Below are 1,153,433 nucleotides of genomic sequence, written 5' to 3' on the forward strand. Positions count from 1 at the left end.
TTGGTGGTGCCATCCAACCATCTCATCCTCTGTCGTCCCCTTCTCCTCCCGCCCCCAATCCTACCCAGCATTAGGGTCTTTTCCAATGAGTCAACCCTTCGCATGAGGTGGCCAAAGTATTGGAGTTTCAGCTTCAACATCAGTCCTTCCAATGAACACCCAGGATTGATCTCTTTTAGGATGGATTGATTGGATCTCCTTGCAGTCCAAGGGACTCTCAAGAGTCTTCTCCAACACCACAGTTCAAAAGCATCAATTCTGCGATGCTCAGCTTTCTTCACCATCCAACTCTCACATCCATACATGACCACTGGAAAAACCATAGCCTTGACTAGATGGACTTTTGTTGGCAAAGTAATGTCTCTGCTTTTAAATATGCTATCTAGGTTGGCCATAACCTTCCTTCCAAGGAGTAAGCGTCTTTTAATTTTATGGCTGCAATCACCATCAGCAGTGATTCTGGAGCCCCCCAAAATAAAGTCTGACACTGTTTCCACTGTTTCCCCATCTATTTGCCATGGAGTGATGGGACCAGATGCCATGATCTTAGTTTTCTGAACGTTGAGCTTTAAGCCAACTTTTTCACTCTCCTCCTTCACTTTCATCAAGAGGCTCTTTAGTTCTTCTTCACTTTCTGCCATAAGGGTGGTGTCATCCACATATCTGAGGTTATTGATATTTCTCCCGGAAATCTTGATTCCAGCTTGTGTTTCTTCCAGCCCAGCGTTTCTCATGATGTACTCTGCATATAAGTTAAATAAGCAGGGTGACAATATACAGCCTTGACGCACTTCTTTACCTATTTGGAACCAGTCTGTTGTTCCATGTCCAGTTCTAACTGTTGTTTCCTGACCTGCATACAGGTTTCTCAAGAGACAGGTCAGATGGTCTGGTATTCCCATCTCTTTCAGAATTTTCCACAATTTATTGTGATCCACACAGTCAAAGGCTTTGGCATAGTCAATAAAGCAGAAATAGATGTTTTTCTGGAACTCTCTTGCTTTTTCGCTGATCCAGCGGATATTGGCAATTTGATCTCTGGTTCCTCTGCCTTTTCTAAAACCAGCTTGAACATCTGGAAGTTCACGGTTCACGTATTGCTGAAGCCTGGCTTGGAGAATTTTGAGCATTACTTTACTAGCGTGTGAGATGAGTGCAATTGTGCGGTAGTTTGAGCATTCTTTGGCATTGCCTTTCTTTGGGATTGGAATGAAAACTGACCTTTTTCAGTCCTGTGGCCACTGCTGAGTTTTCCAAATTTGCTGGCATATCGAGTGCAGCACTTTCACAGCATCACCTTTGAGGATTTGAAATAGCTCAACTGGAATTCCATCACCTCCACTAGCTTTGTTCATAGTGATGCTTTCTAAGGCCCACTTGACTTCACATTCCAGGATGTCTGGCTCTAGGTGAGTGATCGCACCATCGTGATTATCTGTGTCGTGAAGATCTTTTTTGTACATTTCTTCTGTGTATTCTTGCTACCTCTTCTTAATATCTTCTGCTTCTGTTAGGTCCATCTGCAGGCAATAACTCAACACCTCTCAGACTGAGTCTGAGAAGCATTTTCATCTTTAAAAGTCTTATAATAAAAGAAGCTATGGTTTTTCCCAAAATTGTTCTGGATTGGCGGCTGCACGGTGCTGGAGTGACTATGAGGAGATACCCCACATCCAAGGGCAAATGAGAAGCCCCAGAAAGACAGTAGAAGGGGCAAAATTGTGTTTAGAATCAAACCCCGTAGCCTCCAGAGATGCTCAGAGGGCTCAAATAAACCTTGTGCAAACCAGGACTCAGAGACCACATAGACTGAGACAGAACTGTGTTTGAGTGTCTCCTGTGGAGGTATGGGTCAGCAGTGGACTACTGCAGGGGCAGGGTCTCTGGGTGCAGCAGACCTGGGTATGGCATAAGCCCTCTTGCAGGAGGTCGCCATTAACCCCACCATAGAGCCACCAGAACTTACACCCGATTGGGGAAACAGACTCTTGGAGGGGAAAAACTGAACCTTGTGCACACCAAGACCGAGGAGAAAGGAGCAGTTACCCCACAAGAGACTGACCCAGACTTGCCTGTGAGTGTCCAGGAGACTCCGGTGGAGGCTTGGATTGGTGGTGGCCTGCTGCTGGGTCATGGGCACTGAGCGTAACAGTGCATGCATGGGACCTTTTGAAGGAGGTCATTACCTCCACCATAGTTTGGCCTCAGGTCTAATAACAGGGAGGGGACACAGCCCCGCCCATCAACAGAAAATTGGATTAAAGATTTATTGAGCATGGCCCCACCCATCAGAACAAGACCCAGTTTCCCCCTCAGTCAGTCTCTCCCAACAGGAAGCTTCCATAAGCCTCCTATCCTTCTCCATCAGAGGGCAGACAGACTGAAAACCACAATCACAGAAAACTAACCAGTCTGATCACATGGACCACAGCTTTGTCTAATTCAGTGAAACTATGAGCCGTGCCATGTAGGGCCACCCAAGACAGACGGGTCATGGAGGAGAGTTCTGACAAAACATGGTCCACTGGAGAAGGAAATGGCAAACCACTTCAGTATTCTAGCCTTGAGAACCCCATGAACAGTATGAAAAGGCAAAAAGATAGGACACTGAAAGATGAACTTCCCAGGTCAATAGGTGCCCAATATGCTACTGGAGATCAGTGGAGAAATAACTCCAGAAAGGGTGAAGAGATGGAGCCAAAGCAAAAACAACACCCAGCTGTGGATGTGGCTGGTGATAGAAGCAAGGTCCGATGCTGTAAAGAGCAATATTATATAGGAACCTGGAATGTTAGGTCCATGAATTAAGGCAAACTGGAAGTGGTTAAACAGGAAATGGCAAGAGTGAACATCGACATTCTAGGAATCAGCGAACTAAGATGGACTGGAATGGGTAAATTTAACTCAGATGACCGTTATATCTACTACTGTTGGCAAGAATCCCTCAGAAGAAATGGAGTAGCCATCATAGTCAACAAAAGAGTCCAAAATGCAGTACTTGTATGCAACCTCAAAAACGACAGAAAGATCTCTGTTTATTTCCAAGGCAAACAATTCAATATCACGGTAATCCAAGTCTATGCCCCGAATAGTAATGCTGAAGAAGCTGAAGTTGAATGGTTCTGTGAAGACCTACAAGACCTTTTAGAACTAACACCCAAAAAAGATGTCCTTTTCATTATAGGGGACCGGAATGCAAAAGCAGGAAGTCAAGAAATACCTGGAGTAACAGGCATATTTGGGCTTGGAGTACAGAATGAAGCAGGGCAAAGGCTAATAGAGTTTTGCCAAGAGAACTCACTGGTCATACAAACACCCTATTCCAACAAAACAAGAGAAGACTCTACACATGGACATCACCAAATGGTCAATACCAAAATCAGATTGATTATATTCTTTGCAGCCAAAGATGGAAAAGCTCAACACAGCAAAACAAGACCAGGAGCTGACTGTGGCTCAGATCATGAACTCCTTATTGCCAAATTCAGACTTAAATTGAAGAAAGTAGGGAAAACCAGTAGATCATTCATGTATGACCTAAATCAAATGCCTTACGATTATACAGTGGAAGTGAGAAATAGATTCAAGGGATTAGATCTCATAGAGTGCTTGAAGAACTATGGATGGAGGTTCGTGACATTGTACAGGAGGCAGACATCAAGACCATCCCCAAGAAAAAAAAATGCAAAAATGCAAAATTGTTGTCTGAGGAGGCATTACAAATAGTTGTGAAAAGAAGAGAAGTGAAAGGCAAAGGAGAAAAGGAAAGATACACCCATCTGAATGCTGAGTTCCAAAGAATAGCAAGGCCTGATAAGAAAGCCTTCCTCAGTGATCAATGCAAAGAAACAGAGGAAACCAATAGAATGGGAAAGACTAGAGATTTCTTCAAGAAAATTAGAGATACCAAGGGAACATGTCATACAAAGATAGGCACAATAAAGGACAGCAATGGTATGGACCTAACAGAAGCAGAAGATATTAAGAAGAGGTAGCAAGAATACACAGAAGAACTGTACAAAAAAGATCTTCACAACTCAGATAATCACGATGGTGTGATCACTCACCTAGAGCCAGACATCCTGGAATGTGAAGTCAAGTGGGCCTTAGGAAGCATCACTACGAACAAAGCTAGTGGAGGTGATGGAATTCCAGTTGAACTATTTCAAATCCTAAAAGATGATGTTGTGAAAGTGCTGCACTCAATATGCCAGCAAATATGGAAAACTCAACAGTGGCCATAGGACTGGAAAAGGTCACTTTCCATTCCAATCCCAAAGAAAGGCAATGCCGAAGAATGTTCAAACTACTGCACAATTGCACTCATCTCACACACTAGTAAAGTAATGCTCAAAATTCTCCAAGCCAGGCTTCAACAGTGTGTGAACCATGAACTTTCAGATGTGCAAGCTGGATTTAGAAAAGGCAGAGGAACCAGAGATCAAATTGCCAACATCCATTGGATCACCAAAAAAGCAAGAGAGTTCCAGAAAAACACCTATTTCTGCTTTACTGACTATGCCAAAGCCTTTGACTGTGTGTATCACAATAAACTGTGGAAAATTCTTCAAGAGATGGAATACCAGACCACCTGATTTTGCCTCTTGAGAAACCTGTATGCAGGTCAAGAAGCAACAGTTCGAACTGGACATGGAACAACAGACTGGTTCCAAATTAGGAAAGGAGTATGTCAAGGCTGTATATTATCACCCTGCTTATTTAACTTATATGCAGAATACATCATGAGAAATGCTGGAGTGGATGAAGCACAAGCTGGAATCAAGATTGCCGGGAGAAATATCAATAACCTCAGATATGCAGATGACACCACACTTAGGGCAGAAAGCAAAGAAGAACTAAAGAGGCTCTTGCTGAAAGTGAAAGAGGAGAGTGAAAAAGTTGGCTTAAAGCTCAACGTTCAGAAAACTAAGATCATGGCATCTGGTCCCATCACTTTTAGCAAATAGATGGGGAAACAATGCAAACAATGAGAGACCTTATTTTGGGGGGCTCCAAAATCACTGCAGATGGTGACTGCAGCCATGAAATTAAAAGTTGCTTGCTTCTTGGAAGAAAAGTTATGACCAACCTAGACCACATATAATAAAAGCAGAGACATTACTTTGCCAACAAAAGTCCGTCAATCAAAGCTTTAGTTTTTCCTGTAGTCATCTATGGATGTGAAAGTTGGACTATAAAGAAAGCTGAGCACCGAAGAACTGATGCTTTTGGACTGTGGTGTTGAAGAAGACTCTTGAGAGTCCCTTGGACTGCAAGGAGATTCAACCAGTCCATCCTAAAGGAGATCAGTCCTGAGTATTCATTGGAAGGACTGATGCTGAAGCTGAAACTCCAATACTTTGGCCACCTGATGCGAAGAACTGCCTCACTGAAAAAGTACCCTTATGCTGGGAAAGATTGAAGGCAGTAGGAGAAGAGGACAACAGAAGAGAAGATGGTTGGATGACATCACTGACTTGATGGACATGCATTTGAGCAAGCTCCGGGAGTTGGTGATGCACAAGGAAGCCTGGCGTGCTGCAGTCCATGTGGTCACAAAGAGTCAGACCAGACTGAGCAACTGAACTCAACTGAATAAGAGAAACGAAATGAAAGTCAAAATAGGGTTATAAAAATGTGTAGTATATTTTAACTGTTAAAATTTAATACTGAAAATATTTAAATTATGATGGACTATAAATGTGCTGTTTACAAGCTAATGATAGGAAGATAAAAGATACGGCTCCATGATGACCTGGAAAGAAGGTACAAATGTTGAAATAAGATTCAAAGTTGACAGATAAGATTTTTTGTTGCTCCTTTCAACACTGAGGGTAGATACAATTAGAAATGATGTCATGAGTGGGATAAGGTCGTGGGGGTGCTAAAGAGACCCCCTGCCCTGATCCTCCATCCTCATCTCCCCTCTAAGATGGGCCCTGCTTATTAGATACAAGAACTATTAAGAGGCCTGAAAGTGGGAATTGTAATGTTAAAAATAGTATACATTATGTGTAAACATGGGTATATTTGTCTCCAGGACAACATGTTCTTTCCCTGTGTTTCTGTCTCCAACTTAAAACTGGCTCTTCTCTCTGTACCAGCTGGTTGGGCTACAGTAGCAGGCACACGCCAAAGCCCTGTGACCTGGCTGTGTTGACAACATCAGGGGATTGGAGCTGGAATCATAGAACCAAAAGCTGTAAGAACTAGAAGGAATTATGGAATATTTAGTAAAACCTTCTCTGGGTCAGGGAGATAAGAAATGTCCCTTAAACCACAGATAGAGTTGAGCCCAGAAGGCAGGTCTCCCAAATGAGTCCAAGTGACCTTGTTTTTTACACATAAACTTTCAAAATCTCAGTGTGAAGCAGATGCTCAAGGTTGTCCAAATCAGTTCTCCTTTATTCATCTCCCCTTCTTGTTGAAATAAATTGTGGCTAGCTTTGCCATTTGTCTTTGGGCATCTGACACCAGGATGAATTATGCATTGCTGAAGAGAAGTGAAATGACTTAGTCATGTGAAACCTTATTTCATTCTGTACCCTTAAATCCTCAAAAGCCTCGAGCAGGTGCATGTCAGCTCTACTCATGTAAGAATGAATCTTGACACTGTTACGTGGAGTGAAAAAGAAGAACACATCTGATCTGATCCACATATATAATGGTCAAAAATAGGGAAAACTAATCCAGGCTATCAGAAGTCAAGGTGCTGTGCTGTGCTCTTTGTGACCCCATGGACTGTAGCCCACCAGGCTCCTCTGTCCATGGGATTCTCCAGGCAAGAATACTGGAATGGGTTGCTATTTCCTCCTCCAGGGGATCTTCCCCACCCAGGGATTGAACCCATGTCTCCTGCATTGGCAGGTGGATTCTTTACCACAGAGACATCTGAGACACCCTAGAAGTCAGGGTGAAGTGAAGTGAAATGAAGTGAAAGTCTCTCAGTTGTGACCGACTATTTGCGACCTCATGGACTAGCCCATGGAATTCTCCAGGCCAGAATACTGAAGTGGGTAGCCTTTCCGTTCTCCAGGGGATCTTCCCAAGCTAGGGATTGAAACCAGGTCTCCCGGATTGCAGGCAGATTCTTTACCAACTGAGCTATCAGGGAAGCTCAGAAGTCAGCGCAGTGGTTACCAAATCTTTGTGGCCAGGGGAAGAAGTGGGTGCTTTTGGGGTCTTGGTAATGTTCTTGGTCTTCATCTGAGGCTGGCACAAGACTATGTTCAACTTATAAAGCATCACTGAGTTGTGTCCTTAGAGCAGGTGCTCTTTCCTGCATAGCTACTATTGGGTTGGCCAAAAGGTTCATTCGAGTTTTTCCATAAGATGGTATGGAAAAACTCAAACAAATTTTTTGGCCAACTCAATATTTTTCAATAAAAATTATCACAAAGAAAAGAGGCATAGTGGTAGTACTGGATCCATCTTGAGTGTGCCTGGAATGAGCAAAAATTAGAAACATAGCTTTTTATAACTGTTCTTCTGTATACCCCATCTCAGCTGGACACACGAAGTGTGTCCTTGAACCTTACTGTTCAAGACTAAAATGATTCAGTGTTTACTTCTTTGGTGACCTGTCAGAAAAAGTCCACTCCACAGTGCAGTTGGAGAGAGGCAATTTTCATTGCTCTTGTCTGCCTCCAAACGCTTTGGTGTGTCACTTGTGGGCATTCATCTCACCAGCTGTTCCCTGATGGTCTGCAACAGGAGAAGAGGGAGAAAGCCAGGAACAGTGGGTCATAAGTAGAATCTCTACAGTGAAACTCTCGTATATCCGCTCCACTGGGGTAGAGGGTACCCGGTTGGTGCTTGATGATAACTATTAGAACATCTTCTCTGACTCTGTCTCTGATTTAAGCTCTTTTTCTTCTTTTAACAATTGATCATGATTCAGTCATCTTCCTGAAAAGCATCACTCACCTTGGATTGTAACAGAAAATAATTATAATTTCTCTGACTTGATCGTTGGGTGTCTTTGCTCATACACCCACTTTTTTGTTTTTATAGAGCTCCTTCTATACATTTTTATGCATGTTGGAAGAATTCATCCCCCACTATATTCATAGCCCCCTCCATCAGAGAAATGACCGTGGCCTTCAAACCTAGCTTTACCAACACTCACTCCTCCTCTGGGGTAAAGAAATCTGTCTGGTAAACTGGGAGTCCTTTCTGCCTTGCTTCTCCCCTTGGTGGGGAGTAGGGGTGGGGGTGGGGGGAACTTGTGGTTGCAGACTAGTGCTGTGGCTGGGTGGGAAAGTTGGCTTCATTGAGAGGGAAGCAGTAGCAAGGCTGCCTGGCCAGAAATCCATGCCATCCTTTAGTATCTGCTTTCTCCTTGCCTGATTTCTGTGTTTATCTCTCAATGGTTCTGAGTTTAGTCAGGGAGGAAAAAGTAGATTTTATTTATTAACACCACCATCACCACCCCCTACCCCGCCAAATTTCAACTCTTTACAGTCAGTGTAGAGAAGGGCTTCAGAGAAGGATCTCTGGGTTCAAATCCTGCTCTGGCCACTTACAGCTGTGTGACCTAAGTTGCTTAACCTCTCTATGCCTCACTCGTCCACCAGTAATAGGAGGATCTTAAGAGTATCTACCTCATGAAGCTGTTAAGAGAATTAAATGGATCATTCATGTGTACAACTTGGACAATTACCTGGTATAACAAGACTACTCATTACATGTTAGCTGTTAATTATATTTTAACCAAAATAATGCTCCAGTATTCTTGCCTGGGGAAATTCCATGGACAGAGGAACCTGGCAGGCTACAGTCCATGGAGCTGCAAAGAGTCAGATGCAACTGAGCACACACTGACCCACTACTGAGGGGAGTACTTCTTCCCTTCTGGGAACTCTACTCGTAGGCTATCCTGGTACTCATTACATGTTAGCTGTTAATTATATTTTAATCAAAATAATATCATCCTAGTCTGTAAATCTACCCCCCCTGCCCACATAAAAGAATCTGAGCAATAAAATAAATGAGGTTGACCTCAGTGTTCTCAAAAATTTTAGACCACCCCAATTTTGATAAACTAAACCATCTCACATTATATTAAATATAAAAATTTGTATGATCAAAAACAAGATTTTCACAACTCTCCCTGAGATAAAATTGCAATTTAATACAGAATTTGCTGCATCTCAACAACAGATTTCCCCTCTCCCTATATGCTGGTACTTCCTCCCTCCCCTTCACCATCACCCTTGAGAATCTCTGATCTGATTAACAGTTAGAGAGGGAACCCTGGGAGCAGACTACACCTCCTTCACCAGCTCATGGAATAGTTCTTTCGTCTCAGAATCTTGGATTCCTTTTCTTTTTTTTCTCTCACTCAGATCACTCAGTTATCAGTTACTGCCATCTCCTCTACCTGATCAGAATCTGGTTTTAAATGTTGACTGTATGCAGGCCAGAGAGAACATTTCAAAAAAAGATTTCAGAAATGAAGTGAGACTTCTGAAGTGGGCTTGGTTCTTAAGTGTAACCTGGATTTCTAGGGGGCACAGTGGTAAAGAATCTGCCTCCAGTGCGGTAGATATGGGTTTGATCCTGGGATCTCGAAGATCCCCTAGATTAGGAAACGGCAACCCACTCCAGTATTCTTGCCTGGAAAATTCCATGGACAGAGGAGCCTGATGGGCTACAGTCCATGGGGTCGCAAAGAGTCAGACATGACTGAGCGACGGAGCATGCACAGGTTTCCTCGGCCACACGGATCTGGGCGCAGGGCTAATAACAGAGTTTAACAAGAGTAAACAGTATTAATACACTGGTTCTCTACCACAGAGTCGAGGAAGTTTCCGTTTCCCACAGACGCCTCCCTAGAAGCTCACAAAGTTCCAGGGGGTCCCCTGTGCTCTTTTGTCTTGTTTTTTCCTCCCGCTTCTGTATTTGGCCTCATGCTCCCATCACTGCCAGCATTCTCACTTTCACTCTCCCAGTTGGGCGGCTTGAGACTCAGTTTACTCTCAGCTTCCCAGGACTGAACACCATTCCCCTTCCATAGGCCAGTATCATCCTGCAGTCACCTCTCTCAGCTGTGAGCGGGTTCAAGCCTCTTTATAGCTTACAACGCATTGCTGTTGGAGGCTCTTGGTGACTCACAGCATCTGCTGCTTTTAATTTTGGTTGTTGGTTGGTGTTTTAAACAGCATTTTCACTTGCAGTCTTTGCTATAAATCCCTGAGTGTGAGGGCAATCTGAACATTCCTGTGATCATATGTGTGTACTCACAAATGACCTGTCTCCTCTTTTTGGATGGTTCTGCAGAATCACTGAGCAAAACTTGGGTATTTTCACTTGGCCCAGGGTGTAATTCTTTCTCTGAGTCTCCTTCACCCCTGGAGCAATTAGGTGCCAGAATCCTAGGAGAATGTGTGCAGGAAATCCTAGATATGAGGGAATTTGCCACAGGTACACAATTTAGATTTTTCTCTGTGATTTCTGTTTTGTAAAGTATACGCTTTTTAGATAAGTAAATAAGATTTGAGGAGAATATTCGAAGTGGTTAATTTAATTCTTTTTGCATTTCTTTCTAAATATGATTAGTTAAAATGATACAAGTAATTCTCAAATGTTGTTGCTGTTTAGTTGGTAAGTCGTGTCTGACTCTTTTTTCGACGCCAAAGTCGTGTCTGACTCTTTTTTCGACGCCATGGACTATAGACTGCCAGGCTCCTCTGTCCATGGGATTCTCCAGGCAAGAATACTGGAGCGGTTTGCCATTTCCCCCTTAGGGGATCTTCCTGACCCAAGGATCAAAGCCACATCTCCTGCACTGGCAGGTGGATTCTTTACCACTGAGCCACCAGTTCTCAAATGCATGCATGCTAAGTTGCTTCAATAGTGTCTGACTCTGTACGACCCCATGGACTGCAGCCTGCCAGGCTCCTCTGTCCGTGGGATTCTCCAGGCAAGAATACTGGAGTGAGTTGCTGTGCCCTCCTCCAGTGGATCTTACCAACCCTGGGATCAAACCCAGGTCTCCAGCATTGTAGGTGGATTATTTACCAGCTGAGCCACAGGGGAAGCCCAGGAAGCCCATACACCTTGTCAAAAACTCAAATGGTTTAGAGGTATACGAGTCAAGTGTGGTAATCTCCCTCCCTCCATTTCCCCTAGTAAACTTTTTTGTCTAGTTGTAAGCAGTATTGCATAACTCAAGACACAAAGCGTTTGCATAACATAGGTAAATACAGAAACACTTGTGGCATTTATTTTTCTTAATGTAATCAGATTATTGTGATATTTTGTGCAGTTGTCTCACCCCTCTAAAAGTATGTCTTAGAAAGCTCTCTTTGTTGGAATATAAAAACATATCTCATTCTTTTTAACTGCTGTGTATATTCCATAGTAAGACTACGCCGTCATACATTCAACTGTTCCTCTATTGAGAAACATGACGGATGTTTCTGTTTGCTATAATAAGCAATTCCAAAGTGACATTTTTTCTAAAAATATATATATTTAACTTTGGAATGAGCATGCACTTAAGATAGATATTTCATAGTGGAATTGTTGAATTTAAATATTGATAGAAGCTGTTAGACTGACTTCTCCATCTACTTTCCCCTAACAGTGAGTGGAGTTCGAGTCTGACTATCAACTGAGTCTCCCAGTATGATTAGGGGATCACCAGGATTTTGCATAAACAAAGAGAGATTTTGGCAGATCTTCCAGAGTACAGTGAACTCCTTGGGTATTGAAAGCAATCCTTAATTTCCAGGGTTTCAGAGTCTGTTCCAGAAGATGACGGAGGCCAGGCTTTGCACACTTGTGGTTTCTGAAGTAGACATCTCCTTTCACGTCTGTGAGGCTTCCTTCATAATGCTACGTTTTATTAATAAAACTTTCAAAGCACATTTCATCGCCTCAGCAGCAGTTTGTGTTCTCGCTGTGGTTACAGCTGTCAGTTGGTCAGTTGTAATGATCTGGCCTAGATGGTACAGAAACAACACTTTCCATTCTCCTTAATAACTCAGGGGGGAGACACTGAAACCAGTTTTTAACCCTAAAAATCATTCTCTTGGACTCTTCCAGATCTTCCAGAGAAAGAGAGAACTACTAACTTCTTAGCTTTTCTCCAGTGAATAGCTTCATTATTGTTCAGGGTTGAAGGAATAACATTGCAGCTGGTGTTCAGGGCTGCTAGCCCCTGCTAACCATTCTGTGCTCTCGTGTCCCTGCAACAGCCCGAGCTCTCAGCTTTGCAGGACACTCCATCTCTCTCTTGAGTTGGGGAACTAAGGTGCCATGTGCTCAGTTGTGTCTGACTCTCTGCAACCCCATGGACTGTAGCCCGCCAGGGTCTTCTGTCCATGGGATTTCCCAGGCAAGAATACTGGAGCGGGCTGCCATTTTCTCCTCCAGGGGATTTTCCTGACCCAGGGATTGAACCTGTGTTTCTTGTGTCTCCTGCATTGGCAGGCAGATTCTTTACCCCGAGCCACCAGGAAGCCCAATTTTTGCTAAGCAGCAAAGTGATTACATAACACATATATATACATTCTGTTTCATATCCTTTTCCATTATGGTTTATCACAGGATATTGAATATTGTTCCCTGTGCTATATAGTAGGACCTTGTTGTTTATCCATTCTATCTAGTATAATAGCTTGCATCTGCAAACCCCAAACTCTCAATTCATCTCTCCCCAACCCTTCATCCTCTTAGCAACCACAAGTCTGTTCTGTATGTGAGTCTGTTTTGTAGATAAGTTCACTTTTGTCATATTTTAGATTCCATGTATTAGTGATATTATATGGTATTTGTCTTTCTCTGACTTCACTTAGTAGGATAATCTCTAGGTCCATCCATTTTGCTACAAATGAAAATTCTTTAGTCTTATGGCTCCTTATTACTAAATTATCTGTAGTGGGTGAAAAAAGCTGTGGAAAATTAACACATGTTCCCCATACTACATGAAATAGAGTGGTAATGGGGAGGGAGAAGATGGCTGCAAAAATATTTGGAGTTTAGACGTATTTTAGATTCAGAAGTAGAAAATATGAAGCAGAAAATATAACAATACAATTAACAAGAGGACATCATTTTGTTGAGCTCTTGCTAGTTGCAGTAATTGCTTATTTTTAATCCCCATGACAAATCTGTGAAGAAATGTCATTTCTTCATCCTAAGATGTGGAGACTGAGGCTCAAAGAAGCAAAATGACATGCCCAGAATCTCATGACTAATAAGCAGTTGTGCAGGATTCAAATCTATATGTTTTGTTTCAAAATCTTTGCAGTTCTCACCATAGTGCAGTTTGCTCCAAATTTTAATTTCAAATAAACAGTAAATAACTTTTTTTATTATAAGTATGTCCCAAATATTTCCCAGGGGAATGCTTATACTGAAATTTAACTAGACAGTGTATTTTTATTTGCTAAATCTGGCAATATAAGACTCCCCAAGCAATTAGGACCAAGAGCAGGCGTGGAGGACAGAAAAGGATAAAATCTCTCTTCCTCCTATCCATTGTTCCTTTTATTATTTCTGTGCCCTCTTTAAATCTCCTGCCCTGCTTCTCTCAAGATAGCATTACCCACATCTGGTGATATTCTCACCTACACCCTAGATTTTGGTAATAATTTCTAGAGAGAATGTTTTCAATGACCTATGTCCTAAATCAATGAGCCAACTTTGGACACCAAAGTTAAAGATTGCCAATCTTGTTTCAGATAATGCAAAGTCAATGTTCCTTAGTTTTTAGTTGTCAGATTTTAGCTTGGTAGTTACAAAAATTATTCTAAAGAGAGGATATGCAAGGTCGTGGGGAGGCAACTATGTCTGATCCTGATTAGATTTAGAATTTGTTCTATGGGAGCTGTAAATCAACCAAAACTTGCTACCTCATAACAAGCACTGATTCTTGGCAGGATTTCAAAGATACCATCCTATTCTTGAGGATAAGTTAAAGGCACTAACAGACAGAGAAATATATTTGGAAATTATGCTTTTCAAAACTTGAGGACATCTATGGACACAGCTGTACACCACCAGCACAACGTCAAGACTGGGACATTTTAAAATGGCAGCTCTGGGTGTATAGAAATGTTGATGCCATAGACTCATGCAGTCAGGCCAGGAATGTGATATGTGTGTCAAACACAGTTGTTATTGAAGCTGTTCCTATTTGGTGTTCACTTCGGCATGAAAGAAACCTTTGTGATTGCCTGGCTTATGGCTGCTTTATCCTGGTAGCAGCTGAGGTGCAGGAGGGCCCAGGGACTCTGTGTCTACTCACGGTACCTTGGTGGTGACTGGAAGCATTGCTGTAGCCTCGTCTTGCCCCGTGGAGTGGAAGGCTGGGTGGCCAACACCCCTGCCAGTACTGAGCATGTTCCTGAGCATGGGATTTGGTAAAGTAAATGAACTAAATAATTTTCTGGACACAGACTCTAGTTTTTGAGTGATGATAGTTGCTTTAATCCATCTTTCTATTTAAGAAGTACTATCCCAGTCTGGTCCCATCACTTCATGGGAAATAGATGGGGAAACAGTGGAAACAGTGTCAGACTTTATTTTTTGGGGCTCCAGAATCACTGCTGATGGTGACTGCAGCCATGAAATTAAAAGACGCTTACTCCTTGGAAGGAAGGTTATGGCCAACCTAGATAGCATATTTAAAAGCAGAGACATTACTTTGCCAACAAATATCCGTCTAGTCAAGGCTATGGTTTTTCCAGTGGTCATGTATGGATGTGAGAGTTGGACGGTGAAGAAAGCTGAGCGCCGAAGAATTGATGCTTTTGAACTGTGATATTGGAGAAGACTCTTGAGAGTCCCTTGGGCTGCAAGGAGATCCAATCAATCCATCCTAAAAGAGATCAATCCTGGGTGTTCATTGGAAGGTCTGATGTTGAAGCTGAAACTCCAATACTTTGGCCACCTCATGCGAAAGGTTGACTCATTGGAAAAGACCCTGATGCTGGGTAGGATTGGGGGCGGGAGGAGAAGGGGATGACAGAGGATGAGATGGTTGGACGGCATCACTGACTCGATGGACATGGGTTTGGGTGGACTCCGGGAGTTGGTGATGGACAGGGAGGCCTGGCGTGCTGCAATTCATGGGGTCGCAAAGAGTCAGACACGACTGAGCGACTGAACTGAACTGAACCCCAGTCTACTCATGCTTCCTCAAGTTGTATCAGAATTCAGGATACATTCGAAAGGCATGTTCTCTGCTGAGAAATGCTGTGAAAGTGGGGTTCTATAATGAACATCATTCATAAAGATGACAAAGATGACAAATACTATACTGTAAACTCTTTATCTAGAATCTGGAATAAATGAACCCACTATTGTAATCAGTATAACGGAGTATTTAATAGTATACAAATGTTAATCTGGGGAGAAATTTTTTAAAAAAATTAGTGAAAGGATTTTTTTTCTCTAACTTTACTTTTCACTTCCAATCCCTTACTTTCTCTGATTTTTTGATTAAATCCAACTTTTTTGCTACCATATTTGAACAGAGCTTAGACTCATTCCTGCCAAAGTTCTAACTTAAACTGAAAAGATGGCAGCTTCTGTGGATTGTTCTTTTTTTTTTTAATTGTAGGTATTGCCTCACTGACTTTTGGCTTTTAATTTTGTTTCTTTTCAGCTGTGCTCTGTCTTTGTTGCTGCACAACGGCTTTCTGTAGATTGTTTTTAAGAGTACTTTTAAATTTTAATTTTTTTAGCATACAGTTGATTTGCAATGTTGTGTTAGTTTCAGGTCTACAGCAAAGTGATTCAATTACACAAATACATATATTCATTCTTTCCAGATTTTTTTCCTATATGGGTTATTACAGATTATTGACTAGAGTTCCCAGTGCTATACAGTAGGTCTTTGTTGATTATCTATTTTATATATAGTATGTATATATGTTAATCCCAAACTCCTAATATATCTTTCCCTCTCCTTCCCTTTTGGTAACCATAACTTTTTGTTTTTTGAATTCTGTGAGTCTGTTTCTGTTTTGTAAATATGTTCATTTGTATCATTTTTTTAGATTCCATATGTAAGTGATATATGATATCCTAATTTTGCCAGCCTTTCCTAATTGTCTCCAAATTTTTTTAATTAATATAATGAATGCTATATATTTAAACTATGCTTATAGGACTATTCTTCAATTAAATTTGTTATATTTCATCCCGATTGTTGTGTCAAGAATGCACATGTTGTCACTCTAAAAATAGATCTAGAGTAGATCCCACCTTTGTCACTTACCATCTGTGGCAGGTTATATTTTCCCAGATGGCCACAGCAGTTCTGTCCCTCATGCTCTTATAAGGGACTATTGACTCCACTCAAGGTCGGGGGGTGGGGGCATATTTCGCCCCTTGAACCTGGATAGGTCTCTAATTATCATAGAAGTAAAATTATATGACTTCCAAGAGTAGGTCTTAAAAGGTATATGTGAACTATTACACAGCAGTAAAAGAAACTAACTATTAATGCCTGCACAATAAGATGGATCTAAAGGGCATTATGTGTAGTGAAAAAAGTCAGTCTTAAAAGAGTACATACTATACAATTCCATTTATGTAACATTCTTGAAATGATAAAACTATCCAGTTGAAGAGCAGGTGAACTGTTGTCAAAGGACAAGTAAGTGGGTGTGACTATAAAAAAATAGCACAAGTTGTTCTTGATGGATCAGTTTGGTATGTTGATTGTGCTGGCAATTATATAAATCTTAACATGGAATCAGATTACACAGAATGTATGTCCGTGTGCACACACACACATGCACAAATGAGTGCATGTAACAAGCGGTGAAATGGATTAAGTTCACAGTCTAGGTAATTGGATTTTTAATTTCCTGGTGATGATATTGGTCTATAGTTATAAAAGATCACTATGGGGAAGTTGAGTGATTGGTTTATGAAACTTTATTACTATATTTGCAACTTCCTGTTAGTCTATAACTCAATATAAAAAGTTTTTTTTTTTTAAAGGTAGCACAGCTTTTATCTGTCTTCTCAGGATGTTTGTTTTTGGAGCCCAGCTGCAATGACATGGGAATGTCTAGGCCACGTGAAGAGGTCATCTGTGGGGTTCTGCATGACAGCCCCATCTGGGATCCTGTCCACAGACACGTGAGTGGAGAAACAGCCACACCTGCCATCTGACTGTAACCACATGGGAGACCCCAGGTGAGAATTGCTAAGAACTGCCCAGCTGAGCCCAGTCAACTTCTAGCGAGGTAACAGTAAAGTAATATTATTGTTTTAAGCCACTAAGTTTTGAAATAATTCATTAGGCAACCAAAGATGACCAGAACACTATCAATGTGATCCGTGCACCTCTGTGCCCCAGGTTTTTAATTTATTTGTGAAAAAATAATAGTGCCTGCTCCAGTACTCTTGCCTGGAAAATCCCATGGACAGAAGAGGCTAGTAGGCTGCAGTCCATGGGGTCGCGAAGAGTCGAACATGACTGAGCGACTTCACTTTCACTTTTCACTTTCATGCATTGGAGAAGGAAATGGCAACCCGGTGTTCTTGCTTGGAGAATCCCAGGGACGGGACAGCCTGGTGGGCTGCCGTGTATGGGGTCGCACAGAGTCGGACACGACTGAAGCGACTTAGCAGCAGCAGCAGCAGCAGTTTATTGCAAGCATGAAACAAGTAATCAAATAAAGCAGCTAGGGCAGTGTTCATATGAGGTAGATGTTAGCTCCCATTATTATTACTGTGTTATGGCACCCCACTCCAGTACTCTTGCCTGGAAAATCCCATGGACGGAGGAGCCTGGTAGGCTGCAGTCCATGGGGTTGCTAAGAGTTGGACACAACTGAGTGACTTCACTTTCACTTTTCATTTTCATGTATTGGAGAAGGAACTGGCAACCCACTCCAGTATTCTTGCCTGGAGAATCCCAGGGACGGGGGAGCCTGGTGGGCTGCTGTCTATGGGGTCACACAGTCAGACACGACTGAAGCAACTTAGCAGCAGCAGCAGTAGCATCCAAACTATAACAAAAGAACAATTAAGATGAAATAGCCCATTTAGCTCTAGGTCCTTTCCAAAGTAACACTAAATGACTCATCCCCTCTTGTCCCCAGAGACTGAGAGAGAGCCGCAAGAACTTGGCGATGGAGTGGCTTCTATCTTGAGCACATCCTTAGATGACCTCTACCCTCTGGTTTCCCTGTGGAGTAAATGAACATTCTAAAAATAAATGATGGTTCTGTTAAGTTACCCCTTCTCCCTTAACCCCAGAGGGAGTAACTTTTTTCTTCTATATGTGTTAAAAGTATTGGTGGATGCTAATTCGCTCCTTGGAACATTCTTTTATGGAAAATGTCTGTTGCTTGAACAGCATTTGAGCTAGTTGGAAGCCCATTTTGTAATACCCAGAATTATAAAAGGCCTTCTCCCTTTCCCCAATTTGACTACAGAGTGTGCTGTCAAAGTATCTTTAAAGCCCCCTTTTTACTTAACAATTTTAAAAAATTACAATTTTTTATATTATAAAAATTATATATATATATTGTATGTATATATAAAATAGGAAAAAGCCCTATTACTACCTCCTGACCACATAGTTATTGTCTCCTTGGGTCGGAGCAGCAGACAACTTTAGAAGGAAGAACAGCCATAAGGGGAAGCAGAATTGATTAGGAGGAACGTGGGGCCCTGAGGCCACCCCCGGGGAGTCTGAATTTCCTTCAAGGGTTAGTGCCAGGTTGGAAACCAAGGAGGGATCGTTTCACCCCAAAGTGCTGACTGCAGCTGCCTGGCAGGGCAGGTTGTGCTGAGGCAGTAGAGGCCCTCAGGCAGCATCTGGAAAAATACTTAGGACTTCAGACTTTGGAAAATGCCAGATCAGTAACCCTTAGGTTTTTAGTCCTTGCTAGTGATCTGTGTGGATTTTTTTGCGTGTTGCCCTGGCATCAGGATCCACTATGATGATCTCAGTCCAGTCAACCTTGTCAATAATATTTAAACCCTAGAAATAAAGAAGAAAATGAGAGAAAAAAACCCAAAAATGATGTATAGGACTGGAAGAGAGAGGGGGTTGCTGGGGAAAGCAGACGGCTACACACACACACACAGATGACGGAACAGTTTCTGCATCATCAATATGTTTATCTGAGTTATCACAAAACACATTAAAATATAGCTTGAGCTACATTTCCCTACTGCAGCTGTAACAGTGTCGTGGTAGCCTATTTCCCGACATATCTGTGATTAATGGCCTAATTAATCTAATATTCCTTGATCCCTTTCTTTAACATGAAACTGAATGCCTATCCCTTTCTACGTGAATTAGCTTTTCCTCTGACTTCCTTTGACACTGACCTCCCCTCTCTGTCCCTTCTTTTTCCTTCTTCCTGCTTCCTAAATGTGGTGATCACTGACCACCTATTGTTCTTATTTTGCTTTTGCTATTCTTTCTTAGAGTGTGTCTATTTTTAAGACTTCAATTACTGTGCACATCTCTAGCCCTGTCTTCAATCCTTCATCTTTAGATGCTGCTAAGAATTCTCCAGCCAGGTGTTGTGCCTATCTCCAATTCATTGTGTCTATAACTGAACTCATCTTTAGCTTGGAACCAACAATCTTCTTGGGACGTCCCTATTTTTGACAGTGGTCTCTTAGTGATTCACTCACCTAGACTCCAGAAGAAGGCTCTTTAAAATGCATTTTCTTCTGTTTATTTTGAAAGTGAAATCTCTGCTGAGTGGATAATGAGGAAACTAAGATTCTGTCATTCCAAAGATGTGTGAAACAGCTTTTACCAATATAGATGTTTTACTGAATATTCTATCAGTTAACCCTAAAAACCAAGTTGATAAAGGTATTAAATGAAATAGATGGTACAGAGCTCTATACAATGCTTACTTGTATTTTTTCCTAACATGTTTATCACAGACATGAAACAATTGTGATAGATATAAATACATGTAGAGTTAATAGCTCGGGCTTCCCTTGTGGCTCAGGTGGTAAAAAATCGGCCTACAATTCAGGAGACCTGGGTTTGATCCCTGGGTTGGGAAGATCCGCTGGAGAAGGGGAAGGCTACCTACTCTAGTATTCTGGCCTGGAGAATTCCATGAACTGTATAGACCTTGGGGTCACAAACAGTCAGACACGACTGAGTGACTTTCATTTGAAGCCAGTGAAAGAAAACACGTGGTATTAGCTACATAAGAGATAACCTATGGGCTTGATTCCTATTATGCTATTTATAGGCAAAATAGTTAGTGACCTGCTATTTATCAAGGGTGACTGACACTTTATGGAATTAAAATAACCACCTGCAAACTATTTCAAGTGGAAAAGCTTATGTCTCCTTGACTCCAAGAAGATGTAACATGATGCCTTGTTTCTTATGGGAGGCATTGAAAGCATTCCACACATGGTTGAGAATCCAAAAATGGGTTAATGCCCATGTACAATGCAGATGATAAGTTCTGAATACTCTTCTACATACAAAATCACTAATGAGTCCATTGCTGGAGACTTTGAGAAAAGTATGAGTTTAAGCCACTTCCTAAAAGAGAACTAGATGAGAAATAAATGTATGAGTAGGAAAATTCCATCCTCTGATGATTAAGATACATCAGCTGGGAGTCTGAGAAGCAGTCACATCAGGCCTGATGCTTTTCCAGGAATTGTCTGAGGAAATAGGACTTGCATCACTGAACCAGGTGAGTTAGTCACAACTATGCAAAAGGGCAAGGATTAAAGCCCTTATTATACAGATAAAGATGTTGCTTATCTTACCATAATGTTAGGACATTTGAAGAAAGTACTCAGGGAAACAGACACAGTTCAGTTCAGTTCAGTCGCTCAGTCGTGTCCGACTCTTTGTGACCCCATGAATCGCAGCACGCCAGGCCTCCCTGTCCATCACCAACTCCCAGAGTTTACCCAAACCCATGTCCACTGAGTCAGTGATGCCATCCAACCATCTCATCCTCTGTCGTCCCCTTCTCCTCCTGCCCCCAATACTTCCCAGCATTAGGGTCTTTTCCAATGAGTCAACTCTTCGCATGAGGTGGCCAAAGTATTGGAGTTTCAGCTTCAACATCAGTCCTTCCAATGAACACCCAGGACTGATCTCCTTTAGGATGGACTGGTTCGATCTACTTGCAGCCCAAGGGACTCTCAAGAGTCTTCTCCAACACCACAATTCAAAAGCATCAATTCGTCAGCACTCAGCTTTCTTCACCGTCCAACTCTCACAACCATACATGACCACTGGAAAAACCATAGCCTTGACTAGATGGACCTTTGTGGGCAAAGTGATGTCTCTGCTTTTAAATATGCTATCTAGGTTGGTCATAACCTTCCTTCCAAGGAGTAAGCGTCTTTTAATTTCATGGCTGCAACCACCGTCTGCTGTGATTTTGGAGCCCCCAAAAATAAAGTCTGACACTGTTTCCACTGTTTCCCCATCTACTTCCCATGAAGTAATGGGACCAGATGCTATGATCTTAGTTTTCTGAATGTTGAGCTTTAAGCCAACTTTTTCACTCTCCTCTTTCACTTTCATCAAGAGGCTCTTTAGTTCTCCACTTTCTCCGATAAGAGTGGTGTCATTTGCATATCTGAGGTTATTGATATTTCTCCCAGCAATCTTGATTCCAGCTTGTGTTTCTTCCAGCCCAGCATTTCTCATGATGTACTCTGCATATAAGTTAAATAAGCAGGGTGACAATAAACAGCCTTGACGTACTCCTTTTCCTATTTGGAACCAGTCTGTTGTTCATGTCCAGTTCTAACCGTTGCTTCCTGACCTGCATACAGGTTTCTCAAGAGACAGGTCAGATGGTCTGGTATTCCCACCTCTTTCATAATTTTCCACAGTTTATTGTGATCCACACAGTCAAAGGCTTTGGCATAGTCAATAAAGCAGAAATAGATGTTTTTCTGGAACTCGCTTGCTTTTTCAATGATCCAGCAGATGTTGACAATTTGATCTTTGGTTCCTCTGCCTTTTCTAAAACCAGCTTGAACATCTGGAAGTTCATGGTTCACGTATTGCTGAAGCCTGGCTTGGAGAATTTTCAGCATTAGTTTACTAGCGTGTGAGATGAGTGCAATTGTGTGGTAGTTTGAGCATTCTTTGGCATTGCCTTTCTTTGGGATTGGAATGAAAACTGACCTTTTCCAGTCCTGTGGCCACTGCTGAGTTTTCCATATTTGCTGGCATATCTAGTGCAGCACTTTCACAGCATCATCTTTTAGGATTTGAAATAGCTCAACTGGAATTCCATCACCTCCACTAGCTTTGTTTGTCATGATGCTTTCTAAGGCCCACTTGACTTCACATTCCAGGATGTCTGGCTCTAGGTGAGTGATCACACCATCATGATTATCTGGGTCGTGAAGATCTTTTTTGTACAGTTCTTCTGTGTATTCTTGCCACTTTTTCTTCTGCTTGTTAGGTCCATACCATTTCTGTCCTTTATTGAGCCCATCTTTGCATGAAATGTTCCCTTGGTATCTCTAATTTTCTTGAAGAGATCTCTAGTCTTTTCCAATCTGTTGTTTTCCTCTATTTGTTTGCACTGATCGCTGAGGAAGGCTTTCTTATCTCTCCTTGCTATTCTTTGGAACTCTGCATTCAGATGGGAATATCTTTCCTTTTCTCCTTTGCTTTTTGCTTCTCTTCTTTTCACAGCTATTTGTAAGGCCTCCTCAGACAGCCATTTTGCTTTTTTGCATTTCTTTTCCATGGAATAGTCTTGATCCCTGTCTCCTGTACAATGTCACGCACCTCTGTCCATAGTTCATCAGGCACTCTGACTATCAGATCTAGTCCCTTAAATCTATCTGTCACTTCCACTGTATAATCATAAGGGATTTGATTTAGGTCATACCTGAATGGTCTAGTGGTTTTCCCTACTTTCTTCAATTTAAGTCTGAATTTGGCAATAAGGAGTTCATGATCTGAGCCACAGTCTGCTCCTGGTCTTGTTTTTGCTGACTGTATAGAGCTTCTCCATCTTTGGCTGCAAAGAATATAATCAATCTGTTAACTCCAAATAAATTCTGAAAGTCACTCCCGTTATAGCCATAAAGAAACTCACTAAAACACTGTAACAAACCCAATGACTCAAAACCCAATCTAAGACTTCCCTGGTGGTCCAGTGGATAAGAATCCACCTGCCAATGCAGGGGATATGGGTTCTATCCCCACTCTAGGAAGATCCCACACGCCGCCAGGCAGCTAAGCCCTGTGCACTGCAACTACTGAAACTTGCTCCCTCTAGAGCTCGCAAGTCACAAGAGAAGCCACAGCAAGAGAAGCCCACACACTGCAACTAGAGAAAGCTCGCTTGCAGCAATGAAGACCCAGTGCAGCCAAAATCAAACAAACAAACCCCAAACCAAAAACCCAACCTGCCAGATACATTCAAATATCTGGTGTAACCTGAACTGTAAGAGAAGTATCCTAATCTAGAGGTTGTGGGTCTTATGAGACACTGATATCAAAGAGAGTGTCAGTATTAGAGGATATACTTCATCTATTTGTTGGATGAATTGTGTTCAAAGAAATCAGAAAAAAAAAACCCAAAAAAACCCTGCATATAAATAAGTTGATACAGATGAAAAAAAAAAGAATTAAAACTTTGGCTGAGGTCCAAGTTGTAGGTTTCATGGACTAGTACAGTTCAGTTCAGTTCAGTTGTTCAGTCGTGTCCGACTCTTTACGACCCCATGAATCGCAGCTGCGGTAATTAATTTGCAGCAAGCAAGTCACCAACAGGTAGCCTCTCTCAAACAATAAAAATAGAAACATGAAAAGTAAACTCATTGAGTAATTCTAGTAAATGGAGTATCTGTAACCAGAAAATCTGGAAACTTTTAAATAGGTGAGACTGGCTCCAGAATATTAGAATCAAAGTTTTCAGTTTCTATCACATAAATACTTTGGAATTTACATAGGAAATTCACAATATCTAAATCTTACAAGAAGTGCCTTGCTTCCTACTTCCTATTCCGAGGAAAAGAGAAGACAAGCAATTACCACCTTAACCAAATGAGCAAAGCTAACTTCACCAATTTTGGGATAAAACAACATCATATGCTCCTTTCCCCTTTTTCCATTACTATACCCTGAGGAACTGTATCCCTTTAATGGTATTTCTGCCTAAAATGCAAAACTTGAATCTAATTGCAAGGAGACATCACTGTTGGGTGTTTAGTTGCTAAGTCCTGTCTGACTCTTTTGTGACCCCATGGACTGTAGCCCACCAGGCTCCTCTGTCCATGGGATTTCCCAGGCAAGAACACTAGAGTGGGTTGCTGTTTTGTTCTCCAGGTGATCTTTCCAACCCAAGTATCAAACCTGTATTTCTTACATTTCCTTCATTGACAGGTGGGTTCTTTACTACTGAAAAACCTGGGAAGCCCAAGGAAATATTAGACAAACTCAAATGGAGGGACTATCTACAAAATACAATACTCTTAAAAAACTGCCAAGTTATAGGAAAAAAAGAAAGGTATAGGAATTGTTTCAGACGAAAGGAGACTTATGAGACAGCAAACTACAATGTGTGATCCTGGATTGAATCCTGGAGGAAAAACTGTAAAGATAACTGGAGCAGTTGTTGAAATTTAAATAAGGACTATGCTGTATTAATACTAAATTTCCTGATTTTGATCATCACATTATAATTATATAAGTGAATGTCCTTGTTCGTCTTAGGAAATACACACTGGATTACTTAAGGATAGAGGGGCACAAATCTTCATATTACTTTGAAATGGTTCAAAAAGAAATGTGTGTGTTGTGTGTGGAGAAAGAATGAAATAAAAAATAGTACAAAAGTAAGAATCTGGTAAAGGATTATGGGATTTCTTCATACCAGTCTATAATTTTTCTGCAAATTTGCAGTATCAAATTAAAAGTTACAAACGATGCTACAAGGTCTGCAAAATTCAATTTTTTCAGAATTTGAGAAATGATCTAAATTCAGAACTGTTCAGATATATTGTTTCAGAGGAATTGGAAATTTGAATTTTATATTCACCCTACTATTAAAAACAGGGACTATGAAACAAAAGTATAAAAGTGATAAAAGTATACTTTTATCAGTGTTTATTTAAAGTCTTCCTTAATATTTTTTATACTGGTTTCTAATCTTGTCTCCTCACCGGTTGAGAGATAAGACCCCTCATTTGGGGGAAATTTTTATTGCATATTCAATGGAGGTGGGAAATCAGATGTCAGAAGTGTCTTAGAAAGACTGTATCAGACAAGAATACAGGGAGCTGTGATTCTTCTTTTAAAGTCTTTCATTGAATCTGCTACAATATTGTTTTTTTTCATGGATTTTTAGTCAGTGGTATGTAGGATCTTAGCTCCCTGACCAGGGATTGACCCCTCCATCCCCTACCACGGTGCACTGGGCATTGGAAGGCGAAGTCTTAACCACTGGACAACCAGGGAAGTCCCTGGGAGCTGATTCTAATTTAGATCTTAAATATTTTCAGGTAAAAATCCTAAGAAACAGTATTTGTGATACAGAGAATTTCGAACTCACATCGTCTTGATCTCACGGATCTTGCTGTTGTTACACTAAGCACCAGTCATTTTCCAGGCCAATTCTGATCCTCTAAGTTACAAAATAAACCATTAGCCTCCGGATGTATTGGTCAGCATCTGATCATTTTATGATTTTAGAACACTAACTGGTTCTTGGCCCAATGCTGACCCTGACACTGTTGTTCAGAATGGGGTTTGGTACCACCAACACTCATCTGATTGGCTCCTGGGATGTGCGAGCGCTGGAAGGACTATTTACGATCAACCAATCCAATGCCACCCTTTTGTCTCATGGAATGCTTTCTCTTTCCATCCAAACCTGAACATGCGCTGGGACAGGCCAGAGTCCCAGCTTAGCTATAAGGATTCCTTGATTTCAGGTCAAAAACGCTGCTAATGTACTGTGGCAGCTTGATCAAAACTCCCCTCAATTTCCTTCTCCAAAATCCAGATAATGATGGGATGTGGAGCAGGCTTTGTCCAGGTGTAGAGCTGAAAGCCTAGGAAATGTTTTTGACTTCTTTCCTCCCACCCCCACATCTCTTAGGAGCCCCCAATCCCCTCCCATTCTACTTTTTTTCTCAGGATCCACCCTACTCTACTTTCAGTGCCATTATCCCAGTTGAGATCTTTCTTTTCCACCTTATAACTGGTCTTCTTTCCTCAGTTGTGCTCACCACACCCTGCCTCATTCCACTACTACGCATTCTTCAGAAAAAGTGTCCAAAGTGTTATTTTTTAAAATGAAAATATGATCATGTCCCTCCCTTAAGTTTTCACTGGCTCCCTATTACCTTATGTGCTAATAATACTAAACTCCTCAGCATACACAGACTCAGTTCCCTAATATTCCCTTTTGTTCAATCTCTGGTGTTCTTTCCCTTTCTCTGTAGAATCCACATCTTACTATCTGTTTACCTAACCGTTTTCCCCCACAGTAAACTCCTAGAGGGCAGAGACTTTTTAAAACCAAATTCCTATGGCTAGGATCTAGCAGGGTGCCTGGCAACTGCAATACAGTTGATAAATAAAAACTCAGGAGACTAGCTCATTAGCACTGAATTTTAATTAAAATCGATAGTTTAGATGAAGAACAGGACTAGAATAGTGTTTATAATCAACTTCTGAAAAATCACATTTACATAAAGGAAAAAGAGGCTAGCAGAGGTCCAAAAAAAAAGATGCAGCTTGTATTATTGCACTTGGATGAAACATGCTATTCAAGGTCACATAATACTTAGGCCACACAAGGCAAGGAGGAGGAGACAAACACAGAGGACAACCCCCCCCTCAGGTAGTATTTCTTCTGGATTCTCCAGGGAGCTCAAAAATATTTAATATTTTTAAAAGATTCAACTAGAGCTCTTTACAAAGATGAGTCTTTAACACGTTTTAGTTACGGCCATGCTCTTCATTTCAAATCATGTGCAAATCTAACATATAGCTTTTACTGCAAATAATGAGATATCTGTTACATTAGAATGACCCAGGGCCCCAGGCCATGGAAAGCGGGAAAGGGAATGAATCTCTATACAATTTCAGGGAATAATACCATGGCTACAGTTAATCCTTTTGAGCACTGTTCATTTTGGTCATTGATTTCAGTACATGAGAAAAAGTGACAGTGAGTACAAGTGGACATTAAAAATAATTCCTAGGCTATTAGTAGAAAATAAAATTTAAAAAAAAGTCCCCAGCCACATTCTCAAAGGTGGCATAACTGTACGCATAACAAAAAGGCTGTAAACTTATAGAAAAGATAAACTCTGGCTTCTAAACAAATTACAAAATTGATTTTGCCTTTACCCTTGAGTGTTATAGAGAAAAATGTAAACCAGTAGACCCTAGTTACCAGAAAGAAAAACATCCTCTGAAGACAAGAAATGACCTTAAAGTTTGGCCTGGGCTAGTTTTAACTTCAGGTTCTCTCCGAGTTTATCCATGAACTCAAATGTATTCAAGTAGTCAGAACGTTGCACGCTAATAGAGGAAGGAAAAAAAGAAGGAAATTCAGTTTGTCTCTGATCTGGTAGCAGGTAGAGGAAAAGTCTGAGACGTGCTACTTGAAGAAAAATGATTGATGTTAACAAGCTACAAGTTTATGGCCGATGACTGCATTTACGATTCAAGGGGCTGACCCAGGCTACAGGCAGTCTGGGTGGAGGCCAGGCCACACACACACACTCACAGGGGTTCCTGGTCTTGTAGCTTTAAGAGTAAAACCCCCAGAGCTTCATTCAGACTAATGCCTGGGAGACTGAAATCATCCTACTTCTTATTTCTCATTCTTCATTAATATAACAGAACATATCCAAGTACAGTCATCTTTTTAGTTATATCCCTACAAATTGTCACATGTCCTCAAAAAAAAAAAAAGCCACTCTGGTGCTCTTATATCTACCTTTGTCTTTCTTAAAAAACAAAAGACAATGGACTGGCTCTCATAATCCTGATGACAGGTGCCTATTCAAGTAGACTTAAAAGTAACACACTGATAGGAACATTTCAGACATTGTATTCTTGCTGAAAATTTAATATAAGAAAGATGTAGTAATGGAGTATATCCCCATGACTGAGGTATACTGACCCTAACAGAGGTCTCTGAGGACCCACAAATGAAACATGGGATTGGGGTTAGATTTTAGTATCGTTTCTTTAAAAAATTTATTTATTTTTTAATTGAAGGATAATTGCTTTACAGAATTTTGTTGTTTTTTAGTATCGTTTCTTGACATGAGCCATAGTAGCCAGCTTTGATTGAGGGAGGAAATCCCTGATCAGCAGCTAATTCAGCTGGGATACAGGCTTCCATGTTCTCAAATAAGTCCTGGGCAAAATGATTATCTGACTGCTGGCTACAGATACTTAAGGAAGGGACTATAAGCAATTGGACATCTTGTACCTGTGCTGCTTACTTTTCTTATTAAATTGAATAAGATAAAGAGGTGGAATAAAATAGCCTTGGAGGTCCCTTTGTTTCAAAATGTCTGTAATTTTGTTACATTAAGCAGAACCTTGCCACCCAGTTGACTGCCAACTAGATCAGGGGTGGCTCATGAACTCAGTCCAGGCTGCAGCCTGGTTCTGTACATGGGGTTTGATTGGAACACTGCCACTCCCATTAGCTCTTGTATCACCACTGACTGCTTTCCCACCGTGGAGGCAAAGTTCAATACTTGCCATGTATTCCGTAAAGCCTGAAATGTTTATTATCTAAACAGTTTACAGATAATGTCTCCTGACTCTTGAACCAAATGACAAATAATAATTCATGCAACTCCAGAAAGCACTTGATGTTTTGAGCCCAGTGAGGATAAATGGTAATTTGACTACAGAGCTTACAGCATCTTATACTTACTTGGGTAAACCTTTAATACATGCAGCTAAGTCCTTGGTCATGAAGCCAGCCTCAATGGTCTCAATACAGACTTCTTCCAAAGCCTTTGCAAAAAAGCCGAGCTCTTTATTATTATCAAGCTTAGCTCTGTGGGCTAAGCCTCTGGTCCAGGCAAAAATGGAAGCTGAAAGACAGGGGAAATAAAAAAAAGCACAATTCAATCATGCTGATTAGAAAAATTCCCAAGTCTTTGTTTGACAAAATAGAATATTTCTTTTGTTTAGGTGACTGACTTCATTGGATGCTATCCACATGAGTTGTAAGTTTCAGGAAATACTTTATCAAATAGAAACTTGAAAAAAAAAACAACCCTGCATTTTTGCAGAGGAAATGTTTTGGATTTTGTTAGAGCTTTAAGAAAGCATATAGTCATGGTAGGGCACTTACTAATTTGGAAAAGGTCACAACCTCTTTTATCTCATCTGTACTGGTCTCTTCTCTTTTCAGGCTGTAATCTATTTTTAAAGTACTGTCCTTGAGGACTTCCCTGGTGGTCCAGTGGTTAAGAATCCACCTGCCAATGCAGGGGATGTGGGTTCAATCCCTCGTCTGGGAGAATTCCACATGACATGGATACCTAAGCCTGTGTGCCACAGCTACTGAGCCCATGTTCCAGAGCTTGTGCTCTGAAACAAGAGGAGCTGCTACAATGAGAAGCCCATTCACTGCAACTAGAGAGTAGCCCCCACCCTCTGCCACTAGAGAAAGACTGTGCACAGCAACAAAGACCCAGCACAGCCAAAAATAAAAAAAATTAATTAAAAAAAAAGTATTGTCCTTGAAACTTAGTTAAAAGGGTCTGTCAATGTGGCTTTAGATTCTCAGCCACATGTGATGTTTCACTGCAGCACAAGGAAAAGGAAAAGGCTTGTTGATAACATCCTTCTCTGTAATATATATTCTCCCACAAAATGGAAAAGCATATATTGTGTATATTTCAAGAAACATATTAAAACAGTTCTTACTGGCAGGACAAATCAACTGTTAGTGATGATTTTATACACAAGGCATTGGGCAGCCAAAAGAAGACATGTTGGAGTCCCTTTGGAGATTTCTATTCTGGTTGGAAATCAATGTTAACAGCCGACACTATCTTACCAATGGGATTGGTGGATGTCTCCTGTCCTTTCTGGTACATTCGGTAGTGACGGGTTACAGTCCCGTGGGCAGCCTCTGCTTCTACTGTCTTGCCATCTGGACAAACCAGCACACTGGTCATCATGCCGAGAGAGCCATAACCTGTGAGTGGCAGAACATGAAGGATGGGATTCAAGTGTAGGAACAGCACTGGGTCTCCCCGAGAGGAAAGAAAATGACTTCATCTTGATAGGACTCAGTGAACAAAATAAACATGAGTGCATGGAGTCATCAGTACTTCTTCTGCCTTTCAGAAAAGGCTATGTTTTTCCTCACTTCTTTACTTCAGAGGCACGTGCTCATGGTCTGACTGCCTGTATTCCACCCTAGTCCCATGACTTCCTAGCTACTGTGGCTCAGTTTCCTTACCTGTAAAATGGGTATAGTAGGGCTTCCCTGGTGGTACAGTGGATAAGAATCCACCTGCCAGTGTAGGAGAAGCAGGTTCAATCCCTGGCCCGGGAAGATCCCACGTGCTGAGGAGTAACTAAGTCCAAGTGTGACAACTACTGAAGCCCGCACGCCCTAGAGCCTGTGCTCTGCAACAACAGAAGCCACCACGATGATAAGCCTCCACTCTCCACAACTAGAGAAAGCCTGCGTGCAGCAATGAAGACCCAGCATGGCCAAAAATAAAAATCAATAAATAAATCTTTAAAAAAGGAAGGGGGGAGAATAGTAAAAACACCTACTTCATAGGGTTGTGTGACAATTAGATGTATATGCATATATTCATGACTATATATGAAAAGAAAACACATTCCTATTCCTTAGAATACTATCCTCCAGAGAGTAAGAGCTCAGTACATTACTGTTATGCTTATGTGCAGATGCTCTGCTATTCTGGGAAAATAAAGATTCAGGAGCTGTCTCCAGTCACCAAGCTGCTCACAGGCTCACGCGGGACTGGGACGAGGAAGCTGGTTAAAAACAGAATAGGATGGATCCGAGCACCTCCCACTCGCCCCTGCTCTCTTTTACAGCCTCACCAGAAGGATTCTGTTCTGTGGTTTCCTAGTCAGAGAACAAAAGTACAACTTTTAAGTCCATGTGACTGACTTTCCTTCTTTTATTTTTTTTTACACTGGAATTCAAAGAACACTTTTTGCCAGTTTCGCTACCTCCCAACAGTACCTGTGGAGTTAACAATGCAAATTTATAACAGGTTGCTACCTTTTTTTTTGGTTTGAAAGTAAGGAAAAAAACTTTATAAACTCTTTGAGTACAATTAGCAATTTCTGTGCCAAATTAGCAGCAACTTTCCTATCACTATGTTGGTATGAGGCTTCACTAGAGGCTCAAATATTCACTGACTGGAGATGTTTGGGGCCATATCCATGGTGATGGTCTATCTACTTATCCATGAGACACTAGTTAGTACCACTGTCAAAACTGAGGACAGAAATAAAACATTTGGTGTGAGTCCAAAGTAGTTCATGCCTCTAGAAAAGAATGAACGTGAGGACAGCTCTGCTGCCTTTTAATCTGCTTTGCTGAGGTCACCTTTATCTACAGGCACTGCCCAGACACAGAGTCTTGGTTCCAGGTATCTTATCAGCGCACGGCTGGACACTGCACTGCAGCATTCTTGCTCTGAAGTCCTTTGAACCTCCACAGCTTGACAGTTAACATCTGCGATATCCCTCCAGATACCCTCTTATTGCCATGAGGACATTTAGAAACCACGAAATGATCTGGGCCCATTCTAAGAACTCTGCTCTCCTTGCTTTGTGATGGAATTATCACAAAGCAACACTCCTTCCTCTGCTGCATTCAGACAACTGTGAGGACTTCCCAGGTGGCACTAGGGATAAAGAACTCGCCTGCCAATGCAGGAGACATAAGAGATGTGGGTTGGATCCCTGGGTTGGGACGATCCCCTGGAGGGCATGGCAACCCACTCCAGTACTCTTGCCTGGAGAATCCTATGGACAGAGGAGCTTGGCACGTTATGGTCTGTAGGGTCTCAGAGTCGGACATGACCAAAGCGACAGCACACAGCACACAAGAGAAACAGAAGGAGGGTAAAGAAAGACCTGGGTAACTCATTTATCTGACATCAAAGTTATCTTTAACCAGGCAGATCTACTGATTTTCAAACTGATAGCAATGATTAACTTTTCACAGGAGAAAGAAAAAGTAGTACTTCCTGGGGAAAAGCAAATGTAACTGAAGTGAAACACAAACATTCATCAGGGAAATTCAGTGCACACTGCTTCTCGAGTAACTGAAACTGAAGGACAGCTTACCACTGAGAAAGGCAAGGAAGAGAGAGCTTTTGCTCGTCTGGTCCTTATCTCTGGCATGAAGCTCCTGGTTTCTGGAATTTCTGCTTCTTTGCTCAATTCCATGGGTTTAGAGCTAAGCAGTAAAAGCATGTGTTTTATGGGGTATGGAACAGCGGTCAAGGCTGGCAAAAGGGGCGTGATTTGTACAAGTTGCAGGATGAATGGGCTCTTGGGAGGAAGGCCCCTTGGTTATGAGATAACACTGGCCCCTCCTCACCCGAGTCCCCTAGTTTTTTACATTTTTATTGGAAGGCAGGGAAAAAGAGTGATTTTCAGATTAGGTGACTGGGCTATCCATTGGAGGCAGTGAAACTTAAGGAGGGAAAAGGGTTGAGACATAAACTGTGTTAACATCTAAGGCTGGAGATTCAACCCCACTGAGTTACTTCCTGGGCACCCCTGAGAGAAGTCGCCTACCCAGTCTGAGCTTACTTTCCTCATCAATCAGCTGAGAAGATGGACCTGAATATCTTGCAGTGCTACCATTGCATAAGCTTTACCAAGGGTTACAGAATCCCTCTTCCCACACTTGGGCACCACCTGTTGGCCGCAGGCCAAGTCCCACCTCCACCTGTCCTCCAGCTCCTTACCTTGGGCCACAGAGTCCGACTGCACGTCCCCATCATAGTTCTTACAGGCCCAAATGAAGCCCCCCTCCGATTTCATAGCTTGGGCCACCATGTCATCAATGAGCCTGTGCTCATACCAGATATTCTGAGCTTCAAACTGAGATTTGTACTGCCTGAGAAACGAGAAAGAGAAGAGAACAATAGACATAGAAAATTGGTTTTGTTGGGATACCATCTGCATCTCTGAAAGGCTGGAGGTGGGGCTGGAAGCAGCATGTTTTAGTAGAAGCAACACAAATTTGGGAATCTGACAGACATGGGCTGAAATCCCCGCCCACTCATTTTCTAGCTATGAAACTCCCATTTTCCCATCTGTAAGGGCGATTTCATCCACTTGGCAGAGATGTGTGAATTAAGCAAGATGACAAGTGTTCCAAGTATTAATACTACTCTTACAGTTTTCAATATACCACTCACCAGTTTCTTGGGATTCAGCTTGCCTTAAGGATATATATTTAAAAAAAGAATATAAGGGGGTAGAGAAAGACTATTTTACTGCCCAGTATCATTCAGGAAACTAAGACAGCTTCTAGGTTTGATATATATAGGGAATGAAAGGAGGTATTAAAATGTCTTGGGAAGGATACCTAAAATCCCAGCCCTGGTGTGAATGCTTGTATCTAAAGGGACGAATGCCATCTTAAAAGTTAACAAGTATTCAAGTACTGTTGAACCTAAAATGATTATAAATGTAGACTTAAGTTCAAATGACTTTCCATTAAAGCAAAGTTTTATTTATTTTCTTTATTTATATTTAAATTATTGGCTGTGCCCCACAGCTTGCAAGATCTTAGTTTCCTGACCAGGGATTGAACCCACCCCTTTGGCAGTGAAAGTGTGGAGTCCTAACCACTGGACTGCCAGGGAATTTCCAAAAGGAGAGTTGTAAATCTTAACAGTGGGCTTCAGAAAGAATGGAAATGGGGTCTTCCCTGGTGGTCCAGTGGCTAAGACTCTGAGCTCCCAGTGCAGGGGGCCCAGGTTTGATCCTTGGTCGGGGAATTAGACCCCATGTGCTGCAACTAAAGATCCTGCACGAGCAACTAAGACCTGGTGAAATGAATAAATATTAAAAAGAAAGAAAATGGAATAGGCCCAATTCAGAAATTTACACATGTGAAAAATCAGAACTTTCTATCACCAACAGGGTACATTTACTCACACACTAAATAATCCTGGCTCTGAAGAAAAGTGGGACCTTTATCTGAGAACACATTTCCCCTCTAAAAGCAACTCAAAGAGTTTTGTTTCAACCCTTGTTAAATCTCAGTTCTGTCCTTATCTTAATGGGACAGTGCTAGTTTTCACTCAATTTGTCCCAGAATCAAAGGGATAAGCATACAAATTCTATACTATAAATGCCACCATTGGTGACCAAAAAAAAAAAAAGGAAAAAAAGAACTGTACTTACTTGTCATATATCTCCTGAAAGATGTCTTTAAAACGTCCGTCGTATTTCTTCAGAATAGTGTTTTTGGTGCTCATATACAAAGGCCAATTCTTAGACAAAGCCATCTGGAAAGAACTGTGTGCAAAATCTTCGATTGACTTATCTTGATTGTACATCCCCAAGGCAACACCACCACCCTCTGTGAGGGGAAAAGGATGAGAAAAAAAAAAGAAAGGTAAATAGGATACAGCTGTAGCAAGTCTAAATCCACCCCCCTCACCAAAACAGCCCACTTCCGGCTCTCATGTCTGAGCTCAGGCTTCCAATTTCAGTATTCCATGAGTTTCTGAGATACCTAATTGAAAGAAAGTCAATTCTAGGTAAGGACATTCTAATTGTTTTCAAAGGCCAATACCCATGAGAAAAACACGGTCTTTCAGATCCTGAAATACCAAGAACTGATATGAACCAGAAACACACTGAACAAGGGGTAAGTAATTTTTAAACTCTTTTCACACTTTACAAAATTTCAAGCATGTCTTTTAAGCTTTAAGCTTTAAGTGTGCATTCAATCTTCAGCCACTAAGAATACATTTCAAACACGGAATGAAAATTCTTGTCATTTCCTGGAGGATATTGAAAGTTGGTTCTGCTTTGGCAGAAATAATTAAGCCTCATGTACTCGCTGGTGTTTCACAACTCGTACTGTTTGAACTCTTGTTATTACTGAAAGCTAAACTTGAATCCATGCTACTGCCCAGGGCCAGCTTGGGGCTCAAGATGAGAGGTGTGGAAACTGGCAGGACTAGATTCCTTTAAAATGATATGACTTAGAGGAGGCAAGGAGAACAACAGCTAGGTCAATTTTGAGGTTTTGTTTGTGTGAGTGCTTTTAACAAGCTTAACAATGGGGAAAGTCCTCTGTTCTTTCAACAACTTTTGGGTGGGATTTGCCACACTGAACCTTAGAAACAGCAAAATCGAGGGAAGAGAAGAAGCAAAAAGAAAAACAAAACAAAACCCAAACAGTCCACTTTCACAAAATAAACGCTTAGAACCAGAAAAAAAATTCAGCAAATAAATAAAGCAGCCATTTTCAAATACAAACCCTACCAGAGCCAAAGCGTAGGATTACATAACAGGCAATTTGGGGCTATTAATGTTTAATTTATGTATTTGTGCACAGCAGATTCCTGTCAACCTTCCCTCCCTGTTTTGAGATGCATAATTATCTACTTGTATTTCCAATTAAGTGAATTAAGTGGCTAATTCCTTTTATGCCACAGGAAGCCAATGACTTTTTTATGTTAGGTTTTGAGTCCTGTGGAAATACTGTAGATTCATGTTGCATTTTTAGGCAGCCACACAACTAACTTTAAGAAACTGGTGATAACGTTGTCTAAATGGCCTGTTAAAAAAAAAGTGAAAAATACAAACATACCTGTGAAGTTATGTACTAGGTATACTGTTTTGGGGGATCCATCACTTGGTGTGTAGGATATCTCTACTTTTCCAGGCCCCGGCACAACAAAATCGGTTGCTCTATACTGTATGGGGGAAAAAAAAAGAAATCGCAAATCTGTCCTAACAAGAATTACATGAAGGGGAAAAAAAACCATAGAATAGAGAGCTAGAAGACACCTAGACAACAGTACAGTGTAGCCCAACTTTCTAATTTAGAGGTGGAGATAAAAATTCAGAGAATTCCCAAAGCTAGTTAGTGGGAGTACACATTAGAAATCAGTATTTATCAGGTGCCTACAATGTAAGAGGCAGTTTTCTAAGTACAGATATGAGTACGAAAGAGAGTAACAAAGTATTCCCTCTTATAAAACCTATGACCTAACAAAGTCATACAAAAGTGAAGCAACATTACGAGCTTTCAAATGTCAACAGCGGGCATAGATAAAAAATGCTACTGGAAGATGGAGGAAGAGAAATGACCATAACCTGGAGGTCAAGGAAGTCTTCTCTTGGGGGATGACAATATACTAACTGTAGCACTGAAGATGGGCTTCCCTGGTGCCTCAGATGATAAGGAATCCGCCAGCAATGTGGGAGCCCTGGGTTTGGTCCCTGGGTTGGGAAGATCCCTTGGAGGAGGGCAAGGCAACCCACTCCAGTATTCTAGCCTGGAGAATCCCCACGGACAGAGGAGTTTGGTGGCCTCCAGTCCGTGGGGTCACAAAGAGTCGGACATGACGGAGTGATTAAGTGCACATGGCACTGAAGATGATGCTGAGGGTGCTGATGCCTGCTCCTCACTATGAGACATACTTTAAGTGATTAACCTGTATCCCACATTATCTCATTTGATTCTTCCATCAATCTTACAAGAGAGGAACTATGATGTAGTGCAAATAACCCATTTAAGGTCTGGTCTTTGGACCTTCAGGGCTTGTTCTCTTCACGGACATCATTCTACTAAGGCCCAGCCCAGGGCTTGCCCATAGAAAGCAATCATTCTGGAAGCAGCTGCAGTAAGCTGATGAGCCTTAAGAAAGGGCATTCTGAGGACAGCTACCTCTGTCACAGGTAAGGAAAAATATGCTCAGCCCACACTAGGCATATGTCAATCTTTGCTGCCTTGTACCTTCTTCAATGGCTTAGATTAGAATACTTTCACAGTCAGGTACCAGCAGATGCCAGTCAAACTTATTTATCTTTGTTTATAGTAATATTAAAGACAGCTGAAAGAAGAGCTGTCAGTTAATGACAGACTAATATCTGTTCTATGCAGAACATTTCTGATATATACCAGACCACGTGACCTGCCTCTTGAAAAACCTGTATGCAGGTCAGGAAGCAACAGTTAGAACTGGACACGGAACAACAGACTGGTTCCAAATAGGAAAAGGAGTATGTCAAGGGTGTATATTGTCACTCTGCTTATTTAACTTATATGCAGAGTACATCATGAGAAACACTGGGCTGGAGGAAGCACAAGCTGGAATCAAGATTGCCGGGAGAAATATCAATAACCTCAGACATGCAGATGACACCACCCTTAATGGCAGAAAGTGAAGAAGAACTAAAGAGCCTCTTGATGAAAGTGAAAGAGAGTGAAAAAGTTGGCTTGAAGCTCAACATTCAGAAAACTAAGATCATGGCATCTGGTCCCATCACTTCATGGGAAATAGACGGGGAAACAATGGAAACAGTGACTGACTTTATTTTGGGGGGCTCCAAAATCACTGCAGATGGTGATTGCAGCCATGAAATTAAAAGGCACTTGCTCCTTGAAAGAAAAGTCATGACCAACCTAGACAGCATATTAAAATGCAGAGACATTACTTTGCCAACAAAGGTCCGTCTAGTCAAGGCTATGGTTTTTCCAGTAGTCATGTATGAATGTGAGAGTTGGACCATAAAGAAAGCTGAGTGCCGAAGAAGTGATGCTTTTGAACTGTGGTGTTGGAGAAGACTCTTGCGAGTCCCTTGGACTGCAAGGAGATCCAACCAGTCCATCCTAAAGGACATCAGTCCTGGGTGTTCATTGGAAGGACTGCTGCTGAAGCTGAAACTCCAACACTTTGGCCACCTGATGCAAAGAGCTGACTCATTTGAAAAGACCCTGATGCTAGGAAAGATTGAGGGCAGCAGGAAAAGGGGACGACAGAGGATGAGATGGTTTGGATGCCATCATCGACTCGATGGACATGGGTCTGGGTGGACTCTGGGAGTTGGTGATGGACAGGGAGGCCTGGCGTGCTGCAGTTCATGGGGTCGCAAAGAGTCGGACATGACTGAGCACCTGAACTGAACTGATTGATTCTCATTTCTCAAAAGGTGTCAAAGCACCATAAATGCTTTAAAGACGCTTGGAATTTTCGATCTAGCAGACTTAAATAAACAGAATGACCCTTCTTCCAGTGAGTGATGCTACAGTAATTTTAAAAAAGGGAAAAGGAAAAAAAGGATACAACTTAGAGCCATGTTCCCAGGACTAGTGAGTTTGTAGCAATCTCATCTACATTCCCTCTTCTGAGCCTCTGAGAATTATCTGTGAAGGGAACTGCCAGGATGAAGGGATAGCCTGAGACCCACAGTAGAACAAAGTGAACTGCCGCTCAAGGACTGACTTGGTAACCCAGCCCCCAGGAACAGACAATGGTCTGCTCTGCCCATATGATTTTTAACGATGGCAACATCAAAGCCTCTGGGTGTCAGGGACAGACACTCTTGCTTTTAAGGCTCTTGTAAGACATGAGCTGCTTTCTATGAAAGTCTAAAACTTCAGTTTCAACACAGAATTTTTATTTTGTTTAGTTGGTAATGTTTCTGTTTAATTTGGCAACAAGCCTACTTGTACAGAAGTATAGATTCTAGACTTTTTTCCAACCCCAAGCAGGAATGTTCTGAAGAGACTGCTTTCAACTACTGAGTTAGTTTGTCCTTTTATGCATGAAATGATCATGTTTAATATAATAATCTTTGGCAGTTCTCAATTCTGCCTGCACATTAGAATCACCCGGAGAGCTTTAGAATACAATGGAATTGAGATTTAGCTAGTGTAGGGTGGGACACAGGCACCGGAGTTAAAAGAAAAGAAAATTTTTTTTAACGGCAATGCAAAACAAAACAAACACCAAAAAACCTGTAAAAAGATCCTATTGTGCAGCCCGGGTTTGGCTGAACCACTGATTTAGTTAAACCACAGGAAATTATCTATACGGAAATGTCTGTATCATATGGTTTAACCTAATAAAAAGATAAAAGAAAAAAAACGCCTATAAAAAAGTCATTTATAGTGAGATAGGTACCTGTAAGTTTATCTGAATTTACTTTTATCTAAATGTTTATATGTGTGTGTATATATACACATATATATTCATTTCTCAATTCTATACCTCACTTGTGGGATTCCCTGGTGGCTCAGTGGTAAAGATTCTGCCTGCAGTGCAGGAAACGCAGGTTTGATCCCGGGGTCGGGAAGATGCACTGAAGAAGGGAAAGGCTACCCACTCCAGTATTCTGGCCTGGAGAATTCCATGGACGAGGAGCCTAGAGGGCTATAGTCCATGGGGTCACAAAGAGTCGGATATGACTGAAGTGACTGAGCACATACCTCACTTAATGGAAGTAGACACCAAAAGAAGAGAATAAAGCACATATAAATCAGAACTGCTGGGCAATCAAAGGCCATGAGAAAAGAAGATGGAAAGCCAAGTCATGCCAACACGACTTACTTGATCCCCAGAAGCGTGACGACCTATGATAATGGGTTTTACCCATCCGCTCACAAGCCGGGGTATATTTTTGCAGATAATAGCTTCTCTGAAGACAGTGCCACCCAGGATATTTCGGATGGTGCCATTTGGAGATTTCCACATTTGTTTCAACTTGAACTCTTCCACTCTCTTCTCGTCGGGGGTGATGGTGGCACACTTGACACCAACGTTGTACTTCTTTATAGCTTCTGCAGCGTCCTTGGTGACCTGGTCATTGGTGGCATCGCGATTCTCTATGCCTAAATCGTAGCTGGGAGGGATTGAAAGCATAACTTTTCCAGACACACCTACAGGTGACTGCAGATACTCCCCTTTCATCCCCATGAACCACTCTACGCATGCTGATGGCATGCAGAGCCTTCCCTGCAGAAAGTGAAGACTCCATATATACCTGAATCTGCTGAGTTTTAGCATTAGTGTACCCTCCACACAAAGATGGCTGCCAACTAAAAAAACTCTAAGAAGGGCTAGACCGCTGGGCCACGCTATGTTGTGGGAAGCTGTTGAGAAGGAAATGAAATAAAAACCACTGTACTCTTTCCCCTCGGCCTACTCTTTACGACCACTTTCTGCAGACTTTCTTCATCTGATTAGCATAAAAATGCAAACCTAAGTATTCTCTTCCCCTTATAAAATAAAGGGGCTCTAAAAATAAAGGGGCTGAGGACTTAAAGGATTTCTTGCAGTTTGGCACTGAAGTCATGGGAGTTTACAGCTGAGACAGTCAGTGCCAAAAAATGCTAATAACTATTAAGGCCAATTAGCTGTATGTTGAACCTTTCCCTAAATCTCAGGCAAGTCTTTCTCCTGGAAACAAGCCTGAAGTTTACAGAATAAATAATGGAAGCCAGCAATGACTTTATATAGCCCACTGATTTATAGCTTAAAATACACCAACACCCAGACTGCAGGTTATTCAGAGTGTGAAAGAAAGCTGGTTGTCCAGAGCCGAGAAGAAGACTGTAAAACTTTAAAGTAGGTAATAGTTTGTCAAAAGCAGGAAAAACAAAACAGTAATGTAACAGTTTATTTTGTTCTCCAAGGCTTAAAAAGTTTTCCAGTTTTTCCCGCTTTCAAAATTTGCTCAACCATCAAGCCCCTCAATCTCTCGTTTCAGTTCTGGTTATTTTCCTTCCTTTAGATATCCCACTCCTTGTGATGGAAATGCAAAAGGGCATCCAATCTGGTGATATATTTCCAAATAAAAATAATTCCAAACTGCTTTAACCATTTGTACCTCCTCCCTCTCCTTGAGGGTGTATTGTCAATCTGCATTAATTGTCAACCTCCAGACCTCCTTAGGGAATCCTTCCTTCTTAATCTTGTAACGGGTCACTTTGTACACACAGCTGTGGATTGTGTATAAATTTTCAACATGACCTATAACCCTTTGTCTCAAAAACTTATGTAACTGCTCTTTGACCCCAAGTGGGCAGAATGGTCCTTAGAGCTTTCTGAATGACTGTCTCTTGGGCTATAATACTCAAGCTGACATGAATACAATTCTCCATTTCTTTCTTACATTGATTATTAATTTTTTTTTCATCGGCACTAACAAAGACACTCTTATCTTCTGACTTAGGAAGTGCTGAATATCTATAAAAAGTATACTCCTAACTCAAACAGCAGTATAGTCAGCAATATTCATGTTCACAGGAAACATTTTTCATCAGAAGAAGCTTACAGCAAATAAGTGGACTTTTTTGCTTCTAAGCGAAAAGAAGGAATAAATGATCCCAATCACTGTCTAGACAACAGAAAATAAAACAAATGAATCATTCCACTCCCCTCAAAAAGAACCAATCATGTAATAATAATGGCAACCTTGGAACTACTTACACTTAAGTCTCCAAAAATTTTTTAGTTTTTAGCCAGTGACTCTGCCTTCCAGATATAATGACTGTCCTTTAAAGCTCCTTATGCCTCTAGGCTAAAGAGAAACTTTGTAGCTATTAACCATGGGAATTGCTCTGCAAATTTACCTATTGCCATGTACGTGAAAGTCGCTCAGTTGTGTCCCCATGACTCTTTGTGACCCCATGGACTATACAGTCCATGGAATTTTCCAGGCCGGAGTGGATAGCCTTTCCCTTCTCCGGGGATCTTCCCAACCCAGAGATCGAACCCAGGTCTCCCACATTGCGGGTGGATTCTTTGCCATCTGAGCCACAAGGGAGGCCCAAGAATACTGGAGTGGGTAGCCTATCCCTTCTCCAGGGGATCTTTCCGACTCAGGAATCGAACCGGGGTCTCCTGCATTGCAGGCGGATCCTTTATCAACTGAGCTATCAGGGGAGCCCTATTGCCATGTAAGGTGTCTGTAAAATGTTTCTTTAATCATTTGGATAATGTTTTAAAAGCTTCATTTCCTATGTGTTTGTGGACCTCTGCAGGTATTCGCTCCTTCTCAAGGCTGCAATATAGACACTATCAACAGCTTGTGAGTGAAAGTCGCTCAGTCATGTCCAACTCTTTGCAACCCTATGGACTGTAGTCCGCCAGGCTCCTCTGTCCATAGGATTCTCCAGGCAAGAATACTGGAGTGGTTTACCATGCTCTCCTCCAGGCTATCTTCCCAACCCGCATTGCAGGCGGATTCTTTACCATCTGAGTCACCAGGGAAGCCCTTATTCAACAGCTTAGCCACCAGAAGGCTTCCCTGGCCTTCACTATCTCCCGGAGCTTGCTCAAACTTGTGTCCATTGAGTCGGTGACGCCATCCAACCATCTCATCCTCTGTTGCCCCCTTCTTTTCCTGTCCTCAATCTTTCCCAGCATCAGGGTCTTGGACACAAATGGTTTAGGGAACTTCTCCTGAAAGGTGGGGATTGTATTAGATAACTTTGAGAATTCTGTGCTGTAATTGTATAAACGGAGAAAAGACAAGGAATGAACAGGTAAAAAGGTCCACTGACTAGTTAAGCAGAGTGACAGAAACTACTCTATCCTTTCAAAAGAACAAAACTGTGTTAACTACATCCTTTACCGATTTATTAGAGTATTCCCAGGTGGCGCTAGTGGTAAAGAACCCACCTGCCAATGAAGGAGACGTAAGAGACGTGGGTTCAATCCCTGGTCGGGAAGATCCCCTAGAGGAGGGCATAGGAACCCACTCCAGTATTCTGCCTGGAGAATCCCATGGACAAAAGAGCCTGGTAGGCTACAGTCGATAAGGTCGCAAAAAGTCAGACACGACTAAGCAACTTGGCATGCAGCTCTATTCTTTTCCCCTCTGCAAATAGTACCTCATGTTACTCTTGGCCACTGATTTATTACAAACAAAACCCTCGAAGGAAATAGAGGCTTGGAAAGACCTGAGAAATCGCTTTGTTGCCACCGTAATTCTTCTCTTCTGAACAATGACAAGTTCAGTATTTCCAGTATTAGTTAAATACTAATATTTCTAGTATCTAGTTACAATTAAACATTCATTTCATATATATTTGAAACCCAGTCCCCCTAAAATTGAGTTCCCTTTGGAATTTATAATTAATCTCTGTATCTAAAACTATTTCCTCTGGTCTCCTCTGACCTCCATTCTGTATTAATTTAACACTAGTCAACCAGACTCAGATGACTAAAATTGCTATTGTAGACAACATTCTGAATGACTGTAATTGTGATTTAGATTATCATCAGTAACAACAGAATCAGGTTGTTTCTCCAGGGAAAAGATGAGCTATCAGCCCATGAGCCATGAGAATCTAAACTGAGACTTCCCTGAAACTAACATTTAAGAAAAGTCACAGAAATTTCACAATTTTAAAATACCCTCAGGCCTTCCCTGGTGGTCCAGTGGTTAGGAACCCCCCCTGCCAATGCAGGGAACACAGGTTTGATCCCTGGTCCAGAGGATTCCATGTGCAGTGGGGCAACTAAGCCCATGCACCACAACTACTGAGCCCCTGTGCCCAGACCCTGTGCTCTGCAACAAAAGAAGCCATTGCAATGAGAAGCTGGTACACCCTAACTAGAAAGTAGCCCCTGCTCACCACAACTAGAGAAAGCCAGTGTGCTACAACAAAGACCCAGCGTACCACAAAACATAATAAATAAAAACAAAAAAACAACTCAAAGATCAAGTTGGAGTGGATCTGAGATTGTTTCCACTCCCTTCTTGGTGCCCTGAAAATAAACCCTTACTTTGCTGCAAACAAATACTGTCAGAGTTGCTCTCTGCAGAGGGGCAACCACTTATATGTTTTGTTTGCATATAAGCTCACCCAAAGCTTTATTCACAAGATACAGTGGAATCTATGCAAAAAAGTGAATTATACCCTGCAATCACATGGATTATGCTCTCTGAGTTTGCTGCTTGGCAGTGATTCATTTACCTGTGCAGGTCCAGTTCCACATAGGGAAAAATGAGTTTCTCTTTAATCAACTCCCAAATGATTCGTGTCATTTCATCTCCTTGCATCTCCACCACAGATCCACCCTGGATTTTTTGAGACATTTTGACTTCAATAAACCTCTAAGAGGAAAAAAGATAAGACACGTATCTCATCATTTGTTTCATTACCGTGTAAAAGCAAAATACAATTTGGTGATTACTAAAAAAAACAATTCATAATAGCATGATTGCACAAAAAGCTAATAACAATTACATTAACCATTAGAATTGAATATATTCTCTGTATAAAGCATTGTGTTACATGCCTCTTGTGTGATTTCTGAGTCAACATTCACAACAACCCTATAAGATGGAAATTGTTTTTCCATTCTACTTTGCTAAAAGAAAGCAAGCTTTCCAAGGCCATCCAGCTACAGCGTGGGGAAGCCTGAGCCTGTCACATGCCCTTAATAATGTAAATCACGATTCTTTATTCTTGACTGTCGGTTTGTCTTATCAAATGGGATTACTTCCACAATGTCATGTTTATTTGAACACTTCTATCCAACACCTCATTGTGCTAGGCCTTCAAGATGCACAGAATGATGGGCACTACTATTCCCCTCTTTTAAGAGGCTGTTTTGGTTAAAACAATTATCCTTAACAAGATTCAACAAGTTCTAGTGACCCATTTTAAAGAAAATTTAATTAAGTCTTTTTACAAGTGAAAGATGAAGAATTCCTGATGGAACTCTATTTTCCTAGAGACAATCAAGGATAGTGGTGATGATAACACTGAATACAAAGTGATTTCTCAGTTAGAGAAATCTGTATGTATAGAGAAGGACTACTGCTCAGAACATGTCCCTGGCCTGTCCTTGGTATCCCAGCTCCTGGACTATTCTTCCAGCCATTAGTGGGCAAAGGCAAACTGCCAATGGGTGGGATAGGGCATTGGAGTTGTTCCAGGAAGGTGTCTTCCTGGGATGTGGGGGTAGCAGATACTGATCAGTCTGATTCCCAGAGACAGCAGGGCTACAACCTATGGACGCAATCACCTCCCATTCTTTGCGACCCTTTGGACTGTAGCTCCCTGGGCTCCTCTTTCCATGGGCTTCTCCAGGCAAGAATACTGGAATGGGTAGCCATGGCCTCCTCCAGGGCATCTTCCTGGCCCAGGGACTGTACCCGTGTTTCTTATGTCTCCTGTATTGGTGGGTTTTTTACTCTAAGTCCCACCTGGGAAGTCCTTTGTGAAAAGTGAAAGTGTTAGTTGCTCAGTCATGTCTGATGCTCTGCTAAGGCATGGACTGTAGCCCGCCAGGCTCCTTTGTCCACCAAATTCTCTAGGCAAGAATTCTGAAGTGGGTTGCCATAGGGCTTAGGCTTAAAGAAAGGCATGTTTCCTGAGAGTAAGAGGAGGCACTGAGCCTGCTAAAGGTATCTGTTCCCTTTCACCGTGCTTTAATGGAAACTATTATTCCCCCTAGAATGTAACAACAGATTGCTTTTATTCTGTTAAATTACAGCTGAGGACTCAAAGTCAGGAGAATTGACTTTAAAAAATTATTAAGGAAGAGGTCTAAAACATTATCTCAAAAAGTTGAGTTAAAGTTGTCTGGCCTTTATATTTTTAAATGTAATGATTAGTAGACTGTGAGCTTTGGTTCCTAATGATAAGCCAAGACATATTCCTAACCTCTAGGCCCATTTTCACTTCCCAATTTGCAATTCTGGGATTTTGCTTATTATATTAGTATTTAGGAGGTTCTCCAGACCATTACTGGGGGAACCATCTGGAACTCAACTAGAACAAAAAAGTGAACACAGTGGTGTGAATGAGTCAGCTACTTCCCATTTGTAATTTCAAGTATAATTTAAAGTACAGCTTACAGTATATGATTTAATCATACTGATCCCACAGTCACATCTGTCCTTGTATTTAAAACAAAACAAAAAGCAGCAGCAAACTTATCTCAGTTTTGATACATTTCCAACGCCATATTCCTATGAAGTATTATGCAAGAGTTATGACTTGGCTGTTTTTCTTTAATGGCAAATACAGTTAATAAAAAGTCATACAGCAAACTTCAAATTTCAGTAATAAGTGATAATATTTTTTGGTTAAGCAAACACTTTCTGATTAATCTTTCTATATTTCATAATGCATAACTGAAACATTAAAGGTTTTCTTCACGATACTTACCCATTACATTTTTACCATCTTTTAATTTAAAAAGTGAAGCTTTTATTAGTAATAAAACCCTGGATCACTACACTGTAGGACACTATTTTATTTCTTCTAGATTTGAATCCTGTGAGGGTGGGCTTCAGACACCACTTAATTCACTTTTTACTCTAGTCCCTCAGATTTTTTGTCTCCACCCAAACCCTGATTTCAGAAGGAAGGCCTTTTCCAACAAGCCAGTTCATTTATCGAGCAGCTGAATTCCAATCTCCTGACACACATGTGCAATGCTAGAAAATAAACCTGAACTCACACAAAGTAGTTTAAGAAGACCTGCTTCCGGGGGTGCGGGTGTGGGGGGAGGGTGCTGAGTTCATGAACTAACTAATTTCTGTGCAAAAAAAAAAAAGTGTCTTGCAGAGAAGACTCTAGATTGAAATAAACAAAGAAACCGTTGCAATTTATTGGTGGAACAATTCCTGAGTCATTTCCTCACAGGGCCTCCGACCACCTCCAAACCTCCAAGACCTCCACGACCACCTCCAAACCTCCAAGACCTCCACGACCAGATAAACGCAGTATTGCCATATGAAAGAAGGGGAGGAATTACTAATTCTCACCTTTACAATTTCTAATCACTCCAACTCCTCTCAATCTTGCAGACTCAGCTTATCTCCTAAAACAAAATAAAAAAACAGAATACAAAGATAAGGTACAAGGCACTCCAGGACTCTTCTCCGGAGAATTTAGCTGGTTTTTTTTTTTTTCAGCCAAGCAGCCCGGTTTATCTGTTTTAAAGTACAGTGCTGGGTGCACTCTGAGGGGCAAAGGGCAGTTTTAGGTCCGCATGCACCTTCCAAATAAAGTATAATAAATACCCCTGCTTGCACACGGAGGAGGGCGCGTCCGTGGGCGCGGCCCGGGTTCGTCGTCCGTTAGCTAGTCTTGAGGTTTGCACGTCCTTCGGGGACGCTGTGACCAGCCGGCTCTTGGCCTGCATGCGTCTTTGTAGCCCTTGTGCAACCGAAGCCAGCTGGGTTCCTCCTTCCACGCCCGACCCTTCCCTCCCGAGCGCCGGGACCTTTAACCTCTCTCCACCTTAACTCGAAATGCCGACGGCGACATTTCTTCCACCCCCGACAGCCACCAGGTGGCCTAGCGGCCGCCCCTCGCCGCCCCCTTCAGGCTCCCCAGGAGGACGCCTCCAGCCCGCCGCACCACCAGTCCCGGCGGCCCCAGGTCCATGCACACGCCCAAGTCCTCCCAACAGCCGAGGCCGCACGTCTTCTTCCCCCTAAACCCAAGACTTCGTCTTCCACGAGTCCCTGCGCCCTCCTACCGCCCGCTTTTTTCTTCTGCTGCAGACCCGGCCTTCCATCCGTCAGCGCATGCAACCTCCCCCGGCCCAATTTCACCCTCCAGTGCCTAACAGCCGGCCGCCTACAAAACCAGGCATCTAGCACCGTCTTCCTCCCATTTCCTTCTCCCACGCCCACTACCTGGATTTTTTTCCCCGCTCCCTTGCGACCAGGACGCGCCGCTAAATTTCCCCTACCATACTCAAGATCTGAGCGTCCTCTTTCCCACACTAGCCACTAACAGCCTTCCCGCAGGAGCCAGAGACCGGGGCCGCCCCTCGAAGCCTGCGGCTACCTGCGGGGAAGGTACGTTGGCGATGACCCGGGAGCACACAGCCACTCAGTGTCCACTTTGGCAATCCCGGCTGGACCCCAACTGTTCCGGCTTCTCACAGGGCCTCGGCCGAAACCCAGAACCTGGCCAGCCAGGCAGGGCTTTTCCTCTTCCCGGCTTTTGTCCAGACCCGGGCCCGGCCCCCTCAGCCCACCTCCCGGAGCTCCGCCCCCGAGCCCCCGCCAATCGCTGCGGGCCGACCACCCGAGATGGGCGGGTCCATGAATCAGGGGCGGGTGCTTCCATTTGGGGCGAATCCGCGGCCCCGCCTTCTTTGCGCTCGGCCTGGGAAGCGGGGCAGCTGCGCCGCTGGATTCCGCCGCCGGTCTTCTGCTGAAGGACGAGATTGCCACCTGCAGGCTGGGGTGTTGGGCGCGCCGGCGCTGGTATTCTGAATCCCACGCTACGAAGGGGCGCCCCGGGCTTTGTAACAACCTAGGGTCAGGCGGAGTGAGTTTCTAGGTCTCCAATAAAGACATACCTGAGACGGCGCGGCTCGGACCTATCCTGTTCCTTGCACGCTCCGGATGTGCCATAGACTGGAACGCGCTTGGGCAGAAAGAAGAGTGTTCTGGGCAAGCGTGAAGTCACTTTGGGGGCTTCTCCTGGCAGCTGGAATGCAAAAGATCGAACAGTTGCACAAGCAGGCACGCTACAGTAAATTTCACCCATCGCCGATGACTAGGTTTTCCGAGCTAATGTATCTATAATTTCAATTTCTATTCCGTGCTATAAATAATGGAGAAGGAAATGGCAGCACACTTTAGTATTCCTGTCTGACCGAGAGCGAAGCCTGACCGGCTAGAGTCCATGAGGTCGCAAGAGTCGGTGGCAACTTGGCGACTAAACAAGACAACTATAAATAAATGCAGTAGTTATTTGCATTAGACAATAAGGTTAATGAAATCATCTGAGTTCCAGTGACATTCAAATAGAGATCGGAAGCCTTAAAAAACAGTGGATTAAAATAAATTCTGTCCTCTGCAGGAAATTATTTTTAGTATATTCCTTACTTTTGAAAACATGGAGGGCCAGGGAGAAGTATTTTAGATTATGATTAGTAGGATAAGCCCATGCTTAGTCCAGGATTCAGTGCCCCCAAATTTATTTATTTTTTATTTTTTAAATTTTTTTGAAATATGGACATCCTGGAATGAGAAGTCAAGGGGGCCTTAGGAAGCATCCCTAAGAACAAAGCTGGTGGAGATGATGGAATTCCAGCTGAGCTGTTGTAAATCCTTAAAAATGATGCTGTTAAACTGCTGCACTCAGTTCAGTTCAGTCGCTCAGTCGGGTCTGACTCTTTGTGACCCAATGAACCGCAGCACTCCAGGCCTCCCTGTCCATCATCAACTCCCGGAATCCACCCAAGCCCATGTCCATTGAGTCGGTGATGCCATGCAACCATCTCATCCTCTGTCGTCCCCTTCTCCTCCTGCCCTCAATCTTTGCCAGCATCAGGATCTTTTCAAATGAGTCAGCTCTTGGAATCAGGTGGCCAAAGGATTGGAATTTCGGCTTCAACATCAGTCCTTCCAATGAATATTCAGGACTGATTTCCTTTAGGATGGACTGGTTGGATCTCCTTGCAGTCCAAGGGACTCTCAAGAGACTTCTCCAACACCACAGTTCAAAAGCATAAATTCTTCAGTGCTCAGCCTTCTTTATAGTCCAACTCTCACATCCATACATGACTACTGGAAAAACCATAGCCTTGACTAGACCTTTGTTGACAAAGTAATGTCTCTGCTTTTCAATCTGCTGTCTAGGTTGGTCATAACTTTGCTTCACTCAATATACTGGCAAATTTGGAAAACTCAACAGTGGCCACAGGACTGGAAATGTCAGTTTTCATTCCAATCCCAAAGAAAGACAATGGCAAAGAATGTTCAAACTACTGCACAATTGCACTCATCTCACACACTAGCGGAGAAGGCGATGGCACCCCACTCCAGTGTTCTTGTCTGGAGAATCCCAGGGACAGGGGAGCCTGGTGGGCTGCCGTCTATGGGGTCGCGCAGAGTCGGACACGACTGAAGCGAATTAGCGGCAGCAGCAGCACACACTAGCAAAGTAATGCTCAAAATCCTTCAAGCTAAGCTTCAACAACACAGGAACTGAGACCTTTGAGATGTGCAGACTGGATTCAGAAAAGGCAGAAGAACCAGAGATCAAATTGCCAACATCCCTTGGGTCATAGAAAAAGCAAGAGAGTTCCAAAAAAAAACATCTGCTTTATTGACTATGCCAAAGCCTTTGACAGTGTGGATCACAACAAACTGTGGAAAATTCTTCAAGAGATGGGAATACCAGACCACCTTACCTGCCTCCTGAGAAATCTGTATACAGGTCAAGAAGCAATAGTTAGAACCAGACATGGAACAACAGAATGGTTCCAAATTGGGAAAGGAGTACCTTAAGGCTGTGTATTGTCACTCAGATGTTGTCACTCCGGGAGTTGGTGATGGACAGGGAAGCCTGGTGTGCTGCAGTCCATGGGATCACAAACAGTCAGACACAACCGAGTGACTGAATTGAACTAGAACTGTCATGGCGCCTCTGGGTATGTCATTTCACTTGCTGATTGAGGATCAAGGTCTAGTCTTGTCTGCCATCTTGGTCCCATTTTTTTCTACTAAGTTTATGTTGTGTCCTTGGGCTGTGTCATTCTTTCAAAACTTGTGCCCTGCCCCTTCACTCCTGTTATAACGGACATGAGTTTGAGGAAACTCAGGGAGATAGTGAAGGACAGGGAAGCCCTGCATGCTGTAGTCCATCGGGTCACAAAGAGTTGGACACGACTTAGCGACTGAACAACGACAGTTGATTTATAATGCTGAGCCGATTTCTGCTGTACAGCTAAATGATTTAGATATGCATTACATAAATATATCATTCTTTTTTAATGTTCCTTCCCATTATGGTTTATCACAGAACACTGAACATAGTTCCCTGTGTTATGCAGTTGTTGTTATTTAGTTGCAAAGTCACATCCGACTCTTTGTGACCCCATGGAATATAGCCCACTTGGCTCTTAGGTCCATGGGGTTCTCCTGGCAGGAATACGGAGTGGGTTGCCATTTCCTTCTCCACCAAAATTTATCTTTAAAGTTATCTCTCATATTGGATTTTTGTTACTCTTGAAGATTATGAAGGGCACTATGCAAACTGCATTTTGGACACTCAAGGGCACTGGTGTTTTTCCCAAGAGAAAAGGAAGAAGAAACACGTACACAGCCTTGGATGTGTTGATTTTTTAGGTTGAAAGAACCTCTTGATGAAGGTGAAAGAGAAGAGTGAAAAAGCCAGCTTAAAACTCAGCATTGAAAAAACTAAGATCATGGTATCCTGTCCCATCATTTCATGGCAGATAGAAGGGAAAAAGTGGAAACAATGACAGATTTTCTTTTTTATTGGGCTCCAAAATCAGCGCAGATGGTGACAGCTTGCATGAAATTAAAAGACGCTTGCTCCTTGGAAGGAAAGTTATGACTGACCTACCCAGTGTATTAAAAGGCAGAGACATCACGTTGCTGACAAAGGTCCGTAGAGTCAAAGCTATGGTTTTTCCAGTAGTCATGTATGAATGTGAGAGTTGGACCATAAAAAGAGCTGAGCACCAAAGAATTGATGCTTTGGAATTGTGGTGCTGGAGAAGACTCTTGAGAGTCCTTTGGACAGCAAGGAGATCAAACCAGTCAATCCTAAAGAAAATGTTTGTGCAGAATTGATTACATATGGTTTTGTATTTTCATCTTGAATCTGAGACCCCAAATAACCTGAGATTATAAATTTACTTCATAGTATATCAGGTTCTTGTGGTTTATTACCCCTTTCCCACTACTAAAATTATTTATAAATGTATACTTTCTTGTTCCAAAAAGGATTTAGGGCAGTCTTCAAGATGTATACAATATAGCATGACAGAAGACATTGAGTATAGGTGAAGAAAATGAGGTAAAGACTGAATAAATACAGGAAAGTATACAGAACCAAGGTGAGTTTAATCACAAAATGTATTCCATCAAATCCTAAACAGTGCCAAAAGAGGGCTACACATTTGGCTCTAAGCCAATGTGGGAGGCAAGGTGACAATTAAGAGTGTCTTAGCATCTAAAACGGTGTTTCCTAAGCTAGTAATGTAGGAAGTACTTTTCAGTCGAAAAGCTTTTTTTTTTTTGTAGAGTGAGAGAAGTGGCTTATATTAATATATATAGATATATGCACCTTATGCTGATAGCTCTCATACAACTATAAAATAACAAATTTATAAGCAAAATGATTAGGACCAAAACTAGAAAAAACATTACCATTGTGTGTTAGTTCCCTCAGTCGTATCTGACTCTTTGCAACCCCATGAACTGTAGCTCACCAGGTCTCACTGTCCATGGAATTCTCCAGGCAAGAATACCGGAGTAGGTTTCTATCCCCTTCTCCACGGGATCTTCCTGACCCAGGGGTTGAACCTGGGTCTCCTGCATTGCAGGCAATTCTTTACTGTCTGAGTCACCAGGGAAGCCCATATTACCATTAGCAGCGTTAATTAAATGTTCAGTTCAGTTCAGTCGCTCAGTCGTGTCCGACTCTCTGCGACCCCTTGAATTGCAGCACGCCAGGCCTCTCTGTCCATCACCAACTCCCGGAGTCTACCCAAACCCATGTTCATCGAGTCGGTGATGCCATCCAACCATCTCATCCTCTGTCGTCCCCTTCTCCTCCCGCCCCCAATCCTACTCAGCATTAGGGTCTTTTCCAATGAGTCAACCCTTCGCATGAGGTGGCCAAAGTATTGGAGCCTCAGCTTCAACATCAGACCTTCCAATGAACACCCAGGATTGATCTCTTTTAGGATGGATTGATTGGATCTCCTTGCAGTCCAAGAAACTCTCAAGAGTCTTCTCCAACACCACAGTTCACAAGCATCAATTCTGCGGCGCTCAGCTTTCTTCACCGTCCAACTCTCACATCCATACATGACCACTGGAAAAACCATAGCCTTGACTAGACGGACTTTTGTTGGCAAAGTAATGTCTCTGCTTTTAAACATGCTATCTAGGTTGGCCATAACCTTCCTTCCAAGGAGTAAGCGTCTTTTAATTTCATGGCTGCAATCACCATCAGCAGTGATTCTGGAGCCCCCCAAAATAAAGTCTGACACTGTTTCCACTGTTTCCCCATCTATTTGCCATGGAGTGATGGGACCAGATGCCATGATCTTAGTTTTCTGAACGTTGAGCTTTAAGCCAACTTTTTCACTCTCCTCCTTCACCTTCATCAAGAGGCTCTTTAGTTCTTCTTCACTTTCTGCCATAAGGGTGGTGTCATCCGCATATCTGAGGTTATTGATATTTCTCCCGGCAATCTTGATTCCAGCTTGTGTTTCTTCCAGCCCAGCGTTTCTCATGATGTACTCTGCATATAAGTTAAATAAGCAGGGTGACAATATACAGCCTTGACGTACTCCTTTTCCTATTTGGAACCAGTCTGTTGTTCCATGTCCAGTTCTAACTGTTGCTTCCTGACCTGCATACAGGTTTCTCAAGAGACAGGTCAGATGGTCTGGTATTCCCATCTCTTTCAGAATTTTCCACAGTTTATTGTGATCGACACAGTCAAAGGCTTTGGCATAGTCAATAAAGCAGAAATAGATGTTTTTCTGGAACTCTCTTGCTTTTTCGATGATCCAGCGGATATTGGCAATTTGATCTCTGGTTCCTCTGCCTTTTCTAAAACCAGCTTGAACATCTGGAAGTTCACGGTTCATGTATTGCTGAAGCCTGGCTTGGAGGATTTTGAGCATTACTTTACTAGCATGTGAGATGAGTGCAATTGTGCAGTAGTTTGAGCATTCTTTGGCATTGCCTTTCTTTGGGATTGGAACGAAGACTGACCTCTTCCAGTCCTGTGGCCACTGCTGAGTTTTCCAAATTTGCTGGCATATCGAGTGCAGCACTTTCACAGCATCACCTTTGAGGATTTGAAATAGCTCAACTGGAATTCCATCACCTCCACTAGCTTTGTTCGTAGTGATGCTTTCTAAGGCCCACTTGACTTCACATTCCAGGATGTCTGGCTCTAGGTGAGTGATCACACCATCATGATTATCTGTGTCGTGAAGATCTTTTTTGTACAGTTCTTCTGTGTATTCTTGCCACCTCTTCTTAATATCTTCTGCTTCTGTTAGGTCCATACCTTCTGTTAGGTCCATACCTTCTGTTAGGTCCATACCTATTAAATGTAGTGGATGATAAATGCGGAGAAGGCAATGGCACCCTACTCCGGTACTCTTGCCTGGAAAATCCCATGGACAGAGGAGCCTGGTAGGCTGCAGTCCTGGGTGGCGAAGAGTCGGACACGACTGAGCGACTTCACTTTCACTTTTCACTTTCATGCATTGGAGAAGGAAATGGCAACCCATTCCAGTGTTCTTTCCTGGAGAATCCCAGGGACAAGGGAGCCTGGTGGGCTGCTGTCTATGGGGTCGCACAGAGTTGGACACAACTGAAGCGACTTAGCAGCCGCAGAAGCAGCAGATGATAAATGCTGAGATTATATTACTCTTGCAATTTGAATATGAGACTTTCTGCTCACATTCTGATTCTTTTGAATTTAGCTTGGCTTTTCTATTGGATGCCATGTAAGGATTCATTTAGAAAATCTTCCAGACTCACAGACATGGAAAATAGACTTGCGGTTGCAAGGGAGAGAAGGGGTAGGGGAGGAATGCAGAGTCTGGGAGGAATAGATGGGGAGTTTCTGGTTAGCACATGTAACTATCATGTATTGTTGTTGTTCAGCCACTAAGTTGTTTCCAACTCTTTTCAACCCTATGGACTGCAGCGAGCCAGGATCCTCTGTTCTCCACTGTCTCCCGGAGTTTGCTCAAATTCCAATGAGTCAGTGATACTATCTTACCACCTCATCCTCTGCCACCCACTTCTCCTTTTGCTTTCAATCTATCCCAACATCAGAGTCTTTTCCAATGAGTCAGCTCTTTGTGTCAGGTGGCCAAAGTAGTGAAGCTTCGGCTTCAGGATCAGTCCTTCCAATGAATATTCAGGACTGATTTTCTTTAGGATTGACTTGTTTGATCTCTTTGCAGTCCAGGGGACTCTCTCAGGAGTCTTCTCCAGCACCACAATTCCAAAGCATCAATGCTTTGGCTCTCAGCTGTCTTTATGGTCCAACTTTCACATCCGTACACGACTACTGGAAAAACCAGAACTTTGACTATATGGACCTTTGTCAGTAAAGTGTTGTCTCTGCTTTTTAATATGCTGTCTAGGTTGGTCATAGCTTTTCTTCCAAGGAGCAAGCATCTTCTAATTTCATGGCTGCAGTCACCTTCTGCAGTGATTTTGGAGCCCAAGAAAATAAAGTCTGTCAATGTTTCCAATTTTTCCCTGTCTAATTGCCATGAAGTGATGGGACCCGATGCCAAGATCTTAGTTTTTTGAATGCTGAGGGGTTTTTGTTTGTTTTTCTATAATTTTATTTATTCATTTATTTTTGCCTGCACTGGGTTTCCACTGCTGTGTAAGGGCTTTCCCTAGTTTCCGAGCGTGGGTGCTACTCTGTTGCAGTGTGTGGGCTTCTCTTTGCAGTGGCTTCTCCTGTTGCAGAGCACAGGCTCTAGGTGCACTTGCTTCAGTAGTTGCAGCTTGCAGGCTCTAGAGCATGGGCGCAGTAATTGTGGTGCATGGCCTAGTTGCTGTGCGTCATGTGCAATCTTCCCATACCATGGATCGAACCCGTGTTCCCTGTGTTGGTAGGAGGATACTTATCCACTGTGCCAGTAGGGAAGTCCAAATGCTGAGTTTTAAGCCAACTTTTTCACTCTCCTCTTTCACCTTCGTCAAGAGGCTCCTTAGTTCCTCTTCACTTTCTGCCATTAGGGTGGTATCATCTGCATATCTGAGATTGTTGATATTTTTCCTGGCAATCCTGATTTTAGCTTGTGAGTCATACAGCCTGGCATTTCGCATAATGTATTCAGGATAGAAGTTAAATAAACAGGCTGACAATATATAGCCTTGACATACTCCTTTCCCAATTTTGAATGCCAACCCACTTCAGTATTCTTGCCTGGAGAATTTCATGGACAGAGGAGCCTGACGGGCTACATTCCGTGGGATTGAAAAGAGTTGGACACAACTGAGGGACTAACACTTAAACTTATTGTTCCATGTTCGGTTCTAACTGTTGCTTCTTGTCCTGCATACAGGTTTCTCCTGCGTTCCAGGCAGATTCTTTACCAACTGAGTTACGAGGGAAACCCCATTTAAAGAGGTAGTTAATGGTAAGTGAGTTCATATAGGTGAACCTTAATCAAATGTGACCAGTATCCTTGTAAGAAGAGGACATTTGTACCCACTGGGTGTGTGTGCACAGAGGGATGAACCTGTGAAGGAGCAGCAAGAGGGTAGCTGTCTGCAAACCAAGGGGAACAATCCCAGAAGAAACTAACCCTACTTACTGGCACCTCAATCTTGAACTTTCAGCCTCCAAAACTGTGAGGAAATAAATTTCTGTTATCTAAGCCACCCAGTCTGTGGCCTTTTACAGCAAACTAATTCAAGCCTGTGGGCTTTCCTGGTGGCTTAGACAGTAAAGGATATTCCTGCAATGAGGAGACCCAGGTTGGATCCCTGGGTTAGGAAGACCTCCTGGAGAAGGGAATGGCAATGCACTCCAGTATTCTTGCCTGGAGAATTCCACGGACAGAGGAGCCTGGTTGGTTATAGCGCATGGGCTCGCAAAGAGTTGGACAGGACTGAGAGACAACAACAACAATGCAAACATGTATTGAGAGTGGTTGAAGCCATACGGTGTCTGAGATCATCTAGAAATAGAGTGAGAAGAAAAGTCTGCCTCCACAAGAACTCTGGAGAACACTTACTATCTCCAGGAGCCAGGCGAAGAAGTCCCGCAAAGAGAATGAGAAGGCCTCTTGGTGGTGTAGTAGAAGAATCAGCAGAGCCCAGTGGAGAGCCAAAGGAAGAGAAAGTTTCCATAATGAAGCTCTACAGAGAGGTCAGCGAAGACAAAGCCTGAAAATACTTTTGGTAAGTAGAAGGACCTCATGAATGCACTTTAAGAAGAGTAATTCCAGCAGAATGATTCTGATAGAAGCCATACTGCAGGACAGTGGTCCCCAACCTTTTTTGCACCAGGGACCGGTTTCGTGGAATACAATTCTTCCATGGATGAGGTGGGAGGGTAGGGGTGGGGGAGTTGAGGGGGTGGTTTTGAGATGATTCAAGTACATTACTTTTATTGTGCACTTTATTATTATTGCATCAGCTCCACCTCAAGATCATCAGGCATTAGATCCCAGAGGTTGCAGACCCCTGTTAGAGGAGACTGGAATGTGAATGGGAGGTTGGGGAAGGGAGACATGAAAACTTTCTTAAGAAGATTGATTTCAAGTGAAGAAGCGTGCTTTATAAAACTTGCATGCGTGTTGTGTCCAACTCTTTGCGACCCCATGGACTTTAGCCCGCCAAGCTCCTCTGTCTATGGTATTCTCCAGACAAGAATACTGGAGTGGGTTGCCATGCCCTTCTCCAGGGGATCTTCCTGACACAGGGATCGAACCCATGACTCCCTGTGGCTCCTGCATTGTAGGCAGATTCTTTACCACTGAGCCACCGGGGAAGCCCTTATAAAGTCTTAATAAGCATAATTTCTGATGACTGCATAATTGCCCACCACTTGATTATATTACTTTTATGTTTGTGTTGATTGGAAATGTTTCCTTATTTATTTATCTATTTACTTATTACTATTTTAAATAACTGTGACAAGGATATTTTATTTATTTATCTGGCTCAGTCAGGTCTCAGTTGAAGCATGCAGGAACTTCACTGTATCATGTGAGAACTTTCATTGCAGTACTGGACTCTCTAGTTATAGTAAACAGGCTGAGTAGTTGGAGTACATGGGCTGTTGGCACAGGGTCAGTAGTTGGGGTGCATGGGCTTAGTTGCTCCAAAGCATGTGAGGTCTTAGTTCCCTGACCAGGGATCGAACCCACATCTCCTGCATTGCAAAGTGAATTCTTAACCACTGGACCACAAGGCAAGTCCTGACAAAGATATTTAGATATCCTTTATTTTACACTGAAATCAATTTCTTAAGTTAGATTGCTAGAATTAAAATAGTTGAATCAAGGAGTACAAACATTTTTAAGGTGTTTATTAGATCCATCAAATTATTATTTAGGAGAGATATACCAATTTATGTTTTCATGTGCAGTGTGAGAGAGTTCCGATCTTATTACATCCTACCCAGAAATGAATTTAGTGATTTTTCAAAACATCCTTATATTACCTATGAAAGGGAACTAGACAGCTGGCTGGTTCTAGGCCTGGGGAGAGGAAAGTTCAAGAGGAGCCTGGTACATTTGTGTCAGCACGTGCGGAAATGCTCAAAAAGTGATGGAGGCATGTTAAGTGGACTCAGAAGCCAGCTGGAAGGGGCTCTCACTGAGCAAACTGGGAACAACTTGAGCATCAAAAAGAATGATGTCAGTAATAAATTATAACAAACTAAAAGAAATCCTCACAAATTCATACTGATAATGTTAAAAGATAAACTGAGGCATGTTACAGTTTTTAAGAGTTTATTTGAGCAAGAATTGGTCATCACCAAATGGAAAGTGGTTAAGAGCACTCCATAGAAAAGGGCTAGAAGAAAAGACTTTTATAGAGAAGCTACTGCTGCTGCTACTGCTAAGTCGCTTCAGTTGTGTCCGACTCTGTGCGACCCCATAGACGGCAGCCCACCAGGCTCCGCTGTCCCTGGGATTCTCCAGGCAAGAACACTGGAGTGGGTTGCCATTTCCTTCTCCAATGCATGAGAGTGAAAAGTGAGAGTGAAGTCGCTCATCCGTGTCCGACTCTTAGCGACCCCATGGACTGCAGCCTACCAGGCTCCTCTGTCCATGGGATTTTCCAGGCAAGAGTACTGGAGTAGGGTGCCATTGCCTAGAGAAGAGGCAGAGGTAAAGCAAGGAACTTCATTTAATTGGCTATAGCTTGAACTAATGGCTTATTCGAGAAAGCCTAGGTGGCTGTTGGTGATTTTGTCCCTAGGTATTGAATTCGTAACCTTGAGGCATTAGAGGCTTAGGTTTTGGTTTGCTTACACAGGCTACTAAGGCACTGGAACTGCCGCAGTCTAACGGCTTCCTTATTTAATTCATTTAATATTACTAATCAATATATAAAAAAAGAAAGACTAAGACTTTGTTTTCAGTACAAGCACAACTAATACATATAGAGGAATATAAGCATAGTACTGTCATAAGAACAATAGACTCAGCAAGAATTATAAATATGTGCTCTGATTGTTACTGAAAGGAGTGTGTGGGTCTGGCTGCTTGCCGCTCAAATGCTGATAAACAAGTCAGGTTAGTGGAAAGGAAAGTTTGTTCAGATGCTGGCAACTGGAGGGGGGAGGGTGGCAGACATATGTCCAAAGGCTGACACTCCCCCTCAGCTGCCGACAAGCAGCGGGTGAGGAGAGCTTTTATAAACAGAGTGGTGGTGGGAGGGGGTGCTACATGCAGAAACAGCACATAGTCATCTCTAACAGTCATCTTCAAATTTGTCAGCAGTGGTCTGACCAGCATCATCTTGATTGTTTTAGATACAATTAATCTTCAGTTCCAGGGTCCGTTTGTTCCCATTTTGAATTGTGGCAGCTCATGTCCTGGTTACAGTCTGGTCATCATGTCATCAACTTCTCCACCTGGTGTTTGGTATCTATAAGACAGTTCATAGGCTATGATAACCCAGAATATTATCTATAGCCCTTGAGAAAGAACTAAAGGTCCTTGACTATGCTTAATGACTACATTATTATTATTTAGTCTCCTTTGACTGTTTTCCTTTGTTTTCACATGTTCTCATTTCTCTGATTAAACTTATTCTTTGACTAAAGTTTTCCACAGGCAAGAGGCAGGTAGATGACACGGTGCAGGGAGGGGTCAAGGACCATAGGGTCCTGCTCTGTTTCATGATGAGTTTTTTTTCTTTTTACAATACATATATATAATATATTTGAAGAATAATTGATTTACAACCGATGAGAGTTTTAGAGGAGAATGTTTACTCAAATATCTCTCTACAGGTATAATTCAGCTGGAGTTAATTTTGATGTCTGGAACGAGTTGAGAATCTAAACTGATTTTTTCCCCTGTTTTTTGTCTCCTTTTCACAGAAATTAAACTGTAAGCCAATACATATATTAGACTGTAAGCTTCTTGAGGACATGGACTATGTCCTGTTCACAGTTTTATCCCTAGTGCTGAACTAACACATTTTCCATCAAATTAGTCATTCAAAAAATATTCATCAAATAGCTGTTTTGTTTACCATTATTAAGTTAAACCAGGAGGACCTTGGACAGACTTGGCTCTAATGTCCTAGTAGCCTAAGTAAGCAAACCAAAAACCTAAGCCTGTAATACCTCGAGGTTAGAAATTTGAAACCAAAGGATAACCAATTATCAATAGCCACCTAGGCTTTCCTAAATAAGGCAACTGCCTAAGCTAGAGTCAATCCATTTTCTTGAGTTACCTCTTTGTAAGTCTATCCCCAAATTCCTATTGCCGGAGTGCTTCTAACCACTTTGCATTTGGTGATGCCCCATTCTTCCTCAAATAAACTCTTGAAGGTTTTAATATGCCTCAGTTTATCTTTTACCATGTATGGAGTTTCTTTATTTACTAGGGTCAGCGGCAACTGGACTATCTTGTTCATATGATGTCTTGGTCTAATTTATACTTTGTTGTAGGTTTATGAAGTATTAACATCACCAGATTAGTTACAAGGGGGGGGAGTTCTTTTTGCTTCTTTTAAAATGTTTGTTTCTGGAAGGCATAGACATTTACGAGCTGAGGAGGAGTCACTGGAAAAAGAAGTTGAAGATATGGTGCCAACTCCTGTAATAGGGAAGAAACTTTGTACTCTACTACAAGTTAACCACTAAAGGGATATTACCTCTAAGCTTCTGTGCATGTGTATTCAGTTGTGTCTGACTCTATTGTAGCCTGCCAGGCTCCTCTGTCCATGGGGATTCTCCAGGCAAGAATACAGGAGTGGGTTGCCATGTCCTCCTCCAGGGGATCTTCCCTGATCCAGGGATTGAACCTGCGTCTCTTCTGTCACCTGCATTGGCAAGCAGGTTCTTTACCACTAGCACCACCTGGGGAGCCCCGCCTATAAGCTTAAATTATACATAATAACCCATCTCCAGGAACTTTGCCTCCTAGGTAATGAGCATTAAACTAAATTCCCTTTGTTTAGCTCAGAGGAAACAACCCTGATCAGGCACAATGCAGGGAGGAAAAAATTAACACATTCCCTTAGGGAGCTGACTGGAATCTGGAAATGTCTGACATTACTCCTTTTCCTTTTAGCATACAAGAATCCTAAATTTTAACTCAGGCAAGATGGTTCTTTGGAGCACGAGTCTACCATCTTCTTGATTTACTGGCTTTCTGAATAAAGTCACTATTTCTTGACCCAACAACTTGTTTCTCCATTTACTGGCCTGTCATGCTGCAGCAGTATGAGCTTAGACGTGGTGACTTCCAAGGGGAGAGACGAGAAAGTGGATTGCGAGCTGGGAGGATTGAACCGAGGAAGAAGAGGCTCTTTTTACTCACAGGGCAGGAGTCAGGCCAGAGTGGATGTATGCATGTGCATGCTCAGTTGTGTCAGACTCTTTGTGACTCCATGGACTGTAGCCTGCCAGGCTCCTCTGTCCAAGGCATTTCCCAAGCAAGAATACTGGAGTGGGTTGTCATTTCCTTCTCCAGGGGATCTTCCTGACCCAGGGATTAAACCCATGCCTCCTGCATTGGCAGGTGGATTCCTTACTGCTGCACCACCTGGGAAGCGGTAAGGGTGGATGTGGATGTAGGTAAATGTCGTAGGGGTGGTTAGGTAGTTAGAGATTGCACTGAATAGCTCAGGCTATTCCACTAAGGTAGAATAAGATTCTCTTGCTGAGAATAACGTAACAGGGGTAGGGGTGGTGGTGGTGGTGGTGGCTATTGCAGTAGTGAGGCATGGAAGAGGAAGTTGACTACCAATTCCTAGGGTGATTGCCGAGGCGCTCAGCTGAGGATGGTAACTGAGATTTATACCGCTACCAGACTTCAGGCTTCCATGCTACTCTCCAGTGGCTGCAAAGATCCAACTCAAGGAAAATTGGGTGAGAATTTGCCAAAACTCTTGGGGGAAATAGGCCTGCAGAATTTAATTAAAATAGCACCTCACTTTGGGGTTCATTTCCCTTCTTCCCTGACAAGTTCCACATCCTGTCAGCAGGACAAAATGATGGGTAATGCGAGCCAGGCTGAGCAAGTCGGGGCTGGTAACCTTACATGCACCAGTCTTTGCACCACAAAACTTGAATGAAAGAATTAGCTATAGCGCTAACATCACTGGATTAGACACATTGTGCGAATGCTTTACGTACAATGTTTTACCTAACCTTCACAAAACTATCTGTGAAGCCTACTATCATTAGCCCCACTTTACCGATAAGAGGTCTAGAGCCTGAAGAAATTGGTAATTTGTTTAAGATCACGTGACCATTTAGCAGCATCTCCCAAGTCTGATAACAGTGTTCGCTTTAGGAACAAGTGTCAGTCAGTAAGAAAGCTGAGCGCGATAACATTCAGTTCAGTTCACTTCAGTAGCTCAGTTGCGTCTCATTCTTTGCGACCCCATGGACTGCAGCACGGCAGGCTTCCCTGCCTATCACCAACTCCCGGAGCTTACTCAAACTCATGTCCATTGAGTCGGTGATGCCAACCAACCATCTCATCCTCTGTCGTATGAGTGCCCATATTATCGAACACATACGGTAACCGCAGTCCTGCCTGCACCCGTCTGGTGACCCGGCACGCGTGATGCTCACGCGCGCAGTCGCCGTGGCTTCCTCTAGGAAGACAAGCGGCTTAATCTCGGTCAAGGTGTCGAGCACGACTCTATCTGGGCTGGATTCCTTCTGCCTGAGCGTCTGATCCGAACGTCGTGAGGGCGGGGCACGGAGGGCGGAGCCGCCGCCTGGAGAGTTGCGGATTGGAGGGGAGGAGGAACAGGGGGCGGAGCCTTGGGGGGAAGCGAGAAGCCGCAGCAACCATGTAAGAAGCTTTGCTTCCTGCCGCAACCGCCGGCGGCCTGAGTACCGCAGCGCTGGGCTTCCAAACCGCTTTTCTGCGCCTGGACCCGGTGAATCCGAGGCTGGGGTGGAGGGTGGCCTGCGGGGCTGCGGCGGGAGGCGCAGGTAAAGGAGGGACTTGGCGCGCGGCCGGTTGGGCCTGAGTGTGGGGAAGAAGGCGGGTTTAGGAAGCTCTCGGGCCGGAGCGGAGGGGAACTCTGAAGTGAAGGCGACAGCTGGGCTTCACAGCTAGGGCTGAGGCCGGGCTGCGGCGGAGGCCGGGTAAGGAAGGGCAGAGAACTTGTGCTCCAATTCAGGCGGCTCCCCTGATTCCCCGGCTGCCTCGTGTATAGCGAGTGGGGAAGGGATCCGGGTGGAACTTGAAGAGGTTTCCTTGGAAGCATTTGAAGTTCCCTTGCTCATGTCTTGTCCCGTGTACTTGAACTTATTTGAGAGGTCCCTAGTCCAGTTCCTCCTCTCTCTGATGGATAAACTCTGAGCTTGGGTTGCAGAGGTGCATGCGTAGACTAGGCAAGAAAGTTACTAATCTACAGAAACGGTACCAATAGTGAGGTTTCAGGTATGTATTTATCTCCTATAGTGCTTGTCTCTGCTCTTTGAGACCGTTCCGTTTGTACCCGTGTTAGTCTTTTGAGAAGAAGACCTGATTTCCCAGTTAGTATTTTCCCCTTGTTTAGAACGTTCCCAACAAGCGAATGAGAATGGAATATTTTTAGGAAATTAGGGGTCTTTTGGTTTATATAGAAGTTATCATTAAGACATTCAAGAAATATGAGAAATACTGGAATTCTATATGTCATTTCTGTTTATCTGGTGAGTGCATTTATTAAATTATCCCGTACTGATTCAGTGCACATTTTTGTAAAATTACTCCGATATTCACAGGAGAGGTGGTCTGTTGTTATATTGTAGTGTTTTGTTTCTGATTTATTTGAATTTTGTTTTCTAGCACTCCCAAACTCCCACTGTCAGAATTCTTACAAAAAATATTCTTAATTTCTTTCTGTTGGATTCGAGTTTGTGACAGAGGTGAGCAGGTTAAGTTTCTGTTGAAGAGCAAGACTACCCTCCCATGTCCTCTTTTTCTTCTTTCTGGGAAGAAGAATATGGATCATGTGGTTTTCCTTTAGAAAGCCTCCATCTGTTGGTACATCAGTCAAAAATTGAACAAAAAAAACTTTGTAGATGGAAACTAACATTTCTAATGTTCAGCTGTCCTGCATTGTTAGATATATTTTGAGTATCTTTATTTTGTTTTTTAAAAAACACTGTGCTTAGAAATGACTGAACTGATACTTGGGTTTTTCTGTCTGCTAAAATTTTGATTTGACTGGTGGAGTAGGCTTATTTTCTAAATGTCAGCTCCTGACAAGCCTTTTGATAGTGCTTAGTGGACCTATATATACAAGTCTGCAAAGGAGAAGAGGCAATGTGTTGGTGATACATGAGCGAGGTCTTTGAATGAGTAAGTGAATACTTGTAGTTACCTCTCAGATAGGAAAGAATCCTAGTTTATGTCACAGACAGTTATTAAGCTGCCATAGAAAAGAGTTGTAGTTTTTTCATGGTCGTGATATCATTATATAATTATTATGATTAACTCTGTGTGATTGTATTCTTTTAGAGACTACATCAGTCAGTGTTTTCATGGTAATTTTTATCCTCACCTCTCCAAAGTCTAATAAAAGTTTGTATGTGGGTGACTCTTAGGTGTGATGCTAGGACTCTCCAGGAAGGTTGCTTTACTCTTCTCATGTCACTTGTGTCAAAACAGAGTGTAGGATGTTCTCTGAGGCCTTCAGGTTGTTACTGCTGTCACAGTATTTCTCTCCAGACCTCTCTTTTTACTTTTTTGAGTTTACACTTGGTCAGTCAATCATCAGCTAATTTCCCAACCCTTTCTGCAGGAGTGTGGGTTGTCAGGACACTTTAGAAGGATGTGTCCTTTCTCTCCTTCCTTCCTCCTCTTCTCCCCCTGCCCCTTCCTCTTCTTCCTCTTTTTCTTCCCCCCACCCCATTCCAATAAATGTTTGTTGTCAAAATTCTCTTTGTCAGTGGTTTATTTTTGGTTTGTTTAATTAACAATTAATTAAATTATTAATCAGGCAACATCCTGAACAGTTAAAATTCAAATAGACCAGAATTGAAAGTCTGTGAAGAGCTACAAAATAATTTTGCTCTAAAGACTAATTCTGTGCCTTTTATGGGCAAGCACTCTGCTAAAAGTGCTTCACATAGCCATCCCACTTAGTCACACTATGCCTCAGTTTCCACTATGTAAAATGAGGATGGTAATATATATCTCACAGGGCTCTTACGTGGGTTTACTCAGCTAAGAAATTTCGTAGTCAAAATTTGAAACCAAGAGTGTATGCCTCCAAAACCATTGCAACCTTGAAATACCTCTTTAATTAAAAGAGGAAATAATTAGATAAAAAATGCTACCCTCGGGGGTGGGGGGGGGAGTAATTCTGGAGTGAAATTTGGCATCTAGTTACAGTTGGACCACTGAATAGCTATGTGACCCTCGAGAAGGTTGTTTTAGGGTCAGTGTACGTTGGTTGCCTCGGAGGTAAAATGTAGTAATAAGGCCAGTTCTGTGTTCCAGCTGTTCATAGAAATGAAATGAGGTGGTAGATAGGATTTTGAAAGTGAAGAGCATTTTATAAGAGTGTAGTGTCCTCCTTGTAAATATAAGATTACAAGCTATAGCATTTTGATGAGTTATGCATAGTTCATGGGCTTCTCTTTTATTTGAAGTATTAATCAATATGGCAGAAAATAGACATCTGTGCTTTTCTGTTACCTGCATCTGAGGATGTAGGTAACAGTCCTTTGGTTGAATTATGATTTTTGGTTATTTAGAAAAAAAAGCACTTTAAGATCTTCGTTGTAATGCCTATATGAGTTTAGACTTAAGGAGAAAAACCGGGCTCCTGTACCTAGGAGGACATGTAGTGGGGATCAGCTTGTTGGTTTAGATCATTCTCATAGCTGATGAGACATAGTTTGAGGTAACTTTTGAGGTTATATAGAAATGTCACTAAGGGATGACTTTTATTTCCCGTTCTTGGAAGTATTTATTTTTTCATATTTTTTAAAAAAGCAAACATTGAAATAAGTGAAGTAAAACTTGGAAGAATTTGTATGCTTTTGTAAAACCAGTTTACCCTCCCCGCCAACTTTAAAGAGCTATTTCTTTTTCAAGAAAAAAAATCGTGAAATGAAAAATGTATAAATAAAGTGAAAAATCTTTTTTTCCTTTTTGCCTGTTCACATTTTTTCCTTGCCTTCTTACTTTTGTGCTTTTTTTGTGTTTGAAACTACAAATACATATACATAAAATACAAATACATAAAAATATATTAATTTTGAAAATGAGATTGACTGTAAATGTTCCTAGTTTTAGATAATTGAAACTCTTCCTTATGATCTAGACTGCAGTGTTTTCAAGTATTGATTTGGAATGTATGCTGAAGTAGACTTAAGTACTCTGGTTTTCTTAGGTGTGAGTTTTTGAAGTCAGATTTATAGACGTTTGGGTGCTGTTTGGAATCAGCCTTTGGGCTTCCTGAGGAACTTACTTTTGCTTATTTCTTTTGTTATTAGACTCATGAAATGGCCACAGATGATAAGACTTCCCCAACATTGGACTCTGCTAATGACTTGCCTCGGTCTCCTACCAGTCCTTCTCATCTCACACACTTTAAACCTCTGACTCCTGATCAGGACGAGCCTCCTTTTAAATCAGCATATAGTTCTTTTGTCAATCTCTTTCGATTTAACAAAGGTAAGACCTATTAAAGATTAGACACCCTGCCATCTTGATTCTCTGAAATTCTCTTATTCAACTTTTATGCTGTGTCTTTACAAGAAAGTGAATATTAACTAGGAAGTAGCCTTCATCATAGGTCCTTGGGTTTAATTGCATAAGAAAAGAAAGCTAGAATTTTCACTTTAATCTTAGTAATTATTGGAATGGAAAGTTGGAATTGAAAACTAAATGTTAAAAGGAGGTTAAAGTTAGCATCATCATTTTTTTTTTTCCTTTGTTAATATATCTGTATTCTTAAGTCCATAGGATGGACTTTGCTCTTTTAGAGGTTAATAGCCAAAAGATTTTAATGAAAACAATGAAACTAAAGAATCAGCACATGGGAGGAAGGGTTCATATTTTTCAAAAATTAAAAGCTGTCAGCAGGCTTGTTGTTAATCTGTTTAATATATTTAATGATATCAAATGAAAATATGTTTTTAAAATGAGCTCTTTTTAAGTAATATGTTTTTTTCTCATTAGAAGAGTTAGAAAACATGGTCTACATCTTTTGCTTTATATTTGGCAGTATTGTTCGAAATGTGTTAGAAAGTAATCCCTCTCGTTGAAAGGGATTTATGGGTTAATAGTTTAACTCAGTGGAAATTTTAATAGTATTAACTGACTTTTATTAGCAGGCATGTTTAAAGCTCTGTAAAACCTCCCATTAGTCCATCATTTTGAAAACAGTAATCTTTTTTTTTTTTAAAGAAACCTCAGCAGTCTTATGTTGAATAATTCTGGATTTATGGAAAAATTAGAAAAATAATACAGGAAGTTCTCATATATCCCTACACCCAGTTTTCCTTGTTATTAACATCTTACATTGGTAGAGTACATGTTATTAACATCTTACATTGGTAGAGTACGTTTATTACAATCAGTGAGCCATTATTGACACAATGTTGCTAACCGAAGTATGTATTTTATTCGTATTTCTCTAGTTTCTACCTAATGTCCTTTTTGTGTTCCAGGATCCTGTCTAGGTTACATTACATTTACAGTAGTCTTGTTATTTAGCAAATGTTTATTGAGCACCTGCTATCCACTGGGCACTATGTTAATAGTCAGGAAATCTATCCCATAAATAAAATAGAATAACAAAAGACCCCAGCCTTCATGTGAAGCTTGCATTCTGTTTCCATTAATGTGCTCAAGAAATTTCTAGTGAAAAGTAAAACAAACCGAAGGTCACATATACCAAGGATGTAATTATTGGCCTGTAATTTTGCCACCTGTTTTGAATTTTTTTTTTCAACCTTAAGTTTTACTTAGGTATGTGATACAAGTATACATTCTTTCCTGAAAAATCTCATCTATTTCCTTTTCTTTGCTGAGCTCTTGAGTCTTAGTTTTCCCAATAATTCCAAGCTTTCCTTTGCTACAGAGAGAGGAGAAGGGGGCCAGGGAGAACAACAGTCACTGAGTGGAAGTTGGACCAGCCCTCAGCTCCCTTCAAGGACACAATCTGTGAGATCACCTACACCTTATAAAAAGCAGCTTAATGAGGAGTTCCAGCGTCGATCTTCAGTGTTAGGTATGATACTGTTTGCATTTCATTCCTCTCTGAGTATTAGACTTTCCCAGTCATTGTGTTTTCCAGGTTGTTTATTGACTTAACTTTTTTGCTATTTGGAATAGTCAGGTACTCTTGAGGATTAATGAAACTTACCTGGATAGTGAAATAATTTGTTGATACCTAAACAGAAGTTCTTAAACATTTCATTAAACTTTAATTTGGGCTTTCCAAGTGGTGCTAGTGGTAAAGAACCTGCCTACCAATGTAGGAGACCTAAGAAACATGGGATAGATCCCAGGGTTGGCAAGATCCCCTGGAGGAGGACATGGCAACCCACTCCAGTATTCTTTCCTGGAGAATCCCAGTGACAGAGGGATTTCCAGGGAATCCTGTTGGGCTACAGTCCATAGGGTTGCAGTGTTGGACATGACTGAAGTGACCTAGCAAACGAGTTCTTAAACATTTCAGTAAACTTTAATTTGGGAAAGGCAGAGATCTCTTGACTTTTTTTTTTTTTTGATTAATTACTTGCTTGGGTTTCAGCAGAGGACAGTTTGCAACACCCCCAGGAGAACTCAGGTTAGTTTGAACTTTGTGACTGCTACATCTGTTCTTGGGGTGGCGAGTGTAATGTGACATGCATGCCGCTGGTTGCAGAAGTCTCTCAGTTCCATCAGTGGGCTGCCACTTGCTCTTGGCTTTCTGTCCTTGTCGGGATGCAAACTGTCAGTGTGGCTGGATAAACTGAGCTCCCCTCACCTGTTTGTTCTCCATCCTGGTCTGCTATACCGCCATCTCCTTCATTTTCATGCTCTTCTGTTGAGTACAGGCTGGGATGGGATCAGTGCCTGCATTGAGAGACTAGATAAAGTGAGTTGTTGTATGTTGTATTTCTGTTAGATTATTCAACTCAATACAGTGGTTTGCCTGACTCAAGGTGGTAGGGGAAGGGCAATGAGAGGTGGCATAAGAGAGGGAAAGGGGTGCAGCATTGAAAATCAGGTGTCTGTGAACGTCAAATCTTATCTGGCCAGTCTTCCCCCCAAGGTCTTCAAGTGACAAGTAGGCAGGCACAGGTAATGGTGGTCGGCAGAAGCATATTTTATTAATAGCTAGTTGGGACTTGTCTCAGGACCTGCTTCCAGTAGGTCAGAGGAGGAGGCGAAGCCAAGCAGAAGGAGAGTTTCTCCCAGAGGACTGGAGCAGAGCTGGCTGCATCCCCTCTGCAGGTTTCCCAGGGCAGAGGGCCCTGGCCTGGGTTATGTCAGCTGTTTGGTAGGAAGAATCGGAAGGAAGGAAGGGGGAGAGGGAGAAGTAAGTTCCTTACTCCAAATGGATGGAAGGAAGAGACCATCCCCAATCTGACTTTGAACCTTAAAACTCCTTAGCTCTTGAACCCGGTCTGGAGTGTCACTCCTATTTTTGTTAAGGGAACTCTTTTGACTATATCCTATACTGAATTAAACATAGGATTTCTTCGTTTATAAAATTGAGGAGTTAGACTAGAATCTAGTCTTTCAGGGGTTACAAACTGACAGCGTACCAGACCTTGTCTTGTTATTTTGATAAGCTTGAATTTAAATATTGCTAGGTGGAACCTGTAATGTCTAGTTTGCTGCATTCCTTACAGTCTTCTCAGTCCACTTGAGTCTTTGATTCTTCTTTAGCTGCTTGAGGCATTTGAGTTTGACGAGCCTGGGACTGTTTGACCAGTCTAGTTCCGTTTCCTATTAAGACTGTAATTCCACAATTTACCAGCTCTTTGACCCTGGGAAGTCATTTGATTTTCTATTAAGAATATTCATTTTACAAGAGAAGCAGCTGAGATGATTGCTTGAGGGCAGGGTGCTGAACCAGATTTTCTGTCCTTTTTCTTTCATCCTCATCCATGTTGAAACCATCATCTATTGTTTCTAGGAATAGTCTTCCTCCTGCTTTTTCAATGGATGATGCTGTTTGTATTCTCTTATACTAAGTGGCTATACGCAAGGGGCTTTGCAGTTAATTATTTCCCGTGCATGGGACCACAGCTTTCCTGTTCTAACAGCTTCATCTGTCTCTCCTTTTGCAGTTCATAAATCATGAAGAGTTGGTTTATCACAAAGACTCAAGAGCAGTTTTGTAATTCTAATACATATACATTTTTATTCTAGTAATAACATATCTGCTGAGATTAAGGTATTGTTTATAGAAAGATAAAGTTTTCAGTTTTGTAACGTAAGTGCCATTTAAATAGTTATTTCCATAATTAATATCGTTGGAAGTTCTTCATCAGTTTAGATTTAAATATTAACTTGTGATTTCTTTGTAGTCTTTTCCTTGCCACTCAAGCAAAACAAAGAACATCTAAAGCAAATGTAGCAAATAGTGAGTTTGGGAAGGATTTAGAGAGGGCCTTGCCATGGGTTAATGAGATTAAGCTAATAGTGATGTTCGTCCATTTTTTCAGGCCACCTCTACTTCATCTTTAGGTTTAAAAACTGCTGGAGCCAGGGATAGGTAGAAACCTCAGTTATAATCTTGCTCTAAAATAAGGAAATAACATATGATAGCTTTGGTGGGCATAGCCCATTCTGGCCACAAAACTGGAATGTAGGCCTGTTTTTTTATTGACGGGACTGTCTTCAGTTTTGCTGTTTCAAGAGCAAGTGATTCCTTCTTGCTTGGAGCTGTAGGGGAGGGGAGGTGGCAGGGAAGGGTAGGGTTGGAGCTCTAGCAATTCTTTGGTAAAGAGAAGTCTTCTTGGACATTGGTGAAGGGAAGTCTGTGCATAAATTACCATCTTGGGTGTTCTGACGTCTGTCAGACTCTGAGGTTGGCTGTTAAATTCTTTCCTAATGATCTGCAGCACAAGCCTTTGGTTTTGTGATCTGTAGGCCTAGCCAAACTGTTCAGCCCTGTTGCTGACCTGATAACTGTGGAGACTAGGCTAGGATAACTCACTGGCATTGCTTTTCCTTCTGCTAAATTTCTAGCAGAAATTTATTCTGACTTGGGACAGAAGGGCCCAAGAAATCACTAATGAGTTTTGTGCCATGTTAAGTGATGCTCCCATCCAGGCCTCAGAATCATTAGTGGTCTCAGACAGTGCTGTCTCAGTCCTCATTTGCTTGTGAAACAGTGTTTTACACTTTCAACAGCCTCTTACCCTTATAAAGACTAGTTTTAACTCTCAGTCTGTGCCACTCACTGGCTGGGCGAACGTAAGTATATGCTAAAAGTAAGAAGCAGTTTGCATTGATACTATTAAAGTAGCTTTTTGTTTTGTAATCCTGACTCAGACACCAGAAGGAAGGCAGAACCTACTTTTGGAGGTCATGACCCTCGCACAGCTGTTCAACTCCGAAGCCTCAGCACAGTATTAAAACGCCTCAAGGAAATCATGGAGGGAAAGAGCCAGGTATTGTCTAGATTCTTTAGAGGATTCCTCCTTAAGCACTTATATGGGGATCATGCAGTGCTCACTTTGGGGAAGGCACTGGCAACCCACTCCAGTATTCTTGCCTGGAAAATCCCATGGACAGAGGAGCCTGGTAGGCTGCAGTCCATGGGGTCGCTAAGAGTTGGACACTACTGAGCAAATTCACTTTCACTTTTCACTTTCATGCATTGGAGAAGGAAATGGCAACCCACTCCAGTGTTCTTGCCTGGAGAATCCCAGGGACGGCGGAGCCTGGTGTGCTGCCGTCTATGGGGTCGCACAGAGTCGGACACGACTGACGCGACTTAGCAGCAGCAGCAGCAGTGCTCACTGAAAATGGTACAATGCCACTTAAAAGAAAGTTCAGTTAATGCTTACTCCAGCTGTGGAGAGCAGATTTTTAATCATAAGTTCCTTCTTTTAATTTATGAAAATGTTTTCTTTTTATGGATTGTGCTTTTTGTGGTTTATTTAAAAAGTGTTTTTCTAACCCCGTTCAGTTCAGTTCAGTTGCTCAGTTGTGTCCGACTCTTTGCGACCCCATGAACCGCAGCATGCCAGGCCTCCCTGTCCATCACCAATTCCCCGAGTCCACCCAAACCCATGTCCATCGAGTTGGTGATGCCATCTAGCCATCTCATCCTCTGTCGTCCCCTTCTCCTCCTGCCCCCAGATCCTTCCCAGCATCAGGGTTTTTTTCCAGTGAGTCAGGTCTTTGCATCAAGTGGCCAAAGTATTGGAGTTCCAGCTTCAACATCAGTCCATCCAATGAACACCCAGGACTGATCTCCTTTAGGATGGACTGGTTGGATCTCCTTGCAGTCCAAGGGACTCTCAAGAGTCTTCTCCAACACCACAGTTCAAAAGCATCAATTCGTCGGCGCTCAGCTTTTTTATAGTCCAACTCTCACATTCATACATGACCACTGGAAAAACCATATCCTTGACTAGACGGACCTTTGTTGGCAAAGTAATGTCTCTACTTTGTAATACACTGTCTAGGTCAGTCGTAACTTTCCTTCCAAGGAGTAAGCGTCTTTTAATTTCATGGCTGCAATCACCATCTGCAGTGATTTTGGAGCCCAGAAAAATAAAGTCTGACACTGTTTCCACATCTATCTGCCATGAAGTGATGGGACCGGATGCCATGATCTTAGTTTTCTGAATGTTGAGCTTTAAGCCAACTTTTTCACTCTCCTCTTTCACTTTCATCAAGAGGCTCTTTATTTCTTCACTTTCTGCCACAAGGATGGTGTCATCTGCATATCTGAGGTTATTGATATTTCTCCCGGCAATCTTGATTCCGGCTTGTACTTCCTCCAGCCCAGCGTTTCTCATGATGTACTCTGCATAAAAGTTAAATAAGCAGGGTGACAATATTCAGCCTTAACACACTCCTTTTCCTATTTGGAACCAGTCAGTTGTTCCATGTCCAGTTCTAACTGTTGCTTCCTGACCTGCATACAGGTTTTTTAGAGGCAGGTCAGGTGGTCTGGTATTCCCATCTCTTGAAGAACTTTCCAGTTTATTGTGATCCACACAGTCAAAGGCTTTGGCATAGTCAATAAAGCAGAAATAGATGTTTTTCTGGTACTCTCTTGCTTTTTCAATGATCATCGGATGTTGGCAGTTTGATCTCTGGTTCCTTTGCCTTTTCTAAAACCAGCTTGAACATGTGGAAGTTCTTGGTTCACATATTGCTGAAGCCTGGCTTGGAGAATTTTGAGCATTACTTTACTAGCGTGTGAGATGAGTGCATTTGTGTGGTAGTTTGAGCATTCTTTGGCATTGCCTTTCTTTGGGATTGGAATGAAAACTGACCTTTTCTAGTCCTGTGGCCACTGCTGAGTTTTCCAAATTTGCTGGCATATTGAGTGCAGCACTTTCACAGCATCATCTTTGAGGATTTGAAATAGCTCAACTGGAATTCCATCACCTCCTTAGCTTTGTTCGTAGTGATGCTTCCTAAGGCCCACTTGACTTCACATTCCAGGATGTCTGGCTCTAGGTGAGTGATCACACCATTGTGATTGTCTGGGTTGTGAAGAACTTTTTTGTACAGTTCTTCTGTGTATTCTTGCCACCTCTTCTTAATATCTTCTGCTTCTGTTAGGTCACTACCATTTCTATCCTTTTTTGAACCCATCTCTGCATGAAATGTTCCCTTGGTATCTCTAATTTTCTTGAAAAGATCTCTAGTCTTTCCCATTCTATTGTTTTCCTCTATTTCTTTACATTGATTGCTGAGGAAGGGTTTCTTATCTGTCTGTGCTATTCTTTGGAAGTCTGCATTCAAATGGGTGTATCCTTCCTTTTCTCCTTTGCTTTTCGCTTCCCATCTTTTCACAGCTATTTGTAAGGCCTCCTCAGACAGCCATTTTGCTTTTTTGCATTTCTTTTTCTTGGGGATGGTCTTGATTCCTGTCGCCTGTACAACGTCATGAACCTCTGTCCATTGTTCATCAGGCACTCTGTCTATCAGATCTAGTCCTTTAAATCAGTTTCTCACTTCTACTGTATAGTCATAAGGGATTTGATTTAGGTCATACCTGAATGGTCTAGTAGTTTTCTCTACTTTCTTCAATTTCAGTCTGAATTTGGCAATAAGGAGTTCATCATCTGATCCACAGTCAGCTCCTGGTCTTGTTTTTGCTGACCGTATAGAGCTTCTCCATCTTTGGCTGCAAAGAGTATAATTAATCTGATTTCGGTGTCGACCATCTGGTGATGTCCATGTGTAGAGTCTTCTCTTGTGTTGTTGGAAGAGGGTGTTTGCTATGACCAGTGCGTTCTCTTGGCAAAACTCTTATTAGCCTTTGCCCAACTTCATTCTGTACTCCAAGTCCAAATTTGCCTGTTATTCCAGGTGTTTCTTGACTTCCTATTTTTGCATTCCAGTCCCCTATAATGAAAAGGACATCTTTTTTGGGTGTTGGTTCTAGAAGGTCTTGTAGGTCTTCATAGAACTGTTCAACTTCAACTTCTTCGGCGTTACTGGTCGGGCATAGACTTTAATTACCATGATATTGAATGGTTTGCCTTGGAGACGAACAGAGATCATTCTTTCGTTTTTGAGATTGCATCCAAGTACTGCATTTCAGACTCTTTTTTTGACTATGATGGCTACTCCATTTCTTCTAAGGGATTTCTGCCGACAGTAGTAGATATGATGGTCATCTGAGTTAAATTCACCCATTCCAGTCTATCTTAGTTCACTGATTCCTAGATTGTCGACGTTCACTCTTGTCATCTGTTTGAGCACTTCCAATTTGCCTTGATTCATGGACCTAACATTCCAGGTTCCTATGCAATATTGCTCTTTACAGCATCGAATCTTTCTTCTGTCACCAGTCCCATTCACAACTGGGTGTTGTTTTTGCTTTGGCTCCATCCCATCATTCTTTCTGTAGTTATTTCTCCACTGATCTCAGGTAGCATATTGGGCACCTACTGACCTGGGGAGTTCATCTTTCAGTGTCCTATCTTTTGGCTTTTCATACTGTTCATGGGGTTCTCAAGGCAAGAATACTGAAGTGGTTTGCCATTCCCTTCTCCAGTGGACCACATTGTGTCAGACCTCTCTACCATGACCTGGGGCAGTAAAAAATGAACCATGGGAGACTATCTTCCATGGTTTCTTCGAGAAGCTTTATTATTGATGTGAAGGTATATGGATCAAGATACATTTTTTTCCCCATGGATGTCTAGTTGGACCCAGTACCATTTTCTTTTTTTAAAAACCATCCTTCACTGATTGCATTGCAGGCCTTGTCGTAAGTCTGCATATTGTGTGAGGGTGTGCCAGGGCTTTTCTCTTTCTTTCACAGCTCCAGTTTTCCTTACACCAATACTTTGTCTAAAATTACTGTAGGTTTAGAATAAATCTTAATGACAGACATTGTAAGTCCTTCAGCTTATTTTTCTTGAAGATTGCCTTGGTTGCCTTGGTTGGTCCTCTTGAACTTTTGCATTCTCATGTGAATTTTAGAAATAGCTTGTTAATTTCTGCAAAAGAAATTTTCTAGGATTTTGACTAGCATTGCATTTGCCTTTGCAGTTTGATAAATCAGTATTTTCAAGAAGCCTTCACACATTTTTATTGTTGCAGGATAGTGACCTGAAGCAATACTGGATGCCAGATAGCCAGTGTAAAGAGTGCTATGACTGTAATGAGAAATTTACCACTTTTAGGCGCAGACACCACTGCCGACTGTGTGGGCAGATTTTCTGCAGTCGTTGCTGCAATCAAGAAATCCCTGGAAAATTTATGGGTTATACAGGTAAATGAGCTTTATTGACAATTTTACAATTTTTAAAGGCAATAAAATAGTTGCAATAGGGGACCCATGTTAAGTCATTTTTTATTTTGGATTTTATGTGTGAGACATGGGGAGAACAAACATGAGGGAGACACGACTTTGCTTTAAAGGACTTTGTAGTCAAATAATGAAATAGATGGAGATGTTCATAAATAACAAGAGTAAAAGACAGTGTATCATAGGTGGTAGTGAAAACCACGGCACCATTCATGTTTATTAGGTAGGATGGTTACAGTGATGGTTAGAGTAGTTTATGTTACTGTGACTTTTTATTTTACAAAATACAAATTTTGAATTTTATATATACAAAATATATACAGATATATATTCCTTAGCACTGTGCTCTAGCAAATTGCATTTACTCATATTCTTTCCTGAACTTTAGTAATATAGAAATTTAAAGTTATTTATTGAAGCACAAGAAAACTAAACAGTGGTGTGTGTAGTGATAGGGAGTGGAAGGTGTGCAGAAGTTACCAAAAAGAGAACATTCTTAGTATCTCTCTCATGTTATTTTTGTTTTCATGTAAATCTTCCTTGTGGCCTTATTCACTGAAAATTTCTTTTTAAACCCAAACTGCTTCAGAGTTCAGACCCCAGTTATCTTTCATCCAAATTATGGCTACAGCCTTTTAAAGTTTTTTTAACTTTAATTTTTCCCTACCTCAGATTCTTTTTGCATACTCTAGTGTCCTGTTAAATGCTAGTTTGATCATGAATATTTCCCCTGCCAAATACCCTTTCAGAGCTCCCATTACTCTTTGGGTAAAATCTTGTCTTTTTAATGTGGCTGATGTCTCAGTTGCCTAGGGCTCTTTTAACAAAATACCACAAACTGAGTGGCTTAGAATAAACAGAAATTTGTTGTCTCACCATTCTGGAGGCCAGAACTACCATAATTGCCTTTACTTCACAGGTCAGGGAACAAATGTAGGGGTTTTGCCATTTGCTGAGAATGTCTATTCCAGTTACATATTTTAGAACTGAGAGATAACCACTACTGGCTTCGGGGACCTGTTGAACCCACTGTAACATGGACCTGAGCTGAAACTCTGTTGATCATGACCTCTGTAAGCCCCTGCTGACTTGAAACCATAGTAACGTTTTGGGTTCTTGGAATTAGTGTTAGTTCAGAGCCAAAGTCCAGTAATCCCCTAAAAGTTTGACTATTACCTTTTTCTCAGTGCACGGTCACTCTGGTAAAAGGCTGTAGGTCCTCAGGGGAGACCTCGTAGGAAGATTAACAGTATATATTTTTTGGCAGTGTAGTGGATTCCTACCTCAAGGTGACCCAGCGTCTTACCTGGTAAATCTGCTCTTAGCAGACTCTCTAAGCCTTTGGATCCCTTCCTTTAGAGCATTCCACAGTGATTTTGGTATTCAACTTCATTTAGTTGTAGGCCACTTTTGGTCCATATTTTAGCCAACCACTCAGTTAACCAGACTGTTAGAGCCCCTTTGAACACCTGGAACTATAACATTAAATCCAGAATCTGCTTAGTGGGCACTTACCAATAGATGAAGTTTGATCCAACTTTATGTTCTTTCTACTATTATCCTATACCCTTGGTAGCCATTCCCACACATATTCCCTGGGTTTCTGTTTGTCTAGATTGGAAAAATCACGTAGTTCTTTTGGATTGTAGTGTCCTTCCTCATGGGTCACACTTTATAACTCACCTTTCAGGGCCTGCTGGGACTTGAGTCTACTTGTAGGCCTGGAAGCACAGAGGGTAGTGGGAGTGGGTTCTGAGGAGAATAAGCAGGGTCTTGCAAGGCAGCTCACTCGTGGGAGGCCATTGCAAATTTCTCAGGCAAAGCAGAGTTAGTCTCAGACAGGGCGGAAAGGCTACTCCTACTTGCAGAGAAGCCTGACCTGAAATTGGGAGTTCAGTGTTCCCAGCTTCATCGCCCAAGTACCCCATTCCAGTTTTCAGGATCTCATTCCTTTCTAATCAATGCCATTACTTTAATAAGCAACTTAGCACACACACTATAAGGTCAGGGCTTCCCTAGTAGCTCAGCTGGTGAAGAATCCGCCTGCCACGTGGCAGATGGCAGACCTAGGTTCGATTCCTGGGTTGGGAAGATCTGCTGGAGAAGGGATAGGCCACCCACTCCAGTATTCTTGGGCTTCCCTGGTGGCTCAGCTGGTAAAAAATCTGCTTGCAATATGAGAGACCTAGGTTCGATCTCTGGGTTGGGAGGATCCACTGGAGAAGGGAACAGCTACCCACTCCAGTACTACTGAGTGACTTTCACTTCTTTCTTTCATTCACACTGTAAGGTCAAGTAATTCATTGCGTGTTGTGATTCAGTCACTTGCAGGATGAGACTCTTGGTTTGTTTTTTAGCAGTCTCAGCTTTGCAGCTGTAAATGATTTCTTTAAGGGAAGAAATAGAAACTTTCAGGTACATTGTACAGTTCTTGAGCTAGGAATCTGAATTGCTGAGGTGATTTGTTTCCTTCTTTGTCCAGTGCAATTATAGGAGCAGCTAATCTCATTCCCAGTAGTTTGACAAAAATGTTCTAAGATATGCAGTGCATGGTCACCCAGATCTTTGCCTCTTATAAGTATTTGATTAGGAGTATCCATAGGTGATATTTTACATGACTCTGTTGCCCGTCACACCTTGGGCTGTTAGCGTTTTCTTTACTACTATGAATAGAGTCTTTATTGCCTTTGGACCTAATTAGAGGACCAATTCCAGAAACTGTAAAACTAATTCAGAAAACTCAAATCTTAAGATTCTGTTGCTATAGAACTACTCTTGGTACTGAAATTTGTATTAGAGTTCTTCAGAGAAACAGAACTAGTAGGGTATTAATACCCCTCTGCCCCCCCCCACCAACGTGCGCACACGCATGCACATATATACACACACACATTTATATAGACAGAAAGGTTTACCTTAAGGAATTGGCTCAAGTGTTTAAGGGAGCTGGCAAGTCTGAAATTCTTGAGATAGGCCAGCAGGCTGGAAACTCAGGCAGGATTTCTATTGAAAAGAGTTGAGAAAGATTTTTTTTTTCTAGAATCCTCAGTCTTTGATCTTAAGGCCTTCAAATTATTGGATGAGATGCGTCCACATGGAGGGTAATCTACTTAAAGTCACAGATTGTAAATGTGAATCACATCTTAAAAAAAAACTCTTCACAGCAACAACTGGACTGTTGTTGGACCGACTCATCAGTCTTGCCAAGTTGACACATAAAATTGACCATTGCAGTTGGGATAATAGATTCTAAACGCAAATGTATATTGTGACCCTAAATCCCTAGAATACTTAGGCACATAGAAACAGATCAGTGAATGTTATTGTTGTTAATGGTAGTAGCAGTGTTGTCTTTGTGTCTGCCTTGCAACTTTTGAATTGTATATGTCTGTTGTCTCCAATGAACTGAGGGGCTGTGTCTTGTCAGCCTTTTCACCACCTCATGTAATTTTTTTTTTTTTTTTACTGCTCCATAGGCCCTTGCTGGTGAGGATTCTTCATGAAATGAAAACTTTTCTGGTCAAGCTTGGCTCCCTTAATTGACCTGATCATTTTCATTCTAATAGCTGACTGATTAAGGGAGATTTTCTTTACAGTGTAAGAACCAAGCCTTTGTTGTGGCAACTTAAATACTTTTCTGCAGGAAGTAATTTTATCTCTTTTCTGAAACTCAACCTTGGTCAGCTAGTGGTGGTATGTCCTCCACTCTCATTTATCCTGGGCTGGAGTTCAGTTTTTTTTGATCGGGGAAAGAGGTTTGGGGTTGATGGTGGTTCATGACTGCAGACTTTTTTTTTTAGATTCACCTGTTGAATTGTGTTAGAAATGAGTAACCCAACAAATGATATTTAATTTTGCTTAAAATACATGCATAATTTAATAAAATGGAGTACTATAAAATAGTTGTCTTAAAATAAAAAATAAGACCATATATTGTCCTTCGTAGTAATTATGGTAAAAACCCAGTACAGTTGACTTCTAGAAGTCTTTTGTTCCATGTCACTTCAGTTTTCTAATGTTAATGGTAAAAAGAAGGTAGAATTGTTATGTAACATGTTATTAGTAAAGTTTAATTATCTTACCTCCTTTTTTAGTATGCTAAAATGTTATAGAATACACAAAAAATTGTTACAGAAGAACAGGGTAGAAATGAAACTTACATTTGGGTAGGACTGCTTCCAGGAAAAAAAAAAGAAACATTTAAAATTATTAAATAACCTTATTGTCTTCCCAAGAATATTTCATTTTCATCCTAACTTTTACCATGAGCATTTCCTTTATAGATCCCCCAACCCATATTTCTTATTGTTTGTAAAACCAGTTTTGTTTGTTTTTAAACAGTTTTTGAAACTGTGCCCCCTTGTGGAGGTCAATCTTTATGACTTCACATAAAGAACTAAACATTTTCCTCCTTCCTTGTTACCGAGGTAAAAAGTGTTCCTTCTATTTGTGTTGGTTTATGTATTCAATTAAAATTGTTTTCCTTGAACCTCCTGTCTTTGATAGATTCCCTTACTTCACTTCTAGAACCTTGAGAAATACTCTTTTAGTGGAGTTTTCTAGTACATTGATTCATATTTTCTTAAGTTGTTATAAATATTTGCAGTAATTTGGGTAGCTGGATGGATTTATCATAATTTTGGTTTTTATTTAAAAATTTTTTTTATTATTTTATACAGTAAATGCTTATTTACCCACATATTTGCTCTTCCTGTTTCTTTTCTTTTAGTTCCTACTGTACAATGAAGTGAATCAGTTATATGTAGACTATATCCCCCCCCTTAAACCTTCCTCCCACCCCCTTTGGTTTTAAAATATATAACAGAGCTAACAAAGTTACTTCGGTTTTAAAAAAAGGTCTTGTTTGGTAGTCTTTACTGGAAGATGGTCCCCTGTTATTAACTATTAAGCCAAGGGTTTAATAGTTCTGGTAAATAGATATGTTAGTTATCATCTAATAAGTTTTCTTCTTCTTTTTTTTTTCCTCCTAGGGGACCTCCGAGCCTGTACATACTGTAGAAAAATAGCCTTAAGTTATGCTCATTCCACAGACAGTAATTCCATTGGTGAAGACTTGAATGCTCTTTCAGACTCTGCTTCCTCTGTGTCTGTACTTGATCCGAGTGAACCCCGTACACCTGTGGGGAGTAGAAAAGCCAGCCGCAACATATTTTTAGAGGATGATTTTGCTTGGCAAAGGTACAGTCACTTATATATCTGCAGTACTATTCCACCTAGTTATGGGGACTAAGAATAAAATATTTGAACTCAGGATTGCTACCCCAGAGCACTTCTGTTTTGTATATGTGATGTAAAGAGTTCTATAAGTCACTCATTCAGCCAATTTTATTGTTTTATTGCCACCTGTTATACTTAATAACTAGGGCTTCCCTGTGGCTCAGCAGCAAAGAATTCATCCTGCAGGAGATGCAGGAGATGTGGGTTTGACCCTTGGGTTGGGAAAATCCCCTTTAAGAGGAAATGGCAACCCATTTCTTGCCTGGGAAATTCCATGGACAGAGGAGCTTGGTGGGCTACAGCCCAAGGTGTCATAAAGAATTGGATTCTGGGCTTCCAACGTGGTGTGGTGATAAAAGAATCCACCTGTAATGCAGGAGATGGAAGAGACGTGAGTTTGACCCCTGGATCAGGAAGATTCTCTGGAGTAGGAAGTGGCAACCCAGTCCAGTGTTCTTGCCTGGAAACTTCCGTGGGCAGAGGAGCCTGGTGGGCTGTAGTCCATGGGGTCTCAGAGAGTCAGACATGACTGAGCATGCATGCGTGCACACACACACACACATTCTCACACATACACACTCAATAAACTTCCGTTATTGATCTTTTGGTGGTGTTATCCTGAAGACAAAAATCATCCTATTTCCACCTCAACTGAAAGAAGAAAATAAGAATGACCCATAAGCTCATTATTGCAGAAAAACAACCTGCTTTTAAATATTTTAGCACTCTATTGAAATTGAATTTGCCTGTAACTCTCTTAAATCATATCAGTATATTCCTATTTTCTTTCTAGTTTAATTCATCCAGACTCCTCAAACACCGCTCTTTCAACAAGACTTGTATCTGTTCAAGAGGATGCTGGGAAATCTCCTGCTCGAAATAGGTGAACTGCCAAATGAAAACACTGTGTTCTGTGCCTGTTATGTCTGGTTTTTCTTTTTTACAGTATTGAGAAGAACAAACATAAAATGGATAGGATTGATTTTTGTACATTTTCTTAGCTCTAAAAGCTGAATTAAACTTTTGTTTCCTTTTAGCTAGTCAGCTGTCACTTGCATTCTCACAGTGGCCCTTTTCTACTCTTTTCTGCTGTCTTCAACCCTACGTTCTTCTGATTTATTAGCAGATAACTTCACTTTCAGCTACAGAGCAGAAAGGGGAGATGACGGAAGGGGATGACCTCAACTCTTAGCATCAGTTACCAACCAACTTGATTACATTTGGAGCTCATCCTTTTCCTCTTCACCTTGCTTCTCCATTTGTATTCTGCTTGTCATCCCTTATTCTTTCTTATTAGTCACCCTATTAATGTTCCTTATCTTCCACTTCTCTCTGCTGACTCCTTACTGTCTGCATTTAAACAAACTCAGGTCTTACCTATTAAAAAGAAACAAACCCCCTTCCTTTGTGTTTTGCCTCTAGTTTTCTATATTCTCAGTATATTTTCTTAGCCAAATTCCTTGAAATAGTTGCTTATAATTGTTCTGTAACTGCTCATTTCCTTTTCAACCTGCTAGAATTTTACTAACATCCACACCTCCCCCTGAAAACACTTTCAGTTATTATGAAGTTAATTGGTGAGTAAGTTGTTATAAACCCGAAGGAATAGGCATCTGACTCACCATGGTTTAACATACATTCAGTTTATTCTTTCAGCAAGTAATAAGTGCCTACAAACTAGGTACTTGTAGTACAGCAGTGAATCAGACAAATGTTTAAAGTACACAAAAGCATAAGGAGAACGGGAGAAGGTTGGAATTTTGAATAGTGTGCTCAGTGAAGACCTCACAGACAGGGTGATGTCTGAGCAAAGACTTGAGGATGTGGGGGAGTAAACCATGCGGACATTTTATAGAGCAGTTTACCAAGCAGACAGGGAACAGCTAGTTCTCGAGAGGAAACATGCCTGGCAGGGAGTAACTGGGAGTCCTGTGTACCAGAAGTAAAACCTTCTTACAGTTCATTGTAAGGATTTTGGCATTTAATCAGTGAGTGGGAAGCTGTTGTATAGCTTCATTTTTTGTTTATTTTGAGAAAATTTTACACTTGCAAAAGAGTTGCAAGAAATAGAGTGGAATAAGTTTTCATACATTCTTCATTAAGATTCACTAATTTACATTTTGCCCATTTACTTTTTTTTATTTTTCCTGGACTGTTTGAGAGTAAGTTGCAGACATCATCATCTTTTACTTTAAAAAAAGCTTATAAACTTCATTTTGTAGAGCAGCGTAGGTTCACAGCAGAATTGATCGGAAAGTGCAGCGAGTTCCCATATAGCCCCTCCCCACAGCGTTCTGCATTATAAATAAACATCCCACACTAGAGTGATATGTTGTTACAGTTGATGAACCTACAATATCACATCATTTTTACTCAAGTCTATAGTTTGTTCTTGCTGTTGTATATTCTATGGGTTTGAACAAATATGTAATGACATATATTCAACCACTGAAGTAGAGATCAGAATAGTTTCAGTGTTTTAAAAAATCCTCTGTGCTGTGCTTATTGATCCCTTACTCCCCTCACCCATGGCAACCACACATCTTTTTACTGTCTTCATAGTTTTGCCTTTTCCAGAATGTCACATAGTTGGAATCATACAGTATATAGCCTTTTCAGATTGATTTCTTTCACTTGGCAATATGCATTTTAGTTTCTTCCATGGGTTTTTTTGGCTTGATAGCTCATTTCCTTTTAGCATTGGAGAATAGTCCATTGTTTGGGACCACAACAGTTTATTTATCCACTCACCTACTGAAGGACATCTTGGTTGCTTCCATGTTTTGGCAACAATGAATAAGGTTTCTATAAAAAGTATATGCAAGTTTTCATGTGGATATACTTTTCATTCATTTGGGTAAATACTAAGGAGTGTGGTTACTGGATCCTACAGTTAAGAGTATGTTTAGTTTTGTAAGAAACTACTTTCCACAGTAGCTCTACCAACAATGAATGGGAGTTGTGTTGTTCCGTATCCTTGGCCAGTATTTGGTGTCATCTGTATTTTGGATTTTGACCATTCTGATAGGTATATAATGCTGACTCATTGTTTTAATGTGCAATTCCCTTATGACATGTGATGCTGAACATGTTTTCATATGCTCCCATCCTTGCTGTCTGTATACCTTCTTTGGTGAGGTGTCTGTCTAGATCTTTGCTTTTAAACTGAGTTGTTTTCTTACTGTTGAGTTTTTAGAGTTCTTTGTATGTTTTGGATAACTGCCCTTTGTCAAAGAAAGTTTTTGCAGATGCTTTTTCCCAGTCTGTGGCTTGTCTTCTAATTCTTAATGTTGTCTTTTGCAGAGCATAAAAGACGTCTTTATGCTCATCATTTTTACTTTTAAAGAAGTCAGCCTATCAGTTTTTTCATGGATGATGCTTTGGTGTTGTATCTAAAAAGTCATCTCAGTACCCAAGGCCATCTAGATTTTCTCCTATGTTATTTTCCAGGAGTTAGCTTTGCATTTTACATTTAGATCTGTGATTCATTTTGAGTTAATATTTTAGAACAGTCTAGATCTAAAAAGGTCTGTGTCTAGGTTAATATTTTTTTGCATGTAGATGTCCATTGTTCTAGCACCATTTCTTGAAAAGACTCTTTGTTCTGTTAAACTGCCTTTGCTCCTTCATCCGAGATTAGTGACTGTGTTATGTGGATCTGTTTCTGGGCTCTGTCTTTTGTTCCACTGATGGTATTTGTCTATTCTTCACTAATACCACATTGTCTTTGTTATTGTAGCTTCATGGTAAGTCTTTAAGTTGGATGTGTCACTCCTCTGTTCATTCCTTCCATAGTACACTGGCTATTTTGGGCATTTTGCCTCAACACATAAACCTTAGAATCAGTTTTTCATTATCCACAGAACAGCTTGCTAGCATTTTGACTGAGATTATATTGAATCCATAGATCAGGTTGAGAAGTTCTAATATCATGACAATATTGAGTTTTGTTATCCATGAACAATGACTTTTTCTCCATATACGTAGTTCCTTGATGATATCTTTCATCAAAGTTTTGTAGTTTTCTTCATTCAGATCTTGTACATATTTAGATTTTTACTTGAGTATTTCGTTTTGGGGAATGCTGATGTAAATGGTTGTGTGTTTTAATTTTTAATTTCATTTGTTCATTGCTGGTATAGGAAAGTGACTGACTTTTGTATATTAATCTTGCATCTTGCAACCTTGTTATAATTTTGGGAGTCTTTTGGTTGATCTTTTCAGATTTTTACATAGATGGTCATGTCATCTGTGAAGAAAGACAGTTTTAATTCTTTTTTCCCATTATGTATTCCTTTATTACCTTTTCTTATTGTATTAGCTTATGCTCCCAGTATGATTTTGAAAATAAATGTTAAGAGAGGACATTCTTGCTTGTTCCTGCCTGAGCAGTTGAAAAGACAGAGTTGCCATTTATTGATACGGGGAAGAAAAGGAGGAACGGTTTAGATTTAGACATGTTGAATTTGAGATACCTCTAGACATCCAACTGAGATATCAAATAGCTGGATATATAAATCTAGAGTTCAGGATAGGGATGCAAGTCAGAGATATAAACTTGGATGTTGTTTTATCTTGTGAATCATATTGAAAACTGTGAACCTGTGGGAGAACATCAAGAGAGTAAGTGTGGAAAGTGAGGCAGTAAGGACCAAGGACCAAGATTGGGGAAATGAAGAGGAACCAGAAAAGGAGACTGGGAAGGAGAGAGGAGTGAAAAGGTCGGAGGGAGCCAGGAGAGTGGGTTATCTTAGTAGCCAAGAGAAGAAAGTGTTTCAAAGAAGAGGGAGTTATCCTGCTGCTCTGTCAAATGAGGAGTGAAAACTGACTGTGAACAGTGATATTGGTTTAGGCAGTTTCAGTGGGTTGTTCAGGATTCTAGAGAGAGTGGAAGAAGAATTGGAGATGAGTTTTGTTGTACTGAAGCAGAGGAGTGCAGCAGAGGAATACAAAGTCAAGATAGTGTTTTAAAAGATGGGACAAATTACAGTATTCCTTTTGGTATGTGTAGGAATGCAGAGATAGCTGCATTTGGACTGATGCTTTATATTCATCAGTTCAAAAAGAAAACACCCTAATTTACATCATTTTAAGAAGAGTTTGTACCTATTTTGTTTGGGATATTACTGCTGTATGCACTACAAATATAATTTTTTCCTATAATCCTCTCATAATGACGTCCTTTTAAACTTAATTTGAAATAATTACAGAGTAACATAGTAGTTGGAAATAATAGTGCAGAGAATTCCTGGATACTCTTCTTCCAGCTTTCCCAATGATAGTGTCATACACAACCATCATAACTACTTTTATTATTTTTTTTTAATAAATTTATTTATTTTATTTGGGGGCTGATTACTTTACAATATTGTAGTGGTTTTTGCCATACAGTGACATGAATCAGCCATGGGTTTACATGTGTTCCCCATCCTGAACCCCCCTCCCACCTCCCTCCCCATCCCATCCCTCTGGGTTATCCCATTGCCCCCATAACTACTTTTAAAAGTGCCTCTAACGTTGGCAATTAAGCATTTATTTAAAAATGAACTTTCACTGTAATTCTCTCTGTTGATGAGGAATTTACAACTGTTTTCACTTTCTGTTTTCAATTTCCAGATCAGCCAGCATTACTAATCTGTCATTGGATCGATCTGGGTCTCCGATGGTACCATCATATGAGACGTCTGTCAGTCCCCAGGCTAACCGAACATATGTTCGGACAGAGACCACTGAGGATGAACGCAAAATTCTTCTGGTACCGGTCCAGTATCTTTGACCCATTGCAAGTTTTGAGCATGAAGAATGTTTCATCTCATTAATTTTTTTTTTAAAGACAAATGAAATTGAAATAACCAGTGTTCTTGCCTGGAGAATCCCAGGGACAGCGGAGCCTGGTGGGCTTCCGTCTATGGGGTCGCAGTCGGACACGACTGAAGCGACTTAGCAGCAGCATATTAATTAAAGAGGAACTAATTTGCCTAAGTTTTTATTAGGCTCACCTGAAATTGGTCAAGCAGCCCATGCTCATATGATGCATTAATATTTTCTTGACGACTATAAAGATCAGAATTCAGGTGCCTCCATAATTCTAGAGTTTAATTTTGAGTTATATCCCAGATTGCTGCTTAAACTTTGGGGTATGTTTCTCATGCACGTGGAATACTTTATAGACATTTAATATTGTATGTTTAAGTAGGTAGTAATCAGTTGTTCATTGAATTTATCTCTGTAAACTACTTGGTTCAATCATAAGAGTGACTTAAAGAAATGGAAGATATGGTTTCACTCCTCAGGTTTATAATTCAGAAAGTAAAAATGAGGTCAGTGAGCAGGTCCTTAATAGTAAAAGAAGTAATACTTTAGTAGTAAAAAAATAGGAAGGGCACTAGTAGTGGAGAAGTCAGGAAAGGCTTTAAACTGAAAGGCTTGCACTGGACCTTGAAGGATCAAATGGATTTGGGTGGGCAGTGAAGGAAGAAAATCTTATTTAAAGTGTGGGGAAAGGTATAGAGGTGAAAATAAGCCTGGCGTTTTCCATGGACCGAATTAGAGTTTATTATTTGGGAGAGGTTTGGAGGGATGTTAAGTTTGATTATGTGGGCAATGAGAATGGAAAGTTATTTGGGGCTACTTGGTGGAAGGTGGTGAATTCAGTCTTTGTAAGCTTTAGATTAGAACCTGTAGATGCTGAGCAGTGGTGAAGTATTCTTGAGCAGGGAGTAATTCCCTGATGAAAGTTGGGTATAGGTGAGAATCTGGTGAAGTGAAAGCTACAGAAACGGTTACTTTAGAGTAATGTGATTGTTCCCTTCTTATTTGTTCTGTCTCCAAAGAGGGATGTGAAATTTTGTGCTCAGATAATCAGGAGACTGATAATATGTGCCATTCACTGAAAAAAAAAAAAAATTACTTGGGATAGTTTTTCCCCAAGAGAAAAAGTTGTTTGGAATTAGATGAGCTGAGTACAAGTTGTTCTTCATGAGTCATTTCTATTAAGTCATGTAAGTTAGCTCTGACAAAGAAATCTGAATTGAGTTTGCTTTCATGAGTCTAAAAATCACAGGAAGAAATCTGAAAAGTGTATAGTATCTTTCTCAGGAGTTATTGCTTGCTTATAATGTGATTTCAGGACAGTGTTCAGTTAAAAGACCTATGGAAGAAAATCTGCCATCACAGCAGTGGAATGGAGTTTCAGGATCACCGCTACTGGCTGAGAACACACCCCAACTGCATTGTAGGAAAGGAGTTAGTCAACTGGTTAATCCGAAATGGACACATTGCTACAAGGTAATGGGTCTTAAGAAAAATTCATGAATTTATTTTTAATGACATGTCATAAGGGGAACAGTTTCCTTTGTGAGTAGGATGCTGTTTGATTTCTGCGTTTGGTGTTTGGGTTGTTAAGTTCTTCAACCCTCCTCCCTTCTGTGTTGTAATCAGTAGATACAAGGAGCCAAATGGGGGTCACAGTTTACCTTATTTATTAAAAGCAGAAGTGTGCAGTAATTCCCAAAACTCAGAGCTCTGCAATTAAGCAGGGTTGGGGAATATAGCTAGAACCTAAGGCCACAGTGGATTCTGCTGTTTCTTCTCCCTAATGTGGACTTTCAACCTGTCTTCAGACTAGGTCCATTAGCCACACCTAGAGTGTGCTAGCCGGCCTCACAAATTATTTGTGTGAAAGCACCAGACAGGTCCTGTTGCCTTTCAGGGTGGTGTGTCACTTGGCTTTTCGGCTTGTTTAGAGTAGCTGCTCCTCCTCGCATAGGAAGAAACAAGTATGTGGAAGAGAAGAAACAGCTGTAAACAGTGAAGCCCTGGCTTCCAGTTTGGATTGTATCTTTTTTTTAACTTTATGCCCTCTGTGAAGTTATTCAGCCTCTTTGAGACTTGACCTCTCAGCTCCAATGAGAAAAATACTAAAATATGATCCTGTGATGAAGCTGTGAAAGTGAAATGAAATAATATGGACTAAATTGTTTGATAAACTGAGAAATGCCATATAAATCCAATGTGTTAGTGTCTATTTCATGTGTATATATGTGTGTGAGTGTACATGTATACTTAAACCTACATCTATAATATTTGGTATTGTCTTCTCCTCAAAGACTGTAAGCTCCTCGAGGACAGGAGCCATACTGTTCTCAACAGTCTTTTTTATCCTCCTCTACTAAGTTCAGGGGTATGCTTGCACAACTGCACTCATCTCACATGCTAGCAAAGTAATGCTCAAAATTCTCCAAGCCAGGCTTCAACAGTATGTAAACCGTGAGCTTTCAGATGTTCAAGCTGGATTTAGAAAAGGCAGAGGAACCAGAGATCAAATTGCCAACATCTGTTGGATCATCGAAAAAGCAGGAGAGTTCCAGAAAAACATCTACTTCTGCTTTATTGACTATGCCAAAGCTTTTGATTGTGTAGGTCACAACAAACTGCGGAAAGTTCTTAGAGATGGGAATACCAGACCACCTGACCTGCTTCCTGAGAAATCTGTATGCAGGTCAAGAAGCCACAGTTAGAACTAGACATGGAACAACAGACTGGTTCCAAATCAGGAAAGAGGTATGTCAAGGCTGTATATTGTCACCGTATTTAACTTATATGCAGAGTACATCGTGAGAAATGCTGGGCTGGGTGAAGCACAAGCTGGAATCAAGATTGCTGGGAGAAATGTCAGTAACCTCAGATATGCAGATGGTACCACCTTTATGGCAGAAAGCAGAGAGGAACTAAAGAGCCTTTTGATGAAGGTGTAAGAGAGTGAAAAAGCTGGCTTAAAACTCAACATTCAAAAAGCTAAGATCAATGGATGTGAGAGTTGGATTATAAAGAAAGCTGAGCGCTGAAGAATTGATGGTTTTGAACTGTGGTGTTGGAGAAGACTCTTGAGAGTCCCTTGGACAGCAAGGAGATCCAACCAGTCCATCCTAAAGGAAATCAGTCCTGAATTTTCATTGGAAGGACTGATGCTGAAGCTGAAACTCCAGTACATTGGCCACATGATGTGAAGGACTGACTCATTGGAAAAGACCTTGATGCTGGGAAAGATTGAAGGCAGGAGGAGAAGGGGACAACAGAGGGTGAGATGGTTGGATGGCATTACGAACTCTATGGACATGAGTTTGAGTAGGCTCTGGCTGCAGTCCATGGGGCCGCAAAGAGTCAGACATGACTGAGTGACTGAACTGAACTGGTGATTCGTGCCTTGAGTACTTGTCGATGTTTGTGTAATTGAAATTAGGTCTTGTTGGGACAGAGAGGCCTGGCGTGCTGCAATTCATGGGGTCGCAGAGAGTCGGACACGACTGAGCGACTGAACTGAACTGAACTTGTTGGGACTGCCTTCTCTGTAGGTTCTTCTTTACTATGGTACTTGAGGAAATCTTTTAATTAAGCTTCAAATATCTCTTGTTTTATCCCTCACCTATCCAAGGACTGTTTGAAGTTCCAACTCTGATTAGACTAGAAAATGAATTCAGTTTGTGTCTCATCTTGTAAAATTATTCTCTTAAAAGTTTTCATTTCCTCTGGTCTTGATTCAGGGCACAGGCTATAGCAATTGGACAGGCAATGGTGGATGGACGTTGGCTGGATTGCGTCAGTCATCACGACCAGCTCTTCAGGGATGAGTATGCGCTGTACAGGCCGCTGCAGGTAGTGTTCAGTGGTACGGCTAATGAGAATACAGAGAGCTTCGTTACCAAGTCTTCCTTATCACTGGGAATAAAAAGTAGTTGAGTTACCCAGTGATACACTTTTCTAGTATGTTTTTCTTGCCATTTGAGGAAAGCTGTAACATTTTTACTTGATTGGTAGTTGTGATGAAAAACCCTTTGAAATCCCAAACTTTTCAGTTTGTGCAGCTTTTCTTAAGCTTGACTTTGTAGTGTCATTTACCCTCAGTGGTTTTTAATTTTATTATGTCTGTGTTTTTTAGGATTAAGAGGAAGTATATGTAATAAAATCATTAAGAAATTTAATGTTACTGTTGCAATAGATTTTGACTCCATAGCAGTACTAAATTGTATAACTGGTAAAATGGTGAATATTCTTTTTCTTTTCTGTTTTTTTAGTTTGATTGACAACATGGAAATCACATACTTAAAGATAGAAGTTTTAAAAACCTTTAACATAAACTTTTTGTTTATGTTAATTTGATAAAATAATATCCAGTAACACCTTTGTGAACTAAAGTTGGAAAATCATTGGGTAGAAAAAATGGATGATCCCAAACGCTGATGGTGTTATGTCTGAAAATCTAACAGTTTTCCAAGTTGTGTCCTAGCATTGGCACAGGGTTATGATAAATTCTAAGCCATCTTCACTCTCAGGAATAAAATAAATGAAACACTATAAAATCTGTATATTATGTTTGGTCGTAATATGCTGACTTTTAGCCTGCTGATTTGTGAATATTATAGTTGTAAGAGTGGAATTGCCAGTTACGATGCTGGCTTACACCTTAAGTTTCTACTGATTTGCTTATTTAATGTATTCAGTGGTTAGCCTTATACAAATATTAGGCTAGAATTTATTTGTAATGTGACAGCCTCAACATTGTTGCCATTGTGGGTCAATTGCTTGGATCCGGTCTTGACCCTTTCAGAGTACAGAATTTTCTGAGACCCCTTCTCCGGACAGTGACTCAGTGAACTCCGTGGAAGGACACTCTGAGCCGTCCTGGTTTAAAGACATCAAGTTTGATGACAGTGACACTGAGCAGATAGCTGAAGAAGGTGACGATAATTTGACTAGTGAGTTTCACTTTCTGACGTTTTAGTTTTTATGAATCATTAATGTGTATGTATGATAGAGTGTTTTGTTTATTTAGTTGGAACAATCCTACTATTAAGTTTTATGGCTTCAGCTAAACGTAAAGAACATCTGATAGCAATCATTGTCCTAGATACAGTATTTTCTTAAGAAACCAATTTGTTAAATCACTGATGTTTTCAGATTTTGCTGTAGTCTTTAGTTTGCAGCAGCTTAAAAATAACTCCGAGCTAATAATATTGCAGTAGACAACTTTCTCACCTCTTCGCTATGATATCAGGCCTTCTCTCTGCAGAACCTCCAATATATTTCTTTATTTAAAAAATTCATTTTATATTTAACTGGTTCAAATTTTATTAAGTCTACACAAAAGTATCAATACATGAAAATACTGTATCCATTTTGGTATTGCACATTGGGCTTGTTTATTAAAAAAAAACCATTTTTCTCCTTTCCTCCAATACCCTGATGAAACCCGTTTTTACTCCCCTCCTCTCCCTATATTTCTTTCCCCTCCCCAACACTAAAAGATTCTGCCAGTCCTAGCAAGCGCACATCAGTCAGCAGTTTCCAGTCCACAGTGGACAGTGACTCAGCCGCTTCCATCAGCCTGAACGTGGAGATGGACAACGTGAACTTCCATATCAAGAAGCCCTCCAAGTACCCACATGTGCCCCCTCACCCTGCTGACCAAAAAGGTAGGAGGGAGTCACCACCTGGAATCTGAACACAGGCTGGAGAGTTGGGCCGTGGATCTCATCCGGCCTGTCCTTCTTGCTTCCTCTGTCCCCGTGGCTGAGGGGATTTGCTGTGGGTTTTGGTCCACCCTTTCTCATTTTTCCCACACCTCTTATCCACATATTTTTTTTCTTTTTGGTTAGTTCCAGTTCCTTTCATTTCTTGTTTCCTCCCTTAGTACCACCACACCCAGCTTAAAGCTTGTAGTCATTAAAGGGAACAGCATCTGACTGCTTTTCCCTTAGCATAATGTGCAACTTCCAAGGTGGCATTTCTTTGCATTATAACATGGATGTTCTGCTCTATTCATTTCTCTTTTTTCATTTAATATTTTAAAGCCTCTTTGCTTATGCTGTTACCCAGTAGCATAGTGTTTCACTAAACCTTTCCAGGTGCTTGAACTAGATATGGCGAAAAACATTCACACATTGCAAAGCATCTTTATTATTTAAAGTGCTTGTTGTGTACATGCTGTATTTGTAAAAAAGTTTTCTTCTCTAATACAAAAAAAAAAATCATTCTTTTAGCTGTTCCGTTTGAGGTTTTAGTCTGACTCAAAAATCATAATTCAAAGGACATTTGGTATAAAAGGAAAAATAAGGTTAAGCCATTACTAAAATTGAACATAGCAGTATGCAGAAAAGAAATGCTTTTTTAAAAAAAATGGGTGATGAGGCTTACTTTGTTGGATATAATTAAAAAAGCCAGTTTAGGTTTAAGAAAAGGAGAGACCTGACTAGCATTGAACATTAGTATGATACGCATCTTTATCAGAATCCTCAAGGCAGAAATTGGAAAAATGGTGGTGAACGTTGGGTGAGTATGAAAGGACAGTGAAGCAGCCTGGGCACTTCGGTGAGAATTAACTGTAGACGGTGGTCATGTGGAGGATTTGGATTTTTGTCATATGAATGACAGATGTAGTTCAGAGGTGGCATAATCTGTCGTGATAGAGGTATCTGTTCTCTGGATGTAGTTGGTGGCAGTTTCATTGTGCTGAAAGTAGTTATGAAATACATTTTTGCCTTGTTGATGATTTCATCTCTTGGAAAGTTAAGGAGCTTTTGAAACCATGAAGAAAGTGACCTGACATCATGAAATTCATAATAGCAAAAAGTGAGCTGCTGAGTCCAGTCAAGCATTTGCTTTAGGAAACCCAACTTCATAATGTTAAGAAGAATGAAATAGAAGGCCCCGTTGACGTTTTGACAGTGCACCCTCAAATTGCATCTCTAAGGAAAATGAAAGGGGAAGCACCGACAGTTGGAAAAACTGTCACAACTCCTCTGGCAATTTTCTGACCTCAACCTTTGAAAAAAATTTTTTTTATACAAAAATTGTGAGAGTTAACCTTCATATGAGGATCAGTCTGAAAGAGGGGTCGGTGCTTTCAAAAAAGTGGCAGGTTAGCAGAAGTCCAGATTGTACTGAAGATTGCAGGAAATGTCAAGGATATCTTGGAAAAGATTTTTAAAATTGTGATGCAAAGAAAGAAAAGTTAGGTCAGTTATTTGGGGAAGTTGATATAATATTAAACTGACGCTTTTTTTTTTTTAACTTCTGTCAAAATAAGAAAGAACACTCACTGCTAATAAGAAGTGAAATCCAAGATAATGAAGAAATAGAGAGTGCCTGGTTGTTGTTGTTATTTTTCCCCCCTTCTAGTTTTATTAAGATATAATTGACAAAAAGCAGTATTTAATTTTAAGGGGTACAGTATGGCTCAGACGGTAAAGCGTCTGCCTGCAATGCAGGCAACCCGGCTTTGATCCCTGGCTTGGAAAGATCCCCTGGAGAAGGAAATGGCAACACGCTCCAGTACTCTTGCCTGGAAAATTCCATAAACAGAGGAGCCTTGTAGGTTACAGTCCATGGGGTTGCAAAAAGTCGGACATGATGGAGCGACTTCACTTCTTATTCACAGTATAAGTTTAGTGAACATCCATCATCTCACATAGATACAAAATTAAAGAAATAGAAAAATTGTTTTCTTTATGATGAGAACTCTTAGAATTTACTCTTAAAAAATTTCACACATGATATACAGCTGTGTTGATTATATTTATTGTGTTATACATTACGTCCCTGGTATTAAAAGTTTGTACCTCTTCACTGCCTTCATCCAGTTCCCCTTCCCTCATTCCCTTCCTCTAGTAACCACCAATCTTATCTCTTTTTCTGAGTTTGTTTTTGAAGTATAATTGATCAACAGTGATTCCATCTTTCTATACATTTTGAAATGATTGCCAGTTCAGTACAATATGTCACCATATAGAGGTATTACACAGTTACTGAATATATTCCCCACATGATACATTTCATACCCATGACTTAGTGACTTTGCAACTGAAAGTTTGTACCCTTTCATCTCCCTCACCTGTTTCTTTCCTTCTTCCACTCTCCTCCTCTCCGGCAACCACTTGTTTGGTCTCTGTATCTATAACTCCATTTCTGTTCTGTTTATTCATTTGTTTTGTTTTCAGACTCCACATATAAGGGAAATCATACAGTATTTGTATTTCTCTGACTTACTACACCTAGCATAATACTCTCTAGGTCAACCTATGTTTTCACAAATAGCAAGATTTCACTCTTTTTTCGTGGCTGAATAATATTCCAGATTGAACCCAGGTCTCCTGCATTGCAGGTGGATTCTTTACTGTCTGAGCCACCAGGGAAGCCCATATATGTGTATTCACACACACATACCAGAATAATTACCTTCTTTCTTAGTAGATTGACTTCAGAGAGCCTGTAATTTGAGGACTTTTACCCCTTAGTAAGTGTTTCTGGCTTTCACACTTCTCTCTCGTTAGCTTTTAGCATAATAACAAGAATTTTTTTTCTTTCTATTTTGTGAAGTTGAGACATAATAAATTATTTTTTTCCTGCATTGTAATTAAGAGGAACACTGGTTACCAGAAAATAAAGTCATCAGAATGATCTAGTTCAGAAAATGAAAGAATAGAAGATTTCCCCTGCTTCTCGTTTTCACTTCTCTTAAATACAAATGAGAATGGGTGATTCTTATCTTTCCATTAAAATTAATGGTTACTAAAATTGTTAAATCTTTTCTTAGGGATCATTCTCTAGCTTTTAACACTGAGGAAATCTGAATTTTTAAAATTTGTTGAAGTATCTATGCTTAAAAAGATACTCATGTTTTTTGTGTTACATAAGCTAACTCATTTTCAGAAGCTTGTAAAACTGAGTCGGTGTGATCTTCTGGTTTGATTAATTTCTCACTATTTGTTATGGAGACTTATGCAGTTAAAATATATTTTATTATGTGTTGGAAGCAGGATTCTGAACTATTCTTGGAAAGTTAGCAAGTAGTACCTAGAAAAGAAAATGAAAAGCATGATTTCCTCAAACCCCTAGACCTAACTCCACATTTATAGGGAAACATGGGGGTATAAGAGCAAGTTAAACAGCACCGTGAGGAAACATCCATCAAATCCAGAATGTGACATTTGGCCTGAGTTCTTTCAAAATTCAATATCAGGAGAAAGAAAAAGGTAGAAAGTTTACTTTAGATTAAGAGAAAATGAAGAGAATGTAATGTATGAACCTTAATGGATCCAGGTTTGAGGGGAAAAAAAATTTATTAAAGCATTTTGGAAACATATAAACTTGAATATGGACTAATATGATGATATTAAGAAATTGTCAGTTTTCTTAAGTTTGTAAATATTATGGCTCTAGAGAAGAATGCTCTTATTTTTTAAGAGATGCATGCTGAAGTATTAGTGGTAAAATGTCATGATACGTGTAACTTCAAATGGTCTGGGCTAAAAGCACACAGAGAAACCAGATATGGCAAGTCATTAACAATTGTTCAGTCTTGGTGGAGGATATATAGGGTTTTCTGTATGTTTAAAGTTTTTTCATAATAAAACGGGGAAAATCCATTGCTTCTGAAATTATGTATATATATATATATATATATGTACATATATATTCTTTAGACTGAAGAGTAAAGCTTCTAAAGCCTCTGTATATTAGTTGGATAAACAGGCATTGGCATTATTAATTTCTGTTAAGAAGGTATGGAAATAAAGTATAATATCTGTTTTCACTGGTCCACATACTTGATTATATTGTATTTGGCATGGCACACTTGAACTTGCTAAATTTTCTTTTCTCTGCTTTTTTGTCTTGAAGGATGAATGTATTGGCTTATAAACACATTGACTTTTGAAGCCCTTTTGTTTATAAATGAGATCTACTTGCAAAGAATTTTGTGGATCACCTTTACCTTAAAGGACTTAAAATGCATTGTGGTTAAATTTGCACGGTAGAAAGAACCTCATTTGAGCTGTGCTTGGTCACAGACCTAGAGGAAAGGTCATGTGAAAGTGAGGAAGAAGTTTCATTTGTAATATTTAATATTCTAAAAGTTTTGAAAGAACACATTCAAAGTGTGTTCAGAAGTTATCTTTTGGCAACTATTTGGAAATGTTTGGTTAGAGTTTTTGAAACATTAAAACTCAAATTAAAAACTAATATAATCCTGATGAGTTATATCTTAATTCCCTGCCATTATCATTTTTGTATTAATTTGTTTTATAGCTTATATTTTGAAATTCAAAACACCTCACCTTATATTTTTTTTATGCAGTGTGTTCTCTATGTGAACTCATTATTTGTTACATAATATGGCTATCGATGAGAAAAAGTGTAACTTTTTAGGCTTGTCATGCAAATCTGTGACAGACCTCAGTTTTCATAAAGCAGTTCAGATTTGATAAGGGAAAAATGATCTGTTAAAAGGTTTATCTGTCATTGCTGTCTCATGGCTCTGTTGAGTTATTACGTCTATCAAGTTTAGTATGAAGTGTGCAGAACAAGTTATGAACCGATATTTTAGCTTAAGGTTTCCGTGACTTGGCTGTGATGGGTTTAGTGTGAGTAATACTTCGTGTGTGGGTGTGTTTTCTGTATAATTATGCTGGCCTGTTATAGTCATAGGCCTCTCCTTTCCTTCCTCCTCTCTCTGTTCTCTCCCTGGCATGCAGAGTATTTGATTTCTGACAATGGAGGACAACAGCTATCAATAAGTGACGCCTTCATCAAAGGTAATTTTATCAAAAGCTATACATGGGATGATGTCTCTTGTTCATGGGGATATACTGGGCCCAGGATACTGATTGGCACTGAGTGAGGACTGACAATGCATTATATTATTTTGGTACCATAGGAACACAGTTTTTCAATATGTGTAGAACCTTGAGACTGCTGAGAACCAAAAATATAAACTTGGACTTAGTTTGAGAGGTCTCTGATCTGAAAAATAATTGTTTAAAAGTCTTGACCTAGATTTTGAATTTTATTCATTTAAAGGCTTTTCTATATCATGAAAATGCTTTTCTGTATCACGAATATAGTATTAAGGATTGATAGACGTATCATCAAGTGATTGTCAAGCTTATCAAAAAGCCACAGGCAGATCTCATCTAATCGAGGATGCTGTTTGCTCTCTGGATTTGGACAACAAGTGGACCGAAGGAAATAAAGAACTAATTCTGCTTATCATTTCCTTGGGGACGAAAGGAAGCACGGAAGAATACAAACCTTTCCTAACCCCATCCTTACTTAGCTTGCTGTGGAGTGAGGACACACTTATTTGGTCCACAACACGCTACCGCTTAGGCCTCAGATAATGGGAGGGTTTCACATAAAAGAGAGAAGGTAGGGCGAGCTGGTACAAGGGCAGCTGCTGACAGATGGTGTCACAACTTAGTGTTTCTAAATTCACCTTCAAGCATCTGGTTCAACCAGATGTTTATAGACCAAGGGTTTACATAATTGAAATGTGCTGTTCTTGTACCTCACTTGTCATGGACGCTGGCTTTACTCTGGAGGCTGCTGGACTGTTTAGTTGAAGGTTTTTTGTCATTTTTGTTCAGTTTGCTTTAAGAGGGAAAAGACTAGAGAATTTTTTACAAGCATTTCCTACCTCTTTTTTTCCCATTTATTCAGTCACATTTTCAAAAGTTATTTAGTGAGCATCTTTTTTGCAAAGCATTTAGTATTACCTATTTTTTTTTTCGTTTTGATCATTTACAAAATTTTATTTAAATTACTATTTACCATGTTTTGATTTCTTCACAGTTAATTTTTTGGTCTGACTTGTAAAAGTTTTGCCAATTAAGAAGAAAGCCTTTTTTGTTCTAGTATTGAAAAAAAAACACTGAAAGGATTGTATGAGTAGACTTTCTAGACTGTCATATCCTGGTTCAGACGAATCAAAGCTGAGCTTTTCTCAGCACCCACACTATCACAAGGTCTGCTTGCATTCTGATTTCTGTTGAATGCAGTGTTCAGTTTGTGATTTTATAGGGAAAATTAACCACCTCTCTTTTTTAATACCCCCAAATAAATAAAAAGGTTGTAAACAAATCTCATTTCATTTGCTTTTCAAAAGCTGTATTTATAGTTACTTTCTTGAGAGCCCTGGTTGCTTATGTAAATTTACTCTTTACACTTCTGTCTCTGATTTTGGCTGTTGAGAATGTTGACGATCTAACTCAGACTTAATTTTCTTTAATCTATGAATTTAAACATGTCCTTCCTTTTTTTTACATCAATGATTTGAATTGGCTAACTTAAAAAAACTAAAAAGATGAGTTGGTGATTTCTAAATCTCTTGAGTAGATGGTATAAAACTTGACAATGAATATATTTCTTATTTTACGCTTAGAATCCTTATTTAACCGTCGAGTTGAGGAAAAATCCAAAGAACTGCCTTTCACACCTTTGGGCTGGCATCATAACAACCTGGAGCTGCTGAGGGAGGAGAATGGAGAGAAACAAGCTATGGAGAGGTTGCTGTAAGGCAGTGAGCTTATTGATTTTAATTCTCCATTTTTCTAATCTTAAGTGACTTGATAGGCATTTGTATAGTTCTTCCTTATAAAGTCAAAAATGCTAACACTACTTAGGAAATAAAGCCTGTTCTGGTGAAACTTCTAGTAAAGCAGAGAGTCCTAGTTGTGCTTGTCTATCCCCATTGTTATTTATGTGTTAAAATTTAATTGAATTAAATGGGGCATTCTTTTTTATCAAACCCCTAGACTTTTTGTTTGTTTTATTTATTTTTCAATTTTTTAATTCGAGGATAATTGCTTTACCGTGTCGTGTTAGTTTCTGCTGTACAACATCATGAATCAGCTACAAGTATGCATATATCTTTTCCCTCTTGAACCTCCCTTAAACGGATTATCTTAATTGAAGATATTCACAGATTTTCTTTATATGCAAAAGCATTAAGGTGCAGATATGCTGAAAGAATAAAATGACCAAGAAGATCTTACCTGTAAGCCATTAAGTCGTGTGCTGATTTCTTTGTAGACTGTGTTGCATCTTCAGAGCTGTTGTCTCTGGCAGTATTAACTGTGCAAACGTCTTTCCTGTAACATTTTTGTAGTTCAGCTAATCATAACCACATGATGGCGCTGCTCCAACAGTTGCTCCATAGTGAGTCATTGTCACCGTCTTGGAGGGACATCATCGTATCCCTGGTCTGCCAGGTTGTTCAGACAGTCCGACCTGATGTCAAGAACCGGGATGATGACATGGATATCCGCCAGTTTGTCCACATCAAAAAAGTGAGCTCTGCCAATGCTTTCCTCATGTTCGGTGTTCATGAGATGGGCCCAATAGTAATTTGTCTCTTAATGGTAATCTGAAAGGGTCGTTACCAGGAAGGATGCTCGGTGAGGAGAGGGAAGTTTCTCGTCTGTTCTATTTGGTGGCAGTGCACTTAAAGGTCATAAAAGCTACCCTTAGGAAGTGAGAGGTGAGTGGGGGTGGGGGTAAGTTGGGCTTGCAATGAGTTGGGAACCCAAACTTGCCTGCTTCCTCTTCTTGATGTGTCATCTGTGAGAAGGCCGCTTTTCACACCCAGCTGTTACTGTTCTGAGGAAAAGCAGTGGTTAATTGTTTTATTTAGAGAGTAGTGGAGTTTTGCCTATATTTTTTGCCTATGATGTTTAACTTAATAGTGGTTTTAATTGACATCTGGCATTAATTTGTTTGATCAAATGGGTATTTTAGAGTACCAGATAGTGTGTTAGAGAGTTGATGATTGTAGGAAGGTGTCATTAATTATTGGTTGAAAGGAAGAAATGCATCCTAGAACTTTTTTTTTCTTATTTGGTTACATAATAGTGAAAATAAAAAGTGGAAATAAATACTTAAAGAATTCATTTGACTGCATTCTAAGGATGTATATCGAATTATATTGTTTTCTTAATTGTTTCATTAGATCCCAGGTGGAAAGAAGTTTGATTCTGTGGTTGTCAATGGATTTGTTTGCACCAAGAATATTGCACATAAAAAGGTAATGTGATTCAGTTCAACATTGAAGTTCAGCAAACTATGACTGTGTGCCAAGCCAACAAGCCGAGGGTGCCCTCACCATGGAGGAAAAGGAGATTGGGCAGGGAGGAGTGACTAGCAGTGAAATTTGGGGATTCAGGGAGAGTCTCCCAGAGCTGATGATGACAGGAACTTGGACAGTGAGAACTCATCAGATGGAAGAAGGCTTCCCAGTCAACAGGCTTAGAGGACGCTGGACCCTTGACCCTGCCACATCTCAGGGATAGAAGATTTTCTAACAGACCAGAATTCTTCCAGAGGCCTACCATTTTAAAACTATGTTCTTCCTCATAGGGCTGAACACAGAATTATGACTGGAATTCTGTATCTTTCTCTGTACCTTCAGCCGTGAGGCCTCTTTCTAGCACCAGCACAGAGAGAAGGATAAATAACCCCTTGTACTAAGGAAAGTCCGAGATCCTGAAGTGCCTGATAGGAACTGGCAGGAAATGAGGCTGGAGGAAGCAGATGAGGGCTTTGTCTCTCACTTTATTCTGAAGGCTGCTGGTTAGCAAAGTGTAACGTGTATCAGGACCTTATGAAAAATGCAGATTCCTAAGCCCAAACCTTAGAAATTCTCATTTAGTAGTTTTAGGGGAGTGAGAATGGGGGGTGGGTAGAGGAAGGATGGGACTACTTTTTAATTAAAAGGAATTTTATTTTAATGAAATTAAATAACTAGTTAATTAATAGTGTTGTGTTTCTGGTATACAGCAAAGTTATTCAGTTATAGGTATATGCATATATATATATTCTTTTTCATATTTTCCATTAACTTTATTACAGGATATTGAATATAGTTTCCTGTGCAATACTGTAGGATCTTGTTGTTTATCTGTTTCATACACAGTGGCTGCCATTTCCAAACTCCTAATTTATCCCTGCCCCCCACACTGCACTTTCCCCTTTGGTAACCATAAGTTTGTTTTCTATGTCTGTGAATCTGTTTCTCTTTTAAATAAGTTCATTTTTATCATATTCTAGATCCCACATATAAGTGATATCATATGATACTTAGTATGATAATTTCTAGGTCCATCCTTATTGCTGTAAATGTCATGATTTCATTCTTTTTTATGGCTGAGTAGTATTCGTGTGTGTGTGCGTGTGTGTGTGTGTGTGTGTCTGTGTGTGTGTGTGTGTGTCTGTGTGTATTTACTACATCTTTATCCATTCATCTGTGGATGGACATTTAGATGGCTTCTGTGTCTTGGCTATTGTAAATAGTGCTTCTGTGAGCACTGGGGTGCATGTATTTTTTCAAATTGGAGTTTCTGTCTGAATGTCTGCCCAGGAGTGCGATTACAGGATGATATGGTAGCTCTGTTTTTATTTTTTTAAGGAAACTCCGTACTGCTTTCCATAGTGGCTGCACCAATTTGTATTTGGGTGGGACTACTTTTTAGTGGAGTCACTCTGGGTGTTTCCAGTGTTGTTTATTTGTTTATTGGTTCTCACTTTTAGAGAAACTGATGATCTTAACAGTGTTCTCAAACCTTGCTGTGCTTCAGAGTCACCAAGAGAACATGTTAAAAATAGAGACACTCTGGCCTCATCTCTGGTACTATTGGTTTGGTTACAGTGAGAGCTTAGGCAAATTTCAAGCTTGAGCAACTGGATGGATAAACTACAGTCTGTTTTCATTCTTTTCTAAGCTGAGAATAATAATATATTTTTTATAAGGTATTAAACTTCCTGAAAAGTATTAGTGACCATAGATAAATAAAATTGTGTTTGAATTTGATATTATTTCATAGCAATGATCCAAAGTCCATATTTCTACATAGAGTCTTATTAAAACAGCACTTTACCCATCAAAGTAGTACTTTAAATCAGATTAAATGATGTTTGTTGAATTCTGAGGTAGGTATGTTGTGCTCCTCTCCAGAATTAAAAACTGTTATGTGGGTGTGGTAGTCACATATGCATGAATGACTGTCTTGCCCCAATGACCATGTTTAGAGATAGTCTTTAATCTGGAGTTACTAAAAAAGCCTTGAATGTAGTTTCCCAGGTGATGAATCACTGTTTTCAGGAACATTTACTAGTTTGATCCTGGTAAGTTTGGTCAGATGGAAACTTCTGTTGCAGGATCCAGACTCCTCTTCTTGTGGCTTTAGTTGTGTGGTGAGGGTATATTGTTTGAGTTTCTACTTCTGGATGTGCTTTAAGATTTTCTGCTATAACTTCTTGTTTCCCAGTTTGGCTTGCGAATTTACGACTGTTGGAAATTTATTCTATCAAAAATATGTTCAGTAGGTGTTTTAATTCCTTTCTCCCTACTCTACTTTTCTTGAGTCTTAGAAAAGTTAAATTCTGCTTTCAGAATTGCTGATCTCTGGGAGTTTTTCAAGTAGCCTATCTTTTAAGTCCCTCTTCCTCCTACCGAGGGTGTGATATCTTTTCTTAAAAACATTAGAGATTTAAAAAAAGATAGTTTAAAAGAGTATAGAAAATTGGATAAAATAGCATTAGTGAAAAAGAAGCCAGTTTTTGAAGAATTTTGCATGGCTTTTATTATTTGCTTTGAAAAAAAATAAGAATAGCACAAAATAGATGAGAGTATTTTAATCTGAATATAATGAGAGAATCTATTTATGAGGAATCATGACCAGTATGAACTTAGAGTTGTGATTAAAGGAGGTCTATAAATTTCAAACTTTCAAAGTTTTAGCAAACTGTTCATTTATATTTTAGATGAATTCTTCTGTTAAAAACCCCAAAATTCTTCTGTTGAAGTGTTCCATTGAATATCTCTACAGAGAAGAAACCAAATTTACTTGCATTGATCCTATTGTGCTTCAGGTAAGAACTCCTTACTAAAACTGTAATCTGGAGGAATGTTTGTATACTAAGATATTTGCCAACTCTTACACTTTCTTCCAGCTGGTTAAATTTGATAGACAGACTTCATTGTTCTTGTTTAATTAAAAAATGTATTATAGAAGATGTTCTTATGTATCATACTTTAGAAGCTTACCAAAGCCTTTGTTACTATTTTTAGTTGCAAAGTGTTAATGGCAACATGTGACTTTTTGGGAATAGTTGAAGAAAAGGTGGAAATCCAAATCCTGTTTTTTCTTCCCACTGGGGTCATGAACTTACTTTAAGGATTTGTCTAACTTAATCAGGTTCCCAGTGGTAACACCTGTTTTTCAATACCGTCCGTTCTACTAAAACATGTTTCTAGAACACCAAGTGTCTTACATACAGTTAGTAAAAGGGAGGGATGTCAGATGGAAGTTGTGTCCATTTCTGTGTGGTTTTTCTTAAGTGAGGAGGCCCAGAATAGCTTTAGTAGGATCATAGTCCTCAGCTGGAAGGAAGAATAGCCTCGGCTCAGTTCCTACACAGCCCTTTAGCTCCACTTTAAGAGATTAGAAGTGAGCTCCTGCTGGAAGAGCTCTCTCCCCAGGGAGATGCAGCCCCTGGTCCTAGGTGGCTTTTGGGCACTCATTGCTCAGAGCTCCGTTTCCAGTTGTACTGTTGCACTTGATTTTGTACGTTTAAAATTTCCTTTGAGGCTGCCTCCAGCTAGGCTGAGCTGCTTGACTGGGCTGTCCAAGTTCTCTGTCAAGTTACCACTTATTATTATTAGTGCTCTTGATATGAAGTTTCATAGGTTGTCTGCTCCAACTTCTTTTCTCTCATAAATGCTATTAATTAATTTGCAGTTGTTCAAAATGGGAGGTTTTCAGAAATGTGTTTTTCCTGTTATAGCAGAAACACTTAATATTCGGTTCCAGAAACATTTAGGAAAAACATTACTTGGAAATTCATGAGCACATTTTTGCAAGTGATAGGAGCAGTCACTTTTTTTAAAAAAAAATTACTTATTTGGCTGTGCTGGGTGTTGGTTGCTGCATGGACTTTTCTGTAGTTGTGAGTGGGGGCTGCTCTCTAGGTATGGTGCACAGGCTTCTCATTGTGGCAGCTTCTCTCGTTGTGGAGCATGGACTCTAGGTTGTGTAGCTTTAGTAATTGCAGCTCTTGGGCTCTATAGCACAGCCTCAGTAGTTGTGGCGCAGAGGCTTACTTGCTCCAAGGCACGTGGGATCTTCCTAGACTCAGGATCGAACTCATGTCTCTTGCATTGTCAGTTGGCTTCTTTACCACTGAGCCACCACGGAAACTTTTGTTCTCAGTTCATAGACATAGAAAAAACTTAATTGTGGTAAAAGGCACCATGCTCTGTTGCTTAATGAACTCTATTAACTGGGACTGTTTCCTTTTTGGAATTCAGCTACATATCAGTAAAAATGAGGGGTTTCAACCAGATTTATGCCATTCATTCTAGCTCTGATTTACTATGACTTTTCAGTGATAACTGAAATAAGGAATCAGAAGAAACACAGTTATGGTTTGTGGAAAACTGAGCTACTTTGATCCTGGGGGTTTTCGTGATCTCACTGGTGTCAGTGGAAGACTTACAGACTTAGATCACAACTACATGGTTTGCAAGATGCATCCTGATTGCAGAGATGTTAAAATGTGTAAAATTGTATTTAGTTACCAAAAAGTTGCCCTTATATTTATCTACTTTAACTCCCCTTTTATGACCAGGTTAACAGACTGAAGTCTTCATGTTGGACACATATGCTCTGGGCAAATATATATTAATAAACATGATTTAATTAATATAACTTGTTAATTATAACTTGTATAATTATATTAAGATGATGCTGTTAAAGTGCTACACTCAGTATGCCAACAAATTTGGATAACTCAGCAGTGGCCACAGGACTGGAGAACGTCAGTTTTCATTCCAATCCCAAAGAAGGGCAATGCCAAAGAATGTTCAAGCTACTGCACAGTTGGATGTCTGAGTAAATCTATAATCTGAAAAGAAGCTTTAAGATAGGAGAAGATGTTTAATGCCAGGCTGGATGAAGCACAAGCTGGAATCAAGATTGCGGGGAGAAATATCAATAACCTCAGATATGCAGATGGCACCACTCTTAGGGCAGAAAGCATAGAGGAACTAAAGAGCCTCTTGATGAAAGTGAAAGAGGAGAGTGAAAAAGCTGGCTTAAAACTCAACATTCAAAAAGCTAAGATCATGGCATCCAGTCCCATCACTTTATGGCAAATAGATGGGGAAACAATGGAAACAGTGACAAACAGTGACTTTATTTTCACTCCAAAATCACTGGAGATGGTGACTACAGCCATGAAATTAAGATGCTTGCCCCTTGAAAGTGAAGCTATGACAAACCTAGACAGCATATTAAAAAGCAGAGACATCACTATGCCGACAAAGGTCCATATACTCGAAGCTGTGGTTTTTCCACTAGTCATGTACCGATGTGAAAGTTGGACCATAAAGAAGGCTGAGCACTGAAGAACTGATGCTTTTCAATTGTGTTGGAGAAGACTCTTGAGAGTCCCTTGGGCAGCAAGGAAATCAAACCAGTCCATCCTCAAGGAAATCAATGCTGAATATTCATTGGAAGGACTGATGCTGAAGCTGAAACTCCAATACTTTGGCCACCTGATGAGAAGAACTGACTCATTTGAAAAGACCCTGATGCTGGGAAAGATTGAGGGCAGGAGGAGAAGGGGACGACAGAGGATGAGATGGTTGGATGGCATCACCGACTCAATGGACATGGGTTTGAGCAAACTTTGGGGGATAGTGAAGGACAGGGAAGCCTGGTGTGCTGCAGTTCATGGGGTCACAAAAAGTTGGACACGATTGAGCAACTGCACAACAACAACAAAGCATCTTGTTCATCAGTGCTCTAGAACATGGTTTATTATATCTTAAGTCCTGACCTATTCAGGGTTTTAGTTTGAATTGACAGAAAATGTCAATTTGATTTGACTCCCCCCACTTTTCTTGGGATGGAGGAACTCATCGTGGCATGACCAGTCAAAGAGGAAGCTGAAAGGTAGCTAGTTAGGAGAATGAGAAAAAAAGGGCAAGGATAAAATTAGGCTGGGCATCATACTGTCTTCACAAGGTCTGCCTCAGAGGTCTGTTGGTCTACCCCTGTTCCATTCTGTCTTCCTGGCCTGCCTTCTGATACTCATTCCTTGCTGAGCCTGGTCCAAGCCCCAATTTTAGCAAGGTGCTTCATGTACAATCATAATAGTTGACTGGATCTGGAGCTGTGAGGAAATGTATTTGCTATCCCTGTATTGGAGGCCAGAAACTTAAAAAAAATGAATTTATTTTAGTTCTTCTTTATTGAAGCTGCACAAATAAAATAATCTAAAATGTCATTAAATTGCAATTTAATAAGCAGAGTAGGAAATTAACACATTTCAGGGAAAAAAATTTCATTTTGTTGGGACTTTCCTGGTGGTCCAGTGGTTGAGAATCCGCCTGCCAATGCAGGTGTGGAAGATTGCATATGCTGCAGAGCAGCTCAGGTCGTCTGCCGCAACTACTGTGCCTGCCCTCTAGAGCCCGTGTGCCGCAACTGCTGAAGCCCACACGCCCTAGAGCCTGTTGCTGTGCAACAAGACAAACCACCACAATGAGAAACCCCATGCACTGCAAGTAGAGAGTAGCCCCCGCAACTACAGAAAGCTCTTGTGCAGCAACCAAAAATAAATAAATAAAAATTAAGAAAAAATTTTTTAAAATGTAAAAAAAAAATTTCTTTTTGTTAATAATGGGAGAATTTGAGAATGTGCAGTTTCTATCAGTAAGAAGAGACAGGTGAAAAGAAATATAACAGGGCAAGTTCCTGACAGGGAATAGGCTCATCCATTGCTGGTGGCTCTGACCATGAATACAAGATTGACTGAGAAAACACTGGGCATTTGGAGCAGAAGTGACAGGTGTATCCCCACCTTCCATTGTCTCCTGAGTCCAGAGATTTTATAAAGCAATTAATTAATTATATTTTTTTAACTCTAGTTGTTATTTACAACATTCATTTGCTTTGAGAGTAAGCCTTTGTCATGAAACTGTATTAAACATTGTTTTAATTTGTAATTTGTTTTAATTTGATTATTTATTTCTTAGCTGTACTATATATAGTGAAAGCACAGGCATGGCAGCGCTTTCCTTATTTAACACTGGAGAATCTCAGGCTCGAAGAAAGTATAATTAATGTAGCACTCATACATAATGAGTTCTAAGCAGAATATTATCTGTTGGAAGATAGAAATTAGGAAGTAGCTGAAATAGTGTCTGTTAGTTATTTATTCAGATACCTGAAAGAAGAGGTATTCTGGTTAGTTTCAGAATGTAAAAGGGGAAATCCGTAATTATATTAAAAGTACTTAGTGACTTTTGTTTGGGAAGCTGAGAATTTTTTGATATTTTAAGCTTCAAGAGCTAGCTAATTGGATTCTTGGCTTTTATTACAGGTTATTAAGAACTCAAAGTCCTTCAAAGAAAAATTAGTGAGTTGGAGAATAAAGTTTCTCCTGCAGCTCTTTCCAGCATAGTCAACTGTTTAGAATGATAAATAGTATTCTTGGTTGTGTTTGAATTAATTTGGTTGCACAGTGGTAAGTGATATTTAGCATAGTTTTACCTGAGATTGAGGACCTGAAAAATGAGTTAACACATCAGTACAATGTTTACTTAGTAGGAAACATCTATTAGTAGTGGTTTGTGGATGAAGAAAACTTAGACTGAGTTTGATGTTACTAGTCACACTGCTCTAGTATTTTTACATATCTAGATCTTGATTTGTGCCACATGCAATGTTTTTTATTTATCTTACTTAGGAAAGGGAATTCCTAAAGAATTATGTTCAGCGAATAGTTGATGTTCGACCCACACTGGTTCTGGTTGAGAAAACGGTATCCCGAATTGCACAGGATATGTTGCTGGAACATGGCATTACTTTGGTCATTAATGTAAAATCAGTGAGTGTTCTTATTTTTCTATTACTTCTAAAAATGACAGCTTGTAAATTTATATGCATGTGTGGTAGATATACAGGGTTCTTTGATTATTTATTTCTTAGCTGTACTAGATATAGTGAAAGCACAGGCATGGCAGCGCTTTCCTTATTTAACACCGGAGAATCTCAGGCTCGAAGAAAGTATAATTAATGTAGCACTCATACACAATGAGTTGTGTAACACTCATTATAAGTGTCTACCAAACCATAGGTGTAGTTGACATTAGTTATTAAGTAGTCTTTGTAGAGACGTCATTTTGTTTGGGGAATCACACAAAGCAGAAAATTTTCTCTCCCTTGAAAAATTACCTTCTTCAGTATAGAGGTCAGTTGTGGAAATTCCCCACCCACCACCCCTGAATCAGTATCTTGTGCCAATGAATAATACTTAAATGTCTTGATGTTATTAATGTGAGTATGGTTTATTTTAGTAAGCACATATTGATTGCTAAGTGTAGACTTATCTAGAATCAGTAAAAGTCATATAATTATTAAAATCAAGGAAATTCATCTTGAAAGAAAATAGGGCATTTTCTTTTTTTTTCGGTGAGGGCATTTTCAGATGTTTCTATTATTTTTCCATATAAAATGTACTAAAATTTTATTCTTCTCTAATTTTGTAATATGGTGTTGTTCTGTGTTCTAGCAAGTTTTAGAACGAGTTAGCCGGATGACCCAAGGTGATTTGGTGATGTCTATGGACCAGCTGCTTACCAAACCCCACCTGGGCACCTGTCACAAATTTTACATGCAGATGTTTCAGTTGCCTAATGGTGAGTGATCTTTAGTGTAGATTTACCTGAAATGGGGAGGGAGTGGGCTGAGGAAACGAGTAAACTCATCAGAACGACAATGTTGATATATTAATAGTAGGAGATGGCTATTAGCATACAACTATGATCTTACTTACGAGTTTTTGTCTGGTAGATGTTAAAAGATAATGAACTAATTCTGTCTGGACTTCTGGATTGCCACCTAAACCTTCTTAACCTTGTGTTTGTTTATTTGTAGAACAAACCAAAACACTGATGTTTTTTGAAGGCTGTCCACAGCACCTGGGCTGTACAATCAAGCTTAGAGGAGGCTCTGATTATGAGCTGGCTCGAGTTAAGGAGATCTTAATATTTATGATCTGTGTAGCTTATCATTCTCAACTAGAAATCTCCTTCCTCATGGATGAATTTGCTATGCCTCCTACATTAACGCAAAACCCTTCCTTCCATTCTCTGATTGAGGGACAGGAGGATGAAGGGGCTGCACAGGAGCCGTTCAGCGGAAGTCCCCTCCCCCGGGAGCCTGACTTCCCCCCGGACTTCCTGCCTTCTGATGATGGCAGTTTGCTAGAATCAAAGATTCTGTTTGAGAAGGGTGACCAGGAAAATAAGAGCGTGCCACAGGATGTTGCCTTTTTGAAGCCTCAAGAGCATGCCCCAGCAGCTTGCCCGGTGGGTGCCCCCTGTGCTCTCTATCCATCAGTACCAGAGTCATTGCTGCCGCTCCATGTGGATGACCAACAGGACGCCATAGGCAATGAGCAGCCAGAGGCTCTGCAGCAAACAGAGGAGCTTCCAGATCCCGCAAGCCAGATGAGAGCCTTTAGAGACCCTCTGCAGGATGACACCGGCCTGTATGTTACCGAGGAAGTTACCTCTTCTGAAGATAAACGGAAGACGGATTCTTTGACCTTTAAACAAGAGTTGAAAGATGTGATCCTCTGCATCTCTCCAGTCATCACATTCCGGGAGCCCTTCCTTTTAACTGACAAGGGCATGAGATGCTCTACCCGAGATTATTTTGCGGAGCAGGTTTACTGGTCTCCTCTCCTCAATAAGGAGTTCAAGGAAATGGAGAGCAGGCGGAAGAAACAGATGCTCAGGGATCTCTCTGGCCTTCAGGGCATGAATGGAAGTGTTCAGGCCAAGTCCATTCAAGTCCTGCCCTCACATGAGCTTGTGAGCACCAGAATTGCTGAGCACCTGGGGGACAGCCAGAGCTTAGGGAGAATGCTAGCTGATTATCGGGCCAGAGGAGGAAGAATCCAGCAAAAAAACTCAGACCCTTTTGCTTACTCAAAGGAGGCGTCGAGTACCTCAAGTGGCAAATCAGGAAGCAGAACTGAAGGTGATGAAGAAAAAGGGTTGATTACAAGTGATGCAGTGTGGTCGACAAAGGTGAGCAAGACCCCTTTTGTGCTCATGTACATTTAAGATGGGTAGAAAATTGCTGCTGTGGCAAGGTAAAAAAGTCAAATATGACAGCTTGCATGCAGATTTATTAAATATTTCCTTTGTGCTTTTTTTTTTTTCTCTTTTGGTCTCAGGTCTTTTGTCTTATGTGTCACTTTAAAATGTATGAAATAGGAGTGTAATATGATGAAACTGAATTTGAGGGTTTCAGGCTAAGCTCACAGCAAACTCAGAAGAACTGTGAGGTAGGGGGCACTGTGGAGCTGCTTAAAATTTCTGGCATGATGACTGGCGTGTGATGTGATGTGTTCTTTGATCCTTTTAATGGTAGCCAGTGGGAGAGTAGAGTTAGTTGGAAGCTTATTATAGGAAATGGATGTGTTTTTTTTCATTATTATAGGTGATAAAACTCATGAACAAATCCATCTTTTGATGAGTAAATACAGTTGTTTAATAAAACAAATAGATGTTCACTTTCACAAGTCTAGGAAGGATTAAATAATGATAGTGTATTGTTTGTAATACCTGAAATTGGAAAAAAGGAATGTGGTAAGAGCCATGGTTAATGAAGTTTGGAAAAATGCTTAACAATAAACTTTATATAAATACATGTTTTATACATTTATGTAAACTTATTAAAAGTGATTTGGGGGTCTTTTAAATTTACATGAGCACGTATGTATTTTTGATTCATGATTTCTATCTTTTATAACTCATTCCTTGTACGTTATCTACAAAACACAGGTAAGCAATTTGTGTAAGGATGCTTACATTTTATTGTAATGTATGTACAAAGATGTTTACTGAAGCAGTTATTTCTGACTGACTGCTGTTAAAAGGATGAGTTGGATCTCATTGAATGACCCAGAGAGAGCCCATGACGTATTGTCTTGTGTTAAAAAGCAGATTGTGTATTTGTAGCATCATCCCATTTTTATAAAAAACAGAATCACCTGTGTATACTTCTGTGGGTGTTTTCATGTGTATATGTGTATCAGTTCAGTTCAGTCGCTCACTCGTGTCCGACTCTTTGTGACCCCATGAACCACAGCGCACCAGGCCTCCCTGTCCATCACTAACTCCCGGAGTCCACCCAAACCCACGTCCATTGAGTTGGTGATTCCATCCAGCCATCTCATCCTCTGTCGTCCCCTTCTCCTCTTGCCCTCAATCTTTCCCAGCATCAGGGTCTTTTTAAATCAGTCAGCTCTTCACATCAGGTGGCCAAAGTATTGGAGTTTCAGCTTCAACATCAGTCCTTACAGTGAACACCCAGAACTGATCTCCTTTAGCTAGCGTAAATACATGATTTTTAACCACACAGTCAAATTTATCAGTTTGGGAGGTGGGGCAGCTTCAGAGGAGGAAAGGCTTTGTGTACTTCAGGAACTTTTCCATCTTCCTCTGAGCTGTTTAAATTTTGCCAGAGACAGATGTTACCTAAAATGATCAAAAGCAGGTATAAAATACAAATAAATAAATACCTTAGAATTTAGATTTCTGGGTATCTCAGGTTGAGATTATATCCAGCTATCAATTCAGACTATTTCATATTTAAATAACTACTCCCAAAATAATTTAATGTAGTTTTGTAAAAATAAAGAGTAAGAAAACAAGTTATGTAGACATGTTTGCATTTTTAAACCTTTTGGATGGTTTTAACTTAAAAATTAACTGCTCTTCTTTCTTATATTTAGTTCCCTGTAGTTTTCAGTCTTCACTGGAACCCCTGTAGTGCTGATAGAGGCTTTACAAACCGAGTGGAGTGTGTTGGATGTTGGAGGCAGGCGTGGGAGTTGGAGTGCTCACCCCGATGTTGCTTCTCTTCCAGGTGGACTGTCTGAACCCTGTCAACCACCAGAGGCTGTGTGTGCTCTTCAGCAGCTCTTCTTCGCAGTCCAGCAATGCTCCCAGTGCCTGTGTCAGTCCTTGGTAGGACTCCTTCCCTCCCTTGCATGTTGCACTTAAGAACAGAATTCCAGTAACTGTGAAAAAGATTCAGCCATGAGGCTGTGTAGGTGCATGGCAAGCTGCTGGTCACATGTGAATTGATGCAACTTTTGAACTTGTAAATTAAATTATGAAATTTGGATTTTTTCATGGGCAGAAGTAAATAAAAGTATGTTAAGAGTGAAGAGGAATGGAAGAACAGTTTGTAATTATAAAAAAGTGAAAGTTGATACATAAAAGCTAGTTTTAAGCACTTTGATAACATGCACAAATCAGGCAGGTTTTCTTTGGGCATTGTTTTCATAAAAGCAGTCGGTTTTTTGCCTTAAGTTTTATTCTAAAACTTAATTCCAAGTAGATTGATAGAAACACGTTTTATAATGTTATAATTTGTTTCCAATGATAGTCACAAAGCCTAGTTATTATACAGTTTACCTCTGGTCTTAAGTACTATAGAACATAACTGCTTGTTTTTGGAGTACTTGCCACACAAAATGTCTTCCATATTGTAATTTTGGACACCAGAGACACTCATTTCCACCAGTGAGATCAGGGAGTCCTCTACATTGGTGTTGGCTCTAGCAGGCAGACTTGGGTCTGGTTGAGCCCATGGGAATTTTCTCTGGGAATTTAGGTTGAGGCTTGAATAAGATGTCAGTTTCAAAAGGGTATGTGTAGCTGAACTCTCTTATTTAGGTATAAAGTTGGATATAAATTTAGGAACTGGCTCTCCTGGAAGAATATGAGCTGCTGCTCTTCGTGCTCAGTAATGGTGTAGACTGGAGAGCAGAGACAGGAGTCCCATTTTATATGGATGGAGTTTAAAGCTTTGTAAAGGAAACTTGTACTTCTTCCTAACGCAAATCAGACTTACCCATTTAATGTTATTGTTTATGTATCCTGATTAAATAGTTTCATAAGATACTAATGCACTGGGAATGGATACGATACTGTAATATGGTAGTCCAAACCTATTATATCAGATAATGTAAAACCTGTTCTGTAACAGCAAAAGAATATTACCTGTTTTGTTGGTAATAATACTGTATTATAAGTACATCTAACATATCAGTTTGGGGTCTGATGAAAATGTCTTTGCTGGGTTGTAATTCTAATGATATGTTTCTAAGAAATGATCTTTTCTTTTAGGATTGTAACAATGGAATTTTATGGAAAAAATGATCTTACATTAGGAATATTTTTAGAGAGATACTGTTTCCGGTAAGAACCAGTTTTCTCCTTATGTTCTATTTATGTTTTTTTTTTGATGTGCAGAATTTCAACCTAAACATGAACATGAGTTGGAGCACTGTTGTTTGACCTTCCTGTTCATGCCTCATGTCAGGGCTCACTGTACAGAGAAGTAATCTGTTTTATATTCAGCCCAGGAAGTCTTTTCCAGTTCATTTTTCAGATCTATGTCCATCTAATTGCCCTGCAGGCCTGCAGACTTTTTTTTTTTAGGATGTCTGTTTTTAGAGTGATTCAGATGAGAGACAAGAGAAACTAAGGACCTCAGTTTAAATCGTAGTGCCTTTGCTTGCCACTTACATGACAGAGAGCAAGTAACTTAATCTTTGTGTGTGCATGCTCAGTCGTGTCCAACTCTTTGCGACCCCATGGACTGTAGCCCCCCAGACTCCTCTGTCCATGGAATTTTTCAGGCAAGAATACTGGAGGGGGTTGCTGTTTCCTTCTCTAGAGGATCTTCCCAACCGGGGAGTCTAATCTGCATCTCTTGCATCTCTTGCATCGGTAGGCAGGTTCTTTAGCACTAGCATCACCTGGATTAAACTTTACCAGCCCCCTTTATAGGTATTAACAAACTCCACAAACGTCAAGAGTTTTAATAAGTAAAATGAGATGATGTTTTAGAAATGCTTGGCAAATGGAAGGTGCTTAACAAGTGGAACGTATCACTGTGATGTGGTTGAAGGCGGGGTGTTCAGCTCTGCAGGCTCGTAGCAGGACGAGTGGAACCCTGAGCAGATCATCCACCATCATCCTTACTCTGGAGAGGATGCTGCACTTTCTCGTCTGCAGTCCTGATTAGCCAGCATTCACTCTTCATGGCTCCTCGGTTTCATGGTTAATGTGACAACTTTCTTTTTGTCAAAGGCCTTCCTATCAGTGCCCTAGCATGTTCTGTGATACCCCCATGGTGCACCACATTCGACGCTTCGTCCATGGCCAAGGCTGTGTGCAGATAATCCTAAAGGAGCTGGATTCTCCAGTACCTGGATATCAGCATACAATTCTCACCTACTCCTGGTGCAGAATCTGCAAACAGGTAAGTATACCTTGTTGCTGTACTATTTCATGTAGTATCATTTCTTTCTCTAGTTCTTTCTTTGTGGCGGAGGGTGGCCTCTGTTATTTTGAATTTGGTATTTTTCTTTGGGCTCTTATTTATTTTACTTGCTGTATGTTCCCTTTAATGTTTATTTCGTGAAGGTTCTATTTTAGGATTTATCAGTTATTATATGAAATATAGGTACCATGTGCAGTAAAATATAAGGAGACTTTATCTTGACAGTTCTTGATTATGTTTTGTTTATTCATCAGTAAACGCTTATTTAGCATCATGTAGGTACCAGGTACGGTGCTAGGCCTTAGGAATGAGGAAACAACAAGGTGTTGGCTCCTGTCCTCTTGGGGAGGAAACAGTCTTATAACACAATAGTTACAGTATGCTAGAATGCTTGTGTAAGTTAGTCTAGGTCAACATTGCTGTCTTAAGACGTGAAGATGAGACCATGTTTAATTGATCTCTGCCGTTTCTCATATTTATTCTTGGGGACAAAACCGTATGTTTTATTTCCTCTCTGTGCTTTTCTATCTCTAGAGGAAATATTTGGTGCTAGTATTTTGTTCTTAATATATACTGTTTATTCAAATTGTTTGCAATGTGTATGTGCCAAATTTAACTTCATCGTTATATTAATTGGCTTATTTTGGAGTGTGTTGGGAATCACATACAGGAATTATAGAGAAAATAATAGTGCAACCTATTTCCATATTAGTGGTTGAGGAGGGCGAAGTCAAAGATAGTCTTCAGTAGAAACATACATCCGTGACATCATGTCTTGCAATAATTGGTCTTTTTTTTTTTTTTAATAAATTTATTTATTTTAGTTGGGGGCTAATTACTTTACGATATTGTAGTAGTTTTTGTCATACATTGACATGAATCAGCCATGGGTTAATAATTGGTCTTTATATGCTTGTTCGTCTAGGCCTTTAGTCACTGTTAGGCAGCTGGCAATATTTTGTTGTAGAATGTGTGAACTTTTGCAGATTGTCTAGTGAAATAAGTAACTTAAATTTGATCTTTATATCTTGTAAGTTTGGTATATACACATGATTGCAAAACAGAACTTCAGCCCTTGGGGTTATGCTAGAAAGGAAAAGGTAAACAGTTTTTGTTACACAGAAGTGAAAAATTTTATGTGTCAAAAATTTTTATAACATATATGACCCAACATTAATATACTTACTATTAAACTTCTGTAAGCCATAATAGAAATAATGGGCAAAGGGCATGAGAAAGCAATTTAATACAAATGGCCAGGAGACATGTGCAAATACATGTTACTCATTAGTAATAATAAAAGATGTATAAATAAAATAAGTGAAGTATGTTTTTATTTATTTTTTAAAGAAGTCACATTTCAAAGATGTATAATTCCTGAGATCAGTAAGAAAGTAGGGAAATGGATACTCTTAGATACTGGTGGCAATTGTCTCTCCAAATAGGTGTACTGGTTTATACAGTATGGCAGAAAGTATCAAAGACCAGATAAATGTTCATGCCCTTCTTTGACCTACCAGCTTCCACTTTTATTAATTTATTGCAAGGAAATCATTATGGATACTTATAAGTGTGTTTATATATACCCACATTGAAAAGTTCATCAAAATAATGAAAAGCTTGAAATGTTTTAAATGCCCACCAATAGGGATTGGTTAAACATGTCCATATAATAGGATATTCTGCAGCCATTAAAAATCAAGCTGCACAAGAATATTCAATGTGGGAAAATATGATATTTTAACTAATAATAAGATTATGAAGCTATAAGAAAGAGTTTTTATTTATAAACATTCTGGCTAAGGATATATGTTTTCACGTATGGAAAGAAAGCAAACATAGTAGCATATTGGTGGTGGTGGTAGGATTACTGGAGACAGTTTCCATAGCCATCCCTCACCCCACCCTCCTCTAAATATTTTTTTGTTTTTCTTGTTTTCTGCAGTCAGAATATACTAGACTTGTACTGAAGAAGAAAATACATATATATATATATTTTTAAAAAGAGATTCTCAGTATGTGATTAGATAACAAACAATTTATGCTGAATTTCAGGTAACACCAGTTGTCGCTCTTTCCAATGAGTCTTGGTCCATGTCATTTGCAAAATACCTTGAACTTAGGTTTTATGGGCACCAGTATACCCGCAGAGCCAATGCTGAGCCGTGTGGTCACTCCATCCACCATGATTATCACCAGTATTTCTCCTATAACCAGATGGTGGCATCTTTCAGGTAAGAAGTCTGAGCAACCTTGTCACAGACACATACTCCCTGGAAGGCTTTGTAGCATTTCCACTGTTACTAGATTGAACTCACTTTTGGTGTGTGTGGTTCCCCACCCATCAGCCTTGCAAATACAGGGCCATACTCTGTGAAGAGCTTTCAGTGCTGTTATTGTATTTAATCCTCTAAGAAATATGTTACTGTTACCCTCACTTAGAGACCTTGTAGCTACGTAATAGAGCTAGCAAGTGATGGAGCTGGTAGATTTGCTATTGCAGGTGTGACTCTTAACCATTGGTTTTGCATCTGAGAGCCTGTCAGTATTTTTGCTAAGACATTACTTAGCATAAGGAGAATTGGATAGAATTGGATAGAGCTGAAATCACTAGTTCAAAGAATGGTTTTAAATGATTGAGAATGCCTTCAGGATATATCCAGAATCTAGGGACTTCCCTGGTGGTCCAGGGGTTAAGAATCTGCCTGCCAACGCAGGAGACGTGAGTTTGATCTCTGGTCCAGGAAGATCTCGTGCTGTGGAGCAACTAAGCCCGTGGGCCACAACTGCTGGGCCTGCCCCCTAGAGCCTGTGCTCTGCAACAAGGAAGCTACCGCAGTGAGAAGCCCACACACAGCAGCAAAGACCCAGCATAGCCATATAAATATATAAATATAAATATATATATATCCAGAATCTGAACATAGCTCACCACCTCCAGCACTCCCATTCTGAACTGAATCTCTGATGTCCTTACCTAGATTATTGCAATAACCTCAACCAGCTTCCCTTTAGCCTCGCCCTGCAGTAAAGCAGTCAGAGTGGTCCTATTATATGAAAATCAGCTTAGGCCACTCCTGTGCTCTGGAGCCACCAGCGGTGTCTGTTTCACCCTGAGTGAAAGCCAGAGTCCATTTATGGGCCTCTAAGCCCCTCATGTCCCACTCCAGTACTCTTGCCTGGAAAATCCCATGGACGGAGGAGCCTGGTAGGCTACAGTCCATGGGGTCGCTAAGAGTCGGACACGACTGAGCGACTTCACTTTCAGTTTTCACTTGGCATGCACTGGAGAAGGAAATGGCAACCCACTCCAGTATTCTTGCCTAGAGAATCCCAGGGACAGCGGAGCCTGGTGGGCTGCCGTCTATGGGGTCGCACAGAGTCGGACACGACTGAAGCGACTTAGCAGCAGCAGTAGCAGCAAGCCCCTCATACTCAGGCTTCTCACCCCTACTCCTCTCCCCTTGCTCCCTGTGTTTCAGCCTCGCTGGCCTCCAGGCTGGGCCTCAGTTATGCCAGGTAACCTCCTTCCTGGGAGCCTCTCATTGCTCTTCCATCTCTGTGCTGCCTGCTTCTAGACATTTGCTTATTTTTCCTTACTTTTTTCAGATCTTTGTTCAGATTTCACCTGCCCTGGCTCCCTCTCACCCCTAGCACTCCTTGCTTCTTTTTCGCCCTTTATTTTGCCCTGTAGCACCTACTCTCTGGCATAAGGTGTTTTAAGTATTTATTTATTGCACAAGTCTTGTTGTTCCTGAATCATGAGAACAGGAATTTTGGCCCTTGCTCAGCACCTAAAACAGCATCTGACACATAATAGGTCCTCAGAAAATATTTGTAATTGAACCTATTTCCTTTTTTAAGCAAGAGCTGTTAACCATGAACCTAGGGCCTAGATCGAATATAGCGTTTACTAGACGACATGAACTTCAGGTGGAAGGGAAACTCATGAAGAATCCTTGGGAGCTGAGAAGGTAGTGAATACCTGTGTCCGAGCTAATTGTGGGAAGGAGTTCCTCTCTCTTCATGGAGGTTTATATCCCAGTCATTTGTTTTTAAAGCACACGAGGGTGGCCTCAGGGGATAAATGATGATAGCACAATGCAGGGGAAAAACAACACAGAACAAAATCTTTTTAAAACTAGGAAGGATATTGGTAATGATTGAAAGTGGTCTTCAGTATTTTTGGTTGTTTGAAAATGCCATTTTATAGAAACTTTATGATCTCTTATACCTGTAAGACTTAGTTGGCTGTCACGATACACTTCTACTCAAAATATTAAAATATTTTTCACTTTTCTACTATTACTTGTATTTTCTCCTCTCAGTTATTCTCCCATTCGGCTTCTTGAGGTGTGTGTTCCACTTCCCAAAATATTCATTAAACGTCAGGTCCCATTAAAAGTGTCCCTTCTTCAGGATCTGAAGGACTTCTTTCAAAAGTAAGTTTCATTTTCTTTGATCATCTGTTTTTGTTTAGTACTGCCTGAAATCTAAACTACTTTAAATATCTTGTTTGTTCATTCAGCTTTCTTTGAAAACAGAAATAACCTATTTTTCTAATGGTATGTTTTATATGTCTGATGTAAAAATGGGAAAATGTAGACAATACCCAAAAGTATTAAAAAAGGTCAGACCCTCCCAAGCATAACGACTGTTAAATTTTGATATACATCCTTTCAGGTCTTTTTTGTTCTGCAAAATTGTATGTGATTCTTAATTAGATAAGATCTTAGTAAAGTTCTGTGTACATCTTTTTTCCACTTTTTTAAAAATTTATTTATTTTAATTGGAGGCTAATTACTTTACAATATTGTAGTGGTTTTGCCCATCTTTTTTCTACTTGTGTGAGATTAGACAGTTTGATTCTGACTTTTCTGAAGTGTTTAATGTTTGTTTAAGAGTTTCACAGGTATATCTTGCTGTGGATGAAAGACTCGCATCTTTGAAAACTGATACATTTAGCAAATCAAGAGAGGAAAAAATGGAAGATATCTTTGCACAAAAAGAGGTAATTCATTTTTCTGACAGAAACCCAGCAGTTGGTTGTGAACTTGTTAGAAGTTGCTTTTGGGGTGTGTCTCAGATTGCTGGAGTGATTTTTGTTTCCCTAGATGGAAGAAAGCGAGTTCAAGAGCTGGACTGAGAAGATGCAGGCGCGGCTCCTGTCTTCCTCCATGGAGACCCCCCAGCAACTGCAGTCAGTCTTCGAGTCACTCATCGCCAAGAAACAAAGCCTCTGTGAGGTGCTGCAAGCTTGGAATAACAGGTGTGACTCTGCAGTCAGGTGTTTCTTTCAGTTCAGTTCAGTCGCTCAGTCGTGTCCGACTTTGCGACCCCATGAACTGCAGCACGCCAGGCCTCTCTGTCCATCACCAACTCCCGGAGTCTACTCAAACCCATGTCCACCGAGTCGGTGATGCCATCCAACCATCTCATCCTCTGTCGTCCCCTTCTCCTCCCGCCCCCAATGCTACCCAGCATCAGGGTCTTTTCCAATGAGTCAGCCCTTCGCACGAGGTGGCCAAAGTATTGGAGTTTCAGCTTCAACATCAGACCTTCCAATGAACACCCAGGATTGATCTCTTTTAGGATGGATTGATTGGATCTCCTTGCAGTCCAAGGGACTCTGAAGAGTCTTCTCCAGCACTACAGTTCAAAAGCATAAATTCTTCGGCGCTCAGCTTTCTTCACCATCCAACTCTCACATCCATACATGACCACTGGAAAAACCATAGCCTTGACTAGATGGACTTTTGTTGGCAAAGTAATGTCTCTGCTTTTAAATATGCTATCTAGGTTGGCCATAACCTTCCTTCCAAGGAGTAAGTGTCTTTTAATTTCATGGCTGCAATCACCATCAGCAGTGATTCTGGAGCCAAAAAAATAAAGTCTGACACTGTTTCCACTGTTTCCCCATCTATTTGCCATGAAGTGATGGGACCAGATGCCATGAGCTTAGTTTTCTGAATGTTGAGCTTTAAGCCAACTTTTTCACTCTCCTCTTTCACTTTCATCAAGAGGCTCTTTAGTTCTTCTTCACTTTCTGCCATAAGGGTGGTGTCATCCGCATATCTGAGGTTACTGATATTTCTCCCGGCAATCTTGATTCCAGCTTGTGTTTCTTCCAGCCCATCATTTCTCATGATGTACTCTGCATAGAAGTTAAATAAGCAGGGTGACAATATACAGCCTTGATGTACTCCTTTTCCTATTTGGAACCAGTCTGTTGTTCCATGTCCAGTTCTAACTGTTGCTTCCTGACCTGCATACAGGTTTCTCAAGAGACAGGTCAGATGGTCTGGTATTCCCACCTCTTTCAGAATTTTCCACAGTTTATTGTGATCCACACGGTCAAAGGCTTTGGCATAGTCAATAAAGCAGAAATAAATGTTTTTCCAGAACTCTCTTGCTTTTTCGATGATCCAGCGGATGTTGGCAATTTGAACTATGGTTCCTCTGCCTTTTCTAAAACCAGCTTGAACATCTGGAAGTTCACGGTTCACGTATTGCTGAAGCCTGGCTTGGAGAATTTTGAGCATTACTTTACTAGCATGTGAGATGAGTGCAATTGTGCAGTAGTTTGAGCATTCTTTGGCGTTGCCTTTCTTTGGGATTGGAACAAAAACTGACCTTTTCCAGTCCTGTGGCCACTGCTGAGTTTTCCAAATTTGCTGGCATATCGAGTGCAGCGCTTTCACAGCATCACCTTTGAGGATTTGAAATAGCTCCACTGGAATTCCATCACCTCCACTAGCTTTGTTCGTAGTGATGCTTTCTAAGGCCCACTTGACTTCACATTCCAGGATGTCTGGCTCTAGGTGAGTGATCACACCATCGTGATTATCTGGGTCATGAAGATCTTTTTTGTACAGTTCTTCTGTGTATTCTTGTCACCTCTTCTTAATATCTTCTGCTTCTGTTAGGTCCATACCATTTCTGTCCTTTATCGAGCCTATCTTTGCATGAAATGTTCCTTTGGTATCTCTAATTTTCTGGAAACGATCTCTAGTCTTTCCCAATCTGTTGTTTTCCTCTATTTCTTTGCACTGATCGCTGAGGAAGGCTTTCTTATCTCTCCTTGCTATTCTTTGAAACTCTGCATTCAGATGGGAATTTCTTTCCTTTTCTCCTTTGCTTTTCGCTTCTCTTCTCTTCCCAGCTATCTGTAAGGCCTCCTCAGACAGCCATTTTGCTTTTTTGCATTTCTTTTCCATGGGGATTTTCTTGATCCCTGTCTCCCGTACAATGTCATGAACCTCTGTCCATAGTTCATCAGGCACTCTGTCTATCAGGTCTAGTCCCTTAAATCTATTTGTCACTTCCACTGTATACTCATAAGGGATTTGATCTAGGTCATACCTGAATGGACTAGTGGTTTTCCCTACTTTCTTCAATTTAAGTCTGAATTTGGCAATAAGCAGTTCATGATCTGAGCCACAGTCTGCTCCTGGTGTTGTTTTTGCTGACCGTATAGAGCTTTTCCATCTTTGGCTGCAAAGAATATAATCAGTCTGATTTCGGTGTTGACCCTCTGGTGATGTCCATGTGTAGAGTCTTCTCTTGTGTTGTTGGAATATGGTGTTTGCTATTACCAGTGCGTTCTCATGGCAAAACTCTATTAGCCTTTGCCCTGCTTCATTCTGTACTCCAAGGATAAATTCGCCTGTTACTCCAGGTGTTTCTTGACTTCCTACTTTTGCATTCCAGTCCCCTATAATGAAAAGGACATCTTTTTTGGGTGTTAGTTCTAGAAGGTCTTGTAGGTCTTCATAGAACCGTTCAGCTTCAGCTTCTTCGGCATTACTGGTCGGGGCATAGACTTGGATTACCGTGATATATTGAATGGTTTGCCTTGGAAACGAACAGAGATCATTCTATCGTTTTTGAGATTGCATCCCAAGTACCGCATTTTGGACTCTTTTGTTGACCATGATGGCTACTCCATTTCTTCTAAGGGATTCTTGCCCACAGTAGTAGATATAATGGTCATCTGAGTTAAATTCACCCATTCCAGTCCATCTTAGTTCGCTGATTCCTAGAATGTCGATGTTCACTCTTGCCATCTCCTGTTTGACCACTTCCAATTTGCCTTGATTCATAGACCTAACATTCCAGGTTCCTATGCCATATTGCTCTTTACAGCATCGGAGTTTGCGTCTATCACCAGTCATTTCTTTCATATTATTGCAAAATGTGCTCTGCCATGATGTTTTCGATTTAAATATCCTTGTTAGTTGTGGATGTTGCCTTTTACTCTCAAGTTGTAGGAGGTTTTATTTTTATCGCTCCTACACCCTCCACTTCTTTCATCGTTTAAAGTGCAGTTTGCAAAGATACAAAAAAAAAGATGAGACTAACCTTTGTTGCTGTTTCAAATACAGTATGTGTGGTAACTGAATCTAATTTATCTGTAATAGTAAACCATGGAGTAGTTATTGGCTGTTAGGCCATGAATTTCGACTGATTGTTTTGTGTATTTTATACCTGTATTTAAATATTTATTTGGGGAAATATTTCGTCTTAATGCATATTGAAAAGTTCAGTTGGATTAGTATAGCATTTATTTATTGAGCACTTGGATAATGCTAGGCACTAAGTAAGGCACCAGATGGAGATGCACTCTTTTATTTGATTTTGAGTCCCACATATGTATATACTGCTTTCATTTTACAGAGGAAACTGTGGCTCTACGAGACTAAGAGATTTGCCCAAGTTATATAGCTGTTGATTTTCAGAGCTGGGCTTTGAGCCTTGGTCTGTTGGTGTGTCATTATAACTTGCTGTTCTTTTCTAACCATAAGCATATCAATAACAACTGATTAGTTGATTAGAAATAAAACAAAACTTACTCTTAGTTATGTTCAGCTGTAAAATCTATTGCATTTGAAATAGGAAAATTAATTTTTGTGGTTTCAAAGCTATAAGGAGAATATGTGTATGCATTATTCAAGATATTAGAAAGAAAACCATGTCTTTCTTTTCACTTTTCCTTTTTTTCTTTAATTGTAGGCTGCAAGACCTTTTCCAACAAGAAAAGGGTAGGAAGCGGCCTTCAGTTCCTCCAAGTCCTGGAAGACTGAGACAAGGTGAAGAAAGCAAGGTAATGTTTTGTCTTGGGGCCTTCATTGTGGTAAATACAATTAATTTCTCTTATAACACTTAGAAGTGGTAGTTTAATACATACTTTATTGATAATGTTAGTGTTTTTAATTTTGAAGCTGTCAGGTTTCTTGGTGTGACCTGGATTAATTTTTTTTATCTTTGCCTGAAATAAAATACATTATAATTCATTTATTTGAAATACTTATCAAAAGCTGCTGTCTACTGGCATCACTGAAGATAGCATCACAGAGGCAATAGGTGCTGTAAAGGAGAAGGTGTGGATGCACTGGGTGTGTAACAGAGTCCTATTTTATTATGAGTTTTGAGTGTTCTTTGTGCTTAAGTGAGTTTTTCTTAAGAGGCTGCACCAGGTTAGTTCTATATGTTGATTTAATTAACCTTTCCTAACTGTATTAGTTTTCTCTTGCTGTATAACACCTTACCTCAAACTTAAATCTTATCTCACAGTGTGTCAGGACTCTGGCAGAGTATATAGCTGGGTTCTTTGCTCAGTCTCACGGCTGAGATGAAGGTTTGGCTGGGTTGGTTATCTGAGGCTCAGGATCTTTTTCCAGGCTCATCTAGGTTGTTGGCAGAGTTCAAGTCTAGTGGTTATAGGACTGAGGTCCCCCTTTCATTGCTGGCATTTGACTAGAGGCATGTCTCAACTCCTCGAGGCTGCCTGATTCCTTGCATGTGGCCTATTTCATCTTCAAAGCCTACAGCAGTGGATTGAATCCTTCTCATGCTTCAGATCTCTTGAGTTCTTCTGTGTCTAACCTCTGGACACAGATTTAAAGGACATGTTATTAGGTCAGACCCACCTGCTTAATTTCCCTAGGTCAGGCCCACCTGCTTAATTTCCCTAACTGATTTGTGATCTTACATACATGGTAGAATCCCTTCACAACAGTATCTGGATTCATGTTTGATTGAAGGTATGTGTGATGTGTGTGTGTGTGTATGTGTCTCAGGGTGTGTAGTTCTTTGGTATCATCACCAAATTCTGCTACTGTGCTAACCATGAACAGGTGAATTAATGTCAGTATATTTTAAGGACTTAATATTCTGATACCATGAGGGCTTTTGAGAGAATGTTGCTTTTTGTACAAGTGTATAGTACTTGTAGGAGAGTATTTTCATGGAATGATGGGTCCAAGTGCCTTAGATCTTTGTATTATTTAGGAACACTGTGTCACTGAATTCTCCTTTTTGTTTCATAAATAACTGTGTAGGAATCACTTTTCCTTAAAGTTTGGATGAGAGTGAGAATTATGAAGATGATTTATTAGTATTTCCAAGTAGTCTGGGACCGTTAATAGCTCTCATACACTGTTAGAGGCCTTTCTGTTTGCCTACTAATGAAACTGCAAAGCTAGTGCTGTAAGACATGGAATTGAAAATATAAAATCAGTCAATAGATGATTTTCTTTTTGAAAGATTGAAAGTTGATATGAAAATCTGTAGCACTGCCTTTGTGTTTATATTCATTCATTTGATAAATACTTATTGAGTGCTTTTAGACATTGTTCTGAGTGCAGGGCTCTCAGGGTTCACAGACGTGAACACAAAAGTTCACATTTGTGAATGAAAGCCATAGTTAACTGTTCCCATGGAACTTTTGTTTATGAGACTGACAATAAACAGATGAACCAATAAACATTTAAAAAACAAGTGAAAACAAAAATGTGAGGAAAAAATTAACGAGAAATGGAGAGTAATGCCAAAGGAGTTGGTGATGATGAGTTATTTTATATAGGATGACCAGGGAGGTCTCTGCTAAAGTGAGCAAATCAAAGGACATTGTAAGTAGTGTAAGAAATGACTTTTTAATGACATTGTACACAGGGCTGACAGTCATTTAAATATATATTTTATCAATGAACTGTGGGACTTGAGAAAGTCCAATGGATAATAAAAGGTTGCTGGGCTTAATGGATAATCATAACTAGTTCCTGGATATTTTAATGGATCTGTGAGCTACTGTTTAGAACAGTATTCTCAAAATGTAGTTCAAGAACCCTGGAGGTCCTAGACCCGTTCAAGGGCTCGGAGAGATTTCCCTTTATGAACTGCATAATTCTGTGAGGCTAGATTATCTTTATAAGTTCAGTCATAATACAGCTCAACAGATTAAATGCAGAAGTCAGAGAGGAATTTAACTGTCTTCTATTAAAAGAAGACTTTAATGTCTTCTAGACATTGAAGTATTTGTAAAAGCATAAAACAATGCCACTCTTCTACCAATTAAAAAAAATCTGTTTTTAATTAAAATGTTGTTTATAGTAATATGTAATGGGTTTATTATTATTTTTAAATGAATCAGTATTAATAATTCTTAAGAGGTTGAAAGCATAAGATTAACTTTGTTAAAATTTTTATTAGTGTTATTTTAACATTTCCTTAAGAACAGAATATTTCCTTCTCTACAGATAAGTGCAGTGGATGCATCTCCACGGAATGCTTCTCCAGGACTTCCAAATGGAGAAAAAGGTTAGTCCTTGAGTCTGGTGATCACCTGTCATTGAATTTAAAGACGTTTCTTAGTCTAGAAGTTGTTTTAAACACTAAATTTTGAGAATTTTTTCTGATGCAGTTGGTCAGAGACATTTTTTTCCTTGCTATAAAGCATTTGTAAGCAGTGTCAGTTTAAGATTATTATAAAGTACATGGCCTAAATTAAGATAGAGAAATAGATGATCAATAGTGAAGTGAGTGAAAGTTGCTCAGTAGTGTCTGACTCTTTGCAAGCCCATGCACTATACAGTCCATGGAGTTCTCCCGGCCAGAATATTGGAGTGGGTAGCCTTTCCCTTCTCCAGGGCTTGCCCATCCCAGGAATCAAACCCAGGTATCCCTCATTGCAGGCGGATTCTTTACTAGCTAAGCCACCAGGGAAGCCCAAGAATACTGAAGTGGGTAGCCTATCCCTTCTCCAGTGGATCTTCCCAACCCAGGAATCGAACTGGGGTGTCCTGCATTGCAGGCAGATTCTTTACCAGCTGAGCTACCAGGGAAGTCAGATGATCAATAGAGAAGGCTGCTTTTTAGGGGAAGAACAGAAAGATAAAAGGAAACTGAATTTCTGTCTTACTTGTGCTACAGTTAAGTCCCTGGTTTCGTAGAAAAAAAAATCGGACAAAGCTTAGTTGACATTTTTATATCGCTAAAATCTTTTCTAGACTTAAGCCTGTTTTTCCTCAATATTTCATTGAATAACTTGGTGCCGCTCTAGGAAATTGGAAGGGAAATTTACTTAGACTATCATGGTAGAACAAAAACTCAACTTGGAATTCTTGGCATTTTTCTATTATAATTAAGTGAATTTCTCCCTTGAGAATAAACATGTGATTTTTTTTCCCCTCAGTAGTGTCATAGTCATAATTTCATTCCTTGTTAAATTGAATGAACAAAATAGGTAGGCATTATGAAAGTGAAAGTTGCTCAGTCGTGTTTGACTCTTTCTGACCCCATGGGCTGAAATTAAAAGTTCATGGAATTCTCCAGGCCAGAGTACTGGAGTAGGTAGCCGTTCCCTTCTCCAGGGGATCTTCCCAACCCAGGGATTGAACCCAGGTCTCCTGCATTGCAGGCGGATTCTTTACCAGCTGAGCCATCAAGGAAGACCAAGAATACTGGAGTGCGTAGCCTATCCGTTCTCCAGCGAATCTTCCCGACCCAAGAATCAAACTGGGGTCTCCTGCATTGTAGCAGATTCTTTACCAGCTGAGCTACTAGGGAAGCCCAGGCATTATGGTCTAGTGCAAAGAATATTGGAGTGGTACTAGACTTGGTTGCCAGTCATCCTTCTGTCACTAAGATCTGATTGTGGTCAAGTCATATAACCTGTCTGGATTTTTGTATCCATTTCTAAAATTTCTGAAATTCATTTGTGAAATGACCTACGTAACTTAATATTTAAGAAGCTAAAATTCTTTGGTTTATGAAGTAGAAAAAGGTTTTGGCATTTTAAAAGCATTATTATTAGGTAGAAATGATGTAATGTTTTAAAGTGACTCATTTGCATGGTGTTTTTCTTTAGAGGACCGCTTCTTGGCCACCCTGTCCAGTCAGAGCTCTACCAGTTCCCCCCATCTCCAGCTGCCTACTTCTCCTGAAGGCGTGCCTGAGCAGGCCGTGGGAGGGCCCCCTGAACTCGATACTGCCAGCAGTTCTGAAGGTACAGGTCAAGTCACTATTTCTGTACTTCGTCCAGTAGAGACGAACACTCTTGAGTGCTGGGATACAATGCTTTCGTACCCCTTGGAATTAAAAATTTTTCCTGTTGAAAGTGCTCTTTTAGATGTAGCTTTTTACCATATCCTTTCTTCATTTGCACTGCTTGACGTGTGACTGTCTTAGTAACAAAATGCTATTCAGCCTTATCTACTTTCTGGGAATATTATTAATATTTTCTAAAGTCTCATAAAGCACACGATTATTCCCTTATAAGAAAGAAAGAGAAAATTGCAACCATTTCTCCAACGACAGACATTTGTTTTGCCAATAATAGATGTATGCCTTTTCCCTCTCTTTCCTTGCCTTCTGTTTAAGCACCAACTACTTAATTGCAGTGTAAACTTTAATCGTAACTTTTAAATTGTGATTAAGCTCAGATATAATAGCCACAGTGCTCATAACTGAGTTGAAGTGGAAACAGGAACAGCTGGGACTGAGTTCATGCATGCTTAGCCAATAATTTCACCACGGCTGCTGCCTGGCCCCTTGAGGGTAAGAGGCCATTGATTGCAGGATGACCTCAACTTCAAACATGTTGAAATGTAAAAAAAATAAGCCCCTTGGGGTCAGAGCTGTGTATGCTTCACAGTTGCTTCCTGTTAGTCATTATTCCTAGATCAAAAATTTTACACCATAGTTGGTAATTATGGTGTGCCCAAGTCTGTGTTCCAAAAAGGAAAATAAATATAGTTGACACTTTATAGTTTTACTCTTCCTGAGTATTAATATGTAAGTAGAATATTTTTCATTCTAGATGTATTTGATGGACATTTGCTGGGATCTACAGACAGCCAGGTGAAGGAAAAATCAACCATGAAAGCCATCTTTGCAAATTTGCTTCCAGGAAATAGCTATAACCCTATTCCATTTCCTTTGTAAGTATTATGTAAGCCAGTGGCTGTTGGATGGTTTTGTTTTCACTTCATTTTAAAGATTTCTCTATGTATATACTCTCCGTATTTAAATATGTTTATTTAACTTTATATATGTATTTCTCAATCCAAAATTATCCTCCATTACCGTAAAAGAGATGTCTTTTTGTATAATGTACTTTGTGGAACATGTAGTCTTTTATATTAACAGTAGATAAGTAGATTAATAAAGAATTGCTTATATATATATATATACACACACATATATATACATTTTAAAAGATACACTGCTACATTGAGGGCAGGAGGGGAAGGGGGTGACAGAGGATGAGATGGTTGGATAGCATCACTGACTCAATGGACTTGAGTTTGAGCAAACTCTGGGAGATAGTAAAGGACAGGGGAGCCTGGAATGCTGTAGTTCCTGGGGTCACAAAGAGTCAAACATGACTTAGTGATTGAATAACAACAGTTGATCTCATGATCATAAAAACATATTGCTGATTGTATATGAGGGTATTACTGACCCAGTACTTTACTGAGACATGGTGCTTTTCTAACAGTGGTGATGAATTGCAATGGCCAATGCAAATTTTTGTGTGATCTTGTTTGTACCAGGTTCTCTCACAGTGGGGGAAAAACATAGACTGGCTGTGAGAGTTTTTCTTCCACTGGTTGACATGTCTGGCTATCAGCTGATGATGCTTGCTCCAGTGAAATAGATGTATATCCAAAAGATGGACCTTTGTTCTCAACTGACTTCTGTATTTGTTTATTTAGTTAATGTTTAAACTTATGGAATGGCAGCTTTAGTGCCTCAGGATGTAGAGAAGGATCAATAAGGGAAACTCTTGCTCTCAGGAGTTCATGTCTTGAGCTGTATGTTCTGTGATATAAATGTGTAAAAGGCCTCTGTTTTCTCTGCTTCAGGCTTGAATAGTTTATGTCATTTACTGCTGGACTAGTGGGTACATTTCCACAATTTCCAGAAGACTTTTCTTTCAAACTTATAGTAGAACAAAATCTCTTAAACTTCTGCTATTCATTGTAAATACTTTTTGAGATAAATATGGCACAACGTCTTGCCAACATGGAAAACTTTGTTTGATGATTCCAAGACCCTCTGATTTGAAAAACAGTTCTGATAATTTTCAGTTGCCTTTAAAAACTTCCTGTTGATCTATTTTCCTTGACTGTTTGTTCAAGTTCTGGCTTAATTATGTTCATGTAATTGTGCATTATTTAGTTAACTTAAAATTGTCCTGAGATTTACTTGTAATTGTGCTAATGGGTCGTATATGTGATTTTCTGCTAATTTTGTTCTGATTTATATGTTTTTGAGCAGTGATCCTGATAAACACTATTTAATGTATGAACATGAACGAGTGCCCATTGCAGTCTGTGAGAAGGAGCCCAGCTCCATCATTGCTTTTGCTCTCAGGTATTACTCATGGGGCTTTTTCACCTGTATTTGTATTTTTATATTTTATGTGTATTTATTTATTAATTGCTGTATTGTTGAGCTCTGTTACATAGAGTAGAGCAAAATATAAGTAATTGTAAAGTAGTAAATATAAGTATAGAATATATATCCTTTGGGTGCGACAGTTTATTCTTTTTGTATCTGGTAATGTACTGTTTACCCAAATGTTAACAGGATGATTCTTAAGCAAGCCCCTAATAATTAAGTTAACTAGGCAAGTTATTTGCTAATTCTTATATCCTCTGTCCATTCTCTATATTATAATACATGTCCATTGTATCCTTTCCTTTGGTTTATTTGTTGATAAAATAATTTGAAACATATCTGCATTATATCCTCTGAATATCTTTTTTTGTATTCTTCATTCATTTCCTTCCTTCTTTCCGCACATAGAAGGTAAAGTTTCCTTAGAGTAATGCTGTTCCTATGCCTTAACTCATTTACATGTCCACAGTTATGTGTCTTAAAAGAAAGACCCCTGTTTAAAAATCTTTATATATTGAGTCTCAAATAACAAAGCTTTTTAATCTTAATTTTGTCTTGGCAGTGATAGTACCTAGTTTAAGTAGAATCTAAGATGTTTAATGAAAAAAGTTTTTTTTCCCTATTGAAAGACATTGAAATTAAAATTTTATTTTTAATATTGGTTACAAGTTGCCCACTTATTCAACAAATATTTGAATGTTGCAATGTGTGGTATACTAGGTACTGGGTATAAGGGGTAAACAAGATTTATAGACTTCAGCATTTATGGAGTTTAGAGTTACTATTTGGATAATAATGAGTTTTTTCCTTTAGAAGATTCCATATGATACATTTTTTTATCATTGCCTTTTGATGTTCTTGAAGTATTTGCTTCTCATTTTATTGGTAGTCATACTACATGAGTAGATAAGAAAGGTGGGAAAGTCAACCCCCAAAAATAAGTGTTTTGTACCATTAGGAAGCAGGTTTTCTAGCTGATGTTACCTTTTTCTAATATCTTGGAAAAATAATAAATGCTCACATCTGATTTATCTAAATCAGGGTTCCCAGGCTGCTAGTTGGATTTTGTTGGACAGTGAGTGCAACCTTAAAAAAAAAATTTTTTTTTCTAGAAGTTTAGTACTTTTAAGTTGAAAAGCACTCTCAAGTACCTTTCCTTTCTATTACACTAAATGGTGAAGTTCCATGCTTTTCAATTAGCTGTTCAACCCCTGAAGGCATTTGATCTAAATGTTAGTATGGAGGCCTTCACAATCATTGTTTAGGATATTGAGTATGGTTGGTGTGAGAAGAACTGTACAAAAAAGATCTTCACGACTCAGATAATCATGATGGTGTGATCACTCACACTCAGCTAGAGCCAGACATCCTGGAATGTGAAGTCAAGTGGGCCTTAGGAAGCATCACTATGAACAAAGCTAGTGGAGGTGATGAAATTCCAGTTGAGCTATTTCAAAACCTGAAAGATGATGCTGTGAAAGTGCTGCACTCAATATGCCAGCAAATTTGGAAAACTCAGCAGTGGTCACAGGACTGGAAAAGGTCAGTTTTCATCCCAATCCCAAAGAAAGGCAATGCCAAAGAATGCTCAAACTACCGCACAGTTGCACTCATCTCACATGCTAGTAAAGTAATGCTCAAAATTCTCCAAGCCAGGCTTCAGCAATACGTGAACCGTGAACTTCCAGATGTTCAAGCTGGTTTTAGAAAAGGCAGAGGAACCAGAGATCAAATTGCCAACATCCGCTGGATCATCGAAAAAGCAAGAGAGTTCCAGAAAAACATCTATTTCTGCTTTATTGACTATGTCAAAGCCATTGACTGTGTGGATCACAAACTGTGGAAAATTCTGAAAGAGATGGGAATACCAGACCATCTGACCTGCCTCTTGAGAAACCTGTATGCAGGTCAGGAAGCAACAGTTAGAACTGGACATGGAACAACAGACTGGTTCCAAATAGGAAAAGGAGTACGTCAAGGCTGTATATTGTCACCCTGCTTATTTAACTTATGTGCAGAGTACATCATGAGAAACGCTGGGCTGGAGGAAACACAAGCTGGAATCAAGATTGCTGGGAGAAATATCAGTAACCTCAGATATGCGGATGACACCACCCTTATGGCAGAAAGTGAAGAAGAACTAAAGAATCTCGTGATGAAAGTGAAAGAGGAGAGTGAAAAGTTGGCTTAAAGCTCAACATTCAGAAAACTAAGCTCATGGCATCCAGTCCCATCACTTCATGGCAAATAGATAGAGAAACAGTGGAAACAGCGGCTGACTTAATTTTTCTGGGCTCCAAAATCACTGCAGATGGTGATTGCAGCCATGAAATTAAAAGATGCTTACTCCTTGGAAGGAAAGTTATGACCCACCTAGATAGCATATTAAAAAGCCGAGACATTACTTTGCCAACAAAGATCCGTTTAGTCAAGGCTACGTTTTTTCCAGTGGTCATGTATGGATGTGAGAGTTGGACGGTGAAGAAAGCTGAGTGCTGAAGAATTGATGCTTTTGAACTGTGGTGTTGGAGAAGACTCTCGAGAGTCCCTTGGACTGCAAGGAGATCCAACCAGTCCATCCTAAAGGTGATCAGTCCTGGGTGTTCATTGGAAGGTCTGATGTTGAAACTGAAACTCCAGTACTTTGGCCACCTGATACGAAGAGCTGACTCACTGGAAAAGACCCTGATGCTGGGAAAGATTGAGGGCAGGAGGAGAAGGGGATGACAGAGGATGAGATGGCTGGATGGCATCACTGACTCAATGGACATGGGTTTGGGTAGACTCCGGGAGTTGGTGATGGACAGGGAGGCCGGGCGTGCTGTGGTTCATGGGGTCGCCAAGAGTCGGATGCGACTGAGTGACTGAACTGATTGACTGGTGTGTTGGATTATATTTTGTACTATTTTTTGGTGAACGTATTGACTTTCTTCATGAAGCTTATACTTAATAACTTTTGTTAGTTAACTCTAATGTATTTGTCTAAGTACATTAGATGTGGATGCTTATAATGTTTGTGTTTCTATAATGCAAAGCTTATTCTAAAGCATATGATTTACTTTAAAAGAAGACCTTAATGTTTAACATATTTCAACCTGTTTCTATCCTAAGTTGTAAAGAATACCGGAATGCCTTAGAGGAATTGTCCAAAGCCACTCAGCGGAACAGTGCTGAAGAAGGGCTTCCAACAAACAGGTGATCTGTGATTGAGGAAAATTTATTTTAATTGAACTATATCATTTTCTAGGTCTTCCTACTTTTAGTTTTGTTACAGCTTATTGTTGATGTAAAAGTTTCTAGAATATAATCAGTGGCACTCATTTTTTAGCCAGTAATTGACAGAACAAAATTCAGGTATACAAAAGACCTTAAAAAGGCCGCTAGGTTACAGTTTTCTTATAATTGTCATAGAAGTTCAAAGTGTATTGCATATTTAAATTTTTAAGTTCTCTTTGCTGTTTTCGTTTAAAAATATTAACTTTTGAAACTGGTAAACTGCCTAGCTTTGTACTTTAAATAATTTATGAATTTTCCATAACAATTAAAGATCTTAACAGCTAAAAAACAAAGCATACCTCTGCCAAACCAGCTCTTTAAGTATTTTCCGTATTTTAGATATTTGAGACAGAAATTGTCATAATTGTCACCATTGACTTATGGGTGCTATAATATAGCTCTGATAGACTTGAGAAAAATATCTTAAGACCCTATACTCTTATAGCTTTAACATTTTTATTTTTCTTAAAAGTCTAGTATACATTTCAAGATTTTTTCTTCCATGCTAACCTGTGTTTATATAAATTATGAGCCAGATTTCTGATATTGTGGGTGGGGTTAGGTGGAAAGTAGATTAATATAGGAATTAGAGTACTTGTTATTTTGTGTTTGAATCATATAAAACCAACTTTTCTTCTGTTTCTTATTTTAGTACTTTAGACAGCAGACCAAAGAGTAGCAGCCCAATTAGATTACCTGAGATCAGTGGAGGACAGACAAACCGTGCAGTAGAAGCAGAACCACAACCAAGTAAGATTACAAATGGAGAAGTACTTTTGTTTGTAATTGTGGTTTGAAGAAGAAAACACATTAAATAAGAAATGCCATCTGGCAAGAATTTATTATTTCTGATCTTTGAAATATAATATGGATGTAAAATTTTTATATATCTTCTTTTGTGTATATTTCACTTTTCTTTGATTTTTAAGTTTTTGAGTTTGAAATGCCTAGAAGCGTTTCGTGCAAAAAGAAGCAGGATCGGCCTTCTTGGCTAGAGCTTTCAGTTTAAAGCATGCAACATAAGAAATATAACATTAGGTTTTTTGTTTGTTTTTGCAGCATTGTTGGCATTGTGAAAAGAACTTTTCATGTCTTATCTCCTTTAATTCACACAATAACCCCATATTTGACGTATGTCCATTTTTTAGAAAGTAAGTTAAGACTTAGATTAAGCACTTTGCTCAAGGTTACACAGGTAGTGGGGAGCAGGGATTTGAAGTTGTTTCTCTTTGACTTTGTCAGCTAGGAATATTCCCTACAAGTAACAAAAAACCCAGTTGGTGATGGGCAGGGAGCCTGGCATGCTCCAGTCCATGGGGTCGCAAAGAGTTGGACACAATTGAGTGACTGAACTGAACAGAAAACTCAAATGACTACTGAGGCTTAAACCAAGGACAGTTTATTTTTCTAAAATAGCAATGTCTGCAGATGGGCAGTTGCTGGCACTGGTTCAGCTACTTGGCTTTGTCATGACAACATAGGGGTTAGTTCCTCTTTGATTTCTCTTAAATTTTACTCATGGTCAGAGTTGTCTCACTCTAATGTCTGCATTTGAGGCAGAAGGTAGGGAGGTACAAGCTTCTGCTCTTCCCTTTTATTAGGAAATTCCCTTTCCCTTTCAGTCTCATTGGTTAGAACTGAGTCTCATGGCCACCCTTTCCTGCAGAGGAGACCGAGAAAGTGGTGAGCAGCATTGTCCTGGCTAGTTTATACAAATCATGATTCATTTCCTGGGACTCTGCATGCTGCTGCCCCAAAGAAAATTGGAGCTCTGTTAGCAAGGAACAAGGTGGGATTGGATATTGAGGAGACTGTGATAGTATTTGCCACCCTAAGTAAGCACTTAATGATGGAGATTTGGTGTGGATTTTGTTAATGGTAAATGTGCAAAGGGCTTCCCTGATAGCTCAGTAGGTAAAGAATCTGCCTGTAATGCAGGAGATCTAGGTTCGATTCTTGGGTCAGGAAGATCTGCTGGAGAAGGGATAGGCTACCCACTCCAGTATTCTTGGGCTTTCCTCGTGGCTCAGCTGGTAAAGAATTCGCCTGCAATGTGGGAGACCTCAGTTAGATCCCTGGCTTGGGAAGATCTCTTGGAGAAGGGAAAGGCTACCCCAAAATTAGGATCATACATATTAATGATATGATGAAGCTCAAAAGGAAGAATAAAAGTATAGAGCAAGCTTTAGTGATATCTTTGGTCATCCTGTACTACTTATTTTTGAAAAATGCTAAAACTCAAATTATATATTTTGCTGTGTTAAAATATAGGAACACAGATGATATAAATATGTTACTTTTAACTTTGAATTCTCGTAACTTGGAATACTGTTTTGTATTAGTTTAATGAGCTGTTTAGTTTAGGTTTAAGAACCTAGCCCTATCTTAAACTTGTTGCTTAAGATACTATGACAGCCTTTGAAAGAAATTTTTTAAAGTCTTTCTCTATATTTAATAATTTCTCACATTTTGATATGTAGCTATCTGAACATTGTTTTTGATAATAAGAGTGCTTTATTGCCCCCTAAAGCCCCCATAAACCATGTGGAATAATTGTGCAAATTAATCTATCAGTGTTACTCTTATTTATTACTTTCATATAATGGTTACTGCTTACACAGGAATGAGTTGAAAATTTTTATTTTTCTACCTGCAGTGACCTGTACTTAATATGTTACCTCTTATTTTTAGCCAAAAAGGCTTCTGGAATGTTGTCCTTCTTCCGAGGGACAGCAGGGAAAAGCCCTGACCTCTCTTCCCAGAAGAGAGAGACCTTACGTGGAGCAGATAGTGCTTACTACCAAGTGGGGCAGACGGGCAAGGAGGGGACGGAGAATCAAGGCATTGAGCCTCAAGGTGTGTTGAAGGAGACCAAATGGCTTGTTCTAGGCTTAGATTTACTTCAGTTGGTTATGTTCCTTGCAGCCTTAAGTAGATGCTTCTACTGCAGAAACCAGGGCCTTCCCGCTCTTCTCACACCGTGGTGGGGTAGAGTGGGAAAAGCCTGGTGCTGGGAGAATCCAGCTGGTTTCAGGTATCACTGTTCTCACTTACTGAGTGGGGGAATCAGAAATCCTTACTTGACATACCAATAAAGTGGAAAAGCAGTATCTTCCAAGGTTTACTGAGGACTAAGGGACATTACGCATCTGTCTCACTGTGTAGCTCACAGTGTATGTTCAAATGAGGTCATCCCATTGCCGTCACAGACATCCCCTTTCTTCTCCAGTCTCTGTAAGGTGGAAGCTACTGATACCCATCTTCATTTAGGTATTTAAAAAAATAATCTACCTGATGCTGTTTGAATACAGGGTTAGACCAGGAGTCAGATAACTAAGCTGGCCTGTCTTTGTAAATAAAGTTGTGGTGGAACACAGATACACCCTTTCATTTACTTACTATCTGGCTGCTTTCCCATTATATTGGCAAGTTGAGTAGTGGCAACTGAGTAAAATACTTACCATCTGGCCCTTTAAAGTAGTTTGGCAACCCCTGGGTTACAGCATGAATTCGTGGTTTAAAAAATAGAAACTGCATGATACGTTTTCATTAATAATTAAGATCTGTGTTTAGTATTCTGTAGGCTGTGATCCTTAGAAGGCATTGGTGCTTTGAAAAAAAAATTGTTTTGAAATGGGAAACTTAGAGGACGACTTGTTCTTCTAGATGTTAAAATATGTTACAACTCTACAGTACTTAGAGTTAAAATGTATTACAACTCCACAATAATTGTCTGGCAATAAGTTTGCCCGTCACGTTAATCAAATAAAAAAAAACAGCTCTGAAGTAGATATTAGTATATTTTCTATAGTGTACATATATCTTAGTATATGATAAAGAAAGCATCTCAGAATATTGGGAAAGCATTACCCTATACACAGGGAAAACTGGTCATAAACTCTGGTAAAATAGCCACAGAAAGTCTTGATGTTAGAGTTGAGTAAGTTTATTGCTATCATAGGGATTATTTAACTATAAGAAAAATTATTCTTCAATCTGAATTCTCTGATTTTTAATCTAAAAATTGATCTTTCAAGAGGTACATACATTTTTATTGTAATAATTTACAGTTAATTGTATACATGATGCTTGCTTGAGCGTGGCTTGACTAGGATAATACTAATTGACTTAGTATTTAGTTTATATCAGGGAAAAAGAATATACAAAATGAACTGATAACTGCCTAAAACTTTGGCTTTACTAATGCTGTTAAATCTTTTAGATGAAGTAGATGGAGGAGATACACAGAAGAAACAACTTACAAATCCTCATGTGGAGCTTCGTAAGTTGAGATAAATCTCTGGTTTGGGGACCCAGGACTATAATTGAACAAACTCCACTATTTGAAGCTCCTAGCTTCACACTAGATAAATATCCTATTTCTTGAAATGAATACTAAGTCTTTGTGCTGATGAGCATTTGTTTCATCTAGATTTAGTTTATAAAGTATATATTTAATTTAAAAGGAAATCTATTTTGTAAATTTAACTGAAATATAATGTAATTTATAAATTTTAATTTAATTAGATATCTAAGGTTTGAATAATTTGTTCTTGTATAATTTAAAGCCACAGAGCCTTACCAAGGCATCTAGAATTGTGTGTACATGTTATGTTACCCAGAATAGTAACACATACAGTGAAATTTAAGATGTAACCATACAACAATGAAAATGCAGTAACCAGCATAAAATTAGAACTGAGTCTTGTTTTATGTTTGATTTTTTTTCTAGAAATATGTAAGGGTGGTCCTAAGGTGCTCTCTTAATCCTTCCTGAAGATAACAGAATAGTGATAAACAGGGATGTAGTAGACTTAACATGAAAAATACTATCATGGAGAAAATTAAATGCTTGCATTTGGTGTGGGGTTGGGGAGTGGGCAAGAAGGAAAAGATATTTCTGATTCAGAAGAGCTTTTTTCTAAAAACATTTCTGTTTATAGAATTTTCGGATGCCAATGCCAAGTTTTACTGTCGGCTCTACTATGCGGGAGAGTTTCATAAGATGCGAGAAGTGATTCTGGGCAGCAGTGAAGAAGATTTCATTCGTTCCCTTTCTCACTCTTCTCCGTGGCAGGCCCGAGGAGGCAAATCAGGAGCTGCCTTTTATGCTACTGAAGGTAGGCCTTTTTGCTGTTGTTGTTTAGCAACAGTTTAGCAACTGTTGCTCAGTTGTGTCCGACTGTTTGTGACCCCATGGACAGTAGCCTGCAAGGCTCCTCTGTCCATGCAAGACAGTAGCCTGCAAGGCTCCTCTGTCCATGCAAGAATACTGGAGGCAAGGATTTCTCCAGGCAAGAATACTGGAGTGGGTTGTCATTTCCTTCTCCAAGGCCTTTTTGATCATTAGCTAACTAAGCCGCATCCATCTTTTTTCCCTTGGATAATTTATGAATCCCTTGAACTGAGGTAATGTGATGTGTGATTTGGCAAACATGTTTTTCTTTTTATGCTTGAGAGGATGAAAGAAGAGCATTGAAAAGATACATGGTGTACAGTGTATAATGAAAAACAAGTATTGATCAAATCCCTACTAAATTCTTTCTAGTCCCGAGTTTTCCACATGTAAATAGTAACAGAGAACTTCTAGAAAACTCACAAGGTACCTCAGAGCTGATTGGAGAAAGATAAAAATAGAAACATTTGACTTGAAAACTGGAAGGCCAAGTTGTTAACCTGCAGAAGTTTACAGCAGGTTTGACCATTTGTACTACATGTTGAGTTCTCCATACTCACTGAAAGTGCAGTTACTTGAGAAAATGCATCAAGAAAGATGTGCTTGATAGGCACTTTCATAACTGTTAGTTCCTGGATTTCTAACAAAGGAGTTTGTAACATTTTACTTGGTAGTTTTAAAAAGTAGATCATCTAGCTATGACTTCAAGTGTGCAACTGTCAAATGTAGAGTTTTCTTGACTATGTAAATTCTTAGAAGCCCTTCCAAACCTTCAACTTGAGAACTGTGTTCTGATCAAAATTTTCTCAGTGTTACCATATAGAAAATATCCCTTCAAAACATGAAGTGAGCAAGTCATTTAGGATTCTTAGAATGATTTATTTTAGATTACCTCAGTAAATATTGCAACTGAATAAATGTGAAATTTTTGCCTTTTAGATGACAGATTCATTTTGAAGCAAATGCCTCGTCTGGAAGTCCAGTCTTTCCTTGACTTCGCACCACACTACTTCAATTACATTACAAATGCCGTTCAGCAGAAGGTAGAAACCCAAACCCTGATCTGTGACTAGAGTTTACTGGTCTATTTCACATCCTGAAAGTCCTAAGGGCCGTCTTCTCTATGGTAATAAGTGAACAGAATTGTACTTGAGAGGTGTGGCAGAAAGCCGGGATTTCAAACTTTTCCCTACTTGTATGTGTGTGTGTGTGTGTAGTTTGCCCACTTGTCATTAAACACTGACCCTTCCAGTGAGAATATGAAGGAGTCATGTAGATTTTTTTTTCCATTTATGGGTTTGTTGCCCTTTTTTGGAAAAATTATGTCATAATAAAATATGTGAATTTTAGAAATTGTGAAGGATTATCCCTTGGGAGAATATTAAAGATCTAATAATTTTATTGGCATTCCTGCTTTACTTGCTTCATAGATTCAGAATTTCTTTTAAGGTCTCCTGACCATATTAATAGAAAATCATGCCTGGATAATAAATGAATAATCCATATATTGATAATAAATTATAAATAATCCTTTTTAAAAATTGAAATATAGTTGACTTACACTATTGTATTTGTTTCAGGTATACAGAATAATGATTTGGTATTTGCGGATTATACTTCATTATGGTTTATTATATGATAATGGCTATAATTCCCTATGTATTACTATATGACATATCCTTGTTGCTTTTCTGTTTGATACAGAATAGTTTGTTATTCTCATAGAAGAAATTTATCCCTCCCCCATTCCTTCTCTGCGTTGGCAACCACAAGCTTGTTTTATATTTCTTAAGTCTGTTTCTGTTTTGCATGTACATTCATATGTGTCTAAATTTTTTAGATTTCACATATAAGTGATATCATACAGTATTTATCTTTCACTGACTTACTTCACTAAGCATAATATTCATAAATAATCCTTTTTGATAAGAGGTTATTTTTGTCTTTGCTGAATTAGAGGCCTACTGCATTGGCCAAGATTCTTGGAGTTTACAGAATTGGTTATAAGAATTCTCAGAACAACACTGAGAAGAAGCTAGATCTCCTTGTCATGGAAAATCTTTTCTATGGGAGGAAGATGGCACAGGTAAGGATAATGGGCCATGCAAAGTATTTAGCTGCTGGATCCCTTTGTACTTCTGGTTCCTAAACATAATGACTTAGAGAATACCATGGTATTTGATAGTAAATATTAAACTTTGGTTACTAGGTCAGCTTTAACTTTTGAGTTACTGAACCCTGTAGGAAAGAATAAAGAGGAATAGTGTGGACTGGTCCTAAAATTTAACATAACCAATATCCTAGAAACACAGAATTATCGAGCAAGAAGGCAGATCCAATGGGTCTGGCCATTTTAAAGATGAAGAAACTGAGGCTCAGAGGAAATGAGTACTTTATCAAGGTCTCACAGCTCTTCCTAGAATTCGGGTTGGTCTAGATTCTAGAACAGTGCTCTTCAATGTGTTGGTCTTTGAACTGTTTCCAGTCTGTGGAGCTAGGAGCTTGTACTAGAATGTAATTTAATGCACTGCTTTCGAGACAGTCTTGCTATGGCAAAAGCAGCTGCTGAACTAAACTGTAGGTTTAATGATGTAATCAGTTTACATTCTGGCACCAGCTTCTCTTTCATCTTGAGTCAGGAACAACTGACTAGCAGTGGTCTGTAGAATACACCTCAGGTTCCACCAGTCTAGTTCCCAAGGCCCCTGACTAGCTAGCATTGCTTTTCCTACTGTCTAGAAATTCCTAGAAATAGGCTGTTGCTTCTGCATTGTCCTTTATAATTGCACAGTTTTGATATCAAAACTTGAAATTCCCTAAGACTGTTTGCATCTGTTTTTCAAACTGCTTTATGATTCAGCAATATATTTTTGGAATTACTTGTTAATGTTTCTTATTGTTGATTAAATGGGTCAGTATATTTCTGACATATTTGAATATTTGGGTACCTAGTTATTAGTTTCATATGATACAGTTATATCACCATGTGCTTTTTGTATTATACCAATGTATACATTCAATGACTTACATAAGTTATAAATTTTAAAGTTAAATATTAAAGTGTTTATAAGGGTAGTGGCTGCAAGGAAGCTTTCTGCCTTTTAAATTTAATTATATTAATTAACCATTTGTAGCAACTCACATAAATGACAGAGAATTTTCTTTCTGCTAGGTTTTTGATTTGAAGGGTTCACTTAGGAATCGAAATGTAAAAACCGATACTGGGAAAGAGAGCTGTGATGTCGTTCTTCTGGATGAAAATCTCTTAAAGATGGTTCGAGACAATCCTCTGTATATCCGTTCTCATTCCAAAGCTGTGCTGAGAGCCTCGATCCGGAGCGACTCCCACTTCCTTTCTAGCCACCTCATTATAGACTATTCTTTGCTAGTTGGGCGAGATGATACCAGCAATGAGCTAGTAGTTGGAATTATAGGTATGTCTGTGAGCATGTCTTATGTGCAGTTCATGATTGAAGCCAGAGTAATCTTTGAAGACTATACTGAACCTGGTGTAGTAATAGCTTATTGAATGTTTTCACAAACTCATTTGAAATTTTAAAAATAATAGTTTTTCTGTTCTAGTACTTTTATTCAGATTCCCTCATTTCCAATTTCATTATCTTTATCAAAAATATCTGTATTCAGGAATTTACTTAGGATGAAGCCCTGTGAGGTTGTTATGAGATTTGGAAGAATTAATATGGTAAAAACTCTTGGGACAGCCCTTCACATATTGTCTGCACCTACAGTATTGCCAGCACTCAATGTTAACTAATGTAGAAGTAATAGCAGTGGTAATTGTGATTATTATCTGCTTATATTTATTAAGAGAGTTTTTACTGCTAATCTCACCCCCTGCAACAGATTATATCCGAACATTTACCTGGGACAAAAAGCTTGAGATGGTTGTGAAATCAACAGGAATTTTAGGAGGACAAGGTGAGCGAATTTTTGTTCTGTTTACTCTTTAAACTGTTCTCATTATGTTCCTCATCAGTTAACATATAACAAATGGATACGTCAGAAAAAATTATAAAACAACTGGTTATCTTTGACTTTATCATCATTTCCAAGATGATCACATAATAAAAGGAATTGTTTTAATGGGGAAATACGGGATCTTAAATATGTGTTAAGATGTGGTGCCTGCTGCATGCTCAGTCGTGTCTGACTCTTTGTGACCCCCTGGACTGTAGCCCGCCAGGCTCCTCTGTCCATGGAATTCTCCGGGCAAAAATACTGGAGTGGGTTGCCATTTCCTACTCCAGGGGATCTTCCCGACCCCAGGATCAAACCCACCTCTCCTGTGCCTCCTGCATTGGCGGGTGGACTCTATCACTGCATCATCTGGGAAACTCTATTAAGATACCAGAGGTTCTCAAAATGAAAAGTTAAAGAAAGGCCAGAGTTCCTGAACAGGAGGTTGTCCTGATTTAACACTTGAAGTCCTTTAAGTTCTCTGAGCACTGAGAGCACCAGGTGTGCTTTCAGACATCTCTCATTTCTAGGCAAGAGCATCTTTTAAAATAAAAAAGTCCTATCAGGAAGGACCTGTCCCTTGTCATGTCGCACAATGAGCACCCTCTGTTTTTTCTGAGCCCATCATAGTGTGTGTGTTTACAGGACATGGCATTTTATGTTCGTTTACATGAAAGAACATAGCTGTTGAAGTCAGTGGTCTGGTCAGTTATGTAACAGCTTCCTTTTTCCCTTTACCCTTTCATAATCCTAGGTAAAATGCCGACCGTGGTCTCTCCAGAGTTGTATAGGACTAGATTCTGTGAAGCCATGGACAAGTATTTCCTGATGGTGCCAGACCACTGGACAGGCTTGGGTCTGAACTGCTGAAATGAAGCACATACTCTGAAACGGACCAGGAGGAAAAGGGGGCCTGGAACCAAGGACCACAAGTCAGCTACATGTTTTATTTCTTTGTCACATTCACCACAGTGTGCAAAGGCCTTTCAGTTCTGAGGTTGGGTAGGCCATCTGTAGCTGAAGAGTTGAAACTCCATGGATTTGCACAAGTTAGCTATCCGTGGGCTGGGAAATTGCACAAGTATTTTGTTCACATAAGCTGAAACCTAGATTCATTTCAAAGGGCTGAGGACAAATGTATGGTTGGAGATGACATCGGTTGAACATGACATGACATGACATCGGTTGTCATGTTTGCTGACAATCCTGTTAAGCAAACAGTGTCTCATAGATTGTGACTCTCCTGGCCTCACGATGGATACATTCTTTATCTGGAAAGGATTGGTAGAGCTGGTGAATTTTTCTTGTGTTTCTTAACGTAACAATTTAATGTTTGTCTATTATCAGAATTTCTGAAACTTTAAAACAATTCTGAATTATTCTATCAATGGCCAGTTAAACAGATGGATGCAAGCTGTTCTTGTTGTGCTGAGGAATTTGACTTAAATTGGGAATCCTCTCGTGTTCTGTATCTTGCCCTGTTTTCAAGTATGTTTGATATTTTTCAAGTTCTGTCACTTCTTGTCTGTGGGTGACAGGAGGCCACAGCCATTAACTTCAGGCCTTTTTCTGGAGCTGTTTTTTAAGCCTGTTTACAACTTTTGTGCAAGTAACATGCAGAACTGCACTTGTCTGCACATGCTCATAGTTAGGTTTTTCTCCCACTTTCAGGGAGATATTACTAAATGAGTCTAAAATGACTAAATCCCCAAAGGGATAATTATTAATGGAAGATTATTTTTAATCTAAAAAGAAAAATTAGGCCTGATCCAAGAAATTGGGTGAGGGAAGCACTCGCCTGTTCTTTGTAGAGATAAAGGACCTGTAGTGTATTACAGTATACTATAGGTATAACTAGTAATTTATGTTGCATCTATAAAATTAAGATGTTTCCCATATGGACATCCTTTTTCTCTAACTTTCTGTACGAATTTCTAGGCCAGTTCTGACTGTTGAGAAATGTTAAGAAATAAGGTATTCTTAGTAAGAAACTCCTTGTTTAATAGTTTTTGTTTGTCTAAAAAGTGATCAGAAGTACTAAACTACGGCTAACAACACAACCCCAGATACTTTCTCTTGGCTTCTTTCCATAATAAGGCTAATTTGGGGATTTATAACATTTTAAGGTTTCCACTTTTTCAGGCTTCCCATAGTAGCATGTTTCTATTGCAACTTTCACATAATAAGAAAAAATCTGGATACATTGCAGTTACAGAGACTTAAGTTTATGAAATAGAAACATTTTGGAAAGTTTACTTGAGAAAATGAAAGCATTAGTTTGGTGTTTGGTGCTTATTAGAAACATGGTTTGCACTAGAAACAAGCTGACCAAGGACTTCCAACTGATCTGATGACAAACATTTTTTTTTTTTTAAACATACGGTGTGCCTTTTGAAGACTACAAAGCCCTGATGTTGGTTTTGATGTCAAAGACCAGTCCAGGACTGGAAGATGTGGAGATATTTACTTCTCTCCTGTCTAGGAACAATGGATACTGCATCTCATTTCAAATGTAAACGTGTCTGGCGTCTCTGTTTATTTTTTGTGTCAGGAGACTTAGGGTTGTTTACCCTACCCATTGTTCACACCTCTAGGCAGGAATGCTTCCAGGAGAAGGTGTCTTCCCCCAGATGCAATCAGATTGTTTCTGTTTTGGTCTCAATACCATCTGTACAGCTTGAATGCTCCATTGGAATAGGTCTTGACAATAATGTGTCTTCTTGATTTTGGTTTCCTTGTCCATGACTTGAAGAACCAATTATTATTATTATTTTTTTAAGTACTGCTGTTGCTTAGGTGTTTTTGTGGCTAAAAAATTCCAGTGTAATGTAATCTGAAGCAATACCTGTTCCCTTGCAAGGGTGATCTGTCCATTTAAAACTGTCTTAATGAAGGGAAAATATAGAACTTAATTTGTCATGAGTGGTAGAACTGTGTACCTGGCCTCTTGCTGCTCTTATTTAGGCCACTACCAGATACATAAGGCTTTTCAAATACCGTATACTCTGCGTTAGGCACCGAGTGACTGTTTACCTCTGTTGAATTCCCCACTGAGGCCTGGAGAACCTTGATGCTGAAAAATTAAGAATGAGGAAGGAATCTTAATACTTTCTTCTGTAGCATAGAAAACAAATTCTGAGAATAGTTGATAGCAGCACAAGAAAGCTATATAAACATGTTGCATTGTATAAAAATCTTCCCTACAGATATGAACTGTTTTAATGCCATCAGAACTAAAAATATACAGGATTTCCTTTTCCTTGTTTTCTTTTTTACCCAAGTCTGAGAAAAATAAGGGGAATAAACTGTTGCAAGCCCTTTTGTAGTCTGTTGAATGTTTTAAATTTATAGATACTCAAATTTTCATACAGAATGTCCTACTTATGATTGTTCCCTTGATTCAGCAAGTGAGTGGTTTTCTAGCTTTGGCTTTTATTTGGTATTGTAAATAGTAGGGTTGTATTGGTTTTTGTGGCATTAGCTTCTCCTTGGCTCTTTACCCATTAATGGTGGACTTATATAAAACTGCTGAGGAAAGTTATCTACCTACAGAAAGTTTGCTTTAGCTAGCAGAGTGCAGACCCTTGTGAATGAGCCTGGTGGTAAAACATACTAGGCCATTCATTATTCCTCAAGTGTTAGCATACCGACTTAAGCAGTATTCAGACCATCTAGTGCAATGCCTTTTTTGTTTGTTTTTGTAACACGGGTGCAGTTGTATTATAGAAAAATAAAAATTACAATCCTGAGCAGTTTTATTAATGCTGCTGCTGTGCTGGTTTTGTAAAAAAAAAAAAAAGTACATTATGTCTTTGACAGGTTTAACGAGAGAAATGACATTGTAAATCAGAATAGCGTCTTTTAATTTAATATGAAAAATCCAGTTAACAATATTGAAAATACTTAGTGTATTATATTGTATATATTTCTCTACTTTGGTTCCAGCTGTTTTATATGATTGACATGTTATTTAAGAGATAAAACTGCCTTGACCTTTTGGAGACTTAACACTGTAAAAAGAGGACTTACAATAAACTGAGAATCAACTTCACTTTGTTTTGAATCTGCTTGAGGAAATTAACAAGAGGAGATGGGGGTTGGTGCCTAAGCCTAGCCCGGGCCCAGCTGTGTTGCCCTCTGTTCATTCTGTCCTCCTATTGGGAGAATCGATGCCTTTCTCTAATAAATAACCCTTCTCTATAGATCTAAGAAAGGGGGGTGCTAAATCCTTGTGTTCACTTCACCCAGTAGGGCCTGGCCTTTTCTGTTCATCTCCTTTTCCTCAGTTCTTCTGTGTTCCCTTAGGGCGCTCAAGAAAGCTCAGCCCTTGCCCAGCGGGGAACGGCTGAGTCCACCTCCAGGGCAGGCTCTATTATTAGTTGTTCCCACTCTTCACAGGGTCCCTGAAGAGGATCCAACAAACTGCATCCTGCAGCTGTAAGCACGGCAACTCCCACCCACCATGGCTGGGACTCACCTGACAACAGCGAGAGCCCCTGAACAGAGTGGGTGGCTCCTGCCCCCAGGGATGCCCGGGTGGCCTGTGCCTACTTCCCGAAACCCCCAACTGTGGCAGAAAACTGTTCATTGGATTTCTTTTTCCTGTGGTTTTTCTAGTCTCTATTTTATCTCTGCCCTGATCTTTATTATTTCATTCTATCTGCTCAGTTTATGTTTTGTTTATTCTCTTTTTTCGGATTCCTTGAGGTGTAAAGTTAGGTTATTGATTTGAGATCTCTTTTTAATGTGCATATTTATATCTGTGAACTTCCCTCTTAATTCTTCTTTCACTGCCTCCCGTAAATTTGATATGTTGTGTTTACATTTTCACTTATCTCAAGGTTTTTTTTAGTCTCTTGTGATTTCTTTGATCTTTCAGTTATTCAATATTTTGTTGTTTAATTTTTACATTTTTGTGACATTTCCAGTTTTCCTACTGTTACTGATTTGTCATTTCATTCCATTGTGGTTGGTAAAGATACTTGGTATGGTTTCATTCTTGTTAACAATTTATGCCTCCTCTCCCCAGATTTTTGTTCTGGAGCATGCATTCTGATGTCTTAGGCCAAAGCAAAAGAGAAGAAAGGTGAGCAGACATCTAAGTAAAGTGTTTTGAAACTGACAGACATGAGTAAGATACATGAGGAAATCACAAGTTGCTGATCTAGGAATTTTTTCTGATGTCTTCACCTGTTGAAAGTTTAATTTTTTTAATTAAGAAATTTTTTTAAGTTTGTATCTTTTCCTGACTTGTTAAATTGAAAATAAAATCTATGAAAAGATCATTTTACTGTAGTCAATGTCCTTTAATGCATCTTTGGAGTTAGTTGTCTTGAATTTGGCCCCAATTGGTTGTTTACTGATGATTACTTTAACATTTTTCAAATTTGCCACATTATGTGTAGCAGAGTGGAAAACTTTTTTTAACTATATAAATTCTCACCTTTAGAACATCGTTTGCACTTATGTGGCATTTAGCAAGGTGCCATGAAAGCTGTCCTCGCTCATATCCTTGGTGGAGGAAGATATTTTCAGGGAGATTGCTCTTGTCAAGAATGAACCAAAATGAGGTTGCAGTGGTGAGAAGCGACCAGTAGAGGGCCCTGAAGTACTTGATCCTAAGATTTCCAAATCTGCTGGGAGAGCAGTTAGAAGCCCTTAGAGGGACCAGTGGGACTAGGGGAACCCAAGTCCCCAAAATCTTTGCCAGAGTCCTAAGTGTCTTCTGAGTTATTCTTTTACAAGAGTGTGTTACATCTCAGAATATGTAGTTTTCATTTGGAGGTTTAATTTGGAAATAGCAGTATTTTTTAGAGTGTAATTCTTTTTTACAAATAAGGGTAACACTAAAAGCTTTTCATTTGAAAGAGCACATGCTTGATACATTTTCTGTTCATAACATCACTGAAATAGTAGTGTCAAGGCTGTACAAATAAGTGACTGTCAGAAAAAGGACATTAGGAAAAACTGGAGGAATCTCAATAAAGTGTGGACTTGAATTAATGTTTCTACGTTGTTTTATTGTGACAGTTGTACCTTAATAAATGTAAGATATAAGTAGGAGAAACAGGGTGCAGGATATCCGGAGACTGTCTATACTGTTTTTGTTATTCTGACAGAAACAAAACAACAAAAACAAAAAATAAATGAGTTGTTACACAGTGGATAGGAATAGGTCTACTTTAGAAATGTTGGCTTTAGTGAGATTTAGAGGGTCTTTTTTGTCCATACTAGCCTGTTGAAATATTTTTTCTTTCCCTGTTTCAAAAACCAGCTGCTCTGTGTGAAGTAGCTAAGCCAGTGAAATGAAGATACCAGTTGGGTTCTACATCCATGGATATGGATGGTCAGTTACAAAGGATTGGAGCAACTGTGGCTTTTGGTATCTGTGGGTGGCCTGGAACCATTTCCTCAAAGATAATGAGGGACAACTGGACGGCTGTGTCCCCGTCCTTGATAGTCTTCACGTATGTCAGATCAGTGTCCTGCGGGATCCCCATCCCCGCAGATCTCTAGGTCTCTCTCTCTCTGTGCAGCTCTCTCCTCTCCAATACTCTGCCCTCAGAACTGAGGGTCTTGGTCTCCCGGGATTCTCAGCTATCTCCTTACCCCAAGGAACAGATCAGGGTCCTTCCAGACATAACTGAGGACTCTCAGGACTTGTTTCCTCTCCGGGATTCCTGTCCTTGATTGGCTGATATCTACCCCTGTCTTGAAAATTGCTGTTTTATATATTTTGCCTGGTTTTCTTGACTGTTTCAAACAGGAGGGTAATTCTGGTCCCTATTATTTCACCTTGGGCCAGAAGCAGAAGGCCAAGTCAGATGATATTTCATAGAGTATATCTGAACGCTGTGTCGGATTATTGATACAGGGTTTTCTCCGTCTAAGGGGCTGCTGCTGTGCGTGCTCATCTGTGTCCCACTCTTTGGACTGTAGCCTGCCAGTTCGTCTGTCCATGGGGGTTTTGGGGCCGGAATACTGGAGTGGGTTGCCATTTCCTCCTCCAGGGGATCTTCCTATTTGTAACTTTTAAAAATGATTTTTAAAAAGATCTAGTCTCCTAATTGAAATCCTATTATCTGAAACAATGAGAATAGATGATAGTATACCAGGAAGAGAATTTTTTAATTAGTTCAGTATGCAAAAATATGCTTTGAACTACCTCCAGCTGGGTGTGACCCTGTCCACAGATACACGTTATGTCCTGGACAGGACGTGCTGTGGGGAGGTATAAACCCTAAACCAGACTCCTGATGGTGCCACCATCTTTGCCTTTTAGCTTCTCATCCTGAAAGTACTGTTGAATACCTAGATTGTTGAAGAATGTTAGGATATAGTTAATTGCTTTTTCGTGTATTGGCAGCAGAACTTGGTAGATGCTTCTAGAGTTTTCCACATAGAATTTGATGGCTATTTATGCTGCTGACTTGCCGCTTTATCAGGAAAAACCCATCTATCTGGCAGCTCCATTCCCCCACACTGTTTGATGGTCACCATTCTCTCCAGTAACAACACTTGAAGGGCCAAATGGCAGCACGGTGTCACTAAAGAACTTACTGTTTAGAGTGGCGCAGCTCAAGTTACTGCCAGAAGTGCACACCTCAAGAATCTTTCTAGAAATTATTCCTTTAGTCACATCTGTTTTGACTGCTTTCATCTCAATTGCACAGGGTGCCTGGTGTTTCTTATCTGTGTTCATCTCTAAATGCCCAGAGGTGGAAATTACAAGGATTATCGTTACTTCCCGAGGATTGCTTTCTCTTTCTGTCCGCTGAGGGGTGTGTGCGTGCTCAGTCATGTCCGACTTTGTGACCCCATGGACTGAAGCCCGCTAGGTTCCTCTGTTCAGGGAATTATCCAGGCAAAAACCCTGGAGTGGGTTGCCATTTCCTTCCCCAGGGGATCTTCCCAACCCAGGGATCGAACCTGCATCTCCTGCATTGGCAGGTGAATTCTTTACCACCAGCACCTGGGAAGCCCTCTGTCCATTGGACATGAATATAATTACCGGTGACCCTGAAGAAACTGGATGAGAAGACTGAGAAATCCAAGTTCTTTGGTTATGATGGAAGGTGGACACTTCACGGCCTTCATCCAAGCTGGGAAGCTGCTGTTGGGAATGCTTAGGCTGGCTGCTACAGGAATGGGACTTCTGTCTGCTACTTCTCATCAGTGTGGCATGTGCTATTCTCCACACTACATCAGCAACACTTTATCATGTATCCTGGTGGTAATAAGCCACCAAATGAATAGAGGGTTTCCCTGGCATAAATCAACTGATGGCTATTTGCTTCATGTTATTTTGGTTTCCAAGTTTTGTTTGATTTTGCAACATTTTCCCAAATTTCTGTGTGTGCGTGTGTGTGTGTATGCAGGTTCACTGGGAAAATTATCAACAGCTGGGTGATTCTAAAACACTTTCTCTTTTGTTCTTGCTTTGCTTTCAACCAAGTTTAATTAACCAGAGAAAACCTAAGTTGTGTATATTGTTGTTTAGTCTCTTAAGTTGTGCCTGACTCTTTGCAACCCCATGGACTGTAGCCTGCCAGGCTCCTCTGTCCCATGAGATATTTCAGACAAGAATACTGGAGTGGGTTGCCATTTCCTTTTCCAGGGGATCTTCCTGACCCAGGGATGAAACCCACATCTCCTGCATTGGCAGGCAGATTCTCTACCACTGAGCCACCAGGGAAGCCACAATAGAAACTATTTTTTAGTATATTAACTCAAGCAATATGTGAATAAACTGATGATTTAAAAATTTTTATGCTTAAATAATCATAAATGAGTTTTGCAAGTTTTAATTTTGGCACCGATATTTGCTATAACACGTGCTAATTTGAAAAACTGCAAACTAAAAGTTGTTCCAGAACAACATATAGATGTGTATGAATGAAGAGTTTTATTGTTTTCAGGGCAGCAGGAAAATACCATTTTTAGAATAAGGTGAACCCGGAATCCATGAAAATGTTAGATTTACAGTTCATGTGACATTTCATAGCTCCTCAGAGTACTCAGTATTACTGTATCATCTATATAATAATTTAGGTCTGTGAGTGAACTAGATGAATTCTTTTCTCAATTCATCTGTATTCCTGTCAGCCTCATGCTGAAAGGAAGAGTGTCTTCTCCTCTCTAAGATAGTTGCCTCTCTCCTCTTTTATTCTTTTCAAATTAATTTTTACTGCAGTATAGTTGAGTTAGTTTCTACTGTACAGCAGAATGAATCAGTCATACATATACACATGTCCCCTCCCTTTTGAACTTCCTTCCCATTCAGGTCACCACAGAGCATTAAGTAGAGTTCCCTGTGCTATAGAGTATGTTCTCATTAGTCATCTGTTTTTATATGTCAGTAGTGTGTATGTTTCTGGACGTTGAGCTTTAAACCAACTTTTTCACTCTCCTCTTTCACTTTCATCAAGAGGGTCTTTAGTTTTTCACTTTCTGCCATAAAGGTGGTGTCATCTGCATATCTGAGGTTATTGATATTTCTCCCGGCAATCTTGATTCCAGCTTGTGTTTCCTCCAGCCCAGCGTTTCTCATGATGTACTCTGCATATAAGTTAAATAAGCAGGGTGACAATATACAGTCTTGACGTACTCCTTTTCCTATTTGGAACTAGTCTGTTGTTCCATGTCCAGTTCTAACTGTTGCTTCCTGACCTGCATACAGGTTTCTCAAGACACAGATCAGATGGTCTGGTATTCCCATCTCTTTCAGAATTTTCCACAGTTTATTGTGATCCACACAGTCAAAGGCTTTGGCATAATCAATAAAGCAGAAATAGATGTTTTTCTGGAACTCTCTTGCTTTTTCGATGATCCAGCGGATGTTGGCAATTTGATCTCTGGTTCCTCTGTCTTTTCTAAAACCAGCTTGAACATCTGGAAGTTCATGGTTCACGTATTACTGAAGCCTGGCTTGGAGAATTTTGAGCATTACTTTACTAGCGTGTGAGATGAGTGCAATTGTGTGGTAGTTTGAGCATTCTTCGGCATTGCCTGTCTTTGGGATTGGAACGAAAACTGACCTTTTCCAGTCCTGTGGCCACTGCTGAGTTTTCCAGATTTGCTGGCATATCGAGTGCAGCACTTTCACAGCATCACCTTTGAGGATTTGAAATAGCTCCACTGGAATTCCATCACCTCCACTAGCTTTGTTCATAGTGATGCTTTCTAAGGCCCGCTTGACTTCACATTCCAGGATGTCTGGCTCTAGGTGAGTGATCACACTATCGTGATTATCTGGGTCGTGAAGATCTTTTTTGTACAGTTCTTCTGTGTATTCTTGCCTCCTCTTCTTAATATCTTCTGCTTCTGTTAGGTCCATACCATTTCTGTCCTTTATTGAGCCCATCTTTGCATGAAATGTTCCCTTGGTATCTCTAATTTTCTTGAAGAGATCTCTAGTCTTTCCCATTCTGTTGTTTACCTCTATTTCTTTGCATTGATCACTGAGGAAGGCTTTCTTATCTCTCCTTGCTATTCTTTGGAACTCTGCATTCAGATGGGAATATCTTTCCTTTTCTCCTTTGCTTTTCGCTTCTCTTCTTTTCCCAGCTATTTGTAAGGCCTCCTCAAACAGCCATTTTGCTTTTTTGCATTTCTTTTCAATGGGGATGGTCTTGATCCCTGTCTCCTGTACAATGTCACTAACCTCTGTCCATAGTTCATCAGGCACTCTGTCTATCAGATTTAGTCCCTTAAATCTATTTGTCACTTCCACTTTATAATCATAAGGGATTTGATTTAGGTCATACCTGAATGGTCTAGTGGTTTTCCCTACTTTCTTCATGGGAAGTAGATGGGGAAACAGCGGAAACAGTGGCAGACTTTATTTTTTTGGGCTCCAAAATCACTGCTGATGGTGATTGCAGCCATGAAATTAAAAGACGCTTACTCCTTGGAAGGAAGGTTATGGCCAACCTAGATAGCATATTTAAAAGCAGAGACATTACTTTGTCAACAAAGGTCCGTCTAGTCAAGGCTATGGTTTTTCCAGTGGTCATGTATGGATGTGACAGTTGGACGGTGAAGAAAGCTGAGCACCGAGGAATTGATGCTTTTGAACTGTGGTGTTGAAGACTCTTGAGAGTCCCTTGGACTGCAAGAAGATCCAACCAGTCCGTCCTAAAGGAGATCAGTCCTAGGTGTTCATTGGAAGGACTGATGTTGAAGCTGAAACTCCAATACTTTGGCCACCTCATGCGAAGGGTTGACTCATTGGAAAAGACCCTGATGCTGGGAAGGATTGGGGGCAGGAGGAGAAGGGGACGACAGAGGATGAGATGGCTGAATGGTATCACCGACTTGATGGACATGGCTTTGGGTAGACTCCGGGAGTTGGTGATGGACAGGGAGGCCTGGCGTGCTGCGATTCATGGGGTCACAAAGAGTCAGACACAACTTAGTGACTGAACTGAACTGAACTGAGTGTATATGTGTCAATCCCAGTCTTCCAGTTCCTCTCACCCTCTCCTCTTTTAGATCCTTCACTCTCCTGTCTCCTGCTGAATCTTTCTCCAAAAGCAGCCTTTTTTTTTCCTGTACCTTTAACTTCTGTTGTATTTACTCTTTCCTTTCAATATGCTGGTTTGTTGAAGTTCCAATCACACAGTCTTCTCTCTCAATCTTTCCTAATGCCATGATCCTCTCCTTTTTCTTCCTTCTGTTACAGAATTTGAGAAGGCACATGCTGCATTCATTTTTCCCTCATCCTAACCTCACCTCATCTTCTACAGTCTACTTTCTGTACCCTCTTATTGCTCCTTTGAATGTTACTTTTGATTTAGCATGCTTTTGAAATCAAATGGCCCAACTACATGTTGATTACTATTTAGAATTGAAAAGACATGTATTTTTTAGTGTAATCCAACAATACCTTCACTCATTCAATCAACAAACATATCTGGGACTAGGTCTTGACTAGGTCCTGCTGCTGCAGAAATGAAAGACATTACTCCCAGCCTCAAGGATCTTACAGCACAGTGATGGCAATGGATTAGAAAACAACCATAAGATGTGAATGTGTTGTCCCTTGTGTTACTCAATTGTGTCTGACTCTTTGCAATGCTATGGACTGTAGCCAGCAGGCTTCCCTGTCCATAGGATTCTCCAGGCAAGAATGCTGGAGTGGGTTGCCATGCCCTTCTCCAGGGGATCTTCCCAACCCAGGGATCAAACCCACCTCTCTTAGGTCTCCTGCACTGGCAGGCGGGTTCTTTACCACCAGTGCCACCTGGAAAGCCCAAGATATGAAAAAAGTGTTAAACATCCGTTTTGTTGATAGAGGTAAACATTCTCTGATTAAAAATGTTTATTCAGTTAGCATCATGACCAATTTGCTGATTGGAAGAATGTGGTGTAAGTGAATTTAGAAAGATTTGTTTCTCACTTTTTTAATTTTAAAGAATTAGTTACAAAAATCTTTTATTCATTTTTAAGATGTAACCTTGATGCAGTCTTCTCTGTAAAGTGATGTATCCCTGCTGTGATAATAATCAAGAAGGTTTAAATAAAGCACCTGATTTTAAAGCATTTCTCATTTAACATGCTGAATAGCTGAGGGAGGGAGTTTCTCTAAGTTAAGGCAGAAGGAGAACTCAACACTCCTGTGAGACAATTACATCAAATCCCACCTAAAAACAAATTATTAATAGTTTGAAACTTCCCTAGGAAGTTTCTTGCTAGTTAGGTGGGCTTCTCTGATGGCTCAGCTGGTAAAGAATCTGCCTGCAATGTGGAGACCTGGGTTTGATCCCTGGGTTGGGAAGATTCCCCCGGAGAAGGGAAAGGTTACCCACTCCAGTATCCTGGCCTGGAAAATTCGATGAACTGTGTAGTCCATGGGGTCGCACAGAGTCGGACATGACGGAGCGACTTTCACTTTCTTTCCCTAGGAAGGTAGAGACTTCTTACTTTTGTGTCCTCCATAACAATTCTTTGCATAACTGAACTATGAGACAAGGGCATGGCACTCTAGGGACAAACTGCTACTACTTTTAGCCATAGTTGAAGAAACTGAAGAAGTTTCTTGTCGTGTGACTTGATTTTCATGGCCCTTACTGATTGATCCAATCTTTCTCTATGCCCAAAGCAACTCTCCGCATAGGTGAGAATGGGCTCCGCAGAGCCCACCAGCCAATGAGGTGATCTGGTTCGAGGACTCGGTCCAATAGGACTCAGCTCCATGTTGGATGGTGCCAAATGTGTGTGTGTGTGTGTGTGTGTGTGTGTGTGTGTGCGCGGTGAGACAACAGAGGGAGAAACCGAGAGGGAAGCTGAGTCCTGAGCGTGGTTTAGAAGCTAGGACTCGTGTGTGTGTGTGTGTGTGTGTGTGTGTGTGTGTGTGTGTGTGTGTGTGTTTTCCAGCTCTCTGTGAGTCCTGAGTGTGGTTTAGAAGCTGCGACTCTGTGTGTGTGTGTGTGTGTGTGTGTGTGTGTTTTCCACCTCTCCGTGAAGCCCAATAGTGTTTAGGGCTTCTTTTCTCCGCATATATAACATGCCCATCTAGTGACCTGGAGGTAGCCCACTCCATACAGAGCCTGGGAGAGTCTAACAGGATATTTAGGTGTTAATAATTCTAAAAAAAGAATTATTAATGTCTCCATTGCCATATCACACATTGTAACAGCATGCCAAATTCACCATGTTGTTTTATGTTTTTCAATCAGTAATGCTTGCATTTTTGCCAAAATAATACACCATTACCTGGTATATCTTGAAATACTATGCTATTTAATGTAAATGAGCACTCTAAAAAAGTATTACAAAGAAAACCAACCAGGCAAGCTTGGGAAGAAATTTTATTATCCTTATTATTTTAGACGAGTTCTTACTTAAATCCAAACACCTGCTGTTGCACTTTAACATAGTTTGTACATACAAATAAAATTAGAACTGGCAAATATGTGATTTTCATCAGATAGGCTTTGTTCAGTTGGAGACTAAATATTTTTGTAAAACTTGTCTTGTTTGAAGTTGAGATTTCATGTCACCATAAGAATTGACCAGCAGAAGCTCATTTACAATGACCCACAGGGTTTTAGCTATTATTTTTGGACTTGCTCCCCAGCCCACACAGGCAATTAAGTAAGAATAAGAAAAAAGAAAACACCCATCTGAATCATCTATTAAAATCTAGGTTCCACTCAGTAACATAGGTTTTATTTCTTGATTCACATTTAGCAGATGCCTTGGTAATATTCATATATGAGCTCTCTTCTCTGCGGTAACCAGTCCCACTTCCATCTTTCCCTATTAGGTGCTCCCATTTCCACCCCTTTAATGGAAAATGCCTCTTTTAAGTATCTAAGGAACATTTGATAGATGATTGCCTTCAGCACCTCATACCTCCCACTTTCCTCAGGAACTTGAGAACTCATGTCTTTTTTTTAAATAGGCTTTGTGTACACATGAAACCAGGAATTGAGATTAAAATGAGGGAGAAGCTCAGTTATTCAGGCATGTTTTATCTCATAGGCAGAGCTGGTATCCTTCCTCAGTGCCTGAGGCTGACTTGGGCTCTTAACAGAATTCAGATCTATTTTTGTTTATTAAGTTATCAAGCCAACTCAGTGGCCATCCCATTCAAGGGTTCCCAGGAGGCACTGAATTCACAGTGCGTCTGACAATGTGGGTGTTTTTCTAGTTCGCACTACTCTGTGGATTTAAAAGCATTTAGCAAATATTTTAATTGATTAACCCAGAACTTTCATACAAATAAATATTATGAGTAAAAAAATTGTAAGTATACATGCTGAAAATATAATGACCTCTTCATAAAAGTGCAAGAATTTCATGAGGACATGGAAAAATACAGGAAGAAAGTAGTCTACTTATTTAAGGACTATCACTGAATTTGTATCAGGCTTCTATGAGTTCAAGCCTGAATTCACAGGCAAGCATTTATTGCTAAATTAAGATTGTGGAAGTTCTACACAGAGCCTGATCTATGATTCTATAAATTTTGGTAGTTTTTCTTCACTTGTTTTTTTGACTCTTTTTGTTGGCAGATCTTCACTTACTAAAAATAATGATTCACGTAAAAATAAGACATTTTATTCCAGTGAAGTTATTTGTTTCAATAAAATTCAGTAATAGCTGCTGCTGCTGCTGCTAAGTCGCTTCAGTTGTGTCCAACTCTGTGTGACCCCATAGACGGCAGCCCACCAGGCTCTGCCATCCCTGGGATTCTCCAGGCAAGAACACTGGAGTGGGTTGCCATTTCCTTCTCCAATGCATGAAAGGGAAAAGTGAAAGTGAAGTCGCTCAGTCATGTCTGACTCTTAGCAACCCCATGGACTGCAGCCTACCAGGCTCCTCCGTCCATGGGATTTTCCAGGCAAGAGTACTGGAGTGGGGTGCCATTGCCTTCTCCCAGTAATAGCTACTTCCTCTCAAACCAGAGTAATGCCAGCAGTACATTACAGAGATACCTGTTCTCAGCTATGCTCTTTGGATTCTAATCAGTTGTTGTCACAGAGGAGGTAAAAAGTTTCTTTGGTGCAGTCATGATTTTTATTCTTTTTTTTGAAACTTCAACAGTCTTTTATTATAAAACTCAGGTAGCTTTAAACCCAGCTGGGTTAGCCCTTTAAACCCAGCTTACAGCAACATGATTTTTATTCTGATTTACTGTCAGCCCTCTCAAACACTATGTGGGTCTATTTTAATTTAGAGGTAAAATTCTGGCCTATTTATGTTAATCAAAGTGTATAATTGCTTTGTTTTTCCCCCTGGAAAACAATTTTATATTCATTTCCAATTTATTTGCAAGCATAATATTATAGATTTGTAGAACCTAGCTTTAGTAATGTTTTTATTCTCTAATCAGAGAGACATTTTTTTTCTTTCCAATGAGATGGGCAATGATTTATTTGAAATGGCCAAAAATAACATTTTACAGAAAAGGAACCTTATTACACAATCAAGTGTAGCTACAAAATCTTAAGACATTCAGGCAATGCTTTATTTAGATCATCAAAAACAAGGTTTTATAGAAAAAGAACTGTAACAAGCACATGTATAGCTACAATTTTTCTTTTGCCAGCAATATCAATTCCCTCTAAAATATTCGGGGACTACTTTGCAGTTTCCAAGCAAAACTAAAAATTTGTGGGACAGAGCTGTTCAGCCTCATGACAAGAATGAAAACAGTTTGCAAAACGATTTTGTTTAATGCTAACAAATAACTAAAATACATGGTCACTGCTAACAAGTACCTTTATCTACTGAAACAGCCCAACCTAAGCACATGTTTATGAACGATTCATTGTGATCATAGCTGCTATTTTCCTGCCATCACAGGTCACGTGTATGGTGGCAACGGTTAGATGTTGGAGGCCATTGAGGCACCAAGGAGGTAATCCTTAACAGAAATAACTACAGTAGATAAGCAACTCAAACAAATGGACCTGCCTCTGCCAGAGCCCCCCAGGGTGTCACATTCGCTTTCTGTGTAAAGGTCCACTGACTCCCTAGTTCTTTACTGGGAACCAAGAAATAGATAAAGAAGCTGTTCTTCTAGGACCATCAAAACCTTAATAAATCGTCCTGGGGTTCTTCGTACTGTAGTGCACTTCACAGGCAGCAACATAGGCATTCTCTGGGAAGAAGTCATCATGGTACTCTACTAAAAACCTCAGAAAGAAATCAAAGTGCTTCAGTAAAGCCTTCAGATTCTTCTCAGAAAAGGACATCTTTCCAAGGATTTCAGGAAGTTTCACAAACAAACGCAGCAAGTGTTGCGCCCTATAAATGTAAGAGGGTGGAGGTGGTTGGTCACCTGAAGGATAACTGTCAGGTGTAAGTTTCCAGGAGAGGACCTCATGTATTTCTTTAGTTCTTCTGCCTTCAAAGCCAGCAAACACGGCACTCTCTTCCTTGCTAGGGATCAGAGGAATAGGCGAGGATGATCTGCTATGAACAGATGTCTTCTTTTCCAGGTACAGAAACAGCTTGGGCATGCTGGCGGATGTGTCCTGCTGCCGGCGCTTGGGATGAGGCGACAGCCTGTCGCAGTTGACAGAGTGGTGCGTGGACCGCCTCAGAGACAGTAAGGCTTCCGGCTTGGCTTTGCGCCTTTTGGGGGGTGGTTGGCTCGCCTGAGGTTGGCTGACTCTCTGTGGACTGTGGTATGGATGGATTCAACAAAGGCGGACTTGGAGAGAGCTCCTCCTGGTTCCTATTAATGTTTGTGGTACTTTCCGTAAGCGGAAGAAAAAATTTGGACGAAGTCACCTTTTTATACTGAACTTGTTCATATGGATAGAGCAAAACCAATGGGAGAGTGTAATCAAAGGCCATTCTTAATCCATCCACCATCTCCTTACAAAGGTCAACGTTCTTTTCTGCTGGGATATAATGCACATTCATGTTGGCGTGTGGCACAGCATGATGGTGACGAGGCCTCTTCATTGGCTGAAAAGGCTGCATTGATAGCAAAATGCTTCACGTACGATTCCAAAATAGTTATGATGTTGGTCTGGCATGGAACTCGCACTAACCGTTTCCTCCTGTTGATATCGTAACAATCATCTTCAAGCTTCTTCAGAACTTCAGGGATTTCTATAGTTATTGTTCTTTCTTCCATTTCCTTTTTTTTTTTTGCGTGCAGCCGTGGTCCTTCCTTCACTTCAGACTTTTCTTCATTATCTTTTTCTTCACTTATTTTTCCGTCCTTTTCTTCACTGTCAGAGGAACTGCTTATTGAGTTTTCATAGTTTTCATCTTTCTCGTCAGCAGGGAGGCTTTTTAAGACAGAGTCCACCCCAGGCAACCTGCCGTGCTTCCTCTTCATGTGTTTCTCAGGCGAGCTACAGCTTTTCTGGCCAATTTCCGCTGTAATCTCCAATTTTCATCGGCGTCACGAAGGACGTGATCCTCTGCTGCTCATCTATCCCAACTTCTGTTCCAACCATTAAAATGGATCAGATAATCTGGGATCTTTCTGCCTTTTTCGTCTTTCCCAACAAAAACATCGACAATCTTGGCATCGTAGAGCACTCGCGCCTTGGTGGGGTTAAGCTCGAAGCACAGCGCTGTCAGCCGTCGCTCACGCTCACTTGCTCTTTGTGGCCGAGGGCGCGGCTCCGCGGCGGGCGGAGCATGCGCGGTGGGGGAGGTGAGGTCCAGGGAGACATTTTCTAATGTTCCTATCTAGAGAATAGAGCCTGGTGAGCTGCAGTCCATGGGGTCGCTAAGAGTCGGACACGACTGAGCGACTTCACTTTCACTTTTCATTTTCACACATTGGAGAAGGAAATGGCAACCCACTCCAGTGTTCTTGCCTGGAGAATCCCGGGGATGGGGGAGCCTGGTGGGCTGCCGTCTATGGGGTTGCACAGAGTCGGACACGACTGAAGCGACTTAGCAGCAGCAGAGAATAGAGAAGTTTCTAAATGTAAGTTTGACAGACTTATAATTCTGTACTAGTAAACAAATTGGAAATGAATGTAAAATTGTTTTCCAGGAAAAAAAAAAAAACCTCTTGTTTAATAACAACAAAAATTCTTGTTTAACTCGTGACATCTAACCAGATGGGCATGTTTCATTCTTTCGGAAACTGGTCTTGAGATAAGAATTTGGTTTTCATAAAGACTCTAGTAAAGTGTTTTAGTAGTAATCATACAGCCTCCATTTATATGGAGTCAACACCATAGGCAATTGATTTGGCATATTAAATATTAAAATATTTTAATAAAACAAGAAACACATGAATGATATTGTTAAAATCACTGATAAAAATATTTACAAAAATACAGTTTTCACAATAATGAATTATTATTCTTAAAAAGATGTTTTATTTTTTACCTTCCTAAGCTAAACTTGGGGTAAAATATTTCTTTTTTTTTCCTTTTTTTGTTTTTTCAAGAGATGCCATGATATAATGAAATGCCAGATTTGGTGGGGAAGAGGGGACATAACACTGAGTCAGTTTCAGCTCCCACAACTCATGAGTTCTGTGACTCTGGGCAAGTCACTTACCCTACATGCAGCCTGGTAGCATTACTCATTTATAAAACTGGGGTGATAACAGTTACCTTATTAACTAAATACATAGATGTGGAATTGCTAGGTCCTATGATAAGCATATGTTTAAGATGATAAGAAATTGCCAAATTGTTTTCCAAAATGGTTTTTACCGTACCTAATTTTTAAAAAATTTTTAAATTAAAAAAAAAAAACCCAGAACAACAGACAGGTTCCAAATAGGAAAAGGAGTACGTCAAGGCTGTATATTGTCACCCTGCTTTTTTAACTTATATGCAGAGTACATCATGAGAAACACTGGGCTGGAAGAAACACAAGCTGGAATCAAGATTGCCGGGAGAAATATCAATAACCTCAGATATGCAGATGACACCACCCTTATGGCAGAAAATGAAGAAGCACTAAAGAGCCTCTTGATGAAAGTGAAAGAGGAGAGCGAAAAAGTTGGCTTAAAGCTCAACATTCAGAAAACTAAGATCATGGCATCTGGTCCCATCACTTTATGGCAAATAGATGGGGAAACAGTGGAAACAGTGGCAGACTTTATTTTGGGGGGCTCCAAAATCATTGCAGATGGTGATTGCAGCCATGAAATTAAAAGACGCTTACTCCTTGGAAGGAAAGTTATGACCAACCTAGACAGCATATTGAAAAGCAGAGACATTACTTTGCCAACAAAGGTCCCTCTGGTCAAGGCTATGGTTTTTCCAGTGGTCATGTATGGATGTGAGAGTTGGACTATGAAGAAAGCTGAGCACCGAAGAATTGATACTTTTGAACTGTGGTGTTGGAGAAGACTCTTGAGAGTCCCTTGGACTGCAAGAAGATCCAACCAGTCCATCCTAAAGGAGATCAGTCCTGGGTGTTCATTGGAAGGACTGATGTTGAAGCTGAAACTCCAATACTTTGGCCACCTGATGTGAAGAACTGACTCATTGGAAAAGACCCTGATGCTAGGAAAGATTGGGGGCAGGAGGACAAGGGGACGACAGAGGATTTAATGGTTGGATGGCATCACCGACTCAATGGACATGAGTTTGGGTAAACTCCGGGAGTTGGTGATGGACAGGGAGGCCTGGCGTGCTACGATTCATGGGGTCACAAAGAGTCGGACACAACTGAGCGACTGAACTGAATTTTTAAAGGCAGAAAAGACTGCCTCTTTGAATTCTATATATCCTCTAGCTTAGAGAATCAAATAACTTTCCCATCAATGCAGGAACTGTCCAGGTAGTGCAGGGAGAGTATGAATGGAGCAGGTACACAGGAAACCTGGCTTGGAAGATTGCCCATTCCATCTCACTGCTGAATCTGATCTCCTGTGCCCCTCACAAACACAGGCTTCTTTAAGCTTTAGGCCCTTTTCTGCTCTAGTTATGGAATCATAGATAGAAGCAGGAAGAGCTTAAGCTATTTCAAAGAAATTTTGATATTACTCTGTACTTATGGATCTCTGGTTGGTCATACAGGTCACCCAGCTGCCAACTCAACCTGGGCTTTATCAGTTCAGCATTGACCAGTGCATGCCATTATTCTCTGGGGTTCATTTTATGCTGTTAGTGGCCCCTGAATCATAAAGCTGAGCCTTCAGCATTGATTCCATTCCAAGTTCCTTGCTCTGCCTTCCCATTAATATCCCCTTGGGAGATCTGAGGTTCCTCTTATCGTTATTATTAGTCTTGTCTGCCTAAAAACTGCACCTGAGCACTAACGTTCACTCTTCCTGTTTCACCCTAATGGGCAGAACTTGGGCTGACTCAAACCCTCAATTTCTATGCCAAGACTTTCTACAGTCAAACTGTTTTATTCTCTAGAAATTCATCAGTGAGAAACTACCCCAAGGGAAGTAGCTAGAGGTTGTAAGCTGTTAACTATTTTTCTTTCTTTTTAAGTGTAATTCAAATATAAAGCAAGGGCGATTTTCCTTTTATTATTTGTACTGCATATACCAATTGATTCTTAAACTTTGGGCAGAAATATTTTGAAGATCATGGATATGAAATAAGGGTGTATCTCTGTTGGTTCAAAACCTTAGGAGCTCCCTAGGTGAAATCTGAAACTGGCCGCTGGACATGGAGGGTGAGAGACCAAAGAGAGTCAGACCACTCCAAATTGGTAGGTGGCCAGTTTAATTAGCAAAGGACCTTCCAAATGAAGCTTGACTTGGGTGGCCATAGGAAGTAATCTCTGCACTTGCCTGCTAGTATCTTAAAAGTTGATATAGAGGGACTTCCCTGGTGGTCCAGTGGTTAAGACTCCATGTTTCCAGTGCAAGGAGCATGGGTTCCATCCCTGGTCAAAGAACTAAGATCCCACATGCTGTAGGGCGTGACCAAAAAAATTTAAAAATTAAAAAAAATAGAGAGGCCTTAGTTGGGTTCAATGGCCAGATGGTCTCAACAGTCCATTGATCTCTCAAAGTTGTGTCCTTGAAAATGGCTCTAGCTATGGAAACTGTGGGGAGAATATACATTCCAAGGCTGGGGAGGGGGTGGGGAGCTTCTGATTGTCCAGACACAGCTTATGTGTCAAGTGGTAGTCATGTCCTCTTGATGAATTCTTCCAACAGTCTGGTACCTCTGCTCAACTGCCTGCATGTAGCTACGAAGCAGAGATTTACAAGGGGAGTGGTATATACACCAAGGAGAAATAATAACATTGTCATGGACCCCAAAGCACTTTAGAAGATGAAAGGAATTCCTGAAATTTCCTGGTAGAATTGTATAAATGTTGAAATAAGATTCTTGTGAAACTCATACAACATTCAGTGACAACTCTAAGGATGCGCTAAAGCTGGATTTTTTGTAGCCATATTGTGCAGCATAGAAAAATGTGGTTGTTTTTAGCCTCTTTATCTTAATTTCTTCTGGCCTATAAACGATCCCAGGAAAACAATCTAGAAATGTAGCATTCGGTTGAACTAATGAATGAGGAACATGGGTTGCTAAGAGCTGAACATAAAATTTGGATGTGAGGGATGGTGGTAATAACCCACAAGGAAAAGGGTTTACTATCAATTTCCTGCTGAGACTTGGGGAATTATCCCTGACAGTACTCCTAGAACATAAATAAAAACCTTTGCTTTAAAATATTAGATAAATTGTATTTGTACTTGTCATTCTCTAAGTTACAACTGTTACCTGATAGTGACAATAATACTTTTGTTTAGTGCCTTTCTTTAAAAAACACAGAGAAATGATCTGTTCCATGAAATTATGTCCTTTAATTGTACATATTATTTTTTGAACGGCCTGTTAAGTAAAGGACATGAGCAGGTGATTTAAAAAACAAGCAGTAAAAGTGGGTAATAAACATGTTAAAAACATTCCCTCATTAATATTCAAAGAAATGCAAGTTAAAATAATAGAATACAATTTTGCCTCTCAAATGAATACTTTTAAAATTATTGCTTAAATTTTATGGATAGGGTTGCAAATCACATTTCTGGAGGGCAATTGATGCATATAACAGAAACTATAAAACTATTTAAAAATATTCTTATGTTCTACCACAGCATTTCCACTTGGAGGCTTTGCTACATTAAAGCTCTGTGATCACTGGAAGAAACCCTGATGAAGTCTACAGGCGTCACAGAGTGTAAAGACTGGGAAACACTGCAGTTCTCTCCTGGGCTGTAGTCTTTTTGGCAGTGGTTCATTTTCTGTCAACCACATATTACCAATCAATCTCCTAGATCAGATTTATTTGTAGGATTCTGGATTTGAAAGGGAATCTGGCTTTCTGCCTTAATGTGACTTCTCCCAACTTCATAGTAAAAGATCGATGAAGACCTAGACCAGAAGATAAAGAAACAAATGTGACAGATAACTTGAAAGCGAAAGTCACTCAGTTGTGTCCGACTCTATGCAACCCCATGGATGTACAGTCCATGGAAATCTCCAGGCCAGAATACTGAAGTGGGTAGCCTTTCCCTTCTCCAGGGGATCTTCTCAACCCAGGGATCAAACCCAGGTCTCCTGGCAGGCTACAGTCCATGGGATCACAGAGTCATACACAACTGAGTGACTCACAATTTCACTTTTCACTTTCATACCCAGATGATACAGATGGTTGTAAATGCAATATTTACATAGGTACAGACAGATGTATAATTACATCTACATTTCATATACATCTGGACTGTATCTAAATAAATACATTATTAAGTTGTGAAGCCTAAATAAATTGATGCTTGTGAAATGCTTAGCACTTGGCACACTGCCATCAGTTAATTCTAATTAGTGCGAGAGAGTCAAAGAGGACAAGTAGAGAGTCACACAAAAAGAGAAACTGCTAATAAGTATAATGATGTATTTGTACAATGTTTTAGTTCAGGCTGCTTTAACAAAATACCATAGGCCGGGACATTTATTTCTTGCAGTTCTGATGGCTGGAAAGTTGAAGATGGTGGTTGTTCAGTTGCTCAGCCGTGTGTGACTCTTCACAACCCCATGGACTGCAGCACACCAGGCCTCCCTGTCCTCCATTATCTCCCGGAGTTCACCCAAGGTCATGTCCATTGAGTCTGTGATGCCATCCAACCATTTTGTCCTCTGTCACCCTCTTCTCCTTTTGCCTTCAATCTTTCCCAGCATCAGGGTCTTTCCAATGAGTCAGTTCTTTGCATCAGGTGGAGCTTCAGCTTCAGCATCAGTCCTTCTAGTGAGTATCCAGGGTTGATTTCCTTTAGGATTGACTGGTTTGATCTCCTTGCTGTCCAAGGGACTCTCTAACACCACAGTTCAAACGCATCAATTCTTTGGCACTTAGCCTTTTTTATGGTCCAGCTCTCGCATCCAGACATGACTACTGGAAAAACCATAATTCTGACTATTTGATCTTTGTTGGTAAAGTAATATCTTTGCTTTTTAATATGCTGTTTAGGTTTGTCATAGCTTTCCTTCCAAGAAACAAGCGTCTTCTAATTTCATGGCTGCAGTCACCATCCACAGTGATTTTGGAGCCCCCCAAAAGAAAATCTGTCACTGCTTCTACTTTTTCCCCTTCTATTTGCCATGAAGTGATGGGACTGGATGCCATGATCTTAGTCTTTTTAATGTTGAATTTTAAGCCAGCTTTTCACTCTCCTCTTTCACCCTCATCAAGAGGCTCTTTGCTTTCTGCCATAAGGGTGGTGTCGTCTGCACATCTAGGGTGCTGGAAAATTTTGTTGCTAGTGAAGGCCCCCTTTCTGGTTGACAGACAGCCACCTTCTAGCAGTATACTAACATGGCACAAAGAGGGCTCAGCTCTCCTGTGACTCTTCTTCTGAGCACTAACTCTCACCTAATGATCAAAAGGGCTCTACTCTCCTCTAGTCTCCTCACCTAATGATCTCCCCAAAACGCCACCTCCAAATACCATCACACTGGGGATTAGGGTTTCAGCACTTGAATTTTGGGGGATACACAAAATTCAGCCCAGAACAGCTAAGGGAAAATTTTCAAAAATTGATATTCTATTTAATAGGTAATTAATAGTTGATAAAACTTTTAAGTTAAAATGTTAATCCAACAGGCAGTTCCTGAATTACAACACTACCCACCCTCCTAAAATCTGCCCCCAGTACATTCTCTGTCTCTACCTTCTCAATCAGTGGAGTTCCTGATTCTGCTGCTCTGATTCCTGTAGGAAAAATTCCTGGGGCTTCAGAAATGAAAAGCCCCTTATTCATATTAGAATTTTATCTCCCATTAAAAGTGTGGCTCTGTTCTTTGCAGTTAGATCATTTTCCATAATGAAAATGACTGAGTCAAAATGACATTCAGGAGATTTTGCTTCCCTGGTAGTTCACCCGGTAAAGAATCTGCCTGCAATGCAGGAGATCCCAGTTCGATTCCTGGGTCAGGAAGATCTGCTAGAGAAAGGATAGGGTACCCACTCCAGTGTTCTTGGGCTTTCTTGGTGGCTCAGAATCCACTTTCAGTGTGGGAGATCTGCTAAAGAATCCACCTTCAGTGTAGGAGATCTGGATTTGATCCACTGGAGAAGGGATAGGCTACCCACTCCAGTATTCTTGGGCTTCCCTTGTGGCTCAGTTGGTAAAGAATCCGCCTGCAATGTGGGAGATCTGGGTTTCATCCCTGGGTTGGGAAGATCCCCTGGAGGAGGGAACTGCTACCCACTCCATTATTCTGGCCTGGTGAATTGCATGGACAGAGGAGCCTGGCAGACTACAGTCCATGGATATTATAATCTTTTTACTTGACTATTCTCTGAAAGGGAGTGACCACATCTATCTCAGTCACTCATTCCATCATTGCAACAAATCTCTTATATAGATATCTTTCGCCTCTGCTTTGCTTTACAAAAAGCAGGAAACTGATGCTTAAGGGTTAAGTAACTTATTCTAGGATCACAGATGATCCTGGGAGTAACAGAACCTGGATTTGGGTGCAAGGCTCTCTCAAATCCCATTCATTAACTCCTTGAGAAAATAGACTACATAGTAGTAGATGACATCATGAACTCACAAAAGCTTAAGACCAATAGTGCTGGTTCCAACACTACTAGAGCTGGTTCCAACACTCATACTTTCAGGAAGACCTCATCTCAGGTGACATTTCATGCCATCACTCAACATTGCCGTGAAATATCTTTCTTCTGCTGTGTCCACTGATAAATTCCATTCCATCAAGATTTGGGGTAAACTGTTAGGTCATATTTATCTCCCTATATACTCTGTGTTGGCATCTATGTTTTGTAACTCCTGAAATCCTCTGTTTTTGCATGAAATATATGTTTATGGATTGTGTGGTTTGAAATACCATGTAAGAGTAACTGCTGTGGAATAGACAGAGTAGAATTAGTGAAATAAACATGATAGATGAAGTAAACTTTAGAAAGAAAACCATCAACAATGATGACCAAACATATTAGGATATGAAAGTGAAAGTGAAAGTTGCTCTGTCATGTCCAACTCTTTGCGACCTCATGGACTGGGGATTCTCCAGGCCAGAATATTAGAGTGGGTAGCCTTTCCCTTCTCCAGGGGATCTTCCCAACCCAGGGATTGAACCCAGGTCTCCCGCATTGCAGGCAGATTTTTTACTAGCAGAAAGCCCAAGAATACTGGATTGGGTAGCCTATCACTTCTCCAGCAGATGTTCCTGACCCAGGAATTGAACCTGGGCCTCCTGCATTGCAGGCTGATTCTTTACCAACTGAGCTATCAGGGAGGCCCTATTAGGATATGAGACCTACCAATTCAATGCCCAAATCCCTGAGGCTCTGCTTCTTCTAGTCTTTGGTTATTGTTCTCCTTATATGGGGTCTGATACCTGGTAGGTACTCATGGATGTAAGTGGGGAATATCCTGTAGCTCAGATTCCTTGGCGCATAGCACACATAATAAAGCAACAAAAAAAATATTTGAACTTTTAATGAATATGTTGAATTGAATAAAGCAACCCTAGCATCAGCATCTTTGCAACCTTCATCTTAGAATCAAAAGATGATTAATAATAAAAGGGCATTCATAATGTGAAGATACTTTAATTATATGATAATTTAAGCATCAGAAAGTATCACAGGGACTTCCCTAGAGGTCCAGTGGTTAAGACTCCACGCTCCCATTGCAGGAGGCCAGGGTTCGATCCCCGACTAGGGAACTAAGATCCCGCATGTCGCAACCACACGTGTGTGCTGCAACTAGCGAAGCCTGCACACTGTAAAGAAGACCCAGCACAGCCAACATAAATAAATAAGTACATAAATAAGTATTTTTAAAAAGGATTACGTAGTCAAACTGTTGGGAAAGACTGAATTTCTGAAAATTTATTTTCTATTACTCTGAATGTTAGGAATATGCTATACTTTGTAGAATAATACATTAAGAGCAAGCATTTACTAGGGAAGCACACCATTTACTAGGGAAAATCTGCAAATTGACTGTCTTCACTCTTTGGTGCTGCTCCATCCATACACATTCATTAAAATTCTCCCTTCACTTTATTTTTAGCTCTTGACAATTTTTCTGCTTAATTAACTCAATCAATTGTGGATTACTGCCAGTTGTATTTGCAGAAACCATGGCAGTTTATTAACTCTCATAAATACCAAAAAGTAACAGAAGCACCAGAGAACCAATAATTAAACACATCTTTTAATTTCTAGCTTATAAATAGGATTTAGCTCCTGTTAGCTTGCAGGTTGCTGTCTGTACATAGCTCTGGAATAGCACCTTCCTGCCGGGTCTAGACTGTATGTGACCCCCAAGAGGAAGCTGTGAATCATGGTTAAATTGACTCTGCTATTCCCTCTACCACAGTGGGGTCAAACATTGATGCTTTATTGAAAACTATCAATGAGTAAAATTTTAAGATCCTTGGATAAAGTTTTTTTCCTAGTTTTTTAAAAATTGCAGTATTGCCACAACCTAAAAGAGCATCTGGCACATAGTAGGTATTCAATAAATATTATTTGGATAATAAACAAAGATAAACAAGTTGCTTTTAGTCCTGTTTTTGAGAGGGTACTCATATTTTTCTTGGTCTCCAAATGCCACACATCAGAACCTATTCATTGGAAGTATTTATCATCCAGTGAATAATAATAGTAATAATACGTGTGACTTATTACTAGAAAGAAATTTATCATTTAACATAAAAATAAAATCAAACAATAGAAAATTAATTTGGGTTTTTAAAAAAACATTCCTTAAGCCACAGCTATCATTGGAAAAAAAGAATTTACTACCCTAGGCATTTTGTTTAGAAATATTAGTTTCTTTTTCCTCTCAGAATGAATTACTTTAAATACCATAACAGATACGTCTTCATTATCAGTAATGAAATGGTGATGTTTCTTTATTTTTTTCCAATTTGGCTTTTCATTTATTGATAATAAGGGCCCTATCTGCACCCACAGTGTGCTATTTGCAGAGTGCTTGCAAATAGCAGCCTGAAATCTATCCCCTCTTGTCATGTATAAACACAACATAGAAATTATAAAAATAACCCAGTAGTGTTTTTAGCTTAAAATTCCATAGTTTCAGACATAAGTTCTTGGAAAACAGCTTTTGCTTGTACTGGTGCTATGTCAGGGAGTTAAATCCCAAAGTATTTTTAGTATACATACAATCTCCAAACCAGATTTGACATATTTTTTAGATTTATTTAGAATTTTATATTTATTTAGTATAATTTACAAAATTAGGCTTTGTCTTATATAATTTTTTCTGTATTTATTTTTAATTGAGGGATAATTGCTTTACACTGTTGTATTGGTTTCTGCCATATATCAACATGAATCAGCCATGCATATACATATGTCCCATCTCTCTTGAACCTCCCTCTCACCTCCCACCCTTTACCACCTAATATATATAATTTATTTTATTTTTTCTCATTAGTTATATATTTTATAAACACTGCTATTACTACTTTGTATGAAACAATGATGTTTCTTACTTTTCAATATACAGGGTGCATGTCAGACAGTACTCCTTGGAATTCTCTTTTAAGAATCTGTTGCCAGAATAGTCATGAAAGTCAAACACATATTTTATGCAAGAAACCAAACTACAAATTCACTGTGGGTTTATAGCAATGATTGGTTGAAAGTGTTTATTTTTTGTAGCAGCCTCCGTCAGTGCTTCACCCATTTCCAGTTACCATGGTGATTTAATGGATGAGTTAAATGTGTGTCCTTAGACACAGAGTGTTAGATACAGAAAGAAGAAGACAGTCACACTCTTAGGTTCAAAATAAAAGCTTCTTTGTGTGTGTTCAGTCACGTCTGACTCTTTGCAACCCTATAAACCGTAGTTCGCCAGGCTCCTCTGTCCATGGAATTTTCCAGGCAAGAATACTGGAATGGGTTGCCATTTCCTACTCTAGGGGACCTTCCTGACCCTAGGATCGAAACTGCTCTTCTCCCACATCTCCTGCTTTGGCAGAATAATTCTTTACCACTGAGCCACCTGGGAAGTCCTTCATTAGGGACATTACATCTTTATTTAGGGAGTCTCTATATTGGGTACATGGATGTGGTTTCGGAATGTGATTAGAACATTCCACTAACAATGTTTAAAGGACTTCTCTCTTTCCCAAAGTTATTATATTACCCATTTACTTGCTATCTTGATCTTGTACCATTTGAGTCATACCTAGAACAATGTATCTTAAATCAGAGAGGAGTTATTTCATTGACCTATGTCCTTGTGAACACAGCAAAGGCTTGAATCCTCAAATTAGACTCTTGAATTCCAGCTCTTAACCAGCACCAAACTTGACTAATGATTCAAAAACTCAGGGAAACATCAGGCACAAATAAAATAGTCTTGGAAAAGTCTGATACCACTCAGCAGAGCTTCCAAAAATGTCCCTATTCTCCTGCAGTAGGATAAATTTTGGTTTTAGATGAAATAGACGAGTTTCCTTATAAGCAGTGTCTGCAGTCATTCCCTGATATCTCAATTGGTAAAGAATCTGCCTACACTGCAGGAGACTGCGGTTCAATTCCTGGGTCAGGAAGATCCGCTGAAGAAGCGATAGGCTACCTGATCCAGTATTCTTGGACTTCCCTTGTGGCTCAGCTGGTAAAGAATCTGCTTGCAATGAGGGAGACCTGGGTTTGATCCTTGGGTTGGGAAGATCCCCTGGAGAAGGGATAGTCTACCCACTCCAGTATTCTTGGGCTTCCCTGATGGCTCAGCTGATAAAGAATCTGCCTGCAATGTGGGAGACCTGGGTTCAATCCCTGGGTTGGGAAGATCCCCTGGAGCAGGGAAAGACTACCTACTCTAGTATTCTGGCCTGGAGAATTCCATGGACTGTATAGTCTATGGGGCCGCAAAGAGTCGGACACAACTGAGTGACTTTCACTTCACAAGCCTTCATTAATTATCTCATAGAAAATAAAACTCTTTCAACAGGTCTTCAGTTAAATCATCTGGAAAATTAATCTCTTTCTAAATCTCACACTACTTCCTTGAGTTATTTGACTTATTTTGTTTTGAAGCTAATACTTGCTGCTTTTTGAGTGAGTGAGTGAGAGTGGCTCAGTCGTGTCCAGCTCTTTGCGACCCCATGGACTATACAGTCCATGGAATTCTCTAGGCCAGAATACTAGAGTGGGTAGCCTTTTCCTTCTTCAGGGGATCTTCCCAACCCAGGAATTGAACCCAGGTCTCCCACATTGCAGGCAGATTCTTTACCAGTTGAGCCACAAGGGAAGCCCTGCTGCTTTTTATAGCTTACTAAAATAAATATTATAGTGATTATATATCCAGAGGTTAATACAGTACTTATTTATTGCAAACAAAACAAAATATGAATTCTAACTAGTAAGGTCCAAATTCCTCAAAAGGTGAGTGGTAGAATTGACTTTGGGTTTCCCAGATAGCACAGTATTAAAGAATATGCCTGCCAATGCAGAAGACTCAGGAGATATGGGTTCAATCCCTGGGTTGGGAAGCTAACTTGGAGGAGGAAATCACAACCCACTCCTGAAAAATTCCATGGACAGAGGAGCCTACAGTCCGCGGCGTTGCAAAGAATCAGACACGCACGACTGAGCAACTGAGCACACAAACTTATACACAGAATTGACTTCAGTAGATGTTTCTCTTTTGTAATATTATAATATCCTGAGAAGTACCTGTCAAAAATATCTGCCCGATATTAGTCATCAGTACCTATCCTTGGGACCACCTAAAATGAAAGGCTATGTCTATTTACTCTGTGAAGGGATAATCTTTTATTTTCAAGAATGGCAGGAGCTATTTGAATTTCTTATTAGAGCCTATTTTTTCAGATGTCTAGTTTAACCTGGTAACCTAGTAAAAATAGCAAAATTACTCAGGTCACTAATAGATGATTCAGAGTAAATTATGTTAGTGGTTACCTTGATATTAGGTTTATTACATTATGTATAACTTTTCATACAGATCCCATTGATTTAACTTAAGGAAAATTATTAGACCTGAAAAATTAGATAATAACTTTATCTAAAAGTTTTTCAAATCAGGTGAACTAGGGTTCAATATATAATTGCTATATTAAGTTTCTTTAATTTCTAAAGCCTATTTATGTTTTATTGGAAATATGGTATATGTGTGTTGAAATTCAACTAATCTTCAAGATATCCTTTTATCAAAAGATATTTGATGTCTAGACAGATATCTCACTAAATATATTTGTATCTCTTGAACTTTTCTGTAGAAGTAAAAAAGTTTTGTGGAGAGAATAAATGCAAATTTCATAGTAGATCTTAATAAATAGTTGACAAGTGTCGATCTCATAGTTCCTGATTAGAAACCAACTAGATATATTTTTAAAAAATATTTATTTATTTGGCTGAATAAGGTCTTAGTTGTGGCATTCAGGCTCTCTAGTTGGTGCCTAGGATTACTTGGCCTCCAGGCATGTGGGATCTTAGTTCCTGGACCAGGAATTGAACCCCTGTCCTCTGCATTGGCAGGGGATTCTTAACCACTGGACCACCAGGGAAGTCCACCAACTGGATATTGACACGTAAGAGTCAGTAGATCTAGTTTACCAACACTATGCTCCTTTGTTAATTGTACTCCAGATGTCTGAAGGACAATAGGGTTATGCCATACTCTGATCTATTTGATGTGTGTGTGAGTTCTATTAGAAAATAATTTATATTCTCAAATACGTTGAATTCCTTCAAGTAATTCATGTACACATGGTCTTAGCTTCCACCTGTGTCTAGACTATCCCTAAATCTGTCTCCAGCTCTCATCTTAGCCCCATCCTCCAATTTCACATGCTCTTCAATCCCCAGATTCTTCCCCACCTGACATCTGTATGTTCTAATGTTACCTGAAATTTAACAAGAGGAAAGTCAAGATTAGCTTCTCTTCCTTCCTCAAACAGTACCTTCCTGCCTTTCCTTTATAGCCAACGCTACTCTCATTCTTTTGGTTCCCAAGACTCACAACATTTGGGATTTTTTAAAACCCCATCATCCCTTTTATCCTCCAGTGCCAGTCAGTAACCAAGTCCTGCTAATATTTTCTCATTCATCTTCTCATTCTTATCAACAAGGCAGTTTACTTCCTGGTTCACATTTTCTCTCAGTTCTCCCCTTTCCCCTGCATTTCTCTGCTGGTTGTTTTCATCCTTGGGACTTTTAGCCACATTTCCACTTCCTTCTCTCAGTGATGCTCCAACCAGCTCTCCCCCATCTCCTTCTCTCTGCATGGACATTGCTCTCTGTTGTGAATGCCCTCTTCAGCATCCCTCCCTGTTGTTGACTCACACGTAGCCACTCTTCACATCAGTTCCCATATTTCCTCCAAAAATCTTCTCTCACCCACACAGGGTACGGTGGGCTTCCACCTTATCCCACGCTGCCTTTTGGGAACACATTGGAAACAGGATGAGACTGTTCTGCTGGAAGCTCTGGTGCCTAGCACACTGCCTGTGGGTTGTTGTTATTACACATGGTCCTCTTAGACAACATCCTGGCTCCTCCTCATGGCTTCTACACAGAGCAGACAGAACACTTGCTCTGTTCTGTTTGAACAGAACAGAAGCATTTTTTTTTCTTAACTATGAAAACATAGGAAAACATTTTCCTATGAAAACATTTTCATATCTTAACTTTCCGGTAGGGTATGACTGGCTATCATGCCATTCCAAATTCCGTATCTTAGTCAGAAAAGAGAGACTCCCAGCTGCTGTTGCTTCTCATCTTCTCATTCTTACCAACAAGGCAGTTTTCTTCCTGGTTTCTTATGTACATTAGAAAATTGCATTATATAATATGTCATATATCCAGCTTCTTGGGAAGCTCATGCCACACAAAAAACACATAAAATGCTCCTCCCTCTGTCATATCACTAAAGGAGCTTTGCAAATCTTCCCACCTCCTGAAAACTTTCAAGTAACCTCAGCGCCAGCTGATCATTCCCTCACTCTGAAGCCTGTGGCTACTTTTATAATATAGGATTTTGTCTATGTTGATATGTTGCTTTGTCATATAAATTCTTCATGACACAAGCAATATGTTCTCTTTCTTTGTTTTTAACCAACATTTACTTACAGTGAGGTTCTATGTCTAGGAAAGTACTGTGTATAAATTGCTAACAAACTGTTATGTTCCCTAAGTTTTAAAAATCTTCACTAAATGATCTTTTACAAAGTTCTTTACACTTTTTCTTAAGAAATAGAGGAATAACTAACTCGAAAATTTCCATGTTTTTTTTCTAACCCATCTCCAAGTTAAAGGATCATTCCTCTTCTTATCTAGGTTAAATTTCTCTTTTTAGTGTTGTTTGGTACATTCTTGGGAGCATATGGCTCCCTATGTTGAAAGACTCAAAATAAATCACTCATGGATTTGTCATACTGCCTGAAACGTGACTAATGCTTTAGTTTAAGAAGAATATCTTTAAAAATGTGATTCTATTAGAAAGTTGTCTTTGTGGGAGAAATGAGAAAATGTAGGAGAAGGCACTTAGGAGATCTGTGAAGTTCTATAAGAACACTAAAGTGCATCATATGAGGGTATGATAGGATAATAGGAAACGTGATAGATATGGAAACAGAAGACCTGAGTTCAAGTTTCTGTTTGCTGCTGTGTATTCTCCTGCAAGTTATTTAGCTTTTCTCTAAGTTGCAACTTCCTCATCTAAATGAGTACCATCGTTAAAGTGGGCACCTTAGTTTGCCCATCTCTTAAGATTGTTTGAAGGAACAGAGTATCTAAAAAAATGTTTTTGGCCACACCCAGGGACCTTAGTTCCCCAGCTGGGGATCGAGCCTGCACCCCCTGCATTGGAAGGTGGAGTTCTAACCGTCGTACTGCTGGGGAAGTATATTTTGAAGGATATTTTGCTGACACAAATATTTTGCAAGATATGAATTTATGAAGGGAATTTGTAAAGTCTATAAAAGGAAATATTCCCTTTTTAATTATCATTTTTACTTTATTTGTTTTTTTGTGCTGGGTCTTCATTGCTGCACTTGGGCTTTTCTCTAGGTGTGGCGAGCAAGGGTTACTCTCTAGTTGTGGTGCACAGGCTTCTCATTTCTGTGGCTTCTCTTGCTGCAGTTGTCAGGCTCTAGGGTGCATAGGCTCAGTAGCTATAGCTGGCAGGTTTACTTTTCCTCCAGCATGAGGGATCTTCCTGGACCAGGAGTTGAACTCATGTCTCCTGCATTGGCAGGTGGATTCCCAATCACTGAACAACCTAGGGATGTCCCTAGGATTATTCTTATGGAAGAAATATAGCTTTAGATTTGTAGGAACAATTTAAGTATTGGAAAAAGTTGAAAGGTTTTTCAAATACCAATATTTTATGTCATTCCTAGAGAAAAATCGTAGTTCTCAGAAATTCTGGACAGAAGAGTGAGTCAACTCTGAGAAAGCCAGAAGACTTTAGAAAGACAAAAATAGAGTTATAAGGGCAGAGGAGGCCACCTGTCCAGTCAGCATTTGGTCAGGATTGAATCCTGGTCACAAGTGAACTAACAATGAAAGCAAATTGTTCTTATTACCTATGTCATCAACTAGATTAGATTTTTTTTCAAGACCTAATATTTTTTTAAAGAATAGTTTTAGTTATACAACAAACTTGAGGAAAAGGTACAGATATTTCTCCTACACCCTTCAGTTCAGTTCAGTTGCTCAGTCGTGTCCGACTCTTTGTGACCCCATGAATTGTAGCACGCCAGGCTTCCCTGTCCATCACCAGCTCCCGGAGTTTACCCAAACTCATGTCCATCAAGTTGGTGATGCCATCCAGCCATCTCATCCTCTGTCGTCCCCTTCTCCTCCTGCCCCCAATCCTTCCCAGCATCAGGGTTTTTTCCAATGAGTCAACTCTTTGCATGAAGTGACCAAAGTATTGGAGTTTCAGCTTCACCATCAGTCCTTCCAATGAACACCCAGGGCTGATCTCCTTTAGGATGGACTGGTTGGATCTTCTTGCCATCCAAGGGACTCCCAAGAGTCTTCTCCAACACCACAGTTCAAAAGCATCAATTCTTCGGTGCTCAGCTTTCTTCACAGTCTGACTCTCACATCCATACATGACTACTGGAAAAACCATAGCCTTGACCAGAGGGACCTTTGTTGGCAAAGTAATGTCTCTGCTTTTTAATATGCTACCTAGGTTGGTCATAACTTTCCTTCCAAGGAGTAAGCGTCTTTTAATTTCATGGCTGCAATCACCATCAGCAGTGATTTTGGAGCCCCCAAAAATAAAGTCTGCCACTGTTTCCCCATCTATCTGCCATGAAGTGATGGGACCTGATGCCATGATCTTAGTTTTCTGAATGTTGAGCTTTAAGCCAACTTTTTCACTCTCCTCTTTCACCTTCATCAAGAGGCTCTTTAGTTCTTCTTCACTTTCTGCCATAAGGGTGGTATCATCTGCATATTTGAGGTTATTGATATTTCTCCCGGCAATCTTGATTCCAGCTTGTGCTTCTTCCAGCCCAGTGTTTCTCATGACGTACTCTGCATATAAGTTAAATAAGCAGGGTGACAATATACAGCCTTGGCGTACTCCTTTTCCTATTTGGAACCAGTCTGTTTTTCCATGTCCAGTTCTAACTGTTGCTTCCTGACCTGCATACAAGTTTCTCAAGAGGCAGGTCAAGTGGTCTGGTATGCCCATTTCTTTCAGAATTTTCCAAAGTTTATTGTGATCCACACAGTCAAAGGCTTTGGCATAGTCAATAAAGCAGAAATAGATGTTTTTCTGGAACTCTCTTGCTTTTTCGATGATCCAGCGGATGTTGGCAATTTGATCTCTGGTTCTTCTGCCTTTTCTAAAACCAGCCTTGCCTCCACACATTCATGGCTTCAGTTTTGTGTTCTAGATTTTGGCCATTTTAGAGGTATGTGGTGGCATCACATTGTTCCTTTAATTTGCATTTCCTTAATGACATGCTGTAGAGCATCATCTCATATGCTTATTTGCCTTATGAGATGATTGTCCAGGTTTTCAGTCCATTTTTTAATTGAGTTATTTGTTTTTTATTGTTGAGTTTTTAGAGTTCTTTATATATTTTGCATAACACTCCTTCATCAAATATGTCTTTTGAAATATTTTTTTCCCTCTTCTAATATTCTTTTTTTTTAAAGTCTTTATTTGTTACAATATTGTTTATGTTTTATATTTTGGTTTTTTGGTCATGAGGCATGTGAGATCTCAGCTCTCCAACCAGGAATCAAACTCTTTTTGATGGCTGAGTAACATTCCACTGTATATATGTACCACATCTTCTTTATCCATTCATCTGTCCATGGACAATTAGGTTATTTCCATGTCTTGGCTATTGTAAATAGTTATGCTATGAACATAGGCATGCAGGTATCTTTTTGAAGGATAGTTTTGTCTGGATATATGCCCAGGAGTGGGATTGCTGGATTATATGGCCATATAATCTAGTTTTTTTAGGATATGCATACTGTTTTACACACTGGCTGTACCAGTTTATGTTCCCATGAGCAGTGTAAGAGGATTCTCTTTTCTCCACATGCTCTCCATCATTTGTTATTTATAGACTTCTTAATGATGACCATTCTGATATTGCTTATATGTGGAAACTAAAATATGACACAAATCAACACATCTCTGAAGCAAAAACAGACTCACAGATAAAGAAGACAAACTTGTTGTTGCCAAGGGGGAGGGATGTGGCAGGGGGAAGGACTGGGAATTTGGGATTAGCAGATGCAAGCTATTATATATAGAATAGATAAACAGCAAGGTCCTATACAGTACAGGGAACTATAGTCAATATCCTGGGATAAACCATAATGGAAAAGAATGTGAAAAAGAATATATATGTGTATAAAGAGGAAGTGGGATGGTGACAAACAAACAATTGCTCAAATTCTTAATTTTCTTTGGGCTTTATCATGACTGAGGTAGGCTCTGCATGAATTAATTCTTTTCTTTAATCCTCAGGAAAATTTTAAGATTTGCTGTTGCTTCCTTTTTATTACTTTCCCTTAAGCTACCAATTAATTACAGAGTATTTTATAATAGGCTTTGCATGTTAACAATTATAATTTGAGTATGATAGTGTACATGAAAGGATTCTGTAAATACCAAAGTTACTATCATCTGTGTAATTCTGTACAGCTGGTAAAAGTTTCTTTGATGTTGTCATTATTTCATCTAATTCACAAACATTGTAAGGCGAGTGGTTATTACTAATAATAAATTTTCCAGATGAAAAAGACTAGCATATGAACCACTGAAAGTCAGTCTGAGGTCAGCCCTTTCTTTGTGGAACATGTTTTCTCTTTTGGGGTAACTTACCAATGAAGTGAAAGTGAAAGTGTTAGTTGCTCAGTTGTGTCTGACTCTTTGCAACCGTATGGATTGCAGCCTTCCAGGCTCCTCTGTCCATGGAGTTCTCTTGGCAAGAGTACTAGAGTGGGTAGCCTTTTCCTTCTCCAGGGGATCTTCTCAACCCAGGGATCGGACTTGGGTCTCGCTCATTGCAGGCAGATTCTTTACCATCTGAGCCACCAGTTCAGTTCAGTCACTCAGTCGTGTCTGAGAGAGCAAGATCATCCCCAAGAAAAAGAAATGCAAAAAGGCAAAATGGCTGTCTGAGGAGGCCTTACAAATAGCTGTGAAAAGAATAGAAGCGAAAAGCAAAGGAGAAAAGGAAAGATATACCCATTTGAATGCAGAGTTCCAAAGAATAGCAAGGAGAGATAAGAAAGCCTTCCTCAGTGATCAGTGCAAAGAGATAGAGGAAAACAATAGAGTGGGAAAGACTAGAGATCTCTTCAAGAAAATTGAGATACCAAGGGAACATTTCATGCAAAGATGGGCTCAATAAAGGACAGAAATGGTAGGGACCTAACAGAAGCAGAGGATATTAAGAAGAGGTGGCAAGAATACACAGAAGAACTGTACAAAAAAGATCTTCACGACCCAGATAATCACGATGATGTGAACACTCACCTAGAGCCACCAGAGAAGCCCATAAAGTATTAGTTGCTTAGTTGTGTCTGACTCTTTGCAACCCCATGGTCTGTAGCCTGTCAGGTTCCTCTATTCATGGGATTCTCCAGGCAAATACTAGAGTGAGCAGCCATTCCCTTCTCCAGGGATTTTCCCCACACAGGGATCAAACCTGGGTCTCCCACATTGCAGGCATATTCTTTACCCTATGGGAAGCCCATAACCGTGTTTAAATGGCCAGGGTTTTTCCTGCTGCTGTCTGCCTACTTCTGGAGTTCCAGCCAGAAAGCCTTCAGGACTGACTTCAGAGGCCTAATTTCTTATAGCTTTCCAAATCCAACAGTCAGATATTTAGAAGAAACATTGCCAACTGTTTGACAGGGACCTTTGACATCTGGGGTTTTTTTCACTTGAAAACTCTGATTTTTATTATGGACAACAAATACCGTCAGTTGCTTTTCTATTTTTTTTTTTAATTTTATTATTGGAGTATACTTGCTTTACAATGTTGTGTTAGTTTTTGCTTCACAACAGTGTGAATCAGCTATCAGTTCAGTTCAGTCACTCAGTCGTGTACAACTCTTTGTGACCCCACGGACTGCAGCATGCCAGGCCTCCCTGTCCATCACCAACTCCTGGAGTTTACTCAAACTCATGTCCATTGAGTCGGTGATGCCATCCAACCATTTCATCCTTTGTCGTCCCCTTCTCCTCCTGCCTTCAATCTTTCCCAGCATTAGTGTCTTTTCCAATAAGTCAGCTCTTCACATCAGGTGATTGGAGTTTCAGCTTCAATATCAGTCCTTCCAATGAATATTCAGGACTGATTTCCTTTAGGATGGACTGGTGGGATCTCCTTGCAGTCCAAGGGACTCTCAAGAGTCTTTTCCAACACCACAGTTCAAAAGCACCAATTCTTCGGTTCTCAGCTTTCTTTATCGTCCAACTCTCACATCCATACATGACTACTGGAAAAACCATAGCCTTGACCAGAGGGACCTTTGTTGGCAAAGTAATGTCTCTGCTTTTTAATATGCTGCCTAGGTCAGTCATAACATTTCTTCCAAGGAGTTGAGTTCAGTTCAGTTCAGTCGCTCAGTCGTGTCCGACTCTTTGAGACCCCATGAATCGCAGCATGCCAGGCCTCCCTGTCCATCACCAACTCCCGGAGTCTACCCAACGCCATGTCCATCGAGTTGGTGATGCCATCCAGCCATCTCATCCTCTGTCGTCCCCTTCTCCTCCTGCCCCCAATCCTTCCCAGCATTAGGGTCTTTTCCAATGAGTCAACTCTTTGCATGAGGTGGCCAAAGTATTGAAGTTTCAGCTTCAACATCAGTCCTTCCAATGAACACCCAGGACTGATCCCCTTTAGGATGGACTGGTTTGATCTTCTTGCAGTCCAAGGGACCCTCAAGAGTCTTCTCCAACACCACAGTTCAAAAGCATCAATTCTTCGGTGCTCAGCTTTCTTCACCGTCCAACTCTCACATCCATACATGACCACTGGAAAAACCATAGCCTTGACTAGACGGACCTTTGTTGGCAAAGTAATGTCTCTGCTTTTAAATATGCTATCTAGGTTGGTCATAACTTTCCTTCCAAGGAGTAAGCATCTTTTAATTTCATGGCTGCAATCACCATCAGCAGTGATTTTGGAGCCCCCAAAAATAAAGTCTGACATTGTTTCCACTGTGTCTTTTACTTTCATGGCTGCAGTCACCATCTGCAGTGATTTTGGAGCCCCCCAAAATAAAGTCTGCTACTGTTTCCACTGTTTCCCCATCTATTTGCCATGAAGTGATGGGACCAGATGCCATGATGTTAGTTTTCTGAATGTTGAGCTTTAAGCCAGCTTTTTCACTCTCCTCTTTCCCTTTCATCAAGAGGCTCTTTAGTTCTTCTTCACTTTCTGCCGTAAGGGTGGTGTCATCTGCATATCTGAGGTTATTGATATTTCTCCCAGGAATCTTGATTCCAGCTTGTGCTTCTTCCAGCCCAGCGTTTCTCATGATGTACTCTGCATATAAATTAAACAAGCAGGTGACAGTATACAGCCTTGACATACTCCTTTTCCTATTTGGAACCAGTCTGTTGTTTCATGTCCAGTTCTAACTGTTGCCTCCTGACCTGCATACAGATTTCTCAAGAGGCAGGTCAGGGTGTCTGGTATGCCCATTTCTTTCATTGAAAGGGTAGCATTGATGTATATACACTACTATGTGTAGAACAGCTAGTGGGAAGTTGCTGTATAGCACAGATAGCTCAGCTCATTGCTCTGTGATGATCTGGAGGGGTGTGAATGGGGAGGTGTGTCAGCTATATGTGTACATATATCCCCTCCCACTTGAGCCTCCCTCTCACCCACCTCCTCATTCACACCCCTCCAGATCATCACAGAGCAATGAGCTGAGCTCTCTGTGCTATACAGCAACTTCCCACTAGCTATCTGTTTTACACATGGTAGTGTATATATGTCAATGCTACTCTTCCAATTTGTCCTACTCTTCTCACCCCCACACCATGTCCATAAGTCTGCTCTCTATGTCTGTGTCTCTATTCCTGTCCTATAAATATGTTCGTCACTACCATTTTTCTAGATTCCATATATATTAATATACAATATCTGTTTGTTACTTTCTGACTTACTTCACTCTGTGTGACAGACTGTGGGTTCATTCACATCATTGCAAATGACCCAATTTCATTCCTCTTTATGGCTCAGTAATATTCTATTGTACATATGTACCACATCTTCTTTATCCATTCATCTGTCAATGGACATTTTGGTTGTTTCCAAGACATCTGGGTTTGATGAATGGGATTCTACTCTGGATGAAATGGACAAATGCTCTATTCAAAGTGAAGTGAAGTCACTCAGTCATGTCCGGACTCTTTGCGACCCCATGGACTGTAGCCTACCAGGCTTCTCCATCCATGGGATTTTCCAAATAAGAGTACTGGAGTGGGTTGCTTTTTCCTTCTCCAGGGAATCTTCCCAACCCAGGGATCAAACCCAGATCTCCCACATTGTAAGTAGATGCTTTACCCTCTGAGGCACCAGGGAAGCCCTATACACTGCTATAATTTTTAAACCTCTTCTAGTATAGCAGCCACATGTGGAGCCCAAGTTGTGATTTTGGAGTCATCAGCAAAGTCCATCCTCCACCTCTCTTCAAAATATCTTTCTCATTAAACAAGTGGATTCTTTGATAAATGATGCAGCATTAACTGGTTAGGTATTTGGGAAAATTGTTAAATCATCATTTTAAAAAAGTCAATACTTCTAAAGTGTTAAATGTGAAATTATGAAATAGTGAAAAAATAGAAAAAGAGCTGATGAAAAGATATTCTAATTTTTAGAATGCTGTTTCTTTCTTGACTTAAAAGCTAAGGAAGAAACTATGAAAGATTGATAGATTCAGATCCATAAAAGTATTTTTTTTAGATTTTTGCACTGATTCAGACATTTCAAATTAAGCCAAAAATAAAGTCGAAAAGACATTTTGGTATTTCTAGTAAAAAAAATTTAATATTCTAAATAGAGATAGTGCTTTTCTCCATAAATAAGAATCACTCAAACTCACCACAATCCTTTGCTCATTCATACACTGGTCACAAGGCTAAAATCATTAATAATAGTAATAGGAAATAAAGCAGTACTAGTTACCGTAACTAACATCTGTTGAGCATTTCCCCTGAACCAGGTAGTTTCTCACTGCTTATGTTTGTTAACTCACTTAACTTTTCCAACAAACTTTTGAGGGAGGTACTCTTATTTTCTCCATTTTATGATTGAGGAGATTGAGACAAAGGAAGGCCCTTATGTAACCTCCCCAGGGTTACTCAGCTAGGAAGTGGCAGAGCTGGAATTCAAACCCAGGCTTTCTTGCTTCAGATTGTGAAGCCCCTTCATCTCTTCCCTCAAGAAGCAAGAACAGATTTTAAAAAGAAGTGATACTATTGGACAATACATGTATGCATTAGTCAACCTTATTAATACACTAAAAATAAAAGCAGTAAGGACATGTCATCTTTGCTAAATGGACAAGATTCTAAAATGTAATACCAACAAAAGCAAGAGTGTAAGGAAATGCTTCAGCAAAATTATAAACAAGTTTAAGTTCAGTTTATAAGTATCTGCAATAAGTCTTAAATTTGAGCATATTTTTAAAAGAAAATTTTTGATTTAAAAATTTATTTTAAGGCAATATTCAATGATTTACATAAAAATACATGTTCAAGGATAGTCAGCCCAGTGATAACTCTTTGTTTCCAGAATGTTGTATCATATAATATATAGAAAGTATAGAAAATTAAATAATAAAACCCACCCAACCCAACATTTTTATTCAATGTGTTTGCTTTTCATCCTTTAAAAAATGTTATAATCAGTAAAAGGCCAATCTTATTTCAAAATAATTATGAGCAGACAAAATGGTGGGTAGAGGAATTTTGTTTGATTTTTATTCTCCTCTGTGATTTTATGCATTTGCTAAATTTTCTCTTGGTATATGTAGTATAATAAAAATGTAACTAAATTTTTTTTCCCCCCACCATGCAGCTTGTGGGATCCTAGTTCCCCTGCCATCAAAGCCAGGAAACAGATCACCAAGGAATTCCCAAGAATTTTTAAATACGTTTTTTCCCTTTGGGTTTCCAGAAAACATGAATAGAGAACATACATTTATTTGTACTTCCTGTTTAAAACTCTACTGAAATGAAAGAAAATGCATATACACATTTTAAAAGAATCAAATTGCTTCATACTGGACAACAAAATTACCCAAGATCAGTACACTAAAATTTTTGAGAAATTCCTGGAATGTTAAAAATAGATACAATTGTAAACACACACAGACAGACACACAGATATAGACAGGCAAACATAGACACACTCACAGACACACACAGCAGCTGCACAACCACACATCCTAGCTTAGTGATTAAAAAGCTTTAAAGAACTTAGAGAAAAGATCAAAGCAATTACTTTACATAGATGATTAACTAACCTCAAATTAATTAATCGATTTTAATGTTTTAGCTGCCTTTCCTCCAAATGCAGAGCAGCTAACAGCAGCAATCTTTGTTCCCAGCATGAAGCCCTCCAAATTCATTTCTAGAGACAATAGGTGGTCTGCTCAAGAGAAGTTCAACCCAAGAGTACTGGAGCCCCAGGGAGAAGCAGAGCAGCCTCTGATCCTTCAATTCTCCCCAATAAAAACCAAGAAAGAAGCCCAACATTAAAACAAGGAAAGATGGCTGTACTTAGAGATGGATAAACAGAACAACAACAACAAAAATAGTCTTCCTCAAAATAAGGCTATCCAATCTGCAATTTGGGGATTGTCAGGATAATAGCCTGTTTGTCCCCATATTGCCCTCTTACCAAGTAGGCTGACTGTTGACCCCTGGCCCTTCATTGCATAGGATAATACACTTTGCAAAGGAGAAAAGGATTGCACTAACAGACTTTTCAACTGCCCATGAAGCCCACACCAGCTGTGTGTATCAATCAGTCAAGACAGTGGTGTCCAAACTTAATCTTGTATGAGACTCACCCAGGAGCCTGTTAAAAATGGAGATTCCTGAACCCGATCATCGATATTAGGATTCAGCAGGTCTGAGGTAAAGCCCCAGAAGGTGCCTTTTAACAAGCATGCCAGCTAATTTTGCAGATGGTCAGCTTATGATTTAGACAAAAACAAGCTAACAAGCAAATAAACAACAAGACATAAAATGAAATTTTGCCATAAATAAACAGATAATTTCCTCGGGACCAAGATTGACTTGAAATTGCGTTCCTTCATCATCTGGATCCTGTTTTTTATTTGTGAATGTGGATGATCAGAGCCTTTGCCTAGTTTTCATTGAGTTCAAGGATTGACAAGATGTTATTTGCAAAGACACTTGGTGGTTAAGCCATTTCATCAACTTTGCACAAAGCTTTGTTTTTTCCCCCAATTATCAGTTTGTAAATAATCCTAACTAATTATTCCATGTTGACCCACAGTATAAACAATTATAGCATTTTATGAGAAGAGTGACAAATATCCTGATGCTATCACAGTGATTTGTGTAATTATTTTTTTATTTTACCTAACATGCCAAAACATGTACTGTGACACATCAACGATGTCCAGACATTTTGCCAGATGTACTCTGGGACAAAACTTCCTCTGTCTCAGAAGTACTGCTATAACACACAGTAAATTATTCTCAAGTTTTGGGAGGGGGCACAAACAAAGAAATGAAAATAAAAACTAGCTGGGAAAGTGTTTCTGGTTTTGTGATGCCTAAGGAATATGAAACAAAAATTGCAATAATACTATTGCCAAACATGAGAACAGATGATCAAAAGTGCCACATGATAGAATATCTAGACCTTGGGCAAGTGACTTGGTGTCTATTTCCTCATCTCTAAGTATGGATAACAGTAATACCATCTCACAGGGTTAATTGTAGAGATTATTTTAAGTACATAGAAGAGTCACTGGAATGTAGCAAAACACTTATTAAATGCTGTCAGTATTATTACTGTTATTATTTTCTTGCTTGAATAGGGTGTATAACAGTTAAAAATTCTCAATAATTTAATCAAACCAGGGGCTTCCCTGGTGGCTCAGTGGTAAAGAATCCGCCTGCTAATACAGAAGATACAGGTTCAATCCCTGGTACAGGAAGATCCCTCATGCTGCGGAGCAACTAAGCCCAAACACCACAACTATTGACTTAGTGCTCTAGAGCCGGAGAACTGCAGCTACTGAGCCCACATGCTGCAACTATTGAAGTCTGTGTGCCCTGGAGCCCGTGATCCGCAACAAGAGAAGCCACTGCAATGAGAAGCCCTTGAACTGCAATTAGAGAGTAGCCTTCGCGTGCCACAATTAAAGACTGTGCGGTAATGAATACCCAGCACAGCCAGAAATAAATTATTTAAAAAATTGAATCAAACCAAAGATTTTAGATAATAGTGACTATAGAGAGTCCTGTTTTGAAAAAGTGCTCCCCCCCACTTAAATTTTGATAGAATAAGTGAAAAGTGAACTTTATTGGTAATTTTTCAGGTGAGTGTATGTTATATAATTTAGATTTTGCTAATTTCAAAAAAGGACTTCCCTTGTGGCTCAGGCGGTAGTCCGCCTGCAATGCGGGAGACCCGGGTTAGATCCCTAGGTCAGGAAGATCCCTTGGAGAAGGAAATGGCAACCCACTCCAGTACTCTTGCCTGGAAAATCCCATGGATGGAGAAAAGCACATGAAATTGTTTATAATACCTATCTGCACCATAAACAATAAAAAGATAGTTGTGAACTTTTTTAGACATGTAGAATTAGAAATAAAAGTTATCTATTTCTAGTATTTTAGAGCTGTCCAGTCATTAGTAAGGCTCAGTGGTAAAGAATCCATCTGCCAGTGCTGGAAACCCAGGAGACCTGGGTTCTATCCCTGGGTGGGGAAGATCCCCTGGAGGAGGAAATGGCAACCCACTCCAGTATTCTTGCTTGGGAAATCCCATGGCCAGAGGAGCCTAACAGGCTGAAGTCCACGGGGTCCTAAAGACCTGGACATGACTGAGCGACTGAGCACGCAGTCATTAGCAATCTACGTTTTAAAAGCAAACTCCGTTTTCACTTTGGCATTCAAATGAAAGCCAGTGGTGACACGTCAGACGCTCATTGTCAAGAGGACATGAGTGAATTTGTGTTTCATCTATGGGAATCATTCTTTCCAAATTGTATCAGATGCTGGGAGACTGAATATTCTTCAATTCAATGTCTGTGAAGCAAAGTCTCTGGCATCTTGAAGATTATGCCCCTAAGAAAAATAAAGGAAAAGACTTTGTCTCAAACGAAGGTGTTTACACACAGAAAAATATTAAAAAATATTAGTTTTTTTTTTATGCCTGGATCCAAAAATATAAAGATCCAAAAAAATTTTGACCTCGAGATTTCTTTTGGAGTAGAACCTCTCTCCGCCCCCGCGCCCCAGAGGCGCAGTATTATTACAGTGGTTAAAGAGAAAGGCAATCAGAACTTGAGAGGTGGAGGTACTGTTCAGCTTAGAGTCGTGGACGGGGAATGCACCTGGCCTCGGAAACCTGTAACCACTCTGTTCCGGTCTCAGCGGCTGGTGGTCAGCCCGCGTCTACACAGGAGGGAAATTTCGGACACTCCTCAACGACCCAGGGTGCCCCTAGAGACAGGGCATCGGAACGTGGGACAGAGAAGGGGGGAGGCAGAGACTGTGCGAGTTGAGGGTGGCAGCAGCGGCGCTCCAGAGCCGTCGCTCTCGGGTTCCCTTGGGCTGCGGGACAGAGTGACTCGCAACAGGAGCGCAAGCGCCCTCCTGCCGCTGCAGCAGCCGCGCGGGAGGCGCGCGCGCATCCACCCGGCACGGGGCCAGCAAGTCAAGGCCGGGACTCAAGCAGCTCAACCTGGAAGTACCGACCAAGGCGCGAGCCTCTGAGAGGCAAGACCCAATCCCAAACGCACGCGGCGCGGACAGCCTCGTCCAGGGCATCCCGGCCGGTAGCCTCGAACCCGACTCCCAGTTGCGCCGCGTTCCCAGTCACAAGTTTGCCTCGCGCCGGCCAAGTTGCGAGTGTGGAGCTTATCCCAGGCTCCGGGAAGAATGCTCCTGTTCCTCGCTCGGGCTGGTCTGGGTATGGCCAGGCCAGGGGCCTCGCTGCATTTCTGGGGGTGGCTGTTGCTCGGCTGCTGCATTCTCGCCGGAGCCCAGGTAAGAGCCAGTGCCCCGAGGCACCTGCTTCCCGGAGCCACCCGCCGGAACCCGGGACTTGGCTGAGACCAAGGTGCGCGCATCCTTACACATCCACGCACTAACGCACACAGAGGCAGACAGACAGACAGACACGCACACACAGAGGTGCACCCGGCAAGGTTTGACAGGCATTTAGTGGAGCTGCAGAGATATGCTTTAGGCGAATGATGTCCTGTGGTAGTATTCCGACCAGCATCTTGGCATCTGCTAAGTAAGAGGATATTTAGGAACCACGGCTTTCTGGATCAGTAGAGCAAGGCTGAGAGGTGAGGAACTTTTCTTACTGTTAGACTTCTTGGTTCCCTGTTTAATTAAATTGTTTTTTCTCTGCTGGCAATTTACCGTCCGTTTTGAGAACTTAAATTTCTAGGATTGTTTGTGACCACTGGCTGAAAGGATAACTAGATCTCGCTAATACGGAATCATGCATCATTAAAGCGAGGAAACTAGATAGAAAAATATACGTAACTTGTTAAAGCTGAGTTGTTCGTTTTTAGAATAAGTGGCAATTGTCATTTTCGGACTGCTAGTATCCTTCAGAGATTTTCTGGGTGATCTTTCACAAAGGAGCCTCTCTAATGTACAAGTCATAATTCATCCTCACATTGTTTTGAATCAAATAAAATGTAGGATTTACACTCAGCTTTTCGGATGAACTAGAAAGAGATGCTTGTAGTGTTGAGTGGAATGCAGTTTAAGAGCCCTGTGACTGAATTACTGAAACCAACGTTATTTCTCTCTTCTGTTCGGAAGGGGGCGCATTTTGACCGTCAAATGAAGCCCCCAATTAGTTTTTTTTTAAATTCTTTCCTCGTGAGAAAATTAGGCATTAATTTATGCGCTGATACTGTCTAAACTTAATACTATGTTCTTGGCTTTCAAACGGCAGTTTAAATTTCAGTTATTCTAAAAGTGCAGGTTTTGGGGGTTTTTTTGCCCTGCGGATATGACCAGGATAGTTCATGTGAAGTAAATCTTTAAAAAAAAAATCAAACGAGGTACGCTGTCACTGAGTAATAAGGTTGTCAATGAATGCTCAAAAGTAGAGTATGCTCAAACCTGAAAAATTTCACCCAGGTACCAGAAAGAATGTGAAAGAGTGAAAAAAACCAAGAATTTGGTGACAGTGATAGAACTCGGGTGATCTCTAATGTTTCTGTGCCATATGGTGTTTGGATAATGTGCTTGAAAACGCAGCTTCCTTATATAAGGGGCAAATGACCTCTAACCATTTATTTCATTCAACATTCCAGATTACTTTTTATAAGGAAATGGAGAGACATTGTTTAACACAACAAAGAAAAAAAAAATCACTATGCTACCATGGCAAGGATATTTACTTTTAGTTTTAGAAAAATCAGGACGTTGAACACTTTTTCTATAATTTTAAGTCAAAGTTTCTCAACATTTTGGGCCATGTAAGTCTTTGTTATGGGAGCTGACTTGTCCATTGTAGGATATGTAGTAGAATCTCTGTCCTCTTTACACTAGATTCAGTAGCAACCCCCCACCCCTGCCTGGCTGTGACAACCAAAAATGTCTCCAGATACTGCCCATGGTCCTTTGGGAGGCAGAATTGCCTCTGGTTGAGACCTGTTGCTTAACAATGATTTCCATTTATGTTTATAGATTGAGTTGTGTAAAATGACAGTTTGTGATAATATGTGCATTTTTGGCACTTTAAACAAAATCTGAAGGTTACGTTAAAGAGAGTTGCATAGACACACTGACACCTTGTTTGGTGTTCAGTTTCTTCATTCCCAGCCAAGACATATATTTAAAAGTTTTAATATATTGATAGAACAACAGGGGAAACTCATCTAAGCAGAATTAGCTGTGGCTTGCGTATAATAAATGCTTAGTATCTGGCAAACACTGGATCGCATTACAAAATAGATAACATAGGCCAGTTCTTTCAGTTGTTTTGAATAACTCTGTGGTCTTTAGTTTGTGAAGATACTCCCCACCCCCTCCTTTCCCTCAGATCAGCTCAGAGGCCTTGAATTCATGCATGCAGCGTCATTGCAGAGCCCAGCAATACATTTTCCAGGCAGATTTTCACATGGTAATGAGGACAACTGTATCAATGTCTACAGTTTTTCTTTACTGTTAGTGAATTCTCCGGAAACAGACTGAAAATAGGGGTACAGAGGTTTATTGGAGGGTAATGCCTGAGAAAGCTAACAGAGTGAGGAAGCAGGATTGCACAAGGAGAGCCTCAGACTGGGATGCAAGCCTGACAAAGTCTTGGGCAACCCCATGGAGAAGTAGTAAGCAGTTTGGAATCCCCTGTGACAATTAGCATGGTGCCTTTGGGTGGTAGCTTCTCCATTAGGTACCACCTTTGTAGTGGCATCACTCCATTGACTAAGGTAATTTGTATTTCTTTCATTCCAAGAAATTTGTCTTTTTTGAGCCCACAGGGAACTCAAGTCTCTAATTATTTACTCCAGTTTTAATTTAAAAATGTCATTCTACTCTAAGGGGCAAGGTGGCTGCTCTGGGTACAAATTATGCAGTGGAACGCACATCTGGTCACAAAGCTGGAGAGAAGAGAGCTGCTGGCAAAGCATATATCTGAAAGAGTTGGGTGTTTCTAGAACTCTTCTGTCTTAGTAACTGACAAACAGAATTCAATAAACATATTCTTTTAATCCTTTAACTGCAACTTTTTATCACTATGTGAATGGAAGAGTGTTATATCTTTAAAGGTCAGAGTCTTGAGAAAGGGCTATCCTATATATTAATATTTTAGGCTATAGGCAGCATTCTTTCACAAAAGGTGCAGAGCCAGCTTGATTAAGCACAGGCAACAGAGCACAAAGGTTAAAGAAAAAGAAACAGATCCACTATGGAGTCAGATGTGTTCTTCCCTATTACAAATGACCATCTGCACAGGAAACATTGCTAAAATGTATTTTTCTAAATGTACTGCTCTGTTTTGGCTGTAGTTGTTGCTTTTGGAGTAACAGACACTGAATATGAAAACTGCTCTTTTGGTTTAAATACACTGTGATTTTTAATATCCCTTTATGGTAAAGAACACATGTTTCTGTAACATAGGTGGAAGAGAAAACAATATAAAAGAGGAACATTTTCTTCCTTTCACTTGATGAAATAACTAAAGATCAATTTAACAGATCATCAGTTAGCACATGCTAATCAAACTTAACTCCTGGTTAAACTGGCCACATTTTTTTTTAGAACAAAATTATCTTTAGAAGCTGTAGTTTACATGATGATTATGTTCCTGAAAAGGTTATCCCAGTAAAAAGGCTACATCTGTACAAAAGGAAACAAAAGTAAATGTGTTCAGGTAAAAATGGTACACAGTGTGATTTGAAATGTTCATGTTTAATAATTGAGGTCAGATTTCTCTTAATCAAATTTATAGTTCTGAAACTTGGTCATAGGTTACCCAGTGTTTTCTGGAATTAAAGTAAAGAAAGTAACTATTGAATTGGAAAAACAGCCAGGAAAAACAAAACAAAAAACCAAGACAATTTGAATGGTGCCTAACTGTTTCTAGAGAATATTGCAAGAAGTCAGATTTTCCTCCCTGCCCACTCATGTGACTCATCTCTTTCCATTTTGTTCTCTCTTTTTGATAAGTGAGGTTTTATGGCAAACTTTTAGTGTAGCTGCCTTTAACTCACAATCTGCATTGTGTTAGTCTGATAGCTAAATTATGGTGTGTATTCTAATCCAAAATACTAGTTTTGATTAGTTTCTCCTTTCACATTAAAATAAATGTGGGTTGTTTACTTGCTAAGTTGTATCCGACTCTTTGCAACCGTATGGACTTTGCTTATAAGACTCCTCTGTCCGTGGGATTTCCCAGGCAAGAATACTGGAGTGGGTTGCCATTTCCTTCTCCAGGGGATCTTCCAGACCCAGGGATCAAACTTGTGTCTCTTGTATTGGCAAGCAGCTTCTTTACCACTAAGCCACGGGGAAGCCCATGAATACAATGCAGAAATATTTAAGGCTATATACCTATTTACTGATCCACTCTTATTACCTGATTTCAAGCTTCATTACAAAACTACAGTAATCAAAACTGCAGAATTCTGGCATAAAGACAGACACATAGACCAATGGAGCAGAATCAAGAGCCCAGAATTAACTCATGCATATATGATCAACTAATCGTTGACAAGAGAGCCATGAATACCTACTGGGGAAAGGACAGTCTCTTCAATAAATGGTGTTAGGAAAACTGGGGATTCATATACAAATGAATAAAATTAGACTCCCATTTTATACTATTCACAAAAATTAACTCCAAATGGATTAATGACTTAAATTTAAGACTCTAAACTTGCTAGAAGAAAACAGGGATAAAGTTTCTTGACATTGATCTTGGCAGTTATTTTTTGGATATAACATCAAAATGCAAGCAACAAAACAAAATAAACAACCGGGATGACCTCAATCTAAAAAGCTTCTGCACAGCAAAAGAAATGATAGGTACATGAAAAGATTCTCAACATCACTAATAATGAGGGCAGTGTACCTCAAAACCACAATGAGGTATCCACCTCACACTTGTTAGAATGGCTATCATCAAAAAGACAAGAGACAACAAGTTTTGAAGAGGATGAGGAGAAAAAGGAACACTTGTGCACTCTTGGTGGGAATGTAAATTCATACAACCACTCTGGAAAAAGTATAAGTTCCTCAAAAAATAAAAAATAGAACTCCTGTATGATCTGGCAGTCTCACTTCTGGATAATACCCAAAGGGAATGAAATCACTATCTCAAAGGTTAGGTATCTGTACCCTCTTGTTTATTGCAGCATTGTTTACAATTGCCAAGACATGGGAACAACCTAAGTGTCCGTGAAAGAATGAATGAATAAAGAAAATGTGATACACACACACACAGAGGAATATGATCCATCCATAAAGAAGAGGGAAATCTTGCCTTTTGTGCAACATGGATTGACTTTGAGGCCATTATTCTTAGTGAAATAAGTAAGAGAAGGACAAATACTGTATATTCTCATTTGTATAGAACCTAAAAATGCTGAACCCAGAGAGAGTAGAATAGTGGCAACCAGGGCTTGGGGAGCGGGGGAAATGAGAGGACGTTGGTCAAAGGGTTCAAACTTCTAACTATAAGGTGACTGAATTCTGGGGATGTAGTGTATAATATGGTGACTATAATTAACAGTACTTTATTATATACTCAAAAGTTGTTGAGAGAGTAGATCTTAAATGTTATCATCATACACACGTTAAAGGTAATTATGCGGTGGGGGGAAGGAGGTATTAGCTAATCTTATTGTGGTAGTCATTTCACAATATGTAAATGTATCAAACCACTACATAGTATACTGTAAACTTAATTTATATTGTCTGTAAGTAGTATCTCAATAAAACTGGAGGAAAAAAGGCAAAAATTAACTAGAAACCATTTGGAGTAACTCTCTAATTTCATAGATGAGTAAACCAAAATCCCAAAACATGGAATGGTTTGCTCAGTTTTCCTGGTAATTTTTCAGTAGAGCTAAACAGAGTTTTCTAGTCCATTTCCCCTTTTTATGTGCCATAATTGACATATTGTAAGAGGACTAATAAAATTCTGGGTCTTTGTAACATCCCAGGAAATTTTCAATATGTTTATTATTTTTTCTGATTATGTTACATCTAATAGGTTTACCTAATTAAAATTTTCTATAGCTTTTTAATTTTTAAAAAATGGGTTTCTTTTCTTTAGGCTAACAGGTAAAATATGATTATTCTAAAATCTTAAACATTGATGGATTTTGAATTTTGATTCAGATAAAGAACTACTTTAGAACTAGCTTTATAAAGAACTATATCAAGGTAGCTTGATATCAAAGTAATTTAATTATATTAGAAGGTGAAATAATGAAAGATTATATCATGGCTTAAAAAAAATAGTGGCATGTTTTTCTCTGTTTGTATTTTGTTCATATCTACAGCTGGATTCTGATGGCACCATCACTATAGAGGAGCAGATTGTCCTTGTGCTGAAAGCTAAAGTACAGTGTGAACTCAACATCACAGCCCAGCTCCAGGAAGGAGGTAAAGATGCCGAAGAAGCTATGTCCCACATGTGTCCCACCCAAATCCTCACAAAGATTGCAAATCTCCTCCTTATTGAGTATTAGGGAAGTTCTCATCAGTCATTCCATGTTTGTATGCGGAGAGGTGTGTGTGGCAGAATAATGCTATTTTCATCTCTTTCACCATCATCTCTTTCCTCCCTGTGGATGAGTGACTTGCCTGGTTTGTGAGTTTGGGAATAGACCAGGTATGTATATGCCAGCCTCTTCCTCAGACATGTCTTTGGAACCAGTCTGTTTGCAGAGAGCATACATATTGTTTTGCCCTTGATCGTGCAGCAAACTTCAAGAAGCAGGCTAAGTACTTGTGGTTATCATCTGCAGTTTTAGATAGTATGTAAAATTCAAAGGAGTCAATAGGCAAGCCAACTGATGCATACCTAGATTATGTTCTCCAAAAACTTTCTTCTCAATAAAGTGATTATTTTATCTTCATCTGCCAACTCCTTATGTAATTTTTCAATTAGTTCCAAGTAGTAAACTAGAAAAACAAAGCTACAAAACTACTGATGAGTTTGTGGTGATGTTGGTGGTCTCAGGAGTCTCTACTGTTGCAGCTGGGCACCCGTGGCTTGTGTTCCTTGGGGTCTCGTGGTCACTCACAGTTCTCATTAGGGCCATTGGATAAAGTCACTTATTGAATTGAGTAGTATGAAAATTACAATGTTGTAAATAGGGAAGTGCCTTGTCTTGATAGTTGAATGTATTCAGAGACATTTTTTAACAACTGAGAGGTGTTGTTTACCGAGTTCCCTAAATCTGTATGCAGTAGATAATACCCTTAAAGCTGTGCTTTAAAAAAATTTGTGGCTGATTTCTCAGTTGGTTATGATCAGAGAATGTGCTCTGCATGATATTAACTTTCAAAAATGTGCTGAGACTTGCTTCTGTTGGTGTCATTTTTGATAAATGTTTCATGTGGTCTTTGAAAGAATGTGTACTGTTCAGTTTCTGAGCACAGTGTTTTATAGTATCCACTAGATTAAGCTTATGGGTTGTGTGGCTCATGTATTCTGTATCTGTGATTTCTCATCTGTTTGACTTATTCTTTTCTGATATACATATCTTAAAATAGACTACAATGATGATGAATTTTTTGCTTCATATATTTGGAAAATATGTTACTGGGTATATACAAATTGAGAAATGTTATATTTCCTGGTAAATCAAACCTTCCATTGATATGAAGCATCTTTCTTTGTTTCTGGCTTACTTTTGCTTTAAATACTGACTGAATGCTAAAATTATTACATTAAAATAACAATATTTAATAAATAACTTAGTTCTTTCTCTCTTGTTTGATATTTGCCTTGCACATCTTTTCTTATCCTTAAAAATCTTTAATTTTGGTACAGTGCACATAATATTACATTAATCATCTTAAATATTTTAAGCATACAGCTCAGTAATGTTAAGTGTATTCACATTGTTATGTTAAACCAATCAATTGCCAGAAATTTTTCATTTTGCCAAATTGACACTCTAAATCCCTTAAGCAATTCCTTATCTTTTCCTATTTATTTATAAAACTTCTCTGTGTACTTATATTTTGGGAGTTTCATTTATAAACAAGACACAGGTGGGATTTTTCTTGTTATCCATTTTGATAGACTTTGTCTATAATTAAGGAATTTAGCCAATTGCATTAATTATGATTATGAATACACTGTTTTTGAATTTAATTTTACCATCTGTCTGGGCTTTTAATTTTACCAGCTCTTCCTATAGTTCCTTCTACTCTCTACTTCCACCTTCTGTTGGCTTCTTTTGAATTGATTGAGACTTTTTTCCTTATTTCATCCTCCCTCCCCCTACTGGTTTGGAAGCTATATGTTGTATTTAATTCTTTAGTGATTAGCCTAGAATTTTTCATGTTATATTAAAGAAAGTTTAAAGTTATCAATAATAGTGTAAGCATTTTGAAGTACCTTAACTGCTTCCAAATTATATGCTGTTATCATACAGTTTTATATTAAGCGTAAGTTTGTATAATTTTTCTTCTTCCTAAAATACATCTTTTTAAGAGATTTCCTTACACTGGAATCTACTTATATACTATAAGTAGTATCACTACTTCTGGGCTTCCCCAGTGGTTCAGCAGTAAAGAATCCACAGGCAGTGCGGGAGATGCAAGAGATGCAGGTTCGATCCCTGGGTCAGGAAGATCCCCTGGAAGAGGGCATGGCAACCCACTCCAGTATTCTTTCTGGGAAAATCCTATGGACAGAGGAGCCTGGCAGACTACAGTCCCTAGGGTTGCAAAGAGTTGGACGCAACTGAAGTGACTGGGCACACACACACACACACACACACAGTGAACCCTGTATGTTTGTTTGTTTGACAAGGTATTAATTTCAATCTCAATCTTCAGAGATATTTTTTCTGGGTTAATGATCTTTGGATGAGAATTATTTACTTTTAGCTCCTAAAGATTTTATTTTTCCACTGTGGCTTCCATTGTTATTGTTGGCAAATTTTGTTGGTCATTAGTTTTGTCTTATTAGCTCCTTTTAAGAGTTTCTCTTTGATTTTGATGTTCTGCAATCTCATTCTGTGTCTAGGTATGGGTTCACTTGATTTCTGGAGTCTAAGAATCTGTGTCTTTATTCAGTGGTGGAAATGTTTTGCTATTTTGTCTTTGAAAATTTTCTCTTCCTCATTTTCCTATTTTCTCCTTCTGGAACTTTAAGTAGATAAATGAGGGAGCTTCTCCCATTACCTTTTGTATCTTCATGTCTTACATGTTTTCCTTTTCTTTGTTTTTCTACTGCTGTTTTGGTAATTTCTTCAAATATATTTTCCAATTCATCAACTCTTTCTTGAGCTTTGTCTAAAGGCTCTTTAATCCATCTATTAAGCTAATTTTGATTATTCTATTTTTCAGTTTTGAAGTCTATTTAATTTTGATAGTTTTTATCTTAAATATAATTTTAATCTGTTTCTTTTTCTCTCACTAGAGATATTTTATATTCTGCATTTGATATTAAGATAACCACAGACTTGCTTGTTAGTACTGACACCACACATGGGGGCTTATTTCCCTGTGTGTCTAATGACTTATGATAAAGGATTTATGAGATCCTCATTTAATATCCATTCTTCTAGAGAAAATTTCTGTTTTCTGCAAGATGCCTAGTAGAACTATTGATCTAACTCCACTTTAAGCTAAGACCATATATTAGACCACACCTAAGTGTGAGCTTGTGGTTAGAAATTTTCAGAGAAGAATCTTTTTCTTCCTGTTACCTATTCCAACTCTAAATGCAGCCAGCAGTGAAACAGCCAGTCTCTTTCTAAAGGATGCTTTTGTTTTTTGTTCACTCACTAAGTGATTCATCTTTTGGGAATCCTGACCTTATACAGGAGTTTCCAGTATAGCTTCCTACTTCATCAGGTCTCAGACTAATTTTTTTTTTTTATCAGAATACCATCAAAATCCAAGTTTTTAGCCAAGAAGTCAGTAGAGGCCTCTATTGTAAGCCCTAATGTGGTGATTGCTGATCCTGTGGAATATTTTCTGGCCTCATATTTTTAAATTTGTAGCCATAAACCATATTAAAAAAAAATTTAAGTGGAGGAAAATTGCTTTACAGTGTTGTGTTGGTTTTTGCCATACAACAACACAAATCAGTCAATTACATATATATGTATCCCCCGTCCCTCTTGAGCCTCCCTCCCTAAGCCATGTTTTAAGCAAGAAAGTTTTTATGTTAATTCAGCCTTTGTAGATGTCTTGCACTAGGAAAGAGTTTTCTGAATGGCTAGGCTAATAATGTCAGAAAAGGGAATCACTAGTGTTATCTTTAAAGAACACTGACCCTGATGTCCCAACATTTAGGTCTACTAATGAGGGGCAACTTTGCCATGAAGGTATTTATAAACATTGTTATCTATGAGAGTTAAATGAATTTTTTTTATGAATTCTCATGAAATTTTGAGCTGGAAGATGTCTTAGAAATTATCTAGTCTAACATTATTATCTTTAGTGTCCCTTTAACAGTTCAACAAATATATTATGTGCCTACATTGTGTTGCTTCTGTAGTGAGCACTGGAAGAAATGAATCAGATTCTATCCTTACCCCATGGAAATGATTATCTAATAGTATAAGAGGTAGACACCTCTCAGATGGTGTCTAAGTTTAACAACAGAAGTATCACAACCATGGAGCCACTGAAAAAAGGCATCTTAATTCATCATAGAGGAATCACAGAAAGCTTTATGGACAAGTAACCTTAAAATTAAAAGAGTAGGAATTAGATATGTAGAGGAGGAAGTAAAAAGACATTCCATGTAGACACAATAAGGTTGGCAAAGACAAGCAACTGGGAATCAGTAACACACATCATTCAAGTTAAACATAAGAAGAGTAAATGATCTAGATGTAAACTTATATTACATCTAAAATTTGTGAAGGTGCAACTCATGTGAAACATGTAGAGGAATAAATATTAAGAGAAAAGACATGTTCTTTGAGGTCTTTCTCTATAAAATGTGCTAGAATTAAATCTGGACAAACTTTGGTCTACTTTCAATGAAAAATGTCTAATTATATGTAAATTGATTCAACATTTCTTCACATACAACTGTAAAAAGATAAATGACATTTTGAATTCACTAACTTATTTAAGAAGTTTTCATTTGGAAATTCTCTTAAATTGAGAGATGTATATCAAAATATTTAGGAGTGAGCTGTTATGCTGTCTGCAACTTACTTTAAAATACCACAGTGAAAAATAACTTAGATGAAATAAATTTGATAAAATATTACCAACTGTAAATTTTAAATACTGGGTATATGATATCCTCTTTTATTTCTGTACAAATTTTTATAATAAAAAAAGAAGTAAAAAATTTCCTCTTTTCTATGAAAGAAAGAAAAGAAAATGTAAAAATATCTAGTTATAAAACTATTTAAGTATTTAAAAGCAAAACCCAAAATATTATGATCCCAGGTTTATTTCACAATTGTATGGTCATATTATGCTATGGAAACTGTAGAACTGAAAAGAGTTAAAGTCAGATTCTCCAAATTTTATAATGCTTTGTGTAAATATGGTTTGACAAGTTTCACTAATGATCAGTTTCTCCTGACACACATAAAAGATTGCATGGAATGTAATTAATGGTGTTAATTTATAAAGGGAGTTTGGTGACTCATTAGACAATTAATTAGTTTCTTGCTAAATAATGAAAGTATTTACTCATACAGATTGTGAAATGTTGATCAAAGAGAAGATGCTAATTAAGATCTCTGTGTATTATCTGTATGAGAGCATGGCTTTCCCAGTCTTCTCAACATTTTGTGAATATTGATTATTCTCTTTGTCAAATAGCCAGCAGAGAAATTATTACAATCTACAGAAACATTATTTTGGGGGAGTGTTGGTTTTCTCAGTTTTGGAGTATATCTGTGTGTGTATGTGTGTGGGATGGTATTTTTTTTTTAAAGAGAAATACTATTTTATTTTTAAAAACTTAAAAAAAAATGAAGTATAGTTAATCTACAATGTTGTGTTAGTTTCAGGCTTATAGCAGAGTGATTTAGTTATATCTATCTATCTATATATATTTACATTATAAGTTTCCATTACAGGAATATCATCAATAAGATATTGAGTACAAGTTCCCTGTACTATTCCAAAGGACCTAGTTGTTTACCTATTTTATATATAATAGTGTGTATATGTTAATTTCAAACTCCTAATTTCTCTCTCCCTCTCATCTCCTTTGGTAACCATAAGTTTGTTTTCTGTGTTTGGGAGTATATTTCTGTTTTGTAAATAAGTTCATTTGTATCATTTGTTTAGATTCCACACAGAAGTGATATCATATAATATTTGTCTTTCTCTGTTTGACTTATTTCACTTAGTATGATCATCTCTGGGTCCATCCATGTTACTGCAAATGGCATTGTTTTATACTTTTTATAGCTGAGTACTATACCAGTGTGTATATATATATATATATATATATATATATATATAGGTATCACATCTTTATCCATTCATTTGTTAGTGAACATTTAGGTTGCCTCCATGTCTTGGCTTTTATAAATACTGCTGCTGTGAATATTGGGGTGCATATATCTTTTCCAATTAGAGTTTTTTTCATATTCTTTTCCATTGTAGTTTATCACAGGATATTGAATATAGTTCCTTGTTCTATACAGTTGGACCTTGTTGTTTATCTATTCTGCATATACCAGTTTGCCTCTGCTAATCCCAAATGTCCAATCCACCCCTCCCTTATCCCCCTTTTCCTTTGGCAGCCACAAGTCTATTCTCCATGTCTGTGTCTATTTCTGTTTTATAGGTAATTTCTTTTGTGTCATATTTTAAATTGTGTCATATAAGTGGTATCATATGGTATTTGTCTTTCTCTTTATGACTTACTTCACTTAGTACGATAATCTCTAGGTTGTTGCAAATGGCATTATTTCATTCAATTTTATGATTAAGTAGTATTCCATTACACACATGCGCGCGCGCACACACACACACACACAGATATATATGGGCTTCCCTCGTAGCTCAGTCAGTAAAGAATCTGCCTGCAATGCAGGAGACTCAGGTTCGAGACCCTGGATCAGGAAGATCCCCTAGAGAAAGAAATGGCAACCCACTCCAGTATTTTCGCCTGGAGAATCCCATGACAGAAGAGTCTGGCAGGCTACAGTCCATGGAGTCACAAGAGTTGGACAGGACTTAGTGACTAAACCACCACCATACATAAATATATGCCACACTGTCTTTATCTATTCATCTATTGATGGATGTGTACATTGCTTTGATGTCCTGGCTATTGTAAATAGTGCTGCTATGAACATAAGGGTGCATGTAATTTTCTGAAATATAATTTTTTCTGGATATATGCCCAGGAGTGGGATTGCTAGATCAAAAGGCAACTCTAGTTTTAGTATTTTTCGGAAAATCCATATTGTTTTACATAGTGGTTGCACCAACTTATATTTCTACCAATAGTATAGGAGGGTTCCCTTTATTCTACATCTTCTCTAGCATTTATTATTTGTAGATTTTTAAAATCATTGCCATTCTGACTGGTCTGAGGTGGTACTTTGTTGTAGTTTTGATTTGCATTTCTCTAATAATTAGTGATATCGAGCATCTTTTCATGTGCCTGTTGGCCATCTGTGTGTCTTCTGTGGAAAAATGTCTATTTAGAGCTTATACTCATTTAAAAATATTTATTTATTTACTTATTGGGTCTTGGTTGTGGCATGCAGGATAGTTCCCTGAACAGGGATTGAACCTGGGCATCCTGCTTTGGGAGCATGAAATCTTAGCCTCTGGACCACCAGGTATGTCCCTTTGCTCATGTTTTGATTGGGTTTCTGTCTTCTGACATTAAGCTGTATGAGCTATTTGTATATTTGGGATGGCATGAAGCTCCAATACTTTGGTCACCTTTTATGAAGAACCAACTCATTGGAAAAGACCCTGATGCTGGGATAGATTGAAGGCAAAAGGAGAAGGGGACTACAGAGGATGAGATGGTTACATAGCATCACATTTTCAATGGACATGAATTTAAACAAACTCCAGGAGATATTGGAGGACAGAGGAGCCTGGCATCCTGCAGTCTATGGAGTGGCAAAGAGTCAGACACGACTTAGTGACTGAACACCAACAACAACCTTTTAGGGAACCAAAAACTATCCCTTTTAAAGCATTAGCAAAATAGAAACAGTTTTCTCTATTGCAGCTTAAAAACTGCATAATTATAGAATAAATTGATCATTGATTCATACTTCTATGAAGACCTTAGTTCATCACATGACCAACTCTTAAAAAATCTCATGTGACATTGAAGCACACATTTTGAAGGACAGCTAGTTACAAGAACAAAAGAATATGTGTCTGGGTCCATTTTATGTAGACTACACGATAGATATCTGGGAAAGTATTGGTTTCAGAAAAATAAGGATACATGAGTTATTAAATATAAAGTAAATGGATGGGAAACCATATTGAATGCTATCAAGACAGAAAAATATTTAGGACAAAATTGATGCTTTTGAACTACGGTATTGGAGAAGACTCTTAAGAGTCCCTTGGATAGCAAGGAGATCCAACCAGTCCATCCTAAAGCATCAGTCCTGAATATTCTTTGGAAGGACTGGTGCTGAAGCTGAAACTCCAATACTTTGGCCACCTGATGCGAAGAACTGACTCATTTGAAAAGACCCTGATGCTGGGAAAGAGTGAAGGCAGGAGGAGAAGGGGACAACAGAGGATAAGATGGTTGGATGGCATCACCAACTCAATGGACATGAGTTTGAGTAAACTCTGGGAGTTGGTGATGGACAGGGAAGCCTGGTGTGCTGCAGTTCATGGGGTCGCAAAGAGCTGGACATGACTGAGCGACTGAACTGAACTGAACTGGAAGAGATTGATTCATTATACTCTATTTAAACAAGAAGAGAGATAAACAAAAAGTAGGTCATGGTGGAAAGAAGCAGGTAAAGCCATGTACCAAATATGGGAGCCAGTGTGATGAGTTTCATGGTTACTAGCAGTATGTAAATCCAAGCTTTTGTTATGAGAGCAAAGTGAGGCTGTTTCCAAGAAAACATTCTCTTCTGCGAGAACAGTGTAGGTGAGGGAAGATATTCTCATTTTCTTATTGCTTCAGCCATCCACAGAACAAATCAAGTATTTGTTTCCATGTGATATTATGGGCATTAGCAAGTCAATTTCAGGTTCACACTGAATTCTTTGCTGTAGATACTGGTGTTTCCATGAGGTTCTGTTATGCTGAGTATTCAAAACCAAACAAACAACTTGACATAATGAATGCCGTGTGTGTGTGTGTCTGTGCACTCGGTGTATCTGACTGTTTGTGACCCCATGGACTGTAGCACAATTACACTCATCTCACATGCTAGCAAAATAATACTCAAAATTCCCCAAGCTAGGCTTCAATAGTATATGAACTGAGAACTTCCAGATATTTAAGCTGTATTTAGAAAAGGCCGAGGAACCAGAGATCAAATTGCCAACATCCGTTGGATCATAGAAAAGCAAGAGAATTCAGAAAAACATCTACTTCTCTTCATTGACTACACTAAAGCCTTTGACTGTGTGGATTACAACAAACTGTGGAAAATTCTTCAAGAGGTAGGAATACCAGACCACCTTACCTGCCGTCTGCGAAATTTGTATGCAGGTCAAGACACAACAGTTAGAACTGCATAGGGAACAATGGACTGGTTCCAAATCAAGAAAGGCGTACGTCAAGGCTGTATACTGTCACCCTGCTTATTTAACTTATATGCAGAGTACATCATGCAAAATGCCAGGCTGGATAAAGCACAGGCTGGATTCAAGATTTCTGGGAGAAATATTAATAACCTCAGATATGCAGATGACACCACCCTTATGGCAGAAAGTGAAGAGGAACTAAAGAGCCTCTTGATGAAAGTGAAACAGGAGAGTGAAAAAACTGGCTTAAAACTCAAGATTCAAAAAACAAAGATCATGGCATCTAGTCCCCTCACTTCATGGCAAATAAATGGGGAAACAATGGAAACAGTGAGAGACTTTATTTTTTTGGGCTCCAAAACAACTGCAGATGGTGACTGAAGCCACAAAAGTAAAAGATACATGCTCCTTGGAACAAAAGCTGTGACAAACCTAGACAGCATATTAAAAAGCAGAGACATTACTTTGCTGACAAAGGTCTGTCTAGTCAAAGCTATGGTTTTTCTAGTAGTCATGCATGGATGTGAGAGTTGGACCATAAAGAAAGCTGAGCACTGAAGACTTGATGGTTTTGAACTGTGGTGTTGGAGAAGACTGTTGAGAGTCTTTTGGACTGCAAGGAGATCAAACCAGTTAATCCTAAAGGAATTCTACCCTGAATATTCATTGGAGGGACTGATGTTGAAGCTGAAGCTCCAATACTTGGGCCACCTGATGCGAACAACCGACTCACTGGAAAAGACCCTGATGCTGGGAAAGATTGAAGGCAGGAGGAGAAGGGGAAGACAGAGGAAGAGATAGCGGGATGGCATCACAGACTCAATGGACATGAGTTTGAGCAAGATTTGGGAGTTGGTGATGGACAGGGAAGCCTGGTGTGCTGCAGACCTTGGGGTTGCAAAGAGTCGGACACAACTGAGCGACTGAACTGAACTGAACTGGATTTCAGCCCACCAGGCTCTTCTGTCCATGGGATTTCCCAGCAAAATTACTGAAGCAAGTTGTCATTTTTTCCTCCAGGGGATCTTCCCAGCCCAGGGACCAAACCTGCATCTTGCATCTCCTGCATTGACAGGCAGCTTCTTTACCACTCTGCCACCTTCAGTTCAGTTCAGTTGCTCAGTCATGTCCGACTCTTTGCGACCCCATGAATCGCAGCACCCCAGGCCTCCCTGTCCATCACCAACTCCTGGAGTTTACCCAAACTCATGTCCATCTAGTTGGTGATGCCATCCAGCCATCTCATCCTCTGTCGGCCCCTTCTCCTCTTGCCCTCAATCCTTCCCAGCATCAGGGTCTTTTCCAATGAGTCAAATCTTTGCATGAAGTGACCAAAGTATTGGAGTTTCAGCTTCACCATCAGTCCTTCCAATGAACACCCAGGGCTGATCTCCTTTAGGATGGACTGGTTGGATCTCCTTGCAGTCCAAGGGACTCTCAAGAATCTTCTCCAACACCACAGTTCAAAAGCATCAGTTCTTTGGTGCTTAGCTTTCTTCACAGTCCAATTCTGACATCCATACATGACTACTGGAAAAACCATAGCCTCGAATAGAGGGACCTTTGTTGGCAAAGTAATGTCTCTGCTTTTTAATATGCTATCTAGGTTGGTCATAACTTTCCTTCCAAGGAGTAAGCGTCTTTTAATTTCATGGCTGCAATCTGCAGTGATTTTGGAGCCCAAAAAGATAAAATCTGCCACTGTTTCCCCATCTATCTGCCATGAAGTGATGGGACCAGATGCCATTATCTTAGTTTTCTGAATGTTGAGCTTTAAGCCAACTTTTTCAGTCTCTTCTTTCACTTTCATCAAGAGGCCCTTTAGTTCTTCTTCACTTTCTGCCATAAGGGTGGTGACATCTGCATATCTGAGGTTATTGATATTTCTCCCGGCAATCTTGATTCCAGCTTGTGATTCTTCCAGCCCAGCGTTTCTCATGATGTACTCTGCATATAAGTTAAATAAGCAGGGTGACAATATCCAGCCTTGACGTACTCCTTTTCCTATTTGGAACCAGTGTGTTGTTCCATGTCCAGTTCCAACTGTTGCTTCCTGACCTGCATACAGGTTTTTCAGGAGGCAGGTCAGGTGGTCTGGTATTCCCATCTCTTTCAGAATTTTCCACAGTTTAATGTGATCCACACAGTCAAAGGCATTGGCATAGTCAATAAAGCAGAAATAGATGTTTTTCTGGAACTCTCTTGCTTTTTCGATGATCCAGTGGATGTTGGCAATTGATCTCTGGTTCCTCTGCCTTTTCTAAAACCAGCTTGAACATCTGGGAGCTCACGGTTCACGTATTGCTGAAGCCTGGCTTGGAAAATTTTGAGAATTACTTTATAGCGTGTGAGGTGAGTGCAATTGTGTGGTAGTTTGAGCATTCTTTGGCATTGCCTTTCTTTGGGATTGGAATGAAAACTGACCTTTTCCAGTCCCGTGGGCACTGCTGAATTTTCCAAATTTGCTGACATATTTAGTGCAGCACTTTCACAGCATCATCTTTCAGGATTTGAAATAGCTCAACTGGAATTCCATCACCTCCACTAGCTTTGTTTGTAGTGATGCTTCCTAAGGCCCCCTTGACTTCACATTCCAGGATGTCTGGCTCTAGGTGAGTGTGAGTGATCACACCATTGTGATTATCTGGGTCGAGAAGATCTTTTTTGTACAGTTCTTCTGTGTATTCTTGCCACCTCTTCTTAATATCTTCTGCTTCTGTTAGGTCCATACCATTTCTGTCCTTTATTGAGCCCATCTTTGCATGAAATGTTCCCTTGGTATCTCTAATTTTCTTGAAGAGATCTCCAGTCTTTCCCATTCTGTTGTTTTCCTCTATTTCTTTGCATTGATCGCTGAGGAAGGCTTGCTTATCTCTCCTTGCTATTCTTTGGAACTCTGCATTCAGATGGGAATATCTTTCCTTTTCTCCTTTGCTTTTCGCTTCTCTTCTTTTCACAGCAGTTTGTAAGGCCTCCTCAGACAGCCATTTTGGTTTTTTGCATTTCTTTTCCATGGGGATGGTCTTGATCCTTGTCTCCTGTACAATGTCGCAAACCTCCGTCCATAGTTCATCAGGCACTCTGTCTATCAGATCTAGTCCCTTAAATCTATTTCTCACTTCCACTGTACAATCATAAGGGATCTGCCACCTTAGCTAGAACAAAATCCTCAGCCACAGTTAGTGTAATTGGTAACTAAAAGATTGAGAGCTGTAATGGTACTTCTGGTAGCAGAATAATGTCCCCTCAAAGATGTGCAAACCCTAGATATGCTGTTCTGTCTGTGTATGTTATGTAACAAGCCAAAGGGGCATTGCAAATGGAATTAAGGTTTTCAACCTTAAAATAGGAAAATTAGCCTGGATTATTCGGATGGGACTAATGTAAATATATGGATTCTTAAAAGTGGAAGACTCAGGCAAAATAGTTGGCAAGAGAAAAGAAGAGTGGAGGAGAGTTTGGAAACATGAGAAAGACTTGACCTCTATTGTTGACTTTGAAGACAGAGGAAGGGGGCCATGAGCCAAGGAATGAAAGTTGCTTCTAGCAGTTGGGAACAACCCTCAGCTAACAGCCAGGAAGGAAATGAGGATCTTAGTCATCACTGCAAGGAACTCCCACTCTAGTACTCTTGCTTGGAAAATCCCATGGACAGAGGAGCCTGGTAGGCTGCAGTCCATCGGGTCACGAAAAGTCAGACATGACTGAGCGACTTCACTTTCACTTTTCACTTTCATGCATTAGAGAAGGAAATGGCAACCCCCTCCTGTGTTCTTGCCTGGAGAATTCCAGGGACAGGGGAGCCTGGTGGGCTGCCATCTATGGGGTTGCACAGAGTCGGACACGACTGAAGCGACTTAGCAGCAGCAGCAGCAGTAGCAAGGAACTAAATTCTACTAGCAACTGGAATGAGTAAGGAAATGTGTTTTTAACCTGGTCTAGTCCTTGATTCAGGTTTGTGAGTCTCTAAGCAGAGGTCCAAGCTCACCAAACTTCTGATGCACAGAAATAGCGAGATAATAAGCTTGGGTTATTTCAAGCTGTAAGTTTGTGGTAATTTGTTATAGTAACAAGGGAAAATGAATACAGAAATCATTAAAAGTCTCTTTTGGGGAAGTTTAAATATGACCTAGCAGATTGGCTCTCTTCTTGGAAGTTTTATGCACAACTAATGGAGAAGAGTCCTGAACAACACAGAATAGCAAATGCGTGTAACAAAATTCCCCACTCTCAAGGTCCTTAAGTCCTATGGTTTAAGAAAATTATAGTAAAACAAAATTTGATAGTGGAAGAAAAAAGAGAGCTCAAGTGAAAAACATAGCATGAAAGAGGGATAAGGAGTGTAGGCTGGGGTGGGAGGATGAGGGATAAGCCAGAGAAGAGAGCAGATCCTGCGGGGCTTTTAGGCATTGAAGAGACTTGGCTTTTCCTCAGAGTGAGATGGGAAGACTTCGGGCTATTGCATGAGGAGAACAAGAATGGAATCAGGAACACCAGTTGAGGGCCATTGCAATAATAAGGCTGGAGTTGTGGTGGCGTAGACCAGGGTGGGGGGTGGGTGGAGGGTGACATTGGAGGTTGTAAGAAGTGATAGGGTTCTGGATTCATCTGGAGGAGAGTAGAGTTCATGAGAATTTTGTCTGAGATAACTGTTAGACTCAAATAAATTACTAATTATTTGTAAAAAGGCAAACCCAGATCTTGGAGCTTATCTGTGAAGTTCAATCTTTTTCATGTGTCTTATTTTTCAACAGTAATTTGAAAAACCTAGGGTAAAAAGTTGTAGCTACAGCTATGACAGAATTTTACTAAAGGAAATTGTTCTCAATGAATTTTGATGTTTCTTACATATTCATTGCTGTGATTCATATATATTAGAATCACTAAATAGTTTTAATTTATGCAAATCAAATATTCCTAGTAATGGGCCTTTGATGAGGCTAGGTGGATGAATTTTGAGATGTTTGCATCATATGCTCATCCCATTCTAGTTTACAAAACTACCAGTTTGCTTTACATTTTGTTATAGGCAGTGACTTGAAATTTTGTATTTTGAATGCATTAACTCTCTGGTTCTAACTGCATTTTTGTTTATTTGTGTTTAATTCTTTCCTTATCAGAAGGAAACTGTTTCCCAGAATGGGATGGACTCATCTGTTGGCCTAGAGGAACGGTGGGGAAAATGTTGGCTGTCCCATGTCCTCCTTATATTTACGACTTCAATCATAAAGGTATTTAATTTTTTTGTGAAATGATTCACTTGGAATAGAAACTTCCTTTTTTAAAAATAATAGACCCTACAAGAACTGAGGAATCTCAGAGTTTTTCTTCACATCTTTATAGGAGTTGCTTTCCGACACTGTAACCCCAATGGAACATGGGATTTTATGCACAGTTTAAATAAAACATGGTCTAATTATTCAGACTGCCTTCGCTTTCTGCAACCAGATATCAACATAGGAAAGGTAATGGTATTTTTGTATTTGTGAGCCCCTAAAGGAAAACAAAATGTTTTTATGAAATTCTTGATTACCAACCATTGTACAAAAAACTCTTATATTATCTGACAGAAATATCAAGAAAGATAAAAGCAAGGTTGAAAGCTTTTCAGATACCTGGTTAAGGAAAGATCTAGGACCTGAAACATTTTGGTATTTTCTTTTGGTTAGAATTACCTGGCTATGATATAAGTATGTATACTTATGAATATGTGTCACTTATATTACATTATATTATGTGTAAAAATCCAAATAAGTATTCAGCAACATAATTCATGATTTTTTTCTTGGTTACTTATGAATAGCAACATTTTTGTCTCACTATATGTTCCTGGAGTAACTTTATATTGTAGACATGTGTTTTTCATCTCATAAGATTTGCCAGTAGGTGATTTCATTAGTATAGGAAAAATTAGAATATGTAGAGTTAAAGAGGAGCAAGGGAGTGTTTTATAGATCTTCTCACATAATACCTTAATTGTACATGTGTGTCAACTCAGAACCAGAGTTGATCAAAGTGACACAGCTTATGTGACAGTTATGACAGGGTCTAGAGCAGGGCCCTGGTCTCCATATTCTTTATCGGTGCTATTTCTGATATGGTAATCACATGTAAACTTCAGAAACTTCTAGATAGTTACTTTTAGGTTATATATGGTAGATAGATTAAAAGTCATGTTTAAATTCCTATCACTCAAACCTCATCTATAAAATGCATGATGCTATAGGGATGAGCATAAGTTCACCATAGTCATATGATGGTAGGGGTGAACATAAGTTGAAGTATAAATGATTTTATGAGGCCCCTGAGAACAGTCATAATACATAACTCTCCTAACATCAGACATTTTTCGTTATGCTTGGTGATCTTTATTGGTTGTGGGGAAGGAGGAGCAGTGGCAGGAGAATTGGTGAGTTGGAGAGCTCCTTGTTTGATTAGGCATTAATAGTCAGGACTTCTTTCCTTAATTTTTTTCTAACACAAAACCCTACCACCTTAAGAACTCTTTAGTAAGTTGCTAAAAGACTTCAGTTTTGTATTTCATTGTTGACATGCTTCTTAGATAAAATTAGTTAATGTGAGGAGATTATTGTGTATGCTACAGTGGAGCCAAAGCCAAGTTAATGTAAAACACTTTAAAATAATTTCAATTTTATTGAAATAGATAAACATTCACAATGTTTAGTGTTCTGTGTTATAAATGTGTGGATTAAATGACAAATACAAGTCTTTCATAGCTTTTAAGTGGCATTAAATTATATCATGATTTTATTTACATTGAACTCTAATGTTACAACTATTCTTTTTGACTACTCTGTATTCCAAGAATCAAAATATCTAAGGATGGTAAAATATCCAGAATATTACTATTTTATATGAACATGAATTAAAATTTAACTGAAAAATTTGACTAATTTTGTTAGCCACAAGTAATTTTATCTCCTTAATTAAAAATACAAAGTGTTTCCTGTTGTTTACAACCCTTAAGTAGTAATTTGAGAAAACTTAAGAAATGTAAAAAATCTTTTAATAAGAAAACTGGGTATCTCCTAAAGTTTTGATATGCTGTAGGGCAAAATGATATTACTTATTTATGAGATATTAATTATTGATGGTTGTAATCAGAATTTTTGTATAAGAAACAAAAGGTAAAAGTAAAAACAGTGAATTTAGAATACATGCCACATTTTTATAGGGAAAATAAGACAAAGATTTAAAAAATATCTATTGTTTTGTTCTTTAAATAACTTTCATATCATTGACTTGACAGATGAGAGAATTACTTTTAATAAAAAAAGGGAGAATGGCTTCCTCAGTGGATCAGTGGTAAAGAATCTGCCTGTAATGTGGGAGATGTGGAGAGGTAGGCTTGATCCCTAGGTCGGGAAGATCCCCTGGAGGAGAAAATGGCAACCCCACTCCAATAATCTTGTCCAGAAAACGATTTCAAAAATTAAAAGACAAAAAAGGCAGGGATTGCTTATGAGGGGCAATGAGGTTGTTAAATTCTTTAGAGTATTATATTTAAAACAGCAGCATACTGTAGAAATTACCATATATCCTTCTGTCTAGAGGCTATGTGAATTTTTGGACAACAATTTAACAATATATATTAAGACACTTCAAGAGAGTCTTGTCCTTTGATCTTATAATTTTATTTCTGAGATTCAAGCATAAAGATTTGGAATTGGGGGGAACTGAATGGAATAGTGTTCATTGAACCATTAATTATTATAGTGAATATTTTGAAGAATTTAAATTTCCAATGAAGAACTGGCTAAATCAGCTGAAATATATATTTTGTGTAAAGAATTTGTGGTCTTGGGAAATCCTTTTGTTATTCAGTTACTTAGAAGAAAATCAGATAATAAAATTGTGTATAAATTGGGGATGCAAATATTCAAAACAATGGGAAATGATGCACAGAAATAGAATGAAAAGAAATATATGAAATGCAGTGTTTCTTTTTGCTTGTATGGGAATTATGGAGTTTTTTCCCTTCTCGCTCTCTCTCTTTTTTTATTTTACACATTATCCAAATATTTTCTATAGAAGTTTAACATTTTATTAAGAGAAAATATGTCATAAATGTTTTAGAAAGGCAGTAAGAGACAGTCTTCTGCTTCCAGTCAGGATGTGAGAAGTTGCAGCATTAAGAATAAGCTGAGCAAGATGCAACATTAATAATTTGTAAAAGCCTGTCAGTGAGCTAAAGATGCCAAGAAATCTAAATGAACCTAATTGCAGAAAGAGGAAAGCCTCTTCTTATGACAGAAGAGACCTATGGCTGTATTTATCCCCATTTCTGCACTAGAAGAGGAGCAACCAGGCTATAAAAGGGGATAAAAAGAAAAGAACCATTTTTAAAAGAACTTTCATCAGATGAGGACTAGAATAAAGGCTTAGAATTCCAAGAAATGAAGCCCAGTCAGGGTGAGCTATTACCCATCAGTCAGTTCTTACCCATGAGCCTTCACTGAGTTTCTGGAGGCAGTGAGTTAAAGGCTGGGGGCAGTGTAGGTGGACGCAGGGAAACTTCCCAATATGTACGTAGGACCCTCACTGGGTGAGAGGTAGCTGTTAGCTGAAGACATTGGACAGAACAGAGGAGCTGAGAGACATCTCTTGGGGTATCTGGGACCCTCACTTAGAGCATGACTGCTGGGGGAGGGCAGGAAAGCTGAGAGAAACCCCCGAGATGACAAATCTCAGTGAGTGAAAAGCCTGACAAAACCAAGCTGAGAAAGATCTTTTCTAGGCACAAGAGGTCTTCATCTAAAATGAGGCAGTGGCTAGCTGAGAACTGGAGCAGAGCAGCATATTGGACAGACACGTTCTGAGATGCAGAAAGCCCAGGGCAGGCTAGAGAGCAAAGCGAAATTAAAAGACAAAAAAGGTAGGGCATTCTTATGAGAGGCCATGAGGTTGTTTGTTAAATTCTTTAGAGTATTATATTTAAAACAGCAGCATACTGTAGAAATTATCATATATTCTTGTATCTAAAGGATATATGAATTTTATATAGCTGATGGATGGTTCAGAAAGCAGGAGTTTCTCTGCAGCTTAGAAAACCTTCAGATGGACAAAACCCCATATAATGGCCGCTAGAGGCTGCTGGTGCTAAGATCCTATCATCTACTGAAGGAAAACTTGGGATTCTGCTCTCAAAACCTAAAACCAGGATAAACAGAATCATGGAAAGAGCAACAAACTGAGAAAAACTACAACAAACCCAATCCCAGATTAAAAACAAAGTAATCCATCCTCATTACCCAAGAAGCCTGATAGAGGAAGATGACTGCCCTTTTCAGCCTGTTAATATTGATCTCGGGGGGGCCTCTGTCTGCAATGGCTTGGGGCGGGACTTGGATTTCCAGCCAGACATGGGCTGGATTGCAGCGGCGAAGGCACCAGATCCTAGTCACTTAGACCAGTGGTCAGTGACAAGGGCCCTGGCCCTTTGGCTTTGCAGAAAAGAGTTTCCACAAAGATGGAAAGTAGTAAAGCAAGTGAAGTATTTACTAGGAGGAAAAAGAGTACAGTACATGTGGAATAGACACACAGGCAGACTCAGAGGGAGAGTCACTGAGTTGCACCTTCATGGCAGTTTAAATCACTTATATGGGGCATTTCTTCCAGGTTTCCTTTGGCCAATCATTGTGATTTGCCTGATTCACAGTCCGTATTTGGTATATCTCAGAATCCTCCCATGTGTGCACATGCATCTCTTGGCCAAGATGGATCCTACTGAAGAGGCATCTGGGTAGAACATCCCTTGACATGACTCCCCTTTGGCCTCCAAGGGGCCTTTTCTGCACATATGTGGTCCAGGAGGTCTCCCAACTTCTGGAAACGAGAACTACGTGGTCTGTGCAGGGTCCAGCCTCCTTCCTTAATTGCCCCGCTATTCTTGTCTTAGAGTTTTGGTCAATAGAAAAGGAATCTCCAATTTGCTTTACCCTGGTTGGGGAGTGCCCATCTCTCTCCTGCCTCAATATTACATGCTTCAGTCCCAACTCTTCTTTTACTTACAGTGCCCTTAATGTAATAAAAAATTATAAAGTAGGGACCCCAAATCTAGAGTAAAAACAAAGCAGAAAAAATAGATGATCCAGATGTTGTAATTTCCAGATAATGACTCATAAATATGCTAGCTGATTTAGTGAAAAAAGTGCATAAACAGATGGTAAAACTGACAGAGAAATGAAAACTTAAAAAAAAAGGAAATTCTAGAATTGAAATATTCAATTCAAAATGAAAAATTTATTTGATATGCTCAACAGAATACTGGACACAGCATGATAAAGATCAGTGAACTTGAAAAGAAGGCTACAGAAATTTTCCAAGTGAAACATTAGGATAAAAAATAAATTTAATAAACAGAACCATCTGAGACTGTGAGATAATATGTAATTGCCTAAGATATGTGAAATTAGAGGTAAGAAGAAAGGGAAAGAATAGGACAAAATAAATATTTCAGAAGGCAATGGCCAGTAATTTTATAAAGTGGGTCAAATAAATCAATCACAGGTCTCAGGTATTCAGGAAGCCCTAGGCAGATTAAATAAAAAGAAAACCATACTTTGACACATCATAGTTAAAATGCTATAAATCAAGGTAAGAAGAAAATCTTAAAAGCATTGAGAGGAAAAGGGCACATGATATTCAGGAGAACAAAAACTAAAAAGATGCTTGTCTTTTAGTTAAACAATAGAGGCCTGAATACAATGGTATGGCATTCTAAAAGTGATAATATGCATTAAGATAAAGGGAAAATAATGATATTTTTCAGACAGAAAAAAATCTGAGAGAATTCATCTTTATCAGACTTCTGCATGAGAAATGCTCAAAATAATTCTCTAGATGGGAGAGAAATATATCAGATGGAAGCAAAGATTGACAGGAAAGAATGAGGAGTACCAGAATAGGTACATATGTGGATAAAAATGACAGACCAAATAATAAGCAGAACTATATACCTATCCTTATTTATTGCTATGTTTATATCCATCTTTATATCTATAATTTAATTCATTTAAAAGTCTGCTGACTGCTTAAAGCAAACATAATAACCTCTCATTAGGGTTTATAAATTATGTAGAACAAAATCTAGATGTGTCAAAGGCTAGGGGAGCAAAATTAGGTACATAATTGTAAATATCTGTTTATATGGTGAAATAATTCAATATTATTAAATGTAGGTCTGATAAGTTCAAGATACATAACCAAGTCTCTATAGTAACTGCTAAAAGATAACACAAGTGAAATACTAATAAATACCTGATTGAGTTTCCCATCCCCCAACTCCCAATAAAAGGTAAGGAAGTAGGTACAGAGGCTCAGAGAAAAGATAGACATATAGAATGTAAATACCTATATGTTAGATCTAAACCCAGTCACAGCAATGATTGTATTTGAGGTCAGTGAACTAAACATTTCTCTTAAAAGGCAGAGATTGTTAGAATGGATAATGAAAGTATGGCTCAACTGTATGCTGTCTTTGAGAAATGTAGCCATCAAGGCAAAGAGCATTACTAAGACAGAGCAATATTTAAAATTATGAAGAATCAATTTACCAAGAGGCTGCTGCTGCTGCTAAGTCGCTTCAGTTGTGTCTGACTCTGTGTGACCCCATAGACGGCAGCCCACCAGGCTCCCCCGTCCCTGGGATTCTCCAGGCAAGAACACTGGAGTGGGTTGCCATTTCCTTCTCTGTTACCAAGAGGAAATAATCCTAAGTATACATATGTTTAGGAGCTTCAAAGGCTTCCCTGATGGCTTAGCCGGTGATAAATAATCTGCTTGCAATGCAGGAGACCCCGAGCTTGATCCCTGGGTCCAGAAGATCCTCTTGAGAAGGGAATGTCTACCCACTCCAGTATTCTTGCCTGAAGAATCCCATGGACAGAGGAGCCTGGCGGGCTACAGTCCATGGGGTTGCAAAGAGTCAGACACGACTGAGCAACTTTCACTTCGCTTTACTTCATTCACAATAACTGAAAAATTCATATTCTTTTAAAGTACTCACCAAAGTTTATCAAGATAGAACATATGCTGGGGTATAAAACAAGTTTCAATAAATCTCAAGATTAAAATCACACAGCCTATATATGTTCTCTGACCACAAAAGAACCAATAGAAAATCAACTAAAATATGTAGAGAATTCATAAATAGTTGAAAATTATGTGACCAATGGCAAACGTTTGGATAAATATGAAAGCTCAATATATATCAAAGACCGTGGGAAACAGCAAAAGCAGATGTTGAGGTAGATTTATAGCTCTCAATACTTTATTAGAAAAGAAGAAAGTTGAAAATTCAGTGATCAAATCTTCCACATTAAGTTATACAATGTAATACCTAGAGCCACCACCAAAAGCCACCACCAAAAATATACATCAAAATGGAATTCTACAAATTGTTCAAGTAATTCAGGGATGGCCAGAAAACTAAAATGCAGAAATGAAAAACATAATAGAAAATAAAAATATAAAATGGACTTAGCCTTAATATTATATCAATGTTATATTAAAAACAAGTATCTTAAGATGCCAATTAACAGAAATTAGAAAAATCTATAAGAAACATGACCCAACTTTGTATGTTATCTACAAAGTCTGAAATTCATTTCAAATATAATGATGGTTATGTACATACCATGCAGTGTGCTAAGTTACTCAGTCATGTCCGACTCTGTGACCCCATGGACTGTAGCCCTCTAGGCTCCTCTGTCCATGGGATTCTCCAGGGAAGAATACTGGAGTGGGTTGCCATGCCCTCCTCCAGGGAATCTTGCTGACCCAAGGATCGAACCTTATGTCTCCTGCATTGGCAGGCAGGTTCTCTACAGCTAGCGCCACCTGGAAAGCCCTACTTTAGCTGTATCTCTTAATTATTCTAATCATTTGCTACAAACTGTGCAGCAATAAAAAAGTACAAACTTGGTATGAGTAACAACCTGAGTGGATCTTGAGGTTATTACTCTTGAGTGAAAAAAGCCAGACTCAAAGTTCATGTTCTGTAGGATTTCATTTCTCCATTTATGAAATGACAGAATTGTAGAGATAGAAAACAGATTAAAATTTGGTGGGTGATAAGGATGGTGGAGAGAAAGAGGGTAGGTATGACTCTGAAAGGAACAGCAGGAGGAATATCTTTGTTGTGATGGAATATTTCTGTAGCTCGACTGCAGAGACATTTAAAAAATTTTTCATATGTAATAAAATGACACAGAACTGTAAACACATGAATTACACCAATGCCAAATTCCTAGTTTGGTATTTTAGTGTAATTAGATGCAAGCATTGGAGGATACTGGTGAAGGGTACATAAGACCTTTCTTACTGTCTTTTCCTACTTCTTTTGAATCTATAGTCATTTTGAAATACAAAAGAAGAAAAAGGAATGAACTGTTGATTCATGTAATAATATCGGTGAATATCATAACAGTGTCTTGACAAAAAAGAGTGTACACTACATAATTCTAAGAAGTCTAATAACAGTCAAGAAATATATGAAGTACATGAACAGATAAAGCCAATTTGTGATGACAGAAATTGGAACAGTAGTTAACCTTGGGGGTGGATGGTGGGTGGATTTTTGACTAGCTAGTGGCACAAAGAACTCAGTTTGTCAAAACCCATCAAACTGCTCTTTTAAAATCTGCACATTTTGCTTTCATAGAAACTACAGCTTGGTAGAAAAGCGAAAGAAAACTAGAAATAATATTCCAAAAGTGATATATCCTTTTGACTAGTTTTAAAGTCATCCTGCAATGTGTTTTATTTACTCCAAATATCACATTAGATAAACAATTCCAATTAGTTAAAATGAACACTGCAAAAAATCCATGAAGTGAATCTTGAAACATTGAGTTTGGTCTCACTTAAAGCAAGAAGAAATATCAATTATTTTATTATATGTTAACCCTGACTTGAATTTGGGGAGTAAAAGGAAGGCAATAAAAATAATCTATATATTATATGAATGTGGCAACACATTGCCTATCTTTTAAATGCACGCTCTTAATTTATCTCCATCAAATATGCTTTTCTTATTAAATCTTGCCCTGCAGCAAGAGTTCTTTGAACGCCTCTATGTCATGTACACTATCGGATACTCTGTCTCCTTTGCATCCCTGGCCGTGGCTATTCTCATCATTGGTTACTTCAGGTGAGTAATTCTCACTCACTTTCTCCATGAAGGGGCAGGTCTATTTCTTATTCGTCAAAGACACAGACTTCTCACAATCTGTGCCTCCAGATACTTTCCCTAAACACAAGTTTCTGAATTCAACCTCGTGTTATATTATTTGACTTTGATAAATTATTTTTGATGAAAAATTCAGGGTTATTCTTTGTTGTTTGTTTGTTTTAAGACTTAAAGCCTCAAAGCAATATGAAACCATTAAAACAGTGGGTCTGCATTGCAGTCTATTTTTGCTAAGTGATGCAAAGTATTGTCAAACGAGTTAGAAAAATTTTCACTCGTGATGTGAAGGCTTCTTTCACTTTTCCCAAATGATTTTGGTGGCGTGGGACAGAAATTCATCTTAAATAATCTCTAGATGATTCGATACCATACAGGAAGAAATAGGGGCTTGTCAGGTGGCTCAGTGGTAAAGAATCTGCCTGCCAATGCAGGAGATGTAGGTTTGATCTCTGGGTTGGGAAGGTCCCCTGGAGAAGGAAATGGCAACCCACTCTAGTATTCTAGCCTGGGAAATCCTATGGACAGAAGAGCCTGGTGGGCTACAGTCCATGGGGTCACATAAAAGCTGAACATGACTGAAGCAACTTAGCATGTATGCACACATAATATAATATTATACTGTAGTATAATATTTAACACTGCATAATCTCAATAAACATGGTATCTGACCAGGATATATTTGAAATTAATTCTCAAAAGATTATATTTTAGTTTTTGACTCCAATTGTTGCTCTTTTTGTTCAGATTTATTATATTTCTTCTTTCTGGGGGTAGTTTGAGCTCATTTATGTATTTTCTTGCTCCATTTCTAATTTTATTCAAATCTAAATACTAAATATTTTCTCTCCATAGACGACTGCATTGTACTAGGAACTATATCCACATGCATTTGTTTGTGTCTTTCATGCTGAGAGCTGCGAGCATCTTTGTCAAGGACAGAGTAGTCCATGCTCACATAGGAGTAAAGGAGCTGCGGTCCCTGATATTGCAGGATGACCTACAAAGCTCCATAGAAGTGCCTGCTGTGGACAAATCACAATATGTAAGTGTTTTCCTCATGACCCCTTACATGGCTCACCACTTGTAAAAGTAAAAGGAAAACCTACCTGCAAAACTAGAAGCTTGGGATTTAAAAACCCAGGGGATTTAGTTCCTTTATTAGAGACCCAAAGACTTGTTCCCATGTAAGATTCCACGGTACTTGATTTTGTTCTTGGATACCCTAGTGTTATTAAGTATGTAGAATTACCCAGTCATTCAGTTAATGGAAAGCATTATCACCTTGAAGCAGCATATCTGGAAATTAGGTAGAGCAGATTGATTTTCTTGATGGTGTGAATTAATGCCATAGTTATCTTTGTCCTTTTCCCTGTAATTCACTATCATCTCTGCTGATTCTAATTCTGCATTGGCTTTGTGACTTGTTTAAAATGAAGGACGAAGTGGATGTGATGGCATGCTGGTTGAAGGTAGACTTCTATGAGTGAACCTAGTCAGGATTACCTGAGCTTCTCCCAGATCGGTAGAATCACCTAGCCAATCCTTAGATTCATAAGACACATTAAATGTTTAGTGTTTTAAGCCATTTAACTTTTGGAGTATAACAAAGTCCAGAATAAAATAAATTCATGGTAGAATGATAGATGAATTTCTTCTTTATGCTTTTCTGTGCTTTCCTAAATTTCTCTGATGATCAAGTATTCTTTTTTTAATAAATTGAGGAAAAGTGATTTCTTGTTACTTCTAAAGGAAAAAAAAAATCTTATTTTAAAAATAAAATCAAGCCAGCAGTCTTAGAAATGCTGTATTTAAAGAACATTGTTCTGGCCTCTTTCAAAAGTCTTGGCTTCCCCATGTATAAAAGACATTAGATTCTAAAAAAGAAATGGAGGAACTGCTTTTTAGTGGTCTAATGTTGGAAACAGTATGATTAAGAGTTCTAATATGGTGCCATGTTGGTTTATTTGTAACAGATTGGGTGCAAGATGGCTGTTGTGATGTTTATTTACTTCTTGGCTACAAACTACTATTGGATTTTGGTGGAAGGTCTCTATCTGCATAGTCTAATCTTTGTGGCATTCTTTTCGGACGCCAAGTACCTGTGGGGCTTCACCTTGATAGGCTGGGGTAAGGCATTTCTGCCTCCTTTCCTTTTCAAGTGGATTATGGATTTCAGAGCTTTGTGTCATGCCTGTCATCAGCGTTCTTTCAGCTCTTTTCCTGAAATAATCTCTCCTGACCCTATCTTTATCTTTCCTTTCTGTTTAATTATTTATTGAGGAAAATCATTAAAATCAAGTCTATGATTCTCCCAGTGGTAACAAACTTTTCACATTTAACTTAGGGTTACTGTTCTTAGACCAGATTCTTGAGAGGATTCTTTGGGGGGAATACCTCGTTTGCCTTAGAACTGCTGTGCTCATCATATCTTATGCCAGTGTCTTGATTTAACAGTAATTCCATTCTACAAATTTTGATTTTTGAATTTCTAATCCATAATGATGCATCTTGGATTTATAATTCTAGGACATATGATGAGAATGCCAGAAAAGAATTTATAGAACTATCTTGGCTGTATTTAACAATACAAATTACCAGCTAATTATATAGACTTACCATGTCTTTTGGAAGAAAATATTTAGAATTACTTTTGGCATAACTAATTAAAAAAAAAAAGATTCAACTCACATTCCAAAATGCCTTTTCAGTCCTAGAGGTATTACTGAACCAGGCACTAACTCAATGTGATATGGAGAAAGAATGTTGTTTGTTTGTTATAGTTTAAGAGAAATTAAAACTCATATGTGGTTAAAATTAAGAAGTCTCAAGATTAACAATTGCTATTTTAATTTGTAAATGATCAGGTGGTCAGCAGAGGCAAACAATTAACTAAGTGGTTCAAGATTAAATTTGAAGGTTTCTTTTCCCTTCCAAAATAAGAAAGTTTTTTGCCTGTTTTGCTTTAACATTGTCTTAACATTTGAAAATGTAAAGTAAGGGATATTGAATTTCCTGTTAGTTAATGACCTTTAAGAAGACAAAGGGTCAATATACTGTCACCCTTTATTTATTATGAAATACTAATTGTTGTGAATAAAATTTTAGTTCTGAAAGCAGTTTGGTTTTAAGCTGTCCCTTATCTTTGACTGCTACTGCTGCTGCTAAGTCGCTTTAGTCGTGTCCGACTCTGTGCGACCCCATAGACGGCAGCCCACCAGGCTCCGCCGTCCCTGGGATTCTCCAGGCAAGAACACTGGAGTGGGTTGCCGTTTCCTTCTCCAGTGCATGAAAGGGAAAAGTGAAAGTGAAGTTGCTCAATCATGTCTGACTCTTAGCGACCCCATGGACTGTAGCCTACCAGGCTCCTCCGTCCATGGGATTTTCCAGGCAAGAGTACTGGAGTGGGGTGCCATTGCCTTCTCCGTATCTTTGACTACCAGTTACTAAAATAAAAAAAGATACATTTAATATTTGGGGGGGGGGTACTTTGGCAGTTTTCTCAACAGTTTTTGGTAGTTTGCTTTCAGATTAAAATTATGTCTGTGTACTCACATCATTAGTAGAAGTTGATAAAGTTGTTGATAGAAAATTCAACAGTGACTTTGTCTGAGTTTGATTTTATTTTTTGGCTTGCTATGACACTGGTCACACTAATAATACACTTGTTCTGTCTTTCTTTATGCATTAGTCTGACAGGCAGCCGCTCAGTCCCCTATCAACTCTTATTTGGGCTGTATAACTCAGTCTGTTACTTCATAAAGTCAGGGATTTGTCTCACTGAAACCCAGGGAGTGTTAGTGGCTCTAGCTGTGTCCAGCCCTTTGCAACCCCATGAACTGTAGCCCACCAGGCTCCTCTCGTCACGGGATTTTCAAGGCAAGAATACTGGAGTGGGTTGCCATTCCCTTCTCCAGGGGATCTTTCCCACCCAGGGATTAAACCTGAGTCTCTAGCTTGTCCTGCATTGCAGACAGATTCTTTACCATCTGAGCCACCAGGGAAGCTCTGAAACCCAGGAAACTAGTTTTCAAATCTTTCTATGAAAAAGAAAATTTAAAAAAAAAGTAGTTAGGATTCCAGTGAGCTTCTATACAAGTCTTAGTTTCTTACCTTCCTTTGCAACTTGTATTAATTTCCCCAGAAACATTTTGGCATAGGAGTGACAACTATAGTAGATAACCATCACAACTTGAAATCTTCATTTCATTGAATGGTTTCATAACATGCATGAAAGCAAGTAGGATTTACATGGAAGCTCATTTTATAAATCATACTACATGCAATATTATGCTCACTTGATTAACCACAATTTAAAACAGTAACAAGTAATCTTTTTCTGTGCTGTATATTATGTCTCTAGTACTTATTTATCTTATTACAGGAAGTTTGTACCTTTTGTTGTACTTATTACTGGAAGTTTGTACTTTTTGACTGATCCCTCTTAAATATAGAATTAAATGTAATTTTAAAATGTGCAGTTGGAGCCAAGAATAAAGTGCCTTATTTATGAGAAAATTGAGGCAGGGATAGGAAAAATTAAGGCTATGATTGGTTGAAAGAATAGAAACATAGTTATCATTAGAATTTGCTTTTGCTTCTCTGTACATCTTGTTTTGTGATAAAGATGTACAAAAACAGTCATTTTAAATATCAGTCTTCAATTTACAAAGGCAGATACGGCATATGTTCCTCTTTAGATGGTAATTTCCTGCTTTGCCAATTTATTATTAAGAACCAGCAAAATCAATGTAAATAAATGCAGCTCCACACATCATTACAGTGTGAGTAATAAAGTACTGAGTGTTTACCAACCTAGAGAATGCCTAAAGTTATAATTGGGTCTAAACAAGATTTAGACCCAAAATAATGTACAAGATAGAAAAAAAGGTTTCAATCTTGCTTCTTTATCCTTATTGAATGTGGTAATTACCCTCTGTATTAGCAGTCATTCTTAATTTTCACCTGTCAGATGAGATGCCAGAATGTATGGATTATCATATAAAAGCACTTAACTTTTGGGCTTCCCTGGTAGCTCAGCTTGTAAATAATCTGCCTGCAATGTAGGAGACCCTGGTTCAATTCCTGGGTTGGGAAGATCACCTGGAGGAGGAGGGCATGGCAACCCACTCTAGTATTCTTGCCTGGAGAATCCCCATGGGCAGAGGAGCCTGGTGGGCTACAGTCCATGGGGTCTCAAAGAGTCAGACACAGCTAAGCACAGCACAGCACATTGAGCTTCCCTGGTGGCTCAGACGGTAAAGAATCTGCCTGCAATGCAAGAGACTGGGGGTTCAATCCCTGGGGCACGAACATTCCTTGGAGAAGGGAATGGCAGTTTACTCCAGTATTCCTGCCTTGAAGAGTTCCATGGAGAGAGGAGCCTGGAGGGCTACAGTCCATGGGGTCCCAAAGAGTAGGATGTGACTGAGGGACTAACACTTTCACTTTCATTTTGACAAAAATTTCCTAAAACATAGAATTTGAGCAGATTTTTTAAAAGAGGGAGTTATATAAAAACAATAAATAAAACTACAATATAGAGTTATAAAATTAAATAGCCACATGGGCAGACTGAGGTTAAATTCAACTAGATCACTAAGAAAACCAAAGAAATTCCGTACTGTGGGATATCTCCTTATTTTAATTTTTCTGAAATTTTTCATCTACATCTATTTTTATATTCCTTTGCTTAGAAAAGATATCTGAAAAATTACAAATGTGTTTTTTAAAAGGTAAAGAATATTGTGTTAAAAGTGTTCTGAGTTAGATTAAATTTTTTTCTCTCTGTGTAAGGTGCTTCCTGTGGCCTCTCTTTCTTTCTTTTTTTTTTTTCACATGGTAATCTTTTTTTTTTTTTTTTTTAAATAAATTTATCTATTTTAGTTGGGGGCTAATTACTTTACAATATTGTAGTAGTTTTTGCCATACATTGACATGAATCAGCCATGGGTTTACATGTGTTCCCCTTCCTGGACCCCCCTCCCACCTCCCTCCCCATCCCATCCCTCTGGGTCATCCCATTGCCCCGGCCCTGAGCCCTTGTCTCATGCATCGAACATAGAATGGTGTTCTGTTTCACATATGATAATATACATGTTTCAGTGCTATTCTCCCAGAACGTCCCACCCTCACCTTCTCCCTCAGAGTCCATAAGACTGTTCTGTGCATCTGTGTCTTTTATTCTGTCTCACATATAGGGTTATCGTTACCGTTTTCCAAATTCCATATATATGCATTAGTATACTGTATTGGTGTTTTTCTTTCTTTTTTTAACAACTTCTTTCTAAAAGGCCACATATCCATTAAATCCTTTGATCTTCTATTGCAGAGTTCCATAAAAGTATGGTTTGTGTTTTTTTTTGTGATGTCAGAGTCTAACTGAGTATAGTATGAACTGAACAGTCCATCTTTACTGGAAGCAAAGACTTATGGAAAGTCAGTATAATTAATAGATTTGATATTGCAAGCTCATAGGTGATTATTATTTATGAAAGACAAATATGTCATGCTCAAATCATCAAACTAACATAGAACTATTCTTTGGTAAGTTTTCAGTACCTGCAAATGCTTCTGTCTGGAGCCAATATGAACAAAAAAGAAGAGACTAAACTGATCAAAACGTCCTAATTTTGTAACTTTCAGTATAGCCTCTCTATGCCTTCCACCTTTAGAATGAGAAAATTCAAATTTTTAAAAACAATAGCCTTCCTGTCACTTCTCATGAGCCCCTCTTGTTGCTTCATGCTTCTTGGAAAGCATGTGGCTGTTGAAGTGGCAAGAGGTGAAGTTATATGCACCGACCACTGCCTGCCTTTGACTCTAGGAACTTCAGTCCCCTCCTTACATAGCTTAACCTTATACTCCTCAAATGAAAATAGGGCCAATCTTCTTCTTCACACTTTTGGGAACAAATAACATCAATGTACCAGCTCTCTTCTCAAATGGACAAGATGAAAATTAAGTGGAATTTCCTTGTTCACATAGTAACATTTTTCATGTCCAATTTTTCTCTCTCACCTTTTAATAGTATATTTTTATGTGATGAATATAAGAAAAAGATACCTTAATCCTGAAACAAATATTGTCTCTGAATCCTTTTCTGATTGCAGGGTTCCCAGCGGCATTTGTGACGGTCTGGGCTGTAGCACGAGCAACTCTGGCTGATGCAAGGTGGGTGAAAAGGAAGAGCCTCAGATTTTCTCAAGGCTGGCTTCCTGCTTGGAGTTCGCACTTGCGACTGCTCTCGATGACATTGCCCTTTAGGGATTACCCTGTCGCCTCTCATACATTACCAGCCAGCTATCCATTCCAGAGTCATGGGACAGAAGGACTCACAGACCTAGCTGGGATGCTTGAACCCCATGGTTTGTGAAATCAATTTGAAACATACCATGAGAAGCCGGGGGAAAGAGATGGGTTAGTTAACATACTTAGGATGTCGTACACGCAGGTGAAAGGACCGCACTACCTGAGTCCTGGTCTAGGCAATATTCATATCTCCTTTCTCTTACTCTCTGCCACATCAGCATTCCCCACTGATGGTGTGATTATGAGGACCAGAAATAAGGTTGCAGCAAGGAAACCCACAGACAGAAGGTGCCCTGGGCCAGGAACACACACTTGCTGTCTCAGAGAGATGTAAGAGCAAGTTTGTGCAGCCATGGCTCTAACTTGCCGTGTAGCCTACTCAGCAGCCCTAGGTTTTATCTGCATTCTTTGGGCAAAGGATATGTGGCCATGAGTTCCACCTATTGGTGCTTAATTAAGACATCAAGAATATCAAGGACTTCCTGTGTATCAAGGGATACTTTGTATCTCATATATTTGGTGACTGTGGATATTTAGTGCTCAGTTGCCCTAAATATCTAGTACCTGTGCTTAACACACACGTGTCCTACTTACTACTTGCATATATGTGATTTCAAGTATAGGTTTAATCCACCTCTTTGTTTTCTTGTTTTGCATAGCATAGATAAATATATTAAAATGATAAAACAAGTGCACATTAGAAGTGGAATCCATCCTAGGGAATCACTAGCCTCCTAGTTGCCTGTTTCTCTTTTGATACTACATGACGCATGGATGCTGAAACATTCATTGCTTCATATTATTTCTATTTTTAATGATGATGAGTCAAAGAAAGGAAAGGAGAACATAGAGAAGTATTCAGTGCCTGCTCTTTGCTTTCACTGTCAAACTTATTGCTTGGACTGAATGTATCTCCCCCAAATTTATATGTGGGAAACCCCAACCCCCAATGTGGCTGTATTTGGAGATAGTGCCCTTAAGGAGGTAATTAAGGTTAAATGAAGTCCTGAGGGTAGGATTCTGATATAACAGCATTAGTGTCTTCATGAGAAGAGAAACCCGAGGGTGCCTTCTCTCTCTGCGTATACATAAAGTAAACATTTTATGAGCACACAGCAAGATGATGTCATGGATACTGGTTAGTGGTTAGGTAACAGGGTGATCTTTTGGGAATCTTAATTACCTGTCTTCTGGTTTTAACCAGCCTGGGGTCTACATGCTTGTAGTCAGCATGTAGTCAACATCCTCCACTGGGCTGGTGCTTAATTTCTGCAGAACAGTGCAAAGTTATGCATTAGATCATTATCTATATTTCTTCAGGAGAAACTAGGAGTCCTGCAACTCTGTCATTCATGTTGTTACTACTTTTCTTGCTTGACTGTTTTTCCTTTGTTTCTGCATTTGCTCACTTCCCTAATTAATAACTGTCTGAGTCTGCTCTTTGGAACGTGGGGAAGCCCTTGAAGACTGTCAACTAAAAAATATAGTCACAACCTGAAAGTAGAATTATTTTGTTTGGTGTGCATGTTTAGGACTCAAAGACCGGGAGACAGTATCTGAGTAGCTCTGAGAAAACTGCTCCAAGGAGGCAGAAGGGGGGAGTTAGGCTGTTTACAAGTTTGCAACAAAAGGAGTAGGCAGTCTGAACATCAAAGATTAGATATCAAGTTAAGGAATTTAGCATTCTATGTATAGGAAGATGCAAGCCTCTGGGCTCACTGAATTCATTCTTTTCATATGCAGCTCAGCTCTCTGGTGCCAAATCCTATTTCCTTGTTCAACTTTAGGAGTGGCAGATGGCTATTTCTTGCGTTCCCCAGTTCCTCAGCAATTACCTCAGCGAGGGGGAGGGGGGAGGGTGGGGGAGGGGGGAGGTGGCAGCATCTGTTGGATCACAGTTTTGGGAGCCCTCATTCACATTTGGAGAAGGCAATGGCATCCCACTCCAGTACTCTTGCCTGGAAAATCCAATGGATGGAGGAGCCTGGTAGGCTGCAGTCCATGGGGTCGCTAGGAGTCAGACACGACTGAGTGACTTCACTTTCACTTTTCACATTCATGCACTGGAGAAGGAAATGGCAACCCACTCCAGCATTCTTGCCTGGAGAATCCCAGGGACGGGGGAGCCTGGTGGGCTGCCGTCTATGGGGTCGCACAGAGTTGCACACGACTGAAGCGACTTAGCAGCAGCAGCAGCAGCATTCACATTTGGAGGCCAGAAGTTCCTGAAGGCTGTGACATTTCTTGTTTATCAGTATGGCAGGAGATATTTTCATTTCACAAGGCTAAAGCTTTTTCCCAAATAAGAAGTGGGAATGTGGAGGGGCTTGTACCCGGAAGGATCCTGCAGGGTTTCATTTTTACTTACCTTTATCTCTTTTTGCTATTTGGTTTGCTAACACTTGGGGGTTAATGAGGTCTTCCCAGCTGGCACTAGTGGAAAAGAACCAGCCTGCCAATGCAGGAGACCTGGGGTTTGATCCCTGGGTTGAAAAGATCCCCTGGAGAAGGAAATGGCAGCCTACTCCAATATTCTTGCCTGGCGAGTCCCATGGACAGAAGAGCCTGGCAGGGTACAGTCCTTGGGGCCACAAAGAGTTGGACACCACTGAAATGACTTAACACGCACATGGGGGTTAATGTTATCTACATTGTTATCATTATTGTTATATTTACACAGCAATATTGGAAATCTCAAAGAAAACCTGCAGTCTTGCTGTTTGATTTCCTTTTTTTTTTTGTTTGTTTGTTTGTTTGTTTGATTTCTTGAAGGAGAGAGGAAGGTTGAGTCAGTAAAGAGGTACTAAATAATGCTAAATAATTTTACCCTGAGATATGTAACCAAATCACTCAGATTTGGAATTTTAGGGAAGGTAGAACCAAAGGCATTGTTTGTTCCAGTCCTCACTTGTGAGAGATGAATAGAATGAGACCTGATTGCCTATACATATCCTGGAGCACTTCGACTCATTCATCCATTCCATAGCTCTTCCAGGCCTTGAGCATGGAAAGAAAGCAAATATATTCATGGTGCATTATATATTGAAGTAAATAGGTAGTTTCCTTAGTTATCTTGCATTTTTTCTTAAAAATTGTAAACTAGGTATTAAGTTATTAATAATCATAAATCTTTTGCTGAAAAAATAGGAAATATGAGTATTATTTTGAGAAAAAATCCATCAAGTGCATAATACTTGCAAACCTACAAGTGATACTAAATATTGCTCTAAAACAGATGAATTAATGTAAAAATATTAACTATAAGTTAGATCATATGACTCCTCTGCATAACATATTTATTCCTACCTTGCTGCTGCTGCTAAGTTGCTTCAGTCGTGTCTGACTCTGTGCGACCCCATGGACAGCAGCCCACCAGGCTCCCCCGTCCTGGGATTCTCCAGGCAAGAACACTGGAGTGGGTTGCCATTTCCTTCTCCAATGCAGGAAAGAGAAAAGTGAAAGGGAAGTCGCTCAGTCGTTTCCGACTCCTAGCGACCCCATGGACTGCAGCCTACCAGGCTCATCCGTCCATGGGATTCTCCAGGCATGAGTACTGGAGTAGGCTGCCATTGCCTTCTCCGACCTTACCTTAGAATAAAATCTTGAATTCTGTAGTGCTCTGATCTGAGTGTGATAATTGGGTTAAGAGGTCATTTACATTTATTTTGCATAGAAAATAAAACCGTGTTACCACATTCATGGCATAATTTCATAATTGCCTGATTTGATTTCTCGTGAAATCTCAGCTTGTCTAAGATAAAAAGATTTTTGGGTTTTCTTGAGTGTCATCTGACCTATGTATAGTGTCATGTCACAAAGTTCAGGTGGAGAGAGCAGACTGGGAGCATCTCCAAAGGCCAGATGGGGTCCTGGTTCATGTCTCTTACACTTGAGATTTCTTTTTCTCATCTGGCCTTTCAAAGCTAGAACTCTTATTTTCTCTGTATCGTGGACATTTAGAAATAAGCAGATAAGACCCAGTTTTAGAAGGTACTTTAAACTATTGAATATAAAGAAAGTTTCTTCCAGTTCTAGAGTTCTGGCGAAGTGTTGACTAAGGTAGGGTAAGATAACTGAGTCCTGTACTTTGTTGTTGTTGTTCGTTTGCTCAGTCATGTCTGACTCCTTGCGACTGCAGCATGCCAGGCTTCTCTGTCTTTCACCATCTTCCAGAGCTAGCTCAAACTCATGTCCATTGAGTTAGTGATGCCATCCAACCATCTCGTTCTTTGTTGTCCCCTTCTCCTCCTGCCTTCAATCTTTCCCAGCCTCAGGGTCTTTCTCAATGAGTCAGCTCTTCGCATCAGGTAGGTGGCCAAAGTATTGGAGCTTCAGTTTCAGCATCAATCCTTCCAATGAATATTCAGGGTTGATTTCTTTTAGGAAATTTCCTGCAGTTTAGATTGGACAAATGACTTAAAGAGTGAATAATTTTGTTTCTCTTTCTTTTTACCTTACAAAAGCAAAAGCACCTTATGAGATACCTTATTACTGTCTCTCTGATCACTCAAAGGAGATAAGAGAGGCCAGTAGGAACATTAAGGCTTGCAGTGGAAAGGACCAAGAAATGTTACACTCTATCATTCCTGGGAAATCTGCATGGCTTTGAGGTTACTTCCTCTTCTCTTATCAGAGTGTGAGTGTTGGAGACAAGACAGTATTCCAATACTGGATCCCTCTGGCAGAACAATGCATTTCCTGCTTCCAGTTTAGCTACTGAAGGACCTACTTTCTTGTCTATGCTCTGCTATTCAAGACTGCTGTGTTTCCTGCTCTACAATTCAGAATTACATATTTACTGACATTTATTCCTGCATTTCCTAGGGTGTTAAAATTTATTTTAAAAAATCTGAACAGAGGGTAGTTTCTTGGCCATGTTCACAAACACAGTGTGAGCTGGGTCATTGAATAATTAATAAAAAACAAGAATCAACAGCATTTCCTTTAAAAAAAAAAATCTGAAACCTCAGTTGCCTCTTATCAAAGGGCAAATTTAAAACTTTGACATTGAAAATGATCAAAGTCAAGTTTTTCTTGTTTTTAGAAGTAGCTGATTTGACCTACTTCCAGATACAAGTATTTTGTAGAGCTGAAATTGGGTAATTGAATTCCAGTGTTTTAGGAGACACCACGAAATGTCATTGTGGCAAAAAGAGGATTATGAAGATATTAACAAATGTCAAAGCTGAAAAGAGAATTTATGAAATCCAAGAGTCTCATAGCTAGTGAATCAATGTTCAATTTATATTCTCACAATATGTGCCACTTTCCTTACAGTAGGAAGCCTTTTTATGGTAGTGTGATAGACGTTTTGCATGACTCCATAACACTATCGTTTTCTTGTCTGGCTGAATAATGTGGAAAATAGGTGCGTGCAGATAATATTGGGCAGTGTTCAATACTGTGTAAACAAGTAACGTATGCAAGTTACTTGTGTAAACAAGTAACATATGTTTGATGTCCATTCTGATTCAGTCTTCAAGCCCATTGATTTTGCTGATTTCAGTGTGGCTGGATCAGAATTACACTTTGGTGTAGGAGATTGGTCGATTTAGCTGTGATACCTCCTTCCAATGGAATGCTGGGCTACTGAACTCTCTCAGCACTGATATGGAAAGAAATTAAAGATATGCTATAAAAAGGAAAAGGCAAGTTACAGAACAGAGTGTACATTGCATTTTTGTAAGATGGGGAAAATAAGATGGATAATATCTGTATGTGTTTGTATATGCACAACAAAATACTGAAAGCATGCACAATAAAGTAACAAAAGATGTTAACCTGTAAGCAGAAGGGCAAGGTCAGAGATAGACAGGAAGATGGGGAGGACTGAAATGTCTCAATGTCTGTCTTTTTATATAGGTTGATTTTTGAAATGAGAATATATTGCTTACATAAAAAATTAAAATTTTTGTTATTATATGTGTGCTGAAAATGTCTTTCAAGAAATAGTTGAAATAGCTTTTTATTATCCATAATTTGTTCATTAATTTAAAAGTAACTTCTTAATATAAGTTTATCATCTAGAATAAAAAGTTATCATTATATCACTAAAATTTCTTCATAAGATTTTATTTACTGCTGCTATAATCAATGCTGGGTCTAAGGAGCAAGAAACTGAAGGCTTTTATTTCTGTATCTTTAATTTTGAAAAACTGTTTAAAGTGCTGTGTTAAAGTTTCAAGTGGAACTAGTTTTTCTCAACTCTGTTCCATTTATTCTAGTGTAACACCTTTACCACAAATCGGATTGGGTGAAGTTCAACTTACTTTGAATTTACTTAATTCAAAAAATGTTTATTGACTACCTAAATCCTGTGTATGTTCTAGGCACTTATAACAGAAAACAAAAACAACAGCAATCCCTGCCTATCTAAACTTAAATTCTAGTTGGAGCGAGCAAGAAGCAGAAAATAAGTATAGCAAATAGGTAAATTATATACTGGTAGCTCGGACAGTAAAGAATTTGCTTGCAATGCAGGAGACCCGGGTTCAATTCCTGGGTCAGGAAGATCCAAGATCCTTGGAAAAGGGAATGCCAACCCACTCCAGTATTCTTGCAGGAGAATTTCATAGACAGAGGAGCCTAGTGATCTACACAGTCCACAGGGTTGCAAAGAGTCAGACATGACTGAGCAACTAATGCATTTTTATTAATACTGTAAAAAAATAACTCTTAAAAAAAGAAGATAAAAGTCATGATGTTATACAAATATGAAATGACTACCTGTAGAGATTTTTTGACTCACTGATTAGTAAGCTAACCAGTAAGCTTAGCTTAATAACCAGTAAGCTATCATAACTGGTTCAAAGGAGAAATGAAAGAATCACATGTTTATATTTAGTACTGTGATCACTGAAATGATTTTACAAATAAATGTAAAAACTGGTCAATATTCACAGATCACTAGTCACTTACATTTCACCAAACAGCTAATTTTACTTTCTAGGGATAAAAATCATTTGTATTCAGTTTTCTTCTACATTCCTATTAACAAAGATCATTTTCATTATTGTTAGTTTTATGTTGCATGTCTATGGATAAGAATGTATTAATGTCAGTGTCTTACAGCCAATGGGAGGACTTTCTCTATCAACTGTTAAACTCTGTTTAACTGTTATGGCTCATTCCAGTGATAACAAAAGTAAAGAATCAATGGTACCACATTTAGAAGACTAATTTTTTGTGGCTCTGGAAACATAGTTTTGACTCTTGTTATAAAAATAATACACCACTATTTATAATACTTATCCCCAAAGCGTACCTAATAGTATAGAAAGCAGGACTCACTACATATTTTTTTCCCCACTGGGAGTTTTCGGAGCTTTTTTTTTTGGTCTACTTTTTTCGTAATCAAAATCCTGGGTATGGAGTTTTTGGTAAAACTTAAAATGCTACTTAATTCTTATTGCTTATTTGCTTTGCCAGTCTCTTCATGGAAGTTCTTTTTCATGTCTCAGATGCTGGGAACTTAGTGCTGGAGACATCAAGTGGATATACCAAGCCCCAATATTAGCCGCTATCGGGGTAAGTTTAAAAGCCTGTATAGTTTAAAAAAAAAGAAAAACAAGATGCATAATTAAACTGCTGCTGGGAGGGGGGTTCAGGATGGGGAACACATGTAAACCCATGGCTGATTCATGTCAATGTATGGCAAAAACCACTACAATATTGTAAAGTAATTAGCCCCCAACTAAAATAAATAAATTTATCAAAAAAAAATTAAACTGCTGGTAAAATCCAGAGAAAATTTGTTGGTCACTTTGTTTATAAAAGTTTAGGAAATCTCACATTATATAATGGTGCTGCTAAGTCGCTTCAGTCGTGTCTGACTCTGTGCGACCCCATGGACTGCAGCCTACTAGGCTCCTCCGTCCATGGGATTTTCCAGGCAAGAGTACATTATATAATAGCTGTTGAGAAAGTCTGAGTTGAGAATTAGATCCTTATTCCTGGCTGACCCTGAGATCCATGAAGAAAGCACATACTCTCCCTTTAATCTGCTAGCACATGGGAAAAATTCTGGGACTTCAAAATATCTATGAACATTTACAGGTTCAAGCAGTTGGGAGGTCCTTAAACTCTTCCCTCTTTTCAGTCATTATTTTATAATGTTCTGATCACCTGGTCAGGAGGAGTCATTATTTTATAATGTTCTGATCACCTGGTCAGGAGGAGAGGTCAAGATGGAATAGCAAGAGAACAGGAATTATCGAGAGGGAAATATGGGAGTATGATTTATTATAAAGCATTGCCTAAAGCTTTTATTTGACATACTTTCCCAAAGGAGTTAAGAGAATTCCACACTGACATGTATCCTCTAATAGGTAAAAATAAAAAGACTAGGGTTGGCAATCATATTGCATGGGACCTTATCTGCCTGTAATATTTCAAGTGTATATTACAGTTGATTTTTATCTGAAGGTTTGTCGTTTGTTTACAGATTTTGTGTGTGTCAGTTGCTCAGTTGTGTCTGACTCTTTGCGACCCTATGAACTGCAATGGCACCCCACTTCAGTACTCTTGCCTGGAAAATCCCATGGATGGGGGAGCCTGGTAGGCTACAGTCCATGGGGTCACTAAGAGTCGGACACAACTGAGGGACTTCACTTTCACTTTTCCCTTTCATGCACTAGAGAAGGCAATGGCAGCCCACTCCAGTACTCTTGCCTGGAGAATCCCGGGGACGACGGAGCCTGGTGGGCTGCCGTCTATGGGGTCGCACAGAGTCGGACACGACTGAAGCGACTTAGCAGCAGCAGCAGCAGAACTGTAGCCCACCAGGCTCCTCTGTCCATGGGGATTCTCCAGGCAAGAATACTAGAGTGGGTTGCCAAGCCCTCCTTCAGGGGATCTTCCCAACCCAGGGATTAAACCTGCATCTCTTACATCTGCATTGGCAGGTAGATTTTTTACCCACTAAGCCACATTACTCACATCAGCAATATGGGTGAGAAGTTTATATGCTGAGTTTTCTAGATTGCAGTGTGAAACAATTAGGTTAGAGGATTATGACTGAGGGAGCTAAAAGTCGTTCAGGCGTATCTGACTCTGCGACCCCAGGGACGGTAGCCCACCAGGCTCCTCTGTCCATGGGATTTTACAGGTGAGAATGTTGCAGAAACCAATAATCAAGAAACCAAGCACCACACTTGGAGACTTGGAGAACTCATGTCTATTATGCCAGTGGGCCCAAAGGAGTTAACACTCTAAGCTCTGAGCCCCAAGCAAAGGGGTTACCTTACAGAGTTTTTATGGACAGACTATAGTGGGCAACACTAGATGTTAATAGGCTGATTTAAACTAAAGGGTTTTGGGCACACGGGAACAGCAGTCAACATGAGGAGGGGAATACCTGACCTTTACATGGACAGGCATGATTAAGCAGGTTTGCAGGGGCTGGACAGTTGCAAACAGTAGGACAAGGGTGAATCAGATCAGCTCCAGTTCCTAGTATTGTAAGTTCTCACTTTCTGAGACTATGTGACCTATGTGATCCAGACTTTGCAAGGAGCAAGCTGAGTTACAGAGGCAGAAGGAGCAGGAGGTTATGTAAAATTTTAACTTTTCCTCTTCAAGAATACTGGAGTGGGTTGCCATTCCCTTCTCTAGGGGATCTTCCTGACCAGGGATCGAACCTGCATCTCCTGCCTGTGTCTCCTGCATTGGCAGGTGGATTCTTTACCACTAGTGCCACCTGGGAAGCCTGTAGGTGATTACAGAGATTCTGAAAGATTCACCATTGATGAAAGGGAACCAGAGATGATGGTACAGTCAATAAATTTTGAAGGAAACTTGAGTGGGATGTCATTTTCATCTTCTAGAACTAAAATTATACAAATCAAAAATTCTTAAAACTTTTTCCATATTAGAACATCCATTTAATTTCAAGAATCAGAGAAGAGATTCATGAGCACTTTTCTGTTCACTTGAAGCTACCTTTTGGTTTCTTTATTACAGTTCAGGGTTATCTCAATTCCTTTTAAGGTTTCCTCATTTTATGGTGGAAACAGCCTGTACGGGAAGAGATGCTCCTAGAGCCCAAGTCTGGAGAAGGCAATGACAACCCACTCCAGTACTCTCGCCTGGAAAATCCCATAGACGGAGGAGCCTGGTAGGCTGCAGTCCATGTGGTCACGAAGAGTCGGACACGACTGAGCGACTTCACTTTCACTTTTCACTTTCATGCATTGGAGAAGGAAATGGCAACCCACTCCACTACTCTTGCCTGGAGAATCCCAGGGACGGGGAAGCCTAGTGGGTTGCCATCTATGGGGTCGCACAGAGTCGGACACGACTGAAGCGACTTAGCAGCAGCAGCAGCAGCAGAGCCAAGTCTCAGCTCCTGGAGTGCAGTGCTCCTTCCTCTGAGCTCTTCTGAAGCCTGAAAGATGATGCTAATAATAACAACATACATAGCCAAGAGCTTACCAGCACTGGGAACTGTTTTATACTTTATTTACGTTGATTGATCTAATCCTGCCAATAACTCTAAGTGGGGAAACTGCCCAAGGTCACTCAGCTAGTAAGTGGTGGAGCTCGGATTTGAACCTCAGGGCCAGAGTCCCTACCTAGTGAGCTCCCTACACTTATGATAAAAGCCAGCATTCTTGATAGTCCAGAGACGACCCCGTCACTCATGCCCATACTCCTTTATGTGCTCTGCCTTTGCCTCGCTGTTTCCCTTTCAGTTCCTTGAACTTTTCCATGTCTGCGCCTCTCAGGATCATTCTTCATTTTGCCCTATACTCCTGGAAGTCTGGGATATGCTGCCTTCGACTTCTCACTTTAAATGTCACCTCTCCATTGAGGCCTCCCTGACGTCCTCCATCTCAATTAGTTCACCTGTTATAACCTGAGGGCTTGCCTGGTGGCTCAGTGGTAAAGAATGTGCCTACAATGCAGGAGACCTGGGTTCAATCCTGGGTCGGGAAGATCCTCTGGAGGAGGGCATGGCAACCCACTCCAGTACTCTTGCCTGGAGAAGCCCATGGACAGAGGAGCCTGGCAGGCTGCAGTCCATAGGGTTGCACAGAGTTGGACATGACTGAAGTGATTTAGCAGCAGCAGTATTATACCCTGCAGAGCCTGGTGAGGTTTTTCCTTTTCAATATCATCATCGAGTATAATGCTTTGGATTATTTGTTGAATGTCTTTCTTGCCCACTAAACTGCAAGGTTTATGTGAATAAAAACCATATTTTTCTCCATGTCTATATTCAAATGCCCAGCAATTTGCCTGAAATGGAGTGGCCACTCCATAAACACTTGCTGAAAAAATAAAACTTGTGTACAAAGTAAATAATCTGCAGAAACAGTAAGAGGTAAGAAGTGAAATAAGAGCACAAAGCCAGTATAATTGCAGAACTTTTGAGTTCATGTCACACAATCTTTTTATTTTCTAAAAAAGGAAACTAAGGTCCACACACATAAAGGTCACACAGCCAGTGTGACAAAACAAAGACTAACCTGCATTTTTGGACCATGTTTTTTTCACTTACATTTCCAAAGCATGTCAAAATTTTTTCTCAAAATTATGGGGAAATAATCTTTTTATTTTTATGGCTGCATTTATAGTTTTTTATATGTTAAATTTAGGATAAAAATTTTGTTTTTTAGTCTTGCATTGCACATAGTATGAGTGAGAATTCATAGGTTCTAACTTGAAGAAGTCATATCAAGAGAATTGAATTTTAGAGATAATTACAGACTTGAGTACAAGTTTGGAAGAAACCACTTGATTTTGGCATGTAATCTAAAACTGTTGTTGTTCAGTCACTCAGTTGTGTCCAACTTTTTGTGACCCCATGAACTGCAGCATGCCAGGCTTCCTTGCCTTCACCATCTCCCAGAGTTTGCTCAAACTCTCGTCTATTGAGTCGGTGATGTAATCCAACCATCTCATCCTTCGTTGTCCCCTTCTCCTCCTGCCTTCAATCGTTCCCAGAATCAGGGTCTTTTCTAATAAGTCGGCTCTCCACATCAGGTGGCCAAGGTGGAGCTTCAGCTTCAGCATCAGTCCTTCCAAAGAATATTCAGGACTGATTTCCTTTAGGATTGACTAGTTTGATCTCCTTGTAGTCCGAGGGACTCTCAAGAGTCTTCTCCAACACCACAGTTCAAAAGCATCAGTTCTTTGGCACTTAGCCTTCTTTATAGTCCAACTCTCACATCTGTACATGCCTACTGGAAAAACCATAGCTTTGACTAGATGGACCTTTGTTGGCAAAGTAATGCCTCTGCTTTTTAATATGCTGTCTAGGTTTGTCATAGCTTTTATTCAAAGGATGAAAGTTCTAAAACTGGAGCACTGTGGTTTTCTGTGTTTTGTTCATTTGTGGTACAATTTTGTTTGAAAGTAGTAATTTTTGTTCTGAAAATAAATGTCTCTCACCATAACTAATTATTCACCTGCAGCATCTTGACCGCGAAGACGATTTAAAAAATTTTCTATATAGCATGAAAATATGAGCAGAATATTTCCTAATCAACAACAAGACTTGGAGCATTGTCTTGGCGCCTGGCCTCCCAGAGCAGTCTTAGAAGTAACAGGATGCTTGGCCTGCAGGGCAGGAGAAGCCACAGGGAGGGCAGCACCGTCTAGCAGTGATCAAGGTGAAGCTGGCAGATTTGATAAATCCTGATCCAGCAGGGCACTGCCCCCCAAGACATGAGGACCTGCATTGTCACTGGTGTCAACCAGGAGAGAGTCTGTAATAGCTGAAAGGAAATAAAACCACAGACATAAATACAGATTGCAAACTGAGCAGAATTGCTCTTGAGCATTTACAAGTTGGTGTTGAAGATGCCAATAATATGGGGTGGAGAGAGGTTTGGTCCTCACAGCAATCATATCTTGAATTTATAGGTTAGGGAAAAGGAAAACAGAAACTCTTTGGTATTTGTCTCTACTTGTTTCCTGCATCCCGTGTTAGTCGACTCTATCCCTTCCTCCTCATATTCATCATCCTCTAATATGTGATCAAATGGTCTTTTGAGTCTTTGCTCGATTTCACTTTAACAAAAAGTCTTTTCTTTTGTCCCTTGACAGAGTTAAATGTCTTACTTTCTATTTATTTGATGAATGAATATTTTAGGGTATTTTTTGCTTCAGGTTTTATCTCAAAACCTTCTCTTCCTTAACCCTCAAACAGCTTTGAGACTGGGATTTTCATTATTCTTAGTTTGACTCCAAGAGCAGTTACGTAACTATTAATAGCTTAGGTTTATACATCTATAAAATGCTGAGGCCAGAGTCAAATTCAGGCAATATATTATAGTTACAGAGCCCACAGATTTCTCTGTTTGTGGTAATTGAATTTAAGCTCAGCCAGTGTTTGCCAGATTGAGAGCACATACCCTGGTGCATAGAGGACTGATTAAGTAGTACATCCAATATTATTAAGTAATGTCGAGTCATATGCTGAGAATATTGGTCCTTCTCCAACTCTTCTGAACATATTTCAGAGACGGTCTCATTTTGGTACTGGTCTTTAATACTCTTCTATTATGTGTGATATCTTCCTTTGGCGGATGGAGGTGGGGGACAGACAACCCAGTCTACATAAAATTTCACATGACTTGTTTCCATGGTATTTATTTTTACAGTCGCCACTTGCTTATAGCAGCTTCTACTGGATTTCCATTTATGGTAATGATATGAAATTTAAATTTTTAAACTTTAATAAGAGTAGATTGAAGAAGGGTATCAAGTAAATAATAGTGGATGAATAATATCTAAGCCACTTGGAAAATGCTGAACTATACAAATTCCCTTGACAATTAAATTTGAAGTGGCTGCAAAAGACATGACAAGTGTAAACAGTAGTTGTGGAAGACTAGTTATGTTTCATGTGGCCAGGAATTTTAAAAATATAAAAGGACGGGTCATGTTTTCTGTGGCTGGCTGGATGGGTGCATTTGTGGAGAATGCAGGAGAGTAGACTGGAAGTAGAGAGGGGCTGAATCGTGATTGGCCTTGTATTCTGTGCTAAAAGGACACTGGAATTTTCCTTAAAATTGTGATGAGACTTTGGAAGATTTTAAGCAGGTTAGTGATCAGATTAGATTTGGGCTTTGACTTAATGGGGATGGTGTCTAGGCACAGGATGCTCCTAACCCTGGAGATAACTGCAGAGGAAGTCTGCTCACTGCAGGCTCCCTACATAAAGAAAGGTGGGCTGAGTCAAGCAACCTTGGTATTCTTCCCACGTTCACTCAAAATATGCTTTAGTCCATCACCTCTAGGGCTGGAGAGAGTAAGGGGGGTGGGGAGAGCAGAAGTGTACATCAGTTGAGCTGCTTTCCCTGAAAGGAAAGATCAAGAACAGGGGTTAAATGAACTAGTCTGGAGGTATAGACATCTGTTTAAGAGAGCTATTAGCTATTCACTTTTAAGTACATAATTCTATCTGATTAACTCTCACATCAATTACGATATTTTGAAGGTCCTCAGATTTCTCTATGAGAGGTCATTTTCTTCATGTAGGTTTCCAAAGAAAGATACAAGCATTAAAGAATTATGTTAAAATTGGAACAACCATGAACAGTGTTAAACTAAGGTGGGCAGCAAAAGGACATCAGTGCTTCAGTAGCTGGTGACCATGAGCAGGGTGACAGCAATCCAAGGCTTTTTCTTCTGATAGGAGTCAGTCCCATCTCTTCCATTCACATAAATCCATTCCTTTGGAGACATCACAAACTCCCAAAATATTTTTCTGTACAGTGTGTTGCTTCATCTTAGCAGAACCAAAATATAAATGCAATAAGAACTATTTATTGTTAACGAACCAAGAAAAGGTAAGTGTCATTGATAAAAATTATTACTGATTTAGTTACTAATTTTAATGTATCACTATTTAATAATACATCTTTTATACTTGGGAGCTTCCCAGGTGGCTCAGTGGTAAAGAATCTGCCTGCCAATGCTGGAAACACAGGAAATGCAGGTTCAATCTCTGGGTCTGAAAGATCCCCTAGAGTAGGAAATGGCAAACCACACCAGTATACTTGCCTGGAAAAATCCCATGGACAGAGGAACCTGTGGACTATAGTCCATGGAATTGCAAAGAGTCAGATATGACTGAACATACATGCAGTACAACTTTTATACTTGGAGGGTGTAAATTTCTTCGAGTTACTTTTCTTATGGTAGGTACATCTAAGCAATGTGGGGGGGGTGAAATAGAAAATCCAAAATTCAGTCTTAAAGCAACCCAGCACTTTTATTAAAGAGACTGAAATGTGAAATCAGGGCCAGTCACTTGCTGAGATATTAGAATTTATGTACTTGTTTTTCTACAAGCAGTAGTTTATTTCCTGGTAACACCCCAAAAATAAGCCGTAAAAGAAAAAAATGTACATGTTAGAAAGAATTTTTGGGATCTCTTGCCTGATAATAATCTGTCAACACTATTTCAGAGATTTTGATCTTTAAATAATCCTACAGAAAATTGATAACTGTGAGAGCATATAGTTTGGTTTATACATGTTGATGGATTTTAGGAAATTACAGGGCAACAGTCCCTTCCTTCCTTCCTTCCGTCCCTCTCTCTCTCTCCCCTCCCCTCTTTCTTTCTGTTATTGGTATATTTGCTTGTTTTTAGATTTCCGTCATGGATTACAGCACCATTGTGTACCCAAGCTAAGGACTAATCTCTGGTCAACAAGTAGTTTGTGATGTTTGTCATGGGCTTGCTCATCCTATGAGTAATGATCTAATTTGAATGACTAAGTAGTGGGCCTTGAAGAGACTGCATGCTATTTAGAGTGCATTAAATGGAGAGGCTCCAGACTTTCATGTTTTTCTTATACATGTTTTGTTCATGTACTTGTCAAAGGATATTTCAGGGAATTCCAGCAAATGGAATAAGATGATACTTTTACTAATTCCTTTAAGAAAAATTTTACAGTGATGAGTTAAAAAGAAAATAACATCTAGTGCACTTTATGAAATATAAAAAGAAAAGGACAGAGTACAAGCACGTCAGCTGCTGTTGAGTCAGTGATTCATTTCCGCCCAGTGGTTATTAAAGAAAGCTCAGTGATGAAGCACAAGAGGGGAGGGTGAGAGGAATGACTGATAAAGAAGGAATCTAAAGTAAAATGAATGAAAGTTAATTTCTAATCTTTGATGGAATTGCAAATACAAAATTTTTTTTTTTTCCCCTAGAGGAAAATCTCTGTTCCATAATCCCTTTCCTCTTCTGAATAAGTCAAATATAGAACTTCGAGTGAAATTAAAACTCAAGCATTTACCCTTAAGTTAAAACTGAATTCCAACTGATAAGAATTGAGTTAAATATTTTATCATCATGCCTGTTATAAAGATAATCAAATGATAATATTTGATAAAGATTAAGGAGTTTATTATCTATCATTAAATGTTCAATATTTAGAACTGATGTACGTATAAACAAAGCAGACACATTTCCTATGTTCATAATACTGAAAAAGAAACCAGTATATGGGGTGAGATGTGATGTATTCAGAGGATCTCTGAGGACAGCTAATACACAGCATCCCTCTTTGCTGCTCAGATTCTAAACAAGTGGAGATATAAAACAAAGGAGAGAGAGAACCAAAGCAAAATCCTTAGAGCTGCTGGAGTCTGGGGTGATCTTCCATCCATCTGTCGGTGCAGTGGGCCTGTTGAAGAAGCCCTTAATTAGGCAGCATCTGCCCACTCAGGCACAGGATATTGAGATGCTGAGATGCTGCAGAGCAAGTCTCCTTACTGCAAGCTGCCAAAGTAAGGAAGGATGAGTTGAATTAAACAGATTTAGTATTCTTCCCACATTCACTCATCAAATACTTTAGTCCATCTCCTCCAGGGATGGAGACAGTAAGGTGGAGTGGGGAGAACAGATGTGCACATCATTTGAGCTATCTTCCCTGGAAGGAAAGGTCAGGAATGGGGAGAAAGAGAGCCCTCCCCATTACGTATCCAAAGGCACTGACGAAAATTTTAAGTGTAAATAGATAGCTTTATAGATTCTTTAGCTCAGACGGTGAAGAATCTGCCTGCAAGCAGGAGACCTGTGTTTGATCCCTGGGTCAGGAAGATCCTCTGGAGAAGGAAATGACAGCGCACTCCAGTAATCTTGCCTGAAGAATCCCATGGACAGAGGAGTGTGGCCGGCTACAGTCCATGGGGTTGCAGAGTTGGACAGGACTGAGCGACTAACAGTTTCAGTTTCAGATATCTTTAAAGGTATTTTAAAACAGTGGAGTTTCTTGTACACAAATTTTGACTTCTTTCTCTACTAAAGTCTTTTGTGATAGACATTTAGAAGTGAAAATTCTACACTGAAGTGAGTGTGCTGGTTTACCTCAATATAAGTAGGGTTTAGAGATTTCATTTACTCATTTAACAAATCTTGGTTAAGACCAAGAATACTGCAGATGCTGTGTGAGCAATGGAGATGAGATGGTGGGAAAACAGACACCAGTTTCTCCTCAACTTAATCATAGTGGGTTAGTGCATGCAAGTGAGTCATGTCTGACTCTGCGACCCCATGGACTGTAGCCCGCCAGGTTCCTCTGTCCATGGAGTTTTCTAGGCAAGAATACTGGAGTGGGTTGCTATTTCCTTCTCCAGGGGATCTTCCCAAGCCAGGGACTAAACCTGTCTCGCCTGTGTCTCCTGCACTGGCAGGCAGATTCTTTACCACTGCACTACCTGAGAAGCCCATGGGGGTAAGATAAGATTTAAATGTGACAAATGCTAGGGTGGGACTGGGGTGTCAGGAATAGCTTTTGTGAAAAAGTGACATTCAGACTAAAGCCTGAGAATGAGCTGTCCTAGTAAGGATGGGAGAGCAGAGGGAGTGGGGAGAATGATTCTGGCAAAGGTGATTCTAGGAGCAGTCTTTGAGATGACCTAAGGAACCACAGGTTTCATGGCTGAAATTTTGAATTTGAAATTCATCTGTGGTTCACTTTGAATAAATCTTTAAAAACATAATTGAGAGAGAATCTAATGTTTATATTTGCATTATTTTAAAGCCACATTTGCATAAAATGTATTCTGTGTGCTACTGGCTTATTCTGTGTGCTATAGGACTTCCCTGGCGGCTCAGTTGATAACGAGTCTGTCTGCAATGGAGGAGACCCAGGTTTGATCCCAGGGTCGGGAAAATACCCTGGAGAAGGACATGGCAACCCACTTCAGTATTCTTGCCTGGGAAATCACTCCAAGGAATACTCTTGTTGAATTCCTTGGAGTTCTCTTTTGGGCTTCCCTGAGAGCTCAGCTGGTAAAGGATCCACCTGCAATGCAGAAGACCCCGGTTTGATTCCTGGGTGGGGAAGATCCTCTGGAGAAGGGATAGGCTACCCACTCCAGTGTTCTGGCCTGGAGAATTCCATGGACTATAGTCCACAGGGTGGCAAAGATTCAAACACTTTCACTTTCACTGGCTTATTAATGACTTTAAGCAAAATTTTCCCTTCAAGAAGGTTACTTGAGATATGCAAGGATCCTCTAAGTGATTTTTCTCTCTCTAAATGATATTTATTTATTTAAAAGAAATTTAAAAATCTCCCCAGAATGTGAGTTGTTATTTTTCATTCCATTTCCCAATATATAGTGTCATTTTTCCTTCTGTAGGCTCAAATCTTTCTCTAGAGCAGGATTTTTTTCCTTTTATGTCTTTACTGATTTGTTCTATTTATCAATTTTTTCAGAAAGAGAAATAATCTTCATAATGACTTTCAATTCTGTGCCCTCCATGTAGACATCTATCCCTCATCACAAAAGTCTTTATTCTTCATTCCTCCATTTGGGAAGATTGTTCAAGTGTCTTCTAAATTGCTAAATCCATTTTCCTTCTTTGTTAGACCTAATGTTTGTGTTTCTAATATTGATTTTAAAACCTGGTTATAGCAAAGGAGAAAAAGAAAGATATACCCATTTTAATGCAGAGTTCCAAAGAATAGCAAGGAGAGATAAGAAAGCCTTCCTCAGTGATCAGTGCAAAGAAATAGAGGAAAACAATAGAATGGGAAAGATTAGAGATCTCTTCAAGAAATTTAGAGATACCAAGGGAACATTTCATGCAAAGATGGGCTCAATAAAGGACAGAAATGGTATGGACCTAACAGAAGCAGAAGATATTAAGAAGAGGTGGCGAGGATACACAGAAGAACTATACAAAAAAGATCTTCACGACCCAGATAATCACGATGGTGTGATCACTCACCTAGAGCCAGACAACCTGGAATGTGAAGTCAAGTGGACCTTAGAAGCATCACTGTGAACAAAGCTAGTGGAGGTGATGGAATTCCAGTTGAGCTATTTCAAATCCTAAAAGATGATGCTATGAAAGTCCTGCACTCAATATATCAGCAAATTTGGAACACTCAGTAGTGGCCACATGACTGGAAAAGGTCAGTTTTCATTCTAATCCCAAAGAAAGGCAATGCCAAAGAATGCTCAAACTACCGCACAACTGCACTCATCTCACACGCTAGTAAAGTAGTGCTTAAAATTCTTCAAGCCAAGCTTCAGCAGTATGTGAACTGTGAACTTGCAGATGTTCAAGCTGGTTTTAAAAAAGGTAGAGGAACCAGAGATCAAATTGCCAACAACCGCTGGATCATTGAAAAAGCAAGAGAGTTCCAGAAAAACATCTATTTCTGCTTTATTGACTATGCCAAAGCCTTTGACTGTGCGGATCACAATAAACTGTGGAAAATTCTGAAAGAGATGGGAATACCAGACCATCTGACCTGTCTCTTGAGAAACCTGTATGCAGGTCAGGAAGCAACAGTTAGAACTGGACATGGAACAACAGACTGGTTCCAAATAGGAAAAGGAGTACGTCAAGGCTGTATATTGTCACCCTGCTTATTTAACTTATATGCAGAGTACATCATGAGAAACACTGGGCTGGAAGAAACACAAACTGGAATCAAGACTGCCGGGAGACATATCAATAACCTCAGATATGCAGATGACACCACCCTTATGGCAGAAAGTGAAGAAGAACTAAAGAGCCTCTTGATGAAAGTGAAAGAGGAGAGTGAAAAAGTTGGCTTAAAGCTCAACATTCAGAAAACTAAGATCATGGCATCTGGTCCCATCACTTCATGGCAAATAGATGGGGAAACAGTGGAAACAGTGTCCGACTTTATTTTGGGGGGCTCCAAAATCACTGCAGATGGTGATTGCAGCCATGAAATTAAAAGACGCTTACTCCTTGGAAGGAAGGTTATGACCAACCAAGATAGCATATTTAAAAGCGGAGATGTTACTTTGCCAACAAAGGTCTGTCTAGTCAAGGCTATAGTTTTTCTAATAGTCATGTATGGATGTGAGAGTTGGATGGTGAAGAAAGCTGAGCACCGCAGAATTGATACTTTTGAACTGTGGTGTTGGAGAAGACACTTGAGAGTCCCTTGGACTACAAGGAGATCCAACCAGTCCATCCTAAAGGAGATCAGTCCTGGGTGTTCATTGGAAGGACTGATGTTGAAGCTGAAACTCCAATACTTTGGCCACCTCGTGCGAAGAGTTGACTCATTGGAAAAGACCCTAATGGTGGGAAGGATTGGGGGTAGGAGGAGAAGGGGACGACAGTGGATGAGATGGCTGGATGATATCACCGACTCGATGGACATGGATTTGGGTAGACTCTGGGAGTTGGTGATGGACAGGGAGGCCTGGCATGCTGCCATTCATGGGGTTGCAAAGAGTAGGACAAGACTGAGGGACTGAACTGAACTGAACTGAATGAAACCCATGCAGCCCAGATGTATAGAATAGACTCTTAACCACTGCACCAAACTGCCCATAAAGGAGAGTTAATAGTGGATTGAGATACAGAAATTTTTTAAAGAGCAGAATGAATTAAGAAAAGATTGGAAAGAATCTAACTTATGAGTTCAATGCAGTCACTCAGTCCAACTCTGACATCCATACATGACTACTGGAAAAACCATAGTCTTGACTAAATGGACCTTTGTTGGCAAATTAATGTCTCTGCTTTTTAATATACTGTCTAGTTTGGTCATAACTTTCCTTCCAAGGAGTAAGCATCTTTTAATTTCATGGCTGCAATCACCATCTGCAGTCATTTTGGAGCCCCCAAAAATGAAGTCAGCCACTGTTTCCACTGTTTTCCCATCTATTTGCCATGAAGTTATGGCATGATGTTAGTTTCCTGAATGTTGAGCTTTAAGCCAACTTTTTGACTCTCCTCTTTCACTTTCATCAATAAGCTCTTTAGTTCTTCTCCACTTTCTGCCATAAGGGTGGTGTCATCTGCATATCTGAGGTTGTTGATATTTCTCCCAGCAATCTTGATTCCAGCTTGTGATTCATCCAGCCCAGCATTTCTCATGATGTATTCTGCATATATAACTTATATACTATACTTTCCTAGATTATTTATAATAATTTTTTTTTAATTTCATTCAACTGTTATGTGAGTGTTGTGCATGTGTGTATTTTGTTTACCTGTCTTTTAAGGCAGCAAGTTCTCTTAATCTTAGTTTTTCTTAATTCTTTCCTTAATCCACTTGATTGTCATTTTAGCTAGCAAACTGATAGATGGATTGGTGGGTGTCTTCTTTAATCAAGTTTTTGGGAGTTTGCTGCATTTTTTTTTTTTTTACACTGTTACAAGGTTTAATGAAATAATGTTTGTGGATAAAGAGCCTGGTGTATCCACTAAATAAATATTAGTTCCCTTTCAGTTCAGCTCCGTTGCTCAGTTGTGTCCGACTCTTTGCGACCTCACGGAGTGCAGCATGCCAGGCCTCCCTGTCCATCACCAACTCCCAGAGTTTATCCAAACTCATGTCCACTGAGTCGGTGATGCCATCCAGCCATCTCATCCTCTGTCGTCCCCTTTTCCTCCTGCCCTCAATCTTTCCCAGCATCAGGGTCTTTTCAAATGAGTCAGCTCTTTGCATCAGGTGGCCAAAGTTCACTTTCACTTTCAATGAATACGAGATCACCTACACTTTAAATCAGTTTTGTCTAGATTATTGTTTTATTGGAGTGAAAGACAGACAAAGACTGAGTTGTTAAGCGTATTACTTCATCTATCTTTAGGTCTATCATAGTGCTAGCCACTCAGAAGAGACTTAAAAATGTGCATTCCACTGTGCTTAAGCACATCATATGCTTTATTTATGGAATGTTGCTCTAACATTTATTATTTAAGTTTTTAAAAAAAATTAATTTATTTTAATTGGAGGCTAATTAATTACTTTACTCTATTGAGGTGGTGTTTGCCATACATTGATATGAATCAGCCATGTGTCCCCCATCCTGAACCCCCTCCCACCTTCCTCCCCATCCCGTCCCTCTGGGTTGTCCCAGTGCACCAGCTTTGAGTGCCCTATTTCATGCATCAAACTTGGACTGGTGATCTATTTCACCTACAGTAATATACATGTTTCAATGCTATTCTCTCAAATCATCCCACCCTCGCCTTCTCCCTCAGAGTCCAAAAGGCTTTTCTTTATATCTGTGTCTCTTTTGCTGTCTTGAATATAGGGTCATTGTTACCAACTTCCTAAATTCCATATATACATGATAATATACTACATTGGTGTTTTTCTTTCTGCCTTACTTCACTTTGTATAATAAGCTCTAGTTTCACCCACCTCATTAGAACTGATTCAAATGTGTTCTTTTTTAATAGCTGAGTAATATTCCATTGTGTATATGTACCACAACTTTCTTATCCATGCATCTGCTGATGGACATCTAGGTTGCTTCCATGTCCTAGCTATTGTGAATAGTGCTGTGATGAACACTGGGATGCACATGTCTCTTTCAATTTTGGTTTCCCCAGTATGTATGCCCAGCAGTGGGGTTCCTGGGTCATATGGCAGTTCTATTTCAGATTTTAAGGAATCTCTACACTGTTCTCCATAGTGTCTGTACTAGTTTGCATTCCCACCAACAGCGTAAGAGGGTTCCCTTTTCTCCACACCCTCTCCACAATTTATTGTTTGTAGACTTTTTGATAGCAGCCATTCTGACTGGCATAAGATGGTACCACATTGTGGTTTTCATTTGCATTTCTCTGATAGTGAGTGACGTTGAACATTTTTTCATGTGTTTGTTAGCCATCTGTATGTCTTCTTTGGAGAAATGTCTGTTCAGCTCTTTGGCCTATTTTTTGATTGAGTTATTTTTCTGATATTGAGCTGCATGAGCTGTTTGTGTATTTTTGCGATTAATTCTTTGTTAGTTGCTTCATTTGCTATTATTTTCTCTCACTCTGAAGGCTGTCTTTTCACCTTGCTTATAGTTTCCTTCGTTGTGCAAAAGCTTTTAAGTTTAATTAGGTCCATTTGTTTATTTTTGCTTTCATTTCCATTACTATGGTAGGTGGGTCATAGAGGATCTTGCTGTGATTTATATCAGAGTGTTTTGTCTATGTTTTCCTCTAGGAGTTTTATAGTTTCTGGTCTTACATTTAGATCTTTAATCCATTTTGAGTTTATTTTTGTATATGGTTTTAGAAAGTGTTCTAGTTTGATTCTTTTACAAGTGGTTGACCAGTTTTCCCTAAAGAGATTGTCTTTTCTCCACTGTATATTTTTGCCTCCTTTGTCAAAGATAAAGTGTCCATAGGTGCATGGATTTATCTCTGGGCTTTCTATTTTGTTCCATTGATCTATATTTCTGTCTTTGTGCCAGTACCATACTATCTTGGTGACTGTAGCTTTGTAGTATAGTCTGAAGTCAGGCAGGTTGATTCCTCCAGTTCCATTCTTCTTTCTCAAGATTGCTTTGGCTATTTGAGGTTGTTTGTATTTCCATAAAAATTGTAAAGTTATTGGTTCTAGTTCTGTGAAAAATACCATTGATAGCTTGATAGGGATTGCATTGAATCTATAGATTGCTTTGGGTAGTATACTCATTTTCACTATATTGGTTCTTCCAACCCATGAACATAGTATATATCTCCATCTATTTGTGTAATTTTTGATTTATTTCATCAGTGTTTTATAGTTTTCTATATTTAGGTCTTCTGTTTTTTTTGGTAGATTTATTCCCAAGTATTTAATTTTGTTTGTCACAATGGTGAATGGGATTGTTTCTTTAATTTCTTTCTATCTTCTCATTGTTAGTGCATAGGAATGCAAGGGATTTCTGTGTGTTAACTTTATATCCTGCAACTTTACTATATTCATTGATTAGCTCTAGTAATTTTCTGGTGGTGTCTTTAGGGTTTTCTATGTAAAGGATAATGTCATCTGCAAACAGTGAGAGTTTTACTTCTTTTCCAATCCGGATTCCTTTTATTTCTTTTTCTTCTCTGATTCCTGTAGCTAAACCTTCCAAAACTGTGTTGAATAGTAGTGGTGAGAGTGGGCACCCTTGTCTTGTTCCTGACTTTAGGGGACATGCTTTCAGTTTTTCACCATTGAGGATAATGTTTGCTGTGGGTTTATTAGATATGGCTTTTATTATGTTGAGGTCACTTTTCACTTTCATGCACTGGAGGAGGAAATGGCAACCCACTCCGGTATTCTTGCCTGGAGAATCCCAGGGATGAAGGAGCCTGGTGGGCTGCCGTCTATGGGGTCGCACAGAGTCGAACACGATTGAAGCGACTTAACAGCAGCAGTAGCAGCAGCAGCATGTTCCTTCTATGCCTGCTTTCTGGAGAGTTTTTTTTTTTTTAATCATAAATGGGTGTTGAATTTTGTCAAAGGCTTTCTCTCTGTCTATTGAGATAATCATATGGTTATTATCTTTCAATTTGTTAATGTGGTGTATCACATTGATTGATTTGCGAATATTGAAGAATCCTTGCATCCCTGGGATAAAGCCCACTTGGTCATGATGTATGATCTTTTGAATATGTTGTTGGGTTCCATTTGCTAGAATTTTGTTGAGGATTTTTGCATCTATGTTCATCAGTGATATTGGCCTGTAGTTTTCTGTTTTTGTGGCATCTTTGTCTGGTTTTGGTATTTGGGTGATGGTAGCCTCAGAGAACGAGTTTGGGAGTTTACCTTCCTCTGCAATTTTCTGGAAGAATTTGAGTAGGATAGGTGTTAGCTCTTCTTTAAATTTTTGGTAGAATTCAGCTGTGAAGCCATCTGGTCCTGGGATTTTGTTTGTTGGAAGATTTTTGATGACAGTTTCTATTTCTATGCTTGTGATGGGTCTGTTAAGATTTTCTATTTCTTCCTAGTTCAGTTTTGGAAGGTTATACTTTTCTAAGAATTCATCCATCTCTTCCGAGTTGTCCATTTTATTGGCATATAGTTGCTGACAGTAGTCTCTTATGATCCTTTGTATTTCTGTGTTGTCTGTTGTGATTTCTCCATTTTCATTTCTAATTTTGTTGATTTGATCCCCCCCCTTTTTTTGATGAGTCTGGCTAATGGTTTGTCTATTTTATCTTCTCAAAGAATCAGCTTTTAGTTTTGTTGATTTTTGGTATAGTCTCCTTTGTTTCTTTTTCATTTATTCCTGTCCTAATTTTTATGATTTCTTTCCTTCCACTAACCCTGGGGTTCTTCATTTATTCTTTTTCTAGTTGCTTTAGGTGTAAAGTTAAGTTATTTATTTGATTTTTCTCTTGTTTCTTGAGGTAAGCTTGTATTGCTATGAACATTCCCCTTAGCACTTCTTTTACTGAATCCCATAGATTTTGGGTTGTCATGTTTTCATTTTCATTTCTTTCTATGCATATTTTGATTTCCTTTTTGATTTTTTCCATGATTTGTTTGTTATTCAGAAGCGTGTTGTTTAGCCTTCATATGTTTGTATATTTAATAGTTTTTTTCCTGTAGTTGACATCTAATCTTACTGCTTTGTGATCAGAAAAGATGCTTGGAATGATTTCAATTTTTTTGAATTTAACAAGGCTAGTTTTATAGCCCAGGATGTGATCTATCCTGGAGAATGTTCTGTGTGCACTTGAGAAAAAGGTGAAATTCATTGTTTTGGGGTGAAATGTCCTATAGATATCAATTAGGTCTAACTGGTCCATTGTAACACTTAAAGTTTGTGTAGCCTTGCTAATTTCCTGTTTGGTTGATCTATCCATAGGTGTGAGTGGGGTATTAAAGTCTCCCACTATTATTGTGTTACTGTTAATTTCCCCTTTCATACTTGTTAGGATTTGCCTTACATATTGTGGTGCTCCTATGTTGGGTGCATATATATTTATAATTGTTATATCTTCTTCTTGGATTGATCCTTTGATCATTATGTAGTGTCCTTCTTTGTCTCTTTTTACGGCCTTTATTTCAAAATCTATTTTATCTGATATGAGTATTGCTACTCCTGCTTTCTTTTGGTCTCCATTTGCATGAAATATCTTTTCCCAGCTCTTCACTTTTAGTCTGTATATGTCCCTTGTTTTGAGGTGGGTCTCTTGTAGACAGCATATATAGGGGTCTTGTTTTTAATCCATTCAGGCAGTCTCTGTCTTTTGGTTGGGGCATTCAACCCATTTACAGTTAACATAATTATTGATAAATATGATCTCATTGCCCTTTACTTTGTTGTTTTGGGTTCCATTTTATAAACCTTTTCTGTGTTTCCTGTCTGGAGAAGATCCTTTAGTATTTGCTGAAGAGCTGGTTTGGTGGTGCTGAATTCTCTGAGCTTTTGCTTGTCTGTAAAGCTCTTGATTTCTCCTTCATATTTGAAAGAGATTCTTGCTGGATATAGTAATCTGGGCTGTAGGTTTTTTTCTTTCATCACTTTAAGTATGTCCTGCCATTCCCTTCTGGCCTGAGAAGTTTCTATTGAAAGATCAGCTGGTATCCTTATGGGGATCCCTTTGTGTGTTATTTGTTGCTTTTCATTTGCTGCTTTTAATATTTGCTCTTTGAGTTTGATCTTCATTAGCTTGATTAATATATGTCTTGGGGTGTTTCACCTTGGGTTTATCCTGTTTGGCACCCTCTGGGTTTCTTGGACTTGGTTGGCTATTTTCTTCCCCATTTTAGGGAAGTTTTCAACTATTATCTCCTCAAGTATTTTCTCATGCCCTTTCTTTTTGTCTTCTTCTTCTGGGACTCCTATGACTCGAATGTTGGGGTGTTTAACATTGTCCCAGAGGTCTCTGAGGTTGTCCTCATTTCTTTTCATTCTTTTTTCTTTTTTCCTCTCTGCTTCATTTATTTCCACCATTCTATCTTCCACCTCACTTATCCTATCTTCTGCCTTAGTTATTCTACTGTTGGTTCCCTCCAGAGTGCTTTTGATCTCAGTTATGCATTATTCACTATTGATTGACTCATCTTTACTTCTATCCGTGTTAAACATTTCTTGCATCTTCTCAATCCTTGTCTCCAGACTATTTATCTGTAACTCCATTTTGTTTTCAAGATTTTGGATCATCTTTACTATCATTATTCTTTATTCTTTTTCAGGTAGACTTCCTATCTCCTCCTCTTTTGTTATGTTTGGTGGGCATTTATCATGTTCCTTTACCTGCTGAATATTTCTCTGCCTTTTCCTTTTGTTTAGATTGCTGTGTTTGGGGTGCCCTTTCTGTAAGCTGGAAGTTTGTGGTTCCTCTTTGTTGTGGAGCCTGCTCCCTGTGGGTGGGGTTGAACTAGTGGCTCGTCAAGGTTTCCTGGTTAGGGGAGCTTGTGTCTGTGTTCTGCTGGGTGGAGCTGGATCTCTTCTCTCTGGAGTGCAATGAAGTGTCCAGTAGTGAGTTTTGGGGTGTCTATGGATTTGGTGTGGCTTTGGGCAGCCTGTCTTTTAATGCTCAGTGTTGTGTTCCTTCTTTGCTGGAGAATTAGCATGGTATGTCTTGCTCTGGGACTTGTTAGCTCTTGGGTAGAGATTGGTTTCAGTGTAGGTATGGAGGCTTTTGGATAAGCTCTTGTGTATTAATGTTACCTGGAATCAGGAGTTCTTTGATGTTTTCAAGTTTTGGAGTTAAGTCTCCTGCCTCTGGCTTTCAGTCTTATTCTTACAGTAGCCTCAAGACTTCTCCATCCATAAAGCACAGATGATAAAAAATCTAGGCTAATAGTGAAATAATTCTCCAGAGTGAGGGACACCCAGAGAGGGTCACAGAGTTACATGGAGAAGAAAAGGGGGAGGAGAGAGATAAAGGTGAGCAGGAGGAGAAGAGGGGGAGTCAAAAAGGGAGAGAGCAATCTAACCAGTAATCAATTCATTATGTGTGGTGGTCCCAAGATGGTAGAGGAATAGGACAGGGAGACCACTTTCTCTCCCACAAATTCACTATAAGATCATTTGAATGTGGAGTAACTTTGACAAAACAACTTCTGAATGCTGGCAGAGGACACCAGACACCCAGAAATGCAGGCCGTCCTCTTCAAAAGGAGGTAGGACAAAATATAAAAGACAAAAAGAGAGACAAAAGAGTTAGGGATGGAGACTGTCCTAGGGAGGAAATCTTGAAGGAGGAGAAGTTTCCAAACAGCAGGAAATCCTCTCACAGGTGGGTCTGTGGGGAGTTTTGGAATCTCAGAGGGCAACAAAACCAGGAGGAAAAAAAAAAACACAGAATATGTGCCTAAAAACGACTCCCAGCAGAGAAGTAGCCCAGACTCTCGTGTCTGCCACCAGCAAGTGGGGGCTGGATGGGGAGGTGCAGGCTGCATGCTTAGGGTAAGGACCAGGCCTGAGTGACCTGAGGACAATCTGAGGGAGCTAATGTGAGATAGCAACCCAAACTGTGGGATAACCAGAGAGAAAAAAAGAACTTTCCCGCAAAAGGCTCTAACCTAACACGCAGCCTGGCCTGCTCACAGAAGAAAGGAGTGAGCGAATACAAAAGGAGAGCTAGCTGGCTCCATGAAATTTGCCTTAAAAATAGGGTCTTTTTTTTCAAGGTAATAGTAGGTTATAAAAATGAAAATTAAAGGAGTAATAAAGAACTTAACAATAAAAAAATTTTTTAAATAATAGTAGTAAAAATATATCTAGGAATTTCTATGGAACTGTTGTGGGCAATGTGGAGTCAGTTTCAGATAGTTCCTTGTTCCAGCTTGTACTTGTTCTCAAGGTCTATAGGCCCCTTCCAATGCTTAGTCAATGTTAACTACAGGGTTTTAATCTATTGCACCTGTCACTTCCAGAGCAGTTCCCTCTTCTTTGTTTATCTTGGCTTCCTCTGTTTACAAGTCTCAGTTCAGTTCAGTCACTCAGTCGTGTCTGACTCTTTGCGACCCCATGAACCACAGCACAACAGGCCCCCCTGTCCATCACCAACTCCTGGAGACCACCCAAACCAAGGTCCATTGAGTCGGTGATGCCATCCAACCAACTCATCCTCTGTCATCCCCTTCTCCTCCTGCCCTCAATCTTTCCCAGCATCAGGGTCTTTTCAACTGAGTTCAGCTCTTCACATGAGGTGGCCAAAGGATTGGAGTTTCAGCTTCAACATCAGTCCATCCAATGAACACCCAGAACTGATCTCCTTTAGGATGGACTGGTTGGATCTTCTTGCAGTCCAAGGGCTCTCAAGAGTCTTCTCCAACACCACAGTTCAAAAGCATCAATTTTGCGGTGCTCAGCTTTCTTTATAGTCCAACTCTCCCATCCATACATGACCACTGGAAAAACCATAGCCTTGACTAGACAGACCTTTGTTGACAAAGTAATGTCTCTGCTTTTTAATATGCTGTCTAGGTTGGTCATAACCTTCCTTCCAAGGAGTAAGCGTCTTTTAATTTCATGGCTGCAATCACCATCTGCAATGATTTTGGAGCCCCCCAAAATAAAGTCGGACACTGTTTCCACTGTTTCCCCATCTATTTCCCATGAAGGGATGGGACCAGATGCCATGATCTTAGTTTTCTGAATGTTGAGCTTTAAGCCAACTTTTTCACTCTCCTCTTTCACTTTCATCAAGAGGCTCTTTAGTTCTTCTTCACTTTCTGCCATAAGGGTGGTGTCATCTGCATATCTGAGGTTATTGATATTTCTCCCAGCAATCTTGATTCCAGTGTGCTTCCTCCAGCCCAGCGTTTCTCATGATGTACTCTGCATATAAGTTAAATAAGCAGGGTGACAATATGTAGCCCTGATATACTCCTTTTCCTATTGGAACCAGTTTGTTGTTCCATGTCCAGTTCTAACTGTTGCTTCCTGACCTGCATATAGGTGTCTCAAGAGGCAGGTCAGGTGGTCTGGTATTCGCATCTCTTGAAGAATTTTCCACAGTTTATTGTGATCCACACAGTCAAAGGCTTTGGCATAGTCAATAAAGCAGAAATAGACGTTTTTCTGGAACTCTCTTGCTTTTTTGTTGATCCAGCGGATGTTGGCAATTTGATCTCTGGTTCCTCTGCCTTTTCTAAAACCAGCTTGAACATCTGGAAGCTCACAGTTCACGTATTGCTGAAGCCTGGCTTGGAGAATTTTGAGCATTACTTTACTAGCGTGTGAGATGAGTGCAGTTGTGCGGTAGTTTGAGCATTCTTTGGCATTGCCTTTCTTTGGGATTGGAACGAAAACTGACCTTTTCCAGTCCTGTTGTAAGTCTCTTTGGTGCCTAATTTCTGCCCTGACACAAGGGGGCGAAGGTCGTCACTTATTTAGGTTCACTTGTTCACTTGTGTTGTGGGGAGAGAGAAACACTGCAAACAAATATTGTGGGCGTGTGTGGGGAGTGCTCACAGTGTATGGACAACACTGGGTTTACCCCAGCTCACAGTGTGTGTGCTTTCCAGGTCTACACTGCTCAGGTTCCAGGGTGCTCTGCAGAGCTACTGTACAAAGCAGGCCCTGCGTTTCATGCACTTCCCAGGTCTACGCTGCTCAGGTTCAGGTTCTCAGGTACGCTGCAAAGGCACAGACTCGGTTGGGCATGCATTTTGTGCCCTTCCTAGGTTTGAGCAGCTCAGACGACCAGGTGCTCGGCGAGCGCACTGTCCCAGGTAGGCCGTGTGTCCTAATCCCCTCCTCCATCCTGGCTACTCCGTTTCCTGGTGCACCACGAGAGCACCATCTCAGGTGTGCCATGTGTCTCCTCTGGGGAGCTGATCTCAGGCTGCAGCCCTCCTGGCAGATGTCAACCATACAGGATCCCCGGAAGATATGGCTAGCAACGGGAGCCTGCTCACAGTTTGGTGGAGGATGCCGGTTTCTGGGGCCAAAATTGGAGCAGCCCCTTGCTTTCCAGCTCTTGCTGTTGCACGCTTGCCTCTCTGCCTCCAGTGGTGGGGAAGGACCTGTACACAGCTGGCTAGCTCTCCTTTGGTATTTGTTCAATCCTTTGTTCTCTGAGCGGGCCAGGCTGCATGTTAGGTTAAAGCCTTTTGAGGGAAAGTTTTCTTTTTTTCCCTCTCTGGCAATCCCACAGTTTGGGTTGCTATCTCACGTTAGCTCCCTCAGATTGTCCTCAGGGCATTCAGGCCTGGTCCTTACCCTAAGGACCGATGATGAGCCCACACCTCCCTGTCCAGCTGAGCGTCTGGGCTACCTCTCTGCTGGCAGTTGCAGTTAGGGGCCTATTCTGTGTGTTGTTTTTTTTTTTTCCTCCCAGTTATGTTGCCCTCTGAGATTCCAAAACTCCCCACAGACCCACCTGTGAGAGGGGTTCCTGCTGTTTGGAAACTTCGCCTTCACGACTCCTTCCCCTCTCCATCCCTAACTCTTTTGTCTCTCTTTTTGTCTTTTATATTTTGTCCTACCTACTTTCGAAGAGAACAGCCTGCCTTTCTGGGTGCCTGGCGTCCTCTGCCAGCATTCAGAAGTTGTTTTGTGGAAGCTGCTCAGCATTCAAATGATCTTTTGATGAATTTGTAGGGGAGAAAATGGTCTCCCCATCCCATTCCTCCACCATCTTGGGACTGCCCCTAAGTCTGCTGCATTTACTTAGTATGGTCTACTGACTTGAGTACATAGTCCCTGGTCATGGGCATCTTAATATAGATTGAGCTAAAGATTGGCCCATCTGTAGCCATTTGTAATTATTTATTTTCTAGGAATAGGGAATGGCAAATGACAGTACCCAGCTAGTATTGTTTCCATGGCCCTGCCAGCTTCAGCTCCTACCACTTGGACCTTCACACCTACGCAGTATCACTCCCACCTGCATTGTATTGCCAGGGAGTATAGTCTTAGGGAAAGAGGAATTAATGAAGCATGAAGTAAGTTTAGCCATTCAGAAAGTAGCACTCATATGATACACATACAATACCTTCTCACCTTCTTATTGAAAACATTTCTATAGATGTGAACCAAATGTTGTAGTGGGAGAGGATAAATGAAAATCCTCAGCTCTTATGTTTTGCATCTTTTTACCCTCCTGAAAAGAAGGTATAAGATTGTGATTAAGCATGACATCAGCATCATTATGGTGTGTGGCACTCTCTTTGCCTTTTCTCTTCAGTCTACAACCAATAAAAACTCAAAAATGGTACCTCTGCTCAACACAGGAGGACACCAGAGTTCCTAGGTGGCACTAGTGGTAACAGAACCCACCTGCCAATTCAGGAGACATAAGAGATGTGGGTTTGATCACTGGGTCAGGAAGGTCCCCAGGAGGAGGGCATGGCAACCTACTCCAGTATTCTTGACTGGGAAATCCCATGGACAGAGGAGCCTGGTGGGCTATAGTCCATGAGGTCACAAAGAGTTGGACATGACTGAAGTGATTTAGCACCTTTGCAAAGGTAGGTGGACTGGAACACATGGAGGAGGCAGAACCAGGGGAATAGCAGAGGAGGTGCCTGTGGTCCTGGAACCCCAGCCATGGTAGCTGAGCCTGCAGCTCCAGAGAACCTGGTAGCATCAGGGGAAGCAGAACATATGACTCCAGCCTCCCAGTCAAAGTGGTGCCCCTGGCCACAGGGATCCAGGGAGTAGTGCCAGTGGGCCTATGACCCTGTCCCTCCAGTTATGGAGACACTGATTACTCTGGCTCCTCCATCTGCCCCTATCCACAGTGGTAGTGCCTGTGAACCTGACAACCCTGGCCATGGCAAAGGGGCTGTAACCCTGGCTCCCTGTCACTCCTGTCCCCAGGGGTAAGAGACTGAGACCCTGGGCCTAGCAGAAGTGACCACCACCCTAATGTCCTAGGTAACAATGCCAGCAGCAACAAGGCACTGATAACCCCAAAGGTACAAGGAGTGACATGCATGACACCTCTGACAGAGATGATGGAAGGTAGAAAAGGCTGATTCTCAAATATAACCAGAAGCAGCTCAGGTAAGAGACCAGAAACTTGTGAGGCCTCTACTAATTACCAGTCTGTTGAACCCTTAGAATCAAGTTAAAAAAAAGCGACAACAAAAAATTTTACCTAATAAGAGTGTTCACTACTTCAAATGTGCTGGCAGAAGAACAATTCATCAAGAGCCACGAAGAACCATGGTAACAATGTATCACAAAAAACAAATGACAGGTACCCCCAAACCAAACTTAAAGTCACATAATATTGTGATTTTACTGATAGAGAATTCAAAATAGTTGTCATGAAGAAACTCAACAAGCTATAAGAAAATACAGAAAGACAGTTAAATAAGCTCAAAAATAAAATTGATGAACAGAAGGAATATTTTACCAAGGAGAATGGAACTCTAAAAAAGAACAAAAGTGAAATTCTGGACCTGAAGGACTCAATAAATGAGATGAAGAAAGTACTGGAAACACAGCAGCTGATATGGAAGAGAGAACTAGTGAGTATGAAGATAAATACCTAGAAATGATAGAGACAGAAGGGAAAAGCGAATTAAGATCTTAAAAAAAAGAAGACATTCTATAAGAACTATGCGACTCTGTTAGGAAGGAAAGAATTATGTTACTGGTATCCTAGCAGGAGAAGAATGGAAGAAGGGAGAAGAAAGTTTATTTAAAAAAAAATAATAGCTGAGAATTTCCCAAATCTGAGGAAGGAATGGGGTATATTAGTCAATGAAGCTAAGAGAACACTTATGGTGACTAGAGAGCATAAATTTGAAGCACAGACATGAAACATAAACAGTTTGCCAATCTCTTTGGCATGAAAAATGGAAGTGTTAGTTGCTCAGTCATGCCAACTTTTTGTGACCCCCATGGACTATAGCCAACCACGTTCCTCTGCTCATGGCATTTTCTAAGCAGGAATAATGGAGTGGGTTGCCATTCTTTTATCCAGGGGCTCTTCCCTACCCAGGGATCGAGCCCAGGTCTTCTGCACTGCAGGCAGATTCTTTACCCTCTTGAGCCACAAGGGAAACTCCTTTGGTATGAAACTAGAGATCAACTACAAGAAGAAAGCTGAAAAAAATAATAAACATTTTGAGACTAAAAAACATGCTACTGAATAACTGTTGGGTCAAAGAAGAAGATATTAAGAAGAGGTGGCAAGAATACAAAGAAGATCTCCACAAAAAAGATCTTAATGACTCAGATAACCACGACGGTGTGATCACTCATGTAGAACCAGACATCTTGGAGTGTGAAGTCAAGTAAGGCCTTAGGAAGCAATCTATGAACAAACCTAGTGGAAGTGATGGAATTCCACCCGAATGATTTCAAATCCTAAAAATGATGCTGTGCTGCACTCAATATGCCAGCAAATTTGGAAAACTCAGCAGTGGCCACAGGACTAGAAAAGGTCAGTTTTCATTCCAATCCCAAAGAAGAGCAATGTCAAAGAATGTTCAAACTACCGCACAATTGCATTCATTTCACATGCTAGCAAAGTAACACTCAAAATTCGCCAAGCTAGGCCTCAGTGGTATGTGTACTGAGAACTTCTAGATGTTCAAGCTGGATTTAGAAAAGGCAGAGAAGCCAGAGATCAAATTGCCAACATCTGTTGGATCAGCGAAAAAACAGAATTCCAGAAAAACATCTACTTCTGCTTCATTGACTACACTAAATCCTTTGACTGTGTGGGTCACAACAAACTGTGGAAGATTCTTCAAGAGATGGGAATACAAGATCACCTTACTTGCCTCCTGAGAAACCCGTATGCAGGTCAGGAAGCAACAGTTAGAACCAGACATGGAAAAAGACTGGTTCAAATTGGGAAAGGAGTACATCAAGGCTGTATGTTGTCACACTGCTTATTTAACTTCTATGCAGAGTACATCATGCAAGATGCCAGGCTGGATAAAGCACAAGCTGAATCAAGACTGCTGGGAGAAATATCAATAACCTCAGATATGCAGATGACACCACCCTTATGGCAGAAAGTGAAGAAGAACTAAAGAGCCTCTTGATGAAAGTGAAAGAGGAGAGTGAAAAGGCTAGCTTAAAACTCAACATTCAAAAAATGAAGATCATGGCATCTCGTTCCATTACTTCATGGCAAGTAGTTAGGGAAACAATGGAAACAGTGATTTTATTTTCTTGGGCTCAAAATCACTGCAGATGATGACTGCAGCCATGAAATTAAATACGCTTGCTCCTTGGAATAAAAACTATGGCAAACTTGGCATATTGAAAAGCAGACACACTACTTTGCTTACAAAGGTCCATATAGTCAAAGCTATGGTTTTTCCAGTAGCCATGTATGGGTGTGAGAGTTGGACTATAAAGAAGGCTGAGAGCCAAAGAATTTCTGCTTTTGTACTATAGTGTTGGAGAAGACCCTTGAGAGTCCCTTGGACTGCACGGAGATCCAACCTGTCAATCCTAAAGGAAATCAATCTTGAATATTCACTGGAAGGACTGATGCTGAAGCTAAAGCTCCAATACTTTGGCCACCTGATGCAAAGAGCCAATTCATTAGAAAAGACCCTGATGCTGGGGAACATGAAGGCAGGAGAAGAAGGGGATGACAGAGGACAAGATGGTTGGATAGCATCACTGACTCGATGGACATGAGTTTGAGCAAGCTCCAGGAGTTAGTGATGGACAGGGAAGCCTGCTGTGCTGCTGTCCATGGGGTTGCAAAGAGTTGGACATGACCAATCAACTGAACAACAACAACAAAGAAGAAATCAAAGTAGAAATGCAAAAAAAATTAAGATAAATGAAAATGAAAATCCACATACCAAAATCCATGTGATGCAGCAAAGGTAGTACTAAAGAGGGAAATCTGTAGCAATACAGCATATCTCAAACAAGAAAAATCTCAAATAAACAGTCTAACAATCTAACTTTTCACCTAAATGAGCTAGAAAAGAAGAGCAAATGAAGCCCAATAAAATATTTCAAAAACCCTCAACAAAATATTAGCAAACTTGATACAATAATATATTGAAAGGAGCATACATTATATAAAGTGATATTCATTCCAGGGATTCAAGGATGGTTCAATGCCTGCAAGTCAATCATGATATACCACATTAAAAAAATGAAAGATAAAAATCACATGATCATCTCAATTCAGTTCAGTTCAGTTCAGTCGCTCGATTGTGTCCAAGTCTTTGCGATTCCATGCACTGCAGCACGCCAGGCTTCCCTGTCCATCTCAATAGATGCATAAAAAGTAATTGACAAGATTCAAAGTCCACTGATGATAAAAAACTCAATAAAATGGATATCAAAGGAATGTACTTCAACATAATAAAGACCATACATGATAATCACAGCTAACATCATACTCAACAATGAAAAACTGAAACCTATCCCTCTAAGATCAGGAGCAAGACAAGGATGCCCACACTTACCACTGTTATTCCACATAGTATTGGAAGCCCTAGCTAGAGAAGTTAGGCCAGAAATGGAAATAAAGAGCATCCAAGTTAAAACGGAAGAAGTCAAACTAATGCTATTTGCGGATGACATGATTTTATACATAAAAACCCCTGATGACTCCATAAAAGAACTGTTAGAACTAGTAAGTTCAATAAAGTTTCAGGGTGCAAAATCAATATACTAAATCTGTTATATTTCTATACACTAACAATGAACTAGTAAGAAGAAAAACTAAGAAAACAATCCCATTTACAATTGTAGCAAAAAGGATAAAATACCTAGGAACAAATTTAACCAAGGAGGTGAATAATATCTACACTGAAAACTATAAGACAGGGTGACAGAAATTGAAGACTACACAAAGAAATGGAAAAACAGTCTGTGCTGATGGATTGGAAGAAATAATATTGTGAAAATGTCTACATTACCCAAAGCAATATACATATTCAATGCAGTCCCCATCAAAATCCCAAGGACATTATACACAAAACTAGAACATAAAAATTAAAAAAATATTATATAGAGCCACAAAAGTTTCCTGAATAGCCAAAGACATCCTGAGAGAAAAGAACAAAGCTGGCAATATCACTCTCCCTGATTTAAAAATTAGTACATGGCTATAGTAGTCAAAACAGAATAGTATTGGCTGAAAGTCAGACACAGTGGAGTGGAACAGAATTGAGAGACCAGCAATAAACCTATGCATATATTGACAATCAGTTTACAACAAAGGAACAAAGAACATGCAATGGAGAAAGTGTAATCTCTTCAAAAACGGTGTTGAGAAAACTGAATTGCCATTTGCAAAAGAATGAAAATGGACCACAATCTCACACAATACCCAAAAAATCAACTCAGAGTGGATTAGACTTGGATGTAAGACCTGAAACCACAAACTCCTAGGAGAAAACATAAGCAGTATGCTCTTTGGCATGGATCTTAGCAATTTCTTTCTGGGTATGTCTCCTCAGGCAAGGGAAACAAAAGCAAAAATAAACAAATGAGACTATTTCAAATTAGAAAGCCTCTGCATAGCGAAGAAAGCTATCAGCAGCAAAAAGGACAGCCTACCAAATGGGGGAAATATTTACAAATCATATATCATTATTCTAATAATGGGACTAATATCCAACACATATAAAGAACTTGTACAACTAAACAACAACAAAAAAACAAATGGGTAGAGGAGCTGAATAGACATATAGATGGCCAACAAGTACCAAAAAGATGTTCAATATCACTAATTATTAGGGAAATGCAAATCAAAACCACAGTGAAGTATCATTCCATGTCCATTAGAATGGCTGTTATCAAAAAATGAGAAATAAGAAATGTTGGAGAGAATGTGGAGAATGTGAATTGTTGTAGCTACTATGGAAACAGTATTGAGATTCTTCAGAAATTTAAGAATAGCACTATCATATACAATCCAGTTTTTCCACTTCTGGCTATTTACTCAAAGAATGCAAAGACATTAATTCAAAAAGATATATGCACCGCTATAGTCCTAGCAGCATTTTTTTTTTTACAATAGTTAAGATATAGAAACAACCCAAGTGCCCATTGATAGATGAATAGACATAGAAGATGTGATACCTATATATCATATATCTATCTACACACACACTCAAGCACACACAGTGGAATATAATTCAGCTATAAAAGGTGAAATCTTGCCATTTGTGACACAGATGGACCTTGAGGATATTATGCCAACTAAAATAAGTCAGACAGAGAAATACAAATATTGTATGATTTCACTGATATGTAGGATATAGAACACCCCTCAAACAAAGTAAATGAGCAAATCAAACTAAATAAAAACAAACACTTAGATACAGAGTGTTTACCAGAGAGGAAGGGGGTGAGGAGGACGAAATGGGTAAAGGCAAAGGATAGAAACTGACTTTTGGTGTTAAACATGCTATAATATATACCGAAATTGAAATATAACGTTGTATACATGAAACTTATGTATTGTTATAAACTAATGTTACCTCAATAAATTAAAAAATTCAATTTAATTAAAAAATAAAGATAATGGTTAAGAATTCCACATTATAGACTCACATAGACCTGGTTCAAATTCCAGCTGGTAGCTGGGTAGTCTAGGTTAAATCAGCTAACCTCTTTGAGCTAGAGTTTCTTTATACATAATAAATATGCCTGTCTCATATTTAGGTGAACATTTAAACTAGAGAGAGTGTTCAATACTTAGTAGCTCTTATTAACCTGAAGACATCCTTATTCCACAAGTTCACAGCACAGCTCTGTCCTTTCTCTAGGATATGGGGCTCAAGACGCCCGATTCTTGTGGGAAGCTGTGAAATCGGTGAGTTGCCTATGGAGTAGTCAGTGGTAGGATGGCAAAAATGGTGATAGGGATTAAGGGCTGATGCAGATGATAAACTCGATTGGGTAATGGGGCACATGAATCACCCAATAACCAAAATTCTCTAAATTCCAGAAAAGACTGAAGACTCTGCAGGATAAGTTATCCCAGGATGCAGAGTTGATAGGTCCTCCCTTTGAACTGTTACTCTGGCATTAACACAAACCCACTCTTGGTAACCCACATTTCCATTATTCCTAAGCACTGGCGCTTCCTGGACTATAGACATCTCCTTGAATGAAGGGACCCAAGGGGTTTGGGCTTCCACCTCTTTATGAACCCTGACCTGGAGATCTTTTCTTCTTTATTTTGGACCTCTTAACTAATCCTTGAGGCCCTCGGACATAAAATGTCCAATATCTTTTCCTCATTCCCTCCTTTTTAAAGCCAGAACTTGATTGTTTCTGGTGGTGCTCATATCTCAATTTAATTGTCAACACTGGGACCTTCTCTTATCTTATACAGCATCTTACCTGGCTTTTTTTTTCCCCTTAACCTTGTATATATTTCAGGAAGTGCTTTTCATACATCGTAAAAAAGACAGCATCCCCAAAACAACTCTATTATTCTCCCTAAAATAGATACAGAAATGGGTAATTCATTTCAAAAAGGCAGTCAGTTACACTGATATAGTAACTATTAGGTTATAGAAAAGGCAGAGGAACCAGAGATCAAATTGCGAACATCGGCTGGATCATCGAAAAAGCAAGAGAGTTCCAGAAAAACATCTACCTCTGCTTTATTGACTATGCCAAAGCCTTTGACTGTGTGGATCACAATAAACTGTGGAAAATTCTGAAAGAGATGAGCATACCAGACCACCTGACCTGCCTCTTGAGAAACCTGTATACAGGTCAGGAAGCAACAGTTAGAACTGGACATGGAACAACAGACTGGTTCCAAATAGGAAAAGGAGTACGTCAAGGCTGTATATTGTCACTTTGCTTATTTAACTTATATGCAGAGTATGTCATGAGAAACACTGGGCTGGATGAAGCACAAGCTGGAATCAAGATTGCCGGGAGAAATATCAATAACCTCAGATATGCAGATGACACCACCCTTATGGCAGAAAGTGAAGAAGAACTAAAGAGCCTCTTGATGAAAGTGAAAGAGGAGAGTGCAAAAGTTGGCTTAAAGCTCAACATTCAGAAAACTAAGTTCATGGCATCCGGTCCCATCACTTCATGGCAGATAGATGGGGAAACAGTGGAAACAGTGGCTGACTATATTTCTGGGCTCCAAAATCACTGCAGATGGTGATTGCAGCCATGAAATTAAAAGACACTTACTCCTTGGAAGGAAAGTTATAACCAACCTAGATAGCATATTAAAAAGCAGAGACATTACTTTTCCAACAAAGGTCCGTCTAGTCAAGGCTATGGTTTTTCCAGTGGTCATGTATGGATGTGAGAGTTGGACTATAAAGAAAGCTGAGCACTGAAGAATTGATGCTTTTGAACTGTGGTGTTGGAGAAGACTCTTGAGAGTCCCTTGGACTGCAAGGAGATCCAACCAGTCCATCTTAAAGGAGATCAGTCCTGGGTGTTCATTGGAAGGACTGATGTTGAAGCTGTAACTTCAATACTTTGGCCACCTGATGCGAAGAGCTGACTCATTTGAAAAGACCCTGATACTGGGAAAGATTGAGGGCAGGAGGACAAGGGGACGACAGAGGATGAGATGGTTAGATGGCATCACCGACTCAGTGGACATGAGTTTGAGCAAGCTCTGGGAGTTGCTGATGGACAGGGAGGCCTGTTGTGCTGTGGTTGATGGGGTCACAAAGAGTCAGACAAGACTGAGCGACTGAACTGAACTGAACTGAATTATCCTTTAACCAGTCTGCCACAGAACTTCATCTGAACTTTGGCCTGGAAATCCCCCATGGACTCTGGCAGGTTGTCCTCTGGTATTTCTGATTTCTGGCATTGTTGAAATTTTCTCTGTGTTTTCATGAGGGCAAATCAAGAATCACTATCTTTCTAATATTTGAGGTTTCCTCATTCACATTTACAGAATCAGTAATTTTCAGTCTTTGAATACAAAGAAGTTCAATTTATGTAAATTTTTTCAAACAACTTGAAGACTAAGCTATAATTCTTTGTAATATTATCTTCTTTTTCAGCTGAATTTTATCCTGTTTCTGAATACTGTTAGAGTTCTGGCTACTAAAATCTGGGAGACCAGTGTGGTTGGGCATGACACGAGAAAACAATACAGGTAATTCCAGGAGAGACATCCATAAGAGAAAATATTTTGGTTGCTATTTAGACTAAAGGACAGGTATCAGTTGATCTGAAATGTCTCTAAGAGACTATATTGTGAACATGTATTTTTGTTTGGTTTAATTGTGCTATTTATCAGAAAAGTATATATATTTTAGGAAAAATAAATAACAACAAACCTTCCCAATATGCTTAAATTCTAAGTATATTTTTAAACATATGTTCTTAGCAATTGGGATTTTACGATAAACTTTGTAACCAGGGCTTACCTGGTGGTTCAGTGGTAAAGAATCCACCTGCCAAGCAGGAGATGCAGGTTCTATCCTTGGGTCAAGAAGATCACCTGAAGGAGGGAATGCCAACCCACTCCAGTATTCTTGCCTGGGAAATCCCATGGACAGAGGAGCCTGGTGGGCTACAGTCCAGGAGGTCACAAAAAGTCAGACAGGGCTTAGCGACTGAGCACACACACAACAAAAATCAAGAAAGTATATTTTCTGTGTTGGTTCTAATCTGCCCATCAAATTGTGTGTGTTGTGTGCTCAGTCATGTCTGACTCTTTGTGACCCCATGGCCTGTAGCCCATCAGGCTCCTCCGTCCATGGGATTTTCCCAAGCAAGAATACTGGAGTGGGTTGCCGTACCCTTCTCTAGAGGATCCTCCTGACCCAGGGATTGAACTTGCGTTTCCTGCCTCTCCTGCAATGGGAGGCAGATTCTTTACCGCTGTGCCACCTGAGAAGCCTTCCCATCAAATTGGCACCTCCCAAATAATTGATTTTTAATAACTTTCAAATGTACTGATTGAAGGAGGTCTATTTTTCAGTCTTTGTTGGAAAAAAGGACAAATTAAGTATTTATGAATATGAAAGTGTTAGTCACTCAGTTGTGTCTGACTCTTTGTGACCCCTTGGACTGTAGCCCACCAGGTTACTCTGTCCATGGGATTCTTCAAGCAAGAGTACTGGAGTGGGTTGCCATTTCGTTCTCCAGGGTATCTTCCTGACCTGGGGATCAAACTTGGGTTTCCCGCATTGCAGGCAGATTTTTTACTGTCTGAGCCACCAGGAATATCCTAAGTATTTATAATCATTATCAAACTATTTTAAGACTATGTCTGTTTCTCCCAATGATCATTTCAGAGGTTCTAAGTCATTTTGGAAGTGGCTTTTAGGCAACTGAACATATACACCCACTAGTCAGGAGCATGTGGATTAGTTTTTGCAATTCCCAAACAAGAATCTATTTCCTTCTGCCTCACATTGTCATGAAATGCTATCTCAGACACAGAAAGGAATAAATCATAGCCAGCATTTCCATCTTCTCTCACAAACATTCTCTAAGTCCTCTGTGGAATCATTCCCCTATACCATATAGGAAGCATTTACTGTTAGGCAGAAAAGACTACAGGTACAGATGGACCGAGGTCTACAATAGGATGCACAGTATGAATGAATGATCAGCTGCTAGCTCCAGTTATTTTCAGTATGGTGCAAGCAGTAGTACTATAAATTGTGCCTAAGCATTTACAGTAAAGGGTCCATGCTATACTAGTATAGCTTGTCTCATGTCACATCCCATTGGTGAAGACAAAGGTCAAAGGATGATAGAAATGGAAAAATGTAAGTAGCCTTTCAATCTTCATAAAATGAAAAAGTGCACTGGTGTTTGTAAGCTGCTTATTTCTCTAGATCAGAATAAAAGCTACTATTTCCTTTATTTCTGAATGATGTGAAATTATATTTTCAGTAGAAAGTTGCCCAAGAGACTTGAAAAACTCTGGTGAGAACAAAGAGTGGATTATCTCTGAAACTAGATAGAGTAGTCAGCTTACTTCCAAAAAGAAAAAGTAAGTAAGTAGGGAAAGAAAGAAAGGAAAGACGGAAGGAAGGATGAGAGAAAGGAAGGAAGAACGCTGAAGGAAAGACTAGTGAGGGAAGGAAGAAGGTTACAATCCTTTGAGATTTTTTTAGTTAGTTCAGTTGCTCAGTTGAGTCTGACTCTTTGTGACCCCATGGACTGCAGCATGCCAGGCTTCCCTGTCCATCTCTAACTCCCGGAGCTTACTCAAACTTATGTCCATCGAGTCGGTGATGTCATCCAACCATCTCATCCTCTGTCATCCCCTTCGCCTCCTGCCTTCAATCTTTCCCAGCATCAGGGTCTTTTCAAATGATTCTGTTCTTCCCATCAGGTGGCCAAAGTATTGGAGTTTCATCTTCAGCATCAGTCCTTCCAATGAATATTCAGGACTGATTTCCTTTAGGACTGACTTTACTTTGAGATTACTGGGGTATTAAATGATTCTTAGAGAAAGAGGTATATTTCTTAGAGAAAGAGCCACTTCTTACATCTCAAATGTTGAAGCTGAAGATTTAGGACAGAAAAAAAAAAGGCATTTTACAATTTTATGAAAATAGTATCCTTTAAGCAAACAGAGTAGAAATGAGATTAGAAAGACTTAGGGGATAATTGTGGTTTTCCCTGGTGGATCAGATGGTAAAGAAATCTGCCTACAAAGCAGGAGAACCAGGTTCAGTCCCTGGGTCAGGAAGATCCTATGAAGAAGGAAATGGCAACCCACTCCAGTATTCTTGCCTGGAGAATTCCATGGACAGAGGAACATGGAAGACTACAGTCCACGGGGTTGCAAAGAGTCAGACCTTTCTGATCAACCTTCACTTCTTTCAGGGGATAGTAATCACCGGAAGTGAGAATAAACTGCCTGATTTAGAATAAAAGTGACAGGAAGAAGACGGAGGCAGGGAAAAATTAGCAGAAGTAGTGGGTCAGGGATGGGGAAATCAGTCCCTGTTAGCTCTGCTAAGCTTTATTTTTTTCCAGAAAGCTGTGTCTACAGAGGGCTTCCCCAGTGCTCAGTGGTAAAGAATCCTCCTGCAATGCAGGAAATGTGGGTTCCATCCCTGGGTCAGGAATATCCCCTGGAGGAGGAAATGGCAACCCACTCCAGTACTCTTTCCTGGAGAATCCCGTGGATAGAGGAGCCTGGCTGGCTACAGCTCATAGAGTCTCAAAGAGTTGGACATGACTGAAGCAACTTAGCATGCACATGTCTACCGAAAAGGGAAGAAGTGAAGTCGCTCAGTCGTATCCAGCTCTTTGCGACCCCATGGACTATCGAGCCCGTGGAAGTCTCCAGGCCAGAATACTGGAGTGGGTTGCCATTTCCTACTCCAATGTCTACAGAAGGGGACTCTATATTGACTAATTAAAAGACTTGTTGTTCTCTTCCAGGAAACTCGCCAAATCCACACTGGTGCTGGTGCTGGTCTTTGGTGTGCATTACATCGTATTCGTGTGTCTGCCCCATTCCTTTGCGGGGCTGGGGTGGGAGATTCGGATGCACTGTGAGCTCTTTTTCAACTCCTTTCAGGTAGAGAGTGCCATCTAGTAACGTGATCCCTATATTTTGCCCTCCTCTCCACCCCCGCTCCTCCAACCCCCCTCCGATGCTGCCAAATTGCAAGCTCATGTCTCTGCCTCTTCGCTGACTTTCATGCACCACCCACCCGTCTCCCAAGGGCCAGGAAAGGGGCTATTTTCTGGCACCTGTACTTTTCTATCCTGTGGAGGTCAGGTTAACCTCTTACCACAGCAGGAGCCTGGGCTGTGAGACAAGAAAGCATATTGCTGTAACATAAGTGACATCTTTGCAGCAGGAATTGGTGTGTGTGTATGGAAAGTCAATGAAACCAAAAAACAGGATAGGCAGGCACGAGGAAAAAAGGGAAGGGGAGACAAGAAAGAGGAAGAGGTTACTTCCATACATTTGATCTCAGTAGAAAACACGACACCATCATCCCTCACCTGGACGGCTACACTCGCCTCCTAACTCTTCTTCCTGCTACTCATTTGCTGCTACCTCCTGCCTTCAACCTAGTCTTCATAGAATAGTCTGAAGACTCTTAAAGATAAATCTGATCACGTCACTTATCAGCTGAACATATCCAGAGGCTTCTCATTGCAGTCAGAATGAAATCCAAACACTGTTTCCTTGTGTGCACAGCCCTATGATGCAGGGATCCTGCTCAGCTGTGACCTCACCTCACACCATGTTCCCCGCTGCCCACTAAGTCTGAGCCACACTAGCTCATCCACAGTTTCTGTTCCTCAGTTTCACTTCTGCCTCAGGGGCTTGTACTTGCTGTTTTCTCTGCCTGGAATGCTCTTCCCTCTAATATTCATATGGCCTGGCTTCTTCTCACTCAAATCAGCTTAAATGTCATCCTCTCAGAGAGGCCTTCATTGAGTTCCCCCTCTGATAGATCTTCTCCACTCTTCTCTTCCAACACCACTTGTTTTGCCTGAATAGTCTTTATCTCATCATTTTACGATTTTCTCCTGTAGCTATTTGCTTGTATTTTATTCACCTGTATTCTCTTCCATATAAGCTATAACAGGGACCTTATCTGTCTTGATTAAATTGTTTATCTCTGTAACACTGAGAATTTCACAGTGTGTAAAGTCAACAAATATTTTTGAATGAGTGGGAAAAAAAACTGTGTTTTCACTATAATATACCCTACGCCTATAGTTGCCAACATTCACAGTGTATAAATTTCACTTACCAGCTAGGGGATGTTCTGTGATTCTGAGTGGCAAACATGAAATTAACATGATAAAAATCAGTTATTCATGTATCCTGGAGTATTTTATTTATTTATTTATTTGGTTAATTTGACACCAAGGAAAGATCTCAGACAAATTTCATGTGAAATATTAGGAGAGAACAACTTGTATAATTTTCTGGAGGAATCATTTAAAAAAACCCTATTTTTCAACATATGCATTTTGACACGAGATGTTTTAGTGCTATGATCTTCATAATTAAAATTAATTAATTAAGACATTCTATTTTTTCCTCCAGGGTTTCTTTGTGTCTATCATCTACTGCTATTGCAATGGAGAGGTAAGTTTGAAGGAACCCCAGACTTCTATAGGTCTAGCTCTGAATATAAATGGCTATCACAATATGACTTGAATCTCTTTAGAATCCCCAGGGGTTGCAGGAAAGAATGGGCAGGGAGAAAGGAGATATTTTCATCATAAATTATTTTGAGAAAGTAAGAATTGATGTAAATAAGCCAAGGTCTTCCTCTTCCAGCACTTTTCAATGTCAATTCAGTTGCAAACCTTGACGTCAGAAACCCAATTTGTTGGAATGCAAATTGATACTTGGAAGGACAGTGAACATCATATTCCAGTCAGTGCTTCAACTTACATTTAATTTCAAGTTATATAAGAAAATCAAATATAACTCTTTGGGAATAATCCATTAGAACATTGTGACATTTTTTAAACTACCAGATGGTGATGGGACAATTTCAGTCAATTTAGGAGTTACCTAGAGAGAAAGAATGGTACCAATCTTCTAGGTGACATCAGCTTATCAGGTTTCCACTGCTTCCCATGGAACTTTCAAAAAGCTCCCTTCTGGAAAGTTGCAGTAGCAGAACTGATTCTTCAGCAGCAAGAACGGAAACGAGAGTGCTACCCTGCTAAGAATGCCCTTGCAGTGCCCACTTTTCATAGTTCAGTCCTCTTCCCGGTTTCTCTCCTTCAGTATGCCTGTGCAGAGCGATAGGGTTACAGTTCCATTTACAGACGAGCAGCTTCCATGCCCTTCCACAGCCTCAGCTGGCACTATGTATCCGTATTTCTCCTCTAACCCAGACCCATCTTTTTCCTCTCCCGTGAGTCACACATTTATACTGGCTGCATTTCAACTTCTATATTAAAGCACTAACCCTGGACAAATCCTTTTGCCTCTCACTAAGCCTCAGTTTGCTCATCTCCAGTAATAACACCTCTCAGGAAGAGATTGAGAGAGAATACACAGTTGACCCTTGAACAACACAGGTTTGAACTGCATAGGTCTACCTATACATTTTCACTATATGTGCACTACAGTATCGCACCATCTGGGGTTGGTTGAGTCCACCCATGTGAGACTCCAGATATAGGCTAACTGAGAATTCATAGGGAATTTTTCAGCTGCAGGTGGTGGACACCCCTAATCCCTGCATTGCTGAAGTATCAACTGTGTATATAAAGTCCCTGGTAAACAGTGGAAATTTAGTGATTGTTACTATCAATGAAGTCAGGGCACACATCCACCCAATAAGGTTGCAGGGCCTCTGAAGGTTTTTGATGCATGGGATGGTCCTTGTGGTGTTTAGGTTCAGTCTGAGGTGAAGAAGTTGTGGAGTCGGTGGAATCTCTCCGTGGACTGGAAAAAGACGCCCCCGTGCGGCGGCCACAGATACGGCTCTGTGCTGACCACGTTGACGCACAGCACCAGCAGCCAGTCGCAGATACCGGCCAGCACGCGCATGGTGCTCATCTCAGGCAAAGCGTCCAAGAAGGCCAGCCGACAGCCTGAAAGCCACGTGACTTTACCTGGCTATGTCTGGAGTAACTCGGAGCAGGACTGCCTACCACAATTGATCCATGAAGAGACCAAGGAAAGTGGCGGGAGGCAGGGAGATGAGATTCTAATGGAAGAGTCTTCTAGGCCATTAGAATTTAGCACAGGCCTGGAAGGAAGCAAAGGAGAAACCGAGGATGCTCTGTGAATCCATAGCTGTGTCTTTGAAGAGCTGGTTCATCTGGTTGTGTCAGAGGAGCTTGGCCTGCATCCCGCTGCTTAACCCCAGAGCTGAGCAATCAGGGCTCCAGTGTTCACAGCGCATTTTCAGGCTCATGAATTGGTTCCTGTAAATACTAAAGCCACAAAAGGAGAAAGTCAGTGGAGCAGTTTATTATGTTATTTTGGCATCAAATTCGTTTCTGAATTAATGTACAGTACTTGCTCTGTGATGTTCATTTTTCTGCTCATTTTGGGTAGAGAAACATTTCAGTTGCTTGGTTCTAGTTTTCTCTTGTAAATATCACTCTAAATATGATAGAGATCATTTGGTATGTGACATTTTCCTTTAAACAAATCAGTACTCTCTTTTCTACTTTAACGGACTTCTATCATTCCATTAATTTTGTTTGTGCATAGGAATAATTAGGGTCTAAAAATGTACATTGAAAGATTAAAGATCGCAGAACAAGTACACACTGGAAGATAAGTTGTCTGGATTTTGTTAAAATAATAAATGTGTGAGAAACTTGTTTCATTCTAGGAAACAGGGAAATTATTAAAACAAGAATATTGCACATATTCCTCCTTTTGAATGTCCCCTCTGTGACCAGCCAAATCTCAAGTCTTCACTCTCTTGTAAACCTTAACACAAGGTTTTCTTTGTCAGTGAGCTTATGTCTGCAAACAGATTTTGTTTGTAATCATTTATAGTGATGGTCACACTGAATTTATTATTTTTTCTTTGTTCTATTGCTGTATTCCAAATGGCATGTGGGATAAATTAAAGTTTGTTTTAAAATTACGTTTTGAGTCACTTTTTAAAATGTTCTCTTAGCATCTAACTTTGTTTCTAGGAATCAGTCAAATGTCCCTTCTTCAAATCTACAGAGATCAGCATGTAGCCCCAGAACTTCACTGAACTTGACAAGTCAGTGAAATATTTATTGTGTGCATGTTGGGTACACATATCCTGCTAGGTTTTTACACACATTAATTTATTTAATCCTCACCACAAAGTTTATGGAGTAAGTCTTATCGCTGTCCCCCTTTTTACAAATGACTGTGACTCATGGAGGTAGATTGACTTGTCCAAAGTCACACAACTAGTGATTGAGAGAACATGGTTTCAGACCCAGATCTACTGACTTTAAGCATCTTTTTCTGTCCTTGATGACCATCTGCATATCTTCTTTGGAAAAATGTTTAGGTCCTCTGCCCATTTTTTTTGATTGATTATTTATTTTCTGATGCTGAGCTGTCTGAGCTGTTTGCATATCTTGGCAATTAATCCCTTGTCGGTCAAATCCTTCACAAATATTTTTCCCCATTCTATAGGTTGTCTTTTTGCTATGATTGTCTGTGCTGTGCAAAAGCTTTTATGTTTGATTAAGTCCAATTTGTTTACTTTTATTTTTGTTTCTATTGCTCTAGCAGAAAGATCAAAAGAAAAAAAAATGCTGTGGTTTTTGTCAAAGAGTGTCCTGCCTATGCCTTCCTCTAAGAGTTTAATATTATCTGGTTTCACATTTAAGTCTTTAATCCATTTTTAGTTTATTTTGTATGATAGTGTTGGAGAATGTTCTGATTTCATTCTTTTATGTGTAGGTGTCCAGTCTTCCCAGCACCACTTATTAAAGAGACTATCTTTTCTCCATTCTTTTCTTCTTTCTTGAACATTCTTGTCTTGTCATGGATTAATTAACCATAAGTATGTGGGTTTATTTCTTGGATTACTATCATATTCCATTGATCTATGTGTCTGTTTTTGTTATCAGTTCTATACTGTTTTGGTTATTGTAGCTTTATAGTATAGTCTGAAGTCAGGGATTATGATTCCTCCAGTTCTGTTCTTTCTCAAGATTGCTTTGTCTATTTGGGATCTTTTATGTCTCTATACAAGTTTAAAGTTTTTTTGTTCCAGTTCTGTGAAAAATACCATTGGTAATTTGATAGGGATTGCATTGAATCTGTAGATTTTCTTGGGTGATATGGTCATTAGAACTCACTTTCTTACCAGCAATTATTTTTATAAATATAAATATTTATATGGTTGAGTTTATTAAAAATCTGTGGAAGACATTCTCATCTTTTCTAGTTATTAAGTATTTTGGTCCATGAGTTGGATTTCAGTCTTTTTCTCTTTAGGCCTGCTCTGTCTGTGTCCTCCACTCTTGAACCCTCTCCCTGAGACAAACAGAGGATCAATTTCTCCCAGGAAGTTCAATTCTGAATGGATGGGCAGTTTAGAAATAACATATACAAAGAATTATATATATACACTGGCTTTGTTTTAGGTACTAAGCTCAGTATTTTCAGTATATTGTATCATATAGTCTTCATTACACACTGTGATGCAGTTATCACCATCTCAAAAATATCACGATAATCAGAAGTAAAATGATTTGCTCGAAATCACAGTGGCTGAGCCAAGATTTGAACCCAGTTCAGTTTAACTCGAAAATTCCTGATTGTTCTCTCACCCATATGACCCTTTTAAATTTTCTTTATCAAGAGCCTAGTGGTATGCCAAGTCAATGAGGAAATAAAAAATGATTATTAATAGTTCCAACTATTTTGATGGTAGAATTACCAATAATCAAGGACACGTAAAAATGAAATAATAACATGACAATAGTTTTTGATAAAAGCATTTTTCAAAAATTTTATTTATTTACTTATTTAATTTTATTTTTGGCTGTGCTGGGTCTTTGTTGCTGCATGGGCTTTTCTCTAGTTGTAAAGAGCAGGGGCTACTCTCTAGTTGTGGTATATGGGCTTCTCATTGTGATGGCTTCTCTTGTTGCAGCATGGACTTCAGGGTGCTTGGGCTTCAGTAATTTCAGCACATGGGCTCAGTAGTTGCAGCTCTCTAGAGTACAGGCTCAATAGTTGTGGCACACGGGCTTAGTTGCTCCAAGGCATGTGGGATATTCTTGGACCAGGGATCAAACCTTCCACATTGGCAGGTGGATTCTCCACTACTGAGCCACCAGGGAAGCCCCAAGCATTTTTATTAACCAGTATATTGTGACTATCAAAATGAAAAATAACTTTTCAGTTTATGCTCTTTTTAAAATTTCACCCAAAATATCTAACTCAAGTTGATAAAGATCTAAATCCCATTCTTTTTTTTTAAGAATGTACACATACTCTACTGACAGTTGGTATGTAAAGGAATATTTTGTTAACATTTTTATTTGATGTACAGTAAATGTGGTCATGTTTTCATTATGAATAGTAAGGAGGGATAAAAAAAAGAAAAGATCATATAATTAGAGGCACAAACGTGGATGGGTTTCTTTAAAAGCACTGACTCCTAAGGAATCTGGTCATTCTTTACCAGTTAGCATGCAGTGCACCAATCTTTTCATACAATCTGGTTCTTAGTCGCTTATTTTACAAATGAAATCACAGTTTTCTAACAGAAGAAGTCGGCAAATCGTGTTTTCTTTCGAGTTCTTGAATCCTGGAGAAATAATAGGTGCTCTTATTATAAAGCAGTATTATTATAAAGTATTAAGTGCAACATCAATGACTTACATCTATTAGAGGTAACATAGTTTCAGTAAATATGTAGAGGAGAATCTGCTTCCCATGATGTATTTCATTTCTGAACAAAGTATTTTTAAACATAGGGAACATTATTTTTATATTTGACACATAGATTTCCAAGCCATTATGTAAGTGTTGTTATTCTGTGTATACAGGTAAAAAGTCTTGATAACCTCTAAATCCTGTTCTTAGGCTGCCTTAGGAGACTGTGGAAAATTTGCTTATGTCTTGTTGCAGAAATGGCTTTGAACAACTTTGCCTTTAGATTTCTCATCTTTATGGCACTTAAAGATAACTTTATGTGAGGTTTCCATTTTTTCACTGATAAAATGGTTGTCCAAGGAGGTCTTAGAAAAGCTGAGAGAAGAAAAGACATGAAAGGCAAAGGAGAAAAGGAAAGATATATCCATCCGAGGGCAGAGTTCCAAAGAATAGCAAGGAGAGATAAAAAAGCCTTCCTCAGTGAAGTGCAGAGAAATAGAGGAAAACAATAGAATGGGAAAGACTAGAGAACTCGTCAAGAAAATTAGAGATACCAAGGGAACATTTCATGCAAAGATGAGCTCAATAAAGGACAGAAGTGCTATGGACCTAACAGAAGCTGAAGATATTAAGAAGAGGTGGCAAGAATACACAGAAGAACTGTACAAAAAAGATCTTCATGACCCAGATAATCACGATGGTGTGATCACTGACCTAGAGCCAGACATCCTGGAATGTGAAGTCAAGGGGGCCTTAGAAAGCATCACTACGAACAAAGCTAGTGGAGGTGATGGAATTCCAGTTGAGCTATTTCAAATCCTCAAAGGTGATGCTGTGAAAGTGCTGCACTCAAAATGCCAGCAAATTTGGAAAACTCAGCAGTGGCCACAGGACTGGAAAAGCTCAGTTTTCATTCCAGTCCCAAAGAAAGGCAATACCAAAGAATGCTCAAACTACCGCACAATTGCACTTATCTCACATGCTAGTAAAGTAATGCTCGAAATTCTTCAAGCCAGGCTTCAGCAATACGTGAACCGTGAACTTCCAGATGTTCGAGCTGGTTTTAGAAAAGGCAGAGGAACCAGAGATCAAATTGCCAATATCCGCTGGATCATCGAAAAAGCAAGAGAGTTCCAGAAAAACATCTATTTCTGCTTTATTGACTATGCCAAAGCCTTTGACTGTGTGGATCACAATAAACTGTGGAAAATTCTGAAAGAGATGGGAATACCAGACCATCTGACCTGTCTCTTGAGAAACCTGTATACAGGTCAGGAAGCAACAGTTAGAACTGGACATGGAACAACAGACTGGTTCCAAATAGAAAAAGGAATACGTCAAGGCTGTATATTGTCACCCTGCTTATTTAACTTATATGCAGAGTACATCATGAGAAACGCTGGGCTGGAAGAAGCACAAGCTGGAATCAAGATTCCCAGGAGAAATATCAATAACCTCAGATATGCAGATGATACCATCCTTAGGGCAGAAAGTGAAGAAGAACTGAAGAGCCTCTTGATGAAAGTGAAAGAGGAGAGTGAAAAAGTTGGCTTAAAGCTCAACGTTCAGAAAACTAAGATCATGGCATCTGGTCCCATCACTTCATGGCAAGTAGATGGGGAAACAGTGGAAACAGTGTTAGACTTTATTTTTGGGGGCTCCAAAAACACTGCTGATGGTGATTGCAGCCACGAAATTAAAAGACGCTTACTCCTTGGAAGGAAGGTTATGGCCAACCTAGATAGCATATTTAAAAGCAGAGACATTACTTTGCCAACAAAAGTCTGTCTAGTCAAGGCTATGGTTTTTCCAGTGGTCATGTATGGATGTGAGAGTTGGATGGTGAAGAAAGCTGAGCGCCGCAGAATTGATGCTTTTGAACTGTGGTGTTGGAGAAGACTCTTGAGAGTCCCTTGGACTGCAAGGAGATCCAATCAATCCATCCTAAAAGAGATCAGTCCTGGGTGTTCATTGGATGGACTGATGTTGAAGCTGAAACTCCAATACTTTGGCCACCTCATGCGAAGAGTTGACTCATTGGAAAAGACCCTAATGCTGGGAAGGATTGGGGGCGGGAGGAGAAGGGGACGACAGAGGATGAGATGGTTGGATGGCATCACTGACTCGATGGACATGGGTTTGGGTAGACTCTGGGAGCTGGTGATGGGCAGGGAGGCCTAGCATGCTGCAATTCATGGGGTCACAAAGAGTCGGACATGACTGAGTGACTGAACTGAACTGAACTGATTTAAATTCAACCTCAACTTAGACCCTTAATCTCTTCTTACACCACATTTCACTTGGGGAGCTTATGTGGCTTATTTGGTTAATGATTAAAATGGCTAAATAGGAAAACATTTAGTAAATGAAGCTCTGAATTTGTGTAACATTTTCTTTTTACCATTTTAGCACATACAGCAGATTCCTAATGTCCAAAGGCTTTCCAAAGTCTGACTTTGACCTACTCAGAGCCTGGCAACAGAGATCAGTGCCTCAGAAAAATGCCAACCTGAGCAGGCAAGAGTCAGGCACCCCCAATTCAGCTTAATTGAGCAGCAGTGGAGGCACTCCCAATTCCATCCCAACTGGCAACCAGAACATGTAACGTTTTCAAAACCACTGTAACGTGAAAAGAATGCTTCAAAAATTCTTTAAAATAAAAAATGGCAACATATGATTTAATCTTGCTGGATCTTGTTTTGGGGTCTGACTATGGGCAGCATAAACCAAGAAAATTTTCACAGGCTCTTTTCACATACTAAGAAAGGGCCTCCTTAAAATAGGACTCCTTAAGCAAGTGCTATTTCCCTGAAAAATTTCATTTTGCCCCAGTTTAGTCATGAGAAAACAGATTAACCTCGGTTGGGGATATTTTACAGCATATTTGTCTAGTACTTCTCAAGACTGTCAAGGTCAGGAAAAGAGAACAGACCAAGGAAACTGTCATGATCAGAGGGGACCGAGAGACAGGACAACTAAATGCAAGGTGTCAACCCTGAATGGGATCATGGAACAGAAAGAAGAGATCAATGTCAAAACTGGTAAAATCCAAACAAAGTTTGGAGTTTTGTTAATCGTAAATGTGCCAGTTTTAGTGCCTGAGGTTTGACAAGTGTACAATGGTAATATAAAGTGTTAACAAAGAGGGAAACCCAGTGTAAGGTGAGGGGTGTACTGGAACTCTGTGTACTTATCTTTGCAACCTTTCTATAAATACAAAACCATTTGAAAAGAAAATTCTTTTAAAAAATCTCATTTTAGCAAGTTAGGAATAAATGTAAGAAATCAGTATAAACACCATAGACTAATTTCCATTAAATTTTTAAATACAAGTTGACATATAACAAAAATCACACACCAGGATCCTTTGGCTCATATATATATAACTGTGCTGTGTGCTGTCCTTAGTCACTCAGTCCTGTCTGACTCTTTCTGTCAGGCTCTTCTGTTTATGGGGATTTTCCAGACAAGAATACTGGAGTGGGTAGCTGTTCCCTTCTCCAGGGGATCTTCCCAACCCAGGGATCAAACCCAGGTCTCCTGCACTGCAGGCAGATTCTTTACCATCTGAGCCACCAGGGAAGCCCAAGAATACCAGAATGGGTAGCCTATCCCTTTTCTAGGGGATCTTCCCGACCCAGGAATCGAACCAGGTTCTCCTGCATCACAGGTGCATTCTTTACCAGCTGAGCCACCAGGGAAGCCCATAAATATATATCTAGTATTAATTAAAGAAATTTGAAGAGAATTTTCACTTTTATGAAAAAAGGCGAAAAGGAAAAATAGCATTCAGGCTTTTTTTTTGTAGCCAGAGGCAGCATAAACCCTGAGCAGTGAAAGTGCAAGCTACTTCCCTGGGAATTACACTCAGCATCTCAGCATCAAGTTGCCAGCTTTGAACTGGATGTGAGCATCTGTGTTTAACTGCAATTTATTCCATGTGTCCCTTAGTAAGATATGTCCTAGGGAACATGCTTCCTTGTTTTACACCACTTCGGCTTATAAAAACATTCTACTTTTGGATAGTGAGGGGGAAACCTGTACCATATCTAGAGTGTATATGGCAGGCAGAAGTACTACTCAGCGAAGCTGGTTTGTTTAGTGCTGGGCATGCTGAATTTGAGAGCCCTTTAAGTAAGGTAGTCTGAGGATGGGAGAAGAAACAAAGAGGAAATTTCCTCTGAGGCAGAGAAATCACTGCCTGCCATGGCACTGGCAACCATTTCTCCAGAGCCTTCCAGGCTGTACCACTGAGACTTTGGTAAGTATTATCTGGTCTCATGGAGAAGGCAATGGCAACCCACTCCAGTACTCTTGCCTGGAAAATCCCATGGATGGAGGAGCCTGGTAGGCTACAGTCCATGGGGTCGCGAAGAGTTGGACACGACTGAGTGACTTCGCTTTCACTTTTCACTTTCATGCATTGGAGAAGGAAATGGCAACCCATTCCAGTGTTCTTGCCTGGAGAATCCCAGGGACAGGGGAGCCTGGTGGGCTGCTGTCTATGGGGTTGCACAGAGTCTGACATGACTGAAGCAACTTAGCAGCAGCTGCAGCATCTGGTCTCAGCTCAAAGGAAAGAATCGTGGTCCAGTAATTTAAGACTAATAAAGGATGGAATGAGCTTCATTGGGGATGGCGATCTTGATCTCCCTCCATGTGGAGGTCTTAGGGCAGAGTGGTAGCCAGCACAGTGGCTCAGTGGGTTAAGAATCTGCCTGCAAGGCAGGAAACACAAGAGACATGGGTTTGATCCCTAGGTTGGGAAGATCCCCTGGGGGAGGAAATGGCAGCCCATTCCTGGGTTCTTGCCTGAAAAATCCCAATAGACAGAGGAGCCTGGCTGGCTACAGTCCAAAGGGTCACAAAGAATCAGACACAACTGAGTGACTAAGCATGCAGGAGTTATAGAAATATTCATGAACAATGAAAAGAATATTAAGTAACATAGACTCCACATTCCTTTTTGTTTTCCTGATTCTGATCAGAAATAGCAGCATGGCATAAATCTAAATAACATTCAAATAAAATGATAGGTTTGAATCTAGCTATGATGGATGGCAATTAAGGGATTCAAAGAAAGATATTGTGAAGAGTATTTTGTGTCCGCTGCCCAGTATCTGTTCTCTTTCATTCTGATAATAATATAATCAGAATTTATATTATAAAATTGAAATAATATTTCAAATTTCCTCTGGGAAACCAACCCTACCCCATTCTCAGGCAGGTGACTTGGGTAGGATTGATGCCGCTTGTGACTCCCAGGAGTCACCTGTAAGGTTTCGATTAAGTAGCTTCTTTCTTCTGGCAGGTAATCAGGTTGGTGACAAGGGCATAACCAAGAAGAAATAGGTTGGGCTCTTGGGAAAAAGCAACTCACTTGCTTACTAAAGGTGCCATTACACAGAACTTGGCAATGGAGCTGTCCCCAAAGAGACAAAGCTGATGCATGCATCCTGATGACATTGTTTTGTGATACGAATCTCTTCAACTCATATATAAGCTCTTTAATGATGAAACCAATAAATTCTTTCTTTTTTTTTTTTGCCGCTTGAGGTTTTTCTACCTTTTCAGTCCAAAGAATATTAATATAAAAAGTCATACTTTATTCAAAAGTTTATTTGTCCAACAAATATTTCACGTTGTGTTTAAGGAAATAAGATTAAAGCAATGAACAGGATAGACAGAGTTTTTGTTCTCAAAATGATTATATTCTTTGGGAAAAGAACATAGTAAACAAATGAAGTCTTTCATAGATGGGATAATTTCAGATTAAATTAGCTGCTATGAAGAAAATTAAGAGTGAAAAGACAGAGAGTCATATTGGGGGAGATGCTTAAGATTCAGTAGGTCAGGGAAGCCCTTTTTCTGAGGATGTGGCTTCTGAGTTGATACTGAAAAGACTGCCGTGGAAATGTTTTTGAGGAAGATGGCCCAGCAAGAGCAAATTCTTCAGCAGGGAAGAGTTTTGAATATTCTAAAAATGTAATAAATATCAGTATTATTTGAAGATAATGAGCAAGAAAGGCAAGCTTGGTGTACCTCCCCCAAGAAAAAATCCTACTCCTTATTTTAACTCAAATGGATTTCCACTTCATTCACATATTAGTCATTCAACTAACGCTTAGGTCGTTTATGTGCCAGGCTCTATGATAGGTACTGTAAACAAAGGGGTGAAAAACTCAGACTTCCTATTCCAGAGGCTTTCACAGTTTTTGAGAGTTCTTTTCACCCACAAATTCTAGACTCTCATGCACTCTCCCAGTTCTGCTTTGACATCTCAGTGTCTTGAGTTTGAAGTCTACCTCCAGTCCCTACATTCGTCACCGGTTGAACCATGCACTGTCTTCCTACCCTGTGTCCCATCCCATCTCACCTTTCCTGTGACTGTGTCAGGCTTAAACATCTTTGCCTCTGAGCTCCCCACTTTCTGGGCTGTAAGCAGTTTTCTAAAGTAAAGCTTTGTGTGCTAGTAAGTGCATTAATGTCCTCAAATTTGGTATATAATTTATTGTTATCTTACCACATGCATGCTTGTTAATGCAACTTTTTGTAGTATATCTTAAGACTGCCTTGTTTGTAACAATAAATTCAGGAATTCTCTATAGAATCTAAGACTATTTTAATGATGTTGATGAAGATTATATGCATATAAGGATTTCTATAAATTTTCTTAAAGCCAGACTGGCAGATAGGTGATGAGAAATAACTAGAGAAGGTTGCACACACAAAAATCTGCCATCTAAATTAGGAGACTCAGGAGTAGAAGCAATTTTTATCATTGAGAAGATGCTTCATATATTAATAATAAACAGAATACTAGAAAAGAAATGATAAAGGCAAATAAGATCATTTTCATTGGTAAACATTTATCAATAGTTATTTTACAGAAAACACTGAAGCAACAATGACATTGGACTATTCAGTGGGCATAATTTTGTAACTACGAAAAAAATAATATTTGAAGGCAAAATGATGAGGAATCATGACAGTTTCAAATATTGAAAAGTTCAAAAGCTTAGACACACCAGATTTTATTTCAGGCAGTCATTCAGAATGCTAAGATAGATATTTCACACTATGGTCCTAGTGGGAAAAGGAATATAAATTTAATTAACATCACCTTACTTTCCCCCTTTATTATTTAATTTTCCTTAAGTTTCTAAGAAAATGTCATCAAATAGCAATATGTATATGCATACATGACTATGAATTTTACGTGTGTAGGTAGAGATAGTTAATTAATAACTTTTTAATTTAAATGCCACCTTCTTTATTCTTTTTCTCTTGTAGAAAGCATAAGAAAATGAAAGGCATATCACAAACAGGCACATCACAATGAAAAATAGTGATGTTCAAAAGAAAGAAATAATATGTAACTCTCCAAAAGGCGATTAAGCATGAAATACAGCATATAATGAATCATGTAAATCATGAAACATGAACTAAAGTTGAATAGCTACCGAATTTGTGTATACATTAAAAATGTGTGTAAAGTTAGAAAAATACAGAATGATAGACAAAAATATGCTGTCTCATAGCATGACCCATGTATACTATACCACTTCAGCTGTGTGGTCTATGCCTCTAAGATCATATGCTTCTTCTTGTGGTTTGCTTGGATGGGGACATATTCTAATAGGACGAGGGAAGAATTCGGTGATTTGAACCTGCCCATTGCTTTTTGTAAATTAATTTTTATTGGAGCACAGTTGCTTTGAGGTTCCCAAGTGGCTCAGTTGTAAAGAATCTGCCTGACAAGCAGGAGATGCAGGAGATGAGGTTTGATCCCTGGGTCAGGAAGATCTCCTGGAGAAGGAAATGACAACCCACCCCAGTATTCTTGCCTGGAAAATCCCATGGACGGAGGAGCCTTTTAGGGTACAGTCCATGGGGTTGCAAAGCGTCGGACGTGACTTAACAACTAAACAGCATAGTTGCTTTACAATGTTCTGCTGTACAACAAAGTGAATCAGCTATACATATACATTCATCCCGGTTTTTTGATTTCCTTCCCATTTAGGTCACCACAGAGTATTGAGTAGAGTTCCCGGTGTTGTACAGTAGGTTCTCATTAGTTATCTATTTTGGGCTTCCCTGGTGGCTCAGACAGTAAAGAATCTGCCTGCAATATGGGAGACCTGGGTTCAATCCCTGGGTTAGGAAGATACCCTGGAGGAGGGCATGGCAACCCACTCTAATATTCTTGCCTGGAGAATCCCCATGGACAGAGGAGCCTGGTGGGCTACAATCCATGGGATTGAAAAGAGTTGGACATGACTGAGCAACTAAGCACACACACACAGTTATCTATTTTATACGTAGCAGTGTATATATTGGAGAAGGAAATGGCAACCCACTCCAGTTTATTCTTTCCTGGAAAATCCCATGGACAGAGGAGGCTGACAGCCTACAGTCCATGGGGTCGCAAAGAGTTGGATGTGACTTAACAACTAAACAACAAGTGTATATATGTCAACCCCTATCTCCCAATTCATCCTACTTCCCTTTGCCTCTGGGTATCCATAAGTTTGTTCTCTACATCTGTGTCTCTATTGTTGCTTTGCAGATAAGTTTAAATCTCCCCCACTATTAATGAGCTACTATAGTCTATTTTCTTTATGTTCAAATTTTTATTTTCTCTAAAGTATACCATTATGTTTGTAACATCATTTTATTTAAAAGCATTTGTCCTCATATTAAAATAAACAAAAGCAGACATTATTAGAAAAGTAGCAGTGAAAATTCACATTTTTCATGCTAAATTTCCCAGTGACCCCACTTTAAAAAAGATTTTACTTTTAAAAAATAAAATGTACCTATTTTAAAGGTGCATTAAATTCTTTAAAATTTTTATACAATTGTAAAGGTTACTTTCCATTTACAGTTATTACAAAATATTGACTATATTCCCCATGTTGCATTTATAATGCATCCTTGAGACTGTCTTACACCCAATAGTTTTTTTTTTTTAATAAATTTATTTATTTTAGTTGGGGGCTAATTACTTTACAATATTGTAGTGGTTTTTGCCATACATTGACATGAATCAGCCTTGGGTTTACATGTCTTCCCTATCCTGAACCCCCCTCCCACCTCCCTCCCCATCCCATCCCTCTGGGTCATCCCATTGCCCCAGCCCTGAGCATTTGTCTCATGCATCGAACCTGGAATGGTGTTCTGTTTCACATATGATAATATACATGTTTCAATGCTATTCTCTCAGAACGTCCCACCCTCACCTTCTCCCTCAGAGTCCATAAGACTGTTCTATGCATCTGTGTCTCTTATTCTGTCTCGCATATAGGGTTATCGTTACCATCTTTCAAATTCCATATATATGCATTAGTATATTGTATTGGTGTTTTTCTTTCTGGCTTACTTCACTCTGTATAATGGGCTCCAGTTTCATCCATCTCAATAGAACTGATTCAAATGTATTCTTTTTAATGGCTGAGTAATATTCCATTGTGTATATGTACCACAGCTTCCTTATCCATTCGTCGCTGATGGACATCTAGGTTGCTTCCATGTCCTGGCTATTGTAAACAGTGCTGTGATGAACATTCACCCAATAGTTTTTACCTCCTAATTCCCCATCCCTATATTGCCCCTCCTCCTTCACTTGTCACCATAGTTAATTCTCTGTGAGTCTGCTTCTTTTTTTTGTCATATGCACTAGTTTGTTGAATTTTTTGTAGATTCCACTTATAAGCAATACATACAGTATTTGTCTTTCTCTGTTGGACTTACTTCACTTAGCATAATGCCAAGTTCATCCATGTTGCTGCAAATGGCAAAATTTCATTCCTTTTTATGGCTGAGTAGTATTCCATTATGTATATATGTATACATATATATATGTGTGTATATATACATATACACACACACACACACATATATATATATATATATATATACACACACACATACGCCATATCTTCTTTATCCATTTATCTGTTGTTGGACTCTTAGGTTACTTCCATATCTTGGCAATTATAAATAATGCTGCTGTAAACATTGTGGTGCTTGTATCTTTTTGGATTAGTGTTTTGGTTTGTTTTGCTGTATACTTAACCCATATTCCACTACAGAGTGGGATTGCTGGGTCATATAATATTTCTCTTCTTAGTTTTTAAAGAAACTTCCATAACGTTTTCCATAGTTCAGTTCAGTTCAGTTCAGTCGCTCAGTCATGTCTGACTCTTTGTGACCCCATGAGCTGCAGCATGCCAGGCCTCCCTGTCCAACACCAACTCCTGGAGCCCACCCAAACTCATGTCCATTGATTCAGTGATGCCATCCAACCATCTCATTCTCTGTCGTCCCCTTCTCCTCCTGCCCTCAATCTTTCCCAGCATCATGGTCACCTTAGCTGCACCAATTTACATTCCTACCAACAGTGCACAAGGGTTCCCTTTTCTCCACATCCCCACCAACATTTGTTGTTTGTGTTCTTTTCAGTGATAGCCATTCTGCCACGTGTGAGGTAATATCTCATTGTAGTTTTGACATGCATTTCCCTGATTATTAGCTATGTTGAGCATCATTTCATATGCTTATTGGACATCTGTGTTTCCTCTTTGGAAAAATATCTATTCAGTTCTGCTCATTTTTTAAAATTGGGTTGTTTGTTTTTTTGATGTTGAGTTGTATGAGTTGTTTTTATATGTTGGATATTAATCTCTTATCAATCATGTCATTGACTTATTTTATGCACATATTAATGTACCTATTTTAAGTAGACTGTACAGAGAGTTTTGATAAAATCATAAACCTATGTACTACCACCACACTCATGAATATTTTTATCACCTCAGAAAGTTCATTTGTGATCCTTCCCAGTCAATATTATGTCACTCATGGAACCAGACAACCACTGATTTCCTTTCAGTTACTAGAGATTAGGTGTACCTTTCTAGTATTTCATATAAATGTAATCATATACCATGCAGATTTCTTTTGTTTAGTGTAATACTTTTTGAGATTCATCTATGTTGCTGAGGTATAAGTAGTTGTTCCTTTTATTGCTGGGTAGTATCTTATTGGATGAGTCTACAATAACCAAAAAAATTTTTTTAAATCGTTAAACCCCAGGTCATATAGTTTTTCTCTTCCTATGTTGTCTTCCAGGAGTTTTATACTTTTGCATTTTACATATAGGTCAATGATCCATCTTGAGTTAATTTTTGTGAAGGGTATAAGGTCTGTGTCTAGATTCATTTTTTTCTTCACATGTGGATGTCCATTTGTTCCAGCACTTTTTGTTGAAAAGACTATTTTCACTTCATTGTATTGCCTATGGTCCTTTGCCAAAGATCATTTGTCTGGGTCTGTTTCTGGGCTTTTTATTCTGTTCCATTAACCTATTTGTGTATTCTTTCAGCAATACTGTTCTGTTTTGATTATTATAGCTTTATGGTAAGTCTTAAATCAGGTTGCATCAATCCTCTGACTTTCTTCTTGTTTTTCAATATTGTTTTGGCTATTCTCTCTTTTGCCTTCCTTATGAGCTTTAGAATTGGTTTGGCAACATCTACAACATAGCTTTCTGTGATTTTTATTGGGATTGCACTGACTCTATTGATCAAGTTGGGAAGAACTAACATCTTAACAATATTGAGTGTTTCTATCTATGAGCATGGAACATCTCTCCATTTATTTGGTTCTTTGATTTCTTTCCTCAGAGTTTTGTAGTTTTCCTTACATAAACCTTATACAATCTCGGGTAGCATTTGCATCAATAGAAATCACATAAAATATTTTAAAAACCCAGAATCAGAGTGAAAGTGAAAGTGAAGTCGCACAGTCGTGTCCGACTCTTTGCGACCCCATGGACTATAGCATACCAGCCTCCGCCATCCATGGGATTTTCCAGGCAAGAGTACTGGAGTGGGTTGCCATTGCCTTCTCCAGATCTCATCCCACAGTCCTGATTAAAAGTGTCAGTGTGTGTGTGTGTATTCCAGTGCTCACTCTGGTAGGCCAGAAGAAAACTGCCAGAGTAGTACTCTGGAAAAGGGGAAATTGACAGGATGTGGATATGAAGGATTTTTGGGATGTTGTGGAAATGTTTTTATTCATGAATAGGGCATAGGTTACACAGGTCTTTACACTTGTTAAAACTGTACACATAAGATTTCTTTAAAATCTATTTGTTGGCTAAAGCACAAAATGATATATTGTAAGATTTATGACATTTGTGGAATTTTACTTCAAAAAATCCATAAGAATGTGTTTTTTAAGAAAAATTTTCTGAATATTTGTTAAATATTTTATTTAGATTACCATATTCCACAACAGAGTTTCCAACTAATTAAACCTCAGGTGAAAATTAGAAGTTGGCATAATTAGCAACCGTATCAGGTACTTCTTAGGTGAAAGTGGCACACTTTGAGAAATAATGGACAGAAAAAATTCCAAAGAGGGCTCCAGGGAAAGACGTATTATGTTTCTAATAGTTGGAAAGACCTTTCTGAGAGAAGTTGGATTTAAGACAGGCACTGTAGAATAGGAATAGTAAAGTAAACAGCAAGCAGTTAGATACATTTTGTAGAGAAACAGCCCTTGCCAGAAAATTCTAAGTTGTGAGGATCCATCCACTTTATAAATTTCTGTCCTATTTGGTTTATAGCAAATTCAAAAAGAACCAGGCTAGCTACTGACCCACATGTAACCATGGTAACTTTTTAAAAAGCGTACTTTTCCTGAAAAGGAAGTAGCAAAAATGGCAATGTATTGTGTCTAATATCTGTTTTAAACATCTGAATGAAAACTAGTTGAAGAGAGGAATTGAATGTAGTGAGGCATGGAATTGCAAACCAAGAAAATACATGATAACACGGTTTGTCTGTACTAATCTCTCACACAACCTTCACTCAGAGGTAATAGACAAGATAAGGTGTGTTTTACTTTTTTCTTCAAATATACTATCACAGTGATTGATTAGTGGTAAGTTAGGTATCCTGAGCTGCAGTAAAGTGAAGAATTAAACTTTGTACTAGTTCCTTTAGAATTTGAAAGTAAACATGAATATGTAATTCATATGCAAACAAGGCATAATTCATATTAGAGTAAGTACATCATGTATTAAAACTGAATGGTGATTTCAATATCAATTAGGAACCTGGATGATGAAGAGGTTTTAGGGAATGTCAAGGAGCACCACTTTATTCTACATATCTAGTAATGTCACATTGTTTACATGAGTACTATTGGATCAATATTCATACACTTATTTATGAGAAATATAAAAAGAACACATAATCACTCTAGTAGTGGAAAGAAGTTATAACTCTAAATTAATAAGGACTAAACTCAGATACTAAGGAAATAGGTATAAATCATTTCCTTCTTCCTCATTTTAACTGTGTATATGTGTGTATAAGTATTAGAGTGTGTGTATTTGTATGGTATGCTTTTGAATAATGTCTGTGGGAGAGCTATTGGTACATATAATAAAGTTGACATAATTTATTAAATTCAGTGTCAGCTGATAAACATGGTAAATATATAATGATTTTATCAAAAGTTGAAAATTGAAAACTAACCAAAGAAAGCTCAATTAACACAGAAATATGTTGTAATGAATTAATTAAAGAGCTGTCACACTCAATGAGAATATTTCCATAGTGTGATTAGTTTTAAAATTGCTGCTTAGATTTAAGCATCTGAATCACCTGGAGCATGTTACATTGACACTGTATTGGAAAATGACTTGTCCTCATCAAATGTGCATGATGGTAAATTATTGGCTTATTGAAAGATGCCATTAAAATATAGAAAGGAAACTAAAGCAGAATACTACAACATAGTGCAGGCTCATGCACAGTGCCATTAATTGTCTATAAAAATGGAGTCATTATCTCCAAATAATAGTAATGAGATTTAATCAAGACAATTCAGAATGATGAGGATATAGTAAGAGCTGGTCAGTTACTTCTTTTCATGTTGCCCTTTCGTTCATGTAAATGAAATCTGGATGAAATGAAATACCTGAATATGAATAGGGAATAAAATGTAAAATACATTTAAACATAGGAGATATGGCCAATGAGTGCCTCATACAGAAAGTCCCTAAATCAGAGAGCTTGTCTATATGGAAAGGGAAAATATTGTTTGTATCATCTTTCTTTAATCTATCTTTATTGGATCCTCTCAGTGGGTTCAGAGTTTGTGGTAAGAATCTCTTCAGTGGGTTCAGAGTTCTACATTAGACATAAAAACTCAATGGGTTCAGAGTTCTACACTAGACATAAAAACTCAAGGCTTAATGGAGCAGCTGCTGAGACATGAAATATTGCCTTCTTTAACATCATTGTTTACATGTGTATCATTGGATCTTATCTATAGCTTGAATAAAATATTTCTTTTGTAAACAATAAATAATACCACTTATTTAGAAATTACCTTGTACCAGGTGCTTTGTGTTTTACTTGTGTTAATCCTCACCACAGCTCCACTTTACCATAATGAAATTGGTGCCCACAAAATGACCAGGTAGGATTTAAAATTCATTACACACAGGTTTGGCGTAGGAGATGGCAACCCACTCCAGTATTCTTGCCTGGAAAATTCCATGGACAGAGGAGCCTGGTGGGCTACAGTCCATGGGGTTGCAAAGAGTTAGAGATGACTGAACAACTGAGCATGAATGCACGCATCCACAGGATATTAATAATTTCACATAGATCACTGATACGCTATAATTGCTAATTCTTTATTTCAATGGGAATTCAACCAGAAAAGAAAGTACTAAGTGGAAGATATTTAAGTGGAAGATATTCAGGGCTGGGATTTATAAGTCTTGTTCTAATTCAGCCCTGGAGCAAGCTGGTCATGCCACTCCCATAAGCTGCAAGGTATTCTATTTTAAAACAGGTGAGCCAATATTCCAGCTTTCCATCTGAAATCTTTCATGCCTAAAAATATTTTATCTGGATAATATCAATCTTTCCATTTCCATTTAGAAAACAATTTGAGAAAATCCCAAACTTAGCAGGGTGTTTCTTTGTTCAGCTTTGTTAACATACTATGTCATGACTCCTGGGAAGACTAGTCCCACTCCTCGCCCTGGTTTTTCACTACTGGTTACCACACTGGGGAACTGCTGGGTGGAATAAGGGTTCTCCCGGAGCCCAGAGCAGGCATCCCTGTGTAGCACAATCTGCTGCACACCTGGGCAGCAACCAAGGGCACTTTGAATTTGTCAGGCAGTGGCGATCACCCAATAGCTTTGGCTGCTGCTGCTGCTGCTAAGTCGCTTCAGTCGTGTCCGACTCTGTGCGACCCCATAGACGGCAGCCCACCAGGCTCCCCCGTCCCTGGGATTCTCCAGGCAAGAACACTGGAGTGGGTTGCCATTTCCTTCTCCAATGCATGAAAGTGAAAAGTGAAAGTGAAGTCGCTCAGTCGTGTCCGACTCTTAGTGACCCCATAGACTGCAGCCTACCGGGCTCCTCCTTCCATGGGATTTTCCAGGCAAGAGTACTGGAGTGGGGTGCCATTGCCTTCTCCACAATAGCATTGGAGGCTGTAAGTATTTGATTTGCTCACCTGTAGTCATTAGTCTAGATTTTAGATTAACCAAGTGCTGCATATATAAATAATAATCAGACCCTTTGTCAGAAATAGTTTGTTTCCTTAAGGTAAAAATTAATAAAATGCAAATTTAATTAGAACATTTCTTGATACAATGATCAATGACAATGCTTAAGGTATGAATGTGATACTATTAGTGCATAGAATTGATATATTTTCTATTGAAGCAGTTAATCTGTTTTTTTTGATATTAACATGTAGAAAAAGTGATTTCCTTTTGAAAACTCAAATACGGGGCCATCAAGATTCCATTTTGAAGCAAAGTGATCATGTTTAACATTAGATTCAAGGGGGTGAAGATAAGCTTAGTTTCCACCTTTGTTGAAAATTTGAGTAATACTTTCAATTAACTCTTTATTTGGTCCTTGGTTAACAAAAAAGCTTAGTATTTTGTAAATGGATTAATAAGACCAAGCTATGTGTAATTACATGTGTTCTCTATTAAAAATAAAACTGTTTGTCTTCTGGCATGGCTCTCCTCAGTAATATTTTGTTGGAAAAATGAAGGAATGCTCAATGTATTCTCTAGTTTTTAAAAGCTTCATATTTTAAATGTTTGTTAAATCAAGAAAGAAAGTGATTTTAAAGTGTGAAGGAAAATGGAGAACCTCTCATGAAATTAGGACACATGAATGTAGGCTTTTAATGCTCCTTTTTCTAAACATCTGTCAATATTTTTATTTTTCTTCTTACTATCAATCAGTTAAAGGACTCTTAGAGATGATGCTATTCATCATGTCACTCTCAGCAGAAATTGCCTCACAAAGAGGAAGCTGTGATAGAATAAGAACTGGAAATATCCATGTTCAGCATACATCTACTCCAATATTCTATCATGTTCCTAAATGCACTTTCTCTAATGAGTAAAATTATCCAATAATTCAATTTTTAGATTGTATTTACCTTTCTGTGGGTTGTTTTGTTTTTGTGCACTTTCTGTTTATCAATTTCTCTTCATGCATGTGCAACAATATTACTTCCCACTACTGTGAAAGTTGATGAAACTAGAAAACATATGTTTTAGTCAGCTGCTCCTCTCTTTCAGTAGGCATTTTGCCAAAAGGACAGGAATTATGCAAACATTGCCCCCAGCAGTGGGCAAATACAGGCCTAATTTTGCTGTCAGTAGCACAATTTGCTGCTCAAGCAAGAATTGAAATGATCACAACCCCTGGTACAGAAAACATTCTTTTATTTTGTATCGGGGGGTAACTCCTCCACTTCAGCTGGCTGGTCTGCTTTAGGGTGGCTATTCTCAAGGTGTGTTCTTAGGACCACCAGAGCATCCCCAAGACTTTACTCAGAGTCTGTGAGGTTCAGTTTCTTTGTACACATCAACAAAAAAAACAACACATTCAACAAATTTGATGCAAAACCAAATATGAAAATCCAGCTGTCTTCTGCTAAAGCAGACATTGAATAGATTTTACAAATCTGTAAGATAATGCTACTCGCTTTTTTGAAAATATATATTTTTCATTAAAATGTTTACTATTTTGCATATTATAGAGAATACATATACTACTGTCATTTTCAATGACATAAATAAATATTTTAAAGTATGACAGTATTAATTTCTAGTATGATAAATATTGATGGATATAACTGAGAAAAAAAAAATTCTTTTGGTTTCTCAATTTTTAACAGTGTAAAGAGATCCCAAAACCAAAAGGTTTGAGAACTGAATCTCTAGAGAATGTCTCCTACCAATTAAAAAGGAAGGAAAAACTATTTTTCTCTTTAAAATAAACATCTGAGTAAATATACTTCTGGGTTTATTGGCTCATGAATATATTTTAAAATAGTCTCCATGGCCCTAAATAGTATAAAGTTTTGAGAATATCATTGTTAAAAATCAACAAATGAAAATATTTTGAACGTAAGGTATATATTTTTATTCTAGTCTAACATAAACTGCTATGTAAGTTAAATTAACAGTAACATTTCCAAGTTATTCCCTTGGTGTTATGTGAATTGCATAGTAAAATGTCATGAGTATTCACAATTATGACCCAAACATATTTTATCATGCTCTCACTTCCACACTACCCTTATTCCTCATTTGCCACTGCTGTTGGTTATTTCTTTACTGTGTTAGGCATCCAATTTCTTTTTTGAATCAAGTTACCTTTTAAAAAGTTTGTTGCATGTTAGTCAGATTTGTTCCTTCCAAAGACTAGAAATATCCTGTAGAAAGATTTATGCTCAAATTTGTTGACCTTAAAATACAAAATATGGTAATGCACAGTAGGTACAAAACTAATGCTTGTTAAATGAATTGTATGCTGTGTGCTTAGTGTCTCAGCTGTGTCTGACTCTTTGCGACCCCATGGACTGTAGCCTGCCAGGCTCCTTTGTCCATGGGGATTCTCCAGGCAAGAATGCTGTATTGGGTTGCCATGCCCTCCTCCAGGGGCTCTTCCCAACCCAGGGATTGAACCCAGGTCTCCTGCATTGCAGGTGGATTCTTTACAACTGAGCCACCAGGGAAGTCCTTACCAAGTATCATAAAACTTACTTGTTGTAATTAGCATTACCCTGAATAAACTACTAATTATTTTCTTTTGGGGAAGTTGCATGAACATTGATTAAATTTGTGTGACTAGATTGTTTTTGCAGTCCTGTTGCTTTCTAAACTTAATGGAAATTTGGCTTTTCAGAAATTTGAGCTTTTTATTACTTCCCTCAAATTTAAGGTTGTGATTTCAAATTGTAAGTTTGTATATATGCATCTGAGTCTGTGTGTGTTATTTTGTTTTCTGTGTTCCCTTTCTCAAGATACAGACTTGAAAACATATCTGTGAAGTATTTATTTCATGAATTTTAAATAAGTTTATGGTGATACCATAGAGATTGGATGACTCAGTGAAATCAAGTAGTTGGCAAAACTGTTATTTGCTTAACATCTTGGTAAAATTGGCCAGGTCTAGACCAGTATAGAAAGACTCTCATTTTAAAGTCATCTCAAGGGGGGAAATTATTTTGGTTTAGGCAAGCTGATTATTTTTTTCTTTCAGAAGTATCTTCTAAAAAATAATTGTTTATTTTTCAAAACCATTTTGATACTGGATGTAGCCTACACAGATTAAGAATAAAATGATTGGGAGTTAAACCTCAAACAGCAGAAGTGGGAACGTCTGGTCGAAGATGTGGCAGAGAAAGTTCATGAGCATCCATAGTTCTGCCTAATTGGAAGCATTTTGAAAGTGAATTCAAGCTTGAAACCACATGTTGGTAGTTCAAGAAAGCAAAGCTAATAGTTAAAGGAAGGGGAAGGGGGAAGAAACAGAGAAAGAGAAATAAGCTATAGGGATACACAGAGAGAAAAGTCATTCCTATCTCTTTAAAGTTATGTAAATCAGAATTTAAAGTAGTTTCATAAGCAGAAACTGAGATTTTACCTGTCACTAATAAATTCTCTGATTAAAAAATGGCAGTGATTTTAGCACTGACCATGGGAGATTAAAAGGAAGATCAGCAAAATTATCTGAAAGAAGAATATCAAGACAAATTCTTCACCCAGGTAATTCTTAGTGATATGGGATGTAAAGCCAATATGATTTGTGAGTATTCATATATAGTTGACTGATACTGTATACAATTATATTGTATTTTATAAACTATTACCCATATTTCTCAATCTCTTTTTCATTGTCAGCCCCATAGGAAGAAAAATTAAATTAAAATTTAATTTGTCCCTAATGAGAGAAATTGAATACTAAGGAGTAAGATTTTGTTGATTAAAATTGAACTTTGGAGGGTTACAAACAATTGTAATATGTAAGATAAACTGGCCTCACCCCTACCAACTTTCACTCCTTTGGGGCAGTTATTCTCACTTATTTTCTGGTATTAATCATTTCCAAATCCCTCCAATTACAGATAAAAGAAGTAAGATGACTTACCCTCTATAAACCTATTTTGTCACTCTTGTATGCGTGCATGCTAAGTTGCTTCAATCATGTCTGACTCTTTGTGACCCTATAGACTGTAGCCTGCCAGGCTCCTCTGTCCATGGGATTCCCCAGGCAAGAACACTGGAGTGGGTTGTCATCTCATCCTCCAGGGAATCTTCCGATCCATGAATCCAACCTGCATCTCTTAGGTCTCCTGCGTTGAAAGGCAGGTTCCCTACCATTAGCACCACCTGGAAGCCCTTTATCACTCTTAAATGGAGTTATCTGCCTACACTTGCTCCTCTCTAGATAGGAGCTGAGCTATGTCTGGAAGGAAATCCAAGAAAGGAGAAGTGGGCCTCTTCCCATAGATATTGTCTGGGAGAAAGCCAACCAGTAGATCCCAAGAGAAAAGTACTGATATGGGCAGTGTCTAAATTGGGAAATAGTATAAACACTAGGTGATCAAATCTAAGTGGTCATCTGAGATGTGGAGCCAAGCAGCAAACCCTCACTCATTCTAGAGACACTAACTATGTGGAGGGTTGGAAGTCCTTCACACTTCAACACATCATATATTTTAAGAAAAATAATGATCAACTTTTCTTTCAGGTCTTGTTCTTTTTTGGTGGTTTGATAGCTCATTTATTTATTTATAAATTTACATATTTTGTGCATATTTTACTTTGTCTTTCATTGAGGTAACACTGGTTTATGACATTATATACGTTGCATGTGTACAACATTATATTTCTATTTCTGTATACCCTATAGTGTACTGACCACACTTTGGGTAATCTGTCACCATAGCTTTGATTCCCTTCACCTGTTTAGTGTTCCTGCCTCTGTCCCTTTTCCTCTGGTAACTACTTCTCTGTTCTCTAGATCTACATGTTTGCTTTTGCTTGTTTTGTTTTGTTCGTTTATTTTGTTTTGTTTATCTGCCATGTATGGGTGAAACCATACAATATTTGTCTCTTTCAGTCTGACTTATTTCACTTAGCACAATACACTCAAGGTCCATCCATATTGCTGCAAATGGTAAGATTTCATCTTTTCTCAAATAGCTGAATATAAGTATTTCATTGTATATAGATGCCACATCTTCTCTCTCCATTTTTAACCCAAGTCTATGCCCTGACCAGTAATGCTGAAGAAGCTGAAGTTGAATGGTTCTATGAAGACCTACAAGGCCTTTTAGAACTAACACCCAAAAAAGATGTCCTTTTCATTATAGGGGACTGGAATGCAAAAGTAGGAGGTCAAGAAACACCTGGAGTAACAGGCGAATTTATCCTTGGAGTACAGAACGAAGCAGGGCAATGGCTAATAGAGTTTTGCCAAGAGAACACATTGGTCATAGCAAACACTCTCTTCCAACAACACAAGAGAAGACTCTACACATGGACATCACCAGATGGCCAGCACTGAAATCAGATTGATTATATTCTTTGCAGCCAAAGATGGAGAAGCTCTATACAGTCAGCAAAAACAAGACCAGGAGCTGACTGTAGCTCAGATCATGAACTGCTTATTGCCAAATTCAGACTTAAATTGAAGAAAGAGGGGAAAACCACTAGACCATTCAGGTATGACCTAAATAAAATCCCTTATGATTATACAATGGAAGTGACAAATAGATTTAAGGGACTAGATCTGATAGAGTGTTTGATGAACTATGCATGGAGGTCCGTGACATTGTACAGGAGACAGGAATCAAGACCATCCCCAAGAAAAAGTAATGCAAAAAGCAAAATGGCTGTCTGAGGAGGCCTTACAAATAGCTGTGAAAAGAAGAGAAGCCAAAAGCAAAGGCGAAAAGGAAATATATACCCATCTGAATGGAGAGTCCCAAAGAATAGCAAGGAGAGATAAGAAAGCCTTCCTCAGTGATCAGTGCAAAGAAATAGAGGAAAACAACAGAATGGGAAAGACTAGCGATCTCTTCAAGAAAATTAGAGATACCAAGGGAACATTTCACGCAAAGATGGGCACAATAAAGGACAGAAATGGTATGGACTTAACAGAAGCAGAAGATATTAAGAAGAGGAGGCAAGAATACACAGAAGAACTGTAGAAAAAAGATCTTCATGACCCAGATAATCACGATAGTGGTATCACTCACCTAGAGCCAGACATCCTGGAATGGGAAGTCAAGTGGGCCTTAGGAAGCATCACTACAAACAAAGCTAGTGGAGGTGATGGAATTCCTGTTGAGCTCTTTCAAATCCTAAAAGATGATGCTGTGAGAGTGCTGCACTCAATATGCCAGCAAATTTGGAAAACACACCAGTGGCCACAGGACTGGAAAAGGTCAGTTTTATTTCCAATCTCAAAGAAAGTGAAGTTGCTCAGTCGTGTCCGACTCTTTGTGACCCCATGGACTGTAGTCTACCAGGCTCCTCCTCAGTCCATGGGATTCTCCAGGCAAGAATACTGGAGTGGGTTGCCATTTCCTTCTCCAGAGGATCTTCCACACCCAGGGATTGAACTTGGGTCTCCCGCATTGTAGGCAGATGCTTTACCTCCTGAGCCACCAGGGAAGTCTTAATCCTAAAGAAAGGCAATGCCAAAGAATGTTCAAACTACCACACGATTGCACTCATTTCACACGCTAGTAAAGTAATGCTCAAAATTCTCCAAGCCAGACTTCAGCAATATGTGAACCGTGAACTTCCAGATGTTCAAACTGGTTTTAGAAAAGGCAGAGGAACCAGAGATTAAATTGCCAACAACTGCTGGATCATCTTAAAAGCAACAGAATTCCAGAAAAACATCTATTTCTGCTTTATCAACTACACCAAAGCCTTTGACTGTGTGGATCACAATAAACTGTGGAAAATTCTGAAAGAGATGAGAATACCAGACCACCTGTCCTGCCTCTTGAGAAATCTGTACACAGGTCAGGAAGCAACAGTTAGAACTGGACATGGAACAACAGACTAGTTTCAAATAGGAAAAGGAGTACATCAAGGCTGTATATTGTCACCCTGCTTATTTAACTTGTATGCAGAGTACATCATGAGAAACACTGGGCGGGATGAAGCACAAGCTGGAACCAAGATTGCTGGGAGAAATAGCAATAACCTAAGATATGCAGATGACACCACACTTATGGCAGAAAGTCAGGAAGAACTAAAGAGCATCTTAATGAAGGGGAAGAGGAGAGTGAAAAAGTTGGCTTAAGGCTCAACATTCAGAAAAATAAGATCATGGCATCTGGTCCCATCACCTCATGGAAAATAGATGGAGGAATAATGGAAACAGTGAGAGACTATTTTCTTGGGCTCCAAAATCACTGCAGATGGTGATCGCAGCCATGAAATTAAAAGACGCTTACTCCTTGGAAGGAAAGTTATGACCAACCTAGACAGCATTTTAAAAAGCAGAGAAATTACTTTGCCAACAAAGATCCATCTAATCAAGGCTATGATTTTTCCAGTAGTCATGTATGGATGTGAGAGTTGGACTATGAAAGAAATCTGCGTGTTGAAGAATTGATGCTTTTGAACTGTGGTGTTGGAGAAGACTCTTGAGAGTCCCTTGGACTGCAAGGAGATCCAACCATTCCGTCCTAAAGGAGAACAGTCCTGGGTGTTCATTGGAAGGACTGATGTTGAAGCTGAAACTCCAATACTTTGGCCACTTGATGCGAAGAGCTGACTCATTTGAAAAGACCCTAATGCTGGGAAAGATTGAGGGCAGGAGGGGAAGGGGAGGACAGAGGATGTGATAGATGGTTAGATGGTATCACCGACTCAATGGACATGGGTTTGAGTAAACTCCGGGAGTTGGTGATGGACAGGGAGGCCTGGTGTGCTGCAGTGCATGGGGTCACAAAGAGTGGGACACGACTGAGTGACTGAACTGAACTGATTGTAAGTAATACTGTAACAAACATAGAGTGCATAAATCTTTTCAAATTAGTGTTTTTGAATTCTTCAGATAAATACCAGAAGTGGAATTTCTGGGTCATATAGTAGTTCTATTTTTGATTCTTTGAGGAATCTCCACACTATCTTCCATAGAGGCTGCATCAATTTACATTCCCACCAACAGTGTATAAGGATTTCCTTTTCACCACATCCATGCCAACACTCGTTATTTCTTGCCTTTTTGATAACAGCCATTCTAATGGGATAAACTGATATCTCAGTGCAGTTCTCTTGTGGTCTTGTAGTTTCTTGAAGACTGAAATAGTCATATTTTGAGTCCCATTTTCTTTTGGGAACAGATGCTATGACTCTTCTCTTCATTTGCCTCCTATCTTATTTTCCTTGAATTTCCTTATTTTCCTAAAAATTGCCAGTTTATGTTTGTGAAAGGCTTCTCTGGTGGCTCAGATGGTAAATAATCTGCCCACAATGCAGGAAGACCCGGGTTCAATCCCTGGGTTGGGAAGATCCCCTGGAGAAGGAAATGGCAACCCACTCCACTCTTCTTGCTTGGACAAGAATTCCATGGACAGAGGAGCCTGGCAAGCTATAGTACATGGGGTTGCAAAGAGCTGGACATGACTGAGTGACTAACACAACCACAACAATACTTGTGAAATGTTTAGTGTGTTTCTAAGTCTTCTCTGTCATCTGAGATTCAATTGCTATCTCCTTAGCAACAGAAAAATTTCATTCTTCCTCATGAGAATCATTTCTTGTCAAACTCATCAAATGAGTTTTTCAAAGAAAAGTATAAGCAGTTGAATCAATGCTGTTGTCACCAAAAAACAAACTTCTAACTCTACACTAATTTTAAATAGATTTTATCCCCTTATGTAAGAAGCAGAGGGACATTTTCGAGTATGTTAACTGATTTACTGCTACTGATGAAAAACGCTTTGGACTGCTTATTTCTCCAGAGCAAATGTTTAAACTACAGTAATAATTTCTGGATTACTAAAGATCTGATTAAAAAATATGTTCTTAGAAATTTGTTTGAACTTCTATGACTTTTATGAATAATTTCTCATGCTTGGATGTCAGTACATTCCCATGAGTAGTTTCTTTTAACATGGGCACATAGTGTAGTCCAATTCTTTATGTTTACTTATTTTTATGTTTAGTTTTTCTGCTAGCACAGAGAAACGCTTTTGAAGAAAAGGATGTAATTTAATTCAAACCCACTGATTAAATTCCATGGGATGTGGTTGTCCAGAAAAAATTTTGGAAGAAGATGAATTTTGAATTTTGTATAGAAAGTGGAACCAACAAAAGGATCTCAGTAGAAAACCCCTGACTCCACCTCTACTGGAAGACGAAATTGAGAACCGCTCTCATTCCCTCCCTCACTCTCACTCTTTCTCTCTTTGAGCTGGCAAGATTATTTAAGGATTTGATCTGTGTTATTGCATGAGCCAAAGTGGTTCAATTTCCTCATAAAGTTGTCTTCTATAGGGTGAGAGGATAAATGGCAAAATTGATCTCAAAGTGGAATTAAAAATATGTGGACCATCTCAGAATTTCAAACTCTAAACTTAACATGGAGATGAAACATTCCAGAAACAATGCTCAGGGGAACTGATTGAGTTCTAGATATAAGAACTAGGGGGCAGTAACACTGAAGGAAGTAGTACTGAAGCATTCTCCTTGGTGGGAGACAAGTGGTAACTCAGGACATCAATAGTTTGGTGGGTGTAAGAGGTGCCTTCACTCAACCATCAGATGTGCCATCTTTTTTTATTATTATTATTAATTTATTTATTTTAGTTGGAGGCTAATTACTTTACAATATTGTAGTGGTTTTTGCCATACATTGACATGAATCAGCCATGGGTTTACATGTGTTCCCCATCCTGAACCCCTTCCCACCTCCCTCCCCATCCCATCCCTCTGGGTCAGACATGCCATCTTTAGAGAAATGCATGAAACTCAGTTCTGTCAGTATAGAGGAATCAGTTAAACCTGGCAGAGTTCCAGGAGATAATGAGTTTTGTTGCATTACACCTACAGTCAATTTTAAATATTTTCAGATGTACTTTAAAGCTATTAATATTATGAAAAATATAAATCATATATATATTATCTCATGTACATATAATTTTGCTCTTGATGATTTTTGTATGACCCTAATTAACATTATTCAATAATGCCCCTAAATTACCTTTCTTTTTTTGCCCAAGTGACATTTCATCTTTCATGAACAAGCATTTCAAATTATAATACTGGTAGCACGTCTTCCAGGGAACAATTCAGTTGTGGCAGCATTGCCATATTGATAGAATACTGTCCAAGCAATATTTTTGAATATTTTATCTCATTTTCCTCTTAGTGGTTAGTGGAAATGAATGATTGGAAAATGGAAAAAAATGATTACTATTTCTAATAATTTGTTGCATAGATCTCATAATCAATATTGTTGAGGCAAAGATGGAGGCGGCATTAAAGATTTGAAATTTTAGGATGAGTAATTGTATATTTAACTATGAAAAAAAGAATAAAAATTTAAACCTCTGAGTCTGGATAATACTAAGAACATAGTATTCCTACATTATGTGGGTTACTATCCCATATGTTATTATTTCATCATAGGGCTCCCCTGGTGGCTCAGCTGGTAAAGAATCTGCCTGTAATGCAGGAGACCTGGGTTCGATTCCTGAGTTGGGAAGATCCCCTGGAGAAGGGAACGGCTACCCACTCCAGTATTCTGGCTTGGAGAATTTCATGGACTGTTATAGTCCACAGGGTTGCAGAGAGTCAGACACAACTGAACAACTTTCAGTTTCACCTTATATGTTACACTGGGATAAATTCAAAATTGATAAAATATTTTTAAAAATTAAAACATAAGAGAAGTAGAAGAAATTATGAGAAAAATTCGATTATTACACCAGAGTGAGAAAGGTCTTTCTGATACAAAAGCCAGACACTTCAAAGAAAAAATTGGTTATTTTAGAAACTGTAATGCAAAATCAACCATAAACAAATTAAACAAATATTTTAATTCATATCAAAGCAAAAGAACTATCATATCTAATTAGTTTTATGCCCCTAATATGTGTAAAAAATCCAACAATTGACAAGAAAAAGATAAAAGTAGTCATAGAAAAATAGGCAAAGAATAAGAGGAATGCTCTCTACTACATTTTTTTTAAAGATATTTTTGATGTGGATTATTCTTATAGTCTTTATTGAATTTGTTACAATATTGCTTCTGTTTTAAGTTTTGAGATTTTGGCTACGAGGTATGTGGGGTCTTAGCTCCCCGACCAGGGATGGAACGCAAAGCCCCTACATTGGAAGATGAAGTCTTAACGATTGGACCACCAGGGAAGTCCCTCCACTACTTCTTAAGAGTGAGGAAATATTTTTCAGAAGCCTTCTTCAGACTTTCCTTCACCTTAGCCTTGATTGGATTATGTACCTATATTATCAATAAAAAGGGAAAAGTGTGTGTCATTTTGGGTTTAATTAGATCATCTAATGGATTTTGGACAGTTAGCCATAGTGAGCACTGCATTGGCTCACACTTAGAGATGTAAAACAAACAATGATGTATATTCTGCCTCCCCATTTGTTTGAAGAAAAAGAACCTATTTTGATAGAAAAGAATTTAAAATGGCTATTATTAAAAGCTCATTCTCAGTGTGGCTGGCCTTGAAGCTCAGGATCCTAAAACTCCTTCATCAAGAAGGGAAACTAAAATCCCTACATCTCTTGATTAACAATCTAGGGATTCTTTAGTATTATCCTCAATCTTTTTCTGAAGCAACTAAGAAAACAACTTTTTTTGAAGAACTAAGATGCTAATGCTTTTCACAAAAGAAAGTAAGTTATCAGTAATCAAAATACCAAAAAGCTGAATCTTCTTAGCGTTTCATTATTAGATGTCCTATGTTTTCAGTTTTCTCCAAGATTTTGAAATCAAAATATTTCTACCATTGCTATCATTGACCTCTCTTGCTAATAAAGCATTTCACTATTTCAGATGTTGTGGGCATTAGATAGCATTGCAATTATACATTGACATTAATTACTTGCTCTCCAGCTGCAATAATTTAAAAACCTGTTATTTTAATTTTGTGTTGATCAAACACAATTTATGTCAGCCCACTCACAAATGTGACATTGTAGAATGTTTTCCCTTTTTATTACTAATTACTTTCATAATGTACAAAGTCAAAATTATATGAAATTGGAAAGATAAATTATTCATTGGATACATCCCCCAAAGAGATAGTATAGCCATTTCCTGGTGAATTTTAAGAGAATCTACATAATTATATGTTTACATGGTACCTTGAATAGTACTGAAACTTATATTTAACTATTTTGTATTTCTTAAATTTTTTTTTGTATTAGCATAATATATTGAATAGTCAAAACAGATTCATATGAAACTTGAAACTAGCCAACATCAAACCTTACGAATGGTTAACTAGAGGCAGGCAAGAAGAGGGCACAGATGAAATTTATTTTCCCCAGAGGCATTTGGAACCATCAGATTCAGTTCCCCAAAACATCCCTTTTCTCTACCTTAATGTGTATTTGTTTCAAAAATTTTGAGCAATGTATATAGAACCATTGTTTGTCAGAGGAGTCATTATAAAAGTCTCCATTTTATACTTCATTAATCACACAGCTTATGTGACTACTACGCTCTCGAATCAGACATACCCCCTGAATCCATAAATTCAAGGTTTATATATGTGAAGAAATTTAGGAATATCTTGTTTAAAAGAAATTTTATAGGTAGAACCTTTCCACTAGGAATATCATTAATGGTTTATAAAGGGCGTTGGTCCAGGTCATTCATTCACAATGGAGTATAGATAGGGAAGTTCAGTAATGGTTAGTTAATGAGCCAGTTTTGAAACAAAAGTAAGGCTATCATTCCCATCAGTTTTGAGAAATGACTTTTCTGGTACATTTGCTTTCCTTTTTTAAAAAAATATTTACTAACAAAGCATAGATGCTGCTATTACTTATCATTCTTTAAGAAGGGAAGCCAAGCTATACATCTCAAGACATTAATACCTACTTTAACTCTTGAGAATTTTATACCCACAAGATCAGTGAGTTTTTATGCCAAAGAGATGCTGCTGCTGCTGCTGCTGCTGCTGCTAAGTCGCTTCAGTCGTGTCCGACTCTGTGCGACCCCATAGACGGCAGCCCACCAGGCTCCCCCATCCCTGGGATTCTCCAGGCAAGAACACTGGAGTGGGTTGCCATTTCCTTCTCCAACGCATGGAAGTGAAAAGTGAAAGTGAAGTCACTCAGTCGTGTCCGACTCTTCGCAACCCCATGGCCTATAGACTACCAGGCTCCTCCATCCATGGGATTTTCCAGGCAAGAGTACCTGAGTGGGTTGCCATTGCCTTCTCCGCCAAAGAGATGATTTTTCACTAACTGATTCCACTTTAATTTGAAATTTGATTCAAAGTTCTCTGTACTCTTTTTCCTTCAGAGAAAAAAGAAAAGTGGGTCATTCAGAGTCTGGAGAAAAGAAATATTGTATTTCACTATGTATAACACAATAGATTATTGAAGTCAAGAGTTTTAGAATCTTTGTGCTTTTGATTAACAGTCCAGCAATAACTTAATTTATTGACTCAATATTTAGTTATGAATATAGTCAAATAGGAGTAGACAAAATCACTTTCTTAAATTATGTCATCAACATCTTTTCCATTACCTAGAGAATAAAGTCCCTCTGCTCTTTTGGTCTTAGAAAGTCACAAGGGCAGACCAAACGCTCATAGGAGAGAATACAGCCTAAAAGGAACTGCAAAATCATATGGCAAAGGGAGTGGATATAAATCGGGGCCATCATTGTGATATGTAAGAGTCCCTATGAATGTTTGTCCATATTTGGTAGTTATCCTTTATAATGCTTTATAATTATAATTCTTTATCATTTTAATACATAATTTATAATGAAAAATTCTTTCTCATCAGATTTAACTTACTTTTTCCTGTTCACCTCCTGTTATTCTGTCCCCTATTTATGAGCTAATTTTGATCCTTCATTTAGGTGATAGAGTGCTTTCATATAAACTATCTCAAGACAGGTATCCTTGCCATTTTGCAAATGAGAAAAGAGTCCAATAAAGTTCTGTGAGCTGTCCATGGTGACACAGTGAGTAAGTGGTAGACCTGAGAATGGGCTCTGGGCTCATGTCATCTCACCACGCTGCCCCTCCAAAGGACCAGTAACATTTTAATTCAAGTATTTGGTGTCTAGGTTCCAGGAAGGAAGAGCTGCAGCATTTTAGGTCTCATGGTAGACAAACTTGACTTCTTGTTTCTGAAAGATGATGATTTTAGACCCCAGTTAAATTTTCTATGCTATTAGTTGGTTTTGCTTAGATCAAGTATTTTCTCTATTTGTGTCTGAATAGAGAATTAGAGTCTAGGCTAGTAGAGAGTTATATATCAGCATCTTTTCTTTCCTCTTTTCTTGTCATTATCATCCAGTATGCTCTAATCATAGAGCCTAATGCTCTATTAGGCTGTTTCGAAACAGCCTAATGCTGTTTCAGATATCTCAAAACAAGATTAATCAAAGTGAATTGAAAGTGATGGCTTATTTTGTTTATAAGCATTTCTGAACCAAATGTTATGACAGTGTGGTGAGGTTAACGTGTTGGAGGGAAAGTCTGAAAAATTCAAAAGGACCTTTTCTCTATTGCACATAATTATAATACCAAGCTAGTTTTCCTGGAGAGATATAACAACTACCTGTTTTTCTCCCTACTCTAATAAGTTATCTTCACAATGGGGAAAGTGGTTCAGATTATGATTATTCCCCTTTCTTTTTCCAATGAAAAATAATAGAATTCTTATTAATCGTAATTGCATAGTCTCATGTACTTGAACTATATATATACTACTTTAGCATCTTGGAAGTTAGTATGTTTTGTGGCGTCTTTTCCTCTTCTCATGGTAGATGGTTAAATCACTATGCCCCTTCCTAAGATTACTGTGTCCAGTGCAGCTCACCTTCTGCTTATCAAGGCACTTCAAACCATGCAAGAAGAGACTGTAGTGGTAGGAGCTTAGACTCATTCGACTCATCCTGAGCAAACTCTGCAAAAATTCTTCCTCTCTTGGCCATGTCTTTTGCTTTGTTAAACTGTTATCTCTAATTTTCTATCCATAGACAATATGAGATGTAACTAAATCCCCAGATGTGTAGTAATAAAATAACTCCAGCTTTCTGACAGCTGGATTGAGAAGTAGTCAACATTTGTCCAGTAGACATGCCCCAGGTAAATAACTGATGGGTGAATTGAGCTGAAATCTGTATAAATCAAGCTGCCCTTCAGACACAGATTTGAGAAGGGAATATATTTAAGCCTATAATTTGATGATGGAGGGAACTGAGAGCAAGGTACTCAGCTTTTCTAGTCTCAAATACTGACCCTGGATAGGGCTCTCCTCACTCAAGAATGTATAAATAGAATCATTTAGAAAATCTCTATCTTTGAGAGGACTTTCATATGAAAAACAAAAGAGAATTTTAGAAAATGTTTTTAGGTCCTTACAAAAGCACAGAATAGATGGCTTAAATGGGATAGGAGTGGGAACCTCAAGATATAAGATACGGTAAGTGACATTCCACATATAGGAAAAGAATACAGTGACTTCTTTTTATGGCAATGATGTCAATTAAATAAGCTATCAGACATCCAGAAATGCTAGAAACTACAGTTAAGATCAGGGGCTTCCCAAGTGGCACAGTGGTAAGGAAACCACCTGTCAATGCAAGAGGCACAAGAGACACAGATTTGATCCTGGGGTTGGAAAGATTCCCTGGAGTAGGAAATGGCAACCTGTTCCAGTATTCTTGCCTGGAAAATTTCATAGGCAGAAGAGCCTGACAGGCTACAGTCCATGGGGTTGCAAAGAGTCAGACATGACTGACGGAGCACACACACACAGCTAGGATCCTTAAATACTAAGCTGATTCATGAGAGAGTACAGAAGATACCAGGTGACAAATAGGATTAATGAATTCATACTGTGTCATCTGCTTTATTCTCCCCACTTAGCATTTGGCACTATGACTTATTTTTAAGTTATAATTAATTTAGGAAATAATTTAGGTAATGGAAGACTGACAAAAGGAGAGCAAAAGAAATTGGAAACAATTTGTGGTTAATCACACTAATGTTTTAATTTTTAGTTGGTTTGTTGACTCTGCATTCAGTAAAATTATATCTTTAAGATTTTTCAAATTACTATATGCTATCATAAATTAATAGTCTAATTGTCAGGATGACTGGATTTTCTTTATAAAGTGTTTCTTGCTAGAAAATATGTAATCTTTTGTGCTTTTTAAAATCCGCTTTAGATTTGTTTCTTCAAAGTTCTTCAAGGAAATGTTTACTTTCAAGCCAATATAACAGTTAGCTCTGTTGTAGGATATTTCACTAGTGTGGTAGACTTTGTCAACTTTGGCCTTTGAACAACTAATTTCAATAAAAAAGGAGAGGGTTGAATAAATAAAATATGGAATTTTTTAGGATGGTGAATTTATTCTGTATAGTATTCTTATAGGGTACATGACATTATGAGTTTACTAAAACATATAGAATTTTATGGGCTTTTATGATAGCTCAGGGGTAAAGAATCCATCTGCAATGCAGGAGACGCAGGAGACGGTTTCAATCCCTAGATCAGGAAGATCCCCTAAAGGAGGAAATGACAACCCACTCCAATAGCCTTGCTTGGAAAATCCCATGGACAGAGGAGCCTGGTGGCTACAGTCCATGGGCTCACAAAGAGTCGGACATCACTGAGTAACTGAGCACATATGCATGCGTGGAATATTATAACAGAAAGAATGACCTTAATGCATGCATTTTAAAGAGGTCTCTAGCTTTCAAATGACAAGAATCAGAATCAGAAATTACAGAGCTGAAATTACAGACCATTTCTTATGGAAAAGAACATGTAACTCAGAGTTCAGAGCCAAAAGCCCAGCAGGCCAAGCAAAAAGCCATGGCAACGTTCTCTTAGGAAACAAAACTGGTTCCATTCTAGAGACTGGTGATATGCCCATCTAGATTTCAGAACTGCTATGAAACAGTGATTGTTATATGCCTTCTGTTCTATATTTTGAAAAACAACTCTCTATTGACTCCTGTTAATTAAGCCCTGTATAACTCCTTCCACTCAAATCTAAGTTAGCTCTATGATTCCCTTTTGACCAATAGAATACAAGAGCAGTTACAACTTGTGAATTCTTGCAGCTTCAACCTCTCCCACAGCACAAGCTGCCCATCAGTTGACAGTGAATAGAGCTCTGATTAGCTCCATTCAATTGCTGTAAGGACTTTTGATGAAAGACTATGTGTCACTCCTTTAGAGAATAATACTTTTCAGGTGAACCACTGATATGTAAATTGTTCCATTTATTTTTGTTTTTAACAGCATCATAAAAGTATTTTTAAAAAGTATATTTTACTGAGTCAAATGAAACATTATCTATATCAAAGTACAGTTCAAGGTAATTTTTGATTGGGCAACATTTGGCAATAAGAAAATTATTTCCTTAAATTGTCAGACTCTGGTTCTGAATTGAAAAAAAGACAACTTGAGAATTGAGGGAAGTGAGTGGCAATGAGTTTGTTTTAGAGATGTAATTCATTACTTGAATTTAATCTAACCTAGGGGTGATGTTTATTTTTTGCTTCTTGTTTTTCTCACCCTTTTGTTAAAATAGAAGGACTAGTTTCTTCAGTAAATGAAGACATGACCTAGAATGTTAGGCCTGTGACTCTAGGATTTCAGCCTGACAGTTTTACAATAGAAATTCCATTGCAAATGGCATCAGTGTTTGATTCTTACTTATGGTTCTTTTCAATCAAGCAGAGAAGAAAAAGCAGCCTCATGAAATGCAGCAAAACATGTTAGAGGTCTAGATGATAAAGAGGATTTCTATCCCCTCTCCATCCAAGAAAACACATCAGAACAACAAAAATACCATAAACTTTCTAATGCCTAAGAAATGACCAAGGGATAAGAATTAAGAACAGCCTGATACCTCTACTATGAAGTAAAGTCCCAGAGATTGTGTTGGCACCATTAATTATTATGGAACAAATACTATTTCCCAAGGCTGTCTGCATTGACAGGAGAAATATCAATAACCTCAGATATGCAGATGACACCACCCTTATGGCAGAAAGTCAAGAAGAACTAAAAAGCCTCTTGATGAAAGTGAGAGTGGAGAGTGAAAAAGTTGGCTTAAAGCTCAACATTCAGAAAACTAAGATCATGGCATCTGGTCCCATCACTTCATGGGAAATAGATGGGGAAACAGGGGAAACAGTGGCAGACTTTATTTTTTTGGGCTCCAAAATCACTGCAGATGGTGATTGCAGCCATGAAATTAAAAGCCACTTACTCCTTGGAAGGAAAGTTATGACCAACCTAGACAGCACATTAAAAAGCAGAGACATTACTTTGCCAACAAAGGTCTGTCTAGTCAAGGCTATGGTTTTTCCAGTAGTCATGTGTGGATGTGAGAGTTGGACTATAAAGAAAGATGAGCACCAAAGAATTGATGCTTTTGTACTGTGGTGTTGAAGAAGACTCTTGAGAGTCCCTTGGACTGCAAGGAGATCCAACCAGTCCATCCTAAAGGAGATCAGTCCTGGATGTTCATTGGAAGGACTGATGTTGAAGCTGAAACTCCAATACTTTGGCCACCTCATGCGAAGAGTTGACTCATTTGAAAAGACCCTGATGCTGGGAAGTATTGGGGGCAGGAGGAGAAGGGGATGACAAAGGATGAGATGGCTGGATGGCATCACCAACTTGATGGACATGGGTTTGGGTAGACTCTGGGAGTTGGTGATGGACAGCGAGGCCTGGTGTGCTGCGATTCATGGGGTCACAAAGAGTCGGACACAACTGAGTGACTGAACTGAAGGCTATCTGCAATATTTAAATAGCTGGCTAAACTATACCTTTTCCTTCTGAGTGTTTACTAGAGGTAGGGCTTCCCTGGTGGCTCAGTGGTAAAGAAACTGCCTGCCAATGCAGGGCACATGGTTTCAATCTCCATGATGGGAAGATCCCCTGAAGAAGGAAATGGCAACCCACTCCAATATTCTTGCCTGGGAAATCCCATGGACAGAGGAGCCTGGCGGGCTGCTGTCCATGGGGTCACAAAATAGTCAGAAACAACTTAACAGCTGAGTGCCCAGAAACATGCATCCTATTCATAATATAATTATTTTTAAATGTCATCCTGGGGTTCCACAAAATAGAACCTTTTAGTATAATTGCCCCAGCACAGGCTTACTGCTGTGGAACTCTTAAATATGACTCCTGAGCAATCTCTTCTTCTTTCTGTGACAGTAGCCAGATTTTCCTTTGCAGACTCAGCTCTCTCATACTTAGTCCATGTGACCGCTTTGAATAATACCACCCAGCTTAAGGAATAGTCATACTAGCCTAGAAAATAATAATTATAGTAATTGGTTCAGGAATTGGCAGGTGCTCCAATTAGAACCAATGAAAATGATAACATCCAGACTTCTTGACACTATTTTGTAAGAGATGTTTCTTTCCCCTAGCAAGGTGCAGCTGGTAGAATGCAAGCCTGGAGCTGCTGGTGACCATATTTACTGTCACTTGTAGGGACTCTCCCTGGGAAAGAAGACAACACAGAGGGTACAGAGAGACAAGCTGCTGTCAGTACCATTTAAATACTTGAATTCTGTCATTTCTGAAGTTATCTTGGTATCTGTCCTATTCATTTTGTAAATCAAAAAATTCTTTTATTTTTAAGTGTTTGGGTTATTTTTTAATTAGCTGTAAACATAAAGATTTTGACTACAGTAGTCATCAAATCAAAAGTTGTTTGTGTAGATTATGTCAGTTATCCACTGCTACATTACAAACAAACACAAAATCACAAAGAGTATTTTCTCCCATACCTGTAGCTTGACAAGGGATGTTGACTGATCGAGGGTGAGAATGGCTGGCAGTTCTGCGAATCATGGCTGGGCTTTCTCACTTTTGGGGAAGTCAGTTGACCTAGGCTGGGCTTGGTTGGATTAACTTGGCTCTGCTCATCCTCCTCCTGAGACCAGCCCATAGTTTTCTTTTCCCATGACAATGATAGAAGTGCCAGTGTGCAGGCCTGATCATACAGGTACTTTTCAAGGCTCTGCTTATGTCATATCTGGTGACATTCTATTGGCCAAAGCAAGTCATGGTTTAGCAGAAATCAAGGAGTGGGGAAGTATGTCTTGTCCACAATAGGAAGGCACTGTGTACTTGGGTGGCAAAGGTATAGAAGAAGAGGAATTGGGACAATTGTCTGACATATCACATTGAGACTGAGAGATGTAACTTTTTGACACCCCCCTTCCCCCAGTTGATTCTATGCACCCTAAAATTTAGGAACTACAGACTCTGTGCTGTGATTCTCAGTACTAAATGAAATATCTGGGGGCTTAAAAATGCTGATGTTTAAATGAAAAATCCCAGGGATTTTAATTTCATGGGACCTGGGTATTGGTTTTTAGAGAAAAATGATTTCTGCTTGAGAACCGCTTTCCTAGAAGAATTTGAGTTTCAGAGAAAATCAGTTATGTTTATCTCAATAACTGAAATTTTCTATAGAGATGAAATCAAGGGAAAGTATGAATAGAAAACTAAATCATAGAAAGGCAGTTCTTAAAGACTAGCCCTTGGGCTTCCCTAGTGGTTCATATGGTAAAGAATCTGCCTGCAATGCAGGAGACCTGGGTTCGATCCCTGGGTTGGGAAGATCCCCTAGAGGAAGGCATAGCAACCCACTCCAGTATTCTGGTCTGGAGGATCCCCATGGACAGAGAAGACTGGTGAGCTACAGCCCATGGGGTTGCAGAGTCAGATGCGGCTGAGCAACGAACCACAGCAACACATATTCCATAAACAAGTCTTTCCTAAATATTCCTCTATGTTGGGTGTTATCTGGGCCCTGGGTAAATTGTGGTAAATACAGAGGAGCGGATTTACCTACATGAAGCTGAAAGAGTCCTTCGGAAGATGGATGAAGGGTAAATATTTACAAAATATTAGTTAAATAATGGGCTTACCTGGTGGCTGAGATGGTAAAGAATCTGCCTGCAATGTGGGAGACCCAGGTTCCATCCCTAGGTTGGGAAGATCCCCTGGAGAAGGGAGTTAAACAATAGCAAGTATACAAAGTGCTGCAAAAGACAAGCACAGGCTGCTAGGAGGACAAATAACAGACCTGTTTTACTGTACAAATCCATCTATCACCAGTAGGAAGATAAGAAAGTGGCAAAGGTAAAAAGAGAAATTTTATATTAAAAAGTCAGTCATAGCTTTATTTTACAACTAACCTCTCCCATTTTTTTTTGGTATATATGCCATTGCCATTTAGTCAGCCTGCCTTAAATTGAATGGATTCAGCAAGAGTCATTTCTTAGAAATATTCTAAGAAATGCAAGAGCTGAACCATTAATAATGCCTTCAATTAAGTCATGAGCTAGAATCTGGAGGCCTGTCAAATTAAACTTCCCCATTGATAGTAATTAATTCCAAACTTCTAGAGAGTAAAGGCTTTAATAGAGTGTAAAATTGGTCACATGACCTGCATTGTGCATTATTTATGTAATTCTAAACCTGCCTCTGTTTAATGAGTGAGACTTGTTAAAAGTTATAATCTTTAAATTAGAGGTAGAATTATAATTCATTCAATCTGGCAAGCCTGCCATTTTGGGTTGAGTTTCCACTCAACCCAAATGATTATGACAATCCTCACATAAATTCTGCCAAAAGAGAATTACTACCAGCAAATACAGCTGTTTTTTTTTTTTTGAGTCCTGAAATAATGTGTCTCCCCTGCTGTCTGGTTTCACAGAGCTATAAGACTTTGTGAAAAACTTTTATATTATAAGACTTTTATTTAGTTACTAAATATTCAATCAAATCCATAGTATTTTTTAATTCTTTAGAAATCAGTTTATTGCTATATTAATTTATTAAAGGCAGTAAGTGTGATTTTCTAATTGTTTTTGACGTTTCTTCCTGTCATCATGTTGTGAGCATTTAAAAAATTATTTAAACATTTTAAATCAAAAGATGCCAATGTTTTCAATTTTGCCTAATCAATGTTCAGAAAATATATAGACTTCCATAGAACAGTTGATCTAAACTTTAAATTGGTTTTGCCACAAATATTCATTTTTTATTCATGGAACCATAATCTTTTAAAGATTTCAACTCTATTTTTAGGCTGCTACACTTAACAAATTTAACATTTGAATTTGACATAGATATTAGATTTCTATTGCTGTGTAACAAATTACCGCAAATTTAGGGCCTAAAACAATATACATCAGTTATATCAGAGTTTCAGTTCTAGCTTCGTTGGGCCCTCTGCTTAAGCCCCTCTCAGAAGACTACAATCAGTATGTTGCCTGGGGGTTGGGTTCTTACCTGGAGGCTAGGTCTTCATATTCAAGTGGAAAAATGTGTTTCTTGCAGTAGAAATCAGAGAGGGTTACTTCTTTTCCTGGCCAGCAGGGGAATGTCTTTATGACACTGATCAGACACTCTAATTTATATTCTAAAATCATCACCTTGGCTGCTGTGTTGAGATTAGACTGCTGTGGGGCTGCTGCTGCTAAGTTGATTCAGTCATGTCCAACTCTTTGTGACCCTATGGACCTGCCAGGCTCCTCTGTCCATGGGGATTCTCCAGGCAAGAATACTGGAGTGGGTTGCCATTCTCTCCTCCAGGGAATCTTCCTAATCCAGGCATCGAATCCGTATCTCTTATGTCTCCTGCATTAGCAGACGGGTTCTTTACCACTAGCGCCACTGGGGAAGTCTTTCCTATGGGGCTGCCTCTCCCCCAAATCCCTTCCTCTTCATTCTTCACTCAGCAGCCCAGGTGTGACATTTTACACTTTTCTCCACTCTCTCTCTGTTCTCTGGAGTCCCCAGTCCTGACACTTTTTTTTTTAAATCTTTTCCATATTCTGTGTTACAAAACCCTATGACAGGGGACAACATAGGACTTTCCTGACAAAGTAAGGCATGTAAGAAACAGTGACAAAATTCCTGTAGTGTTGGACCCTTTGCAAAAATAATTGCCAGCATCTCTGTCAAGCTTAATGCAGAGCCTTACTATCCTGGAGTAAGGATGTCAGTATCAAAGATGAAACAACAAATTCAGAAGGTGGCTCTATGAAAACAAAATCTGAGATGTCCTTTTCCCTGACATCTCACAAAGAGACTCTAGACCTTGAAGTATTGTTAGTCTGGTAGGAAGAGCTCTTGACACCTCCTAAATAAATAGGAATAAACAGCACTGCCCAAATAGGTCTTCAGGAAAAGAACAAGGAAGTGCATGTGGGTCTTGCTTACTAGGTTCTGAGCCTTTCTTCTTTCCTCTCTTGATGGTGCCCTGGTGCCTGTAAAATCCGTGGTATGTAGCAGAGAGCTCCAGACGTGCAGACAACTTGTCCCCAGGTACATTATGATTCACACTTTAATTGAATCCCACTTGCTAGTAAATGCTACAATCAAAAGTTAAATGGAATAAAAAGCCTATTTTTTAAAAACAATTTTTAAAATTTTTAATTGGAGGATAATTACAATATTGTGTTGGTTTCTGCCATACATCAACATGGATCAGCCATATGTATACATATATTCCCTCCCTCTTGAGCCTCCCTCCCGCCTACCAGCCCATCCCACCCTCCACCCCAGGTTGTCACAGAGCCCCGGTTTGAATTCCCTGAGTCATACAGCAAATTCCCACTGGCTATCTATTTTATATAAGTTAGTGCATATGTTTCCATGCTACTCTCTCCATTCGTTCCAATCCCACCCTTTCCTTCTTGCCCCCTCGCTGTGACCATAAGTCTGTTCTCTATGTCTGCATCTCCATTGCTGCCCTGAAAATAGATTCATCAGTATCATCTTTCTAGATTCAATATGTATGAGTTAATACACAATATTTGAAAAAACCTATTAACTCTTGATGTTTTCTAACTCTTGTGTTGACTCCCATAATCTTGAGCCCAGGGAATTTTGTGTTTATCCCAAAGTACTAATTTTCACACTTATGATTTCAGATTGTAAATATCTGATCGAGTCACGACTTCTCCCATTTCCCATCAATTCTTTTCTTTTTAGCAGCACAACTCTTTTCAGGAGTGATTGTTAGCAACCCTGAAATATAAAACAGGTAAAAGCAAGTGAATGTGACCTCACAGTTTAGTTAATCCTAATTTGGATAAAAGTGTGTCATTGCTTAAAGGAACTTAGAAGAGAAGAAGCACACCCAGAAACCTCTATTCTCCTCATATGCGTGTATGTTGATTAGTATTTCCCTGATTTGAATTCCATTTTCTACATCTTTTTGGACAGTTCTTAAATTTATGTAGCAAGTTATAAGAAAGGAATAAAAGGATTTTCATTTTTGGTTAAAGTAGATATACAGTCAAAAACCCTGACATCCAAGTTCCAGGTCTGCCAATTACTGCTTGTGTTGGTTGTGTTGCGTTGTGGTCAGTGGGTCTGACTCTTTGAGACCCCATAGACCCTTGATCCATGGCATTTTTCCAGGCAAGAATACTGGAGTGGGTTGCCATTTCCTACTCCAGGGGATATTCCTGACCCAGTGATCAAACCTGGGTCTCCTGCATTTCAGGCAGATTCTTTACCACTGTGCCACCTTGTGTGACTTTGGCCAATCACTGAATGACTTTGAATCAGCTTTCTAGCTGGAGAAGACTTGGCTACAGTCTGTTGCTGTTCTTAATTTCTGGAGTCAGCTTCGGTTGCCCTAGTTGCTGCTGCCTATTAGAGAAGTTAGTTTACCACCCCAGAGACAAAGGTAAGATTCCCAAGTTGGAGATAAAACGTGAGGAGAGAAACCTTTGAAAAAGGGATGAAGGATAGCAGAATATATGCTGCCCCCAATATTCCACTTTGATGTAAGGATTATTTTGAGAAACACAGACACTGGAGTAGCTCTGGAAAAAAAAGAAAAAGTTGTCCTCTTGAAAGGGAAATTTACATTTATAAAGGAAATCTCCATTTGTTAAGGGTGTTTATCTATCTGTGCCAGGAAGAACAGGATGATCCTAAATCACAAAAGCATATCAGTGCAGAAGTTATCCACTTTAATCTGCACGAGAGAACTTACCCTTGTTAACTAGAGCTTTTGCTGATTACTTCCCATAACTGGCCTCCCCTACACCCTTCTTTCTTCTGTCTTGAGTTGAAGATGATATTCAAACTTGATTTCTAAGCCATCTCTGAGAGTTACTCACTCTCCCCTGTGTACCTCCACGTGTACATGAGGTGTACATGCTAATAAATTTGTTTGCTTTTCTATTTTTTAATCTGTATTTTATTATAGGTTGCCCAGCTAGGAATTTAGAAGGATAGAGGGAAAATATTTTTCCCTTCCCTACAGAGGTTTACAGGTGATCTGGTGACAGAGTGTGAATAATAAGAGGTTGAGTGGATGAGATACTCTGGAGCATCCATGGTACTTTAAGGCAATAAGAAAGTAGAGGGAAGGATTTTTCAATACTTAATAATATGTGTTTTAGATCTCTATTAGTCTGCTTTAAGAGATGTAATTTGGAATTAGATTTTAATTACTTGTAGTTTTGGAAAGGTATTTCTTTGTATGTGATAGTATCCAGGACTGAACTGTAAGGAACCTGAGAATCTATTTGATTTATAGATGAATGAATGGGACTACTTTGTAAATTCTCATTTGATTCCATGTGTTGGCTATAAAAGACTTCCCTGTAGCTCAAACATAAATAACATTCTAGCCACACTGCTCCATTTAACCAAAGTTCTCTGACTTCCTTTTTGACTTTTGCTCGTCCCGCTTCTTGACTTTTTTTTTCCTTTTGGAGAAAAAGGAAAAGAGACAAAGGGAGAAAGGAAAATAGCAAATGTCAATCAAAAGAGAAGGAGCAAGTTACACTGTTTGAAAGGAAATGTGCAGAGGAAGTCCCCCTCTCATTTCCTTTAACTTCAGGCAGCAGGCCCTTTCTCAGAACCATTCCCTTATCACAGAATAAACTTCTTCAAAATACGCTTGCTTTTTTAAGGTAAACACAACTTTAAAAAGGAAAAAAATTGGAATTTTCCCTGAAACACAAAGAGAAAGAGACTTTTCCCCTTCCCTTTTCTTAGAGTATTTTCTTTAGAAAACCTATGTATGCATCCTTTTGTCAGGGGAGCATGTAATTTCCTCGGTTCTATCTTGCTGCAGCAAAAATTTGGAGACAGATGGACCAGTGTTATAGCTCAGTTTTATTGGCAAGCAAAGGAAAATACATCCTTGAGGTGTGAGGGCAGGCCGACCCAAAAGACGTGAAGAGAAGAGAAGCCCTTGGCTCAACTTTGGCTCCTCTTTTTATGTTCTTTCTCCTCCCTCTGAGCCTGCCCTAAGTAAATTGGGCTAGTTTGTTTTACCTGAGGTTCTCACTCAACCTTCCTTTGTACTATTTTCGCAGGCTTTTCCCTTCTTTGTCTTTTAGCCACTGTCATTCTGGAGTCCTTTTTCCGATTCTAACTACCTAACATTTTCTTTGTTCCTTTGAGATATATATATATATATATATATATATTTTTTTTTTTTTTTTTTAAGGCTAAAAAGACTTTTGCCAGTTTTACAAACAAGAAATGTCTTTCAAGGACTGGGGACCATCGCTTTGAAATGTAAATATCAAGAAAGATAGAACCCCTACCTGCCCATCTACAGGGATGTTTAACTGAGAAAGCTGGTTCCAAATTGTAACTACCTGCCTCTCAGAGGGGACTTTTCTTTTTCCTTTCGATAAAGGCAAGTAGTGAACACAAATGGCCACTACAGTTAGCAGGTGAATTTAAGATGAGCTATGTGTACACGAGTGGTGGTGCCAAGTCCTCCTACCAGAAGACTAGTTATTATTTATGCCATGGAAGGAAGACTCATATACACAGCATTTTGACTCCCAGTAGGCCACATTAGAGTGGGTGTTGGGACTGAAATACTTCCTTACCAAGAAACGAAGTGTCCTCACAGCCTGTGCTGGGCTTATCACCTTGTGTGGGAATCTCTTTCCCTGTTTTAGGCTCATTGTGTGTTTCTCTGTTCTACTTAAGCATGTGTGGTATAGGGCACTCGGGCACCCTCACTACTATATCCACCCCCTCTGGGAAGGGGGTGGGGTCCCTCATTGTGCAACATAAGAGGGGATGTGTGCAGGTCAGTTCTCCTGCAGCAGCAGCCAGGAGGGACCCACTGGTTATAAGAAGTTGATTACTGTTGCTGAAGCTGATCTTGCCCTGTCTCTTCTCTGTAAGCAAAATGTTATTCCAAAAAGAGCTCCTCTGTGTTAAAGGACAAAATACAATTGAGTAAATTTCTAAATCTTACTGGCTTTATTCAGTGATTCCTGAATTGAACATCTAATCTAGCAGATAGAAGTTCCAAAGATCAGTACAAGGTGAGAAATTTTAATAGGCTAGAATAAGCAAGAACTGCTGGTAGCTCAGATGGTAAAGAACCTGCCTGCAATGCAGGAGACTTGGGTTGGATCCTTTGATTGGGAAGAGCCCCTGGAGAAGAGAATGGCTATTCACACCAGTATTCTTGCCTAGAGAATTCCATGGACAGAGGGTCCTGGTAGGCTACAATCCATGGGATCTTGAAGAGTCAGACACGACTGACTGACTAACACTACTATTACTAAGCGAGAACAAAGAGGTAATACTGGGCATTTGCTGACTGATTAAAACAGGTTTACTTTTCTTCTGTGGACCAAGAGAAGACTTGGAGTTGGGTCAGGTAACTAGTGCTATGTGAGTAAGTGCTGACTGGTTGACCTAGGACTTCCTTTTCTGGGAGAGCCAGCACAGAAACCCTAGTTCATGCTGGTGTTGTCATGAATGACTCCATCATGGTCTTAATCTGGTTATGTTAATTGTTGTGTTGTATTAATATTTTCCTTGGTGATTATGGTATCAGGACATAGAGGGCAGAAGTGTTTAGACTTCTGTTGGTGATAAGCACCAAATGTGTACTTGCTCCAGGCCGCAACTGGTGATAGTTTTTATGTAAGGAGGCGGTGAGAGGTGTGCCCCTCTGCCAGTTTCCTTGGTAACTAATAAGCCCAATTGATGCAAATCCCCCTATAACTGGTAACCTCCTCTGACCCCCAGTATTGCCACCTTGTCCTGCCTGCCTACACTGCACACAGCAGGGTGGACTCCAGAACCTGGATTCAGACGTGTAAGCTCCCCCATCCATTAAACTACTGATGTGTGTGTCTCTGACTCTGGGCTCTTTCTTTGGTCTTGAAGCTGGCAAGCATGAGGCCTGCAGGCCTGTGGGGTGCAGCTCAAGAAATATTGAGTCTTTTAGTGCTCAGAGAATGTTCCTGTGCTCCTCCACATTTCAGGGTGTGAATCATTTTCACCAATGGGATTGAAGTAATTTTAGAAATAAAAGAGCGTATAGGTCATCTTGTGTCAAGATTGGCTCAACAAGCCGGGTTTCTGAAAGCGTGATACAGGTGAAAGAATGAGAAACAAGACACAAGAATTCAGTGGAGAGCAAGGATCAGGGGACCAACACCGCTCCACGGCGAAGGTGCAGAAACTGAATCCAAGCCAGCTTTATTATACTTTCAGCCATGAAGGAAAGAATATGTGGGGAGTTAAACTATATCTCATGTGGCCGTCAAGTCCAAAGAACAAAATGATCATTAACCATTAAGTAACTAAGAAACAGTAATCAATAACAAATCAGTAACTAAGACTAATATTCTTATCTATAGATTTTCCACCAGATACGTAAAACATGTGACTCTGAGACACCAGTTGAGAAACAGTCTGGGGTCGATTTTCTGACCCCAGGATCATATTTTGTTTTCAAGACTATGAACTGTTCCCTCTGGACCTGTTCCAAGAGTCTCATGCCTTATAGCATCAATTGTAATTTCTTTTGTGGCCCTTGCCGGAGCCTGCTTTTCTTTTATTCTTCCTGTCTCCTACAGTCTTGCTCTTTCTCTCTTGTCCAGATGGCTGGATTAGAAGTATTTCAAGACATAAAGTTGTAAGAAGGAAGCTACCTGGTGAATAAACACTGGGAATAAAATGACTCAAGAAGACTAACTAACCAACATCAGGTTATGATGCGGACGAGCAATATAACTTTTCATTGTATACCGATAATTTGTGGTTTAGTTGTTATTGCAGCATACATAGTCTATTCTGACTAATAGAGGCAGGAATTTATGACATTTCACAAAAGCAGAATTAGAATGATTGGCTCAAGTGGTAAAGAGCCTGCCTGCCAATACAGGAGATGCAGGGGATACGAGTTCAATCCCTGGGTTGAGAAGATCCCCTGGAGAAGGAAATGTCAATACACTCGAGTATATTACCTGGAAAATGCCATGGACAGAGGAGACTGGCAACTACAGTCCTGGGGTTGCAAAGAATAGGACAGGACTGAGCACACATGCATTTATTACCTAAGATTAGATAAAACAGAGTTATTAATATGCTACTGAACCAGAAACTCACATAAACTATCTAAGCTATGCAGACCCAACGTTAAAATAATCCAAATATCTTCTTGTAGCTCAAATAGTTTGAATTAACTTAGAATGTCTAAAAAGTGTTTAAGACTTTGCCCTGCACACATGTAAGTTACTTCCATAAATGATTAAGTCTAAAGGAAAAGCTCTTGTATTTTTATAATTTTCCTTCTTATAGTAGACACTTTCTTTATTTCCTTTTTTCTAGAAACTTTGACATTTTCTTTGCCCAGAGCAGGCACCTTTAGATCTTTTTCACACATCTCACGTTGACACAAAAGAACTGAGATTACAACCCATTCTCATTATCTTACATTTAGAGCAGTATTTCTAACCATGATTTGGTCTCTGTTTCACTTGTAAATATGAGAAGCCACACAAAGAAATAGAAATGCAAAGAAACTTGACAAATACTTAATGGACATAGAACAGTTCAATGTACGTATTTTTAGATAGCACAATGAATCAATCCTCCTTATTCTCTTTGCTAAGAAAAGATATGATTTTATTACCAACTTTGAAAGGAAAAAACCTCTAATTTTCTGTGATAGTTGATTAATGTATGGGTCTCTGAGATCAAGTAGATAATAAACAAACAGTGATGTTTCAACTCTAGTTTCCTTAATTGGCATGGAATGCATATGTGCTCAGTTGCGTCTGATTCTTTGTGACCCCATGGATGGTAGACCATAAGGCTCCTCTGTCCATGGGATTTTCCAGATAAGAATAATAGAGTGGGTTGCCATTTCCTTCTCCAGGGGATCTTCCTGATTCAGGGATTGAACCTGAGTATCCTGTATCTCTTGCATTGGCAGGTGGAATCTTTACCACTGAGCCACCTGGGAAGTCAATTGGCATGGCAGCCTTCCCCATGAACTACTCAATGCAGGAAGCCACCCTTCAACTGTTTGTGTTCAAAAGTGTTGTAATTGGCAGCAGCAGACCCTGCTTAACCTGGTCCATAGAAGAGACATTAGCATGGCACCAGCTCCTCCCAAGTTTCTCATCCCACTACCAATACTTGGAATTCCATTTTAAGAGTAATGGTGCCCAGACTAGAAGCATCAGCATCAACTAGAAACTCTTTAGAAATATGAAACTTTGGTCCCCACTTATGATCTGCTGGATCAGAAACTCTGTGCATGGGGTCCAGCAAGCTGTGTTTTAACAAGTCTTCCAGATGATTCTGATGCTAAAGCTCAACATTTTCTTAAAGCACTGGTACTTATAGGACATGTATTCACTAACAGAATATGGAAGTTCAGACTAGGTTTAATGGGGGATGGAGGGAAGTAATGGAGGGATCTAGTCTTGAAGTGGGAGGAATCCTGATGAGGTGGCAAAGAGTAGTCTTTACAGGGAAGCAAATGCCCCAGTTTGGCTTACGCACTTTCAGAGAGAGCAGCCAAGCCAAGAAATACTTGACTATTATAGTGAGTTTACAACGGAAAATGAGATGGGGAGGGAATATAGGTTTCCTCCCTCTATTTTCCTTAGTTGGCGTGGCATGTATGTGTGCTCAGTTGTGTCTGACTCTTTGAGACCCCATGGACTGTAGACCATCAGGCTCCTCTGTCCATGGGATTTTCCAGCTAAGAATAATGGGGTGGGTTGCCATTTCCTCCCCCAGGGGATCTTCCCGACTCAGGGATTGAACCCAAGTCTCCTGTATTTCTTGAATTAGCAGGCGGATTCTTTACCACTAAGCCAACTGGGAAGGAAAAATATTAGTGGACATGTATGCCTCCAGGCATCCGGCTCTGTGACATCCATCCTTTCTAAGGGAGGGAGATCTGTGAATCACCCCATCCTTTCCAGATCCTCCAGACCCTGCATAGTCAAATTGGCTCAAGGCTGCTCTTCCTCCCCAAGTAGTCTCTGCAAATGCCTGTGAAACCTTGGTGGTGTAGGAATCTATTCCCCAAATGCTGTAGGGCCAATACCAAGGCAAGATATTATATGGAGAGAGATAGTTGTACTAGGATTTATGGAAAATCCCTTTCTTTACCTGCTTTGGGTGATGCTGCTTCTTTTTCCTAATCCTGGGAAGCAAGAACAAAGCTGAATAGACCTTGAATAGCTTCAGATTTTAGCCTTTGAAGAAGCTAGTCTCTTGGGTGTACTCTTCTCATCTTTAGGGATCTTGATTCTATTGGGGAAAAAATGCCATGTTATTAACAAGTATAATAGTAGTAATTATAAGCACTGCTTCTCGTCATTAATGTGCATGAGGATCACCTGGGGATTTAGTTACACATGCAGAATCTGATTCAGCACATCTGAATGGGGACCCAAATTGATGCCAATAATGCTGAGTCCCTAGACCACACCATCAGTATTAAAGATATGAAGAAGGCAAACGGTGCCAAGTTTCTTTCCCAGCAGAAGAAAATACAGGGCCAGTCTCATTAGTGCTTACAACTAGCTAGAGGAAGCTATTATCTCTGCTACTCACTGCTTCTCTGGCAAAAGAACTTTGCAGTAAGTATTACGGCTCCATTGAGACCATAAGAGCAGGATTTACAGTCTAATTTGTACAACAGTTCTGCATGGCAACCAAATAATAAATGGACATGCTTTAGATTCAAAATCAGAAATCACTTGTGATTAAATGGAAGAATAATTAGGCTTCTATCATAATTGTGGAAGATTAAGTTCTAGCTAGCTTTTATCCTGTAACTCTGCATAGCTCTTGCAGAAGCCATCTGCTCATTAGAGTGGTGGGACAGCAATTAAAGAGGCCATTACAGCTAGTGTATGTGAGACAGCAGCAGGATATGATCTTTTCCAAACGTCTGGGAAATTGGAACAGTACTTTCAAATTGAACAGGGCTGCCGGACCAAAGGTTGTGATTGCCAGCTAAGATCTAAAGTTGATGTTTACTAGCAATGGATAATTAGCTGTAATGTGGTTGAAGGTGAATATAGTGTAACGAGTAGATGAAGAGCCTCAAAAAATTGAATGGCTAACCCCATTAGCGCATGCTGATGGGATGGTATCCATTTGTCTTTTAGTGGCTATGAGAGTCAAATCAAATTTTCTCCTTTGAATTGTACCAAAGACTTCATTTATGGCACAAAACAGATGATTCTAGAGTTACACAAACAGGGTGAAGATCAATTAAAATAATTTCATTTTTACTGTTTCATATTTGATTCACAATCACAATATGCATATTTCAGTTCAGTTTAGTCGCTCAGTCGTGACCGACTCTTTGTGACCCCACGGATGACAGCATGCCAGGCCTCCCTGTCCATCACCAACTCCCAGAGTTTACTCAGACTCATGTCCGTCGAGTCGATGATGCCATCCAACCATCTCATCCTTTGTCATCTCCTTCCCCTCCTGCCTTCAATCTTTCCCAGCATCAGGGTCTTTTCAAATGAGACAGTTCTTTGCATCAGGTGACCAAAGGACTGGAGTTTCAGCTTCAGCATCAATCCTTCCAGTGAATATTCAGGACTGATTTTCTTTAGGATGGACTGGTTGGATCTCCTTTCAGTCCAAGGGACTCTCAAGAGTCTCCTCCAACATCACAGTTCAAAAGCATCAATTCTTTGGTGCTCAGCTGTCTTTATAGTCCAACTCTCACATCCATACATGACTACTGGAAAAACCATAGCTTTGACTAGACAGACCTTTGTTGGCAAAGTAATGTCTCTGCTTTTTAATATGCTGTCTAGGTTGGTCATAACTTTTCTTCCAAGGAGCAAACATCATTTAATTTCATGGCTGCAGTCACCATCTGCAGTGATTTTGGAGCCCCCAAAAAGAAAGTCTCTCACTGTTTCCATAATTTCCCCACCTATTTGCCATGAAGTGATGGGACCAGATGCCATGATCTTAGTTTTTTGAATGTTGAGTTTTAAGCCAACTTTTTCACTCTTCTCTTTCACTTTCATCAAGAGACTCTTTAGTTCTTCTTCCCTTTCTGCCATAAGGGTGGTGTCATCTGCATATCTGAGGTTATTGATATTTCTCCTGGCAATCTTGATTCCAACTTGTGCTTCTTCCAGCCTGGCATTTCACATGGTATACTCTGCATATAAGTTAAATAAGCAGGGTGACAATATTCAGCCTTTCCCGATTTGGAACTAATCTGTTGTTCCATGTTCATTTCTAACTGTTGCTCCTGACCTGCATACAGATTTCTCAGTAGGCAGGTCGGGTGGTCTGGTATTCCCATATCTTTCAGAATTTTCCACAGTTGTGGTGATCCACACAGTCAAAGGCTTTGGCGTAGTCAATAAAGCAGAAGTAGATGTTTTTCTGGAACTCTCTTGCTTTTTCGATGATCCAACGGACATTGACAATTTGATCTCTTGTTCCTCTGCCTTTTCTAAAACCAGCTTGAACATCTGGAAGTTCACGGTTCACATATTGTTGAAGCCTGGCTTGGAGAATTTTGAGCATTACTTAACTAGCATGTGAGATGAGTGCAATTGTGTGGTAGTTTGAGCATTCTTTGGCATTGCCTGTCTTTGGGATTGTAATGAAAACTGACCTTTTCCAGTCCTGTGGCCATTGCTGCATTTTCCAAATTTGCTGACATATTGAGTGCAGGACTTTCACAGCATCATCTTTTAGGATTTGAAGTAGCTTAACTTGAATTCCATCACCTCCACTAGCTTTGTTTGTAGTGATGATTCCTAAGGCCCACTTAACTTCCCATGCCAGGATGTCTGGCTCTAGGTGAGTGATCACACCATTGTGATTATCTGGGTCGTGAAGATCTTTTTTATATAGTTCTCTTCTGTATTCTTGCCATCTCATCTTAATATCTTTTGCTTCTCTTAGGTCCATACCATTTCTGTCCTTTATTGAGCCTACCTTAGCATGAAATGTTCCCTTGGTATCCCTAATTTTCTTAAAGACATCTCTAGTCTTTCCCATTCTATTGTTTTCCTCTATTTCTTTGCACTGATCAGTTAGGAGGGCTTTCTTATCTCTCCTTGCTATTCTTTGGAACTCAGCATTCAAATGGGTATATCTTTCCTTTTCTCCTTTGCTTTTCACTTCTCTTCTTTTCACAGCTATTGGTAAGGCCTCCCCAGACAGCCATTTTGCCTTTTTGCATTTCTTTTTCTTGGGGATGGTCTTGATCCCTGTCTCCTGTACAATGTCATGAACCTCCATCCATAGTTCATCAGGCACTCTATCAGATCTAGTTCCTTAAATCTATTTGTCACTTCCACTGTATAATAGAAAGGGATTTGATTTAGGTCATACCTGAATGGTCTAGTGGTTTTCCCTACTTTCTTCAATTTTAGTCTGAATTTGGCAATAAAGAGTTCATGATCTGAGCCACAGTCTGCTCCCTTGTTTTTGCTGACTGTATAGAGCTTCTCCATCTTTGGCTGCAAAGAATATAATCAATCTGATTTTGGTGTTGACCATCTGGTGATGTCCATGTGTAGAGTCTTCTCTTGTGTTGTTGGAAGAGGGGTTTGCTATGACCAGTGCGTTCTTTTGGCAAAACTCAATTAGCTTTTGCCCTGCTTCATTCTGTACTCCAAGGCCAAATTTGCCTGTTATGCCAGGTGTTTCTTGACTTCCTACTTTTGCATTCCAGTCCCCTATAATGAAAAGGACATCGTTTTTGGGTGTTAGTTCTAGAAGGTCTTGTAGGTCTTCATAGAACCATTCAGCTTCAGCTTCTTCAGCATTACTGGTCGGGGCATAGACTTGGAATACTGTAATATTGAATGGTTTGCCTTGGAAATGAACAGAGATCATTCTGTCGTTTTTGAGATTGCATCCAAGTACTGCATTTCAGACTCTTTTGTTGACTATGATGGCTATGATTTCTTCTAAGGGATTCTTGCCCACACTAGTAGATATAACAGTCATCTGAGTTGTTTACCCATTCCAGTCCATTTTAGTTCGGTGATTCTTAAAATGTCGACATTTACTCTTGCCATCTCTTGTTTGACCACTTCCAATTTGCCTTGATTCATGGACCTAACATTCCAGGTTCCTATGCAATATTGCTCTTTACAGCATCGGACCTTGTTTCCAATCACCAGTCACATCCACAACTGGGTGTTGTTTTTGCTTTGGCTCTGTCTCTTCATTCTTTCTGGACTAGTATCCTTCATATATGAATATGAAAAACATATCATGAAAGATAAAGAAAGACTGAGGAATTGTTCTGAATCAAAATAGAGAAATGAGATGTGACACATAAAAGTGGACTGTGATTAGATCTTAGATCAGAAATAGTGCACTAGTGGGACTATCGGAAAACTTTGAATGAAGTCTCTAGATCAGCTAACATTATTTTGATAATTATGATATCATTTTGATAATTATGCTATGATTTTATAAGATGTTGTTATTAGGGTAATCTCGATGGAGGGGATACAGAAATTCTTCATATTATTTGTTTAACTTTTTGCATCTGAAGTTTTTCAAAGTGAAAGTTAAAAACATTAAACAAAACCAAAAGCAAAAATAAAGTCATGCTATAGCTACACACTATAGAGAAACTTTTTTCCTTATCAATTTGCAGATTAAAGCCCTTCAATTCTGGAAGGCAGTGGATTAGAGGCAATTTTGAAAAGATGTGAGTAACCCTGATGGCCTTATGCAGTATTGTAACCAAGCTATCAGAGTAGTAAGGTAGTAAGAGTCAAATATTAATTTTCCCTTTTTATGTCATTTAAAAATTCTTTCTCTTAGTATTTTTTTTCCTGATTTTTGATTATTTTAAATTCCTCTTGATAAGAATGAAGTCTTCTGATTATTCACAATTATGTTTAAATCTAGTGGCACTGAAGGTGCATTTCAGAATCCTGGAAAGGATTTCATTACATCACATTCATAGGTCACAGAAACAATTATTGACCTTTTAGATACTGAGGCTACACTGGTGGTAGATAGAACAGAGAGCCTTCTGATGAAACCAAATGATTTCCCAACACAGGGTGGTCTCCTCAACCACAGCTTGATGAAGAGAAGCTAAATCTCTTTTCAGTGATAAATCACACATTTGAATAGAAAGGTTGATTATGTACAGTGTGCACACAAGGTAAGAATTTTCATCCTTTTAAAGTCACAACTTTCAAACCTCTACATAGGCTGGTCTTCTCAAACGTTAGGGTTTTTTTGGTAGGGGTGTCTAATAGGGTTTGGACATATTCAAACTATAACTGAAGTCTGTCTAGCATAGACAGAAATGGTTTCTCACAGTACAGCTGGTATTTGGTATTGTCACAGCAATACAACAGCAGCTGGTAGGGAGCACATGCCATCTGGCACAATTAAGCTTCTGAGTCATTGTATGCAACTAGAGCAAGAGAGAAGCTGTACACAGAGACATTCAGATGGGTAAAGTATTATAAGAAACAAGACTTGGGTTCTGTTATCTAAAAGGAAAAAGAGTTTCCATACCTATGTGTCCATTCACTTTCCATGGGCGCATGAAGCACATTTTTTGGTTCTATCAGTTCTGTCTCCTCTACTTGAGTGTGGGTGGGCCCTGTGACCTGCTTTCTAACAAATAGAATATAGCAAAGGTGATGGGATGCCATTCCCTGGATTGGCTTATATTACATAAGACTCCTTCTTCAGTTCAGTCGCTCAGTCGTGTCCTACTCTTTGTGACCGCATGAACCGCAGCACGCCAGGCCTCCCTGTCCATCACCAACTCCCGGAGTCCACCCAAACCCATGTCCATTAAGTCGGTGATGCCATCCAGCCATCTCATCCTCTGTCGTCCCCTTCTCCTCCTGCCGTCAATCTTTCCCAGCATCAGGGTCTTTAGCAGACTGGATAAAGAGACTTCACTTGCTGGCTTGAATAAAGTAAGCTGCTGTATGCTCAGGTCCTGTGAAGAGAATGGAGAGTGGCTTCTGGAAAACAGACAGCAGAAAACCTAGGGGCCTCAGTCTTGTAGCTACAAAGTGATGAACTGTGCTAACCATCAGTGGAAGCCTGGAGGTGGATCTTTTCCAGCAGTACCCAGATGAGAATGCAGGCCTGATAACGCCTTAACTTCGGGCAGTGAGACACTGCAGCAGAGAACCAGCTAAGGGGACTCAGACTCTGGACCCAAGGAAACTTATGAAATAATAAATATGTGGTGCTTTAAGCCATTAAACTTGCAAGGATTTGTTGCACATTAATAGAAAACTAACCCTCCCTTCAAACAAATCCTTGTATTACAATGAAATAGGTGACCTTACTTCAGTAGACAGCCTCATGTTCTTCACTAGAGGCGTGGAGTGCTTCCTGGTGTTATTTTGTTTATGTTTCCACATTAGATACAAAGGGTAAGTGTTACATTATAAATTTAAACTTAAATCTACACCAACAATGTCATACCTTGAGCACTAAAGATCATGTGTTCATTCATTGACATTAGAAAATGCCTGTGACAAAAATTAGTCTTGTTCACCAAATATCAGATGTGTTTTTCCAGATTTTTCACCTCCTCCCAGGGGCCATGTGACTGTTCTGTGACATTTACATATTAGCAGGAATGATGTGCTCACTTCCAGACTGGGGTAATGGGAAGCTTTTGAATGATGTCAATTCCTTTACTCCTTGTGATGACAACTGCTGTGACCACATGTTCCAGATGGCACAGCTAAGATGATGAAAGCTTGCTTCAGCCCATGTCCTGGAGATAGCTTTGAAGAAGAGCCTTTGCTGACCAGTGTGGTGGATCTAGCATGATAGAGAAATAAAGATTTATTGTTGTCAGTCACTGGGATTTGGAAATTGTTTCCACAGCACAATCTAGCCTGTCTTTATTAGTTTAAATGCTATAATATTGAGTTTAATGCACAGGATAAAATATTGTTTTATGCAGAGAAAAGAACCAGAATAAAGAGACAGGATGGGGTATATGCCAAAAGGTCAATGTTGGGTATTTCTGATGGGTGACCCGAATGATGTGAGTACAAGCAATTGTTGATTTCTTTGTCATGTGACAGAATTTTCCAAAATATCTGTGGTGATGAGGCTCAGGGCTGGTTGTGACAAAATGTGCCAAGGTGGCATATTGATCATTTTGAACTAACATTTCTTAAGGAATGGCCAGTGAAATAAGGGCAATCTGGTCCTCCTTTGTCCCCCTGAAAGCAGAAAATAAATCTCCCATGTGGAGATTTCTACAGGAAAATAAATCTTCCCTGTGGCAGTAGGTAGAGAGACGTCTTAATTGCTAGAGATGGGGACTTCCAGTTCGAGAAGCTGTTGTAAACAAATTCCGCTTTTATCTTTCAGGTGAATATTTTCTCCTCTTGTCAGTTCTTCACAAATTTATTGTTTCTCTACCTAAAAGATACAAAGGCTGCCTGATTTGGTTACTTTTCTGAGTTTCATGCTGGGATTCCCTGGTGGCTCAGACAGTAAACAGTCTGCCTGAAATGTGGGAGACCTGAGTTCGATCCCTGTGTCAGGAAGATCCCCTGGAGAAGGAAATGCCACTGACTCCAGTATTCTTACCTGCAAAATCCCATGGATGGAGGAAACTGGCAGGTTATAGCCCATAGGGTCGCAAAGAGTCAGACACAACTGAGCGACTTCACCTGAGTTTCATATCTTTGGGGTCCCCATATGTACAAAATTAAATTGGATTTTCTCCCCTTAGTTTCATTTCAAGTTCTAGATCAGCCAGAAGAACTGGAAAGTGTCAAGGAAAATTTTTCTACTCCAACAGTGATGAACACACACACGTACATTATTATCTTTTTTTTTAATTAGTTTATTTTCTATTTTTTAACTTTACAATATGTATTTGTTTTGCCATACATTGACATGAATCCACCATGGGTGTACAAGTTTTCCCCTTCCAGAACCCCCCTTCCACTTCCCTCCCCATCCCATCCCTCCGGGTCATCCTGGTGCACCAGCCCCGAGCACCCCGTATCATGCATTGAACCTGGACTGGCGATTCGTTTCACATATGATAATTTACATGGTTCCATGCCATTCTCCCATATCGTCCCGCCATTGCCCTCTCCCATAGAGTCCATAATACTGTTCTATTTATCTGTGTCTCTTTTGATGTCTTGCGTACAGGGTTATCGTTACCGATTGACTAAATACCATATATATGTGTTAGTATACTGTATTGGTGTTTTTCTTTCTGGCTTACTTCACTCCGTATAATAGACTCCAGTTTCATCCACCTCATTAGAACTGATTCAAATGTATTCTTTTTAATGGCTGAGTAATATTTCATTGTGTATATGTACCACAGCTTCCTTATCCATTCATCTGCTGATGGGCATCTAGGCTGCTTCCATGTCCTGGCTATTATAAACAGTGCTGCGATGAACATTGGGGTGCATGTGTCTCTTTCAATTCTGGTTTCCTCAGTGTGTATGCCCAGCAGTGGGATTGCTGGGTTATATGGCAGTTCTATATCCAGTTTTTTGAGGAATCTCCACACTGTTCTCCATAGTGGCTGTACTAGTTTGCATTCCCACCAACAGTGTAAGAGGGTTCCCTTTTCTCCACACCCTCTCCAGCATTTATTGCTTGTAGTCTTTTGGATAGCAGCCATTCTGACGGGCATGAAATGGTACCTCATTGCGGTTTTGATTTGCATTTCTCTGATAATTATTATCTTAAAAATAAATGTTATTGACGAATTGGAATTGGAATTGCCAATGAGATACTTTAGTGTTTATCTACTTGAAGTTTTCTTTACATACTTAAGTCTCTCTAAGTACTAAGTGCTACCAACCTCCAAGATGACATGCCACCCCACACCAAAATAAAGTGAAACACTTTAACATTAATATTAATGTAAAATACTTGTCTATTTTTGAAACTTTCTAAATAAAATGAAGGAAAGAAAAATAATAAGCGAATAATACTACTAATAAGGAAGGATATAATACAGCAGAACATCAGTATGATAAAATTGTCTTACTTCTAGAAACAAAGCTGTAAGCTCTTCTTTCTTTTTCCTGTGCAAACTCAAACACCACAAGCAAATAAAATGTAAAAAAGATTGTAGCTACTAATTAGAGGTAAAGTTTCTGACAATTTAAAAAATTCTGAAATCTTCAGGTTTCAGAACAGATGGATAAAATCTAAAAAGTACCTTTCAAAGTATTTGAAAGAGCTAAATTTGGTTCATTGTAGATAAAGTTAATATTTCCTCTCCAAATTCTCTGCAATTGAAATTTCCTGATCACAGAGAAAGGAGCCAAAGGAGAGGGAGTAATGAGTGTTGACGCTGGGCAGCATCTCATCTACCAAGCTTTCAGTTTTAATTAGTAGATATTTTTTTGCCATTTCATGAAAACAATTCCTGTCCTTAGCTTATTACTGGAGAAATCCTAGATAATACAATACAAAACTTTATTTAAAAAGTAAATTGTCTAGTAGAACACAATTTCCACACCAAGACAATGGGGAAGATAAGTATGAATGCTTTCTGCTGCTGCTAAGTCACTTCAGTCGTGTCCGACTCTGTGCGACCCCACAGACGGCAGCCCACCAGGCTCCCCTGTCCCTGGGATTCTCCAGGCAAGAACACTGGAGTGGGTTGCCATTTCCTTCTCCAATGCAGGAAAGTGACAAGTGAAAGTGAAGTTGAGCAGTCGTGTCCAACCCTTAGCGAACCCATGGACTGCAGCCTACCAGGCTCCCCTGTCCACGGGATTTCCCAGGCAAGAGTACTGGAGTGGGTTGCCACTTCCTTCTCCGAATGCTTTCTGAGGCCTTCTCAAATGAATAAACCAAATGAGTTTTGTCTTGAACCTGTGCTTTGAGACCTCTCTTCCTTTTTGAAAACAATCTCTCTCTCTCTCTCTCTCTCACACACACACACACACACACACACACACACACACACAGTCAGTCACTCGCTTACTCACTTTTATATTACTGGATGAGAATATCCAGAACTTGAGAGAAGCAAAAAGATATCTTTGATTTTCACTTCTCTACCAGGAGTTAACAAGAAACTGGACTTACTTTTACAGCCAGTTCTGCTGGATTGAACCATGGATGACTAGTTGATCTGAATGGATGATTCAGATTGTTTGGGGATTTGGCTGGTGTTTTAGGATATTCTGTGTTTCAGTGCTAGTTAACAGTCCAGTCCTAGCAAGAGGTTTCTACTTTTGACAGAACTAAATTCTGACTTATGAAACAATCCATCACAACACCTTCTTTGATTCCATTGGGAAAAGTAATGTTCCAAGTTAGCAAGGAATCAGCTGCTGAGCTGGCATTACCTCATAACCCTCTCAGCCTAGTAGATTTGATTTAAGAAGAAAAAGTTATTTCCATGAGATTTCTTATGGAGTAAAGAAATCAAGCATTCATTATTTTTCCATTGCTATTGCCCTTCAGGCCACATTAATGCACAGGAAAAATCCTGACTATTCTGAAGCGGATGATGACTAACACAGCTCCTGGATTGTCTCCTGGGAGGGAGTCTAGTGTGTTTATTGTTTGTTTGCTATCTGGGCCAGTACTCACCCTACCATAGTCTTACCCAAATAAATGGCACACGTTACCCATCCTCCTTTTCTCTCCAACCTAAAATTCTGACTTCCTGATCTATCCTTTTTGTGTTACTGATGAAAGAACCAAATCACTTTCCTAATTGTTCAATGTTTACTAGAAAATATCCAATCTTGAACAGAGGGTCATAGTATAAATAAAAATGGAAGTGTTCAGCAGAACTCAAAATAATTTTTTACTTATATTCTATATCAACATTGTGGTTAACAAGACCTACTGGAAGCTGGAAAGACAACAATTGGTGGGAACTCTTACACAATGGACTGCTGTCTTCGGTTCAATATTTCAATAGTTAAAATGGAGGGAAGAATGCACTAAAATGCACTAAAATGGAGGGAAGCAGCACTGCTGCTGCTGCTGCTAAGTCGCTTCAGTCGTGTCCGACTCTGTGCGACCCCGTAGACGGCAGTCCACCAGGCTCCCCCATCCCTGGGATTCTCCAGGCAAGAACACTGGAGTGGGTTGCCATTTCCTTCTCCAGTGCATGAAGGAGAAAAGTGAAAGTGAAGTTGCTCAGTCGTTTCCGACTCTTAGCGATCCCATGGACTGTAGCCTACCAGGCTCCTCTGTCCATGGAATTTTCCAGGCAAGAGTACTGGAGTGGGGTGCCATTGCCTTCTCCAGCACTATAAGCTACTCTTTCTTAATTGGTTACTGATTATTAATAATTTTGTTGTTAAAAGAGGAACAATATAAAGACAATTCTGTTCCATTAACATTAAAATAAAGTGTATGAAACTTGATTCCAGCAGAGGTAGACAAACAGAATATCTAAAGAGATCACTAAATAGTCTTCCTTTCAGGGTCAGAGCAAATAATTTAAGTGTGTTTTGGTTCTTCTGTGAGAAATGAGCCTCTGTGGAATAATTGCTTTTCCTCAAAGACCCCATTCATTTTCTTTTTTATTTTATTTGCATTGAGTGTATTTACATTGTTTGGGCTTCCCAGGTGTCTCAGTGGTAAAGAATCTGCCTGCCAAGCAAGAGACAGGAGATGCAGGTTTGCTCTCTGGGTCAGGAAGAAGGAAATGGAGAAGGAAATGGCACCCCACTCCATTATTCTTGCTTAGAAAATCTCATGAACAGAGGAGCCTGGCTGGTTACAGTCCATGGGGTCGCAAAGAGTCACACACGACTGAGCACACTCACATTTACATTGCTTATTCACTAACAGAGCCATGGACTCAGAAGATTCTGTCAACATCAAAGTTCTATAACCTGATGAGAGAGAGATCTGCCAGTTACACACCTTAGAAATATAAAGGGATAGTTGGTATTTCCTTAGAAATATCTGTGGATAGTTGAGTCTACTGCGTTCACGGTGTATTGATCCCACAAAATGTAGAATCACTAATGTTAGGCTGCTGAGCATGAATTTGTTCCCAGATTGATGTATCCTGTCTAACAAATAGGCAGCAAGATAGTGCCTTGTAAATGAGATACTTTATACAGTGGGTGCCCTCCACTCAGGGACAGGTTCAAGGTTTATGAGATCTGAGGTCGATACATCCCTTTTATCAAAATCCTGTTGTACACAGGCCTTCTAACTCAGAGATTCTTCAAACCCAGACTCCCCTGGAACCTGAGCATGTTAATCTAGAGCCTCAGGGCATATGCCAAACATTGATATTTTTCTATGTGCTCCGGGTAATTCTAATGTCAGAAAAAGTTGAGAACACTTGCCCTGAATGATGCCCATGGAAGGAGAACAACTCGGAAAGAGCACTCTGAGCTTGGGGTCACATGGCCTGACTCCAGTGCTCAGCTGTGTCTGGGCAGAGGAGCCCTCCAGACAGTGAGGGCAACAGAAGCACCCAGCTTTCCAGGTTCCGCAGCAAAGACAGGCAGTAACAGAAAGAGTCGGCACCAGCCTAGCTTTAGAGATGTTGGAGGACAGCACCCTTGGCATGTCCATCTAGGTTCTGGACATAAATGAGTCCCAGGAGCAGTGACCATGGTGAGATGGCTCACAAAGCAAACCAGATAGCAGAATTCTCCATTGCAGGCATGGCTGGGGAGCTCCCCATCAGGGGAAGAAGAAAAGGCAAATGTCCTACCTGTGAATACATGCGAAACCTGCCCTGGAGAAACCAAAAAATGACTTAAGGAAGAGCTAGAGGGCTCGAAATAACGAGCAGGAAGAAGAAACATAACGTTTGCTTATTATGACTAATTATGGTTCTGTTTTCCCCCGGGCTGAAGGGCTTTATAAATATGTGGGTAATCTATCCAAATACAAGTTTTAAAATAATAAACAAACCTTGCCCAGTGCCTGATTAGGCAGATAATGAAAGTCTAATACCATATGGTTTTACTTGGGCAATACATTTGTGCTAACCCAGTTTTCCCTTGTGGGGAAAAAAAAAAGTTACGTAGATGTAGGAAGCAGCATATCATGTGGTTAAAAGTACATGGTCTGAAATTAAACTGCTGCTGCTCAGTCGCTTCAGTCGTGTCCGACTCTGTGCAACCCCATAGACGGCAGCCCACCAGGCTCCGCCGTCCCTGGGATTCTCCAGGCAAGAACACTGGAGTGGGTTGCCATTGCCTTCTCCAGTGCATGAAAGGGAAAAGTGAAAGTGAAGTCGCTCAGTTGTGTCCGACTCTTTGCCACCCCATGGACTGCAGCCTACCAGGCTCCTCCGTCCATGGGATTTTCCTATCTAGATCTAAACTCTGACTCTCCAAGTAATTAGCTGTGTAACCTCAGTACTCAGGTTTTTTCATTGTGGAGTTGTGGAAATTAACTGAGATAGTACATTTAAGGTATTAAATTAGTACCTGATATATAGCAAATTTTCAATGAATGATTAGATTTTTTCCCATCCTTTGATATAATTCAGTGAACAAAGACTGATTTAGAATCTTAATTGATATTTTAATTTGCTGAGTTTTGTCATATTTCTAAAGCATACATTATGAAATATAGATTCTAAACTTTGAGTTTTTTTATTGGTTATGATAATAAACTGTGCATCTTTAATTTATCAAGACATATTTTCAACTAATATTAAAGTGCTTTACAATGTCAGAACTTTGTTTATTTTTATTTTTTTTGGCTATGCTGCAGAGCATGTAGGATCATAGTTTCCAGATCATGGATGGAACTCATGCCTCCTGCAGTGGAAGCACCACCTCAACTACTGGACCACCAGGGAAGACCAGCAATGTCAGAACTTTATACCAGTATGACTTCACTTCCCTTTCTTCCTGTCTTTTGTGTTCTTGTTGTCTTATATTTTACTTTCACATGAAATAAACTTCACAATATATTATAATTACATATATTTTAACTTAAGAAATAGTCTTTTAAATGTATTTGTACATGGAACAACAGACTGGTTCCAAATAGGAAAAGAAGTACGTCAAAGCTGTATATTATCTCCCTACTTATTTAACTTATATGCAGAGCACATCATGAGAAATGCTGGGCTGGAAGAAGCACAGGCTGGAATCAAGATTTCTGGGAGAAATATCAATAACCTCAGATATGCAGATGACACCACCCTTATGGCAGAAAGTGAAGAGGAACTAAAAAGCCTCTTGATGAAAGTGAGAGAGGAGAGTGAAAAAGTTGGCTTAAAGCTCAACATTTAGAAAACTAAGATCATGGCATCCAGTCCCATCACTTCATGGGAAATAGATGGGGAAACAGTGGAAACAGTGTCAGACTTTATTTTTGGGGGGCTCCAAAATCACTGCAGATGGTGATTGCAGCCATGAAATTAAAAGACGCTTACTCCTTGGAAGGAAAGTTATGACCAACCTAGACAGCATGTTAAAAAGCAGAGACATTACTTTGCCAACAAAGGTCTGTCTAGTCAAGGCTACGGCTTTCCCAGTAGTCATGTATGGATGTGAGAGTTGGACTATGAAGAAAGCTGACTGCCGAAGAATTGATGCTTTTGAACTGTGGTGTTGGAGAAGACTCTTGAGAGTCCCTTGGACTGCAAGGAGATCCAACCAGTCCATCCTAAAGGAGATCAGTCCTGGGTGTTCATTGGAAGGACTGATGTTGAAGCTGAAACTCCAATACTTTGCCACCTCATGCGAAGAGTTGACTCATTTGAAAAGACCCTGATGCTGGGAAGGATTGGGGGCAGGAGGAGAAGGGGACGACAGAGGATGAGATGGCTGGATGGCATCACCGACTCGATGGACATGAGTTTGGGTAAACTCCGGGAGTTGGTGATGGACAGGGAGGCCTGGCGTGCTGGGATTCATGGGGTCACAAAGAGTTGGACACAACTGAGCGACTGAACTGAACTGAATTGATATATATTCTGAATGCATATATACTGAATATACATTAAAAATATAGATCTATAGATATTTTCTGCTTTGGTTTTACTGATTTTCTAGTATCCATCGGCTGACATCTTTCATAAATCTTGGACAATTCTTGGCTATTGTATCTTTAAACCTTTATTTTGTCCTTTCGTCGGTTTCTTTTCCTCTGTGTCTCCAATTGCCCATCTTTTATACTGCTTGATGTTGTCTCAAGGATCTTGACACTCCATGTTTTCCATTCATTTTTTTCTTTGAAATTAGTTTGTGCAATTACTATTGACTTCTTTTCAAGTTCATTGAATCTTTTTTCCAGTCTTCTGATATCCCTTTAAATGAGTTCAATTTTTGATCGGAAGATTGTACTTTTCAGTCTAGCAAATGATTTTTTATAGTTTTCTTTCTCTGCTGAGATTCTTCCTCTATTCTTTACTGTAACATACAATGTGTAGAACATTTCTATCTCCCTAAACTCTCTTTTCGCCCCTTTGTAGTTGATCCTGTCACTCAGTACTGGGCTGCAGGTAACTATTGCTCTGCCTTCTTTTGCCACAGTTTGTCTCTGCTTTAGTTTCACATAGATTTAGATTCATTCTGTAGTGTTTTATGTTTGATTTTTTTCATTTATCATACTGTTTTTGAGATTCATTCATAGTGTTGTCTGTGTTAGTATTTCATCTATATTGCTGTGAGACATCCCATTGTGTGGATACATCATAATTTTTTATTCATTCACCAGTGGTTGGACATTTGGATTCCTTCCAGTTTACTGCTATGAACACCTGTGTATACATTTTTGTGTGGATACATTGTATACATTTAGGTTTTCGTGTCTCGTAAGTAAGTATGTAAAAACAGGGATCCTGGGTCTGTTTTTCTAAAGTAGCATTCCAACCAGCAAAGTATATGATTACCAGTTGTTGCTCACTAACATTTAATCTAGTAGGTCTTCATTATTATAGTGGACGGGTAGATATATCAAATTGGTATCTTAACATGCATTTTCCTAATGATTATTAATATTTAACGTTTTTTCTTATGTTTATTAATCATTCATATATCTATTTCCAAGACATATCTATTCAATTTTTCTGACCATTTTTAATTGAATTGTTTTTCTTCCTAAAAATGAACTGAATTATAATATTTCTTTATATACTCTGGACACAAGCCATTTGTCAGATGTATATTTTGCAAATATTTTCTTTCAGTGGCTTGGACTTTCATTTTCTTCACTGTGCTATTCACAGAGTTAAATTTTAAAATTTTGATGAAATTTTAAAACTTTCACATTATTGAGGTGAAATTACCTAGAGTAAAATATGCTGTTTAGGCATAAATTCAACGAATTTTTACAAACATACATTTGTGTAGTTGTCACTACAGTGAAGATGTAGCATATTCCTCAGACTGTCATTATCCAAGTCTTTGATAAAAACCAGTCCTTATGACATTAGCGAAGTGTGATGCCTGTCTGCCAAATTCAAGTATGTTCAGTTCCATTTCAAACGGTATTAATATTTAGACAATATCTGGTCACGGAATATATGATTCCTGAAATGAACAAAAAACCTTACATAAATCTAGAATTAATTTCAAGAATAATGTTGTTGTTGTTCAGTCGCTCAGTTGTGTCTGACTCTTTGTGATCCCCATGGACTGCAGCACACCAGGCTTCCCTGTCCTTCAACATTTCCTGGAGCTTGCTCAAACTCATGTCCATTGAGTTGGTGATGCCAGCCAACCATCTTATCCTCTGTCATCCCTTTCTCCTCCTGCCTTCAATCTTTCCCAGCATCAGCGTCTTTTCTAACGAGTTGGCTGTTTGCATCTGGTGGCCAAAATATTGTAGCTTCAGCTTAAGCATCGTCCTTCCAGTGAATATTCAGGACTGATTTCCTTTAGGGTGAATTGGTTTGATCTCCTTGCAGTCCAAGGGACTCTCAAGAGTCTTTCCCAACATTATAGTTCAAAAGCATCAATTCTTTGGCACACAGCTTTCTTTATAGTCCAACTCTCATATCTATACATGACTATTTGAAAAATCATAGCTTTGACTAGATGGACCTTTGTCAGCAAAGTAATGTCTCTGCCTTTCAATATGCTGTCTAGGTTGGGCATAGCTTTTCTTCTATGGAGCAAGCATCTTTTAATTTCATGGCTTCAGTCACCATCTGCAGTGATTTTGGAGCCCAGGAAAATAAAGTCTGTCACTGTTTTCCATTGTTTCCCCATCAATTTGCCACAAAGTGATGGGACTGGATGCCATGATCTTCATTTTTTGAATGTTGAGTTTTAAGCCAGCTTTTTCACTCTCCTCTTTCACCTTCACGAGGAGGCTCTTTAGTTCCTCTTCACTTTCTGCCATAAGAGTGGTGTCATCTGCATATCTGAGGTTATTGATATTTCTCCCAGAAATCTTGATTCCAGCTTGTGCTTCTTCCAGCCCAGCATTTCTCATGATGTACTCTGCATAGAAGTTAAATGATCAAAGTGATAATATACAGCCTTGACATACTCCTTTCCCCATTTTGAACCAGTCAGTTCCATGTCCAGTTCTAACTGTTGCTTCTTGACCTGCATACAGGTTTTGCAGGAGGCAGGTAAGGTCGTCTGGTATTCCCATCTCTTTCAGAATTTTCCACAGTTTGTTGTGACCCAAACAGTCAAAGGCGTTACTGTAGTCAACGAAGCAGAAGTAGATGTTTTTCTGAAATTCTCTTGCTTTTTCTATGATCCAACAGATGCTGGCAATTTGATCTCTGGTTCCTCTGCCTTTTCTAAATCCAGCTTGAACATCTGGAAGTTCATGTACTGTTGAAGCCTAGCTTGGAGAATTTTGAAATGCTCATTCCAACTGAGTTATTTCAAATCTTAACAGATGATACTGTCAAAGTGCTGTAGTCAATATGCTGGCACATTTGGAAAACTCAGCAGTGGCCACAGGACTGGAATAGGTCAGTTTTCATTCCAATTCCAAAGAAGAGCAATGCCAAAGAATGTCCAAGCTACCACACAATTGCACTCTTTCCACATGCTAGCAAAGTAATGCTCAAAATTCAAGAAGAAAATCAGCACTATTTTCAAAATATGATTGATATTTCCATGGTAATTGGGAAAATGTTCTTCAACAAGGAATGTCAGTTAAAAGTTTATATAGTAATCCACTTAAAAGAGTGCATTTTCAAGACATGCTGTTGATTAAAACTTAGGTTGATGTTTTATTATGAAGTTAACATTGAACTTATTGTAATTGTAATTATAAACATTTCATTAACAAATGAAACAATAGGCATATTGCTCCATTCATCATTGTAGTTCAGACCTCGAAATATATGTTAGTCCTTTAACCATATCTGAATAAAATGCCTCTTTCCAGAACATGGATTCTTTATTCCATAGAAAGAGATATGGTGTTTTTATCCTTTCTGATACTATATTTGATAAATTCATCTTCAGTTGTCAACACCTATGTCAGTGTGATAAAGCATTTTGAGGGGAAATCATATATTTAATCACTTATCAAGTCAGAGATATTCCAAAGGACATTATCTTATTTTCAAAAGTCAATGTCACCAAAAGAAAAATATTTATGTGTTTTAAACTGCAGCTTTATTTTGTTTGTCTCTCAGCTAAAATGCAAGCAAGAATAAAGAAATGATTATTTCAATGATGCAAAAGGGAAATGTAAGGAACTAAGCTATAAAAATCATAAACATGGTTTGGAAAATAATGTCAAATTTTGACATCACACAAAGATACATATAATTCCTGAGGTAGTCTGATTTATAGTTTTGCTGAATATATATGGTTATTGATAATAATCATTGAGGAAATATTTTCACTTTCTATACCTGAGATGTTCTTTAATAAGTCTGTAGACTTTCAGTTATTGAAAGTTTTAGAGTTCATGTAGTTAAGCTATGTCACTTACCAGATAAAATGAAATTAAAGATTAAGCAACTTCCACATGATTACATAATTGTTTAGAAATAGCTGGTCACAGACTTCTGACTCCAATTTCATTAAACTTGATTGTTTTACTTCTTTTTCTCAAGTGTATTTAATTTTGTTCTTTCTAAGTATTCTCGTATTTATATTTGATGCTTTTGGATTTCCCTCATTTAAGAAACAAATTACACTTTTCCAAGGGTCAAACCCTCTATTTCCCTAGGGATGTAATGTCCAGTGTTTGTTAAAATATAAACTTTGCTGTGAAACTAGCCTGAGTTAGCATCAAAGCCCCATCAGTGACTATCATTGTGATTTAGGGAAATTATTTAACCTTCATAAACTTTAGCTTATCCAAAGATAATCTGTCAAACTATTGGTTTTATTTTTATGGTAAACTATAAAATTGTGAGAGCTATAATTTTATCACTAAATCAGTATGCATAATGTAAACTCTTGATATTAATATTTATGAAGATGATTTTTAGATATTTTGCTGGAAAAGCCAAAAAAATCAAATAATTTGCTTTTAGATAATGTGTTCAATACTGTTTTTTGGAAACATGTATGGTTGTTATGATAAAATTTAAAGCCAAAGCAATAAATCTGCACCTTCCTTGAGGAGTTAGTATTTATTGAGGAAGATGGCTAAATGAAGATCGAAGGTAGCAGTATGGTGTTGAGATTCAGGAGTAGAAAATATGATTATTTGAGAAGTACTGATTTACAAAAGGTTCATGGAGGAGGGAAGTGAAAGAGCAAAAGTACAATTTGCCAACATAAAGGAAGAAGGACATTCTACATAGGAAGAATAGCAAGTGAACTAGCTCAGAGCTTTGATTAGGAAAACCAGATGTAGTTTCTGACTGTAGGGTATCTCACACAAAATCAGTTCTAAAATTCATTTTTTCCTTATTTCCAAAAATTATTTAAAACAGTAGATGCTGAAAAAATGAAGATATAATAAAGCAACATAAAAATAAGAATAAAGTGACATAAAAGAGAGTTAAGAGGAGGGTTCCTTGACTGTATTTACTACTAAGAGAAACATTTTTGAACAAATGTTACTGTGATGAGAAGTTTTATTGTGGCCCCTGGAGAAACTTTAGAACTTTCTCCAGCCGGAGTTTTACATCCTTATTTTTCACTTCTTTCTCCCTTATTCTACTGCTAAGTAAATGTGAAGTCAGTAATAATTTGTCATTCATATATTAACATGGTGCTGGAACTCAGAATACTGAGCAAATAGAAAACATGGTTATCATCTTCATGGTGATCAATGTCAAATTGCAGTTCAAGACTATTATATTATGTGGTAATTTATCTCAAAATACTTCATTTGAATTCTGTGATAAGTGGGTAAGTTGTTGTTGTTTAGTTGCTAAGTTGTGCCTGACTCTTTGCTACCCTATGGACAATGGCCCACCAGGCAGATCTGTCCATGGGATTTCCCAGGCAAGAATACCAGAGTGGGTTGCCGTTTCCTTCTCTAGGGGATCCTCCTGACCCAGGCATCTAACCCACATCTCCTGCATTGGCAGGTTGAGTCTTTACTTCTGAGCCACCAAGGAAGCCCAAGTGAGTAAGTAGTTTAACTTTAATGTGTAACCTTTTATCAGTTGTAGTATATACTACCATAGCATTTGGAAGACCTTGATTAGAAATTCATACTCTGATTGTCTTTGCATATGTTCTTTAAATAGTATAGTAACCTACTCCAAAAGATTCACTAATTAGCATCATAATGTTAGAAATACTTTTCCATTGGTGAAATGAGTGAAGTTCAAGACACATTGGGCTTCCCTGGTGGCTCAGACGGTAAAGCATCTGCCTGTGATGTGGGAGACCCGGGTTTGATCCCTGGGTCCAGAAGACCCTGGAGAAGGAAATGGCAACCCACTCCAGTACTCTTGCCTGGAAAATCCCATGGATGGAGGAGGCTGGTAGGCTACAGTCCATGGGGTTGCAAAGAGTCGGACATGACTGAGCAACTTTACTTTCTTTCTTTCACTTTCAAGATATGTGATCGCCTAAAACAGTGATAGAGGTGCTGTAACTTTTCATGATCCATGTATGAATCCATTAAGCCTAGATGCTTACCACTTATGGTGTGTAGTGTTGCAGATATTAGAGATTTATTCAGTAGTGTGTATACTGTATTTTGTTTGTTGTCCCCAAAGTATTTCTTGGGCCCCAAAGTGCACTCAATACCCAACTATAATCTTAATACCAATGAGTGGAAGCCAGAGAGAAACTGGCTTTCACCCAGCTGCTTTATCTATTTCCAAGAAGTCATCCTTTGAGGAAAGAGCAAACAAGACATTTTTAAATTAAAATCTGGGGTGAAAAGTTGTTCTTTTCACTCTTGGTTGAATGAGCTGTGACCTTTATAGTGTGTTATCTAAAGATATGGGGTCATAATTCACATATTGTATTCTTAATAGCACATTCCCTTGACTATATTTCCTAGCTTTTTAATGAAGACTGAAAATGCCTTTTCATCTTCCCCTTGTTTTATTTACAAAGACACAATATTCTAGTTGTTGGAAACCTGAAATCTTATAATATCTATCTTTCCCAGTGTAAGCCTTATGTAATGCAATTAGAAGCTTAAAAAAAATAATATATCAACTGAGATACAAGTATGGCAATAAGCTGAAAGAGAGAGGATCTGTGATGTTACTTCTTGATTAGTCCACGATCATGGGACAAATTTAAAATACCTTTTGATATCTCTGGTACTTTTCATGCATAAATCATCAATAAATAAATAATAGCTGAATTTTAATTATGTGCCCATTTCTCTTCTATATAATTTAATAATGGGAAACAAAGAATAAGAAATAGTCTTGCATCCTCTTTAGGCATTTCTGACCTATAGGAATTTACTCCTTTTTATTACTGGTTCTCTTTTTAGAGCACTTGTTTATATACTCCAACAGTTCCCAAGTCTTCCAGGATTCTGATGTCTCCCTATCTCTCCATGTCCAAATGACATAACTCACACTTCATGCCGTATACAAATGCAAAGCACAAGGCCTTTGTCTATTTTTTCCCCCCAAGATTCTAAAGATGGCACCTACCTTTTTGGGTTGGTTTTCCATCACTTCTTGTCTTGAATTTCTCTTCCTAACTCAGTTATTAATTCCTGTCATGATAGCTGTCCTACATTGCCCTACATTGCTGTCCCACTTTACTTTTGAGAGAGCCAATTCCTAGGTTGATAAGAAGTCTGGGGTCCCCAAGGAGGAGAAAGGGGTCTGAGGCTCTCGAGGAGGAGATAGGTATCTGGAGTTCTCAAGGAGGAGAAAAGGACAAATGTTATTTTCTTTAAACACAGAGCTGATGATTACACAACAAAACAACTCAGCTTAAACTCTGTACTAAGGATTATATAACAACAATGTATCCTACTTGAGGACAGGTTCTCCTTGAAAAACCTTCTGACTAATCCTGTTTTCTTAAAATGCATATTGTGGGACATGACTGAAGCGACTTAGCAGCAGCAGCAGCATATTGTGAGAGAGGGTCCGGTAAGACCTTTACAACCTTGAGGCTTTCTTTTGATTTATTGTTAATAACCAGTTGAAAAGTATATAGCTGTCTTGCTAAGACTAGCAATGGGAGCACTGTCCTTCCCCTTTCTGATGTCTATGTCAGAAGCTTTCTCTGTCCCTTTTTCACTTTAATAAAACTCTGCTACACAAAAGCTCTTGAGTGATTAAGCCTGATCCCTGGTCCCAAAGCTAAATATTCTTCTTCGGAGATCACAAATCCGACATCGTTCACAGTAAGCTATCACCTTGTTCTTCAAGTGGCCTCTTTACCTTTATGACTTAGAATACCACTGGCACAGAATTATTGTGTTAGAATCTTTGGCTGAAAGTTTGTAGATAATTCAAAGACTTAAGCAAAAATTTTTAAAAAAAGTGAAAACAGTATTAAATATCCTGAATTTTGCTATTCAGTTCCTCTCCAGAAAATCAGTTTTCTTTTTTAAGGCCTGGCTGCTACCCTATTACTGGAACTTCTTTTTTCATCCCAGTCTCTTTTCTCACACTCAACTTTACTCACACATTTTATTCTTAAAATCCCAAAGCAACAAAAACTTCCGTCCTGAGCTCCCATAATTCAAATTACAAGTCTATTTTATTTTCACCAAATAAATAATTTAACTCATTTTTCCCCCAATTCATTCTCTTATGAATGACTTTGTTCCAGGATTTCACTCTCAAGCAGAATGTCCTTAAGAAGGTCTTTCCAAACTAAAAGCATTATTTATTGAAATAAGAAAATCTAGTAGTTTATATATTTTTAATGATGCCATTTAAAAAATCTCCTACCATAGTCACATAATTATAAATTGAAAACTGTTTATATATATATCATTTACTAAGTTCTCACAAGAGCACCATAGACAAGATAATTATAACACTTCTGCTGGAAAGTGTATAGAGGCTGTCCACATTTATCCCTAGTCTCTTCTAGTGTCTATGGTGTAAAGAGTGAAGTCCAATAACTATGTTTTCTTAACAGAAAGATTGTGCCAGTTGGAAAGTAGATGATTTGGAAAGTAGAAGGGAGGTAGCAGTCATTTTTCTTCCAACAGTGGTGGGTTTTGGCAGATGTGGATTTTATGTAGCAATGAAACTCCCCTTTCCCCTGGTTTTGAGCACTGTGGAGAAGTGGTTTCCTAAAGTTCTCTGATATCTGGATATTTGTACCAGTTTCCTAGTCTTTGAATTGCATCTTCTCTGAGCAGTTCTTAAAAGTTTAGCAACTTCCTAGTTCTCAACAAAAATTTATATGCATGTAATTTCTACATTCAGACCTATACCAGTTAACTATTTCTTCACAAATGATGCTTAATATAGTCATCTCAAAATCCAGGACTTAAAACAACAATCACCTATTCTCATGCATCTGCCATTTTTTCAGGGTTGGCCGACCTAATCTGTGTGTGACTAAGTGGCATGGTTCTGCTTCAAGCTGTCTGTCCAGCTGGACTAGGCTTGGACAGCTCCATACCACATAAGTTAAATCCTGGCTCTAGGTGGAATAGCCAGCAGCTGCCCAACTAGACAGCAGGTCTTCTTATGGCAGTAACAGAAGTAAAGGGGGCAAACAGAAACATGAAAGGGCTCTTAAATCCTTGGCTCAGAACTGGTACCTTGTTACTTTTGCCTGTAAACCACTGGCCAATGGAACTTACATGGCCAAGCTCAAAGCCCAAAGTGGTAGAGCACACTTGTAGAGAGCTGGACCATAAAGGAGGCTGAGAGCCAAAGAATTGATGCTTTCAAATTGTGGTGCTGGAGAAGACTCTTGAGAGTCCCTTGGACTGCAAGGAGATCAAACCAGTCCTAAAGGAAATCAACCCTGAATATTCATTGGAAGGACTGATGCTGAAGCTGAATCTCCAACACTTTGGCCACCTGATGTGAACAGCTGACTCATTGGAAAAGATCCTGATGCTGGCAAGATTGATGGCAGAAGAAGAGGGTAATAGGGGATGAAGGGGATGAAATGGTTGGATGGCATCACTGATTCAATGAACATGAGTTTGAGCAAACTCTGGGAGATGGTGAGGAATAGGGAAGCCTGGTGTACTATAGCCCATGGGGTCACAACAAGCCAAATACAACATGAAGACTGAAAAACAACTTGTGGAGAAATTATACCAATGGTGTTAATCAAAAGTGTTAAAATATTAAAAAAAAAAAAACTTATGAGTCTCTGTAGAATACATTCATGCAGGGCTTTTATAAGGTGAAGGATACGGTGAAGCAGGAGAAAGAATACACAGGGGAGACAGCCAAATTGGCAAGGATAAGCTTGGTTTTTGGCTTATAAACCACCAAGAGTTGTGTGAGATACCTTTATTTCAAAGAAACCAGTCTCATCTGAGCAAGAAAGGTCTTTTACATGTTATTGGTCATATATTAATAGCCAAAACCAGGCTGTATGATCAAGCTCAATACGAGAAACTCAGTTAACATAACCAAAATCAGGTGTAAACCACCAATAGGTGTATTATCTATAAAAAATACTGACAAGTTCATTCAGGCTTCCCTCTGGTATATTTTGAACTCTGGCTCAGGACAGCACTAATCACTTGTTTGTATATTCTATTCAGGTTTCATTAAGAGTCAGTACCATGACTCCTGGAATCCCTGAAGAAAAGCACAGGTTTGCAATACACACACTCTGCTAATGATGAGATCATGACAAAGGTGTGAAGAATTGAAGCTTGTCATTCCATCTTCTACAAGCCTAGTTATACTTGGAAACGTAGAGGTGAGCTCTGAGGAACACAGACCCAATATTTAAATGAAGACTTTGAAGAGACAGCTAACCTAGTTAGTAAGCTATACAGTTGGAATTTGGCATAGGGTCTTCTGACTGTAAAAAGAGTGCCCCTTTCACTCTACCAAATATTTGAATCAGTGTGTGACTAAGATGTGTTTATGATCAAGAGTCAATGCAAATTGTTAAGTAAAACTATGAAATGGGTGATTTGGCATTGGTGTCAACATCTCATGGAGTTTCCTTCCAGTAGCTTTGTAACCACATGTCCATCTCTCTCTCTCTCTCTCTGTCTCTCACACACACACACACACACATGAGTCTTGGAGCCCTTTGGTATGTTGTGGATACTAGCATATCTAGTAAGCTATCCTATAAAATCTGTGCTTTTCAAACTTTGCTGTAAGTATGAATCACTCGGTTATCAGATTAAAATGCAGGTTTTGATTCAAGGGGTCTGGGGTGGGCCTGAGATTCTGTATTTCTAATATACTTCCAAGTACTGAGATGTTTCTACGCTGATGGACTAATCTTTAAGCATCAATATACTAGAATAACATTTCCCTACACCCCTTATCTCTTTCCCCTACTTTAAAACTTTGTGTCTCACTTTCCTTCCTGATTCTTTTTGAGTAGTGACAATAGAAAATGTTTCAAAGGTCTTTCTTATGATAAATGAAAAAAAAACATTTTATTGTAGATATTGCTTTATTTCTAGCCCTTAAATCTCCTCCAAACAGGCCAAGGAAGACTATATTTAGGGCTAGAGAGGACTCTAAGTGTCCTTCAGTTGTCACATCTCTGTTAACTCAAGTTGTGGATAAGACTTACTTGGACTAGACTGTCTGACTCTCTGCTCTTTATCTATAGACAACTAAAAAAATCTCTTCCTCTGAACATCTAGTCTAGTAACAGGAGTAATTTCTTCTTTTGAGCCTGAGTTCTTGCCCCATTCTGACAAATTGGAATCTTTCTGTACATGTTCCCAGGTAGGAGTCTTGATTTTGAGGCTTAGTCCAAGAGTTAGGTAGAGCCAAATAATCAGTCTTATGTGCAAGGTGGCATGGGCACCTGACTGTTTCCTGGGCTCTGACTCCTGGTAATCATCGTCTGTCTGCCAGTGTAGCCCCTCTTCTCTCTTGCCAGAATTTACAAACATCAGTGGCTTGATTAGCCTATCATTGTGCATTCAGACTATGTTCTGCTGTAAGCACCCAGTTCAGAATTCCTCATTGGCTCCCTATGGGCTTCCCAGGTGCCTCAGTGGTAAAGAACCCGCCTGCCAATACAGGAGACACAGGAAAGGCAGGTTTGATTTCTGGGTTGGGAAGCTGCCCTCGAGGAGGAGATGGCAACCCGCTCCAGTATTCTTGCCTGGAAAAGCCCATAGACAGAGGAGCTATGGTCCATGGGGTTGCAAAGAGTTGGACACAACTGAGTACAGCACCACATTCCAAGAGCAAAGTCTAAGCTCCTTGCCAATGTTTACTAAAACCTCCATGGCTTGCCTTCTACATATCTAACCATCTTCCCCCCTCACGGTGACCTCCTCATTCGACTGTCCTGATATAGTATACCCCCTACTGTGATTGCCTCAGCTGTATCTTGCTTGCCCACGTTTATTTGTGCTGTGTCCTCTTCCTGGAATGCCTGTTTCCCTTTCCTTTACCTGTCCAGCCTCTTCTCACAATTTATCATCATTTCCCAGACTGTTTAGATGTTCCCAAAGTATCCTTTTCTTAGTTCTTGCATAGAAACTATCATACCTTGTAATAATGTTCTTCTTGTCAATATGTGTGCTTGGAGACTGAACTATTTAATGGCAATGAAATGCTCTTTTATATCCTAATTTCCAGTACCTAGCAATTGTTATTTATTTTTTCAACGAATATTTATTGAGCAAATACAATGTGCCTGTAGCTGGGCTAGGTCCACAAAATACACAATGAACAAGATGCTCAAGGAACATCGTCCAATAGATGAGATAGGCCATAAACAGATAATTAGGGTATCAGTTAGGAAGTAAAGGAGAGCTGCTATTGAATTATAGAAGCAAAGGTGTGAATTGCCTCCTAGGTTCTGAAGGGTGTCAGGAGGAGTCTGGCAGGCATATAGGAGAAGCTTAAGAAAATAATATACTTGTGGGTTGAATGAAGCACTGAATGAATTATTAGATGAATGAATGGATGAAGATACACTTTTACCTTTTGTAATGAATTTTTTTCTAAAGCTTCAGAAAATAAGAAATTCAATTCATGGGATTCTGAAAGTAATTTTCTTTAGTGGCTTTCCAATAGAGGTAATTTTAGCTCATAATGAAAAGATTGAAGAGCTTGCCTCTTACCAGCTAATTTGAATTACCATGACCTTAACAAAGGTATCAGGCTTCCCTGGTAGCTCAGCTGGTAAAGAATCCACCTGCAATGCAGGAGACCATGGTTCGATCCCTGGGTCACGTGGATCCCCTGAAGAAGGGATAGGCTACCCACTCCAATATTGTTGGGCTTTCCTGGTGGCTCAGTCAATAAAGAATCTGCCTGCAATGAGGGAGACCTGGGTTCGATCCCTGGGTTGGGAAGATGCCTTGGAGAAGGGCATAGTAACCCATGCCAGTGTTCTTGCCTGGAGAATCCCCATGGACAGAGGAGCCTGGAGGGCTGCAGTCCATGGGGTTACAAAGAGTCAGACATAACTGAGCAACTAAGCACAACACAGCAATAAGAATATCTGGGTATTTCTTTGAAACAATGAAGTCTCCTATGAAACAAGTAGGTATCAGAACCAAAGAAAAGAATTTTAAGACTACAAAATACATTATTGAATACTTGTGTGGGAGATGTTAGAGAATGTTAGCAATATGGTTCAAGACTTTCTTAGAGATAAACATTCCACATACATATTAACATTTTTGTCAAATATTAAAATGCAATACTTGGTAAGGCACAAATTCTCCAGATCTGTATAGTTTGAACTTTCTTCTAATTAGCTGGCTTTCCTCTCTAAATTTCAAGTTCTCCATTAATTATTTGTGTTACATTACAGAAGAATGTATTTTTTTTTTTTCTGGTTCTAAAATTCAGTGAGTCTGATAGAGTGGATGTATTAATTTTCTACTGCTACATGAAAAATTGATGCAATGCGGGAGAGCTGGGTTGGGAAGATCCCCTGGAGGAAGGCATGGCAACCCACTCCCACTCCAGTATTCTTGCCTCAAGAATCCCCATGGACAAAGGAGCCTGGCAACAGTCCATGGGGTCGCAAAGAGTCGGACATGACTGAGCAACTAAGCACAACACAGCAGTGGCTTAAAACAGTATATTTTTGTTAACATTGTACATAATGTTAAAGTATCTTAAGTTCTGTAGGTCAGCAACTGGGTGGGCTTGGCTGGTTCTCTGCTTATGGTTATGTAAAACTGAAATCAAGATGTTGGCCGAGCTACATTCTTATCTACAGAATAGGAAGGGGAGTTAACTTCTGAGCTCATTCGAGTTGTTGGCAGAATGTAGTTTCTTGCACCTTTAACTGAGATTCCAGCTTGTTTGTTTGTTTTTTCAAATGAATTATTGGCCAGGGTTTGCTTTTAGCTCTTAGAGACAAATCTTAAGTCCCTTTGAGGTAGCCCCCTCCATCTTAAAACCAGAGTTGTGCCACCTCCTTCTTGTCCTTCAAATATTTCTGACTTCTTATGCCACCAGCCAGAGAAAATGCTCTGCTTTTAAAGGGCTCATGTGATTCAGTTAGGCCCACTGAGATAATCTCCCCTATTTTAAGATCAACTGTGCCACATAATACAGTTCCATGATCTGCCTACACTCAAGGAGTCAAAGTCATTCAAGGAGAAGTGTCATTTGGGGGTCACTTTAGAATTCTGCCTATCACAGAAGGGAGGAAAGAAAGTCATTGGTAAAACTTGTTTCCATCTTGAGGAATGTCACAACTAATCTTTGTCTTCTGAATTTCTTTCTCGTCTTAGAAAGGGAAAAACCCAATCTTTCCCTCCTATGGCTGGGAAAGACCTCAGTTTAGTCAATCTCCTGTGTATTCCTTTCTTGTGAGTCTTCTTTAGTTTTATACAGAAAAATTCACTTCTGACACTTCTGGTCACCAAATGTATGGAGGCTTTCCCCCACATCAACAAGAAATTCCAGGATACCCTGCTGACATCTGAGAAGTCAACTCAATTCTGACACTGTCTATTGGAGATAGTATCAGGTTATACAGATTAGGAGCTCAGTCTCTCAAGACTGTCTATCCCCCACATCTCACACAATTCAGATTTCTGGTGCAAACCCTAGTTGTCACCTGGGCTTCTGATCAATCAACCATAGATGGAAGGTTCTGATGACTCCTCTTCAGGTTTGATTCATTTACTAGAAAGGCTCATAGATGCTAAGCTTCTATGCCCTCTCCAGGCTTGCACTCTCACATCATCTCCATATGTTCGCCAGTCTCAAAATTCTCCAAACCATGTCTTTTTGGTTTTTTATAGAGGGGTCATTACATGGTCATGATTGATTAAATCATTGGCCTTTGGCAACTGATCCAACCTCCAGTCTCTCTCTCCTCTCTGAGGTCTGGATGGGACTGAAAGTTCCAACACTCTAATCACAGGGTTGGCTTCCTGGAAACCAGCCCCTATACTTAGATTCAAATTTTATCTAATTAATATAACAAAAGACAGTTTTTATTGCTCACATCATTTAAGAAATTCCAAGGGTTTTCAGACTTCCCAGGTAGCACTAGTGGTAAAGAACCTGTCTGCCAATGCAGGAGACATAAGAGACCCAGGTTTGATCTGTCTGGGTTGGGAAAATCCCTGGGAGGAGAGAATGGTTACCCACTTCAGTGTTCTTGCCTGGAGAATCCCATGTACAGAGGAGCTTGGTGGGCTATAGTCCATAGGGTCGCAAAGAGTTGGACATGACAGAAGCAAGTTAGCATGCACATAGGGCTCTATGCCAGAAAGTGGGGGAGCCAAAACTAATTTACATTTCCTATTATCTCACAAGTCTGAAAAGGCCATCTAGTGAATTCCCTAACTGAGAAATGTTAATTTCATAGAGAGGTAGAGGTAAATACCTCTGTAAAGGTAATTCCAGATATAGGGCTTGATTTTTGGCAATAACATCCAAAAGGAGCATATAGTCAGACATCAAATTCTAGGATAGAAATCAGAAAATCTGCATTCTGTTCTCACATCAATTATAAATCAAATAAGACCCGATGGAAGCCACATTCTGTCTGCTAATTATTTAGAAAGTAGACCTTGGCATTACGAAGAGGTTAAAGGATTAAATGTAAGAATTAAACTGACCTGAAAGAAAATAGATCACCAGCTATTTCTCTGGCAAAAATAAGTTTACTCAGGATCAGCAAAGAATTGCAGTTCACGGTCTGCAATAGTAGTGAGCCATGAGCATGTCCCCGCCCAGCAAAGGAAAGGAGAAAAGGAATTTAGGATGGTCAAAGTAAACAAAGAGTCTAGGGCTGACTCTTTTCATTGGCTGAGTCCCTGCCAGGAAAGGAGTCTTCTTCCTGTTGGGCTCTGCTGTCAACTCGGTGTGTGAGAGCTGCCCCTTCTAGTCTTCTAACTCTATTTAATTGAAGCTTCTGTTTATTAATTTTTTACAAAAGAAAGTGATTATCTAGAATAAATTTGTGTTGTATTATAAAGTATGTAAACTTCAAATTCGTTTCCACCTTGTGTGCGTTCTAAGTCGCTTCAGTGGTGTCTGAATCTTTGCGACCTAATGGACTGTAGCCCGCCAGGCTCCTCTGTCCATGGGATTCTCCAGGCAAGAATACTGGAGTGGGTTGCCATGCCCTCCTCCAGGAGGACTTCCCGACCCAGGGATTGAACCCTTGTCTCATGTCTCCTACTTTCACAGACATGAGTTGTTTACCACTAGAAAGAATCTGCCTGCAATGCAGGAGACATAGGTTCAATTACTGGGTCAGGAAGATCCCTTGGTGAAGGAAATGGCAACCCACTCCAGTATTCTTGCCTGAAAAACCCCATGGACAGAGAAGCCTGGTGGCCTACAGTCCAGAGTCACAAAGAGTAAGTCATGACTGAGCGACTAAGCACATAGCACCATCTGGGAAGCTTTTTGACTTTAGAAATGCAGTAAAAATACTCAGAAGTATTCTTTGGTTTTGATTAAAATTCTGTCTTGGGACTTTGAGTCATTGCACAGAATTTTCTTTATTTGACTAAGGAGAGAGTACCCATCTAGTTTCCAGATTCCACATACTCCTGGCTAGTCATACAAAGTTCCGTGTTCTTTAGTCTGTAAACACAAAAGTCCTTCTGAAAAATAGCAACCGTATTGGAAACACCATTTAACCACCTAATAGGACTACTTTGAAAAGCCAGTACACATATTTTTAATATACTTATTTAAACATTGATACATAGACGCTATAAGTTAAAAAATTCAGTGACATGAGCTTTTGTCATTTTCCTAATGTAGTTCATGAACTCTTGCTGCCTGATCACATAATAAGTGAAAAAACATGTTGAAAATTTCTTACCTTCTGAAGTTTGACTCATGACTTTCAAAAATACAGCGAAGAGCTTTTTACCTGTCTCTGACCTGTCTCTGACCACTCCTCTGCCAGTGTGGGTTGTGCAAGGAAGCATCGACTTAACAAATATTCACATATTTTATTTGCTGGGAAGTTTTAGGACTTCAAGCCCAGGAGACAGCATCTCAAGTAACCCTGAGACAATGCTCTGAGGGGACAAGAGGAGAAGCCAGGTGATATAGAAGTTTTGCAACAAAGGGCAGGTGGTCTGAACATCAAAAGATTATTGTTAATTAAAGAAAACCAGATAATCCAAGTTAAGGAATTTAGTGCTTTTCTATGTATGGGATGATGTAAGAGTCTAGGCTTACTGAAATCATTCCTTTGATATGTACCTCAGCTATCTCGGGCTAGTGTCCCGTGTTTTCACATCCTGAGCTTTCTTGAGGCTCACTATAGAGAGTGACTATAGTCTAATGGCTGCAAGATGGCAGGTATTTCTTTTCCTTCCTGTGTTCCCTCAGGGCTCACTGGCTCGCGTTGGAGTGCTGCAATTGCTGATGACTGTGACATCCTTATTTACTGATATGATAGGAAATATTCTATTTCTCAGAAGGGACCCCCCCAAACTCTTCTAGACTCTGACTTAAGTCTTTAAAAGGAAGAGAGGTCTCGTTCACTTTTTTTGCATTATTTTAGGTTAAGCTATTTATATTTTTTTGTGTAAAGATTTCCTTTAAAAATGTGATTGATTCTCACCTTTCAGCGCCTGTAAAGACTTAATTCAAAGCCTAGTTGCCATCAGGATTTTGACCATACACACAATGAAAACTCACATGGAAATATATCTTTAGAGATAGAGTCATATCATTTGCTTTCATTTGCAAGTTACACAAAATTCAATCTAACTTAATTTAAGAAAAAATGTGGAATTTACTGGCTCATGTAACTCAACACTCCAAAGCTAGATACGATTTTAGGAGAGACTTCATCCAGGATTTAATCAGTATAACCAGTTCCAGCTTCTTTTTTCTATTTCTTGGTTCTGTCTGAACAGATAGAGCCTGTTCTGTTCAGACAGAGCCAAGACTCTTTTCAGAAGCTGACTCTGAGACATGATTAAATGTGCAAGGATATTAGAAGAAGTGAGTATGTGAATGGAAATAGGAAGCTGAAAGTGTCTAGAGAGCTATCAGACCTCAGTGCAGTGAAGGAGAGAGAGAGAAAGAGAGAAACAAAGACAGAGAATGGGTATAAGTGTCCTAGACATCTATGCAGTGTAAGGGAAGCTCGGTAAGCCTTCCAAGAGTCCTTGAGCTAAACAGCAAAGAAGCTGAAAAGCATGGGAGTCCATTTTAGAACTCTTAAATTGATAGGGAGCTGCTATAGGAGAAGATTTCAAGATTCAGATTCAAATTTCTTTAATTATGATTGGCTGGACCTGGTTACATGCTCAATCCTGACTTACTGAGGTGAGGGTTTGGATACAGCACTGACAAGCCCAAGAAGGCCTCCAAAGGAACTGAAAGAAATATTGTTGCTGTTTAGTCGCTAAGTCAGGTACGACTCTTTTGTGACCCCATGGATTGTAGCCTACCAAGCTTCTATGTCCATGGGATTTTCCAGGCAAGTATACTGGAGTGGGTTGCTATTTCCTTCTTCAGGGGATCTTCCCAATCCAGGGATCCTTTACCACTGAGCCACCTGGGAAGCTGAAAGAAATATTAGTCCTTCCCTATAACTGTTAGAAAGTGAAGAAGAACTAAAGAGACTCTTGATGAAGGTGAAAGAGGAGAGTAAAAAAGTTGGCTTAAAGCTCAACGTTCAGAAAACTAAGATCATGGCATCTGGTCCCATCACTTCATGGGAAGTAGGTGGGGAAACAGTGGAAACAGTGGCAGACTTTATTTTTTGGGGCTCCAGAATCACTGCTGATGGTGACTGCAGCCATGAAATTAAAAGACGCTTACTCCTTGGAAGGAAGGTTATGGCCAACCTAGATAGCATATTTAAAAGCAGAGACATTACTTTGCCAACAAAAGTCCGTCTAGTCAAGGCTATGGTTTTTCCAGTGGTCATGTATGGATGTGAGAGTTGGACGGTGAAGAAAGCTGAGCGCCGAAGAATTGATGCTTTTGAACTGTGGTGTTGGAGAAGACTCTTGAGAGTCCCTTGGACTGCAAGGAGATCCACCCAGCCCATCCTAAAAGAGATCAATCCTGGGTGTTCATTGGAAGGTCTGATGTTGAAGCTGAAACTCCAATACTTTGGGCACCTCATGCGAAGTGTTGACTCATTGGAAAAGACCCTAATGCTGGGTAGGATTGGGGGCGGGAGGAGAAGGGGATGACAGAGGATGAGATGGTTGGATGGCATCACCGACTCGATGGACATGGGTTTGGGTAGACTCCGGGAGTTGGTGATGGACAGAGAGGCCTGGCGTGCTGCAATTCATGGGGTCGCAAAGAGTCGGACACGACTGAGCGACTGAACTGAACTGATAACTGTTAGGCTGCTTTTGACTGCATGTGAGAAAAATTCCAAGTGAAATTAGCTTAAACAATGAAGACATTTATAAATCACATATATTAATAATAGAGGCTTCCCAAGTGGTGCTAATGGTAAAGAATCTGCCTGCCAATGCAGGAGACATAAGAGATGTGGGTTTTATTTCTGGGTGGGGAAGATCCCCTGGAGGAAGTGATGGCAACCCACTCCAGTATTCTTGCCTGAAGAATTCCATGGACAGAGGAGCCTGGCAGGCTACAGTCCATAGGGTCACAAAGAGTCAGACACGACTGAAGCAACATTGCATGCACACACACATATTAATAATAGAAAGTCAGAGAAAAGATAAGATCCAGGCATGGTTCAGATAAAATATGGTTCCATCTCTTTACAATTCTTCAAGGGTTGGCTTTATCATCAGGCTGATTTCCCTTGAGATTTCAAGATGTCTATCAGCAGCAACTGAGAAAAAAATACCTCCCTTTTTGTAACAAGCCTAGGAAAGGAAAAATGCCACTAACCATGGTGAGATTAGTTTCCTTAAGTCATATGGGCAGTGCGATGATTAATTTTATGTGTCAACTTGGCTAGGCTATGGTGCTCAGTTGTTTGGTCAAACATCAGTCTAGATATTGCTGTGATGATAGATTTTACGTGTGATTAAACATTTACAATTAGTTGACTCCAGCAGATTACCCTCCATAATGTGGATGAGCCCCATCCAAACATTTAAAGGCCTTAAGAACAAAGATTGAGGTTTCTGAAAGCAGGAATTCTACCACAAGACTGCAACACAGAAATCTTGCCCAAGTTTTAGTTGCTGGCATGCATCTCAGATTTCTACTCAAGACCACAGCTTATCTGAATTTCCAGCCTTCCGGCTTTCCCCACCATTTCAAATTTGCCAGTACTCTTCACAATGGCATGAGCCAATTCCTCAAAATAAATCTCACTTTCTGTTTAAATCCTATTGGTTTTGTTTTTCTGGAGAATGACTAGTAAAGACCAAATGGAGGAGGATTAAATGCTAGAACAGAATTTGAATTCTGTGAGAAGCAAAAAGGAGTAAATGGAGGTGCTGTTGTCAAGAATAATATTTATTATACTGCCAGTAGCTTCATAGTCAGGAAATTCAGAGGAATGGCTATTGAGATGACTGAAAACAAATAATCCTACAACAGTATAGGTTTGTCACATCCAATTTGGTTAAGAATATGAATAAAATTTTACCCTAATACATTTTGATAAATCAAGAACTAGTCACTCCTAAAAAAAACCCTGCAGATTTCAGTTTCAAAGGAACTATGCAGGAAACCATCAGCTCACCTAGTTTTGATTTGAGTCTTAGGACATGCCAAGACTGGATCTGACACATCATTTGTGAGGGAAAGAAGAGGGAAGGTATAACTAGGATTTGAACAAATGTTTAATAACTAATAAAGTAAACATGCAGTAAACTGTGGGTTATATATTCAAAATTATTATTGTTTTTATCTGGTTTTATAAGGACTAAATCACTTTCTCACAACTGATCATCTTTTCAGTCTTGGATCCTTTGATGGAGTGAACACAAGCACATCTGACAAAAAGCATGCTTTTTGGACCCTTCCATCACTCACCAGCTTGCTGCTTCTAGATGGGTCATTGGAACAGAATTTTACAGTTCCTGATGAAAAAAGGAAGTAATTTTTTTTCTTTTTACAGTGAACCCTTAAGTGAATCACCCACTCCTCTGTGTTCAGTCACAGTTTTTATCCTGAAAGAGATCGTTTCTTTTTGCTGAATGCATAGTCATTGCATCAGTGTTTATTCCCTGATCCCTAAAAGGGAGATTTCCGTCTCTCTCCAGCACTTGTTTCATGTTGCATCATACTGACCAACTAGAGTGGTTGTGGCTAAAAGACAAAATAAGCCAGGGTTTTGTTTCTCAGTCAGATCAGGCCAGGTTTCAGTTCAAATGCTCACTGTCTGTCCTCTCCCTGAAGAACCCCTTAGGGACGACTTATTTCCTTTCCTTTCTTCTCCATCATGTTTCCAGTACAAAAAAACAAAAAAGGAACAGGGCTGGCACAAATGACATTTTAAAAGTGGATGCTAAACCCTGAGTTTGCTGTACTATGAGAACATTTCCTGGGCTGTGAAACAACGTACTGATGAATTTAAAATACAAATGCATTGGGTGAAATCCTTTTAGTAATGTCATGAAGCATTATCAGAGTTCAGGGAACCAAGAATTTTCACTCTAAGCTATTTTTTTTTTCTTATTTTGTACTCAGTGATGGCAGATCAGGGAAAACCAACTATAGTAAGTTAATCTTTAGTTTTCCTGTGTCCTATGAAACTACTAAAGTCAGTTACAAATTTCAAGTACACTAATTCTAAATAAAAAAAAAAGAAATTAGCATTCATTTTACTGTTACTCTATGCCAGACACTCTGGCAGGTGATTTTACTTCTCTCAATATCGCCATTTTACTGAAGAGGAAACAGAGGCTCAGAGGTTAAGCAACTTGTCCAAGTTCAAACCAGTGTCAGTATTCTACAGCTTGATGAGTTGTATTTTTCAGTGCCTTAGATGTGATTTGTTATGAATCCTCACATTACTAGGATGATCATTTTCAGGGAGGTTGGAAAGTCATCCATAGTTATTGAACACCTAGTTTTCACCTGGCACCTGCTTGGCAGATTCATTTATGGCATCTTAAAATTCCCATTTTTCTAGATGAGGAAACTAAGAGTTTGAGAAGTTAGATAGTAAGCCCAAGATCACATGGGTGTGCATAGAGGTGCACCTCACTCCTCTGGGCAAAAACTGCATCACTTTGGATGAAAGTTTACCAAACTTCAATATACCATTGTTTTGGGGGCTAAGTTGTTAGTAATATTGAACATCATTTTATGAAACAGCAAAGCACCTAAGAGCAATTAATGACAAGGACATGAAATACACACATATAAATTCATAGACGGGGAAGTGTATCATGTCCTTTCTCCACTTCTGAATGGGCTGAGAAAGTGTAGGTCTTGAGAAAGTGATTTAGAAAATGCTCCACATCCTATGTCCATAAAACCAATATGGTTCAATATTACTCCTTCTGAAAGAATTCATTTTCTTTCCTGCATATACTCCTTCTCCCTCTCTTATATGATGTCAACGTCAGGACCTTTTCGTTGTGAAATCATGATTATAAAAGAATTCTATAATTCATAGGGTCTTCGTTACAATGTATTAAGCCCCTCCTTCCTCCCTTGGCATTACTACGTAGATGACACATATATGAATGTCTCTAAAACCCATAAATATGTTTGAGTTGGGCCTTGTTTATATAGCAAGATCTGAAAGTTATGTGATATATTTCTATATTGATAACTACTATTAAATTGGATAACAAATTATGCTAAGAGTTACAGTTTATTTCAGCTTAACGAATATTTGCTAGATGTCTATCGTTTCAGGTACTGGAATAATGGCTGCGGATGTTTAGCTGAACAAAACTGTGCTGTCCAGTTGCCTTGAAAGGAGAGATGAATAAGCAGATGGCTCCCACTTACTGGGATAAGAGATAAGATAGAGGAGGGCACAGAAAGGTGGTGATGTACAGGAGGAAAATTTGGCATTTAATTTGATTTACTCTAACCACTAGAGTGAGTTGGATTTCTAATACTTTGGGATGAACAAAACCATTAAGTACACACCGTATGTATGGGCTTCCCAGGTGGCTCAGTGGTAAAAAATCTGCCTGCCAAGTAGGAGACACAGATTCAGTTTCTGGGCCAAGAAGATCCCCTGGAGAAGGAAATGACAATCAATTCCAGTATTCTTGCCTTGGAAATCCCATGGACAGAGGTGCCTGGCAGGCTACAGTTCATGGGGTCACCAAAGAGTTGGACATAACTTAGGGACTAAACAGCAACAAAAATATATGTTGTATGCATATTACATTAAATTTGAACTGGAAATTTCTGATTTGGTCCTAAATGGGGCTTTTCAGAGTACTCCTTTTGCATGAAGAATCAACAATCTTGATTTATCTTATTTTTCTTGTTCAATAAATAAGCCTATTTATTGAAAAAATATTCATGAAATTAATAGAGTTCGTTAGCTCTTGAAAAAACAATTCATTAGGAGGTGAAGATATAAGGAATTTAATAAATAGGTCAAAAATTTTGGGAAGCTTACCTTAAGTCATGAGTTTAAATTAATTTCTATTCCTTTGTTGAATGTGTTCACATGCTCTGATAAACATGCTGATGGTATACAGGAAAGCAAAGTTTTGATGCAATCACAAATTGAGTGATACTTAATCATCTGAAGAGACATTTGACCTCATTTCTAATAAGAGAGATGCAAGTAAGACAGCATTGATATGTTGTTTTTTACCCTTTAGATGGGAAAAATCCAAAATTTCAACGACATACTCTATGGCAGAGTATTTTTTCTCTCAAATATTATTGTTGGGATTACAAAATGGTAAAATATACTGACAGGAAAATCTGGTAGTTATGCAGTGTATAAATTAATTATTGCTGGATAACAAACTACACCAGCTATAATTAATGTATACACTATATTTAAGAGCTTAAAATGATAGCTATGTATTCAGTTCACAGTTCTATGGATTAGAAATTTATGTTGCACTCAGCTGAGTAGTCTTAAGTTCTTTGCTTGGTTCTCTTTGCTTAGTTCACTACCTAGAGAAAGTAATCTGTGAAAGATTGAATTGGTTGGCCATAGCTGGACCATCTCACGTATCTGGGGCATTGGCTGAGAGAAGCAGGTTGATTTAGCTCTTATCTAAGTGTTGTTTTATCCTTCAGTAGGTTTTATTGAATTTGTTCACCTCTTGGAAGCAAGGATCCTGAGAGAGGGAGCAGAGGTATAGCAAGGCTATTTGAAGCATGGGATCAAAATTGTACATGATCACTTTCACCACATTCTATTGAACAAAGCAAGGCACAAGGCTAGCTAATGCAATAAGTGGGGAAATAGACTCTATCAGTTGATGGGAGGAGTCACAGGGACTAAGGCCAGGGCATGTAAATATAGATGGGAATAGTTGAGATCATATTTGCAAATAACCTACAATATCTATCAAAATAAAAGTTGCTTTCAGCCTGTCTCAGAGAAATCCCAGGTCAGATATCTACCCACAGAAAACATGAAAAAGTCATATGTATAAAGCTATTCATGGGAGCACTCTTTGTGAGTGCCTAGCAAAAAAACAGAAAACCTCACAGAAGTCCATCAACAGTCAATTAATTCAATAAAGCATGGTGCATCCACACAATGGCATACTGAGAAGGGGTATATGTGAAACAAAAATGCCTAGGAGTTGAAAATTGTTGAAGCTGTGTCATTATGCTTTTCTCTGTACTTCCATACATGTATCAAAATTTTCCTTCGAGCTAGGCTTCAGCAGCATGTGAACCAAGAAATTCCAGATGTGCAAGCTGGATTTATAAAAGGCAGAAGAACCAGAGATCAAATTGCCAACATCTGTTGGATCACAGAGAAAGCAAGAGAATTCCAGAAAAACATCTACTTCTGTTTCATTGACTATGCTAAAGCCTTTGACTGTGTGGATCACAAGAAACTGTGGAAAATTCTTGAAGTGATGGGAATACCAGACCACATTACCTGCCTCCTGAGAAACCTGTTTGCAGGTCAAGAAGGAACAGTTAGGACCAGACATGGAAAAACAGACTGGTTCCAAATTGAGAAAGGAGTATGACATGGCTGTATATTGTCACCCTGCTTATTTAAGTTATATGCAGAGTATATCATGTGAAATGCAGGCTGGAGGAAGCATAAGCTGGAATCAAGGTTGCCGGGAGAAATATCAATAACCTTAGATATGCAGATGTAACCATTCTAATGGCAGAAAGTGAAGAGGAACTAAAGAGCGTCTTGATGAGGGTGAAAGAGGACAATGAAAAAGCTGGTTAAAATCGAATATTCAAAAAACTAAGATCATAGCATCCAGTCCCATCACTTCATGGCAAATAGAAGGGGAAAAAGTGGAAGCAGTGACAGATTTTCTTTTCTTGGGCTCTAAAATCACTGTGGACCATGATTGTGGCCATGAAATGAAAAGACACTTGTTGCTTGGAAGGAAAGCTATAATAAACCTAGACAGCATATTAAAAAACAGAGATGTCACTTTGCTGACAAAGTCTGTGTAGTCAAAGCTATGGTTTTTCAAGTAGATGTATGGATGTGAGAGTTGGACTATAAAGAAGCTTGAACGCCAAAGAATTGATGCTTTTGAATTGTGGTGCTGGAGAGGACTCTTGAGAGTCCCTTGGACTGCAAGGAGACCAAACCAGTCAATTCTAAAGGAAATCAGTTCTGAATATTCACTGGAAGAACTGATGCCGAAACAGAAACTCCAATAATTTAGCCACCTGATATAAAGAGCTGACTTATTTCCTGATGCTGCAAAAGATTGAAGGCAAAATAAGTGGGCAGAAGAGGATTAGATGGTTAGATAGCATCACTGACTCAATGGACATGAATTTGAGCAAACTCCAAGAAACAGTGAAAGACAGGGGAGCCTGGCATGCTATAGTCCATGGGATAGAAAAGAGTCGAACACGACTTAGCAACTGAACAGCAATAGTCAAAAGTTTCTTAATAAAAAGGAAAAATATGGACATGATTCCTTTTTTCATGACCCATAAACACGAAATCAAGAAATAAAATGAAGTAGAAAAGGAACCCTACTACCTCCTTTTTGTCAGAGGGTCATGTTATATCTCCAACAGGTAAGCTATTTACATCTAAAATGCTGTAAATAATTTAGCTGAAGTCAAAAAATATTCATCAAAATTCTGGTTTTCTTGGCTAATGGAGAAGTCTATCAACTGGCAAGCCTGGCAGCATCTCCCTAGGGGCACACATGTTATAAGAAGAAAATAATTGTGTGTTCAGTGTAAATATTCTCAAACTTTCTACAGCCTGCATCTTGTTAAATAAACTACTTGAACTGACTTAGAAACCGACTGCTGATGTAAAAAAAGTTTCCCTTTTTGACATGTCTTTTTTCTCTGCCTTTGCTATATCAGCTCTTTGTTTAAAGCATGAATAAACTGCTATTATTTAAGAATCCATGCAACCAGAAGTCCCGGTTTTATACTGAACATGTTAACAAATTGTCCGTAGATTTCTCAAAATAGCCCTGATTCTCATATCTCAAGTTTTATAAAGGGTTTCTCTCAACCAACTCTTTGACAAATATCTCCAACCGTACCAGTTGCTGGAAAATATCACAAGGGCCATATCCCTAAGGGGGGGAAAAAAAAAATCTCTCCCTTTGAATCCTTCTTTATTGGAAGTTGAGGAGCAAGTTTCTGTTGTCTTCCCATATTTGGGATGGAAATTTATTCTGAAGACTGGGCAAAGGCTTATGATGTGTTAGACCAATGAATAGAGCAAGAAGCATTTTGTGTTCTCAGTTTGCTAAGTTATACTTCTGGTCTCACACGCTGAAAATTATAACAATTCCAGAAGTCTTTAATTGGACTCATCCTTATCTGATTTGTTTTGATAAGTGAATGGGTACAATCAGCAAATAGTAAGAAGATAGCACGTGAAAGTGACATTGAGCTTTTCTAATATTTGCAACTGACCTCTTACTCTATGCAATTGAAGCTTTTAATGATTACCTGATGGTACAACTTTTCTCCATGTTTATTTTCAATTGAATTACCTTTTAATTTTTTCATCAATTTATTTTTATTAGATCAACAGCAGCCTCTCTTATCTGTTCCATAAGCCATACCCTCACCAATCTTTTTTTTTTTGACCACACCATCTGGCGTGTGGGATCTGTACCCTGACCAGAGATCAAACCTGTGTTCCTTGCCTTGGAAGTGTGGATTCTTAACCACTAGACCACCAGGCACATTCCCCTAACCCACAGCAATCTTCATCACTTATCCCACACTCTCCTTGGACATCTCTGATGTGTTTATGGGTTAGCTATCAATCTCTTGTTTGAGTTTATTTGTTCCAAACCTTGTGAAGTATATAGTATCCAAAAAAATGCACAAAGTATCATCTACTTGTAGGACATTGAAAAACATGTTAGAATGAAGGCATCGGATTCCACGGATCTCTAGTCTTTGAAAATAGATTCATCAGAAAGAAATTCTGACTTTAAGATAAGGGTGAGGGGAAGAGACTAAAAGACAAGGAAGGGATTAAAGGATATGAATCTTCATTCTATTTTATAATTTCTGAAATTTTTTAACCAAGGACCAAAATATAATAATTTTTTTTTGCTGTTAACATACTCATTCTACTAAACTTGGCCCTTAAAAAGAAGTCAATCAAACCCAAGAGAAAAAAAGTGTGGGGAAACAAGAGTTCAGTACAAGTCAGGTTCTTATCTGAGAGTGCACTTCTTCGAATTACCAGCATCCATGTCTTAACCACCCCCATGGCACAGACATCAGCAAGAACATCAACGCATTTTTGAATCCTGGAGGAAAATGTGTGCCAATTAATTAACCTGTTTTTATCTGTGAGTCTCTATCATGGTAAATTAAATATGTAATTCTATAAAGCAAACTCAAAAACAGAAGCCTGTTTTTTGAAGAAGGAAAATAAAAATACTGAATTTAGCTTAAAGTTAATTTAGCATTGCAAGAAAATTGATCAAATAAAAGGTGAGAGAGTAATTAATATTATTTTTCAAAGAATAATGTGGCAGAGAATATTTAAAATGAGTCAGTTATGTTTTTAATTAGGCAAATAACTAGGTAGCTCATATAATCACTCATTTCTCTCTATAAATTGAAGGTTTTGAGCTATTTAAATTCAGGGAACATCCTTGAGATATTACTTTATTTTATAACAGAAGAAGATTTGAAGTCAGGCATCAATATGAGTATACAGCTGGAGTAGTTGTATTGAGCTCTCTTTTTGCATGGAAGAGGGCTAAAAATCATATTTATTTGCCTTGTTCTTGTTTTCCAGATTATCTCTCATTTTAATAGATAAATTAACAGATCACTCTGATGAAGATCACATTAACAGAAAGGTATTATTTATTAGACAAATAATGTGTTTTATAATCTTGCATCATTTCAATAGGTCTCAAACTAATTAAACTACCTACTCCATCAAGGGAATGAAATATCTCCATGGTTAATGTTTTACTGTTATGAATACTTACTTTCTGAATTCCACCACAGTTAATCTCTAAATTCCAAAGTTCTTCTCAAATGTTGCCCTTTTTTTTTCTTAAATTGTTTCTCTCTGAAAATGTGTGCCTCAGTTATCTTTATTAGAGTTAAATCACCATGATTACAAACCCTTTAATAGTGAAAGTCAAAAGAAGAGTTAAAACAGTTTCCTTGTTTTTAAAATTCAGAAAGAAAAGTGACGTCTCTATAAGGAATATGAATGGGATGGAAAATGAAATTCTATAATAGCCACTTTATTCAGTCATTCAGTTAGTTTGTTTGTCAGCAGATATCTATTGAGTGTCTTCTGTGGGTGGGGCACTGACCTATGTATGTGTGACAAAGAGAAATTATGCTTGAGGAGATTATTACTTTCTTTTTTCTTTTAAATTAATTATTTTAATTGGAGGATAATTGTTTTACAATATTGTGATGGCTTTTGCCATACATCTACATGAATCAGCCACGGGTGCACATGAATCCCCCCACATAACAGAAGGGGGCAAGCAATTAACAACCAACAGAATAAATGTATATGTTACATAGTATGTTAATGGTGATCAGCATTATAGAAAAAAGATGGTACAAAGCAGGAAAGTGTGACCAAGAGTGCTGAGAGGCAGAGTGAAGGGAGTTAATTGCAGACTTAAATAGATGCTCAAGGAAGAGCTCATTGAGCATCTGAACAAACACTTAAAGGTTGGAGAGTTAGTTGTGAAGCCATCTCAGGAGAGGAACATTTCCAGTGGGGAGAGCATTCTTTGCAAAGGCCCTAAAATAAGGTGTGTCTGGTTTGTTGGAGCAAAGAGGAATATTGGAGCTGGTGAGTAAGGAGGAGTGTGGCCAGAGGAAAAATCAGATGGATAACAGGGGAGCAGGAGGCTTTCAAGATCACTATAAAGACCTTGGCTTGTGTTCTGAGTAAAATGTAGAGTCTTTGAAAAATTTTGAGCCGGAATCTGACTTACATTTTCAAAGGATCAGATCAATCTTTTGGTTGTGTTTTCAATAGACTGAATGAAGAGACAAGAGCAGAATCAGGGGGACAAGTAAGAAGGCAATTGCAAGAATCCAGCGACATGACGATGGTAGCTCACACCAACATAGCAGCATAAAACTAATGAGAAACAATCTCATTTTAAACATGTTTTGAAAGTAGGACAAAAAAGTGAAAGTGAGTTAAAGTCACTCAGTCATATCCAACTCTTCGGGACCGCATGGACCGCAGCTTGCCAGGCTCTTCTGTCCATGGAATTCTCCAGGCCAGAATACTGGAGTGGGTTGCTATTTCCTTCTCCAAAAAAGGACAAAAAAAGTAGTTGTATATACTTAGTGGAAAGGTTAGACTTGTCCCAAGGGTCCTGGTTCTGAATTAATTTCTGCTGATGCAGTTGAAACTTCAAGTGTACCGGCCTCCTCTCCTCTTCCACTGATGAAGGTAGAAGGCCTAGGGGAGCCATGGTTTTAGTCCAGCGTAGGGTTAGTTTTGACTTTCATCAGGGATGAAACGAATTTACTCCAAGTGTGTCAGCTTCAGATTGTACCCTGTTGATGAGAGTTCTTTTGTAAAAACAACATGTTGACATAAACTCATGCTGACACGAAATTAAAAGTTCATTCAGTAAGGGAGTCAGTTATAGACCCCGAAATGTAATTCTTATAAAAGTTTGTTCACTAAAGCATTTAGAAGCAGTGTAGAATAGGACTAATGGCTTGACTTCTAGTCAGACTTGCCAGTTGCAAATCCCAGTGTGGATATTTTGTTAGTCTATTTTTCTTGCTTTACTAACCCTATCTTATAGGGTTATGAACAGCAAATGAAATCACATATGTAAAGCATTTAAAACATATTCCACATAATAATCAGCCCTTTATAAGTCTATGTGAATACTATTATTTCCTTTTGACACAGAGTAAATGTAATGTCATGTGTCATTGCTACGGCTGTCTTTGAACAGCTCTTATCAATCCTTCTCCAAAGTTTTCACTAGATTCTCAACTAATTCCACACCTGTGAAGGAAGTTAATCATCACGTTCTCTTCTTTGCATGTGCATACAAGAAAAACTTGGCTACTCTATGATTTCAAGAAGTTCCTTCACAAGAAAGACTTATAAATCAACAAGGACATATTCTGTGTTATCTAGTAGCATCCAACTGCCTATTTATGTTCCAGTTAGGGGTCCAACAATAATCTGAAACATATTTTAAACTAAATTTAGATAAATAGTTCCTACTATACAACAATAAAAAATGCTCAATGGAAATTATTTTTAAACTGCTATTTTAAATGAATTGATGAGCTTTCAGGAAATCTCTTGAATGCTAAATAAATCTCTCATACTTATAATAATTTTACCCTACCCCAATGAGGACCAAGAATGATGCAAAACATTCAAGAAAGAAATTATTGTATTCTTACATGATCTATTCCAGAGAATTAAAAAAAAATTATACTCTCTAATTTATTCATTAGCCTGCAAGATCATGACACCCAAACTTGACAAATGAGACTGAGAAAGAAATGCTAAAATCTAATATCATTTAAGAATAAGGATACAAAGTCCCTAGATAAACTGTGGAGAACTGGATCCAGAACTCAATTAAAAAAATATGATTGCATGCCATCATGTTGTTGTTTAGTTGCTAAGTCATGTCTGACTCTTTTGGGACCCTGTGGACTGCTAATTCCAGGCATGCAAAGTGGATTTAATATTGTGTAAACAATGCAATTTTCATAAGAAAAGATAAATGGAGCAAACTACATGATCATTTTACTAGATGCAAAAAGCATTTGATAAAACTAACATACATCCATGACGAAAACTCTTCGGAAACTAGAAGTAGAAAGGAAATTCAGTAATATGATGAAGATAATCTACAAAAAAAAAAAGAAAGAAAGAAAAGCAAAATTCGTGGTGAAACTTTGAAAGCTTTCCCTTTGCGATCAGAACAGGACAAAGAAATCTGATGCCTCTACTTTACCTCCATTTCTATTCATCTAGTATCTATGGTGGATACTCTCAATCATACATTAAGGTTAGAAAAAAGAAATAGTATACATATTAAAAAGGAAGTTATAAAACTATCGTAAGTCCAAGATAGCATGATTTTGTACATAAAAAAAAAATCTGAGAGAATCTGAAGATAGAATATTGAGATCATAAGAGAGTTTTGCAAATTGGTTAGGTACAAATCCATTTATGAAAAGTTTTTGCACATGGCATATTTCTACAAGCTAGCAACAGATTATTAATTAAATACATTTTAAAAGGATAACATTTAAAATGTTATTCAGAATAAACATAAGTATAGATGCACCAGGGCAATAACATACAGAATAAAATCAATACTAACTGACAATAAAAAATAGGCAAAGACTTCAGAAAATCTTTCACAAAAGAGGAAACCCAAAGGGCTAATAAAATATGAACACATTGTTCAACTTGATTAATGATTACAGAAATGAAAATGAAAATTTCCCTTTAACACAGAAATTTAAAACTCTGATAGCATCATTGATGTGGAAAATGTGCAGTGCTCTTTCACAGTACTTGTTCCAGTGTACTTGTTACAACCACAGTGCAAAAAAGTTTACCTTCTCTAGATAAGTTGAAAATATCCATATAATATGACTCAGCAATTCTAATCGTAGAGAGGGTTTTGTACATGTGCACCAAGGAAAAGAAAATAATGTTTATAATAGTCACAGACTGAAAATGAACCATTTATCTATTGATTGTACAACAGGTAAATAGTTTATGGTGTATTTGTGAACAGTTTAACATATGGCAGCAGAAATAAAACTTGAGTTGCACGTTAATGTAAATTAATCTCAGAAACAGAATGTTAGATAAAAGTGCAAAACAAAACATGTAGTCAGAATTTATGTGTAACCAAGTTTTAAAATCAGACAAAATTCAACAATATTGCTTAGTGATACATGTCGTGGTGATAAAACTATGATGAAAAGTGAGAAATTTATTATAATAGAAGTCAATATAGCAATTACTACTACAAGACAGAAAATGGTATGTGATCTAGGAGAGATGGGAAGTGGGGGTGATGTTTACATTGTCGGTGTTTTTCTATCTCTTAATATGGGTGGCAATAGCAAGGAATTCCATTAATGGTTGTTATTTCATCTTTCATCTATCTCTCCTGGATATATTTCATAATTAAGTAGAGCTAAAAAATTCTATGACAAAAATACCTTTGTACTAACAAACTCATTAGGAGAATTGCTGTAGAATGTCAGCTTATTTGTCAATGTCTTCTGAGGTATTTCGTATGAATTAGTACATACCTAAATGACTAAATCACTCTGAAGACAAGATTTGTTTAGAGAGATTTAATACAGTATTTGAAAAGATAATCCTTGAAAGAAGAGGTTTATGCCAAAGTACTAATTAATATTTTGTCTTAAAAATGATTGCAGTAGTCTGTCAGTACCCTTTTCTCATATAAAATAAAGGCAAGTTAGAAAATATGCATTTGTAATTTAAAATAATTGATTATTAACAAAGTATTCCTTCCTATCTCTCTTTTACTTTTCCCAGATATTAAATCCCAAACATGCTTCTTGGTTTGTTTGTTTTGCTAGCTATGCTGTTAGGATTTAATCAAATGAATGTCAACTGTGAGCAAACTATCACCAAAGGCCATTGTGAAGCCCCCCTCACCACAGGAAATCTCAGAGACACTTGATTTGAATTCTCTCAAGTTCAAAAATAATAAGTTCAGCCCCACAAACCTACCGAGAATGAGTCATTTAAAAATAAATACCGAAAAACCCTACTTTCAGAAAAATTCAGAGTGGCAGAGTATCGATCCATCCATGGAGGATAATACCTTTTGCCCTACGCATCCCTCTTAAGCTGACTGACATAGACGCCTATTGATAGATCACTCTCACAAGCTCTGTAGAGGTTTGCTCTAACAAACTGTAAAAGTCTGGTTTCCTTTAAGCTACATTTCAAAGTCCAGTCGTGTGCATGACATCCCTTAACAATGACATCCCTTAACAGTGTTCTCCAAAGATTTCAGGACTCAACCTTCAACTAGAAATTAAGTGAAATCCTGTTCTTTGTTGTGTAAAATTTATTTTTAAAAACTCTATATTTTAAAACATACATATATTGTGAAGGAAACGACAAATCTGAGAAAGTAGATTTTTGTATGTGTACATATGATGCATTTTGAATGACCAGCTGTGGATCCGTAGAGCCAGTGCATTAAAAAAAGGAAGTCCAAATGGAATTAGTAGTTGTATCCACTGCTTGCAAGTACCTCCCAATGGAAAGGAGAAGGCACAGACCTTGCAAAATACAAAGCAGATATGGTGATGGACAAAATAGATATGGCAAGGCACAGCAAGGCAGCAAAAATGACTCCAGAAGAATTATCCAGAGCAATGTAGGGCTTTGTACTGTTTGATGTGAGGGTTTGACAATGCAACTGGTTCCAACCCATCACTGTTTATATTTCATAACAGAAACATTTTTGAGTCACCAGAGGAAATTGTCTTTTTTATTTGGGGAACAGAGCCTACATCCTTGGCAAAAAGTTAACATTTTCATTTTAATTTAAAAGTTAAGTTGCCTGTTAATTTAGCAAACAGTGATGCAACAAAGAAGACATATTTGCTTGCTATGAGGGTGTGAAAAAGAGATTTGTTAAGCAGGGAGTGGGTTCCATTAGTTCAGCAATTATCATTAAATTTGTAATTAAAAAATACAAATGTCAAATACTAAAGAAAAATCAGTTTGTTGGGAAGAAGACTATTATGAAACAGAAACTTTATTATATTTCAGGCTTAGTGGGATCCCAAAAGTGACTCCAAAACTGAAGTGACTCCAGATAAGTCTTGTGAGTTTTTTTATAATAGATTCTTACAGAATACAACATTTTAAAGACCCTATGACTATTGCTAAAACTATATGTAAGCACAAGAATTATGGTTGAAATTACATATTCACTCTTTCTGTCATACTTCAGACTTATATTTTAGATAAACACAGTGAAATTAGAAATTCTCATTCAGGATAGAGAAAAAGAATTTTTTTTTAGTTTTCTTGATATTTAATTTATATACTCTGAAATGCACAAAATATACATGTACTATTTCCTGGATTTTGGTAAATGTGTACGTCCATTTCAAACAACAACAATCAGTGTATAAAACATTTCTGCCACCATAGAACATCCCCTGCGCTGTTTTCCCAGGCAATCTCCTCCTCTTCCTGTCCTCAAGAATCACTTTTCTGATATCTGTCACCACAGATCAATTTTGTCTATTCTCAAACTTCATATAAATGAAATCATGTATCACGCATTTTTGGGGGAGGTTTGACTTCTTTTACTCAACATAGTACTTAAAGATTCAACCACGCTGTGCGGTTCAGTAATTCATTCCTTTTTATTGCCGAGAAGTATTCCAGCAATATATGTGGTACATGTGAATATAACACAATTTGTTTACTTATTTTCCTGTTGTTGGACATTTAGGTTGTTTCAGTTTTTAGCTATTGTGGATATGGTGGTATTGTGACTGTTAAATTAACATTTGTTACATAGAGGCCCAGTGTATCAGATGGTGAGCCAAAGTTCAACAAGAAACTGAGAGGGAACGTGAGAGAGAGTTTATTACTCACAGTTGCCTTGAGTGGCCCCGTGGGGACATCAAGTTTGGGTGCAGGTAGACAGAGTGTGGCAGGACGTGGGGCACGCATATGTGTGCCTTTATTAGGGTGGAGTGCCTTGGGATTCCCAAGGTAAGGGTAGTCAAACCAAAAAAAATATTGGGCTTCCCTGGTGGCTCAGATGGTAAAGAATTTGCCTGCAATGTGGGAGGTCCCGGTTGGATCCTGTCCTGGTTGGGAAGATCCCCTGGAGAAGGAAATGGCAACCCGCTCCAGTATTCTTGCCTGGAGAATCCCCTGGACAAAGGGGCCTGGCAGGCTATAGTCCATGGGGTCACAAAGAGTCCAACATGACTTAGCGACTAACATTTCCTGGGGTAGTGGGGCAGGGCCGGAGGGAGGATGTCTTATCTAAATACAAAGGGAAGGCTTGCGCTTATCACAAAGTCATTAAGGGAGTCATTCAGGAACTTACTTGTGACCCTGAAGGCTGTTATGTAGGGCATGCCCCTTCAGGAGCGGCTGGTGTCAGTTCAAGGTCCCTGCAGGCTGCTTGGCCCACACAAAATACACGTGGAGGGAACAATATTATAAAGTAGTTCAGTGAGACTCTCAATAAGTGGCTATGTATCCTCACATAATTTATTTTAAAGACATATATATTTAATTTTATAAGATTGCCAAATAATTTTCAAAGGGGTTTATCTTTTTACTTTTACAAATGATATGAGATCCATTTGCTCTATAAACTCACTAATTGGTGAAAGTGAAAGTTGCTCAGTCAGTGTCTGACTGTTTGCAACCCTATGGACTATACAGTCCATGGAATTCTCCAGGCCAGAATACTGGAGTGGGTAGCCATTCCCTTTTCCAGTGGATCTCAACTCAGGGATCGAACCCAGGTCTACCACGTGACAGGTGGATTCTTTGCCAACTCTTTTTAATATCAGTAACTCTAGTGGGTGTTATAGCGTTATCTCATTATAGTTTTTAAAAAAAATTTTTTAAATTATTTTTAATTGGAGGATAATTGCTTTACAATATTGTGTTGGTTTCTGATGTACAACAACGTGAATCAGCTTTTTGTGTGTGTGTGTTAGTTGCTCAGTCGTGTCCAATTCTTTGCGATCCCATAGACTGCAGCCTGCCATGCTCCTCTCTCCGTGGAATTCTCTGGACAAGAACACTGGAGTGGGTATCCATTCCCTTGTTTAACTCCGGTTTGCTGCACTGCAGGCAGATTCTTTACCATCTGAGCTACCAGGGAAGCCTTAAGTATACATATATCTCCTCCCTCTTGTGCCTCACTCCCACCCCAACCCTCATCCCATCCCTCTAGGTTGTCACAGAACACTGAGCTGTGTTCTTTGAGTTATACCGCAATTTCCCACTAGCTATCTATTTTACATATGGTAGTGTATATACGTCAATGCTACTGTCTCACTTCATCCCACCCTCTCCTTTCTGCACTGTGTCCACAAGTCTGTTCTCTAGGTCTGCATCTCTATTCCTGCCCTGGAATAGGTTCATCAGTACCATTTTTCTAGATTCCATACACATGCATTAATATACATTTGTTTTTCTCTTTCTGTCATTGTGGTTTTAATTTGCATTTTGTTAATGACTAATTCTATTGTGCAACCATTTATGTGCTAAACAGTCAATCTGATTATCTTCTGTGAAATATCTCTTCAACATTTTTGCCCATTTTATAAAGAGAGGTGTTAATAATCTTAATTTTGAGAGTCTGCTTTATCAAGTTTTATTTTATGGCTATACTTTTTGTGTCCTAACAAATGTTTGCCTACACCAAGATTACAAAAATATTTGATGTTTCTTCTATAAACTTTACAGTTCTGACTTAGGTTTTGGTTCTTGACCCATCTCAAATTAATTTTTGTGTGTTATGTGAAATAAGATTGAGTTTTTTCTTTTTAAAATAAAGGTATAAAATCATCCCAACAACATTTGTTGAAATATCTTTTCTTTTTCTTTACTCACTGAATTGCATTCAAAATATATTTTGCAGCATTAAAAATATATTGATCAAATATGATATGTCTCTTGGTTACATCAATCTATTTGCCATCTTTACATCAATACCTTATTGACTTTCTGTTAAGTTTAAAAGTCTAATAACATAAGTATTTCCACTTTGTTTTCCCCTTTAAAGATTGTTTTGGCTATTCTAGATCATGTTAATTTGAATATAAATTTTATAATCAGCTTTTCAACTTCTACCAAAAAATCTGTTCGGATGTTCTTTGGGAAGCACTACAAACTGTTACCTTAAAATCAGATCTTCTTATGTGTGAACATATTATATTTCTCCATTTAACAGATCTGTAATTTCTTTCAGCAATGTTTTATGGTTTTCAATGCGGTATTCTTTCATATTTCTTTATATTTATTCTTAGGTACTTTATATTTTTGCTTGCCAGTGAAAAAGATCACTTTTTGTATATTAGTCTTCTATCCTACAAACTTTGTTAAATCACTTTTGGTTTTCACAGATTTCCTAGGATTTTTGTGTTTTCAACCATGACATCTGCAAATAGTGACTGTTCTACTGTTTCTTTTCTGAATGTTATGCTTTTTGTTCTTTATTTTTTTATACCATGTTTCATTGGATGGTAAAATATTGCACAGAGATGAACAGAGGGAATGGTCTTGCCTGTACCCTATCTGAGAGGGAAAGCACTCATTAATTCACCATTAAGTATGATGCTGGCTATAGGTTTTTGTAGATGATTCTTATCAACATGAGGATGTTCTTCTTATTGGTAGTTTGCCAAGAGTATTTTTCAAGATTAAGTTGGATTGTTTCAATGGCCTTTTCCACATTTTTTTGAGATGATCATATGTTTCTTCTTTCAAAAATAAAATCATCATGAAGTACGTTGATTTGGGGGAGGGATTTATACTAAAATTGGATTGCAGTGATAAACCCCACTTGGTCCTGATTTATTTCCCTTTCCATATATTTCTGGATTTAATTTGCTAATGTTTGATTGAGGACTGTTATATTCACGATGTTTACTGTTCTATTAGATTATCCTGACCTCATTTATTGTTCTATTAGATTATACTGAAGGAATATTTGTGCAGAATTGGTATTATCTCTTTTTAAATTATTTGATAGAATTCACCAGTGACACCACCTGAGTTTGGAGTTCTCTTCGTGTGAAAGTTTTGATTATGAATTCAGCTTCCTGAAGGTAGAGTCATTTAAATTTTCTATTTCTTATTTTTTTGTAACTTGTATTAATCAAGGACTTTGTCCATTTCTTCTAGTATTAAATGCATTGGCATCAAATTATTTACAATATTTCTTTACTATCCTTTAAATATTTGCATGATCTGAAGTGGTGTTCACTCCTCTTTCTTTATATTGGCAATTTTCTATAAGATTTTATTGTCAGGGCCTACTAATGTGGTTCACCTTTAAGTGAGCCTTTCCTTTGTATGGCTTTTCCTTTGCAAAGTGTCAGGAGGACCCTTTGAGATATGCCCCTACCTAGAAGGGTCTGATAACAGAAGAGAGGAAGCTTAATACAATGAGCTGCAAGTGTTAGCCAGCATCCACTAACACAAGCGAAGAAAATAACTGTGGGACTGGACATTTTTGTTGATTCATGAAGGGGAGCTGGACTATAAGTCTGAAAAAGGGACAGTGGCTGAGACTGTAAAGTGTCTGCCTACAATGAGGGAGATGTGGGCTTGATCCTTGGGTCGGGAAGATTCCCTGGAGAAGGAAATGGCAACCCACTCCAGTACTCTTGCCTGGAAAATCCCATGGACGGAGAATCCTGGTAGGCTACAGTCCATGGGGTCGCAAAGAGTCGGACACGACTGAGCGACTTCACTTTCACTTATGGGCTTGAGAATACTTTCTAAGGATATAATATTGAACACCTTAGCAAACACTCCAGTAGATAGCTTCAACTTGTTGCTAGAGTGACTGCTGGAAGCCAAGAGAAAATGAGGGGTTATACAGAGCAATGTTGCAGTATTTACATTGCTGTAGGAGAAAGTGTTGGAGAGAATAAAAGGGTCAAGAGAGTGAGCATGCTAAAGTGGATGTGTCATGTGAGAACAAAGGATAGGCTCAGGTCTTACATTCCATAAGGAAGTCCTGGAGGACATCCATTTACCAAGGCCATCCAGACTGTGCTGGTAAGAGAAGCACCAGCATAATGAGTGGTGGCTATTCAGGCCTGTACTGATTGTATAAGAGGATTCTCAGATGTTGATTTGCTAACGGCAGTGGGTATCATGAGGGTTCAAACCAAGAGAGCCCAGTTAAGTGGCTCTTAACAGCCCCAGTCCAAGGTGTTTCTATCATTTTAATGATCAGCCAGATCAGTATCTAAGGGGGCTTGACCTTCAGAGAAATATGGGGATGGTTAACTAACATAGCTTCCCTGGAAGAAATAGATGGGCAGTCAACAAGGACGGTTTAACTTATATGATGAAAAGAATTCCCAGGTGGTGCTGGTGGTAAAGAACCTGTCTGCCAATGCAGAAGACATAAGAGATGTGAGTTTGATCCCTGGGTCAGGAAGGTCCTCTGGAGAAGGGTATGGCAACCCACTCCAGTATTCTTGCCTGGAGAATCCCATGGACAGAGGAGCCTGGTGGGCTACAGTCCATGGGGTCCCAGAGCTGGACACGACTGAAGTGACTTAGCATGCACACATGATGTAAAGAAAGTCAGAATGGAGTTGTGAGATGAATAGGACTGGATGACATAGTTGAAATAGTGCCAAAGGTTGATCAATAACCCTTACAGTGTGTCTTTTTCATACTTTCTTAAGATTCCTAAGAGCACTATAAGCCCTTTCATGATATTTCATTAGATGTCTATGTCTTTATTCATTTAGATTTTCCCCATTTCACCAGTCAGTTAACACTTCAGCATATTGGAACTTAATAAACAATTCACTTCAGCTTTCTCTATGAAGCTGTGTATTCAAGTCTTCAATTCACAGGGAACTGATGTTTATTTGCTTAAATTTTTGTTGAATTTAAAATACATGCAAACACAGTTTTTCAACTATGCACTTGCATGCCTGGTAGTATTGACTCCTGTCTCCCCCTGGAAATAGAGTTGAAATAGACATTTCCAGATCTGCCTAGGATTTTACGCACGACTCTTACAACTTTCCATCTCATTCATCATGTTTACTTATCATGAAGAAAATTATAATAATGTATATCCAGACATTATACCAAGGGAAAATTTCATGCAAAGATGGGCACAATAAAGTACAGAAATGGTATGGACCTAACAGAAGCAAAAGATATTAAGAAGAGGTGACAAGAATACACAGAAGAACTATACAAAATAGATCTTCATGACCCAGATAACCATGATGGTATGATCACTCACCTAGAACCAGACATCTTGGAATGCGAAGTCAAGTGGGCCTTAGGAAGAATCACAACAAACAAAGCTAGTGGAGATGATGGAATTCCAGTTGAGCTATTTCAAATCCTAAAAAATGATGCTGTGAAAGTGCTGCATTCAATATGCCAGCAAATTTGGAAAACTCAGCAGTGGCCACGGAACTGGAAAAGGTCAGTTTTCATTTTAATCCCAAAGAAAGGCAGTGCCAAAGAATGCTCAAACTACCACACAATTGCACTCATCTCACACACTAGCAAAGTAATGCTCAAAGTTCTCCAAGTCAGGTTCTAATAGTACGTGAACTGTGAAATTCCAGATGTTCAAGCTGGATTTAGAGAAGGCAGAGGAACCAGAGATCAGATTGTCAATATCCATTGGATCATCAAAAAAGCAAGAGAGTTCCATAAAAACATCTATTTCTGCTTTACTGACTACGCCAAAGCCTTTGACTGTGTGGATCACAACAAATTGTGGAAAATTCTTTAAGAGATGGGAGTATAAGACCACTCGACCTGCCTGCTGAGAAATCTGTATGCAGGTCAAGAAGCAATAGTTAGAACTGGACATGGAACAACAAACGGGTTCCAAATCAGGAAAGGAGTATATCAAGGCTGTATATTTTCACCTCCTTATTTAACTTATATGCAGAGTACATCATGTGAAATGCCAAGCTGGATGAAGCACAAGCTAGAATCAAGATTGCCGGGAGAAATATCAATAAACTCCGATACGCAGATGACACCACCCTTATGGCAGAAAGTGAAGAAGAACTGAAGAGCCTCTTGATGAAAGTGAAAGAGGAGAGTGAAAAAGTTGGCTTAAAACTCAACATTCAGAAGACTAACATCATGACATCTGGTCCCATCACTTCATGGCAAATAGATGGAGAATTAATGGAAACAGTGAGAGACTTTATTATTTAGGGCTCCAAAATCACTGCAGATGGTGACTGCAGCCATGAAATGAAAAGATGCTTGCTGCTTGGAAGAAAACCTATGACCAACCTAGACAGCATATTAAAAAGCAGAGATGTTACTTTGCCAACAAAGTCAAAGCTTTGTCCGTCTAGTCAAAGCTGTGGTTTTTCCAGTAGTCACGTATGGATGTGAGAGTTGTACCATAAAAAAAGCTGAGCACTGAAGAATTGATGCTTTTGAACTGTGGTGTTGGAGAAGACTCTGGAGAGTCCCTTGGACTGCAAGGAGATCCAACCAGTTCATCCTAAAGGAAATCATTCCTGAATATTCATTGGAAGAACTGATGCTGATGCTGAAACTCCAATACTTTGGCCACCTGATGCGAAGAACTGACTCATTTGAAAAGACCTTGATGCTGGGAAAGATTGAAGGTGGGAAGAGAAGGGGATGACAGAGGATGAGATGGTTGGATGGCATCACTGACTTGATGAATATGAGTTTGAGTAAGCTCCAGGAGTTGGTGATGGAAAGGGAAGCCTGGCGAGCTGTAGTCCATGGGGTTGCAAAGAGTGGGACATGACTGATTGACTGAACTGAACTGAACTTATATCCAGATGGCAAGAATGGTTCTGTCCAAACCAAGAATTCATTTTTATTTCACTTTACTCCACTTTTCAAAATCTCTGGATAGTAGGACAGTGACAAGAATGATTTTCTCCTTTTGATCACTTTGATCTTTCTTTATTTGCCACTGTACTCAGATACTTTTTTCTTTGTCAATTTAAGAGCTAACTTTGGCTTATGGCCTTGGATAATAATTTTATATATTGATAACTTAATTCATTGTAGTCAAAGTTTAACAAGCTTCTATTTTATCAGTTCAGTTCAGTTCAGTTGCTCAGTCGTGTCTGACTTATTGCAACCCCATGGACTGCAGCATGCCAGGCCTCCCTGTCCATCACCAACTTCCACAGTTTACTCAGACTTCAACTAACACTTAATTGAGCACTCAAGGCAGGACTATCAACCTCCTTTCAAGTCCAACACCTTAACCACTCAGACATCGCTCCCACTCAAACCTCCTTTCCTTTTAGAGCCATACAAGATTTCCTTTTTCACATTTCACTCGGAAAACACATCAAAATATTTGTTTCATTATGTTTTCTTTCCCCCAGCATAGAAAATATTTGCATTTAAAAGTATCCATCAGTATAATGTACTTTTGACGCTAAGGAAGCCAAGCTACTTATGATAGAATAATTCTGCTTAACTCCATGGAAACTGAATTCTCTCCATTTCTATCTTCAGTTTTCCCAATCTGTGTCTGTGTGTGCAACAGTATAAAATCATGAATTCCCCTCTCCATCTCTACCCAGATAAGTCAAAGATGGGAAGTAAATCATTAAGCTGAACAGGTGGTCTGTATGCTGGAGACAAAGTCAGTTTTGTCAGCACTGAGCAGAACAGAATTTTCTGCCTTGTGCCTACAGAATCAATGACGAGCTCAATTTGCTATAAGGTACATATAGTAGATAGAGAAAATGAAGGAGAAGAAAGTGACTGTATTAAGAAAGACATAATGTAAAACTAGCAAGGTCTTCTACATCAGATTGCTAACTCCCCGATTTATCACAGACACACTGCAGAACAGGACCGTTTCAGCTTTCTCTGTAGTCCAACTTCCTGGAAGAAGAAAATAATGGAAGCTTCACAGCTACTTTTCAGATTATATTAATAGCTCTCAATTACAAGAGATTAAAGTGAAAGCTGCTCAGTCATGTCTGATTCTTTGCGACTCCATGGACCATAGCCTGCTAGGATCCTCTGTACATGGAATTCTCCAGGCAAGAATACTGGAGTGGGTAGCTGTTTCCTTCTCCAGAGGATCTTCCCAGTCCAGGGACTGAACCCAGGTCTCCTGCATTGAAGGCAGATTCTTTACCATCTGAGCCATTAGGGAAGTCCACACGTGATCAAAACCTAATTTAAATCAGATTAAGTAACAAAAGAACTATATTAACTCATATAAGTAGAAACCCAAAGAGATATACCAATTCAAGTGTGGCTGGATCTTAAGGTTCAAACAGCATCTTCAAATCTGTATGACTTCATCTTTAAGCTCTGTTTTATCTGTGTGGTTGCCATCCTCTGACATGCATCCTGCCCTGGTAGCAGAGGAGACCCTCATATCTCCAAGCTCATATATTAACCGTTCAGTAACTAGACAGAATTTTGAGCATTACTTTGCTAGCCTGTGAGATGAGTGCAATTGTGTGGTAGTTTGAACATTCTTTGGCATTGCCTTTCTTTGGGATTGGAATGAAAACTGATCTTGAGCAGCCCTGTGACCACTGCTGAGTTTTCCAAATTTTTTGGCATATTGAATGCAGCACTTTCACAGCATCATCTTTTAGGATATGAAATAGCTCAACTGGAATTCCAGAAAAACATATACTTCTGCTTTATTGACTATGCCAAAGTCTTTGACTGTGTGGATCACAACAAACTGTGGGAAATTCTTCAAGAGATGGGAATGCCAGACCACCTGACCTGCCTCCTGAGAAATCTGTATGCAGGTCAAGAAGCAATAGTTAGAACTAGACATTGAAAAACAGACTGGTTCCAAATAGGGAAAGGAGTACGTCAAGGCTGTATATTGTCACTCTGCTTATTTAACTTATATGCAGAGTACATCCTGTGAAGTGCCAGGCTGGATGAAGCACAAGCTGGAATCAAGATTGCCGGGAGAAATATCAATAACCTCAGATATGCAGATGACACCACCCTTATGGCAGAAAGTGAAGAAGAACTAAAAAGCCTCTTGATGAAAGTGAAAGAAGAGAGTGAAAAAGTTGGCTTAAAACTCAACATTCAGAAAACTGAGATCATGGCATCTAGTCCCATCACTTCATGGCAAATAGATGGAGAAATAATGGAAACAGTGAGAGATTTTATTATTTTGGGCTCCAAAATCACTGCAGATGGTGACTGCAGCCATGAAATGAAAAGATGCTTGCTGCTTGGAAGAAAAGCTATGACCAACCCAAACAGCATATTAAAAAGCAGAGATGTTACTTTGTCAATGAAAGTCCATCTAGTCAAAGCTGTGGTTTTTCCAGTAGTCATGTACGGATGTGAGAGTTGGACTATAAAGAAAGCTGAGCGCCGAAGAATTGATGCTTTTGAACTGTGGTGTTGGAGAAGACTCTTGAGAGTCCCTTGGACTGCAAGGAGATCTAACCAGTCCATCCTAAAGGAAATCATTCCTGAATATTCATTGGAAGAACTGATGCTGATGCTGAAACTCCAATACTTTGGCCACCTGATGTGAAGATCTGACTCATCTGAAAAGACCCTGATGCTGGGAAAGATTGAAGGTGGGAGAAGAAGGGGACGACAGAGGATGAGATGGTTGGATGGCATCACCGACTCAGTGGACATGAGTTTGAGTAAGCTCCATGTGTTGGTAATCGACAGGGTAGTCTGGTGTGCTGCAGTCCATGGGATCGCAGAGTGGGACACAACTGAGTGACTGAACTGAGCTTCACAGAAGAAGGAGCTTCTACCTGAGTAGCTCAGGTGGAAAACAAGATTCTGTTTGGTTTCAGTTGAATCATGCACCCAGCCAATGGTGGAGGACCACCCTGACTACTCAAAATGCCCTCAAGAAAGAGGGACTCTGATGCCAAAAAAAAATGGAGGAGGAATGCTAGACTGGCAAAACTAATGAATGTCTTTAAAAATTACCAGTTCTACTACCCTTAAATTATGCTTTCTTCTTTAATGGATAGAATTTTACTTCAAACTGGGAGCACACTGTGTCTCCAAGTTGGACAACTGGTGTCATAGCAACCAGCTCCAGCCTTAAGGAAAGGCAGAGAAAGAATTGCTGTGGTCAATGCAGTAAACTGGAGGCTGGAGCCTCCTGGAAACTCTCTGCACCTATGATATCTGTATATACTTGGTAAGTGTTAGTCGCTCAGTTGTGTCTGACTCTTTGAGACCCCATGGACTATAACCCTTCAGGTTCCTCTGTCCGTGGAATTCTCCAGGCAAGAATACTGGAGTGGGTAGCCATTTCCTTCTCCAGAGAATCTTACCGACCCAGGGATCAAACTCAGATCTTCTGCTTTGCAGGCAGATTCTTTCCCATCTGAGACACCAGGGAAGCCCCATCTGTATTATATCTATATTATAATTTCTGTTAACTCAAGTCTTCTTCACTAAAGAATATCTTCAAAGTAGGGAATCTGGCTTTTCATCTCTCTATTATGAATGTTTTGCCCAGTGTCTGACACAGAGCAGGTATTTATTTGTATGTTGTATAAATATATACATGCAAAATAAGTAAAATGCAAAAATAAATAATTCTTTTTTCTCCCATAGGTAAATCCAGGATGAGGGCAGAGGCTACTCTTTATGGTGGGGCATGGGCTTCTCATTGCTGTGGCTTCTTTGTTGCAGAGCACAGGTTCGAGTTGCATGGGCTTCAGTAGGTATGGCACGCAGGCTCAGTACTAGTGGTGCACAGGCTCAGTTGCCCCGTGGCATGTGGGATCTTCCTGGACCAGAGATCAAACCCATGTCCCTTGCATTGACAGGTGGATTCTTAACCACTAGACTACCGGGGAAGTTCTAAAACTATTCTTTCTATGTGGATGTGTTCCCATTTATGTGTTTGGATGGGCATTCTAATATTTTCTGGATTATTTGAATAATAGCTTTCATATAGTTACTTTCTTTCTGAGATAAAATTAGCAATAGCTCTCAAATGTACTTAGGTTCCTATTTAATTCTAGATATCCAGGTAAATGACTATGCAAAGACAATTACTGTAGTTTCTCTCCCTTCTAATGTCTTCTCACTTGGGACACAAACATTCTCAACATTGACCTACAACCAGCTGCCATGCTTGAATAAGATACTTTGTCTGATCATCCCCTGACTGAAGGCCTCTCTCTCTGAACACTGATACACTTAAACCTTGCCAGTTGGTAACTGATCCCTTTCTGCTATTCCTTATGACATATGTTTTCTTCCATTACCATCTATTTTACTTTGTCTCATTTTATGCTGAACTTTTCACCTCTCTATATCTTTTTTTTCTCCTCACAGGTTATACACTATTAAAATTAATTTGTTCCTACTTTGTATCTACCATCTACTTTGTATCTCTCCTAACCATTAATATAATGGGTACTGGGCAGTTTCTTTATTGATTTATTGAGTAAAATATATGTTCTCATACCTCACAAGTTTTGCATCCATTAAATCAATCACTTCTACCCAAACTCTTCTTAAAAAAGGGAAAATCTGCTGTTAGCTAGGATTTGGTTCCATATCTACTATGATTAATAGGTGAAAGAGTACAGGTTAGTATTTCCCATCTCTTTTTCTTTATTGTCTTTTAAGTAGTTTCAAATTCAAATGCTCATAGAGGCCAGGTAGATGACATGTCTGTGTATCTATGATGATGCTTTTAATAATTCTCAGGACACTCTGTGCTATCATAAAGCAAAGAAGCTAGAAAAATGAACCTCTCTGATGGTGTACCCTGTATGTGTAGAAATTGGACAGAATGTTCTTTCCTGAGAGAAGAATAGCTCATTAGTGGCCTCAATTAAGTCAGCCCATTAATCTCACAGAGTGTCAGCTCTACAGCAGAAGCCAAATGAAAGAACCTGGGAGACATTCACCGGAATCCAGGAGCCCAGAGGTCCTGTGTTATCATCAGATGTTTTCTGGTCCATTAAACAATCACTGTGACTTCAAGGGCACATCAGGGGGAAAAGTAACACTACACATGGCCTAACTGGGTACTCATCATGAGAGATGAGCTTCTCTTCCAGCCACAAAACACAGATATGGTTGAAAGTTACAGGTAAAGATGAAAAGGAAAGATCACCTAACAAAATTAAATAAATATTCTTTCTATCTGTAGTCCCAATTGACTGTCAAAAAGAACAGAGGGTAAAAATGGCATTTTGGGGCTAGGATAAAATGTCTGCTTAATATCTGGTTACAAATGAGTCAATAATCTAGGCTTTATGTTAGTCCATGTGGATTAAATCTTTCAGCACATAAAAATGAACCTCAGGTGCTTAACAAATAAATGGCAAATCTTGTCCTATCCTGGGCTGATACTGGTTCATAAGTTGGCTCAGGCTCCAGCGAACCCTTTGGGGACCAAGGATTCATTGTATGACTCTTCCATCTTCAAAGGCCTCTGGTGAAGTCTTCTATGTAAGACTGTCAACCCAGAGAAGAGAAAGACTTAAGAGAGGTCGGATCTGCTTTTCATCTCTACTGCAGGATGGGTTCCTTGGGAAATACTCTCTGGGATGAAGATTTGTGTTCAGGAGTATTTGAGGGGAGTGCTCTAAGAATCAAAATTGTGAAAGAATGAAAGAAACCGATGGGCAGAAAAAGAAGCTGAGCTGTGATGTAGTCAAAACAAAGTCCTCAGCTCACCCACATGGAGCTCTTGAGCTGAAATGGCCCCTAAGAGCTGTTCAAAATTTACGGTAGAGGCTTCCCTCATAGCTCAGTTGGTAAAGAATCCACCTGCAATGCAGGAGACCCCGGTTCAATTCCTGGGTTGGGAAGATCCCCTGGAGAAGGGATAGGCTACCCATTCCAGTATTCTTGGGCTTTCCTTGTGGCTCAGCTGGTAAAGAATCTATCTGCAATGCGGGAGACCTGGGTTCAATCCCTGGGTTGGGAAGATCCCCTAGAGAAGGGAAAGGCTACCCACTCTAGTATTCTGGCCTGGAGAATTCCATAGACTGTACAGCCCATGGGGTCACAAAGAGTCGGACATGACTGGGCGACTTTCACTTTCACTTTAGGACTTCACACTCACAAACTGATAAATGCAACAAAAATGCAAGTAAAGAAGTCAGTGTCACCCTGTGGGTAGGGAGGAGCAGGGGAAGCAACTCTTTTCAGACAAAGTCAATGACTGGGAGTGGGCTGTGAGCTGTCAACACTGACAATGACTGGTGGATGAGAATTTTAATGTCGAAGCAGGAGATCTGAGTGGCATAATCCATTGTCCACTAGAAATTGCCTGTTTTGGAGTTGACTCATTCATTTCTGATCACATTACGTTAGTGAGAACTAGTGAGGTGTCCTCAATGAGATCTGAGGAATTTGGGAAATGTTGTCTTGTACAGTACTGCACAAAGTAACTGCTATATTAAATTCTTGAATAAAATAAGAATATAAGTCAACACATTGCTTCCCTCATTGAGAAAGTTTTTCTGCAGAAAAATATAAGCTGAAGTTAATGGTGTGCTTGGTGATGCAGTTGCTTTACAAACTAGTATTAGCTCCTCGTGTGCTTAGTCACTCAATTGTGTCTGACTCTTTGCGACCCCATGGACTGCAGCCCACCAGGCTTCTCTCTTCATTGGGATTCTCCAGGCAGGAATACTGGAGTGGATTTCCATGTCCTCCTCCAGGGGATCTTCCTAAACCAGGGATCAAACCCCGGTCTCCCACACTGCAAGTGGATTCCTTACTGTCTGAGCCACCAGGGAAGCCCATGAATACTGGAATGGGTAGCCTATACCTTCTCCAGGGGATCTTCCTGACCCAGGAATCAAACCGGTCTCTCCTACATTGCAGGTGGATTCTGTACCAGCTGAGCTACCAGGGAAGCCCAGTATTAGCTCCTTACAGCATCACAGATGAATAATAGTTTATAGAGTAGCACCTTGTCCAGGCACCACACTTTGAGGAATGTGGGTCCAGTGGTACGCCCTGGAAGAGAAGACTGCAAGGATGTGGTGATCACTAGTGATATTTACCACTGCCTGGGATTCTAGCCAACCATATTCTCCTGAAACATTCTTTTTTTGTCCCCATCTTGATTTAGTCTCTCTCTTGCTCATCTCGGGCTTCCCAGGTGGTTCCAGTAGTAAAGAACCCACCTACCAATGCAGGAGACTTAAGAGACCTAAGAGAGGTGAGTTCAATCTCTGGGTCAGGAAGATCCCCTGAAGGAAGAAATGGCAGCCCACTCCAGTACTTTTCCCATGGACAGAGGAGCCTGGCGGGCTACAGTCCACAGGGTCTCTAAGAGCCAAATATGACTGAAGTGACTTAGTACACACATCTCAATAGTTTCACATTCTAAGATCACTGGTTGTTTGTTTGTTTTTTTTTCCCCTCTCGTTTTTGCTAATGTTACATTGAATTTTAGCTGCTGGCAAGATACTGCTCTTGCTGCTGTTTATTTTCCTAATTCCTGTAGCTCAAAAGGAATGTTGTACACTCTGGCAATTGGAAGTAAATGTGGAAATTATTCCGTAGAGCACTGGGACAATGATGTTGGAGGCAGGTATAGTTTAGGAGATGCTGGAAAATCAGAGGAGGTAAATATATATGTATAAACATTTTGTTTTAAATGTTTATTCTTTTTTTAAAAGGCAATTGTTCCTTGGTCTGCTTTTCATCTAATTTTCTTTCTACTGGTTAGCTTTATTTGGTATTAACTGACAGGGAAAACAAAATGTATTTCCACAAGTAACAGCTAATGTGATTTTTTCTGTTCTCTGATGGGAGGAAAAGTATTCTGAGTGTATTTTTATTCCCGCACTTGTTTTTTTCTATGATTTGCTTGAGATAAATCTCACTTGTCATCACATTTAGGCAGATACAATCTTTGCATATCTTGCTCCTCAGAGTAAAAGGCAGTTTTTGGTCGGGCAGCCATATAATTTATCTTCCAAATGGTGAGTTAATTGTTCCAAACCCTTGAAAGATTAATTTATATTTCCTTACAAGAGGTACTTTTTAAACAAAGCTAATTTTATCTTCAGTAGGTCAATTAAGGAAAGAGATAAAGTTTTTGTTTTTTAATTTCATGTTCAAAAGGAGAGTAAGTCAGAAAAAGAAAAAAAAGGGAAGATTTTCATAAGATGAAAATGTCAGACAACTCTGCTATTTTACCCACCAAGATTTGTCTCTCTCTTTCCTTCACTGATTCTCTCATATTTTTTTTCTCACTTGCACACTCTTAACTGCAGTATGAAGCAATGTTCTAAGGAGAAATATCTCAAATATCTTTAAAAAAGACACAAATAATACAAACCAAGTTTCCACTCTTTCTTTGAGGTGCTAAAACCCTTCAAAATAGTTTTATGTGATGGGTCAATATTTGGAGGTCTTGAGCACTGAGACACATTATACATATTTGCAACAACCCCATCTTTTTGTACACCACATTTTAGAAATTCTTCACCAAGCAGGCAATTCCTTTGGAACTCTTTGGGATCTGCTGCTACAACAGTAGCCTTCTCCAAGGGTAACTTTACTTGTGCTCCTTATTAATTCCTGCAGGTGAAGATGATGTGTTTTCTGATCTATCAATGAGGTGAAAGGCATGCAGTGGTTTTCTGCCTCAAACACCAAGGGCTGGTTACATTGAGGAAGAGCTGGCTTCCTCTAAGATCTACATATCTTTCTCAAATGTCAGTGTGACTCTGAGGTTCTGACTACACTGCCATGTCCAAAATGAACACCAACAACCTGGCTGGCATATGGCAAGTTTCCTCAAGATCATGCCTCGGCTAGAAAAAAGTCATTTTCTTGATTCCTCTCTGCATAAATTAGAGAAATCATTTTATGGATTCCTCTTACATAAACTGTAAGAATCAAAAAGTAAAGTGATGCCGAGAAGAAAACGTTTGCTATGTCTGGTTTTGAATTTTGTTAAATGCCTTGGTCCTTTTTGCCACAAGGGTGGATCCATGGACTGAGCCGAATACTCTGACCTGGACTGTGCTGCTCCCAGGCTTTTCTCTCATCATCTGTGCAGTCTTTTCTCTCTCTGACCACTGACCTCATAAGCTGAATACTCTGACCTGGACTGTGCTGCTCCCAGGCTTTTCTCTCATCATCTGTGCAGTCCTTTCTCTCTCTGACCACTGACCTCATAAGCTCATGTGAGCTGTTTTGGTCTCTGCTATGTGATTTTCAGAGCAAAGTTTTCTAGATTTCACCACTTCTTGCATATTCTTCACTTATATCTATGTAGTGTTACAGGAATCTAAGAATTTCCTCATGATTTGCACCAAATATTACTTTTTCTCTTGATCACTGGGGTGACATATCATCATGGATTTGAGAGAACCTATATGTGGCAGGAGGTCAAACCAAGTCAATCCTAAAAGAAAACAACCCTGAGTTTTAATTGGGAGGAATGCTGCTAAAGCTAAGGCTCCAATACTTTGACCACCTGATGAGAAGAACCGACTCACTGGAAAAGACCCTGGGGAAGATTGAAGGCAGGAGAAGAGGGTGGCAGAGGATGAGATGGTTAGATAGCATCACCCACTTAATGGACGTGAATTTGAGCAAACTGTAGGAGATAGTGGAGGACAGAGGAGCCTGATGTGCTGCAGTCCACGGGGTCGTGAAGAATCAAACATGACTTAGCAACTGAACAACAACAATGACAAGATGATGTGGGAGATGGCATGGAAGAACTTTTACTCTTTCAAAATGACAAGAGAATAAAACCAAGTAAAGCAATCCAGTTACTATGAATCCTTTATTCTGCTTGCAATAGAAATCATTGCATCTTCATGAGCTAAGAAGGAGAACTGCTTTTGTTTATCCTCATTTAACCTCTAGCCTAGCCACAGAGGTCACATACCATCTGCAGAACTGAGCTGCCTTATTGTCTAAATATAGGGCATAGTCTAGGAAATAGTGTGTCAAATCAATGATCTGTTTTCCAGCTCCTCTGGCCATCACAAAATAGAAGTAACGTGACTTTCTTTTCCTTAAAGAAAAGGCACAATCTAAGAAAAGCAAATAATGTCATAAGGACTTATAGAAGTCACTCAATCACAGTTTTGTTTTGGCATTTGCTATGTTGTTTGGAGAAAACTCCCAAGGACTTTCTTGCCATTGCTTTGCATCTCACAGAAAATCCATTAGGGATTGATGGTTTTCTTTTTTCACTGAAAGGTAGACACAAAAGGCAACAATTTAATTTAAAATTATATTGCCTAATGTGTATGAGAAAATGGATCATTTTAAAGCTCTGGGCTTTGGAAAGGCTTATCCAGAATAATTTGGTCAGCAAGTTTCCTGACTTGAAGTTTTAAAAAGCAAACTACCTCTCCTATCACAATCAAATCAATGTTTATGTTTCCTTAGATAAATCACTGATTGGGTTCATTAAATTGACTGTACTTGGAATCCGCAGGAAGAAGGCCTTGCTTAGTTATTCCCAGGCAAATCCAGCTCTCATCTTGTTGAAAATCACTAAGCAATGATCAGCATCATTTCTTCACATTACTGATTTCTTCCTCAAGAGATCTAGATAAAAAACAATCATGGCTTTCAGGGCAGTTGGGTTTGAAAAGTTGAAATTAGATAGGTAGATAGATAAATATTTTCATCAAAATTTTCATCTTTCCACTTTGAATGTAAAAAGGGGATATATTTTTTAAAACAATGAATGAGAATCAATAAGCATCAGTGACTTTAAGAGAATTATCAGTGTTATATGATCATTTGGCCCTACTCAAAATTCTCCAAGCCAGGCTTCAGCAATACGTGAACCGTGAATTTCCAGATGTTCAAGCTGGTTTTAGAAAAGGCAGAGGAACCAGAGATCAAATTGCCAACATCTGCTGGATCATCGAAAAAGCAAGAGAGTTCCAGAAAAACATCTATTTCTGCTTTATTGACTATGCCAAAGCCTTTGACTGTGTGGATCATGATAAACTGTGGAAAATTCTGAAAGAGATGAGAATACCAGACCATCTGACCTGTCTCTTGAGAAACCTGTATGCAGGTCAGAAAGCAACAGTTAGAACTGGACATGGAACAACAGACTGATTCCAAATAGGAAAAGGAGTACATCAAGGCTATATATTGTCACCCTGCTTATTTAACTTATATGCAGAGTACATCATGAGAAACACTGGGCTGAAAGAAGCACAAGCTGGAATCAAGATTGCTGGGAGAAATATCAATAACCTCAGATATGCAGATGACACCACCCTTATGGCTGAAAGCGAAGAAGAACTAAAAAGCCTCTTGATGAAAGTGAGAGAGGAGAGTGAAAAAGTTGGCTTAAAGCTCAACGTTCAGAAAACTAAGATCATGGCATCTAGTCCCATCACTTCATGGCAAATAGATGGGTAAACAGTGGAAACAGTGTCAGACTTTATTTTTTGGGGCTTCAAAATCACTGCAGATGGTGATTGCAGCCATGAAATTAAAAGACGCTTACTCCTTGGAAGGAAAGTTATGAGTTGACTCATTGGCAAAGACCCTGATGCTGAGAAGGATTGGGGGCAGGAGGAGAAGGGGATGACAGAGAATGAGACGGCTGGATGGCATCACCAACTCAATGGACATGAGTTTGGGTAAACTCCGGGAGTTGGTGCTGGGACAGGGAGGCCTGGCGTGCTGCGATTCATGGGGCTGCAAAGAGTTGGACACGACTGAGTGACTGAACTGAACTGAACTGAACTGAACTGAAGTTTTTCACAGGTAGTCCATAATCATTACATTTAACTTTGCCAAGAGGGAGAAGAAATTCATTTTGATATCCCAACGTATTTGGAAAGTTTTTTTTAATTGGTGGAAAATTGCTTACAATGTTGTGTTGATTTTTGTCGTACAACAATGCGACTCAGTCATAATTATATATGTGTATATATATCCGCTCTCTCTTGAGCCTCCCTCCCTTCTCCCCATCCCACCCCGCTTGTCATCACAGAGCTCAGGCTTGGCTCCCTGTGTTATATAGCAAATTCTCACTAACTGTCTATCTTACACACGATAGTGTATATAAGTCAATGCTACTTTCTTAATTCATCCCTCCCTCACCTTCCCCCACTGTGTCCACAAGTCCATTCTCTACTAGGTTCATCAGTACTATTTTTCTAGATTCTATATATACTAATATAACTTGGGAAGTTTTGACAACAGCCAAACTGAACAAATGCTTTTAGTTTTTTTCAATTTAATTAAGAGAAATTCTTTTTTTTTTTTTTTTAGTTTCTTCTCTAAGTATTTTATTTTATTTTTATTTTTATTTTTATTTTTTTTTTTATTTTTATTTTACTTGGGGGCTAATTACTTTACAATATTGTAATAGTTTTTGCCATACATTGACAAGAATCAGCCATGGGTTTACATGTGTTCCCCTTCCCGAACCCCCCACCCACCTCCCTCCCCCTCCCATCCCTCTGGATCATCCCACTGCCCCGGCCCCGAGCCCTTCTCACATGCATCGAACATGGAATGGTGCTCTGTTTCACATATGACAATACACATGTCTCAATGCCATTCTCCCAGAACGGCCCACCCTCACCTTCTCCCTCAGAGTCCATAAAATTGTTCCATGCATCTGTGTCTCTCATTCTGTCCCGCATATAGGGTTATCGTTACCATCTTTCAGATTCCATATATATGCATTAGTATACTGTATTGTTGTTTTTCTTTCTGGCTTACTTCACTCTGTATAATGGGCTCCAGTTTCATCCATCTCAGTAGAACCGGTTCAAATGTATTTTTTTTAATGGCTGAGTAATATTCCATTGTGTATATGTACCACAGCTTCCTTATCCATTCATCTGCTGATGGACATCTAGGTTGCTTCCATGTCCTGGCTATTGTAAACAGTGCTGCGATGAACATTGGGGTACACGCGTCTCTTTCAATTCTGGTTTCCTCGGTGTATATGCCCAGCAGTGGGATTGCTGGGTCATATGGCAGTTCTATTCCCAGTTTTTTAAGGAATCTCCACACTGTTCTCCATAGTGGCTGTACTAGTTTGCATTCCCACCAACAGTGTAAGAGGGTTCCCTTTTCTCCACACCCTCTCCAGCATTTATTGCTTGTAGACTTTTGGATAGCAGCCATTCTGACTGGTGTGAAATGATACCTCATTGTGGTTTTGATTTGCATTTCTCTAATAATGAGTGATGTTGAGCATCTTTTCATGTGTTTGTTAGCCATCTGTATGTCTTCTTTGGAGAAATGTCTGTTTAGTTCTTTGGCCCATTTTTTGATTGGGTCATTTATTTTTCGGGAATTCAGCTGCAGAAGTTGCTTGTATATTTTTGAGATTAATTGTTTGTCTGTTGCTTCATTTGCTATTATTTTCTCCCATTCTGAAGGCTGTCTTTTCACCTTGTTTATAGTTTCCTTAGAAAGCCCAGAGATAAACCCACGCACATATGGACACCTTATCTTCGACAAAGGAGGCCAGAATATACAATGGAGAAAAGACAATCTCTTTAACAAGTGGTGCTGGGAAAACTGGTCAACCACTTGTAAAAGAATGAAACTAGAACACTTCCTAACACCGTACACAAAAATAAACTCAAAATGGATTAAAGATCTAAACGTAAGACCAGAAACAATAAAACTCCTAGAGGAAAACATAGGCAAAACACTCTCCGACATAAATCACAGCAGGATCCTCCATGACCCACCTCCCAGAATATTGGAAATAAAAGCAAAAATAAACAAATGGGACCTAATTAAAATTAAAAGCTTTTGCACAACAAAGGAAACTATAAATAAGAGAAATTCTTACATTTAGCTTTTGCCAGATTGTCTTTGGATCCAGAAGCAAGTGGAAAATTTATCTGAATTATTCTTTGTATTTCTTGAATAAAGCAGGAAAGGTTTTCCTAGATAAGATCACTCATGTGTGATTCTACCACTCATATCTTCCAAGGAAAATCCTCCATGAAACAGAAGAATTTATTTTGACTAGTAGTATTGCAATGTTAGTTTATACACACATATACCCCTCAGTTGTACATCAACATTTTACAAAGTTGAAATAGTTTTCTATCATAGGAGCACTGTATATAGTTTATCAGAAAGCTGGGAGTATCAAGAATTTGTCTCTGAAAAGAGAATCATGCTTGTTTTGCTCTTTGCTAACTATTCTCTATAGTTAGAGAATAAAATATTTGGTTAATAAAATATCATGGTTTGTAGAAATTGACCATATATGAATTAAATATATACATTATATATATATATATATATATATATATATATATATATGAATCTAAGTACAAGTTCTTGCATTTAGGACCTTGGAAAAGCGGTTTTGGAGAAGGAGGCAGTTTGAGAGTATAAATTCTGCTATTGGCTGTGGTATGTCTATATCTATATACCTTAACTTTGATTTTTCCTTTACTTTTTCTTTTGCTTTCAGGCTTTGATCATGAATATTTTTCTCTGATAATTTTGGATCAGTGTTTATTCCTTAATCTCTCCACAATAATCCTTTTATACCTAAAATAATTCATCTGTGTTGGGCTTCCTGCTTTTCACCCTCTGATACTCTGTTGCAATGCCTTCTCTCTCTCAAATAAGATAAAATCCCTGACTCTGCTTTTAGGATGAAACACTGAACTGTCCTCACCCGCACATGGGACTGAGATACCCTCTGGCCACCTCAGGGTTTCTGCCGGAGGTTATATGATTCCATGTAAAGCCCTGACAACCGTGCCTCATGCATAGGGAGCACTAGTAATGGTTAGTGAACAATTTTATTCCCTTTTACTGATGAGGGAAATGAGGCAGAGTTATGTTTACATGTATATTGTCTTTTTTTTAATATTTATTTTTGGCTGTGCTGTGTCTTCGTTGCTGCATGAGGAATTTCTCTAGTTGCGGGGAGCAGGGCGACTCTCTAGCTATGGTATGTGGGCTTCTCATTGCGGTGGCTTCTCTTGTTGTGAAGCATAGCTCTAGGGTGTGTGGGCTTCAGTAGTTGTGGTGCATGAGCTTAGTTGCTCTGAGGCGTGTGGGATCTTTCTGGACCAGAGATTGAAGCTCTGTCTCCTGCATTGGCAGACAGATTCTTAACTACTGGACCACCAGGGAAGCCCTGTAGATTGTCTTTATTTCTCTTTGCTATGTACTTTAGACCATCTGACACTTATATTCCCTTTTTGGACTTTTTATGTAAATTGAAATTTCTAAACCTCCCATAATGCTTTCGACAGAGTTTGTTTCTTCAAGTCATTCTCAAGTTGATGCAGAACAAAACTCTATATTGTAAAACCTGAGTAACTCTTTAATGCAAAATATAAACTTCAAATATGGGATTATTATGCAAGAACAAGTTGTTTATTTGCCCCAATCACCAGTATCCATGATATCAATGGAAGAATAGAATTAATATTCATGAAACATCCTTTCAGCTGTGGAAAGCTTTCATTTTCATTTGTGGATACTATTATTTAGTGTCAGTGCTATGCAAAATGTGAAAGAAAAAGTGTTCTGAATCACATGTATAAAGTATTTTGTTACTTCAAGGCTTTTTTGGGTAACATTAACAAGTGAACATAGGTGTAGCACCTTTGTAAAATTCAAAATAAGTGAAGAGAAGGGAGATACTTCAGAAAATTACTCTGCAGACAGAATAGGCAAAGTAATACAACTGTGGGGTCAATATTGGAAATGAGACAGCTGCTAGAAACAAGTTATTAAATATCTCTGTTCTGAAGAAGAGAAGTTCATCTAAGCAAAAAACTACTTTGAGAAGCAATGCTCAGTTAAATAGAATGAGAACAACAACTGCATTTGCTAAAAATGAGACATGAATCTTTCTTTTAATATTTTCTCTCTGTTATGAAGTCAAGAATTTGAAGCTGTGTACATTAAAAATACCACCAGGATGGCTGAGTGGTTATGGTGTTGGACTTAAGATCCAAGGGACATGTGTCCACCTGGGTTTGAACCCCACTTTCGGTAGAATTACTTTAGCAGCTATCTTACCTGGAAATGAAAGTTTCTTGTGCAAAGTTGGAAAACAGTCTACCATATAGTTGACTCTGAACTCTTTAGAGCTTCCCAGGTGGCTCAGTGGTAAAGAATCTGCCTGCCAATGCAGGAAATGTAGGAGACGTGGGTTCAATCCCTGGGTCAGGAAGATCCCCTGGAGAAGTAAGTGGTAACCCACTCCAGTATCTTGCCTAGAAAATCAAATGGACAGAGGAGCCTGGCGAAGCACAGTCCATGGGGTTGCAAGGGTTGGACACGACTTAGCGATTAAACCACCACTACCACCACCAAAAATAAAAATAAAGCCTGCCACATGTGTAGCATTAATAGTCTGTAATAGTCTGACCCAGACTTGCCTTGCATGACCAGGAGTCTCCAGTGGAGGCGTGGTCAGCAGTGGCCTGCTGCAGCATCGGGGGCACCGAGTGTTGGGCAGTGCATGCACAGGACCTTTTGAAGGAGGTTGCCATTATCTTCATAATCTCCACCATAGTTTGGTCTCAAGTCAAACAACAGGGAGGGAACACAGCCCCACTCATTAACAGAAAATTGGATTAAAGATTTACTGAGCATCTCTCCACCCCCATCAGAACAAGACCCAGTTTCCCCCTCAGTCAGTCTCTCTCATCAGGAAGCTTTCATAAGCCTCTTATCCTTCTTCATCAGAGAGCAGGCAGAATGAAAACCACAATCACAGAAAACTGATCAAACTGATCACATGGACCACAGCCTTGGCTAGCTCAATGAAACTATGAGCCATGCTGTGTAGGGCCACCCAAGACTAACGGGTCATGGTGGAGAGTTCTGACAAAATGCGGTCCACTGGAGAAGGGAATGGCAAACCACTTCAGTATTCTTGCCTTGAGAACCCCATGAACAGTTTGAAAGGCAAAAAAGCTTTGTGTAACTGCATCTTAATAGTAGGTCAGAAAACTAAGGTTGGAAAAAAAGAGATGGTGTCACTACAGAGGATAAGTAACTTATTCAAATTACAGCAAGGATAAAATACCCAAATTTCATATAAGTAGCTTTTTTATTACTATAAACTTGCTTTAGAATCTTTAGTATTTCCCAGTCAAAAGGAAGCAATAAAAAATGGCCAAATGACTAAAATAGATATTTCTTTAAGGAAGATATACAAATGGCTGATAAGCATGTGAAAATATGATCAAATAGAATCTACTCTAATTATATAATGAAAAAAATAATTCAGTAATTTGGCTAGATTAAAAATCAATAGCAAAAATCAATAACCTTTCTGTATTTCGGCAGTCATCAGTTAGAACACGCAATGTACTATTTGCAATAGAAACACATAAGATAGCAAATTTAAATCAGTTGGGACATACATATAAGAGGGAGGTATATATGGACATTTAGCCTGTAGTTTTGAGTCAATTCTATAGTATTTTACATATTTCATATTATTTGATTATTGTATCTTGTATATATAATTTATTCATCTTTACATCAATTCCTATTAAGAATTTATATAACTTAGCTAGTGTCATTCCACATTTTATTTTTCTGACATAGTATTTCATAGTCTTTGCTTGACTTGTGTATCAACTCCAAGTTCATGGCTCCTTTGAAATACAACTTTTCCCAATTTCACATTATTTTTTCTACCTTCACATAACTACATAATTGTTTATTTTTTCCCATTTATCCAGTTGTTCGTTGTTCTCTCCACCTTGCTTTTTATCTTGTGATGTGTGATGTTTGTAAAGTTTCTAAGGAATTCTGAACAGTTAAACAACATCTTCAGATGCTTAACTTTTAAAAAAAAATAATAATTATCTTGTGTAAATCTATGAATAATTAAATGTTTTGTTATGGTTGGAATTTATTTACAAAATTCCTTAGGTGCAACTGTTTAAATTTAAAATTTAGTAATAATTTTCTCATTGTATTTTGGCATCTGGATTTGCAGGAAAAAAATATCTGAGGATGTTTTGATGTTTATATTTTGTGATTAATTTCTTTTTACAATTCAGACTTTTGGTTTAGTGATACTTTTAATACTTGTTGCTCAAGTATGTTGTCAAACTTCTAAGTGTGGATTTATTTCAGCAATTTTTTCTCTTGTAAAGAGATATTGTTGTTCTTGTTGTTGTTCAGTCACTTAGTTGCATCAGACTCTTTGTGACCACGTGGCCTGCAGCATGCAAGACTTCCCTGCCCTTCATAGTCTCCCTGAGTTTGTTCAAATTCATGTCCATTGAGTCAAAGATACCATCTGACTATCTCATTCTCTGCTGCCCTCTTCTTCTCCTGCCCTTAATCTTTCCCAGCATCAGGGTCTTTTCCAGTGAGTCAGCTCTTCGCATTAGGTGGCCAAAATATTGGAGCTTCAGCTTCAGCATCAGTCCTTCCAGTGAATATTCAGGATTGATTTCCTTTAGGATTGACTAGTTTGATCTCCTTGCTGTCCAGGGACTCTCAAGAGTCTTCTCCAGTAACACAATTCAAAAATATCAATTCCTATGTTCTCAGCCTGCTTTATGGTCCAACTCTCAGATACATACATAACTACTGGAAAAACCATAGCTTTGACTATACGGACCTTTGTCTGCAAAGTGATGTCTTTGCTTTTTAATATGCTCTCTAGTTTTATTATAGCTTTCCTTCCAAAGAGGGTACATGCCTGCTAAGTTGCTTCTGTCATGTATGACTGTGCAACCCTATGGACTGTAGCCTGCCAGGTTCCTCTGTTCATGGGATTCTATAGGCAAGAATAATGGAGTGGGTTACCATGCCCTCTTCCAGTGGATCTTCCCAACCCAAGGATCGAACCCATGTCTGTCTCCTGCATTGGCAGGTGGATTCTTTACCACCAGCACCACCTGGGAAGCCCCTTCCAAGGAGCAAGTGTCTTTTAATTTTATGGCTGTAGTCACTATCTGCAGTGATTTTGGAGGCCAAGAAAATAAAATCTTGCAAGAATACTGGAGTGGTTTGCCATTCCCTCTTCCAGTGACCATGTTTTGTCAGAATTCTTCACTATGACCCATCAGTTTTGAGTAGCCCCACATGGCATGGCTCATAGCTTCGTTGAGTTATGCAAGCCCCTTCATGACAACAGGGCTGTGATCCATGAAAAGGTAAAGAAATACAAATTAACTCAATTTGGACTCACTGCTTCAACTTTGGAGATTATTTCAGATTTACTAATCTATTCATTCTCTTTCTTTCCTTTCCAAAATATGTTTATGCTCTCTATATTGCTGATCTTCTCTCTAGTCATTTTTTATTTCTTTATATTTCCTTCTCTTTTCTTGGCAGTGTGCTGTTTGTCCTTCCTATCTTTGACCTGGTTTTCTACTCCATCTCTTTGGCTTATTTGTTTTGGATAAAGAAGTTTATGTTTCTACTCTTGATTTTGGAGTTTTTTTCCAGCTCCTACCTTATTTCAGTTTTCTCCCTTTTAATCTCAGCCTTGATTTCACTGAAGCTTTGACTTTCCTTTGGTATTTATGCTCTCCATCATTGGAAACCACATAATTTTAGAATTTGTGTTCTGAAGTTTTATTATGGATCTTTCAGTCTCAGAGGCACAATGAGATATCATTATACACTGATTATCTTGGCTAAAATATAAAAGATTTGTAATATCAATATCAATTCCTGGTATTGGATGACTGGAGTGATTGGCACTGTCATAAACTCATGGCTAGCTGGTAGAAATGCAAAATATGACATACAGTTTGGAAAACAGTTTGGCATATTCAGATAAAGGTAAATGTTCACTTACCACACAACTCGAATTTCCATTCTCAGATATTTATCTTATAGAAACGGTATTTCCATGCAAAGATTTGCATTTAAATGTTTATAGGCACTTTACACATAATAGACAAAATATATATGAAATTCAATGTTTAACTGGTTAATGCAGATTGTGGCATATTGATAAAATAAATCTTACTCAGAGAAAAGAAAAGGAGCTACTACTAAAAGAAGCAGAAATATGGATGAAACCTCAAGAGCATTACGTTAAACCAGGAAAAAAGTCATACACTGTATGATTTCATCTTTATGAGATTCTAGAAAAGACAAAACTGTAGTGAGAAAACCAGTCAAAGTTAGTCAGGGTCAAGGGGTGAGGAAGATAATTGCTTGCCAAGGGATGTGAAGCAATTTTGGAGGGTGATGGAGACATTCTGTTTTTTGTTAGGAGGCAGTTCGTGCAGTTGTGTACTTTTGTCAAACTCATCCTATTTCACACCTAAACGTTGTGAATATGATTGTGTGTAAATAATACACCCAAATCCTGGTAATGATTTACAACTATGAGTGAAGAACACATAGACTTTCTGATCAGGATATGATATTCTGAGGAGGACAGGTCAGCTTGCCGTCTTTTGTCTGGGGATGCCTAATATGCATCCAAACATGAGGAAATCTCATAATAATCCAGAGTGATCCATGATCCGTAAAATGTCATCTTTGTTCCTCAGTACTGTACAAGGCAGGAAACAGCTGAGGATCCATGTCAGATTAAAGGATATTAAAGACATGTGGCCACAAGGCACAATGTATGCTCCTGTATTAGAGGGAGAAAAGTACCACAACAAATTGTTGTTGGGATAGTTGACCAAATTAGAATATGGGCTATAGTCTAGATATAATATATTGTATCCATGTTTGATTTTCTGAATATTTTAATTAATTGTGGATTTGTGTCCGTATTCTTAGTAAACAAATACATAATAAATTATTTTGAGGTAAATTTGACAAATGGTATGCTAAATACCAAAAGGGAGAGAGAGTGTGTGTGAGGAAAGAGAGAGAAAGAGAAATTATAAAAAAAGAATGATGAAATATTAAAAATTGGTGAATCAAGGTGCAGGATTGCGGTAAAAAAAAAAAAAAAACAGTTGTTCTCGGAAAGATATCAATGTCCTAATCCATGGAACCTGATATGATGTTCCCTTACACAGCAGAAGGAATGTTACAGATATGATTTAGTTAAGAGTCTTCAGATGGAGAGGTACACTATCCTGGATTATCTGGTGGACCAAATGTAATCAATCACAGGGGTTATTATACAAGATAAGTTGGTATCAGAACTACCTACAAGCAGACCATTAGGTCAGGCTCAAAAATTGGGTCACAGGAATCCATCTAGGATAGATGCTCCTTATATTATTCCTGTCAATGTAGAAACTTAATCTGGACAGAGGTGGCCTTGGTCTGTTGGAGTGGGTTCAGTATGCTGAGGAAGAGGGAAATTGTGATGAAAAGAGACAGACAGCAGCCTTGCAAGTGTGAAATTACAGACTACACTAGGGATGGAAAGAATAAATACTTTGGTGCAAAAGTAATCGTCATTCCTGAATAATGTATTCAAAGATCCCGTCTTGCTAATAGCAGGTCAGCTTTGTTATTTTTGAAAGCATGTACTGAGGAGATTTAATTTTAGCTCATGGACTGCAATTTCCTCAAAGAATTCTAAAACTCATTCTTGAGGATCTTCTTTAGATAGTACCTTTGTGACAGTTTTTCCTCCTCCCACCACCCAGTTGACAGTTTCTCTTTGCGTTCATAAGTCTTGTGTTTTACGCTGTACTTTTTGTTTCCTGCAGTATTTTTGAGCAAACCTGCCTTTATAAGTGGAGAAGGCAATGGCACCCCACTCCAGCACTCTTGCCTGGAAAATCCCAAGGACAGAGGAGCCTGGTAGGCTGCAGTCCATGGGGTCACTAAGAGTCGGACACGACTGAGCAACTCCACTTTCACTTTTCCCTTTCATGCATTGGAGAAGGAAATGGCAACCCACTCCAGTGTTCTTGCCTGGAGAATCCCAGGGACGGGGGAGCCTGGTGGGCTGCCGTCTATGGGGTCGCACAGAGTCGGACACGACTGAAGCGACTTAGCAGCAGCAGCCTTTATAAGTGGGTTTAAGTAACAGTTCCCCTTCCTTGGCAGAGCCTGAGTACTTGAAATTGCCATGTCCTCTAAGATGAGCTATTTGTATAATACAGAACACTAAAACATTCCTTTACTTCTTTCGAATAATAATATTCCTCATAAATAGTACTTACTGTCTTTACTCAGCATTTCAGCAAGTGACAGTTCTGTCTCAAATATAAAAATCAAGCATTACTATGTGAAAAGAAGGAAATCTAAGTGAATCAAAGCATAAGCTCAGAGAAATTTATTTATGACTAAGGGAAAGAGTCTAGTGACTTCCATTTATAGCTATGACGGGACTCATTTATCATTTTGCAAGTACAAAAAAAATGATGTTTTAATTTAAAAATTGCTGTTTTTAATTATATAGAGCCATGCATGACTTTAATGAATATCATGCATTGTTGGTTGCTTATTTTGTGTAAAACTCACACATTGCAAAAATGTTTTTGTTTTGTATAAGCAGTTATAAAAGTTTCTGTGTGGCATGAAAGTGAAAGTTAGTTGCTCAATTGTCTCTGACTCTTTGCGACACTGTGGACGGCAGCCCACCAGATTCCTCTGTCCATGGGATTTTTCAAGCAGGAATACTGGAATGGGTTGCCATTTCCTCCTCCAGAAGAACTTCCTGACTTAGGGATTGAACCTGGGTCTCTTTCATTCCAGGTATATTCTTTACCATTTGAGCCACCAGGGAAGCCATCTGTGTGGCATAATTTAACTCTTTTTCTCAGTTCCTAATGCTACACATTTTGTATCTCTGACAGAATTAGGCAAATCATTTTCTGCCTATTGAAGACAGTGAAATACACCCTGAGATAAGTCTTTCTTATGCTCTGTCATCTTGGGTACTACTGGCAGCATTTATTTTTCATTGCTAGCATTCATATGTGGCATGGACATTTCTAGAAAATTTATTTCTCTAAAATCCTTCTATTAACACTGTACATTGCTCTGGAGACCTTGTAGAATCACCATCATCTTCATCAACACTATCAAGTAAAAGTGAATGGGGCAATACTAAAAAAGCCTTCAGCTAATTATAATTTATAATTATGCCAATAGTATCTGCATCTAAATATTATAAAACAATCAAATATTTGAGTTAAATAAACACTATCAAATATACAAAATGCAACTAATAAAATTTGCCTAAACTTTAATTAACTTCTCTAGTTCGATTTTGAAAAAAGTCACAAGTTTATATCACCTTTTAGATGAATAGCATTTGTAACCAAATTAAACAGAATTGCACCATTCCATTTATTTATAACTAAATGTATATGCTGAATATTTAACAAAAAAGTTTCTCCATGGAAATAAAAGCCAGTCTTTTTTTTTTCATCTTTCCTTTAAAAGGATTTAAAGCAAATAGCTAACAAGTTTCCACTCCAAATGGAAGTTCCATTAAGTGCTATAAACAGAATTGATGGTAACATGATCAGATACATATTTCTTAGATTTTAGTAAGTTCAATGCAAAATCATCCTTTAATGGACCTTCAAAAAATGGTGACCCTCTAGGCCCATATGAAGTGTCATCTTTTGGAACAGTAAATATTGTTTGTTGTTCAGTTACGAAGTTGTGTCTGACTCTGTGACCCCATGGACTGCAACATGCCAGGGTTCCCTGTCCTTCATCATCTCCTGGAGTTTGCTCAAACTCATGTCCATTGAGTGGATGACGCCATCCAACCATCTCATCCTCTCAGCCCCTTGTCCTGCCCCTCAACCTTTCCCAGCATCAGGGTATTTTCCAATGAGTCAGCTCTTCTCACCAGGTGGCCAAAGTGTTGGAGCTTCAACTTCAGCATCAGTCCTTCCAATGAATATTTAGGGTTGATTTTCTTTAGGATTGACTAATTTGATCTCCTTGCTGTCCAAAGGACTCTCAACAGTCTACTCCAGCACCACAGTTCAAAAGCATCATTTCTTTGGCTCTCCAGCCTTCCTTATGGTCCAGCTCTCACATTTGTACATGACTACTGGAACATAAATAAATAAATATTCTTGGGGGCTAAGAAATCTGAGGCAAAGTCCTGGATTTTCTACAGTCTTTCAATATTAGTCTCACAAATTGATGAAAGTGCTGTTGAAGGTATGTCTGGAAACTCAGAGTTGTTCCATATTGGATGCAACTCTAATTAATTGCTCTTGTATTATTTGTTGCAGTATGTGTGAGTCTCTTCAGGTTTTTGAACACAAAGAATATGGGGGATCTGGTTTCACTATGCAACCTGTTTGAGAAGAAGCCCATTTGGCCCCTTTGTTTGCTGACATTGACTTCCTCTCCCACACAATCTGAAGTCATCATCACCTCCAGTAATATTACTCCACCTGCCAAAAGATAATAGCAGATCGCTCGCTGCCAAAGGTCTCCTTCTTAAGAGTCTCTATGACATAGGACTGAAAGAAGGGCACACCTTGTCAGTCTCTTGATAACACTGTCATTCACATCTTTCTTTGGATACCACCACCACTGCTAGGTTGGAGCTCTGCTAAGCTCCTATTTAAGCTCTGTAGGCAAAAATTACATGAATTCTATTCTAATATTAATGAATTTGCTATGGAGCAAAATCTCATGGTCATTGTGTTTCTTCATGCATGTAAAGTTGAATACAAGTACAGGTGATATGAAGGAGGTAGATGAAATATTTCTGAGGAATCTGAGCTCTACAGCCACAGTGGACATGCTCAAACGTCTCTGAGCTAATCAAGGGTTGAATTCTGCTTTTTGTCATATGCTTTGTCTCCCCACAGGAGCAAAGTTTTGTTTACTGCTTCTCTTTAGTATAGCATGTACTTTTCATTATATTTCAGCTTTATATTTGGCTTGTCAGTAAAAAACTCTGAGTGAATATAGTGTTCCTCTGGAATGAATCAAGTATAGTTTATCTGCTTAGTATCAAAGCCTTTCTACATTTTTTGAAAACAAAGTCTTCAAAATTATCTTAATGGCTGTGTGTGTGTGTGTTTATGTGAGTACACATGTGTGTATTCATCAGTATATTCTGGGTGACTCATACTGAATGCTTTTTTATTTGTTTGTTTGCCTTGTCTTAAGCAAGATCCATTAAGGGAAAAAGAAAGCTAAAATTGTGTATGAATGAAGCTATTTCTGTTTATGAGCTTATTCATTTTTGTAGCAGTATGAGTGGAGTGCTGATTCAGAAGCTTTCATGCTTAAATGATCTTACAGAAAGATTTACAATGTTTAATTCTAATTGTATTAGCTGCCACATTCATTGACTTTCAAAACAGCACACTAAAACTCACAATTTATGTAATATTTTACAGAAAAAAGGTTTATATATTACAAATATAAGCTATATATAATGTGTACATACATAAAATATAATAATTTATATATAAATAGATATGTATGTATATGTGTATACATGTGCATGTGTGCTAAGTCACTTCAGTCATGTCTGACTCTTTGCGATCCTATGGACTGTAGCCCACCAGGGTCCTCTGTCCATGGGATTCTCCAGGCAAGAATACTGGAGTGGGTTGCCATGCCCTCTTCCAGGGTATCTTCTCGACCCAGGGATCAAACCTATGTCTCTAACATCTCCCGCATTGGCAGGTGGGTTCTTTACCACTAGTGCCACCTGGGAAGCCCCGTGTATGTATGTATATAAATATATATGTATAACATATATGTTTGTACCTGTATTTTATGTATATATGTAAGAATTAAGAATTTGATGGATGTCAGGGAGAAAATCAAATACTTCCAAAATTATTTTTTATTCCTACTTTTCACATTGGCCAATGCAACAAGACAGAATATAATTCAGAAATTATATGTGTATAAAATTTTATTCAGTATGTATTATTCACAATATATCCTTATTATCTTCAATCCAAGAACAAAGTGGGAAGAGTCCCTTCTTTTGTTCTCTTTTGCTCTAACCTTTTTCTCTTCTGTCTCCTGCTGCATTTATTTACTTTTTCCCACAAGAATAGGTCCTATTTTTCTCAACTTTAAATTCTCCTGCTTCAACTCTCTAAATACACTGATTTCAGTTTCATTATCCTCAAATAATCAAAGTCTCCTTCTGCTCTTGCACTAAATTGGCTCTTTTTTCTTGTCTCATTATAGAACTTGGTGAAGGTCTGAAGTACTTTCACTAACCTCGCTTCACCAGCTGCATTCTGGTTTCTGATGCCCTCAATTGCTTTTTCTAAGGTCATCTATAATTTTTCACTTAAAGCAAATGAGCCTAATAATCTAAAAGTTTATGAACTCTGCTTATTATTGATGTCATTTATTTTTCCAAGCAACTAAATTCAGAAGAGAGCATGTAGTAATTAAGTTTTCCATGTACTGGTGCTATAAAGATAAAAGATAAAATCTCAAGGAACATATAGTTCAATGAGAATGAGGGACATGATCATAAAATGTAAGGCGACAGCTCATAAAGGTTTATTTTCTTCATAGAGATGTGAATACTCAGTATACGCTGATCAAGAATGTGTATTTATCTAGAAACATGAAGCATTTTCTAATTTAAAGAATATCATGAATTATCAGAACTTAATAAAGGATTTGTTGTATTTGGAAAATAATATTGCTTACAAAAATCTTTGATTTCTCAGAGGTAAATCATGAATTTTCAATTCAGTCATAGTATTTAATATAAGCAAATAAAGAATATAGCACTTCTGAAAAATTAAGGAACGTGGTTTAATTCCCCAAATATCTGCTTTTACATGCTAAAGAAATGCCTTTAGTCATACCTTTTATTTTTTATTTATTTTTTTTTATTTTTTGCTTTCCATAGCAATTTAATACAGTCACTACAATATCTTACATTAATATCAACAATGGTTAGAACTGTAATCATTTGCATTCTTTAACATGTCTTTATAATTAGTACATACAGTATTTGAAAACAATAGTATTTGGTATCTAAATGAATAAACTGAAATTGGCCCAGGAGTTAAGAATTAGACGACCTGAATAAAAGAACAGCCCTCACTTTCTTGTGAGCAAAAGATACAATTAGCCTGAAATGGCACCTGGGTTGACATTTTTTGTGGGTGTATGAAAAGAAAAAGTTGTAATTTAAAATACAACAAAATCTTAGTTTTCATATATATGTGCAAATGGAAAATAGGAATGTATGAAAAATAATGGATGAATACTCCTTGGATAAAGTCACCTGCTTGCTTTTTATCCCTACACCCCCCCACCCAAATACCCCAGGAACTTATACTTCTCATTTTAATCACTTCCTGTGCTGTTGCTATAAGCATTTACTTTTTTTTTTTTTTATAAATTTATTTATTTTAGTTGGGGGCTAATTACTTTACAATATTGTAATAGTTTTTGCCGTACATTGACATGAATCAGCCATGGGTTTACATGTGTTCCCCTTCCTGGACCCCCCACCCACCTCCCTCCCCATCCCATCCCTCTGGGTCATCCCATTGCCCCGGCCCTGAGCCCTTGTCTCATGCATCGAACATGGAATGGTGTTCTGTTTCACATATGATAATATACATGTTTCAATGCTATTCTCCCAGAACGTCCTACCCTCACCTTCTCCCTCAGAGTCCATAAAATTGTTCTATGCATTTGTGTCTCTTATTCTGTCTCACATATAGGGTTATCGTTACCATCTTTCAAATTCCATATATATGCATTAGTATACTGTATTGTTGTTTTTCTTTCTGGCTTACTTCACTCTGTATAATGGGCTCCAGTTTCATCCATCTCAGTAGAACCGATTCAAATGTATTTTTTTTTAATGGCTGAGTAATATTCCATTGTGTATATGTACCACAGCTTCCTTATCCATTAATGCTACAGTATTCTTGCCTGGGAAATTCCACAGACAGATAAGCCTTGATGCTTTTGATCTGTGGTGCTTCAGAAGACTCTTGAGAGCTCCTTGGACAGCAATGAGATCAAACTAGTCAAACCCAAAGGAAATCAGTTCAGTTCAGTTCAGTTGCTCAGTCGTGTCTGACTCTTTTCGACCCCATGAACGGCAGCATGCCAAGCTTCCCTGTCCATCACCAACTCCCGGAGTTCACTCAAATTCATGTCCATCGAGTCGGTGATGCCATCCAACCATCTCATCCTCTGTCGTCCCCTTCTCCTCCCACCTTCAGTCTTTCCCAGCATCAGTGTCTTTTCAAATGAGTAAGTTCTACGCATCAGTGGCCAAAGTATTGGAGTTTCAGCTTCAGCATCAGTCCTTCCAATGAATATTCAGGACTGACTTCCTTTAGGAAGGACTGGTTGGATCTCCTTGCAACCCTGAATATTCCTTTCCTGATGCTGGGAAAGACTGAGGGCAGAAGAGAAGGGGGTGACAGAGGATGAGATGGTTGGATGGTATCATCAACTCAATGAACATGAGTTTGAGCAAACTCCAGAAGATAGTGAGGGACAGGGAAGCCTGGCATGCTACAGTCCATGGGGCAGAAAAAAGTCAGACATGACTGAATGACTGAACAACAATAACAAACACTTTTTTCTTATAATTTACCAAGAATTTAGTCAGTGTTTTGGTTTCCAAAGATACAATCCAAATTTCAGCAGACATTTTTTACATGTCTAGATATCCTTCTTCAGTAATGCTGAAGAAGCTGAAGTTGAACAGTTCTATGAAGACCTACAAGACCTTCTAGAACTAACACCCAGAAAAGATATCCTTCTCATTACAGGGGACTGGAATGCAAAAGTAGGAAGTCAAGAGATATCTGGAGTAACAGGAAAATTTGGCCTTGGAGTACAAAACAAAGCATGTCAAAGGCTAACAGAGTTTTGCCAAAGGAATGCAATGGTCATAACAAACACCCTATTCCAACAACACAAGAGAAGACTCCACACATGGACATCACCAGATGGTCAATACCGAAATCAGATTGATTATATTCTTTGCAGCCAAAGATGGAGAAGTTCTATACAGTCAGCAAAAACAAGACCAGTTGCAGACTGTGGCTCAGATCATGAACTCCTTATTGCCAAATTAAGACTGAAATTGAAGAAAGTAGGGAAAACCACTAGACCATTCAGATATAACCTAAATCAAATCCCTTATGATTATACAGTGGAAGTGAGAAATAGATTCAAGGGCTTAGCTCTGATAGACGGAGTGCCTGAAGAATGATGGATGGAGGTTCGTGACATTGTACAGGAGACAGGGATCAAGACCATCCCCAAGAAAAAGGAATGCAAAAAAGCAAAATGGCTGTCTGAGGAGGCCTTACAAATAGCTGAGAAAAGAAGAGAAGTTAAAGGCAAAGTAGAAAAGGAAAGATTTGAATGCAGAGTTCCAAAGAATAGCAAAGAGAGATAAGAAAGATTTCCTCACAGATCAGTGCAATGAAATGGAGGAAAACAATAGAATGGGAAAGACTAAAGATGCCTTCAAGAAAATTAGAGATACCAAGGGAACATTTCATGCAAAGATGGACACAATTAAGGACAGAAATGGTATGGATCTGACAGAAGTAAAAGATATTAAGAAGAGGTGACAAGAATACACAGAACTATACAAAAAAGATCTTCATGACCCAGAAAATCATGATTATGTGATCACTCGCCCAGAGCCAGACATCCTGGAATGCAAAGTCAAGTCGGCCTTAAAAAGCATCACTACAAGCAAAGCTAGTGGAGGTAACGAAATTCCAGTTGAGCTATTTCAAATCCTAAAAGATAATGCTGTGAAAGTGCTACACTCAATATGCCAGCAAATATGGAAAACTCAGCAGTGGCCACAGGACTGGAAAAGGTCAGTTTTAATTCCAATCCCAAAGAAAGGCAATGCCAAAGAATGTTCAAACTACTGCACAATTGCACTCATCTCACACGCTAGCAGAATAATGCTCAAAATTTTCGAAGCCAGGTTCTAACAGTATGTGAACTGTGAACATCCAGATGTTCAAGCTGGATTTAGGAAAGGCAGAGGAACCAGAGATTAAATTGCCAACATCCATTGGACCATTGAAAAAGCAAAAGAGTTCCAAAAAACATCTACTTCTGCTTTTTTGACTATGCCAAAACCTTTGACTGTGTGGATCACAACAAACTATGGAAAATTCTTCAAGAGATGGGAATACCAGACCACCTGACCTGCCTCTTGGGAAATCTGTGTGGAGTTCAGGAAGCAACAGTTAGAACTGGACATGGAATGACAAGCTGGTTCTAACTGGGGAAAGGAGTACATCAAGGCTGTATATTGTCACCCTGCTCATTTAACTTATATGCAGAGTACATCATGCAAAATGCCAGGCTGGATGAAGCACAAGCTGTAATCAAGATTACTGGGAGAAATATCAATAACCTCAGATATGCAGATGACACCACCCTTATGGCAGAAAGTGAAGAAGAACTAAAGAGCCTCTTGATGAAAGTGAAAGAGGAGAGTGCAAAAGTTGGCTTAAAGCTCAACATTCAGAAAACTAAGATCATGGCATCTGGTCCCATCACTTCATGGCAAACAGATGGGGAAACAATGGAAACAGTGAGAGACTTTATTTTTGGGTGCTCCAAAATCACTGAAGATGGTGATTGCAGCCATGAAATTAAAAGACACTTGCTCCTTGGAAGAAAAGCTATGACCAACCTAGAAAACATATTGAAAAGCAGAGACATTACTTTGCCAACAAAAGTCCATCTAGTCAAAGCTATGGTTTTTCCAGTACTCAGGTACGGATATGAGAGTTGGACTATAAAGAAAGCTGAGTGTCAAAGAATTGATGCTTTTAAACTGTGGTCTTGGAGAAGACTCTTGAGAGTCCTTTGGACTGCCAGGAGATCCAGCCAGTCAATCCTAAAGAAATCAGTGCTGAATATTAATTGGAAGGACTGATGCTGAAGCTGAAACTCCAATACTTTGGCCACCTGATGCGAAGAACTGACTCATTTGGGGGACCCTGATTGAAGGTGGGAGGAGAAGGGAACAACAGGGGAGATGGTTGGATGGCATAACCAACTCGATGGACGTAAGTTTGAGTATGCTACAGGAGTTGGTGATGGACAGGGAAGCCTGGCATGCTGCAGTCCATGGAATTTCAAAGAGTTGGACATGGCTGAGGGACTGATGCCCATGTGTAGAGTCTTCTCTTGTGTTGTTGGAAGAGGGTATTTGCTATGATAGTGCTTTCTCTTGGCTGAACTCTATTAACCTTTGCCCTGCTTCATTCTGTACTCCTAGGCCAAATTTGCCTGTTACTCCAGGTGTTTCTTGAATTCCTACTTTTGCATTCCAGCCCCCTATAATGAAAAGGACACCTTTTTTTGGTGTTAGTTCTAAAAGGTCCTGTAGGTCTTCATAGAACCGTTCAACTTCAGCTTCTTCAGCATTACTGGTTGGGGCATAGGCTTGGATTACTGTGATATTGAATGGTTTGCCTTTGAATGAACAGAGATCATTCTGTCGTTTTTGAGATTGCATCCAAGTACTGCATTTTGGACTCTTTTGTTGACCATGATGGCTACTCCATTTCGTCTAAGGGATTCCTGCCCATAGTAGTATATATAATGGTCATCTGAGTTAAATTCACCCATTCCAGTCCATTTTAGTTTGCTGATTCCTAGAATGTCGACGTTCACTCTTGCCATCTCCTGTTTGACCACTTCTAATTTGCCTTGATTCATGGACCTAACATTCCAGGTTCCTGTGCAATATTGCTCTTTACAGCATTGGACCTTGCATCTATCACCAGTCACATCCACAGCTGGGTATTGTTTTTGCTTTGGCTCCATCTCTTCATTCTTTCTGAAGTTATTTCCCCACTGATTTCCAGTAGCATATTGGGCACCTACCGACCTGGGGAGTTCCTCTTTCAGTATCCTATCATTTTGCCTTTTCATACTGTTCATGGGTTTCTCAAAGCAAGAATACTGAAGTGGTTTGCCATGCCCTTCTCCAGTGGAGAATGAATGTGCCCTTCTCCACATTCTGTCAGACCTCTCCACCAGGACCCATTCATCTCTGGTGGCCCCACACGGCATGGCTTAGTTTCATTGAGTTAGACAAGGCTGTGGTCCATGTGATCAGACTGGCTAGTTTTCTGTGATTATGGTTTCAGAGTGTCTGCCCTCTGATGCCCTCTCGCAACACCTACCATCTTACTTGTGTTTCTCTTAACTTGGACGTGGGGTATCTCTTCATGGATGCTCCAGCAAAGCGCAGCCGCTGCTCCTTACCTTGGACGAGGGGTATCACCTCGCGGTCGCCCCTCTTGACCTTGAACATGGAGTAGCTCCTCTTGGCCCTCCTGTGCCCGCGCAGCTGCCGCTCCTTGGACGTGGGGAAGCTCCTCTCGGCCCTGCTTCTGCGCAGTCCATCGCAGCCGCTGCTGACTGTGGCTCAGATCATGAACTCCTTATTGCCAAATTCAGATTGAAATTGAAGAAAGTAGGGAAAACCACTAGACCATTCAGGTATGACCTAAATCAAATCCCTTATGATTATACAGTGGAAGTGACAAATAGATTTAAGGGACTAGATTTGATAGACAGAGTGCCTGATGAACTATGGACGGAGGTTCATGACATTGTAAAGGAGACAGGGATCAAGACAATCCCCATGGAAAAGAAATGCAAAAAAGCAAAACGGCTGTCTGAGGAGGCCTTACAAATAGCTGTGAAAAGAAGAGAAGCAAAAAGCAAAGGAGAAAAGCAAAGATATTCCCATTTGAATGCAGAGTTCCAAAGAATAGCAAGGAGAGATAAGACAGCCTTTTTCAGTGATCAGTACAAAGAAATAGAGGAAAACAACAGAATGAGAAAGACTAGAGATCTCTTCAAGAAAATTAGAGATACTAAGGGAACATTTCATGGAAAGATGGGCTCAATAAAGGACAGAAATGGTATGGACTTAACAGAAGCAGAAGCTATTAAGGAGAGGTGGCAAGAATACACAGATGAGCTGTACAAAAAAGATCTTCACGACCCATATAATCATGATGGTGTGGTCACTCACCTAGAGCTAGACATCCTGGAATGTGAAGTCAAGTGGGCCTCAGAAAGCATCACTACAAACAAAGCTAGTGGAGGTGATGAAATTCCAGTTGAGCCATTTCAAATCCTGAAAGATGATGCTGTGAAAGTGCTGCACTCAATATGCCAGCAAATCTGGAAAATTCAGCAGTGGCCACAGGACTGGAGGGGGTCTGTTTTCATTCCAATCCCACAGAAAGGCAATACCAAAGAATGCTTAAACTACTGCACAGTTGCACTCATCTCACACGATAGTAAAGTAATGCTCAAAATTCTCCAAGCCAGGCTTCAGCAACACGTGAACCGTGAACTTCCAGATGTTCAAGCTGGTTTTAGAAAAGGCAGAGGAACCAGAGATCAAATTGCCAATATCTGCTGGATCATAGAAAAAGCAAGAGAGTTCCAGAAAAACATCTATTTCTGCTTTATTGACTATACCAAAGCCTTTTGCTGTGTCTATCACAAAAAACTGTGGAAAATTCTGAAAGAGATGGGAATACCAGACCATCTGACCTGTCTCTTGAGAAACCTGTATGTAGGTCAGGAAGCAACAGTAAGAACTGGACATGGAACAACAGACTGGTTCCAAATAGGAAAAGTAGTACGTCAAGGCTGTATATTGTCACCCTGCTTATTTAACTTATATGCAGAGTACATCATGAGAAACTCTGGGCTGGAGGAAGCACAAGCTGGAATCAAGATTGCCGGGAGAAATATCAATAACCTCAGATATGCAGATGACATCACCCTTATGGCAGAAAGTGAAGAGGAACTAAAAAACCTCTTGATGAAAGTGAAAGAGGAGTGTGAAAAAGTTGGCTTAAAGCTCAATATTTAGGAAACTAAGATCATGGCATCTTGTCCCATCACTTCATGGGAAATAGATGAGGAAACAGTGGCTGACTTTGTTTTTGGGCTCCAAAATGATTGCAGAGGGTGATTGCAGCCATGAAATTAAAAGACACTTACTCCTTGGAAGGAAAGTTATGACTAACCTAGATAGCATATTAAAAAGCAGAGGCATTACTTTGCCAACAAAGGTCTGTCTAGTCAAGGCTATGGTTTTTCCAGTAGTCATGTATGGATGTGAGAGTTGGACGGTGAAGAAAGCTGAGCACTGAAGAATTGATGCTTTTGAACTGTGGTGTTGGAGAAGACCCTTGAGAGTCCCTTGGACTGCAAGGAGATCCAACCAGCCCATCCTAAAGGAGATCAGTCCTGGGTGTTCATTGGAAGGACTGATGTTGAAGCTGAAACTCCAATACCTTGGCCAACTCATGTGAACAGTTGACTCATTGGAAAAGACTTTGATGCTGGGAAGGATTGGGGGCAGGAGGAGAAGGGGACGACAGAAGATGAGATGGTTGGATGGCATCACCGACTCGATGGACATGGGTTTGGGTAAACTCCAGGAGTTGGTGATGGACAGGGAGGCCTGGCGTGCTGCGATTCATGGGTCGCCAAGTGTTGGACACGACTGAGCGACTCAACTGAAGTGACTGAGGGAGTGAACTGAACTGATATCCAGAACCCACAATCTTTGAAAAAATCTGGTTTATGACCTCTGCTTCATGTTGGGTAGTGACTAATATTATTTATTTATACCTTCCTTCTTGAAAAAAATTTATTTCTAGAGAGAGGAGTAGAATCAGGGACTATATTATCACATATAGTAGGTAAAAACAGTAAAAAAGCATGGTTATAATTATCATGAAATCAATAGAGCAGGAGGAAGCAAAAATCTGGTTTCTAAAGAATGACATGCAATGTCTAGTATGTCTTTTAGATCACAAGAGTAGTAATAGTAATTGGAACAGTTTCAACTGGTGTTTCATATCTCCAAAGCTGCAAAACATATGTTCTGAGATATGAGTCTTTTCATATATGAGTCTTCTCAGTTTCTTATGTTCAGATTAGAAATGCCAAATAAGTTACCTGGCCATGTCCTGTTCCTTATAACCTGAAAATCCTTACTGTGTTATTTATGAATTATTAAGAACTAAGTGAATGCTTTACTTAATATTACACATTCAAAACAGTAAACGAAACTTAAACCATATTATTAACTTACAGCTTTTTGCTTTTCCTAGTATCTTTTCATCAGCAATGATTGTACTTTTGCCAAATAATATGAACAACATTATGTGCTATTGGGTACAGATCTGGGCTTCTTCATGTATGTTGGTAATGTAAAAATGTATTACAAAGAAAATTAACCCGTTATGCTCAGAAAGATTGTTATAATATATGTATTTTTGAAAAGTTATAATTTTTCATATGAATGCATTTGCACTTATTCTATGTATTTATTATAAATCTAAATAAAATTAAAGAGGTAAATACATGATTTTCAATATATGGAATATAAGTAATTGAAGATTAAATATTTTGGCCAAACATTTTGTACATTTAAAATTTTATGTTATCATATGAACTAATCAGCAGAAGCAAATCTACAATATGTAATTTTGAGGGCAGCTTATGAGGTTTTAGTCATAAAACTTGTTCCACAGCCCACAAAGGTTATTAAGTTTATGAATATGAAAGGAAAACCTTTCTCTGAATCATTTCTTTATACTGATGTTTCATTTGGTAGTAGAGATTGCAGTTGGTAACTCATGCTATCTAGAAGAGTACCTTAGTCATGTTAATGTCTAATAAATATGGATTGCATTCTTTTGAATGATTTTAAACTGTCTCCCAATTTCCCCTTATGACGTGCTCCTACACCCACCATTAGTCTTTGTTAACATCCTTTAGTGGAAAAATGTATCTTTCAGTTTGCTAAGGCACACACTGGTAGATTTGTGAGTTCAACACCTAATGACATCCCAGGGATTTGAGGCTATCTGTATAGTAAGATCAGAAATTCAAATTAAAATGGAAAAAATTCACTTATTTCTGAGATATAGTTGATTTCAAAAAGCCAATACACAGATACCCATTTTCTATATTCAAGTTTGACTAGAGCTCTAATATAAGGTACCCTACATCATTATTTTCAATTAAATTTTATTATTAGCCTGGATCAGGAGTGTGATCACTTTATTGTTCCTAGACAGAACTGATATTTTCAGCACGTAAAATGGTGGAAACTTTCTAATTTTCAATATTCTGTGCATTTCAAAGCCAATCACATCTCTGTTATATGTATGCTATATTAAGAAAGAGAACAAAACAAAAAATATATCAACGTGAGAAATAGTCTGACATTTTCATTATAAGCTAAAAACTTTAATAAGAAAATTAGAATACATAAACATGTAGGAAATTGAGGAAAAGATGATCAAATTGTTTTTAGGATTCTTTGCAATTTGTATTATAATATTTCTAATTTCTAGGTCCTAGAAATACAGTCTAGTTTGTATGGTTACACTATTATGATGGTCCTTGACTGCTTAACTCTATGTAGTTCCCTTTTTTTAACTCATGTGGTTGATGGATCTTCATTTGTTCAAAATAATGTTTCCATATTAAAAAGATTTTTCTAGGGAAAATTGCTTATATTTCAATACAATTCAACAACAGCAATGCCCTAACAAAAATAGAAGTAATACCCACAGTACATTCTCACAGCTGAGAGTTATATGTTCCCAGCTATTCTGTTGGGAATTTAGCCAATTGTTATGGGGAAGTTGAAATTTGAAATAAAAAGAAAAAATATTGTTTAAATTATGAACCATTTATTATCTTTTATACTGAAATCATATTTATTGAAAAACTGGCAAAAACATCCTTTAGGACAATCATATACTTCTTCTGATAATTTATCAGCTCTCAAGTTTGTAAATTTCTCTCCAATGACAAAATCCTGGCTTTCTATCATGATTAATCAAAGCTTGCACTTCTCTTTCGTGAAACTGTATGTTCAGTGTAGTTTTACAGGAAAAATAAAAATTCCCCATAGATGCAAGGTTATGTTCTGTTAAAGACCCAATTATAACATTCTGCTAATTAAATTAGAAAAATACATATAATTGTTTTTGAAAAGGAAATTATATTCACCTTACACTTAACAAAACAGATAACATATCATGGTTTTACTATTTGTCTAAGGCTGCCCTTGGGAAAAAAATAAAGTGAAAGTGTTAGTCTCTCAGCCATGTCCAACTCTTAATGACCCTGTGGACTGTAGACCTTCAGGCTTCTCTGTCCATTGGATTTCCAGGCAAGAATACTGGAGTGGGTAGCCAGTCCCTTATACAGGGGATCTTCCCAACTGAGGGATCGTCTCAAGTCTTCTGCATTGCAGGCAGATTCTTTTTACCATTTGAGCTACCAGGGAAGCCCCTTGGAAAGACTTAATGAGCACTGTTTGCCCTTTGATATTTCAAGCAAAAGATTTTCAGTAAAGAAGCAAAGCTTTTGTTTTATGAATTCAGCACAATATGGAAAGGATAGGCACATTAAGGAGCAAAATATTTCAGTTGAATAAGCAAAGTAGGAAATGGGGATAATAGCCAATATTTCATGGTGGTTTTGTTAGGAATAGAGATAATATATGCAAACTGACTACCTGTGTGCTTAGTATATTACTGCATAATGATTCAAGTTATATAACTATAGATAATTTTTTAAAAAGGAAAATAGTGAAGCACATTGAATCTTTCTACACATTATAAAATTCCTCTGAAGTTTTCTTAAGTATGATCATTGCAACTCAATGCCATCATTATCACTCAACATGTCTGTAAGTATGTCTGACACCATTTGTTGAAACAGCAGCTTCCTTCTGGGATCTCTAATGGCTAAAATTCAGACAAAACCAAGGGCAGTATTAATGGGTTTCTATTTCCCCTAGAATGATAGCCATTTATTGTGTAGAAGCAAAGAAGTCCAGGAGAAGACAAATGTACATAGAAGAGACCCAAAGGGTGGTTGGCATGTTTGAAATGATCTAAGACATCCTGAAGTAAGAGAGATAATGTCATTAATTCAGCCTTCAGACTATGCTTTTCTCAAGTTAATCAGCTTAATAGATCAAAAAATAAAAATGGCATTATCTTTTGCCCAATGAGAAGATATCTATTATATTGAAAATCATTAAAAATGCAGAACAATAAAATCAAATGTTTATACAAGTAGATACTAAATACTATTCCTGTGATTTGCAAAAGTTACTGAAATTTCTGAGCCCTTGTTTATTCGTCTTTAAAGCAGAAGTGTAATACTTGCTTCACTGGGTTTTTTGTTAGGACTAATAAAATAACATATGTGTGATGCTTATCCCCATGTTTAACATCTAGTAGGCCCTTTGAAAATCTTGTTTCTATTTCCTTTTTCTTCCTATATTTGTATAACACCTTGGGGAAAAATTTCAGTTTGCACCTTTCAATCAGTTGATTGAAACATGTTTCCATGTGTGATTTTGTCTGGAGTGTTACTTGATTCTCACCATTAACTCTGTTAGAAAAGTCATTTCTCTTCCTGATTGTTAATAGTAGAACATGCAATTTCTTTCACCAGCTCTTCAGTCACATTTTTATATTTCAAAATGATAATTCTGCACTTGAGATTTGAATTAAACACCTTAAGAGTTCTTATGCAACCGTTTTAAAATGAAAAGTATGACATTAAAACTCTCTTAAGAAATTGCCACATACAAAATACTTGGCAGGTAAATATACCAGAAAGCATTTCTGACTCGCTAGCTTCAAAAAGTCATAAAAATATCTTTGAAGTAAAAATGAGGGGGGTATTCAGCAAAAGAAATAGACAAAGACAGGAAAACTGGAGAAATAGGAGAGAGAAAAATAGGTTAATGATATATTTAAAAATTATATTTTGCAATTATGTTTTTAAAAATTTGAAGGAATAATTTATATATCTGAAAATGGAATGGAAACCAAATTTTAGAGCTAGATACAACATATAGCTCAATTAGAAGAAAATTAATTGCAAGATTTAAATTGATGACATCAAATGGAAAAAAAGGTTAGTATGATACTTTACAAACATTTTCCCTAAGACTGTGGTCTGAGTCTTAAGGAACAAAATTAGTCATATGAGTATACATTCATACTTAAGCTACAAAGGCCCATTTAGAGTTTTAAATAGAAAAAAGCATAAAATATTGACCATTCTAAATTTTTTAACTTCTCATTAAACTATAAGTGAAGATGAAAACTGCCTTTTTATATAGTACAAATGCTATTTGTTGTTGTTTACTTGTTAAGTTGTGTCTGACTCTTGCGACCCCATGGATGTGCCCTCCAGACTCCTCTGTCCATGAGATTTCCCAGGCCAGAATACTGGAGTGGGTTGCCATTTCCTACTGCAGGGGATCTTTTCGACCCAGGGATCGAACCTGCATCTCCTACCTTGGCAGGAGGATTATTTAGCACTGAGCCATCTGGCTAGCCCAGAAATGCTATTACTCATAGCAAAATAACCATTTAACCTTAGGAAAGACATATTAAGTTGAAATTTTGTCTCCTGTTGCTCACTGTATGTTCTCAACGTTGCCTGACATTAGAATTACCTGAAACACATGGAAAAATGTAGATGTTTGAAATGAGCCCTGAGTTACTGGATTAATATGTGCAAGTCCCTGGTGAGTCTGAGTTTGAAGAATCTCTTGAGTTAGAAGGCTACAAAAATAATCCTGCCTTCCTTCGCATTGTACAACAGGGATTTCAATAAAAAGGATGTATCAGCCTCAGATCTCATAAACCCTGAATCTGCCTCTGAGTGAAAGGCACTCACTGAATAAAGTATCTCATTTATGAGATGTTATATTGCTGCCTATTTGTAAGAAAGGATACATCATCTGAGAACAAATTCATGCTTGGCAGCTTAACACTAGTGATCCTACATCAAATACAGCATGAGTGCAGTAGATCCAACTACCCACGGACCCCTTGATATTTCTAAGGTGTGTAACTGGCAGAGCTCTCTCTCCTCAGATTATAGAACTTTGATGTTGACAGAATCTCCTGAGCTCATGACTTTGTGGATAAATAGCGCACTCTGTGCAAATAAAAAGAAAACAAGTGAGGTTTTTGAGGGAAATCAATTGTTTCACAGAGACTTATTTTCTCTCAGAAGAAGCAAAACACACTTTTAATGGAATAACATTGAGTCTTTATAGTGTTTCTCTTATAATGACAAAATAAAATCAGTAACCAATTAGGAAAGAATAACTTGTACCATGTTTCTTATTCCATTTTAACTATTGAAATATAGAACAGAAGACAGCAGTCCATGATATCAGAATTTCCATCAATTGTTGCCTCTTAACTACATGTTTATATAGAATATGAGTAAAAAAGTAATTCTGAGTTCTGCTAAACAGTTCCATTTTTATTTATTCTACAACATAGACCTTCTGTTCAAGATTGGATATTTTCTAGTAAACATTGAACAATTAAGAGAGTAACTTGGTTCTTTCAGCAATAGCACACAAAGGATAGATCAGGAAATCGGAATTCTCAGGTGGAGAGAAGAGGAGGATGGGTAAATTGGGCCATTTAGGTGGGTAAGCCCATGGCAGAGCTCACACTGGACCAGGCAGAAAATAAACAAACTTAGACTTCCTCCCAAGAGACAGGCCAGGTGCTGTGTTAGCCATTAGCTACTTCAGATAATCAGTATGTTTCCTGTGCATTAATGTTTCATGAAGGGCCATAGCAACAGAAGAATATAATGAGTGCTTGATTTCTTTACTCCATAAGAAATCTCTTGTTGTTGGCAGTCTCTAAGTTATGTTTGACTTTGTTGTGATCCCATGGACTGTAGACCACCAGATTCCTCTGTCCGTGGAATTCTCCAGGCAAGAATGCTGAAGTGAGTTGCCATTTCCTACTCCAGGGGATCTTCCTGACCCAGGGATTGAACCTAATGTCTTATGTTTCTTCCATTGGCAGATGGATTCTTTACCACTGTACCACATGGGAAGCCCAAAAATATTCTTATAACTGACTGTTAACTAGCACTGAAGCACAGAATGGCCTAAATTGCCGGCAAAATCCCCAATCTGAATCATCCATTATGTACACGATTCAGTCCAGCACAATTGGCTGTAAAGCACGTCCAATTTCTTGTTAACCTCTTATAGAACAATGGAGGTCAAGGGCATGTTTTCCCATTCTCAAAATCTACATATTCTTATCCATACAATGTATAAATGAATAAGTAAGTGACTGAATGGGTGTGTGTGTGTATGTGTGTAAAGACAAGTCCGAAAGCACAGGTTTAAGACAAAACTCATTTGGCTTACGCATTTGAGAAGGCCCAGAAGACTCATACTTGTCTGTCCCATTGTCTGCACATGGGCAATTTTTAGGATAGTTAGAGTATTCTATTAGATAATTTACTTTTTATAAACATTCTATATTGTATTACCTGGAATTTCTCCAATTTTAAGCTAAGGACAAGAATTGTTTTCATAAAGTGGCAAAAAATACCCAGCAGTTAAAACTGACAGCTTGATATATGAGATGCTGCCCAAGTTCAGGACTCATTACTCCCTGTCATTTGGCTTCTTCTGTGATCAAGACCTTCTTATTGCAGAGAATTTGGACAGAAAATATTAATTGTATCTAGAATGAACCAAATTTAGCTCTTTCAAATACTTTAAAAGGTGCCTTTCAGGTTTTATTCATCTGTGGTAAAATCTGTAGACTTCAGAATTTTTTAAACTGTCAGAAACTATACCTCTCTTTAGTTTGTTGTTGCTTTTCTGTCACTCAATCATGTCCAACTCTTTGCAACCCCATGGAGTGCAGCATGCCAGACTTCCCTGTCTTTTAACATCTCCTGGAGTGTGTTCAAACTCATGTCCATTGAGTTGGTGATGCCACCCATCCATCTCACCCTCTTTCATCCCCTTCTCTTCCTATCCTCAATCTTTCCCAGTATCAGAGTCTTTTCCAACGAGCTGGCTTTTCGCATCAGGTGGCCAAAATATTGGAACTTCAGCTTCAGCATCCATCCAATGAATATTCAGGGTTGATTTCTTTTAGGATTGACAGATTTGATCTCCTTGCAGTCCAAGGGACTCTTAAGACTCTCAAGAGTCTTCTCCAACACCACAGTTTGAAAGCAACAGTTCTTTAGTTACTACATTCTTTTTTATATTTCTTTAGCCTTCGGTGTTTCAGAGTCTTGCGCATTAAGAAGAAAACAAAAACTTACAGCTTCACTTCCATAAGTAAGACAATCTTATCATACTGCTATTTTTTTCTATTACTCCCGTATTATTAGTATTATTCCCTTATTATCATTATTATTTATTCCTTTAAAAGCCTCAAAAACTGACAAATATTTGACATTAATTGTAATATCAAACTTTTACTTTATTTTGTTGTGGGATGGGATTAATAAAGATGGGCTAGATTGTGCTATGCAAACAACCTCTGATCCCAGTGATTTATGACAATAAATCTTTATTTCTCCATCATGCTAGATCCACCACACTGGTCAGCAAATGCTCTTTTCCAAAGGCATCTCCAAGACACGGGCTGAAAGAAGCTTTTTTCATCTTTAGCCATGCCATCTGGCATATATGGTCACAGCAGTTATCATCACAAGGATAAAAGGAATTGACATCATTCAAAAGCTTTCCACTATTCCAATCTGGAAATGAACATATAATTTCTGCTCACATGTGGATGGGGCAGAATAGCCACAGGACCCCTGGGAGGAGGTGAGAAATCTAGAGAAACACTTTTTGTATTTGGTGAACAGGACTAATTTTTGCCACAGAAAGTTTGGCTCAGTGATACAGAATCCACCTGCCAATGCAAGAGACATGGGTTCGATCCCTGAGTAGGGAAGATCCCCATGAGATGGAAATGGCAATGCACTCCAGTATTCTTGCCTGGAAAATCCTATGGACAGAGAAGCCTGGTGGGCTACAGTCCATGGGGTCACAAAAGAGCTGGACACAATTTAGTGACTGAACAACAATTTTCTAATGTCGGTGAATGAATATTATGATCCTTAGTGCTCAAGAATGTGCAGTGTTGGTGTAAAATTAAGTCAAAATTTACAGTGTAACACCTACCCTTCCTATCTATGTGGAAACACAAAACAAAGTACCACCAGGAAGCACTCCACGCCTCTTGTGAAGAACACATTTTTGGCTGTCTACTGAAGTAAGGTCAAGTATTTCATGGTAATATAAGAATTTGGAGGGGTGTGGGGGAGAAGGTTAGTTTTCTATTGATGTATAGCAAATTCCTGCAAGGTTAATGGCTTAAAATAACATATATTTATTATTTAGTAGGTTTCCTTGGGTCAGGAATCTGAGTTCCCTTAGCTGTTTCTCTGCTTCAGGGTCTACCTATATTCAGTCCAGGTGTTAACCAGGGCTGCATTCTCATCTGGCTACTGCTGAAAAACATCTACCTCCAGCCTTCTTCAGACGGTTGACAGAATTCATCTCTTTGCAGCTGTAGGAATAAGATCCCCCTTTTTCCTGTCTGTTTTCCAGGAGCTGCTCTCAATTCTCTCTGCAGGTCCTCAGAACACAGCAGCTTGCTTTGTAATGAAATCCTCTCCCAGATTCTGACAGGCACCTTCAGTGTTGCCACATGCAAATGAAACTGTGGATAATCAGAAGAGTTCATTGTTTTTTTAAAAAATTGATTTATTTATTTTAATTGGAGGCTAATTACTTTACAATATTATAGTGGTTTTTACCATACATTGACGGTGTGGATCACAATAAACTGTGGAAAATTCTGAAAGAGGTGGGAATACCAGACCACCTGACCTGCCTCTTGAGAAACCCGTATGCAGGTCAGGAAGCAACAGTTAGAGCTGGACATGGAACAACAGACTGGTTCCAAACAGGAAAAGGAGAACGTCAAGGCTGTATAGTGTCACCCTGCTTATTTAACTTATATGCAGAGTACATCATGAGAAACGCCGGGCTGGAGGAAGCACAAGCTGGAATCAAGATTGCCGGGAGAAATATCAATAACCTCAGATATGCAGATGACACCACCTTTATGGCAGAAAGTGAAGAAGAACTAAAAAGCCTCTTGAAGAAATTGAGAGAAGAGAGTGAAAAAGTTGGCTTAAAGCTCAACATTCAGAAAACTAAGATCATGGCATCCGGTCCCATCACTTCATGGGAAATAGATGGGGAAACAGTGGAAACAGTGGCTGACTTTATTTTTGGGGGTCTCCAAAATTATTGCAGATGGTGATTGCAGCCATGAAATTAAAAGACGCTTACTCCTTGGAAGGAAAGTTATGACCAACCTAGACAGCATATTAAAAAGCAGAGACATTACTTTGCCAACAAAGGTCCGTCTAGTCAAGGCTATGGTTTTTCCAAAAATCATGTATGGATGTGAGAGTTGGACTATGAAAAAAGCTGAACACCGAAGAATTGATGGTTTTGAACTGTGGTGTTGGAGAAGACTCTTGAGAGTCCCTTGGACTGCAAGGAGATCCAACCAGTCCATCCTAAAGGAGATCAGTTCTGGGTGTTCATTGGAAGGACTGATGTTGAAGCTGAAACTCCAATACTGTGGCCACCTGATGCGAAGAGTTGACTCATTTGAAAAGACCTGATGCTGGGAAGGATTGGGGGCAGGAGGAGAAGGGGACGACAGAGGATGAGATGGCTTGATGGCATCACTGACTCGATGGACATGAGTTTGGGTAAACTCTGGGAGTTGGTGATGGGCAGGGAGGCCTGGCGTGCTTCGATTCATGGGGTCGCAAAGAGTTGGACACGACTGAGCAACTGAATTGACTGAACTGACTAACTGCCATGAATCAGCCATGGGTGTACATGTGTTCCCCATCCTGAACCCCCCTCCTACCTCCTTCCCCACCCCATCTGTTAGGGTCATCCCAGTGCACCAACCCTGAGTGAGCACCCTGTCTCATGCATCAAAACTTTGAGGACTTTAAAATAATTAAAAATCAGAAAAAAATACTCAGAGAAAGAATTTTTAAATGGCATAAAATGGGGGAATTAATATTAGAATCTTTCTGCCAAACTACTGGGCTATCATAGCTTGGTTATAATACTACCTAAGGCTGTAGAGTAACGCATAACTTTTCAAAATTGCCTCTAGTCCATTACCTTGCAGAACTGGAATTGTTTAATTTTCAGATTAAGGAAGAAAACTTCTCTGGTGGCTTACAACTGTAGCATGACTTTATTTTTACTTTTGTGTTTGTTTTAATGTTTTTAACATTCACACTGAAAAAAATTTCTAACTCACAAATAAGCTGTAAAAATAGTACAAAGAATTTCTGTATAAACTCCATTAAGATTACTGAAATATTAATATCTCATATAATCATAGTATAATTATCAAAATGAGGAAATTAGTATTTGTATAATAATATTAGCTGATCTATAGACTTCATTTAAAGTTTTGTAATAGTCACACTAATGTGCTATTTCTGATCTAAACTTTAATCAAGGTCAACCATTATATTCATGCATTTTATCTCATTTGTCTCATTTAATCTGAAACAATTCCTCAGTTTTTCCTTGTCTTTCCTGATATGTCTTTCATACATGAAGAATACTAGCCAGTTTTTTTTAATGGAATGTCCCTCAGTATGAATTTATCTTGCATTTCATCATTATAAAATTCACATTTTTCATTTTAGTCACGATCCCAAAGAAGTGACGTGTGTTTCTTGGTGCATTCTATCAGGAGAACTTAATGTTTGTTTGTTCTGTTACGGGTGATGTTAACTATGATCGCCTCCTGTTATATATTAATTTGCAAGAGGTGCTGTGACAAAATACAAAATCAACTACATCCCAGTATAAAATAAAAATTTTTTTAAATGGATGGGACTTGAACTGGAGTCATTATAGCTAGGAAGCAGCTACACAAGCAGAAAGGAGTAAAGAAATATAAGCATATTAAAATTAAAAAAATTATTAATAATAATATTGGCCAAGTCCATTCTATTTTAACATTTTCCCTATAATGCAGAATTTCAAGTTATAGCTAATTCTATGAAACAAAAGTAAGTTGTTGACACTAATGATCAGATCAGAAAGTAAGATAAATAATTTTTAAAATTAAAAACATGATTTTGTTTAAGTAGTGGAATTTTTATTGAATTAATAAATTTCATCAGATTTTTGAAAATACACTTGATTGAAATTTAACTAGAGTAACTCCTTTTCCTGTGTATTATTCCCTCAACATGCTACATTTCCCACTATTTATGTACATTTTTGCTAAAATAAATGTTAGTATTCTTTTGCATAACTCTCACTACTAGTATTAGCACAACTATAAGAAATAAGTTAGCATATTGTAGAGTACTGAAAACAGTTACATAATCTATGGATATAACCATAAGGAATTATTCACAATGTGTTGGTAGATAACAGTTAGGCAAGTCTATTCTTAGTAATCATTCATTATTATTCCAGCTGGACTCCCAGATTTTTGTGCTTTTTAAACAAATTATTGGTATTTATAAAGGGGAGCAGTGTCCCTTCCATTTCCATTTTTGCAATTTTCAAAAGGATATTATGACCAATTACCAATTTCAGGTCAACTGCCTGGCAAATGTTGCATTGTTAAGAGTGGAATAGAAATATCAAGTCTCAAGGCATAGTGCTACAGTCTTCAGATCACTCAACACTCCGAGCATATTAAATCTTAATTTTCCCCAGTTTTTCATGTGGGACATTTGCTTTCTGTTTATTTATTTTGCTGTCTGAAATGTTTTCTGGGCATTTTGCCCAGTTGGTTTTATTTTTACATATTTATTTGTATTAAGTATCAGATTTAATTATGGAGATAGATATTTGAGGTTATGATTTTTACATTTGTAATCTCTATCAGTGGTATAATTAAAAATCTCTGCAAAAGTGAAAAATAAATCATATGCTTGCTCTTCACCAAAGTATTGTTTTCAAATGTCAAACCACTGTAAAGTCAGAGAAACAATATATTGAAATAATCAACTGCTGAATTTAGATAAGAATAAGATTTAAAATTTTTAAATGTCATAGTAAAATTTTATTTGCATGATAAAGTTACACAGAAACTACTGTTATCTTTATTCATTACTATATTTATTGATATATTATTCATTTTTGTGTATTTTATTAATTCAAATCTAAATTTATGTAATTGAGACTAGCTTCTTAATTTTCTTCAATATTTTCAAGAACGAAGAATTCACATAAAGTTTTATTATTTGTCTTAGTTTTAGTCTTCCAGATAGAGAAAAGGATACACAGATTTGAGTGAAAATATTCTTTTTTAGAAAGTATATGAACACTGGTGGCCTTCAGGAGAGCTCACACAAATGAATATTCCCTAGCACTACCACAATCAGTGTCTTTGTCCCCACATGAGCCACAGCTGTTCGCTGCCTCTCCAGGAGACCCTCCAAAACCAGAAGGTATGTCTGGTCCAAGCTTTTATGAAGTCACTGCCTTTTCTCTGGGTTGCAGTATGCATGAGGAAAAAATGTATACCTTCTAAATGTGGAGTTTTTGCTTCTCCCAGTCCTATGGATTTCCTGTGATAAAGTCCCACTGGCCTTCAAAGCCAAACACCCTCGGGGCTTCTCCTCCTGATGCCAGACCCCCAGGCTGAGGAGATTCACCTAGGGCTCAGAACTCTCATTCCTGTGGGAAAACCTCTGTGATATAATTATTTTCCAGTTTGTGGGTTGCCCACCTGGTGGGTATGGGATTTGAATTTATTGCAATTACACCCCTCTTACCATCTTACTGTGGCTTCTTCTTTGTGTTTGAATGTATAATATCTTTCTTGGAAGGTTCTAGTGTTTTTCATTGATGATTGTTCAGCAGTTGGGCTCCCCTGGTGGCTCAATCATAAAGAATCCACCAGTCAATGCAGGAGACACAAGAGATGGTTCCAAATTGGGAAAGGAGTACGTCAAGGCTGTATACTGTCACCCTGCTCATTTAACTTATATGCAGAGTGCATCATGAGAAATGCTGGGGTGGATAAAGCACAAGCTGGAATCAATATTGTTGGGAGAAATATCAGTAACCTCAGATATGCAGATGACACCATCCGTATGGCAGAAAGTGAAGAAGAACTAGAGAGCCTCTTGATGAAAGTGAAAGAAGAGAGTGAAAAATTTGGCTTAAAGCTCAACATTCAGAAAACTAAGATTTTGGCATCTGGTCCCATCACTTCATGGCAAATAGATGGGGAAACAATGCAAACCGTGAGAGACTTTATTTTTGGGGGGCTCCAAAATCACTGCAGATGGTGACTGCAGCCATGAAATTAAAAGACGCTTACTCCTTGGGAGAAAAGTGATGACCAACCTAGACAGCATATTTAAAAGCAGAGTCATTACTTAGTCAACAAAGGTCCGTCTAGTCAAAGCTGTGGTTTTTCCAGTAGTCATGTATGGATGTGAGAGTTGGACTATAAAAAAGCTGAGCACCGAACAGTTGATGCTTTTGAACTGTGGTGTTGGAGAAGACTCGAGAGTCTCTTGGCCCTCAAGGAGATCCAACCAGTCCATCCCAAAGGAAATCAGTCCTGAATATTCATTGGAAGGACTGATGCTGATGCTGAAACTCCAATACTTTGGCCACCTGATGTGAAGAACTGACTCTTTTGAAAAGACCCTGATGCTGGGACAGATTGAAGGTGGATGAGAAGGGGAAGACAGAGAATGAGATAGTTGGATGGCATCACTGACTCAATGGATATGAGTTTGAGTAAGCTCCCAGAGTTGGTGATGGACAGGGAGGCCCGGCGTGCTGCAGTCCATTGGGTCACAAAGAGTCAGACACGACTGAGCAACTGAACTGACTGACTGACTGACCAACTGCTACTGGTTGTTACATCCTGTCTTTCAATATGTTAATTCAAGATAGCTTTTCTAATTAGTGAGTTTATATACTTAAGCCAGAAATAAAAAATTACTACTGTCAACTACTCTCCTAGTGTGAATATTAATATAATGAGACACCAGTTCCTAAGAGCACCAGGAATAGGTTTTTGGGTAACAGGGTAGCTCCCGATGTCACACAGAGGACTTCCAGAGGACATCCCTGGTCTAGGCACGATTACTTAGGCAGCTGTTGTCTTTGTTCTGCAGCAGGTGCTCTTCTGTATCCTGAGTAAATGTTACATGAAAATCTATCCAAAAACAACAAACACAGTAGATCAAAGAAGGCAGGAAAGCATGGGTCCAGGTGGCTGAATGGCTGTTGATTAGCACATAGAATGTTCTCATCTCTAAATGATGGTAATATGGTACTATGAGTAATCCATGCAGATATTAATGTATTTTTAATGATATATCCAATGCTGCTGTAGCCACTGATGGAAATTGCCTTGTTCTTAACAGCTCAGCAATTTAAAGCTGAATGGCTATAGTTCAGAGATAGTTCAATAAAGGGCTTCAAAATGGCCCATCACAACATTCAGGTTTCTAAGCAACTATTTCTATAACCATGTTCCACTAACCTATGATTATATAAATTAGCACCCTTCACATATGAGGTTGAATCACAGCCTTTGGAGAAATTTGAAATTTATCAAAAACTTTGCATACTGATTATTTTGGCACTTCATTAGTTTTATCCATTTGAATTTAAGACATTAAAAACTGAAGTGCGTTACATGGAGGAGAAAACACATGAGTTTCAATGAAAAATACTAGTGAGAGTGTGAGAAGTGAGACAACTGGCTGTGTGACATTAAAAGATGTTTTGACTCCACCTATGGATGCTTCCCTGATGGCTCAGACAGTAAAGAATCTGCTGGCAATGTGGGAGACCTGGGTTTAGGTCAGGCAGATCCCTTGGAGAAGGGAATGGCAACCCATTCCAGTATTCTTGCCTAGAGAATTCTATGAACAGAAGAGCCTGGTGGGCTAGAGTCCATGGCATCACAAAGAGCTGGACACTGCTGAGCAATTTTCACTTCACTTCACAGATGCACTGAGTCTGGGCAGAAGGAAGTGTTTCACCAAATCTTCTTGACATGTGCAGATAGGGCTGTAATAGTGCAGAAATGTGAATTACTTCCTCAGGTCACCTACCTTCATGTCCTCTCAGAAAGAAAAGCTTGGAAGAGAACACTCTGAAGTTGATCTAGAAGAGCTGACAATGAAATGAGGGAAGAAAAAAGTTAACTATAAGACTAACTGGAAATTTTGTACTTTGCAATAATTATTAATACTATTTCTTAAAGGGGATCAGTCATGAGTCAATAAGGTTTGGTTGAACCCTAACGCAGTATAAGGAAATTGTTAAAGAAAAAATTGTCAAAGAGAAAGAGAAAGTCATGGGTCCAGATGGATGAAAGATTCTTGATACACATAAAATGCTTTCATCTCTAAATATGCAGTACTGTGAATAATCTAGGCAGGTATTAGTGTATTCTCAATGATCTTCCCATGGTTCTGTAGCCAGTGCTACAAATGGCCTTATCCTGAAAGAAAGAAAAGAAAGTGAAGTCATTCAGTCGTGTCCGACTCTTTGTGACCCCATGGACTGTAGCCTACCAGGATTCTCTGTCCATGGGATTTTCCAGGCAAGAGTGCTGGAGTGGGGTAACATTTCCTTCTCCAGGGAATCTTCCAGACCCAGGGACTGAACCCTGGTCTCCCACATTGTAGGCAGGCACTTTAATGTCTGAGCCACCAGGGAAGGCCTTTTCCTGAACCACTCAGAAATTAGAGCTCAGTGACTATGGTTCAGCAGTAATTCAATAAAGTGCTCAGGGCTTAGTTTACAGATAACAGAAACTGTGAAGTAACAAAGTCAAAGAGCAAAGTTATCTGGCACTCGGTTCTTTCAGAGGGATAAGAATATCAAAGAGAAGAATATAGAGAGAAATTCTAGAATATTTGGGTAATGAAGTTCAGTTCAGTTCAGTCGCTCAGTTGTGTCCGATTCTTTGCAACCCCATGGACTGCAACACACCAGCTTTTCCTTGTCTATCACCAACTCCTGGAGCTTGCTCAAACTCATGTCCATCGAGTTGGTGATACCATTCAACCACCTCATCCTCTGTTGTCCTCTTCTCCTCCTGCCTTCAATCTTTCCCAGCATCAGGGTCTTTTCAAATGAGTCAGTTCTTCACATCAGGTGGCCAAAGTATTGGAGTTTCAGCTGCAGCATCAGTCCTTCCAATGAACACCCAGGACTGATCTCCAATGAACTCCCAGGACTGGTTGGATCTCCTTGCAGTCCAAGGGACTCTCAAGAGTCTTCTCCAACACCACAGTTCAAAAGCATCAATTCTTCGGTGCTCAGCTTTCTTTTTCTGAGCACTGAGCCGAGCTAAGCTGGGTAATGAAACCATACCTAAAATAATCTAGTAATGTATTGCTAGTTTTTTCTAAAGATATTGTGTATGGTGTTTTCTAGATAGAGAACAAATTTGATACAACAACTTTAACCCAGTGTCACATAAGACTGGTAGAAATAAATGGTTTAGAAGTTTGTCCTTACCCAGATTCTGTAATCACTGAGAATCAATGACTAGTAGGATGGAGAAAGGACTTCCTTGATGGTTCAGTGGTAAAAAGTCTATCTGTCAATGCAGGAGACTTGGGTTCAATCCCTGGGTTGAAAGATCCCATGGAGGAGGAAATGGCAACCCAGTCCAGTATGCTTGCCTGGGAAATCCCATGGACAGAGGAGCTTGACAGGCTGTAGACCATGGGGTTGCAAAGAGTGACTAAACAGCAACAATAAATACAGAATGTAGAAACAATATAATGCTGAGAAATCAAAGTACCATTCCATGGAATTTTGATGTATTCAGTACTACAGTGTTTATATACTTAGAACTTACTCACTTTAGAAACAATTTAGAAATTTCTCTTTTGAATATAACAAGAATTTCTCACATTATTTATCTCTCTCTCTCTCTTTAGTCGCTAAGTCATGCCCGACTCTTGTGTCCCCACGGACGGTAGCCTGCCAGGCTCCTCTGTCCGTGGGATTTTCCAGGCAAGAATACTGGAATGGGTTGCCATTTCCTTCTCCAGGGGATCGTCCCAACCCAGGAATCAAACCTGGGTCTCCTGCATTGCAGGCAGATTCTTTACCAACTGAGCTATGAGGGAAGCCCATGTTATTCATAAAAACCTATAAACTATATGGATACTATCTAACCCAAACTTTCAAAATCTTTATCATATCTAACAGGGGACCGGCTTGTCCATGGCCTGTTAGGAACGGGGCTGTACAGTAGAAGGTGAGTGGTTGTCTTCCATGAAACCAGTCCCTACTGCCAAAAAGGTTGAGGGCTGCTGATATAAAATATTTATTATATAAATAATATAAAAATATTGGATATAGTGCATTGTGTTTTATTTTTTTTTAATTTGGTTGCATTTCCCCCCATAGTTATAGTCATTACAATGATCAACTTTATGAAATCTCTGTGATACTGGCTTTTGTTTCTACGTAGTAATCAAACCTCTATCAATACTCCCAGTAAACTGATGTGTAGCTAAAACAGAAGAGAAAAAAATGCCTAATAGAAGAATGGGAGGTCTATGTTGTCCTTTTCCAAGGAAGTCAGCAAAACTGTATGAGCCACACTTCACATGTGAATGAGATCTAATTCAGTCAAGTTGTTCTTCTAAAGTTTCTACAGTGTTTCCTCTCCTTGAGTGGGCCATAGAATTTAAGGACTTACAGCCAAGTATGATATTAAAAAAAAATTAAACAAAAATAATTTTTTTTTTTTTTTTTTACTCTTCTTGCTTCTTTGTTTTGAGCTTAAAAAGAGGACAGAATTTTTTGTTTCCAGGCAGGGTATAATAGGTTTCAACTAGCCAAAGTTCCCAATGCAACAACTAAAAGTAAATTGCATGAATTGCAGAAATATTTTGAAAGGCATTAGCATAAAGTGGAGCTTCCCTGGTGACTCAGATGATAAAAGAATCTGCCTGCAATGCAGGAGACACAGATTCAATCTCTGGGTCAGGAAGATCCCCTGGAGAAGGGAATGGCTACCCATTCCAATATTCTTGCCTGGAGAAACCTATGGATAGAGGAACCTGGCGGGCTACAGTCCTTGGGGTCACAAAGAGTCAGACACGACTGAGCAACTAAGCATACACAGAATAAAGTAGAAGTGGTGAAGAATAAATAAACTAAAATCCCTGAGAGGGGAGAATCTTTTTGAACTGAGTTATCAATCATTAGACATTTTTCCTGAGGACGTATACTGATTCTAGTGAAAACTGAGATTTTCTGCAGAGGACAGATACTCATATTCCATCATTTTTATTTCCCTTGTGCAAAATCTTAGGTGTTGCTAAGTTTAAAAGATTTCACTTTTCCTGATTTGGTCAAATCCATCCATTATTTTCATGTACTGTGTCAATTCTATATTCACATCTTTGTAGATGTGTGCTATGTGTTTCTATCACTTTATTTGTATGTAACTGCTGCCAAATATGAAATTGTCCTGTTTTAAGTAAACTGTCATTTTAATGTCACTTTACAGATATATAAAACATTATAAAATAGTTTTGAAAAATGAATTAACATAAGTATCACAGGGAGATTAAACTCCCTTATGACTAATATCCATATCTTTTAGGAAAAATATAAATTTAAAGCTGTTTTTAACAGGATGCATTTGTTCCTGAAAAGATTTATTCCAATGAAATGGCTACATCTGTGTTCAAGAAAACAAAAATGAATGTGTGCCAGTAAATACTTGAACTAGAATGTGTTCAAGGGAATACTATAAGCTGAGAATTGAAATATTTCTGTTGACTAGCCTCAAACTTCTTTTTAATCTGTAGTTCCAGAATTTGGTACTGTCAGTCTCCACCTCCAGAAATTCTGACTCACTCCGTCTAGGCGGCACCTTGGTTTCACCAGGTGGCCCAAGTTATTCTGATAGAATAGCACGCTGAGAAAACATTACTTATGTGTTATCATTTAAAACGTTTTTAGCTGAATGTAAAATATTTCAATATTGAGTTTTCTTCTCATAACTGGTGCTATTAAAGCTGAGGACTAACTAATTACATCTGAACGTATTTATTTTTTATTAAATGCTTTCATTTCAAGTGCTGTGATGCAGGAGTAGGGATGAAGAGCAAGGTCAACAAAGTAAGTGATAGCCTTTCATCTTAAAATAATGTTAAAGGCAGTTCTATTCCCAGTTTTTTAAGGAATCTCCACACTGTTCTCCATAGTGGCTGTACTAGTTTGCATTCCCACCAACAGTGTAGGAGGGTTCCCTTTTCTCCACACCCTCTCCAGCATTTATTGCTTGTAGACTTTTGGATAGCAGCCATTCTGACTGGTGTGAAATGATACCTCATTGTGGTTTTGATTTGCATTTCTCTAATAATGAGTGATGTTGAGCATCTTTTCATGTGTTTGTTAGCCATCTGTATGTCTTCTTTGGAGAAATGTCTGTTTAGTTCTTTGGCCCATTTTTTGATTGGGTCGTTTATTTTTCTGGAATTCAGCTGCCATATGACCCAGCAATCCCCCTGCTGGGCATATATACCGAGGAAACCAGAATTGAAAGAGACGCGTGTACCCCAATGTTCATCGCAGCACTGTTTACAATAGCCAGGACATGGAAGCAACCTAGATGTCCATCAGCAGATGAATGGATAAGGAAGCTGTGGTACATATACACAATGGAATATTACTCAGCCATTAAAAAAAATACATTTGAATCAGTTCTACTGAGATGGATGAAACTGGAGCCCATTATACAGAGTGAAGTAAGCCAGAAAGAAAAACACCAATACAGTATACTAATGCATATATATGGAATTTGAAAGATGGTAACGATAACCCTATATGCGAGACAGAATAAGAGACACAGATGCATAGAACAATTTTATGGACTCTGAGGGAGAAGGTGAGGGTGGGACGTTCTGGGAGAATAGCATTGAAACATGTATATTATCATATGTGAAACAGAACACCATTCCATGTTCGATGCATGAGACAAGGGCTCAGGGCCGGGGCAATGGGACGACCCAGAGGGATGGGATGGGGAGGGAGGTGGGTGGGGGGTCCAGGAAGGGAAACACATGTAAACCCATGGCTGATTCATGTCAATGTATGGCAAAAACTATTACAATATTGTAAAGTAACTAGCCCCCAACTAAAATAAATAAATTTATTTAAAAAAAATAAAAAATAAAAAAATAAAAAAAATACAAACTTGAAAAAAAAAAATAATGTTAAAGGATGCTTTTCATGGATATGTAACTTGCAGATGAAAAAAAAATTTTACTACCTTGAGGATTTTATTCCATTTTAGTCTAGCTCCCATTGATATTGCTAGTAACTCAGATCACAGACGTGTCAGTAATTAGTCTTTTCTCTCTGGCTGGTTTTAAAGATGTTGTCCTTCCCTTTGAAACTGTGTGATTTCATGATGTGTCATTTGGATTCATTGGATTCTCATCGTCTGAGGATTTGTATATTAGTCAAACCAGAAATTTCTCAGCTATCATGTCTTTGAAAATGTATTCTTCACCTCTCTCCCTTCTCCCCTTTTGGAGCTCCAGTAGTGAATGTGACAACTTTTCACACTTCCTGTCTCTTATATGCTAATTATTTCTCATCTTTTTGTCTTTCAATTGTAATTTTGGTGATGTCTTCAGACCCTTACCAGCTTACTGGGCATACCAGCTTACTAATTCTCACTTCACCTGTGACTGATGGTCTGTTTCAGGCATCTATTAAATCAAGTTCAATTATTATGTTTCAAATTAAAAGATGCTTACTCCTTGTAAGAATAGCTATGAAAAACCTAGACAGTGTGTTAAAAAGCAGATACATCAATTTGCCAACAAAATTCTGTATAGTCAAAGCTGTGGTTTTTCCAGTAGTCATGTATGGATGTGAGGGTTGGACCATAAAAAAAGGCTGACCGAAGAATTAATGCTTTTGAATTGTGGTGCTGGAGAAGACTCTCAAGGGTCCCTTGGAGAGCAAGGAGATCAAACCAGTCAATCCTAAAGAAAATCAACCCTAAATATTCACTGGAAGGACTGATGCTGAAGCTCCAATACTTTGGCCACCTGTTGAAAGAGTTGATACATTGGAAAGGACCCTTATACTGGGAAAGATTGAAGCAGAAGGAGAAAAGGGCCACAGAGGATGAGATAGTTGGATGGCATCACTGACTCAGTGGACATGAGTTTGAGCAACCTCTGGGAGATAGTGAAGGACAGGGAATCCTGGTATGCTGCAGTCCATGGGGTCACAAAGAGCCGGACATGACTGAACAACTGAACAACTACTTTCTCAAAACCTTCTGTGAAATTGCAATAGTCCTTTGAACCAATATTTTCTTTTAACTCATTTTAAAAATGTATCTCATACTTTTAATAAGCAATTTCAATATTTCCTTAGTTTTGTTGGTCCAGTGCTGCTATGACATATGATGCCTTATATTCTTGTATGTTCAGTGACTTTTCATTGAGAGCTTAAGAAGCTCGGGTTTAAAGTGCATTCCTCCAGAGAACATTTGCATACACTTCTACAAGGTGCTTAGAGAGAATTATACCCCAAGTTTACTTTAAATTAAACCAGAGGCACATATAGCCATGTGGCTAGAAATGGCATGAACATTTTTATCCTTTCCTCCATTCCACACACTCCCACACACACATACACACTCCACATAGAGCCAAGAATGAGACAGTAATTCACTTTCCAATGGATAATTCACACACTAAAGCACTAAGCTTGCTACTATTTTGGTGACCTCACCTTACATGGACCAGAGGTGTCCAGCCTAATTCTCCATCCTTCTTAGGCCCTTGGTTTCCTCCAGTGTTACTTTACATTATCAGAACTTAGGCTCTGGGTCAGCAGCGGCAGCAGAGACACTCAGGAAACATTTCTAAGGAATTTTTCTGAGGAAAAATTCTAAGAAATAGCTGAGGACATTTTTGAAGAAAACCTTGAGGAAACATTTCTGGCATCACATTGTGTCCTTTATTTTAGAGCCAACTACGTCAAACATTTTTTTTTAAAGCCTCTATTATTCCAGCCTCTATTTAGGAAAGATACTCTGTTCAGGGCTGGTCTCACATATTTGTGAGGAGAGGGACTCCTCAGCCATGTGCTCTCCTATAAGAACACTAATGATACTGAAGATGTGAGGTCAACCAATAAAAAAAGAAAACTCATGATGAGAAAAAAATTTTTTCATGGTTGTATTCATAGCATTTTGAGCTGAAAGAGACTTCAAAGATTATCTACTTCAACATTATCCCTTCTGTGTCCCTTTAAAAGTTCAACAATTTTATTATATGTCTACAGTGCATTTGACATAATAGTAGGCCATGCAAAAAATGAAGATCCAGTCTTCACTTGGTGGATCCTATGCCCTAGTAATGGATGTAGACATATTTCACTGTATTCTTTAAGACAGGCAACCAAAGTATTTACCATATATTATAAAATCACTGATAAGGAATCTTAATTTATCCCGTGGATCGTCGATGGTTTTCTGGAGAAAGAATTACCTAGTCTTCAGCAAGGGTGGGTAAACTGAGCCAGGTAAACAAGGAGGTAAAAAACATTCCAATCATAGAAAACAGCATGGACAAAGGAAAGAATTAACTGTACACCATACTGAGTGCACGGGCTTCCCTGGTGGCTCAGATGGTAAAGCGCCTGCCTACAATGTGGGAGATCCGGGTTCAATCCCTGGGTTGGGAAGATCCCCTGGAGAAGGAAATGGCAACCCACTCTAGTACTGTTGCCTGGAAAATCCCATGGATGGAGGAGCCTAGTAGGCCATAGTCCATGTGATTGAAAAGAGTCGGACACGACTGAGCGACTTCACTTTCACTTTTCATACTGAGTGCACACAAAAGAATAAATAAATCAGGTACCTAAAACTGTGAAGATGTAAAACATTAAAACATGTTTAACATGTAAAACATTATAAAACATTAAATATGAAATTATATAAAATATTGAAAGAGAAAACAATTTTTTTTGGAGATCTTTTTACATGACGGTATGATAGAATTTGGCTTCCCAGGTGGCGTACAGATAAAGAATCTGGCTACCAATGCAAGAGGCACAAGCAACGTGGGCTCCATCCCTGGGTCAATCCCCTGGAGTAGGAAATGGCAACCTGCTCCAGTATTCCTGCCTGGAAAATTCTGTGAACAAAGGAGCCTGGTGGGCTACAGTCTATGGGGTTGCAGGAGTCAAACACGACTTAGCAACTGAGCACACACATGAGTTTATAACAATACAGAAGACAATTTGGGAAAGGTATGAATGAATGTCTATGACTATTACAGGTCTTCTTTATTAGAAGTACAAAACAAACTGTCTTTGTTTTAAAATCTTATCTTTCTAAACACTTGAGTTGCTCGTCCTCCCAATAGTGGGAATGGATAGTCATGTCAGTGAGTTCACTGAATAGAAATGGAATGTAGATAAGCTCTGGTTTTCTCACAGTCAAGCATTGATAGAGTTAGATCTATCTGCTAGGTTACCAGGAATTTTCCATAGTATTTGCTTTTTGTAAAAAACAAACAAACAAACAAATAACATAAAGATGAATTCTCACTTTTTTACAAAGTTAAATCTCTACACTAGAAATTAGTGGCTCTAAACCAACTCTTGACTTTGCTAATTCCTAACTTGTGTAAGATCCCTCAAATTCCAAAGATACTTATGTTAACTTGAACATAATGTCTGTTTGCTCTTGAACACACCCAGGAAATACATTTCAATAACGTGGCAAAAGAGAAATCAATAAAACTTCTCATTTTTCCTTAAGGAGCAAGGATAGGAAACATGAAAGATCCTAGGTTTAGTGATGGAGAAGGCAATGGCACCCCACTCCAGTACTCTTGCCTGGAAAATCACATGGAGGGAGGAGCCTGGTAGGCTGCAGTCCATGGGGTCTCGAAGAGTCGGACATGACTGAGCGACTTCACTTTCACTTTTCACTTTCATGCATTGGAGAAGGAAATGGCAACCCACTCCAGTGTTCTTGCCTGGAGAATCCCAGGGACAGAGGAGCCTGGTGGGCTGCCGTCTATGGGGTCGCACAGAGTCGGACACGACTGAAGCGACTTAGCAGCAGCAGCAGCAGGTTTGATGATATTTAGCTCCCTCCCATGATGGTTCTTTTTGATCATTGTTAATTGAAATTCAACAATTATAAGGGATTTTACACTGCTTTATTTTAGAGTCAAAATAAAAATAGAGTAGGATCAAGGTGAAATTAGGCTGCAAATAATCACATTGTAGTTTTTAGCCTAGTTGTTTTCTTTGGAAATACAGAACTATGCTTTTCTTTTCCATTTAATCAGGTTTACTAAATTTCTGCTTTTTTATGGAAGTGGAAGTCTCACTTGTACCTTTTCTATTCCTATGAATCAGTCAGTCAGTTCAGCCACTCAGTCGAGTCTGACTCTTTTCGACCCCATGGACTACAGCACACCAAGCTTCCCTGTCCATCACCAACCCCTGGAGCTTCCTCAAACTCATGTCCATTGAGTCGGCGGCACCATCCAACCATCTCATCCTCTGTTGTCCCCTGCTCCTCCCACCTTAATCTGGGTCTTTTCCAATAAGTCAGTTCTTCACATCAGGTGGCCAAAGTATTGGAGTTTCAGCATCAGCATCAGTCCTTCCAATGAATATTCGGGACTGATTTCCATTAGGATGGACTGGTTGGATCTCCTTGCAGTCCAAGGGACTCTCAAGCGTCTTCTCCAACACCACAGTTCAAAAGTATTCAATTCTTCAGAGCTCATCTTTCTTTATAGTCCAACATGACTATATATGATCACATCCATATATGACTACTGGAAAAACCAAAGCTTTGACTAGACAGACGTCTGTTGGCAAAATAATGTCTCTTGCTTTTTAATATGCTGTCTAGGTTGGTCATAGCTTTCTTTGAAGGAGCAAGCACCTTTTAATTTCTTGGCTTCAGTTAGCATCTGCAGTGATTCTGGAGCCCAAGAAAATAAAGTCTCTCACTCTTTGCATTGTTTCCCCATCCATTTGACATGAAGTGATGGGACTGGATGCCATGATCTTAGTTTTCTGAATGTTGAATTTTAAGCCAACTTTTTCACTCTCCTCTTTCACTGTCATCAAGAGGCTCTTTAGTTCTTCACTTTCTGCCATAAGGGTGGTGTCATCTGTGTATCTGAGGCCATTGAAATTTCTCCTGGCAATCTTGATTCCAGCTTGTGCTTTGTCCAGCCTGTCATTTCTCATGATGTACTTTGCATAAGTTAAATCAGCCATGTCATTGCCGACATCATTCATCACGATCAACGGCAGCCTCCTCGCAGTCCTGTTGCTCATCCTCCACTCGCCTTCAGCGTCTTTTCCAGAGCGCGCCTGCCTTCGGAAGCTGCTGCGGGGCACGCCCGCGACTTCACAGAGTGCCAGATGCATGCGCAAGCCTTCCCATGAATAATTTTATCTAAAACTATTAATTTAATGTTTTCTTCACTTACACTGGGCTTCCCAGGTGGCTCAGTGGTAAAAGAATCTACCTGCCAATGCAAGAGATGCAGGTTCGATCTCTTGGTCAGGAAGATTCCCTGGAGAAGGAAACGGCAACTCTCTCCAGTATTCTTCACTCCAAGATTATTGCCTGGAAAATCCCATGGACATAGGAGCCTGGTAGACTACAGTTCATGGGGTCGCAAAGAGTTGGACAGGACTGAGCATGTAGGCACACTTCACTTCTATTGCGCTGTGAACCATGTCTGTATGTTCTTATCTGTGACTTTCATGCTGAGAGCTATAAGGACATGGTAACAACGATGACAGAAGGATAAAGAAACTGGAGTCTCTGATAATGATCAATGGCATGAAAAAGGAGAGGGAGCAGTTGGGTCTCGGGGCAGTTCCAGGAGGCCGTGTTTGTATTGTCACCGCAGGTCACCCTGCTCCTCATCAAGGCATCTGCTGTACTGCATGGGGAGTGCTCCTTCAAGAACGGGAGCTGAGGTGTATGCCAGGAGCCTGGAAGATTTGGAGAAGAGTTGGAACTTAAATCTCAGCTAATAAAGCTTATTAGAGCTATATGAATCATAATGAGAGTATTGCTGATCATAGTAAACTCAGCTGAAATTGAGTTTACTATTAGTGTTAGAAGGGTGGGGTGGACAGAGAGGGAGATGGGAGGGAGTTTCAAAAGGGAGGGGATATATGTATACCTATGGCTGATTCATGTTGAGGTTTGACAGAAAACAGCAAAATTCTGTAAAGCAATTATCCTTCAATAAAAAATAAATTAATTTAAAAAAACACACAAGAGCAATGTTTGTGCATGGAGGACCCATATCATCTTCACTGGAGAAGGAGCAAATGTGATGGGGGAGGTGCAAATGCAGGCTTTAGCTGTGTATATATATATATATGTAATATATATGGTTTTGTTTACTTTTAAAACAGATCTAAAGTACATTTGGAGAAATAGTGACATCTCTTAAAATCGGATGTCAAATGCTTGTTTATCTGTAATACTTTTCTATAGAGTTGAAAGTATTTTATGATTTTTTTAGTGCTACTGTTAATTTTTTCAGCTTTATTAAGGTATAATTAACAAAACTGTAAGATATTTAGAGTGAAAAAATAATAAACATGGGATAATGATTTTTACAGGGACATGCTCCACTAAATAAACTCATGCAGTATAGTTTAACTGTGATTGTTTAAGATTGCTACTACAGGTTAAATAGCTAAATTGATTATATTAAAAAAGTTATGAAAAGGGCACAGACTTTTATACACAGATTTTTCAACCCATTAAAATATATATAGATACTGGTCTGGTCTCATCACTGAGACAAATTAATATGATAAAATAACAAATACATGAAAACTTAAAGAAAAGAATACAAAACAAAAATCATATAATGACTAACTTAAAAATTAGAATTCTCCCCCCCAAAAGAGTTTTTCCTCAATAGTTGCTGCAAATTTAAAATTTTTAATAGCTGAGATAATATATAGCCAAAATACTTAACTAAAGAGTTCAAAATAAAACTATATAGCTTACTTATTTATCATTTTGTGTGTAGTCATTACATTGAAAAAAATCCTTCAGATTTTATCTAAGGGAAAAATCGGTCATAGCATAGCTAAGTCATTAGAACCTAGAAACCTGAGAAATAATTTATCCCTGGGAAATGAGAGAGAGAGAAATCTCGATGAATATAAAAGGACCAGACAGTAAAGGATCTTCCTGCAGTACAGGTGACCTGGGTTTGATTCCAGGGTCAGGAAGATCCCTTGGAGAAGGGAATGGTTACCCATTGCAGTATTCATGCCTGGAGAATTCCATGGACAGAGGAGAGGGTTCACAAGGAGTTGGACACAAATGAGTGACTAACACTTTGACTTTTACATCGTTACAATAAACCAGGGTTGTCTTCCTGATTTCAAACTTTAAATTTGAATATATTCATACATATTTAAATTCTGATTACAACCAAGAAAAAGCTTTTTTTCTGTGCATAAAATATCTCAAATCAGATTTACTCAATTGAATTACTAGAAATCAACTGTAGAGGTCTTACAATACTCAAAATCATGATAAAGATGAATTAGACAAACTGCAGATGTCTCTAAAAGGGAGAGATAAGAAAGTATACTTTCAAGAAACAGGCATTCAAAAAGAAGCTTGGTGATGAGCCCCCTGTTTTTTATTGCTGTTTTTTCTTCTATATATCCTGCCCTGGGCATAGAAGAAGTTTGCAATCCTAAAACACCAACAGGCACAGACAGAAAAAAAAATGATAACAAAGCAAAATAAGCCTGCTCTTTCTGGGCAGAGCATCAGGAGGGAAGGAGGCCCTACAGCATACACAGTTTGATGACATAGACTTTGGTCTGGCTGAACACCAGAGGAAAAAATTACACCCTCCCATCACCCTACTGCAGGTGGCTGCAGACACTGGGCCTTTATGAGCACAGCTCTGTCTCCTGGTTGGAGGGAGTCTCAGAAATTGGGTGGCTCCATTCTTCCTGTACATGATGGACTCGCTTCATCTAATGATTGTCAGACATGTACAGGGATTGAGGGCATGAACAGACCTTATTAAATGCCCTGCCCAGACAACGAGGCAGCTCCACCTGAAGTCCTAAGGTCCCTAGCTAGTATGTCTTTCTACCTTTCAGAATAATTTTATGATTATCTATTGTACTATACCCAAGGTTTTTAGTTGTACTTAGAGAGAGATGAGCCTACATCATCTTACAAAAATTGGGACTCCCAGTACATTTTTTTGTTTATTTTTTGTGAACATGGTTAGCCAGTTGTAAAATTTGGATCACAGTGCCAAGGACTTAGATTAAGCAAAACAATTACTAAAAGACAAAAAAAAGTTGGAGAATTTGCATTGTTTGATTTCAAAGGTACAGTGTAATGGCATAAATATATTGATTAATGGAAGAGAATTGCAACTTTAAACCCAGTCCACTTATACATGGTCAGTTTATTTTCCACAAATTTGCTAAAATAATTTTGACATATGGGGAAAGATAATGTTTCAATAACTGGTACTGGAAAAACTAGATATCTACATGTTACCTCTTATCATTGACAAAAATGAACTCAAACAGATCATAGACCTAGATGAAAACTAAAATGATAAAATTTTTAGAAAAAAAGTAAGTTTTGGATGTAAAAATTGGCAGGTAAAGATAAAGTCTTTTAGATGGAGAAAGAAAGAAGCTAAGAGAAAAAGGCTAGGGAATTCGCATATGTTGCCCCATTACTGGAATGAGAATAAGTAGAATCAGAAATTAAACAGCAGCTCCATAGGGTGGCTTAAAGAGAGTAAAAGTCAAGCATTTCCTCTTGGTTGCTCTATGCAGTCCTTTGTCACAAAGAGAGACTCTAGAGTTAGTTATTAGTCTGATTAGATGAGCTCCTGTTATGTAAATAAGTAAACATCACTGTGTACTGTGCTATGCTTAGTCGTTTCAGTCGTGTCCGACTCTTTGTGACTTCGTGGATTGTAGCCCATCAGGCTCCTTTGTCCATGGCATTCTCCAGGCAAGAATAACTGGAGTGGGTTGCCATGCCCTCCTTCAAGCATCACTGCCCCAACACATTTTTGGTCCTTAGGAAGAGCTTTGAAGTAGCTATTACAAACTGGGTCTTAATCATTATGTTTTAAGATTTATTGATCTGTATCTTGGCAGTGTCCTAGGGTAATAACCATCATCGACCCCATCTACTGGTAGCAAAGAGCTCTGAATAGTCCCACAATTGTCCCCAGGTGCGTTATGAGTCGTGCTCAAATGACTTCCCTGGTAGCTCAGATGGTAAAGTGTCTGCCTACAATGTGGGAGACTTGGGTTCAATTCCTGGGTCGGGAAGGTCTCCTGGAAAAGAAAATGGCAACCCACTCCAGGATTCTTGCCTGGAAAATCCCATGGACAGAGGAGCCTATTAGGCTACAGTCCATGGGGTTGCAAAGAGTTGGACACAACTGAGCAACTTCACTTTCACTTTAATGCTATATAAATGCTATAATCAGAAGTTGAAAAGGAGTAAATTAGCTATAAATTCTAGGAGTCTTCTGATTCCTCAAAACCCCCTATAGTTTAATGAGCAGAGAAAATTTTATTTATTCTGAAGTGCCAATTACCCACACACATGATTTCAGTGAGTAAATAACGGACTTAAAGGTCGATGGTGTCTTCATTTCCCTTCTTCCCCAAACTTTTTTTTTTTAAGCCATGAAACGTGCTTAAAGAGAAAACACAGCAATACATTATACAGATAAAAGCAAATGAACCCAGTTCCTCAGATTAAATTTTAATTGTCTGTCTGAAGATACATTACTGATTAATGAACCTGAGAAGAACTTCTGAGGAAAAGCAGACTTCAAAAACACTGCTTTCTATACATAAGTGTGTGTGAATGTGTGTGTACTTAATAGAACTTCAATCCTATATTCTCCCCCCCCCTTTTTTTTGCAAAGTTGCCTATTGACTTAAATTTATATATTTAAAACTAGAAATAGATGAAGAGAAAACTTCATGTGTAACAAGGTAGATATGTAGTCAAAACACCTAAGGTCCAAGTCCCAGTTCAGCCAGTCGTACCTTGAAGGATATTTGGACTGAGATTTGGAATTCTAGTTGTAGAAAAAGTAGTTTGTGCCCAACCTAGACATGTAGACTTACTTAGGTTTCTGGATAGAAAAGTTTGAGGAATAATTTGCCTTTTGTCTAAGACCTGCAGCCAGAATTCCACTACAGCTACCCACACAGTTGCCCACTGGCAGAGAGTAATTACTGTCTCTGTTCACTGGCTGGATTTGATCTTCAGGATCATTGCTGCTCAAGCAAACCTTTGGAGAGGTCAGGTAACTCAACCAAAAAGTGTGGAAGGTTTAGCTTGGCCTAATAAGAGACAGGGGAGAGGAGGAAGTCATTGGATAGAATTCTTCTCCCCTTTCCCCAAAGATATCTTCGGAAGATGTCACCTGACACTGAGAACAAAATGCACTTATGAAGATGTAACCTACTCAGTAAGATTGCCTTCAAATTTACTTTTCTTGACCCATTCCTTCTTTTCCCTCACCCTTCCATCCTCGAGTAGCTCTTCCCATTCAAGTGTTATCAAATAAGCTTCCTTCTAAAGATATGCTTTCTCAATCACCCAGAGTAAGACTTTCCTATATGAAATTTATTTATGAAATCAGAGTAACAACAGAAAGTCACTGATGCAAAGAAATAGAGGAAAACAATAGAATTGGAAAGACTAGAGACCTCTGCAAGAAAATTAGAGATAGGGAACATTTCATGTAAAGAGAGGCACAATTAAGGACAGAAATGGTATGGACCTAACAGAAGCAGAAGATATTAAGAAGAGTGGCAAGAATACACAGAAGAACTATACAAAAAAGATCTTAATGACCCAGATAATCACAATGGTGTGATCACTCACCTGTAGCCAGACATCCTGGAATGCATAGTCAATTGGGCCTTAGGAAGCATCACTATGAGAAAAGCTAGTGGAGGTGATAAAATTCCAGTTGAGCTATTTCAAATCCTAAAAGATGATGCTGTGAAAGTGCTGCACTCACTATGCCAGCAAATTTGGAAAACTCAGCAGTGGCCACAGGACTGGAAAAGGTCAGTTTTCATTCCAATCCCAAAGACAGGCAATGCCGAAGAATGTTCAAACTACTGCACAATTGCACTCTTTTCACACCCTAGTAAAGTAATGCTCAAAATTTTCCAAGCCAGGCTTCAACAGTACATGAACCATGAACTTCCAGATGTTCAACCTGGATTTAGAAAAGGCAGAGGAACCAGAAGTCAAATTGCCAACATCTATTGGATCATTGAAAAAGCAAGAGAGTTCCAAAAAAGCATCTACTTCTGCATTATTGACTACCCCAAAGTCTTTGACTGCGTGGATTACAACAAACTGTGGAAAATTTTTCAAGAGATGGGAATATCTGTTGGGAGCTGTTCTGGATCTACTGATGGATGACAAAGTCATGGCACCACTCAAGAAGAAACTGCAAAGCGGTTTTTCTCCAGGATCGAAACCTTCTCTCTTTCCTGTTTCTATGCTTTTGTTGCGGTAACCCTGTTTCATTCTTTGATGGCTGGAGTTGTAGGGGGTTCCATGATGAGGTCACGAGAGTACAGGGAAAAGAAAAATGATCTCTTGACCCAGAGAAACATTTTAAAAATGATAAAACCTACTGGGGCCCCTGGCTGGTGGGTCCCTAACGCTCAGCCAGGGAATAAGGCCATGTTCATTTGGAAAACAAGCCCTAAGTCTATTGTGACCTGGCCTCATGAGGAGATTATTATTGATGACTAGAAAACTTGGGTCATGTATCAGGGAAAATTACAGAAACTAAGCCAATTACCTTTTCTCATAAAGATTGGGATGCTAGAGATATTTGTGCCCCTTAGAATCTAAGCGTAAACAGAAAAAAATACGTGAATTGTATTGTAAATAGTTTCTAGGTAAACTGCAAAAGACTTGTCCCTGCCAGAAATAGTCTTTGGTATGTGGGTAGATGGTAAACAAACCACCACTGACAGTGGCTGTACTGTGAGAAACTCTTGACCTTAGATGCCGCTATAGTACTTATTTGCTGAAGCAAGACGTTTTATTCGCTGTAGTAGCAGGTTGTACAAAATAAGTAGATAGAACAATATGATTCATAGACTATGTTTTAGTAGAATAAAAATAGGTTTCAGGGTAAACATGTAACCAAAATGTAACAAAGGACTAAGAAAAAAAACTTTTAACATACCTTAGGATCAGGGGATGTTGATCTGAACAGAAAAATATTGTAAGAGTCATTACGTTAAAGAACATGTGCTATATAAGTAGAAACTGAAAGCAATAAAGATTATGGTCCTTGGGCCATCAAAAAAATTGTTGCTTTCTTTCCTCTCACCGACGCCCTTCATCCCTTGGGTACTCCTGGACCAGCTGGCGCAGGACTCTGGCAAATACCAGACCACCTGACCACCTCCTGAGAAATCTGTATGCAGGTCAAGAAGCAACGGTTAGAACTGGACATGGAACAACAGACTGATAGGAAAAGGAGTATGTTAAGGCTATATATTGTCACCCTGCTTACTTAACTTATATGCAGAGTACATCATGTGAAATGCCAGGCTGGATGAAGCACAAGCTGGAATAAAGATTGCCGGGAGAAATATCAATAACCTAGACATGCAAACGACACCACCCTTATGGCAGAAAGTGAAGAAGAGCTAAAGATGAAAGTGAAAGAGGAGAGTGAAAAGTTGGCTTAAAACTCAACATTCAGAAAACTAAGATCATGGCATGTGGTCCCATCACTTCATGGCAAATAGATGGAGGAATAACGGAAACAGTGAGAGACTTTTATTTTCTTGGGCTCCAAAATCACTGCAGATGGTGACTGACACCATGAAATTAAAAGACACTTGCTCCTTGGAAGAAAAGCGATGACCAACCTAGACAGCATCTTAAATAGCAGAGACATTACTTTACAGACAAAGGTCTGTCTAGTCAAAGCTATGGTTTTTTCAGTAGTCACGTATGGATGTGAGAGTTGGACTATAAAGAAAGCTGAGCAATGAAGAACTGATGCTTTTGAACTGTGGTGTTGAAGAAGTCTCTTGAGAGTCGCTTGGAGTGCAAGGAGATCCAACCAGTCCATCCTAATGGAAATAACTCCTGAATATTCATTGAAAGGACTGATACTGAAGCTGAAACTCCAATAGTTTAGTCACTTGATGCAAAGAACTGACTCATTTGAAAAGACCCCGATGCTGGGAAAGATTGAAGATGGGAGGAGAAGGGGACGACGGAGGATGAAATGGTTGAATGGCATTACCGACTCAATGAACATGAGTTTGCGTAAGCTCTGGGAGTTGGTGATGGACAGGGAAGCCTGGTGTGCTGCAGTCCATGGGGTCACTAAGAGTCAGACATGACTGGGCGACTGAACTGAGCTAATCCGAAGAGATTAAATGAATTAAAAATGAATGGGTGAATAAATTTATTTATGTATTCAGTAACCATTATTGACACCTACTCTGCACAAGACACTGTAATGGGCAATGGGGATTCAGCAGTAAACAAACTGAAAATATGATCTGCCTTCACAGAATTCACATTCCAGTGACAGCCACCGTGTGTAGCCCAAGCCTCTTGCTCGTGTGGAAGAAATTTAGAGTGAGCTCCTTTCATTCTTGTTCTTTCTCTTGTCTTCATGAATGTTGGTAGGCGGAATGCCTGTAAGATGATTGAGTGGTATGAATAAAAATGTCTGTGTCTTTGAATTCGTGCTACTGAATTATAACCCTGGGGAGGGACAACAAAGTCAGGTGTATAAAAGTCTTTAGATTTGGGTCTCTGAAAAAAAATCACCTCCACTGATTTCAAACTAGGGTTGATGTTAGATTTTTCATCTTTATAGAATGATTGAGAAATAAATCATGTTCTTTTCTAGCAGAAGTCAGTAGAGAGCACTGTAAATCTCATTACCTCTCAGCACTTATTTAAGAGGCTATTTTCCTTCTTCTCTAGCCATTTACCTGGCAAGAAGCATTACGCCAAATAGTGTAGCCTTAGATATCATATTTATAAGATGATCAGTATATAAGAGTATGTTGCAGGATAATTGAGGAACACATGGGTCCTTTTCAGAATTTACAGAAGCTGTAGCACTGAAGCCAGTCTTTTTCTTGCGGTATATTCTCGGAAGCCATTCTCCAGGCAAAGCAGTGATTGCAGAAGAAGGGAGCCACTTTAATCTGTGTTCAGGAAAAAAAGCAGCAAGATCATAATACTTTCCAAATGACCCGTAAAATAAAGCACTTTTAGATTTCATTCAACAGGGCCTGCCTGGCCAGAAGCACTAAAAGCCAATTACAATATAAACTCATGTTCAGAGCTGTTGAGAATTAGAGATGAAGAATATCTACAAAGGAATTGTTCAAGCTCTTCCTGTGTCTTGGTGGGAGATTATGTTTCTGTTTATAAAATCAGTTTTTATAAAATTGGCTGTGATTACAAGACCAATTTTTGTTCTTTTTAATTAGAGTTAAAAATCTTTATGTAATCCCAAACAGATAGTTATAGATTTATATAAACAAAGTAAAAATCAATCAGAATAATTTCCTATATAATGATGCACATTTTGCTTGTAACTACAATACACATTTGCAAAATGGCTAAGGAAACATTTTGCTTAATTTCAAAAGGAAAATATCGATCCAATGCCAATATTAACTGAACCAAAATTTAAAGGATGTGGCTTCCATTATTGAGCAGTAATGTGCCATATTACAGAGAAGGGACACAATAAGTAGATTTTTAAAGGAGTTGAAAGGAATACTATAGTAATAATAATGAAATAATGAATTTCATATTAAAGAATGCTATAATGATATTGATACAGTAAATGATTCTTTTGCCATGTTTTACCTTTTATAAAGTAACTTTAAAGAAAAAAAATGTTTGCTTCATAGCAAAGAAACAAAAAAAAATTTTCTTACCCTGTTTTTCTATCTTTCATTTTTCTGTCTTTGTTTTTCTGTCCATGTTCTGACATATTGAGGGAAGTTCTTGGCTAAGTTCCTTGGGGTTGAGGACAGAATATCACATCCTCTGCCTAAGATGGTAATTCTAGTGTAGTTCTTCTCCTCCCACATTTCTTTTATAATTAGAAGGAAAACAAACCTCCTCAAGTGTTCCTCTAAGAATCAAACAAGGATATACTAGATTTCTTTTTGAGCTTCTGAGAGAAGCATAGAATAATGGGCTTGAAAGCTGAACCTGTAACCAAAATTTTTCTCCCAGGAAATGTAAACGTTTGGCTCTGGAAATGGACTGAAAAGGGGCTGAATGTGGAAGAAAGCATACTCAGTAGAATTGATTTTTTTTTTTTTAAACTTTCAAGATTTAGCTAAAATGGGAAATGAAGGAACAAAGGTACATCAAAATACCATTTAATGTTGTATCGTGTGAGCTATTTACAATATAGAAAAATAAGCTCTGGAACAGGACTTGATTGCAGGATAGTGAAGAACATGAGACGTAAGAAATGGAAAGAAGAAGAGGGAAACGATACAGGATTTCCTACCGAAAATGAGCTTTCAAATGAAATTCCAAAGCATGTAAGTGAAAAAGGTCTTGGTAACCATAACATCAAGAAAAGATTTATGTACAGAATACTTCCTTAGTCTGGCTGAAATTAAAACGTGAGGAATGTTTGAAAATTTCTTTTAGATTCTGTCAGGAAGAGATAGATTGAGAAATGACATTAATAAAAAAGTATGATAACATTACCAACACTTATGTGGAGACCATTACAGGTCAGACATTGTTCTGAAAGCTTTCATTTAATAAATCAATATTTTTTACAAAATCCTTGAGAACGATTTCCATTTTGCAAATGGAAAATCTAAGAGAGGGAGGTGTAAGTGATTTGCCTGGTCTAACATTCAAATTCAAATTCAAATCCATGCAATCTGACTTCAGAAACTGGGCTCTTAACCACTGTGTGCCAGAGATTCTTTTTTTAAAAAGAAATAAAACAGTGAGCAGAACTTAAATAAGTACTAGTATATATAAACATAATAAAAAATTTGTCAATACAAAGATTGGTCATTTACATGGAAAATAAGACATGACCAAGATAAACTTTAATTTTCATAAGCACAAGAAAGAATTAAGTTGGAAATCAAAATTGAGATATTGACTAAAAAGAATCCATGGAAATGAGATAAAATGTCTGAACTATTTTCAGGCATATAAAGGAGACTTAGAAACTACAAGATCTTTCTAGTAGGAATTAGAGAAGAACAGAATTGGAAAATGATGGAGAAACAAAAATGGAAGAGATAAAACAGATGATGAGAATTTTCCACAAATGGAAGAGAAGGGTCCAAAATTAAAAACTTAATCCAATTATTAATCTCATAATTTGTTTGCTTATTTATCTCTTATGTATTCAGTTCAGTTCAGTCACTCACTCGTGTCCAACTCTTTGCGACCCCGTGGGCTGCAGCATGCCAGACTTCCCTGTCCATCACCAACACCCAGAGCCTACTCAAACTCAGGTCCATCGAGTCAGTGATGCCATCCAACCATCTATCCTCTGTCGTCCCCTTCTCCTCCCGCCTTCAATCTTTTCCAGAATCAGGGTCTTTTCCAAGGAGTCAGTTCTTCGCATCAAGTGGTGAAAGTATGGGAGGTTCAGCTTCTGTATCAGTACTTCCAATGAATATTCGGGACTGATTTCCATTAGGATGGATGGTTGGATCTCCTTGCAGTACGAAGAACTCTCAAGAGTCTTCTCCAACACCACAGTTCAAAAGCATCAATGCTTCACTGCTCAACTTTCTTTATAGTCCAGCTCTCACATCCATACATGACTACTGGAAAAACCATAGCTTTGACTAGACAGACCTTTGTTGGCAAAGTAATGTCTCTGCTTTTTAAGATGCTTTCTAGGTTGGTCATAGCTTTTCTTCCAAGGAGCAAGCGTTTTTCAATTTCATGGTGTCAGTCACCATCTGCAGTGATTTTGGAGCCCAAGAAAATAAAGTCTCTCACTGTTTCCATTATTCCTCCATCTATTTGCCATGAAGTGATGGGACCAGATGCCATGATCTTAGTTTTCTGAATGTTGACTTTTAAGCCAGCTTTTTCACTCTCTTTTTTCACTTTCATCAAGAGGCTCTTTAGTTCTTCTTCACTCTCTGCCATAAGGATGGTGTCATCTGCATATCTGAGGTTATTGATATCTCTCCCGGCAATCTTGATTCCAGCTTGTGTTTCATCTAGCCTGGCATTTTGAATGATGTACTCTACAGATAAGTTAAATAAGGAGGTGAAAATATACAGCCTTGACATACTCCTTTCCTGATTTGGAACCAGTCTGTTTTTCCATGTTAATTTCTAACTGTTGCTTCCTGACCTACATACAGATTTCTCAGGAGGCAGGACAGGTGGTCTGATATTCCCATCTCTTGAAGAATTTTCCACAGTTTGTTTTGATCCACACAGTCAAAGGCTTTGGTATAGTCAATGAAGCAGAAATAGATGTTTTTTTCTGGAATTCTCTTGCTTTCTTGATGATCCAGCGGATGTTGGCAATTTGACTTCTGGTTCCTCTGCCTTTTCTAAATCCAGGTTGAACATCTGGAAGTTCATGGTTCATGTACTGTTGAAGCCTGGCTTGGAGAATTTTGAGCATTACTTTACTAGCGTGTGAGATAAGTGCAATTGTGCAGTAGTTTGAACATTCTTCGGCATTGCCTTTCTTTGGGATTGGAATGAAAACAGACCATTTCCAGCCCTGTGGGCACTGCCGAGTTTTCCAAATTTGCTGGCATATTGGGTGCAGCACTTTCACAGCATCATCTTTCAGGATTTGAAATAGCTCAACTGGAATTCCATCACCTCCACTAGCTTTGTTCGTAGTGATACTTCCTAAGGCCTACTTGACTACGCATTCCAGGATGTCTGGTTCTGTGTCAGTGATCACAGCATCATGGTTATATGAGTAATGAAGATCTTTTTCATAGAGTTCTTCTGTGTGTTCTTGCCACCTCTTCTTAATATCTTCTGCTTCTGTTAGGTCCATACCATTTCTGTCCTTTATTATGTATATGTCCATATAAATAGGGACAGTTTCATTTTTTCCTTTCTAATATATATGCTGTTTATCTCCTTCTCTTGCCTTATTGCCCTGGCAAGAAAATCTATGCTGACTAAGACTATGATTATAAACATCCTTAATTTTTTCCCATTCTTTAAATAAAGCATTGTGTTCTGCTATTACATATCATGGTAGTCATGTTTTTTTTTTATATAGATGATTTTATTAAGTTGAAGAAGCTCTCCTCTATTTTTATTTCTCTAAAAATTTTTTTTATCATAAATGAGTGTTAAATTTTGTCAAAGCCTTTTTCTATATTAACTGATACAGTGCTGTAATTCTTCTTGTTTAGTCTTTAGTCAGTATGATGTACTACACTGATTGATTTCTGTCTACTGAAAGATTTGCATCCTTTCAGTAATCATCATGTATAATTTGATGATGACAAGGTCATCATGTATTATTTATATACATACATATATATAAAAAACAAATTCAACTTGCTAACATTTCTTAAAGATTTTTTATCTATTTTCATGAGTAATATTGTTGTTTTGTCTTTATCTGATTTTAATGTCAGGGTGATACTAGTTTCATAAAATAAAAGAGGTTATATCCTCTTATATTTTATAGAAGAGATTTTGTAACATTAGTATTAACTTCTTACATTGGTGGTATAATTTTCTACCAGAACCATCTGGACCTGAAAATTTCTTTTATGGAGAGAGTTTTTAAGAATTATAAATAAATTTCCTCAATAGATATTGGACTATTCAAATGATTTCATGTTGAGTGAATGTAGTAATTTGTGCTTCAAAAAAATGATATATTTGTTTAACTTGTAAAATATTATATATAGTTGCTTGTACAATTCCTTTATTGTCCTTTTGATGTCTGCAGAGTCTATAGTGATGTTTCCTCTTTCATTCCTGATATTAGAGACTTTTGTCTCCTCTCTTTTCTGTGGCAGTACTGCTAGAGTTTTGCTCCCCCTTTCCTGATCCTTTGGCTAGAAAAGCAAAATTTGTATGGGAGGGTGCATTTTTGTCTGTGCTTTTTGGTCGTTTCCAGTTGGCTGTCTTCTTCAGCCAGACTCAGCCTCAGATATATGAGAGAAAAACAAAAACCTGGTGAACTCCTTACCATGCCTTTCTTTTGGACCGCCAATACCTAGCTTTTCTGCCTTTTACATTTACCTTTCAAGAGCTTATGTTCATTTGACTTCATGAGAGGAAGGGGAAATTGATGTCTACTTTATCTTCCTGAAAGTGAGAATCCTCTTATTCTTGTTTCAAGCAAGAAAACTTTGGGCTTTTTATTTGTTGTTTGGATGCAGTAATAGATAACTGAACACTTGCCAACTCATCCTGTGAGTTATTTAAACTTCATAGACAAGAACAGTATGAAAATGGTTAATTAGTCTCATACTTGCCCAGCTTCATCCTCCCAACTCTAAGTTGATTCTAGCGCTTCCTTAGCTTTCACTGTGTGCTGCATCACCCAGGCTTCCATGGTTTGAGACGACCAACATCTGGCAGAGTCTCAGTGATCTCCACAATCCACAAGCAGAGTGAGAAAGATCAGACGCTCACTGTTCCATTGCCGTGCCCTGAGCTACGCCATCTATGTGTTTACTCCAACAGTCAGCCATACTGTGTCCAGTTGCCCATGATAAACAAGAGGCAAGCTGAGGTTCAGGAGAAGTCCATGTTTCAGACGCTCAGTGTAGCACAATAAACACCAGGACTGATGGGTAGAGTGGCCATGAGGACACACTTCTACAGAGGGGATTGAAACTCTGGCTTTATATATTTCTGGTACTTCTGCCCTTTTGAGGCATCTACACTAGCTTCATCATGACCAATCTAACAGATATATACATTTTACCAGTGATGATGTCATCCTTATTTTGAAATACTGATTTGGAAAAAGTTTGATTGGATTATAATTTGATCTGATTTTTTTCCAAACTCAAAACATGTATTTCATTTCTTTATCACATCAGTGCTGCTTTTCTTGTTCATCAAGTGGACTGCCTTAAGTATGGCTCCAGCACATATGTACAGTGCTGAGCAGGTCTGGTAAAGTAGAGGAGAGGATAATGAAAATCAAGAAGGAAGATGGGCTACCAAAGATAAAGGATCCTTAGCACAAAAACCACCTAATTCTGAAAGAAGTCACCAGAGAGATGTAAACCATGGTCTGTTAAGTCATCTTGCTCAGACAGCAAATGAAGTCCATCTGACAAAGTTTTTATATTGGCTGGGGTGGATTATAAACCATCTCAAAAAGTTATACAGATCAACTGTAGGTCATCACAGCCCAATCATATGAAAATGAACCAACTATTAAATTTATCTTCCTCTTTCACTTTACCATCCCCAAATTCTTCTTCTGTGATGTTTGACTAACCAGAGAGAATAACATTTCTGATTATCCAAGATTGTATTTAAACTCAGTGAAACTAAAAGCACTTTTAAGGAAGTGGAAAGGGAGTATCACAGAGATGTCATTGTTCAGATAATGAGGCTACTTAGGTGGGTAGAAGTATACAGACTATCCTTAAATAAACAGAAATCCTTCTTGCAGCATGCTTTGTTCAGCCCTATTTCTGATAGAAAGGTAGTTGTATCTCTAGGAGAGACCTGCTTAGTGAGAAAATGCCATGGTCTGTATAATTTTTAGAGACTGTGGTTTTCCCTATTATATTATAGTAATCTCATAAAAATCTATGATTGTGGTCATCAGTTTAATATGGTGAGCAGATAGTATACAGTAATAATTCATCATCCAACACAAAATTTTGATTTCTAAATAATATTCTAAGAAAAATGGCTGTAGTATATTTTAGAGGAAATAAAAACATTGAGAGTTATCTTTTTTTTTTGTTTTAAGTGAACTATGGGTGCACAGCTTACTTCAAAGTCAAATCTGCAAGGGTTACTCTTTCAGTGTATGACTATTTTTTCTATACATCTTAATGTTGTACTCTAATGTTACTTTAAGGAGAAATCTGGCATACTTGACAAAATTAAATAAATTTGATACCATCTAAATGAAACTAGTTTAAAGCTGAAATCCTGTCAAATGCCAGATTGGTTGTTTATTTGCTAGTTTGTTTGTGATGGATCAGGGACTCTAACACATCTAAAATTCAAACTTTTCAAACATAGAAGCATAGAGTTTTGGGAATTTTTCCAAAAAGTAGTATCAAATCATGAACGATAAAATTTTAAAAATGGCATATAGAAAACATTGAAAAAATATGCAAAGAATTAAGAAGATTGATTAAAAATAATGTCAATTAGTTTGCATTCCCACCAACAGTGTAAGAGGGTTCCCTTTTCTCCACACCCTCTCCAGCATTTATTGCTTGTAGACTTTTGGATAGCAGCCATTCTGACTGGTGTGAAATGATACCTCATTGTGGTTTTGATTTGCATTTCTCTAATAATGAGTGATGTTGAGCATCTTTTCATGTGTTTGTTAGCCATCTGTATGTCCTCTTTGGAGAAATGTCTGTTTAGTTCTTTGGCCCATTTTTTGATTGGGTCGTTTATTTTTCTGGAATTCAGCTGCAGGAGTTGCTTGTATATTTTTGAGATTAATTGTTTGTCTGTTGCTTCATTTGCTATTATTTTCTCCCATTCTGAAGGCTGTCTTTTCACCTTGCTTATAGTTTCCTTTGTTGTGCAAAAGCTTTTAATTTTAATTAGGTCCCATTTGTTTATTTTTGCTTTTATTTCCAATATTCTGGGAGGTGGGTCATGGAGGATCCTGCTGTGATTTATGTCGGAGAGTGTTTTGCCTATGTTTTCCTCTAGGAGTTTTATAGTTTCTGGTCTTACGTTTAGATCTTTAATCCATTTTGAGTTTATTTTTGTGTACGGTGTTAGGAAGTGTTCTAGTTTCATTCTTTTACAAGTGGTTGACCAGTTTTCCCAGCACCACTTGTTAAAGAGATTGTCTTTTCTCCATTGTATATTCTTGCCTCCTTTGTCGAAGATAAGGTGTCCATATGTGCGTGGGTTTATCTCTGGGCTTTCTATTTTGTTCCATTGATCTATATTTCTATCTTTGTGCCAGTACCATACTGTCTTGATGACTGTGGCTTTGTAGTAGAGCCTGAAGTCAGGCAGGTTGATTCCTCCAGTTCCATTCTTCTTCCTCAAGATTGCTTTGGCTATTCGAGGTTTCTTATATTTCCATACAAATTGTGAGATGATTTGTTCTAGTTCTGTGAAAAATACCATTGGTAGCTTGATAGGGATTGCATTGAATTTATAGATTGCTTTGGGTAGTATACTCATTTTCACTGTATTAATTCTATATGTATTTATATATATATATACCAAAATACCATTGGTTTTTTGTATATATGTATTTGGGTATATGTATTTATACCCAAAGTATACTTTGGGTAGTATACTCATTTTCACTGTATTAATTCTATATGTATTTATATATATATATATATATATATATACCAAAATACCATTGGTAGCTTGATAGGGATTGCATTGAATCTATAGATTGCTTTGGGTAGTATACTCATTTTCACTATATTAATTCTATATATATTTATATATATAGAATATATATATATATATATTCTATGTAATAATTCTATATTAATTCATAATGGCAAACTAGTACAGCCACTATGGAGAACAGTGTGGAGATTCCTTAAAAAACTGGGAATAGAACTGCCATATGACCCAGCAATCCCACTGCTGGGCATATACACCGAGGAAACTAGAATTGAAAGAGACACGTGTACCCCAATGTTCATCGCAGCACTGTTTACAATAGCCAGGACATGGAAGCAACCAAGATGTCCATCAGCAGACGAGTGGATAAGGAAGCTGTGGTACATATACACAATGGAATATTACTCAGCCATTAAAAAAATACATTTGAATCGGTTCTACTGAGATGGATGAAACTGGAGCCCATTATACAGAGTGAAGTAATCCAGAAAGAAAAACACCAATACAGTATACTAATGCATATATATGGAATTTGAAAGATGGTAACGATAACCCTATATGCGAGACAGAATAAGAGACACAGATGCATAGAACAATTTTATGGACTCTGAGGGAGAAGGTGAGGGTGGGACGTTCTGGGAGAATAGCATTGAAACATGTATATTATCATATGTGAAACAGAACACCATTCCATGTTCGACGCATGAGACAAGGGCTGCGGGCCAGGGCAATGGGATGACCCAGAGGGATGGGATGGGGAGGGAGGTGGGTGGGGGGTCCAGGAAGGGGAACATATGTAAACCCATGGCTGATTCATGTCAATGTATGGCAAAAACTATTACAATATTGTAAAGTAATTAGCCCCCAACTAAAATAAATAAATTTATTAAAAAAAAAAGTCAATTAAATGAAAATTCCATATCCTTGCCCTTCAAAGGCTTACCCTCAATGAGTTTCTTTCAATTAAGCTGAATTTTTTTACAGCTTGTTCTTTATTCTTGTCTGCAAACCTCAAATTCTTTATTTTCATGTTCATAAGTTTGTTTGTTAGATATTGTACATCCAGTGTGAACTCAAGAATTTATATCTTCACCTCTGATTAAATCTGCATCAGTGTCCTGCAGATAAAAATATGTGTTATTACAGCACCAAATAATTCTACTTGCTTTTATGTAGTAAATTTAGTCCTCCCAGTTCTACCACTGTTCTGGATCCACTTTGATGACTCAAAAAACTGATTAGTGTGCATGGATTAGTGGTGATGTCTCTATGGCCTTTTCTTCAAGAGAACAGAAGAACTAATAGACATTTTGATCAAAAAAAAAGTTTGTTTTTGTTTGTTAAAGGAAAAGGGAGCCAAATAAATGTTTTAATTTCCAGTTGATCTAGACTGTTCTATTGGAAGACAAAGTTAGAGTTATTTTAATATCAGAAATGATTGAGGGGCTTGTATTTTGCCATTATGTTGATATACTATGTGTGGATGTATATATCATATATATGTAAACATACAACACATGTTCATTACATACAGTCCTAAGTTTCCCTGCCCATTGAGTGAGAAACCCTGTACACATATGTAGATACCTCTGGAGTATCAGCCTAACATATTCTTTGTATGGGGCTTTTGACTTAATGCTCCATTTTTCTCCAGCTACATCTCCCTTCAGTGATTTTTATAATTTTGATTATAATTACGATTGTAAATGTACCTTCAGTTTCCTGAATGCTTGAAATAGAGGTTATTAATTTCTCCAGGGAATGTTTGGCAAAATAAAAATATCTTCAATAACTAAATTAGTCCATAAACAGCATATATAATTTTAGTCACTTGGGAAATTTTGGCAGATAAATAAAATATATAATACCCATCCAGTCTCTCATCTTGGAAACATCTTAACCACAAAATAATGCTGAACATGGGAATTACGTCAACAGAGTTTTAAAGCAGTATTAATGTATCTAGATACCTGAACTACAGATTTGTAAGAGATATGTCTGAGTGTACTGAACATCTAGAACAAAGGGAATATGCAGTATATATTTGAAAAAAATTAAACTCTTTACGAGATCTTCACTTAGTTCAAGCACAGCCTTGTGTTCTACTTCTAATTATCTACAACAGCCTTTCTCAAAATGTTTCATGAAATTCTAGTCCCACAAAATGTAAAATGTTTTTGGGAAAAAAGAGGTTGCCTCTATGATAAAATTAAAGTTAAACATTTCTTTACTAGGAAGACTTCTCAAACATTTGAGGTACATTTTGACTCTAAGAATGGGGACTTAGTTTATAATGTTCACAAAAAGCACTTATTACACATCTTTTTTCTTGTGAAGCACATCGCTGGGCTCTCTCCTCATCACTTACACAGGTTAGTGCTGATCCTCCCATTTTTTCTATTAAAACAATCTGTTTTCTGTGTAAAACGATACTGGTTTCATCCTGATCCTGTGTTCTGTGACATTTTATGTCCAGTTATAACATTCAGGAGTGAGCTCCTGAGTCTTCAAGTTAATCTTCTGTTTTGCTGGTCTCGGTGGTTCTCAGTGAAAAAGTCTTGAAATAAGAACTGAGACCTCACTGTTTGTGTGTCTGTACCTGTCTTTGTCTTTGGATAACATTGCCGTGGTTGATCTGTAAAAGAGCTCTGTTTAATTGGCTTAAACAAAAGTTAGCACTTGCAAACCAAACAATTAAAAAAAAAAAAAAAGAAAAACGTATAAGCCTGCTGAATTCTGTAGCTTTGCTCAGTGACTAGAGTGGAAGCATCCTCCTCATTTTCTGCGATAAAGGAGTGCTGTGTGAAGTTGGATGGATAAGTTCAGGTCATGAGAACATGATCTGGTGGGAAATGGCTTACCTCGCTCAATGTCCACTGGAAATACACACCCTTTCAGATCTCAGTGAAGGAGAGTAATTGGTCCAAACTCACACTTCTTTTCTCTGGATCTGTCCCACCTGTGACACTTATTCCTTCTAGTCTGAGCTAAACTCACAGACTTGATGGCTCTATTTCAGTTTCATGTTGTAATTATTTGTGTGGGTGTGTAGATAAAAAAGATCAACTGTAAAAGATGAAAATCTTGTTCCTAATGTGTGACATTGCTACACAGCAGAACAGATGTTTCCAACATTCAAGGGAATTCAGACTAGAAATGTATTTCTGTGATAAGGGTATTAGGAAGTAGAGAGAGGGGACAGTCAAGGAAAAGCATTTGAAGTGTTACAGGTATTTAATGCGAATTTCAGCTGCCAGCAAGCATTCACTTTAGAGTACTACAATGTGCGTGACCAGTTGTTCAATCATGTCCAACTCCTTGAGACCCCATGGACCGTCTGAGCACCAGGCTCCTCTGTCCATGAGATTTCTCAGGCAAGAATACTGAAGCAGGTTGCCATTTCCTACTCCAGGGGATCTCCCTGATCCAGGGATCAAACCTGTGTCATTTTCATCTCCTGTATTGACAGGAGGATTCTTTACCACTGTGCCACCTTTTATGTAAGAGTACTATAATACCCTTACATAAAGTAGATCACTCCCATGTTCATTTCCTTGCTCCACATTTGAAATAACTGCAACACAGAATTGTTTAGTGTATCAGCATTAGTTGTCAGTCACCCCTTCACCAACATCACCATACCAGACACACTAACACACCTTATGGATGAGAAAATTCAGAGTCATCCAGTAGCAAAGAAGGTATCTTTGACTGTCTTTATTCCATGGGAATTCAATAAGAACTTACTTTAGAAACCACCTTCTGTATTCCACCATACATAAAGTCGTTATTCGATTTGTTTCAGAAGTTCAACAACTTTTTTATATAGTCATTGTTTAAATAGCAATTAATATTCAAACTTTAATAAGAGACTTTTCTCTTTTAGTCTGAACTAAACTACCTCTGATGGACTCAAAATGTATACTTCTTTGTTACATAAAGTGTAACCAATCACTAAAGTCTAATATATTCTTTTCAAACACAAGCACAGTCTGCAATATTTTTCACAAATGCTATTTTAATATTTCAGTTCGAAAGCTAAGTTGATAAGGAATCAAATGCTGCCTTGGTATTAGGTCATAATATTTTCAGGCTTAAAAGACTTGATGGAAAATGTGGATATGACTATGATCTCTATTACAGATTCAGAAATTCAGATGCTCTTATTTCTCTTTTCCTTTGATACCATGAGTGCTACACCCTGACATGCAAAGCTAAAGCAAAGGAAAGGCTCCAATTGTCTAAATAACTTCATTCCTGCAACAACATATGGCTCTTTCCTGGGTAGTCCTTTGATATCTGGTGGAGTGCTAACCCAGGATGGTTGTAGATTTCACTCACCTACTCTAATAAAAGGGAAAAAGTCCTTGATATCTCTGTAGCCTAGAGTTTTACCTTCATTAGATTCACTGTTTGTATATGCTTGCATGAAGGACCCAGTCAACACCTATATTTCCAATAATTACAGGAGGATATTCAAACTTGAAGAGGGAATTCATATAGCAGAAAAAATAAAATATAAAATGAAAATGTTCAGCTGAACTGATTAAGGATTTCTTTATTTTTTTCCACTTTGCCTACAGTTCAGAAGCTAGACTAAGGACATCTGTTGTGAGAAATGGCTTATTAGTGAAACAAATCCTTTTGTCAAGTGGAAAGAGAACCATATGCTGACACAATTGAATGCTGACCACGTTCAGTATTTAGTCATCAAGATGATGTGGTGATGGAAGCATGTACCTATTCTTTCTCATTAATTGCTTACTGTTATCATTTTTAAAAGGATCAAAAAAAAAGATATTCATCCTATTGCATGAAAACAATCATAATGATAATCAACATTATCTCTGTATCAACATAAACTCTAATAACCTTGTTTTCAGCAAATATTTGCTACTACCATTTAATGTTCACAAATAAGCCAGTTCCTGCAAAGGGTCAAACTAAAGGGTAATATGTCTATTTTATTCTTCTATAAGAAAATAATAAACTATCTGAAATAAACCAACTCTTCCCAAATCCCAGAATGCCCTTCAGAAACGACCTCTTTTAGATCAATTCACATTAATTTACTCTGACCAATGTCTGAAAGTGTGTCTAACAACTATGTAAATACATGCTCCACATGCATACTCCTTAAATATTACGATTAAGGCCAGCTACTTGATTTACTCTCCTGAGATGCTAAAGCTTTCAAATAAAAATAAAAAATAGCAGGCAATCTGTTTAGGTTCTGGAGTTCTGACCTCTAGGTTCAGAGGGTTTCTAGGTTAAGAAACAGTGTTTTCTTAATTATGTCAGAGGGGAAACAGTGGAAACAGTGGCTGACTTTATTTTTCTGGGCTCCAAAATCACTGCAGATGGTGATTGCAGCCATGAAATTAAAAGACGCTTACTCCTTGGAAAGAAAGTTATGATCAACCTAGACAGCATATTAAAAAGCAGAGACATTACTTTGGCAACAAAGGTCTGTCTAGTCAAGGCTATGGTTTTTCCAGTAGTCATGTATGGATGTGAGAGTTGGACTATGAAGAAAGTTGAGCACCGAAGAATTGATGCTTTTGAACTGTGGTGTTGGAGAAGACTCTTGAGAGTCCCTTGGAGTGCAAGGAGATCCAACCAGCCCATCCTAAAGGAGATCAGTTCTGGGTGTTCATCGGAAGGACTGATGTTGAAGCTGAAACTCCAATACTTTGGCCACCTGATACAAAGAGCTGACTCATTGGAAAAGACCTTGATGCTGGGGAAGATTGACGGCAGGAGGAGAAGGGGACGACAGGGGATGAGATGGTTGGATGGGATCACCGACTTGATGGACATGGGTTTGGGCGGACTCCGGGAGTTGGTGGACAGGGAGGCCTGGTGTGCTGCGATTCATGGGGTCACAAAGAGTTGGACACAACTGAGCTACGGAACTGAACTGAACTGAAAGAAAGGGCAACATTATTCCAAAAGACGGATCTAAAGGGAAGAAAGCAGCACAGTAGTATTTGCAAATTAGATTTTTAGTCTTTATTGGTTCAGTACTTAATGGAAAGTCCCTAAGGCATCATTCTTTCACATTTGAATGAGAATATATTGTTTTCCCACAACACATTCTTAGTACCTTAGAGATCCTGCAGAGATCAATAATCTACCCCCTGGAGGGAGAACTCTGCTAATGAAATGCCTTAGCAACACCAGAAGATCTGTGGGAAGGTGTGCTGATATGCCCAAGGGGTATCCATGTTGTAATATGTGGTATTAGGAAATAGTAGTCTTTAGAACACGGGTTTGTTCTCTGACTCACACATCCTATGTAGTATCAGCAAGCAATGTAGTGCCCTAAAAGAGACAGTTAATGCTCTCCATGAGGAATAGATCCAGGTTTTGTGGGTATATTTATATACTTGGGAAACTTCTTTAAGAAAAAGAATCCAAACTTACAAGTACAGAATCAAGTCCAGTATAAATGCTTCTACCGTTATAAAATCTAATGAGTAGCTTTAAAACTTGAAGACTGACATTTTTTTACCTATGCTGAGTGATTTGCATGTGTGTTAATCTTTTTAACCGTGTCAGTATTATAATTGGAGCAGTTTTCTGAAAAAAAAAAAAAGTTACTTAACAATGAACATAATTGAGCTATGAAGAAAGACGAAAGCTCCTCTCATTTATTTTACTTCTGTTCTCTAAGGAAATGGAAAATCATGAAAGATAGGGTCATCTAGAATATTCTCAATGTGCTATATGAGAGTAACTGCGGGAGGAAGAGAAGCAAGAACTAATAGAACAAATCTCCTGCCATCAATTATTCTCCAAATATGTTTTTCCCTTCTCTTCTTTCCTTTCTTCCTTGCTCTTCCCCTTTCAAATGATCTTCTCTCTTTCTTCTTTCACTTTCCCTAGAATTGGAGCTGAGACAAGTTAATCTCTTCTCCAAAGAAATTCCAGTCCAGGGACTTCCCTGATGGTCCAGTTGTTAGGACATCACCTTCCAATGCAGCAAGTAAGGGTTTTAACCCTTGTCAGGGAACTAAGATCCCACATGCCTAGAGTAAAAAAGAAAAAACAAATAATATTGTAATAAATTCAATAAAGAGTTAAAAAAAATTGTTCACATCAATAAAGAATCTTAAAAAAATAAATTCTCATCCATCCAATTATTCTCATTATTTCAAAAGTTTTAATAATTATTTTAAATTTACTTAAAGTATAAACTTGAATGCTGTGTGATACTAATTATATTTGTTCAAGTGAGATCCATAAGGTAAAAATCCTCTCTGTGCAAACAGCTAAATGTTCAAAGTATGAAAATTATGAACTATAAGACCTTCATAGAAAGCTTGAAGATTTTCTAAAATTATCAAAAAGTCATGAACCAAACTAACCTCTAACTGAAAAGCAAACATTCACTTGATGTTAAATATTGAGGAATTTTTTGAAGAAAGACTCTGCATTATTGATTTTCATAACCTTATTCTCACAATAATCCTTATGATACAGATTTTAACTTCATCTAGCATAATTGCCTCTGTTGAAAATCTTCAACTGTCTGACATATCACAGCTGTCAGATTTGTAAAACTTGTACTTACTGTGGTATCCTTACTGGCAGTGAGGCCCGTTGTTCTTGTCTCATTCATTCCACACAAGGGGAGTAAGAAGCTCCAAAGAACATGAGATCATTAACAGGCTGCAGATCCCTTGAGGATAGACTATCTATTTGCATCCACCAGTCATATCCCTGACATTAAGTAGTGCTCAATATGATTTTGAGTAATATTAATAATATTTCTTATTTTACCAATTCAGGTAGCTTGTAATGAGGGTCATGGTATCTACAGATCAGAGAGGATACAGCAGTATTCAACACCATTCAGTTTCAGTTTAGTTCAGTTGCTCAGTCGTGTCCAACTCTTTGCAACTCCATGGGCTGCAGCACACCAGGCTTCCCTGTCCATCACTAACTCCCGAGGCTTGCTCAAACTCACGTCCATCCAGTCGGTGATACTATCCAAACATCTCATCCTCTGTCATCCCCTTCTCCTCCTGCCTTCAATCTTGCCCAGCATCAGTGTCTTTTCCAAAGAGTCACTTCTTTGAATCAGATGGCCAAAGTATTGGAACTTCAGCTTCAGCATCAGTCCTTCCAATGAATATTCAGGACTGATTTCCTTTAGGATGGACTGGTTGGATCTCCTTACAGTCCAAGGGACTCTGAAGAGTCTTCTCCAACACCACAATTCAAAAACATCAATTCTTTGGCGCTCAGTTTTCTTTATAGTCTAACTCTCACATCCATACATGACTACTAAGAAAACCATAGCTTTGACTTGATAGACCTTTATTGGCAAAGTAATGTCTCTGTTTTTTAATATGCTATTTAGGTTTGTCATAGCTTTTCTTCCAAGGAACAAGTGTCTTTTAATTTCATGGTTGTAGTAACCGTCTGCAATGATTTTGGAGCCCCCAGAAATAAAGCCTGTCACTGTTTGCATTGTTTCCCCATCTATTTGCCATGAAGTGATGGGACCAGATGCCATGATCTTAATAGTTTTTTGAATGTTGAGTTTTAAGCCAGCTTAAAACACCATTGACCGCCCCATAAAGTGACTTCCGTCACTTGATTTCTCAGACACCACTTCTCCTGGCTGTCCTCCCTCTCTGTCCTCTTTTCATGCTCCAATCTCCCTTTCTGGTTCCTCCTGTTTCCCTGATATTTTAACACTGAAGTATCTCTGAGCTCTGTCTTTTTTTATTATTGTTAAAAAAATTTTTTAAGATTTTTTTATGTGGACCATTTTTAAAGTCTTTATTGAATTTTGTCACAATATTGCTTCTGTTTTATGTTTTGCTTTTGTTTGGCCCTGAGGCATATGGGATCTTATCTTCCCAACCAGGGATAGAACCCATATCTCCTGCATCGGAAGGTGAATTCTTAACCACTGGACCACCAGGGAAGTCCCTGGGCTCAGTCTTTACATCTGATATCTTTCTGTCTATGCTCCTTTGATGATCTCATCTAGTCTCATAGCTTTAAATATCATTTAGATGTTGATAATTTTCAAATATACATATCCAACTTAAACTTCTTTCCTGAACTCCAAATTGATAGATCTAATTACATATTTTATATCTCTATTAAGTATCTAGTAGGCATCTTAAGCTTAACATGTCCTAAACTAAAATTCTGTCATACTCCCCATCTCCATTTTACCAGTGGTCATTCTTGAGTAGTAGGATTTTTGAGTTTTTAGTACTGTTCTATATTTTTTCCATTTTTATAATAAATTTGTCTAATTTTTGAAAAAAGGTGTATAGAAACACATATATGAAATAAGGCTTCCATCAAAAAGATAAATAATTTATAATTTACACTGAAAGATAATTATATATATAAAAATTTTGTATGAAACATAATACATGATGTTTTATGTTAATTTGTTTCTTCATTTTGTTTATTTTTAAAAACTGGACAGAATTTTTGGATTATTAGAGAAGAAGAAAAGACAAAGAGAGAAATAAGGTAAAGTATAAAAGTAAAAATAAATTATGGTAGAGCAGGAAGACCAAGAAGGAAAAAGAAAGATTAACAGAGAGAGAGAAAAAAAAATAGATGAATCATGGAGCTGAATCATCCCATCCTATTTTACTTGGTTTATATGATGATTTTGAAAAAGATGACAAAGACCAAAAGAGCCATGAGAAAGATTTTTAAGATTTAAAAACACATTGGTCCCTAGATAAGCCTATATGAGACATTTTATGTACTACATTTACAAGACACCAGGACAGAGAGTTCCCATGTCAAGTGACCGGTGCCAAGACGTTTACACACTGTCACTCAGAGCACACGTTTTGACTGTAGTAAAAGTGTAAGTGTAAAATCATAAGTGATTTGCTGTCACACAAATCCTTTGCCACTTTATGCTTATAATAAGTGATTCATTAACTGATTCAATGAGCATCATCGAGTTTTTCTCCTTGTCAGATAGTAATCCTTGGATTAGATTAGTGAACAACAGCAACAAAATAAAATACCTGCCTCATGGAACATTCTACTTGGGAGTGGGGGCAAATTAGTGGGAACAAACTGTGAGCAACTAGCATAAAAATAGGGGGACTATATAATATTTTTTTCTGATGCTAAAAATAAAGGAATTTTAGATTACTAGCCTCTAAGGTTATTTTTTTAATAACTTAAGTGTGTCAGGGCAGACTATTTATATTAAAATGAGATAATGAATAAGAGAAAGGGATTGATAAAAGAAAGGGATTAATAATTTCAATATTAGATCAGACCAGGATATTCATAGGTAATATGTTTTTCTAATATTATTGAACATCAGATATAAAAAACAATTTGATAAATTACTATTTCCTGAATATGCATTTATAAATATTTATATGTAATCAAATATTAAGATAAATTAATATACATATATTGGTGATTTTATATAATTTCAAACAATATTGTGTATCTGTCTTTATTTTTTAAATCACTACATCAGGTCCAAATCCTCCAGAGTTGTTGGGACTATGCTCTTAATTAATGTCTTCCTCTGTCAATTTCTAATTCTTTCTTATGTATTTAATTGGTTTCCATTCCTGATGGTGAAGAACAGGGCAATCCATGGGGTCACAAAGAGCTGGACATGACTGAGAGACTGAACAAACTCCTGGAAAATAGGAGTTCTTCTTTGGGTTCTACAGTTCTATGCTTTTGATACAGTGGGGGTTGGGAGGAGAAAAGACGTTGATAATCAATCCTTGCTTCTTTGTCAAGGACTGTCAAAAGCAATTTTTGTTTTTTAATCTCTTTAGCATCTGGTAAAGGGATTTTCTAAAACTTCTGCTTAATCTTAATTTGTTATCAAGGGCTGTGCTTCTAAAAGTAATATTACTCCCAATAAAGGAACTGGATATTTGAACCAGAGCCCAGAAAGGAAGCATTGCTAAGGGACAAGTTCTACATTGGAAATTAGAAAATCTGACTTTGTTCTCATCTCACCACAAGTGGTCTACCTGCAAGCCACTTGTATCTTCCATATCTCCATTCGTTAGTAATGAAGGTCTTTTTTTCAGTCTCATGATCTAATAATCAAATTTAAGAAGCAATTAAAGAACAAAGAATAAAGTGATTACCTAGAAAAGTGTTGTGTTTGATTAACAACCATAAAAAACACAGCTCTTTATGACTTAGCAATGGGATCAAAATACACAGACATGTTCTTTTGTATTTGAATCAAGTTTCTGTCTTGGTATTTTAAGTCACTGCATAGTGTTTTTATTTGATTGCCTAACACTTTCTTTACTCTATGTTCACCAGGCTATTTATAGATAGCTCAATGTTCTTCCTGTGTAAATAAGGACCTTTTATCAGATTGCTTGAGATTCAGGCTTAAAAAAGTCTAAGTATGAATATATCTGTTATTTTTGACTTAAAATCTCTACAGCCCATTATGTTTCTCTTACTTGTAAATATTTAGGGGGCTTTGGTGTCTGAGCTCAACTATTAATACTTAAGATCAGTTTCAATGTGCAAATCTTATGGGACTGGGCAGAGTTTATACAGATAAACCAAGCCAAGAAGTTATTTTTCAGGTCAGGTCAGATTGCAGCTCAGACAAGGCTCCTGTCCTGCTTATTATATTTGTAGGGGAGCGGCAGAAGGACAGGGCTAGCGTAGGGTAAATGCTGCAAGTGAATCCCAAAATATTGGAATTTTTTTAAATGACTGTATTTGATCAACTGTGAAGTAACTTGCTTATGGATTAAAAGTTGGAATACATTGGACAAAATCCTTCCTATTTGCCATGATCATTATCAGAGTTTAAAGAACCAAAATTCTATTCTAAGATATTTTTCTTCATTTTGTTCAATAATGATGGCTGCTCATTAAGTGAAACCAACCAGTGTTTAGTATCCATTTGTGCTTTCAAAGAAATACATTTTTCTATAATTTTAAAATAAGCTATTTTTAAAAAGAGAAAAAATAGAATAAAAATAAAATAACATTTACTAAGCATCTATGATATGCCAGAAAATACTCATCATATTTTCACTTTCTCATTATTTCCATATTACTGGTGAGAGAAGTGCAGCTTAAAATGCTTAAGGAAACTTCAAGGTTAAACAGTTATCTGTTTGTCTATTTAATGTTTTTTACACTACAGAAAGCTGAGCTAAATAGTCTAATGCTTTGACTTCGTAAGGTGTAGAGATTTAAGTTAACAGGATAATGGGACAATTAATTTTGGTGATGAGAGAACAAATCTCTCTAAGCAGGGCAGCCTCAGGGATTTAATGCCTAATGGTCTGAGGTGGAGCTGATGTAATAGTAATAGAAGTAAAGTGCACTATAAATGTAATGCACTTGAATCAGCAGAAACCATCCCCACCTTGGATCCATGGGAAAATTTTCTTCTATGAAAATTTGTAAATAAGGGCCTTATTTATGGTTCTATGAAACCAGTCCCTGGTGCCAAAAAGGTTGAGGACTGCAGCTCTACATTATTGATCACATATTCTGAACTACTTGCCATAAACTGTACCTTTCCTTTACCATATTACAGATGAGGATGCTAAGGCTTGGGGAAATTAAACAATATAAGCAAGATACATGGTCATGAATAGAAAAGGCAGGCTTCCAACTCAGCTCTTCATGACCTAAATTTTCAACGAACTGGGAAAATTGTTAAAGTTTGATTTAAGACAATCAAAACTACAGTTTAGATATTGCTGGTGGATCTTAAATGTCAGTCACTTGGTTATCTCCTTTATTAAATGCAAAAGCAGAAAAGCCATCAAAACAATGAATGAGATGGACCTGGGACAGGCATGTGTGAGGACATAGCCTGGGGAGATTCTGATGTCCTTCCTTTGCCACCGACAAGGGCACAGAGGGCAGTGCTGGTCTAGGAGTGTCCCACAGCTTTCATTAGCACAGATGTAAGGGGCTTCCCAGGTGGCATGGTGGTATAGAATCCATCTGTCAATGCAGGAGATGCAACAGATGTGGGTTAGAGTTCCCTGGGTTGGGAAGATTCCCTGGAGTAGGAAATGACAACCCACTCCAGTATTCTTGCCTGGAAAACTTCATGGAATTTTTGCTGCCTGGCGGGCAGCAGTCCACGGGGTCACAAAGAGTCGGAAGCAACTGAGAACGCCCTCACAAATAAAGTAATGATCCTGCTGGTGAACTCGTTCTCCTTTCAGTTTTCTTCTTTATGCCTTAATTGTTAACCAATTCAGATCAATATTTAGGATAAGATAATTTGAAAAGAATGGACGGGATTTTGTTTTCTTATGCTGTATTAATTTGTTCTTCTTTGAGCACTGCATTAGTTTGCTATTGTTGTTGTAATACCACAAACTCAGTGGCTTAAAAAAAACATAGATATATTATTTTATAGTCTGGAGTATACAGTCCTAAAATCAGGTGTTTCCAGAGCTATGCTCCTTCAGAAGGTTCTAGCAGGAGAATGCATTTCCTTGTCTTTTCCAGTTTGTAGAGGACAACTGCCTCCTTGGTCTGTAGCCTCCTCCTCACATCACTCTGACTTTACTTCCTTCATCTCATCTTCTTCTCTGATCCTCCTGCCTCTCCATTATAAGAACTCAGGATTCTATTAAGCCTACCCAGATAATTCAGTAGAATCTCCCTATCTCAAGATCCTTAATTTAATCCTGTCTTCAAAGTCCCTTTTGCCATGTAAAGGAACATATATATAGGTCTTAGAGATTAGGATGGGAACATCTTTGGGTGGCATTTTTCTATCGACCATATATTCTTTAATTTCTTAAGTACATGCTAACTGGATATCTTGCTTTTGACAGCAACATTCAAAATTTTGATATTTTTCCATTAACAACCATTTTAAGGTAGAACAATAATTATGCTAATAGTTAAGATATCCTTCAGTTTATTTCAGTTCAAAAAACAATTATTAAATCCAGTCAACTGTGCTTCAGGAGTCAGGTAGTTAATCAGAACTTCTTACTTGGCATGATAAGAGATAAGATTTTGGAACACTGGGTACTTATCATCTAGATAAGTGGATATGATATTTTCGGAGCAAGTGATGGTATTTTTGGAGCAAGTAATTCAGAATATTCATTTATGGATTTGCCAATGATCATTACTATTTGTTCTTAATAGTTTGTCAATCTACCACTATTAATCCTTAGTAAAGCCAGATGAATAGTTAACACACTTTTCTTGAATATATTTATTATTCCTGTTATTGTACCTTTGCAGATACTTTGGTAAATTAAAAGTTAGCACCTAAAAAGTTGTTTATTCAGTTAGTTTATTTTAAACAATAGAAATCATCCTAGGATGATCCCTTACATTATTTTGTGAGTCAGCATAACTGACATATGTGTACCACAAACTACACACTTTTGTGAAACATGTGCTATGTTAAATTTAAGCTGAAGATGTCACGTGATGATCTGCAATGCTGCTTTTCAGAACACTTTTTCTGAAGAGTCAACCAATTTAGTTAATTTTATTCCAATTAATTAATTTTTCTATTCAACTCCTCTATTAGCAAGAACAAAATTTAAAAAAAAAATAGTATCCATAAGCTTTTAGTAAAACATTTTGTTCAATGGTAGAGCAAAATCCCAAAGAATTTACTGGATAGATCAAACCTGTGCAAATTGAGTCAGCATAATACAATACTGACTTTATATCTTTTGGAAGTTCCCACATACTAGTTTCAGATAAGTGTGACTTTTTATGATGTCAAAGTTGTAGAGATGATTAAAGCTATGAAAATAAGAGTGACATCAGAAACATGGAGACATGAAATGCTCCCTTTATGTCTCTCCTTCAACCTACAACCAGTAAAATATCCATAACTCATCAAATGTTCCTCCAGCCAACACACCAGGATGTTGGAGAATTCACACATCTGAACATCTAAAGGTGGGTCCAGTGGAACCCATAAGGGTGGTTGAACTGAGGGGACAACAGAGGCGTTTGCAGTCTGGCCTCTTTGCCTCCAGGGCTGAGATCACAGACCCAGAAAACCCAGGAGCAACAGGAGAGGCAGCACATATGAATCTGGCCTCCCAGCCACAGTGGTGCTGGTTTCACTGGGAACTGAGTACCCATGGCAGTGGGACCTGGGTTACCTTGGTCCCTCCAGCTGCAGAGGTGTGTGTGATTCCAGTCCCTGTTCCAGCCCCTACCCTGCCCCACCTTTCCTACAGTAGCAGCTCCCGTGAACTCCTCAAACCTGAATACAGTGGGAGTGCCTGCAACCCTAACTCCCTCCAGTCCCACCCTCTCTTCCCATGGTGGTGGTACCAGCAAACAAAGGTGACCCCACATGCGGCAGACATGCCTACCATTCTGGAGCCCAGGATGTCCCAAGCAGTGACACCAACTACAGCAGCAACAAGGCACCAGCAACCTCAGAGGTATACGCACTGACAAGGAGGGCACCAGGTGACCTTTCCAGCAGAGGAGGTAGAGGGGGGAAATCAGTTCAGTTCAGTCGCTCAGCTGGGTCTGACTCTTTGTGACCCCATGGACTGCAGCACACTAGGCTTCCCTGTCCATCACCAACTCCTGGAGCTTGGTCAAACTCATGTCCATTGAGTCAATGATGCCATCTAACCATCTCATCCTCGGTTGTCCCCTTTTCCTCCTGCCTTCAATCTTTGCATCAAGGGTCTTTTCCAATGAGTCTGTTCTTTGCATCAGGTGGCCAAAATATTGGAGCTTCAGCTTCAGCATCAGTCCTTCCAACGAATATTCAGGACTGATTTCCTTTAGGATGGACTGGTTTGATCTCCTCACAGTCCAAGGGACTCTCAAGAGTCTTCTTTAACACCACAGCTCGAAAGCATCAGTTCTTCGGTGCTCAGCTTTCCTTATAGTCCTATTCTCACATCCATACATGACTACTAGAAAAACCATAGCTTTCACTAGACAGGTCTCTGTTGACAAAATAATGTCTCTGCTTTTTAATATGCTGTCTAGTTTGGTCAAGGGCTCCCCTGGTGGCTCAGATGGTAAAGCATCTGCCTGCAATGCAGGAGACCTGGGATTGATCCCTGGGTTGGGAAGATCCCCTGGAGAAGGAAATGGCAACCCACTCCAGTACTCTTGCCTGGAAAATTCCATGGATGGAGGATACTGGTAGGCTACAGCCCATGGGGTCACAAAGAGTTGGACACGACTGAGTGACTTCACTTTCACTTCACTAGTTTGGTCAAAGCTTTTCTTCTCAGGAGAAAGTGTCTTTTAATTTCATGGCTGCAGTCATCATCTGCAGTGATTTTGGAGCCCCTCCAAAATAAAGCCTGTCATTGTTTCCATTGTTTCCCCATCTATTTGCCATGAAGTGATGGGTTCAGATACCATGATCTTAGTTTTTTGAATGTTGAGTTTCAAGAGGGGGAAATGCAGATTCTCAAATACAGCCATAGGCAGCTCTAAGGGAAACCCAAAACTTGTGCCATATCGCCACCTACTGAAAAACAAAAGAAAGGTCTCTAATTACCAACCTTTTGAATTGATGCTGGGAAAGACTGAAGGCAGGAAGAGAAGGGGACTAAAGAGGATGAGATGGTTGGATGGCATCACCAACTCAATGGACATGAGTTTGAGTAAGCTCCAGGAGTTGCTGATGGACAGGGAGGCCTGGAGTGCTGCAGTCCATGAGGTCACAAAGAGTCAGACACAACTGAGTGACTGAACTGAACTGAACTGAATTGCTAGGGCCTTTCCTGGTGGCTCAGACACTAGGGAATCTGCCTGCAATGCGGGAGACCTGGGTTTGATCCCTGGGTCAGGGAGATCTCCCAGAGAAGAAAATGGCAACCCATTCCAGTATTCTTGCTTGGAGAATCCATGGACAGAGGAGCCTAAAGGGCTACAGTCCATAGGGTCGCAAAGAGTTGGACACAACTGAATTGTTAGAGTCAAGTGAAAAAGATTTACCTAAAAAATAAAGAGTTTCGCTACTCCAAATGCATTCAGTAGGGGAACAACTCATCAACCATCGTAAAAAAAAAAACATGTTTGTGCAACATCTCGAAAAGAAAATGACAATTCTCCAGAAAATGTACTTAAAGTCACAGAATACTGTGATCTAACTGTTGTTGTTGTTTAGTTGGTCAGTCGTGTCTGACTCTTCGACCCAATGGACTGCAGTATACCAGGCTTCCCTGTCCTTCACAAACTCTCAGAATTTGCTCAAACTCATGTTCACTGGGAGAAGGCAATGGCAACCCACTCCAGTACTCTTGCCTGGAAAAATCCCATGGACAGAGGAGCCTGGTAGGCTGCAGTCCATGGGGTCGCGAAGAGTCGGACATGACTGAGCGACTTCACTTTCACTTTTCACTTTCATGCATTGGAGAAGGAAATGGCAACCCACTCCAGTGTTCTTGCCTGTAGAATCCCAGGGACGGGGGAGCCTGGTGGGCCTCCGTCTATGGGGTCGCACAGAGTCGGACATGACTGAAGCGATTTAGCAGCAGCAGCAGCAGCAGCATGTTCATTGAGTTAGTGATGTCACCCAACCATCTCATCCTCTGTTGTCCCTTTCTCCTCCTGCTATTCACAGAATTCAGCACTATACAGAGAATTAAATGCTATATAGAGAATTCAAAATAGCTGTCATGAAGAAACTCAGTGAGCTACAAGAAAACTCAGAAAAGCAGTTCACGTTCAATGATGTCAGGAATAAAACTAATGAACAGAAGAAATACTTTGCCAAAGAGATTGAAACTCTGAAAAGAAACCAAAAAGAAATTCTGGAGCTGAAGAACTCAATAAGTAAAGATAAAGAATAAATAAAGATAAAGAATGAATTAGAAAGCATTGGAAATAGAGCAGACCATTTGGAAGAGAGAATTAGTGAGCTCAAAGATGAAATACAGAAATGATACAGGTAAAGGAGGAGAGAAAACTAGGATACAAAGAAAAATAAAGAAGAAATTCTATGACAAGTATCAAACTCCGTTAGGAAGGGTAACATAAAGATAATAGGTATCTCAGAAGGAGAAGAAAGGGAAAAAGGAGCAGATAGTTAATTGAAATAACAGATGAGAGCTCCCCATATCAAGGGAAAGAAATGGTTATACAAGTCCATGAAGCTAAGAGAACATATAACTGTCTCAACCCAAAAGACCTTCTAAAAGGAATCTCCATAAGGCTATCAGCAGATTTCTCAACTACACAGAATTTTTACACATCTCCTTTATCTTTCTGTGCTCTGAATTATATAGTTAACATCCTCTATTTTTAACTAGGTCAAGACACTGTCTGTAGTAAAGCATACTCTAATTGTAACCTTCCTTTCCCAATACACTGCTTCTCACCCTCCCTTATCCGGTCACTCTTCATTCACCACATTCATTCATGCATTCAATCACTCAATCCTTCAGTTATTCCTTCTCTCATTCAGTCATTACCCAATCACCACTTTCACTGGGCCTGTTCCCCGTGGGACATAATCTGCTACTCCTTTCAGAAGATACAGAAGTGTTAGAAACACGGTCCACACATCAGGGAGTTATATGTATTAGAAGAGACAAACGTGTGGATGCTTATGCTCGTGTCCAGAATGAAAAGCGGCTGCAATAGAGGGATGATCATCAGATGCGAAGAGGATGATCCCAGGCAGCAGCTGTACCTGCAGTGGGCGGGGTCCTCCCTCCAGTGTAGCTACAGGGGCAGACATGCCGTGTGACAGCGGGCACCTGCTCCTCCCCCACGGCAGTAGTGGTGTCTGGGGAATGTGCCGATTTAATTGACTCTCGCCTCCTCAAGATCCAAGCTGCAATTACATGATCTTGTTATGTGGCTTTAAACAAACACTTCAAGGAAGGAGGATGGCAATGAGTAATCAGGATGGAAATTTAATAAGGACAGGCATAACTATATAGAAGCTACTCAAGCACGTTCCTTGACTCTAATTTTCTGGATCTGATACAAGTCACTTTTCAATCTGAAGCTTTTGGAACCACGATGCTGGAAGGCTGCATTGCATCTTAAAAAAAAAAAAGAATTCATATTCTGCTGTCAACCTGAAATATTTTCAGAGCCCTTTTGTACCTCTCGGTATACGTGTGGAGGTGATACGTGTATGTGTGTGTTGTGGGAAGAGACTTGTAAGCAAAAACAATCTGGTTTCTTTTTAAATGTCTTCAGGCTTCCAGTCTTTGAAGCAATTATTTTTCCATCTAATCAATATTAAGCAAAAAAATATTTCACAATAGTTTTGCTTCATCATGGCCGTTCAGCTCACCAAGTCCTTATTCTGTTTTCCCAAAACAGATATTAAATTCAGATAATGATCCACTTCCTATTATTTTCTCCCTCTGTGTTGTGATCTTCATCAAATATTGATTATGCACACTACCTATTGTAAAGGTTGTCAAACTTTATCCTCGTGAGGGACAACTGTAGCACTTCCAGTAATAAGCTCACTGCATTTTTCTTTTAGTATGTCTTTTTCTTTATGATTATGTTCATTTTTATCAGTGTACAATAACTGATTGCTCTGTAACTCTCAACTTGAAAGATGTTTGGGTGACCTCCTTGTGTTATACTTGCTTTCATAGACCGAATCTTTGGAAAACTTATGTATTAACATATTGCTCAGCCAGTTTATAGACACTTACAAGACCCTACCAGGTGCTAGGCACTGTATGCTAAGCCATTGGTGTCTTCTGATTCAAAGTCCTTTGGAAGTTCCACTTAATTTCCAAAAATGAAAAAATCTTAATAAAAAAAATAGTGTGTTAAGTCGCTTCAGTTGTGTCCAACTCTGCGACCCCAGGGACTGTAGCCTGCCAAGCTCCTCTGTCCATGGAATTTTCCAGGCAAGAATATTGTAGTGAATTGCCATTTCCTCCTCCAGGGGATTTTCCCTGACCCAGGGATCAAAGCAGCCTCTCTTATGTCTCCTGCATTGGAAGGTAGGATCCTTACCACTAGTGCCAAGGCTATAACCAGAAGATTTTAAGAGCAAGCTTAAAAGCTAGTTTATTGGAAGCCACCATGTGTAAAACTAAAATGGAACCAAGTTTTATGTTAACTATCTTTGGGGAAATTTCAGAGGACAAGTATAGAAAAGAAACTGGAAAACTCTTGTAGGGTTAGAGCACTTTTTATAGATACCTGGGTTCATAAACACACCAGCACTGTTGCCTCACAGCAATGTTGACACATATTTCTAATGAGTCCTACTTCCTCTTTTCATTCTGCAAAATAGCCAGCAGCTGTGTTATTCTAAGGATGACATTCAGCTGTAAACACCAAAAGCAAAGAAAAAAAAAAAAAGAAATCCAGATAGTCTGTCATGAATACCTGAGGAGATTTTAAATTTTCTAGTAACACTCTAACTTTGCTTTATCTTCTAAATCCTTTTATAATTTTTTTTACCATCTTTTAAACTCAAAGTGATAAATTATACATAAAACAAAAATAAATTGCTTTTAAATTTTTAATCCATTCTTCATGATAAGGTTTTATCATGAAGACAATGTGAAAAGCAATAGACAATGTGAAGAGATGGAGAAAAAGGAAAATAAGGAGATGTTTTATAATTTTCCAAGATACACAAATGAGCACTGTTACTATAATTACACCAAATTTTAATCCAATGAATTCTCTAATTTACAACCTTTTTGAGTATTTAAATGAGAAATTATCTGTGTATGATTATTCCAGTCCAAGCTCTTCATGAAATAATTACATATATGTTCATCTTTTTCATCTTTATAGCCATGGCATGTGCTCAAAGTGCACTTAAAAAGAGGTCATCTAAGTCTGTCTGTAAAATCCCCCCACGTTAGTCAATACATTCGATTAAGGAAATGGTTTGAAGACTGTTTTCTGTAGAGCTCCATGGCTTCTCAAACGTGCCTCTGTGCCATCTCAAAGAGGAAGAGTCAGAAAGTGAGGAGCTGTCACCGCCCTCTACTCCCCAGAGTAGAGCAATTTTGCCTGGTTTATACAGCAGTGGAAATATGGGATTTTCTTTGAAAGTGTTTAAAAATAGTATTTTGTTAAAAGAAAAATTTGGAAACCATTAGGTTAATGTATACTAATCACTTTTAAATACAAGTGAATTACCAGCAGACCACAACATAGAAAGAAATGAACATCTAAAAAAGATATCAAGAATAGATACACTAGTTCATAACTAGAAATCAAGTTTATCTAGTTGGCCTGTGTGTGTCTTAGTCGCTCAGTCGTGTCCAACTCTTATAATTTGTACAATGTACTTATAATTTGGAGAGGTACCAAATATTTTGTTAAACTATGTAGAGGAAATTAAGCATGTTGCCTTAATGATCCATGAAGCCCACATGATTGTGTAGGGTCTGGGCAGGAAATCAGACATAGAAATGGTTGCCTTAGCTGACATACATTCCAGAGTTAAGGCTGGTCCAGAGCTGAGCCACACAGCAAGGAATGACAAGTTCCCACCTACTGAGGGTCTTGTTGAATGTGTGCAGGCTACACTGTCCTTCAGTCTCTGATCTGCTAGATTAAACCTAAAAATATTCATTCTCAGAGTATGAAGCAAGCATGACCCCTGACTGCATCACTAATAGAGAGGGAGTTTTGTTGTTTTTAATGGAACAGATTTTAAAAATATGCTCCACATTTGAAGATTTTTGCCTGACACATTTTGGATCTAAAATGGGTAGTTGGTTCTGACTTTTTCCATGAATTAACTGGCTGAAAAGAGAAGGATTTCAGGTTTCAAGAAGTTTTCTTTGATAAAGAAATTTTTATAAAATCATCCTGAATCCACATTTGGAGGTCTATCAGTTCAGTTCAATTCAGTCGCTCAGTCGTGTCCGACTCTTTGTGACCCCATGAACCACAGCACGCCAGGCCTTCCTGTCCATCACCAACTCCCAGAGTCCACCCAAACCCATGTCCATTGAGTCGGTGATGCCATCCCACCATCTCATCCTCTGTTGTCCCCTTCTTCTCCTGCCCTCAATCTTTCCCAGCATCAGGAACTTGATCAAAATACAGTAGGCTTTAATTAAATCAAAACACAATTACAATTATGTTTTAAATGTTATAAATCAACATAATGTAATTTCTCAGAGAACTAAATTCTTCAGAGGAGAACTAAGTAAGTAAGTGAAGTTGCTGAGTCGTGTCCGACTCTTTGTGGCCCCATAGACTATAGCCTACCAGGCTCCTCTGTCTATGGGATTCTCCAGGCAAGAGTACTGGAGTGGGATGCCATTGCCTTCTCCATATATCCAATAGTGGAACAGCTATTAGGAAAAACCAACACTAACTCATCTAGCCTCTTAAGTCTCAGTCATTTTTAAAAAGACTTTTTCTTGATGTGGACCATTTTTAAAGTCTTTATGGAATTTGTTACACTATTGATTCTCTTTTATGCTTTTTTTTTGGCCACGTAACGTGGGATCTTAGCATCCCGACCAGGGATTGAACCAGCACCCCCTGCACTGGAAGGCCAAGTCGTAACCACTGGACACCAGAGGGGTCCCTCTCAGTCGTTTTTGTTGAGGAGTTTCTGCTAATCACCCACCTTTATGAGCTTTAGCCAATTTTTCTTGCTAGGCAGTTCCTCATTTTATTTCTAAGAAGAACTACACATCAGAAACCTTTTTGTTGCAAACCAATGACCCTTGGGTCAACCAGCCTTCTGAGGTGTTTTGTTTGGTCCTAAAGAATTGTACTCAGCTTGAAAGGCAAGGTCACTGGGCAAGCGCTTTGTAGTGCAGGCAGCTGCCTGCTTCTTGTACTGATGATTCACGCTTGACCTCGGTAGACCTGAATTTTCATCCCTTACACTGAGATAAGCTTTGCATTTACATAAATCAGGAAAAGTACACTGATGCACAGAATATTTTTTACAAAATCATTTTCAAATAATTAGTACTTTTCCTTTCTCCCACAAAACTTCAGGGAACTATAAGTGCTTAGGGACACAATACTAAGAAGGGACACACACACACACACACACACACACACACAGGCTCAAACACAAAAATAATTCTACTTTAATGATGTTATATAGAGTTTTGCAGTTAGAAAAATCTCAAAAATAATCTCAAGTTTTAGCCCATACATATGTTTTGGTTGTTTTGGTGAACAAAATCTTCTTTGAACTTTACAAAGACAGGGAAAATGGGATAGAGACTGTTAACTGGAGGAGAACAAAATCTTTCTGAAGCTTCAGAGTCGCCAAGGTCACCTTCTGGCCCCGAGTGAAGGTCACTCAGTCGTGTTCAACTCCTCTTTGCTACCCCGTGGACTATACAGTCCATGGAATTCTCTAGGCCAGAATACTGGAGTGGGTAGCTGTTCCCTTCACCAGTGGATCTTCCCGACCCAGAAATTGAACCAGGGTCTCCTGCATTGCAGGAGGATTCTTTACCAATTGAGCTATCAGGGAAGCCCGGAATCCCTGATATCTGGCCCCAGAATCATGATATTAATATTATTCTCTTTGCTGAGCAGAAGTTTAGTCATGACTCTCTTAATTGTTTCCCTAAATTTCTACCCCTCACTCCCACTTCTTAATTCTGAGTATTCTGCACACAGAGAACCTTATTCTATGAAATGAGTTACTCCAAATTTTGTACACAATAGAGCTGTCTTAGTTCCTTTGAAAATGAAAATGAAGTCGCTCAGTCATGTCTGACTCTTTGTGACCCCATGGACTGTAGCCCACCAGGCTCCTCTGTCCATGGGATTTCCCAGGCAAGAATACTGGAGTGGGTTGCCATTTCCCCTTCCAGGGGATCGTCCTGACCCAGGGATCGAACCCACGTCTTCTACATCCCCTGCATTGGTAAATGGATTCTTTACCGCTGCACCACCCAGGAAGCCTAACAATGCATGGTAACAGATGTTATTTAAACAGTGTGGTGATCACTTGCCAATAGTATATACAAAACATATTCCTTAATTAAAAAAAATAATACAGGAAACCCAGTATCTTCAGAAAGTAGAGAGAAAGAAAGAATCTACCTTTATATGATCTCAAAATCATCATCTTAGTAATCAGGTTGGGCCCTGAATAAATGACTTCTTCCCCCTCCCCCACCCTGCCTCCAACCACCCCCCACCCCCCACCCCAGCAAACATTTCCAGAAATGCTAGTACTCCCCTTCTGCCACCAGCTTATCAGGGGTTGAAAGTTGTGTGGCAGGAAAGTATCTTCACCTCTGCGTCACCACAGTTGCCTTAGAAATTGCAAAAATTTAGAAATTCACACACTCACACACACGAGAATTTATCAAGAGATTTGGATTCTGGGGCTCTGGGTGCATCTGCAACAGATGAGGGGGGATTAATATGTGCCCATTCCTCATGAGTCTCTGTTCTAGCCTGTCCACAGATGATCTCATTTCATTTGCACAAAAGACCTGCAAAGCAGTTATTGTTAGTCTCATTTTACAGATTAGGTAGTTGAGGTTCAGAAAGGTGAAAAAAATTATCCAGAATATTACAGTTACCAAGGTTATTAATAATGGTGCTCTCATGGGGTCATATTCCACCTTCCTGGAAAGCTATGCTTCTTTTCTTTTTCTAATTGCACTAAATTACCATGAATCCTATTTTTTCTAAGAACATGTCCTTTATACAACAACAACCAAAAAAAGGAAGCAGTATCACATGCTTCAAGGGAAAACAAAAACAAACAAACAAGACACAATGAAATCTCTCACCCCAGATCAGGAGGCTGCAAACTTTTTCTCTAAAGGGCTAGATAAATATTTTAGGCTTTGCTGAGTACGTGTTCTCTGCGACACCTCTGAAACGCTGCCGTGGTGGGATGAAAGCAGCCATAGACAAGAGGGAAACAAATGAAAGCACCTGAAAAACTTTAGTCACAAAAACAATTTTTACAAAGCTTTATTTACAAAAGCAGGTGTGAATTTGAACCTCTCCTGGGGGATCCATACAGCCCTGAACTGGGTTGCCCATGAAGACCTCTTTCCTCCCTGTCACTGTGCTATGTGGCCATGCAAAAGCAAGGGAGATCACCTTTTTAGGTGGGTCAGGATATCTGATGTGTTACACCTGATGAGAAGAGCCAACTCATCAGAAAAGTCCCTGATGCTGGGAAAGACTGAAGGCCAAAGGAGAAGAGGGCGTCAGAGGATGAAATGGTTGAATATCATCATCGACCCAAGGGACATGAACTTGGGCAAACTCTGGGAGGGACTGAGGGACAGGGTGGCCTGGTGCACTGCAGTGCATGGGGTCACAAAGAGTCGGACACAACTTAGTGACTCAACAACAACAGGATATCTGAAACGTCTGACTTATTTTGCACAAGTCAAAAGAAGCAAAACAATTTGCTTCTTCAGTTGTTCAATATGTGCTTTTCATAGATGGCAAACATATTTTCCAAACTTAATGTGAATGATATTTTTTGACAATTTCTTGAGGAAAACAACTAAATCAAGAATGAGCATTATGTTTTCTAGTTGATTTCAGTAGTACCTTACCCTAACCAGAAATTATGTGCATTACTGCAGGTAGTCCAAATGTAAACTACAGGTAATACCTTCATAGTATTTTGTCCCTGTCTTTCAGATAACTTTATTTTCCCTTATTCTTATTCTATTTTCAATTAAGCTTAACAAGGAGGAATAATTTGGGAGAAAAATAAAAATCATGAACTCTACTTTTTTATTTTCAGTTTAGAAATTACATCTGGACAATGTTTTCACCCAGAACAAATACATTTTAAAAATAATTAATACTGAGAGAAAAGACAATGGAACAATAAGTAACTGTCATTGTGTGGCAGGTTGACATTTAAAAGATTTAAATTTAAAATTATATTTTTGAAAGGATACTATTTCTTTACTATGTTAATTGAACTACCTCCAAGGAACAGCTCAAGGAAGAGTCAAATTAAGTTTATCAATGTTTTCTAAAATATCCATGAATGTTATTAACTCTCTTTCCTTGTAATAGGCACAACCACACTTATAACAGAAATAAGCCAGCAACTATTCAATCTTGCTCTCTCTTAACAGATCAACAATGAATTAGGGCTTTTCTGGTGGCTCAGTGATAAAGAATCCGCCTGCCAATGCAGGGGACCTGGGTTCGATTCCTGGGTTGGAAGATCCCCTGGAGAAGGAAATTGCAACCCACTCCAGCTTTCTTGCCTGGGAAACCCCATGGACAGAGGAGCCTGATGGGCTACAGTGCATGGGGTCGCAAAGGGTCAGACATGACTGAGCAACTAAAGAACAGAAGAACAGAAATTCAGAAAATAAACAAGAATTACAAGCATACATTGATTTGAAAAACCACAGAAGGAGACAATTACATAAAATCTATCTGGAGATGAACATCATTCTATTCACAAACCACAGTTAAAGTTCTTCCAAAATTATATAAGTTACACAAGAAGAATGGATGGCCATATTTTCCGTTTTCCTAGAAAATTTTTAGTGTTTGGTAGGCCAGCCAACGGAGATATTTCATGGAGGATTTTGGCAAGGGTCTAATTGAGTTTTTCTGGGGCTATCAGTTGACTGTTCTGGATTTTCCCAATCATCATTATAAACTTTTTAAACTGATTATTTTGTGATATTTTGTACACTTGCAAAGGAAATAATAAGCTCTCCATAGATATGTCTTCCAGTTTTACAAAGCATTTAAATTAACCAGCATATTCAGCTGTTGATCTACTAAAGAATTGCCTGTAGCTTTTATCAGTTCAATTTCATTCAGTCGCTCAGTCATGACCGACTCTTTGTAACCCCATGAATTGCAGCACACCAGGCCTCCCTATCTATCACCAACTCCCAGAGTCCACCCAAACCCATGTCCATTGAGTCAGTGATGCCATCCCACCATCTCATCCTCTGTCGTCCCCTTCTCCTCCTGCCCTCAATCTTTCCCAGCATCAGGGTCTTTTCAAATGAGTCAGCTCTTCGCATGAGGTGGCCAAAGTATTGGAGTTTCAGCTTCAACATCAGTCCTTCCAAGGAACACCCAGGACTGATCTCCTTTAGGATGGACTGGTTGGATCACTTTTATAGTAATGTTTAAAATTCATGAATTTTTAAAGAGTCAAAATAGGAGCTAGAAATAAAAACCTCTTTGATTCCTTAGCATCCCAAAGTCATGAGTTATTCCAAAATCATCAGTGTATATGTTTAGCCTTACTACTTAACACATTAATATGCTTTACAGAGTGACACAAGTTTGGCTAAATTAAACAAAACATGCTTTTCATGAAGAACTGGATACTATAAGAAAGTATAGAATAGTTATTGTATATTTACTATTACTGCCTTTTTCATTTTTATAGTGGTGGTGGTTTAGACACTAAGTCATGTCTGACTCTTACGACCCCAAGGACTGTATAGCCCGCCAGTTTCCTCCATCCATGTGATTTCCCAGGCAAGAATACTGGAGTGGGTTGCCATTTCCTTCTCCACATTTTTATAGTAAGTCTTGTCAGTAAATAGTATTAATTTAGGATTGGGTAAAGGAAGCTTCAAAAGCTCTGTTTTGTGAATGGACACAAATTGAACAAACACAGTCATAACATTCTCTTTCATTGGATAAGATCAGTAAGGAAGGAGGATTGATTGTTACACTAGTTATATGAAAACAGTTAAACAGTTATATGAAAAGAAAAAACTAAAAGTATTTCATAATGCTGAAACAAATGCAAAAAAATAACTACTAGAAAGAAGCAGGTTAAATGATTCTAGGAACTCCTATACGCTGATATTAGTTCATGATCCCACCATCCAGTGTGGGAAAAACCTTTTGTAGCTTTCACATGACTTATCACATCTAAAATTATAATTCAATTAGTCTACTTTTAGCATCTATCTACATTGGCTAGAATAAAATTTAAAAGGGTAGGCTCTCCACCTATTTTGTGCAATAATTATTCTAAACACCTAGGGCAGTTATTTGGCAAAGAATAGTAAGAACATTCAATAAGAATAAACTTTTCTTTCTGAATCATAATAGTAAAAGGATAAAGTTTAATTCCTCTTTTGAGGAGGGTTTTGTAATCATGGTGATTTAATTCAAGTTTGGATAGATGAAGTATACTTTGCTCTGATGAAAACAGTTTAATAAGAAGACTGAGAAGAATTTTAGAAATTAGATATTGACTAGGGTGGGACTGTGGGAAGTATTATTCAATTATTTTAGCTGCTGCTTTATGCTCTTGTCCTCAAAGATAAGGTAATTTGATTGGCTCAACACTAGGATGGTAGGGGTCTTAAACAGATTTCTCTATGGAGTAATAATCCTCTTTTTGTAATCTGCACATAGAAGAACAGTTGATATATCTGTATAACTAAATAATAATTTGAAAGAACAACAAAAAGTACAACATACTATTTCCTCATATCCTAATTTTCAGTCTTTTAAAAAAGTATCATAAAACCTGTCTGGCTATTTCTGTATTTGCTGACATTTGTTTCTCTTTTTTTTAATGATGAATAGAATTTTATGTGATAAAGCCTTTGGTAACTCCTAAAGCTTCTGCTATCTCCAAACTGAACACCTTCATTTTGTAGAAAAAGTAAACCAGAGAGGTTTCTTGAGTTATTTACTGTCATAGAGAGAATTAAAACTAAATTTCTTTTAATCATACATTATATCATTATATATAACTCAAATATTTAAAAATATATTAACATATATTCTATTGTAGTGTTTTAGTATGCAGCTTTGTTTAATTTTAGAATTCAGTATTATTCTTTTCTGTTGTAGCAGGCAATTTTTTAAAAATTTTCCTGTTAAAAATGAAAAAAATCTCCGCTAGTTTTTGAGAATGAGGCCAATTACATTTTTCATTTTCCTTAGGACAAAATGTAGACTTCCTTTTGTTGAGGTTGAATTACATAATTATTTATTTAATAATGACATACAAGAAGCTCTTAGAGCAAAAAGGAATAAACAATTGAGAAAAATTTTCTCTAGGTTATGATTAGACTTTTCTTATTCATATTTTGTTTATAGGATATGTATGACAACAGCACAAAGAAATGAAGAGTAAAATATGAATTAAGATCTCTTTTCGATGTTTACTGGCTTATGTTTTTATTTTGTTTAGGACTTAATATTTTAAGAAGACTTCTTTTTTTTTTTCATGACAGAATTTCCTTCAATGCCTTTATTATTATATAGGATAGTAGGTGAGTGTCTGCCAAAGAGACTTTGTCTTTCATCTTCATATGCCAAGCACCTCTCATAACAGGAAGAAGATTTCTTTTAAACAAAAAAGTCTGCTATAATTCCCAGTTTTACCATTAATGACTGTTCAGTAAATAAAGACAATGACTACAATTTTTCAAGTAAAAAAATTCACCTGTCTTTCTTCCTGAGTAATTTTTAGTATCTTTTTCTTGGTTTAATTAAATTATTTGATAACAGACATTTAAAATATATTATGCTTTAAGAAGGGCTTCCCTGGTGGCTCAGACTGTAAAGAATCTACCTGTAATGTGGAAGACCTGGGTTTGATTCCTGAGTTGGGAAGATCCGCTGGAGGAGAGTACGGCAACCCACTCCAGTGTTCTTGCCTGGAGAATCCCCATGGACAGAGCAACCTAGCGGGCTACAGTCCATGGGGTCACAAAAAGTCAGACACAACTGAATAACTAAGCACAGCAGAGAGAAAAGTTTAGCGATTTTAAAACAGAAAGAATAATCTCATACTTTAAATGTAAGTTTATTTTCTCCTCTGCTATTCTGAGGTAGAATTCTTTTCCAGTAAATACATATTTTATCACAGAATGTATTTAGAATTTGAATAATTTAAAATGCATATGATGCAATTTACTTCTTCCTCTATTTCTTATTACCATGAAGTTGAAAATTTTACTTCATTTTTAGTGTCTACCTTAGCACGCTGACATAAAAGGAGAGATACTTTATATATTTTGTACAGTCTGCATTTCACAACTGCTCTCATAAATTGATCAAACATGAATGCCTTTAAGTTATCTCCTGTTCTTAGCATGAATCCTATAAATACATTAAAACAACGAATTCTCATATTAAATATGCAGAAGGCTTGTAAAACCTTGATAGAAGATAATTTGGGGTTCCCTGATAGCTCAGTTGGTAAAGAATCCACCTGCAATGCAGGAGACCCTGGTTCAATCTCTGGGTTGGAAAGATCCCATGGAGAAGGGAAAGGCTACCCACTCCAGTATTCTGGCCTGGAGAATTCCATGGACTTATTGTCCATGTGGTCGCGAAGAGTCAGACACGACTGAGCGACTTCACTAGACTAGTGATGGAAAGAGTTGCCTTTGCCTCAACTGATTAATATTCAGGCTAATACTGCTTTGTATGTTTATACGAAGCTCCCTTGAGACCCTTGGTACCTTTCTGTGACCAGTGTTAGGGAACTGCAGCTGCTTCTTGTTGAGACAAACTCAATTACAAAGTTTCATGGTATACAGCCTATGATTTTTAGAGTAAAAATATAATTTGTTAGCTTTAAATATTTTATTCTCAGGAGGCCTTAAAAATACCTCAGGAAAGAGTACAATTACTAGGAAATTCATTATTTGATACATATCTTTGGGAAAATAAACATCGAACCAAAGTTTCAAATAATAAAACAATCAGTTGGGAGAAAGTTTGCCACATTCTTTTGGGAAAATCTGCTATAAGCCTTTAGAGGATAGACTCTCATGATTCAAGTTTTTCACAATTTCTTGCCAACATACTTAGTATTACATGCTTTATTTGACGGTGCTTCAATTCCCCATTTTATATCCTGAATTGTTTCCCGAAAGACTGTTGTTGCTATTGTTGCTTTTCCCCAAGAGCTTAGAGGAAAAGCTTAAATGCCCTAGTCGCACATTTGGAATATGCAGGATAAGAACAGAGTATATCATTGCTAACCTCCATGCCCAGTGTCTCTATACTAGTTGTTTTTTTCTGTTCACACAGTAATAAAATCTTTCCCTATGATTTCCTAACTAATATAAGTTGATGCCCTCCAGTTTCAGTTTCCTGAAAAGTTATACTTACGAGGAAATCGACTCAGCTTTAAAGTTTGCAGGTTAGAAGGTTGAGGGTAATGGCGAAATTTAAAAAGCAACATGAACAGCCAACTAATCCTCCACGATCTAAAAAGCAAACCAGTAAATCGCTAAGTTAAGCTTCAACTGAAACAATTTCATCTTCAGACAACCATTTAGAAACCTTCAAAACAGAGCTCCAAACTGCAATCAGCTTCTAGACCAGGTTGTGAATTTGTCAAAGCCCCGTTTTAGTGCATTCTCATTGCCAGTGCTTCACAGCCCCCTTTCCCCAGCCCACTGTTCACAGACTAATCCCCAGTTGTCCAGAACTTTCCATGTGATATCCACCTCATTCTTTTTCTTTTTGGCCTGGTGCCATGAGCTAATGTTTCCAGAATTTATCACATCAGGATTTATCAGGCCCGTGTTTTGTTCTCTCAGGATCTTTCCATGAGAAATTAACAAGTCGTACTGGGAAATTCATCTACACTGAGCTGTAAAGGGAAAGCAATTTCATTATGTCCTGTGGCTAGTAGGTCAAATATTTGTAGTTTAAAGGGTATTACGAGATTCACAATACCTTAAACCAGTAGTCTTCAAATATTTATCTTTTTAAAATTATCATCATCTAGTGATCAAACTGTGTTTTCAAATAAAGTTTTCTATAAAACAGGTACAACTGAAAACACTCCCATTAAAGTAGGGGATAGGATAGGCATACTCCATTTTCCCCTCCTCCCTGCTCTCTGAGTGGCCTCAGAGCATGTCTGAGGAATTTCTGCAGTTTCACAAACACAGCCTGCAAATGGTCCCATTAATGCAGGGAGATAACTGCTTGTAAGAATGGCAGGCACAGAGCTAACACTTTGAAATCAGTGGTTTTTAACAGGGCTGATTCTGCCCACCATGGGGACTTTGGGAAATATCTGAACACAGTTGTCATAACTGGGAGAGGAAGGAAGCAGGTGCTACTGGCATCTAGTGGGCAGCAGACAGGATGTTGTTAAACATCCTACAATGCGCCAGCCTAAAATGTCACAATAGTACTGAGATTGAGAACGCCTGCTCACAGAGAGTAGGGCGCCAGAAGCTGCTGGGAGTTGGGGGAGGAAACGGGGACTATGGGGGAGGAGGGAAGACTCCAGTGCCTGGAATCAGAGACTTAACTAGAGGGCAACTCAGGCTTGCTCAGGGTTGGGGAAGGTAGAGAAGGCAGAAACTTTGCAAAATTGTGGGATTTAAAAGTTGGTTGTATTTTCAGGCTAACTTGCATTTGAAAGCAGCTAGATCCAAACAAATAAGCTTAGCACTTAGCTAGCAAAAATATTAAATAGAAATTTACTATGTGACTAATAACCACCATGAGTTGCCTCATGAACTCCAGAATTGAGGGCTTCCTGCCTGTGGTGCAGGAGGAACCGGCTGCGTCTGGAGGTGACCCTGGCCCACTCAGTCTCCGGGGAGCAGAGCCGAGCCAGGTGCATGAACAGGGCTTCCTGGGGTCCAGCGCCCACCACCTTTCTTCCTCCGGTGTAATGTCTACTGTATCCGCTCCTGAGCTGGGAGGATGGGAGAAGTTTCTCTCGGGGAAACCCCATCCTCCTTCAACCGCCCTGTGGAGAAGGCAGGTGCCTCTGTGTCCCACATCCTCACACCAAGAAAAAGCTCTCTCATCTAGACGCCTCCCACCGGGGCCCATCCTGACCTCTGACCCGGTCACCACCCCGTGTTGTTCCTCAAAAAGAGATCACTTGGAATATTTAAAAGATAAATAAAATATTTCATTACAAGTGTTAACTCGGTTAAGCGCTTTTGCTCGCTTCCCGTCTCCTGAATAGGCTTCATTTAAAGGCCCCAGAGGCACCAAGTGACAGTTTTACGCGGGTCATCAGTTCGAAAGCTCTGGAGAGTCTAAGAGAAAACATACAGTAAGTCCCCCACCCCACCCCCGCCGTCATTATATAGAAAAGAGACAGAAAGGAAATCCTCCTCACCCGGGGGCCCCTTTTGTGTTGTTCCTGCCAACGCAGCAGCCCTCCCGCTATATAGACCGCGCCCGGCCCCACCACACTGAACTCCATCCCCGCGTCCAGCAGCCATGGGGAAGGTGAGCCCCGCGCCGCCGGGAGGGGCCCGCAGCCCGGCTGGAGGCCAGGCCTCTGAGGCTCTCCTTCCCTTCCTTGCAGATCACCTTCTACGAGGACCGGGGCTTCCAGGGCCGCCACTATGAGTGCAGCAGCGACCACTCTAACCTGCAGCCTTACCTGGGCCGCTGCAACTCCATCCGCGTGGACAGCGGCTGCTGGATGATCTACGAGCAGCCCAACTTCCAGGGCCCCCAGTACTTCCTGCGGCGCGGCGACTACCCCGACTACCAGCAGTGGATGGGCCTCAGCGACTCGGTCCGCTCCTGCCGCCTCATCCCCCACGTGAGTCCGGTCCCTGGGCCTGCCGTGGCCTCGGGTCAGCCGTGGTCAGGCTATAGGACAGTGGCCTTCTTTTGCTGGTTCTAAACGGGTTTTCTTTTCCTTTGTAATATCTCTAAATTGAGAATGCAATGCTCTTAATTGAGATTGTATTTTCCTTTGCTAAAATTAAACTCACCTCTACTAGGGAAGGGAGAAGGCAATGGCACCCCACTCCAGTACTCTTGCCTGGAAAATCCCATGGATGGAGGAGCCTGGTAGGCTACAGTCCATGGGGTCGCTAAGAGTCGGACACGGCTGAGCGACTTCACTTTCATTTTTCCCTTTCATGCACTGGAGAAGGAAATGGCAACCCACTCCAGTATTCTTGCCTGGAGAATCCCGGGGATGGCGGAGCCTGGTGGGCTGCCGTCTGTGGGGTCGCACAGAGTCGGACACGACTGAAGCGACTTAGCAGTAGCAGCTACTAGGGAAAGTGGCATGGTATTTGTCCAGAGTGTCTAGCCACAGGCGATGAACTCCTCACACTCAGGTGGTCATAGGCTAGTCCCTTGGCTATTTCTCTCTTTCCTCACCTGTAAAATGGGGCTACTAGGTCAGCTAATTCATAGAGCTGTGATGAGGTGGGAAGGAGATTGCCTATCACCTGGCAAGCCACCCCCTCCTCCAGATATTGACTACTTTGAACATCCAGGGTCTCTCAAGTCCTGCTTTTTGATTCCGCAAAACAACTGACCAGCAATGTGACCCCATTAGCCCCTGCAAATCCACTGCTATCCAAATAAAGCCCAAGCAGCCTGGAATTCCACAGTTAGGGATGCTGTAATTTGACTGTGACCGAGTCCTGTGGAAAATGTACCACTTTGGGTTAGTTTGAAAGCCCCTCAGAGGGTTTAATGCCTTGGTAGGACCCAGACTGGCATTAGGAGCCTGGAAATCTCAGCTTCCACCTTCCAGTGCTGACTCTTCTGATTACAGCCTGAAAGCTCTAGTCATTAGTTTCTCATAAAAGAATACAACGTAGTGTGTGTCAGGCGGTTGTGAAGATCAGATTAGACAACGGACATGTGAACCCTTTGCAAACCATGGAAGATGCCTTATTAGCAGTTTTTATGCCTCAGAATGAATTGCTTATGAGAACCTTTGCTAAGGAGGGTTTGATGGTGGAAGAAGGAAAACTGAATATGTACCTGCCAGGAAGAAACAAGCAGATAAAAGCACAAGTGCTCAGAAGAGACAGACAGGATTCACCCAGGACTAACAGCGTCCCTTCCATTTTCCTAAAGGTCCATAATCTATCCATCTAGGCAGGCCTCCTTCATGATTTTGAGCTTCTATTTTTATTAATAACCTAAAATTATTTTGACAGATCACATGTTAGAGCTGAGAAATGAAACTTAACCATTAACAGTGGCTCTTGCTTTTCAGGACTTCAGAATAGCAGGACTCAAAGCAGAAAGGCAGGAATTAGATGTCTAGGCTGAATGGTCACCATTCTGTGTCTTACTCTGGGGAAAGCAATTCGGCTTCCTCTCTCCCCAGCCTCTTCTAATGCTACTGAGATCCAAAATAATGCCTTTTGCGAGGGATATATTTGCTTTTTTATTTTAACATCTAATTATTTTATATTCTCCAAGGGGACTCCAGACCACCAGAAATCTATCAAGAAGAGAACAAAAAATTATATATAAAACTAGTTACTTAGGAGTGGTATTAAGTAGGTACTAAATATGGTTCATGTAGGTTGTGGCCCTGGAAAACTCTAGGCAGAACCATGCATGTCTTGATCTATGTGAATAGCACCCCCTTCTGTTCTGCACTGTGCAGTCTACCCAGCTGCACACAGTGGCCCTCGTGTTGCCTGTCTTTTAAACTCGTCATCTCTGATGTAAAAAGGATTTTGTAAATGCCCATTCCCCCAGGGGTGTGAGTGAGTAGTGGCTAAGGACTAGGTTCTCTGATTTCCCCATGTGCCAACTGTTGAACCCACAGACTGGTTCCCACCGGCTGAGGATCTATGAGCGAGAGGACTACCGAGGCCAGATGGTGGAGATCACAGAGGACTGCTCCTCGCTCCATGACCGCTTCCACTTCAGTGAGATCCACTCCTTCAGTGTGCTGGAGGGCTGGTGGGTCCTCTACGAGATGCCCAACTACCGGGGGCGGCAGTACCTGCTGCGGCCGGGGGATTACAGGCGCTACAATGACTGGGGGGCTACAAATGCCAGAGTGGGCTCCTTGAGGAGGGCCGTGGATTTCTACTGAAATATTTTTACTCTACCCTTTTCTCCACATGAAAGTTAATAAAATATTTCCTGTGTGCTTGATGCAATAATGTGTTTCTCTCTTCCTTTCAAGCTCCTTGAAAGGGCTCAACAAAAATAAAGCTAGGAATAATGTGGATTTTCTTACAAGTATCAGCGGGAAAGGTGATGTGGAGTAGGAGTAAAGAGGACAGGCTCAGGACAGAATGCCTGGTGCCACAACCACTAAAGAGCTTTAGTTGATCAATAAGTTGCTTAACATTTCTGTGCCTCAGTTTCCTAATTTGCAAAACTTGGTATAATGATACTCTTCATTTCTTAAGTTTGTGGGGTGGATTAAATAAGTTATTTTAAAATCACTGACACATTTCAGCTTTGCATATAGTAGTTTTTAGGAAATTGTTCTGCAAGCTTCCTGGTGAAACATCTGGTCATCTTCTTAGTACTCTTTCCTTAGTAGAACTCCCTTTTGGAGACCGCATTAAGTAAGATGGCTAAGTGCAATTGCATTAGAGGGAGACAGAGTTAGATAGAGGTAGATGTGTCTAACACATCTTTGGTATAAATATATGTGATTATCGGAATAGTTTTATTAATATATGTGTATTCAGAGCACAAAGATAAGAACTAAGCGCTATCTAATGAGCAGCCCAACAGTCTCTTCCAAACCTTTTTCTACTTAGGGGAGATACAAAACATTCAGATAGTGTGCACTTATAAAAATAAGCACAGAGGGACAGAAGAAAAGGAACAAGGTACTGATCAGGAAAATAACTTGCAACCATGCAATGTTCTTGCGTCTACTATTGGCTAGGCTGATATTGTCCTCATACTTGGATCAATTTTCATTACCTCTCACTCATGAATTAACATTTGATAATAATCATAGCACTAAGGAAGAAACAGGGGGACTAATCATTTAATTGAATTCAAAATTTCTATGAAGGAAGATAAAGTTTATCAAATGTAATCTAACTAGGTATTCTATTATCTACTGAATTTTCTCCAGTTGAAAATACTAGACTTCTTGATTTCAGATGTGACACATACTTGAGAAAACAAAAACAAATTACTTCCCAGCTTAGGGGTTTGACTTAATTATGAAAATGGCAACCTCTTATTGAAATAAGTTCTTGGTGAGTTGAGTGGCCATGATTAGCAAAGAACTACTGCAAATCATTTTTTACTTGAAAATATCTAGCAGTTGAGAAATAAGTTGTTCTCGAAATCCTAAATATAGTAGTCAAATTATGTAACAGTTTACTTTCCTAACACACACACGCACATTACAAGATATTTGAAGAAGCTCTAAGGACATTCAGATCTGTGCTAATACAGTAGTCACTATCATGTGACTCTATTTGGCTAGACTTCATTTGGCTAAGTCCAGATTTCAAAGACTTAGTACGGACGTTAGAATGCAAAATATCTGAATATTTTTACAATTCATTTAATGTTGAAATGATAATATTCTGGATATATTAGATTTCATAAAATCTGTTATTAAAGTTGATTTTACTTGTTTGATTTAACTGTTTCAGAAAAATTACATTTATGCCTCTTACTATAATTCTGTTGATCAGACATTCAGGCTAAAAAGATGAGTTGTAGTTTGTATTCAGATACAGCTTAACCTGAAACTTGAGTTATATGAAAACCTCACAGGAGATGGCAGAGAACATGGTTAAGCTTTACATAGTCATTGAATATCCACTGCCTTATGAGGAGATACTCAATGAAATTATAATTTCCACCTATCACTGATTGAGAGAGTGGAGGAGTGGGCCCCCATCTTGTCTTATCATAGGTTAAGATAACTTAACTACACTGAATTGAAGTTTCAGCAACAAATGAGAATGATCCTACCTTCTACAGGTAAAAGTCCCTTCTTTCCTCAGCTAATTTCCCTTCCTTTCCCTCTCCCTGTCCAGGATGGCCCTTCAATTATAGCATTTTCATTCTGGAAGCTGCCATGTTTGCCTCCCTAAATTTTTCAAACACTGTTGACAATGTTATAGATTTTATAAAGAGCTTGAAAAATAACTGGCTAAAAATAATCATCTTTGACTCTTTAACTACTCTGGCCAAATCAATACATTAGCCATTGTGGAGCAAGATCACATGCTACTGTTTAGGAGAACAACTAGTTTTTTAAGAGCTATAATGATGAGAAAAAGACAGAAAACTGCTACAGAGATTTTAAAAAAATGATAAGTACAATGGAAAGTGAGAAAGAATAGTTGAACATTCTAAAAGCCACATCATCCAGTACTGGAATATCAAGAGGAATTAGAGCTGAATAGAGGTGATACAAGGCTGTGGTTCATGTGATTGGTTTGATTAGTTTTCTGTAATTGTGGTCTTCATTCTGTCTGCCCTCTGATGGAGAAGGATAAGAGCTTGTGGAAGCTTCCTGATGGGACAGACTGACTATGGGGGAAACTGGGTCTTGTTCTGATGGGCAGGGCCATGCTCAGTAAATCTTTAATCCAATTTTCTGTTGATGGGTGGGACTGTGTTCCCTCCCTGTTGTTTCAACCTGAGACCTGGGCTGAAGCATGCCTCCTCTGATTCAGTGGCATTCTTTGGAAGATACCATGGTTGTATTCATAATACCTATGGTCTTTGTGTGCACGATCTCCAAGTGGTCACCTCCTCTGACCATCAGAATAATTATCTGAATAATAATATCTGGAACCAGAGTCTCCATTTTTGGAAATAAAGTTAACTTCTGTTAAAAATGACTGAGAAGAGCCGTATTCCCTAGGGACATCTGCTACCCTCCTGGCAAGGTAAGAAAGAGAAGATAATCTGTTGCTTTCTCTTCTCATTATTTCATGAGGTGTTCTTTGAATTGGAGTGCTAAGGAAACTATGGTTTCTTGAAATGATTCCATCTTCAGAAGCTGAAAAGGCGTTAGCGCTTGAATCTGGAAGACAGATATCAGTTCGTCTTGAAATTGTTGGGCCATGCCGGGTAAATGAAGGCATGAGATTTCGCAGCAGAAGTGATGTCTCCTTCCTCACATACGTCCCCTGCACTTCGGCTGGTTTGGACACTTCGTTTTTCTACGTTGACCACGAGGCCCCAGACTCTCATAGAGTCGGACACAACTGAGTGACTGAACTAACTGAACTGAAGAAGGGGTACAATTCTGTTTTTTAAAAGGTTATATATTGTTCATAGAATTCAGGTTGCAAATGTTCAGCAAGAGGACACCAGTTCTCATTCATACATAGGAGTTTTCTTTTCCATCTATTTGTTTACTCTACTTTTTCAATCATTGGAAAAAATCAGATAAGATGAAGTTTAATTTATTAATCCCTGAAATTTAAAGGATGTATATATAGTCTTAGAGGAAGGGTAATAAAACAAGAGGGATCCTAGATGTTTCCTTCCTTATTAATGGTCCTGATGAGAGGGTAACAGGCAGGAAGGCTAGAGGTCTTCAAATGGAGGAAATAGGCTGCAAGTGTCAGACATTTTTTATCTCTCTCATAAGCAGCAGGAGGAAAAAACTACAAGTGTCAGATTTTTTTCCCCTTCTCTATACAAATTTAAAAGGAGGTTTCTCTTAAAATTCTGTGTTGCCATGACAACATCTGGATCCACCTGAACTTAACTTTTCTCAAATCTTGAACTAACCAATGCATTTTTCTTATGGAAAACTTTTCTTATGGAAACATAGCTTTCTTAAGCTATGTTAATGAAATATGTATTTACCCTAGACTCTTTCTTCAAGTCTTTTGTCTAAGACTCAGAACCTATGTTTTACTCATGCAAATATTCTCTGAAGCTACATTTCCTTTCTCCAATTAGCAGCCTGCTAGTAGCTTATATTACTTCCTGCTAAAGACTAGCAGGGGAGCACTCTTTCTGCCCCCTTCTGATGTCTATGTCAGAAGCTTTCTCTATTTCTTTTATACTTTACTAAAACTTTATTATACAAAAGCTCTGAGTGATCAGGCCTCATCACTGGTCCCAGATTGAATCCCTTTCCTCCAGAGGCCAAGAATTCCGGCATCTTTCACAGCTCAGCAACAACCTTTCACTGACACATCCACAGGCTTTTTCTAGGTACAAAGAATAAATTCTTCCTCCAAATATGTGTGTGCTTAGATACGGGATAACAGTAAAATTCTGAATTTCAGTTATGTTGTTGCTGTTGTTCAGTTGCTAAGTCATGTCTGACTCTATGCAACCCCACAGACTGTAGCACGCTAGGCTTTTCTGTCCACTGTCTCCCAGAGTTTGCTCAAACTCATGTCCATTGAGTTGGTGATGCTATCTAACCATATCATTCTCTGCCACAACCCCTTTCCTTTGCCTTTAATCTTTCCCAGCATCAGGGTCTTTTCCAGTGAGTCAGCTCTTCCCAACAGGTGGCCAAAGTATTGGAGCATCAGCTTCAGCATGAATCCTTTCAATGAATGTTTAGGGTTGATTTCTTTTAGGACGGACTGGTTGGCTCCCCTTGCTGTCCAAGGGACTCTCAAGAGTCTTCTCCAGGGCCACAATTCAAAAGCATCAATTCTTTGGCACACAGCCTTCTTTATGGTCCAACACTCACATCAGGACATGACTACTGGAAAAACCATAGCATTGACTATATGGACCTTTGTCGGCAAAGTGATGTCTCTGCTTTTTAATATGCTGTCTAGGTTTGTAATGTGTGACTTCCCTGGTGGCTCAGATGGTAAAGTGTCTGCCTACAATTCGGGAGACCCCGGTTCGATCTCTGGGTTGGAAAGATCCTCTGGAGAAGGAAATGGCAACCCACTCCAGTACTCGTGCCTGGAAAATCCCATAGATGGAGGAACATGGTAGGCTACAGTCCATGGGGTCACAAGGAGTCAGACACGACTGAGAGACTTCACTTTCACTTTCTAGGTTTGTAATAACTTTCCTTCCAAGGAGCAAGTATCTTTTCATTTCATGGCTGCAGTCACCATCCACAGAGATTTTAGAGCCCAAGAAAATAAACTCTGCAACTGTTTCTACCTTTACCCCTTCCATTTCCCATGAAGTGATGGGATATAATGCCATGATCTTAGTTTTTTTGAATGTGGAGTTTTAAGCCAGCTTTTTCACTCTTCTCTATCAGCCTCAACAAAAGGCTCTTTAGTTGTTCGTCACTTTCTGCCATTAGAGTGGTATCATCTGCATATCTGAAGTTGTTGATATTTCTCCCAGCAATCTTAATTCCAGCTTGTACTTCATTCTGCCCGGCATCTCCCATGATGTATTCTGCATAGAAGTTAAACAAGCAAGGTGACAATATACAGCTTTGACATACTCCTTCCCTGATTTTGAAACAGTATATTGTTCCATATCTGGTTCTAACTGTTGCTTCTTGACCTGCACACAGGTTTCTCAGGAGGCAGGTAAGGTGATCTGGTACTCCCATCTCTTGAAGAATTTTCCACAGTTTGCTGTGATCCACACAGTCAAAGAATTTAGCATAGTCAATGAAGCAGAAGTAGATGTTTTTCTCGAATTCACTTACATTTTTCTATGATACAATGGGATGCTGGCAATTTGATCTCTGGTTCCTCTGCCTTTTCTAAATCCAGCTTGTACATCTGGAAATTCTCAGTTTGCATACTTTTGAAGCCTAGCTTGAAGGATTTCAAGTATAACATTGCTAGCATGTGAAATGAGTGCAATTTTACAGAAGTTTTTAACATTCTTTGGCATTGCCTTTCTTCGGGATTGGAATGAAATCTGACCTTCCCCAGTCCTGTGGCCACTGCTGAGTTTTCCAAATTTGCTGGCATATTGAGTGTAGCACTTTAACAGCACCATCTGTTAGGATGTGAAATAGCTCAACCAAAATCCCATCACCTCACCTAGTTTTGTTCTTAGTAATGCTTCCTAAGGCCCATTTGACTTCACACTCCAGGGTGTCTGGCCCTAGGTGAGTGATTACACCATTGTGCTTATATGGCTCATTAAGACTTTTTTTTTTTATGGTTCTTCTGTGTATTCTTGCCATCTCTTCTTAATTTCTTCCGCTTCTGTTAGATCCTAACTGTTTCTGTCCTTTACGGTGCCCATTCTTGCATGAAATTGTCAGACGTAGTTAGAATAGGAAAAAGGAGTCCAGAATGGCAGTGGCTAAAAGACGAAGAAGGGAAAAGCCCTGTAATATTTTCTACCCCCACAGCAGTCAAGGTACTAGGACACGACTCCTGGATTCACTACTCATGAGTCAAGCCATGGAAGAAAACAGAAGAGGACACTCAATACACCTGTGAGCCCCTGGGAGATCTCAGATACCTATTCAGAACTACAAATGAGTGCCATTCTAATGAACACCCCCAAAATCTGATTTCTGGGGATAAGATTTCTCAGGACAGCTCTAAAGAGCCAACACAACTTTTCAGGGGTTGTACTCCAATATAGACAGGAAATAGATCTCCTGATCCCTAAATAAGGAGGGACTTGAGGTATCTTGAATGAGACATGTTGTTTCTGGGTAAATACCTCCAGTTAAGTTAAAAAAAAGTCTCACAGTCCTCAAGAAAAACATTCTAGATCCTACAGGACCTCAAAGAACAAGCTGAAGAGTTCTTAGGGTGGGTACAATCTCTCTTTGGGGGATCCTTCTCCTGAAAATGGGGAATTTGGAGTTGACTAATGCCCCTATTAATCCTTGTTATCACCATATTGATGCTGCTTATGACTGCTCCATGTATTATCAATTATCTAACCCATTTTGTCTCTGCCCAGGTCAACAGGCTACAACATGCAGTGCCAGTTTAACAAGGATATATAAAATTACAGCTGACCATGGAAAATATCACTCACCTTTAGATGGACACGACTAAAAGAACTCTGAGCCTTGAGACTAGCAAGAGGGGGAGGTCCAATGCCCCTCACTGTCCCAGTTCAACTGGAAGTAGCTAGAGAGACCTTGACACCCCTATTCCCAAAGAATTGGGCCTCTGAGGAGGGAACATTAGGTAGTTAGAATAGGAAAAAGGAGTCCACAATGGTGGTGGCTAAAAGACAAAGAAGGGAAAAGCCCACGAAAACAGAACAAAAGAAGCTCCAAGGATCAGAGTGAGGACCTCAGGTAAAATAAACAGCCCTTCTGGCTATCCCAATTTACATAGGGCATGCTCAGGGGGAGGAAAAAAAACATATGTAAGGAGGAACCAAAATTGATCCAGGGGCTTCTCTTCTCTTTGGGTCTTTTGGGTCGACCCAACCTCACTCCCCAAGGATGTATTTTCTTTTGCTTTCTAAATAAAACTGAGCTGAAACATGGAGCTATAACACTGATCTATCTGTTACTTCAAAGTTTTGCTGTGGCAAGACAGAACTGAGGAAATTACAAGCTCCCCCCCAAAAAATTCCCTTGATATCTCCAATTTTCTTGAAGAGATTTTCTGTCTTTCCATTCTATTATTTCCCTCTATTTCTTTGCATTGTTCACTTAAGAAGACTTCCTTGTCTCTCCTTGCTATTCTCTGGAACTCTGCATTCAGTCGGGCATATCTTTCCCTTTCTTCTTTGTCTTTCATTTCTCTTCTTTTCTCAGCTATAAGTAAAGCCTCCTCAGACAACGACTTTGCCTTCTTGCATTTCTTTTATTTGGGAAGGTTTTGGTCACTGCCTAGTGCACAATGTTAAGAACCTCTGTCCATAGTTCTTTAGGCATTCTACCAGGTCTAATCCCTTAAATCTATTTGTCACCTCCACTGTATCATCATAAGGGATTTGAATTATAATCATCTCAGTTATAGAGGAATTCAAAGGGAGAGATTTTCCCTTCAAGATGCAAGCCTTGATATTTTGCAGAAACACATGAAAATATTTGTCAAATAGCTGGATGAGAGTAACATTTTATGGAATTTCAAAACTAAAACCTAGAGAATTTGGATAAATAATGAAATATTTATTAACATGTGCAACAGAAAACCTGAATGCTGTTCTTTGTGAACAGACTGCTAGTAGATCAAAGGCCAAGAAAAAGAGATACCAAAAAGGGAAACTTTTTTTGTTTGTTTCAAATCATATGCTACCTTTCAAAACTCAGTTCAAGTACTTTTTTTGTTGTTGTTTTTAACAAAATGAGGCCAATAGAAAGTTTCCAGGATGTTTGTTCTGACATGCAGTTTTTTTTTTTACCCTGCCACATTTGTAGCCATAGAGAAAGATACTGTCAGGCTGACTGATTGAAGGAGTTCTCCACAGTCAGGCAAAATATAATTTTGATAAAAGACTAAATAAGGAAGTGATAAATTGTTTATGGCACTTGAAAGATAAAGAGTTACTTTTGCAAGAGTTATATGTACTGATTGGCTTTATGAAAAATCTTTGCCCTAGACAGCAGAGGAGCAGTGTGTCATACTTAATAATTAAAAGGAAAAAGAAACACTGATTTAATAACCTCTCAACCTGACAAGTAGTGTGCATTTCACGCAAGAGGTTCAGTAGTGATACACATGTACAGATTATGTGCACTCACATGTTTATGTCAGATGTTAGCCAAATCAATTATAATATCAAATTAGAGAGGGGAAGGGGAGCATGCAGAAAGAGTAGATTTGTCAGCAAGGTTCAGAGTTTATTTACTATTTTATAATTTATTTATCAACTTTGTGAAAAATGACAACAGTGAAGTATTTTCAAACCTATATTTTCAGAAACTCTCAGGCTACAGGCAACGTTGTCCTCAGAACAGCTATTAGTGAAGGAGAGGATATCACACATCCTCAATTAATGTGAAAAGCTATGCTGTGGAACTCCATCTCTGGCAGTACAGTGGCTAAGACTTTGCGTTTCCAATGCAGGGGGCCTAGGTTTGGTCCCTGGTCAAGAAACTAGATCCTCTGTGCTGCGGCTAAGAGTTCGCAGGCAGCAGTGAAGATCAAAGAGCCCATGTGCCCCAACTAAGAATGAGCTGGCACAGCCAAATAAATAAATAATTTAAAAAAAAAAGAAAGGAAAAGCTATGTTTTTCTCATGTCCTTTTTCTTTAATTGGGTGCATGTTCTTTGTATTTGTTAAAACTGGTATTCCCAATTACTAACAGCTCAGTTCCTGTAAGAATACTTTCATGTTAGTCTGCTTCTACATACACAGACCTGTAGCTTTGGGCATATCATCAAATCTTTCAAAGTCGATTTATTTATTTACTTTGTCAGTTCAATGGAGTGAGATATTTTATTAATTGATAATCACCTTGCACAGTGCCAAGACTGGGTGTTCAGTAACTATGCATGTCTTTTCCTTTCCTCATAGAAACTGATTGCTCTGTCTACCTAGTGATTCATGATGGGATATTGCTATTTTGAAGGCATTAGGAAAATCATGGATTTCAGAATCTTCCACTTACTTATCAGTCATATGAGGATATTAAGTAAAGTGAGACAAAGAACCTAGTTGAGCTGCTAGCATGTAATATCATAAATGCTAGTTTGATTTTCTTTCTTTTCTTAATTTAAAGGGACTGTTTTTGAGATAATAATTGACTATATTAGATCTAAGAAATATAACAATCTAATCTTTCCATTATTGGATTGGTTTTACCTAAATGAGTAAATGCAATTTGTTGTGGCTTAGTTGCTAAGTCATGTGTGACTCTTCTGTGACCCCACAGACTGTAGCCTGCCAGGCTCCTCTGTTCTAGAGTGGGTTGCCATTTCCTACTCCAGGGGATCTTCCCAACCCAGGGATTGAACCTGTGTCTCCTGAGGCTCCTGCATTGGCAGGAGGATTCTTTACTACTGAGCCACCAGAGAAGCCCCATAACAAAATTTACTTGACACTAAATAACAACTTAATTTTGTCATTCTAACAAAATAATTTTTTAAAGTGACTTGGAAAATCTTGATTCTCTGAATTCCACTTTGTCTCTATTTCATATTGATAAGATTACAGCCAATGTCTTCCTATTTTAACTCCGTGAGTAAATTATTTCAGCCTATAAAGTATTCTCAAGATACAATCAGGGTTTATTACCCATTTATAAAGCTTCACGTGTCCTGGTCCTGGCCTTCCTTTCTTAGAAAGGAAGCTGATCACTGGGAAAAGGGAGGTAGCGGAAGCAGACGTTGACATCTGAACTGAAATCTGCTCTGATCTGAGAAATGAACTTCTGGGTGTTTTGTCTTCTTTGCTGCAAATGCTGTTTGCAAATTGCCAGTCAATGCACTGTGATGCACAAAAGCTAGTGCAAAATGGAAATTTCTCTTTTAGGAACCAGGAAATAAGTTCTGAATAAAAGAATACTCATTCAGTGAAAGGAGATGGTTGGTCTCTCTGGGCATCAGAGTTGACTGGATGCAGAGAAATTGGAAATTTATTCAGAAGTTTCTGGAACTCTAAACAACAACAAAAAATCACTGAACGTCATCAAGATTCTCAAATTCTATCCAATATGAAAACCAGATGAGTAGTGGTTGCTTTGAATAGTTTTTGAAATTGAAATCTGATGGTTTCTAGAGTGGTGCTCCTGAGAGACCTATTTTATTCAGGCAGGTTTTATGCATATTGTCAGTCAAATGTTAAAAGAAGAAACATCATTGTCACAGGAATAGTTTGTCTCTGTATTCCTCATCAACAGCTGTCTCTTCCTTTCTGAATGTGGGTGTGTCCTGATCATTGATGGCTAAATATCCTCTGTCTATTAGGCAATGGCACCCTATTCCAGTACTCTTGCCTGGAAAATCCCATGGACGGAGGAGCCTGGTAGGCTCCAGTCCATGGGTTTGCGAAGAGTTGGACACAATTGAGAGACTTCACTTTCACTTTTCACTTTCATGCATTGGAGAAGGAAATGGCAACCCACTCCAGTGTTCTTGTCTGGAGAATCCCAGGGACGGGGGAGTCTGGTGGGCCCCCGTCTATGGGGTCGCACAGAGTCAGGCACGACTGAAACAACTTAGCAGCAGCAGCAGCAGCAGCATTATCTCTTTCCTTCTTACAAAATGCAAATCCTGTTCAAGTCTTCAACCTTCTCTATGTGCTCTATGACTCCCAGGAAAGGTGATCCCATTTCCAGCTCAAAAGTGATTATTAGTCCTGGACCAGTTGTGAGAATCCTACCTGCCTGTCCCATAACAGAACTCAGCTTTCAGCCAGACAGATCACGGCAGTCTCCTGGAGACTGATATGAGATGAAAGTTGACATATGACCCAAATTGGCCCAAACATACTAAATAAATGTTGAGTAAATGTAACTTTATTTTTGGAATAGAAGCCTTTTCTTTGTCCTTCTGGGTCATTCAAGTTGCTATTTTTGCTACCTTCAAACTTCATGGGTAGGTTAATAGTACTTGAAAAGTCCAGAAACTATCCCATCTTAAGAAAGCCAATGCATGGAGACAGGCAGAGCCAAGGAAACTGCAGAGAAGCAGGTGTCCTATTTTAACTATACTTGGAGACTCCTTTCTCAGAACTTCCTACTATTCTACATACTAAATATTGTTTACGCTAATTAGAGAGGGAATTTCTATTACATAGAGTCCAAGGCATTGTATCTGAGAAAGGGAAAAACTGATTCTATCTTAAGCTCCTGAGAAGGCCCTCCTGAGTTCAATACATTTTTCCAAATCCCAGACACTGGATAGATCATGTTTGACCCATGATGGTCAAAGATCTTCAGATCCACAAATTCAAAATTTGGGGGAACTGAACTTTCTTTCAATTCCTCACTGGATAAGAATGAACCAAGATAATGAACCTGGCTCTGGTGTGTACAGTAAACCAATGATTTCCCACCTTTTTTAATGCCATTTTAGATCAGATTTTCTGTTCCTTGTAAATGAAAGCATCATACATGAATGTTAAGCCTCTAAAACATATCAGTTTTCGTATATGTCTCATTGAGTTTTCACTTTTTGAGTCTGTGATTGACAGTCTAATGATGTCAGTCAGTTTTCAAAAAGTCTGAAGGATTTGAAAGGGCCAGAAGCCCATTCTTTAAAAATAAATAAATAAATCTTCAATCAGGAAATTAAACCAGTGTGAAGAAACGGACAACATATCTTTTCCCTTTCAAAACTTACAGCCAATGGAGAACCTCTTCTGAGTTCTTCCTTTACTCCATTCCAGTAGAGACTGCAGCAGATTGGTTTCCGTGAGGCCCTGTGTTTTCCAAGCAGCCACGAGAAATCGAGAGAAAGTAAGAGATCATCTGATCATAATGGCTGTGCTGTGTCTTCACTTGTCTTAGGTCAAGCACAAACAGTCAATGTTCCACAGTATAAAAATGACAAAAGCTCATACCTGCAAAACTTTTATTTGTATAATAACATGCTTCATATTTTTTAAAAATAGTTAAAAGCTGATATTAATGCTGGATTTTTCAAATACTCCTGCTGGGAGATTATTTACATTTTTATTGTTCAGAAGTATTTTTGGAATTACATTTTTTTGAAACCCTGCTATAACATTTGGCATATTCTTTTGATAATTGACTGTCCATGATAACAGATTTTGTATTCAATGTAGAAATGACATTCATCAGCACCGATGACTGAGAGGGACAAATTAGGCAATTAAATTGGGCAATATAGTTTTTGATAAAAAAAAATAAAGTGATGTTAATTAAAAGAAAAACCTATATGTTCAAGAAAATGCAAAATATTTCCCCTCCAATTTGAATGGGACCAAATCTTCAGAAAAATTCTTAAAAGTTTAATAAATCAACAGAAATTCTTCTGGAAGAATACTAGACCTCTAGGAGAAATGCATTCTTATGGTTATGAAAAGGGCTTCCCAGGTGATGCTAGTGGTAAAGAACCTGCCTGCCAATGTAGGAAACATGTAAGAGAGGCAGGTTTGGTCCCTGGGTCAGGAAGATCCCCTGGAGGAGGGCATAGCAAACCACTCCAGCATCCTTGCCTGGAGAATTCCACAGACGGAAGAGCCTGGCAGGTTACAGTCCATAGGGTAAAGAGTCGGATATGACTGGAGCCTCTTGGCATGAACACATGCATGGTTATGAAAGTTTTTTCCTCTTTAAGAATATTCTTTAAAAATGAAAATATTCCTGAGTGGGAGAATTGGAGAATAAACTAATAATCAAAAATAATTTGGTGAGGAAAGTGGGAACTGGAAGAGATAGTATTAAATATATGATTGTTGAAAGGAAAGGAGAGATATCTACCTGAAAAAATTCTCTAAATACTCTGAAATCTTGCCTAGGTCTTACCTATAGGGCAGGAAGAGAAAAGATACTATGTGCGACCTCCACATAACAAAAATCTATTGCAGGTATGGGAACAGATGCAACCATGGGTCATCATAAATAATTGAATTTACTATATCTCACTTTCATCAATTCAAATCACCCTCTACTCTTGTCCTCACATTCAGAAAGACTTTATGGCTTTCTTTTTGTTGGTGAAGACACTTTATGACCTTTATGATTTAACACACCGCAGGGAGCTTTAGGCTTCATTCTCAAGGATACTGCTCATTTTCTATGTCATAAAAGGAACAAAAAGTGACTTTTTTCTTTAAAAGATAAAGAATTTTAAGTACACTTGACACATCTTCCAGCATTTTATATCAAAAATTTGTCATGTCTGTTTCTGAAAGGGATTAGGATGACTTAGATATGAAAACATACCAGAAAGAGGCATTTAAGCCTAAAACAAATCAGATCCCATTTCAAATAAACAACATGAACTTTAGGTGAGTAGATCTAAAGCATATTTGGGCAGTGAAGTAATTGTCTTCAGGCTCTGAAACATCTACCACAAATATGGAGAATACAATGGGCTGTATAGCTTTCATTTTCTGACAATATAAAGTGGGTTCATTCATCTCTAGATACACATTTTTGCTTAGACTGATGTATGTGCTCAGTCACTCAATCACGCAACTCCATGGACTGTAGCCTGCCAGGCTCCTTTGTCCTTGGAATTTCCCAGGCAAGAATACTGGAGTGGGTTGCCATTTCCTTCTCCAGGGGATCTTCTGGACCCAGGTATCAAACATGTATCTCTGGCTTAGACTGAAACCCCACCTTAAATTTAGCATGAAAATCCTTGTTTACAAATGAAGGAAATTTCTTCTGGAAAATGTATAGTCAGGAGAATGTGGCTATCTAGGAGCAAGCAGATACTTTCCTTCATCAAGTAAAACCAACTGTGCCAGGAGTAACACGACTTGGACACTTGGAAAAAATAGAGTAACTATTCAGTTCAGTTCAGTCGCTCAATCATGTCTGACTCTCTGCAACCCCATGAACCACAGCACTCCAGGCCTCCCTGTCTATCACCAACTCCCGGAGTCTACCCAAACCCATGTCCATTGAGTCAGTGATACCATCCAACAATCTCATCCTCTCTTGTCCCCTTCTCCTCCTGTCCTCAATCTTTCCCAGCATCAGGGTCTTTTCAAATGAGTCAGCTCTTCGCATCAGGTGACCAAAGTATTGGATTTTCAGCTTCAACATCAGTCCTTCCAACGAACACCCAGGATCGATCTGCTTTAGGATGGACTGGTTGGATCTTCTTGCAGTCCAAGGGGCTCTCAAGAGTCTTCTCCAACACCACAGTTCAAAAGCATCAATTCTTCAGTGCTCAGCTTTCTTTATATTCCAACTCTCACATCCATACATGACTACTGGAAAAACCATAGCTGTGACTAGATAGACATTTGTGGACAAATTAATGTCTCTGTTTTTTAATATGCTATCTAGGTTGGTCATAACTTTCCTTCTAAGGAGTAAGCGTCTTTTAATTTCTGGTTGCAATCATTAACTGCAGTGATTTTGGAGCTCCCCCCCCCAAAAAAAAGCCAGCCACTGTTTCCACTGTTTCCCCATCTATTTCCCATGAAATGATGGGACCAGATGACATGATCTTAGTTTTCTGAATGTTGAGCTTTAAGCCAACTTTTTCGCTCTCCTCTTTCACTTTCATCAAGAGGCTCTTTAGTTCTTCTCCACTTTCTGCCATAAGGGTGGTGTCATCTGCATAGCTGAGGTTACTGATATTTCTCCCAGCAATCTTGATTCCAGCTTGTCCTTCCTCCAGCCCAGCATTTCTCATGATGTACTCTGCTTATGTGTTAAATAAGCAGGGTGACAATATACAACCTTGACGTACTCCTTTTCCTATTTGGAACCAGTCTGTTGTTACATGTCCAGTTCTGTTGCTTCCTGACAACATACAGCTTTGATGTACTCCTTTTCCTATTTGGAACCAGTCTGTTGTTCCATGTCCAGTTCTAACTGTTGCTTTCTGACCTGCATACAGGTTTCTTAAGAGGCAGGTCAGTTGATCTGATATTCCCATCTCCTTCAGAATTTTCCACAGTTTATTGTGATCCACATAGTCAAAGACTTTGGCATAGTCAATAAAGCAGAAATAGATGTTTTTCTGGAGCTCTCTTGCTTTTTTGGCAATTTGATCTCTGGTTCCTCTGCCTTTTCTAAAACCAGCTTGAACATCTGGAAGTTCACGGTTCACATATTGCTGAAGCCTGGCTTGGAGAATTTTGAGCATTACTTTACTAGCGTGTGAGATGAGTGCAATTGTGCGGTAGTTTGAGCATTCTTTGGCATTGCCTTTCTTTGGGACTGGAATGAAAACTGACCTTTTCCAGTCCTGTGGCCACTGCTGAGTTTTCCAAATTTGCTGGCATATTGAGTGCAGCACTTTCACAGCATCATCTTTTAGTATTTGAAATAGTTCAACTGGAATTCCATCACCTCCACTAGCTTTGTTCGTAGTGATGCTTCCTAAGGCCCACTTTACTTCACATTCAAGGATGTCTGGCTCTAGGTGAGTGTGAGTGATCACACCATCATGATTATCTGGGTCATGAAGATCTTTTTTGTACAGTTCTTTTGTGTATTCTTGCTACCTCTTCTTAATATCTTCTGCTTCTGTTAGGTCCATATCATTTCTGTCCTTTATTGAGCCCATCTTTGCATGAAATGTTCCCTTGGTATCTCTAATTTTGTTGAAGAGATACACAATTCAAAATTTAAAAGAAACAGAACTGAGTTTAAAATGAGTGCAAAGGGACTTCCCTGGTGGTACAGTAGAAAGGAGTCCATGTGTCATTGCAGTGGACACAAGTTTGATCCCTGGTCTGGAAAAATCTCACATGCCACAGAGCAACTAAGCCCATGTGCCACAACCGCTGAGCCTGTGCTCTGGAGCTCACATGCCCATGCCCCAACTACTAAGCCCACATGCCTGCAACTACTGAAGCACGCATGCCTAGAGCCCTGTGCTCCGCAACAAGGGGAGCCACCACAATGAGAAGTCCGTGCACCGCAAGAAAGAGTAGTCTCACTCACCGCAACTAGAGAAAGCCCACACAGAAATGAAGAACCAGTGCAACCAGAAATAAATAAATAAAATAAAAATAAAATTAGTGTAAAGATCTAAATAGGTATTTCTCCAAAGGAAATATAAAAGAAGTTCAACATTATCAGCCATCAGGGAAATGCAAACCAAAAGCCCCATGAAAGAACACTTCACACTCACTAGTGTGGTTATAAAAATAAAACAAACAGATAAAACAAGTGTTGGGCAGGATGTGGAGAAATTGGAAGTGTCATATATGACCAATAGAAAAGTAGATACATAGTACAGTACAAGAAAACAATCTGGCAGTTCCTCTAATAGTTAAGCTTACATTTACCATGTTACCCAGGAATTTCAATGCTAGATATTTACCCAATAGAAATGAAAACATATGTTCACATAAAAACTTACAAACAAAAGTCCATAGCAGCATTATTTCTAATAACCTAAGATGCTGCTGCTGCTGCTGCTGCTAAGTCGCTTCAGTTGTGTCCGACTCTGTGCGACCCCATAGACAGCAGCCCACCAGGCTCCCCTGTCCCTGGGATTCTCCAGGCAAGAACACTGGAGTGGGTTGCCATTTCCTTCTCCAATGCATGAAAGGGAAAAGGGAAAGTGAAGTTGCTCAGTCGTGTCTGACTCTTAGCGACCCCATTGACTGCAGCCTACCAGGCTCCTCTGTCCATGGGATTTTCCAGGCAAGAGTACTAGAGTGGGTTGCCAGTGCCTTCTCCAGAACCTAAGATGGAAACAACGCAACTATCCATCTACTGATGAATGGGTATAAAAAATATGATATATTTATACAATGAAATACTATTCAACAACGAAATAACTGAAGTGGGACAACATGGATGAAACTTTTGTTAAGCAAAGAAAGAAAAATCACAAAGGACCATATATTATATGATTCTATTAATAGGAAATTTACAGAATAGACAAAGACAGGAAGTATTGGTGGTTGCCTAGGGGGTCAGTGAATTATTGGGTAGTATGTGAATTATATCTTAATAAAGCTGTTAAACTAAAACATAGACAAAGGGTTCAGGGTATATGGCTCACAGTGCTATAAACAAAATAAACTTAAGAATTTTTAAAACCAATTTTTCCTTCCTACTCATAACTTTCTTAATTTCCTGATCTGCAGTAGGATTTTATATTTGATTCTTTAGCAGTGAAGTTGATAAAAAGATAAATTTTTTGAACAAGTGGACAAGCACAAGGTGTAAGTGGTTTTCACAATGTCCTAAATGATCAGTAACAGATGTGCAAAAAGAATCCTGGTTTTCTGATTTTCAACCTAAATCTGGTTTCTTAGCAACATAACCCTTCAAGTTTCTGGTTCCAAATACTCAAGTCCAGAAAATGAATTGTTTCAAAAAGCAAGGAAATATAGTCACATGGATGTCTATTAAAATCAAAATGTATGTAATTTGCCTCCAGACCTTTAGAAAATACAGTACAAATAGGTCAGAACTCATTCAAGTCAAAGTTAAATAGAATAATTTTTTACCTCAAATTGTGATTTTTAAAAGGGACTTTTTTGTTGTCGTTCTTCCTTGCAAGAGTGATTTCTCAGGGAAAAGACACAATGTATTGATTGACAATCAGTTTTTTTTCCCCTGACCTCTCATTCACTGATTTTAAAATTATATTTAGAGCTCAATATATGGTTGAGATGAAGAAATACTTGTGGAAAATAGGAGGACAGGAAGAACAGAATGCTCTAAAACAAACTAGGAGGAGCTGAAGGTTGAAGAGAGCTTTTTCGCAACTCAAATCCTCATTTCAATCAGCTCTGTCCTTTTTAATAGCTCAAATGAAATCTTTAATGTCATCTCTGTTCTGCAGAGAAAATACAGAGCTCTCTAGCTGAAATAGACAAAGAAAGGCAGATACAGTCCTAGAAGTTTTGTTTGGTCTTCTAAACCTTTTTTAAAAATTTTGTTTATTTGTTTATTTATTGGTGTGTGTATATATATATATTTATTTATTCTACTTTCTATCCATTTACATATTTTTTCTTTTTTAAAAAATTTGTCTCTTTTAATTGAAGGATAATTGCTTTACAGTATTGTGTTAATCTCTGCCGTATATCAACATGCACCAGCCAAATGTATACATATGTCCCCTCCCTTTTAAACCTCCCTCCCACCCCATCCTGTTCCTCTAGGTTGTCCCAGAGCACTGGTTTTGACCTCCCTGCATCATACAGCAAATTCCCACTGGCAATCTATTTCACACATGGTAATATATATGTTTCCATGCTACTCTCTCAATTCATCTCACTCTGTCCTTCACTCACTGTGTCCACAAGTCTGTTCTGTATTTCTGCATCTCCATTGCTGCCCTGCAAATACCTCCAGACCTTTAACTTCTTATTTTTTTGTGTTCCTATTAACATTTCTATTATGTTCCCATTAGGGCTCTGAGCCATGTTTCAGATGTCGGTCTCTCTGGTACCTGGATGAGTTCCTTCATATAGAGGAGGGACTCAAAAATATTGCTGAAGGTATTGACCTTTGTTTCAGTGGATAGTGGGGTTTTATTCCCCTGCTTTATACTGTCAGCACCTAAAAATCCCAACTGTTTGTGACCTACCTTTGTCTTCCTCCTGTCTCTTCACAAAGTGAATTATATTTCTAGGAATGAGCCCATGTCTAGTTTGGGACCATGCTTTGGTTTTTCTGAAAATCAACTTGAAAAGTGTAGAGGTTGCTTTGCAGTTGTTGACCTCACATGCTGACAGGATGGAACAGAAAGGTCAGCCGGGAAACAGAAAGGGTGATCACTAAGACTTCAGAAGAAAACACCAAGCTTTTCTAAACTCAAAAACAAACTGTATTTGTTTATATGTCGTCTCAGTTGGCTGCGCCTTTGTTGTACACTCAATTCACAATTTGGCTGATTAACAATGTAAAGGTAAGTATTGCTGGCCTCTGGTGACTGGAATCAAAAGGAAGCCAGGTATGGCCTCTTCACAACCCCACGTATACCATGCGGAAAGGAGCTAAACTTTGGCTAAACATAAAAGTGTATTAGCAAGTAGGCAAGGAGAGAAAAAAATAAAAGAGGAGTCAATAATTGAGTCAGAGAGTGTGCATGGCAAAACTGTTCACAGCAGCAATCTTTGGACAATGTAACTATTTGTGGCAGACAATTCGGTCATGTACCTCCATTATTGATTCTCCCTCCTTAAAATTTGATTCTTATCTTTCTTGTTGTTTTCCTAGTATCTGCTTTTTGGGGATTCACAATTTTACTTCAGTTTTGGGAAGTGGAGTATAAATAAATTTAACAGGGGGCGTGGTGTGAGGTGCCATGCTGTGACAAACTGCTCCTTTAAAAATAATGCTGTGCTCACTTAAGCCTCACCCAGTGCTCTGATAAATTTTTGAGCTATTTCACTCACTGTTACTACCTAAAATATCTTTCCCTTTTTAGACTGCCAAAGCATGCCATTCTCTCCTTAACAACCTGGTTTTCAGTTTATATCCCTCATCCTTCCTGTTACTCAAAATTTTAAAAAGATCAAAATCAACAACTCTTGTGTTACATTTGATTATTCTTCTTTTACTATTCTATATGTAACTCACCTTTCTGCTTTTTCTTCAATGTATATCAAATAACAACATCATTTCTCATTAGCTCTGATGCTTACACACAAGACCGAGCCTACCATTATTCCTTGCCTGGATTACTATGATAGTTTCATAATAAGGTTCTCTGCTTCTACCTTTTCTTTCTACATACTATTTTCTACACAGTGGCTAGCATGATTTTTAACATAAGTCATACGATACTAATTTTCTGCTAAAACTCTGGTGAAATGTCTCCATAAAATCAAAGTAAAAGCTGAAGTCCTTAATATGACTTACAAGTCTCTGCATAACCCAACTCTGTTATCTCTCTGACCTCCTTGTCTACAATTCTCCCATTATTTTACTCTGAAACACTTACACGAAGGAAGTCAGTATGCTCTTACTCTAAAGCTTTCTCTCTAGCCATCTCTCTCTCTCTGGTAAATTATTCTCCAGATAACTTGACTAGCAATTTCATAACCTTCAGATCTACTCAGTTAACCACTTTCTGAACATCCCATCTAATACTGCAATCTGCAGTTTATACTCCAACTCACCTGCTCCGGTCACCATTACTCTACTTCTTTTTTTAAACAATAGAAATTCCCTCCCTCTAACATATACTAAATTATTTATTGTAGCCTGTCTTCATGCACTAAAATTAAGCTCCATAAATACATGAACTTTTGTTTTGTTCATTGATGATTCCCTTGTCCATTAAACAGTGCCTAGTACACAAAAATAAATCAGAGTCTATTTATGTTAAGATACTCAGTCACTTAAATGGAGACTTGAGTTGTATTAGTTTAGTCAGTTTTGTATGAATATGTGTTCTTCATGGAACTACATGGATAGCAGCATGTTGCGTGTTGACATGTACATTTATCATCCTCATTACCTCAACTTAAATAGAATGTCTAATGATTCATTTACGGACCAGTGGGTTTTTAAAGAAAAATACCTAACTCATGACAACTGTTTGTCATTTGCTTCACCAAATCCTCACGCAGAACAAGAGAGATAGATGAATAAGCTCCATGATTCATCAATTTTTTCATTCTCTGCTAATAGATTCTTTTTGCTGTTTGTATTCTGTGAATCATTTTCCTTTTTATAGCTTCTCCATATCTCTCTTCTTTTTTCTATAATAAAGCTTCAATAAAAATGATTAAAAAATTGCAAAAAAAATGAAGATAGTTATAACTTTTTTTCTTATGATGAGAACGTTTAAGATCTATTCTCTTAGTAACTTTGAAATACATAATACAGTATTATTAACTACAGTCAGCATGCTGTATGTTACATCCCCATGATCTATTTACTTTATAACTGGAAGTTTGTAACTTGGTTTGGGAGATGTTGAGTTCAAGACATGTATCAAACGTCCAAGTGGAGATGTTAAATAACCAATTCCTTCCAAGAATCTAGAGGTCAGGAGGAAAATTTATGTAAATATGAAAGAGAAGATATTCTGGACTACTTCCTTGTTTTATCCATGGCATAGAGGAAAGGAGATGAGAGGAAGCTCGCAAAGGAGACTGAGCAAGAGTGGACAGGGACTTGGGGGAAGAAGAGGGACGAGAACCAGCTGGGAGTGTTATCATGAAAGCCAAATGAAGGAAGTATTTCAGGACCGGGTCAAACATAATCAACATAACCGTGTGTTATGTTGGAAATGCCTAAATTATATGAAGGTAGCATGGGCCCTATTAAAACCCATTACCATTGGAAAAGTTAAGGACACTGTTAAATATACACTTACTTGCCGATTTTTAGCACTTCTTGTACCTCTTGGATTTTTTAAAACGTTTTGTTTAGTACTTTACTGATAGAAGCTGAGGAGATACAAATATAATGATGCATGGTCCCTAATGAGATCTGCAGTCTGATGAGCATCTCATGGTTTTTTTCCATCCTTTGATTTTTCTCCATCTTACTACTTTGTAATTTGTATGAGAACAGAGTGAGGCAAAAGGAGAGAAAACAGCACTCCTGGCAAGGCTACCATGCTGTAAGTGCCCTAGTCCTACCCAGAGAACAATCTGCCCAGAGAACATTCAGTGACTTTTTATTGACCAGTTGAGTCAAGAAAATTCCAATAGAGCTGGATAATACAGTAAAGTTCTAGGGATGAAATGTCAGATACTTCCAGCATTCTAGTTTTGAAAAAAGCAAACATTCATCATAGTAGAAAATCAAATTTGTAGCACAAGGATTAGAAAGAGACTAACATACTAAATTCTAACATTGCAAAGAGTTATTTTTCAAAACAATTGGGATTCAATATTGGGTGATTTTTTTTTTTAGATTTTTAATTAGACCTTAATATGGTCATGACATTTTGATAGATTTAGACAATTTTCAGCCTTCCCACAGAGATTCATCATTTTCCTCTTCTGACAATGAGTTCTTCCCACACAGAGAATCTCAGCTTAAAGAGCCTCAGTTGAACAAATATAATTAATAACACACAGCCTTCAACTTCATGTTTAAATGCATTTAAAGGAATTATTAATGACTTTGAAATAATGAAAGAAGTGGAAAGAAATTACTTTTCATTATGAAGAAGAGAATCAAAATATTTCAGGCAAGTTTTTGGGAAAAGTGAAACAAGGAGAAACATGTGGGGGGAGAAAAGAGAAGGGAGAAGAGGAAAAAGAGACATATTCAGAGCTTTTAATGACTTTTATAGGATCTCTGTGCAGAATACTCCCACGTCCATGCTATTCCTCTTTTTCAACAACAGAAATAAAGAAATTTCTGATACCTGCACATTTCACAAAGAGCCATTTCCCTAGCCATCAGGTTTTAAGCTAATCCTAAGTTACAGGGATAGTGATATGGCAGAAAGTGAAGAGGAACTAAAAAGCCTCTTGATGAAAGTGAGAAAGGAGAGTGAAAAAGTTGGCTTAAAGCTCAACGTTCAGAAAACTAAGATCATGGCATCTGGTCCCATCACTTCATGGCAAATAGATGGGGAAACAGTGGAAACAGTGTCAGATTTTATTTTGGGGGGTTCCAAAATCACTGCAGATGGTGATTGTAGCCATGAAATTAAAAGACACTTACTCCTTGAAAGGAAAGTTATGACCAACCTAGACAGCATATTAAAAAGTAGAGACACTATTTTGCCAACAAAGGTCCGTCTAGTCAAGGCTATGGTTTTTCCAGTAGTCATGTATGGATGTGAGAGCTGGACTGTGAAGAAAGCTGAGTGCCAAAGAATTGATGCTTTTGAACTGTGGTGTTGGAGAAGACTCTTGAGAGTCCCTTGGACTGCAAGGAGATCCAACCAGTCCATCCTAAAGGAGATCAGTCCTGTGTGTTCATTGGAAGGACTGATGTTGAAGCTGAAACTCCAATACTTTGGCCACCTGACGCGAAGAGTTGACTCATTGGAAAAGACCCTGATGCTGGGAAGGACTGGAGGCAGGAGGAGAAGGGGACAACAGAGGATGAGATGGCTGGATGGCATCACCGACTCAATGGACATGAGTTTGGGTAAACTCCAGGAGTTGGTAATGGACAGGGAGGCCTGGTGTGCTGCAATTCATGGGGTCGCAAAGAGTCGGACTTGTATGTAGGACTTCCCTGTAGCTCAAATGGTAAAGAAGCTGCCCCCAATGCAGGAGACCAAGGTTCAATCCCTGAGTGGGGAAGAGCCTCTGGAAAAGGGAACACCAATCCACTCCAGTATTTTTGCCTGTAGAATCCCATGGACAGAGAAGCCTGGCAAGCTAGAGTCCATGGGGTCACAAAGAGTTGGACATGTCTAAGTGACTAACACATAACACATGCTTGTATGTAAACCAGGAAAATAAATCATAATAAGATATCATTACTTACATAAAAAATAGGTTAAAATTTTAAGTCTTGTTTTAACAAATGTTTGTGAAAATAAGAACCAATAGTGCCCTGACACAAGGATAGATGGAGTATAAATTATTAGAACCACTTTGTAGACAGTTTAGAATTAGTAATATTAAAGAAAGCTCTGCCTATCACTTCTTCTGCTACTAATATATGTGCCCCATGTACAGAAAAGTTTATTATACTCCCAACCTGGAAATATCCCTAGTATGAAGAATTCCTCTTGCTACACAGTGACTTTCTGATATTTTCAACTAGGTCTCATAAGTAAGGGTTACATTTAAAGAAAATTTTCTCAGTACTCACCACCACTCTTAGACTGATTCAGAAAAGGCAAGAAAGACGTGGGAGAGTTTGCTGACCACTTTTTAGAAAGTTTGCATCATGTCTGAGAGAGTCACATGAACAGTTGGACAATAGGATGCCTTTAGACTCTTATAAAAGACTGTCAGGACTTGTAGGACTGATGTTGAAGCTGAAACTCCAATACTTTGGCCACCTGATATGAAGAGCTGACTCATTTGAAAAGACCCTGATGCTGGGAAAGATTGAGAGCAGGAGGACAAGCAGACGACAGAGGATGAGATGGTTGGATGGCATCATCGACTCAATGGACATGAGTTTGGGTAAACTCCGGGAGTTGATGATGGACAGGGAGGCCTGGCGTGGTGCGGTTCATGGTGTTGCAGAGTCAGACACGACTGAGCGATTGAACTGAACTGCGGAGGCTGTCATGCTGTAACAGGAGACTGTTACAGCTATTCTACAAACAGGGTGAGAAATAAGTTCACATCAGGGATGGTATAGACTAGGGACAGAAAAAATCAAGAGTCTTTGATGACTGTATTAGTCCATTTCTATGAATGAACTCCTGTGCGTGCGTATTAGTTGACTCAGTCGTGCCTGACTCTGTGACCTCATAAACTATAGTCTGCCAGGCTCCTCTTGTCCATGGAATTCTCCAGGCAAGAATACTGCAGTGGGTTGCCATTCCCTTCTCCAGGGGATCTTCCTGACCCAGGGGTCAAAACTGGGTCTCCTGCATTGCAGGCGGATTCTTTACCATATGAGCTACCAGGGAAGTCCAAGTTTACCCTACTGCTTGATGTATTGATTTCTTCAGCCATATTGGATCAAGGTTTCTTGTAATTTGGATGAAACTATCCAAACTGCTACAGGAAGCAGGTGTATCAATGCCAGTGTTGCTCATATGCATAACTTTCTTCTTATTGTGTTACAATATATCTAACCACAGTATCAAGGTAAACTCTTTAGGCGAGATCCATCCATAGCCCATACGATGACATAAAGTATTTAAAAGCATCATAATATAGTCCTCTAACTATTTGTAATCCTAACAAGAAATTGTAGAAGTCTTCCTAATGTTATTCTTGAAGACATAAATCACAGGACTTCCTAGCAATGCCCTTCTATATATGTGACCAAGCTAGGCTAAAATATATCTTGCCTTATATTTTTGTGAAAAGAAAATTTTAATATTTCAAATAATTTTTTAAAACTTTGATACAAATAATCCAGGTTTTACTAGAGAAAAATTACAAATTATATACAACTAAAAAACTATCCAAATATAGCCAGTCTTTGCATTTTGTTTTATGTACTTTCTAAAATTTTAAGAAACTATGAACACAGACTTTTACAAAAACTGGGCTAATTAATGCATGTTGATCTGAAATATCCTTTTAAATTTCCCATTGTACTAGGAAAACTGTTCCAACCACATAATTCATCTATCTGATTTATCTGGAACTATGCGGAAAATGTCTTTGGATAATTTTAATGAGTACTTATTGTAGAAGGAGTAAATCACTGACCCAGAAACATGGTCAAGTTCTTTTCAGTTATAGTAGCCACCTCAAAAATCAGTGCTGAAGAAGTCTTGAATTAGAATAACAGGAGACAATTGATTTGACAATCTTTAAAGAAAATAATTCTGGAAATACCATCCATTACCAAAACCAGAAAGTCATGAGCCATGCTCTTAAAACATGAGTTATGTTCATGTTTTTCTCTTTAATTTTGTCAGTTCTTGGCTGAGAGATACAGAAAGGTTTTCATTTTTCTTATGCATGTTATAGGATATTAGTTTTGCCTTTATCCTTTTCTTTCCCATGTTGTAGTGAAAACCTACTTACTGAGCTCTGCCATTAAATGCTGCCAAAAAGTACCAGTAATTTCATCGTCTTGACATCAGAGCTATAAAAATTAATCTATTTGGAGAGTTACTATGGAAACAGGCAGATGCTGCCTTTATCTACCAAAGACCATAAACGCTGTTCTCACTCATATCCTAGGAAAAGCCGTACAGGTTAGTGGGCTAGAAGAAAGCTATCAAACCTCAGGGAATGGAAAATATCTGTACGTATTTTACTGGAGTGGTTTGGACTCAGTGTAGTTTGTTTGCCTGGAAAGCACCTGCCTTGCATGCATAAAACACAGAATTAATTGTGTTTAAATGGCTCTCAACTTCTTTCTCATTGCAAAGTTCATCCTGGTTCTCAGTTTATGGCCCTCTAATGTCATCGGTCTGCAAGGTCTCCTTATTTTAGTTATTCTTTTTTATTTTAGTTTCTCAATCCCATCCAACTCTACCCACCTACCTTAGGTAGGTAGGAATAAGACATCTGTTTTAGGATATAGTTTTAATGTGACCTAATGGCACCACACCACTCTGCAGATGTACTGCAGAGTTTACACGTTCACCCAAATTGAATCTCTTCTGGTATCCAACATCCAAATTTGATTTTTGATTATAAGTATGCTTCTGATTATATTTTGATTATAAGTATGTTTGATTATATATGTGTTTGATTAGTAACCTTTTAATTGTTGCCATAGTCTGCCTCTGAAAATAGACAGCCTTCTGTGACTTCTCTTTTCATTTGTTCTGATTTTGTGCTACTCATCCTGCAGATACCCTGTGTCCTTCTGTTACCCCAGGGACATCTAAGTGGTGAACTTTTAAAGCTTTCTCCTCTGAGCATCACTGCCATGATCTAGATTTTCTCTGTGTCTTCTCTTCCAACAGAAATGTAACTCTTTCCATAGTCTTATTTCCCTTAAAGAGAAATGGCAAAATAGTATAAGGAATTAGTCCATGAAAATGAAAAGTGTTAGTTGCTCAGGTGTGTCTGACTCATGCAACCACATTGACTGTAGCCCGCATGGCTCCTCTGTCCATGGAATTCTCCAGGTAAGAATACTGGAGTGGATAGCGTTCCCTTCTCCAAGGGATCTTCCTAACCCTGGGATTGAACCCAGATCTCCTGCATTGCAGGTGGATTCTTTACTGTCTGAGCCAACAGGGAAGCTCTGAATTAGTCCACACTGGCATCTTAAAGAACTTGAGTTTCTCTAATGATCCTCTTGACTGCTTGCAGGAGATGAATACTATCATCTCAGACTGGTTGCTAATCAATACAAACCAACTACCTAAAGATTCATAGGCAGCTTTCGGCTTTTTTTTTTTTTACTTCTTTTTTTTTTTAATTAGTTTATTTATCTATTTTTTAACTTTACAATATTGTATTTGCTTTGCCATACATTGACATGAATCCGCCGTGGGTGTACATGTGTTCACCTCCCAGAACACCCCTCCCACCTCCCTCACCATCCCATCCCTCTGGGTCATCCAGGTGCACCAGCCCCAAGCACCCTATATCGTGCATCGAACCTGGACTGGCGATTCGTTTCACATATGATAATCTACATGCTTCAGTGGCTTTTTTGTTTGTTTTTCTTGGGAACAAATTTCATTGCTTCTTTTCTTTTTCTTGGTTCTTCAATTATTTTTGATGAGTATTTATTCTCAAGAACACTTAGTTTGTCAATTCTTTTTTTTTTTTTTTTTTTTTGCCTTCTCTACTTAGTCTCTAACCAGCAAGCATTGAATCTCAACCGGCCTATAGATCACTTTTGTCCATATTCAACCAACACCAACAATTTGTAATAAATCCCCAAAGCTGGCAACTTATACATTTCATACATTCTGTATATATTCCTGTGTTTTAGAGGACCATCCGTTATCTTTCTCATCACTTAAACTCAACATGTGCTGGTGGTGCATTGGTGGTATAGTGGTGAGCATAGAAGCCTTCCAACATGTGCTGGTTATTTTCTCTAATTGTATCTAATACATTGCTAAATCTGCATTCCTCTTTCTTAGTCCATCTCTTAAATATCTCCCTTCCTCTTCAAATCATTGAAGCCGTGATAACCTAGCTTTCTTGGCTAGGATGATTTCTATATCCTTCTCTCTAGTCTTTTCTCCAACAGTTTCTTATTTTCTTCTTTTTGGAAATAAGAGATGTGAGTGAGAAGAAAACATATTGAATTGAAAATAAGAAATGGATTCAGCTTCCCATTTTACATTATCTGGTTGACAAGTCTAGAAAACACTACTTGACTTGTTTTACTTATCCCTACATATGAAAACTGCATGCAGAAAAAGAAAGTCTATAAAAAGTACACTTCTACAATAAGTTTCTATTGGGAACATACCCTTCGTTTTTCTGATCACATCACTATCTTCTAACCCTAAAGAAGCTCAAGAAAAGCACAGAACCGCTGGCAGGGGTCCAGTTTGGATGTTTGCAGTTGCACATTCGCCCCATCTCTTTCTCCTTGGCCACTGAAGTGAGCCTCCTACCTCCCCACAGAGACTGGGAGACAGGGCTGCTGTCACATTTCAAAGAGAAGGCTTCCAGGTCTTTGAGAAAGGAAGTCCTGGGTTGTAAAACTGGCAAGAAGTTTTTTAAAAAGATTTATATCTCAAAAGGCTTCCTAGGTGGCACAGTGGTAAAGAATCCACCTGCCAATGCAGGATATGCAAGAGACACGGGTTTGATCCCTGAGTCCAGAAGATCTCATGGAGGAAGGAGTGGTAAACCACTCCCTCCAGGTATTCTTGCCTGGAGAGTCGCGTGGACAGAGGAGCCTGGTGGGCTACAGTCTATGGGGTCGCAAAGAATTGGACACGACTGAGCACACACACACACACACACATGCATATCTCAAAAGGGCAAAGAAAGAATAACATTTTTCCTAGAGTAAATGCTCTGAGGAAAGGAAGTTCAGGCAGGAAGAATTCTAAAGTTTGGTTAAGCTGAAGGGAATTTTTAAGGCAGCCCTGGTCAGTTCACTTCATTCGTGGCAGCATTCATGAATAAATACCCATGCAGTTAAAGGCACTGGATGTTCCCAATGGACATTACCTTAGCTTTAATTGTAATATTCTCCCAATTCATTTGTCAGGCATTGCCTAGAATGAGCTTATTTTCCCCCTGAATCATAACTATGTGGGTACCTCCTGGACTGGTCCAGACACCAGGAGGATACTCACTGCATTAAAATTCAATTCAATCCAATCAAAGGAAAACAGTATTAACTGTACTGAAAAAAACATGTCAAGTCCTGCTCAGCATTATTCTAAGTAGAAAATTGTCTATTCTCTCCTTTAATGAATTTCTAAATAGCCCCAGAGACTCTTCTCCAAATAAAAGTTGACTTTGAGCATGATGTGTGTTTTAGCTGCTCAGTAGTATCTGACTCTTTGCAACCCTATGGACTGTATCCTGCCTCTCAGGCAGACTCTTTACCATCTGAACCATCAGGGAAGCTCCACTGCATAACACCAGTACCTAAAAACTAGTTTAAAATGGAACAAAGGGACACATGGTGTGAAAGGCCGACAGTTGTACAAGTATAGAGCGAAACAGTGAAATAGTGAACACAGTAACTTGTTGTGCCAGGCTTTAAATATATGCATTGGTCATCACCAGTCTACTCGTTCATTGAGACAGAGCTTTCCACTGACATCACAGCTGACAGTGTCCGCTGGGACACTGACTTGGTTGGCATATAGCTGGTCCTCCATCTACATACGCTGTTTGCACAACCACCCACATCTTGGCAGCCCAGTTTTCTAAAAAGGTACAGCTGCCTGATGAGATGACTCAGGAGTGTACCAACTGAAAACAGCCTGGCTTCGGCTGGCAGGTTGCTCTGTGTTCAAGGACAAAGCCAAGAAAGCAAAGGACTCAAAAAATGTTTGTTAAAAATAGTGGCACCTCGGGCTTCCCTGGTGGCTCAGTGGTAAAGAATCCACCCACCAATGCAGTAGACACGGGTTCAATCCCTTGTTCAGGAAGATCCCACATGTCCCGGAGCAACTGAGCCCATGTGCCACAACTGTGTTGAGTCTGTACTCTAGAGCTCGGAACCCACAACTAATGAGCCCAACTACTGAAGCTCGAGCTGTAGAACCCATGCTCTGCAACAAGAGAAGCCGCCACAGTGAGAAGCCTGAGCACCAGAACAAAGAGTAGCCCCTGCTCACGGCAACTAGAGAAAAGCCTGCACAGCAACGAAGATCCAGCACAGCCAAAACTAAATAAATAAATATCTTTTAAAACGTGGTGCCTCGAAACTCACTATTCCCCAAACATATGACATAGTCTTCTGACCTCATGTCTTTCCAAATTCACACTTGTTTAACCAGTAATACTGTGAATCTCTCTTGCTGTTCTGCTATTTTTCCATCTGGCAAATCTCAACAGTCAATTTCGCTCAAGAATCATCACTCCTATAAAACCTCTTTGATGTCTCATGAGGCTGAATCAATCTTCACTTACATATTCCCAGAGCACTTTATATATGCATCTCTCCTGGCACTTACCTCATTTACTTCAACGCTCTGATTGGTGAAAGATGAATAAGGCATGTCTCCAGCTCTGAGAGAACCCACAATCTAGCAGAAGAGACAGAAAACCAATTACCGTTGTCAGTCTAAACCCTGATAAATCTGCCTGATCATTGTTCCAGGTGTTCTCTGGTCGGGTTTCTTAAAGTCTTTGCCTTCCAGCTTTTTAAATTCCTCCAAACTGGGGTAAACTATCTCTGAATTGTTGTAGTTATTTATGAAATAATTTTAGTTTTCAAAATATAATTTTAATCCTAGAGCAAATTATAAGATTTTTCTAAGCATAATAAAAAAAGTTAGCTTTTTTGTCATTAAAATAAAGTAGAGCAACTAAATTTTGTTGACAAAGCCCTCTCACCCTCAAGACTCACCTGTGATTCACTCGTGACTTACCTACATAAAAGGTGGAGTTTATGACAAATAATTTTCACACTTTCAGCCTAAAATCACAATTATTGTCCCAAGAATTTATAGGAATATCTCTTTTAGGACATAAAAGGGACTTATTCCCCTAACTTTTGGTAGTATTGGTGGCTAACAGCTCACAGCTGAGTCTCTGTTCCTGGAAATTATTCTCAGCTGAAGAGTGTCCCCCAGACCAAGCCCAAGAAAGGGTAGCTTCCAGTAGGAATCTAGTGTTCAGTAATGGGTTGATGTGAGGATACGAAGACCAAACTCCTTGCCAGTTTAAGACAATTCTGCAAGGCCATCCCAGATCTAGAGTTCCTGGTGGGATTGGCTGAGGTCCTGGTTACAACTGCATCATGGTTCAGTCTCTGCCCAAGTCTGTTTCCTTTACTCTCTATGGGAATGTTGATCACAAGAGCATTCACCCCCAGTAAACTTGCTGCAGTCAAATCCCCATCCTCAAGTCAATTTCCAGGGAAGCTGGCCAGCAACACGGAACACCCTGGGAAAAATATATAATACTATCACCAGAATTGCCCAGGGCTGGGGTTCTTCCCCTGGCAGGTGTGTCTCAGCAGCACTCTGACTGCGACTTGGGTCTCTGACAGATGAAGGGAAATCAGAGGGACCTGAAGCTGAATCTTAAGGCTGACCAGACTCTTTGCCCAATAAGCCTATTACTTAACCTGTGCTATATAACATGATAGAATAAATCCTGAACCCAGGCAAGAAGAGAGGGAAAAACAACAGTACCCAACCTAGAACAATAATAACAAACTGCCTTATGGGACAAAGCAGTAAACCTGCCTTCTCTGAAATGTAATCTAAATATATTTTCCATATCTTTTTCATACATTGAGATACCATTTGAAATTGCACCATTTTTGTCACAGATAGATCATAGATTCTTAGCTGACAATTGTATCTAAATTATTACATGTGGAAATTTGTAAAATTAGGGATTTTCTGTTACATATACTTGGATACTTTGGTACGTAAAATATTTCATGCTCAACTCTGACATTTATGAATTTAACAACTGATTTCAAGGCCTGATCTTGTTTCTCTACCACTCAGAACTATTTGGATCATCCATCACAAGCCTTGTTTGTTTATCTATATGAAATAACTTCAAAAAATTTACTCAAATTGCATTAGAATGTAAATATGCTTTAAAAAGTAATATATGGTGCTACTAAACCTATATAAATGACTTTTTTGCCATTAGTTACCCTTCATTTCAGGTAGGATTCTTCTGTACAGGCAGTAATGAACTATTTTTAAAGTATAGAACTATAGACAGATATAGTTATAATTCTTTAATTCAAATACTTATTGTCATTGTTGGAGGAATACAGTAGAGTCCAGATTCTGGGTTGGAACACAGCTATGTCTGGATCCTCATTTACCAAATCCAGTGGAAGCAGATACCATTGAATCTCATTCTTGGAGAATTAAATAAAGAGACAGGGGGTTTTGACTGGTCACAAAATCATGCAAGAGAGCTGGTTAATTGATTTCCTTTCTTCTGCCCTGGAGTTATGAGAGAAACTAACCTGAATGAGTTAAAAAGAAATTACCAAAACTTTATTATACACTCTTCCTAGAAAAAAAGCTACCAATTATTCCCGGATACTATTCTCCTAACCTAGTTTGTAAAATACAAAGATTGCTTAAAAATACCAATATGTTTTTTAACTCTTCACTTGTTATTTAACCTGGAAGAAAATTAGGAGAGCATAAATCAAAAAATATTTCTAATGAGAGAACACCATCCAGGTGTCAAGAGGTCTGAATTGTATTCCTAGGTCTTACCTGGATAAATGACTCCAGAAAATTTCTTATTTTCTCTCAACATCTAGGCCTTACTTAAAAAACAAAAAAAAATTAAAATATAAATACTTTGGGTTGTTTTTGGTTTGAAAAGCTTATGAGTATTATTCAATATATTATTCAATATAACTACAAGAGGCTGATCTATATACATATATGGCCATATTAAATATGTTAACAAAGAGACCTCAAGATTTTCACTCTATAATTACATAACCTCATCCACACTCTATCCTCTTGTTATGATTTATTTTTCTCTACATATATCTGACATATTAAATATTTATGTTTAATTTGTATGCCCCACCTCCCAAGAAAGTAAGCCCATGAAAGCAAGAAGTTTATTTCATTCACTGCTGAATGTCTCAGAGTTTAAAATAAGGTTATCACAGAGATATTTATTCAACAATAAACATATGCTCAATGAAGTGAGTAGGTTAATGCATGAATTAAAGAATAAATTGTGGCTTTGAGAAAGGAAAAAAGAAGGGAGGATGGAAAGAAGTAAGGGGAGAGAAGGAAGGAGGGAGGAAGAGAGGAAGGAAGGAAGAATATTCACTCTTTACCTCACTGATGCCAACTCCTATTACTCACCTTCACACTCTTTACACACCAGTCACCCTGGCCTCCTTTCTCTTCCTCAGACGTATTAGGCATATTCCCAACTTAGAACTTTCTGGAGTGGATTGGTTTGCATGGGTGTATGCTCAGTCGCTTCAGTCCTGTTTGACTTTTTGCGACCCCATGGACTGTAGCCCCCCAGGCTTCTGTGTCCACAGGATTATCTCAGCAAGAATACTGGAGTGGGTTGCTATTTCCTCCTCTAGGGGATCTTTCTGACCCAGGAATCGAGCCCGCATCTCCTGTTTGGCAGGCAGATTCTTTACCACTGAGCCACCTGGGAAGCCTGAATTGATTTGCAGCAACACATAACTGATACACCCTGTCTGGTATATTCTTCCTCCAGATATTAACATGGCTGTTTCATCCTCTTCAAGTTTTTGCTCACATGTCACCTTCTCAATAGGACCCACCCTGACAACCATATTTAAAATTGTAACCCACATCCCACCCATCCACACTGTCTGGCTCTCTGGATATGTTTACTTAAACTCTAACACTTCTTAACATTTTTTTCCTCTGAGACAATATTAATACTGTATGATTTACTTATGATTTTTCTTGGTTATGGCATTCTCCTCATATACAACAACCAAAATGTGAGTCCATAAAACCACATATCTCAATTGAATGTATTCACAATAACATGTTAAATAAATATTTTTGAAGTTGAACAGAGATGGATTCAAAATGATTTAGAAACACTATCACCCAATCTGGCCTCAGGTTTTAAGCTAAAATAAATAACACCGAGTTGATAAACAGTGATTATGTTTAAAATATTAATTTACACTTTTGAAGAATTTGGACAAATATATAAAAGCCTTTATTTTATCTTCCCTAAATAAATCCCTTCAGTTGGCAATGGTAAAAGAGAAAGAGAACTTATAAGACAATTATCAGGGATAAAGTACAGTGGACTTTTGTTTATTCTAAATGAAATTTTTTATGGTTAGAAGTCATTGGTATAAAGAACAATAAAATGATTTTTATAGTTTTACTAAGGTGGTTAATACATTTTTTATAATGTATTGGCTAAACTCTTATTTTATTAACAAAAATAAAGATTTGCAATAGGTAATGTGTTGTAAAGTTCACACTATATAAATATGAATATACAAGCACATTGAGGATTCTCTATATATTTGTATTCTCTATACTTTTGTTTCTGTCTACCTGTTTAACTCAGCCTTGGTTTAACTCAGCCTTGGGTAGGTAACCTAATTTATAAGTTTTTTAAGGTATCATTAAGTGTCTCATTTAGTTACATATGCACAAACAAATATGTATTATTTTTAATCATTTTTTAGAAAAGATAAAATATATACTCACTTACAAGGTACCATTTTCATTTCACAGTATATTCTTGACTTTTTTTCCTCTCTATCATACATAGAGACCTCTGTTGCCCAGGATCTCATTAGGTGGATGGATGAGAGTTTAACTAATGAGTCCTCTATAACAAAGTGCCTTCTCAAGCCAAATTAAAACAGACATTTTAAGTGACCGAGTCTGACTACTATACATTTAAGATACAGAAATTTGAGACATCTCATTATGTAACATTTCTTAAGGTCACACACAGATACCTATTTTTCACATTACACAAGAACAGAAAGAAAACTTATTAATAAAAAGGTACTGTTCATGCAGAAGATGTATTACTCTCTGCTGGAAGAACTCTCTGCCATAAGGAAGGTGATATATTGAATGAATATAAATCAAACAATAATTCACAAGCTACAAAATCTATTGGATCTCTCAGTTTTGACATTTTGAAATTCTCTGAGAAATCTTTTTCTTGGTGGGAAATACGAAATGCTTTTAAATTGTCTTAATGATAGTCATCATTCTGATGATATCCCTAAAAATAGTGACATTCAGTTATATAATTCTAACACCGTAAAATAGTTGCTCTTGGGAGTAAATCAAAACTAGTTTTGTCTTAAAACTTTTGAAATTGAGCATTTTACCATATATGGACATTTTTAGTGTAAGAAAAACAACTGAGCTTTTAGATACTATTTAGAGAAATGCTATTGATTCTGGTTTTTCATTAATTCTTCAGATGGCCTTGCTTTTATCTCAATGTTGAATTTTTCAACATAGTCCTTGAACTGCCCTCCATTTAGGACTCTTCTTTTGGTACAAGATTTCATTCTAGCTTTCTTCCCTGGCCCACTACACCTGGATATCAGAGCAGGGAATCAAAAACATTTATCCTCATAGAGCTCTCACTAGTTTCATTGCTAGGTACTATTATTTTAATTTTCAGATTAAGAAAATGAACTTAATGTCATGACTATGAAGTTGAAGAGCTGCACTCAGATTGACTCCAAGAATAATGTCCTTCCTTTAAACTGACAGACTACTCTTGTATGATATGAATACAGCATGATAGAGTAGAAACAAAATGAACTTGGGTTTGGAAAGATTTAGATATAAAGCTCATAAACGTACAATTTGGAGGATGTGGGCAATTAATTTATCTCAGCCTTCCCCACTTATGCCCTGCCCCATGACATGAGGACAATACTTTCCATGTAGCAGTTATTGTAGAGTGCATGTCTAGTCTAGTTGGCTCAACTTTTATTACCATTATCTTTATCATTATTTGCTATAGGGCATCCCAGGTGGGGCTAGTGGTAAAGAACCCACCTGCCAATGCAGGAGACATAAGATATGCAGGCTCGATCCCTGAGTTGGGAAGATCCCCTGGAGGAGGGTATGGCAATCCACTCCAGTATTCTTGCCTGGCAAATCCCATGGACAGAGGAGCCTGGCAGGCTATGGTCCATAGGGTCACAAAGAGTAGGACACGACTGAAGAAACTTAGCACACACACAAGATAATGTAAAGCTCTGTATATCAAAGTCTTCTAAAATAACTTATATGTTTTTTATAACTTTCATAGGTTATGTGAATCCAGTTGTCACTTTTAAAAACTCAGTTCTTATGTATGAAACAATCCCATATACCATCACATGAAAAAGAAAAAAAATACCTAGGAAAAATCTATCTAAGCAAGCAAAAGACCTGTACTCTGAAGACTAAGTTCAGTTCGGTTCAGTCGCTCAGTCGTGTCCGACTCTTTGTGATCCCATGAACCGCAGCACGCCAGGCCTCCCTGTCCATCACCAACTCCCGGAGTCCACCCAAACCCATGTCCATTGAGTTGGTGATGCCATTCCAACCATCTCATCCTCTGTCATCCCCTTCTCCTCCTGCCCTCAATCTTTCCCAGCATAAGGGTCTTTTCCAATGAGTCAGCTCTTCGCATCAGGTGGCCAAAGTATTGGAGTTTCAGCTTTAACATCAGTCCTTCCAATGAACACCCAGGACTGATCTCCTTTAGGATGGACTGGTTGGATCTCCTTGCAGTCCAAGGGACTTTCAAGAGTCTTCTCCAACACCACAATTCAAAAGCATCAATTCTTCTGTGCTCAGCTTTCTTTATAGTCCAACTTTAGGCAGTGATGAAAGAAATTGAAGATGACACAAATAGATGGAAAGATATATCATGTTCTTGGATTGGAAGAATCAATGCTGTCAAAATGTCTATACTATTCAAGGCAATCACAGATTCAATGCAATCCCTATCAAATTACCAACACCATTTTTCACAGAACTAGAACAAAAAATCTACAAATTTGTATAGAACCACAAAAGACTCCAAATAGCCAAAGTAATCCTGAGAAAGAAAAATGGAGCTGGAGTAATCAAACTCCTTGACTTCAGACAATAATATAAAGCTATGGTAAACAAAACAGTATGGTACTGTCACAAAAACAGAAAGATAGATCCATGGGACAGGATATAAAGCCCAGAAATAAACCCATGCACCTATGGTCAATTAATCTATGACAAAAGAGGTAAGAATATACAATGGAGAAAAGACAGTCTTTTCAACAAGTGATGCTGGGAAAACTAGACAGCTACATATGAAAAAATTAAATCAGAACACTAACACCATATGGGTTTCCCTGGTGGCTCAGATGGTAAAGCATCTGCCTCCAATGTGGGAGATCCAGGTTCAATCCCTGGGTTGGGAAGATCCCCTGGAGAAGGGAATGGCAACCCACTCTAGTATTCTTGCCTAGAGAATTTCATGGACAGAGGAACCTGGCGGGCTATGGTCTACAGGGCTGCAAAGAGTTGGACATGTCTGAGCAACTTACACAACACTAACACCAGACACAAAAATAAACTCAAAATGGATCAAAGACCTATATGTAAGACTGAACACTATAAAGCTCCTAGAGGAAAACATATGCAGAACATTGTTTGACATAAATCACAGTAGCTTTTTGGATCCACCTCCTAGAGTAATGGAAATGAATACAAAAATAAACAGTACCTTATTAAACTTAAAAGCTCTGCACAGCAAAGGAAACCATAAACAAGATTAAAAGACAACCCTTGGAATCTAGGAAAATATTTGCAAATGAAACTACTGACAAGAGTTTAATCTCCAAAATATACAAATAGTTCATGCAGCTTTATGTCAAACAAACAAACCAATCAAAAAATGGGCAGAAGATCTAAATGGACATTTCTCCAAAGAAGACATACAGATGACCAAAAAACACATGAAAAGATTCTCAATATCACTAATTATCAGATAAATGCAAATCAAAACTACAACAGGTATCATCTCCCAATGGTCTGAATGGTCATCATCAAAAAGTCTACAAACAGTAAATTGATGGAGAGGTTGTGGAGAAAAGAGAAACCCCTTACATTGTTGGTGGGAATGTAAATCAGTACAACTACTATGACGATCAGTAGAGAGGTTCCTTAAAAAACTAAAAATAGAGCTACCATATGATCCAGCAATCCTACTCCTAGGCATATATCCAGAGAAAAACATACTTCAAAATGATACATGCACCCCAATGGTCATTGTAGCACTCTTTACAATGGAAGCAACCTAAACGTCCACTGATAGGGGAATGTCTAAGGAAGATGTGTTACATATATACAATGGAATATTACTCAGCCATAAAAAAGAATGAAATAATGCCATTTGCAGCAACATGGATGGATCTGGAGATTATCATACTAAGTGAAGTAAGTCAGACAGAGAAAAACAAATATCATATGATAGCACTCATATGTGGAATCTAATTTTTGTTAAGAATGATACAGATGAACTTTTTTACAAAACAGAAATAGACTCACACATTTAAAAAGCTTATGGTTCAAAACCTATGGGACACTGTAAAAGCAATACTAAGGGGAAGGTTCATAGCAATACAGGCGTACCTCAAGAAACAAGAAAAAAATCAAATAAATCAACTAACTCTACACCTAAAGCAACTAGAGAAGGAAGAAATGAAGAACCCCAGGGTCAGTAGAAGGAAAGAAATCTTAAAAATTAGGGCAGAAATAAATGCAAAAGAAACAAAAGAGACCATAGCAAAAATCAACAAAACTAAAAGCTGGTTTTTCGAGAAGATAAACAAAATTGACAAGCCATTAGCCAGACTCATCAAGAAACAAAGGGAGAAGAATCAGATCAACAAAATTAGCAATGAAAATGGAGAGATCACAACAGACTACACAGAAATACAAAGGGTCATAAGAGACTACTACCAACAGCTATATGCCAATAAAATGGACAACTTGGAAGAAATGGACGAATTCTTAGAAAAGTATAACTTTCCAAAACTGAACCAGGAAGAAATAGAAGATCTTAACAGACCCATCACAAGCACGGAAATCGAAACTGTAATCAGAAATCTTCCAGCAAACAAAAGCCCAGGACCAGACGGCTTCACAGTGGAATTCTACCAAAAATTTAGAGAAGAGCTAACACCTATCCTACTCAAACTCTTCCAGAAAATTGCAGAAGATGGTAAACTTCCAAACTCATTCTATGAGGCCACCATCACCCTAATTCCAAAACCAGACAAAGATGTCACAAAAAAGGAAAACTACAGGCCAATATCACTGATGAACATAGATGCAAAAATCCTTAATAAAATTCTAGCAAACAGAATCCAACATCATATTAAAAAGATCATACATCATGACCAAGTGGGCTTTATCCCAGGAATGCAAGGTTTTTTTAACATCCGCAAATCAATCAATGTAATACACCACATTAACAAATTGAAAGAAAAAAACCATATGGTTATCTCAATAGATGCAGAAAAAGCCTTTGACAAAATTCAGCATCCATTTATGATAAAAACCCTCCAGAAAGCAGGAATAGAAGGAACATATCTCAACATAATAAAAGCTATATATGACAAACCCACAGCAAACATTATCCTCAATGGTGAAAAATTGAAAGCATTTCCCCTAAAGTCAGGAACAAGGCAAGGATGCCCACTTTCACCACTACTATTCAACATAGTTTTGGAAGTTTTGGCCACAGCAATCAGAGCTGAAAAAGAAATAAAAGGAATACAGATAGGAAAAGAAGAAGTAAAACTCTCACTGTTTGCAGATGACATGATCCTCTACATAGAAAACCCTAAAGACTCTACTAGAAAATTACTAGAGTTAATCAATGAATATAGTAAAGTTGCAGGATATAAAATTAACACACAGAAATCCCTTGCATTCCTATACTCCAATAATGAGAAAACAGAAAGAGAAATTAAGGAAACAATACCATTCACCATTGCAACAAAAAGAATAAAATACTTAGGAATATATCTACCTAAAGAAACAAAAGACTTATATGTAGAAAACTATAAAACACTGATGAAAGAAATCAAAGAGGACACAAACAGATGGAGAAATATACCGTGTTCATGGATTGGAAGAATTAATATAGTGAAAATGAGTATACTACCCAAAGCAATCTATAGATTCAATGCAATCTCTATCAAGCTACCAATGGTATTTTTCACAGAACTAGAACAAATCATCTCACAATTTATATGGAAATATAAGAAACCTCGAATACCCAAAGCAATCTTGAGGAAGAAGAATGGAACTGGAGGAATCAACCTGCCTGACTTCAGGCTCTACTACAAAGCCACAGTCATCAAGACAGTATGGTACTGGCACAAAGATAGAAATATAGATCAATGGAACAAAATAGAAAGCCCAGAGATAAACCCACGCACATATGGACAGCTTATCTTCGACAAAGGAGGCAAGAATATACAATGGAGAAAAGACAATCTCTTTAACAAGTGGTGCTGGGAAAACTGGTCAACCACTTGTAAAAGAATGAAACTAGAACACTTCCTAACACCATACACAAAAATAAACTCAAAATGGATTAAAGATCTAAACGTAAGACCAGAAACTATAAAACTCCTAGAGGAAAACATAGGCAAAACCCTCTCCAACATAAATCACAGCAGGATCCTCCATGACCCACCTCCCAGAATATTGAAAGTAAAAGCAAAAATAAACAAATGGGACCTAATTAAAATTAAAAGCTTTTGCACAACAAAGGAAACTATAAGCAAGGTGAAAAGACAGACTTCAGAATGGGAGAAAATAATAGCAAACGAAGCAACAGACAAACAATTAATCTCAAAAATATACAAGCAACTTCTGCAGCTGAATTCCAGAAAAATAAACGACCTAATCAAAAAATGGGCCAAAGAACTAAACAGACATTTCTCCAAAGAAGACATACAGATGGCTAACAAACACATGAAAAGATGCTCAACATCACTCATTATTAGAGAAATGCAAATCAAAACCACAATGAGGTATCATTTCATACCAGTCAGAATGGCTGCTATCCAAAAGTCTACAAGCAATAAATGCTGGAGAGGGTGTGGAGAAAAGGGAACCCTCTTACACTGTTGGTGGGAATGCAAACTAGTACAGCCACTATGGAGAACAGTGTGGAGATTCCTTAAAAAACTGGGAATAGAACTGCCATATGACCCAGCAATCCCACTGCTGGGCATACACACCGAGGAAACCAGAATTGAAAAAGACGCATGTACCCCAATGTTCATCGCAGCACTGTTTACAATAGCCAGGACATGGAAGCAACCTAGATGTCCATCAGCAGACGAATGGATAAGGAAGCTGTGGTACATATACACAATGTAATATTACTCAGCCATTAAAAAAAATACATTTGAATCGGTTCTATTGAGATGGATGAAACTGGAGCCCATTATACAGAGTGAAGTAAGCCAGAAAGAAAAACATCAATACAGTATAATAATGCATATATATGGAATTTGAAAGATGGTAATGATAACCATATATGCAAGACAGAATACGAGACACAGATGCATAGAACAGTCTTATGGACTCTGAGGGAGAAGGTGAGGGTGGGATGTTCTGGGAGAATAGCTTTGAATCATGTATATTATCGTATGTGAAACAGAACACCATTCCACGTTCGATGCATGAGACAAATGCTCAGGGCTGGGGCAATGGGATGACCCAGAGGGATGGGATGGGGAGGGAGGTGGGAGGGGGGTCCAGGAAGGGGAACACATGTAAACCCATGGCTGATTCATGTCAATGTATGGCAAAAACTACTACAATATTGTAAAGTAATTAGCCCCCAACTAAAATAAATAAATTTATTTAAAAAAAAATAAAAATAAATAAAATAAAATAAAATAAAAAGCTTATGGTTACCAAAGGGAAAAGTTAGAGGAAGGAAGGAATAAATTAGGAGCTTGGGATTAATACACATACATGACTATATATAAAATAGATATACCATTTATAGGACTAGTATAGAACCTACTGTATAGCACAGGGAACTCTACTGTATATTCTGCAATAGCCTATATTGGTAAAGAATCTGAAAAAGTATGACTATGTTTATACATAACTGAATCACTTTGCTGTATACCTGTAACTGATACAACATTTTAAATCAACTATATTCCAAAAAATTTAGAAAATTTTAAAAAGAATGAAAATTAAAAAATAAAAAGGAAAGAAAAAGAAGTTCTATGAACTTGTGAAATTTTGCAGGTGGCATACATAATGAGCATATAGAATATCTACTAGTCTACATGAAACTTCTGTGTGAAAGTTTTTATATATTTCTCTTATAATTCAGAATATGAATCTAGGTTGTGGTTTTTAATGGCTTGAAAGGAATAAGTGTAATGTGATACCTAGAGTATTTAATACCTGGACCACTGAGAAATTAGAGTTAATTTGATCTCAAAACTGTATGTGACAAATATGAACTATGGAATTAATAAAGTATAAGTATAGTGAAAGAAAGGAAATGATTTTAAATAATGAGGCAAAAGCTCAGCTAGCAAGAAGAAAAATTTACCACAGACTCTCTAAGAGCCTATAGCATTTTTTCTAATTGTTTTATTTCTTTAAAGAATAGTCAGTGTGTGCAGCCCTAGCATTATGCTATGGATTTATTTCTTCTCCCTGGAGTATTTGGGGGGTGGGTAAGGGGGAAAAACAGAGGGCAGAGGTATTTCTTTGTCCTTTTAGATGTTTGTTTCTAAAGTAATGTTGTTTTTGTTGTTATTTAACTTTCTATTCATTGTTGAGGTCTCTACCTAGAGATCACTTTCTCTCATAAACCTTCCTAGACATTTCTGAAAGAGCCATAGTATAGCTGCTACACTTTCCCAACCAGAGTATTGCTACTATTTCAATTGCTACCAGTGCTCCTAAGGCTTCGACTTCTATTTCCTTATTACTATTAGCTTCTATTTCCATATTACATTCATTAATTGAAGACGTTTGTTGTGCCGATATTGAATTAAACATTTTATGTGTCAGTTAATTAAATCATTATAACATTCCTATACGAAAAAGATGCAATGTTATTCTCCTTTTACTTTAGGAAAGGAAGGTTAACTCAGGTTAAGCCATTGGCATAAGTTTGCCCAGCTAGAAGATAGGAAAGTCAGAATTTGAATCCAGGTCAACATAATTTAGCCATTTTCCTGTATCTTCCCTCTCATAAAAATAGTTTCTCTTCTCTGCTAGCTAGGAAGCTCTGTGAATGCAAGAGGGTCTGTGTCTGTATTTGTTAACGTTAAATTTCCTATACTAAACAGAAGCCATGGCACTTGGTAACACACAATACCGTAACTGTTGAATTGATGTATGTAAAAATATTTGGACTTTAGGGGAAACTTTAGGGGAAAACTGGTAACTCAAAAACCAGACTCAAATTAAATAAAGGTTCTAGAAGCTAGCAGAAAAGTAATATTGTTGTGAAGTAGGTAGCTACTTAATCATACTATTACTTAAGGTAATGCACAATGTAACTACATTGGCAAACTACATTGCCTTTTCATTGCTTATGTTTGACTACAAGAACAAACCTTTCAGATCTGATTGATGTTCTACTTTCTTCTTTTTTTTTTCATTTAATCTATTGTTACCAGAAATAAGAAAATATGAAAAATGAACATTTCAGTGTTCATTCATCATTGAGCCCCTAAAGAGAAACACAGACAACTGGGGGCTCTTCCCAATGTCCATGAGAAGCCAATTAAAAACTTTCTCTAGGCATCCTGCAGACAGATAAAGATATGTGTGGAATAGCCACAGGACAATCTGCCAGACTTACCATGAATAGCGGGAGACATGCTATCAAGATTTTCTTTTCTGTTTATATAAAACAAACAGATCTTACTAATTAGTAATTCCCTGACCAACTCTTAGTATTTATCTAGAACTTGAAGTTTACAAAATGCTTTCAGAGAGGGAGTTTCACTTGGCAACATGAAGACTCACAATCTTAGTTACAAGGTAAGAACATTATCCTCACTATACTCTAACTGAGCCTGAGAATATACTACAGCTAATAAATGGAAGAGAAATCATGTCTCCTAATCATTCTCAGCTTGTATTAACTCAAAGCTTAAAAGTAATCAATAAACAATATCAGTTCAAAACTATAGCCAAACAGATCACGATGACTCAATCAATAAACGTTGCAGAGCCCTCTACTACTGAACATAGTATTTTTGACACAAAATAGGAGTTTTGTATTGAAAGACACATTTACTACTGCCCATATGGAACTCCTGGTTTTGTTGACAAGATGTTGTCACATTCAGTGTTTCAGAAGAGACAGATAATATGTACAAAAATTGTATGAAACAATCTAGAGATTTAATATCATAGGAATTTAACAGGAAACAAGATTACGTACTAGAATGTTATATTTTAGGTATATTTTAGATGATACAGCATTTAAAAGTCACAGTTTTCCTTTCTGAACACCACAAATTCAGGTATTTCATGTGTAATTTTATTTTGTGAACAGAGAAAAATTTTTCTACCAGATAATTCCAAATGTATAGTAAATGCACTGCCATAAATTCACATCTTAACAAAAATATTAATTGTTAAAGAAGGCATGACAGGCAATAAAGTATTTTTTACTTTAGAAAGTGAATGAGGACCAAGTAGTAAAGATCAAAAGGATAGAAGTAGTAATGAGGAGACTGACAATTAATGTAAGAAAAACTCTTCAATGTACAATGGGAAAAATATAAATGTGCATTCTTGACTGCTGAACCTGTTAAAATAGCTAAAAGGTGAGGGCCTGTCAGAGCTATTACAAAGTCAGTATGATTGCACTGGCAGAATCTGTCCAATATAAGTATTTTGGAACTCTGGAGTGAGTTGAAATCTTGCAACTTTCAAAGGGGCGGCTCAATAGCAATGAGTACGCAGAATGCTAACTTCTTGATTTTTAAACACCATTATGTATTTTAAAACAAACATGGATCCTTGGAAAAATTGATGATTCTAGGTCTTTACCAGAAAAGCTACAAAATAACCCAGAATTTTTTTTCACCGAAAAGCAAGAATATGTTCAAAGAAAGATGGCAACATATTAAAAGGACAGAGAACTCAGCTTGAAATAATCCTCACTGGCCAAACTGGGAACAGTCTGATCAACAAATGAGAGCAATGCATTGTAACAACTTGACTAACACAGTACTGAATTCAAAACAAAATTACCTAACCAGACCTCAAACCCTGCAAGTCTTTTCTGATATTCTCTTTCTGAGATGCCCCGTGGTTCTCTACGGTTTGTAGTCTATCACATCGCATTGAGGCTAAAATACATTGACAGTGAAAACTAGGAATAAATAGTAGCACAAAAAAAAGCATAGGTGAAAGGAATCTTTAGTTCATTTATCAGATTCAAAATTTTACCTTTTATTGTATCAAAAAGTTAAGTATACTTTTAGCTATAAAATGTTTTGTAAACAATAGACCCTACAAATTCAAAATTGTTGTTATGACACAAACCATGAGAAAGGAAAACACAAATTAAAAAAATGAAACTGCTTGTCTTTTTGAGGGCAGGGTGCTCAACATAAATACTTATATTTCCCATAACATTATTTACCTAAGATAGAAATTGGAGTTTTTTGATAGATAATAAACTGGAATCCTTGGGGATTCTGATTTCTGACAAAATCTGTATATGAAAATGTTCTTGTTTGATGCTTGGCAGTAAGGAAATGACTGCATGATATCCTCAGGATGAACACTCCCGTGTGATGGGATGCACACTGCTGTCGCTTCCAACAGCAGGGCGATTGGGTTGGTTAAGAAAAAAGAACCAGGAGTCGAATTTCCTTATTTATGTGAAGATAATGAGTCAGGGACAGGGGAAAATCAGAATGCAAATGAAGAAAAAGAAAATATAAACTTTTAATATTCACCTTTACTTTTATATTCATCATGCTTTATAATAAAGAGAAATGTAAAAATATTCAATTTCAATATTTGTCTTTAATTTAGCAAAGACAACCCAGGTAAGATACAACATTTTCATTCTGCAAGAGTATAATTTATTTTTCATCCAAATATATTAAGTTTGGCAAAATCAAAGTAAGTAAAATAGCTTCACATATCAACACAGTATAACATAATTCTGAGAATTTGTTTAGCCAGATAAAACTTAAAATTTTAACTATTTTGGTCCACATGTGTAACAAAAAAAAGACGTTCAAGCAACTTCTCAAGAGAAACCAATAAATTGCAAGATTGGAAGAAATGTTGAAACTATGTTCATTATGAATTACTCAAAGATGTCTACAAAACATCTATAATATTGATGATCGTTATATATCTTATGAGATTTCAGTAAGAAGAATTCAGAATCAAAATTTTTTTTTAAACTGCATAGAAAAGAAAGAGATTATGCATTTTATCATGGATGATACAATTTGTTTTAGTTACTGAAATGCTTTCAACTATTCACTCAATAGTTACAGAGTGACTTAGTTACAGAGGGAAGAAAAACACCCTCAAAAGACAAAGAAAGGTCATAGGTAGTACAGGGAAACATTGAAGTCAACCATGATGACAAATGGAACATTGTTTCATTATTATCAATTCACCTGTGTTCTCTCTTAAACCCCTTTGGGGTAAAGGCCACATCTTAATCACTGAACATTAACAATCTATATATTGCTCCAGTTTCTCAGTTGCTGTTGTCTCTGTGACCCCATGGACTGTAGCCTGCCAGGCTCCTCTGGCCATAGAATTCACCAGGCAAGAATACTGGAGTGCGTAGCCATTTCCATCTCCAGGGGATCTTCCCAACCCAGGGATCGAACCCATGTCTTCTGCATTGGCAGGCAGATTTTTTACCACTGAGCCATCAGCAAAGCCCTCAGTATCTCAGTAAAATATGTTATTTTGAAAATGTAAGATCAAAGGAAAAATAATTTTAAGTGAGAGAATCTTTTATCCATGTTTACCTACACTCCAGACAAAATTCTACTGGTACATCAGCAAGGGCTATAGAGTTCACTCTTTCAACAAAGACACAGCAAATCTCTCTCTATGGGCACTATGGTAGAAGGTAGACAAAACAAGGTTATAACCACCAAGCAATTTAAGAGGAATGATACATTCTCAAACATCTGTGATACAAGTAACTATGTAACAACTTCCACCTGTGGTCCCAAAAGCCATAGGCCTACAAACAGAATGCCATGACTAATATTACCAATCTGCTGTGTAATGGTATGATCTGATGTACTTGGAACTGATTTAGTGGATATTTTTTAGCCTGCAGATAAAGTATGAGAGGATTTTGCAAGCATTGTTTTCGCTTGAGATTTCTTTAGGCTTTCAGATAGCTCTAGGCCATGTTATTCAATGTAAAAAAAAATGCACTGAAGTTTTGTGTTCATGATAACCAAAGGCTTTTAGTAACTTTTATCTTGTAGATATTATTCATCCAGAAACGTGTGATGAGATTAGAAGTTACATTTTGAAACTCATAATATGTGTATCTTTCTAAAACTAGAAACCACATTCTCTTTTACTATAGACAGAAAAATAGGCATGCTCATATACATCTCAAGGCCACTCAATTGGTCCCAATACATGGTAAATACAAGTAAATTAAAAAAACTCTCTTTTATAGGAAACAGAGTCCATCCAACCACATTAGTAATGTAAGTGACTGATTTGTACTTTATCAAAAATGTCTGACTTGTTGGCTGAGAACTGTTAAGTAGAATTGTATAATGGCTTTTATAACTTGAGTCATACAGATGTCATCCAACATTTGATGAGCATCTACTAAGTATCAATCCCAGTGAACAAGTTATGAAGAATCAGTTTTGCCTTCAGCCCAAAGTCTGGAGTGGTGATGGTGCAGTTTAGTCACTAAAGTGAAAGTGAAAAGTGAAAGTTAAGTCGCTCAGTCGTGTCCAACTCTTTGCGACCCCATGAACTGTAGCCTACCATGCTCCTCTGTCCATTGGATTTTCCAGGCAAGAATATTGGCGTGGGTTACCATTTCCTTCTCCAGAGGATCTTCCCAACCCAGGGATCACACCTGAGTCTCCCACATTGTAGGCAGACGCTTTACCATCTGAGCCACCAGGGAAGATATCCGTGTCCAACTCTTAAGACCCCATGGAATGTGGCCCACCAGGCTCCTCTGTCCATGGGATTTCCCAGACAAGAATACTGGAGTGGGTTGCCATTTGCTTCTCCAGGGTATCTTCCTGACCAGGGATTGAACTCTCATCTCTTGCACTTCAGGAAGATTCTTTACCACTGAACCACCAGGGAAACCCAAAATCTGGAGTAGGATGCCAATATAACTTATTTGTGTGAAATGTTAGTCACCTGGTCACTATTTACATATGCTCAAAATAAATTACACTGTTTGTAATTTTAAATGAAATTTTGCAAATTTTAAATTCAAATTTATATCTTTTGGAATAATTCAATACTTTCCTTACACTTAGTCAAGTCATCAAGCTTATAAATGATGTTATATTTACCAAAAACTTAAGCAATATACCTAGAGAGATTTCTTTTTTTTTAACCAACAAATATTGGATGCCTCATCAGTACTAGTGCAAGAACAAGAGAATCTTTCTACAATGGTTATAAAAATTAGTACATAAAACAGCAATGGAATGGTGGTGATTAATGATGACTAACACTTTCTATATGATTACTATATATCAAACACTGATGAGGGTAAATGTTTTCATTGGGTTGTTTCACATAATCCTCGCAACATTCCAATAAAATTTTCTCTTGCTATTATCACTTTACAGAATAAGAACTGAGTTTTCAAAATGCTAAATAACATATTGCTATACTAATTCACAGCTGGTCTATACCTTAAGCAGACTCAAATTCAGTTCTCAGATATCATAGGCTATAATTGGCCATTGTGTTTGCTGTATTTCTTCTTCTGAAAAATGATTTTATTTATATGGGACTCTTATACCCCATCAGCCAATAGTACAATTGTTAAGAGCAAAACTTATCCTGCTCTGAGTATCAGTTAAAAGAAAAGAGCACCATTTTTGAATATTCAGAAGAAATGCTTTACCAGGAACACACAACTATTGCTTTCATTTGTCTGTATCCGTGTGAACTCTATCACCTGTACTTGGCTTTAGACCACAATTACTTATTTAAAACAAGATTAAAAATGATTAGAAACTTAAATTTCAAACGGGTTTAAGAGGATAATGTTTTTCTACAAGATGAAGTACATTCTCCTTTAAAAATGTATTTGAGCATCTATCACAGGTGATACAAAACTGTTTCTAAACTACCATGAATCTAATAGAAGTTTAGTCTGCATGTTTCTCCAAAAGAACGAAATTGGTTAATCAGATTTTCCTTACTAAGCTCTTCTTAAATAAATTTATTTACATATGGAGTTTCAGCTGTCATTGAATTAAGACCTTAAATCTGCACCATGAATCCAGTCCTCTTTATAAAACTCCGTATCAAAGTATTCAACCTGCTTAGACTTCTTCAAGGAGGCTACACAAACATCTTATCTAAAATTGAACATAGTTTTTCTCTTCATTCATCTTCATTTCACTCTTTCCTAAACTGCTATATCTATCTTAACATTAACAGTCACTATTTAATGCACGTTAAACATTTGTTACGCATTAGCAGATGAAAGTGAATGACTTTATCTTGGACCTTTAAAATAGTATATTTGATTAACTTTGAGCCTATTTAATTAGCAGCATTAACTACGTATTGTAATACACTGCCTTTCAAAAATACTATCATACGTGTACTAATAAAAATAGCAACTAAATATTGAATATTCAAATGGCATAATATCTTCAGGTAAGTAAATGAAATATCAGAACCATAACTGAAAATTGAGTCTGAGAATTGTGGAGTTGAAGAAAGATTGGTCTAATGACAATGTTTTATTTTATTTATTTATTTTTTTGACAATGTTTTAAAAATTAAGAAACTGAAGGTCAAAAAGATGTGTTAAAAAAGTGTTGTGTGTAAACATCAATTTCATTTAGCATTTAGATTTTGTGAAGCATCAAATACTTGGTCCCCGTTCATATATCATCATAAATCACCATTTCATATGATTCTCATAAATTCTCATCATTTTAAAGTTACTTTGAAAAATAGAAATTTTTTGGAAATATTTGGAAAAATAACAATTTTCCACTATAGTTTGGTTATTTAAAACTAGATGCTAATTGTGATTATAAATACAAATATCATACATATAATCCTGCAGTGATTTTTCTCTTTGTTCAACAAAACAGCAACTCTCCATTATCTTAGAAAAAGGAAATTGGAACACTTCTGCTGGAGAACATACATTGTTATAGGTCATTTGTACCATTTATAAGCAAGAAATGTTTTTAAGTATTTTATCCTAGTAACCCATGAGATAGGAAAGGACCTATTTTTGTACCAGTGTCATGCAAATTTAGTACCAAAGTCTTTAAAGATATATAGATTCCTGTGCACTCATATTCCTCCTACTAATTCAATGGCAATATTCAGGGTAAATTATGAGACCAATTTACATTCAACATGCGTTACTCATTTAGTTAGCTATCGCATGCAACGGAAGTGGCTCGACTTTAGAATCAGTCTATTTTATACCTCTGAACACACTGCTTAAAGTCAAAGAACTTAGAGATGCTTTTCTTTAGTAAGAATAACTTATTTTGATTGACAGGTAGTTTAAAGGAGAATTGTATTGGGGAATAACTGAACTTTTATCTAGTCATCTGAAAGCCAGTGTACTGTATTATTTCACGAATCATTACTGAAACATGAGCCTTAATTAAACTTTCATCAGACGGTCTCAGCGCGCCCCCTACCACACAGAGGTTAAAATAAAAAGTAACTAAAAGCTTGAGTGTAAATCTTAAACTTATTTGGTTCAGTAGATCTACAGATGAATGGTCATTTTCATATCGCAGAGGTACCACTGTGAAACAATCCACACATTGTCTAACCTGATATATCTAGTTACTTTATGAAACCAAAACTCTTCACTACCACCGCTAACAATTCTTCCCTCCCTTTGTGTGTTACTGCATGGATGTGTTAGCGTGAGCACCGGCTCGCGCCTTGTCTTCCGTCTCCCTAATGCGGAGTCCTGGCGAGAGGCTCAGAGGAACTGGGGGCCAGGGGCTTGTACCTGGATTCCAGCCAAGCCTGGACCAGCCCGAGGAAGGAAGGGGAACGCTCCCCACGGAGCCCCAGGGAAACACCATACTCGTAAGGCAAGCAAGCAAGTTTGTGAGCTGGAGCGCCGCCAGCTGGACGGTGAGGTTTGGGGATCATCGCCGGGGGTGCCTGGCGCCAGGCTGCCTGCGCCCCATACCCGCTAGGATCTCAGTCGTGTCCGCACTTCCGGGTACAGCCATTGACAACCGGGGGGCTTTGACTTCTGCAGCTGCAGGAGGGCCTGGGAGGTGCTCTTGCTCCTCCTCGGAGTCGCTGCCGTGCAGTTCAGGGGAAACCAAGAACAGCGCATCCAGGGCACTGCTCCTTCCATCTCCAACTCACACCGTCTCTGCCTCCCTCCTCTCTGTCCCAGCTCCACCCGACCTGTCTCTTAGGGCTACCCTGGCTCCTCCCAGAGTGTCTGAAGGTTCCCTTCTGTGTAGATGCCTGCTGACCACCAGCCTCCAAGAACCCGGACAGTGTGGTTGAAGCAGGGGTCCCCGACCTCTGGGATCTAATGCCTGATGATCTGAGGTGGAGCTGATGTAATAATAATAATAGAAATAAAATTCTCAATAATGTAAAGCATTTGAATCATCCCAAAACTATCCCACCTCCATCATCCATGGAAAAATTGTCTCCACGAAACCAGTTCCTGGTGCCAAAAAGGTTGAAGACGGCTGGACAGGTTTCTGGGGCCAGGGGAATTCTCCAGCTGTGGCTCTGGGCTCAAGTCTTAACAGTTCTACAATTCTCTGATTATCCCCTTCTGGAAGCATGTTAGCATTGCCCTTCCCTGGTGGCTCAGATGGTAAAGAATCTGCCTGCTAAGGCAAGAGATCTGGCTTTGATCCCTGGGTCAAGAAGATCCCCGGGAGAAGGAAATGGCTACCCACTCCAGTGTTCTTGACTGGAGAATCCCATTGACAGAGGAACCTGGTGGGTTACAGTCCATGGGGTCACAAAGATTTAGTTAGATGTGACTCTAATACTTTCACTTTTATTTTCACTTCAATATTTATAGTGAAATGTTGTCAACTTGTGGCCTAAAATACTGAACTTGGGCGTAGGTAAGTTTTAATCTCATATCTATTAAAGAAGTACTTTGTGTTTACATGTTACTCACTCAGTTGTGTCTGACTCTTTGCAACCCCATGGACTGTAGGCTGCCAGCCTCCTCTGTCCATTGCCTTCTCCAGGCAAGAATAGTGGAGTGGTTTGGGAAGATCCAGGGCATCTTCCCAACCCAGGGATGGAACCTGGGTCTCCTGCATTGTTGGCGGATTCTTTACCATCTGAGCCAGGAAGCACTTTAGCTAGGTATGAAAAGATAAGTTTTATGGTGGTTGATGCTCCAGATACTTAATGAAATTTAAGAACAAAAGCTATTTCCCTTATTGCAGCATTTCACTGTGTCATCCTTACTCAAATTTTATTTATCCTTATTTTCTGAAGTAAGCTGTGCAAAATATGTTAGAGATACTTAATAAAATTGTGTGGTGTATATTTGCAAATCATATGAATTATCCCCCATTTGTGACACTATTAAAAGAAATAGAAGATTACTTAATGATCTTCTATTTTTTGTTTTTTAACCAATGCTCATGGGACATCTACATGAAAAAAAAAATAAATCTAGACATCAACTTTAGGCCTCTCAAAAATTTCTTCAAAATGGATTACTAAATAAGACATAAAACACTATAAAACACATAGAAAATAACAATGGAGAAAATCGAGATGTCGTTGGGTTTGGCAATGACTTTGTAGATGTAACATCAAAGATATAATCCAAGAAAGAAGGAATTGATAAATTGGACTTCATTAAAATTAAAAATTTTATTCTATGAAAGATAAAGTCCAGAGAATGAAAAGACAAGTCACTGACTTGGAGAAAACTTTTGCAATAGATACAGACATATCTGATAGAGGACTGTTATCTAAAATATACAAAACCTCTTAAAACTCAACAATAAGAAAACAACACAACTGAGAAAATGACCCAGAGAACTTAACATATTCCCACCAAATAAGATATACAGATGGGAAAATAAGCATATGAAAAGATACCCCACGTCATGTCACCAAGGAAATACTAATTAAAACAGTGAGATACCAGTACACACTTACCAGAGTGGCCAAAATCCAAAACACTGACAACACCAAAAGCTGGTGGTGACAGAGCAATAGAAATTCTCATTCATTGTTAGTGGGGTACAAAATAGTAAAACCAGTTTAGAAGAAAAGTACACAGTTTCTTATGAAACTAAACATACTTTTATCATGTGATCCAGCAATCACACTCCTTAGTATTAACCCAAAGGAGCTGTAAATTTATGGACACACAAAAACTTGCACACAAATATTTATAACAACTTTATTCATAAAGTCAAAACTTGGAAGCAACAAAAGTGTCCTTCAGTAGGTGAATGGACAAACTGTGGTACATTTAAATAATGGAATAGTATTCAGGACTAAAGTGAAATGAGCCGTCAAGCCAGGGAAAGATAAGGAGGAAACAAACATGCATATTACTAAGTGAAAGAAGCCAATCTGAAAAGGCTGTATTCTATGATTCTAATATATAGCATGTTGGAAAAGCTAAAACTGTGAGGACAGTAAAAATATCAGTGATTTCCAGGGTTAGGGAGGGGATGTGTGAATAATAGGTGGAGAACAGAGGATTTTTAGGGCAGTGAAACTCCTGTGTATGATATTATAATGGTGGATACATGTCATTATAAATTTGTCCAAACCAGTAGAATATACAACATCAAGAATGAACCCTAACATAAAATGTGAATTTGGGATGATAATTATATGCCAATGTAGATTCATCAGTTGTAAAAACTGTACCATTCTGGTGGGGTATGTTGATAATGGAAGAGGCTATGCCTGTTTGGAGTATGGTGAAACTCCTGTACCATCCACTCAATTTTACTGTAAACCTAAAAATATTCTTTAAAAAAAAGTCTGTTTTAAAAGATATTTTATCAAGAGTAACCCATATCAAAGTCCCTAGGATTGGTGTAACTACTGATTTCTTTTGAGAAATGCATTTATTCTATTTTTTAAAATGTTGCTATAGGAAAAGACTGCTTTTCAAATGTCACTAAAAACAAAGGTTTAATAAGTGAATCAAATTTTCCTTTACTGTAGTCCAAACATATAATGTTCATTTATACATTTAGAGGGGCTTCCCAGGTGGCTCACTGGGTGAGGAATCTGCCTGCAATGCAGGAGACACAGGAGACATCAGTTCAATCCCTGGATCAGGAAGATCCCCTGGAGGAGGGCATGGTAACCCACTCCAGAATTCTTGCCTGGAGAATCCCGTAGACGGAGGAGTCTAGCGGGCTACAGTCCATGGGGTTGAAAAGAGTCAAGCACAACTAAAGTGACTTAACATGCGGGCACACACAGAAGAAGTCAGGGCAGCACACTGGGACAGTGATTTAAGAAGAATGAATTAGAAGATCAGCATATCTACATGGAAGAGTCAGATATTATAACTGGAATCAGTTTCCTATGAATCTATGTGTTTTGATCTTCAACATATTATACTTTCCAGTTATTGGCTAGTTCTGAATTATAGGCTGTCAAAATTATTTGATTATATGGAACAATGTCCCTCCTCAGAAAAAGAATAAAAAGTTACTGCTAGGTAATTATAGGAACCATCAGTATTCATTTTGGCTAGAAGATTATCAATAAAAAATTCTCAGCATTTATTTGGCATGCAATTTATTTATGATAAATAAAACAAACACAATTTTAGATTTGTAAAAGTGATATGGAAAATAGAATGTGACCTCTTTTCAGATTAAGACTTCATTGAAAATGTGGTGCTTCAGAACACAGTCTGATGTTTGTCCTCAAAGTGAATATACATCAATTCTCTACAGAAAGCAATTTCATCCTTCTTGTCCTGAGAAAGCATTGTTATTCCTTTATCAGTATTTTTAGTTCCATCATCACATCTCATTAAATATTCAAGGCGGTTACTTCATAGAAGCCCACCTAAGTATCACAGAAAAACGGCCACAAAGCCAAACGTATTTCAAGTTCAAAGAAAGGTAAACAGTTTATGCATCAACACTTCAGTTCAGTTATGTTGCTCAGTTGTGTCTGCCTCTTTGCGACCCCATGGACTACAGCACATCAGGCTTTCGTGTCCATCACCAGTTCAGGAGCTTACTCAAACTCATGTCCATTGAGTCGGAGATGCCATCCAACCATCTCATCCTCTGTCGTCCCCTTCTCCTATCGCCTTCAATCTTTCCCAGCATCAGGGTCTTTTCCAATGATTCAGTTCTTCACATCAGGTGACAAAAATATTTGAGCTTCAGCTTCAGCATCAGTTCTTCCAATGAATATTCAGGACTAATTTCCTTTAGGATGGACTGGTTGGATCTCCTTGCAGTCCAAGACTCTCAAGAGTCTTCCCCAACACCACAGTTCAAAAGCATCAATACCTTGGCACTCAGTTTTCTTTTAAGTCCAACTCTCACATCCATACATGACTACTGGAAAAACCATAGCTTTGGTAGACGGACCTTTGTTGGCAAAGTGTTATCTCTGCTTTTTAATATGCTGTCTAGGTTGGTCATAGCTTTTCTTCCGAGTAGCAAGCATCTTTTCATTTCATGGCTGCAGTCACCATCTGCAGTGATTTTGGAGCCCCCAAAAATAAAGTCTGTCACTGTTTCCATTGTTTCCCCATTTATTTGCTGTGAAGTGATGGGACTGGATGCCATGATCTTGGTTTTCTGAATGTTGAGTTTTAAGCCAACATTTTCACTCTCCTCTTTCACTTTCATCAAGAGGCTCTTTAGTTCTACTTCACTTTCTGCCATAAAGGTGGTGTTATCTACATATTTGAGGTTATTGATATTTCTCCTGGCAATCTTGATTCCAGCCTGTGCTTCATCCAGCCCAGCATTTCTAATGATGTAGTCTGCATATAAGTTAAATAAGCAGGGTGACAATATACAGCATTGACATACTCCTTTCCCTATTTGGAACTAGTCTATTGTTCCATGTACACTTCTAACTGTTGCTTCTTGACCTGCATACAGATTTCTCAAGAGGCAGGTCAGGTGGTCTGGTATGCCCATCTCTTTCAGAATTTTCCACAGTTTGTTGTGATCCACACAGTCAAAGGCTTTGGCGAAGTCAATAAAGCAGAAGTAGATGGTTTTTTTGGAACTCTTGTGCTTTTTTGATTTTCCAATAGATGTTGGCAATTTGATCTCTGGTTCCTCTGCCTTTTCTAAATCCAACTTGAACACCTAGAAATTCATGATTCACGTACTGTTGAAGCCTGGCTTGGAGAATTTTAAGCATTACTTTGCTAGCATGTGAGATGAGTTCAATTGTGTGGTAGTGTGAGCATTCTTTGGCATTGCCTTTGGGATTGGAATGAAAACTGACCTTTTCCAGTCCTGTGGTCACTGCTGAGTTTTCCAAATTTGCTGGCATATTGAGTGCAGCACTTTCACAGCATCATCTTTTAGGAGTTGAAATAGCTCAACTGGAATTCCATCACCTCCACTAACTTTGTTCGTAGTGATGCTTTCTAAGGCCCACTTGATTCGCATTCCAGGATGTCTGGCTCTAGGTGAGTGATCATACCATCTGGTTATCTGGGTCATGAAGATCTTTTTTGTATAGTTCTTCTGTGTATTCTTGCCACCTCTTCTTAATATCTTCTGCTTCTGTTAGGTCCATACAATTCCTATCCTTTATTGTGCCCATCTTTGCATGAAATGTTCCCTTGGTATCTCTAATTTTCTTGAAGAGATCTCTAGTCTTTCCCCATTCTATTGTTTTCCTCTATTTCTTTGCATTGATCACTAAGGAAGGCTTTCTTATCTCTCCTTGCTATTCTTTGGAGCTCTGAATTCAAACAGGTATATCTTTCCTTTTCTCCTTTGCCTTTTGCATCTTTCCTTTTCTCAGCTATTTGTAAGGCCTCCTCAGACAACTATCTTGCCTTTTGCATTTCTTTTTCTTGGGGATGGTCTTGATCACTGTCTCCTGTACAATGTCATGAACTTCCATCCATAGTTCTTCAGGCACTCTATCAGATCTAATCCCTGAATCTATTTCTCACTTCCACTGTATAATTATAAGGGATTTGATTTAGGTCATACCTGAATGGTCTAGTGGTTTCCCCTACTTTCTTCAATTTAAGTCTGAATTTGGCAATAAGGAGTTCATGATCTGAGCCACAGTTAGCTCCCGGTCTTGTTTTGCTGACTGTATAGGGCTTCTCCATCTTTGGCTGCAAAGAATGTAATCAATCTGATTTCAGTATTGACCATCTGGTGATGTCCATGTGTAGAATCTTCTCTTGTGTTGTTGGAATAAGGTGTTTGCAATGACCAGTGTGTTTTCTCAGCAAAACTCTATTAGCGTTTGCCCTGCTTCATTCTGTACTCGAAGGCGAAATTTTCCTGTTACTCCAGGTATCTCTTGACTTCCTACTTTTGCGTTCCAGTCCCCTATAGTGAAAAGAACATCTTTGGGGTGTTAGTTCTAGCAGGTCTTGTAGGTCTTCATAGAGCCGTTCAACTTCAGCTTCTTCAGCAATACTGGTTGGGGCATAGACTTTGATTACTCTGATATTGAATGGCTTGCCTTGGAAATGAACAGAGATCATTCTGTCGTTTTTGAGATTGCATCCAAGTACATCCAAGTATACATCAACAAAACTACTTAAAAATGTAAAATTTTGTTCTATGTAATCCTTTGGCCAGTTTCCTATGATGTATTTTCTTACTGATCACTGTTATAGACTCAAACGTACCGAGATATAAAAGTGCTTATCTTAAGAAGGAAGAGATAAATACCAAGGAGAAAAAGGAATTCTATAGACATCAGTTGTGGGACATGATATGCTTTCAAAAAAAACAGAATCTTTTTCTTATCATTTTTATTTACCTAGTAGTTTTTCTTTGATGTAAAAACAGATGTAACATGAGGAGTGGACTCTTTGCAATAATAATAGACCCCTTTTTCTTTACACTTATTCAATATTTCAGCCCAAATATATAATAACACTTGAGATACTTTGAAAAAACTGTTTTACATTTGTAGTGCTTCTGAATTCTCATGAACTTGCTGTAGAGAGTTAAATCTCTGTCATTCCACAATTTTGTCATCTCAGGATGATGAATGTTCTTAGGTTTCCTCCTGTTCTACTCCAGTGTGAACATCTCAATAATGATGTAAGGTAATGACATGATTATTTATACTTTACTTATTTTGAAACAAACTGAGGTAGCTTATCTGATGACATTAAGAATTGGACTCTGGCTTATGACCCAAGGATAGTCACTTTACTCAAAGCCAAATGATCTACAGTTTAATAAGTACATGTCATAAGAGCAAGAGTGGATATATAGCCATTACTGCACATGCAATAAGTTAAACATGACATTTGCTTTGGAAAATGTTTATGAAAATTAATTTTCTATTTAATTAGGTGGCATAATTTTCTGGATGCTCCAGAAAACTTACCCTTAATCATATCTCCAGCTTACAAAGATCTTTTTTTCTCTAATCATAATCTGGATATCATAAATCTCCAGAAAAAGTAGACATTTGATTCTGATAAAAGGCCAGTATTTTTACCTGTAGTTGGAGATGGAATATACTTCACATCTTGAGAGATGACAGTATTTCAGAATAAATATCTTGAGTGTTATAAAGAATTTTAAAATAATTCTTTAATTCTTATGTGTATAGAATTTCAGTAGACAAAATACCAATCTGTCAGTGCAGTAAGGCAATGTTTTCTGTTTGATGTCAAGTTCCAACTTTCAATAACTGCTAGACAGAATCCAAAAAGCATAGCTGAGAACATATATTGAATATGCTGTAGGCTTTGCAAATATTTAAAAGGAAGTAGAAACATTTTTAATATTATTGGAGCAAATAAAAATTTCCCCTGGTAAATGTTCTTTATACATGAGGTATTATTTTTTACTGAGTAAATATCTGAAAACAACTTGAGTCAATAAAAAGAATAGTGAAGGAGTCAGCATTATAGCTATGCATAGTATTTCCAGGATTTTAATTTAACTAAATATACTACTTCATATACTCAGGACTTAAAAGAAAGAAGGGTGAGCTTAAGAAAATGGCAGTAATGCTTTATTGACTGTCTTCTCACTTTCCTGAATTAAAAATTTTTCTCATTGCTTTAATGAAATTCTTGACTTTAGTGTGCTCCCTACTCTACAGTGAAAATGCCAGCATATTTCTAATCTTTATATATTGTAAGGTTTTTATTTTTCATTTTGCTTTTACCTAATAAAACAGGTGTGTAACAGGCCTGCTTGTGTGAATTAAAGCCATATTTGCAAGATGCTTTGAAATCCACAGAGTGGTGTAAGTCAGGGAAAGTATACATATTTTCAAAATTCCCATGTTAACCAGCTCTATCTAAATTGAATTTATAAACAAACTAAAACAAATTAAAGCATCTATCTAGCATCCTTTATCAAAAATAGATCTAGATTCTTCTAGAGCTCAAGTAAATCTTAGATACTGAAGAAAGTTAGCTTTGTCTAGGAGACAAAATGCATCTGCATAATTGAATGGATTCGTCTATTTTATTTTGAATTTTCCTTCCTATGTGCACAGAGAAAGTGATTTTCTCAAGCCCCTGGGATGCCCTCAGGACACTAAACAACAGTAGGTGATTATATTCTACATTCAATACATTAAAGGCATTTTCCAGGAAAGAGGATGAGGACAGGAGTAGATGGTACAAGGAACATAAGAAAGGGAATAAAATGCACGCAAGAGAACCCATATTTATTACATTTGAACAGAGTTAAGGCATTCTGCTAACTAATATGAGGTACAGAAACTGCACACTGGATCACTGAGAATAGCCACAATACACATAGATGATTCAGATGATGATTTTCTTTTATTACTTCTGTTACTTAACTGTCTGAGTGGGTTGGAATGTCAGTCCTAAAACAACAATTAAAACTTCGATGCACTTTCAAAACCACTTTGCATATTTATGTGTTTCTGCTCAGTCATTCTTGTGGCAACAGGAAATTTTAACTGCATATATGCTGAAGGTTTGCAAAAGTATTTAATCTTCAGTTAGGCAGAGACCATGGAGAAAATGACATATTTGTCTACCTTAAGTTTATTTAAATTGCCAAGAAAGAATTCTTTAAAAATATACTTTAAAATGAATAATAACTATTCTAATTTAGATCCTAAAATCCCTTCTTGAGATTTCCTTTTTAGTTTTCTTTGTAATATTTTTTAAAAGATGTCTGGTCATAAAGAAACCTGATATTTCAATCAATAGCATTCCACATTACTCACATGATTTTGGCAAAAACATACAATCATTGATGACTGTACACCATTACAAATAGTATAAAACTAAATGTTAATGGTATGGGGTGAGATTGGCTTGATGTTAAGAGTGTATGCTACAAAGACAGAAATATAGATCAGTGGAACAAAATAGAAAGCCCAGAGATAAATCCACGCACCTATGGACACCTTATCTTTGTCAAAGGAGGCAAGAATATACAATGCAGAAAAAACAATCTGTTTAACAAGTGATGCTGGGAAAACTGGTCAACCACATGCAAAAGAATGAAACTAGAACACTTTCTAACACCATACACAAAAATAAAATGGATTAAAGATCTAAATGTAAGACCAGAAACTAAAACCTCCTAGAGGAAAACATAGGCAAAACACTCTCTGACATAAATCACAGCAGGATCCTCTATGACCCACCTCCTAGAGTAATGGAAATAAAAGCAAAAATAAACAAATGGGACCTAATTAAACTTAAAAGCTTTTGCACAACAAAGGAAACTATAAGCAAGGTGAAAAGACAGCCTTCAGAATGGGAGAAAATAATAGCAAATGAAGCAACTGACAAAGAATTAATCTCAAAAATATACAAGCAGCTCCTGCAGCTCAATTCCAGAAAAATAGATGACCCAATCAAAAAATAGGCCAAAGAACTAAACAGACATTTCTCCAAAGAAGACAAACAGACGGCTAACAAACACATGAAAAATGCTCAACATCATTCATTATCAGAGAAATGCAAATCAAAACCACAATGAGGTACCATCTCATGCCAGTCAGAATGGCTGCTATCAAAAAGTCTACAAACAATAAATCCTGGAGAGGGTGCAGAGAAAAGAGAACCCTCTTATGCTGTTGGTGGGAATGCAACCTAGTACAGCCACTATGAAGAACAGTGTGGAGATTCCTTAAAAAACTGGAAATAGAACTGCCATATGACCCAGCAATCCCACTGCTGGGCATACACATCGAGGAAATCAGACTTGAAAGAGACACGTGTACCTCAATGTTCATCGCAGCACTGTTTACAATAGGCAGGACATGGAAGCAACCTTGATGCCCTTTGGCAGACAAATGGATAAGAAAGCTGTGGTACATATACACAATGGAATATTACTCAGCCATGAAAAAGAATGCATTTGAATCAGTTCTAATGAGGTGGATGAAACTGGAGCCTATTATACAGAATGAAGTAAGTCCAAAAGAAAAACAGCAATACAGTATACTAATGCATATATATGAAATTTAGAAAGATGGTAACGATGACCGTATATGCGAGATAGCAAAAGAGACACAGATATAAAGAACAGTCTTTTGGACTTTATGGGAGAGGGCAAGGGTGGGATGATTTGAGAGGGTAGCATTGAAACATGTATATCAGCATATGTGAAGCAGATCACCGGTCCAGGTTCGATGCATGAGACAGAGTGCTTGGGGCTGGTGCACTGGGATGACCCTGGGGGATGGGATGGTGAGGGAGGTGGGGGGGGGGGTCTAGACGTGGAACACATGTGCACCTGTGGCTGATTCATGTCAATGTATGGCAAGAACCACTACAATACTGTAAAGTAATTAGCTTCCAATTAAAATAAATAATTTTTTTTTTAAAAAGAGTGTGTGCTATAGTAGTAGGATTAATTTATTTATTTCATTTTTATCAGTGCATAAACATTGTTCGAGATTTTTCTAACAAGGATTGGGGAATACTAGGGTCACCTGATAGAGATTTGTTACCTGAATGCCAGAAAGTAAGGAAACCCAGGAACTCTTCTGAACCTTTGAAGAATTGGAAAACTGTAACTATTCAAGACACAATTGCAAGTTAGATGAACCAAAAGAAATACTGCAGTTCTGGGCATCTTATCCCCTCAGAAGCCAGCTCACCCTTGCTCTCCACTCTAGTGACAGTACCCTACTTACACACCAGGTCCTTGTCAGATTCTCCCTCAATATCCTGCAGTATACTTACAGTTCTTACTTCTACCACCCTCTCTACAACTCAAAATGTCCCAAGAAAGAGGATCAAAATAGATTTTTCAATCACTATGCAACACAGAGCATTATTATTGGATAAGAGTCATGTCATAGGTTGCTATGCTCTGGTACATCTAGCCATGCAGCTAGTAATCAAAGAATCATTTATGAACAACTTGCAGGTAGCAAGCATATATATGTTCATGAGCACATTCATTCATTGAGTCTGGTAGGTAAAGACGGTGGCAACTCCAGGAGTGTGGTTCAGGTTGGCTTGCTCCCGGGTACATGGTCTGTCCTGAAGATCGTGGAGAGTATATGTGTCACTACAACTGGTGACTCCACAGAACATGGACCCTCATCGCCTATTCTTGCAGACTGAATTGAAGGTCTGTCCTAATTATAGTATCTATTCTGATTTGTAGCATTTCATGTAACTTCAGTTTTAAGGAGGAAGTGGTGGTTGGATTTTTCAAAATTATTTCATCTAATAAATAGATGGAAAAATATTTTTTATTTTCATAGGGAAAACGTTTCAAAAATCTGGTGTAAGTATTTAACCTGGTTACAGTTCTTATACTATAACTGAGCGACATCTTTGGTTTGACCTTATTATCCTTATAAACAGAACAACAAATTAATTTATTGTGTTTTGCTACTATTTAGAAAAAGATATTTCTTTATTCAGACAAAGGGCTTGCCTATTGTCACAAAGATAAATATCATTTGTTACCACCATGGAAAACAGTGAAATTACAACTAAATTTGAAACTCATATATACTACTTTCCATTTTTTCATAAATTAATTTTTAGAACAGTTTTAGGTTCACAGCAAAATTAAGCAGAAAGTACAGAGATGTTCCATATATCCTTGCTGCCTCATATACACAGACTCTCCCATTATCAATATCCTCCCCCCCAACCTCCGTAGAGGTTTATTTTTTACAACTGATGAACCTACATTGAAACATGATTATCATCCATAAGCTATACCTTACATTAATGAACTCTAGTGTAAATGATAGATTATAGATGATAATGATGTTTAAATATAGGTTCATCAGTTGTAAAATATATACCTCTCCAGTGGGGATACTGATTTACATTAGTGTTTAATATTGGTGTTGTATGGTCTTCCTAGGGGGTGCACGTGATAAAGAACCTTCCTGCCAAAGCAGAAGACAGTAAGAGACCTGGGTTCTATCCCTGGGTCAGGAAGATCCCCTGGAGGAGGGCATGGCAATGCAATTCAGTACTATTGCCTGGAGAATCCCATGGACAGAGGAGCCTGGCGGGCTACAGTCTATGCGGTTGCAAGGAATCAGACATGACCGAAGTGACTTAGCATGCACGCATGCATTGGTGTTGTACATTCTATGGGTTTGAACAAACATCTGACATATATCCACCATGAGAGCATCACAAAGAGCATTTTCACCGCCCTGAAGATCCTCTGTGGTCTGTCTATTCATACCTCCTTTCCACTGAAACCCAGCAATCACTAGTTTTTTCTTACTGTCTCCATACTTTTGCTTCTTTCAGAATGTCATTGGAATCATACAGTAGGTAGCCTTTTCAGATTGACTTCTTTCACTTAGAAGTACCTTTAAATTAAATACATCTGAATTTATTTCATTCATTTTTATTGGATGATATTGGTGAAGATGATGATAATGACAATTCCACAGTAGGATGCTGTGCAGTGTTATATAAAGAATACTGAATAAATTTTGTGTGTTGTTACCATAATTTTTACACAATTCCTAAATAATAAATGTCATAAATGATATCCAAGCAGGACACAACATGAACCCAAGGGAAATCTCACTGTCTTCTAAAGACACAGAAAAACTTACTTGCTCAGCTCTTTCAAAAACATAGAAAGCCTGTTATCCAACCTGACATTATGTCACATAACAGCTTTGATATCTGATTACTAGAAATATTTAGTGATATTTATGCAAACTGATCAACCAATAATCTATAATATCTATTTGATTAAAAACACAATACATTTGCTTTCTTTACATCGTTGTTGTTTTGTAACTTCAAAAGGAAAAATTATTACACTGACGCTATAATTACAACAACCAGAACATTTTCCTACTAATGCTGTTGATTGCTTTAGGCTTATGCTTCAATCTACTTACATTTCCTTCTTTCCTATAATAATGACTTATTTTTATATAGAATAAGACATGTCATTTAAAGAAATCCTGTGCAGAGAAATTAAGGGATATATATATAAAATGTCTTAGAATAACATAGAATTTTAGGTATGAGGTGAGGGGACAATGGTAAGTGCTATTATCTGTGACAAGTTAGTTCTATGAAGCTTGAACTCTCCCAATTTTTATTACCAGAAGTTATAAGAACAATGCCTAAATGTCTATCCTTCAGCTGCTATAAAAAATTTGACAAGATAAAACTCTAAAATCTCACATTCCTTTCTATTTGTATGTCAAGACTATAATACTATATAGAGTTCCTCACCATGCCATTCATCAAACAGCTTAATGCTGAGAAATCCTCATGATGACAAGGACTTAAGAAAAATGGAAACAATGTGAGGGCGGGGCTAAGATGGCGAAGGAATAGGATGGGGAGACCACTCTCTCCTCCACAAATTTATCGAAAGAACATCTGAACGCTGAGAAAACTTCACAAAACTACTTCTGAACGCTGGCAGAGAGGACGTCACTTAGAATTACTTGCTTTATTAGCCTTATGCGTAAAGATTGAGCTGTTAAAGAATGATCAAAGTAAAACTGTTTATAGAGACCAAGGGACATTGAGGTATCCTAATGATCTGAGACAATAATACAGTTTCAATGTGATGAACTTATAAAAGGGAGTCTGTATGTGTCTTAGAAAACAATTAGGTCTCAAATTCTGAGAGTCAAAAAATTACCTAGTCAACACTTTAATGTTGTGGTCTTGCTCTTAGACTATTTAGAATTCAATTTTTTGTATGTACTGAAACCACCCCATAGTAGCAAGTTAGCTACGTTCTAATAATTCCTGAGGTTATTACACTACTATTTCTCAGCAGATAATGCACTGAAGTGTTTGTTTTCCAGATCAAGAATATTTAAGCTGCAATAGTGTACATCATGAGTTTTAGATTATTGTAATTTCCAAGGCAAACCATTCAATATCACGGTAATCCAAGTCTATGCCCCAACCAGTAACGCTGAAGAAGCTGAAGTTGAACAGTTCTATGAAGACCTACAAGACCTTCTAGAACTAACACCCAAAAAAGATGTCCTTTTCATTATAGGGGACTGGAATGCAAAAGTAGGAAGTCAAGAAACACCTGGCGTAACAGGCAAGTTTGGCCTTGGAGTACAGAATGAAGCAGGGCAAAGGCTAATAGAGTTTTGCCAAGAGAACGCACTGGTAATAGCAAACACCCTATTCCAACAACACAAGAGAAGACTCTACACGTGGACATCACCAGATGGTCAACACTGAAATCAGATTGATTATATTCTTTGCAGCCAAAGATGGAGAAGCTCTATACAGTCAGCAAAAACAAGACCAGGAGCAGACTGTGGCTCAGATCATGAACTGCATATTGCCAAATTCAGACTTAAATTGAAGAAAGTAGAGAAAACCACTAGACCATTCAGGTATGACCTAGATCAAATCCCTTATGATTATACTGTGGAAGTGACAAATAGATTTAAGGGACTAGACCTGATAGACAGAGTGCCTGATGAACTATGGACAGAGGTTCGTGACATTGTACAGGAGACAGGGATCAAGACCATCCCCATGGAAAAGAAATGCAAAAAAAGCAAAATGGCTGTCTGAGGAGGCCTTACAGATAGCTGGGAAGAGAAGAGAAGCGAAAAGCAAAGGAGAAAAGGAAAGATATTCCCATGTGAATGCAGAGTTCCAAAGAATAGCAAGGAGAGATAAGAAAGCCTTCCTCAGCAATCAGTGCAAAGAAATAGAGGGAAACAACAGATTGGGAAAGACTAGAGATCTCTTCAAGAAAATTAGAGATACCAAAGGAACATTTCATGCAAAGGTAGGCTCGATAAAGGACAGAAATGGTATGGACCTAACAGAAGCAGAAGATATTAAGAAGAGGCGGCAAGAATACACAGAAGAACTGTACAAAAAAGATCTTCACGACCCAGATAATCACGATAGTGTGATCACTCACCTAGAGCCAGACATCCTGGAACATGAAGTCAAGTGGGCCTTAGAAAGCATCACTACGAACAAAGCTAGTGGAGGTGATGGAATTCTAGTTGAGCTATTTCAAATCCTCAAAGGTGATGCTGTGAAAGTGCTGCACTCGATATGCCAGCAAATTTGGAAAACTCAGCAGTGGCCGCAGGACTGGAAAAGGTCAGTTTTCATTCCAATCCCAAAGAAAGGCAATGCCAAAGAATGCTCAAACTACCACACAATTGCACTCATCTCACATGCTAGTAAAGTAATGCTCAAAATTCTCCAAGCCAGGCTTCAGCAATATGTGAACCGTGAACTTCCAGATGTTCAAGCTGGTTTTAGAAAAGGCAGAGGAACCAGAGATCAAATTGCCAATATCCGCTGGATCATCGAAAAAGCAAGAGAGTTCCAGAAAAACATCTATTTCTGCTCTATTGACTATGCCAAAGCCTTTGACTGTGTGGATCACAATAAACTGTGGAAAATTCTGAAAGAGATGGGAATTCCAGACCATCTGACTTGTCTCTTGAGAAACCTGTACGCAGGTCAGGAAGCAACAGTTAGAACTGGACATGGAACAACAGACTGGGTCCAAATAGGAAAAGGAGTACGTCAAGGCTGTATGTTGTCACCCTGCTTATTTAACTTATATGCAGAGTACATCATGAGAAACGCTGGGCTGGAAGAAACACAAGCTGGAATCAAGATTGCCGGGAGAAATATCAATAACCTCAGATATGCGGATGACACCACCCTTATGGCAGAGAGTGAAGAAGAACTAAAGAGCCTCTTGATGAAGGTGAAGGAGGACAGTGAAAAAGTTGGCTTAAAGCTCAACGTTCAGAAAACTAAGATCATGGCATCTGGTCCCATCACTCCATGGGAAATAGATGGGGAAACAGTGGCAGACTTTATTTTTTTGGGCTCCAGAATCACTGCTGATGGTGATTGCAGCCATGAAATTAAAAGACGCTTACTCCTTGGAAGGAAGGTTATGGACAACCTAGATAGCATATTTAAAAGGAGAGACATTACTTTGCCAACAAAGGTCCGTCTAGTCAAGGCTATGGTTTTTCCAGTGGTCATGTATGGATGTGAGAGTTGGATGGTGAAGAAAGCTGAGCGCCGCAGAATTGATGCTTTTGAACTGTGGTGTTGGAGAAGACTCTTGAGAGTCCCTTGGACTGCAAGGAGATCCAATCAGTCCATCCTAAAAGAGATCAATCCTGGGTGTTCATTGGAAGCTCTGATGTTGAAGCTGAAACTCCAATACTTTGGCCACCTCATGCGAAGGGTTGACTCATTGGAAAAGACCCTAATGCTGGGTAGGATTGGGGGCAGAAGGAGAAGGGGACGACAGAGGATGAGATGGTTGGATGGCATCACCGACTCGATGAACATGGGTTTGGGTAGACTCCAGGAGTTGGTGATGGAGAGAGAGGCCTGGCGTGCTGCAATTCATGGGGTTGCAGAGAGTCGGACACGACTGAGCGACTGAACTGAACTGAACTGAATGTCATTAAAATAAATTCTAAGAATATAGCTATTTGTAAAATTCTAATTAGTGTGATTATTATGGAATTGGAAATTATTCTTTTAAAAAATATAAGAACTTATTTTGGAAAATAATCAATGGTAGAATAGAAACTGCCAAAGTAGCCTTTCAGTATGATAAAATACCATTTCCTCGTATTCTGCTGAATATATTATTTGTCAGGTTCAAAGATAGCACATTAAATATTATTTTGCAGAATTTTTCTAAGAAAAGCATGATATAAAAAAGTCCAAATCAACAAAAGAGAGGAAAAAAAATCTAAGAAATATGGACAAATGAGCCAAATTAGAACCATTAAGAACTGATTTGGAATTTAGTTAGAATTATATTAGCCCTAAGTTTCTGTCCTGAAGTTTTGAATAGTAATAAAGAATAAATCAAGAATGAAAAAAGAAAGTATTTTTTAATAAAGTAATTATCAGTTATTTTAGAAACAGTAAATACCAACAAATTATTTAAAGATGTATATCAGTAAGCTGCTTCCACAGAAATACACATATCAGACAACCCCACAACTCAGCAGTGTATGACAGGAAGAATTTATTTCTAACTCATCTGGCAAGTTCTGGGCATTCAGCTGTTTTCAGAGAAGATCGAGGGGGATTGTATTTAGATTATAGGTTTGCATCTACTCCATGTGCCTTTTCTTCTCTGGAAACCCACAGGCCACCCATGATATGCCTTTTTCTGGGCAATGACAGAAATGCAAGAAACCAAGCATTAATGGGTTTAACTCTGTTTTACTTTGTGCCAGAAGACACACTACATCCTGGTGTTAAGAGCACATATGATGACTCTGGCTAGATTCAAATCCCAATTCCCCACTTACTCTTTGGCCTTGCTAAGAAACTTCAAAAGGGGATAGCTTATAAAATGTAGGTACATTCCTCTCATGCTTTAAATAACTATGTATGTACTTGGAACACTTTGCCATTATTACTATACGCTCAGAGTAGGTTCTGTAGGAATCTCCAGAATGTCATAGCTTATCCTCTAAGTCCCACAGATCGTAAGTTCTTTGGGTAATGATTTCTTTCTTTCCTCCCTGTGGTTACAGAAAAGAGATGGCTGACTAGTTGACTGATACTGTTAGGAGGTATAAGGGCAGCTAGAAGACAGTAAAGTTGTTGCAACTTTGAAGTTAATGAGACCTCCATGAAAGCCAACCTCCAACTCTAAGTCAGTATTGACCTGAAAAATTACACTCACAACATGAAGGATGATACATCTCCTGAGATGCTATGGCCCCTGAGTGTCTACATGACAGAACGAAAGAATAAGTATTTTCTTTAAATGGATGACATTGGTTAAAAACTCAAATGGCTAGTATAAATCTTTCATAAATCATGCAAAATCCAAAGAAAGCACATTTCTCACCGACTCTGAGTAATAGTATCTTAGAGATAAAAATCAGCATTTGAATGATACCCATAAGTATGGATGTGCTTCCCAGGTGGCGCTGTGTGTGCTTAGTCGTTCAGTCATGTCTCACTCTTTGCGACGCAAGGACTGTCCATGGACTTGCAGGCATATTCTTTACCATCTGAGCTACCAAGGAGGGATGACCTCCAGGTGGCGCTAGTGATAATCTGCCTGCCAAGACAGGAGACCCAGAGATGTGGGTCTGATGCCTGGGATGGGAAGATCCCCTGGAGTAGGAAATGACAACACACTCTAGTATTCTTGCCTGGAAAATCCCATGGACAGACGAGCCTGGCAGGCTACAGTCAGTCAATGGGTCCCAAAGAGTCGGACACAACTTCGAGATTGGGCGTGCATGCACACTTTTGTGCTATTAATATATTTATTATCTGGCCCTTTCAGAAAGTTTACCAACCTCTGATTTAAACAGTCGGTTTTGGCATAAGTTAATTAGTTAATTAGATCAGTTAACTATGTTTTTTCTCAAATAGTTTTTGAAAAAATAGAGGCAACCTAACAGTCAAGTGGGCCTTAGGAAGCATCACTACAAACAAAGCTAGTGGAGGTGATGGAATTCCAGTTGAGCTATTTCAAATCCTCAAAGATGATGCTGTGAAAGTGCTGCACTCAATATGCCAGCAAATTGGAAAACTCAGCAGTGGCCACAGGACTGGAAAAGGTCAGTTTTCATTCCAATCCCAAAGAAAGGCAATGCCAAAGAATGCTCAAACTACCGCACAATTGCACTCATCTCACACACTGGCAAAGCAATGCTCAAAATTCTCCAAGCCAGGCTTCAGCAATACGTGAACCATGAACTTCTAGATGTTCAAGCTGGTTTTAGAAAAGGCAGAGGAACCAGAGATCAAATTGCCAACATCTGCTGGATCATCAAAAAAGCAAGAGAGTTCCAAAAAAACATCTATTTCTGCTTTATTGACTATGCCAAAGCTTTTGACTGTGTGGATCGCAATAAACTGTGGAAAATTCTGAATGAGATAGGAATACCAGACCACCTGACCTGCCTGAGAAATCTGTATTCAGGTTAGGAAGCAACAGTTAGAACTGGACACAGAACAACAGACTGGTTTCAAATAGTGAAAGGAGTATGTCAAGGCTGTATATTGTCACCCTGCTTATTTAACTTATATACAGAGTACAACATGAGAAACGGTGGGCTGGATGAAGCACAAGCTGGAATCAAGATTGCCGGGAGAAATATCCTCAGATATGCAGATGACATCACCCTTATGGCAGAAAGTGAAGAAGAACTAAAGAGCCTCTTGATGAAAGTGAAAGAGGAGAGTGATAAAGTTGGCTTAAAACTTAACATTCAGAAAACTAAGATCATGGCATCCATTCCCATCACTTCATGGGAAATAGATGGGGAAACAGTGGATATAGTAGCTGACTTTATTTTTTTGTGCTCCAAAATCACTGCCGATGGTGACTGCAGCCATGAAGTTAAAAGACGCTTACTCCTTGGAAGGAAAGTTATGACCAACCTAGACAGCATTTTAAAAAGAGAGACATTACTTTGCCAACAAAGGTCCATCTAGTCAAGGCTATGGTTTGTCCAGTGGTCATGTATGGATGTGAGAGTTGGACTATAAAGAAAGCTGAGCACTGAAGAATTGATGCTTTTGAACTGTAGTTTTGGAGAAGACTCTTGAGAGTCCCTTGGACTGCAAGAAGATCCAACCAGTCCATCCTAAAGGAGATCAGTCCTGGGTGTTCATTGGAAAGACTTATGTTGAAGCTGAAACTCCAATACTTTGACCACCTGATGCGAAGAGCTGACTCATTGGAAAAGACCCTGATGCTGGGAAAGATTGAGGGCAAGAGGAGAAGGGGACAACAGAGGATGAGATGGTTGGATGGCCTCACCGACACAATGGACATGAGTTTGGGTAAACTCTGGAAGTTGGTGACGGACAAGGAGGCCTGGCGTGCTCCAGTCCATGGGGTCTCAAAGAGTCGGACACGACTGAGCGACTGAACTGAACTGAACAGCTGAAATAAAGAGTTGATTAGTGCCAAGCTTTGTGAAATTAGAAATTTGAATATTTTTTATAGTAATATAGCACCATCTCATGGAATATTACAGAAACCGTCAGAAAATTTTATTTAATTACTGTTATTGAGAATGTGGCTTGCTTTGGTCTAACTTCTAAATTTTGTTGAAAATAATGTGAAAAAAACAGTCCAATGTTTTGAATAAAAAGAATTTATAAAAGTTAGAGAATATCTTACCCAAATGGTTATTTCTGGATAAGGAAACTGGTCTTCCATAATCAAATAACTTAGTATACTTCCATAGTAAGTTTAATAGTGGGATTTTAGAATTTGTTTATGAAAAATGAAGGTGCATTTATATATATGAGCATGCATGTTTAAATATGCAGTTACATATTTCATTAGTAATTTTTAAAAAAATCAATTCAGGAAATTTTAATAGAACTTTTTATTTATAAGAATTTTAGATTTACAGGAAAATTGCAAAGATAGTAAGCGGAGCTAATTTTCGTAGACAGAAATATGAAATTACTTACATGGATACCAACATTGTAGAGATGAAGTTATTTGGGTTATTATGTTCAGTTCTGCACATATAGGTCAGGAGGAACAGAGGAAATCTAGAACGTGTTAAGAAGAATAAATTGCAAATAGGTAAATGAGATAATGTGATTCAGAAAACCATTCCACCCAATGAGCTGCAGAGGGAACTGGGGCTGGTAATTGTGGAGAAAACATGGTATCAGGTCAGGAAGTGAGGCTTTAAGTGTCTCAATGGCTGCTCTGGGAAATGTGGGTTATGTTTCATTTCATGCGACCGTTAAGGTAAGAATGAGTTCTGACCGACCAAAGGTGTAGGAAGACAGTTCTGTTTCGTGGCAAATCACATCATTCTAACTGAAAACAGAAAGAGCAATCTAATGAGTAATGAGTTTTCTGTCATAAGGGATATCCATTCCGAAAAATCAGACTCTCCTTGAGAGTTTGGTATGGCATGGGATACTGTTCAACAGAAAGTTAAGAGATGAAATTTGGTCCTGAAACCACTATTATATATTTGAATTTTTATATTTGTGGTATAGAAATACAAGTGGGATGTAGGTGCTAACCAGCTAAGGGTGCTCATTTAAAGGTTAAGTGTGTTCTGATGTATCTTGTTGGGTAGACAGATGCCACTTGTGTCCCACTGACCAGGAAGGGCAGACAGGAGGAGATCTGTGGGACATTCTGGGATTTTTGAACATGCTCAGACCTGATGAAGATGTTCTGGACTCTGCTGGTGGAAAATGCTGGTCAGTGTTTCTCTAAGAAACCAAGGAGACCAGAGCAACTATTTCAAGAACATCCCTTGCTTTCTCATTGGCATTTCCTGAAGTTGAGATACTATAAAATGTGGAACTTCATAAAATCCAATGCTGAAGACAGTTATTAACATCATAGGATGACTTTGTATCATAACAATAAGAGCAAGGATTTCATTCTAGTAGGCAAATTTGATTTTTAGTGCATTCAGTCTACTGTTTTAAATCCAAGTGTGCTGAGACCCATTTTCAGGTCCACCATCCCTCACAGGACTACCTCAGATGCTCAGTTATATGCTTTGCAGACTGTGATTCTGCATACCAGGCCATCGCCCACTGCCACGTGTGTGCCCTCATCATCCTGCTTGGGCTTGGACACCAAGGTAGTGCTGCCCCACTGTGGGGATGCCATTCACACCGAGTCCTCAGGTTCAGATGCTCCACACTGGGTGTGCAGGGTCACCCTGCTCAGCCCACTCAGACTTCCATCCTGTGCCTCCTTCCTCCCACATGTGTTTCTTCCTCACTCTGACTGGGCTGACTCCCCACATGAGATCTCTTCCCTGCCCGGATGCTCTCCTAACCCTCCTATGATACCGCTAGCTGAGTGCCCTCTGAGTTCAGCTTCCTTTTGTCTTCGTCCAGGCTCTGCACTAAGTTGCCCTTCAAGGCAGATGGCCTTATATTCTTTAGTCTCTCTCTCTTCCTCTCTCTCCGTCTCTGTCTGTCTCTCTTTCCTCCCTACATTTCTCTGCACTGTCTAAAGCTTTAGGACTAAATTGTTCTGGAAAAATACTTAGGAATGAAAAGAAAGGGAAGAGAAAGCACACAACTGGTTTGGTTCCACAATGCAAACAGTAACAATGACAGACTCAAGTGGAAATGTGGAAATGAAGTGTTGTAGAGGCACATGTTTACATAGAGAGGTTATTTCTATACAAATTGAGTGTTTGTGAATTGGAAGACAAACGATCAATGTATTCCACTGAAAACTCTCCGAAATTAACTAAGACAATGCTGTTAGAAAGAATAACGTATCTAGGAAAAACATCAGAAAGGATAATGTAACCTGAGTCCACAGGTCTCTATAAACCTTATCAGTCAAATCTTAAAAGTCAACTTTTAGCGTATAAATAATATGCACTCTCAAAGCAAAATGATATACCTTTTCCTAATATGAGAAACTATATATTTTGAGTAAAATAGAAAAATAATATTCAATAAAGCATTTATCACTGAAGTTTCTAAGCCAATGAAAGTTTACATATGACTTCTCAATCCCATTCTTACTTCCGTTCAGTGGTAAAACATGTCCAATTCTTATCTTTAGCATAGGTCCAACTCTCATCTTTAGTACAGTCAATTGATTATTTACACTTCATCAAAACTCTAGGCAACACTGTTTGCTATTTCTCCGATTGAACTGCATCTCTCATACTAAAACTCATGTTTGGTTAGGTATTCATTCAGCTGACAAGTGGGACACACAGCTGAACTTACTCCCAGTGAGCTTCCATGACACACCCATGGACTTCTTTCCAGAAAGTTCTGCAGGCAGCACAAGCGACTTCTCAGCAAGTTCAGCAACACCCTCCCTGGGTGACTTCCAACAAGAGCAGAAGATGGGCTCTCTTGAAATGTACACAGAATTCTCACTAAAATAGACTATATCCTGAGCCTTAAATAAACTCTCAGCATATTGGAAACAAATGAGATCATGCAAACTATTTTCTCTGACCCAAGTGGAATTAAATCACAAATTAACAAAGGATAAATATTTTGGGCTGAATGAGAATAAAACTACAACGTATTAAAAATTTGTGAAATATCATCAAGGCTGCCAGTAATTGGTTGTGCACCTATTTGAGACAGCCATTTAAACTCTCAATGTCTTCATTTACCTGACCATAGTTAGCTGGCTGAGTTGGATCTCTTCCAACTTTGAGTATTTATGAATTTATAATTGAAGAAATTGTGAAAACACAACCTCAATAAAACTTTATAGGTAATAGTGTTAGAGAAAAATTATGACAGATTTAGAATTTTAATTTCCTCATGAAGTATCAACTGAAAAGGAGTTTTAGTCTAGGTTTGCCATTTTTACTTCATTCCACAAAACCTAAAGCCCATAGTATTGGCAGACTAACAAAACACTCATTGTCATATAACCTCAGGTGCATTAATGAAGTAAGACATTGTATAATGTCCTTTGTAATCCTACAGCTGAAAAAAATGTCCAAACATACAGAAATACTTCAGAAATATGTGCCCTTGTTACTTATTATCAGAAATAAAAAAATTATGGTTTTGTATTTGTAAATTATATTTTATTTTCTTTTGGGTAAAATAGTTCAAACTCACATTTCAAGTTTTGAAAAATAAAAACAGTAGCCTAGAGTTCTTATTGCATGCATATTAAGTTGCTTCAGTTGTGTCTGACTCTTTGTGACCCTATGGACTGTAGCCCACCTGGCTCGTCTGTCCTTGGAATTCTCCAGGCAAAAATATTGGAATGGGTTGCTATGCCCTCCTCCAGGGGATCTTCCTGACCCATGGATTGAACTCACGTCTCTTATGTCTCCTGCACTGGCAGACAGGTTCTTTACCACTAGCACCACCTGGGAAGCTCAGAGTTGCCACTAGCTCTAGCTAAAACTGAACTATAATATGATAAAATAAAATATTGCAAAATAAATTATTCATAAAAAGAGTTTAAAAGATAACTATTTTTTCCAGATAAGACTCTCTGGTTGGAAAAGAAAAATTGCACTAGTATAAGCTTGGTCTGATATTTTGAAATTTGCTTAGTAAAAAGCTTCCAAGCTCTTGTCTGCTCTGTTACTTAAGAGGATGAAAAGTTTAAAGTACAGCAAGTACAGGGCAAGAGTCAGGGCAACTAAAAATAAAATACCTTATTAAGCCTTTATTGACTTGAGTTAGCTAAAGGTGCCAGGTGCACCAAGTCCTAAGCAAAAACAGTCATTATGTACCCTTAAAATTAGATGTTATCAGATAAGAAGTAAAAAATCACTCCAGCTAGAATTGCCACTCATTCTAGACTGATACTAACAATTACATAATTTTAGAAAATTAATTTATTTTACCTTGCTTTGTAAACACTGATTTGTAAAATAAAGACTTCTAGCCCTAAAGTTCATTGGTCTGATGACAATAGGCATTCTCTTTCTTTTAAAGTTTCTTCTTATATCATCTCTTGCTTAAGCATTATGTGGCTTCTGTTATGATTTAATAGCCATTTTATTTGTTTATCACTCCTCCCATCTGAAATCCCATTAAAATGACGGTAAATCTAGGACTTCTCAGTCTCTAAAACTGTGAGAAATAAATTTCTGTTTATAAGCCACCCAGTCAATGGTATTTTGTTATAGCAGCACAAATAGACTAAGATAATTAAATTATTTAATAATTCCAAATATATACACAGATCCTGTTTTTTGAGTATTGTAGAAAGACATTTAATCTAAGTTTACTTTCAAAAAAACAAAAACATTTTAATTGAATATCTAAATATCATAACCTGCCCTAAACATCATACCCTAAGGTACCATGCTATAAGTAAGGATGCACATTTGTGGCGTAAAGTTACAGAAAAATTTAAGCAACCGAAGAAAATCAAATCTATTTAACAGAAGAGAAACATGATATCCCATTCCAGTATAAATGGTGCCAAAATTATGGTATCCAGACCTCTAAGAATAATGTTTAATTTTGATCATTCTAAATGGGCCCATGCAGTTCATATTAACTCAGTTTAGCTGAGTGTGAGAAATAATGACCTGATTAGTATCAATCCTTATAACAATGCCTTAATTTAAATATCATTTTATGAAAACATGCCAAGACTGAATATATGGTAAAGCACATAGATAACTGGAACCAGATTGCCCAAGATGGATTTGGGTCCAACACTTATAAACTGTGTCAACTTTGGCAACTTATTAAATTTTTTTCTACCTTGCTTTCTTCTTTTGAAAAATGAGGAAAATAGTCCCTTTGTTGAAAGATGGTTGTGAGAGTCAAGTTATTATATGTGAAGAACTTATAACCATGTCCAGCATGATAAGTCTTAGGTGTTTTTACATGAATTTGTTATTTAGCCTAAAAAACAAAACAAAAACCTTAGTGGAATTTGTTGTTTAGTCGCTCAGTCATGTTTGACTCTTTGCCACCCCATGGGCTGTAACCTGAGAGGCTCCTCTGTCCATGGGATTTCCCAGCAAAGAATATTGGAGTGGGCTCACATTTCCTTCTCCAGGGGATCTTCCCGACCTAGGGATCGAACCCATGTCTCCTGTGTCTCCTGCACTGACAGGCAGATTCTTTACCGCTAAGCCACCTGGGAAGCCTCTTACTGGCGTTCAGTTCAATTCAGTTCAGTCTCTCAGTCGTGTCTGACTCTTTGCGACCCTATGAATCTCAGCATATCAGGCCTCCCTGTCCATCACCAACTCCCGGAGTCTACCCAAACTCATGTCCATCAAGTCGATGATGCCATCCAGCCATCTCATCCTCTGTCGTCCCCTTCTCCTCCTGCCCCCAATCTTTCCCAGCATGAGGGTCTTTTCCAGTGAGTCAACTCTGCATGAGGTGGCCAAAGTATTGGCGTTTCAGCTTCAACATCAGTCCTTCAATGAACACCCAGGACTGATCTCCTTTAGGATGGGCTGGTAGGATCTCCTTGCAGTCCAAGGGACTCTCAAGAGTCTTCTCCAACACCACAGTCCAAAAGCATCAATTCTTCGGCGCTCAGCTTTCTTCACAGTCCAACTCTCACATCCATACATGACCATTGGAAAAACCATTAAGATGCTGTTATTCTCCATACACAGAGGACAAAACTAGAGCTTGTCTCTTTACCAAGAGTCAGGGAGTTCCAAATTAGTCCATGTCAGAAAACTGTCAAGAAAATGGTTGTAAATAAATCTAACCAACAGCTTAAGTCTGACCCTGGGCAAAGACCACAAGCTTAGGTTTCTAATTAAGAAAAAAATATGCATAACATTGATCTTACATGGCTTTTCTTTATTATGCTTGAAACATGTGTGTCCGTTTTTCAATTTTTTATACAAAATGTATTTACTGAGACATATTTTCATTGAAGACTATATAGGGCCTGTGTCCGTGCTGCCTGCTTTCTTCCACAATCCCCAGCCGTTCCATCATCACCCTAGTTTGTTCTGTTCTCACATAAGATTTTAAAACTTAATTGATAGAGTCATAATTCTTTCGGAGGTCCTGTACGCCATGTGCTTTACATAACTTGTTTGTCTTACAATAAACCAATCAGGAAGATACTAACTTCACTGCACAGATAAGAACTCCGAGGCTCAGAGATGTTCAATAATACGTTGAAAGTTGTGAGGCAGTGAAGGAGAAAGTGAGGTTCTGATCACTGTCCTCATTACAGAGAGCGCTCTTTGCAAGATGAAACACAGCCTCTCAAAGACTTTAAATTTTAAAGAAAAATCTACTCTCGCCATCGCCAGGTCTGTTTCTCTACTCCCCCTTTTAAAAATAATCATCCTGAATTAACTGAACAATGTAAAAAGTTGTTATGTGAGTGTTGCATTACAGTTACATAACATCTATATGAAGAAAAAAGTTAGAAAACAACTGAAGGGCATTAGGAAAACGTGTTCTATGACATTTCCAATTGCCATTTCCTTCTCCACATCCTATGACCACTGCCATGCACACAGCCCAGGGTAGCCTGCTGAAGGCTGAGAGACATGCCATTAGCATCACCTTGGCTAATAGCTAGCTCTTCAAGAACAGCCATAGAATGCCACTATAGGAGGCAATTTGCGTCAATGCTTCCCTTGCAAACACTTTAGGACTGTAGAGAATACATTTGTCCTGCAGAGGGCACCAGTGACCCAGACAGCAGACCAGAATTTAGTGCCTCTCATAAAACAGCCTTGGGAAGAATAACTCCCCTTACATCGTGTACTGGCTGTGGACTGAGGGGGGTCACTGAATGCCAATGCTACCATTTCCTCTCCTGGAGATTTGAGTATCATTTAAGACTTTCATGGCAGAGTTTTCACATTTTTATCAAATATCTGATAATCATTTATTTTGATATATGATGAAAAGTGAAAGTGAAGTCGCTAAGTCGTGTCTGACTCTTTGTGATCCCCACGGACTGTAGCCTACCAGGTTCCTCCGTCCATGGGATTTTCCAGGCAAGAATACTGGAGTGGGTTGCCATTTCCTTTGCCAGGGGATCCTCCCGACCCAGGGATCCAACCCAGGTCTCCTGCATTGTAAGCAGACGCTTTACTGTCTGAGCCACCAGATACATATATTTATATATCATATATTTGCATACTGTAGTTATATTGAAAACTCTGCAAACTGTTTAGATCATTGTTTTTTATTTTTAGAGAAAATCAGCATTTTTAGAATATTGGGATGCACTTCAAGTTCTAAAACCATTCAATCCCCAATATTATAATACAAAAATGCTAATAGTTAAACTTCCTTACTTTACCCTTGCCAAAAGACCTAGCTGATCTAGTTAAAAACCCCAATTCACATACTTAAATACTGTTAAATTGCTTTTTGTAAATATATTTCTTCCTTATTAAGCTAACATCCTTTTATTCACTCAGGTTGTTTCCTAGGAAGGGAATATTAAACATAAGAGCAAAGCTGATGAAGTGTATTCTCTTTGGCATCAAACTGACCTGGGTCCAAATTCTACTTCTGCCACGTAGTAGCTGTGTAACCTTGAGAAGTCACATTACATCTATGAGCCTCAATTCTTTCATCTATAAGTAAAAATAAGGATTCTTGCTTCACATAACATTGTGAGAATCAAATTACATAATGTACAGAAATGCTTACGTGCTAAGAGAATAATGGTTATACAACTGATTAGATAGATCATATTGATTTGTAACTAGCATGGTAGTAATATTTATGTGGTGCTTGTTGCAGGGAGGACAAAAACTTTGATATGTGTCACTTACCCTAATATATGAACTATTCAATATATATGGTTTTTAGCAAAATCTTTGACCCCAAGATTCACTTTCAAAGAAGAAAATATTCTTAGGGCAAGTGCAGAGTGTAGTTATTTAAATATCTATTTGCAAATAAAATATAACTTCCAAAATACTAGAAAAATTTATTCTCTTGGAATTTTTGCAAGATTAATCCTTATAATTTGAACATTTGATTAATAATTGAATACACTTATAATTTGATAAATGATTTAAATAGTTTATAAAAATAATTTATTAATTAAATATAACTGTATCTTAAGCTTTGTCTGAATTATGAAAAAGTGTGAATTACCAAATTTTCACCAAGTTTGGAAGAATCTATTATTAAAATAAGGGCTTCCCAGGTGGCGCTAGTGGTAAAGAACCTGCCAGCCAATGCAGGAGATATAAGAGATGTGGGTTCGATACCTGGGTTGGGAAGAGCCCCTGGAAGAGGGCATGGCAATCCACTCCAATATACTTGCCTGGAGAATCCCATGGACAGGAACCTGGCGGGCTACAGTCCATAGGGTCACAAAGAGTTCGACACAACTGAAGCAAATTAGCACACATTATTAAAATAAGAATGTTAAGTAGGGACTTATAAGCTTGAGTTCAATCCAACGATCATGAACTGAGAAAAATACAGAAATTTTATAATCATCAATAAGAGCAAACCACGTTAACTACCTGTCAATAACATTTATGCATCAAATTACAGACCATTAAAATAAAACTGCAAAAATTGTAAATGTGAATAGATAGAAACAAAATAGTCGGGAACAACCTCATCTCTACGAGCTCAGCACAAAGGGAGATCTAAAACAGAGAATCCAAATTAAAAAAATGACTGAGCAAGTCTTACAGATGGATATCATATTCAATAAACTAAAAATTAATTGATACATTTTATTTTTCTATAATCATCCATGACATTTCTAAATACTATTTTCAAAATAAATTGCTAGTAAATATAGAAAAGTAAATGTTAACTTCACTATTATGTTATTGTTGATAGTAATATTAACAAAAATATAAATAATAGGAATAAAATTTGCAATTAACATACAACACCTATACAAAGAAAAAATTTTCAAGTAATTGAGGGGCATAAGGAAGACTTACTCTTTGATACTTTCAGTCCTCCCTGTGACCACTACCACGTGAACGGTGCTGGCTGGCCTACTAATGATAAGAGATGTCCCCATCATCACGCCAGCTAACACCAATGACCAGACACAGGAATGAAGGTATTCTAGGCAATCCAGCCCCAGCCAACCTGCCAGCTGACCCGAGAATAGTCATGTGGTTGAAGCATTAAAATGACAAACACTTGCTCTGTTAAGCCACTAAATTTTTGGTTGGTTTCTTACACAGCAAAGTCTAGCTGATACAAGACTTAGGCAAGAACAAAGACAAGCTCACACTCTTTCTTCTGACATGACCTCTTTTGGGCATAGGAGAAATGCACAGCTTTGCCCTGCTGAACTTTTGAGTGTAGCACAGTTCTGAAGCCACAACAACCTTCCTTCTATCAGCCCCAGAAAGGCAGCCCAGGACTTGCTCTTGGAGTTTTCTCAGGCACGAGTCAGACGGCCATAGGAAGGGAATGTATTGAGTTGGCCAAAAAGTGCATTTGGACTTTTCCGTACCATTTTAACAGAAAAACCCGAACTTTCTGGCCAAGCCAGTATTAAGCTCTCCAAGTTCTTTTCTTGCAACCCTTTTATTTGTCTGAAAAAAGAAAAGGAAAGCACTTTGCTTTTTTGCAATTTGGAAAAACCATAGAACACTAACACTCTATTCAAAAATTCTATTTGAATTTCTGATCTATTTTCTTAGCCTATCCAAGATCTGTTAGAGGTAAGTAATCAACCAATGATGGAAACCAATATTCTGATACAACCTTTTTTATATCTCATGTCTCACTGTGGGTTGCGTATCTGTCATTATAGTGCCTCAGCCAAAATTGGGTCTAAAATAGTTCCACTATAATGTCCTTTATCATGATTTTATAGAATCTTTGCAGAGAGGAGAACTTTGCCATTATATTCAAAATGAAGATGCTCTAAAGAGAAATGATAGTGTGTTATTTCTTATTTATTCTGGCTATTGTTCCTTGTGCTTCTCTGTTCAAAATCCTACTGCTAAACTCACAAGTGCTCCATAAGCCTAAACCCACTGTTTCATTTCAGTCCTCCTATCACTCAACTTCTCAGGAGTATTAAACACAGTAGAAATAGTTGGCACAGTTGGCTTGCAGGACACAATATGATCCTGACTTTCTTCCTACTTTGTAAGCTAATTTTGCTCATCTTTGTTGAATTTACCACCTCCTTCTGATCTCTAAATGTTGGAGTTCTCTGGGTCTTCATCTCCTCACTGTCATTAAACTCTAAGTGATCTCATACAGTAACATGAGTTTAAATACCACCCATACACTAGTGACTTTCACATTTATATGCCCTGCTCTGTCCTCCTTTTCTGACTTCCATACTTAATTGTCTACTTGATATCTCTACTTGGATACCTCATAGTCATTTCATAAATAATATGTCAAACACAACTTGATCCCCTTCTTTAAATCTATTCTTCACTTTTTCTTCTATATCTCAGTAAATAATACTGTCACTCAGTTGCTCAAGCTAAAACCTTTGACATCATCTATGAGTCTCCCTTTTCTCTCTTCCCCATCATTTCATAACAAAATTCTACTTTCAAACTAGCCAAATACAACTACTTCTTATCAATTTCCTTCCTACTACTTTAGTCCAGGTCACCATATCTCACACTCAGATGACTGGGTAGTGAGGGTAGTAACTCCTAAAAACATACCAAGTCACTTCCGTGCTGAAAATCTTCCAATAATTTCTCTTAACATATAGGCAAAAAACCACAAGTCTTTCTACAGCCTTTCAGACAATATGTGATCTGATCAATGTATTCAATTCCATTTGTTGCTTATTCTCACTTTCTCACTAATGTTCAAGTCACAGCAGCCCTTTCTGGTTCCAGAACATATCAAACCTATGCCTGAGTGAGGATTTGCATTTGCTGTCCCATCTGCCTGGAACTCTTTTTAAATTAATTTTTATTAGATTATAGTTTCTTTACAATGTTTTGTTAGTTTCTACTGTACAGAAAAATGAATCAGCCATACATATACATATATCCACTCTTTTTTAGATTTCCTTCCCATTTAGGTTATCACAGTGCATTAAGTAGAGTTCCTTGGGCTATTCAGTATGTTCTCTTTAGTTGTGTATTATACGCATAGTGTCAATCAGTCAGTTAGTTCAGTCACTGAGTCGTGTTTGACTCTGCAACACCATGGATTGCAGCATGCCAGGCTTCCCTCTCCATCACCAGCTCCCAGAGTTTACTCAAATTCATGCGCATTGAATTGGTGATGCCATCCAACCATCTCATCCTCTGTCATCCCCTTCTCCTCCTGCCTTCAGTCTTTCCCAGCATCAGGGTCTTTTCCAATGAGTCAGTTCTTCACATCAGGTGGCCAAAGTATTGGAGTTTCAGCTTTAACATCAGTCCTTCCAATTAATATTCAGGACTGATTTCCTTTAGGATTGACAGGTTGGATCTCCTTGTTGTCCAAGGGATGCTCAGAAGTCTTCTCCAACACCACAATTCAAAAGCATCAATTCTTCAGTGCTCAGCTTTCTTTATAGTCCAAATCTTACATCCATACATGCCTACTGGAAAAACCATAGCTTTGAATAGATGGACCTTTATCGATGAAGTAATGTCTCTGCTTTTTTAATATGCTGTCTAGGTTGGTCATAGCTTTTCTTCAAAGGAGCAAATGTCTTTTAATTTCATGGCTGCAGTCACCATCTTCAGTGATTTTGGAGTCCAAGGAAACCAAGTCTCTCACTGTTTCCATTGTTTTCCCATCTATTTGCCATGAAGTGATGGGACTGGATGCCATGATCTTCATTTTTTGAATGTTGAGTTTTAAGCCAGCTTTTTCACTCTCCTCTTTCTCTTTCATCAAGAGGCTCTTTAGTTTTTCTTCACTTTGTACCATAAGGGTGGTGTCTTTTGCATATCTGAGGTTATTGATATTTCTCCCAGCAATCTTGATATTATTAATATCAAGTTATTAATATTTCTCTGGGCAATAGTATCAATAGTATCAATAGTATATATGTACTAATCCCAATCTCCCAATTTCTCTTATTCCCCTCCACCCCCATGGAATCCATACATTTGTTCTCTATATCTGTGTCTCTATTTCTACTTTGCAAATAAGATCATCTATACTATTTTTCTAGATTCCACATATGTGTGTTAATGTATGATGTTTGTTTTTCTCTTTCTGACTTATTTCACTCTGTATGACAATCTCTTGGTCCATTCAAGTCTCTACTAATGACCCAGTTTCATTCCTTTTATGGCTGAGTAATATTCCATTGTATATACATACCACATCTTCTTTATCCATTCCTTTGCTGATGGACATTTAGGTTACTTCCAGGTCCTGGTGACTGTAAATAGTGCTGCTATAAGGGCTTTCCCTGTAGCTCAGTGGTAAAGAACTGCCTTCCGATGCAGGAGACGAAGAAGATTCAGATTTGACCCCTGGGAAGATTCCCTGAAGGAGGAAATGGCAACCCACTCCAGTATTCTTGCCTGGGAAATCCCATGGACAGAGGAGCATGATGGGCTACAGTCCATGGGGTCGAAAAGAGTCAGACACAACTTAGTGATGGAGTACATATGAATGCTGGGGTCTATGTGTCTTTTTCAATTATTGTTTTCTCTGAGTATATTCCCAGCAGTGGAATTGCTGGATGATTTGGCAGTTCTATTTCAGTTTTTTTTAAAGATGCCTAGAACTCTTAACAGGCATTTCCATGGAGCGTTCTTTTACTTGTTATGATCTTCATTCAAATATCACCACTTTAAAGCAGCTTTCACTCCTTTCCTTCTCTATCTTTTTCTACTTTGCCCTTAAAGTACCTGGGATTTCCAAGACACTTACTGACATGATACAGTATATCTATTTGTAAATTTCCTATCTACTTGATAGAATACAAATTTATGAGGGATTTTTTATATATAAATGTGCCACATATATATGTCTTAAATGAAATAACATTTTTGCCCATAGGCAAAAAATCAAACACCATAAATAAAGTCAAAAGAAAATAATCAAGCTGTGAAAACAAAAGGTTGCATACATGTGATACACATAAGGCTAATTAACTAACAATATAAAATGTGTAGGTCAATAGAAAGCATATAGGTCTATAAGAAAAATATGTGAAAGTGAAGTCGCTCAGTCGTGTCCGACTCTGCGACCCTATGGACTGTAGCCCACCAGGCTTCTCTGTCCATGGGATTTTTCAGGCAAGAATATTGGAGTGGGTTGCCATTTCCTTCTCCAGAAGATCTTCCCGACCCAGGGATTGAACCCGGGTCTCCCACATTGTAGGCAGACGCTTTACCGTCTGAGCCACCAGGGAAGTTACAAGAAAAATATACATGTAGAAAAATAAAATCAGGACATGAATAAGCAATTTATAAGATGAGAAGTACAAATATTCAGTAAACTTTTGAAGAGGTGGAGGGGCTATAGGCATTTCACAAGCATTACCTCAAGCAATCTTTGCAATAACCCAGTGTGGAATGTTTCATTATGATGGTCACTATATAGATAAAAAAATAAATCTAAGATGAAGAGATGTTAAGCAGTTTGCCAAAGGTCAGAATACTAGGTTCAGAAGTATATATTATATTAAAAAATTCTAATTTTATCTCTATGTGGTAAAGATAGGGAGATCATTTTGCAGAGTATGACTCCATTCATGACAATAGCACATCAAAGCTATGATGCCCATAGAGGCACGAATGTACAAATGTACAGGAAAAGTGTCTGGAAGGGTAAAGGCAAAACTGATTGACGTGGTTCCCTCTGGGGATAAAATCTGTAGTGGCTGGAAGAGGCCCCGTATTTTAACTTATTAGTTTTCATGTGTAATTGATTTTTTAACAATGATAAAATACTTATGCATTACTTTTACAGCAAGGAGAGATAAGAAAGCCTTCCTCAGTGATCAGTGCAAAGAAATAGAGGAAAACAATAGAATGGGAAAGACTAGAGATTTCTTCAAGATAGTTAGAGATACCAGGGAAGTTTTCATGCAAAGATAGGCACAATAAAGGAAAGAAATGGTATGAACCTAACAAGCAGAAGATATCAAGAAGAGGTGCCAAGAATACACAGAAGAACTATACAGAAAAGATCTTCATGACCCAAATAACCACGATGGTGTGATCATTCACCTAGAGCCAGACATCCTGGAATGTGAAGTCAAGTGGGCTTAGGAAGCATCACTACAAACAAAGCTAGTGGAGATGACGGAATTTCAGTTGAGCTATTTTAAATCCTAAAAGATGATGCTGTGAAAGTGCTGCACTCAATATGCCAGCAAATTGGAAAACTCAGCAGTGGCCACAGGACTGGAAAAGGTCAGTTTTCATTCCAATCCCAAAGAAAGGTAATGCCAAAGAATGTTCAAACTACCACACAATTGCACTCATCTCACACACTAGCATCGCAATGCTCAAAATTCTCAAAGCCAGGCTTCAACAGTACATGAACTGTGAACTTCCAGATGTTCAAGCTGGATTTAGAAAAGGCAGAGAAACCAGAGATCAACTTGCTAACATCTGCTGGATCATCGAAAAACAAGAGAGTTCTAGAAAAACATCTATTTCTGCTTTATTGACTATTGCCAATGCCTTTGACTTGTATGGATCACAACAAACTGTGGAAAATTCTGAAAGAGATGGGAATACCAGAACACCTGACCTGCCGCCTGAGAAATCTTATGCAGTTCAAGAAGCAACAGTTAGAACTGGACATGGAACAACAGACTGGTTCCAAATCAGGAAAGGAGTACGCCAAGGCTGTATACTGTCACCCTGCTTATTTAACTTATATGCAGAGTACATCATGAGAAATGCCAGGCTGGATGAAGTACAAGTTGGAATCAAGATAGCTAGCAGAAATATCAATAACCTCAGATATGCAGATGACACCACCCTTATGGCAGAAAGTGAAGAAGAACTAAAGAGCCACTTGATGAAAGTGAAAGAAGAGAGTGAAAAAGTTGGCTTAAAACTCAACATTCAAAAACGAAGATCATGGCATCCAGTCCCATCACTTCATGGCAAATAGATAGGGAAACAGTGAGAGACTTTATTTTGGGGGAGCTCCAAAATCACTGAAGATGGTGACTACAGCCATGAAATGAAAAGGCACTTGCTCCTTTGAAGAAAAGCTATGATCAACCTAGACAGCATATTAAAAAGCAGAGACATTACTTTGCCAACAAAAGTTGTCCAGTCAATGCTATGGTTTTTCCAGTAGTCATGTATGGATGTAAGAGTTGGACTATAAAGAAAACTGAGCACCAAAGAATAGATGCTTTTGAACTGTGGTGTTGGAGAAGACTCTTGAGAGTTCCTTGGACAGGAATGAGATCCAACCAGTCCATCCTAAAGGAAATCAGTCCTGAATATTCATTGAAAGGATTGATGTTGAAGCTGAAACTCCAATACTTTGGCCACCTGATGCAAAGAACTGACTCATTTGAAAAGACCCTGATGCTGAGAAAGATTGAAGGCAGAAGGAGAAGGGGATGACAGAAGATGAGATGGTTGGATGGCATCACCGACTCAATAGGCATGAGTTTGAGTAAGCTCCGAGAGTTGGTGATGGACAGGGAGGTCTGGTGTGCTGCAGTCCATGGGGTCACAAAGAGTCAGACTTGACTGAGCAACTGAACTGAACTGAACTTTTATAACTTAACAATTCCAAGTTAAAACATAAAAATTACTTTTGAGGGAGATGAAAAAGAATCTTGCTATCTTTAAAAATTAATATTTAATTCTCCATTCTATGTAAGGTTCAAAGACAAAGCCTGAGGGGCTATGCCTGAGAGACCTCTGTTTCCACATCATATTAATTTGCCTCCCTCCTTTTTGTTTAGGAAAAAAAAAATGTTTTGTGAATATACAGAGTACATTCAGATCTTAATTACTGATGCCACAAAATATAGAGTTGGCTAAAAATTTCATTCAGGTTTTTTTCTGTAAGATGTCCCCAATGAAACTTTTGGCCAATCCAATACACAGTGAAAACTGACATGTGGAATTGAATAGGTCAGAGTCACGCATCAGGAAATAACAATTGGACATGCTCATCCACAGGGTCCATCTTAATTCATTGCCATCAGAAGTTAAATGGGAAGCTAACATCCAATGTCTGTCCTCTAGGAAATTCATAAGCTGCCAATATAAATACTCCCGTGTTGTTACTCCTGCAAGAGGAACTAACCAGGAAGAAGAAACTGAGGTCTAGAGAATTCTCAGCATCCTGATCAATACTCTTGGAAGAGTCCTCTCTGCAGTCTCATAGCAACATTTACTCATAAGTTGCAACCCAGCTGAATTGCTCTATACCTGGGCATCAGGGCTCTGGAAAGGATAAGAAATCTTATTTTTATCTGCTTATATTTACACAAACAAACTTCAGAAGAATACATGAAATACTGATTTTAGTGGTTCTCTGTGGGAATGGGAGGTGGGGACCAAGCCAATTATAGCAGAAATGTGAGACCTTTTATGAATCATATAAATATACATATTCAGAAATATTTTAATTATAAATAATGTACCAGAGAAAACTAAATTGGATATAATGATGCTTGACGACAGATTCTGAGGCCAATAAAAAAGCAGATTTGGAGATCCTTTTGCCTCTGAGCCGCCTCATTGGAAAAGACCCTGATGCTGGGAAAGCTTGAAGGCAGGAGGAGAATGAGGAGACAGAGATTTGAGATGGTTGGATGGCATCACTAACTCAATGGACAAGAGTTTGAGCAACTCCAGGAGATGGTGGAGAACAGTGAAGCCTGGCTTGCTGCAGTCCATGGAGTCGCAAAGAGTTGGACAACTTAGCAACTAAACAACAAAACTTTGGTAAAAAAAAAAAAAGTATATATATATATATATGCTTGCTGGGTCAGTTCAGATGATTTGCCTACAGTTTATAGACTATTGTTTTCCTAGGTAGAATCCAGGATCAGGATCTTCTTTAAAACATCCAATTAATTACCTATGAAATGGTTGACAGTTCTAAGAGGCTGTCTCTTCCGATGCAGAATCACTATTATCATATCCATTTCTCCTAATTAGCTCTTTGCTCTGTCATGTTTCTCCAAGATGAAGTGAAACACAAAACTATCCTATCTTCAGACTTAAAAGAATTACAAATGAGCTTGCTATATTCCTTCAAATTTCTAAACATATTTTCTTTTTAATACTGGAAGATTGGGTTCCTCAGCTCTGAGAAACCAATCGAGTTGAGGTATTCCTGAACTTTATCGTCCTGCCTCAGCTCCAAGAGAGAAGATTTGAGAGTTTTTTAGAGTTCATCATTTATTGTGCTAGACTGAATTTCCCAGAAGCTGATCTTACAAAGAGGAAAAGAGAGTCTATGCACAAATAATTTATTTAGGAAATGCTCCCCAAGAGTATACATCATGCTAGAGACAAAGATGGGGTCTCTGGCAAAAGTCCCATTGAGGGTAGCTTCCAACTGATCCTGCAAGGGAACCCTGAAGTATGGGGTACTCCGCAGAGCTGTCCCTAGCAGGGATGAGGGAACTGAAATTTAATATTCCCACAGGGGAGTGCTGGGCCACATAAACTAGGCCTAGGGCAGTGAGCTGAAGGAGAGCCTTAGGTCTGGCCATTGAAAACATTCTGAAAGCCAAGGAGTGAAATGTGTTTGGGGAAGTAGGCAGGGAAGGAAAGTACAAAAATGTACTAATGGATTAGGGGTTGGGAATGCAGTGCCAACATTATCTTACATGATTATTCAACAGATCTTAATCCTAGACTCAGAATGCATTTATGTATAATCTGTGGATTATATAATACTGGGGGACAGAATACATATTTAGTAGTTTTGTATGTTCAGGTGAATTTAGACATTTTATTTCCCCACATGAGGAGTGTGATAGCTACTTATGTGAACACTTTCTGCTCTTACATCCTGGGATTCAGATATAAACTTTGAATGCAGTAAGAGTAGCTTTCTAATCCTAAATTTCTGATGCAGCATTCACTCTCTTTTCATGCAGATCTAAAATTAAAATTTTTATTTCAAGTGTTTATTTTGGGTGTATATCCAAACCATTAGTTACCCCAAATCCTTTTAGAAAATAGATGAACTACAAGACATTTAAACAAATAGAAAACCATATTTAAATGCATGTATTTGAATGCTTTTTATCCTGCATTTTCCATTGTTATCCAATATTTGATATTGGACATCAACTCAGCAAAGTAACTCTGAACCATGCTTATATTACAAAATAATTCTAGGACACCTCAAAAGTCACAGTACAAGAGTAGCTCTAAGGAAATCCACGTGTAGAGTTTGGGTAGGAGCAACAGCATCCACCAATGGACTGGTCAAGTATAAACAAAACTGGAGTACACAGCAGCTGGAGGCAATAAATGTTTCACTTGTTTTCTATGCAATACATCTCAGAAATGTAGCAAATAACATTTTCCTCAAGCCCTCAGGCTCCTAACTAAAAGCTCATTTCCTCTGTTTGAACTGTGGAAGGTCTGCAGGCTTATCCCAACTTGGCAGTCCTCAGATAGAAGCCTGACTCAACAACCAGCTTCCTGTTGTCTCTTTCTTTCACCTTTATCAGTGTAGGGAACCAGCGGCTCTTCATATTGAGTGTGCTAATTACCCATAACGAAGTGACTCTCAGAGTTATTTGATGACAAAAACAACAGCAATACTATGGCAAGAAGGAAATAATGTCAACAGCCTTACCATGAAATGTAAAGGTATTAATGGCAAAAGCATTTCTGGGTTTTACTCATGTATTTTTTGAGTTATATTCATATTTAATTAACTGAGCACCTTCTAAGCATATTAACATATTTAGTCCTTGAAGCATCCCTGAGAGATAGATACAATTTTCCTCATTTTATACTAATAGATCATTGATAATAATGGCTTGTGCAAGATAACATGATGCTGGGAAAGATTGAGGGCAGGAGGAGAAGGGGATGACAGAGGATGAGATGGCTGGATGGCATCATCGACTCGATGGACATGGGTTTGGCTGGACTCTGGGAGTTGGTGATGGACAGGGAGGCCTGGCGTGCTGCGGTTCATGGGGTCGCAAAGACTCGGACACGACTGAGCAACTGAACTGAACTGAACTAAAGATAACATGGTATGAAATTGAAGTTATTTATAAAAGATGTATATTAGATGTGCTATTTAGACCACTCAGGATCTCAAGAAATAAAAATCCCAGCTTATCCATAATTGTATATGTTTATTGCAAGGATGAAGGTGCATGGGGTGGGAGCAGTAATCAGTTTATGCAACATATCAACTAGGGTTCAGTTATCCAAATTCCATGATAGAGACGAGTCTTCATAAATACACAGAAAATGTGCTTGAGAATTCTCAAGACAGAAATTCTGGCCACACAAACCACCATTTTCCAAATGGAAGAGTTAGCTTGAGGTGGCTTGGATATCGTTCAGTGTCCTCTAGTTCTACTAGGCAGTTTTAGCCAACTATCTTGGTGGGATCAGAAACCTACTGTCCTTATACTCAAGCAAGAGGGACCTCTCCACTGAGCCACTCTATTCAGAGAGCTCTGTATATCATGCATGCTTAGTCCCTCAGTTGTGTTCCACTCTTTGTGACCCCATGGACTGTAGCCCACCAGGGTACTCTATCCATGGGATTCTCCAGACAAGAATCCTGGAGTGGGTTGCCATTCCCTTCTTCATGCTCTTACAAACTAATAAGTATACTGAAGAGCACAAAGATGTCTTCTTGGGGCAGACAACCTGTAACCTGGGTGTCCTCCTTTTCGATGAACACCTTTCAAGCTCAGGAAAATCTTCTGCTCTATTTTATCAAAAGAAAAACATACAGACAAATATCATCAAAGTTTATAGGTTTTATTATGCTATGTTGGAAAAATACACTGCTTCAGAATATGGGAGATATTTGAGCAGTTTCAGCCTTTAAGTAATTGAAAAGACTATGTAATGTGGCAATATTCTTCTCAGATACCATGTTTTTGATTCTTAAGTCATTAAATGTTGTTTCCCATGAACAATGATGGTCCATTTTATTGCTTCCTTTTATACTGCAATTTGTAGAAATTTACAAATCAGTATTTTCAACAGTTGCAAAAGGCTACTGAATAATATTTTGTGGTATTAAATAATTATATATATATAAATAATGAGACAGAGAGACATGAGGAGTCATATTGTTTTTTTCATTGGCAACTGGGAAGATACTGAACACTAGAACTCTAGATAATTATTTTCTTTATAAAAGATTTAAAAATGTACTTAAAATTTTTTAATTAACTTGAAAATCTCAGATTCATCAAAATAATGCTGTTTCAATTTATGACTTCAACTAATTTGGAGATAATGCTATGTGGAGTTTCATTTGTTTTCTTGATGCAAGATGTCAATAGTTAGGAACCAGCCTACTCTGGGGTCAGGCACCAGTCAAGATAAAATTGGATATGACCAGTTCAGTGCCTAGGGCTTCCCTGGTGGCTCAGTGGTAAAGAATCTGCCTGCAATGCACAGACACAGGTTCAATCTCTGAGTTGGGAAGATCCCCTGGAGGAGGAAATGGCAACCTACTCCAGTACTCTTGCCTGGAAAATCCCATGGACAGAGGAGCCTGGTGGGCTACAGTCCATGGCGTCACAAGGGTCAGACACGACTTAGTGACTAAACCACCATCTTAGTGCAGCGACTGGTTACTTCCCCTTGGTATTAACGGCTGCTAAGATGGGGAAAGACTGGGGTGGGTTAATTTTTTCCAAAAATGGCAGTGTACATTGGCAAATGCTGAGGATATTTGGACTCTTCTTTCAGTTCATCTGCAACATAATAATACCTGATGGAAGATATTTTTCAAGCTTTAAATCAGAGATCAGCTCTCTTTCTGGGACAGGAAACTTTTTATTTCCTCACTAGCAACAGAGGAATTGGGTCTAGGATCTGCCACAGAGACAAGTATTGGATCACAAGAGTGAATCATCACCCTTCCCTATAATTCTAGAGTGGATGACAGGGTGTGGATGCTTATCCAGACTCCAGTAACAGTCCAGAGACAACTGAGAAGAGAGGTGACCTGAAGGCCATTTGGACAATGTCCTTCCGTGACCAGTAGCCTTTGAGACTCTCCTTTGGAAAGGAAAGCACCGAAAGAGATGGAGGACTTCCCTGGTGGCTCAGTGGTAAAAAAAACATCCGCCTGCCAGTGCAAGAGATGCAGGTTTAATCCCTGATCCAGGAAAATCCCACATGCCATGGAGCAAGTAAGTCTGTGTGCCACAATCATAGAGCCTGAGCCCGGGAACCACAACTACTGAGCCCACGGCCGCAACTACTGAAGCCTTTGTGCCCAAAAGCCTGTGCTCTGCAACAAGGGAAAGCCACCACAGTGAAAAGCCCGTGCTCTGCAGCTAGAGAGTAGCCCCTGCTGTCTGCAACTAGAGAAAAGCCCAGGTAGCATTGAAGACCCAGCACAGACAAAAATAAATAAATAAATAAATAAATAAATATATATATATATTTTTTTTACCAAGAAAAAGAGATGGAGAGATTAATCACTAAACCATTATCAGTTAGACTTATCCCTTAGCTAATATGAATTATGCAGGGAAATTCAGGGTTGTAAAAATGATTGGAATCATAGCAATAATTAAAGCTACCACTTATTAAGCCTCAAATATGTGTCAGAGACTTGACAAACATTAATTAACACAGAAAACATGTGATGAACGTATTAATATGCATTACTAAGATAAGAAAACTGTGATTAAGTAAAACAGAGTCAGTTATCCAGAGTCCTGCAAAGTAACTAACCGTGAGTCAGGAACCCCAAGTTTGTCTGACTCCCAAACTCAGGAAAACATTGACCTTTTGCTAAAGCCTGTTGCCTGCTTTGCCGAAGAGAGAATTTGTAGAGAAGAAGGAGATACACAAAGAAAAGTACAACTTAGGGTAATGTAAAAACCACCTAAGATAGTGCTTTTTAAACTTGATACGCATAGGGAAGAATCCAGAGCTTATGTTAAATACTATTTCTGCTTCAGTAGATCTTGGTATAATCCAGTATTCTGCATTTTTTAAGCTTCCAATAATGAGCATCTGGTCCAACTTCATTATTAATAATAATGCAGATAAATAAGGTGAGGTGCAGACAAGTTGGGTGACTGGTTCCAAGCCAAGCAAGTTTTTCAGTGTCGACAGATTGCTCTGGTACTCTTTCCAATTCCTGAACAAGTTGTTCAACATGGGCACATCCCCATTGCTAGAGCATTTCAGTCTATTCACATTATCTGTTCAGTATAAATGCTATTCCCACATCCCTGCAACCTTGTGCTATTATATATACCCATAATCTGACATTCCCATTTCTCCCTTCCTATCTGCTATCATGTTAAAGATTGCCTTGCTTTATGAAGTAAATAGATTCCTAGAAATTACATGAAAATTGATTTTTTTTGTTAAATCACAATTTAAATGCTTTGAAAAAAATCTTTTTCTTTTTTTTTTTTGACTAGAGAATAATGTATTCTACCAAATGTAAAAATTTTTAGAAAATCTCAAAAGTTGGGATTTTGCTTACTATAATTCTTAAATTGCAAAAATGCTAGAAAATTAATAGACCTTAAAAACAAACTTAACTTATTCTAGATTCCAATTTGATGACATGGCACAGAACCATTAATGATTAACTACATTAATAATTTGAATATGTAAGATTATGTTATCTCCATTCAGATATAGTGTCTTACACAAAGAACAGCAACCCAAATCTATTTTCCATTTCTTAAAGCTCATTATCTCAATTTGGGGAAAACTTTTTTCTGATCAAAGCATTGTGAGTAGATTTCTCTAGAACCTACTGCAGTGCAGCCTATTCTTGGCAAAAGGAAAAGTAATTCATTTTTTTATTTCATAAACCCTTTAAAAATAATGTCAAAAATGAAAGTGATGTGTCATAATTGAATTTCTCGTTAGAGATGGGGCATCCAATGGAGTAAACACGTACGGAATGGAATAAAGTCCTCAGGCAAACTGATATTTATTTCTCTAAGAGTCATTCTAATTAGGAGCAAAGTATTGCTCTCGAACAGAATTTGACCTATTATCACAAGCAGCAATGATGTTTATATACACGATTCTTAGGCAAATCACATATTACACTTACTTGAGTCATTTCTTGGGAGCTTTTTGAACTGTGTTTTAAAATCAGGTCTATTTCTTTTGCCTTCCTCTGTACAGTTGCCAGCTCCTAAGTAGCTTTTTTATGCCAACCTTAATCAGACACAATCACAGCAACCCCAGCAATGGGATAATGTTCTTCCCAGCACACTGCAGCCATCTAGCCTCATTCCATTCTGCTTCTCTCCCTGCTCCTCCCTCCCTCCGGCTGTCTGCTTTTATGTAATTTCACTTCCTTGTCCTTTCACTAAAGGATTAATCGGGAATTAAATATGATTAAATTTTATAGAGTTTATTATGATTACTATCAGAAAAAATAATGTCAGCTATTTTTCCCTCTCATTCACCCTGTCCTCCTCCCCCACATGCACAAAATTATTCACTTTAAAATTTCTAGATTGCAATAAATCATTGAGAAAATCAGCACATCACTAGATCCTAGTCAACCTGGATCACTAGCTACCTCTTCACATAGCACACAATTGTACATCTCTCTACCTAAGCCTGGGTCCATACTGTCCCCACTAACTAAGATGTATTCAATCCAGTGCCTGTTAAAATGCTACTCTTCCTCCAAGCATCTTCCCTGGTGGCTCAGATAGTAATGAATCTGTATGCAATGCAGGAGGCTTGGGTTTTATCCCTGGGTTAGGAAGGATCCCCTGGAGGAGGGAATGGCTACCCACTCCAGTACTCTTGCCTGGAGAATTCCATGGACAAAGGAGCATGGTTGGCAACAGTCCATGGGTTGCAAAGAGTCCGACATGACTAACATTCACTTTCTTTAAGACCCAGCCAAATGCCACCTTCTTGCATCTATTTCTGCTTTGTACCTGATCTGCCTGGCTTTACTCCCCTAAAAAACTAGGCACCTTGAAGTCAGAACTAATGTCTCTACATAGGGACTATATTAGTGTCTCATTTGTGATGGAACTTACTACTAGTTTGACGGAGGTCAGAGGATAGCAAATATCAATGATTCCATAGAGAATCAGTGCTGTAAAAAACACACAGCTTCCTTGGAAAGCCACCATGGATGGTACCCAGCCAGTCTCCTGGGTACTCACAACAGGTGTTGAAAAAATTCTGGAATCAATTGATCCATGCTGATCACTTTATAACAGTGAGTCTCAAAGGGTGGTATTCAGATTCTGATAACAGAACCAATAGAAGCTCTGGTTTAAAATGGAAATTGCTGAACCTCATCTGAGATTTTCTGAGTCAGTATCTTTAGAGATATCATCCTGGAATAAGGATTTTTTTTTTTAATAACCACTCTACTTGTATCTTAAGCATACAGGTCTTTGAGAATCACTGGTTTAGAGGAAGGACATTTCACCTTATTTATAACCAAGGGCATTAAAGGGCTGAAGGGAAAGAAACGGCTAGCAAAAATAAACATTATACTAAATGCAACTTCAGACTATATCTGACTGAGTCTGATCTAAGGTGGATTTCTCCAAGGTAGAGAGAAGTGTAAAAGAGAATCTAAAATTCCTTCCAGCTAAACGTTCCCCTAATTTTTGTCACAGTTTGAGAACCACAGTTTTCATTTATGAAATTGAAAACTGTTTGACTTTGAAAAACTGATCAACATGCCAAACTATAGAAAAGATGGAGAAGCAGCTTGGCAAGATGATTCAAAATTAACCTTCTGTTTCTGTATTAAATAATATTCTGCCACTTCCTACACATTCTTTTCTTTTCTAACCTATCTTCCTTATTTTCTTTTAACCCGAGCAGCATGTGATCTATGTAGAGTCTGCTGAATTGATATCTGGGGGGGTTAGCTTTTCCTCTAAGAGGAAGCTCTTGAAATGGCAAAAACTCTGTTTCGCTATAGGCTGTGCATGGTCATCCCTGGAAGCTGTATGATCAGTGCTCATATAAAGAGTGTTTTCTCTTTTCCAGTCAGTTTACATTAATTGCATCTCTTCCAGTGAGTAAATGAAGGCAAACAGGTTTGACAAGAGATTTCTCAATAGTTTCTGGGTTATAGTTAGTGTTTTCCTGAAAATTGATTAGTTTTTTTCCTATTTTTCTTTAGAAACATTTACATCTTGATAAAAATGCAAAATGAAATGCATTTTTGGTGCCTGTTCTGGGTAATAGGTGCTACTGAGGCATGTGCATAGGTGAATACTTTACTTCTGAGAACTGAATCTCCCCACCATCTTACAGGGTTTCCCAGGGGCTCTGGTGGTAAAGAACCCGCCTGCCAATGCAGGAGACATAAGAGATGCTGTTTTGATACCTAGGTCGAGAAGATCTCCTGGAGGAGGGAATGGCAACCCATTCCAGTATTCTTGCCTGGAGAATCCCGTGGACAGAGGAGCCTGGCGGACTATGGTCCAGAGGGTCACAAAGAGTCAGATACAACTGAAGTGACGTAGCACGCATGAACGCATCCTCTTACAGCTTTAAGTATTGCCCCTGGACTTGCTTTGGTGAACGGACAGGGAGTAGAGGAGGGGGTCATATCTGGGGAGCTGCACTTCTCTGCTAGCGGTTGATGCTGCTGGGGCAATTGTGAGAGCACATGTTAGTGCCTCTCCTGAGAGAGAAGATCCAGGAACTTGTTTTAAGATTGTGTAGCTTGTTTTCAGCTTCTTTCATTAGTTGCCAGTTTCTCCTCAAACACTTGCTCTTAATTATCGGGTTAGACTGACCTAGAAAACTGAGGAAGGCATTGTAAAAACCTTCCTGCTTCACAGAGGTCTCCAGGATGAAATGCTGCCTGACGTTATCTCATGCCGTTCGTCCTATTCTTTCTGGGGTTCAGTCTCCTGGGTGTTTTCATTCAATGTTCTCATCTACCGGTGCCTAAACTATTAGGGATTTCTCAAGGTCAAGGTACCTCATTAATCTGTTGTACAGGTCTGCAGCTAGCATAATTTAGCTAGCAAAACAGTTTCGCTTTCTAAAATTACAGAAACACAGGTTATTTCACCAGAAATGACAGGAAAATTGGTTTCTTGCTTCCGTATCTAGTACTTCTCTCAATCCTGTAGCTTTAGTTACCTCTGAGGCAAAGTGAACCTTAGTCCCTCAAAATATTCCAAGCAACATGTTTAAAAAACTAAAATCAATCTCAGAATTAGACTAATATAGCACTAGTGTGTTTTGTTATTGTTTTCTTATATATTGATATAATAAATGTATACAAAATATTTACAACTTTATGTAAATTCAACTATCGGTATTCATATATAAGTTGTCTCCCACTCAGTATTTCTACCATGAGATTCATCCAGGAGACTACATACAGCTCTCAATCATTAATTTTCCATCACTTCATCCCACTGCATATTCCAATGAAATATATATATATTTATTACAGTACTGATTAACATTTGGTGTTAGTTCAGGGTTCTTTTTTCACAGTTGTAGATGATGTTTATCTGAAGAGTCCTCTGCATATATTTTCAAATCAAAGATGATTCCAATGAGCCATACTAGTAGGGACTATTGAACTCAGTCTCAAAAATCTGGTTTGGTTGTGGTGAGACACTGAAGAAGCAATTTGCTGCAGAATATTTTACGGAGGCACAATGTGTCTGAGAGCCCTGAGTGTCTCCATAAATTATCATAGTACATGGAGATAATTTGGGATGAGGAGATAGGAAGATGACTTCAGCATTCACCACAGAACAAAATTGAACTGTATCCTTAGAACTGGAAGCAATTGAGGAAGTAGTGTTCATGCAAGGATGACTCAGCCCAGATGCAGAAATAATGAGAAGCAAAGCCCTTTCCTGAAACAGCTGAATTACAGCCTGAAGGAGGGAATAAGTGGTGAAAAAGAACCTTGAAGAAGAAGGTGAAAGATACTCCCCGTGTTAGATAGAAAACACCAGTCAAGAAGACTCCAAGCATAAGGAAAGGCAACAAGCCATGAATCAGAAGCATTTAAGAATTATAAATATTTTTTTTTCTTTCAAGGGAGAAAGGTACCACATGACAGATAATAATTGGCACTCATAAAAAGAACTTCTGTCTAAAGTCATTGCTCTGTTCTTCAAAGCACCTTGAAATGTTTATGTGCAAAAGTTGGCAGTAGGAGTTAAATAACTAAGGCAAATGGAAGGACAGGAATTGAAAATTTGGAAGGGAGACAAAGAATTCAAGGAGACGCAGAGCTGTGTGGAAGGAGAAAGGAGACGAGGTCACTGGAGCATGAGAGCAGTGAAAAGCATCTTTGGAAAACAGAACAGTAAATAAGCATTTTTAGGTTGCATGCTGTCGAGTCTTCCCTCACTCTCCATTGAGTCTTCATAAAGGTCTATATTGCCCTTGTAGCTTTCATATGAATCTTTAGGACAGAACCTAGGGATTAAACAAGAACAACAAAATGGATTGTTAGGGCTTCCCTGGTGGCTCAGTGGTAGAGTCCTCCTGCCAATGCAGGAGAGTAGCAGACTCGACCCCTGGGTCGGGAAGTCCTGGAGAAGGAAATGGCAATCTACTTCAGTATTCTTGCCTGAGAAAGAACACTGAAGAGGAGTATGGAGACAGAGGAGCCTAGCAGGCTACAGTCCACGGTGTCTCAAAAGAGTCAGACATGATTTAGCGACTGAACAACAACTGGGATTGTTAAGGTATATGTGTAAGCTCATCTGCTGCAAATGCACAGCAAATGAGGATGGAGGAAGAAGTACAAAGGCCCATGAAAGAGTAAATTCCTGGAATCCTGAGATTAGGGATTCCTTAGGCCATGGAACTGGGGTTTTATGGTACTCCTATCTAGATTTCCTTGGGCAGGAATGACCCAGCTAACATCTTGATATATTAAACTACATAGAAGTGTCAGCCAATACTTTAGCTACGTTAGGGGTTGCATGCATTCTTTCTCATTGTTAAAAAAAACAAGCAGAAAAAGTAAAAAGTAAAAAATGAAAGTCTCTAGTGAAACCTTCACCATCTTTTTCTCATCTCAGTATTATCCCCAGAGTATTCACTGCTAATTATTTGATGGATTTCCTTATGGAAGATTTTCTTTTCATTAGCATTCCTATATTCGGCAGATTTTTTCATATCTATATAAGTTCTCTTTTTTCTAATAGCATCATTTCACAAGAGATTACAAATGTGACATTTCTATATTTTCTGTATTAGGAGGTTGTCTGAGTTCTCAGAGGGATGGTGATCCTAAATTGGACTCATCCAAGGGATGGGAAACACTCTTTCCATATTCTGAATAGAACACTTTTTGTCAATGCCACTTAATGGAATATTTCCACAATGTAAGCCTTTACTAATAGAATGACTGGCAGCACGGGTGAAACGAGGGAACATTTTACCCCTTCTCCCACTTGGGTGGAATCCTATTTTCAAGAGTGACTCTGGATAGAGTGGTGTGCCTCCTGATCCCTCTTGAGGCTGCAATCTATATTCTGAGAAAATTATTTAGGGAATTTCATTACCTCTACTTCCCGTTTCCAGTTAGGAATATCTTAAGGGAGAATGATTCCTTTGCTGAAGTTTCAGAATTGCTTAACCACATCATTCATCATCCTGCCTATAATTTCCTTTTTATGTATGCTTTCCCAGCATCAGACTCTTTTCCACTGAGTCAGCTCTTCACATCAGGTAGCCAAAGTATTGGAGCTTAAGCTTTAGCATCAGTCCTTCAAATGAATATTTAGGGTTGATTTCCTTTAGGATTGACTGATTTGACATCCTTGCTGCTCAAGGGACTCCAAAGAGTCCTCTCCAGCATCACAATTTGAGGGGAAAGGATACTCAATGCATAAATTATTCTGGGTCTTGATATTCATTTGGGAAAAAAGATATGTTTGAGTCCTACTTCACACTAAGTTCATGTGTGCTGTCGCTTTAGTAGTGCCCAACTGTTTTGTGACCCCATGGACTGTATCCCACCAGGCTCCTCTGACATTGGGATTCACCAGGCAAGAATACTGGAGTGGTGGAGTGGTTGCCATTTCCTCGTGCAGAGTATCTTCTTGACCCAGGGATTGAACCCGTGTCTCTTGCATCTCCTGCATTGTCAAGAAGGTTCTTTACCACTAGTGCCTCCTGGGAAGCCCACCTCACACTATACATGATATAAATTCCAGGTAATAAAAAGTTTAAATGTAGAAAACTAAAAGAAATGTAATAATAATAACTGGCATATGTGAAAGTGTAGAGAATCAAGCATAATTTGGCTGGGATCTCAACAAATGCCTGTATGCAGGTTAAGAAGCAATTGTTAGAGCCCCACATGAAACAATGGACTGGTTCAAAACTGGGAGAGGAGTAGGTTAAGGTTGCATATTGTCACCCTGCTTATAACTTCTATGCAGAGTACATCATGTGAAATGCCAGGCTGCACAAAGCTCAAGTTGGAATAAAGATTGCTGGGAAAAATATCAATAAACTCAGATATGCAGATAACACTACGCTTATGGCAGAAAGCAAAGAAGAACTAAAGAGCCTCTTGATGAAACTGAAAGAGGAGAGTGAAAAATCTGGCTTAAAACTTAGCATTCAAAAAATGAAGATCATGAAATCTGGTCCCATCGCTTCATGGCAAATAGATGTGTAAACAATGGAAACACTGACAAACTTTCTTTTCTTGGGCTCCAAAATCACTGCACACATGGACCACGGCCTTGTCTAATTCAATGAAACTATGAGCTATACCATCTAGGGCCACCAAAGACTGACGGGTCATGGTGGAGAGTTCTGACAAAAAGTGGTCCACTGGAGAAGCGAATGGCAAACCACTTCAGTGGTTTAATTCCTGCCTTAAGAACAGTATGAAAAGGCAAAAATATAGGACACTGAAAGATGAACACCCCAGCAGTAGGTGCCCAATATGCTGCTCTCCAGTATCCGTGGAAAATAACTCCAGAAAGAATGAATAGACAGAGCCGAAGCGAAAATGACACACAGTTGTGGATGTGACTGGTAATAGAAGTAAAGTCTGATGCTGAAAAACATTATTGCATAGGAACCTGGAATGTGAGGTCCATGAATCAAGGTAAATTGGAAGTGGTCAAACAGGAGATGGCAAGAGTGAACATCGACATTTTAAGATTCAGCGAACTAAAATGGACTGGAATGGCTAATTTAATTCAGATGACCATTGTACATACTACTGTGGGCAAGAATTCCTTAGAACAAATGAAGTAGCCCTCATAGTCAACAAAGAGTCCAAAATGCAGTACTTGGGTGCACTCTCATAAATGACAGAATGATCTCTGTTCATTTCCAAGGTAAGCCATTCAATATCATGCTAATCCAAGTCTATGCCCCAAACAACAATGTTGAAGAAGCTGAAGTGGAATGATTCTATGAAGATCTACAAGAACTTCTAGAACTAACACCCAAAAAAGATGTACTTTTCATCACAAGGGACTGGAATGAAAAAGTAGGAAGTCAAGAGATACCTGGAGTAACAGGCAAGTTTGGCCTTGGAGTAGAAGATGAAGCCAGGCAAAGGCTAACAGAATTTTGCCAAGAGAACGCATTGGTCATAGCAAACACCCTCTTCCAACAACACAAGAGAAGACTCGACACATGGACATCACCAGATGGTCAATACTGAAATCAGATTGATTACATTCTTTGCAGCCAAAGATGGAGAAGTTCTATAAAGTCAGCAAAAACAAGACTGGGAGTTGACTATGGCTCAGATCTTGAATTCCTTATTGCCAAATTCAGACTTAAAATGAATAAAGTAAGGAAAATCACTAGACCATTCAGGTCAAATCCCTTACAGTTTTACAGTGGGAGTGACAAATGGATTCAAGGGATTAGATCTGATAGACAGAGTGCCTGAGGAACTATGGACGAAAAATCATGACATTGTACAGGAGGCGTTGATCAAGACCATCCCGAAGAGAACAAATGCAAAAAGGCAAAATGATTGTCTGAGTAAGCCTTACAGATAGCTGAGAAAAGAAGAGAAGCAAAAGACAAAGGAGAAAATGAAAGATATACCCATTTGAATGTAGAGTTCCAAAGAATAGCAAGGAGAGATAAGAAAGCCTTCCTCAGCGATCAATGCAAAGAAATAGAGGAAAACAATAAAATGGAAAGATCAGAGATGTCTTCAAGAAAATTAGAGATACCAAGGGAACGTTTCATGCAAAAATGGGCACAATAAGGGACAGAAATGGTCTGGACATAACAGAAGCAGAAGATATTAAGAAGAGGTGACAAGAACATAAGAAGAACTATACAAAAAAGATCTTCATGACCCAGAAAACCACGATGGTGTGATCATTCACCTAGAGGCAGACATCCTGGAATGCGAAGTCAAGTGGGCCTTAGGAAGGAAGCATCACTACAAACAAAGCTAGTGGAGGTGATGGAATTCCAGTTGAGCTATTTCAAATCCTAAAAGATGACGCTGTGAAAGTGATGCACTCAATATGCCAGCAAATCTGGAAAACTCAGCAGTGGCCACAGGACTGGAAAAGATCTGTTTTCATTCCAATCCCAAAGAAAAGCAATGTCAAAGCATGCTCAAATTACTGCACAATGGCACTCATCTCACACGCTGGCAAAGTGATGCTTAAAATTCTCCAAACCAGGCTTCAACATTATGCAAACTGTGGACTTCCAGATGTTCAAGCTGGATTTCGAAAAGGCAGAGGTACCAGAGATCAAATTGCTAACATCCCTTAGATCCTTGTAAAAGCAAGAGGGTTCTAGAAAAACATCTACTTCTGCCTTATTGACAATGCCAAAGCCTTTGACTGTATGGATCACAACAAACTGTGGAAAATTCTTCAAGAGATGGGAATACCAGACCACCTGACCTGCCTCCTGAGACATCTGTATGCAGGTCAAGAAGCAATAGTTAGAACTGGACATGGATCAACAGACTGGTTCTATATCGGGAAAGGAGTCTGTCTAGGCTATATATTGTCACCCTGCTTAGTTTACTTATATGCAGAATACATCATGAGAAATGTTGGGCTGGATGAAGCACAAGCTGGAATCAAGATTGCCAGGAGAAGTATCAATAACCTCAGATATACAGATGACACCACACTTAGGGCAGAAAGTGAAGAAGAACTAAAGAGCCTCTTGATGAAAGTGAAAGAGGAGAGTGAAAAAGTTGGCTTAAAACTCAACATTCAAAAAACTAAGACCATGGCAGGTGGTCTCATCATTTAATGGCAAATAGATGGGGAAACAGTGGAAAGACTGTCAGACTTTCCTTTCTGGGGGGCTCCAAAATCACTACAGATGGTGATTGCAGCCATGAAATTAAAAGACACTTGCTCCTTGGAAGAAAAGTTATGACCAACCTAGACAGCATATTTCTGCTTTATTGACTATGCCAAATCACAGCACGCCAGGCCTCTCTGTCCATCACCACGTCCCGGAGTCTACCCAAACCCATGTCCATCGAGTCAGTGATGCCATCCAACCATCTCATCCTCTGTCATCCCCTCTCCTCCTGCCCACAATCCTACCCAGCATTAGGGTCTTTTCCAATGAGTCAACTCTTCTCATGAGGTGGCCAAAGTATTGGAGTTTCAGCTTCAACATCAGTCCTTCCAATGAACACCCAGGACTCATCTCCTTTAGGATGGGCTGGGTGGATCTCCTTGCAGTCCAAGGGACTCTCAAGAGTCTTCTCCAACACCACAGTTCAAAAGCATCAATTCTGCGGCGCTCAGCTTTCTTCACCATCCAACTCCCACATCCATACATGACCACTGGACAAACCATAGCCTTGACTAGATGGACCTTTGTTGGCAAAGTAATGTCTCTGCTTTTAAATATGCTATCTAGGTTGGTCATAACCTTCCTTCCAAGGAGTAAGCATCTTTTAATTTCATGGCTACAATCACCATCAGCAGTGATTTTGGAGCCCAAAAAATAAAGTCTGACACTGTTTCCACTGTTTCCCCATCTATTTCCCATGAAGTGATGGGACCAGATGCCATGATCTTAGTTTTCTGAACGTTGAGCTTTAAGCCAACTTTTTCACTCTCCTCTTTCACTTTTATCAAGAGGCTCTTTAGTTCTTCTTCACATTCTGCCATAAGGGTAGTGTCATCTGCATATCTGAGTTTATTGATATTTCTCCCAGCAATCTTGATTCCAGCTTGTGTTTCTTCCAGCCCAGCGTTTCTCATGATGTACTCTGCATATAAGTTAAATAAGTAGGGTGACAATATACAGCCTTGACGTAGTCCTTTTCTTATTTGGAACCAGTCTGTTGTTCCATGTCCAGTTCTAACTGTTGCTCCCTGACCTGCATACAGGTTTCTCAAGAGACAGGTAAGATGGTCTGGTATTCCCATCCCTTTCAGAATTTTCCATAGTTTACGGTGATCCACACAGTCAAAGGCTTTGGCATAGTCAATAAAGCAGAAATAGATGTTTTTCTGGAACTCTCTTGCTCAGTCCAGTGCAGGTAGTAGCTATTGTTCAGAACACTGTTGCCAAGTCTGCTCAAATAATTTAGGGTCTCCATCTCAGCTCACACATTCATTGAGGGGCAACAAATGTGCCTGTGTTTGTATAGGTTAAACTACATCATTCCTTAAAAATATATGTATTTGTCATGATTTTTGTGTATGTAAACAATCAGAAGCCATATATTTTCCTCATTTTGTTTCATTTTTCTGAACTCCATTTTAACCCACATCTGGGTTTATAAAACAAAAAGTTTTAGTATAAGCAGGAGAAATGAACCTAGATCTATGAAATATATATTGGCTTTTTGTGTGTATGTGTTAGTAGCACAGTTGTGTCCGACTGTGTGACCCCATGGGCCGTAGCCTGCCAGGCTCCTCTGTCCATGGAATTCTCCAGGCAAGAACACTTAGATGGGTAGCGATTCCCTTCTCCAGGGGATCTTCCCAACCCAGGGACCGAACCCGAGCCTCCTGTATTGCAGGCAGATTCTTTACCATCTGAGCCACCACAAAAGCCTTATATTGGCTATAAAATAAGCAAATAGTCATTGTTGGCAGAATTACATATTTAGATATCTTCTTGTAAAGCAATAGTCAACTGCATTACAGAACCAACTCAAGAAAAGTAAACTTACAAGTAGATAAAACTGAATTTTGTTTTGACATTGAGAAATCTGACAGTTAAACCTGAGAGTTAACACAGAACAGATCAGAGTATTTCTGAAATAAGGAGGTTGACTTGCCCAATTCATTTTAAGTCATTTACATGTATTTGTCTAAGGCTTCTGGCTGACTCTTAAGAAAAGCTGTTTATATTCCAACAATGTGAAAGTCAAGTTAAGGAAAAATTAATCTATATTTTCAGCTAAATAAGAAATGCAAATAATTTTACTTCAAAACTATATTAACAATCTCAATGGCGCTCAAGTCATTAAAATCATGTTATGAATAGCAATATATACCGCTGATACTAAAGCTGCTTATTTGCCAATGACCCAAAGTAAGTTAACTGAATGTTTACACTGAAGAAAACAATAAACTTTGTGATGCTAAACAAGGAAACGATAGAAAATAATGTGAAAAAATCACGTTGTTATTAGTTAGAAAATAAAATACTTGTGTCTCTTTACCATAATGTTTTCTAGCAACATCTCCCCCAGAATATACTGATATTAAAATGATCATGGTTTGAGGCAACAGTGACATCTTGGGCAGAGCTACATCCTTTTCTTTGCATGTCACTAAACTGTTCTTTGATGTTGATTTTACTGAAACTTAAAACTTTACTCTTGGCTCCCATTCACATACTTCCAAAAATGTTAGGTCCCTTCCAATTTCAGCCCTGTATTATAATTCTGTGTGTATATAAATAGAATGTCTTTCTAATCTTTATATTCCCCAAATTCATAGCCCAATACATTGGCCAGAATGCCTCATCAATAAGTGTTTTATGAACAAATGACTGACAGCTAGTGCGTAGGTTCACTGAAGATGTTCCATCATCTTAACTATAACACGATAATGCACTTTTTATTTTTCAGTACCCAGCAATTAAATGTTCTTGCCTCCATAGAAACCTAAGCTTTTGGTTACTGTGACATGTTAGTGAAAATAAAAGTGTTACATCTCTTCCTCTAGGAAGGCAGTATATTTTGCCTCAATTCAGTTATAGACTCTTCAACCTGATTAAAAAGAAATGTACTTTTTGAGAGTCTATAGAGTTGTACTAACACATTGAAGCTAACCTCAGAAAGTATTTTTTGTCATTTCTGTTTGTTTTTTCCTCAAAAAGCGTTTATGGGGGGGCGGGGACTTCCCCGGTGGTCCAGTGGTTGTGACTTTGCCATTCAGTGCAGGGGTGCTGGTTCGATCCCTGGTCGGGGAGCTAATATCTCACATCTTTACAGGCCAAAAACCACAAAAAAACATAAAACGGAAACAATATTGTAACAAATTCAAGACTTTAAAAATGATACACATTAAAAAAAAGTTTTTATGGGCATTTAAGGGAAATCAGTGTCCAACTATCTAATGCTCTTTTCTTTTCTAATATTACATTATGAAAATTTCCCAGCTACCAGAAATTATACTAACCATTTTGGTTAAATAACATTTTTTAGGCAAATTTAATTCCCTTTTAAATGTTATCTATTTGAACATTGTCAAGTGCTAATGCTAAAGCACAAAGTTAACCATTTCAAAGGCAGTCGTTAATTTTCTATAATTCTAAATTATTATATTCAGGGTTCTATTTACTTCCTGATTCTCCAAAATGTGATTTCTCCACATTTCTTGGATGTTTAATAAAAGAATATGAAATATGCATTTATATCATTTATATTTGACAATTATGTAGCAAAAGAGTTCCTAATAATAAATTCAAAATAAAGACAGACAAAAATTTCTCCTCTATCTCTGTAATGATTTTACATGCAAAACATGGTGGGAATCAACAAGCTATTCTGAACACAATAATCAGAACAGATTACCACTGGAAGAATAAAATCTGTCATCATGAAAGTGGATGTTATATCTTCCCCCTAGAGAGAAATCATGATTTAATGTTTACATTTTAGTCCTTGCTAAATCTTCATCCTTCTTTCAGAGTAATGGCAATATTCTTATTCTTACCTTCACATCCCCTGACTCCTCTTCCTTTTGAGGCGTCTTGGTCAAATCTTTTCTTCTGAAATAGAAAGATGAAAGAGCTCTCATTAGCTCTTAAGACAGATGAGGTTGGACCTTCCCTCTGATAATAAATAGTTAAGGATATGGTTTTTCCAGTGGTCATGAATAGATGTGAGAATTGGACTATAAAGAAAACTGAGCGCTGAAGAATTGATGCTTTTGAACTGCGGTGTTAGAGAAGACTCTTGAGAGTCCCTTGGACTGCAAGGAGATCCAACCAGTCCATCCTAAAGGAGAACGGTCCTGGGTGTTCATTGGAAGGGCTGATGTTGAAGCTGAAACACCAATAGTTTGGCCACCTCATGCGAAGAGCTGACTCATTTGAAAAGACCCTGATGCTGGGAAGGATTGGGGGCAGGAGGAGAAGGACAGAGGATGAGATGGTTGGATGGCATCACTGACTCAATGGACATGGGTTTGGGTAAACTCCAGGAGTTGGTGATGGACAGGGAGGCCTGGCGTGCTGCGGTTCATGGGGTCGCAAAGAGTCGGATGCAACTGAACAACTGACCTGAACTGAACTGAACTGAATGGGCAATAATAATAGCAAATACATATCTAATGTTTGTTATGTACAAGGAATCTACTCACAATAAAGGACATTACTTCTATTATACTCTCCATCTTACAAATGATAAAAGTGAGGCAAAGAGGTCAGTAATTGTTCCAAAGCTCCAGAGCAAGTGCGCAACAGAGCTGTGATTGGCAGTGGATCTACGGGCAGAAAGGAGACTAAAGCAACTTGGTAATAGTGTTTTGATTTGACACTCTGGTTATGAAGACAAAAAAAGAGTCATACAAAGCACTGTACTCTAAATGGTAAGTCATTTCTGACAGAGGTATATGTTAGCAATCTGAAAATTATTTTATATGTGTAAACTGGAACTCAACAAATAAGTAAGTATACTGTAAATGTTGAGAGTTCCTCACTGTCAGTGAATACTACTCAGCAATGTAAGATTATAAATACGCACAAAGGGCTTGTTAGAATGCATCCTGTGAGAGTGGCTTGGAATTGGAATATTTGTAAGGATTGGGCTTCTGTGGTGGCTCAGACGGTAAAGAATCTGCCTGTAATGCAGATCTGAGTTCAATCCTTGGGTCAGGAAGATCCCCTGGAGAAGGGAATGGCTACCCACTCCAGTACTCTTACCTGGAGAATTCATCAACAGAGGAGCCCGGCAGGCTACCATAAGAATTAATCTTATTTTAAGGTATGTATTTTAATGCATATTGTATGTGTTGTGTGCTGAGTGGTGTCTGACTCTTTGCGACCATCTGGACTGTAGCCTGCCAGGCTCCTCTGTCCATGGAATTTTCCAGGCAAGATACTGGAGTGGGTTACCATTTCCTGCTCCAAGGCATCTTCCCAACTCAGGAATCAAATCTGCATTTCTTATATCTTCTGCATTGGCAGGTGGATTCTTTACCACTGTGCCACCTTGGAAGCTCAAAAAGAGGATAGTCGCTTTGTTGTGGAGAAATCTGACAAGCACCACCTGAACTGATGATCAAGATTAACAACACCAGTCATCAGACATATTGATAGCATTCAACTCTGATACAATACATTAAAAAAGGCACAGCTCTTCTGTGGTTTTCTTCCTCAAAATTCATATTCTCAGTCTAATCATTATGAAACATCAAATGAACCCAACTGAGAGACATTCCACAAAACACCTGACCACTACTCTTCTAAAGTGTCAAGGTCATAAAAATCAAGGAAAGATTGAGAATCTATCATAGGTTGGAGGAAACTATGGAGACATGACAACTAATATAGTGCACCATCCTGAGTTGAGTTCTGGAACACAAAAAGGACATTAGTATAAAAACTAGGGAACCTTGAATAAAGTCTTTAGTTTCATTAGTAGCATTGTACCAAGATTTAATTGCTAGTTTTGATTATTTCACCACTGTTATGTTAGATGGTAACACTAGGGAAATTAGAGTGAAGAGTAAATAAAAACTCTTAATACTATTTCAATTCTTCTGTAAGCCTAACATTTTTTGCAAGAGTTAAAATGAAATCCAGTAACAAATACAAAATGTGCTCACACAAATGTCCATAGCAGCAACACTCTTAATTGTATTTTTAAAAAAAACAAAACAAAACTAGAAACAACCCTAACATCCATGAACAGTTGAGTGAATAAATATGTTGTGGTATTTATACAATGGAATATTACTCACCTTTGGGGGAAAAAAAACTATAGCATGGATCATTGTCAAAAAATTTATGCTAAGCAAATGAGACACATGAAAAAATAACTACTGAATAATTCTATTACTATGAAATCATTGAAATTTTAGAATTAAAAAAACCTCTAATCTATAATGATAGAAAGCACATAAGTCATTGCCTGGAGTTTGTTGTGGTGGAAATAAAATACTGACCGAAAAGAGAGGTAATGTAATTTTGGTGGATGATAAAAATACAATTTGATCAAGGTGGGTTCCATGGATAATTGCATTGTTCAAAACTTATCAAACCTTACACTTAAAATGGGTTCATTTTATTGTATGTAAATAATATCTTGGGCTTACCAGGTGGCGCAGGGGTAAAGAATCTGCCTGCCAATGCAGGAGATGCAGGAGACGAGGGTTCAATCCCCGGGTCAGGAAGAACCACTGGAGTAGGAAATGGTAAACCACTCCAGTATTCTTGCCTGGGAAATCCCATGGACAGAGGATCCTGGTGGGCTGCAGTCTATGGGGGTCACAAACAATCAGGCATAACTGGGCATGCACACATAAATAAAATTAGTTGAAAACTAAGAAAAAATAATCACCAAAAGATTTAATTTACATGCTTTGCTAATTTCACATGGTGGCATAACCTGGCCATGATTTCTGGTGTATGAATGAATTCTGGTGCCCACGTCTTCATATTTGGCATTGCCCCAGAACTATTTTCTGTGGAAACATCCTCTGCCAGCCCTGTGCTGAGATAGAAGAGCCATCTCTCCAGACAACTGCTCTGATTGGCTTCTTCAGTTTCACTAAAAACTTTGATTCTTCTCCTCAATCTGGCACATTATCAAAGCCTATTGATCCGTCCTGAGTTAGCAATATAAAATATCGCCTTTCAGGTCTCACCAAAAATTGAACCCTGGAGCACCATGTTGTTAATTCTCATTAAAATCGTGACCGTTTTTTTTATTTTTGGATCTTTGGATCTTTGTTGCTGCGCACTGGCTTTCTCCAGTTTCAGTGAGCAGGGGCTGCTTTCTAGCAGCAGTGTGCAGTTTTTCATCATGGTGGCTTCTCACTGCATGGCACATCCTCTAGGCGAGAGGGCTCAGTAGTTGTGGAGCACGGGCTTAGTTGCTCCTTGGCATGTGGGATCTTCCTGGACCAGGGATCGAACCCCTGTTCTCTGCATTGGCAGGTGGATACTGGCCTGTCAGGGAAGTCCCTAGATTTTCTTCGAATAGATCGTACTTTGGCATGACTATAAGCTTGAGTTGAGAAAACTATTAGGGAAAATATAAAAGTCAATATTGTTATCTACTAATTTATTCAACTTTTAAAAACTTGATTTATGATGTGCTAACATTGAGGAATCTGTGAGAAATCCCAGTGGCTGTGTAATGTGGCGAATGGAGTTTCTAAGTCTCAGGTGGTGAATTGTTTTAATTGAGAGATGGTAGCCAATATATTGAACAACCTGTGAGTTGTTGAACAACCTGTGAACAACAACAACCAACTCACAGACACTGGTCTACCAGGAGGAACACCTCTGGAGTGCTGGAGCAGTTATGAAGTATCCTTGCTTTGCCAAATTTCATCCCTGGTTGCTGGATGTTGTGCACAAGCAAGGAATACAGAGGGATGGAGAAAAGGCATTCAAGGCAATGGCTATTTTACCCATCAGTAAGGAAGTACTTCAGCATTTTAATAACCAGGATGGCCATGCTAATAATGCATAGTCACTGAATAGCAATCTTGAATGGAGTTGAATATGTTTATTAGTATACCAGCTAATAGCTTATTTATGAAGACCACTGGGAGAAATTTCTTTCAGAATGATATAAAGCTATACAGTTCTTAAGCATCTGGCTTTTAAAAAATGTATCCCAAGGACATTCTAAAATCTCAAAAATCTCTTTTTCTCTCTGGCTATTTGGAAGCATAGAACTGTATTTGCAGCCAAATTTAACTATGCTATTAAACATTTTAAAAAGAAGAAACCTTGTATTTTTGCATTTGGCTGTGCTTTATCCTTATTCTAATTTCTTATCTTTTGAGTGCTTCTTCTCGTAAACCTATTTGTGTAATATTCTGTACATTTCTTAGGGAAATTTTTAACTTTAATATATTTTCAATTAAATACACATATTATACACACAAAAGGGATGGGTTAACTTTATCTGAGTTGGTGAAAAGAATGATATCTGAACTGGGAATTAAAAGACAAAGGTGTTTACTTGGTAGACACGGGAACAAGGACATTCCAGAGAGAAGTCACTGTATGTTTAAAGGCATAAATTTGTAACAGCATGACATGCTGTTGAACTTCAAGTAGGTCATTTTTAATTAGAACAAGTGGATGGAGTGAGGAGAGTTTTGCAGAGGCCAACTCACAAACAAAAACAATGAGTGCGGCTCCTGCACCTACTGGCTATGTGCACATGGGCAAGTGATTTATCCACTCTCAGTTTCCCCATCTGTAAAATGGGGATAAAAATAGTAACTACATCATGGATGATTTTAAAGATTAAATGAGTTAATGTTTGAATTCACCTAAAACAGTATTTGACTGATACATATATACATATATATATATAAGAGTTTGCCCTTTTTGTTACGTATGGTCTATTAGGGTAGAAAATCCCATGGACAGAGGGGCCTGGTGGGCTACAGTCCATGGGATCGCGAAGAGTCGGACATGGTTGAGCGACTTCACTTTCAATTTTTCCTTTCATGCACTGGAGAAGGAAATGGCAGTCCACTCCAGTATTCTTGCCTGGAGAATCCCAGGGACGGCGGAGCCTGGTGGGCTGCCGTCTATGGGGTCGCACAGAGTTGGACACGACTGAAGCGACTTAGCAGCAGCAGCAGCAATGAGACGCAAACTTCACCCCTCTATGGTGAGATGAAAACTTAACTCCTCTAACTCCAAGCTCAGTGCTCTTTCCATCCCACCACTGACTTATTAGGAACTCAAAGAGAGGTACAAGGAAAGGACCATAGCAAAAGAGAGACAGTAACCACTCCAGCATTCTTGCCTGGGAAATCCCGGGGAAAAAGGAGCCTGGCAGGCTACAGTCCATGGAGTCGCAAAGAGTCGGACACGACTTAGTGACTATACAACAACAACAAAATCTCAAACACTACTTTCATCCCTTTGTGATTTTCCTGAGGGTTAGTATATGCCTAGGGAGTCTGTGGCTTTCAATATTTAATAAAGCTTCAAGCAACCCCTGCATATCTAAGAGAAAGGAATATCTCAATCTATCACGTAAAACACTATTTCTCAAAATGAGACTAGCTTATGTATTTGAAACATTTAACAAGAACATTATGGTTCTTCTTGTTGCCTAAAGTAAAATTCAAATTTTCAAATGGTTTTAGATTCTAATCATGGTAAAGTAGTTCTAATTCTAGACAACAGCAGCATTCTCTGTTCCCTCTCAGGGAGACCTGGCATCACAAGCTGGTTAGATTGCTCCTTATCTGATTGGAGCTTTGTCAGGAATTCTCATCTCTTACACCTGTCTGTAAGGTGTAAGAGGCAACACCACTTCAGATCATTGACTCATGGCACTGGAATGAAACTAACAATTGGGAATGAAACTAGAAGTCTTATTGACAACAATGGCATGGCAGGCTCATGAACCAGAGCTATGGCTTCATGTTGATAACAAGTAGTGGCTAGAACATTTTCCTTGCAATTAAATTCCTGAGACACTTCTTTCTTGAATCAGATCAAAACTCACATTTTAAAGCAGGTATTTATGAACTTCCTCCAGCCTCACCTGTCAGTATAATATACTAAAAACAACAGAGCTGCAACCTGGTGTGGGGTAGAAATGGGGGGGAGGGTAGAAGGGAAGTTTGAGAGGGAGAGGACGTACGTTATGGTAAGGCAGAAACCAATATAACATTGTAAAACAATTATTCTCCAGTTAAATAAATAAGTAAAAGAAGATATTGTATAAAAGGAAAAATGAAAACATTAGAGCTCTATATTCCAGACAAGCATTGCAACTACTATAGGGTATGTTTTTAAAAAGTGAAACATCAATTATCTTATTCTATTGTGAAGGCAAAGCAACTATAGAATAAAACAAAATATATGGACCTAACCATTGCCCTTAAGAAAGAAAACGGTTCCGCTGTAAATAAACACAAGCATTTGGCAGAGAAGACTGCTAATCCTTCTTCGATCTCCAGACATAGTCATTTAACAAATGCAGCCATAAACAATCTAACGCCATCCCTTTTTTGTGTGCTTGTTTGTTTCACAGTCTGGGCAGGACACTTCACTGCTCTGTATTCCACTTCTTTATACACCATGAAGATGATAAAAAAAATGTATTACTATCTGAAACTAATTAATTTTTAATTGATCTGACTGGTGATAAAATGCTCTATAATAATGACAAGTACAATATAAATTATGGACAAAAAGCAGTCATCTGGCAGACTGCATTACTGTGGAAGCATTTATGATCTTTCTCAAACATTCTGCAAAAGTGTAAATCAATATGGAGGGTGCTAGACAATAGAGTGAGTGGAGATGCTTTTCATTCAGAATAAGTGAGAGCCACAAGAGTCTAGGCAGATGGTTCAAAGGTCAAAGTGCTTTCATAGGTGCTCACAGACAAATGAATTAGCATCCTTACATTTAGCATCTACCGACTTCACTTTCACTTTTCACTTTCATGCATTGGAGAAGGAAATGGCAACCCACTCCAGTGTTCTTGCCTGGAGAATCCCAGGGATGGGGGAGCCTGGTGGGCTTCTGTCTATGGGGTCGCACCGAGTAGGACATGACTGACGCGATGCAGCAGCAGCAGCAGCAGCAGCATTCAATTCTACTCACCTGAAACTGCTCCTTTGCATACTTTGTCAGACTCATAAGTCTATAAGACACTAGGTGTGAGAGAGTCTTGGGGCTCATAGACCCTGATAACTATGACAATTACACCAATATTGAATTAAACTTTATAGCAAATGTCACATTAAAAGTGGGAAGCATACATTGTTATAGAAACATAAATAATGCACAGTGTCTGCCATTAGTAAGCATTTAAGAGAAATGTACGCATTCAGTGAATGAAAAGTTCTGGACAAGGGTTCATGGAATATGGACTTAGGTATTTACAACTTAGGCATGGTAACTACATATTCAAATCATTATATAAATCAATGGAAATATACATGTAAAAAGAGAGTCATATCTATGAAAACTAAGTTGAATGCTTTGGAAAGACTCCATAAATGTAAATCCGTCAAAAATCTTTATCAATTCAGGTATATCAAGATAACTAAAAATTTAAAGGGAAAATCATAAAATAGGTCAAAGAAATTTGTAGTCTAATGTCTTCACAAGTATCTTTAAATTCTCCTTCCTCTTTAAGTAAAATAAATCTGGAAACTGTATATGATATATGATGAATTTTATTTTATCTTAAACTTTTTATTTCATATTGGAGTATAGCAGATTAACAATGTTGTGATAGTTTAAGGTGGACAGCAAGAGAGATCAGCCATACATATACACATACAGGTATCCATTCTCCCCCAAACTACCCTCCCATATGATGAATTTTAGATGTGCATTAGGCAAGAAGATGAAATTCAAAGCACAGAATGCAGAATAAAGGAAAAGACCTGGCATAATATAAGCATATTGACAAATTGAAATTAATTTTAGAGCTACTTAAATAAAAATAAAGCTAATATGTATTATTTTTAAGCTTCCTTAAAGAAATAAGTTTTTTCAACTACCCAACCAATCATTGAACCTAATGTCAGAAAACAGGACTTTATCTCAAATATACACGAAACAACTTTACAGATCTTTAAGCTTTATAGAAATTTTACTTATGTGCACCCTTGTGTGTTTTTTACCAATAATCTACCAAGTCAATAAATAGAGATTCCCCTGAGCACCAATCAACTGACAGGCATGTGTTTGGTTATGAAGCCAAAAGGATGCATACTGTGACTTGAAAGGAGAGAATGCAAAATGCCAACAATCATAAATTGGAAGTGGAATCCAAAGAGCCTTCCTTAACCTCAAACTCAATGGCTTTACCAGAAATAACTAACTAGCTAACTAACTAACTCCTCTCTCACTCTCTCTCCACTCACTCTGTGTGTATGTGTGTGTATAATGTTTAGATATATGATATGTATATCATAATTCTGTACACCTATACCAGATATAAGAACCCTGTAGCTCAGACAGTAAAAAATCCTCCTGCAATGCAGGAGACAGGGGTTTGATCCTGGAGTTGGCAAGATCCCCTGGAGTAGGAAATGACAACCCATTCCAGTATTGTTGTCTGGAGAATTAAATGGACAAAGGAGCCTGGTGGCCTACAGTCCATGAGGTTGCGAAGAGTCAAAAACAACTAAGAAATTAACACTATACCATATATACTTGTGCCTACATAACATATACATGCCTATAAATACACAGTCACACATCTGTCTACAAAACACTGAACACTCCACTTCCCCTTAATCTTAGTCTTATAAACTCAATTTCCAGCCAATAATGTGATGTTTCAGAACCAAAATTACTTGAAAAAGAACTTCACACCTAGCTTGCGCCTTCCTAGATTTCTTTTCTGTGGCACTGTGTTCTCAAACTTTACTTCTGACATTTAAAAAGCCTTGCTGCTGATCTTAAATCATAGAACTTAACACATAAACAATATGGCCTACATTTTACAAACACTTTGAGTCTATTCATTAATCTATATAATATCTTCACAAAGTGAATGATTGTAATTTTCACAGGCTTTTTTTTCCCCATGACAAAACTGAGACTCAGTTAAAGTATCTGATAAAAAGGACATTTATGAAACTTAATTCAACACAATTCAACTTAATTCAACACCAGATGGTCAATACTGAAATCAGATTGATTATATTCTTTGCAGCCAAAGATGGAGAAGCTCTATACAGTCAGCAAAAACAAGACCTAGAGCTGACTGTGGCTCAGATCATAAACTCCTTATAGCCAAATTCAGACTTAAGCTGAAGAAAGTAGGGAAAACCACTACCATTCAGGTATGAACCTAAATCAAATCCCTTACGATCATACAGTGGAAGTGAGAAATAGATTCAAGGGATTACATCTGATTGTCTATCAATCAGCCTGAAGAACTGTGGATGGAGGTTTGTGACATTGTACAGGAGGCAGTGATCAAGACCATCCCCAAGAAGAGAAATGCAAAAAGGCAAAATTGTTGTCTGACGAGGCCTTACAAATAGCTGAGAAAAGAAGAGAAGCGAAAGGCAAAGAGAAAAGGAAAGGTATACCCATTTGAATGCCGAGTTCCAAAGAATAGCAAGGAGAGATAAAACAGCCTTCCTCAGTGTTCAATGCAAAGAAATGAAGGAAAACAATAGAATGGGAAAGACTAGAGATCTCTTCAAGAAAATTAGAGATACCAAGGGAACATTTCATGCAAAGATGAAAACTTGGTATGGACCTAACAGAAGCAGAAGATATTAAGAAGAGGTGGCAAGAATACACAGAAGACTATACAAAATAGACCTTCATGACCCATATAACCATGATGGTGTGATCACTAACCTACAGCCAGACATCCTGGAATGCGAAGTCAAGTGGGCCTTAGGAAGCATCACTGCGAATAAAGCTAGTGGAGGTGATGGAATACCAGTTGAGCTATTTCAAATCTTAAAAGATGATGCTGTAAAAGTGCTGCACTCAATATGAAATGTGAATACATCATGTGAAATGCTGGGCTGGATGAAGCACCAGCTGGAATCAAGATAGCTGGGAGAAATACCAATAACCTCAGATATGCAGATGACACCACCCTTACGGCAGAAAGTGAAGAGGAACTGAAGAGCCTCTTCATGGAAGTGAAAGAGGAGAGTGAAAGAGTCCCAGCAAATATGGAAAACTCATCAGTGGCCACAGGACTGGAAAAGGTCAGTTTTCATTTCAATCCCAAAAAATGGCAATGCCAAAGAATGTTCAAACTACCGCACAATTGCACTCATCTCACATGCTAGCAAAGTGATGCTCAAAATTCTCCAAGCCAGGCTTCAAATGTACATGAACTGTGAACTTCCAGATGTTCAAGCTGGATTTAGAAAAGGCAGAGGAACCAGAGATCAAATTGCCAACATCCACTGGATCATCGAAAAAGCAAGAGAGTTCCAGAAAAATAGCTAGTCCTGCTTTATTAATTATGCCAAAGACTTTGACTGTGTAGATCACAACAAACTGTTGAAAATTATTCAAGACATGGGAATACCAGACTACCTGACCTGCCTCCTGAGAAATCTATATGCAGGTCAAGAAGCAACAGTTAGAACTGGACATGGGACAACAGACTGGTTTCAAATAGTGAAAGGAGTATGTCAAGGCTGTATATTGTCACCCTGCTTATTTAACTTATATACAGAGTACATCATGTGAAATGCTGGGCTGGATGAAGCACCAGCTGGAATCAAGATAGCTGGGAGAAATACCAATAACCTCAGATATGCAGATGACACCACCCTTACGGCAGAAAGTGAAGAGGAACTGAAGAGCCTCTTCATGGAAGTGAAAGAGGAGAGTGAAAAAGTTGGCTTAAAACTGAACATTCAGAAGACTAAGATCATGGCATCCAGTCCCATCACTTCATGGCAAATACATAGGGAAACAATGGAAACAGTGAGAGACTTTATTTTTGGGGGCTCCAAAATCACGAGATGGTGATTGCCGCCATGAAAATAAAAGATGCTTGCTCCTTAGAAGAAAAGCTATGACCAACCTAGACAGCTTGCTAAAAAGCAGATACATTACTTTACCAACAAGGTCCATCTAGTCAAAGCTATGGTTTTCCAGTAGTCATGTATGGATGTGAGAGTTGGGCTATAAAGAAAGCTGAGCACCAAAGAATTGATGCTTTTGAACTGTGGTGTTGGAAAGACTCTTGGACTTGTTGGACTCTTGGACTTCTGGTTGGACTCAATGAGATCCAACTAGTCCATCCTAAAGGCAATCAGTCCTGAATATACATTGGAAGGACTGATGCTGAAGCTGAAACTCCAATACTTTGGCCACCTGATGTGAAGAACTGACTCACTGGAAAAGACCCTGATGCTGGGAAAGAATGAAGCCAGGAGGAAAAGGGGATGACAGAGGATGAGATGGTTGCATGGCATCACCAATGCAAGGGACATGAGTTTGCATAAGCTCCTGGAATTGGTGATGGAGAGGGAAGCCTGGCGTGCTGCAGTCCATGGGGTGAAAGAGTTGGACATGACTGAGGGACTGAACTGACTGAATTCAACACTATTATTTACAGAAGGAGAATGACATAGGAAAGATGAAATGACAGTTCAATAAATATCTACTGGGCCCTTATTGATTGCCTTACATGTGAAGGAGAAAAAGAAATTATTTCTGTCCTTAATGTGATTACAATGCAGTGTGATGTGTGTGAAGAGAGATTTGTTCAAAGCACAGTTGAAATACAGGGGTAGGAACAACTTACTGTTGTTTGTTGTGGGTGGGTAGGAGTGGTAGAAAATTTGTTCCTAAAATAACTTCAATGGAGTATCTTGAAGAATAGGATCTCCACTTAGTAGACAAAGAAAAGGACATTCTTACAAGAAAAACATTACATATCAATGCACGGAACTCCTTTTTCATCCAAATAAAAACATAGCAGTGCAGTAGGTCTGAATGAACCCCGAGGTTTCAATAGGAAATTGCAGAACATGATGAATAATCTTTATTCCATCTATGGAATTTTAATCTCCTTTGGACCTCCTGAAGATACTGCATTCTAGAAGAATTTCTCTATAAGTAAGCATTGCTCCAGTTCATTAATTTGAACAATAAGGAGAATAAATTGAAGGGAAGGAAGACCAGGATTAAGTTGTTGGACTGAGAATGAAAAAACGGTGGAAGTTTTCATTCTTATTTTAGAAGCAGGATTAATAACACTCAATGCCTTTAAATATAATTGATGACTTTTCTTCACTAGTGGCTTCCGAAAGTGTGCTGAACTTTTCCACTCCAAGTCATTCACAGGTTAATTGAGGGACAAGGTAGAATAAAATAGTACATAACCCAGCTCACTGGATTGCTGCATTACCAAATGGGCTAAGTATAGATTGAAAAATCACACAACTCAGTGTTTTATCTGAAGATATTCTCATCTAAAGTGACAGCAGTGTTTACCTCTTAACTTGAAGTCTGTTGTTGTTGTTAAGTCACTCAGTCGTGACAGACTTTTTGTGGCCCCACGGACTGCAGCACACAAGGCTTCCCTGTCCTTCACTATCTCCCAGAGCTTGCTCAAACTCATGTCCATTGAGTCGGTTATGCTATCCAACCATCTCGTCCTCTGTCATTCCCTTCTATTCCTGCCTTCTATCTTTCCCAGCATTATCTTTCCCTAACTTGAAGTCTAGGATTAAGTCAAATTTACACAATCAATATCCACTTCTCTCCCAAATTAAACCCAGATCAAGACTGACTGACCTATGGATATGCAGAGGGAACTTGTCCAGACAGCATTTGGGTTCTCATTTCTGCCTTACTTGAGAGAGAAGAAAAAAATGTGAGACATAATAAAGCGCATTTAATTGCCCTTAATTTTGTAGTTCCATAAAAGTATCTAGAGAGGCCAGCTCATTACTCCATAATTGTCCAAAAAATCTTTCAATTTTTGTTTTAAATGAACACTTCTTGTTCTGGGGGGCAGAAAGTTGGAGACTAATATATAATTTTCATCTTATCTTTTCATATAAAATAAACAAAATAGGAGATAGTTAACAAATAAGTTGCAAAATAACAAAAAATAGAATGTTTTTAAGAAACTTTGTTTCTGATCATTCAAGCATGTGCACACAAAATGGCAATCCCGTAAGTCTTATCAATAAATGTTAGGCTTGGACAAAGAGATATCCACCGGTATCAATGGAATCATGTTCAAATCTTATGAATCTTATGGGAGGCTATTGACACATAAATTAGCCAAGTAATTTTGAAAAAGTCTATTACTATTATATTAAAAATCCATTATGGTTTTAGGTTTGATATAGGGATGTATTTACACAATCAGTCAAATTGCCAACACCCATTGGATCACAAACAAAGTAAGAGAATTCCATAAAAACACCTATTTCTGCTTTATTGATTATGTCAAAGCCTTTGACTGTGTAGATCACAACAAACTGGAAAATTCTGAAAGAGATGGGAATACCAGACCACCTGACCTGCCTCTTGAGAAACGTGTATGCAGGTCAAGAAACAACAGTTAGAACTGGACATGGAACAGTAGACTCATTACAAATTGGGGAAGGAGTATGTCAAGGTTGTATATTGTCACCCTGCTTATTTAACATATATGCAGAGTACATCATGTGAAATGTCAGGCTGGATGAAGCACAAGCTGGAATCAAGATTGCCGGGAGAAATACCAATAACCTCAGATATGCAGATGACACCATCCTTATGGCAAAAAGTGAAGAGGAACTGAAGAGCCTCTTGATGAAAGTGAAAGAGGAGAATGAAAAAGCTGGCTTAAAACTCAACATTCAAAAAATGAAGATCATGGCATCCAGTCCCATCACTTCATGGCAAATAGATGGGGAAACAATGGAAACAGTGAAAGACTTTATTTTCTTGGGTTCAAAAATCACTGAATATGGTGACTGCAGCCATGAAATTCAAAGACGCTTGCTCCTTGGAAGAAAAGCTATGACCAACCTAGATGGGATATTAAAAAGAAGAGACATTAGTTTGTGACAAAGGTCTGTCTAGTCAAAGCTATGGTTTTTGCAGTAGTCATATATGGATGTGAGAGTCAGACTGTAAAGAAAACTGAGTGCTGAAGAATTGATGCTTTTGAACTGTGGTGTTGGAGAAGATTCTTGAGAGTTCCTTGGACTGCAAGGAGATCAAACCAGTCCATTCTAAAGGAAATCAGTCCTGAATACTCACTGGAAGGACTGATGCTGAAGCTCCAATACTTTGGCCACCTAATGGGGTGAACTGACTCATTAGAAAAGACCCTGATGCTGGGAAAGACTGAAGGCAGGAGGAGAAGGGGACGACAGAGGATGAAATGGTTGGATGGCATCACCGACGTGATGGACACGAGTTTGAGTAAGCTCCGGGAGTTGGTGATGGACAGGGAAGCCTGGAGTGCTGCAGTCCACGGGGTCGCAAAGAGTCGGACATAATTGAGTGACTGAACTGAACTGAATGTTTACCAAGCCACTGTATTCAATGATGATAACAGAAAGAAGGATGACTGACTAGCATCATAGGTGTCTTCAACACATATCACATGTCTTAAAGGAGCCCTTCATATTTCCCCTAGAGTTCTCCATGGGGAAAACCTATGATCACTTTCTAGTTTGATGTCTAAGAAAATTTCCCTCCTAGTGAAACTCTACCCTAGGTTCCCACGATAAGAATCGAAACAAGATTTTTTAGCCATCCAGGAGACTCTGCAGTGCAATGCCATAGGCAGTCTGTCTAGATGGCTCCCTGGTGTCAGGCCCAGGGAAGCTATTGTGTACCTCAAGTCTGGCCTATTCTTCACCTTCTTATGCATGAGCTTAGGCATATGATTGAACCCAGCTGTGTCTCAGTTTTTCCTGTGTACCAAGTGTGAGAATTATAATTACTTTCCTCTCAGGGATGTTATGACACTAATTAATGCCTCAGAACTCTGTGACTAAAAATCATTCCGCACAGATGTTAATGACTGTTATTCAAAGAACAGTCATAAGGCCAACTGCGGTAGAAGAGGGGGTAGGCAGGTTTCAGTCTCCTTAATGAAGGCCAAATAGCAGTTAGTACGAAAAAGATTAAAGAGAAATAAAACAAGTAACAAAGGACTTAAGATGAAGGCATTACATTAGCAGACCTCAAGCAACCAGGCATCTACTGAAAATGAATGTGGGGTGCATATTTCACAACTGAAAATCACTGGAAATTTTAATGGCCTATGCCAATCGTTGGGTCACCTGATGCTAAGAACTGATTCATTGGAAAAGACCCTGATGCTGGGGAAGAATGAAGGCAGGAGGAAAAGGGGACGACAGAGGATGAGATGGTTGGATGGCATCACTGACAGGATGGACGTGAATTTGAGCAAGCTTTAGGAGTTCATGATGGACAGGGAGGCCTGGCGTGCTGCATTCTGTGGGGTTGCAAACAGTCAGACATGACTGAGTGACTGAACTGAACTGAACTGATATGACAGAAAATGTTTTTAGCCATACTTGAATTCTAGTGGTACAAATAAATTTTCAGGGATTCTGCTATACCCTGTATAATCAAAATGACTAATTCACTTAAAAGTCACCATGTGATTCCACCTGTCATTGTCCTTTTATAATGTTTAGTAGACTACAGCCATGAAATTAAAAGACATTTGCTCCTTGAAAAAAAGCTATGACCAATCTAGACAGCATAATAAAAAGCGAAGACATTACTTTGCTGACAAAGGTCTATATAGTCAGATATGGTTTTTCCAGTAGTCATGTATGGATGTGAGAGTTGGACCATAAAGAAGGCTGAGAATTGAAAAATTAATGCTTTTGAACTGTGGTGTTGGAGAAGACTCTTGAGAGTCCCTTGGACTGCAAGGGGATCCAACCTGTCAACCCTAAAGGAAATCAGTCCTAAATATTCATTGGAAGGACTGATACTGAAGCTGAAACTCCAGCACTTTGGCCACCTGATGGGAAGAACTGACTCATTAGGAAAGACCCTAATGCTGGGAAAGATTGAGGGCAGGAGGAGAAGAGGACAACAGAGGACAAGATGGTTGGATGACATCACTGACTCAATGGACATGAGTTTGAACAAGCTGTGGGGGACGCTGAGGGACGGGAAAGCCTGGCATGCTGCAGTCCATGAAGTCACAAAGAGTTGGACACGACTGAGTGACTGAACAACAAGTAGTTCAAGATGTGAAAATTAATAAATCCTTAGGGATTGCAGAAGGGACAATGGTTAAATGAGAGAATTCTAGAAATCTCCCTCATCTGTTATTTCATAATTGAGAAAGGTAAGGTTTTTCTCTTGATGTTTGAAAGGCTATGTTTAAAGATACCATAGTTATTTTCTTGTGATTTCTATAACTGTATCCTCCAGGCTTCTGCCCATGGTTCACTATCTAAACCAGATGTTTTATTCCATTTGTTTTCAATGAGGAAACCGAGGTGCAGAGAAATTAAATAACATCCTAAGATAGTTTAGCAAAATAAGATGCCTTTGGTTTCCAGTCTAGTGATCCTCCATTTATACCCGTGGCTTCCTCTGATGTCATCATCATTTAAGTGTCTAAAGAGGCTCCATGAAACACCAGTGTGCCACTTCCTGAGGGACCCTGCCCTAGATTACAAGAATACACCTAGACACACTCATGCTCCATTTGCTAAGTAGTAGAAGTAGTAGCCGACTTGAATGGCACTAAACAGCAGTAGCAGACAGATTAAGAAAAGAGGCTACAATATTCGCTGTCACCAAACCACCATGGTGAGGAAAACCATGCGCTTGCCCATTTTAAAAACCATAATTTTGGATAATCTATTATGCATCATCCCTACTAAGTCTAGTAATGACATGACAGTCAAGAGAGATTAAATCTTTTCTTGAAGAATTTAACCATCCCTGAGGAAGACAGTCATGAAAAAAAAAAAGTACTCAAACAAACATCTAATTTCAAGGGAGAGTAAAATGAATGTAAATATTTCCTTACTATAATACCAAGTATGTACAAAACAGATGCAATTTTTTAAACAGTTGTATTGTTTTTAATGTAAAAATATCTAATTTCAATTAATGATCTATGTGTGTGCGTGCTCAGACATGTCTGACTCTTTGCAACCCCATGGTCTGTAGCCTGCCAGGTTCCTGTGTCTATGGGATTATCCAGACAAGAATAATGGAGTGGGTTGCCATTTCCTCCTCCAGGAAATCTTCCTGACCCAGGGATCGAACCGGAGTCTCTGATGTCTGCTGCATTGGCAAGCAGATTCTTTACCACTAGTGCCACCTTGAAAGCCTTAATTGTATGAGAAGAGTCAAATACCACCAACCCCCATAACCGAGGAGGGTGGACTGGAGAGGGAAAATACACCTCTCCTACACCTTTCTCCAAATCTCCTCTCTGATGCTCTTTCACTCTCACACCCTTTGGCTCCACCTCACCAATGGACAGACAAACCAGTTCTTCTAGTTCTTACACGCTCTTCCCCCAAAGGCTTTATTCTGACACCTTTCCAGGTCTCCATTGAAATAGCAACCTTCTGTTTCTCCACTCCTCCCATACTCCCCCTTCCTCCATGGGTGCACCCATGCATGTATTTTTTGATTTTTTTTTTTTTTTAATGTTCATGTGTCAGGAGTGGAGGAGTGAGAAAGGCAATAAAATTCATTGTTCCCTTTTTCACTGTATTGCCACAGGTGAGCACTTCACAGCTCACCCACTTCCACATAATTTCTATTGCCTTGCTGCAGATAAAGAAGCTTCTATAGATACCCAAGACAGGTGCACAATTGAGTTCCTGATGCAACTTTTTCTGCTTGACTTTGTAAATAGATTTGACAACAGCTTCCAGGAAATTGCGCCTGATGTTTCAAGGCTAGACCTGGCTGTCAGGCATGCTGAGTCATAATCACTGAGTCAGAGAGTTTCATGCTGTAAGGGAATTTTTCTAAGATTAGCCAGTCTCCTTGCTTTGGGATAAGGAAAGCAGCAGGATTTCCTAGCAAATGGTCCTGAATAGGTAGGAAAGCTCTCCCCACCTTTTTTCTTTTATATTTTTTCAATATTTCCCCTTTTAAGAGGTTGAATTATGTACTTGCTTTTTCTTCAAGGTCATATTATTGTCTCACCAGTCAAATACAACTCTGAACTCAACTACCTGGGAACTAGAAGCTTATAGCTCAGATTATTTTTTTTTAATAAATATAATTATGGAAGAAAGGAAGAGGTCTGATATAAATAGTTTAATTAAGCTTTTGTAGGAGCGCTTCACTTTCACTTTTCCTTTTCATGCACTGGGGAAGGAAATGGCGACCCACTCCAGTATTCTTGCCTGGAGAATCCCAGGGATGGCAGAGCCTGGTGGGCTGCAGTCTATGGGGTCGCACAGAGTCGGACACGACTGAAGCGACTTAGCAGCAGCAGCAGATTCAAAACAAACACATAGCTAAATGCTGTGAGACTAAGGTCACAGACTTCAATATTGCAAAAGTGAAATATTAACCATAGAACCATATTATTCTTTTCCCTTAATCCTTAGATGTTAAAAAATGACCAAAAGTCCACTAATTTGTTAGAAATAGTGGCCTACTTATGACAAATTCAAACACTGTTAGGACCCATAAGTTCCAAATTATTTGGCACCTACAAAACAAGGTGACCTGACTTTTAGTTTTAGAAGAGGCCATCTATCAAGAGTTGAACATAATACATCCATGTAGTTTAGGGTTCACAATCGAATTAAAATACATATTAAACAGAAAAATTAGTTATTCTTTCTTCAGTAGCAAATATCCAAGCTAAAATCACTACATTAATACTAGTCATACTTCAGAAACTCAGGGAACTCTTGCAATAAGTCTGCAGTCTTCAGAAACTGATCTCAATGGGGAAAGGCCCAAAGAATTTGTGGCTTGGTGAAAACCACAGAGAACACTAGAAATCAATAAAAATACTTGGCCCCTCAATCGCATTACATTCATACATTTCTCAATATGTAATGCCAAGGTAATGTTTTAAATTATATCTTTTAGAAAAATAATGCCATTTGCAGCAAATGGATGGACCTAGATAATGTCATACTGAATAAAGTCAGACAGAGAAAGAGATATATTATATGATATCCCTTATATGCGGGATCTAGCTGAGGGTAGGATGATTTGAGAGAATAGCATTGAAACATGTATATTATTATATGTGAAATAGATCGCCAGTCCAGGTTCGATGCATGAGACAGGGTGCTCAGGGCTGGTGGACTGGGATGACCCTGAGGGATGGGATGGGGAGGGAGGTGGGAGGGAGGGTCAGGATGGGGAACACATGTATACCCATGGCTGATTCATGTGAATGCATGGCAAAAACCACGACAATATTGTAAAGTAATTAGCCTCCAATTAAAATTTAAAAAGAAAGAAAGAAAAAAAAAAAGAAATGATTCAAATGAACTTATTTACAAGAGAGAAACAGACTCACAGACTTAGAGGACGAACTTATGAACTTACCGTTATGGGGTCAGGGGTAGAATGGGCAGAAGGGATAGTTAGGGAGTTTGGGATTGACATGTACACTGCTATATTAAAAATGGAAAACCAACAAGGTCCTACTGTGTAGCATGGGGAACTCTGCTCACAGTTATGTCACAGCCTGGATGGGAGAGGAGTTTGGGGGAGAATGGATACATGTATATGTATGGTTGAGTCCCTTTGCTGTCCATCTGAAATTATCACAACATTGTTAATTGGCTATACTCCAATATAAAATAAAAAATTTTTTTAATTAAATAAAATAAATCTTTTTTTGCTTTCTATTATAGAAACAAGTAAAACTTGATTACATTCCTATAATATGACATTAAGAAAAGTCTACAGACTTGTCATTTTTTTTTTCAGTAATGTAAAAAGTTTTCCTAACAAAAACATTACTGAATGAGTGTTGACATATATAGGGTAAAATTATTTCTACTACCTTTACTTCCAAGTTTTTCATCAAAATTCCATAATTCAACTCCATTTCAATTCTATAAAAACACTATGCTAGTCATATAGAAGATGGTGAAAGTTTTTATGAATGCTATAAAATGATTTTTATATATTTATGCTGGCTCCTAAAAGACCTATAAAACATTTTCTTTCCCCAAATATAATGTATCTGAGGCAGAGACTAAAGATAGATTGCATTTTTAAAATATGCATTACTTCTTCCTTCCTTCCCCAGTTCCTTTTATCCATTTGAACAAGAAGGCATGTAGAGAACAGTAGAAAATTCTTTACTATTAAGGAGTAAATGAGTAACATTCAAAATCAGTGATAAAATAACAGTTGCCCTAAGAGACAGAAGTAAGGAAATGTTGGTGGCTCAACTCTACTATCCAGAAAGCATATTCCTGGGAACTGATGAAGAATTTAAGGAGTTTCAGGCAAGGTATCTGGATCCACCATATCTTCCCCATCACCTACCTAAGCTAACAAAATCCCTTATGCTGGATCCTGAGATATTTTGAAGACGTAGTCTTCTATTAAAGTGCACAAAGCTGAACAAGAGTGGGGAGGAGTAAAGAAAGGTGCAGGTAGATGAGATAGAGAGGGCCCAGTGAGTGTGAAAGGGAAAGCAAGTGAGCAACAAAGCCATTCTCTGACATCTAGAAGCTCCCCATGCATGCTGTGCACTGGGTGTGATATCCCGAATTATTAGACCTTATTTTTTTACTCTTCCTTATATCCACCCTCTGTTCTACAAGCCATCGAAGTTCCTTCTACTAAAGGCAGAGTGTCCTTTCCTACCATCTACTAAGTCATGACTATCCCAAAGAATACTAGCAGACAGGACTCACATATACTTGCACATTCTATTGCTTTTCTTGAACAGCTGTGGGTAGAGCATAATCGAGCCAGCACGTGGGTCCAGGAAAGATTGAAGAGCCAGGTGAATCAGAGGTGGATTCAATCCATACTTTGGAGCCAAACCCAGACTAGCCAAATCCCTGCAGGCCTGCAAATGCACAAGCAAGATTTGAACAACTGTCCCTTTAAGCCATTGAGAATTGAAGTGCTTTGTTTTGCAGTCTCATTGTAGCAACAGACAACAGATACATTGATTGAGGTTCTGGGAAGAAGGAAACAAGACACAACCCTTGCTATCAAGGGATTTACAATGTAGTCGATGGTACACATTAGTAAACAGAAAATAAATTGCTGTCAAGGATGCTACAAGACATCTAACTTGATCTTGGGGACTCAGGTGCCCTAGATGGAGTGACATCTAAGCTTGGAACTGAAGGATGAATAAGAATGAGCAAACTAAGAGGGCTGGAGGAGAGTTGTGATTTGACAGAGCACCACAAATTGAGAAAATGTGCAAAGATGTGCAAAGACCTGGGAATGTGAGAGAACATAGATTTTAAAGGAATTGTGAGCAATAGAAAAATGGACTTTGAGGTAGAGAACAACAGCCACATGGTTGTAATCAAAGACTGTACTGTGTAAGAAGGACAGCAAGAATGGGTGTGAGGTTTTGGTACAGTTACAGTAGAATGATTACCAGGCTACTAAGTTACAAGACCAGAGTCACACTTTATTCCTTTCCTAGTTCTTTTTCCTTGAATATGTCACATCTGAGCCCCTCTTATTTGGTTGTGACTCAAAACTAATCATACCCACTTTGAAGTGTTGGGAATAGTTTTCATAAATTAGATCTCCTGGAGGAGGGCATGGCAACCCACTCCAGTATTCTTGTCTGGAGGACAGAGGAGCATGGAGGGCTACAGTCCATAGTGTTGCAAAGAGTCAGACATGACTGAAGCAACTTAGCAGATGCAACACATGTAAGTGCTATTATTATGTCTGCTAATAACAATATCCTTCTGTCATGCTCTTTGTTGAGAAAGATAAAAATAATGACTAAAATGGTATAAGGTGGCATATGAATTTCTATTTTTCAACTTTTAGTATTTTAAAAGTAATTTTAAGAGTGTCTATAGAGATATACAGGGTTTTAATTTTTTTTAAGTTAGAGAATATACTCGGTTCTCATGTTATTCTCCCAACCAAAACATTTCTCTCTCCTCTCCAAACATAAACATAATGCTGGATTCTGTGTTAATAATTCTCTCACTTTTTTTTATAATTGTATCCTTTGTGTATGCTTCCTTAAATGATCTACTGTTTAGCTTTGAATATTTTACTTTCTTACTGCATTTATGCTGTATGACTTGCTTCTCCACTCAACATTAGGTTGTGAGAATCATCTATGCTCATGTGTGTAGGGGGTTCTGTAAAGTCTTCAGCACTTTTGTTATCACACCCAGGGGACCAGGAACATTCTTCACTGTTCTGCTGCACCTGTGCAAGGATGACTCGAGACTGTCTTCCAAAGAGTGCAATTGTTGGGTCATATGCATTCGTACATGCTCAGTCCCTCAGTTATGTCCAACTCTTCAAAACCCCATGGGCTGTAGACCCCTCCAGCTCCTCTGCCCATGGGATTATCCTGGTGAGAATACTGGGAAACGTTTGTTAGTTGCTCAGTCATGTCTGACTCTTTATGACCCCATGGACTGTAGCCCGCCAGGCTCTTCTGTCCGTGGAATTCTCCAGGCCAGAATACTGGAGTAAGTGGCCATTCCCTACTCCAGGGGGTCTTCCTGACCCAGGGTTCAAACTCAGGTCTCCTGCACAGGCAGGCAGATTCTTTACCACTGAGCCACCTGGGAAGCCTTAGACTATGTATATTTTCAAAACAAAGAGTGTTAAGTTTTTTCCAGAAAGGTTACCACCAGCAGTGTCTATTAATTCACCTTGGTTCCTTCCTTGTTCGCATTTGCTATTGTGCATTTCAATTTTGCAAGTCATCTTACACCCATCTCCCTTCTTTCTGTCCTTCCTTCTTTTCTCCCTTCTCCCCCATCTTCCCTCATGTACTTTCTTCTTTATCCTCCTTCACTGACCTGGAGAAGAGATAGTCATGGCTAAATTTCCTAGAGCGGAGAGTGGGGGCAGGGGATGGGGAGCTTGAGATGCTTTGCAGGCTAACACAGGCTTTGCTACTTCAAATTCTGTGACAACACTGATGTCAGCTTGGCAATCCTTATGGTATTTTTCTCCAGACTGCTTTAGCATCATTGCTGGCAGAATGACATTTAAAAGGTGAACTCCTGAATCAGAGTTAGTGGTCAATGTCAAATGCTCTAGAAGCAAAGCTGCTGTTTTGAAAATCTGCACCAGCTATGTTCTGCACCAGTTAGGTGCACAAATAGATGAAATCATTCACTAAGGATTGCAATCGCTGACTCCACTGTTTCCATGGCAACGTATCCCAGGCAAGGCATTCCAAAGACTCTTTATTTAAGAAATATCAAATAGCCCCAGGGAATCACTAGTCATGTCAGACCACCCTATCCACAATAGCAAAGATTATCCCTTGCCCAGCAGAAGGGGATAATCCTTTCCCAATTTCATGACTTTCTGACACATCTTAAGAGGAATAAAATCCCATCCCAAAGCATTTCTTTTCATTTTGCTTACTTGGGGCTAATAGAATATTCAGGATACAAAGCAGAAGGAAATGGGGGTTGGAAAATGGATTCACTCTGCTTCCAGTGGTTCTATTTATGCAAGCTGTCTGGAAATATTCAACACAAGGATTCAGGAGGCCTAGTTTTTAATCACTCCTGCTTACTGCTTGATATTAATGTTTGAGTGTTGGGTTTCTCCTTTTTAAAATGATAGAATTGAACTGGAGTACTTCAAAGTAGCTTCAAGTTATCAACTGAAAAATATGCTGTATGCTATCTGTCACGTAAGACTTCTATATAAACTTATTCCTCCATCAGAAAATGATCAATAATAAGAGCAAGGCTGAAGTCTTAAGAACCTGGTCAGTACTGCACCACAATATTTTTATGCATTGTATAATATTTTCATTCTGAAACAAGCAAAAAATATATATCTATTTTCTTTATTCTGTACAGACCTCTTTGTCAGGATTTAGAAGAATTAGCTTTTGTAATTCATCATGGTACAAAATGGAGCTTTTTTCAGTTCTAATCATACATATTCATCATTTCCTTCGACAAATGTTAGAAAGGTAGAGTGCCCTGGTATATGTTCTAACTTTATGAGCAGTGAAAAAAAAGAAAGTGCTAGTTGTTCAGTTGTGTCCAATTCTTTGAGACCCCATGGATGGTAGCCTGCCAAGCTCCTCTGTCCATGGAATCCTCCAGGCAAGAATACAGGAGAGGGTAGTCATTCCCTTCTCCAGGTAATTTTCCTGACCCAGGAATCGAACCCTGGTCTCCTGCATTGCAGGTGAATTTTTAACCCCTGAGCCACCAGGGGAGCCACAAGGGATGACATAAAATCCAAACTTCTGTGCTTACTCACATCACTAACTTCTGTTTAGGGCCTCACTAGCCATTTGAGGTGGTGTCACCCAGTTAGGATAGGCCTCTAAGAGTGGACAACCTCATTTGCGTTCCTGGATCAGTCCCTTGCAGGCACCTTCCATATCCTCTTGGATCTCAGTTTCCACATACATAAAATAGGAATCAAGGTGGTAAATCCACCACAGCGTTAGAAGAAATAAATAGGTCAATACTTTTAAGTACTTAACAGTTCCTGGCATATTATAAGCACTCAATAAATATTAGCTGTTATTACTTTATCATTTCAGAAGCATTCCTTAGGGTACCATTCAGTGCACTCAAGTGTTCATTTAATTGATAGCATTGTAGCTGCCCACATATTCATTTGCCTCCAAAGTAAGCAGTTCACTGGTTAATTGCCTAATGCACTTTAGCATAAAAATAACAGAAGTCAATCATGAAGCATTACTATTATCATTTTAGAAACTACTGGGGGAAACTAATGCATATAATGAATGCAGAAATTTTATTAAATTCAATTCTTTGGAATTATTGGCAAGCTATTGTTGACATTTATGTTGCTTAATATTCAAGAAGCAGTAAAAATAAGACATTCTCATCCTTTCTTTAAAGAAACTTATTTTTCAGCCAATGCAGAGCCAGTTTCTCTTTTATCTCACTGTCATCCAGACACAAGATTTTTTCCATTTCAGTTTACAAACGAATTTCAATTTTATAGGAACTTCTGATCCCGTTATTTTCTTTCTTTTTTTCTCTCCCTCATTTCCTCCTTCTGGTCCCTCTCTTCAAAAGTCTCTGTGTACTAAGACTAATTAAAATGGTTCAAAAATGACTTCAGCAATAAGTGCTAGGAACCCAAAGGAGAACTATATTCCATAAAACCATTAACCACAACAATATTTGTATTTGTATTTAATCATTATTATTATGTTTAATGTTAATACCTATAGATAGATCAAAGGTGATATTTTGTTTAACAATAAATTTTCTGTGCAAAAGTATTTTTTAAGTTTTTGAAAGTGAATTATCAGTATCATCTTTTCTGGGAGATATATATATATAATGGATTGCTTTTAAAAGCATCCCATCTGTAGTTTTCCATCTCCGATAAGGGCGCACTCAGGCCAACTGCAGCAGGAATGCAGTGAGATATTTGGAAGGATTTCTATGTTGTTGTGGCTGGCAAACCCTGGGGTGCTTTACTAAGGCAGAAAGCTCTTTCTCTGAAGTTTTTAGGAACAGAATGAGTAACTTGTCTGGGAATAATGCCATCTTGAAATCTGAAGGACAGGCTGGAATTTCCAGATCATTTAATATAGTTCTATCTTATCACTTGCTTTTCAAACTTTCAATGCATTCATTGATAGCCAGCCTCCTACAAAACATTGAAATAATCAACATGTGGCTTGCTTGCCTTTCTCTGCAGTGCAATGTTACTCATAATGTTACCTGAATCCTTACCAGGCAACTGGTGATTTATCTCCCAAAGCCTATGAACCATACACCATGGGAAAAATTAAGTGAATTAGCATCATCCTATGTAGACTTCTTTAGTACATAAACACTTACATAGTTACACTGAATTCTCACAAAACAACTCTGAGGAACACATTCTTCTCATTTTGCAATAGGGGGAAAAACCAGTTTATTCAAGGCAAACCAGCTGACTCCAGATCTGTTCCTCCTGCCAAGAAACTAAATTTTTCTATATTGTCCAATAACTCCCAAAATTAACTACAAAGGATGGCCAACTGGGCTTTACAGAGACCACTGCAAAACAGGCAGGGAAACTGTTTTAGTGTTAGGGGAGAGGCAGAACTTTTCCAAGCACTCCTCACAATGTGGTGAACAGCCAGCTTCAGAGTCTGACTGTGTCTGAGCCCAGGATTTCAGATTTCTATGAAGCATAGTAGTCTCCCCTAACCCATGGGGTATACTCTCCAAGACCCCCAGTGGATGCCTGAAACTGCAGAATGTACAGAACCCTATATATACAGTTGACCCTTGAATTCAGAGACCTGGGACACCAACCCCTGTAGCTGGCCAGGATCCTCTGTCCATGGGATTCTCTAGGCAGGAATATTGGAGTGGGTTGCCATTTCCTCCTCCAGGGGATCGTCCTGACCCAGAGATCGGACCCGAGTCTTGTGCATTTCCTTCATTGGCAGGTGGATTCTCTACCGCTGAACCATGGGGGAAACCCATTACTATCTACTACTGCTGCTGCTGCTAAGTCACTTCAGTCGTGTCCGACTCTGTGCGAACCCATAGGACAGCAGCCCACCAGTCTCCTCCGTCCCTGGGATTCTCTAGGCAAGAATACTGGAGTGGGTTGCCATTTCCCTCTCCAGTGCATGAAAGGGAAAACTGAAAGTGAAGTCGCTCAGTCGTGTCCGACTCTTAGTGACCCCATGGACTGTAGCCTACCAGGCTCCTCCGTCCATGGGATTTTCCAGGCAAGAGTACTGGAGTGGGGTGCCATTGCCTTACGTTTATTGGAAAAAAAAAAAACATGTATAGGTGGATGTGTGCAATTCACATCCATGTTATTCAAGGGTCAACTATACTATGCTTTTTCCTATACATATATACCTTTATATTTTAATTTAAAAATTAGGCACAGTAAGAGATTGACAATGATAATAAAAAAAGCATAATTATAGCAATATATTGTAGTAAAAGTTATGTGAATGTGGTCTCTCTTTATCAAAATATCTTATTGTACAAGTTTGACAACTTTTCAATCTTAACAATGCACTCATCATGCATTGCTGCTATAATTTTTGCAGCTTGAGGTGCAACAGCAAAACTAGTAAAAATTTCTTTTTTCCTTCTTCACAATTTTACAACTAGAAGATTCATTCTTACTGTAGGTCTTAGCAACCTCAGCATCTGATTTTTTTCTTTCCTTATTAAGTCAGGAACTTTTACCTTTTCGCTTAAAGGAAGCACTTTACAACTCCTCTTGGGCATGTCTGAATTGCCAGAATCACTACTGCTGTGCATTGGGTCCATTACCAGGTAAAATAAACGTTAACTGAACACAAATATGACAGCTGACAGATGAGAGGTCTGCTAAGTGACTAATGGGGGGCTACCTTGGAAATCAGTCCTGGATATTCATTGGAAGGACTGATGTTGAAGCTGAAACTCCAATACTTTGGACACTTGATGCGAAGAGCTGACTCATTTGAAAAGACCCTGATTCTGGGAAAGATTGAAGGCAGGAGGAGAAGGGGATGACAGAGGATGAGATGGTTGGATGGCATCACCGATTCAATGGGCATGAGTTTGAGTAAACTCTGGGAGCTGGTGATGGACAGGGAGGCCTGGTGTGCTGCAGTCCATGAGGTTGCAAAGAGTTGGACACGACTGAGTGACTGAACTGACTGACTGACTGACTTTGGACTAAGAGATGATTCACATCCTGTATGGACACTTTCATCAAGCTATCCACAATGATGCGCAATTTAAAAATTATTAATTGTTTATTTAATGAATTTTCCATTTAATATTTTCAGACCATGGTTGACCATGAGTAACTGAAATCATGGAAAGCAAAACCATGGGTAAGGGAGGACTACTGCAATGGTATTCATCCTTAGGCATTTCACTTGCAAGGCAGTCTGAATCTTGTAGATAAACAGTGGCTATTCTTACATTAGTAAGTTACTCTCCCTCCACTCCATCATTTTGCTCATGACCAGAATAGATCATTCCTTAAGTCTCATCACTCTTTTTCTCCACATATTATTATGCAAGTACTTAATATTTGTGGCAGAACAAGAAGAGCAGTACTCTTCTACTTAGACCTCATAATTACTTTGAAATTTCTGCCTCAGCATCTTTACTAGCACTTGTAAAGAAATGTAAATACTTTAATGTTACAAAAGGGAATGACTGGAGTGTTGAATCATACATGTATGTTTGCCTGATGATTCAAAAACTATCAATCTGGAGTGAAACTCTTTATCATTATGTTTCAGTATGTACTTGGACAAATTCACTGTTAAAAATTAGATTCAGTTCAGTTCAGTTCAGTTCAGTCACTCAGTCGTGTCTGACTCTTTGCAACCCCATGAATCGCAGCACGCCAATTAGATTAGCATTTGTTAAAGAAACATTTTTGCTTAGAATCTAAATTAATACATACATTTAAAATAGTTCAAATATGCAGTCAATGTTTATTAAATAATTTATTACTATTTATTTATTTAATATCATTACCACATGATGTCATGTATACTGAGTAAACACTGACAGTCTGACATAGAGTAATGGTAAACTAAAAGTTATTATTGTTTTGTAAGTCTAAAGAACATAATCCTATATACTCTTTAATTTTGTTAAATTTTACATTTTTTTTCTCATGGTACTTTGATCCATTGCTATTTTTTAAAAGACTTTGCAATAGTAAACAACTGAAGCTAAAATATATACAGGTTATATTGCAATATTGTTAAGATGTGCTTATTATCCATTTCACTCTCAGATCTTATCTATTTCAACTCTTTTGTAGACTCTTCATATTAATCTTAGTTTTCTTTAACATTAAAAAAGCTATTTATTAATATTTCCAAAAGAACATGGAGATTAATAGATTAAGTGCAATCTTTTGCTTAATCTGTTCAATAATCACCCAACAAAAATGATTTTTAAAAAATAATTCTGATTATAATTGTGTATTTGTGTCACCATAATTAGGTTATGTGCTATTGGAGGAGCAAAGACTTTATTTTAGTAATTTGTACATTCATTTATTCATTTAACACTTATACATTATAAATATCAGGAGCTGGCCTCCAACCACATTGGAATCCATGCATTTATCTCCATTTTCTCCACTACCATAATGGACCTATTCATCATCGACTCTTGCGTGAACTCTCACAACAGCCTGTTAAGTTTTCCTCCCACCCACAAAAGAGCTCTGGGTTAATTTATGACTATCTTCAGCAGGAGATATGTTAATAGGATGCTGATTCATTAATTTCCTCATCCATCTTTCTTGGAAGAGATCAGCTTGTTAATTTTTTTGGCTGTAGATATACAGATATTTATGTATGGAAAGAGAGAGGAGAGAGAGCAACAGATAGAAACACTAGGGGACAAGAATTAAGGAAAAGAAGGGCCACTAAAGTTATCTGAATGACTAAAACACTTAGCCACACTGAAGGAAGAATTATAATACAAATGCAGCTTATTTCTATTCACTTTTATAAGAAAATATCTCAATTAAACACTACATATTTGTTTAGTCATGTCCAACTTTTTGCGACCCCATGGACTATATAATAGTTCATGGAAATCTTCAGGCCAGAATACTGGAGTGGGTAGCTGTTCCCTTCTCCAGGGGATCTTCCCAACCGAGGGATTAAACCCAGATCTCCCACATTGCAAGCAGATTCTTTACCAGCTGAGCCACCAGGGAAGCCCAATAAAAATATCACTGACCCTTAAAAATCGGTTAGAGTGTACCTATAAAATGTACTTGAAAGATAATTAGAGAGAATTTTGTAAAGAAAGAGTGGTTATTGAATCCAATTATGGTCAAGAGAAAATAACACTAGAGGTATTTTACTTTGTTTGCTTTAAAGCAGAACGTGTACTTGATGTACCTCCAAAAAGGTGTCTAATTGGTTGTTAGGAAATGGGGGACATAGTCAATAAGAGTGATAAATATTTATAGTATTGAACAGAAATGGAGTGGAAAACTACATTCATGGCACTGAGCCCTTTGACCATATTACAAAGAATACCTGTTTCGAAAAGAATTTTAAAACATCATGACTTTAAAGAAAAATAGGGGAAGTATTTTACATTTACATATCAATTTCTATTAAATAATATCTTTTTGTATTTTCTCATATTTTTATTTCAGCATGTATTATTTTATCATACAGTAATTTATATAATATGTATAATATACAGTAATTTATGCAATATGCGGAGAAGGCAATGGCAACCCACTCCAGTACTCTTGCCTGGAAAATCCCATGGATGGAGGAGCCTGGTAGGCTGCAGTCCATGGGGTCGCTAGGAGTCAGACACAACTGAGCGACTTCCCTTTCCCTTATATAATATGTGGGAATAGAAAATATAAATAATTAAAATAGAAATAAATACCCATTTTATCGCTTTTTATTGCATGTAATTAATCTTATATATCATGAATATTTCCCCCTCCATTACAAATTCAAGACAGACTATGGGTCAAGACCCTGAACTCTGAAGTCAGAAATTCTGGAATTAAATTCTGCTACTTACTATTTGTGTGCTTTTGCTTACTCAACTTCTCAAAGATTTAATTGCCTTATACTAATAATGGGATGATAAAAGTAATACCTATCTCATGGCACTGATGTACAAACTAATTAGATTACATGTAAAGAACTTAGCATAGTGCCTAGCACATACTAATGCCCATCAAATTATTTTTATCATTTTAATGACAGCATATTTATCTCATTATAATGCTATACTCAAATTTATTTTACCAATTCACCTCCAACACTGCTTCCAAATTTTGTCATTATTACCAAAGCTACAATGAACATTCCTATCACAAAATATAATTTTTATTTTTTATGTACTCCTGTTGTAGATGGAATTGCTGGTCAAAAAGCATACCCATTTGGAGAGCTTTTCAGTCACTTATATTTGTTTCAGGAACAAAAAATATAAGACAAAAAAGATACCTCAGTTGTAGAAATATATTAATATATGCCTGATAAAATTTTAACTACACACTGAAGATAGGGGTAAGGGGAAACAAAAATAGATTCATGACATTATGCCCTTAGCTGAGGGAAGTTCAATCAAAAGAAACAATGTAGACTGCATGTAGGTGACTGGGATAAAACTTACAAAAGCCATCCATAATAGGTTAAAGGCCAAGCATTTCAGAACATTCCAGCCTTGGGATAGCAGCCTGAAATAATTAATCCTGGCACCAGTTCTTTCAGGAGGACATTGACAGGCATTATCCTGTGAAGAGAGAAGAAAATCAAAATATAAAACATGTCAGTACCAAAAGAATGCTGAAATCCTGTTAAGCCTACACACAGAGCACAACTACTATTTTCATTTGTAAATGGAAGAAAAAATAACACAGATTAGGATACCTTCATTTGGAGGGCTGATAAATTCAAAGCAATGGATCAATCAGCCTCTGAAAAAAATAATATAAATCCAAAATAAAATGAAATCTAATAGGATTTCAGCTATGTGTAACTCAGCAAGAGAAGAGATGGGCTGGAGGCTTAGTGAAGAAGTGTGGAAAGTCAGTAGCCAGGCAAGAGTCATGGGATTGGGCATATGTCCTCTCTATTCACATACACTCCTCCATGTTACGATGTGTCCTACTCCATATCTGTGAAGTAATGTTGCCATGGGAAGCTCCAAGGCCCCCTGAAGTTAAGAATTACAACTATAGAAAAGCCTTATTTAAAGAAAGCAGAACAGTACATGATTATCACCTATGCAAAGTTTGCAACATAATACATGATTCCCTTTGTTCTAGATTTGTATGAAAATTGCAGAATTTTCAACACAAGAGAAACTAAAAACAAATTCATGAAAAAGCACAACAAAAGATGTATTTCTATATTCTTAATTTCAGATACTGTATATAGTTTCTCTCTCCAGATAAAAGATATTGAAATATTAATGCTTAGTAAAGCTAGTTTCTAGAGCTATAGAAACAGTAATGAAAAACAAAAATTTTAGGGTTCACTGAACCAGTGCATGGGGGGTAAGAAAATAGATAAAAATACTACCTAGGTTTTTGTCTCTAAGGTGGAATTAGAAAATCAACTGTAAGTGGATGTGGGCTAAACATTCTCAAATTAGAGGGCTCAAATAACCCCATGAAGCTAGGAGGGCGTATTCATTAAAAGCTGCTTCTCGTTAAGCTCTTAACTACCTGCTGTATATAAAATTTCAATAAATCCTTCCAACCATTTGATGAGAATACTACTTTCCTACTTTAGATAAGAGAGTTTGTGTATGTTGTCCAACATCACACAGCTGTTAAAAGGCAGAATCCAGATTCAAACTTAGCAATTTTTCTGTGATTTCAAAGCCTGTTACTGAAAACATGAAGTTAAAAAATGCTTGCTCCTTGGAAGAAAAGCTATAACAAACCTAGAGAGCATATTAAAAAGTAGAGACACCACTTTGCTAACAAAGACACATATAGTTAAAGCTATGGTTTATGCAGTAGTCATGTACGGATGTGAGAGTTAGACCATAAAGAAGGTTGAGTGCTGAAGAATTGATACTTTCGAATTGTGGTGCTGGAGAAGACTCTTGAGAGTCCCTTGGAGGGCAAGGGGATCAAAGCAGTCAATCCTAAAGGAAATTAACCCTGAGTATTCATTGGAAGGACTCATGCTGAAGCTGAAGCTCCAATACTTCAGCCAACTGATGCGAAGAGCTGACTCACTGGAAAAGATCCTGATGCTGGGAAAGATGGAGGGCAAGTGGAGAAGAGGGCGACGGAGGATGAGATGGTTGGATGGCATCACTGACTCCATATGCATGAATTTTAGCAAATTTTGGGAGATAGTGAGGGACAGGAAAGCCTGGTATGCTGCAGTTCATGGGATTGCAAAGAGTTGGACATGAGCTAGCAACTGAACAACAACAACAACTGAAAACATTCCTGTCTAACTTTGGTTAGAGACAGTAGCTCATTTCCAAGGTGGAGCAGACTTATAAAACCTGGCTGCCTGTTTAAATGTCAGATTTGTATCTGGGGTCAAAATAGATTATATATAATCTTGATATAGGAATATCAGGCATCACTCTCATTTACCAAACTTTCAGATCAACTGTAAATTGTAAAGCTTAATAACTCAGCCAATAAATTGTAGGAGAGATTTACCTACCTATAGGTCAAATAGAACTGATCTCTGTTTCATTTTAAAAATTAATTAATTAATGCCATTAAAAGACTGAGATATAGAATAGGCATGAGAACGTGGATGATTAAAATAGAGGATATAAAAACAAGGATAAGGACTAGGTGAAGACATTTTAAGGATTAATGATTAGAAAGAAAAAGTGAAATGTGGTTAAGTGGGAGTAAAAATAGGATACTGAGAAATGTTAAGACCATGTGGTTGCCAAGGAGATACCAAATCGTGCTGTGGATGACCTAGCTAAGAGAAATATTCATCACAGAGAAAATAAATGATTTTGAGAGAGATATAAAGACAATCATATTCTAAAGCAGCATATGGGGAAATAAGACATACTAGAACATTTGGTTTTTGAATGCCTGGTAACAAAGAAATGTTCGGGAAAAAATAGCAATAGATTTAAGAATGCCAAGGTTGGAGAATTATCTGTATAAAGGAAGAAATACCAGAGAACAATAAATGCATTTTCAGTAAAGGGCACTGGAGGATAATTATCTACCAGAGAATACAGAGCAACTTTGCTGGTGTCACTGAGCATCAATAACCAGAAAAACAACCTTTGTGCTAACTTGCCCATAACAAAATTACTTGGAGTCCTGAATAACTTTCTGATTTGCAATACTAGATTTGCAGAATCAATTTATTTATACCTATCATTTAATACATTCTGCATTGTCAGCCACCAGGTGATTGCTGATGCTGTATTTATAAAACAACATGTAATCACTAACATTACTGTCACTATAGTTAGAAGATATGAGCAAAGCACAGTACAAAGAAATGCATTTTTCTATTAAACCCGAAGTATTTGGTTTATCTCTACCTATTACATGGCACTGAGCTCAATGCCTTGTATATACTACTTGGTTATGAATTCCATGGAACAAAGCATTAATACTAACTACTCACAATGATAAAGTGGGAGTACTTTTAGAATGAGAAACTGGGGGGAACAGTTGGAATTTTATATATATATAAACTATTTAACATTGTTTATATTTTCTCAAATTTTTATAACTTTGGTTCATAAAACTTAATTTTTAATGGAGCAAAAATTTTTTTGAAAAAAATGGTGAAACTACTTGAGTTTGAGAATATCATTGGTGGTATCATCTACACACAACTAATTTCTCACTAACTTCTGTCAACATAAGAAAGAATTGCTCTTTGGTTTACTTGACTCTATTACTTGGTAAGTGTAGAAGAACGTGTACATGCTTACACACTGGGTTGGCCAAAACGTTTGTTTGCGTTTTTCTGTAAGGCCTTACAGAGTGCGTGCTCCAATAGAGCATCCTGCACTTCTCAGAAAGAATTGTAAAAAAAAAAAAAACCAAAAAACAAAAAAAACCCAACAGATTTTAAAGAAATACATGGAAATTCAATTGATCCAAAAAAAAAAAAAAGAGAGAGAGAAACTCATACTTAGTAAAGATATCACTGTGTTTAAAGGGAAAGAAACTTATTGCATATAATATCCAATTTATTCTTGACAATTGCAAACGTTCACATTTCTTTCCCACATACCATTTTCAGATTTTCGTCACTCATGAAATCAATCAGCTTCATCTCAAAAAGCATATTTCAAAGAAACAGACCATTAAAATGCATCATTCACCTGTTTCATTAGCTTAGTTTGGAGCAATATCAATAATACTATTCTGAATTTCTATAAAAACTTTTCTTTAGGGATAAAGTTTAAGGAACTGTTTAATAAATAGTGATATAAACCATATAAGTTTTGAAATGCAGCTTGGTCAAGATTTCAAATGCTGGCCTGGATTTTAGTTTGATCTAAATAATAAAAACTACTCCATGGTAAAATATGAATATATTCTATTTGATTTAAAATAAAAATGAATTCCTTGAGATAAGTTGTCAGATGTTCTGGATTCTTCATGTGAAAGAGCTAAAATAAAACAAATGACATTCAAATATTTTGATTCACTATTCAAGGGACTAGTATTATACCTTATGCTTTAATTTGAGGAATATCTTTAAATGTGCAATATATTTTAGGTGATAGCTTAGTTAACTACTTGTTTTTTTCTCTTTCCCCTAGTGATTTCACAATACAATGGCAATAGACAGGTGGGGGCACTGCATGTGACTAGGAGGCTTCTGGTACTCTTCAATTCATGTTAAACTACATTTATCTCTGTGTTTTCAATCCTATTAATTAAAAATACAAAGACTTATTCAAAGTGTCACAACAGTCACTGCAAAATTACTTGGCCTCTAGATATCTGAAGACCTTGTCTTGTGACCTTGTCAAGTACAATAATTTTTGAAAAGTGACACTCTAATTGGAAATGCTTTCCTTAATTATATTGGCTACTTTCAGTATGAGGTCATCATTTAAACACCTGTTGGTGTTTTGAGTGAGGAGCCTATGTGTATGGTTAGGTGGACTTGCAAGGATGAGAACCTGAGAAGCCAGAGTGAAAGTGAAAGTATTAGTCACTCAATCCTGTCTGACACTTTGCAATCCCATGAACTGTAGCCCATCAGGCTCCTTTGTGCATGGAATTCTCCAAGCAAGAATACTGGAGTGGGTTGCCACTTCCTTCTCCAGGGGATCTTCCTGACCCAGGGATCTAACTAGGGTCTTCTGTACTGCAGGCAAATTCTTTACCATCAGAGCCACCGGCAAAGCCTTAGAAGCCAGGAAGACAGTATAAATGATCTATAATGTGTTAGAAAAACAGTATTTTTATTTATCATTTCTTGCACTCTCAAGTATTGTCCATATTACTTTTGTATAAGCAAAATAGGCATAAAAGAAGAATAGGCAGCTGTTGCTGGAGACTTTTTTCTGAAGAATTGGAGATTGGTTGAAATATCACATTGTCCAAGGTCTGAGCGTACTCAGTAGCAATCATCATAACCCAGGCCCGCTTAAAGTACAGCATCAAAGTACTGTTGTTTGTTGATGGAAAAATACAAAGCCTCTGAATTATCCCCACTGGCCTTGGGTTAAACTGACTTGCGTGTCAGAAACAGTTCAACTCTGTGCCTTTTTCAGCACAACTGTACTCAGATTATGACTTCCTTTCCAAAGGTAAGAACAGCTCCGAGGTACTGCTGATCAATTTTATTAGTTGGTTTTTAAGCACCTGACAAGACACGGAAGGGCCACTTGGCTTCTCTTGGCAGCCAGAGTGTATGGTATCTTGTGCTATAATATTCATCATTTACATCCTCATAGCGTTGTCACTGGAGGAGGCAATGTCAACCCACTCCAGTATTCTTGCCTGGAAAATCCCATGGATGGAGGAGCCTGGTGGGCTACAGTCCATGGGGTCACGAAGAGTCGGACATGACTGAGCGACTTAACTTTCACTTTTCACTTTCGTGCACTGGAGAAGGAAATGGCAACCCACTCCACTGTTCTTGCCTGGAGAATCCCAGGGACGGCAGAGCCTGGTGGGCTGCCAGCTATGGGGTCACACAGAGTTGGACACGACTGAAGTGACTTAGCAACAGCAGCAGCAGCAGCACTGTCACTTCACAAGAATAAATACTGTCATTTTATGTTGACTAGGACATTACCCTGCAAAGCTGGAGGTGCAGCCAAAATATCTTTGATCAGTGAGAGAGTATCATTCAGGTAGAATAGGGCAAAAGTGCTATTTTGCACAAGACAATTATACTCTGTAGCAATGTGTATTATCAAATGGCCTCTTTTGAAATGCTGAGTTGTACAGAGTATTGAGAAGAACTAAATCATAATGACTCATCTTTGGAGAACAACTTGCTTACATATTAGAATTTAATCAATTTGGATATAATAAATTTTCACAGCATTTATTTCAGCCTCATTCTACTATCATACACTGCAGATGCTAGAACGCCAAAACCTATAGGTGCTCCATGCTCTTGCAGATAGGGTTCTGGAAACATTGTTTACTACTTTCTGCCATTTAGAAAGAAATGTGTGAAAGTAGCTCCAAATGAATATTGATGATATAAAACAACAATAATAAGGCATCTTAGAGTTTAAAATATTGAGAAATAAAATATATGACAATTGTACATGAGTCAGGAGGGGATATACGTGAAATTAACGTGTTTTAAGTTTCTTGCATTTCTAGGAAGTGGTAAGAGGATGTATGCAGGTTGTAATCACTAGCATAATCACAAACAGGCCAATAAAAGAATGTACAATAGAGCTATCTAATAGAGGTAATTTGAAATTAAAAAATAGTTGATTAATCCAGGTAAAGGAGAGATAAGAAAGCCTTCCTCAGCGATCAATGCAAAGAAATAGAGGAAAACAATAGAATGGGAAAGACTAGAGATCTCTTCAAGAAAATTAGAGATACCAAGGGAACATTTCATGCAAAGATGGGCTCAATAAAGGACAGAAATGGTAGGGACCTAACAGAAGCAGAAGATATTAAGAAGAGGTGGCAAGAATACACAGAAGAACTGTACAAAAAAGATCTTCACGACCCAGATAATCACGATGGTGTGATCACTCACCTAGAGCCAGACATCCTGGAATGTGAAGTCAAGTGGGCCTTAGGAAGCATCACTACGAACAAAGCTAGTGGAGGTGATGGAATTCCAGTTGAGCTATTTCAAATCCTGAAAGATGATGCTGTGAAAGTGCTGCACTCAATAAGCCAGCAAATCTGGAAAACTCAGCAGTGGCCACAGGACTGGAAAAGGTCAGTTTTCATTCTAATCCCAAAGAAAGGCAATGCCAAAGAATGCTCAAACTACAACACAGTTGCACTCATCTCACACACTAGTAAAGTAATGCTTAAAATTCTCCAAGCCAGGCTTCAAATGTACGTGAACTGTGAACTTCCAGATGTTCAAGCTGGTTTTAGAAAAGGCAGAGGAACCAGAGATCAAATTGCCAACATCCGATGGATCATCAGAAAAGCAAGAGAGTTTCAGAAAAATATCTATCTATTTCTGCTTTATTGATTATGCCAAAGCCTTTGGCTGTGTGGATCACAAGAAACTGTGGAAAATTCTGAAAGAGATGGGAATACCAGACCACCTGACCTGCCTCTTGAGAAACCTGTATGCAGGTCAGGAAGCAACCGTTAGAACTGGACATGGAACAACAGACTGGTTCCAAATAGGAAAAGGAGTACATCAAGGCTGTACATTGTCATCCTGCTTATTTAACTTCTATCCAGAGTACATCATGAGAAACGCTGGGCTGGATGAAGCACAAGCTGGAATCAAGATTGCCGGGAGAAATACCAATAACCTCAGATATGCAGATGACACCATCCTTATGGCAGAATGTGAAGAAGAACTAAAGAGCCTATTGATGAAAGTGAAAGAGGAGAGTGAAAAAGTTGGCTTAAAGCTCATCATTCAGAAAACTAAAATCATGGCATCCGGTCCCATCACTTCATGACAGATAGATGGGGAAACAGTGGAAACAGTGGCTGACTTTATTTTTCTGGGCTCCAAACTCACTGCAGATGGTGATTGCAGCCAAGAAATTAAAAGACGCTTACTCCTTGGAAGGAAAGTTATGACCAACCTAGACAGCATGTTAAAAAGCAGAGACATTACTTTGTCAACAAAGGTCCGTCTAGTCAAGGCTACAGTTTTTCCAGTGGTCATGTATGGATGCGAGAGTTGGACTATAAAGAAAGCTGAGCGCTGAAGAATTGATGCTTTTGAATTGTGGTGTTGGAGAAGACTCTTGAGAGTCCCTTGAACTGCAAGGGGATCCAACCTGTCCATCCTAAAGGAAATCAGTTCTGAATAGTCATTGGAAGGACTGATGCTAAAGCTGAAACTCCAGTACTTTAGCCACCTGATTTGAAGAGCTGACTCATTTGAAAAGACCCTGATGCTGGGAAAGATTGAGGGCAGGAGGAGAAGGGGACGACAGAGGATGAGATGGTTGGATGGCATCACTGATTCGATGGACACGGATTTGGGTGGACTCCGGGAGTTGGTGATGGACAGGGAGGCCCGGCGTGCTGTGGTTCTGGGGCCACAAAGAGTCGGACATGACTGAGGGACTGAACTGAACCAGGTAAAGAAGAGAAAGAAAGGAAACATACAGCACTTGGACAAATATAAAACAATAAGATGGTATATTAAAACCTCAAGGTAAATGAATTATAGTAAATGGAAACAGACAAAATAGATCACAATTGCCAGACTGGAAAAAGAACAGAACTCAATTCAATGTTGCATAAATTGCTTATGACTTAAAAGAAAATAAAAGGGACCAAAAGGAAAGATAATGGAAAATGAATACATCATGTGAACACCGGGGAAAAGAAAGTCGATAAAGGTAGTCTAATATAAGACAAAGGAGGTTTTAAGACATCACCACAAAAAAGATGAATATTTTGTAATTATAAAATAGCCAAATCAACCAAGGATGTATGATCATTTTGAATGTGTTTAGTATAACCTCAAATATGTAAAGCAAAAATTGGTAGAATTAAAAGAAGAATTATATAATCACAGTAGGAGACTTCAACTCATAGTCTTCAGAAATTAATCAAATGGGCTAACAAAAGATCAGTAGGAAATAAAAATTTAAAAATACAAATTGAAAGTTGATCTAAAAAAAAAGAAAGTTGATCTAGTATATATAGATATAGAACATGACTTAAAAAACTGAAGGCTACACATTATTTTTAAGTGTAAATGGGATATCTGGCAAAATGAAAGAGTTTAGCCTCAGACAGAGTAGAAAAAAAATTTTAAAGCTAGAATAATAACAAAACTATAATGTAGAAAAACTAAAATGTTTAGAAAGGAAATAATACTCTACTAAATAACCTACGGATCAAGAAAGAAATCACAATGGAAAAAAATTAAGACTAAATGATAATTAAAATGGCATATTTGTGAGATGGAGATAAAGCCATACTTATAGAGAAAGTTCTTGTCTTAAATGCATATATTAGAAAAGACTCTCACCTTCTATATAAGGAAGATAGGAGGAAAATGCCATATAAAACTCAAGGAAAATAGTACAAAATAAATAAGAAAAATGATAAAAAAAATCATCATGATAGCAAAGAATTATTTTCTATTTCAACAAAGGCAAAAGTTGGATTTTCAAAGTGACTTTAGAAATGATAGAGCTTTACTCCTTGGTATATAACCAAGCTAAATGTCTATCAACAGTGAAGAGATAAGAAGATGTGGTTTATATAAACAATGGAACTACTCAGTCATCAAAAATGAAACATTGCCATTTGCAAAAACATGGATGGACTTAGAGGGTACTCTGCTAAAGTGAAATAAGCCAGACAGAGAAAGACAAATACTGTATGACATCACTTATACGTGGAATCTAAAAAATAAAAGGAACTCGTAAATACAACAAAAAGGAAGCAAATTAATAGATACAGAGAACAAAGTAGTGACTATCATCGGGGAGAGGGAAGAGAGGAGGGGCAACATAGGAGTTGAGGTTTAAGAAGTATAAACTATTATGTATAAAATAAGCTATAAGGATATACTGTATAATACAAGGAATATAGCCAATATTTTATATTAATAGATTATAATCTTAAAAATTGTAAATCACTATATTGTACAGCTGTAACTTACATAATATTGTACATCAAAATTGTACATCAATTACTAAAGTATACTTCAATAAAAAATAAGATGATAACCAGCCCAGAGAAGCAATATTCATTAATATTATGGGAGGTATTTATCATCAAGTGTAAATTACAAACAATCACTATTATTGCTTTTTAGAGTTAATAAAGAACTGTTTTCCTTTTTCTTTAATACTAAGACTATAGCAGCTGGATGAAAAAAGGAAAACAGTTCTTTAGCCTATGTACTGTCAAGAAATCAAGAAGATAATGTGGTGTTCTCTCTTTTTTTTTTTTTTTTTTTTTTTTTTTTTTTTTTATAAATTTATTTATTTTACTTGGGGGCTAATTACTTTACAATATTGTAATAGTTTTTGCCATACATTGACAAGAATCAGCCATGGGTTTACATGTGTTCCCCTTCCCGAACCCCCCACCCACCTCCCTCCCCCTCCCATCCCTCTGGATCATCCCACTGCCCCGGCCCCGAGCCCTTGTCACATGCATCGAACATGGAATGGTGCTCTGTTTCACATATGACAATACACATGTCTCAATGCCATTCTCCCAGAACGTTGGAAGAATTAATATAGTGAAAATGAGTATTCTACCCAAAGCAATCTACAGATTCAATGCAATCCCTATCAAGCTACCAATGGTATTTTTCACAGAACTAGAACAAATCATCTCACAATTTGTATGGAAATATAAGAAACCTCGAATAGCCAAAGCAATCTTGAGGAAGAAGAATGGAACTGGAGGAATCAACCTGCCTGACTTCAGACTCTACTACAAAGCCACAGTCATCAAGACAGTATGGTACTGGCACAAAGATAGAAATATAGATCAATGGAACAAAATAGAAAGCCCAGAGATAAACCCACGCACATATGGACACCTTATCTTCGACAAAGGAGGCAAGAATATACAATGGAGAAAAGACAACCTCTTTAACAAGTGGTGCTGGGAAAACTGGTCAACCACTTGTAAAAGAATGAAACTAGAACACTTCCTAACACCGTACACAAAAATAAACTCAAAATGGATTAAAGATCTAAACGTAAGACCAGAAACAATAAAACTCCTAGAGGAAAACATAGGCAAAACACTCTCCGACATAAATCACAGCAGGATCCTCCATGACCCACCTCCCAGAATATTGGAAATAAAAGCAAAAATAAACAAATGGGTGTTCTCTCTTTACCTAGATAAAAGGCCACACATGATCTGGAGTATATTCACCAAAACTCTGCCCTGCTGAAGCCTGTAATAGAATAATTTGGGTTTGTATTTTGCTCTGTGCACACCTCAGGAGTTCCAAGAAGGCAGCCAAGCCCTTAATATCATACAGGGTACAAGAGTGAAAGCCATCTGAATTCTACAGCTCTTCCTGACTCTTGTCAATGCCTGCACTCACTGAAGAGGTATGGCCATGAGGCCTAGAAGCAGATGGAATAGCTGGAGTGATTTTTAGGGCAACAAAGGGAAAGAGGAAAAGTTTTCTTGATATTGGAAAGAGGTCAGGATTTAGAAGGTTCACTGAGATACAGAATCTGGCAAGACAAGGGGGTGTCTGTACAGTGCACCCAGAGAGGCTGGATGCTTTGCCCCTAGTCCTCTTAGAGATTCGTGAACGCCAAGCAGGGACTAGAAGTGGCAGAGAAGCAGAGTCTAAAAAGACCAAACTAGCTGGATAATGGCCTTCTCCATACTATCCAGTAAGATCTAAGGATCCATAACTAGAGCTATGATCCTCACTATGCTTTGGCACCATTTAAGATCCCAAACATTTGCACAACACTTGGGACAGGAGGGCTTCCTTGGTGGCTCAGCTGGTAAAGAATCTGCCCGCAGTGCCGGAGACCTGGGTTTGATCCCTGGGTTGGGAAGATCCCCTGGAGAAGGGAACGGCTACCCACTCTAGTATTCTGGCCTGGAGAATTCCATGGACTGTATAGTTCATGGGGTTGCAAAGAGTTGGACATGACTGAGCAACCTTCACTTTCACTTGCAACTTGAGACAGGAGAGCAAAAAAGGTACAAATTACCAATATTATAAATGAAAATTACGTGTAAAATAATTAAGATACCATAAACAATACCAATAAATCTGAAAATTTAGAAAAGCAAGACAACAATCTGGAAAAACACAACATATTAAAAACACATCTAAGTAGAAATAAAAATCTAAATACCTTTAATAAATAAATTTAATTTATAATTGAACAACTTGCCACAAAGAAAACATTAGGCCAAGGTGGCATCCTAGAATACTCTCCTAATAATTTTTAATAAAGAATACCAAACCTAAACAAATAAGTTTGGTATGCAAAATTTTCATCCAAAGATTAAAAGAAGGAAAATTTCCAAACTTATTTTATAGGGTCAAATGTTTCATAAACATAGATGTTGGACAATGAATATGAAACATGAATATAAACTATTAACAATCCAAGTCCAACAACATAGAACAAAGATGATAACATCATAACCCAGCTGAATTTATTTCAGGAATTCAGGATTGGCATAATAATCAAAAATAAACAAATCTCCTGATCATATTAGCATGATAAAAAAGAAAAATTATAGGATTATCTCACTAGATGCTGTTACAGAGAGAATAATGTTCCCCTCTCCTGAGGATGTCCACACCTCATCTTCAAAATCTACGAATATGTTATTTACATGACTTCCGGTTCCATCACTTCATGGCAAATAGATGGGGAAACAATGGAAACAGTGAGAGACTTTATTTTCTTGGGCTCCACAATCACTGCAGATGGTGACTGCAACCATGAAATTAAAAGACGCTTGCTCCTTGGAAGAAAAGCTATGACAAACCTAGACAGCATATTAAAAAGCAGAGACATTACCTTGCCGACAAAGGTCCATCTAGTCAAGGCTATGGTTTTTCCAGTGGTCATGTATGGATAGGAGAGTTGGACTATAAAGAAAGCTGAGCTCTGAAGAATTGATGCTTTTGAACTGTGGTGTTGGAGAAGACTCTTGAGAGTCTCTTGGACCACAAGGAGATCAAACCAGTCAATCCTAGAGGAAATCAGTCCTGAATATTCATTGGAAGGACTGATGCTGAAGCTGAAGCCTCAATACTTTGGCCACCTGATGTGAAGAACTGACTCACTGGAAAGACTCTTTTGCTGGGAAAGATTGAAGGTAGGAGAAGGCAACGACAGATGATGAGATGGTTGGATGGCATCACCGACTCGATGGACATGAGTGTGAATAAGCTTCTGGAGTTCGTGATGGACAGGGAAGCCTGGTTTGCTACAGTCCTTGGAATCGCAAAGAGTAGGACATGACTGATCGACTGAACTGAACTGAATATATATATAATATACAAATTATACATTATATATACATATTACACATATTTACATATTATTTTACATATTTATGGTTTTCCCTTGTAACTCAGGTGGTAAAGAATCTATTTGCAATGCAAGAGACTGGGGTTTGATCCCTGGGTTAAGAAGATCCCCTGGAGAAGGGAATGGCTATCCACTCCAGAATTCCATGGAAAGAGAATCCTGGCAGGCTATGGGGTCCATGGGGTTGTAGAGTCAAACACTACTGGGTGACTTAACATTTTTACCTTTACTTTTCCCTAAGGATGTACATACTCAATCTTCAAAACCTATGAATATGTTACTTTATATGGCAAGAAAAATTTGCAGATGTGATTAGGTTAAGGACCTTGAAATGGACAGATTAACCTGACATATGTGGCTGACTTTATTTTTCTGGGCTCCAAAATCACTGCTGATGGTGATTGCAGCCATGAAATTAAAAGACGCTTACTCCTTGGAAGGAAAGTTATGACCAACCTAGACAGCATATTAAAAAGCAGAGACATTACTTTGCCAACAAAGGTCCGTCTAGTCAAGGCTATGGTTTTTCCAGTGGTCATGTATGGATGTGAGAGTTCGACTATAAAGAAATTTGAGCTCTGAAGAATTGATGCTTTTGAACTGTGGTGTTGGAAATGACTCTCGAGAGTCCCTTGGACTGCAAGGAGATCCAACCAGTCCATCATAAAGGAGATCGGTCCTGGGTGTTCATTGGAAGGACTGATGTTGAAGATGAAACTCCATTACTTTGGCCACCTGATGTGAAGAGCTGACACATTTCAAAAGACCCTGATGCTGGGGAAGATAGAGGGCAGGAGGAGAAGTGGACAACAGAGGATGAGATGGCTGGATGGCATCACCGACTTGATGGACATGGGTTTGGGTAGATTCCGGGAGTTGGTGATGGACAGGGAGGCCTGGTGTGCTGCAGTTCATAGGGTGGCAAAGAGTCGGACACGACTGAGCGACTGAACTGAACCATGTGGGTGTATTCTAGTAACATGAGTCCTTAAAAGTGAAAACCTCTCCCAGCTGTGGTCCAGGAGATACAATCTGAGAAAGAATGAACTCCCACCTCCACCTGCCTCCATCCATACTGGTTTTAAAGATTGAGGAAGGAGGCCGAAAAACACAACAGCATCTAGAAGCTGGAAATACTCCTCAGCTTACCACCAGTAAAAAAAATACATGTATATATATATATGGGGACCTTGGTTATTTAACCACAAGGAACTGAGTGCTGCCAGTATCTAAAATGAGCAAGTTCTCCTCTACAACCTCTTGTAATGAAGGTAGGTCTGTGGACACTCTGATTTTAATCCTGACTCATGCCAGGCTTCTGATCTACAAAAGTATAAAATACTGTATTTTTCTTAAGCTACTAAATTTGTGGCACTTTGTTATGGCAGCAAAAGAAAATTAATACAAAGATATAAAAAGCTTTTGATAGATTTCAATACCCATTCATAACTTTTAATATTATTTGCAAAATAATAAGTAGTTTTTTCATCTGATGGAGAATGTCTACAAAAGACACATTTATATAAATATCATACTTAACAGTAAAATATTGAAAGTATTCTCCCTGGGATAAGGGAATAGACACAGTTGTATAATATCACGACATATCCAACAGTTTTCTAAAGGTCATAACCAGTAACAAAGCTGAGCAAAAGAAGTAAAATTTCTAAAGATGGGAAACAAAGACTAAAGCAGGTAAAATGACTGTGAATGGCAAATTCTAAAAGAATCCAAGGGAAATAAATAGAATTGAAAATTTAATTTTTTTATATTATTCATTTCACTGGATACAAGGCTATACAAAAATTAATTTTATTTTTATATATCAGCAATAAAAACTGTTTTTTAAATGATGCCATTTATCAGAGGAAAACATTAATACATACAAATTAACCTGTGCAAGACATACAATAACTCTTCACATAAAACTAAAAAAAATTATTGAAATGTATCAAATAAGGCCTAGTTCAAGTTGCTGATTTTTCCAACTGTTCTATACATTCAATGAAATATATAATTTATTATACTAATTCTAAATTGTATAGCAAAGGAGAAAAGGAAAGATATTCTCATCTGAATGCAGAGTTCCAAAGAATAGCAAGGAGAGATAAGAAAGTCTTCCTAAGAGATCAATGCAAAGAAATAGAGGAAAACAACAGAATGGGAAAGATGAGATCTCTTCAAGGAAATTAGAGATACCAAAGGAACATTTCATGCAAAGATGGGCTCGATAAAGGACCGAAATGGTATGGACCTAACAGAAGCAGAAGATATTAAGAAGAAGCGGCAAGAATACACAGAAGAACTGTACAAAAAAGATCTTCACGACCCAGATAATCACAATGATGTGATCACTCACCTAGAGCCAGACATCCTGGAATATTAAGTCAAGTGGGCCTTAGAAAGCATCACTATGAACAAAGCTAGTGGAGGTGATGGAATTCCAGTTGAGCTATTTCAAATCCTGAAAGATGGTGCTGTGAAAGTGCTGCACTCGATATGCCAGCAAATTTGGAAAACTCAGCAGTGGCCACAGGACTGGAAAAGGTCAGTTTTCATTCCAATCCCAAAGAAAGGCAATGCCAAAGAATGCTCAAACTACCGCACAATTGCATTCATCTCACATGCTAATAAAGTAATGCTCAAAATTCTCCAAGCCAGGCTTCAGCAATACATGAACCGTGAACTTCCAGATGTTAAAGCTGGTTTTAGAAAAGGCAGAGGAACCAGAGATCAAATTGCCAATATCTGCTGGATCATCGAAAAAGCAAGAGAGTTCCAGAAAAACATCTATTCCTGCTTTATTGACTATGCCAAAGCCTTTGGCTGTGTGGATCACAATCAACTGTGGAAAATTCTGAAAGAGATGGGAATACCAGACCCTCTGACTTGTCTCTTGAGAAATCTGTATGCAGGTAAGGAAGCAACAGTTAGAACTGGACATGGAACAACAGACTGGTTCCAAATAGGAAAAGGAGTACGTCAAGGCTGTATATTGTTGCCCTGCTTACTTAACATATATGCAGAGTACATCATGAGAAACGCTGGGCTGGAAGAAACACAAGCTGGAATCAAGATTGCCGGGAGAAATATCAATAACCTCAGATATGCAGATGACACCACCCTTATGGCCGAATGTGAAGAAGAACTAAAGAGCCTCTTGATGAAAGTGAAAGAGGAGAGTGAAAAGTTGGCTTAAAGCTCAACGTTCAGAAAACAAAGATCATGGCATCTGGTCCCATCACTTCATGGGAAATAGATGGGGAAACAGTGGAAACAGTGCCAGACTTTATTTTTTTGGGCTCCAAAATCACTGCTGATGGTGATTGCAGCCATGAAATTAAAAGACGCTTACTCCTTGGAAGGAAGGTTATGGACAACCTAGATAGCATATTTAAAAGCAGAGACATTACTTTGCCAACAAAAGTCCATCTAGTCAAGGCTATGGTTTTTCCAGTGGTCATGTATGGATGTGAGAGTTGGACGGTGAAGAAAGCTGAGCACCGAAGAATGATGCTTTTGAACTGTGGTGTTGGAGAAGACTCTTGAGAGTCCCTTGGACTGCAAGGAGATCCAGTCAATCCATCCTAAAGGACATCAATCCTGGGTGTTCACTGGAAGGACTGATGTTGAAGCTGAAACTCCAATTCTTTGGCCACCTCATGTGAAGAGTTGACTCATTGGAAAAGACCCTAATGCTGGGTAGGATTGGGGGCAGGAGGAGAAGGGGACGACAGAGGATGAGATGGTTGGATGGCATCACTTACTCGATGGACATGAGTTTGGGTAGACTCCGGGACTTGGTGATGGACAGAGAGGCCCGGCGTGCTGCAATTCATGGGGTCGCAAAGAGTCGGACACGACTGAGGGACTGAAGTGAACTGAACTGATATGAATGTGTATAAGTTCAAGGGTAAAAAATACAATTTTAAAGAATCATTTTGAGAGCGTACTCTATAAATTATTAAAACTTAACATAAAGCTATAGTAATTATGATAGTGTGTTCTTCTCACAAGAACAATTAAATAGACAAACATAATAAAATAGAGAATTCAGAAACAAACATTAGATCCTTGAATTATAATAAATTGATACTCAGTTCAGTTCAGTTGCTCAGTCGTGTCTGACTCTTGAGACCCCATGGACTGCAGCACGCCAAGCTTCCCTGTCCATCAACAACTCCTGGAATTTACCCAAACTCATTGAGTGGGTGATGCCATCCAACCATCTCATCCTTTGTCGTCCCCTTCTCCTCCCACCTTCAATCTTTCCCAGCATCAGGGTCTTTTCAAATGAGTCAGTTCTTTGCATCAGGTGGCCAAAATATTGGAGTTTCAGCTTCAGCATCAGTCCTTCCAATGAATATAACTCAGATCATTTGAAAAGGGAGAGTGTTTTCAATAAATGTTGCTGAGTGAATAGGAAATTCATGGTTTAAAAGAAAGGCTTTTATATCATACCATCCACATTAATTTCAGCTATACGGTACATCTACATATAGAAAGTGAAAGTGTTAGTCACTCAGTTGTTTCCAGTTCTTCCTGACCCCATGGACTGTAGCCCGCCAGCTCCTGTGTCCATGGGATTCTCCAGGCAAGAATACTGGAGTAGGTTGCCATGCCCTTCTCCAGGGGATTTTCCCAACCCGGGGATGGAACTCAGGTCTCCTGCATTGCAGGCAGATTCTTTTACCATCTAAGCCACCAGGGAAGCCCACATCTACATACGAAACCTAATCAAAAGGCTTCTGGAAATTAACATGGAAAAATGCCTTACAACCTTATGTTGGGGACAGCCAGGCTGAAGAATATCCTTCAGAATATGCTCTCTGACTACAGTGCAAATAAGTTAGAAATCAATAAAATAAGATATCTAGGATACTAAACAATACAATATATTGAATTTAAATGACAATTATAAACACAAAAGAAATCAGAAAATACTTTAACCTTAAAGATAATTAAAATGAAACATAAAAATGTTAAGATGCAGCTAAAGCAATAGTTAGGGAGGATTTTAACTTAATTGATTATGTTAGAAATAAATGTCTAGTATAAATGTCTTGTATAAATAAATCTCCAGTATATAATGACAATGAAAGAGGAAACGGCAATCCCCTCCAGTATTCTTGCCTGGGAAATCCAGAGGACAGAGGAGCCTGGCGAGCTACAATTCATGGGGTTGCAGAGTCAGATACAACTTGGCAAATAAACAATAACAATATAATGACAAACCAAGGTTTATGACAGGATTCTGGATTTGTTTAACATAAAATTTTATATAATTTATCATACATTTAGAATAATGGGTAATGGTGGGAAAAACAATATTTTCATTGCAAAATGATAAAAACTTGCAGCAAAGTAGTGATCGGAACTTCTTCAGTGTTATAAAAGGCAAATACAAAAAAAATAATAGCTAACATGATAGGCAAAGTTTAACATCTGAATATCGTTCCCCTAAGATCAGACAAAAAAATTGCAAGGACTTTCTTTCATCAGTTCTGTTTAACATTGTACTGGAGGAGCTAGTCATTGCAGCAAGAGAAGAAAAAAAATAGGCATACAGTTAAGAAAATAGTTGTCTTCGCAGACATCATCATGTGCATAGAAAACTCTACAAAATGTACCAAAGAGCTTCTTGAACTTATAAGGGAGTTTAGAAAATTCATAGAATGCAAGATTACTCCAAAAAACTTAATATATTTTCATGTATAAGCAATGTATACTTAGAAATTAAAATAAATTAAAATTAAATTAAATTATAAAACAGTACCATTCACAATAGTTTTAAGAAACATAAGTAATTCAGAAATAAATTTAAAGACATGTATGTGAAACCTGTCCTAAAAATTAACAAAACATTGCAGATATTCAATAAAACAGCTTAACAAATTGAAAAAGTACACATTATAAGAAGTATGCTATCAGACTACTACTATGCTATTAAACTAGAAATTGTTAAGAGAAAGATTACTCAAAAATATTTGGAAAATGTCCAAATATTTGTAGATTAAACAACAGACCAAAATAACTCCTGGGTCAAAGAAAAGCCTTGGGAGAAATTTAAAAATATTTTGAAGTAAATGAAAATGAAAATATAACCTTTCAAAATTTTTTATGGAAAATAGTAGAAGAGGTGCTTAGAGGAAAACTTATAGCATTAAATGCATATACTAATAATAAGGTTATTATTAATAATAAAAACCAGTTCAGAAATCAACGAAAACAAAATACTTGAGAAAATCAACAAAGTCAAAAGTTGGTTCTTTGAAAAAATTGATATAATTGATAAATTTCTAGCCATACTAATCAAGAAAAAGAGAGAATATATAAATTATTAATATTAGAAATGAAAAAGGTACCATCACTACTTATCCCACAGACATTAAAAGGAAATAAAGAAACATTATTAACAATTCTATGCTCACATATTGATAAAGATGAAATGCACCAATTCTTCAAAAGACACAACATATCAAAATCCACAGAAAGAGAAACAGACAACCTGAATAGCCCTGTATCTATTAAATACATTGAATAAATAATTAACAACCTACCAAAACAGATCAACAGGCTCAAAAGGCTTCACTGGTGAATTCTAGCAAATATTAAAAAAAAGATACCAATTTTGTTCAATTTGTTCCACAAAACAGAAGCAGAGGGAACACTTCCTAACTCATTATATAAGGTTAGCATAACTTCTAATACAAGAACTACAGCTAATACCTTTCATGAACACAGATGCAAAATTCTTCAGTAAAATCTTAGGAAATTAAATTCACAATGTATAAAAATAATTATACACCATGACCAAGTGGAATTTATTCCAGCCATGGAACACTGTTAATGGATCAATCAATTTCACCTATCACATCAAGAGGATAAAAAAGAAAGATGATATGATCTTAGTTGCAGGAAAATCATTTGAAAAATCAACTCCCCATTCATGATTAAAGCTTTCAGCAAACTAAGAAAGAGAGGTAACTCCTCAACTCGATAATGAACATCTATGAACAATCTAACAGCTAATATCATATTTATTGGTGAGAAATTTGCTGCTTTTTCTCTGAGATTGAGAACAAGGTAAGATTGTGCTCTCTTACCTCTCCTGTTCAACATCAAACTAGAAGGCAATAAGACAACAAAATCAAATAAAAGGTGCACAGATTGGGAAGGCAGAAATAAAACTTTTTGTTTGCAGGTGACATGACTGTGCATGTAGAAAACTCCAAAAAATGGACCAAAAATTTTGTCTGAAACTAATAAGAGATTATAATTAGGATGCAGGATACATGGTTAAAATGCAACAGTCAGTTTCTTTCTTATACACAGCAATGAGCAATTTACATTTGAAATTAAAAACATAGCATTTACATTAGTGCCAAGAAAATAAAATAATTAGGTATAAATAGAATTATGTATTATGAGTAGATTCAACATTGTCAAGATATAGTTCTTACCAACTTGATCTACAGATTCAAGGCAATCACAACCAAAATCCTAGAAAGTTACTTTGTGGATATGGACAAAGTTAATCAAATTTTTTTATGAAAAGGAAAGAGACCCAGAATAGCCAATATAAGTTTGAAGAACAAACTTAGAGGACTTATACTATCTGACATCAAGACTTATAAAACTGTAGTATTCAAGGCAGGGTAATATTGGCAAAGGAGCAGACAAATAGACCAATGGAACAGAAAAGAGTCCAAAAGGACTCACACAAATATATTCAACTGACCTTTGATGAAGAAGTAAAGGCAATCCAACGGAGAAAATACAATCTTCAACAAATGGTGCTAAAACAACTGGATATTCACATGCAAAAAAAATGGATCTAGACAGAGACCTTGCACCCTTTACAATAATTTACTCAAAATGAATCATAAGGTGAATATCTGTGTCTCTCCAAAATTCATATGCTAAAACCTAATACCCAATGAGATAGTATTGGGAGGTGGGGCTTGGGGAGGTGCTTAGGTCATGTAGGTGAAGTCGTCAAGAATGGGACTGATACTTTTGTACAAGAGGCCCTAGAAAACTCCCTTGCTCCTTTCACCATGTGAAAACACCATAAGAAGGTGTTATTCATGAGGAAATGGGCTCTCCCCAGACACAATCTGTTGGCACCAAGCTCTTGAACTTTTCAGCCTTCAGAACTGAGAAACAAGTGCTCTTTATAAGTCACCCACTTTATGGTATTTTTATTATGGCAGCCCTAATGGACTAAGAATTAAATGAAAAACACAAAGTTATTAAACTGTAAAGATAATGCAAGAGGAAATCTTAGTAAACTTGTGTCTGGCAATACCTTTTTAAATACAGCACTAAAAGAATGATTCATGAAAGAAAAATTGGTAAGTTGGACTTCATTAAAATTAAAAAGCTTTGCTCTGTGAAACACACACCCTGCTAACCAAAAGTAGAACATTTCATTGGTAAGCAGAATGGCATAAAATGAAGCAACTACCTTAGCAACAGCTTGTTAATATATGCACAGATCCTCATAGACAAGAGTTTAAAGCTATGGGGGCTTGATGGAATTTGGTGGTGCCATTCTCACTGCTCCGATGTGTCTGCCTCTATAATGGCTGGCTGCAAAACAAACACTGTATGCTATTTTGTCTTTTATTTTTTTTTTTATAGCAAAAATCCTCCTTGGATTTCTTTCAGTTAGTGAAACATATACTAATGCAGATCAATAAAAGAGAAGTGGCATGCAGCGAAGTTTTAGAAAGCAGGGGAATCTCTGTATTGGGAACTTTGTACTTTCTGTTCAGTTTTTTGAAATGTAAAACTGTTTTGAGAAATAAAAATCTATTAATAATAATTTTTTTAAAAAACCTAGAAGACAAATAGAGACCTATACAATGTTCATGGATTAGAATAGTCAGTATTAATAAGATGGCAATAATGCCAAAAACTGACCTATAAATTGAACACAATTCCAATTAAAAAACAGTATTATTTTTCTAGCAATGGATAAGGCACCAAAACTTATGGAAAAATGCAAAGTACTAGGTGATTCAAAAGAATTTTGAAAAAGAAGAAGATTGTAAGACTTGGCAATACATGACTTCAAGACTAACTGTAAAAGTGGAGTAATCAAAACAATATTTTGGCTTATAGACAATGACACTGTGTTCAACAGTGAACTGTGTTCAACACCAGAACACAATATCTTTTTACTTTGAACTCAGAGTTGATGCGGATGCAGTGGAGTTCTACCATAAGTGAAGGAAGGTAGAAGGAGCACCACTACCTACCCTGGGATGTTTTTCTTGCACAGAACTAATAGGAACTGAGAAATAGTAATAGAAGTAATACAGGATTGATGACACACTCTCAGTGAACATCTGCAGCTTTGTGCCAGGTCATGAATGTCAACTTCTAACGCTCTAATAGGATTCTTACTCCTTCTTTCCATCCATATCATTTAATAATCCCCTAAGACCACCTTATTCTCAATCAGGCAGCTTTCTGAGGAGGAGTCCCAACTCCTCCAAACTCCTTGTTACTTGGTATGCCCAGACACTTTCAACCTCACTGTGAGCACTGGGACATGGAATGAAGCTGGACAGAGGGAAGCAATACACAGAACATGGGGTGTGATTTTTGAGACCAGCGTTTCAGATTTTGCTCTGTTTTGGTTTCTGATCTTTACAGTGTCTCATCATTAGGCCTCTTTTTCAATCTGAAAATTGAGGAACTTGGACCAAATGCCTAAGAAATCAACCCTAAGGTTCTATGGTTTTATGATTCTATGGATAATTTCAGTGACAAAACCAAATTACAACTACTGTTGAAACTGCACAGACCACACCCCACTATCTTGGTAACCTTCTTAGCATTCCATGTAGAAGCCAGAAACAATTCTAAATTGCATCTTACCTCTCTTACTTACAGTGAAAAGCTGTTCTGTGATTATGAAGATTCCATCGTAAAGAACTATCTGTTTTCTCAGTTGGTCATATTTCTTTCCAAAGTGTTTAAGAGGTAATTCTTGTAAATGGTGACATTTCAAGGTCAACGTTTTCTGTGCTAATTCATTATTCTTGTATCATTCTTCATATTCTTCATACTCTTATTCATTATCTAATTATATCCTCATATTAAACATGTCAGAGGGGTAGAGCTAACATTTTTTAATCCTTATTTGACACAGTCATACATGAGATTTATACTAAATGAATTGACCCTGGAACTTGCATTTGGCTATTTAGAATGTACTGTTGTTGACGGCAAGTATTTTTTTTTTTTTTGAGGGAGGGGTGTTCAGTTTTATTCACTGATGTTTCCACAGTGCCTAGAACAGTGCCTGACTCACAGCAAATTTAATACACATTTGTAGAAGGAATAAACGAATGAACAAATCTGATTAGTGATCGAACGGAGGTCTAGTAATTCTCTAAACTCTCAACCCTTGTTCCTTTACTACTGATAGGAGTTATTCTTTGTCCTCATACTACTACTACTAAGTCGCTTCAGTCGTGTCCGACTCTGTGCGACCCCATAGACAGCAGCCCACCAGGCTCCGCCGTCCCTGGGATTCTCCAGGCAAGAACACTGGAGTGGGTTGCCATTTCCTTCTCCAATGTGTGAAAGTCAAAAGTGAAAGTGAAGTCGCTCAGTCGTGTCTGACTCTTCGCGACCCCATGGACTGCAGCCTACCAGGCTCCTCCGTCCGTGGGATTGTCCAGGCAAGAGTACTGGAGTGCGGTGCCATTTGTCCTCATGCTTCCCCTCAATTTTCCTACCTATTCTGGACGCAACTGTCTTGAGGTATGTGGAGGCAAGGCCGGGGAGCCCTCTTTATTGAAGGGTAACCGGAACTCCCACCGTCACAGTGATGGAGAAGGGAAAACAGAGGCCTCTATGGGGGACTCCTCTTTGAGAGACTAAAGCTGACGCCACCTCCTTCCCTCCTCGCCATCACCAAGGATATCAGAAAAGGGTCCAATGGGTCCCTCTGTCCCAAAGGTGCTCGTCTGGCTCTGTTTCTGGTGGCGGAGAGGGCAGGGATTCTTTAAAGGGGGCCCTCACAGTCCCAAGCCCGAAGTGGCTGGGGTTTGGCCTGCGCTCTGAGGCTGCCACCCTTGCGGTCCCCGCCGGGCGGCGGGCCGACAGCTGCGGAAGGCGGGGCGGCCGCGCTCCCCGCCAGGACATTGTGGCGGTGCCCGCGCCAGCCCCGCCTCCGCCGCCGCCCGGGCCGCCGATCGGGCGGGGCTTGTGGGGGGCGAGGGGCGGGGCCTGCGGAGGACGGGGTGGCCGCGGGGAGTCGGCGGCCAGGGCGGCGCTCAGACTGGGCCGGGAGCTCCGGCTGCGCGGGCTCTCGGCGGCCGCGGCGACAGCATCCTCCTCCGCCTCCTCTCTTTCTTTTCTTCCCCTCCGCTTCTTTCTTTTCTTTCTCCTTTTCCTTCTTCTTTCCCTGCCCTGTCCCCCCCCCCCCTTCTCCAGAGGACCTTAGGTCCTCAAGTCCCTGAGCGGTGGCAGCGGCGACTGCGGGTGCATCGTTTCCGCGCCCAGGTAAGAGAGCCGTTCCCCACCTCTGATTCAGTATAAACGTGCTTCTCCCTTCTCCTGCCTCGCCCACCGCGTGGAGGGAAGAGAAGGAGCCCAGGGAAGGAACGGGGATGGGAAGGGATTTGTCTCATCCCGTGTCTTGGGAGCAGGCACAGGTTGGTCGAGCTGTCTCCCACCTGGCGGCAGCTTCAGGCTCGGCCTGTCTAGGTGTAACTACTACGCAGCAGGGGACCAGGGCTGTACCTGGGCTCTGGATTTGGAGAAGGGTGTGTGACCTTGGTAGGTACCACTTTGAAGCGCCCGGGAACTTACATCAGGTTAGGATACTTGTCTTTAGAGCTAATGTTACCTGAGCTGGGGAAAGACAGAGAATGAATTATACTGGGGTAAAAGAGAATTTCGAAGTAGAGGTTTTTTGTTTAGGTTTTTTTGTTTGTTTTTGGTCCATCGAACTGCAGAGAACTGCACACTGACGGATGAGTAAGTTAAAGAAGCCTTGTCAGTTCAAAATCATTTTCCCTGTGACTGTCCCAGACACAGCTGGAAGAGAAAGATTGACGAATGTTTATAGTTTTAGGAAAATGAAAAATTAATGTCTGGTCTCGATGGAGGGCGGGATACGAAAAAAATGAGTCTGGATGAGCTTGAACGTCCACATAGCCTTTCTTTTTAAGAGATGGGAGTGGGAGGCAGCATCTAGAGTCCACCAGTTCTTTTCTTTTTCTTCTTAAAAGGCGTTTTGGGGGCTGCAGTGCCGGGTGTCTTCCTCCCCCAACTTCGTCTTTTGTTTAAGGATGAAAATTTAAGGAAAGAGTGTTTGAGAGGAGCCAGGAGTGGGGATGTGTGCGTTTGGGTGTGTGTAGGGAGAGGGGGTAGTAAAATGGATGGGGTCCGAAAAAAACATCCTTGAAAACTGGAAATGGATGCCATACTGCCTGGAATCAGGGTTTTGGGATTTTGTCAGAAAATTAAAAAGCTTTCATTAGCTACAAGCCCCTTTGTAACAGTTGCTGGGTGCCATCAGCTGGAAGCCCTTAGCATAATGATTCCAGGACATAGACCCTTTATTACTGACTCGGTGTGAAGGGTTTTTGTTTAAATGCACACACAAGCATGCACAGGCGTATGGTGGAACACACTGCAAACACACACACATAAACACATTCGCACGTATAATATATACCTAATTTTGCAAAAGAAAGTAGTACTTAAAAGACGAATCTTAAAATATTGATCCTTGAAGGTTTGGGGATTATGGTGTGAATCAAATTTGTACTGCAGAACAAATAAATAAATGTTGTTGGGTGGTATATAAGTTTGGATGTGAGGTAAAGGGATTAATGGATATCAGTAAGGTATTGAATGTCAAAAATATGATTTATTTTGAAATGATTGGTCTGGGAGAGGAAATGACTACTAACTGAAATTGAGGTTTGCAGCCGCAGTGAGGCGATGGAGAACAAAGCCTTTTATGTGAGCCATGTTCTGCAAAATGTCCCATGCTTGAGCAGCAGGTACCAGCCCAGTATAACGCATGGCTCTGTAACCCTGTCATTTCACTGTGGGCAATTATAATTTTTTTTGGCAATGAAAATAGATTAAATAAATAAAAGCTGTTTAGAATGCCCAAGAGGAAGATTATAGCCTTTCACTTTAATGTGACACAAAACACCCATTTAGCTGGTCGATTGCTACGTATTTAGGTAGAAATCTTTATGACTGTAAAAATATCATGAGTGTTTCAGTCACCCCCTCTTCATGCACAGAAACATTTCCTTCCCAAGAAAAGGTGAAATGCATTTTTATCTTTCAATAAAAAGTACTGTTGTGTGTGTGTATTTTAAGGTTGATTTCCTGATAATTTTATCTGATTATCATAGCTTTATATCTGGAATCCACGATTTGCATTGAGCAGAGCTATTGTGCCATTAGGATCAATGGTACGTGCTGTTTGTGCTTTATTTAATTTGTTTTTAGTATTTCATAATCTGCTACAGTATTATTTAATTTCCTAAAGGTTTTTTTTCCCCATAAGCAGAAAATTGCTTAACATACATCTGTAGATCTAAGCAATTAAAAATTGAGCTTCCTTTAAATTTTTTTTTAATACACGAATGTCCTTTTTCTCTGCTTTTCTCCTCTTTTCCCTCACCTCCATCAAATAACCTGTTTATTGTGACTCTATCTATGCTGCTTTAAGCTTCTAGTTCTGTCTAGACGGTCAAGAGCAGAGCCAGCTTTCTCAGGAATTTCGAATTTAGGATTTGTTCATTCTCTGTAGCAACTCTCCTAGGATGACGTGTTTACAGCACCTTCTCAGGGAGGAGAAGGAGAAAGAATGTGCTGACAGAGCCTGACCCAGTGAAACTGGCACAGCCATTACCTCATCCTAGTAGCTACTTCAAACTCATTGAGAGAGCAGGCACCCTCTCAGTGGAAACCAAACGCCAGCAGCACAGCCTCGGAATGCAGAAGGCTTTCGCTTCCCACAGCAGCCTCTACTCCATTGCTCTGCTAAGGTTAAAGGGATATTTCCTCTTTTATGTATTTCTTTTCAAGGATCTTGAATGTGGTCATAAATACGCAGCCAAAAATGAAACTTGGCACAGCATCCCCTAAACCTGAAAGAATAATTTCATTCCTTTACCACTTTTGGCTTAAAATCAATTTGCAGATTTTCTAAACACATCAGAAGGGAAAAGGAAGAAGAATGCTTATTGGCGTATATTTGCATGTTTTCTTATGATGCACATTTTTTGGTAAAATTTTACTAGCATCTAGATAGCAGACTGGATTGGTATGCTTTTGAAAACTGGGGTTGTGCTCTTGGACTTTAAAATGCAATAGTTATAACGTTTGCTTAGATGCACATGACGGTATGTACATCCTTAAAATATTCATCGACGTCCCCATAAGATTGACCATATGAAACCAACTTGGCGATTTTAGTATTCAAGTTGATCGCTTTGGTTAATGAATTCCTTTCAATGCGTAATATCCTCTTGACAGATTAAGATAAAGAATTTAAAATAACAGTTACAGTGGATAATAACACCATCCCCAGAACAATGTCATATTCCTTAATCCTAAAAGCAGTCATTTACGTAAGTTATTAGTAATGCATTAGTGAATGTTACTAATGATAATATTCTGAAACAATTATAAACTCATGTCTCTGGTATATCAGGTAAAGATGCTATTAAGCTCTTTGAGTCATGTCTGATTCTCTCAGATATGTCTGTTCTTTTGTACTTTAGTTCTTTCTACGCCTTTCTTAATTTGATCTGCTCAATCTAGACCTTCTTAAGTGTGAGCAGTATTTTGATCATTTCACTGATTTTTTTCCTCTCTTTTCATTGTGTTCTTTGTAATCTCCTATTTGAATGTTAGTCTTCTCTAGGCATTTTGTCTTCAATACTGTTACTCTTATTACAAACTTAGCCTTTAGTCTTCATTTAGGAGAGCATTTATTCCAGCTTGTTTATTTATTTGTTTTGTTAGTTCAGTTCAGTTGCTCAGTCATGTCCGACTCTTTGAGACCCCATGGACTGCAACACACCAGGCCTCCCTGTCCATCACCAACTCCTGGAGCTTGCTCAAACTCATGTCCATTGAGTCGGTGATGCCATCCAACCATCTCATCCTCTGTTGTCCCCTTCTTCTCCTGCCTTGAATCATTCCCAGGAACAGGGTCTTTTCCAGTGAATCAGTTCTTCAAGTCAGGTGGCCAGAGTATTGGAGTTTCAGCTTTAGCATCAGTTATGTATTTTGTTATGTGTCTATTATATTTCTACTGGATGCAGAGTATCTTCCTGGGAACTAAGTGTAGACACACAAAAAATACTACAGGGCTCCTGGCTTTAAGAAATCTTCAAATAAATTTAGAGGGATTTGTTTCTTTTGTAATGGGGAATAACTAAACAATAACATTTAAATGCGCAGTTATTGTATTTCAGATATGGGACGCAAGGGGCTGCACCTGGGGACAGTAGTGTCCCAAACCTCAGAGACAGTTTTTTGTGTATCAGTTACATAAATGCCCTAATATAGACCCTGTATACCTAACCTCCTTTTTTCATATATATATTCTCTCTATATAATTATATATAGAAGGAGAAGGAAATGGCCACCTGCTTCAGTATTCTTGCCTGGGAAATCCCATGGACAGAGAATCCTGGGGGCTACAATCCACTGGGTCGCAAGAGTCAGACATGACTTACCCACTAAACAACATATATAATTGTATAAATATTTGTATATATATAAACTGGGGCTTCCTTGGTGGCTCAGTGTTAAGGAATCTGCCTGCTCAAGGCAGGAGACACAGGTTCGATTCCTGGGTCAGGAAGATCCCCTGGAGAAGGAAATGGCAACGCACTTCAGTATTCTTGCCTGGAGAATTCCATGGACAGAGGAGCCTGTTATGTTAATAGGCCTTTTAGAGAAAATAATTTAGCTTCTAAGATCACACAGCTGGACTTCTTTCTTGCTTTCTTTTTTTTCTTCCTTTCCTCTTTATCTGTTTTCCTTTCTTCCTTTCTTCTTTCCTTCCTTTGCTCTTTGCTTTCAATTTGTATTGGCCAAAAACAAAACAAAACAAAACACCAATTTTTAGAAAATAGAACCTGCCATTTTTATTGTAATTTATTTTCCATTATATCTATATTTATAATTTAACATACAGTTTTATGCCAACTTCTCAGGGCTTCATCACTGTCTTGGTCTTTCCTTTGATCTTGACTTTTATATACTCGGGCCTTGAACAAACTTTTCCTTGTATACCAGTCTTTGATCCTGCTTCCTTTCTCTAGAAAGCCTTTCTGAATCAGGAAGAAAAGTTACTGCCTTGTGTCTTCCCATTTGTACCCAAGCTGACCCAGATTCCCTTATCTTATAAACATTTGCTTATCCCAGCTGTGTTCTTACCAGCCTCTTCAAATGAATTGAAAAAGGTAAAAGTGGTATAGCTTTATACAACTTATTGCTTTCAAATGAAAATTTTGATTAGCTGACTGTATTTTGTTATTTTCTGCACCTGACATCAAGTAAAATGGTTTGACTGTTTTGTTTTTTTTAAAAATTAAACTGACTAGTAAAGTCACTGGGCTTTCCTGGTGTCTCAGAATCTGCCTGCCAATACATGAGATATGGATTTGATCCCTGAGTAGAGAAGAACCCCTGGAGGAGGAAATGGCAACCCACTCCAGAATTCTTGCCTGAGAGATCCCATGGACAGAGGAGCCTGGTGGGCTACACAGTCCATGGGTTGCAAAGAGTCAGACATGACTTAGCGATAGAGCATGCACCCACAGTAAAGTCATTATCTGTCAGGCAGTCCACTGTCTTCATTTTATGCTAGCTGACTACACTGATGTTCTCTTAAGTTGAACTGAGTTAATTTAATTTTAAATAAAATATCCCTAGTTACATTGCTGTGTGCAGCATTATCATTAGCCATCTTGAATCCATCTCTCAGTGATCATAAAATACAGTGCTTGAATGTCCATTAGTATGTTTCATTGCTTAACTATCTAGATTTCCTATATTTAAAGCAAACTTGTAAGTAAGTATACAAACTTGCTCATTTAGTTTGAGATAGAATATTCATGCTGATATGAACCTTTTATATTGCATTAAAGTATTAATGGGTTTACTGTTGCCCATATTGTATTGTTGTAACAGTTGCAGCAATACCGTATTATCTTGCTAATGTACAACAGTGAAATTATATAATAAAATGGTATGAGAAAATGTTTCCTAGTTTTATTGACTAGGAAGCATCACAATTAAATAATTCTCAGCTTTGAAACTGTATTCCTTTATTTGGGTATTATGCCTCTCAAAGTTGTAATTTAGTCTTTCCTTTAAACTATGTTTTTGAACAAAACAGTATTTTAAACAATAAGCTGCCTGTTTTTCTGGTGTTTATGAGACCACATTCCTTTGGCCCACTTTGAAAACAAAGAAGCCAAAAAATAAGTTTTTAGGATCAATAGTGCATTCTTTTTATGTTAGTGTCATTTAGTATAGCTAGGAAAAGATCTGATTCAGTAATTTACTACACATACTTATTATATCATTTGAATGAAGATCTGCAGTCTGTTGCATACAAATCTTTGCTATATGGAGTCATAATACCTGTAACAACCTATTAGTCCACGAAATTTGTTCACCTTATGTTTTCCAAAGGGCTATCATGGTGATATTTGTGTTTGTGTATGTAATAATCACAGGATTGTTGTTGTTCAGTTACTAAGTCATGTCCAACTCTTTGCAACCCCATGGACTACAGCACACCAAGCTTCCCTGTCCTTCACTATCTCCTGGAATTTGCTCAAACTCATGTCTGTTGAGTTGGTGATGCCATCCAACCATCTCATCCTCTGTCGCCCCCTTCTCCTTCTGCCCTCAATCTTTCCTAGCATCAGGTTCTTTTCCAATGAGTTGGCTCTTCTCATCAGGTAGCTAAAGTACTGAAGCTTCAGCTTCAGCATCAGTCCTTCCAATGACTATTCAGGACTGTTTTCCTTTAGGATTGACTGATTTGATCTCCTTGCAGACCAAGGGACTCTCAAGAGTCTTCTCCAGCACCACAGTTTGAAAGTATTAGCCTTCTTTGTGGTCCAACATTTACATTTGTACATGACTACTGGAAAAACCATAGCTTTGACTATATGGACCTCTGTCAGCAAAGTGATATCTCTGCTTTTTAATACACTGTCTAGGTTTGTCATAGCTTTCCTTCCAAGGAGCAAGTGTCTTTTAATTTAATGGCTGCAGTCACCATCTGCAGTGACTTTTGGAGCCCAAGAAAATAAACTCTGTCACTACTTCCACTTTTTCCCCATCTGTTTGCCATGAGGTGATGGGATCGGATGCCTAATCTTAGTTTTTTGAATGTTGAGTTTAAACCAGCTTTTTCACTGTCCTCTTTCACCCTTGTTAAGAAACTCTTTAGTTCCTCTTCGTTTTCTGCCATTGGAGTGGTATCATCTGCATATCTGATATTTCTGTGGGAAATCTTGATTCTGGGCTTGTGATTCATCCAGCCCGGCATTTCACATGAAGTGCTCTGTATATTGTCACCCTGCTTATTTAACTTATATGCAGAGTACGTCATGAGAAACACTGGGCTGGATGAAGCACAAGCTGGAATCAAGATTGCCTGGAGAAATACCAATAACCTCAGATATGCAGATGACACCACCCTTATGGCAGAAAGTGAAGAAGAACTGAAGAGCCTCTTGATGAAAGTGAAAGAGGAGAGTGAAAAAGTTGGCTTAAAGCTCAACATTCAGAAAACTAAGATCATGGCATCTGGTCCCATCACTTTATGGGAAATAGATGGGGAAACAGTGGAAACAGTGGCTGACTTTATTTTATGGGGCTCCAAAATCACTACAGATGGTGACTGCAGCCAAGTAATTAAAAGACGCTTACTCCTTGGAAGGAAAGTTATGACCAACCTAGACAGCATATTAAAAAGCAGAGACATTACTTTGCCAACAAAGGTCCGTCTAGTCAAGGCTATGGTTTTTCCAGTAGTCATGTATGGATGTGAGAGTTGGACTATAAGGAAACCTGAGTGCTGAGGAATTGATGCTTTTGAACTGTGGTGTTGGAGAAGACTCTTGAGAGTCCCTTGGTCTGCAAGGAGATCCAACCAGTCCATCCTAAAGGAAATCAGTCCTGGGTGTTCATTGGAAGGACTGATATTGAAGCTGAAACTCCAATACTTTGGGCACCTGATGCGAAGAGCTGACTCCTTTGAAAAGACCCTGATGTTGGGAAAGATTGAAGGCAGGAGGAGAAGGGGACGACAGAGGATGAGATGGTTAGATGGCATCACTGACTCAATGGACATGAGTTTGGGTTTACTCCGGGAGCTGGTGATGGACAGGGAGGCCTGACGTGCATGGGGTCGCCAAGAGTCGGACACGACTGAGCGACTGAACTGACTGACTGACTGACTCTGCATAGAAGTTAAATAAGCAGACAATATATAGCCTTGATGTACTCCTTTCCCAATTTTGAATCAGTTCATTGTCCCATGTCTGGTTCTAACTTTTGCTTCTTGACCTGCATACAGGTTTCTCAGGAGACAGGTCAGCTGGTCTGGTATTCCCATCTCTAAGAATTTTCCACAGTTTATTGTGTCCACACTGTCAAAGGCTTTCAAGTAATCAATGAAGCAGAAGTAAATGTTTTTCTGGGATTCTCTTGCTTTTTCTATGATCCAAAGGATGTTGGCAATTTGATCTCTGGTTCCTCTGCCTTTTCTAAATCCAGCTTGTACATTTAGAAGTTCTCGGTTCAGGTACTGCTGTTAGCCTTATATTAGTATTTATATATACCATTTTTTTCATAGTTGAGATAAATTGTTATACAGTTGATTTATAAAAAATTGAAAATTATACTTTGATATTCACATGAGAATATTTGATTTTAAATACACTTTCATAGGAAAAACAATGGTATATGTTTTCATTAATAAAATCAAATTAAACGAATTTGAAATAATTACTATATTTTTCTGTTTTGAGAGATATGATCCAAATTCCATTGTCCATTATTGAATTTGAAATGATAGAGCTAAATCTGATGCTCAATATCAAAGCATCTCCATGTTTATCAAGTGTCCTAAATTGAAATACTGGTCACTTAAATTTATCTTTTAGGAAATGCATATGACATTGCTATTGCATGGAAAAAGCAGATTTTCTTCTTTTTAAAGAGGAGAAACCAGTATTGATGGAACTTTAGAAATTTTGCTTCCAAGAAAGCACCAAGCATCCTACTGGAAGTTACATCTCTTATGAAACCACGAAATGGGTATGATCTAGGGTTTATTTAAATGGGTTTAGCCATTGCATCTCAAACTAAAGCTTGCCTCATTCATAGTTGTATGATGTAAACTATTATAGACTATTAACTGGTCTTTGGTGAAATTGAGATTTTGTGGATTTTTTAAAAGTGCTTATCACTTTTAGACTTAGTCACAAGTTCCATGATTAGGGGCTGTGGTTATACTTTATTTTGAATAGAACCATATTAAATGAAGGTGGTCCATATCAAAATTGTAATTTATGAAACTTTATACAATCTAGGACAGTCTCACTGCCCCATTTCAGCCCTTTCTCAAAGACCTCCATCAGGTTTTGGCAGAAGAATCCTAATTTTTCTATTAAAAAACTGATTTTGATTTCTATTAAACTGATATTGAGCAAACTTATTTTTAATGAAACCTTTCCTTTTGCTTAATATGTTTATGGTGTATATAACAGTGACTTTTTATAACTCTATTAATTAGTGGCTTAGAAGGATTGTGTGCTTGTACAAAAAGAAACATAAAGTGTATTTTTCTGTGCCTCTGCCCTGTAGCAGAAGGGACATCAGTTCTTAAGACTTGCAAAGTATGTATAAGTTAGGAGTAAATGGTGTGAACCTCTGATGTGCATGTAAGGAAACTGGGACAGGGAGTGGTTAAATGACTTTCCTGAGATTCTGAGTGGTAGAACCAGGCCTAAAATTTAGTTATTCAGGTCAGACTCACCTCTTGGTAAAGCGTTGCCCATGAAGAACCATCTCACTCTGACTCTTCTTCCAATTCAGGTTATATTCCTGTTCTCTGGCCTAAGGGTGGGGTGATCTGCCTGTCATACCTCCCCCACGTTGTGACTCAGCTGTGACTTTCACGTGAATATAAAAGAGGGAGAGACTCAGCATTTTAAGACCATTCCAACGAGCTCCGTGCCAGCTCCACTACTGAACGTGGTGAGACTAAACCTGGTCCAGGAAACACTGACCAGGCTGCTGCTCCAGGTTCATTCCTGTGGTTTGGATCTCTTAGGACAGATATTTAAACTCTCTGGGGATGTGTGCCCAGACTCAAGCTACTTGAAAAGCCAAGGAGCTTTTCTCTGAACTTGAACTATCCATACTGATGCCTCCAGATTGATTGAGTTTGTGTTTAAACTTGGCTCTGTGTACAAGGGAAATCCAACAAAAATAGCCAGGTGGAAACTTCTTTTTGGCCTATAGCACTATGAAATTTTCTCAGAAATAGCTTTCCTTTTGTGTCTCCCCAGCTTTAACATTTTTAGCTAAAAGGAAGTGAGCTAGAAAGGCTGTGGCCTCTGTGTCTGTATCTGCTTCCCTCTTAACTTTCCTACTCTTGCATGTTTTCCTGTTTCTCTGCCTCTAGTGCTCCATGTCTCTTGTTTCTTTGCCTCATCCAAGGAGACAGTAAATTAAATAAGAATTAGGTGTTTCCATCATTACTGTGTTCAGTAGAGTTTCACCTGTACCCACACTGCTTAGGCATCAGAGAGTCTTAAGTTGACAAATATTTGAAAAGCATTATGGGCAACTTGGAGGAAAGAAATTGAGCAGAAATCATGCTTAAATATTTAAAGAGAAATATATTCCTAGTCAGTGAAAACTGAAACTATACCACTATTTAGGGAGTGAAGGAATTCTAATGTCCTCCTTCTGTTAGAGAATGTCATATAGTATGTCCTCATTCTCTAAATGAACATATTTAATCGTTAATCAAAATTGGAGGTACTGCTTTGTCATTGAATGGATGGAACAAAATTCCTTAAAATATTTTCCATGACCATTTGAGATAGAATGGGCTGTGCATATTAGCTTCTCCTGAAGTACCTTTATTTTGAGCCATAAATCGAGAATAAAACCATCTTGTTTGCAAATAAGTAATCCATACCTATGAAAGCAGATCTTTTGAAATAAGATATTCTGTCCTCTTCTTCTTAGATGTGATTTACTGAATTTGACCATTCTGAAAATCTAAATGCTCCATAAAGAGTTAAAATAATATCTTTAGTAAATGATGTTCTTGGGAATAATTCATTTTTAACTTTTGTATTATGAATAATCTATACATGCTATTTTACAGGTAACACATATTTGTAAACTTGCTCATGCAAAATTAGTATGTGTAACAGGGTTATTATTAATCACTGTACTTGAAAAATTATAGCTTATTATTTTTTTTTAACTGCCAAACTCTCTGAAATGTAAAAAATTCTTGTACAGATATTCTTTTTTATGAAAAGAAACTTAGTGTTTATCTTGAAGTTTTATTTCTAAATAGGAGAAAATTTATAAAAAACATTTCACGGTCACCAAATTTTAACATTTTTAAACCCTACAGGACAAATAAATATTCTGTTTTTCTTCCATTTAAATATCAGTCTAGTGTGCCCAACGTATTTCAAATATTATGGTTCATAAATCATTTATTAACAAATGGTTGTTGGATCCCAAACATGCAGCAGGAACTTTTCTGAATATGGAGGATATTGGGACAAACCCTAGAGATCCCTGCCTTCATGGAGCCTATGTTCTAGTAGTGGGAGACAGAAATTAACTTGTAAACAAATAAATGATTAAGCATTTCAGGCATAAAAAATTACTGTAAGAAGTAGGAAACAAAAATATACGATAGAGCTTGTCTCGGATGGGATAGGCTGCTCTTGGAGACATGAATAATGAAAAGTAGCCAAGCATACGAATATCTGAGGAAAAAGGTTTTAGGCAGAGGGAACAGAAAAAGCAACAGCATTAAGAGCAGGGAGAAACATGGCATATTTGAGAAACAAATACAAAGCCAGTGGCACTAGAGTCTCATGGCTGTGGTAGAGGGTCATGGGACAGGAAATCACAGCAGAAGGCAGATTTCAGGCCTCATGGGTTCTCTTGACCATGATAAAGGGTTTGACTTTTATTTAACTGGCAGTGCATTCTAATTTTTAAGGTAGTAGAAGCAATTCTTTTTGAGAATCTCTTAAGAGTTTTCAGAGATTAATTATGTCTTCTAAATCCCTGTAGATATATCTGTAACATTCACTGATGTCTTTAATAACAAGAGAGAAATAATTTAGAAAATCAGAAATCAATGGTAGAGACAAGATTAGACTTCTGTTGATATAGTCTAATAAAATGGTCTAAACATAGGTAACCTAAACTATGTCATTTTCTTGAGATACTGGAGTATTACCTATATAAGTAATTTTAACCCTTGCAGCCTTTTTGGATCTGAAATTAAGTTTTTTGATTTTTTAAAAATCTAAACAGAAAATTACAAATCCATGTTTGAGAACAGTAGTCACAAAAATCATTGCAGTTTCAATATGAGTGTGTTCTTTGAATATTTCCCCATAGCAGCCTTAATTATAAACAAGATCAGGTACCAAGCAACAACCAATATGGTATCAGAATTTATAAGTGAATTAAATAACCGAATTACACATATTTTGCTTCTTACAGGTAATAGCCTAAATGCCTGAAATTCAGTAAGTGAGCTAATCCAATTTCATGATGATCTTGAATCACCTTTGAGATTAATGATTAGTGTGCCTCTTCATGTATACATTGCTTATGCTAAAATACTTAAATGTGCTTTTCAAATATTTGTAGACTTAAGTGTAATGCTCTACTGAACTTACCATTAAACACAGTGTGTCAGACTTTTGATTGATTATACTTTTGGTGTATTTCAGGGCTGTTTACTTTTTTCCTAGACATTTTCTCAATAGAAAACAAAGCTATTAACTTTTTTGTTGTTTCATGTACTATTATTTATAGGGCATTTTCAAAAATCACGTAATTTAGGGGAAAGTATTTTATTTTGCAATGAAAAATTGAATTACTGTTGTTCTTCAAGCTTCTTTTCTTGACTTCCATTTTGTTTTGTTTCTAGGGTTAATTAATTATGTAATGTAAATTGCTTTAACATGGAGCAGTTAGCTAGAATGATATTTCTATCTCCCAGACTAGCAGTTCAGTTCAGTTCAGTTGCTCAGTCGTGTCCGACTCTTTGTGACCCCATGAATTGCAGCACGCCAGGCCTCTCTGTCCATCACCAACTCCCGGAGTCTACCCAAACCCATGTCCATCGAGTCAGTGATGCCATCCAACCATCTCATCCTCTGTCGTCCCCTTCTCCTCCTGCCCCCAATCCTACCCAGCATTAGGGTCTTTTCCAATGAGTCAACTCTTCACATGAGGTGCCCAAAGTATTGGAGTTTCAGCTTCAACATCAGTCCTTCCAATGAACACCCAGGATTGATCTCTTTTAGGATGGATTGATTGGATCTCCTTGCAGTCCAAGGGACTCTCAAGAGTCTTCTCCAACACCACAGTTCAAAAGCATCAATTCTTCGGCGCTCAGCTTTCTTCACCGTCCAACTCTCACATCCATACATGACCACTGGAAAAACCATAGCCTTGACTAGACGGACTTTTGTTGGCAAAGTAATGTCTCTGCTTTTAAATATGCTATCTAGGTTGGCCATAACCTTCCTTCCAAGGAGTAAGCGTCTTTTAATTTCATGGCTGCAGTCACCATCAGCAGTGATTTTGGAGCCCCCAAAAATAAAGTCTGGCACTGTTTCCACTGTTTCCCCATCTATTTCCCATGAAGTGATGGGACCAGATGCCATGATCTTAGTCTTCTGAACGTTGAGCTTTAAGCCAACTTTTTCACTCTCCTTTTTCACTTTCATCAAGCAGTTATTCGAGTTAAATATTAAATATATGAAGAACAAACCAACAGATAATTCAAATATATATTAAGCTTTAAATAGTGTTGTTGGAATCTTATTTAGGTGTAGGTCTTTTAATATTGAGATGTCACTAAATCAAATATGAACTGTTACTTCAAAAACTAGTGAAAGGCTTTAATAAAACAAGAAAGTGATTAATTTTCTTCTATATGTACAGCCATGCTTATGCTGTGGAGTGTAAAATATACAACATGTTGTTCTCCTCTAGTGTGGAGTGTAAAATATATAGCATGTTGTTCTCCTCTAGTTTCCACTCACTAGAGACATAAGACGTAAAACTAATATCAAAAAGAATATAATGCACAATAAGATAAATGATAAAGAAGAGCGTGTCTCATAAGTGCTATGTAAATTTAGAGGAGGGAAATATATCACCATGTGCAGAAGCTAAAGATTTTATGTGGGAAGTGAAGGATGTAGAGGGGGGCTGCATATGTGGCTGGGTTTAGAAAACACCCAGGTAGGATAATAGCAGAAGCAAAGACACTGAAGTGATAAAAGAGCAAGGTAAACAATATTGTCTGCAGTGGGAGATTTCTTTGGGGAAAGAATAGAATGGGTAAGTGGTCTTGGATGTGTAGAGGTCCTTAAATACTAGGCTTTACTGGGATTTTGGTAATATCATAAGGCCTTGGGAATCAGTGAAGGATTTTGACTTGGGGAGCAGAGTGAGGAATGCAACCTTTTAAGATTAGCAAGATGAATTTGAGAGGACTGAGTAGCAGGTCGAGAATTTTCACATATGGTGTGGCATAGATACACCAGCCTATTTAGAGGGAGAGACTAAGGCGTGATTGTGTACTAATTTCATTGTTAGTGAAATATACAAAGTATTTCAAACATTAGCAAGAGGGTCAGGTTAAAGAGTATTAACTTAGTCATAATAAAAAGATGGGCTCATATTTTCCTAAAGCAAGTTCAATTTGAATTTCTCTTGCTAAAAAATCACATTTTATTGTATATATCAGATGTAAATGGAGACAGTCTGCAAAAGAAGGATGTAAATGGAACACACATATTTAACCTTAAGAATATCCATTTTATTATTTTAAATCACCATTTCAAGGTGAAAATTGCTTTTCAGTACTCTGTGGGGTATATTTTTCATGTCATAAAGCACCTCAAAAACATGAGCAAGAATACTGGAGTGGGTGGCCATTTTCCTCCTCTAGGGGATCTTTCCAACCCAAGGATTGAACACGCGTCTGCTGTGTCTCCTGCAATGCAGGATTATTCATCCGCTGAGTCATCAGGGAAGCCTCTGAGAGCAACCACTGTAGATTTTGTAACAAACAGAATAACCATGACTTTATATATTTTGATAAAGTATAGCTTATTGTGTAATAACTCTAATAAATTGATTCAGAAAGCTTTTTCTGGAAAGAGCATGAGGAAAAGATATTGAACAGTTGCCTTTCCCAAGTTATGATGCTGCTCTGAGATTCTTAGACCTGCATAGAAGGTTATGTATGTGGAGAATCTGCTCCTACCAGTGAGCTGAGGAGCCCTGGTTTAGGCCAAGGCATGTGTGGAAAATGCTGCTCAAAAAACTGCTGTTGACTTAGAGTGGCAGTTAGGCCATTTCTGAACTCAGGTCAGAGTGCCTCCAGAAGGAGTGAAAAGTAACTTTTCAATGACACAGTTCTCTGGTGGTCAAATTTACTGTTGTATGCCATCATAAAATCTAGGTGTACATGTATCCACAGCACAGGATGTAGTTAAGATACAAGCAGTACTTCACATTTGGAAAAACTGTGTTATACAGTTAGTTGTAATATAACCTAATAATAGAATAAAAATGGACTCCAAATTGGAAAAGTCTGTACACCTCTAATAAAAATTTCATTTTGTCACCACTGAAGTTAATAAAATTGAAAGTGTACACAGACATAATGATGACTCATCACTGAAGGTCTGTAAAAGTTTCTTCTCCGTTTCTGAGGTTAGAAAGGATAGAAGAGAGAACAGAGAGGGGAAGTATATTTGAGTGCTTCGTGAAGGGAAGATGTGTTGAGTACTTCGTGTAACTCCAGGCTTTACTTTGCATCGTTATTTCTGAGAGCCCACATTGATGCTCTGTTTTGTTTGTCATTTAGGAGACTACACACACATAATTACTTAGTCTCACAGCTACTTGTGATTGCTAAGGTCCACATTTATTAGTACTTATAGTCCTTTGAGGGCTTCCCCGATGGCTCAGTGGGTAAAAAGAATCTGCCTGTAATTCAGGAGATATAGGGAACATGAGTTCAATCCCTGGGTTGGGAAGATCCTCTGGAGAAGGAAATGACAGTCCACTCTAGTATTCTTGCCTGGGAAATCCCATGGACAGAGGAGCCTGGTGGGCTACAGTCCATGGGGTTGCAAAGAGTCAGACACGACTTAGCAACTAAACAACAACAACAACAATGAGAAAGAATGATGCAAATAATCAGAGCTGTTGGAAAGATGAGACTAAGACAATGCTTTAGGAAAAGATGGATACAACTCTACATACTTGGCAGATGTTTGCCCTTCTCATAGCCAGTGTGGATTTTGAAAGGAAAGAACAATGGCTTTTGAAAAAAATTATTTTACAATAGAAAGGCAAAAAGCATTTTATTCACTAATATACATGATACTGTGTTTTATTTCTTGTATATTAAGTTTATAACCCATTAGACTTATTGTGGAGAAAACATTTCTCCTAAATCCTTTAAATTTCTTGTTAGTGCTAGATGATCTTCATATATCCATTTATATTATATCCATTTAATATCCATTAAATGAATTTATATCCATTTAAATTCTCTGAGAATGTGTTCCACTTCAAATGTAAGTCCTTTGGAAGACATGATGCTTTGAAAAGGAAGGGAAGAAGAGGGCAGAATGCCCAAAGGATTTGTTGTACCATTTTTCAAAGCAGAGGCCAGCTGTTTTGGAACTAGAATTAAAATGTAAATTATCAAAGGGGAATAATAAGAGCCATTCTTTTCAGACAATGCCCAGTGCAATCACAGTGAGAAAAGGGTTCAGGGAGATTTTCTACTATGTGCAAGTCACAAATGAATTGAAAGGCTAGGAGGGAAGTGATTTACAAGGAACTAAGTGGACACAACCCACAGATTGTCTAGGACTCTGGGCGGTTGAATTAATTGAGGAACAGTACTTCAATTCTGCTGGGACTGAATCCAAATTACAAGATAACGGTGTACAGAACTGAGGAAGTCACTGCATTAGTACCATAGCAGGACTGTAAATTGAACTATAGTGCTGGCATGAGTTGCATTTCATGTGGTTTTATGAATCAAAATAGAGGTCTTTGAATACAAGGCAGTGCCACATGGGAACAAAATAGGAAGATTATGCATGAGCTTGGTCAAAATTTTTTGTATTCACAGTAGAACAAAAATCTATTAGAGCTTTCAAATCCAAGGATTTTCGCAGATAAATTAGTTTTTATTTGTGTTTTAATACAAATTTAAGTACTTTGAGAAAAAGTCCAAAGGGCTACACATAACTCATGTAGGTATGTGTTCATTTGAACTTGGTCTAATCCTAGTATTTGGTGTCAATCAGACATCATAGATCTGTAATGAAGAAAACAACTATCAGTGAGGAAGGAAAACTATAAATATATTGATTGAGTTTTATACAAACTATGGAAGTGAAGGAATAAAAGAACTTTAAAAGTTTGGGGGTCTTACACACATTTTTATGAAACATTCATCCATGATTTTGCCTTTTATATTACAATAAGGTTTATATAGGCTAATGAATACTTTCTGTACTATTGAAATAGCTAAGGACTAGGTCTCAGTTAGTGCTTGAAATAATAAGAGGTTTCATTAGCCAATAAATGTTTTAAAATTATGGCCTCTTCCTCCTCCCCCCACCGTCACCTACACACATACACACACACACACACACACACACACATGCACACACAAACACACAAACACACACACAGTATTTTGTTTGATTTGGATCCATCACTGTTACTGGTTGATTGATTCCATTTTTAGAGCTTAGCAAACACCTGTATTCTGACAATTCTCTATTCTGTATCTCCAGTTTGGAGCTTCTTTCTGAGAGTCAGACTCATATACCGCACTGCCTGCAGAGTGGCTCCACTTACAATTCTGTAGGCACCTGAAACTCATCATTTTCATAATGAAACTTATTTCAACATTCATCCTACATTCTTTTTACAGTCTCTTATTTTAGGTAATGGAACTATTCCAAGTCAGAAACCAAAAATTATCCTAGACTCCTGATGTATTTCCTAAATATTAATTTCTTTCAAATTTTTCTTTTCCTCTCTACTCTCACTGAATTGATTGTCCAATTAGTTTATTGATTTTCTTGCCTCCGATCTTTTCACATTATATTCAGTCTTTAGAAGAACGAAAGTGATTTTTTTAAACTGTATATCTAGCCAGATCACTCTTCTGTTTAAAATTCTCCCTTCAATGTATTTTTAACATAACTAAAGCTATGCAAATCTATAAGCATGGTATCTTTTCCATCTATTTTCAGCCACCGCCTGCATTTTGGCCTCTCTCAGAACTACCAAACTTACTATAGGTCTCCCTACAAATAACTTGCTCTATTCTTCCCATTATGTTTTTTTCTCCCCCACAGCTATTTGTTTTCCAGACTTCCCAGGATGTTCAGTGTGAAGAATCTGCCTGACAATGAAGGAAACACAGATTCGATCCCTGGATTGGGAAGATCCCCTGGAGAAGGAAATGGCGACCCACCCCAGTATTCTTGCCTGGGAAATCCCATGGACAGAGGAACGTGGCAGGCTATAGTCCATGGGGTCTCAAAAGAGTCAGACATGACTTAGTGACTAAACAGCAATTGCTTTTATCTTGCAAAACCAGATCAGCTTTTGTATTTCTCTCCTGCTGGATATTTATGCTTCTTGAGGAAAGAAACAGTCATATTCATTATCATAAATCCAATACCTAGAAGAGGGCCTGGCATACAGTATACACTTGATAATTATTTGTTGAACTGAATAATGCTGGTTTATGGTTCTGTTTACCTTTTGCTATTGATTGCTTTGATTAAATGTGTGCTTGTCTGCAACACTGAGTTTCCATCCATGGAGTTAACTTTGGTCAAATACTTAAGTATACCAAGTATTTTCCTCATGGTTCTTAATTTATGCTCTTAAGCTCTTCTCCATCCACTCAAAGAGCAGTTACTTCATGTTTACACCCAAATCTGAATAAAATAAAGGCTTCTTCACCTTAGATTATTGCTTTCTTAGTGGGTTCTTGTGAAAGTTTGCTGTGATGGAGAACTTAACTGGCAATGATTTAGCATTTCATAAGGTGAACAGGGATACTAGTATGCTTGAAGTCTATATTGTTTTGCTTTGTTGTTGCTGCTCAGTTGCTCTGTTGCTGCTGCTGCTAAGTCGCTTCAGTCGTGTCCGACTCTGTGCGACCCCATAGAAGGCAGCCCACCAGTCTCCTCCGTCCCTGGGATTCTCCAGGCAAGAATACTAGAGTGGGTTGCCATTGCCTTCTCCAGCTCAGTTGCTCAGTCATGTCTAACTCTTTGAGGCCCCATGGACTACACATGCCAGGCTTCCCTGTCCTTTACTATCTCCTGGAGTTTGCTCAAACTCATGTCCTTTGAGTTGGTGATGCCATCCAATCATGTCATTCTCTGTCACCCTCTTCTCCTCCTGCCTTCAGTCTTAACCAGCATCAGTGTCTTTTCCAGTGAGTCAGCTTTTTGCATCAGGTGGCCAAAGTATTGGAGCTTCAGCATCAGTCCTTCCAATGAATATTCAGGACTGATTTCCTTTAGGATTATCTGGTTTGATCTCCTTGCAGTCCAAGGGACTTTCAAGAGTCTTCTCCAGTACCACAGTTCGAAAGCATCAGTTCTTCGGCATTTAGCCTTCTTTATGGTCCAGCTCTCATATCCGTACATGACTACTGGAAAAAGCATAGCTTTGACTATACGGACTTTTATTGGCAAAAGTGATTTCTCTACTTTCTAATATGCTGTCTAGGTTTGTCGTAGCTTTTCTTCCAAGGAGCAAGCATCTTATAATTTCATGGCTGCAGTCACCATCCACAGTGATTTTGGAGCCCAAGATTATTTTGTTTCAGTTCAGTTCAGTCGCTCAGTCGTGTCCGACTCTCTGCGACCCCATGAACTGCAGCACGCCAGGCCTCCCTGTCCATCACCAACTCCTGGAGTCTACTCAAACCCATGTTCATCGAGCTGGTGATGCCATCCAACCATTTTATCCTCTGTCGTCCCCTTCTCCTCCCGTTCCCAATCCTACCCAGCATTAGGGTCTTTTCCAATGAGTCAACCCTTCGCATGAGGTGGCCAAAGTATTGGAGCTTCAGCTTCAACATCAGACCCTCCAATGAACACCCAGGATTGATCTCTTTTAGGATGGATTGATTGGATCTCCTTGCAGTCCAAGGGACTCTCAAGAGTCTTCTCCAACACCACAGTTCAAAAGCATCAATTCTTCGGCGCTCAGCTTTCTTCACCGTCCAACTCTCACATCCATACATGACCACTGGAAAAACCATAGCCTTGACTAGACGTACTTTTGTTGGCAAAGTAATGTCTCTGCTTTTAAATATGCTATCTAGGTTGGCCATAACCTTCCTGCCAAGGAGTAAGCGTCTTTTAATTTCATGGCTGCCGTCACAATCAGCAGTGATTCTGGAGCCCAAAAAAATAAAGTCTGACACTGTTTCCACTGTTTCCCCATCTATTTCCCATGGAGTGATGGGACCAGATGCCATGATCTTAGTTTTCTGAACGTTGAGCTTTAAGCCAACTTTTTCACTCTCCTCCTTCACCTTCATCAAGAGGCTCTTTAGTTCTTCTTCACTCTCTGCCATAAGGGTGGTGTCATCCGCATATCTGAGGTTATTGATATTTCTTCCGGCAATCTTGATTCCAGCTTGTGTTTCTTCCAGCCCAGCGTTTCTCATGATGTACCCTCCATATAAGTTAAATAAGCAGGGTGTCAATATACAGCCTTGACAGACTCCTTTTCCTATTTGGAACCAGTCTGTTGTTCCATGTCCAGTTCTAACTATTGCTTCCTGACCTGCATACAGGTTTCTCAAGAGACAGGTCAGATGGTCTGGTATTCCCATCTCTTTCAGAATTTTCCACAGTTTATTGTGATCCACACAGTCAAAGGCTTTGGCATAGTCAATAAAGCAGAAATAGATGTTTTTCTGGAACTCTCTTGCTTTTTCGATGATCCAGCAGATATTGGCAATTTGATCTCTGGTTCCTCTGCCTTTTCTAAAACCAGCTTGAACATCTGGAAGTTCACGGTTCACGTATTGCTGAAGCCTGGCTTGGAGAATTTTGAGCATTACTTTACTAGCATGTGAGATGGTGCACTTGTGCGGTAGTTGGAGCATTCTTTGGCATTGCCTTTCTTTGGGATTGGAATGAAAACTGACCTTTTCCATTCCTGTGGCCACTGCTGAGTTTTCCAAATTTGCTGGCATATTGCGTGCAGCACTTTCACAGCATCACCTTTGAGGATTTGAAATAGCTCAACTGGAATTCCATCACCTCCACTAGCTTTGTTCATAGTGATGCTTTCTAAGGCCCACTTGACTTCACATTCCAGGATGTCTGGCTCTAGGTGAGTGATCACACCATCGTGATTATCTGGGTCATGAAGATCTTTTTTGTACAGTTCTTCTGTGTATTCTTGCCACCTCTTCTTAATATCTTCTGCTTCTGTTAGGTCCATACCATTTCGGTCCTTTATCGAGCCCATCTTTGCATGAAATGTTCCTTTGGTATCTCTAATTTTCTTGAAGCGATCTCTAGTCTTTCCCAATCTGTTGTTTTCCTCTATTTCTTTGCACTGATCGCTGAGGAAGGCTTTCTTATCTCTCCTTGCTATTTTTTGGAACTCTGCATTCAGATGGGAATATCTTTCCTTTTCTCCTTTGCTTTTCGCTTCTCTTCTCTTCCCAGCTATCTGTAAGGCCTCCTCAGACAGCCATTTTGCTTTTTTGCATTTCTTTTCCATGGGGATTTTCTTGATCCCTGTCTCTTGTACAATGTCACGAACCTCTGTCCATAGTTCATCAGGCACTCTGTCTATCAGGTCTAGTCCCTTAAATCTATTTCTCACTTCCAGTGTATACTCATAAGGGATTTGATCTAGGTCATACCTGAATGGTCTAGTGGTTTTCCCTACTTTCTTCAATTTAAGTCTGAATTTGGCAATAAGCAGTTCATGATCTGAGCCACAGTCTGCTCCTGGTCTTGTTTTTGCTGACTGTATAGAGCTTCTCCATCTTTGGCTGCAAAGAATATAATCAGTCTCATTTCGGTGTTGACCATCTGGTGATGTCCACGTGTAGAGTCTTCTCTTGTGTTGTTGGAAGAGGGTGTTTGCTATGACCAGTGCGTTCTCGTGGCAAAACTCTATTAGCCTTTGCCCTGCTTCATTCTGTACTCCAAGGCCAAACTTGCCTGTTACGCCAGGTGTTTCTTGACTTCCTACTTTTGCATTCCAGTCCCCTATAATGAAAAGGACATCTTTTTTGGGTGTTAGTTCTAGAAGGTCTTGTAGGTCTTCATAGAACCGTTCAACTTCAGCTTCTTTGGCGTTACTGGTCGGGGCATAGACTTGGATTACCGTGATATTGAATGGTTTGCCTTGGCAACGAACAGAGATCATTCTGTCGTTTTTGAGATTGCATCCAAGTACTGCATTTTGGACTCTTTTGTTGACCATGATGGCTACTCCATTTCTTCTAAGGGATTCTTGCCGACAGTAGTAGATACAATGGTTATCTGAGTTAAATTCACCCATTCCATTCCATCTTAGTTCGCTGATTCCTAGAATGTCGACGTTCACTCTTGCCATCTCCTGTTTGACCACTTCCAGTTTGCGTTGATTCATGGACCTAACATTCCAGGTTCCTATGCAATATTGCTCTTTACAGCATCGGACTTTGCGTCTATCACCAGTCACATCCACAGTTGGGTATCGTTTTTGCTTTGGCTCCATCCCATCATTCTTTCTGGAGTTATTTCTCCACTGATCTCCATTAGCATTTTGGGCACCTACTGACCTGGGGAGTTCATTTAACTTAATTTAACGGTGAGCAATGATTTGCCAAGAAGATTAACCATTGAAACCAACAAACTGATTGGAAGTTTGGCGTATTTGTTTCAAATCAGTGATGGAAATTAGGACCTCCAACTTTTAGTTTTCTTGGGGACTAAAAGAGAAATTTGTATGACTTTTGCATTCAATATTTGTCTTTGCTGTAAGATTAATTATGTTATTTAATTTCAGTAAGAAAATTAATAATTTATGCCTAAATAATATACAGTGAACATATGAATGCTAATTAGTATATTATAATTAAAAGACTTGAATTATACCTGCATTGCACTGCCAGGTCAAGTATAAATATACATTCCAATTAATTCCAGCCAGTCAGTATTATGTATAAGGAGACAGAGCTATTGATCTAAAATTTGAACTTGAATTGGGTTGCTAATCTGAATTGAAATGTTTGGTAAATTTTTCGTTGCAGCTTAATAAAATTACTTTTAAGTAGTTTGTTAGAGGGAAAATTAAAATTAGAGTATAATTAAATTCCATTACATTGACTTCTCCAGGGGTATGTGGGTTATTTATTTAACCTGGAATTTAATTATAATGAATATTTTGAAACTGAGTCATCTTTGAGATTGAGACTAGTTTGCTATTCAAATATCCATTGAAGAAATGTGAAAAACACTAGGTTTCTGCATTAAATTTTGTAAATTGGAAGCAATTTTTATATAGTGCATTTAAGAATTCTAAAACATTTTATAAAATGCCACACTTCAAAAAATATTTGGTTGTTACATTTTTAAAATCATAAATCAAGGAGCTGTGGGGCTCCTCTGGTGATCCAGTGGTTAAGTGGTTAAGAGTTCCTGCTTCCATCACAGTGGGTGCAGGTTTGATTCCTGGTTGGTGAACTAAGATCCCACAGTCCACTCAGCATGGCCAAAATGTGAAAAAGAAGAAGAAGAAGAAGAAACTATGATGCTGGATGGATTGCCAGCATTATTCTGAAGAAGACATGATTTGTCATTCTAGTTTGCATGCAGCCTTGCTTGTGTCTGATTCTATAATCAGTAAATTTCCAAGAAGGATATGGCATATTTCTGGATCATTCAGTTTTGGATTTATAATCTAAGAGAATTATTCTAGTATTCAGATACTAATGACATAGTATTTGGTTAGATACACTTAAAAATGTTGGAGCCCAGACTGGTGCCCTGTGATGAGCTAGGGGGGGTTGGGTGGGGGGAGGGGAGGGAGGCTCAGGAAGGAAGAGATAGGTGTGTGTGTGTGTGTGTGTGTGTGTGTGTGTATAGTTATGACTGATTCAAGTTGTTGTATGGCAGAAACCCAACACAAAATTTCAAATCAATTTTTCATGAATTAGAAAACGAATAAAAATTAAAAAAAAATGGTAAATGGTCGTTAAGAAATATCAGAAATCACTAACAAAACACAGTCCTATTCTAGCACATCTAGTAGGCAATAAGGAAAACTAATATCATTATTGTCTTTTTGCTCTCTAGAGAGGGGTTTCTGTTTACACTAAAAGAAAAAAAAAAAACACTGTGGGATGCACAATGTAAATTTCTGCTTTCCCAAGAGTGATCTGAACATACATGAAAGTAAAACCTACATCATAATCATTGTTCAGAATAGATTGAGAAGAGTGTTTCAGTGTTTGTGTTTTCTTAAAACCCTAAAGCTACCTGACACTGGTTTTTCGGCAGAGAAATTGCAACACATTTAAAACATGTAGCCAAAAATATGGGTGGAGCCAAGAGAAAAGTTAGTACTCTTGTTTCTTATGGAAAAGCAAACATCACTCAGAACACAAGATCCTACTGGGCCCATAGATAGTCTGCTTTGAGAGTAAGATGTCATTTTTATGTGACATCTTAACTATGATGGCTTATAACAGATATCAAGAAAATCATGTTCTATCAACAGAACTCAACTTGGGAATGATAATCAGAAGCATTGGCAAACCTTTCAGACACCCACATCTTCCAAGAAAATTACTCATAATAGCAATTTTGCTTTGAGGTATTAGGCAGCATGTTTTAGTAAAATGTGGGTATAAACTCAAACAGAAAACAAAGTATTTCCTTTCTTTTTGTCTATTCACCATAAAACATACCATAAACTAAATGAACAAAAGCCACGTGTTTTTTTGACAATCATAAACTAAGTATCTTTGTTTCCTGCCCATTACAGAATGCCATAACAGAATTAGTTTTCCATCATGAGATGCATCTGCAAGATGCCACACAAGCAAATGCTAAAAATTATTTGGATTTGAGGGGGTAGGTAAATTTATAATGGCTCAGTTTAATTCCATACTGTGGTTATAAGCTTGACATGCTTTTAGAAAAAGTGAAATTATTTTAGAAAACTGTCACTTTTCATATACTTTCTTGCAGTTCTATTCATTGACTAACAAACAGAAGTGAAGGAAACTTTAGTAGACTGCTGAATGTGGTCCTGACAGACCGTACCTGGTGTTCTTTAGATTTATGTTGGCCTTTTGTCAACAGTTTGATTGTAGTTGCATCCAAGGGTCTGCCTGGGATTGTTTTTCCTCCTTTGACTTAGCTTTAATGTTACAGTGTATATTTTATCTTTTTTATTGAAAAAGAAAAATCCCAAGAATAGCTTGGGTATACTTACCCACATTGCCACCATCACCAATCTCAGTTTAAAAATTAAAAAAAAAGCTTTGTACCTTAAATGATTTTGAAAATGTTGGCAATTTAATGAACAAAAATGAAACACACTGTAAATTTACAGTGGTGGAATTTTTTGGTATGTCTGTAGTTAACCTAGAACTATCTGGACATGAATGAGCCAAGGAAAACAATTTTATAGTAACAACAAAATCGTCTAAAATTGTATTATTAAAATAGGCAGGAGGAGAAGGAGATTCTAGCTGTCTTATCTCTCCACCCAAGTTTGAATAAATATAACTGGTTTTTCTCAGATCATGGTAATCAATTTCTTCTTTGTGGAACTAATAATAGAGAAAGTCAAAGAGTCTGCTTCCTCACGCCATTTTACTATTTTATTTAAGTGGAGTAAATTCTGCAGATTTTAACGTCTTTGGCCTCCTATTGAAATTTAATTCATCCATGCCAAATTCAAATGCAGAGAGCTGTATTCATTTTCCAAGACTTCAAAGGTTTGACAGTGTCAGTTGGAGAGCGGATATTTTCTTAGATCTTACCTGTCTAGGTACTCTAGGTAGTTTAGGACTGTGTAGGTCCTTTAAAGCCAACAATTATTTTCTTTTGGCAGAACTGTAGCTTGCTTCTGCCCATATCTTTCCTTTTCTGGAGCTAATATCTAGCTAAATGACTGGAGGAATGCAATGAGATACCACAGTAGCTGCCTGGCTTTTTCTCCCAGACCTGAGTTCTAGATGGCCTGAGACTTTGGCCTTCTTGTTGTGTAGACTAAGACACCCTTTGTGTTCAGTCTTCTGAAGGATCAGTATTTACCCCATTACGCTAGTCTTTCTGGAAAATGTGGTAGCCACTGCATACCATCGGTACTTATGCCTATGGTTTATGAACTAGAAAAATATGAAGACACCATACCTGAAGTGCACCTTCAAAATGTCATTATTAGAGTCCTGCTACTAAGTATGATAAGCCTTGAACCCACTTCCATTAGGTCCTCTTTGATTTAATGCCTGATTTTCATAGGGGTTACATAGGGAACTACCCAAGTTCAGCAACTTGGCCTAGAGAGGCAACTGAGGACCAACTCTTAGGTTGTAAATGCCATGAGCCTTATTTGCCAGAATATCACCTAGCAAAATTGGCTGGATCCTAGTAGATGCATAACATAGATATTCTTAAATGAAAGAACGAACAGTAGGTTAAGAAAGCTGCTTCAGGTCCAACAGACACAAATATTTAGCAAGAGCAAGCTCCTTAAACCAGAACTACCCTGGTGGCTCAGATAGTAAAGCATCCACCTGCAGTGTGGGAGACTTGGGTTCAATCCCTTGATTGAGAATATCCCCTGGAAGAAGAGGATCTTCTTCTTATTGAAGAAGGAAATGGCAACCCACTCCAGGATTCTTGCCTGGAGAATCCAATGGACAGAGGAGCCTGCAGGCTCCATGGCCTTGGGGTCACAAGAGTCGGACATGACTTAGCAACTAAACCACCACCAGCATCAGGATCTTTTCAGATCAGTCAGTTCTTTGCATCAGGTGGCCAAAGTATTGGAGTTACAGTTTCAGCATCAGTTCTTGCAATGAATATTCAGGACTAATTACCTTTAGGATGGATTGGTTGGATCTCCTTGCAGTCCAAGGGAGTCTCAAGAGTCTTCTCCAGCATCACAGTTCAAAAGCATCAATTCTTCGGTGCTCAGCTTTCTTTATGGTCCAACTCTCACACCCTTACATGACTTCTGAAAAACCACAGATTTGACTAGATGGACCTTTGTTGGTAAAGTAATGTCTCTGCTTTTAAATATGCTGTCTAGTTTGTCATAGCTTTTCTTCAAAGGAGCAAGTGTCTTTTAATTTCATGGCTGCAGTCACCATCTGCAGTGATTTTGGAGCCCAAAAAATAAAGTCTGTCATTGTTTTTACTGTTTCCCCATCTATTTGATATGAAGTGATGGGACTGGATGCCGTGATATTACTTTTTGAATGTTGAGTTTAAAGCCAAATTTTTCACTCTCCTCTTTCACTTTCATCAAGAGGCTCTTTAGTTCTTCTTCACTTTCTGCCATAAGGGTGGTGTCATCTGTGTATCTGAGGTTATTGATATTTCTCCCAGCAATCTTGATTCTAGCTTGTGCTTCATCCAGCCTAGCATTTCTCATGATGTACTCTGCATAGAAGTTAAATAAGCAGGGTGACAGTATACAGCCTTGACGTACTTCTTTCCTGATTTGGAACCAGTCTGTTCCATGTCCATTTCTAACTGTTGCTTCTTGACCTGCATGTAGATTTCTCAGGAGGCAGGTAAGGTGGTCTGGTATTCCCATTTCTTTAAGAATTTTCCACAGTTTATTGTGATCCACACAGTCAAAGGCTTTGGCATAGTCAGTAAAGCAGAATTAGATGTTTTCCTGGAATTCTGTTACTTTTTTGATGATCTAACAGATGTTGGCAATTTGATCTCTGGTGACTCAGCCTTTTCTAAATCCAGCTTGAACATCTGGAAGTTCACGGTTCACATACTGTTGAAGCCTGGCTTGGAGAATTTTGAACATTACTTTGCTAGTGTGTGAGATGAGTGCAATTGTGTGGTAGTTTGAGCATCCTTTGACATTGCCTTTCTTTGGGATTGGAATGAAAACAGATCTTTTCCAGTCCTGTGGCCACTGCTGAGTTTTCCAGATTTGCTGGCATATTGCGTGCAGCACTTTCACAGCATCATCTTTTAGAATTTGAAATAGCTCAACTGGAATTCTATCACCTTCACTAGCTTTGTTCGTAGTGATGCTTCCTAAGACCCACTGGGCTTCACCTTCCAGGATGTCTGGCTCTAGGTGAGTGATCACACCATCGTGGTTATATGGGTCATGAAGATCTTTTTTGTACAGTTCTTCTGTGTATTCTTGCCACCTCTTCTTAATATCTTCTGCTTCTGTCAGGTCCATACCATTTCTGTCCTTTATTGAGCCCATCTTTGCATGTAATGTTCCTTTGGTATCACTAATTTTCTTGAAGAGATCTCTAGTCTTTCTCATTCTGTTGTTTTCCTCTCTTTCTTTGCTCTGATCACTGAGGAAGGCTTTCTTATCTCTCCTTGCTATTCTTTGGAACTCTGCATTCAAATGGGTATGTCTTTCCTTTTCTCCTTTGCTTTTCGCTTCTCTTCTTTTCACAGCTATTTGTAAGGCCTCCTCAGACAGCCATTTCTTGGGGATGGTCTTGATCACTGCCTCCTGTACAATGTCACTAACCTCTGTCCATAGTTCTTCAGGCACTCTGTCTATCAGATCTAATCCCTGAATCTGTCACTTCCCCTGTATAATTTTAGGGGATTTGAATTAGGTCATACCTGAATGGTCTATGGTTTTCCCTGCTTTCTTCTTGCAGTAAGGAGTCAAATTCATGCCATGATCTGAGCATGGCAGCCACTGCCAGCTTCCAGTCTTTTTTTGATGACTGTATGGAGCTTCTCCATCTTTGGCTACAAACAATATAATCCATCTGATTTTGATATTGGCCATCTGGTGATGTGATGTCCATGTGTAGAGTCTTCTATACATGAGTCTTCTCTTGTGTTGTTGGAAGAGAGTGTTTGCTATGACCAGTGTGTTCTCTTGGCAAAATTCTGTTAGCCTTTGACATGCTTCGTTTTGTACTCCAAGGCCAAATTTGCCTGTTATGCCATGTATCTCTAGACTTCGTACTTTTGCATCCTAGTCCGCTATAATGAAAAGGACATCTATTTTGGGTGTTAGTTCTAGAAGGTTTTGTAGGCCTTCATAGAACCGTTCAACTTCATCTTCTTCAGCATTACTGGTTTGGGCATAGACTTGGCTTACTGTGATACTGATTAGGTTGCCTTGGAAATGAACAGAGATCATTCTTTCGTTTTTGAGATTGCATCCAAGTACTGCATTTCAGACTCTTTTGTTGACTATGATGTTTACTCCATTTCTTCTAAGAGATTCTTGCCAACAGTAGTAGATATAATGGTCATCTGAGTTAAATTCACCCATTCTAGTCATAGAATATGGCGAAGTAGAAGGACATGCACTCATCTTCTCCTGCAAGAACTCCAAAATTACAACTCACTGCTGAACAACAATCGACAGGAGAATGTTGGATCCCACCAAAAAAAGAAAACCTATATCCAAGGGCAAAGGAGAAGCCCTAGCAAGACAGTATGAGAGGCAAAATCACATTTAGAATCAAACCCCATACCTGCCAGAGATGCTCGGAAGACCCAAACAAACCTGTGCACACCAGGACCCAGAGAACCCACAGAGACTGAGCCAGAACTGTATTTGAGTGTCTCCTCTGGAGGTACGGGTCAGCAGCGGACTGCTGCAGGGGCTCTGGGTGCAGCAGACCTGGGTATGACATAAGCTGTCTTGGAGGAGGTCGCCACTAACCCCCCATAGAGCTGCCAGAACTTACACAGGACTGGGGAAACAGACTCTTGGAGGGCGCAAACAAAAGCTTATGCACACCAGGACCCAGGAGAAAGGAGCAGTGATCCCAAAGAGACTGACCCAGACTTGTCCGTGAGTGTCCAGGAGTCACCGGCGGAAGCGTGGGTTGGCAGAGGTATGGGTTGGCACTGGCCAGCTGTGGGGTTGGGGACACTGAGTGCAGCAGTGCCTGCATGAGACCTTTTGAAGGAGGTCTCTGTTATCTTCATTACCTCTACCATAGTTTGGCCTCAGATCAAACAACGTAGAGGGAACACAGTCCTGCCCATCAACAGAAAATTGGATTAAAGATTTACTGAGCATGTCCCTGCCCATCAGATCAAGACCCAGTTTCCCTCACAGTCAATCTCTCCCATCAGGAAGCTTCCAGAAGCCTTTTATCCTTCTCCATCAGAGGCCAGACAGAATGAAAACCACAATCACAGAAAACAACCAATCTGATCACATGGACCACAGCCTTGTCTAACTCAATGAAACTATGACCCATGCTGTGTAGGGCCACCCACGATGGACCGGTCATTGTGGAGAGTTCTGACAAAACGTGGTCCACTGGAGAAGGGCATGGCAAGCCACTTCAGTATTCTTGCCACAAAACCCCCACGAACGGTATGAAAAGGCAAAAAGATAGGACACTGAAAGATGAACTCCTCAGGTCAGTAGGTGCCCAGTATGCTACTGGAGATCAGTGGAGAAATAACTCTGGAAAGAATGAAGAAATGGAGCCAAAGCAAAAACAACACTCAGTTGTGGATGTGACTGGTGATAGAAGTAAAGTCCGATGCTGTGAAGAGCAATATTGCATTGGAAGCTGGAATGTTAGGTCCATGAATCAAGACAAATTGGAAGTGGTCCAACAGGAGATGGCAAGAGTGAACGTCGACATTTTAGGAATCAGCAAACTAAAATGGACTGGAATGGGTGAATTTGACTCAGGTGACCATTATTTCTACTACTGTGGGGAAGAAATGTCAACTTAAATATTTATAACAATTCATTTTTTCCTCTTAGAAAAAAACGTAAATGGAGTTTCTAACATTTACCTCCTATACTGCAATAGAGACCATGTATTTTTGTTATATCACTTAGTACTTGAATATCTAAAACTTTTTATTATTTGCCTTCAGTCAAGTATATTTATATACTTACCCATCAGAATGTCTGTAAAGGACATGAAAGTCATATCTTACACTTTAGTATCTTATGTCTCTTCTGAAAGCACCTGCAAATAATGTTCAAAAACTCTTTGATTAAGGACTGTAGCTAATTGGAAAACCCTACTTCTTGATAATTTTTGATTCATTACAATAATCTAAAGAATCAGAATCTAATAGGAATTACCTTAATTACCTTAAAATGGACAGTACAGTAGATGGTATGAAAAAAATATTTGAACTCTCTTGCAATCTGTGTACTACTATACTGGAGTGTGTTGCTGAGATCTCCTGGAGAAGGAAATGGCAATCCACTCCAGTATTCTTGCCTGGAAAGTTCAATGGACAGAGGAGCCTGGCAGGCTACAGTCCATGGAGTCGTAAGAGTTGGACACAACTTAGCGACTAAACTACCACATACGGTAGTCAGATGTAATTATTAGAATTTCTAAGTTCTCTTATGAAAGAATTTTTTTTTTCAAAGCTATTAGCAAGTTCGAATTGTACCTTTTATTTCCTCTGGCTGAGTATGTAGGACAATATCCTTTGGACTGGTAAACCAAGAGATGTAATCCAAATCCACATAATTTCAATCTGAACAACTGAGTTATTAATACTTACTCACTGAAACTGCTGTTTATACCCTTTGATACTGAGGACTCATTAAAATGAAGTTGGGCCATGTTAGGGAGGAAAGAAGTTTTTTTTATAAAAGATTCATCATTTATTCCTCATCTCCTGATTCTGCCTGCCTAGTTGCAGTGGGGGAGAGGGTTGAGGTGGGGCCTGAGTATAACCCTCAGGACCCGCTTCATCCAGGCTCATATTTTCTCTGACTTTTTGCTCTTCTTTAGTCACTTAAGTTGTGTCCGACTCTTTGCAACCCCATGAACTGCAGCATGCCAGGCCCCTCTGTCTTCCGCTATCTCCTGGAGTTTGTTTAAATTCACATACATTGAATTGGTGATGCTATCTAATCATCTCATCCTCTGCTGCCGTCTTCTCCTTTGGCCTTCAGTCTTTCCCAGCATTAGGGTCTTTTCCAGTGAGTCAGCTCTTCGCATCAGGTGACCAAAGTATTGGAGCTTCAGCTTCAGCCTCAGTCCTTCCAATGAATGTTCAGGGTTGATTTCCTTTAGGATTGATGGTTTCATCTCCTTGTCATCCTAGGGACTCTCACGAGTCTTCTCCAGCACCACAATTCAAGAGCATTAATTCTTCGGTACTCAGCCTTCTTTATGGTCCAACTAGCACATTCGTACATGACTACTGGAAAAACCATAGCTTTGACTAGATGGACCTTTGTTGGCAAAGTGATGGCTTTGCTTTTTAACATGCTGTCTGGCTTCTTTTGGGTTCAGCAGAAGGGAAGCAAGAATGGATGATCAGCGGATGGGAGAAGAAAAACGTCAGGTATTTATCCACTCTCCTCCTCTTGCCTCTGCTGCTGAGAATGCCTGTGTCTCCCTGGTGGATAGGGCAGGCCCTATCCCTGGCTGTAGCTTTTATGGAGTCTGGTTATACTGTTCTTTCTCTTTGCTTCTATGTCCCAGGGATGAAAATAGCTTTGTACTTTTCTAGTTCCTAGTCAACAACATCCCTTGTTGATTTTGTTAACTTTATCCACACCTCTAAAGAATCCCTTCCTCAAAATCCCGCTTTTCTGATTGGACCATGACAGATACCCATGCTAAACAAGGTCGGAGTGTTTAATACAGATCTGAAGAAAATTTGATGCCGGGTATATGTAGGCACAGCTGCAGGAGGCTAAGAATAGCTCTGTTTGCAGCATCTTTTTTTTTTTTCTCTTCAGAATCTTTTGCAATTCTAAACTACTTTGGTGGGGGGGGGGTGGTCAGTAAGGACTTTATCTTTCACTGCCAGTGTTTCTCTTGTAATCTGATTCTCTCTTTACTCGTTCAGAAGAGCCTGATGTTAGAAGTTACCCTTGTTACTTGACCACAATAGTATTTTAGAATTGATGAACTTTAAAGAAGCATACCTCAGCCTTGCATTTATTGTTTCAACTTTCTCTCTCTAATTTTATATAGAAAAACTGTATTGATTGTAAATGAAATTTTAGGCAACACCAAGTTGATGTAGTAATAATTAAGGACCCAGAAGAACATTTTGAAATCAAAAAAGGTCTTTTTTCAAGTCTAGCTTTCAGAGTAAACCTGATCATGTCTTTAAAGTTAAGAGTAGGAAAGCGTGTGAGGTGAGAGTCTAGATAGTTTTCTCATCAAGAGATAGACTTGTGATCTCTAGAAGCTGGCTGAGAAGGGGGAGGGTTGACCTATATGCAAATAAGAAAGACCTATTTCTAGGAGCTATTTAGTTTCCCCACCTTCTTCAAGGAGATAAAACCCGCTTTCATCTAGTCTCCTGGTAGGTCCTTCTCCTATAAAGGCTTTCTATCCAAAACTCTCCTCTCCCTTTTTGAGCATAGATGGGTTTCTTTAATCTAAGGATCTCCTTATACATTTTGTATTTTCTCACACACCTAGGGAAAAAAAAAACCCTGTGGTATTTTAGTACGCTTTTATGATATCCTAGGGCGTATCCCTAGGCATCCTATATTCTTCCTGCCTTTGATAATGACATTTCTGACAAAGTGTATCTTCAGAATGAAACTGTCAGTTGCAACAGAATAAAAACATTAAAGGATTGATCCAAATTTTTACATTTTTAAGAGCAGTATGTTTGGTCCTGCAATACACAGTCCCATCTGTCATAATGCTCTTCCATCCCTCCAGTTCCTAGGCTGTAGACACACCTTAGTACCAGCCAACAGTTCTCAATGTAAGTTGAAACATGGAGGGAGGCAGAAAGGCATGTTTTTAATATCTTACCTAAACTCCTTTGCTGAAGTCTTACCACATTATTTTGTTTGATAATCAAAGGGGATGTATGTAGTTATTCACCATCCTCTCTACAAACATTGTTGATCTTTCATGTATATAAATAATAATTACATCTCTCCATTTTCGTTTTTACCATAAAATAAACTGAGAATATTTAGCCATAACCTTGATTTTTTCCTTCATGATTCTTGTGTTCCAGTCCTACAGTTATTTTCTTTATCCATGTTTTCTCCTGCTCATCTATATTTTGAAGATAGAATAGCCCAAAAATGAATTCTGAGCTTATATAAAAACACATATTAGACAGAGTGAAAATGTGCCTTATGGTCTTTGTGTTTTGTACTCTGTTATTACATCTCATGATGACAGTATAATTGTAGAGATGTTATTATTTCTTTTGTAAACTATCTGATCCCCCGGATATTCTCTGCTTTAATGATGCATAATCCGCCATTATCTATCTTGTATTTATGCTTTTGTTTAAGAAATTAATGACAAACTGGCAATGATAGTTCTAATTTGGCACTTTTCTTGGCACGTTCAGTCCTAAATTAGTCAGATTTCATATATCAGAAAGACATTTTTTTCCCTTAAGAAATAAAATATGAGTCTGAACATTCAATATAAAAATATTCTAAAATTGAAATGTATAGCTTTAATAAACAACAATGAAACATAACAATTTAAGATGGCTGAAGAAGGTTAGGATTATATATAAATACCTATGACTGTTACTGATTTTATTTGTTTTCCAAAAGAGTAAAACCTAACTCATCCCAAACATATTTGTGCCCATCTTACACTGAAAGTCTTGCAGAGAAAGATTCCATACATTCTCTTAGTAACCAAATTTCTTATTTAGAATTATTTTTATAGAATAAATTATTTTTCTAACCAAGGGCTCCCTGGTTCTGCATTTATTCAGATGCAGTGTCATGTCAGGAAAAACAGTGTTTCTCATATGAGTAACTGTTTTATTGTGGGCATTAGTAGCATACACAGATGGCACTAGATAGAGTCACCCTTCCACTGGAAATTTTTTTAAAAATAGCAAATTTTAATGCTATTAGTTCAGTCAATAGTGAGTGAAAAATCTCAACCCTAAAATCAGAAAAAAATAATTTTATATTGTTCATGGTCTGAGGCAGGAGTTTATTCATCTAAACTAATGTGTTAGAAAATCATCAGTATATTCACTGAGTGGTAAATATCTTATACATTTAATAACATTAAATTATAATATTTTATATTATAATAAAACATAGTAATATGTAGTAGCATGTAATGCCTTCCCTGGTGGCTCAGTGGTAAAGAATCCGCCTGGCAATGCAGGAGACATGGGTTCAATCCCTGAGTCGGAAAGATCCTCTGGAGAAGGGAATGGTAACCCCCTCCAGTATTCTTGCCTGGACAATCCCATGAACAGAGGAGCCTGGCAGGCTACAGTCCACAGGACTGCAAAGAATCGGACATGACAGAGCATGCAGCAGTAACGTGTAATATGTAAATATGTGATAAGAGCTAATCTTTACATACGGTATAAGGTTTAAGCATGTGCCTTGCGCTCTTTCTAGTGTGTATAATCATTTACTCCTTACAATAACCTCATTAAATAGATACTGTTATTAATCTTATCATGCAAATGAGGAAACTAAGGTGAAGGATATGTTAAGTACTTTGTCCAGAATCACACAGGTAGTTAGTAGTAAGGTGAAAATTTTATTCCATAATCCTAACAACAGGAATCATCTTTCTTCTCTAAAATCAAACCATGACTGTTCTCTTTCGTGTGAGGTGATTTCGGATGTCCATTTGCTTGAAATATTTAAATTAGGTTACTTAGTAATATTTTTCCATTTATTAAATTATTCTACAATTATGTCTGGTATCTAATCCTTATCAACTATCACATTTTAAAGGTATGTTAAAATATAATGGATTAGCAAGTTATCTTATCTTTGGGATTGCTCAGCTCTGTTTGTAGTTAATGTGAATGCAGGTCTGTATTCATTATAGCTAAAGTAAAGTGCAAATTTTGTTTACTCTTGTTCCATATTTACCATTTCTTGTAATGATCCTCAAATGCTTGAAATATAGACATATCTCTAGGAAGATTTTCTGACCGAATGTAAAAATTATCAGTATTAAATACTTCTGTAATATGTAAAGCATTAATAAAAATTGCTGCTTCAGATTTCTTTTTAATATATTTAGAGCCGAATGACCCTGTCATATAAATATTTTAAAGAAAACTTCCAGTAGTGTTTAGAAAATCAGCTTAGAAATCCTAGGCTTGGGAAATGGTCATGATGATTCATGGAGAATAACTGGATTCTCATTCTTACCTATTAATCATTCACCTGGCTCTGAACTTGACTGACATCATTCCTGTGAGTAATACCACTCTTCTGCTGCTGCTACTACTACTATTACTCCTACAACTACCACCACTACTACAGCATTGTTGTGAACAGTTACTTGGGTATCCTAAGTACCAGGCATACTACTAAGCACTGTATCTACATTTCACTTCATTCTCACAGTGATTTTGTTAGGTTAGTTTACCCCCGTTTTATTGTCAAACCTGAGCATCTTTAAAACAGCAATAAAATGAAGTGACTGTCACCTAATCTTCTGAACATTGTGTCCCTCTCCTACCTCTGAGTCATCCTTAAATGGTGTACTTAAATGGTCTCTTTCATGTTGTGAGGCACATTTGAGGGGCTAAATGGAGAATCTTCCCACTTTGACAGAGGGAGTTGAAATGGTTTATAACATCTTCCAGTGAAGTTTAGGAATTATATCCTCAGGCTGGGAGAATTGGTTCCCTGCTCATTGAACTAAAGAATGACATACCTGGGAAGGACTTTATTTTACTAAAGGAAGTTAATCTTTGAAATAGAAAAATGGTCACATTGCAGAACTTTTAGGAGAATAAAATTATTAGTTTTCCCATCCCAACACATGCATACATGCATATACATCCACACGTGGATCAAAGAAAGCAGACGGGTCATTTTAATAAGAAACCTACCCCACCAATAGGTGACCATCTTAATCAGAATGTTTATTTAGTGCTCTGTTGTGTAGAAGTGTACTCTACATGCATTATTTCATTTAATCATTCAGTCTCTTTTAAAGTGGTAGTTATTATTTTCTTGATTTCACAGATAAGGACACTGAGTCTTAAAGAGAATGAATTTTGAAGACCATGAATGATTTGTTTATGGCAGCTGCCCAGAACAGCATTTACGTGGGTCTTACCATATCTGTTCTATATTCACTGAGTCTTGTAAAATCTTAAATTACCCGTTTTGGAAAGATACCTGTTAGCCAAATTGTCTCAACTAGAGAGCAGTGAGCCAGTTAACAGGAAATTACTGCATATGTGCACAAGAGAATCCTATGTCATTACCCAGTTTTGGAAGCAAGAATGTCATAATGCAACAAACTCTTGTGGCCTCCAGTAATTCTTTCAGTTTATATTTTTTTGAATGTGTGGGCTGCTGCTGCTACTGCTGGTAAGTCGCTTCAGTTGTGTCCGACTCTGTACAACCCCATAGACGGCAGCCCACCAGGCTCCTCTGTCCCTGGGATTCTCCAGACAAGAATACTGGAGTGGGTTGCCATATCCTTCTCCAGTGCATGCATGCATGCATGCAAAGTCACTTCAATAGTGTCCAACTCTGTGCGACCCTATGGACAACAGCTCACCAGGCTCCTCCGTCCAAAGGATTCTCTAGGCAAGAATACTGGAGTGGGTTGCCATTTCCTTCTCCAATGTTTGGGTTACTTAGAGTGTAATGGAAATAGTGCTGAATTCATGGCCAAAATAGGAAGGTTTCAACTCCAGTTTTCCTACTTATGAGTTCTGTGACCTAAACATTTAACTTCTCTCCAAGCATCAATTTCTTATCCATTAAAAAGAATGAGACTATCTACTTTGTAAACTTCATAGGATCATTGAGAAGACCAAATTCAGTACAGCATATGAAGGTTCTTTGAAAACTTCAGGATACCTGAAGAGTGTTCTGAGCGTGAGGGATGGGGACAGGGGGAAGGTTAGGCCAGGATATGTCCTAAATATATAGAGACCTGAGTTTCCTTGCCATCTTGGCCTTTCCTTCTTGAGTTAGGATGGTCCAAAGTGAGTTCAGAACCACGTGCCACAATATTGCCACTATCCATTGCAACCATTTAAATGAATTGCACCTGCAAAAGAAGTCATCTTCATGGCATGTTTGCCCTTGATTTTGCTGTGACTGGCAAATCTGCCTTTTTGCTAAATTAATAAAGGTCACACTGTGTAACCATTGTTGGTTATTAATGTGTCCTAAGCATCAGGATAATAATGCAAGCAAACAGGTAAAATTTTTCTCTCTGACAGAAGTCCTTGTTGTTAAGATGCCAAGAACCCCATTTAATAAAGTAGAATCATTATACAGGGCTTGGCTTGACTCCCAGAACAGGAGGTTCCCCAGTGAGAATCCAGTTGTTAACACTCTTCATCTCACTGTTTGGAGTCATGGAAGAATGTACATTATCCAGAGAAAGCAACACAGAGGATCTGGAGGGAAATTATTTCCCCTACACAATTCAAAGACTGTAGATTTATACCTCTATTAGATGATAGGATGTATTCAAACTATATCCTCTGTTGATTCAAAGTTAAAAAGAAAAAAGGTAGAAATAAGAAGCAAAGGAAACAGGGAGACAGAGATGAATACCAACCAAAATGGGCTTCCCCATTTGTGACTCAGTGGTCAAGAATCCAGCTGTCAATGGAGGAGACCAGGCTTTGATCCTTGGGGTCATGGCAACCCACTCCAGTATTCTTGCCTGGGAAATCCAATGGACAGAGGAATCTGGTGGACTGTAGTTTCTGGGGTCACAAATGATCGAACACAACTTAGCGACTGAACAAGTGTGGTATTTCATTGTTGTGTGTGCGTGTGTATGTGTGTACATGTGTATGTGCACATCTGCACATGGATGCGCATAGTTTCCTCAGTAAGTTCTGAAACCATTTCTTTCTACATAGAATAGATGAGAGAAATCAGCCACCATAATGTATGAATATTACTAATATATGACTAATTTTCCCCTCAGTTGCAATCAGTATCAGGTTATACCTACTGATGGAAAAGTAACATGGGTAATTTGACAAATTAAAAACCTTGGGGTGTGATGCTGTTTCATAATGGAGACGCTGGTTTGCTCCAGAAAATCATTGCAGTGCCATAAATTGAGTGACTCAGGTGCCTTTGATTTCAAGAAGAAAAAAATTTGTTAGTAACTGTGATCTGGGTAAACTGGGAAGGAATGATTTTCTTTTCTCTCAGTTTACTGTCTTTTTTCACCTTCTAAATAATCGAAAAGAGATTTCTTTGGTTGTGGGAAGTAGAATCATTTAAGTTGGTCATTATAAAGTGAAAAATTTAAAGATACAAACTAGTTTTACTAGAAAATAAAAAGCAAAAGACTTATTATAATATTCCAGAAAATCTAATAATTAAAGAGGCATATTATTATTATGAGAAAATCATTCATAATAATTCAAAGTAAAAGTAAAGCTGTTGTTCAGAAGTCTATGCTTCCAAAATTAACCTCAAGTGGCTACTTAAATTTCAATTAATTAAAATTAAAGGAAATTTAAAATTTAGTTCCTAGTTGCATTTTTTCAGGACTCCATATAGCTAGTGGCTGCTATATTAGCTCAGAAAGTTCCTCATTTTAGTAAACATAAATATATTTTTAAGATAATACTTAAATTTTCTATAGCACTTTTTCTCTCAACTTAGTTTTAAAATCTTCAGTTGAAGATCATCTTACCATGGTGTCTTTCAGGAGTCCAGCCCCTTTAAATGAGGAGGAATGTGTGTGCATAATTATCTGTTTACTTGCCTGCTCATCTGTCAACCCCAGGACAATGACACATGTATGTGAGCACAGACATACCCACACACACCCACACACATGCTCCCGAGCAACTTGAAGACAAGGCTGTGTCTTTTATCTTGCCTTCTCAGTATCTATCTCATACTGATTATCTGATAAATGATGAAAAAAAAGGAAGATAGAAGAGATGGAAGAAAGGATGAAGAAAACTTTTTATACTGTCATTGTACAGTCTTTCTATAAGTTGATTCTCATCAACTCAAACTTATTCCTCACTTAGTAATATGGCCTTTAAAATTTGTTCTGATAAGTCATGGTATGTCTAATTCATTTTATTTTATAGAAACTAATAAAACCCAACTTCCTACTATTTCTTAACTTTTATTGTCTCACAAAAAGTATACATTTAGCAATGCATCCCTTTAGTGTTTATGATCCACTTCCAAGTAAGGTCTGACTTCCCCAGCCAGTAGATACTGGAAAACATTTTTCTTTTTCTGATTTCTCTCTAAGGAGAAAATAGCTATTAATTTACTCTTTCCTTTTGGATTTTTAAAAATTAAAAGCAAGACATGCTAGTTAATTAGTAAACATCATTATAACATACATAATATAGATCAATGAGGTATAATAATGACACATTTAAAGTAAAACGATCATAAAAATGTATGCACCAAAAGACCAATACTCATATTTCACATATCAGGAAACTGGAATCCAGAAAGACAAACTCAGTTGCACAAGATCAGAGAGAAAACCAGGGTTATATCAAACTTTGTTGTTTAGTCGCTAAATTGTGTCCAACTCTTTTGCGACCCCATGGACTGTAGCTCGCCAGGCTTCTCTGTCCTTGGGATTTCCCAGGCAAGAATACTGGTGTGGGTTGCCATTTCCTTTTCCAAGGGATCTTCCTGTTTCCAAGGGATCTTCCTGACACAGAGGTTGAACTTGCGTCTCCTGTGTGGCAGGCAGATTCTTTACTACTAAGCCACCTGGGAAGACCATAAATCAAAGAAACTGTAGGAAAAACCAGGTGTAGATTTAGTCTCCAGTTATCCCATGGGTCACCTACTGCAACACCATTTTTTAAACTGTTACTGAAAAATATAATTGAAATAATCCATGATAGTTTTCTAGTTCCTTTTCTTTCCTTATCTCTGTAGATTCCTCTTTATTGAAGCTTTGAAAAATTGTAAAATACTATTTGCCTAAGTCAAATAAGAGAATGCAGATTTAGTGAAGTAAATGAAATTGTTAATCTAGGGATCACTTATTTCTAAACTATCTCCTAGTCCCCAGATTTAGGGTGCTTTACAAGGTTTCAGGCAGAAAAACATCTCCCTCATTCTGGAACATCCAATTCTGAGCATGATGAATGTTCCAGGTGCTCAAATCACAGTGTGGGGGAATGTTTAATGAGTGACTAGGGCAGATGGACTATACTATTTTTTATTGTGAACAGATCTGTCTACAATAGCAAGTCTGGAATGTGAGAGTATACTCCTTGCCATTCTAAAGTTCATGAATGAGTGAAATGGCCTACTAAGATTAATCATTGCATTTCAGTACCAAGATAGCACTAGCGTTTTTCTTGTTAATGTGCCTTTAATTTCTGATTTCTGAGGATTAAATGACATAGGTACTTCAAATGAAAATAATATAGATTTCATTAAATATTCATAACCATTTATTCCCCAGCCTTGAATTAATGTGGTAAAAGTCCCTCCATGTGATTACTTACAGTAATTTCCATGAAATAACTTAGGTCTATTTAAATTACGCTAAGGAAGAAAAATGATTGTGGACGGACTCTTTTTTGTAATATTATCAGGCAATATTTGTTGTTTGGGGAGAGTTTGAGAAAGCTTGAAGGAGACTTTATTTCTGTTTTCCTAAAAGAATGAACTGGTAAACAGAGGTATAACTCTGCAGACATTTAATTTTATAATGTTGGTTAATTTCAGTAGTGATTGATTTATTCTATCCAGCATTCAATTGACTAGCCTTTATTCAGTTACTTATCCTGTATTTATCACTCATATTTTAATGATAAAAATGCCCAGATTAAAAAAACCCTGCTTATAGTAAAGATTAAAAACTGTGGATTTTTAAAAACAGCCTTGCTAATAACATAAAGTTGTTATGCACAACTAATAAAATTTGTAAAATACAAAGATATAAAATAAAATTGCCTGTATTATTCCTCTAACAACTGAAGTAATTTTGTAATGTTTTGTTTAAAAAGTAATCTATTTTAAATTAATGTGTATGGCTTTGCCTATGTGTGTGTGTTTGTATACTAAAACACACAGATCATTACAACTGCATGTGTGAATAATTGTACACTATTCTATATGCCACCCTGTTCATCTCATGTCATAAATTGCTACATGCATTTTATCATGAGTGGGCCCTAACTGTTTTTTTGCTGTTGGGCACTTTAGTTGTTTCCAAAGGTCATGGTTTAATATAATCATAGAGCTGGAAAGGGGGCTTAGAGAAGATTTAATTCAGTCCCTTTCCTTGTATGTTCTTTCCTGGTAGCTCAAATGGTATAGAATCTGCCTGTAATGCAGGAAGACCTGGGTTCGATCCCTGGGTTCGATCCCTGGGTTAGGAAGGTTCCCTGGAGAAGGGAATGGCTACCCACTCCAGTATTCTTGCCTGGAAAATCCCGTGGGCAGAGTTGCCTGGTGGGTTACAGTTCATGGGGTCACAGAGTTGGATATAACTGAGCAGCTAACACTTTCTTGTATAATATGATTTTATAGTTAGGACTAAGGTCTAGAAAGGTTGACTTAGACATTTATTTCTTTAGAAAATAACTGTGAGTTATGTAATTCCAGAAATAGTTTTTCCTTTAAAAAAAATAGAAGTGAAAGAAAAATAAACTTCAAGCTACATTCAAAATAGAATAAAAAATGTGGATGAGTAATCTATCATTGGGGTGACTAATATATCATTCGCTATAAATATTTTCTTCCCATTTTAAAGGCAAAATGCATTCATATAACAACTGTTATAGTCTCTATCACAATAAGAGAGGGGCACACAAAATATGGCATTTTATACAAATTAAAAAATGAATTTCCAGTCTCTTTTCTTCAAGATATGTTAATTGCATGGCTATAAAGTGAGCACATGTTGAAAAGTAAACTTGGATTTTAAAATTCTTTCCATTCTAATAATCTAAGTTATTGCAAAGAACAATAATACTTTTCCTACTCTAGGATGTAAATACTTGGCATTTAAGTTATATTTCATTTCCTTATATAGTATTGCCAGCACTATAATTTATGGCTTCCACATCAGTCTAAGTGATAGTTTAGTTGGTAAATGCCCTTAGGTTTAAGACACATGTCAGTTCTTGAGAGTTTTATCTTTTCTGTTCTAATGGTGTCCAGAGGTGGAATTTAGGGGGAAAAAAAAGTATATTAATAGGCTATGATTTATTTTCCAAGAGTAGTGCGATGGTGACACCAAGTCTATTCAGCGATAAAGTCCTATGTTTTCTCATGTCTGTCCCAGTTGAGGCAAGTGGACAAGGAGTCAAAAGAATCAGGAACTTTGAACAAGCTGACTTATATAGAAGTCCCATAACACTTCTGAAGAAATAGTTTTTCATCCAGAGAATACTATTACAGTTTTGTCTGAAGTGTTCATAGAGTAAAATTTGAGAATAAAATCAGATTCTATCAGCTATTGGTGCCTGCCTTTGTGAACAATGAAATGGAATCTCTACTGTACTCTTTCTCTCATCTGTCTCTATCTCTATCTCATCTCTCTCCTGGGTTCTTTACTAACATTTCTAGCCTCCAGTTTATGTTTCCCTTGAATGTTCCACTGGTACTTCAAACTCAGAACTTATTACTTCCTCCCAACCCTCTCTGTTTTGTCATGTTTGTTTTTGCACATAATGGGATTGGTTCCGTACTTGATCCTTGGTCCTGAATAGTCCATTCTCAATAGAATTGCTCATAGATTTGTGTCTTGTATCTCCAAGCAAGGTCATTGAGTGTTTAAGAAAACTGAAAAAGAGTTTTGTTTTTAGTACAGTGTTTTTTAAGCACACAAAGCCTTAGTTTCAATTGATTGGGAGTTTATACCTTCAGCTCTCAACCTCACAGGTTTTATGGTTCTTGTGTCTTTGCGCAAACTATTCCAACAGATAATGATATGGTATCCTTGCCAAAGGGTTTTACGGATTGCATCCAATTATCCCAAGTAGATGTCTTTGATCTGAGTAGGTATTACCCTTACTTAGTAGGTGAGGAAACAGGAAGCAGAGGCACAAGGCAGTCAAGCAATGTGGATGGAACTCGGAGCCAGTCTGACTCCTCTGGTGCCTGGGGCTGCCATGTGGGAACATTTCTCTGTTGCCCTGAACTTCCAGGATATGTTGCTTCTGAAGATTCTGGGGTAACATCCAAGATGATACTATCAGGACCATGCTGTGAGCCCCAGACTGAACCAGATTATGGAATTTGATTAATAAGAATCAGAGTTTTAGAGGAGATCTTGCGTATCATCTTGTTCAATTACTTATGCATGAATTCTTTTATGATCTGACCTCATTCAGTCTTTACTTGAATTCCTCCAGTGTTAGGGAACTCTCTATCTCTTAAGTCAGCTCTCCACATTTTCCTCATTGCTAGAAAGAGCTTGTGAGAATCAGGCCCCAGCTCACGTTCTTATAGTTTTCACTCATTTGTGCAAGCTCTTCTTTTAAACTATCCACAATACATCTCACAGTCTTCCATAGGATGGTTGTACCAGGATGATAGCATAGACACCATGCCCCTTCTGTGAGTCCTCTTCCTTAAGCTAAATATCCTTAGTTCTCTCAAATGGTTCTAACATGGCACAGAATTTTATATTTTATTTTAAAAATTTATATCTTGGTGGAGTATAGTTGCTTTACAATGCTGTGTTAGTTTCTGCTATACAGTGAAGTGAATCAGCTATATGTATACATATAGCCTCTCCCTTGTGAACCTCTCTGCCCGCCCTCCCTCCCACCCCTCTAGGTCATCACAGAGCACTGAGCTCAACTCCCTGTGCTTTATAGCAGCTTCGCACTAGCTATTTTACCAGTAAGTGTACGCACAGTATACATTTTCCAGTGGTGACTAATAGGCGTAGCTTCGTTTCTTCTCTGTCTTCTTAGGAAGAGAAGAAGCAGTGATATGCTACTTCCTCCCTACATACTCAGTCAACCAGTTTGTCTCTCCATCTCTTTCTTTCTCTGTCTCCTCTCCTCTTCTTACACACACACACATGCACAAACTTCAGTGCCTTGATTTCTGCTCAGAGAGAATTGCCTAAGCCAGTGTAGCTTATGCTCGCAGTCTAGTATTGTGAAAAATAATTTGGCTTTCAGCTGCACACAGGAAGATTTGAATTCCAGATTACTAGCTAACTCAATGCACTTCTGTTTCTTCACCTGCAAAATGGAAACTTGAATTCTTTTCACAAGTGGTGACTATTAAATGAAATAATGAATGTAAGAGTGCTTGACTTGATAATGAGTGCTCAAGAACTATGAGTTTCCCTTCTACTGTGGATCTACATTCTCAAGAGCCCACCTACCAGTTTTATGATGGTTAGCTGCATCAAACACATATGTTTGCTTTCAGAACTTAGTCATCCCATATTTTTTTAATATAGCGAATCTTCAGTGTTCAAAATTAGTATAGCATGTTTGAATTTAAACACTTGTAATTGAAAGAAGTGAAAATCCAAACAGTGCTTTGGGTGAGGCAAATGCTGTGCACGAGGAGATGATCATCGGAAACAACTCGTCATGTAGATGAGCAATGCCCCTTGGCACTGTTTTAAAAGCAAAAGAAATAGATTTTACATATGGCAAAGTGCTTATGTATATTTATCCAGCCGGGCATATTAATAATGTGTCTTGAGCTGTTTGAGCTTGTGCTGTACTGTAATTACACATACTTTTTTTTCTTCACTCAGACTTCTCTTCTGCCCTATTCAGAAAAAAAAAAAATCATTAAAATTTTATTACCTTGAAAGTGTCTTTTAGAATAAGGGGTGTTTACTTTTTAAAAATTCCAAATAAGGCAACATTTTAATGATAACCTTGAGAACACATAAACCTGGTCTCTTGCATTTTCTGATTTTAGAAAGTCCTAACAGAAACTCATGCAAATGAACTATTTCATTTTCACAGCTACGGTGAAGAGGAATAAGTCGAATTTTACAGTTAAAAGAATTTCAGAGTCAGCTGAGCTGCTGTTTACTCCATTCCTCCTCTTCATTGTAAAGATTTTTCCATTAGGGTTAATATACTAGGTATGTTATGAAAAGCAGGCAAATGCGTATTATGGGGCTATTGATTTTTGATTTTCATTTGGAGCCCCTCTGGGATGTTACTAGTGATGCCCTCAGAGCAAATGTGTGTCTGGGCCGTTAGCCAGGGATTTACATCGGCAACAGGTTTATTAAGGAGAAAATGGGCACCTAAGAATTATTGCAGGTATATAGCAGCAAGTTGAAAAGTACAGTCAGGCTTTCTGCTTCCTTTTGGCCAGAGTTCTAATGGGCGGAACCAGCCCTGAGTTTTGTTGGACTTGTAAAGTGAGCCTCATAAAGCTCAGGGCTAAGCGACTGTCAGGAAAAGTGAAAGCTTTCAGTCCACACTTTTCATTTCCAAAAGATTGAAAGCAAAATCCATCAAATTACTGACAGAGGCATCAACCTTGAAAGGTCTGTAGAGAAAGAAAAATTAAAACTAATTACTAATGACTGTTTGCCCCCCGAATCAGGTTTGAGGGAGGACTGATAAAAGCATAGGATTGTATAACAGAAATGAAGGTTCAGACTATTCAAAAGAACATTATTGCCACTGCTGAAATTGCTTTGTCATTGTTTTATGTCTAAGAACAGGCAACTCTGAATTTGTATAAAATAGTTCAGTTCAGTTCAGTCGCTCAGTCGTGTCCGACTCTTTGCAACCCCATGAATCGCAGCACGCCAGGCCTCCCTGTCCATCACCAACTCCCGGAGTTTACCCAAACCCATGTCCATAGAGTTGGTGATGCCATCCAACCATCTCATCCTCTGTCGTCCCCTTCTCCTCCTGCCCCCAATCCTTCCCAGCATCAGGGTCTTTTCCAATGAGTCAGCTCTTTACATCAGGTGGCCAAAGTATTGGAGTTCAGCTTCAGCATCAGTCCTTCCAATGAACACCCAGGACTCATCTCCTTTAGGATAGACTGGTTGGATCTCCTTGCAGTCCAAGGGACTCAAGAGTCTTCTCCAACACCACAGTTCAAAAGCATCAGTTCTTTGGCACTCAGCTTTCTTCACTATCCAACTCTCACATTCATACATGACCACTGGAAAAACAATAGCCTTGACTAGACGGACCTTTGTTAGCAAAGTAATGTCTCTGCTTTTAAATATGCTGTCTAGGTTGGTCATAACCTTCCTTCCAAGGAGTAAGCGTCTTTTAATTTCATAAAATAAAATAGTTACTGCACACTATTTGATATGGGCTTCTCAAGTGGCTCAGTGGTAAAGAAATCAGCCTGCCAATGCAGGAGACACAGGTTCGATCCTGGGGCAAGAAGATCCCCTGGAGGAGGAAATGGCAACCCATCCCAGTGTTTTTGCCTGGGAAATCCCATGGACAGAGTAGCCTAGCAGGCTACAGTCCATGGGATCGACACGAGTTGGCCATGACTGAATGATTAAGAATGCACACACGCGTTATTTGATAGAATTGAAGTATTGAGTTTGTAGGAAGTTTAGAGATCTTCTAGGCTGGTCTTATTTTATAGAAAAAAAACACACATGAAACTTGTGGATTGGTAATTGTCAAGCCAGTATGAGGGATTTCACCTGGTTTGGGTATATATTTGTGATTTTTCTGCTCCTCTGATTCTCCGTGTATCAGCCTGAGAGCTTTGATGGCTGGGATTGTGATCTGAGTTCCAGGGCCAGGGTACTGCTCTCTGGCCTGCCTTGGGTCAGACCCTTCTCAGAGTCACAGAGCATTATCCCTCCCTCAGCCATTATTGGGCTTTCCACCCAGCACATTGGTGTGTTTGTTCTGGTCTGTCTCCACCACCTAATATCATTGCTGAAACTGTGTTTTGTTCATCTGTGAATTCCACACGTTTTACACAGTAGTTGGTAGGCTGTGGTAGTGCACAATAATTATTCTTTGCTGAGAAAATAAAGGATAAAAAATTGATCTATAGCTTTCTACTCAGTGACATTTAGAAGATTTATCAACAAGTAAAAATTATTTTCCCCCTCATTTTTCTGAGTATTTTTATGGAGACTATTTAGTTGATGAAAATCAATTTGTTACACAGCTAGGGACTTTAGGGTGAAGAGGCTAGAGCAGGGCCTAGGAGTAGAAGGTGCTCTAGTAATATACATATTTGAGGGTTTGGCATCAATTAAAAATGTTCTTATCGGGCAATCTGTATAACTTTATAATATGAGTTATCATTCTGAAATGTTGAATTTTAATTTAAAAATTTGTGCTTGGCAATAGCAACAGATATGAGATACAATTGTTATTGTTGTTTAGTTGCTAAGTCGTTTCTGACTTTTATGACCCCATGGCTCCTCTGTCCATAGGATTTCCCAGGCAAGAATACTGGAGGACGTTGCCATTTTCTTCATCCAAGGAATCTTCCCAACCTAGGGATTGAACCTGCATCTCCGGAGCCCATGAGATACAATAGAGATATATACATATAGTTTTCTACTTATTAGATAGTTTTGGCCAATTAAATAAAAGATTACAGAAATTCTTAATAGAGCCCTCTGAAGTGTGTTTGAGACTAGTTACTACAGAACTTAGATATGAAACAACTTTAATAAATTAGAACATATTGGAAAATAAAACTAAAATTTATAAATCATAAAATTATAAAGAACTCTCTTAAAATACCTTGGCAAACAATGACTGAACACATCTTTATGCCCCAGAATTTCATAGAATATAGTGTTAAAAAATAGTATTGCATATTTCCTCTTAAGGTTTCTGGGGGAACATACTAATATTTCCAGCTTACTGTATTTATTTACCCTATGCAATCCTTGCATTACTGTTTTCTTTGGTTTCACCAGTTGATGGTCTACCCCTCCATGCCTTATGCACATTTTGCCATCCTGATTTGTGGTGTTTTCTGACATTGAATCAATCCAGGGTCAAATTTAGAAATGAGTATTCATTACCTTAAATGCTCCCTACTGTGGTTAACCCAAGAAGAGCTTGAGATATGGGCATTCCTCCAGGAGGTGAACCAAAGCAATTTTGGTTACAGCTGATTTGTGGTTTGATCTTTGCAGATGTACTTCACTTTGATCTCAGTTTTAGGAAGTCATTGCAATTCAGTGGAGCCAAATGTGGTAAGTGCCTGAAGACAGTGACTTAAGTGCATATGTTTTATCAGCTGGATATCTTTTCTTAGCTAGAATGAAAATTATGAGTTCTTCACATAATTTATATGATAATAGAAAGGCAATTATATAGCTTTTAAAATGATTAATGATTGGCTATTCCATTCGCCCATGGACAATACATAATCTATAGGAAAAGGATTCTCAGTATTGGTATCTGACGGATGTTTTCCCAGTATATTCAGTATTCCTGCAATTGGAGATCAGTATTGTTATGAGGAAGGGTGAGGGAACTGTTTTTTGTATATATTTTTTCAAAGATATTCCAAATTGTTGTGTTATATATATTACAAATTATACTTGTAATTACACAAATGTATTGTTCTACAAAAATTAAATTTGCATATAAATAACAAATAGCAAGTTAACTAAGTCACAAATTAATAGGGGTGCTGCTTGCAGTTTGAAATAGGTGATTTTTCTGATAAATAGAATTAAGTAATATTTTACTACACAGTGAGCAAAATGCATGGATATTATTACTTCAGGCTTACACATATAAATATGTGTAACTTTAACCCTAAAAATGAGTATAGAGAAAGCACGTATCACTTTCTTAATTCAGACAATAGCATTTCTGAGTATAATTTAGCCATGTTTTATCCTTTCCCTCCCAACCAGGACGATTTCAAATATAATTTAAAAGAGAGACTTTTGCAAGTGAAGACTTTCACTTTGTTAGACTTCCTTGAGTTTAAACTGTTTTCTCTAGTAATTCTCTATGTGTATGGAGGGGAGTGAGTTTTAGCTCTATTCCTTATCTTGATCCAACAGGCTGAAAAATTGATTTATGGTTGTATATCCTTAAATGCAATCTATTATACTGAAGCAATTTGCTTATGTCATGAAGTTTTTGTAAAGGAGATAACATCCTTTTATGCATTAATACACATACACATATCATAGATAAATAGTGAATATAAAACCATCTTCTAATCAGTTCTTAAAAATACCTATTTGTAAGATTTTGTCTTTTATTTACTATAAAAAACATAAATTATGGATGGAATTTTATTCTTATTCTTTTTATTTAAACCACTGTATTCAACTCAGCTGAAAAGTCAAGTGTGCCCTTTCATTCCCACCCCTCTGCAATTGTCCTGAGTACACAATCCTTTATGAACATTAAGGCAAAAAAAATTTAGTGGTAAATGTTTAATAGATATATTTTTAACTAAGAATATATATATTAGGGAGAGGCTTACAAAACTTATAACCAGAAGTTATGTCAATAGTGAAATTCAACTTAGAGGTCAAATCAATATTGCTATGTTCAAATGGGAGAAGGAAATGGCAACCTGCTCTAGTATTCTTGCCTGGAGAATTACCATGGACAGAGGGAGCCTGGCAGGCTGTAGTCCATGGGGTCACAAGAGTTGGACACGACTTGGTGACTGAACCACCACCACCACCATGTTCAAATGGGAATAGCCACCTTTCTGGTTTTATGCATAGTCATAACAAGTTTTTGTGAACTATAGTTGTTAGCTTCTATCAGTTCTAAAATGAGAGTCAATTTTTGTGTCTCTGCGTTTTTTTGTTTTTTTAACAAATTTTTACCTTAATGCTATACAATCATCTCAACTGTGTTGAAAGATATATGTGTGTGTGTGTGTGTGTGTGTATGTATACATATACACACTAATTACAAGAGATATGAATAAGGTGAGTCTTGTATTCTAGAGCCTTCTATGAAAAGTCTCTAGGAACACTGTAAAAGAGAACTAATATGAAGCCAGGTAGTACATGTTATATATTTAGTAAACAAAGCTTTCTCTTTCTCTCAGATTAAAAGACACTTTCCATAGTAACAAAATTTTATACTTTTAGATGGAACATATTTTCTTATAGTGAGAACTTCTTGTCTTAAGAAGCACATTCCTTATCTTTCAAGATAGAGGAAAGATCCTTTAGAAGAAACAAACATTTAAAAACATCTTTTAAAAATTGTTGTGAATTTTAAGCTGAGACCTCCTTTAATGATATGATTGTGGATACTGATTTTGGAAATAAGAGGCATATCTATCTAAAAGAGATAGCAGTTAGTTAGAAACAAGATCCATTGACCTCAACATGAGATTGTCTCCCTTACTTTGGAATGAAGCATCTCAGTAAACAGATGCTAAAGCAAGAGCTTCATCCACAGAAGGAGGTAAAATAGCCAAACCTGCAGCGGTCTTCCCCACAATTTTTTTTTTTTCATTTTGCTATACTTATAATTCAGGCCGTCATTTAGGAAATACATTACTGCTTACCCCTAGCTATCTTGAAAGTGAAACGTACTATTCTGGTCAAAGCCCCATTTCCCTAATGGTGATTAAAACTGGGCAGAGAGCCCGATGTAATAAAAACAGTCTCAGAGCTTTTTCACTAACCTTCGTCTGGGAAAAGCAACACTGGAGGTTTTATTTCTTGAAAAATGCACAACGTCCATATGATTAAATGCTCTTCAGTCTCTTTTCAGCCACAGGCTGCACATCCAGGCCTTAATTGTGCCAGCTGTTCTCTTAACCCATCACCTAAATATTGCTCTCAAATGTAATCTGTCTTGATAGAAAGCCTTTTAACTTTTCTGTTTTACAATTCATCTTTCTTATATGCCAAACGAAACGTCTTCTTTCATTCGAGAAAAGTGAGCTCTTGGGAGGAAAAAAATAAAAACAAAGATATTTTTTTATTCTGTGTGTATTAAGGCAAATCCCTTTTCCTGTCTTAATTGAAATCAGTTAAGCATTCACGAACTTCACTGGAAAGACTGAATGAGCTATTTTTCTTTTTAAATGAGGCCAAGTCTTGTTGGCATCCATGACGAAGACCATCCTGTGCAAGGGCAGGTTGCCAGCAGGTTTCACATTCAAGGCCAAGGTTTCACTGCATTTGCTCAGCTTCTTCCATAGTCTGCAGTGAAGCCACAGTGCAGGCCAGGGGCGTGCCTCCTGCACTTGTATTATTGTCTCTGCTTTTCAGTTGGTGGATTTGGAAACAAAGAAAGAGATCCATTCACTTTCTCTCTTGCAAAAAAAAAAATGAAGGAAGGGACTGGAGGATGCTGGATGAAAGATACATAATAACCCAGGGCCAATTTTGCAACCTCTTGTGAGGCTTAAACCATTTCAAAATAAAGAGTCATATTAAGAAAAAAAAGGGGGGATAACCTTAAGTGCTAAATGTGAAGAAACCAAACTGTAATATCTAAGTATGGCTCTATCTTAAAAAAAAAATCAATTAAAATAAGAACAGAATAAAAATAAAACAATGTTTTTTTTCCTTTTGTTGGTTTAGCTACATACATGTGAGACTTACTATGCTTTAAACACTTTATAATTACACTTTCTGGGGGAAAAAAGGGCACTAGGTGATTCTTTAACCAAAGCAAAGTGGATTTTAAATGGCTGTTTGTCTCTATCTCCATCTCTTCCCCTGCCTCTCATTTTTCCTTCTCTCCCTTCACTCTGACAGTTCTGAGATTAAAAATATTGCTAGATTAATTCTGTTGCATTAAGAAAGTACCTCTCAGGCCAAAGTTTTATAAAGTCTGGTTTAGATAAGTGGAGAGAAAAAAAGGAAAAACAAACAAAAGATCATAATATATCATTATTGCTATAATTACCTATAAGGGAAGGACACCAGTTACAGTAGTTAGGAACCCAGCTTCTGAAATCAAGCAGCTCATATTCAAATCCTGATCATGGCTCTTATATGTGACCTTTAATGCCTAATACCTTCATTTTTAAAACATGGATTAACACAATATTATCTACCTCTTAAGTTTATTAAAAGGTCCAAGTGAATAAGTATATTTAAAGTACTTAGAAGAGTGCCCAGCATAGAATACTCAGTAAGTATTAATGTATTTAGCTAACTAAAGGCAAATATTTAGTACTGCTAAGTCTTCAAGATGTTTTTATATATTTGAAATACAGCTTATAAAACTTCTTTTGAGGAGATCCTGAAATATGAACAGGATTTCGTACTGCTTCATGGACACCCAGTACATCACAACTACTTTGACTCCTGTTGCATAGTCCGCTTTTCAAATGTATGTCAGGCAGGTACATGTAAATAATTTAGTTTCTGCTGATGTTTGTCATACATTATTAAAATACAAACTTTCCGTGGGTGTCTTCAAATTGGTAACTTACAACTGCTATCTTCAAATCATTATAGTTCAGTTCAGTTCAGTTGCTCAGTTGTGTCCGACTCTTTGCGACCATTATAAGGTCCTACATTTTTACTTTGCTGGTATGTTTCCCATTTCTTCTCCAAATTTAACCATCCGAGTATACATTTTTAAATTAATGTCTAGGGATATTTGTCTTGAATTTGAAGGAGTTGCCTATGTTTTACTGGATATCTTCACTGTAACTGGAGATGAAATTCAGTAAGTTGAAAAGTCTTTTCTAAGGTTTGAAAACACTTTATAAAGAAGCACCTAGTATTTACCCAGTCACACGGTTTTAACTTGTCTTCACTTAAACAGTGTTCTTTATTGAGAAGCAATTAATAGAGCATTCTGGATAATGAATAAGATGAATATTAATCTCTGATGTTCTAGCACATACTGATTTATTTTCAAGTTACAAAAGCAAGTAATTACTTTCCTTGAAGTAGTTTTGCAAAGGATACACATCTCTCATTTTTATAAGGCTATATATTTAGTTAGAATTAAGAAAATAAGGAATTCTGTGGGTTTTCATTGAAATTCTCATAGGAATCTGCTGAAATAATATTGTTAATACTACAGATAATTTATATAAAAGTTCATTACAGCAACTATATTGACATTTACACTACTGCATCAATGGTTAGTACACTTATAAGTCATGTTATGATTTGATTAATGTATAGGGACTGTGTCAATAAAGATATTATTTGGTCAGTAGTCTAGGACTAGACACTCAGTTCAGTCGCTCAGTCGTGTCCGACTCTTTGCGACCCCATGAACCGCAGCACGCCAGGCCTCCCTGTCCATCACCAACTGCCGGACTTTACCCAAACTCATGTCCATTCAGTCGGTGATGCCATCCAACCATCTCATCCTCTGTCGTCCCCTTCTCCTACTGCCTTCAATCTTTCCCAACATCAGGGTCTTTTCAAAGGAGTCAGCTCTTTGCATCAGGTGGCCAAAATACTGGAGTTTCAGCTTCAACATCAGTCCTTCCAATGAACACCCAGGACTGATCTCCTTTAGGATGGACTGGTTGGATCTCCTTGCAGTCCAAGGGACTCTCAAGAGTCATTTCCAATACCACAGTTCAAAAGCATCACTTCTTCGGCACTCAGCTTTCTTTATAGTCCAACTCTCACATCCATACATGACCACTGGAAAAACCATAGCCTTGACTAGACGGACCTTTGTTGGCAAAGTAATGTCTCTGCTCTTTAATATACTGTCTAGGTTGGTCATAACCTTCCTTCCAAGGAGTAAGCGTCTTTTAATTTCATGGCTGCAGTCACCATCTGCAGTGATTTTACAGCTCCCCAAAATAAAGTTAGCCACTGTTTCCACTGTTTCCCCATCTATTTGCCATGGAGTGGTGGGACCAGATGACATGATCTTAGTCTTCTGAATGTTGAGCTTTAAGCCAACTTTTCACTCTCCTCTTTCACTTTCATCAAGAGGCTCTTCAGTTCTTCTTCATTTTCTGCCATAAGGGTGGTGTCATCTCCATGTCTGACGTTATTCATATTTCTCCTGGCAATCTTGATTCCAGCTTGTGCTTCATCCAGCCCACCATTTCTCATGATGTACTCTGCATATAAGTTAAATAAGCAGGGTGACAATATACAGCCTTGACGTACTCGTTTTCCTATTTGCAACCAGTCTGTTGTTCCATGTCCAGTTCTAACTGTTGCTTCCTGACCTGCATACAGGTTTCTCAAGAGGCAGGTCACGTAGTCTGGTATTCCCATCTCTTTCAGAATTTTCCGCAGTTTATTGTGATCCACACAGTCAAAGGCTTTGGCATAGTCAATAAAGCAGAAATAGATGTTTTTCTGGAACTCTCTTGCTTTTTCAATGATCCAGCGAATGTTGGAAATTTGATCTCTGGTTCCTCTGCCATTTCTAAAACCAGCTTGAACATCTCGGATTTCATGGTTCACGTATTGCTGAAGCCTGGCTTGGAGAATTTTGGAGCATTACTTAACTGGTATGTGAGAAGAGTGCAATTGTGCGGTAGTTTGAGCATTCTCTGGCATTGCCTTTCTTTGGGATTGGAACGAAAACTAACCTTTTCTATCCTGTGTCCACTGCTGAGTTTTCCAAATTTGCTGACATATTGAGTGAAGCACTTCCACAGCATCATCTTTTAGGATTTGAAATAGCTTAACTGGAATTCCATCACCTCCACTAGCTTTGTTCGTGGTGATACTTCCTAAGGCCCACTTGACTTCACATTCCAGGATGTCTGGCTCTAGGTGAGTGATCACACCATCGTGATTATCTGGGTCGTGAAGATCTTTTTTGTACAGTTCTTCTGTGTATTCTTGCCACCTCTTCTTAATATCTTCTGCTTCTGTTAGGTCCATACAATTTCTGTCCTTTATTGAGCCCATCTTTGCATGAAATGTTCCCTTGATATCTCTAATTTTCTTGAAGAGATCTCTATTCTTTCCCATTCTATTGTTTTCCTCTATTTCTCTGCATTGATCGCTGAGGAAGGCTTTCTTATCTCTCCTTGCTATTCTTTGGAACTCTGCATTCAAATGGGTATATCTTTCCTTTTCTCCTTTGCTTTTTGCTTCTCTTCTTTTCACAGCTATTTGTAAGGCCTCCTCAGACATCCGTTTTGCTTTTTTGCATTTCTTTTTCTTGGGTATGGTCTTGATTCCTGTCTCCTGTACAATGTCATGAACCTCCGTCCATAGTGCTTCAGGTACTCTGTCTATCAGATCTAGTTTGTTAAATCTATTTCTCACTTCCACTGTATAATCATAAGGGATTTGATTTAGGTCATACTGGAATGGTCTAGTGGTTTTCCTCACTTTCTCCAATTTAAGTCTGAATTTGCAATAAGGAGTTCATGATCTGAGCCACAGTCAGCTCCCAGTCTTGTTTTTCCTGACTGTATAGAGCTTCTCCATCTTTGCCTGCAAAGAATATAATCAGTCTGATTTTCGTGTTGACCCTCTGATGATGTCCACGTGTAGAGCCTTCTCTTGTGTTGTTGGAAGAGGGTGTTTGCTATGACCAATGTGTTTTCTTGGCAAAACTCTATTAGGCTTTGCCCTGCTTCATTCTGTACTCCAAGGCAAAATTTGCCTGTTCCTCCGGGTGTTTCTTGACTTCCTACTTTTGCATTCCAGTCCCCTGTAATGAAAAGGACATCTTTTTTGGGTGTTACTTCTAGAAGGTCTTGTAGGTGTTCATAGAACCGTTCAACTTCAGCTTCTTCAGTGTTACTGGTCGGGACATAGACTTGAATTACTGTGATATTGAATGGTTTGCCTTGGAAACGAACAGAGATCATTCTATCATTTTTGAGGTTTCATCCAAGTACTGCATTTCGGACTCTTTTGTTGACTATGATGGCTACTCCATTTCTTCTAAGGGATTCTTGCCGACAGTAGTAGATATAATGATCATCTGAATTAAATTCACCCATTCCAGTCCATCTTAGCTCGCTGATTCCTAGAATGTCGATGTTCACTCTTGCCATCTCCTGTTTGACCATTTCCAATTTGCCTTGATTCATGGACCTAACATTCCAGGTTCCTATGCAATATTGCTGTTTACAGCTTCGGACCTTGCTTCTATCACCAGTCACATCCACAACTGGGTGTTGTTTTTGCTTTGGCTCCATCCCTTTATTCTTTCTGTAGTTATTTCTCCACTGATCTCCAGTAGCCTATTGGGCACCTACCTACCTGGGGAGTTAATCTTTTAGTGTCCTATCTTTTTGCCTTTTCATACTGTTAATGGGGTTCTCAAGGCAAGAATACTGAAGTGTTTTGCCATTCCCTTCTCCAGGGGACCACATTCTGTCAGACCCCTCCACCATGACCCGTCCGTCTTGGGTGGCCCCACACGGCATGGCTTAGTTTCATTGAGTTAGACAAGCTCTGGTCCATGTGATCAGATTGGCTATTTGTCTATGATTGTGGTTTCAGTCTGTCTGCCCTCTGATGCCTTCTCTCAGCGTCTTACTTGGGTTTCTCTTACCTTGAACGTGGGATATGGTGGTTAGATTTGCTGTGCTCTTTCCTATCTTAGACAATGCTGATTTCAGAGAGTTCTCTGAGCCAATGAATGATAGATATATGAATGAGTAATATGAGCTTGGAGACAACAAATTACAGAAAAATACAAAGAATTCTGTTATTTAAATGCTGTATATCTGATTTCCAGCTTGAGATGCATGGAAAACAGCATAACTTTGCACTGTATAAAACACTATGTTGGTGCTCAGTGTTCCATCACCAAAAAAGGAAAAAAGAAAAGATACAGCCAAATAAAATTTTAGTTTATTAAATCTTCAAAGAAGACTGTCTAATTATAGCCTGTCAGTCTCAGCAGGTGTAATTGTTGAACATTACAACCTGTTCCAAATTATACATCAAAATACAATTGAGTTACTAGTAGGAAGCCCAAGGGATTTTTGTATGATTGAACTGATGAACTTTTATTACTGATACTGTTTCCTCCATTTTACTTCAATAAATCACATAAATTTAATTATGGTGTGACAGTTGAAGCTGCATTTGACATTTTTCACAATTTTTCTCACCATTCCCTAGTTAGTAATGTACATAACTGAAATAGCTGATAGACCTTTAGTGAAGTATGCACATTGACTAAGAGCAGTTAATTAAAACTTAAAATCAATCAATTGATACAATCAGTGTATCAAATTTGATACAGTCAATGTATCAAAAGGAAAGCATAATGATGTTCTGCCAAAATGAGAGACTTCCTTAGGAGAAAGAACTTGAGAATATAATAATGTAGTCTTCTAGACTGGTAGACTCCACTTGGTACTATAGCTAATTGGCTTTATTAACTAGGATCTTTTATTCCATTTGGAGGTAAATTACTTAGATTCTGGTTTACACAAGAAACAAGAAGGCTATTGTATACTTTTTGTTCTTGTGCATTTTACTTTTGAATAGTGTTGAATTGCTGACTGAGTCTATGGATACCTGGCAAAATATTCAAGTATGATTATAAGCTAGTGTTGCTTTACTTGTTGTTGAAATCACAGTTTTTGCTTTAAAATGTAACTTGCAATTGAGATATTCTAAAGCTTTTTTTCCCTTAATGTCTGCTTTTGTTATAGTCCATTGGCAGGTACTAGCCAATCATGACCCTGCTTTATGTATCAGTCAAAATATATTATTTGAAGTTAGTGATAAGATTTGATATCAGTATTTACCCTAGTCATCATTATATTTCATGTATGAATAGGAAAAATCTTAAGCGAGTTTAAAATAAAAATATTTGGAAGTTCTGCTGGTACATGGATGAAAGGATTGTAACGTTCTGATGAAATCATTACATTAGTCTTGATCTTACTCTTGTTCTCACTGGCTTGTGTTCTCGCTCTCCCTCTTCCTGTCACTGTTTCCCTATGTTAAGTGATTTGACCAAAATCTCAAAGACAGTAGTAGAATCACTGTTGATACTCCATCTATTCATAATAGTATTTGTAGTTCTATTGATCATGTGTTTTAGCTCTTACTAAATTGTGACTCCGTGAAGGTGGGGTGCTTTGCATGCCTTGTATCTCTTAGAGCATGTAACATCCAACACTGCACACAAGTGAATGTGTAAGTTTATGCTGATAAAAAGAAAAGACAGTAATCATGGGTAGTTAAGCTTTATATTAAATAAAATCATTAATATCACCATCAGAAATCTGATGTCAGCTTAATTGACTTCAATGTTACTACATTTAGCCTATCAGAATCAACTTTATGAAAAACTAGGTCGACTCTTTGTAATTTGACATATGTGGCAGTGTACTATTAGTGAGGATAAGTATCAGTCACGAGATGTAAGCTGACTTGCACAAGCATGTTGTGGAATGAAGGAAATTTATTTATGGAGCCTCTGATATGCCAAACATTCTGATTAGCTCTGAACATACATTATCTCATTTAATCCTCAAAGTACTCTGGGAAATAGATATGGTTATCACCATTCTAAAAATAAGGAAACTGAGACTCAAACATACTTAAGCACTAACTTCTAAGAAAATTTTAGGATTCAAGCACATAGCCTGGGAGAGCTGCCTTGAATTTGTGTTTGCTTCTAAAACATCTGCTTCTGCTTTATTGACTACGCCAGAGCCTTTGACTGTGTGGATCACAATAAACTGTGGAAAATTCTTCAAGAGGTGGAAATACCAGACCACCTGACCTGCCTCCTGAGAAATCTATATGCAGGTCAAGAAGCAACAGTTAGAATAGGATATGCAACAACAGACTGGTTCCAAATTGGAAAAGGAGTACGTCAAGGCTGTATATTGTCACCCTGCTTATTTAACTTATATGCAGAGTACATCATGCAGAATGCCAGGCTGGATGAAGCACAAGCTGGAATCAAGATTGCCAGGAGAAATATCAATAACCTTAGATACATAGATGACACCACCCTTATGGTAGAAAGCGAAGAGGAACTGAAGAGCCTCTTGATGGAAGTGAAAGAGGAAAATGGAAAAGTTGGCTTAAAACTCAACATTCAGAAAACTAAGATCATGTCATTTGGTCCCTTCACTTCATGGCAAATAGATGGGGAAACAATGGAAACAGTAGCAGACTTTGTGTTTTGGGGCTCTAAAATCACTGCAGATGGTCACTGAAGCCATGAAATTAAAAGAAGCTTGCTATTTGGAAAAAAAGCTATGACCAAACTAGACAGCATATTAAAAAGCAGAGATATTACTTTACCAATAAATGTCCATCTACTCAAAGCTATGGTTTTTCCAGTAGTCATGTATGGATGTGAGAATTGGACTGTAAAGAAAGCTGAATGCTGAAGAATTGGTGCTTTTGAACTGTGGTGTTGGAGAAGACTCTTGAGAGTCCCTTGGACTGTAAGGAGATTAAACCAGTTAATCCTAAAGGAAATCAGTCCTGAATATTCGTTGAATGGACTGATGCTGAAGCTGAAGCTCTGATACTTTGACCACCAATGTGAAGAACTGACTCATTTGAAAAGACCCTGATGCTGGGAATGATCGAAGGTGAGATGAGAAGGGGACGACGGAAGATGAGATGGTTAGATGGCATCACCGACTCGACGGACATGAGTTTGAGTAAGGTCCAGGTGTTGATGATGGACAGGGAAGCCCTATAGCCCATGGGGTTGCAAAGAGTCGGACACGACTGAGTGACTGAACCGAAGTGAGAAGATTAAAACATATTTACAGTAATAAAATTTGAATACTAAAAAATCACATGACAGCAATCTGATTAAAATGAAACTATCTACTTTTTTAGAATCAGCCAGTTTTTTAGGAAATATGACCACCTGAAACAGGTTGTAACTGTCTTATTATTGTGATTGTTATCTTGTTATTTCTACACTTACCTTGTCAATTAAGTAGGTGTGGATTTTAGTATCCTTATTTTAGAACTTAGAACCAGAGGAACAAAGTTGCATGTTAACAAAGCAATGCATTTAGAAATAAAGTCATGAAGGTATCCTTCAGACTTAAAAATCTAAGATTATTGATATCACACTAATGACTAAACATGATCCACAATTCTTAGAATATTTTTCTTATTGCAGGACTTTTATACTGTAACAACAGAGGAAAATATTTTATAAGAATCTTTATTGAAAGTATTTTTGCTTATATTTTTATTGCTAGATATAACACATGTTCATTTTTATAAAAGAACTTACAAATAGAGAAAAATGAGATAAATCTAAAAGAAGAAAAAAAATCCTAGTATTGAAAAGTGTATTGTTGTAATGTTGATTTTTTAACTAGTACTGTTACCAAGATTCAATGGCACATTTATCCTTTGTTGAAAAACAATTGTTCTTGAAACTACTATATTTTGTTGGTACAGTCTACCTATTATGGTTCCTGTTTATATATAGGAAAAAATGCATTTTGAAAGTTGAGGCCAAAATGTCATAATTTGCCTCTCAATTTGCCTTCTGGCAATGCCAGGCTTTATAGTAATCATTTGAAAAATTTCCAAGTCACATCAGTGCCCTTGCCTTCAGAGAGCACACACAATTTACTTTTAACCATCCTTTCGTCATGGGGAAGATTAAACACAATGCATGGGGCCTGGAAAGGTGGGTGACAGCTGGGAGAGATTTCCATAGAGGCCTCAAAGCCCTTCCAGAAGATTGATTGTGCAGTGTTTTCTGCCAGTTTCTTTAGCTTTACCCAGGTTATCATCCCATCAGGAAACTTGGTGCTGGACCTCATCATGTTGCTGACAGTTTAGATGACCTCAGGACATTCCTTTAATCTTCTCAAGCTTCATTCTCATTTTCAAAAGTACAAGTAAGGACCCTTAGACACTCTAATCCATCTGAAGATATTATAAAGAAAAATTCATTTGTGTTTTTGGAAAAAAAATGTTTTCACTCTTACATTTTCCATTTGTATGGACTTGTTAAATCAGTAAACAGACTTGCTCTGAGTGCAGTAGGAGGCATAGGCTGCCTTCTACAACAGTGAGCATTTACGGACATGTGGCTGGTGTTTTTCATTTCAGTACCAGGAAATCAAGGTAGTTTCTTTGATACCTCATTACACTGAATCTTATCTTTCTCAGTATGTTTGCTTGGGAATGAATTACTGCAAATCAGTACATACTTATTTTGTGCTTTTACTCTTCCTTTAGCAGCATGACTTTCTTGATTTGGGACTGGCTAGAAAATAATGCCTCCTCAATTATTTAAACTTTCCTTGTCGACTATTAGCAATAGTTAAAAAAAAATTGTGTGTGAAAGAACTTAAATCTTCTGGCTCGGTTTCCATAGCTCACTGAAGCTGGCAGATAGGAACACAATAGCGGTTGTGCAGCATGACTGCAACCCAGACTCACACACAACACAAGTTGATAATTGGGTTCCCCATGACAGACAGGGAAGGGCCTGTTGACTTTCTCTAGTGCTGAGGGCTGTGTACAGTTACTCTGCTGTGGCGCTGGGTCCATCAAGCACTGAGTGCTCTGAGAAGTGACAAGGTGACCTGCTGTACAGGCTGGTGCCGGCTGCGTTCATGTGAGTCACAGGGGACAGCGTTTCGGTGTTGCCCAACTGCTGTCAAAGCTTATTTCCCTCTCTGTTAACTGGTTGAAGATGTGTGTGCCGAGAGGAATTTTATCAATCAGTGGTGTATTATAAATGATTTTGTCCCTGGCCCAGGCAAGAAGAGTTCATCAGTTCTTTATGGATGGATTACAGATCCCACCTTCTGTAACTTTTTTTTTTTTTTGATTATGTTAAAAGTTTGGAAATGAAGCACATGTTATTATTTGGAAGCATTTCATTGCGTGAGGATATCAAACATCAGGTTATTTGTTTCCTTTGGTCTCTGGATTATTTACTTTCTTGCATGACATTCGACAATTTGGCAAGCTAGCAATTGAAAATAACCCATTACTAGAGATTACCTTTCATTGGGAAGCAGGTGTCATATTTGATAATGAGTCAGAGTCAACTGAATCTAGGTCAACACAGGATTAAGCAAAACTGTGTATGTGGAAAAACTAATGTCCTGTACATACAAGATGTTTGTTTTCATGTTGTACCAACACTATTAGTAAAACCCACACTAGTTCCCAAATTTGTACTTTTTGTGCACTTTCAGAATTCAAATGTATTTGTTATATTTATACTTTTCAACTTAAGGACAGTTGTAGGTCAGGCATCTGCCTGCTGAAATATTTTCATCTGAAAAGCATCAGATGAGGGTCTAGCTTTCTTGCTGTGGTAAGTGGCATTTCAGCTTCTACCCCTTTCTTGCTTCTGAAATTGGGGACGGAGAAAGCTCCAACCACAATTCACTCACTCACCCCCTACCCTGCTTTATTTTCCTCATAGAGGTCATCATTCTCTTATGTGTTTATATTCACTGGAGGAATCAACCTTTAAAAGGGCAGGAAACTTTCCATAACTTATTGCCTATCATTATTTTCCAGTCCTTAGAAAAGTGCCTGCCATGAACCAGTTATTCAAAAATCATTATTTATCCTGAATAGGAGAGAAGTTTGGGGGAGACTGGATACATGTATATGTATGGTTGTATTTCTTTGCTGTTCACCTGAAACTATCACATTGTTAGTTGAAAATACAAAATAAAAGTTTTTTAAAAAATTAAAAAGTCATTAGTTAATAAAGTGTATAACTAATTCCCTAGTGTATTCCATTTGCTTGGGAACACATTCTTACAATAAAATAATGAAGCCGTGTCTTGGATCACAGTCAGACCATAAAACATTCAAATTAGCTATGCAGTACTACTTCAGTTAGAGTAAGGATTAACTAGACTGGATTAGGAATTTAACCACCGTTTGTAATATTTTCCATATAGTTTTAAATAAATGGTTAACAGATTATAAGTCTAGGACTACCTGTATGTGAAGAGTAGGGAAAAGATGTGCAGTTAATTTAAGCTATTTTTATTCTACTGTACTGCTTTTTGGTCCACTTTATGTTGGAGAACATTTGAAGCTCTAACCCTTAATTAGGACAGTTGAGGGATGATAGAGTCTGAAAAACTACTTAACATTTTACATGTGGTAACAGCAGATGTTTTTTACATGAATGCTTTTAGACTTATAGGAAACCCTAACTTTTGTTGTAGCTGTATTTCTTCCAGAAATAGGATTTTCAGTTGTTATATATAAATTCTGACCTCATTTTTGGTCCCTTGTATAAAGCATGTAATGCAGCAAGAATATTAAAATTGATGAAAATTTTCTTTATTTCTGAAGTCAATCCATTTATACCTCTTTTTGAGGGTTTGACATCTTTTATTAAATTAGTTAAATTATGCTGGAAATTATTTATAACAACAACATCTAGAGGAGTTAAATATATCTGGATTCACCCTGGAGAAAGCTTTTGACTCAGAGAAGTGGGTCCAGAAATGTGTGGAATGCTCCAATTTGGCTTCTTAGTGCATGTACTAGGGTTTTCAGGAAATTAGAGCTTTGGGGAACAGATTTATTTCATTGTTTAAGGATTACCTTATAGTTGTTCATTCCTTTGAAATTCAGGTTTTACCGAGATGACAAAATGACTTTTGATAATCTTAGGAGAATGTGTACTTTCTGAATTAGAAAAAAAATCTAGATTGTAGGATTAATCTTTGAAAAAAGCATCCTGATGTTAGACTTAGCGTATATACCTCCTGCTCAGTGAGTGCTCACACGTATTTCACATCTTTTCAAATCTCAGCTGTAAATCCAAGTGTTAATCAAAAGGTGCTCCATTAAAAATTTTGAACAAGTAGTTGACAATGCATTCACTTTGCTATAAAACCATTTCAAAGGAAACCTTAGATTTTAAAGACTAATGATCTAAGCTAGCAGATAGGTTTTCTAGCAGAAAATAAACTTACTGGCTTTTGTTGATTCCATTTTCACTCAACTCTACTATCTCATTATCAAAATAAATATAGCATTATTCAGATGCATTATGGCTCTCAATAAACCATACTTTTTACTGGTGTTTTTCATCATGAGCCTTGAATAGATCAACTTCTTAAACCATTTATATGTTTAACATCCATAACACAAATATTACAAGGAAGAAAAAAAAAGGAAGGATCTGGGATAAAAATATATTAGACCCTTTTGCTGTAGACTTTTGAGGTAGTGTCAGCAGAAAGTTTATATTTTTTTTTTCTGAGTTTGGAATTCATCATAGCTTAATTTTTGTTTTATATTGGGATATAATTGATTTACAATTTTGTGCTACTTTCACGTGTACAGCAAAGAGATTCAATTGTACATGTGCAGCAAAACGTTTCTTAATAAATGCTGCATCTTCCAAAAGTTTTGTCCCGCTAAAAATGCTTAGAACTACAGGAGTCTGGGGTCTTTCTGTTTCAAAATTCTGTCATTTGTTTTCTTACAGTGTTTTCAAAGCATTACCCTTATTGTTTCTGCCTGAATTTGATTATGCCAGAATTCTGTAAGGAATTGCACAGACACATGAGTGTCTAAGGGCTTCCCTGGTGGCTCAGAGTGTAAAGAATCCACCTGCAATGCTAGAGACCTGGGTTCGATCCCTGGGTTGGGAAGGTCCTCTGGAGAAGAGATAGGCCACCCACTCCAGTATTCTTGCCTGGAGAATTCAATGGACAGAGAAGGCTGTCAGTCTACAGTGCATGGGATCACAAAGAGTTGTACATGACTGAGTGACTTTCACGTGAGTGTCTAAACTTAAAAGCAAAAGGTGAAAAAGGCATATATAAATATACACAGGCCATATACCAGATATGTATGTATTTCACCTTATCTCTGACTAAATTTGTCATTTTTGCCTTAATAAATGGTATTTCTATAAAATTAATTAATTAGCAATCTTAATCCATAGGTGGTATTGTTGTTGTTTAGTTGCTAAGTTGTATCTGACTCTTTTGTGACCCTGTGGACTATAGTCTGCCAGGCTCCTCTGTCCATGGGATTCTCCAGTCAAGAATACTGGAGTGGGTTGCCATTTCCTTCTCCAGGGCATCTTCCCAACCCAGGGATCGAACCCAGTCTCCTGCATTGGCAGATGGATTCATTACCACTGAGCCACCTGGGAAAGCTCAATACATAGGTACTATGTATTTAATCTTTATAAGCCTAGTTTCCTCTTGGAAATAATGATGTCTGCTTTATTTGTTCTTGTGAGGATTAAATTAATAATGTTTGCGACATAGTTTGTACAATGTCTGGGTTATATTTAACAAGGATTGTCTCCTATTATTGTTTTTGTATTAGAGATAGTACTGTAGTTTTCATAAAACAGACTCCATAATTGAGCATTTAAAACTTCTTCAACTTAAATGGGTAGCTATTAATACTTCTAGTTGCTGAGCTGCTGTGTCACATTTTTCCCCCCTGTGTAGTGACAGTAGATACAAAATCCCAGCGTGGAACTGGTCCTCTTTACCCTTAATCTCTACTTCCAAGCATTGTCACAGCAGCTACAGGGAACATGTCCGCTTATGTGTTCGGAACATTCCATTAGGCATCATAGCTAGTGCCTCTCTTCCGACGATGTCATTTTATGTGAACAATACAAAGTCTGGAGGTGAAATTAGTTGGAGTGCCCATGACTCAGCCTCTTTTCTCCGGGAGTGACTCATTCTGCATTTATAGATCCCCGACTCTGTGCCATACACTACTCTAAGTGCTTGAGATACAAATATGGATTTGCTGGGTCGCTGACCCAGAGCAGCCCACAGCCTGGGCAGACAGGATGTGGCATTCATTGTGAACAATATGAGCTTCCACACAGCCAGTGCTCTATTAATCTTATACCTGTGTATCAAGGAAAAGTGTGATTAAATATGCAATAATGTGGGCTGGCTAGACAACCTAATTCTGTAATTTGGAACATACGTTTCTGATCCTATATGGATGTATTTTAGCCCAGTTATTATCTCCACAATGTTCATTCCTTTTTGTTTTCCTTCAGTGTTAGGTAAGATTTCACTCTTTTGCATATCACATAAAATCTATCCTTTATGAATAAGTTAGTTGTCTGATGCGTACCTTCCCTTGATTATCCTGCCAGAAACTCACAATTAATGTGTGTAAAAAGAAACCTATCACCCTCTCCTCTTGCTCAGCAGCCTGATCTGCCTTTAGCCTTCCCCATTTCTAAGAATGACAGCATCTTTATGGGGGTCTGTTTGTGTCTAACCCTCAGAATTCTCTTGGCTCTTTGTCACATGCCTTTTCATAGCCAACCAGTTCCTAAGTCCCATAGGTTACACACACTGCTTATATACACTACCCTGGAGTGAACTCAAAATTCATGTGTTGAAGCCCTAAGCCATCAATGTGACTGTATTTAGGAATAAGGTTTTCAGAATATTCCCCTTCTTGGATCACAGCCTTGCATGGCAAAGGGGCTTGTGTAACTCAATGAAGCTATGAGCCATGCCATGCAGGGCCACCCAAGATGGACGGGTCATAGCACAGAGTTCTGACAAAATGTGGTCTGCTGGAGGAGGCAGTGGGAACTCAATCCAGTATTCTTGTCTGTTAATGTTAAACAAGGTCACAGAGGTGGCTCCCTAATATGACAATGACTATGGGAGAAGAGAGTGAGAGGGTAACTAACTATAATCCTCTTACCCAAACCTGGTTGAGCTGGCATCTTGATATCAGACTTCCAGCCTCCAGAGTTTTGAGAAATATATTTGTCACTCAGCATATGGTATTTTGTTATATAGCCTGAGCAGTCTAAGATGCTTGCATCTGCAGTAGTTGGAGCCTTCTTCCTTCTTTGCATCAACACTGTCTCTCCACAAACTGATGCTTCATTACCCACCACTTGGACTTCTGAAGAAGATACCTAAATGGTCTACTGTTTAATATCTCCTCATTTCTGATCCAGTCTACACAGTGATGTCACTTAAATATCCTAATCATGTCATTCTTGAATAGAAAACCTTCAGTGGTTCACTTTAGTGGACAAAATTGAGTGAGTGACTGATAGTCACTCAGTCGTGTCCAGCTCTTCGTGACCCCATGGACTATAGCCTTCCAGCCTTCTCGGGATTCTCCAGGCAAGAATACTAGAGTGGGTTACCATTTCCTTCTCCAAGTGGGCAAAATTAATATATTTAATTCTCTATTCTCCTCAGATTGTCATTCAAGATTGTTTCTGCCTATACAAACCCAACCTGGACTTTCACCCAATTATTGCTCTTCTTGTGTATTATATTCCAGCTAGATGGGGTCCCAGATACCCCTTGGTCTTTGCTTTTTTCATTACTTTTTACTGCTAAGTCCTTTGTCTGAGTCCATTGTCTGAGTTGGTCTCATTTCCATTTTCTCTCCACCTATCACAATCCTTTGCCTCCTTCAAGGCTCAACTCAAATGCACCTCTGAATCCTTATCCTTGTATAATAGAATTTCATTTTTCTCCTTTGTTCTCCAGTGTCCCATAGCTCTTTGTTGATATTTCTTAGTGACAAAAGGTATATTCTGCTTTGTATCATTGCCTTTTGTCTTTTGATTTTTCATAACTACCTCTATCCCACTAGATTCTAACTAAGCTTTTAGATGGCAAAGAGCTTTTGATCTTTGAAATAGTAAACAATACTATTTTTTAAACTGTTATGTGTTTTAAAATATAAGGATTGTACTTACTATTAAATAATAACCACTTAAATATATTTTAAAAAATAGAATCTATTTTTAATTTTAATTTGCATACTGTAGTATTCCCTACATTTGTATGTCAAGTGAAGCTCAAGCAGTAACTTTTCTATGACTCAGGCAGTTATAGTTTCTTTTCATTGAGACTCTTGTGTAACTTTAAGAAGGGAGAGTACAGAAAATGTGAAAGGTTTTTCAATTGAGAGTTGATGTTCGTAATCTAATAGCAAAAATATGTCTATTATTTTCAACTTTTATTCTTTGTGAGATGTAAACAGGAATACTGCTGCCTGGTATCGAGTTTATAATTCAACCTGACCATCACAAAATGATGTATAATAGACCAATGTAAGATTGTTTCTCATTGGATAAAGAGGGGAAAGAAAGATTTAGCAATTAATTCTGAAGATTATTTTCTGACACGCTCCCTGCCTTTTTGGTGTGAGAAAGAGACTCAGAGGATGAAGAAGTGGTGCTTTCAATATGCTGATAAGTTAAGCTGCCTAAAAGCAGATGCTGAATCCTACTGAAAAGAATTTCATTTGAGTTATGCTGAGGGCATTGTTTAGCAAAATACTACACAAAAAGTCTTGACCTCTGTGTGTGAAATGGCAGATGTTCACAGTGAGGATTGAGCCTTAGGGCAACATAAATCTTCACTATTCTGTGAAGATTACAGAATAGTAACTGGGTTGAGTGGGGAAATAAAAGATTCAGAGAATTTTTTACAAAGCAGCTGCTCCAGGCACTGCAAATGGATGTGCTGCCCTTAAGATAAGAAAAGCAAACAAGCAAACAAAATTCCCTAGACAATGTGAGTTCACCAGGTCAAAAAGGAACACCTCTTTTCCCTCAGAACTTTTATATTACACATTTTCAATGCAAATCAGGTGGGTCATGGATGGGATATTTTTCCTTATCTCTGCTAAAAGGGGAATTTTCAACCATTTCTTTAAATTTGACAGCAGCCTCAGAAAAGTACACTAAGCACCTTCATTCATTTAACAATTACTTATTGATATTCTTCTGTATGCTAAGCCAATGAGTTCAAATACAAAGTTCCCATAATTGAAATAGTACTGATATCTTAAACAGAGTTTGTGTGCCACATCTGCTATACTGAAAAGAAAATAAAAATTTGGGGGGATGGGTTGATGGGACAGTGATGGGGGTAGGTCAGAATATTCTCCTAGTCACATTTGTTGTTCAGAAACTCAATCATGACTGACTCCCTGGACTGCAGCACGCCTGGCTTCCCTGTCCATCCCCAACTCCTGGACCTTGCTCAAACTCATGTCCATTGAGTCAGTGATGCCATTTAACCATCTTGTCCTTGTTGTCCCCTTCTCCTCCTGCCTTCAATCTTTCCTAGCATCAGGGTCTTTTCCAATGAGTCAGCTCTTTCCATCAGGTGGCCATTATGGATCATATAAAGCAGCCAGGTTCGTGAATTATAAAGCCTGACTTTTGAAAAAATTCTGCAAGTCTCATTTAGGTTTTACTTTGACAGGATGAGCTTCCCTAGTGGCTCAGCTGGTAAAGAATCTGCCTGCAATGCAGGAGACCTGGGTTCTATCCCTGGGTTGGGAAGATCCCCTGGAGAAGGGAATCGCTACCCACTCCAGTATTCTGGCCTGGAGAATTCCATGGACTGTATAGTCCATGGGGTCACAAAGAGTCGGACATGACTGACTGACTTTCACTTTTGACAGTATATATTTGAATATATACTCTGTGGGTAAAGAATCTACCTGCAATGTAGGAGTCACAGGAGATGAAGGCTTAACCCCTGGGTTGGGAAGATCTTCTGGAGGAGGAAATGGCAACCCACTCCAGTATTCTTGTCTGGAGAATCCTATGGACAGAGGAGCCTGGTGGGCTACAGTCCAAAGGGTCACAACTGAGTAACTGAGCATGCACACATATATTTGAAAGTTTATGCAGAACAGATAAAATCCAATCTATTTGAGTGTAAAGATATCAGGATGTCAATTTAGTATGCCAAAAACTCTTAGCAAGAAGCAGTTGTGATCAAATGGTAAATTGAGACTTAAAACTGCACATAAATTAACATGTTCTATGCAGTCATTCCTCGACTCCAAGCAACTAGGGGAACCACTTTTTCTTAGGGAATAGTGACATATGGTCACTATGGTTAACATGTATACATGTACAGTAGGCCACTCCTGGTTCTTTGTCTTTCACTTCCTGGTGTTCATGTGTATTATTTTAGCTACCTCTTGCATGCCCAGAACTGCGCATGAACATGCACATGTACATGGACATGGACACACAGTCACATATGTGCAGTGTATTGAACCACTGTCCTTCCCAGTCTCCTAGTATTTTTCCTCTGATTTTAAGAAAATAATTTCTCCTTCTCCTTTTATATCTCTCTCTTTACTACTTTTTTTCTAAAAATAAATAAATAAATAAAATCTCTCCTAATTTTTCTTTTCTTTAAATTTGTGGAACTAAATTGAAACAAAACCAAATACTATGCTTAACAGAGAGTGTCCCAGACTTTCTAAGTTTATGACATTCTGAGTATCTTGGTAATTTTTTCATGGCACCCCTAGGCTGAAAGAAATACCTCACAGTTTTGTTTAATTAGCATAAAAAGTATTTAGGTATTAACTTAGCCACCTTTTGACAAATAATGCACACAAATTGAAAGAAAAAAGAAACTTTGTATTTTATTCTTAGAAACTCACAGTTACTTAATAATGGGATATGTGTGCTTGTGGGTACTGACCAGCCCTCAAACCTAAGAGCCAAATTGGACACTCATCCTCATTTCTTACTCCACATTGGTTTTAATGCAATGTTAGTATTTGCCTTTATATCCCAAACACTGTCAAAAACTGAAGTTTGCAGAGCTAGGGCATCATTGAATGGGATGGAAAGCTGAGCGCTGAAGAATTGAAGCTTTTGAACTGTGGTATTGGAGAAGACTCTTGAGAGTCCCTTGGACTGCAAGGAGATTAAACCAGTCCATCCTAAAGGAAATCAGTCCTGAATATTCATTGGAAGGACTGATGCTGAAGCTGAAGCTCCAATACTTTGGCCACCTGATGCATAGCGCTGACTCATTAGAAAAGACCCTGATGTGGGAAAGATTGAAGGCAGGAGGAGAAGGGGATGACAGAGGATGAGATGGTTGTATGGCATCACCGTCTCGATGGACATTAATTTGAGCAAGCTTCAGGAGCTGGTGATGGACAGGGAAGCCTGGTGTGCTAAAGTCCGTGGGGTCGCAAAGAGTCGGATACAACTGAGCGACTGAATTGAACTAGTGAAGCTGAATTCCTCACTGTTCACCTGAAACTATCACAACATTGTTAATTGGCTATACCCCAATATAAAATAACAAGTTTTTTTAAAAAAGAATTTCATTTTCAATCATTTTTACTAATATTTCTTTTATATTTTTAAATAAAATTGTATATATTAAAGGTTTACAACATGCTTTGATATACATATGCATAGTGAAATGATTACTACAGTCAAGCTAATTAACATATTATCTTGAATATATGAGTATTACTTTAAACTATTCTTTTCTTAAAATAATCATGATTTTAGGTTAATTATCTTTTGGACTTAACCTCTGAGTCTAATAATGAACCATTTCTAACAATACCACGTGGAACATATTCCAACTTCTAACCAGTTAATCACAAACACACTTCTAGAACCTAACTTGATTATATTTTTAAAATTGGAGATTTATCCATGGATGCTCCCTGAAGCAAGCCAAGAATCTCATTCTTTCATTGTAAAGTCATTTTCTCTACTAAGTGTTCAAAATACTGGCTAACTTTTGGAACAGAAGTTGGGTTTGCTTTTGTCCTTGGTTTACTTTCTCATTCCTTCCACTTGACAACACACTTCGCAGCATGATTTGGTGGCAAGATTTAGGTGTAAGAAAATAATGAGAAGATTGCTAGGTTGCTATTGGAATCGTCTTATTTGACTTTTGTTGCCTTTTAACAGGGGAAGGCAATGGCAACTCACTCTAGTACTCTTGCCTGGAGAATCCCATGGGTGGAGGAGCCTGGTAGGCTGCAGTCCCTGGGGTCGCTGCGAGTCAGACACGACTGAGCAGCTTCACTTTCACTTTTCACTTTCATGCATTGGAGAAGGAAATGACAATCCACTCCAGTGTTCTTGCCTGGAGAATCCCAGGGACGGGGGAGCCTGGTGGGCTGCCGTCTATGGGGTCGCACAGAGTCGGACACGACTGAAGTGACTTAGCAACAGCAGCAGCAGCCTTTTAACAGATTGCTGTGTTATTCAGTTGCTCAGTTGTGTCTGACTCTTTGCGATCCCATGGACTGCAGCAGTCAAACAGATTGTTGATCCCGCACTTTTAATCTCTAAACTGTCTGTGGATGTTAAGTTAGATTAAGGATTGAATGCATCAGTTTTATTATTTTTAATTAAACATCTTTCAAGATAAGTGGTAGTATTTTCAGCACAGAATTTGTTTAAAAAATATTTATGGTTGACGTTTTAGAATACAAGCATAAGCATTGCTCTATTTTAAATAGAAACTGCTAAAAATAGAATAGGATATAATTTGCACATCTAATACATGTTTTTAAATAAAATCTAGAAGATATATCTCTTGTAAATGGATGTGGATGTATTGTCAGCCAGTAAATTTTATGTGTGAGGATTCAAGTAACTTCATCTTCTCTTTTACTAAAGTAAAAGACTAAATCATTCAATTGGTTTAATTTATGATATGTTATTCTGTTTATCTTTCAGATTTTATTGATCTGATTCAACCTGTCTTGTGACTGCTAGCTGGAATTAAGGTTGGTGATGTGTTTATATATTAATTCTGAATTAACTGTGAAATAAAATAGAGGCTTGATGAGCCTTTGTAGAGTTGGGTCAGAGTACTTTTGCAGGTTGTGATAAGAAAGTTGTAACTTGGTGAAAACTGGATACATTTCAGATTTGCAGACATGTTTTCCTGAACAGTGTTTGTTTTCTTCCTTAGTATTTTTTTGATTGTCAGGTTTCATTTCTTTTACCTGCCTTACTTGCAGAATTTTGGAAAAGATCCAATTTTAAGTCATTCATTTAATAAACATATCAAAAGTATTACGTCTTTGTAACGCTGGCTAGTGTTTTAAAGAATGGTCAGCTTTCTGAGTTTGCAGGGAAGTACTTTTGAAGCCTACAGTTGGGTAGCCACATTTCCTAAGCATGGTAGAGCTGAAAAAATTGCTCATTAATTGCATAGTTCAGTTAATTAGCAGAGTTTTAAGATGCCATTCTTTTGCTCTGTTTCCGTGTTAATTGGTTTTAGGGGAGACTCAAAACTCGCTTAATGGAGTTTAGAATAATAACAGAGCCTTAGAGGGCGCTGACATCAATAGGCTTAAAATTTCATTTATTCCCTCCTCCTTTCTTCTCTAGAACATGTATTCATAGTTAAAAAAAAAAAAACAAAAAACAAACAACTAAACTCAGAATAAAGTAACTGCTTTTGTTGCTAATCAAAGAGCAAAATGCCAGGTGTTGCTAAACTTTTTGTGTGGGTTTTTGGTTAATAATTTAACAGAAAGAAAAACATTGGCTTTTCCTTTGTGTTTACATTAATCAAGTATTTAGCCTTCAAATTGCAGTGTCAGGATGGCTCTAGTGGTAAAGAACCCACCTGCCAATGCAAGAGAGATAAGAGACTCGGGTTCATTCCTTAGGTTGGGAAGATCCCCTGGCGGAGGGCATGGCATTCCACTCCAGTATTCTTTCCTTGAGAATCTCAGGGACAGAGGAGCCTGGTGGGCTACAGTCCATAGGGTCTCACAGAGTTGGGCATGAGTGAAGCGACTTAGCACACACACGCAACACAAAGCAGGCACACAGCAAATATGTTACCTTTTCTGGCCTCAATTTTGACCTCATTCTTCCACCCCCAACACATCTGTCTCACATGCATGTGCACGGGCATGTGCACACACAGATGCACAAACTATTATTATTTTTCCTTTTCATGTACAAACTGTGCTTTCTTATCCTTGAAATCTGGATAGACTGTAGCAAATAAGATATGTTGGAATCATGCCTATTGATAATTGGTGACTTAATAAAGAGAAAAAGGAACATGTCTATAAAAGTGTGAGTGAAATTTGTAATCTGCATTTGTTTCATTTTGTGTTCATATAATTTGGAGTTGAACTTATTGAGAACATTTAGGCTGGTTTCCTTTCATATTCACTCCGAAGCATATTCTATGTAAACTCGCACACGTTTAAACATGGAATTCTTGTAAGACTTTTTGGACTTTTTGCTACTCTTCTTTCCCTGCTAGCTTCTACCCATCTGCCAGTAAAAAATAACAGCTAGAATGAGATTTTTGCAAAGTAGAAATCTTTTAATCAGGAATATTTTCAATGCACAAGATTGAATATGAAGTGTTGTTTTTAAATTTTAATTAAAAGTAAATTTTATTTTGTTCTCTTCCTTTTGTATTTTTGTTTGTGGTTTGTATGGTCAATATCACAACCTGAAATCTCATTTCATTTTGGCCACTATTCAGAAAGGATCAAAAAACTGAAAAGAAACATGTAAAAGGAAAAGAAATAAAAAACATTTTGTTAAATAGAAAAGTAAATAACTATTTAAGAGTAATACACAAAACCTTTTAATCTAATCCTGTATTCATTTTCTATATGGAGAATTTCTTTTCTGGGAGTGTGAACATAATTTAAATGTGTTTGGTCTAACTGTGAAAAGTCAGGATGACTTACATACTCCAAAATAAATATATTGATTAAAATATACAGTGTTCATAGAAATGGAAGCATATTTAAATCTCTCATATTACAAAGTCTTCCCAATCAAATATATTGTATTGTTTCTCTTTCCAGCTGAGAATGAAAAGATATTTAAATTAAATTTGGTAATTAATTATCTAAATTATGTTTTGGAAAAGCAGCTAGATATAACAAGGCTTCTGAAGGATATATCAGTTCACCAGAAACAACCAGATTCTCAACACAAAATATGATATATAATGAAAATTACTATTCTTTTCTTAACTAGAGCTACATCTTTTGCTTCAGGATAAAAGAAGTTTGCCTCATAGAAAAGCTTCATTTTCTATAATAATATTAACTGAGTAAAATGACTAGTATTGCTAGATAAAAGCAAGTGGATTCTTTACCAACTGAGCTATCAGGGAAGCCCCAAGTTATAGATAGCTATATTTAAAATGGAATATCAGAACTGTGCTTACACTTCTGCACAGTAAAGAAAACCATGAACAAAATGAAAAGCCAACCTCCCAGGTGGGAGAAAATGTTTGCAAATCATACGTCTTGTAAAGTGCAAATATCCAAAATATATATGAAACACATATAACTCAATAGCAAAAAACAAACACTCTGATTTAAAACTAGGAAGAGGATATGATAGACATTTTTCCAAAGAAGACATACAGATGACCAGCAGGTATATGAAAAGATGCTCAGCGTCACTAATCATCAGGGAAATGCAAATCAAAACCACAGTGAAATATCACTTCATACTTGCTAAAATGATTATTATCAAAAAGACAAGAAATAACGTTGGAGAGGAGGTGGAGAAAAGGGAATCCTTGTGCACTGTTGGTGGGAATGTAAATTGGTGCAGCCACTTGGAAAACAGCATGGAGGTTCCTCAAAATTTAAAAATAGAGCTGTCATATCATCTAGCAATTCCATTACTGACTATTTATCTGAGGAAAGAAAAAACACTAATTTGAAAAGATATATGCATACTCATGTTCATTGCAGCCTTATTTACAATAGCCAAGATATGGAAACTGCCTAAATGTCCATTAATGGATGAATGGATAAAGGAGATATAGAAGAGAGTCAAAATTTACAGTCTTCCAGTTATAAAATAATTTGTAGGATGTAATGTACAGCATGGAGACTACTGTTAATAATACTATATTGCACATTTGAAAGTTTCTAAAAGACTAGATCTTTAAAATTCTTACACACAAAAAAATTGTGTAACTGTATATGGTGATGAATGTTAACTAGACTTAATGTGGTGAACATTTCACAATATAAACAAATATCAAATCATGTTGTACACCTGAAACTAATATAATGTTGACAGATGTTCAAGCTGGTTTTAGAAAAGGCAGCAGAACCAGAGATCAAATTGCCAACATTCGCTGGGCCATCGAAAAAGCAAGAGAGTTCCAGAAAAACATCTATTTCTGCCTTATTGACTATGCCAAAGTCTTTGACTGTGTGGATCACAAAAAACTGTGGAAAATTCTGAAAAACATGGGAATACCAGACCACCTGACCTGCCTCTTGAGAAACCTGTATGCAGGTCAGGAAGCAACAGTTAGAAGTGGACATAGAACAACAGAATGGTTCCAAATAGGAAAAGGAGAATGTCAAGGCTGTATATTGTCACCCTGCTTATTTAACATATATGCAGAGTACATCATGAGAAACACTGGGCTGGAAGAAGCACAAGCTGGAATCAAGATTTCTGGGAGAAATATCAATAACCTCAGATATGCAGATGACACCACCCTTATGGCAGAAAGTGAAGAACTAAAGAGCCTCTTGATGAAAGTGAAAGAGGAGAGTGAAAAAGTTGGCTTAAAGCTCAACATTCAGAAAACTAAGATCATGGCATCCAGTCCCATCACTTCATGGCAGATAGATGGGCAAACAGTAGAAACAGTGGCTGACTTTATTTTTGGGGGCTCCAAAGTCACTGCAGATGGGACTGCAGCCATGAAATTAAAAGATGTGTACTCTTTGAAGGAAAGTTATGACCAACCTAGACAGCATGTTAAAAAGCAGAGACATTACTTTGTCAACAAAGGTCCATCTAGTCAAGGCTATGGTTTTTCCAGTAGTCATGTATGGATGTGAGAGTTGGACTGTGAAGAAAGCTGAGCGCCGAAGAAATGATGCTTTTGAACTGTGGTGTTGGAGAAGACTCTTGAGAGTCCCTTGGACTGCAAGGAGATCCAACCAGTCCATCCTAAAGGAGATCAGTCCTGGTTGTTCATTGGAAGGACTGATGTTGAAGCTGAAACTCCAATACTTTGTCCACCTGATGCGAAGAGTTGACTCATTGGAAAAGACCTCGATGCTGGGAAAGATTGAGGGCTGGAGGAGAAGGGGACGACAGAGGATGAGATGGTTAGATGGCATCACAGACTGAATGGACATGAGTTTGGGTAAACTCCGGGAGTTGGTGATGGACAGGGAGGCCTGGCGTGCAGTGGTTCATGGGGTTCCAGAGAGTCGGACATGACTGAGCAACTGAACTAAACTGAACTGTATGTCAATTATACCTCAATAAAAAATTTTAAATGTCCATGAAGTATTTCATCAACTCTAAGATACACATTTTTACATTAAACTATGTAAAATAAAAAACTACCATAGTTAAATCAGCAATTTTTTTTTTCTTTCTAGGTGGCAAATCAAGTGTGTCTTACAGTGGGTTGTATCTTAGATTCTATGAAATATAGTATTACTGAATTTAGATTGAAAAAAATTAAATTTCAAGTTATTACAAAAGAGAATCAGAGTCAAGTTCGGAAACTATAAAGTCAAACTTGATAATGAGTCTTAAAAACGCTTTACACCACACTTTTTACCATTTAAAACAAGGTGAGTTCATTTTTTTAATTTGTTTTCTTTTTTATTATACTGCGACCAGTATTTTGGTGTATTTCCCTCCAGATTTTGACTTGTTTATTTTCACAAAATTGAAGTTAAACTTTGTATCTTGTTACTCCTGGTTTCTTGAAAATACAGTTTTAATGACTGTGTAATATTTCATCCTATTCCATAATTCTTTTTACCATTTACTCATTGTTGAGCATTCAGATTATTTTCAATATCTCATTATTTCTGCCCAGACCTGGATCTCTCTTCTTATTCTAGTTTATCCCTCTGACTTGAATTATTATGCCTTGTAGAAAAGTTGTCTGACTTTATTATTTTATCTTTAAAGCAGGAATAAAAATAACTTATACTTCATTTAAGGATTAAGTGAGATAATGTATAGTTATGGACCTTAAATAGGGAAGATCTCAAGTCATTTTAAAATTCTCTATCAAAGTTCTTTTCCTTTTCATAGTTTTTACATGAGTAATACCTTCTGGTATTTCTCCCAAGATGGAATAAAACCAATGAAAATCTTTAAATTATTGTCATAAAATAAAATACAAAATAGAAGAGGCCAAATATAAATGTTTTGTTTTTAAACTGATCAGAAAGTAATTTCTTTATGCTCTACTGAGTGGTATTGTAACTTTTATTAAAGATACTGTTAACAAACTAAGCAGCATATTTTACAATTAAGCAGTCTTTCACTTAAAAAAACAGTGTGTAAAATGCTATTTTCAGGACACCTTTATGTCTTACAAGTAAGCTGCAGTTGTTTGCTTTCCAGAGTAAAGACAAACAAGCCTTTGACCAGCTACATAGTCAACGTTCAGTTACCACCTCAAGAAGTTCTGTTTACCTTCTAACTCGCCTCATGGTGGTTCACACATCTCTTATAGCATTCATCCTTGTTTCTTCATGTTATATGTTATGATTATTTCCAGATATGTCTTATCTTCCCTAGCAACTCTGAATCTGAGGTCTTCTCTCTGTGCCTTCTGTCCTGGTAGGGTCTTGTAGGAGTGGACACCCTGAAAATGCTTGTTGAATTAATTGTAAAGTATAGAAGCAAAAATAAACAATTTTATTACATGTTTGTAAGCTAAATATGTGCGTGTGTGTGTGTGTGTGTGTGTGTGTGTGTGTGTGTGTAGTTGCCAAGTTGTGTCCGACTCTTTTGCAACCCTGTGGACTGTAGCTCACCAGGCTCCTCTGTCCATAGGATTTCCCAGGCAAGAATACTCAAGTGTGTTGCCATTTCCTTCTCCAGGGGGTCTTCCCGACCCAGAGATGGAACTGGCATCTCCTTCGTTGGCAGGTGGATTCCTTACCACTGAGCCACCAGGGAAACCCATTTATATATTTATATGTGTGTATATATGTTATAATAATTATTACGTCCTGTATTCTTTCTCTTGGTGATAGAAGAGAGTTGAGCAAAAAAGCAAGGACTTTAAACACATCACACAAAAGACATTTGAAGCAGAAATAATTACTTGGTTTAATTTGGGGAATTTAAAAAAGTAAAGGTATGAGAAGGGTGATTGCTTTGTCTTTCTACTTTATTCCTACAATGAGCATAATGTAATATATTTATGGATGAAAACATATTTGGAATTCTAGTTATTATATTGATATGTGATAAAGTGAATTTGAGATTCTGGAAAGATTTGTAGAATGCCGAATTATTTCTTTACCATTTTAAGGAGAGATACAAAGCTGATAGACTGGAAAGGCCAGTTAGTTGTTGGAGAATTTGCTTTCTTTTGTGCAGCTTTCTGAAATCTGAAGCATCATAAGTACTTAGTTTCTCCTTTTTTATTAAAAGTAATCCTTTCCTGTTACAAACATGACAGTCAACAAATAAGCTTCATGACATGATTTGGAATGGGAGAGGTGGGGAGGAGAGTGGGGTGGGGGTGAGAGGTAAACTTGCTGTCAACCTCTCAATCACCTCATGTGAGCCAGTGAAATACCTCAGGAATATGTTTTTCCAGAATTGTTCTTTTATTTTTTGACAAAGTCTTAACATAGCGAGGAAATAGGCTTATTGATGCCCCAGAGGACAAATAGGAAAACACAACCCACTGGAAATATCTTAAATAACAAATAACAGATACGTTTTTCCCACATGAGAAAAAAAATATTCTAGCTGATTCTTTCTGTCTTAGCTAAATGTATGTAGTATCAAATGGCTACAAGAGACAACCCCTTGGATATGTTTTCATACAAACCTCATACTTAGGAAATCAATCCTATGGATTTAAGTCAGGGGCCAGCTGATTTTTATTCTTTTCCTGAATTCATCTGAACGAATGCCATTCCAAAAAATGGTACAGCTAATCTTTTTGCAGACCATTTATTTCTTTAAAGAATATCATGACTTTATTTGGGCCTATCTTATTAAGGCAGTTTGGAGAATTTAAAAACATAAGAAGTACATTTTATTCTTATATAAGAAGGATTCCATTCATTTAGAAATCTTTTATTTCTTTTATGGCCTACTTATTGCAAAGTAAGAACTTTATATTATTAAAAACGGATATGCTTTCTTGTTCCTCAACTTCTATGAATCTACATGGGACTTACTAAATTTCATCAGTTATTCATCCAAGGATAAAAAAATCATCATAGCAGAAAAAGGGATATACATATAATAGAAAAAGGGATAATACGTATACATTAGATAGATACATGGATATGCATGCTAACGTTGGACGGTTTTGCCAATGAACAGCACAAGGGCTTTGCTTTGGGGCATACTTTATAGGCCATTCTTATTAAAGCAGATAAAAGTGTCTGCCTTTTCTGAGCTCATTCTTTCTAGTTATTAGTTGGAAAATCATTTTGTGCTAATAAACCAAAGTGGATCTGGTTTCACTCCGTATTATTCAATATCTTGTGACCATCAACTTAATGTTGCTTTAGAGACTTTGTTTACTTTTCTTTCTACTACTTAAATTTATTTAAAATAGGTTTGAAGAGCTGAATAAAAAATAAAACCTTGCTATATTATACACATACATCTGTGTCTATATTTGTATATCTACCCTGTCTCTTTCTCTCTTTTTCTCTCCTTTTCTCCCTCTCTTCTTTCTGTCTTTCAGTAAAAGTTGTATATTTGTTGAATAAAGTTTATAATTCAAATATAGAGAAAGTGTATTAGTTAACTTCTAGAATATAAATAGATGTTTGAAACTTTAACTACTATCATCTTCATTTTATGAATAGAGATAATCACTAAATCAGACACAATTTTTATAATAGACTATACCTCTGTGAAATCTTTTTGTTGTTGTTGTTGTTTTTAGAAGCTAAGTCATGTCTGACTCTTTTGTGACCCCATGGACCCTGTCAGGCTCCTCTGTCTGTGGGATTTCCCAGGCAAGAATACTGAAGTGGGTAGCCATTTCCTTCTCCAGGGGATCTTCCCGACCCAGGGATCGGACCCGCATCTCCTGCATTGCAGGCAGATTCTTTGCTGTTGAGCCACCAGGGGAAAAAAACAAAAAACAAATTCCTCTGTGAAATGAAATATTAATAGTTCTTAAAAATATAGAACAGGTTTCTGGGGGGATAAAAATAAGTAGAAAACTATATATTTACCCAAATGTAATTACTTGCTTATGGTATATGTGTGTGCATAGTATTCATTAGTGGCTTTATGTATAAGATATTCATATTCAGAATGATAAATGAGAATGAACTTGATATCTTTTGCCTGAAAATGTTTTACATATAGAATGGAAACTTTTTCAGCCTTGTGCTTAAATTTATTGTCACATGTTAGTGCCTTGCCAGAAGTAGCTCTCTAGGTACAAGAGGAAAGTTTTAGAATGCATTAGTCCACTTAAAAAAAAAATACCTATACTGGCATCTTTAAGGGGTCCTTAGGCAGCCATAAAGAATTATCAGTTCTGTAAAGGAGACTAAATTAGACAAAAGGGATAGAAAACATGTGTGCGTCCGTGGAGGGAAGGGGGACCTCACCATTAGGGAAAGTAACATAAGAATTCCCTTCTCTAATTTAGCGATTTGTTCTTTTTATTTCTAAGTTTTTTTCATTGTGTAAGAATTTTAGGTAAATTTGGAAATATGGAAAAAGTAGGTCAGTAAGATGTTTAATTTGGTTGGCAACTTTATAGTACAAAACACTTTCAAATTTCATCTCTTTTAGGGACTCAGAGATCTAACAGGCCCTCTGGCATTAATATCACATAATAATAATAATTGCCTTTTGGGGTTCTCTACCTCTTTTAAGTATTTGGAAATGAAGATGTAAATCTCTTCCTATTAGTAGTTTGAGGCATGTACAAGCCATGTAGGCTAGGTAAAATGAGTTCGAGAAATTGTACTTATATATTCAGGTTAAGATATCATATAGATGTTCCAGTGGAAAGTCATCAGCTTTTCTTCTATTTCCTACAGGTATTTCCTAACATAAAAAATATCCATGTTACTTAATAATTACTGAAGTTACTTTAAAACATCTTACAGTGCTTAAATAATCTGAGGGTCTATTCCAAGAGCTTCCGTTAGTAAAATTATGTTTTATGTTAGGTTTTTTTAGAAGAAAAAATAAACACCAGTATCTTGACACATGGGAGCCAAATGTTCCAACTGACATTCATGCTATCTGGACTTGTTTTGTTTTGGAATGAATATTACCAAGCTTGTTTGCAGTTAAAGGTAAATGAAAGAGTAAAATTAAATATTTTATTGCTTTAATAAATTTCACTTGGGAAATTTGGAATTTCACCATTTGAATTATTTGTTAAATTATCTGAAAGACCTCCACTCCAGGGAGAAGGGTTAATTGGAATTGAAATTGTTGGGGAAATATAATTAAAAACAAAAACCTCTCTCGACCCAGAAATCCTTTCCACAAAGTTAGTAGACAAAGAAAACACTCTTGTTAATGAATAAGCATTAAATTAGAATGTGATGAGCATCCAGAGGCAATCCACTAAGAGACGGCAAAGACCAAAAGAAATTTCAACCTTTAAAATACCAAGCAAATACAACCTGTCACATAGAAGCTTTCAAGATAAATAATAACTAGTCCTCTAGTAAGAGGACTGAATTTACTTGGCAGTTGGGGTGACCATCTGTGTTAGCTAATTGATTTTCTTCTGTGGAGAGAGAGGCTTCTAGTACCTTTATAACGGGAAGTAGTTTTACAACTTGGAGCAAGAAGCCAACGTAAATTAGGCTCTAATACTCTCCAGTGAGGGAGATAGAGGAGCTATTACCCCTTGAGGCTTGCATTTCAAAAAGATGTCTCTCAGGTCTTTGAAAAAACATTTCTGAATGTGAGCCTGGCCTGAGACTTAATTAGCCCATTATGAAGATTTACATGTGTATGAAAAGGATAACGGAAGAAACTGTAAAAGAAAAATGAAAGGGGGAAGTCTCTAAGCTTATTTTCAACAGGGAGAATTAAGCCCCTTATTTTTAATTTGTATTTGCCCTTAAAATGAATGTGGCTTCCCCAGGGTCTCAGACGGTAAAGAATCTGCCTGCAATGCAGGAGACCCGGTTGGATCCCTGGGTGGGGAAAATCCCCTGGAGGAAGAAATGGCTACCCCCTCCAGTATTCTTGCCTGGAAAATTCCATAAACAGAGGAGCCTGGCGGGCTAGAGTCAATGGGGTTGCAGAGTCAGACACGACTGAGCGACTAACCCTTTTACTTTACAATTAAAATATTGTTTCTTAAGAAAAGTATTCAGGGGATGGTTTTAGTTCTTCAAATATACTGCTGTGGTTTAGTCACTAAGTCATGTCCAACTCTTGTAACCTCTGTCCATGGGATTTCCCAGGCAAAAATACTGGAGTGGGTTGCTGTTGCCTTCTCCAGGGGATCTTCCCAACCCAGGGATGGAAACAGAGTCTCTTGCGTCTCCTGCATTTGGCAGGTGGATTCTTCACCTACTGAGCCACCAGGGAAGGCTGGTGTGCTGCAGTCCATGGAGTCACAAAGAGTTGGACATGACTGAGCAACTGAACTGAACTGATACTCTAAAATGAAGAAAAAGTAGAATTCAAAGTAGAAAGATTTAAGTACAGTCATTCCTCTTTCCTTGCACTCTGTAGTAGCCTGGTTGCTGGGTAGATGAGTGGGGTAGGACTGCCCAGATTTGGCTTTTGTAAAGGAAGGTGGGCCCCTGAAGAGAGCAGAGTGGACAATTGAAAAAAAAAAAAGCATAAACTACTCTTTTAAGTGTTTTTGAGGTCAGACATTCACAGCTTTCTGGTGCATTTAACTTTAACTCCCCTCATCTAAAGAACCTCTGGTGCTCATTCAAATGCTAATATTTGGCCATCTGCTTTTTAATTTTTTTTTCCTAAGCAAGACAAGCTGAAGGTCATGTGACCCTAATTATAGCAATTATGAGCTTTCTGGGAGCAATCATTCAGGTTGCACCCCGGGTGAGCATCTGCTGATGATAAATGGATCAGGAGATTACTAAGGCCAGGCTTTCCTGTAAGACATCCAGTGATTCATTTCTTAATATGAATAAGTATACAGAGCTAAAACCCATATGCTGTAATAAGAGGGTACTTTTTCCATAGGGTTACTTTTTTCTTACAATTTATCTTTAAATTTAGTTAGAACAGTTTAAAATGCATACTTTGTGTGTGTGAACATAATTAGCATTCTAAAGAAGGACATGGAGAAAACTCTAATAATGACTAATAATGAAGCATCAGCCTTCACCTACACGAATTTTATTTCTCTGTACAAAGAGAAAAGAATGTTGCCAGGGCTTAGTAATCTTTCCAGCTGAAGTCTTATTCTATATTATTTATTTTGTTTTCTTAATTTGAGGGTGAAGGCCTAACTTGTAATTATAAGTGTGTGTATTTAAGGGAAAATTCTTTAGACAACCTAAGACCTTCTGAGAGTTATTCTTTAATGAGGCAAAATATTTTCCCTTTTGTAAGGCCCTTTACTTCTTGAGAAATTATAGTGTCACAGGATAGTTTTCAGCAGTATCGTTTATCTTGCTCCCTTTTCAGACCCACAGTTTTAAATGTCATTGGGTTTATTTTGAACCTGACCCATATCACACAGAAACATTTGAACACTACTGCTCTTGATGATTGCATGTTGGAATATGTGACAGTATCTTGTCCATGCTGTCTGGTTGCAATCATGTTGATTAATGTCAGTGAGATGAAAGAGAATGCACGGCACCTTCTTTTGAAAATCACTCATTATGCCAACCTGCCTCCAAAGTCGAGTTCAGAGCTTTTTATAATTTTCTATTTTAATATTGAGTCAGGCTGACCTTATTTCCAGCGTGTGTAAAGGGACACCTAGTAAATTATTTATTCATTAAACAAATGCTGTTGTGAGCACAACAGTGTGCCAAGAAGTGTGCTGGAAGGGAACATGGCTGACACAGTCTTGCCCTTTCTTTCTGAGGCGGTAACTTGAACAGCCTTTGGAGTGCATCCATGTGCTACACAGTACGTTTGTGTGATGTACCTAAACATAACATGCAGTTTGCAAAGTGATTTATTAGGGATTTTAGAATCAGCATCAACTGATGGCTTTTAAAAGCCTTTTCTGTGGCAGCACACTCAAGTGCCTTCCTTCTCTTTTTATCATTTGTAGGAAACCACATAATTTATTCTTCAGAAATAAAGGATGTCTGATTGGATCATAACGTTTTCCTCCCACCTTCATCTGTCTGTCTTTATGCTTCCTCCTTGCTTCTTGTAAACTCTATAATATTCTTAAAAAAAAAAAAACAAACCTGCTTCAGCTGTAATGATGGATATTTCTTTTCTAACTTCTCAGAGAAAGAACAGGAAAGAGTTTGCCATGTTAGAACTCTGTCAGCTGGAACTCTGCCTTTTGTAAAGATAACATGAGAAGTACATTTTACATTTATGATCCACTTTAGGGATCAATAGTTTAAGCTTCATGTATTCCATTCTATAGTATATATTAAAGGAGAAGCTTCACATGCTGAATTCAATAATTATTGTTTTCATAAGTACTGGCATCCTGTGATATTATTATTCTTAATAAATGATACATTAACTATTTGATAATGCACTTCAGTTGTTCAGCTTTACAAGACTTCATAAAGTCATAAATCACATATAAAAATCATTTGACAGACCATATGTTTAGAGTTGGAGTTCAGAAAATGTTATCTTCATTGATATAATTCAAATGAGGAGTTTGTTGTGCTCACCTTTAGAGAAGCAACAAAATGGTGGTGAGCTGCTTCTTATACTGGATATAAAACCAGACCACTCATTTCAGCATCATTTCTACAGTGCTCTGGTACAAAGGATGGGGCTTCTTTGTGTTTTACCAGCTGGATCTCACCTGTGATAGGAGAGAACATAATAAGAAAAGAGAGTAACTTAGACATCAAGAGCTAATCAGAGCAGAAAGGTGTGGCCATACACTTCTGAATCAAGGCAGATGCCATACCATTATGCATATGCCCAGGGCAAAAATGATAGATGCTGGCATCAGACATTATTTTGAGCTCCAAAAATAGGAGAAGACTGAACTGGAAATTGATACAGGTGACTATGTATGCTATGTATGCTAAATCCTTTTAGTCGTGTCCAACTCTTTGCAACCTATTAGACTCTAGCCCACCAGGCTCCTCTGTCCATGGGATTCTCCAGGCAAGAATACTGGAGTGGGTTGCCATGCCCTCCAGGGAATCTTTCCAACCTAGGGTTTGAACCACTGTCTCTAAGGTCTCCTGCATTGGCAGGTGGGTCCTTTGCCACTAGTGCCACTCATGAAGCACAGGAGGCTATAAATGATACGAAATCATGTCACTGAAGTACGTTGATGAATCTTAAATCTCAGATGGAAAAAATTACTGCCTGCCAATTTATGTGATATTTCAAGAAACGTTTGTGGCAAATACTTTTCAGAATAACTTGAAATTGTTATGACTATCATCAGTATTTTGTGACTTGGAGTAACTGATTGGGGATTTAGATCAGTAGATAAAATAAGTTTCAAAATTATTAGTATATGCAAGAGGCTTGCAGCTGTAGTTCTCTCCCAGAGAGAGTGTTATGGCCTGCGACCTCAACCCAAGAAATTGACATTGTAGAGTCATTAATTATAGTCTTTTAAAATGTTCTTACGTGGAAGCTTTTTTTTTTTGTCTTTTTACCTTTGGTCATGTCTTAAAATTTCCTCATTTGGAGAAAATAATGGCTGATGCTACCTTCTCAGAAATAAAATACTCTACTCAAACATATTACGACTTATGGACAGAAAGTACAGATCAATAGATCAGTGAGGCATCAGCTTAGTGGAGCCCACAATTCTGGGCAATGAAACAAAAGTAGTCATGACTCTAATGAATTGACAGTTGTCTTTTCGTGTTTATCTATGACTACCTGAATCTGGTCTTTAGATGTGACATAGTAAGTGCTTCTGCTCAGCTTGGTAAGGCACAAATTAAATTCTGATGTTTGTGTTCACCTTAAATCAGCTAACACCCATAAGTATTTCTGAGCCTCATCTCTTGTCACCTCCCCTTCCTTTATTCTCCATTTCTGCTGTTGGGATGCATGCTTAGTCATCAATTTCTCTGGGGACTCTTTGCTCCACTGGGCTAGATGTCTTGGCTCTGCATGCCATTAACTCTTCAGATCTCATCTGTTGTGGCATTTAGGTTTATTTTCATTACTTATTCAACTTTTGTTTTTCTTATTGGTTAGACTGTAAGTTCTTTGAGGCAGAGACCATACATGCCTTAACATTTTTTTCATTCTGGAAGCTTGTACCCTGCCCGATACAATTTTTGTACTCATTAAATTTTAGTTACTCTCACTGTCACTTTCATTGCTATTGTTGGGTTGTTGTTATTATTCCTGATGCCTTGCGTGCCCCTCTCTATTGCTGTTGTGAGCATCTCTATTCTTACCATCCTGTCTGGGCTGCCATCAGCCTGGGCTTTCTGCATGTTGAAAGCTAAACCCACCTGGAAGATCCCCCACTCTCTCACCTCTTGAGCTGCAGAAGTCCCTTCTTGTTCCCCATTGGAAATCCCTATAATACTTAACAGTCAATGAAACCACAATATATTTGTCCTTAAGGAGCTTGGTAAATAAAAAGTTCAGTTCAATTGCTCAGTCGTGTCCAACTCTTTGCGACCCCATGAACCACTGTACGCCAAGCCTCCCTGTTCATCACCAACTCCCTGAGTCCACCCAAACCCATGTCCATCGAGTCGGTGATGCTATCCAGCCATCTCATCCTCTGTCGTCCCCTTCTCCTCCTGCCCTCAATCTTTCCCAGCATCAGGGTCTTTTTCCAATGAGTCAACTCTTCGCATCAGGTGGCCAAAGTATTGGAGTTTCAGCTTCAACATCAGTCCTTCAAATGAACACCCAGGACTGATCTCCTTTAGGATGGACTGGGTGGATCTCCTTGCAGTCCAAGGGACTCTCAAGAGTCTTCTCCAACACCACAGTTCAAAAGCATCAATTCTTCTGCACTCAGCTTTCTTTATAGTCCAACTCTCACATCCATACATGACCACTGGAAAAACCATAGCCTTGACTAGACGGACCTTTGTTGGCAAAGTAATATTTCTGCTTTTGAATATGCTATCTAGGTTGGTCATAACTTTCCTTCCAAGGAGTAAACGTCTTTTAATTTCATGGCTGCAGTCACCATCTGCAGTGATTTTGGAGCCCCCAAAAATAAAGTCTGCCACTGTTTCCACTGTTTCCCCATCTATCTGCCATGAAGTGATGGGACCGGATGCCATGATCTTAGTTTTCTGAATGTTGAACTTTAAGCCAACTTTTTCACTCTCCTCTTTCACTTTCATCAAGAGGCTCTTTAGTTCTTCTTCGCTTTCTGCCATAAGGGTGGTGTCATCTGCATATCTGAGGTTATTGATATTTCTCCCAGCAATCTTGATTCCAGCTTCTGCTTCATCCAGCCCAGCATTTCTCATGATGTACTCTGCATATAAGCTAAATAAGCAGGGTGACAATATACAGCCTTGATGTACTTCTTTTCCTATTTGGCACCAGTCTTTTGAGACCCCACATCCAAGGTAAGAGAAACCCAGTTAAGAAGGAGGGCACTGAGAGAGGGAATCTGGGGCAGACAGGCTGAAACTATAGTCACGGACTACTAGCCAATCTGATCACATGGACCACAGCCTTGTCTAACTCAATGAAACTAAGCCATGCCCTATGGGGCCATCCAAGATGGACAGGTCATGGTGGAGAGGTCTGACAGAATGTGGTCCACTGGAGAAGGGAATGGCAAACCACTTCAGTATTCTTGCCTTGAGGACCCCATGAACAGTATGAAAAGGCAAAAAGATAGGACACTGAAAGATGAACTCCCCAGGTCAGTAGGTACCCAATATGCTACTGGAGATCAGTGAAGAAATAACTACAGAAAGAATAATGGAATGGACCCAAAGCAAAAACAACACCCAGTTGTGAATGGGACTGGTGATAGAAGCAAGATTTGATGCTGTAAAGAGCAATATTGCATAGGAACCTGGAATGTTAGGCCCACGAATCAAGGCAAATTGGAAATGGTCAAACAGGAGATGGCAAGAGTGAACGTTGACATTCTAGGAATCAGCGAACTAAAATGGACTGGAATGGGTGAATTTAACTCAGATGACCATTATATCTACTACTGTCAGCAGGAATCCCTTAGAAGAAATGGAGTAGCCATCATAATCTACAAGAGTCTGAAATGCAGTACTTGGATGCAATCTCAAAAACGACAGAATGATCTCTGTTCGTTTCCAAGGCAAACCATTCAATATCACGGTAATTCAAGTCTATGCCCCGACCAGTAACGCTGAAGAAGCTGAAGTTGCACAGTTCTATGAAGACCTACAAGACCTTCTAGAAGTAACACCCAAAAAAGATGTCCTTTTCATTATAGGGGACTGGAATGCAAAAGTAGGAAGTCAAGGAACACCTGGAATAACAGGCAAATTTTGCCTTGGAGTAGAGAATGAAGCAGGGCAAAGGCTAATAGAGTTCTGCCAAGAGAATGCACTGGTCATAGCAAACACCCTCTTCCAACAACACAAGAGAAGACTCTACACATGGATATTACCAGATGGTCAACACCGAAATCAGACTGATTATATTCTTTGCAGCCAAAGATGGAGAAGCTCTATACAGTCAGCAGAAACAAGACCAGGAGCTGACATTGGCTCAGATCATGAACTCCTTATTGCCAAATTCAGACTGAAATTGAAGAAAGTGGAGAAAACCACTAGACCATTCCGGTATGACCTAAGTCAAATCTGTTATGACTATACAGTAGAAGTGAGAAATAGATTTAAAGGACTAGATCTGATAGACAGAATGCCTGATGAACTATGGATGGAGATTCATGACATTGTACAAGAGACAGGAATCAAGACCATCCCCAAGAAAAAGAAATGCAAAAAAGCAAAATGGCTGTCTGAGCAGGCCTTACAAATGGCTGTGAAAAGACAGGAAGTGAAAAGCAAAGGAGAAAAGGAAAGATATCCCCATTTGAATGCAGACTTCCAAAGAATAGCAAGGAGATAAGAAAGCCTTCCTCAGCGATCAATGCAAAGAAATAGAGGAAAACAATAGAATGGGGAAGACTAGAGATCTCTTCAAGAAAATAAGAGATACCAAGGGAACATTTCATGCAAGGAAAGGAAAGGAAAGGGAAGTCGCTCAGTCGTGTCCGACTCTTTGCGACCCCGTGGACTGTAGCCTACCAGGCTACTCCGTCCATGGGATTCTCGAGGCAAGAATACTGGAGTGGTTTGCCATTTCCTTCTCCAGGGGATCTTCCCTGACCCAGGGATCGAACCCAGGTCTCCCGCTTTGGAGGCAGATGCTTTAACCTCTGAGCCACCAGGGAAGTATATGGGATCAATAAAGGGCAGAAATTGTAGGGACATAACAGAAGCAGAAGATATTAAGAAGAGGTGGCAAGAATACACAGAAGAATTATACAAAAAAGTTCTTCACGACCCAGAGAATCACGATGGTGTGATCACTCACCTAGAGGCAGACATCCTGGAATGTGAAGTCAAGTGGCCTTAGGAAGCATCACTATGAACAAAGCTAGTGGAGGTGATGGAATTCCAGTTGAGCTATTTCAAATCCTGAAAGATAATGCTGTGAAAGTGCCGCACTCAATATGCCAGCAAATTTGGAAAACTCAGCAGTGGCCACAGGACTGGAAAAGGTCAGTTTTCATTCCAGTCCCAAAGAACGGCAATGCCAAAGGATGCTCAGACTACCGCACAATTGCATTCATCTCACAGGCTAGTAAAGTAATGCTTAAAATTCTCCAAGCCAGGCTTCAGCAATACGTGAACCATGAAATTCCAGATGTTGAAGCTGGTTTTAGAAAAGACAGAGGAACCAGAGATCAAATTGTCACCATCTGATGGATCATCGAAAAAGCAAGAGAGTGCCAGAAAAAAATCTATTTTTGCTTTATTGACTATGCCAAAGCCTTTGACTGTGTGGATCACAATCAACTGTGGAAAATTCTGAAAGAAATGTGACTAACAGACCACCTGACCTGCCTCTTGAGAAATGTGTATGCAGGTCAGGAAGCAACAGTTAGAAGTGGACATGGAACAACAGACTGGTTCTAAATAGGAAAGAAAAAGAAATCTCTTCAAACTGCATAAGAACAATCAGCAGACCTGTTCAGCTCCATTGGGTTTTTATTTATTTATTTTTTCCTTTATCAGGTGGTCTGAATGGACGATGGAAGTGCCCTAGATTTCCAGATTCGTCTTCTACAAATTCAGTGTTAAGCAGTTAGAGCTTTTCATATTTTTAAGCATAACTTTTCTAAAGCTCTATTTTGAAAAGCTATGACTAACTATGGATATACATAAAAAGAAAGTTAACGGAAATAAAAAGTCTCCTTCATTTCTGTTTTTAAGGCTTCTCTCATTTAGAAAAACAAAAGCAATGTATTGCTTGCCTCACGACGACTTGTGTCAATGTTACCTCCTCCATGTGCTAAATATTCAACATTTAATTGGGCTTATTAAGAAAATTAATGTATCAAAAGCCTACATAATGTAGTGTGAGTAACTGTTGTTACACAGCTTATTTTAGCATCGTAGAAAGGTTGGCATGGAAACTTGGAGAAGACATTTTAGATACTCAATACATAAAGATTTTCAATTGAACTTCCTGGTTGTCTTATTTATTCCTGTTTAGTATCAATTTTAATGTTTGTTTCTATCTAACATTAGGAGTATAATTTTTTTCATGGGCAGAAGCAACTTCTTTAATTATTGAAAAGAAATATATTTTATTAGAAAATGATAAGGAGGTAGGCAGGGAATAACTTTTAAGAGTTAAGCAGTTTAATTCATGAATAAAAATAGACTGTGGAATCATATGGATTCCAATGCTGGTTCCAGCAGTTACTGGCAATATGACCATTGCTATGTTAATAGTCTCAAAAAATTGAGATTAAAACTAATTTAATAGCTGCAGTCCATGGGGTCACAAAGAGTAGGACACAACTGAGCGACTGAACTGAACTGAACTGAATAGTAATAATCAAAGGAAGTAAATGATGTCATATATGTAATGCACTTAACAGAGTGTCTTACAGAAAGTATACCTTCATCAACTTCATTTTTATATTTCTAAAGTACAATGAGAATGAGTAAAAAAAAATCCACAAAGTATTCTGATTCAGAATCCTTTTCATCAGCCAAACTCTTCAATCCTAATGTCTTTTGCCTGAATATGGTGAAATGGTGACTAAAATGGCCCAAGATTTTCACTAATTTATATATAAAGAAGTTTTTGTGGATTAAAACAAGGATGTGACAAAAGATCCATGTTAGTTTTTTTTTTTTTTTCAATTCATTACCTGTTGTGTTTTTGTGTAACTGACTGGAGCTCTCTTACACCATGATAATTAGTGACTATCAACACACCTTGACATCTGGAAACCTGACTTCATTACTTGCCTCTTCTGCTAAGCAGCTTGAATAATGAATTTCAACTCTTGAGACCTAAGTTTTCTTGTGTATAAATCAAATGGAAATAAGTTACATGTTTTCTAACATAGTTTTTAGATATTGTGATTGTAACAACCCAGGATGTCAAGACAAGGTCCAAGTTTTGGGGCACAATTTTTTTCTTGACAGCACACTATAATTCAAGTATGATATTGGGAATTATATAAAGATTATTTTCCATCTTTTACAGCTTTGAAATTTGCCATCTCTGTGGATATGCCCAGAAGCTGTCAGATGTTTTTGTAAATGATTTTTTAAGTAAATTATCTACTAATTAAAAAAAAAGCAAACTTAGAATCACAGACTATTTTGCAAGTTTGATGACACTGGTTTTCCAAAAACCTCTAGCAAATAAATGACGATTGTTTCTAAATCAATTTTGACAGATACAGAGATCAGTTTTCCATATCCATATTTAGAAACAGCATTTCTTAGGCATAAAATAGTTAAAAAGCAATTGGTATGTTTTATACCAAAATGGGGCTTCCCAGCTGGTAATAAAGAATTCCCCTGCCAATGCAGAAAATGCAAGAGACATGGGTTCAATCCCTCCCTGGTTCGATCCCCTTGAAGTAGAAAATGGCAACTCACTCCAGTATTCTTATCTGGACAATTCCATGAACAGAGGAGCCTGGCAGCTACAGTTCGTGATGAGGTCGCCCAGTCGGACACGACTGAGGGACTGAGTGCACACACATACCAAAATAACCAAACAGTATGAGGGAGCTATGATAAGAGAATAACCGGAAGGAGCAACTTTCATATTACAAAATTTGCCAGTGTGGAGATAACTGCTAATTCAAGGAAGGCTATTCTGTAGGCACTGACTGTTGCTGAGCTGAGTGGGGATTCAGCCAAAGCAAGTCTGTTTCTGAATGCACTGACCCTTGAAATGACTTGAGTTAGGGACGAAAACAGTTATATCTTTAGAAAGAATATCATGGCATGATTATATAGACCTTATTCTTCAAAAGCTCTCACCCTGCTAATGAGAGTTTCACTAAGATAGTAGAAGAATCTCAAGGAGATTAAATTTAGACATTGCACTAAATAAAACGTCTATTGTCCTTGCAAAAAATAAATAGTCACATGAAATTCTTTAAGACTACATATGTAGCTTTGTCCAAACTCCTAGTTTCTATGTTAATTTGTAATTTTTTTCAACCCAAGAAAGTCTGGGAAAAAAATCTTCACTGTAGTAACTGATTAGTTCCATTTCCTGCAGCACTTCTTTTCTTGTGGTTTCTGGTTTTCAGCCAATTCTATTTTTGTGTTTATTTTCTCCATTACATTCCTTTTTTTCTGAGTATAAGAATTTTTGTTTTTCATTTTGTCAAAATAGAATTCTTCTCATGTCATATCATGATTTTTATATTTTCAAAGCTTAAAAAGCAATGCAGAGGAAATATGTCTATATAATTAAATGTGCCACGGGCTTTTTAAAAAGATCTGATAATTCAGAAAGTATTTTCAACCATCAGTGGATCAGCAATGTCCAATTGCTTTTTTCCATAAGTCTTATGCTTTGGAGTGTAGCAGTCATCTTGATGTAGCTGTGGTTTAAAAGAGGAAACTAGGAACTGACCTCATGAAAATGAAGAAACTTAAGAGATTAACTAACAGTAATATACAAACACCATATTTCATTGTGAATGCCGAAGAGTTCTCAATGTGGAGGGAAGCAGAATTCATATATATGCCCACATAAGGAGCACATGGAAAGAAGCGTTTGAAACTTTTCTCAGTCTTTGCTTTGGAGTTTTTTCCTTTCCTTTTTTTCTTCCTTTTTCTGATATGGTCAGAACAGAGTAGACTTATTTGGATAAAATATGGGAGCATTTGCATTTCATGGTGTAAGCATTTATATATTTAAAAAGATAGGGCTCTGCCTGACAGGGAATCCTCATTCCTTCTGCCTCTTTACTATATGATGAAAAAAAACCAAAAAGTTACCTTAGAATTCATAGAATTTTCTTCCTAATTGAACCATCTGTGCTAGATGCCTTCAGAAATGTTGACTGACTTAAGTCCTATTTTCTGCCATCCTGAAAGTGAAAGAAGGAAGCGTTGCTGTAATTAGAACAACTAAATAAATAGTATTACTGTTTTCTGATCGTGGTCATTGTGTGCTAGAGGAATTTCATTTGAGACCTGAAATATGAAATATGCAAACCTATTTCCTAAGCCTGATCCTTCACAGCATATCTGTGGATGGGATATAGTTCAGAATCTGTAAACTGACTGACAACAAAACCAATAAATGTTTTGTCTTCTCTCCCAGTCTTACTTGAACAAGATCTGCGAATGTATGAATACAGTAGACCTCTAAGTTAGAGGGTTCTCATGAACTCTACACCCTCTCTATCTGGAGTTCTTTGTACTAATCTTGGCATCTGGAGGATAAATAATTGCTAAGGTTACCAGTTGGAACTGTCTCAGATTCTTGCAACAGCTCTTATGTCTGATATCTGGTGGGCATCCTTCCCACATCACCCTGTGTGAAAAATGAACACTTAAATTCAACCTTCCCTGCCCTGTTCTTCTTCTCCATAGCATTTATAGATTATAGATATATATGATATGTTTTATATTGATTTGTATAATTACTTATTGTTTATTTCCCCTAGCCACAGCATTCAAGAAAGCAGAAGCATTTTCTCTTTTGATGGGACACTAATGAGTCCCTAACCCCCAGCGCAGTTTGTGGGCACATAATACATGCTCAGTCAATATATAATATGTTGAAAGAATAAATCTAGTTGCTACCTTTGTTACATGCATTCACTGTTGTCCACCGGTCTTTGGTCTTCTCCCTCAAGCACATCACTCTGCCTCTCTTCTCTTGTCACTTCCCATGATTCCTGTCTTCAGTAGTGGCTTTCTTCAATACAGTGAGTTTACATAATTTATTAGGAAACCATGTCTTCTAGATTTTTCTCAGATGCTTAGTCCGACACCACTTGTGGCTGTGCCCTCCTGGAGGTGAAGATTGAGCTCCCTCTTTGATGTCCTTATGTTCTTCCTTAATGTAGGACAGTGGTTCTCAAGTGTGGTCCCTAGACCAGTGGCATCAGCACTACTTGAGAACTTATTGGAAATGCCCCAGATTTAGTGAGTCAGAAACATGTGGATTGCAATCCAACAAACTGTTTTATCACTACTCCCCTCCAAATGATTCTGATGCTTAAATCTGAGAATCAGTGATAGGACACAAGCTGCACCCCTGACTTTGTTTTTGACTTTTCAAAAGCCCTGTAATTTCTCTGAGTTTATTTCTTCACTGGATCTGGTAAGCACTTATTATATTAAAATTGCTATCTGGGTTAATACAAGTGTTTAAAATTTATTTAGTAAATTGTGGGCATGCTGGACAGCATCTATTAAATTATATACCTTTTGTAGAATTTTGCAGTGTAGAAGCTATCGTTTTTTTCCTAGAAAATATCTAAAATCAAATTTCTACAATACTCAATTAGAGTCCTCAACCCCTTGTTATATGTCTGCCTCCTTCATCTTCATGGCACAAGTAATTTCATCCCCAGAACCTACTGGAGGTGAGCCATAGTTCTTCAGGAAAAACATTAAAAATAATCAATTGGGTCTAAGGCTAAAAAATACAATATTTTAGAATGAAATACTACAAAGATACTATGTTTCCCCCTTGAAAAGTCTATTTAATTCTGTTTTAGAGAATTACATAGAATTATAATTCTACTATAGAATTATGATAAAGTTAGGAATGAGTGTCCATCTTTTAAATTTTGTGTACTAGATCTTCTTTGATGTACAAAATAATAATACAGTGTTGCATTTATTTCCTAATTAAAATCATTTTTACCATTTATGAGATCTTTTAGATGCCTTATTTCACTCTTGATTATAATTTGATTAACATATTGACTGACAGTTCAGTCTTTTGCAGACTTGGCTTCCAGCCCCCAAGACCTTTCACTGTGGCTAAAAGAGGACCAGGTCTCTTCCTCATGAAAACAATTGGAAGGATAGTGGAACCCATGTCTTCTTAGGACCTGCAGAAATACATACATATATTTCTCCTCAGTCATTTTTTAAAAACACTTTTAAAAGCAGAATCACATCTCCAGCCTCTCTTTCCAGAGAAGACCAAATTATGGTTTCTTAAGAACTTTGTATCTGAATGAAGATTGAGGAAATACTGTTTGTCCTTCAAAATGGAATTTACCTGGTTTAGATGAAAACTCATGAGGATTGGAGTGAAAAAAAATGGGGTCGTAGATGAAGCAGCAGCAGCTACTGGAGTGGGTAGCTGTTCCCTTCTCCAGGGAATCTTCCCAACCCAGGGAGCGAACCCAGGTCTCCTGCACTGCAGGCGATTCTTTACCATCTGAGCCACCAGGGAAGCCCAGATGAAGCAGCATCAGGTTTTAAAGGTGCAACATTAGAGCAACAGGGCATTGCATTTTGCAGGAAAATAAGCATGTTTGGGAAGACTGGAATTCTATTGTTTTAAAGATTATATTTTAATTAGCAGAGTATTCAGTCCAAATCGGTGTGTGCTCAATGCATTGCATATTGACAAAACTGAGTAAGTACATGTCTCAGCAAACAATTATGTGTGTGCTCTGATAAAGAGATAGTAATGGAACTCATGGAATGAGGGACATCGCCTGGTGTCCTATGAAAATCATGGACATGACTGTTAAGTCCATTAAAGTAGCTTTTCCAGAAAAAAATATGGGCCTGATAATTAGGAATGTTAGTAGGGTATCCAGTCTTATAATGACAAAGGGCCCTCTAAAATTCCTTCTTAACTGTTTTAAAAGCAGAATTCCATTTAAAGAAGTAAAAGGCAAGCAGATTCATCAGTCCCTAAAGGATATTAGCAAGATGAAAAATGCTTCAGAGAGAAGCAATAAATACTTTGAGCAAATGCATATGTCACTAAGTACCTATCAGCTATTTATGTCTCATTTTAACTATCAACTTTAATTATACTCCTATCTATTTTAGACACATCACTCACTTCTGGACAGCTGAAGTAATTTATTAGGATTACATATAGCCTAACATTTTTTTTTTCTTTTCCATTAGTAACTGTGGAAGGAAAACAAATCCAGTAACATTGTGAGTGTTGAGAGCAAAGTTTATCTCAGGTATATTTAAATTTGTCTAGATCCATGAAAGAATGATGAAAAAAACCTGAGGTAACAGTAAATTTAAGTCAGTCCTAGTTTGGCATGTTGATCCATCATCACCAGATGCCTCTGTATTTTTGACCTGCCAGCCTCAACATACAACTTTTATTTTATGTCCAAGATGGCTGCTTCAGCTCCCACTGTCTCATCACACATACATCCTGCAGAGCAGGAAGAAGAAAGAGCAGGAGAAGGGATCCTGTCCGTGGCCTAGGCACACCTCTTCTACTCAGTCCTGCTGACCAGAACTTAGTTATTTGGTCATGCTGTGCTATCAAGGTGAAATGGACCTCTGTTCAAAATAAACATGTGCCCAACTAGCATTCAAAGATTCTTTTGATAAAAGAGGAAGAAGAGAATGGATAATAGAGGACAGTTTGTAGCCTCTGCCTCTCTCAAATTAGCTCTATTTACTTTGTTAATCAGTGGAGGAAGTGCAGGTTATTAGAACTGCAGTAAATGTTCACTGTTCAGTTGCATGATTACAGGACAAATGCAGGCAGGAAATTAATTATCTCCCCTAATTGTGTAATTTGAGATCTTAAAGTTGCCTGTTATTTATGAGGTTGAGTATTTTTCTCAGCTTGAATTAAATCATAAATCCTAGTAATTTGTGTTGATAAGAAGTCAAATATTTATGAAGTTCCAGACAGCATGCTAGGTTCCTGATATATGCAAACATATTTTTTCTTTATAACCATCCAATAATACAGGTATTTACCTTCTTTTGTAGTTGTTTCTCTTTCATAGAAACTTCTCAGTGTCACTGGTACTGATACCAAACAAGGCCCTGTGGGGCTCCTGGACACAAAGCCTTTCTGTATCCCCCATTTTTTTGATTATAGGAAATAGCCTTCATTCAGCCTCCATGGCCTCCCAATGAGCACATTCAAACAGTTGTTAATGAGGAAAAGGAGGGGGTGTTAGACAAGAAAGAAATAAAAGTCAAGAGAAATAACAATGCAACCTTGGGGCAAGGTTCTGGTTCCCCATCAATACACACAACATTATCTTTGAGGTGTTTTGCAGATACCGAAACCCCCTCCAGGTGGGAGAAGTTACTGATTAACATAGTATGCTGCCCATAAGCATGTAGACCTAAGACTGGTTGGAACCTGAAGGTTGATGATGCGGACTCCTACTCATCACCAGTCTATCAGAAGAATGTCCATGAGCTGATCACACCCTCTTTGAACCATTGCTATAAAATTTCTCCCTATCCTCTCCAAGCGGGGACACAGTTTTGAGGGCGTTAGCTTGTTGTGACCCCATTTTCCTCACAAAGCAATAAAGCTATTCTTTTCTGTTTCTGTTTAGTCACTCAGTGGTGTCAAACTCTTTGCGACCCTATGGACTGGAGCCCTCGAGGCTCCTCTGTCCATGAAATTTTCCAGGCAAGAATGCTGGAGTGGGTTGCCATTCCCTTCTCCAGGAGATCTTCCCAACCCAGGGATCTAACCGGTGTCTCTTGTTTCCTGCATTGGCAGGCAGATTCTTTACCGATGAGCCTCTTTAGCCCAAAACTCTGTTTCCGAGTTTAATTCTGTGTAAGGGTGCAGAGGTGAGATTTGGCTTTAGCACTGCCTTTATTTCATCCAGCTTTAGATTCTACTTGTTAAGGATAGTGCCTGTAGGTCCTGACTGAAATGAATGACACACTGCCTCTGCTATTTATATTTTTGCTGATGCCATGAAATATATCTTTTTAAAATTTATAGACTATCCAAAGCCATGTGTGTGTGTGTGTGTGTGTGTGTGTGTGTGTGTGTGTGTATTTTTTGGATATGTTTCAGTTCTGACCAAATCTAGGTAATGGCAGAAATTGTTTTAAGCAACTTAGGTGATATGATACCTAGGAAATTCCGAACAGCTTTTCTTCTTAAGAAAAACAAAGAAAAGAAAAAAGCAGATTAATAGACTAGAAAAGACAATTTCCTTCTCTTTGTTTCTCAGTTATTACTGCACCTGAGTCTCCTTGTGTTGTGGGCTCATTTTGTCCATGTTCTGTGTCCCAAAACATCTGCTCTTCCCCTTTCAAAATGTTTTCCCCCTCATTTTATAGTGTGGTTTTTAAAGTTGTTTAAGAAAGCACTCAGCCACTGAGTGTCGCAGTAAACAAAATGCAGACAGTACTCTTGTGAGCCCAAAACAGACTTTCATGAAATGTCATAAAATAATTAAATGTGCATTTGCCACATTTATGCATATTAGCCTTGAGAATACTGAAACAGAAGTTGAGTAGAATTTGCTTTCAATACTCTTGAGATGTTTATTGTTTGGGTAATATGACTCATTTGTCAGTAGGGTTTAAATGATTTTTTAAATGTATTTGAAGTAAATGCTGATACTAATAATAAAATTTACAATATAGGATCACCGGTTAAAATTGTTCTTTATAATGCTAAATTTAAGTGAGTTTAACTAGCCAGGAACAGTTTTTGTTGTTAAACAACATCAGGTAGTCTTATGCAACCAATCTTAGGTTGCTCATGGAAGAATCTTATTGAGAAAAAGTGACTTTAAACGATGTCCTTCCTTTTGAGAACATACATGTCGATCATTTCTTAGCTTTGACTGATTGGAAAAAGGAGCCCTTGGTATGACTTCAACTTTTACATGATCTAGGTTTTACTTATTTCATGTAAACTCTTCATCCTCATAATCATTTTCTTCATCAACATGCTTGATTTTTAATGAGTGCTAAATCCTGACCATGGCCTTCCCAGGTGGCTTAGTGGTGAAGAATCTACCTGCCGATGCAGGAATCCTAGACCTGGGTTCGATCCTTGGGTCAGAAAGATCCCCTGGAGGAGGAAATGGCAACTCACTCCAGTATTCTTGCCTGGATAATCCCATGAACAGAGGAGCCTGGCGTGCTACAGACCATGGGGTCGTACAGAGTTGGACACGACTGAGCAACTGAGCATTCATGCAGGCAAACCCTGACCATGTGTTATTTCATTGAATCTTTCTAATGGTTCTTAGAACTAGGTCATAAAATTATCCCCATTTTAAAGATGATGTTTAACAGTTTCCTCATGTTCTCACAGCTTATAACTAACTGCGCCTAGACTTAAGTGGAGACAGTTTGAAATTCAGAGACTGCCCATATGACACCCTTATACACTAACTCACAGATTTTTAAATCTGTAACTGTCTACGTTTACATGACCTTGTTTTAGTGCTTTCTCACTAAATCTATTTCCATTTTTAGTGGCCGCTTGGAATTCGGAGTCACAAAATGATACCCTATACCCTATGTCTGCAGGCTTTTTGCATTTGTCATTTTGACTCAGATGATTGATTGTTTTAGTCGACCAACAAACTTGATGACATTTTTACCAGTGAATCAAGTGGTAATTTTTAATGTACCTTTAAAACTAGGCTTACCCTGCTCTTTGGTGAACTCATGAAATAGCTTTAATTTGCCCACCTCTCACCCTTCCCTGGTGGCTCAGAAGGTAAACAATCTGCCTGCAATGCAAAAGGCCTGGGTTCAATCCCTGGGTTGGGAAGGCCCCTGGAGGAGGGCATGGCAACCCACTCCAGTATTCTGGCCTGGAGAACTGCATGGACAGAGGAACCTGGTGGGCTGCAGTCCATGGGACATGACTGAGTGACTAAGCACAGCACAGCACCCTTCCCCCCACACCACTTTCCCTTCCTTTTTCTCTCAAGGATTCTACACTGCACTCTGCTCAGTTCCCCCTTTCACCACTTCACAATCGAGTCTCATAAAATAAGGCTTTACTTACACACTATTTATTCTTCCCTACTGCCCCCACCTCTCTCGTCAAGATACATTTTAAAATATTTTTTTCTGGTTTCTGAATTGTTCTGTTTTCACTGTGGAAATTTTTTGAAAGTACAGAACAGTGTAAAGAAACAGACACAGAACCCCTAACTCTACCACCCAGATGCCTCTACAGTATGCATTTTGGCAAATTTCCCTCTAGTCTTCTTTTGTTGTTTGAAAAATTTCTAAGGCATGGGGACTTATTTTAATAGGATACAGTCTTTTAAAACAAAGACTTGATTGTCAGAGCTTACTTCCAGTTCAGATTAGACACAAGTTTATGGTGGTTCAGTGAGGAACTGAATTGGTTTGTGTTAGGGACATTGATGTAGTGCCCCTTCTCTAAGGGGAGGCAGCAAAGTTGCTCACAGTTCAAGATCATTTCTGAGAGAACTGGGATGATACAGGGTAAAGACAGCTGGTTCAGCTGAGAGAGGTGTTTCTAGGAATTCTATTAACACAAGGAGGGTGGAAACAGGGAGCTGCCCTAGCTGGAGGAAATGGGAGCTGAGTGTTGGCAGAAGGAACCAGGGAATCTCAAGAGACAAGGGCTCCAAAGGGCCTGCCAGCTGCCTGGCTGCCCCAAGGGCCTATGCAAATACCAAGATAACCTGCCAGAGTGGCTGGAACCTCCACCTTAAAACGGGCCAGCTTGATTATTTCTGACCCCTGTAAGTAACTTTTGTTAATTTGCCATTAATACCAGCTAAAATTTCTTGAGTATGTGTCCAACACTGGCTGATCTATTTCCTGGTGTTATCTTGTTTAACTTTTAAAACAAGGAGATTACTGTTAAGATCTCCATTCTACAGATGAAAGTCAGAGACCTTGAGAATTGATGGCTTTGCCCGAGGCTACTAGGATAGAATAATAGGAGTTCCAACCCAGGGATTGTCCCACTCCAGAGCTCTTATTTGTAACCATCACATGGTCTATGATTTAGTCTTCTGGGGAGGGGGTTAATGGTGAGAGTCTAATCTACTAAAAGAAATTGTGTGTGTGTGCATGTGCACACATGCATGCGTGCATGAGCACATGTATGCGTGTGCATGCAGACGGGAAATGGGTGGATTTTCAGGATGTCCTCAAATTATACAAAGGTAACATTGGTTAGTCCTTCTAAGTTATTTTATGTAAATGTGATCTATAAATACATCAGATATTCATACTGTATCCTGACTTTGATGTATCTTGGGCTATTCATTCTGTCAACAACTCTTTTTTGTTTTGAGCTGAACTTTAATTTTATTCAGATAGAATGTAGAACTATTTAACAAGAATATTTTTCTCAAATACCACACTCTTTTTTTTTTTTGAGCTGAACTTTAATTTTATTCAGATAGAATGTAGAACTATTTAACAAGAATGTTTTTCTCAAATACCACAAGAGTTGTAAGTCAGTATTTAAGTGAATTACCAGTATCACATAGCAGTAGTTTCAAAGATAATCTGTAGCGACATTATGAAATGTCCATGAAATTAAAGGCTCATATACCCCAACTTACATTTTATTGAATAGAATACTTGCATATTCTATTAGTTTGGGGGGAATAAAATTCATATCCCATACATTTCACTCATTTTAAAGTATACCATTTAGTGGCTTTTACTTTATTCACAGATATGTACAACTATTATCACAGTCAACTTTAGAACATTTTTATCATGTCAAAAAAGAAATCTTCAACCCTTTAGCTGTTACCTCCTGAAACTGCCCCCCCAACCCTAAACAACCGCTAATCTACTTTCTGCCTGTACAGATATTTCCCTATTCTAGATTTTCATATGAATGGAATCATGTAATTTGTGGATATTTTGTGACTGATTTCTTCCACTTAACATACTATTTTCTAAGTTCATCCAGTTTGTAACATCCACTCACTTGCTCTTAGTATTATTTTCTTTTCCAAGGGTTCTCATCCTTGATGACACTAAAATGTGAACCCTATTTATCCTTGAAAACTTCACCGGATGTGCATAGCATTTCCAAGGAGTATTGCCAAATGAACGTTCATGTGCCCAAAGCACAATGAGGCCAAACAAATGGATACATCAAAGTTTGGAACAGAGAAAGGTTTATTGCATGGCAAAGCAAGGAGAATGGGCGGCTGCGTTTGGTAGTTTTTATAGGCCATATTTAGAGAGAGGTCTGCAAGGTGTGTAATCCTCCTCTGATTGGTTGGAGGTGAGGTAACTGGGTGGTGTTCAGGGAATCTCAATCATCAGCTTCCTGGTTCTAACTAGTCTGGGGTTCTGGGGCTTATGCTTAGCCTAAAGTTACCTCCTCCATCTGGGTGGGGACCTCCTTTCCAATAGAAGATCTCAGAGATACACTTTTATGTATCCCTTGAGAAGAAACCAGAGTACATCATGAGAAACGTTGGGTTGGAAGAAGCATAAGCTGGAATCAAGATTGCCGGGAGAAATATCAATAACCTCAGATATGCAGATGACACCACCCTTATGGCAGAAAGTGAAGAAGAACTAAAAAGCCTCTTGATGAAAGTGAAAGAGGAGAGTGAAAAAGTTGGCTTAAAGCTCAACGTTCAGAAAACTAAGATCATGGCATCTGGTCCCATCACTTCATGGCAAATAGATGGGGAAACAGTGGAAACAGTGTCAGACTTTATTTTTCTGGGCTCCAAAATCACTGCAGATGGTGATTGCAGCCATGAAATTAAAAGACGCTTACTCCTTGGCAGGAAAGTTATGACCAACCTAGATAGCATATTCAAATGTGGAGACATTACTTAGCCAACAAAGGTCCGTCTAGGCAAGGCTATGGTTTTTCCAGTAGTCATGTATGGATGTGAGAGTTGGACGGTGAAGAAAGCTGAGCACCAAAGAATTGATGCTTTTGAACTGTGGTGTTGGAGAAGACTCTTGAGAGTCCCTTGGACTGCAAGGAGATCCAATTACTCCATCCTAAAGGAGATCAGCCCTGGGTGTTCATTGGAAGGACTGATGTTGAAGCTGAAACTCCAATACTTTGGCCACCTGATGTGAAGAGTTGACTCATTGGAAAAGACCCTGATGCTGGGAAGGATTGGGGACAGGAGGAGAAGGGTATGACAGAGGATGAGATGGCTGGATGGCATCACCGACTCGATGGACATGAGTTTGGGTAAACTCCAGGAGTTGGTGATGGACAGGGAGACCTGGAGTGCTGCGATTCATGGGGTCGCAAAGAGTCAGACATGACTGAGCGACTGAACTGAGAAGAACCCAAGACCCCGCTTTACCTCTGCATATTGTTTCTTGACTTCTTTGTTTCTGTGTTCCCTTTCTTCCCTAATTAGTAACTGTTTGAATCTGCCCTTTGCACTCAGGGTAGGTTTAGTAGGCTGAAGCCTTTTCTCCTATGAACATGAAACGGGGCATGGAAGGCCCAGGAGGGCCCCACATGGTCTTTCGCAGTTTCAGTCCCTTCTTTGATAGTCCTCAATCTTAAGGGGAACACGTGTTGGAACACGATTTTAGATCGAGAGGTTAACCATAAACTTGGCAAGGGAACTCTGTTTTAGAGGGACTGAGAGGGGTGAGTTTGGGGAGCACTTAGAATCCTAAATTTTGCAGTGTTGTAGGCAGGTCTAGTTCTTGCAAAGCTTCAGGTACACTCTGTACTGCTTCAGGAATGGTCACTTCCTCCTCAACACCTTTTCATTCATCATAAGTAAATTCAAAAATTGCACATCATTCAGCTATGCAATTTTGGTTCAGTGCAGTCTTCCTCTATAATCTTGTGAAGTATTTCATTGCAGAGGAAAACTAATCAAAGGCTTTGAAGTGGAGTAAAAAGAAAGCTGTGAAGCAAACAACGAAAATGCAGAATGATCAATACCTTTGGGTGAGGTTTCTAGTTTTAACCTCCACTAATAAAATTGCAAAGCTAGAGTAAAACTGCTAATAAATAATACATTACTACTGTATTACTTTTCAGATTTTCTCATTTGTACTGTGCTGTTTGTGTGCTGTATGCATTAGTATGCTGTATGTATAATATGTTGTATGTATTACTTTTTAGATATTCTCAGCTGTACCAAACTAAATAGGTTTATTAATATGGAAGCTAGTATAATTTCAAATCTTACTTATTCTTTGTTCTTCATTGTCTTTTCTATAAACTGACCTGTTACATAACATTAACTGAACTGGGATGAAATGTTTAGATCTTTGTTCCATTCATTGAACCTTAGCAAATAATTATACAAATCTTTAGTAATATATATGTAACCTAAAATTGTTTATCATACCTAGACATGTTTCATCAATTACATGAACAAAAAGATATCATTCACTGACATGTTATGAGAATTAAAAGGGCTTAGTTAAGGCAATGGCACCCCACTCCAGTACTCTTGCCTGGAAAATCCCATGGATGGAGGAGCCTGGTGGGCTGCAGTCCATGGGGTCGCTAAGAGTTGGACACGACTGAGCGACTTCACTTTCACTGTTCACTTTCATGCAATGCAGAAGGAAATGGCAACCCACTCCAGTGTTCTTGCCTGGAGAATCCCAGGGATGGAGGAGCCTGGTGGGCTGCCGTCTATGGGATCGCACAGAGTCGGACACGACTGAAGCGACTTAGCAGTAGCAGTAGCAGTTAATTATCATGACCTTGTAAAGTGCCATAGCTTTTAATTAAATTTTTAACAGAGAAAATACCCATGAATGTATTATAAGATGCTAAATGTCAAGATACATCTTTCTACTCTCCTTAAGATAGTCTCTAACTCTTCTTCAAGCCGATAATTACAGAAAGTGGTTACTGCATATTTCTGGTGTCCTCTGAGCTCACTGTCAGTGATAGATTTGGGGCCAAATCTACTATTCGAAAACCAGCATGGCTTTTGTGTGGTTTGGGCAAGTAAACAAATATGTCTGTCTTGAGTTTGTCGATAAATAATTTGTACTATTCTCTCATTACAGATATAAAAAAGCAGATTGTTATTTTGAAATTCATATTGAAATTTTTGACATTATTAAATGTAAATATAGATTATAATGTTAATTTAAATAATATTAATAAGTGAATTCTTTTCAGAACAAGATAACAACAATTATGAGAATCAAAAAACCTTAGAAAAAGACAACCAATGAAATCTTTTATCCTAAAATTAAGTCCTCATATGGGGTTATTCTTTAGAGAAAGAGTCCTTTAGGAATAGTAAGATCACAAAATTGTTTTTGCATTTAATACTCAAATGAGCATCTCAGTATAAAGGCCAATATGTTGTTTTCCTTAGATACTCAGAATTGAGAGTATTTTTTTCCTGCAGAAATATTAGCTAGTTTAAATGTCTAGTACAGATATTCTGATTCGTGTCATAAATTAGGTCTCATTAGTGGCTGAATCATAAAGGAATGGAGATGAAAACAGAATTATTATAATTACACTCAGCAGTTTGTTATGTACAGAATGGATTCATATATATTACAGAAACACTGTTCAATTAATGCTAAAGTTATTTACTGTGGTCTTTATACTTGATACTCTGTAGGAACAGAAAAAAATCCATAAATTTTAAGGTAACCTCCAAAGTGGTAACAATTCTGGACAGTCATAAGATTTAAATAAAAATTTAAGTTTTGGGTCTAGAATATCATCAGTTGCTAAAATGATACTGCTTTCTCTCTTAAACATCAGGATCACACAGAAAAGATATCATTTTAATATTTTGTTGCAAAGCAGTTATACAGGTATAGCCTTGAATTAAAAATTAATTAGGCTGTTAAAATGAACTTGATTCTTAAAGAAGGAAACCACGAATTATTTTTCCACAACTAACAATAACAACAATGATGTTCTTTGTCAGCTTTTCTAACACATATTTACTTAGGAATTGGTTAACTTCCTTCTTACTAGCAAACATTAGCGTAGTCAACAATAACTTGATTAAATCAATGGGATCTGTGTGTACTGGGAAAGAAATATCCACTTGTTTTTTCAGCACCTCAGTTACACAATGTGTTTTTATTAACAGCAAAAGCAGAGGAAAATAATATGGAAATTAGTATATATTTTAACCCAAAGTATGCCGGTCATTTGCATTCATCTTTTCCAATGTGTACTTCATTTTACCACAGTCAATTCGTGACCAGTTCTTTTTGTCCCCAAAGTCACATGCAGAGAAGAAGACAGATATTCTTCTGCCTCTTTGCCCTAAACTCACTGATTCATCAACTTCTTGGATAAAAAATTATTAAACATTAAGCACACTTCATTACTGCATACTGTTTTGCTGAGAAGGATTTGTTGAACTTGGCATGTGAGTCAATGATATAAAAGAGCAGAAATGTCAAAGTCGTGGTAGGAAATTCACTAACTCTTTGTCTTAATGTTTGTCACCACAAAGGTCATAAATCCAAAATGTCAAATTACTTCACTGCCTTCTTCCCTCCTTCCTCCACATGTTACTTTCAACATGCAATTCATCTGTCTTATCATACCATAAATGGTATTAACCACCTATAAAGTATTCCACAGGCACAATATTTACAGGCACAAATCCATAAGTCAGAGTCCCCTCAGGAAAAATTCACCAACAGGTTTGTGTGTGAGACTCAACCAGAGGTGACCTGTATTCATGGTCAAATATTCTACACTGATGTTCATGCAAGTGAAGTGGATCATTTGAACCCCCCAGACTGTGCCTTTGAGCAAGTTAATTAGTCTTGTGAGCCAGATACTGTTTTCCACCTGAAGATGAGAGATAAAATCATAAGCAGTGTGTTTGGCACAAGTGCCAGACACTTAATATGGCCTCTGTTATCATTTCAATGTTCATTGATGCCTCTGTGAACAGCCGAAGGGAACAGAAATTAAGCTCATGTTGGTCAGTATTGCACCTTTATGATAAAATGCATTGAAGACTGAATCAGAGGCAGGTGAAGGAAATAGGTAATATTTACAAGAATATCGAGAGAGTCCTCACAGTAAGCACAGAGTTATTTCAGACCTGTAAAAGGACTTAGCTTAATTACACATTGATCAACAAATACTAATGGAATGACTACTGATTTTTCAATACTGTGCTAGATGTGATGGGGGCCACAGTACAGGCACATAAGCAATGTCATTGCTCTCAATGCCCTTGAAATTCAAGGCGACAAAGTGAATATGCATACAGAAGTCAAATACTGTACACACACACACACACACACACACACGCGCATAATTAGCTTCTAAAGTGCATTATCTAGAACATCATACAGTTTGTCTTTTATGAAGATTGGATGAGAGTTTTTGGTTCATTTAACCATTTAATCTAAATATAGTCTCAGTACAGAAACAACCAGCAATTTTTTTCTTCATTATGCTTCTATACACTTCTAGTTACCTTGTTAATTTACACATGAGCCTTCTCAGATATAAATGAATTCAAATTATGTTGAAAATTTTATGGTTTCATTCCTTTTAGTGACTCATTTTTAGTTAAATTTGGGTCTGCTTTAGAGTTCAGCTTTAAAATTTGGCATGGAGAATATGAGTTTACCTTGGAAAAAAGTGGTTTCACTTGATCAGCATTTTAATTCAGAATGTATTAGGGAATTTTTGAATAAATATTTTCATAATTTAAGAGGCTTAATTAGGGTAATGGATGCAGTAGGCAGAAATCTGTGCTTTATAAAAAATGAAGTCTTAGTTATTCATCATAACTACCATTTATTGATTGAAGTCTCTGAGCAGAAATTCTGTTGTACTTTTTTTTAAAATTTTAATTGGAGGCTAATTACTTTACAATATTGTGGTGGTTTTTGCCATACATTCACATGAATCAGCCATGGGTGTACATGTGTTCCCCATCCTGACCCTCCCTCCCACCTCCCTCCCCATCCCATCCCTCAGGTCTGTTGTACTTCTATAGAGAGACTCTCATTTCTTCTTCTCTATAATTCTTCAAAGTAGGGGTTGTAATTCCTCCATGAGACACTTAAAGGTCAGAGAGGTTAAACAACTTGCCCAAGAATTTAGAGTTTATGTCGTGAGGCCATGTTTCCCATCCATGTTTGTGTGATTCCAAAACCTGAGGTATTTTCACTTCACCCTTCTTTGGTTTCAGTCCAGTTCAGTCGCTCAGTCATGTCCAACTCTTTGTGACCCCGTGGACTGTAGCACGCCAGGCTTCCCTGTCCGTCACCAACTCCCAGAGCTTCCTCAAACTCATGTCCATCGAGTTGGTGATGCCATCCAACCATCTTATCCTCTCTCGTCCCCTTCTCCTCCTGCCTTTAATCTTTCCCAGAGTCAGGGTCTTTTCCAGTGAGTCAGTTCTTCGCATCAGGTAATTCACTTTATTTAGTGTATCTTTCGGAGAAGGCAGTGACACCCCACTCCAGTACTCTTGCCTGGAAAATCCCATGGATGGAGGAGCCTGGTAGGCTGCAGTCCATGGGGTCGCTGAGTCGGACACGACTGAGTGACTTCACTTTCACTTTTCACTTTTATGCATTGGAGAAGGAAATGGCAACCCACTCCAGTGTTCTTGCCTGGAGAGTCCCAGGGATGGGGGAGCCTGGTGGGCTGCCGTCTATGGGATCGCACAGAGTCAGACACGACTGAAGCGACTTAGCAGCAGCAGCAGCAGCAGTGTATCTTTTTACTTGTAAGTGAACCTGGAGCTCACAACATATGGCAAATCGGTTTAGATGGATTGTTTTACAATGTAATAATTTGGTATTTTTGCCATGGACTAAATCTCAATGGCAAAAATCTTATTGGACTGAAATCTAATGTCTGTAAGTCATAGATATAACAAAATCTATTCAGTAAAAATAAACATAGAATGTAATTATCATTTAATGAAATAAAATTGTATCATGTCTCATTTGGTGGTAGACATAAACATCCTGTATGTATTAATTATATAATGGGATATAGGATTCACAAATGTTCTTAGAATACAACTCTTCTCTGTATATAATCAATGTTACCTTAACTAGCATAGTGGGTAAAATAACATTTGGAAAATATTTAAAACTCTTTTGCACCTGTTTGTCTATTTTAAATGTTTCTCTGTTTTAAATGTTCTTTAGATGCCACTCATGTTTTAAAGATTTTCAGGCAGTTTGCATGAGTGGGTATTAAGCCAATTCAGTCGTGTTTGTGACTCTTTGTGACCCTATGGACTGCAGTCCTCCAGGCTCCTCTGTCCATGGGATTCTCCAGGCAAGAATACTGGAGTGGGTTGACATTTCCTCTTCCAGGGGATTTTCCCAACCCAGGGATTGAACCTGTGTCTCCTGTATTTCAGGGAGATTCTTGAACCACACGGCAAGTCCGTAAGGGTAGTTTACAACAATACATTTTCCCTCTCAATACATCTCCTTGTAGAAAACAGATCACTGAAATCTTGGCTATAAAGCTGCATGAAAATGTGGTATCAGATTTTATTTTGTATTTAGTTAAAAAGAATAATTATGTCATAAATATTTAAGTCATCCTTTTATACGAGCTTTCATCCTATTTGAATCTTTTTGTAACCATCCTTTCCTTTATTATTTCTTTTTCTTTTTTCTCTTCCTTCCTTCCTTCATTTCTTTTTTTTCTCTCCCTTCCTCTCTCCTTCTCTTTTTTTCTTTCCTTTTCCTCCACCGCAACAGTATCAAGATGATCTTAAAAATGACAAGAATAACAAAATGGCAATGAGAGGGATCTTTATGACAGTGGGGAAGGAAAAGCAAGACTTTTTCACTTTGTCTATGGAGGGGAGGGCTGTATGTGGGATGATTTTATTCATAGAAACCTTTAAAATAATCATTGTTTTATGTCTGTCTTTTGAAGCTGGTTCCTTCTTCTGTCTTCTGTTGATGTTCTCTATCTTCCCATCTCACTATCAGGCTAACATAGAGGGTGGAACCCTGAGCAAGTCATTTACCTCTGAAGCCATAGTTCTTCTCTAAAAGGGGAATGAATTCTTCATCATAGATATTTTCTGAGAATTAAAAGAGATAACCTATGTAAAGTACTAGCACTCAGTAAACACTGATGTATAATATATTAGCTTTTATTTGCTTAGAAACTGTTGAATTTTGGGGAGAAGGTAGAAGAGTGAAATCACAATCATGGACTACTCATCCTAGATTCTTCATCCATTTTCAAAAGATATTCTTCCCAGGTGTCTCAGTGGTAAAGAATCCACCTGCCAAGCAGGAGATGTGCATTCAATCCCTGGATCAGGAAGATCCCCAGAGAAGGAAACAGCAGCCCGCTCCTGTATTCTTGCCTGGGAAATCCCATGAACAGAGGAGCCTGGTGGGCTGCAGTCCACCAGGAGTTGGACATGACTTAGGGACTAAACAACAACAACTCAACCATGTGATTTAATTCTGTGTGGTTAGCAAACCACCAATATTTATATGGAAATAGTAGCAAATATTATATGTACATGAAAATATATTTGTAGCAAGTATTTGGTTTTTCAGGACTTGAATAGGCAGTATCCAGACTGCATCAGCCTTTTTATTTCATTTGATATTTTTTTGCTGTGTGGCTTGCAGGATCTTAGTTCCCTGACCGAGAATTAGTACCCATGCCACCTGCAGCAGAAGTGCAGAGTCTTGACCACTGGACTGCCAGGGAAGTCCCTGCATCAACCTCTTTAAAATAGGAATATTCTTTTTCTGGCCATTTTACTGCTAATTAAACGTTAGAACATGAGCAGTGGAAAGTGCAGATAAAGTAAAGCCCAAGCTATTTTTGTCACTTTTTGAAGAAAAACACTGCTGTTAATTTTTTAAGGAGGATTTCAGCTGTGCGATAATGGTAAGACTTTTCTTTTTTGGGTTGGTGGGGGGAATGTGGCAGTGTTTACATTATTGTACACATTTAAGTTAGGTTATTTATACTCTGCCAACTACTGAAGGTAGTTGTGAGTTTCCTGCAAGTTACTGAACCTTAATTTACAATTCACTATCTGTCTGTCTTAAAGATTTAATAGATTCTGCCCTATAGAATCCTGCTGTAGAAGAAATCCACTTTTGGAAAGATAGCCACTTTTGTAAATATTACCCAAAGCCCTAATATTGGGTCTCTAAATCAGAGATCTAGCAAAATACAAGAGCCAAGTAATGATTATTTTTTAATGCTGTTTTGTTTTTTTCTTATTTTCAGACTTTAGAGCATTGAATAAATATTAATCAGTTGTCCTAGTGACAACAGTATTATGGTAATGTAGCAGCTGAGAGTATTGTAACATTGTTAGTCAAGTCACATGGCTAGTATTCTATTAACCTGAGAGTTTGTTTTCTATGTAATTAAGCATGGCTTTCTCCCACTGAAGTAAGTGATGATAAGAAAAATCAAATTAAAACTTATCTTATTGCCTGTTTATAGCACATAATTTGGTGCACATGTAATTTTTTTGGTTATAATTTGAACACCTAATTAAAAAAAATAAGTTAGGTGAAGTTCAGAATTTTTTGTAACATCAGAGCTGCTTAGTTATGTTCTATTAATTGTGGGTTGAATGTGAGAAAGTGAATGATAGTGAATTAAACCCACATGTAACACTTGATGTCCACATAGAACACTTTAATAGCAGAAAGTGAAGAGAATCTAAAGAGCCTCTTGATGAAGGTGAAAGAGAAAAGTGAAAAAACTGGCTTAAAACTCAACATTCAAAAAAAGAAGATGATGGCAGCTGGGCCCATCACTTCATGCAAATAGATGGGGAAAAGGTGGAACCAGTGACAGATTTCATTTTCTTAGGCTCCAAAAACACTGTGGATGGTGTCTGCAGCCACAAAATTAAGACTCTTGCTCCTTGGAAGAAAAGCTATGATGAACCTAGATAGCATATTAAAAAGCAGAGACATCACTTTTCCCACAAGGAAAGATTGAGGGCAAGAAGAGAACAGAACAAGACCTTCAGAGTTGGTTGACCTTTCCCTAAGAGTGAAGAAATACAAAATTTGAGTCTCAAAAAGCCATTCTTTGTTAAAAATGAGATGAAGAATATGATATGCTATGCCTTCCAAAACAATGTAATTCTATTATGTAGCGATTCTCCAAATAATCCAGATTTTAGAAGATTCAAATAACTAAAACTTTTTTCACTTTTTGCTAATTTTGTCTTTGAGTAAAATAAGAGGATTGATGAAAGTGTGAAATTACGGGTTTAAGTAGTCAAGTAGCAAAGAAAACGCTTCAAGTGTGGAGCATACCTTGTATCTTTTCAGCCAATAATTTTGTTTTTATTTTAGATATTATAAATTGGCATAAATGCATCCTCTCTTTCTAAGATAGTCATGTTGGCTGGTGCAGGGGTTGTGTGGAGAGATATGCTCCCAGAATCACGACCCCAGAGCAGAAGTAGCTTTGGAGTCATTGTACGGAGGGGGCTTCGGCATTCCACTGCTCCCCACCTGATCTTCTCAGAAAGCCACTCCCTTTAAGAAGAAAACCAACAAATGATTCATTTGAATTAAAAACAGTATGTTTGCCCTGCCAATTTAAAAGTCCCCAAACCACCTCCTCTAGTCCTTAAATTCCCATGACTTTGTAGTTATCACTACTTTCAAGGTAAGTGAGTTCCAAATAGTCAGTCACTCAAGTGACAGCAATGCTTAAAACACCAGCAGATTTTCCCTTCTCCAGGAGATCTTCCCAACCCAGGGATTGAACCCAGGTCTCCAGCATTGCAGGCGGATTCTTTACCAGCTGAGCCACCAGGGAAGCTTAAAAGATCTAAAGAAGAAAAAAAATGATGTTTTTAATAAAAATAGCTATATTTCATATTAATGTTGAAAGTTCTAGAGTTACATCACCTGGGTTTGTATTCCTGTTATATCACTTTGCTGTGTGTCTTTGAACATATTATCTAACCCCTCTGTGCCTGAGTTCCCTCTATCATTAAGGAAAAATAAAACCACTGAGCTCATAGTGGTTGTATGAATAAGGATTACATGGGAAATTCTATTATATCTCAGTAATAAAAAAAGCCATGTTACTTAGCACAGTGATGTTAAAATAAGGATTAATTGTTGCTGTAATTTCCATTATTGCTATTATTAAATGTTTGTCATATTGCATATAAACAAATTTGTGACTGTGCTTGAAGGCTAGAATTCTTTCACATTTTTAATACTAGAATATAGTCAGTGTTTTTACCAAAAATGATATTCATTGTGCAACAGTCTTCAATGGAAGAAAGGAAAGAAATAAGAGCACAAGGCTTCTCCTTTTCTAATTTTTTCCCACTCAGACAATGAAGCTTTATATAGTGCTTTTCTCAATAAAGCACCAGAAATAAATTGACTGCTGTTCATTATCTGGACACAGAGTGTCCTGATTGCTTCAGTTCATCTAGTCATGGAAATTATTCCACACTAAATTAAGCTTTAGGATCCAAGCATCAGTAGGAAAATATTTCCTGAGTAGATTAACCAAATGTACGTTATTATAATAAAAACTTCTAAGGCAGTCCTACAAGGGACAAAGCACTTAGCTTTGGTGGGGAACGTGAGGAGTTGCACAAACCTTGTATTTTTATCTAGGTTCAATTAACTTGTGCTCAGAGGGACAATTAAGATGATGACCTGTCACGAGTAAGTTGCATTTTAAACTTTGTCCTCTTCCTGCTGTTCACCAGACCTTCTGTTTCCTTTCTGTATTTTTTCTTTGCTAAACAAATAGCAGAACTTATGCTCTTGGCTTGATTCACACATGAATTGATGAATCATTTGGCAAATCCAGGGAGAAGCTTTTTCAGATGTCATAAAAAAAGTACAAAATGTCATAAAAAAAGTACAAAAATATGTTAGTCAAAAATGAAATCAATTGTTCAATGATACCATTAGATATCCAGTGTCCTTGTATCTTTTTACATCTTTATATATTTTTAAAATGTTCACTTTTTTTTAGTCCTACTTTTTGCCTCACAGTCACAAGATGGCTGCTATACCTTTAAGCATCATATTTATATTCCAGGCAGGAAAAAAGAGTGGTAAAAAGGCATTCTCTGTCCCAATATTTGTTTTAATAAAAGGCTGTTTCTAAGAATTTTTCTTCTGTTTATTATTAGCCAGAAATGGGCCATCTCTTCAACCCAACCAATCACTGGCCAAGGGAATTGGCTATTGAGTAAACAGTGGAGAATGTCTGCTGTACCTCTCTTTGATTAGTGAAAAAACCAGTCTTGTCCCCAAAACAGCCTTGTATAAGTCTCACAAGTAGCTGTAGAGAAGTGTTAGTTAACTCTGTTGGCTTCTACCTTACCAAGCTGTACCCCTCCATTAATCAATCAGATGTTCATTGAAATTCTCTCTAGAACTGTGTTATTATTCTTGGAAGTCAATTCTAATTACTTTCAAGTGATAATTAGAAACCTATAGTATATATTATAGTATATCTGTGTACTGAATGTCTGAAAAAAATCCTTCATGAAGAGATACTTCTTAGACCTTTGAAGAAACTGATACAGATTTAAATCTGTCAGAAAACTTCTTGAAGCATATTGTTTTCTTCTCTACAGCTACTGTATATTCTGTTGCTTGCTTATTTTCATGGTAACAATCACAAGTTGGATGCTCTTTTTAGCTATATCAGGGCGAGGCTGAATAGGCCAGCTGAGAGCTATTTTACAGGAAAATTTAGCAATCACTTTGTGGTAATGGATATTGGTTTGTGGCACATCCGTTCCAGTTTCTGCCTTGTTAAACACTTTAAAAGCAGCTTCAGTTTACTTAGCTTCTCTTTCTGACCCTCTGGGAACTACAGGTTTTACACATTTTTGCGACTGGTAGTGAACAAAGCCAGGCTAATCTTAATTGCATATTTTGCCCATTGACATTATGTAGAGAAGTCTACCTGGCTACTTTTTAATAACTTTTGATTCTCTGCTGCTTCAAATACTGGAAAAAAACAGTGATTCTTTATGACACAAAGTTCCTACATAATCTGTTTGTATGTTGTTCCACAATATTTTTAAAAGGGATTTTTTGATGGTTTAGAGAAAGGAAGCAAACATTTGGTTAATTTTGTCATTATCAATTCTGGTGGAAGCTATAGCAATTAGTCAAGTTTTATTTTCCATCAGAAACACTTAAAACACGATTACTGTTGGAATAAGATACTTAATAAAATGCCAGATTTTAAAACAACACCCTTTGTCTCCCTCTTTTCCTCTGAGACTATCAAACTGTACTGAAAACATTAAAGCTGTTCACAGGATCTATTTGATGGAAAAAGAAATGTGCAGGGAGTCCATATGTTTACGATTATAGCAATGAAATACATCCTGCTTTATAAAGTATATTAATTCTAAATTTCAGCAGTAGACTGTTATGAGTGTTGTATTAAAATATATTATTAGGGGGTGCTTCTTGGTGGTCCAGTGGTTTAAGACACAGGTTCGATCCCTGCTCCAGGAAAATCCCACATTCCTTGAGGCAACTAAGCCCCTATGCCACAAATACTGAGCTTGTGCACCCTAGAGCCCTGCTCCACAATAAGGGAAGCACCCCTCCCACCCCCCACTGCAACTAGAGAAAGCAAACAAAGCGATGAGGACCCAGCATAGCCAAAAATAAATCAATAAATAAATAAATAAATAATCTTTTTAAAAAAGTGTATTATTAGGTCTAGTTAGAAAAGTTAATTGAAAGAGTCAAAAGAATCAGAAGTTTATTCCATATTCTTTCACAAAACTGTATGATCTCTCTGATACTAATTCCTGTATTTGATATTTTCTCTGAACCTGAAGCAATACTTCTGAAATACTGATGATGAACGTGAAACAGACTCCTGTAGAGTATTTCTTCATTTCTAAGCCAGAGTTAACCAGACATTGCTAGAACCTTTAGGAAATGTTGCAAGATACAATTTCTAGATGATTAATAAATAATCAAGGTTAGTTATTTCAGTTAACTAAAGGCTTGTAACAGTTGCAACATTCAGAAGACCCAAGAATAGAACTGGTTTTGTCATGGATAAAATATTTCTGGAAACACTTCCTACCTGTCACAGTTCTCATAATGTACTTTTGCTTAATTTAATATAATTAAGTAATAAAACTTCACAAAGTTTAGTCATCTCAATTCCCTCAAAATGAATGCTAGATTGTATATATAACTTGCATCAGGGATTTTAATGTAGGTGGGCTCTCCTAGCTACATTGAAAAGGTCACCCTGATCCCTTCTCATATTTTTCTTGTTGCATCCTCAGTTCAGTTTTATTCTAAGCAAAACAATCAGAAGAAGATATATGATGCTGATGCTGTCCATTTTCAAACACCATAAAGGACATCCTATAAAGGATTTCATGTCATCGTGCCACTGACTCTATTAGCATAGGGAATAAAGGTTTGATTGGGTACAAAGTTAAAGGGCTAGAGAGAAAAACATACAATCCATCCTTTTTATTAATGGAAAATTGAGGCCTACAGAGAAGAAAAGCTTGCTTATTATTAGATAGAAGCAGACTGTGGTACTAGAAAGCATCATCCAGTAAGAAAATGTGTTGTCTTGGTGGTCCACCTCTTTCTCAGTCTTTATTTTGGGTCAACCACTAGTTGATCCAAAACTTACTAGTTTCTACTATCAATTGTCATTTCATTCCTTTTAAAAGTAGCATACATAAAATAATGTATTTTAAAAACTTCTTTTTATATTGCATTATTAATTCTGGCAGCTGACTCTATTTACTCACTAAGGTAAATTTCATAATCATTCAAGTGTTTTAAATGTTCTTATCGCGTCCTTGCATAGAACCCAAAGAGCTCTAAAGTACCTGTTCTGTTTTAGAAAACATTTTGGTAATTTCATTATATGCAGAGTTAATGTAGGTGAAATGCATAATGATATTATTTTCAAGATTTTGTATTCTAATTTAAGTAAGAATTTCCATTTTAAAGACTGGCAGTCTGGTAGAGGAAGCATTCATGTTTTGAGCAATTCTGAGCAAGTTACGGGCGCTTTAAAGCTCTTACTGTGGAAGTCATAAGTCATTTCCTTTTTAGGAAAACCAGAGTATGGTGTGACCAGTTTAAGAAAGGGGGCTACCTTTATTTGGAGGGTATAATGTGCTTTTATTTTGTATACATCAAATTATTTATTTCACATATTGATCTTATGAAGTATTTATTGAGCCTAGGCTACTTAATTTCCTGAAGGGTTTACAACTAGCAAATAACAGAACTCAATTTTAAACTTAAGACTGCTTCCAAAGACATACATCACTCAGTACACCTTTACAGCCAGAAAGATTAAACGACTCAACGTGAATAAATAGACTTTTTGATTTAATAAATAACTTCTGTTATGGAATGATGGCACATGAAGTTTCTGCCAGGCAGAAAGGTTGCATAAGTGTTTATTAAGAGCTTGTATTCTAATTTTTTTTCTGTGCTGTAAAAATTGTGGAGAGGAACTTTTATAAATAAAAATACCTATAATAAAATAAGGTTTAATTATAGACAGGCCTTAGCTCTTTTCACTGTTTCTGATTTACTGTAAAGTTGTCAATCCCTCCCCTGTTTTGAGCAAAATGGTCTTTCCAGCCACTTGGAACCTTTACTTATAACGACTTCCTGCCTTCATTCCATCTACTTCTATTTTTAACATTGGGTTTTAGAGACAGACTTAGCACAGTGCCAGGAACATAATATATTTAAATAATGTAGAATTTGTGCTCTTAATAACATCAGAGCTTAAAGTACGCAATCTGATGGTTCTAACCCTTTCTGCAGTTGTGTGTCAATATCATTTCCTTTTCCTATATAATCTCTTCTTTTAAAAGTCCTATGTGTTAAAACTTGCTTTCAAATCCTGACTTTTAACATTAACTAAAATTAAGATTAATTTCACTTGGAGGATTTTTGAGGATCTAAAAAACACTATTTGAGAGAACTGAGTCATCACAAAACAGAATTAAAATATTAGTAAAACACACACATTTATTTTTAAGAGGTACAGTGGTATAGTGAGAAAAGCCCTGTACTGGGAATAATGAAACACAGATCCTGCTTTTGCCTTCTCCAAAAATCAGATGCTTGAGTTTATGAATGTATGTATGGGAATAAAACAATCCCTGGACCCAGCACCTTTACAAGATTCTCATGGAGAATGTAAGAGATAAGATGCAGAAAAATACTTGGTAAACAGTACATCAATGTTCAGGTGTCAAGGACTGTTGCTTTTATGAATATTACCACCTAAACTCGCGATAGCAGGAATTGGAGCAGCTGCTCAGTTGGAGTCTAACTGGTTATTTCAAGTAATTTTTCCCCCTATTTTTGTGCCTCTCTTATTTTTGGACTGTCCCTACTACATTTAATTAATTGGTCCTCATCCCAAACTGAGGTATTTGGGAATGTTACCACTGCCTAATGAAGTGTGAAAGTTATGCCAAAAGGAGGAAGAATCTCAAACTTTTGAGTGTTAGTAGGGCTTCCCTGGTGGCTCAGTGGTAAAGAATCTGCCTGCCAATACAGGAGATGAGGGTTTGATCCCTGAGTCAGGACGATCTCCTGGAGAAGGAAATGGCAACCCATTCCAGTATGCTTCCCTGGGAAATCCCTTGGGGAGAGGGGCCTGTTGTGTCCATGGGGTCGCAAAAGAGTCGGACACTACTCAGCGCATGATGGGTGAATACATACACATACACACAATTCAGAAATGTATTTAATGTTTGCTTGATGAATTTTATGTAGAAGATCAGGACTGTTTGCTTTGGATGCCCCTGCTAAATCTTATGGAGGCACTAAACTACAAAGGGATTCCAGTCTGTGCGCACACACACATGCACACATTTATTAATTTATTTGCTTGTTTCTCTGCCTTGTTTCAGAAAGGATTCAGTGTTTCAGAAAGAATTTAAGGTTAACCTTTGAGTGAATAAATACAATTCTATAGTCTTGATTCACAGGGCTTCTAACTAAATAACTAGAAAATAACAGATGATTTTTATAGGAGAGTGCTCACTGCCCACTGCAGTCATGATTATCCTTAACTTGATGATCTTATGTCTTGTTTTGTTTGAATCTATATTACTGCCTAGAACTCCAGGGGTGTTCATTTGATAGACAAGAATTTGTTTCCCTTTATAAATGCATATATTCTGAGAAAGCTCATATGCTAGCAGATGTCCATTCAATTTAGTTATTGGTTTATATTTTTCAAAAGTTGAGGTAGAATCTGATGTGGGGATGAGTTTCAATGGAGTCTGAAAGGGAAACAGTTTTGTATCATGGAAAATTCTACGAGAGTGGAAAGATGTGATGAATGGGGTTCTTTATTGATGTCGAGGCTTATAGTTGGGCTGGAGATAATTGAGAACATAGAGTACTGCAGGAAAAGTTCTAATTTCTGATAAAGATGACACTTACATATAAATTTTCAATATAAAGGGATCAAAACAGAAATTCAGCTTTAATTCTTCACTTTACAGTCCAATTCTTTTATTTGTCCATTCAGCGTCTGTGAAGCCATTAGAGTGTCCCTGCATAGTGTTCCCGAAAAGTACTTTCATCTCAGTTTTGTACTATGATTCAACCGCATTATGAGTTAAATAAGTTTCTGTGGGCTACCAGGAAACCCAAGTAATATCTAATATTTTTCATAAACTGAGGAATGCTGATATTCCACTCCTGTCCTTCACTCAAGCATAAATTTAAAAATCTAGTCACATTCTTAACTTCTGTAGTTTGTAAAGCATGTCAGTCATAAGCATAGAGGGTTTAGCAGCTGTGTTCTTATCCTATTAACAGTTTAGTTTTGGGAAAGATTTTCTGCTTTAGAATAAGTTTGGAAGAGAACATTGTTTTAAAGTATTCTTTCTTTTGATGATTTGTGATTCTGTTTATTGTTTGGGGGAGCAAGTTATTTTCTCTGCTTCAGTTTCAATACTTATGAAATGGAGATAATATAGTACCTGTCTCCTAAATGTGTAAGTATTATGTAAGCCTTGTAAAGTGCTGAGCACAGTGTCTGGCACACAGTAAGGGCAACAATTCTTCCCTCTACTGCTTAGAGAAAAACATAGGGACTAAAAAATAATGCCAGATCTTGGCCTGACACTTTATACACACACACACACACACACAGCAACATAATCTGGCTTATTAAAAAAAAAAAAAGAAACACACAGTGAAAGAAATGATCAACATGGAAGGAACCCTTTCAGTTAGTGGTAACCCAGCATACATCCACTACAGTCAGTCCTGGCATATTAAATATTAAACATATTTCTGTTCTAATCTACTCCCTAAAAATTCTAAAATGTGACTGTATTATAAACCACATCTAAAAAATGGTACCTCTAATTGCTGGTTTTCTTGTAATTGTTAAGCAATGCAAAAGAAAATAAAACAGGGATGTAATGTAATGTAAACTTTAATGAATGTAAACTTTAATGCTCGTCATTCTTCTAAGGGAAATACAAGGTTACAAGATAAAAGATTGACAAAAGTCAATTGAACAAGTGGAATTTGAAATTAAAAACACAATACCATTTACATTGCCATTCAAAAAAACAATGAAATAGATGTACACCTAACAAAATGTACACAAGATCTATATGAGGAAAACTACAAAATTCTGATCAAACATATCAAAGAAGTAAATAAATGGAAAGATATTCCATATTCTTGAGTAGGAAGACTGAATATTGTCAAGATGTCAGTTCTTCCCAAATTGAGCTATAAATTCAATGTAATTCTGATCTAAATTCCAGCAAGTTACCTTGTGGATATTGACAAATTGATTCTATTCTAAAGTTTGTATGGAGAAGCAAAAAGCCCAGAATACCCAACACAATATTGAGGAAGACTAACAAAGTTGGAGAACTGACACTCCTCAGTTTTAAGAATTACTATAAAGTAACAGTAATTAAGACACTGTGGTTTTGGCAAAAGGATACACAAACAGATCAATCAGAACAGAATAAAAAGCCTGGAAATAGACTCATAAATATAGTCACTGGTCTTTGACAAAGAAGCAAAGGCAATACAATGGAGCAAAGATAGTCTTTTCAATAAATGGTGCTGGAACAGTTGGACAGCCACAAGCGAAAAAAAAAGGATCTAGATGCAGATCTTATACCTTTTATGAAAATTGGCTAAATATATATCACAGACCTAAGTAAAAATACAAAATCATAAAATTCCTGTTAGATATCATAGGAGAAAACCTAAATGATCTTGGGTATGGTGACCTTTTTTAGATAAAACACTAAAGACATGAATCATAAAAGAAATAATGGATAAGCTGAATTTCATTAAAATTAAAACCTTCTATTCTAAAAATGAGAATGTTAAGAGAATGAGAAGATAAGTCATAGAGTTGGAGAAACTCTTTGCAAAAGACACATCTGATAGAGGACTGGTATACAAAATATGCAAAGAATTCTTAAAATTCAATAATATGAAAACAAACAACCCAATTTAAAAATGGGCCAAGAACCTTAAGAGACACCTCATCAAAAAAAGATATACAGACGGTAAATAATTATTTTGAAAGATGCTCTATATTTATGTCATTAGAGAAAAGAAAATTAAAGCAACAATGAGATTTCCCTACACGTGACTACACACCTGTTACAATGGTGAGACTCTGGAACACTGACCACACCAAATGCTGGTCAGGACATATGGAGCAACAGGAACTCTTATTCATTGCTGGTGTGAATGCAAAATGGTGCAGTCATTTTGGAAGGCAGTTTGGAGGTCTCTTACATAACTAAACATACTTCTACTAAATGATTCAATAATCATGCTCCTTAGTATTAACCCTAAGAATTTGAAAACGTATGTTCACACAAACCTTGCATATGGGTGTTTATAGTAGCTTTTATTCATGATTACCAAAACTTGGAAGCAAACAAGATATCCTCCAATAGGCAAATGAATAAACAAACTATGGTGTACCCAGTCAATGGAATATTATTCAATGCTAGAAAGAAATAAGCTATCTAGCCATGAGATGATGTAAAGAAAACTTCATCTAAAATACATATTACTAAGTGAATAAAGCCAATATGAAAAGGTGACACACTTTGTATGATTCTAACTCAATGACATTCTAGAAAGCCAAAAAATATGGAGACAGTTAAAAAAATCAATGGTAGCCAGGGGTTGGTGGAGGGAAGCAGAAACAGGAAGGAGGGCTGAATAGGTAGAGCCCAGAGCGGTGAAAATACTCTGTATGCTGCTGTATTGATAGATGCATCATAATATAATTGTCCAAGCTTATAGAATGTTAACAGGAATAGTCAAGCCATAATGTGAAGTTCGAACTTTGGGAAACTATCAGTGTAGTTCATCAGTTGTAACAGATGTACCACTTTAGAGGGAAATGGGGAATATGGATAAAAGGAAAGGTTGTGCATGTGTGGAGGCTGGAAGTGTATAGGAAATATCAGTATCTTCCCCTCAATTTGCTGTAAACCTAAGACTGCTCTAAAACAATAAAATCTTAATTAAAAACTTAACATGGTAAAGACATTAGTAATGCACCGTAGCCTTTGAAAAATTACCTTCTCACATTCACTATTAATTCAAAATACATTTAATGAATTACTATTGCGGTTCATTTAAATTCTTAAATTCTATTACTTTTAATTCTAATCATGAGATCAGGCAACTTATGTCATCTTCTTGACTGTGTTGAAAGAATTAAGAAACTAAAATTTAGTCTAGAATATTACTCTGATGGGAGAATGTATCTGGTAAGAAGAGAAGACTATTGTCTAGTTCTTCACAGATAATATAAAGGTAAATAGCAGGAAAATACTTTCTTTCTATTTAAACTGCCGTATTCCAACAAAAGATAGTCATACACAAGAGTGAATCTGGCATGAACAGTCTTGTCCAGCACAGCTGCTATCAAACTCCAGTATCAAACATCACTGGGAGCTTCACTGATCTTCCAAATACTTACAAATACTAAATGTACAAATAAATTTACAAATACTCAGTTCAGTTGCTCAATCATGTCTGACTCTTTGCAACCCCATGAATTGCAGCACGCCAGGGCTCTCTGTCCATCACCAACTCCTGGAGTCTACCCAAACCCATGTCCATCGAGTCAGTGATGCCATCCAACCGTCTCATCCTCTGTCGTCTTCTTTTCCTCCTGTCCCCAATCCTACCCAGCATTAGGGCCTTTTCCAATGAGTCAACTCTTTGCATGAGGTGGTCAAAGTATTGGAGTTTCAGCTTCAACATCAGTCCTTCCAATGAACACCCAGAAATGATCTCCTTTAGGATGGACTGGTTGGATCTCCTTGCAGTCCAAGGGACTCTCAAGAGTCTTCTCCAACACCACAGTTCAAAAGCATCAATTCTTCGGCGCTCAGCTTTCTTCACCGTCCAACTCTCACATCCATACATGACCACTGGAAAAACCATAGCCTTGACTAGACGGACCTTTGTTGGCAAAGTAATGTCTCTGCTTTTAAATATGCTATCTAGGTTGGTGATAACCTTCCTTCCAAGGAATAAGTGTCTTTTAATTTCATGGCTGCAATCACTATCAGCAGTGATTCTGGAGCCCAAAAAAATAAAGTCTGCCACTGTTTCCACTGTTTCCCCATCTATTTCCCATGAAGTGATGGGACCAGATGCCATGATCTTGGTTTTCTGAACGTTGAGCTTTAAGCCAACTTTTTCACTCTCCTCTTTCACTTTCATCAAGAGGCTCTTTAGTTCTTCTTCACTTTCTGCCATAAGGGTGGTGTCATCTGCATATCTGAGGTTATTGATATCTCTCCCAGCAATCTTGATTCCAGCTTGTGTTTCTTCCAGCCCAGTGTTTCTCATGATGTACTCTGCATAGAAGTTAAATAAGCAGGGTGACAATACACAGCCTTGACGTACTCCTTTTCCTATTTGGAACCAGTCTGTTGTTCCCTGTCCACTTCTAACTGTTGCTTCCTTACCTGCATACAGGTTTCTCAAGAGACAGGTCAGATGGTCTGGTATTCCCATCTCTTTCAGAATTTTCCACAGTTTATTGTGATCCACACAGTCAAAGGCTTTGGCATAGTCAATAAAGCAGAAATAGATGTTTTTCTGGAACTCTCTTGCTTTTTCAGTGATCCAGCGGATATTGGCAATTTGATCTCGGGTTCCTCTGCCTTTTCTAAAACCAGCTTGAACATCTGGAAGTTCACAGTTCACGTATTGCTGAAGCCTAGCTTGGAGAATTTTGAGCATTACTTTACTAGCACGTGAGATGAGTGCAATTGTGCGGTAGTTTGCGCATTCTTTGACATTGCCTTTCTTTGGGATTGGAATGAAAACTGACCTTTTCCAGTCCTGTGGCCACTGCTGAGTTTTCCAAATTTGCTGGCATATCGAGTGCAGCACTTTCACAGCATCACCTTTGAGGATTTGAAATAGCTCAACTGGAATTCCATCCCCTCCACTAGCTTTGTTTTAGTGATGCTTTCTAAGGCCCACTTGACTTCACATTCCAGGATGTCTGGCTCTAGGTGAGTGATCACACCATCGTGATTATCTGGGGGTCATGAAGATCTTTTTTGTACAGTTCTTCTGTGTATTCTTGCCACCTCTTCTTAATATCTTCTGCTTCTGTTAGGTCCATACCATTTCTGTCCTTTATCAAGCCTATCTTTGCATGAAATGTTCCCTTGATATTTCTAATTTTATTGAAGAGATCTCTAGTCTTTCCCAATCTGTTGTTTTCCTCTATTTCTTTGCACTGATCGCTGAGGAAGGCTTTCTTATCTCTCCTTGCTATTCTTTGGAACTCTGCATTCAGATGGGAATATCTTTCCTTTTCTCCTTTGCTTTTCGCTTCTCTTCTCTTCCCAGCTATCTATAAGGTCTCCTCAGACAGCCATTTTGCTTTTTTGCATTTCTTTTCCATGGGGATTGTCTTGATCCCTGTCTCCTGTACAATGTCATGAACCTCTGTCCATAGTTCATCAGGCACTCTGTCGTTCAGATCTAGTCCCTTAAATCTATTTGTCACTTCTACTGTATACTCATAAGGGATTTTATCTAGGTCATACCTGAATGGACTAGTGGTTTTCCCTACTTTCTTCAATTTAAGTCTGAATTTGGCAATAAGCAGTTCATGATCTGAGCCACAGTCTGCTCCTGGTCTTGTTTTTGCTGACTGTATAGAGCTTCTCCATCTTTGGCTGCAAAGAATATAATCAGTCTGATTTCGGTGTTGACCATCTGGTGATGTCCACGTGTAGAGTCTTCTCTTGTGTTGTTGGAAGAGGGTGTTTGCTATGACCAGTGCGTTCTCTTGGCAAAACTCTATTAGCCTTTGCCCTGCTTCATTCTGTACTCCAAGGCCAAACTTGCCTGTTACGCCAGGTGTTTCTTGACTTCCTACTTTTGCATTCCAGTCCCCTATAATGAAAAGGACATCTTTTTGGGTGTTAGTTCTAGAAAGTCTTGTAGGTCTTCATAGAACTGTTCAACTTTAGCTTTTCAGCGTTAATGGTCGGGACATAGACTTGGATTACTGTGATATTGAATGGTTTGCCTTGGAAACGAACAGAGATCATTCTATCGTTTTTGAGATTGTATCCAAGTACTGCCTTTCGGACTCTTTTGTTGACCGTGATGGCTACTCCATTTCTTCTAAGGGATTCTTGCCGACAGTAGTAGATATAATGGTCATCTGAGTTAAATTCACCCATTCCAGTCCATCTTAGTTCACTCATTGCTAGAATGTCGACGTTCACTCTTGCCATCTCCTGTTTGACCACTTCCAATTTGCCTTGATTCATGGACCTAACATTCCAGGTTCCTATGCAATATTGCTCTTTACAGCATCGGACTTTTCTTCTATAACCAGTCACATCCACAGCTGGGTATTGTTTTTGCTTTGGCCCCATCCCATCGTTCTTTCTGGAGTTATTTCTCCTTACAAATACTAAAATTAGTCTGTAAAATGAGTTCCTTGTTCTGGAATCTTTAGAAGGCCTAGATCCAAAGGGGTCTGGGAGCTGAAGATGAGTCAAGTGGTCTTCAGCTTAGATTGGATCTGTTTTTATTTGTTGTTGTTCAGTGAGTTATTTGTGTCTGACTGTATTTGTGTCTTCAACTGTATGGACTGCAGCAAGCCAAGCTTCCCTGTCCTTCACTATCTCCCGGAGTTTGCTCAAACTCATGTCCCTTGAGCTGATGCCATCCAACCATCGCATCCTGTTTCCCCCTTCTCCTCCTGCCCTCAGTCTTTCCCAGCATCAGGGTCTTTCCAATGAGTAGTATAGATGCTTGAAGGGCACAAACAAAACTCTGTGCACCGGGAGCAGTGACTGCCACAGGAGACTGAGCCAGACCTGCCTGTGAGTGTTTGAGGGTCACCTGCAGAGACACGGGTCAGTAGTGGCCTGCCGCAGGGACCAAGGCCCTGGCAAATGAGAGGTGTGGCATAATTGCTTGTTGAGGAGGTTGCCATTAGCCCCACCATAGAGCCACCAGGCAGAGAAGGCAATGGCAACCCACTCCAGTACTCTTGCCTGGAAAATCCCATGGATGGAGGAGCCTGGAAGCCTGCAGTCCATGGGGTCGCTAGGAGTCAGACACGACTGAGCGACTTGACTTTCACTTTTCACTTTCATGCATTGGAGAAGGAAATGGCAACCCACGCTAGTGTTCTTGCCTGGAGAATCCCAGGGACAGGGGAGCCTGGTGGGCTGCCTTCTATGGGGTCGCACAGAGTCGGACACGACTGAAGCGACTTAGCAGCAGCAGCAGCAGAGCCACCAGGTGGGTGATCCACAAACTGGAGAACAATTATACCAAAGAAGTACTCATACTGTTGTGAAAGTTCTAGGCCCCACAACAAATTTCCTGAGCTGGGGATCCAACAAAGGGTTGGAGAATCCCCAGGGAATCTGACTTTGAAGTTCAGCAGGATTTGACTATAGAACTTCCACAGAACTGGGGAAACAGAGACTGTTGGAGAGCACAAAAAAAAGGGAGCAGTGACCCCACAAGAGACTGAGCCAGACCTGCCTGTGAGTGTTTAGGAGTCTCTGGTGGAGTTGTGGGTTGACAGTGGCCTGCTGCGGGCTAGAGGCATTGACAGCAGTAGTCCTGGGAGGCCTGGTGTACTGGCATAAGTCCTTTGGTAGGAGGTCACCATTACCCTTACCACCATCAGGCCAAACTACAGGAAGGGAAGAAAGCCCTACCCATAAGCAGAAAATTGGATTAAAGATTTACTGAGCATGGCCTTGCCCACCAAAGCAAAACCCAGTTTTCCCCACAGCCAGTCCCTCCCATCAGGAAGCTTGCACAGGCCTCTTATCTGCATCCATCAGAGGGCAGACAGAATGAAAACCACAATCACAGAAAACTAACCAAAATGATCACATGAATCACAACTTTGTGTAACTTAATGAACTGTGAGCTATGTCATACAGGGCCACCCAAGATGGACCAGTCATGTGGACGGTTCTGACAAAATGTGGTCCACTGGAGAAAGGAATGGCAAACCACTTCAGCATTCTTGCCTTGAGAACTCCATGAACAGTATGAAAAGACAAAAAGGTATAACATTGAATGGTGAGCCCACCAGGTTGGTAGGTCCAGCATGCTACTGGAGAAGAGCGGAGAAATAGCTCCAGAAAGAATGAAGAGGCTGAGCCAAAGTGGAAATGACGTCCAGTTGTGGATGTTGTCTGGTTGGTGAAAATAAAGTCCAATGCTGCTTTTATTAGGCAGGTGAAAATAAGAGATTCAAGTGTTGTAGAGATGAGCATAGAGGTGAGAGGAGCAGTGCAGGAAAGTAGAAGAAGGTCAGGATGTGGCCTCAGGACACTGGAATTAGAACCCAGCTCATCCTGCCCAGTGCTTTCCTGGGTTCCTATGAGAAACTACTGAAGGCCTGATGACATTGAACTCTAAATATTTTGACCCACCTTTCTCCCCTCACTTTATTGTAAGCTTTTTACAACATAAACAGTATCTTTATCCTCTCAATGTCTCATTTTGAATAATTTTACAGCTATAGAAAGGTTGAAAGAATAGCATAATAAATGTTTGTGTATTCTTCACTACACACTGGTGGTTAATGTGTTACCATGTTAATGTTATCCTTCTCTTACAATATGTTATCTGTATGCTCAGTTTTTCTCAACCATTTGAAAGTTACAGACATTATGATCCTTCACCTTAAAATATTCATTTTGTTTTCTTTAAACACCCAGAACTCCTCAGGTCCACAGTACCATTATCAGAAATAAGAAGTTTACAATATATTCAATAATATCATCTAATATGCAACCCCTATTGAGATTTCCTGAATTGTCTCCAAAATGTCCCATATTCCTTTTTTTTTTTTTTCCTTTTAACTCAAGAATCAATCAGGGTGCCACGTTTCTTTAGTCTCATTTAATCTAATGGAGAGCTCCCACCTTTTATGTTTTTTTCATGACATTAATGTTTCTGGAAATTTCAGACCAGGTGTCTTGTAGAGTATTCCACACGATGGAATTTTTTGTTAGTTTTTTCATCATTAGTTTCAGAGTATATTTTGGGGTGGGGAGGGGGACTAGGCAATCTTGGAACTTCCTGGCACTCAGTTTTTTTAAAAGCACCTTTCTCCCCCTGTAATGAAGAAGAGGATACTTTGAGGCCATGGGAATATCTTTTCCTAACAACCTTTCACCCAGTAGTTTTAGCATAAATTCATGGTTCTTGCCTGTGCTAATTGTTATATTGAAGGATGCTATGATAATTTGAATATGTGTATATATGTATCATTCTACTCCTATTAACTAGCATTCTTCTTTAAAGACTCTTCCACCACTCCCCTTCTCTGGGATTGTCTCTGTGTCTCGCCTCTCTCCCTCTTTCCACCTGTTCTGTCCCCTCCTCTACTTCTGATAGAGTATCACTTTTGACTAATAGATTTTATTTTACAAGTTGCCTTATAATCTAGTGCCATCATTGTTATATTTGATGCCTAAGTTATCTCAAATTTGGCCACTGAGAGCCCTTCCAAGAAAGCACTGTTGTCCTTCTGACAAACCCCATTAATCCTTCAGCCCTTCCCTGTTTTATGGGACAACATGTCCAGGGACTCGGTACTTTCCTTGCCCCAGACCTGAGGTTACCCACTTTTACCAAGAAGTTCTGGTTCTTTTTAGTGATGAATGGTATTTAGAAATTAAGACTGGGACGTCATTGCTTGAGAGGTAAAAAAATGGTAATTGATGCGAGAGTTCTTAGTTAAAAATGTGAAGCACCACACTATCGTGACTGTTACTTGTGCCATCAGAAAAGTATTCAGGTATTTGGAGCAGTGCTAAATAGCAGCTCCAGTATGAGTCTCTTTGTGTTTAGAGGATAATTAGGAGACATAGGACACATGGGAAGCAGGGGGAGAAACGTAGGCTAGCTTTGTCAGAATCAGTGTGAGACCTTATCTTAAGGTTTCAAGATAGTAAATAGAACAAAAGAAAAGACTGTTGCCTGTATCCCCACCTTTTCTCAAAGGTGCTTTGTTATGTAATTCTTCAGGTTGAAAAGTGCAAAGCATTTTATTTTGTGGATCAACTGTAATCTTTTTGAAAACAGAATCATTCATCTGAAAAATGATAAGACATACATTTATTTGCTGCTGCTGCTAAGTCACTTCAGTCGTGTACAACTCTGTGCGACCCCATAGATGGCAGCCCACCAGGCTCCTCTGTCCCTGGGATTCTCCAGGCAAGCATACTGGAGTGGGTTGACATTTCCTTCTCCATTGCATGTACGCATGCTAAGTCCCTTCAGTCGTGTCTGACTCTGTGCGACCCCATGGACAGCACCCCACCAGGCTCCTCTGTCCACAGGATTCTCCAGGCAAGACTACTGGAATGGGTTGCCATTTCCTTCTCCTTACATTTATTTAGTAGGTTCCAAAAGAACAGTATTGTTTAAAGAATTCTGAGATTTTAAAAAATCTGCAAATACGTAACTTCTTTTAGTTTCCCCAATGGATGTAGTACCTACATCACGTTTAAGGAGTTAGTGAAGTGGCATCTTTGAGTTTCGCTATAGGTAAATAGATTGATGAGGGTTTTGCTTCCTGTGACTTTAATACAAATAAAGACCATGCCTACTTGTCTATAATTTCATTTTTAAAGTTCAAACCAGAAATATCATTTGGTTTAATTTCCAGGCTTTCCTGTTTGTGCTGAATCTCTTTATACTCTCAAATTAAAACTTTTTAATGACAGTTTCTTATGAGATCATAGATTATGATCAGTTGAACAGAGGACAGAGATGATAAACAGGTAATGCTTAGCATCTCATTAATTCCAGGGGAGGAATACAAAATAGCCCAGATGTCTAGGAAATGGCAATTCTTTTCTTTTTAACTTTTCCAGGACTGTTTCTTTTGACCATGGTGGTAAAGGGAGGCATGCGGATTGAGTAAGGAAGACTTACACAGAGACCCAATGGTTTTACAAGTTCTCTTTTCAGAGGAAGTGAGGCTAAAAATGGAGAACAGAGGAGATGTGATTGTATACTCTGTGTTGGCATATCCTGTACTTCTTATTTTTGGTTTTGCATAAAATTCAGATGAAGGGATGTTGAATGCCTGTGTGTTTGTTGGGCAGCTGAGCTAAGCGAGGAAAGTGACTGGGTTTACTAGTGCTTTCTTTGAACTGTTTCAAGAATTCCTCATTTCCCAACAGTGAAAGGAATGGGTTACTCCTATCAAGAATTCAAAACACATGCAGAAAAATTTAGGCTCATGGCGAAACTTGTGCTGGATTGTCTGGTTCGTGAAGTTTCTCAGTTAACTAGCAGTTTGTCCTAGAGGCAGTCATCTAACCTCTTGTGTCTCAGCTTGCCCCCTTATAAAATGGAAGTAATAAAAGACTTTCTTTATACAGCCTTATTAATATGTGTAAAGTGCTCACTTTAGTGTAGGCAAATACTAAGCACCCAATAAAGATTAGCTCTTACTGTTATTATTTACATTTGCCTAAATAGAAATATTAAGAAAATAATATCACTTCTCATCAACATTGGAAAATTTTAAAACAATCCAGTCAACAATGAATCAGATAATCTGCAAATAATCCTCCTTTTGAAGCTGTCTGAAGCTTGTTTAGGATTAAGGACCCCCACACCCACCGCCTGCCATCCCCATTCCCAGAATAGTTCTCCAGGTCATAGTGGAATCTCTTGATCTCTCTTGAACTAGATCAGCAGTGGGCCTTGGACCCTCCAGCTCTGAAATCAGTCCCAAGCCCTACAGACCATGTCCATATTAACATGCATGTGAGGATAGCCCGGTGTGGGTGCCGACTGTGCTCCGCAGCTCCCTGACAGAGGTTTTGGTCTTTAATCAAGATAAAATTCTGAAAGCTAAAGCAGTGTTGCACTTTCATCTGGCATAAATAGGTTTCTTATTCATCTTATAGTTGCTTTGCACTTGAAAGAGAAAGCATTTTTCTGTGGCTTTCAGTTAACAAGCATCAAGAACAAAACTTCCAGTAGGTGATAGAAATACAGCAAGAACGGTGATGACAACACTATGATTTTATGAGCAATATTTGTACATTTTATTTAAAGTATATGTCATAAATCCAATCTTGGCATCCTCTTTGTATCTTCATTTGACTCTCAACAGTCATTGTGAAATGGAAGCTCATCTTAAAATGTCTTTGATTAGAGCAATTTCTTTCTTCTGGGTGTTACCTGTCATTACTGATTGTATTAATAGCTAATAAAGAAGGGAAAATAGGAAAGGAAACATGAATAAAAAGGAAACAATAAAATAAATCATGTTCTTTAAAAAATGAATTTCTAATTTTGATATGACCTTTAATTATAGAAGATATTAGGGCTTCCCTGGTGGCTCAGTTTTAAAGAATCCACCTTTCATGCAGGAGATGCGGGTTCAATCCCTGAGTCGGCAGGATCCCCTGGAGAAGAACGTGGCAACCCACTCCAGTATTCTTGCCTAGGAAATCCTGTGGACAGAGGAGCCTGGTGGGCCAGGCTCGTGGCGTTACAAAGAGTCGGACATGACTTAGCAGCAACATGCTAAAAAGCAGCAACAACATTGTGATAATGCATTGTACTTGTTCCTAGCCCAAATTCAAATTCATGTATGGTTTGACCCCTCACTCTCTTTTTTTGGGACTCCTATTGGCTTCATTGGCATAAGAGACAAAATACCGTTGCATTTGATGAAAACTATCGTTTGTTTTTTCAGTCTTCTGTGGTCAGTATTTCTTCACAACCTTTTGTTGTTACTGCTTTTATTGTTGTTGCTGGTGTTGTTGTGAAACACAGGTGCAAAGAACTGAGTTCTTCACAGTCTTCATTTTGGGGGGCACCTGATCATCAGAACATGAAAGTCCCTATTCTTGCTTCACATTATTTTAAACTTGCCCTTTTATCTCTGACCTCCACTTCTATTCTCCGCTCCCCACATATCCTCATTGCAATATGCTTGATGTTCCTCTGTCCTTGGTAGAGATGCCATTCTGTTTATGTCATTTCCGTTCAATACTATCATACATTACCGAGTTTACAGCTTCCATCAGCTGCACACAACTCCCAACTCTCCACCAAACACCTTTGACTTGTCCTTACCCTTCACTGTAAGCACCTCCGTGTCTTCAACCCCCGGCGTGGTAGACGCCACATTCATCTACTTCACACAGGTACACACTTGACCAGTCCACATGTCGTTAGGCCTCAGGAATACCCTCTTCATTTTCTTTTGTCTGTTATTAAATACAGACTTTAAAGATTATTTTTCATTGATGGTGTCCAGCAAGCTGGCTGGATAACATATATTGAGAGCAATTGGAAACTCAGTGTGAAATGTCTTTACTCTGTAGAGTGAACTGTATGTGGATTTCCATTAATCAGCTGTTTCCAGGCATGGTTTATAAATTCTTAAAAATATCAGTCACAAGTAGTACTTCCTAAACCAAAGGATTTTTTTTCTTATATTTGTCATACCATTTTGTGATTTTTCTCATTGGAGCCTTTAGCCCTTTATTTACTAGGTTACTTAAAATGTATAACAGGAAGTTGTAATTCCATCCTTACTCATATACAAAGCATGTGTCCAATGCTAGAGGGTATCATTTGTTAATGAAATATGCACTCTTTAAACAAAGTTTAGAATTGAGCATTGTCTTCTCCTATGATTTGCCTACGTGCGGTATCAGAGATTCTAGATCAAAATGCTGTCTTTGAATCCCTTGTCTTTCTGAATGGACGTTAAAAAGAAAATTATTCCGAGCCAAGCTATTTTATGTGAGTAGTCAGGCATTTAACGTAAAGAAGCATGCAGGCAGCCGGTCAATAGTGAGGAGATGCTCTTGGTCTGTTTTTCACTCTCCCTCACTCAGAGATGGCTCATCTCCAGACCATAGGCATACTGAAGGTGACATTCTCTGTTTCCAAGATAATCCCCACGATAGGATGTGCTTAATTTATGCTGTTGATGAGACTGCACTGAACTGATTTGCATGTCATCAATACATGTAAATCCTGAGCCAGCCATCCAAATTAGAATATTCCCTATCAAGGACTTGCTGTGTCCAGCAAATTCTGGAGTAATGCTGATTGCCTGTGGTTGGTGAATATTGATACTGTTCAAGATTTATAAGGCTGCATTGGAGGGCACATGAAACTTAAGATTTCCTTAGAACAATGTCCCTGTTTAAAACTACTCTTGTTCAGACCCAGCTGGGCATTTGGTAATGCCAGCCGTTGAATGAGATCTTTCAAGTGCCTCAGCCTGCCTCACCTGTCAGACTGGCTCACTGGTTTATAAATGAAACCCTGTTTGCTTCTAAAGCTCTTGGTCCTCTAATCCTTCTTTACCTTTCTCCCATGTTCTTCCTTTACCCCTTTTGATTTGAGTATCTTAACCCTCCTAACACACACCACTGTTTTTCACTGACTTCTTTTCTCCAGGTTATGCATATAGCACTGAGTCCATCTTAGCATTTCTGTGCTATTTTATCAAGTTCATTTTTTCCTGCTCTTTTTTTTCTTTCTAGTTTTTCCTTGTAAAATAATTTTCTCTTTCATTGCACTTGCCTTCTAGTGGAAAGTCCTGACTGCCAATTTCTCAAAGTTCCCCCTTTGTGCATTCTGTATGCATAGAACATAGCTTTCACTTCCCCTTCTCTTGTCAGCCAATCAATCATACATTTTATTGAGCAGCTCCAAATTAAAATATGAAACTTTGAGAAAATTATAATCAGTCTTTGCTATCCAGAGAAACTTGTCATTGAGGCACCTTCTGTTTTTTTTTCTAATATGGCATCTATGTGCCTACAGGCATTTCAGCAGAAGGTATCTGTAAGTTGGGTATTCTATTCCCTTTTCTTTATTTCTTTAGTTCTGCTGGGTTCAAAATAACAAATCCCATGCTTAGTACTAAGTACAGTGACCGCAATAACCTCATATTTTTCTCCCCATCTTCAATTCCAATTTTTCCTGTCAACATCTACAAAATGAAATAACATTGTTTTTGTGCACCAATGCAAAAAATAGTCTATTAGATATTATAGAGAGAAAATGGTGTAAAATCCATGGAATCTGCCCTCAACTAACTTGAAATCACAGGACTTTGGTAGAGGAAAGTTTGTTTACATAATTCCTTAAGTGTTTTGCTGTTTTCTTGACAGTGCTCTCTCTGCCTTTGGGGTACAAGGTGAAGGAAGAGTTGGAAAGGGGTAGGCAAAGCATAAAGATTGAGGGAGGAAAGAAAAGACAGTGTAAGAATATGGCAGTTTAAGAAAACAGTTAGTGGCCTTAGGGATGTGAAAATTTCTCTCCAGACACATTTGTTGGCCCAGATATTCACAATGGCTACCTTTGTAAAGAGATATTGTCACACTCCATTTGAAAAATAAGTCACAGTAGATGAACAAGATCTAGAAAAAAATCTTGAGTTAATTCTCCTAGAATATTAAATATAATTAAATCTTATTTCTTTATACGTTTGCTATTAGAAGCAAAAGAGGAAAAAAGCCACAAAATTATGGAAAAAGGTGGTATAAATATAATATTAATATAATTTCTAACACTGCCATCTAGAATCCTTTCCACATGAACTCTTTTTAGCGAACTTGATGGTACTGTCAAGAAAGAATATTCATTTATAGGTATTGATCATGTAGAATATTTCCTTTTAATTTAAAAGCTAATATGTCTTTTATCTAGTATCTTTTATAGCTTAGAAATCTGATGATAAGGAAGAAACATAGAAGTGCCCCCACTCTCCATTCCAGTTCCCCTTTTTTTTCACACAAGGAATTTGATATCCATCATTATGTTCTTTGGTTCCAATCAATAGGAGAATTTAGGACCTTAAAACACGTTTAGATATACCATTGAATGTATTCTATGTAGTCAAAGTGTGTGTAGTTCTGGCAAGCTGTTTTATTTAAGCTGCTGGTAGCTAAATAACCCATATGTGTGTGTGCTAAATCTCTTCAGTCGTGTCCAACTCTTTGTGACCCAATGGACTGTAGCCTGCCAGTCTCCTCTGTCCATGGGATTCTCCAGGCAAGAATACTGGAATGGGTTGCCATGCCCTCCAGGGGATCTTCCTGACCCAAGGATTGAACCTGTCTCTCTTATGTCTCCTAAATTGGTAGGTGGGTTCTTTATTATTAGCACCACCTCTGAAGCCCAATATCCCCTGTTAATACTCTCCTCCCATTTGTAATGTACCCCTGGTAAAAGGACTGGAGGAAAAGGAATGAGAGGGACTAAAACATTTCATATGTATTTTGGTGGCAATCACCCAAGAGTACTGTCCCCTAAATAGCAGAGAAAGTAAGTATGAATTTCATAAATTTTCAGAATGTGAATTTTGGCTATTAACAAAATAAATTTTTATAATAATATACATTTTGAGAGATCATTTCATGTATGACATTACATTTATTTACCATCACAGTAGACATTTTATAATTTGAACTGTAAATGCTCAACATTGCAGGAAAATGCTGTAGAAGCTTGCAGAATTCAAAGCTTTCAGAATAATCTAGTGATGTTAAGGTTAAAGACTGCCTACCCATGAAATTAAAAGATGCTTGCTCCTTGGAAGAAAAGCTATGACCAACCTAGACAGCATATTAAAAAGCAGAGCCATTACTTTTCCAACAAAAGTCCGTCTAGTCAAAGCTGTGGTTTTTCCAGTAGTCATGTATGGATGTGAGAATTGGACTATAAAGAAAGCTGAGCACCAAAGAATTGATGTTTTTGAACTGTGGTGTTGGAGAAGACTCTTGAGAGTCCCTTGGACTGCAAGGAGATCCAACCAGTGCATCCTAAAAGAAATCAGTCCTGAATGTTCATTGGAAGGACTGATGTTGAAGCTGGAACTCCAATCCTTTGCATCCAATCCAGATGCAAAGAGCTGACTCATTTGAAAAGACCCTGATGCTGGGAAAGATTGAAGGTGAGAGGAGAAGGGGATGACAGAGTATGAGATGGTTGGATGGCATCACTGACTTTATGGACATGAGATTGAGTAAGCTCCGGGAGTTGGTGATGGACAGGGAAGCCTGGTGTGCTGCAGTTCGTGGGGTCGCAAAGAGTCGGACACGACTGAGCGACTCAACTGAACTGAACTGAATTCAAATGGATTGGTACTAGCTTACCTCAATTACTGCTAACTCTCCAGTTATCCAAAGTTGCTGAGTATTGAAGGGATGACAAAGATTTAGAACATTGAGGTAATGGTCTTCAAAGCTTGGAGAACAGTAAACAAAGTAATTCCTTTTAGCAGTTTTCAAAAAGAAATAAGGATTTTATATCTAATATCATGCAATGCAGCATTTGAGTTTGTATCCTTATCCAGTCTTCCATTAAACTCTAATGTTCCTACTTGTGGAGACATTAGATAAAATGCAGGTTCATTTCATGCTTCCAGGAAGATCAGTCAAGAAATTCATAAGTCCTGAAGATGATTCTGCTTGACTGAATGTCAAGTGAAAATTTTATGAAGTGAGAACTTCTCAACACTAATTCTCATAATTTTCTTTCATGACTTGCCCATTTGTCTTACAAATATGTTTCCCCACAGGCTGGTAGTATCTCCAGTAGTGAAAGAAAGCCGTTTGTATCAACTTTCAGGTGATTGCAAAGATGAAGAGAAATATGTAATAGAATTTCTAACTAAGGATTCACAAGCAAGCAAAGAAATGACTAGAATAATTTTTGTTAAAATACATAATAAATAGATAAACAGATAACTAATTTAAAAAATCTCAAGTTAAAGGAAAGATGTACTCAAAATGGCTATAAATGTGCCAAAGATGAAAAGCCTAAAACTTCATATTTGTTAACCAAGACATAAACCAAATAAAATACTTACATTATGGATTTAGTCTAGTGATTTCTGAAACTGAATGTTCTCAGCTGGTAAGCTGAGAATTCAGAATTTTTAGGAGGTAATTCATGGTTTTTATATGAGTTTTAGTGTTATAATTTTAATTATTTGTTAATATAGGTATGAGTTCAATGAATATTTACTGTGTACCAGTTACATACAGGGAGAAGGCAGTGGCACCCCACTCCAGTACTCTTGCCTGGAAAATCCCAGGGACGGAAGAGCCTGGTGGGCTGCTATCTATGGGGTCGTTAAGAGTCGGATACAACTGAACAACTTCACTTTCGCTTTTCACTTTCATGCATTGGAGAAGGAAATGGCAACCCACTCCAGTATTCTTGCCTGGAGAATCCCAGGGACAGAGGAGCCTGGTGGGCTGGTGTCTATGGGGTCACACAGAGTCGGACACGACTGAAGCAACTTAGCAGCAGCAACAGCAGCAGTTACACACTAGGCCTAGTTCTAGGTACCTGGGATACATTAGTGAACAAAACATGCCAAGAGTTTGCCTTCATGGAGCTTACAAATGAATGAAAAGAGAAAGCAATAAAGAATAAAAATAAGTAAACTATATAGTATATTATAAAATAAGTACTATGCAAAATAGGATAAAGAAGATAAAGAATGGGAATTTTAGGTTGCAGTATTAAATAGCATGGTTAGGTTAAGCCTCCTTGAGAAGTTAATATTTGAGGATAGACTTGATGGAGGGAGTGGAATTATTTGGAAGAGACATACCCACAGGCAGAATCTGAAAATAAATAAATTTAATTTAAACAAGACATACATTGTGTAATATGGAATTGATATAATGTTCTTTGATATAATCTTTAAGATTCACCATCGTATTTGATTATTTCTAACTTTGTTTAATAAAATGACGGTAATGATTGGCCGAGACAGATATTTTATTATTACAGTCTGTACTTCTAAAATAGGTTAATTGGAACAATATATTTACAAACATGCACAATAAACTCAAATTGTCAAACAGTGAAGTATTTTAAAAACACATGAGTGTATATCTCACATATGTGACACTGTACACTCTAATAATAGACCAAATAGATAGTGAATAAAATTATGATGTCTTCCTCAACTGTAGGAATGTTTGTGTTCACACACATACATCATTTAACTATGAACTGATGGAATTTGAAATAATTCTGAAAGTAAAAATTCTTGTTTCTAATGCTATCTCTTTCATGCACACCTAGAACAATATATAGTCTGTTTTAAGTCTTAATACTTATCCTAGAAAAATGGAAAATTCTTAATTCTATGTTTAATTTTTCTCTCCATTTCTGGTACCTTGGAAGTATTAAGCTGAATTACAAACTAATTGGTTCAGAAGTTTAGGGACTGAATTTCTGCTCCACCACTTACCAGCTGTATGTTCTTGGAATGTAACTAAACCTAACTGGGCCTGTTTCCTCAGCTGTGAAAGGGAGATTCATAACTCTGAGTTATTGAATAAAATAATGTGTTCAAAGGGATTGGCACATTATTGGAATTTAATAATTTATATGAGAAGCATATCATATGATTTTTTAATTGGTCTGTATCAGAATAATTGCATATAAACAACGGAAGACCAGCCAGAGGCCATATATAATATCAGGCATTATGGTATCAGTTCAGTTCAGTTGCTCAGTCGTGTCTGACTCTTTGTGACCCCATGAACTGCAGCATGCCAGGCCTCCCTGTCCATCAGCAACTCCCGGAGTTTACCCAAACTCACGTCCATTGAGTCGGTGATGCCATCCAACCATCTCATCCTCTGTCGTCCCCTTCGCCTCCTGCCCTCAATCCTTCCCAGCATCAGGGTCTTTTCAAATGAGTCAGCTCTTCACATCAGGTAGCCAAAGCATTGGAGTTTCAGCTTCAGCATCAGTCCTTCCAATGAATATTCAGCACTGATTTCCTTTAGGATGGACTGCTTGGATCTCCTTTCTCGTTGGTATCATGGTGATTATTTTTTGTTTTGGTATCATGGCAATTCAGAGAAACAGCTTTGAAAAAAACCCAAAGGTAGTAGAAGGAAAGAAATCATAAAGACTAGAACAGAAATAAAGGAAAAAGAAATGAAGAACACAGTAGCAAAGAATAATAAAGCTAAAAGCTGGTTCTTTGTGAATATAAACAAAATAGATAAACCATTAGCCAGACACATTAAGAGAAAAAAGAAGAGTCAAATCAATAAAATTAGAAATGAAAAGGGAAAAGTTGCAACTGACACCACAGAAATACAAAGGATCATAAGAGACTACTATAAGCAACTATAAAGAAATAAAATGGACAACTTGGAAGAAATAGACAAGTTCTCAGAAGAGTACAACTTTCCAAGACTGAATCAGGAAAAAATGGAAAATATGAACAGACCAATCATAAGCACAGAGGAAGAGCTTTGTGGCATTGTGTGCTGGAAAAGTTCTGGAACCATTGTAAAAGAGGTGCTCAGTAACATCCAACTCTTTGTGACCCCATGGACTGTAGCCTGCCAGGCTCCTCTGTCCATGGAATTCTCCAGGCAGGAATACTCGAGCAGGCTGCCATTTCCTTCTCCAAGGGATCTTCCCGACCTAGGGAATGAGGCCCCATCTCCTGCATCTCTTGCATTGGCAAGCAGATTCTTCGCCACTGAGCCACCTAGGAAGTCCCTGTAAAAGAGGACAGAATTTTAAATGGACCAGAAAGGACATGTAAGATTGGGATTGGAGAAAAAGAAGTAAACTAGTAATTACGGTGAGAATCAACAAGCAAGGGATTTGTGTGAAAGAAACAGTTTTGGAAGCATCTTAACTGTTCATTCTTTTGTCATAATAGTGCAGTTGGTGTGTGTTGCCACAGACAAGTCATACTTTGACTTGTTGACATACTTCTAAGATAGAGATTTTACTACACAGCTTTTCACTTCATTGTTTTTCACTTCAGAGTTGCCTATTAATTTATTAAAACCCTGTATAAAATATCTTCTCCCTTCTAAGTAAAATATCCCCTTACAACTCATTTATCCAGCAAACATAATCATCACATGCAGCCATGGTTGCATGTCACATTTTTAAAATATATGTTCACCCCAAAACCCTTTTCCATAATGTTCCCTAATAGGTCCTAAAATTTGTAGTAAACAAAGAATTTCTAAACCAGTGGCACCATAATATTCTACTATTACCATGAAAAATAATTGCTAGTTCAGTTCATTAAGTCATAGTCTCATTACCCTTAAAAAACTATGTTGGCAATAAAAAGGTCTCCAGATGTTGAAAGCTATAATGATAGAACAACCGAAACTGTGATACACTGCTTGTGGGCGTGTAAATTGATATGAACACTATTGAAGACAGTTTGGCAATATCTAGTAAAGTTGAATGTATGTCTACTTTATGACCCACTAATTCCATTTCTAGGTGTATACCCAAGAGAACTAAATATATTTAGAATAACAAATTTAAGAGTATTGGTAAAAAGTATAATTATTATTTCTCTTACTAATTTTTAAAGTGCAGATTATAGTAATTATAGTCAATTTTCAGAAAGCCATTTCAAAGCATTTTGGCCATGAGACAGTACTAATTTATTAATTTTTCTAATTTAAATAATCTAATGATTAAAATTTAGCATATTTAAGACCAAAAGAAGTATGATTTATCAAACAAGCTCTTTCTCAGTTGATATTTAAGAGCTGATAGTCCCATGCTAGGTACTTTGCAGAATCTAAAGAAAGTAGGAGACAAATCCCTGTTTTAAATAAATGTGTATCCTTTCATGGAAATTACAGAAAAAATATTGATTCCATGGGAAAAATGATTTTTAGTACAAATAAAAGACTATGTTCATAAGGAAGACTGAATATATAGAACAAGGAAGTCAATATAGAATCCAAAAACTTCTCTTGTCCTTAAATACTGCAACTTAATCCAATAATATTGTGATTTTCACACTTACTATTTAAAAGATATTTTTTGAGTGCTAGATATTCCAGGCACTGTCTTAGTGTTGCTTTAGAGATTAGTGGCCCAAACATGTTAAGATGACTTCCTTCATGACCTAGAGAGTGAGGCAGGTAATAAATGAAAGTTAAATGAGTTAGTCGCTCAGTCATGTCTGACTCTGCAATCCCATGGACTGTAGCACCCCAGGCTCTTCTGTCCATGGAATTCTCCAGGAAAGGATATAGGAGTGGATAGCCATTCCCTTCTCCAGGAGATCTTCCCAACCCAGGAATTGAACCTGGGTCTCTTACATTACAGGTGGATTCTTTACTGTCTGAGCCACCAGAGAAGCCCCAGGTAATACATCAGTTCAGTTCAGTCGCTCAGTCATGTCCGACTCTGTGCAACCCCATGAATTGCAGCACACCAGGCCTCCCTGTCCAACACCAACTCCTGGAGTCTACCCAAACCCATGTCCATCGAGTCAGTGATGCCATCCAACCATCTCATCCTCTGTCATCCCCTTCTCCTCCCGCCCCCAATCCTACCCAGCATTAGGGTCTTTTCCAATGAGTCAGCCCTTCGCATGAGGTGGCCAAAGTATTGGAGTTTCAGCTTCAACATCAGACCTTCCAGTGAACACCCAGGATTGATCTCTTTTAGGATGGATTGATTGGATCTCCTTGCAGTCCAAGGGACTCTCAAGAGTCTTCTCCAACACCACAGTTCAAAAGCATCAATTCTTCGGTGCTCAGCTTTCTTCACCGTCCAACTCTCACATCCATACATGACCACTGGAAAAACCATAGCCTTGACTAGACGGACTTTTGTTGGCAAAGTAATGTCTCTGCTTTTAAATATGCTATCTAGGTTGTCCATAACCTTCCTTCCAAGGAGTAAGCGTCTTTTAATTTCATGGCTGCAGTCACCATCAGCAGTGATTCTGGAGCCCCAAAAAATAAAGTCTGCCACTGTTTCCACTGTTTCTCCATCTATTTCCCATGAAATGATGGGACCAGATGCCATGATCTTAGTTTTCTGAACGTTGAGCTTTCAGCCAACTTTTTCACTTTCCTCTTTCACCTTCATCAAGAGGCTCTTTAGTTCTTCTTCACTTTCTGCCATAAGGGTGGTGTCATCCGCATATCTGAGGTTATTGATATTTCTCCTGGCAATCTTGATTCCAGCTTGTGTTTCTTCCAGCCCAGGTATTCTAGGTAACACATATGTATTATATTCATATACATATACTTATATGAATATGTATTCCAGGTAATACATAGTAAACATAAAAAATAAAACTTTATGGTATGACAGAAAGTGGTAAGTGCTATGGAAAAAGGGAAAAGTGGAGCAGGGGATGAAGGGCTGCGAAAGGGACAGGACTGCAGTTTTCATTATGGTAGTTAGAAAAGTCCTAGTTGCGAAAATGATATATGACCAAGATCTTCAAAGAAGTAAGAAGGAAATACCTCCATTATCCATTCCTAATGGGCTTAAAAGGTGATAGAGAAATACACAGACCCGTATCTGTAAGGAACAAAACCGAGAGTCTTCCAGAAGAACCACAAGGGTAAGCTAAACTGAACTTGGGATTGGGGGACCCATAAAGATGAGGACCTGAGATAAAGCAGATAACCCAGGGGCAAAGATAGCATGTCTCATCAAAGTGAGCAAAAGAATTGTGAACTTAGATTTCTGTTTACTTCTGTGTTCCCCTCAATATAATTGAAGTTCCTTGAATAGGAAATGTTGTTCCCTTTTTTTCCCATACCTAAATCCTATTAATGTGTGCCATTAAAATTGGTTAAATGGATCGGCAAATGGTGCTACACTACAGTTGAGGCTCATAAACATAAATATAAAACATCAGGCAAGTCTCTCAATTATCTGGTGTCTAGTGTTATCAGAGTAGAACATACTTAAAGGCAAGAATTATGTTTTACAACTTAGCATGGAAGAAGTATGCTTGATTCCAGGACCTGGCTATCAGAACATTACTGCGTTAACACTGGGTTTTTCAGAAACTTGCTTACTAGAATATTGGCTGCTTCTGGAAGCCTAGTCCGTAAAATATTTAGAGTAATTCTAGAATCTTGATATCCATGCACCTTGGCCTATAGGAATCCTGCATGAGTCTGAAACGTTGTTCTCTGATAGGAGTCTCATGTAATTCTGAATGCTTGATCAAAAAGAATCTCATGTGGTTTGGGAAGGTTGGTTTATTGGACTTTGTGGTTCTGAATTTTGGCTTGTTAGAATTTTATGTGAATCTAGAATTTTGGGTTGAAGAAATCTTGTCTAATTCTATAACTTTGGCCAATGAGAATCTTACGTGATACAGAATCCTGGCATATATAATGGCACAGCATTTCAGAACTTTGGCCAGTAAGAACTTGGTCTGAGCATGTAAGGGCTTTCCAGGTGGCTCTAGTGGTAAAGAACCCGCCTGCCAATGCAGGTTAGATGTAACAGACATGAGTTCAATCCCTGGGCTGGGAAGATGCCTTGGAGAAGGGCACAGCAACCCACTCCAGTATTCTTGCCTGAAGAATCTTATGGACAAAGGAGCCTGGCAGGCTGCAGTCCATGGGGTTGCACAGAGTGAGACAGGACTAAAGAGATTTCGCACACACACACATGAGCATGTAACTGGTGTGTAGCAACATGGTGTGCTTTCAGAACTAGTTAGTTCAGAACTAACTTTAGTAGTTATAAAGTGTGATTGTGAAACCTTAAAAAAAATTCTGTGTTACATATAGTGCTTATTCTACAAAAGACAAATTAAAGTAATACTTCCATTAACAAATGGTAAAAAGGAAAAGGAAAAGAATATCCCTACTCGTTCTCATTGACTGAACCAAGTATCCACAAATGTTAAATGATTCCCAAAGAGTATTAAATATTTTTGGAAGCTGAGCTGTTTTTGAAACTGACCAAGACCATTATGTGTGCTTTATGAGATCTTGATAAAATATGATTCATGTTTCAAGAAATGACAATCTTGTGCATCTTTTTTTTGTTTGCTTTCCTAGAAGTGAACAATAGAGGACAGCATATTAAAACAAAATATTTGCTTTGAAAATGTCACCTTAATGTCCAAAATTACTGAGGAAAAAAATCAGCATGTCATAGAAAGATTATATTTAAACGGACACTTTTCAAAAGAAAAGAATCCTAACCACTATGGAGGATTCACTGAAACCTGAAATCTCTTGTAATTATTACCTAAGGTAGCCATATTTTTTTTACTGTGATTAATTTCTTGTATAGCTGACATGCTGAGGGCAGAGGATAGTAGTGGTAGCAGCAGCTATACTTAAAATGTCAAAAAAAGCAACATGACTCTACTTATCAAGGAGTTGAACACAACTTAGCAACTGAACAACAACAAATCAATGTGTTAACCTAAGAGCAATAACTCATAAGAACTGAACATTGAAAGAACGTTTTAGAAAGGAAATAAAAGCAAGGTCAAAATCCTACTCACATTTTTTACTGAATATCTCAGAAAGATTGTAACAATATTGCGCCCCCCAGTGGTTGTTTTGAGTATTTTTTCTTTATTTTTTAAAAATTTTACGTGAGCTCTCAATTTTGCAGCTTCATTATTGGTAACCCCAGGAATGTTCACATTGTCTATAACTAGGAGGAACCTTGGGAGGCTGATTCAATTCGATTGCCCAATTTCATGCTTGCAGAAAGAATGATGCCAGGGATGAGAGAGTGGTTAGTATGTGATGATTAAGTTCAGGCTCAACAGATAGGTTCACAACGGGGCAATCATGCTTTATTCATCTGATTGCCAGACTAGAAATGAAAGAAAAGCAGTGACATAATTACTCCAGATTCCTTAGACCTGGAGTACAGTACAGCACAGCTATTAAGCAAAACTGGTCTTTGGAATGATTGCAATGCGTAGTTTTAAAGAGGAAGATAACTGCTTTAGCAAATAAAAGACTTACAAAATCACAGACAAAAGGATTTTTCTGGAATCTGTTTTGCTTGCAGACAGAATGGAAGAGAGCACAGAAAGAAAGTTACTTGGTGAGAGAAGAAAAACAGGGACATGAGCTAGGAGACTAGGATGGTATTTCTGTTGGATCTCCAGCCAGCTTTGTGACCTTGGTCAGATTCCTTGGGCCTCAGCTTTCTCATCTGTGAAATAAAGGGTGTGGACTAGGCTGAGTAGTGTCCATGAATCCAGGATAGTGTCAGAGGCAAGGAATATCAGGATCCATCTCATACAAAAGAACCAAACTTATGAAAGCAAAATTAGCTAGAGATCCAAAAATGGAGAAGAAAGGTGGCTGATATAGAATGCATATTCATCCTAACGCGTTCAAAATCTAATATGAAAAACTGATAGAGACAGTTCTTTCCAGAAAGAAGAAAATGAAACATATCATTCTATTTCTGAATTTCCTCCACAGTAGCTTCTCCTTCCATCTCCTCTATCATCACCTTATTTTTTTTTCCTACTTTCTGTTTCCGGTAACCATGGTGATGCTCCCTCCCAGCAACCTTCTTCGCAGCCAGCCCTTTTGGTACACATGGAATTTTGCTCCATTCACTGATGCAGAGAGCTAGCAATGCTGTAAAAATTTATTAACATTTCCCCCATCCCTTTTGTCCATGAAATAAATACTGGGAATTATTTCATACTTAACCTCCCTACATAAGGGGCACTGTAAAACAGGGATATTCAGCTCTTAATTTCAGTTGCTAACAAAAAGGGGATACTGGTTATGCCGGAGATTCAATTCCCTGTCTTGGTCCTGGGGGACTGTAAAGTGTCACTATTCAAGCTGGTTGCTACCTCTCTTTGCCTTTGTATGGGAAAGGAATAAAATAGATTGCCTCCAGAAATCACACATCAACCCTAGTTTCCTAATCCTCTTTGTTTTTGCTGCATTCTCCCTTGTAAGGAAACCATTGCCAAGGGCGTAATTATCACAGTTACAAGGGGATCAAATTTTCCATAAGAAAATATACATGATTGTGCGCATTTCTCTAATAAACCTATTTATTTGGACTATAAATAAGCAATAAGTGATACTCAGTTTTAAAACTATTGTAATTATCTGCCAATGACAAAACATCAAAGAACTTTCTGATGTCATAAATACAGATGATAAAAATTTTCATAAACTATCATTTAGTTATGTCCAGTTTGTGGAGCCCAACTTATTTGTAATCGTATATGCCAGCAAACGGATTCTCTGTTTAAGCACAGGGTGTGTGTGTGTGTGTGTGTGTGTCTGGCATTAACACAAAGGAGAACAGATGATGACATTCATAGGCTTATAGACTGGACTCCTGGGGACACACTTGGATGGACGCAATTAAGATGCCTGTCAGGCATTTGATACCAGAAGCCCCTGTGCAAACTGCTAAATCATACGCCAGGACTGCATCTTATTGTCAGTGAATGATGGCGGCACTGGGTGGCTTGTCATCATTCTGGAAAATTCTGAGGCTAGTGAGCTCTCTCTCCCTCTCCCACTCGCCTTATTTTCCTTTTCGCCACTGCGGGGACTTTTTCTAATTTGCAGCTTCCCTTTCCCCGACACACACAGACAGGAGCTGGTGGCTTGCAGACTGCGTCTGTCTGGAGCTAGAGAGCTTGAGCCAGACCACGGAGATCATGTTCGGGGACAAGGATTCTGCTGCAGTTCTCAAAGGCTAGACTGGGGTGGTATCGCTGCATAGGCGCTGGTAATGGTTTGGGGTTTTTTTACATTTTATTGTGCTCTCTTTTTAATCCTTTTTTTTTTTTCAAAGGATCTGCTTTTTGTGATCTCAAAGTGAAATGCTTTTAAAATTCCTTACCGGGCTTCCTAAAAAAATCAAGTACTGCGTTTTTTTGTGCTACAGATCTCAAGACGTATATTTCTTATCTGGATATAAAGAATGCTTTTGCTTACTGGTGAGTTACAGTTTTCAATATTGAGTTAATAAATCTATACATGAATTTTTTTCTTTTGTTTCGGTAGATCCTTCAGATTGTTGTCTCTAATCGAGGAAACATTGATTGGAAACTACTCATTCAGAAAATTAAAAGGTACCACATGTTTTGTTTGGGTGTTTAAATGAGGGAAAATCAGGGAGGATTTGGAATGTTTTATTTAAATTAATCTCTCTCTGCTTGATCTTTTATCCTTAAGCCTACGCTGATCATTGTCTATAGCATGTATGATTTGCTTTGCAGAGAATGCCGTTATCCAAGGCTGTTTTGATTCTGAGATGTCTAAAGAATTGTGTTTTTTGTCTGTGTTGCAAGTTGTTAGCAAATATCAATATTTCTGGCTTATTTGGGGATTTCTATCACTGTAACGACTTTAAAATGTCCAAAATTCTCTCTTAATAAAAAATTCAATAACTTGAATTTAAAAGAAATATGCCAAGTAATAATTTTATCTGAAGGAATCTTGCTAATAAGTGATATTTTTTAAATGGCTAAATGAAATGGCTTGCCCTTCCCAGGTGGAATGAGCGCTAGAGACTCCCAAGAATGACTCAGTATTGTTGGGTTTTGCGAATAAAATATTTTAACTTCTTCACTGATGATTTAGTCTTTAGCACTGTATTATTTTAAAGGCTGAGGTTGTTTGTTATTGAAAGAACTGATTTTATATGTTTTATTTAGCATTGACAGCATAAGAAAGTAATCCTTCATCTTGTCATTAAAGCAGTTGAATCATTGATCCTGGGCCTTATGCCTTCCGTGAAAAATATGAATTTTCAAATTCAGCCTCAGGATATATATTGATTGGAGATACCAATTATGGGTATTACCTTTTCCTTAATTCTTTAAGATGATCTTTGACTTGAACATATATTCATGTCGGTAAAACCAGTATTTGTAATTTGCCTTTTAAAAAATGGAGGACATTTTCTGCCTTGCTGAGAAGATCAATACATCTTTTAAATCTTTCCTTGGTATTCACATAGGATTTCTCCATAAGACTTACCAGTCCAAAATATTTTTTAAAGGAAGGTTCTTTGTTTTTAATGTACTTAAAAATCGCTAATGTTTAACTACTGTTGTTGAAATACCAGAAGTATGCAAGTGTACACCTGTGACTGTGAATATTTGTGGCAGTTGAAGGAGACAAATGCATTGTCCTTGTTTAATTTTCTCTGCAGTGTGTAATTATGAGAACTTTAATTTATTCATTCCACAATCACTTATTAAAAGCCTTGCTGCTGTGGGTAGTTATTGTGGGAGAGAGGGAAGGGCAGATGCCACTGTCAACCCCTTCCAGAGTGTAGGCACCATCACATAATATTTTTGCACAGAAGAATGAATTCATTAAAATAAATCAGTGTGTTCTAAAAAAGGAAATTGCATTATTTCAGATAGTGAACAAAATCTAATAGACTTAACTCAGAAATATATGAAATAGATTGTATTTTTTTCCTCAGAAATTTCTCAGTGGAATCATGTATGAAATACCCAAACAGGACTGACTATTCCTCCTAGATATTGTAAAACCCTTAGGACCATTCTCTCTTTGTTGGTTTCACTCAGACTGAGTGAAAACATCTCATATTTGGTGAAAAAAAATCTGTTTGGTATTTGCCCATCTAACTAAATATCTACAGTGTATATTTCAAGTGAGAATCTATTTCCTGATCTTCAGACTCTTTTAGTTACTCACTATATTAATTTTGAACTTTCGGGTATTTATTTGAATTGAAAAAGGTTGAAGCTACTATTTAGCTACTAAAAAATGTATTTATTATGTTGTCAATAGACATTAATCAGCTCTGTTTCGATTTTTATCTGTGTATTAGAGAGGTGGCGTATTACCTCACAAATCCTCATAGATTCTTATATCTTCTAGAACCATTTTAAAATTCATCTTGGGGTATGTTGATAGATTTTGGGTAGTAAATCAAAGTTTATTCAAATAGTCTGTTACATTGTCAAATCAAAATAGAATTTGGCTACTGGACTCTAAGAGAGTCAGGCACCTGTATCGCGGTTTTTCTAATCAATATTGTCTTGACATGAGTTAATTCCTTTGCTGATTTGTTTTTCACTTGTATCTTCAGCATGTAGAATAGTCCCTGGACCACAGCAGAAATTCAATAAATATTTATTTAATTATATGATGGATAAATGACTCGTCAATATTTCCCATTACTTTTTTGTTCTCGTTTTTCATGAGATAACAGACTGTAAAACAGACGTTTTGTACTTTTTTTTCAATTACCCCCAAAATTAATCAAAATTAATTAAATAATTAATGCCAGGTAGAAAATCAGGCAAACCATGTATAAAATTTTCTTCAGGTTATATGCAAAAATATTTATTTTTTTCTGGTTTAAGGTTAAGATGGAAAGAATTTTGGAAATGTCCCCTTTCGCTTTCACCATCTAGGGGAAGGATGCCAGACTGCAGCATGAGTTTTGCGTTATGGGTGCTTCCTAAATACTGTTCCCAGGCTTGGCATTGTTTACTGCTCTTCCTGTCTTCAGCCAAAATTTTGCTGCCGCAGACGGGGGTTGGGGGCAGGGGCAGTGCTCACTCTCTCTCTCAATGTAATACTAAAAATGATGTCATAATCTTCTTAAATGCTTGCTTGCTTATTAAGGACTACTAAGTATGACATCACTTTATATATATATGCTTACATACATGTATATAATCTGTAAGGAAAGTTCTAGAATCATAATAGCTTTAGGGAATGCTATTCTTTCTTGTCATTTGTTTTTATTGGTAAAACTATAATTTTTGTTATTAACTATGTGTTAGATAATATCCTAAGCCCTTCGCTTTTATTGGTAAAACTATAATTTTTGTTATTAACTATGTGCTAGATAATATCCTAAGCCCTTAAGGTATGTTATTACATTTTAACTCTCCCTACAACTCTGGGAGTTGGATATGGTCTCCATGTTATGAATGAACTGAGATTCCAATTGGGTAATCAACACAAGTCTGGCCCAAAGTCCTTCATATTAACCAAAGAATGCTGTATTTCTTTCTGGTAGATTTTTTGGCTCATAATCATTATTTCAATATATTATGCACACAAAATATATGTTACTGAAATGAGGTCAAAAGAGTATCCTTGTAGATTCTTGTTTTTATATATTAGGTAGGACTGAATGCATCTTCAAGTACTTCACTGTAATGTTCAAGCTCTGGTATATGTTATATTTTTAATGTATATTATATACTTAACCTGAGGATTTTTATTCTTGGAGGATGTCAGAGATAAATTAGAGAATTTTGAAATAAGTGGATTCATAAAACATCTCCTATGTCATTACAGTGAAGTCATATTACTGAATTACATCATATATATAAGAAAATCAGCCAGAAAAATTCAAGCACTAAATAGTATAACTAATTCCATATCTTGAAAAGGCTCTTTTTAATTGAAATAATGATAGAAGTTTCAAATGGCCAAAACAGATAAACAAGCAGGGAACAGTGTGAAGATACCACACTCAACCTTAAATTACAACTCAACCCAGAGAAATACCAGAGGACACTTACAATTACACAGATATGTATTAGGATACTGTCCTTGAAAGGGAATGTGTACAGCAGAACACCTTTTGAGCTCAGTTGGGTGCAGCAGATTAAAACCAGAAAGTAGCATCCTGGCTCATTAGTACCATAAGAGGCACATGAATAATTTCTTAAGGGACTTCATTACAGGGCAGGATTGCTAACAATTGAGAAGAGACAAAATAGTGGAGGATGACTTTTGAGTTGGAACTTAGGGATGAGTAGATACATTCAAGGGAGAGATAATGCCTAGAGGAGCTCTAGAAAGAACAAACAAACTTAGCAAAGGAACCAGAGAAAGTAAACATGCAAGGAAAGCATAGATTGATCTCATTTATATTCTAGAATGCAGGGCAGAAGAAGGGGATTCTTGGAAGATAAGGATGGAAATGTATGTGAATACTATTAGGTTGTACCATACAAAATGCCTGGTATTTCACTCTTTTTGGCTACAAAATAAAAATTTCATTCAGTTCAATCAAATACATTGAAAAATGACTGTAAATGCCAAGTCGAGGAAATGTTTTCAGTATTCACTGAAAAGCGATGGACTGTGTTTTGAATGAGTGACCACAATGACCTGCACTATATTTTCAGAGGACTTACTTTGTAGCTCTGTATATGACAGGGTTGTGTGTGAGAACATACTGAAGAAAGCATCACTTTGGAAGCTGTCATGGGCTAATCCAGGAAAAAAATAAAGGCTCCAAGAGAGTGTTGACAGTGGGCATTAAAAAAACAGGTCATGAAAATGAAAGATGTTTCTGGGCTCAGATTCATGCACTGAGAATAGCAAAGGCTGGATTGGTAGGAGGAGTGAAAAGCAAAAGGATTCATGGTAACTCTAACATTTGAATTCGACAACTGGAAAAATAAGGGGAGGAAGGTAGGTAAGAGCTGTTTGCGGAAAGAGCTTTCCTTTTATTTTTATTGCATCCCTAGTCTCTAGCAGAGAGTCTAGTACATAGTAGACAGCCAACATACGCTGACTGAATGATGAGAGAGTGAATATGGAGAGGCCAGTTTAGGCCATGAAGATGCAGGTGGGTGGACTGGTCCAGTAAATTGCAGGACATGTAGATCCAAAGTTGAGAAGATAAATCAGGGAAGTAAGATGTGGATGACATTGTCAGGAAAGATGAGAAGAGGGCCAGAAAGGAAACTCTTGACAGCATTCACATTTAGGATATAGAATAAGGGACAGAATGACAAAATTAAAGGAAGTTTTTTTTTAAAGCAAAGAAAAAAGACAGTTGAAGTAATAAAAAAACAAGGCTAAAGTGCAAATTCTTCAGAGAAACTGAAGAATGAAAATAAAAGACTGTTGAACTTACTATTTATTTCAAGTTATGTTTTCTATTATAAAAAGCAATAAATCCATATTTTCTAAAATTTAGAAGAGGATAAGGAAGGAAGTAGTAGCCATAATTACACAAGCCAAAGATTATGGTTAACACTTTGCTAACCTTTTAGCTTATTTCTTTTCATCTGTTTTATTTACATTTACATAATGAGGATCAGAACAATACAGTTTGAAATCTGCATGTTTTCTCAGTCATCTCACCACTTTTTTCCGCCTGCATAATATTCTATCCCATAGACATTAAACACATTTATTCCCCATTGTCCTTAATTTTTCACTGTCATTGCAATTCAGCAGTGGGATACTTTGTAGATCCCTCTTACAGGATATTTCATGTGATTTCCAATGGATATTTCCTAACAGCAGAATCACTATATTCTAAATTGTCAAATTCCTGATCAGATATAATTTGCCAGTTTCAAAATTAGCCCCAGCTTTACTCCAAGAAAAGGAACCTAAAATTACATTAGCACCTGCCATGTGCCAGCCTCTGTGACAGGCACTTTACTTATCACAGTGACTCCAATGTAGATTCTTATATATCCACTTAGAAAATGAAGGGCCAGGAACTAAGGAAAACCACACAAGTTTAGCACCAATTTTGAATTGGGTCTGACTCAGACCAGTCAAATTGTGGGGACAGAAGCAAGATCTGGAGAAGAGGATAAGTAAATAAGGATATGAAAATAATAGAAAACATGCTTAAGAAGACCAGGGTTCAAAGGAAAGAGAATAGAATATATAAGGCAAGGAGGCTGATAACTTGCCCCCTCTCTTACTAACAGGGCAAGTCCTAAACTGAAAGGAGGGGACAGATAGAGATAGTGGGGTGAGGGGGGGAGGATGCTATGTATGGAAGCAGAAGAAGGACACATTTAAGGAGCAGGGTCTTAATGGAAAGGAGATAGAGAGCATAGACAAGGCTATGGCCTTGGCAGGCAAAATTCATCTTCCCTACAGATGAAAGTGGAGCAGAAGAAAGTGAGAGTTTCTAGTGGTAAAGGGAAGATATGGGGACCTTACATATCATCCAGACTTTATCTCAGACTGGAGGAAAATTTACTTATTCATTCGGTGAATGTTTATGGAGCATCAATTTCATGCCCTTTTCCTGCCCTTAATGGAAGTTTCTTTCTAGACAGGGGAAATAATCAGTGGATAAGCAAAATTAAAGGATTACTGAGTCAGTCACATAGAGAATGGGTAACCAAGTATAAGAGTAGATACTGGGATATAAACTTCTCAAACTTTACAGCAGATTTAAATCAACTGGGAATCTTATTAAAATAAAGATTCAGAGTCAGTGGGTCTGAGGTGAGGCCTGAGATTATATATTTTAACCAGCTCCCAGGTGATGTTGGGATTCCCAGGTGGCTCACTGGTAAAGAATCTACATGTCAATGCAGGAGACATGGGTTCATTCCCTGGGTCAGGAAGAAGATCCCCTAGAGAAGGGCATGGCAATCTGCTCCAGTACTCTTGCCTAGAGAATTCCATGGACAGAGGAGCCTGGTGGGCTACACTCCATGGGGTCTCAAAGGAATCAGACATGACTTAGTGACTAAACAACAACAGGTTATGTTGATGCTGCTGAACCATGGACCATGCTTTGATTAGCAAGAGGTTAGACAGCAAATGTCCAGACACGCCCGCCACCCCAAAAAATCTTCAGAATAACTGAAGCTGTTGTTGTGAGCAAGTCAAATGTGAGTCCTTCTCTTCCTGCAGTAGTACTGCAAACTTGCAAGACTCTTTGATAATGTAAGAGAGATTTGTTCCTTTTAACTTCTAAACTTTTTCAATTCCATCCAGTTACTTGATGAAAGATCCATTAAACCAGCCGTAATAAGCTACTGACATTTCCTTCTTTCTGCCCATGCTCAATGCTTATTATGCCGTATAATGAATTCTTGTGGCTCCGGTTTGGGGATGTGATTGCATATAACCCTGGGCCAGTTTCTTAATTCCAGTTCTGTTCCCTGCTTCATAATTTCTTTGGACTTTTAACCTCTTCTCTGCCTGGATGTTCAGCACCATCCTGGCCTGCTAAATTCTCTGATCTGTTAGCACTTCACATCCCTTATGTTCCTCTGTGCTGAGTAGCAAAGCTTCCCAATTTTCACATCCCATCTTCTTGCCACCCATACGCTAACATAAACCTTGGAGGACTGTGCATAGTCACAGGAGGCTATTGAAGATAGTCTCTAATTTCAAGAATGCATGTTTTTCCAACATAATCATCTCCCTTTGGAGGACTGTGTTGGTTGGTGACAGCAACCTGTGTTCCTCTGAAGGAGGGATGCATGTACTGGTAGAAAATGTTTAGAGGGGCTGTGTTCACAAGAAGTCTTGACAGACTCCATCTTTAGGGATGTTATCTTTCAGCCTCCACTGCTAGGCTCTCAATCCTCCCTTAGAGCTGCAGGAGCACGAGTGCCTTTACTTGTTTGATTCCTTGCACAGCACACTTTTCAGCTACAAAATAGGTAGGTTTAGTCACCAAGTTGTGTCTGACTTGTGACTCCATGGACTATAGCCCACCAGGCTCCTCTGTCCATGAAATTTCCCAGGCAAGAATACTGGATTGGGTTGCCATTTCCTTCTCCAAAGGATCTTCCCAACCCAGGGTTGAACCCAGGTCTCCTGCATTGCAGGCAGACTCTACAGACTGAACCACCAGGGAAGCCCCATGAAATAGTTAAGAAAATAACAAATCAAATAAATATAACATTTCATTAAGAAAAGAAAAAAAATCTTGAGTGCCTACTAAACATTTGTGATGTCCTCATACTTACTAGCATTTATCCTTTGCTTAAAAGGCTGTTTCTAAGTCATGCTATGACCAGATCTTTAGACCTTATCACTGTCATTCTGTAATTCAGTGTTTACTTTAACAGCCAAATAGGCAAGAGCAGTGCCATTAGTGATTTTAAACTGAAAATTCCAGTGAAATATAAAATTCATTTTCATATGAACAGACGTCAACTTAGATAGAAAAATCTTTTCAAGGAGAAAACTTGGGGGAAATCCTTGAGGAGAGAGACCGTGTCTTAAGACCTCTTATTGCTTCTTAGTCTTCCTTGCTGTCTACACAGAAAATGCCCTTAATAATATGTCAAATTGAAGCTAAGAAAATGAGCATGTATGTGAAACTCAAGTCTTTCTATGATGGACAGTGTGGGTCTTCTGTGCATAATCAAACTGGGATTGGTAAAATTTCAGGTTTAAATACTATTTTTATGCTCTTTTGTCATCCATTCAATTGTTCAGAGTCTTGGGGTATACAGGATAATCTTTGATGTTTCTGACACAAATTCTCCCTCTCCCACCACCGCCCCCCCAAGTCTGAATCAATCTTCAGTTTTTGTGGATTCCATTTCGATCTGCCTCAGATGGTTTGAATTAACCTTTCTTCAGATTCTCTCTGGTGTTAATGACTCTGGATTATGACCATTTAAAGCAGTGGAAGTACATTGATCCATGTCTGGCGATTGTTAAAGCAAAGCTACTTCATTTAACAGATTATGGCGAAAAGATATTTTTTTTGCCTTGTGTAGCAACTTGGGAAATGATGTTTCTTTTCAGGAAGATTATATGTTTTATTTACATGGTGAACAATATTTGCACTTAGTTTCCTTAAAAAATATTTTCCCTTTGCACTGTAGAATTTTCTCATGGTAAGAGTTCATGGTTATGTTGAGAGAATAAGGTGCAACACATAGGCATTTAGGATTCCTCTCACATAGTGCCTAAGAGCAACTGGTTAGCACAATTTTGACCATAGCCACAGGTGAATTTGTGATATTCTAGAATCTTAAAATGCACAGCTTCCCTTCTGATACTTTAAATAATTGAGGACAGAAATTTCTAAAATGACTGACTTTCCAAGAATATCACTGATACTTGAGGAAATAGGAGATCTAACAATGAAAAAATTTAAACAAACACTCATGGTCCTGACTAATTCATATACTCTGGTCCACTGCTGTACTTTTCCACTGTAAGATGGTGAATAGTCCAGTAAATCAAAGGGATATGATAATATAATAATATATATGTAGTATATAGCTTAATATGTGCTTGCATTTTTCTTTCTACTCTGTATGTTTTGCTCACAAAAAGATCCAGGATATAGACTTTGGATCATAAAATTGTTACATAATGTGACCAGCTAAGAAGTTGCATTTAGATCTTTTAAAAAATCAGTACCTCTTTTCAAATGATACAAAGCATTTTCCAATACATGGCATCCCAAAGCTCACAACAGTCTTTGGAGTGAGAATATCAGGTCTTGTTATATTTATTAATTACAGATGAGAAAACTGAAATTGGAAGAATGCAATGAGCTTCCCAACACATTCCACTAAAAAATGGTGAAGGTGGGATCTTACCCTTGTTCTGTCCCCAAAACCTTTACTTTCTACTGCTCTGCAGCCAAAACAGAAAAATTAGTGGATTGTCCTAAACCTATACTCTTTTAATAATGCACTGACTTGACTGCTAAAATAAAAAGCCCATTCCAAGTTAGTTGTGACCTCCACTCAGTGGATTGCCCTGCCTACCAAAAGACTCCTGCCCTTTAGAATCCTGGATGAGCATGGTGTGGAGCTCAGTAAATATTAGTTATTTACTGAGTAGTATTTACTAGCTATTTACCAAGTATGTATTTAAATACTAGTTATTTATAAAAACAGTTATTACTGAAATGGTTTTAAACTTTTCAGTGTGAAAGGGAGATAAGTCTAAATATATCACAGAATATGTAATTTAATTTATTTAAAAAAGCATGTGATGGAGGGATAGATGAATAAAAATTCACTGTTTAGTTCTAAGTTTCACAGAATTTTAGTCAAGTGGTAGACAACTCAGCAAGAACCCAAGATCACAAAGAAAATGATTAAAGCTTCAGAAATCATATCTGTGTGATGTTTTATGGTGTTTCAACATAACCAGACGCTTCACTTGAGCATCCAGGGTCTACAGTGACTCCTCTACATCCCTCATTATCCTTGGCACACACTCTTCAATTTTTCAATTATATATTTTTAATCATATGTTGATTTCCCAGAATTTTTTCCTCATTCTCTGATTGATGCTTTTCTGTAATTCATTTTTGGAAGGAACTTTATTTAAAATATGGAATATTCTTTCACATCTCTCTCAGAAAGATACCTATAGAGTTCTCTTTTGTCCCCGGAATCATTTCTAGTTCTCCAGGAATTACTTTTTAAAGTATTTTTCTTATTCATAGGACTGTTTTTTCTCAAATGTCTTGATTTGAAAGGTTTTTGTTTGTTTTAAATGAGTGAAGAACTGGACTGAGGATCTTAGGCAGCTAATTATAAGTTTCCTCTGCACTTGTGCAGATCTGTATTCCCACTCACTGTGAAGGCTGACTGCAGGTTTTGGGCAAGTGAACAGAGTCTGTCAAGCGACAGACTCCCAGGAGGAGCATGGAGGTGGAACCAGTGAGTGAGCTGGTTAGGGTACCCACAATTCCACAGTGGTGTTTCAGTTCTGCATGGATTTATGCATACCAGAACTGTTTGCAAGACTGTTCACCTGCTTTCATTAAAGACTAGTTTTTATTTTTACTGTTGGGGAGCAAAAACATCTTCTGTCAGCTGAATATGTACTAGCAAAGGAGAAAAAGAGAAAGGATCTCAATTGTTCAAATACATTTCTTAATGATTGCATGATATTGGTTTCATAGCCCCCTTGAACTCTGTATTGTCAGCTTGGAGTTTCTCCAGGTTTCCTTGGGATAGACATGAATTTCTAGCAGCAGTTTCCCTGGTTTTTTTTCTCTTTCTATCTTAGCCTACCTGCTTTTTGACTTCCAGAATATCTTCAAAATCTTGTTAGAGTTACATTATTTTTCAACATTTTTACCATTTTAAAGGAGAAAGGGGATGTGATAATTCTTCCCTCGCTGATCATATTTAATTTTTCTTACTCTGAATTTTCACAACATCAATATGTATTTACATTGTACTTTTTTTGCACTAGTTACATTGTCCTGCATTTACTATTTACTAGCTAATGGAAATATTGTTTCCCTTTTGGGGGGCTTTTTTTCTATAAAATAAAGGTGCTGTTTGATTTTCAGGGTTCAGATGGAATGTATAAACACATATTAAAAGCTATAAAATAGAAAATAAATATAAGCTATTTTTGTCATGGATCCAGAGTAACAAGTAAATCCAGACCTCCCTACCCAATAGAAACTGCAAGGAGATACCCAGTAGATAATAGAACTAAAATGCTATATGCAATTCAAAAGAACCAGAAATTATGTGTTAGTAGCAATACTAAAATAAGCAATTGTTCATGGATATATTTTTTTACCTAATGGAAAAACAAAGATAAAAGCAGATCAAGAATGTAGTGGATATAATATAGTTAAAATAAATGTAATTTTAGGTTTAGCATAGACTATACAACTTAATGTTGTGTGATCATTTTCGTTGGCAAAATTAAGAATGTGACTATTTAGGTAATAATGAATATAATATAGTACAGTTAATTAGCTGTCACAAAAATATTATTTCATATGGGTTCAGTTCATTGAAGATTTTCTTCTCTCTCAGTGAGGTTGGGACTTGAAGCACCTAGTAAAAGGAAAAATTTTTATAAATAACAATGACAGTATAGTGGCTTAATTGTAAAAATTGAAAAAAATGTTAAGACAAAATTAAATGTAGAAAGAAAGAGTCAAGGCAATCTTTGACTTCAGCATACTAGGAACCATTTGGGGAAAATTGATAAAAGGGGTATTTTTTCCTAAATTAATACTTAACGCCCAGCATCTTATTGATAAACTTTATTATTAGAAACAAACTGAGAACACATCAAACAGACAAAACATAAAATAACGTGAAAGTATGTGGAGTGATGCATATAGGATGTGCTGTCTGACTGCTATTAATTCTCATTTTCTGCATGCAATTATTATTCAAAAGTTGAATGTCTGTAGAGGATAAGTCACCAGCCATAGTTAATGGATCCAGTGACATAATTTAAATTCAAGGCCTCGTTCAAAGGAATGTGACTAAAATGCGTTTGTTTGGGTTTTTATGGCCACTATTAAAAGTAAAGGAAATGAAACCATAAACAACTATGCTCAAATATTGGCATGGCTGAGTTGGCTTGGTGGCGGTACAAAACCATGGTTATTGAAGGGATGCTCTGTTTACCTTACCCAGCCCATCTAGATTGTAGTTGAGGTTAAAAAATGTACTCGGCAACTTAGGCAAAATGCAGAGTGCTATTTCAAAGAGTTCATTTTGATGTCGTTCAATTTTCTGTTGTTTTAAAAGCCTGCTACAATTTACACATTTTATTTTTTTTTTTCTAAGCCATCCCTAAGACCTTAGCTCATAATCAATGTGAAACAGATTATTTTTGTTGTCAATATCAATTATTTCTTTCTTCCTCAATAATAATAGAACCTCAACATTTTAGATCACATGGCCATTCAGCATAGGATCCAGAACTCCAGTCTTCCTTGTGTAGATGTCTAACTATATGACTAATTTTTGGCCAGTGAGATAACGAGCAAAAGTTGTTTGGGAAATAATTGCTTAAAAGGAAAGAGTGTGCTCTTCATCATTCCTTCCTCCTTTCTGCTGGTGGGAATTCAGACCTAATGGCTAGACTTTGAGCAGCCATTTTGAAAATGAAATCATCTTGTAATGAATTTTCATTTCATTTAAGCCACTGTTATTTGGAGTTTTCTCATTACCTACAGCCTGCCATAGTCATCATTTGTATAACAACTTTGCAGTCTTATATTTACTTTCAAAGGCTCTGACATGTCATTTTAGCAAATATTGTTGTCTATATAAATAATGTTTATATTAAAATTGTTACCTAAAATATAACAGTTCAATCAGTTACTAAGTCCCATCAGTTCTGCTTCCTAAACATTTTCCAAACCCGTCCATTTTTCTATGCCCAAAGACTATTAGGCAGTCTCCCATCATCTCTGATCTTCACAACCGTGACAACTTGCTGCATCAACACTTGCTCTATACAAGTCATTGCACACCTAGTAACTGGATGTGTCTTTTAAAAATCAATATAATCATGATATGTCTGTATTTAAAACCATAGTATTCATAATAATAGAGTCAGGAGGCTATACACTGTGTTACAAGGCTATCCATGATCTGTTCTCTTCATGATTCTCTAGCTGGTCCTGAGTTTGTTGCCATGGGGTTATTGCACATGTTTTTTATTTCTTGCCTGGAGCACTCATACCCTTCACTTCCCATTCCTGCCTTGTTTCCTCTGCCCCTCTGCTTACTCAAGTCCTGCTCATTAGTTAGGTCTCAGATGTCATGATTTAGCCTTAAGCCGTTTCCCAGCCACTGGTCTAATACAGGCCTGTGTATTATATACTCCCATAAGACTCTACATTTCTCCCACTTATATTTATCCACTTAATGCATATCTGTCCCACAAGACTAGAGCCTCCGTGAGTGTCTGTCCCATTCCAGAACCCACTGAAAGAACCAAGACAGAGTAGGTGCTCAAAGAACAATGTTGACTGACAGACTGATCCTTTATTTTCCTCCTTTTCCCTAAAAAGCTTAGCTAACTAACATGTGAACTACAGTTCCACTTACCAAAACACCATCCATTCTGAGTCATCCAAGCCATGTATGTGCTCTCTCCTTTTAATTATTTTTTCTCCTCTCACCCCTTTTTTAAAAGACTATTTTTGGAGAGCAGTTTTAGGTTTACAACAAAATTGAAAGGGAGGTACAGAGATTTCCTATATAGGTCCCCCCCCCACACACACACAGTTCTCCCATTTTCAGCTTACTAAAAAGTAGTATGCTTTTTAGTAAGGGTGAATATTGACACACATAGTCACCCAGGGTCCATAGTTTTCATCCTTAAGGTTCACTCTTGGTGTGCATTCAATGAGTTTGATAAATATGTAATGATATATATGTATCATTATAGTATCACACAGACCATTGTCACTGCCCTAAAAAATCCTGTTCTCCACCTATTCATCTCCCCTTCCTACTAATAATTACTTTTCTTGAGATCATATACTAGACTTTAATTACAGTTATGTGTTTACAGAATTCTAAATTACTATTTGTGAACACATTATAGAAAATATGAAGCCTTAAAAAGTTTTTTTTTTTTAAAAATAACACCCTCTATTTAAAAAGCTATTTATTATAATTGCCTTCATCCCAACAGAGCAGAAATTTCTGGAGGCTATGACTATTATTGCTTTTTGCAAGCAGAATGTCTGGCACATAAAAGACATTTAACAAATGCTAGATTATAATGTAGGGAAGTAAGTATAGACTTTGAAGTTAGATACCCTAGGGTTCAAATTCGGGATCCAGCCCTTATCAGCCATGAGAAACTGAGAACTTGTCAAGCCTCAGTTGTATACAACAGGAATGATAATAACAACCTCATTAGGATATTGTAGGAATTAATGAAGATAATTTACATAGCAGAACCTCTGTAATTGCTCATATTTGATTATTATGACTTTCCAAGTTTATATTTCTCCACCCGTTTCTTAACAGACACAGCAGATTCTCAGTTGTTTATGTTGTTGATGCTGTGATATAAATTGGCTAAAGACAAAACCTAACGCTAAATGAAAGATAAAATTTACAAAAGGAGCAAGATTTACTGTGTGCCTCTCCTCTATTCTGCCCACCCCACCAACACACAAAAAGATACTGTCAGGTGAAAAGCAGCAAGACAAAAAGTGGAATTATTTTAAACCACCCAAGGTCACCAGAAAAGCCTGTAAATTCTATACATTCTAAATTATACCACCTGAGGCCACTCTGCTCTTAAGAGAGAAGCTGGCTTGGGGAGATGTTAAGAGTTCCAGCTGTCTCCGTTGAGGCTTATCTGCAATGCAGATTTTTCAGAGCCTTTCCTAGCTATTTCAGCCTCCAGACCTACCAGCTGCTCTCACTTCTCCCAGATGGCTTAATAGGATTTATCTGCTCTACAACCTGCTTCTGGGGTCACCCACCACCAGAACCAATTCTGGATAGATTTTTTTTCCCTCCGAATCTGCAACAAAATACCATACCGGTCTCCAGAGTAGCCAGGGTCCTTTATTGCTTGATTCAAAGGAAGGTGACTTACTGAGTAATTATTTTCCATTCTCCTCCTGGCCTCATAGATGTGATCTTTTACAGGAGCTGTCAGCCCCTGTTGCAGAATCAAAAGTGACACATCTCCTCGTGGGGCCGGTGGAGCCAAGACAACATGGGTGAGCTTGGAGGCTGCGGCCTAGAATTTGCAGGTTTCCCTAGGTGTTAGCTACAAGGGATTACCTCATGGCTCAGTCGGTAAAGAATCTGCCTGAGGATTCAATGCAGGAGACCTGGGTTCGATTCCTGTGTTGAGAAGATCCCCTAGAGAAGGAAATGGCAACCCACTCCAGTATTCGTGCCTGGGAAATCCCCTGGACAGGGGTGCCTGGTAGGCTATGGTCCGTGGAGTCCCAAGAATGAGACATGACTTAGCAACTAAACCACCATCCCCTAGGTGTTAGTAGGCTTCCCAGGTGTCGCTAGCGGTAAAGAACCCACCTACTAATGTAGAAAAACACATAAGAGACGTGGGTTCAACCCCTATGGAGAAAGAAATGGCAACCCACTCCAGTATTCTTGCCTGGAGAATTCCATGGACACAGGAGCCTGGTGGGATACAGTCCCTGGGGACGTAAAGAGTTGGAGAATACTGAGCAAGTAGGTGTTAGTTCTGCTGGGGCTGCCTGATTGCAAATGCTGCACTGTGGCTTTTCTCAGGGCTCCATCAGTTAAGCCAGGATTGTGACTATGTAGCCCTTCCTGGAAGTTCAGGTTGTGCTTAATTTGTGTGCACAGATTCATACTCAGTTTTTTTTATGAATAGCAAGCATATTGTTGAGAGACTAATAGCTCACGTCAGTTCAGGTTTACGCATCTCACATGGAGTGAGCTCTTGCCTAGTGACTCTGGGGGAATAGATTTCTCAACAGTAAATTTCAATCATACCTGCCTCAGAGTTGTTATGAGGCATAAAGCTCACATTGATTGTGAACTACCTTGCAAGATTGTGACATACTTCAGTTCAGTGCAGTCATTCAGTCATGTCCGACTCTTTTTGAGACCCCATGGACTGCAACACGCCAGGCCTCCCTGTCCATCACCAACTCCTGGAGTTTACCCAGACTCATGTCCATTGAGTCGGTGATGCCATCCAACCATCTCATCCTCTGTCATCCCCTTCTCCTCCTGCCTTCAATCTTTCCCAGCATCAGGGTCTTTTCAAATGAGTCAGCTCTTTGCATCAGGTGGCCAGAGTACTGGAGTTTCAGCTTCAACATCAGTCCTCCCAATGAACGCTCAGGACTGATCTCCTTTAGGATAGACTGGTTGGATCTTCTTGCAGCCCAAGGGACTCTTAAGAGTTGTCTCTAATACCACAGTTCAAAAGCATCAATTCTTCTGCACTCAGCTTTCTTTATAGTCCAACTCTCACGTCCATACATGACTACTGGAAAAACCATAGCCTTGACTAGATGGACCTTTGTTGGCAAAGTAATGTCTCTGCTTTTTAATATGCTGTCTAGGTTGGTTATAACTTTCCTTCCAAGGAGTAAGCGTCTTTTAATTTTATGGCTGCAGTCACCATTTGCAATGATTTTGGAGCCCGAAAAAATGAAGTCTGACACTGTTTCCACTGTTTACCCATCTATTTGCCATGAAGTGATGGGACCGGATGTCAAATTTTAATTTTTAAAGACTTAGGCTTTGTATCTATAAATTAAAATTAGGTTAGAAAGCAGACCTCCTACTTAATGATATTTCTACTGTATGTTCTTAGTTATGATCAATAAATGGAAGCTGGTATTCCAGTTGTTTTTACTTATATTTATAGTTAGTGATAGACACCAGTTATAGTTCATCAATTAATCTGTTCCAATTCTCACTCTTTTTTTCTTTCTTTTATTTTTTTTGTCAAAATAATGTAGGATTTCATTTTTGGAACATTTTCCTAAAGAGTTATTCTTTGTTCTTTTTGGGTTTGACTCTGACCATGTTTCATGTCAGGAAAATAAATTTTTGAATCTAGAGGGGAAAATGCTATCTATTTTCATAAAATATTTAATATTCCTTGACATGTAAAATATTGTTTTAAAAAAAAGTGAATAGCTATTCATTATTTCCAAGGAGAACTTTTATGGACTATATCCAAAATACGATGACCTTGGAAATTAATATGCTGTAGAGATCTGTTCCTGGGAGTTTAATTTTTTTATGTCTCCCGTTTGTTGCTAATGACTTACCAAGTATGTAAATGAGAGAAACACTGATTGATTCTGGGTTTCATCAAAAATGGTTCTTAAGTTTCCTGTGAATCAGTTCTGGAAGATTGAGTCACCTTTGACAGGAAATGTATTTTTCTGTTAGGACCTAGAGATAAGAAAGGATAAGGGATATTCAGCGTCTTAGTCCCCTTTGAAGGAGTACTAATTATATTTTTAAAAACAAATTTTCATTTTCAAAGACACTTTGTATTTATAAACTAAAATTATATTGTGAAACAGACTCTCTGCTTAATGGCATTTCAGGAAAGGGGTTGTTTACTTATGTGATGTGCATAAAGTCTACCAAGCTTTAAGATTCAGCTTCATAAATTCCTCTATTCGCAGACATTTTGTGTGAAAAATCTCCAAAACTAATTTACACAACATTTTGCTCAAGCATATAATGTTATTGTTGTTGTTGTTCTAAACTACCAGTTCATCTTTTAAATTTAATCTAGTCTGGAAAGAAATTGCCTGATATACCTAAAGCTTCAGTTTTCAGCTCAAATGAGGCTCAACTATATATTTGCTTTTTATATTCTCCCGCAAAATGAAACAAATCAACTCTCAGTTAAAAAGTTGGCAGATTGCCTTTACTATTGAGGCTAAAAATGTCGTTGTCTTTTAAAACAAATATAAAACTACTAAAAATGTTTATCTTCAAATTCATGTAAGTAGAATCAGTAAATAGGCCAAGAGGCAGCAGGCTACCCATTCAGTGACAAACTAAATGCTGATGAAAACACTGCGTTTTATTTCACATGCTCCTCTTCAGCTGGCCCAGAGTCACCTTGGCCTCTCTTAGCTGTCAGAAGATTAGCTTGGCCTCCCTGAGCTGTCAGAAGATTGAACCTTTCCTAAGCTCACTAGATCAGAACCCCAGGACTTTGAAGAGGTTCTGCAAATAGGAAGATGAATACAGAAATAAATCCTAGACTTCTTTTACTAGTATTGATAGTTAATATCTGCTATCGATGAAAGTATGTATTTACACTGGCAATCTCTTTTAATGAGCTCGAAGAACAGGAACCAGCTCTCCTGACAATTGAGAGACCAAGAAGACTCAGGTTATTATAAGAACCAGGTAGACTCTGAGCATGCCTAAACTGGACTCTTTCTTACCAAACTCAGGTTCAGCTGCTCGCCACTCACAAACCAATAATTGGAGAAGCAACTGTCAGTAGAAAGTCAAAGTGTTTTAATAAGAAAAGCTGGCATTCTGAGGAGAAGGTGGACTTGTGTCCAGAGACCAACTCTGAAGATTCTGCTCAACCACTGACAGTCTTTTTTTTTAACTTTCTATTTTGTATTGGGGTATAGCTGATTAACAAATGATGTTGTGTAGTTTCAGGTGAACAGGGAAGGGCCTCAGCCACACATAAACATGTATCCATTCTCCCCCAAACTCCCCTCCCACCCTCAGCTATGACAGTTTTTAAAGGAAAAAGTCAGGAAAGGGAAGAATCTCAGTAAATCATGGAGGCAGGAGGTTGAGTTTTGCATCATTTTCCATTGTGTGCAAACGAGCTGACTCTCTCTTGAAATGCTATCTCACCCAAGTGATATGCCTGCAGGAATCTTAAGAGGGCTGCTGAGGCTAGAGAGCAGATCATTCTTTAACTACTTAATTCTTCATTTTTAACTTCTTTTATCTAGAAAAAGAGTCCACAGTTTATGCAAGGCATGGTGTACATTTAGAAAAGCATTAGTCAGAATTTAGTTTTAGTTGCCTAGTAGTCTCATTTCCTATAATTACATTTTTAAGATCAGAGAGGGGAAGAAATGGGTAAACAAAAAAGGGACAGAAAGACTGCTTTCATCTCCACCCCATTAGGATTTTCATTAAAGTGAAGAGCTACTTTCGGAGCTTGGTGCCAGTTCTCTGAAGTAAATATTGTTGTTGTTCAGTTCCTAAGTTGTCTGCAACTTTTTGCAACCCCATGGACTGCAGCACACCAGGCTTCCCAGTCCTTGACTATCTCCTAGAGTTTGCTCAGATTCATGTCCATTGAGTCAGTGATGCCATCCAATCATCTCATCCTCTGTCACCCGCTTCTCCTGCCCTCAATCTCTCCCGGCATCAGGACCTTTTCCAGTGAATCAGCTCTTTGCATTAGGTGGCCAAAGTATCGGAGCTTCCGTTTCGCGTCAGTCCTTCCAATGAATATTCAGGTTTGATTTCCTTTAGGATTGCCTGGTTTGATCACTTTGCTATCCAAGGGACTCTAAAGAGTCTTTTCCAGCACCACAGTTGGAAAGCATCAATTCTTCAGCGCCCAGCTTTTTTTACATTCCAAACTCTCATACCCATACATGACAACTGGAAAAACCATAGCTTGGACTATAAGTACCTTTGTCAGCAAAGGTCTCTGCTTTGCAATAAACTGTCTAGGTTTGTCATAGCTTTTCTCCCAAGAAGCAAGTGTCTTTTAGTTTTCTGGCTGCAGTTACTGTCCACAGTGATTTTGGAGCCTAATAAAATAAAATCTGCCACTGTTTCCACTTTTTCCCCATCTATTTGCCCTGAAGCGATGGGACTGGATGCCATGATCTTAGTTTTTTGAATGTTGAGTTTTAGGCTACCTTTTGCACTCTCCTCTTTCACCCTTATCAAGAGACTCTTTATTTCCCCTTCACTTTCTACCATTAGGGTGGTTCAGTTCAGTTCAGTTCAGTTGCTCAGTAGTGTCTTTGCGGCCCCATGGACTGCAGCACACCTGGCCTCCCTGTCCATCACCAACGCCTGGAGTTTACCCAAACTCATGTCCATTGAGTCAGTGATGCCATCCAACCATCTCATCCTCTGTCGTCCCCTTCTCCTCTTGCCCTCAATCTTTCCCAGCATCAGGATCTTTTCCAATGAGTCAGCTCTTCGCATCAGGTGGCCAAAGTATTGGAGTTTCAGCTTCAACATCAGTCCTTCCAATGAACATTCAGGACTGATCTCCTTTAGGATGGGCTAGTTGGATCTCCTTGCAGTCCAAGGGACTCTCAAGAGTCTTCTCCAACACCACAGTTCAAAAGCATCAATTCTTCGGTGCTCAGCTTTCTCTATCGTTCAACTCTCATATCTATACAAGACTACTGGAAAGACCATAGCCTTAACTAGATGGACCTTTGTTGACAAAGAAATGTCTCTGCTTTTTAATATGCTGTCTAGGTTGGTCATAACTTTTCTTCCAAGGACTAAGCGACTTTTTATATCATGTCTGCAATCACCATCTGCAGTGATTTGGAGCCCCCAAAAATAAAGTCTGACACTGTTTCCACTGTTTCTCCATCTATTTCCCATGAAGTGATGGGACCAGATGCCATGATCTTAGTTTTCTGAACGTTGAGCTTTAAGCCAACTTTTCACTCTCCTCTTTCACTTTCATGAAGAGGCTCTTTAGTTCTTCTTCACTTTCTGCCATAAGGGTGGGTCATCTGCATATCTGAGGTTATTGATATTTCTCCCGGCAGTCTTGATTCCAGCTTGGGTTTCATCCAGCCCAGCATTTCTCATGATGTACTCTGCATATAAGTTAAATAAGCAGTGTGACCATATACAGCCTTGACATACTCCTTTTCCTATTTGGAACCAGTCTGTTGTTCCATGTCCAGTTCTAACTGTTGCTTCCTGACCTGCATACAGGTTTCTCAAGAGGCAGGTCAGGTGGTCTGGTATTCCCATCTCTTTCAAAATTTTCCACAGTTTACTGTGATCCACACAGTCAAAGGCGTTGGCATAGTCGATAAAGCAGAAATAGATGTTTTTCTGGAACTCTCTTGCTTTTTCGATGATCCAGCGGATGTTGACAATTTGATCTCTGGTTCCTCTGCCTTTTCTAAAACCAGCTTGAACATCTGGAAGTTCACAGTTCACGTATTGTTGAAGCCTGGCTTGGAGAATTTTGAGCATTACTTTACTAGCGTGTGAGATGAGTGCAATTGTGCAGTATTTTGAGCATTCTTTGGCATTGCCTTTCTTTGGGATTGGAATGAAAACTGACCTTTTCCAGTCCTGTGGCCACTGCTGACTTTTGCAGATTTGCTGGCATATTGAGTGCAGCACTTTCAGAGCATCTTCTTTCAGGATTTGAAATAGTTCAACTGGAATTTCATCACCTCTACTAGCTTTGTTCGTAGTGATGCTTTCTAAGGCCCACTTAACTTCAAATTCCAGGATGTCTGGCTCTAGGTGAGTGAACACACTATCGTGATTATATGGGTCATGAAGATCTGTTTTGTATAGTTCTTCTGTGTATTCTTGCCACATCTTCTTAATATCTTCTGCTTCTGTTAGGTCCATACAATTTCTGTCCTTTATTGAGCCTATCTGTGTATGAAATGTTCCGTTGGTATCTCTAGTTTTCTTGAAGAGATCTCTAGTCTTTCCCATTCTATTGTTTTCCCTATTTCTTTGCACTGATCACTGAGGAAGGCTTTATTATCTCTCCTTGCTATTCTTTGGAACTCTGAATGCTGATGGGTGTATCTTTCCTTTTCTCCTTGCTTTTGGCTTCTCTTCTTTTCACAGCTATCTTTAAGGCCTCCCCAGACAGCCAGTTTGCTTTTTTTCCATTTCTTTTTCTTGGGGATGGTCTTGATCCCTGTCTCCTCTGTCCATAGTTCATCAGGCACTCTGTCTATCAGATCTAGTCCCTTAAATCTATTTCTCACTTCCACTGTATAATAATTAGAAATTTGATTTAGGTCATATGAATGGTCTAGTGGTTTTCCCACTTTCATCAATTTAAGTCTAAATTTGGCAATAAGGAGTTCATGATCTGAGCCACAGTCAGCTCCTGGTCTTGTTTTTGCTGACTGTATTGAGCTTCTCCATCTTTGGCTGCAAAGAATATAATCAGTCTGATTTCGGTGTTGACCATCTGGTGATGTCCATGTGTAGTCTTCTCTTGTGTTGGAAGAGGCTGTTTGCTATGACCAGTGTGTTCTCTTGGCAGAACTCTATTAGCCTTTGCCCTGCTTCATGTTGTACTCCAAAGCCAAATTTGCCTGTTACTCCAGGTGTTTCTTGACTTTCTACTTTTGTATTCTAGTCCTCTATAATGAAAAGGGCATCTTTTTTGGATGCTAGTTCTAAAAGATCTTGTAGGTCTTCATAGAACCATTCAACTTCAGCTTCTTCAGCATTACTGGTCAGGGCATAGACTTATTAGGGTGGTATCATCTGCATATCTGAGGTTGTTGATATTTCTCTCTGCAGTCTTGATTCCAGCTTTTGAGTCATCCACCCGGGCATTTTTCATGATTTACCCTGCATATAAATTGAAAAAGCAGGGTGACAAAACACAGCTTTGACGTACTCCTTTCCCAATTTTGAACCAGTCCATTGTTCCATATCTGGTTCTAACTGTTGCTTCTTGTCCTGCATACAGTAAATATTACACATTGGGAATTCACTACCAGATCTTAAAATAGCTTTGCAACATGCCCTGTTTTCTGGAAATAGGAAGCAAAGTGGCAAGAGATGCTTTGGTGACCACACCTTGCTGGCAGCCCCAGGAGGAAGTCTAATGACTCAGACTGATATCTCAGTTCAAAAATCCATAGCTTGAGCTGAGACTGTTTACAAGAGAAACTGCTTAACCTTACAAATCAAAGAAAGACCTTAACAAAGAGGACCACTCACTATGCATAGTCATTCTTTCACTCAGCCCTACCAGGAGTCCAGACAGCTTCAAGCATGGTACAAAAATAGTTGAGTAGGATTACTTATTCAGATCTTGGCTTCAGAACTGATCTGAATAAGAAGTTTCCATGCAGAATCAACCCCTTCATTTATTTAAGGCTATCGTACAATATGGAAGTACAATCTGGCATGGCTATTATCATTTTTTTCTACTTAGCATGTTGCTCATGACAGATGCCCAGGGAGACTATGGCACTAATTGATAACAGAAAGAACTTGATCATCTCCATTGTGACTTCATAGTTATTGTCTCATCTGATGTAGAAACTTATGGAAAGTGGGACTTAGCACAGACTATTGACCTTGTATGTATAGAAGGGGGAAGCAGGGCACAGTGAACATTTAAGGGCACATTTTCAAAACTTTTCTGCTTGATGGTGGGCAGCTTCTTTTGCTCCTTGTTAATAGCTAAGTGGGGAGAAGCATTACCCCCACTCTTTAATCCCTCTATAACCGTTTCTCATCTCTTTGTATCATCTTTTATTTGACTGCATAAGAGAGGAGCCATAGTTTTACACATTTTTGACAGAATCTCTCAATTTTTGAAATAAATACGATACTATAAGAGAAAACTTCTTGTTAGTAACTGTCTCAATCTTTTTATCTGTAAAATAACCCATGATTGCTACCACTGGTTTTAAAATTGATTCTAACAATCTTAGGGGTGTGTGTGCTCAGGTGGCACAAAAAAAAAAAAAATTGGAATGTTTGTATAATGCCAAGGTAAAACCACAGATGTCCTCCTGTCCCTGGAGAGAGAAGTGTGAAGTCGCCTGGGGGGACATGTTACACATTCCAGTGAGCTGAGGGTTCTGCCTTGCTGAGCTTTGGCAGGTCTCATGGTCTGCTGGAGGATTTTATTTTGCATACTGTGTGCGTTCACTAGTCTGCAATAATTTAGCTCTGAGAACCACTGGATCTTTCCAGCATTAAGGAGAGGTACCGAAATGAGGCTACCGAACAGGGTAGGGACCAAGACAGATGCACAGACTTGCATTGTTAGGATTATTGCATTTGTTTAATCATAGCTTCAATGGCAACCCACTCCAGTACTCTTGCCTGGAAAATCCCAGGGATGGAGGAGCCTGGTAGGCTGTAGTCCATGGGGTCGTGAAGAGTCCGACACGACTGAGCAGCTTCACTTTCACTTTTCACTTTCATGCATTGGAGAAGGAAATGGCAACCCACTCCAGTGTTCTTGCCTGGAGAATCCCAGGGACCGGGGAGCCTGGTGGGCTGCCGTCTATGGGGTCAGACAGAGTCGGACACGACTGAAGCGATTTAGCAGCAGCAGCAGCAGCCAGTGTTCTTGCCTAGAGAATCCCAAGGACGGCGGAGCCTGGAGAGCTGTCGTCTATGGGGTCGCACAGAGTTGGACACGACTGAAGTGACTTAGCAGCAGCAGCAGCTTCAATTTAGTATTGTTAGCACATACTGAGGTGTTCATTAAATCTGTGCCCAGTGCCCTTGAAATAAGAATGCTGTAAAAATCCTTGTCTTAATCTGCCCTAATCCAGATGAGCTAATTTGGTAGTTTGACCCTTGAGTTAAGTAAAATGATTATCACACAAGAAGTTCAGTACCCTAGCTACATAATCATAAACTGTAGCAAAGAAAAATTTTGCTCCTATCTTAAGAATCTTACCAACATTCATTTTAGTGATATATTTATTCTCTGGTATGAACATCTGTAGTTAAAATATAATTGGAACTAAGAAAAGTGAGATCTTCTTCAGTGTGACTATCTTGCTCTCTCTCAGAAGCTTTTTGTCAAGGATTTCCATAAAATTGTCTGATATTTTACTGGAGTAACTTATAATGGCATTCTGTTTTATGGGATCTTCCTATATTGTGCAGGCAGGCAAGCCTTTAACGCTTTGCACACAAATCTTGTTTGCAGGGAGAATTCTGCTAGGTTCTTTTATTGCTTAAGCAAAAATAACAAATAATTATCCTGCTATAAAAGAAAATACTGATAATTATAGTTTGCCAAGCATGTTATAGAAGGGGACAGGAAAGATAAAATGTTGGTGTCGACAAATCCCAAAACAGAATACTTCTGCTACTGAAATAACTCCCACATTTAATGGCCTCCCTACAGAAATGCTAAGAACTTCAAGGGCTGTTGACAAAACTATAGGATTATGGTAGGTATATTATGCACAACCAAAGAGGTGGAGATTTTAAACATAATCAGAGATTCCCCACTATGTTTTAGTTAGTGCAGCAGAAATATACTGAGAGAGAATCCAAAAATGAATAAATAAGCTCCGAAAGAAGAAATATTTAGATAGAAGTAACCGGGCTGTTCTAGAAAACAGTTTTTTAAGTGCAGTTTTTTCCACCTGCTATTAATTACTAGTTTTTTTCCACTAAACTATTTCAGTGATAATCCAATATCTTAGTTTTGTATGACATTTAGACAGCATATAGATTTATTTAAAATTAGATCTTTTGCATTAAACATGTAGAAGAGGCCCTCATTAACTGACAATAATTGGTATCAAAGTAGGGGACATTTAATGTAACTCGTCCTCAAACACAGATCAAATTTCAATAAAAGCATAGTAAAAAAAGTGTGAGGCAAGTTTTAATTTGAAAATTTAAAATTAGATGTTATAAGTTTGCTATCACTCTTTATAGAAACTTTTATAATTATAACTATGCAGATTCTAAAAAAAAAAAAGGAATGGATCAAATGTTTTTTGTTGTTGAGAATCATTTCACCACAAATATTAGAGAACAGTTCATCCTTCCTGTTCCATTTGACCTTTACAGTGTCTCCTTAGAAAAGATGTTTTTGTAAAAAGTTCGAGACCTTAATCAATTTTTCCTAGTTTCTTTATATATTATAGTATACAAATAATTATCTGCTAAAGTGAATATTATGTCCTCATCCTTGTGGATTTTCTATTCTTCCCTGGGAAATTGATCTAATCATACCAGGTCTTCATTTTTCCATAGTTTGTCTGTTACTTGACCATTTCTCTAATGTCGCCTTCATGCTCTTCAAGAAATCCTGCATCTTTGCAAGACTTGGAATTTCAACTTACAGTTGATGGTATTAAATTCAGGTTGTGCTGTCATATATTAACATCTTAGATAGTCATCTGGGGATCAACTAAAGAACAAGACTTTGACCTTCTAAGAAGGGATAGAAGCTAGTGTTAACCAGAGAACAGATGGCTGTTCTTGGGCATACTCGTTTGATAAATGTTCAGTTCATTAGTCCGCGACCAATGTTCATGCTATGATGAGAGAATCGAATTGAAAAGAAATTTTCCAAATTTGGAAAATGGTCTTCCTCACTTAAAATCATATATCAAGACTTTTCTTTAATAAAATATCCATTTGCTTAATACCATAACAGAGGGCCATTAGTAATAAGTTGCTCAATCTTTCTGATTTCTGATTCTTTAGGAAAACTTATTTGAAAACTCTTTCTAAATACATGCCCAAGGGTAAAAAAATATATATATAGAAAAATACAGAGTCACCTGGTATGACTACACCTATTTAATATTCAGGCACAGAAAAAGGGCAGGTTTCCTCTTTGTAGTAACATGTGAAGAAAGAATAAGGAAATTGAAGAAGTGTTAAAAATATAGTAGATTCACTTTGTGCACCCACTGTAATCAGAAACTATTTAACAGGCATCCATCACTATTAGGTTGGACATATAGATAATATCTAAAAAAAATCTGTAATATCTAAAAAATATGTACAAACCCTTCTTTTGTTTTGATAACATCATTTTAAATCTAATAAATAATTGACATTTGATAGTTGAGATCATGTCTATGAGTCATTTATTTTTGCATTTATGAGGCTGCCTTTCCTTTTTGAAGCTGAGTAACTGCATAATTAAATTGTCATTTAAAGAAGCAATAACCACAGCAGAAAGCCAAATGCTCAAGTGACTCAAATGGCATATGGTAAAGCAGGACTGATATTTGTATTTTAAGAGGAATCCACAGTAAACTTACAGCATTAATGATATTAAATGGATCATTTGCTGTTGTCTTCCTATTAAAATCAAGCAGAAATATTTGTTAACCTTAAGTGCATTTTGAAGTTGTTCTATTTTTAATGATCAGAAAAACTAATAGCATCTTCCAGTTAGTAAAATGAAATGACAACAAAACTCATCTAATCTCCAGCACATTTTGTGTAATGTTATACATATTTAAGGGACCTTTCCAATGGCCTTCTACTTTAAAGTAGAGTTAGGAAATATATAAACATTGGATACAATTTAACATTTAAAACATTTTCAAAGATTGAGGGATGTTCTGAATATTTTGGGGTTTTTTCTGCCGCTGTCATAAGAGATATATATTTAAATACACGGAGAAATGACTGTTTCATTGACTAAGATAAGTTAATGAAGAAAGAATATGAAATTTGATCTTAGAGCCAGTCCATATCAAATAGACTTTGGAAACATTGTGAATTATTTCCTAGCTTTCAGTAGTCTCAATGTAATACTCCTCCGAGTATGCTCCATTGCTGGATCCTGACTAGTCTGGTACCTTTTTACTCCAGAATCCTTATTCTGAAAGTCTCAGGCTGAACGTTACTGCTTAAACCTGGTCTTGTTTCTAACTACCGCTTCTACCGCCTTCTCATTCCCTTTGCTATCCAAACTCCTATTAACATGTCCACTCCACTTACTGCCTTGTTTATCTGTCCCATTCTCTTCTTAGAATTTCACAAAATGGTTCTCTTTTCACCCTACTACTTGCTGAAATGTTATTTGAGAGATCCCCTGTGTTAATCTTATTAAAATACTGTATTGTTGCCTCTTAGCCTTCATGCTGAATGACTTCCCTTTGTCATAGCAATGATGCAGTAGAAAGAACACTGAAAACTTGATTTCAGTCTTGACTCTGCCAGCCACAACTGATGGTGAGACCTCAGACAGGTTATAAAACATTAGGAGACTGTCAAAGATTAAATATGATACGCGTACATAAGAGAATTATTCAGGGCTACCCATTTCTTCTTGAAATCTTCTTCTTCATTAGATTCGGCAATGCTAGCTTGTCTTGTTTCTTCATTATTGTCTTCACTAGCTTTTCTAACCCTGCCACCCTACCATTGGTCCATCCCAAGACTTACATTTCACACATAGTTGGTGAGCTCATCCACTTCGATTCAAGATTAATTCTCCTAAAACACAAGTGACTTATAACATCTTACCTAAAACCTTCAATAAATCTCTATTACTACAGAATGAAGTCAGAGAAGGTGTTTCATGCATTTTTTTTTGACAAGGTCTAAGTAGACAGAGTATATAATTAAGTGTCTAATATATAGTATAAAAAGAAGTAATATTCAGAATGAATATTCTGAATGTTTTGTTATATTATAGTAAGGATTTTCCACTGCTTAGGCTTAACTCTTTGAAAACAAATATCTTTAAAAATTAATATTTACTGAATTATTTTAGATTTTAATGTTAACACTATGAATTAATGTAGCCACTGGGTCACTGATTTTTTTTTAAATAATAGCTATATTGAAATATAACACACATATAAAATTCAATGTTTTAAATACATAATTCAGTGACTTTAGTATATTCAGAGTTATGCAATCATCTAATTGTACTACTAACTAATTTTAGAACATTTCATCACCCCCATAGAAACCCCATAGCTATTAGCAGTCATTCCCCATTTCCACCTCCCATATACCCTGTGTGTGTGTGTGTGTGTCTGTGTGTGTAGCCCACCAGGCTGCTCCATCCGTGTGATTTTCCCAGCAGGAATACTTGAGTGGTGGCGATTTCCTCCTCCAGGGGATCTCTCCAAGAAATTGCTAATCTAATTTCTGTCTCTGGATTTGCCTCTTCTAGACAATTAATATAAATAAAGTAATACACCATAGTCTTTTGTGAGAGACTTCTTTTACTCAGCATAGTATTTCCAGGGTCATCTATGTTGTAGTAAGTATAATTACTTATTGCTTTTCTGACTGCGTAACATTTCACCAAATGGATTTGCCTCATTTTGTTAATTCATTTTGTATTACTTGATGAGCATTTGATGTTGAATCACTGATTTTAGGAGGCTTCCCTGATAGTTCATTTGGCAAAGAATCCACCTGCAATGCAAGATACTCTAGTTCAAGGTCTGGATCGGGAAGATCTGATGGAGAAGGGATAGGCTACCCACTCCATTATTCTTGGGTTTCCCTTGTGGCTCAGCTGGTAAAGAATCTGCCTGCAATGCAGGAGACCTGGGTTCGATCCCTGGGTTGGGAAGATCCCCTGGAGAAGGGAAGGGCTACCCACTCCAGTATTTGGCCTGGAGAATTCCATGGACTGTATAGTCCGTGGGGTCACAAAGAGTCGAACATGACTGAGTGACTTTCACTTTCACTGATTTTTAAAGCTGAAAGGGAGCCCAGTGATTATTTACTCAAACGCTCTCCTTTTATGCACCTGAAACTGAAGCTCAAGAGGTACTCCTAGACCTTTATCTAGATACTTATTGTTTCTTATTATTTTAGATGCTAGGTTGATACAATACGATGTAAGCATTCATTCATTCTTTTATTCATTCGTTCATATGGTTAATAAATAGTCTTGGGGAACCAAGTCCTTATGGCCTGGGTAGCAAAATCAGTTATAATCCTTGTCCTCATGAAGCTCACAGTTTAGTGGGGAATAAGCTGATAATCAAATAGTCACATAAATAAAAACAGAATTATTAACAGAACTATGATAAGGGCTGTGTAGGAGAGATTCAGGAATTGACCTTGTCAGGGAGGAAAATTTAGCTGAGATCTTCAAATAAGTGATAATTAAACAGGTAAAGTGAAAGTCACTCAGTCGTGTCTGACTCTTTGCGGCCCTGTGGACTATACAGTCCACGGAATTCTCCAGGCCAGAATACTGGAGTGGGTAGTCATTCCCTTCCCCAGGGGATCTGCCCAACCCAGGGATCAAACCCAGGTCTCCCACATTGCAGATAGGTTTTTTTACCAGCTGAGTCACCAGGGAAGCCCAATTCAATTTTAACCAGGTAAAGAGGGCAGAAAAGAGCATTCTAAGTGTAGTAAAAGAATGTGTAAAGGCCCTGTGGCTGTAGGAGCATGGTATATTGGGGGTGGGAGGTGGGGAGAGGCCAGGAACCACTGTAACAGAGAACTGAGGGGAAGGGAAGCATGGTATAAAATGATGCTGGAGCTATAAGTAAAGCCAGGTACCCCAAGACAGAGAAATGGTTTTGGTCTTTTTCCTAAGTGCACTGGACTATTGAAGTATTTTAATCCCAAGGGTAATGCAAACAAAAAGACTGAGCATTGCCTACAGTTCTCTCCTAGGGCTTTGATGCATTACAGAAGATCACAGTTGCTGGGTGATACATAGCTGTTTTGCTGAAGCTTATGATAGAATTTAATGTGGTAGCATTTAATTTAAAGTTTGCTTTTATCAAATTCCCTATTATCTGAAGTAGAAACTTGTGTTCTTTTCACAGAATAGACAGCCTCCTTATTAGAATTTCCCAATTCAATTTTTTAAAGAATTATTTTTTCTAACCCTCCTACAGAATAAGCAATCAAAACTACTTGAGGAGTAATAAATAGATATTTAAAGGTCACATTTATTTTTTCATTGCACAATAACCGTGTTTTGGACTTGGAAAAGTCTAGAGTGCAGAAATAGTTCTCTAAACAGCAAACGGTTAATACCTAATTCCTCAGCCTAAATGCTGTTAACTTGGTCCATTGCCTCCCAGGCAGTGTATGAATAGAACCAGGAAGCTTTTGTACAAATGCAGGTCATGCCTGCATGCATGCTCAGTCGCTTCAATTATGTCCAACTCTGTGTGACCCCATCGACTATAGCCTGCCAGTATGCCTACATGGATGTGAATCCAAAGCTTTCATTAAATTTTATAGAGTCTTATCAATGCACAAACAGCTAAAAATCAACCTTTTTGAGAAGAGAAACAATCCATAAGTTATTAGGGAAAATATTGGGGTTTATTTTGTATCACTTATGGAAGTTAAAGCATCATAGTTAAAAAAAAAAACAATAACAACAGTATTAAGAGCTATCACTAAGCTAATATCTTGAGAATGATATCCTTACATTTTTAAAAATGATACAGTGATAGTCAATAATCCTGATTATGCCAGTAGGTGGCGAAGGGAATGGCAACCAACTCCAGTGTTCTGGCCTGGAGAATCCCATGGACAGAGGAGCCTGGCGGCCTACAGTCTATGGGGTCACAAGAGTCAGACACGACTGAGCGACGAAGCACAGCACAGCACATGCTAATAGGATTATGTATCTATTATACAGCAGTTACTTGCAAACTGTGGTCCCCAGATCACCCTCTTAGGAATCATATTTAGCACTTATGAAGGGTATAGATCCTGGAGCTATGCCAGACCTCTGGAATCAGACTCCCTAGAGTGGAAGCCCGGAGAAGGCAATGGCACCCCACTCCAGTACTCTTGCCTGGAAACTCCCATGGACGGAGGAGCCTGGTAGGCTGCAGTCCATGGGGTCGCTAAGGGTCGGACATGACTGAGCGATTTCACTTTCACTTTTCACCTTCATGCATCGGAGAATGAAATGGCAACCCACTCCAGTGTTCTTGCCTGGAGAATCCCGGGGATGGGGGAGCCTGGTGGGCTACCGTGTATGGGGTCGCACAGAGTCAGACACGACTGAAGCGACTTAGCAGCAGCATGGAAGCCAAGAGTCTGACTTTTTAACTAGGATCCCAGGTGATGGTAATGTCTACCCACATTTGTAAAGTGTTAAAAGAAATACTAAATAGCAACACCTTTTCTCTGTTTTGATAAACCAGCCTTACCCATTTCATTGGGCTTCCCTGGTGTCTCAGTTGGTAAAGAATACACCTGCAATGGTGGAGACCTGGGTTCGATACCTGGTTTGGGAAGATCCCCTGGAGAAGGAAATGGTGATCCACTCCAGTATTCTTGCCTAGAAAATCCCATGGACAGAGGAGCCTGGCAGCCTACAGTCCATGGGGTCGCAAGTGTCAGAAACGACTTAGTAACTAAACCATCACCACCACCCAATTAATTGAGTTGGATAGTAGTGCTAGTACCATGTAACAAACACTAAATATGTGCCAGAAGCTGTCCCTAAGCTACCCCGAGTTCTTAAAACCATTCTTCAGGGAAATATTAATAGATATTATCCACAATTTATAGGTGAAGAAATTAAATGACTTGCTACAATAGAGGTCCTGCTGGCTCCAAAGCCTTTGTTTTCACTCTGTCAAGCAACCTCTTGTTGTAACTGCTAAATTAGTGACCCACTGCAAGAATTATCCAGAAAAAAAGAAAATGAGTGGAGTTATGTTTGAATCTTACAGTCCCAGTTAACATCCACTGAAATCCATGGTCATCAACAATTAAAGTTGTAATGAACAGCATGTAACACATGAGCTTCTTTTGCTAAGTACAACTGTCTGACACATTTCTAAAAGAAGCTCCCAGAGGTAACACTTTATAGGTAGGAATAGTGTGAATATAAGAAAATCGCTCCCAGTTGTTACCATTTAACAAGCAGAGAATATAAAGGAAAAACCAAGAGTTACATTATGCAAAATGACACTAAAATCTACCAGTATGTTGTTCAGTCGCTAAGTCGTGTCCAACTCTTTAGACTAATGGACCCAGCATGCCAGGTTTCCCTGTTCTCCCCTGTCTGCGGGAGTTTGCCCAGATTCATGTCCGTTGAGTCGGTGATTCTATCTAGCCATCTCATCCTCTGCCACCCCCTTCTTTTGCCTGCATTCTTTCCCAGCATCGGGGTCTTTTCCAGTGAGTCGGCTCTTTGCATCAAGTGGCCAAGTCACCATCTAACAACAAAGAAGTTCATTGTAACCCAGTAAAGGTGCTAGAAGACATGTCTGTGGGACTTCTTTAAAACATGAGCTTTTACCAAGTTTTTGCTAAGGTTGATCAGTCTGTGAAATGTATGTGATATCACTTGAATTATGCTTTGTTTCATTCAACACCTTCATTGGACACTAATAATGAAATTACTCAAATTTTTAAAATCTTGACAATCATTTATTTTATAAGCTTTTATTTGAGAAGAGTCCAGATCTCTTTCCTAATAAATATAAGTTAATCAACTCTTGAAATTTGGAGAATGACAAAAACAAAATTTTCTAATTATTATTCTAGTGACAATTTTTGAAATGTTTGCATTTCAGTTATGAAATCATCAGATTAACAAATTTAATTTGACTCTTAAGGAAGCTTTCTTATAATGACATGATTTATTTGAAGGTACCTTCACAGATTATTTCTTTGGGGGAAAAGAATTTTTTTATTAAATTTATTTATTTTAGTTGGGGGCTAATTACTTTACAATACTGTAATAGTTTTTGCCATACATTGACATGAATCAGCCATGGGTTTACATGTGTTCCCCTTCCTGGACCCCCCACCCACCTCCCTCCCCATCCCATCCCTCTGGGTCATCCCATTGCCCCGGCCCTGAGCCCATGTCTCATTCTTTTCTTTGGGGGAAAAGAATTTTAATTATTTAAAAGAAATGACTGTTGGTTTGGATAATGTTCAAAACCAATTCTCTGGGAAACTGGAAACCAGAAATTTCCCCTGGGTCTGATATGACTGGGCTCATCACCCGCCATACAATGATATAAATGCTATTCCTTTTGGTCCCCATGGGAAACTTGGCTCTTCAGTAGCCATCTATAGAAAATACTATGTTAAATTAGTGAGAGAACTATTCAGTACACATTTATATTTACACTGGAACTTTAGAAAATGTTAGGTGATGCTACAGTCAGTAGAATGTTCAAGAACATGGCAAGAAATGAAAGATCTTTTGTGATTGTGCACAGGCTCCTTTAAGGCATTAAAACATCATTTCCAAGTTTCCAAGGGAATCTTTTTTAATTAATTTTTATTGGAGTTTAGTTGCTTTATAATGTTTCTGTTGTACAGAAAAAGGAATCTGCTGTACATATACATATTTCCCCTCCCTTTTGAACTTCCTTCCCATTCAAGTCATCACAGTGCATTAAGTAAGGTTCCCTGTGCTATATAGTATATTCTCATTAGTTTTATATATATATATATTAAGTTTTTGTTTATTTGTTTTATTTTTGGCTGTGCTGGGTCTTTGTTGCTGTGAGCTGGGTCTTTGTTGCTCTCCAGTTGCGGTGCATTGCCTTATTGTGGTGGCCTGTATTGTTGTAGAGCGTGGGCTCTAGAGCTTGCAGGCTTCAGCAGCTGTGGTACACAAGCTTAGCTGCCCTGCAGCATGTGGGATCTTCCCAGACCAGGGATGAACTGGTGTCCCCTGAATAAAGAGGCAGATTCTTAACCACTAGACCACCAGAGAAGTCCAGTTATATATTTTATACATAGTATCAATAGTGTGAAAGTGAAAGTCACTCAGTCGTGTCTGACTCTTTGTGACCCCATGGACTATACAGTTCATGGAATTCTCCAGCTCAGAATACTGGTGTGGGTAGCCTTTCCCTTCTCCAAGGGATCTTCCCAACCCAGGGATCAAAGCCATGTCTCCCACATTGCAGGCAGATTCTTTACCAGCTGAGCCACAAGGGAAGCCCACATCAATAGTGTATATGTGTCAATCCCAATCTCCCAATTCCTCCCACCCCCCCACTTTCTCCCTTGGTGTAGGACAGTGAAGCTTGTATTAATAACTTCCTTCTAACACTTATAAAGTTCCTTATTTTTTGTTCTTGCAATGGAAATATATGTGTTTTCTTACAAACAATTTAATAGAAATCTGTATTTCAGATTTTGTTTGTTGTTGTTTAGTTGCCAAATCATGTCCAACTCTTTGAGATCCCATGGACCTGCCGAACTCCTCTGTCTATAGGATTTCCCAGGCAAGAATACTGGAGTGGATTGCCAATTTCTTCTCCAGGATTTCAGAGTTTAGTGTTATTTTAAAGTTATACATGGATCTAATGAGTCTATACTTCTTCCTGTCTGTGCTCTACTGTAATAGCTATCAGTGAATTTCTGGAGGTAAGATTGGTAAGATTACCTTCCACTAGATCAGGGTCTAATCCCCCTCTGTGGTCACTAGGAGATTTCCAAAGAACCAGGGAGAGTAGTTGAAGAGCTCGGAACAGACTTACTGTGTGTAGGGAAAGTAGCGTGTTCATGCTGACCATATAGAGCATCCAAAATGTGAGACAAAGAGATCAAACATGGCCTCCACTCTCTCTTTTAACCGTTTGTACTCTTTTGTTTTTCCTTTTCTTTAGATGCGTAAGTTTTCTTTTAGCTGAATGACTTTCAGCTTGACATTACATTGAAACTAGGGTGGATGTAAGATGGGAAAAATAAAATCGTCAACAAATTAACTGAACAAAACAAAACCACTATCCTGTAGGATCTGCCCTCCTTCACTAAGAAGAAGGTACTTCTAATAGCCATTAAAGTCAAGACTCGGCTAAAGATGATATAACACCCATCCCTAGGTACAGGGGCCACTCACAGGACAGCCTGCTGGACTTCACTGTTTTAGGAAGATCCTTAGAGATGGGTTGGTCAGTTGGCATGTGGGGAGAGTAGTGTGGCACACACAGTTAGCCTGCCCTAAGCCTCCAAGATTTTTGTACTGTAATTATGGGAAGCCACATTTTTAAAAGATAACACATTTAAAAAAAAATTCGGGAAGCCACATTTTTAAAAGATAATACATTAAAAAAATTGTTTCATATTGGAGTATAGTTGAGTAACAATGTTGTGTTAGTTTCATATGTACAGCAAAGTAATCCAGGTATACATTACATTTTTAAAGCTGCAATAATTTTGTTTAAAAATGGTTGCATGTTCACTGGCCTACAGTAGTTTAAAAAACATTCTCAGAGTGTGAGGGTAAAACCCTACCTCTGAAGCAAACTTTTGTGTCTGCAAATACCATAGGTGGCTGATGTGATCCTGGGGAGCCCAGGGGAACCCAAACAAGGCATTGGCAACCCTGACTTTTCCTTCGGAACAACCGTAATTAGACCAGCCGGAATATTTGCCATCTCATTGGTTTATTTGCCTTTTTTTTTAAAGCTTAGATTTTAATCTTATTTTTATGTTTTTTTATAAATCAGTCACATATGGCTTGATTATAGATGTCAAGTGGCTACTGGGAGCTTTAGATGAAAGCCTTTCGCAGTGCTCGGTTTCCCGATTTCTGGCTCCAGCCCTGCTGTCCCTGTCTCTCTGTGCCCCTCCTCCTGTGTTGATTTCTGCCCACCTCCTCCCTCCATTCCAACTGCCCTTCAACTCTGTGGTGTCTATTTATTTACTTAAATCTTGGCATAATAATAGAATGCTGTTCTGAAAAGAGCAGAAGAGAGGGAGTTACATGGCCACTGACAGAATAATAGAAGAGGTGGAGAAAACATTTTAAAGAACTCCCCAGCCAAGGATCTGTTTCCTCCTTTGCCTCCTATTTATAGGAAGGCAACCTCCCCCCTCCTTTCTTTGTTCCCAGTAGCTCCAGGCCAAGTCTTCCCCTTTTGGTGAAATCTTAACGCCCTGTCCTTGTGTGTTTTAATATTTCTAAGATTACTGTTGGGATATATCTTGCATACACAAATACTGTTATAGAATTTCCAGAACACCCAGGAATACTAATATAGTGGATTCAGGTGTATTTCAGGGCTAGCTTTTATTTTGATAGATTTTCTCAGCAAGTAAGTCATATTCTCACTCCATTAAGAAATCTTGGCTTTTTCAAATGGGTCATTACTGGCAATTTCTTTAGTAATAAAATGTTGGCTGCCACTGTTCAGAAAATACCTTGGGAAGGAAAAGGAGATATTTCAAATTAGCATTACAGAAGGGGGGAAGGGTGGGTGCCCACTGAGGCCCCACACTGGGCTAATTAAATTCTCATGGGTTGCCTCTTGAACAATATGCAGCAGAAGATGAAGAACCTGAACCAGCTGGAGATCACCCTTAATTGTAAACTCCACCCCAAGACACCAGTCAGTTGATGAAATCCCTCTGCTTTCAGAGCTTTTAGCTCTTCGGGCAAAAAGTAGATTTGCCAGGATTTCATTTTTCCGATCATATGACTGGAGCATAGCATGTATTTTCCCTCTCTGGTGGAGCCTCTTTCAGAAAAGAGACATTTAGCAATATACGTCTTTTCAAATGATCCAGCAGTCAAGAATGTCGTCCTCAGAGAATACGGGAGCTCAAGCAATGAACATCGTCAGTTGACTGAATTCTTATTTCTTTAGGCCAGAGCTGGGATTTGCGTGCTCACAGTGACCCCCAAAATAGCCTGGTGCTCTGTCACCGGTTCAGCCAAATGCTTTCCCGGTGTGCTGCTGCAGGTTGACAGTTTGCTCCCAGCAGGTGCTCCCAACAGGGCTGTTAGTGAATGAGATGCTTTCTTTATCGAGCACAATCTTTCCCAAAGACATCCTGTGTCCTAAGAACTTACAAAAGGAATTTGGCAGCCAAGTGAAAGAGAGACGAGTTGAAGCTAAGAAATTTCACATCAGCATGGACTTTGTACGAACTAATAGGTAATATCTTCACAAGTGTATGTAGTTGTGCTAAGTAGTGAAGAAATAGTATCTGAAGGCTGACATTGACACATCACAGTTGTCAGCCCACTTTTCTACAGATGATTTTGTTTAATTCTTGCAGTAACTCTGTAAGGGAGATTGCATGGATAATCTCCATTTTACTGATGATAAAACTGAGGATTCAAAAAGTCAAAAGGTCATGTCAATGTATGGCAAAAGCTATTAAAATATTGTAAAGTAATTAGCCCCCAACTAAAATAAATAAATTTATAAAAAATAAAAATAAAATGCAACTAAATATTTAAAAATAAATAAATAAATAAATTAAAAAATTAAAAAAAAAAAAAAAGTCAAAAGGTCTGCCCAGTAGTTTGCAGCCAGTAGGTCATAGGCCAAGGTTCTAACACAGCTTCCATATCCAAAATATGTGTTATTTTTATTTCAAAGATCTGATTTAAGCAAGTTCTCATCAGAATGCTTAGGAGGATAAACTGCTATCATCACTGCTATCATTTTTTTGTTTATTCATTCATTCAACATTTACTAATCACCCATTTTCAAATCAGGAAAACAGCCAGGTAGAAAGGACTTTTCATTGCTTAGCACAGAGAAATTCATATACACAAAATTAAAGTATTTAATTTTTTGGAGTACATACCTCAATTTTTCATCTTTGGATGAATATTTATTAAGTACTTTTCTAGACAGAAAGTATAGTAGTACAAAAGAGAATATATGCAAAAGAAAATGGCTCCTGCTCACCTAGAGCTTACAGAGTAGTTGGGGTGGGATGGGGTGGACTTTAAACAAATAAATAGTACACAGTGCTGTTAATAGGCTAAGGAAATAGAAGTGGAAATTGCTAATACCTCTTGAGACAATTTGATAATATGGCAGCCTTACTTGAAGTGGTTTGTATGTTCTTGTATGGCTTAATATTTTTTGTCCTTCAGCTGCACTTGTATTGAATTTAAAATACTATGGGAAGAAAAAGAATCCATATATTTGACAGGAAGCAATAACTTCTAGAAATCAGTAGTGGCTCAGTGGCCTGGTGACTCAGTGGTAAAGAATCCACCTGCAATGTAGGAGATAAGGGTTCAATCCCTGGGTCAGAAAGATCCCCCAGAGAAGGAAGTGGCAATCACTCCAGTATTCTTGCCTGGGAAATCCCATGGACAGAAGAGCCTGGTGGTCTACAGTCCATGGGATCACAAAAGAGCAGGACATGATTTAGCAACTAAACAACAACTTCTAGGATTGAAATAAAGCAGGGAAAAAGGTGGCATGTGAATTTGTTTCCATTTCAATAAGCTGCAATTAACAACAGAAGGTGTGCATACATGCTAAGTTGCTTCAGTCGTGTCCATCTCTGTGCAACCCTGTGGACTGTAGCCCACTAGGCTCACTATCCATGGGATTCTCCAGGCAAGAATACTGTAGTGGGTTGCCATACCCTCCTCCAGGGGATCTTCCCAACCCAGGGATCAAACTCAAGTCTCTTATGTCTCCTGCATTGGGAGGCAAATTCTTTACCACTAGTACCACCTGGGGTAGTTCATATGAATGCCAAATAAGTGATAAAAACAAGAACCAGGAACCAGTGGACAGAGACATTCTTGGAGGTGACTAAGGAGTGTTCTTAGAGAAGAGAGCTTCAGTTCAACAAGGCATTGCCCGACATAGAGGAAGTACGGGAAGGGGGAGAGGGAGAGACAGGGAGGCAAGAAGAAGACTTCACAGAAGAAAGAAGAAAAATATGAAGCTTGAATGAAAAGGGCATTTATTAGGTCTACAGAGTAACTAGTCTAAGAAGATGTGAGGGCTTGTAGTGGTAGAAAATCTGAGATAAACTTGAAAAAGTACAGTCACAGTATGCAAGTCCTTGTGGCCAGGCCAAGAAACTTAGATTTTATCACTTTGACAGAAGAATTTTGAACCTGAGAGTGAAATCATGAAGTGACATCTGGCATGATAAGTTTCAGGGCAGCTTTGTTTCCTTGTTTCCGTCCCCAGACCCTTCTCTTTACACCACATGAACCTGTGCATCTGCATTAACTTAATCTAACATTTTAAAAATGATTGATGTTTGTATAAATTAGAAACAAACAGATGACTTTCTGTCAAGCAAAGAAGCGTTATTCAGATATATTCTGATTTCTGAGCAGAAAACAACAGTGCAACACATCAATAAATGAAAACACTGACATGGGTAGCCTCTTGATGCCCAAGGTTCTCTATATTCAGGGTCAAGGAAACATTTAAAAAGATGAATATTTATATAACAAATATATATTCAATCAGAGTCAGCATTTGTTAATTTAGCAAAATAAGTTTTTAGCTGGTATCACTGAGCATTATTTCTTGTCAACCTTTTTCAACAAGGAAGGAATCTAAAGATGGCCCTAAAATAGCCACTGGGTATCTCATCATGCATTTTTTACTCTTTTGATGGAGAATTGTACTGCTCACCCAATCTCCATCTAACTTTCATGTTTCTTAACCCCTTGCATTTAGCCAGAGCCCATGTGGTTGGTTTAGTTGGGAGGCTGCCGTGAGAGGCAGTGATGAGTATCATTTCCTTGTTGAAGCATTGAGGGGCCAATGCACAACCTTCCAGATGTTTTCTTCTCCTGGTGCAGTAATCTCAGATGCCATGAGTTAGTTGAGCCACAAGAAGAATATATACAGTTTGCTGGGTCATCACCATGGAGTGAGGTGGCCTGGAGAGTTACTCTGCCTACATCAGGATTTGCATGAGTAGTTTGTAAACCTTCATTCTCTAAAGACTCAGTGACTTAAGCCTGACTTTTCTGACTAATCCAATCCCTTATCCTTCACCTATTTGTATCCTCTTTTTACTGCCTTGAATTATCTTGACAGTCTTTGGACAAAACTAGCTAATTTCTATTAAGTCACCTTAATGCAGTCTGCTAGTCCTTGGAAATAGCCTGAAATAGCAGGTCTGGGGATTAAAAGGGAAAATTCTGTCTATCTTACCTAGATTCTCTGGTCAACTGGAGACTGTATGTTTTGAATAGGACTTATGTTAACTGTCCTTAGTTCTTTCAAGTGTACATCTTTAAGCACATTTCCTTCTCAAGAAACATAATGTTCTCCTAAAAGAACTTTGGCAGAAAAAGAAGATCCTTTCTCTGATCCGTTCAACTAGCAGTGAGTTTGGTTCACTGTGACTTTCAGTTACTCATGGATAATCAGTGATAATGAACTGCTTCTAAACCTTTAGGGGATAAAAATGGTTGAGTAGCATGTTGAACTAAGTGGTTTATGTTGGTAGCTACTCTCCTGTTTAAAGACTGCTGGGTTGTGGATATTTTCCCAGCGGTATTGGCCATTTAGTTGAAATCTTGTTATCCTGGACAAGTGCACTGAATTACATGAACTGTTCAAAATCTCATAAAGCATATTGATAGAGGTGGAGAGCGATGTTAATATTAGTTTATTTGAGAGCTAACACTAGCTGATGAGGTTAAGCTTAGCCTGTAGAAACGCTTTTCAGGATTCCAGCAATCTCAAGCATCTCAGTGTTTAGGTTATCTGACAAAAGTCTGTCAAAACATGAAAAATAACCAAATGAAACTTAAAAAATGCTAGAATGTATTTCAGAGGTTAATGAAAAGTATTCTCTGGTCCAGCAATCCAGGAAAGATTTCATCATTATTTTATTGCTAAATGAAACATGGGTTCTTGTACCAGTTGGGAAAAGCACGCCTTGGCAATGTTTTATCCATGAGATTCTGAAAATCTACATCAATTTATCATTCTAATTTCAACCCTATAGGTGTCACATACCTTGCATATAAATATACCACAGCTAAATATGTATTATATGCAGCCTAAGTGCACTATCTGCACATCCTATTTATCTTAATAACCCACCTGATAAAAGCTGAATTGTTTATAGCTGAACAAGTGTTTGTCTTCGGTTCCTCCTTCAGTGATAACACTCTTCTTACTTTGTGAAGCCAGTGCACATCCTGTTCTCTACCACACGTAGGCTAGCCCTTGTATCTTGTTGTCAACCAGTTGACTTTGTCAGGTGTCAGTCATGGTTCTCGATGTTCAAATCCAGTTCTAAGTGGTTCTGGAAAGTGGCATAAGCAAACCTGATACAGTCAGTGGAGCAACTGAGTAAATTTCAGTTTGTTCAAGAAGCTGAATATATTGAATAATAGATGTGCTAAGTAGTTTCAGTAAATTGCAATTTTCCATAGATTAAATACCTCTTTTCATAGAAGCCACAAAGCCTTTATGGTTGAACTTGTCCTTAACCAGAGTTAAAGACCTGAAACCATCTTGGAGTCTATCAAGGCTGAAAGGCTTGGCCACTTTCTGGCTGTATCATGCTGGGAAGGGCATTTAAACTCTCTTGGCCTCAGTTTTCTCAGCTATAAAATGGGGAGAACAAGAGTTGCCTACTTAGAGGGTATAGAGAAGAATAAGTGAATTAATGTATATGAAGTGTTTAAAACATTGTCTGAATGTCTGGCAGGTTAATAAATGCCATATAAGCATTTGCTAGGATTATTTTAGGGATGTTTCAGCCACTGCATCAAATACTAAAACTGTGGAAAATAATATTCTTAACAAAATTGTGCTAATTTAAACCTTTTGATATGGAATAAAAATGATCACCTCTAATTGCACTATGTTAATTTAAAACAGCTATTCAAGTTTATATGCCTTATGGAATAGGCCATAAGTTGCTTTTTAAAAATAATTCCCAAATGGCATTTGTCTTTTCTCATAAAATAAAGCCTAGAAAAAAGATAGTCATTTTAATTTTGTAATAAACCAAAGAACTCCACAAAAATATGGATGATGGGTAAATGGGGCATTATTTTTATGATGAATGGATACGGGGTACATTCAGCTTTCCAATAATCGTCTCATGCTGTGGCCAATAATTCTCCAATTCCTGTGGAGTGAAATTAGCTTTTAAGTGTTTAAGGTTGGAATTTCTCTCATTCATACATAACTATTGAGTTAATTTTCGGAAAAAACTTTAAAAGCCAGGAGATTGTTTTTTAATATTGTTTTTAGTGTTACTCAAATGACAAACAAGTCCCTTGATAACAGGTGTAAGCAAATATTTTCTGTGGAGGGCCAGATAGTAATATTTAGGATGATATATAAATATATAAAGGACCACACAATCTGTCACAATTGCTCTGCTCTGGCAGTGGAGCGTGAATGTAGCCGTAGACAACAAGAAAATGAATGGACATGGTTGTGTTCCCAAAACGCTATATTAGGAAAAACATGCAGCATCAGGATGGCTCTGGTCTGTGGACCATAGTTAGTTGACCTCTGTTCTATAGAATTCCTATTTTTACTAGGGTAAAATATACATGCATGCATATATAATTGTGTACTTGCACATGTATACATGTGTGCACATTGATTTGAGAATCATAAAGATGAAATGAAAAAAATATGCACATTGAAGAATTTAAGGAAGGGCTTCCCTGGGGGTCCAGTGGTTGAGAGTCCGTCTTGCAATGCAGGGGACACAGATTTGATCTCTGGTTGGGGAACTAGGATCCTGCATGCTGTAGAACAGCTAGGCCTGTGCACTTCAGCTGGGGAGCCCGCCCACCACTAGAGAATCCATGCACCACAATGAAAGATCCCACATACCTTAGCTAAGACCGCAAGCAGCCAAATAAATAAATAGTTCTTTTATGTTTAAAAAAGAATTGAAGGAAAAGAAGGAATTTAAAGAAGAAATAAAGGATGATACTTTATTTAGTATTCATTGATTAATTACCCAAAGACTCTTTCTGAACATGGTCCAGAGCTGGTTTACCATTTTTATTTTGTTCTGAGATCAACCTATGAGGTTTCACTTGCTTTTGATCAAAACTACCCTTTAAAATTCTTTAGTCTTGTTATTGTGTATAGAACTCTATATAATAGCGTCTTATTGTGTATAGAACTGTATAGTAGTATTATATACTATATATATATATATATATTCCAAATTTGAGGATCACTGAGCAAGACTAAAAAGAAGGATAGCTGTGTACAGAGTTCTGGGTAGTTGAATATTTTTTTCCTAAAATATCTATCAAATTATTTGAGGGAATGGAGAATTCTACTGTATTTCTTCTTGCAGAATTTTCTTCATTTTTCAAATGTTAAGCCTTTCTGTCTTTAATGTGCATTAATAGATTTGTTTGCTACTGTACATTGTATGTGAATTCCGGCAGGTTAAGTGACTTATATATGTAAAAGCACTTAATGCAGGTCCTGACCTGGTCAGTATTTGTCACTTTTGCATCAAACCCCTGTCTGTTTATGTCCATATACACATTTTTCTTTGAGGGATCACAGAGAAGAACTGAACCCCCTGTTCTATGTCTTTCCAAGTTTGCCCTTTCTTCTAGGTCTTTAAGAAGAGTTAATAGTTATTGGTTTGATTCTGAGGGCTCCTTACTATTAGAGCAACATCTTCCCTGAGAATGTGATGGGGTCTGTTTTACCAGGTGTGAAATCCCATGAGCCTTGGTGAAGACACACAGAGATGCATAGCTTTAGACACCTATTTTAAAATAGGTTTTCATTTAGTCACTAAGTTGTGTCCGACTCTTTGTGACCCTGTGGACTGCAGCACACCAGACTTCCCTGTCCTTTGTTATCTCCCAGACTTTTTTCAAACTCATGTCCATTGAGTTGGAGATGCTATCCGTCTATCTCATCCTCTTCATCCCCTTCTCCTCCTGCCCTCAATTTTTCCCAACATCAGGGTCTTTTGCAATGAGTCAGCTCTTTGCTCAGGTGGCCAAAGTACTAGAGCTTCAGCATCAGTCCTTCCAGTGCATGTTCAGGGTTGATTCTCTTCAGGATTGCCTGATTTGATCTTTTTGCTGTCCAAGGGACTCTTAGGAGTTATCTCCAGCACGACAATTCAATTGTAAGAGAGCGCAACTTAAAAATGGGTCTTGGTTCTGCCCCTTGCATTTAGTGGAATTCTCAGCAAAACTACTAATCCAGGATGACTTTTAGTATCCTGAATGTCAAAATAAGTTTAGTACTCTAGAAAGAAAATGTAATTAATTGATTAAAAAAAATTCCCTTCCAGCCTGGCTGTAGAGAATCAATGCAGATTGGGCTAAAGGCCCAGTCCTTTAAAGCTTACTGGACATAATTAATGATTTACCAGGATGAATATATTCTCTTGGGAGAGATTACAATTGCCTGTTATTTATTAGCTGAAAACAATTTAAACAATTATTTTTTCTTGGATATAATACTTATTAAGCTTCACTGGAGTGAAGCTAAAAAGTAAAAAAAAAGTCTGCAATGGTTAGCATTTTTACTTCTCTATTCGAAACACTCAGAAAAGGACCTTGTTTTTTGTAAATGCTCAGTGTATAACCATGAAGATCCATCATGAAATTCATCTCATAGTCTCATGTTTACACAGTATAAGAGTAAAGCCATGAGTTGAATTTCATATTGACCTGCATAATGTAATTGTAACACATGGATCAGAGATTAAATTATTAATTTCCTAAATTCTTTTTTTTTTTTTTTTTACAGAAAGAAACCAGAACATATTATCAACCCTTTGAGAACACAATATAACGATCTTTACCATTTTACCACTTCTTTGAACAGGTAAGACCCTAGCCTCTCTAAAGTAAAAGAGTTACACATAATTGTGAAAACTAAACACTTATTAACTGTATTTTTTTAAAAATCTTTATTAAATAAATTTTAGTTCATTTTAATAAGGGAAAATATACATGCCTTTTATAGCTAATAGATTTAGGATTATTAGAATGACCTTTTGTAATGTTTTAAATGCTTTCATAGTAAAAGAACGAAAAAATATTTCTCTGAAATGAGGATTGAATTAAGCCTGTCTCTCTTGGTGTGGTTAACAAAACCAATAGTGTTTTCTCAACACTTACTATGTGCCAGGTGTGGTCCTACGTGACTTAGCTCATATTAACTATACCTATAACCGCCCTGTGAGTAGCTATAAGGATGCTCATTTTGTAGACTGGGGCATGAGGCAGAGAGAAAGGAAGCAAGTAGTTGTAGAGATTCACCCAAGGTTGTATACTTGGGTTTGGGAGCAAGTTACTGGGAAAAGTATCAGCCCAGCTGTTGTTGTGAGGCTGGTTGTGATAGAAATGTCTAGTCATCAGATTCTCCTTTGTTTTGAGTTGGTTCTATCTGAATTTAAGGAAGAAAAATTACAATGCATTTACCAAAAAACTCATGACAGACAAAATTTATTTGATGTTTGTACTTATTACTTTACAATTGTTCCGTAAGTATATGAAGGAACGTATATATTTTAGCTCAGTGTACAAGCAGAAAGAATATTTTATTTGATTTCATATCTTTCTTTAGACTCAATTCCTATGATAAAAGCAGAATAATATTACCAAAAAAATAAAGATGAATGATTTCTTACTCTAGGAGGTGAAAAATGCATTTTCATTAAATTTCTTGCTGTTGGAACTACTGAATATACAATCTTAAATTGGCTATAGCAATATGAACTTTACTGCTTTCATTATTTCTTTATTATTTTATTTTTAATCAAGAAAATCTACAAAATTTTCAGAGTGAAAATAGGAAATATTGGGGCTTCCCAGGTGGTACAGGGGATAAAGACTCCGCCTGCCAATGCAGTAGGCACAAAGAGACATGAGTTCAATCCCTGTGTAGGAAAAGATCGCCTGGAGAAGGAAATGGCAACCCAATCCAGTATTCTTGCCTGAAGAATCCCATAGACAGAGGAGTCTGGTGGGTTACAGTCTGTGTAGTCACAAAAGAGCCAGACATGACTGTGTGACTGAGCACACACACACACACACACAGAGGAAATGTTATGATAAATACCCAAGTATCAGCCCCATGAATTTGAAAACATGCTAGCATTCAGCTTTGTTGAAATCTTTTCTGAAGAAATAAACTTTTCCTTTCTTCCTAAAATGTGTCACAACCCTGAAGATGATATAGCCTTCCTGGGTTTAATGACTTCCTAACTTTAATGACATATGTATGAGATAACATTCCGTAGGATTGTTTACATTTTGAAAGTTTGCATAAATGGTGTCATACTGCAGATATTCATTTGTACCTTGCTTCACCCAGCATTGTATTTAGAGATTCATCCATGTTAATACATGAAGATCTGATTGACTCATTCTGTCATACAGTTGACTCATTTTAATGTTTCAGTCATCTGGTGCTCAGTATTGTTATTTATTTCTAAATAACTTTCAGCATTTGGAAGATTTAATGCTAAAATGGCTTAAGTGTGGCTTTCAAAGCATCTCTTGAATTTTATAAGAGATCCAAATATCTTAATATGTGATATCATGCCAATTCTGTTTCTGTTTCATTTTTTTCCTATTAGAAAAACTTTTGGTTATGGGCTTTTTTTTTTTTTTGGCTCTGAGTAGCTTGCTAAGTAATGGTATTCATATTTTTTACTGCTTTTGCCATAATGCAATAATTACAATCTGTTTTATTTCTCCATAGATGAAATACTGACTATTCCCAAATACAATATTTGGTGATATTTACAAAGGTAAATATTACCTTTGAAATTTAAAAGATGCATAAAAGAAAAACTCTCTTGTTTGGCCCATATTAATTGTTCCTATTCCCTTCAAAAATCATGATAGAAACTTTTAAAAAAGGATTTTTTTTCTTATTTTTCTCTATCACTACATTTACTTTTACAGTTCATTTAAGGTAAAAGAAATATCAATATATACCAGTAAGATTTATAGACATTGAATATTTCATAATTTTTTAATTTTCTTTTTTATTTTTAATTGGAAGATAATTGCTTTACAATGTTGTGTTGGTTTCTGCTGTACAACAATGTAAATCAACCATCCCCTCCCTTTTGAATCCCTTTCCCACCCCGACCCCATCCCACCCTTCTAGGTTGTCACAGAGTACTGGATTGAGCTCCCTGTCTTATGTAACAACTTCCCATTATCTATCTGTTTTACATATGGTAATATATATATTTCAATGGAACTCTCTCAATTTGTCCCACCCTCTTATTCCCCCACTGTGTCAAATAAACAATCCAATCAAAAAATGGGCAGAATACCTACATAGACATTCTCCGAAGACATATAGATGACCAACAAACACATGAAATGATGCTCACCATCACCAATTATTAGAGAAATGCAGATCAAAACTACAGTGAGGTATCACCTCACACTGGTCAGAATGACCATCATCAAAAAAATCTACAAACAATAAATGCCGGAGAGGGTGTGGAGAAAAGAGACCCCACTTGCACTGTTCTGTTTCCTGAAGGGAATAAATTACTACTCTGAGGGTTGGGAGAGAAAGAAGAGATAAACTAACCTTTGCTGGGCAAATATAAATACATGTAAGATTTGCTGTACAGCTTGCAGGTCACAAGCACAATGCAGTTTTGCAGATGGGAAATTGAGACCCATGTATTTCGGGAAACTTACTAAGATCATGAATTGGTTGCATACCTTAGATTCAAATTCATCTGTCTCAGACTTCAAAGCTAAGCTGCCTGCCAGAAAAAGAATGGGGAAAACATAACCTGTTTGATGCGTAAATAGCAGTTTCATTTATTCCACCAATAATATTAGGATTGTTTTTTGAAAGTTGAGGGGACTGATGTGAGAAAAGTAAGGAAGGCACCATATCTACCCAGAGAGAAAAACAGGCTATCGAGAATGGCCTTCAGTGATACCGTAAAGGCGACTATTAGATATCTCTATTTTGCTATGCTATCTTAACACTGAATAGGATAACGGGAGTGAAAATGCTTTGTAAATGTCAAAATCTTTGTAATCGTGTGCTAATATTATTGATTATTTTGTAAAATTTAGAATTGAATGTTTCAAACTTAATACATGTAATTCTTAGTATAAAGATTGATATATCTCTCTGACATTTAAGTCTTACTACTTCATTTAATATCAGCATCTTTTTGACACAAAAGCCCCATGTAAACATTTAGAGTATAGTAAACAACCCTGACAGTTGCATTATTTCTGGACTCCACTACCTATTAGAGGCATAGTATTTAACCTAATTAAGCCTCATCACAGATAGTAACAGTAACAAGCCCATCTCTGTCCAGAATCTAACCATTTCTCATTGTCCTATGCTCAATCTTGCTCTTGTATAATCTATTGTTCACATAGTCTGATCTTTTATGAATCAATTGATATGACTCTCTTTTTCATAATTCACCATTGGCTGTCTTTAATAGTCAGAAGAAAACCCACACTCCTACTGTGGCCAACAAGGTGCTATATCAGCTGACATCTTCTACCTCCCTGATGTCATCTCCATATCCTCTCTATGTAATGTCATGTGATATTCTGACATTGTGATATTCTGGGCTGTCTCTGGACTGGTGTCTCTGTCTTGGTGGACGCTCACTTTTTGAAGGACTAGAGAGGTATGCAAGGGTTACTTTGGAATACACACATTATCTTTATTGAACACCAGCGATGGTTGTTGCCCTTTTTAGGATTCTTTCAGTTTGCCCATCACTTCTGGAATGCTGAGGAACTTTCCTGCCTCTTTTTGATATATATTTTTATAGCATTTTGACAATATTGTATCCTACTGATATATAATGTTGAATCTTAATTTATAGCATCAGAAAAACAGAGACAAATTAGCTAAGTGGAAATGAGAAAATGATTTTAAAAGCAGAAAATATTTATTTTTGTATTCCATGTCATCTTTTGTCTACTTAATAATATTTGCCACAGCCTGACATTTCCTTGATATTGCTCTATCTTCAGAATAGATTTACACCTTTTCCTGAAATGTTGTTGGGTGAAGTTTATCCTTTAAGACAATATTCTGTAAAATAGGCTGATTTTTTTGCTTCATTTTTACAATATTCCTTAGAAGCAGCACTTGATGAGTATTTACACTGCTGAGAACACTTGGCAAGAGAAAGACAAACAGTAGGACCATAATACCCCAACAGTTAAAGGAAAGCAAAAGAAGACCGGCTATTTTCACCATTCTTTCTGAAAACAAGTACCTTTGACTTGTGCTGATTACTATCTCATCAGCGTTCAGCTCTGGTCCATGGCACTCTGTGCAAATAATTTTAAAGGCAGATTTAAGCATTCTAAAAGTAAATTTTGTTGGTAAGTTAGAATATCAGATGTTCCCTGTATGAAAGCCTTTTCTAATCTCTACTATCAGCTGGCAGTCGTACCCAGACCCCAAACCTTTTGGCTCTAACTCAGTAAGAATCTGTTCCAGGGGTGAGGTTTTGAAGAGGGATGTCTCTTGGTTAACTCGAGACAGAAAGAGGGAGAATTGCCCACAAACTCTGGCATGAGTTAAAATAACAGTAACAGTCCTCCTACTTAACAGCCTGAGTCATAAGCACATTCTACTGAATTCTCTGCAATTCTGAGCAGATTGTTTGGGCTGCAATTCTGTAGGCAGAGGTGGGAACCACCTGCTGCAAAAAGGCTGTAGTTCTTGTTCAAAGGATGCTGTTATTAAGTCTGGCCTTTTCACAGTTTGGCCAGATGGAGATAGGAAAAGACAAAATTTTGGTTCTGATGAGCACTTTTTCTAATGCTTAGAATAAAAGTAATGGTTATTATACATTTAGTCCTTTCATTTGGCCATGACTACAAGTTCCTTAATAAGGGAGGCTTACTGTAGGAATTCTTAAAAGATGGTTGCCTTCAGAAAATTCTGTAGACTTATTGCAGTAGCCTTTCTCAGTCAATTTGGGGAAGGAATGAAAGCCAATAAGAAATCTAATTTTTGCTTAAGCAGGAGAGGGAAAATTCTTTACTGGTCACTGAGGTGCTTTATATTGCAAATGCTGAACACTAACCCCTTTAGCACGAGCCTCCAGTGGGAAAGATTGAGGGCAGGAGGAGAAGAGGGCAACAAAGGATGAGATGGTTGGATGGCATCACTGACTTGATTGGTATGAGTTTGAGCAAACTCTGGGAGACAGTGAAGGACAGGGAAGCCTGGTGTGCTGCGGTCCATGGGGTCTCAAAGAGTTAAGACACAACTGAGCAATTGAACAACAGCAACATTTATCTGAACCTTTGATGAGTTTCCATCTTCCTGACTCTTACATAATCCGATTTTCCACCATGAAGCTTTTTCATATATATCAGATCATTTCTCTCCCCTTCTTAAAAGTTTTCTGTAATATAAAGTTTCAAGCTCAGTAAGACTCTTCAAAATAGGACTCTAAGTAGCCCCTTTTGGACAACCTCCAGTCGCTCCCTTTCTTTCCTTCATTCTAACCACGGCAGACTACTTGTTGCTTCTTCAGCTTCAATTATTTCTCTTTGTACACCATGTTTGTCTCATATTGCTTATTGCCTTTGTTATTTCTACCTAAATATTCATTTTCCCCTTGTTTGACTTGTAAAAGCCTGTGTCTTTTCAATTCAAATGTCATTCCTTCTATGACGCTTTCTTCTCCAGCCTGAAAGGTAGTATTAATTGAGCCTTTTGAGAGAGGAAGCACTTTCATAGCCCTTTAATTGTATCTAGACTACAAAAAATTCATCTTGCTGTGTAATTATTTTCATCTGTCTTTTTCCTCAGTTCTGTATAATCGTCAAAGGCAAACATTTGGTCTTCATTATATTTGTGCCTCCAGAACCATGTTATTAGATTTGAAACAAACTAATGTTTAATACATTTTTGTTAATAGCTAACAACAACAATAAATAATTAGTAAATAATGACTGAAAGAGTGAATAAGTGTACATAAATGAGGAGTTAAAGAGGTAAAAAACAAATGAGCTCTAACTCAAGGTAGCAGATTTACACAACAGGTTTTATGATTGTGGTTGTTTTTTAATTGTCATTTCTTTTGTGTGTGTGTGATTGTTTGTTATGGATAGAAAAAAAATGGATGTTTATAGTCAGAAGGAAGGAAGAAGCTGGCACTGTGATTCTGCGAGGTAATAGTTAAGGAGATGCTGAGGGAGAATGAAGAGGGGCTGTGGAGACAGGAAGCAGACCAGATGTAAAGTCTTCTATCTTCTACCATCTCAAGAAAGGCAGTGCTTTCACTTTGACCTTGGCGAATATCAGACTGTCCTAAGATTCCCTGAAAATAGTTGCAAATTTTTTCTCCACCTTAGCCACAAAGCAGGCATTAGAATAGGACCAACTTGATGGCTGGGCTCTTTGCTCCATCCATACCAGAAAAAGAGAGGGCGGTGAAGAAGGTAATATAGGAGGAGCAGCAGGAAATGTTCTTGACTCGAGCTGACTCTTCCTTCTCCCATTCCAGCACCCATGGCCTGTCCTAGCTGCTGTTGGGATCTGTTGTGCAGGCAGCAGATAGGGGGTGGTTACTGAAATTTGTTTCTTTTAACCCTGTTACTTCTATTAGTCTCATCCTTTTTTTTCTAATCTTATTATATATTTCTTCCAACTTTTCTCCGAGTACATTAGTTAGGATTGGCTAATTGCTTCAAAAGAAAAAACTAGATTCAAAAGTGTGTTACAACTTTATTTATTGTTCATTTAACAATCCTGGCTGAGTGTTTGAGTTGGGAGGATGTCTTTCCTCTTCATAGTCAGCCCAGCATCCAGACTCCTTTTATTTATAGCTTTACTTTGTTATTGTCTCCATTAAGCTGGTAGAAGGGAAAATACCACAGAGGAGCACGTGGAAGTGTATATGAGCAAAACCTAGAGGTAGACAAATGACACCTGCTCACATATCATCGGTTAAAGCTGGGTCATGTGGCCACATTTAACTGCAAGGGAGGTTGGGAAATGTAGTCCCCTGTGTGCTAAGGAAAAAGAAAGAGATTTTGATAAACTGCCAGTAGTCTCCAAAGGGAAATCTGTCTATGGACTTAATATATTTGAACAGTTGGATCAAATATTTCAAGCCCTGGCAAGAATAGATGCTATTCATATGTAGAGATAAAACTATGAATCATAATTTCAGTATCATGTTAAAATAGTAAATGTAGATACATCAGTTTATCAAAATTAATTCTTATGGTAGTACACAAATAAGATATTTTTAAAAGCCCTCCTTATAGAAATGAATGTTGTATCCAAAAAGATAATGACTCAAAAAGCATAGTGTCTGATACTGCTATTGGTGTTCTTCAATAACTGCTTGCTTAAAGTATCTAATGATTAATTTATAGATGTAAGAAGCATCTTTGTAGAACAGGGTTTCCCTTGTGGCTCAGCTGGTAAAGAATCTGCCGGCAATGTGGGAGACCTGGGTTCGATCCCTGGGTTGGGAAGATCCCCTGGAGAAAGGAACAGCTACCCACTCTAGTATTCTGGCCTGGAGAATTCCATGGACTCTGTAGTCTATGGGGTTGCAAAGAGTCAGACACGACTGAGTGACTTTCACTTCACTTGCAGAACAAAATTAATATTTGTGTTCTGGTAAGTTTCTAAAAGGCATTATAAAAAGACATGAATCGAGATAGTCAAATAAAAACTCATTTTGCACTGAAGAAAAAGGTGTCCTTTTCAAGAAAAATAAATAAAAGTATAATATTGAGGGAAAAATCCACTTTTGCAAAAATTTTTAAAGAATTTTGATATTTGAATGAACTTACAAGTATTATAGGCCTCACATTATGTTTTTCACTTGTTTTATCAGTACTGTTTATTTGGAGAGTGGTAAATATTATCATTTATATGGAGGGTAGCCATGCATCTGATTATTTTATGTGACTGGAATATGGTGTCATAGTACTGTATAAAAATCATTTAGTTTTGTATAATATTTAGCTAATATTTAGCTAATTATCTGCTAATAATTCTATCACAAAGTTTCAGGTTCCTGTGACTGTGGAACACTTGTGTTTTCATGTACATACTGCATTGTAGTAAGTGTATGATCACTGATTTTCCTTGAATGTTAAAACTCCTTTTCGCTTTGAGAATTGGTAGCAATTTAGCCAAGTTCTCATGGCATCAGAGAACATTTTAAAATGAAGATACCCTAATAAAAATAGCTCTTCCTACAAGAACAACAATTTGATATGTAAGAAGAATGAAAAGTGATAAGCAAAAATCCATCTTGGCTGAACCTGCAGGCTGATCCCTTCTGAGTGATCCCTTCTGAGTGTCTCTGTCAGATCTTTCTTTCTGAGCAGTATAGTGATTTACTTAAACATGCTAATTTCTTATGATTAATCTTTTTACTCTTTCTTTTCTCACCCATCTTCCCATACATACACTCTTTTTTTTTAATGAATGTCAAAGATTCCAGTTGTACCATGTGCTCAGTAATTACTACAGAAGGCAGTTTGATTCTGAGACAGTTGTAGTCTCTGTAAGAGAAATTTAGAATTCACTAAAGCAAATACTTTAGTGAGGGGGCGCCAAAGCTTGACTCATTTAAAACCATTGTGAGCCAAGCTCTAGGAAAGATCCGGTAGTAATCAATCTTGAATGAAGAGCAAAGGGCCAAAATAATCAAAAAGACGTTTTTCCAAGACAGACCACTGTGATACTAGAAAGTTCTTGCTACTGGGAAGCAGCATGTAAGCCTTTTTGTTTGGGGTTTATGTATTCCTTTTTGTTTACAACTTGCCTTTGAAGCCTAAGAATTCTAAAGGAAGCTTTGTTTTAAAAGGAAGAGAAATTGAAAAGCAGAGTAATTTAAGATAATGTAACATAATATACATACACACTCAAATATAATATGCAGACATTTACCAACTGTGGATCATTTAAATATACACTACAGAAGTACTGTTTGAATGAAACATGAGAGCAGGGAAATTTTTCAACGAATCTGTGTAGGGAAGGAACATACTGATGTATAATTTTTATATAATTTTCTCATTGCAGAGCTGAGTAACTATATTATGTAATTTAATTAAATCCCCTTTGTTTGATTTTGCTTTTGTTTTCTTAGGTTTAGGAGACAGAGCCAAAAATATATTGCTGCAGTCTATATCAAAGAGTGTTCTGCCTGTTTTCCTCTAGTAGTTTTATAGTGTCTGGTCTTACATTTAGGTCTTTTATCCATTGGGTTATTTTTTTTTTAATCTGGTTTTGGAGAATAGTCTAATTTCACTTTTTTTTACCTGTAGCTGTTCAGTTATCCCAGCACTACTTATTGAAGAGACTTTTTTTTCTCCACTGTGTATTGTTGCCTCCTTTGTCATAGATTAATCGTGTGGGTTTATTTCTGGGCTTTCTGTTCTGTTGCATTGATCTGTGTCTGTTTTCTGCCAGTATCATACTGTTTTGATTACTATAAATTTATGGTATAGTCTGAAATCAGGAAGTGTGATTCCTCCAGCTCTGTTCTTCTTTCTCAAGATTATTTTGATTGTTTGGGGTCTTATATGTTTCCAAACAAATTTTAAAACTCTTTTTTTCTAGTTCTGTGAAAAATGGCATTGGTATTCTAATCAGGGATTTCATTGAATCTGTAGATTACCTTGGATAGTATAATCATTTTAACAGTATAAACATTTTAACAGTTGATTCTTCCAACCCAAAACATGGTGTATCTTTCCATTTGAAATATTTGTACATAGATACTACATTGAAAATCCTTCTAATTCTTATTTTTCAAAAGAGTTTAAATCATGGCAGGTCTCTTTTGCTACTGTTGTTTCTGGTGTCTGGAATCTACTTATCCTATTAGCACCCTGTGATCAGAGCTGCCATCCCCTCTCAGATGATGACTACAGTAGTCTTCTACTTGCCTCTGTTTCCCTTCTTTTCCCTGTTGTGGTCTACCTGCCACATAGCAGCCATAAAGTATTTTAAAAGTTCTTACCACCCTCCTCAAAATTCTGCAAAGGCTTCTCATCATACTTTTTCTCCAGCTTTTTTGAAATATAACTGACATTTAACATGTAAATTTAAAGTATTCAATGTGATTTGATACATTTACATATTGCAAAATGATTACCACCAGAGCATTAACTATTACCTCCATCACCCCATATAATTGTGTGTTAGTCACTCAGTTGTATCCAACTCTTTGTGACCCCATGTACTGTAGCCTGCCAGGCTCCTCTTGTCCATGAAATTCTCCAGGCAAGAATACTGGAGTGGGTTTCCATTTCCTCCTTCAGGGGATCTTCCCAACCCAGGAATCAAACCTGGGTCTCCTGCATTGTAGGCAGATTCCTTACTGTCTGAGCCACCAGGGATTCATTTATTTTTTATGGTGGGAACATTTAAGATCTACTCTGTTAGCATCTTTAAAGTATACAATATACAATATTTGGATTCCCCAGATGTTATTGGTCTTAAAACTGAAAGTTTGTACCCTTTGATCAATATTTCCCCATTTCTCCCCCTTAGAAATAAATCCAAACTCTTGACCCAAATTCTGCAGGATCTTACACAACCTGGCTCCGCTTAGTTCTCATAGCACTCTTCCTGCATCTTACTTCAAGTCAGCCTCAGATATACAAAGTTAATTCACATCCCAAAGCCTCTGTACTTCAAGCACTACCTCTTTCCTGGAGTATCCTTATCTGAGTCTTTAAATAGCTAGCATCCTCCATGTTAGTTAAGTCTCTGCTCCAAACTCACCTCCTCAGAGATGTTTCTCTGACCACCTTACGGAAAATAATGGTTTCCTCTTGCCCTGTTATCTTTTCATTTTAAATTTTATATTGTATATGTGACATATGAGGTTAAATAATTTAATATGTATTAATATTTAGTCATATTAAGTTTAATATTTTAATTAGGTGTTTGGTTACTGTATGATTACCTCATTAAAATGTAACTTTCATGAGGGTGGGAATTTTGCATGACCTATGGGGCCCTGAGTGACTTACCTTTGTCTCAAAATAAATATCTTATATCCTTTCCCCATCTCCAATTCCACTACTACTACTTTAATTCAAACTCCTATATGCCCTCTCATTGATTATCACATTATGACCAACTATCCACTTTTCCTGATTCTGATCATAATCTTCTATAACCCTTCCTATGGCTCATTTTATCATTCAGTATCAGTTTAAAGTTTCTCAAAGGGGTACCATAATGATAAAATTTGTACTACACAGCCTGACAGGATCTTCATCATCTGGACCCTTGCTGTTTCTGGCATTCTGAAGCAGGCTTAATGTTTTCCAGCATGTTTCCAGTTCTGTTCTACCCCTACATCATATTATTGCTGATTTTGTGCTTAGAATTATGCCACTAACCACTATGAATGCCCTTGAAGATTGAAAGCACATTTTGCCATTATGAAGTCTCCCATGACTTTTTTATTTCATAGGAACTTCCATAGCATCCCTGTTTATCTCTATTAAGGCATTTATCATATCATCGCTTAAATATACGTTGACACGTTGGTTTCTCTCAATACCTTCTAAAGACCAAAAGCTGATTCTTGCTGTTGTTGTTCAGTTGCTAAGTCTTGTCTGACTTTTTGAGACCCCATGTAGTATAGCTTGCCAGGCTCCTCTATCCTCCACTAGCTCCCAGGTTTTGCTCAAATTCATGTCCATTGAGTTGGTGATGCTATTTAACCATCTCATGCTCTGCCACCCTCTGAGTCTTGCTAGTATTTACATATCCTCAGCATCTAGAACCATGCCTGTGACATAATAGATGTTCAGTACATATTGTTAAATTTCACCAGAAGAGAACATTTTCTAACCTCATATTTTTCTTTTCTACTCATGATTAAGGCACTGTACCACTTTTTTTTCTTTTAGTTAAGAATGAGTGAGACAGTCTCTTTTCTTATTTATAAGTTATTCCTGTAAAGACTTTTATTTTTTCCTAAGAAATACAGGTAGATTTCATGAACTTTGTTTTGAACAAAAATCTATTGTATTGAGGGCTTCCAAGGTGATGCTAGTGGTAAAGATATCTACCTGCCAATCCAGGAGACGTAAAGAGATTCAGGTTTGATCTCTGGGTTGGGAAGATCTTCTGGATGAGGGCGTGGCAATCCACTCTAGTATTCTTGCCTAGAGAATCCCCTGGACAGAGGAGCCTAGCAGGCTATAGTCCATAGCGACTCAAAGAGTCAGACACGACTTAAGCAACTTAGCACGCATGCACAACCTTTAAAAAGAAGACAATGTAGGTAGTCCATATGCTTGCTTCTTGCTGAGAAGCCATTTCTTAATCTATAGATTTACTTTTGATACCCAACATGGACTTGAGTAGAATTTCAAAAATGTTTTAGAGATTATGGTGCCAGAGACAGGAAGATTCTCCAGATTTGTCTATTGTTTCTGTAAGTATACTAAGGTGAATTCTTGAATGTATACATTAGAAATCTAAAAATCAAAGAGCGCCAACCTAAAGCTCAGACACTACTACTGTGTTCCCTTTGCCTCAATTCATTTGGAATCCCAGAAAGATGAGGTCCAGTCCACAGTGGCCCTTTCTTTCTTTCCTTTTTGAAAACATTATTACCAGCAACACTTCTAACCTGCCCAGAGAGTTATCATTTGCCTTATCTGTCATCTTCTCTCCCCTTTTCTTATGCCATTAAAAAAGCATAAAGTTCCTATCCTTTTCAATGCGGTGGTCATATGTAGTGTCAAAACTATATTGGGTTTAATAAAAAGAAAGCACTGCTCAAAGAATATATTTTAAAACTTAATATGCTTCCTCAAAATTTGTGTGACTGTCATAGAAATGTGTTTCACTTAAAAATTAATTTAACATTTTTTACATTACAAATCATGGTCTATTTGCTCTTGACCAGGTCCCATTTGCCTTAATTGCCTATGATGGGTCTATTTTTATATCAAGATATTTTTACCTATTAGCTCACCATACAATTTTGCCACATCAGTGCCTACACATGCATTAAGACTTCTACATGTAAGACTGGAATATTTGTCTTTGTAGACAAATTATTGTGACTGTTTCTTTACTTGAATTTTTTTCAGCTCAGTTTTTAATCATCTCGTAAACACAGACTTATTACATGTGTTTCAGGCCTGGAGACTTTAGCAAATTTATGCCACATCGTATTTCAGAAGGTTAGCAGAATACAAGTGACAAGCCATAAAAGTTAAACTGATTTCTAAAATTCACTCCAGGGTATACAAAGATATGTCAGCTCAGAGAGAGAAATCAAAACAGTATATGAGGACTGACTGACCCAATTGGATCAGACATGAGTTGTGAGGGAATTCCAAATGATAAGGATTTCTTGAGCTTTTTTTTGGTCCAACTCAACTGATGGAGTGAACAAGGTTACTTTCAACTTAACTCAGAATTCTCCTGAGTCACAATTACAGATACACAGTACAACATGGCACACAGCCTGCTCCAAATCCAAAAAGAAAGAAAATGGAAAAGAGTTGATCTGCTTTATATGACTCATACTTTACTTTTATGTGACTCATATTTTACCTTTCCCTGGAAGAAAACTAGCATTTATTATAATTAACTAGATTTTGGACTCTCCCTGGATGCAGTAGTTTAGTATATTTAAAAATGAAAGTGATACAAATATATTTTGCATCTATCCATTTTTCTTTTCAAATATATATGGCTCAGATCTATATTCATGTAGCACCAATGGTGGTCTCTATCATTGCATTAACTGTGTTACCTTATAACATATATATTTCAAATACATCTGACCTCTTCAGTATAGTGTAAGCTGTTTGTGGCCAGAATCCATAATTTAATAATCTTTATATTCTTAGTGTCTAACAGAATTCTTGTTGTGAACCTAGTGTTTAACAAATGTTATTGAATTAGATTCAAGAAAGCATAATAAATAAATTGATAATTGATAGCAATCTGAAAATTAAACGGGAGCTCAATACATGCTTTTAAAGGAATTTATTAATAGTGTCTCTTAAGGAAAAGTCCAGTTCTTCAGTCTATTCAGGCTCTCTTTTTCTCAATATTCTCCATTTCTTTGCTTCCATGTCTCATCAGATGAATCCAGATCTAACTAGGCCCATATGTCTTTGTAACCCACTGTCACATTTCAAATAACAAAAAAATGAATAAAGAACACTTTAAAAGTGGCGTCAGAAGAACCTCATGAAGTTCACACTGAACAAAAACAAAGCAAAGGAAAAAAAAAAAGAATTCCATCCTTTATTTTCAGTGTTCATCAAAAATCAAGCAAAATATTCCCGAACACTGTATGGTCTAATGAAAGAGCACTCTTCAGAGCATGGTATATGACTGAACTTAACAAATCTGAACTTCAGTTACAAACCAGACTCAAGAAAATAATAAATTGCCTGTCAGAATAGTATAAAGCATGATGCTTCTCACAACAAATGGATGGATAGGAAGGTTTGTACATAGGTAGATGGATAGTAAGGTTTGTACATAGGTAGTTAATAGATAGGTAGCTAGATAGATAAGATAGATAAAATAGAGAAACTTTATAAGCAGTCTGGTAAAAGAAGACAGGTTTTGTTTTAATTGATTACATTTTTGAACATGGAATCTGACCTCTCATTTCAATACCAATCTCATCACCACAGTCCAGGTCTAGATGCTTCTTTTTTAAAGTGACTTTCTCTAAGAGTTGCTTCCACATTTAATCATGCATCCTTCTAATTCACTTTTAATGCCATTGCTGGATCAATCATTCTAAAAAATAAACTTGATTATGTCACATGTCACATCTTTTGTGGGAGGCCTCTGGCTTTCAAGAGGAGTCTAAGCATGGCTTACTACGCTTCTTAATTTTTCTACCCTTGCAGGCCTGTTAGCCTCCTTTCCCCGTGTCCCACTTAACCTCTGGACCACAGTGAACAATCTTCTGCTTTACATGTGTTCCTCATTCATTCCTGTAGTAAACACTTGTTATCAAGCCTACTCTGTGCCACACACTATATTAGGTGTTGGTAGTGGAAATATGAAATGCTCTCCCTCCAAGAGCTCACAGCTCCTTGATGAAGACAGAATGGGGAGGAACATCTAACACAGGGTGAAAACTGGAGTTTGGGATGGCAGAAGAATGCTCATTATGGGTATCTTCCTGGAAGGTGTTGCCTAGCCCAAGTCAAAAATAACACATTTTGCGATCACGATCATCCAGGCTCTATCTTCCTAGAAAGTGTCCCTCCTTTCTTTGGCTAACTTACTTGTCCTTGAAACTCAACTCAATGTTCCCTCCCCTGGGAAGTTTTGATTGACTTCCCAGTATGGTAAAAACTGTCCATGTGCCTCCACAGATTCTTGTCCTTATCAGCATCACAGCATGACTTTTTCTTCTTGGTTTGCCTGTGAGCTCCTTCTGCATAAGTGCTGTATGTTTTTTCTTGTATCCCTAGTGCATTCCCTATGACACCTAGAGCCTTTCTTTTAATGTTTGGCAGACGTTTCTCAAACAGTTAACTGGCTAATGAATGAAGATTTGTAATCTCAGTTGGAAGACACTTTAGAAGTCATATAGGCCAACATCCCCTTGAGTCTATAATGTTCATGACAAGATAGGCGTTCAGCTTGTGCTTTCAGCACATCCACTGACAAAGAGTGCATTATGTTCAAAGAAGTGCAGAAAACAAATGCTGTGACTGAGTATCCTAGAAGCCATATACACTTAGTGTATTTAGAACAAAACTGTAATTGGAACATGTTCAGAGGCAGAGCTTCAGTAACATAGCTTGTGTTTGTGGAGGAGGAGTTGTTCATCAAAAGATAAAGGGACTGAGCAGATAAGACAAAGAGGCAGAAAAGAGCACAGTGGCATCTTGCTTATAATTTTGCAGGACTTCATCCTTCCTTCTGTCTTAAATAGCTAAAAGAAGATCCCATTTATGGAACACCATCAAGTATTTACTTTTTAAATAAATCCTTAACTTCCATGTCTCCACCTTTTTTTTTTCATGACTTCCATTTTCTCCAATTTTGGGGTCTTAGGGGGGGTTTAGCACAGCCTCCAGGTTTACCTGGGTCATGGCCCTGCTCCCACCTCCTTTAAAGAAATCTCTGAAGCATATTGTCCTCAAGAACTAATTGCTGTTTTTAGATTTGTAGCCCCTTTAATGCACAACTAGCACCTTCCCTGTAAGGTGGTTCTCAGGTGTCTAGAACTAAAGGATCTTCATTTGGTTATGGTGCCAGTAAACACTTATGACAGTCTGGAATTCTACAGAACAGTCCTTAGATTTGCACCCAAAGGAGATTTACAGTGTGTTATTATATGACACTGGACAAAGTCTTACAGATCTGGAATCAGATTTCAAACTGAAAAAGTTTGAAACAAAATTGTTAAATACCAAATTCCAAATGACAATTTTCCTCTTAAGCTTTTATCCTAGTATTTAAATTTATGCTTAAGGAAGATTTTATTAAAATTATTGTGACTGAATTTCTCTTTATATGGTAAAAGAAAATTACTGATGTAGGGGTCAAAATTTATCTGTTCAGTGATCTGATGCTTATGAAAGTAATGCTCAGATTTTGTTCATGTCTAAGTTTGAACACCTAGTAAATGAGAAAGCCAGCATTCAATCCTGATTTTCTGATTAGAAATCTATTACTTATCTCACTGTATCTCTAGTATGTAGGTCCTTAGTGAAATATCATCAGTAGAAGCTGAAGTTTCAGAGCATTTAAATACTATTCATTTCTGATATGTATATTATATTTATTAGTTCTTTTATATAATGTGAAAAAAGTTCAGAAATATATACAACTGTGAAATAGGTTGTATACCATAGTTACATAAAGCTCCTTACCCAGTTTAATGTAATAGATTGTTTTCAGTGGAATGGGTATATGAAGTTAGAGTCCTTAGCTGGATTGCATTCTTTTTCTCTACCTCATTCCACCAGTTTGACTGCTTGGTGAAAGATCTAGCAGTGGAATGGATGTTAGTAGGTTTGGCTTCTCATTCCAGATCTCCCTGGAAGAATCTAACTTGGTCAAATAATTTATTCTCTCTAGCCTCAGTTTTTCAATATGTAGCAAACCGTACATTGAATCCTATTGCTAAAAGTTTTTAAATAAGAGCCACAAAGTAATAACAACAAATAAAAGGTAACATTGGTTGGGTACTTTCAACTTGCCTGGAATTGTACTTTATCTGTATTACCTTGTCTGATTCTACCAGTACCCTAACACTGGCTTGTTGTGTACTCTGCGTTCATTATCATCAGAAATAATGATGCATTCACCAGCTCTCTTGATGTGAATTGTTTATTAGTCATGGTGTGTGATGAAGAATGAATCATCCTGAAAAAAATAAAAGGATGAATCATCCTTATTGGTATTTTACAATCAACCCGAAAAGAGCAGAGAAGACATGAAGCAATTATTTGGATTTTCAGATTTTCATATCATCAGGAACTTTTTTCTCAATTTTGTATAGAGATGAAGAGAAAATATATAGGGTTATAGTCAGTTAGTCAACAACTGTTTAAGCTTAGAACTCCTCAACATTTGGAGGTAGAGATATGGATTCTACGTAAATGTCTATTTTTAGGGGCCAAAACAGAAGTTTCTGTTTTGTAGTACTGAAATGGATAGTTAATAGTGTAAGGCATAATTGTGCCTACATGGAAAGGGGAAACAATATTCATATGCTTAATTGTATTATGTAACTGGTTGTTTTATTCTTTGTTCATCCTTGGATATGTATCAGTACAAAATTATAATCCCAGTGTTTTTATTGAACTGGCACATTGCATGATGACAGGGCAGAACGTATCACAGAAAACACAGAAAACATCCTAGAACTGTTCATGCCAAGTGCATTATGAAAATGGAGACATGTCTGTCTGGCACACAGTATATTTTTCCTTTAGATTTTCCAAGCTTTCTTTGTTTCTCCCTTTGCCAATTTTTTAGAGTATTTAATGGTGCCTGGTAATGACTATAATCAGGGACTATTTCTGTGCTTTGTGATCTTTCTAATGTTATAATCCAAAGAAAAACAGTGAGATTTGTGGTTTTCTGGGAATCCCAAGAGAAAAAGTTATACTTTACTAAATGACATTTTCAGCATGCATGTCAACTATCTAGATATTAAATCAGTCAGTTACTTCTTTGAGGGCTTTGCTAGTTCAAAACATCACATATACACACCATGCCTACTACCCCACATCCATCTCCAAATTGATCTAACAGATAAAGAAGATTATAACTAGATTTAAGATACTTCAGGCAAGTGTACTTTTGTCCTAAACCACTAATGAATGCCAAGAAGTATCTAAAATAAATATTCTAAAGACATCTTGAAGATGTTGATAAACTGACCAAGGACTAGTCTCTGTTTTCACAGTATGCAGTAGGTTTTTTTTATCACAGACAATGGGTAACTTTAAACATTCTTCTGAAATATCTCTGCTTCCTTCAAGTAGAATTAGACACAACAGAGGACTGGCATGTTCCCAAGAAGCTCACTGAAAGCAGTCACTGAACTCCATCCCATAGTTCATAAATATCTTGATCTAAGGCAGTGAAAGACTCAGCTTCTATTTGTGAGAATGATCACCTTAAGCTATCAAGATAATTGCTTTAATGCTTTACTCTAGTTATTCTACAGGAGTATTTCTTGTATGCATTTCTGTCACTCCCCACTCTTTTCTGAGGTCCTATGCAGCAGGTTTGCAAAGTACCAATCTTCAAATTTCAGTGTTTCAGAGTAACTTGTTAAATCTGTTAAAACACCAATTTCTAAGCCCTAAATCCAGAAATTCTCACTTCCTGGGATGAGATGTGCCATGTTCTCAGTCGTATCTGACTCTTTGCTACCCTGTGGACTGTAGCCCGCCAGGCTCCTCTGTCCATGGAATTCTCCAGGCAAGAATACTGGAGTGGGTTGCCATTTCCTTCTCCAGGGTATCTTCCTGACCCAGGGATCAAACCCACATCTCCTGTGTCTCCTGCATTGTAGACTGATTTTGGCTGGAAATACTTCAAGTTGCATTGGAATGGATGATCATCACCGAAGAACATTTTAGCTTCATGATTTTAAAGCTTTTTTCTCTTAAAGGTATTTCTAAACCTGAGTCACTATTATGTATGCAGTCTTATTTGGGTCTAGAAGTTTGTTCTGCTTGATGTTATTTTTCGTATGCTCTCAGTGGAGTTAGAACTTGAATCTCTGTTCTTCTGTCATGCCTGAAAATTAGGTTTCAGAATGAATCTTCTCTCATTGATTGGGTTTGTGTGTGTGTGTTCAGTCGCTCAGTCACGTCTGGCTGTTTGCGATACCGTGAACTGTAGCCAGCCAGATGTCTCTGTCCTTGGGATTCTCAAGGCAAGAATACTGGAGTGGGTTGCCATTTCCTTCTCCAGGGGATGTTCCTGACCCAGGAATTGAACTCACGTCACCCGCAACTAGTTGAGCTGTTGGCCAAATACCCAGAGCTGACAGAAACAATCTGGAGGTGTTAATTAATTTAACATTCAACAAATGTTTGCAGCCTACTCATGGCTTAGACAATAAAGAATCTGCCTGCAATGCAGGAGACCCGGTTTCGATCCCTGGGTTGGGAAGATCCTCTGGAGAAGGAAATGGTAACCTACTCCAGTATTCTTGCCTGGAAAGATCCCATAGACAGAGGAGCCTGGTGACTATAGTTCATGGTGTCACAAAGAGTCGGACATGACTGAGCGACTAACTTTCAAAGATTCTTTTTCCATATTTATCCATCAGTGAAATGAATCAGAGAGTATAGCCATGATCAGTGGATTCAATAGCTGGTGTGAAAAAGTCATGCATGTTCTTATCAAGGAGCATTAGATTGAAAGATCCAGGTCTAAGCCTTATAAGGGGAAAACTGGAAGAACTGGAATTTTAACAGCTGGGATTTTGATGAAATAAGAAATATCTGTCCTTAGAGAACTTTCAAATATCAAGAGGAAATTGTTTAATAATAAAACATAGCAGAGATTGAAGCACACCACTCAAGTCTATAACAATATTTCTGGTGGCACAAGATCTTCTCTTGACATTTTTTTCCAATGGTATATCTTAATTGGGAAGAATAATGGGGCCCTGCATTATGTCACATAATAGCCATTATATGATAGAATCAACTTAAATATTTCATTCTCATACAAAATAGATATTGAAACTTCTTGGATTTCTTTTTAAAAATCCATATTACAGGTATCTGTATCCTCATTCATATTGGCTTTTGTGCTTAGCCCTAACAGCTAAGATCCCATTGCAACTTATTATGAATTATAAGTCAATGCCTTGGACTTAGTACTGTTTTTAAAAACTTAGGAATTTCCTTGCTCACGTTATCAAGCTAGGCATTAGGGAGGAGGAGAAGGTGGAGAGTTCCAGTAGCTTCTCAGCTTACTTTATCCATCCAGAAGATTGTGCGGCAGATATCTAGCTGTTCAACGCTTAGGAGCAGGAGGTTATGTGATCTTTTGCAATATGGAGAGAGGGGAGTCTTTCCCTTTATTCAGTAGGAATGGGATGTTACAACTCCTGCTGCTGCTAAGTCGCTTCAGTTGTGTCCGACTCTGTGCAACCTCACACATTTTCTTTTATAGACTTGGAGAGGATTTGCCTTTCTCTCAGTTTTCTTATCTCCTTTAATTCTACAAGCATGGTTTTCAGAGATTCAGGTAAAAGTAATACTATACATCAAGAAGAAGAAATTAAAGGAAGCTGTGATGACTTTTAACTATGTTCTAACACCATTCTGAAGAGTAGAGATTATCTGTGACCCCAAAACACTGATTGGGTATTTAAGTGAAATTTACCATGAGTGGGTGGTATTTTAATAATATTATGTTGTTATTTTAAGGGAGTGGGGCTAAATAATGCCTCCTCCGATTCCAGATGCTTTTCATTAAAACTGAAACAAATCTTTCCAAACCATATTTTCTGTCAAAGAAGTTTTGCCAGAGCAATGCCAGTTCTAGCTTGAAATCCCCTCAAATGCTTGTCACTTAATAGACAGTTACGCTCTGTATGTTTCAAAAGCCCAACAAATTAGAAAGTGAAATATGACTAATTACATATGTTTGAAGGAGTATTATCTGAATAGTCTCATCAGGAATCCAGATGATGCATTTTAGATAACAAATTCACTTTATTTGTACATCTGATAGCAATTGAAGTCAGTGTAGCCAGCCTTGCCTTTCTTCTTCCAATGTTAGTTTTTATTGACTAACTATAAAGAAAGAATTAAAAACTCGAAAGTATTAAATACTAAGGAAATCACTTTTTGAATACCTAGCCTCTTGAAAACAAATTATCATAATGTTATAAGTGGATGATTATCAAGTAACACACTGCTCATTTCAGTGTTGGATTTTTAGGTTCAAGATGAAGATTTTTAGTCATTGAGAAATCTTTTCCACCTAGCCCTGGGAGAAAAATTGTTACATTTTGCTGGGAGTTGTGGATGCTCATATTATTTTATTTCCTTTGAATGTCTGTGGCAAGAACTCCCAGAGGTAAACATAGGCTGAAATGCAAATCTAAGTAATTTTCCAAATCCTTTTGGAGATGTTAATAAATGTAGCATCAAATGAAGGTTCTGTAGCCAATTACTTGGGATGCTTTGCATATCAGTGCCCTACCGAGATTGCCGTGTGCAGTAGAAGAGCAAAAGCTGTCAGAAAGCTTCTCTTATACATGCCCAGGTAACTCAGCATTGCCCAAGCGTATTTGAGCACTTTACTGCTAGTGGTCTTCCTCCCAAAAATGTAATCAGAGACTAATCATGCAAAAATGTCAGACAGATTTCAATAGAGAGACATCTATAATTTACCTGACCAGTATTTTTTAATGTCATCCACAACAAAGAAAGTCTGAGAACCTCTCACAGCAAGGAGGAACCTGAAGAGACAATGAACTAAATGTAATGTAGAATCTTTGATGAGATTCTAGAACCAAAAAGAAGAAGATTAGATAAAAACTCAGTTCAGTTCAGTCGCTCAGTTGTGTCCGACTCTTTGCGACCCCATGAATCGCAGCACGCCAGGCCTCCTTGTCCATCACCAACTCCCGGAGCTTACCCCAAACCCATGTCCATCGAGTTGGTGATGCCATCCAACCATCTCATCCTCTGTCGTCCCCTTTCCTCCTGCCCCCAATCCTTCCCAGCATTAGGGTTTTTTCCAATGAGTCACCTCTTCGCATGAGGTGGCCAAAGTATTGGAGTTTCAGCTTCAACATCAGTCCTTCCAACGAACACCCAGGACTGATCTCCTTTAGGACGGACTGGTTGGATCTCCTTGCAGTCCAAGTGACTCTCAAGAGTCTTCTCCAATCCCACAGTTCAAAAGCATCAATTCTTCGGCGCTCAGCTTTCTTCACCGTCCAACTCTCACATCCATACATGACCACTGGAAAAACCATAGCCTTGACTAGACGTACTTTTGTTGGCAAAGTAATGTCTCTGCTTTTAAATGTGCTATCTAGGTAAAAACTAAGGGAATCTAAACTATGAACTTTAATTAATAATAATGCATCAGTACTGTTTCATTAATTACAGCAAATGAATCACACTAATATGTTAATAACAGGGGAATTTGAGTGCAGAGGATACATAGGAACTCCATATTATCTGTTCAAATGTTTCTGTAAATCTGAAATTGTCCTAAAAATAGAAAACCTGTTAATCTTTTTAAAAGCAACATTAACAAGTCATGTACTTCTTTGTGGGAAAGTTTTTCTATTTATAAGTGTTCACTCTGCACAAAAACAATAGTTTGGACCATTTAAGAATATGGGAATCTTATTTAAGCTGTTCTGATAAAGAAAAAGTAAAGAAATCAAGGCATGTAAAGGTAAGGATGCTGAACCAACAGTCTCACTAGCAATAAAATATTGTGATCAAGGTTACAGTTTGAATGTAGATCATTTTTTCAGCCCATTAGACATATGGAGATGCCATAACAACTCAGAACTGCCATAACAGTCCTCAGACTCCCAGTTTAGGTCCTTTCATGTTTGTCTAGAAGATAGCGGCAGAGTGGGATCTCGAACATTGCAGAACCATCTTTATAAAAGATGCTGTTTTCAGATGTACACATGGAGTGGTTAGTTTTTAGGACACACTCCTCCCCTTAGGCTCTCCTGTCCCAAACATTGGCCGTGCCTGTCTTGGAGCATTCATTCATTTCTCTGTGATACATGGGGAGAAATTTGCAAGTAACTCTTATTATTGGACTTACCAGGTTTTCAGGCTCCTCTTCCTATGCCAACAATTCCAGAAAAACTACTGAAAATATTTTATATGTAATGACTGGTGATATGATGACTGTTAGTATCATTATAATAACAGTGGCAAAGGTAGAAACTACTATTTTAATTGAGCCTGCTGGGGGCTGTGCTGAGTCCTTACTTGGTTTAAATTTGCAACAAAGCAATAAACTAGGCATCATTGTCCTCATTTTACAGATAAAGATACTTTTCCATGCATGCAGTTCTTTATACATCATCAGTGATGTGGGGATGCACTTTGATTTATTCAGAAGCCCTTCAATCAATGTTTTAAAAGCTAAATTGCTTATATCCTGTTTAAATGCTCATAGGGAAGATAAGTATAACCCTTATGGGAAGCAGTTGTGGGGGTGTGGGGAGGGGCTTTGGCGTTGTCAAATTAGTTCAAATGAGTTAACTCATCTGGTTCTTTGTATGAACAGAAAATTAGAATAGGGACCTTAGAATAGCATGGAAATTCAGTAAAAAATAATAATAATAATAATAAGATTCTTGCTAGAAATCTGATAGAAAGCTTACTTTCTTGACAGCTTTATTTATATGTGATGTCTCTAAACAGAACTTGGTAGCTAGAATTGGATTTGTTTTCATAGAATTTTTGTTTGCTTATTTGGAGGGTTTGGGTTGAGCTACTATTTTTGAAAAAAAAAAAGGAAAATGTTCTTAGCTTCCATCAGAGATTCTGATTGTCTATGTCATCATCAGGGTGGGGACAATAGACCATCAATGAAGCTACATTACTGGCAACAGCTTTTCAAAACAGTGATGTATCACTTCTTGTCAACTAGATCTATAAATTTAGTGGCTTCAGCATATACGTGAAGGCTGTGCAGTACCTGCTGTTTCCTTATTGACACATGCAGAACACCTACTCCACGACTTATTCAAACTTTACTATAATTTATGGCCACCTAATGAATATTAGTGACTTAACTGAATTGACTTAATTGTGAAATAATACTGTAAGTTGTGACATAGGCCTAATATTATATTTATTCTCTATGAAAGATTTATACTAAGAGAAAATGTCATTCCCTTTTTAATCTATAGATAGAGCTTAGAAAAGTTTGCTGAAAAATTAAGTCAAAACTCTCATTCTCTTAATATTCAGTATCCAGAAAGATATATCTACCTCTGGTTTGAATTAAACATCTTTGAAACTGAAAGGACTAATATACTGACCATTGTCTTTTCTAGATTTCACAGAGAGTTGTGGTTTTAAAGAGTATTTGGAATAATTTTCCATAATCCAGCACGACCCCTCAGCCGTTGTTTTCCCCACTGTTTTCTATCCAGTTTTCTCATACTACAGATTTTCCCTGTTTTCCCTGTTGAGTCAATGTCATATGTCAATGAAAGTTAGCTCAGATATGTCCTTAAATGCCAAACACTAGTTTTAAAAAATAGAGTATATGAAACTAATGGTGATCTTATATTTAAAAAAAAAGAAATAGATATTCCAGAAAGATCTGTAAAAACTAAGGTGTTAACAGTAGCTACCTCTTGATATTAAAAGTGGGTTATTGAATGTGTTTTCTTGACCATTAGTTGCTGGTGAGTTTGCTGTCAATTTTCCCTATTTTAGTACTTCAGATAAGTTTTCTCCAAGGTCATGGCTTCCATTTTTCTTCTTCCAATCACAGGAAACATCCCAGGACATTGAAGAATGGCAGATGATCGAAAAGATGAAGCAAAGGCGCCTCACTGGACCTCAGCTCAACTTACAGAGGCATCTGCCCAACCACACCCACCGGAGATCAAGGATCAAGGTGGGGCAGGGGAAGGACTTGTCAGAAGCACCAATGGATTCCCCTACAGGGAGGATGAAGAGGGCGCCTTTGGAGAACATGGGTCACAGGGCACCTACTCAAATACCAAAGAGAACGGGATCAACGGAGAGGTGACCTCAACTGACAGAGAAACAGCAGGTAACTAAGGGCTCACCAGTGCTTGCTTTGTGCTTTGAAGTCTGTTTACGCTTAAAGTGAATTAGTTTACAGCACTGATCTTTCACTAGTGCTAGGACTGAAATTCCAGTCAGTCAAGGGAAATAGACACCGAAAGGAGAGAAAAATTGTAGGAACTAGCCTGACATTCCCCCAGATCAGTTATATTCTCAATCTCATCTCCTTTTTAATTTCTACTTTATTTATTTTTGGTTGTGCCAAGCAGCTTGCAGGATCTTAGTTCTCTGACTGGGGATCAAACCCAGGGCCCTCACAGTGAAAGCTCAGAGTCCTAACCTCTGGACCACCAGGGAATTCCATTTACCACCTTAATTTTAGTAGACAAATGGCTTGGTGTGTGTGTGTTTTGCTAATAACTGTCAGCATTGTAAATCACTGAAAAAAATACTTCACTAACTGGGATTCTCTTGAATGATATTGGACTTAAATCGGATTAATTGATAAGAAGCATATTTACTTTTTAGGGCAGGAAGGAATGTAGAGTCTGTCTCCCAGCCTTTAAAAAGGAAAATAGCACATGCATACGTGGGAACCATTTAATACTTCCTTGGATAGCTTTTTAAGAACTAATATACAGATGCTTAAAGGATAACAGAATATAATTTAATCTTTAAGTATAATTTCTACCACAAATCTTCTTTATTATTGATGATATTGTCATTAATGGCTTAGAGAAACATTCAATTCAGTTCAGTTACTCAGTCATGTCCAACACTTTGCTATCCCATGGACTGCAGCACATTAGTCTGCTCTATAGTATTCTTCACCATTATTTTCCTTTTCTCTGTAATTCAATATTTAATGTATTTGAAGACAGTAATTTGCAGACATGCAACTCCAAAAACAGTAAGTAAACTGCTAGTAAGAAAGGCTCTGTCTGCTTCAAGATCATCCCTTACTTATTCAAGGGTTAGTTTTCTACACTCAGTTGGTTAGCCACACAACCACTGTACACTCAGTTCAAAAAATATATTTAAATTTTAATGGGCAAGTATGAAAGGCATTTCAAATGACTGAGGAGAAATTGCATACACACATACATAGTGTGATTCTTTTCATTTAACAAACTACTGTTGAACATTTTCTATGTATAAGCTGGGCCAGGGCAAGTGCCAAGAATAGGCTCTGAACTTCCCAGAGCAGTCGATCTAGTAGCACACATGAGACCTCTGTGTACAGTTAATTCAAATACAGAACACAGTACATTAAGTGCCACATGAGCAGTATAGAAAGGCAAAGTTGAAGCGGGGTTGTTTCCAAACCAGGTTCCCAAATCATGTACAGAAGCATCTTGAGGTTCCACAGCAGACGCATAAGAGTGTGTCAGAGTGTTTTTAAATAGCCAGATGAAATTCTGTGATATTCAATAGCTGTCAAATACTGCATGAACTATTAGTTTAAGATAGTTTGGTTTCAACACTAGGCCATACCACATTCTTCTTCATGATGTCCTGTCTTTTTGAAGCTGGGATTTTGGGGTCTTTTCAAAGTTGCTGTGATAAAAAAGCAAATACCCTGCAGAAATGTATGTGGAACAGGAAAAAGAGAGTGACAGTGTCCAAGCTAATTCAAGGATTTGAAAAGCTGTCCAGTGCCCTATAGAAACCCATGTCGCATTAGTAAGAAATTATGGTTAAGAATGAAATAAAAATATTATTTTTACTTTTCATGGTTACAGGGAAGATTAAATGAGGTAGCGTATATAAAGTAAATGACTCAAGAAATAGTGTCTACTAAGTACCATTGTTCCGTGATTATCAGTGGTGGTAGTGGTGTTCATATGGACAATAGGACACCCTCGATCAGGAACTATTTTTCCACAGTCAAGTGTAATACAATTTGAAGAGGGTGTGACTTGGGTATCAGGAGCACTAACTGGGAAAATTTTGAAGCGATTGAGGCATGAAGAGTTGAGAACATGTTAGAAAAAAATGATTGTTAGAAAAAAATGATTGTGGGAATAAAAGAAATAATGTGAGAAACCAAGATTTTTCTCATCATTGTCCCCTGCAGCACTTGGCATTTCAACGGGCTCAATTATACCTCAAGGACTCAATAAATGTGTATTGAGTGAGTAGTAGAGTGAATGATACAAAAAGAAGAAAGTTCTTTTCAAATTAATGGGGAAAGCTATTGAAAAGCCTTAACTTTGTCTCTTGAACTCTCACCAGTTGACTCTCACTGACTATTATGGAGGCTTATTATATAGCCAAGAAAAAAATCACTTGTAGCGTGCTTGGTCAAGCAGGAGAGAACCAACATCACTCACTATTTCCTTTTTTCAATAGTCTTAATTAAGTATTTGAGAGCATCAGAAAAAAATCTATTTGTCAGGTCAGTGTGGCCTTGCCAGCTTCTCTGAGAAAATAACATAAATTAAAAAGAAACTAACAGATGGTTCTTTAAATTGTGGGTTCAAGACCATGCAGAGTTAATTTTGAATTCAGCTTAACATATATCAAATGAATATTACATTACCTTTGGGAGACTGATTATGTAAATTTTATATATATATTCATAGTGACAAAGGTTGTAAACAGTGATGTTTTCAATCCAAATGATGATGTAATTTTAAACCAGCCTCCCTCCAGAAAGAACAGGCCAAGTATTGAATCCATCAATCATCCATGTGTGGAAAGCAGCAGGAGAGGAAAAATGTAAATTGTTATCTTCTCATACCTACAGAGGATTTTTCAGTGATAAGTTAATGTGCAATTAAATGTCTCTCCAAACTTTAGCTTAATAAAATAATAAATTGTATTACTGATGGCTTATATATAATTGTTCCACAAACTGCAAGCAAAAATTGTCCCCAGTAAAAAAGGAATATTCTTAAATCTTAGATATAATCTTTAAAAATGCTATCCTTTGATAATGGAGACCATTGATTGAAAAAGCATTATATTTTGAGGTGATTATTTGAGTGAGGACCAGGTTATATATTACCCTACTCTTTCATCATTTCGTGTAATCTATCAGTATATTGCAGTTTCTCCTGTATAGGTGTTTTTCAGGATGTTGCGAACATGAAACACTTCCCATGACATCCTCAGCTGTCTGTTACAATGTCCAGACCATGGCTGATCGAAGCCAAAGATCTTTCTTCTACTTTCCTTTTCTTCTGCTTTCATTCTTAGAAATAAATCTTTTCCTCAACATTGTTTATTCATCTCTATAAACAAGATCATGTAATATATGAATTGCAGTCATCAACTCTCCCTTCTCTTTCCTTCATCAGAGGGCACTTACTTCAAACAAAGGTCTGCCTCATTCTCTCTCATCCACCCCTTTCAGTGTTCACCTTCACATCTGGACCATAATAACTTTTTAATTTTTGAAGGTGCAAGGCCATAGTCAGCTTAGCTTTGATCTTATGCACTAAGATGGTGGGGGAGGAAACAGCGGGGAGGGGTTGCACAGAAAATGCTGGAAGGAAATAACACTTTATACTTAATTTACAACTTGCTCATCTAGATTTTTGTCTCTTTCCTTACAATTTAAAGCTAACCCATAGAAAGGTAGATAGAATTATATACTCACCTAGTATCGTATAACTTTTTAATTTAAGAATTTTTCTTACATTTATTAAAGTGTCCTTTTTAAAAGCCATGCCACTGAGGCCTAAAACAACAGATGAGAAATCATAGAAAATCCATGAAAAATTGGGCCACTTAGGAAAGTTATTGTTATTGATGAGCGAATACAACATAATACTGAAGCAAGTCATTTTTAAATTATTTTCCACCGTGGTTAATAAGAATAAAGGCTTGTAATAAACCCTTCTTCTCTTTTCCACCTTATCTTTATTGAGGAAAGCAAACAGAATACATTTCAGTCCCCATAGAGTTTCAACTCTGGGTGATAATTAGGAGCCTCATGTTTAAGCTTCTTATTTATAGGTGGCGCTCAAATGCATATTACATATAAATATCAAGATAATATCTAGGCTTCCCAGGTGGTGCAGTGGTAAAAGAATCCACCTACCGATGCAGGAGATGCAAGAGATGCAGGTTCAATCCCTGGGTCGGGAAGATCCCCTGGTGTAGGAAATGGCAACCCACTCCAGTATTCTTGCCTGGGAAATTCTATGGATAGAGGACCCTGGTGGCCTACAGTCCATGGGATTGCAAGGAGTCAGAAAGAACTGAGTGACTGAATACGCAATATGCAAGATAACATCAAGATAACTAGATGTTATCTTGTAAGATGACCTCTCATATTTCTCCTATTTATGGGTTTAGTGACCCATCCAGGATACTTGGCTAAAGCTAGCATACAGGTCTCCTGCTTTATGGGGCCATGCTCCTTCCACTGCCCCATGCAGCCAGACGCCCAGCAGAAACAATAACCAGTCATAGCCAAAGACAGTTCTTCCATTGCAGAACAGTCACATCCATGTGCCTTTCAGCATGACAGCAAATTTATTCCCGGTTTTCAGCTTGAATGGAGAAAGAAAGGAGCCAATTCTGAGATGTTTACAGATGCCAAAACGTTGAAGTATTTAAAATCACTCTTTTTAAGTGATTTTGACTATTCTGAGGTACAATGCTTTAAACACTGGTAAAAAAAAATAAAACAAAACAAAACAGCAGTCACAGTGTAAAGTGCCTTTGTGATTATCACAAGTCACCGCCAGGTCTCTTTTTGAGTAAATTTGAAGATTAAAGGTCAGTCCTTCAGTAAACTACCCCTTGATTTCCCAAGAGTTGCAGTGTTTCTCCAGTATTTCTGGGGCATTTCTCCAGGTCTGCTCCCATCAAACCAGTGAGATCTGTAAAGCCCTTCTGGGTTATCACAGTCACTTTTTCCAGTTTCCAATGGAGATGCACCTTCTAAAGCTCAACACGCCTTTTCACATCCTCCTGATTCAAGCAGCCCAGTCATGAACATACTTGGATATCTAAGTTTTTTGTTGCTGAAATTATACATTTCAGATTGAAAATGCACAGTGGAGAAAAAGGTTATCATCAGTCACAAGCAAAAATCTGAATATACATTTACACTTCTCTCTCTCCCTTTCTAATCTTAGAAAATTTGAATCTGCATTTTCTCACCCCTCCCTCCATTCCCACATTTGAGATTTAATGGTAGAAGTCACCATCCCATTTAAACTATGTTATATTGTACATAATATATGTTAATGCACACAGAGCAAAATAGCGCAGAACCATTTCTCCTGTGAAATGACTGAAGCTGGCCCCACCACCCCCCAAGGCAAATAAATAGGCTGGCCTAACAATACAAAAGGTTGCAGATTTTCCTTTCCTTGTTGCCATGCCAACCACTCATTGCTCTGGCTGCCATTTCCCCGCGCTCCGCAGAGGAGTGTGCAGAGCAATTATTTAGCATTCAGGGCGGATCTGCAGAAAAGCACACGGCCTCACTGCAAAGTGTCTGCGCCTGGCGGCGCCGATGGACAAGGACAGAAAATGGGGATCTTGGCAATGTTTTCCTTCAAAAGGTTGGGCATCTGGGGCTAGAAAAAGTGCGAAAGACAAGGATTGCTAGAAAAGGCATGAGGTTTGTATTTGTCACGTCTGCTTTGTCCTATGTGCTCTCTGTACCGTTTGAAGCAGGTTTGGAGTATTAGCTTCAATCATATGTGACTTGCCTTGTTGGTAAATAGAAGGGGATCTGAACCTAATTGGGGGCTGTCTTGCCTGGACTTTATAATGAAGAACAGCCTCTCAACCTTGGTAAGGCTGCTTGCTTATAGCAGATATTGCTGAATATAGCTTATAATGTTTTATAAATTAGAAGAAAAGATAGGTACCAGATGCAGTTGTTTATTCAAATGTGCAATTGTAGGTAGTTCTTTCCATAAAAAAATTACCTTGTATCTTTCTTTGCTCTTCAGCCAGAATCTTAGAGTGGAATGTGATTGTTTGAAGCCAGTAATTATGAATCAAAATCTAAGGAAAACTTGGTTTCTCTTGACTCCTTTTAATTAGACCCAGTGACTCAACAAATAAAACCCATGATTTTATTCCTTGGAATTTTAATTGCCTACAAACACTTCAAGTTGTGAAGAGTAAGGCTTGATCTAACGTAATATAATATAATATTTTAAAATTAAGATTAATTTGCATATGCATTTACTCCCATGTATGTTCCTCCAGAAAATTCCTCCCATGCACTTGTGGAAATCATTCTCATTTGTTTATTGTCTTGTTTTGGGTTAAAGTCAGAACTACATCATATACACTAATATATATATATATACACACACATACATACATATATATATAATTCTCTTTAGTCCACTGACACTTTGAAAAATTATTGTTTTGAATTTGAATCTTAATGCAATAGATTTGAGCTAAGGAGAGTTCAGAACTACTTGTAAAAATTACTGTCTCTCTTGTTTCTAGCTGTAAATATAATTTAATAGCATTGTATTTTTCACTTGAGCCTGTCTCATAATCCTATATTTTTTTTAAGACCTTATCAAATTTTCTCCTAATTTGCTACCATGTTGTATCATCATATTTTTCTTTCAATGTATCCCAATTATTTGAGGTTTTTTAAAATCTCCATTTAGAGAAGATTTCTAAACAGTTCATAAAATCTTTTTTGTTTGTAGTGAGTAGATGACAATAATCAGTCATGGAAGACAGTCTTCCTGATTTTTTTTTGAGGGACCCTCTAAGCCTATGTTTTGGTTAGGATTATGCATGACCTTTATATATCCCTTGTTCAATTGCTAATAATTCTCTCCTCCCAGAAAATAAAAGAGAAAAACCTTAATAGTAATTTGGAACAAATAAATTAACTAATATCTAGAGAATATTCTTCATCAATAACTAATGTGTGTTTTTGAAAAGTATGATATATATATATATATATATATATATATATATATATATATATTATATTGCTTGCATATACCTGAGAAAAATGTCTGTCACTGTATACCAAATATCCCCTTGAGGGTTGGCTCCAGGTTTGGTTTTATCGCTACTGGGAGGTTAGTAGGTCGGGGAGTACCTAGCAGTCATCAACACCTCCCTCTTTTCTCCCCAAGCTACTTGAGATTAACCGACTTTCTGCTTCAGTGTATCAAGCCCTCTGGTTCCCTCACACTTCACTGCACCTTAGCACATTACATAAAGCACTGCTTTGATTGTCAGGGGAGTCTGGAAATTCATACCAGGAACAGATGAACAGAACAACGGGTGCTGCATTGCAGACCTGGTAGTTTAAGCATGATCTGACTTGACATCATGAGTCCTGGGGGGGAAAGGACGCCAAACCGCCCAGTGCCCTCTCTCTGTGTGACTCGCCTTACAGAATGAGTCACAGTTCAGCAACAGTCAGAAAATAGAGGTCTAAACCCAGCCACGCTGATGAGCAGAGAAAGAGGGAAGTATATGTTCTAGGCTCTCATGGCAGCTTTTAACAAGTATGCAAATACTAGGTAATGCTAGTATGCAAATGTTAGAAAGGAGAGTTAAATGTCCACTTTTACAATTGATTTCATCAGTGCTCAAACTTCAGAAAACATTAGGCAAAGTGGGTACTAAGGGAGCAATCAACACATGATTCGGAGAAAAATCATGCGTAATAGAGATGATTCAGCCTCAGCACCCTGAAAATTAGATTCAATATTTTCAGTCCAGGTTTTGTGTTTGGAAACACAGGTCAAGGTAAGGCTGGGAGCTAAGCACCTCTGATTCTTGCGTAAGTAACTCCAGCATGAGTAGTCACTTCTCTGTTTGAATTAACAATGTTCTCTTTTGCAAACCTAGTTAATTTGCCCAAGCAATCTGTTCTGATTTCATGCAAATGCGGCATCATGAAACAAGTGACAGAGGACTCATTTGAAAGGGTACATGCAACGGAAGAGATAATCAGAAATCCATGATCAAAGGTCCAGAACTGATTCATTTTATTCTCTCAAATGAATGTCTTCCTCTTTCAAATACCCCTGTGTACCATGTTTATGTCTTGCTAATAGCATTGATCATACTGAACATTTTACTTGTTTTAATCCCCATCACTAGGTTCTAAGTGTTTTGAGGTGGAAGCGGTGCTTCATTCATCTCCATGTTCCTTCTGGTATATAATGCAATGCTTATACTCCACGGTAGGTGCTAATAAATATTTTTGAAAGTGAGATAAAGAAGAGAGAATCTGAAACTATCACAACACTGTGAATCAGCTATACCCCAATGCAAAGTAAAAAGTTCAGAGAAAAGAAAAAAAAGAAAGAGAGAAAGTTAGTATTCATGTTCAATTTTGAGAATGGAAATTATATAAACAAAATAGGGCTACAAAAACTTTGAATATATTTTGTATATATATTGTGTAAACAATATATTTGTGGGAAAGATGATGTTGGGAATATTGGAATTAAAGAGGCAGATGGAGGAACATGGGAGGAGGCTGGATTCAGAGTAAAGACTGTAGAAGTGTTGACTAGCTCAATCAAGTTGGAATTCTGAAATATTGTTGTAAAGAGAGTGTCATGGAGGGATATAGCAGAAGACTTGTTATGTTCTGCAAATGGAAATGAAGATTTGGAGTGAAGAAAGCATATCTTTGACTTAAGATAGAAGTAAGACATCTGATTAGAAATACAGTCTTGATGATGAAAACACCTGAACTGGGAAGAATATAAAAAATCAGGATAAATGACCTTTCTGAGACACATCCAATCTAACAGCTAAGAAGTACACAGATATTGAACAACTTTTCTTATTCATTCTTGCAAAATAGAGTCTAATTGGCCTCAACAGAAAATGATACTGAAATATCCTGCAAACAGAACTCTAAAATGCACACCTTTGTTGATCTTCTGGCTTTAAGGTAAAGATTGCCTCACTACTATAAATCAGAAGGCCACATAAATTTCATTTCTGACAAATGGACAAACTGAATCTTAAAGAAAATGGGTGCTCTAAGTCATAGACTTAGTTATAGTTCATTAAAGGAATATACTAGCAGTGTCTTGGAGAGATGTTATATATCCTATTTTTGAAGGTCAAGCTGATTGATATATCACCAATGTTCTTTTACACTGCTTCATCTTTGAGTCTATAAAATTACTTGAAAATTATAAGCTCTTAGGTAATAAACAGCATTTCCCTATTGAATAACAAGGATATTTATTCACTAATTTTAGGAAAAATGTTTCAGTTTCAATCAGACACACTTCTCTAGTTTTCTTATTTTAAAAAATCTTAAAAGCTGCATGTAGTTGATGATTTTCTTTCCTTTTTGACATATTAAAATGAAAGATGTTCCCATTTACATTTTCTAATTTTAATTATTATTTCAGTATTTAAAGGACAGTATTTAATTAAACTACTGTTAATTTTATAAGCAGTTTTTAAAATGAATCAGTTCTTTGGATACTTTTTCTCCTTGTTGCATTTCCATGCTACTATTCTTTATCTTAAGCTAAAGTGTAGTTTTTTTTTCTTTAAAAATTATCTATTGGTTTTTTGAAAAACCAAGATTTGTGACTTAAAGCATTGGAAAGATTGGAATAAACCTGTTCTCCTGAGAGCTTTAACCAGAATTGACTTTTCTCCAAAAAAAAAAAAAAATTGCACTAACTTGGCCTGTCTCACAAAGCATGTAAGACAGTTCTTCCAGGCCAGTTGTCAACCAATTCTTCTGTCTTGATTGTAGTAAAAAAGAAACAGAGAAATGAGTTTGAAGCAAGTGCAGATACCACTTTCAAAAGTCGCATTTTAGGAGAGGAAGTTCGTTCAATAAGGATAACAATGATCTCTGTCCTCTTGAAACTATTTGCCATCCCACCTTTGACAGTTTTAAGTATGATATATCACCCTTGGCACCCACAGTTTGCAAGTATTTCTAGAGGTATGTTTGGTTTCAATAAGACCCACTACACAGAAGAGATATAGATTGAGATAAGTAAACAACATTGAAGCAAAATCATCAATGTAAAATTTTATTTCAACAGATAATTAGAAGGTATTTTCTAAAGTAGTATTTGTATGTTATTTGCAAATTTCTGAAGGTTACTTTGAAATTACTATTACTTGTTTTTGTTTATCTTAACATAAACCTTTTGTATCCCATAGTTGGAGAGAAATTCATTTAATAGGATGTTTCATGGAATGCATTAATCAATTCAGAATACAAAAGATATTTTTATTCTAGAATAATGTTTGGCATAAATTTTTAAATTCTATTCAAGTCTTCGCTTTTTACTATCATAATAGTATAAATATAACATTAGACTTTACACTTATTTTCTTACTTAAAAAAATTATTTTCTTATTTGCAAATTCTCTTGATTTTGCTACTCAGAGACCCTGGAAAAGATCCTTAACTATCAACAATTTTGCTTTTTGGAATGTTTCCAAAGAAACAGTCCTCCTTATCTTATGTTATGGCTGAGCTCTAGTTAACAAGCATTATTAAAGACTAAAAGAAGGATGACTCAAAATTATCTTTCTCATTTTTTTGTTTTCTTTTCTATCATAGCATTTTAGTTTTCAGAATTTCATAATGTAATTAATTCCACTGTCCCTTTCCCTGAAGTATAATTGAAACATGGTTCTCAGGTTATATATATTCAGTTATAATTTGGAAATGATAAAGAATTACCATGTGTACTTAGTGACTTAAAAGTCTGCCAAGTCCTTTCAGGACTGATATAAAGAGAATATTTGTGAACAATATTTTATATAACCCCAGTGCCAAAAATAAGATAGGCAATTGTAAAAGAGAATCACTTAAAATACATACACTTCATGAGACACTGACTAAGAAGAATCAAATAAGGTGGATGTTGTATATTATTATCTACACATTCATTCTTAGAACTATGTTAGGACTAGAGGCTTAAACAAAGTCATGTTGGTCTGTTTGCTGACTGAAGGTACACTATGATGTACTATGACAAAAGCAATCTTCCCTCCACATCGTTTCTAAATTCTGTAAGGTTCTAGGTCACAAGGCCTCCAAAGATTTAAAATTATTATCTTGGGGATGAGATGGAGCCAACAAAATGTAGCTAAGCTGATGATTTTTACCTTTTTATTGTAACAGTTTTTCCCTAGATAAAATCTTTCAGTTTATAGAAGTAACTGGTAAAGACTCTTCCTGATATATAGAGCACTTACACTTTAAAACTTTGCTCCAATGATTTTTTTTTTCTTTTTTGGAATCTAGAATGTTTTTCCATTTTTTCATTGTGTTCTCTGTCTCAGACATTCTTGGTTTTGCAACTGTAGAAGCAATAATTTCCCCATGTGAAATCTTAGACTCGTGCTGGTGCCCAAGTCTTTTGAGGTACCCAAAACAGATAAAACTTTGAAGACACAGATAGACCTTTATGTGCATGAATGCTGGCACATGCATAGATTCACACACACACACGTACACACGCATGTGTGCAAGTGCTGTTCTGCACACACAGTACATTTTGTATTGTTTATCACACAGTTACTCTAAGGATGAATTTTTTCAATCTCTCTTAGTTTTATAGATATTTCACCTCTTCATTAATGTTATTAATAATGTCTTCTGCTACATTCCTTGTGTGATGTGCTCAAGACAATACAGACAGTAATCCAATTTCTTTCAAGTCTACAAGGAGTAGTACAATTGTAATGGTTTTGACAAATGCAAAACTTGAGCATTACAAGGCTCTAAAAGCATTTTATCAGTTCCCTCAGTGCCTTAATTATTGTACTCAATTTATTGATATTAAGCAGTTTGAAATTTTCAGAGGGCCATATTCCCCAAGACATTTCTTTCTCAAATTAATTTAGAATCAATAAAATATTGCAAGCTGATTTAATTAGTAAATGTTTACTATATGAAATACAAACAACACTGCAAATATGCACATATTACTACATTTAGATCCTCCAATACCACCAACAGCACAAACCTTTAATTAGAATATATAATTATAAAGCTAAGCCATATTTGCTTGCTATATTTCTTCTGCTGTACCCTGAAAACTAGAAGTGAAATTCTCCAGTAGGTACTGTTTTTGATTGGTGCTTTGCCTTTCTAATTACTTTTGATTGCATATATGTTATTCTTAACTTGCAATATCCTTCTACTGATAACCATTTTAATTTACAAAGTCTTTCCCTTTGAGTAAATTAAACATTAGGCCAATTCTATCCAAGTTCTAAGAACTTCATTTGAGTAGATTAAATTGGCCATCTAAACAAGATTATGGATTCAAGCACATAGGTTGAAATAGGGAAAAAAGAGAAAGAGGGAAAATTCTCCTACAGTCATACACTGTACTCCTAATCCTAGGCCAAGTGGTTGCAAATGCCTTTCAGAAGAGGCCCATGTGAGTGACTGTGAATGTATAGATCAGCCAAAATCTGTGGCCCTTACTAGAAAAATCTTAGGAAAAAAAACATGTTCTTCAATGAGATTGTCCCACTTTCCAGTACAATTTAAATATTGAACACCATGTCTTACTCATCTTCATAGCCTTGGTAATGACTGAGCATAGTTACATCATCTGGAGTGGGTGCAATATAACTTAAATTTAAGTACCCTTCAGAATGAACTTTGTGCAGTCATGATTCCTCATCTTAAATGCATTTATCTCCATAGACTAACATTACTGCAAAGGCATTTTCCCTCGTAAATTTATCCTTGTTTTAGTCAGTAAATCTTTGGAATTCATCTTTGAAAGAAAAAGCTGGTACGCAGAGATCTACAGCTGTCGTGCTGGCCAGGTAGCTAGGGTGTGACCCTTTGAGATCAATGGGAATCTGATTAGGGAGGGATATGCCAAGCTGGCCTCTTTAATAAGTACTAAGGTACCAGAGAAACAAACAAAACAACAACAAAAACCAATCTGCTCTTTTAATTTCCTTCATCAACAGTTGATCATGGGTAACAGCTTCAGAGAGACCATTCACTCTCCAAATTAAGCTGGAGTAGAGGCAAGGAGCTTTCCTTCTTTCCCTGTTTTTATGAATTTATCTAGGGTATTTGTTTAGCTGAGCGCTTTGAACACAGTGCTTTCCTTGTTGACTAGTTTCCATCAGCAGCAGCAATTAGCTTCGGTTTCCTAGGCAACCATTCTCTACCCCACTGAGAAAAACCTTTTCTTGACAGAAGCATTCTGTCTAAAATTGTTTTGTTTTCCTTCTTTCACAAGTGTACGGTAGGCTTACTTGTCATTTCTTTTAACACAGCACTATTATACTTATTATTCTTAAAAGCAAAAACACTTTCTGCCTTTTATATTCCATATGGTTGAATTTATTGTCAACGTCTCTTACTTTTCTCTTAACCTGAAAGAAATCAACAAAAATATATTCTCAGGCATATGCCAACTTGCTTGGATTTTTTTTGTTCACAGTGTAATCAGTGAGCCTTTACATATTCAAGTCATCTCAGCTGGTTGTGATGAAAACCCAAAAGGTACACATTAAAAATCAGACTTCTTTGTATACCAACAATGTCATATGTTGCTCAGAACCAGGTTGGAATTGTCAGGGCCACTGAGAAAGTTTCAGCTCCATTGTTTATAAATCAAACAAACAATATTGATAGATTAATATAACAAAATAACTAAACCAAAAATAGGTGCTAAAAACAGGGCCTGACACTGGCAACAGAATTTGACATGATAAAATAATGTGACCAGAAGTGCATAGTGGTGTCGCATGAATCAGCATCGTGGAAAAAACTGGAGGATTGCAAACGGACTATAAGTGCTGAATATCCCTGGATCGGAAATATCCCCTAGAGAAGGAAATGCCAACCCACTCCAGTATTCTTGCCTGGGAAATCCCACGGACAGAGGAGCCTTGTCACAGAAGAGTTGGACACAACTTAGCGGCTAAACAACAGCAACATGGTATAAGGATAGAGTAAAATTTACCTTATCGTTTTAGTTTCAAGAATAACTGGCAGGAGCCTGATACAGTCTGTTAGACAATGACCCAAAATTCAAGCAAGAAGGTACTCACTGGGAAAAACGACAGAATTGCCCTAATGTATGACAGAAACTGTCCGTCTTTACCTACATTTTGTCAATAAAATGATGATAGTAGACTTGATGATAACAAAACTGTGAATGTGATTAAAATAGTAATGTGTAATTTAAATAAGCACTTTATATATATATATATGTATATATATGTATTTCATTTAGTTGTCCCAATATACCAAAAGATGAATATCACTTCAGTTCCCCTTTTTAGATGGGGAAACTGAAGCTTAGAGAGAGTATTTACTTGCAGTTACTAAGAGCTAAAGACAGGATTTGATTCCAGATTTTCTGACATCAGAATCTATTATGATATAAAATATTTGTACAACACTGATATAAATCAAAATTATATTCTAATGAGACAGTAAATTGCCGTTACCCATTATTTTGCTAGTTTTCCAACTTGGAAAATATGTTACTGTGTGGAATATATAATATTGACAGGAAATAGAAGTGCCTAGTGTAGCAACTTGCTTAATAACCTTGTATTGCAGTATGATATTTATTCATTATGTAGGAGAATGTAAGTAGCTTAGCATCGTATCTTCAAGGTATTGTCAAGTAGGTTTCTGTGGATGAGAGCATGTCTCAGTTTCTTATACTTATTTACTTCTATTGTTGGTATATGCTTCCACCAATATATTTACCCAATAACAAAAATAAACATGCTTTCCAGAATTCAGTTCAGTCTCCTGAGGACTGCTTTGATCCTCTTGTGAATACCAACCCCATGTCTGTTATTCGGGATATGTTTACAAGACAGACTTCACCTTTTTACCTGTAGCTGTTTATATTGATGATACATTGTCACTTGTTGCTCTATTCCCTGGGTTTTATCTTTAAAACTTTTATTTTATATAAGCCTATAAGCAGTGGCACCCACTCCAGTACTCTTGCCTGGAAAATCCCATGGATGGAGGAGCATGGTAGGCTACAGTCCATGGGGTCTCAAAGAGTTGGACACGACTGAGCGACTTCACTTTCACTTTTCATAAGCAATAACATTATTTAAAGGTTATAAAATGGATTTGTTTTAAAGAAGTTGTTTTTAATGTTTTCAGTCTAGCTGATTTATAGACAGATCATTTATCAGATCAGTTCCAAGATATCATTCATTTTGCTTAGGCATGACAAGACTTTATGGCCACATCATGAGCTATTTTTGTATTAGTTATAAAAACTGTGTCATTACCATAATGACACTGCTGGTAAAATTATACCAAGTTAATATTCAAATACTGGTTGTGAGGTTTTCACTGAAATTCTAAATCCTTGACATTAACAAAATAAAGAATAAAATACACATTATACAACATTCTTAAGACAATTTCAAATATAGACTAAAAATGTCCACTTCTGAAAATTTTAGATGTTCAAAAGAAACATAACTGATCCTTTCAGAATTTCACATTACAGTAAGATGTGTCATGTTTTCAGCTGCAAGTTCAGTTCAATTCAGTTCAGTCGCTCAGTTGTGTCCTACTCTTTGTGGCCCCATGGACTACAGCAAGCCAGGCCTCCCTGTCCATCACCAACTCCTGGAGTTTACCCAAACTCATGTCCATTGAGTCAATGATGCCATCCAACCATCTCATCCTCTGTTGTCCCCTTCTCCTCCTGCCTTCAATCTTTCCCAGCATCAGAGTCTTTTCTAATGAGTCAGTTCTTCGCATTAGATGGCCAAAGTATTGGAGTTTCAGCTTCAACATCAGTCCTTCCAATGAATATTCGGGACCAATTTCCTTTAGGGTGGACTGGTTGAATCTCCTTGCTGTCCAAGGGACTCTCAACAGTCTTCTCCAACACCACAGTTCAAAAGCATCAATTCTTTGGTGCTCAGCTTTCTTTAGAGTCCGACTCTCACATCCGTACATAACTACTGGAAAAACCATAGCTTTGACTAGACAGACCTTTGTTGGCAAAGTAATGTCTCTACTTTTTAATATGCTGTCTAGGTTGGTCATAACTTTTCTTCCAAGGAGAAAGTGTCTTTTAATTTCATGGCTGCAGTCACCATCTGCAGTGACTTTGGAGCCCCCCAAAATAAAGTCACTCTGCATATAAGTTAAATAAGTAGGGTGATAATATACAGTCTTGATGTACTCCTCTTCCAATTTGGAACCAGTCTGTTCCGTGTCCAGTTCTAACTGTTGCTTCTTGACCTGCATACAGACTTCTCAGGCGGCAGGTCAGGTGGTCTGGTATTCCCATCTCTTTCAGAATTTTCCACAGTTTGTTGTGATCCACACAGTCAAAGGCTTTGGCATAGTCAATAAAGCAGAAGTAGATGTTTTTCTGGAACTCTATTGCTTTTTCAGTGATCCAATGGATGTTGGCAATTTGATCTCTGGTTCCTCTGACTTTTCTAAATCCAGCTTGAACATCTGGAAGTTCACGGTTCACATACTGTTGAGCCTGGCTTGGAGAATTTTGAGTATTGCTTTGCTAGCATATGAGATGAGTACAATTGTGCGGTAGTTAGAGCATTCTTTAACATTTCCTTTCTTCGGAGCCAAAGCAAAAACAACACCTAGTTGTGGATGTTACTGGTGATGGAAGTAAAATCTGATGTTGTAAAGAGCAATATTGCATAGGAACCTGTAACGTTAGATCAGTGAATCAAGGCAAATGGAAGTGGTCAAACAGGGGATGGCAAGAGGGAACATCGACTTTTTAGGAATCAGCAAACTAAAATGGGCTGGTATGGGTGAATTTAACTCAGATGACCATTAGATATACTACCATGGGCAAGGACCCCTTAGAAGAAATGGAGTAACCATTATGGTCAACAAAGAGTCTGAAATGCAGTACTTGGATGAAATCTCAAAAACGACAGAGTAATCTCTGTTCGTTTCCATGGCAAGCCATTCAGTATCACAGTAATCCAAATCTATGCCCCGACCAGTAATGCTGAAGAAGCTGAAGTTGAATGGTTCTATGAAGACCTACAAGACCTTCTAAAACTAACACCCCAAAAAGATGTCCTTTTCATTATAGGGGACTGGAATGCAAAACTAGAAAGAAATACCTGGAGTAATAGGCAAATTTGGCCTTGTGAAGATCCATGTTAACTCTCAGTGAAGTATAATGAATAGTACTTTGTCAATGTATGCATAATCTGTATTCATCTTTAATCTTCTGAGCAACTAAATCCTATGCAAAATTTTGTATGTATGATGTTTGGAAGGAAAAATTAACAACAAAATATTAGAAAGTAAGAAAGGGAATAAGAATGTAGAACAAGTAAGCAATGAAGAATTAAAATGTAGTCTAATCTCTTCATCACAAAAAGAATGTTTCATGTTGCTCATTGTCCTCAGCAGTAGATAAGGGTTATCATGCTTCTAGAAACACTGTCTAGAAGACCCTCGATAATTGGGCTTACTGGCTGAATCTAGAGCAGATGGTAGCCCAGAACCTACATAGCCAAAGAAGTATGTATGAAGCCAGGAAATAAATAAGTAACATCCCTCTAGCTTTGCCTAGGGAAAGAAAGCAACAATAACAACCAGAAAAACTGGCCGTCAACATAGATAATCACAGATTAATCATACTATCCTATAATTCAACATAAATAGCCTCGTTGGGCTGGAACTCTTACTGCATATCACTATTGCTCTTTCTTTAAGTAGAAATATAAAAGTAGAAAACTCAGAACAATGTATGACTGAGAGAAAATAAAAACATCTTGGTGAAGAACTAGTGGGAAATCTTTTTATTTGAATTCTTGATGTGCCAGGCCTGTTGTATATTTGAGTTCCTCGCAACAACCTGTGAGATGAGTATTACTATCATTTCCATTTTTTTTGGTTGAGGAATTGAAACTCAATGAGTTTGAGTAAAATTCCAAAGATGAAGTAACTAGAAGGTAGCAATGCTGGGGTTTATGCCCACATATCTCTGCGTTAAAGTCCATGTGACTTTGTCTAACGTACACTATAAAAGATAGTAATACTCTAGATAGATAGAAGGATATGATAGAAGGGTGGATGGATGGGTGGTGGCATTTTAAATTGACTGGACCGTTTGAAACCCCCAGAGCAACCCTATATTTGTGTTTTCCTGAATAAACTGTAAAATTATAATAATATTAGAAAATACACTTATTTTCTATTTTTAAAGTTCTAACAATATTATTTTCCCCAGAATGGAATATAATGTGTCGTGAACTTGGCTCCCACACAGCCTATTTGATTATTCTAAAGTAGCATTTCTTATAATCTGTGAATTTCCTTTGAACAAAAAAAAAGATCAGTTCTCTCCTAAGATTGGGCTAAATTATTTTCTTACTAGTTTTGATTAAATACCTACAAATATAAAATCAGCTTATTCAACTATGAAACTCAAATACATTTAAATTAATGTTCTTTGAAACAGCAAACCCAATGAAATTCAAATGTCCTGCTACTTTCCATCTAAATTAATATTGTTTTGCTAAAACTAAATTATCACTCATAAAACATGTGGTACCAGCTGATTTAGTGCATTTTACTTAAGTTGGCCCTGTCTAAACTGATTGGAGACAAGTTATGATTCAATTTTCCCTTTATTTATCTCTGTTTAGAATATTTTGAAAGCCTGTACAGTGCCTAAATATGTCATTTGACCTACACCTCATGTAAATGCATTCTTTATTAAGTCCACCTCTGTTCTCATTAGCCAAGAACGTGTAAACTAATTCTTCATGGTGTCAGAATTATTGTAAATACACTCTCAAGCAAAATGACTGGTATAATTATGTAGCTCACTTGTAATTTGTTCACATAAATTAGCAGACATTTGTATTATTTTTATTGGACTATCTTCCCAATTTAAACAAATTTAATTTTTTAACTACTCTCAGATCCTGGAAAATTCTTCAGAAAGTACAGAAGAATTTTGGAACCCCATTTAAGAAATACTGTTCTAGAATGCATCAAAATCTTAAGAATACAATAAATTATATAAATGGGGGGTTAAATTAGTAAATGTAGTAACAGGCACAGATTACTTCTGAATTTGTGTAAATATTATGAACAAGCTTTTCATCTTGATTTTTCATCCTTTCAAAAAATTGTGTTAAGGGTCCAATCTGGATAAAGTTCAATGAGAGAAGCTTCGAAAATTGCAACAATGACAGAGAGAAAATCCTTGACTTGGGAAACTACATAGTAGTGGAGATAAGGCTTGTGTACCAGCACAATTTCACGCAAGATATATTTCCTAAGTCCTATAGGGATATACTAATGTGCATAGTGCCAACAGGGAGATGCAGGAATGATCCAGAAGATGCATGGGTTTTATATATATCCCATTTTCTGGAGTGCTTGCTCCACCTCTCCACTGCGTTATGTTCTCCATAAAACACTTGGATGCTAGAAGTGCTAAACATTACTCTATTGATTTTTAAATGTCTGAATTTCATTGAAAGTTAATATATGTAAGTGGCAATTCACAAAACGTAAAATAATTCTTTTTGTTATATTATTAAACAGTGTAGACAACAAAGAAGTGTCTCCAAGTGGATTTAACTTTCTGTGGCCTGTTTTGCAGTGTTCTTTCCGTTGATAATGTCACTCTGGGGGATTAGCCCTTCAACCCAGCAGCTTGGCTTCATGAAAACACGCAGCCCTTCTTCCTCCTCTGTCCTCCCCACCAAATAGCATAGCAGTTACAGTGCTTTGGTGATTACAATGCTTAATTTCTTACAGTGCTTTGATGATTGTTATTGTCACATATTTACCTGCAAAAGCTAAAATGGAACTAAAATGCTAATAAAATAGTACTGTCTCTTAGAAATAAAATATTCATCTTCCTGAGGTAAATTATCTATTACAGTTTCTAGCATAGTCTTCAAGATATATAGGTAGATAGGTAGGTAGGTAGATAAATGATTAGACAGATAGATATTGGTCAACCACTTGTTACATAGTCTCCAAATATAATCAGGAATAGCGATAGTGTACATTAGATACATGAATAGACAAACAGATCTGAGAGTGTGTTTCCTTGATTCATACCTTTAAAGGAGTTCATATATTTCCTTTAGTAATTCACACATGACTGCTAGAGAATTTTTTCGTTATTTTTCCATTATTCCTTCTGTTGTTCTGTTAAGAGGAAAAACATCATAATAGTTAGAAAACCTGGGTTCTAATATGTTTTGCCTCCATCAGCTGTGTGAACTTGAGCAAATCTCATCAATATACCCAGCCTTTATCTCCTCATCTGCAAAATGGGAAAATTTAGACAAACTTCTCTCAACGTTCTTTTAGCTCTAAAATTGTGTGATACTATGAATTAAATTGTATAGGTTAAAACATCCTTATAAAGATGAATTGTATCTTTGCTACTCGATACTGTAATTGTTCCATACTTGTTTTTGATAGTAAAGAGAAAGGATCCTTCGTTGTTGAAATTAAAATGAGCGCAAAGTAGACTAATTTCGTAGTGGTAGATGTTTTTATATAAATATGATGAAAAAATTCTGTAGAATTTTACCTCTAATTTAGAAAATATTTTTAATCTCAAAAGACTTCTTTCCTTTTTAGTTGATGTTATATGGATCATCATTGCCTGAATTTTTTCTGACAAGGTTATATAAAGTTAGCATTGACATGGCTCAGCAGATGCTGTGACAGGCCAAAAACTAGTGATCAGGCATCTCACAGACTGATCGGTTTAATAATGAACTCCCCTCTCACTCTAGCTTTTTAAAATGAAACTATTGCACCGCCTATAGGGCTTTCCTGGTCGCTCAGCAGTAAAGAATTCACCTGCTCACACAGGACATGTGGGTTTGATCCCTGGGTTGGGAAGATCCCCTAGAGAATGAAATGGAAACCCACTCTGGTATTCTTGCCTGGAAAATTCCATAGACAGAGGAGCCTGGTGGGCTACAGTCCATGGAATCACAAAGAGTCAGACATGACTTAGCAACTAAACAACAACAACAGTTACACTGACTAAGTTGAATATATATCATATGGCCTTAAAGACCTTTAAACCATCCACTATTGAGAAAAGGAGCAGCTCTTTAGAAAGGGACTATCTGATACATCATTTCCATGTATTCCACTCAAATTTTATCTTCCCAGGTTTTTCTTAATCTCTCTTCAAACTGAACCCAGATAGTGTTATTTAATCACAAATTCACATTTTGAAGCATCTTCCTATGATTTTAAGTCATCTCTTCAGATTAGCATAGAAGAGTGTTTTACTGGGTCTAAAATAATACATCGTTTCTGTTTATATAAACTTTTTTTTTTTTAACTGCCATACAGGTTGTTTTCTTTAGTTCCGTGTGCATTTCGCTTAGCTCCCAGAATGCCAGCTCCTTTTATTTTCTTTCTCTGTCTCTCTCTCCTTTGTTTTTTGGTTTATGTGTTTGTCTGTGTGTGTTTGTTTTTTGGTTTATGTGTTTGTCTGTGTGTGTTTATCTGCAGCTTATCCTATTGCACTTTTTAGGGAGAAAGACAGTGAAATACAATTCTAATTGACTGTATTGTTTGATTAATTTTCCTCCTGTTTTAGATGACTCATCGTTTTATTTTCTTTTTACAGAGGAGGTGTCTGCAAGGATAGTTCAAGTAGTCACAGCAGAAGCTGTAGCAGTCCTGAAAGGTGAACAAGAAAAAGAAGCTCAGCCTAAAGATCAACCTCCTGCTCTGCCTTTAGGTAAATGAGAAAGTCTCAGGTCAGGGGCAGTGTCTGCTGCACCTCAATCACAGGATCAAGTGTTCACATTCAAAGATAGGCCGTATCTCATACTCCATCCCTACTTCTGACATTCATCAAATATCTCTGTCGGGATCCACTGGGACCTATTTTCAGCTTTCTCAACAGGCTGATTGCGGTGTTTCAATAGTCTTTAGGACAGTCAACTTATAACTACACTTTGCCCCTAAATTGCCCTTCATTTTTCTTTTCCAGACCACTAGAGATAGTTATTAAAAAAGTAAAGCCAATGCACTTTGATGTCATGGCCCCAACTCATAAGGAAAATGTTCTAATGCTTTAATTAGAGATGATTGTTTTTCCCTTTATGGGTTTTGGTTCAGTTCAGTTCAGTCGCTCAGTCGTGTCCAACTCTTTGCGACCCCATGAATCGCAGCACACCAGGCCTCCCTGTCCATCACCAACTCCCAGAGTCTACACAAACCCATGTCCATTGAGTCAGTGATGCCATCCAGCCATCTCATCCTCTGTCATCCCCTTCTCCTCCTACCCCCAATCCTTCCCAGCATCAGGGTCTTTTCAAATGAGTTAGCTCTTCACATCAGGTGGCCAAAGTATTGGAGTTTCAGCTTCAGCATCAGTCCTTCCAATGACTATTCAGGACTGATATCCTTTAGGATGGACAGGTTCGATCTCCTTGCAATCCAAGGGACTCTCAAGAGTCTTCTCTAACACCACAGTTCAAAAGTATCAATTCTTCGGCACTCAGCTTTCTTCACAGTCCAACTCTCACATCCATACATGACCACTGGGAAAACCATAGCCTTGGCTAGACAGACCTTTGTTGGCAAAGTAATGTCTCTGCTTTTTAATATGCTATCTAGGTTAGTCATAACTTTCCTTCTAAGGAGTAAGCGTCTTTTAATTTGGTTAATGATTGTCTATACTACAGTCTCTGGGGTCTCCCTGAAAAGGCTACCAAAACCTATAGCCAGAGATTGTTAGAATCATCAATGGCTAGTAGCTTATATGGGATACAATGATTGAATCCCATATAAGGTACTAGTCTTCACTTTGTTTATTTAAGGGCAATATATTAGCCCTCCCCCTCCATTGCAAGTCAAATGCCCTGCAGGACCAAACAGGTAATATAATGGCGCTCACCAAGGAAAACACTCTCAGCCAAAGGCTTGGTGCTCCTACTCTCAATGGATAGATAGATGCTAGATGTAGATGTGTATACATGCAGAGACACACAGAAAAGGAAATTCTCCTGCATTCAACATATGTTTATTTCACAGGTATGTATAACTAACCCATAGAAAGATGTGGTTTTAAAGCCTAAAAATAATATATAACTATTGTTCTTTCAGTCTTATGCATCTTTAATATTTGATTTTCTGATAAGCACTCTGTTGTCTATTAAAAATTAAACCATAAAAATTTTTCCTCTCTCAATAATAATTAAAAATAATCTCATTATATTCAATAAAATGTTCTTTGATGATCAAGGATTATTTTTGGCTAAAACAGAGAGGGAAAAACTTATCTAAAACATTAGCTTTCTTTCTGTGGTTTACTTCTGTTCTTTGAAATGAAAGGAAACCTTACTTTTTAAAAATTTTTTTTAATTTTTATACAGTTGGAAAGTTATTTTCCATTTACAGCTATTACAAAATACTGGGTATATTCCCCATGTTGTACAGTACATCCTTGAGCCTATCTTACACCCAATAGTTTATAGCTCCCATTCTCTACCCCTATATTGCCCCTCTTCCCTCCCTACTGGTAGCCACTAGTTTGTTCTGTCTGTGAATCTGCTTCTTTTTTGTTATAGATACTAGTTTTCTGTATTTTTTAGATTCCACATATAAATGATATACTCTATTTGTCTTTCTCTGTTTGACTTACTTCACTTAACATAATGCCCTGTTAGTGGCAAAATTTCATTATTTTTTAGAAGAAGAATCTCATTTAAAAAAAATAAAACTTTAAAATATCCTTTAGAAGCCCACAAGGCTTATTTAAAATAAATTTTGCCACTGGCCTTGACTGATAAATATTTCCTTTTAAAATCCCTTACCTTCGTGTGAGGGGTCATAAAGAAGGTAAGTGTCTTCAAGAGGAAAACGGAGTTAAGTGTGAATGAATTTCATCTTTTAGAACACTTCTCTTTGGTCTTCTTTCGTGTGTCGTGCCAAGGCCAGAATATTTCTCAGCTCCCACTAGTACATGTATCTATCTGAAGGTTGCCTCAGGCTGTGACAGCTTCATTTTTCTTTTCTGAGAATACATACAGAAGATGGATTTGACATTATACTCAGTGAACAAAATGTTGTTTAAAAAATACATTTCCTAAAATAGCTGTGATTAGTTTCCAGATCAAGATAAACAATAGTTTCCAGCTCTAACATATTTTTAATCAGTCAATTCAAATCCAAACTAAAATGCTTACCTGGCTGGGTTTGAACGTAGTAAATTAGGACCAGAATTAAATATTTTATTAATTGAAAGAGCAGACCAGAATTAATGAGATTAATGATAGAATTTTAGAAGTTATCTCTAATCCATTTTTATGGAGTGATTTTTTTTTTAATATTAAATGCTCTTCTTTTTTTAGGTTTTCAAAAATTTATGAATCAGGTAATGGGGCTGAAATAAAATAAGTCAAATGCAACTTACTATTGAATCTTTCCTTGAATTTCATAGTCCTTGTTACAGATGGCACAATTCCTACACGTCCACTGTGCTAGTAGGATTAATTGTTGTATCTCATTTTTCCGTTGTTTGATCTTTAGCAGCTGAAGAGACAGCTAATCTGCCTCCTTCTCCACCCCCATCACCAGCCTCAGAACAGACTGTCCCAGTGGAGGAAGGTAAGGCCTGTTGGACTCTTTGAGGTTTGTCTTCTTTTAAGGGTAAATAAACCTCAACCCATAAGTGCTGGACTTTGGTATTGGTTAGTATGTGACTCAGCTTGGGAGATGTCTGTTTCAAATAATCAAGAAGAAACAAAGACTTTAATTAAATGTATTACCATTTCTGTACATAAAATCAAAAGTAGATGAATATGGTAAATAAAACAGGAAAAATCTGCTGGATAAAGGAAAAGATAACTTTGTGTTTAAGTGGCTAGCTAGAATAACTACAGAGAACTAGTTTACTTCATGTAGAATGTTTTAAAGAGTAGATACAATTTAATTTTATAAGTGACTGAATAAAAATAAATCTATTGATGAAATCAATAGATTTGTTTTGGAAGAGTTGGCAGGAGCTGTCTCTGTTTTGCTCACTATTGTATTGCCAAGGGCTTCCCCAGGGCCAGACCTGTAGCAAACTCTCAATAAATATTAATGAATAAATGAAGAAGTCAGTGAACAAATTTGATACTGAGAGTAGTGAACTGGAAACTGAGATCATGGCTTCTTTCCTGCTGAGACCTTTTATTGTTCATGAATCTATTTATGCATTCAGTCAACATGGAATGCACTGTCAGCTTTTAAGTTAGCAATGAAGAAGCAGACAGATGCCTCTGAAGAATATCCATTTAGAATCTGAGATGAAAGGTACTATTTAAAAGCTAACTATTATTGGTTCTCTGACTTAGACCAGTTAACTTTTGTCTATTGTTTGAGAGTTACAAGAGAAGAAGAAAGTTTTTAAAATTTATTGAAAGCTTGCTTGTGTCAATATAATTTACTTTTAATATACTAAAATCAGAATATTAATACTTTTCCATTTTTGTCATTTATTTGTTGACTTATTTTTCCTTTTGTTGTGCCTTTTAGAGCTCATTTTATTGTGTTAAAAATTAAATAAGGTCACAAAAGAATCACTGTCTTTTTATAATCTGTAATTAGGTTTGTTTACATTATTTTTTGAATTACTAGAGGTTATTCTAAATTACTGAGCTATAAACTATCAATAAATATAATTTATTTTTGTCACAGATTTATAACCTTAAAGCTTTTTTAGCAAGATTTTTTTTCTTAAATTGAGGCTTTTTTTTCTAAGTCTACTGCCTGAAATAATTAGTCAAAATAATAAAAGAAAATTTGAGGACTATAAGCATTGCATATAATCAGTGTCATTATAACCACTGATGATTAGCTAATTCCCTGAAAAGGTGATTTGATCTTTTAATTCATACATTTGAAAGATCCTTTTTGGCCTTGATTTTGTCTGTTCACATCTATGGAGCACCTACAGGTTTCCTTGAGCTCTTCAAATTCTCTAAGTATACACTAGTAAGCAAAACAGACATGATCCTTCCTTGTAAGAAGCACAAAGTCTGGTGGAGAATGGAAATCCAGTAAATAAGTTCAGCAGTGGGAAGGAAATGAGCAGGGAGCTTTAAAGTAAAAGAAGAGTAATCTTACTTTATTGGAGGGTGAAGGGAGCTCATCTCAGAAGCCTGAGGAAGTGTTGGCCAAGGAAAGATGGATGAAAGGGGCAATTTGGGCAGAGGGACCAGGATGTTCAAGGGCTCTCAGGTGGGAAAGTACATGAAGTGTTCTGGGAATTGAAGGAGTCCCAGGGCTAATGTGTGAGAGGTGGGTGGAAGAGAGGAGTCTGGGAGTGTGAGCAGCGGCTTGGTTCAGGCTCCTGGATTTTACTCTGAATGTAGTAGAAAGCCTTCCATGAGAGCTCTGCTTCCCACAGGTCACTGAAAATGTTTCTGAACCCCTACTTTTTAAAGCCTTTCCCGTGTCAGGGAATCCTCTTAACCCAGAGAGGGGTATGATGTTGACTCCCAAGCCACCTAGAGTCAAGTAATTCATTCTTCTTACTGTTATATGTGAGTTTGAGTTAAAAGGGCAGCAAGGTCTTCCCAGTCATCTGAGACTCATCCAGTCTGTTTCTGGAGGGTGTACCATAGATATAATGAAAGTATAAATTAAAAATAGAATCACTTTCATATCTTGGTAACTTAGGTGTCATATTCCACAGTAACTGTTCCTTCACATTTCGGGATTGTTTTCCTCAAGGTGTTTCAGTATATTTGGGGAAAATGTCAACTTACTTCCTACTAAAAGTAATTTGAAGATATTTTTAACATTTTCAAACTGAACATGTATTTTTATTGAATTTTTTTCAAAAGAAAGCCTCAACCTATACAAAGTCCTAATGACTTGCTTTTAAAAAGATAACCATATTTTTTAGTTATATAGAAAAAATACGTAATTTCAAACTCTATTGATTTAAAAGATTAGGTAATATTTTTACCTTAAATTTATGAAAGGCATGTGATCTAGACAATCAAACGAGTCCCTCTCTTTTATTTTAAACCACTCTTAAAGTATGTATAACAACTTATTTGTTTTGTTTTATCAGAAAAAAATTAGTGAAAATCCACAAGACAAGAATCAACTTTTCAAATTTTCAAATCAACTGGTTTGTAAAGACAAAGCCAAAATTTCTTAATATGTTGCTTATAGCACATTGACTGGAAAGAAAGCAAGTGGATTTTTCCATCTAGGAGATTTTTTACCCTCCTCAAAACACCCTTAAAGCAACTTCAATCTAAAGGCACAGTGAATGTCACAGTTCAGTCCTTTTATGTAAATGTTCTTAGATTAAATTGAGTATTTCATTGATGTTGAGAATAGGCTTTTTGTTAATTAGCAAACATTCTAAAAGCTGTTCTTTCCCAAAGGGGAAGCATGGATGCTTCTACTAAAAATAATTTAAGATGTTAATTACTGTCATGTATTAATATTCATTTATTATAATTGGTGTAATATTCATAAGTCTTTGTACTTATTCTGGGAAACAAAGAGATTTTGATGAAAAAAATTAAGTAAGTAGCACACTTAGAAAGGAAACCCAGGTATAGTGAACCAAACTGAACTAGTTATTATATTTTCAAATTAAGCTCCCCTTTCTTTTTGGCCTGACCATAATAGTTATCACTTGAACTGAACTGTTAGAATTTGGAAGCCCATGCAAGAACAATGGAAAAATCTGAAAACAGAACCAGGAGTCCTTCTACCCTCTTAGGTTTGCTCCAGAATCCTAGGCTGATGATTTCCTGTGTCAATGATGTGGCCACACTGTAACTGTTAACCTGAAGCAGTTTCCCTCCATATCATTCTAGGGCAGCAGACACAGTTGGCAACTGAGAAGTCCTCAGTCCAAAGCCTGTAGACTGGAAAGGGCTTAGAGATGGTGGGGCAGTATGTAAGAGGAGTCAGCTGCTCTAGGCCATGGGGTAGAAGCTGTGATGCCAGGACAGGCAAAATCACCAAGTCGGAGTCACTAATACCCCAAGATGTTCAATCTCTCATAAACATGACTACTCATTGTACCCAAGAGGGCTGACAGATCAAGACTGGATTTTGTGTGGCGAACTTTACCCAATATAAATTTTCAAATGCTTCTTTTAAAGAAAATTTTGTATGAAAGCAAATTAGGGGAAATGTGGTTCTCCACTGAAACCAGATAAGCTTCATTTTTAAAGATTATCATTGTGCAAAGGAACTATGTAAAAGTCCAAGGTTCACAAGACTACCCTTCCCTTTAAAATAGTACATTATTAAATGAAACAGACTATTTTGTGACATAACCAAGTGTCCAAAAGCAAGTGTACTTATAGTAAAAGGAGACATTCAATCCTGGCTTTAAAGAGCAAAACTGTTATAAATTCATTTTTCATAAATCTCCTAAGTGTAGCTTTGATGTATCAAATCAAAGTAAAGAGTAAAGGTACATGACAACTTGTCTGATAGACTACAGATAGAGATATTAACATCTATGGAATCAAGAATGATTCTTGGTGCTTTCTCAAATACCTTCCCACTTAAACCTCCAAGCAACCCACACAGAATACTCACACAGATAATACTCACTTCCACTGTTGCCCAGGATGTCACAGCTAATAAGTGGCTTATCCAGAATTTAAATTCAAATCTGCTGTGCTCAATTGCTTCAGTCATGTCTAACTCTTTGCAATCCCGTGGACTGTAGCTCGCCAGGCTCCTCTGTCCATGGGATTCTCCAGACAAGAATACTGGAGTGGGTTGCCATGCCCTCCTCCAGGGAATCTTCCCGACCCAGAGATTGAATCTGTGTCTTCTGCACTGCAGGCAGGGTCTTTACTCACTGAGCCCCCTGGGAATCCTAAGTTCCTACAAACACAGCCTCAGTGCATCGCTAAAGCTCTATGTTATCTAGCTAGGCTCTTACTGTGGGACAATGAGAGTGAAGTCATCTTCTAATGAGAGTATTTTGGTTACAAGACTCTGGACTGATTTCCTTTTTTTTCAAACCACTCCCAAGTAAATAATTCATTCATTTATAATGTGTTCATTTATAATTATTATATATATATATAATTCATTTATATAATTAAGTTATTATGTGTCACACCTCCATTTGGGTATGAACTGAGAGCACCTGCCATACACAATCCTATAGCAAATGAGGATCTCTTGTCTTTTAGCATTATCACTGGAAGCCCATGCATTGGTATACTCTCTGAACTTAGCCAGCCAACATGGTCCTCTAAGCATCACTTTACTGGCACATCTCTGGGACATGTAATGTAGATGGACTTCAGGCTCATAGGTCCTAAACAGAGACTTGGAGTACCCCAGAGGGGACTGGGCTTTGCCAGACATTCTTTTTGAAGTTGCCTGGCTAAGAGCCAGACAAATACTACAGAGAAGCTACTTTTCCACTGAAGCACTTAAAGGTTTTGTTTTTTTTTTTTTGTTTTCCCTGATTAGCCAAAGTTTTCAGAATAGAAAGTACTGTTTCTTTGAAATACTCTGGATCTGAAGCAAGACTCTGGGTTGTTTTCACATTTTGGCACTTTCAAGAAACAACAACAAGCAACAAGAGAGAGGAAGCCAAAATCTTCAAAAGGCTAAACTATCCAAGGAGAATTGCCTTTAAACTATCATCTCCCAGGTTTAAATTCTTTAGTTTTGAATTGTAGTCTGCTGTCCTCCCTAGAAAATGTTGAAAAGCAGAGAGGCAAATATGCCATTTTCACTTATTGATTATCCATGTAATCTGTTTGAATGTATTAGAAGTTTTAGAAAGAATTTGTGTCCCTGGGGAGTCTACAGCTTCAGGAGTCACTAGAGGAGATATGAATGGCTGGGACTCGTGACAAGCCCAAGACTTACGATTCAGCCATTGTTGTAGGCCAGATCTCAGCCAGTCGTCTGCTCAGCTAAGAAATCGTGCCGAGTTGAACTAAGAATATCAAATATAATTTTAGGTTTCTTCTATCCCATGATATAATAAGCATTGTGGCTGGGAAAGTTATGAGCACCCATCTAGAAACAACTTCATGGAACAATCAGTAAATAATGTGCTCAAAAGATTAAAAACATTCTCTCTTCAAAATATTATTTTAGTGTCCTTGTGATTTCAGGTTTATTTCCAGTTGTCAGCACTCAGTTGACTGAAAATAAGTTATTGTGCTAAAAATACAGTGCATTTTCAAATTAATGCTGTAATTGTGTCCACTTAAATTTTGATAGAAATAAAAATTATACAGATAGCTACTGCATTTTGATCTTATTGAAAATTACAAAATTTTAAAATTATATCTCTATATAAGTAAATAAATAGTGGTTAACAAATTTAGTAATCAGCCATTGTAGGCCTGAGATACATACAGTGTCTCAGCCAGATATTGTTCTTTGTGATCATTCTGTAGGCTCATTGAAATGCTAAGCAAACTGATTGATCTACACTCATATTTCTAAGGAAATATATTTAAGTAATAACAGATTTCTAAGCTAAGACATGGGAAAGAAAAGAAATGAGAGCAGCTTCTTTAGCGTTTCATGAGAAATATACAATGAGGGCTTTGAAATATAAAAACAGTAGTACAAGTGAAACTGCATAGAATACAGTTGTGATGGGTCAGAAGCCACCTCAGTAGAAATTCTCAGCTAACTGTATCTCTGTTAAGCCTTCCAAAGAGAAGCCGAACACAAGAAAACAAGTGTATGTTGCTGGGTACTTTCTAATACTTTTACAGCCATGCAGATAAGAACTAGGGTTCAAAAGGATGCCTAGGAATTTGCATCCAAAGAAAAAGCTATGCCAGTTGTGTTCCCCTAAGCAAGACAGTGAAAGAAGCATAGTGCATGGTAGATTTTTCTTAACAGGATTGAAATTAAAAATTACTTTCTGGTGGAAGTCATGAACTAAAAATTAAATCAACCAAAATGCTAACCATGCGAGCATACTAGATAATTAAGGTCGTACTTCCACAGGCCCAATTTCTCTCAGAATTGTGCAGGCATCAGATCCTAACAGCTTTCCTCTTTTATAACTTATAAATGTATTGATAAAAACATGAGAAAATGGGCGTACTTGAAAGAATTTCTTCTAACAAATGCATTTGTTTTGTAGTGCTTTGTTTCTATCCCAATGTTTCTGTTGTTATTTTAACTCATTTGAGGGAGATGTAAAGATAATTTCTATTATGCAGTGGGAGTGTCAGAGCATTTGGTTCATTTAGATCAATGACGAGATTCCTAAAGGGAGAGTTTAAATTCAGGGGCTACTGAAGCATGAAACTTCACGGTCTCCCATCCTCCACCCGCTTGGTCTCACTCATCCCTCTCCATCCTGCTGTGCTGCTTCCGTGACCCCGTGTCCTTGTGCAAATGTTTGTCTCGTCTGTCTGATCTTGTGTCTGTCTTGTCCAGTTTTCCCTGCAGTTTCTTCCTGTGTGTCTGTTTGTAGATGAAGGGGCTGAGGATCAAGTGGGTCCTCTACACAGGTTCCCCAGCCACGAACCTGCCACCAGCGGGGAGAGGCGTAGACTCCTAGCCCCCTCCATCTCGGTGTCTGTGCCTGATGATGACCCTTCCAATTCCGATGAGGAGTACTATGAGCATCCGTTGTTCAGCTCACAATGGACTGCCTCTAGTGTGCTCCCCCGTGTCCCAGCGCAGAGCACAGAGGCCCACTTAGGCCAGGAGAAAGGTGAACCAAGCATGGTCCCCTTTAGCTCCTCCTCCCCAGCCTGCAGCTTTGACCGCGTGCATCACCTTAAGTGTGCCTCCATGTGTGGGTGGGAGGGACAGGAGCCTGTTTTTTCCATATGAAAGTGAAGTCCCTATGTCGCTCATGTCCATCCAAATGCCTCAACAATTTATATGGAAGAAGCCTGATTTAAGACATGTGAGTGCTTCTTTTTTTTCTTCACGGCTTCTGAGAAGCAAGCAAAAAAAGTTCGAACCAAGTATGACTTCTTTCTACCCCTTGCAAATATATAAATAAAGAAAGAATGTATCTTCTTACCCAAACCAAAGAAGATGACCCTTAATATAATTTTTCTATATTACTAGACCAGACTTAGAGAGTTAGGTTTCTATTTAGTGCCATGTTAATGTGATAGCCCTTTAAAAGAAAAAGAATTGTTTAGGGTAGAATAAATGCTATGGAATGAATTTATTTCTCCAAATCACTTAAACATCTATAGAAACTATAGAGGCTTCCTCAGGTGACTAAATCTTGGTTCAGATAAGTAGAAGTGGGCTAAAATGAAGGAAATGCTCCAAAGCTTTTGTCATTCCAGTCTTTTGAAGGTGGAGACCCTGTGTATAGTTGGCTGTGGGGAGGATAAAATAAGTGGACAGTGGGCTGCAATTTACCTCATTCTAACAAGGTAGTATTATAAAGTAAAAAATAGGGCTAATTTTTTTTTTTTAATGTCATTTTGAAATGGGGAAAAATAACTTGCTTAAGTGAAGAGTATTTTTTGTATGGCATAATATTTAATGTAAAGGCAGATAGTTCCAAGGCAAGAGCACCAATGGTTCAGACATTCTGATAGAAAAATACAATGCATATTGAGTAAAATTAAATGAACTTAAAATAATTAAGAAAAATATGTGAATTTTGAATAAAGAACAGGTGTGGAAATAAACATGATTTATACAAAATGAGAAACTAGAAAGCTAAAAAATTACATGGATTTAGAAAACATGTAAATTAAAGTGATTTCATCCAATAAGGTGACATTAGTAAAGCAGCTATATTAAAAATCTCTTAGCTTTAATCAAAATCTCTAATTCTATGGCATTGTAAAAATTGCCTTAAAGTAAGTTAGAATCTGAATTATTAAAATGTTATTGACATAGTTAAATTACAAAAATGAAAGTATCTGTGTGTTAAATGTGAAGAAATAGTAGCAGTCCTCTTTTTTCCCCATAAGGGCTTTAATGTTTCTCAAAAAATTTCTCTCCTTTCCATCTATAGTCTTTCTCACAGATCCATTTAAACAATGTATGATTGTTCATAGGAATTTCAAAAGAATCATTCATTTTCAGAACTATAAGACAGCTTATATATTTCCCTCTAATTTCTTAAGCAATAAAATGGGATTTATTTTACTGATATTTGAAGTGCAAATGAGAAACAAATGAACAGCATAATTCATGGCCTTTCATAAATTTGTTTTGTTACATTTTAATTGTTAATATTTTTCTGTGTGGTATACATCTTTGGGGAGGATATTTTGGCAGTTTTGTTGCCACTCAGCTATCTTTCCTTGGTGGTTTTGTTTTGAATTGCAGAAATGAAACTTTATAATATGCACATTTTCTTTCTTTCTTTAGTGTCAAAGAGAACTATACAAGAACTATATTACTGATATTTCAGTGGTTTGAACAATATGATAACAGTCGTATCCCAGAGGTAGACTTTTCTAAATAGCAGTGAAATTACCTTTTACCTGACCTTGTTTTTCAAAATATTTTACTTACTTCTTGAAAATTTTTACATTCTCCAATCATATAATGCAATGAAGGTAAAATTAATTGAGTTAGGTAGTCTTTGGCCTTAAAAATACTAAATAAAGTATGTCTTATAGAGTTTTGATGGATTTCATGGTAAAGTTGATAATAAAGTGGTTGATTGGATATTATTTTGAGGCCAGGCTTTTTACTCCCAAAGATCTCTTTAGCGAAGTTTGCATGTTTTAAATTAAGTAATCAGGAATTCGCATGTAGGGGCTTCCTGCATTGGAGAAAACAGCACATGACTTACAAACTTAAAGGTTTGTTGCAGCACATCAATGCATCTATCTTTTCGCAACCATCTGTTATCTGGCAGCGCCATCTCTTATTTCCAGCCAGCTTTCCACATTGTGTGCGACTTACTGCCATTTCCACTAAGGGTAATAGAGCAATAAAACCCTTTCAGCTCTCAAGTTTTAAAATAAATAGCCTTTTAATGAGACTTTAAAAGGCATCATTATTAGCCGATTATATTTACTAATTTTCCAAGCAATACATAATGTCCATTGCGTTAGGATATTAATTTGTTCATCCAAATGGTAAAAGAGGTTCTTGTGAGGTCAATAAAATAGAGCTGAAAGTGTTCCTTGAATAATATTTCTGTTGTTTCATGTATGTTTCTATGGTCATGATGTCAACATCTTTTTCATCCCTAAGAAGAAGAAACGCTAGAGAGTCCAATGGCTGAGGAAGAGAAACCTGCCACTCTTCCTGAGAAAGAGTGTGGGGCTGCCAAGGTCTCAGACCAGCCCAAGGGCCTCAGTGAGGGCCAAGTGGAGTCTAGTGCGGAGGCCCAAGTAGTTCCTGCAGACAGCGCCCCAGCAGGGGCCCCACAGGAGAAAAGTGTAAAAGGGGTCACGGTCACGGAGGTGTCTCCAGAAGTAAAAACCCCTTCCTCTGCCGGGGAAGGTGTGTCTCTCTTAGGATTTGCATGTGTTTTGTTGCAAGTGATCTCTCCAGCAGCTTACCAATCTGATGCCTTTCCAATGCTATTCCATCGCTGGGTCGTCTCATGATACCAAGACCCCTGTTTGAGACTTAAAGAGCAAAGAGTGTGGCTTGTGCAGGTGCTGTGTGGCAGCTTGGTTTTCCACTGCTGCAGCTGATTCCTGGTTTTACTTTGCCATGATACAATACGCTTTGCAGCCAGGCTGATGACGCTACGTGAGCTTTCTTTCCGCCCCGCCCCTCCTCATCTCAAATGTTTGCCAGTCACATTGCTAATACATTTATCTTTTTATTTTTATTTTGGAGGACAGCAATTCATATGTTTTTCTTTCAAATCGTAGAGGTGGATTTTGGCACATTATTACAGGCTTCAATGGTAGAATGGTTTTTGTTTGCAACCGCAATGTGCTATATTTTTTTATGCTTCAATAAATACGGGTTTGGTTTCCTTAAAAGCACCTGCTGATGCTTCTCATATCATTTCCTTTCCATGGCAACCAACCCCTTTGATCATCACCATCTCTCTTGAGTTTTCATTCATCTAAACTTTACTAGAAAATTCATAAAGTATTTATTTTCTATTGTGACAACAAGACACACAAGTATTTAAGTTAATGATGATCCATACACTTGCCCTTCAACAGATGACTGAATTTTATTAATTTTCCCCAAATCTTCTCCAGACAATTACATTTAGCCTTAGTGACCACAATGAAATAACTTTGGCTGTAAAATACAAGTGACACTCTGAAGTCTTTTGAATTGGTGAACAAATAAAAATTACAAACTCATTTAGTCTCTGTGAAGCATCTGTAAAGCCAGTATTGGTTAGTGCTTCACCTGTTGGTCACATTCCAGGAAATGAGGTCATGACCAAGGAGAAAAAGACATTTTAATAGTTGACTCTTATTAAAATTTTGTTACTCATGTAACTTCCCAGTATTAACAGTATAATTCAGATTTTCTTACATCTATCATACAGACTAAGTAGTGATTAGGACTTAGGAATTTTGATACACGGTAGAAATTTTCTTGTTAATATTTAGGTCATATCAAAGTCAATAGCAATTATTTATTTGTATTACTGAAATTTAATCTTAGATGACTTCTAAAAGTTTATTCTAGGAACATTTCAGTGCCCCCAAAATTGGTCTTGGCATTTGTTGGTCAAGTTAGCTGAAATTATTTGACACATATTATTATAAATTAATTGGCCTTCTGCCCATGGGCTACCAATTCACTTTTCAATGAGAAAAGAAAAAGTTTGGCTGAAACCAATTCTTTTCCATATTTAGATTATAGATTATATAGGTTATTGTGTACCCTAATGTTAACTACTTATTAAATTTTCTTTAATTTGTAGTTTTTATCTGTAGAAGGCACATGACATTTTTTTCTACTACAGTACACATGTACAGTTTAGAGAGACCAAACAAAGGAAAATAGAGTATTCAAAATATACTCTTATTTCAATTTCTGTACACATTAATTCACAGTGGGAGTTTATTTTAGCAATCATACAAATATATCTCAGTCCTGACATTTTCATTTTGATTTTTAAGTGAATAGCATGCTTGCATGTTTCATAGTTTTTCTTTCAAGCCTACCATTCATTTGCCATTTCAAAAAACAATTTTAAGCTTACTGCCTGAAAGCACTTGCCTATTATATGTTTAAAAATCAACCCAATTACTTCAGGTTTACTTACAGCCTCGAAGATGGAGTTTCATGATCAACAGGAATTGACTCCCTCTCCAGCCGAGCCATTAGACAAGAAGGAAAAGGAACCAGAGATAGAAAGTAAGCCTGGTGAAGACCTTAAGCATGCTGCCTTAGTTTCTCAGCCGGAAACAACTAAAACTTCCCCTGATAAAAAGGACGTACAAGCCACAGAAGAAGAAAAAGCACCTCCCACTCTGTTTGGGCACACTCTCGGTGCCAGCCTAGAAGATACAAAACCCAAGACAGAACCAAGCCTAGTGGTACCTGATATTGGCCTTCCTGCAGAGCCCACAGCTGCAAAAGAGCAAAAGGACTGGTTCATCCAAATGCCAACGGAAGCCAAAAAGGACGAGTGGGGTTTAGTTGCTCCCGTATCTCCTGGTCCCCTAACACCCATGAAGGAAAAAGATGTACTTGAGGACATCCCAAAATGGGAAGGGAAACAATTTGATTCTCCCATGCCGAGTCCCTTTCAGGGTGGAAGCTTCACTCTTCCTTTTGACATCTCAAAGAATGAAATAGTTGCAGCAGCATCACCCTTTGCTCCCACCCTGTTACAGCCAGATGACCAAAAATCTCTGGAAGAAACTGGTAGCCCAGCAACTGCCAAAGATAGTTCTAAAGTTGAAGAGCCCCAGAAGGATCAACCTGACAAAATAGCAGAAGCACCAGCCTCAGAGGCAGTTGTCGCACCCAAAGATGCTCACGTTTCGATTGTGGAAGAGTGTGTCCCAGAGAAAGTTTCAGGAGAAGAGAAAGGGATGATAAAGGAAGAGAGTGTGCAGATAAAAGAGACTCCCACCCTCAGCGGACAGGAATCCACACTTGCTGAAAAGGAACCACACCTAAAGCTTGAAGAAAAAACAACCATTTCTGACAAAGAAGCCATGCCAAAAGAGAGCGAACCCCCAAAATTGACAGATGAAGAAACAAATATAATTCAACCTTCCACAGAACACACGTACTCCAAAAAAGAAGAGAAGAGCCAGGAGCCTCCCACAGATATATTAAAACAGGACTCATTCCCTGTAAGTTTGGAGCAAGCAGTTACTGATTCAGCCATTACCATGGAAAAAGCCATGACTGAACCAACTGCACTAAGTGAAAAGAGTGCCACCCAGGAGCTCTTTGAAGAAAAAGTTGCTGACAAAGATCATAAGGTAGAAGGAGCTGGAGTTGTAACATCAACTGAGCTTGACATGCCATTTTATGAAGACAAGTCAGGAATGTCCAAGTACTTTGAAACATCTGCCTTGAAAGAAGAAGTGACCAAAAGCATCCAGCCAGGCAGTGATTACTATGAACTAAGCGACACAAGAGAAAGTGCCCAAGAGGCTTTTGATACTGTATCTCCCATGCATGAAGATGACGACAAGGCACTTCCAGAAGAAAAAGAACCCCAGCCCAGTGCTCCGGCACAAGAAGCAGCGTATAGCACTCTTGCACAGAGTCAGCCATCTGACTTACCAGAAGAACCCAGTTCTCCTCAAGAAAGAATGTTCACTATTGATCCAAAAGTGTACGGAGAGAAAAGGGATCTCCACAGTAAGAATAAGGATGATCTGACGCTAAGCAGGAGTTTAGGACTTGGTGGTAGGTCTGCAATAGAACAAAGAAGCATGTCCATCAATTTGCCCATGTCTTGCCTGGATTCCATAGCCCTTGGGTTTAACTTCGGTCGAGGGCATGACCTTTCTCCCCTGGCTTCTGACATTCTAACCAACACTAGTGGAAGTATGGATGAAGGAGATGATTACCTTCCAGCCACAACACCTGCCGTGGACAAAGCCCCTTGCTTCCCAACCGAAAGCAAAGAAGAAAAAGAACAGGTAAAGGAAGAAAAAGATAGTGGAGAGGAAATCGCCCGAGTCGAGACATCATGTGAGTCGCCTTTCCTAGCCAAAGATTATTACAAAAATGGTACTGTCATGGCCCCTGACTTGCCTGAAATGCTAGACCTGGCAGGCACACGGTCAAGATTAGCTTCCGTGAGTGCAGACACTGAGGTTGCCAGGAGAAAATCAGTCCCATCAGAGACTGTGGTGGAGGAGAGTAGCACTGGCTTGCCCCCTGTCACGGATGAAAACCACATCATCGTTAAAACCGACAGTCAACTCGAAGACCTGGGCTACTGTGTGTTCAATAAATACACAGTCCCCCTCCCATCACCTGTTCAAGACAGTGAGAATTTGTCTGGGGAGAGTGGTTCCTTTTATGAAGGCACTGATGATAAAGCACGAAGAGATTTGGCCACCGATCTTTCATTAATTGAAGTCAAGCTGGCAGCTGCCGGAAGAGTAAAAGATGAAGTCAGTGCTGAGAAGGAAGCATCCCCACCTATCTCTGGTGACAAATCAGGACTGAGTAGGGAGTTTGATCAGGAGAAGAAAGCGAATGATAAGCTGGATACTGTCCTAGAGAAAAGTGAAGAACATGCTGATTCAAAAGAGCGCACCAAGGAAACAGAAGAGGCTGGTGATGAAGTTGAAACTCTTGGATTAGGAGTGACCCAGGAGCAAGCTTCAGCCAGAGAACTGACAGTCTCTAAAGATGCATCACCTCTCATGGTTGAGAAAGCAGAGAAAGGTCTTAGTTCAGTGCCAGAGGTAGCTGAGGTAGAACCGTCCAAAAAAGCTGAACCAGAACTGGATTTGGCTGTGAAGAAAACTGAACAAGGTCAGTTAGATATTAAAATCAGTGACTTTGGACAGATGGCCTCAGGGCTACATGTAGATGCTGGAAAGGCAGCAGAGCTTAAACTTGAGGCTACCCAGGACCTCGCCCCCTCCTCCACAGCCCCTCAGGAGGTAGATGCATTTATGGGTGTTGAGTCCAGCCACATGAAAGAAGGCACCAAAGTTAGTGAAACAGAAGTCAAGGAGAAGGTGGCTAAGCCTGACTTGGTGCACCAGGAAGCTGTGGACAAAGAAGAATCCTACGAGTCCAGCGGCGAGCATGAAAGCCTCACCATGGAGTCCTTGAAAGCCGATGAGGGCAAGAAGGAAACTTCCCCAGAATCTTCTCTAATTCAAGACGAGATTGCCATCAAATTGTCTGTGGAAATACCCTGTGCACCTGTTGTCTCAGAGGCTGATGTAGCTGCAGATGAGAGAGCTGATGTCCAGATGGAATTTATTCAGCTGTCAAAAGAAGAAAGTCAAGAGACCCCAGATATTTCCATCACGCCCTCCGATGTTACCGAACAGTTGCCTGAAGCCGCCAGAGCTGAACCAGCAGAGGCTCAGAGCGAGGAAGAAGAAATCGAAGCCCGGGGAGAACATGACAAGCTGCTCTTCCGCTCAGACACCCTTCAGATTACCGACCTGGGTCCCCCAGCTGTCAGGGAGGAGTTTGTGGAGACCTGTCCTGGTGAGCACAAAGGAGTGATTGAGTCTGTTGTAACCATCGAGGACGACTTCATCACTGTCGTGCAAACCACAACTGATGAAGGGGAGTCAGGTTCCCACAGTGTGCGTTTTGCAGCCCTCGAGCAGCCCGAGGTGGAAAGGAGACCATCGCCCCATGCCGAAGAAGAACTTGAAGTAGAAGAGGCAGCTGAAGCCCAGGCTGAACCCAAGGACGGTTCCCCAGAGGCTCCGGCTTCCCCTGAGAGAGAAGAGGTTGGACTCTCAGAATATAAGACAGAAACCTATGAGGATTACAAAGATGAGACCACCATTGATGACTCCATCATGGATGCTGACAGCCTCTGGGTGGACACTCAAGGTGTGCATTATATTTTTCAATTTTCTACTCCCAAATAAAATCCAGTATCCTAGTGGAAAAACATTTTTTTTTTTTATTTTAGACATTTTAAAATGTCCCTTTATCTCTTTATTTTGCACTTTGTTAGATGGAGGATTTTGTACATTTGTTACTAATGTTGTCATTGTTGTTGTTGTCATGGTTTGCTCTGATCCACAGATGATGATAGAAGCATCATGACAGAACAGTTAGAAACTATCCCTAAAGAGGAGAAAGCTGAAAAGGAAGCTCGGAGATCATCTCTTGAGAAACATAGAAAAGAAAAGCCTTTTAAAACCGGGAGAGGCAGAATTTCCACTCCTGAAAGAAAAATAGCTAAAAAGGAACCTAGCACAATCTCCAGAGATGAAGTGAGAAGGAAAAAAGGTTCATTTCACAATCACTTCTTTATAAATGTTTTTGAAGTAATTCATTATTACTCTTTTGTAGAAGAAACTGCCTAACCGTGGTAACTAATTGTTGATGAAATTTCGTTCGGTTTTGCTCCAAGTGTATATTTTTCTCCTGATGGTATGCTTTCTGTGTTTTTTTTTTTATTCATAGCAGTTTATAAGAAGGCTGAACTTGCTAAAAAAACAGAAGTTCAGGCCCACTCTCCCTCCAGGAAATTCATTTTAAAACCTGCTATCAAATATACTAGACCAACTCATCTCTCCTGTGTTAAGCGGAAAATGACAGGTGACTGTTCAATTCTGCAGTGTGGCTGGCAAACATAGACATGTATTTTTTTTTTTTTATCTCATTACCTTAGCAGCTTCATTTTGTTTTTCTTCCAAGAATCTCCGCAGTCATGAACAATTTCGCTATTAAGTGTCTTGTATCATTATTCTTTTTTTATCCCCTTCCCTACAGAAGAGGTCATGACCATCTGTTTCTTTGTCATGCTCAGACTTAACAGTGATTGTATCTTGGCATTGTGCTCTAGTGTCACGTTCTGGGGACTCCTGTTTTCATTCTGTGTGTTTGGTTAGACGATGGCGATGAATATAACCGTGGTATGCATTCTCATTATTTTGCTTATTTATCTCCCTCATGCTTAAACCCATACGTATTTGTCCTAGTTTCTATATTGTTACTGCCAAATCTGTTACTGATGTTGATGAATTTACTGAGGACCACCAAGAATGCATAGGGATCTTGAGGTGGAGAATGAGAAGCAAATCTGGGATAAAATTGTGGTTGAAAAATTACTTTGCTTTGGGATGAAAGAAAAAAAGGGAAAAAGAAACGTCTGGTAATCCCATCAGAGTTTATTTTTCATATCCAAAATTAGGTAGGCTTTCTGACAATACTGCATCTCTTGGTTGACATTTTGTCCTTGGAATTTTCTTAAAATGTGTTGGATTCAAAATGCTCCATTTCCCCCTATAATGTGGTATTCAAAAATTTAATAAATATAATAAACCCCTTCCTCCAAATATCTTAGAATTTAGGTTTATTTCTATCTTGCTGTCTTCTTATTGTTCTGTCTTCTTCAAATGTACTTTGTTTTTACTGTTTACATAAGCAGTGGAATAAGGAGTGAAACATGTTAGAAATCATAATAAAAGCCCCTATGTAATATCTATAATGCAAACTCTATTCCTCAATTTCAGTGCAAAGTATGTAATTTAAATGTATAATCATATTAGGATACTCTTAATTATAATATATTTTATTTTAGTATTGATTAAATGGCACACTTGAAGTCTACAAAGGAAGGTATCAGAGCTTAAGTCAGAAAGCAATATTTTTCATTCCATAAATACACATTAGAAGTGCCTTTACATAAATCTTTGGATGGCTTTAAACGGTTAGCAGCAGCATTAACCCTTGTAAGAAGAAGAAAATCAAGGCATTGAAGTTTTGTGATAGCCACTAAAACTTTCAAGTACTTTTAATTTGTGTTCTTCATACAGGAAGTATCTCATGTGCTTCCTTCAAGAACTAGTATATAAAGCAAGATTTGAAAGTAGAAGGTTTATAATTATACACAAACCTTGATGATGAAGGTTTAGAATGAGGAAGTAAGTTAAGAATTATGAATCAACATGACATCTCTAAATTTTATATCTCACTTAGTACATTTTCATTAAATTTGGAATTTTTCTATTTAGAAAAATGCTTCCACAGGCATAATCTCTTGGTTTGGGCATAAAAATCCCATATGCCATCTGAAAAGATGAAAATTATATTAGGATTGTATAATTTCAGAGGAAATGTCAAATGGTTTGATGAAGTACCCACATGTCATTGGTATTCAGTTTGCCACACTGAGAGTAACTTGCCTTTTTACTTCATTCATTAAAGGAAATTTAAGACCTCTGGACTAAGTTAGGATCTTGCTCTTTTTTATTCAGATATTAAGATACTCAAACAAAAAGCATATACCAAACGAGTGCCGCTGACTTAAACCAAAGCATATATGTCACAGAAACGTGAGCTTTGTTATAGAAATAGTAAAGAGCCATAATTTGCACTGCTTCTTTGAAAAAACAGTTTCAGAATCTGTGAATAATCTTACTAGCCAGTCCTAAATAGCATAGAACATTTTGTAGGCCACAATTATTTTTGTGTTAGAACTGCATATGGCATGAGAAACCTTTTTAAACTCATTTGGAGTGCTTATAAGGATAAATATTTTTTCCTGAGGATTTCTCTCTTGCAAAAGAAAATTAAAGCAAATGCACCAGCTTTTTATTTTCTAAGCTCAATTGTTAAATAGGGTTAGTTTCCCCAAACACAAAGGGTTGTGTTCAATTGTGAAAAATAGTTAAGTCAGGTCAGGTAAGTTGTCAACAGAAATCATGCCAGAAATGATGGAGTTTAAAATTGAAACCAGAGGTATAAAAGAGCAGCAAGAAAAACAACAGTAACAGATGTGGTAATAATTTCATACAGGAAGTGCATGTGTAGAACATGGTCTATTTTATTGAACTTGAAATTCTTCTCCTGTTTTCTCTTCTTGACAAGCTATTTTTCTTCCCTTCCCTTCTCATGTGGCACATTTCATGTCAAACAAGTTTGTCTTACTATTGTGAAATGCCAGGGGTGCAGAGGAAAAGGGGTTGGCAGACTGTAACAGTTTAAAATATAAAATGCAGAAATATGCCAGTGGCTACATAAAGAAAGTTTGGCAATCTCTGTGAGTATTCTTATGTGATGCCCACCCTAGAAACCAAACACTCCCCTTTTCCTTAAATTCTGCAGCATTCGGATAACTGTCCTGCGATTTCCATTCCAAAGGATCTGTAGTAATTTAAGGGTAGATTGGTAACAGAAAATTACTTGGTGTGCTTATCTGTGCTTTGGTAAACACTGGGTTATAGTAATTAGCACACTGTGTAGGGGAAGCCACATGCTGTAATATTGTTATTATTCAGATTTCTTCAATTACTGAATTTGAGTCTCAGTGTAAACAAAATTCACTTTGCATTAGTCTGTTGACAGAACTGAATATCCAAAAGGTATGAAAAATGCATTTATGTGGTCTTTAGCCACTAAGTGTGGGGTTGTTTGTGTCTCCTCTTTCAACAGCAGCAGGTGCTGAATCAGCTCAGGCTCCCAGTGTATTTAAACAGGCAAAGGACAAAGTCTCTGTGAGTAAAATACCTCTTTCCTTGTTCTTTATTTGAAGTTCCCTTTGGTATTAGTGGCAGTGTTTTAATAATTTTAGATAAAATTTAGACTTCAGACATCTACTCTTTTAAATCATTCACTCACCCAGCATGATTCTCGATGGCATTCGAGCATGTCCTGATATCTTCTGGAATGTGATGGTAGCTAGTGAGGGTAGAGCTGGGATGCAGGCTGCCTATGTTATTAGTAAGAAGAAACATATGAAACACCACAATGATCTGGAGAAAAATGGAAGAACTCAATTTATTTGCTTTTCATAGAATCAAGATAAACCATTGTAATCAACACTACACTATATTTTACAACACTTTCTCATTGTTGTTATTATACATTAAGAATATGAGAATTTTAAACAATGTAGATAAGTAAAAATATATTATCTCCTTATCTAAAGATAACTGCAGTTACCATTTTGATGCAAGCTATTAATTTTTCTACACATTTATAGGTTTAATAACAAAGATGGAAGATGTGTAGCGGTTTTTTAATTATTCACTAAAAATTTTCTATGTCATTAAACATTCTTGTACATCATTTTAATGACTATATTATATTGCATTTTATATTTTTACAGTGATATGCTTTATCAATTTCCTATGATTTGGTATTCAAACAGTTTTCTGTTATTTTAGCGGTATTACTGTAGAAATCTTTTTTGGCTGAATGTGTCCATATACATTTCCTTGATAGTTTTCTAATAACGAAATCATTGTTTCAAGAAGAAAGTCTACAGAATTGCCTTGTAGAAAGGTTCTAGATTTGTATGTACTCCAGCTGTATATGAACATGCTTGTATTCATTATTACTAGATATTGCGTTTTCTTTATTTAACAAGTTATAGAGATGAAATATTTTGTTGTTTTAATTTGGTTGTATTAATGATGTTTAGCTTCTTTCATGTTTATAAATCTTTTATATTTCTTATTTTGCAAATTTATTTTTTATATTATTAATCATGTTGTTTAAACTTTCAAAAGACCAAAGACAATACAAAGTGTTTTATTTCTTTCTTGCTGAAAGGAAAAAAGGAATCTAATGAAATTTTAAAATTATGACAAATAATTTGAATGATATTAGTAAGGGATCACAATGTTCTGGGTCTTAGCCATAATATATGACATGAAAATCACAATTCTTTGTTTAGCTTTCTAAAATCTAATAAAATTTTAAACTTCTACTTTTTATTTATTATGAAAAACAGGAATTCATTTTCAGTGACAGCCAAACCTATCATCTTGAAGCCAAGGAGCTTTATGTTGGCTAAAAAATTATTTGTATATCTGATTATTGTATAAATGTTTTCAGACATATTACTGAACATAAGGCAGTCCATCTATTGCATTGGTAATTTTATTTGACCACGCTGTTATTTCAAGATTTGTATCTCTTTACCTTCTATTTCTAATGGAGAACTAGTGTATTGTGTTGGTTAAGAGCAGGGCTATGAAACAAACCAGATCTAAGTTTTGAACATTTATTAATTATATATAATATTTTTCTTCCTGTGTCTTAATTTACCAAAAATAAGAGGAAGAGTAAAAATTCCTATATAATAAGCACTCTATAGTGCTTAGAACATAGTATTTATTCAATAAATAGCAGTAGTTATTATTATTATTATTATTTAAAAAGTAGAACTCTTTAGGAGCAGATACAGAAAGTAAGTCTGAGTTTTCTCCTGATTATAAAGATAATTTTTTAAGTATACCCTGTTTGCAAAACCTTTAAGAAATTTTCAAGTCCCTTGGTTTTATTTTGGTTTGGCTTCCTTTTCATTCAGTTTTTAAAATCCCTTAATACTTATATTTTACATTTTCAAATAAAATATGTATTAAAAACAGATTGTGTTTATTTTAAGAATTAGAAATTCAGACTATCAGTAGGTACAAAACAGTTATTTGAGTGAAAACAACTGATAGACGAAATGAACACTTAACTACCTTGTTGTCCATTAAACAGAATTGAAATAAAGTCATTTTCAGAATATATTTTTTTCTCTTTCAAGTTCAAAGTAAAGATGAAAATTCAAAAGAACTAATTAGCATAGAAAAACAACAGTCAGGGATTTTTTTTTTTTTTTTTTAATATGAAAGCTTAAGCTTAACCTGTGTTAGAATCCCTGGTCCTAACATCTAACTAGAAAATCAACCATCCTAGAAAATCAAGGATCCTACTCAATTTGGTAAGAATTTGCATTCCAGTGAGGCTGTAAACATAGCACATTCTGTGCAATAGCTTCGGTTTCTTTTGAGTTCATAATGTGATGGTCAACAATTATCACAGTTTATGCAAAGAATATAAAAATGCTCCAGTCATTACCCACTTATGTGCTGTGTTGCTTCCAAGACTGTCTAATAATTCAAATTATTTTCATAAATGTGTTTAAACAAGAATTAGCATTCAGTGCCTACACTCGTACAGAAACCAAACAAAACCTAACTTTTTTCCTCGTATCTACCCATCTCAATCTTCTGACAAAGAGAGATTAGACCACCATTCTTTCTAACTTTTTCTACTTTATTCTCTTTTTCCTTATAACTTCATCCTCTTCCTATAGTTTCCTAAAATCTCAAGATTGACTCTTATTTACCTCTGATATTCACTGTATCTATCAGAACAGTTCTCTCCAATTTTTCAACTGATCTTTATTGTGAACCTGATCTATCAATATAATCTTTCATTTCATTTGAGGTTTTTTTTTTGGTTTGTTCATTTTATTTTGTTTTTGTGTGTAGCATGAGATTAGTAGATGTCTTTCATCATTTAAGGCAATCCAGTTATTTCACTTGTCTTTCCTATACCACAGTTTTGAAACTTGCTTATTTGTGGATAATGTCAGTCAAAAAAGAATGACTTATGCTGACCCAGTTACGCTTCCCACTTAAGGTGCTGGGTCTGTAAAACAAGAAGTGATTTGTGCAATCTGTGAATATTTATACCTATGTCAAAGAGGTTACAAAGGTTAAAACTTGAGATTAGAAACGTTAGTTTTAATTGCTATTATTGTAACAGCTAAATAATATTAATTATTTGAAGATTAAACCCTCCTCAGCTTTGTCATACTGGTCTGTATTTTTAACAGTCTCCCCCCGAGACATGTAGCATGCTAGCATAGCTTTCTCCAAAAGCTGTGTATATACATGCAAAGCACTTACACTTGTACTTGACAACAATCTCCCCAGGGATTATCAACACCTGTGAAAGTGTGATTTTCATGGGCAGTCTAGTCAGTGCTGACTTTAATTTTTAGAATTTATAACACATCATAGAAAATGTGATTTATTAACATAAAAATGTTACTAATTCTGTGGTATAACTTGGTCCTTGGTGTGCATTTAGCTCATAAAATGAACTCATTGTATTTAAAATATGCAATTTTCTGATAAAATCAGTATAGAAATCTAAAAATACATTTTCTCAGCTTAAAAATATATTTTCCATTATTAGGCCTTAAATATACTTGTTCTACAGTTATTGAAATATACTTTGTTCTACAGTTCTTGAAATGCAATCAAAATATTGATTATATATACCATTTTAAGTGCTGTGTTTATTAAAGGAATAATTCTAGTAGAGTCTCAAGATATTTTCCAAATATGGTATCATTATAAGTTCTATGGCTTAATCAGAGACCTTATACATAGAATTTATAAATAATATTGTAATCTATATTCTCATTTTCTGAGTATTCTTAGTTCCAGTTAAAAAGAAGTATTCAATGAAAATCTATTGTTCTCACATAATATACATGTCTGTCATTGATTATAACCATTTATCATATGTTCTTATTAAAAGTAGACATTTAATTTCTTATATGTTTATATGTTTTTTTAATTTAATTTCCTTTTACTTCATAGTTTGGTTTATTTTGTGCTTTTGTTTGTTTTCTTCCATGGCTAGAATTCTACCTTGTCAAAGATTCCTGCCTTACAGGGTAGCACAAAGTCCCCAAGATGCAGCTCAGCCTGCCCTAGCGTGACTAAAAGGGCTACATTTTCTGACAGTTTATTCATACAGCCCACCTCAGCGGGCTCCACAGACCGCTTACCATACTCAGAATCAGGGAACAAGGTAAGGCAGCAAGCTAACCAAAGGTGCAGAAAGGAATATAATTTGGGAGAAGGACGCAATTCAGTAAATGTCTGAAAGCCAAGAGTTTCAATCCTAAAGTGTGTGACATATAAACAATTTACCTTATTAAAAAACTAATACCAGTTAAATGTTTCAATAGTTATAAACAGCTTAATCATTAAAAAACGGAAGTTGTGTTTTTATAAGATATACAGTACATAATTAATTTATTATTTGATACTTAATAAAATTTCAAATACAAACAAAACATATTGTATTTGATATTACATATGACACATATAATCTAAGGATACCAAATTATATAAAATACAATAGACAGTTTGGGCTCAGCATCAGACACATCAGGATTTAATACTAAATCTGCTACATCCCAATTCAGTGATTCTTACAAAATTACATAAACTGTTGAAACCTCTTTCCTCAGCTCTAAAATGCATATAATATTTTGGGGTAAAAATTAAATAATCAATGAGTGTAAAGTGCTTAACGTTCTTGTCACATAAGTGGCACTATATACAGGAGTGATCATCGTTAAATACTGTGCATGCAGTACCCTTCTGCCAGTCCTTTCTTAGTGACACAGTATCATGCTGATGAAGACTTGTCAGTAAAATTATTAATTACCTGGAGACTACTTCAGCACGTTTTTACTCATGTTATCACTTAGAATTTGAATTTCACAATCAATTTTTAGCATTCACTCCAAAATGATATATTTTTGTATTCTGAACTCTTTCTAAGTTGTAAAGCAGAAATACTCATTAAGTATGTACAAGTCGGTAGTGTGGATTAAAAGAAATTCCTCTATTGGCCCAGGAGGCTAATTAGCCAGAGCAATATAATCTCTTTGTATACGAAGATTCCCGGGAACCCAACATCGTTTTGTTTTCTCCAATCAGGATGGAGTTACCAAGAGCCCAGAGAAGCGCTCCTCCCTGCCGAGACCGTCCTCCATCCTCCCCCCTCGCCGAGGTGTATCAGGGGACAGAGATGAGAACTCCTTCTCTCTCAACAGTTCTATCTCCTCTTCTGCGCGGCGGACCACTCGTAGGTTTATTTTGGTTTGGCTTCCTTTTCATTCAGTTTTTAAAAATCCCTTAAGTGGAGTAGCTTATAACGTACTTATATTTTACATTTTCAAATACAGCCTGTATTTACATCGGATTATATTTGTCCTAAGAATCAGAAATTCAGACTATCAGTGGGTCCAAAACAATTATTTGAGTCAAAACAACTGATGGAGGCAATGATTATATACTACTTTGTTATCCATTAAATAGGATTGATGTTAAGTCATTTTCAGGATTGTTTTTCTCTTCTTTCAAGTTTAAAGTGAAAAAGATAATTCAAAAGGACTAATTAGTATAGAAAAGCAATAGTCAGGGATTTTTTTAAATATGAAAGCTTAACCTTTATTAGAATTCCAAGTCATAAAAGCTAACTGAAAAATCAACAATCAAAATCAAGAATCCTCAATTTGGTAAGAATTTGCATTCCAGTGAAGCTGTAAACATAGCATGTTCTGTGAGATAGCTTCAATTTCTTTTGATTTCATAATGTAATGCTCAGCAATTATCACAGTTTATGTAAAGAATATAAAAATGCTCCAATCATTATTCACTTACGTACTGTGTCACTACCAAGACTATCTAGTAATTCAAATTATTTTCATAAATGCGTTTCTATTTTCACAAAAATAGCTACTATTTATTAATCATTTATAGATGCTGAAATCTTAAGATACAGTGTTCAATCAATTCAATTAAAATGCTGATGGTCAGGTATTAATAACCTCATTAAATCTATTGACGAGAAAACTGACCTTTTAAAGACAGTAACTTGTCCAGTACTACACAGCTAGTAAGTGGTTGAATTTGGTTTTCAGCCTACTGATAAATTCACAACCTGTCCTCTTAATGTCTTCTCTATATTCATGTAGAAGAAATAGTACTACGGAATTGTTCTATAGAGTCACTCAGAAAATAGTATCCCTGTCATTTAGAAACTATTACAAAATGGTAGAAACATTTGGAGAAGAGCATAACTGTCATTTAAAATCTATATGAAAGTGGTGGAAATTGCTACTACTATCACATTACAGTTGATTTCACCACTTATTTTTTAAGTATTTAATAGTAATTGCCCCACTTCAAATGTGACTATTTTGTATGACACTTAAACTGTTTGGGTTTTTGTGTGGTTTTTTTTGCCTATTATGAAAGTGTTTATTACAATGAGAGCAATTGTGTCCCGAAACATTTGGATTCATAAAGCATTAACATCCTTTGAAATACATGCTAGGAACACTTTGAAATCACTAAAACTCTTTTCACCTTAACACATATAAAGTATTCAAATGAACTAGCAAAGAAAACCTTTAAGAGTGAGTTATCTTCAGAAGGAGAATTTAACTCCAAATATTTGGAGTTAGAACTGGGCATCAACAATAACCCCAGGGATGCTGAGCCAACACAAAGGCACCAAGTGTTCCCCAAAGGCACACCTTGAACTGCACTTGTGTTTGTTGCTATGGAAGCAAAATGGCACTTTCTCACACAAATCCCAACTTTAAGCCACTGTGCTCTGCCTTTTAAAATGGCATGAATACTAAGTTGCTTCAGTTGTGTATACTTCTATACAAATTGCTTTTTATGTCATGAGCCATCTCTATTTTGACTTTTTAACTTTACTTACATTCATAAGCATATGATATTTTATCATTTGGTAATGAACATAACTGATACTTTGATAATCTAAGGATATAGGGTATATTTTGTCCCTACATGGCAATAGGTAAAAGATATAGAGACAATTAGCAGAACAAGCAATTTGCCTCCTCCCATTTGTCTATCATCTCCTTCAGGTAAAGAATCTGCCTGCAGGAGACTGGGGTTTAAGCCCTGGGCCGGGAAGATCCTCTGGAGAAGGGAATGGCAGTCCACTCCAGTATTCTTGCCTGGAGAATCCCATGGACAGAGGAGCCTGGCAGGCTACAGTATGTGGGATCACAAAGAGTTGGACACGACTGAGCAACTAACACTACTACTCCTTAACTGCACAAGGGAATGTTCTAGCATTTTGTACTGCTATTGAAAAGATTTACAAGAATGCTATGCAAGAAGTTTATTTAGCCCAAAGGGAGGGAAACACATTGTCGTTGTAGACTTGACAAGATAAGAACAAACTGTAATAGAATAACTCATAAATATTTTTGAATCATTTTAGTAACTTAGATTTAATCTTTTCTATTTCAGAACACATAGGAAACACTCCAATTTGTCATTTTTGATGACTAGAACATAATTTATTACAATAAAAATTGATTGATATCTATTGAACAACAATATTAAGAGCTTCTTAATACTTGTGACTGATTTTTTCTCATTTTCCAGATATAACACAGAACCTTCCTCCTTTATGTATTCAGAACATAAAGCCATATTTTTACTTTTGTTGCTATTGAGTCGCTAGGTCGTGTCCAACTCTTTGCCACCTCGTGGACTGTATATAGCACATCAGTCTCTTGTGTCCTTCACTAGCTCTGAGTTTGCTCAGATTCATGTCCATTGAGTCATGAAATTACTCTTAAATATTTCTTTTAGTTAATATTGTTATGCATATCTGGAATATTGCTTGAATCCAGTCTCCATTACAGTAAAAAGTACCTCCGTACATAGAGAAATTTTGAATCAAGTTTGTAACATTAAAAAAGAAAATATGTTGACCTTCTGCTGTGTTCAGGCCCAGCAAAAGACACCAGTGCTAGGTAGAGGGACAAAGAATAAAGATACGATCCCCCTCCCCAGAAGACCTGAGATATTCAAGAAAGATGAAATGATGGAGAATACATTTGAGGGAGAAATAAGTTTTCTGAAGAGATTTTTCAGAACATACTGACTGACTCAAACCAAGATTAAAACCTTGGCCCATAAACAAACTTTGTAGCCAGGAATCTACAAAAAGCCAAGTTGAATGTGGTTGTATTACCCTGGTCTTGAAATGTCATATTTGTGGAAAGCAATAAAAATCACTAATTTATCACTTTACTCTCCTCAAATCCCATTTCATATTTTCCGTTGAAGCATCTACCTATGTCTTTCCCTTCTACTAAAAGAACAAAAGGACACAGGGCAACTTTCCTTTGATATGTGAAAACTGTTCACTGAGAGAGGAAATAGAATTGTTCTGTTTCTCCAGGAGACTGAGCCTGGGTAGATTTATTTTGTCTGCAGACTTGAGCTCACTCCTTGTAAATATTTAAGCAAAGATTATTAATAATTGTTCCCCTTCTCAGGAAGAACTTTCTACACTGATGATGAATTATATCAGATGACTTTAGGATTCCTTCTACTTTACTGATTTTAAAGTTAATGAGTTACATCTTTATCCTCCTCAAATTTCTAGAAGATTCATTGATTTTACAAAGTTACATTGTTGTCATTTAGTCACTAAGTCCTGTCGGATTCTTTGCAACCCCATATACTGTAGCCCTCCGGGCTCCTCTGTCCATGGGGTTCCCCAGGCAAGAATCCTGGAGTGGGTTGCCATTTCCTTCTCTAGGGGATCTTCTTGACCCAGGAATCCAACCTGCATCTCCTGCTTTGGCAGGCAGATTCTTTATCACTGAGTCACCAGGAAAGCCCCACAGAGTTACATGCTTAGCAGTAAAAACTAAAAACCATGCCCTTTCTATAAATATTTTTAAAAGTGAGAGAATTTATATAATATAAACAATGTAAGTCAGTATTCTATTATTGGAATCAATGTATTATTTTAAGAGAAAAGACTTTTAGATTTAAGAGGAAAGTTCAACAAATATTAAGAAGCTGAGTATCATATCTGTCTTAGAATTTAATGTCATCTGGGTAAATGAGCCTTAATGTCCTTATTACTGAATAAGAAATAACAAGAGCTGCATCTATTATGTATGTGCATGTTTGGTTATCAGATGTTTGGTATTCACAAAAGTTCTTTGAAAAGGTGAGAATCTCCTATATTAATGAGAGTCTCCTAAGGTGTGTCCTCTTTTTATATCATTAGTCTTTTAAAAAAGCATTTGAAATGGCATTTAAGCACACATTTTAAAAGATAATATGAAAGAGAAACATAGCATAGGAAAATGGGGGAAAGAGTTAAATGATAAAATGAGGTTAACATCAAGTTGAGGCAAAGAAATGCATCTTACAGCATCTTGTATAGTACACAGTGAGGGATTATTGATTTGACTCCAAACTGAAAACTAGTACTGAAAGTATGGGAGAAAACACAACACAATCAGGTACAAGATTTACTGTGAATAAATTGTTGTAACATCCCACTTTTCAAAAGAGAGAGCTAGATTTTTTTAAACTAAATTATTTTCTACACAGGCCAAAATCATGTGATCTAAATACACTGTTTTGTGTTGTATATCCACCTGGATCTCAGAATAAACTTTCTGCACAAAGGAATAAATAATCCATACATCATTCAAAGAATCTTCAGTTTATATGAGTCCACAAAGAATATTAAGTGCAGACTCTTTTTCCAACTAAAGGCAGATCCATATGCTTTAATGACCATGCAAGTAGAAAATATTTTTGACATATTCATAATGAAAATTAAGAATAAATCAGGAAAACCCAAGTATTATCTTCAGATTGATAGCAATGCATGTTCAAAAGAATGTCATCAATTTGTGAGCCTAAAAATACGAGATTCTCACCTTTTCAAGCATTGTTGTAACTTGTAAATATCCTAAACCCTTTAGAAATTTGATGAATTATAAGTTCTAACAATGGATGGGAAAAGGCGTGTCCCGGGGGAGAACTTTCTGACACTGTGGTTTGGGTTCGGTTTTGTTAATACAGGGTCAGAGCCAATTCGCAGAGCAGGAAAAAGTGGCACTTCCACACCCACTACCCCTGGATCAACCGCCATTACTCCTGGCACCCCACCAAGCTATTCTTCACGCACCCCAGGTACTCCTGGAACCCCCAGCTACCCCAGGACCCCTCACACACCAGGAACCCCCAAGTCGGCCATCTTGGTTCCCAGTGAGAAGAAAGTCGCCATTATACGCACGCCTCCAAAATCTCCTGCTACTCCTAAACAGCTTCGGCTTATCAACCAACCACTGCCAGACCTGAAGAATGTCAAATCCAAAATTGGATCCACAGACAACATCAAATACCAGCCTAAAGGGGGCCAGGTAAGAATCACATGAACACACGTATTTACTGCCAAAGTAAAATCCCCGTTACTTACTATGTTGCCATCCTCACATTACAGGCTTACAGTTGTTAAAAGGGAGATGGAGGTTTTATAGCGTTACTGGTTGTGATTTATTATTAATAGTTTGGGTCTTATCTGAGAAAGCTGCCTTATAAAATATAGTGTAAATAATATGCCATGTCCATTCCTTCTGGTTATTATTAGATAAAAATTGGTTTAACCGTAGAGGAGAATCTTTTAGTTGATTACCTAATAGATCTTTTTTGAATGTATCTCTGTTGACTTGTGGATTTTAACTTAGGAGATATAAGTTTCATTTTTGGTATAAATTTGAGTATTATCTGGTATGAATTCTGGTGTGAATTTCTGGTGTGATACTGGCTTTGAGCTCATTTGACCATCTTTTAGTGATACTACTTTTATCACCTTCCTTCTCCTCAAGGATTTCCTATGATATTTTCTACCATTTCCCCATGTTCATTCAAATCAGAGCATGGTTTCCCAAGTTGTTTCTCAGCCTGCTGTTGCCTAAACATTGCAAAGGGCAGATATTCACGTTGATAATTAATAGATGACTCTACATGGGTCTATAAGAAATTCTGTTTCAGAACGATTGTGTTAAATAGAGTTATTAGTAAAACTCTACCTATTGACTCTTAACTTCAGCTTTAGAGCAAACATTTATATATATTTTTTCCAACCAGAGAGCTTGAGTTCTACCTTAACCTAAACATTGCTTACACGCTGTATGTTTGGACAAAGCAATTAGCCTGGAAGGAGATAAAACAAATATCACCTAGTGTTTCCCTTGTGATATTGATATGCCCATAGTTTGACTTTTATTGTAAGTAAAGAGATGAAACACCCATCCTTGAGTAAAAGAAGAGGAAAGCAATAATTTCCTTTATACATTAACAAAGTATAATACCCTTGTTCAATATACCAAAAAACCTTTTTTAAAAAAACAATTTTTTTCCTCGCTTTTTCTTGTCTCTTGTATTTTCTGCCACTGATTTCTGGTATCCTTCTCTCACGCCAAAGAAAATACATTTTCAGCAGGTTTAGAAGAAATGTCTTGCCAAAACAAGAAGCTGTCAAAGACTCCCACTCAGCATTGAAACAAAAATTTAATGTTGCTTTTTCCTTTAGCAACAGACTTCTCTGCTTTCTTATTATGATTCTGTTCAAGAAAGTCCAGAGTTAAGAAAAAATCAACCAAAGAAGGGAGGAAGGACTCAGAATTCCATTTTTAGAACAACTGTAACATTTTATAATGATATAGTCACAGAAAGATGCTTTTTTTATAGAAGAATGTAATTAAAATATGAGCTACAAGAAACCTTTTTAAGCAAAACAAACAAACAAATTATATCATGTTTAAGCCTATAATTCCCAAAATCTCATACTCTTGCCTTTATCATAGTTTAGTACATCCAAGAGAAGGAAATATTTCAAGCCTTTTGGAAATATCCAAACGTAATATTATTTTATATTTATACATAAATAATTGAAAAGAGTAAGTTGAATAAAATAAATTTATACAGTTTGCAAGTTTATCATTTTTGTTCCTTTGAGCTACCTCCTAAAATAGAGTAGTTATCATGTGTATTTAAAATCAGTTCTCTTTTTGTGACTATCCTAGTGTCCTAATATTTTCCTTAATTAAATGTGAGGTTTATTTGCCTATCTTCTGGAAAGTATTGATGCTTAAAAGAATCTATTTTTTCTTAGAATCACAAGGGAGTTAATTATCTCAAAGATATTTTATTGAAACTAAAAAGAAAATTGAATAAAAAGTAAATGCTTATTGATATAATTTGACAATAAAGATTTTATTCAAAGGACTTTTAAAGGTAGAAAGACAAAATGTGGTTTTGGCCTCAGCTTTGCTAGAATCATTAAGTTAAACCAATCCCCAAATATGAAGTCTTAAATTTATTTTCTCTTTCTACTTCTTTATATCTTGCTGTGAATATTTCTGTGACTAATTTTAATTTTCTCCTATATTTGTTAATTCATAAAGTTGATGTAAAGACATTCTTCTGAGGTGAACTAGTGCTGCCCTAGAGATTATGGTAATTAAGGACTAGTAAATACATATAACGCAGAAAATTAAAGAAAGAATAAAATTAGCCTCAAAATCACCAGGTCAACTGAAGAAAATCTTTTGTTCCATGAGGCCAGTATTAAACTAATGCAAAATTATCCTATTGCAACTTGAGATGACTTGGAAAAATTCTACAATAGTGGAATTATAAAGTGACTTTTGTTGGAGAAATGGGAAGTGTTTCCTCACCAAGATAAGACATAGATGGAAGGAGTATATTGCCTACTATTTTGTGATAGACGGCGTCAATGTATTTAAATTGGAGAGGAAAATGAATTAGAAAATTTGGATGCACCACAGTTAAAGTGTCTTTGTAGGAAACATATTTTACTCAACATTTAACACTATGCTCCTAAAAGCCTCCTTATAGTGTATGGTCTTCTCACAGACAGAGGGTGAGGAGAGTTTCTTTTTCTGTACATGTTAAACTAGAAGTTTTCACTGGATTTTAAAGGTTCAACTTTATAAAACAACCAAGAAAAATTTTAATGTAAAAGTTCCTTAGAAATTATCTAGATAGTAATAATATGCCAAAGACCCTTGTTATGAATATTTGGTTGAAAATCCATAAACTAGGGAAATCAAAGCCAGTAGTATGTTGTCCCCAACAGTAAATTGTATATACTAGGATATCTGAATGGACAGTGACCAACCCAGAATCATTGAAGAGAATAGGACAATAGCAATATCTTCTGTAGGAGCCCAGTTTTGTAACAGACATATGTCATCTATAGTTATTGAGAATAATAGTCACACAGCTCTTATTAGTGAAGATGGGAGTAAATAGGTAGATATAACCTTAATTCATATAATTCAGACCATCTCCACAGACTTTATTGTCATAAAATTTGGACTGGTTTGATTGGATATAAATAATTTAACTTTTAAAGCATTATTATTTTTGTATTAAAGTTTGTACAGTCACTAAATATAAAGAGAAGAAATCTCTAATGGAAGATATATGTGTCTTAGGAATTCAACAACAACAACCTTTCACGTTGGGAAGCTTCTATTATTTGCCCCAATTTCAATGTTTATTGCTCTTCCATATGTATAAGTTGTGTGCTTATGACTTATCTTTTCTGTTAAAGTCCAGTTTTCTTTTGGCAAAGAGGCTCAACTCAGGGCTCAGTTCAGTGAGGCAGGTCAATGCCTAATGGAATAGATAAGCTAGGTGAAGCTATGAGGAGCTTTGCAAAAAGCAATAAAGTTAATCTTTTTAGCTAAAATAAAAATTCAGTCTACTGGTAAGAACATATGCAATCTCAAATTCACTATAGATAGTAAGCTTGGTTAATTTAACTCAAGGCATAGGTAAAGCTATTTTATTAAGTGTATTAATTTGAAGCTGTCTAACTGTATTTAGCTCCTTAATCTACAGTCATCTAAATCTAAATTTTAAAATAAATAGTGTTAGCTTTTTAAGGACTTGGCTACTTGATTTAAACAAAGATAAGAAAATAACCAATTTCTCTAAATGTGTGGCATTAAAAAAAAATTAAACAATAGCTGAATGAGTGGTACTTTTTCTGTCTATGGATCAGATCCATCGAAACAGATACATTACCATGTGTAAAGTCAATAGCCAGTAGAAATTTGCTGTATAACACAGGGAACCCAAGTCCAGTGCTCTGTAACAACCTAGAGAGGACACAACTTAGCAGGAGGTTTAAGAGAGAGGGGACGTATGTGTACCTATGGCTGATTGATGTTGATGTATTGCAGAAACCATCACAATATTGTAAAGTAATAAAGTAATTATCCTCCGATTAAAAATAAAAGTAAAAAAAAAATTCGTTTATATACTCTAACAGACTCCATAAATGTTTGTGCCACAAAGGGCAAGCTGAAGATGAGTGAAAAAGCCGTGTTTTTGAAATAGAAGCAATGAGAGAGAGTAAGAAGAAAATGAATTGAATGAAATGTAGAGTGGAATCTTTTTTATATTCTTTATATAAAATTGTAAGCAATATCCTGAGACATTTTTGGCCTTTCACGTGCTACCCTGAATGAGTTGCTTTTGATTTATATTCAAGGGGAAAAATGAAATTAATTCTGGAGGCAACTAATTAATTATGGTGAAGCAGGATTTTTATCATATAAAATCATATAATAATTTTCTTATCAGATCAGTTTTGTGAAGGTCTACTAAGGTGCTGTTAATAGGCACATTTACAGAATCAAAAATTTTATAAACAGGAAAAGGTAAGCTTATTTAGATCTTTTTATTTGCGTATTTATTCTTTAATCATTTACAAAGACTCTGCTGTGTACTATATGACATATGACATGTGGCCTGTACAATCTAAGCAGAAGTGTTTGTTTTTCTTGTCCTCCCCTGGTGTCCTGCCTTTATTTGATTTTAAATTTTTTCCAAGCCATTTCTTTCCATCACCTTCAGTTCAGTTCAGTTCAGTTGCTCAGTCGTGTCCGACTCTTTGCAACCCCTTGAACCGCAGCACGCCAGGCCTCCCTGTCCATCACCAACACCTGGAGTTTACTCAAGCTCATGTCCATCGAGTAGGTGATGCCATCCAACCATCTCATCCTCTGTTGTCCCCTTCTCCTCCTGCCCCCAATCTTTCCCAGCATCAGGGTCTTTTCCAATGAGTCAGCTCTTTGCATCAGTATTGGGGTTTCAGCTTCAACATCAGTCCTTCCAGTGAACACCCAGGACTGATCTCCTTTAGGATGGACTGGTTGGATCTCCTTGCAGTCCAAGGGACTCTCAAGAGTCTTCTACAACACCACAGTTCAAAAGCATCAATTCTTCTGCGCTCAGCTTTCTTCACCGTCCAACTCTCACATCCATACATGACCATTGGAAAAACCATAGCCTTGGCTAGACGGACCTTTGTTGGCAAAGTAATGTCTCTGCTTTTAACATGCTGTCTAGGTTGGTCATAACTTTCCTTCCAAGGAATAAGCGTCTTTTAATTTCATGACTGCACTCACCATCTGCAGTGATTTTGGAGCCCAGAAAAATAAAGTCAGCCACTGTTTCCCCATCTATTTCCCATGAAGTGATGGGACCAGATGCCATGATCTTAGTTTTCTGAATGTTGAGCTTTAAGCCAACTTTTTCACTCTCCTCTTTCACTTTCATCAAGAGGCTCTTTAGTTCTTGTTCACTTTCTGCCATCACCTTAGGGCTACAACTAAGTACTCATTAAGAAGTATAATAAAATACCCCACTAATTGTAAAATACTGTCAGTCAACCCAGCATGAAGAAAAGCTGTTCACCAAAATATACTACATAATATTGACAAGAAAGTTTTTTATTTGCAACCAAAGTCATCATTATCTCAAAATGAAAGCTCCTTGAAACCAGGGACTCTGTCTTTATGCAACAGAACTTTAATAACTATAATTCAAGTACTTTTGTAAGGTAATGAAAAGTTTTCAAGCTAGGCTTCATAAATATTAATTATTAAAAACTATGGAAAAATGATTACTTTGGGTTTACAAAGCTGAGACCTGTAGACTCTCTTTTTGTTTGTTGTTCATTAACAAACCAAACAAGGACATGGGAACAGCCTTGAATCTCAGATTGTTTTCCAACAATTGAACGGACTCTTGAAAAGTTAGTTTATTACCAACGTGGCCTAATATTCCTTACACTATCTTAAAGTTTTAAACTAAAGAAAAAAATGTCAAGAAGTTATGGCATATGAACCTTATAAACTTCTTTGTATGTTAATTTTCATGAGTCACAATGACTGTTGTGTTTGTAACTTTCCTTCCAGTGTCCCTGAACAGACCACTTAAACTATGTAACATTGGCTCTAATGGCTAAACTCAATGTCTGTTCACCAAAAAGTTACTTCCAGATTTTTCAGCGTTATCTATTCACTCCAAGATTTCTCAGTGTAGTTCTACTTCCTGTGCTTTGTGGCACAGCCTACACAGGGAAATTGAGCTCTCACCTAAATGGATCCTCTGCCGTTTTCTTTTCCTTAGAGCTCTGTGGAATTGTTTGTTTTGACATAAACTATTATTTCTGTTTAAATGTGTATTGAAATATACTTATTGTTTATATTTGATATACTTAGTTTTGAAGATGTTATTGGTCAGTGTAGGTAAGTGTTAATTATAATTCAGAATGGACTATAATGTTTATATACCTGTGTGCATTTTGACCAGAGCACCAGGTTGTTAACAGATGAATATTTGAAGAGCACTATCCAGAGAACTTTTAATCTTCAGGAATATATATGATATAATAATATTTTTATTTTAATATATGATGCCTATGGACTCTATAGAGGCTAGATAATTTTCATTAAAATTGAATGTTATGGAATAGGAAATACTTTTGAGAAAGGCAGAAAGTATTTTTATTATGCAAGGATAAAGAAAAACTTCATAAGCATTCCTAAGAAATGAGGCAAAACCAAAGGAAAAGCTTAATGCCCTGTAAAGTTGAAGGGAAGTCAATTGAATGTCACTCAGTTCTGTGTAAGACTACTTTGGATGGGGAAAGAAAGAAATGATTTTGTAATTGAGGTTCATACCTAGAAGATGCCTGAAAGGCCTAGCACCAGGTTATAAAGGAACTGAGAACAGAATCCAACTTTTAGACACCAAGTTACTTTCCATATCTTGCTATCTTGAGTTGACATGTGGATATTTTATTTTTAAAAAGCAGCAGCAGAGAGTGTCAAAAAAAATCAGATTCCTGTTACTCAAGGAATCCAAGTTGACACCGCGATTACTATCTCTGTTTTATAAACTGTTTTACTCAAAACTAAAATTGGGATTGTATTTTCTTTCATTTTTCATGTTTCATATTTCCAACTAATTTCTAGTAAGAGAGATCTATTCCTGCCCGCAGGCATATCCCATATTTTGTATTCCTGCTCTTTCTTAGAGTAACCCCATTTGGGGGAGGAAGGAAAGCTCATTTCTCTACAGGAGCAATTAAGCTCATATGCAGAGAGAGTACAGTGGCAGATCATTTCCATTGAACCATTTATGATAAAATTCAACTAGAATCACATCAAGAATATCCAGAAAGTAACTTTTCTGTTCTTTCCTAGTGTAGTGGAGTAATAGATAGAATTAACTAAGTTAAAATAAAATAATTCTGATTAAATATTCAGTTGCATTAATCTATTCTTTATAACTCTTCATGCTTATAAGACCCTTATGTGAAAGAAAAATCAGTGATGTTTGCATATAAGTCACCAATACATGCCCAAAAGAATGAAATCCTTGTCTGCCAACCCCGCACTGAGGAACTGGTTTGACTGAACCTTGAAAGATGATCTGTTACATACTCAACTTGGAGTGAGGGCATTCTGTCAAGAGATAATAACATAAAGACATCATGGGGATGAACTTGAAAATATAAACAAGGCCCTTAAGGTATAGACTATAACACAATCTGGACAAATGTATTAAAAGAAAGCTCAAACATCAGTATTGCTGTGAACCTTGGTTGCCTGGCTGTAAGTTTTATATTTTGTCACATTTTATAAGAAATAGGAAATTTGGTAGAATTTTTAATAAGGCAGAGCTTTAGGAAGATGATCCAGTTGCTTGATATAATAATACATTTCACTGTGCTATGAAATATGCAGAAGGAAAGATTCTCATATTCTTTGCATTAATAGAGCAGGTAAAATTTCTGATGGAAAAAAATTAACAAAGATTAAGATGTGGTTTAAAAAAAATGTGGTTTAGAGTTAATGTTGGATAATGATTATTTGACTATTTTTCCTTTATATCATGAATATAAAAAATTATTTCATTTGTAAAATAGAAGTTCATTATATTTTTTAGGCAGTCTCCAAGATATTAAAGTAATTTTCCCTTGACATGGGCTTTAGGAAAACAAAAGTCCAATGAAAATTTCTTCCCAAAGAAAGCAGTTTTCATTTCAGTTTATCCATAGAGAACAGAGATTTAAAACTCAACTCTCTGATTAAAAAAAAAAATCTGAAATAAAGCTTTACCCTTCACAGCAGCCATCTGTTTTTCTATTTTGTGGGTGGGATGGTTTCTGAGGACTGCCAGTATTTGTGGAATCACCTCTCTAAGGTGTTATTTGTCAATGATCCTAGAGATGTTTGGCATGAAGTAGTTTGTAATTGTGCTAAGGCATAAATGTGAGTTACATGGCTCAGGTACAAGTTGTCAAGCTAGAGTGTAAATCTCACTGAACATCAAACATTTACAGCCCTGAGTGGTTTTACTTCTATCCACTCAACCATTAAGCAAAATGGTGAATGTCATACTTTGCCTCATTTTAGACAAAAGCAGTATACTATGAAGTTTTTGCAATTATGGAAATATGTAAAGGTTGTGCTATTAATGCATGTCAAAGTGAGCAAATGTGGTTTAGTAAAATCTACCATCAAAAAAGGCCAGTTAGTTTTTTTACTAGAAAATCTATGATTCTCTTGAAAATCTGAAGAAAAGCAACAGAAGTTGGCCTTGAAGTTTTAGGATTTAAGATTTGAGTCATCTTTAAGTAATGCTGGCAATATGTCCTCTTTGGGTTTGAATCATTTGCTTTGGAAAATCATAAAAAATGTCAAACAGTTGATTAAACATTAGAGTCAAACAAATTTATGCAACTGAATTTGGAATTTCCACTTTTGCAACAAGTGAGTCAGATTTAACATTTGGCTTTTGATCACTTGGTAATGAGTCACTTGATTGGTACTCTTATGATCTCTAAATTAAAACTTGTAAATGAAATATGAGACTCTGTATATCCCCAAGGATTAGAAAAATGGCTTAGATGAATTCTTTTTCATTTCCAAAATAAACAGATCCTTATGCAGAATAATTTAAAGTATTATTATTAGAAAAAAACAAATCAGAATTATTTGCTTTCTAAAAATAACATATCTGTGAGGTTTGAAATGTAATGGCCCTTATTGACTTGTTTATCTACATCTACAGTTTACTTGAAACTCTTAGAACAATTACGCTTTTTGTTAAATACAGACTTTGTGACATAGCCATTTTTTTAAAATTGGAATATTTATTATGCCCTAAAGAGTGGCCACATCATCCTGTCTCTTGAATTCAGATTTTGACAAGAGTCTCTTCCCTTGGGCTGCCAGTGAGAGCTGTCGATGATGCTTCCCTGTAAGGAACAAGCTATCTTGTCAGTGTTAGGCAGACGCTGCAATTTAAGCTTTGTCTAGTTAAAAATAGTCAAGATTCAGTGTCCTTTTGAATTTTCTCCTCTTTTTTGCAAATTCCAAGAGATGTGATACCATTCTTGGAGAAAGCTGTATATCAAGGGTAAATTTATTTTGCTTTTTTTTATGTATAAGAGGATAAACTGTCCCCTAAAATACTGGAAATGTGATATCTCTCTAGCTATTGGGGGGTACTTTAGTCAAAATGAAATAAAATAAACAAAAAATAACAAAAATAAACCTTTCCTTCCATTACCATTCAAAATTCAGAAGATGCATGAAAAAAGCTACAAGAGTTATTACTTTGCACATTACTTTACACCTGAGTAATATCTTTCCAGATCTGGATTTGCTGTTGTCCTCAAGATGAACGCTGGACTTCCTGAAAATAGAAATGAAACACCTAACCTCAAATCTGTTGGGCCCAATCCAGACCTGGACTACCTGTACATGACCTGGTTCAGGTCAGCTAGTTAACAGTCCTTGGTTTTCTCCCCTGTAAAAATGGAAAGGATGCTTTCACACCAAAGTCAAGGATATTGGCTATTTATGAGCAGGTGTCAGAGACTGGCCTTTCAGAAGGCTACTAAGCCAAAGCTGCAAGGGAATCATGAAGCCTTTCAGTAGAGGAGGCCCAGAGTCTCCTTGTTGATGATCTTGGGAAAACTAGAGCTTCTTCCCTCAGATGAATGAGAACCCTAACCTGTAGCAGTCAGCCAGACCAATGTGAACCTCATTGTTCTACATGGACCAGTCATAGTCAGCTCAAGTGTACCAGGTGATCTACAGTCAGGCTAACACTCCAGAAGGTGGGGGTGGGGTGGGGAGAGCACCGGCACAGCCTTCAGAAACCAGGGCTGAACTGTTGGACCTTCCGTGGAGGGGACCTGAGTCCCAATGTTGCCCACAATATCGGAAACCTCCTCACAGATAATTCAGGTTTTATTTTTCTGTTCCTATATTGTTTCCAGATTACAGCAACCCACAGCCAGGGTATCTGAGGCTCTCAAGCACTGGCCCTTGGAGATAGGGGTGGGGGTTGCAGGAGAAAAACAGTTCATATTTACATGATAGATCTGCTTTTCAGTTTCAACGTTAGTTTTTTCTCATAAATGATAAATGTAAGTGGAAAGGAGTTTGGAGCCTCTTTGGTGCTAACCCATTTCTGGTTCCCTGGTTCCCAATATTCTGTCCCAGAATTTTGAAAGAAAATGTACAGTGAAGTTACTTCCAATTCCTTTTAGGTTAGGATTTTAAACACGAAGATCGATTTTAGCAAGGTTCAGTCCAGATGTGGTTCCAAGGATAACATCAAACATTCTGCTGGGGGCGGAAATGTAAGTAGAAGCTTGTGTCAGAAGCCGTCCGGATTGTGTGGAGCCGTCTGCACAGCCGGCACTTCGCCTCCTTTCCCGCCTCCTTCCCAACACCTCCCAGCACACTCCCCACTTCTTGTTGCTGCTCCACACATCCCCCTGGTTTGGGAGCTTGTCAGCCTTGCATTTTCGGTGATGGGCTTTCCATCCTTCCCTCTGAGATCACTGGTGAATTTCTCACTTTTTAAAGGGGGTACACCATGGTTTTCAGGGAGATGGAAAGCCCATTTCACTTGCCAATTTGTTTGCTGGCCTTTGGCTTTAAGGTATTTTCTCGTGCTGTCTCTGCTCTCTTGAAAAGTCAGCTGAGCACACACTTTTCTAGCTCCATTTAAGTTACTCCTGAGGCAATGACTGATGTATGAAAGTATCCAAAGTGTATAATGTCGATCTTTTGTGCTTCATTATTCATGAGAGTTGGGATATCATTTGGAATAATACAAACCTGGTGAAGCATGGCTCATCTGTAATTCAAAGTGAAAGGATTCAAGTCCCAGTATACTCTTTGTCTTGATGGGTTTTTTTTCCCTGTCTCTTAAATTGGGTGGAAATAATATCCTCAAAGAGGAAGAGAAAGATGAATTCATGTTTCTCAAAAGTATTTGAGGAAGAGTTGAAACAGGCAGACTCAAGCTAAAGTAGGCATGGTTCTTTGTTAACATTAGAATAATAAAAAAAAGTGAATAGGGTGACTATACTACAGATCCAATCACTTAGACTTCAGATTCTAGCCATCTGTGACACAAGTAATTTGCAGAGTATCAAACCCAGAATTCTCGCTTATCTAATAACTCTTGGTTTCTTGCTCCTCGGTTGGGCAGAGATGGAGTCAAGCAGTGAAAAAAAGAGACAAGCAAGTGCCTGATGTTCAAAGCAGCTCCACTGAGCATGAAAGTGTGCCATATGGGAGGACCACAGCAAGATTTGCTGGGCTCCTTCTAGGGTACAGAGCTAAGCCTCAGGCTCAGTATTTACACTGACAGGCTCCCCTCCTCCCTGATGCACTGACTGTAAGTACACACCATGTGCTACTCTCATGGAAGCAATCTTAGTCCTGGAATTAAAGGTAATTTTGAGAGTATCAAAGGATAGACCCAGCTGACCTCTACAATAGGTGCTGCTGGTCAAAACACCTATGAAGGAAAGGATGATTATAAAGTTATTAGAGAAGCTTCCAACCTCCAAACCAGTAGTCTGAAACTTTCCCCTAGAGAAGAATTCACTTGTTCAAATGTGATTGATTTGAATGGGGAAGATTCCTTAGCCCCATTTCCAGTGTTAGATTACATAATTCCCATGTATTTCTGATGTAAATGAACCAGGAACCATGCTTGGAAAGCACCCTTTCAAATATTAGAAGATGAATTCATTTCAGTAAAACCCAGAAGAAAATAAAAATGCTATCCTTTTATCATTGGATGTGCAATAAAAATTGCATTTAGCCAAGATATGACAAGAGCGTTTTAGAAAAGCATGTTTAGACCTTTCTTCTTCTTGTGTCTTAAAGCAGTGTTGGACTTCTTGTTTGTATGAGCAGTTTTGGTCACTTTCATGTAAAAATCACTTTCTAAAGAACACTTTTCCTCTTCACTTGGCTCTTTGCTTATGGAAAGGTTTAATACGGTGTGGCTTCTTTCTCTGAGTGGAAAGCTTGCCTTCTTAATACAGAAGTTCTATCCCTTTGTGGCATGATCTGTTTTCTACTAATAAAATCTTCTCTTCTAGGATTTTCTTTCACTTGTGTTTTTCTTTCCAACCAAACATATGGGAGGACATATGGAAGATTGGGTTTTCCCATGTGTGTGTATATGTTGTTGTATGTTGTGAGTTTGGATATGTTTCTAGATTTTACATATGAGCCTGGGGGCTTATTTACATCTAAACTATTTTAAGCCTATTTTCTGTGGTTCACACAGGTACAGATTGTCACCAAGAAGATAGACCTAAGCCATGTGACATCCAAATGTGGCTCTCTGAAGAACATCCGCCACAGGCCAGGTAAATCAGTATTTTTAGTAATCTGAGAGATATTAGATTGAATTCAAAAAATCGACAAGCAAAGTTTTTGTTTTGAGATATCTGATTGGAAGGACCTTTCCAGATCCAGTTTTGACACAACTTACATATACCATTGAAGGACAAAAAAAATTTATTTTAACCATCTATTCTTGGCATCTTAATTAAACCAGGTAATATCTTATACCCATGAATCATAATCTCAAGTGTTATCAGAACGAGGTAGAAGAACAACTGACCCCAGTGAGATTTCTGACCAGAAGATTATTGAGAAGAATTTTTTTAGTTGAAAAACAAAAGCTTTCAAAAATGAATAAGTATTGAAAATATGTCTAGAAATTGGGCTTCACTTTGGCAAAGGGTGTTAATAAAGCAAGTCAAGGAGATAGAAACTACATATAAGGAATCTCCATTACTGATTTCAGAATTATTATCTGGAATTAGCTGTCTGACATTCACGAGATAGCAGGGACACGTTCCCAAATGGGTATCTTCACAGCCCACCATCTCTGCCTTATATCTACGTTTAGCTGATTTTGTCCTGTGTCAACAGTGTGATGAAAGTATTTGGGTACACTGCCTACCTTCTTCCAGAATACAAAAGAAAATATTGGATTCTGTAATTCCAGATGATAAGTATACATTTAGTTCAATTCACCTGAAGTCCTGATGCACAGAAAAATCTTCTATATACAAGAAAATATTATGTGAATGTTTTACGGGTCATAAAGGCTATTGTCATGGACTCCCACCTATTTCTCACTCTTACTTCATAATAAGTGAATCAGATGACCAAGTTCATAAAGACGTGTTAACACAATGATCTTTGACAATAGCAAGGTTTTCACAAAATTACTTTGGATTGTGGAATGTCTCAGAAGGAAATAAGGAGAAAACAATTCATCACCCGGAGGCACAAATTGAAATAGCTAGTCTTTCGACTTCTCTTCGGGACATATGAAGCTCGATGGGGATTATAATCCTCTGCAGTTACTGCTCCTAATGGGGCCAGAATTTTTCAGAACCAAAGGCAGAGATCTCTGATTTCAAATGAGCTTCTCTAACAGTTATATAAAATTACCTAGCTACCAACTCCAGTATTCTGGCCTGGAGAATTCCATGGACTGTGTAGTCCATGGGGTCGCAAAGAGTCGGACACAACTGAGCGACTTTCACTTCACTTCAGTAGGACTTTAACAAAAAAAGACTTATCAAGCTTCCCTTTCTGAATATAGTTTGGGTCAATATTACATTGTTTTTTCCCTCTCTCTCAAAATATAGTCTAACAAAATTTTTAATAGGGTTATATTGACAATATATAATCATAAAACTTGAAAAGACAGTTTCTATCAGAGGCTGTGAAAAATAGAAAAGTAAGATCCCAAGAAAGTTGATCTCCTGTAGTTGAAAATTCAGTATCCTCTAGCCTCTAACCAATATAACTGTGTTTTATGAATCACACTAATTCTGTCACAACCAACAGGTGAGACCCGAGGGGCCAAGTAAAATGTTGGTAGAATAACACCACTGCAATAATGCATCTTTTGAGGGAAGGACAGCTGCATGTCTCCTACAGGAATGAGTTAAATAACATCATATACATCCTAAGTCTTCAGAAGGAGAATGAATCAATCTTCAAAATGTAATCCAGGGACTTCTCTGGTGGTCCAGTGGTTAAGTCTCTGCTGCTCCCAATGCAGGGGGCCCAGACTTGATCCCTGGTCAGGGAACTTGATCCCACATGCTGCCACTAAGACCCAACACAGCCAGATAAATAAATATAAATTTTTAAAAATGTAATCCAGTGACATCATACAATTTCAAGGGGGCCCTGGCCAGGTAATTGGGTGTTAACATAAATGTCTAGGTATCACATGAGAAAAACACCGCAGGAATAAGAGACCTGTGAAGTTTTAACAACCCTTTCTCTTTCATCTATGGAGGTAAATAAGTATCAAGAGTCCAAAATTGAAAAATCTTTTCCATGTTTCCATAGAGTGTCTCAGGTTTTTTTCCAAATAAAAATCCCCAGAGAGATGCAATAATAATAGAGGATCACATGGTTTACTACTGGCCTTATGAAAACAAAAATGCGTACAGCCAAAACCAAGTTGCTAATGAAAGTGAAAGCTAGTCTCTTAGGTGGAGACAGGTAAAGGCATCTAATCCAGCTTCTTCCCAGGTCAAAGACATCAGCAGACAGGCTCAAGAATAAGCTAAAGAACAACAGATACGTACTCAGTATAGAACTGCTTGCATTCACAAGCCTGAAAAGGTGTGCAGAAATGGAGGTGCCACAGAAGGGTTGCTCATGGCACTCTCATCTATCAGCAGATCCTCGATTTTCAGACTAATTAGCATTTAAGAAAATGTCATGGTCAGAACTCCATCTCAGTATTATCAGGTCAGTGTCACATTAGTCCTATGGCATCTGAACAAGAATGGGATCGCCTAAGATTCCCTTCCTATCACTCCATCTACTAATTAAAATGGAAGCTTATAAGCACCTTAGCCCCTGACTCCAGTTTCATCAGTCAAGGTATCAATGCTGAAAATTTACAAGTGGCAATATCACCCATATGTACACAATTGCTAGCCTATTAGTTCTTTGAACAAGTGACCTATTACCATGAAGAAAAATAGAGAAGTGCTTCCTTGCAATTTAATTTGCTCCCTTCAGAATAAGAGACAAAATACTCCAAGTTTGAGAAAGGATACATATGATACTTTCATTGTGTTATTTTTAGTTTTTATTACACAGATAAGAAAAATACCTCTGATACTTTAGGTTAGACATAAGTAGAGAAAAGAATTAATATGTAAAGCAATCCAGGGAATGATATAAAAAGATGTCACTGCCTTAAATGGATGTATGAATGTATGAGTTGGACCATAAAGAAGGCTGAACACTGAAGAATTGATGCTTTTGAACTGTGGAGTTGGAGAAGACTCTTGAGAGTCACTTGGGCTGCAAGGAGATCGATCCAATCAATCCTAAAGAAAATCAATCCTGAATATTCATTGAAACGACTGAGGCTGAAGTTCAAGCTCAAGCTCCGATACTTTGGCCACCTGATGCGAAGAGCTGACTCATTAGAAAAGACCTGATGCTAGGAAAGATTGAAGGCAGGAGGAGAAGGGGGTGACAGAGGATGAAATGGTTGGATGGCATCACTGACTCAATGGACATGAGTTGGAGCAGGCTCCAGGAGTTGGTGATGGACAGGGAAGCCTGGCGTGCTGGGCTCCATGGGGTCGCAAAGAGTTGGACACGACTGAGTGACTGAACAACACCTTACTTAGATGGTATGGGGAAAATGGTATAGACTAGAAATTCTAAAATATTCCTTTCCCATCTATGGTCAGAGGATTAGTAGAGTTCATTAAGTTTGTGATTTGCCATGGTCTACCTGCTATAGTCATTTTGGGGAACTAGTCACCAAAATAGAAGATTTAACATTAGCAAGGCATTTAAAAGCCTTTCTCATCTCCTCTGTAGGTGGTGGGCGTGTGAAAATTGAGAGTGTGAAGCTAGATTTCAAAGAAAAGGCCCAAGCTAAAGTCGGTTCGCTTGACAATGCTCACCATGTTCCCGGAGGTGGTAATGTCAAGGTAAGACACAAGATTGTGAGCCGATCTTGCCTTTTTAAAAAATCCTTTTGAAATACTCTTCATCAAAATGGGTCCCAGATTAAAGACCTGGACACCCAGGAAGTAGGGATGGCAGAGCTGAATAGAAGTGACATGAACATCAGCTCTGGGATACAGAGAAAGAGCTAGGGGACAGTTTAAGATGTTTGAGATAACGAGGACTGATGCTTGTCTTAAACAGATTGACAGCCAAAAGTTGAACTTCAGAGAGCATGCTAAGGCCCGTGTGGACCATGGGGCTGAGATCATTACGCAGTCCCCAGGCAGATCCAGCGTGGCTTCCCCCCGACGACTCAGCAACGTCTCCTCTTCTGGAAGCATCAACCTGCTTGAATCCCCCCAGCTTGCCACCCTGGCCGAGGATGTCACTGCCGCACTCGCTAAACAGGGCTTGTGAATATCTCTCATTTAGTATTGACGTCATACTATTTAGGCATGAGCTCGTGGCAGGAGTGGGCTCTGAGCAGGTGTTATATTCATTCTTTACAAACCATAAAATAAATAATCTCATTCCCAAACTGTAGTAATTGTTACAATTTTATAAAAAAAAATAGTATATGCAGAAATTGACTTGATTTCCATTTGCAACAGGAAGATACTGGCTTTACATGAGTACAATTGGACAATTTTTTTTTCGCTCTGCTGTTTTGCATGGAGTATCATTATTTTAAAAATTGCATTTCTACCTTTCATGTGCCTGAAGGCCATCTACTACATTCTGAAAGGCCTTGTTAAAATCCAAGCTGCTCATTTCACTATTCTGTTGCTGGGTGAAAAGATAAAAAGTTGCCCCTTGTAACTTATTACAGGTTAAATTAAATCAAGGAGTCATTGCAGGAAGGGAAGAGCATGTAAGAAATGTTTTTTTTAAAGCGTTATTTTGTATAAATGGGAAGAAAGATTCAATTAAGTTATTAACATTTGGGACCTGGATAATTATATCAGAGTATAAGTCAATCCAATAAATTATTTAATTAATTAAAAAATAGTTTCGAAGCATTTGAGCTGTGGTTGAGGAAGTGATGTAAAGTGCATCTCTTAGGAATGAAGCACTTTCATTAGGATGGACTTGTGTCTGATTAGGATGTCAGTTGATCAGCTAGATTTGTGTCCACACTACCAGTTTCACACCCCTTTCCATCTGTTTGATACAGTATTATAGATATAAATATATATATATTTCTCTGTGGCCATTTGTGATACTTCCTCATACTTGAATATTATACTTCCTTATTCACAGTATCTGTGTCTCCTGCACCCTTTGGTGTTGCAATTTTAGGTATGTGAAAGTAGATGTTAGCAGGGTTCTCTCCCTATTAAAAAAAAAAAGTTAAAAAAGACAAAAAGTTTTAGCATGAAGTTGCTTTCTGTAACAACTCAAAGCTGTAACCCTGTTTTAGTGCCAGATACAAGTTTCTCCCATTAAAGTTTCTCCCGTGATGCTAGAAAAAATTTATTTTTCTTTGCTTTCACCAACATGGAGTTTATGGGGGTGGGTCCAGTTATACATAAAGGGGGTTTACAGATTGTTGGTTTAAGATTATGGGTTTGTCTTATTTTGAATCACAGAATATTTAGGGGTTTACTCCTATAATCATTCATGGAATAGACTTATTAAGATTTCTTTTTCTTTTTTTTTTTTCCATTTGCTAAAGTTGAAACTAACAGTGGGAGTTTGGGACATGATAGTCCATTCTTCCAAGCAGTACCTGTTTATTCAATTATCTGATAGAAAATGTTTGGCCTCTGTACCCAAAGTAAGATCCCTTGATCAGAAAGAGAAAATACAGTATTTTAAAAAGCTACAAAATATTGGAGATGCAGATATCTAAATCAGTTTTTTCATAGCTCCAACATTGCACTCTATAAAGGAATACTGTATTACTATTATTTATCAGTAGCTAATACGGTTCTGACTATATACAGTCTAGACATCACAAATCAGCTAATTCTTCTTTAAGAATCATTCATCTTAAATTTATGAAGAAGCAATGAAATAGTCATTATTAGTCTGAGTAGGGCAATGGGTTACTAGGATAGATGGATGCTTTTTAGTATTTTATCTGTTCTTTTTCTTGCTCAGGGCTGGTAGGCTGGATCTGAAGAGTTAAAGGCAAATGTTTCAATAGGTGTTTGATCCCTTTGAGTCAAATCAATTCTCGAGCATAAAGGAGGAAATGATGAACATGGACTGAGGCAATAAGCTAGTGTAGTAGCATCTAAGAAAGAAGCTAAAGGATGGAAAGACAGAGAGACACGGGTGCCATGTTGTGACCCATTGGAAGTTACAGCCAACATGACTTCCATGAAAGAAACTCTGTGAGCAAAAGTGCACCATTCACTCTCAACTAAGAGATTTTACGTAGGCAAACATTTCTGAAACTATAGATCAGTTATTTAGGATAGTCAAAGGTTTAGAAAGGACTGATTAGGACTATGGGTGTGTCTATTTTCTGCCTAATTATTGCTGTGAGGTTTGATTTGACCAATCTGGGCATTTTATTCATCAGCTTCCCTTGAAATGCACCAGGAAATAGGAAAAGAGAGAATAGCTGTGTGGAGACTTAACGGTATTTTCTTATGTGTTTGGTAGTGTAAGATAGTAATTAAAGCTCTAGAAAGAAGTTAACAGCTGGTTAGAACAATTTTAACCTGTGAAACATGTATTTTTTTCAACTTGGTTTAAAATTTTTATAAACACTAGGTAACCATGCTCTACATATTAAAATTGTTTTTTACAAATACATGTCTAAAATAAAGATTATATGAGATACCCAGTGATTAGATTTGGCATTAAAATAAGTGTTTGCTTCAAATCACAGCAAAATTATAATGACTAAATACCCTCACTTTGTATGGAAATGCAGTTATTTATACTGCATTAAAATTAATAATTCTATAAAATGAACTTGAAAATTGGTAGCAGTAAAAGAAAGAAATACAGGCTAAATGTCTTCTTTTGGGGATAAGGGGTGGAACCCATCTTACCTTTACTCTCAAGATTAACGACACAAATTAAGCTTTTTGAACACCACTCTTGTGGGGACATCCATACGCTGATCTAGAAATTAAGGCTTCATAGTCTCAATTCTAGATCAATTAATGCCAGTTTCTCTCTGGCTTTTGCCTTGGAGAACCTGTTTAAGGAAACATAAGTAATCCAGAGCCGTGAAGAGTTAAAAGGCCCACTCACTCTCTCTGGGTCACCTGCAACCAATAATTGGGTACCTTTCAATGATGCAGGAGAGATCCGAGTTCATGATGAGTTTGCAAGGCCATGTTCATTTAGGAACCAACTCTCTCTGGATTCTCCTGCTGAGTTCCAGCAGGGTGATGGGCTGAAATCCCACCCACAAGCAAGACACCTGTGGATCACCAACTATGTATAGCTGAAGAAGGCTGAAGTGAGAACTTGGTTAAATGAAAGAAAGTACTGACAGTAGCTGGCCTTCTCCACACACTCACATAGTTTTAGAGCAGGAAATGGGATCATCAGGCAAAATATGAGATCAAGTCACTAATATTAAAGAAATCATCTCAATGTGGTTGATTTTGACATAGCTGCAATTATAGCATTTTCTCCTATTTTTTACACTACGAAAAGGAGGAAAACAAACTATTCATGGTCTAAGTAGCTAGAAAATATAGATTCATGGCTTGGAAAGGCAAATTCTAGGCATTCCTTTGAAGATTAATATGTTAAACCAGTATTGATGTTTGTTTTTTTACACCTAGGGTTTTTAGCCTGGGTGTGTAGGTTGAGGCCAAGTCCCTCCGCAGGAAAAAGCTTATTTTTAAACTCAGAAAATGTCAATCATGATAATTCAACTTTAGCAAAAAGAAAAAAATCAACAAAAAGTATACTCTGTATGCTGGGATTCCAAGGTTCCAACATGCCACTACAAGTCTGTGGGGGGGTTTCTTTCTTCTGATAATTCTAGAGCCTGTTACCATAGAAAGGCATTTCTTCAATGGCTGGTTGTAGTTAGTTCATGTTTTTCAATCAAAATTTGCAAATGTATTTGTTGCTGTATAGTGATTGTTTTGCAAAATAAAATTGCTTGTCACCTATCCGATAGTTTCAGATTGTTTCTTCTTTCCTGGAAAAAACATAAAACATAATATAATACATATTCCTCAATCCAACCAAAGAAAAATTATGAAGAGCCTCCTCTTCAGTTATCTGCTAAATGTTGGCTATGTGTCAGGCCCTATCACCACTGTTTTAGCAGGATGCTATCTGTTGCAAGTGACAAACTCAAACTGGCCTAATCATAAAGGCTAGTTTATTGAGTCAAGTCTCCATCAAGGCAGGAGTATCTGCCTCAGGCGAGGATGTATCCAGTCACTCAAAAAAATGTCAGTAAGAAGTTTGCTTTCTTTAACTCTGGACCCAGGCTCTCAAAAGATGTCATAGGAATTTTTCCAAAGTTTAGTTCTCCTTCCTCTATGTTGGCTTCATCCTCATACAGACTCCCCTCTCATGATGAGCACTGGAAGCTCCAGGTCTCATACCCTCCCAAGGAAAGCCTCTTTCCCGGCAGCACTAGCCAAATCCAGGGTGTGAAAATAATTGCATTACTTGGGTCACCTGCTTGCTTGTGCTAAAGGGCAGGGGGCGGTCACAGACCTAACTCCATCACAGGTGATTGGGGTAGGTGGAGACTGAAGAGAGAAGGGGTCTCATCTGAACTATCAATACATAAACTAAACATGGAGAGAAAATGTTTCCTCCGAAGTCAAGTCAGGCTGCTCCTGCTAAAAGAGAGAGAAAACCGATGCTCATCGGCCATGGAAACAGACCCCCTCCCATGCATGCACCCTGTGCTCTGTGCATCCTTTAGCTCCTTGCTGCTTAGAGTGTTTCCAGCTTCACCTGAGAGCTTGTTCAAAATGCAAAGCCTCAGGCTCCACCCCAGACCACTTTAACATGACCTTAGGTGATTCGTCTTTCCTTTAAAGCTTGAGAAGCCTCAGCTCTTCCAGTCCTCGCTAACGTGCCTAAGGAGAAGGAGCTCCGTGGCAGACCACTCACAGGTAAAAATTACCTCTAAAACTGAGAGAATACCATCAACTCTGATGTCAGAGAGTCCGGTTATCAAGGGATGGAAATGTGTGACTGGCGAATGACTCTTGTCCTGGAGACTTTCCAAACTCATGTCATTCTCCCTTGGCTGAAACCTACTTCTACCGATAGTGTCAACGCCTTCTTTTGGCTTGCCTTTTGGCAATAATGCGGTTTGGTACAATTAGATAAAATCACTAATCTTTGGTTAATAATTTTTTAAGACTAGCATCTGTGTTTTCCTTCATGAAGTATATCTTCAAACCACAAAAGATTAAGACATTTGTCTGGTAGCACAAATCACGATAAAAATCTTTTTTCATTGTTAACTGAAGTACAGTTTATCTCAATAATGTGTTAGTTTCAGGTGTGCAGCATAGCGATTCAGTATTTTTGGCAGATTATATTTCATTATAGGTTTTTATAAGATAATAAGACCCTGTGCCATACAGTAAATCTATTCTATGCGTAGTAGTTTGTTAATAGCACATTCCTAACTTGTCTCTCCCCACCTCCTTCTTGCTTTCCGGAACCATGAGTTTCCTTTCTATGTCTGAATCCTTTTCTGTTTTGTAATACATTCATTTGTATCATATTTTAGATTCCACATACAAGTGATATATATTATTTGTCTTTCTCTGTCCAGCTTATTTCACTAAGCATAATTCTCTCTACATCCAATCACACTGCTATAAATGGCAACATTTTATTCTTTTTTATGGCTAACATTCCTTTGTATATGTATACCGCAGCTTCTTAATCCAGTCATCTGTTGATAGGCACTTGGGTTGTTTCCATGTCTTCGCTACTGTAAATAGTACTGCTACGAACATTGGGTGTATGTATCTTTTAAAATTAGTGTTTTCAATCTTTTCAACTATATATCCAGGAGTAGAATTGCTGGATCCTATGGTAGTCCTGGTGGCGCCTGTTAAAGAACCCACCTGCCAATGCAAGACACTTAAGAGATAGCATTTGATCCCTGGGTCAGGAAAAAACCCCTGGAGGAGAACATGGCAACCCTCTCCAGTATTCTTGCCTGGAGAATCCCATGGACAGAGGAGCCTCCCAGGCTCCCTACAGTCCACAGAGCTACAAAGAGCCAGACACAACTGAAGTGACTTAGCACACAATGCATGGTACTTCTATTTTTACATTTTTAAGGAATCTCCATACAGTTGTTCACAGTGGCTGCACCAATTTACATTTCCACCAACAGTGTATGAGAGTTCCCTTTTTTCTACATCCTCTCCAACATTGGTTATTTATAAACTTTTTGATGATGGCCATTCTGATAGATGAGAGGTGATACTTCATTGTGGTTTTGATTTGCATTTCTCTAATAATTAGTGATGTGCCTTAATAAAGGTTTTTTTTATTATTATTAACAAGGGAAAGAAGAGATGAGTAACTCAGATGTAAGGTAGGATGGCGGGATAACTCCTTATATAGCTTATGGGGGAAAAGTGTTCCTCTTTTATAATGTAGCACTTACTTGTAGAGCTATGACCCAAATAATTCAAGGCTAGAATATTGTCCATGTCAAAAGCACACTTTCTAGTATCCTAAAATCGTTTCAAAATACTGTCCTTTGCTAGGTTTTCTTAAATACCTTGAAGAAACATCATAGACACAACCCTTAAAGCCTCCTTTTTTCCTTTTATGCCTTTTCCATCACAAACGCACCACAGCTGTTCCCACTTCATCTTCATTCCATTAAAATCTTCTCTGCCCCAGGCCTCATTAAGGCAATAGACCTGTGGCCTCCAGATGCACCTTGTTTGGCTTGTTTTCAAACTCAAGAAGGTTCACACACACAAAAGCCCAGACTTGGACCTTTGAAAAGTGAAAAGATCTGGCAACAGTGGGCCCGCATTCATTCATGATAACAATTGTCTGGAGCTGGTCCATGAATGATGAGACGGATCTCTTCCCTCCATTTGTCCACAACACCCACCCGTGCCTGTTACTGCTCCCAGCCCACGTTTATGCCCTGTCACTTATTACTGTGAAAGTTAGAAGTTGTAACCTCTCGCCTAGATCCACTTGTCTCACTCTCCCTCCCAATTTCTTTCTCATTTCTGTGAAATAAAAGTCCAAATGCATAAGCCCCAGTCCTGGAGTAGGAGAGGGGAGAGGTCAGGTTGAGTAGGTCAGATCAGAATCGACTGGGAGCCTGGGAAACCAATATTTAATAGATTTTACCCTGTCTCAAGAAAAAAGAAAAATCTTAATATGTTCATTTGATGGTAGCAACTGGCAATCATATCCCTGATAAATATATTTAAGATTCTGCTCTCATCTGCATTTATCGTAACACAGAAGAAAAATGCATGTTTGTGTCCCCGCCCTACGATAAATAAAAATGTTGTCAAGTGAGAAAAGGCAGAAACTACCATCTTACTCAGTAGGCCTGAACTTACGAGATGCCTGCCTGTTACTTTTAGAAGTAGAAGAAAGATGTTCTAACCAAGTCAAGTGAGGGGCATGTTCTTGAACCCAGGGCTGATTTTCAGTCAACCTGGACCTTATTCAGTTGCATAAGTTTTTATAATATTAAAAGACTTGCTTTCCAAGACTCTAGCTTATCAATGCCTGCCTTTTGTGCTCCAGACCTGTTCCCGCAGGTGTCATAGACCTCCTCCAATTCTAGCCCCTATGAGGTGAATGCTGGGTACAGCAGAGAGCTTCCAAGATCCTGTTCCAGGGTCCCCAAAAATCGTGCCTTCCAGGACCAGCTGCTATGATCCCCTCAGGGGCTCTGGAGGACTGGCCTGTGCACACCAGCTGTTCGGGAAAGTCCAGATTCTCCACCCAGGCTTCTAGCAGCCTCCTGGCCCACCAGCCAGCCCACCACAGCTTTTACTTGACTACTGCTGTCCATGCATTGTCCTCCAAGTCAGAAGAAGACTGGCGTCCTACAGGGGAGATAACAGTTTGGGGCATCCTGAGAGTCAAGTACACGGTGCTCATGGAACCATACTTTGGCTGAGGCCACAGGCTACCAGTCTCATTTTTCCCCAGAGCCCTCCTCTCCTATGGTTGCATGTAGGAACTACAGTCACCACAAGCTGAACTCTCACCAGAGTAAGGGGACAGGTAACAGGCACTGAGAAAGTAATAGGAGTTTCTGAGGCCAGCAACAGGAGGTTGTAAGCAACAGATGGGTCCCGTGGAGCCATGTGGGGTACTAGTGCCTGAGATAAAGACTTTAATAGTGCCTGTTGAAATTAACCTCCATTTAAAACCCACCAAAAGCCCAAAGGAAGTAGGCATTAGCATTAATTTTATACTTATTTAGTGATTGTCTCTATAGGCATCCTTATATCCTTATGTTAATTCCTGTAATTAAATACTGTAATTCTCAGCATCCCCATTTTACAGATCAGAAAACTGAGGCATAGAGAAGTTGTTTAAAATTTAATGTGCAGAGCTGGAATTTGAACTCAAGAAACCCAAGATGTCTGATCTGGCCTAATGGATTAGGTTTGATCCAATTAAATATTCTAATAAACAATTTTCTTGACAATGATAAAGATACCAAATGAGTATTACACACATAAAAGAGAAAACTCTCAGCAAGCTGTTAATTGAGCAAATGATGACAGAGGATTATGGATTATAAACAATCTGATTTATATAAAGAGAAATTTTCTTAAAAAAAAAAAGTCATTCAATAACAAATGGGAACTTATTGGAACAATTTTCTGCCATTCTCTATGTTAAGTCTGGGCCCATACATAGGCATCATTTAGCAAGTGACATGTATGTCAATCAAAGATCAACCAGATATTTCTAAAAGTCAACAATGTATTATATTTGGAAATTATTAGGAAAATTGGATGAATATTTGTGCCAAAACACATATCACTTGACAAGCAATTTCATTATTCATACTGTTTAGAGAATAAAAGCATTTTTTCTACATATTTGTGTAGATAACATGCCAATTGCTAAATAATTGGTCTTCTGTATCCATGTGTCCTACATCCCGAATTCTACCAACCACGAAACTCACAGAGGCAGAGGGTCAACTGTACCAGGACATTTTGCATAAAGGATGAAAGCGTCCACAGATTTTGGTTTCCATGGATGGGGCAGGTCCTGGAACCAGTACCCAGCAGATATTGAGGGATGACCATTTTAACATCACTCTTGCTTTCAGCACCATGTAGCTTTCTTAAATGCTTCTTTTCTTTCTCTTATGACACTAATAACTGAATTAAATTTCTTGCTTTCATTATAAGCATGGCATGCCAGTTAGATTTTTTCTTGTAAAACCAGGATCTATAATTGATAGCATAAAATGTGAGAATGCCTGATCAAAGCTTTAGATGATAGTTTGATTTTTAATATTAGTAAGCAAAAGGTTTTTCATTAACATCAGAAAGCCAAGACACAAATAGATACCAAGAGGTACTTCTCAATCTTTTTTTTTTTTTTTGCTTCAACCATAGAAAAATCAGAAAGCACTCATAATGTGGACACCCAAGTATTAATATTTTCTTTTCCAGTATAACCAACATATTGAACAAGCATGAGTCATATACGTTGTGAGCAGAATGCACATTTATTTTTGTGTCTCGCAGTTCCTTTAAACATCAGGCAGTGGCAGATATCTTCCCCTTCCCCACGCTAAAGACTTGGGCAGACTCATGACGTTTCAGTCCCTCTCAGATAAAGTTCTTCTGGCTATAAAAAGAATCTCGATTATTAAAAAGTCTCATTTCAGAAATTAAAATACCCAGCCTATGGAACGGTCAAAATTCCGAAGATAATGTCGTAAGATCTATGCTTCTCCAGCACAGATCTGCCTCAGGCAGCAAGCCTGCTTTCTGCTCCATGGGCTTACTTTCTCTTCTTCCTGACAAAAGCTGTTTTTTCTCCCTCCAGGAAAAAGGCTGGGGGAATAAACAAAAATAAGGGAATAGGAGATATCTTACTTGATTGGAGACTGGCATCCTGTGACTGGCAGGTGGTTTAAGCAGATTTCTTCTCTTTTTCTGTGGGCTTCCAATGGTATACCTCAAGCCTCTTTCTGCTAATTCTTCTGTCCCACTCAGGCAGCCTTACTGGGCAGGACCTAAGATGACTTTCCCCAGCTCCCTCTCCTGCACAGCCCTCACCTGACCCTCTTGTATTGCCAATTCTCTGTACTCTGGGAGTTGAGGCAGATCCAACTCAGAAGCACTGCTAGGGTTCCAGAACCAGAGCCATCAGCCCTTCTCTGGCTGCTGAATTTCTCCAGCCTGCAGAAATCCAGTGTCTCCCAATATCTGTCTCCCAGCATCAAGGAACACACTTTAATGTTTAATGTTCTCCAAGCATTTGAATCCTGTTTTTATTAAGCTTAGGATTCGAAAAGGGGCTTCCCTAAGGGTGCAATAGGCACAAGAGATGCAGGTTCGATCCCTGGGTTGGGAAGATCCCCTGGAGTAGGAAATGGCAACCCACTCCAGTACTCTTGCCTGGAAAATTCCATGGACAGAGGAGCCTGGCGGGCTACAACCAATAGGGTCACAAAGAGCTGGACATGACTGAGCAACTAAGCATACATGAGGGCTAGAAGGAAAGACCTCCCCACAGCTCCCCCACACCAAAATAAAAGTGTGGCTTGGTGCGTGGCATCTTTGTCCAAAGAAATCTCCTCATCAACTTCCTCTCATCTGGTCCCTGTCTGTGTCCCCTCTCTGTGTCTTTAACCTGACGGAAATGAAGTCCTGGAGATCATTTCCTTTACAAAGCATCACATGGGCAGGAACAGTTTTTTACTCTCACTTTTGTGTCCTGCTGTCAGTCAGGGCAGCCCTGCAGTAGATTCTCAGGTAAAAAAACAAAAACAAAAAAACATCCAGTTTTTAACATCCTGCTGTCTTTTCTTTTATGCTCTGTTGACTAGAGTAGTCTCAAAATGTGGATGCCTATAAAAATAGGAAATGAATAAATGCCGCAAACACCTGAGCATCCTTATCTGGTCCAATGGCCTCAAGGCATCCAGCGTCAAGTGAGGGAGACAGGTGATACCCAACACACCACAGCCCAGGATAAACAAGAATATGTGGTGGAAACTCAAGTTTACAGAAAACCTATGGGGGGAAAGGAGGACAGGGAATAAAAAAGGGGAGAATTGCTTTAGAAATTCTCTAAAGCAATTCAAAAGCATGAGTGGAGGACACATTCTGAGAACATGAAACCATTTGGTGTATCTGGAGCATAGGTGGGTCAGAGTGAATGAGGCCAAGGGAAAAAAAAAGGAAGCTTGGAGCTAGATACTGGGTCTTCTATCATATTCAGAAGTTTGGATTCTATTATGTAAGCTGGAGCAGTCGTTAAAGGTTTCTGAGGAGGAGAAATGACGTGATCATTTCTGAGGCTTAGAAGAAGAATTTTGACAACAATGTAGAGATTGGACTGGAAAGATGAGGGTACAGCTGAGGAAACCAGGGAGAGGTGACCAAGACCCTGATCCAGGAGAGTAGCAGTGACCATCTGAAGGAGGAAAGACACTCTTGACATCAAATGGACAGAACCAGGGGATGCGAATTGTAAAAGAGAAGGAGAGATAGAAACTTGAGATTGACAACTTGGGTAACCAAGTGGATAATAATATTGATACCATTAACAAAGATGATGTATGCAGGTGAAAAAGACCAAGTGTCAGTGGGGAGTATTCATAAGGCAATCTCAGAAATTTGTCGTTTCATATCCAGATCTTAGAAGTGGAATCATGACCAAAGACGGATATGAGTATCACTCCCGATTCTGGAGGGTCCCAAGGCAGGAAGAGTAAGCAAGAAAAGGAGAGTGGGCTTGCCCTGGTCATATCTAACCCAACTGTACTGCTCAGTAATGAGCAATGCCCTCACCGATCATCCCAGAGCATGGTTCTGTCTGAATTCAGGCATTATCCCTTAGGACGAATGAATCCAGCAGCTGTGAATGCAGTGTTGGTGACCACCCCAGGTCCATGATTCCCCTGTTGTGAATCTCTGCATGCGTTGCTAGTTTTAAGGAAAACCTCACAAGTGGGTATGATGCAGGTTACGATAGTTCCTCCTGACATTGGTTCAGTGATTTTATACTTAACTCTCCCCGAATCATCAGCACTGATTCTTAATTTGTCCCTTGCCCCTATGACTGTTTCATCTTAAGTAGGCAAGAGGTCTTTTTTCTACAGTTTTATTTGTTCTTGACATCCCTCCATTAAACACCAGTTACGTTGGCTCCATTTATTTTGTGTATGGATAAACATCAAGTCGTGTAGAAATAACATCCTTCAAGTCAGCAAGGACCAGTACAGTGTTACTAATTTTGCCATCTTCCCATAACACTTAACATTTGTTCTCCTTTCCTCATAACCTGAAACAGAACTTTGAAAAATTCCTAACATACAAATGACGGTATTAGTCCTGGAGACTGGATGAGCTCATGCAGGCTGGGCTCACAAAAGAGAGAAGAGTTAAAAACTCCAAAATGAAACATTGTGTAATTCCTATATTTAAGGGACAGAGAGGAAAAAAACGGGTGGGGGAGGAGGAGACTAATAGTAAAAACTGAGGACCAGTGATTTGAGAGAAGGGACTGAGAAATCTCAAGAGTAGATGTTAAATAGGGCTAAAATCTGCAAGGAGTCTGCCAGACAGGAGAAATGTGAAGCTCATCATTCAGTGACTTTACAGAACAATGGTGGATGCTGAAGATAAACAGGCTTCTTGGGCTGTAATTCTTTCTTTCTTTCACATACGACCGGGGGAAATTACATAACAGAGCCTTTGGCAAAGAAGTATCTTCTCCAGCTCCCAAAGGGCAATCTGCAATGAATTTCCCACTCATAGCTTGGGGAACTTTGAATATAAATGTCTTCTTCTGGAAACGCCTTTCATCCAGGGCACACAATATTTGTCAGCATTGTCAATGAAGAAAAGGCAATTTCTCTTCACTTTGGCAACTCCTCTTAGCAGTCAGATAAATATTTTTGAAAACTAGTTCTATTTCCCCTGGTTCACAAGCACTTGTATTTGCTACCATGCCAGCACATGGTTGCTAACTTTGATACTGACTTCTAAATGAACATAAGTAGGTTTATTTCTTTTGTAATAAAAAGCATGAATACAAAATTTCATAGGAGTAAATAGACTGCTAAGTATATGAAGTATTCCAATAGGATCTCAAGGGTTAAAAGAAAGTGATTATGTCTGTTCATAATTGATTCATTTGTTGGTCTTAGATTAAATCTTTTAACTAAAACTTTCAGCCACAAAAATGAAGATAATAATTCTTTCTTATGTCCTTGTGTTTTAGCCAATTACATTTGCAGAGTGACTTATGATTCTCAGATAAAGATTACTGAGTTTTCTAATTTAAACATCATAAGAATAATAGGTGATGAGTTGATGAATGTAAAACCCTCTGCCCTCAGGACCAGTGTGGAAAACCACAGGAGATTAATTTTGGTTATATAATTTATTGTGATTTCTTCTCTAGATAGACTTGAATATATTATACAATCATGCAATCATTTGTACATAATCGCCTTTGAATTATGTTCTATTTTGATCTCATTCCTGTTTTTGCACATACATGAGTGTGAGCATGCTTTAAATATTCTATGACATGCTCATTCTAAAATTAAGTTAGTTTTCAATTTCTTAGGAAATGAGAAGATTTTCTGATGACTCCAGAATAAAAGGCGGGGGGGGGGGGCTCCGTTGGCAGCCAGCTCTTACTGCAGACTTGTAGTTCTTCCCAATTATGTTGCCTGTACTTTCATTCCTGAAGCCAGAGGAATCATCTTTATCAAGCATATGCGTGCATGTGTGCTAAGTCACTTCAGTTGTGTCTGACTCTTTTGACCCCACAGACTGTAGCCTGCCAACCTCCTCTGTCCATGAGATTCTCCAGTCAAGAATACAGAAGTGGGTTGCCATTTCCTTCTCTAGGGGATCTTCCCAACCCAGGGATGGAATCCAGGCCTCTTCCATCTCCTGCATTGGCAGGCAGGTTCTTTACCACTGCGCCACCTGGGAAGTCCACTGATCAAGCACTGCTGCTGCTGCTGCTGCTAAGTCGCTTCAGTCGTGTCCGACTGTGTGTGACCCCATAGACGGCAGCCCACCAGGCCTCCCCGTCCCTGGGATTCTCCAGGCAAGAACACTGGAGTGGGTTTCCATTTCCTTCTCCAATGCATGAATGTGAAAAGTAAAAGTGAAGTCACTCAGTTGTGTCCGACTCTTAGCGAGCCCATGGACTACAGCCCACCAGGCTCCTCTGTCCATGGGATTTTCCAGGCGAGAGTACTGGAGTGGGTTGCCATTGCCTTCTCCCTGGTCAAGCACAATGGTGCTTAATTAGAAAAGAACATTAGCAGCAATACAACTTGCCCAAGGAAATGGGTTATTTACCTATACTTTGTAAGGGAAACTTTTACCAATAAAAAATGAAATCATATTAAATATCAGAGCATAAATGGGTGGCTTCCACACATTTTAGAACATGGGTTAAATATAGAAGAGCAAGTAGAAGACTTCCTCTTGACTTCCACAGCCAATCCAATGTCATTCCATTTTTATAGCAAAATTTCTCACCAATTTTCTACACAAAGTTTCACAGCATCAATTTCATACATTGGAAAGAAAGATCCTAGCTGTGAGATCAGTAAAAGAAGTAAACACCAAGAGAATTCTGTTTGGTTTGTTTTTTAAAAATGCTAGAAAAATAGAGATGAAAATTATCCGATGTGACACAGCACAAACCATGGAACAAGATGAAACAGCCCGTTGTTTCAAAAGTATATCGATCACAGGTGCCATTATTCTCGATTCAAGACACTTGACTGAATCTGTTTTCTTATGTTTGAACCAAGGAGTAGAATTGTACTCAGCTATTTCTGGACCCCAGCCCTGACACCCACAAGAGAAACCCATAGCAACTGTTCCCTGATTGGTAGTATTTTTCTAACTTGCTAGGCTATAGTCCTAACACTAGCAGAAAGGCAAGTCATTCTTTTGAAGAATTAGGATATTTTTCTTGCCAGCTAATGTGTTTTTTTTTTAGCAGATGAATGTCATTCTTAAGCATGCTAAGTAATATCTCTAGATGTAAAGAGCTTGTCTGTAATGGAAGGGTTGTATACATTTACATCAGGAACTCAAAGAATGATTGCTGTGTGTGTGAGAAGTCAGACTTTCCTTCAGTGTCATTTATTTGAAAAGGACAAACTAATGATCTCTGAGTTAGTGGCTATAAACTGACAACCAGTCTTAAGATGCAAAATTAAATTATTTAGCCACTGCTTAGTATTTTAGCAATCCATATGTAGATACCCATAGGGAAATTCTGGTATTCATTGCTTATTACCTTTTTAAGGAAATCAGAAGTTTATTGCTTTTCAAGTATGTCTTACATGTTTTTTTTTTAACATGCTTTCTTTTAACATGGCTTCTTTTAGTCTTCACAATAACTATGAGATAAATATCATTATTTTGATTTTAAGGAAAGAAGAACTTACAGGGCTAAATTAACTTATCCAGCATCACATAGACAGTAATGGTTAAGCAGTAAATTACACGGATCTCTCTGACGGGAATTCCCATACTTTTACCATTAAACTCAAGAGAGGGCATCAGTTATTTATACTAAAAGGACACACTAAAGTTGCCTGTTTTATTTTATATAAAAAATATATATAATAAAAATATTATTTAAACATAATAAACAATATACAATAAATAATGTTTTATTTACTGCAATAAAATAGCCAACCTGATCCTGAAAGGAAACCACAGGGAAGGATATAAAGAACATGAGCTTCCTGGGACGTCCCTGGCAGTCCAGTGGTTATGATTTCAACTTCCAATGCTGGGGATGCGAGTTTGATTCCTGGTTGGGAAGTAAAGATTCCACATGCTTTGTGATCAAAAAGCATATAAAACAGAAGCAATATTGTAACAAATTCAACAAAGACTTTAGAACTGGTCCACATTAAAAAGAGAGAAAAACATATAAACTTTCTAATCCTGGCCTTACTGCTTACTGGTGATGTAACTTTGAGCAATTTACTTAAATTTTTGTGCCTCAGTTTCAACACATGTAAAATGGAGACAATTTTAAGCATATTAAAAATGTAATTAAATTAAAAATGAGTGAGTAGCTCACTGGATTATCGGAGATTTTAAATAAAATAATGTGTAGGGTTGTTTAATAGAGCACCTAAAACTCTGCAAATGCTAAATTTTCTGCTGATTCACCTTTTACATTTTTCAAAATCACATTTAATGAAATAGCACAACATATAACTTTACTAAAAGAACATACAATACATGTTCTTGTGTACCATGCTGTTCTCCCCAAACGTGTATATCTTTCAACTCAATAAATGTAGGTTTGCATGATTTTTTTTAATGATTCTATTCCTTTCCATTTGATGGATATACAGGTTACTTAGATAATAATATATATTTGGACATTTTCCCTATTTATAAAATCTCACTATTATAAATGATTCTCCTTTCCTACATCTCTGCACGGAAATCTATTTACTTAGCAAAAACTTATAGAAATGGAATTAGAGTCAAAAATTATTCGAATTTATAAGAGCTTTTTACACATGTAGCAAAGTTGCCTCCAGAAATCACGTGCCATTTTTTATTCCCCAAATAGAAAGATATTCTCCAAGGCAATTTTTAATCTTTGCCAATATGTTGTACATACATTAGTTTTTCACTTTAAAAATTTGTGATAACAACTGACGAGACACTCTTTTCTTATACCAAGAAAACAAATGAAAAGCAGCCAGTAAGTAAGACCAAGAGTCTGTAAACTTATTCTACAAAGAGTCAGATAATATTTTAGGTTTTTTCTCATCAAACATTCTCTGTCTCCTCAACTCTGCTTGGTAATGTGAACGCAGCATCCAAAAAAAAAGTAAAAAATGATCAACATGGAAATTTAAATTGCATATAATTTTCACATCCAATAATTTTATTCTTATTTCAATATTTTTCATTTAAAAATATAAAAACAATTATCAGCCCACATATACAGAGGACTGGATTTAGCCTACACTGTCATTTGTAGACCCCAATTTGAATAGATGTAATGTGATTACTTATGACTCATGCTACCTGATTTTCATATAACAAAAGCAAGGGAGGAGACAGCAGAGATCGGTGATCAGCTGGTTGAAGAGACTGGTGCTGTTTAGTTTTAAAAAAAAGATCTGCACCTTCCCATAGGCCAAAATGACTTCAAATCCTGCTCTGTAATTTATGACCAGTGTGGACTTAAGAAACTTTGCCTCTCTGAACATCAGCTTTTCCTCACTTATACTGAAGTTGGAATCATCCATTTGGTACTCTTAATTCACGTGAAAGCAATTAAATAATAACCAATATTCATTCTTCAGTGTTCTGCAAAATTCACATGAAGTGTTGCATTAATGTATTGGATACAAGAGTTAAAATGGGCAGTCAAGCTGATACTTATTCATAAGCAGTTCCTTGCATTGCCTTCCTTACAATAGTAATGAACCTGACATTCTGGTCCATTGAAGTGATTATTCCTCTGCATTTGTCTTCTGCTTTGAGATTTAACTAAGCTTTTTCAGCTTAGTTCAGTTCAGTCACTCAGTCATGTCCAACTCTTTATGACCCCTTAAAGCCAAGAGAATTTGAATCAAGTACTGACTGTAATTAAAATAATCTATCAATATTAGTTCATTCAGTTCAGGTCAGTCGCTCAGTCATGTCCAACTCTTTGTGACCCCATGGACTGCAGCATTCCAGGCTTTCCTGTCTATCACCAACTCCCAGAGCTTGCTCAGACTTATGTTCATCGAGTCAGTGATGCCATCTAACCATCTCAACCTCTGTCGTCCCCTTCTTCTCCTGCCCTCAATCTTTCCCAGCATCAGGGTCTTTTCCAGGGAGTCAGTTCTTCACATCAGGTAGCCAAAGGATTGGAGTTACAGCTTCAGCGTCAGTCCTTCCAATGAATATTCAGGACTGATTTCCTTTAGGATGGACTGGTTGGATCTCCTTGCAGTCCAAGGGACTCTCAAGAGTCTTCTCCAACTTCACAGTTCAAAAGCATCAATTCTTCAGTGCTCAGCTTTCTTTATGGCCCAATTCTCACATCCATACATGACCACTGGAAAAACCATAGCTTTGACTAGATAGACCTTTGTTGGCAAAGTAATGTCTCTGCTTTTAACATGCTGTCTAGGTTGGTCATAGCTTTTCTTCCAAGCATCAAGCATCTTTTAATTTCATGACTGCAGTCACCATCGACAGTGATTTTGGAGCCCAAGAAAATAAAGTCTGTCACTGTTTCCATGGTTTCCCCATCTGTTTGTCATGAAGTGATGGGGCTGGGTGCCATGATCTTAGTTTTCTGAATGTTGAGTTTGAAGCCAACTTTTTCACTCTCCTCTTTCACTTTCATCAAAAGGCTATTTAGTTTCTCTTCACTTTCTGTCATAATGCTGGTGTCATCTGCATATCTGAGGTTCTTGATATTTCTCCCTGCAATCTTAATTCCAGCTTGTGCTTCATCTAGCCTAGCATTTCACATGAAATACTCTGCATATAAGTTAAATAAGCAAGGTGGCAATATACAGCCTTGACGTATTCCTTTCCCTATTGGGAACCATTCTGTTGTTCCATGTCTGGTTTGAGCTGTTGCTTCTTGACCTGCATACAGGTTTCTCAGGAGGCAAGTAAGATTGTCTGGTATTCCCATCTCTAAGAATTTTCCACAGTTTGTTGTGATTCACACAGTCATAGGCTTAGGCGTAGTCAATGAGGCAGAAGTAGATGTTCTTCTGGAATTCTCTTGATTTTTCTATGATCCAATGGATGCTGGCAATTTGATTTCTGGTTCCTCTGCCTTTTCTAAATCCAGCTTGAACATCTGGAAGTTCTCGGTTCATACTGTTGAAGCCTCTCTTGGAGAATTTTGAGCATCACGTTGCTAGCATGTGAGCAAGTGCACTTGTGCGGTAGTTCAAACACTCTGGCATTGCCTTCCTTTGGGATTGGAATGAAAACTGACCTTTTCCAGTCCTGCGGCCACTGCTGAGTTTTCAAAATTTGCTGATATATTGAGTGCAGCGCTTTCACAGCATCATCTTTTAGGATTTGAAATAGCTCAACCGGAATTCCATCACCTCCACTAGCTTTGTTCATAGTGATGCTTCCTAAGGCCCACTTGAGTTCATACTCAAGGATGTTTGGCTCTAGGTGAGTGGTCACACCACTGTAGTTATCTGGGTCATGAAGATCTTTTTTGTGTAGTTCTTCTGTGTATTCTTGCCACCTCTTCTTAATATCTTGGGCTTCTCTAAGGTCCATACTGTTTCTATCCTTTATTGTGGCCATCTTTGCATGAAATGTTCCCTTAGTATCTCTAATTTTCTTGAAGAGATCTTTTGTCTTTCCCATTCTATTGTTTTCCTCTATTTCTTTGCATTGATCACTTTGCAAAGCTTTCTTATCTCTCCTTGCTATTCTTTGAAACTCTGCATTCATGTGAATATATCTTTCATTTTCTCCTTTGCCTTTAGCTTCTCTTCTTTTCTCAGCTATTTTTAAGTCCTCAGACAACCATTTTGTCTTTTTGCATTTATTTGGGGATGGTTTTGATCATTTCCTCCTGTACAATGTTAGAACCTCTGTTCATAGTTCTTCAGGCACTCTATCAGATCTAATCCCTTGAATATATTTGTCACTTTTCACTGTACAATTGTAAGGGATTTGATTTAGGTCATACCTTAATGGTCTAGTGGTTTTCCCTACTTTCTTCGATCTTAAGTCTGAATTCTACAGTAAGGAGTTCATGATCTGAGCCACAGTCAGCTCCCGGTCTTGTTTTTGCTGACTATATAGAGCTTCTCCATCTTTGGCTACAAAGAATATAATCAATCTTATTTCAGTATTGACCATCTGGTGAAGAAAGGTTTTTCAACAATTTATTTAATCCTTTAAATCAATCCTGTGGGGTATATATTCTTGCCACATTTTCTGTAGTGAAAACTGATATAAAATAGCATTGTATTATACAGAAGACAGCTAGTTAATGAAAGAACTCTAGTTGAACAGGTTTTCTAACCCCAAGTCCAGACTTCTCATTCTACACCCAGATGGAGCCTCTCATATTTGAAAAGACTAGGCATCTGCCTTCTCTACTGTCCTCTTATCCTGAAGTGATCACTCATGGCCTAACTCTCACAGAGATTCAAAGTGGGCCTGCCCCCTCTGTCCACAGTTCCTACTGTCATAAATGATCATGGTTTAGAACATGATCTTTCTCCTCCCAACTCCATCATAGTTTGTGGAACCACTAAGGACACTGCAAGTTGAAGACAGCTAAACCCTAGGCCAAAGGATGGTGGGGTTGGGGTGGGAGGGTGCAGCAGACCCACAGAGCGTAGTCAAGTCTCACTAACTATGGAGCTATAGCCTGAACTGATGGTCTGATCCTTGTCACATCCTTGTCCTCACCTAATTCCCTTTCAGTGAGGCCCAAACACAACTTGTGTGGTTATGAGAGTCATGTGTCCCTCTGTTTAAGCTAGTCTGAATATGTCTGTTTCTTCCAACCAAATAAGCTCAAAATAAAACATACTGGATGATCCATGTAGCATTTTTTCCCCTCCCAACAATATGTAAAGACTTATATAGATTCATGAAATTTTTGATCAAAAGCCCATTAAAATTTACATATCTGTATATTAGTGGGCATGTTTTAAAAATATCAAAGTAGTCAAATTAGATTTTGAATTATTTCTCACAGAGGGTAAAGACCATTGATTATTACTAACCATGCAATTTATTTTGGATGACGCCTAGTCCATGAAAAAATGTTGATCAAAACCTTAAAGGCAGAAGTTAGAGGATTGTGTTTTCGTTTATGGCATTTTTTTCTGCTTTTTCTATGATAAACACTACTTTCTTGATTAATCATATTTCTATCACAGTTGGAGTTCTATTTTTCATTTTTTTTATGTAGTCACCTTTTCTGCATTATATGAATATAATATATACTATATATATACATATATAAATATATGTATATTTAAAATTTTTATTTTATTGACATATAGTTAATCTATAATGTTGTGTTAATTTATGCTACACAGCAAAGTAATTGAGATATATATACACATTGTTTTCCATGTTATTTTCATTATGATTTATCACAGGATATTGAATATAGTTCCCTGTGCTATACCTTTAGGACCTTGCTGTTTATCCATTCTACATATAATCATTGCATCTGCTAATCCCAAACCCTAATATATCCCTACCCCATTCCCCTCCCCCTTGGCAAATGCAAGTCTGTCCTCTATGTCTGTGAGTCTGTTTCTGTTTTGTAGATAATTTCATTCGTGTCATATTTTAGATTCCACTTATAAGTGATGTCACATGGCATTTGACTCTGACTTCACTTGGTATGATAATCTCTAGGTCCATCCATGTTGCTGCAAATGACATTATTTTTATGGTTGAGTAGTATTTCATTGTATATATTTACCACATCTTCTTTATCCATTCATCTTTTGAGGGGCACTTAAGTTGTTTCCATGTCTTGACTATTGTGCATGGTGCTGCTATGAACATACGGGTGTATGTATCTACTTGAATTATAGTTTCATCTGGCTATATGTCTAGGAGTGGGATTGCTGGGTCAACTAGCAACTCTATATTTAGCTTTTTGAGGAAACTTCATACTATTTTCCATGGTTGCTGCTGCTGCTGCTAAGTCGCTTCAGTCGTGTCCGACTCTGTGCGACTCCATAGATGGCAGCCCACCAGGCTCTGCCGTTCCTGGGATTCTCCAGGCAAGAATACCGGAGTGGGTTGCCATTTCCTTCTCCAGTGTGTGAAAGGGAAAAGTGAAAGGGAAGTCGCTCAGTCGTGTCCGACTCTTAGAGACCCCATGGACTGTAGCCCACCAGGCTCCTCCGTTCATGGGATTTTCCAGGCAAGAGTACTGGAGTGGGGTGCCATTGCCTTCTCCGATTTTCCATAGTAACTGCACCAATTACATTCCCACCAGCAGGGGAGGAGGGTTCCCTGTTCTCCACACCCACTCCAGCATTTGTTATTTGCAGACTTTTAATGATGGCCGTTCTGACCAGTATGAGGTGGAACCTCACTGTAGTTTCAGTGTGCATTTCTCTAATAATTAGCAATGTGGAGCATCTCTTCATGTTGGTCACCTGTATGTCTTCTTGGAGAAATGTCTACTTAGATCTTCTGCTCATTTTTCAATCAGGTTGTTTCATTGTTGTTGTTGCTACGGAGTTGTATGCGCTATTTGTATATTTTGGAAATTAAGCTGTTGTTGGTAGCACCATTTGCAAATACTTTCCCCTAATCTGTAGGTTGTCTTTTCATGTTGTTTATGGTTTTCTTTGCTGTACAAAAGCTTTTAATTTTGATTAGGTTTCATTTGTTTATTTTTGCTTTATTCCTATTGCCTTGGGAGACTTCAGAAAACATTGGTCCAATATATGTCAGAGAATGTTTTGTCCACACTATCTTCTAGGAGTTTTATGGTATCATGTCTTACGTTTAAGTCTTTAAGCCCTTTTAAGTTTTTGTTTATGGTCTAATATGGGCTTCCCAGGTGGCACAGTGGTAAAGAATCTGCCTGACAATGCAGGAGATGCAGGGTTCATCCCTGGGTCAGGAAGATCCCTTGGAGGAGGAAATGGCAACCCACTCCAGTATTATTGCCTGGAAAATTCCATGGACAGAGGAGCCTAGTGGGCTACAGTCCTTGGGTTCGCAAAGAGTCAGACATGACTGAGCACTCATGCGTTTTAGTCTAATACCTGCATATTTTGACTTTAGTTACATTAGCGTACAGTGGTTCTTAATCCAGTTTGGACACTAAAATCACCTGCAAAACTTTGTAAAAATATTTGCACACTTTCCTCTCCCCAGTGATCTGATTTAATTGATCAAGGATGGAACCCAGATATTAATATTTTAAGACCCTCTGGTAAGATTCTAATCACCAGAATTGAAAACCAATGGTTTCAAGAAATCTATCAACTTCTAGAATCCAATTAGTCAGCACTAGGGTTGATAAATGTATAGTTTATTTCTTGATCAGATAAAAGGGTATTGATCCAGATGCATAACATTTTGGATCAAGAAACAGGAGAAGAGCTGAGTTTTGCTGTACCTGTAGCTCAGAGATGCCACGTGAAATGAATCCCCAAGAGGGTCTTGGGCAGGCTAGGCTGATCTTGGCTCCATCGATAGGAATGGTTATGCTGAAAATAAAGAAAAATTAAAGTATTTGATCAATGGTTATCGTTTACCTTTTTCTTTTTCTTTTTTTTTTTAAGAGAAAATCATGAGCTGTCAGAGTTTGATAGCATTTTAAATCAAGTTGCAAACACTTCTGCAAATCAGATTCCCTTCCTCTGGGGAGGAAGTGCTGCCCAAGGTCACGCTGCTGGGTTCGCTGCAAGCAGATGCCCAGATGCAGTTGGGGTGCAAGAAATAATCGTATTCACTGTGGAACAGAGAAAGGTCTCTCTGCAGGGGCAGGTCAGGGTATGGGGTTTGTCCTACTGCCTCACGACTGAGTTGTGGACAGATTCCCACCTTGAACCAGAGAACAGATGGAACAAGGGGTAAAAGCAGTGACACAGCAGTATGGAGAAGTGTTACAGCGAGACTGCTTCTCCCTGGTTGTTTCCTAAGGAGCCCAGCATTGACAGGTCTCCTCACACCAATGCTCATTATTACAAATTGCAGGGCACACAGATTAAGCTATTTCTGAAAGCTTGGCCTGTTAACACACAAACAAACCTTTCATTAGTAAGAAAATATCCATAGACTATTAAGTGCAGATACTGCATTTTCCGTATTTTAAAAGGACATGCTTTCTAAAATGAACAAATTTTTCTTCGAAACTGGTTCCTGTGCAGAAATGGTTTAGACTCTAGGAAAACATGAATATCTTCATTCTAAGACTGGTGGTATAAAAGATTTTTTAAAATATTTTATCATATACTTCAGATGGAAAATTAAATTGAAGGATAGTTTTCTAAGGGGCTGCTCAGCATTTCCACCTTAATAAAATAAAGCTTCCTTCATTACGTTGCAGCATAATATAAAGTAAAAATATAAATATCTTCATCATTGTGATATAACAAACTGCATAATAATGCAGCCTGAGAATTGAAAATATTTTAAATATTCAACATACCTATGTTAAATGAAAATAAATACACAGTGACTCAGCAAATATGACTTCTAGTATCAGGAAGCTTTCCTACTCTTTCAGCCAAAGACATGTGATTGTTTATAAAACTAGAAACAAGCAAAAATAGGCTTTAAGATATTGAAATGTACCTGATATACAAGGTACTTGTTTCTTCCTCTTAAAGCTATAGAAGAAAAAGGTGTTTGTGTTCTTGAAACAGAGCTGTCAGACAATTGATAGGAATCAGAGGGTTGGCATGAATTAAAGTTAAAACAGAGATCTGATCTATTAAGGGACTGATCATTCATGTGTTGTGATTTCAAATAAGTGGATTCTAAAGTGATGTCAGCAGCTAGCATCCACCCCCATCCTCCACAAGCAACAGGGAGTGATAATGTGACATCTCACCCTGTGCTTCAGGGATGTGTTGACTAACAAGATACCAAGTGGCAAGGAAAAAATTAAATAAAAATGCTCTAGTCATCTTCTCCACATAATGGCAAGGTTTATATAATACCGGCTCTGATAATTACCAGAATTGTTTGTCCATCTTCTCCAGTGTCACTCCATGAAGAAACATCATGGATTATAATACTGAGACAAAACAAAAAAGGCTAAGCAACAGCAGGGTTCATTTAAAAGGCTAGAAGCCTATGGCATCACATCCAAAGAATAATAGAAATGATAGAGTTCAACAGGCACTGTTCCAAGTGCTTTACTTATATCGTGGTTATTTTGAAAGATGGCTGCTAATTCTTTGACACTCTTCCCATTGAGAGGTGGAATCTGTGTTGCTACTTCTTGAATTTGGAGAAAACTTAGTGACTTACTTATAACCTATGGACTGCAGCAGAAGTATTGCTACATGGTTTTTGAGGCTAGGTCACAAAAGACTAGGCAGCTTCTACCTGGTTCTTTTGGGATGCTCTCTGGGTGAAGTGAGCTGCAAAAAAATCCAGCTATCCAGAGACTGACACTCAAGAGAGGCTGTGCATATTTGCTCCAGTGAACAGCCTGGGCTGAACTCCCAGTGAACATCAACTGTTAGCCACGTAAGCAAACTGTCTTAGGCATATAGACCATTTAAGTTTTCAAATAACTACAATCTCAACTCATGACCACCTGTAACTGCGTGAGAGACTCGAAACGAGAACTACCCCGCTGAGACTTCCTAAATTCCTGACTCATGGATCATAAGCCCAATAAAATGGTTGTTTCATGCCATGAAAATTCAGACTAATCACTGGTTATGCAACAGTTGGAACCAGAAACTATATTGATTCATTTAATTTAATCCTCACAACAGCTGTACAAAGTAGTTATGCTTGTTGTTCTTGTTTTTCAGATGAAGATTCTGACTCCCAGAGACGTTAAGTGGTATTTTCAATATTGCATGGCTTGTGAGCTGCAATGCTGGTATTTGAATCCAGGAAGGACCCAGGTTTAAGGGTCCTTGCTTTTAAGAATGAACAGTGGTTATCATTTCTTAACTTAAGTGCCATATTGAATCCTCTTGGCCTCACCTGTTTCTAGAGCCAGTGACCACTTGTTCAAGCTCTAGTCACTTCTGCAGAGACCAATACTATTTGGACTCTTGCCAACTTTACCTTGACTGGTGCCCCTGCCACATACACTACTGCTGCTGCTGTTGCTGCTAAGTCGCTTCAGTCATGTCCGACTCTGTGCGACCCCACAGATGGCAGCCCACCAGGCTCTGCCATCCCTGGGATTCTTGAGGCAAGAATACTGGAGTGGGTTGCCATTTCCTTCTCCAATGCATGAAAGTGAAAAGTGAAAGTTAAGTCGCTCAGTCGTGTCCGACTCTTAGCGACCCCATGGACTGCACCCTACCAAGCTCCTCCATCCATGGGATTTTCCAGGCAAGAGTACTGGAAGTGGGGTGCCATTGCCTTCTCTGACATACACTACTAGTAACCCAGAAATCCTTTTGGATGCTGAAGCATGAGATGCTGCAGGAGCCTCTCTGTGTCCACACATCCATGTCCAGGGAGTGTGTGAAGGTGTCACTGAGTACAAGTTTGTGTGCTCAAAGCACAGTGAGCCCAAACACACTGAAATACCAGAGTTTGGAGCAGAGGAAGGTTTATTTCAGTGCCGTGCAAGAGGATGAGAGGCTCATGCCCCGCCCCTCAAAACCCTCAGCTCTAAGGATTTTCAGCAGTGCATTTTTAAGACGTAGAGAACAAACATATGGATACCAAGGCAGGAAGGAGGGGATGGGATGGATTGAGATTGACATATGTATCTTATTGGTACTATGTATAAAATCGGTAACGAATGAGAACAGACTGTATTGCATAGGAAGCTCTACTCAATGTTCTGTGGTGACCTAAATGGGAAGGAAATCCAAAAAAGAGGGGGCATATGTACATGTATAACTGATCCACTTTGCTGTACAATAGAAACTAACACAACATTGTAAAGCAACTAACTCCAATAATTTTTTTAAACAAGGTGAGGGAGGGACATGGTTGGTTGTTACCAACTTCTTGATGTAGGAACCCTTTGTTCTTGCAGCTGTGCACACAGGTCAGGTCACAATGTTCCTGTAAACCTCCAACAAGACAATTGTTATTTTCTGTTCTGCACCTTTTTATCTCTATATGAATGGAAATGTGTTATAGTTTTAAAGGTCAGAGGTTTGAGAATGGGCCATCCTGTGTATTTCCAGCTATAGGTGACATTCTTAACTCAAAGCAAAAGTAATAGAAAATGAAGGTTAAAGTAAAAGAAACAGATCTCATATGCAGTCAGATTTGTTCTTCCCTATTTCAAAGGAACTAATACTCCATATAGCAAACCAAACCTCCAGATACACTTTTCTCTCTTTCTTCTGTAGATACACTCTCTTGAGAAGCAGTTATAATGAGAAGCTGGTTCTCAGAGAACAGTTTCCAGATCAAGCAATCAATCGCTCCTGTTACAAGGTAGTACTCAGCTTGGTAATGCACCATCCTGTTAGCTTTCCTCCTTCCCTACCTTGTCTATTTTTAGTTCGCTTCTACCCCCTTAAGTTGCACACCCTAGTAAGAGGCAACATGTAAACCATTATTTCAAGCACTGTTTTTGGTGAACCTCTGGTCAAGATAATAAATAATGATGATGTCAAACATATTTACTATGTTATTAAGTGAAAGTGAAGTCGCTCAGTCGTGTCCGACTCTTAGAGACCCCATGGACTGCAGACTACCAGGCTCCTCCGTCCATGGGATTTTCCAGGCAAGAGTACTGGAGTGGGGTGCCATCAGTATGTTATTAAACCTACCTATAAATAATATATATAGCATTATTTTGTGATGTTATTATTACTGTAATTCTGCACGTTTTTTGTTCATTCAGCACTGTGTTTTGGAAAATTCTCCATGTTGATACATGGAATTCTAATTTATACATGTTAAATGCTATATATAGTACTATTCCATCATGTGACTATGTCATAACTAATTTATCCTCCTATACATGGATATGCATAGGATACTGAGAATTCACTACCAAAATATTGTTGTGATGAGTAATTGTTGTTCTCATCTTTTTGCTCATATATGTGATAAATCCTCCAAAGTCTACTTCAGGAATTTTGTGCATATATTTTAATTTTCCTAGATATTGCCACATTAGTCTCTAAAATCATTTTACAAATTAAGTGCTTGCTGGCAGTTCTATTCTTGGCAAAACATAGTATTACAAGACTTTTTAGAAGACTTTATTTTTAGAGCTGTTTTAGATTTACAACAAAGTTGAGAGATTTCTCATTTTTCCACTGCCCCCAAACCTACATAGCTTTTCCTATTATTCATATCCCCCATACCCTACTAGAGTGGGATATCTGTTAAATTAATGAACTGACACTGACACATTATGATTACTCCAAATCCATAGTTTACCTTACAGTTCACTCTTGATGTCACACATTTTATGGTTCTGGATAAATATATAATGACATGTATCCGTCATCATAATAGCATATAGAGTATTTTCACTGTTTGAATAATCCTCTTTGTTCTGCCCATCTGTCTCCCCTCCCTCACCAACCTCTGGCAGCAGCTGATATTTTTACTGTCTCCATAGAGAATGACAAATAGTTGAGGTCATACAGTTTATCGCCTTTGACATTGGCTTCTTTCAGTTCGTAATATGTGTTTAAGCTCCTCTATGTCTTTCCATAGCTTGATAGCTCATTTTTAAAAGGATAACAAAATATCATTAAAAAAGTGACTCTCTCTACCTAGGAACATGGTATTTTTGCCAGTCTCTATGCCTCTGAACAATTTATGGTATCTTTTCCACAATGGCATCAACCATTTTTGTTAGATTTATCCCTGAATATCTTAGAGATTCTCTTGCTATCCTGTAGATGAAACAGACAAACCTTAAAAAGTAGATACAACATTCAGAGAATGATAAATTTTATGAAAAAAAAATGGGAAAATAATAGCTTCCTGGAACAGGAAGGGAAAACAATTTCAGGCAGGTTAATCAATAGTCTTAAATGATGAGGTTATACTTGGACTGAGACCTAAAGGGTGAAAAGGTGCCAGCCTTGTAAAGATATGGAAGAAGACAGACCAGTGGTATAAGATTCTTGAAGGGCTGGTATACATAGGGGAAAGTGGAGTGGTAAGAGTTGTATGTAATGAGGTCAGTCATGGAGAACCTTGCAATCCAGAGTAAGGAGCTCAGAAAAGTATGAACTTGGGCTTTGGAACTTTGCTCTGCTCACTGAAGGACCACTAGGACTGCTCTCCTTAGAGACAGCAGCTATTTGGGCTAGTGGTGCCCAAGATACCTGGGCTATATCCATGCCTGCATAATGAGTATGAGCTTAAAGTAAGTGTGGTCTCTCCCCTCAAATTCCAAAACTGCAGCTTCAATGTATTCATTGTGCACTTTGACTGATAGACATATGACAACAGTAATCATGCCTCATCTTAAAATCCTAGTGAGTTGCTGCAGAGTAACAGCAGGCTCTTGCCAAAACTGTTTTTTATTAATTACTATGAATGCTTATATTACTGCTAACTCTCAGATAATTACACAGCATTCTGGATTCTGCTTACTAAAGCAATATTTTCCAAAATCCAGACTGTTCTTCTCTGCTCAGTTTATTTGCAAAGAATGTTTATTTATATACTCATCTGACAACTTGGCACTTGGCCACTATTAAAATTCACCTTCCATTTAAAAGAGAGGATAACCTTCAAGGCTGACGTACATTTGGTTACATCTGTCTGGATCTTTTTGCAATTTCCTCTCACATGTTTCCTAACCGAAAGCCACTCTATCATTGGGTACCATCTTTGGGAAAACTCCGCATTCAATTCAGTGTTTTACACAGTGAGATGATAATATAAGAAGTGATTATCATGGTGTAGTTTGTTAATTTCAGTGGTATGATTAATCAAATTAACTTAGTTCTTTGGTTTCCTCCTCTGAATTAAAGAAATGTATTAAAGAAAGCAAGAGAGAGAAAAGCATGCAGGGAGGGCAGATCTCTTCCCAAAGGCAGAAAATATTTGGAGGTTTTCAGTGAGGTCTGAGAAGTAACCCATCATGGTAATCTTAATTCTCCACTAAAACGTTATTTTGAAAACAGATATTTACAGTGCTTATTATAGATTTTTTTTTCCACCTCCATATGACTCATTACCTTCAGAGGATTTGGGAGTGGAAAGGACCGTTAGCTCTTCTTCTTCTAAGAACGATTAGCAGAGTTCTTTCACATGTCCTTAAGCAGCTCTCACTTGCATAATTCATAGCACTTCTTCCAAACCCTCACAACTTCACAATACTCAATATTGTAATAGAAAGTTACAGTATAACTTTGAAGCCAGACTTCACAGTTTCTTTTAGCACTTTTACTGTGTAACTTCAGGCAGGTTATGTAACCTTTCTGTATCTCATTTTTCTCTTCTTAGTTTTTTGGAGCAATTAATTGATATACTTAAAACAAACCTGGACATATAACAAGTAGTCGATGACATATAACAAGTCTGCTGTTAATATTTTTCTGACAGCTATCCAGTTTTTTCTATTAAATATCATTCTTTAAAAAGGACCTAATTGATTACTTCACGGCTTTACATAGGCCATCAAGATTGAGATCTCTCATATTCTCATTCTTCCTCTTTTCCTTCTAACTCAGCCTCTACCATTCTTCCTTTTAATCTCCTTTCTTAGGAATTACTCTTCCACCAAAGAATGATGAGTCCAGCTGTGTTTCAGAACTTTGTTAATTATTCTTTCTCAAATATATCCAGCATTTCCTTCTAAAATGACCCTTTAATTTTGGCCCATAAGCATATCCAAATCTCTTATTTAAAAAATTTCCATGGTACAGAATCTTTGAATGAGTTTGACAGCTTCCTACAAAGATAATAAGTCTTAAAATATAGTCCAACAATTACACTCCAGGGGATTTTACCAAATGAGTTGAAAACTTACATCTATCAAAAACCTGCACACACAATGTGTATGATGTCTTTATTCATAATTGCCAAGGATGGGAAGCAGCCAAGGTGTTACTTCAGTAGATGAATGATGGGGAATTCCCTGATGGTCCAGTGCTTAGGACTCCACACTTTTACTGCCAAGGCCCAGGTTTGATCCCTGGTTGAGGAACTAATATCCTACAAGCTGTTCGATGTGGCCAAAAAAAAAAAAAGAATAAACAGTGGTTTATCCTCCATACAAATGGGATGTTACTTAGCCATGAAAAGAAATGAACTATCAAGTTAAAAAAGACAAGGAGGAAACTTAAATACTAAGTGAAAGAAGCCAGTCTGAAAAAACTACACACTATATTATTCCAACTATAAGACATTTTAGGAAAGGTAAAACTATAGAGACAGTGAAAAGATTAGTTGTTGCCAGAGGCTGGGGAGGCTTGGGAAAGAATGAGTAGGTAGAGCAGAGAGAATTTTTAAAGCATTAAACTACTCTGTATATCATAATGATGGATAGATGGCATTATTTGGAAAAGCCTATACAACTCTACAGCATAGAGAGTGAATTTTAATGTAAACTATCAATTCAGTTAATAATAACCTATCAGATTGGCTTATCAATAAAACAAATGTACCACATCAATGCAAGAGAAACTGTGGGCTGGAAAAGACAGAATAGATGAGAACTCGCTACACCTTCTGTGCAAATTCTTCTTTAAACCAAAACTTCTCTAAGAAATAAAGCCTATCAATAATTTTTTTTTAATTTTAAGGATATATAAATTGTTTCACCTAAGATAGTATATTTTTTAATGAAAAACTTAAAGAAGATGTTTACCAGGGGGCAGGAATCTTGGGGGCTATGTTAGAATTTTGCCTACCCTACCCTATGCTGTCACCTCTCAGAAACATCTTTGTGACAAAAAACTAAAGTTGATGTCCCTTATACTTCCAAATTGGGATCTTTTTTTTCTCTTTCTGTGCGTTCACCTGAATTACTTTACCTGTTGACACTTCCATGGTTTCAACTACCTTTTCTATCATGTGAATCGATTTATCCTACCCTGTTAACTTTTCTGAGCTCTGTATCCATAGTTCTAGCTGCCTCTTCATGATATCCATTGGAATTTACAATAGATACTCAAGGAAAATTCATTAATGCTCCCATACACACTCATAAAATAAGAAGATGATTCTCCTTGCCAACTTTTTTTCTCTTTGAAGGAGATCATCATTACTCAGTTGCTCAAAATAGAAAACTTAGAGTTTCGGTTGATACTTATTGAAGGCTTAGTATAGTTCAGGGACTCTCTTAAATTCTTTATGAGTGTTAACATTAATTTCACAACATCTCTATGGAGAAAGTACTATTAATTGAAAACCTTAGGGAAGAGCCTTTCCCAGGGCGTTATAATTAAACAAGGTAGCGTTAGAGTCAAAACTTTTTTGGCTGAACTCCTAAGCTTTTAACTACTATGGTATTTTACTTTCCTCATGCCCACTTTGTTATCAAGTCCTACCTATTCTGCCTCTGCAAGTCCACCGTCTCCTTATCTCTAGCTCTACTGTCACGTTCAGGATCTCATAGGATATTTTCCTAGTATTCAGACTTAGATGCCCACATGCAATCTTGCTTATTTCAAATAAGCTCTCCATTCTAGTCATATAAGTCATTTTAAAATGGATATGAAGTCTTTACTGCCCTATTAAAGTCTTCCTATCCTAACCAAACTTTATAGCCTGCTGTACATAACCTTTCTCCATCTTATTCCTGTCTATATTTTATGTCTTCTCCCTTTGTTTATAATTGAATTTATATCATGTCTCCAATTGTACACTTTTCTTTGCCTGTCTTCCCTTCAATACTGTAAGTTTCTTATGGCTAGGAATCTATATAGATTAGTGCTTGGCATATAATGGTATATAATGCTTGACATTAGTGCTTTACTGAAACAGACTCAGTAAATATGAATAATCTATTTAGAATCTATTTTTCTTTATTTCAAGATTCATATTAAAAGATGACTTCAAGAGGAGCAAAACTGGAGTTAACCTGTACTCAGAGCTTTAGTCCTGCCCTGGCAGCTTTGAGATCCTAGTCAGACAGGCCATGTGGTAATAACGTAGAAGCCAGAGACATTTAGCAACATGAGAAATTGAGAAACAATTCAACAAAACTCAATGAAGATCCCAACACTGAGACTAACATATTTCCTAGTGATCAAATCTAAATTTGGCCCACTAAGACATATTACCTCTCTTAGAGTAGCAAACCTTTGACAGCATAAGTAACATTGTGAGTGATGGCAGCTACATGCAAATCAGAAGAACTATTGAAAGTTTAGCCTCAAGGATTGTGTATAAAGAAAAGTTTTGAGAAGGCAAAGAAGAATAACAAACATTTGTTATTTCCCCCATGCTGTTCACATAGCAGATAGCACTAATCAATAATAGCAGTTTTGTCTTAAAGTACCTGCCTTAACTTCACAGTCTTTCACAACAGAAAGGCCTTACCAACTGATCTGAGTTGAAACAAGAAAGAAAACCCATTTACCATCTAGCCTATAAAAGAAACCTGGAGGAGAGCATGGTAACCCTCTCCACTATTCTTGTCTGGAGAATCCCCATAGACAGAGGAGCCTGGCAAGCTACAGTCCATGGGATGCAAAGAGTCGGACATGACTGTGCAACTAAGCACAGCACTATAACAAAAAAAAAGTTCTGTGTCAAGAAGCATGAAGTTTCTTTCTCCTTTGGGATCTACCATTAACCAGCTAGGAAGTCACTTTATAACTCTAGGCCTCATCACCCTTATCAGTAAAATTTGGAGATAGAGGTAGATTATCTCTAAGTTTCCTTTGTTTGTCCTAGCTCCAAGTGGCTCAGTGGTAAAGAATCCATCTGCTAATACAAGAGATGCAGGAGACTCAAGTTTGATCCCTGGGTCAGTAAGATCCCCTGGAGGAGGAAATGGCAACCCACTCCAGTATTCTCGCCTGGAAAATTCATGGGACAGAGGAGCCTGGTGGGCTACAATCTATAGAGTTGCACAGAGTCAGACACAACTGAGCACACACGCACTTGACTTAAGCAATGGAAAGTATTTATGAATTATTGAAAAAAGCATGGTTATAATTCTAAGAAATGAAATTACTCATTGATGTTATAAAACATCATTGTTATCTTTTTCCTCCTGACAGAGCTGCTGATACTAATTATAAAATTATTTGTCCAATGGTGGTAAAAAAAAAAAGTTCAATAAATTAAATGAAGACATTATTTCTCTGACTGAAAATACCAATACATACAGCATAGTTCTTTCTATATGGAGTAGACACACATGTGGTTAACAGAAACTATTTCTATCTGTTGAGATTAGGCTCTGGGGTTTCTGATTCTCCATTTCATGGGTCACACCAATACCTTTGTTCAAAATAGTGTGCGGCTGTGTTCACTTGCAAATATTTGAGTCCATAGCAATGAATTTTTCACTCAAACTGCTTCACTTGACCCCATCCCTACTTGCTTTACTACCAGATAAAACATCTAACAATCCACTTAGAAACTGTTGTATAGGGCTTTGACTATGACAACTTAAGTAAAATGGCAGTTATCAATGAGATAGAGTCACCCAAGTTCACTAAGGGACTATAAACAATAAACCACATTTTCTAACAGCATGATTCAAATGTTCTTTCTTTAGTTGTAATAATTGATACCCACAACTTGCTGGCTTGGCAATATTTCTGCTTTGGCAAAACAAGCATGGTTACTTTCTTGTGGTTACCATTTTACAATAAATTCTCTCATCAGAGAACGTTCAAGCTTTCTCTGCCTTGCCAAGCTTGCTTCCTTTCTGGTTTACACTTCCAATAATTTTCACGTGCTTCTTCTGCTAAACCCCAAGGGTGGACTCCTGACCTCCTTGCTAGAGGTGCGAATGATGCCAAGGTTAGTGACTGCTCTGCGGTTTCCCAAAGCTCCTCCTCCCTAGACCTTGACAGTTCTTCAGATGCCAAGGTTGGGAAGCAGGACAGGGGACACTCCTAGGGTGCAGTTCCTAAGGGAGGAAGCCGAAATCTGGGGCTAAAGAGGCCACGCAGGGGACCTGCTTGCGATGCGGAGTTTGGACCCTTCTGGCCATCCCAAGTCTGCTCAACCTGACCCCTGCGCTGGTCTCCCGCCCGTGCGTCCGGCGCGGGCCGCTGTCCACAGTGGGAGGTGCTGAAAGCAAGGAGCGGGCGCGGGGGCGGCGAGGCGGACTGCTCCTCCGAGCGCCCCCCTCCTCGCTCCGCGGCTCCTCCAGCCCTCCCCTCCTCCTGCAGCCATGTTCAACGTTCGAGGAGGGGCGGGGGAAGGGAAGAGGGACGGGGGATCAGGGCGGAGAGAGTCTGCTCTGTCTCGGGGAAGGAGGGGATGAGAGTTGGGGAGAGCAGACGGAGGAAGAGGCGGGGGCAGCGGCTAGCCAGGAGCCAGCGCTGAGTCCTGCAGGAGGACTCCCAGGAGCCACCATCATGGTGAAGAGGAAGAGCTCCGAGGGCCAGGAGCAAGACAGCGGCCGTGGTATCCCCTTGCCCATCCAGACCTTCCTGTGGCGGCAAACCAGGTGAGGGGCGCAGAGGGCGCACCGCGGGCGCCCAGGGCTGGGGGCGCTCCTGGGGCCGCCTGGATTGTGGTCGCTGCTGCTGAGGCCGCGCGCCACAGCTTGCAGCTCCCTCTCTGGGGCTGGAAAGCAAGCTCTCCAAACCCGCTTAAAAACACGCATTTAAAAAAATATTTCAGTGAAGTTTGACGACAAGCAGATTGGCAATATACGTTATTTAGGGGGTGAGAGGGCAGAGAGCTTAGGAGGAGGGGGCCGGGAATTAGGGGAGAGAATTATGACTGGTTGTGCTCCTGTGTCCAATTCCCCCTCCGTCTCCTGCTGTAATTCCAGCCCGTTGACCTGTTGTTTTTCCAGCTCCTGTTTGTCGAATATCTGCTATGCCCACTTGTTAACCATTTTTGCTCGGATCCAGCCAGTGTAATCTTCCTGGTTAAAGCCTCTGAGAAGACTCATTTTTTTATAAGAATTTTCTTTTTCCAGAAAAAAAAAAACAACAAAAAACCCCTGAAACCTATTCCAATAAACAGGAAACAAGGTTTCCATTATTATTATTGTTAGAGATTTATCAGATAAGAAATTGGATTCTGAAAATCATAACCCACAAGCTGGGTTCATTTTTCACTTTTGAGTATGACTGTACACATGAGTAATGCAATACTTCTGACCACTGGCAATTTAGAATCCATTTAGATAAAAAGTCTTCAGAATTAGAGTTGATACAGAAAATGTAGAAATTCAGACCTTTTTCATATATGTAATTGCACATGAAAAAGCAAATGCCAGCTGTTTAACACCTGCTCATTAACAAGGCATAGGGAGGCATGAAATTTGACTTTTGCACGTCTTATCCGTTGAAAAATGTTGTAAGGATGCTCTAATAATAATTTTGCGTGTATTTATAACAATTATCTCTCTTAATTTTTCAGTGCATTTTTGAGGCCTAAACTGGGAAAGCAATATGAAGCCTCTTGTGTGGTATGTGATATTCATCATTTAATGAGTATTTCCATATATCATGTGGTAATTTGAAAGAATGATGTTAAATGTACTGACTATACATGTTAATTCACTCAGCAAACATTACTGAGTACCCACTATGTGCCAGACACAGTTCTAGATGATGAGATGGAGCAATAATCAAAACAAATAAAGGGTTTGTATTCTACTGGGAGGGGGATGGGACCTTCATAAATGAATAAATTAGATAGCCAGCCAAATGGTGATATATACTATGGAGAACATTTAAGCAAGAAAGGAAATTATAGAGCACTAGGGTGAAATTTTCATGTTAGAAGCAGTGCATAGATAAGGTTTGCCTGCTTATGTGACCCTTGGACAAAGATTTGAAGAAAGGTACTGAGGAATAGCTGAGAGAAGAGCAGAGGGAAAGTAAGTCCAAAGGCCCTAAGTGGGGAGGAGTAGACCAGAAGAAGAGAGAGTGGGGAAATAACAGAGAATCAGAAGACAGAAGACAAGTATAACAGTCAAATTCTTAATCAACAAAATTGAGAAATGTTATCAAATCAACAAGATGTTATGTTATGTAGTGGAAGCTCATACAATGCAAGCCTATGAACTACTGAAAGTAATATGCAATATTGAACTTTTATGTCTTCCATTTTTTTGTGCAAGACCAAAGTGGATGATATGAAATAATTATGAAAATAATGCTATTAATATTTATGCAAAATAGAGTGCACTTGTCCTGAGATTCTAAGGGAATCTCATGACTTAAAAATTGTCTTTTTACAAACTGAAGACAAGATGAAAAACTGTGAAGCAAAATTAAAATGGGTTTTCTACAGACTTCATTAAAAATTGGAGCTCACATAAAGGTCGCTACATTGTATATGAAAGTGAAAGTCACTCAGTCATGTCTGACTCTTTGCAACTCCATGAACTGTAGCCTGCCAGGTTCCTCTGTCCATGGAATCCTACAGGTAAGAATAATGGAGTGGGTAGCCTATCGTTTCTCCAGGAGTTGAACCAGGGTCTTCTGCATTCCAGGCAGATTCTTTACCATCTGGGCTACCAGGAAAGCCTCACATTGTATATATTATAACCTAAAAGTAGAAACCTACTCATTTAGATATTGCCGTGATATTTGCAAATGACCAGAAAGAGAATAGATGACATTCTAGTAAGGAGCTCTGAAATGTGTTAGGGCCACAAACTATTACAGAAGCCAAATGGAAATTTAAACACCCCACATACACACATACATATGCACAGAACACACTCAAATAGGAATTTCTTTTGTTGCATTTCCTGCCCTTCAAAATTGTCGCATATATTTTTTATATCTAACTTTTTAATGGAATTTATTGTACTAAGCTCAGGTTAAAGTAATTTGACATTTGAAATCTCTGAGTCTTCCTCAAACCAAGCTTACAATTATACTAGCTTAAAATAACCCTGACTTTTCTCTCTTCTTGCCAAAATATGTCTGACATTTTAATGTAGTCACATAATACCAAGTAACTAAGTCACGTTCATAGCTGCAGATAGATAGTGATATAAATATAGAAAACAATTTCCCTGGTTTAAAATGACAAAAAGTTATATTAGTAACATTTAAGAAGAAAATGACAGTAAGTATCTAAAGCTTCCTGAGGTTAGAAGGTATATAACTCATCCTCTAAAAGTGCATTCATCCAGACTGTATAAATTCTTTATAACTTTTAATGTCTAACATACACACCCTTTACTTAATGAATAGTTAGGAACCAAGGAATTTTAAACTGTTTTAAAGTGTTTGGATCTGCCTTTATCTAGTTTCTTTAAGAAAACCCCAGAGACTACATCTCTGATCGAACTCCTTACCAAACCTCAGCATGCCTTTCATTATGAAAGTGAATTTATTTTCTTTCTTGAGTCAAATATAGATAGCTTTCTTTGGAGAATCTCTGTATTAAGTCATATTTTTCTTATATATCCTAATAATTCCAATAATACAGCTTGAGCACTTGGGGCTGGTATTATGATCGTGGAGAACACAATTCTCTAGACCATTTGGGACATCAAGTAGCAATCAGGTTCTGTTCATACAAGTCAAGTGTTTATTAAATTTATTCTAATATTTGGTAACTACACTTTCCCCAACACCCTACAATAATATCTTCCTCCACCTTCAAAAAGAAAAAAACAACTCAATAGGTCAAACTTGTTCTGGGGGAAGGGGGAGGTGCTTCTCTTGCTTAAAGTACTGCATCCTTGGCCAGGACAGAGATTTAATAAACCAACAAAGCAAAAAAAAAAAAGGCTTATTTTCCTCCTCTCTCCCTCCCTTATTCTCTTCCTCCTTTTCTTTCTTTATTCAATAGGTATATTAACTATCTTATGGTTCCAGGCATTATGTAAGGGGTGTCCTATGCCAGGTCACATTGCTAGGCACATGGAATAATTCAGGGACCCCAAAATCAGATCTCTTGTAAGAGGTCTATCTTATTTAACATTTGTTGCATGTTCACAAAAATTCTTTGCCTTCAGATACTTTTACAAAAGACATCTCTTCTTGGTCTGCAGCAGTGAGAGCTCCTTTAGATGATCCAACAACATTTTATAAAATACTACTTCTAAACACTTCATATAGTTAAATGTGTTGTACTCTTTTTGATGGGAGCTTATTTTGGTGGAAATAAAAATCATTTAATAATGTAAGCCATATACTTTGGATCAAAAACTTAAAAATGGGTGTGCTCAGTCATGTCCAATTCTTTGCAACCCCATGGAGCCCGCCAGTCTCCTCTGTCCAAGGGATTTTTCCAGGCAAGAATACAGAAGTGGGTTTTCATTTTCTTCTCCAGGGGATCTTGTCAATCCAGGGATCAAACCTCCATCTCTTGATTCCTGCATTGGCAGGCGAGTTCTTTACCACTAGCGCTAGTTGGGGCCAGGTGGCGCTAGTGGTAAAAGAGTCTGCTTACCAGTGCAGGAGATATAAGAGAAGCGGGTTCCATCCCTGGGTTGGTAAGATCCCCTGGAGTAGAAAGTGGCAACCCACTCCTGTATTCTTGCCTGGAGAATCCCATGGACTAAGGAGCCTGGTGTGCTATAGTCCATAGGGTCGCAAAGAGTCAGACATGACTGAAGCGACTTAGCATGCAGGCCAACTGGGAAGCCTGTTTGAAAATGGGTAGATAATAGGAAATTATCATTGACTCATTTCATGTCAACATGTACAATGAAATGCAATGTGAGTGCTCTCTAAAGAATTTGGACTAGTGATTTGCATCTTTTAGGATATACAATACCTTGTCTATTTTTCCACCCATCAGAATCTCTAATTTCTTATTTAATTTTTTTTTTTTTTTGGTGTCTATAGTCCTTTGAACGAGTGTTAGTAGAAAACAAGCTGCATGGCCTCTCTCCAGCCCTCTCTGAAGCCATCCAGAGCATTTCCAGATGGGAACTGGTACAAGCTGCTTTGCCTCATGTCCTCCACTGCACTGCAACCCTGCTGTCAAACAGAAACAAGTTAGGTTGGTGCACCTGCATTTTTTCTCCATAACACACCATTGTCCTCACTCACGGTAACGCTCATAATAACATCCACAATAGCAACCTGTATCACTACCTGTATTGAGAATGGCACACATTCTCAATTAATTCTCACAAAATTTTCCTTAGTTTCATATCACTGTTATCTCCATTTTGCCAATGAGGGAACTAGCTCTCTTTTTAAAAATTTTTAAATTTTACAAGTAAACTGTGACTATGTCCTCCTTTTTGAACATTAGAATATTATAGAGAAACTAAGGACTCTCACCTGTTCAAGATGAGTTCTAATCAGAGCTGTCCTTTAGTCCTCCCAACATCCAAAGCAACCACCTTCATGAATTTGGCATGCTCCCCTCCAGACCTTTTCCCAACTTTGTAGTACTGTGTGTATGTGTGCATGCCTGCACATATGTGTTATTTTTCTTGCTTAGATTATTTTGCAGATTGCTTTTCCCACATAGCATTATGTCCTAGCCATCTATCCCAAGCTCTTCTCCATCTGATTCCTTCCCCTTATGTGGATCTTTACTCAAGTGTTAACCTTTATAGAGGGCCCTTTCCTAATCACACCAGGTCTTCCCAGGTGGCTCAGTGGATAAAGAATCTACCTGCAATGCAGGAGACTCAGAATACATGGGTTTGATCCCTAGATTGGGAATAATGAGCACACATGCATGCAAAATTGAGTAGCTATCTTCAGAACCAATATTCTTAACAATCGTGCTCTTTATTTGGAAATATATGTGGGTATCTGGCTGAAGAGATGTGATGCATGCAGTTTCTTTCCCTGTGGCAACATATCGTTCTACAAAGATTGCAACCAGTTAGAAAGTCCCAAAACAAGAATGGACCCTTCTAACAGTGGCTGTAAGTGGTGCAGAGAAATGCTAATGTCTCCCAGGAAGTCAAGCCACAGAACCTTAAAGCAAGTATGTTCTTCCCAGATGCAAGGCTGACGTCGTTGTCCTGGTCACAGAGTCTGCCTTAACCTGACTGTGTGGTTGTGCTATGCAGGGCACCAGGATAAACTGGGTGTTGCTGAGACAAAGCTCCTTCATACCCTGCATTGGATGCTCCTGGAAGCCCCACAGGACTGCAACAGCGAGCGTTTTGGGGGCACAGACCGAGGTTCCAGCTGGGGTGGCAGCAGCAGTGCTTTCATCCACCAGGTTGAAAACCAGGGTTCTCCAGGGCAACCTGGCCAAAGCACCTCAAATGATGAGGAAGAAAACAACCGAAGGAAGATTTTCCAGAACTCCATGGCTACTGTGGAGCTCTTTGTGTTTCTGTTTGCTCCTCTGGTACACAGGATCAAGGTAAGCAGAAAGCTGATTAGGGTTCAGGGGGACTAGAGGTCAGGTGAGGGTGGGCTTCAGATGATATTTCCATATTTGTGTGTCCATGTCTTTTTATGAGCTTATAGTAAGAGAGCTTTGTTTCTATATTAAGATATTAAACATTATTTCACATCCATGATTCTCCCACTTAAAAATCCTTGATAATTCTCCATCTGCCCCATGATAATGCCCAACACATTAAATATGACATGTAAAGCCAACCATGATCTGGAGCTTAAGTCCTCTCAATTGACCACTGCCAATCCCTACTGCCCACCCCATGATCCAGTTCTGGGAGCCACGTGAACCATTCCCTGAATATGCACTTGCTGTTAGCTCTGTCCTCCTTTTGCTCCATAGTTCTTCAAACATCAGTGTCATCATTTCCATGAAGCTTTTCCTCTGACCTTCCCCATGGAGACCTAGTCACTATCTCTTTTGTATTTCCAGAACATAATGCAGGGTCTAGAGCAGAAGCTTTTACTTTTTATGTGCTGCAGACTTTTTGACAGTTTGGTGTACTAAGCATGAATTTCTTTTAAAAATATTTTTCAATGCATAAAATAGAAAATGTATTTCATGCAAACAAATTGTATTTAAATACAGTTATATACAGGTACCCCTTGGATCTGAAAGAGACAATATTGTCTTAAGTCACTGTGCTACCACTTTCTAGCTGTGTGATCTAGGTGATCTTACTTAACCTCTTGGATTCTCCATTGCATAAAATTTTGAATTTCAAACACAGGGTGAGTATATGTGAACACACAGTACATAAAAGTACATGGGGAAAAAAATCAAGTACATGGCAAGAAATCAAGAACTTCTGAGAATGAATAAATTGCAACATTCCATCTAAGTGCTCTGATAAGAAATAGAAGGAATTAATATGCTCAACTATTCTTTAACAGAATATTAGGATCCTAATGAATGTTTCATTTTTGCAATATATTATATATATATGATGGAGGAGGAAATGGCAACCCAATCCAGTATTCTTGCCTGGAGAATCCCCATGGAAAGAGGAGCCTGGTAGGCTACAGTCCATGGGGTCTCAAAGAGTTGGACACGACTAAGCAACTAAGCACATACGTATATGAAGGTGGTTGTAAGACCATTAGCAACCATTATGAGGGGGGATGGACTAAAAAGTCTTTTCATCCATTTTATTTTCAGTTAAAATTCACTTTTGATTGATTCTGTTGCATTGCTGGTAGGACTAGAACTGAAATTACCTGCGGACTCCTAAAGTGCTTCACATGCACTGGCCACGTTGTCTATCAAAATTATCAAAAAAAAAAAATTAAATGTGATTTAATTAAATTTCTGCTTTAAAAACATTACACTTTCTATTTTTAAAAGTCTTTGATAAAGGTTACGCTTAATGGGAACATTAACTGAGCGTGTCCCCCTGGCTGATGAGAACTGCAGGACATGAATTCTGCCCACCTGCCTGGCTTCATCTCCCTCAATCTCACTGGCCTCTCTCTTGTTCCCAAACTTGCAGGCTCACCTTCAAACCAAGAAGGTTGTTTTTGCTTTCAGATCTTTGCGCTGGTTTTTTCCTTCTATTTGAAGCATTTGCTCCCACCTTCCACCCCTAGATTTTCACATGGTCATGTTCTTCTCATCAATTTACTCACCATGTAGTTGTTACCAACCCAGAAGTACTTCCCTGGCTACTTCAGTGCCACTAGTACCTGATCTACATTTTTCATTGTTTCCTTCTTTGCACTTATCAGTACCTGAATTTATTTTTTATGTTTCTTTACATGTTTGTTACCCATCACCCCCACCAAATCTGAGGTTCTTGAGCAAAGGGACACTGCCTGTCCAGGTCACAACAGTATCTGATGTGTCTAGAATAGTGTCTGCATATATGAGACAATCAATAAAGATTTAATGACTGTCACTGAATAAACCCAAGTTACTATCAGAAGCTGATCCAGGTGCTAAGAGTAGCAAATATATGTAGGCACATAGTCCCTTAAATGGAAAGGGCAAGAAAGAAAACTTCTTAAAAAAATAGCCCATAACATATCTATTTGTAAAGAAATATCATCTAGATTAAAAAATGTGGAAGTGTCCAGAATGACTATAATTTTATTTGGAAACATGCAGAAAGTGTAAGTTTTGGAAACAGTCCTGAGTTAGAATCCAGTGCTTGCTGCTTTGTATTCTACGTAGAAAGGACATTTAACAATTAACTTCTTTAAGCCTCAGTTTTCTCAAGTATAAATTGAACATGAGAATAATTTTGTGGAGTATTGTGAGGATTAAACAAATTAAAGTGCTCACCTGATGCACAAAAAGGCGTTAATAAATGGTAGTATTTAGCACTGGCATTTTATAGCTATCAGCATTATGAATTATGAGTAGAAGAGGAGCCAGATCTTCTTTCAGGGGAGACTACACAGATAGTTGAGAAAAGCTGGCTCAAGGTCCCCAAGTTTACCTCTGGCCTGGGATTGGAGTATTTATAAGGAAGTAAAACAATCCCTATAAAACATGGCACTGTGATTAATACATAGTATTCTAACAATAATTGCTGGCTACTATTACTAGCATTAATGTTTTATCATTTTATTATTGCTATGAGAGAAATGTTTTTCTAGATGCCCTAGGGAATAAAAATATTGATAAGTCAATAGATTTCCCTATAAGACTTTTTTTTTATCTGAGTGAGGGGTTTGCTTTTTCAGCGGGGAATGTACAATCCCTTGATCGGGGTTTCTCAGTTGTGGCACCATTGGCATTTGGGGCCAGATAATTCTTTGTCCTGTGCTTTGTAGGATATTTAGTAACATCTCTGGCTTCTACCCACTAAATGCCAGTAACACCTCCTCCCTCTGATTTGTTACAAACACAAATGACTCTAGACATTGCCAGATATCCCTAAAGAGTGGAGAGGGGTGAGAATTACCCTGGATTGAGATCCACTGACCTAGATTTTTCATTTGCCTGCTAGTTATCAGGCCCTATCTTCCTTCCATATCTGTGCTCTAGCCATCTCAACTGCTCCTCATCAGCACCATTAATGGCCTCCTTATTCTTCCACTGCATTTGATCTTCAGAACTCCAGCCCAAGATCAAGACCAAAAGCCACCTTTTCTTTCCAGCCCCAGAGATCTGCATGCTCCTGGGGCAGAAACCAACAACCATCTAGACTGGTATGTCTACACATTGTGCCATCAAGCTCCATGTGATGCCCACTTGTCAGTCCTTTTCTTGTCTCCCTAAAGTCCCCACCCCATGCTCACATAGACAGTGTTGTAGGTTGAGGCTCTCATAGGACGTGGTGTTGCGGGAGCCATGAAGGGCTGAAATCCAGTTTAGGCATGAGCCTGTGCTTCCACTTCTCACTTTCCCAATCCCTTCCACTTGCTTCTGCTTTCCTCTAGTATGTAACAGTTTTCACCTATCATTTCTAATTTTTACAAACACCCACAGGAAGGTAGAATTTACCAAAGAGGAAACTGAAGTCCAGAGAGGTAATGATCAAGCTCATTAAAATAGGCAAGGTGGGATTCAAATCCAATTCCATCTGACTTTCTACAAAGCTATACTGTTTCTTGGTTTCTGTGCTAGAACTCTTCTAACCAAGGTCATCAACAACCTTGGGCTGTTGAACCTAATCTTTACTTTGCTGTCTTCAATTCATTAAACCTCAGCTGCATTTGAACTTACCTTCATTTCTTCTTGAAGTTTTCCATTCCTCTGGTGACACCACACACTGCCAGTTTTCGTTGCATCTCTGGCTCTTTCTGCTCTGTCTCCTCTGAGAGCTCATCTTCTTTGCCTGCCCCTCTAACATTGGGGTTCCCCAGAGATGCAACCTAGACCCTTTGCACTTCCCACTGTATCTTTACTTTGGAATATCTCCTCTCCTGCTTCATTTATTTACCATTTATGTCCTGATAGGCTGAGGTCATCTAATTTTATATCTGTAAATCAGTCTTCTCTCCTGGCCTCTAGACCAACTTTTCAACTAGTTTCTCCAAACAGATCATCTGTAGACATTTCAGGTTTCCCCTGGGATGAGCTCTTGTCCTGATGTTCTGTATTTCAGATGATGGACCCATTCACATAAACTCAAAACCTAGGAGCTTCCTTTGATTACTCCTTCATCCTTACCTGCACATTCTGCTAATCACAGAGTTCTACACATTTTGTCTCCTAAATATTTCTAATTTTTTTATCCCTATTTACTCCATAACCCAAACTTTCATCATCTCTTCCTTGGGCCTCTTACTTGGGCCATTTTCTAACTGAATTTACAGTCTCCTGGATTATCTCCTAAAATCCAACCTTAACACCAAAGTGATCTCTGTAAATGCAGATCTGACTATATCACCAATATGCTTAAAGTAATTGGTTAATTTCTCGCTCTGCAGAGGGTGAAACTCTAGCTTCTTTGTGTGATAACTGGGGCCTCCATGTTTTGTGTTTTTTTGGCTACCTCTCCTGCCTATGAGCTCCAAATGCTTGCAGTCTCCCTGAGAATATAACGTGATTTATTCCAAACCTATTTTCATGCTGGTCATGTTACCTGGAATGCCCTCATAACCTATACTTCTGCCTAGAAAATTCCTACTCATTCTTTATGATTTCATTCAAGATCTAGGCTCCCCTCTTCTCTATCTGTATAATATTTTAGATGTATTTTTATTGTTATTTTTAGTTTAGTTGTTATTCTTATCTCTTTGTGTGTCCATCTCTCCCACTAGATTCCAAATGGTTTGAGAATAGAAATTATCATTCTATCTGGGGTAGTTAACATTAATGTTTGTGTTTTGTAGATATTTAATAAATATTTGTTGAATGAATTAGTTTACTAATTAACAAATAAATTTAAATGACTCATTCTTTTGTAGGACAGTGTATAATTCAATGGATTTTTATACTTTTAAAACTAGCTCAAATATTGTATAAGAAATTAACATTCTGAATATTCTGTCAAATATTATCATTTTAGGCCAAATTTAAATGATGACATGTGTTACAACGAACGAATCCACTTTAAATGTGCTGTTAGTATTTTCTTGATTTGATTATATTCACTTATTCCTTCAATAAATATTTATTGGATGCCTACTGAATGCTAGGCACTGTTCAAAGTGCTGGAGAAGCTGCAAGGAATTAAACAAAATACAAGCCCTCAAGGAGATTTTTATAAAATTCATATGTCTAAAGTAAACAACTTTAAAACAGAATTTAAAATAATAGTTGTTTAAGCAGATGTCTCTAAGCTACTAGAAAACACATTTAGAATTGCTTCATGTCATCATGGAAACAGATTTTCATTGCAAGCTAGAAAAGAAACTGTAATGTGGAAATGTTGATTTTTTGAATGCTTACACTGTCTGTTTTTTCTTAGAACCTTTCCAGACCATTCATCCCACAGCTATTTGAATGATAAAGAGCACCTTCCCCAAATACAGAGCTTCTGTTCTTGTGTGTATATATCACACTGAGTGAGCCATTGAAGGGGACTCTAGAAGTGGAGTTAGGTCTCAGAGTTTATACATTCATCCAGCTTAAAAGGATGTATAAAAAATATATATAAAAAAATATATAAAAAAATATAAAAAATAAAAAAATAAATTAAAAAAAAGGATGTATAAAGAACACATCCACATAAGAGTTGGCCATAGCTTCTGCAGGTATTTGGGTCTAAAGAATGATCAGATTGAGCTGGTGTTATTTGGAGAGTCTAATGTATGTTCAGTTAATCAACAATTATGCATTGATATTCAAGGAAAAATAGACAGAAGAAGATCTCAATTTATCTTCAAGAAATATACAGTCTAGCTGGAAGTATATCAAACAAAATAATGACAGTGACTGTTACTGAGTGGTAATTGTCACATTGAGAGAGCATATGTTAAAAGCCAGGATGTCAGTTTAAGAGAACTCACTTCCTGTTGCCATGTCCATTGGAGTTTTGTGCCAAGATTACTTAGAAACATGGAAAAGAACCCATCTCTGAAACTAAGAAATTATCAAAACCTGATGAATTGAGCATTCTGCATTTCTGGAGATAAATCTGATATACTTTGCACACTGTTAATTCCTTGCTTGCTGGATCTAATACCACACATGATACCAGGCAGTCTTCCCCATGTTTATTTCAAAGGAAGAGGGATTCTTTCCCTTTAACTTCAGACTGTCCATCTAGTTATTTACTCAATAAGTCTAGTTGAATAGCTAACAGACCTCTCAAACTTAACATGTCTAAAACTAGACTCCTGATATCCCCAGACTTGTTTCTTCTTCATCTTGCCCATCTTTTATCAGTGACAAGGCCAAAGATCTTTGACATCTTTTTCTCCTACACTCCACTTCTAGTCAATCAGCATTTTGCCCTCTACTAATTTTGTCCTCTACTAACCCCTTATGGCAGAGAGTGAAGAGGAACTAAAGAGCCTCTTGATGAAAGTGAAAGAGGAGAGTGAAAAAGTTGGCTTAAAGCTCAACATTCAGAAAATTAAGATCATGGCATCTGGTCCCATCACTTCATGGCAAATAGATGGGGAAACAGTGGAAACAGTGAGAGACTATGTTTTTGGACTCCAAAATCACTGCTGATGGTGATTGCAGCCATGAAATTAAAAGATGCTTACTCCTTAGAAGGAAGGTTATGACCAACCTAGACAGGATATTAAAAATCAGAGACATAACTTTGCCAACAAAGGTCCGTCTAGTCAAGGCTATGGTTTTTCCAGTGGTCATGTATGGATGTGAGAGTTGGACTATAAAGAAAGCTGAGCACCGAAGAATTGATGCTTTTGAACTGTGGTGTTGGAGAAGACTCTTGAGAGTCCCTTGGACTGCAAGGAGATCGAACCAGTCCATCCTAAAGGAGATCAGTCCTGGGTGTTCATTGGAAGGACTGATGTTGAAGCTGAAACTCCAATACTTTGGCCACCTCATGCGAAGAGTTGACTCATTGGTAAAGACCCTAATGCTGGGAAGGATTGGAGGCAGGAGGAGAAGGGAACGACAGAGGATGAGATGGTTGGATGGCATCACTGACTCAATGGACATGAGTTTGGGTAAACTCCGGGAGTTGGTGATGGACAGGGAGGCCTGGTGTGCTGTGATTCATGGGGTTGCAAAGAGTTGGACACGACTGATCAACTGAACTGAACTGAACCCCCTAGTCAAACGATCTTTCACCTACATGATAATAATAGCTTCCTAAATTCTCTGTCTCCACCCTTGCCCTTTCTCAAACTATTCTCAATAGCCTGGGCGATCCTATCAAAACATATATCAAGTCATGTCATTCTGCTACTCAAAACCCCTTCAGTGGCTTCCCATGTTACTAAGTAATTGCTGACGTCCTTACTAAACAAGTCAGTCCTAAAAGAAATTAGTCCTGAATATTCACTGGAAGGACTGATGCTGAAACTGAAACTCCAATACTTTGGCCACCTGATGCAAAGAACTGACTCATTGGAAAAGACCCTGATGCTGGGAAATATTGAAGGCACAAGAAGGGGATGACGGAAGATGAGATGGTTGGATGGCATCACCAGCTCAATGGACATGAGTTTGGGCAAGCTCTGGGAGTTGGTGATGGACAGGGAAGCCTGGCGTGCTACAGTGCATGGGGTTGCAAAGAGTCGAACATGACTGAGTGACTGAACTGACCTTACTATGACCCATCAGGCTATATTATTTGAAACTCAATAATGTCCCTGATCTTATTTTTTCTACTCTTCTGTCATTGACTTGACTCCAGGCTCACAGTCTCTTGGCTGTTTCTTGACACACGAGACATACCTAGGACCTTTACTCTTGCTGATCCCTTTTTATAAAATGCTTTTTCGGGAAATAGCTACATGGCAGCTCCTTCATTTCATTCAGATCCTTACTCAAAAATCACCTTCATGAGAAGGCCTTCCTGATCTTTCTGTCTAAAACATTGACACCTTGCTTGCCATTTCTCTCCACCTGCTTTACTTCTCCTTTGCACTGGGGAGCGGAGATTTTTTTTTGTATGCTTTGTTCCCTGTTGTATCCCAGAACCTTGAATGGGACCAGGTACACAGTAGGTGGTCTGTAAATATTTGCAGAATGACTGTTGAATGAATTTGACCAAATGCTTTATGTGCTTTTCCAGTATGGCCACTAGATGCTTCTCCATCATGAGTACCACTGTGGTGCCAGCATCTTGGTTTGTAGCTTAGAGTCTCCTCTATACCAATATAGAGATTTATTCAGGGATTTCAGCTAGTCTTTCCAGTTGAGGCTTCCTTTGATACTGAGCTGCAATGATTCACCATTTGCAGAATCCTTTTCTTCCCAATTTTTTCAATTTTTTGCTAGCTCTCGTTCTTCTAGATCAGTGGTTTTCAACCATAGCTAACATGAGAGTCACTAGGGGGAACTTAAGCAAATATCACAGTGATTCTAACTTAATTGGTCTGGTTAGGGAAGAAAGTGAGACCTGAGCCTCCTAGGTTTAAAAGCTCCCTGGGTGATTATGTTATATAAGCCAGGGTTGCAAATCACCACCCTAAGTGAATTCCTGGGTCTCAGTTGTGCTCATTAATCTGCAATCACACTCTCTGCTTCCATGTCTACATTGATTTGAGAGGCTGCATTATTGAAAATGTAACCTCAAAGTGTTATATGTTTGTACTTACACAACTGCATTTTAAACATCTCAGCCACTCAAAGTGATGTAATGAGGAAGCAGAGAATTTGCTCCCTGGCAGAGACCTTCAGTGGTAGACAAATTGAATGAGTATGGGTTGTAAAGTCAGTGCAATTCAGCAAATATTTCTTGAACACCTATTTTGCACCCAATGCCTAACACTGAATTTAGTATTGTGATGGTGACAGAGGTTGTGGAGGAGGAGAATGCCGGCTACATCTCTGCCCTCAGGGAATTAGATTGTTGAGAAGGCAACAATACAAAATAATATACTAAGAAGGGTCTAACTGCAGGTTACTGATTCCATGAAATGCAAGAACAAGAGATGGACTGGAGAATATAAAGTCAAAATGGCCAGCATCTGAGGATATTGCCTTATGAGAGAGAAAAAGGACAATTAAATCAGTAAGAGGGATAATATCAATATCAATAACCACAAGTAAAGAGATCTGCCTAGGCCCTTGAAATAAGAAGGACTCAATGAGTGCTAATAGAAAACAATAATTTGTATTTTGTGCTCTGCCCAAAGTTCCATCTTAATTAATTACTAAATTTGCCTAAAGGAGATCACCATGATTTTTGTAGTAATTATGATGATGATGTGTGTGTACTCAGTTGTGTCCAACTCTCTGCGGCCTCAGGGACTGTAGCCCACCAGGCTCCTCTGTCCATGGAATTTTCCAAGCAAGAATACTGGAGAGGGTTGCCATTTCCACTTCTAGGGGAACTTCCCGACCCAGAGATTGAATCTGAGTTTTTCCTGTGTCTCCTACTTTGGCAGGTGGATTCTTTACCATTGCACCACCCAGGAAGCCCATTATGATGATAATTTAAGCCTATAGATTTACCCTAGAAACACTCTTCTGAGTGAGGGAGGAAGATCTTGAAGATCAGCCTACTTTGAAAATAATCTTATGAATAATACAATCTTAAAAAGTTACTTTCTGTTTGTAGTTATTACAAAATATTGGCAATATTGCCCATGTTGCACAATACACTCTTGAACCTATCTCTTTGTGCCACTCTTGTGCCACAAACTATTGGGTGAAAAATGTTAATTGTTGCATTGACTGTTTCCTTCAGCCAGTTCTTGGACATAGATCTTCTTTCTCTCCTTCTAGGAATCTGACCTCACATTTCGACTGGCCAGTGGACTTGTTATATGGCAGCCCATGTGGGAACACAGACAGCCTGAAGTCTCCGGCTTCACAGCACTGGTGAAGCCCATCAGGAACATCATTACAGGTTTGTGACTCAAACACCTAGTGGGATGGTCTCTGCATACATAGGAATGAAGGTGACGGGTGATTTGCTCTTAAGAAACCAAGAGGAAGAAAATTCCTCCAGGGAGTTATCTAGGGGCCCCTGGGTGCAGTGTTCATTTACATGATGAGAAACTCTAAACCAGGAGCACATGCTGTGGGTACTATGACTTTGGGTAAGTCATTTAAACTTCCTGTGCCTCCATTTCCTCATCTGTAACATGGGAGTTACAGATATAATTCCCATATAAATATAGTGTAACAAGTACTTACAGGATTATGATGAAGAATAAATGAGCTGATATATGTAAAATTGCTTAGAAGAATGCCAGGCACATAGGAAGATTATTATTATTTCATCTTAATCATAATTATGATGGATGGAGTAGCAGCTCCTTAACAATCTTGCTTTACTGGAGGTTTGTTGTTGTTTGCTATCAAAGCATTTAACTACTGGGATTGTCTAGTGAAATAGCCCTATTGTCGAACTGTAGAAAGAGTACAACATGATAGCTTGAAAAGTGCCTGAAAAGTTCAGGCTTCACCCCCGATCTTTTATCATGTATATAACCTAACCTCCCCCAAGTGCTTTTATTTCTTTAAAGTTGTGGCTGACTCTTTGCGACTGCATGGACTATAGCCTGCCAGGCTCCTCTGTCCATGGAATTCTCCAGGCAATAATACTGTAGTGGGTAGCCTATCCCTTTTCCAGCGGATCTTTCTGACCCAGGAATCAAACCAAGGTCTCCTGCGTTGCAGGTGGATTCTTTACCAACTTAGCTATCAGGGAAGCCCCAGATTCATTGTTCCTTAACGTTTTGATCTATAAAATGGGTCTGGTAATATACCATAAGCTCTTATAGGGTTATTGTAAGTATTAAATGAGTTGATATATGTAAAACCACTTAGAACTTGACCGATATTAAGTACTGTGTGTGCTCAGTCACTTGGTCTTGTCTGACTCTTTGTGACACCATGGACTGCAGCCCAATAGGATCCTCTGTCCATGGGATTTCCCAGGCAAGAATACTGGAGTGGGTTGCCATTTCCTACTCCAGGGGATTTTCTGACCCAGGGATTGAACCCACATCTCCTGTGTATCCTGCATTGGCAGGCTGATTCTTTACCACTGAGTCACGTGGGAAGCTCATGTTAGGTACTATGTAGATGTTAACTGTTATGATTTTCAGTATGGCTAATTTTTCAGCACCTTAACCTACTGAGTTGGACTGAATAGATGAAGAAATCTATATTGATAACCTAGAAATGCAAAGATTTTTTCATTGGTTGTTTGATTTCTCTTACAATGTCTGCTATTAAATATCTTCTTTCAAGGTTTTAATGATCTGTTAAAATGGGTTTTTGATTAAAAAAAAGAGATGAACTTCCCTGATGGCTCAGATGGTAAAGAATCTGTCTGCAATGCAAGAGACCCAGGTTTGATCCCTGAGTCAGGAAGATCCCCTGGAGGAGAAAATGGCAACCCACTCCAGTATCCTTGCCTGGAGAATTCCATGGACAGAGGAGCCTTGTGGGTTACAGTCCATGGGGTTGAAAGGAGTTGGACATGACTGAGCATGCATGCACACATTGAAACATATATGTTACCATATGTAAAAAATAAAAGAAAACAGGAAATAAAATACCTTACATAATTTATATAATCTTTTAAAATTTTTTATGGGATTTCATCCATATTTGCAGCTAAGAGAAGCTCTCCTATCAATAGTCAAAGTCAGACCTGTGAATCACCAAATCAAGACACAAGACACCGAGAGGTGAGTATATTATAACCATGAGAAGAAAGGTAGATATTCCTTGAACATAGTGAAGTTTGAAGGGAAGGATTTGACCAGTGCTTTATCTCAGTAGCTAGCATGTAACACTTAATAAATGTTAGCTATCATTGTTCATTCCACATTAAAGTATCTTGTTCTCAATTACTAAATCTCTTAATATTTGCTGCTGTTGCTGCTAAGTCGCTTCAGTCGTGTCCGACTCTGTGCGACCCCATAGACGGCAGCCCACCAGGCTCCCCTCTCCCTGGGATTCTCCAGGCAAGAACATTGGAGTGGGTTGCCATTTCCTTCTCTAATGCATGAAAGTGAAAAGTGAAAGTGAAGTCGCTCAGTCCTGTCCGACTCTTCTCGACCCCAAGGACTGCAACCTACCAGGCTCCTCCGTCACCCTAATATAAGTAAAATAGTACTGTAGCAGGTGTGGAGGAGGAAGTAGAGAGGAGGCTTAAGATGCAGTCCTACCCCTAAAGGAAACTAAAGTTTAAAGACAAATCCACATAAAACAGAAGATGTGTAATAAAACAGAATATAATTTAATGTAAATTCACCATGCACTACTTGATTCAGAAAAGAAAGAAATGAAGGCCAGGGTAGTTCAAAGTCACATAGGAATGTATACCATCATTAATTTAATATGTGTGAGATGACCTGCCTTCACTTTCAGTTCAACATGTGGAAAATGAAATTTACTGTTATCCATCAAAATTGGATCCTCTTTCCAACTCATGCATTATTGCCAAGATTATTATTATTATGCATTATCATCATCCTTTTTACCCTCAAAACTGAACATGTTAACATCTTAGTATGTCTCCTACAGAGCAATTGCTAAGTATAGACACTGTGATTTATATGCTATATTTCGTCTATTATTAGATGTAAATTTTTTTCACTTTTAACACATTTGAAATATAGTGTATTTTTCATGATCTTTGGCCTCTTACAATCTCTCTACCTGGTAGAAATCTTGATGTGATTGTCATTCTTGTGCAGCAAAATGTGATCATTTCGGCATCTAAGTTTGCAGAATCAGGGTCAGTGGCTTAGGAGAATGTCAGAGGGGATAGTGGAATACTCTTTTAAGAAATAACACTCTTGATGGAGCATAAGTTATTCTATGGGAAAAATATATATCAACAGCTCTGAGTTGAAATTTATAAATGTGAAAACATTTTAGGAATACCTACACCAATTTATTTCACTTATATTTTCCTTTTTACATATACATGGGATGTATTTATACTTCTCAAGTGGCACAGTGGTAAAGAATCCACCTGCCAATGCAGGATATACAGGAGATGTAGGTTCGATCCCTGGGTTGGAAAGATCCCCTGGAGAAGGAAATGGTAACCCACTCCAATATTCTTGCCTGGAAAATTCCATGGACAGAGGAGCCTGGTGGATTACAGTCCATAGGGTCACAAAGAGTCACACAAAAACTGAGCATGCACATGCATGGGGTGGATGTATAATCAAAAGATCTGCATAAATAAGGCTAAGTAGACCTTTTTAATAACTATAAAATAAAAAGTCCTCACTACTAAGAACTTAACTAATAGAATTTTTTCTAGATCATACATCAAATAACGGTGTCTTATAACTGAAGACACCTTAGATACAATGAAATATATAAATTCAACATTTCAGTCTTTTTAATCCTTTCCATTTGATTTCTTGCTGAGTTATATTGTTTTCTTTTCATTCTGTTGCTCAGATATGCACTGCTATCTTCTAAATCCAGGTCCTCCTATGTAGATTGCAGCTGAAACCACCTGATTGGATTTTCTACCTCTAGCCTCTCCTGCTTCATATAAATATAGTTCATAATGCCTGATTAATCTTCCTAATGCATCATTTATTTATTAACTCATCATTCCACAGAGGCTCATTATATACAAGGCACCATCCTTTTATTGCATTCTTTCCTCCTTAGGTGCCTTTAGTGGGTCCCCTCACCTCACGACCAAACTCCTCTCCCTGGTTCTCTGTGCCTTCCACCACCTAGCATCATCCTTCTTAGGTTACCTCGTTTTATCCCTTCAGTTAGTAAAGCGCTGCTCCCAGGATGCAGGGCTTGCAACATTAGTCTCTGAGACTTTGCTCAGACAGTTCCTTCATACTGGATTGCTCTCTTTCCTCCCTTTACCTATCTAAATTGTATCTTTCCTTTAGGGACCAATTTAGACCTTGACTCCCCATGAACTCTTATCTAGTTGCTTTAACCTGCACTGTCCAATATGACAGCCACTAGGTCCATTTGGCTACTGAGCACTTATGACTAAAATATGACTATTTTGTATTGATTAAATAGTCTAAACTGGTGTTAAGTGTAAAATGTACACCATATTTTGAAGAAAATGTAAATATCTTATTAATATTTATATTGATGACATGTTGAAATTAAAATTTTAGATTAAACAGAATATATAGTTAAAATTTTAATTTTATCTATTTCATTTTACTATTTTAAAAATAAGATATGTGTCTCCTATTTGTAGCTTGAGTTGTACTTCTATTGGACATGATGCTATAATCTGTGCTTACCTGTTTTAAAACTTAACTGTAAGTTCTTGATTTCAAGGCCAGATTCATCTAATATATTTTTATCTCCAAAGCATCTTACATGAAACATACATAGTATGTTCTTGCTAAAGGATTCTTTGATCAAATTCAGAAGACTTATTTTATCAAATTTCTAGCTGTATTCTATTCCTCTATATGCTTCATGGTTGAACAATACTTTCTTATTTTACATATGAAAATACAACAGAAAATGTAAGGGGTTAAAATGCTATGATCAGTTTTTGTGGGTCTATCTTTTAGCAAAGAAATTTATCTGTAATGCTGATGGGAAAATTTCTCACATTGGGCAAAATTACATTTATTAGATAAATGTAATTAAAGTAACCTAGTCTGTCAATAAAGTGAAATGAATTTGTGCTTACAAATAAAGGTTATTGTATTCATTTGGGAAAAATGTCTTAATCTCCCCTCTGATGAATGATGAAAAAATCTGAACCTTGCACTTTCATTTTCATCTTTTGGCTTTGAGTTGATTAGCTGTTTCTCACTTACCCTTGTTTTCTGCCTCATGCCTCTATTCCATTCACCTCAGTACTGACATATCTTTGATGAATTATTGGTTTGTAGCTCTTCTTCTGTAGATACTGGATATGGAGGTGAAAAGAGAAAAGAATCAAGGGCAAAATGAAATAAAGGACATAAAATTACTTAGCCTAAAAGGTTTCTAATGATACAGGGGCTCTTTAGAAGCCTGTTTCTATTCCTTCTTAGATGAAGGCAAAATCCCTTTGTCTATGACATATTTATGCTGCAATTTTTTTTAAAATTTAAAAAACAATATATGTAGAATAATATGATAATTCTAGAAGATATTCCTGAAGGAAAAAAAAACACTAATCTACTATCTCCAACCCCAAAAGGGACTCCAAGTGGTCTGTGAAACGTTCCAGTCAGATTCCATCTCACCCAAGGCCACCATTTCAGGCTGCCACCGAGGAAACTCCCTTGATGGAAGTCTGTCCTCCCAAACTTCCCAGGAAAGAGGACCATCACACTCCAGGTACATGACTGTAATATGATGGACAAAAATGTATTTCCATATCCTCAAAACTAAATATGCATTTCCGCTGCTTGTATAGCCTCTCTGTCTCTTAAAATGTGTAAATGTATGATATTTGCATACATATTCTGGGTCAGAGTATAATTAGGTGAATATGTCCAGAAATGAGTTATAAATAGCTCATTTAAACACATTCAGGCAGATGTGGTAAGACATGATTTAATGAGATGTCTGAACTGAATAATATTTTAAATATTTAAAAGTGGAAGCTCAAATGATGCTACCAAAAGATTATGTTGCAGGAATGTGAAAGGATCCACTTTAATGTATAGAAATACTTTGTACTAGCAGATCCTTGTGTTAAGAATGGGTGCCTCTAAAGTACACATGAAATTTAGGAATCTATTCTTTGTGAACATTCCAAAGCTGCCTCTGTTAGCTGGTGTCATAGTGAATTTGCTTACCAATGCCTTCTCTAGGGACAAACATTAGCCCACTTCTTCCTGCTCCCTGATGGAAACCTAGATTCATGAGGTTTGCCTTTGTGCCCATCTATAAACTCCACCTAACAGAGGAGACCATTTGTATATACCTGTTTTCAAATAAGGTTACTGTCTAATGGATAGTTTTGAAAGGAGGTATGTTTAAAATAGCTTTATTGAAGTATAATTTATATACCATAAAATTCACCCTTTTAAGTGTACAATTTAATGGTTTTTAACAAATTTCTAAAATTCTGCAACTATTAACACACTTCAATTTCAGAACACTTCTATAACCCCCCAAAATATCCCCTCTTTCCATTTCAGTCACTCCCATTTCCACATCCTGATCTAGATGATCTCTTAACATGCTTTTTGTCTATACATGGTTGCAGTTCTGGATACTCCGAATAACTGGAATCATACCATGTGTGGTCTTTTAAAAGCATTTGATTTCTTTCCTTTAGCGTGGTGTTTTAGATCATTGCATATGTCAATAGTTCATTCTTCTTTATTGCTGTAATATATCCATACAACAATATTCTGTTGTTTGGATGTACTACATTTTGTTTATCCATGCATCAGTTGATGGATGTTTGGGTTGTTTATAACTTTCTGTCTATTGTGAATAATACTTTGATGAACATTCATATATAAATTTTTGGATGAGCAAATGTTTTTAATTCTGTTGGATAGACACCTAGGAATGAAATTGCTGGGTTGTATGGTAAATTTAAGTTTAATTTTTTTATTTTTGAGAACTATCAAACTGTTTTGAAAAATGGCTATATCATTTTATCTCCCCACCAGAAACGTCTAGGGGTTCATGTCTCTCTATATCCTTGACAGAATGTGTTATTGTTTTATTATAGCCTTTCTAGTGGGTGTGATGTGGGATCTGACTGTGGTTTTAATTTATATTTTCCTAGTGAGCAATGATGTTAAGTATATTTTCATGTCTTTATAAGCTATTTGAGTATCTTCTTAGGTGAAATATCTATTTAAACATTTTGCCCCAAGTTTTAACTGGGCCATTTGTCCTCTTATTATTGAATCATAAGAGTTTTTATGTATTCTGAATACAAGTCCTTATACCTCTCCCCACCCTGGAAAAAGATCCATAGATATTTCCTCTCAGTATTAACTTGCCTTTTTGTTCTAAAATGATCTATCTTCTTCTGGCACCAGACAGATAAAAGAGAGTAAAAGCATAAACAAATTATTTTCAGTTTACTCTAAGAATAAGAAGGCGAACAAGGACGGGGTGGGCTCTTTCTATTAGAGACCTAAATAATATGGAGGAGATGGCCTCAGGAAGATCTGGGAAGAGCAATCCAGGCAGAGGGAATAAGCCTAAAGGCTTTAAAGTAAGAATAAGTTCAGTGTATTCCAGGAATGGAAGGAAGGCCAGTGTGACCAGGGGCTAGGGATGAGCAAATGGGCAAGGTGAGGGAATCAAGCTAGAGAGGCCATAAGGGGTCAGATCACAGAGCAGCCAGGAGGCCATGGTAAGAAATTTGAATTTTGTTCCAGGTGTGATGAAAAGTCATTGGAGTTGTTTGAGCAGTAGAGTGTAATGTCACTGGGTTATATCTCTTAAAGATCACTCCAGATGGTTTATGAGAATAGACTTGGAAAGAAAAGCAGACACAGAGATTAGTTAGGAGACACTTGCCATGGTCCAGGTGGGAGAAGAGGTGGCCTGGTTAGGGTGGAGGTAGTAAGGGTAGAAAGGCTGAGGTGAGGCTGCAATTGGGACATATTGAAGATAGAGCTGCCATGACTAGGTGTGAAGAGGAGAAAAAGAAAAGAATCAAGCATAACTTAAGTTTTTGGCTTGAATAACTCTGTGAGTAGTTATTAAATTTATGGCATGAGGAAGACTGAGAAAAATCATGTATGAAAGTATTCTGAACCTGCTTCCTTCTACCTATGTCTGTGGCCCCCACCATATTGTCCAAGCCACTCATCACCTCCTGCCTGGAGTCCTGCAACAGCCTGCTTATTAGTCTCCTCTTATTTACTCTTGTAACTGCCCAATAAAGGATATACAGAGTCATGAAAAAAAATCATGCCACTCTCATACTTTAACTTTTTCAATGACTGCCCACAGCTATCAAGATAAAATTCAAAATCCTTGAAATACCCCTCAAAGCTCCACATTATCTGGTTGCTATCAAGTTCTCCTGTCTGACATCAGGCGATTACTCACATCCTATCACTAGACTCCAATGTCTTTTGAGTTCTTCACATGCAGTGTACTTCCTCTTAGCTCTGAGGTTTGGAGTATGTTATTCCATCTGCCTGGATGGTTCTTCCATCTCTCTTTACTTAACCAGCTCCTCATTCTTCAAGACTCAATTTAAATATCATTTCCTTACTTCCTAGAAAAGCTTTGGCAAATTTCAAATCTGATCACAGAACTTGCTGTGTTCTCTTATAGTACAAATGGCCACCATAATTCAAAGACCTGTGTTGTCTAATAGATTAGACAACAACTAATAGATTAGTTGTCTAATAGTTATCTCCTTCATTAGACTGTAAAATGCATAAGCAGAGGGACCAAATCTCTTTTATTCACTGCTCTATCTCTAATGCCTGGCACATGGCCTTAATGAAGGGCACTGAATAAGTAAATAAATTTAATCTTCTCAACAGCAACATGAAGAAGACACTGTTCTCATTTTACAGATGAGGAACTGAAGCATAGAGAGATTAAATGATTCATTCAAGGACACACAGCTAGAAAGCAGATCTAGATTTGAGCTCCATCTAGGCAGTTCCATGGTCTATACTCTTCACTACTCTTCCACAAGAAGACAGGTCTTTAGGCGGGGCACAGTGGTTCCTATAGCAACCTACCCATCTTCTTAATTATGTTTTTATGGAAACCTCTTTTCTTTTTGATCCCTCATTAAATTAAAGGAGGAAGTGTTGTGGTTATTTGCCATAATTGGTCATTTTTGAGAACAAATGCTTAACATCACCTTCCCCTGACCTCTCCCAATAGACCAATATAGTCCATATTTGGTTCTAACCTAATTGGATCTTTTAGCACTTTAACTCCCATGGCCACTCTGTCCTTCCTGTCTCTTTCTCCTCTTCTTTTGCATGTTATACTGGTCTCTTTCCCCTTACCTTTCAAGCTGAATCTTTGCAGACTTTTCCTTTGACTTCTCCATGGCCCTCTTCTTACTGTTGGTGTTTCCCTCTCCTCCCGCATTCTCCTTCTGAGTAGCCTTATTTGCTGCCATAGTTTCAGTCACTCACTATATGTTGATGACCCTCAAACCTTTACATCTCACCTAGACAACTCTTTAAAGCTCCGAACCCATGTAATCAAGAGACTGATAGAAAGCTCTTCCTGTTCCTCCCAGGTACCTTAGACTCAGTCTGTCTAAAACCAAATGCGTTCTCCTGCCTCCTGTATTTCAGTAGATGGTACCACTATCAACCCAGACATCCTAGTCAATAATGTGAGGCTTACTCCCTTCCAAGACCTTTACATTCTTCCTTCTTAATCTCTCTCAAATCCTCTCCTCCTCTCCAACCTTACAGTCACTGACTTAGTTCAGATCCCTATCATTTCTTATTTGGATTTCTGCAGGTGATCCTAAGGGTATCTCTATATTTGGTGTTGCCTCCTTTTAATCCATTACCTATATAATGTTACAAAAGTAATTTAAAATACGTATCTCATCATTCTATTCCCTTGTTAACAAATCCTCGGTGGTCATGCATAGCTTTTAGGATACATTTCAAACTCCTTAGTCATCATACCTAAGTCTTCATGATCATTCATGCCCAAGCTCACTGTTCTCAATTTTGCACTTGACACTTCTTTTTCCATGCTTATTTTTGATACCAAAATCTGCGTTAGCTAACAACGGCAATACAACAAGTTAACAAAATTTCTTAGCAGCTTAAAATGAAAGACGTTTATTATCTCAAACAGTTTCTGAGGATCTCAAATCCAGGAACCGCTTAGCTAAATGACAGTGGCTCAGGGTCTCTCAATATACAAGCCAGATCTGCAGTCATCTGAAGACTTGAATGGGCTAGAGAGTCTGCTTTCAAGGTGATTCATCTAGCTGTTGACCAAAGGGTTTAGTTCTTCAACACCGGGGCTTCTTCAAAAAGCTTCTGATGACATGGCAACTGGCTTCCCCAAAAACACTTTATCCAAGACAGTGAGTGAGGAACAAAGATGGAAGCTTCACTGTCTATTATAACCTAATCTCCAGATGGAATCATCAGTATCTTTTATAACCTAATTACCAAGGTAAATGCCATCAATTCTTCTGTATTCTGTGTATCACACCAACCAATCCTAGTATAGTGTGAGAGGACATTGCACAAGGTTGTGAATACTAGAAGGCAGGTATTGAGGGCTATTTTGGAGGCTCATTTCAATAAGCAACAATGCTAACAATGTAACCATCATTTTATGTATTGAGATATATATATATAGATGACTATATGTCTATATTTTTATTATGTTATTAAGTATCTTCGTATTTCTTCTTCACTAATTCTGTTATACATATTCCAAGGAATTTAATTTAAATATGATTTCTTACCTCAAATATAATACTGTGCTTCTGCCTGACTTTAAAAAATTGTGAAACAATGTTAGGGTGAAATATTGAGGTCATTAAATACCCAGGAACTTAAATTTCCTGCATAATGTTTCTCAACCATAATAAGCATGGAAATTTGCAAATATAAATAGCAAATGATCTTTTTTCCTCTGATAAAATTGTTAATGGCTTTATTTTGATTTGCCTGTAAAGACAAAGCTAACAATGATGTTCAAAGTTTCCTCTTTGTGAAAGGACATTGTTTTTTCCCATTTTTCAATACTGCCACACTCAATCATCTATGTATATATGCATTCTTTGGCATAGATATATGTACACAGTCACCCATAGCACACATAAACCTACATGTGTGAATTAGATATGAACTCAGTGGCACTTTAGAAAAATGAATTATGTCTCCTCTTTGCCTAGCTACAGTGGCTGGTTGCCATGGAAATAATGCACAAGGTAGACCTTTTAGAAAATGCTAATGCTAATGTGTCTTCATTGGAGGAGTTCATGTATTAATCAGAAATAAAGAGAACTTTAATAACAAAACAATGCAAATATGTTAAGAACAAAAGCTATCTGCTTTTATCAAAGAAATCCAATTCACCATCTCTTTTGTCCTGACCTTGTCTGAACCAAACATCACTCTTTCTGGAACTCTGCAATCATAGAAGAGATAGCTAGTTTTTTTAAATTAATGTCAGATTTCATCTTTAGTTACCATATGCATAGAGTTAATTTTTGATTCATTAAGTACTGCACGGGGTCAGGACTAATTTCCACAGATTATCTGTTATTTCTAAAGTGTTTTCCTCCTTCATATGCACTCTACTAGCATCTCCCAACACTAATTAATAATAACTTGGTTTCCTTAAAGCCATAGTTGCTTGGAAAATATACTAAAACAATTTTTATCTTTTTTTCATACTCTTTTTTGTCGTAATGTATTCTATGCATATCAAAGAAGTATATGGTAATTATGGAAAAAGTTTTAAGGTATCAAATATTTTTTAAAAATTGAAAATCATCCAGGAGCTTACCAGGTAGATATAAACATCATTTTTTTGTATATATACTCTTCTTCATTACTTTTACGTATACCATTTAGAATAAAACTAGTATTCATCCTTTCAGAAATTTTTCATTTTTTTCCTACAAAATAACTTATAGAATATTAAAGTTGGAAAGAACTATTCTATCATATTGTACAATGAGTTGCCTTCATATCATCTTTACTCACTTATGTAAGTTTCTTTCTCACCTTTAATTAGGTAAATAGTTGATTAGTTAATTACAATAAGTTTTATTGGTTACTTAGTGACAAGATGATTGTCTGGTAGTTCTGTCCTAAGTGAAAAATCATTGTTTATTCTTGCCCTTTGTTGATTATTCACCCCAGTGTAACTCACCCTTTAAGCCAAATAAACTAGGACTTGAGTAACATTTAAAATTGAGGTACTTCACATTATAATATTTGCTATAGAATGACCTGTTAACTTCATTCTTGTTTCAAATAGAGTTTCTTTAAATTTTCAGTTCAGTTCAGTCGCTCAGTCGTGTCTGACTCTTTGTGACCCCATGAACCACAGCATGCTAGGTCTCCCTGTCCATCACCAACTCCCTGAGTCCACCCAAACCCATGTCCATCGAGTCGGTGATGCCATGCAACCATCTCATCCTCTGTCGTCCCCTTCTCCTCCTGCCCTCAATCTTTCCCAGTATCAGGGTCTTTTCCAATGAGTCAGCTCTTCACATCAGGTGGCCAAATATTAAGCAATTGAAATGTGAATTTACTTAGCAAATTTTGATTGCCTAAGTTACAGACTCGTTTTTAGTCTCTGAGTGCAGCTCTTTATCAGTGGGAGTTTGGCTGTTGTACGTCTGATTATCAGTTGACTTTATCTGTTAGAAAGTAGTTAATGACCATGAGATTCAACTGTACATTAGTAATTACTTTCAGTCAAATAAATTTTGTGTGTAGACATAAATATAATCATCTAGCACCCTCAGGGAAACAAAACTGCCAACATATCATTATAGTTAGTGTTTCCATGTAGGAATCGTTTTGAATATTGACTTACAAGTACAAAATTCATGCATTATTTGTTTCTCTAGGGCAATTGTCCTCCAATCTTGTTAAAATTATTTAAGAATTACCTGGAGAAATTAGGAGTATAGGATGAACAGATATAAACTATTATATGTAAAATAGATAAGCAACAAGGATTTATTGTATAACACAGGGAATTATAGTCAACATCTTGTAATAATCTATAAGAAAACTGAATCACTTTGCTATACACTTGAATCTAGCACAATATTTTAAATCAAGTATATTTCAACACAAAAAAAAGATTACCTGGAGATATTATAAAAACTCCTACATCATATTGCCAGCAATAGTGGCTTAGTAAGTTTGGGATAAGACTTGGGAGTTTTGGGGAATAGAACTGCCATATGACCCAGCAATCCCACTGCTGGGCATACACACCGAAGAAACCAGAATTGAAAGAGATGCGTGTACCCCAATGTTCATCGCAGCACTGTTTACAATAGCCAGGACATGGAAGCAACCTAGATGTCCATCAGCAGACGAATGGATAAGGAAGCTGTGGTACATATACACAATGGAATATTACTCAGCCATTAAAAAAAAAAAATACATTTGAATCGGTTCTACTGAGATGGATGAAACTGGAGCCCATTATACAGAGTGAAGTAAGCCAGAAAGAAAAACAACAATACAGTATACTAATGCATATATATGGAATTTGAAAGATGGTAACGATAACCCTATATGCGAGACAGAATAAGAGACACAGATGCATAGAACAATTTTATGGACTCTGAGGGAGAAGGTGAGGGTGGGACATTCTGGGAGAATAGCATTGAAACATGTATATTATCATATGTGAAACAGAACACCATTCCATGTTGGATGCATGAGACAAAGGCTCAGGGCCGGGGCAATGGGATGACCCAGAGGGATGGGATGGGGAGGGAGGTGGGTGGGGGGTCCAGGAAGGGGAACACATGTAAACCCATGGCTGATTCATGTCAATGTATGGCAAAAACTATTACAATATTGTAAAGTAATTAGCCCCCAACTAAAATAGATAAATTTATAAAAAAAAAAAAAAGACTTGGGAGTTTTACATTTTTACCAACTTCCCTTCTCTCTATCCCCCTCTTTGAGGGGCAAAGGGAGACAGCAGCTGTGGGGAACTCTGTGGAGAGTGATTAATAAGATCTGTGACCTTCCATGACAGCCCTAAGCAGATCTTTGGGAGGGAGGAGTCTGGGGAAGGAATCGGTGTCCTTTTTCCTTCCCACGTCCTGTGGGAGCTTCCTTCTGCAGAATTCATCCTGGAGCCAAAGGCATGGGAGCCTCCTGTAGAGTCTATACAGACTAATCTTTCCAGACATGGAGGTAGAGAAGGGTGGAGAGTGGATGGGGTCAGGGAGTAGGGGTTGGAGGCTAATAAGAGATACACTGCCCCCCAAATTGCGTATATAAATATTTACATTATATATTTATATTTTATATATATTGTATATACAGAGTTCTGTATAAAAATGTATATATTACACAAAATATGTATAGTGTATATATGGATAGACTTTCTGTATATATAAATAGTGGATTTTTAGTCCATATTGAGAAAGTTCAGGATCTTAGTTGGCTAAAATTCTCTAAAGAAACAGAGAAAAGTACACAACACTGAAGCAGTTAGCTTCATGTATTTTCACAGGTGAATACACTAGAGTAATTAGCACCCAGATAAACAGAACATTACAAGCACCCCAGTCTGATAGATCATATAACACCTAATTCCTGTTTGTTAAATGAATATACTACCAGCATTTATTTGCCCGTTCTCCTTTGGCTGCCTTTGAGAATGTTCTCTAGTCTTTTTTTATTGTAACAACATTGCTGCAGTAACATTCTTGTGCATATCTTCCTGTGTACATGAGCAAGAGTTTTTCTAAGTTAGAATTTCTGGATCATAAGATAAGGGCTAACGTTGACTTGATACCACCAAATTGCACCCTGAGAGAGTTTGCCAGCAGTGTATGAGTATTCCCGAGTATTTTTACCCTCAGTAATACACAGCGTCTTCAGTTTTCTATAGTCTCACAGATCTGTTGAGTGTGAAGTGGTATCCCATTGTGGTCTAAGTCTACATTTCCCTGACTATTCATGAAGTGAAGTCGCTCTTATGTTTATTCCCTCTTTAAGTTTTCTTTCTGGTGAAATTTCCTTCCATACCCTTTGCCCCATTTGAGCTATTTGTCTTCTTACTGTCTTAAAAGCATTCTTTATTAGGAAGAAGACTAATCCTTTGCAGGCTAAATACATTACAATTATGTTTTACATTTTGTAAACTTTTCAGTTTGTTTACATTTTTAATGGAAGTTTTACATTTGGAATAGTCAAATTTATCAGTACTCTCTTAAAATAGTTGGGGATGTTATCTTCTTTAAGAATCCTTTCACTCATACTCAGTCACGTCCAACTCTTTTTGACTCCCCATTGACCATACCCCTCCAGGCTCCTCTGCCAATGGGACTTCTCAGACAAGAATACTGGAGTGGGTGGTCATTGCTTTCTCCAGGGGATCTTCCTGACCCATGGATTGAAGATATGTCTCCTGCATTGGCAGGCAGATTCTTTAACACTGAGCCACCTGGGAAGCCCCTGGGATCCTTTCATACTAGGTCATAAATATTCTTAGTGTTCTTCTGTTTTGCCTTTCCAAAGTCTCTAGTTCATCTAAAGTTGCCCTTTTTTTTTTTTTTTTGATACATGATGGTATGAAATAAGGATTTGTTCTACCACATAAATAACTCAATTTTTCCTTCACCATTTCTTGAATGGTTATTTTCCTGCAAATGTGTAACTTTATTGAGTATTAGTGTCAGTGTACACATATGTGAGAGTATGATTTTGGGTTCTCCATTCTGTTGCATCTCCCTGTTTGCCTGATTCTACCAATATCCTATTGTCTTGTTATTATAGCTTGTTTCTGATTTTTGTTATTAATTTTAATAAGTTAATAATAAGTTTTATAAAAGGTTTTCTGTATCTACTAAGAAAATCATGTGGGTATGTTCTCCTATAATTTTTTTTTAGATAGTAAATTACTTTAATAGACTTTCTAATAGTAAGCCATCCTTAAATTCCTGGGGAAACCTAACTTGTGCATTGCTGGATGGAGTTTGTTAATATTTTGTTATTTTTACATCCATGCTCAAAAATGTGACTTGTGGTTTTCCTCTCCTGACTGTTCTTGTCTGATTTCAGTAGCAAATTTACAATAGTCTCATGAACGCCCCTTCTTTTTCTGTCTTTGGAACACTTTGTATAAAACTAGAAATTCCCGGGACTTCCCTGGTAGTCAGGTGGTTAAAACTCGGTGCGCCCAACGTAGAGGGGACAGGTTCAATCCCTGGTCAGGGAACTAAGATCCCACATGCCAAAAAAATTTTTAAAAATTAAAAAAAAAAAACCAAAAACTAGAAATTCCCTTTTCCTTAATGTTTAATGAAATTTGACTGTAAACTTTCTGGGCTTGATATATTTTTAAAATAAATTTTATTTACCACAATTCCATTTTTAAAGGTGGTGGGCCTATTTAGGTTTTAATTTCTTCTTGACTCAGTGCAGTTGGATAAATATGTGTTCATCTGGGTATTCAAACTTTTAATCCCATTAATCATAGTGTTTTCCTCTATTTCTGAAACCATCACCATATCTAGTTATGTCTGCTTTTTCAGCAATCGTATCTTGATCATACCTTTTATTGTATTTCTTGATTAATTTTTATTAATTTTGTCAAAAGATAACATTTGATTTTGTTAATCCTATTTTCCTTTGTTTACTATTTTATTAGTATATTCTCCTCTTTTACTTTCCTTTTCTCTGTACTGTTTGGGGTTTTATTACTTTTTTTCTTTTAACTTCTTTGAATATTAGCTTGGCCAAAAATTTCATTCAGATTTGTCTATTCCATCTTAGGGAAAAACCTGAACAAACATTTTGGCCAACGCAGAGGATGCTTACTTCATTATTTTTCACTTTCTTATGGTTCCTTTATCCTGCTATAGTCTTGTAATACTCTAAATGTTCTTTTCATTCCACTTTATCTGTATCTCACAAGTTTTCATATGTGGAATCATCATTCCATGTAATACTTTAAAAATTCTCATTGCAACGTTTTATTTGACCCATGAGTTATTTCAAAGTGTATTTCTAAATTGGCTAATTAGAGCTTTATTTTTTTGATGTTAATTTCTACTGGAATTCAACTATGGTTTAAAGTGCTAGGTTTATGTGAGGTGTTGAATTTTCTGTTTCTTTTGAGACTTAATTTGTAAACATTTCAAGGTACAAGAAAACAATGTTAAACATAGTATTCAGATCTCTTATGGTCTTCAGTTCAGTACAATTCAGTTGTTCAGTCGTATCTGATTCTTTGCGATCTCATGGACTGCAGCATGCCAGGCTTCCCTGTCCATCACCAACTCCCAAAGCTTGCTCAAACTCATGTCCATCAAGTCGGTGATGCCATCCAACTGAAAGGTTGTTGCTGAGCCATGAAAGATGCCAGGATTTTTGGCCTCCAGAAGAGAGAATTCAATCCAGGGCCAGTGACAAGGCTTGATTGCTCAGAGCTTTTGAGTGATAAAGTTTTATTAAAATATAAAAGAGATAGACAAAGCTTCTGACATAGACATCAGAAGGGGGCAGGAAGAGTTGCTCCCCTGTGAGCCTTTAACAATACGTTATATATCTATCAGCAAGCTATTAATTAGAGAAAGGAAATGTCTCAAAACTTACAGTGGCACCAGGCCCCTCACTCACAACATGCATTTTTGAGATAACGTTGGCACAAGGTGAGTCATCCCAGGCACTGAATCTTGAGGAAAGGCAGGTTTCCAAGTAAATATATAGTTTCATTAACATAGATTAGGAGAACAATGTATGAGTAAAACATACCGGTTTGTTGAGCCCTTATCAGTTCTGAGTCTTAAGGGGAACCCACTTGAAAGTCAAGAGTCTAGGGTAAATACATAGTTCATTAACATAGCTTAAGAAAAACATTTCCATAAGAAAAATGCATCTGTTAGCTCAAGGTTTGAGAAAAGTTAAGTTCAGGTGGAACCTGGTGTCGTCATGGCAACACAGAATTTTAAGAAAAACTTCCTTTTAATTTTGCATAGAGAAGGGAGAAAAATCTGACACTTGTAATTTGTTTCCTCTTGCCACTTACGAGAGAGAGAAAAAAAGTCTGACACTTGCAGCATATTTCCTCTGTTTGGAGACCCCTGGCATTCCTGCCTGTTACCCTCGCACAACCATCTCATCCTCTGTTGTCCCCTTCTCCTCCAGCCCTCAATCTTTCCCAGCATCAGGGTCTTTTCCAAGGAGTCATTTCTTTGCATCAGGTGGCCAAAGGATTGGAGTTTCAGCTTCAGCATCAGTCCTTCCAGTGAATATTCAGGAATGATTTCCTTTAGGATTGACTAGTTAGATCTCCTTCTAGTCCAAGGGACTTGCAAGAGTCTTCTCCAAAACCACAGTTCAAAAGCATTAATTCCCCAGTGCTCAGCTTTCTTTATAGTCCAACTCTCTCATCCATACATGACTACTGTAAAAACCATAGCTTTGACTAGACGGACCTTTGTTGGCAAAGTAGCGTCTCTGCTTTTAAATATGCTGTCTAGGTTGGTCATAGCTTTTCTTCCAAGGAGCAAGCATATTTTAATTTCATGGCTTCTGTCACCATCTGCAGTGACTTACTTATAGTCTTATTCATCTTTATTTGCTTGAAAAATGTGTGTTAAAGTACTGCTAGTATTGTTTGTTTATTTTCCCCTTACATGTCTCTTAGGTTTTGCTTTAAGTGTTTGGTAACATTTTTATTAGGTATATACATGTTTAGAATTAGCATAGCTTCTTGGCTTAGTTTTCCTTTTAACATTATGGTAACCATCTTTATATCTAATAATACTGTTACAGGAAGGGGGACCCCTTCCAGGGCCCAAAACTGGGCTCTTGTCTAACACCCGGAAATGAATTGTCCGAGGAGACATATGTGCTGACAAAGCAAGAGATTTTATTGGAAAAGGGCACCCCAGTGGAGAGCAGCAGGGTAAGGGAACCCAGGAGAACAGCTCCGCCACATGGCTTGCAGTCTCGGGTTTTATGGTGATGGGATTAGTTTCTGGGTTGTCTTTAGCCAATCATTCTGACTCAGAGTCCTTCCTGGTGGTGCACACCTTGTTCAACTAAGATGGATGCCAGAGAGGATTCTGGAAGGTGGTCGGACATATAGTGTCTCCTTTTGATCTTTCCCGAACTCTTCCAGTTGGTGGAGGCTTATTAGTTCCATGTTCCTTACCAGGACCTCCTGTCGTAAAACAACTCATGCAAATGGTTACTATGGTGCCTGGCCAGGGTGGGCGGTTTCAATCAGTGTGCTTCCCCTAACAATACTTTTTACCTTAAAGTTTTTTTTGATTATTGCTGCACCAACTTCCTTTTAATTACATTTATATATCTATACCTATTCGCTCCCTTCCTAACTTTCTGTGCCCTCAAATATTAGGATTTTATTTCATAATTAGAATGTGACTAAACCTTGTTTTGTAAATCCAATGTAAACATTCTTGTCTTTTATCCCATTAATGTATTCAGTATTCATTTTGATAACTGACATTTTGGATTTATATTTTCCATTTTATTTTATTTTATACTTTTTATGTACTTCTGTATTTTATGTTTATGTTTTTCCTTCTCTGTCAATTGATTGTATTTTCTCTAATCTCCTTGTTTTTTCTTTTGGAAGAAAGTTTTCTATTATATGGCTACTGTTGAAAGTATAACATGAATTCTTACCTACGCAGTCAGAATTAATGAAATTCCAATGTTTCAGCTCCAGTCACTCTGTGCTTTATTATATACTGCTATATACACTTGTGAAAACATCACCATAATCAAGATAATTAACATATCCATCACCCTTTAAAATGTCCTTGTGCCCTTTGTAATTTTCCCCCTCTGAACTCCACTCTTTCTTCATTTACAGGCAACCACTGATCTGCTTTCTGTAACTGTAGGTTAGTTTGCAATTTTACAGAATTTTGTATAAATGAAAACATACTCTTTTTACCCAGCACAATTATTGAATATAATACTTTTCTCCTTTTTTATTGCTGAGTAATATTCTGTCATATGAATATATCACAATTTGTTTATTCACTTACCTGTTGATGTACATTTGTGTTGTTTTAAGTTCAGGACCATTACATTCTTATAAAGTCCTTTTGCACTCCATGTCAGTTAAAAAAAGAAACATAGCCACATTTTTTTCTAGTACTACTATGGCTTTATATTTCTGCATTTAAATTTTAATCTATCTTGATTTTATTTGGTGAATAAAATGTATTAATTTAAGATAGGCTAAATTAAATTTTTCCTGAGAAGTAAATCAATTATGCCAATATTATTTATTGACTAGTATATTCTTTGAAGTAATTTGATTCTTGATCTTTATATATATTAAATATTTATAAATACTTGAATCTTTTATAGCTCATATTTTATACCACTGAACTCTTGTTTAAATTCTTGACTAAATATTATTGTTGTAAAACACAGATTAATATCTTGCAATTTATACTCTTTGCATTTCCTGTTAAACCTTTCTTGATTACTCCCAATTTTTTTGTTCATCCATTCAGTTAATTTCTTTGGAAATTCATCAGAATTTGTGATACTGTGATTTATAAAAAGAAATATATAATATTTTGTCTTCATCCTTGTTTCTGGCACAAAGTCCTTACAATCCTTAGGGTATCCTAAGTGATGAGTGGAACAACTATCTTTTGGTATGTTAATAAGGTGACTTTTGGACAGCATGTAAGTTTAAGGGCTTTTGTTTGTTTAGTTCTATACAGTTTCCTTGGCTCCTTTACATAATATTATCAAATTGAAATTTAAAAATCCTTATGAAGTACACATAAGGATTATTCCCATTTCTATCAAGGTACAAGTCAACCTCATGGCTTAGTATAAAAGAAACATCATAATATGAACCTCATCTGTTTCTATAGACCCTCATCATTGTCCACCACCACCCAAATTACTCACTAAGTGTATCAACTACTTGATTCTCCTCCACCTGCTTGAAACTCATGACTTCTTTTTAAACTCCATTCCTTCATAGGCATTGTTTCCTCTGACTGAAATGCTGACCCACTCTCCTGACCAATCCTCAGTTTTGCCTGGATAATTGCTACTTGACCTTCAAAACTCTCTCCAGTGTCTCTACTTCTAGGTAGTATCTAGTAAAAGTAGAATGAATGAGACCAGTTAGGAGCATGGAAGGATGAAACTGACAAGAGACAAGTAAACGACTAAATGAACCAGTGACAAAAGCGGAGCTATAAGCCATGTTTTGCCACCCCTTGGAACGTGTGACTTCTAGGATAACCATGTGCTTTCTGCCATTGGAAACAGGGTCTCCCTTGTGATACCTCCATGCCAAAGGTCCCGCTATGCCACCTACTTTGATGTTGCTGTTCTTCGCTGCCTACTCCAGCCACACTGGTCTGAGGAAGGCACTCAGTGGTCTCTTATGTACTATCTACAAAGACTGAGACACATGTTGGAAGAGAAGCCAGAAAAGCCCCCAGAGCCAGATATTCCTCTCCTGCCCAGACCCAGGAGTAGCTCCATGGTGGCAGCAGCTCCGTCACTAGTGAACACACATAAAACCCAAGTAAGAGCCTCTCGGGTCCATTGTTTTTTCAACAAACAACTTTGCCATAACAGATTCTTTTTTTCTTCTCCGTGTCCAGCTCTTTTTTAACCCATTGTTGACTGTTTGATTGGTGGGTTCCTCTGATATTATTATCCTTTACTTTCCATCTTTTACTACTTGACCATTTTGCTATTCTATTTTGCAAAATTCCATTTTGCATTTAACTGACCATCCAAAGAAGTGCTTTCTAAATGCCTCTTACACTGTAATCTAGAGCAAGCTTCTGTTGATCCATAGTAATGGAAAATGGGTCTTCTGGCTAATCAAAGTGCTAGTTAATAAAGAGTTTTTGTATATAACTGTCAATTACCAATATTATAAAGTACATGACACTGGTGTTTTACTGAATATGATTTAACTTCCTTTGCATAGCTCAAAATTTTCCCGTGCCTCAATGTCACCTTTCATAATATTGGTTTTTGATATATAGTCTTGTTATTTATTATAGATGTTTGAAGTAATAAACTGAATATGTACTGATGACATCCCCATGAAAATCACTTATTGATAAATGAAAGTACTAATAGCAGCGTAAACACTTGTTCTCTTTTTCAATATGTTAAATATGTAAAGTATGATCTGCAATGTGTTGCAGTTGTTTGAGTCTATTGAAATGTGAATTGGCTGTATCTGAAATATGTCTGCATATTCTGAAAATAAACAGGAGTGATATCAGAATGAAAAGGAAATATATTCTGTTTTAGTAATAGATGATTCTGCCCAAAGTGAATATCTCCTTTGGTGAATCATTAAATAGAAAAACACATTGTTAAAATAGAAAAAGAGATTCCTATCTCCTTCTTATTTTCTTGGCTTTCCTAAATCTGGAACTTTGTGATCTCACTGTTGAAATCTTCAAAGAGAAGTTACAATTAATATGAAATATATCTCTAAGTTCTTGACCATTAATCTATTTTTATTGGCTATTAAGGATCTCACCATGAAGTGTAATGAAGAGGAGAAATCTCTCAGTCCTGAAGCCTTTTCCAAGGTTTCATTGACGAATCTACGCAGGTCTGCCATCCCGGATCTTTCTTCAGATCTTGGCATGAACATTTTTAAGAAGGTGAGTAGAACCTCTTAAAAAAATCCAGAACAGCAACAAAAAAAACAGTAGGGCATGAAATGCTTCTGATTGTGCTGAGTCAGGTGGGCTGAGGAAGGGACCTCAGAATAGAGGTCCACTCCCAGTTATAGCACTGACTTGCGGTATGACCTTGGGCAGCATGACTTTTCACATTCCCTCCCTGTGCACGAGTGCTTCCCATTTTGCTCATTATGTGGGTTGTTACGGAGCTCAATCCTGATGATATGTGTAAAGTGCTTCTAGTAGTGTGGTCATGGAGATAGTTGTGGTAGCAGTGATGGTATCATACATTTGTGTAGCTCATCTCATTCTACCAAGCACTTCATATAAATAATTATTATTTAATCCAATGAGACTTTTATTCTCCACAATTTGCACCTAAGAACCTGAGTCTTATTGCAGTTCTTAGAATGATGGGATCATCATAGAACATTCATTCTTGAAGTCATCTCCATTTTAAAGGCAACAGAAAAACCAAGCTTTGTGATAATGTAGTAAATCCTTATAACTGACCACTAGGTTAATACCATCACTTCTCTTTGTGAGTGAGAGTATAGGTTTCCATTCAGCAAACATTTATTGCACATCCACAAGAATCTACAACACTAAAACTGGGAAATTAAAGGTTGAGTCTTTGTATAAATAAACTGACTTGGGAGTCAGTTGATTGGTTCAAATTCCACTCCTACCATTTTCTACCCATGTGATACTGGCCAAATGATATTGATTTCTTCATTTATAAATGGGTACATAATATACTTACCTCAAAAGGTTATGATAATTGAGATAATGTGTGTAGAGTCTTTACTGGGCCTAGTACTTAGCAAGCACTCAATAAATGTTAACTATTATTCTCAACAATAAAAAAGAAATAAGACTGCACCTTAGAAACTTTAGGTGATTTTAGAAAGGTTGAGTCCAAACTCAAAACTAGGTCTTCTAACTAAACATTTCATGCTCTTATTCATCTACTCTTCGCCTCTCTTTTTTATAAGCAAATGGAGCTAATCAAATAGAAAATAAGATGTGTAGGATAATGTATGTGTGGTGGCTTATTTTTTTCTTTTGCAAAATGACTAGTTTGTGTCAATGAAGAACACAGAATTACCAACCTATCTATAAGCTCAGAGTTTGCTATGCAACATTGATAATGCAGTAAAAGACAAATGCTGTAGTTTTTCTAAAAATGTTAATCGGCGGGGGTGGGGGGGTGGGGGGGGAAGAGGTTTTCAGTTCTGATTGCACATGAGACTCTCTGCAGAACTTTTAATAAATCAAGGGTCCAGGCCTGACCCAGGACCTATGAAGTCACAATTGCTGAAGATTAGGCCCAGATATTAATACATTTTAAAAACTTCAAGCAATTCTAAGCTCTTAGATATACTGGATCTTGAATTTCTTTGATTGATAGGAGTCATAGGGTTGTGCCAATGCATATTCTGCACCTTCTTTGCCTCTCCTATGAATAGAGGTATGCATCTGAAGTCATTTGGCTGAAACAATGCATCTGTCTTGAAAAATGGAATAGAAAAAGACTGGCTTGTCTACGTGATGACTCAGGGCTCCTATATACTAACCCAGGGTTTCTGAAGTTTTACCAAGCATCAGAATCACCTGCAGGACTTGTTAAACATTGCGGGCCCTCCCCTTTAAGCTTTCTGATCTAGTATGTCTGCGGTTGAACCTGAGACTTTGCATTTCTGACAATTTCCCAGGCACTGATGCTGGTCCAGGGACCACACTTGGAGAAACATTCCTCAAACCCAATCTGGCAGAAAAACCTAGGAAATATGTTACCTTTTTCTTAATTTCTTTCACTCCTTTGCACATTGTGGAAATTTCTTCCGTCTCTACTGGATGCCATTTGGGGACTTTCTGGGTCTCCTTTCCTGGAACATTTCCTGAATTTTACTCTAACCCTTTGGGAAGCAAATGGTAACCTTGCCTTTGCCCTGTGCCTGACCTTCATCTCTCATCCCTATAGTTCAAGAGCCGCAAAGAAGACAGAGAGAGGAAAGGTTCCATCCCATTCCACCACACGGGGAAGAGGCGGCCTCGGAGAATGGGAGTGCCATTCCTGCTGCACGAGGATCACCTGGATGTGTCCCCAACTCGTAGCACATTCTCCTTCGGAAGTTTCTCTGGGCTCGGAGAAGACAGACGAGGCATGGAAAAAGGAGGCTGGCAAACCACCATTTTAGGTGACCACAAGGACCTTCGAAAGTAGGGCAGAGCTTCTTTGACCTGTTTAGAAATCTGGATCTAGGGCTCCCAGGGAAATCTGTACCTTTCTTGAGCAGATTAGTCGAGAAATCTGGGCCCAAATACAGCCTCCCTAGGACCCAAATAATGCTGTGTCTTCATAGACAAAGAAATGGAAATAATTGAATTATGTGAGAATCCTGTATAATTAGACAACCCTATTTCTGATCATTCTATACAATGATTCTTTAAATTTTATTGAAGTACGATTTATATATAATATCATGTTATTTATTCTCTATAGCAAAATGACTCAATTATATGTATGTATTCATATATAGATATTTTCACATTCTTTTAATATTTCATATTCTTTTCACATATTGAATAGAGTTCCCTGTACTATCCAGTATGACCTTGTTTATTCATCCTCTGTATAGTAGTTTGCCTCTGCTAATCCCAAACTCCCATTACTTTCCTCCCCTACCCTGCCTTCCTCTTGGCAACTAGAAGTCTGTTCTCAGTAGTATATCATTCTAAACATGAAAACATGGCCTTAGAGGGCTCTGTGCATTGACTTTGTGAATCCAAAGACAGACTTTTCTTTCACTCAGATATTAAAAGAAGATGTAAAGAAAAGAAAAGGGAGCTTTTTTTTTTTTTTCTGAATGTCATATTAAGAAGACCAGCTTAAAATCAAGAGATGACAACTAGTGGGGGCCTAACAGATGGTTTCTGACATTAGGCTTAGATTGGGGCTGACCTCACAGGCAGCTTCATCAATCATCTCAACCCTGAATGTTCCCAAGGCAGATTTAATTCCTGCTAGTCAGCTGTGCCTTGCAGACTTCCTAGTATCCCCTGACTGCACTGCCGTCCAAAGGACGGACAAAATCTTGACAGAGCATCTTTCAGATTTTTTAACCTTCTTGTCCTTCTCAGGGAAATTTACCCGACGGGGCAGTTCCGACGCGGCCACTGAGATGGAGAGCCTGAGCGCCAGGCACTCCCACTCTCATCACACGCTGGTGAGTGACCTGCCAGACCACTCCAACAGCCACGGGGAAAATATCGTCAAGGAAGGTGGGTCGGAGGCGGCCCCTGCAGGCGGGACTTCAGGTTTCTTTTCCTGTTTCCTGTTTTTTCTCCATGTTCCATTTTCATTGTGATCTGGCTCCATGTGCTTTCTGAAAACTTGCATTTGTGTATTTTATGGCTGGATTATTTGTGAGCCGTTCTTAAAATTTCATTTGTAGCAAGAGCTATGGGATAGCACACTGTGAATCCCATACCTCTCAGAGGCAAAACAAGGGCAACCTATTCTATATTTGTTTTCACAAGAGCATAGACCTACAGGAAAGACTTCTAGGACATCTGTCACCTCTGAAGGGCTTGTCCATCTTCAAGGGAGGAAAGTCCCTACCTTCTAAGGCCACTGATTCCTTTTCCAGACAGCTACTGTTCTGTGCTTTATGTGGAGCAAACATGTGCCTCTGGATGAAATCCAAGATGGGTTCTTAATCTGTGCTCTTCTTAACCTATGAATATAAATTTAGTCCCTCTTTTCCCTGAAGTACTTCAAGTATTTGATGACATCTATTAGTTACCACTACAAATTTATGTTCCATAATTCTTAAGTAGAAGAGAAAAAAGAATCTTTCTTGTTTTCTGTTGCCTAAATGTATTAAATAAAACCAGATATTTTCACAGCTACAAACTTGTGGGGAAATATTTCAACCGAACTAGTTTAACTATTGGAGAAGGAAATGGCAACCCACTCCAATATTCTTGCCTGGATAATCCCATGGACAGAGGAGGCTGGTGGGCCCCAGTTCATGGGGTCGCAAAGATTCGGACAGAACTGAAGTGACTGAGCACAGCACAGTGTAACTAACCAATAGGGTCTATCATCTAACTGCGTAAAATGTACCAGTTAGACAAAATAATTCTATCCTGGTTCTCAAGAAAGCCAGCTAAGAATTCACATTTTCTATAGCCTTCATTGTTTGTCAGATATTGTTATACATGGCTTAACACCATGGGAGTTGACAAGAGCCTTGAGACTCTCCATCAAATATATGTGATAGCTGTGATTGTCGTCGTGATTTAAATAGTAGGTTAAATGTTTAACATGATGTTGTAGGTTCATATGGGGGAAGTAAGACATTGCTTTCCTTTTTCTAGTGCGATCCCAGATCTCCACTATTACAGTTGCAACCTTCAATACCACGTTGGCATCGTTCAACGTCGGCTATGCGGACTTTTTCAGTGAGCACATGCGGAAGCTCTGCAACCAGGTGCCCATCCCTGAGATGCCACACGAACCCCTGGCATGTGCAAACCTGCCTCGGAGCCTCACAGACTCCTGCATAAACTACAGCTACCTGGAAGACACAGAACATATTGATGGGACCAATAACTTTGTCCACAAGAATGGCATGCTTGATCTTTCTGTACGGAGCAAGAATTTTTCTTATTGAAGCTCAAAAGATATTGAATCTTTGGTCCAGTTTTTACAATGTTGGGTAAAATGAACATATAAGTTCTTAGAAATGTTGAGTCTTTAAATGAAAAAGCTACACTTAAAAAAGAAAAAACCTTTTACAAGTGTATCACCCATCTTAGATGTACCTTTTTTTTTTTTGAGCATTATTTTAGATTTGATCTGATATTAGAATATTTTTATAATTGAAAAACGTTAATGAATCCTGAATACATTTAGTAAATGTCTGTGTATTTGTATTTGCTAAGTCCCTCATTTTCTAGACCAGTAGTAAAAAATTCTGCTTGTTTTCTTTTGTTATATAAGCAACATGACTATAAACCACCCAAACAGCAAGAGAGAATGAATAGAAGTCCATTAAAACATTTAAACCTGCATTCTCAAGAAAACCTGTCTTGATTATAGTTATTAGCAAATGAAAGGGTTGTTATATTTTACAAATATATTTCACACAATTTTTTTTATTTCACATTAGGGAACCTGGCTCAGCAAATAATTTAAAATATTAAAATCAATAGAAAGACATAATTTAAACATGCAAATATTTTGCATTTAAAATTGAATGTAAATAATGATGCAGTTGCAAATGTTCCTCTATTATATGCCTAAGGAAACCTTTGCTCTTCACCAATTATTAGTGGAAAGGATTATTGATAGAGGATTAAAACACTTTGATTTTAGAAATCAATTGAGCAAGTTTCCATTTGGGCAAATAATTGCTCTCCGATTAATCCATTATGCTTTGTTATCTCCATTAACTGTCTATATTATGACAAGTTTAGAGTCCTTAAATGAGATAACACACTTATACATTTTTAATTCCTTGGGTGATTTGTTAATAAAGCATATATACAAGGTTCCAATGCAGCATAATAAGATCATCTGAAAATTACCTGAATTATTTATACTTACATGCATAGAACAGCCTAAAGGAAATGTGATAAATGGAATAGCCAAATCTATTTAGGAAGAGGCAATTCAAGTAACTTAATCACTCTCTGATTACTTTTGTCTTCCCCCAGGTGGTTCTGAAGGCCGTTTATCTTGTCCTTAACCATGACATCAGTTCTCGCATATGCGACGTGGCACTGAACATTGTGGAATGCTTGCTTCAACTTGGTGTGGTGCCCTGCGTAGAGAAGAACAGAAAGAAGAGTGAAAACAAGGACAATGGAACTGTAGAAAAAAGACCAAGTGAGGGAACTTTCCAATTCAAAGGAGTATCTGGAAGTTCCACGTGTGGATTTGGGGGCCCTACAGTGAGTGGAGCTGGAGATGGTGGAGGAGATGAAGGAGGAAGTGGTGATGGAGGAGGTGGAGGAGGTGATGGAGGAGGAGGTGGAGGAGGTGGAGGTGGCCCCTATGAGAAGAATGATAAGAACCAAGATAAGGTATGAATGAACCAGCTTTTGCATACTCATGAAATGTTATTCCTGATTTCTTTCCATACTTTTGCTTGCCAGCAATTTGTTGACTCAATAGCCGCTAGTCACTAATCCATAATAAGAAGTATACATGCATGCATGCTCAGTCACTTCAGTCATGTCCAGCTCTTTGCAACCTTATAGACTGTAGCCTACCAGGCTCCTCTGTTCATGGGATTCTCCAGACAAGAATACTGGTGTGGGGTGCCATACCCTCCTCCTGGGGATCTCCCAGATCCAGGAATATTGAACTCATATCTCCTGCATCTCCAGCATTGCAGGCAGATTCTTTACCGCTGAGCCACCTGGAAGCCTCTAATAAGCAGAATAATTTTTCTGAAAAACATTAAGTTCTTTCTCTTGATTTAAGGAACACATTTTTAGGTAGCCTGCTTCAGTCACAGTTAAAGAGAAGAAAAGGGGGAATTTTCATTTAGTAAGTTGATTTGTTGGTGTCCATATAGAAGACCAGCCTCTGTCCTCCTGCATCTCACTGTGTCACTTCTGGGTGTCTTTATCGTTCTCATTAGTTATTGTTTCTGAATTTAATTTCCTGATTTATGATTTCAGTGCTTAACATCAGTAATTAGTTTTCTAATTTGAATTTTAAATAAGAATTACTGCAGCTATATTCATATAATTTATGCTGATTTCAATTTGAGATTTTAGTTGGAAAATACTAAGAAATCGAAATCAAAAAGAGATTTGAATCTGTAACAGGTGAAAATCTACACATCAGGCCAAGTGTTTACAAGTATAAGATTTTACGGTGCAGAATTCTACTACTTACATATTATCTTAAATATAAATTGCTGGGTTTTTTTGCGGGGTATCAGGTTTTTACATCTGAAGGTGTGCAATGCTCCTTCCTCTCTTTCTAGTCCTACCTCATGCCTGTTTAATTTGCATTTACCATGTTTCTTTCCTCATTGTCTATTCTCATTTTTCCCAATATTTGTGGACTCTCATCCAATAATTCCTGCCCCAATATTCTCAGGTTCCCGAACCTAACTTTTCCTTTAGGATTTCTTCTACTGCCTCAATCATATTTATATGTCTTCCTATTCTAATAGAATATTCTGGTACTTGATGTTTCCAACTTTTACATTCCCAAACGTCACTGAGGACAGTTCAAGGGTCCTCAGATCTCATTGTAGATGAAAATTATCAAAATGATGATCTAAATCACAAGGGATTTGAACTTGGATCCTGAGATCTATGGGATTTTTCAGTCAAAAGTTATGTAGGAATTAGTAAACAAAGTATAAGGACCACATTTATAAACATGGCAAACAGTAAAATTCTTAATTTAAAATTGTTTTACCTGTCAATCTAGGTGGCAACTCAAAGAGACAATAGATAGAACTATGTCATTTTGTCACAAAATTCAAGGGAAAATAGGAAAAATAAAACTTGTCAAATTTTGATAAGCTCTTATCAGTAAAACTTAGATATTTTCTAAATCGATGAGGCTTTGTTATGTTTGGGGCTTCCCAGGTGGTGCTAGTGGTGAAGAACCAGCCTGCCAATGCAGGAGACATGAGATATAGGTTCGATCCCTTGTTATGTTTATTGAGGATTTATGAAGTTTATTATTAGTATTTTGTTTCTGTTTGGGTTTTGTTTTAGTTCTAAAATTACACCCAACTAGTATTTACATCTAACTTTTTTATTAAAGAGCTACAAATGTCTTGCCTATCTAGATATTGTATATAATCTAGATATTATTAATCTATTATGTTATATAAATGTAAATCTATTATATGTAATCTAGATATTATATGTAATATATAGATATTATAAACACTAGAAACTTGATAATATATGTTACTTTGACCAGTTACTTTTGATTAGGATGGGGTTTTACAAAGTCAGATTATATGTTCTACAAAACTACCACAAAAGATGCAAATGTTCTATAGTTAGTTCTGCAAAATAATATTCTTTGTAATGCAGAGAGTTTATAAAATTGTACCTGAACGTAGGTCAAATGCATTGTACTTGTGATTCACACAGGTCTGTTCTGCCTCCAACCCATCTGTTATTTTCAGTGGAGTTGGGAGTTTATCTAATTTTGCAACCTAGTAATACCAGAAGCATGGGGGAATTGATTAATTCAGAAAAGAAGATCTAATTTCTATTTCTATATTTGCCGCAAACGAGTACTGAGAACTTGAAATGTTATTTAATATGTGTCCTGATTTCTGCCTATAACATGCTGCGTCTTTCTGAATGTTTCCTTCTGGAGGAGCTGAAATCCCAAGGACACCTGAAGATACAAAGAAATACAAATAGATATTTACAAAAAGCTTTGGGAGCTAGGAATTTTTTAAAGGAACATTTAATAGTTTTTAAATGTTCACAAATCAATCTTCCAAATCAGCTCTTCCCCAGGGTGACCTTTTCTGAGGCACGACTGCCTCTGGCCACACAGGCTGTGTACTCCACAAGAGCTCTCTGCTAAGGAGGCCAGGCAGGACTGAAATCAGGGCCAGTCAAGGCTGCTTCTACTAAGAGGCACCTTTTAGTAGAAGGCACCTACTACTTACTTTTTCTAGTTCATCCTCCCAGAACAGTGCCTTTTCTAATTAGCACAAAGTTGCCACAAAGGATAGCAGTGCCCCACACCTAGAAATGGGCTTCCCTGGCAGCTCAGCTTGTAAAGAATCCACCTGCAATGCAGGAGACCCGGGTTCGATCTCCTGCATTGGGAAGATCCCCTGGAGGGAGGGCATGGCAACCTACTCCAGTATTCTCGCCTGGAGAATCCCTTGGACAGAGAAGCCTGGTGGGGTATAGTCCACGGAGTTGCAAAGAGTTGGACACAACTGAGTGACTAAGCACAGCACACCTACAAATAATCATTAACACTGGTTTTGCTATTATTATGCACCTTACTTGTTTTGCCTCACAAACTCTGTGAGACGGAATATTTTATGATTCCCCTTTTGTGAGGCGTAGGGTATTAAGTAGCTTGCCCAAGGTTATGGAGCTAAGATTTTAATTTGAACTTAAAACATTTTTGAATTGATGTAGGAAAGTGAAAGTATTAATCGGCTCAGTCATGTCGGACTTTATGTGACCCCGTGGACTATAGCCTGCCAGGCTCCTCTGTCCGTGGGATTCTCCAGGCAAGAATACTGGAGTGGGTTGCCCTTCCCTTTTCCTGGGTATCTTCCTGACCCAGGGATCGAACCTGGGTCTCCTGCATTGACAGGCAATTTCTTTACCCTCTGAACCACCAGGGAAGCCACTGGTGGAATATATGTAAGTATAACATAAATAAATGTATGTGTGTTCTACGTATTTGTATATATATGTATGTTTGAGTCTTCCATTTGCAAGCATCTGAGCTGCAGAGTTCCCAAGAAACAGACTCGGACAAAGAGATGTGTGCAGGAGGTTTGTTGGGGTGTCTACTCAGGATCGACATCTGTGAAATGTAAAAGAAGCGGGATGGAGCCAAGACAGAAGCTGAATTGCAATGTAGTTGTAACAGAGACTTCAGCCCCTCACACAGGGAGCATCAGAGTTGGGATGGTTCTACAAAGTAATCCCTGGGTAAAGTAAGGGAGCCCACCTTATTCCATGACCTCCCTCCTAACCCTCCTTATGCCCTTGACCAGTCATTGGAGATGGACTGCTTCCAGGAGGAGAGCATAATGTGGGTCAAGGCAGATCTCTTTAGCTAAGGGCAATGCCTGAAGAGAAACTCACCTGAGAGTTTTCAGCCATCAACACTTCCAGCCTTGATTCATGGCAGGAGGAGAAGGGGACGACAGAGGATGAGATGGTTGATGGCATCACCGACTCAATGGACATGAGTTTGGGTAAACTCCAGGAGTTGTTGATGGACAGGGAGGCCTGGTGTGCTGCGGTTCATGGGATTGGAAAGAGTCAAACACGACTGATCAACTGAACTGAACTGAACTGAATACTTCCAGCAGCTCAGAGAATGAATGTTCAGTTCTGAAGGGGGTCGTTTCTGGGCGTTACAGCCATTACCTGAGCCTTTGGTTAGAAAAAAAAAGACCCAGTTACATAACATTAGGGGCGCAGAGAGAGTGTCTCATCACATAATGAACAGCACATGATGTCTAGATAACTCTCATACCTGACACACCCTCCCTGCCTTTGAGTATTCTTTCTATGTGGGTGGCCCCAAAGTTTATGTATCAACCTGAGCATATGACTATGGAAAAGCCCTTCACAATTTACAGATCAAGGCTTATTCATTACTTTATGTTTGGCACAGTAAATTGATGAAGTAGGAAGGGAAGCTATTAAGATCCTCAATTCACAGGTGGGAAAACTAAAGCACAAAGAGATTCGTTCATTTATCTAACGTCATGTGCAATTAAGGAGCGGGAGCTGGACTCTCAGGTGGCTGTGCTGACAGCAGCGAGTCACTAGAAGGACCGAGGAAGGTTGAAGCTTCCTGAAGGTTATGGTGCAGATCTGCATCATTCCTTAGCAACAGCTTCCTTATGCTTCCTTGGAAACAATTCAAGGATTTTCTGGAAGCTCTGTTCTCCACTTAAAGCAAGGATTACATGAGTCAAAAGAGAGGATAATAACAGTTCATCTCAGGGGGCTTCCTATTTAACCTCAAATGAAGAACCCACGCTGAATATTTACAAAATATTTTTTTATTCTCACTTTGTTTATACATGAGTATTATAATACAGCAAAAGCAAAAAAATTAGAAAAATCCTTCGAAAATGTCAGAAAATCCCACGTGATTTCAAAGTTTTGGACTTTGATCAGTTCCAGAAATTTAGCAAAAATCCTTGCCTAGTGATACTATCAGAAAACTGCTGGTAAAGGTACCTTCTAGAAAAAGTTCTTTGCCTTTATCATTGATAATCTACACTGTCTCTCTCTAGACAGTCATTCTGATCGCCTGTCAAGCATATGAAAGCATGTCTTCTACTAAGGAAGTCTACATCCATATCCTGTAGCACTAGAGGGTATTCAAATGGCATAAATATTTTTCTTTCTTGTAAATCACATTCCAGATTTTCTAAAAGTTAGCCTGCCTGTTGAGCCCTTGACAATTCTATTTCCCAAACTGCAGGGGCTCACTGTAAAACATATAAACTTGGTTTAACAATAAAATAGAGTCTCAGTAGCAAAAGAAGCTAAGTAACTAAATGAACAGAATCCTCCTTTTCTCTCATTCTGGGTGCCAGGATGAAAGTACACCTGTAAGCAACCATAGGCTTGCTCTAACCATGCTCATCAAAATTGTGAAGTCCCTGGGATGTGCCTATGGTTGTGGAGAAGGACACCGAGGGCTCTCTGGAGATCGTCTGAGACACCAGGTATTCCGGGAGAATGTAAGAGAATTAAAGTAGATTCCATTTCCTCTTCCTCTTCCCTCCTTTCAAATTAGGAATGAGTCCTTTGACAATGAGGGTCAGTGTTCCCTGAAAAAATATTTTGTTTTGTGAGGGTAATTAATGCTGTCATAAGGTGGGAGAATTCCCACAAGATAATCTCAAGACATCTAAAACCCAGGCTTAGGAAAGTTTAATTGGGAAAATAACTTCTGCCTCCTGCCTAGGGCAGGCCAACTCCCAGTTGGTGAAAGGATGTATAATTGGAACATGTGAATTATAGTTTGAAAGAACATTGCGCAAATGAATATATTTAGCAAACTTCTGATGGTCTGTGACAAATCACTTTTTAATCACCTGCCTGGGTACTCTGGAAGCATATTTTATATTAGAAAAAGGAATCTACCTTTCAGATTGAGTTTGTTGTTTTTAGATATGGAAAATGGCCCTTATTGGGACAAAACAGGACTACAAAAGTAACTACTTTCTGGCTGCTTTGTTTGACAATGAACCTTAACTACTAAATATTGGGTTGGCCAAAAATTTCCGTCACATTTTTTCATAATACCTTAAGGAAAATTCAAATGAACTTTTTTGGCCAGCCCAATATTTACAGTCACATCCCTTTGAACTGTGTGAAACTTGAAACTCTGCCCTGAGGTTTGCAAAGCATAATTCTTGTAATAGAACATGGAAATGTAACTCTAGCTCATTTTCACTTGCCTCTGCTGATGACTACTTTTCCCTCCAGACTTGGGCAATAACCCACTTCTACAACAAGTTCAAACTGGAACAGTTACCTCATACATATTTTGAACTGAAATCATAAGAAAACAGTCCCTGACAAATAAGAGTTTGTTGCAAATTTGAGTCTAGGAAACCCTTTGGCATATCATAGCAGAGTTTTAGGGTCATGTCAAAATCCAATGCCAGCCATTTTTCTTTGGTATTAGGTTTTGTCATGAAATGTTCACACAGTATCAGCATGCTGGCTTTCTTTCTTAATATGTCATCTACCTACCTACCCATTTATATATCATTCTCTTTCTTTTCTATTCTATTGTGTCATATTAGTTTATTATTTGTATGTGGGGGGGGTGTTATTCATAGTAATTACTTTCTCTAAATTCTGAAACTTGAAAACTTTGACCAAGATCTAGATTTTGGGGCCCCAAATTTAAGAAATCAAAATAATAAGGCAGTAGAAGCTGACATTGCCCCCATCTTTGCACATATGTTTGTGATTTTGGGTCTTTGATTTTTATTCTATCACAGTATGAATAAATGCCTTCAAGGCTAAAATTACATCACATCTCATGCAGAAAACTAATTCTATGAAATGAAACACCAAAATATAAAAAGAAGTGTCATGCTGTAGTTGGAGTTATAAACTGATTCTGATATCAGGACCTGTCTTTCTATATGTGGAGAAGGTTAGGTCTAGTTGGATCAGAAGCCACTTGAGAGATTATTGTTACTGCTTAGTCACCATGTTTTCGTCTCTCAAGAGTACTGAGTGTTTCCTATCAGGATATCCAATTTTCTATGTCCTTCTCAACCTTGTTGATTTATATGGCAGTACCTCCACTTTCTTGTAGCCGAGTTTTATATTCATTATCGGGATTATATTTACTTATCCATGCTTAGTAAACACGTAGTCCATGAGATAGAAATTTGAGAAATCTCCCCTGGGAATGTCTAATTCAAGAAGCTAAATATTTCTGGATTTATCTAGTATTGGATTTTTAGAAGTTACTTAGCTTTTAATGCATAAGAATATTTCTTACCTCTACCAGATCAAGTCCAGTATACTTTTATTTTTTTAATAAACCAATTATTATCACAATGCTATTCATCAAAGTGCCTAGTAATTCCAGAGTGTTTCTTAGAATAGTTTAATCATTAGCTTGTAGTCCCAAATTATTGAAAGGGAATCCACTCTTTATATCTCTTAGAGAAGTTTAGAATATTCATTCAGAATCAAAATACTTATAGTTTGATATTCTGATTCTTGCTGAGACTTTCAGTTGAACTCATTCAGACATTGTAATAGCCTCTAAAGAAGAGATTTGAAACTATGCCTTTTTTGGTGCATTTTATAGAGAAGTACTTTAGAACTTCATTTTATAGCAAGCAGCATTAATTTTATAAGAAAACAAATTGCTTGAGATCTAGAAACCAGTAGCCTCTCTGGAATTCAGTTCAGTTCAGTCACTCAGTCATGTCCAACTCACTGCGACCCCGTGGACTGCAACATACCAGGCTTCCCTCTCCATCACTGACTCCCGGAACTTGCTCAAAGTCATGTCCCTCGAGTCGGTGATGCCATCCAACCATGTCATCCTCTTTTGTCCCCTTATCCTCCTGCCTTCAATTTTTCCCAGCATCAGGGTCTTTTCCAATGAGTCAGTTCTTCACATCAGGTGGCCAAAGTATTGGAGCTTCAGCATCAGTCATTCCAATGAATATTCAGGACTGATTTCCTTTAGGATTGACTGGTTTGATCAACCAGTAGCCTCTGGAATAAAAACACCCAATTTCTTGACCTAGTAAAGGAAAAATGAAAGGAAAAAAAAAAATCCTCCTGACTTTGTGATATAGATGGAAAGACTACAACAAGGTCACAACAAGAAGCCATTGCTAATTACAAGTTTCAGCCTTTTATAATCTTTCTTTTTCCTCTCAAGAGTTCTAAGAATTTTCATCTGGGACTTGATTTGTCAAAATGGTGATGTAACTTAAATTATCCTGTGGCCCACCATTCAGTTCAGTTCAGTTCAGTCATGTCCGATTCTTTGCAACCCCATAAACTGCAGAACACCAGGCCTCCCTGTCCATCACCAACTCCCGGAGTCCACCCAAACCCATGTCCATTGAGTTGGTGATGCCATCCAACCATCTCATCCTCTGTCATCCCCTTCTCCTCCTGCCCTCAATCTTTCCCAGCATCAGGGTCTTTTCAAATGAGTCATCTCTCTGCATCAGGTGGCCAAAGTATTGGAGTTTCAGCTTCAACATCAGTCCTTCCAATGAACACCCAGGACCGATCTCCTTTAGGATGGACTGGTTGGATCTCCTTGCACTCCAAGGGACTCTCAAGAGTCTTCTCCAACACCACAGTTCAAAAGCATCAATTCTTTGGCACTCAGCTTTCTTTATAGTCCAACTCTCACATCCATACATGACTACTGGAAAAACCATAGCCTTGACTAGACGGACCTTTATTGGCAAAGTAGTGTCTCTGCTTTTTAATATGCTGTCTAGGTTGGTCATAACTTTCCTTCCAAGGAGTAAGCATCTTTTAATTTCATGGCTGCAATTACTATCTGCAGTGGTTTTGGAGCCCCCAAAAATAAAGTCTCTCACTGTTTCCACTGTTTCCCCATCTATTTTCCATGAAGTGATGGGACTGGATGCCATGATCTTAGTGTTCTGAATGTTGAGTTTTAAGCCAACTTTTTCACTCTCCTCTTTCACTTTCACCAAGAGGCTCTTTAGTTCCTCTTCACTTTCTGCCATAAGGGTGATATCATCTGCATATCTGAGGTTATTGATATATCTCCCAGCAATCTTAATTCCAGCTTGTGCTTCATTCAGCCCAGCATTTCTCTTGATGTACTCTGCGTAAAAGTTAAATAAACAGGGTGACAATATACAGCCTTAACGAACTCCTTTTCCTATTTGGAACCAGTCTGTTGTTCCATGTCCAGTTCTAACTGTTGCTTCCTGACCTGCATACAGGTTTCTCAAGAGGCAGGTCAGGTGGTCTGGTACATCTCTTTCAGAATTTTCCACAGTTTCATTTCACAGTATCATTTTCCCATTTCTTTCCATTGGTAAGTACATTCTATTTTAAGATGATCTTGCCTTCTACAAGATATCAACTAATCTCTATTATGTCATTCCACTTCCTTTTGGTAATGGGTGGTATCTACATACGTTTTCTCCAACAATCACTATCTATACTAGTCATGAGGCTACTATCAATATATTATGAGAAGTATAACCACTCTGAGGAGGCAAGACCCTAGCTTCTATTTTGGCTCTGCTGTTAAACTTGGTGTATCAGCTTGGATGAAGTCCTTCATTTCTTTGAGTCTCAGTTTCCTCCACTGTAACACAAGGAAACTCTTCAAGTCACAGAGAAGTGGGAAAGTCAAATGTTATGCATTTACAATCCAGAAGCATATTTTAAACAGCAAAGCACTGCACAAAGGTGATTTTTCTCTCAAGGTAGGAGGGGACTAGGGGGCCCCCTGAGGGTCCCAGATAGCATTGGTTTGTCCTGTCTGTGACCTTCTCCAGCCAATGATTGTGACTTTGTTCTGATGTTGCAAATTACTCCCTTTTCCTTTGCTAGGTGACAAAATTATTTGCTGGATCATAAAAAATACATTTTTGTGTAGCAGGGCCTAATGCATGGTCAAGTGGTTTTTGTATCCTTAAGGCCAACTTCTATTTAAATACCAAACTTCCATATTCAAAAGCAGACACATAAATAAACAGACTAGACTTGCTTTATTTTATGTCTGTTTCATGTCTCAAGGGTCTTTCCCTCTTGACCATGTAAGAGAATTCTGGATAAACACTTCCTAGAGCCGCCTCATGCCATCCATTGTTTTAAGTCACTTTAGTCATGTCTGACTCTTAATGACCATTTGGTTTGGGCTGTAGCCCACCAGCCTTCTCTGCCCATGGGGTTCTCCAGGTAAAAATACTAGAGTGGGTTGCCGTGCCCTCCTTCATGGGATCTTCCTGACCCAGGGATCGAACCTGTGTCTCTCTGTCTCCTGCATTGGCAGGCAGACTCTTTACCACTAGCGCCACTTGGGAAGCCTCATGCTTCTGTTAAATCTATTTAAATTCAAAATAGCTGAGTGTGGGAGAGGTTAGCTGCTTCTCTCTGCATATAGCCTCTGAAGTTTCTAATCCTTGATTACCAATCCTATCACCAACATCAATTTTACACTTTTTTTCATTGATATCTTAAAATCTTGATCTTGGCAAAAATACTGAGCTATTCCTGGGGCAGCATTAGCCTTTAGTTTGGGGTTTTTCCTGAGGAGAAGTCCTTCTCAAAGTCATCTCCCCAGCCTGCCTCTGCCCATCTCAGTCTCAGACTTGAGGGGCTGGCAGAGCTGGCAAATTACCAACCAGGAGGGGTGCATGGGGACCTTTGCCTTCTATAGGCTTCTGTTTGAAACCAGTGGTATCCCCAGCGTAAGCTGGTACCTGTGACTTCTTCACTTTTCTTCCTTCCTTGCAGGCCCAGAACTGCCTCACTAAGTTATACAAGCTAGATAAGATGCAGTTCCGACAAACCATGAGGGATTATGTGAACAAGGACTCTCTCAATAACGTAGTGGACTTCTTGCATGCTTTGCTAGGATTTTGTATGGAGCCGGTCACTGACAGTAAGTAAAGCTGTGCCGAGTTCTAGGAGAAATCGCTGCGAGGTGAAGCAGGTAGTGTTTTTGAGACACCCTAAATCTGTGGTAATAGAATGGAGAGGAAAAGATATATGTGTGTGTGTGTGTGCATGCACATGTGAGTCTTGTGTGTAATAAAATACAAATGCAAGAAGCTTGCCCATCATCTTTGATGATACATTTTGGAGGCTTTCTGAGGACAATGTAGCTCAGCAAATGGGAACTCAACTCGGTAAAGCCATGACACCCTCACCTGTAGTGCCACTATCCTCATACTCTGTTCACAGCACACCTCTCTCTCAGCTGACTTTGTTGTATGACTGCTGAGGCAAGGATCAAGGAACAAAAGAATATTTTCATTAGTTCAACAAAATGAAGTGAGCACCTTTTACGTGCTTGGTGATTTTTCACAAGATAAAATAGGAAAGAGAAAAAATGACTGCAGTAAACATGGTAGTAATGTAACTTCGATATACACATACACTGAATTAAAAAAAAAATGGACAAAGAGATCTACAGATAGACCCATAAACTATAGCTTTATGGCTTTAAGAAAACTCCATCATAGAGCCCTATATTACAAGAATAGACTAATGAACACAAATGGCATCCACAATCAATGAACACTTTCAATACCACTTGAATACAAATGCAGTAATGAAGGTGATGCATGAAGTCTGAGTTGAGTAAAATACACATTTTAATTTAAAGCCTGGGAAGAAGCATCTTTTTAGTATAGGTTTTTATGGTTTATATAGTATTAATTGTGATAGTGGTTGATAAGATTACAGTGGAGCTGTATTTGATGGATTTAGAAAGTTTTTCTGTTTGTACCACAGGCTTTATTGTTTGGTTTTCACATTAAAGGAAAATATTGTTCCCCTATAGAGTCCCTGAAATAATCTATGTTATTGAAGTTGCTTTAATCCAAGCACATAACAAATCTGAAAAACAATGATGAAAGAATTGGAGTTGAGACACTGCAAGAGAAATTCTTGATTGCATTTTTTTTCTCTTTTTAAACCTATTTGAGATAGAAACTGTAAGAGCAGACTAAGACATTTCTTTCTGTTATGTGAAGTCTAAAGATAACCCAGGGCCCTTTGATAACAGACAGTGAGAGGTTAGTCATAAAGTATGTAATCAACACTTTAAAGTGATGAATTCCCACTGAGATTCTTGAGAAGGTGAAGTGGCTCATAGTGAATCATCCAGCAGATGCACACATTCCTGTCTGATCTGTCTTGAAGCTGCAGGTAACTGGCCCCTACAGTCCACAGGTGGCTTGCAAGCTTGCAATACTCTGGCAAGTCCACAGAACACCTAAAGTGTCCCATGTATATATTTCCCATGTTTGTATTTCCCATGTATGTATTGTCCACGGAAATGGGAAAAACTGGCATAAAGTGCCACATTGGGTGATGGCCTCAGTTCACTGGCATTTCATGTGTGAATGAGTTAGGAGGTGGCTCCAGGAGAGGTTGTAGATTTTTCTAATTTATATGCCCGTGGAGTCGCTGGAAGCAAGAAGCTGCTAGAAGTGTTGTGTAGCTTTTGTCCAGAACTCAGTCTCATTTTTGGTTTCTGGTGCTGGTGTTAATTCCCCTACAGAGCCCTGTCTCATCTCTTCTCTCCACTGCCCCACTCACCTAGTTGGCCCTATCTCACTCCACTGCTCACAGACTGAACAATTTCCACTGGGAAACCAGCATTCTTTACCACCAAAAAAGCCAAATCAAGTCTGTCTCCATTGAGGGACCACTTAGTAAATCATCCTTTTTAAAAAAATTATTGTCTATCTAAACACTACTTAGGTTTAAAAATTTTTCTTAGGGTCAACAGTTGTCCTCTTTTTGTTGCTAAGATTTATTGACAAAAATATCCACTAAGTGATGGAATATGTCATAGTAATAACATAATCTCCCTGAAGGAGATTATGAGCTGTTTATCTCTAAGTCCTCATAGCGATGATCAAATCTGGAGTGTCTTCAATCCTCTGGTTCTGTATTTTTTGTGTGCATGCTCAGTTGCTCAGTTATGTCTTACTCTTTGCAACCCCATGGACTGCAGTCCACCAGGCTCCTCTGTCCATGAAGTTTTCAGACAAGAATACTGAAGTGGGTTGCCAGTATGTTGTGTAGCCCTTCACTAACTCCTGGATGCCAAGTACTTCATTACTTCTTTCAACATTGTATCTGAAAGGAAATACTGCCTTTAATTGGTGCCTTTGCATTCCAGACAAGGCTGGTTTCGGAAATAACTTCACCACGGTGGACAACAAATCCACAGCCCAAAGCGTGGAAGGCATCGTCGTCAGCGCAATGTTTAAATCCCTCATCACACGCTGCGCTTCAACTACACATGAATTGCACAGCCCTGAGAATCTGGTGAGAAGCTCGTCTTTTCCTCCCACAGGTGTTTTCAGTCTTACACCATGATCTTGAGAAAGAGAAGCTGAAATCTAAAACTATAAAGTTAAAATATCTATGTATTTTCCCAGTGTCCTCAGCAACTCACAGCAGAAACGCAGCAATACTTTTCTCCTCCCTGACACTTGTCATCGTACCTGCAAATAAGCTTATCTCTTCCATCTCAGAGGTTCTGTGGTAGTTGGTGAAATAGTTTCCAGGTATTTTGAGCCCTTCAGAAAGAAGGCGCTAGAGCCCAGCATGTTGGCTTGTGAAATACCAAAGAGTGTTATACCAAGCTTTTGTTTGAAACCGCATTTACTTTAATAACTAATTCAAATATGCTGCTGAAATGGGTTTTGTCTTTTTTTATCAAACACTAATCTTTTAGCTACTCTTCACAAAAGACTGTGTTAATTAAACCACCAAAGCCACAAGTAGAGAGCGCCAGGTTTTAAAAGATTATTGTTTATTGCTGCCAAGAAGATTGTAGTTTGGGATAGTAAAATATAGATGAAGACCGACACATCTGACATGACTAGATGAATTCAGGTCTCTCAGAGGAGTGAAGAAGCATTTCTGTATCTTACTAATCTGTTAGCTGTAGTGACTCCTATGCAGAAATCAGCCCATTGACACATATGGACACTATCTGCTAATCTACTTAAATCAGAGAAATAGTTTTAAGTTATTCTAAATCACTGAAACTATGTATTCACTTGAGATAAACAGAACAAAACACCGAATGAAAAGGAATTTGATTTTGGGGATTGTCAAGCCTCCCAACGAGGTTCTCGGAGGTTGAGAATAACTTGAGTACCATCCATGTGTTCAGTTTGGTCATGGCAAGAAGTAATTTGACAAGTTGATTATAGTATATGTGAGCTCTTATAAGTCTTACCCTATATGCACATGTATAGAAGAAATATTACATTTCTTAATTTTATTTAAATCAATTTAAATTTGGCTTTGAACCTCCATTCCACCGGAATGGCTGGAAGTTGAACCTCAGTCATTCTTGGGTCTCCCAACTTCAGAGAGTAAGGCAAATAGTCTCAAGTATTAGGCAGGACCCAGGACTTGGTGAGACTCCCTGGGTTTCAAGCATCAGTTATATCTGTTTTAGTTCACATGGTACTCTCTGCTGCTTAGGGATGGGCACTCTGGTGAATTTGGGACCCTCGTTTTTTGGAGTCTTGCCGTCCATGGAGGAGCTACCACATTGCAGAGTGAGGGCATAAGGCCTTCTTCTCACAGGACCAAAAGGATACTTTATGTTTTCCTCAGTGACCCTTCCTTCTGCTTTTCTAAAGATCATGGGCTTAACTGTCCCAGTGGTCTTAGATTTTGAAACCCAAAGCTGTAATGTGTTTTTTAGGCTTCTATGTTCTTCTTTGTCATGAACCTTTCCTAAGACACAGAATATACTAACTACCTTCTTAGAGAAGACAGATGGGAAAATACTGAATGCAAAGCTTAATATCTTAAAAAAAAGAAAAAAGTCCTGCATTAAATGTTGAATCACTGATACGTTAGTTTTAATAGCCTTGTGTCTTTGTAAGTCCATAGTCAAGTTCATGCTCAAATGGGATACAATATACATATTATTTGTTAAGTCTATGTAGAAAAATGTATCATCCTTGAATGTCAGGCTCTATTAGAATTGTCTAGAAGGTTTAGCATAATTCATCACAGTCATGCCGAAAATTTGGAGAAGTTGAACAGCGACTGAAATCTCTAGACAAAATTCAGATTCTCTTATTTTTGCAGGCATCTCTTCAGAAGTCCCAAGAGACATAATTAAAAGTTTGGAGATTCAGTTGTTATAAAAGTGTAAACTGATGTCTTTCTAATATCACAGCCAGCTTTCTAAATATGTAGCATGGTGACCACCTTTCTTCATACTAAGAATGACAGGCAGGGTTTTTGGTGATGTTACCATAGGAACAATGGAGGGGCAAGATACCATCAGTTGCACTGTAGTGATCTGTCTTCCTTTTATGATTCCAATGTTTATCTAAGTCCAAGGAATTACCTTCTACCCCTCTTCCTATGAATATTCTTCAAAGACACGACTATCTTTCTTTCCCCGTACTTTCCTTCTGGCCTCCAAATAGGGGCTGTATTGTGACATCCGTCAGCTGGTCCAGTTTATCAAGGAGGCCCATGGGAATGTCTTCAGGAGAGTGGCCCTCAGTGCTTTGCTTGACAGTGCTGAGAAGTTGGCACCAGGGAAAAAGGTGGAGGAAAATGAACCGGAATCTAAGCCTGGAAGAGGAAAAAGGTGGGAAGCCTGAGCTCTCTGAATATGAGGGTTTTCCTAGTCTGTAGAATATAATGTCCTGTTGTATTGTCCATGATGTGAAATTCCAGGGCAGGGATGAAGGACTGTCCTGTATGAGTGATACCACTGGCGGTGGCCCAGCTGCAGCTTAGAAAACGGAAGAGTTTCCTATCAAACAAATGCTGCCTCTGTATGTATTAGAGCTCAATTGATCCCAAACTTTCATACACCTGAACCTTACTTCATAGCTCTTACTTATATGGTAAAATGTTATCTATGTTTTAGTCCCTTCAATAGGTATGACTCATATTTTCTGTCCAGAAAGAAAAAGCAATTACTGATACCATATCATTCTGTTCAGTAAGTAATATTTTTAACATAGTGAAAGATAAGCGACTGAGACATGTCCAATTATGTTTTCTTCTAGTAAACATGAATTTAAGGGCTTTGCAGGTGGCTCAGTGGTAAAGATTCTGCCTGCCAATGCAGCAGATGTGGGCTCACTTCCTGGGTCAGGAAGATCCCCTGGAGAAGGAAATGGCAACCAATTCCAGTATTCTTGCCTAGGAAATTCCATGGACAGAGGAGGCTGGCAGGCTAAAATCTATGGGGTCACAAAGAGTTGGACATGACTTAGTGACTAAACAACAAGAAGCATGAATTTATTGTATGCCTATTCTATAAGAAATGTCACTTAGGAAGATTAAAAGAAATGCCTCAATTTAACATCCTGCCTGCAGTTACTGCCTCTGTGTGCAATGATGGTATTGTAGTGTTCTTAGGCAATAATGCAGCTAGGTCATAAGTTAAATGATAGGACATAAATTCCATAGCAACATAGACTCATGATGTTATAGGGGGTGTGCAGTCCATTTAGGTTGTCTGTAACTGTGTTTTGCTTTATGAAGTTTGTGAATTACTGAGAAATGGTGTCCTGCTCTGCTGTGATTGGTGGAATGCACCATTTGCACAGGTCAGAGGCGGGAAGTGTGGTGGATAAAGGCCAGGTGACTGCCGCACCTGAGGAATGTCGCAGCTTTATGTCCGGTCGCCCCTCACAGACTCCAGAGCAGTAAGTAGAATTAGCTTTGTCTCCAATGCAATGGGCTGAGCACTGCCCCCTGGAAGAAATTCTATTTTCCAAGCTGCTATTTGCTTTTCCTTTCTGTTGAACTTCTTGCTTCTGCCCTTTACTTTTCATTCCCATGCGACTTATTTCTACAGGCTCAAATCACAAGTAATCAACTTCATGCTTCCAGGAAGCGTCCCTCACTGCCTTTCCTATTTCCAGCCTTACTCCACTTCTGTCTTCCATGCACAATCTTGCAGGTAAATCTTGAAAAGTAGTATGTATAGCAGGCGTGAGATCGATGTCATCCACTTTCTTGCTTAAAATATCACTTATAAATCACTTATAACTGTCAATCATTGAAGCTTTATCCAGAAATATGTAAGATAATCTTCTCTCATGTCCAGCTTTACCTGAAACAGACTCATCCGTTTCATCTCAGTTCTCTCCAGAGATCCACTCCAGTGCCTCTGATATCAATTTATTTCCACTTTTGATAATGGCAATATCAAAAGCATCATGAAAATAGTGCCCCCAGAAAATGTGAGGATTATTGTAGAAACTAAATACAGTCTAGTTCTATGCAAGACTCATTTGTATTCATTCTTCTTTTGAGATCTATTTACTCATAAGTGATGTTGATCAATACTTAAAATATGATCCTTTTAGTATGCCATTCTATCTCCCAAAACCATTATTTAGTACAAAATGATTATTCTTCCAGAAATTCTGTAGGGTATTCTAGGTTTTATGGTATCCCCTCTGTACGGTGAAAGAAATCATGTCATCAAATAGGACCCTGGCAACCCACAACAAGCAAGCAAAACCTTTAAGGAACAAAAAGCCTGCACAGTTCTTATAGCCCTTCAAAATTTTAGAAAATGCCCCTAAAATGAGTGGGTAAAAGTAGTTAAGTTGCTCAGTCATGTCCAACTCTTTGCAACCCCATGGACTGCAGCATGCCAGGCTTCCCTGTCCATTACCAACTCCTGGAGCTTGCTCACACTCTTGTCCATCGAGTCAGTGATGCAAGTAAGGAGAAGGTAAATCAACTCCATGGGTCCAGCGACCATGTGAGTTTTTACTTAACCACTACAGCCCCAATGCCTCAGTGGGCCCTGCTGGGTCCATAGTAGGCTCTTAATATATATCAAGAATGAATATATGACAGTCAATGGAAGGATGGACTTATCAAATTACCATTAAGCCTTTGTCTTCTTTAATTTCTATTCTCAAAATTGAAGTTTAGTTTTTCCTTTAAAGAAGTTTTTAAGGACACAGTAAAAATCCACACAGAAGTTCTAAGAGAAAAAAAATGTGAAAGGCAAATTTCCTTTCAGGGAATTTTCCCTGAAAGGCAAAGATTTGTCTGTAGCTGAATAACCAAACACAAGACTAGTTAAAAGTCTTTACCTATGGAATCTATCCAAAAAAATGAGAGAAGACTTTTTTCCCAAAATAACACTAACAACTATTGAGTTAATAAGGATGATTTAATAGGTTAACTAGATTTAAAACATAAAACTATCTACCTTGATAGGTGCTTTAGTTTTCTCAGTGGCAAATACTCTCTTTCTGCAGTTCTGTAATTACCACCTGATTTCTTAGCATTTAGTACGTGTCTATTCTCTCCCTTGAGGAAAGATACATGTTTTAATATGCCTCTACATGACCATTTCCACTTGGAGGGATGTCGTAGAATGTCAAGTATGGGAATTTTCCCTGATCCAAGTGGGCCCAGGAGATAAGCTGCCACATGTCCTTTGTTTAGCACTGAAGAAAGGTAGGTGGCTAATCCTGGCTTCTACTGTCTTCTCTTTCTCTCTGTTCCCCTTCACTCCCCTTCACACCCTATGCTTCTCCATTTTCCCTCTTAAAAATCACATTAACTGAGTGATATTAAAGCAGTTCTATGTGCCCGTTTCTCTGAAACTCATGATCGATACATACCCTTTGGACAAAGCTGATTTGGCACTTTATTGTAAAGCTGATCAGTTATAGCTTCCCTGGATATTTCCCCACTCAGGCCACATAGTCAATATGCTCACCATTGTGTTACACATTCCCAAAGGTAAGAAATGCTTCATACACTGTGAGCATTTGATAAAATAACAGGGAAGTCAAATTCGGAAACACTGATTTAAATTCACCCTGTAGGGCTTCCCTGGTGCCTCAGACAGTAAAGAATCCACCTGTAATGTGGGAGACCTGGGTTCGATCCCTGGTTTGGGAATATCCTCTGGAAGAGGGCACAGCAACCCACTCCACTGTTTTTGCCTGGAGAATCCCCATGGACAAAGGAGTCTGGTAGGCTATAGGCCATGGGGTCGCAAAGAGTTAGACATGACTGAGTGACTAAGCATCACAATATTTGAGAAACAGAATGTCCTGAATGAAAATAATAATTAAAGATTTTGTGCTTCCCTGGTGGCTCACTGTTGAAGAATCTGCCTGCCAATACAGGAGACAAGGATTCGATCCCTTATCTGAGAAGATCCCACATGCCAAGGGGCAACTAAGCCCGCGTACCGCAACTACTGAGCCTCGTGCTCTGGAACCTGGAAGCTACAACTGCTGAGCCCACGCACTGCAACTACTGAAGCCTGTGTGCCTAGAGCCCGTGCTCCACAGAGAGAGTAGACAGCACAATGAGAAACCCTCCCACTGCAACTAGAGAGTTGCCCTCACAGCAACGAAGACCGAGCACAGCCAAAAATAAATACATAAAATTATTAAAAAACTGATAGTTAAAGGTTTTTATTACTCTCATGACGTTTTGAGAGAGAAAACCTGCATCCCTATATAAATATCCCCAGAAAATGATTGCTTTTATACAGTACTATCAAATTTTAGGTAGATCCCAGGTTTAACCCCAATGCTTATAAAGAAATCATTACCTAAACCCCCCAAAACAAATTTCATCATATGTTACTATTTTCTCTAACCTTTTCTTTCCAAATGACTAAAGTAATATATGTTGAGCAAGTTGCCAAATGTGGAAAACATGAAAAAACATAGAGAAAAATAATTTTAAAATCACAATACCTTCAACTAGAGATAACCACTGTCAACATTTGGTATATTATGTTGAATACACATTTGAGCATGTGTACACACAAGTTTACACACAGACACATAATCACATGTGTGCTTCTTTAAAAAAATTAACCTGATGATAACCTGCTTAATCCATTTATTTGACCACTGCCTTTTAACTTTACAATATATCATGAACATACCCCATTTCATTAGTCTTATGAAAATAGCATTTTAATGACTACAGAGGGTGCCATCATATGGAAGTCCCACAATTTCTTCAACTCTTTCCCTAGAATTGAATATTGAAATTGTTTCCAGTGTTTTGACATTGGCCCAAAATCTCAGTGAGCATCTAACTTTCTTATATCTACATCTTAGTATGTTGTTCCATCTTTTCCTGGGGATAACTTCCTGGAAGTTGAATTTCTGTGTCATTGTTATAGACACTGGCTTTACATCACATATTGCCAAGTTATCTTCCAGAAAGGTTGAATCACTCTATCTCACCATGACTGTATCATAGTACCCTTGCTTTCTCTCCATCTCCCTACCCCTTCTTAATCTTTGTCTTTTTAATGAGTGAAAATAGGGATCTGATTTTAACTGGCCCTTTTTTTGTTAATACCTAATGAAATTAAACTCGCTATTACCATTGGCCGCTTGTCTTTCTCCTCTTGTGAAATGCCCTAGTCAAAAATCCCTTTGGCAATGTTCCCATTTGTCTTATTAAGTCAGACTAAACTTTTTTTTTTTTTTTACTTTTAAGCCTTAAGATTCTTTGACATAGGAAAGCTAAATAATCAGGCATCATAAAAATAACAGTGAAAAATTATGGTATTATGCATCCCCTGGGTATGGTAATTGTATTTTATTTATTCATTCATTCAAATATTTTTATGAGTTTATTTAGGGCCAAGAATGATACATTCCTGGGGTGGAGATGGGTGTAGGATATGGTACTACACACTGCTCAGGGAGCTCAAAGAAAAAGTTAAATATATACTGACACTGTAAGTGTATTTTTATGACCCACACTCACAGATGGTTACCTGAAGTAATATTTAGTCTTACATTATGGTTGAAACAAAATGATGACCTCAACTTGACAGCTGAGCTGTAACTATTTTCAGGAAGAGCTCAGGGAGTCAAGCTGGGTCTTCCTCCTTCCATTCCCACTCTGCCCCTTGCTACTCCCAGCCCATCACAGGTCATCTTGCATGATTTGCCTCCATGTCACTGACAGGAGGTTGAAAGAGATTTAAGAGACTTTCACATGTGTTGTCAAGACATTTAACCATCCCCTCTGCCTGCTTTCAGCGATGAACAAATGCAAGGGGCAAACCTGGGGCGAAAAGATTTCTGGCGCAAGATGTTCAAATCCCAGAGTGCAGCGAGTGACACCAGCAGCCAGTCTGAGCAAGACACTTCAGAATGCACCACTGCCCATTCAGGGACCACCTCTGACAGGCGCGCCCGCTCCCGGTCCCGCAGGATTTCACTCCGGAAGAAGCTTAAACTTCCCATAGGTAACAGTATGTCTTTTTTATTTTATGGATTCTCTTATTCCCTGCCATGTCCTCGAATCAGCTCATAATCAGAACAGAGCAATGCATAGGAAAGTAGAGAAAGGGAAAGCTTTCAAGTCACAAACCCTAGGGTGATTCATTCATTCATTTCTTTCAGCAGGTATTTCTCAAACCTTTACTGTGAGCTTCTAGGGTGCGCATAACACTGTGCTAAACTTCAGTGATTAAATGATGAGCAGCATTTCACAGTGTCTGACTTTGCTGAACTTACGATCTATGAGGAGTGGCAACCACTGAGGCAGATCATTATACAACAAAATATAGTCACAAGCTATGAATTTTATGAAGGAAATCTACATGGTGCTATGAAAGCATGCAATAGCAAGACCCAATATGCAATAGCAAGACCTGATCTAAATGGGAAGAGAGGGAGGAATCAGGGAAGGCTTCCTGAAGGAAGTGACATTAATATCTGCAGAGTACTTGGGAGAAGGAGGAAGGAGAGCACTCTAAGTGGTAGCAATGTAATATACAAAGGTATTAGGAGGGAGGGACATGGAAGAACTGGGACAAGAGCGGCTGCATGACAGTGGTGGAGCCATAGAGACCAGAGTACTGTGGGCCTTGCAGGTCACTTGGCTCTTCCTCATTTAGCCCTACAGAGGCCAGATGGGATGTTGAACAGGGGGGTAACATAAGCCATAAGCAGGTAGGTTTCTTTCTAGAAGATCACTGCCTGGAAAACATACTGGAGGCAGCATGAGTGGATAAGGGGGACCAGATAGAAGGCTGCATTATGGTCCAGGTATAAGTAACAGTAGCTTACACTGGGTGGTGACTGTGTAGATGGAAAGAAATGGACATATTTGAGGGGTAGTTAGGAGGTAAAATCAACAGGACTTAATGGAAGATGTGAAATTTGACCAAGACCATATGGATTACACTTTTAATCACCCAAGAGGCCTAGGTTCTTTTGGTCCTGATCTTAGTCATGCGATCTTATAGTCCAACCATGAATGTTTTTGTTCAAAGCGTGTACATTTTGAAACAATTTTTGTTCACTTTTGTTTACATTGGGTCGTGTAACTTTCATTGCTTTTTGGGCCCATGCCAACATTTTTGTCTAATCCATTTGGGAGAAAATGCTATAATGGTCTAATTTTTTAAAAAATGATTAACTAGGAAACTGGCTGAAACGCTCCTCCCTCTCGGGCCTGGCCGATGGCGTGGAAGACCTCCTGGACATCAGTTCTGTGGACCGCCTGTCTTTCATCAGGCAAAGCTCCAAGGTAAACAGGACGTTACTTATGTACGGGAATGTTGTACTCACTAATAGGAAAAGGTCAGGGCTGAGAAGTGCTAAACACCTGGACAGGCTGAAGAAATTCTCTTCAAGTTACGTAAGTTTGGGGAACTTAAATGAACTATGGAAACTAAGATGTCTTAGTATTAGGCAATCACAGAAAAGAAAAAAGTGGCAAAAACTTTAAATAAAATTATAACGCAGCTATAAAGAGGTATATAACTATTTGTGCGCGTGCTCAGTTGTGTCTGACTCTTTGTGACCCCATGGACTGGAGCCCACCAAACTCCTCCATCCATGAAATTTTCCAGGCAAGTATACTGGAGTGGTCGCCGTTTCCTTTTCCAGGGGATTTCCGGGCCCAGGGTTCGAACTTGTGTCTCCTGCATTGGCAGGCAGATTCTTTACCACTGAATCACCTGGGAAACCCCATATAGATATTAATTCCCAGCTACTTTTAACACACATGTGAAATCCTCACATCTTGAGATACTGTAGAAGGACACATAACTGTACAGTGTGTTATACACACACAGAGTTTATCTTTGTTCCCTCCTTTTCCTACCATCTGAACCATTCTCCCCACTGGCAAGAATAAGGAAGCTCAGGGTGTTTTTTCCCAGTTATGACCTTCATCTGTTAAGCATCGTAGTAGCCTGCAGTTTGGAAAAGGTCATAATTCTTACTGAAAGCCATTTCTGATAAGAATCTTCCCTGTGGCTGGTTCATGGTCTCCTCACAGTAATTGTCAGCATGTGATGGAAGTTACATTCCTTTACATACAAATTATTTGCCTAAACTTTTTCTTCTTAGATCTCACTAAAACCAATTTTCTTCTCTCTCTTTCAAAAATAATATTTTGAAATTATAAAAAGAATATAGCAATATTATGAGACATTTAGAAGATATATTTGTAATTCCTCCTTCATATTCTTTTTACTAAAATCTGGCCAAGTATTTGAGAGTCTGTGAAGTATATAGCTTCTTTGCTTTGCGGTAAACAAACACATTTTAAGCATTAGAGGGGGAAGCATGTTATTGCACTTTAATTATATGACACCTTGTGAATTCATTTTTACTAATTCTTGCATAGAGATTTGAAATCTTCTACTTGGCTATCTTTTACTTTCATCTGATTCTCAGCTGTGGTGTTTTTTATAAAGGATGAATATGACTTGTTCATAAATTTGAGTTTGGACTTTAGCAGAATTAAACTCTGAGAATATCTCAGTTGTTTACTAAACTATTTTCACAGTGCCCAATTATTTTGCTTTCAATCTATGACCAAGACTCTCCTTAAAAGTATAGTTGTAAGTGATGTCCTTTTTGGTACATGGAAATAAACTCTACAGACTAGCTAACCAGATATGGAAATCAGAAGAAATGAAATGACCTTTATATTATAAACAAATTATTTTTCAAGGTAAAGGTTCAGTTCAGTTCAGTTGCTCAGTCGTGTCCGACTTTTTGCGACCCATGAACCCCAGCACGCCAGGCCTCCCTATGCATCACCAACTGCCGGAGTCTACCCAAAACCATGTCCATTGAGTCGGTGATGCCATCCAACCATCTCATCCTCTGTCGTCCCCTTCCCTCCTGCCTTCAATCTTTCCCAGCATCAGGGTCTTTTCAAATGAGTCAGCTCTTCGCATCAGGTGGCCAAAGTATTGGACTTTCAGCTTCAACATCAGTCCTTCCAATGAACACCCAGGACTGATCGCCTTTAGGATGGACTGGTTGGATCTCCTTGCAGTCCAGGGGACTCTCAAGAGTCTTCTCCAACACCACAGTTCAAAAGCATCCATTCTTCGGTGCTCAGCTTTTTTACAGTCCAACTCTGACTAGATGGACCTTTGTTGACAAAGTAAAAAGTCTCTGCTTTTTAATATGCTATCTAGGTTGGTCATAACTTTCCTTCCAAGGAGTAAGCGTCTTTTAATTTCATGTCTGCAGTCACCATCTGCAGTGATTTTGGACCCCAAAAAATAAAGTCAGACACTGTTTCCACTGTTGCCCCATCTATTTGCCATGAAGTGATGGGACCAGATGACATGATCTTAGTTATCTGAATGTTGACGTTTAAGCCAAATTTTTCACCCTCCTATTTCACTTTCATCAAGAGGCTCTTTAGTTCTTCTTCACCTTCTGCCATAAGGGTGGTGTCCTCTGCATATCTGAGGTTATTGATATTTCTTCCGGCAATCTTGATTCCAGCTTGTGCTTCCTCCAGCCCAGCATTCCTCATGATGTAGTCTGCATATCAGTTAAATAAGCAGGTGACAATATACAGCCTTGACGTACTCCTTTTCCTATTTGGAACCAGTCTGTTGTTCCATGTCCAGTTCTAACTTTTGCTTCCTGATCTGCATACAGGTTTTTCAAGAGTCAGGTCAGGTGGTCTGGTATTCCCATCTCCTTCAGAATTTTCCACAGTTTATTGTGATCCACGCAGTCAAAGGCTTTGGCATAATCAATAAAGCAGAAATAGATGTTTTTCTGGAACTCTCTTGCTTTTTCGATGATCTAGCAGATGTTGGCAATTTGATCTCTGGTTTCTCTGCCTTTTCTAAAACCAGCTTGAGCATGTGGAAGTTCACAGTTCACGTATTGCTGAAGCCTGGCTTGGAGAATTTTGAGCATTACTTTACTAGCGTGTGAGATGAGTGCAATTGTGCGGTAGTTTGAGCATTCTTTGGCATTGCCCTTTTTTGGGATTGGAATGAAAACTGACCTTTTCCAGTCCTGTGGCCACTGCTGAGTTTTCCAAATTTGCTGACATATTGAGTGCAGCACTTTCACAACATCATCTTTTAGGAGTTGAAATAGCTCAACTTGAATTCTATCACCTCCACTAGCTTTGTTTGTAGTGATGCTTCCTAAGGCCCACTTGACTTCACATTCCAGGATGTCTGGCTCTAGGTGAATGTGAGTGATCACACCATCATTGTTATCTGGGTCATGAAGATCTTTTTTGTACAGTTCTTCTGTGTATTCTTGCCACCTCTTCTTAATATCTTCTGCTTCTGTTAGGTCCATACCATTTCCCTCCTTTATTAAGCCCATCTTTGCATGAAATGTTCCCTTGGTATCTCTAATTTTCTTAAAGAAATCTCTAGTCTTTCCCATTCTGTTGTTTTCCTCTATGTCTTTGCATTGATCGCTGAGGAAGGCCTTCTTATCTCTCCTTGCTGTTCTTTGGAACTCTGCATTCAAATGGGTATATCTTTCCTTTTCTCGTTTGCTTTTGGTTTCTCTTCTTTTCACAGGTATTTGTAAGGCCTTCTCAGACAGCCATTGTGCTTTTTTGCATTTCTTTTTCTTGAGGATGGTCTTGATTCTTGACTCCTGTACAATGTCATGAACCTCAGTCCATAGTTCATCAGGCACTCTGTCTATCAGATCTAGTCCCTTAAATCTATTTCTCACTTCCACTGTTTAGTCATAAGGGATTTGATTTAGGTCATACCTGAATGGTCTAGTGGTTTTTCCCACTTTCTTCAATTTAAGTCTGAATTTGGCAATAAGGAGTTCATGATCTGAGCCACAGTCCACTCCTGGTCTTGTTTTTGCTGACTGTATAGAGCTTCTCCATCTTTGGCTGCAAAGAATATAATCAATCTAATTTCGTTACTGACCATCTGGTGATGTCCATGTGTAGAGTCTTCTCTTGTGTTGTTGGAAGAGGGTGTTTGCCATGACCAGTACATTCTCTTGGCAGAACTCTATTAGCCTTTGCCCTGCTTCATTCTTTACTCCAAGGCTAAATTTGCCTGTTACTCCAGGTGTTTCCTGACTTCCTACTTTTGCATTCCAATCCCCTATAATGAAAACGACATCTTTTGGGGGTGTTAGTTCTAGAAGGTCTTGTAGGTCTTCATAGAACTGTTCAACTTCAGCTTCTTCAGCGTTACTGGAAGGGGTGTAGACTTGGATTACCTTGATATTGAATGGTTTGCCTTGGAAATGAACAGAGATCTTTCTGTCGTTTTTGAGATTGCATCCAAGTACTGCATTTCAGACTTTTGTTGACTATGATGGCTACTCCATTTCTTCTAAGGTAAAGGTTAATATAAACACAAAGAATTTCTTTTGAGTTAAGTTATCTGATTTCTTATCTTTTTTTAGGTCAAATTCACCAGTGCTGTGAAGCTTTCTGAAGGAGGGCCAGGGAGTGGAATGGAAAACGGAAGAGATGAAGAGGAAAATTTCTTCAAGCGTCTTGGTAAATGTCACTGGGCCTAAGAATTGCATGCAACTTTCATTACATGAAACAAACATTTGATTAGATTAAATGATCTACTTTATATTTTCCTTGATTTCTTAATAATTTTTTCCTCATATGTATGTTGCTTGCATTACTCTTCACTCTGTCATGCCTGACTCTTTGTGACCCCATGGACTGCAGCCTGCCAGGCTTCTCGTCCATAGGATTTTACAGGCAGAATACTAGAGTGGGTTGCCATGTCCTACTCCAGGGGAGCTTCCCAACCCAAGGATCGAACCCACATCTCCTGGATCTCTTGCATTGACAGGAGGATTCTTTACCACTGGGCCACGTGGCAAGCCCTACCCTTTACATAGAGATGTATGTACATCTCTATCTGTTAACCATTTGGTTCAACACATATTAGTGGATGTTCTACTGTGTTCCTCATTCCCTAGTGGGCCCTGGATTTACAAAGAATAAGGCACAGGCTTTTCTTCTGCTGTTCTGTCCTTTATTAAAAATCTGAGAGCTTTAAAGAACCTTCAGATATCCTTTTATCCACCCACCTATCTACTTAGGAATTCTGCACAGTAAATCCCTGACAGGTGGCCAGCCACCCTCTGAGCACTTCCACTGAGAGGAAGCTTATGACTGTACAAAGCAATCTGTTCCAGAACTAGACAGTTTTCATTGTTAGAGAGACTTTCCTTATATTCTAAAAATATACTTATCCATAAACGTGACTCACCGGTCTAGTCTTGATATCTCTAGCCCCGCCCCCCACCACACACACTCATACACTCATTCATACACACATTGCTAGTTTCACCTATTATCTATTTCATGTTCTCTCTTTTGATCTCACTTCTGCTGGTTAAATATTGTTGATTCCTTTTGTTTTCCTTCCATAGAAATGTCTCTAGATCTATCACAATCCCGATTCTATTTTACTATGTATCATAATCAGATGATATGCTTTACAAAATGGAGTGCTTCAGATGGAATGTAATACACTATATTTGACTTTAATCAATGTAATAGATAGTGTAACTGTTAAGCTCCAGGGGTATAACTAGTAGATGAATGCAATTTAAGACTGCATTATCTGTTTTCACATCACAGAGTTGGTTTGTGTTGAATTTGGGACTAGCCTTTGCCAGCTGTCCTTTACATGAATAAATATCATGTATTATTTTGATGTAGCTATTATTAATTGTTCATCTCAGAATAAATAATATGTATTGTTTCATTAACATGAAGGGTAGTTAAGTCACTTACCCAGGAAGGAAACTAAGAGATAGGACCCAAAACAAGTTAAATTCTGAATCTTCTGTACAGTTGTGCTATAAAAATCCATCAGCAGGGACTTCCCTGGTGGTCCAGTGGTTAAGATTCCACTCTCCCAATGCAGAGAGCATGGGTTTGACCCCTGGTTGGGGAACAAAGATCCTGCATGCTGCAAAAATCCGTCAGCAGAGACATACACATTTCCCTATTTTCATCCAAGTTGTTGATGTTAGTACTAAAGAGGAAAATACAAAAAAAAAAAAAGCTCCTAGAATACATATAGGCATTTTTGTTTAACAACTTGTGCCTACAGTTTTCAGCCAACGATACATTTAATATACTAGTGACCAGCAAGAACTTTCCCACATTATTACAGAAACATCATCTGCTGCTGCTGCTGCTGCTGCTAAGTCACTTCAGTCATGTCTGACTCTGTGCTCCGCCGTCCCTAGGATTCTCCAGGCAAGAATACTGGAGTGGGTTGCCATTTCCTTCTCCAGTGCATGAAAGGGAAAAGTGAAAGGGAAGTCGCTCAGTCGTGTCTGACTCTTAGCGACCCCATGGACTGTAGCCTACCAGGCTCCTCCATCCATGGGATTTTCCAGGCAAGAGTACTGGAGTGGGGTGCCGTTGCCTTCTCCGAAAACATCATCCGACTTTACCAAAAAAAATCATCTCACTGATACCTTTATAACTCTGTCAAAAGGAGGAAAGTAATTTAGTTTAACATGATATTTTCTTCACAAAACCAAGTGGTTCCTATGTGGTTTTTGTTTTGTTGTGTGTTGTCTTTTTAGTGATCCTCTCTATCTAATTCTCTCTTACAGAATTTGGCTAGGCATACATACATCAAGGGGCTTCCCAGGTGGTGCTAGTGGTGAAGAACCTGCCTGCCAATGCAGGCAATGTAAGAGATGTGGGTTCAATCCTTGGGTTGGGAAGATTTCTAGAGGAGGAAATGGCATCCCACTCCAGTATTCTTGCCTGGAAAATCACATGGACAGAGGAGCTGGGCAGGCTACAGTCCATAGAGTCATAAAAGGTCAGGTCTGTGGTTTCAAGAATCTTCCTATTAATTGGGAACTTTGTCATTTTCAGTCCTCTTGCACTCTGTCCACTCATATTTCAGAGAAGATGCATCTAATGTTCAAAGTTGTTAGTATTATAAACAGATTTTTCTGGTGGTTGTTTGAGAAGAAGTGTGGAACTAAAGTACATTCTCTAAATGTGTGCTGTGTTAGCTGGATGTCATTTGACTAGTACTGTGATTGCCTCTTAAGGTCCTTTCTGTGCACTGGAGTGTAATTTGATGGAACTGAGACCTAACCTCAGAGATTCGGGTCTCTCACATTTGTTGCCTTCTTAATGAAGCTTTTCTGTCCTTTACCATTTGTGAATTTTTCTCTTTAGTAGAAAAGAAGAAAGCACGATTGAGTTGTTTATCCTTCTTTTGAGTTGTTTATCTCCCTTGTCTTCTTCAAGTAATAGGTCAATATTTTTATTCTTACTCTTATTCCAAACATGTTGTCATTAGTCTTGTTCATGCACCTTAGTTTCTTCTGGATTTTGTGTTTTTCTCACCACTGTTCTTACAGACTTCAGCCATTGTTTCACGTACTCTTTATATTTCATTCACAAATAGAAAAGTCCTGATACAAAATATTCACACATCCTGAGTCTTGGGTGAGTCTGCGTCAACATTATCCACAATCCAGTCTCTACCTGTGTGTCTAGAAGACAAAATGATAACAATCTGGAACTGATTCTGGGATATTTAATGTGTTTTTGACTGAGAAAAGAATATGGTTTGTACATCATCATTCTTTGTCCGTAATCTCTGGCTTCTTAAAAATTTAAAAAGTATTCTATGAGATAATTCTTTTGGAATGTCTTGCAAAAGACAGATATGCCCAGCTATTCTAAAAAATCAAAACAACATTATCTGCTCATCTGAGTACATTGTATTTTGCAACAACTGCCATCCTTGACCTTGTAAACATCTTAACTTTGAACCTGCTTTTGCTTATTTCTTTCTTTTCCTTTTTCTAATATTTGCAATCTGTGAATAGATGATCACTGTGCATCCATTATAGATGCATTGTCCATTTCTTTCTCATTTAAATTACTTTAATTACCTGGTTTCTCTGTTTCTTTAAAGTTGTTGAAGAAAACAAATACCAAACATTCTTACTCTCAGTTTCAATGTAGTACCCTAACTTCACTGGGTTAAGATAAAATGCAATATGTGGTTGAATTTTTTTAATCTAAGATTTTATTCAACAAATGAAAAATACATCTACTGAACTTTTTACAGAACTGAAATTATATTCAGAGACTGGCCATCTTTTTCTTCTATATTTTCCTATTTGCTAAGAATATTTCATTTTAGAAATCATATTGTCTCTATTTGAAGGAAGATATTTCATTAACTAAAACAATGTTTTTTTTCCCCAACTGATCAGGAAAATTGACTGACTTCTTTGTGCTCGGCTTTATCATGAATTGTATGGAAAATGCTTCTTAAAGAAATGTCCTTTGAGATCTAGCAACTTTTTAGAAATGCATCCTATGTAAATTATACATCAGTAAATTTAAAGTAAAAAAATAGTAAATAAGTGTAACTAGAAGTGAGACTAAAAGATTAATAATGATGGAGCAAGCCAAGAGGCATCCTTACATTCTAGTAAATGTATATAAAAGATTAATAAGGAAGAGGTACATTTTATAAGCAAATTACTTTTAATATTTCTTTCAGTATCACAATATGAAAGGTCAACAGGGTACAACTAGACAGTCTGTAACATGTACAGTGTTGATTAATTTCTTACAGTAAATTTTTCTGATATAATCACAACCTTCAGCAGGATGTAAAAGTCTTCAATATAAACATTTGGGTATTCTAAAGACATAGTGTGACCTGGTGGTAAGAGAACAGGCTGTCTGTTACTAGTTTGGATTTGAATTCTGACCTTATCACTTTCTGTTGCATGAACTTAGACAGGGCTAGTTCACCTGTTCTTTCCTCTTTATCTCTCTGTTTCTATTTTTTCTCATTCTCTCTCTTTTTAAAATCATTTTAAAGATCTATCTTATATAGCTGTTACAAAAAAAATAGAATAAATTATAAAATATCTCTCATACAGTACTTTACTAAGTGCTAAAAGAGTTAGTAAATATATTGTTATCTATTAGCACTATATAGGCTTCCCAGCTGGCACTAGTGATAAAGAACCTACTTGCCAATCCAGGAGACATAAGAGACACAGGTTCAATCCCTGGGTCAGAAAGATCCCCTGGAGGAGGGCATGAGAACCCACTCAAGTATTCTTGCCTGGAGAATCCCATGGACATAGGAGCCTGGTGGGCTGCAGTCCGCAAGATCACAAAGAACCAGACATGACTGAAGCAGCTTGGTGCACAAGCACATTAATGCTATATAGATACAATGGAAATTTTCCATTGTAAATAGCTTTTACTTTGCTGTTTATCCATTCTATATACAATAGTTTACACCTGCTAATCCCAAACTCCCAATCCACCCCTCCCTCACCCTCTTCCCCCTTGGCAACCATGAGTCTGTTCTCTATGGATTTGACCCTATGTTTAAATAGTTGTGTAACACCCCATATTTACATACGCGGTGTGTCACCAGATTCTTAAAAGTCAAGGCATGTCCAAATCAAGCATTAGATAGAGAGGAGGGAGGTGTTCAGGAAAGTGTTCTCAGGTCAACACTACAGAAAATGCATTGTTGAAACTTCAAAGCTCTTTTTAAATTTACAACCATTACACTCTCTCTCCTTCTTTCTTCCAACATGGGAAAACCCCCACAGGTTGCCACAGTTTCGATGACCATCTGCCTTCCAACCAAGATGGCGGAAAAAGCAAAAACGTGGTGAATCTTGGAGCAATCCGACAAGGCATGAAGCGCTTTCAGTTTCTGTTAAACTGCTGTGAGCCAGGGACAATTCCTGATGCATCGATCTTGGCAGCTGCCTTGGATCTTGTAAGTTGTTGCAAGAATTTTCTCACCCTGTACTCCGTTCCAGTTAATTCTGCTAATGGAGGAAAGCATGAATCCCTAATCCTAACCCTAACTATGGATTTATGATTTGGCCTTATTTTTTCCCTTCAGCATTAGTGGAAAAGGAGGGAAAAGGTGGTGAGGTAAAAGAAGGAAAGAAATGAGGAAAATTCTTAGTAAATAAATTCTACATAGCATTATAATTTAAAGTTTATGAATCTTTTAAATATAACACATATATTAAAATATATAAAATATATTCTGTATAGCATCATGATTATATGAGTCACATTCCAGAACAGTATGAGACTTCCTGGCTTAAAATCTCTCTGACACCTGTTAGCCAAACACTGTAAAATGAGATTAAATGTAATAAGAGTAATAATAATATTATGTCTACCTCCTAGGGCTAGTGTGAGGATTAAATGAGATACTGGATATAAAGTCTTCATCGCAATGCCTGAAATATGGCAAGTTCTTAATAAAGTAGGCCATTATTATTGTTATTAGTCATGTCTGTCATGTATTTATCCTTTAAACTCTGTCTTGGTTTAATTACCTATTAGTTGAGGGAGAATATGAAGCAAGGATCAATTGAAATTTATAGGCAGAAACAGCTTGAACATCGTGTGGCATTATTCACATGTAAGAGATTCAAGAGTATAATGTGGATCTTGTTTAGAAAGTATTTTTGTCAGGTAAACAAAGCCCAGACATGAGTTTAGAACTGTCTCTCAATTTCCTTTATTTACCTTCTGGTTTAATAAATTCTTCATATGCTGTATAAATACTGGGTACAAAATACCAAGTAAATATCAAGAAATAAAAGTCTTTTATATCAACAATTTAAAAAGAATTAAAGTAGACATTTTTACAACAGAAACCCTTTAGCCCATTTTATAACTCATGATCATATAAATGCTGGCCACTCATATTTTTGCCTTGGAAAATCATCTAAAGTTTATAATTCATGACATTTTTCTGTGACATTAATAGTTTTTACTGTCATGATATTTAGTGACCGGCAAGGTATGTAGCTTCACATAAGCCTGAAATGCAAATACCACTGTAATCACCCAAAGGTTATTTATATAAATTTTTTCAGTCAGTTTCTTACTCTTGGATATTGGCCTTTGCAAATATTTTTCTTAATTCCAAAGTGGTTAATGTGTATTGATATATGCTATGGTGACTGTAAAATGTAGAGAGTCACAGGTCTCCAGGAGAGCTGAGGCAGGTGGCAATCAAACAAGAATGAGATGCCTGTCTAAAGCAAGAGAGCTAACAAGGCAGAGAGCCAATTTCTTGTTATCTAAGTGGGGGAGTGGTAACTAGCCTGTCACTCTTTTGAGTCATGCATGGTTCTTCTTAATCACATCTTGATCTATTCTGAAAGGAGCACATTAAAACAAATTAATGTAACAAATTGATAAAGGACAATTGAACATTTAGAAAATGAGTAAGTATGTGGTTAGTCACAAAAAATACTAAAGCCAGTAAAGTGTGCCACATTTTATTTGCACCTTAGAAATGCTCATTAAAATGTCCATAAATTCCTGTATTATGACTGTCAGATTTGTAATGATTAGAAAGTGCTCACAGAGTATAAAATATCATGGTGTTGGTAGCAGTGGAAGCAGCAGGATTTGATTAGGGAACAGAAGAAAGTATTGAAATAACAGAGTGACTGCGAATGCAGTAAGGGTGAGCAGAGGTCTCAGTCTCTCCTGAGTTGTTAGTAATTTTCGACTGAATCTAGTCATAGAGGAAGAGAAACATATATTTGATATATCAAATATCAAATGGAAAGGATGGTGAAATTTGAAAGCCTGGAAGTCAGTGTGGCTTACAAGATACTCATCATATAATAACTGATTAATTAATTCAGCCAATATCTCTTGAAGGTTTCCTATGTGCCAGGCATAGTTCAGTCAAGTATAACACAACAGAACTCAACTGGAAAGCATTACCTGTTTTGCAACTTTCCTTATGAAGATAATATTTGTATGGTGATCTCTTTTCTAGACTTAGAGTGTACAGCATTCTTAGGTTGACAGACTAATGATTAACACTTATTGTGTGCCTACTGTATTTCCAAAAAAAAAAATGAAGCTCAGAAAGACCAACTGACCAGGGCTCGAAGTCAACAAATGATAGAGCTGGATTAGAGCAGACCCTATATTTTATACAACACCATCTTGACTCTCTCATTAAAAAATTATGTGAGATCACTATAGGAACTTTAAAATATGAAAAATAAGAAATTTTATATTTCACACCTGATAGTTGAAATGTGGTTTTAAAAAGTGATGATGACAGAAGCTATTTGAACAATTTATTAAATACACGATAGCAATGGTGCATTAGAACTTTATGGATAATCTGTGCTGTAGAGTTCCAAATGTACTATTGTGTCCATCTTTGTCTCAATCGTGAAGTCACAGATACTTTGGAAAATTTTTAGACAAAGGAACCATCAAATTTTATTAACATTTACTGATGGTATGAAACAAGGAATAAATCCTTCCTACATAGAAGGCTTTTAAGATTTATAAGATGTATGGACATGGGAAAAACAGGAGGCTTGTCACAAACAGATTGATATACTTGAAGATTTAATAAATTTAATAAATAACCCCAGTCAAGCAAATTAACACCGGCTTCTGAATGGAGATTATGTTAATAAGAATATTGATGAGTACTTTGATAGTCATCAATACTTTGTCTTGATGCTGGAATTTTATTCCTTCTCATCATATGTTTCCATACCTATATAATCTCTAACTGCTATAATGCTTAGAGTTTCCAAGGAGATTTAATTAGTGGCAGAATTCCATAGAACTTTTAAAATTATTTTACATCTTCCAAATAAGATTGTGGCCAGTTAGTTAGCAAATCACTAGATTCTCCTTTCTTCCTTTCCTGTTGGACCAGTTCTGGTCTGCTTGATCTTCTCAATCTTATTAATCTCATGGTAAGAAATAAAATAAAGGAGATTTGATGTTTATAAGCAATATCTTCAAGCTTCAGAGTAAAGAAGCATTTTCTGATCATTATAGATATCCAGTGATGAAGTAGATACATTGAGAAGTAATGAGCTCTTTGTCATTACACTGGACTCAATGGGGGAGGTTTCCAGGGGGATTTAAGAAGTAGGTGGTTAGTGTGAATTTCTTTATTATCTGAGAGTCTTTGATTCTAGGTCAAGGTCGAGGAGTATCCAGAGGTCAGTATAAGTCAAGATTAAAAGGAAACAGGGAAATAATAGGCAGACTTGGTTGATTGGGAAAAAAAAAACAGACGAGATAGATGATGATGGTGGTGATGGTAAAAAGAGGGGATAGGTGATGATGGTGGTGATGGTAGCCATTGTGGTGGTGGTGGCGATGATGGTAGTCATCATGATGGTAGTGATGATAGTAGTCATGATGGTAGTGGTAGTGGTGGCAGAAATGAGGGTAGGAGATAACAAAGTAACATTTCCATTATTTATCATAGTTTATAAAGCACCTTCATATTCATTATTTTATTTGTTGATATAAGAGGAAAGGATTAAGCCAGGAAATGGTCTCCAAATGAGGGCACCCTTAACTTCAATTTCTCAGATACAGAAAAGTGAAGGAACCGACATCACTGGTGAATGCTGGCAAGAGGACTGAGAGGAAGGAAAGTGTAGCTGCATGTCCAATATGTTTGAAGCAAAAGTGGCATTCTGTTTTTACCATCATTTATGCAACTGTGGCAGTGGCAGTTGTTCATACCTGTTGATTTGGGGTTAAGAGCCCCTTGAGATTAATGTTCACAAAAGTGTCTTTTATTAGATGTGTTATTACATTTTGTATCCTCTGTGTTTGGTTTCACTTAATATCTGACTGCATCTGCTTCCTGACTTTCAGAAATGCTTTGCTTTTAAATATGTTTTACGTGTTTTCCAATGCATCTGTGGTTTTAGTGTATAAATATATAGATACAGAAATATGTAGATGTAGATATCCATCTAGTCAAAGCTATGGTTTTTCCAGTAGTCGTGTATGGATGTGACAATTGGACTATAAAGAAAGCTGAGCACCGAAGACTAGATGCTTTTGAACTATGGTGTTTAAGAAGACTCTTGAGAGTCGCTTGGAAAGCAAGGGGATCCAACCGGTCCATCCTAAAAGAAATCAGTCCTAAATATTCATTGGAAGGACTTATGCTGAAGCTGAAACTCCAATACTTTGGCCACTTGATGTGAAAAACTGACTCATTTGAAAAGACCCTGATGCTGGGAAAGATTGAAGGCAGGAGGAGAAGGGGACAACAGAGGATTAGATGGTTGGATGGCATCACCAACTCAAATGGAAATGAGTTTGAGTAAACTCCAGGAGTTGGTGATGGACAGGGAAGCCTGGCGTGCTGTAGTCCATGGGGTCTCAAAGAGTCGGACATGACTGAGTGACTGAACTAAACTGAGATATAGAGATAAATGACATAGATGGATAGACTGATGATAGATATAGATGTCAGATATCTATGCAGATGCATATGTACATACAGATAGGTATAGATAGATAGATACAGATGTAGATACAGATATAGGTATAGATTCTACCATTTCATCCTATATGATTTGGGAGAGGAAGGGAAAATGAATATATTCAGTTCATCATCATTTTACAGTCCAGCACTCTCCCATCTCCTTTTTGTTGTTTGCTTTTGTTGGATGTTGCATTCATTTTTTTAACTACAACTGAAATGCAATATTTACAGTATGATGTAGCTTTTATTTCAGAACAATTTTTCGTAGTCTCTTTACCTGCATCATAGAATTTCAATGTGATTTTTTCTAGTTTAAAATTTTCTTCAGAATTAAAAAGCATTATTAAATGAAAGAAATATTAGAAATGTCAGTGTTCAAAGTCTTGCTCATCTGAAGGTTTTTGTTTTAAACAATCCTCTTGTCATTATTACTATGACTATGAAGGGATAATTGGTTCAGTTTTTATTTCAGCACAGCTCTTCCTCACACTGTTTCTCTTCAGTATAAATTTAATAAATGCAACTATAAGACATTTTTTAAAAGACATGTTTAGAAAGGATTTGTTTCATCTGCAGGTTGATATAATCTACAAGCACAAAAAATAGAAAAATTATACAATTTGAACAAAAGGCACTTTTGTCTGTTTTCTATGTATTTCCAGTGAAATTGTCTTTCATTTTTTATCCAAATACATAACATGTACAGACATAGTGATGTCTCAACTACTGGTAATTTACTAGCATGCTGCTGCTGCCGCTAAGTCTCTTCAGTTGTGTCTGATTCTGTGCGACCCCATAGACGGCAGCCCACCAGGCTCCTCTGTCCATGGGATTTTCCAGGCAAGAGTACTGTTACTAGTATGAATAACACACAATAATGTCAGTTTGCTTTAGCAACAATTCCATGAATATAAGAGAGTCCATGGGATCATAGTTTTCTCCCTAGTCTGTGGAAAAAGAAAACCTAATTCATGTTAAATATAATAGCTTCATAAATAGATAGCTTTAGGAGGAATGATTGTATAATTTGTATTCTAACTGGGACATTTTTGAGAGTGAAATGGGGTGTTATCAATAATCATACCAATTAGACATAAACTAGAACTCTCCTGGGGAAAATGAAGCATCAGGTTACCATGTAGTCATACTTTCAGGTTCAGTGCAACAAAATTAATCCACATTGGAGTTTACCATCATAAGACTACTTGGTGATCAATGGAAATTACCTTTTTTCAAGGAGTTAGGAATATATGCAGACTGGGAACTATAAAGCAAAGTAATATTGTGTTTTCTTTTGAATCATAAGGAAAGTTGAAGTAATCCAGTAATAACCAAAGCTAAATGGTCCAATTATTCACTTTATTCTAGTGGTACTCCTATATTGAATTTTTTTAATAAATCTGACTATGAAATGTAGCAGTCAGGCACACACAAAAAATGGATGTCATAAATATGTAGCATTTAAATTAAAAAATGTTAATGTTATATGTTCACCATATATGTTAAAAAGTAGTACATTACAAATTTTTTTAAGTCCCTTGTATTCCTTTCCTAATCACTCACCCCTACTTCCCAGAAGACCCTGCTGTCTCGAACTTTAATTTTCCGTGTGCTTGGCTTATTTTGCTGCATGAGTTTGTATCCCTAAAGAATATGTCATTTTGTTTTGTTTCCTCATGCTGTATTTTAATATATACATTTTGATATAATTTATCAAAATTTTCTTTAATGGTTTTTTTTAGTCTTTTTAAAGAAATCCCACAGTAATAATAAATACATGTTACATTTTCCTCTAAAATTTTAAAGTTTACGTTTCACATTTAGGTCTTTAGAATTTACTGTGTGTGTAAAGTGGGATTCTTTCCTTTTTTTCTTTATATTTCACATGAAAAAAATATCCTAGTGTGTTATTTTGACTCATTCTTTATTATCTGATATGCAACACCATCCTAATCATGTGTCCAGGTTCTATACATGCACGGATGTGATTCCGAGTGTTTTTCCGTTCCATTCCCTGTGTACTCTGAGTTAATCTACTCTGTCTTAATAGCTCAAACTTTGAACATCACCTAATTATTCTTTGCTCTTGCATGTAAATTTTATAATTAGCTTGTCAATTTCTCTGAAAATTCTTTGATATATTCTTGGAATTGCATTGAGCCCACAGATAAATTCAGACGTAATTAAAATTCAAATTGAGATTCAGAGTTGAATTGATTTTTCAAAAGTTCTATTTCTCTCTGAGTCAGTGTAAGTAATTTTACTTTTTTCAGTAATTTGTCAGGTTTACCTCAATTTTCATATTTGTTGGATTAAAATTGGTAATTTTCTTATTAATATTTGCAGCATCTGTTATTATTTTATCTATTTTTATTCCTAAAATTGTCTCCTTTTTTTCTTGATTAGGCTTGCCAGGTATTTGTCAGTTTTGTTAGTCTTTTTTAACAATCTTGTTGATTCTCTCTATTGTGTCTTGTTCTCTAATTCATTAATGCATTATTTTTTTATTGAGGTAGAGTTGACTTACAATGTTGTGTTAGTTTGTTTTAGGTGTACAACAAATTGATTCAGTTTTTTATATATATATATATATAATTTTTTTAAAGATTATTTTCCCTCATAGTTTATTATAAAATACTGAGTATATCCTGCCCTTATTTTTTATTCTTATTGCTTTGAATTCATTGTATTATTATTTAGCTTATTAGCTGATGGCTTGGCTCATACTTCTGTTCAAAACCTGAGCATTAGAATTTTAGCATTACTATTTTAATCACACACCATAAATTTTGATAAGTAGTATATTTGTTACAATTTATATTTAAGCCTTTTAAAATTTAAGTATTTCCTTTTCCATGAGTCATTTAAATAGATGAGTATGCATTTCAATTTATAAATTTCAGAGTTTTGCTAGGTATTCATTTGTTATTGATTTATAACTTCATTTTCAGATACTGATTCTTTGGAAATAAAGTTGCTTTATTAGCTAGAGCATTATATAATTTTCATAAACGTTCCATGTGTAGTTGTAGTAAAGAATGTGCATTCTCTAACTGTTGGGTATAACATAGTGACTTTTCATTCCTTTTTCTTAATTGAAGTATAGGTGAAAATATTATATTAATTTCAGGTGTAAAACATAGTGATTTGGCATTTATATGCATTATGAATTGATCACCATAAAGCTAGTAACCAACTGTCACCATACAATGTTATTATATGTTGTTGACTATATTCCCTATACTGTACATTATATCCCAATGACTTATTTATTTTATAACTGAAAGCTTGAAACTTTTAATCCTCTTCATCTGTTTCACCTGAGCCCCATTCCCCACTCAACCCCCTACCCCTACTTCTGGCAAGCACCAGTTCTCTAGGTCTGTTTCTGTTTTGTTTGTTCATTTTTTAGTTTGTTTTTTAGATTCCAAATATCAGTGAAATCATACAGCATTTGTCTTTTTATGTCTAACTTATTTCACGTAGCGTATTCCCTCTAGGTCTATCAGGGTATGTATGGTGTTTCATATTCAAGTCTTCTACATTCTTATTTTTTTCTACTCACGACTTAATCTAAGATAACAAGTCAGGTAAGTTGCTCAGTCATGTTCGACTCTTTGAGACCCCATGGACTGCAGCACTCCAGGCCTCCCTGTCCATCACCAACTCCTGGAGCTTACTCAAACTCATGTCCATAGAGTCGGTGATGCCATCCAACCATCTCATCCTCTGTCGTTCCCTTCTCCTCCCACCTTCAATCTTTCCCAGCATCAGGATTTTTTCAAATGAGTCAGTTTTTCACATCAGGTGGCCAAAGTATTGGATTTTCAGCTTCAGCATCTGTCCTTTCAATGAATATTCAGGGCTGATTTCCTTTAGGGTGGACTGATTGGATCCCCTTGCAGCCCAAGGGACTCTCAAGAATCTTCTCCAACACCACAGTTCAAAAGCATCAATTCTTTGGCACTCAGCTTTCTATATAATCCAACTCACATCCATACATGACTACTGGAAAAACCATAGCTTTGACTAGATAGACCTTTGTTGGCAAAGTAATGTCTCTGCTTTTTAATATGCTGTTTAGGTTGGTCAACATTCAGAAAACTAAGATCATGGCATCTGGTCACATCACTTCACGGCAAATAGATGGGGAAACTGTGGATACAGTGACAGACTTTATTTTTGGAGGCTCCAAAAATCACTGTAGATGGTGAGTGCAGCCATAAAATTAAAAGACACTTGCTCGTTGGAAGAAAAGCTATGACCAAACTGAATATTCACTTGACTGATGTTGAAGCTGAAACTCCAATACTTTGGCCATCTGATGCGAAGAACTGACTCATTTGAAAAGACCCTGATGCTGAGAAAGATTGAAGGCAGGAGGAAAAAGGGACAACAGAGGATGAGATGGTTGGATGGCATCACCGACTCAATGGACATGACTTTGAGTAAACTCCGGGAGCTGGTGATGGACAGGGAGGCCTGGCGTGCTGCAGTCCATGGGGTCACAAAGAGTCAGACATGACTGAGTGACTGAACTGAACTGCACTTAGGTTGGTCATAGCTTTTCTTCTAAGAAACAAGAGTCTTAATTTCATGGCTGCATTCACCATCTGCAGTGATTTTGGAGCCCCCAAAAATAAAGTCTCTCACTGTTTCCGTCGTTTGCTCATCTGTTTGCCATGAGCTGATGGGACAGGATGCCATAATCTTAGTTTTCTGAATGTTGAGTTTTAAGCCAACTTTTTCACTCTCCTTTTTCACTTTCTCAAGAGGCTCTTTAGTTCTTCTTCACTTTCTACCATAAGGGTGGTTTTGTCTGCATATCTGAGGTTATTGATATTTCCCCCAGCAATCCTGATTCCAGCTTGTGCTTCATCCAGCCCAGCGTTTCTCATGATGTACTCTGTATGTAAGTTAAATAAGCAGGGTGACAATATACAGCCTTGACATACTCCTTTCCCGATTTGGAACCAGTCTGTTTTTCCATGTCTACTTCTAACTGTTGCTTCTTGCCCTGCATACAGGTTTCTCAGGAGGCAGGTCAGGTGGTCTGGTATTCCCATCTCTTTAAGAATTTTCCACAGTTTGTTGTAGTCCACACAGTCAAAGGCTTTGGCATAGTCAATAAAGCAGAAGTAGATGTTTTTCTGGTATTCTCTTGCAGTTTTGATGATCCAGTGGATGTTGATAATTTGATCTCTGGTTCCTCTGGCTTTTCTAAATCCGGCTTGAACATCTGGAAGTTCACGTTTTGTTGGGGTCCTTTAATGGACTGGAACCTGGTGGTCTGGAGTCAACGATAAGAAAGTAAAAGAGAAAAAGAGGCTTATACTCCCTGGTTTACGCAGAGAACCAATAAAACCTCTGACATGAGGTTTGCACTGCTTCACGTAGGCACAGGGCGCCCTCTCGAGGAAGTCTTGAAATCCCGGGCAAGAAAGTGAGCTTAGTGGGTTTCTGCGCTCCAGAGAATTAGCCTGAGGAAGAGAGAGAGAGAAAGAAAGAAAAAGAAGGGCATGGGGACCCAAGCTCTGATGGAACAAGGGTGCTTTATTCAACATAGTGTGAGTATATATACTGTTTTGCAAGGTAGCTTTTCAGCAAAGATAAGGATCACAAGACCAGACTTACAAATTACCAAGGAAACAAATCATAAAGCTAGAAGACAATCCATATCAAAGAAAGAAGTTTGTAAATAATCACTTTTACTGTATGGTTCATAAAAAGGAAGAGGGTCGTAAATAGTTACTTTTCACTGTAAAGAAAAACTAACGAAGGAAATGCATGCATTCCTCAGTCCAGGGAGCGGCTTGCCACTCCTCTTAATTCCTGAATATTCAGGAATTAATAAGAAGCAGGGGAAACAGCACACAGGAAGCCTCCTGTTAAACACTCCCTGACAACGTTTCATGTACTGTTGAAGCCTGGCTTGGAGAATTTTGAGCATTACTAGTGTGTGAGATGAGTGCAATTGTGTGGTACTTTGAGCATTCTTTGGCATTGTCTTTCTTTGGGATTGGGATGAAAACTGACCTTTTCCAGTCCTGTGGCCACTGCTGACTTTTCCAAATTTGCTGATCTATTGAGTGCAGCACTTTCACAGCATCATCTTTTAGGAGTTGAAATAGCTCAACTGGAATTCCATCACCTCCACTAGCTTTGTTCATAGTGATGCTTCCTAAGGCCCACTTGACTTCACATTCCAGGATGTTTGCCTCTAGGTGAGTGATCACACCATCGTGGTTATCTGGGTCATGAAGATCTTTTTTGTATTAGTTCTTCTGTGTATTCTTGCCACCTCTTCTTAATATCTTCTGTTTCTGTTAGGTCCATACCATCTCTGTCCTTTATTGAGCCCATCTTTGCATGAAATGTTCCCTTGATATCTCTAATTTTCTTGAAGAGACCTCTAGTCTTTCTCACTTTATTGTTTTCTTCTATTTCTTTGCATTGGTCACTGAGGAAGGCTTTCTTATCTCTCCTTGCTATTCTTTGGATCTCTGCATTCAAATTGGTATATCTTTCCTTTTCTCCTTTGCCTTTCACTTCTCTTCCTTTCTCAGCTATTTGTAAGACTTCCTCAGACAACCATTTTGCATTTCTTTTTCTTGGGGATGGTCTTGATCACTGCCTCCTGTACAATGTCACGAACCTCCATCCATAGTTCTTCAGGCACTCTATCAGATATAATCCCTTGAATCTATTTGTCACTTCCACTGTATATTGGTAAGGGATTTGATGGCAAAGTTATCCATTTACCTTGAAGTTCCAGCAACTTTTGTTTTATTGGTTTAGAGGAGGCAGGTAGTTTAGAAATATATGTATCGAGTCCTATAAAAATATTATCACTACCTTGTTGTTCAGTCACTCAGTCACGTCCAACTCTTTGTGACCCATGGACTGCAGTACACCATGCTTCCTTGTCCTTCACCGTCTCCTGGAGCTTGCTCACATTCTTGTTGATTGAGTCAGTAATACCATCCAACCATCTTGTCCTCTGTAGCCCCCTTCTCCTCCTGCCTTCAGTCTTTCCCAGCATCAGGGTCTTTTCTCTACCTAGTGATCCAATTTATTTCTAGTAAGGATATATTTTTCTCTGATATTAATATAGTTTAAACAGTTTTACTAGGTTAGCATTGGACTTGTATATCTTTTTGTAAATCCTTTCCTTTCAACATTTCTACATCTTCGTGTTTTAGGTATATCTCTTGTAGAAAGCAAGTATTTGAATTTTAAACCATTTTAATGATCTTTTCCCCTAGAAAGTTTAGTACATTTGCACAGATTATATTTACTTATAGAGATTCAGTTCTGTCCTCTTCAGACTAATTACCACCTTTTTTTCACTATTTCACTGTGTGTATATTCTTGTTTCCATTTCATGCCTTCTTTTGAATTGTGTTGGATTTTTCTTTGCTTTGGTTTAGCTTTGTTTTATTCATTTTCCCTTATCAGTTTGAAATTTTTGTTACATTCTATTTATATTTTAAAAATTGCATGCATATTTAATTCAATGCAATCTAAAATTAATGAATATCTTTACTCTTCTTTCAAACAATAAAAGACTGTAGAGGGTTTTAATGCCAGTTGTCCAAGATTTAGTTCTCTGTTTTTGTTTTAACATTGACAAAGTAGACTTTATTTTTATTAATTGTTAGGAAAATGATTTTTAATTTTGCTAAAAAGCTTAGTATAGTCTTTGCTCACCATTTCTCCTTGCATCTCAGACATTCCTTTCTAAGATCTATGTCCTTCTAAAAGAAACCTTTCAGACATTTCTTTGGTGATGATCAACTGGCATTAGTTCTCTCAACTGAAGTTTAATCAAAAATACTCCCACCTGGGATATTGGCTTTATAAAGGAGTGTGTGGCCTGACCTTCCACTCCACGTGAACACTGACATTTAATTTGTGTCCCACTGAAAACCCATATTCCAGTCTTGCCATAGTCAATAGAAATCCTTGGGGCAAATATTCCTTCACTAGTTCATACCTTTCTCCCCACCTTCACTCCAGAATTGAATTTTCTTGTAATTTCTACTTTTCAATGGTCTATCATCTCATATCAGAAGGAAAAACAAAAATAAAGTGAAAAAAATTTAGATATTTTATCCAGCATTTTTAAATGTCTAAACCAAAAGATGTTTGTCTTCACTTAATCCATCATATGTCAGAAGTAGGAGTCCTTATTTGGTTTTTAAAACAGTTATGCAAATAGTAGCATGGTCTGAGTGTTAAAATGCCAACCCAGCCAAACCATGTACTCAACTATAATGCCTGCATCTAGCCTGACACTGAATCATTTCACTTGCCTGCAGCTACTGCAGAAATGCTCAGGGACAGAGACAGCCTGTCAGTTGCTTAATGATCTCGGAGAATTCAATACAAGCTAAGTAATAAATACTGGCTCACAAGCACGTGCCCTCTAGCAAACAAGGTTCCAGTGTACATGAAGACCCACAATAACTGCTTATTCCCAGTGGTCTTAAATAAATAGCTATCTTACACCAGCGAGAGCTTTACATTTTATTATAAGGCAATAAAAATATTATGTAATTCCCCTTGGACCAACATAAAATATTGTCTTTAAAACAGTTCCTACCCTGTGTTGTTATGAGTTTCCAGGATCAATCAGGGTTTCTTCTTACATAAGTTTAGATATAGTCCTTCAGGGGAAGGAATGTATTGCAATTATAATCTTCAGTTAACCATCGTATCTTGGTAACAATATTTTCTACGTCCCCAGGCAAAATAAAGCACAGTTGTTGAATTAGTATTCTAGTTCTCTGCTTTACCTTCAAAAAGGAAACATTCAATATACATAACGATCTTATCAAATGCAGGGAAAAGTGCCAAAAGGGGAAAAATAGCCTGATACTTGAAGTTTTCTAGTTGAAGAATGTTAGAGAAATACTTACTGCATAATGCATGGTGTTTTGTAATTTTAAATAGACAGCTCTGTAACCATTGCAGAGAACACCTTATATAAAACCAAACCATATGAAATTGATGATATGCTACTATATCTGACCGTCAAACTTAGAATTCCATAAAGTTCAACCTAACATTTTATCTCACCAGTTCAAATTGCTACTTGCTTGTCGGGGAACTACAAAGTTATGACAGAATGGAACTGAAGCTGCTCTGTGGCATTATGGAACATAGGATAGAAAGGTGACCTGGCAGACATGTTAATCAGAAAGAATTTAAATCTGCCTACTTTTCTTTTAGGACCACCAGCAAAATTCTCTGTGGTATACCAACGGTACCAAAGTTTGTTTTGATGTTCAGTTTTAACTATGTCTCTGAAACTCCATGGTTCTCTTCATCCTTGCAGCCTTCTTCTGATTCATTTTCCTCCATTTGTGCTGTTTTTCTCTGTGATGTGAACCCATCCCTACCCATTCTGTCACGTCTCCATTGTTTTGCTGCTTCATCAGATTGCTCTGAGCCATTAAGAGGCAAGCTCCATCAAAAGAGGGAAAATCGACTTTCCTTTAGGTCCAGGAAGAATCCTTTGTCTAAGGTATTCCATAATCCTGCTCCTCAAATCAATACTTTCTAACTTACACTTTGAAAGGAACTTATAAGGAAAATAACTCCTTATGGCCACACCCACAATATAATGCCTTGACTACTCCTTCACACACAGTGTGAAGTTGGTTCTTGTTGCCAAGGATCTTCTATGAAGACGCACAGTTGAGTCCTTAGCTTTATACTACAACAGCACCCTCCATTGTCCAGACAGTAACATACACACTACAGTACCACAGAAATTGTTAGTATTCACTGTCCTCAACTATAGGATCCCCAAGTCTGCTTTCACCTACAAGATTCGTGAGGTTTATAATAAGAAGGCAGTATTTGAGTTACTCTATGTCATCATCCCTTAATGCAGACAGTGACATTTCCAAAAGTTACAGAGTTTGGCAATTTACATGAATCAAATTTATCAATAATAACTAACCTTTCCTTTAATGTTGTGTTGTATAGTTAATTAATGGGAATTATTTTGATAATGGTCTCAGTTCTATTTCCCAACTTAAAGTAGGATTTCTTAGGGCCAAAAACTGATAATGTCTGGGTTTTATCATAAGAAGCTTTTGAGAGCAGAGAATTAAAATTGTTTTTCATTCAAAATGCCTTGAGTTTCCTAAGCAAATGAAACATATTTTCTAAAGAAGCCAAGCCAACCTACATGGGAAGCCTTACATAGCATAGTCTGGGTTTTTTATTCATCTTCTGTTAGTCTTCTCAGTGCTGTTTAATAGTTAAAAGAAATATATATATATATAAAAAAACTAACTCTGCCCCCATATATTTGAGTTAGGTTAAGTTTTTACGCCCATTAATCATGAAAGAGCTAAAGTTCATCACCAAATGCTATTCCAGCAGTGTAGTTTCTGTCTTCCTGTCATTAAGCAATGAATCTCATTGCTTTATATTGGAAATGTGTCAAAATGTGACATGATAAGAATAGATATGCATCACTTGCCTTGCCTTCCAGCCTGGAGTTCCTTTTTAGAGATAGATGTTCCAGGCTTTTCCAAATGTAGATTAGCATATCTGAAATCTTTAGTAAACTGAATATTTAATACAAGGAAGGAGTATAGATATTTAGTTGGGGTGTTACGGCACCATGGTAATGATAATTTTAATGCAGAAATTCATCTGAGCCTTTGCATTCTAAAGTCTTTCTATCCTTCTGACCTGCTATCAAGTCTTGGCACCAATAAAGTTGAGGATAGTTTCTCATCATCAGTGTCCATCTTTTATTAATGATAGATGCTCATCATTGTGTTTATCTTCTGTTCTGCCTTTTCACATAGATTAACTTTATCTTCAATGGCAATACGTCATATTTTTTGTAAAATTAAGTCCAAAAATAATTAAATTTCTTACTAGGATTCTTGATAGTTTCATTTAAGTTGTAAACAATGAGAAAATGTTTAAAGGGCTAACTTGCTCGAAACATCCAGAGTATTTGAGATAATGTGTTACCTGACAGTATGAAGTAACTGCCTCTGCCTGAAGAGGAAGGGATTAAGGAAATCTCCTTAGAGGAGGTAACCAAACTGAAGCTTACAAGTGGGAAACTGCTAGATAGAAAAGTGGCTTAAATGCTCTGCAAGTGATGGAAACAACACATGGAAAGGTATGAGATGTCATATCTGGGAGACTAACCAGTTTGACATAAGTGGATCACAGAGCACTTGAGGTGAGGATAGGGGGAGAAATGAACCAAACAACAAAGGTCAGTTGCCTTTATTCATTGATGATTCAGATGGATGGACCATAAAATATATTTTAAATGGATTATGTGATTACTTGTGTTTTACATGACATTAATGTTCCATTTTTAAACAGTAACTTTCTACATGCATTCTAGAAATCATCTTTTCCCCAGGTGTATATGAACATGAATTAAGACCATGAAGATACCAAAGAGGTACAGATCTGAGCATCAGAGAGACCTGAGAATGAATCCCATGTCTGCTTCTTCCCAGCTACATTAGAGTGGAAAAGTTATACCTCATATTAAAAAATATTAAAATGATATTATTTCACAGGGTTGTTATGATAATTAAGAATTACAATTTATAAAAACTAGTTGGAACATAATTGATATTCTCTATATATTAGCACCTATTTTGATATTATAGATTGACGCATTGTTAAGAATACTATTACTTGAATCATGAAAACTGTTTCAATTTGAAAACATGTGGGGCATGGGACATGGGATACATTAGGTAACTCTAAGATGATAGCAAGGGCTTCTCCCTGATAGCTCAGCTGGTAAAGAATCTACCTGCAATGTAGGAGACCTTGGTTCAACTCTTGGGTCAGGAAGATCCCTGGAGAAGGGATAGGCTACCCACTCCAGTATTCTTGGGCTTCCATTGTGGCTTAGCTAGTAAAAGAATCCGCCTGCAATGTGGGAGACCTGGGTTGGATCCCGGGTTGGGAAGATCCCCTGGAGAAGGGAAAGGCTACCCACTCCAGTATTCTGGACTGGAGAATTCCGTGGACTGTATAGTCTTTGGGGTTGCAAAGAATCAGACACGACTGAGCAACTTTCACTTTCAAGATGATAGCGAATATTGTCATATATATTTTTTAACTGACACAAATGAATGTTTGGTGTATGTATTTTATGTGACCTGTTGATCTATTGCACTCATCTCACACGCTAGTAAAGTAATGATCAAAATTCTCCAAGCCAGGCTTCAGCAATACATGAACTGTGAACTTCCAGATGTTCAATCTGGTTTTAGAAAAGGCAGAGGAACCAGAGATCAAATTGCTAACATCCGCTGGATCATTGAAAAAGCAAGAGTTCCAGAAAAATATCTATTTTTGCTTTATTGACTGTGCCAAAGCCTTTGACTGTGTGGATCACAATAAACTGTGGAAAATTCTGAAAGAGATGGGAATACCAGACCATCTGACCTGTCTCTTGAGAAACCTGTATGCAGGTCAGGAAGCAACAGTTAGAAGTGGACATGGAACAACAGACTGGTTCCAAATAGGAAAAGGAGTACGTCAAGGCTGTATATTGTCACCCTGCTTATTTAACTTATATGCAGAGTACCTCATGAGAAACTCTGGGCTGGAAGAAACACAAGCTGGAATCAAGATTACCGGGAGAAATATCAATAACCTCAGATATGCGGATGACACCACCCTTATGGCAGAAAGTGAGGAAGAACTAAAGAGCCTCTTGATGAAAGTGAAAGAGGAGAGTGAAAATGTTGGCTTAAAGCTCAACGTTCAGAAAACTAAGATCAATCATGTCATCTGGTCCCATCACATCATGGGAAATAGATGGGGAAACAGTGGAAACAGTGTCAGACTTTATTTTTTTGGGCTCCAAAATCACTGCAGATGGTGACTGCAGCCATGAAATTAAAAGATGCTTACTCCTTGGAAGGGAAGTTATGACCAACCTAGATAGCATATTTAAAAGCAGAGACATTACTTTGCCAACAAATGTCCGTCTAGTCAAGGCTATGGTTTTTCCAGTAGTCATGTATGGATGTGAGAGTTGGATGATGAAGAAAGCTGAGTGCTGAAGAATTGATGCTTTTGAACTGTGGTGTTGGAGAAGACTCTTGAGAGTGCCTTGGACTGCAAGGAGATATAACCAGTCCATCCTAAAGAAGATCAGTTCTGGGTGTTCATTAGAAGGACTGATGTTGAAGCTGAAACTCCAATACTTTGGCCACCTCATGCAAAGAGTTGACTCATTGGAAAAGACCCTAATGCTGGGAAGGATTGGGGGCAGAAGGAGAAGGGGGCAACAGAGGATGAGATGGTTGGATGGCATCACCGACTCGATGGACATGGGTTTGTGTGGACTCCGGGAGTTGGTGATGGACAGGGACGCCTGGCGTGCTGCGATTCATGGGGTTGCAAAGAGTCAGACACAACTGAGCGACTGAACTGAACTGAACTGATCTATAGGAAACTTCACATTCTTTCCCATATTAAATTTTTCTTGGCTTTTAAAACGTAGATATCGTACTCTTACAAGTTTCTGGGTATTAACAAAAAGCTCTTGCTTTTATTTTTCAAGCACATCTTGACAAGATGGAGTCATATTTTTATTTTCCTGAAGAGATGCTGTTTTTCATTTATCAATTAAGCAATTTCCTCTTTGTCAAACATTTTCAATTGAAACCATGCCTATTTAAGCAGAATTTGATCTGTTGTTTATGAAAAATTAGAGAAAGAGACTAACTCAACCGAGTTTATTTATTCATTCATTCATTTATTTGTTTTTTTCTCATTTCAGGCCCCATTTTATTCTGTTTACACTCACAACTCAGCCTGATATAGTAAGCTCTTCTTTTTCTTATTAGCCAAAGTGAGAGAGCAGTTGCATGTCCTTGGAGTTTGTGGATGGTCCTAAAAAACTGACATCCTTGGTTAACTACATCTAGTTCTAGAAATTGAATATATGTTTGCATCATGCTAATTTTAGGTTTAAAAAAGCTTCATATTTAAAACCTCCTTATTAAAAGTGATTTCACACTCAAATCCCCACTGTCTCTTAAATATGCAAAGATAGAGTCATGGAATTACTTGAGATTCTCCAAAAGGAGAAAACTACATGCAGAAACCGACTTAAAATGTCTCATTATTCAATACTCAAATTTGCCTTCATGGATTCATTTTCCAGATTTCCCACTACTACTGTAACCATGTTAACACTACCTTGAGAAATATGGCTGCTGCTGCTAAGTCGCTCAATTGTGTCTGACTTTTTGCCACCCTAGGGACTGTAGCCTGCCAGGCTCCACTGTCCATGGGATTCTCCAGGCAAGAATGGAGTGGGTTGTCATTTCCTTCTCCAGGGGATCTTCCTGGGATCAAACCCATGTCTCCTGTGGCTCCTGCATTGCAAGTGGATTCCTTACTGCTGAGCCACAGGGGAAATATGGCTAAACCAAATCAAAATACAAAGGCAGAAATAAACTAAGAGTACATAGGCATTCACTTTAAGGTCAGATTCATTGTTTGTTAATCCCACATTACTCTTTCCTTAACAACCCTACTCAGGAAGCGCCGGTGGTAGCCAGAGCAGCATTGTTCCTGGAATGTGCCCGTTTTGTGCACCGCTGCAACCGTGGCAACTGGCCAGAGTGGATGAAAGGGCATCATGTGAACATCACCAAGAAAGGCCTTTCCAGGGGACGGTCCCCCATTGTGGGCAACAAGCGGAACCAGAAGCTGCAGTGGAATGCTGCCAAGCTCTTCTACCAATGGGGAGACGTGAGCTTTTGATTTTCTTCTATAGAAATTAGGCTGAGTGAAGTAAAGACGTTTTGAGTTTCTGTTTGTTCATTTGTTTGGGAGATAATTTGAGTATCTGTTATGTACCAAGCACTGAACAAAACATTTCAGGGGGAAATAATTCATTTAATCTTCCCAATAAATCTACAAAGTTAGACATTATTATCTCTTCTGTCTCCCTTACTGATCCTCTGCCTCTTTCCTCCCTGTAAATGTAAACAATTCTCAGCATCTCTTATCAGTTGTTCCTGTATAATCCCCACCAGGATTACATTTATTCCTGTGTTTTCAACTGTTAGCTCTATGCCAGAAGCACACAGTTCTCTATCCATAGCACTTTTCAGATCCCTGACCAACTTTACCAACTGTACTTTGGAGGCATTCACTTAACGTTCTGAAACTAAATCTGACCAAACTAAAATACTTCTCTCCATTTAAACACACCCCCATCTGTAACCCCTCTTGAATTTTCTATTCTTTTTGATGGAACTACCATCATCTGAAATGACAGCCTTTGAACATATTCTCAACCTCCTTCCCTTATTGATTCCACCTCTTCCATGTCACTGGTGCCCTTTGAGGTCAGATCTTCATTACTTCTCTTCTGTGTGACTAAAGTATTTTCCTATTTGGTTTCCTCCCACAATCTCCCCTCATCTGACCCATCCTACACACTGCCAATAAAATCTCCCTTTGGCATAGCCCATCTAAAAGCAGAACATTCATATCTCATCTCCCAGCCTCCAGACTCTCTCCTTCCAATTCATTCTCCAAACTGCTGTCAGAATGATTAGGCTAAAATGCAAATCATGTTATAGTGCTTCAGTGGCCCTCCTTTTCCCTTGGGATAAAAACCCAAATTGCTCAGCCTGGCATCTTGACTCTTTCCACAACCTTTGTTCAAATCACACCAAGATTATAGATGATGAAGTCAATGAGCTGATATATCTAAAGGACATTTATTTCAATCCTTTACATCTAAGAGGTGTTCAATGATAAGTTATGATACTAAATTTTGAAAGCAGGGTATATGGTTTGTCTCTGCATTTTTAGACAGCTAGCACGGTGTCCCTAGAAGGAGTGATAAGGCTTCTCCCCCGCTCAAAAACTGCCTTTCATCCTTCTTCAGAATGCAAAATGAAGTCCAGCTTCAAGAACTGTGGAATCTGGTCCCAATTTACCTTTCCAAGCCCTCAGGCACATTATTTCCGCTCACAAAATGGTACTTCAACCAAGTGGCTTAGTTGATAGTCTCTGAACACATCAGTGCACGTCCCTGAATATGGGTCTTTGGGAACTCTCTATCTGAAATATCCACTTTTCCCTTCTCCATTAGCCTAACACCAATTCTTGAGAATCTACAGGAATGAGACTTTGTATGATTCTCTGAAATGAATCTAATGTCTTCGTTTTCTAATACATAAGGTAATTTCATTCTCTTTTACCACTTAATGTCTTTTTTTCATGTTATTACCGCCCCAATAGACTGTAAGCTCCTTGAGGTAAAGAGCAAGAGATAAAGTCAGACACCCTATGTTTGAATCCCAGTTCAAGGCTGCTGAGTGACCTTGAGCAGAGTTTTCAACCTCTCTAACTTTCCTAATTGCCAAACGGTGATACTTTTTTATGAAAGTTTATAGTCTACTCAGGCATATTAAATAAAGATACTGATGCACTATAACAGTTTATTCAACTTTATGTTTTATTTAATAACTAGCAAATTACCTCATCTAATAAATATTTGATGAATGAAGAAGGAATAAACATATCCCTAAGGCACTTTTCTTGTCTTGAAAGAGATATAGAGCTCTAAATTATTATTTAGATATTTTATATTATCCCAAGCAAGTTCATTTTTTGAGAAACCTTCTAAGTTTTGTGAACTGTGGGTTTAACTTAGATTGCTTGGTTTCAGAATCGGGAGAGATCAATGTAGATTTTTTTCCCTCTTTGACTCTCACTATTAAGTCTGCTGGCTCCACTCAGACTCATAATTCCTTGTTTCCTTCTGTAGGAAGAGTATGTAATTTCCTTGGTTCTTTCTCGCCACAGCAAAAATTTGAAGCGATGGACAGACCAGTGTTACAGCTTTGTGTTACAGCTTCGTGTTACAGCTCAGTTTTATTTAGAAAGCAAAGGAAAATACATCCTTCAAGTGTGAGGGGGGGTCGACCAAGAAGACTCAGAGAGAAGAGAAGCCCCCAGCTCAATTTTGGCTCCTCTTTTTTTATGTTTTTTCCCCTCCCCCTGGGCCTGCCCTATGTAAATTGGGCTAGCCAGGAGTGCTGTTTGTTTTACCTGAGGTCCTCACTCCAGTCTTCAGACCTTCCTTTGTTCTATTTTCATGGGCTTTTCCCTTCTTTGTCTTTTAGCCACAGCCATTCTGGACTCCATTTTCCTATTCTAACTACCTAACACTTTTTTAGAGAGAATTTCTAAAATAGTAGCATCAGGACAAGGCTTTCTGTTGAGGTGGTGGTTTTTGCTTTCACGTTTTGTTTTGTTTGCTTAGAACTTCTCACGTTAGCAACCAAACTGCATTTCTTTTGTCTTGATGTGGCTTTTGTTACTCCTCAATTCCAGAGTTTAAGGAAACCCCTTTGTTTTCAAATAACCAAGATGTTCAAACAATGTGTGTTTTTATTTGGAGAGCTCTAGACATATCTTTTGAGCTTCCCAGGTGGCTCAGTGGTAAGGAATCCACCTGCCAATGCAGGAGAAACAAGAAATGTGGGTTCAATCCCTGGGTCACGAAGATTCCCTGAAGTAGGAAATGGCAACCTGCTCCAGTATTCTTACCTGGAAAATTCCATCGACAGAGGAACCTGACAGGCTATTGTCCATAGGGTTGCTAAGTGTCAGATGCAACAGCGTACATAGGCACACACGAACATATTTTTGTCACTTTCCAACAGCAAATCTAATCTCTTGCATGCCCAGAATTTAGTCGTTTTTCTAAATATTTGAAAAGGATGATGCAGGAGGAAAGAAGAAAATTAGCTGGAATTTTGTTCTTACCAATGTACAGAGTAATCAAACTGTCAGACCAAGTTCAGTGCTCATTTTAGCTTTTTGACTCTCTTTCCTATGTATGTGTCTCTTCTTTTATTCTTTACAATATGTAATTGGAATGTGAAAGGAATTAGAGGTAGCATATTTTGTCTCTTTTTGAGGGGGAAATTCCTTTTCTTAAATCAGACGTTAGTACATGATGACTCAGAAGAACAGATAGCAAGCATTGGTTTTGTGAATACCTTACAAAAGCCAATGTTGTTTATGTGTTGAGGTAAAAGTCATGTTTCTAATGTTGATGTTCAGTACACTATCAAAAGAATAGTTAATATTTCTTTCTAATCCATAGCATATCAGGAGGCGGAAACAAAGTCTATAAGAAAATCATCGATTACATATATGATGAAAGATGCAAATAAAATTGCAGTTCTAGAAGTCACGCCAGCCTCCAAACTCATTAGTATGACAGTGCTATACTCATAAAATTGCATGATCAGAAACATTCTGAGGAAAACTTCTTATTTTTTGCTGCAGCAAAATCCTCCATTAAAAACAACTATGTAGGACTTCCCTGATGGTCCAGTGGTTAACACTCTGCACTTCCAATGCAGGAAGCATGGGTTAGATGGGGAAACAATGGAAATGGTGAGAGACTTTATTTTGGGGGGCTCCAAAATCACTGCAGATGGTGACTCCAGCCATGAAATTAAAATACGCTTGCTCCTTGGAAGAAAAGCTGTGACCAACGTAGACAACATATTAAAAAGCAGAGACATTACTTTACCAACAAAGGTCCATCTAGTCAAAGCTATGGTTTTTCCAGTAGTCATGAGTGGGCAACAATGGCAACCCACTCCAGTACTCTTGCTTGGAAAATTCCATGGACGGAGGAGCCTGGTAGGCTGTGGTCCAGGGGGTCGCGAAGAGTCAGACACGACTGAGCGACCTCACTTTCACTTTTCACTTTCATGCATTGGAGAAGGAAACGGCAACCCACTCCAGTGTTCTTGCCTGGAGAATCTCACGGACGATGGAGCCTGGTGGGCTGCCATCTATGGGGTCGCACAGAGTCGGACATGACTGAAGCGACTTAGCAGCAGCAGCAGCATGAATGGGTGAGAGAGTTTGATCATAAAGAAAGCTGAGCGCTGAAGAATTGATGCTTTTGAGTGTGGTGTTGGAGAAGACCCTTGAGAGTCCCTTTGACTGCAAGGAGATCCAACCAGTCCATCCTAAAGGATATCAGTCCTGAATATTCATTGGAAGGACTGATGCTGAAGCGAAACTCCAATACTTTGGCCACCTGATGTAAAGAACTGACTCATAGGAAAAGCCCCTGATGCTGGGAAAGATTGAAGACGGTAGGAGAAGGGAACAACAGAATATGAGATGGTTGGATGGCATCACCGACTCAATGGACATGAGTTTGAGCAAGCTTCAGGAGCTGGTGATGGACAGGGAGGCCTGGCGTGCTGCAGTCCGTGGGGTTGCAAAGAGTCTGACACAACTGAGCAACTGAACTGAACTGGGGAACTAAGATCCTATGTGCCATGCAGCATGGCCAAAAAAAAACACCATTTTTTAAATAAATAAAAGTAGTTAAAAGAAAATACAACTGCATACTCCCTTATGTGAGATCTATAAAATAAATGATCTTTGAGGAAATAAAAATACTTTCAGAAAAAGTTTTGTGTGAGAATAAATACCATTCCAGTTCCTATAAGTCTTTAGGCTCAGTGACCTTGGAGACAGCATTAGTGCCTTCCTTCTCTGGACTCCCATTTTGGGAAATGTGGTGGTAACAACACTATGGCAAACAGAGGAAGCTTATGCTAAAAACAGTCCCAGTGAATTGATTGCTGACGACCTCTGTAATGTGAGAGCCTCTTTTACAGACTGACATATACCTGTTTCATTCTTTTTCTGTTCATGGTAGGCAATCGGCGTCCGGTTGAATGAGCTGTGTCATGGGGAAAGTGAGAGTCCAGCCAACCTGCTGGGTCTCATTTATGATGAGGAGACCAAGAGAAGACTGAGAAAGGAGGATGAGGAGGAAGACTTTTTAGATGACAGTAAGGAGACTCCCTTTACTACAAGAACCCCTGCTTGTAAGAATCTCTGCTTTAGGAGCATGTAATATTTCTCTTTCCTCTTTCATATTCTTACCACCTTCCCATGTCTTCCACTGTACCTTCTCCCCTATTCCCTGTGCATGGATGTGAGCATGTGCATAAAGCCACACCAGGTGAGGGCAGGAACCAGAGGAGAAGACTATAGACAGGAGCAAAGAGTTGTAGGTCATATGAAACATTCATTGCTTTGTAGTCTCTGACTCCTAATATTGTAAATGTCAAGATCAGTTTTAGCCCTCCTTGAGAAAAGGTAGTTGTGGAAAAGTGCTGTTCCAGAAAAGGGTTTGGTCAGGTTTTGTGTTTTCTTATTACTCTTAAAGATATAAAAAGGGTTAGACCAAATGAAATTAAACACAAAAAGCTTCTCAAATCACTAAAATATTAATATTTAATAATAGTTTATTATCATATTTAACATGAAATTCAAATTTTAAGATTCAGATTATTAGAACTATGAATGTTTGATTTACTGTACTTATTTATTAAAAGTATAATTGAGTCCCATCATAGAAGAATAGAGACAAAGAGATTTCCTGAACATCTTTCTCAACACCATTTTGTGCATATGTGTGTTCTATAGCATACAAGCTTGTATGTATGTGTACCACTGCCTTTTATGGAGTAGCAAATTCCAGTATGGTTTTGGAATGAGTATCATTAACCGATGAAGACATTGAGGTCTCTTCCTTTTGACCTACCCTAGTGATTTGAAATTCAGATTCCCTGATGATGTCTTAAGGATTATCCTTAGTTAAGTGATGCCAAACCTACTTCATCTTTAAAGGCATGAAATATGAAAGGATGGCTAGAGTGTAATATTAGACAGAACTAAATAATAATCAAAGAAAACATATTGTCTTCTACTTTCATATCAATAATTTTTTTGCATTTTTCCATCAGTTTGCTCTTCCTCAACCCTTACCAAATCAAAGAAAATCTTCTTGACTTATCTGTTGACAAAACACCAAATTCTGATGTTAGTCTTTTAACCTAATGATGAAAGTTGTTCCCAAGGATTCCCTCAAGTTCACAGGAGTCTAGGTTATCCTAGAATGACTCACAAAATTGGGTCTGATTTATAATAGGACTTGAGAATAATCCAGCAACCACAGAACCTAGTTTAGGCCTGCCAGGAGACATCCCCAAACTGCCCTGGATCTCCTAGGGATCCTTCAGAACAGAGAGAAGCCAAAACCACATTAGATGGAAGTAGCTTCATAGGCCAAAATGGTCTCACATCTCCATGAGACCACTTAAGTATCACTGGCAATGTGGTATGCTTGGTATAACAGTTTTTTGGTGAGACTATTTATAAGTCAGTAATTGTTCCCTGTAACAGAATATTTCAGTTGATACTTATGAGAAAGTTTGTACTAAGACCAAGCTCATTGTTTATGGGACTGACAAGAAGAATCTAGGTGATATCCTTAGGATTACAAGCACAGATCCAGAAGTTTATACTAAATAACTAGTGTTCAATTATGTTTTAAAAAACAGTTGCACATTGAGGAAAGTTCTAGAGTCATGTAGACTCTAGAACATTCATTCACCGAATATAAGATTGGGATGTCTTCTTTAGTTTCACTTTCAAATCAATACATAGCTCAGTTTGCATTTTAAAAATAATTATGGTGTAAGCAAGTATCAGTCTGGAAACAATAGAGGAGTTTATCTTTTTCATTCTTTTTTGTTTATTTTTATTTTTTTAGTACCATTTTTTTATTTTTGTTTATTTTAATTGGAGGCTAATTACTTTACAATATTGTGGAGGTTTTTGCCATACATTCACATGAATCAGCCATGGGTGTACATATGTTCCCCATCCTGACTCTCATTCCCACCTCTCTCCCCATCCCATCCCTCAGGGTCATCCCAGTGCACCAGCCCTGAGCACCCTGTCTCATGCATCGAACCTGGACTGGCGATATATTTCACATACTATAATATACATGTTTCAATGCTATTCTCTCAAATCATCCCACCCTCGCCTTCTCCCCCAGAGTCCAAAAGTCTGTTCTTTACATCTGTGTCTCTTTTGCTGTCTCACATATAGGATCATCGTTACCATCTTTATAAATTCCATATATATGCATTAATATACTGTATTGGTGTTTTTCTTTCTAACTTACTTCACTCTGTATAATAGGCTCCAGTTTCATCCACCTCACTAGAACTGATTCAAATGCATTCTTTTTAATAGCTGAGCAATATTCCATGTGTATATATTCCACAGCTTTCTTATCCATTCGTCTGCCGATGGACATCTAGGTTGCTTCCATGTCCTGGCTATTGTAAGCAGTGCTTTTTCATTCTTAATAAGAGGCAATGTCCCCAGCCACATATTACCTCTGTAGAACATGTAATGGTTTTCATGGGGAAGCCATGATATCTTCAGAAAGACCATAATTCTACCTACTATCAGTATAAGCCATGATTATATATTTTATCAATTATAAAAGCCAAATACACAGGAAATATTTTAGAGCTATTTAAAGATATTTTTAGGAAGGTTAATATGTACTGATATAGTTATTGTTTGATAAGTTGATTCATTCGAACTATTTTCTTCTATGGGAGACATGTCTTTGTCTTCTTTTTTGAACACGGATAAGTAATCAATATATTTCTCCATTATTTGTGATGTCATGTATCTGAGAACTAATCCTGAGGATTTAAGTCTCTACAGTGTCACCTTGGCCATTATCTGCCTTTATAACAAAATCCATTTGTTGGTCTATGGTGGAGACAACGTTTAACTCATTCAGAGACTGGTATTCTTCAAAGCGAAGGAGAATATTTGCATATTCTAGTTTAGCTTTTCCTTAATATGACAGGCTAGCTTGTATAAACTGTATAACATGGGTGACCAAGTAAATAAGTCTTGTTGATGATACAGAAACACATCTGGGCCAAAGCTGAAACAACTTCACTGCCCTAAGAACATTAAGACAGACATCTCTGACAAAGTGAGCCGACAGGACTTTTGCAGTTCCAAATCTATTCACGGCCCAATACCGTGTATAAATCTGATTGAATAGCTACGTGAAAATCTGGCAAGGCTGCTTTCTGTTTTTATTTTCATTAAAAGGCTTTCCGACCTAGTGGAGCTGCATTTTGTTTCTCTGTAATGCCTTGAAGAAAATAATTCTTATTGATTGACATTTTAATACTGAGGTATTTGTTATAGAATTGCAAAATGGAGGGAAAAAGAGGTGTATCGTGATGTATAGATTATGCTAAAGGGACCAGGTAAATTGAACATATACAGGTAACATCCTCATTTACAGTTTCATTTTGCACATGGATAGGTAACATTCTCATATACAATTTGATATTACACATGTGTAGCTATGTCCATCAGACCGTGCCTCTGTATTTTTTAGTGATTGTTTTCTTATGAAAGAACTCTTTCCTTCCATAGGTACTGTGAACCCCTCTAAATGTGGCTGCCCCTTTGCCTTGAAGATGGCAGCCTGCCAGCTTCTCCTGGAGATTACCACCTTCCTACGAGAGACCTTTTCATGTCTGCCCAGACCACGCACTGAGCCTCTGATGGTTAGTGAAGCTTATTAATAATGAGGCTACTAGGAGAGTCCAGCCAGGTGGCTTGGTTTTCAGTAGTCACAATTTCCTCAAATACCCAATGAACAAATGTATCATATAGTTTAAAAATTCAACCAAGGGGTTTTCATATATGAAAAGAAAATCTCTTTTTATCTATTAAAAAACTGAAAATTGACCTTAAAATCACAGAAGACTGCACCACTGGGTAATGTCTAATTGATCACTGTCAGTTAACCTAGGAGTGTCTAAGAACCTTTCTACGTTCCTTTATTCTGCCAACTATGAGGAGTTTTATAGCCAGCATTTTCTAGAAATCACTGATAGGTTTTTTTTTTTTTCTTCATACTCGGTTCAGTTCAGTTGCCCAGTTGTGTCCGACTCTTTGCAACCCCATGGACTGCAGCACGCCAGGCCTCCCTGTCCATCACCCACTTCCAGAGCTTACTCAAACTCATGTTCGTTGAGTCAGTGATGCCATCCAACCATCTTATCCTCTGTCGTCCCCTTCTCCTCCCGCCTTCAATCTTTCCCAGCATCAGGGTCTTTTCTAGTGAGTCAGTTCTTTGCATCAGGTGGCCAAAGTATTGGAGTTTCAGCTTCAGCATCAGTCCTTCCAATGAATATTCAGGACTGATTTCCTTTAGGAGGGACTGGTTGGATCTCCTTGCAGTCGAAGGGACTCTCAAGGGTCTTCTCCAACACCACAGTTCAAAAGCATCAATTCTTTGGTGCTCAGCTTTCTTTGTAGTCCAACTCTCACATCCATACATGACTACTGGAAAAACCATACTAACAATTCATAAATTTATGTGCTTCCAGTGAATTTTCTCATTTAAATTATGAATGAAAAGACTCAAGTCTTTCGCATGTAAATATCTCTGAACAAACATTTTATTCCTGCAGCATTTCTTATGGATACAAATAGGCAGAAAAAGACCATGTGTGCATGCACACACACACACATGCACACACATACGCATGCACAGAAACACAGAGACACACAGGCAGGCATACATACAAACACACTTGTATGCCATCAGGGCCTGATTTTTTTTTAACTTAAGATACAAATTCTAGCAAGAGCCAGGAGTCATCACAAAGTGCTTTGGACAGAGGCCTGTCTCAGAGCTGATTTTCTGGCCCTTTGTTCTCTAGTAGGCACCATGTTTCCAGTGGTTCTTTTTCCATAGGCCTTACTCGACCAGAGCTGAGGAACCAGACAAATCTTTTTTTTCTCCCCTTTACACATAATTTACACTACCAGAGAAACTGTTACACTAACAATCTATGTGCTTCCATTTAGGTGAATTTTATAGTGTGCCAACTCTCCTGCTGTTTTGACCAAACTCAGTGTGAGCAAGACCCTACTACGGCCCCAGGGGCTTGGAGGTTGGCATGAGGAATGAAACCAAAAAGTCAGTGCTCTGGTATTCCTGAGTTGTTCCTCTAACTCTGATTTACCAGTGTCTGCACAGCCCAGTTCCTCATACTCTAAAACATAAAATGGAACTCTTTGTAGGTAAAATATGTTTTCAAGAGAAACGTGTCCACATTTGGACTATGAAACTGCACCGTTTAAATACTATGAAATGGAGTTCCTCCTTTTCATCGTGTGCCCTTATTTAATTTCATGTTATCCTGAACCTTTATTTTTCTGAATTGTCACCTGCACTATTATATTGAGACTACTCTAGAAAATCAAGCAAGTCTGCCATTTAAACATGTTTAAAGTCAAGGTTAATGTGTAGGCCTCTGTAAGTGTTATTCATATCAATATTCTAATTATACTGAAGTCTTCATAAAAGCTCAGAAACACATCTGTTAAATTTTCAGATTTCCATTTTTTATTTATTTTTTAATATGTATTTGTGCCATTTCTTAGTTACAGCATGAAGGATCTTTAGATGTGGCAAGCGAACTCTTAGTTACAGCATGTGGGACCTAGTTCCCTGACCAGGGATTGAATTAGGCCTCCTATGCTAGGTGTATGGAGTCTTAGCCACTGGACCACCAGGGAAGTCCAAATTTTCTGATTTTTAAAGCTCACCGTTTTGACATATAGTGATTTAAAAAAAATAAGAACCTTAAAGTTTGATTCAGTTATTTTTGTTCTTTCTTTCAACACTATAAAGCTATGGTTTAATGTTCCTTATTATTGTAACAAATTTATTTTTTTAAAAAATTAATCAAATCTTTTAAAAATGACTGTATAATCAACTGGCTGTCTAGTAGAAAATGCCAAAAAATTAAACTAAAACAGAGGCTACAGTTACTCAATCAATAAGAGGAAATTTTTCATTGCTTTTAACTAGGTCTCACAAATCTTTTATTCATTGAACTATAACTTTTATTTTCAAGTATAGTTTCATGAATTTTGGGTGGATGTGACCTTTGGAAAATGAGAAAGAGCTCATGTTTAATCTATGTAGCTATAGTTGATGATAAAGAAAACTTGAATCACATTTTTAACTATTACAGAGAAAACAGTATCATAAAACCATTTTGCTAACACAGAAGCTATAAATGCTTGAAATAGGTTTTTCAAGAAGTTGCACAAAACAGTAACTCTAACAGGCTAAGCATAAATACCATTAAAATGAAATATTCTAAAGTTTTAACAAAACACTTGCTGTAAGAGTATTTATAGATTTGTGGGATATTTTATTAATTCAGTAACATTTTTAACAGCAGTAAAAATAAATAGCTACCTGAATGTACAGAATAATAAAAGTATAAGCTAGAAAAATAATCACATTAGAAACCATAAATATTCTAGTATCTGAGACTTGAGGAGGGGGAAGAGAGGGAACCTAAACTTTCTATCAAGAAAGTCTTTCTGATAGAAACGTCATAAGATCATTTCCCTGTGAAATATTTGTTTGTTTGAAAAAGTCCTGGTTATATCTGAAGTGTGCAAGAGAAAGGGGCTTCCCAGGTGGTGGTAGTGGTAAAGAATCTGCCCTACAAAGCAGGAGACATAAGAGATGCAAGTTCAATCCTTGGGTTGGGAAGATCCCCTGGAGGAAGACATGGCAACCCATTCCAGTATTCTTGCCTGGGGAATCCTGTGATCAGAGGAGCCTGGCAGGTTACAGTCCATGGGGTTGCAAAGAGTTGGACATGACCTAGCATACACGAGGAAGAGAAGGCAAAAGTGGCTAAAATACAATAAATAAAAGTTAATTTGATAGAGCTAGGCAATTTCAGGAGGTCACTCACTAGATAGTGAGGAGTAGAGGTAAGTGAAAAGGAAAATTAATATCAGCTAAAAATATATTTTTACCAACTTAAATTTTTTCCATCTACATCCTTAGATGGAATTAGTGTACTTGTTTCTCCCCCAAAAATGACTTCTGGTAGTATTTTTATTTTTTTTGTAAACCATACACATAAAGAATATCTAGAAAAGGAAAAAGCAGCATTTTTACAAGATTTATCATCTAAAAAAGCATAATAATCCATTTTTATTCAGATAATGATTAACTTCCAAACTTGAAAACACAAATTTTTTTTAGAGAGTTTTGTCTAAAAAACTGCAGATCTATTAAAATGTTTCCCTGTTGAGTTGGTAAAACCAATAATTGATGACCATGCAGCATGGAATTAAATTAATTCACATCGGATACCAAGATGATCCTTAATAACAAAGAAAAAGACCATAAAGAAGTCTCTTTACATTTATGTTCACTCATTAGGAAAAACAATATATCGAATGCTTTTGTACAAAATTGTGCTAGAAACTGTACCAACTGTACTAGTGGGATTTAACAAGTCACATTATGAAGAATACACCACTGGATCCCAAATGCTCCTAAAGATAAATGATCAGAGTGAAAGTCGCTCGGTTGTGTCCAACCCTTTGCGACCCCATGGACTGTAGAGTCCATGGAATTCTCCAGCACAGAATACTGGAGTGGGTAGCCTTTCCCTTCTCCAGGGGATCTTCCCATTCCAGGGATCAAACCCAGGTCTCCCGCATTGCAGGCAGATTCTTTACCAGCTGAGCCACCAGGGAAGGCCAATCAGAAGCAAAACACAATTCACATTCATATTTGAAGAGTAGACATGAATATTTGAGAGTAAGGCTATGAGAAAGGGTGGTGTCAAGGGTGCAGAGGTGGGAATGAGGGTGATGCAGAGATGAATATGCTGTAACAGGAGAACCAACACATGAACAACACACAAGAAAGGAGCAGAGGGCCAACGCTGGCCAAAGAAGGGACTGGAAAAATCTGAAGGACATTCCTGAAAGAGATCATATATGAATACAGCTTTGAAAGATAAGTAGGGTTTTGACTAGTAGATACAAGAAGTGGGAAGAAATAACTACTTTAGAGAATCAGAATTGTTATTACTTTTTGTCTCAACTAAGAAGCTTATCTAATTAAATTTGGCTGCCAAATTTGGCTGGAAAATAGTTAGGTTGTTTTCTTCTTCCTAAAAAGGATTAATTTCAGAGGAGCAATTATATTCCTAGAACATTTTTTGACAATGTTAAATAGACTCCATGTGGTTCCTACTTTTTTCTAGATGTGATACAATTTTCTGAGTACCAAAGTACAACTTCTGTTCTTAATTCAAAGGGAAAAGAAACTATAGAGTCTAAAAGTTTCATTCATTAACAACAGTTAAAAGCTTAAGGTTTTAATCTTGGTGCAAACTGGGTTTTTCAAAATATCTTTTATTTTTCAAGCTACTTGAATCTAAGGACTCATTGTGTCATAATCACTGTATAAAAAATAAGGTTAGCATTTTATGTATTTTTCTTTTATCAGGTCTGAAAGTGTTTTATAGATTAATGATTAAGTATGATCTTCAGCATGAGCGAGTCTCCATTCATAGAACAAATGTCCATGCTCACCTCACAGATTGAACTCCTACTTGATACTACATTCCCTACTTTCGGCTATGGGATCATTCTGTTCATAAGCAGATGGTAAAGGAACCCCTCTTATATTTGAAGTCTTCCTAAAAGAGGAGAGATTCTTCTATTGTCTGATCCTGTTCTGTGCCTCTGGCCATCATACACGAGGTTTCTTAAGCCAGAACTGCCTTTTCCTACCTGTCTGCTGAGTGAATTTACTTAATCCTTAGGACTGAATTCCAACATCACCTTGGTATTTGTTTTCTGTTTCCGTTCTGTGATATGACGATTTGTAATAAAAAATATATGTTTGGTCTTCATCTATATTTCTGGCACAGCGTTCCTAAAACCCTTGGAATTTCTTAAGGAGGGTGACCAAGGTGTCTTAATGAGGTGACTTGTGGTATGCCTCTAGATTACCTAAGGATCAGCTGGTCACCGAGTGATTAGAAAAATGAAAATTTCAGTCCCACTCCCCTCACCTCTAGGTGACAATGATTTAATCAATCATGCCTATTTAATGAAACCTCCATAAAAACCGAAAAGGACGGGGTTCAGAGAGCTTCCGGTTGGTGAACATGTGACAGTTGGGGAGAACAGTGCCCTTGGAGAGTTTGGAAGCTTGGTTACCCTCACCCCACTCTTTGCCCTGTGCATTTCTTCCATCTAACTATTGCTGACTATATATTTTTTGTGATAAACCAGTGATCTAGTCAGCAAAATATTTCTCTGAGTTCTGTTACCACCTCTAGCAAATCAGCTGAACTGAGGAAGGGTGTTGTTGGAACTTTCAATTTATAACCAGTTGATCAGAAGCACAGGTAACAACCTGGGCTTGCAATTGAATCCTTAACCTGTGGATTAAGGAAAATGTTTTCATGGCCGCAGTCTGAAACTGACATAAAGTAGATGGGAACTGGCTATTTAAATGCTGTGTGTGCTACTCAAAGTGGAGTGAGGTTTGCCAGAAGACCAATGCAGTGCTGGGCAGATGCCATCATTCACATGCTCCCCACTGACATTGCAGGACTTGGAGAGCTGCAGACTTCGTTTGGACCCTGAATTGGACCGGCACAGATATGAAAGGAAGATCAGCTTTGCTGGCGTCCTGGATGAAAATGAAGACTCAAAAGATTCCCTTCACAGTAGTAGCCACACCCTCAAATCAGATGCAGGTGTTGAAGAGAAGAAAGGTATGGATAAAGCAAGAATTAATTCATGTCTCTGGGTTTCTCAAGGGATATTTGGTATGGGTCTAAACTGCAAAATTGGCTTCATACAGCACTAACATTGTTCACTCAGTGTTCACTCAACTAGGCAATCATGCTAGTTAGGAGTTGAACTCTGCAGTCAGAGAGGTTCTAATTCTAGCTCAGCATCTCTCCGCATACCCTGTTGAATGTAAGGTACCATTAGTTGTAAAGTGAACCATTATTTTATATACCAGTAACAAAGGAAAAATACTCCCCTTTCAGCTCTTACGCAATGTTTTCTTATCAATTAATTTGTATTTTATTCTTATTGAAGGAAGACTTTCAGACGTAATTAGATGTAGATTTTTATTACCAGTCCGTATGATTCTCTCTGCAGGAAAGTAAACTAATTAGTTTTCCTAAACTATCTTCAATTCAGAGTTCAAATTCTTAATCACTTTTCCACTCAAAATTGTCACTGTCTGTGTTTTTACGTATGATAATGTCCTCTGTGTCATCAGAACGTTAGTAATACATCATTTCTTAAATGAATCTATAAAGCTATTGGTGCTTGTTACATAAGCCAATGTGCAATTGTATGAAGCTAGCCTACCTTCAATTCCCGCTTCAGGAATGTTGCTGAATATACATGAGTTACAACCTCACCAATTCCTTCACCCAACTATCATTCAGCTCCTGAGACTTAAAAGACACTGGCACCCATTCTGTACATTTTGTTGCTTTAGATATTCACATGAACACAAGCAATAGCAAATGTGTCACAAGTACCACCTGCCTCTAGTGATATCTTAAGATGGCTTCAATTGTAAGCCAAATCTCAATTTCAGAGATGTTCAAATGTAAAAAAAAAAAAAAAAAAAGGTGCATCTTAAAATGGTGAAATAGAGTAACTAATTATGTGACCTTGTCCAAGTTTATCTGCTAAGCCAATTTTCTTCTCTGTAAAATTAGATTATTAACACCTACTACATTGTAATGTTGAGAGCCTTAAATGAACAGTGGGCTTCCCCGATAGTTCAGTTGGTAAAGAATCCGCGTGCAATGCAGGAGACCCCAGTTCAATCCCTGTGTCAGGAAGATACCCTGGAGAAGAGATGGGCTACCCACACCAGTATTCTTGGGCTTTCCTAATGGCTCAGTGAGTAAAGAATCTGCCTGCAATGCGGGAGATCTGGATTTGATCCCTGGGTTGGGAAGATTCCCTGTAGAAGGGAAAGGCTACCCACTCCAGTATTCTGGCCTGGAGAATTCCATGGGGTCGCAAAGAGTCGGACACGACTGAGCGACTTTCACATTTAACTTAAATGAACAATGCAAGTAAAAAGTAAACTCAATAAGGACACAGTCTCTAATTAGGACATAATAAATAATCATCATCAGGTTTTTTTAATGTGTATTATGAGCATATAGATCAGAACCCATGCAGAAAATCCTAAATATGAGTTAAAGATTGCAAAGTTTTAAGTTGCTCTTTAAAGCCTCCTTTAAACTGTTAACCTCTCTGATTTTTGTATCTCTTAAATTTTATTGCCCTTCAGGGTTTTTCTAACAAATTTCCATTAAATGAATATCAGCATATTTGTAAAAAGAATCAAAGACAGTTTTCTTCACTGGTATATTTTCTGTAGTCAGTGACTCCATAAATGTTCAAGAAATACATGATTCTCAAAAGAAATAGCCCTACAGAAGACCTAAACAGACATTTCACCAAAGAAGACCTGGCCAACAGGCACATAGAAAGATGTTCAATGTCCCTAATTATTTGAGAAATGCAAATAAAAACTGCAATGAGGTATCACCTCATGTGAGTCAGAATGGTCATCATTAAAAGTCGAGAGATAATAAACACTGGAGAGAGTGTGGCGAAAAAAGAACCTTCCTACCTTGTTGGTGAAAATGAAAATTGGTGCAGCTACCATGAAGAATCATATGGAGGGTCATTAAAAACTGAAAATAGTTGCCATATGATCCAGCAATTCCATTCTTGGACATAAATCTGGAGAAAACTAACTAGAAGTGGTACATGCACCCCAGTGTTCACTGGAGCCCTATTTACAACAGCCAAGATATGGAAGTGATCTAAATGTCTATCGATGAATGAATAGATAAAGAAGTGTGTGTATATACACATAAATATACATACAATTGAATATTAGTCATAAAAGAATGAAATAATGCTATTTGTAGCAACATGGACAGACCTAGATATTAACATATTAAGTGAAGATAAAGACAAATATCATAAGGTATCACTTATATGTGGAATTTTAAAATATGATACAGATGAATTTTTTTACAAAACAGAAATAAACTCACAGACATAGAAGGCAAACTTGTGGCTACCAAAGAGGATAGCAGGGGGTGGGGCAGGAGGAGATACTACTACATATAAAATAAACAACAAGGATCTACTGTATAGCATAGGGATGTACACTCAGCATCTTGTAATAACCTATAATAAAAAAAATCTGAAAAAGTATAGCCCTAAATAAAGAAAACACAACACATTCAAAATATTTAAAACTTTGTAAAGAGTTGATATATTCTGGAAAAAAAAAAACCTTTTTAATATTTCAAGATCAGATTATTATCACAACATTTAAACATGTAAATACATTGTGTTGAATTTATGGTGAACAGAAGCCATGTTGCAGGAAGAATTAGCCAAGTTTTATCAATTTCTGATAGTAAGAAGTATCAAGTCAAGGTTTGTTCAAATACTTCTACTTCTGACAAAGAGGACAGCATATGTTGATAAACTTCCATCTTTTTTTATCACTTTTTAAAAATTGAAGTATAGTTGCTTTACAATGCTGTGTTTCTACTATATAGCAAAGTGGTTTAGTTGGACATATATATACATTCATTTTTATATTATTTTCCATTATGGTTTATCAAAGAATATTGAATATAGTTCTCTGTGGTATACAAAGACCTTGGTGTTTATCCATTTGATATATAAAAGTTTACATCTGCTAACCCCAGCCTCTCATTCCATCGCTCCCCCGACTCCTTCTCCCTTGGAAACCACCAGTCTTTTCTCTATATCTGTGATTCTGTTTCTGTGAAACGTACATATTTTTAAACATATCCTACAGGGACTTTTTTCCCCCACTCAAAATTATTATGTTAGTTATTATTTAAAGTAGTTGAAGCAAAAAGCATTAATACTGACATGGTTACATTTCAGCAGAGTAAATTATATATCATTTTAAGAAATAAAACCTCAGATTAATTTTTAAGAGCATTAATTTCATGATTATCATTTATGTAAATTGCCTTTAATGTTCAAATGCACAAGCATTTTTCTTCTCATAGAATGGCTATGGGATTATATGAAGCTATTTAATAAATTAAGAGCAGAAAGCTAGAAGTATAAATAAAATGAGAACATACTCATAAAATGTCCTTTACCAGTTGGCAAGAAACTTCTCAAAGATTCCTAAATACTCCTTAATCCTTTTAACAAGCTGATACCAGATGCTAAAGCCGATGTGAAAATGGGGACCGCAGGGACCCTGCTAACTCAGATTATTAAAATTTTATTTAAAGTTTCATACCATCTGTTTGTATAACATCTAAAAATGTCAGTTCTTGAAATAAACAACCTGAGGACAGTTGGGATTCTACAAAGGAAAACTAATATGAAATCATCCTTAGAATGAAAAATGTCTTACCTAAAATCTCTGAGCAAGATCTGATATCATTTTATACATATTCCAGATACAAACTAAGACTGGCTTTCCAGAATACAGATACCAAGACATGTGTGATTCCTCAATAATCATGTACTGAACATCTGCCGCATACCAGGCACTAGTACAAGTTCCTAGAATACAGCAATAAACAGGGAAATTTTCCCATGTATACTTTAGATTAGCTAATAGTGAATAACATTAAATTCTGGACTTTCAAGTAGAGATAAATCGTATGAAGAAATCAAGTTAGAGTCAGAGAATTGGTCGTGACCTGGAGTAGGAGGGATTCTAGTCACAAGTGACATTGAGCTGAGATTTGCATGATGTGAAGAATACAGTCATGCTAAGGGCTGAGAGGAAAGTCTTTCAAACAGAGGTAACAGTGAGAACAAGGCTCTGACAGGAACATGGGAGCATGTGAAGAAGGGCAAGGAGGCCAACATAGTTGCAATAGAATGAGTTGGAGGAAGAGTGTTAAAAGATGGGGTCGAGCAAAGGTCAAATAAATAGGGTCTGTAAATATGGTTAGAAATTTAATTCTATTTAAATATGTCTGATAGTTGTTGGGAGATTTTGACCAGAAAAGTGATATAATATTTGTATTTATGATTATGTATTTAAAAGATGATTCAAACTGTAGGAGTAGGGGTAAGAGAGTATAGTTTGTTGGTTATATTAGTCCAGGGAATAGGTGATGGGGCTTTCAAAATCCTACATTTGGAGGTGTTGCATCAGCAGGACTTGCTAATAGATATAATGTGGTGTTAGAGAAAAGGGAAAAGCAATGTTTTATCCAATATAGATGAATTTGTTTCTTTAATACTAGTTCTCATTGTCATGGATGTACTTTACCAAACCTGAATCCTAACTATTATGTCCTTTGTAAATAACCAATGCCATAATTCTGAATATTATTTTTCAGAGTTATATGATATTTCCAATTATCTTTGGTAGTAGAACAGGGTTCTCAAAGTTAAATTTTTTTGCATCATATTAAATTGGGGTTACTGTACTATATTTGTAAGCAGAAAAATATCATGAAATCAGACAAAGAATGCCAAAGCGTGCCTCTGTAAAATTTTTAAATTCTTTCTTTAATCTTTTTGTCTACTTCCCATCTATTTTAACATAATTGTATTAATAGTCTTTAAAAATAACTATATTCTGTTTCAAATGCATTTCAGATAAGTCATAAAGTCTCAATTGTGCCTAAAAATAATACTGAAAAATACAGTGGATGAGTTTGTGCTATTAATAAAATTGAGCATTATGGTCTTTGTGGAACATATTCAACTGTGCTGCAAGAACTTCTGTCTGGATACGAAATTCTATCCAGATGTGTTCAGGGAGCTCCATGAAGCCATTGCCAGCTGAGTGGTGATAATTTTAGTCTTTCTCAATCATGGGTATAAATTAGAGATTAAACATTTCACATGATTCAACAGGATTTCTTCTAGGCTCCTTTAAATGTCACTAAAAGTGTATACTTAACATTTTATGGAGTGGTACAAGCTTCTATCATAGTCACAGACTAACTCTCCTATGGGTGAGAAACGAGACTAAAATGCACTCTTTCTGATTGGGACTAAAATATTAATAACTGTGTCTTGCATAATTAGTAAGAAATCTTGTTCATGTCTTAAGAAGGAAAACTTTAAAAAAACAGCTCCTTCCTGAGTATCACTTGAAGCCTGAAAACTTTCAGAATCACCCTTACAGTATCAATATGTGACAATCTCAGATCTTCAAAGGAAAAGGAAGGAGGTGTGGATATGACTATGGAAAATAAGGATGCTTTTGATTAAAAAGTAGGTTTCTAGCTGAACATGTTTCTTTTACCCTTTAATTTCCCTCACTGATGACTGTTTCTTCCAGAACACTAAAGAGGAGTAATGCATGTTCTTCTTGGTATATGTAGACTATAAGGTTGGCGCAGGGTGTTGCAACCTTTGGACTCATAACTCACCCAATGTTTTGACTAAGAGCAGCAATCACTAGGCGCATTGAAAATGGAACCATTTCACACTCGTGTTCACCCAAAGCACCCCACTGAAAACAGATCCTTTAGTGCCTTTGCTGAGGAGCTGAGCGGACCCCACTGCTGATTGTTGGAAAGTGAAGCAACTGTTGTTTTTATTTCTTAATGAGGTATTCCCAAATGAAAGGGTTTCCCATGAAGGGATTTCCCAAACTCACATAAATCTGCCTGTCCCATTTCAAAAGACAAAAACACATGACTGATGGTTCTGTGAAGTCAAGCAATGATGCTGTGTGAACATGCTAACAGTCCTGGAGGACTCCGTGGTGAGGGCGCACTCATGCTTGTGAATTCTGGGCCAGAGAGAGAGAGCAGGTTGTTCCCAGCACCGATGAGCTGTGTGTCCAAGAAAGAAGCTGCACCAGCCCTTCCTGGTGGACCCAGCCTCCTGCCCATCCAACAAAGCCGCCTGGCTGGGCACTTGGGAGAAGCTCCTTGTCCAGACCAGCAGAGAAGAGGTGGTTCAGTGACAAAGTTGGGGAGAGCTTGGCTCTGACGCTGACTGGGGAGAACTAAGGGGGAAAAAGCCCTATTTTATTCTTTTAATACAGTTCCCAGCAGGAAGATCAGGATAGGAGGTTCCCGCCTGCTCCAGATTAAAGGAACCCGCAGTTTCCAGGTGAAGAAGGGGGGTTCCTTGTCCAGCATTCGCCGGGTCGGCAGCTTAAAGAGCAGCAAGTTATCACGGCAGGACTCAGAGTCTGAGGCTGAGGAGCTGCAGCTGTCCCAGAGCAGGGACACTGTCACTGACCTAGGTAACATAGAGGAGTGGGTGTGTGCAGGGACGTGGGGGGTAAGAAGACAGAGCCCAAATCCCCATTCAGCTCAAGTCCATTTCCTTACAGGTCCATAGTCGGAGGGCAGAGTCGTAGGTTAGAGTACCCACTGGGTCTGTAAACGATGCTGCCTTCCAGAGCAGGGCTGCTCCACCCTTACTATGCACGGGGTCAGCTGGGAGCTTGTTAAAACGCAGAATCTGATTCGGCATCTCTGAAATAGGAGGCTGAGATTCTACCCTTTTAACAAGCTTTCTGGTCACGCTGATGCTGCTGGTTCAAGGACCACGGCCTGAGCAAGGAGGATATAAAGTCTACAGTAGGGAAAGAAAATACTTGAGTGACAACGACAGATTTTTTTTTGAGATCCAAATGCTTTATGCCTTTATATTTCTGAATAGGACCTTTAAGGCAAAATGTAGACATTCCCTTGATGTTAAGCTGACTTAATGTACTCGGTAAATTAAAGTCTCTCTTTCTCAGTGAAAACAACCAAAATTTTAGTGACTGACTTCAGCAAGTCACTTAACTTCTTGGGAATTTGTTTTCCCCAGTTACCTAATAAGAATAATTCTGTTTGCTCCTTATCCACAGTGAAAAGATGCTCTAAAGATAAATTAGGAATGATTATAAAGTATGTTAAACTCCTGAGAATCAGATTTATATACAATCAGGGTATTGGAGTTGTAGACTGTCACCATAGGACCCAAAGAGACCGTGAATCCCAAAATGTGTTAGTCCTTTGGGCTCTGATCATCATTTTAAGAGATAAGAAAAAGATTAAACGAGCATGCCAGTAGGACTCACCAGCTGCCTAGTGTTTGTTAGGTAAAAATTGAAGTGCATATTCTTTGCCATTCAGTCCCTGTGTGAAAACCAAGATGGAAAGCTCTTCTTTATAAGTAAGTTATTTCAGAAGTTAGTTGGAAGTTATCCAGGGAATGTGGATAAATTATTGATTTAGCCTGCTGAAATAGGAGCTGAGTATCTTTAATCAAAGAGAGTTTAAAATAGAAAATGTTTCTACACCTACCCACCCTTCCCTTTGAAAATAGCTAATTTATGCATTAGTTGAGACTCAGCCTATTTTTCAAGAACATAAAAGAAAAAAAGCCTCATGCCATCTTTAGTTACAGATCTGAGCTGTAACAGTATCATCAGTTAGTTCGGGGAAAAATGTTATTTGAATTAATTATTTAAATTGATCCCTTTAGCCTAACAAGTTAAGTCAAACTGTCCAAGCTAGAGGCATAGTTTTGTCATAGAAAATACCCAGAAAACTGGTAGATTGGAGCGCAAAGCTTTGTTGTCTAGTATACTAAGTATACTATCTAGTGTATCTAATATACTAAGAATTCTTGTGACATGTCTCCTTCAGAGAGGAATTTGGACAAAGAGTTATCCACAACTGGGCACAATTACTTCCAAATTCCCTTCGTTTTTCTGAGGTACCACCCCATCTTTGAAGCAGCTCTGATAGCAAAGCCAGCTGGTGTGAAAAGCAGTAACACTAGCTGTGGTCACAGTCCCAGTGGAGGTGGCAGCACCTTTTGTGGCCACTGCAGGTTGGCTGGTATCCCTACTTACCTACACCTGTGAGGTCTGGGCAGTCTGGAATGGGTTTGGGCACACTCAACCAATAACTTGCTCATCTCAGCAATTCAAGGACTTGGCTCCGTGGTTTTTTTTTTCTCTGCTCCCATGTCTCAAAATGGAAGCCACTGTAACAGAGATCATAAATGTCTTTGTAATTGCTGGTTCAGCTGGTGGTAAAGGGAACAGCTCCTATTAATATTCCTCCACTAAAATCAATGCTATGCCCTGTAACCCATTGGCCATGGTAGTGTGCCCTAGGATTCAAAAGCATGGACCATGATACCATAGCAATGTGTCTCCAGGGAGACAGAACAGTACAACCTTTCTTGGTGTTTTTCTTTTGAAGAAGGGAGTCCTTGGAGTGCAAGTGAGCCCAGCATTGAGCCCGAGGGCATGAGTACAGCCGGCGTGGAGGAAAATTACCACAGGAACATGTCATGGCTTCATGTAAGTAGGAGTCTCAGAAAGAGCCCTGAGATCAATTTCTTTTGGCACTGGGGGGGAGATCTGAGAAGAAAGGACAAAAGACTATACTAAAAATATCCATCCATTTCAGCCTCTTAGAAATCTATAAGTTCACATTTCAGCTGAACCTCTGGATCCTCACTAAGATGGGTCTTCTGCTGGACTGTATTCATTTGAACCTTATCTAAGACCAAGGGTCCTTTGCTATGGTTGGCTTGTGAGTCAGTATAAGCCAGGGGGAGAACCCTGAGGGACCAGGCCAGGTTGGTGGTCGAGAGAACCTGGGTAACACAGTCAAGGCCTCATGATCAGTTTTACACAAGTCTTCACAAGTGCTGAGAACAAGATCATGGTGTCAGTCTTGAGTCTGCATTCTATCAAACTGTAAACCAGGACATGGAGATTCTGTGATTTAGGTCACACTTCAAAGCGCTCTTCTGAGGGCACAGGCAAGAGGGAATCCCAGGCACAGGTTGCAGTTCAAGGGAATGAAGAAAGGAAGAGAAAGCTCAGTAAGTATGTGAGATCCACAGTTGGCAGGGTACTGGCAGCACTGTTATTGATGTTAGTTATGGAATGTCTCCTTCTCCTCTTTCATTTGACTTCTAGTAGGGTCAGATAAGGGCTGCCTGGCACGTCACACTCAGAGTGTACAGGGCTATGCCTTTGGAACTGGCTGATTCCCAGAACCACCTGATTTTGAGAATCTCTGAGATAACTATTTTTAAAGTCAACTTTGTAGTTAAGTCAAACCTACATATTAAAAAGCATACAAAACCTATGTGCACGGCTCAATAAATTCTCATAAAGTAGACACATCTGTGTAACTGCCACCAAGTCAAGAAGAACATTAGCAGTACCTTAGAAGCCCTACCCAGGCCCTCTGCCAAATACTACCCTCCCTTACTGGTCACTACTATCCTAACATGGAAGATTAATGTTGTTTGTTTTTGAAATGCATGTCATATGCTAGATACTCTGTTGTGTCTGGTTTCTTTCATTCACATAAGTGTAAATCCTCTAGCTCTGTTCTTCTTCAGGGTAACCTGGTCCATTCTTGACTATATTCATTTCTATTAAAATTGCCTTGTTAGTTTCCATAAAAAAGCTTCTACAGCAGCCTTATATTGAATATAAAGATAGTTAAAATTGAGGAATTGAAATTCTTTATTAAGTTTCTAATGTATAAAATGGTCTACCCTCCATTAACTTATGTTCCATTATTTATCTAAGATCTCTTCAATTTTATGTTCATGTTTTTTTTAATTGTTTGTTTATTTTTTGACTGCGCTGGGTTGGGTCTTCATTGCTTTGCTCGGACTTTCTCTAGTTGCAGCTAGTGGGGACTACTCTTTACTATGGTGCTAAGACTTCTCATTGTGGTGGCTTCTCTTGTTGCAGAGCACAGGGTCTAGGTGCACGGGCCTCGGTAGTTTTGGTACCAGGCTCTAGAGTGCAGGCTCTGTAGTTGTGGTACATGGACTTAGTTGCTCCCTGGCATGTGGAATCTTCCCGGACAAGGGATTAAGCCTGTGTCCCCTTCATTGGCAGGCGGGTTCTGATCCGCTTGCACTACCAGAGAAGCCCCACATCGCTTCAGTTTTATTCAATAATGCATTTTAGTTTTCTGTACCGTATTAGCCCTCTACAAGTGTTTGTGCTTAAGACCAGAGATATTTTTTCAAAATTACTGGTGAATCTTCTAGACCTAAAAATTTCTTTGTAGAAAAGTTTTTAATTATATATTTAATTCATATCATATGATTAAAATCATTCAGATTTCTATTTCTTCTGGGATCTGTTTAAGCAATTGATTTTTTTCCTAAAAATTTGTTGATTTTATCCAAATATTCACATTTATTAGCAAATAGATATTCATATAGTCTCTTAAGATCATCTTAAATACTGTGGGATCTACAGTGATGTGCCTCTACTCTTTCTGATATTGATCAGTTATATCTTTCTTTTCTCTTTTTTTAATCAGTCTTGCTAGAAGTTTGTCAGTTTTATTAGTCAAAGAGCCAGGTTTTGGCCAGGTTCAAGAATAACAAGGGAAACCTTACAGTTCTTATTTGTGCCCTGCCTCATATCAGTATAAACAGAAATATTGGGCATCTTCAACGAATCTTGAGAGAGATCTGGATATTCTGTTCACACAAAACCTGTATTTTTTAAACTTTGAAGAGTGTGACATATTGTTAGATGAGTTTGACAGGAGTGCGTTGTTACTGTTGTTTACCTTTGTCTCATGGTAAGCGGACCTCTTCTTCCAAGGAAATGCATGGCATCCTTGCCTAGTAGGTCTGATTGGTCTTATTCATGTAAACTTACTTTATGTTCTCCATCCAATGTGGCACCACACAGGTTAGGTGTTGGGGTTGGAATTAGTTTCATGAAGGATAGAATCATTCAAAAGATTACTCTATGAAGATTTGACTAAACTTGCAGCTCTAGGAATGTTACTGCCTTTTTAGGAAAGCAACTTAAGAAGTTTTAAACCCTAGGGCCTTCATTCCTTTTCTTAAAATAACCCTACCCTTTAAATCAACTGAGTTCTTTTCTGGAATCCTATTTGGGAAGTCTAGGAGATATGAGAATTTGAGCCAGATCAAGCCACAAGTGAAGAGCTAGAATAACCCAAAGCTGAAAACAAATTGTTTGTAGAGAGAGGAAACGAAGTTCTACAGTGGATTCAAGCCCAGTTGAAGGTTAGAGGACAGGGTGGAAGATACAGAAATGTTTTCAAGTTCCATGTAGGTGGGCTGGAGTTAAAGACATCCCGCAGATGTCAAAGGCCAGCCAAATCCTTTGGAATGGAACTTCTCGTCACTTTCTGCTCTTCCACTGGCTCCTTCTACGACATCAGAGCTGAAAAAAGTAATATATTTTAAGTTTGGAACCTTCATTTGAAAATATCTGGGAATCATACACTCCCAAGTTTTTGAAGATCACTTAACCTTTTATTGTTTCAAAAAGAGCTTTCTATCAGGTGTAAATCCAGGGAGCAAAAGAAGTCAAGCATATGAAGGCTTGTAAGTCTTTGTTCTCTTGTGGGAATTATTGTTCTCTCATGGAATTATTGTGATTTTAAGACCCATTAAGGAAAGTTGACGTTCTGACTTTTCACATTCTACCCTATCGTTGCTCACAATTGGTCTATACCCTGGTTGAGCCTCAGTGATGTCTGTGTTCCAGGTCATGATCCTGCTGTGCAACCAGCAGAGCTTCATCTGCACCCACATCGACTACTGTCACCCTCACTGCTACCTGCACCACAGCCGCTCCTGTGCCCGGCTGGTCAGGGCCATTAAGCTGCTCTACGGAGACAGTGTGGACTCCCTCCGTGAGAGCAACAGCATCAGCAACGTGGCTCTCCGTGGCAAGAAGCAGAAAGAGGTGAGTGAATGATCACATGATATATACCAATGTTAGGGAAAACAATGTCCTAACAATCTTTTCTCTGTAAATGCAAATGTCAGCCCACTGCAGTGGTATAAACCAGGCTATAGGTCTGTGTGGTTTCGAGCAAAGATAGACAATGGGTAGCTTCCCTGGGGGCTCAGCTGGTAAAGAATCTGCCTGCAATGCAGAACACCCGGTTCAGTCCCTGGATTGGGACAATCTCCTGGAGAAGAGAATGGCAACCCACTGCAGTATTCCTGCCTGGAGAATTCCTTGGACAGAGGAGCCTGGTGGGCTACAGTTCATGGCATCGCAGAGTTGCACGCAACTGAGCAACTAAAACTTTCACTTTAGAAGAGGGGTGCAAAAAAGACAAGTGCTTTGTCTTCATGTCCCTGAGCAAATATAGACTCTTTTTGTGGGTTTTGTCTCATTTCTACAAATAAATATAAACTCAAAGGGGCATTTTTGATGAGTTGCTGTGGTAGGCAGAATAATGTCCCCCTAAAGATGTCTGAATTCTAATCCTTGGAACCTGTGAATATGTTACCTCACCTGGCAAAAGGGATCTTGCCTGGGTGAATAAATCAAGAATCATATAATAGGAGATTATCCTGGATTATCCAATGGGCTGAACATAGTCAGAGATAGAGTTGTGACGATAGAAGCAGAAGTCAGAGCGATGCAAGGTAGTGAGCCTAGGCAGCCTCTAGGAGCTGGAGAGGACAAGGAAATGAATGATTCCCCCAGAAGGAACACAGCCCTGCCAATCCATTCTCAACTTCTGACCTAGAAAACTGTTAAAATCATAAATCTGTGCCAGTTTTTCCCAAGAAGATTGTGGTCATTTTTTATAGCAGTAACAGGAAACTGATACAGTTTTATCTTAAGAAATAAGCAATAAATGGCCCAACTTTTCACTGACAAATAATAGAGTCAAATCAGACTAAAGGAAACATCTTCGAGAAATGATTACATTTTCTCAGTATTCAGCTGTACTTTCCTGACAATTGGACAGCTGAGCTAGCTGAAGATGAAGACAGTAACCAGGGTTGCCGTGCTCCTGCCAGGGAAGCCCTGAGTTACCCACCTGCCCCCGAGAAGGCATGATGGCCACCGAGTGCTGCCGGCTGCGTCTGCAGCTGCTTCTCGCAAGTGGTTTTGCCAGAAGATTTTTATATAATACCTATTCATCTCAGTGAGCGTTCATGGGGCACCTGCTGTTGGCACAATATGAGGCCAGATATTCTTGGAGAAACAAAAAATAAGGAAGTAGGAGCAGAGGATCTTTCTACTAAAGAGTTTGTGAGCCAAATTTGGTAAGGTGGAAGGATGGCAATAAAATGCAAATCAAACTAGAGAATATAAGCAATAACAAAAATGCACAGTTGAGTTGTATAGCAATTTGTAATTCTTTAGCACTCGAAAAAGGGAGTTATTTAATTCAGTTCAGTTCAGTTCAGTCACTCAGTCATGTCCGACTCTTTACGACCCTGTGAACCACAGCACACCAGGCCTCCCTATCCACCACCAACTCCCAGAGTTTACCCAAACTCATGTCCATTGAATCGATGATGCCATCCAACCATCTCATCCTCTGTCGTCCCCTTCCCCTCCTGCCTTCAATCTTTCCCAGCATCAGGGTCTTTTCAAATGAGTCAGTTCTTCATATCAGGTGGCCAAAGTATTGGCGTTGCAGCTTCAACATCAGTCCTTCCATTGAACACCCAAGACTGATCTTTAGGATGAACTGGTTGGATCTCCTTGCAGTCCAAGGGACTCTCAAGAGTCTTCTCCAACACCACAGTTCAAAAGCATCAGTTCTTCTGCGCTCAGCTTTCTTTATAGTCCAACTCTTTTTAAATTATGAAAGTACAAGGAAGTGACTGACTAATACAAGAGCTCCTAAAGAAAAAAATGTATATCTTATACATCTCATAAATTTGCTGATTTCCCTTTTGGGATATGACCTTTTAGTGTTTTTTCTGAAACCTATGTATGACAAAGTATGCATCATTGACAATGTACTTTTCAATTCTTACAAATCTTGTTCAGTAGATACTCTTCACCCCATTTTACAGATGAAAACGCTGAAGTTAAAAAAGATGGGATTGTCCACAGTCCCATTGTACACAATATCTAGAACATATTCAGCTAGCCTTTAGTTTAGGAACATGGATTATCAAAGTCAGGGCTTTTTCAACTAAACTCTCTTACATCTCATGGTATTCAGAAAACACCGATTCTAAGGGAAGATCAGGTGGGAAAATTACATAAACTGCTAAATGATGACATAAAAAGAAAAATATATATGTGCATATATTCTTGTGCATGTATGCATATATATAGACATGTCATTTATGTTTGAAATGTATGTGTGTACATACCTATCTATATACATATATATATTTGTACATATATGTATCTCAAACATAAATGATACTGCATCCAAAGAAAACTTATTTAGATAAGTTATCTTTCCTATAAAAACTCCCTTACCTATAGAAGAAAACCTATAAAATATGTTGAAAATTATAAAAATACACCAGACTAAATTAATGTTCATTGTTCACCATGTACACGCTGAGATTTCTTACTTCCATACCTTTGCTCCAGTCATATCTTCACTGTAATCTATACGTGGCTGAACCCAAACATCCTTCAAGATCCAACTCAAGTACCACCTCCTCCTTGAAACCTTTCCTGATCTCCCTAGTGTTCACCACAGGACATACTGCAGGTGGATGATTAATTTCATTTTTTTGTTCCCTTCTTCCTCTAAACTATAATGGTGTTTTATTCTGCTTTTCATATTATTCATTCATTAATTCATCCATCAATCCATGTGTCTATTCAACAAATTTTAAAGACTTTCTGGACCATACTGAGTCCATACTGTGTGTTGGATATAAGAACAGCCACAGAGATATGGCACTGTCCTCATATGATGCACACAGTCTAGCTGAGAGACAGAAATTTATCAGCTAAGCATCCCTGCTAAGTCATTTCAGTCGTGTCCAACTCTGTGCGACCCCATAGCTGGCAGCCCACCAGGCTCCCCCGTCCCCAGGATTCTCCAGGCAAGAACACTGGAGTGGGTTGCCATTTCCTTCTCCAATGCATGAAAGTGAAAAGTGAAAGTGAAGTCGCTCAGTCGTGTCCGACCCTTAGCAACCCCATGGACTGCAGGCTACCAGGCTCCTCCGTCCATGGGATTCTCCAGGCAAGAGTACTGGAGTGGGGTGCCTAAGTTGGTATAAAATTGCAGCAGCAATAAGCACAATGAAGGAGAAAACTGTGCTGAGAGATCTTATGCATGAGGCTTTGAACTTATCGGGGGAGATAAGGTAGTATCTCCAATAAAGTGACAGATGAGTTTTGGCTGAAGGATGCCTAGATGTTAACTGAATACAGAATTCTCCAACCAGAGAGAAGAGGGAGTACCAAGGCTGAGGATGAGGTTCAACCTGGTCTGCTCTCGGCTTGCTTGTGCAGCCTCATCCTGTCCCGCGGTCGTCTGTGCTCTTGTGCTCTGAGGCTGTGGGAAGGATTTTAGTCTTTATCCTATGATAAAGCTTTTAAGATCCCTCTGCCTACAAAGTGGGGCTACTTACATCCCTATTTCTCATCTGCCACTTGATTATAAGACTTCTCGAGAACTGAGGCAGTCTTACACATTTTGTATCCTTGTAATACCTAACAGAGAACCTCACTATAGCAGAGGGACAATAATATTGAATGAGCGAGTGGGCTTTAGGGTTCTAGCGTGTTTCATGAGTTCCCTTCACTTCTGGCCCATGCAGGACAAAGCAGCCTTAAGCAGCAGAAAATGTTACCAACCTTACAGATTGCTTACATTTCTGAAGTGTGAGTGTAAGTGATAGTCGCTTAGTCATGTCCGACTCTCTGCAACCCCACAGACTGTAGCCTGCCAGGCTCCTCTGTCCATGGAATTCTCCAGGCAAGAATACTAGAATGGGTAGCCGTTCCCTTCTCCAGGGGATCTTCCCAACCCAGCGGTTGAACCCACGTTGCAGGCAGATTCTTTAACGTCTGAGCCATGAGGGAAACCCCACATTTCTGAAAGGGAAAGGGAAAGAAAACAAGGGTAAATGTTCCCTAACCTTAACACATTTAAATTAGTCATGCCAGAGGAAAGCTGAAAAGATGTATTAAGTCTTCAGTGATAAACATATTTCCAAAATGCCAGCCTCCTGTTCAAGCTTTTTCTTTTCATTTTCTCATGATGTTTCCATTTGCCTGTTGTGAATTGGTCACATAAATGAACAATGTGCACATTTCCAGAGCCCAAATGAAAACAGAATAGGCCATAAATCAAGAGTAAAAGCAGTGGTTCTGATTAAAATAAAGACTTATGAGAGCAATTGGTATTTCATTCCTGTTTCCTTTTTAATCGGTTTTTATGGCAGAATATATTTGGGGCAGCTAGTACATTTTGTAACCCATCTAACTCTGATCAATATGCTAATCTTCATTTCAGTGCTCAGAGCCTCACTGTACGTTCCGTTAGCCTGGTTAGTGCACTTCTAACCTTGTTATATATCGCTTTCACCAAAAGGTGAATTCACCAAAGAATTCTTTGATTTTTCCTATATATCTGTACCTTGTCTAATGCTATGTTCTAAATAGAGTAAATGTTCAATTAGCACTTGCTAATGGAAATGGGAGTGAAAAAAACATTTTTTTCCCTTTCAGTTTAAAAGAAGAGGTAAATAAAAGGTTGGAGAAGGAAATGGTAACCCATTCCAGTATTTGCCTGGAGAATCCTATGGACAGAGCAGCCTGTTGGGCTATGGTCCATAGGGTCACACAGAGCTGGACACAACTGAAGTGACTTATCATGCATCATGCAAATAAAAGGTTGTTGTTTGTTTGTTGTTATTTACTCCCTAAGTCATGTCCGACTCTTTCTGACTCCATGGACTGTAGCCTGCCAGGCTCCTCTGTCCATGGGATTTTCCAGGCAAGAATACTGGAGTGGGTTACCATTTCCTATTCCAAAGGATCTTCCTGACCCAGGAATTGAACCTGCATCTCCTGTATTTCAGGCAGATTCTTTAACAATGAGCCACCTGGGAAGCCCCTACTAATAACCAATAGATGCCTTCAAAACTAGTCTCCTACAACAAGTTACCAAATCAAAAAGCAACTGGTGATAACTTTGTTAGTCTGAGTCAGAGTCACACCAGTACAGGACTTCAGGAACCTCACATAATATACTGAAATGCCCCTCACATGTGTACCCATCTTTAATATCTATCTTTTAGGCCCAAACAGATCACTCAAGGAGAGTTATTAGCCCATCACCCTAGTGTAAAAGCCTTTCCAATTCCCTTCCCTTTCCACTATAACAAACGTCCTAATTATCTTGAAGCTGGCAGAACACACCATGCTTAAGCATGCATGCTGGGATACTACATATTTGATACTGGAGAAGCTTGACTTATACCTTCTGTCTCCAGCAGACAGAATTAAACAGAAGTCTACATTTCCCAGACTGTGAGAGACATAAACGTTTGTCTATTTTCTTCTGAGTATTTTTCTTTATCTGCCTGGTTAAAAGTCCTATAAATTAATCAAAAGTTATTCAGAAGTAACCCTGAAAGGACAAAATGTCCAGCCAAAGGAGAAATCGATAAAATATTCTAAAAATTCAAAAATCATATTTTAAAATAACTGTAATGACCTGGGGAAATCATCATCATACTATCATAATGAAATGTTTAAAACTGTGTGCCACTCATTCTGGATGGGAGGGGAATTTGGGAGAGAATGGATACATGTGTATGTATGGCTGAGTCCCTTCACTGTTTACTTGAAACTATCACAACATTGTTAATCGACTATACCCCAATACAAAATAAAAAGTTAAAAACCAAAACTGTGTGCCACATACAGCGTCATCACTGCTTTGCTGTGTACAGGGATAAAAGTCTGAAAGAAATCAAATAATGACCATCCCTGAGTTGGGTATTATGGAGATTTTGCTTTCTTTATTCATAGTTTTTCTGTATTTTCCAGGTATTCTGCAATTTGCATGTATTTTTTATAAATAGAATAAAAGCAGAAAGTTGCTACTTTTTGAATATCCTGACTTTTTAAAAAGTAAATCAGATATATTGTTACATTATATGGAAAATGACTGCCATATATGATTTTAGAATAGCTTTAAAATTATATAAAATGGGCACAATATTTATATTATATATTGCTTTTACTTTCACAAGGGGAAAAAAAGCAATGCAGAATTTCTCTCCCCAAATGATATGTGTTCCCAAGTATATGCCTCCACTTTTTAAAAATCTTTAGAAAACACAGCGAGAGCTCTGGTTCATTTGTTTCCAAGTAGATTCATTTAAATGTTCATTCCATACCAGTCACATAATAGATGCATTGTCTTGGGTCTTTTTGTCAGTTTTGAAAGACTTTCTTGGAACATGCATGTAGTTTCAGCTTTGCTTTTTCTTTCAAAATATTTCCATCTGTGACACTGTGAAGTCTGTTCAAAAATTCTTAAGGAGTTCATTTTTTTCCCCTTGGCATTGAGGGAGAGACTGTTTCATTGACATGGCACTGGAAAAACAAATGAGCCTTATATTGTGCAAAGGGATGGATTCCCTTTTTGCACAGCCTGGAGTGCAAAAATAGGAGACATCAGGACTCAGAGTAAATAAACAAGGGCCTGCCAACATCAGAGTGACCATCCTCCCAGCTGCTCTGTCCACTCCATTCCTTGTCATGTAGGGAGTCAGGGGAAGATATTGTCTCTGTGTGAGTGCTAATGAGTCAGGGCTATTTTACCCTGGTTGAGGGGATGGTTTGAAAGAAGAGCTGCTGTCTCGTATAGACAAATATGGTTTAAAAAAAAAAAACACAACACTTTACCTGGATGATAGATGATTATGAACTCATATTTCCTTGATGGGTCTTTTACCTTTCATTCCTAACACTTCCCTGTGAAATATTTTCTCTTCCAATTGATTGACTTGTAGCATCCAACCCTTTACAGGGACTATTAGAGAGAGTGGATTTTAACTGACAATCTTTTAAAAGATTTGTGCTTTTAACAGCTTGGTGGAAATATAATTAGCCCTGAAATGGAAGTCGGGAGAGCCTGTCCTTTCCTTATTCTGCTAATAACCAGCTTTGCAGTTTGGTCAAGCTACTCTATGGGCTTCCCAGGTGGCACTAATGGTAAAGAACCCACCTGCCAGTGCAGATTAGACGTAAGACACACCGGTTTGATCCTGGGTCGGGAAGATCCTGGAGAAGAGAATGGCAATCCACTCTAGTATTCTTGCCTGGAGAATCCCATGAACAGAGGAGCCTGGCAGGCTCCAGTTCATAGGGTCGCACAGAGGTGGACACTACGGAAGCGATTTAGCACAGCAAGCTACTCCACCTCTCTGGATCCTGGTCTTCTCAGTGGTAAAAGAGGAGTTCGTTGCTAAACATCTCTAAGTTCCCTTTTCATAACAAACTTAATTGCTTTTATCGCTTTCAGAAAGTGCAGACTCATGAAAAGGCCTTACATCATCTGTTGCATTAGAAGTGGTTATCTGGAGAATTGGGGGAAAAACAGCATTGCTGGTTTTTGAAGTGCACAACACTCTTTGTCATCTATCTCATATTCTTTCCAGTGCTCAGATAAATCATGCCTGAGGACACCTTCTCTGAAGAAGAGAGTTTCAGATGCCAACCTGGAGGGGAAGAAGGATTCTGGAATGCTGAAATACATTAGACTACAGGTATTAATACATGGTTTGAAAACATTCATGAAGCAGGAATAGGGAGGGAACTTCAGATATCCTTATTACTAATGTTTGGAAAAGACCCCGATGCTGGGAAAGATTGAGGGGAGGAGGAGAAGGGAGCAACAGAAGATGAGATGGTTGGATGACATCATTGACTCCATGGACATGAGTTTGAGGAAACTCCAGGAGATAGTGAAGGACAGGGAAGCCTGGCGTGCTGCAGTCCACTCTGCAAAGAGTTGGACACGACTAAGCAACTGAACAACAACAACAAAAGTTTGGGATATACAATGCCAATTGGCACAGTGTTGGCATAACTGCTGCTGCTGCTAAGTCGCTTCAGTCGTGTCCGACTCTGTGCAACCCCATGGACAGCAGCTCACCAGGCTCCGCCATCCCTAGGAGTCTCCAGGCAAGAATACTGGAGTGGGTTGTCATTTCCTTCTCCAGTGCACGAAAGGGAAAAGTGAAAGTGAAGTTGCTCAGTCGTGTCCGACTTGTGGCGACCCCATGGACTGTAGCCTACCAGACTCCTCCATCCATGGGATTTTCTAGGCAAGAGTACTGGAGTGGGGTGCCATTGCCTTCTAATTTGGTGAGAAAGAGTGCTACCAAGTGTGCAAGAAAAAAATCCCTTCTTGCTGGACAGCCAACTTCCATAAAGACAAGGAAGCTTGGCTAGAACCATGCCTCTTTCCACCCCAGTGGAGCCAGCTTCCCACTAGTGTGTGGTAGTGATGCTCACAGGTCTTGGAATGAGACAATCTGGGTTCAGATCCTGAACCTGCTGCTCTGGCTCTGGAACCTTGAGCAAGTTAAGTTAATTTCTCTTAGTTTTAGTTGCTTGATCTCTAAAATGGGGATTTTAACACTGGACCCATCTCAAAGGATCATTGTATGAATCAAAAGAGATAATACACTTAACTACTTATCCAGGGCTTCACAAAGTTATATTGTTATTACAATCTAAACTCTAAATAATAATACATTTTCCAGGGGAAGAGAGAAAAAAATTTCATGTTTTTCTAGAAAGTGTTTTAAATGATGGCTAAAGACAGGCTTGCCCCAAACTGACATTTTTTACCTCAATTATTTAAAATAATGGATTAAATAGTATTTTGTGGGCTAACCTGGACTAATAACCACACTGTATAATATTTTGAAGGAAAAATACCATCCAAGTTCACTGGCTTAGAAAACTAACTTTCTGAATGGAACTCCTTTATAAATTAGAGGCTGCTCACAGTTTTCAGTGGAAATCATTCCTAATAGGAAGGAAAATAAGATGCTGTGAAGGTTACCAGGACTTTTAACACAAAGATTTACTGACTGAAATCCTTTTTTCTCAGAGAACTGTGCTTATTCTACAGTTTATTCCCTAGGTGGTTACAAATTATTTTTGTGGTGAAAGTGTTATAAAATAATATAATTTGGGACACTTATACATCAACTAATAGGGTATAAAACTTACTTACTATACATCATGCCAGATATGTTCCCACTTTAAAAAGTATTTTAAGGTCATTTAAGGAAAGCAGAGAGAGAAGTGACCCTTAACTTTCAAGAGGACAACAACCAGTGTCTTTGATGGTTTTAAGACATCATTTCCATCTTTTTGCAGGTGATGAGCCTGTCGCCTGCTCCCTTATCTCTACTGATCAAGGCCGCACCAGTTTTAACAGAGGAAATGTATGGAGACATCCAGCCAGCTGCCTGGGAGCTCCTGCTCAGCATGGATGAGCATATGGCGGGGGCAGCAGGTAAGGATAAGCCACCCACGACCCTGGTCCTGCTGCCATTCATCCCAGTGTCTCAACAAGAGCGAGGCACATTCATTCCATCTTCACACTGAGGTCACATTGATAGCAGTGGCTGGACCACTAGACAGAGCTGTGCACTAAAGAGAAACAGGCCTAGGCTCTCTGTATACACTTTTCATGTCCCTGTGTAGTCTGCACAAAGGCAGCATGTCTCTCACAGGATGTTAAAAATTACAATGATTTCCCCCAGAACCTACATCTTCACTGTATTTCACAAAAGGTTCTTTTGTGTGTGTTGTGATTTCCCAGATTGACCATGAACTATCGTCATTAATTTTATTAAATCTTAGGTAAGTCATGTTCTGTGTTCAAATTACAATATTGAAACAAATGTCTAAAATTTAAGTGATGTGTCCAAAGCCATGTAGCTAGTAAATGGTAGAGGCAAAAATCTGGATTCTTCACCATTTTTCACTTTTTGTGCACATTCCTTTAGTTTTGTATGGTTACTTTAATTGAAAAATACATAGTAAAAACTCAAATAATGTAAAAGTGTATGAAATTTAAAACTGTCACCCTCTATTCCATGACTCCCAGTCCTCTTTTTCAGAGGTGGCAATTTTTAAATTTCGCAGGAAACCTTCTATACACTATGCATATATAGTACTTTTGATGTCACAAAGCACTTTTTCATATTTTATTTTATTCTAACAAGACATTTGGAGGCAGCTACATCATCATTAACATCATCATCATCATCATCATCATCATCATCATCAACATTATTGATGTTTTACCAATAGAGAAACACAGACTAAGAAGTTAAGGGACGTGGCCAAGATCAGTTTCAGAGCTGTGACTCAGCCCCAGTTATCCTAAGAGTTGGTGGAGCATGTCTTGAGGATGTGGCGGAAAGTACAAGGGAAATTTTAAATATTTTTATAATTGACACTGGCTTCTCTGTCTATGCTATAGAGTGTACTGTTTTTTTTTCCTCATTATTCATTGACTTTGTAACTTACCATGGAATGACCTTTCTCTTCCTAGTATTTGGCTTTCCCCAAATTATAAAGCAACAATGATATTATGTTTCATAAATTCTCTGTTGGTTTCTCAATCTATTCTACCTCTTGGAAGGGTAGACGTTTCTCATAGAGTCTACCTTTTGAATTTTATTGTTAATATAACTAATGTAACTTTAATGGACATTTTTATGTACCATCCTAGGGTTACTCTGAGATGACTCTAGACATTTCCTAAAAAGGATATTTCAGCATGTAATTTCCTTTTTTCATTAGCTTCCTTTGACATTCACTTTTCACTGTGAGCCAAGGGAAATGTTGCTTAAAATGAGATTTCTACTGCAATGTCATGCTTTCACTGCCCTCACACCAGATATTAGAAGATTGTGGGTTGTACAAAGGATGGTACCTGGTTTCCAGTGGCTGAAACAGGGTTTTCTTTGGCCAGTGCTGGTGGCCTGGCTGTATAGCTCAAGGGAAATGTTGCTTAAAATGAGATTTCTACTGCAATGTCATGCTTTCACTGCCCTCACACCAGATATTAGAAGATTGTGGGTTGTACAAAGGATGGTACCTGGTTTCCAGTGGCTCAAACAGGGTTTTCTTTGGCCAGTGCTGGTGGCCTGGCTGTATAGCTCAGTAGTCGTTTTCAAGAGACAGAAGCAGTTTCCTCCTTCCCCTCATCCCCAGGAATCATACAACTTAAAAGACTGTGTAGCTGATGGATTGTTGACTGTCTTTAGCGGCCATGTTCCTGCTGTGTGCGGTGAAAGTCCCCGAGGCTGTGTCCGATATGCTGACGTCAGAGTTTCACCATCCAGAGACCGTGCAGAGACTGAACGCCGTCCTTAAGTTCCACACACTCTGGAGGTTTCGCTATCAGGTCTGGCCCCGGATGGAAGAGGGAGCACAGCAGATTTTTAAGGTGAGGGATACTTCTAGGATAATCCCATGGACAGAGGAGCCTGCGGGCTACAGTCCATAGAGTTGCAGAGTCCGACATGACTGAGCACGCGTGTGCACGCGCGCGCACTCTCTCACACACGCACACACACACACACACACACACACACACACACACACACACACACACACACTTCTCATATGGGAATTAGAGTAGCAAACCGAACCCAAGGTTCATTTCAATCCTGCAACTTCAAATCCGCAGTGTATGGCCCAAGAGATGCTTCTTTTTTCCCCTTCTCTGGTTTTATAAGTAAATCTAACTCCAATATGAATGAATTCTTGTTCTTAAAAAGATTAAAATATACAGAAAGGTAAAGTAAGAAAATCAAGTTTATATAAACCTCAAGATCACAGTACCAACCCCAGAGGTAAGCATAAAACTTGCAGACATTTCACTGTATATACACAGATGTTTTTGGAGGATGGGGTAATTAACACAAATAAAGATCATACAGCTGAAACCCTTCATTTTATTAATGAGTAAACTGAGGCCCAGAGACATTCATCGTGTGCTTTGTAACAGCCTGTGCTCCTTAAGATTATTTCATGATTTTATTTCAGACTCAATCTAGTTTATTTCCCATCTTACTTCATTCCTCTGATATCAACTAACAGATCCCACCTCCCAGTATAAATTTCACCCTGCCATCACCAGTGCTCGGAATGCCATCCGTCCCAATGTTTGACCCTCCCTGGGTCCCTCAGTGCAGCGGGAGCGTCCAGGACCCCATTAATGAAGACCAGTCTGTGAGTAACGGACTCTTTCTTTCTCATTATCTTCAGGTTCCATGTGTACTTGTAAGAGAGAAGAGCAATGAGTGTGAGAGACAATGTGTTCTTGTCATCAGAATATAATAACACAGAAGAACAGCCACAAAAGTTCTTTAGTTCTTCTGAAATAGAATAGAGGGAACTAACTTCTGGGGTGAGCATTTGCAGACCTGCAAGGCAAGACAGTTTGTTCTATAATTCAAAGCAGAAGCTGCCTTATAACGCTATTAAAACCATTAGGCACTGGTTTCTTAGCCCAAGGTAGCACTTTGGCTGCTCTTTATTACAGAACAATTTATTTAACCTATATACGCTATCCAAGGTGCTTCCCTGGTGGCTCAGACGGTAAAGAATCTGCTTGCAATGCAGGAGATCTGGGTTCGATCCCTGGGTTGGGAAGATCCCCTAGAGAAGGCCATGGCAACCCACTTCAGTATTCTTGCCTGGAGAATCTCCATGGACAGACGAACCTGGTGGGCTATAGTCTATAGGGTCGCAAAATGTCGGACATGACTGAGCATGGCACAGCACGCTATCCAAAAGTGAACGATATTGACCCTGGATGAATAAGTAAAAGAACTGAGTTGGCTGCTCTTATTTTCCTTATTTGGACCTTAGTCTGTTTTTTACCTTGTTGATCATCAGTATCATCATCACAAACATCACTCAGAGACCTCAGGTCATCCTATTCTAATTTATCACTGCTCTATGTAATGTAATTAAACAGGTAACGTTAGAACACAGTCTATTTATAAACAAGAACCAAGAATATGTGCCCTTTGGGAAAAAAAAATGAATCTTCAAAATATGCCTTTTTTGCATGTTGCATAGCATTTTTCTAAATTTCAAGAGTAATGTAGAAAAGTTTGGAAAATAAAGCAAAAAATAAAGAACATATCTCTATACACAAATTCATGATTATTTCCTTGCATAGTTTCCCATGAGATTTAGGGCAATCAATATGTGAATGTTAAAGATTTTTGATAGAACTCGCAAAATATTCCCAGGACAAATGTACCATTTTACTCTCATACAATAGAATGGGAAAGCATCTTCCTTATTCAAATTAACTAGTGTTATCTTTTAATGCCACATTGAACAGCAAAAAACAAAGTTATTGGCTTTTTTATTCACACATTAAAGAGTTTGTTGAATATTTTTGCATGTCACATATATTTTCTAGCCTTTTGTAGTTTTCTTTGGAGAATGGTTTATTGGAATTCTTTACCCATAAGAATGTTTTTATTTTAATTCTTCTGCATATACTACCTTCATATCTCATGGTTTTGTGCCAAAGATAAAGGCACACTTGGTTCTTCCTCATATATATAGTAATTCCAGCATCTGAACCACTGGTATAAAGATCTTTAGTTTTTCTCCCATACACGTGATGGAATCATTAGAGTCAAGTCCATCCTCTCTCCCAAGTTCACAGTGAATTTCAAGCCAAGTCCTCGATTCTATATTTAGTTCTCTTTTCCTTATTCCACAATTCTCACCTTATCTTATTATAATCAACCAGCTTGACCCCTGACTCTGAAAATGAATTGCCATGTAGCCCATCAATGCCCTTAATTGCTGTTATGTCATTCATTATAGAAAACCTTTAGTCTTATGTTAAGACGTTGCATAAAGGGAGCTTTAATGACTATAGTCCTTCAGGAGAGTGACCAACACCCCTTGTCTGTCTCTTAAATCCTACAGACTATGGACCAACAAAGAGATGTAGAATTACTACTGCACATAGACATCAAACTGGTAGTGGAGAATGTCAATGATCACTTCCCTGTTCTGATGCCAATGGCTTTATCCCTAGAGCTCTTGGAATTTGTCTCAGCATAAGCATCATGGTTAAGTCAAACAGAATGGCCACTTTGCAGAGTGAATCTTGTCTCCTTTATTGTTTCTTATCTATTATGCTTTTGCTGCTGGTAAACAGAGTCAGATTTTACATTCAACCCTTAGTAACACTACAAACTCATAATTTCCATTCAGTTACTTTGTTTCTACAAATATTGCTAAGTACTTATAGTGTGCCACTGTATTTCTATGAACATTTATTACTATATATTGTTAATATTATTTAATATTAATATTTCTAAATAGCATTTACAGTGTGGTAGATACATAAGATATAAAAATGAAATAAATCACATAATTAATTGTTTATATGAGAGATAGATCTCTTTCCTCCTCCTTCCCATGGTTCCGACTTTCTCTTTTATTAACCTTACAAAATAAATGTCCTTCATTTAAAACCAGTTCAAGAAATTTTGGTAAGAAAGAGAGTATTAAAAATGTTTCTTTGATGTCAGTTTTTAAAGAGTGAATCATTGATCTTTTATCCTAAAAGTGGGAAAAAAAAAAAAAGACTGTTTCTAGAAATTACAAACATCTTTGAAGAGTTATTCAGACTGAATGAAAAAGAATAGCTTAGTTATACACAGCCTGGAAACTTGGTAGAAAAAGAAACAAATAAACAACATGAAACTAGATCACGATGCCCTACCATTTCCTGAGAACAAAGGACCACATCTGTGTCATTGAGTAGACCAACTCTTCTGTGACCATGCAGAAGAGTTGCTAGTAAACAAACTTGCCTTCATGTCTCCATAGAAATCCTTTTCAGCCCGGGCTGTGTCCCGCTCCCATCAAAGGGCAGAACACATCTTAAAGAACTTGCAACAGGAGGAAGAGAAGAAGCGTCTTGGTCGAGAAGCCAGCCTCATCACCGCCATCCCCATCACCCAGGAGGCTTGCTACGAGCCCACCTGCACACCCAACTCAGAGCCAGAGGAAGAAGGTGCCTCTACACACTGGACTTCTTGGAGGGCTGGGTCACAGAGAAGGGAAAGGACTTGCTTTAAAATAAACTGACAGTTTTATGTGACTTGAGGTGATAAGCTCCCTCTCTTTCTCTCACTTACCTCCTGACACTATCTAAAGAAGGAGAAAAATTGTCTTTTCCTAAATGTTTAGAGCTGGCCTGTTTATGGAGGAGGACATTAGCCACACTGAATGAACTAATATGATAATGGATCAAGCAGTGACTGTGATTCAGGCAACAGCTGAACCCAGAGTGTGTGCTAAAATATGTTCAATCAGTCTTTCATCATTAAAAATGGGGTCAGTCCATTAGCTGCTTTCAACCTTCACAAATACTGGCAGTTTGTCAGAAAATGATTTACGGGGACTTCTTGGGCCATCCAGTGGTTAAGACTCTGTGTTTCCAACACAGAGGATGTGTGTGGGTTTGATCTCTGGTCAGGGAAATAAGATCCCACATGCTGCATGGCCAAAATATGCGTGTGTGTGTGTGAATACACATCAATAATGGAGAAGGAAATGACAACACACTCCAGTATTCTTGCCTAGAAAGTCCCACGAACAGGGGATCTCAGCAGGCTACAGTCCGTGGGGTCACAAAGAGTCAGGCAAGACTGAGTGACTAACACACACACATATATCAATAAAAACGGAAGAAAATAAGTGAAGACAAAAAATTGTAAAGAAAATAATTTATGAACCATTCTAAATTCAGTGATTTTCCGCCCTGCTTTTGTGAAATTTTTGGGAGGAATTTTCTGTCATTCTTTCTGTGTTTTTTCCTTTCCTAAGTACACTCTAAATCATTTAAGCCTTATGCTCTGATAGCTATATACACTTCAATGTAAGGACAAGTGTAGTTGTGATGATAACTTTGTTGTTACAAAATCAAAGTTCATGTCCCCTGTTTTCTTTGCCAGTAGAAGAAGTCACCAATCTGGCATCTCGTCGACTGTCTGTGAGTCCGTCCTGTACCTCCAGCACTTCCCACAGGAATTACTCCTTCCGCCGAGGATCAGTCTGGTCAGTGCGTTCAGCCGTCAGTGCTGAAGGTGTGTCCTCTTACAAATGTGTCCTTTATTCCTTATGTGTTTGAGACAATTTCATGACTTCATTACACTGTTTTCATTAAATAACTTGCTTCCTGATTTAAAGTTCTGAAAAGATAGATTGAGTGGCATTCTAAAAAAAAAAAAATGTTGATCTAATCCAACAAATGTCCTTGATAAGTTGGTTCTATTTTAATTACATTAATGTAATCATGTTGCTGAGGGTTTAGTAAAACATTATTCTAGGCAGTTTTCAACCCTGACTACACATTGCAGTCAACCAGGGAGCTTTTTTAAAATGCCCAGGTCACACCCAAGATCAAATCAAAACCTCTAAGGGTGGACTCACCACCTCAGTGTTTTTAAAACCTACTCAGGTGATTTCAGTGTGCAGCTAAGACTCAGCGGGATGCTTTAGGATGATGTTCTGGAATAACAACAAAGAACAAAGCTCATGCCACTCCTGTAATGAAATCTGATTCCAGAGGAGAAACATGATGCTCTTCAGGTCCAAGAATTTATAAACTATGCCTCTCTAATGATGAGGAACTGTCTGGGACTCACTGCTTCATGATTATACACTGATTTATGAAGTCATCAAAAAGTTACACAGAAACCAGTTGTTCTCAACCCTTTATTGCACAGCCCTGGAAAACTTCAAAAATGACCAATGCTAACTAATCACAACTTACAGGACTGGGGCTCAAAGATACCTATATTTTTTATAGCACCTTTACTGAGATATAATTTACATACCATAAAATTTACCCTTTTGAAGTATGTAATGCAATTGGTTGATAGTATATTTGTAGAGTTTGTAACTGTCACTGCTACTTAATTTCAGAATATTTTCATTATGCCCAAATAGGGATACCTTATACCCATTAGTAGTCACTCATCCACTACTTACCCCAACCCCAAGAAGAAGTAGTCTACTTTCTATTTCTATGGATTTGCCTATTTGGCACATTTTATAGGAATGGAACCATACAGTACATGGCCTTTTGTGACTAGATTCTTTCACTCAGCATAATATTTTCAAGGTTGATCCATTTGTCACATGTATCAGTTCTTCATTCCTTCTTATCACCAAATAATATTCCATTGTATGGATACACCACATTTTGCTGATCACTTCATCAGTTACTGGACATTTGTGTTGTTTTCATCTCAGTTATTAAGAATTATGATGCTATGAGAAGTTATGTGTAAATTTTGTGAGGAATACTGTCAGGCTACTTCAGAAGTTTCTGTATCATTTTATATTCTTACCAAAAAGTATGAAGGCTTCAGTTGTTCCACATCCTTGAAAAGACACGGTAATCTTGCAAATGAAGAACAAAGTTGGAAAACTCACTTTTCCTAATTTCAAAACTTACTACAAAGCTGCAGTAATCAAGATTGTGTGGTATTGCCTTGAGGATTGATATACAGATCAATGGCATAGGTTGGGACCAGAATTAAACCATTACATGTATGTCAATTTCATGTTTAAAATGGGTACCATGAAACTTCAAAGGGGAAAGAATAGTCTTTTCAACAAATGATGCTGTGACAACTAGATGTCTACACACATCAAAAAAGCGTTCTATAGGTAGGCCTTGAACTGAGAAATGTTGTTGCGTTAGAATGTTCTGAGAATGTGCCTAGTACTGAGAAAACTTCCGGATTATGTCTCCCTCTTCAGATGAGGAACACACCACCGAACACACGCCCAACCACCACGTGCCTCAGCCCCCGCAGGCTGTGTTCCCAGCATGTATCTGTGCAGCTGTGCTCCCCATTGTCCATCTGATGGAGGACGGTGAGGTGCGAGAAGATGGAGTGGCAGGTATGGCTTTGACTAGTAAAACCATCTAATAAACACTTGAGGTATTCATCTGACAAAGGACAGTTGGGTGCTCTTGAAGACATGAACCATTGGCCACTCATGGAGTTGTTTTATGCACATGTTATAATTACAGATTTGCTATACACTGAACTAACACTGTCACTTCCTCCACCTTCTCCTCTCATAAACTTTATGACCAAGAAATTGCATTTCAAATGTGTAGTTTGGTCCAGGAGTGTTGTTTATGCCCAGAGAACAGAGCGCTTATTTGACCACATAGGAACCAAATAGTGATTTTAGCCACCTTAGAAATCTTAGTTATTGGCTTGACATCACTAATACCACCTTTCTCAATTGATTACCTTTTCAGAGGTCGTATCTATAGAGAATAGCTACAAAATGAAATGATAAATGAGGGGTAAAGAAGAGTTACATTTGTGACAGATAACAGATTAATATTATCTTTTAAAAAAACTTTATAATTTAATAATGACTTTTTAAAATCCCAATAGAGAAATGGACAAAGGATATAAACACGCAATCCAATGGCCAATAACATCTGTAAATAACACTGTTGTTTAAAACAACAATGAAATCTTACTTTTAATATAAAAAATTGTAAGGATTATTTTAAATGAAAATATGCATAGTTGGTAAATATTCAGAGAAAAGAGCATTATCACACTTTGCTGATGGCAGTAAAAATCTAATGCAAGTATCTTGAATCAGTGTCACAGTGTGTATCATAAAAGACTTAAAAGTGTGAACACCCTTTGACACAGATTATGATCTCTAGCAATTTCCTAAGGCAGTATTGAGGGGTGAATAAAGGTTTATATAGAATAACATTGAACATATTATAAAGAACAAATATTTGAAAATAATTTTAATATATGACAATAGGGTATTAGTTCATTGTGGTATTTCCAAATGACAGCATTCTGTGCACATTAGAAATAATATTCTAGAAAAATATTAATACAGAAAGTGTTCAATTTATTGCTAATTAAAAATGTGAGTACCTAAGAGTATTTTCTATAAAATATTATTTAAAGATACATGTAAATATATATTTCATGTGTATGAAAAAACATACTCTGAAATGTTTATAGTTGTTTTGAAGAGGAGAGTGAAAAAGCTGGCTTAAAACTCAACATTCAGAAAACTAAGATTAATGCACCCGGTCCCATCACTTCATGGCAAATAGATGGGGAAACAATGGAAACAGTGACAGATTTTATTTTCTTGGGCTCCAAAATCATGGCAGATGGTGGCTGCAGCCATGAAATTAAAAGGTGCTTGCTCCTTGCAAGAAAAGCTATGACAAACCTAGACAGCATATTAAAAAGCAGAGATGTTACTTTGCCAACAAGTGTCCATCTAGTCAAAGTTATGGTTTTTCCAGAAGTCATGTATAGATGTGAGAGTTGGATCATAAAGAAGGCCAAGTGCTGAAGAATTGATGCTTTTGAACTGTAGTGTTAGAGAAGACTCTTGAGAGTCCCTTGGACTGCAAGGAGATCAAACAAGTCAATCCTAAAGGAAATCAGTCCTGAATATTCACTGGAAGGACTGATGCTGAAGCTACAATACTTTGGCCACCTGATTCAAAGAGTCGACTAATTAGAAAAGACCCTGATGCTGGGAAAGATTGAAGGCAGGAGAAGGGGATGACAGAGGATGAGATAGTTGGATGGCATCACTGACTCAATGGACTTAAGTTTGAGCAAGCTCTGGGAGATAAGGAAGGGAAGCCTGGCATGCTGCAGTCCATGGGGTTGCAAAGAGTCGGACACTACTGAGTGACTGAACAACAAGACATGTCTTATTCTCCTCCTTGTCTTTTTCTGTATTTTTCATGTTGTAAGCATTAAATGCCTTCCTTAGCAATCAGAATAAAAATAATGTTATAGACATAGTTTTACAACCAATTTCAATCTAACAAAAACCTGCATTTATTTTAATTATCTATGAAGCTACATGAGAGCTAAAGCTTATTTTGCATATCTCTTGTTAATATTATTTATAAAGCTCAGTTTTAATTGGATGGTTAGCTTCTGAAGCAAAAAAGACGGTATAATTTATTTAAAATATAGCCTGAAAAATAAATTCATGCTAAATTTTATATTCCTAGTTTAGAAAATTGAACTAAACTATTTCAACTGAAGCTCATCTATTTCTTCTCCACTACTCACTTTTACCCACCTGCTTTCTTAGCCTGGCCACTTCCATGCAGTCTTAGCCGACTACCTTCCCCAAAGAAGTAGCATTTTTTCTTTCACATTAGGAAAAATTATTTACTCCTAAGCCATCCTCATTAGAAGTGGGAACTTTAAGTATTACTGGCTCAACTATGTCATCTTTTTGAAGGAGTTATTATTGAAAGCATTTATGTGAACAATATAAGGTCAGGTCTAATTCACATGCATTCTAAACAAAAACATATTTTCTAAAACCCAAAAGATTACATTAGAAGTTTCTCCATACAGCAAACAATGAAACAGGACTTTAAGAAATACTTACCAGTGTTAATATTAGGATGATTTCCAAAACAAAGATTCATAAATGTATTCTTGTTTATTAAGGTATAGTTGACTTATAACATTGTGCTACTTTTAGATATGCAACATAAACATTTGATGTATGTATATATTGCAAAATGAATACCACAGTAATTTTAGTTAACATTCATCTCCACACATAGTTACAATGTTTTTTTTATGATGAGAACTTTTAATATCTACTCTCTTAACAGCTTTCAAATATACAATATAGTACTGTTAAATATAATCATCATGCTGTACATTTCTAGGATTTATTTATCTTAGAAGTGGAAGTTTGTAACCTTTGACCACCTTCGCTCAATCTCAGTGCCCATCCCCCACCTCTGTAACCAGTCTGTTCTCTGTATCTATGAGTTTGGGTTTTTCTTACATTCCACATGTAATTGAGATCACACATTTGTCTTTCGCTGTCTGACTTCTTTCACTTTGCATAACACCCTCAAAGTCCATCCATAATGTTGTTAAGTGGGAGAATTTCCTTCTTTTTAAGCTTGAATGATATTCCATTGTATATCACAAATATGTTCTTTAGAGAAGCAATGCTAGTATTTAAAGACCATCCTATACACTTTTGTCACCTTTTCTTTATAGGCTAAAGTGTTGAGAAACAACAAAAAGAACAATACTTACCTTCAATAGAAAAAGAGTTCATAGAACTCTGTAAAGCAAAAATTTTAGAGAAACCAGTTAAAGCTTAGAAATTATTTGAACACTATATCTAATAGATTTATGTCCATTTTAAATGAATGTTCAATTTATTTTCTCTTCTAAAGTGAGTGCTGTGGCTCAGCAAGTCTTATGGAATTGTCTAATTGAAGATCCATCAACAGTTCTTCGACATTTTCTGGAAAAACTGACCATCAGCAATAGACAAGTAAAATCTTCTGTGTTTATAGTAGCAATGTGTGTGAACATGGTAAAACAACAAGCAGTGGACTTTATTGTGATATTCATGCAACATTTGTTGACACATAACCAAGAAGTACTTTGGATAATGATAATAATGAACAAATTAAACTTTGCTGTTTTCTTTTGAATTTCCCCATTAACTAATGTCTCCATATGTGTATGGTACACTGCTAGTAATGACCATAAGATACTGAAAGATTCTCAGTCTTTTAAACAAAGATTAAATTCAGTTTAATGTTCTCAATGTTGAGTACATTTTCTGAATTCTGATTGGTTGTTAGTATGTGATACAGGTAATATTATTAGTGTATGTTGAAACTTTCCTTTAATCAAGAAATTTAATTTACCAGTTTACCCTATAAGAAGATTATGCCAAAGAAAAGTAGCTTTCTGAGCAATGACAAAATATACCAATAATTACAAATTGTTTCTTCATTTCTATATTATTGTTCCATTTGCTGGACAATTAAGTTTAGTTTCTGAAAGGAAGGTTAATTATAAACATCTCCCTAGGAAACAGAACTATGAAGTTTAATAAACCTAATTTGTTAATAGTTTCTTAAGATAGGTCCTCCTCACGTTCTCATCACACCTGAAAGCTATAGCAAATAGAGTTGACTAAATATACAGCTTTCCTGTGATTTGCCTGTGACCTATAGAGTCAGTCTCAGTTTTTATTTTTAAAAAATGTCTGACTACTGCTTAGTAACTTCATATGCTAGCTTCTAGGAGAAGGTGTTATAGTTGGCTTAAATAATTTAACAAGCATCACAAATACTATATTAAAATGCTGAAAATAAGAGAAATCAACATGTGGGCAAAAGTAGAGCAAAAGTAAGGAAAATTCCCCCATCTTGCTTTTCAAAAAATTGATATTATTTCCTACAACATGGAAGCTGAATGAGACATAGACTCTATTACTCTTTCAGGATGAGTTAATGTACATGCTGCGCAAACTGCTCCTGAATATCGGAGACTTTCCTGCTCAGACCTCTCACATCCTATTCAACTACTTGGTGAGTTTCACCTCCAGTAGGTTATAAATGTTCATTTCCAAGTAAGAAGCAACAATGCGAGAAAAAGGTCTTAGGGGATTTTTTTCAAATAAATTTTCATTAACTGTGTGCCTGAAGTTGCATCACAGTCAGCTGAATTCACCACTGTTTATATGGGAAAACTCCTCCTGGCACAATCCTTGGCATGTGATGGGCACTCAGTAAATGTCTGTTTCCTCCCTGTCTCTCTTTAGTATTATACAACTTCCTCACATTGGTCCTTAATTTTAGTTTTCTGTTGAAAAGTGTATATGTCATTTTTAGTCATTGTTTCCCTTTTCGTTATCTCACTGTTTAAAACACACACACACACAGAGGAAGATGTTGCCCTGTACGCAAAGTATTTGTGAGTGTATTTTTCCATAGCAACTATCTGTGCCTTACATTGTCCTCACAGCTCTTTCCTGAACCCTCCAGAATTTGCCAGTTTCTTCACGTTCTCCTCCTTATACCCTAAATGAATATGCAGTTTGGCTTGATGACTGTTCTTTTAAACTACACCTTAATCCAAGCAGACAGATGACCAAATGAATTTCAGTGTTGGGAGAATGTTCTTTCTCCCTAACCATCACTGGTCTTCTGCAAGTGGGGAAATAGAAGAGTTATCCATATGCATCTGCAGCAGGATGATAAATTTAACTCAATGCTACTACTCTTATGTGCAAACAAAAGTTGTAATTCCTTCCCTATGTTTATGACTGGGGTGGTTTTCATTATGAATGCCCACCTGCTGGTGGGGAAAAATATAAATAAGTGTCCAATCCAGTTTTAAGTTCAGACTGATAGAAATATATAAATAGTACCTTTGGATAGTATTTGGTCTCTCTTGTCTAAAAATACTTAACCTCTAGGAATTCTCCCTTCTGACTTCTTTCATCTCTAGATGTTATGTGGAGCTGGGGAGGAAAAAGACCTTTGTTCAGAATTCTATCTCCTGTCTAATGTTTGCTCCAGCTCCTCCCCTTGTGAGACAGAGCTCCCTATCTGCCTGGTTGCTGGATGCCTGACTGGTGGAAGCTGAAGCCCATGGCTTCTATAACTTGCAAACCTTGTCTACTCCCAGCAGTGCTTGCAGGGAGACTCCATCTCAGCTCCTGCTGGTGCTACCCACCCCTCCGAGTTCCGGTTGTCCCATATGGCTTTAGATTAGGAAGTCCTCTGACTAGAGTATCCTGCTCAGGGAACCAGCCTATGGCAATTCTATCCAAAAATCTCTCCAGCCCAGGTTTCTGCTACTTCTCCTATCTGCACTACTCAAAATCCAAGGTAGACTAGCACAGCCCAAAATATCAGAGCCTCCTTCAGTTTAAGTATGTGCTCTGCCAAGTTTATGTTACAGCCAGATTGGTATCAAAAGGCTTGTGGTGAACTCCTGTCAGAGACACAAACAAGCACTGGAGGCAAAAGCCCCTTTGGGGTGCCTGCTCCTTCCCCAAGTCACTGGATGGAGGAAACACTTATATTGCTCCCCTCCATCCTTTTACCCTGGGACAAGAAAATGGACATTTCAGTTGCCTTCTGCCATATTCTCCTTTCAACTCCAAATAAGCCTTAACAGTAGACATAAATCCTCCCAACTATGTCATTGATAAGTTACTAGAGCAAAGGGCTGGGTACACATTGGCCACTTGCTGTATGACCTTGTTTTATATAAACCCCAATCTTTCCCTGAATCCCAAGCACATGCGTGCTTCAGGTGGACTAGGGAAAGGGGTTTTGTACTCAGAATGGCAGAACAGTGAAGGGCAGAGTCATGTTTTAGACCATTACCCCTATTGTACCTCTCTCTTTTCTAACAACTATTATAGATATGTGTGATAGGGAGTTTGGGAACATGATCTATATCTTCCAGACTTCATTAGGAACTTTTAAACCCACCACCCAGCTTGACTCAGTGATCTTCAATCTGGGCATCTTAGTCCATCTAAGGGTATGTGAAGACTTTTGAAGCAGTTTGCTGCCCAAATAGTTTTAAGGGAATAAATCTCCAAATCCTCATTTTGTAGATATGCACTAATGCTTCTTGAGCATGTCTGCCATCTCAGTCATCACTGTACACCAGAAAGGCCCATTCTGACCCTCCCAAGTATCACCAGGCTGCACTGACAGATGTGTAAGACAGGGAAAGAATCTGATGTACTGTATTAGATTTAAGGAAGCCTCATTTCTGATTGATTGAGGCCCTTTAAACCCACAAGACTTCCCACCTTTTCCTGTCTTCTATAGATTTCTACTAGGTATGACGTTTGGTCATCATTAGGGTATTCAGCCTTCAGAGTCACCAAAGTGCACTGGGTTAGTGACACTGATTCTTTCAATGTAACTGGAAAGTTTTCTAGGTTTAGCAAATTTTTCCAGGAAAAAAAAAATGTGTAAAATCCATGGGCAGTGGCTTTTACATTATTTCTTTCTGATTCTGTTGTGCATTATTGAATAAGGTAGCTAAAACTAATTTCATCAAATGTGCCAAAGTATGTGAAGTATGCATTCCAATTATAGTCAGTTCTCTTTTTTCAACATACAGAATGTTTAACATACTCTATTCATATTAACAATATAAATTTATGATGGGACATTTTAAAGGTTAACTTAAAAATATACAAAAGGGCACACAATTTTTCAAAACTTATTCCAGAGGACACAAACAAAAACTTTTAAGTTCACCGAGTTAGCCAAGCAAAGTGTTCTTAGGTCAGACCATTAGACATAATCCAAGCTGAAAATAGTGTTTGGACAAATGTCCCATAGTTATTTTGGGTGGTCTAAGTACCTGAGCCACCAAGTGACTTGAAAGCTGGAAAAAATTATCTTTTGCTTTCCTCTTAAGCAGTCGGTATTTTAATGATAATGCAAAAATATATGGCAACCTGCTCTGGCCAGTTTTCTGGTTATACTTTCTCCTGCTTACTGCCACTGAAGATGCTAGAGAAGCATTTGAACAGAGAATGCAAAGGCAAAAAAGAATATCTAATTAAGAAAATGCAAAGCTAAGGAAATGAGAATGCAAACTCAGAGTCATTGTGGCTTTGTGACCTCTTCCTGTCCTGAGTTGCAGGTGGGATTAATCATGTACTTTGTGCGGACCCCCTGTGAGTGGGGGATGGACGCCATTTCGGCCACTCTGACTTTCCTGTGGGAGGTGGTCGGTTATGTGGAAGGCCTGTTCTTCAAGGATCTGAAGCAGACAATGAAGAAGGAGCAATGTGAGGTGAAGCTCCTGGTGACCGCTTCAATGCCAGGTACTGCCTTCAGATGACATAACTTTTCTAAGAGTATGAATACCCCTTTTACAGACCAAGTGTCTCTTTCATGCGTGAGAAAACTTGCCAACCCTGGGATTGAGTGCCTCAAAGAATTTTTGTTGAATGCAATCAGAAGAAACACAATAGACCCTTTAAAAGTCAGCAATTGCCAGATGAAAAGGGGGACATCAGAACTGAGATCCGCATGAGTCAGTCCTTGAAGGGCTGCCAAGATGAAAGATGTATTTAAGTCTATCGCAGAGGGCCAGCTGAACTGAGAGCCTTTTTGAATGGGTTTTTGGCACTGTAAGGAGAATAATATTGTTTGCGTGGCATGGACCCCAGGCTTTTGTAAACTCACTGAGAGATGGCTTTATGAAAAATTGCAAAGGGGAAAAGCAGGAAGGAGAATTACAAAAGAACATGCAGTATGATATAAAATCTGGATACAGTTCCTTTTCACTTCGGATAGCTTGTCTTTCTTGGAGATAAAATAAATGTTGCCAAGCCTTTATCCTTGTGCAATGACTAAGAAAATGTGAGATGATACATGTATTGATATAAAGAGAAAGACAGACTTATAAATAAGAATACAGTTTTTATCTAACACGAGCAGCAAAGAGCCCTGTGTTAAAATGAGAGCACTCTCTCTAATTGTATGATTAATATTAGCTATGACAAGGTACATCATTTTTAAAGCTTTCTTTACGGGTAAATTGGGGATCTAATTCATACTTCACAATTGTGAGGAATAAATGAGTTTAGGTTTGTAAAATACTTGCTGTCATGTCTGACACATGGTCAGTATTCAGTAAATGATAATTGTGTGTTTATTTGTCTATAGATTATTCCGCAAAGTGTTCATTTTTATTAAAGAAACTCATATTGTCAGGCATATACTAAAAATCAGCTCATTGAAAATCAAGGTCTATCATAATGTTCACAAAGATTTATAATTAAGGAATGAAGTAGAAATATTGTCTCACCAGCCAAGTAAAATACAGAAACAGTAAATATAAACTACATTTCGTGGGACTTCCCTGGTGGTCCAGAGGTTGGGACTTCCCCTTCCATTACAGGAGGTGAGGGTTTGATCTCTGGCCGGAGAACTAAGATCTCTCATGCCTCGCGGCCAGAAAACGGAAAATTAAAACTCAAAGCAGTGTTGTAACAAATTCAATAAAGACTTTAAAAATGGTCCACATCAAAAAGTCTTTAAAAAAATAAATAATAAACTATGTTTCAGGTACTTGTTTAGCTTTTGCTAGTCTCTCTGTTTGTATTTTCTCAGCTATTATTTAAAATTTAGGAATATATTATTTGTTGCAGTGTTTAAAGCTTGAATTCTGACTCTTCCAGTAAATAAATGTCTTTGGCTAAGTTCCTTATACATTCTTATTTATAAAAATAAGTTCTCTGTTTCTTCATTTGTAACATGAAAATAATAACACTTGTGCCATAGGGTTGTTGTGAGATTTAAATATGATTATACACATAAAACCATTTAAAAGTATTGGGAACTCCATAAATGGTAGCTATCATTATTAAATAATAAGGAAACATATTTAAAGCAGATATTGACTATAAACAAAGGAGTGCAGATAGTAGAATGCACAGCTCACATTAAACCCTCACTAATAATCATAATAACAAGAAAAACATCAGCTTAATAATATTTCAATTTTCATGCTTTGTATTCAAACTTCTTTATAGTAGAAGTCAGTTTATTATGATTTTTACCTTCTGTAGGTACCAAAACCTTGGTAGTTCATGGACAGAATGAGTGTGACATCCCAACCCAGTTGCCAGTCCATGAAGACACTCAGTTTGAAGCCCTGTTAAAGGTAGAGATGACTTTCAACAGAAGTGATTTTTTTTTAATGCACAACGGCTACGGCCACTTCACTGATCATCCAGTTTAGAATTAAATGGCATTTTTCTACCTTCAAATAAATATGTGCATTTATTTATGTCTTCTAGAATCTGCTCCACTTTTGCATGCTTCTATTTCCCTGCATATTTTCCCCACTTTCACTGACATTTTAGCTCTGCACTGAAGTAGCCAAAGGCTCCCTCTCAGCTACAGAGCTCATAACACTTGTCTTCAGATGCCGAGAATCCTACTTTAGAGTATCCTGGTATCGCTTGTGGTTATTCTGGAGCTGCCCTGGGTTTATACACCAAGAACACTAGGACAAACTCTAGTGATCAGGTCACCCATGCACAGACACTTATTTTGGCACTGAGTTGACTGATACACAGTCTTGACTCGCCACTGACAGAAATGATTGGACAGGCAGAAGATATATATATACACCTTAGAATACGTTAGGTGAATCAAGAAAGCATTTTTAATGGTTATGGCAGTTATGTACCTCAAGGGAAATGCAATCCATAGCTACTCATGCCTGGAAGGTTTTAAAGGAAAAGTAATAAGTATACTAGTACAGTGATTTCTCTTTTATCTGGAGTCCTAACTTTTGGCCCAGACATAAGTAGAAAAGACCTCTGAGAAAACCAGCTTTGCTAAACCTATGTATCTGATTTCAGTAGAAAAGGTTGTTAGGTCTCCTCCAAGTCTCACCCATTCATCCCCAGAGAATCTCTCAGGCCCAGGGAAACAAACTTCCACATCCATTTCCCCTAGGCAGTGAGTTCAAACCCAGGCTCCACCACAACCAGTGTCACCTAAATAAATCAAATGACAGGCTTTCTCTAGTCTCAGTTTCTTTTTCAGCAGTGCTCTATATTACTGCAGATTATACAAGTTTTCTCCCTGGGTCAGGAAGATCCCCTGGAGGAGGGCATGACAACCCGCTCCAGTATTCTTGCCTGGAGAATCCCATGGACAGAGGAGCCTGGTGGGCTACAGTCCATAGGGTTGCGAAGAGTCAGACACGACTGAAGAAACTTAGCATACGTACACACACACACACACACACACACACACACGCAAGTTCTCTACATGGGAAGCTTGAATGTAGAATATAGTAGAAGTGAAGTGAAGTCATTCAGTCGTGTCTGACTCTTTGTGACCCCATGGACTGTAGCTTACAAGGCTCCTGTGTCCATGGAATATTCCAGGCAAGAATACTGGAGTGGGTTGCCATTTCCTTCTCCAGGGGATCTTCCCGACCCAGGGATCGAACCCAGGTCTCCCGCATTGCGGGCAGACACTTTACCGTCTGAGCCACCAGGGAAGCCTTAGATACGTGCTCAATCATTGTAGTTCATAATACTCTTAATGCTGCTACTAAACATGCTTTCTTCCTGATACTGAAGCCAGTAGATGCCACTGTGTCTCCACAGTTCATCACTCAAGGCTGTGCTATAATTGTACCTCGTTTAGCACTGTGAAAACAGAGCAGATAGTTTGTGTCACAGTGTCTTTTTTAAATTAGGGTATGTATGTCAGTATCTCAGTCATGTCCAACTCTTTGTGACCCCATGGACTCTAGCCCACCAGGCTCCTCTGTCCATGTGATTCTCCAGGCAAGAATACAGGTGTGGGTTGCCAGTTCCTTCTCCAAAATTAAGGTATAGTTGATGTATAATATTATATAAACTTCAGCTGTACAGCCTAGTGATTCACAATTTTTAAAGGTCATATTCCATTTATAATTATTGTAAAATACATTGTGTTGCACACTATGTCCTCATAGCTTATTTATCATATATTAATACATATAGCTTGCACCTCTTAACTCCTACCTCTGTCTTGCGAGATCTTACACAGTCTTTATGTTATCATTTTTTAGATGGCTATGTGCCTGTATATCTTCATGTATATGTATGTGTGTATAATATATATTCACATATATGCACACATATATATAATGTAAGATATAAATATATATATTCCTTATAAGAAATTACCTTGTTTTTATGGCATTTTTGTCTTTCATCTTACTGTTTGGCTCATAATATGATCTTAGTAAATGTTTTTTTAAGATTTGTTGTTATTGTTCTAGGAGTGTCTGGAGTTTTTTAATATCCCAGAATCGCAGTCAACACATTACTTTCTCATGGATAAACGATGGAACCTTATCCACTACAATAAGGTGAGACTGTGCAGTGATGACGCTCATGGAGAGTTGTGTCAAAAGCCCGTTATGCCTTTCCTGAGGGCAGCTCCCCTCAGGGGTGTGTCCCTGTTTAACGGTGAGGAGTACGGCTCTTGGATCACACTGTCTTACTGTCAACATAGGTTTGGACGGGCCGCTTGACCTTCCTACCCTTCAGTTTGCTTGCCTGTAAAGTGAAGGTGATGATGGTGTCTACTTTAGGGTTGTTGTAATAATTGAAGAAGATAAGTCAAGTAAGGTATTTTGTCACTCATGATCATTACATCTAAGTGAAAGTTAAGTTCCCATATTGTAAGAACATGTATCTATTTGGAATGTTAACATTGTTCTTGTTCCACTATATTAAGCATGATCATGGAAACCTGATCTAATGAGCAAAAGGAAGCCTCAAGGCCACTGACAGCACTTGACAGTGATTTTCTTCTTCTTCCAGAATGTGCTTTAGTAAATTGCCTCTGGCTCCCTTGCTCCTGACAGGGCACTTGGGATTGGGAAAGTGTACTTGGCTTGGGGAGTTTGAAGCTTTCCTGAGAAGGCGGTTTACCCCTGGGATTTTGTAGAATTTGGCGGGGTTGGGGGGTGAAATAGTAAGAATCTAAACCATTAGGAAATACATAACTTATGTTTGTCTGCCCTTTGGGGAATGAGAAAATGAGAGTCAAAGTTTAGTCCTTTGAATTCTGTTTTTGTCTTTGTGTAACCCCACCACAGACCTACGTTCGGGATATTTACCCTTTCAGGAGATCCGTGTCTCCACAGCTGAACCTTGTACATATGCATCCAGAGAAAGGACAGGAGCTCATTCAGAAGCAGGTGCCTGACCACCACAGTTTTATGCTGTTATTGTGTCATGTTACTGGGATAGACGATCTGTAAATGGTTGCTGGCCCTGAGATCCTGTGATTCTGTTATGATCTCTAGAGAGAGAAGGATGGTTCTTGATCAATAGACAGTTCCCCCCAAATAGTGTATTTTTTAAGTTTTGCAAATTGGATCATAATGTAAAGGTATTAAATACTCACTTGGAGTAATACTTGGATGAATCATTGGGGCATAAATAATAGAAATTTTCTGTTTTATTTACCTACTAGATTCTAAGTATGGATTTTCATTCCAGATTGGGAATGCATATAATGTAGCTATAAGAAGTTTGTCTCAGAAATTTCAGCTAGCTGGAAAAAAATAAAAGGGGTCAATGGATAATGCATGCCTGCATGCTAGGTCGCTTCACTCATGTCTGACTCTTTGCGACCCTGTGGACTGTAGCCCGCCTGGCTCCTCTGTCCATGGGATTCTCTAGGCAAGAATATTGGAGTGGGTTGCCATGCCCTCCTCTCAATGGATAGTAGCATACCTGAAAAAGGCACTGAACCAAGGTTCAGAGGTCTGGACTCAGTCCCAACTCTGCCTCTGACCAGTGATCTGACCTTTGGTATGTTGCTAACTTCTCTTAAAGTAGGAGGAAATAGAATCAAACTGCTGTACTTAGATTGAAGAGCAGAATAACATTCACACATCTCATCACAAATTAGACTGAACTTAAGAAAATTCATTGTTTTGCATGTGAAATATAGCTGTAGTCCACAGTTCTGATGATGCAATTTTAATGTGGTCTATGTGTTACATTAATTTAATTTTAATAAAATGCCAAAACAAAGGGCTTCCCTCATAGCTCAGTTGGTAAAGAATCTGCCTGCAATGCAGGAGACCTGGGTTCAATTCCTGGGTCAGGAAGATCCTCTGGAGAAGGAAATGGCAACCCATTCCAGTATTCTTGCCTGGAGAAGCCCATGGACAGAGGAGCCTGGCAGGCTGCAATCCATGGGATCACAAGAGTCGGACATGACTTAGCGACTAAACCACCACCACCACATGTTACATTCATTTATTTTTAATAAAATATCAAAACAAAAAGCCTTTATCTTCTCAATTTTTCTGCACTTAGCAAGAATGCCAATTTGGCATCAAAGTATTCAAAGATATCTTCATGAGATGGCATAGAATTCAACCTGTTAAGTAATTTAAAACATAGTTAATATTAACTACCTAAATTGCATTGAAAAGAAAAAAAATAGTGAATGTGTTACAAAGTGTGAGGTGTTGGGAGAAAAGAACTTAAATATTTAATTTCTAAAGCAATTTCCCCCAAATTATACCAGCCTCTGATTTTGGCAGCAAAATAATGAAAACCATAATCAATAACAGCTCTTCATGAGCGAGTTTAAAAAAAAAAAAGTTTAAGAACATGTTTTAAAAGAAGAGCATAGGGACTTCCCTGGCTGTTCCATGGTTAACATTTCACCTTCCAATGCAGGGGGTGCCGGTTTGACCCACAGTTGGGGAGCTAAAATCCCACATTCCTCATGGCCTCAAAAAAACATAAAACAGAAGCAATACTGTAACACATTCAATAAGACTTTAAAAATGGTCCACACACACAGAAAAAAATCTTCAGTAAAAGAGCATAAAACAAGACTCTTACTCTATGTAAACTCCAGCTTGTGATCTTAAGACTTCGAAGTTCCTCAGGGAGATAATAACATGCAGACTGTGGTACTGGCTCTGGTCAAGCTGCTGATCATCTTCCTAATCACATCCCCCTGCCCTCTGACCAGGAACAGAAAAGGCACTTGGAAAAGGAACATGAGCCCCACGTTCATGCCATCTAAACTCGGGGCTAAAGGGCCACCGATCTAGGCCCCATTAGCTTTTGTCCCAAAAGAGGTTTTTCCTGGATCCCATTTCAGTCTTTAAGAGGCAAACCCAGAACTGACAGGAAACAGCTTAAGGCCTCAGTGGAAATAAGGGAAGCAAGTGGAATTGACTGGCTCCTGTTGGAGAAGGCCTTCCATCTTATGACATCCACACAAATGGGCTCTATTTACTACTGAGCTGTTCTTGACAATACTTGCCTTGTGCTCCTTCTCTAGCCTGGCATGAGAAACACTTCCTTCTATAGAGCAGACAGATGCAGGAAGTGAGAGTCAATTAAGTATTGTTTGCTCTTTCTGCATGGTAAGGAAAAGAAAATTCTTTCTCCTTCCTTTCACTTCCCCCACCCCTTAATTTTTACTTAGCCCATTTTGCCATTAAAGGTTTTACTTTAATTTCTTCAGTCGTGGTGATTTCGGGGTTGCCCAATTCTGCTTTTTATCTGCTTCTGCCCTTGCCTGCTGCTAGGTATTCACTCGGAAGCTGGAGGAAGTGGGGAGGGTTTTGTTTCTCATCTCCCTCACCCAGAAGATCCCCACAGCCCACAAGCAGTCCCACGTCTCCATGCTCCAGGAAGACCTCCTCCGACTGCCCTCATTCCCTCGAAGTGCTATTGATGCAGAATTTTCACTCTTCAGTGACCCTCAAGGTATCAAGAAAGAAGCCTTTCCTCTCTTGGGCATCTTCTCGTGGACTAGTTTTGTCCTCAGCTGGAGAGCATCTCCATCTTAATTAGTAGACAGCTCTCTAAATCAGTGGCTCTCAGTCTTGAATGGGCATCAGACTGGAGGACTGGAGGACTTAATAAAACACAGATGGCTGCATCCCACCCTCCAGTCCCCAGCTTCTGATTCAGTAACTCTGAAATGGGGCTCGGGAACTTGTATTTCTAACAAGTTCCAAGGCAAGGTTAATGCTGCCATGTCAAGGACCAAACTCTGAGACCACTGCTCTGAGCTAATCGTAAGCAACTGGAGAAAGTAGTAGGGTGTTGTTAGGGGAGTACTTGACTAAGTGAAGGACAAATATTTCTGTGAAGTTCAAGGGGAGGCAAAATGAATCTACAGTGAGAGAAATCAGAGCGGTAGTTGCCTATTAGGGGGTAGGGAGTGCGGGGGGCAGGGAGGATGGATTTCCCAGAAAGGGATTTGAAGGAATTTTCTCAGATGATAAAAATGGTTCATATGTTGATTGGAATGTTGGTTACAAGTGGGTATTTTTGTCAAAATTCATTGAATTCTACATTTAACAATCTGTGTGTTTTACTCTATGTAGATTACATGAACTGAAAGAGTAAAATGGAGAGAGAAAGGGAGAGTGAGACAGAGAAATAGGAAAAGGTCCATTTTGAAACCACATTCAGTTATTCATTTGGGACAATTTACTTAAATCAGCATCTTTCTGCTCTGCGTCTTCATCCAGATGCTCAGAGTGATGGTACACGAGCTCTAGTCCAACCAGGAGTTAAAAGACCAAGAACTAGTCCCAGCCCTGCCGTTTTCTTTCTGAAATAACTTATTTTTTCTCAAAGCCACAGCTTATGCAACAGCAACACACCACACTTGCCTGCCCTGTCTTGCCCACAGAGTTGAATCAAAGGGGTGACAGAAAAGTCCTGGGAAGACTTGAAAGTGTTACTGAAATCCCAGCAACATTGTGCGCGTCAGCAGTAGGTCTTCACACCCCCGAGCTGGAAACAGCAGGGCCCTAGGGTTGGACTGCCCTCCACGCTGACATGGGGGTTGGCGTGGGGCTAAACCTGCCTCTGTGTCTTCATGTCTCACAGCTGGAAAGGAACTCTTTGGCCTTGACACGCTTCAGAAAAGCTTGTGGATCCAGCTCCTGGAGGAGATGTTCCTGGGCATGCCTAGTGAGTTCCCCTGGGGAGATGAAATCATGCTTTTCCTCAACGTTTTTAATGGGGCTCTGATCCTGCACCCAGAAGACAGTGCCCTGCTCAGGCAGTACGCGGCCACCGTCATCAACAGTGCTGTGCACTTCAACCACCTCTTCTCCCTCAGTGGCTACCAGTGGATCCTGCCCACCATGCTGCAGGTGCGTGGGCCTCCCCTCCTGCCCGTCTAGGTCAACAAGATCTGTGCTGAGACTTTGGCTGATTGAATTACCTGTTTTCGTGACCTCAGGAGGCACCAAATGAAACCCCCACAAAGCTTTACCAAAGGTCACAGTATTCCAGTCTATCCTGAGATCTCCCAGATCTGAGCCACGGTTCCCCGTTTCTTCTCGGCCAGTGGTTCTCAAAGTGTAATCTCTGGACCAGCAGCATCAGCGTCCCTTGGAAATTTGTTCAAAATGCACATTCTTGGGCCCCATCCCAGACCTACTTCATCAGAAACTCTGAAGTCACGGCCCAGGAATCTGTGTTTTTACAAAACCTCTGGGTGGTTCTGATGCCCTCAGAAGATTGAGAACCATTATTCAAATGTGAGGCAAGTGTTCAACTGCTGTTTCTCCCAAGAGATTTTGCAACCTCTCTCTGAAAAGAGATTTTCAAAACTGCCATTAAATTTGGTATAACGAGGTGGTTGGAGGAGATATGTAGCAGGAACAGTTTTCACTTAATCATGTCTGATGTGTATGTGGCCACATTGAGGAGTACTGAATAAAGTTCAGAAAGGGCCTGGGGGCCCATCTTAGTTCTCTATTTTTATGGAAATTTTAATAAATCATGGAAGAATCATACACGCTTCATCATACATGAAGCATCATACATGATGCATCATACATGCATCATCTTCCATGATTTTAACAAATCATGGAAGAATCATACATGCTTATGTAAAGTGGAGTTTGCTCAACCTACAGGGGCAAGAAATTGACTTTTAATATCGTCAGGGCTGTCTGTCCTCTTTTTAAATAGTTGGAATTTTATCTATTATCTATTATTATGGCTTCTTAAATAATTATCAAAAACAATAAATGTTCATTATACAATTCAAAAGAATAAAGTTTAGATAAGAAAATAAAGATCATCTATAATCATCCTTCCTAGATAATCATTGTTTGAACATCTTGAAAATCCTGGTGCTCTCTCTCCTACTTTTTTTAAAACAGAAGTTGGATCATACCTTATGTTCAAGTTTTTGCCTACCTTTTTTTTTAATGTGACACTAAGAATGTTGTGGGCATTTTCCCTGTAGCTACATTTAGCGCTTTATGTGTAAGTCACTCAGTCGTGTCTGACTCTTTGTGACCCCATGCACTGTAGCCCACCAGGCTCCTTTGTCCATGGGATTCTCCAGGCAAGAATACTGGAGTGGGTTGCCATTTCCTTCTCCATTAGCACTATATAGCATCTTTTAAAAAATAGTTGCATAGTACTCTGTTGTATGCCTATAAATAAATCACTTAATCCCACTTTATGAATACTTTTGGTTGTTTCAAATTTTCTACTATTTTAATGCCTGAATGCCTTGCAGCAGGCATTCCTGTATATACATCTTTGTATATTTGTTTAATTGTTTTCTTATGGCAAATTACTAGTCATAAACTTCCTGGGGAAAAAGTATATTTATATTTTTGGCATTTTTATGTATATTTCTAGATTTCTTTCAAAAAGGTATATACCACTTTACACTCCCCTCTATCAATTTATGAAACTAGTAATTTCCCTCCATGCTTCCCATGGCTATGAGCTTGCAAAGCAAACACAACTCTAGTAAGCTGTTAAGGCATTTTCTGAATATGTGGTATTTTCCCATAGGTGTACTCTGACTATGAAAGCAATCCTCAGTTGCGTCAAGCCATTGAATTTGCCTGCCACCAGTTCTACATTCTACACCGCAAGCCCTTTGTGCTCCAGCTGTTTGCAAGTGTGGCCCCTCTCCTGGAGTTTCCTGTGAGTAAACTCTGTGGAAATAAATAAAGGACCAACCCAGTGAGAAAAACCAAGTTTGTTTATTCAGAACTCACTATAGCAGTAGATTCCTGGGCTGGTTATTACAGGTTGTGGATCAGAGTTCTGTTTTTATGTATGGCCAGGTCATTGTCCATTTCTGTTATCAGGCTCTCAGCTCTCTTTCTTCAACCTATGGAATGCAAATACCCCAAATCATTTCTCTTTCAATAAGAAATTTGTCTTTCTTCAGCATTTCTCTTCAAGCCTCATTTCAGCCCCTAGGATGTAAATAGACCGATTTTTTCTAGTTTTTTTTAATTAATAAAAGAATAGAAAATGATAAAAGGAAAAGTTTCTCAAACTTATGGTTTCCTGGGGGGAAGGGATGGTTATGGAGTTTAGGATGGATGTGTACACATTGCTACATTAAAAATGGATAACCAACAAGGTCCTACTGTATAGCACAAGGAACTCTGCTCAATGTTGTGTGGCAGCCTGGATAGGGGGGAAGCTTTGGGGGAGAATGGATACGTGAATATGTATGGCTGAGTCCTTTGTGCTATCCACCTAAAACTATCAGAGCATTGCTAATCAGCTATACTCCAGTAAAAACGTTTTAAAAAAAAGGAAGCATTCCTCATTCTCATTTCTATCACTGTCCAGCACTTACCCTGTTTTATTTTTATTTTTATGCGGAGTATTTATACCGTATCACATATAATACATGTATTTGTTTCACTAATATGTATCTCTGCCACACCCCACAGTAGAATTTGAGCTCCATTAAAGTGAGATCTTGATCTGATTGATCTTGATCTTGCTTGATTTTAGTTGTTGTTTTGTTTGTATGGTTTTTTGCCTTTGTTTCTGTTTTGCTGTAACCTCAGTGCACAGAATGATGCCTGACACACAGTAGGAATTTATTTTTTCTCCCAGTTATGTTGCCCTCCGAGATTCGAAATCTTCCCCCAAACCCGCTGGTGAGAGGGTTTCCTGGTGTTTGGAAACTTCTCCTCTTTTACGACTCCCTCCCCGGGACGGGTCTCCGTCCCTAACTCTTTTGTCTCTCTTTTTATCTTTTATATTTTGTCCTACCTCCTTTTGAAGATAATGGGCTTTTTTTCCTGGATGCCTGGTGTCCTCTGCCAGCGTCCAGAAGTTGTTTTGTGAAGTTTGCTCAGCGTCCAGATGTTCTTTCAATAAATTTGTGGGGGAGAGAGTGGTCTCCCCATCCTATTCCTCTGCCATCTTAGCCATCTTAGCCCCGATACACACAGTAGGAATTTAATGAGGATTTGTTGTTTTTAATGAATGAAACAAAGCCATTTTACAGAGATGGCAAGTATCTACTCTGGAGATATTTCAATAGAATATCAAATAGGAACCACAAAATTCCCGGGGTTTTCAAATAAGCTTCTGTTTCTCAAACATATTTGATTCCATTATGGAAATTTTGGGGGGTAATGCTGAGTCCTACTATCAAAGACTGGAGGAAACACTGGCATAAACTGTTCTGGCAGTTCACATTTCTGTATTTTCAAGAGTTTCCACAAAGATCTCTTTCGTACTGGATTAGCTTTTCCTTTTGATGCTTTTGAACTGTGGTGTTGGAGAAGACTCTTCAGAGTCCCTTGGACTGCAGGGAGATCCAACCAGTCCATCCTAAATGAAATCAGTCCTGAATATTCATTGGAAGGACTGATGCTGAAGCTGCAACTCCAATACTTTGGCCACCTGACTCAAAGAACTGACTCATTTGAAAAAACTCTGATGCTGGGAAAGATTGAAGGCAGGAAGAGAAGGAGTGACAGGATGAGATGGTTGGATGGCATCACCGACTCAATGGACATGAGTTTGAGTAAACTCCAGGAGTTGGTGAGGGACAGGGAGGCCTGGCGTGCTGCAGTCTATGGGGTCTCAAAGAGTCAGACATGACTGAGTGACTGAACAACAAGTATTTAATAGATCCTTTAAAATCAGGCATTCCATTCCAAAATCATACAGTAGCATGGTTGGATGCAGAATTATGTAAACTGAATACCGCCCTAGATAATTGTTATCAGTGGCAGTGTGTATGAAACTTGAATTCCTGATCAAACCATATTAGTACTGAGGTAGGAATTAATAAACTAAAATAGCTCTTCTTTAAATTGAAGTATAGCTGATTTACAAGGTTGTGTTAATTTCTGCTGTACAGCAGAGTGATTCAGTTTTACATAAATATGCATTCTTTTTATATTGTCTTCCATTATGGTTTATCACAGGATATTGCTTATCAGTGGACAGTTAAGTTGTTTCCTTGTTTTAGCTACTGTGAATAGTGATGCTATGAACATATGGGTACATGTGTCTTTTTGAATTAGAGTTTTCTCTGGATATATGCCCAGGACTGGGTTTGCTGTGTCATATGGTAGTTCTAGTTTTAGTTTTCTAAGGAACTTCCATACTGTCTTCCATAGTGGCTGCACCAACTTACATTCCACTGATGATGTATAAGGGTTCCCTTTTCTCCATACCCTCTCCAGCATTTGTTATTTGTAGACTTTTCAGTGATGGCCCATGACTTTTCTTTACACAGGATGCTGCCAATACTGGATCCAGCAAAGGTGTGTCAGCTCAGTGCCTGTTTGACTTGCTGCAGTCCCTGGAGGGAGAGACCACTGACATCCTGGACATCTTAGAGCTGGTCAAAGCTGAGAAGCCTCTTAAGTCACTGGGTAAAAGCAAAATTTGCCTTGACACTCTTTTTCTCTTTGTAATATTTTTAGTGACTTTATACTGAATATTTTGAACTAAATCAAAACAGCAACATAAGTAGGGCTTAGTATAAGTTAAATGAGTTTATTTTCCTATCCCCTCTTTCTTAAATTTCTTGCAATTCTTTAAGTGTTAAGGATTCTCTACCATGAAAACTGGGAGAAATACCAACAACCTCAGATATGCAGATGGCATATGGCAGAAAATTAAGAACTTAAGAGCCTCTTGATGAAGGTGAAAGAGGATAGTGCAAAAGCTGGCTTGAAACTCAACGTTAAAAAAAACATAAGAACATGGCATCTAGTCCCATCACTTCATGGCAAATAGAAGGGGAAAAAGTGAAAACAGTGACAGATTTTATCTTCTTGGGCTCCAGAATCACTGCAGATGGTGATTGTAGCCATGAAATTAAAAAAACGCATGCTCTTGGAAGGAAAGCTATGACAAACCTAGACAGTGTATTAAAAGCACAGACATTACTTTGCCAACAAAGGTCCGTATAGTCCAAGTTATGGTTTTTCCAGTAGTCATGTATGAATGTGAGAGTTGGACCATAAAGAAGGCTGAGCACCAAAGAATTGATGCTTTTGGACTGTGGTATTGGAGAAGACTCTTGAGAGTCCCTTGGACTGCAAGGAGATCCAACCAGTCCATCCTAAAGGAAATCAGTCCTGAATATTCACTGGAAGGACTGATGCTGAAGCTGAAAGTCCAATACTTTGGCCACCTGATGCGAAGAACTGACTCATTTGAAAAGACCCTGATGCTGGGAAAGATTGAGGGCTGGAGGAGAAGGGGGATGATAGAGGATGAAATGGTTGGATGGCATCACCAACTCGATGGACATGAGTTTGAGCAATCTCCCTCCTGGAGTTGTTGATGGACAGGGAAGCCTGCTGTTCTATTAGATGAGAGTTTTTTTAATTACCAAAAGACCACTTTTATTTGTCATATGAAAATTTTTAGTCCCTTAAGATGAGGAAATTGAGTGTTCACAGTTTAGGAATAAAGTCTAATAAAGAAATGCCTGCAAAATATCACTAGAAAGAAAATGTTAGGAATGATAAGCTCCTCTTTATCCCTGACAGAATCCACTCGATTGTGTGCCTTGACCTTCTGTCCCTTTAGATTTCTGCTATGGAAACGAAGACCTGACTTTCTCTATAAGTGAAGCCATTAAGCTCTGTGTTACAGTGGTGGCATATGCTCCTGAATCATTCAGAAGGTAACTGAAGGCTTTTATTCTGTGCTTTGTAATAAGTAAATATGGCAAGGGAAATAAAGCTGAGTGAATCAAAGGTTATGGTTGCTAATATTAGCCTGTAACATTCTGGCAAGTCCATTTGCAAAACGAAATGTAGGAAACTTGTCATAGCAGAGGTTATGAAAAATACAGTAAATCTTCATCAATTTGAAATCCCCTAATTTAGAATTTATGCAGTAGCTAAGATGTTTAGGAAATATTATCCTCATGTGTAATTGAAATTTGATTTGCTATTAATTTCTCAATAGACATTTAATCTATTTAAGAAAACTCCTTTCAGGGAAAAATAAGAACTCTGTCACACAAAGAGCAGGAAGATAAATCATGCCTATCATTTTCCAAGAGCAGGGAGCCCAGAGGCCTCACATGGAGAGTGTTATTATGATTCTAGGATGTTGCCTCTGATTTATATATATATATATATGTATATATATATGTTTATGTGTATAAATGATATGTGAAGTGAAAATCAGTCTCATCTCTCTATTAAAATAGGTCTTCTAAAGGCAGAGATAATAATTCAAATGAATTATGGATAGTTCCCTTTTAATATACATGCTTAAAAATAATTAAGTTGCATTTTTTCGAAATGTTCCATTATTCTGACTTAACCAACCCTTTGGCCTTTCCTCCTCCTCCTCAATTATATAACATTAGGAAACCTCTTCCTTTTAATTTCTCAATGAGATAGTCAATAATTTTTATTTGATATGTAGAATTTTTCAGAGTCTGATAAAGTACTCTTAAGCTTGTATAGAGTGGTGTGCTGGTGAACATTGAGTGACTAGATCTCTGTAGCTTTTCCAGTTTGCCAATACGTAGTAATTGCTAAATACAAAATACCAGAATGACATCACTGAATATGGTGTTGGAAAGAAAGGCATACAGTAGGCTTTCCTTTCTTTTTTTTTTTTGGCCCTACCCTGTGGCATGTGGGGTCTTAGTTCCCTGACTAGGGATCAAACCCATGCCCTTTGGCAGTGCTGGACTGCCAGGGAAGTCCCAGTAGGCCTTCTTGACTGTTTATTTATTCTTTCCAATACATCATTGGCTACATGTATTTCAAATGATATCTTTTACTCTGTGACTTATAATTTTACTTCCCTAAGTTTGTCTTTTGATTAACAGAGCTCTTCATTTTAATATAGTCCAATGTATCATCTTTTTCCTATTTTTTAGGTCTTCTGTGTCCTCTTATGAAATCTTGGCTAACCCAAGGTTACAGATATGTCTTCTTACAGGCTAGGTGCTTTATTGTCTTTACGTTTACATTTAGATTAACAAGTCACCTGGAATTAATTTTGGTATGGTGTAAAGTAAGGGTCAAAGTTTATTTTTTCTGTAGAGATATCTAATAGGCAACAGACCCAGCACCATTTATAGAAAAGACTAGACTTTCCCCATCATATTGCAGTACCATTTTTGTTAAACATCAAGTATCTGCAGAGTTGTTTTGTATCCCTTATTCTATTTCATGTATCTATTTGTCTATCCTTGAACCAATATTATACTGATCTTACTTATGATAAGCTTAATCATAAGCCTGACATCTGGTAATATGTCTTTTTATAGTTGTGAAATTTCCATCTTGAACTATAGGAATACTACTTGCCTTAAAGTCTGTTTTGTCTAACATTATAGTTACATCAGCATTCTTTTGGTGTTTGCTCTTATTGTCATCTTCAACATTTCTGTATACTTCTATTTAACATGTCTCTTAATAGCAAAATATAGCTGAACTTTTTAATGATTCATTCTAGTTAGCAGGCATTTTTCAGACCTGCATCACAATGACTGTTTCAGACCTGATTCTTGCTGTAAAAATGCTTAAGCTTTAGGAAGCCAGCCTCCTAAAAAAGAGTTTAATCTTGTCTCAAATTTGTTCCAGCTAGAAAATCACTCTTGGCAAATTACTGAATGAAAGCTTTGTTGATGATTTTGTGAGGCTCATTTCTCTACATCGACTGAATAACTCCACCTATTACCATTCTATCAGGTTGGCCAAAAAGGAAGATTTTACAGACAAGCCTGAACAAACTTTTTGACAAGCTCAATATTATGCTGTCAACCAATTGTATATATGTTAACTCTTATACCCCTTGGACTGTAGCCCATGAGGCTCCTCTGTCCATGGAATTGTCCAGGCAAAGTACTGGAGTGGGTTGCCATTTCCTACTCCAGGGGATCTTCCAAACCCAGGGATTGAACCTGTGTCTCTTATGTCTCCTGCATTGGCAGGCGGATTCTTTACCACTAGCACCACCTGGGAAACCCACTGGGTGCTTAATTAATTCATTAATTAGTGTTAGTCGATATTTCCAGCAGCTTTAATTACTCTTGACATGGGTGGAGTGGGAAGGGGACTCAGATTTTTTTCATCTCTTTAGAGGCTTCTCATTTCTCTATGCTCCAAAATATCAAATAGGATATAAAATGTGATTTGGTTTTCTTTCTGTTGATTGAAGTCTTCAGATGCTGATGGTCTTGGAAGCTTTAGTGCCATGTTACCTACAAAAGCTGAAGAGGCAAACATCACAGGTGGAGACAGTACCTGCTGCCCGAGAGGAGATCGCCGCCATGGCTGCTCTTGCAACCTCCCTGCAGGCCCTTTTGTACAGCGTGGAGGTCCTCACCAGGTAATCCCATCAGCAGAAATGTCCACAGCCATAAACAACATGTATCCATCACAAAGAAGAAAAAAAGTGGTGGCTAAAATCTCTAAAACCCAGTTTTTACCCAAACTTGGGAGTTTCCCAGGTGGCTCAGTGGTAAAGAATCTGCCTGCCAAACAGGAGACTCGGGTTTTATCCCTGGGTTGGGAAGATCCCTTGGAGGAGGGAATGACAGCCCACTCCACTATTCTTGCCTGGGAATTCCTTGGAAAGAGGAGCCTGGTGGGCTACAGTCCAAGGGGTTGCAAAGAGTCAGACACAACTTAGCTACTGAGCATGTACCCAAATTCAGCCCTTTATGACTAAAACTGCAAACATTCCCTGAGTTGTTTGGATAAATAGTGCTAAGTACTCTGAATAATAATAATAATGATAATAATAATTAGTAGTAGTATTGTTATTGCTAAACACACATTTGCACAATGCTTGCTGAGCTTCTCCGGCAGTTTTAATCCAGTAGTAAACAAATCTTTCGTAAAAGGGCTAATTTAGTGAATGTGAAAATGTGATACACATTTTTATTAGCTCTTATTTTACGAGACATGAAATGTCAGCAATTTCAACTAAGCGTTTATATTATTTTCCTATTTGTAAAGAATTGGGGTTTTCTTCCTATAATGTCAGACGCTACATAATAGACATAAACTACAAAATTTTATTCAATGCTTCAATTGGTAGATTCTCCACTGGACAAGACTCATTAGTGCTGAGAGCGGGGACTGAGGGATTTGGGAATGGAAAGGTCAATTGACACCAGGGTTCACCCTAAGCAGAGTTCCAAGAATTTAGTCCTGTCATAAGCTTCTTGGGTACAGAAGCAGAAGAACTGGGTGACCCTGGGCCCACGGAAGGGCTGGGCTGATGAGGCCTGGGTGGAGTTTAGGGTAGTAGGGGAGGAGGGATGTCTGTGTACAAAAGATAAGGTGAGTGGGAATGGTAGATGCAGAAAACTACGTAGTGACTGGCTTCCCTTTTCCATTTTCATCTACAATTAGCTGGAAGAAGATATTCCTCCCCAGGGGTGGAGGTGGGGAAGCCTTCTTTCTGCATTGGTGTCTTTGTTCCTCCATCCCATTTGACCATATCATTAGCCTAAAATTCTGTGATTTACTCCCATCAAAGGTACCAACTTCTTCAGCCACATCTTGCTCAATCAGTGGGGAGACTCGCTAAAATCTCTGTCCAGCATGCAGCAGCAAGTGAGAAGGGGCGTGAGGTTGTCATTGATTAAGTTCAATTCATATTTAGTTCCCAATGTTGCACTACATTGCCAGCCTAGAGAAGAAGAACATAGCCCAAAGTCTTGGGTAGACTATCTATTGAAATGCCCACATGCATCTAAACTGAGGAAATGGGAAGCTATGAAACAGGGACCCATGAAAAATTGCCTCATCCCATGAGAAACAGTCCCCAGTGCTTTGATGATGGTTTTCTGAAAGTCCAAGGAGAAAGAACATCCCAAGGAGAAATACATGACTTACACTCTTCCTTCTGCACCCACCTGGGTATGTCATGAGTGCCTTCCTGAGACTAGAGGAAAGAGCAGTCAATTTCCCCAAGTGCTACTTGATTCTTGCTCTTCATAATACCCAATGATGCTTTCTATTCCTTTTTATAAGGATAAATCAGTTAACTTATCCAAAATTGATTTAACCAAAATTCCTCAAAGAATTATGGATGGAGCTCTGATATTTAAAATCCCATGGTCTTAAATATTCCAGTGTACTTAATATTCTTTTGATGGAGTGGAAGACTAGCCTCACTGGTTGGTTATAATTATTCACAACTAAACTGGCTTCATTGTTTTTACAGAAAGCAAATATTTAATAAGAAGAATACCATTTCACTTTCACAGACTTAATTTATGTAGCTCATGAAAAAACAACAACAGTTCTATAGATAGTAACACATAAACAAGTGTATTGCAAGTGTATCAGTGTTAGTTTTCCATTGTTGCATAACGTGTTACCACGAACTCAGAGGCTTAAGACAGATAATATCACATGGCATGGTTCTGTAGGTCAGAAACTTGGGCAAGCTCAGCTGATTATTCTGCTTAGGGTCTCCTAAGGCCAAAATCAAGATGTCAGTTAGTCTGGCCTCTTATCAGAAGGTTCTGGGGGAAAATCCATTTCTAAGCTCATTAAGATTTTTGGCTGAATCCAGCAGCAGGCAGCTTTGGGTTGGAGGTCCCTTTTCCTTTCTGACCTCAGCCAAGGGCCACTTTCTGCTTAGATGACACCGATTTCCCTTCCTACCCAGGACCTCCTATCCTCCAGCCGACAATGGTGCCCTTGAGTCCTTCTTAGGCTTCAAATCTCTCTGCCCCTAGCAAGAGAAAACTTTCTGCCTTTCAAGTACTGGCACGTGACTCAGTGTAACAAATCTGCCTACCATGCTGGAGACACAGGAAACACAGGTTCAGTTCCTGGGTTAGGAAGATCCCTTGGAGGAGGACATGGCAACCCATGCCAGTATTTTTGCCTAGAGAATCCCATGGACAGAGGAGCCTGGCGGGCTACAGTCCATGAGGTTATAAAGAGTTGTACATGACTAAGCACGCATGGTAAGATTAGGCCTATGCGTATCATCCCCCTCTTGCCATATAATGTGCCATAATCATGAGAGTAACACCAGGGTGGAAGGAAGGTCTTGGGGCCAGCTTTAAATTCTGCCCACTATAGCAAAGGCACAGAAAGAGACAGTCTGGTGTTATCATTAAAGGTTCAGTCGCCAACCACAACCAGCATATAGAAATTGAGCGTAATAAAAGCAAGCCTTAAAGAGTTTATATAAGCAATTGCTTTAAAAAGC

General features: G+C 38.3%; 6 protein-coding genes, 3 long non-coding RNA genes, 2 other non-coding genes and 1 pseudogene across 58 annotated transcripts in view; 7 read left to right on the top strand and 5 right to left on the bottom strand.

Annotated features, from left to right (window-relative positions):
- Positions 1-26,564: 26,564 nt before the first annotated feature.
- IDH1 (isocitrate dehydrogenase (NADP(+)) 1) lies at positions 26,565-47,896 on the bottom strand. 2 transcript variants are annotated; one of them, XM_081578176.1, is made up of 10 exons: positions 47,763-47,896; positions 46,730-46,785; positions 43,923-44,062; positions 39,547-39,838; positions 35,799-35,904; positions 34,379-34,556; positions 32,929-33,080; positions 30,012-30,152; positions 28,875-29,037; positions 26,565-27,496 (listed from the first exon to the last, which is right to left on the bottom strand). In XM_081578176.1, the coding sequence occupies exons 3-10, from the start codon at positions 44,042-44,044 to the stop codon at positions 27,406-27,408; spliced, it is 1,245 nt and encodes a 414-aa protein (XP_081434302.1). In that variant the 5' UTR covers positions 44,045-44,062; positions 46,730-46,785; positions 47,763-47,896; the 3' UTR covers positions 26,565-27,405. The 2 variants fall into 2 exon arrangements, with proteins under 2 accessions (XP_081434302.1, XP_081434303.1); XM_081578177.1 differs by lacking the exon at positions 47,763-47,896 and adding an exon at positions 46,988-47,603.
- A 14,078-nt stretch (positions 47,897-61,974) lies between these two features.
- Positions 61,975-161,674, top strand: PIKFYVE (phosphoinositide kinase, FYVE-type zinc finger containing). Of its 6 annotated transcripts, XR_014079076.1 has the most exons (44): positions 62,928-63,107; positions 66,612-66,792; positions 68,204-68,353; positions 71,617-71,735; positions 75,865-76,036; positions 81,064-81,271; positions 82,104-82,193; positions 86,927-87,065; positions 88,440-88,597; positions 90,853-90,964; positions 91,917-92,064; positions 92,614-92,781; positions 97,840-97,899; positions 99,525-99,654; positions 100,251-100,431; positions 101,091-101,165; positions 103,901-104,008; positions 108,893-109,033; positions 109,718-109,844; positions 110,083-111,242; positions 113,089-113,189; positions 114,357-114,428; positions 115,326-115,497; positions 117,574-117,752; positions 119,847-119,960; positions 120,421-120,529; positions 120,633-120,787; positions 124,531-124,621; positions 127,056-127,116; positions 128,666-128,803; positions 129,617-129,737; positions 131,080-131,175; positions 134,314-134,397; positions 135,131-135,228; positions 137,170-137,334; positions 138,701-138,760; positions 139,422-139,598; positions 140,594-140,697; positions 141,612-141,740; positions 142,827-143,088; positions 143,519-143,593; positions 144,387-144,564; positions 160,585-160,694; positions 161,384-161,674. XR_014079076.1 is itself a non-coding variant. In XM_081578178.1 (43 exons), the coding sequence occupies exons 2-43, from the start codon at positions 66,621-66,623 to the stop codon at positions 144,500-144,502; spliced, it is 6,330 nt and encodes a 2,109-aa protein (XP_081434304.1). In that variant the 5' UTR covers positions 61,975-62,027; positions 66,612-66,620; the 3' UTR covers positions 144,503-147,683. The 6 variants fall into 6 exon arrangements, 4 of the variants coding, with proteins under 4 accessions (XP_081434304.1, XP_081434305.1, XP_081434306.1 ...); XM_081578178.1 differs by lacking the exons at positions 62,928-63,107; positions 160,585-160,694; positions 161,384-161,674 and adding exons at positions 61,975-62,027; positions 68,882-68,914 and having other exon boundaries at positions 144,387-147,683; XR_014079077.1 differs by lacking the exons at positions 137,170-137,334; positions 160,585-160,694; positions 161,384-161,674 and adding an exon at positions 148,662-148,917.
- Positions 159,587-161,697, bottom strand: LOC145541515 (MSL complex subunit 3-like; annotated as a pseudogene). The gene has a single exon (XR_014079079.1). The product of XR_014079079.1 is annotated as an MSL complex subunit 3-like (transcript).
- Positions 161,698-189,322: 27,625 nt separating this feature from the next.
- PTH2R (parathyroid hormone 2 receptor) lies at positions 189,323-275,106 on the top strand. Of its 2 annotated transcripts, XM_081578183.1 has the most exons (14): positions 189,323-189,601; positions 189,948-190,283; positions 196,277-196,379; positions 210,764-210,874; positions 210,987-211,108; positions 219,719-219,816; positions 220,708-220,897; positions 221,829-221,982; positions 226,965-227,025; positions 234,624-234,690; positions 268,242-268,336; positions 271,597-271,735; positions 273,230-273,271; positions 274,542-275,106. In XM_081578183.1, exons 2-14 carry the CDS (start codon positions 190,176-190,178, stop codon positions 274,935-274,937), a joined length of 1,686 nt encoding a protein of 561 aa, XP_081434309.1. In that variant the 5' UTR covers positions 189,323-189,601; positions 189,948-190,175; the 3' UTR covers positions 274,938-275,106. The 2 variants fall into 2 exon arrangements, with proteins under 2 accessions (XP_081434309.1, XP_081434308.1); XM_081578182.1 differs by lacking the exon at positions 189,323-189,601 and having other exon boundaries at positions 189,935-190,283.
- Positions 275,107-330,383: 55,277 nt separating this feature from the next.
- On the top strand, positions 330,384-353,364 carry LOC145541517 (uncharacterized). The gene is made up of 3 exons (XR_014079080.1): positions 330,384-330,546; positions 339,081-339,196; positions 350,385-353,364. It is a non-coding gene; the product is annotated as an uncharacterized LOC145541517 (long non-coding RNA).
- Positions 353,365-398,423: 45,059 nt separating this feature from the next.
- On the top strand, positions 398,424-398,506 carry TRNAL-UAA (transfer RNA leucine (anticodon UAA)). The gene has a single exon. It is a non-coding gene; the product is annotated as a tRNA-Leu (tRNA).
- A 67,452-nt stretch (positions 398,507-465,958) lies between these two features.
- LOC145542894 (uncharacterized) lies at positions 465,959-659,457 on the bottom strand. 4 transcript variants are annotated; one of them, XR_014080214.1, is made up of 8 exons: positions 658,211-658,913; positions 635,321-635,440; positions 624,905-625,062; positions 604,073-604,127; positions 528,339-528,391; positions 526,092-526,163; positions 507,678-507,756; positions 466,595-467,000 (listed from the first exon to the last, which is right to left on the bottom strand). It is a non-coding gene; the product is annotated as an uncharacterized LOC145542894 (long non-coding RNA). The 4 variants fall into 4 exon arrangements; XR_014080215.1 differs by having other exon boundaries at positions 466,608-467,000; positions 658,224-659,457; XR_014080216.1 differs by lacking the exon at positions 624,905-625,062 and having other exon boundaries at positions 465,959-467,000; positions 658,224-659,457.
- On the top strand, positions 492,050-495,725 carry LOC145542893 (gamma-crystallin F). 2 transcript variants are annotated; one of them, XM_081582651.1, is made up of 3 exons: positions 492,050-492,445; positions 493,154-493,396; positions 495,386-495,725. In XM_081582651.1, exons 1-3 carry the CDS (start codon positions 492,329-492,331, stop codon positions 495,656-495,658), a joined length of 633 nt encoding a protein of 210 aa, XP_081438777.1. In that variant the 5' UTR covers positions 492,050-492,328; the 3' UTR covers positions 495,659-495,725. The 2 variants fall into 2 exon arrangements, with proteins under 2 accessions (XP_081438777.1, XP_081438778.1); XM_081582652.1 differs by lacking the exon at positions 492,050-492,445 and adding an exon at positions 493,046-493,074.
- A 161-nt stretch (positions 659,458-659,618) lies between the features above and the next one.
- MAP2 (microtubule associated protein 2) lies at positions 659,619-953,954 on the top strand. Of its 34 annotated transcripts, XM_081582653.1 has the most exons (22): positions 659,619-659,845; positions 668,521-668,674; positions 669,455-669,616; positions 733,096-733,145; positions 809,225-809,292; positions 824,317-824,390; positions 854,289-854,366; positions 879,507-879,791; positions 901,333-901,446; positions 904,245-904,322; positions 913,875-914,126; positions 915,864-919,613; positions 919,812-920,018; positions 920,196-920,330; positions 923,169-923,230; positions 927,171-927,341; positions 928,262-928,409; positions 933,212-933,552; positions 944,085-944,177; positions 946,133-946,214; positions 949,732-949,844; positions 950,065-953,954. In XM_081582653.1, the coding sequence occupies exons 8-22, from the start codon at positions 879,530-879,532 to the stop codon at positions 950,278-950,280; spliced, it is 6,024 nt and encodes a 2,007-aa protein (XP_081438779.1). In that variant the 5' UTR covers positions 659,619-659,845; positions 668,521-668,674; positions 669,455-669,616; positions 733,096-733,145; positions 809,225-809,292; positions 824,317-824,390; positions 854,289-854,366; positions 879,507-879,529; the 3' UTR covers positions 950,281-953,954. The 34 variants fall into 34 exon arrangements, with proteins under 34 accessions (XP_081438779.1, XP_081438788.1, XP_081438785.1 ...); XM_081582662.1 differs by lacking the exons at positions 824,317-824,390; positions 913,875-914,126; positions 915,864-919,613; positions 919,812-920,018; positions 920,196-920,330 and adding an exon at positions 661,723-661,782; XM_081582659.1 differs by lacking the exons at positions 824,317-824,390; positions 913,875-914,126; positions 915,864-919,613; positions 919,812-920,018; positions 920,196-920,330.
- TRNAW-CCA (transfer RNA tryptophan (anticodon CCA)) lies at positions 750,796-750,868 on the bottom strand. Its single transcript has one exon. It is a non-coding gene; the product is annotated as a tRNA-Trp (tRNA).
- On the bottom strand, positions 894,818-904,434 carry LOC145542896 (uncharacterized). Its single transcript, XR_014080219.1, has 4 exons — positions 904,129-904,434; positions 903,530-903,729; positions 899,790-899,879; positions 894,818-896,388 (listed from the first exon to the last, which is right to left on the bottom strand). It is a non-coding gene; the product is annotated as an uncharacterized LOC145542896 (long non-coding RNA).
- Positions 953,955-984,876: 30,922 nt separating the features above from the next.
- UNC80 (unc-80 subunit of NALCN channel complex) overlaps positions 984,877-1,153,433 on the top strand; it is a 207,337-nt gene continuing 38,780 nt past the window's right edge. Inside the window, exons 1-48 of one of the 3 annotated variants that reach the window (XM_081582691.1) lie at positions 984,877-985,242; positions 986,169-986,217; positions 989,567-989,723; positions 990,757-991,058; positions 1,000,866-1,000,989; positions 1,002,711-1,002,784; positions 1,006,249-1,006,388; positions 1,021,985-1,022,246; positions 1,023,220-1,023,354; positions 1,025,360-1,025,576; positions 1,026,520-1,026,660; positions 1,027,762-1,028,030; positions 1,029,103-1,029,471; positions 1,034,697-1,034,843; positions 1,040,110-1,040,257; positions 1,042,511-1,042,659; positions 1,044,798-1,044,964; positions 1,045,938-1,046,036; positions 1,050,390-1,050,598; positions 1,051,781-1,051,887; positions 1,056,027-1,056,123; positions 1,061,229-1,061,401; positions 1,080,506-1,080,718; positions 1,085,688-1,085,823; positions 1,089,305-1,089,438; positions 1,095,339-1,095,504; positions 1,101,813-1,102,016; positions 1,103,980-1,104,080; positions 1,107,294-1,107,494; positions 1,115,162-1,115,269; positions 1,116,897-1,117,035; positions 1,118,801-1,118,982; positions 1,119,639-1,119,770; positions 1,122,411-1,122,597; positions 1,123,541-1,123,672; positions 1,125,357-1,125,500; positions 1,128,838-1,128,938; positions 1,129,903-1,129,989; positions 1,133,084-1,133,267; positions 1,135,020-1,135,114; positions 1,137,242-1,137,331; positions 1,138,067-1,138,168; positions 1,140,536-1,140,716; positions 1,141,854-1,142,122; positions 1,143,792-1,143,926; positions 1,146,505-1,146,643; positions 1,147,812-1,147,908; positions 1,150,413-1,150,583. In XM_081582691.1, coding sequence (XP_081438817.1) covers positions 985,151-985,242; positions 986,169-986,217; positions 989,567-989,723; positions 990,757-991,058; positions 1,000,866-1,000,989; positions 1,002,711-1,002,784; positions 1,006,249-1,006,388; positions 1,021,985-1,022,246; positions 1,023,220-1,023,354; positions 1,025,360-1,025,576; positions 1,026,520-1,026,660; positions 1,027,762-1,028,030; positions 1,029,103-1,029,471; positions 1,034,697-1,034,843; positions 1,040,110-1,040,257; positions 1,042,511-1,042,659; positions 1,044,798-1,044,964; positions 1,045,938-1,046,036; positions 1,050,390-1,050,598; positions 1,051,781-1,051,887; positions 1,056,027-1,056,123; positions 1,061,229-1,061,401; positions 1,080,506-1,080,718; positions 1,085,688-1,085,823; positions 1,089,305-1,089,438; positions 1,095,339-1,095,504; positions 1,101,813-1,102,016; positions 1,103,980-1,104,080; positions 1,107,294-1,107,494; positions 1,115,162-1,115,269; positions 1,116,897-1,117,035; positions 1,118,801-1,118,982; positions 1,119,639-1,119,770; positions 1,122,411-1,122,597; positions 1,123,541-1,123,672; positions 1,125,357-1,125,500; positions 1,128,838-1,128,938; positions 1,129,903-1,129,989; positions 1,133,084-1,133,267; positions 1,135,020-1,135,114; positions 1,137,242-1,137,331; positions 1,138,067-1,138,168; positions 1,140,536-1,140,716; positions 1,141,854-1,142,122; positions 1,143,792-1,143,926; positions 1,146,505-1,146,643; positions 1,147,812-1,147,908; positions 1,150,413-1,150,583 — 7,457 coding nt within the window. In that variant the 5' untranslated portion in view covers positions 984,877-985,150. Of the gene's footprint in view, positions 985,243-986,168; positions 986,218-989,566; positions 989,724-990,756; positions 991,059-1,000,865; positions 1,000,990-1,002,710; positions 1,002,785-1,006,248; positions 1,006,389-1,021,984; positions 1,022,247-1,023,219; positions 1,023,355-1,025,359; positions 1,025,577-1,026,519; positions 1,026,661-1,027,761; positions 1,028,031-1,029,102; positions 1,029,472-1,034,696; positions 1,034,844-1,040,109; positions 1,040,258-1,042,510; positions 1,042,660-1,044,797; positions 1,044,965-1,045,937; positions 1,046,037-1,050,389; positions 1,050,605-1,051,780; positions 1,051,888-1,056,026; positions 1,056,124-1,061,228; positions 1,061,402-1,080,505; positions 1,080,719-1,085,687; positions 1,085,824-1,089,304; positions 1,089,439-1,095,338; positions 1,095,505-1,101,812; positions 1,102,017-1,103,979; positions 1,104,081-1,107,293; positions 1,107,495-1,115,161; positions 1,115,270-1,116,896; positions 1,117,036-1,118,800; positions 1,118,983-1,119,638; positions 1,119,771-1,122,410; positions 1,122,598-1,123,540; positions 1,123,673-1,125,356; positions 1,125,501-1,128,837; positions 1,128,939-1,129,902; positions 1,129,990-1,133,083; positions 1,133,268-1,135,019; positions 1,135,115-1,137,241; positions 1,137,332-1,138,066; positions 1,138,169-1,140,535; positions 1,140,717-1,141,853; positions 1,142,123-1,143,791; positions 1,143,927-1,146,504; positions 1,146,644-1,147,811; positions 1,147,909-1,150,412; positions 1,150,584-1,153,433 lie in introns of all 3 variants that reach the window. The other 2 variants (XM_081582692.1, XM_081582693.1) reach the window with 2 other exon arrangements.

This window comes from Giraffa tippelskirchi, chromosome 3, assembly GCF_054371585.1.
Source record: "Giraffa tippelskirchi isolate mGirTip1 chromosome 3, T2T-mGirTip1v1.2.pri, whole genome shotgun sequence".
Lineage (NCBI taxonomy): Eukaryota > Metazoa > Chordata > Mammalia > Artiodactyla > Giraffidae > Giraffa > Giraffa tippelskirchi.

What these genes read in the sequence shown, in the direction of transcription:
- PTH2R (XM_081578183.1), top strand. Translation starts at nt 190,176, where the DNA reads ATGCTCCTGTTCCTCGCTCGGGCTGGTCTGGGTATGGCCAGGCCAGGG. An exon ending in AGCCCAGCTCCAGGAAGGAG is followed by an intron (nt 196,380 to 210,763) that starts GTAAAGATGCCG and finishes TTTCCTTATCAG; the next exon opens with AAGGAAACTGTTTCCCAGAA. An exon ending in CTTCACCTTGATAGGCTGGG is followed by an intron (nt 221,983 to 226,964) that starts GTAAGGCATTTC and finishes TTCTGATTGCAG; the next exon opens with GGTTCCCAGCGGCATTTGTG.
- PIKFYVE (XM_081578178.1), top strand. Translation starts at nt 66,621, where the DNA reads ATGGCCACAGATGATAAGACTTCCCCAACATTGGACTCTGCTAATGAC. An exon ending in TTAGAGAGATACTGTTTCCG is followed by an intron (nt 114,429 to 115,325) that starts GTAAGAACCAGT and finishes TTTTTGTCAAAG; the next exon opens with GCCTTCCTATCAGTGCCCTA. An exon ending in AGAAGCAGAACCACAACCAA is followed by an intron (nt 135,229 to 137,169) that starts GTAAGATTACAA and finishes TCTTATTTTTAG; the next exon opens with CCAAAAAGGCTTCTGGAATG.
- MAP2 (XM_081582653.1), top strand. Translation starts at nt 879,530, where the DNA reads ATGGCAGATGATCGAAAAGATGAAGCAAAGGCGCCTCACTGGACCTCA. An exon ending in CCCTTCCTCTGCCGGGGAAG is followed by an intron (nt 914,127 to 915,863) that starts GTGTGTCTCTCT and finishes CAATTACTTCAG; the next exon opens with GTTTACTTACAGCCTCGAAG. An exon ending in ACCAGCCTAAAGGGGGCCAG is followed by an intron (nt 933,553 to 944,084) that starts GTAAGAATCACA and finishes AATTCCTTTTAG; the next exon opens with GTTAGGATTTTAAACACGAA.
- IDH1 (XM_081578176.1), bottom strand. Translation starts at nt 44,044, where the DNA reads ATGTCTCAAAAAATCCAGGGTGGATCTGTGGTGGAGATGCAAGGAGAT. An exon ending in GTCACGCTTCTGGGGATCAA is followed by an intron (nt 35,905 to 39,546) that starts GTAAGTCGTGTT and finishes TCCCCCATACAG; the next exon opens with TATAGAGCAACCGATTTTGT. An exon ending in TTTCAGGAGATATATGACAA is followed by an intron (nt 33,081 to 34,378) that starts GTAAGTACAGTT and finishes CTCGTTTCTCAG; the next exon opens with GCAGTACAAATCTCAGTTTG.
- LOC145542893 (XM_081582651.1), top strand. Translation starts at nt 492,329, where the DNA reads ATGAGTTGCCTCATGAACTCCAGAATTGAGGGCTTCCTGCCTGTGGTG. An exon ending in GGGGAGCAGAGCCGAGCCAG is followed by an intron (nt 492,446 to 493,153) that starts GTGCATGAACAG and finishes CCTTCCTTGCAG; the next exon opens with ATCACCTTCTACGAGGACCG. An exon ending in CCTGCCGCCTCATCCCCCAC is followed by an intron (nt 493,397 to 495,385) that starts GTGAGTCCGGTC and finishes TTGAACCCACAG; the next exon opens with ACTGGTTCCCACCGGCTGAG.